At 39.0% G+C, this 1,153,433-nt stretch overlaps 2 protein-coding genes and 2 long non-coding RNA genes across 6 annotated transcripts; 3 read left to right on the top strand and 1 right to left on the bottom strand.

The window, feature by feature from the left end:
- The first annotated feature begins 376,366 nt into the window (after window positions 1–376,366).
- On the top strand, window positions 376,367–418,911 carry LOC139599767 (uncharacterized). The gene is made up of 3 exons (XR_011682299.1): window positions 376,367–376,532; window positions 402,927–403,033; window positions 416,580–418,911. It is a non-coding gene; the product is annotated as an uncharacterized lncRNA (long non-coding RNA).
- Window positions 418,912–641,221: 222,310 nt separating this feature from the next.
- CTNNA2 (catenin alpha 2) lies at window positions 641,222–1,116,148 on the bottom strand. Of its 3 annotated transcripts, none has more exons than XM_071447298.1 (18): window positions 1,116,010–1,116,148; window positions 1,057,162–1,057,268; window positions 1,016,944–1,017,139; window positions 997,814–997,980; window positions 993,959–994,078; window positions 991,601–991,867; window positions 975,438–975,641; window positions 756,408–756,488; window positions 743,014–743,166; window positions 705,468–705,560; window positions 705,037–705,193; window positions 701,916–702,116; window positions 687,509–687,660; window positions 678,825–678,938; window positions 675,473–675,654; window positions 673,072–673,177; window positions 670,391–670,525; window positions 641,222–642,401 (listed from the first exon to the last, which is right to left on the bottom strand). In XM_071447298.1, the coding sequence occupies exons 2-18, from the start codon at window positions 1,057,261–1,057,263 to the stop codon at window positions 642,114–642,116; spliced, it is 2,718 nt and encodes a 905-aa protein (XP_071303399.1). In that variant the 5' UTR covers window positions 1,057,264–1,057,268; window positions 1,116,010–1,116,148; the 3' UTR covers window positions 641,222–642,113. The 3 variants fall into 3 exon arrangements, with proteins under 3 accessions (XP_071303399.1, XP_071303401.1, XP_071303400.1); XM_071447300.1 differs by lacking the exon at window positions 1,116,010–1,116,148 and adding an exon at window positions 657,648–657,791; XM_071447299.1 differs by lacking the exons at window positions 975,438–975,641; window positions 991,601–991,867; window positions 993,959–994,078; ... (2 more) ...; window positions 1,057,162–1,057,268; window positions 1,116,010–1,116,148 and adding an exon at window positions 798,588–798,724.
- LRRTM1 (leucine rich repeat transmembrane neuronal 1) lies at window positions 796,829–799,647 on the top strand. The gene has a single exon (XM_071447303.1). It carries the CDS (start codon window positions 797,750–797,752, stop codon window positions 799,310–799,312), a length of 1,563 nt encoding a protein of 520 aa, XP_071303404.1. The 5' UTR covers window positions 796,829–797,749; the 3' UTR covers window positions 799,313–799,647.
- A 92-nt stretch (window positions 1,116,149–1,116,240) lies between the features above and the next one.
- On the top strand, window positions 1,116,241–1,125,261 carry LOC139599738 (uncharacterized). The gene is made up of 3 exons (XR_011682294.1): window positions 1,116,241–1,116,378; window positions 1,118,315–1,118,396; window positions 1,123,681–1,125,261. It is a non-coding gene; the product is annotated as an uncharacterized lncRNA (long non-coding RNA).
- Window positions 1,125,262–1,153,433: the final 28,172 nt, after the last annotated feature.

Raw genomic sequence — 1,153,433 nt, 5'->3', positions numbered from 1 at the left:
TTATTTCTCAATAAAATTTAAACACTATTTTCTTTGAAAAGAATGCATTGAGACTGAGAGTAACTTCCACTTTCTTTTTAAAGATTTTGATGTGTTCATATGTCTATTTACAACTATATCTCTCTATGACTAATATCTGAAAATCATTTTTGTCTGAATACAGAGTTTTGGAAATCTTGAAGGTGTTTTTTGTTTTGGTTGGTGTTGTAGCTTTATATTTTTTTATGGTATGCTGTTTTGTTGTTGTTTTTCTTTGGCAACGTGAAAGATTTAATTATCCAGATTCTCTAAATCTGTAGTAAACTTAATTTTATTCAGACAGTATGGCAGAGCAAAAAACTCATATACTCAGATATCAGCAAACCTGATTAAATGTAAATCACCATAAATTTAAATATCTCAGTGGAAAGATGTAGTGAAAGAAATGCATCCCAAGCAGCTGTTTCATATGGAGTACTGAGGAGTCAACAACACCAAGCCCCAAAACTACCCTGGCACTATGTAAAGCTTAAAACCAAGCTCTTGATCTGCTGATAAGCTGTGATAAATACAAACCAGACATTACATTCCTATTTTTTCTCTGTTCTTGTGGGATTAGGCTTGTTGCAAACCATCTAGAGATGCTGTTTATATAAAATAATCAAAGATCTGAGGTGGGAGGCAAGTGGAGGCGATTCATGAGCCATTTAAGGTTCAAAGGCCAGTCAGAGCTCGAATTTTGTAGATTGCTACAGTAAATGAAAAACAAAACCACCAAAAAAAAACAAAACCAAAAAACCAACCAAACAAAAACCCGAACAAACAAAATAAAATGAAAACAAAAAATAAAGACACATTAAAAATGTATTTCCTCCCATTCCTTTATTGATAAAATAGAGAATACATTGTCACCTGGAGCTGATCACTCCAGAGGAGACCTCTGAAACAATTACCTTTCCACAGTGTGAGAACCCAGGCTTTAGGAGATTCCCAGACAGAGATCCCATGGCTGAGAGATCAAAAGGTTTGTTGATGTATGAATTTCCTTGGGTCAACCAAATTGTTTTAGGCCCAGAAAACCCCTGGAGACGGTTAGGAAAATGGTCCCACTGCCCAATGATGTTGAGAGTCCCCAGTGATGTGCTCCTGTCACTAAGACACCAGCTCTGGGACAAAATGCTGACTCCTTTTCTGAACACATCTGGCTCTATAATGTGAATGTCATTGCAAATGCAGCAGAGAAAATACACCAGTCATGAAATCAGCCACATGTTCATGGAGCTGCTGCCTCAAACAGCAAAGGAATTTGCTCTCTCTCCTTTGAGGGTTGCTAAGACACTGCTTTCATGCCTATGCACTTAGAGCACTCAGACCTGGATGAAGGAAGCTCAGGTTGCAGTGCTGATGATAAATTGCTGACCCAGAACTGCACAAAGTGGGTTTCTGAGCCTGAACCTCCAGCACCCCTGGTGAGTGCACTGGCAGGATACACAGTGCTGAACGAGATAACTGCCATGAGATTTACATTTCCAGTCTGTTTTGGTTATGCATTTTTTGCTTTTCATCTTGATGCCTCCAGTCTGAGCTCATGATTCAAGCTGCTGGATGGGTTAAAGTGATCCAAGAAACAGCTACAGGGAGTTGTGTGTCCTTATTTGTGTAGAGGATGAGTTCCATTCTGTACATCCTGGTAAATGTCATTCATCAGGGTGTCAGATATCCCAGAAATTCACATTACTTGAAAGCCAATACAGTGCCAAGGGAAGAGCCAGAGAAAAGGCTCTTTTTCTTGTTGCTGGGGATGCAAGAAAGGAAACAACATAAAAACCAAACAAACCCTGCAAAACCAACTGCTCTGACCATGGCTATACTCTTATTCTAAGACAACTACAAAGCATTGAGATAAAATTGCCAAAGTTCAGAGGAATCCCAAAACGTGGACCAAAAAATATGGCTGGCACAGCACAGTATTGACATTAGGAACAAGAATAAACAGCAAGTGGTAATAGGAAGTGAAAAGACATACAATCCAGTCTTATGAATGACAAAATATCCTGGATAACTCTGTTAGAAAAAAAATTAACAAAAAAAAAGTCTTTTTTATTAACCACTCTTTTATCATGAAAACTTAGTCTTCCTCTTTTTTTCCTTTCTCCCCCTCCCAATAAATGTCTTCAGCCAGAATGTTTCATGTAGAATATGAAGTGCTAAACCTCTTGCTGAAACATTTTACATTTCAGTACAAAATACATTTATATTTATGAAACCTCATCAATACAGATACATTATTCACACAGATGTTTAACATACCCACAGAAAAGCAGATCAAAAGGGTTGGAAAATAATCCACCCAGACACAACAGAATGGAAGAAACTGGTTTTGTCCAGCAACCAGAGATTGGCACCCTCATGTTTTTTTCCATTAGAAGGTGGAATTTTATCATAAAATTCAATGGTATTTTTTTTTTCTAACATAGTTCTGAGTAATTCAGGGCTGAATATCACCAAATGGTTTGAGACTGAAAGGACCTTTAAAAGTCATCTTGTCCAGCCCCTCTGCTATGGACAGGGATATCTTTCAGTAGAACAGTTTGCTCCAAGTCCTGTCCAATGTGACACATCCTGGGATGGGACATGAACAATTTCTGTGTCAAATCTGTTCCAGTGTCTCACCACCCTCAGAGTAAAGAATTTCTTCCTTGGGTCAAATCAAAATTTTCCTCTTTTAAGTTTAAATAAGTTAAATTGTCACTTGTCCTACTGCTAGTAAAAAGTCCCTCTTGACATTTTAAATCCTGATCAGGCATCAAAACACTGCTCTGAGGTGTCCCCAGAGCCTTCTGTTCCCTAGACTGAGCAGTTCAATCTCTCAAGCTTCACAGGAGAGATGCCCCAGCCCTCGGAGCATCTCTGTGGATCTGCTCAAATAAGAAGATGTCTCTCTGCTCTTGGAGGCCCCAGAGCTGGACACAGTGCATCCACAAGAGCAGTGGATGTCCAATTTTCATCCACCTCCACCCCCAGGTCCTTCTTGGCAAGGCTGCTGTCAAGCCCCTCATCACCCACTTGTTACTGATGCTGGGGACTGCCCCCACCCTGGCACTGACCTTGCCCTGGCCATGCAGAACTTGATGGGTTTCTGCAGAAACCAATCCTTGAAATGTGGAATGAAAATGACTTGCTGTAGTCTTATAAGAGCCTACTAATTTTTAATTTTTTTTTAACTTGATAACAGATGTATCAATGCTTTATTTACTGGTTGCTGTTCAAAGCCTGTTTTCCAAACAGAATTGTTCATTTCTAGAGCGATATGTAAGGCTATCATTAGAACTTTTTTTTTTGAGAAATGCCGTACTAAAGAAGTTTCTTCTTGTGTAGAATTTTTATTGATAAGATTGAATCAATTTCAATGTAGGGCTTTTTTCAGTTCACTGACAAAGTCACTAACAGCATAGAATCAATAAGTTTATTGCTTTTTGAGAACAGTTAACTCAATTTATCAATTTAGAGGCCGCTCAGTAGGAGGTCACTTAAATACAAGCAAAAGAGTGGAAGAAATAGATTGGAATCCTTATTTTTGGTGCCAAAAGTTCTTCCAGAGAGCTCTTTACAAAGGTAGTTTTTGAAACAGGTTAGATTTCAAAAGAGAAAATGTCAGTCCATGGGAACTCCTATAATACTCCAAATAGGAAGACATAGTTTGATCTCCTTCCTCTGCCTTGCTAAATACTGCATTTCTTTCTATCAGACTGTTCACATTGCTACCACAATATAAAGCAAAACAATATAAAGCAAAACCAGTGTAAAACTGTGGTGCTACAGAGAGAAGGAGATACACATCATAATCTCAACTGTTCTGATGCACACACCAGGACAGACCTGCCAGCATCTCTATAAATACAGAGAATATTTTCTGTGTGGCACCGAATTGACCATTTGAGATTGTCTGGCCTCCTTGGAAATGTAAAAATTGCCACTCTTTAAGGCCAAACTCTTTCCCCTGTGGAAGCCAACATCATCAGGAGCACCAACAAATATCTCAATGACTTCAAGTGCATTATTGTTGAGGGTGAATTCTCCTCAGTAGACTTACAGACAATAAAGGGAGTACATCTTTAGCCATATATGTTGTCTTTGTGTTCAAAGATGACAAAAACATCCCTACAGGGTAATTCCTCCCTTCCTAAAATATTTGATGTCAGATAACTTACCTTTTAGGGATGCCTACACTTGAGAAGAGAAATTAAATTTAAAGTTTGAAAGAGTAAAGCATTTTTCCCTTTCCCAGCTGAAGCAAATGGATGTTTAAAACTCCCTTTCAGCAAAGAAAACCCATGCAATGAAACATGAGGCAGACACATGGCATTGGAAAAATGAGAACAAAAGCCTCTTCAGTCCAATTTATTACTGTTTGATGTTAGAACTAATAAAAAGACTCTCTTGTAATGTGACACACCAGGGAAACTTCATAATAGATAATGCTGTCATCCTGGAATTCTGTGTTTGCTATTTGATCAACAGATGGTGGTGATATAATTGCCAATGACACAGAAAAGAGACCAAAACTTCAGGAGCTAAGAATTTACAAACTGCAGACTTCAGTACGTGTTCAGGTGCTTTTTCTTCATCCTTCAAAAAGTGGGTTATAATATTTCTGAAATATGCATTACAAGATTGTAGTGGAAACCTGCTGAATATTTCATTTTCACTCATCTGAAGTAGTAAAGTTACAGAAGAATGCCTTTAAGCTGAAAAATGTAGTTTTACAAGCAGAACAACTCGATTTGGGAAATGACCAATGCTTTTCTTTCACTTTTTTGTTTCCAAAGTGGACACTTTCAGCAGCTGGCTCCGCAGGTTTTATTTTTTAATGTTCTGTAAGATCCTTTTTGCTGAGTAATGCTTCCAGTTGCTGGTCACATCATCTGAAGAGCAGATATTTTACTGCTGGGTAGCAGAATAGGCTTTTTCAAAGAAATTCTGGCTGCAGACAACTTTGCTGTTTCTTTGGAATCATCCATAGAAGGTCAGGTATGCAATGGATTAATTCCAGGGTTGTCTAGAACTGAACAAACAGGTTAGTTGTGATATTTGCTATCATGTAATTCAAGCCTGAATATAATTCAAATACAGTTTAATTTATCTAAGTTTCAGCCACTGTTGAGGGAAGAGATTTGACAGCCCAACTCTGGAGTTGCCTCCTGCCACTAACCACAGAGAGGAATTCAGATGTCTGGGTTTGAGTAGAAACTTTTAAAAAGATGAAACCAGGTGGGATCCATCATGAATTAGATACAGAAATCATCAATGGCAAAATCACTTTGCCTTGGACTCAAATGTACGTTGTTCTTAACAATTAGTTACCTGACTATTAAAATGTTTTTTTTTCTTTTGCCTGAATGTTGGCAAACCCCAATAGTTTCATTGTCTATCTTTTGGTACTGTAGGCACTGCCTTTAGCAAAAAAAAAAAATAGACTTTTTTTGTAAATCAATAATTCTAGGGTTTGATCCCCCATTAAATACCATATCAATGAGCTCAGCTGTGTGTTACATGCAAGAACTCGCATTCATGTTATTGGTTTCATACTGATTTCTTTTCCATTTAAACATCTACCCTTGAGCTATGAAAAAGTAAATAAGGACTTCTTAATTTACCTTCTCTGTGGCATTCATTACCCTGCATGTTTCTGTAACATCCTGTATTAATCACCTCAAAGCTGAGCATTCTTCCCATGCCTTCAAGAACTTCATCAGGCTTCTTTGGATCTCTTCCATTTGTGCTATACATTTTTTAGATGAGATAATGGAGAAGGAACAGTGCTACAAAAGGCTAAGTCAGGAAAGCATGTAATGATATTATTGTAGCTCCAAATTTGGTTTCTAGACCTTCTCTAAATGCCTTTATGTTTTGTTTTTTTCAGTTTTAGCTACACAAAGAATTACCTGTAAAGACTACAAAGACTTTTTCTATAATGATTCGAGGTGCACTTTAAGTAGGTTCCAGTGTGTTTGCTACCTTACTATTGTTTGTTACCTTTGTCTCCACAGCTGAATGTTCATCTGCTGTTGTGCCACATTTACCTTAAAGTATTCTAAAACCTCTATTTTAGTTCAACCATAAATTAAGAGAGTTAATGTGGTAGAGAAAAGCACATGATCTGCAGAAAAGAAGTGTGGATGAACATGAGGGCACCATTAGAAGTCAGCTCCCAAACAGCACCAACTAGACCTAAATCTTCACTGAAAAATGTTTTTCTAAATGTTTTGGTTTTGTTTTTTCTTTTGAAATTCCAGTTAAGAATTCTGCAGTATTTTTGCACAGGCTTACCTGGTGCTTAATCTCTGTTAATATTAAGGCAGAAGCTGAAGCTCACTGGCACTTGTTTCCATGTAGTGAGTAGGTATTTCTATGGATCTTTCTAAAAAACAATCTGAACATTTGAGGATTGCATTCCTTCAGTCTGTTCTTTTTCTTCATAAAGGTCACTGTATTCTCTCAACCTTCCATCACAGAAAAACATGGTAGAGGATCACAGCAGTCCTGGTGATCTTGAAAATAGTAATCAGTAATTTTATTGGATCTATCTGGCCTTTACTAACTCAGAAAGTCCCTGTGCTGTTGAAAATGTTCCAGCTTCATGCATAACACTGATAATTTATAGTCACACCACATTGAAACAAACATACCTACAAATGTTTATGCCATAAGCAAGTAGAGAAATTTTTCAACGCATGTCATATTTGGGATATGGTCCTATAAGGGATTCACAAAGTTAAGTTGCCTGATCCTGTTTTTTCCCCTTCCTATTATAAAACATAAGATTTTAAAGGGAGAAATTGCCATGCCTAAAGTCTAGGAACCTTCAAAACTTGGGGAATACCTGAAAATTATGAGGTTATTCTGATGAAATCACAAGTATAAGGACCTAAACCCAAAAAATTTTTATTATTCCATTTCTCAGCTTTCTGTAATTTTTGTTGTGAAGAAAATTTCCTCAGTTTTAGAGGAAGTGAATGTTCTTGCTGCTTTGAGAATTCACTTGTGCAGCTGAACATTGAAACAACAAGCAGCAACTGACAGGAAGAGAAAATATCTCCAATCATTGCCTTCAGGATTTTGTTGCAGGGAAAGAAAAGGTTCCCTAATTTTCTGAGCAAGTTAGATAAAGCAATTGGATTAAAAAAATTACCTGTATGAGATGATCACAATTACAGTCTGAAAGACACAGCAGTCTTGAAATGCCCTTTTGCCATTCAAGGCTCTCAGTGCTTCTGCTGATTGAGGGTGATAAATCCATACTTATTTGCATTTACATAAGAAAATGGACATTGGGTTACAGTAGCTTAATTACTAATCCAACCTTTATGCTTTTTTATGTCTCATAATTACAGGAAAAGGCAAATATTCACCCATGACATAGGATAGCAATTAGTTTTATTCAGGCTGATCATATTAGCTTGAATGTTTTCTTATACACAAGGGAAAAACTGAACTTCAGAAAAGCTTCTAGGTTGGGTTTAATAATTGCATCATCTCAGCATAGAGACCATCTTGCTTTGTCTGCTCATTCATTTAAAAGTACCAAAAAAAGGCAAACTGATCTTTCTTTTCATAAGCAGAAATTTAATATCATTATGCTAGAATTAAAGCAAACATGTTTCTGTTTGATCTTAGGCTATTCTTTGGCAGAGATGGGGAAATATAGAGAGAGAACATCTGAAATCTAACAAACACCTGTTAATGAAGGGAAAAGTAGATGGGGCTGATTCCTCCATTTATAATTTACAGAGGACCTCAGAAAAAAAAAAAAAATCCCATGTCTCTGTCCCCTCTGATGCTCACAGGCTTCTGTCCAGCCTCAGGATTTAATGCCTTGAGCTCATCCCTAATTCAAACTCTGCCAGTGATAGCTTGTGAGCTCAGCATATGCTCAGTTTCCTGATATCAAAAACAAGACCTTGATTTCTTCTAAACTATTTATACACTCTCAGAGCAGGCAGGCAAGTTTATCCTGACAATATGGACCCCTTGGCAAACCTGTGCTCCATAGGGCAGGAGTTCCTGAAGCGAAGGATCCATTTTAGTGCAGTTTTGTAGAAAGAAATGAGCAAATCTCAAGCAGTTTCCTTTTGCTGCCATAAGGTGGGAGGAAATTTGCCCCAACAGGAACCTCCTGCCAATAATGTTTATACCTTTTCCTTCACTTTAAAGCCTTATCTAAGGGCTTCACCTGAGATGGGAACCCCTGTGCAGAAACTGCACAAATAGAACAGATGAACAAAGCTCTCCTGCTGATAGAGACAGCAGCACAGGAACATGACTTCTGCATGTAATGAAATCCACATTGGCCTGGGGTCATGATAATCTCAGGCTTAGCTGTCACCTTCTATACACCCTGAAAATTCACTCTTGCAAAGGAAAAATCACTTCCCCAGCACTCTATAACAGATTTTATAAAAATAGCAGGACCATTACATTAACTTTACAGAGAGGAAATAGGAACACAGAGATTTATTAATTTGTAGAATGCCTGTAGAATGAGCGCATGGCACAGTACCATAATTCTCTGAGCTATTTTACAGCAGTAAATAAAATAGCACTAAGAACATTCTCTGGCCCCATGGCAGAAAGCACAGAAAAGTTTAATGGTGGCTGAACTCTCTTCTCCCAGAGAACAGAAACTGAACCCCAGGATTTGAGGTGCAGCCACACCAGTGCCCAGCACAGGGAGACAATCACTGCCCTGGTCCTGCTGGCCACACTATTGCTGATAAAGGCATGGGGGGCATTGGCCTTCTTGGCCACCTGAGCACATTTTGGATGATGTTCAGCCACTGTCAGCATCCCCAGGTCCTTTTCTATCATGCAGCTGGTCCAGCCACTCAGCCTGGAGGTCTGGAAGTCTGCAGGCCATTGTTTTGGCCAAAGCGCAGACCCAGCACCTGCCTTTGTTGAACCTTAGACCATTGGCCTTGGTCCGTCCATCCATCCATCCATCCATCCATCCTGTCCAGATCCATCTGCAGAGCCTTCCTGCAGATCAACACTCCCACCCAGCTTGGTGTCATCTCCAAACTGACTGAGGGTACCTTCCTGTTGTCATTACATTGCAAGGGTTCCATATTGCCAGAGTTTTGTACCTCCTTGATGTTGCTTGCAGGCAGCTCCTCCAGGCACTGACTCTTCCTTGTCCTCACAGCAGCCAACTGACTCCAGTTCCCCCTCAGCCAACCAATCCACTCTTTTATAACACTCTTCTGATTGGCTACAGCTGTGGCCTGTTAACATCAGGCCTGCTCCTAATCCTCAATAATTGGCTCAGCTGCAACTCTGGGGGGGGGGGGGGGGGGGGAGGGGGAGGGGGAGGGGGAGGGAGGTAAGATTACTTTCTATACTACCTTTATTTACTTATGTTCTATCCCCCTACACCTTCCTCAATACAGAGATTAAACAGGGCTGGCCCCAGAAGTGTTCCCCTGGAGAGCACCAGCTGTGACACTCCACCATGTGGATGTGGCTCCATTCCCCACTGCTCCCTGGGCCTGGCCATCCAGCCAGTTTTTCACCCAGCAAACTGTGAACCCATCCAAGCCATGAACAGCCAGTTTCTCCAGGAAATATGAGAATATGATGGGAAAGGCTTTCCTAAATTCTAAGTAGACCAGATCCACAACTTTTCCCTCACTTCACCATGTGAGGCACCTTGTCACAGAAGATTGGGGTGGCCAGCAGGCCCTGCCTTTCCCAAGCCCATGCTGGGCTTGTCCTGTACCCAAGGTGATCTGCTCCATGACCTTCCCTGGAAACAGCCTTTAAGATTTCCCTCTTGAAGAATGTCCAGCCATCCTGGACTCCTTTGCCCTCCAGGAATGTCTCAGCAGGGATTCTCCCTCCCAAGGGATTCTCTCAACCAATCTTCTAACCAGGCCAAACACTGCCCTCTGGAAGTCTGAGGCAGAAGTTCTGCTGGCAGCCCTCCTATGTCTCCAGAAATCCCAAATTCTTATAATTTTGTGATTTCTGTGCCTCAAGAGGGCCTCTGACCATCATATCACCCACAAGTCCTTCTCTGGTTGAAAACAACAGAAACCACACACTCCAGGAACCTCCCAGACTGTTTCCTCTCTGCTGGGCTGCATTTCCAGCAGACATCTGGAGCTGGAGTTCCCCATGGGAACAACAAAATATTTAAGAGACATCCTAAGTGTGTTCTCTCCATTTTTTATCCAGTATCATGTTGTACTGCCAGACTAGGAAAATTTAATTTGAATCTTAACTCTCATTTAGTCAAATTTCTTTTCTGAGGAACGTAACAGATCTTGGGAGGGGTACTTGGACGTTCAAACCCCACAGTATTGTCATGAAGTCTTAGCTGGCAAAACATGAAGCTAATGAATTGATTAATGCTGTTATCAGAGTGGGCTTACCCTTAGAAAATTCAACAGATCAGGGCACTAATTTTATGTCTTCTCTGCTAAATGAGGTGTGCAAGCTGTTAAAAATTCCCCTATCACACAGAGTTTCGTATCAGCCAGAAACAGATGGGCTTGTAGAATAATCAAACATTTAAGCAGATGCTAAGAAAATTCATCAGCAGTGAACCAAAACATTGGGATAAATTGTTACCTTTTGTTTAGTTTGTCTATTGGGAGGTCTCTTAATCATCAATTGGTTGTTCCCCATACCTTTCCAAAAATACTCAAGAGGCAGCCACTCTGAATTTGTGTTGTTTGCAAATTATCTGACATTTGGCAGCCTCACATTTTCACCCAGATAAAATCCTTCATAATTATACTGTTCAAATATGTAAATCAAGGCCCTGATCCTGCAGATAGATCGACATGACTGGAAGGGTATAACATGCACATGAATGACAGCAGTAGTTCCAAACTGGCAATCTTTATGAAATATTGATGCTGTAGATGGATGAAGCTGAACAATTCTCAAAACAAAAGCAGTGACATTGAGACAAAGGTGATTATTAGTCTCATTTATGCTCCTCTCAATCAACAACAGATTCCCTGCAAAAATACAGAGAATTGTTTGGGCAGGGAACACACAGATTTACACTATTGCTGTGTGTTCATTTCCCAGATCTGAAAATCTTTCAGCAGATCTGGGATAAGTCATTCATGGTTAACAACAAGAAGACATTTTTATGTTTAAGGTTGCTGGTTTAGGGTTTGGCATATGGGCTTGAACTGACCTCACAGTGACACAGCCATACTGCATCTGCTCCTGGAAACATAAATTTTCATGACAATATTTCTGGTAGCTCAGGTTCTTTCTCATGCTGCTGGGTAGTAGAATGTCATTCCATTGAGCTATACTATCAAGCAGAAAAGCAGCTCTACTGTATTTTGGATGACTAATAAGACATGAAATATAGCTAAATCTTTCAATGCAGCTATTTAATTTTCAGTAATGTACTATATTTTACTACTCAGGAAACTACCCAGCCACTGTGAGAAAGTTTAGCTGATGATTAAAATGTCTGTAGAAATACCAATGAAAAAGTGTCAAGGAAAAACTATATATATATATATATATATATATATATATATATATATATATATATATGTACATACACATATGGTCTGTGAGGGACCCAGTTATGTTGAAAATTATGGAAATGTAAAAAACTGTAAAGTTTGGCTCGGTGAATTCTCCAAGAATGTATTAAATTAGATTAATGTAATGTATAGTTCAAATTATTCTTTGCCTACTAAAGGTTTTTGGCAAAGCTCATAAAAATGTTGGTCACCATCAAAATATCACAAGGAGATTTTGTGACTAAAAGAAGAAAAATTTGTACTATATTGCTCTAGAACAAACCTTTCAATTTTTTCTTTCTACCCAAAGAGAAATCTTACCAACTTTTTTCTTTTACAAACATCATAATTTTTTTTTGTTTGAATTTACAATTAATTAAGTTTTGTTCCAAAACGTTTTAGAGAATTTAGAAGAATCAAGAACTTCCTCTCAGTTTTATTGTGGTAAAACATAGCAAGACACAGGGAAGGAAATGGAGGAAAATAAATATGAAAAACTGCTCATTCAGCAAATATTCATGAATGATTCATGGATACTTTGGGTTATCTTGAAATTGAAGTTATTGGCACACAGGTAAAAATAAATGGAAACTAAAAGCAAAGCAAATGTCAGGGAAGATCAGGTCATCAGGATAATAAACCTGAAGCCAAGTTTTGAAAGGAGATTTGGCACCTTTCAAGGCACATTGGTAATGAAAGAGTAAAAAAAGAAAAGAATAATTAAATTTTAGATGGTTTCAGAAAATGTAAAACCCATCCTCTTTCCAATTCAACTATTTTTTTCTCCCTCTCCTATTTTTTTAATTCTGTGGAAGTATCCTGTATTGAGAATATCTATTTTCTTTCACTCTTTTTTCTGTATGCTTCCTTTCTTGAGGTTTTCCTGCCCTCAGTATTTTCTGATGCTAAATATTTGAACCCACTTTAAAATATCACAGATGTTTTTTTTTGTTTTCATTCTCTTCTTGCTTCATTTGTTTACTTAGTTTTATCAGGTTAAATAGAATTTTATGGGGGAGGGGGAGGTAGGGGGAGGAGTTGATAGTCAAAAAGAAAAAGAGATGGGGAAAAAACAGGAAAAAAATTCAAACTTTTATGTAACAGAATGGATCTGTTGTGCGACATCTCTTCTGCAATGTCCAGGGGAACTGGCTGTGAAAATGCCTGTGTTCATTCTGTCTCTTTCCCTAACTGCATGACTCAGAAAATTTTAAAGAAACACGGTAAGAAATGATCTTTCACCAGATAAATTTGGTCCTTCAACTGTGTGAAAATCACTTGTCAAGATAGGTCAATTATTTTCAATTGTTTGGCTGCAGTGATTTAGCTGAACTAAATATTGACCATGCAGAAGAACAATGACTTCACTGTCTTTCTGCCATCAGAATTGCTTGCTTGGGCCTGCATGTTTTTAGTAATTTTATACAAAAACATACTTGCATTAAGAGTTTGTGTTTGAGGAAGCCTGTCTACCAATATTAAAGCGGCAAAAAACTTCAGGCACAGGGGACATCCTTTTTATAACAATGCTCGGTCCAACACAGGAAATGAGAAATGAGACCGAAGCTGCACTTCCTGACAGCTTCCCAAACCCTGCATCAACAGGGCTAATCCAGTTTATTCCATATGGCATGAATTAGGGCACAGGAAAATAGGCAGCTGTAGATTCCATCCATCCATCCATCCATCCATCCATCCATCCATCCATCCATCCATCCATCCCCGTCTCACTGTCCTCTTAAGTCATGATTGGATCATGAGGGAGGCAAAGATTTTTGTACTGGTGCCTGAAGTTTTAGCTTTCATATTTTTCCATACTGCATTAGTATATAACTCTGAACTTCATGAACTTCATATAAAGTGTTAGCAAGTTCTCCTCACAGTTTAGTCAGACAAAACAATCCTTTTCCAGGCACAGAACCAAGGGCACTGTTGCAGCTTTGAGCCCAAAAAGTGCAAATAACAGTGAATTGAGGAGAGCAATCTGAGAGGATGGGACTTCATAACCTGAAGCTGTAATTGGACAATTAACCCCAGTATGTAAATGGACCAAAACTTAAAAAAGTGTGAAAACTCATGGCTCTGAGTTCATCTTGGGTGTAGCCTTGGCCAGGCTCTTGTGCTGCTCAAGGTGCATCCTTTGAAGGCCTTTTTAACAAATACCTCCTTTATTCCTTTAACACTGTCTAGCCTCTGTTCTAGGTAGACTCTCAGGCATCAATACACCTTTTAAAATGGGAATATATTCTGTGTTAAATTTTCAGTGAGAGATCAGGACTGTTCCCTGGCTGTGAGCTGGAGATGGAAACCAGACACGTTCAATCCAGAAGTTGCTTGCACTCTTAAACAGAGAAGGAAAATAACCACAATGAGCACAACTTATCTCAGGGTCAGGATAGCTTCTCTGTTTTCCAGCATTGCCACATGATTGATTTACCAAATTAAATTCTAGAAACTCTTGTTCAAATACAGAGTTTTAATTCTCTACAGGAAATTCTCTGGCCAGTGCTCTGCAGCAGCTGAGAGGGTGAGGAATGGCAGGAGTCCCTTAGATCACCCTGTTCTGTTCATCCAGGAAAAAACAGATATCAGACCCATTGAAAAAGTTAGATTTTTAGGTAAGTCAAGCCACCCATTTAGTTTTTTTAAATGTTCACCCCATTTACCTCTTTCCTCCTTTTATGTGTTAATGCTGGGTTTGTTACTCTTCTCCATGCCATATTCCTGTTCCCTTAAGAGGCTCCTGCCTTCTTGCTGGATAATACAGTTGGACTTCTCAGGCATCCTACTTTCATAATGGTTAACTTTTAAAACACTCAACTCAGCAAGTAAAAGACAAAACCAGAAAAAGCCTGGGGTACTTGACTCTTTGCTTTAATGGCACATTAGAAATTTAATTTTAAATTCCTGGGAAAGTTATCTTTGCTGTTTAGCTTAAGTGTTGCCTCCAGATTAATATCTAATTTAAGAGCAGCTATCATTTTCCCTTTGTTGAATTTTTTTTTCATAATAACTGCCTTCAAAGTAGCTAAAAATATCCTTGTGATACAGAGCAATAAATGTTTGCAGATATGAATCCCATTATAGTTTATAGTGATTAAAACATGAAAAAGGACTTGGTCTTTGAGAGTTCTGCTGTAATTTGAAGCAGACAGACCTAAGAGCAAATAGTTGTATTTATATCCTTTTTACCTCAGGGCTTCAAACTGTAAAGGGGATGACTATCATTTTTTCAAAAGGATACTTAGAAGATATCAGATATTAGGTTTGCTGTTATCCTCCTCTTTACTGTGGGTTTCATAGTTATTCTGACCAATGCACTAGCAAAGAAGAGACTGAGATAGTGAATGCTGATGTGTTTCCAGAGAAGAGAAAACTGAGGACATCTGTCTTTCACAGGATATCTATATTTTTTTTTCCCTGCAGCAGCATAAACACAAAAGCATTAAATGTATTGCTTAAATTATAAAGACTGCAACACGAACCAGACTCTTATAAATCAGATTTCTTGGTTTATTTTCTTGTCTTGTTCATTTAATTTGTTGTGGTTTTGCTTTTTTTTTTTTTTTTTTTTTTGGTTGGAGGTTTCGTTTTTGTTTGGCTGGTTTTTGCTGCTGTTGTTTTGGGTTTTTTAAATTGAAATTTAAATTTACATAGCTCAAAGAAGTACCCAAAGGATCTGTGCCAGCTGTGATCTCAGGAGAGCCCTAAGCATGCCCATCAATCTGTGCCTACCCCAGGCTGTAATCAGCTATAGAATACACTGTACAGGGAAGATCTTTCTCTCACTAAGACATTCTTAAACACTCCCACAGAAGCCTAATCAAAAGCTAACAAAGCTTTCTCCCTCATGTGTTTCAAGATATAAAGTGATTTCATTATTCATCTATGCAACTTTTACTCTGTACTCACATAGACTAGAACACCTTGCACAGACAGACAATTAAATGTGATTACCCTGAAATTCTTGATTAATGCCTTTCAGATTTTTCACCTGACTGCAACTGTGGAAATTTATATCTTGGCTAACAGGTCGATTTTGAACATCTATTTAGCATTTGGTGGAACAAACCATCATTTCAGGCAGAGGGGTTCAGTTGTTTTGCCAAGTGGATGCACCTGAACTTGTCGGTCCTTTTCTACAATGTAGTGATAAATGGATGTGGGCTGTGGGGGGAGGAATTAAAAAAATATAAAATAGAAAACCAGACCCTTTGCTAGCTGCAGAGTCACCACATGAAGCAGCTTCTTGTGCTGAGGGCTCCATGCCATGAATCCAGCTCACTGCAAGGAGGTGGGAGTTTTTCAGGCACTGCCAGACAGCGTTGGCGTGGCCCCAAAACCCCACACTTTTGGTGCTTAAAAATACTTAGAGCAAGGAGAGGATTATGGCAGGAGCTTTTTCAGGCTCAGTCCAAGCAACTCAAGCTGTGATAAGGGATTCAGTTATTTCCTTCATCCAAATGCATGTGCTCAGGATAAAGAGGGAGACACACACAGCCCTGGGATGGCAGAGTGGGAAAGTTTTAATTCTCCATCAAACATTTCACAGTGTCTCACAGAGAGCTCCAGGAAATCCTAGCACTTACCTGTGACTTTCCACCTATTTTTACTGTTACATAAAATTGATACCAACATCTTAATACAAAGTTCAACCATAGAGTTAATGACCATTTATATTTAAATAGGTTTAACCAAAGGGGATGAGTTTAAATAGGTTGGTTTGTTTTTTAGGGTTTTACAGGGTTTTTTTTTTTGTTTGTTTGTTTTTTAATGAAGCCAACATGGATTTGAAGTAATTTACAGTAATGCTGAATTTCTTTAAAAAGCATGTTATAATCAAAAATATCAATCTCAATGAGATTTCTTTTTCCAAAGATAACTGTGTACCTAAAGGAAAGCAAACAACTTACCATCTAAAATATGAGCATATGTGGCATTTAGGGACATGGTTTTTTAGTGAACATGGCAGTGCTGGGTTAATGGATGGACTCAATGATTTAAAAGATCTTTTCTAACCTGAAAGATTCTCTGGTTTTATATCTTTGGCCAAGTAAGATACTCCAATGAGAAAACACAGAATATTATACTCTTTCTTCCTGTGCTCTCAGAAATTTGTTAATGCATTCTTCAGCTCTATTTCAGTTTTCTTAAGGGTTATAAAATCACATTGACAGTAGTCAATTTATTTTAATGAACATCACACAGAACAAAACTGGCCCAAGTTCTCTGGCTATGGTTTATCAATGCATTCAAAACCATTGGAGAAAATGGCCTCTATAAGAAAAAGTAAAAATTCCCATTCATTTAAGAGTTTCTGTTCATCATGACAGTGAGAAAAATAGCTACAATATCAGCCTTCAAGATGCACTCATTAGAAACATGTAAATGTAAACTGCCTTTTGATTGGTGGATTTCTTTTAGGGGAACTGATCAAGAAATCATATTCCTACAAGATGAAGCTGGTTTTTCATCTGCCAACTTTGGCTGCAGAACATCAACGTCTGGAAAGTTTTATATGGGATTTGTGGGATTTTTTTTTTCTCTCAGAAGGTCCTGTTCTAACTAATCTGGAATCTGGTTTGGGAGACAGTCTGAGTCATCTTTAAAATAGAAATATTTCATGGTTGTGGTCTTTATTGGTTTTTGTTATTTGGGATTGGGTTTTTTTTTTTGTGTATGGGAGGGGTGTATTTATTTCTCATAACCTTTTGTCCAATCAATTGCAGCAGATTGTGATCAATATGCACAATGATTATTAGAACTGCAGTTGTTGCTACCAGGTCATATCTTCTCCTACACAAAAATCCCATTAAATTTTAGTGCAGGAGTATGCCAGATTTTTTGGCAAGGTAGATTCATTCCATCCCCACAGAAAGAAATTATTTTTATTATAAATTAATTAGTTCAAGTCTGAGATGCAAGTCTGAGTGATTTTATGATGCATCACTGTGGTTCTCTGTGCTATCAGATCCATTGTGGGAAAGGCTGTGTGTAGGTAGATAAATCAAGGAAGAAGTAGAGTTTTTATTTTAAATCTTACAAATGTCTGCTGTTTACACTTCATTGACATGTTGAAGGGAATATCTGCAGGAACTGAGTTTAACAATATTTCAGTGTATGATGCTGGCTCATTCACACCCTGCCATGTTCAATACTGCAGTTTTAGAAGTTCAGAGTGTCAGAAACAGATAAACTCCAAGTTGAATCTGTTGCTTATTGGCTCACAAACAAAAGCCTATTGTTAAATCCAGAACTAACATCATTGCCAAAAGTGAAAGTGAATAATCTGAGATGGAGAAGACAAAGAATTCTGAAAGTTAAAGTTCCTATGGCAACACTGACTTGGACAACCTGCCACAAAAATTAATTGTTTCTCTGTTCCTTAATGGTAGGAGATGCAGGTAGGGAGAACACTGCTGGAATAAACATGGTCAAACACCCACAGCCTTTCTGATAAAGTATGTTTTGATATCAAACAAGCCTGTCAAGCCCAGATTTTTAAATATCTTCAGAGAAAATGTGAATAAGAAACACAGACTTAAGTACTAATGCACAGATTCAGTGTGCTATCCTCTCATGGAGTATAAATTTGTTTATACACACACCCCAGCAAGCTTGCATCCAATTCCTACACTGATTTTTTTCAATTTAAGAGACGCTTTTGCAATCAGATACAGAGTTTACTCTGTTCTTTTAATCTCATTTACTTCGTTTCTCAGGAGAATTGTTTCCTGGAAATCAGCACTGAGAAGGTATTTGAGAGGAGTTTACCTGCCTGTAATTAATTACTTCCTGTATCTGAGGTGTGTTGCAGTGTAAACCAAGAATAAAAGCCTCTTTACCAGGTATTTTAATCAAGATCTTGCAGTATTTACTTGTCTCCAGCAAGAAAGCATTTGTCTCCATGATCCCAGAGTTCTGCTAAGGTTCTTACAGAGAATCCAGTATGCTCAGTGGAAAATAGGCATGGGAAATATTTAACAAGTGTGATAAAAAGCATCTGAATGCCAAATATTTTACAACTGCAATTTTGAGGCACACAGTGTAAGCCTTGTCACCTGTACACCTCTGCTTAAATCTTCCCTCAGGATTTTCTTTGTCCATGTCACCAAGACAGTTCCAGACTTATAATTTTAAAACATTTTCCATTCAAATGGCATGGTTCTTGACAAATATCTTAAAGCCTGTAAGATCTGAAAACCTCCTCATTTGCCAGCATGCTTTGTATCCCAGGATGCTCTAATTCTATAAAATTTGGGGAATACTCTGACCTTTAAGATGAAACCTCACGGCACATACGATATCTTCATACCAAACCACAGAAGTGATACTAATTCACACAATTTTAACTGACCCATTGTGATGTGCATCCAAATATTAATATTCTAAGATCCCTTTTCCAGAGGTGCCTTTGCTCTCAGAGCCAATATTCTCCACTCAAGCTATTCAAACAGCAGGACATTGTCTCCCAGTAGAAAATCATCTCTGCAGGATTTTATCACAATTCTTTAATTTGAGACTAGTGAGAAACTGTGCAATCCATTAGGAAAATGAGTTGTTTAACATCCTACCTGGGATTGTTACACCTTCTCCAAAGGACTATTTCTGCAGGATTAAACTAAGGCTGCTGAAGTACACCAGGGCTGAATCTTGAGTTCTTGTGTCAGCTGAAGACTTGGCTCCTTTCCCTGAAGCTTTCACTCTCCTTCCCAGAAGTGTCAGCTGAAATGAGATGACAATTCCAAGGGCACCATTGACTTTTCAGCAAATGAGCAATAGCCCAGCACTGTAACTCCTGCCAGGGACTGCCAAGAAGGGGAACTTGGTTTTCTTGTGTTTCAGTAAGTCTGAGATCTATGGGCAGCTGACCTTCAGGGTCTGTGGAAACTGTCCCTGCATGGATGGAAGATTTACATTCACCTCCATGGTATTTTGGGATGTGACAGAGTCAGTTTAAGAGCAAAATAAACTTCCTTCACTGCTTTTCTGCAATGGCCCTTGTGGTCTCTTCTAGAGAAGATTTCATAGCATTTGCCAGGAGGGGCGAAAATATTAAAATTTTACAAGTGGAATGCATTTGAGAGTGTCCTCAGAACTGTATGCATATTATCTCAACATAACCCATCTTTTGTAGACAGAGAGTTCTTTCTTGATAGGCCACAAAAATCATCCTGACACAAGCACACAGGATTTGTGGACAGATGGAACTTAAGCACTTTGAGCTGTATATGGAGACAGGTTTGGACATAGAGGGCTGAAAAGTTGTTCTCAGAACCAGGCAACACCAAAAGCACTGCTTCCAAAACATCACTTCAGGCAAGAAAAGTAAATCCTATACCTGTTTTCAAATTACTTTCTTGCACAGCCGAGCTCATTTCTATTGTTCTAAAGGATTACAAGCTGCAAGGCAAAGTTTAAAGAGACAATACTTTAAAACACCATGTGCTTGGGAGAATCAACACCTGAAATACAAATCAAGGAGGAAGAAAGCACCTCCTTCTTGGTGACAGAAGTGGTTTTCAGAAAAGCAAATGAAGGTTTTCAAAGCATTTTCTTGTCTGAAGTGTCTTTTAGACTGTTCAAATGGTAAAATCTCCTACCACTCCTTTAAATGTTAGAGGTACTAAGCCTTAGATATCAGATCCAGCTACCTTACTCTTCTAACAGTGTCAGATCTTGAGACAACTTTTGCCTTTAATATGTTAATATTTTTCAGCAATATGAGCATGGATATAATCCCACTTTCCTTTATACCTCTCCTCTCTTCTTGTGCTTTATTGGATTCACGTGTTTTGAGAGGAGAATGTAATACTAATAATCATCTCAAAGAAAATCTGCTAGGGCCACTTCCAGCTGATGCAGAGGTAGTTTGAGATACAATGTGTGGCTTTAAGAGCAATCTATATTGTAGTATAGGACCTTTTAGAGAGAATTGTAAACCCAGCTTTGGAATTGCTCTGCAATGTCATTTAGCTTCTCAGTAACTCTCCAAGTCCTTGCAGAAATACAAGGATGATCAAAGGTACAGGATGGTATCAGCATGATGAGTGTATAATAGACCAGCTCTTTTCAGCCTGGAAAAAAAAAATAGATGAGTGAAGAAGTACATGACAGATGCCATCAGTGGCACATAAAAGATAAAAAGATAACATGTCGTTCATTGTCTCTTTCAATGGAATGAAATCTAAAGCAGGCAGATCCAAACTAAGCATGAATTTTCAAAGTGGAGAGTTAAAAAGTACTCCTTGCCTTTTCAATACTTTTAGGAGTATTGAAAAGGCAATTGATGAAGTTGAAGATAATAAAATAAATAATTCACTGTGGGCTATTATGTAATGGCACTTCTGATGGTTAGAGGGACTCTAAACAGATATTTTGTCAAACTGGGAAAAAACACTCCAGAAAAGGATCATAGCTGATTTCTCCCACTCCTATATGTTATTCCATTTACCAAATATTGGTCATGTTGTGTGACAGAATACAAGGTCAGATGCACATTTCATCTGATGCACTACAGCCGTTCCCTTAGTGTAATTGTGTGGAAAAGTATCAGACCCTGCCTGGAAAATATAAGGGAAAAACCCCATATATTATTAATGTTGGGAATAGATTTTTCTGAATGCTTTGCAAACTCACTTGAAGTATCAAATGTTACTAAATCATGCTCATTGATAAAGAAGTGCACACTCCTTTCCCCATTTTTTCCTTGTGTAGATTGTGATTGAAACAGCCTGACCAGAAACCTTGTACAGTTAAGACCATTCAGGACTTGGAAACACAGTCTCTTAATCCAGGGAAGAGATTATTTCAAAATCTTGGTGATAGCTTTGCTGTAAACTGGTCAGGAGTTTCTTTTCTATATTAATGCTATGGAATTCCTAATCCCAGAGGATGGCTGAACCAACATTAACTTCCTAATTTCTATTTCTAAACCAGACAGGTGCTTGTAAGGCAGCAGAGACCTCCACCAGGTACTACCATAACATTTAACAGGTTTGTTGTCACACAGTACTGGTACCACTCAGAAACCAGAACAGCAGATTGAGGAAATACTTTTGGTCCTGTCACCAAGCCTTGCTTAAAAAGAGTTGCAAAGGAACTCCCAAAATAAGATTGAAGAGGTGAAGATGAAAACTAAAAGCGCAGAATGAAACACCATCCCTACTTACCCCAGTGTGTCACTATTTTCAAAAGAGATGGAATACACTTGGAAATTCAGTTAGAACTTGCTGGTATTAAACAACATTACAGTTAACTGAGATCAAATAAATCTCATTTCTCAGTGAAAAGAACCAAAGATATTGTATTTCTCCTTTCCAGAAACCTCGAATTTTTCAGACCTACCTCAGGACTGTCAAAATTATATGAGGTGACAAGTACAGGGCAATATCAGTACCTATTGTCCTTTTTGTTTGTTCTTTTTTCCACTCCTCTAAGTGACTTTATCTAGAGTAAGTCAATATTGGGTTAGACTACACACAAGTAATTTTCTAAAAATTTTAATTATTAAATAATTTTATATTATTAAATAATTTTTCTTCATATTTCCTGGCCTGGCAACTGTTCATGTTATTTGGTTTCTTGCAGGGTAGGTTGAATTTAAATAATGGCTAAGTTGGAGGCACAGCCACTTCATGGTAATAAGTTTTTCTTGTGAAAATTAAATCACTTCTATCATACATAATAAACTCTGCTGGTAGAGATGTTGATCAGTGATGGAACTGAATGTCCTCTAAGTGGTTAATCTTTAAAATAAATTCTTCAGCATTCAAAATCGTTAACTGGTAAAACTGTAGTCATCTTGTAAATAAAGTTGGGTCACAAGTCATAAGATCCCTTACATCTTAAAAAGTCCTCTGCTTGTATGGTAACTGTTCACAGACTAGATTTATCCTGCTGTAAAAAGGGCACCAGAATCCTGAAAACTTTAGCTCAATGGTTGTGTTATTACAGAATACAGCAGCGCTGATACCAAAATTAATATGTCTTCTCATCTGAAAATATCAGAGGAAAAACTTCCCCAAATGGAACAAAAAAAGAATTTCACATACCTCCATTTATCTCTGGAGGAAGTTGTTCAGAACAGAAAGTTTAGACTTTGCTACAGAAAGTGATAACAAGTTATTTAACAAATTGCTGTGACTGTGCATCTGAGGTTTTCCCAATGACACATACTCAGCTCATGAAACGGTAAGTGATAAAATTACTTGATGTAATAAAGAAGCATCAGTTGATTTTCCATGAGCCAAATTGCACAGAATGATAAATCTTCATGAGGTACCCTTTGGCTTGAAGAACATCTTTAAATTTATGAACAGTCCAGCTATCAACTCAAAGCTGGCTCTCCATGTTTCCATAAGTTGGGTGTTGGAAATGATAGACCTGCTCTTTAAAAACGACTCTGTTTGCACGTGCCTGACTTAAAACACCTCAAAGAATTCTGATGAGAAGGAGGGATTTTACTCTTCTCAATACCTTGTATTGTAAGCAGAGAACTTAGGCCCAAGTGGCTGCCTGCAACATTTTTCAGCATTACAGTGATGACATAAACTACCAGAATCTAACTTATCTGGTGTTACTATGAAGGCCAAAAACTTCAGAGTCGTTGGAATAACTTCTCATATCTCTACTCCCTCTTCTCTCTCAATTCTTGTGCCATTTCTCTTCTTGCTCTTTTAATGAATCTTTATTTAATAGTTGAGGAGTGAGCAGAGCCCCATTCAGTGTTTAAGTTTCTGCATAAAAATACAAGAAAGAGTCATATGACCAGTTCTATGCTCCCTGACAAAAGCCCAAAATTACAACCTTCAACCTAATGTGTGCCTGGAAAAAAACTTGATCTTTTCATGTTCATACACTGTGCATGGATGAGTCTCATTTATTAGCAGACAGGTAGATTCTTGCATTACAGCTGAAGTGACAACTCCATTAGCATTCAGAGCAGATACTCACGGAATTGGCTGACAACACAGTTCATGTTTATATGCATGGGATGCATTTACACTTATAACTATGTCATGATCTACAACATCAGCTAATGTGAAAATTATGCATTTAGGTTTAACACTGTGTAAATGCCAGATAGGCAGGATGGAAAAGTCCATTTAGCTTTTTAAGTACAGCCTCCAAAGGCAGTTTAGAATTTTTAGTTAGCAACTACATTAATAATTTTTTTGTTCTTTTATTATAGAAATGGGTAGAAAAAGCCATTTGACACTTTGAATACAATGAACAACTCCACCTGCTCTCCAATATTTGCTTTTATTGCAAAAGGCTGTGCTTTTATTGCAAAGCTATTTACTACAAATAGCCTTACTATAACAGCCTGTGTTAGTATCTTTGCTATAATAACCAAGGATGTTCATGTCACTACATTAACCACCATTCTCTGACCCTGAAGGGTTGAAAGTCTTTCCAAGACAAAGTGTTTTTCTTTGTGCAGAAATTATAAGTATAGTACTGCCTTTCAAGAAAGAAAAACATTCCTCTTGGCTAATTTGCCTCATCATAGTATCCTAAAAAACACACCAGCCGAGCATGTTCTGCCCTGATCTTAAAACACAACTGGCTATAGGAGTTTATCTATAGGAGAATTGTCAGAGCATGGGGTTTAAATAATTCTTTTAACCAATGCTGTCAGCTGTAGAAGCACAAAAACACTGCCACGTTTGGCAGCTGCTAATAAACTGGTGGGATTTCCATTATTCAGGTGAGTACATGCACAGAGAACCACTATCACTGAGATATTTTCTGAAAAATCCCTTTGCCAGGATTTCTTCTCCTGGGAAGCTGAGAAGTTGCAGAATAAAATGAAAACAATAATTATCTGATTGCTTCTCCTGTGTTTTGCTGCTTTGGGGTGTGGTTTGGACATTCTTTACCAACTGGTCATTGTTTTATTGGTTTCATGTGAATTGTTTTAACCTAATGACCAAAAATGACCAAAAATGTGAAACTGTTTCTAGGAAGAGAAACAAGAAGTGTTCTGGCTTATGCATCTCATAAAAGAAAGGGTCAGGGGAAGTTAATCTGCCACCTGTGCCTGTCTCAGCCATTATGCCAACTGGTCACCAGCAGAGTAAGATGTTTTTACTCTTAAATAAGTCTTAGTTTGGCTATACTGAATAATTTTTGTATCAATATATCAAAATAATTGAATGCAGAATTTCTTGGTATTTTTTACCATTATTCCCTCTGATGAGCACATCCCTTTAGAGACCCTACCATAACCTACTGCTGCTATCACCACTAGTTTTACCTCTACCATTTACAGAAGTAAAAGTGAGTTTGGGTTATTTAGGCAAAAAATTGTGATTGTAAAATCTAAGCGTTAAATTTCTCATCTGGAGGGGAAATCCAGCCCTTTACCAGTGTGACTTCCCTGATCATTAGTTCATGAAACATGGATATTTATGGGGAGAAAAAAAACATTTCTAGTAAAAAAAGAAAAAAAAGTCTAAGCTGGTGTCTTAACTTCTAAGTCATAAGAATTCTAACTTCAATACATGCAAATGAATATTTTTTGCAATATTTCTTCCAAAAACTCTGCAATTCCCTGTTTGCATGCACTCATGCATGGGCATCCTCAAGACAAATAAAACATTCAGTGGATTTATCCCACATCTTTTATTTTCAGTTAATGGCTAGTAAATCCACACCTTTTTGTACTTATGTTAGTGCATAAATAAACAAAATAGCTCCTACTTAGAATTCCAGTTCCTAGAGATTTAAAGAACTCCCTTCACAAATAACCTTGATTTCAAGGCAGTTAAATTCAACCTAGGGTTACAAAACATGCATTATTCATTTTCCCTATGACTGCTAAAAGTGATTTAATCTGTTTATAAAGGGGGAGTTCAATTTTATTAAACTTTTCTTAACAAAGATCCCTGTGCTGCAGAATGTTTTACCTTGAAATTGTCACCCTTGCCTCTTAAACAGAATCCAGAGAGAAAAAAATCTCTCCTAAGACATAACACCAGTCATATAACATTTATTCTTAGGCTTTCTAATCATATTTTCTAACCATTATTAATTTGTAATTAAGAAGCAATGAGCAAAAATTATTGCAAGGTTTCATTTCTGCCCCAATTAGCATTTTGGATTTTGCTTTGGGGTCCTCATTACAAACAAGTTGTCAAGCTAAATGATGTGGCAAGTTATCTATATTTAGCAACCTATAATTTTAGCTTGTGTTTTACTGGTTGAAAACATGAGCAACTGACATCACTGCAGACAACAGGAAAGAAGAATGAACTAATATTAAAATCCCCAATAGCATGCATTAATCTTTTGTGATTAAAACCCTCTGCCTGGCCTTCCTTTGAAAAGACAAAGACTTCCAAACTGATTAAACCTAGAGGCAAGGCTGTTTTGCATATATCTTGTAAAAATCCTCAAGCTGCCCTAAACTTCAGTCTAAAAATTAGCCACAATCAGATTTTTCTTAGATAGCCATGTACCAGCTTGGAATTCTTCCAATTTTATTCCTCAAAATCTGATAAGCTTGGAGTCCAGTTTTTATAAATCAAAAGCGTGCTTGCATTTTACCTGATTTCATCACATGTTCTAAAACTGGTCTAGAAAACTGGGGTCTGTTTATGCTTCTGAGTTCAGTGAGATTTGCTCTTAGAAATCAGCCATGATTTCTACACTTCTGCTCCGAGTGGACAACATCACACCAGGAGTACATTCTAATTAATTCCAATGTTAATTGGCAATTCATTAAGCTTAGCTGTGCCACCAATTGAGTTTAATTCTACCCAGGTATCCCCCAATGTATTCAGAGGCACAGCCACATATCTCTTTACTTTAGGCTTATTCCTACAACTCCTGAGGTGGAAAAGAGCTCACAAATATATGGTGGGTAAAATGCAGTCAGAAACAATCACAGCAACTTTGATGTCAAAGAAGCTCAAAAGATCTGTGCAGAGGTTAAAAGCAGCTGCTTGGATCTGGAGAAATCAGTTCCAGTCTCATTCATCTGAAGTCACTGCAAGTTCCACTCCTGCCTTCAACACCACAAATACTGAATTAAGGACTACATCTGTACTCAACATTTTTCCAAGCTGCTGGAAGGTTTTACATGGTCGATGCAATTCCCATCATAATTTTCCCTCAGAACTACATAAATCTGGGAGTTGGTTTGAAGCCTCATTTCTGAGAACAGGGACCATACTTTAGACTAATTGTTGCACTTTAATTATTACAAATGGGAGGAAATAATTCCATTTAAGATACTAACAAGAGTTAGAAATCCTCATTGGGTCAATAGCAGGACATGGCACTACTCAGTGTGACTTACTGAACACGAAAGCGTCTTCTTATTATGAAGTGACTGATTAGCATAAAAAGGGAATTAAAATTATTAGTGGCTGGGATATTTTTGAGGTGGATTCTGATTTCTCTGTCCAGATGAAGACTGAATATATCCAGTCTTGATATCAAAGAATTTTACAAAAAACACTGTTAAATATAGAATTAACACTGAAACTGGTTTTTTTTCCATTATTATTTGCAACAAGTGCAAGATGACAAACACATGGCAGATTTCCAGTGTTTCTCCAAATACTGTTTTTAATACTTTGCAATAAAATTGTTTATGTGATATGTTGGCATAATTGCTTGCAGATACAAATTAAGAAATTATTTCCTAAGCTGTGCAGAACTGAAATCCTATGGCATAAAAGTAGGAGTAAATAAATACTGCAATATATTTTGCAGAACATTTTAATGCACTGTGTGTCCTATAAATCAGGAGAAATGCACTACTTCCCTTGCTTGCCTGGATTTAGTCCTACAGAAGATAGGGTTACCTAAACTTCAATCCTGCCCTGAACTTAATCCTTTGTATTTTATCTCTAAAAGTCTCACCAAGTGTATGAAATAAGACATTGAATCATACTGGGGATGATGGGGAAAAAAGAGCTTAAAAGCTAGAAATGGATAAAGCTAAATCAAGCCAATGAGCACCATAAAATCTGCTTGAAGTCAAAGTGCCTTTGCCAACATTTTTGGCAGCTTAATATTCCAAATATTCAAAGTTGGATCCTTAGAAATAACTAGAAAATGTCTCCTGTCCATAGCCAGACTTCACAGAGAAAAGTTGTTTCTTTTTCACACAGGTAATGTTTAACTCTCCTGATCTGTCTAGCTGCAAAGATCTGGACATCTCTTCAGAAGATGTTTGTGAGACTTTCATGAGTACAATACTGTATTATTGAGTGGCTGTTCCCACAAGGTTCCTATATCCCCTGAAGAACACCTTTCAAAAATATTTTTTTTCAAAAAGCAGGTCTGGCTGCCGAATTGCTGTGAGTTTATACTTAATAACAGACATTTGCAAAACAACATAAAATTCCAAATAAATCAAACCAGAATGGTTGTTTGACCTTGAATCAAAGCACCCTAACAGAGCTTCTGTCCACACATCTACACTCTTTTTTCCTCAGAACTGTCAGAATAGAATTTCCTTCTTTTTGAACCAGTAATAGTGCTTGGCAGTAACTCTAAGCTGCAATTCCAAGCACTTAGAACTCAGTCTCCCTTTTAAGCTTGAGAGCAAGCTGGTGATTCAATATTTCTGTCATAAAGACACTCCCAGGCTTTTTCTGCAGATACAATGACCAAAAGAGCTGAAGGTCTCATCACAGCTCAAAGACTTCTAATTCTAACAATGGAGCAACATCCAACCCATATCAACCATCAAAGCTCTACATACATTATACTGCCAGCCTTTGGACCATCAACTTGGCTGCTCACTGACATCAAGGTAATGAGAAATAAATTGTATCCTGAATATCCAAGTGCTGTGTGTCAGGAGCAGCACACTTATACAAACTTCTCATGAAACATGAAGTAATTTCTACATAAGGAAGCTTAAGGAAGTAAAAAAGCCAACAAAAATGCCAAAATATCAATTTTCTGCTACTTAAACAAAAAGCAGCTGAAAAGCATGTATAGTTTACCTACCTCTTGTTGCAGCCATGTGCTAGAACAGCAAGGAGATGCAGAGCTTGAGTTCCAGCTTCCACTTAAAACATTGGCAACCAAGCTAGCAGGAAAACTGGGTTTTCTATTTTTTGTACTTCAGTTTATGCCAAAATCAGGCTAAAGCAAACAAAATAATTGCAAGTAACTGAAAAAGAACACAATTCTTGTTTTCCTGGAAGTATTAGCATCACCTTTCAGCGTGCTTGAACTCAAGTTTAGCCCCCAGATGTCACTGTCATATTTTCTGAAAAATCCCTTCGCCAGGATTTCTTCTCCTGGGAAGCTGAGAAGCCTCAGAGAAAAAGGAAAACAATATTATCTGATTGCTTCTCCTGTGTTTTGCTGCTTTGGAATCTGGTTGGAGATTATTTATCCAACAAGTGGATTCTTTTTATTTAATGACCAATCATGGTCAGGCTGTGTCGGGACTCTGGAAGAGGTCACGAGTTTTTCATTAGTATCTTGTTGAGCCTTCTGTAAGTATCATTTCTCTATTCTTTAGTATAGCATTCTTTAATAGAATATCATAAAATAATAAATTAGCCTTCTGTGAACATGGAGTCAGATTCATCAATTCCTCCTTTGTCCTGGGGACCAGCAAATACCACACCCAGACCAGGTTTTGGAAGTGATCTGGATATCCTAACCACACTGCCTGTGGGATCTCAGCACATCGTTCCCGATGTCCAGAGATGCCAGGAGAACCCTTGGGGGTCTCGAAAACCCTGGAATGTTGCCAAGAGTGTTTGGTGGCTTGATTTTGATCCATCCACAGAAGTAACAAGAGTTTGAGGACAAGAGAATCACTTTAGAGTAAAAGGTGTAAAAGAGACACATTTAGAGGGTGAGATATAGACTTTAAGGTTTTTGGTACAGGGGGGTTATGGAGACAAGATGGAGGGATCAGGGCGTGTCTTGTCCTTCTTCTTTCTTCTTCTTGTCTTCCATCTCCTGTGATGATGTTGGCACTTAGAGATTGGTTTATGGTGAAGGTGCACTTGCTAACATGGGCGAAAAGCATTGGGAAATAAAGGTAAATATCATGTACGTAGATTTTAGTATAAAAAGACATGACCGCCCCGTGGGTGGTCAGAGAGTGCCTGTGACTGCTTGCAGATCAGACCTCTGTTGGGCAGACAGAAAAATTTTGTAGATAAGAAACAATAAACAACCTGAAGACCAAAAGCTGAAGAGTCCAGACCCGTCCTTTGCATCGCGTGCCACCCAAGAACCACCGTACCCGTGTTGGGGCAGAGACAGACAGCCGGACCCGACAACTGCCCATTAGCTGATGATCCCTAATAGGCAAATGCTACTAAGAGTGATGTAAATTTTATTTATGTAAAACTTTGGAGGAGGTTATGACACTGACAGTAGAGTTAGTCTAGGGAAAAAAAAGTCAGATTAGGTTTAATCACAATATCTTAACTAACTTATTGATGTTGGCAAATATGCTTTCAGAGCATAACTTTACTATGAACTTGCTTCTCCCTAATACAACCAGGAGAGGTATTTCCAAATATATTCCATATATTTTACAGAAAAAAATTATGACATTCCACATATTCAACAATGTCACATGCAGTTCTAAATTTCTTATTTTGGTTGCCCAAACTAACAATTCAAATAAGTTATTTATTTGAAGTTATAAGCTTCAAGTAAATTAGGTTTTTGTAGTTATTTGATGTTTCCTAATTAATAGAGTAAACCAGGAGAAAAAAAATACATTATATTATACAGGTTATTTTACCCAGATCATAAAAAAAACAAACCAATTACCATGAATCAAGCATTAGATGCACTTTTCCTTTTGATTATGCATCTGCTATCCAGCTTGATAAGACAAGAATCATCAGATACAAAGGCGTTACGTCGAAAATAATTACAATTAAGATTAACATAGCCAGAAGCCAACCCTTCATTACAGCACTGAAGAAATTTCATGTTAATGAGAAGGCACATCTTCTAAACAGACAGTTTCACAGCTTTAGAAAATAAGAACTCCTTTTCCTTCCAGGCAAACAAACAAAAATGACAAAGTAATTTTCCAAGTTCTGAGGTCCTGCCAGGACCTGTCTACAACTACAATATCTGAATTATCAGATCACTTCTCTTGTTTTGTGTTTGGATTTCAGATTTATTTCACTTGTAGGCACCACATTAAAAATCTTGTGATTCCAAATGGTAGTTGCCACTTCATTCTTCAGTTTTATTTCTTATTTGGATATTACTCAGAAGTAGTCTGCAAATTAAGAGTAAATATATCATGCTATGGATTATTACTATATACCTCTGCTTGGTTCTTTGATGGTAGAACTTATAAAAGCAGAGTGTTTAACATGAATTCTTGTTCTCTTCATATTTCACTATTGCCACATTCAGCTACAATAGGTTGTTACCCAAACTGCATATTAAGTTTTCTTCATAACTTGGTTGTGGATTTTTGTTTGGCGGGACTCTTTTTGTTGTTCCTATTCTGTTGTTTTTTGGGGGTTGTTTTTTCATTAGATTATAGACAAAAAACATGCTATGGAACCACATAACTGAAAATTTAATGAAGTCAAGGTAAATGACAGCCAAAAAACAACCCCAAAAACTTACCCACAACTTACACTTAAATCCCCACTTCCCATTGGAGGTCACCTTCCTTTTGCTCATGCACCTGATTTTGACTTTCAAGAACACTTATATACTTTTCCAAGGAATTGAAATTTAAAAGATTTATATCCTTTTCATGTTCTTTTCTGACACCTCCCTCATTAACAAGGTGAGCACAACAGCTGCATTTTTCAGTCATTAAAACCCTTCTTGTTTCCATCTGTTTGTTCTAAACCTTATTAAATACTGGCAAACCCATTCATAGCCCTGAGAGATTAAAGTTTTTTACAGCAGTATCTTCCCCATTAAAAGAAATCTCAGAGTTGCTGCTCTTCACCCAGCTGGTCTGCAGATAGACTGGATAACACCAAGGTTAAAAATCCTTATTCATAGACTCAGAGAATGGTTTGGGTTGGAAAGGACCTCAAAGATCATTTCCTTCCAACCCCCTGCCATGGGCAGGGACACCTTCCACCAGACCAGGTTGCTCAGGGCATCCTCCAACCTGGCCCTGAACACTTCCAGGGATTCACTGCTGTTCAATAATGCAGCCTTTTCTGACCTGCACCACCCTCCTAAAAATCTGTGGGATGATAAGGAACAGCTGGACCCCAGTAAATTTCTCTTTCTAAATACATTCAGAACTCACAATATGAGATCCCATGGCCCTTTCTAGACAGGGAATACCTCTGCTGTTATTACTTGCAAAAATAGCTAATTATTTTTGGCAAAACTCAAAAGACTAAATAAACTGATGAAACTGTCCTAGTTAATTTTTCTTATCTTTTTTTCAAAGCCCTGATAAACTGAATTTAGTGTAGCAGGAAATATCACAGAGGTACCTATTAAGATCTCACATGTGAAAGAGATTAAATTCAGATAAATGAAGATTAAAGCAGATTTTGCAAACATTGATCTATTTTATATTTTGTAAGGAGGTACAGATCATAAACACCCAGGCAGCACAAATATATCCCAGGATTAGGAGAATACTACTATCATTCTCAGTTACTGAACTAAAAAAAAAAATAAAATCCATACTATAAAAAATTACAACTTCCTGAGTAACTACCATAGGAATGAAGAAAAAAAAAAGAGGAAAAAGTAAATCTCATCAGCTTCAAGCAGAGATTTAGGCAGTTTAATTTTCAAACTTCTTTAGATATTCATCTTTAACCCCTTTTTACTACCAGAACAAGAATCTCTAAGGAAATACAGACTTCTGGAAAGAAAATACCTACAGAAATATTCAAGCATTTCTATATTTTTATCTCTTTTCTTCTTCCCCCTGCTAGTGTTCCTAAGTGCTCAAGAAATGCCTTAGTGAGCTGCTCTGTATTATATAGGGACATCGACTTCTCCCACTGCCAGCAGGCTCTACTTGCTAATTAGCCCTTAATTAAAATGAGTTGCAGCTGGTTTGAGACACTCCCCTCTCCCCAACCTCAGTGTCCTGTTTCTAATTTCAGAACTAATAAAAATTCTCACAAGCCAGTCTGGTCTGGGTACTTTTCTTGAGAGAGTATATTCAGCATTTCTTTAGTGCTCTTTCCTCTTCCTCTTCTCTCTTTGTTTTCTAAGCACAAAATTTTAAGAATAGATTTTGCTTCTTCTTGGGTTTTTTCTTCTTTTTTTTTTTTTTTAATTTCCCTAGTGCAGTGAATTATAATTTTTTTTCTTTTTCCTAGCTTTGAAATTCGTTTTAGCTGTTGATTTGATGGGGCTTTAGGCTGGAATAGACTGAAAGCCTGACAATAAAATCTTGCTAAGGGCCAGTGCAGATGTGTTACAAGGTTCCCAGAAACTGCTGCCAACACATTTTAACTGAGCCTTTTGATGTCTGTTATTCCTGCATTTCCACTCAATTGAATTAAATTCCATTTGGATTTTGTGACGAGGACAAACATCCACAAAGGATGAAACCAAAGCTCACAAACTCGATTTGACCTTCCCTGGATTTGCAGAAGTCTGCAAGGATGGAAAGGCTGGGCAGCCTCTTCTCTCCCTGTTGTGACTGTGTCTCACCACGTTAGTGAATAAATATCACTGAACAAACCTTGTTTTAGCTTCCTCTTTATGTTCCTGACTCACCTTTCTGAAAGTTAATCTGATCTAAGCCAAGAGACACATTAGGGTCTCCAGGAAATGCTCTGAAATGGTTACTGTACCAGAAAAATAGAGATGTGAGCAGAGTTTTAAAGAAAAAAAAATCTGGAAGGAAAAGTGGGGGAAAAAGAAGTGTATGGATATATTCACTTAGTTCTGAATGAGCAACCTGAAATCATGGCTTGTGTATTGTCTTAAAAAAAGATATATTTTTCACTTAAATATAACCAAAAAAAGAATTCAGTCCACTGAGCATGAGAGGTACAAGAGAGAGAGAGGCAAATAATGGCTGCATTCTTTTATTCTCCCCATAGGGATTGATCTTATTAGGCAAATAATATCTGAAGTTCTTCTCTGCTTCTGTATTGGCAACAGGAATGTAACCACTCCTCCCTTGGACAACTCTAAATACAGAGTATGACAACTGCAGTTTACCTTTCTGCTCTTTCCAGAAGTTCTAGAAGGGGTTTATCTCAGTTCTTGGAGCATCTGGATCCAGATTATAGTTTTATTAATTTATTAAATTTATTTTCTGTCTTGCTATCATGCTTATGTTTCTCTCCCAGTCAAAAGTCAGAGGTTTGGGATTGGTTTCCTCCCTGCTCTCCACATGTGAACTGAAAGTCAAAATAAATCAATAAATAGGCTATTTGGGGGAAAAATTTAAATGTTTTATGTCAGATTCATTTGTTTAAATTTTAAGATAAAATGTCATTGCATCATTTCTGAGGAAAAAAAAAAGAAGAAAACTTCCTTCTGAAAATATAAGAATGCAACAAAAATAAAAAAAAAATCCAGCTTTATTAAGCCCTGATATATACTTCCTTCCTCATGTGTGTTTCCATCTGTGAATCTCCCATGAGTTCAAAAAGTCAAAACAAAAATCCTAAATAATAAAGCTGATTTTAAAAGGTGTTTGTAAAAAGAACCTAACTTTGAAAAACTGCAGGTTGAGAGATGCCTTCTGTTCAGGTTTAATTTACAGAGAACATTTAATAAGGCAGCACCAAATGTTTCTTTGTTTCCAATCAGCTTTCTAAATTAATGCAATGCATTTTAGCATTTGTCATGCAGAGAACATTTTTTGTCAGCATTTAATGTTCAAAATGCCAGGTTTTGCCTTACTGATGATCAGCTCTGGTCACTTACTGCTGTGATCTCCATACCTCAGGAGATTTTACTTTGGGTCTGAAGCAAAAGTGCTTCTAGAGGCAGCCCAAAGTTGCATCTAGAGGCAGTTTGGTGTTGCCAGAGGTAGTTCTAGTGCAATTTCCCCCTCTCAGGATAATTTCAAAGGTTGTTTCAATTTAAAATATCCTCACAAATGGAAATCCCAGATCCCTCTGTGACCGGGCACACCCCAGATGTGTCCAGCCCTACCAAGTTGTGTGCTGACTTTTCTCTATAATATCTTTTTCTTCCTTTATAGGAACTGATACTTTTGGTAAATTAAGTGAGATATTTTAATGATATCCTCTAAAGATAATCATGTCAGATGATATTGAGCCCTGGGTGTGCAGCTGACAATGCACAATCAAAGGCTGGATGCAGTCCCTGCCTGATGTCCAAATATCCATCAGGCTGAGGGCTGTGGTCTCCTGCTTTTCCTTCCCAGGGACTTTTTTACAAACACTGAATGACAGATCCTGCCTGGCTGCACAGAAATTCTTACTGAAAATTCAACAGCTGAGCAAAAACTGCTTTCACCTTCCAGAAAACTCTTTCCAGAAGTTAATCCTAAACTTTCCGATGTTAAAGATAAATTTTCCGTAGGAAGTTGACAGATTTTTGACATGTTCTGTCTGTCTGAAGGAGATGATACAAGTAAAAAGACACCTGAATTTAGCTCTTATTGGAAACATAGAGAAATAACTTTGAATAGAAGAAACTTGGTGCTTTTGAGAAAAAGCAGAACTTGTAAGAAACAGAAATGTCTCATTCAGCAGATGATTAAACTTCCCATTGTAAAGGAATGAAAAAGATGTTACAATCAATGTTAGGACTTGCAGTGAATATACAGCTGAGATAAAAATGGGAAAATGGGAATTTTTTTTTTTTCCCAGCACTCTCAAATTCAGGCAGTGAGCTAGAAAACACAAGAAGATGTAAGACTGCCCTGCAGCTCCAGTAAGTTTAGTCTCATGTTACTTTCCTGCAAGCGTCCCTGAAGGTGTAAGACAGTGAGCAATCAGCTCAGAAAATTACTAGATTCACTTTGTGTGATTCACTGTGTGTGGCCAGAGGGGGATACTTTGTTAAAAGACAATGAGAAATAGAAAGTGTAATGAGATCCTAAGCTCCTCTTTTAGCCATGCATCTAACGGTAAAATATTAGTATAGTGTGAAGGAAATACAGAAAGAAAATCACTGTAAATATCAATGCAACATGTAGCTTGGGTGAGCTGATTTATGTCCAAGGGCAGTCATCGTAAATCCATGAAAGAAGTCATTGTAAAATCCATGGAAAAGACAGGGGAAAACTCTAATTTCTTTATGTACAGGCCAGGCAGAACAGTTATTAATTTTTTCTTACTTGTACTTGGCATACCTGCTGTGCTATTTTCATACATTTTACAAAAAAATGGGATTTGGAAGTGAGTTAAAAGAATATTCTGTCTAGAGGGAGTTTTTAGATTTCAACATATTATGAAATTCTGAATAACTTTTTGATGGAAATGAGGATGTGTTTTGGCCTTGTTTATAGAGTGAAATTAGTTATTAAACAGTAAAAAAAAATAAATAGAAGAGAAACTTCTTGACTTGTTGGACTGAAGTAACAATTTATTTCAGAAGGGTGTTGACATCATGCAGTACTGTGGTGTCACAGGAAAGGCAACAGGTTTGAGGTTTGATTCAAATGCTTTCAGGTTTGTTCTCACCTCAGATTTGGGGATCAAAATGCATTTTACATCTTAGATCTGGAGATGTCATTCATCACATTTTCTGTAGAGGACAGGTGCAGCACATTGTGGGAAATACAATTTGTTTTTCCAGTCACAAGAGAACTGTGGCACACTTTTTAATTTACTCAGAGTCAAGTTTTATTGGCTCAGGATAAAGTTTCAAGTGAGCTTAAAAATGGTACTGCTTTAATATGGGTTCGAAACAATATAAAATAATGGTATAGTATTCCATTTTCCAAAGAAAATATTGTGTAATCTTAAGGAAAGAGAATGGAGATGACTGAATAATCTTTCCTGAAGTTTTGGGTGGGTTTATTTGGAGAGATTTCTTTGCTTGTTCTTTACCCAAGCCTTTCTTCTTTACCTACTTTCAATCCAGAATTGTTCTTCCAAAAACATCTTTCTAAAATGTCTATTTCTCCATTCAAACCAAGGTTGGTGTGTGTCTTGGTTTTGAAAGACAGGTATCTGCTAAGGAAGGCAGGAGCCTCCCCTGAAATGGAAAATGCAAACCCCCCCCCCCCTCCAAATTGCTATAAATTTTAAATTAAGGAGCTCTCAGGCAAAATATGGGAGCAGGAATAACAGTTCTTTATTAGGGAAGAAAATAAAAAGATAAAATAAACAATGCAGTAAACTAAAACAACACTGCCAGAGTCAGAACCCAGCCTGACACCCTGTGGGTCAGGGTGTTGGTAGCAGTCCCATTGGAATTGTGGCTCAGCCCTCCTGCAGTGTCAGGGGTGGCTCTGTTGGAGCAGGGATCCTGTAGAAGGGTGTCTTGTTTTCCTCTGAAGATCCAGTGGAAGAAGAGGCAGCTGCTGTTCCTCTGGGAATCCAGTGGAGAAGCTGTGCTGGTGCTCCAGAATCTCCAGACTATATCCAGGTAGGAATGCTTGGCTCCTCCCCCTGGGCTCACATCTCCCAATGGGATGCTGTAGTTCTTATCAGCCATGCAGTGACATTCAATAGCTGTTATCAGCAGATGTCCCCCTGGAGGGAGGAGTGGTTGTGGAAGAGATAAGGAAAACTGCCCAATGAACAGAAGACAGCTGCCATGCAGGTGGCAAATAGAATACAACCTGCTTGGCAATCCAGGACAGTGTGCAATACTGCATTTAATAAATCTTACAAAAATTGTTTATGCTCCTGGAAGCTGATAACTGTGTTCACTCCTTGTGCGTTTCTCAATGGTCAGTCTGCAACAAATTGCCAGTTGAAAAACTGGAAATTGGAAGGTTTCCTTTTCTTAAAGAACATTTAAATCCCTCTGCTATTTTTTAGGCACTCAGATGCACTCAACCACTCATGTGGAGCCTGCTGTATTTCCAGGAACAGTACTTGTGCACTTGACTAGAGTTTAGATGGAAATCATCTCCTGTTTGGTATAGAAAAGCTACTAAATGAGAAAATAACCTTTCATGATGCTAAGTCAGGTCACTAGGAAAAAGTGTTGATGTCCTACTTAAAAAGATCAGAGACAATATGACTGAGGTCAGGGTGATAACACTTAAAACTCTTTTTCCCTGTGATGGATGTAAAGAACACAGGGAAAGATGGGAGGGACAGGTGGAGATGGTTTAAGTGGTGGCATTTAACAAAGGGATGTCAAGCAGAAAGCTGACATCTGTTTTCAACTCCATCGTTATATTCATCACAGAAATGTTTAGAAGCACATACGAAAAAAGAGAATTTCAAGAAGAGTTGGCTTGATGGGTCTATTTTCATGTCTCTTAAAAGGATAACCAGGCTAAGAAAATAGTTAATCCCTAGAAAAGAGTTAATTCCCTAGGAATACAGCACATCTGGAAAGATCACAGCTGTACCAGAAGCCAGATGTTGCAATAATCTTATTGTGACTGAGAAAATAAGAACAACAAAAGAAAGTGGGAGAAAAGCACACACAGTCATAATGGATGGAAAAGTGACCTTTTTAGTTTCTGTTTTTATGAAGGCTAAAACATTGATTATTCTGGAAATGTTTTAATTTCTGAAGAATTTTGGAGGATAAAATAAAAAAGGTTGTTTGAACAGCTGGCTGCCAAAGCCGTGGCTTGGAAAGTGGGTTCAGACTTGGCTTCACAAGCAACCAGAAGTTCTCTCTGTGATTAACCCTGCATCCATTGCAATTTTGTTGTGGGAAGAAGGAAAAACTGTCTAATAAATGAGACATTCCATAAGGAAGGGAACAGGTTCTAGTGAAAAGACTAGAAGAAAGGAGGAAGGAAGATTCCTTCTTTTAGGAACTCTGCAAACATGACTCCAGCAAGTAATCTCATCTCTCAATTTCACTTATTTATCTCTTGTGATGCTTTGTTTCCATTCTAATAAATATTTCAAAGTTCAGATTTGCAAAAGATTTTTTTTTCAATCAGCTTTAATTATTAAATCAAATAGGTTAAATTAGTAAAAGGACAAAAGATATATTTCATATAGAATACTCTTCACAGAAATTGTACATGGGCATTATCTGACTATGTGGTTCTAATAAATACCTGAGTATCTATATTTTTTTTCTCCTTGAATTATGTATGCATTAGCTGCAGAGTCTATAAGCATAAAGAAAACTTCCTGGAATATTTATGACATAAATATTAATAGCAGCAATAACTTAATTCAAATGAAAAATAAACATACTTACAGTATGCTCTTTTTCCTGATTCTGAACTGATTTGATTGAGATGTTGCAGCTATTGAGAAAAACATGATCCTTACATTGTGTTTGCTATACAGGAATTCTATATACTGATTTGAAGCTATATTTAAAATAATGATAATATTTTTGCATGCCACAGAAAGTATAAATCATTACAAAAGCTCAAGTATATTTGAATGAAATTATGTCCTTATGTTTGGTGTCATAATTTTGTTTGAATAACCAGGTAAAATAATAAAACTATTGAATTTGTTAGGCAGCACTAGCACAAAAAGAAATAAAAATTAAAAAATATATATGTGTATATGTGTAAGTAAAAAATATTTGTCTATTCCAGGGAGGTTTCCGTGCCTGGAAATGTTCAAGTGTTCAAGGCCAGGCTGGAAGGGGCTTTGAACAACCTGGTCTAATGAAAATTGTCCCTGCCCATGGCAGTGGGTGGGAACTCAATGGTCTTTAAGAACCCTTCCCAAACATTCTGTGATTCTGTGAGAAAATTTTGACGTGGATGTTGAACATACTCAGTATTCTTCCAATATAATATAATATAATTGTGTTAAAAAGTATATAGATTTTAAAATAAATTATTAAAAATATATTAGAAATTTTCAACGTAAGTTTTGAAATTGAAGAAGTAAAAATGCTTTAGGGCAGCAGCAGGGAGCAAAAATCACTGTTGGTGTTTAGACATCTTTAATCACTACACAGGAAAGCAAAGTATGTCCCCATCTTTTTATGGAGGATGTATGTATTGATAAACAAATATTCAGGAGATTTTCAGTTCAAATTGTAGGAACAAATTACATAGAAACAAGTAGGAAATGGCTAGGAAGTTGCCATAAAAGTTTAAATGGATTAGAAAAGGATTTTGCAAATTCATGGAAAATTGGTCCATCCTTTTGAGTGTTAAACACAATCAGATGCATCAATTGGCATCCAGAAAGTCCATAAACTGCTGACTGCAAAGATAATGTCCCCAGAGAAAAATCTGCCTGCATAATGACTATTTCTTTTTCAATCCAACTATCCTGTTGGCAAGCAGGATGCTGGAATAGGAAAAAGCTGTAGCCTGCCTCAGTATGGCAATTCTCTGCTTGTTATTGGGAGAAAAAAAAAGATTTAAGTACTTCAGCACTTAATTAAGTTTGTAAATGTGTCCCAGACTTAAGGTTGAACACACAATTAATTTATTTGCTGATTTGGTGGGTTTGTACTTCATTGTGCCAGTTATTTATTGCAGAACTCTAAGAGGTTCCAGTGATCCCAGCACAGACAGTTCACAAGAGTTTACCCTTATTTTGCCCTGTTCCAGTGCCTCTGGCAGGTGAACTTTCAGATCTTTGAATTGAGAAATGGCTGCTTAAAACTTTGAGGTGAAGTGTGAAGAGCAGCAAGATCACATCCAATTAAAAAGTAATTCTCCAACAATGTTAACTTACAGGTCACTCATCTTTTTAAGAAGCCATAAATAATTTATTCATTACTAATTAGCTGCATCTACTTTACCATCATATCTCCTATTTAATGAGCAACATGAGAGCATTATGTTAATTTAAAACTATACGACTTGTCAAAAAGGAGTCAATTAAAAGGATTCTCTTCAGGAGGCTCTAATAGAATTCAGGACAGGATTACATCAGAAACGAAATTGAACTTTCTGTCCTGTGGGTATTTTGAGAGTTCAAACTTCTGTCCCAAACAGAAACAAATAGAGTGAATCTGTTTATTGCTAAGGAAGGCAGAGGCATGTCAGTTTGAATCAGTCACTCTGTATATCCTGATTGTTTATATTTCATGCTTATATTTCAACTCTACTCTGCAATGTGCTCTCAGGAGATTGGATTAGGAAGAACCTTTTTTGGAGCAATTCTACAGATGCTGGAAGCAAAAATTAGATTTATTTTATTTTCTGAAAAGTTTTGAAGGGTGAAAGAGCCTCCCCACGGTCCCATGATGTGACTCCTGTTGGCACAAACAGTGGAGAAGGACTTTCAGATCTCCTCCTAACCAGCTCCGCAGGGCAGAAGCTCCCTTATTTTCCATATGAAAAGACAGCTCCAGGGAGTGTTAAAAACCAAAACCTAGCAAAGTTAAGGAAAGGATTCATCTCACACAGTTGGGTTTGGTCAGATGCTTTGGTGTAGCAGGGATGTGGGCAGAGGGCTCAGAGTGGGACCTCTGCAATGCAGGCTCTGAAACAAGGCAAGGTGACTCCTGCCACAAAGATTTGGAGCTAATCATCATAAATAATATTTCTGTACCTCTCAATCCTTCAGGACAGCAGATATGACTGCAACCTTTTGTCTAATTTCTCAAGACTTCTTGCAAATTTTGTACCAATGTACAAAATTAGGACCACAATTTCTAGACGCTGGGAATACAGGGTTATTTTTATCTACATATATAGAAATGCTCTTAAAAAAATAAAAATTCCACTCCTTATCATTTAAAACAGTTGACCAGCTCACTAAACCTTAGATTTCTAAAAGAAAGCTCCTAATTGAAGGTGAAATATTATCTACAGTTAATAGCAAAAGACAGACAAATCCAGAACCCACACCAGTTTGTTTGGAAACATAATTTCGGATTCCCACTGGAGAAAATCACCTTTCTGAAGGCATCAAGCCTGTACAAAAGCATGTGTGTTATGGACAGGCAGAGTGAGCTGTTAACATGAGAGTTATTCTGACCTGTGGAATTCAGAATGCAGGAGTGGGAATGAGAAAGAGCACAAAGGAACAACAAGATCATGGAGCACCACCTTGCCTTGTTTCGCGGTTACTTTAAATTTTCATGACTATTTAAATCGGATTAGCTTCAATTCTCAAATGGTGTGCCTGAAAAAACAATACTCTCTCCTCTAATGAAAGGATAAATCCAGAGAATTTAGAGTGCCAAGAGCAAGCCTACAAAAGCAAAGGAATAGTCTAGCAGACTTTAGGAGGTCTTTACTTTCATTATTTTACAGACAGCCTTTCTCTTGCTCAAACAAAACATTTCCCACCCAAAGCTTATGAACAGGATGTTATCTTTGCACCAGGACTTGCCAGAGATGAGATGGAAATCTCCTGAGTTTTAGACCCCATTTATCTTGCGCTTGACTCTTTTCCAGTTGATGATTAATTAATGGGCTGTGGAGCTCTTAGCAAGGCTTTCCCTTGAACATCTCTTGGTTCCATCACACCTCCAGAGCTCTGGGCTGCAAGAGCAGCTGGGGGGTCCCTGAGCCCCTCTGATGTCAAAGGGAGCTGGAAGTCAGACACCAGAAAGAAAACACCATCATGTGGCATTTTAACAGGTTTGTCTTCAAGTAGGTTTTAAAAGTTGCCTTTTTTTTCCCTTTTTTCTATTTTTCTTTTCTTTTTTTTTTTTTCCTCTCTAGACTCTCTCTGTAATCTAGAGATCACACTATTGTCAGGCCAAATAAAACAGTATATACTTCTGAACGTTCTGAATGAATTTTTATTACAATCAGATCTATTTCCAGCAGCGCTCAGTTTGCGTATTTCTCACTCAAAACACTGAATATCAGTAGTAAAAAATAAAAGCAGGACCTTGATGGTTTTAAAATAACTCTGATACCAAACAACTCTTCCAGGCTATTAACTCTCTGGGAATGCAGCTTGCCAGATAAATCAGTTCTGATCTGTGGCCCACATTGTGTTTATCCCAGTTCCTTAGAGACAGTTCTACAGTTCTCTCATCAGGTATTGTCTGCTTAATAATTTCATATAAGTTTAAAAAAAAGAAAAAAAAAAGAAAGAAAAAAGAACACGAAAGCACACTTTCTTATTTATGTTCTTAGAAAGCACCTTCTTATTTATTTTTTCTTAATACAAAAAGGAACATTAAATTATTAAACCATTTTAGAGTCCCACTCTTCCTGGAAGAAAATACAGAGCAGTGCAAACTAACATTACAGTGGCACAAATTAATGTGTTAATTTTGAAAAGAAATATTCATTTATTCATGTTGTCAAGATGAGAGGCATTTTCTATAAATTCACAATAATACATGCACATCTGAATTCTATCACTATGGGACAGAGTTAAGATTGTTTTAAAACTTTAATACAAATTTATTTATATTAAATCATAGTTGTTCAACATTTTCAAATTAGAGTTTCCCTAATTATTTTTTTTTTAAGTTTTGACTCATCATGTAATGGAATTTAGGTGTCACACTATAGGCTCCTTTTTGTTTCCTGCTTCTTGCAGGGTCATTCAGAATAATCCAAAATTTTTAAAGGTGATTAGGGGTTAGGCTTTAGATATCACTTTAGATAGCTTTAGATTTAGATATCACTTTAGATAACTTTAGATAAGCTTTAGGTAACTGCATTTCATTATCTTTAGCCTCAACTCTGCTTTTCTTGTTTTATCTCTTCCCCTGCTCCGTCTTATCTGTAAAGAAACTCATGTATGAAGTTATCTTTAGAAGAACAATTTTGTTCAGTGCCTGCTGAAGAAATTTTCATTTATGGAAAATAATGTAGGTGGAAATGCCTATCAATCCTGTGCATTTTTCAGTCATACCTCATGCTCCAGATGTCAGCAAGTTGAAGGCCTCCATCCACAGCACAGGCAATAAAAATGTCATAAGAAGTATAGAATTAACTTCATAATTTGAATGGAAAATTAACTGAAAACTTGGAAAAAGAAATAAATTTTAATAAATGTCTGAAAAAGAACACCTGGAATAAAATGATTCCACAAAATTTATGCCTTTTTATGCCCTTATTGTAAAAATCCTAAAAATAAAGAAATCATGTCTACTTTTAGCTGGTGATGGTGGATAAATTTCCAAGTCAACATGTTTTTAACAATAGTAATGTGAGAGTAGCCACAAAAACACTAAGGCCTTGTCCTGCTTCTAAAGGAGTTAAAATTAGAAAAGCAAAAGCACAGAGAAAACATATTTAAACTGCTTAAAGATTAATAATTGCTTCACATTCTTAAAAAAAAAACCCTCAAATCCAACCATTTCATAAAAATAAAAGCATAACTTGATTTTGGTTGTACCCCAACATAGTATAGTTGGGTTTTGAAACTTTCTCAGAGCGCTCCTCCTTTCTTTTCCTCCAATAAATATATTTTCAGAGAATATCTGATATGTCTTGATTTCACTGGATTTGGGTATTACTGACCCTTTTGTGGCAGTTTCAGAAGGAAAGCCATCCACACCTCAATGATATTAATAAGGAGGTGACACTGGAGAAGGGACTTGTCCCCAAGGCAGTGTCTGGGACAGAGCAGGCAATCTCTGAGCTCTCATCTGGTGCCAGTACTTGGATTTCCTCAGCACAAGGAGGAATTTTTCACTGCTGTGAACCCTTCCCTGCTGCTCTGGTTGTTCATTTGACCATTATCCAACCTTCAGTCCTCCCACTGCTCATTTTCTGTGTCCTCAGCAGGGCTGAAATAGCTGAAGTGATCTGTCACTCGTGGCATTCTGTTACCTCTCAGCTACAGATTTATGGTGCTCTTATCTACATGACATGGGTAACTCACATCTGAGGTACTGTGCTGCTTTTACAGCTCTGTGCACAGCTTGGTGTGAATCTCCACAACTGGAAAAGTGAACAATTGATCTTTATTTTCATTAGTTCACTGAAAAATTCCTCAGGGGTTAGAGCTCAGCCTTACCACTGTGTGAGCGTCGTGCCCTACTTGAAAAATCTGATTTGTATCATAATGTCACTGTGTGAGTTGTGTTCTCCTCTAGCACTTCTGGGTTAAGGGTTATTCTGCTTCTCCAAAGACTTCTTAAATTTTGAAGTAAATTTCTGAATTATGATAAATCTTCAGAACCATACAAAAAAAAAACCAAACCTAAAAAACCAAAGTACCCCAAGCAACCAAACAAAAAATACCAAACAAGCAAAAAAAGCTCTGCATAATACCTTGTATGCTATGGATCTTTCAGAAACCAATGTGGAGAATTGGAAGGGGGGCTGACAGAAAAAAAAAAAAAAAAAGAGTGTTTTTTTGAACATAAAATTATGGGGTTCATCTGTTCCTACATCAGCAATTGCACAGAGCCTTGAATTTTTTCCTCAGCAGTGATCCCAGACATTGTCAAAGCCTGATTATCTCATAGAGTATAGGGTTTATGATGGCTTTTCACTTTTTCATGGAGAAATTTCAGGAAAAAAATACAAGTCCATAACTTGAATATCTCAAATGTAAAAAAGAAAATGTTTGAGAAGAAGGAAGACTATTATAAAGAAGGGAGTCAAACACAATATGCATGTGTTAGTGTGTAAATGTAAATAAATGTGAAGATCTATTTATTTATATTCTCAACTGTGCAAGTGTGAAGTTTTACACAGATACATACACAAAAATGTTTGCAACAAAATTGAGAGAACAAAACCAATGACACTGGATTCTATCTTATTCTTTGAAAGATGAAATGATTTTCTTCAGAACAGCATTTTTGTGTCTTTATCTGGCCTGCAATAATTTCTGTTTCTAGTTTCTTATAGTAACAATTTTGATACGAATGCATCCACCTACAATTTATATTAATAGCAGACATCTTCAATAGCTCTCAAACTGCAAATTATTTTGAAAGGGAAACATCTGTACATATTGCTATTCTGATTGTAAAGTCTGTGAAAACATTTTTCTCCCTGAGCTTTGCTTGTTTTTAATATTGGAATAAAAGTGGCTTAGCTATGCTGAGAAAATACTTGATCAAAATGTTGAAACCAAAGATTTGGTGTTGTGTCTGCACACAAGGGGAGCTGCTCAGATGGTTATCAAAATCCCCCTGATGTGGTATTTTTGGGGTTCCTCATCATGGGGAGGAAAGATGAATCTGACTCCATGTTCTTAGAAAGCTAATTTATTATTTTATTATACTATATTATATTATACTATACTAAAACTATATTAAAGATTAGAGAAAGGCAGAAGGCTTAACAAGATACTAAGGAAAAACTCATGACTGCTTCCAGAGTCTGACACAGCTGGACAGTGAATGGTCATTAAGTTAAAACAATTCACATGTTGGATAAACAGTCTCCAAACCACATTCCAAAGCAGCAAAACACAGGAGAAGCAAATGAGATAATATTGTTTTTCTTTTTCTCCGAGGCTCCTCAGCTTCCCAGGAGAAAATCCTGGGCAAAGGGATTTTTCCAGAAAATATGACAGTGACACATTAACATGCTTAAAATAGTCTTTACTCTCCATCTGATGGTAACTTCTGGCACTGATAAATTAATATTTTTAACTGTCAACAGTTTTCTCAACAGATGAAGCTGAATTTAGTTTAGTTTAGAGCGGTGTAGTGAGAGCAGTTGTTTCATCTGCATTTGCAGTGTCTGTTAAAATGTGGAGATGACAGAAAAGACCTCAGTCACTCAATCCTCAGAAAGAAGAAATCCAAAATATCTACACTTTAAGCTTCCAGTAGAACAAAATTAAGAACCAGCAAATAATTTTTCATTGAGTTGCACCATCTCCCCACATCCGTAGATCCTTTAAGTATTTTTTGAGAATTAAGTATTCTCAAAGTATTTTTTTTTCTGATTGGAAAACTTCTTCATTCCTGCACCAATTTTCACAGCCTGTACTTTCATATTTTTGAAAAGCTTTTGGAGATCTGTACAGAAATATGTTCATGCATACTAAAGTACAGTTAGGTTTGTATTGAAATGGAAACCCAAAACATGCTTGGAAAGACTTTTTCACACATGTCCATGTTTTAGGTACATCTCATTCATGAGAATATGAACTGTTTGATTGCAATATATATGTTGTTATATCATTACCCCTTTGATAAAAAAAAATGCCATGAAAATACTCCCCAGATTAATACGATATTTTTTACCACCATGCTGTTAAGGTCAAGAGTAATTTCTCCATAAATAAGAAAGAGCAGTCAGTTCCACACAGAGCAGTCAGTTTCAATTACAGCTGGGGAAAAAGAGTATGAATATTGTCTCTGTGAAAATTGGTGCCTTTTTTACTATTGATTGACCAGCATTCCTGTAAGTTATTACTAATTGACTAAATAAGTATTGGTTTAAAAGACCTGCTTTGAAGAATTCTCACAAAGTAAAGGATAACCAACAGGATAAAATGGTGACAGTAATTCTGGGTTAACTAAAAATTACTATTGAAAATTTTTGGTCTGAACCCTACAACCAAACTCATAATTATATACAAAAATGTATACATAGTTAATTCCATATTTATTGTAATTGCTTATATCATAGTGCATTGCTTAAGTCATAGTGCACTTTACAGGGGCCATTTTACTGTTCATTCCAAATTAGCTCATCTGCATTGTTTTTTGTAAACATACATTTTTCAACTGTGATCCTATCTTTCATTTTTTCAGGTCTGTACAATAGATGGAACTTAATTTGTATCATATTTCCTAAGAATTCCATTTTCCTGAGTTAGAGACTACTACCATAGCCTTTTCCTTGCAATTTATCACATTTGATTTCACATACTGGTTTGGTTTTCCGGGCTCCCGATATTACTTTCACCTTAAACAAACCTTATGTTCTAAGGTCCTGATATTGGGAATAGGAAAGGGGGGAGAAAATCACCTCAAGGTAGCAGAAAGTTGGCTAAAGGAGCCAATAATAATTTCTGTCTCTCTGCTGTACTTTACTGGATTAAATGCAGTACAGCATGATGTTATTGTGACTTTCATTAGTGTTTTGGGGAATAATAGTGTGTGCAAAAAATCCCTATGTTTAAAAGGACAGTTTTATAAAACCAGAAGTAAGACTATCTGTGATCTCAGGATTACCTTCACCTTATTGCAATTGGCTTTCCTTTTGCCAATTTTCCAGTTAAAAACTTTCCACAGGAAATATAAATCCTTGGACGAACCTCAGCTGATCTCCAACTATTTCTGTTCAAAAGCCACCAAGATAAGCTGAAGGAGTTGCAATGTCGGTACTTCACAAAATTCCTTTTCTAGACAAGATTCTCACTGAATTATCTGTCCCAAAATTCACCACAGCCTCACCTTTAAGTCCATGGAATGATTTCTTGTGGCAGCCAGATGTCTATAATGCATGATAACACAAGTCAGCTGAGGGCCTTTGGCTGGAGAAGCAAAAGTTCACATCTCAGGCTCAGTACAAGTCTTGTACCAGAGAGAAAAATGAGGACTAGAATAATCCAGTTTTTAGTGTGATTAAGGCAATAAATTTCCAGTCTCACATTTTAAAAATACTAGATATACAAATACCACCAAAAGTTAGTTTTTAACTCAGTGTTAAGAAAATGTTTTGACCAGAAATTCTTAGCCAACCTGCCTAGCATCAAGAGCAAAAAATACAATATAACCCACAAACAAAAATTCAACCTCAATATATCATTATGCAGTCTGGACCATCATTTTTATTCAAGAAAAATATATGTAAGACTCCTCAAAGTCAGCAGAATCTTCATTCATCTATTATATCTGGAAATCACAGCCTAGAAATATGTCAGAGAACAGTAACATGCCAAACCAGCACCTTATGTCCTCACTCACATTTCTCAGCATGTTTGTAGGTTCCACAATCCTCTGAAAACATGAGAATAGAAGATCATCCATAATCCCATCCCATCCATAATCCCATCCCATCCCAGTATCAGTGCTGAAGTGAAATATAATTTCCTTTAAAAAAGTTTGAAATTACTGAGTTTCCAAAATAAAAAAAATCTAGTTCACTTTTTAGTGCCTGGAAACATTTGTAAGAAAAGGCAGGAAGTTAGACAGTTTTACATACAAGTAGAATGAAGACAGTAACTTTTCACATCTGCATTTCTCACCTCCAAGTTTTATATAAACAACAGCTTTTTTATGTTTCAGAAAAAAAAAAACAATGTTCAATTGTTATTTTTTCCCTTTCTCCAAGCCTCTGTCACATGACATGTTGTTCTTTCTGCCTCCATCATCCATATTCTATAGCTTTGCCAAATCTCGTGTCCTTTCCTCAGCTGAAAAGTTCCAATCTGGGTGAGTTTCAAGTCAGATAAGAAGTATCACAGAACTGCATCTTTCCAATATGACAAGCCTGTATTTCTAGAAAATGCACTCAAGAAATAGCATTCTGTTAGGCTCAATAAAGACATATTTACAGAACCTAAATGTTTACACCCTCTCACATTTACAGCCTCAAGTTAATCTTTGATGACCATAGTCTGTGGCATTCACATTCTCTGAAAAAATTCCTTTCACCCAGGATTTTTCTCCTGGGAAGCTGAGAAGCCTCAGAGAAAAGGAAAACAATTCTTATCTCATTTGCTTCTCCTGTGTTGTGCTCATGTGGAATGTGTTTGGAGATTGCTCACCCACAGGTGATTGTTTCATTGGATTCTGCTGGGAGTTGTTTTCACTCTTTGGCCAATCAGGGCCAAGCTGTGTCAGGACTCTGGAGAGAGTCAGGAGTTTCCATTATTATCTTTTTAGCATTAATTAATTATCCTTTCTGTATTCTTTAATATAATATAGTATAATAAAGTAATAAATTATCCTTCTGAGAATATGGAGTCAGATTCATCATTCCTGCCTTCCTTGGATCATCTTTGCAAATACAATAATAGTCTGTCATGCTTACGAATTTATTTTCAGAGGTATTCTATGAGTTGAGGTTCCTCACACAAAGTTCCAAGAAAGCAGCAGTTCAGACCAAGGTGTGGTAAACTTTGGTCCATCTCTATCTCTGCTTGTGCTGGTTGAGAGAATGTTCCTTTATGGGAGTCAAGTTGGAGAAAGTAACAAGGTTTGTGCCCATGGAGACCAGTGCTGTAGTTTGACAGTCATGTTAGGGCAGCAGGAGGCAACAATATCCATGAAAAATGGATGTACTAGGAAGTAAACCCTAAAAACAAGAATTGTGAAATAGTAATTTCAAAGGAAAAACAACAAAAACAAGAATAATAAAAATAAAAAGCCCACCTCAATACAGATGTGAAAGAATAAAATAAATTAATTACTCAGATTGTTAGTTTGTCCTGCTGATATTGAAAATCCATAATTATGACATGAAAATTAATTTGAAATTCAAAGTTATATCTACAAATTCAGGTACAGCATTCAAAAAAAGAGAAAGGATTAAATTCTGGCATAACAGAAGTCAATGGATGTCCTGAAGTCAATGACAAAATTCTCCTGAATTTAATTAGTTTAATATTTTAAGTTCAGAAAATCCAAGAGCCATGAACTCCCATCCAAAACTCATGACTCTCTGCAGAGCACTGGAAATGAGTGGAGACATGAAATATCCTATTTTCTAGTGATCTGGACATTTCAAGAGCTGGTAGACCACAAAATACTATTATGAGAGGGTGCAAATTTTGAGTGGAAACAATCTTAAATTATTTATTCTGGAAAAGATACGGAAGAAGCTAATTTTGCACCAGAGGCTCAGTAAAGGAAGCATCAAACAAATCTCCCTGAGTTTTTCCACTCTGTATATTTGGACTAGACAATAATGTGCCCCCCTGTGTGTAGAAAGATCATTAAAAATACACAAGTCCCAGCCCTAGGCATTGCTGTAGCCAGAGTTAATACAAACTGTGCTGAAAACAAATCTTTAGCCACAAGGACCTCGTGTGGGTTTGAAAGTTCATATTCTATATTGCTTGTCAATATTATTATCTGCAGGGAAAAATAAGGTCTATGAAAAATAAAAAATCGGTGCATAAACAAAAGTGTATTTTTGGGGGGGGTCATAGTTAATTATAGGGGTTTTTGTTATAACTACTTCCCCATGAATATACATAAGCCTAAATATCCCATTACTGTTTAATTATACAGCCATTAGAAGAAGAAAATTGCCAGTGAAAGCAGCTATGAAAAATGTATATCATTTACAAAATCATACATAATATACCACAGATATTTTCAATATTACAGGGAAAAAGATGACTCTGAGGGTATCAGCATTGCATTTAATCGCTTTTATACATTATCAAGTCTTTCATTGTGTAGAATTATGAGGGAGCTGGAAATGAAAACTCATCTGGGTGCCATTTTAAATCATACATTGGGCTTATTATAAGATATCAGGAGGGCTCATTCCTTCACCTGAGCTGTTGGTTTACCATCTGGACTTTTTAGTCATAAACTTCAAAAAAATTTCATTAAGGTGTGACATTAACCTTCAGCACAAGGTTTTCACATTCTAGTATAACTTTGCAATATTGGCAAGCTGACTTATTGTTTTCAGCTTTTTGCTGTCATTTCTTGTAATGACTGTTTGCACTTTGAAACCACAACAATTCACGGGTATGTGAATTAATAATTCAGGTAAACACCTTTTATATCTGTGCACAAACTGGCAATTCTTCCTGCATGTGCATTTCTGGCTCTGAACAGCAGACCCTATAAAGTACATAAACCACTGTATTTTTTTTGCCCCAGAAATGAGAAAATTCTTTTTCCCTCCATGCTCTAAGTGAACTGAAAATTACTTCTGTTTTCCTCAGGGATCTTATGAGCTACTGTATTTCCCAGATATCCATTATTAGCAAAAGGCAGTGCGCTGTTTTCTGTTCACAGAAAGTGGATATAGAACAACCTATAAATTTAAAAAAAAACAAACTAACTAAAAGAGTAAAAAAATTTGGGCATCTCATCATATGAAAGCCCTCAGCATGCCCAAACTGACTTTCTTTTCTGACGATGTCTGTTGCTAAGGACAGAAATTCCATATTTAAGTTCTGTGTTATTTCAGAAACAACAAAACAGGGACAAAAGTAATTATCACACTCATATGAAGTTTTGAGACAGAAACACTTGGGGAACTATTAAAAATAATTCTCCTATGTTCTTTCTTAAGTCTGATGACAAAGAAGATATTTAAAAGAGGAGAAAATTACAGTTGACTAGTCATAAAGGAAAATATTATACTGATTTTAACTATGCTATAGGATAAGTAAAATAAAAACATTTCACAGTAAGTTGGGGAGCAGAGATGACACAATGCTATGTCTGATTCTCTATTTTGCATATGCATACACATAAAATAAGCAATCAGCCAAGACAAAAATAATTATTTTTCATTTCATAATGAATAAGTAGTGTATGAATTTACTTTCTTCCTGGATATTTTTGCTGATTAGCTGGCTGAAAATTTACAGCAACACTAATTTCCACCGGTCAGCTACAGCGAGCAGTAATCAATCCTGTGACAGGGAGCTGTAAAATGGGGACCAAAAACTAAGCTTCCTATAAATACTGAATTACCCATCAGCCTTTAAAATATTCTGATTAATCATTACTCTAAAACACAACTGACTGCTTTAAAGAGCCCTGAGCAACTGATTCCAGACATCAAAAATGACATGATCATGTTTGAAATCAGTCTTTTCTTCTTGTTTGGCTTTATTGGCGACTAAGGGATACTTTGTGAATACCAAACTAACTGAATTTGTTGTACAAAGTGTTTGTTTGATCTATTCCCCATTCATTTCCATGAAGTCAGTTATCTGCCCAAGACAGAGTAAAACATCACATGATTTACAGCATACAAAGATCACAAACAACATTTCCAGACTTAGTGCACAGGGCAGGGGAAATTCATGCTCAGACTTGGGGCATCTTACACTACTGGAGTTGATTTTCCACCCATAAAGAAGTCCTGCTTTGGCAAATGAGATTTCTGAGCAGCCCAAATATCAGCTTTCTCCTGTTTCTGCTGGATTGTCAGGTCTATTGGCACTGGCCTTCCCCAGTCTCCCATCTGGTCTCAAATGCCTACTTGAATTTTTGAATGTTTCTTGAAGTCCTAATTTTCTTTCACTTTTTTTGTACATGCTCCATCAGCTTTAATTAAAATCTTAATAGGTGCATTTAGGTGCTAAGTGGTACAAGAGTTTTATTTACAAGCATGGTATTCAAACTCTTCAGACAGGTTCTATAAGTCTTTCCTCCTCTCCACACTTTTTCTAGCATGCTCAACAAGTTTGTCCCCAGTTTCTCTGAGCTCAGCTGATCAAGGGTGTGGCAATTCCACTGTGAGTGGTCATGGATTTTTGTCATGTGGTACCATGGTAACAGGTAGAGACACTGAGGATGAGCTGTGCACTCTTTTATTCTCTCTACTTTTAGTAAAATGAGCCTTTAACTGAAATTTCTTCTATGGGTGTAAATGTGTTATTCCTGCAGCATATCCAGACTGGCATCTGAGATCTGCTGCTGGCTCTCAGGGAAGCATCTTCTTCATACCAACCAGGACCTTGATCTCTTAGGTTACAAAATCAGTTTTAAAACATAGCTCTCACCTTTTTGGCCAAAGGAACTGTAGATGAATGTAAATGCCATCAAGAGCTCTTTAATCAATGTACTGCATCATCAATGTCCTAATCAAAGACTCTGCCAGTGGACTTTGTACACTAATCGATTTTCTGATGAGAATGTTAGTCTCATTATTATTTACAAAGCTAAAAGTAAGGACAGAACAAGCTGATTTTAAACCTGCTGTTGGTAGCTAATTACCCAAGCTCATTAGTATCTTGATGTACCAAAAGTTTTGTTATGGCCAAAAGAGAGCACACCATATATATGGAGCTATGAATTTATTGTTAGCACAATTGAAGTTTTAACAATGTAGTTAATTTGGGCTGTGTAATTGCATATATAATTATGGTAAATCTTAATTAATAATACAATTAAAATTGTTGTACAGGTGCCTTCTCAATCTGGACAACCCTTTAGTCTGGTGCTGTCCTCAGTTTCCTAATTTTACTTGTACTTGTTATCATTGCAAACTAAAGCTAAACTAGGAGACAATTCCTCATTCAAGGGACTCTGATATTTGTTTCTACAGAGAAAGCACAAATCAGAGCAAGCCAAGGTGATCTCAGACAAGTTCTGACACCCTGCAGTGTCAGGATAAGGACTTCAAAGCTTGACGTCTCTTACCAACAACAGTAAAAGATGTGCCTGTGTTAATTGGTCTGTGATCCTCATCAACTTTTTATTCATGTCAGGCTCCTGCACTTAAGGTTTGCCCACCAGTTGAAATCTGCATTAATTTACACTTCCTGGGCGCAGACATTTTCCTGCTACCACTAGAAGGTGAGGACACTTAACCAGACATTTCTGAGCTTCTTGTACAGCTAACAAAATAATTATGTTCCCATGTCCCATTGGTTTCAGGTAGCCAGAGCCACCAGAACAATGCACCATGGTGCAGGCCTTGAATGGAGATAATGTGACACCACTGCAAACATTGCTCACAGGCACTCAGAGATGCTCAGTCTGTGTCACAGTGACATTGGCTAAATATAGACATCTCAAATAGGCCAGATGATTTCTCTAAAAATGCCTGTGTCTCTCACATGACAATATACAGAATTGAATGGCTCAGCTGTAGACATCCACATTGTGGAGATGGGGCCTTGAACGTGATCATTACCTCCCTAAACCTCTAATTCCAGTCTTCTTTTTGCTGGAGATTAAATTCTACTTTTGATTACAATTTAATATCTCCCAACAACATGCTGCTACAAAAAGAAACAGACAGCTGGCTATAGTAACTCCTTGTATTTCTCTGATTACTGCCAAAATTCTTTCTTTCTGTCTGTTAAGGAAAAAAAAATAAGACAAAAATCCCCAAACTCTAAGCTTACCCAAAAGCAGCCAAGATTTAGTGAAATATTACAGCAGAAGTCTATTTTATCCCATGCACAACAAGTGAATAAGCTGTCATTGCTGGTTGTTTGCAATATTCATCTCTGGATGCAGTTTTAATTTTCCTGGGAGACAGCTGATTGTGCATGCCTGCACACCCATGCACAGAGACAGAGAACCCATAAAATACTTTCCACGCATGGCATCATTTATCTTAATAGTTGTTAGTGCTGCAGTTTCCACTTTAACAGTAATCATGACACATTTGTTACTTGATTTATTTGAATAGCACTGTCAAACATTGCATAAACAATACTGTTCTGGGACCTGGCCAGAAATTTCAAATTACATTTTAATATTTATGTTCCTTCAGACTCCAGGAAGAAAAATACTGATGCTGGCTTGTGATTTGAATTGCTGTTACAGCAAAGCCAGAATAAGTCTGCTGTTTTCTATAACTCATGTAATCTATCATGATATTTCTTTAGCTGATACAAGTAAAAAGAACATTAGTTTATATTTGCAATAACTGGCAGTAACTAAAATAATATTTAGGTGGAATTAAAGTATGCTTGCAGCTTCCTGGATTGGCTTTCTAAATAGCTATCTCTATCTCAATCATCTCTGTGACTTCACAGCACTGAATAGCTCTGCTATTGCTTTAGAACAGCATGAGCAGAGCTTGCTTTCTGAAATGTAAAACCTCCCTTTGAGTCCTTACTTTATATATTCCACTTAGCACCATCCATTAACAGCAAAATGTTCATTATAGCTGTGAGCTGATAACAAATTATTATTAGGACCACTATGTTTATTAGTGGTATATTTTTGGTTAGCTGTCTCTAGGGGCAGCATTTTTTTCTGCAGTTAAAATGTCCCACCATCAGAATTACAATTATTGTAGGATAAATGCTGTGGCAGGGTTCTGTTAGTTTCCTGCTGCTAATGAGAAATGATAAGGATATTGACAATGTTTTGTTCCCCTTTCCAGTGCTCCATGAGCATTCAGAAATCAGGGCCTTCAATGACATCTTCATGGGAGTGAGGCTGGGCTTTTCCTGGCTGTATTTAAAACCTTCTCTTTGTCAGTGGCCATCTGGATGTGTGTTATGTCCTATTGTGTGCCAAATTATATCGTTGTGTCCATGGTATCACTTAGTGTGGTTTGCTTTCTGTGACAAACCAGCAATAATAATTACTCCTTATCCTTTGCATTAATGATGATACTTACATGGAGAGAGTGTAGGGCTTGGTCTCATTGTCTATCAGGCAAAATTGCCACTTGTGAAATGGCAGAGTTCATGCAGAAGTGGGTTCTCTTCTCTGAATCGTGCCCTGCTCTCTTCACTGGGGGCAGTGGGATGCACCTTAATGGACCAAAGAGCCCCTGAATTCACCAATACCTTGCCCCCAGCCCTCCTGACAATTATTTCTTTTTCCTTTGACAAAAATCTGTATTTTCCATAAAATTTCACAAAGTAGGAAACAGAGAACTCATTTGGAAACTTCCCTCTTTTTTTTCAAGTAGTTTTCATGAAAATTTGTAGTGCCAAGGAATCCAAGGAAAATCTAAGGAAAACACAATCAGATGAACATCATTAAGCTTGAGGAATAGACAGACAGGAACATCATGATGTTCATTTTAAAAAGAGAAAATTCAGGGACTGACACCAACCAGCGCAGGCTCACAGGCAGGGAGCTGACTATGTATTAGGCATTCCTGAGCAGCAGGATGAATTATGGCCACTTGAGGTCCCTCACAACAATTCAGATTTTAGAATTGCAGATATAACCAAAGCACATGTACTTAGCAGCAGAGGAAATTAGCTGACCTGCTCAAAACCAGACGAGGCAACACGCAGTGAATGAAGGGCTAAGGAATTAGGATCAGGGAGAAAAACAGGAGGCAAAATTATTCTTCTATGTATTGACACATTTGGATAAACAGGGTCTGTACCCCAAAGTGAAGCCATGTGTCTCACTAATACATTAGTCAGAAAAGGAAGACACAAGAGGTTGTAACTCCACCTCCCAATAAATGAGAACCACCACATTTACCACCCAGCCATATTCCCAAATGCCACACTCATACACATGTGGCATTCACATTCTCTGAAAAAAATTCCCTTCACCCAGGATTTTTCTCCTGGGAAACTGAGAAGCCTCAGAGAAAAGGAAAACAATTCTTATCTCATTTGCTTCCCCTGTGTTGTGCTCATGTGGAATGTGTTTGGAGATTGTTCACCCACAGGTGATTGTTCCATTGCATTCTGCTGTGAGTTGTTTTCACTCTTTGGCCAATCAGGGCCAAGCTGTGTCGGGACTCTGGAAAGAGTCAGGAGTTTTCGTTATTATCTTTTTAGCATTCTGTAAGTATCCTTTCTGTATTCTGTAGTGTAGTGTAGTATATTATACTATTCTTTAATATAATATAGTATAAAAAAGTAATAAATTATCCTTCTGAGAATATGGAGTCAAATTCATCATTCCTGCCTTCATCAGGACATTTCCCTACAAATGCAATATACACATGCCTTCTGAACATCTCCAGGGGTGGTGTTTCCACCATTTCTCTGGGCAGCTTTTTCCACTGACTGACCAAACATCCCAGCCACTTTAAAAAGGGTTAAAAGAAGGACCTTGGAGTTGTTCACCAGTCATCCCCACCTCTGTGCCTGGTAAGATCATGGAATGGATGCACCTGGAAGACCTGGAAGGAATGTGGATGACAGAGAGGCCATCAGAGACAACCAAAGTGGTTTTCACAAAGGGCAAATCATGTCTGAATAACCTGGTGGCTTTCTTTTCCCACCTAAGTTTCCTCTCATTCAATTTGTGTGATTAAGGATTTAAATGGGATTTCAGGAGTGTATTCTGCTAATTTTCTCTTTCTGCAACCAACTGAGTTGAATACAGAGATGTCCTGTGATTGAGAAAGGCAGGTCAGTGAAAGCAGTGCTAATGGTAAATCTAATGTACATGTGTATTTGTACTTTAGCTTCTGCAGCCTTGGTGCTGCAGATGAGCTGATATAATATTGCAGTTGCTAATTTGTCATGAGAGGTTTTATTATCGCTCTTGTCACCTTGAGTGCCTTACACAATCAGATTGCTCTCTGCTGGGACAAAATATCTCATTTCCTGTGATATGCAGTAATTGTTATAATACAAAAATTCTCTCTGTCTTTGTATTCTGGAAACATTCATTTCATGCTTTCTCCAACAGTTTCAGCTGATTTTCACAAGTTGCTAAACTGTTACTTAAGTGAAATAAAAACTCATTTTTTCCCTTCCTATCTCCACTAAATCACACAAATTTGTGGAGAGAAAGTGAAATCTACTCTTTAAGGTTGCTGTCTTTTTTTGATTTTTATTGTGAATCTGGCAATTAACAGCCATAGCTTCTGGAATCATGTCATTAAGGAGTTTAAAGAAAACTTTGGAATTGTTATGCTCAAGAAACCAGAAGGAGGAAAAAAAAAAAAAAAAAAAAAAAAAGACCTCAGTTTCCTTTTTAATCTTCATGCATTTTATTTTTCAGGGTCTGCCTCCTGACTGTAAGAGTAATATTTCAGTTCTGTGCCTCTTTCCTTCAAAAGCTCCAATGACTGTGACAATACAATGCAGTCCATAAATCAGAGTAGAAATGCCACAGATGATGGGGAAACAAGACTGAGGAATTAGTTATCAGGAGAACAAGCAGAGCACACATATGATTAATCAAAGAGTATGTTTTGTAGAGTTATGAGTCAAAGTCTAAATGGGATATTCCATGGCTGCTACTTTTACTTTAAACCTTTATTCAGGAGAATGGGATATTTGAGTCTAAATTATCTCTGCATAAATTACATGGGGACAACCAGATTCTTGATGGTGCTGTCTTAAAATTGTAAAGATCAGATGATTCATTGTCAGAATTGTTGGATTTTCAAGAAAATCCTTGGAAAACCACCCTTTTTGTAGAGCCCTTGGCATCTTACCTTGCATTTGTGCTTATCAGGGGATGGAGCAAAGACATTGATGCCATTATCTCCATGTTGGCTCCAAAAAGGAGCAAGTGGCAGGGTGTGGTAGTGTCTGTATCTTGCTTTCTTCAGCTGTGAATTCTCAGTTTCCTTACTTGCTTTATGCCTCTGTCTGTCCCTGAATGTCTTTTTGTGCTTCCTTCTTCAGATGGGCTCACACATTGAAGAACTGCAGCACTAAAGCCCAGGAGAAATCGAGTGTTTTGCTCAAAATCTCCTTTTCTGGAAATTTACTGGAATATTATCTTCGCTTATTTTTGTCTGTCTAGACTATTAAAATGTAATAGACTCCCCTGCTTCCCAGAGAGGTTGGTTTTTGAACTGGATATGGTCTATGAAAACTCTTCTGTCATCTTTCTCTGTAAGATGCACAGAGGGAATTCTTGGATGATCCCATTTCTATAATTAATTACTCTCTGAGCTGTGTTTGTTCTTTAGGTTCTTGCTAAAATTGATGCTTTCAGACTTCTTTCTGTGTTAAGGGACAAGAGGATTTGTTCAATATTCTTGGTATTACAGAGTTGGAACAGAGCTGACATTTTATATTCATAGCAGTTAATCCACCTGTGAGTATGCACATCTAATCCTTTTAAAGACTTTCCCTTTGGAAATTTTAATCTGTGTATGTTCTTATGAAAATCCACTAATTTTTCTTTCCACTGTAATTAAAAAAGTTGGCTATATTTTGTAATTGATTCGTTATCTTTTTTTACAATTTATCATTTACTCTATTATGTCATTTATCATCTTTTTATAATTAAGCTAAATCTTTTCATCCTCCCATGTTTACTGGTATATTTCAGGCAGCATGTAGTTAAAAAAATACCCAACAACAAAAAAACACCAGAATAAAAAAGACTTTCACACAATAAAAAGATTTGTACTGATCTGGCTCTTTTAAAGTTTTGTGGTAGCGTTTTATTTGTTTGTGTTGTGGATTCTAAACACTAAACTCAAATAATGCTTTTACATTTGGGGATAAGTCCAGAGTTGAAAAAAAATTTTGATCTTTATGTCAGCAGAAAGCTCTTGGCAGCACAAGGCTACATAAGCCAATTAAAATTTATGTGTTGAAGACCTGGAGCCTTAGGAGTCATGGCTCATTTAGAGAACTCCCCTAGTGGCATTTGATTTCTTTCATAAATGTGTTTCATCTAAGTAAGGATGGTTTGTGAGTAGGAAAACAGCACATCTGGAGACAAATCTAAAATATCATTAATGACAGAACAGGTTTATAAATATTGTGCAGCGGCTGGCAGGGAATATTGCACATACACTACCCAGAAAAACTGAAAATCTGCCCGATTACAATTCTCAGTACCTGACTAAAACCTATTATTCTTCACAGTAGTTGACTTTTGCATGGCTTAGAATCTAAATAATTAGGGATGTAACCAGCCTTTGTTTCATAAACCAGCTTGCTGCTGTTTGGAAATGAAATTTCTGTGATTCTCATGAGGTTCAACAAGAGCAGGGCGAGGTTCTGCCCTGGGCTGGGGCCCAAGGTCAGCACAGGCTGGGGGTGACCAGGTGGAGCAGCCCTAGGAGGAAGGATTGGGTGAGAGGCTGGACATGACCCAGCCACGTTCTCTTGCAGCCCAGAGAGCCCCAGGTGTGTCCTGGGCTGCATCCAAGGCTGTGTGGGCAGGTCAAGGGAGGGGGTTCTGCCCTCAGACCCCACCTGCAGAGCTCCTCCAGCTCTGGGGCCAAGCACAGGAAGCACCTGGAGCTGCTGGAGGGAATCCAGAGGAGGCACCAAGGTCATCAGATGGCATAAAAATCATAAAGAAAGGCTAAAAATCATAAAGAGAGGCATAAAAATCATAAAGAAAGAAATCATAAAATCAAGCCTGCTCTCCTGGAATCAGTGGTGGCCTTGTGAGAGGTAGAATTTTGCAAGTTTCCATTTAAAAGCAATCCTGTTGTGAGCAATTTGTTAATATAACAATCTATCCCTGGATAAAAAACAACTTGCACCTGTATAAACTGGTTTTACATCATTAGATAGAAAAATGAAAACTATTTTTACACCATTAAACGAAACTGGTTTTACACCGTTAGATAGAAAAATGAAGCAAACAACTTTCCCTGCATGCAGACCCCCAGAGTTTGAGTGACCAATCAATACAGAATAACAACTTGTTACTAACCAATAAAAGTAATTGGCAAGAAAACAACCAACCAATTGGAGTCCCACAAAGGGTCTGTAAAACTGTATAAAAAGGAGTTATTCACATAACTTTTTCCTTTAGCCTTTTTCTGCCATGAAAGAAATGGAGCCCTGTGTGATTTATTCCCATAATCAGAGGGATGGAGCAGCTCGAGTGTGAGGAGGGGCTGAGAGGGCTGGGGATGCTCAGCCTGGAGAACAGAAGCTCCAAGGTGACCTAACTGTGGCCTCTCAGTGCCTGCAGGGAACCTGCAAGGAAGTTGGACAGGGCAACTCTCAAATATTTGCAAGAGCATGGAGTGACAGAAGAGGAGGTAATGGGTTTGGACTGAAAGAGGGTAGGGTCAAATTACATATTAGGAAAAAATTCTTTACTGTGAGGGTAGTAAGGCACAGGTTGCCCAGAAAAGCTGTGGCTGCCCCAGATGTCTCTGGAAGTTTCCATGGCCAGGCTGGATGGGGCTTAGAGAAACCTGGGATAGTGGAAGGTGTCCCTGCTCTGTCAGCAGGACTGGAACTGGGTGATCCTTAAGATCCCTTCCAACCCAAGACATTCTGTGGTTTCATGATTCTCTGATTCTGTAGAGATACGATACATTATTGTTAACTCCTTCTTCTGAAATATTTTGTGCTGATAATTACAACTCTCTTCCTACTTTCTCCTCAGCCCAAGTGTCTCAGTTAACCCCTGGTGCTGACCAAGTATCCCTAACCTGATTCTCTTTTTGACCTCACTAGAACTTACCAGATCCATGACCTCCACTCCCCCAGCCTTTAACCAGGAACCTTCCTTCAATCAGGGCACAGGGACTCAAAATCTAACAGCTGAGGCAACTCTTGTTATACACTTATATACCTGAACTCTTATACACCTGAAATATTCTCTTCTGAAAGATAATAGTTTAAGTGAGCACCTTACACGATGCACTGGTCTCTAACTTTTGCTAGTAAAGTTTACTGTAAACCAAAAAATGAAATAATTTCTACTTAATTAGTGGCAAATCGTGTCATTGAGATAGAATGTGAGATAAAAACATCAGAGTGAGCCATTCTACAAATACCTATTATACTAAATACAAGGTTACTCTGTTTGGGGATATTTTTTTTTTAAATCAGCCATTCACTGTTCAGAACTAATTACATGTCTATTTTCATAAATTATGAGGATTAAAGTCACCATGTAAGTGTCTGTTTCCACTCAAAATGGTCAAGAATTGTTTGATCTGTTGTGCAAAATATGTTTACCCACTGGTCAGATCTGTACTGTTCTGGTCTTCAGCTCAGCTGAAAATGTCATTATGAAAAAGACAATTTGTCACCTTTTTGTACCTCTCCCTGCAATCCACAAAAGGACAGCAGTTTGTGTTCTATCTGTAATTTATTTCCTAAAGTAATTCCATCAGAATATTTTCTGATGTAAAACAAGGGAGTAAAAAGATGAAAAATAAAATATACTGAAAAAAGTAAAGTCTGTGAAAAACCTAATTAAACAGATCACAAAATAAGAAATGTATTGTATCCTTAAATGTTATTGAGAGATCTGAAGAATTAATCATTGCAAAACAGCCCCAAGAGAGAAATACAGTGGGAATATATATTACAGGGAATATATATTACAGAATCAGGAGAAACAAACAGAATGCCATTTTTTTGGAAACTTATTTGTACATAATCATTATTTTAATAGTTATTACCTAGTGCAAATTACAAATCTGTGTTTGCTAACCCATAAATTGCATTCAGTAGATTTTCAAAGAGACACAGCTAGTAAAAAGCTTCAGCTAATGGAGAAATTACAATCTGAGTTGAAATTATTAAGAAAAATAATCCTGTTCCTAAATATTAAAATTATTTTTGGGGTCACAATTTGAAGCCATGTCTGACTACAGCTGATTAGAAAATTGCATGGTTATGCATACAAGCATACATTGTGCATTTTTATACACACTAGAACATGAGGTAGTGACAATTACAGTAATTTAGCAGACCATGGAAAGAGGAGTCAGGGTTCTTTAGAGACTAAGAATAGAAATAAAAACAAAAAATATTCATCCAAGAAAATTCACTGTCCCAAGCCACTCTGCAGGGGTGATTAATTTTCTAATTCAGGGTCACAAAATGATATCAAGAGAGAAAGAAGACCCATGACAGTTAACACAGGAATTTTTGTTTTCCTTTGGAGTTTTCAGCTCCTTTCATTGCCCACAAAGAAAGCCATGAGCAATGAGGTGATCAGGTCACAAGCTTGGAGTTAAGTGGGATTAATTCAGAGCAGAGCTGCGAAAACTTTTCCTGTTTTCTCCTAAATGGGTAAACAGCCATATGAGGGTATTTGGAGACACTCCTGAATTTTCAGGTGGTGTTGGGCTGTGGGGGAACTCTGACCTGGCATCCTGCAGAGCCCTGGCCGGGTTAATGGGATAAACCGACAGCGGCCAGCAAAAGGCACTGAGAGCAGCAGGGCCTCGTGGCAGCTGAGGCACAGACACGTGAGTACTCAAGGCTTTTTAAAACACATGCCTGCAGTCCACTCAGCAGAGAAAATGAGGTTAACAAAGCAGCCTCTTCCCCATCTCTCTGCTCCCAGCAGGCACCAGGTGAAGTGCCTATGAGTGCTTGACAAATACCAATTTCTGTAAACTCTGGTCCCTGTTTGTTTCCATTATCTCGGGGAGTAGCAACTTCAGTCACGAGTTAAGGGCTGACAGTTACCCTGGAGAAAGAATAACAATTAACTCTGCTCCCAGCCAGTGCCAGGGAGGAGGAAAATAATTGTGGAGCTTCTGTTATTTTTCTCATTAGCCTGTGCAGCATGCCAGGAGCTGGACTGTGCAAAGAGGAGTTTGCAGCTCCAGTTTGCTGCTACACTTCACCAGGATAACTGCACAGCTTGTACGTTGCTTAAAGGTTTAAAACAAAAATAATCCAAATTTCAGCACATCTTCAACTGGATATGAAAGCAAAACTAATTTCTCTCCTCGTATAGCACATGCCATCGTATGTGCTGATCTTTCCAAGACATGGTAATGATAAATATTCTCAGAAAGAATTGAAGATTTTCCTTTGTTCCTACTGTGTAACTTCTCTCTCTGACTGATTCAGAGAGTGGGGACAGAGCTATCACACCTTGAATAAAGACTGAGTGTCTGAGGTTTGAGCAACCTGCACCACACAGATCCTGCTCTTCTTTACATCACATCAGTATTTTAAGCTGATGTATTACATAAGCAATTTAAGTTGAGTAGACTTCTTTAAGTGCACTTAAAGCAGGAGAACCAGTTTGACCCACACTGTGAAAAATTTTTCCTGAGACAGCTGCTCTGAGTGGGTGAGGAGGTTAAGCAAAATTGCTTCTCAGAGGTTGGAACCTGGGGGTTATAATTGCTTCTCAGGGGTTCTAACCAAAGCCTGTTTCCCCATCTTTTTCTCCATGGTAATTCAGAAAATACCATTGCTTGGCAAAAGTTCAGCTCGTGAAGTTAATGACCTGACATCCAAGACCGTGATCGAAGAGAACAGAAACCAAAGTACTGGGCTGATCTGGTATTTTAATTTAATTTGATAATGAAAATGAAAAAGATATTTTAGCTTAAACCAAAGTAGGATTACAGAAAGTTGTTTTAATGTTTAAGTGATTTTTAATGTCTTTAATTGACAAAAGAACACTCAAAAAGTCTTAAAATTTACATTTCACAGAGGGTATTTTTCTCTTTTTTTCATTTTTGGATGCTTTTACTTTTCTTAAGATATAATAGATTTAAAGAAAGAAAGGCTGCAAAATAGTCACATGGAAAAAGGCAAATCCTTTAATTTCAAAAAGTTGGGGGGAAATATTCTCCCTTTACTTTTCCTTTCTCCATTTCTCAAAATATTCAAAATAGTTAATTAATCAGATATTGTCTTACAGATTATTTTGGATTTACCTTTCCCTCAAATACATATTTACAGAACATAGGGTACAAAAAGCTTTGCTAAGCTCCAAGTTACCACCATTGTGTGCAAATTGAAAACTGTGGGACAACTCCTTTAATATCTGACCTGAAATAAAAGTCTTGTCTTTCCCCTCATTTTGATTCTCTGAATTTTCCTATTTTGTTTTGATTAAATCTGTCTAGTTCAATATTCCTATTATAGAATATATAACACCCATACAGTTGTGTGTGTGTGTGTGTGTGTGTGTGTGTGTGTGTGTGTGTATATATATATATATAATGTTTCAGTCTTTCCAAACCTACACCTCTTACTATCACTGAATGGTACTCTGCCATTTTAAACTTTACTTTCTGTTTCAGGTTCTTTCAGATTTCAAAAACCTTTTCAAAGGTTTTTGATGTTTTGATACATTTCCCTGTTAAGATTTTTTAAAGAGTTTATTTATGGGTTTTAGCTTTCAGTGGAAACAGAAAAAGGGAAACAAAAGAGGCATTAGCATAAAAATACACAAGGGGATGTAAATGGCCTTTGAAGCATAACTTTACTGATTCTTTATTTTTCTTAGTCTTAGATCTATTCAATTACAATCACACCCCCTGAAGAAAGATGGTCTGAAGTGAATTAAGAAGTTACTCCAATTAGTTTATTCATTCATTAGGAATACACTTCTGGGCCTGCAGGACTATGAAAAGAGGAGTTTCAAAGAGCAAGGATGCTTTTGTAGCATAATCCATTCATTAGAATAATTTTACTCATTAAATGATGCTTTATGACAGACTACAGAAGAGCAGTATTGAAATAGTGCAGAAAAATATAATATCATTTATAGATTAGTTAAAGTAATATATATACTTTTTTAATTACCTTCTTAGTTTACTGAGAATAATCTTTTTGAGTTATAGCCTTTAAGTGTGACTAGTTTCAAAGTAGTAGTCAAAACCACACAGAGAAATTTTTCTGGCTGGGTTGGATGAAGTTTCAGCTAAAATAGTAAAAAAAAAAATTCTGACTGGCTTCACAGGATTCCACAAACTCTGAAGAGCTACAGCTACTAGTGATCATACATCATTACAAAAAATATTTTTGTGTTTCCTTATCTCTTTGTAACCTCATAATTGATAGTTAAAATACAAATCAAAGCTAAAAGTCTGATTTAAGTCTTGATCCATCCAGTCAAGCACTGTAAGTTTAAATTATAAGATTAAGAAACCCTGAGAAAAAAATAGCACGGAAAATATAAACAAAAACCCAAGCATCAAATTTCTAAAAACATTTTTGAGAAAAAAATTATATTTTTTATCTATTTAAATTAAAGCTTACTAAACTGCACCTCTTAAAAATGTTTATCAGTTATTAATCAGCTTATTTTATATCTAGACAAAGTGGATTGATTCTCATTACAATAAAGAAATTAGAAAACTTCAAATAATTCTGTGGGATCAATTTTAGAGAGGTTCACCACAAATTAAAGTAGAATACTTAGAGTTTTTTGACCATTATGCAAAAAACCCCAAACAAACAAACAAACAAAAAAAAACAACAAAAACCAAAACAAAACCAACCAAACAAACAAAAAATTCCAGATGTCAATGCAGAGTAACTCTGTCTACTGGGAGGAAAAAAAATGCAAACCTTCCCTGTATTTTTCTCTGTGGAGAGATGTTTTCATGGGGGAAAAATTAGAAAATAAAGCAAAACCACAAAAATAAAACCCAAAGCCAAACAAAAAGATTTTCAACTGTTGCCTAAATATGAAGATATGTTGTAAAGCAAGGAAAGTTATACCTAGATTTGACTGAAGTATTTTTCTACAAACATTTTTTGTAACAGGTCACAGTCACATCTGCTGCATTCCTACCATAAGTTAAGCACTGTAAGAGTCTCATCTGTATTTAGTCTTCTTTTCTGGACTGTGAAGCTTTTTTATTAAAGTTGAACTGAATATTTTACGAGAAATTTTGCAAAACTATAAACCTAAGAGCACGTGGATATTTGAAATTTTGAAGCACAGTCATCGTACAGAATCAGAGTGATAACAAACATAATTATAGTGACATAATTCTACAGAAGTGGAGAGGAGGCTGTTGCAGGTGAGTCTATGAGGGACCAGCAGAAAATACACTTCTACGGATGCCTCAGGTTTTGGCTTTTCTATTTTTCAGATTCTGTGCTGCTTTAGTGTGTGGGTCTGGGTTTCATATCAGGGGATGGTGAGCTCTGTGCACAGAGCAGGGAGACAAAACAATTCCTGCTCCAGCTGGGCACCAAGGACAAATGATCCAAATCTCAGCCCAAGAGCACAAACAACGTGAGAGAGAAAAACAAGAAGGATGGGACTGCAGGGGCTAAAGCTGGAATTGGACAATGAACTCCAAGATGCAAATGGAGCAGAACTGATCCAAGGGAGAAACCCCATGAGCAGTCGTGCATTTTGTGACCATTTTGGTCCATCTTGGGTGCAGCCCTGGCTGGGCTCTTGTGCTGCCCAAGGTGCATCCATTGAGGAGATCCTTTTAATAAATCCCTCCTTTATTCTTTAGCTCTGTCCAGTCTCTGTCCTAGGTCAGCCTTCTCAAGGCATCAGTTTCTGGTGACCCAGATGGATGAGATGTGGTACCTGTAAAATAAAGAAGCTTCTTCCTCCCCTGGCCTGGCCTCCCAAACACTCTGGGAGCCAAGCAACTGGCAAGGAGCATTCACTGCAGATGGATCAGCAGCAGCTCACGTAACACTGTGCAGATGAATCCATCTGGCACCAAAGTGTTGGATATGGTGTTTTTGTTAGCTGTTTACCACATTTTTTTCCCCACTCTACATAAAAGCAGGGGAAGGCTTTTTCATGTCCACCAGCCACATTCTCTAAACTTCCTCTGCAGCCAAGAGTGTGTTAGAGCAAACTGCTCCTCACCCTCCTGCTCCTGAGTCACTTTGGGATGCTCTTGAACGTTGTCCCCTCTGCAAAAGGATGGCAGATTGTTTGGGCTGTGATTAAATTAGGCAGGCACAGGTGGCATCACCTATTGTAAATTTGTCAACTTTTTACATCTACAGCAGCAGCTGCTCTTCTTTGCCTTTTAATAACTCAACAAAGGGGAGAGGGAAAGGATGCTGAGCCCATGGGGTGCATCACATGGAAAAGTCCCACAGGTTTCAGAGAGCTGGGATGTTCTACATGCCATTGTTCAGTGACAGATATCTCTCTGCCCTGGTCCCCACAAGGAGATCTTGGGGTAAAGGGGCATTAAATCAGCAGCAGGGAAGAAATGCTGGACAGTGTTGACTTTGCCTTCAATTTAGATTTGGTTAATGACCTAGGAAAATCTACAAAGCTCTGTAACAGTGTGCTGGTTTAGGGAAGAGAAGGGTCCCTTAGACATGGCATTACCCACGTCTTTGGAAGCAATAATCCTTAAATTTCATCACTATTTTAGTTAATGCAGAAATTAATCAGCTCCAGTTCTTACTCTAACCTTTCCACATCATCATAACAATATAATCTACATTATATTTCTGACATTTTGTCATATTAGTTCTTTCTTTAAGTGGTCAGCATTCTAGCTTTCTTTATTCTTCAAAAGTTACTACTATCAGTAAACATTTTACCAAGTACTAGAAATTTTTTAAAAGTGTATAATATGCGTATTTTGCAAAATTTGTCGTAACAACATAGCATAGGTAAAATTGCCTCCATAACAGGACTCACACTATTTGTAAAGTTCTCATTCTTTACAGTTAATTGCCATTGAGTTGTTTTCTGATCCTGCTGAAATCATGTTATTTTCATTTTAGGTTACATTAACAAATTATAGTTTTCAGTTCCATTTTCACTTCCCATTAGTAGTAACACAGTTGTCCCCTTTTTGACCCTCAAACATTTTCATTGTACAAAAGATACTTTTTAAAATTCAGACCCAAATTTGATGTAATAATATGAGCCTACAATACTGCCCAGCAATTTGATTTGTAGGCTAACTTATTATTCATTCATTAATTACTATACCACGCTTTAAAATTTTCTGATAATTTTTTAGGATTGCAAAGAAAAGATACAGGAGAACTAAAGAAGGACCTGCATGCTTAGATCTCATCTTTTTCTTCAAGTTATACCAGGTATTTCAGCAAAAGATGTTATTTCCCACTATAAATATCCTTATTCTTTGAAAGGAACTGAAACTGTTGGTTCTTTCCATAGTTTTACCCAAGCAGCTAGATTGAGGCAGTATGTAAATTTAAGATAAAATTTCAAATATTTTATTGTGAACAAAAAATAAAGTGTAATGACAAGGAGCTGACCACAGAAAAACAGGGAATGCATTTGTAACTGGTCTAAGAAACACTCCCCAGCAGAAGAAATACACAGATAAAGTCACTGGGAAGTTATTTTTCTGTTCAGTGTCACTAAATAATCAGATATCAGATTGAAAAATTGAGCAGCATTTTACTTGAGGTCTATAAAGTGGCTGGAGCATTGGTTTCATGTGATGATGATGAGAATGATGACAGTGAGGATGAGGAGGAGGATCATTATGGACGTTTCAAGATAAGCAGGGCTTCTTTGGGTGGGAAAGCAGCCTACTGTTTCTCCAAATAAATACCTCTGAAAACATGTCACAACATTGTCAGGCAGACATTTACTTGTCACCTGTGGCAAATAAATACAGCATTTTGTCTCTGTCACAAGGCAAAACCTGAGTTTGCCAAACATTAGAGAAAAGTGCAGACACTTGCACATAAACCCCCAGACCCAGCAGCAAAGTGCTTGGAGAGTGAGGTGAGAAAAAAAGTGATAGATATTTTTAAAAGGGGGAATATTTACTAGATATGGGACTTAAAACTACAGGGCAGTGCAAAGACATTGACACAGACAGCAACTCAGGCCATTAATGTATCACACATGGTCTTTTGAGCAGCTCTGGGAGCTCGTGCTGCTGCTGGATCCCTGTTTTGTGCCATAGGACATGGCATTTTTGATCCAGCCATAGGAATTCAGGACACCCATTTGCTCTGCTCTGCCTTTGCACAGCCAGGTGTCCAAGGAAATGCGTGAGTGCCTGATTATTACCTTTAAACACAAGGGCATGTTGTGGAGGCCAGACTAAAGCCTGTGCAGATCAAGAGAGTTTTTATTTACTGCAGCTGTCTTTAGATCAGGCTGTCAGTGTGCTGGCATTTCTGGTATTTGTCCTTTTTAGGAGTGACACAGGTCCTACAGTCCCATAATTACCTTAACAGTTCTGATTTCCTTGGGCGCAGGGGAAGAAGTTTCTTGGTTATGGACAAAGACAAAAGAGCTAAACCTTCAAAACCATGAGCTCTGGGAGCTCCAAATTCACTCACTGAGTCCAAATATGCAATTTCCAACTAATTTTTGTTACTTCATTAAATTGATGAATGTTTTACAAGATATAAATTGCTCTTGTGCAATTTGGCTTGTGCAGTTTGGCAGAGCAAAGAGGTGCCACCCTTGATGAGAAAACACAGAGGCAGGAAATCTAAGGGTGAATACAGATAAAAGAATAAGCAAGATGAATTGGCTGGTAGATAAGGCAGGTTGGAGATCAGAAGACCCTTTCAAAATATTAAAATAATGATTATAAAATCCTCAGTCTGGAATAGCTTTTTGAAAACAGAGCACTTTTTGTGTTTTGGATAATGCTGTACAACCTGTGATAGCACAGAAGTTGGATAACCCAAAAAGCCTCTTTCAAGACTCCTGTTTCAGCATTGTCCCACAATAAAACTCCTGATATGACATAGTTTTCATTTATTCACAGATGTTAACAGAACCTTTCTGATTTAAAAATGCAGTGCTCCAGACCAAATTCATTTTGTGAAAATGTACCAGGGCATTAGGTTTTATTCCAGTGCAGATTGGATATAAACATTTATGTCTGGAAAGCTGCTGCAAAGTCAAATTATCCTCTGGCCAGCTTTAGCTGAGTATAATACACACAGGTGGTTCTTACCTGCTTCTTTGAAAGCAGGAACAAATGACAGAAAAATCCCCAAAACTAACACTGACTGCAACTACAGGCACAACCTGGAACCATGTGCACTGAGAATTTCCATGCCAGTTGGTGGTCTCAGCTTGATTTCCTGTTTCTTTCATTTAATTTTATATTACTCAGACATTTTAATTTCTACCTGTTACTAGATATATTATGAGATTTTTTTTTCTGTTTTTTTTTTTCCCTACCTGCAAAGCTATCAGGGAATCAACACCAAAGCTCACAGATTCTGTCCCCTCATTCAAGAGTTCTCTCACAGACATCCTCAGTTCGTGCTGTTTATCTATATATTTGATTCTCTCACTTCTTTTTCCCTCTTTGCTGTCATCCATCCAGCACAATGCTTTCTAAGCAGTGATGGATCATCACACAGGTAAGTGTTTCATTGATATTTCCTCTCTGGCTGGTATTTGGAAGCTTTCAGTCTGCACTTTAAAAGTCCCAACGTTAATTAGGCTCCCTGCCTCTCCAGGGTTTACATGTCCTTTTCCATTCCCATAAAAGACTTCAGAAGTAATTTGGAAAAAGAACTGGTGCAATTTTTCAAGGTCAACTTTGATACAGTTTCGTGCCTTGTTAGTATCGATCAGTGCTCCCAGTCTAGTGTCACTTTTTTATTTGTACACTCTTTTTTAGTGTTCCCACCTCTTGGTCATCCTGTCAGCACAGAACGTGGACAAGATGAGGCCTGGCACTGCACTTCCATTTGTTGTCCTGCTTTTGCACTGCCTCAATCTGTCCTACTCAATTTTTGGTTCCTTAACTATGCCAATGTTTAATCCAGATGAGAACTCACCATTAGACTCGTGCTTGTTGGTTCTGTGCATTCACTGTTTGTCTTTTCCTATGCAGTGAATTCTTTGGAAAAGCCACAATATTTTTAATATCTAAGTTTCCCCACGTTGAGATCTGAGCTGGGCACTTCTAAGGATGGTGACTGGGCCTTTAAAGGAAGGAATTTTCCCTGGAAAGACAGTAAGATGTGACTCTCAATTTTTCTAGTGAAACACTCAACTGAGTAAGGTCTTATCCTCTGTGAGGATGTGAGTAGACAGGGCCATAACAGGAACATCTCTGCTACAAACCAGTTCCAGAACACAAATCTGAATGGAGCAAAAATCTGCAGCTCATGTTGGTGCAGACAAGGCAGTCATGGTGGCCTTCTCTGTGCTTATCAATAAAGAGGAGCCAGTACAAAAAAATACAGATGCTGACCACGGAGTTTATTTCCTTATCTGAAGGGACCTGGGCCAGTTATACACGTTCTGTTCTCCACTTGACTCTTTTGATCCTCTGGCACTCACAACAACTCTGTAACACAGCTTTGCCATCCCTGTTGAGAGCTGCAGCTGAGCAAACTGCTCACGTTTGTTTGGATGCTGTCGATGGGGAAATTCCTATTTTATATCCTTGAGATAAAGTGACAAATGCAGTTTTTGGAAAGATGAGAAGGAGCTCTCCATCTAAAGATTTCTGAAAGCACCAAATAAATCTGAGGTGTACACACTAATTGTAACTGCAAAATATAATCTGTTGAAAGGACAATTTAAAGAGGCACAGCATTTGCACCCATATTCCACAGATCCAAGATGATTTTGCAATGTTACTGCCATTATTCCAAGAAATGCGTAATATTAAGTGTACATTATCATACACATATAGGCTGAGCAGAGTTGAAGTCAGAAACTTTAAGTAGAAGAGGTCCATCCATATATTTCTCAGATATATTTTTCACAGACCCTGAAATATCGAAAAAAACCCCATAGGATTGGATATTAAATGCTTAATAATAATCCAACTTTATTAAATAAATCTGCAAGTACTGACAAGTAGTGTGGAGTATATATGTGTGTGCAAGGCTACAAATATGAAGAAAGAGGAAACTCTTAATCCAAAAATGAAATCAGATAAAAATAGTGAGATGGAAAGCAATCATCATCTTTACAATTCCCATTTTACACCTGTAGTTTGAAGGCCAGAAGCAGTTACATGGTGTCTGAAGCTGTCAGTCTGAGGTGGTGCTGAAAATTGAGCCCATATATTGAGAATATAAACCTTGTACTGTGTCCTTCAAATCTGCCTTTGACTGAAGCCAGAGAAGCTCCAGCTTCCTCAGCACCTTGAGGCTCTGATTTCCTTTGGTTTTTTCACACTCCATAGACCTCTTCCTTACTGTCCAGTGGCACTGACTCGGTAAATGCACAGAAACAGATGGAGAATGACATTGGCTCAGCTCGAGGTAACTCATTCAAGTAATGAAGCAATTATTTCTAGGAATGCAGGATCAGCTCAGACCTCTCAGTCATCTCCCATCCACAGAGACACCCCCAGCAGATGCACTTACGATATCCTTGTCTCCATTTTAAAAGCAGTTAAGAATTTCGCTAACACATGATGGAGTTGCTGCAAAATTGCATTATGAATAATTAAATTGAAACCACTTTTCCCCCACTGCGGTCCATTACAGGGCTTTTCCTTTTCTTTGATATAGATAAAATCAGAAAAGAAGAAAAGAATCAGAATGGGGAATACTTCTGGTGTCGGATCTTATTGCTAGAGCAGGTTGGTGGCAAATCTCCAGCAGAGTGCTATAAAAGTCTTACTCGGGGGTTTCCTCTTGATAAGTTGTCTGCAATATGAGGTTTTTTGCAGCAGAACATTGAACAGTGGCATAAATTCCCTTGCAGTGCTCTCAGGCAAAAAGCACAAGATGATCCTTTCCACACATGTTCCCAGTGAGATACTCTATTATGTAAGAAGGCACTTTGTGGAAAATAGAAATAATCTTTTAGGATCTAAGCTTGCCTGCCTATACATTAACTTTCCCAGGGAAGCTGAGAGCTGGTGCCATTAGTTTAAACCATTTAAGATCCAAAAATTGACAACTGGGAAGGCTGGCATAGGCAAATATTAACTCTTTCTGTTGAGCTTTGCTGAACTTTCAGCTTTCTAAATCTTAAAATGTCTAGTCAAAAGTAGAAATAGGCTCCCTGCTTTTGATTTAAGACAGGAAATCACCTCCAGAGAATGATTTATCCAATGCAGAGACAGATCTCCAAGACAGCTGTGACCTCTTTTGGAGATGCCTTTCTCTATTATTCCAAGGAAGACTGCATACCAGCCTGTTAGTCTGATAACTTTGTGCAAAAGGGTTCCTATCCCATAAATCAGAGTGAATTCATATCCCATAGTTCTACTGTATCAGCTGGCAGCATCTCAAAATAGTGATTTGCTTTGCTTTTTCTCATTTTGCCTTCATTATTTTAGTAGCAACATGTGTGCCTCTTCCCCTTTGATGCTCCTCACTCTCTTTTCATGACTGCATTAGTGGTAGAATAAATTTCCATCTGTGACTGCAAAGACATCACTGGCCATAACAAGAAAAACATGATAGAAAATACTTTTGTACATGGTGCTTAAATTTTGTATTATCTCCTCACCAGTAAAGCAAACCCTCCAGGCTCCTTGCCCCATAATTAGTTAAATACCCAATTAAACAGGATGTCTAAAAGCATGCATATGTTCAGGTGCACCCTACAAAGCTATCTTTTGGAATACAAAATAACAGTAATGCAAAAGGAAGAAGAATTATTCAGGAATAAAATGGAAGATGAAATCAAAATGATGATATCCCACCTTTGGAAGGAAGAATGTCTAGAGATATTGAGTCAGAATAGTGAGAGGACTCCAGCCTGGTTTTAAGCTGATGTTTGGAAAAGCCACAGCTGGACAGCAGGATTTCCTGCAATTAACTGGTGATTTTTTACCTTTGGAGTGAGGAAATCTTTCTGCTCTGGCATTGCAGCAGGTGACAGTAACACTTGGATACACTCTGACAGCCTCTGAGAAACAATTTGGGAAACTTCCTATCAAAAGATTGCCAGTGTGCTGCTCACTGCACAAATCCAAGAGCCATAGGATTGATGGCAGGTTTCTGGGGTTGGGGTTCTTTTCCCACAAATAAGCATTTCATTTTCTTTAAAAGGGATACTTATCCTAAAATGTATGGATTTCAGCAGTTCTTCTCACAGTAAGTTGTTCAACCCAGGCCCATCACAGATATAAGTTGTTTTGCTTAGGAACACACAAAAGCCTCTGTTTTCCAATCTGTTCCTTTCCTTTTCAGTACCCTCTGTCTGTTTACCAGATCTGCCAGGCTTAAAAATCCACTGGATGGCACAATATTGGCTACTTTGACAAAAGACCCAGGGTCATGTGCAACCTGTAAAACCCTTCTGAGAAACTGTCTTGGGCTGGAGTCTCACACTGATTTAGGAGGGTGGCCAGAGGGAAGCCATTCTCAGAAAGTCGTAAGAGTCAAAGAAGGAAAAAGCCAAAATGAATCATCCAGCCCATTGCTCTGAAAGCACAGGGTTGCTTGTAGAATACATTTAAGCCTCATCGAGTTTGGAGGATCACCAAGGCTGACATTTTCCTCCATTTCCTTGGATTGTATCTCCATTCCAGAGTAAGTCCTTCTTTTCTGTTTCCAGGATTCCAATGGGGATCAATTTTAGCAAGCTTCAGTCCATGCCCCTGCACTTCACTGCATCCCATGCCTTTTGATGGCTTTCACTTTGGCAAAGATTATTTTTTTTCAGTATCTGTGGAGGGATAAAATGTGAAAAACAGAACATAGTGCAGAAGGTAGTCTCACACCTGAGGAGTTGCAGCTGTACAAATCACCAAAGATCAGGAACAGGCCTGCCCTTAACAGGCCACAGCTGTGTCCAAGATGAATGCTACAAAAGAGTGGGTGAGGAGAGTTGGAGTTTTTTAGCTGTGCTGTGACGAAAACCTCAGTACTGCAAGGAACTGCCCATGAGAAATCACCTAGAAGGTATGGGACTTTAAAATAAGATGGCAACAAGTATCAATGCCATGTCTCTCATATCTTCCCCTCCAAGTTGTGTCTTCCTCCTTGACTTTTTCCCCAGCTTTTGCAACATCTGTGAGCTTAGTTTTGGCATCTTTTGGTCCTTTGTACTGCACCTGATTTAATCCTGGTCCATTTTCTTGTAGTCACTAAATGTCCCAAATTTTTTTTTTCTTCTTCAATTGCAATTCCTTTGATTGTATCTCCATTCCAGAGTGTTTGTAAGTCCTTTTCTGTTTTGGCCCTCAGCAGGGATCACTTTTGGCAAGCTTTGCTGTGTGTGCCTGCACTTACTGGTATATGGGAAAGATTCCTGTATTTTTTTTTTTTAATCATCCATGCCATGTCTATTATATCTTCCCCCCCAAGTTGAGTCTTCCTCCTTGACTTTTTCCCCTGCTTTTGCAACATCTGTCAGCTCCGTTTTGGCATGTTTTGGTCCTTTGCACTGTGGCTCATTTCCTCACAGACCATTTTTTGAAGGCACTAAATCTCCCAATTTTCTGTGGTTTTTTTCAGTTGCATTTCATTTGATCCTATCTCCTTTCCAATGCATTTTTAAACCTTTCTTTTCGGGTTCACAAGATTCCATTTCCCTTCCTGGAACCTCATTTCCTCCCAGACCATTTGCTTCTAGTCACTAAATGTCCCAAAGCTGAGCTCACAAAAATGAGGAAATTCTCTGAGTTTAGCCATTCCTGGGCTAGGTGAGCTACAGTGGTGCCCATGTGTGTCCTATTAGCTACACTATCATGGGCTAATTCAATTTAGCTTTAGTGCAATTATCTCAGGTTATCTATGACCTAAAAACATGCATAGATAGTTGATGTGCCTCCACTGATGTGCAATACTTTGACAGTTGATTCAAGCTCTCACAAGGCTGTTATAGACTGGGTTTTCCTTATTTCCTTCTCATTTTCTTACTTTTGTTTGTTTTACAAAGTGAGTTTACGTACTTGCTTGTGAAGGTTTACGATTCCCCTCTCTCAACCAGGTACAGATCAGCTCTAGTCAGAGTTGTATTAACTTGCTCTTGCAGTGCCACGTGTCAAGCCTGGGATCCCATCATTTCTTGCAGGGTTTTTTTATTCAGTGGGGAGTCATAATGGACCTGGAGAACTTCCACACAGACTTCTCTCCCAATAGCAAAGAGAAGGAGCAGAGCAAACCCAGAACTTAGTCACTTCTAAATGTAGGCATATTTATTAAGCACATTAATTCCTTCTTAAATATAAACATGTAGTTATTGATAGACTTTTCATGGGTAAAATCTCTTTTCCCTGTCTAGATATGTATTGCAAAATATCATAACAAAAAAAAAAAAGCTCTGTTCTGATAAATTAAAAGTACTGACCCAATGCTTTCTGGGAAAAATTATTCTCATTCAAACCAGTATTTTTCTACAGGATGTACAGTTTCTGCTGAAGTATGTCACAGGTATTTTATATATTTATCTGGAAAATATTGACAATTCTTAAATTTGAAGTTATTTTTATTGAATGTTAGTTATCATTATTAAGTTTTTTTATCTTTATCAAAAATACATTATTTGCTCCACCTGAAAATTCAATAAATAGTATTATTTCAATAACAATTTAATATAAAATATTGAATACCTGCAAAGAACAAAAGTGAGTTTTGAAAAACAAAATACAAGTACTAGTTTTTCCTCTGTTCTCTCAGAAGGCAGTAGTTCATCACAACAAGAAAAAAACAGTGTCACTAGGAAATAATATAGTGTTGTTAGGTTCCTCCTGAGAGGAAATCTTCACAGTACACAGCACATAGTCATATAAAGCTGGCAAAATATGAATAAATGGATGGTAAAGTGAGTAAAAATCCAATATAAAAGAAGATCTAGAAGATTCTACAGGTACTGAACAACTAGGAGTCTATATGATGGCGCAGTTTAATGATTTTGGGGGTGAGACAAGAGTTCACCATGTTATTTATTTTGCTGCTTCTTTTTCTCTTTTTTATATATAATACCTCTGCTATTCCCTGGAGGTCATTAAAACACCATACCAGCAAGTATCAGATCAAGCTTGCCAGAAAAAGTGTATAAAACAGGATCTGGGACCAGTGTGTAAATTTTGGTGGATGGAGGTGTATAACAAATCATCATGGGGGACATACATTTTTTTGTTTGGGTTTTTAAACAGCAAAATTCATCAAATGCACAAATATCCCACTAACAGTGCTGCTAGCAAGAAGAGGAAAAAAAAAGCAACAGGGAGCTGTTTACCCTGGAGAAGAGGAGGCTTGGGGGGCACCACATTTCTCTCTACAACTGCCTGAAAAGAGGCTTTAGCCAGGTGAGGGTCAGGCTCTTCTCCCAGGTAACAAGTGACAGGACAGGAGGAATAAGTCTCAAGTTGTGCTATGGGAGGTTTGATATTTGATATGGGAGATTTGATATTAGGGAAAATTTCTTCCCTGAAAGCATGGTCAAGCATTGGAACAGGCTGCTCATGGCAGCGTTGGAGTTGTTGTCCCTGGAAGTGTGCAAAGAATGTGTAGGTGTGGCACTTGGGGACGTGGTTTAGGGGTGGAGGTGGCAATGTTGTGTTAATGGCTGGGCCCGACACTCTGAGAGGTCTTTTTGATCCTGTTCATACAATCAATTCCTGTTCTAGCTATTGTTTTTTCTAATACTTTCCAAAAATGGTTATTTTGCTTACCTTCCCCCTTGTTAATTTGAAATATTTGTGCTAATATCTTCTCAAAACAAAGATATTCGCCAGCAGTGCTTGATTTTCATTTGACAATGAAACCATTGGGTGTTCCAAAAGAAGAGTGCAGGTGGAATGGATCCAGAGGAAGGAACTTTCTGGCACCTGGACAGCAAAGGGTCAGATCAAGTGACAAGCTGTTGCCAATGACATAATCCAAATCCTTACCATTGGGCTGATGAGGTAATCAATAAAAAGTCTCCATGGCTTTAAATCAGTTTTTATTAGAGCACTCTGAAGCATTTGGTTTTAGGACCCCATTGTTATTTCATGTGTTTTGGAGCCTCAGCACACTCTAACTGGATCTGAGCCTATTAGCAAATAGCCCATGAGCTACAGCACCTGTGCAGTGGCAGATGTTCCCTGCAGCCCTTAGAAAAGGCAGGTGTGGAGGAATCTCTGCCTCTGCTGGTCTCAGCTTGCTCTGTAACATCAGTAAAAACTGACTCATGACAACAAACAAATATTCATTATTTTCTTCCAGCACAGATTTTTTGGGTTTTGGGGTTCTTTTGTTTTTTTTTTTTTTTTTTTTCCTGGGATTTGTTATTTCATGTTAAGTATCTTTGCTAACAGTACAGAAATGCAACCATCTCCTGAATCTCTGCATTTTGTTTTACTGCAATAGAGGATGATTAGTTTTACCCTTTATTAGAGCCTTGTGTCAAAGGTTCCTTCTTTTCATCTACCTCAAACCTGTCACCTTTGAAATTCACTGGTTGCCTCTTTGTGACTGTATAACAGAACTTTGGATTGGGATATGGTAATTGAACTCCCAATATTTTTTATTTTGAGCTGCTAAACTGCTTGCAAAGGTAAATAATGGCAATTTTACAATTCCTTTTCTATAGAACAAGATTTCTAGAAATATTTTCATTGCTCTGTGATAGGTGCAGTCTCTGGAGTTACATTACCCTCTCTGGGCATTTATTTTGAAGTGAGACCAGTAGATCAGAGGAGGTTTGGCCTCTAGATCTGTATAATTAATTACAATTAGGTCATATTGTTTTCTGGCTGGCTGGCCATGCATTTAACATCCTGTATTCTCTTGGGACCTATCCAATATCCATTGAACAGTGAACTGCCTCTAGTGGTGCCCAGGGATCTTGCCTGAATGAAGCTGTCACTATCACTCCCTTTTCAACCTACATAACTTATGCTTTTTTCCCATCCAATTTCATTTAATATTGAGAAAATGAGTTTGGAGAAGATACCTCCAGATTTCTTCTTCTTTGGGTTTGATTGCTATGAGTAGTTTCTTTTCTCATCTGCAGGTCTTGGTGTCCTGCTGTTCACCCTAATTTCCATGTCTTCTGTAGAGAAAATATTCATTTTGGGATATGTGGCACTATGAGATATATTTCAAAAAACATGTGAATTTCATAAGGAAACGTGCATACATTCTCTTGTTCCATCTGAGGTGTTTTTTTATATGATAAATACATATCTCTCATCTGAGACTTTATTCTTAGCCCAGAGTGCTTTCTAAGCATCTGATGTATATCTTGTGTGAGAAGCTTGTTTTATTCCCATTTTTCCAGCTTTCATGGTTATTTTATCAACAGTTGATTTGCTACATGGACACAAATAGACACACATGGTGGAACTGCAAATTCCATAACCAGGGCAGAGCAGAGGGGTTTTCTGTGACCCAGGTTTCATATGAAGCTGTGTCACTTGCCCACAGTGCTGCCTTCCCTGGAGATCTGTCAAAGCAATAACAAGTCCGCGTGATGACAATTAAATGTTGCTCCAAACACATCAGTCCAAACTCAAAGGACCTGATCCAATGCAATCACTGCTAACTCCCATTAATTTCAGTGCACATTGAATTGGTATCTCAAATTTAACTGCATCCTATTTTCACCTCTTTTAGAGTGTGAATATATTAAAACAGCAAATCTGGATCAGCACTCAGACCCTCTAAGCACAGAAAAGATCCATCTGAGTAGCCAAGGCTATAGTTTGCCACAGGGATAATAACAATTGGCAATGAGAGCAGGAGGCTTTGCAGAACTCTTGATTCTGTAAGAAGATTTCTCTGTGAAAGAGAGGTACAGGAAGAATGATAAATATTCTAGATGAGTAGTGAGAATAATTACTTGGAAAAAGAAACTTTCAGTGTTTGTACACAAGCAGAGAAGGAATCCCTGGCCTACCTTATCCAAAATATTCAATATCCCCATGCTGCTACATTAAACAAAACAAAGTCTGCAGATGTTTTCTTGGGTCCTATCTGTTTGGCCTTCCTTAAAGCCTGTATAACTCATCTGTTTAACAAAAGAAATCATTTGAACCATTAACTGTTGTCATCTTATTGCAAAAGTTCCATACCTTCTCAGTGATTTCTCATGGGCATCTCCTCACAGCACTCACTCCTCCTTCTTCCCAGTACAGCCAGGAAACTCCAACTCTCTTCTAACCCACTCTTTTATAGCACTCATCCTTATTGGACACAGCTGTGGCCTGTTAAGGGCAGCTGTTCCTAATCTTTGGCAATTAGTACAGCTGCAACTCTTCAGGGGTGAGATAACCTTCTGCACTACCTTTATTTTCTTACATTCTATCCCCTCACAATTCTGCCTTTTCTTTTAATTACAAAGTTGCAGCATGTCTAGAAAGATATGTTCAAGTAAATTGATATTATAACATATTCACGGTTAACAACCTGAACCTAATTTAACTGTTTAAGCATTTTTGAGATTGAGGGTTCTTAACTGCCAGAATTTTAAGACATCCAAGCCTTTCTGAAACAAACATAGACCCTTCTAATATGTCTTTTTACTTCCCTGCAAGCAGAAACTTTTACTCAACAGATGTCTTCCAGAGACCACATTTCACCATGGCCTCACTGCACTCTTTGAGAACCCAGCACCATAATTATGGGAAACTGCTGAATATTTTTAAGAGTGCCTCCCTACCCTATCCTTCTCTTCAAAATTATGATTACTGCATAAAACATGATAAAACTTACTTGTCTTAGAGAAAAAAGAATGTGAGGGTCCTTTGGTTTTGCAGATCTCTGTATGTTACATTAAAAGGAAATATTAAAGTTTACATGATTTAAAGCTCTGCAAGTTAAAACAAAGGAAAGGAAAACAAGCAGAAATAATGTTTTGCCTCACGTAGCAAACAGCAGAAACAAATAGCTTGCAGGGCACCAGTTTTGCCATCCTTTCAAGAAACAGATCAATAGTGAAAATGTGCCTAATTTTTATTAATCACTATTGCTGTAATTTATTTGGATATAAAATCCATATTTCAGTCAAGCATTGAGGTAAGGGTACTTCTTATGGGCAGAACACAACTGGGTGAGGTGATGTGGCTCTGATTATGGAAATGTAATTTTATGTTCATGCACTCTACATGAGCCTACCTCTCTTTCACCCCGTGCTCCTGAAGGGACACATCAGCTCCAACAGTGAAAGGCAGGCAGATCAGCAACAACTCACACCAAGAGTTCTCCAAGGTATTTGGGGAAAGCAGATGCCTCAAGGAAATGGAAATTCATTGACTCATTGCATAATTCTGTCCTGAGATTATTTTCTAATCCTTACTCCTCTTCCTCTGCCACTTTTTTTCTTCTGGTGGTTTGTTTATAATTTCTCCTATTCCCAAAAGTTGTAGCACCCTTCTCAATATTAACCTACTACGTAGATTTTTAAAAGTTAAAAGCTCCTCAATTTATAACCCTTGAAATACTGCATAATATTACTAAGACAAAAACACAGATGAGATCCTTAAATTCTAATTGATGTAAAAGAATTTAACATAATCCTTGTCATAATCTTTCCCTGGGCTTCTTTCTGGAGATTAAAAAAATGTCTAACACCACTAATGCTGCTTTTGTATTCTATGGCTGTAGTGAAAGAGCTGCAGAGAGATTGTTATAATAGTTATCCAAGCTGACCAGGAGAGCCACAAAGCTGACAGTTCTGCAGTTATGTTGATATTTATGCCAGCACTTCATTATGTTTCTTAGGAAATAATCTCATTTTCAGGAACCAAATTCCACTGTGGGAGACCTGAGCACTTCTGAAATTCTATGAGATTTGGCAAAGTCACAGCAGATGTTGCTGCCCTTAGTTTAAAACAAACTCTCTGAATGTAATTACACATTAGGCTTCAAGGAAAAAAGCAACTACTGTGAGTAGTTAACAATAAACTTTGCCAGTGAGTATTTTATTCCATCTTTTTTACACATATTTCAGAAGATATGGGGTTCACCACCAATGGGAACAGTAAGATGGATTAGAGGGACACTGGTCTCAATTGGCTGCTCTCAATCTCTTCAACTGCTCTGTTGTATTTTTCTGCTGTCCCAAAGCTCAGTACCTTCGAAATGAGGGTTTAATTTTGCTCCTATCTCCATGTTTTCCTGGGCTGCTTAACACAAAATGCTGTTGTGGAAACTCAAAATACAATAAGAGTTTTGTCAGAAGTTCAGCTTCAGCAGCTCTGAAAACACAACCTGTAAGGGGTCATCAAGGGAAAGGCTGGCAGACAGAATTCAATGTCACCTCTACTTCTCAGTTCTTCAGAAACAGAACTGAAGAGTTTTCATCTAATCTCTTGATAAAATATATTTTTATTAGTGGTCACTATGTCCAGCTAAATTTTTTATCACATGGCATTTTGCTGCTTACATTTATTGCTTGGTTGGTTAGATTCTATAAGCAATAACTTAACTTTTTATGCAACAAAATCTTTCACAGAAACTCTTCACTTTCCACAGATATTTTATTTTCCTTCTGCTTTTAAAGGTAACTTTATTAAGACTATGAATGCAGTCCAGGTCAGTACATGAAATCATTGGGCATTTTTCATTTGCTGAAAGCTACCTGTTTGGTAAAAGGATCACATAGAATTTTCTGAAAGAACTTTTTAAGTTCTTTTCCTTTTTAAGGCAATTTTCTTTTTTAAGTAGAATGAAAAAAACCAAAACAACTCTTAGTGTTTACTTAATAACATTTGAGTTCCCCTTCTCCTTGCTGAAGGTTTTCCCCAAACTTGCAGGCAGTGCAAGCTTTTGTAGGTAGAAGTCATGCCTACTGCCTGTGCTGCTGAGCAGATACCAATAAATATGGTACCACTTCTTGACATTGCTCCCAGAACCACAAAAAATGTTTAAATGCTATGTAGGGATGCTAAAGCTGTGACTCCACAGTGACATTTCTGTTTTTTCTTTGTCTAAGTACCAGGAGGTGTTGAAAGGATACTGTCTCTACTTTACTTCTCCCTGTATTCCTATATTCCTCTCCACCCTATTCCTATGCCAGTAGGAAAAACTGTACAGCTTGAGGAAAACCTGGAGGTCCTGAAAATTGGCATGTCTAGCATAGGGTTAGTTTTCAACAGATCAATTTTTTTATTTGACCATAAAATAATTTGTCTGGTCAAGGATGTTTTACAGATTTAATAAAGAGCACACCTTGCCTAAGTCTAGATGGTTTTCCAGTTCTTTCTGTGGAGCAGCAGTGGTTACATCCCAGTCTGTCACTGTCATATTTTCTGAAAAATCCCTTCGCCAGGATTTCTTCTCCTGGGAAGCTGAGAAGCCTCAGACAGAAATGAAAACAATAATTATCTGATTGCTTCTCCTGTGTTTTGCTGCTTTGGAATTTGGTTTGGAGATTGTATATAATATAAGCACATAAAATAATAAATTAGCCTTCTAAGAACATGGAGTCAGATTCTCAATTCCTCCTTCATCCTGGGGACCCAGCAGATACCGCACCAGTCATTTGCTGGGGCTACATAAATAGATGGTCCTATAGACACATTAATATTTATCTTTCCATGTTCAGGCCCACAGCTGATGCTGAGGCTCTTTGACAGCCTACCATTTCCTTGTATCAACACTATTTTCAGTCTCCTGCCTGACTCTACTTTTATAAGTTTATTGCAGTGTCAGTCAAATAACAGAAGTGCAGAAAACAGTGTTTGAACACTCTTCATGTATTCAGATCTGCAAACTTAGTTTTGAAACCCATCCCAGAGTGCAATTTGGTCCTCCTTTCAAGAGCTCCCAAAGACATCAAAAGACTGAAAGAACTTTACATCTTTTGCTGCATGGCTTTAATTTTTGACAGATCTAATAAGAACAGTTTCCCCTAAACTTCTGAGCAATTCTTCCACTTGGTGCTTGGCAGGTTTTCTTTTCTCCTTGATTAGCAAGTATTTGTCTTTCAAAAACAACCTAGAAAACAGTGTGTCAAATATAAATGAGCAGTCATAAATCTGATCAGAAAAGCCAGAGACACAAATCAAGTCGTGGGTTTTCATTAATGAGATACCACCACCTAATTGCAGACAATATTTTGGGAAGGTTTGCACAGGCAGTGGGCATCTTCAGGCCTTGAAAGACAACAAAAGCTTCAAGAGGACCAAGTTACAAATTGCACAGAATTGATAGATGGAGCTAAGTCAGCTTCTTCAAAAATGTCTCTTCACACTAATTTATTGATTTTTTTTCTTCCATTAGGTCTTGGTATTTCTCTTTTTACAGAGAGTGAAATCATTAGCATTAGTTGGTAAATTGACATGAAATCTTCATTGTCAGTTTCGTGTTGTGTGCAGTCTCTCTCGAATGCAGAAAACACTTTATTTTACTCTGTTAAATTACTGATTTGTGCCTCAAGTACTTCCTTTGTAATTTGAATTGAATGCTGGAAATAACTTGCTGAAGCAGTAGGGTTGAAAATCAGGGTTAGAGATTTCACTCTCTATCTTTGCTCTGACATTGACTCACCAGGAGTCATTTCCCCTCGCAGCCATTTACCCCTCTAAAGAACATGAGCACAGTTTTGCTATCTCATGTGGGCATTTTTAAAAGTATAAGCCAACATAAACAGCATTTTGAAGACCAAAAGAACTGACTGCTTTTATTATTAAATAGCAGGGTTTAGTTTGGTCTTAATTTGCTCTCTACTTTTATTCTGCATATATGAACTGACTTGTTAAACTGTCATAAATAGTTTACATCTATTTTTCCTCATGGTTTTGGAAATCATTGCATGATGTGAGCTGTGATCTAAAGCTAATTGAGACCTGTAGAGAAATTCTTGCTGACAAAAATGCAGTGAGATGGATCAGACTCTCAGGGAATCAAACATAACTCTTTTTTGAAATATTTATTGTAAAATAATGTTATCCACCCATTCTTTCACAAGCCTTTTTGGCCACAGCATGGGGAATCTGTAGACAACTGAGATAAGAGCAGACACCAAACAGTGTGAAATTTTAATCATGAAAAGCAAAAAATGAAAACAGAGCTAGCAAAGAAACCAAACCAAATGGGATGGGAAATGACAGAAAAGTTCACCAGCCAGAATAATAAAAAATACAAGTTTAATTAGTTGTAAAATACAAAGTTTTAGTCTATAGTAAACTGACATTTCAAATTTCAAGGCAAAGTTGGAAAATGGAATTTAACACTGGATAGAGAAGAAATTAAAAGTATATGGAAGCAAGAATTTTAAAAATTAATTCTTTTTTTTCCTAGCTGATATTCACCTGTATAAGTCTCCTCACTGCTCTTTTATATTCCATCATCTTCTATATATTTTTAGTTAGGGAATACTATTTGGCAAGAAGAAAATTATTAGTTTGAATTCCCATTTAGTTGTTTCTTCTTTTAATAAAAAAAAAAGGAACAAAGATGCTCCTTCAAAATTCCTTTGAATATTCTAGTTATTTTAATGCTTGTTTCTGTATTGACAAGGACTGATTGCTTTCCTACATTATAGAGTGCTAAGAACTTTCATATTCCCCAGCTTCACTGAATTTTGAACCTTTTGACTGTGTTTTGCCAGGGCAATTTCTGTGCAGTGGATCTGTTTTAATCAGACCAGGCATTTTGCCATTCACCATTCACACACATTTTTCTATTACTTTGTACATCTCCAAAGACAAAAAATAAGCTCTTCAAAAATGCAGTAAACTGGCTCTCCAGATGTGACAGATCCAATTCAGATTAGGCAAAACCACAAAGTTTATTTATTGTTACACGCTCCGCAGAAGGAGAGATTTAGATAATGGAATGGAATGGATTATATCTGTAGCTATGGAAAAGAAATGTTATATAAGAGTTACAGAAAACACAAATATGCAATAGGCAGATAAAAACCAGCCTTTTTTCTGACATCACTGCTCTGTGGAGAGAGGAGGAAAGAAAATCCACCCCTGATATTACTCTTTATTCTCAGTGGTGGGCTGAGGACATAATTTCCAAAAGCCTTGTGGATGCAGGAGCCCTGGTACAGCCCCACTGATGCTAAAAGTCATCCTTGCAGATGGAGATGGTACAAAACTCAGTGCAAGGCCAAATTCAGGTTTAAATCTGGACAAGGCAGGTGCAGCTCCCATGGAAGGTGTTAAGCCAAATGCAGTGGCAGTGAGGGCAGGGAGGAAATCACTCCTGCTGTTTATTTTGCTGTGGAATTTAGCCCAGAAGTTAATGGGGAAGCAGCACCTGCCCAAATCTGCTCTGAAAACTCCACAAGATGCACACAGACAAACAACCTCACTTGATACAGGAATTTATTTCTACTGCTGCTGTTTCACTGGCCTCCTTCCAGAGCAGGGCTTTGCCCAGGCAAGAGGAGTTAGGACAGTGACAGCAGATTTGGGTCCTACTTAATTCCATTTCATGCTAATATTTCATATATTTGTGAAACCTTTGGAGTTTTTGGCCTTGAAATGTCTGTCATGCTCAATACAGAGCCTGAAAGGAGGGGAGGAAGCAACAAAAACCATCCCACCATCTGTTAGTACAAATCATTTTCCCAGCAAAATGTTGGTTTGGTATGTTCTCGAAATAAAATCTACTTCTAAGCAATCTCAAATGTTGTGAACAGACAAGCTTATTAGCACTTGTCATATTTGATATAGAAAATACTGGAATTAATTTCCTCCTCTACACTGATAAAGTACTTGCACAGAAGTCTGGAAATATAGCAGAAATTTGTGTTTTACAAAGGGAAGTTGTACTTCAGTTGTGTAATTTCTTTGGTAATCTCCATTGCCATGCAGAAAAAAACCTGTAGTGGGTATGGAAAACATACAATTCCCATCTTGTAGGCCTCTTGGAGCAAAGTGCAGATCTCTCTTCTGTAGTTAGTGTTTTAGAAAGTCAGAAATTAGAAATATGGTTTTAATATTTTATAAAACATTATATAATATAAAATAGTTCAAATAGCCTGATCTGGTACAGGACACTGTATAAATGGGATTAAATACTTCAGTATATTAGATAAATGGCCATGACCAGGAATAACAGAGTACAAGATGAATACTCTGTCTGAAAGTTCAGAAGTCATGTTAGACCAGGTCTATCCCAACTGAATTTATCTTCCATTCCCTTCTTTGATCAAAGTCACAGAATTTTTCATTCTACCTTTTACTGAATTTCATCAAGACTAAGATTCTTCACAGAGCTGATTATTCCATCACTTATACCTTTTATATGTTTATCTACAAAATTGTGCAGGAGTTTTACTTTGGCTTTTTTTGGTGGTTTTTTTTTTGTTTGTTTGTTTCTTTGGGGTTTTTTGGGGGGGATTGTTTTTTTTTTTAAGGCATTTGTCTCTGACAGCAGCACCATTGCCTCTGAAATTCTCACATTTTGTTCTGGATATTTCACTTTCTGGCAAAAAGCAGAGAACAAGTACACCATAACAAACTTCACATTTTACAGCACGAGAGATTGCCCTGCAATAAAATTCCATAGAGTATAAGCCATCCTCCTTTTTCCAGACATCTTTGATCCTCCAAAATTTCCAAGTTGCCAAATTTAATTATGGCCCTGCAGTTGTTCACTTTGAATGAGCACACAATAAACCATGGCAATTTCCCCTTGTCTGTCTAGAGAAGGACTGTGTCAGTATTTTGCAGTATGATTGTTTTATGGAACAATAGCATATTCAGCCTTTATCCACTCTACAAACCCTTTAGAAGTGCTCACTGTACTCTGCTTTTCATCATCTGCCAGAACTCCAATTGCCACATTGATATTCAAAAAGTTCTGCTAGCAAAGCTTTGCTACCTCAGAGCCTGACAAAGTCACACCAGCAGCTGACTGTTGGGCCAGGAAATGTCCTTTGGACAGAATTGTGCTTTCAGAAAAGTTCTATAAGGTAACCTTGGGCTTTTGAAACAGGCAGTGCAAAAATTTGGCAGAAAACACAAAAAAAACCAACAAAACAAGAGCGAGGAAATAAACAAAAAATCCAGAACTTGTGGTACAAGTAAAACCAATCAGGGTTTGGTTTTAAACCCAGGGGCCAAAAAGAATGAAACAAATCATATGCACACGCTTCAGTCTGCCCTCCTCCCTCCCAAAATTGGATGACCACATCCAAATTGCCTGTTATGACCAAGTTTTAGTATTTGCTGCTACTCACACCCTTTGCAAAAGTTATCTTCTAGTTGCTACTGGCCATAAATAGGATACAAACTGAGAACTGAACAGTCTGGACAATTATCTGTTGTTCCTTGAGGCACGCTTTATTTACCAGTACAGGTATATATAGAGGCTATATCTGCAGCAGATGTATTTGAAAATAGCCTAACCAAATCATCTGTGGGGATTAGGAATCTCTTCTGGACATAACACTTGAGGATACTTATCTTATTGTCCTTATATGTGCTGAGTAAATATGTTTATTTAGGATTAAACTGTACTTTGCTTTTTTTTTTTTTATGGTCAATACAAATTTATAGCTTTGTCATTCTCTGCTGTTATTATTTCTGTTGGGAATTCAAAGTATCACAGAGGTCAAAGACACCCAGACTCCTGCTCTCATTTTTGTCATTTTTGTATCAGAGAATTCATGGTAAAAGAAATCAAATAGCGCCACTGATGCATTTTGACCCCAAGCAAGGAGGTTTATGTCTAACTTTGATACTTTGGTTAGAAAAAAAAAAAAAAGGGTGAAACAAAAGGAAAAAAATGGACAAGCTGATTAATTAATTTTTAATTGAACTAATTTGCATGGAATTGTGCTTGTGGTGGTTCAGAAAACAGTCACCTCTGATTAATAGATATGGCAAAATTAGAAACACTAACAAGCTTTTTTGGTATAGCCCATTAATCTAAATAGTTTCTTCTAAGTCAAGCCTGTTTTACACAGACATTTTAATTTACAGACCTACTTGCTACTTGGACCACTCTTTACATTTGGCAAAATTTAGCTACAAAATTCAACTAACTGATATTCCCAGAAGAACTGAACAGCTTTTCATCCTCTGCATAGATGATTAGCTTTGGTCAGCTGCTACACACCCACCCAGCCTCACCCTTCTTCTTCAGACATTTTTAATAAGGAAAACAGTCTCAATTTCATGGCCTATGTGTCATAATTCATGGTATATGTCCGTGTCACAGATATCTAAGAGATTTCAGAACTTTTTATTTTTCCCAGGAGAAAAAACCCCCATATTCTGGCATGAACTGCAAACTATTTTCTATAAACAAATCACCTAGCATTAGTTTTTCATCAGGTGTTGTTTTGAGGAGGAAAAGTTCCTGCTGTTTCTTTGCAAGGACTCAGGAGAGGAAAATGTGGAACTAACCTGAGAAGAACCGAAGCAGAAAGAAAGGAATAGGTATATGAAGAATATATTAAATACATGAAAAATTCTTTCTTAGGTTTAAAGTTAGTCTGCAGGTTTATAGAGTGTGTTTTTTGCCTCATATTTTATGCTGGTTGCTAAAGATATAGATGGTTTAGGTCTTTGAAGACTTCATACTTATCTCCTACACTTTGAGAGCAAATTATGAGAAATAAGTGAGCAGTGAGTGGAAGATGTGCAACAGAAAGATGACAGAAAGCCTGAGATGTGCATTGTCAAACAAATGTCATTGTATTGTCAAGAATATGCAAAACATTGGCTGAGAGCAGCTAATTTGAGTGACACAATCACTGTTCTATTTTTCCCACCTGGACAAGAAACTTCTCTTGGCTTCTCTGTCACTATTGATACCTGATTTTAATAAGCATTAAAATTCATGCCAACACTTTGAAATAATGACAAATGTAACAAAAAATATCTCCAGGCTCTGCATTAGACAAGTTAACATAAATATTGGTGGATAGGTCTTGAGCCAGTGTGGATCAATGTGCCTCCCTTGGAGTCAAAGCTATTATGTGTAATTACACACCCCAGCTCTTAATTCTCTCTTTTCCCCTTGAGGGATGGATTTTTTCCAAATATCTAAAAATGGATGGGAACATCTTGTCTCACTATAAATATTCAAGGAAAGCCAGGTACCTGATACACACAGATGTTATTGCTAGTAGGTTCTTTGATGGTACAAGCTAGGGAGATCTGTTTGAATTTCTGTACTTTCTGGGAACTAATGGGATTCTCTCACTTCTTGTCTTACTCATACAAACCAAACCTCGCTGCTTTTGGGGGCTAAGCTGAACATATGTGCAGAAACAATCTCTGGAACCTTGAAATTTCTTCAGCTACAAGTAAAGCACAAGGCTTTTGTCTTGCCTCCAAATGTAAATGCACAGCTCCCATTGAGGTGCTTGGCAGTGGGTACACATATCTTGAGGTAAGAAATTGGTGGATTTCAGTCAAAATAATTACATAGAGTGTTGTTTACACACTGATGTATTTCCCCAGTAACACAGTAGTAAGAGTGGAAACCAAAGTGCTGCACACTTATGGGCCAGCTATGCTGACTCCAAAAATAAATAATTGTGCAGCCAAATTGCTTGGACACTCTGTATGTGCTATACTGAACATCTTTGCAAGTATAATTAATAAATAATGAGATTTTTAGCTGTGGATTATCTTTCTTGCATTTGCTGTGTCGATCTCATTCTAAAAAGCAAATAAAGCAAATGAAAAAAACAAGAACAGCAACAAATGTTAGCTAGTTTTAAATTTAAACTGCTGGGTTTTCTTTAGAAATAAGAATCTGAGTTGCAATGTAGTTTAAGGCAGTAAAATTGATTGTTTTGTAAATTTTGTTTATTTTTATCATAGCATATTAGATCACTTGCTCTAATACTGTGGACACAGAATGTTGAATAGATGTCTTGAAGATTAAATGGCATCTGGAATATTTCCAGGACATCTGTTACATAATTTAGGTATGCTAATTCCTAGGAGTTACAGTGTAAAGTTTTTAATCACTTTGAAAATGTGACTGTCCTTGACTTCTTATGCATAAAGAAATAAAAGTAAGCTATATGGCAGTGAAAGTGATTGTCTCTCAAATCAGCTCATACCCTCAATTCCTTCATCAGCCTCAGCTATTTCAGATCATACCAACAGTTCCTCATTTCCCATCCTAAAATGTGACAAAGCTTGTCCTGGAGACTGGCACCTTCAAGAAGCTCCAGAAGACAGAGAGCACCAGCTGTTATGTGACTACATGCAAATGGGATTGTGTCACAAAACGATGATTAATTGAATTAGGAAAAATCAATGAGGTGCATTTTTATCATCTTCCCCAGTTCAGGGTTCTTATTGACTAACACGAGTGAGTTTGCTCCTGGTGAGTCTGATTTGTGTTGTGCTTATTAAAATTATCCTTGAAAAGCTTTGTTTGTCAGGGTTTTGTGCTCTTTTTTTTTTTCCATCTGAATAGGGTGCACAAATGGCATTTGCTTCTTTGAGAATGTATTTACAATTTGTAAGAATTCAAAACTTTAATTGCACAGCAATCCAGTCTAATTGGTTGGTTGTTAGGGCTTTTCATCACCTGAATCTTCTCTTGCTCATTGTTTGTCTTGTATACAATGATTCATTAGACATCTTAGCATGACAGAAATCTTGAAATTTCTGGAGTGTTTACAAAGAATTGCTGTTTTTTCATAATTGTATTTGATGTAACAGGAACTGGTGGTGTGGAATATACATAAGTTTGCTCTGTTTAACTTTTGTAATAGGTACAGGGTTTATTCTAAAAATATCTCTCTTTTCAATGTAACTTTGTCCATCTCTTTAGTAGCTACATAATCTTAGCTGTGTTTCTGACATTATTTATCAAGTAATTAAAAAAGATTTTTTTATTACTAGAAGGTAAATATTTTTCTTAAAGTTGAGATAGAGATATAGACAAGAAAGAACTGAAGTTACCAACATTTTATAAAGGATAAATGACACAGGTTTGTTTTTTTTTGTAATCTGATACTGATCTTGGGCAAAATAATGGAGCAGCAGACAAGGGGTTGAATTAATATTAAAGGTAAAGAAAGGTAAAACAATTAATATTAATCAACATTGAAGAAAAGGTCACCAAGCTAATTTAGTATCTTGGCTAACAAGACAAAAAAAATTGGCTTATGAAGGAAATGGCTGTGGTGGAGTAGACTGCAACTGAACTTTTGACTTTGTTTTATATATAAATATATAAAAATAAAAATAAAAATAAAAATAAAAATAAAAATATCGAGAAAGAAGATTACCCCTCACATTTCATAAGGCAAGTGTGAAACAGGGTTGATATTTGTCCATAGGGGGTTGACATTCTATTTGTTTCCAAATATATCAGTTCTTCCCTGTGTATTGTCTCAACCTCTGATGGGATTGGTAGCTACAGTTACAAGACAAGTACCTTGGTAAAATTATTTCTAAAATAATTAAGGATCATTTCAAATCTCCAGATCAAAATGAACTCCCAGTAATCAAATGGGTTTGGTTTTACAAAGAATTGCCAATTGAGAAGAAAGAGACACATGACCACTGCTTCTACTGACAAGAAATTTTCTAGAATTAATTCTGTTTTCCAATTTTCACTTAACAGACGGAAAAAAAAAACCCTGAAAAACTGAGATTACACAGGGAATAAATTGAAAGGTTGGAGAACACAGTGAAAAACACAGGTAGTTCCATGTACCTAAATTATGAAGAGAAAGAATGAAGAGTTGCATGAAGACAGTCTCAAAGAACTGAAGTGGAAATGTGGAACAGGATCATAAAAGACTTTAACACTCTGTGTCTATTTGGCAACTGGAAAACCAAATCTGATTCATGCAGTACTTCCACCTTTTCTCTGGAGAAGACAGAAATAGCAATGCCAGCAGTAAATTTAAGCCATAAAACTAAATGTGTTTTCCTGAATCTGCACAAAGCTTGGTTGGGATCTGCTGAGGTACCCGAGTCCCAGAAAAGAGGAAAAAGGATGGAGTGGGAGGACAGGACATCTGGAAGTTGTGCAGGTATCACTTTATTGGGATGTATTCTGGCTTTCCAGCCACAGCAAAGTGACAACTTGCACTCAGAAAGTGCCAGATACTGAAGCAAAAGACAAACTGTGTAATTCTCAAGCCAACAGAAGTTTTAACCAAATAAGCCTGACCTGTGAACATCGCGTGGGCAAATGTTCCCCAGGATACCCTGTCCAGGGAGATCATGGAAATTTTTCTGAAATTAAGCCTCCAGCCTGATTCCTTTAAAAGATTGACACTGATTATCTGTGACAGGGATTACATTCCCAGCCAAGGTAATCAACTGCTCGCTGCACCATGGTTGCACATCATTAGTTAACGATAGCCACCATTGCTCTCATCTGTCTTGCTCAAACTCTGGAGACAAAATGCATTTCTCTTGCTGGATCCCATTGTCTCTTTGATTGCCAAGCTTCTAAGTGACTCTCATGTGTTCAATTAAGTTCTCATTTACTTCTCTTTAGCTCCTCCGACACCTTTTTCCAAAAGAGTGAGGTGTTTCCTGCTGAGATTGCTAATACAACAAATGGACTCCTAATGAAACAGACTGCCTTTAAATCCACAACACCGTTGCCCTGAGGTAGCCCAAGAAACTGTGCTTTTATCAGAAAGCCACACTGAAGGCTCCAGGGCCATCATTATCTTTTCAGGCCTGAGCAGTAACATCTGCCTTTATTTCCTTTTCTGGGTGACAGCTCTGAAGGGCTGACATTAATCGCCAACAATCTCATGATGGCATGTAATTGCATATATCAAAAAATATTCATCCTGGGGGCAGCTGCCAGCGCTGGATATCAATCCAATTAAATCCTAGCATGGAGATAATTGTTTGTCACTCACTCCAAGGAAGAGAGTGACATTAATGCTGTGTCCCACAAGTGACCTTTACGTCATCTGGCCTTCATCAACTAATTAAAAGGGTTATGAGCATATCCCATGTCAATCACATTGATTCAATAGACTGAGCTAAGCACAGAGACTTGAGTGGAAGTAAGAATGAAAACTTTTTTTCCCCCAGCTTCTCTTTTCTGGATGATACTGCTGATATTAATAACAAAAGGGCATTATGCTGATTGTGATTTAATTGCAGCAACATAGAAGGAAGCAGTTGAAAATGGCGACACGGTTTCCTCTCTGAAGAAAAAGGACTTGAGGAAGAAACATTAAGAAAATAGATGAAAATTTTCAAGATCAGTTATAAGTTCCTAAACTTTTCTCTACATCAATCCAAATACAGATGGGAATGATGCATACAAGTGGAGGAAAACCTACAGGCCTGTGAAGGGAAAACCTACAATATCTGTGAGTTGGGCCAGTTGAGTTGTTCTTTCAGCTCAAGTGATTTAGTGATCATAAATCAGTGAAAAAAAAAAACCAGAAAAAAAATCTGTCTCTGCCTTTCTCTTTATAAAGGCATTTGATCACCAGCTCATATTCTGTTTACTTAATTAGTAAAGGACATCCATGACTGCTGCATGGGGAAGTGGAATTCCACCTTTGTGTAATTCACATGACATTGCCTTAGTGCTGTAACAAGATAGTTTTCTAAAGCCTTTTGCCATAATTATAGTTTCTTTAATTAGCAAAGAATACTGCAATTAGTGTCTTTGCACATTGCAGACATCATTATTGCTACATTACCCGTGCACGTCACTTGCTTCAATGGTTTTGAATTAAGTATAGTTCACATTCAAGGTAGCTCTTTTAACTTTTTAAATTCTCCATGATCTAGATTAATATTATGACCTAGATGGTATCCTTCTCATTACTCCCTCCAGATCATGTTCTCTAGTATGCTACTGTAGGTCTTTTTACTTTTTGTTTTGATTAATATATTTTTAGCAGCAAATTTCCAATCCTTTTTTTATCCAAACACATTTTTGCCTTGTCCCAACTTCATTTAAATTTACTATTAAATTGCAGTCGTTTATGACTGTTTCTAACTTTGCAATTTAATTTAAACTTTCCATTATTTCTGCTGAACTTCAGGGATGCTTTTAATTCTTACAAAGGAGTGAAAAATCTCTTTTCTGTACACAGGGTAAAGTCTCAGCTCCAGAAGATACATTTTTTATAATTGTTATTGCAAAAATCTATTTCTGTCTAAATTTATCCCCGATTTTCTTCGTGAATAATTTGAAGAATGAGGTTTAATTTTGGTATTCTTCTAGCAAAGACTGAGACTTTATCTTTCAGCAGGTGGCTTATCTGTCCAACCCTTATCTGCCATTTTCACAGGCTTTATATTTAAAAGTTCTACCATCATGTATAATAATAATGTATAATAGGTATAATATTTATAATATTAATATGTATAACAATAATGATGTAAGGACCAGAGCTGCCTTGAGACAAGCTGAGTCCAAAGAAGACTTGATCCAAATCCATGAAAGGATCCTTGAATTTTTTTCTGTCATCCCAATGACTTGGGAAGGATGGGGATGACCTCAGAATTCAAACACTCCTTGCCTTTGCTGGCACCAGGTCTGCAGTTGCCATTTGGAACAGCACTCACCTGACCAAAAGGGATAAAACACACTCTTCTACATCTGGATTTGTCCCTCAAAGGTTTTCCCTATGAAAAGAGAGAGATACAGGGATTTTTGTAGTGCTATTATAAACATCTGGTATGGGGATGGAGGATTTGCACCCTGTTTTCCTAATTTACTTTAAGTGGAGCATAAGCTATATTCATTTAGATCCCTGTCTAATTTGGGTCCTATTTAATTTTATTTGCATTCTTATTTCAAATTCTCATAACTCTTCTGGCCCAAGCAGCCACCACTGTTAATTTTTTTGCAGGAATTTTCCCCATTAATAGTTTGAAGATTCAGATAATTTGAAGGTGATTCCTCTCATTCAGGGAAGATCACGTTGGAAAAATATTCCTGTTAAAAAATTATGTGTGTGCCCATAATTGCACTTATTAATCCTGTTATCTTCAATATTGAACTTACATGGTGACAGAAGGTCCTGCTTCAATAAATTTGTGGACCATATGGAGAAGCACTGCAGAAAAAAATATTCTTTTCACAAAAAAGATCAATGCAGAAAGAGGGGAAATTCCAATACCAGTGTTACATAGAAAGACTCTGCAAGAGGCCCACTGAGACAGACCTCTTAGGGCTTTCTCCTGGGTTTAACTACACCAGTCACCCCTTTTTCAGCCTGCTTCAAGAACTTTGACCAAAATTAGATTTATTTTTTTATTTCAGTCCTCTGTCTTATATGAAAGAACATCTACTGGAGAGCATTTGTCATTTTAAATCTCTACTTATGGTAATAAAAGAAGAGGCACAGATCACCATTATAAAACAAATCCTTGACAACATCAAGGACAACATCAGCAATATCCATCTTGTTGCAGCAGCATTTTGGAGCACAGCTATTCGTTTCTTTCTCCTTCATTAAAACATTTTATCATGCTAATTATCATTATGACAATTTTAATATTAGAACTCACTTTACTACCTGCAAAATGAAGTCTTTTAAGGATTGTCTTCCCCAGCCATTTCTCTTTCTGGAGTTGGGCAAATAAAACTACATTCAGAATAACTTTAAAGAAAATTATTTCTGTTCACTGATACCTAAACTTCAAAACAGTAAATAAATCATAATCTTTCAGTAACCCTGCTGCAATGAACTAATCAGTAGATTCTTTCTCAAGCCCTAAAGTGAGAGAGATTCTGTGCTTTGCATTCAGTGAAATTCACTGCAATAAAACAAAGTTTTTCTGATAAGAAATTTATTTTTTATTGCACTGTGTGGTGTAATTCTCTCTGGGTGCACATGAAGGACCAGATAGAGGAAATTCAAATGGAAGACCTGTACCTGTGGCCTTTAAAAACCTGTTGTGCCTATTAATATATAGTGATGTTATTGTTTGGGAGGGTTTTCCCTATGGCGAACAAATGCCAAAAGTCGCAACAAAACTTTTGAGTATCAGTCAAGTTCCATGCTTTGAAACTATCCAGGAGAGGCCAGGAGAAATGAGGGAACATTTTTCTTTTCCTTGCCTGGGGGGGAAAAAAAAATAAAAATCACCCTAAATAGACAATGCTAAGCTTGTAGCATGCTCAGCATTTCTTTGGAGGAGAAAACAAAGATCTTTAATAAACACTAGAATCCACTTTCAGGGCATTAAATCCATTGCACAATAATGGTTTTAAGGTCAATGCACCTAATGTCCAAGCAAAATAGAAAAGAGGAAAGAAAGGAAACAAAATCAGAAGCACGTGGGGAAAGGAGGAAAAGGAAATTTAGGAGCAAGTGAGCAGGGGAAGCTGAATTGTATAATTCAGCTGTTGGCTTTGATAACTTTCTTTAACTGGGGACAGAGGTCAATGGTTCTCTTCCTCTGCTATGGATAAAAAAAAAATTCAAAATGTAAGATTCCAGTTTAGAGATCTGTTCCCATGCAGAATCCTGTGTCTTCAGGAATAAAGTTAGCACAGCTCTCACAGGCAGCATTTCCCAATAATGGGCAATAAAACTTGTCTGCCCCATCCTAACCCAAGAATACGTGCTTCAGTCATTCAAAAAAAATGAATTGTTGATGGTTGATATGTAATGGCTGAAATCCCACTGCATATCCCAGGGATTTAGCAGAATTCAGGAGACATGAGTTTTGAACATATCTTCTTTGGGACAAAGATTTAAATACAAAAAATACTGCATATGAGCAGAGGCAGTCCAATCCCACCTCAGGTCACACAGTCTAACTTTCAATATTTTTCTCTAAAGTCCTTAAGGTGAGTTACTGAATTTCAGTCTACAAGAACTATTTGTTCCTGCTGAACAAATAACATGTACTGCTACTGAAGCATGAGACAACAAAAGTCCTCTCTGAATGAATTTATGAATCAAATACATCTACTTGGAAGCTTTAAGATAAAAGAAATTTGAAACAGAAATATGAATCCTGGGCCTTGGTAATACATAAAAAAAAAATAAATTATAGCCCTCTGTGACAGTAGCTGATAACAAAAGACAGATCCACACTCTGGAGTTATTCATTAAAGCTCTTTGGTGCTGTGTTCTTTTGCTTTCAGAGAGAGAAAGGTTTGCCAGGATAAGATGAAAGAGACTTGTAGCTCTTCTGTACAGTGTGCATATTGATTTTGTGTGCTTTGGGTGAGGGATCCAATTGCAGGACTGGGTTTTGTACTCTGCTTCAGGCCACTTCACTTTTCTGCAACCCATCATCTTCCTGGAGGACACAGGTTGGTTCAGATGGTCCCCCAAGGAGACCCAGAAAGATAACAGGCATGAAAAATTCTGGTGAGACACACAGGCTCTTTATTCTTCAGGTTTTGTTTCATATCTCTGACCAGTGGGGAGCTTTACCCTCATAAAATTTGCTGCACTATATTTTGTGTGTTTGTGAGTATTAATTACATAGGTCCCCTCCTCACAGAGAATATAAGCATTCCCTTGCATCCCCTTTATGTGTGTTAGTAAGGACAAGAAATTATGTTAACTGAGTTTCCAGAAGGGTAAATATATAAGTTATAGATGCAGCTCAACTTCCAGGTTAAGACATTCAAAGTTAGGTGCTGAAATGTGCTGAGTTTGTGAGGGGTCCCCAGGACGAGGTGAGAGATGAGAATCTGACTTCATGTTCTTAGAAGGCATATTATATTATATATATTATATTATATTATATTATATTATATTATATTATATTATATTATATTATATTATATTATATTATATTATATTATATTATATTATATTATAAAACTGTACTAAAGAATACAGAAAGGATACAGACAGAAGGCTTAACAAGAATGAGTAATAAAAACTTGTGTCTGACTCCTCAGAGCCTCGACACAGCTGGCCATGATTGGCCATTAATTTAAAACAATTCACATGTTGGATAAACAATCTCCAGGCCTCATTCCAGAGCAGCAAACACAGGAGAAGCTGAGGCTTCTCAGCTTCCCAGGAGAAAATCCTGGGCAAAGAGGATTTTTCAGAAAAGGTGACAGAAATGTTTATGGCCTCAGTGCCTAAACTCTCATTCCAGCCCATTTCCATGACTCAGTACAGAAAGTTGTGACTGTGAAGTGTTCAGATGGTCAGGTGGAATCATCCACATGGCTGAAAATGCTTCCCCAAATCCCACTGCACTGGCTGGGTGCCCTCTCCTGTGCTTGGATACGCAGTTCACACACAGGCACCTACAAGGCAGCACCAACATTTAGAAATTTTTTATCTACAGTTGAATCCCACCAGATTATATCAAAGGACACGGATACATAACATGGGGCAGAGCTTTGCAGAAATACCAACATTATTTATCTTAACTATCCTATAGAAATTCCACTATTCAGCCCAGATAATTCATCATGCTAGGTAGAGGTCTTCAAAGGTGCAGCTGAAAAAGATCTTTTTTTTTTCCAAGGAGTATCCCAATAGAAAAATGACCTCCTAGCTTTTAATACATGTTAAATATCATTGGCATAAAAAGTTGTGAAGTTCATGGCTGTTGTTATGCCTTTGCCACATCTTGGCTGACTCTTCCCAAGGATACTTAGACCATGAAGAAGAGTGAAAGAGAAAAAAGCATAATACATTATTCAAGGTTAGTTAAAGTACAGACTTGGCTTGCTTTGACATTCCAAAATCATTTTATTCCAACCCCCCACTAAAACATAAAAGACAAGCAAAAAATCTCTGTTTGAAAATGAAAATGTCAAGAAAGTCAAGAAAATACTTATTTTTTTCAGTAGTCTGCAGAGTTTTTCCTGCATGTCCCAGGCAGATCTCTGTTCATATTATCAAGGTCCTTGTATGGTATCTGTGATTTCTGCAGAACTAATCTCATCCACAGTTCCATATCTTCAAAACACTGATCAGATCAAGGGGGGTTTTTTGCACCTATAGAGATAAATTAGCGCTTGTTTTGATTAATTAATCTGAACTATTTCCACATCTACCTCAAGACTGTGGTAACTGTGCCCAGAATGCCTCCTCCACAGTAGCACTTGTAAAAGGAGCCTTGCTGTGAAACTCAGACATAGGTATGTATAAACCCAGGATAAATATCTGCTCAGCCAAATCTCTGTCCATCAACAGAGCCATAACTCCTCCTCACATTTTGCCCCTACCTGTAGGCAGAAATCTGGATCAGTGTTAACAAGAAAATGAGGGGCACTCCTAGGATGCATCCCAGAGACGTCCAGCTGCCCCAGAGTTTTGTGGGCAGGGTATCTCCAGTGCCCACCTGAATCAGGATCTTCCCTATCCCCGGTTCCTTGATATCAGTGGGAGCTCTGAGCTCCTCTGGCTTGCAGGAACAACAATTACAGGTTGACCTCTTCCATAATTCCCAGTACTCTAATTTATCCCATATATCTTAGGCTGAATTTAGAAAACCTCAAGTAGAGGTCACAAGGCAAATGAGGGATCCTCAGAATTGTGTATGTGCCCCTCCAGTTGCAGACCAGGTCAGAGCCAGTTCTCTCTTTCAGAATTATTAATTCCTTTAAATAATTAGCAGACATGCCACTCAATTATCCTTGATTTCCACATCCCATTTAAAGGTCACTAGGTTTCAGAGTCATCCTTAATTTGGCATAAAATTTATCTGTCCTTCCCAGCTCTGGCTTTACATCCCAGCAATCTGAAAAGCACAAAATTAACTTTGACAGCATTAACTCTTTGGTACAGTGGAGTGTGCATACTTCCTCTGCTTTCACTCATGGCAAAAGACATTGTTCAATTATTTAAGTTTAAAGAAAATTACATTTCCTCAGCTGTTTTAAATAAACTATGCCTCTTCTTATAGATCATATTTCAATATTTATACTTATTGAATGTATTAGGACAAAATTGATGCCAGCAAATGTAATACAGCAAAAAAAAAAAATCCTATCCTGAATTCTATCCTCCTTTATCCTTGTGAGCATTATTAAAAAATAGAAGATAACCTGATTTTATTTTATTTATGATGTCCTTTGGGTCACAGAGAACTGTGATTTCTCACAGACCAACTGAGTTTTCAATATGCAGAATAAAAAGCTGAATATTCTTAGCTATGCTCCATGACTGATTATTGTCCTTTCTTCTTTCCTCTAGGTGATGCCAAATTAAATTGCATTCAGTAAAAACATATAAAATATAATTAACCTTAGCAACCCAGTTATCCTTTGTGTCCCTTTTTCCACCGAGTACAGAGTACAGAGAAACATTTCTTTTTTACAATTACTAAATATTCAGTGACAAAACAGAGAGTTAGCCAAGTGTAGCTGTACCACAGGTAACAATATTGAGATATCCAAACTTGCAGCAGTGGTTTGGAATGAAAAGCTTTTTTGAGTTTGGGTCATTACTTTAGTCAATATTTTCAGTCAGTATTTCCTTATGAACTGATTCTGTACCTTGAAACAACCTCAACAACTGGACTGAGTTGTGGCCCTGTCCCTGACTGGCTTGGAGGTCCTGTGTACATCCCATCCCCTGGGTGTTTGTCACCCTCCCACCCTCCCCTGCTTTATGGAGTGCAGGGAAGATGAGGCAGTCATTTGAAATATAAAATATTGCATGATTTTCTGACATTACAGGGAGTAAATGCAGGCGAGCCCCCAGTGTGTGGGAAGAATGATCAGCAGGACTCCATGATAGCAGATGGCTAATTAATTACTGTATTATTCTATATTATTCTATGCTATATTACACTGAATTACACTACATCTAAACTGAAACTGAACAAGAACTCAACTGAACAAAATCCTGTGACTGTCTCCTGACCAAGGGTCAGGACACAGCTTGCAGAGATTGGTCAAGAAAACAAAACACTCACACCAGAATCCAATTACAAAATCAGTTCAGGTAAACAATCTTCCATAGTGAATTCCACTTGTGCACAAATAGGAGCAGCAAATGAGATAAAAATTGTTCTGATCACTCTCTTCTCTGCTTCTCTCAGGTTCAGAGAATCTGAATCCACAATTACCAGTAGATCCAAAGCACAGGATGGAAGCAGTTTGGCATCTCCGGAAAAGGATCCTGGCAGTCCCCAACACTCACCAGGAGACAGTGGCTGATTGTCAGAGAAATTAATTAATTATTTAATTAATACCTGGCTGCACAGAGCTGTGTGGCTGGCTGCTCTCTGTGAGAAGGAAAGATGCATAAACTGCTTGGGAAATCCTTGGATTTTGTTTAACAGCTGAGGTACCAGTTAGTACCAGATATCTTTCTTCCACTTGGCAGTTTTGGTAAAATCTCAGGGAGCAAACCCTCTACCTTCAGTCTTAGAAATCCATCATCTTAACACAGAGATGTTGCCTTAGGGCTAGGCAAAAAAAACCCTTAAGTTCCTTATCTTTTTTGGGTTGTTGCTGCTATCATTTGTTCAACTATCGTTATAGAAAAGTATTTCTCAAAATGCTGAATTAATTTACAGGATCTGCTGACAGAAGTTGTGAGAATGCACTGGTAAATTACACATTAACTGTGAATTTCCAGTGGACTCAACTTCCATCAATACCTAAATAACACTAAATGTAGATGGTTGCAAAGAGCCACAGGTGAGCATAAACATCTCTCAGGAGATCATAATCACCTTGGGACCACTACTGGATGTCACCACTGGATACCACAGAACTCACTGCTCTCACTGCAGATGAAGCTTAATTGTTATTATGGTTGAGTTTCATGTATTAAGGCAAAGAAAAGCTTTCCCAAACCCTTCTGATCACCACATTGTCATGAGCTCATATGAGTTATCTTTGCAGTTCACTTTGAATCTGGAATTAGTAAAATTCATTCATTTGCTCAGCAGTTCCTTCACACCTGATTGTTTCTTCATTTGTCTTTTCTATTGCCATTGAGGAGACAAACGAAGGAAATTACCAGTTCATCACTCAGCTGGGCTGTGGACACCTTGTTTAATGATACCAGGGATACCCCAAAATAATGCTAAAGTTCCTGGGAAAGGTGAAGAAAAGAGAAACTAAAGATAAGAGAGTAAGACATATGTTTCCTTCAGAAAACACCATTCCTCCATAAATAACAAGAAATAATTTCCAACTGGCTGTTTCCAAAACTACTCATCTCTTACTCTCTACCTAAAAAGATACCCAAGGGATTCAAGCAACTGCTGTGTCCACGATACTTAGGTAGTTATCGTTCAGAAGCAAAAAGCTCAGAGTACAATTAAACCTTCCCTCTGCCAGGCCCTGTGTAAATCAGCAGATGTAGAAGGCACATCACAGAAAGCACAGATGAAAAAACAGATACCATCACTGTGCCTCCTTTATGGGGATTAGCCAGAAAGATCAGCATTCCCTAAAGCAGCTGCAGTGTCCATGTTTATTCTCCACAGGATACAGAGGGGTCCACACTGTCCTGTCAGGACCCCAAGCTGAGCATCTTCCAGGTCCTACCCAGCCTTCCACAGGCAGCACAACTTCCTGGGAAGGGGATGGAGATCCACAGGCAAAAACAAAACAAACCCCAAATCACACAGCATTTGCTGCTTGGCTGTAAGGCCAGAGTCCTCTGAATTTCACTGCTTCACAGCTTTGGGAAGTTTGAACTGCAGCCTGAGCTAGTGGCCTTGCTCATATCATGGTGCAGATACAGAAGAAAAGAAATTCATTTGCTGTCTCCTGGAGACCAAAGGCAGCAGCAACCTATGGGCAATGCCTGCAAACTCCCTTTCCTTTTTTCATCTATTGGCAAATGCCCCTTATCTAATATCCCTATCTGTAAATTTTATATTTCATTACCCAAAGTGAAATCACGGCTGTGACTCAAGGAGCAAAGAATTCAGAACAAGCCTGCCAGTCATGTGTTTTCAGACCAGGCTAAAAGAAAAGAACCACTGTGATAGCAAATATCTGTACACAGCACTGCTTTCATCATCCTCTCTCTGTCAGAACTTGTTTTGATTTTTTTTTTTTTATATTTTGTTATGAATAAAGGCTATACATTGACTATTCTATGTACTCAGGTTGATTTTGAGACTGTTCCCTTCAGTTAGATGAGAAGGAGCTTGACTGAAGTGTGTTGACATAGTTTAGTTATTTAAGACAATTAAATAATCTTTTCTATGCATGTATTATTTAGCACTTCAAAATACCAGCACCAGTCTATGTGTAATTAACACTTTTGAAGATTAATAAGCTTTGGGGTTTTTTTCCCACTTTTTAAAGAAAAACCTGTGCCATGAATGCTGAGCAATGGCAAAACTTTGAAACACAAATATAAATTCAACAAAATATGTACTGATAAGCTCAAAGGGAAAAATCAAATTCGAGGGAGGGGTGAACAAGGAAGAATTGTATTTCAAAGAAAGGTACAGTGTAGTACTATATATTAACTCTATTTTGGAGTATATTGTAGTATCATAACCCCCAATTATCTGGAAGAAGGGATGCACTGATACAGATCTTTTTATAGCACCAAATCCTAGAACGCTCTGAACTCATATTGCAGAACGTTTTCTCAGCTGTCTGATTATTCTGTTTTATGAACCAGCTTTATTTGAAGGATGCTTTCTGCACTCACTTGGGGCTTAGGCTCTGAGAAATTTCCATTACATTGGGCATCCTGGGATTTATTGAATAGAAATTGCTGCAGAGGGAAGGACTTTGGGTTCTCTCTAAAGCTGGGACTGGTAAGGTGAAGCCCTCCCTTCCATCTAGCCTGGGGCTGCATGCACTGCTCATTACTCCTGTTATTTCTGAGCTAGAAATGTTACCTAGCAGCTTTAGCCTCATTATGGCGAGCACAACACACACAGGGAGAACAAAGCAACATTCTGCTCTTTGAGTCACCCTTCTTGGAAATACACCTCAGACCCAAAGACAGCTTTATTGAGACATGGCCACCCTCAGGAAGAGTGAGGCAGGGACAGTAGTTTGTAAGAACCGATGGGGGATTAGTTATCAATTAATTTGTCCATCCCTCAAATATTACAACTTTTCCCCTTGACTTACCTTAAAGAAAACATGACATATGCATCAATAAATTGGATCCCAGTCTTCTGAAAACGAGCTCAATAACATATCCATCACATGCTCAATAACATATCCATCACATGCTCAATAACATATCCATCACATGCTCTTCTAATCACTTCTGCCTTTGCAGTAAAATCTGCAGGACAAACAGAGTCTTTAGAATCCAGCTAAAACTGGACCTACTCATCAGCACTGGGTATTTATTATTATTATTATTATTATTAATAGTAGTAGTAGTAGTAGTAGTAGTAGTAGTAGTAGTAGTATTAAATTATTATTATTATTATTATTATTATTATTATTATTATTATTATTATTATACTGTTATTACTATTATTATTATTAATAGTATTATTTATTAAATTTGCAACAAAGCAAAAAGCTACATAAATTGAGGATGTGAGAATCCACTAACCATATATTCAAAATCAGTAGCATTTCCAGTGGATTTCTGTGCTTTTCAGATCGGGGGGTAAACCCAGGCCTTGTACTTAGCTTTCAATGACCTCTGACACAGAAGAGGTCAAAATTGAGGGTTTTGATCTTCTAGTGCTGGATATGTAGATTTAGTTTTCCCCAAATTAAAGCAGGCTGCTAGTAAGCAAATATATTTTTTAAATGTTCAGAAATTACAGTATCATAGAATCAATTAAGTTGGAAACGACCTTTGAGACCATTGAGTCCAACTTATAACCAAAGACCTCCATTTCAACTCTTGCTGTGTCCAATCTTTTCTTAAACACCTCCAGGATCAGTGTCTCCACCATCTCCAGATAATTACTTCATATTAGCTTCAATTAAGTCCCATTTTAACAGATTTTTATTTCTTGAAAAACAGGTTCATTTCAATTTATGAGGCCTATGTAATTTAAGCTTCCTAATGCCCTGGAGTTTTGTTTCAGTTCTATTTTCTAACTACCAGCAATGTATGATCAGTGGAAATTAGAAGAAATTCCGGTAACTTCAATAAAAATTGGTAAGTAAAAAAAGTCAGCCTGGTAATTGCCCATGATACCAAGTCCTTTAACTTTTCTATTTAGGCTTGAAAAATTACACTTTGATTTCTGATAATTTTCTTTCCTCCTGATTTTCCTCCTTCCACCTGCTCTGAAATGTAAACAAACCAGAACATGGATGCTCTTTTGGGGTGAGTATTTACTACCACATGAACACTGAGCTTCAGTGTATCACAAGCGTGGCACCATTTATTCAGAAATGCTTTGAAAAACTGCATTCTCCAGATTTTCTGCATAAACAGGAGGGATCTGCTTGTTTTATAAGTGAGCTGAGCCCTGTGAAGCACCAGCCATGCTCCTGAACTATCAATTCAAGGGATTCATTTAGACAAAAAAAAGTTTTAAGGCTGTCTACTTGACAGGAGGCGTATTTTATAATCTTTCACTTCTCCCATTGTGTAGGAAGCAATTCTACACTGGTAGTTTAACCTTCATCTACAAAGAACAATTGTTCTCTTCATGAAGTCTGTACTGTTTTCACTTCAGGAATACAATGAAGAAATTATTAATGGCTAAAGTTCCAGGAAGAATTGTGTTCTTATAGCAAACACTGCCAGTTAAACACAGACAAATATTGGTTTAAAGGTATATAATTCCTAACATCTGGGAGGGTATTTTTCTTTTTGTTTGGTTGCTCTTGTTTTGTTGTTTCATTTTTCCATTTCCTGTTTCTCTTTTTCTGATGTTCAAATATCTTACAAATCTCTTCCATATAGCTGGCCAGACCTACATAACAACATTCAACCAAAAATATACATCCAACCTGTGTGTGTTGCAGTATTTCTGAAAGAAAATTACTAAAATCCTATGTCAGGACCTGCTCATTAGTGGTAGGAGGTGGCAGTAGAAGAAGAATTAAATATAGATCCTACAAGATTCATAGGGTTACGTGCTAAGAAATTACAAGACCAATGTAGAACATTTTGCCAAATGTTCCAAATCCCAGGATTCCTTATTGCAGAAAAATACATTTCTGAAGGAGATTTCCAGTTAAATGTTTTTTTTCTCAGCCTCTGCTGTTTTGAACCAGGATGTCCTTCCAAGGCTCAGGCAGTTTCCAGGAATTAGGCATTAATTTGGCCACTCCTGTTGCTGTGAATCCTTTTCTAACTCAGAGTCTTGTTCCATGTATTCCTAGGCAGGCTCCCCCATGACTGACCCTCCTTCAACCACTTATAGGCAGATTTAGGGTGAATTATGTATTTAATAGATGAGAGTTTAAACCTGTGATTCCCATTTTCACACAAACATCCTACCCCTGGTTTCAAGACCACAAAAACAGCAGTGAAATGAAGATTCTCCCAGGGCTGGAGCATCTCTTCTGTGAGGACAAGCTGAGAGCTGTGATTGCTCAGCCTGGAGAGGAGAAAGCTCCAGGGAGACCTTCCAGGACCTTCCAGTGCCTAAAGAGACTCCAGGACAGCTGGAGAGGGACTTGGATAAGGGTCTGGAGTGACAGGACGAGGGGGAATGGCTTCCCACTTTACATCTGGAAATGCAGAAATCTTAGAAATCTTTCTTAGTAGAAATCTTTAAGGCAAGATCAATTTTGATAGAATTAAAAGCAGTTTAAAATATGATAACTAATTTCAGTAAAAAAAAAAAAATAGAATAGAGTCTGGCTTCATTCTGTTACTTTGAGGGCTGTGTGAAAACTAAGAGTATGAAAAATGTTAAGAACATGTACCAGGAATATATAATAATAATAATAATAATAATAATAATAATAATAATAATAATAATAATAATAATTATTATTATTATTATTATTATTACTACTACTAATACTAATAATAATAATAATAAATGTCTGATTTAAAATAAATGTCTGATTTAAAAGACAGCTTGAAACTGGACTTTATTTCTATGAAAATAAGGCAATGGCTGAACAGAACCAGTAAAAATTTAAGAGTACCACACTTACACAAATAAACATGAACACAGCCAAAAGAAAATCAGTCTGTATATCTATCAAAACAAATAGAGGACAGCAAGAACAGATAAGAGATTCTTTTTAGCAGAGGATTTTGTCAATTACAGATCTAACCAGCCACAGCTGAATAACATCCATGCTTGGGTGAAAGATCACTGTCACAAACCAAGCTCTGTAGATGAGCCACAAATAACTGTGCTCAATTCATCAGTAATTTTACATGAGCTGAGCTCATCCCTGCATTGTCCCCATAACCCACAGACAAATTCCTCTTTATGGGGCACAGAGGCTGCACTGCAGCTTTTCCACTGGGTCCCACCCTGCTTTTTGTACCTAACACCCCCTTTTCAGAAAGAATTAACTAATGAAAGGAGTACATTAGAGTCCTGTTTCTGTGTTTATTCCCTTCTTGCTCGGTTTATATGTTGCCAAATACAGATTATAAATTGCAGGTTAAGACTTCCCATCACATATGTGGGAGAGCTTTCTTCTGAACAACTTTGCTGCAAAGACAAGGCACTGAAGGCAGTTTCTTCATAGGTGTTGAGTTTTGAGGTACCTAAAATTACTGGAGTACTAAAAAGTTATGGAGATCCTCTGAGGCAAAAAGAAGGTTCCCTGCAACCTCATTATTGGGGTTGTGAAGCTCTGGAATTCCTACGGAGTTCTCCTGAGACCTGTGGTGCTTTTTATTTAACACCTCCCTCTCTGATGAACACATGTGAAATGCATTGACCCATTTTTCATAAAAATACCTGACCACAAACATATTTTACATATAATGAAGCTGCAGAGATGCAGTCCTTCAGGACATCAATTAATACCTGTGTGAAAATCATAATTTTCAGTTTTCAAGAGAGTGGTTTTGGTCCTGTCATATTGACAGTGTCCATTCTGCTCCTGCAGTTTGTTTTTTTTTCTGGCTTCTCTGCATTCAGACACTGAATCATCCACTTTCCTCTGAGACCACATGCTCTATCCATGCCACAATCAATATCCACAATATTTAGGAAAACACTGTGCTAAGAAATATTCAATTTTTAGAAAGACATGCCTGGGAGTTGAGGAATGCTGATATGAAGGCATCAGAGGAATTTCCACAAAGTACTAAATTGAAATATATGGGCAAGAGTAGGCAGGTATTTAACCCAGGCTGAAGAGCATTTATACTTGGTAATTAAGCCCATTGAGGGCATGAGTCAGCTTCATTTTGATCCAATTGAATCCTCCTGGGAATATGACTGACTCTAAAAAAATCTGCCTCTGTGAGTCCAGTCACAATTATAAGATAGGGGCTAATGCTGATGATACAGTTAGTCTGAGGGATTGAAACAACTTCAGTTAATTATGATCTTAAAATCCCTAGAGAAAATTTCTAAATGTCTCAATCTATGTTTTCCCAGGGAATCCTGGGATGTATTCCTTCGTTAATTTTTTCTTACTTGTAAAATGATTTTTCCCTGCTGGTTCTATTAAATGACCTGTCAGAAGGACTAATGAGATGAGTATTTTGTGATTAGTTTGCTCTTTTTGCAGTGTGACCTAAACTGTGGTTTGAGTTTTAACTGCACCATCACACACAGGCTTAAAACTCAAATTATTAGGCACTTTAAAAAAATTTTTTTTAAAAGGGAGAGAAGATAAAAACACACACTATGAACTAAAACTAATCTGTGGACATAACCTTTGAAGAGTTTTGTTGAGAGACGTTGCCATACAAACAATAGTTCCAGAAATGTCTCAGCCATGAAGAAAGTTAACTCCATCCTAGACAAAACCAGCACAGGAGATTAAGTGTTCCCCACAAAGCTGGGTGGTATCCACTGCAGTTAATTCTGGGCACCTGGCATGTGGACCTTTACCTCTGGAATGCTGGTTTGGGTTGCATTTCTAAAGAATGGAATAAAGAATGGCTTTTAATACTTGCTAAAACGGACAGACAAAGCAGGTTATCAAACCCCCACTGTCTTTTCATCATTGGCTGTAAGCAGAAACTTGAGATGCAGCTGAGATCTCATTCTGGATGTCTGAAACAAAGGTGGACAGTGAGGAATTTTCAAATAAGGCTGAAGTCTTACAGAGGAAATATCACCTACTGCCATCCCCTATTTTTGCTTTCTTTGAGGACTATTAGAACACGAACAATGGTCTTGACATGTCAGAAAGACAAGAGTAAATACTCCCTAGAAAAAGAAAAAAGCTTTCCCAGTGTGGCACCACTGAACACGCAGTGAAAGTCTGCACCACTGAGCTCAGCCCTACTGCTGGCAGCAAAATCTTGGGTTCTGTGTCTTGCTCTCACCTTGCAGCTGTGCTGCCAGGAAAGCCATGAAAATTAATTGAGTCACTCAAGTACTGTGTTATAATTCTCTTTTTAATTGACTTGGTCCCATTCTCAGCACTGTTAAAATTCAGATGTGTACATTCTATCTATTGCCAGGTACACCATTTTTTTTGTTCAATGTGTTTCCAGTATTTACCATGGATCATCCTCTTGTCATTGTGCTGAGAACCAGGTGTAGAACTGGCAATGTGTTTAAGTCTTGGTGCATTTACATGAATTTTTTACTATGTCCATAATGATTCATTCTCCTGAAGTCACAAGTGCTCGTAGCAGTGCTCTGGAGATTCATCACAATATGTCACACAGTAAAAAATGCTCATTAAAACAGTGAGAGAAAATACTATTCTTGTGGCAAGATTAGTGGCAACAATTTTGGAGAGAATGTCATTGTTTTGGCCAAAAACAAATCAGTAGTAAAGGCACAATCTGTTTTCATCCTGCAATCCAGGCAAAAATGAAATTGCTGAAGAACTTTGTTCTTCAATTTTCAGTGATATTCAGAATTATTTGGATTATATTAATGTTCTCTATATGTTCTATCACCTAAATCTCTAAACTTGGAAATTACCTGTAGCAAACACATGATCTAAGGAATTAGTAAACTTTTTATTTTCCAAACACACAAAAACCAAAAAAATTAATTTCAATTAAAATTTAGCTTGCATTGCAGCAAAAGATTCATTGCAGAACTGAAGAAAAGGAAAAATAATCACTTCTGAACTTACTACTTTACATCATGCCCCAGCATTTCTTTTTGTGATCTTCTTTCTGCCAGGGTGCCAAAGCATCTTCCACATGGGGAGTTTGTTATGTGCTTTAAAAATTGAGGGGTTTTTTCCTGAAAAATTGAGGAAATACAGAGATTTGATGATTCTCATAGCATGGTTTGTGTGCATTATACTGATGTCAGCTATCACCAGAATAAATAGAGCTCCTTTCACTGGGACTTGCCTTCCTTCAAGGCACAGAGGAATACAACATTATGGCATTTCCCTGCTCCATGTTGCATTGTAAAGAAAATCCTGGCTTTATTTAGGCGCTGTGAGCAAAAGAGACATCAAATAGATGCAATTAAGTAAATAATTACAACAACAGCTTGTAAGGGAATTTGTAGAACATGCACTCCTGGCTGCCTGGCAGAACTGTACGGGAAACTGTGCAAAGAAATTTGCCAAAACCCGAGGTACCTCTAGAAGAACAAGTTGTTCTCACAAAGCAAGGTTTGCAGACTTCTGGAGGTATAAAACAGCCTAAAACTCTCCTACAAAAATGAAAATTGCTTTAAATTATTATTTTATTTTTGCTTTTTGTCTCATGGAAAGGAGAGCAACTCCATTCTAGTAAGATAAGAATGATTAACCCTTTTTTAATAATTAAGACAAAATAGACGTAAAGAATCATCAGTTTGAATTTGATTTTCTTAATCCATGTCAAACACTGCCTTCAAAATTGGTTGTCTTGACTAATTTGGTTTTACTGGAGACTCTGTCAATAAATGTCCTCAAGAAAAGATGTTCAAAGCTCTACAAATGAAGTCAAACTGGCCTAGAAGAAAACTTTGGGGGAAAAAAAACAGGTCAATCTTGACTATTGATGGATCTCCCTCTTTGTAATTGTTTCTGAGGATCTCACTCATCAGTCTTCTCATGGGGGGAAATGGAATTCATCACCACAGCCTTTATTCTAGTGCAGATGATCCATTTCACGTGCCATAACAGAACCCTAAAATGGATTACAGCCTAGGAAAATGCAGAGAGAAAAAAGGCTAACCTTCAATTACCATGATTAGAGTACAAAAGAAAAATAGATCTAATTTTTTTAAGTGCTCGTATTTCATTTTGTGAATATTTACAAAAAAACCCAAACCAAACCAACCAAACAAAAAACCTCCTAACCATAAGTGCCTGAGATATTTCATATTGCTGTCTCTCCAAAATCTGCATTAAATGAGACTGTTATCTAACAGCTTGACAGATCTTGTCCTAAAATCCTACTTAGGTCAGATTCACCTGGTCATTGATACCACTCTTTTGCAAGAAACCAAACATCCAGGAAATGCCAACACCACACATTCAGAATAAAAATAATCTCAAAGGAGTCAAATAAGACCAATATGTTCAAAAGCTTTTCCATGACTTAAAACCCCTCTGAGTTAGGAGCAAAATTGCCTGCACGTTGGAAGATCAGACTTCAGAGCAGGGTGAAGGATTTTTTTTCTCTAAATTCAACCATTTCTGATCACTGACCTGTTGTTTCCAGGCTGAGAGCTCCCTGTTCATGCAAACAGTGCTGAGCTCTCATGGCCTGTCTCACAGGAGGACACAGGGGACACTTGTCCCACACCAAATTTCTCATATCCCTCATCCTGAGCAGGTCTAAGTTTACCAATATAAGGACTTTCATTATGACCTAAGCATAGTATCAAATTTTTCATGTTTTCCACAGTATCCTTCCCTCACAATTTACCAAGATATCTCTTTGCTGTGAAATTTCATCACTTGTTAATGGGCTAAAAACAATACTGAAGCTGAAAAAAATATACCCCAAATGTAGTCCAGTTTTGCTTTTGCAGGTAAAATAACTAGATTAACAACAATCACTTAGTCTTTCATGCCCACTTTGCCTTGTAAATTTTTTAGCAGATGATCACTTTTTTTTTTTTTATTGTGAACAATAAAGTTTCCCTTATTTTTCTGCACTCATATAAAGCAACCCCACTAAAGTCAACGCTGGTAAAGTGGCAGATGGTAACAATTAAATGTGAAAAATATCTTCTGCTCTTTGCAGGAACATGGCAGGTACTTCCCAAATATCCAAAAAGGAGAATCTAATTTCCTCATTTGCTGCCCCTGGCAGGGTATTTCTACATGTACAAATAGGAGAGGGATGAGCCCTTACACATTTCACAAGCAGAGGTTCAGAAGTACATCAGTAATTCAGTTTATCAGAATTTGTTCTTCTACTGTGCTTTAGAATTAAAACAGGGATTTCCCCATGGCAGGAGATTTGGAATAAGATGATCTTTAAAGCCCCTTCCAACCCAAAACATTCTATGATTCTGTGTTAAAATAACTCTAAAATAGGGAAAAGCTGGAAAAGGTGATCAAACAGGTAATGTTTGAGTCCATTTTAGGTGAGGTTCATTCAACAAGTGACAGAGATTTATCCCTCTGAGAATTTTAGCATAGATGAAAAGGACAATCAAAAAATAGTGTTCAGCAGTGGTGAAAAGGTTAGAAAGACATTAGAAAGTGAAATTATTAAAAATCAGAGGGAAACAGCACTGTTTGAAACCACAGATATGGAATATAAAATTTCTCCCAGACTTAGCATATGTGTACTCAATTCCAAGATCTCAGAATTTCCTATGTGGAATGGGGTGATTCACATAATCTATCTGTATCTGGGTTTTGCATCTGTAAAATGAAGAAAAGAAGGGATGAGATCCAAAACAATTTAGGTCATTTGAAAGCAAAAATTGAATCTTGCAAGACGTATGTGGTAATCTTAGTAATCCTTCTAATCTACTCAGTGGCTTTGGCTGAAATGCTCTCCTTAGTGTTACACAACACACTTCAAAATAGTTGTGAACAGCTGGAAGGAGGCCAGAGAAGAGAAGCAAAAATGATCCCAGAGATCTAGAAAATAGCTCTGACAGGACGCTGAAGAAAATGTAATTTTTAGAGCTTGGGAAAATTGGGAATACAAAACCCAAGAGCAACAACTTAACTGTAAGAATCTGTAAGAATTTATAAAGGCAACTGCAGGGGAAAAAAAAAAAAAGAAGAAGAAATAAAGTGTTCTCCATACAGTAGTGGATAGGGCAAGCAATATGGTCAAATATGAAAAGAAGGAGATCTGGAAATTTAGATTAAATTTCTCTTGATGCAGTTACTGAAGTACAAGGAAATGTTGTATGGGTAAACTACAAAATCTGCATTAAATGAGACTGTTATCTAACAGCTTGACAGATGCTGGCCAGGAATGGCATGTTTGGGACCTGTCTGTGACATGAGAATCACCAAAGTTAAATATTTACATATTAAAAAATAAAGTTGCAGATCATCATCAAGCAGTTGTGATCCCAGTCTTTCATGCCAACACAATGTCTGCAATACGTCAGGAAATGCCAGTCTACTGAAGTTTCACACACAAAAATACAAAGGTATCCTTCACTTCATTTCATTTCCATTTACTTTATCAATGGAAATTAATCTAATTTTGCTACACAACCACTTCCTTCTTTAATATGCTTTGAATGTATAGCCATTAGTGAAGGAGATGCTTCATTAAAATCTGCCTGCTTTTTTTTAGAGTAAAACTCATAAAATTCGCAAGATTTCATTTAATCAGTTAAGTTGGGAATTAATGTCAGCACTACTTTCTTCCTCTTGTTATTAAGGGAATTTGACTGTTTGTAATTTCTTTACTATTTAATATGGAGACACCTTGAAATAAACCATCAGTACTTTCAATAAAAGAAAGAGCTTTGAATTTCAGAGGTGAATCGTGCAAACAGTAGGCCATTATGGTCAAGACATTTTTTATTTCCTTTGAGAGATGAGTCTACTCGGCACAGGGATTTAAATTATAAATCATGGATTGCACAGTAGGAACAACAGATTCTGATAATTTGGATGGCTAACATACTTTTGAACCCCTGCTTGTGAAAGGTGTAAGCACTCAGCTCTATCCTAGTTGTACATGTAGGAATCAGAATATCTATGAAAAGAAACATAAAGCCAACAGGACCTTGAGAAGGTCCAGACATAATAATGTTTCAGAAATAGCTCCTCTCCACTGAGAGGCAGCTCTGTGCTCAGTCTAGCTCTGACTTTCTTTATTTCAATGCTGAGAAGTGTTTATTTTTGTGCAGTCAGCCACTGTCAGTGACTGCTCCCTGGCCTGAGGGTGATGTGCCAGGTGCGTTCAAGGAGGCCCTTCCTTCCTTCCTTCCTTCCTTCCTTCCTTCCTTCCTTCCTTCCTTCCTTCCTTCCTTCCTTCCTTCCTTCCTTCCTTCCTTCCTTCCGTCCTTCCTTCCTTCCTTCCTTCCTTCCAGCATTTGTCATCACCTTAGGTATGACTGATATTGGCAGTCTCCCCTCAGGGTCACAGCTCTTTTATTTCTAAAATTATATTACCAAAAATTGTATTACCAAAATTTTTCTCTTTCTCTCTTTCTTTAATGCCATTTAATCTGATTTCAGACTGGATATTAGTTGCAATAATCAGGTAATTCAGGACCTAGAAAAAAGAACTAGAACAGTTCTTGTTTTTCTGTCTTCCTCTCCATCATGGGAACAGAGGAGGTCTCATGGGACCTCTTCTTCCTGATCACACAGAGTCACAGAATATCCTGATTTTGAAGGGACCCACAAGGATCATCCAGTCCAGCTGCTGGCCCTGCACAGCCCCATCCCCAGGAGTCACCCCCTGTGCCCCAGAGCATTGTCCAGACACCCCCTGAGCTCTGCCAGGCTGGTGCTGTGACCACTGCCCTGGGGAGCCTGCTCAGTGCCCAGCACCCTTTTCCTAATACAAAAGCACTTGCAAAGAAAAATCATCTCAAAGCTCTACAACCCAGGTAAAAGTTGAAGCACAGCTAAAGCTAAGACCTTTCAGCAGTCTCAGAGCTCTGTGCAGTTTTACTCTGAGTCTGTGGGTGTTTCTCTGCTGTTTTGCAGGAACTGTCCATGGTGCCTGGCTCTGATGGCAGGAGCAGGAGGCATGGCTGAGCTGGTGGCCATTTGGCTAAAACCTCTTTTCCTCTCAAGAAAACCAAATGCCTTCAGGGCAGTGTGTTCATGTTGCACACATGAATTTTGTTCTATACCAAGCATTTCCAAAAAGGCATTTGTTTGGCCAAAAATCTTGCCCCTGGGTGTGGACAAACCCACATCCAGGCCCCATTTATCTTACTGGTATAACCAAGATTTTCTGTCCTGAGCTTGTCTGAGTTATTCCTTTCCTGACACCTGCTTTGATTATTTAGATGATGATCACTTGTGACAGCATTTTTATACACTGGCACGCTAAATAATAATAATTTGAAATTTAACAATGAGTTATACGGCCCATAATTGGCAAATTAAATTCATTCAGATATCTCCATAATGTCCAGCTTTATCACATCAAATGGCCTGACATCTGTTAGAAGCCAGGATTTACATATGGAATAACTTCTTGGAACACTTAGAGAAAGGCTTTGGTCATATGGAAGGTTTCAGTGAAACACAGTGAAAGGAACTGAAGATGTGAATAGTCATAGGGGTGCCTGCACTAGTAATCAATAAAACACCTTAGGATTTCTCTCAAAAAATGGTTACTCATTTTTTATCTCCAAATATCCATGTTGAAACACATACTTTGTCCTCTGGGCTAGAATGACAAATACAATCTTCTATTTCTTTAGTGTTCCTGCTGGTACTTCCTAAGAACGTTTGAATATGAGAGTTCTACAAAATGTCTGACACTCCAAGACCTGGATAAAATGCAGAAACCATTACACATTTCAAAAGCAACTTGTCTGATGACAGAACCTCAGCCATGTCTGCCACCACTGGTCTTATAGATGGGATTCATCTATTTTCTTCAGTGCTTTTAATTTTTAACAGATTTTGGACAGAAATAGATCACTCTATTTCTGGCTTGTTTGCACTTTGATTAAGTATTTCAATTGAGGTGGCTCTGAAAGAGAAAATCCTGTTGTCTGAAATAGCCCTTGGGCTTTTTGAGGAAAACACTGCTATAGACAAATCACAGGATTATTTCATCAGCCAGAGAGATTTTCTCTCCTGCATGTGAGGTGTGACCAACAGGTTATCTGGGCACTTAGACTTTAATTTACCTATTCATAGACAAGTAAGAGAAAACCATTACTTAGCCTTTTAATAACTAAAAAAAGTGATTTAGTATAGAAATGGCTGCTGTTGCAAAACAGAGATGTAAAATGAAAATTTTACTTGGCCTCTCAGCAATGTATCATCTGACCAGAGAAAAATGAAGTCCCATGAATTAACTTGTATGGAATTGCACAGAAAAGTATGGAATGATTTATTATTTTTCTACCTCTGATTTTCAGCATTATTTGTTATTCACAGCAATAGAAAGTCATGAAATTAATATACAGATAGACTCATATATTTATTCAATATGTTAACATATTGCTCTTCTCACTGCCTAACATAGAATTTCTTCTGCAAATACCATGAGTGGCTGCCCATTATTTCTTTTTTGATCCCATGCTCTTCAAAGTGTGTCTTTGCAGTCCCTCAGCTGCCTATACCAGACTATAGTAACCATTAATTACTATTCAATAACTTATCATGCCTCAGCTGAACTATGGCAACCTGCTGTGACAGTGCTCTGGGGTCCTGTAACAGGAAATAATGTATATTATCTCCTATATGTCATGGCCTAAGAATATATGCACACACAATCATTTACCACAGCCCTGCTGATGAATGGTAACTTATTAAATAGTTGTAATTTGAGTGGTCCCTCATTAAATAGCTGTAACTCTAAGTCTGCTTTCTATCTCATTTTTATGTTTGTGAAACAAGCATTTTGTGTGTTGTTATTAATAGGATGGTGGCTCACCAACATGGGACCTCTCAGGTGCACCATGGGATTTGTGTTACAGGTTCTGAGTTACAAGGATGGACCTTCCAAAAAAAAAAAAACCTCAGGGGGATTTTTGCTTCATAAAACTAAAATAAATTGAACTAAGTTTTACCATAAATCATTAAGTCTTGATCTAAGATGTGGGGACTGTGAGAAGGAGGGAAGGGAGAGAGATGAACACATGACACTTCGAAAAGTTCCAAGTCAATTGGTGACTTTAATATATGGTATTCAAAGACAAGAGAATTTGCTGACCTGAAAATGGACTTAAAAGTAAAGACTAAGAATCCACAATTGCACAAACCAGAAATAAATTCCTGTGATGTCTTAATTTTTAACTGTGAATGATACCTGACAAGACTGATTTTTTTGACAAAGGCATGAGTCTGCACTGCTATAATTTATTCTTAGCCTCTTCATTTGCTTAGTACAGGGCAATTTGCATTAAGAGCCTATTTTTTCCCTCTTCTGTGTTGTTTGTTTTTCAAATGAATTTATGTTTATGGTGGGAGGCATGAGAAGCCATGGATTTTGCCACAGAGAATAGCAAGCATTCAGCATATTTACTTTTTGGTTCCCTGCTGATTTGCCAGAAGTAAAAAGATCATTTAGTGCACATTCAGTGCACTGGGGCCCCAATGGGGCAGGTCAGTAAAATGCCAGCTGGGCTGTCAGTTAGTGCTAAACATGCTGCTGACTTTTTTTTGGGGGTGTTGTGGACCTGTTGTTGTCAGGTTCAATTCTCAAGTCAAAACTCCCACTGCTGCCATGCTCTTTGCAGTCTGTCTCACTGATTTTTCTCTGGCTGACCTGCTGTCTTCTGCTGTTTCTGTCTCTTGTGAAACCAGTGATGACTCTAGCTGTATGCATAAAAAGTGATGAACTTTTGTAGGATTTCTTCTAAACAACAAAAAAACCAAAAAAAAAAAAAAAAAACAACAAAAAAAAACCAAACCCACAAAAAACCCCAAAACAACAAACAGCCCCAAATCTTCATCACTCATTGTACAAATTTGATTTATTTTAGTAGAATGAACTATAAGAATGAGGCTTTGCTTATCCCCTCTGTTTGTGCTGTCACAAGGCTGTGTTTGTGCTGCTCTCAGTGACAGCAGGTGAGGTTGATTCCCTTCCTTACCTCTGTACAGGTGTGATTTTCTAATCCCTGTAGTTTTTAGCAAGTTTTAACTCATGAAGGTGATCTGGAATAATGGAATATTTCCTTGAAGAGACTGGAACATTTAGTACTTGGTTTTTAACACTGGTGTATCTACTGCTCTTGTAGCTTCCTAACATTCCATGGTGCAGAACAACACCCAGCTTTCCATCAGCACACTCCAACAAAAAAAATCTGAATTTCTTGCCAGTCAGATGCCAGCTCAGATTGGGCAGACAGGTTATGGGCATGCAGGGATGGTAAATGCACCTGGGATCATTGCCTCACAACAAATCATGTAAATGATCCCTCTTCCTCCTCCCAAACTGCCAATTTCCACACAAACTATGGACCAAAACAGTGCCAGAGATGAGCAATTAAAGCATATCCACAGTCGTGTTCCAGTGTCAGGAATATTCCCAAGCATTCCTTAATTCATTTTTGTAAGTGTTAATAAAGTGTCTGCCAGTCATATGGGATTCCAGAGTTTTGATAATAAAGTGATTTGCATAAAATAATATGTCCAAGTGCTTGTAAGTAGATTTGGGATCCAAGCTTTTTCAGCTTCTGATCAAAGCTCCTGACTACTGAGCTATTCAGCAAATGCAGGCTGTAGCTGTCTTCAAATAGTTGCTTTTTCTAAATTAAAGGCTTTGGATTCCAATTAGAGGGCAGCAGCTTCTTCCAGCCCAAAAAAAGGCCAGCCTAAGACATAAACCCCATAGCTGGTCCAGCCACTTGATTGGGGTATTTTCCTCGAGATTTGGTGCTGGAAAGTTCTTTCCATAACAATGGGGGTCATGCAGCCAATGCAGGACACAAATCTCCCCCCAGAACCAGGATGGCCCATTGCCTACTGGAAGGGAGCCCAATTTCCTCAGCTGACATCCCTAAAAATTATAGATGTCTAAGTTCTACAAATTAGAATTTAGGTGCAATGATTCTTTCTCCTATGGATCAGGGTCACAGAAAAAAGCAACACTTCCATGTACAAATTCAAACAAATCAGGATCAAAGTTGTTTATTGATTGCTTAACAGCACATAATTAACAGGGAATAAGTAAATTCTGCATCTCACATAAATATCAGCAATACAGAAGATTAAACACAAGCCTAGTCCGGTTCCAACAGAATATTGATGGATCTCTATCAATTTCTAAACAGTGAGGAAGTCCCCTGGGATCACATCTGAACATTAAACAGAAAAATAGATGCTGTATGTACAAGATTCTCATTTGGGATCTTGGTCTTATATTGTTTACACACTTGGGCCATGACAGAAGGATAAGAAATTATTCCTGACTGTTTTCAGTGAAAAAACTGAATGACAATTTTATAGGTATTCTTACCTGTATCATAAAGGATTAATTTTTTAGGGTTTTTTTTGAGTAAAATATAAAAATTGCTCTATAGAAGTATTTTATTTTAGAACTGCACTTTATTATTTTTGCAATTTCCAGATGATGCTTGTAATGGATAATTAAGTGGTCTTCTTATATTGTTTCAAGAAAAGCAATTATTACTTCCAGTTGTCATTTTAAATTAAATGTGGATATGTATGCATGTAACTATACATGAATGTGTGTGTATATACATAAATAGGAGAATCCCACTCAGAGGATGTGATCCATATCCCTGCCAAAAAACCACCAACAAATCAAAGAAACAAAACCACAAAAACACCCAACACAAACCCCCGCAAAACAAACAATAAAAAAAAAAGAGAAAACACCAAACAAAGTAATAATTAAAAAAAACAAAAACAAGACAATAACAACAAACACAAAAAAAAAAGAAAAAAAAACACGCCACAAAAAAGAAAAAAAAACCCCAAGCAACTATGGAATCTTTCTTTAAATATGTGAACAAGTGTGAATTCGAGGTATAACATAAAGTAGATGGCATTGCTGGAGGAAAAGAAATAAGTAATAAACAGGTAGAACAAGAATATCAGAAGTGACTGCTAGGCAACAGTGGTGTCTTCTTTCAAACGCCCAAAGTCCCTGTCAGTTTAAAAGAAAACAAATGAAATAAGAACAAACCCTAAACAGCTTCACCCTGCTCCAGCTCCTCAGGCAAAACCAGAGAAATCTCAGGACCAAAGAAGATGAACCCACACTCATGACCAGGAGGTTTTCAAGCCAGAAGGCAGAAAAGGATCCCTCTGTGGTTGGAGAAGCAGAATAAATCTCACACACTTCAGCCTTGAGAGCTTTGAGTTTGTTATTTCTGTATTCAAGAGGTTTTAAACACACAGAAAACCCCAAGCTTTGTTTGTCCTGATTTTATTTGTTTCTGTTTGAAACTGAAGATGAAACCACTTTCATTAATCTACACAGGCAGGTTTTGCTGGCTTTGTGATTTGTTTGAACTAAGACTAGTGATACATTGTTTGGGACTAAAATTTATCTCCAAGTCTCCAATAAATAAGATTTTTCTACTTATACTCAAAATACTAAAGTGAGGAAGGTTTTATTACAATTATTATTATGCATGCCTCAGATGAGAAACCAGCTAACTGGGTTATCTCCAGAGGCCAAAACATGCTGAAATTTGAAATTGAGAGCAGTGAAATCTCAGTGATGCTCTGGGCTACAAGCTCAGCCCCTTTGCCCTGCAGAGGGCACAGATTCATATTTTTACATCTTGGAGCACAGAGTAGTCATCACCACCGTGCTCCCCTTTCACCAGTGGATATGACTGGCAATAATTCATCAGAAAGTAGGTATAATATTGAATTTGGAACTAGCATGAAAAAATTTATTGTATTAATTTAGTGTATTATTTAGGGTATGTTCACGTAGCCACTCATTCCCTCTGAAACCAGTGTTAAAAACATCCATTAAGGAAGGCAGCCTGGATATTCTCAGTTTTGGGCAGATTTTTCCTGTGAAAGTTAAGCAGGAATGATAAGAAACCTCCCATGCTCCCTGCTTTTCTTGTTCATACAAGATGCATTTGAGAGGCAATAGAAAATTTCATGTCTACCATAAATCTTGAGTGTTAGAGCTTAACTATAAGTTTTAAACACTGTTATTCACTCACCCCTCATTAATTGTATCCCAAAATACCAAGTGAGCTTATTTAGGTGAACACACAGGGGCAGTTTAGGCCACTGAATAATCACTGGAGAGGCCAGACAATTACTGTACTCTTGTTTTCCAAAATTTACTGGTACAGGCAGATTATTTTCCATTTCCAGGCATAGCAGCCATTCCCAGAACCAGCACAGGTTGTTCACCAGTGGGCCCTGAACTTCTGCCTGGAGGCAGGGAAGGTTGGGAAATTCTGGACATGAGCAGGGACCTTGTGAGGAGGTGTGGTGGTGTTCACAGGGGTCCCAGGATGAGGGAAGAAGAGATGACAATCTTGGCTCCATGTTTCAGAAGGCTGATTTATTATTTTATTATATATGTATTACATTAAAAGAAAATTATATATTAAAAACTATACTAAAACAATAGAAGAAAGGATTTCATCAGAAGGCTAGAAAGGAATAGAAAGATCATAAAATCTTGTGACTGCTCACAGCCTTGACACAGGTGGCTGTCATTGGTCATCAAGTAAAAACAATTTCACATGCTGGGTAAACAATTCTCCAAATCACGTTCCAAAGCAGCAAAACATGGAGAAGCTGAAACTTCCCAGCTTCTCAGGAGAAAAGATCCTAATGAAAGGATTTTTCATAAAATATGTCTGTGACAAGGAGGAATCTTACAGCCCTTCAGTCTTGGCAAAAGGAAACCCAACTGGAAGAGCAAAAGGAATCATAGCCAACATTTCCCCGCTGACTCTTCATTCCTCTGGCTCACAACAAAACTGAATTTTCATGTGGCTAAAAGCCATTTATTTGCTGGTATTTAAAAGATCTGTCACTACCAGATTCAGGCTGAACTCAGATTTCAAACTGCAGAGTTTGAAGGAGAGCTTGAGGGAGCTGGAGAGTGATGACACACATCTCCAAATCTGCTGCTGGAGGATTACAGTTGTAGGCAAGAGATCAGTAAAGGTTTGAGATGGTTTGCCTGGTGGCAGCTGTAATTGTACCCACAGGACTGGAGTGGCTCATTCCCATGGCAGCAAGCCAGACCCTCCTAAGGCTGCAGGGAATCTAAAGGTCACCCAAATTTCAATTAATTAGTTTATGGGAGCTGACACTTTTTTTGTGGCTTCCCTGAACTGTTAGGAGGGTTTACTTTCCTGGTTTTGCTTTCTTTTTATTTATTGTGGGGTTTTGGTCTGTTTTTATTTGATGGCTTGCTGGGGGACTTTTGGGTTTGGTTTGTTGTTTGGGTTTTTTAAATCCAGATGCACCCTTCCTCTGTGTTGTAGCTGGGTTTTCCCTTTCAATAGGAACAAAAAGGCTGCATTTGAGTGTCTTACAGATGCACTTTATCTTCCATTCCCAGAAGGCCAAACTAGAGTTATAGCTTTAAAAATTTCTTTCTGATTCATCTTGGTAATTGAGGTACTTGCATATTTCTTGACAAGGTGATTCCACGTGTCCCATGCATGTGGGGGACATAATTCTGTTTGTTTTCATGGACTTCAGGTTATTCAGGAAAGAGAAGTAATCAGTGTTTTGCACTTCTTCCAGATGGGAATCTGAAGAAATAAAAGAACTTTACTAAGGGGTGAGGAAGGGGGCAATTCCCATACGAAAATCATTATTTCTGTCGAAATGACACTGCATTGTATGACATCTATCTCTGTCCTCAGAGTAGAAAATAAATTATGATAAATTGTCTTTAAACACTTAACTTTTGCATTACTGAAGGTGGATGTGAAAGCCCTGTACAATTAGGCAAGCAAGCAAATAGATTTGAATCCTGGCTCCATAGAACCTCAGAATTATTTAAAGCAGTGTGGATGTGGCACTTGGGGACGTGGTTTAGTGGTGACCTTTGCAGTGCTGGGGGGATGGTTTGACTTGGTGATCTTAGAAGGCTTTTCCAACCTAAATGTTTCTATAATTTTATGAGAAAATGTAGAAAACATTGTTGAGAGATTATAATCAGGCAATAAGAAACACTGCTGGGGAGCTCTAACTAAGGCTACTGGTTACTGCACCTGAAATTGGGAATGAAAATTTCTGCAGAAAGAACTTTCTAAATATTTGTCATTTTTATTTTGTTTGGCGTGATAGGAGTCAGCCTTTAATTAGTTTTCTGAAAAGGAGCAGTGCAAAAAGGTTACTACTATAATTCTGTTGATCCAAAATCTTTGAAATATATGCTTATACTTTAATGAGGGGACTATTCTCCCCCAAGAAATCACCATGACAAAGCCAAAGTCAATGCAGCTCCCTTCACTCAAAGCCAGCATTATTACAGTGCATTCAAAGCCAATGTTAAAACAGTTCCCTTCATTCTGGAGAGTCAAAAAAGGTAACACCCATAAGATGAACATGTCCTTCCCTGCACTTGTCAAAGCATGGAAAGGGGGACTCTCCCCAGCAGGTTTCTCACTGAGGACCCTCCCTCCTGAGGACTCACCTCTTCATCAAACCTCCCTGAGAAAGCCAACTTCCAGTTCAATTAAAATAAAAACTCTGGCTCCCCCCTCGCACTAATCTGTTATGGCACTAAGAGGATTTAAGGAGGTGTGAAGTAAATGGATTTTTCTACTCTCACTGGAACAGCTCTAGCTGATTTTCAAGCGTAATGTGATCATTGTTTTTAGTACTTTGGGAAATGTTAAGAGGGGAGTCCTTCACTAATTTTAATCTAACAATAATAGAAATAATATCCAAGAATCAATGTTGTTCTTATTAGATTTACCTTCATTGGCTACTGTTGTACTTCCCTGGTGTTTGAATGTGCAGATGGTTTCAAATCTTTCTGTTTATTTAGGAGAAGCCTTTACTTCTCTTCTTTGTACTCATGGCTATTGACCTAGCCCCTGAATAAATTCCACGTCCAGTGTTATGACAACATCAACTAAGAAATGGAAAAAAAGGTGAAAAAATAAATTACAGGTTTTCTGGTTCTAAAGCTAAATATTTCATTAATGCTCTCCCCTCTCTATTGAGGATGTTGCACCATTTAGATCAATTAAGAGGAGTTTTTGAAGGATATTACAGCTGCAGTTGCCCTGTCAAAATAAAGGCTGATGCCACTGATGTTGTGAGTGTACATTTGTCACTGTGCAGCCACCTGTTAAAATAGCTTTTTAAAGCCTTTCAGATTGCATAAGTGTCTCTAACTATTGTGATAAGGAGTTCTACCTTATCCAGATTAGCTCCAAATAAAAATAATTTAATTTTCCTGCACATCTCCGAGGGCACAGTTAATCTGTTAACCTCCAAACAGCTTTTATCTCGTGCAAGTCCATTTTCTGTTAACTCTGTGACAAGCACTGAGAACAGCCTGTTTCAGGTATTTTTGGTTTTCACCTCTGCATTGAAAGCAGGGAGTCAAATGTAAGTACCAACAGTGAGAAAGGCCACAGTGATAAGGTTTTCCTATAGAGAAAGCAAACAGGTAGATAATTACCTGACTATTCTCAAGTAGCTCAAATGTGTTCTGAGCAGGGAAGTATTTCTGCAGGAAGCAATCTCAGCATGGCTTTACTGTTGTAATAAGCAAAGAGTGCAATATACACAGTGCAATGAGAGAGAGAAACAAAGTGATTGAATGCAATCTTTTAAATTCAAGAGAATAGGATTTGTTTCTGCATGTGGTCCACTTGTAATATCAGCGATTCTGCTTGGCTCTTACAGAGCTTTTTTCATCAAAATGTCTCAAAGAACATTATAAAAAGGTGTGATATCCCTTTCTGTAACATTGAAATCAGACTTGTACGAGGGTACTCATCAGTCACTTTGATCAGGCAATAATAAAAACCTCCTCCTGAAAATTTTCAGTGTTCTTGCCATTTGCCAAAGCTGCTTCTCTCTACTACCTACTCAGAAACCAGCCAGGAGCTACTTCATTGAAATAACTGTAATTAAACCTCTGAAGCACAGTGTGTGTAGGACTCATGGCCTCCTGTCCCTAAAAGCAGAAGCCTTGTGCTGTGCACACCCACGTGGCCCAAGGAACAAAGGAACTGAGGGCATCCCAACAAGGCTGCACAGAGTTTACCTTAAATAATGACTGGTAGGTATAGATTAGGATCCAGACTTGAAAAGCAGAAATTGATTCTGCTCTATAAACCAAATATCTCCATTATTTATGTCCTATGCTGTTTAGTTAACTCCCCTTTAAGGAAACTATTTACTTTACTGTAAGAGAATTTGATTGCTGAAAGATCAAAAAAATAACCCAGAAACAGACTGCATTTTTCTGTGAAGTTAAATATCCACAGTATTTCCTAGCTGGATCACTCCATTCTTCTTAAAATCAAAACACACATTGAGAGCAAAGCCAATCAATTAGAGATCCCAACCAGAAAACCTTTCTAATCAGAAGTGAAGCCTTGCATTTCTCTCTCAGCATTTAGGAGATTGCTCTGCAACACTCTCACTCAAATTGTATTCATCTCCTCTCATATTTGATGAGTTTATGTATGCAACAAGGAGAGAACAGATGATGTGGGATGTGCAGGGCTTTCAGAATGAATGGTTCAGAAATTCTGCTGCATGGAAATCAGGTAAAAGCATTTTCTCCAGAGAGGTCAGGAAATCCACAATATGGGATGAAAGGGGAGGTGGATTTAATTTCATTATACAAATTCATGGCTCTCTTCCTCATCAGATTTCATCATCTTCTTAAAGGAAAAAAAAAAAAACAAAAACAAAAACCCAGTAGAAGGCAAACAAAAAGATGGACAGAACTGTAATGTGCCATTAAAAAAAAAAATCATAAAAAAGGGTTGCATTTGCCTGGTGTATAAAATGTGAGCTCTTATATCTGACTTCTTATCCCTTGGCTGAACCACAATATCAGTTTCTCCCAGCAGGTACCAGCTCTGTGTGTGTGTTTGCAAGGGTTTTTATTCACTTATGGTGCTCTGGAAATAACAGGCCTTCATGGAAGCACTTCATAGAACAGCAGGATACCCCTCAATATATCTTACAGAAATTCCTGCTGGTTTCTGTGTTGTTTCCAGGAAAAGAAACACAGATGATAATGTAAACTCAAAAGGTGCATTTCAGGGGAATGACTGCTACCTGCAGGGTAAAAATTATGTTACTTTGGTGGTACTGCAGAATTCAGTATTTTTGGGTGAACCCAGAAGAAAGAGTTGAATTTATTTTTTTTTTTTTTTTAATTTAAAGCTGCTCTGCAGAGAGTTGTTAGGTTCAGAAAAGGCAAAGCTGTCATTTGCCATGTAAATAGGAGTTTGTGGACTGTCATGATCGCAGAAAGAACTAGAGAGATGCAGTCCATGGGAAGTGGGGACAGTTCCTTGCTCTTGGAAGGAAACCTAATAGCACCTGCTGGAAAATGCCTTCAGTGTCAGTGGGAGGGGAGATCTGTGACAAGCCCTAAATTTCACTGAAATGCTGAAGTTTAGAAATACTGTTCTGGTCACAGCTGCTCCCTTGCCTGCCACAGGGTAATAAAAAATATCCAGGTTTTCCACAGAATAAGTGTATTTATATGCAAGCAATAAGGACATTCTGCTTGGATGAGGGGGTCTTCAGTTTAAGTTTCAGATCTAATGACCAGTTGTGGACTCTGTAAAAGACACGTCCCTCACAACCTCCAAAAATGACTGTATTCATAGTGATTTATGAAGAATTTATTGATTTTATGGGTTTTTAATGAATTAAGAGATTGGTTCCTTTAGTGACATTTCATACATTGAACTCCAGATAATAAATTTCAAATGCACAAATTAAATAGTTTCACCCCTGAAACTGTTGATGTCTAAAAATTGTAACACTTGGTCAGAGATTTTTCCTTGAACTCTAGACTGGAAAAAGGTTTCTAAGCTATACTGGCAAAGTGTAAAATGATTTCACCAACTCACTGTGGTGTTGTCCATTAATTCTTCCACTTATAAACCTGTCAGCAAGGGAGAGACACATGCATTGTTCCTTATGCTCAATCATCTCCTCTAGAGGCTGGTGACTGGGGCAAAATCTTGTTTCCTCCTAATACCCAGGTCTACAGCCTGTTTACTCACTTATGGAGATAAACAAAATGAGCAAAACTTCATTTCTTTGGGGATAACAGTTATAATTTGATGAAATATTACAAGCTTTATTATCTGGCCCAAGTCTTAGGATTTCCATCTTTAAAATTCAGCAAAAGACCATAAACTTTCAGACTAATTGCTAAATGCAAAGCATATAGTTCAAGCCATCATGTAACTTATAGTTTATATAAAGATCAACCACGAGCCAATCGTATCATCCAATGGAACAGCTCTCATGTTTTCCCCAAACAGTTACAAAAAACACCAAAGAAAGACAGGAATATTTCAGTCTGTTCCCTATGACTCTCAACAATTTAAATCTGATTATCAGTCTATTTACTAAAAGTACTTATGGCTGACCAGAGCTATAGTATGCCATTCATCTCCAAGGAGCTGCAGCTCAGTTTCTGCACATCTCAGGGTTTCTACCTGGACTATCCCTCAGGAGACACAAGCACAACAGTGTGGGAATTGGAAAAGCCACAGAAACTGAAGGGTTTGATCTCCAGCCTTGGAAGAAGCTTGGATTGATGTAAAAATACAATACACAGACATTAAGCAGAAAAATCATAAACTTATGTTTCTATAGTTGTAAGTAAGAATATGCTTAAAGTAAGTAAAAAACTGTATTGGGTAAGATAGTGAAAGGTCTATAGTACAGTAATGTGATTGTATAGAGTAAGTTCAGAGTTTAAAATTTATGACAGAAGCCATTGGATGAAATATTTCAGTGTAGCAGAAGTAAGTAAAGGTGATAGGGTAGAAAAATAAAATAAACCCTGTGGCAACTGTCCATTGGATTAGAAAATTCTATATTGTCTTGTAATGAAGAAACTTGTGACTACTTAGAGCTATGGCTGACTGCTTCCTCCTCTAAAATCTCACAGCCTCTGAGACTGATGTTTATCTGAGCAATAATATGTTCTTAGCTTGAAAATTGTCCCATCCCTTCATTTCTAGCAGTGACAATGACACAGCAGCTTCCCTGTCCTCTCCCAGTGCATTGATCCCTCTTGGCTGGCTGCAGTCACAAGCTCGGAGCTCACTTGTGAGCAGCAAGTAAAGAGTGAAATTCTTCCTCTCTGACAGAGAACCTGTGTTTCTGTTGAGTGGCTTGGAAGGCTGTTTTGGTTTTTTTTTGTTTTTTTGGTTTTTTTGGTCAGGAAATAAACCTGTGCCCAGGTACCAACATAGCCCTGGCTTAACTGTGTGGCTCCAGCCCCAACACATGGTGCAGGCAGATGATGGTGGGAGAGCAGGGTATGAGCTTTCTACACTTCCCTGCCTCCCCTGACTAAATCCAGGTATTTTTAGACCAGTGCCAGGATATTTGCATAAATCTGATAGTGAACAGGAAGGCAGCTCTGGCTCCAGAGAGTTGGCAGGCTGCTCTGCCTTTGGCTTGGGCCATTGAGGAGTCAGGCAGCTGAGACACCAGCTGTGTCTTCTCTGTGAACCTTCTGTAGATTCTGCTGGAGTGACTTGGAAAAAGAAATTCTGAAGATGATAAATAGGGATGATATTGCTGCCAAGAGCTGGTTAAAGGGAGCATCTGTTGTGAGGGATGAAAGCTGTAGAGGAGATAACTTGTACTGGTGGTCTTTATTTCAATACCTGGAGACATTAGTGAGCCTAATACAACTTTTATGAGGGAGAATTGACCCAGAGTCCTTGGGATCATTTTAATTCCCACTTCAAAGGGCACTCAAATGCTTACAGCACTTACTGGTGACCATGGGCAGAAACAGACTGAGGTCCCAATCCCTGCCAACAGGAGATGCATTTTCCATCAAAACACAACTGGGGACAATCACATAAAGAGCCTCTGGAAGTGGAGCTGAAGCCTCCCTGTCCTCCCAGAGGAGACATTCCCATCTTTTCTGTTGGAGCTGCCATTGTTTTCATGTTCTCTTTCCAGTCCAGTGAATTCTGAGTCCTTTCTCTGTGCACTGCAAGGTTTTTCATCTGGCACTGCTGGGGCATCCTGCCCTCCCTCCAAGCAGCCTTGAATCTGTTGGCTGACCTACTTGCCAGAACCACAAGGAGTGGGGAGTTAAGTCCTGTTAAGCAGAGACAACTGAGCTCAGATCTTCCAAACCTCTGCTGGCTGCTGATCTGCTGCCACATCCCTGCTGTGCCAGTGAGTCTGCCCTGGAAAAGCAGCCACTGCTATGTTTTCTGGGGCAAACAGGAACCAATAAACATACTTTTTTCCATTCACTTACAAGAGTTGTGGCATGGGGATCCTTGGGCTACTCAGGGAGTAGAAATCCTCTTTTGGAAACTCTGCATGGGCTTGGGGAGTGCAAAATGTGCTGGAACATAGGCTGAGATAAACCAGTAATGTTCAAGACTGAAAATCTGAAATTATGGGTCAAAGACCAGTCCAAATCCCATTTATTGGGTTGAGGTCTTTTGAGTCTTGTGTCAGATGTCATCCTCAGTGTTACACAGGGAAAAATTGATTTCAGAGATAACTGAACAAATCTCATCTCTTGTATTTTGTTGTGGTTTCCTCTGCTTCTATTTTGTTTTGGGCTTAACAGTATTGAAGATAATTAGCCACTTACTGAAGGCAATCTAGTAGAAGATAGACCATGTTTCTCTTTTTTGTTACAGTAAGAGAGTAAAGACCCTCCAAACCCTGTGGAAAATAAACCTGCTCTTCTCACTGCTCCTCTCCTCTTCAGAAATAACCACTTGTACTAATAGTTTTTACCCTGAGAGGCAAAATCACTATACATGCAGTCTGAAGTGATAAACAGATTTTCTGTTTCCCTGCTCTCTCTGCACTGTTGGATTTCTGCCACAACTTTACTTTTTTTGCCAGATGACACCTGACTTTAACAGTGAGAGGGTGCAGTGAGAAACAAGCTCCAGTCATAGCAGTGTGTACTACATCAATTTACCTGTGATTAAACCCAAGGCTGAATGGAAAATCATTAAGAAGCACGAGTTCATCATTTCAAGACCTATGAGAAGGGCACTGCCTAGAAATCACTGCAAGAAGCTGGTACAGGTGTCTGGGTAACAGCTCAAACAGGTGAGCAGCTCATCTGAGGCAATTAATACATGAATATAAATATTTGACAGTCTCATGAACATGTTGTCTCTGTAGTCAGACAGCTTTTGAATTCCCTCTGCTTCATTAGCTCAGTTCATTTCAGTATCTCCAGCCACAGCAAAATCCCTAGTTTGCATTTACAGCACAACAGGACTCTGGATTTGGTATCATTGATGAACCACCAGTGAGAAAAGCCCCATGAAAGGGAGTTACACCTCTCTTGTTAAAAGAAAGAAACAGCAAAAGCAACAAAACATAAAAAACCCACCCCAAACAAACAACAAAAAACCAGGTAAGGAATGGGCCTAATTCAAATATTTGAATTCAACTTTTGCACTGTAAGTAACAGAAGGACTTACTACAGAATTTCAGACCTCAAAGCACACACAGTAGCTACCATTTGTCATTTTTTGTCATAAATACTTTGTACTCTTGGTAATCTCAAGGAAATTCAGGAACTCACAGCTTCCCTGCCCCACGAATAGCCGTGGTACAAATTCTCTGGGTTTCTGCAAATCTCTGCTCAGTTTATGCAGGTGTGTTTTTAGGAATTTAGGGAAAGGAGAGCTTCTCAATTCTAAATGGCAGCACTGGTGTACATAGAATATGGCAAGTACAGTACCTGTAATCTTGAGCACAGGTGAGCCCTTATGGTGACAATAGTTTTTCTAAATTTTGTCTTGGCTTACACAAGGCTGAGAAGTTGAAATCCTGACATTTCACCTGCTCTGGGAATTTGGTTGAGAAATTTAATTTTGCAGGTTAATAATACCATGTTGAAGTACCCTGAGGGAAACAAATTTGGCAATATTCCTACTCCAAGGCCATTTTTGTTTGTTTATAATGTTCCTTTTTTTCTGTGAGTCTTTCCATGGCATTTGTCGACAGTTCTTAGAAGCAGCCTCATAACAGCAAGTAAAAGAACCAAAATAAAACACCACAAAGCACAGAGAGACATTTACTTACCAAATCCTATGTAGACCAGTGCTGTCATTTAAAAATCTTTGGATGCTACCATTTCCCCAGATTCCTATAAGTACACCTTCTGAATAAATTGAGCAGAGGTTTGCAGAAACAAACAAACTGACAATTTGTACCAGGAATGCTAAAAACCAAGATGGGAAACCACCACATCCAGCCAGGGACCATGATATAAAAAATATAAGGAATAAACTCTAGTCCTCTCAGGGACATTAATAGCACCTTCCATTTGTTATTCAAAATGCTGAACCTCCTCCAAGAAATTGTCAACAAAGTACTTTTATTTTTTTCAAAAAATATGACCAGAGGAAAAAGGAGGTGATGACCTCCCAAGGCCCAGCACCCTGAGAAAGGCTAAGGAATTGGTTTAAATCTCTTCAGTTTTTGAGAGAGTTTGAAAAATAACATTAGGTGAATTTTCAGAGTGCTGGGATATTCTGTGAAGAAAGTTCCTCCTCCTGAGGCTGTCCCTCTTTGTGAGGCTCAATTAAAAATTAATTGAGCTGAAAGGCGAGAAAATTATGATTCTATAGGTAAGTGATCAGGCAACTTGCTGTTTCTGCTCCAGTGAATACTTCACACAAAATTATGTAAATATTCACTAGGATGTCAGGAACTCAGTCTCCCCTGCCACATGAATACCCTAATCACTAGGATCACAGAGTCTTTTGCCCAATGAATATTTAGTTGTTCTCTAAAGCCTAGCAGTTTCAGCAGGAGGCTCAAAAGGCTCTCCTCTCGAATACCTAAAGCAGAGGGGCTGAAATATTGGAAATTTGAAGTTTAACCCTGACCAGCAAAGGATGGAATGGAAGTCAGATATCCCACAGCCATTAATACATTGAATTAAAGAAAGGACACAATGCTAGTTGTGCCAATCCATTGTGATGTTTTGAGAATCATCTCCTGCATTGTGCAGACAGGCAGGGAAAATGTTTCTGTAGCAGAACATACCATGGGATTTCCAGGCTACATAGAAGTGCTGTGATCACTACAGCATTAACTCCATAGCAAAGCAACAGTGAAAGAGATTGTGATACAAATAAACATAATGAGCACTAACAAATTACCAGGAGCAGATGATATTGCCTCCAGACTTCTACAGGACCACACAGATTAAATAAATATACTATACATATGGTATAGTGTGGTCACCAATTGCTGTGGTGTTGTGGGTCCCAGTATGTGGTGAGAGATGAGAAATTGACTCCAAGTTCTCAGAAGGCTGATATATTATATTATATTATATTATATTATATTATATTATATTATATTATATTATATTATATTATATTATATCATATTAATATACTAAAATTATACTGAAGAAAGAGAAAGGAGACATCAGAAGGCTTAACAAGAATGAATAATAAAAACTCATGACTGACCAGAGAGTCCGACACAGCTGGACTAGGATTGGTCATTAGGTAAAAACAATTCACATGCTGGGTAAACAATTCTCCAAATCACATTCCAGAGGAGCAAAACATGGAGAAGCTGAGGCTTCTCATCTTGCCAGGAGAAGAAATCCTGGAGAAGGGATTTTTCATAAAATATCACAGGGACAGTACATTATATTTAACCTTGCACTTAAAACCTCGTGGTATCTGAATACAAAAACACAGGGAATGGAATAGCAGTTCTTAGAAAATTTACGGAAGTGCTCAGGGAATAACAGTCCTCTAAACCTAAGATCTCTACTGGGAAAATTAACAGTTACACTAAAAAATTATAGAATACACCCTTGAATATTTGAATTATTTTTTATTTGAGAAGAGGAATCATGGCTTCTGTTGACGGTGCTGTTTAAAGAGGTCGAGGAACATAAGGGATAAAGTGGCAGGAGCTGTACAGTCTGTTTTAATTTCCTACAAAATTTTACCAAAGTCTTTTGCATAGGCTGCCAGAGCACTGAGTATCATGGGATGAGAGGGGAGACCCTCACATGCATTAATCTCTGGCGAAAAAGCAGGAATTCAAGGATAACTGCAAAAGGTCATGTCTTGCAATGCAGGATGGTTATCACAGCAGCTGTGCAGGAGCCTGTCCTGGAACTTGTTCTGTTTATTCTGCCAAGAAATGACCTACAGAAGAGGGATGATCTGTGTGGTGATAATATGGTGTGAATTATGATGATCCACCATTATATGAGGCACTTAGCAACAGGACAGGCTGTGAAGAATTTGAGGAGGGCTTTAGAGGCCAGAGTATCTCAGCAATAAAATGTCAAATGAAGTTCAACACAGATAAATATAAAGTGATATAATGGGGAGAACCAATCTTACCTGACACATGCTGTGTTAGCCTTGGCTTCCAGCCAGACTCCTCTACCCTTTCCCCTCAGTGGGGCAAGGGGGAAAAATAGGATTAGAAAACTTATGGGCTGAGATAAATATTGGGAGATTTTTTTCCAATTACTATCGTGGGAAAAAGCAGGCTTGAATGGGAGGGAAATAATTTAATTTATTGCCAATAAAAATAATTAGTTAATTATGGCATTTTTAATTATTAATTAAGGTGGCGAGAAACTAAAATACAAATGTTAAAACAACACTTTTCCTTCCTGCATTCCCAATCAAGGGTTTCTCAATGGCCTGCTGCTCCACCCTGGGCTCTTCCATAGGCAGATTAACTTGGAAGAAAAATCTGTTAGAAATCCAAATTTTGTTCTTAGGCAGTTTTAGTGATCTTTATGTGCAGAACAGTGGATGTATTTATTTTTATTTTAACACAGTACAGAAAACAAATTCATGAGCTCTTGCACATTGTGGCAAAGAAGCAGCATTTTGGGAATAAGGTACCTACACATCTCTCTTGATCTGAGTATTCCTCTACTGAAAAAGAGGAAAAAATGCCCTGAGTGACTAAAAAATCTATTTTAACACTGAACTTTAAGAGGAAGCCTGATTGATTTGCATATGTTGTACATCGAGTTTTAGGCACCGGGGTCTTTGATATAATTGCAAATTAGATTGTCAGGTTTCTTTGCACTAGTTACCTTCTTGTCTTATTCTATTAAATTTTTGGATGGTAATTTAGATTACTTCTTTGCAGTTTTGTGGTTTCTCTTGAAATGTGGGGTTCTTTCTCTTGTATTTTCTTTATTTGGAATGGTAGTAAATGGAATTAGAAGATAAGTGACTATCATTTTGTGAAATGAAATTACACCACTGGAATGGATTTCCAGTGTGTATTTAAATCACATGATTTTTAAGACTGTATCAGAGAAGCAGATAGCAGGAAATGATGCAGCTGGAGAATTTGTCCTGGAAAAAATCTCAATGTTGGTTCTGTCTAATCCAGAAAGCATTGGAGAATGTATTTTGGGTCAGGTCAGAAATATTCTAGCTCATAGAGTTCAAATCATAATCTAAAAGTGGTGCATAAGTCTCTTCTAGCATATGTGGTTTAGAGTGTGTAAAAAGAGATAATGAATTCTGAAAAAAAAGCCCCCAAATGTAAACTCTGAACCAAACAAGACCAACAAGGCAGACAAACAATGAAACCTCCATGCTGATGAAGACAGTGAACCCCTGCAATAGATGGTTTATACCCAAACATTTTAGCTATATTAATAATAAAATATGGGAGAGTTGAGTATATCATCAGTACTAAATTTTCATGGTAGATTGCCATACTTTCAGTCTGAAGAACTTCTAATAAAAAGGAGGTGACAGGAATGGAAAAAACAAAGAACATCCTCAGGGCAAGGTTCTGTCATACAGGTCACCATATAGATACACCTGTGCAAACTAAAATATTTTAGGATGTTTGCTCCTATCAGTGGCTTAGAAAATGCTGATGAATTAATTTACAGAAAAGAATTAGAAGCTATGGTATTACCTTTGAGACCCCCATAATGCTGCTGTTCTTTAAGTACACAGACTTCTTCCAGAGCATCCAGTACTCTGATAGAACCTGTGGGCTGAAAGGAAAAATGCTACTCAGGTTCAGCAGAAAATTTATGACATAAAGATGCCATTCTGATGTATTTTTCAAGTAAGAAAAATATTTAATCATCAAATCAGCAGTGGACAAAGGACAACACGTGACTTAACTCACTACTGGCTAAGTAGGTCTTTAGCTGGAGATTGCTCATTTAGACATCTAAATTTAAGTTTATAGAGTACAAAGATGAAACAATTTAGATTTACTCTGGGTGGTTGCCAAGGCAAAAAGCTATCAAAAAGCAAAATTACCAGAGATCACTTGGCCACTAAAAGTTTTGGAGGTGCAAAAATAATCAGGAGGCATATGCAGGGCAGGAAGCCAGAGTGTTAAACCTCAGTGGTTTATCATACTGCTGCATAAAAGGAGGCAATATATTCTGTGCAGCTTTGTTCTGCTGTCAAGGAGGTACAGGATGTCAAAGATTATTACAAACTGCATTTTTAACAGCATCTTGACCTATTAAGCTATATTCTTTATATAGTAATTTTATACATGAATTATACATACATTTTAATGCAGTTCCAGAACTCCTGTTTAGAGTTTTTGGGGTTTTTTTTATTCTGAGATGGCAGAACACAATGCAAAATGGTTAAAGCATTTTGAAGTGCTGCAGCTTTGACATTTAACTGAGACTCTGACTTGTGCCAATGAATATGCATAAATCATATTGTTGAACAGAAAAATATAGCAACTGGGATTGGAAAGTGAGAAAGATGAGATCAATTTGTTTTGAATTTTTCATGAAAGAGCCTTATATTTAAAGAGTGACTATCAAGGCAACTCAAAGAAAAGGTATATATTATATTGGCTGAAAATACTAAGAAAATATTGTGATTTTAGGAAACTAGATGGAAGTGGGTCTTTCTTAAAGTGAATTACAGGCCAGCATCTGAACTTCCCTCTAATAAATTCTTTATGCTTCTGTGTTGTAAGGGGCTCCCCCTCCAGAAGGCTTCAAGCCCTGGGGATTTTTTCTTTCCCAGTTCACCAGAGACAAAAAGAAGGAGACTTTCTGCACCAGGAGCACCCTCACATCCCTGCCCAAACCAGCCAGGCTGCAGTTCCCTGCCCCTTGGCCAGCCAAGGGGAGGCTGAGCATGAATTACCCCAAAAAAACACACGTAGAGGGATAGAATGCAAGAAAATAAAGCCAGTGCAGAAGATAATCTCCCTTCTGAGGAGTTGCAGCTGTACTAATCACTAAAGATTAGGAACAGGCTTGCTTTTAACAGGCCACAGCTGTGTTTAATGAAGACGAGTGCTAAAAAAGAGTAAGTTGGCTAGGTGAAGAAAGCTGGAGTTTGTTAGCTGTGCTGTGAAGAAGAAAGAGTCAGTCCTGTGGAGACCTGCCCATGAGAAATCACCAAGAAAGTACAGAACTTTTGCAATAAAATGACAACACACACATGGCTCTGCAGCACCTGGTGAACCCCTGCTCCCAGCAGCCTTGTCCTCTGCTCACCTTGACCTTTGCCTTTCTTTGCCTTGGCCACCTCCAAAATAATAATAAAAAATCCCAAACCCTTATGATGTCAAAATAACCAAAAATTGGTATGTGATAGTCCTCTTTCATATAAAAATTGAGGATGAAAAAGCTGACCTTCACTCCTGTATTTGATGATGTTTTTTTAATTTTATCTGAGCTTTTCCAATACCTGCTGGAAATACAATCTGGGCAGAACCTGCATCGCACAAACCACCCCAGTGCTTCCTGAATGTGATGTTGAGCCATTCATTTGGAGGCATTGTTTTGGAAGCTGGAAGGGGAACAATAGCCCTTTGATGAAAAATTCTAGAATTTTGGGGGCCGACCCACTCAGCTGTGCTCACTCATTCATTGACTTGGAGAATACAGCTTGCCCTTCCAAAAGCAATTTTGCACACTGATGATATACCAAGAAGTACACAGATTTCCTGACATGAGTGATTTCTTTGTCTCTTTGTGCAACATACCCAGTTGTCAAGGATATCATGATATTTTTAATACACCCAACTGCTTTGAAAAGATAAAGTAAAATAAATAAATAAAATATCATGCTTTAAATTTGCTTTTCAAAAGAAAAAGAAGCAGAACACAGTGTCTCAAAGGACTAATCCCAACTGAAAGCTCTTCATGAGGAAAACATAAAAGCCTTTCGGTTATTTGCATTCCCTAATTTTTTTTGAATTGTATTCTTTGGTAAATAATTTATAAATAGTAATTGAGAGCATTTTGTTGTCTTTAACCATGTTATCCCAAGAGTAATATTGAGAGCTCTACAGATCAAAATGTGATTGAGAACATAAAATAATAACAGGATTTGTCCTACTTTATCTTTCTCTTCATCAAGGCTAAGAACAGTGGTTCTTTATGCTATATTGTTATTAAAACACTCATTTTCCCCTTCCATTAGTTATGAGGCAACATGGAGAGCTCACCAGACATAAATGACAGCTAAGCAATAATTCTGAGTACACTTTTGGCATTGCCAGCTGTACAGGTAGGTCTGGCCCAGCTGTTGCTCTGCCTCAGCTCTTTTCCTAAAGAAACTCTTTTCAAAGGTCACCCTGCCAATAATAAACTCATTGTGAATTTACATGGGCAGTGGACAGGAGCCAGTCCATCTAATCCTCTTTTTATTCAGGTGTCCTAACACTTAAACCTCCTGTGAGCTCTGGGTCGAACTCCTGAGAGTGTCTGCAGAATGTTCATTACAAATCCTGTCCTGGCATTTCCTGGTCTTCACCCAAAGTAAGTAATTATTAAATTATAAGAAAATGACATTCTGGAAAATGAGGTGCTTCCTTGAGTGTTTTCTTGGGGATATTTACTAAAAATATTAATACAAACTACAAATACATACACTGATATGGTCAAAATACAGACTAATATGCATAATTTGATTTTGGGTCCCAGACCACTGATTTCCATTGACATTTCACTCCATGCCCCTTTCTCCATGTCCAAAATTACCTGGATGGTTCTCTGGCATGATGACTGGCACCTATCTCATGGCAGCTGTGTGCTCCAGAAAGCAATTGACTCTCATATTTAACTTCTCTTTCCCTTTAATTCCTCTTAAATGACTCCCATAAAGTCCTTACAGCAAATTACTTTTGTTGCTTTCACCACACATTTGTAAGTGATATAATACCTTTTTAATATCATAGTGACCAGAAATAGAGTGATGCCTCATGCCTGTTTCCTTCAAAAAATCATTATCCTCTAATAAATGTCTCAGAATACTTTCAAACCTTAATCTATGCTGTTTTATCTCAGTGGTGCAAACATTTTTAAAGATATACCTATTTACAGTTTTGTTTCCCTTGAGATATTCTCCCCTCAGTAATCTATATTTTCCTATTATTTTAATTCGCTTCAGAAAAGCAGCCCTGTGGTCAATATTGAAGAATAGCAGGGGGTAAAGTCAACTTTATATGATATAAACAGAAAATGTCAAGTTGCAGTGACTGTTGGAGCTCCTTTCTTTGCTCCTTGATGGGAGAGTCTTGGGAAAGCCCCCTGCTATCCGTGTGTTAATGGCATGGCCCCAGTTCCAAGCCCATCTGCATGGATGCTCACAGGATCCCTCCGCTCCTCTGTGGGTTTTCAGGGAACAGACTGGCACCAGAGAAGTTCCTGAGCTCACCACAGCTCAGGAGTTTGCCTTTCTTGCCTCTTTTGGAGCCTCCACCAAACCCCCCAGAGTTTGTTCCAGGGGCTGAGCGCGTCCTTCACGCGCCTGGTGCAGGCTCAGAAGTGACAGATACGATTTTGATGCAAAAGTTTTTAATAGAATACAAGTCAGCTGCAGTAATTACTCCCATGAGATCATGATATACAGCACTGGCTATTTATTTTGGGAAAGCTGTTTGTCTGTTTTCTCAGGACTGCTGGGTACAGTCTGTTCTTTTTGTCTGCTTTGTCTATCTGCTTTTCCAGGCTGTTCCATTCACCTTACTCTCCTCAGCGAACCCCATTAAATTCTCTACACCAAATGCAGGCATATTTATATTTCAGTCCCTTTCAGTAAGCATGTGTGATTTTTATTTTCTTCTGTCTTATTGGAGTGATAAACTGTGCAGAATATCTTCAACTCTGAGGAGGTAAAATCAGTGTGCAGTGTGATATCTTCCAAGTAATGCCATCTTCCAGAAATCAGTTTCCATTTTAGAAAAACAATGGCAAAACTGCCTGAACTGATTTCACAATGGGTTTTTTTGGTTTTTTTTTATGTAACACTTGATCAGACTTCGAGGTTTTAAAATAAACAGTGCAATAATGTCATCTCAAATAGATTATCCTGAGTATTTCTTCCTCTGAGGAAACATATTCCAGCCAAGATTTTTACTCTGTTTCTGTCTCTTTATTCTGATTTCTACATGTGGAAACAACTTTCCCTAGGGCTACATCTACACCAGCAAAATAAATGTACCCAGAGATATCTTAAAGCAAGGAGGCCAACTGGTCCTGGACACCTCTTATCTTCCCTACCAAACTGTTCCAGGCTCTGGAGCAGGGTGTGTGTGTGCAAACTGCCTGCTGGAGTGGCTCTGGGGCTCCAGCTGCCAAACCATGTCCAGCAATTGTTCAGGGAAAGAGCTTGTTGGAATTGGCCAAAGCCATGCCAGGAAACGTTACTGGAGTAAATGATGGAGCTCCAGTGCCAGGGAATCTTCCCAAGCACATTCCACTTCACTGGTTTAGATGCAGACCATGCCATTTCTCCCTGAGAGGGACTCTTCTGCTCACCAGCCGTGCCAAACCAGCTCTCATTTGATTTTCATTCGGGAAATTCTGTTCCTCCAGTGGCCAAGATCATGCCTAAAGGGGTATGAAAGTCACTTATCCCAAAGTGAGTGTCAGGCTGTGTGAGGAGAAATGCTTCTGGTGCCATCTGGTAATGTTGAAGAGGTAAGAGAGAGGGAGAACAGCCACCATACAAACATCTTTACATAAAATCTTCTCTGGGAGACCTCAAGAACTCCTGAATTTCCAAAAGCTTGCCAAAAAAATCAATCTCTTTGATAATTTTTAGCCCTTGACCACCATGGGTACAAAAAAATCCCATACCCTTGTAAATAAATTCAGCCCCTCAAAAAATGGAAGAAAAAGATGAAGGTAATAGCAGAGATGTCTGGGTTTTTCCCAGCACTAGGTGATTTAAGCAGACAGCATTCACCTCAGCTGTTCTTCACCAATCACCTAAGAACTAAATCCTGTGGATGTCCCCCATGCTATGTAAGGGTGCTATTAGCAGTTGCATCTCTGTCCAAGAAGTTCATTTTTCTGTAGTTATATTATTTTTGTATTATTTTTATATTATTTAATATTTTTATATTATTTTTATTTCCTGCTGCCAAATTCATTTGCCTGAAGTTTTACTCCCTTTACTCCCTGACTGCTTTACTCCCTTCACTAGCATTTTCTTCTGACTTTTCCTTATTATTTTCACCTCTGTAAAGGGTCTTCTCCTTTTTGCATAGTTTTCTAAGGGTTTACCAGTCTGGTATGTGGTACATTCCCACTATGCAAGGAGAAAAAAGTTATTTTTGCATTTGAACCAGACAGTGATGAAGCTTGTGCTCATTTTCAGTTCCAGTGGGAAATAATATTTCCCTCCTTGTTGGCCCAGTGGGAGTTGCCTGTGCTCTGGATATGTTCATTTTCCTCTCTGTGAGCCAGCAAGTACCCACAGCAAAAGTGTGCTCAGAGGAAATTTTCTGCTGCGTTGACTTGGGAGTCTCTGCTGTGACAAAGGACACAAATTCCTCCTGGTGCCACAGCAGAGGCTGCATTTTATTGATGGGGAACTTTGCACACTTGCACCCCAGACAGCAGCAGGTTGCCTGCTCTTCCTGATATATTCAGATTATTCACATTAATCCTAATTGTTCTTCCTCTGCTTTTGTCAGGCCCAAGGGACACACTCTATCTTGAATTCATCTTCGGAGCTTCTGTTCGCTTAATGAAGACAAGTTCCTGCTCAGTAGGCAAAAGGTGCTTTAATTTTGTTCTCTCTTATGTCCTAAATGAAAGAGCTTCAAGTTCTTGCAATTTCACAATTATTTTTAACCTCCTGGATCCCTAAAGGCAACTTCCATCCATTGAAGAAGTAGTAAATAATAACTAAAGACACAGTAGCTCAGATGAGCTGTAGCAATGAAAACAATTGAGTGTAAGAAACAAAAATCATGCAATTTTATAGGTTTTTATCTTTTAAGGTTGGATTAATTTCACTTAGCTTTAAACACATGTGCTATAGATGACATGCATTGTTTTCACAAACTTCCATCTCTCTCTCCATGGGCAACAGAAGGGTCATGGGTCATTAGCATAACCGGCTTCTAAACTTTTAAATCAACAAAATTATATAAATATCAGCTAACTTTTGGGTCCTTTCCACTCTAAAATACGTGTCTTTGAAGATCAAATCCCAACTATATTATTAAGATATTTTTCCTTTTTCCCCAGCCCATTTGTTAACAAAGAAAGCGAACAAGAAAGTGAGGAATCAAACAGTGGAATATACACTGGAGTGACTTTACCCAAGCCCTTATATTTTCATATATTTCATACATATATATATATATACACACATACATATATATAATTCGTATTATATAAATTTATATAAATATATTTTATATGAAAATATGAAACTTGAGTCTCCTGTTTGCTTATTCAGACCTTTGTAAAAACCAAAATTCTAATGGATAAGGGTATGACAGAGTCCTAATTTCAGATATTACAGATAATTGCCTAGGGGTCATTTTGAGTCAAGGAAAAGGGATCCAGAGACCAATTTATTCCCTCCATTTTAGACAACTATCTCAGGACAGGGTAAATTCCTGTATGGAGTTACCTATTTCCATTACTGGTGGCAGAAGGAATTGGATAACAGATATCAGCTGGCAGCTCCCTTTCAGATGTCTACAAGTTGTGGTGGCAAAATGTGCCCAAAAAAAGATCACATTATAAACACCAACCCGAGTGACACCTTCCAACAAGAGGTGCTCATTTAGCAATAAATGAAAATTATTTCTCAAAAAAGCATTCAAGTTTCTGTTTGGTTTTGAGACATCCTCAAATACAGCACCAAGCATTCCCAAAGTTTTCACATACAAGGGACTGTTATTTTCCAGTGGAAAATGCAAGGATTTTAATTAGGAGGGAATAGGTGTGTATGAGGTGGAGAATGATGAGCACTCCATGCAGGAAATTCAGTTTTACGTCTCTGCTCAGCCTGGGTCAGAGTGAAATGTTCCACCTCCAATTGCTCTGTACCACAGGAGAAACAGTTCATCTTCATGGAAATTTTTTTGGATTAGCTGAAAACTAGTTCTAGGAAGCTGCCTTTGCAGAAGAGATGTCAAAGACAGGAATTAAAAAAGGGAGGACCTTTCTCATATTTGCAAGTAGGATTTAAGAAGCATAACTGTGGCAATGTACTGATTGCAGTGTTGCTCCTGAGAGATACATTCTGCGAAGCAAAACACACCACAAATTGGAGAGTTTTACTGCCAGCCACAAAAACTCTTGCTAGAATTAGGTTTCCATTTCAAAAGAAACTCTGAAAAGCCAGCATTTGGAAGAATATCTAACCAATCACTCCCCTTCCCACGTGCACTCAATTTTAAAAAGATGTCTCTTCTGTATCATTTTAAATAACATCCATTTCTTTTAACAATACTAATCCAGCAGATTTCACTACAGCACAGGGGTTTTTTAGGGAGTGGAAATGTCCAGCATTGTACATTATGATTGCATAAGCACCAATAGACTCCCTCTGTTAAGTGAAATGCTGTGAAATTATTCCATTTAATCAAGTTAATCATGGAAGTGGCAAGGGACCAGCTAAAATACATCTCTCTAGTTTTAGGAAGTGTACAAGACTAGAATAGCAAGCAGTCCCTGCATTAAATCACAACTGGCCCCACAATTGCATCATGATTGCACAGAAGGGAAAAAATAAATTGTTCTGTCAGAACCAGCATATGCAATTACTTTATTTGCCCAAGATAATTGTTGGTAGAAATCAGGCATGCAGCTTATCATCTGTCACTCAAATGTGATCTGCGTGCTTGAAAATATATTAAAGTTGCTATAAAGATGCATTTCTACCAATTTTACTTATTTTCAGTAAACTGTAAACAAAAGTGATTTTCATACATATAATTAAAAAGAGAAGCTGGCAGAGGAGACAGGACAACTAATGAGTCCTGGACTAGATATCTAGTGGAATATCCTTGAAATTATATTTACAACAATGCTTTTTTTATCAGTTTATTCTATTTCTCCTGGTTTTCTTCAAATTATTGATTTAATCCCTATATTAAGTCACCCTGTTCTTCAACCAAGCCTTCAGCTGCCCTGTCTGCAGTGGACAGAATAAACCACATTTACCAGCTGCATTTCCACAATCTCTATTTTGTTCTAGAAATTCAGGGCATTCCCCTTATTTCATATTAGGCACTTGGGAGACAGATTTGTGACGTAATTTTTGGGTACATCCTCTAACAACAAAATAGAAATCCTTTAAATTAGTGGCACCCATGGAGGTACTGGACTGGTTTTTCACACCATATTGCTCTGGGCAGCCCTGGATTTTTACATAAAATTAAAAAAAAAAGATCCACAACTCCCATACCTGATTTACATTCTTTGAGCTGCCTAGAAATTGGAAATATGGCATTGCCCACTCTGCAATCCTCCTAGATCTTTAAATACTCATTTTATGTGTGTGGGTGTTTATATCTCCACATATGTACACATCTCTATATTCACAGAAAGATATAATGGTACAGGACAAGGTTATCCTTGCATTACCTGCAGTAAAACCCTCTTTAGTGCACTGACACTTGGATAAACTGATAGACATGAAATATTTTATTTTTGCCTCAGTTCTCCCTCCCATGCCATCTCACCCAAGAGATGTCACCATTTTGTACCTCTGAGATTTGTCTCAGAATCCAAGGCTTTCTGAATGAAATACAAATACATAAATAAAAATGTTGTCTCCAAGGAGATTGTGGCTGGAAATTGGGAATTCACACAAGCAATCTCCAGACACTGAAATTGTGGAATTAATACAGTAGGTGCTTTTTGATGAGAAAAAAGAGGAAAATAAACAAACCATTTTAGGAACAATGCCCTTGCTTCCAAGAAATCTTTAAATATTTTAAACCCTATTTAGCCTTCTAGCAAAATAACTCCCAGTGTTGCACCCTTTTTATCAAATGGATGTTTATTGATTGAATAAACTCACTTCATTGCCAGTGGTCTGGTGTCTGCACCAAGACACTTTGTTGAGAATTTTGGAAACTCCTAAGTTCATTCAGCGTTCTTTATTTTGTCACAGTGATTTCAGAAGGATTCTGCAGTTCAGAGGGGATTTGTAAGGGACATGCTCAGCACACTCCAGCTTCCATGTGGGGATGATCATGGCTTGATTTATGCAAAAAAAAAGCAGAAAACCATGGACCACAGACCATGGGCAACCATTGTATTTGGGAGAACTGTGTTCAGCACTCCTTAGCAGAGCAGGATTCTGGGAAACAAACAGGAATTCTGGACTTTATTGGGAAATCTGTCCTTTGCAAACAGCAAACATTTCTATTTACTTTGTTTTCCTTGTCTTCCATATCAGGCATTAACTGAAGGTTGTGTTTTTGTTGGGGTTTCTTTGAACAGAAAAATGTAATCAAACTTCTGGGTATCCTGTGTTTTAAATCCTACTCTAAAACTCCTTATCTAGCTCAAATGGTGATCTTAAATATAAAATCTGAATGTTCAAAGCCTGTTATAAAGCACACTCCTACTATGGTCTTTTACCTGTGTAGGATACTGATGGTAGGACTAAACACAGAGTTGATGTTATTTTTTTCTTTCCCCTGTGTTTTGTGCAAAGCCAAAATAAATGATGGTTACTCAGGGGAAATAACTTCCAGAAGAAAGACATAAAATTTTGAAAATCAAAACAGTAAAAATAGTTACATAAATCTCACAGAAGCACAGAATGGTTGGGATTGAAAGGGACCTCTACAAATTCTCTGCACTGAATTCTCTGCTGAAACAGGTTCATCTAGTTCAGCTTGCACAGGATCATATCCAGGCAGGTTTTGAATATCTCCAGAGAAGGAGACTCCATTTATTTCACTCAGATCATATTTTCCTTAATTTTCAATTGCATCTGTAAAATTAAAATAATTTATGAGTGCACAGAGTCATTTCTTAGCTGCTTGTGTACAAGTACCTTGTTTTTAGGCTCCTGTGAGATTGTGAACATATGGTTGCAGTGAAGTTTTGGATGCCCCATCCCTGGAAGTGTTCAAGGCCAGGTTGGACAGGACCTGGCCAAGTGGGTGGCAACCCTGCCCATGGCAGAAGTTTGGAACTAGGTGACCTTTAGGGTCCCTTCCAACACAAGACTTTCCATGAGTCTTTCATCCAAGTAAGGAATTTACTGTCCTTAGCAACCAATCTTTTACTCAGCACAGTGTTTCTCACCTCCCCACATCCCCCAGATCTTTTAGCAGCACAACCTTCTGTGTCCCTGATTTAGTCCAAACCATTTTACAGCAATTTTTTCTGCTCTGGGATGATGCATTGCATCAACCCACAGAAACCTGAGGTTGGGAGGATGGCTTCAGTGCCACCTGAGGCCCAGAGATGTGAAATGTCCTGTTTGGAGATGGCTGCAACCAACACCACACACTGATAGAGGCCCTGAGTTTGCAGAATCAACGCAGCCAATTCTATCCACTCATCTTGGACAAAAATCTGTTCTCAAGCAGTGCCTTTCATATGCAACTGTCCATTATACACAACTTCAGCTTTTTTTTTTTGCTCTTTTTCTGGGATTTTGGGTCTTTCCCAAGTTTTATTCATCCTTTTGAAGACGTGCCTGGTGCAATCCAGATATTGACGCCCTTAAGCACAAAGTCATCACTCTAAAAGAAATAGGACATTTTCTCCCTCAAGATTGGAGTTAAAAATATCAACAAACTGTGAGTCAGTGTGATCATTTATGAATGACTTCTGAATACTTAAAAATTAATCTAATTTCTGAAAAAAAAGAAAAGAAAAACCAACATTTTGAGGAATCAGCTGTCCCCAATCACTGAGATTTACATTATACTATAGAATATTTCATTAGCTGGCCTTATTCACTACTTGATGCATTTTCCACTCTCATTCCTACCTACCATAATCAGAAATCTTTCTGTCTCTCTCTGCCCTTCTTCTCATCCATCTAAGTACATAGGCAGCTTAATACTGATTTTTTATTATTCCCCAGAGCCTTAGAATGATTCTATATATTCCTCAGCAGCCATCTCCACCGAGGAACATGGCAGCTGTTCAAAGCTCAGAGTAACCCCCCGCGTGACATTTGAGGGGAGAAGGAGCTATACTTGAAATTACCCTCTGGATTTCTATTCAGTGGATGAAGCTTTTCCAACTGGAAGCCAGCCAGGACAACAGAGCTAATCATCTCCCTTCTGCAAGGCATGCCATGTGTCCTTTGGTAACCAGAAGGGATTAGAAATACAATTTTGCCTGTCACGCAGGAGGCATGGCTCGGTACCACCAGGGTCAGCAGTGCTGCCCAGGGTACCCTGCTGAATAATTAACTGAGAACAGAGTTTGCCCACAGCTTTCCTTCTTTGAAACTGCAAAGCTGCACCAGCCAGGCTTTTGCTGGAGTTCTGATGGACTCATAGCCCCCAAGAAGTACAGCTCTGAGGTGTAAAAATACTGTGAGATGAGAAAAAAGGAGAAGGAATACCTGATAATCTGCTTTTTTCATGCAGTGTTATGAGTGAGGCCAAGTAGAAGCTGACAGAGGATTTAGACACTTACAAGCAAGCTAATCCCAAACCTTAAAGTTCAGAAGAACTCATGCATAAGTAATAGGCACATTTTGATCATGTCTGATGCTTTATAGAAAGGCTTTGATTTTCCTCTGGTGCAAATAAATTAGCAAATAAAGAAACTTTGACCATGATTTGTTTTTCTTTGTCACTTCACTGTGTTAACTAACAATTTTATCACAGACCATAAGACATCTGACCTGTTTCCTAAAGCCTCAGCTCCTGAGCCTGAGGATGGAAATCTCAACCTTAAGAGGTTTCTCTCCTTCTTACCCATCTCATTCTCTTAGATCTAATTTTCATAACCTTTTTTTTTATAGTATATTTTTTGAGACTTCAACAAAACCAAAACTTAAGTCTTTCCCTGCCCTACTCTGCTCTTGTGAGACCCTACCTGGAGTGCTGGGTAAGACTGAGAAGCAAAAAGCAAAGCTACTTCAAATCACAAAAGGTGACAGATGAGGAGGTATCAGACTCATGTCATGCATATGGTGCCCAATGATAACCAATTCTGACCAAAAAAAATTTTACTTTATTGTTGTTTTTGCTTTTTAAATCATGATAATTATATAACATTAAAATATAATGTAACAATAATTATAATGTAACAAAATATAACAATAATTATTGTCGTTTTTGCTTTTAAAATCATGATACTAATATATTATCTTCATTTTATTCACCAGACAGTGCACATGGATTGCAGACTGGACTCTCCTCAGTTGCTGCATATGCACATGCAGTGCTTTTGGTAGATTCAACTCCTGTGATTGAAGGAATCTTATTTAATGACTTACTTTAATTTTTTTTTTTTTGGTCTGGTATAAAAGAAAGTTTACCAACCACAGGTTTGATCATTTTCTGACTCTTAGATTTGGTATCTAGATCAGAGACAATCTTCCAAAAATAGTTGATGGAGGGACATCACACTGAACCAAGACTCCTAAAAGTTGTTCTGTAGCATGTAAAATATGTAGAATATGCCCAAAATTTGCATCCTTCCCCTGAAGGGAAACTGAACTCAATTGCCCAAATGTTTCCTAGCACCTTCAAATCACACTGCACTAGAGACAGGTTCCATGCTTTTGCTGCACATTTCAGTGCAAAATTCTCTATTGATATTAGGAAGAAACTCAAAGGGTAGCCAGATAAAACTATTTGGGTCTTTGAAATTAATGATGTAAAGCCAATTAAGTGGGTTAGGTTTATGTTCAGTGTTTATAAAGCAGATAATTCAACAGTACTTCATTCTTCTCTTGGTAAGCTTCTGCAAGTTCTCGCCACAGCAACAGATTTTTTTATTTCAATTTTTTATGGTCTGGGATAGCTGGGATTTACCTTCATTGCTTCACTTTAGAAACACCAACATCAGCTTAGGCAAGATCCCTGTGCTGCTTTATGAAATAGGAAACAGGCTTAGAAACATCAAAAAGGTTTCAACTGTTTATTAACGCCTGATTTTAGCAACTGTATAAAGATCTCTTGAGTAGAGATAAACACAAGTTTCAGACTCTCTTCAGGTCTAAACATTCAATTAACTGCTTAGTTACTAATCAGTTTATCAGAAACATGGCTTTCACCAGCTGAGCCCTGAGTCTAAACACTGACAGGATCTTACAGGTATTTATCATTTGTGTGGAGTGAAGCAAGAGAAAGAAAAATACAGTTTTACTGTACAAAATAATAGGTTTCTTATGTTCTTGTTAAAAATCACTCTGTGTGACACACCTAGAGAAACACAGAGTGTTACAGACCCATGGCCTTGGGCATATTCCTATTGACATTTTTTCTTTTTACACCATGCTTGAAATTCATGTTCATTCTAATAAAAGCAAGCACTCAAACTGATCATGTTTTTCCCCCAGCCAGAGTCATTGAATCAGAATTGTTTGGGTGGGAAGGGACTTTAAAGATCTTCCCTTGCACTAATCCAGGTTTTTCAGAACCCTGAACAACTTTCACTAATCCAGGTTTTTCAGAACCCTGTCCAGACCGGCCTTGAACAATTTCAGGGACTTCCACTTTTTCTGATCATTGTTAAATCAATTCTGTTGCTCAAACTGGTGACCAAAAATCTCCTCTCACCAGCTCCCATACTGAGTTACCCTCAAATGTTCTTTCCCTCCCAGCAGCACGTAGATCTAAGGCAGGTTCTCGACTTTGATTGCTAAAAGTGGTCTCCTCCTCCAATCGATTTCCAAGGGGTTTTTGCACTCACATTTGATTTTCACTGACTCACAGGTTACCTCTTCTCTTTTGATCCAAAACTCAACCACTGAAATTCACATTATTGATTGTGTCCATTTCCCATTCCCTACAATTTTATTTTGCTATGACTTTATAGGGCTTTCTTCAGTCAACAATTTTCCCCTGCTTTTAACAAATATATTTGAAGAAGTGAAAGTGGATTTTTAAATATTTTTTTCTTTCTAATGAATTTTTGATATTAATGAACTTTTGCTTTATGCAATACCTCAGCTATCACTAAAAAACTTCAAAATAAAACTCAGTGCTTTGCAGAATATCAATCATTTTAAAAGATGATAAAAAAGTGGAAAGAAGTATGTGGAAATTTTTCTGCCATGTTTTTCCATTTCAAAATTTCTGTTGTATTCTCACTAAAGCTCTAAATTGACTTACATTTCCAAGAACTCACTGTTTACATCCCACTGAAAGAATAAGTATTTCTCGTACTCCACAGGAGAATTTAACAAAATTAAAGTGATTGAACTGAATTTGAATAATCAAAATCAATTTTTAAATGTATAAAAATAAAAAAAAAAGAAGTTAGCTTGCAAGAAAGAGGTTCTGAAAATTTTGGGATTATTTTCTTTAGAGTATCTTCATTTCTACTAACATTTCAGGATTTATTTTTGGGAGGAAGACAGCTAGATACTTTTAGGAGGTCAGAAATCTACTTATAATTACTACCAGTAATGCAATGCTTTTAAGCATATAAATAAACCAAACCATGCCTCACCCAACAGATGTATTTAAAATATAGTAGACCAAATGTTGTCTTTTTAATTAAGAGAAAGTGTGGCATCATTTGGTCACTAATCTGAAGCTCACATGTTTAAAAACATTTCATTTTTTTTTTGATGCTAAAGAATCATAGAATCATTAATGCTGGAAAACACCTCCAAGATCATTGGATTAACCAGCACTACCAAGCTCACATTAATCCATGTCCCCAAGTGCCACATCTACACACCACACAAGGTCTAAGGAATGTCTAAGTTCATCCATCCAAATTTGCCTTGCTCTGTTTTCTTAATATTTCCAGAGAGGTCTATCACCATATTTCTCTTCACAGAGAAAAGCAAGGCACAATTCTTCCCAAGAATATTTCTGAGTTTCACATTCTCCGAACCTCAGAGAAAGAAAAAAACAATTCTTATCTTATTTACTGCGCCTGTGTTGTACAAAAGTAAAATACAATCTAAAAATTATTTACCCAAAGTAATAGTGTTTTATTTCCTTGGCCTATCAGGGCAAAATATGTGTGTATATCAAGTCTACCAGCTAACAGTCACAAAATTCTATACAATGGTATGCAGCTGAGTGCTTAGCAAATTCAATTTAAATATAATATAATAATCATAATTAATATAATATAATATAATATAATATAATATAATATAATGTATTTAATTAAACTTCTAATAAAATAAAGTCAAATACATCATTCCTATCCTTTGTTGGAGCATTTCCCTATAAATACTATAGAGGTCCCTGCTAAAGATTTCCATGGGATTGGCAACCTCTTGGACTGTGACCTTGCAGTTAAAGTTTGAGTTCCTGAAAACATTGACTTTCCATCAGAAGGCTGATGCAGGTGGAAAGTCATCATCAGTGACACACATCAGCCTTTAACTGAATCGAGGGGAAGTTGGGTCTTAGGCCCCTAGACACTCACTTGTCTCCTCAGAGGCTTTGGGGTGGAACAGAACTGCAGAATAAAAAGGTGGCCTAAATCAGAAAAGGAAATGAATGTTTCTTCAGTGGTCTTCTTCTTGGTATGGAGCAGGGAGTGGAGAGACTTGGGTATTTGCAAGTTGTCTTTAAGAAATGACCTCTATTCCAACCTTGTTTAGTTTTGCCTCTCTTTGTAATTTGATGGAAATATTTTGTAAATTCTCAGCCGTCCTCATGGATGAGAAGGAATCAAGAGAAAGAGAGGTATTAAAACCTTTTTTCTCAATGCCTTCAAAATAAAATACATTTTTCTGACTGAAAATTGTATTTTAGCAATTGCTTCAAATATTTATAAGAAATAAATGCAATATACATAAGTAGGAGGTTAATATTTCACTTTGGAAAAATGAGCTTTGTTTCTTGATGATAAAAGGAGTTTATTTATCTAACAAATATTCAAACATGTTAATATCTGACATATTCAGGAATTAATGGTTCTCCTTATAATAAATGGAATACACTGTGGTTTTTCTCATTTTTTCTTATTATTTTTTCCTGACAAATTATTAATTCAGAAAAATACTGTGCATATTGGCCCCATAATTAGAAGGGGAGATTTAATTTGTGACACATGGCAGACAGATGAGTCATGGGTCAAGCACAGATATTTTCAAGAATTTTGAGTGCTGACATTTACATCATAGACATATCCTGCTGAGGCAGTCATCCTAGGCCAACTATTCAGTTAATTAAGAGAAACAGGTAATTTAGGACATTATGTTGTTTCACCAAGAATTGACTCTGTCTTTCATATAAAATTAGTGGCACTGTAATCGTATTTGCCAGGGACATTTCATGAAATGAAACCTGTTTTGACCTTCTGCTGAAACTCCCCAGTATTCCACAGGTCAAAGAGCTTTGGGTAGAACAGTTGAGTAAGTCCTATAAAGAGAGAAAACAGCAGAAAACAGTGCCCCACAAAACTTTATTTAGGGGGAAAAGTTGGTAAGAAAGCCACCCAGTGTTTGGGCTCCTCATGGACATTTATTTCTAGTTAGAAACAAAGAAAAGCCATATATTGATAGATAGCAGTTCTTTAATTTTCTTTCTATTTTCCTCTCTTATTGCCTTTTCTGGTTCCCTGTTGCACGAGGACCAATTCTTTTCCCTGTGTCCAGTAACAAAATTCTGTCAAGCCCTTCCCTTTCCTGGCTGTTGCTCTTTTGGTGGGTCTGTGAATAATACACACAGTCAAATGTGCACAGGACTGTGCTGGGCTCTGCTCCACTTTTCTAACCAGAACAACTGGCACACATTCTGTTAGATGTAAAATGTAAAAAGAGCACCTGATTCTTAAGGATATGAGATAACTTTTCTTTAGCCTTCAGGATCCTAATTAATTCCTTGTGATATGTATAAAGTTCACACGTGTTCTTGAGGTGGTATAAAAAGAGCCTAACTCTGATATTATATGCTGTATAACTCAAGAAACAGAAGGTGACAATATAAAGAATAAAAAGGCTCCTAAAACCATGTTGGAGAGCTGCAATTAAGGATGTGCAAGAAACCAGCATTTCCATTTTCAAACTACTAAAAGCTTTACTTTATGGCATCCATTATTTTTTTACATCATTTTCCTGTGGAAATAAAAAAAATTCTCAAAATTGAGCAGAACACTGATAAATAATTTTGCAGGATGCTGTGATCCAGATTGTATGGCTCCTTGCAGGATGAAGTCACTTCTCTTTTCTTCTCCTCAAACCTGCCCTACACTGTCAGTGTTTTCTTTCTGTCCCCTCTATAAAAAGAAGAAGACAGAATGTGCATCCTGGATTAAGGAGCAGAAGAACCTTACAGGTTTGTGATGTAGCTGATGCTCACAAAAGAAGAAAATATTTTTAATTTATCCAGCAACTCTAAATCTGGCTCATTCTTATTAAGGAGTAGGACCATCCATTGGTGTGGTCATGGATGCACTCACTGAGGTGAGATTCCTCAGTGCCACACTTGTGTACCTCAAACACTTCAGATTGCATTTCCCCTGTGTACTGGGTACAGAATTCTGTGTTAGCACCAGAAAATAAACTGTACTCAAGGTAACCATGGTGACACTCACACAGATGCACTGTGGATGGTGCATGCTACAACATGGAAATCTAAAAGGTAAATGCTCTGGATTTCCTCCTGGCCTGAGGAACTTCAAGCAAGGAGACCTGAACCCAGGGAACCAAATTTGGAGAGATGTCACCTCATCCTCCTGAAGATCACTAGAAAACAAATCTCATTCCCCCTTTCAGTTTTCCCAGGGGACATGATACAAGCAGCTGTATCTGACAGTCATGAGTTTCAATTATCATACATGGGCATCAACACTGTCTTTGCTTTAAGTAAAGCTCTATATTTAGGTTTCCCTGTTCACTGAGCCATGTTGTTTGATTCAGAATAGGGTATGAGCAAAATAAAGGCAATATGAATAACCAGGGACTCTGTTGCTGAGAAATCCAGTGGCAAAACACAATAAGGCTCAGTGGAAGGGAAAGATCAGATGTATAAAGGTTACAGTGTGAAAGATGTAAGAAATCCACAATATTCCTGCAATAAATACAAAATCTCTTAAAAGAACAGAGAGTGAATTTAGGAACTGGTTCTGGCTGGGCTTATTTTGGTTGACCAGCACTTATGTAGATAATGCCTTGCTAATAGCAAACCTGTCTATCCAACCCCATGTGGGGCTGCCATATGTCCAGCAGATCTGTACATGCCATGTTTTTCTCTCTAGATCTGTAAGTGTTTTGGCTCATTTTCTGGGATTTCCAGGCATCTGGCAGCTCATATGGGCAAGCAGGCCCAGCTGAGCTGCCGACCTCAGAGGCTCTGAATGCGTATAAATCAACCCCAAAGCACATGTCTAGCAAAACACTGATGGAAATGTGACAGGGCTAGACTGTGTGTGTCTCTTATTCTGTGAGCTGTCACAGTTAAGAAAACAGGAGGTAGCTGAAGCAAAATTAAAATATGGCCTTCATGAAGCACAATGCAGCAAGGTGCCTCTGGTGGGAGAGGGAAGCACTGTGGAGAACAAGGGGAGGTGGAAAGAGTTAATGCACCTGAGCTGTGCAGGGCCCAGGGTAGAACCAGAGCCACAGAGTGCATTCAGCCAGAGAAATCAGAGCCTGCTGCTGAGAGGATAACTGCTGTTCCACAGCCCTGTGCTCTCAGGGGTGGGATAACACGAGAGAGGAAGGATGGGCTAATGCTGCCTGTGGACCACATGCAGCTTGAGGGCAGTTCAAGTACATCTTCCCTGTTCCAGCTATGAATTGATCTCTGCAGGATGCAACTGGCACAAGGGGAGACACGACCAAATAATGCAGATACCCAGATGAAGCAAAACCACAGGAACTGCTGAGACTCACAGAGCTGAATGACACAGATTTCAAAGCATATTCAGGTCATGCTGGTGGGGAATTCTGAACAGGTTTTCTTGTGACTTGGTCTGTGTGATGCCCTTCCCTTTACCTCTCCAAGAGGGGTTTTGTACCTTGTGGCAGAGATTTTGGGTTGCAGCTGATGGAGCCAGGAATTTTGGACACTGCGATGGCAGAAGACACTTGCTGAAATCAAAATCAAATCAAATGCAAAATGAGTAGCAGAGAAGCTCTGCAAGTTGCTCTTAAATGACTTTAAGGCTTAAGGAGTTTAGCAGGAATAACACAACCTCCTTTTGAAGCAGTAATGTGGAATAATAAAAACAGTAGTGCTTAAGGCTGTGTAACAGTCTGTACACAAGAGAATTTCCCAGATAATTCAAAAGTGACACTGAGGTGTAAGCAGGCTGCAGACCAAAGGCAGAAGACAGGGAAATATTTGCTTACAGCACAACACCATCAGTGACAGCATCAGTAAAGTGAAAGTGAGTTACGTGGTTACTGCTTTAGGAAAAAAAGAAGGCATTAATCTGCACTCTGTAAAGGAAAAACAATAAAGCTGTTAAAAACATTGGTCTCCCAAGAAAATAAGGAGTTGAAAAAAAAGGAAGGTAAAGAATTTATTATAATAAAAATGCCAAAATAATGAAACTTTTCACACAGTACTCCATTATAAAAGTGTTTGTCACTCAGTCCATGGCATCCTGAAATCGTAAGTAAAAAGGAGGAATAGCACAAGTTTGAGGCAATAAAGGGAGAGAAGAGACAGTGATTTAGGTGAACTGCAGGCAATTGAGGACTGACTCAATAAATTATATCAAATCTCATTATGAAAACACACGTGCTAAAGCCACAGATGAGGAATATTGTAGCTGGGATCCCAGAGGCTTTTCATAGCACCCACTGAGGAGAGAGACATAAGACAGTTGAATTTGAAAAGGCAGCTGCAATCTCCAGCAGCCAGCATCATCTCACCTGCACCCCAAATGCTTTAAGATGTCAGCTCCTGGTGGGACAGCTGTGATGTTTCCTAATGCTGCTGCTCCGTGGAGAAGCAATGGCATTGTGAGATGGTGTAAGGAAATGAAAACAAGCATGAGCAAAGATGGAAAACCATTCCAGCCCTGCTTCTGAGCCTTTTCCCCAGAGGTTTGCTGCTTTGGCTGCCCTGAAAAGGCCACACCAGTTTAGGAAGCCACTAAAGCAGTAATAGAAATAATAATAACAGTAGTTACAGCCTGCTTTATGCACTCTCTGTGTGCAGACCTTCACTGCTGACAAACCAAGGCAACGCAGGAATGAGATTTTGAAATATGCTGCCAAGGCCATGAAGGAAAAAACAAGCTGAAGATACCAACACAGTGAATGTGGAAGGACTTTTGGGACCTTAGGATAATCAAAGTAATAGAAAAAAAATTATATTACAGGAATTGCACACTGTTTAAGGGGGAGGTGAAAGGAAACCAATCACACAGTGATTTGGGAACACTATTAGAGTGGAGACTGCAGGGCAGCTCAGGCTGATAGGGCACTTCATTATGAATCATGATTTTAGCATTGAATATCCCATCTAGCTGTGAGATAGTCATCAACCAAGAGCAGTTTATTGGTAGAAATGAATCAGCTCACAGCCATTCTCTTTTGTGAGCAATATGGCAATGGGAGTTGCAGGAGGTCACCCAGCTGGGCTGTGCACTGCAGCACTGAGGGCTGGGCTGGATTCAGGCTGAGCTGAAGGATGCTGTGGGTCAGAAATACCCACTTAATCACTGCTCTTTAGTGTAACTCACCCTGCATTGCAATTCCCCAGCCTGGGGGCGAAGCAGGGGGCAGACACTCCTTTTTGTGGTCTCATTTCACCCCTTCTAATTCACAGAATGTAAGGACAAGTCTCTTTATCTTTATCCCCCCCCCCCTTTTTTTTCCCTTTCTCTAGCCCACTCCTTTTTAAAGTACCATTTTTAATAATGGTCTTTGTTTAGGAATTTTCTCTCCCACACAATGCTTCAATATTTCAGAGGGGGTTAAAAAATTACAACATCACTGCAGATCTGAACTTGCAATTGCATGATGCTCCATATTTTTAATTTAATATACAGATGTCCTAGCTTTATTCTACTTCAAGATTTATTATTTATTCCACTGAGTATTTTTTTTTTTTTTTTTTCAGAAAAGGCCAGTGGATATCCTTTTAACTTTTTTGTCACTCAAAAGCAGCTTCATGTTTTTCCAAGAACTGAGGTTAGAGGTACAACTATCAGTGCTGAAAGCACTGATTCCTCACTTGTACCAATGAACTTCTAGCCATAAATATTCTTTGAGTGACCAAGCCATGAGGTAACTGAAGTTGCATAGTGTTAATGTAAAAGGACTTATTTGCTTAAAAATCATCCTTTATCTGCATTGCTACCAGGATTCTGCTTAGTCAGGCTCTAAATATTACAGTAGAGACATAATCTAATGATGGACTCAATGTTATTGTTAATCCAAGTCTGAGTCTTGTCAGGGATTACAGTTTGTAGAAAAGTGGACTGTTAAAATTCTCTGTGGTTAATTGGGATTCTGAGTTGAAGTTTCATATAGAAAACACAGATTGAAGCTTATTAAGAAAATAAGACTGCTACCACTTTTCAATATCAGAGTATTTTAAATACTATTTTATGAAAAATCTACGTTTTCCTTGTCTGATCACTTCTCTATGACTCCACAACATGAACCTGATTGCATTTCAGACTTTGCTTATATTATATTTGGAGAATTTTTTTACTTTTCCCTTTAAACACATATAACCCTAAGCCAGCAAATGGATCCAACTTTCAGGGGGAATTTCCAAAGCATAACTTTTCTTATACAGGACCTGAGAAGAAATAATGGATGAGTTCATTAATAACACTGATCAACCTGGTGGAACACAGTCCATAGATCCACTGACTTTTCCAACAGCTGCAACAAAGTCACGAAAAAGCTGAAATTGATTTAGGAAATCAACAACTTTGGAGACATTGGTGAGTATTTCCATGTGGGGGTCCTTGTTGTAGATGTAGACAGATACAGAGAAAAGTTTTTCCATGTACTGAAGAGCCAAGTTCCCAGTGTAACCAAACATTCCTGTGGTTGCAAGCACACAGGACTGAGCAATTTTGTTGGACATGCAGTGTTCATCCCACCAATGAACAAACTGCATGCTGCTGGGATTCTCTCTCCCTGTGGTTTGTGAAGGTTCACAAACCCTTTCAAACATTTCCTCTTTGGTCTCTTGTTCCTTTCCAACACCACTTCTGCCATGTGCTTTATTTTCCTTTTTCACTATGTTTTTCCTTTTTCATTTTCTTACTTTTCTGTTTTCCCCTGTATGTTCTCCAGGTTCTTGTTATCTTTTTTCTTTTCTTTATCTTTTTTTCTTTTTTTGCTTTTAATACACCATGAGCAGTCATTTTGCATGCAGACTTCTCAGAGAAAATGCACTAATTAGGAGTGAAAATATAGCACAAAGAGATTGACAAAAATGGTGATGCATAAATACCTTCCTTGACACACATTCTCAGCTGACTTTCACTGAGTCAAAGGTTGGATTCAGACTGTTTCCAAGAAAAGCTTGCCATATCTCTGGGTTTCCTCATTTGGCCTCATCAGGTCACTTTAACAGAGCTCCAAAAGTAGAAATAAAGGGAAACTCTTTTGGAATATTTTAGCAGATGTACACTGGATTTCTTTCAGGAGCACTAATTTGACCTCAGTAAATTCTTCTCAAATTTGCATCCATTTAAATCCTTCTAAACAGGCCAGAGTTTTCCAGAGTTGGTTCCTAATGAGGCCCATAATTAGATTCTGTGCCATTTTCCTGGAATCCCAGGCCCTGCACTGAAATGGCAGAACAGCTCTGCTGGTGAGGGGAGCCAACATGCAGAGCTTGCCTGCTCCAAGCTTTCCATGTGGATCATCTCTCCACGAGCAGATTTATTTATTTGTTTCATTATTTGATATTTATTTAATTTTATGATGCTCTTTGTTTAATGAAAGAACATAAAGACCAGGCAGAAATCAACAGAAGTCAACTCAGACCTTCAGCACCTGATTCAACTTCAGCAGTGTCATTTGTCTCTGATGACAGAAGGGTGAGGGAAAAATACTTTTGAGTAAGTTTAGGTACAATGAGTCTGCATCTTGCTGTTCCCATTGATTTGGTTTTTTTTTCCCATGGAGTTTCCTGATATTCTCTTCAACCTCAGTGTTCAGCTTTTCACATTTTTCTGTCATTTACAAAGAAACCCAGAAAACTTAAAGTTGTATTGTGAGTAATCTGATAATTAATGGAAACAGAAGATGTTCAGAATAGGGTTTTCATTTTTCCATAGCATTTTCTAAGAGATACGTTAAATTTAAGGAAATCTGGACTACAATGGAATAATTAGAAATATAAAGCTGTTTGAATGATAAACAGCAGAGCAAATGTTTTGGAAGTTTTAGATAGAGGCAGGAGTTTTATGAGTGATTTGCATCAAATAATTTTATTTGATGAATTTTGCTGTCTTTCCTGTTGGTGTTCTGTGAATATTTACTCATTATGTGAAATTATTCAGAAATTACTTTAGTGAATAATTCTTGGTTTGCAGATCCCTTACAAATAGTTCATAGCAGATATTTGTCATTTTTTCTCTTTTTTTTTTTTTTCTTTGATGAGGTTTGTAAGCATGGAGCATTGTGTCTATTACTTAGCAGTTTGGTTTATATAGCAAAGCAACACAGCAGGAACTGCAGATTTTCCATTATGCTATCTGAAATCCATTTTAGTGAATTCAGTGAATATTGAAGCTTGAATGTTTTGATGAGTAGAATTCTCATCAGTAATAACTGAGCTCATACAACTCTGCAGGAACAGAAAATATGCAGGAATAACATGCTCTGATAGACTCTGAGTTGGGGGCAGGTGGGTGACTTTGAGTTCCCTCCTAAATTAAACTATTTTATGATTCCAGAAATGAATGCCTTCAAACCCAAATGAGTCCATTTCTATTCCTTATTCTTCCATACTGAAATGAGAGGTGGGTTCATCTCTGCACCTCCAGACACCAAAGAATTAATTAGGAATTGTGTCTGAATTCTTCATTGATGCTCTCCCTATTAAAACAGAGGTTTCCTTCTCTCACCTGTCTCAGACCTGTTGTGACAGTGTGTAGAATTTACACTTCTGGGGTACTTGCAATATTCCACTGACTGACAAGGGTATCTATCCATAATCTGGAAACCCTGTGCCACCCTAAGAGGGAAGAATTCCTTCCTGATATCCAATATGAATTTACCCTATTTCAGTTTAAAGCTGTTGCTGTTGTGGCTGCACTTGTCCAAGATCAAACTGGAACAAGAGGAGACATCAGGATAAGGAGGGAGATGTGGAATTAGCTTCCAAAACCTCTTAAAAATCTGGCTGGCTTGACAGAAAAGAAATTAAGGAATAAAAAATACATGCATGGAAGAGAGAGATAAAAACAAGGAATGTGAAAACTGCTAAAGTGAAAGGACAATGTTAGAAGAGGGACTAGTGGGGTTAAATGAATATACAATCCACATATGAATATGAAAGGATTAATATGAAACTAGAAATATTTTGTAAAAAGCAGAGAAGGGAATTTGAATTTGGACTTGGAGTAGTAAAAAGCCTCACTAGTTTCATGAAAGGGATTATATCATTAGATATATCAAACCTTATAATTTTTGGTATATCAAACATTTCAGTCCTATATTTCCCTCAGCTTTTTGGGGTCTTTCTTGGGGTTCGTTTTTTTTTTTGTTTTCTTTTCTTTTTTTTTTTTTTTGGATTTTTAGTTTTTTTTTGTTTGTTTGTTTGCTTGTTTTTTTTTTTTGTTTTGTTTTATTTTAAAGGAAAGACTGAGAATCAAAAAAGTGAGGTCAGACTTTTCTCTGGAAGTCATGTTGGAATTGAGGACTGCAAACTGAGCAGTAATTATTCACTCATGAAAAAATTGTTCTACTTCAGATTTCTCCTGTTCCTCACTAAATTTCATACTCACAAGCTTTTACCAGAACATTTCACCCACGAAACAGCTGCTCAATTGTTAGAGAAGAAATGCAGTCAAGAAACTCTGAAAAACCAGTTTCATTCTCATGATTACTGTGTATGTTCAGGAATCACCAGCACCCAGGGAAATGCCATCTTTCTATTGCAGGGAAAGGGTCATCCTCCTGTTTTAATACCTCCAAGGGTTACTTAATGTATTCCAGATATCTGAGGCCTATGTCTTGTGAAGAGAATTCCATTTTTTCAAATACTAATTTAGAGGGACAGGTATTTCATGCAGGCAAAAAAATTTCTTTGCTTATCCTTTTACTCTTCTTCAACTATTAAAAGTTTCTCTTGATGGCTTAATTTAACCTTCTTCAATCAGCTGTTTCATATAGGTAAAACCTCATAAAATAAGGGTCTTGCTACCCTTGTAAAATCATGGATAGAAGTAAAAGGGGACTGTGGGAGTGACTCAGCTGGGAGAGAGAGACCTGAGAGATGTGAGACACTCTGACTTATTGTGTTTGCAGGGACCCCCGTGGCAGGAAGGAATGATGAATCTGACTCCATGTTCTCAGAAGCCTAATTTACTATTTTATGCTACTATATTATATTAAAGAATACTAAACTATACTAAAGAATACAGAAAGATACAGACAGAAGGCTAAAAAGATAATAATGAAAACTCCTGACTCTTTCCAGAGTCCCGACACAGCTTGGCCCTGATTGGCCAATGACTGAAAACAACTCCCAGCAGAATCCAATGAAACAATCACCTGTGGGTGAACAATCTCCAAACACATTCCACATGAGCACAACACAGGAGAAGCAAATGAGATAAGAATTGTTTTCCTTTTTCTCTGAGGCTTCTCAGCTTCCTAAGAGAAGAATCCTGGGCAAAGGGATTTTCCAGAAAATGTGAATATGATACTGACTGCTGCATGTCCACATCATGCTGTGGGGTGGTTGGTTGGCTTGGGCTTGTTATGCCTTAAAACTGTGTGAACTGATGACTGGCTAACTGCTGAAAAAGGCTGCTCATTACTTTTTCATTTTAAATAAGAACAACTCCATCAGAACAAGGACCTGAAGTTCCCTCAGCTGTTTGTCTCACAGCGCAGGTTTTGCTGGCCTTTCACTCTGTGTGGATGGAGGAAGGAGATTTTGTCTTCCCACCACAGTTATTGTCGTGAACAGTGGAAGAAATGCTTCACACAATATGCGTGAGTGGCAAATCCCAAAGTTTATTGAAAGCTCACACATATTTATATTGGTGTTAATGAAGCTTATACATATTGCAAAAGCTGAGCCCATTATTGGTTAAAGCACACTTAGATCAACCACACCTACTTCTATGCTCTAATGATTATTTTGTTTCTATGTTTGCATTCTTCTAGCTTCTCTACCTAGGATATCTTCATTTTCTGGCAAGCGATTTTCTCCCCCATCTTCCTGTTGCAGCGAAGGTCACCATGACCTCTGTCAGTGATTGGCCACTGGTTTCACAATCCCCAGCTTGTTTCCCCTATCCTTATCCAACGGTATCACATCAAAGTGGCCTTTCTCAGCTAGCCAATTATCCAAAAAGCTCTCTACAAGTTATCACTGAGAGAAGCAGGATTTCATTTCCTGGAGGTGCAAACCCATCAGGTAACCCAGGCTAACATTCTGCTTTTAATTCAGCCACTTTTCCTATTCCCAGACTCCTATTCCAGCATCCTGCTGACACAGAGATGTCAATCAGATTTCAGTTTTCATTTCTTGCTTTCCTGCCATTCCTGTCTGCTCAGGGTGACCATGCAGGCTAATTTATTCCAAGAGCTGATTTCCCAGCAGTGTCCTCTCCCCATAATTCCCCAGGGAAGACAACTTAGTGATTACACCCATTCTTCAGACCATTGCCTGGGAAAGAAAGTCACAGCAACGTGGTTTTAGCAGTCAGGGGACAAGACTCCACACACTGGATTATGTTTGACCAGGACATTATTGATACAGACTCATGGCTCAGCACAGAGAGAACGAGAGTGTGAATTGTGTGTCACAGCCACAGCAGCCTCACAGGTTACTTCTAAGGATATTCCTGAGCCACTTACATGTTTTTTTCCCTTAAACCCTGCTCTGGCTGCACAAGGAAGTCCTTTGGGGCATAACAAAAAGAAACTGGCAAACGTGGTGATGAAGAACTGAGTGGCATGCAGCAAAACACTCCTCCCAACTTTGCTCTGCTGTCAGAGCAATTTTTCCTGATCTTCCTGTCCATGAGCTTCATTCAAGCTTTCCCAGCAGCCATCCAGGCACTTAATGCAGGTCTTCAAGCTGCACTGCACTTGGACACGATGTGTGTTGCTAATAATCTAAAGTGACAAGACAGCAGAAGAGCTTTTGTTTAAAAAAAACTTATTAGCTGCATTTGATAAATTGAAAAGGAGCCTTTATAAAGGCCTAAGGAATGCCCAAACCTCATTTACTTTCTGTGGACTCTGAGTGGAAATTTTAATTAGAAATCGGATATGTCATGCGCTGTTCAGGTGATGCAAGGTTTTTTATATTTTATTTATTTATTTATTTATTTAAAGAATTCAGCCTCTGGGCAGCTATCACTTATTAAGTATTTTCAGTCAAGTGATTTTTTTTTTCTACTCTCTTGTGATATGCAGTGGAGACAGTTTTTGACAATATATTCAAAATAACTTAGAAACGTTCTCTCTGTGTAAATGGTGTCTCAGTATTTACAATGAGGCTGTACTTCTGCAGATCAGGCTTCTGCTGTGTGGAACCATGACCAAAACAAACAAACAAAAATCCTTCTTTTATTTCACCCCAGAACAAAGGCTCAGCCATTTCCCCAAAATGCAAGATTTCTCTTGACTTTTTCTGCAGTTAATTTAGGCTCTTTCAAAGGGGATGCAGCTCTAGTTCTATGTAAAGCTGTGCTAAGCCAGAAGTGCAGAGCTGAAAAAACTTGAAGATATTGTGTAAACTTTTTATGGACTGCTTTGCCTTGCCTTCTTGGCTTCTTTTTCTGTTAAGGTCAGGATTGAAAGTGTTCAAGATGATATTTCTTGTTCAGACTCAGGTGTTTATTATTTCTTATCTATATCACAATCTCACAAGTTCTGCAGTATTTCACTAACAAGCTACACAATGGCCCTGAATCTGTCCCTACAAGGTCTTTTAAGGCTAAACTGTCGAATTAAGAAATGACACCTGAATTATTTTCACCTTTAACCCAATAACTAATCCCTCTTGGCCCTCAATGTGGACTTTTCTGTCCAATTAAAACATACCACCCAAACCCTTGAAGAAGAAGGTGAAGAAGAAGGTGAAGAAGAAGGACCAGCCTCTGCCCTACAACCTCTATCTTGCTTTATGTATATCACTGTATTCTAAACCCTTAAACTCTAAGTTTTCTACACTGTGATATTACACACTTCTATTCAAACTCCACACCCACAATCCCAGTTCTGTCATTCCATTTTGGAAGCTTCTCCAGGGCCTCAGGTTAAATGCAGTGTTCTCCTGGGGGTCAGTGCCTGGCAGCACAGAAAGTCTGAAATTCTCAGCATCCAGGGTTCCAACATTGCCTTATAAAACCCAGGAGGACCTTGTGGGCAGGAGAGGGGTGAGGCAGCCTCAGTACTGCTGCAATCAGGGCTGTGAGAGGGCAAGGAGAGGGCTGCATGAAGGACTTGTGCAGCTGGAAACATCTGGTTTGGTACAATAACAAGGAGAAATTATTGGAGGCCTCCCTTCTTAGTGTTGGCTGAGACATAACAGTAGAAATATCTGTGGGGCCACGTGCGGCTCAAGATGCAGAATGTCTGGGCATCTGATTGTTTCCTGAGTGCTCTCCTAGCACAAATGGAAGCTCATTTCCCACAGAAGTTTTTCCTTAAAATTCCATCCTAAAATGTTAATATTTGAAGATACCAAAAACTTTTTTTTGATGATCCTTTTCACCTGATCTTAGTTTCCTGTTTCAATGCCTTGGCATTTCTATCTCTCTTTCTCTCTGTAGAGAATTTTCACTTTCTTTTTCACCTAAAGACCACCAAATTATTTTATTCAGTTGGGTAACATTCCTAATGTACCCAAGCAGGGTCACACCAATGTAAATTCAGTACTGATTGGGCAGAATATGCAAAGAAAGTAAACCTTAATTATCAACTCTTTGACAAACTTGCTCTCTGAAAGCTGTGACATTTTAATTGGTTCATGTTTAAGTTAAGAAATGAAAATACATATGTCAAAGGAGATGCTGTCCTCATGTCTGAATACACAGGGAATGATGTGAAGAACCCAGAAATTTCATAACCCAATTATTCCTGCCAATTTAGGATCCTTCCCTGGGTTCCTCATTGGCTGTGTTGACTTCTTTACCTTACAGAAATATCACAGATAAGGTTTACAGGCAGTGTGAGGGTTTAAATGGGAAAGCTAAAGTGAGATTTATAGACTCTCCTCCACTGAACCAGCTGCATGAAAATAAATATTCACTGACTGTTACACGGATTTCTTGAAACAAGAACACTCTGTAATCTTGCTATCCATCTTTTCTGCAAAATTATTAAAATATGTAGCTACATTTTGCTGCCACTCAGACCCTGATGCTTTTAGCAAGGAAATCCTTTGCTTGACATACCCAGTAGTGTACAGACTGTTTAATATGTATAGAACTGGTGTGTTCCTTGTTTAACAGGTTTCAATTTACATTTTCATATCAGGAACCAGTCTTGCGCCACCATCCTGGGCAGGAGCTGGAAAAGTCTGCTCTGAGATTTCTCCTCCTGAGGTGGGAACCTGCCCTTGCCTATAAAGACTCTAAAGAGCCAGTGCAGACTCACCCTCAAACATCTCCAAAAGCTTGTTTTGGAACCAGGATCACTTGCTTTTCTCAGGATGGAAGAGTGAAGAAGGAAGGGAAATCCCAGATTATAAACACCTGCCAAATTTGGCTGTGGATGGGACTGTGACAGATTCAACCTCTTGCAAGTTTTGTGGATAACCCTTTAAAATCTCTGTGATCATAGCTGTAAAATCCATTAAAATGCCAAAAAACCAAGTAGAAATGGTCAAGTAATCAGTAATGCATATTTAATTAATAAAGCCATTCATTAAATAACAGTTAATATCTTACCAGAACACTGAATTTGCACCTGTCTGTAAAAAACTGCATTTTCCCCTTAGAAATCCTAACAGAGCTTTGGACACATGTTTTCATACTTACCTTGTGTGTCATTTAGTATAAATAAGAACTTTTAGTTTGGTTATGTGAGCTCTTTGCTAATGTAAGAATATTGAAAAATAAAAATAACTGAGCTTTTCTTCTCAAAGCCCAATAATAATGATGAGAAACACCCATTTTGACTATTTTGGAGTATCCTGCCAGGACAGCACTTATTAAAATAGCATTTTAATATGTTGTTTCTCTCCATTAAATCCTTAGAATAAAAATAAATCTCCTTTTTCCCCCTTTTTATTTTTTAATAAAAGGCACTTTTCTTCCAAGGCAGAGCTATTTATCTCCAAGTAGAGAAAAAGCCTGGAACCAGATGAGAAACAGAAACTTTTTCACCAGCTTCCTCTCTGGCTGTTCTTTCAGTATTACTTCCTAAGTCCCAGAGGTTACATAATGAAAATCCACAGTGGATTCCATGCCATATCTGTCTTGCATTGATTTTCTGCCCTTTCCTCCTCAAAATGAGGAAAAAAAGCACCAAAAATGAGATTGTCACAGCACTGCTGCCTTCAATTGACCATCATTGTGGTTACAGTGACCATTTAAAGAATAAACTCTGTATTTCAGACAAGGTATAAAGGGAGATGCAGTTTTAAAATAAATACCAGTATAAGGAGGCTAAAAAAATGTTTTAAACCTGTGTTCAGTTCATATCTGCAGATCATAAATAAGAAATATTTGTACTTTTGGAGATATTTTGGGCTGTAGAAAGTCCTTAGTGCTCTGGCAACATGTAGTAAGTTGCACAGGACTGTGGAGCCCTCAGCAGTTGTTTTAGGTTTACCAATATTTGCAGGATTTAGGGTGCAGAATTAATAGGGAAAAAAATCTATTCCTGCTGTGCTAAAAGGCATATGAATAAACCATTGAGACCATAACAGTAAAAGGCACCTTTTTGTATTTCTATTTTTAAAAAATATTTACCAAAATCATACATATGTAAATAAATATGCATACATATACACAAACTAGCTTTTAAAATGAAAATAAATGTATTTACAGGGGAGATGGATAGCTAAGACAGAAAAAAAACCCTGCAGTGATATAATTTTTAATTATAATTTCAATGAATATATTTATCTTCAGAGTCACTATGATGCTTTTGTCCCCTTCATTTCAATGAAAGAAAAAGGTAATTGAAAGATTCCAGCCAACACTTTCAGCCTTTGAGGGCAAAATAATTTAAGACTTTGTAAATTAAAACTGAGGTAAATAGAAATTAGGCTGAAATTAGCAGTGACAATGTTAGTTATTCTACTGAAGGAGGGGTCCCATGATGAGTGCCAAAAGAAATTGTATATTAGGAGTCTGATTGCAGTGTAAGATGGTTAGAGAGGCTCAGTGTGCCATAAAAATGCAGGTATAGCCTTTACTGAGACTTTACTCATTCAGAGAAACCAGGTCCGATCGTGGCTGATTAAAAGTCACAATTTGCAGGCATTTAAAGGGAAGAACAAACGCATAAAAAGACATTTTTAAATTGAAATAATTGTCTGAGCTCTAGAAAAGAAAGTAATAGATTTGATTTTATATTGGAATTGTGAAAAAAAAATCTTTTATTTAGATGTGATGGGGTTTAAGCCCTGTAGGCAAACAAGCCCAACACAGCTGAGGTAGGTGGGAAGATAGGGATCTTCTTAGGTAGATAGGGAGGGGGAGAGAGGGACAGAGAGATGAACTTCCACTGAGAATCCACCCTGGATAACTCAGATCCAAGTTAAGGCATCGCTGTTTTCTCTCTGTGCACTCAGAGGTCTCACCATGGGCTCCACAAGGCTCCAAAGATGTGCCAGGATCATGGCTTGCAGATCCAGCAACCACACTTGTAAATTGTGATTATATAATAATCACAATTATAATATTGATATATATTATATGATATATAATATATAATCTATATTATAATAGTGATTATATTTTAATGCAGACATTGCATTTGGGTGCCTAAAGCCTGAAAAGTGGCCTGAGAGCTCCTTTAGTCAAGCAATTAAATAACATCCAACCTCCCCTTCTCCACCTCTCTGGCACTACTCCCCCATTCTGACTGCAGTGGTTGGCTGTAATGTGGGTTTGGGTTGGTTTTTTTTTCTGTCAGAGAGAAAAATCAGCAGTAGTTTCATACCTTTCATGACTTTTTCATTATTATTTGGAATAAATAATGTAAAAAAAGGTTGATAGGATTTGACATGGTTGTGCCACCAGTATTGCTTACACTTTCAGCAGCATCTAAGGTAGTATTTCAGTGCTGGATTTTTGACATTTGTGCTTTGTTAAAACCACATCCCTTCTCTCCTGTGAACAGAATACATTAAATACTGTGCAGAAGTGTGAGATTAGCTATCCCACAGCTGAATTTGTTTCAATTCAAGTGTGTGTTCATATGCCACATTCACTGCAGGACTCCAACACTTCCCAAACCTGGCTGACCTTTGTGACACCTGTTTGGGAATTCACCAGGTAGCATTAACCTGGCTGAAGGTAGCATGGGATGTGACAAGAGTGCAAGTAAGAGGTGGGAACAAGATTAGCCTGGCAGATCATTGCTGTCTAGATTTGCATCAGTTATGTATATTTTCACACACTTCTTAAAGTCACAGATCCATTGAAACCCTTCTGTGTTGCTGTCTCAACCTCATTCAACAATTTCAATAATTTCTTACTCCATTTTCGCTTATTTGACATCTCTTTGCCTTTTTCCCTATGTTCAGCTCTCTGTTCAAGCTGATTCTGCTCTTGAAGCAAAATTTGCACATAAGCAGTGCCTGCTTTAAGACCACACAGCATGGACAGCACTAACATGCATTAGCTCCACAATAAAAAAGAAGGAAATTATTCCTGAAATACCTTTAAGGAGCCTAAAACACCTGGAATGAGCCTAAACATAGCCATGCTGACTTGAGTGTTGCTCTGAGTTACAGAAGTATGAATTTTGCTGCAGAAATGCTGTTTGCTGGTAAATCTGCCACATCCACAGGCTTTATCCAAAAACCAGGCTGTGAAAGCCCCTGTTGGGTTCTCCAGCTGTGTCATGAAGCACTCATGAGCTGAAGGCCAGCAGAAGTCAATGTGCAGAAGGACAACCAGGATACCACCCAGAAGAAAATCAATAAAAATATGCAGCCTCTCCACACTGCTAGAAATATATTCCTCTAATCTAAATGAATCTGTTTTGCTACAGTTTATACCCATGAAGAATTCATTCAATGGCAGCCTCTTTTTTAATTAAAAGCTGCTCTCTCCATCATCTCTTCACACTAAAAAAAACATGTTTAATCCTTTTCTATCAGCTTTTTTCCCCAGCTCAGATTTTCCACGGATCTCCTACAGACTCCTCCTTTCTCTGGGAGTGTTTTGTACAAATATGAGCTCAGCTAAAACCCTGTGAGTTGCTGCTGAGTGAAAAGGGAAGGCACCTGCAACAGCACAGCATCATTGCCTTGCTTTCCACTTGTGACCAGCCATAATCCCAAGGCTGACTTTAGAAGAATTGCTGATTGTTGCCTGATTTCTGTCTGTGAAGCTAATTACTCCCACCTGCATGCAAAATATTGCATTTGTCCCCATGAAATTAATTGAATTTCATTTTTATCTGTTTGCATCTCTAAGAATTTGAATTCTAAGCCTGTCTTCTAAAATATATTTCCTGTGTCTGGCTCATTAGATTTAACAAAAACATTGACAGAGATTGACCTGGAAGAGCTCATTGCAGAACCCCCTTCAGTGTCTCTTCCTATCAGTATCTATACCACAGCTACAGTTATTTTTTTATTTTATTTTATTTTTATTTTACCTGTTAGTTTTATCTAGACCTTGGCTGCTTATGAGAGTTCCATCTGAGACCACATCAAAAGCATTCCTAAAGCCAAGATTCATGATATCCACTGCTCCTCTCCATCCCCAAAGTCTGTTGGCTCGTCACAGAGGGAGTTAAGATTGGTTTGACATGATTTTTTCATGTCAAATCTATTCTGGCTGCTCCTCATCTTCTGCTCATCACTCAGATAATAATCTGTGTTGCCTCATTACTGATTTTGTCTGTGTCAAAAACAGTCTGACTTTTAATGCAAAATTTCTCCATTAACAGTTTCCTTCATAACAGGTGAATTAAGGTAAAGTATATGAAAATACTTTATAAATACTTAAAAAAACCCACTACTTTTGGGGGGGGGGGGGGGTTAGAAGCTGGTTGATTATTTGGGGGGTTTTGTGTGCTTTTTTCCCCATGACAATATAATGAGGATATGCTGGGTTTTCTTTTTAAAATATACAAAGTGGAAGTGAGAGTTCATTGTAAAACTCAACCCGTTGTAACTCCGGGTCTCTCAGAGCTGCTTCTTTAATAAATATACATATATACATTGCTGAAAAGTCTATGAACCTTTTGCAAAAATATAAAATTCATGTTTTCTGAAGAGCCTATTACCCAGGGAAGACATCTCAAACACAAGGTACAAAATTCATATTTAGGTAGCATAAGGGAAGATTTTCTTGCCAGTTGATTTCAGCCTTGCTGCAGCAGGGTGAGAGGACAGCTCAGGCTCTGCAGGTGGCTCAGACTGTCCAAAGATGCCAGTCAGCCCCAGCTGCACACAGGTACCTGTCCATGAGGCTGGTGGAGCCCAGCACCATCTGGGATGGGTCACTGGGCACCCATCTGTCCTCAGGGTCTGCACTCATGACAAGTGCTGGACCTCACCCAGCCCCAGGGAGACAAACACTCCTTTTCCTCTCACCTCTAACCAAGCCACTACTTTTTTTCCAGCCGTGGAAATATTTTAAAGCAGGTTTTACACCCCCTTTTCACGCTGCTGTCAGGAGCTAAAATGTTGCTGACATTCAGCATCTCTGGAGTCCAGCTCTGGCAGGGAGCAGGAGAGGGAGAGAAACCCGTCTGGAGTGAGCAGGATGCAACCAGAGCCCACTGTGGTGGTGGCAAGAGAGGTCAGGCTGGGACAGCTCTGCATCAACCTATGGGTCCTGCATCAACCCCAACACTCCCCATTAAGGCCTGGAAGTCCTGCTCTGAGAAGTTCAAATCATGGCAATTTATTAGCAGAGTGGTGACAGCATTTCTCGACAGCACCGTGAGGAATCTGTCCTTTGTCACACCGAGGGACACCAACATGTTCGAAGTCACAGAGACATTTTGTGAAAAATCCTTTCCTTAGGAGTTTTTTCTCCTGAGAAGCTGAGAGGCCTCAGGAACAAAATGCAAACAATGGTTATCTGCTGCTGTGGAATGCAACAGGTGGATCTGGGATTGGTCTCATGTGGTTGTTTCTAATTAATGGCCAATCACAGCCCAGCTGGCTCGGACTCTCTGTCCCAGACACAAGCCTTTGTTATCATTCCATTCCTTTCCTATTCTTAGCCAGCCTTCTGATGAAATCCTTTCTTCTATTCTTTTAGTCTAGTTTTAATATAATATATATCATAAAATAATAAATCAAGCCTTCTGAAACATGGAGTCAGATCCTCATCTCTTCCCTCATCCTCAGACCCCTGCAATCACTGTCACAATTCATTTTCCTTCTTCAGTCTGGGAGCCATCAGAGAACTTCAAAAGAAGTTTGTTCCCTTGAAACCATAAGATTCCCATGATATTTCCTCCTCTTCTCACAAATAACATGAAAAGTGCTGCATGTAGGCCTTTATGGCTGTATATTTTAATAAGAATGAGGATTTGATAAAGTACAGTGCACAGTTTATCAAAAGGTGATAGTGATAGATCAGGAAGGGAATGAGAAAATATTTTAATGAAAATAATAATACTAGTGGTTTTTTTCAACATCTCTTAAAGGCTTTCTCTTTTTCTATTTAATGTATATATATATGTATATATATATATACATATATATCTCTATTGTATGTATATTTCTATTTACATATATATAAAAATAAAATATTTATATTCCCTGTTAGTACAAAGAATTAAGTAATGCAAATGCTAATGAATATTAATGAAAGGTGTATAGAAAAGTTCCAAATAAATATTAACCTGCTTCTTATGAGGGAATAGAAAAATGTAGAAGCACTGGCTCCTTTTAAGGTGTTAACATTTATCTTTTTATGGAATTTCTGGGGCTGGATGCCTGTGTTAGATGGGGTGAGTCACTCAGGACGTCCTTTTCCAAACTAAATGCTTCTGTGATTTTGTGGAACAAGAATGTTTACTTGAAAATAAATAACTGAACATGCAATTGTTTTATGACTTTCAGTGTTCTGTGTGCTGCTGTTGGTGTCACATCAACCTAGAGGAACTCCTTTAATGGCTCTGGTTGTGCAGTTCCTTGGGGTGTCCTACATCCACCACAATAAAATCTACGAAAATCAACTCCATTTACTAATACCTGAAAGCATTTAATTTTGTTTAATAAAGTTAAATACCTTAGTTAAACTAACCAAGTTAAACCAACTTTGTATGTGAGATTTAAGTCTCTCTGGTTCCACGCAGGGAGGTTTTTATCCTGCTGTTTCTCTGTTGTATTCTGTGGGTGTAGATGTGCTCAATATGCCAGGTTTCAAATAAAAACCTCCACGTTAGCAAACATGGGTCTTACCTTTGGAGGAAGGAAAGATATTGGAATTACAAGTCAGATACAGATAATTTCTAAAGGCCTTTATGAACCACTTCCAGTAAATATCTGATCTCACTTATGGCTGCAGATGTAAAAGGCATTCATGGAGGCACAGCTGGGCAGGCAACCTCTCCAGACTTTTTTGGGTTTCCGAATTCCAAGCAAGTTGCACTGCACATCTTCCTCCCAACAGCATCCATCTCCCTGTCTTTTTCCATTTAATTGACTCTCTATCTATTTTCAGACCTCAGCTGAAAAACACTCTCATGCACAAACACACACAAACAGCCCCGCACAGCTGTTTTAATTTGAAATACAAGCTTTGTATCTTTTAATAGGGAAAGTGTTTGTGTGAGATACTCATTCTTGCAAACAAAATATACTGTGGTGACACTTCCCTGAGGCCAGGAACTTGTAGATGTACTTATTTATCAAAATTCATTGTTTTCTTTAATTAGCATTTTGAAGAGAGAAAATTCCTGCTCAAAATCATGTCTTTGCATATACTCAGAACAAAAATTGTTTTCTCTTTGGCAGTACTTAAGTGCTAAACAGCTCTCCAAACTCAAGTTATTTGTGAGAAAAACAAGCAACAAAACACATTTGATTTTTATTTTAAGAAAAGCATTTACACTTTAGACATTATAATTATTTACAAAACTCTATTTTCTGGTTGGCTGAGAGCTGAACGCCACTGCAGCAGCTGTGGAGGCAGATTCAGTGGTAGCAGCCACCTCTCAGGAGGAGCTCAAAGAGGGTGGGAGGGTTCTTTCTTCAGGACAAAGGCTTTACACCCTTTTTATTGTCCTGAAAAAGACTGACAGGTGACCAGGATACATTCTCAACCTCCTGTCCAGGTCAGTCTTTATGCCACTCCCAGCTGGGAATGAACGAGCATCATCCAAAGAGGATGACTTGGATTCCACTTGAAAACCTTGGAATTAGGGCTGGGGTGGCAGCCCTACAGGGGAACCTGCTGGAAGGAGCAGAGCCCTGCCTGTGGTAGGAGCAGAAGCTGCTTTCTGGGAGCAGTTAAGGTCAAAGCTATATAAATTAAATGAGCAATGCAATTTGTTAAAGAGCCTCACCTGTATCAGCAGACTGATGGATGGGTGCAGTTATCCTGCGTCTGCAGCCCGGCAAGCAGCTTTAAGTCACCTTAATTCATGGAACTGCAGACCTCTGGCAACAAAGGTGAAACTGCAAGAAACATGCCACAAATGCCCTTTTCAGATGCTGTTCTTACTTCTTTAATTCCACTGGTACAGTTTAGCTAGATGGACATTAACTTATATCTTTAACAGTTACAAGTTCAGAGCCACACAAACTACCATAGTTTGTAGTTCCAAGTAAGTGCAAATAGGTTTCTGAGTCAGTGTTTTCTGAATGAAAGGCAGTTTTTCCACTGAATTAATAGATGCTGGACTATATCCTAAATCTGCAGTGACAGTGGTCATAAAAACTCTGTCAGTGTTGAAGGTCTTTGGGGAAAATTCCAAAGTCTGAAGTAGTAAATTAATCTACAAAATCACCTGTACTGCAAAGTCTGCTAGAGAGGTGGCCAAGATTACTTAAACAATTTTCTTTCTAAAATTGTAGTTCTGACTAACTCACAGTTATCTCCAAATTTTAAACTGCATTTGCTAAATGGTTTAGGCAAAAAAGAAAAAATTAATTAATTAAGTTCATCAAACTGGGAAGCCAAATCTTTCCTACACAGTCAGAGGACAGCTAAACCAGCCTGCAGGAAAACTGTGTTTAAATCCTTTTTCATTTTTTTAATGCACATCTTCCAAAAGCAAATCACAGTTTATTCTAGCTCATCCTAGTGAGTTCCTATAACACCCATCCTGTATAAATGCATATGTGCTAACTGGGACCAGCCTCTGCAGCCTGCTCATAATCAGCCCTTTTTTGGTGACCGAGAAGGAAAACAGAAAATGGGGAAATATTTTAGTTTTCTTTGTTTTCAGGGTATTTTCTGCTGCCACAAAGTCTGGTAGTATGGAGAAAATCCAGATGGTTGCAGGATTACTGCTTGGCTTAGTCAGAAGCCAAATATATAGTATATAGAACCATAAAAAAGGCAATTTCTCATTCTAGATTTCTCTAACCAGAAAAGTGGCACCATTTTATTCCTTTCTGACCTTGCTGTTACACACACATTTTCTATCATTTATTGACAGAGAATACAAAGACAATTGGAGCTTTAACCTGATCAGGAACGATTGTTTGCAAACATCTTCAAATGCTGACCCACCAACTGTCTCAAAGTCCAGATTTAGTAAATATATACTTAGTAAATATATATTTAGTAAAATAAAAATATAAATAGAGATTTAGTAAAATAAAACAGGAGTGTGTGTGTGTGAATGCACAGAAATTCACACAGATCGACCTGCTGGAATAAAACTTTAATATTATTTTGTACTTGCTGGATCTTAGACTTCTCACTCTGCAGCCTAGAGCTGAAGATTCCTGTGGCTGTACAAGACAGTTTAGCTTTTCATCCTTTTTTGAAAGTTGATCTGTCCATCAGTATCTTTTTCAAATTCTCTGTGGGTTCAGGGATATAAAAATTATTCCAAATTCAAATATGAAAAGGACTTAGCACTTTTGTTCCTGTCCTAATTTTTACATGGCTCTGACAAAGCCTTGAGAGAACCTTCTGAAAATGTAAAAAAGTTTTTTCAGACTTTGGTGATTACAGCTATTCCTAGTTTAGGGATTTCCATTTCACCTTAAAAGTCATGGACTGGCTCTGGCTGAAATACAGCCATAATTGACTTTCTCCCAGACAGATCATTAGCAGAAGGAAAGGGGCTTTGACTCCTGTGTCTGAAACCATCACTCTTCATTCTTTTGCCTTAAAACCCTCAGGGCTGTTACCCAAATCCTCCTCATCCTCTCTATCAGCAAAGAGCCAGCGAAGGGAGATGGTGCCTCAGCCAGGGTAGGGGTGGTGGTGCAATCACCAAACCAAATAAATCAATTAAAACTGGGGGCTGGGAGAAGGGAAGAAGCAGTTTCGGGACAGGAATTCCTTTGCAGCCTTCAATTCTGTGAAAATGGCAGAAATTTCTTTGCAAACATCAGCTCATTTAACACTTAAAACAGTTGAGACAAGGCCATAGGGAAGTAATGCTGGTAATTTAAATATATATTGAATAAAGAGAGCAAAAAGTCCCACAAGCAGAAACTCTGGGTGTAAATCCTCTGTCCTTATTTTCCTTATTGGCCCTTTTCTAATTTTGCTTTCTTGCCACATAATATTCATCTGATGGTACAGAAAGAAGACATTACAGAGCTGCCCATGGTTTTGAATAAAGGAATTCAGGAAGACAAGTGACTGATTACAACCATGCAGTGCCCTGAACTTTTACTGGGATTAAGACCTGAGGGAAATTCTGCCCCTCTCCACTTTGCACTGAACTTGTTGGCTGTGTTAAAAATCTCTCATTTCCTTCTGACACAAGTGTGAGAAGCTGAGGGCAATACAGAATAGGTGATGGCATTTATTAAAAAAAGTTGAGAGGAGTAGGCAAACTGCTTGCTGGTGTTCAAATTACCAGCATTTTAACACATCTTTCTAGCAAATCATCCAAAAGTCTGAAATAATTCATTTGCAGCCTTGCAGAAAACACCAGTTATCCAAATTTGCCTGTCAGCAAATGACTGTGGTTAAAGATTGTTTAAAATGTAATAGGAAATATTTGCTTTTTTTTTTAAATGGTTTTGTTGCTGCAGTGAAGTACTCACATACTGAAGCATTGTTTTTGAGGGTGCTTTATTCCAGGGATTCATTAAAAACTCCTTGCTAAAAGGTTCCACATGCCTGGTGTGCTGTAGCAGCTAAAAACAGGACACAGTCATGTTAAAAGCCACACACCCTGGGAAATAACTTCAGTTTTACAAAAGCCAGGGCTAAGGAACAAAAGATGTTCGGTGAAGGGTGAAAGTGAAAAGTTAACTCTCATAATTAATTAATTTCTGCAATCTGCTTATTATATCTACTCACACGCACTGAGACAATTGCAGGAGAAGATTCTAATGGGAAAGGGAGAGACATTTTTCACTTCCTTTGTTAAAAAAGCTGAAGGTTCAGCTGATATAATCTGAATAATGGAGGAGCTGTGTTTCAGCACACACTCCTGGGCATGAGTCACTTCTGAGGGTGGACAAACACAAAAGAGGCTTCTGGCACTTGGCTGGGGCTTGTTTTAATTGTGGTCTTTGGAAAAGTCTTCAGCAGTACTGTAGGAAGCCACATATAAAAAATTCTTCTAATTAGGTTGTTTCTTCCTAATTTTAAGAGTCTCTGGATCAGATTTGCATCCTATTTTTTTCTAGCAGAGAGCTTAAGTCAATCTCCAGCAGAAGAAGCTGGTATTAAATCAAACCTAAGGTAGAGATAAATTACTTCCCTGATTTCATACACCCAGCACTGGAGATGGTAACAAACCTGACAAGTTTATCTATTCAGACAATGTCTCGTTTTCATGAACTATGTTAAATCATTTTTTATAAGGAGAAACAAATTCTGATTACACATTGTTACTATAATACTACTTGGAATCAGTCATAGATTAAGAATCCAGTGTTTCACACACAGCACAAATGCAAAATAAGAAGTTGACCCCTGCATCTAAGAGTTCACAGCCCCATTAAATATTTCTCTGAGCCAGATACATTTTACTTTGGTTATGTCACAGGTGAGGTCAGCTCTTCTTTTTTTCTGTCCTGAAGGGAAATATCATATATTAAAGAGTAATATAGACACCAATATAAATAATTCAAAAACTTTATCTTTCATGAAGAAGACAAAATCTTTTTCTTTTTTTTTTTTTTTTTCAGGAAGTGCAATTAGTTTAAAATGATACTGATAAAACCCATTTGTTTGAGGGTAGATTATTATTTTTATGTCACTCTACAGTGTTGCCATAGCCTGTGGATAGAAGCCATTTATCCACACAAATGAGAGTGCATTTAACTCATGCATTTAACTGCATGAGCAGCTTATTTAAACACTGGCTGCAGTCAAAGGACAGCAGCTCACAATTGCAGAAGGCAGCTCAACCTAACTGATATGGAAGTTTAAAACAGTTGATTTAAGTGATTGTCTTTGTTCAGACATCTTACTTTTATATATCACAGAATCAAATCACAGTCACAGAATGGTTTGGTTTGGAAGGGGCCTTACAGATCATCTAATTCCAAACCCCCTGCCATGGACAGGGACACCTACCAAATATAAATTTTATTAAATGAGATTAATTCTACTCTAAATGCCAGCTTTGAGACATTGGTTCATGAACATTGGTTCATGGACATGAGCTGTTCACAGGTTATCAGCTCAGCTTAAAAACTGCAATACTAAAAAGAGGCAGCAAAAACTAGGAAGGACAACATTTATTGATGTAGTTTTTAGAAAGTAGGAAGCTCTTTATATTTTATGTTTTCAAGCTTTAGTATTCATGGGTTTTATTTTTCCTCGAAGGTTTGAAATCTAGAAGTCATCTGGCTATCTATTTATAGAAGTATTTATAGGCAGAAAAGGCAGAAAAACTTGTGTGCTACCATGACTCTGGAGTCCAGGGTTTTAAGGTAAAATCCTTGGATATCTACTGGTTTTGAGCAGGGACAGCAGAGCAATGTGTAGTGGGAGGGATGGCGAGAATGACCTCAGATGTTTTTGTTTTCTGTGTAAAACCAAAAGCAATCAATGACCACCATAGCCACAGAACACATGCCAGGCTCTCCATTCCAGCTGTGTTGTCGTTTCAGAATGATTCAAAAGGTCCTGATCCTGCCAACAAACTCCTTTTTTTGTAGACATCTGCATTCATGCAAAATTTCTGCCAAGCTCAGAGGCTCTCAGCGGGCACAAAGGGATCTGACCTCGCACACTGAACAGAACTAAAGGTTAGGTGGGTGAGGAGCACTGCCAGCCTGTGCTAGCAATGACTTGTAAAAGAGAGTTTTTACTTGTTCTAATGTGAAAAACTTCTTTTTTTTTGATGGCTTTTTGCACTGAGAGCATCCTGCAGCAAGCGCTGCTGTGAAGGCACCTGCAGCACAAGCTGCAGATTTTGTGTAGGCCACACATAATGGGAGTGTCACCTGAAACAGGTAGGCTAAAGAGCCATTCTACAGCATCAGGAGTTGATGTCTTTACTCATTGCAACAAAAAACAAACAAAACCCCCCTCCACAAATAAACCTAAAAAAACAAAAAAAAAACCAAAAAAAAAAAAAAACCCAAACAACCAAAAAAAACCAACAAAAAACCAAACCAAACAAAAAAAAAAAAAAGCCCACAAAAAAAACCCCATTAAAAAACATTACAACTATTATGATCACATTAGGAGAAAAGGGGACTATTAGGCCACCCCTCTGCCTTTGCTTTTTTTTCTCTGAGACTTGAACTCGATTTCTCCCTTCTTTTCAGCCTCAGGTTTAACTTTCCAAAAGGAGGGATTGATCCTATTTACCTTCTCCTCACAGTTTCCTTGGAAAGCCACTGCATAGGTCAAGCAGAGCTTTTGCATTCATGTTGATGTGTCCTTCAAATTCAAAAATGTCAGAGTTTTATTGTATTTGACTCACTGCCTTTCTTTTTTATTGCTCCAAGGATTAAGTGTCAAAGCTGCTTTTAGGAATAAGGATTTAGGTCTTGATCTAAAGGAAAGGCGACCATAGACTTCAACAGATGCTGGATTAAGTCATCATCTTGTTACCCATTCCTTTTTGTTGCTTGAGTGTTAAAGTTGATGGGAAATATTCTGGTGAGGCAAAGTTTGTAGGAAAGAGCAAATCAGCCTCTCTTTAGCTCTGAAATGTGAATATGTGCTCTAATAGAACAAAGACAGAGGTGGCAGAATTGAGATTTTCTTTGCTACCAAGATTGATGCCAGAGATATTCACCTGAAGGTAAATAAGACCTTGTGTGTATGCTTACTTTCACTTTTCCACTGAACCATGAGAAATAAATCTGGAGAAAGTGATGGGAAAAGCCTAAGGACTGGCAGAGAAGGGGATGTATCTGTCATGGGGAGAGCTGAGGTGGGCTCTGCTCTGGTTTTGCAGTCACTGAGGCAGGCAGGGGAGGTGACAGTCCCCAGTGCTCTCCTTGCAGGTAGCTCAGCCCTGACATGATGGATGGCCAGGCCACTCTGCAAGGTCAAAAGAGATTTCCATAGCACAGATGGGCAAAGTGCTGTGAGACTGTTTCATTGCAAAAAAAAACAAACTCACACAGGGAGAAAAGAATGATTTATCCAGGTGAGAAATATTTCTGCAGTGTGATTTCTTCTACCTGACCTGAGCTTTGCTGCCAGCCTTTCAAAGCACAGGAAAAGGGAAGGCTGTGCCCAAAGCACTCAGTCTCTGAGGGCTGGGTCCTAAGGCACCTTTGTGCTTGGACATAGATGAACAATTGCCTGGGAGCTCACTAAAGCCAAAGGGACACCAGGATCAAGACATCACTCGTGTGTCTGACCTTTTCTGCTCATTCTCTCTTCCTCAGGCAAATTGCAGGCTTTAAGGCGTAGCCACGATATTTTGTGAAAAATCCTTTCCTTAGGATTTTTTCTCCTGAGAAGCTGAGAGGCCTCAGGAACAAAATGTAACCAATGGTTATCTGCTGCTGTGGAATGCAACAGGTGCATCTGGGATTGGTCTCATGCAGTTGTTTCTAATTAATGACCAATCACAGTCAGCTGGCTCGGACTCTCTGTCCCAGACACAAGCCTTTGTTATCATTCCATTCCTTTTCTATTCTTAGCCAGCCTTCTGATGAAATAATTTCTTCTATTCTTTTAGTATAGTTTTAATATAATATATATCATAAAATAATAAATCAAGCCTCCTGAAACATGGAGTCAGATCCTCACTCCTGTGAACACCATCACATTAAGGTTTGAAGGCTTCTGTCCTCATGGCAATTGAATTGTAATATTGCCTGAGGAGACAGATAATGGCCTGTCTATGTGGCAGAGGAGGAAAGATGGAGAAGAAAGAGAAATGTCATATGGAACATTCCTGCTGAATCTCTGGGTTTTAAGAAATGCTCTCTGGGCCTCAAGCTGAGCTCTCCACTTTCAGGTGATTCACATAGCACCATTAAACAGGATGGTAGGAAGCTAGACCTGGCTGCGTATCCCTTTCTACCTTCTATCCTATATCCTCTATTTATCCTATATTTATCCTATTTCTATATTCTTTTCATCCTATATTTCTGTGTCTAAGAAGGCTTTCCCTCCAGTCAAGTCCGTATAAATAAGTGCATGTACAAAATGAGAGAATTAAGGACTGGTTTGTATTGACCAAAAATCTCTCCTCACCCTTTAGAAGGAAGGCACAGATTTTTGTCCATGGTTCTAGTTCTGATGGTGGGAGAAGGGTTGAATGTAATTGAAGGTTTCCAAACACAAGTCCCTTTTCCCTTTATCCACATTCCTTCATCTGTGTCTCAGTCCTTTAATCAGCAGGTCTATTCCCCACTTAGATCCAGATAACAAGCACAAAGGTAATTCAAATCCATTAAATAACTCAAATTCACACAGAAAGTTTCAAACACACTGAATTGAACCCAGAATTTTTGCAGCCCTCACAGGATGTAGAACATGAAAGAATTTAATGAACATTTAAACAAAATCAATTCTCAGAGCCTGAATTGATTGCCTACTCTTAATTTCAACTATGCTTATATTACAGAGGATGATCATGAATATCCCACATTAATATTTTGCGCCTAAACTTCTTCCTCAAGGCAGAGAATAAAGAATTGAAAAGAATACACTTCTTGATAGATTCCAAGATGGATATTTGTACTAGAAATAATAATTTCCAACTCCAGAAAAGGGAAATAGGCTGACCAATAACAAGATTATAAACTGGGGTTGTATGGAAAGCAAACAAAGCACAAACAAGCCCGCACATCACTTTAAAAATGGTTCAGGAAAATCAAGATGATAACAGTCGTGTACACAACCACTCCAAGAAGCAGGAAATGCAGAATAATTTTGGGTTTCACTTCCATAGTTTCAACAAAAGAGTACACGTGGCTAACTATACACAGAATTTCAGTTATTCCTCCTTTCCTCCCTTTCCATGAAGTGTGGAACTGCACATGGGTGACAGTGAGGGAAGCTCTAGGTCAGTCATCTCCATGGCTGAAAGGAGGCTGAAAGGGCAGAGAGGACAAATCCACAGTGTGAATAATTCATGTGCATGGATAAATATGAATGCCACGTGATAATTTTAAGTAGGGAGCTATCTTACAAGAGTCACAAAGCATAAGATCCTGCAGTGTGTTTTTATCATGCTAAGCTGTATCTCTAAGCTTATATTTAAGTAAATAAATGACCACCTGACCTTCAAAAATACTCAGGACTCAGCAGCTGTTAATAAAATAATAAAAATGTTTCATTTTTCTGTGGAATCTCTCAGCATCAAATTGTTTAAAATCACACACAAATGAGTAAATTAAAAACAAAGTGTGTTACTATAGTACTACAATGATCTGTTTCTATTTTCTGAACTCTTTTTCTCTCACTTGCTTCCTTCAGAGTATGTCTCAGTTTCTAACATATGTTCCTGAAAGTTATTCTTGAAAAATGCTTTCAGGGTTAGGGACTGGGGTCATTCTGTGTCTGTGGGAGATATCAAGTCAATTAAAAACAATATTACTCTGTCCTGCTTAAAAAAGTGGAAGATCATAAAAAAGAGCCCCACATTCCCACATGATGAAAAAAATGGAAAGAGATTCAATAGAAGTTGGTAGGTTATGATTCCAGCTGGTCTCTGCAGCCTGTTTTCAGTTTCAGATGTTTGCCTCAGGCCTGTGGCAGTCACATCCCATTATGTGCTCACACTAGTGACCATCAGGGGCAGAGACCACCCAAGAAATTCTGGTTGTTGGCTAATTATGGCCACAAGGAACCCCCAGTTCACATCCCCTCTTCCACTTGTGCATTGTTTTAGCTTTCTGTTATTTCACAAAAAAAGACCTTGAGAAGGATGAGAGAGGGCTTCTTTATATTTCACACAAAGAAAATGTTCCCAAAATGTGGGGCCAGACCCAAGGGGTGAGTGGTTGTCAGAGGTACTGAAATATCCTGAAATTCTGTTATTGCTGTCTGAGGCAGAGACAGAGGAGGCTGCTTACACCTCCTCTCCCAGCTTGTGCTGTTGCTTCTTCCCTTCAGCAGCCAGGAGGGGTCAAATGTGTGGAGAGGGAACAAAGCTCACAGGAGCTGCTCTGAGCTCCCACGTTGCCCTGCAGAGCAAAGCCAAGCAAGTCCCAGTTACCTGCCTGCTTATAAATTAAATACTGTCACACCTGCCCTGCAGAACTGCTGGCATTGGAAAATTCCACCAGCATCCTTGGAAGATGGAGACAATTCTTTGTGCCAAATGTTGGTGGGCCTACTAACAAGATAGAAATCTGAACCACCGAGTTTGAAGCCACATGTGCTTGACAATACACAAAGTTCAAGGACTTCAGGGCTGGAAAATTCCACCAGCATCCTTGGAAGATGGAGACAATTTTTTGTGCCAAATGTTGGTGGGATAGTAACAAGACCTGAACCACTGAGTTTGAAGCAACCTGTGCTTGACTATATACAAAGTTCAAGGAATTCAGGGCCGGAAAAATCCACCAGCATGGAAGATGGAGACATTTTTTTGTGCCAAATGATGGTGGGAATAACAAGAGAGGAATTTGAGAGGAATTTGTAACAAGACAGGAACCTGAACCACCAAGTTTGAAGCCACATGTGCTGGACAATACACAAAGTTCAAGGAGTTCAGGGCTGGAAAATTCCACCAGCATCTTTGGAAGATGGAGATAATTTTTTTTGCACCAAATGTTGGTGGGAATAGTAACAGGACAGGAATCTGAACCACCAAGTTTGAAGCCACATGTGCTTGACAATACATGAAGGCAAAGTTCAAGGAATTCAGGGCTGGAAAATTTTACCAGCTTCCTTGGAAGATGGAGATAATTTTTTGTGCTAAGAGTTGGTGGGAATAGTAACAAGACAGGAACCTGAACCACCGAGTTTTTGAAGCTGAAATAAATGGGCTTGTTCATGACAGAAGCCACATGTGCTTGACAATACACAGAAACAAAGTTCAAGGAATTCAGGGCTGGAGTTTTGGCCCAGCTCTCCTCTGTGTCAAACAGCACAACTGCAAAATGTATTTTCTAAGTTTCATTCTTTTTTTCATCCCTCTCTGTACTGGTTTTCCTGGGCTAGAGTTAATTTCCTTCCCAGTGGCTGGGGTGGGGCTGTGTTTTGGGTTTGTGCAGAGCACAGGGTTGATGACACAGAGATGTTTTTGTTGTTGCAGGATCACACAGAGCCAGAGCCTTTTCTGCTTTTCCTGCAGCCAGGCTGGGGAGGGCTGGGGGTGCCTGGGAGGAGACACAGCCAGGACAGGGACCCCAGGTGACCAAAGGGATCATGCACACCATGTGACCATGGAAAAAGGGGGAAGAAGGAGGAAAGGGGGGACATTTGGAGATGTTTGCCTTCCCAAGTCACTCTTTCATGGGATGGGCCCTGCTCTCCTGGAGGTGAGTGAACACCTGCCTGGCTGTAGGAAGCAGTGAATTAATTCCTTGGGGGGTTTTGCCTGTGTGCATGGCTTTTGCTTTCCCTATTAATCTCTCTTTATCTCGACCCATGAGCTTTCTACCTTTTACCCTTCTGATTCTCTCCCCAGCCCCACTGGTGGAGGGAGGGGTTGTGAGGGGCTTGCCTGCTGGCTGGGGTGAAACCACAGCATCCTCTCACTCTTTCTTCCCTTTTATATCACCAGTTCACCTTGTCTTCTCCCACTTGAGCTCTACAAACATCCTCATCCAATTCTATTTAACCCATGGCTCATAAGACTCAAAAATTATAAATTTATCAAATGGGGTACAAGCAATGATGAGGAAAATGCTGTTGTTCCACATGGTTGGTTTTGCACATTGTTTCTGAGGCTCAGTCTGTTGTGTCAATGGAAGAATGAAAAAAAAATTTAAGTAGGAAAAAGATGTCTATTTTTTCCCCTTTTTAAACTAGGGCAGGTATGTGTAGTGAGATGAGAAACTGACTGGCTGAAAATGAAAAAAGGTAACATGTCATTTTTGTCATCCTGAGCAATATCTTGTCACAGAATTTCGGTGATACAAAAAAGTCACAGACATTTAAGAAGTTAATGGAATCATCAATGCAAGAAAATCTGTCTCTGGTTGAGACAGCTCTTCTGGGTCACAAAATCCCCAAGATGCAGGTGTCTGAATCTTGGGAATGTGTTCTGAAAAAGCAGTACTACATTTGTTCTGGTTTTTTAGTCTTTTTTAAGTATCCACTATGGGCCATGGTCACAGATAAGGTCCTGAGCTGTTGGAGAGGTGATCTGATCCCATAGGGATGTTTTTAGGGGGAAATCCCAGTGTTTTGAACAAGGCAGATGCTTTCCAGGGAAGAAAGGCATGTTCTCTCTCCAGCTGTGGTTTCTCTTGTACAGCTCTCCACTGGCATTTCTCAGGCCCAAAATGAACCTTTTATATATCTGTGCAAATCTCTGGGTTTGTTCTTTGCTTGCAAGCGCAGCAAAAATTTATTTAGGGAAAAAAGTTATTTTTTCAGCTATTCTTCAAATAGCTTGAGTTGTTCCACAGAATAAATTCTGAAAGGTGGAACTTACTTTTTTTTTTTATTCTGCCCAAAAAATGATTGCAATGTACAGATTTGAACTATAGGTTTAACTGTATTTATGCTCTATTCTCTGAGCTTGATTTGCCTCCCAGGTGGTGTTAGTCAACACCAATTTGCATTCTGCATTGTGCCACAGGCTAGAGCAAAATAATAATTAAAAACAAACATATCCCCAGCTGTAGAGCAGTGGAAAGGCAGCTCTCCAAGGAGCCTGCCTGCACTGCCAATAGCAATGTCTGTGTTCTGTAGGGAAAATCCTCCCTCCTTCAAGTGGGATTCCTTCTCCACCATGTGAGGTAATAACTGCTCCGGCCTCTGTGCTTGGCTTAAAGTAATGGTGCTCCCCAAATTATGGAATTAACTATCCCTAAAGGATGTGAATCTCTCTAGATTTACTTCTGTATCTTCAGTGAGACACAGCACCCCTTCTAATCCTGCATAAAATAGGGAGGGGACTGAATTTGGCAGAGAGGCATCCAGAGCTCAGTAAGTAGCCCATAGCTTTTACCTGCAGGTACAAAAAAAAAAAAAAGCCTGATTTTGTAGTGAATAAAAACCATAAATCAATAAATCATTATCCACTTGGAAGAGAGAAATGGCACATATCAAAACACACTTTAATCCGAGCTTAAATTCTATCTGTTTAACAGCCTCTAATAGATCCTGGTCTGCTGACACAAGACAATATGCTAAAGGCATCAGTGGATTGTAATCACACAAGAAAAGTGATAAAAGAAAAGAAAATCCAGCTGGGGAGAGAGATGTCCCTTAGCAAGAGAAAAGGTAGTGACAGCCATGAAAAGGAAGAGCAAGAACAAGAGAAATGCACATCTGGTCAGAGTAGTAAAGACATGCACGGAAAAAAGCCTAACACAAAAATCCAAGTTACTGTGGTATCCTTCCAGCTCTCAACAGGGGAATTATTCAAAAAGCACCATAGCCAAGAAAGACACATGTAACAGAACAATTTTTTTAGTGTATATGGGCACAGCTTTCAATAGAGGAGTAGCAGCATGCTGCTATCATGGAACAAGCACACTTGACTCAAGTTTGCCTCCTGCATTTTTGTTACAGGAAGAGTTTGAAAAAGCCAGATGAGGTGGATTTTAAAATACATTACAATTGAGGAAGAAGCACAGGCAATGAAAGCTCACATTTGTGCACTCCAAGGGCTGCCCAAGCTGTGGTGCTTCAAAGGGAGGAATGTGAGAGGTCAAAATCTGCCAAAGGCCAGAAGCTTTGCTACCTGATGGGAAGCCAAACATGCTCCACCTATGGGGACTGGGATAAAAACCTGTTCTATTTCTGTTCTTTATTTCTCTAGTGACTGGAATATCTCTTATCTAGACACAATATAGCACAGAAAACTTCCATGATTCTACACTCTGTTTGTCATAAATGGAAATCAGTTTTCATCTTCTATTGCTCTGGTGGGACTACTGCACTCACTAAGGAAGACAAAATTAGTCAAAATGGTGCTTTTATAAATTCTTTTATACGTATCTTTTATAAATGCTTTTATACATTCTACCTTGAGAGGTACAGGTCAGTTATCTGAGCCTGAAATTCAGGAATCTCTTCGTTCTAACCCTGAATCAAACAAAATAACATCACTTACTCAGCTGTTTGTCTTTTTCTTTTGCCTTATGCAGGAATTCAAGCCAAGAAATAGAGATAAATTGCTTCTTTAGAGCTTGATTGTTGAAGTGGTAAATAAAGTATGGATGTTGGATGGGAGATGCTTGCCATCAAGGTGGCATCTTCTTGTCTTTCAAAACAATTTCCATTGAGAAATAATGTGATTTTTAGCATGCTAAAGACAGAATTATTCTGGTTTAGCAATCGCATATTCCTGATAATATCTCATCCTTACTTTTTTTCATTTTAAAGTTCTATTAAAAAATGGTTTATTGAATTATTTTTCAAAAGAGAGGCATTAACTTTGGTAAACAACAAACTGGAAGTGTTTCCAAGGCAAGGACAGAGAGACCATTAGGAATGCTCACAGTGGCCTCCTGTGCAGTCTGGAGAATTTTAATCCTTATCTGAACTGTTTGCAAATTGACAAGGATATCTTGACATTTGGTGTAAGGGCCTGGCCACAGCTTAGATAATGACTGCTGCAATTTCTTCCTTCTTAATTGAAATTTAATTGAATACCATGCTGATAAAGCACACAATTGATTATTTGCTTCTTACTTTTGTGCCATGGTACACATGCTCTGAGATTCTGTGGCTCACTAAGCACTCCTGGCCACTGGGACATTTTCCTTAACCCTTTCTAAATCTACTTGAAGAGCCTCTCCAGCTCATGCACCTTTTATACTCTGCTTTTTTTTTTTGTTTGTTTTTTGTGTGATTTGGTTTGGGTTTTGTTTCTTTCTTGCTTTCAAATACTGTAAGTAAGAAAATAATTTAGCTCTGGCCATGTTGTGAGGGAAGCAGTGAGAATCTGCTCCATCTTTTCCATGGTCTAAATCAGTTGTTTGGGGCCTGGAATAAAAGGGGACTCATCTACAGTGATGGACTTGGAGGCAGCTGGCCCTAAACTCTTTACTGAGCTGGCAAAGATCCCCTACATGAAACCCAGACCTCTCAGGAGTTCAGGCAATGACTTATGCATGTTTTGCATGTCGTCCATATTCACCATGGCCAAATTATTTGTTTACCAGGGTGGTCTAAACAAGATACAGAAAAGGCAGTAAAATGGCTGGAGGTGTGTGGTGCTTTTTAAGATAAGAAATTAAACAAATTAGGATGCCTCAGTCAAAAAAAAAAAAAAAAAAAAAAGAGAGACTTAAGCAGAAGTTTATAAAACTATGAACAACATGAAAGAAAATGAATAGGGAAATACTAATTCATTTACACAGATGAGTGCCCAAAGGCATTAACAAACAGCAGGTTTTAAATAAATTAATGCTAAAAATGTAGAAATAATTGCCACAGAATGGTACAGAGGCCAAAAATATAGATTAATGTTTGAAAAAAAATAGCAAAATACCAGGAAAGGAGGTCCTCCAGGACCTATTAGGCATGAAAATTTGGATTCAACATCTGTTTTGGAAAACCCAAGCCTGCAGATTGCCAAAATCTGTGAGTCCTCACTGAGAGGGCATTTTGTTTAGAATATCCATGGATATAAGCTTTGTTTCTTTTAAAATGTTGAAATGTTTAAAATGCCCCAGAATGGGACTGGGCTTGCAAAGGAAGACGCTGAGATGTAAATGCTGACATTTGTGTGTGCACTTCCACCAGTGCAGTCATCCCTGAAATGTGGAGGGGAATTCAGCTCCCACATCACAGGCACTTCACTGGATGAGAAAAACAACTCCCCAAACTCTGGAGGGTGTAATTCAATCATGTAGACACAGGTTAGTGCTGGCTCAGATGTCCTACAAGTGCTGGCTGCTTTCTATTGATCCTTCAGGAGGGCACAGCAGCCCTACAGACCCTGTGACATGGCCATGCTGGTCACCCAGCACCTATGACCTGAATCTCCAGGGGTTTAGATATTTAATTCTAAGTGTCTCAGCCTTGAATTAATCTTACTGATAATTGTGAGAAACAAGGGAGTGGAACGAATGAACCTTTGGTTTCATTCACGAGGAGCATTCCTGTATTTCCCTCTGTCACCACTTCATAGCTATAAAGTGGACAAAAAAGTCATTTTCCTAGGTATTGTCTTTTTCTATTTTGGATTAAGTCAAAGGTATAAGCAATAAAGTCCTGATCCATACAGGTATTTAAATCCTCTCACTATCTCAATGCCCTAGCAGATGACGTCCCACATTTCTTGCCTCACTGCCTAAGTGGCTGGGAAAATAGTGCACACCAGCTGCAGCAAAAATCCTCTGGGGGCATTCATCAAGATCAGAGGGAGTCTGTAATTTATCTCTAAATCAAGCTCTAAGTTATCATCTGGTGAATAAAAAAAAATAAAATAAAAAATAAGATGGTTTTGAGTCACACAGTGGAATCAAGGCAGGGTCCTACCTCTTGAGTAACATAAAGGAGCTGTAGAAATCAAAATCTTTCAATTAGATTAGATCTTAGTAAGAAATTCTTTACTATGAGGGTTGCCCAGAGAAGCTGTAGAGGCTTCCTCCATCCTGGAAGTGGCCAAGGCCAGGTTGGATGGGGCTTGGAGCGACCCAGTCTAGTGGAAGGTCCCTGCCCATTCCAAGGGTTTGGAATGAGATGGTCTTTTAGGCTCCTTCCAACCCAAACCCTTCTGTGATTCTGGGATCTCAGCATGCAACACAAACCAACATGTAAATTCACTTCTTCTCATCCTTCACTTTGGTGCTCAATGTCTTTTCATCATCTAATGATGTTTCTCTCCCACCATGGTGAAATGTGCTTTACTTAACCACAGCATGAATTTATCCCGCTTCAACATTGTTCCTGCATGAGAGACTGAATCTCAAACATTTCCAATAAAATAAGCACACAAGGAGGGCAAAAATGTAAGAAAAGGGGGCATTTAACAGGCCAGACTCCAATTTATTTGTAATTCTCCATAGTTTTGTTGACTGTAGGCCCTTCCCTGACTGACACCAGCTGATAATTTTATCCTTTCCATTAAGATATTAGACAACCTAATGGAAATACTGAACTAAAAACCTGATCAGATAGTGGAACAATTTGCTTAATGAGCTAATTATGGCCTTGCTATGACCTCCCTGGAAAGCTGATCTGTGTTTATAATTTAAAGAATGCACAGATGTGTCCTGGTCAGGGCAGCAAGCTGAACTAAATAAATAGCTCAGGAGTTCCAGCTTTGCAGTGCCTGAATCCACATTCCTGTTGCATTTGGATGCTGTGGCTCACTCAGGAGAGGTCCAGTATTCCCTGTGGACGTACACGCAGTAGCAAATATATACATGCAAATAAATATCAAATATATACATATAAAATATCAAATATATACAAATAAAATATCAAATATATACAAATAAAATATCAAATATATACATGCAGTATACATTTGAGGCACTCAAATGCACACCTCAGGAGTTGCCAGGTTTGTGCCAGCCCCTGTTTAATATTTGTGATATGTGTTGGAAGTGTTGACTTCTGTACCTTCATGCTTCTTATTTCACTCAGTGCATATATGAGGAATGATTTTCATCTCTGTTGCCTTGCACAATGAATACAAACCAGGCTGCAAAGAGGAGAGGGAAAAGATATTAAAAAAATGGAAAAGGCATCTGGGTATATGCACTGTGGACAAACAATTTTTAAAAAGGAGTCTATCATTTTATTGCTTGCCCTCCCCAGTGACTAGCAGTCACTCCTGATCTAAATTCTTTAGAATTGAGTTCTTAAAAAGTCTCTGAGAAGTTGAATCCACAGGGATCCTATTAATGCTGAGCAGTTTTATTTTATATTCAGAACAACAATAAAACCTAGACATGGTCTATAGTTATATGTGTGATACAGCAGTTTTCTGTCATCTCTTTAGCCCAGAATGACTGGGGTTTATTCCTTTTATTTAACAGTTTGTATATAGACTTCTTGCTTAACAGTTTATATTCAGCCTTGTGAGGTAATTATCTGTCATGGATGCTGCATTGAGTTTGGGAACTCATCACTTAGAGAGGCCTAGAAGAACAAGAAAATTGGGATAACAGGATTCAACTCATGGACACGCTGAAAATATTAAAGACAAGGAGAGAATCACTAAGTTAATTTAGCTTCCTTCTCTCCCTCTATCCAGCTCACAAACCCTTAAATACCAAGATCTACCCAGTTCCAAGCTCTGTCTCCCAGTGTTTTACTCATTTTAATGGATAAATATAAAATATTGCAGGAAAAAACTCTGCTCCTTTTTCCATGCTAGGAGGGATGCTGGACTTGAGCAGAATGTTGAGGATAGCAGGTGGCAACAGGGCGACACTGCAGACAAAGCTGGGAGACCAGCAGCCATAAGCAAGCCCAGTGTCAGCAGCAGCTTGGGCACAGCTAAGAGGGAGCAGAACTGCAGCTGGACTGTGCTTTTGTTTCACACCCAAGAGCCAGAGGTATTCCAAGCAGAAGGGAGTCAAGATTTCTCCTCCTAGCTGAATTCCCAAAATAGTTGTCCATGCAGCCTGATTTCTTGCCCTGTTTCTGTTGGCTATTTTTATAAGGCTTCCCCAACAATCTTCTGAGTAAGCAAGAAATCCCCCCCCCCCCCCAAAAAAAAAAAAAATTAAAAAAAAAAAAAACAACCAAAAAAGAAGAGGAAAACTTTTCTTTCCTAATTTAGGCAGCTGCTCTCAGAGGAAGTCAATGCACTCTGGAGCTCTTCCCCCCAACCAGGAGCTTCCTAAAATGTCTCAGTCAGGTTCCTTCTAGAGTTCTGCTTCCCAGCACTGGATGCTGCATTGCTGATGAGAAGCAGCAGATCTGCAGGTGACTCAGCACAGACACAGCCAGAATTTATTTTCTGTAAGTACTTTCTTGACTCTCTATTGTAGCAGCAGGCCCCTGAACAGGGAATGATGAGCATTGACTCCATGATTGCAGAAGGCTGATCCATTTCTTTATTGTTACTACACTAATATAAGCTTTACTTTAAAGAAAAACCCAATGCCCTTGCCAGACAGTCCTGACACACATGGATCCAATTGGTCAATGAATCCAAACACCATCACCAGTGTCCAATTAGGAAACCACCCTTTGGTAAACAATCTCCATAACACATTCCACATGTGCACAACAACAGGTGCAGCAAGTGGAGATAAGAATTGTTTTCTCTGAGCTTTCTCACAGCTTCCCAGGAAAATCCTGGGAGAGAGCTATGTCTCTCTGTTCAGAGGATATGTGATTACCACAACTCTCCAAGGAGCCTGGTCTGGCTTAGCTTTTAACTTTGCTCCTTCTCCTAAATACCCGCTGTTCTCAGGGATGAATCCAGCACTGCATCTATGGCCCCAGAAGGGGTAGGAACTCAAATACATCCTTTTCCTTAGCATTTCCCACTGTGTAGGTGGTTTCCTAGTCAGGAGGACAGGTGTTGAGCATGGAATGGAGAGGGAGCCTTGGTACCTTGGTGACATACACAGTACTCAAGGGAGGAGTTATTTGTGGAGCAGTAATCCTGTTTCAGGGATAGGAATTAAATGTTCTCATTCCATCTGTGATCCTCTTAAAAACCTTGGAGAAGAAAGAAAACCCCAACCAACCAAGCAACCAGAACAAACCCACAATGCACCTTACATCTTGCCAGCATGAGATTTGGCTCAAGCACAACCTGGAATAGAAAAATACAAGGCTGTGAAAATTGCTCCATTATTATAATGTAGTAGTTGCAGTTTCTAAAAGTTATGTTGCCCTGTTACTATGACAACTTCTTCTAAATCTCCCCATCACCAGATGGATAATGGGCAAAAAAAAACCCAAAAAACCTCATAGAAAGGAGTTTTCCATTAATTTTCTCCTTTTTTATCTCTGGATATTATGCAAAGTGCTTTAAATATTTATAAGTATTTAACTTAATCAACAATGTCTTTGAAACTGATTATTTTATTAACAGAAGAATTCAGGTACAAAGCCTGAATGGGAAGAATCATTCTGCAAATGAGGGTGGGACAAGAAGAATATGGAGGAGGGAGAAATTCTTCTTGCACTGTTTTCACAGCCATAAGTTATGTTAGGTTAATAACTTGGAATCCAGAAGCCTTTCCTCTCACAAGTAAAGCAATTTCCCTACTGTCATTTTCCTTTTTTTGTACTGTGCAGGCATTCTGTCTAGATTGCCTTGAAACGTTGTTGGGTTTGCTGTTGGAATGAATAAATAGAATTGGAAAAGAAGGAAAGTATTTGCAAACAACATGGACAGGAAATAATAACATGAATAAGTTATATTTTAGCAAATTTGAAAATTGAAAGAGGGAATCCAAAATCCAGCATGGACTGAATAAATGGCATTTTGTAACTTTGCACAGAACCAAATTCTCTGCAAAGTAGAGATAGGTTTTAAGTGATATAAGGATTGTGTGCCATCCATGTGCCCAGATAAGTATTTCAGGAAAAGCTGGAGTCCTGTACCTGAAGCACAGTAGTTTTGGGAAGGCTCCTGGACTCTCTGCACCTCTGTACTACAGTAATGCTCCTATTTCAATGAAATATAATGCTGTTCAGAAGAGGTTAAGAGGATGAATTTCAAATGAAAAATAATTTCCACATTAAAGAATTCTCTTAATGTGAAACCCTTATTAAAATGCATCTAAGTGTAGCTGGTGTTTGGTTCATTGTACTGCAAAGACATTTATATGCAGCCTATCAATTAGAATCTCTGCAAATATCAGTATGTGATTGATACTGTGTTTGAAGAGGTAGAAAAATTATAATAGAGTTTATTACATGCCAGCTGCACTCACAAGTGTATTATCTGTGTTTAGTAGATGAAATACATTTTTCAGCTGACTTCCAGAATAAAATGCAGTCGTTGGTTTGTGTCAAATCAATAAAGACTTAATTAGAGTAAATGCAAAATTATTGTGAAAACATGTAGTATGAAATAAGCATTTGGGAAAAAAGTGTCTAGGCTCTAAAAATGAACAGGGAAAACTCCAAGGTGACGGGGAGAAAATAAAAGATATAAATTCAAAAAATCATAGAATGCATTGTGTTGGAAGGGAGCTTAAAGATCATCTTGTTTCAACCCCACAGGCATGGGCAGGGACACCTTCCACTAAACCAGAGTAGCTCCTAGTCTTTTTCCTACTCCTCTTAGATTTTAGAACCATAAGTTAACCTTCTAACACATTCCTGAAAATATTGTTTAGTCTTTTTTTCAAGAAGAAATACTACATTTTGTTTTCTAATCAGAATCTCAGAAATCATAACAAGAAAATGGAGCAAGGAAGCCCTGCACCAACACCAGTGGGACAGTCAGGAGTGACTCATGGGCCACAAACACAAAAAGATTTGGATGCCTCAAGTATGACATTGCAACTTTTCAGTGTCTGGCATGGACTCCAGATCCCTTAGGGATTGTCTAAATATGAATTTCCTGAACTGGGAGACAGATAAAACCTGTCAGTACAAGAGTTAAACACAGATCTCCTGGTAAAGCAGGCTTTCCTCCAATTCTTGGGCACCAGTCAGGATTTAAGGGGGATCCCTCTCTCATGCAAAGCCTGAAATCCCCTCCAAGGACATGCAGACACAAAGTCTTCTTAGTCTTCTTCTTCTTCTCCTTCTTCGTCTTCTTCTTCATCTTCTTCATCTTCTTCATCTTCTTTCTTCTTCTTCCCCTTCTTCTTCTTCTTCCCCCCTTCCCTCTTCACCCAGAGTTCTGGAGATGCTCTCCTCACCTTAGCCTCAGGGAATTGCCAGGAAGGCAAGGACTGTGAATAGCATCCTGGCAGCTGTGGTAAAAGTGACAAAATCTTATAAATTTATTATTATTTATTTCAGATCCAACGGACCAATGTTTATATTACATATTAAGGAAGAACCCTGGAAAGAAGTCATCCAAAGCCTCCCTATCCAACCAGGCAAACACCCTGTGCTTGAAGGTACAAAAACTTCTTATTTTCTTTTTTTATGGTATCTCTCCCATCTCCTGAAAACTGTAAACAGTGCAGCTTCACTGGAAAACATGGATTATCTCCAGCCCAGTCCCTCAACCTTAACATCTCAGACTGAAATAGTCTTTTTTCAAGAGTAGTTATTGTACCCGAGGAAAGCAAAAAATAAAGGTCATTTGAATTGAGAAATTTGAAATACTGTGTGTAACCATGCCTTTTAATTAGCCTGCTTTTGTGGAACAACTTTAAAAAGTATCTCTTCATTCTTTCTAATAAAAGCAGAGCAGATGAGAGACACATCTGCTTTTCTTAAATATCCTTTGAATGATGGAAGTTGAGTAAAGGTCTTATCTAAGAGAACAAACTTCCAACTGAACAACTCTCTCTAAGAGCATTACTTCAGAGCATTGATTTTTTAACTAATGGCATCACTTCAGAAAGATAATTATAACGACGTATTTAAACATATTCCACACTGGAACACGTTGTTTGACATTTTTATACATCTGGGTATACATGTAGCTCTTTTTAAAGAGAGAAATTGTTCTCTCATCTGTTTTTTCCTTTAACATCTTTCAGTTTGAGAGCATACTGTGAGACATCCTCATAGTATCAGAAAGATATCTGAAAAAAACCCATACATGAAAGTTTCGATTCTGTGTAATTCTGCTGCACAGTCAACAGCAGAGATTTAGGAAGTTCAGAAGTATTTTAACCTTGCAAGAGAAAGGAAGGTTCTTCATCTCCTTTGCTTACATTACAGAGAAACTTTGTTTTAAACTCAGGCAAAATACATTGGAAAGCAGCCCCTAGAGTGGAAAAGAGCACAGACTACTTATGCAAGAGAAGACATAATATGGTCATATTGAGACATGGAAAAGGTAAAAGGATAGGCCTGAGGCCTCAGAGAAAAACCCTCTGTGTCAATGGAGAGAATCAACATATTTCATATAATAGCAGCCTAAAACAGACATTGAAAATAGGTCAGAAGTGCCCATTTCTCCTAAATAAAAAAAAATAAAAGAGTCAAGGTCATTCAGTTGTTTCATTCCCATTAAAGCAATACAAAACAGATTAAATGATTCTTAAACCAGAAAACAGCTGGATGACCTGTATCTCGAGGTTCCCTTGTCCCAAATGCTTCTCCTGTTCTTCCACCAGAGTCTGAGCCAGGAAAGAGTGAACCACTGTGTCAAAAGACAACACCAAATTCTGCATTTTTTCTGAGAAAACAGAAAAGAAATCTCAGGTTACATAATTCTAACTTTTTTTTTTTTTCTTTTTTTTTCCAAACCATCTAAGGACTGCTAAGACAAAAACATCAGTATGGACTGTCAAGCCACAGCAGCAGAAGCTCATGTGATTTAACTTACCAAGGACATCTTAAATGAAAATCTGGAATTTCTACATCATCACTGGGACATGTAGAGAAAAAAACAGGCCCACTCAAATTAAGTAATAATCTTTCCTGACCTAATTTCCCAATTTCCACATTCCTAATTTCTAATTTAGGTTTAGCTGTTAGATGGATGAAAATACACTGGGTCAATACCCCATCTTATTTTTACTGGGAGAAAAGAAGCAGAACAAGGCAAATCTGTTGTCTCTCCCCTTCCTACATCTTTGGTGTCGATGAAATAAGAACAAAGTTCAATTCTAAAATGTCAGGGTGGAATTTTCAAGGAAGGGAAAAAATTTGTTGGGTGAAAACCAGGAAAGGTACAAAAAAACTACTGAGTGAGTACATCACCCATTTTACTTCTTCTATAGAAAGGAAATATTTCCAAGGGGAAAATGTTGTTCCTGTTCTTTTCAATGTTGTTGCTCTTCTTTTGCCAGGTGAAAGGGCAGTCAAGGTTGTCACCTCAATCCAGACCTTCCCTCACTAAATGTCCCAGTCTTCCTGTGAATGTGTAGCATCAGTGCCAGACCTAAACAGATAAAAGGAACACATAACATCAAGAGGGAGCTCCATAAACAGAAGGAAAGTGGAGATACAGGGCAGTATTCAGTAAAATAAAGCAAATAAACACACAAATTAAATAAGAGCAGAAAGTAAAAAAAAATAAAAATATATATGCTCAAATAGTGATTAGAGAGCAATTCCTATTAGAGTTATTTATTTTGCTGACATTTGTATGTTGTCCTGTAGATACCCAATATCTTTCTAAGTTTACCAAGACATGAAATACATTAATAAGTTCATAGTAGGTAGTAAAATACCAGGTTTGGTTGCTTTACATGGCTACAGTTTCTAAAACTTCACAGAGGAAACACTGTGAAGTTTAACCTCGAAGTAAATGTATAACCTCAAAGTAAATTAGACAAATGAAATTGTTTTGGTTTTTTTTCCCCAATCATATTGCTTCTCTTACAGATATTCATGTCCCAAGTCATGAACCCCTACCACAATGTAGTTTAAAAGCCGACACAAAATGCAGCTTCCATTTAAACACCTGTTTCTTACACCCAACAGTGACTCACTATTAATTCCCATTAGTTAAAAAGCAAGCCTGGAGGCTACAGGAATTTTATCTATCTTTTCTCTATTTTCTCTAAATTTTCTCTATTTTCTCTATTTTTCTCTATTAAGGCACCCTGAAGGTCTCTCACCATTTTTTCAATGTTACAGGAGCACAGTTTTGATGTTTAAACTCAACATTACTTCAGCTGCAACATATATTGGAGTTGATATCAATATAGAAAAAATAGATTTAAAACACTCTTTTGGAAGCAGCACAGGAATTCCTGTAGCTTGGGTGCTAGACTGTAGTGACACAGAAGAAAGCTGTGTTAATTCTGCAAAACTGATACAAACATGCCTCATCCTGACTAAAATTCAAAAGAAAAAGAAATCTCTATCACCTTCCCATATTTCATGTGTTTTTTAATAGCTTGATTTAGAAAGTAAAGTGTTCAGTTTAATAAGATTTGCCCCCAGGAGGTCTCTGTTTTCCTTTAATAAAGAATGGGCAGAAGTTTACAAAATGAAAACTCTCGATTGCACAAAGGCCTGTGTTTACCATGTAGGTATAAGATAAGATGTAGATCTTCAGGCAAAGAGAAAAAGGATGCAAAAGAGCATCAGCCCTCAGTGGTGAGCTCCAGAATCTGCAGTCACAGCCTCCACATCCATCTCCTCATTTAGATCAGAGCCTTGATAATCTTGATGTTGTGGGGAGTGTTCAGAAGAATTGATTTCATGTAACCTTCTGTGGTTTAACCCAGGCAGATGAGGTCTCCATCAGAAAGGGAGAGGGAATTGGAAGAATAAAAGTGAGACCACAGGGGCTGAGAGAAACACAAGATTAAGGAATAAAAGAAAAAAATATACCAGCAAATAAAACATGCTGAGCACAAGGCCATATGATCTGGGACACCCCTTGAGGAATTGGGATTGTTGTCCTGGCTGTGTCCCCTCCTGGATCCTTGTGCCCCCCCAGCTCCTCACTGGCAGGGTGGGGTGAGGAGCAGAAAAGGCCTTGGCTCTGTGTGAGCACTGCCCAGCAACAGGGAAAAGATCCCTGAATTATCCTCATTGTTCTGGTCACAAATCCAAACCACAGCACCAGACAGGCTGCTATGAAGAAAATTAACTCAACCCCACAGCCAAAAGCAGCATCCCTGTGGACTTCACATCTCTGGGCTTCAGAGGTGGGAGCTTTGGCTTTAGGGCACAGAGCCAGCTGGCTCTCCTTCCCAAACAGCATGAAACTCCCTTGACATGGAGTATATGGAGATTCTTCCCCAACAGCATGAAACTCCCTTGACATGGAGTATATGGAGATTCTTCCCCAACAGCATGAAATTCCCCTGGTATGGAGTATATGGAGATTCTTCCCCAACAGCATGAAACTCCCTTGACATGGAGTATATGGAGATTCTTCCCAAACAGCATGAAACTCCCTTGACATGGAGTATATGGAGATTCCTCCCCAACAGCATGAAATTCCCTTGACATGGAATGTATGGAGATTTCTCTCAAACAGCATGAAGCTCCCCTTGATATGGAGTATGGAGATAATACTTTCCACAATCTCTGTGAAAAATATGATATAGAAATGGCACACAGCCTATCCAATCCAGCCACCCTCTCCTGAAAGAGAATTTCCTCTTTATCTTCTTTTAAATAAGGGGGAAATCTCCACCAGTTTGGAGCTAATGATGAGGCATTTGGAATATTTTCAGCAGCACATCCCTCTCATACAGAGCTTGAATTGTAAGTGTGACTTTGGAGAAAAATGTTTAAGATTAAAAAAAAGATTCTTTAGAGCACAGCTATTTAAATGGCAGTTTGGTTAGGCACAACACAGTAAGGTTTTAATCACAGTTAAAATATTCATCCATTTCAATATACTTATCAAAGGATTGACTTCTAGAAAGTTGATTACCAAACTTATTAAGAAAGCCCAAAGAAACAAAAGATGTCTCCAGAAAATGGGAAGGTCAATACCTTAAAAAAAAAAGTATCTAAATTACTCAGATTAAATTTTAAAAGTATTACAGAATCACAGAATATTTGCGTTTAAAGGGACCTTGAAGATCATTTAGTTCCAACCCCCTGCCATGGGCAGGGACACCTTCTACCATCCCAGGTTGCTCCAAGCCCTTTCAACCTGGCCTTGAATACTGTAAGAAATGAGGCATCCACAGCTTTGATGGGCAACCTGAGGGATCCACGACCCTCAGAGGGAATTTATTCTTCCTAAATGTGATCTAAATCTACCCTTTGTCAGCTTAAAGCCATTTCTCTAAAACTAATACAAACATATATCTATATATATATAAAGAAACAGCTTTAACTCCTGCCAGTTTTTTTTATTCTTTAAGAAATCTCAGAACATGCTCATAGAAGAAGAAAGATGTTCCAGGGCTTCCTGGGATAAAGACAGGCACTTCTATTAACAAATTTCTTAAACTAATGAGGCCACCAACAGCATCTGTAAAGGACTTATGCCAGGAAAAGATGAAAGCAGGAAATACATTTTTCTTCTCCTCGGCCTCTAAAGAAAAGTTCCATCTCCAAAGTTCAGTATTATTCTCCTAATTTCTTAGACTGTTTTAGACTGTTTTTCTTAGACCTCAGCTCTTTTAAGGAAAGAAGCAGAGACCAGGATACAATGAACAAAGGATCCTCAAAGTGGGACCAAAAAGGAACAGCCAAGGAGCAGCCTGCCCATTTCCCAATACTTGCCATTACCAACACTTCAGTATCAAAGACAAGACAAGCAAAGCTATGAGGATTACTCCCTTAGAAAAGCTTCCCAAATTATTTCAGTTTTGTCTGATTTTGATGGGAACCTGAAAAAAATATGTAAAGTCTTAAATAGAAACAGCTTCTCTCATTAAATATCAAAGTGATTTTGCATATGTATTTCCACAGAAAAAAATGTATTGAACTTGGTTAAATGAGAAGTATTTACATTCTTGCTATTCTATATATTGTGTATCTCAAGAAACTTTATTGCAAGATGCCTGTGTAGCAAGTGAATTTATCTGCTTTCTTTGATTCCTATTTATTTAAGTACATACTTTTTACCATGTGCATAATTTTTAAAAAATATTTTTAAGTATTTAGGTTATCTCTGATTAAAACAAACCAAAGAAACAGAAACCAAATTGAACAAAACCAGGACTTATCTAACCATGACCCACATGGCCATTTCCAAAAATGTATGGAATATGAATTATTTCTGATGGCCCAGAACTGAATTTTTTTTTCAATTTGAATATGTCACCTTTAGCTTTAATTAGAAATCAATATTAATTCCAATAGGCCATTGAAGACTGTGTGTGTTTGAGTAAAGGAAGTAATTCTATGGCAACTTATGAAAACCATTTTCATATTTAGTTTAATTTTTCATTTCGCATTTTCTCTTCCTTAATAAGAGAAGGATTTGGTACTATTGTTATTGTTGTTCTTCCCTTTCATTGTCCTGCTGTTTGACATGGGTGGAGAACCCATGTTGAAAGAACAGCCTCTGAGAAAATTTCAAACTGATCCTTGCATGTTTTCCAATCCCATTGTTGCCTCATGAACAGGCCCTGCTTTATCAAATTTTCAAAGTAACATCCATGGTTTCTTTGATTTGACCTTTTAAGTGTTATTGTGTCCTTCAGTTCCATCATTTATTACACCAAGACTGATTCACTCAACCAAGCCACCACAAAGTGACCTTGTTTTCACAGCTCAAAGCACCCAGCAATGCAAATTAATCACAAAAGGGAAAAAAAAAATCTATTCTCTTAAAACCACCTTGAACTGCATACCAGGAGTAATGCTCTTAGCTTGGGATTTTGCCTCTAAAAATGTCATTGTTCAAAAGCTCTCGCTTCTGCTTTTGAAGAAAATGAAATATAAAATTTAAAAAACAGTCTGGCAAGATTTGTTCTTGATTATTTGCATAGTGCTGGCCCTGGGTGGGTGTTGTGCCAAGCAGACTTGGATGTGGGGATGAAGCCATTTGTTCTGGAAGGGTCTGACAGTTATCACACATTGGCCTCACCAATTACTAATGGAAATTTTCTTCCAGGCTCAGTGCTTTGTTAAAGGAAAGGAGCTCACACAGGACACCATTATTATATATATATGGTGACTCCACCACTTCCAGGTCACTCTGTTGCATTATTGTACAAGTATCACGCCACACAACCTTAAATTACAGCTGGCTGCAGTTCTTCAGTATCTTTGATTGTGAAAGATCCTGACTGATGACGCTTTCTTACAAAGTTTGGGCAGAAAAAATCCAACATCCATCTCCTTTCTCTAAAAACAACAAACAAAACTTGTGACCCACCTAAAGAAAAAAAAATACTACCAAAGATTGTATTCTCCTAATTACTCATTCTTTTGGTATGAAAAAGTAATTTTTAATCCATAAAATAAATTTATTTCATACACACATATTGTATTTGTGGGGTGCTTCATGGCAGGGAGGAATGATGAATCTGACTCCATGTTCTCAGAAGGCTAATTTATTATGATACTATATTATATTAAAGAATACAAAACTAAACTATACTAAAGAATACAGGAAGGATACTTACTGAAGGCTAAAAAGATAATAATGAAAACTCCTGACTCTTTCCAGAGCCCTGACACAGCTTGACACTGATTGGCCAATAAATCAAAATAATTCACAGCAGAAACTAATGAAACCTGTGGGTAAACAATCTCCAAACACATTCCAAAGCAGCAAAACACAGGAGAAGCAAATGAGATAAGGATCTTCTTCCTTTTTCTCTGAGGCTTCTCAGCTTCCCAGGAGAAAAATCCTGGGCAAAGGGATTTTTCAGAAAATATGAATGTGACACACCCACATTTAGCTGAAGATTGTGTATGTGGAACAAATTGCCTGGGATCTGTTCTACCAGCAAAAGGAGAATGGAGAGAAGAGAGCCCATATCCCATGACTAAATCCAATATTTGCTGTGCTTTTAAATGGCTGGCACCTTTTCATGCAGTAATGGTGCTGCAGTGGAAAGAATTCCTTAGCAGTTCAATCTGTTCTCTTCAAAAAGATTAACTGAGGCTTCTTTCAGAATGAGACAGTTTTGGGTTGTTTTTTTTTCCTGAAATGGCAAAGACAGCAATTATTTCTGTAAAACCTCCCGTGTCTTATGCACACACATTTTTTTCAGCTGCTTGAGATTGAGTGTCAGATGTAAGAAAGTCTGAAAACATATAATGGATCATTAAATGATTTCACTGTTTCTAAGAACAAAGATCTTGATTCCTGTCACTAAACAAATCAGAGAGAAGAACAAGGTGGCTGCACCTGGAGCAATGAGAATATGCAAGGCCAGGTTGGACAGGGCTTGGAGCAGCCTGGTCTGGTGGAATGAGAAGCTCTTCCAACCCAAAAACATCCTCTGATTCTATGATGCCACTGTGCTGTTCATAGTCATGTTTGCACATTACTTGCTCCTTGCAAAAATTGATATTTTTTTTCAAAGATTAACCCTTTGTTAAAAGGCCTACATTTTTCTGAAGCAGAAAAAAATTGTATAATTTTTACACATTAATTCTCTTGATACGGTGAAAATTTCAGACGTTTTTCCCAAAAGATGCATTTCTGATATCTCCAATTACAGAAATAACAAAGCATTTCCAGGTATTTTTCCCTTCTACACACTTAAAACAGGAGCAGTCCACTTGCTGCTTAATTACTTTCAAGAAAGCAATGAATTTACACAAGAAAATTTTTGGAAAGTGGAAAAAGTGTGTTGAAAATATAGAAACATCCATAGCTAATAAATTTTTTTTTAAAAAAAGAATTGTAGCTAATAATTAGAAAAACCTAAAAATTTGCAAACTTTTAGAAAAAAAATTCTGTCTATAAAATTTTAAAGTGGAAAAACTGAAGGTGCAAAAGCAACATAAATAATTATCATTATTGGTTCTTGAAGGTAGGGTAAAGAAATTATTAATTCATTGTGTTTGCTAAAATAGAATTCATGCAGTTTGTACAAGGTAGACAGCGCGTTGTAAAGAGAGATCATCTCACAACAGGAAAATGGAAGGGACTTCAGTACACCAACTCTCTAGCAGGTGACATTAGAGATTCTGAAAAGTCTGTGACTATTTATAAATGAGATTATAATAATCTGAGTCAGCCCTTTCAAGACAATTCCAATGTCTCTCCAGGATATTATTAATTCCTTGAGCAGTCTGACTTAGAATCACAGAATGACAGGATGGTTTGGGTTAAAGGGGACCTTAAAGATCATCCAATTCCAAGCCCCTGGATATTATTAATTCCTTGAGCAGTCTGACTTAGAATCACAGAATGACAGGATGGTTTGGGTTGAAGGGGACCTTAAAGATCATCCAATTCCAAGCCCCTGCCATGGGCAGGAACACTTTACACTGTCCCAGGTGCTCCAAGGCCTGTCCAGCCTGCCCTTGGACACTTCCAGGGGTGGGAATTCTACAATTCTACAATACTACACTTCTCTCTGGGTACCCCGTGCCAGGGCCTCACCACCCTAACAGAGAAGAATTTATTCTCAATATCCCATCTAACCCCACCCTCTGTCAGTTTGAAGCTGTTTCCACTTCTCCTGGCACTCCAAGTCCTTGTCCAAAGTCCCTCTCCAGCTTTCCTGTCACCACTTCAGGAACTGGAAGGTGCTCAGATGTCTCCCTGAAGCCTCCTCTTCTCCAGGCTGAACAACCCCAACTCTCTCAGCCTGACCAAACCCTTGAATGCAGCCTGGTAGTGTGAGAGACTGAGATTTAATACTTGTAGAATTTACTGTACCATTGCGTTTTCAAATACAAAAGTAGAAAAAAAAAAGTTTATGCTACAAAAAATACCCCCAACCATATTGGAGAATGAAGATACATATTGATAGTCCTTAGGTCAAAACCAAAATTAAAGTTAACTCTCGCTGTACCTTCTAAAAGTTTTATGAAATTCGTAGGAAAAAGTGTAATGAAACATATTACAGTGGATAACCATCATTAAACAATGCCTTAAATGTTGTAATAATGCTGATGTAGTAAGAAAAATTATGCATCTCTGAATGATGCTCAAAATGAGATATCATTATTTTTTTTTCCTATGGTTCTCCTATTATCCAGCCAAAAGACACTGAGAACTGCTGGGGATCTCATATGTCAGAGTGTTCATCCTTAAAAGGCTTACTCCAAAGGACATGCCCTGTCTTCATCTCAGACATCTCTGTGATCCTGCAACGTGGGGAAAATGATGAGAGACCTTCAGGGTGGCTTAAAATTGAGAATTTTTTGTCCCCGAAATTGCATTACATTTAACAAAGGCCATTACTCTCTCTTCATTTAAAGTAACATTTTTTTGCTTACTTTTGTGCAAAGCTGCCTGCATTCACTATGTGACAGCTGTTAGGAAGCACTGTTTCTGTGGTTATAACCAAAAACAAGGTTAGGAGGGGTTTGCAGACACTAAGAATATCTAAAAAGTCCCTATTATCTAAAGATATTAATATAATTAGATATTATCTAATATCTAATGTCTGCCCTATTAAATGCTGAGGAATGAGAGGACCAGCAGTGGTGATTTCCATGAATTTCTGCATTCTGCCCCAGAAATCCCAGAAAGTTCAGTCTAGCCTTGCTTCCTTTTGAACTTGCTGTGCATCTTAAAAACTGACCTTGTCTCTCCTCTGAAATAAATCATTGCAACATTCTAGAGCACTACAGTGGATTTTTACATAGAATCATAGAATATCCTGAGTTAGAAGGGATCCACAAGGATCACACAAGTCCAACTCCTGGCTCTGAACAGGATCTCCCCAAGAATCCCACCCTGAGAGCAGACACATGGCCCTGACAACTCCCATCCCTGGATCAGGAAAATGGCTTTGCAAAAAATCATTGTCTTCACGTGAAACATGTAATTCCAGCCTTGCTTTGGATGGTCTGGAAAGGTTAGAAAATATCACAATAAAAACTTTGGGCAAAATAGGTGTCTTTCTGTCAGATTTGTTTCTGGCATAAGTTTGTGATGGAATTCCTGCACACGCTGAAACGCAGAGGGACGTCACAGTCCCCTGGATGCAGGCAGATGATTCAGCCCATCAGGCTTCAGCCCTTGATTAAAAGCTTTGGGAATTTGCAGGTGTTCAATTAGTCACCAGAGGGAGCCCATATTATGTCATAAACACAAGAAGGACAGAGTGAAAAGAAGGTGAGGGGAGAAAACCTTTAGGGTGGCAGAATGAGAGAATCACCCTTGCTCCCCCCTGCTCCCTGACAATCAGTCTCCAGGAGTTTGCTGTGCAGGGCAGAGTGTTTTCAGCAATGTTACATTTTATGAAGTAAATTTTGAGGAGGATAAGCACAAGCTCTCTTTTTCTTAAGCTATCAATGTTTTTGTTGGTTTTTTTTTTTTGTTGTTGTTGTTGTTTTTTAATTTTCTGCTGTACTAAAGGTTGCTGGCAAGCAATCCACTTTACTAATATACCTTAATAAGGGTCAGATGTCAGTACAGCAAAATTCCAATTATCACAGACCCACTTTCATAACACTAAATATGTCTGGATAATCAAATATAATCAAAAAGAACACAAGATTAGACAGTTTATCTATTAATCTGTTATAAGAGGATGTTGGGATAATGCACAATGTTATAAATGATGTTTTCACTGGGATTTCTTCTCATGACAATATCCACTATGACCTGGGAAACAGCTTTCTGTGAATTGCAAGGAGGATTTTGTTTATTTCTGCACTAAGCAGATACTCTCTCATCCCCCTGCTTCAGTTTTCCTCCTTCACTCTATCAACAGCAAAAAATATTTTGCTAGAAGTGGTATTTTTTGTGTGTGCTATATCTCTAACAAATCACTGATTCTATTTGGATATCTTCCTGAGTTATTTACCAGGGAAATGGCCTCAAATGTATCACATTTCATTTAGCAGTATTTGCTGTTAGTAGTCTCTGTAGAGAATTCTCTGTTTTGCTAACAAAGTGAAGGGGGGAAAAAGAAGGGGAATTTAATACATTTCTAACTCTTATTTATAGGACCACAATGGCAAAATAACTCTGCTTTGGAATCAACTAGAAGTTTTTATATTATTATCTTATCTGTCTCTTATTGTATGGTAGACACTCCAGTCTTTAGGGGAACTCTGGCATTGTTATGGCCTATATGAATTTTCCCACATTCACACATTACTTATCCTGCAGACATCTACAAATGATCAGACTATTTCAAAAGTCTTTGTTTTTTAGGAATGATTCATTGCTGGTCGAGCTGTCTTCCTGCCTAATAGAAGCTATTGCCCTCTCTCTGCCTTCACCCTTTAATTGCAAGGCAATTAAATCCCCCACCGTTTGCAGTATCTGTGGCCAAAATGAGTCATCTTATCACATCACCTTTTTCTTATTTTTTGTTTATTTTTTGCTTTTGCTACATGTTTAGCAAAATGTAGTTTAACATTTCTCTGTCCTCATGGAGCTGGAGGTTTCTCCATTAATTGCTATTTTCCTAACCTTTATCCTTTAGTTGATCAGAGCTTTCTTGCGTCATTGCATGGAAAATAAAATAAAATTTCTCTTTCTCACCACAATGCACTAATTTTTGGGATGTATCCAATGACACCACATGAAAAGGAGAAAGTATGTCTGTGACTGATAAGCACTGATTTTAAGAAAAAAAAATTCCATCTCCCACAAGGCTGGTACAGAATGCCCAGCATTTAATTTCAGATAGGATCAGAAGCATTTGAAGAACCATTCATTGCTTACTAGGAGGAAAATGATGTGAAATGGTGTGGGTGTGATGTGTAACCCCAGGTACAGGTGCTGTCACAGGGACTGCAGATGCCTTTGTCCAAGGGGACACAGAGTGGAACCTGCTCTGAAGGGAAACCACGTGGCTCATTTGCCAGCATGAGCAGGCAGAGACTCTGCTTATGGCTCTGGTGGTGCATTTGCAGCTTGTTCAGGTTTTACTGTCAGACCTGGTGCCAGAGTGCCTTGGGTTGGAAGATGTGCCTGGGGGTGTGTATTCCATTCCCATCTGCCAGAGGTGGGGCAGTTCTCTGCTGTTCATTGGGCAGTTTTCTTTATCTCTTCTACAACCAATCCTCCCTCCAGGGGGACATCTGTTGTTAATGGGCCATTCATTATTAATTCTCTTCTGTCCATGGCCAGTGAGTGTCCCTGCATGGCTGATCCAATTCCATCATCCCATGGGGAGATGCTCCGCCCAGGGGAGGAGCCAAGCATTCCTACCTGGATCCAATCTGAGGTTTGGGACAGCCCAGCAGCCTTTGCCCCCTGCATTCCCAGAGGAGCAGCTTCTGCTGCCCTGCATGGCCAGAGGGAGCCCAGGCCCATCTCCAGCAGCCCTGGAGCTGCAGAGGAAAACTCCCCCCTTGTGCAGGATCCCTGCTCCAGCAGAGCCACAGCTGGCACTGCAGGGGGGCTGAGCCCCCATGGGATGGGGCTGTGCCACCCCCTGACACACAGGGGGACAGGGCCTGCTCTGACTCTGCAGTGTTGTTTTGTATTACTGCATTGTTTATTTTATTATAATTTTCTTCCCTAATAAAGAGGTGTTATTCCCACTCCTATATCTTTGACTGAGAGCCCCCTAATTTCAAATTTACAATAATTCAGAGGGATGGGGTTTATATTTTCCATTTTAGGGGAGCCTCCTGCCTTCCTTAGCAAACACCTGTCCTTTCAAACCAAGACACACAGTGTCAGAACAACGACCAGGGAACAACAATTAGGTTTCCTCCTGTGGTCTGCACTCAGTGTCTGTACATTACAGGTGGGACACAAGGGTTCAGTCAGGACTTGCACTGCCCTTTCCCAAGCCAGGGACTGTCTGCAGAGTTCAGTGAAAAGAAAATCCCCCTTTCTCAGACTCAAGTGTCTGGATTCAAATGTAAAAGTACCAAAGAAGGGGCATGGGTAGAAAAGAGCTTCTCTTGTTCACACCAATCATTTATCAGGAAAACTCTATACAGTCTGGTGTGACAGGAGGCAGAGTTTTCCTGGGCAGTCTCCTGCCCTGGTTCCTCTGCAGTGAGATGCTCAGGGCAGCATTATATGTGCTTTCTTAAAATCTTTTGGCTTACTGGAGTTTGTGACCTCCCTGCATTCTCTGTAATTGTGCTGTACAAGTTCCTTGTTTCTGAGCCTCCACTTTCGAGTCAGGTTTATGTAATCTTTTTGTTCATGTATTTATTTGAAAGCTAAAAATTCTTGGCCACCAAATCTGTTGGTGAATGTGATTTTTTTTTAAATTTATATAAATGAAAATACATTGTAAGAACCAGCCCATCCCTGCAGTACTCTCAGCCCATTTTGAGAAGTGCTGTTAGGGAGTGCAGTCAGATGAAGTGACATGGCAATAGTGACACGGAAATATAGCGGTAGAAGCAGAAATAAAAGCTAGATTTTTTTTTTTTACCTGCATTGGGCCATATCATCCTTTCTGAGTGATCCCTGACCTCGGAAATATTTGCTTTTCCTAAGTTTTTCTTACATTACTTCGATTTTTGCACAATATAAAGGCATTGATTTCTCTGAAAACAGTTTGAAACCATGTTCAAGCCTCTTTTTGATTCCTGTCCCAGCGTACCACTGGACCAGCTGTCCCCTCCTCACTGTGGGGGACAGTGAGAGAGAGAAAATTGTTGAATATATTATTTCTTCTGAAACACCCTAATTGATAGAGTTTGCATATTAAAAACTCAGGCAGACTTCCCCTCCCCAGTCCCATCAGTTAATGCAGTTTATGCATCTCCATTAGCATGCCTGCTCACTCAGCAGCCTTCCGCCGTATTTCCCTCAGTATCAAGTGTATTGCCAACCTTTGCCAGGATGCTACTGAATTAAGGTTATTAGCTACCCTTGCTGTTTCTTCTAAACTTCTGTGGCTTTGGAGGCTCCTAATCAAATGCTTAAAAGTTGTTTCATTGCAGCCTTCTGTGATGGTATTTGCTTCTTTTAAATGCGCTTCTCCTTTCCTGAGTAGTCAGCACATCTCCCTCTCAGGGCAATATTTACTCCTAAGAGTGCCAGTGGCCAAACTTTGCAGCACTTCTGAGGGTTCCACAAGGCAATAAATTGAATATAGCAGAGTGTGTGAACTCCTGCAACTCCTGGCTGTATATATTATACCGAAGTGGGAGATGTGCTGATTATCACATAATGCAGATGCATTATGTAAAGAATAGGCACCAAGAGGAAAGAGCGTGCTCTGGTTTTATCACTCACTGTTATGAGAAGGAAAGGACCCAAGTATGTATAATTATAAACTGCAAATGTCATGCCTCCTCCTGCTTCTTCCATCATCCAGAAAAATCAGCACATTAAGAAGGAAGCAATGCCCTGGATCTTGCCTATTAGCCTCACAAAACCAGGGAACAAAAAGATCACAACTACTCTCTGCAGTAAAAGAACTTCTATATCTCCAGAGTTAAGTTCTGATTTTAGTTCTCATGGCACTTAAAAAAAGAGGAAATGTGATTAATCTAGGGAAGGATGAATATCCACTAGTGGTCAACAGCAGCTGCTTCAAAAGGAAATGGAGAAAATGCAAAACAAAGGGACTGAATCAAGCGATGCATCTTTCTTGACATTGACAAGAAATCCTCAGATTTCAATCAAACCATATCTAGCTAGCCCCCAAACCTATAAACTTTATGGCTTAGCCATTGCATTTCTGTTTTCTTCCTTCAGCATGTTCTTCTTCATGTGTATATTCATGAAGTGGTGACTTCCAGAGGGAATGGCCTTTTAGAACCATCACTGACTAAATCTGAAAAAAATCCCCCAAACAATGTACTGTGAATTCACTCTCCACCTCTGAATGAAATCTTTTACAGGCAGGATGCTTATGAGGTGTGTCCTTTTCTTATTCTACTGCTCAAATTATTTCATTTTGTTCCTGAAAGCAGGTGGAAATCCATGTCTGCACAACTGTGCTGAAGATACTCTCCTAGTAAAGATGAGGTTCATTTGCCTATTCATTTTTAGCTATTCACACTGCTATGCTTTGTTTTCTCCTTCAATTTCTTAATATTTTGTTTCCTATCTTTGTCTTCTATTGTATTTAAAGAACCTTTTATGTTTATCTTAATATTCTTCCTCAGTACTGCTTCATTATTCCCATTTGTACTGTCAATGCCCTCTTTATGGTCCCTCTGTTTCCTCACATAAAATTCTAACAATACTGCAGATCTTTCCTTTCCTATAATTTTTTAAAGCTCTGTTTTGCTTTCATTTAACTTAAAAGACATATCAGTCATCCCCAGTGAAGTTTAATACCTGTTTTTACATAATGGCATATTCTCCTTTTAAGCTCATCTGTCACCAGTAATATTTAGCTAATTTTGTCAGCCTTATCTCTCTCTAATAAGAATGGTCTGTTTACATTTTTTATTAGGAATTCTTCCCTGTTAGGGTGATGAGGCTCTGGAGCAGGTAACCCAGAGAAGCTGTGGCTGCCCCTGGATCCCTGGCAGTGTCCAAGGCCAGGCTGGACAGGGCTTGGAGCAACCTGGGATGGTGGAAAGTGTCCCTGCACAGGGCAGGGGGTTGGAACAAGATGATCTTGAAAGTCCCTTCCAGCCCAAACCACTCTGTGGTTCTAAGGTTCTATGATTAATGGTATTAAATGTGACCTTTTGTAAGTTTTTTTAACCTGTGTTTCTATACAAAATACCATCCAGCAAGTGAAATTTGAAACTTTAATTAATCAATCAATGCTTATCATCATGACAATAAAATAAAATAAAATAAAATAAAATAAAATAAAATAAAATAAAATAAAAATTTTTTCCCTTTTCTGAAATAGTCTCTAAGAATCAAATCCATTATCACAGCCTGTTCATTTGACATTACAAGTGTTATCCACCTTCTGGTATCTCTTAAACACAGTGTTTTTTTTCTCCTTTATCTCTTGATCCTTAGATGTTACAATTCATTTGCAGTAAATTTAAGTCCTCAGTTGTTACTGTGATTTTAGATCTTTGAGAACATCTTGTGACCTTAGATTGAAGGATGATGAATGTTTTCTGTTGTGTTACTCAATAGCCAATAAATCAGCCCAAACTCTTTCTTAAAATTCTCTAACAGAACTGCAGAAACCATGATTCATTTATGTCCTGCTTTTCCTTTTCATTACCACCCTAGAGAATTGAAGGAAAGCTGAATGTTGATTAAAGTACAATAAATCCAACAACACAGGATTTCTAACAGAAATTTTCAAAGATCTTAGATCTCAAAGGACAAAAATCAGCATAATTTCAGAGAAGCAATATTGATAAATAGATTGGCCCTGGCTGGAGGTGCAGCTGTGGGTTTGTAGAGTGGTTTGTAAGCCATGAAGAACATTGCACTCATGCCTTTCTGGGTGTTTGCTTTATTTGTTCTGTATTTTTTGAGGCTGTTGACCAATTCCACCCAAATCTAATGGGCAAATAAATTGACATACTATAAACCCTGCCTTTGCTTTCCTGCCTTTCAAATTAAGAAGTTGGATAGAATAGAAGCACCCTATTGATTGCTCTGGTAAGTATGAAGTTCAGCTCAATCCTTATTAAAACACAGAGTATGTGCCTTCACATGGGACACTATGAGCAGAAAAAGGGAGATTTTGCTGAAATTTGAAGCTTAGTGGGCAGCTCAGACACAAAGAAATACAATCCCAGTCTTTACTAGCTGCATAATTTGCAAAAAATTTGAAGAATTTAATGGTCATGTGATAGTAGTATTCCTTGTCTTTGGGCATATAATGGTTACAATTCTTAAACTTATACTTTAAAGAGCTACAGCTGCCTATGAATTTGTGAGTGCTCAGGTTCCTTGAATTCAAGCCTCAAGGAACCTGAATTGGGTGCTCACAAAATGATCAGAAATAAATTCACACAGGAAATCAGTAAAAGGACAGGATGAAATGGCCTCAGGCTGTGCCAGGGGGGGCTCAGGTTGGAAATTAGGAGGAATTTCTTCTCTGAAAGGGTGGTCAGGCATTGGAACTGCCCAGGGAGGTTTGGAATCCCCATCCCTGGGATTGTTCAAGGAATGGCTGGATGCGGCACTCAGTGCTCAGGTCTGCATGACAAGGTAGGGATGAGTAAAGGCTGGACTTGATGATGTTGGGCATTGGTTCCAACCTAAATTACTCTGTGATCCTGTAATTATAAAGTGCATTTTCCTCCTGTTTTAACTGAAAAAAAAATTACTGGCATATTTCATAGTCCATTTTCAACTAAGCTTTTCTGTAGCACAGCACAAAATGAGTTTTCCACACTCAAAGCATTTACAGTACTAATAAAGAGGAAAGCACATTTGATGAGCGAGCTTTGCAAAGAGTCATTGAGCACTCATCTCCAATTTGTGTTTTTGATGCTTTCCCACAGTGTTAGCAGAGGCCCTCAACAAAACTCTCAGAAGAAACACATTATTACATCTTCATTCAACTGAAACTGTGACAATTCACAGGAGCCCCATTCTGCACACAATACATGCCAGGGAAAGAATCAGGAACAGAATCAGGGCTCTAGGAACACCAGCAGAGGGGAAATAATACATGCACTGCAAACGTGGTGGGGTTTTGCATGAGAAGTTAATTAAAACCTGTAAAATTTACACTTTGATGTCAGGAACAAAGCTGAAGTGTGGAAAATCTCTGTTCTAAATTAGGATGAGAAGGAATGTTGTAGGACTTCTTTTTCTTTTCTAGCATTTCTTGGGATAGAGTTTTAACTGAGGAATGATGTATTTCATTGTTAAGGTATTTCACAGCAGTGTGACATCACTCTGGCGTATGTTAATTATGTAACATTGGCACCAAGGCAAAATTATGATGTCTTTTCTCTTAATAGCACGCTGTTAATTAGAATTCTCAAATGAGGAGGAGTTGTTGTTCATAAAGCTTTTTCAGAGAGAGAAAATGAGTATTTGTCCTGACTGCAGGGTGCCCAATGTCTTTGTGAGTAACTAATCTGGGGTAATAAACACAACAGCAAAGACAAGAGAAAGCAGGAACATGCAGATGGTTCCATCAGACAGTGCCTTGGGTCCAGTGTCTTTACAATACTATAAATCTCTTCAATCACTTTAAAAGTCATAGCATTATTTAGGTTGGGAAAGACCTCAAAGATCTTTGAGTCCAATCATGAACCCAGCACTGCCAAGCCACCACTAAATCAGGTGTCTAAGTTCAGCATCTCTGTGAAAACCTGAAATAAAACAAAATCTCACACACAGACCTCCTTCAATAAGTGCATTAAGCCTAGCAAATGGGATAAGTATATAAATATCCTCCTGGAGATATTTAGTTCAGCTTAGTACACACATTCATTGTCCTGCCAATACTTCCACCTTCAGTGCTAAATTACTGTTTTCAGCAGTGAGATGCTTCATTAGCACAAAAGAAGTTGTTCTTCATCTTCTCCAGTCATCCAGCAATTTGTGCTGTTGATTTTTTTGGAAAAAGCTTCCAGCAAGTGGTGAAACTGAGTACCTGAAGGATCTGAAGGAGGGACTGGTGTACTGGAATTACCTCTTCTGTACCAGCACAGGCAGTAGGAGGAGGCCCCAGACTTTACTGTTTCATTGCTAGCTGGCTGATAATTCCAGATTTACTTTCTCCCATATGCTGTGCTGTACAGACAATGGCACAGAGTGTGTCTAGAGATTGTCTTGGTTACACATCATCATGTATTCAGTGCAGCAACTCACATCAATACCGAGTGGCTAAACTTATTGTAGCTCCCTACCTAAGGAGGCAGGACCTCTGCCTGGGAGGAGAGAAAAAGTAAAACAAAGCATTGCAGCTCACTTAATTTTCAGGTGTAATGGTGCTTGAAAAAGTATCTTGACTCCTAATTTTTTTTTTTTTTTTAATGTTATTACATTCTGGGTGTTTCATTTGTATCTTGCCTAGTAAATAGAATTATTATTATATAAGTGCAACATAATACTACTACTCATGCACCAGCCAATACACAGTGTGCTAGTTTTATTAAAATTCAAGCCTAGATGGCTGCTGAGCTTTGGAAAGTACATTACTAATACAACTGAATTGATTTTGTTGAACCCATTGAAGGTAAAAGCATTGGGCATAATTTGTCTACATTTCTGAAAAAAAAAAAACCCAACAAAAAAAAACACCCACATTTGAGACTTTACTACACAATAGATCCATTTATAAAGCCAGACAGCATAAACCAGAGTAAACAATATCCTGGAAAATTGACACAAAGGTCAGTTAAAAGGAAAACATGCAGAACAAACTGATTATGTTCAGGTTGGTAAAAAATGCAGCATTAAAATAATTCTTAGTGTTGTCTTTGTAAGGACTGTTCCAAAGCTTATTAATCTCAGTATTTCATGCTTTGTTCTTCCCACTTTACTAAAGATCAGATGCTGGATGGGTGCATTCACCTTTCAAGCTGGTCCTGGGAAAATTGTTCCTATAAAATACAAAAAATACATTATTTTGACCCCCTCTACACATCCATCAGGACTAACAGAATATAACTTATTCTACCTTGTCATCCATCATTCAGCACAAAGAAAAGAGAATGGATGAAATAAAATCTCCCCCAAACTTTTTCAGGATCATGTAGCAAACTAGCGTGTGTTGGTGAGGTGCAAACCCAATGGAGCCCCTATCCAGCAGGTTCCCATGAAATACATCTGCATTTCTGGATCAGCTGGAAGCAGAACTGCCAAAATACACTTGACTGGTAAGAATATTTCCTGCTCAGTTCATCGCTATCCAGAGAAATTTGTGAGCACATAATAATGTCTTTTTGTTGGAGACAAAAATGTGTGTTAATTATGAAAAAAAAATAAAAATTGGAAGTAGGTAAAAAAGTGCCATTTCATATTTGTGAGTTGTGTGCTATGAATAAAAATCAGCCATCCTTGACCTCTGTGTCTGATGAAAACCTAAGTGGGAGGATGAATTCTGATAGAGAGATAAGATGCTGAGAAAAGAAAGGAGTAGATTTATTAATGTGTCTGGGATTGTAACTAATTCAGAAATAAGTCATGGACTGAAGTGTAACCAAGGACTGGAATATAAATAGTTTGAGCAGAACAATGGGAGTCTGGAGTGGAAGCAAAGTGACAGGGTCAGTAATGGAAGGAAATACAAATAAACTCCAAAGCAGAAAAGATGTATGGAGAAAAGGAAATTTCAGGGGTATTGCAGGTCTGTGGAAATATAATAATGAGAAATGCAGCATCAACCCTAGGAAAATGCAATGTTTTTGGACAAGATTTTGTTGTGAACAGGAATTATTTTAAGTCAGATCTTTGTCCTTCCATACAGAATCTAATGGGCCTCTTAAGTGCCTCAGGATAAGAGACTATATATTTTTATTTGATTAATCTCTATTTCATCTACATTTTACCTCATTGTGGCTTTGTTATTTTCCTTTTTTATTTGAATGCTGGACTGATGTGACATTCCCTAAAGAGGTTGTTGGAGTTAGAAAAATTTGGCCTTGAGGAGATGCAGCAGAAAGTTCTGGAACTAGAAGCCTTCATATGATGAGGGATAAGAATACCTCTAGTCAATCCATTTATTTATTTTCAATGTGTTTTTAGAAAGTTCTAAAACAGCTTTGGTGATACCACAAAACACGTCACTAGGTACAGAATTGTGTCAGATCATGCTCTGACACACCCCCATGGTGTCAGGGCTGAGGTCTGTGTTCAGGTGTCTGTGTCTCCACCAAAAACCCAGATTATCATGTTCTCATTCTGTCAGAAGAGTTTCATGGCAAATGTAGGAAACTGAGGGATAAAAGGGCAAGAAAAAGTTACTCTGTGTTATTCAAAGACTCTGTATTAGAGCTGGATCCAGAAAGCACCGCCCTTGGATCTCAGTCAAGTGTGGAATTCTTTCAGGGAAAAAGCACCATGAAATCTTGTATTTACCCTGCCATTAACATTGACAATCTCCCTTCATTGTGCAGAAAGACTCAATGAACTTTGTTCTCAAATCTTGTAACTTTGGGAAATTAAAGTTCAGAATAAAATTACAAATGGCAAAAGCATTTTGTCTACTTAGGATATTCTCTTCCCAGCAAATTTTGGCTACCTTCCTATTCCCTAAAACCAGACATGTTGGAGGTCCTCAAGAAGAATTAACAAGCTGCTGTACTTTCAGTTTTGCATATGCCTTGCTTAGAAAATCACATTCTTTTACAAAGAATAAAGCCAGGAGGATAATATCTTAGATCTTCCCCTCTGAGTGCCAGCAGTCCTCCAGTCTTGTAATATCCATGAAGAGTTTTGTAAATTCACTCCACATTAAAACCAGAATGTCCATGTCACATGTGTTAATCACACACTGGGATACATCCATGCCACAATAAGGCACAGGATAGAAAGCCAGGTACATTTCCACTTTTGGAATACTTTAAAAGCAGATCAAGCTTAAGAGTGGAGAGAAAACCATAGAACCAGAAGTATGCTGAGTTGGAAGGGGGCCCTCAATGATCATGGAATCCAACTCCTGGCCCTGTGCAGGAGAATCCCAAAAACAACACCATTTTCCAAAATGCTTTGGTCCATGGCAGGGCTCAGAGGATGATGGGTTTTATTAGTCAAGCTCCACAGGATTTTGCAGGTTTTTTTTTTTAAACAAAACCTTCAGGTTCAAAGTGGGTGGCTCAGGGGCAATGGGGAGTAGAAAGACCCCAATAATGGAATGCTTGTATCATGACATGAGGAAACATAGGGGATATAAAAGATCTTTCTTGTCCTCTGAAAGGTAGAAGGCTGGACATGCTATTAAATTTAATAATGAAATGAAATACAATAGGAAGGGCAAGGAAAAGTCTTGAAGGAGGTTGAAGCAGGAAGAGCTGTCAGACCTTTGAACAGGAGCACATTCCCCTTTACCCCTCCAGGGTTTTATTACCCTGCCTGATGTTTCAGCCTTCACAGAAAAGCTTTTTTAACAGCTCCTCTCAGTTCTTCCCTGACCATTCTCATACCCATGTTAGGGCACACAACTGAAATAAGGATCAAGGAAAAAAACAAGAGAAAACAATCCCAGTTCGACAACATTTGCTGGTTGTGTGTACTACCCAATCTACATTTGCTGTAGATTGCACATAACCCATAGATCTCACTTCAAATCTGGACTGGATTTGTGTTTGTAAATCTGTTAAGTAAAAAAAAAAATAATAATTTATAATACATATGTATACTTTTAAAATTTTCCTCTTAAAATAGGATAGTTGGACAGTTTTTTAAGCCCTGAAGTAGTAAACACACCTCCTTTATAATAATGGTCAAGAGGCTTCACACAGTCGATTTGCACAGATTTACACTGCTGAGGAGCTATCTTCTATGGACCCCACTGAAAACACTGCCCAGCAGATATTCTTGTCCTTCTCAGCACTTTCAGTAAATTAATCAAGTGCAGAAAATTGTGGCTTTTCAGAAGAATAATCCCTGCATGATTTATCATGTTGGTTTTTCACTGTACACAAGTTTGTCCCAAGACTTTTTGAGTGTTTATTTGAACAAGCACAGAGAGTCGATATTACTGGAAGAGTTTATTAATTTGTGTTCCTTACCTGCCTCATTTTCTAGGACTGTACAGACACTGCACTATCCACCTTTCATGACCATTAAAAAGAAGGATTCTGTTTGCAGTCAAGATGTGTGAATAAATTAAAATGTTTATTAATGAGATCAGACAGGTGTTCAAGAGATTTCCCAAGAGGTAATCAGTAGACTGAAGCCCAGTTTCCAGAGTGAAGGATCACAGAAGCACTTCTATAATCATCTTGTCTTAACCTTCCTCTGTGCTTGTCTCAGGCTTTTACATAGCAGCGTTTTTATTGAAAAATTCACTTGATTTTAATTAGGTTTTCAGCCACATGCAACCTCCCAGTTAAAGACATTACCTCCTATCCATATTGTGCTCAGTTTTTGGAACTGTTTTGCACGCTGCCAAGAGAGAGGAGGGTTAAAGTATCTTCTGAGCAGAACCAAGTGCTGCAGATTGGTGCTAATAAGGTTTGCCAGGCTCCAGCTAATTCCATGTGTTTTCACACATCAGCTCTGCTGGGATATCCCACTGGCATTGGCAAAACACTGCAAACACATGGAATTATTTCACAGGATTCACAGAATGACCAGGTTGGAAGAGACCTTCAAGACCATTGAGTCTAACCCAGCCCCAACCCCTCAACCAAACCCTGGCCCCCAGTGCCACATCCAGGCTTTGTTAAACACACCCAGGGATGGTGACTCCACCACCTCCCTGGGCAGAACTTTATCACCCTTTCTGTAAAAAACTTTTCCCTGCTATCCAACCTGTATTTCCCTTGGTGCAGCTCGAGGCTGTGTGCTCTGGCTCTGTCAGTGCTGCCTGGAGAAAGAGCCCAGCCCCAGCTGAGCACAGGCCCCTTTCAGGAGCTGTGCAGAGTGATGAGGGCACCCCTGAGTTTCCTTTTCTCCAGGCTGAGCACCCCCAGCTCCCTCAGTTGTTCCTCACAGGGTTTGTGTTCCCAGCCCCTCTCCAGCCTCGGTGCCTCCTCTGGACGCGCTCGAGCATCTCAAAGTCCCTCCCAAACTGAGGGGCCGAAAACTGGGCACAGTAGTCCAGTTATGCAATTAGTTGGACCCTGGCAAACCTTATTAGCCCAGATTACCACGAAGGCCTTACTTGTTCCAGACCTGCCTTGAATATCTCTATTCTGTGCTCTCAGGAATGAAAGGGGTTTGCTAACCCCACCTGGTGCTGACCCTGACAGACCTGAGGCAGCTTTGCACAGCTCCACGTGTTTTGTCTTCATCCCAAACACCTCAGCTCTGGCTGCTGCTGAAGATTTATCACTATTTTATCACTACTGCTGCATTAATGCAACTGAGCTATTCCTTGACCCGAGCTGTCGCTGTGAGTTATGGGACCGGAGCAGCAGGAGATTTATCCCTTCTGTTTTATTGGGTGTTTGATGTTTTGAAAAGGGAGGACTCCCATTGCCCCTACTCTGAAAGGGCTTTAAATTCACTTGCCTGGAGCCAGCTGTTGTGTTTTGATGTAGTTTCATTGAAGTTGGTGGAGTTATGTCAGGAAACCAGGTTACAAGGGAAAAGATTAAATGCCACGTACTTATTTCATATTGCTCTTGATCTCTTGTTAACATCTTATATACTATTTCCACATTTGCTTTGCTAAGGAGATGTATTCCAAGCATTTCCTCGAAACAAAAAGTTAGAGGGATTCCTACAAATATATATATGAAATCAATGATTTTATGCAATTTCAGTTTGAAAAACATTAACAAAGGAACAAACAAATGGTGCTGGATTCAAATAATGTCATATGGGTTTGCTCCTTTATTTTTTTTAAACTCCAGATGTCTGTTTAAATAAATTTTTCCTGCTCAACAAAATCCTAACTGTAATTTTTTTTTAATTTGGTATGGCTTTGACTTGTATAGACAGCTAGTTGTCAAGGAAATAATCTATAATATTGGAATAATATGTCAGTTCTAGACTGAGCTTTTTAAGCTGAAATACTGAATTAGTACTTTTTATAAAAGGTTTTTGATCCACTATACACTTCACCTGAGGGAAAAATTAACAAACATTGAACCAATAAACTACAATATATTTTTTAAATTCCTCTTGTAATTACCAGAGTTAGCCACAGAAAAGAAATATACTGAAGAATGAAATTTGGCAGGCCTCCTTCAATACTAGTAGTAAAGAAAAAAATTGGTTTTTAAAGTCAAGGAAAATATAAAATCAAAACCTCAACATAAATATAAAATTAAAATCTCAATGGAAACATAAAATTAAAATCTCAATGGAAACATAAAATAAAGGATTTCCTTTTGGAAACATTGGATTTCTCTGTCCAGCCCATCAGCAGCATAAAAGACCAATCTGGCCTTCCATCAATGCTCAAAAATATAAAAAATAAATTTCAACTCATTCAAAAGTTGGCTTTATACCATGTAGACAGTATGACTACAATGAGGACTTCAGCACAAAAAGACCTAAAAGATGGATAAAAATTGAGTGCTGCTCTCCATACACAGAAGAATGTTAACTTTACAATGCTTAATAGCATCCCCAATTGGAATTGTGACAGAGGGAAGGAAAAGCAAGAAGAACTGATCCCCTGGGAATTAATGAACTGACTGTCCCTGGTAGTTGAGGGAAATCTATTTGCAGAAGCAAATTGACCTTGCCAGTGAGATAGAGACACAGATGTTAAATGATGTAACCAGGCTCCAAATCTGCTGAATCACATGTAGCTCTTGCAGCAGTGAAGAAAGTGGTGGAGGCTATTTTTGCTAGCATAAAGGACATTTTAGTCAGAATAGAAGTGTCTCTATTGAATCCCCAACGGATGTCTATGTGAAAATGTGAAAAATTTATTAAAAGTCTATTGTCCCATCTGTAGAAGACATTTGAGAGACTGAAATCATTAATGTTGCTAAAATCAGAGGATTTTTGCCCATTGTAGCAAACTGCAAGGAAAGAGCTGCTCATCTGTGACTGCTGAAGCCACCCCTCCCCAAGTAAAGAATTTGGGCTGTGACAGGAACTTGGGATGAGAAAAGGGGATATTATTGTCCAGTCCCAGGTCTAGGGAGAAGAATGTATCCAGAAGTCATCCTGGAAGAGAGACTGGGATGCTGATAGTTCAAACAACCAGAGGAAGCTGCTGTGCAGATTACCTGAGGATGAGCCCAGCCCAGGCTGCAGCTGGTGATGGATGAGATAAGGAAAGAAGGGAACCTGTGAGGCAGGAACTGTCTCCTTGTCCTTATCAGAGAACTCAGCTGTGGGAACTCCCCTGCCCAGGAGGTCCTGGGGCATTCACAGGTGGCCTGAAGGTGCTCACTCTGCTGAGGGGCCGTGATGGGCCCAGATGTGATGGGCAGCTGTATGGAATTGGAAGGCATCAAAGACTCCTGAAGTGTCCCCTGATCCACAGCATCACATCATCCAGGTGTCCCTGATCCACACCATTCCATCCTCCAGGTGTCCCTAATCCACAGGATTCCATCCTCCAGGTGTCCCTGATCCACACCATTCCATCCTCCAGGTGTCCCTGATCCACACCATTCCATCCTCCAGGTGTCCCTGACCCACAGCATTCCATCCTCCAGGTGTTCCTGATCCATGACATTCCATCATCCAAGTGTCCTTGATCAACACAACATCATCCAGCTGAAACGCCCCACCCCAGGGGAGGTACCTGGGTGTTCCTACCTGAATCTGAGTGAATATAAACCCAAACACTGGCCCCCATTGGGGAATTTCCTGGGAGCTTTTTGTTGCTACCCAAAGGATCCAGTCTGTGACCAACACTATGACCATGAGTGTTCAGCAACCAGATGTCATTGTGAGGTGTATGACTGGTGAGATCTTCACATTGTTGTCCTTTCCTTTTTTTCTTATACATATTCTTAAGTGATTTTTTTATGGTTTTATATTGTCATAGTGCTATAGATAATAGAAACCAAAATGGCTACATGCCTGTTTTCCTGTGCAACTAAATTATTCTGCAATAAGCTGTACATGTGTGTATTTACACACCCTTCATTTGGTGTTTTTTGACTCTAATTTGCCCCAAGGAATTTATTAACAGGAACCTGGGTTGTCACTGCCTTCTGTAAACGGTTGCAATAACATGAAACATGTAAAACACAGATCCAACCTATTTTTTTCAGGTTTTCATGTTTTTAGGGGACTTTTTCCAAAAGTAATAATTCTAAATGAAACCTCACATTTCCCCACACTTACAACAAAACTCAGTTTGCAGGTTAAATTAGCTCATAAAGGATGCCTTTGGTGTTGTTATTTAACTAAAGATGTGTTAGATTGGAAAGGTTTAGATGACCTGAAGATGTGTCTAGAGCAATCTGTGGAAGAGAAATCCATTAACAATTGCTCAGTGCAAAGCCAGTGGTGGAACCTGTGCAAATACCTGGTTCTGGAAGGACAGATGCATAGAGGAATCTAGGTATAAGCTGGTCCTGTCCTAACAATCTTTCCTAGGCACCTGCTTTAGCCACTACTGCAAACAATTCTGGTTTAGTGGGATTTTGGTCGGGAGTGAGAACAATTCTGATGTTTTAGTGACATCCAGCCTCAGGTAAGATCAGTTTTCACACAGTGGTTTATTCTGGCCTAGGAAAAAAAGGTTATTCCAATAATGTGAGGTATGTTAGAGGTCAGACCTAGAGTTTGACTCTAATATAGTGTACCCAAGCTTTAATATGGACGCCTTGTTCACTCCTGCAGCATGTCCTAGGACTTTGCAAGTAAGGACATTCCTTGATTGAAACTACCTTTATTCAACTGTTCTTTTTGTTTCAAAACAAAAACCTGGCTCTGACTAAAGATAGAATGCAAAGCAAAACTCAACTGAATGACAAATCTGGCTCATGGCTGCAGCACCCCAGCTTCTCAGTGTGATTTCATGGAAGGTCCAAGATTAGGTCAGGAAAACAGCTTGGATCAGGTTGAGTAAAAAGATGAAAGTAAAAACTATGTTCACTTAGATCAGCTCCCACTGATTAAACCTTAGGGTTCACAAACTGCATTGTGGTTTGCTTTCTGATATAAATTGAAGTAATTAAATTACAGATCGTTAATAATGTCAAGAAACATGATAATTCCTTATACCTGCAGGCACAAACCAAATGCTGTTTCCTGGAATGGGGTTACAGTGGTGAATTCAAGGCAAGACCTCAAATTAATTAGCTCGGGTACAGATAACAGCCTAGCTTGAGCTGTGTGCAATGTGATGTCAAAATCACACCCAAAACAGTTTATGAACATAGAGGAGGTTGGTTTATCTTGTTGCATTCTCTCAATAAACTAATCCTTATTAGTGACAATGAAATCTGACCAGATGCCATTTAACTATTGCTGCATATCTTTGAGGCCTTAAAGAGAAAAGTGTTTATGTGGTTTTAAAGAGCATTGTATGTGTGTAAATATGGCTACAAACACTGATAAACTTCTTCTGAATTTTCTAGATTCGATAAAAACCAAAAATAACCAAATATCAGGAAGATTTCTCTCTTTCTGGGAAGCTAATTAAATAGATGCACCTTCCATTCTCCTTAGAATTCACTGTTTGCCATATTTTAATACTGCATTTATAAGAGGAAAATGGAAAATTAAAAAAGCATGTCAATGCATTCAGCTGTATTTATAAGCCTCTTTTTTGCCAAGTGACACAGGGTGCTATAAAGATAGTAAAGTCAAGTTATAATCACAAAAAACTGTTATGAATGCATGTTATGAACTAATTAGAGAAAATACAGCCCCCAAAATTATACCCAGATGTAGCACCATTAAAAGCAAACAGTAGAGCAAGACAACAGGTTGTTAGTGTTGTTTCAGGAAGTTTAGAGAAACTCCAATTTTATTTTTTTTTTAACTTGCATTTTGTTGTGGGTTTTCTACCTTAAAAGACATAAGGCAGGATTTTCAGACATCTCAAAAATCTCATTAAATATTTATGTGCCTGAAACTTATCCATGGATGGAATAGAGAATGCTGACCCTAGGCAGCTGGGCTTTCTGCAACGTGTGCCAAAGGATAGCTTGAAAAACGCCTCTTCTTAAGTGAGGAACAACTTAAAGTTGTCAGCAAGAAGGACACGTTCCCTTCCAGAATTTGTGTGTGAAAATCAGGGCTGCCAGCAATTACCTCTGTCCTTTCAAGACTGACATCCTGAAATTTTCTCTTCCATCCATTAGGAAAAAAAAAAAGGATTCAGACTTCATTGCTGAAATGTACAGACTTCATAAACATTGATTTTTTTTTTTTTTTTCCTATGGAGGTAATTTACTCTGCTTTCTGGTGAGCTCTCTTCTGAGAAAAGATTGATCTGTGTTTGGACCTCTTCCAGGAAAAGGTGAGAATTCAACCAAGTCTTCTATTCATTTTTACAGATGGCCACACTAATCAAGTTATGTTATTTGAAAAGAAAATGTCTAGCATTTCATATTGGGAAGAGCTTTGCATTTCTGATTTGTGTTAGATAGACTGAGCCTGTTTATTGAAGTCAGGCCTTGGGGATTTAGGCAGGGGAGGAGATGCATTTCAGTTGAGTTTAGACTTTGACAGCATCAATGTCTAACAATAAGGGATCTTTCCAGTGTCAAGGGGGAGAAGTGAGAACTTTGAGTGATTGTTTTGTCTAATCTCCTTAAGTTTCAGGTTCATTTTTTAATTTAAAAATTCTTTTCATTGCTTAATTTTTTTTTTTTTTTTCTCAAAGGGCACCCCTGTTTATAAGGGGGTTTACTAGGCCCAAGAAAAATTAATTAACTGATTTAATCCATGGTCATTTATGGATTATTAGACAATAAAAGTGAAAAAAAAAAAAGGATGAAAGCAGCATCAAGTCATTATGCCTTTGACTCAAACCCCAGTCAATCAAAGAGTTGCCATTTCTGATTAATATTTATCTTCCCTGGCCTTCAATGTTTAGAGTGATGGAAATTAGGTACTTCTTTCAGGTAATCTATTAACTATTTCATGGTCCTCACCATGAGCCACTAGGAAAGTTTCTCTCCAGTTCCACATAAACCTCCCCAGACAGAATTTTAAGCCTCTTGTTTTTCAGCTGATATATGGTCATGGAGAAGAGGCAGTTTCTGGTGTGCAGTAACCCTTCTGTGCATTTCAGTACTGCTAACATGTCTTCCTTTCTCACTTTTGATAATGGGGGACTTCCTCCTTAACAACCAGAATTCACAATATTTTTACTGATAAGATCATGAAAAACAGAGAAATATATTGTATTTTGGGAGGACCCCTGTGGCAGGGAGGAATCTTGAATCTGACTCCATGTTCTCAGAAGGCTAATTTATTACTTTATGATACTATATTGTATTAAAGAATGTTATACTAAATTATACTAAAGAATACAGAAAGGATACTTACAGAAGACTAAAAAGTTAATAATGAAAACTCCTGACTCTCTCCAGAGTCCTGACACAGCTTGGCCCTGATTGGCCAAAGAGTGAAAACAATTCCCAGCAGAATCCAATGGAACAATCACCTGTGGGTGAACAATCTCCAAACACATTCCACATGAGCACAACACAGGAAAAGCAAATGAGATAAGAATTGTTTTCCTTTTTCTCTGAGGCTTCTCAGCTTCCCAGGAGAAAAATCCTGGGTGAAGGAATCCTGTTAAGAGAATGTGAATGTCATAGAAAGATTCTTAAAATTCTTTCACTGCTTTTAAAAACTGAGGCTTTCGTTTTTTCTCTTTAACTGAAGTGATTTTATTAATGCCAGTTTGACAGTCTGATGTTGTTTGACCCCAGCTGGCAGCTAAGTACTACACAAGCCCTTGCTCATTTCCTCAATCCCCTGGCATAGTGGGATGGGGAACAGAATCAAAGACAGGTGAAACTTGTGGATTAAAATAATAAATAATATAATAATTGATAATGTAAAGAATGCATTACTAATTATGTAAATAAAGTAAAATATATTTAAAGCATGATGGAATAGTTTGGGTTGGGAGGGACCTTTTAAAGAACATCAAGCCCCTTGGGGAGGAACAGAGTTCATTTTCTTCTCAGTATCAGTGATGGATGTTTGACCCCATAGCCAGGAACAATGCCATTTCAATTGACCCTTCCTAGGAATTGTGAAATTCCTCCATCATTTTATGTATCCCTTGATAATAAAGACCTAAATGAAAAAATATATAAATTAAAAAATGGGATCTGTTTGACTAAGTGTGTTAAATTAATGTTTTCCTTCACACCTGGGACAGCCTAAAACAATGGCCGGGATCAGTAATAGTGGCCAGAAAAACAACTTGATTGCTTTTCAAAGTGTGTCCATTCTTTGGTAATCTTTCAAAATACTTTTGTTTAACAAACAGCTGTTCCCACCTTTAGAATCACCATTAAGGTGAATCTCTCCCTAGTGTATAATTTCTTCCCTCTGATTTATCCTGTAGTTCAAAAGCATATACAGAAACGTGAAGATAAGGGGGAGGAGAAATGACATCTCCCTTTGAAATGCAACTGATTTCAGGAAAACAACTTATGTTTTCACTATTTCAACATTAAATATATACTTCACATTAAAAGCAATCAGGCCAGAAGACAGAGAAGCAATTAAAGCCAAAAGAGACAGAGAGGAAATGTTTCGGTAGCAGTTCTTTTTCTTTTCCATTTTTCCCCCTCCCTTTCTTCCTCCATGAAGCCAATTTCATTTTCAGAGCCTGAAATTACATTGCAATCTCAAAGCAATTTCTCTTCTTTTTGCTGGAATACAGAGATTGCCGGTTTCTGCTGTTCTAGGGGTTTTTTTTTCACCCTCTGTAAAACAGAAGGCTTGCAGGAGTACTATTTTGACAGGCACTAAAAAGAAGGCAGAGACAGGCTTGGTGTGGAAGTGCTTTAAAATCTCGTGTGCAGTGTATTGTGTTACAGCACAGTCATCTGACTGGAAGCAAAACACAAGTCCTGTCTCTGTGATAAGCTTCTCTCCAAAAGAAGTGAAACCAACTGCAACACAGTCCTGAAGCACAAAAGGGCTTAGGTCTGATTTTGAGGGTGAATAAAAAACATCTTCCTGAACAAGAAGGTGTGAAGACTTTGGTCTCAGGAATTGCATTTGAGGTGCTTGTCACTGGTTGAGCAAATGAGATCACCACTGTTTATCACTCAGATTCAAAATTAAGCACAGATCAAAATGAAAATCACATTAAAGGTCTTAATTTAATTATTCATTAAGACCCCTAAAGTAAAATGGCAGCAGTGAACTTCACTGTACAGTCAGTAGTAGGAAGGGCCATAGGCTGGGACTTAGTACTGAACAAAGCACAATCTCTTTTTCTTTTTGTGCAGTTCATGCTTTTATTGTAGATCCTGGATTGCCAGCACCCTCCAGTCTTTTTATCCCATCATGATGAACAGGAGTAATTATGGCTGTGCCTGCCTTTACCTCTCAGAGAGGGAGCCTATTGTATTTGCAGGGATCCCTGTGGCAGGAAGGAATGATGAATCTGACTCCATGTTCTCAGAAGGCTAATTTATTACACTATATTATAGTAAAGAATACTATGGTAAACTATACTAAATAATACAGAAAGGATACTTACAGAAGGCTAAAAAGATAATAATGAAAACTCCTGACTCTTTCCAGAGTCCTGACACAGCTTGGCCCTGATTGGCCAAAGAGTGAAAGCAACTCCCAGCAGAATCCAATGGAACAATCACCTGTGGGTGAACAATCTCCAAACACATTCCACATGAGCACAACACAGGAGAAGCAAATGAGATAAGAATTGTTTTCCTTTGCTCTGAGGCTTCTCAGCTTCCCAGGAGAGAAATCCTGGGAGAAGGGATTTTGTCAGAGAATGTGGGTGTTACAGAGTCCTAGTCCAACAATCATTTGTACCTGCACAGGTGATCTACAACTATAAATACAACCAGCAATTCAAAGAATAAAGGGATGTATGGAGGTGTTCCCAGAGTGGCATAATTCCTCCTGGGACTCTTCTTTGTTCCCTTGGTGAAGGAATTTGGTCAGCTCTAAGGTTGTGTTGGTAATTCCTGACACAAACTCAGATGGGCAGGCTACCATGGCAGCCATCCACCAAACCCACCTGTAGATTCTGCCCTAGGAATATAAGAATCTGCACTAGGAATGGTTTGCACTCTGAAGTAAGACAATAATTTATATTAGACAACTTTCCTAAAATGTCCCATGATGAAAAGCATAGGATTTGCATTTTTGGAACAAATCCATTGCTGTCAATGAATCCAATCATGTGAGGAGGACTGCAGAGTTGGAGTCACCTCTTGAAATATGATTAGAACTTTAGAAACTCTCAGAGCCTCCTTAAAGAGTTTAACAGGGAACAATATTCTCATTTTAACAATTTATAGGATGGTTAAAAAAGCAATTTTTAAAAGACTCTGATTTTCATTCAAATTCTCTAGGGTTTTTTTACAATTATATCTGTGGAACTTGGTATTTTCATGTCTATAATTTATGTACAGATCTGTAAAAGTTTATTGTAATACTCTTACTAAATCCACCAGGCTGTTCCAGAAAGCTCTGTAGCTTGCTATTTTCAGTGCATTTTATTTTGGAAGAGCTGGGGGTTTTGTTTCTTTGCTTTAAAAACACACACACAAAAAACCTGCTGTCATAAAATTCAAGGTGACCAATAAAGAGTTAAAATAACTCACAAGCTTCCTCACTCCCACATGGCTGGCAAGCAGCTTCTGCTTCAGCTGTTGGTAGACTTGCAGCAGGAATGTACACACAGAAATTGATGGTGCTGTTTGTGAAATAAGGAGGAAAAGGGAAAATGTCTCTGTTAACACCTGATCCACCTGGGACAGCACAAGGTAAGCTGTGGACAGCACACTCTGCATCACAACTCTCATCACAGATGAATGGCCAAAGCCTCTGGAAAGCATATGGCTTAAGCAAATTAAGAGTGTCTGGAGCTGTTTACTAATGAGGAAGAAGCAAGCAAACAAAACTGAATGTATTAGTCCATCACTAACTAAAGGGCACTGTATGACAGCAACAAAATAAACAGATAAATCAGTAAAATCCAGTAATCCTGCCAAATAAATCACAGGCTCACTGACAAGTAAATGTAGCCTGCTTTGACTCATAAATAGCCTCACATCCTTACAGGCTAAAAAAAGGCTTTGCAAAGCCTTCCATGCAATCATGTTAGTTTGAATCACCTGTGAAGTAGCAAACAATAGATGGCATTTCATATGAGAGGGAGAATAATTTGGCAGAAAGATGAAGGGTTGTCAAGGTTTGTTACTTTCTCTGATTTTCTCAAAAGACCAAGGCCAGGAAAGGTCTTTGTAACTGGACCATCAAGGGACCCCAGAGACTGTTCTGCCCTGGTGGGAAGGAAGTTCCTGCACAAGAAGCACGGACTAACACTTGTTTGACAACTCAAAAGCTCATGTGAAATTTTTAGTGGATTCCTATCAACTTTCAGCAATAAATCAGCCCCTATTTAGACCATCCACTCAGTTCTGACATGAGGACTCATGGCAAGGAACATCAAAGTGTTATGCCTTTAGGGATAATAGTACCATGAGTAAATTGAGAGATTACCCAAGCTCTGCTGCCCCAAATTAGTCAAATTAGGTTTCATGTTACCTCCTCTTCTTCCAGCAGGGCAGCATAGGGGTTCATGTAAGCTAAGTACATTTCTTGAAAAGCCCTCTGATTTATAACCCTCTTGATTAACTTGGATCAAATTTAAATCTTCATAATACACTTTATTCTCATATTCAAAGCAGACCTGTCCAATCCAGTCATAGTTCAGAAAACCAGTAAAAATATTACACCTACATGTTGTGCCTGACAGCTTTTTACTACAGATGTGACTGAAAGCATCTTGTGAATGTGGTGTTTATGCATTATTCTGGTATATTCTTTTTAATGTTTGCAGAAAAATAAGGTTAACATTACTATGCATAAGCTTGGAATTATGTCTTTATCATCAGAGGTGATTACTTGTTTGCCTTCATCTACCAGCTCTGAACTGTGTAATAGCAAGGTAAGAGAAGAGTTGAGTTTTATTTTCTTTCAAGAACAGACATCTCTGTTGGTTTGGAACATAGCAACCTTACTGGCTTGGCCCCTCCACCAAAATAATTTTTCATAGATGATTTCAGAAATGTAAGTTTGCTAGACTATACCTATTCTTTTACAGCACTGGAGTTGTTTCCTGAAGTCTGAAGTGGCAGAGTCAAAAACTTCTATTGCTTTGATTTTTCAAAAACTTGAAAATGCTGGTCAATCAGAAATTTTGGTATGAATTTCTGAGGCACCCTCTTGTTGAACATGTCTTTAATGAATAATGACAAGGTCAGACTTCTTTCCAAGGCATCTTTTCCCAACTGAGACAAACATGGTAAAGACATCCTGGAAGGGAAGGAAGAGTTAATGGAAATTAATGGATACTTCCAGAATGCAGTTCTATTTTCCACACAACCATGTCTGTGTCATAGCAGACTCTGATATTTTTAATTCAGTGAGATGTTATAAAGGCATGGAATTCTTTCCTGTGCTAAACCTTTTGTGACCACAAGCAATAAAAATGAAATCTTAAGTCCTGGTTAAACTGAGAGTCCCTATTCTACACTGAAATTACTGAAATGGTAATACTGCCCATTAGAAAGAGAAAGAAAAATGGAGCAAATGAAAAGCACACAGGAAATCTTTCCTGACAGGGGAAAAAAAAAAAAAAAGGAATGGGATGGGTGAATTTTTACAAGGGATTCAGTTAGAAAGAAAATTAGGTACAATTATGCATGGAGATGCTGATAGAAAAAGAGAAAACAGGAAACAGATGATTGACCCTGCTCTGAAGTTTAACACCAAACTTAGAAATAACTGCTGGTTCTGAATGGTGTCTGCTTATTCAGAGTGTGGGATTTCTAGCAACAATTCTGTTCAAAATCCAGAAATTACTGTTCTGATTACCAAGAGTTTAGGAGTGCCAGGTATCCATACAAAACTCCAAAGTTTTTCAGGGAGTTGGGAGACTGGATTACCAATCTCCCTTTTCAGTGTTGGACCTGAAGCCTACTTATCTTGTAAGACTCATCAGGAAAACCATGTAAGATTTAGACTGCATCTTTAGGAATTGCTTTTCTGGGAAAAGAAGTTGACAGTTTCTTTTAGCTATTGTTCTACCTCCTCAGAACTCTAAAGAGAGGTAATTGTTTGGACAGTGCTGAATTACTCAAAATGCATTCAGACTGCTGAGCAGAAACTGACTTGACTCCTTTTGGAAAGCTTGGTGAGAATAATTATCTAATTTACAGACACTGCAGAAAATATCTGTAATAAATGATGGTCCCTGTTCAGAACAAAATGCATCTCACAGCCAGATTAAAATACAGTTAATTGTACAGAATGAGGGGGGTGCAGGGGGGACAGAAATAGGATGCAATTTACAAAAGAGAAAACATGCTTTAGAGAGTCATCTCTAAAATACATCTCTAAATATAGAGTGATGATAGACAAGAAAACTAAACCCACAGACTTGAACATCTTTGTGGCTTGAAATCCATGTCCAAGCTATACAGCTGGTGCTCATCTTGAACAGGAAATGTCATTTCTAAACTCTTAGTACCATCTGATTTTAAGGGCCAAGTCACCACAACTGAATTATAATCAAGTGTGTGACAGTTATTTCATTTTCTTTAATTAAGATCACTAGTTCAGAATAATAAAGGTTAGAAAAACATAGGGGGAAATACAGAGGGAGTCAAAGAGCAACCACATACTTCCAGAAAATGGAGTATATATAACAGAGACATTTGATCTTCACAAGTCTTCCAGACACTAGGACAAACACCCATCTATTTGAATAATCTTCAGTCTTACTGTCAATTATATTTGCCCAGGTTCTGTAAAACTCCAGGATGTGATAAAATTTCTAAATCTTCAATGCCAATGTCGGGCTTCCTAAGTGATTTTTTTTGTGTTTCTGGCCATGGGAATAATAGCATAGTTTCACAACACAGAAAGTTTCAATCTACCAATCTACCAGCAGAAAATTAAGATTAATGATACAAGGCTTTTAAATAAAAAATTAAACAGCTACTTCAGCCACTCTAGGCAATACAAGCACATTTTCATTAATGCCATCAGAGAAATGCCACTGTCCTGGATAATGAGGTGAAAATTTATCTGGAGTGATCAAGGTAAAGGCCAACTAATGCAACAAGAAATCAAGGATTTAGTCACAGATCTGAGCACAACTCTCAGTGAATTTGAGGTCTGTCCATAAGATCAACAATTTTTTACTAATAAACCAGGAGTACCAAATAATCAGTTCTATGGAGTAACAACCTTGAAAAGGGATATACAGAGAAGGAAGAATTCATAGAATTTTTGTTCTACACACAGAAGGAAAATTCACATCCAAGGTGTATGAATGCACACCTTTCTTGTAATCTGATCTGCTCATCAACTGATACTGGTTAGAACATCTCCAACACACATGAATGGAACAAAAAAGTGAATTAATATTCTACTGGAATGGGCTGTACTGTGTTGGAATGCAGAATAACCAGATGCCCTGGAAAATTTGGCACATCAAACCTTGTCCTCACATAGCTGGATATCCACTTGGAAAACCATACACAAAGAGGGATGAACTTCACAGTTCCCAGTGGTGAAAACAGGAAAAAGTGAGAAAAGATGAAGGAAATGTATCCTGATGGATGGCACCAAACAAGAACCTTGGATATCTCTTGGAATGAGGCCCTTGTTGATGACAGACATTCTGTGCTGAAAGCAGCACAAGACAAATATGATGAAGGCTGTGCTGAGGAGAGACTAGAACCTAAAGGGTCAGGCACTAGAAGAGTTATAAAAAGGGAAATTCTGGTTGGACATAATGGAAAAAATCCTTTGGTGTGACGGTGGTTAAGGATTAAATCAACCCAAGGGGTTGTGGAACCGCTGTCCTTGAAGATTTTCAGAATCTGACTGGATAAGACCCTGAGGAAATTGATTTAACTTTGTCAGTCCTTCACTGAAAAGTCCTTTTTCCTTAAATCTGTCTATGATTGTGTTCTGTCAGCCTGCCAGATCAGAATAAGCCCCACATCAGAGGCTGCCTTTGAGTGCCTGTCTGCACAGCAGGCACTTTCTCTGAATTCCCTAACAGAGGGAATATTTTCTTGAAGAGAATAACACACAGGAACTCTTTCCAGGAAGAGTCTGTTTCTCTCCATTGGCTGTAGAAGTAACTCCCTTACTCATACACACCTCATTGTGGATGTCTAAAATCAGATGGAATAAATCCCATTCCCTGTACGTCCATGAACTCAGTACTCACTTCTGCAAATTGCTCCTTGCAAAGGATCATACTATACTCTTTCATCCTGTAAGATCAGTGGTTTTCAAGTGCTTTTCAATTCTGTCATAAAAATGAAAGGAAAACAGCAGTTCACTTTAATGACCAACATAACATTACACTGTTTTGAATCCAAAGGCACTTCTTTCATTTAATCATCATCCATAAAGATTTTTTTTTACTTCATCTAGAGGAGTCAGAGAATTGTCAGGTTTTACTGTAAGTCTCCTGGCTTACAGTTTCCTCATATTTCATAAGAATAACAACATTAGTTCTGGCACTTTTATTTAGATTAAGCAGTGATATTCTGCTGAAACCTCTAAGGATGTGGCATAGCTATCCTAATTTGGGCAGCATTTAAGTTTTGGCATGTTCAAATACCACTTTGTGAAAGTGGAATACATCACAAAGTAATGCACACCTATGGATCTTACTTTTATATATATCTTATGGTGTGATAACAGTTGATTGCCATCCCCTCTAATTTGGAAACAAATGAAAATGCAGGATAAATATCAGTATTTTTGTAGTCAGGAAGACAAACTGTATTGTGGATGAATGATATTGCTGGTTCTGCAAGTACAACAGCTGCAATACAAAATATCTTGAGCAGAAGTGGATGAGAACTTTGTCCCATTCTCAATAGAATATTGTGGAATATTAGTGCTTGGGATACTGATGGAGACAATTATCAGACATTTTAAGTTATGATCCATTCACCTTCCCAAAAAAGTCAAAGACTGTAAACTCTGCAGTATCCTTAGACTTGAATCTGCATCAGCAGTGATGTTCACTATACATTCACAAAACTGAAAATTCTCTCAAATGTGTGCATATAAAGATTGCAAGTCACTGCTCCACTGTTTTCCTTTGTGCTCTGGTCTCTCACAGATTCAGGTGGGGTGTTTCACCCTCCTCAGGGATCTTGTTCAAAGCTTTTCAGACATCCTGATTCCCAGTCTTGTATCTAAATCTAAATCTTGTATCTAAAGCTCATCCACCTCTTTTCTTCCTTTGATATTAGGGAGACAATGGAATCCTGCTTTCAGGCAGATTACTGCATCTCCAGCCTTCTCAAAGATGTTCAAGCATAAATGGTGAGATCTTCCTTTTGCAGAAGAAGGAGCTGTCGTCGTCTCTCAGATTTTTAGCCCAAAATGTTTCGAAGATGTGATCTGAGTACTCTGTACAGTAGCAACAGTGACTTATCTTGTTCCTTTCTTTTCTGTTATAGTACAGAACACTAAGGATACATTTAGTTAGTTGTTAGTTTCCAACACTAACCATTAGATATATTCAAAGACTGCAGAGATGAACAATGAACATTCAAAAGAATCACCACAGATTTTACTGATTTTTGGGAAGGAGTGTTGTGCTGATGGTCGTGAGGTTTCGCAGTCAAACACCAAGGGCAGAAGTTGAAATGGGAATGATTTTTGTTCCTTTCAGGAAAACATACCAGTAATGACCCATAGTCTTCTTCAAGCTTTAAATACTATTATTAAAATACCTGAATTATGCTTATAGCTGCTAAACACTGGGAGAGAGAGCATGAATATTATTTTACATTTTCCAAGACTAAAGAAAAATATGTGATCAGAGCACACAGGTAAACTACAGCTGGCTAAGAACTCTGCTGCAGTCTACAATCACCATTTTTTGGTTAAAACAATAATCTCTATTCTGCTTCTTTGGCTGATAATCATCAGAAACATTAATTTAGTACAGCAGATGTGGATGTTAAGATTCCCAGGGAGGGCTATTCTGTTCAGCCCAAGGGTATTTTCCTAAAGGTATTTCAGGCTAATAACTTAAATATCAGTATTTGAATGAATGCATTATGAGAAAAAGGTCATATATGAGCATTTCCTGAGTGCATTATTTCTTTCTAACAATAAAGATTAGTAGCAGATAAGACTTGATATTTTATCCCCAACAAGTACAAAGCTGAGCTCTTAAAAGCCTTTTGGTGTCCTTGGTTGCACCACTAATCAGCTGGACTACATTGTCAAGTCAAGAACATCTGCATAACTCTTTTACTAGTCTGGATTTAATTTGTTGATTTTTAAAGATTAATAAAGTGAGCTACTGCCTTCTGAACTGTCTCAAGTGGGCATGTACATGGGTCATATGTTTATACTGAGTTAATTTTTAAAGGTTCAGAAAGACAAGCAACATCAATTGGATAACCACACAAAAGTGCAGTGAATGTTGGTGTTTCCATTCTTTTTCTTAAGTTACATATTGTTGGAATCCTGGATGCTGAGAATTTTTAACTTTCTGTGCTTAAAGGCACAGACCCACAAGAGAACACTGCATTTGACCTGAGGCTGTGGAGAAGGCTTCCAAAATTGATTGATAGTACCCGGATTACGGGTGTGGAGTTGAGTAGTTGGTTAGAAGTGTGTAATATCACAAGGTGGAAAACTTACAGTTTGAGATTTTAAAAGATAGAAATAAATATGAGGCAAGATAGAAGTTTTAGAGTAAAAGCAAATTGTTCTTTGCCTTCTTCCTTCTTCATGGGTTTGGGTGATGTTTTGTAATTGGACAAAAAAGTCTGCATTGTGGGCTTCCAGGGAATCATGAGTTTGGGTTAAAAGGGAAAATAATCTAAGTGTCAGTTCTTAATTGGACAGTTTAGTCTTAAAAGACCTTATAAGAAGAAATAGTTAGCCATTTTGTGCCTTGCTAATGAAAAGCTACCAAACTCATTGTTGTGAGACTGTTCTACTAAAAAATAATAAACACTTGAGTCCGAACATGAACTACCATATCAAGTGCCTTCAATCCAGACCCAGAGAAACCAATAATGTATATTTGATAAAATAATCAGGAAAAGAAGGCAAGATATATTAGTTCTTCATCTTGATCCACTGACTTTACTCCAAAGGACAGATCAAATGTCTTTAACACATTTACAAGCCCTTAAAATATTATTTACTTCAGTTTAAATAAATATAAGCAGCAGCAAATGAATATCTACAAAATATAGCATAAGTAATAAATATTGATATATATCTGATGCAAAGGTTCAGGGGAGGAAACTTTCTGAAGAAAAATGAATCCTTTATGACCAGATGGAGGTGTCATAATGCTCTTACTGCCTCAGTCTATGAATTCATAGACACCAGGAATTAACTGTCTTTACTACACAGATATCTACACCTGACTTCTGAAGGACTTAATCTTGGAGGTCTTTCACACTCTTGATGATTTTGTGATTCCACTCCATGTTAAAAGGCTAATTCTGACTCCCTTCAGGAGCCTCCTGAGCTATTTGCACCCCTCCACACTCCCCTTTCAGTAACTGGCAGGACAGAATCTCCAGTTCCATGGATTTTATCTGGTTTTTCCCCCAACCATGTCTGTAAAATCCCCTGCACAGTTACCCTGCCTGGCCTCTCCTCTGATCCTGAGGCTGTTGTCCAGGACAGCTCCACACACCTGAGCAGCTCTTTCTCTTGGAGGGTGAGGCTGTGCTCTGTGCTCTGTGCTCCTTGCCTTTCCTGCAGAGCCTGTATCCGTCCATCAGCACAGATGAGGCTGTGCTCTGTGCTCCTTGCCTTTCCTGCAGAGCCTGTATCCGTCCATCAGCACAGATCTCCAGGCAAGCCAGCCACCTGCTCCACCCTAAATAATCCAGTTCTGCAGCCACATCAGGTCTTGTTCCTTATTTCCCAGGCTCTATGAGTCTCTGAACAGACTCTGCTAGGCCCATTTTTGACCAGGTTCACCCCTCCCAAGGCTTTCATTACTCTGTCTCATGCACTCACTACCTTATTCTGTCCTATTGGATCCTAGGAAGGCAGGACTTGGATGCAAGACTGACTAGAACATTTCATCTTAAGAAGTACATAAAAATCATCATGAGCAGACTTGAAAAAAATAGTTTGGGAGTAAAAACAAGTGTAAGACTTTCTGAAGTGGAATAAAGAAGCAGCAGAATAGAAATAAAAAATATTGATTCCACCTGAGCACTCTTTCTTTGCAGGTGCAAATTTCTTTCATTTAAGCTTGGTCTCAGGCCAGTCTCTGTCACTATAGAGCACGACACAGTACAATAATACACAACTCCATAAGGGTGAAAGAGAGAGATTTTATTGAACCAACGTAGCTTTTATAGTTCTTCCAGTTATTGACACCCATCTAACACATATACAGTGCCCATTGGCCATAAAAGAGAAACAAAGTTCTCAGTGGACAACCAGGGAGCCACGTCAGAGTCCATATTTTCCAGCTTTCTCTCCTTCTCTGGTCTCCAGGGTATCGACCTTGGTGTTCCTTCAGGAGACATAAAGGGCTTCTCCTTATCTTCAGGAGGCCCTGCTAGCTCACAGGGACAGCACAGAATGTCTTTCCCACAAATTTCCTTTCAATGGGATCCAGAACTGCACCAAAAGTCATCTCTGGTCACTCAGAAAAAAAATATTTTCTGCTACACAAGGTCTGGTTATGTGCCAGTTCCACCTCTGTCAGTATTTTCTGATCTGTGCTGTGCTATAGGTTATGCATCTCCTGCTGTTCTGTGCCCACCTCTGCACTCCACAAACTTCCTCCTCCTCCAGCCTGGTTGCTGTCTGGGAAAAGCCAGTCCCAGCCTTCCTCCAGAGGGTTTCTCCACTGGGATGCTCCCTGAGCAGAGGAAAATGGTGAAACTCCTGCCCTGACACTGAGACACTCAAAGGAGCAAAAGTGCATCCAGTAACTGCGACTGAGAGCTGTGAAACCTCTCATGGATACTCCAGAAAGAATCAGGTTTATTCTCTTGTACCTCTCCCTGACACACTTAGTGAGCACATATACCTGTGTGGAGGACTCCTGAAAATCCCTTATCCCTCAGAGCACCACTGCAAAGCTCCTTGCTTTTAATGAGATTCCAGTTGTGTACGACTGAAGCATCCCCTGCCACTAACTCAGATTTACACTAGCACAGTGGGTCAGAATTTGCCTTGAGAACCTATTGAAAAGAATAAATGTATTTAATTCTATATTTAATAAAAATAATAGGCTAATTTGACAGACAGAGAGAGAGTGACAGAAGGCAAAAAAGCTACTGCAAGCAAGGACCACCTAGACCAATGTTTTAGAAATAATAAAAATAAGTTCATAGCTTAATTCCTAGCTAAGCAATACATCATCCTATATCTCTTCAAACCCCTAAGGTTCTGGCCTGAAAAGTTTTGAGGATTGTACCCCAAACAGTACAGATAAGCTCTTATCAGATAAGCACATACCAGCAAAAATCATCAGAGCATATGGATACTCCATTTTTAGAGGAGAAATACACAACTTCACATGGAAACTGTACACAACTAAATAAGATTTAAATATATACCCCAGGAAAATATTTCTGATGGAGACCTGTGTACATCCACCACACTCATTTCCACATGGAACTGCATTCAGCTCTCACAGGGGGATTACCCTCCAATTCCACTTTCTGGTTCTTTTCAGATCTGGCACATAAGGTTCTCATCCTGTTTCTTAGATGAGTGTCCTGAGATAAGGATCTTCACTGAGCTGTTTCTAACGCAACTAAAAGGTTTTAAAAGCAGTATGTGTCTCCCTGGGGATGAAAACAAGACAGATGTCACCCACCTTTCCACTAACAACATCTGTCTGCAAGTATCTTTTCCCACATCTTTTCTGTTTCTCTCAATTTTCCTTGGCCATGTCCAGAAACAGAAACACTTTTCCAGGACAGATGAGGCATTTCAATGAGGTTCCTGAGCATTTCCTCTGTGAAACTGAATCAGAAATAAGAGCAGCTGATGGCAATCCTGGCTAAATCAATACAACGTGTTTTCCCACAGCATTTTCAAATGGTGTTTGTATTTAAGTCACAACTATCCCAGGAAGTACCTGAGGCATTTAAAGCCTGTCCATTCCAGCACCTTGTTCTACCTGTCAGTCATAACTGCATTAAGTTTTAGGACAAATCCCATTCTGATAAGATTTCTTGAATTGTTCATGTAAGATTGAGTAATTTCAGAGATGTTACACCAAAATACACAGACCACAGACTCAAAAGTGAAGCAACATAAGTTTTAAGTAACTACCAAAGCAAGATAACTGGTTTCAAGGCAATAAAATCCTATAATTTAGGAATATTCATCCAGCTCTCCTGAGGAAAGGAACACCATTTTAGGCAAAGAGAGGCAAGCAAAGAAGCAAGAGCTACACACACTGATGCATAATTTGAAATCTTTCAGAAAAAGGAACAAACACTTAGAATTCAACTGTTGCACCCAGCCAGGGATCTGTTTCTACACATCTCTTGCCACAGTCATTCACAGAGCAGCTGTTGCAAAACTTTATTAGTAAACCTCATGGCTTCACACGAGACTCTCCACAGTTCAGAACCATCTTTTTTCATAATTAGGATCCTGCTTCAGTCTTTCCCCAGATAGTAGGGCAAGCATTTCAGAAGCCACACATACTGAAGGGTTGAGTCTCTTAAAAATGAAAACAGGGGCTATTAGAAAAGCTAGAGGAAAGGTGATGCACTGTGTTCCTACCTGAACAATGCTCTATAACACAACCTGAAAGGTCTATCTTGTTTCACTGCTCCTGCCTTGAGGCTGGAATCTGTCACACAGATGTCTTCAGGCAGTGCTGCCAGAGCTCTGTCTGCACCATCAGGCTCTGAGACCCTGGGCAGCCTCGCCTGGGACCTCCCCACACCCACGAGCACTGAATTTTGTCCAGGCACTGAATTGAAGCTCAGCCCTTGGTTCCAGTGTTTGTTTGAGCTCTGCTGTGTCTGTGATACTCAATTCTGTGCTGATCTGACCCTGCTTGCTGCTTTTTTGATGTTATCTCACACCTGCCCTGTGGCTGGGGGCTTCCTTCTGAATCACCAGCTTGTTACGCTGATTGTTCAATGGATCTTTTCCTCGTGTTCAGGTACTTGAATGATATTTAATTCAGCTTCTGTAGGATAGAAGCGCAGAGCAAATAGAAAACTTTGTAGGTATCTCCTGGCTGCTGGTGGTGTAGATGTTCCAGATTCTCTGTGCCATGGTCTCTTCCCCAGGGCTGGCACAGAACTCTGATCAGCTGTACTGTCAGGCTGTTTGATGTTGCTAAATTCATGAAAGAGATGCTGGTAGGAAAAAAAAGGTGTGGGGGAGGCCTTGAGCAAGCAGGTCTAGTGCAAGGTTCCCTGACCATGGAGGGGTGTTGGAGCTTGATTATCTTTAAGGACTCTTCAAACCCAAACCATTCTGTGATTCTATGAAATGACCTCTCCTTCTGCCCCTATTTGGCTCAGTTTCAAAGCTGATATGAGGAATCTGGGAGAGGCAAACACAGGCTCTGCCACTGTAACTTGCAGTGTTATAATTGTTTTTATTTTTAATATTTATTTCTAAAGAAAGTACATGTTTGAGATCCTCTGACCTTACTTCCATAGATCCATAAGTGCCATTATGTCTACGAGTTCCAAGCTGGTTTCTTGCAGTAAAATTTCTCACAGATTCTTAAATAAAAGTGAAAATGCATCTGCTTAAGTATATATTTGAATCTTGAGTGTGAAGAGGAAAGCAGAGCAGTGCTGAAGCCAGAGTTCTGTAATCTGTAGTGATAGTAATCTGCCAGAATTTAAAAGTAAATATATTTTATATATATTTACTTTTATATTTTATATATTTTTTATATTTTAAATATAAAAAATATATATATTTTTATATTTTAAAGTAAATATACTTTTAAATATAAATATATATATATATAATATATATATAAATATAAACATAAATATACTTGAACCTGTCTATAATTCTAACATGTCAAAAAAGGTGCAATCATTTGCACCATGGTTCTTTAAAATTGGACAGAAATAAAGCATATTATTAACTACAGAAGCATCTGCTAGATAAAAGCATCTAATAAAAGGCTCAATAAGTCTGTATTGTATTTCTCCTTTCAGGTTTAGTCTGTTCAATAGCTTGCTTTGGATGGGAGGGCAGCAAATTTTTCACATTTCTTTTTGGGACTTAGAAAAGTTTAACCTTTCATTTGTTTACTTACTAGACTTTAGGGTGAATACTATGAATTTAGTACCGATATAGATTTGGGACACTGGAAATCAGGGCAGGAATATAAACTTAAATCAAGTTTTGTGTTTGTGTCCCAGAGAAATGATCAATGTCCATCATCAGAGTAATAAAATCTCAAAACCAGCTTGGCTACAGTTACTTTTTTCCTTAGAACAGAGCAGGGCAAACTTGGATGATCAAGAGTATAAAACAATAAAACAAGAAAATGAGTATTTGTTAGATGAAGATACTGGATCCCCAAAACTCAAGTCAAGAAATTCATAAATCTTTTTTTATTTGAGTATCACACTGAGCATCTTTTGTGGCTGTTTCTGTGATTCAATTAATTGTTAACTGTTGTCAGCAGCCTGTTATGAAGGTGCTTATAAAACGCCTACTAAATTGGGGGAGGTGGAATCCCCATATGGATCAGAATATTCAAATCTATTTACTTATCTTGTGAATTCCTCACATTTGAATACTGTGCTCACTGAGGAGTGAAGAATAAATATTTATGAAAACACAGGGCTTTCAACAAAGCTATTTTCTTGAGAAATTAGTTTTGTTTCTCGTGCAGAAGTTCAGATCCTTTTAATGATTTATTCAGCAAGAACTCAATGCAGACTTTTGCACCCAAGTTTGTACAGTGATATCTGATACATGAAAATAATTGACTATGAGAGTTATTTAGGACCTATATTTTATTTATTGGTGCCTCTGTGACTGCCTTTGTCTCTAACCACATTTAATTTTCCTGCTTTTCCTTGAATCTTTTGATGTCATGCCACTGATTGTGTTAGTGTTGTTTCACATAGCTGAACTAAGGATGATATCTGAGTGTTCTTATGTGATTACCTTAAATATCTCCAGCAACTGCTGAGGTAACAGGAAAATCACTTCCATGATGCTGCTTTTCTGGGATACAAGTGAAAAGATATCCAATAAATTGATTTAAAGCTCTTAAAGAAGTGTTATTGGGTTTTGTGTTTACTAATGATTAAAGGAATAAGTGAGGGCTTTTTTGCCAGTCTTTTGAACATCTTCAAAGGTTTGGTATGAGATTGGGAATATTCCCTCCCAGGTGCCCATTTCCACAAGGGTTCTCTGCTCCCTTACCACAGAAGGGAAAGAGAAGATGTTTCTAGTAAGAATTAGCAGTTTTGTTCTCTGAGACAAGCAAGAAAACACGTCAGAGCTCTGGAACTTTGGATAGGTTTTTAAACACCAACCGATTAATTTGGAGGTGATAAAACTACTTTGTTCAGCGCTGGGAGGGATTTACAATCACCCAAGATTCTGCGGAGATCTTTTAACATCAAATGTGAAAAAGTTTAAGAAATTTGACTGGGTGTTTGTTGAGATTTGTAATTTCCAAAACTTCTAGTGTCCTACAGCCCTCAGTCAGTGGATGGAAAGGTGTCACTGTGATATTTTATGAAAAATCCCTTCTCCAGGATTTCTTCTCCTGGAAAGATGAGAAGCCTCAGCTTCTCCATGTTTTGCTCCTCTGGAATGTGATTTGGAGAATTGTTTACCTAACATGTGAATTATTTTAACTTAATGACCAATCCCAGTCCAGCTGTGTTGGGACTCTGGTCAGTCATGAGTTTTTATTATTAATTCTTTGCTAGCCTTCTATGTCTCCTTTCTCTTTCTTAATATAGTTTTAGAATATAATCAATATAATATAATATAATATAATATAATATAATATAATATAATATAATATCAGCCTTCTGAGAATTTGGAGTCAATCCTCATCTCTCACCTCGTCCTGGGGACCCTCACAACAACACTGCAACAATTGGTGACCACAGAAAGGTAGGTGAATAATACATGCAGAGAGTAAGAATTAGATATTCTACTTTACTAACAATAAAAGGAAAAGAAAATATTTGTTATATTTCTACCACCACTTCATGCAACATATTATTGAAGTTGAAGATACAGAAACCAGTTATGGACTGAAAATAATTATTTTCAGTGATAAGGAAATGATGTCCCATGATATTTTAACCATCACTGTCACCATGACATTTTATGAAAAATCCCTTTGCCAGGATTTCTTCTCCTGGGAAGATGAGAAGCCTCAGCTTCTCCATGTTTTGCTCTTTTGGAATGTGATTCGGAGAATTCTTTACCCAGTATGTGAATTGTTTTAACTTAATGACCAATCCCAGTCCAGGAGTGTCAGAACTCTGGTCAGTCACGAGTTTTTATTATTCATTCTTTTCTAGCCTTCTGATATCTCTTTTTCTTTAATATAGTTTTTGTATATAATTTTCTTTTAATATAATATATTATCATAAAATAATAAATCAGCCTTCTGAGAATTTGGAGTCAATTCTCATCTCTCACCTTGTCCTGGGGACCCTCACAACACCACAACAATTGGTGACCACAGAAAGGTAGGTGAATAATGCATGCAGAGAGAAAGAATTAGATATTCTACTTTACTAACAACAAAAGGAAAAGAAAATATCTGTTCTATTTCTACCACCACCTCACAACATGTTAATGAAGTTGAAGACACATAAACCAGTTATGGACTGAAAATAACTATTTTCAGTGATAAGGAAATGATGTCCCATGATATTATAACCATCAACTAAAAATTCCCAATTTCTAGGCAACTGACACAGGGTTCAGGACCATGTGATTGGTAGAGTTTATTTTATGTTTGAGATGAACTCAGAAAATCTGATAGAAAGCAGTGCAGAAGTGACTTTAGCAGCCTTGCCAGCTCACGTAGGCAGAAAGCTCAAGCTGCTGGCTCAATGCTTCCACGAAACTCAGGACAAGCTGGAAAAAAGGACCAACTTGTCTGCAGTACCTGGGGAAGGCTCAGAAGTCATGGCAGGAATATGAATTTTATGTGAGAAATTTGTAAGATGCACGTAAGTGATGCAGGTGGCAGAATAACTCAGGAGTGACTCTGAGTGCAACCATGGGTGTTAAGGAAGAGCTGGAAAGATCCAAGGCTGCTGCAGGAAGAGCCTTGAGCAGCAGCTATGACAGCCAGAGATGAGTTTAAATAAGATGCTCTCACCTGCCAGTGAAAACCTTTCCCCTTGGACTCGGGAAGAAGTGATGACAGGGGAAGCAGAGATAACAGAGGAAATGAATGAATTTGTCCTGGAATTGTGAGACTCATTCTATCAAAGAAGGGGTAGAGTTGTCAGTAGTGTCAATGCATTCAGGCTTAGATGAGCTTGGAGGTGCAATTCATATCTGCACCAATCCTCTCACCGGTTTCTTGAAGAAATCTATTGTTCCTGACAATGGCACACAAAGCAATTATTTCTTTATGAATAAAGTTTCTCTTTAAAACACTGAAAAAATATAGTGTAGGCAACACTAGAAAAATCCACCTCTGTCCTTGTCAGTGAGAAATCACCAGTAGCACAGGTCTTCCATGGAAAATTAATTCATTATACTTTTAGCTATTATGAATGTTTTTCACCTATTGATCCCTGTTCAGATTTGTCATCACCTTTTGTCATCAGGTTATTCTCTATAACCACAAATAACCTTACGGGAAAGGATAAAAACCAAATATTATTTTCTAATCACAATTCCAAGAATTATTGTCACGAATTGAGTGATTACTTGCCTTTAGGTAAACTCTTCAGATTCTTTCTGATTTACTGGGTATAAATTCAGTTTCTTCACAAACTTGCCCAATTGTTCTGTCCTCCAAGCCTTGGGCAGTACCCTCTGAGCAAACATTTGGATGTGGGGCTTTTGTCTCTTTCAGCCAAGCTTGTTGGGCTGCAGGGCACAGCATTCCTACAGGAAGTACATAAAGAAAATAGGAAGAGATGGATGGATGAATAGCATTGGCTTTTATTATTGTAAGACATTGGAGGTAATTTAAATAGTAGTTGACTTCCAGAATATAATCTGTATATATTGGACAGCTTCTATTCAAAGTACATTTATTCAAAGCTAATACTAATGTATAAATTACACCTTAGCAAATGAAAAACCTCCACATCTTCTTTCAGTGATATAAGCGTGGGTTTATACACTCACCACTAAATGATTTTTGAGTATCTCTCAGCTGCCTGTCCTTCAGTTCTCAAGAATCCTCTTGCATCCTCAAGTCTAAAAAAAGAGAAAAGCAGTTCTGCCTCAGTTGCTGTGGCTGTCAGGATAGTTCAGAACAGGCATATTTCACACTAAAATTAGAATTATTCAATGCTATTTGCTCCTACATCAAAATGGAAGTAGGATACACTTTGCAAGTGATTACCTGCAGTAAAAAGTATTAATCCAAATTTAGCTGAAGAGGGGGACAGAGTTCCATTAGCCAAGCTTACAGAAAGGCATTTCACAGCCTCTGAGATGGTTCTGAGTATTTGTGGAAATCCAAGTCAGTCAAGCCCTGAGCAGAACAGCTTGGTCTCCTCCTGCCAAGCACACATACGTGGAGGGTTTATGCAGATTAATGTGTCATTTCTGGAATCCATGTTCCATGGGTGCTATAATGCTTCTCTACTCAGCAAGCACTCTGCAGCTTTTAATCAAGTTTCCAATCAATTCAGCATCAAAAAATGATTGGTTAACATCTGTGATTTTAAACTCCTTCCCCATAAAGTAAGCTGTGCTGTATGATGTAGGTTCTAATCTGCTTCATCTTTATCAAAGATGTTTTCTCAAGCCAGGAAGGTTGTGAATAAAGTTAAGGCGTCTCTGCTGTCTATTGAGTGGCTGGAACCAGCCCCAGAACATTTTTAATCTCTACAGAGGCAGCATTGGCCCTCCACAAAGAAGCTGCAGGTAATTTGTGGCCAGTATTACCAATTTACCAATATAAAATTAAAGACAAAGGTTTTTTTCTCTTCTCAGATTGTCTTGTTACTGCAGCAACGATATTGAGAAAGATATATTCTATTTCCCATCTGGATTACTCTCATGTATTTGATTTCTGGTCATTTATAATCCAAGATGAAATTTCATGAGTTGAATAAACATCCAGGAATACTGATACATTGGAGCTGACCATCATGAGCTACAGTTCAGTGTCTAGTGCTGAACACCCAAAGCAGTGAAAGAAAAAAAGTATTTCACCATTTAGGTTCTAGTTTATGTTCCTTACTGCATTTTTTTTTCCTCTGGCTGTCTGAGAAATAGAATTTATTGCCACAGAAGAATGGGATTCCTGCACGGTCAGCATCTTGTGAACTTTGGGAGAAGATCAGCTAACTCAAGATGACTTATGCTTTCCTCCTGCACTTCAGAGAATTTCAACTTTTTGTACGTATCAGCTGGAAGTGAAAATGCTGAAAAACTCAAAGGGGGCAATAATTCCTGATTTTACCTTTAGCTGAGTCAACTACAGAGTGGAGGACAACCAACAACTTGATAAGTGTAAGTTTTTAGAGGAGCTGGGCATCTGGGAGGTTTCTGTAACTTATCTGTGGATATGTCTCACGTTCATAGGCTTGGTGAGGAAGCATGTAGGTTTGACATGTGCATTGGAAGATTTTTACTCAGGAAACCAATTAAAGCTCACTGAATTTCTAAGGGAAACATTTCCCCAAGTTATCCTTTTTACCTCTTTGTTATCAGAGGGAGAGAGTCTGAGCATACTGAATTTAGAATTCCACCTGCACCAATATAAAATTCCTACTGAATTATTCAGAGTAGAATTGACAATATGTGATAACAACAACAACTAGGATCACCCTGGTCTCCCCCAAAGTCTTCTGCAGCCAGTTTGCCATCTCCAGGAAAGCTTTTCTTAAGCAGACAAACAACATTTCTGCAAGTTCAGAAACATGACAGGTATTTTCTTTCTTGCATGTAGCCTCCTCTTCCCAAAGTTTAGAATACAGTCAGGAAATGCATTTCTCATTGGAAACCTTGTCTAGTAGAGGCCTTTGAATTAGTTCTTGCATCAAGGTCTGTAAGGATGACAGCATCATTTGTAAGAAACTTTTTAAGGAAGTTTGTGAGAACTTTACTGTTCATTAGCAAGTAAATAAATTACAGCATGAAAAATTCTCACTTATTATTTCCGATTCCATCTTGGAAAAAAAGCACTTTTTGAATATATTCTGGCTTTTCAGAAACATACCCGGTTTTGATTACTTACCAATTTGCTACATTGTCTGCTATAAAAAAGCACGTGGATATTAAAGAAATACAAGCATTGAGAGATTAAAGAAGATATTCTCATAGATTACGCTTGATTTAGAAACAATTTTTTTTTTTTTTTTTTTTTAATTCAAACAATAATATTAAGTATAGAAGAAGTGTGGAGAAGAGCATACCTCCTCTATGGTGTAATCTCAAAGATACCCAAAGTCCATCTAAAAATACAGCACTACTGTGCAAAATCTGAGCATAAATTTATACAATTAAGTCATTACCTGACTTAAAAAGCTTAAGGACTGTGGAAAATGACAGAATGACAGTCACATTTCACAGACCCATTCTTTCAGATAATCTATAGACAGCAGCACACATCTTGTGTGGCTCTTATTGCTTTTCCCTTCAAATTACATGGACTGGTAAAAATAAATGGGTTTTCCTTAAAAAAGCAGTCAGTGAGTGGATTGTTTTTTATGTTTTTCAGAATCTTGCTCTTTCTCTCAAGGTATTCTTATAACCTGCCATAGTGGAGAAACACAATTTAAAGACAAAATTAAATTTATTAGCAGGTAAAGTACATCACATGCTTAGCTGAGGTAAGAAATATGAAGCAGATGGGTTGAGATTTTCCAACACTGAAAATTCAGATTGTGAAATGAGCTTTCCAGATGGTCACTACACATTTATTTCGGTCATTTTTATGTAATGACAATACCCATTTAATAGTGATGGTTCTGGAGCTAAAAAAAGAACATATTCATTTGCTGTATATAATCTAATCACCAAGACTGACATGTTTTCAGAAAAGCTGTTAACAATATAAGAAATTTATCCCATGCACTCAAAATGAATGGTATTTCTGTGTGAATAAGAAAAAATTGAAACTTAAGGAGGGAACAGTCTTGGGATATAAAAGAGTGACAGATTTAGGCTAGATCAAGGCCAGTGTAGAAGCTCAAAATTTTGTGGCTGCTCTTCACATCCGGCCAAGACCTCGTATTTACCATATCTCCTTGAGAGATCTGCTTCCATTGACAACCTAATCTACTCAGCTGAATTCAGTCAGTCCTGATTGATGACGTCCTGGGACCTAAATACACCAAACTACTCTACAGCCAGTCAATTCAGATGGCACACAATGTCTGTCATGTCCAAAGCATGGCACAGACAGCAAAGGCTTCCAGGGACACCTCTCCCAAACCAAAGTGTTGATGTTACTTCTATTTTGTGGCTTCTTCAAATTTCTGCTGTCTGTAACAAAGAAATCCAATAGAATGGATTGGGTTGGAAGGTGCCTTGGAGGCCACGTCATTCCAACCCCCTTGCCCTGGGCAGACACCTCCCACCAGGCCAGGCTGATGTGTGTGGCCCCCACTCTGCTAAGAGATGCCATAAAAAATCATTTATCTATGGAAACACCCCCATTTTCCTCGAAGATCTAATTGCTACATGGACATTCACCAGAGCTACACTTTTAATTCTTATTTATTGTGAGTCTTTTTGTGTGATGTCAGCCAGAAAATTATATTTATGGATTCCTGAATCTACCACAAGCACTGAAATTTGAAATATAAGGAATCATTTAGAAGCTAGTGAAACCTAAGTGAAATTAGGTAAAATTATAACATAGGCCTTGGTTCTATTAAGCTCCTTATTTCAATAAATAAGCAACCAACTGACCAACCAAATAAATAAATACATTTTTAGTTTATTTGTCCACCAAATATATTTACTTGGGCTTTTTTTTTAATCTCTTGCTGACCTGACAATTAAAGGATGTTTTTAGTCCAAATTTTAACCCAACATGGAATAATTTAGCAATTAGGTTTGAATGAAAAATTACAGGACACAAAGGGAGCTTATTTTCCTCTCTTCCAAATGAAAAGAAAACGGGAAGGTCAACACTGGCAATGAAACTGTCCTACAGTACTGAACCTTAATACTTTTTCTGTTTAATTCTGCAGATCTTTTTTTCACACTGGATGGTGAGGCAAAGACAATCAATTCAAATAAATGATAGAATGGCTGGCCATATTTAGTTTTCACACATTATTTTCAATGCTTTAATTTCATGGATGTAACTGAAAAAACAAACTTTTTTTTTATTGCAGACAAGAAAACTGAAAGGGCAGTATACAGAATTATTTCCTCAAAGCCATACAAATGATATTGATAGAGCCAGGAATAAAATCCATGTCTCCTGGCTGTTATTCTGATGCAGCAGTGACCAGATTATGTTGTTCCCTTTCTCCTTAGTGCAGATCCTGTTCTGCAGTCTGACCTCTGGAGCCAGCACAGGCACAACGTGGCATTTGTTAATCTAAAGACTCTCAGGAGGGGAAGAGAATGTGACAGCAGGTATTAGACAGAGTGCAGGCAAACACACCACAAATAGAGACACAGGTTTTATCTGGAGTTATAGAAGCTATTTTAAGTAAATCTGGCTGAGTCATTACCTTCATTACTCACACAAAGAAGAGGATGTCCAAACTGAAAGAATTTGGACAATGTACCTCTCTGGAGGAGGTTTGCCTTCAGATTTCCCATGTTATCTAATACACATTTTATTTGCTGTAAACAGAGAAGACTGGTGTAGCCAAAGCAGGGCACTGTGACAATTTCAAACTAAAAATTAATTAATCAGGTAAAAAAAAAAAAGTTAGCTGGCCTTGAACCCACATTTAAACACACTAAATAGTCTAACACTAACAGCACACCAACGACACATGATTATTTTTTGTAAAGCTCTTCCATCATCTGAGCAATGTGATGACTAAAGGTAAACAACTTGAAGACAACCACATGATAAAAAAGGTGCCAGATAAAGAATAAGGCAAGTACAATGTGGCCAAGCCATCCTGCCCAATACACATAAAGAAGAACTGGCAAAACTGAGAACAAGGTTAGCACTGAGAGGAACAGAGGAGCTCTCCCTGCTCTGCCTGGGCAGACTGGAATAGGCAAGTAGTATAAAAAAAAACAGGTATGGAAAGGAAAGACAAAATATCTACTACAGAAAAACCAAAACAAAACTATAAAACTAAACCAAGTGGAAATGGTTTGATTGTGATCTAAAAAACTTCAGGCAACACATAATGTGAACACAAATTTCCTGACCACATGAGCTTTTAAAAAAATCTGTTGAAGCTATGGTTTAGTTGGAGTCTCAGTGATGAAATACAATGTCCTTCTTAAAGACAGGTGATGTTTTAAGGGGTGTCTTGCTGAAATTTTGCGTTATAAATCCTTCTGATTATTATTGCAAATGTTCCCAGGCAGTCACTCCATGAGTCAACCTAAAGGAAAGGGCTTAACTGTCCCTACAGCAGCATCTCATAAATAATGAATTTCTCTTTTTTTCTTTAAAAAAAAAAAAAAACAACAAAAAAACCCCAAAACCATAGTTGTGTCAAGTTATGTTGTATATGTGTAGTTTATCATATAAAATTTCTAGAAGATTTCTGTCACAGACATCTTTTATGAAAAATCCTTTCCTTAGGATTTTTCCTCCTGAGAAGCTGAGAGCCTCAGGAACAAAATGTAAACAATTATTATCTGCTGCTGTGGAATGCAACAGGTGCATCTGGGATTGGCCCATATTGGTTGTTTCTAATTAATGGCCAATCACAGCCCAGCTTTGTTATCATTCCTTACTATTCTATTCTTAGCCAGCCTTCTGATGAAATCCTTTCTTCTATTCTTTTAGTATAGTTTTAATGTAATATATATAATAAAATAATAAATCAGCCTTCTGAAACATGGAGTCAGATCCTCCTCATCTCTTCCCTCAACCTGAGACCCCCTGAACACCGTCACAGACTTCAGGTGATGGATAAGGAAAAGGTTCACAACAGTTTTATTAGTTGGGAACATCAGTCTTGGTAGCAGATCATGTACTTACTTAACCAAAATGTTCCTCGTTGTTTGGGGGCTGTCTGCAAAGCCCTGCACTGCCCTGAACTCTTTCTGGTTATTTCACTGTCTGAGTTATTGGTGTAAAGATGGAGAGGAAGGAGTTTTGTTACAAAACCAGAAGTGGCTAGTAAAGAACTAAACCAAGCTTAAGGTACATTTTATTCTATGCTTTTAGATTTCTTTCACCTCTATATATTGCAAAAAATTAAAAATAATTTTATCTATGGTGCTGTTTCAAAATTACCTGAATCCAATTAAAATCTGCTCTTTTTACTTACACAGGCTTATGTTCAATCTTTATACAGGAATGAACCCCTGCCATCTTAGAAGAGAGGGCAAAAATTACTTGGACCATGAAAATAGATGAGCATCTTGACTTTTTACCTGGTGGAAAAGTACATTTTCTTTATTTAAACATTCCAGTTTAATTGTTTCTTGTTTTCTTTGTTCATTCTCCACACAGACAAAACACACACTCATGACCTGTATTTATCAGCTGGCAAAACTGTGTTTTCTTTTAGCACTTTGATAATGGTCATAAAGTACCTTTATAAATATACATCAATGCAAGTGTTCACCAGGTGCTTTATGTGCTGTTTTTTAACTGACCAGATACTGTTACATTAACAATATTTGCAATCCAGGTTTTATTTTTAAATGTATAACAAAAGCCTGACAGTAGCACATCGCTGCAATGGAAAAAGCATCCATTTGTCTTTTGTACATTGACTATCTTTAAATTTGACCATGTAAATCAATCAGTGATATCTCTTTTTCCTATTTGAATATTTGACTCCTGTGCAATTTCTCTTTCTGTAGGTGTCTGATTCAAGTATCAGCTGAGTGTCAGTGATTTAGAAGCTCAATGACTTGATATACAAAGAAGACTAAAGGTTCTTTTTGAGTAGCCAGCAGAATTTACAGAAGTAGCTTAATAAATTGTTGTTTAAGTCCTGCTGAGAATCAGCAAACTTCCTAGAGAGACAGTGCTGATCACATGAAACCTGAAGGGAGAAAAAAAAGAAGAAATCCATCCATTCAAGGGACAAGTCAGTGCAATTTTTACTGTTATTGCCATTCTGACAATATCTCCAGTGATGTGCAAGTCTGATGCATTTGCACACCTTGATGGAAGCAGGTTATTGCTGTGTGTTCTTTTTTGTTAAATTTCTTTATGAGGGAATGGTATTATGTACTGTATGCAGTGTTTCTGAGTATATAAAAGGAGAAAACATAATGTATTTTCCTCGGAGAATAGAATTTATGTGCTGCAAATGCCTGATATGAAGGAATGGCTTTGTGAGGGATTACTGTCAATACTGCCTGTTTATGAATCAAAACCTATTCAGCAATCGTAAGCAGCTGGAAGCTGAACATCTGGGCCAAGAGTCAGCAGAAAATTTTGCTACCTCTAGATATTGTCTTTGTAGGGGATCAGTTGATCTAGGTTGAAATACGGGCCAGCTGTGAAAAGCCAAATGGAGAAATAAACTTCCCTCAATGGAGCAAGGACAGCAAAGCTGGCAGGAATGGAAGCACAGAATCTGCTCCTCAAGAGCCATTCCCTTCCCTGAAACAGAGAGGGAACTTGCCATTCTCCTCTGTGGGATACTCCAGTGTCTCATGGGCACGAAGAAATGGAAAACAACCCTTGGAATTCAACACATCCCTCTGGCTGTCCTGGATTGCCAGGACCCCTGCCGGGGGATCAGAGACCCTGGCACAGAGCTTAAGACACCTGTGGTTTTGATGATGACCCATGGAGCAAATTATTAACCTTATATGAGGATCTGCAGGACACAAAAGTATAAGTAGAATAATAATCAGTTTGTTACAGGGTGAAAAATAGATTTTTTGGTGTTTTTAGAATGGGGATTCAGGCAGCAAGATGGAGGAATCTGGGCATGTCCAGCCTTTCTCCTTTTTCTTGGCCTCCATCTTCTACTGTGATGTTGGCACTTTTAGATTGGTTTAGAGTAGAATCTCACTGTCTAACATAAGTGATAGATATTGGGAAGTAATTGCAAATATTGTACACATAGTTTTTAGTATAAAAAGATAACACTGCCTCTGACATGGGCAGAGTGCCTCTGTCTGTCCTGCTGAGAGGACCTTGACAGGCCATGAGTAAGAATTTTATAGATAAGAAACAAAGAACAACCTTGAGACCAAGAACTGAAAAGTTTTGACTCCTTCTTCGACAGCGGGCTGGGAAAAGAGACTTTCTAATGTGAAAGTTGTGACTCAGGGTCACTGACCAGCTAAAGCCCCAAGAAACAAACTCCTCAGGCAATGGTCTGTAGCTGTGGGTTTTATCCTCCCCCAGTGCAGACTCAAACTGGGATTTCAGGAAATTGCAGAGGAGACATCCAGCCTTGCTTGCAAAAGGAGGATGGGACTGAGCGGGTTTGGTCAGAAGATTATTTTACCATGAATACAAAGTAATTTCTCCCCTAATTTCTAATATGTACGTTAAGGAGTTCAAGGTTCTCTCCAGGCTGTACAGGGATGTGCCTCTTTTCTCTCTGTAAAAATGTGCAACAAAGTAATTTCAAGCTTTTCTGTTGAATTTTATGTGCTTTCAATTAGACCTTTTAAAGGGAGTATAACAGAGCTCTTAGGCAGTAATTAATCCTTCCTTTTAGTTTTAAGAAATGAATGTGATCAAAGGCTGCAATTGTAATGATTGCTGAACATGGGTAGGGAAGGACCAGGACTAACTTCCAGAATCTGACCTGTTCTCCACCATCACAGCCATGGATCAAGGTTATCTGCTAAAACCAAGGTCTTGATTTTGGCAAGCAGAACTTTGTTTGACAAGCCTAAAACACTAAAAGTGACATTTTTGCATGCTAAATGTCCACTCTAGGCTAAAAATATTTTGGAAGATTTCAGCCAAGACAGCCCGTCCTACCACTAATCATTTGAAAGCTATGCTATCAAAGCATATTTCATCCTCAGGATATCAGGCAGAGAATAAAAAAGCACATGGATCTACACAGAGAAGGCAAATCTCCCTACTGACCCTTCTTGAGGGCATGAGTGTTTCTCCACATAATGCAATTTTTATTTTCAGTTTACTTAGTGGAAAATGGCTCTAGGAAAAATATAAGAACAAAATACAACATAAATTTTAATGTTCCTTAGCTTTTGTGCACTCAGCTTTGCAACCTTATTTCAGGAAATTAATGGAATTGTTCTTCAGTGTGATTATTTATTTGTAATAAGGTTGTGCAAGAGTTTATAAATTGTAATGTTGGTAAACAAGACTTACATTCCTGGTCTGGGAAAAACAGGCTTTTATATTAACAGCTAGTGTTGCAACATTTTGTTCTTCCTTCATGTTCATGAAGTCATTTTTCTTTACAGCCACTACAACAGCAAATGGTTCTGTCATTAAGCTCTTCGCAGAAATTTACCGTGATTTTATTGAAATGGAAAAGACACAGTGCTTTGAGACTTTAAAGGATTTCTTAATGCACATCACTAATTTCTGCTTTATTTGAAAACTGCTCTTCAATATTAACACAGCTTCCCCTGCCTGAAATAATTCCTGTTATTGCCACCTCTCTATCCCCAGCCATAGAATGGGTCTGCTAGCTTGTCAGATTTAATCTCTAAAAAGCAGCAAAGTAATCAAAATCTGTCAGAAATATATGTGCATTAACATCTGATTTAGCCCACGAAGACAAGGAATGGAGTGTGAAGAGTATGGCTGAATAGTCTAATGAAATTTTAATGGAACTTCAGTTCTATTTATTGGATCTGTATTTGTCACAAAGTTTATTTCTTTCGTTATTTCGAAAATTGTCAGTGTTTAACAGAATTCTGACCATACTATCATACTACCCAGAGCAATTCAACTGCATAGGCCACAGCCTCTGCAATTTTGCCTCTCTCCAAGGGGAAAAAAAATGAACAAAACTGCCACATAATATGTGATGAGGGGAAAAACACAAAATAGAATTGTACATACTACTAATACTGGAATTTCATGTTCGGGGAAGACACTGGGATGACCACAGTGAGGGAAAAAAAATAATAGGTTAGTATGGTCAATCTATTTTTGTTACCATGGCTTATTTCCAGTTGTATTTCTATTGCATAGAAAGTTTTCAGCCATGACTCATTATTTTATGCCAGGCCTGGATACTTCTGCTTCAAGTAACTTCTTGTCTAAATCCATGAAGAGCTCACAGGAAAGGTAATAAAAACTGAAAACAGAAGGCACAGAATATCAACAAACAATGATCAAAAGAGTTTAGATTAGCTCTGCACCAGACCACAGGAGGAAAACATTCCTCTGCCAAAAATCCAATGAGGTTTGGTGCCTTGAATAAGATAGACAAGATCAACACCAGTGCCCACATTGAATCACTAAAACTTGTTCTATAAATATATTTTTATAAAACTAGAGCCTAAACAGTCACCTGCTTTGTTTCCTGTTTTACAGCATCTTTACAATAAAATAGTACTTCTGTGCTATAATCTTAAAGATAAATGGAAGAAAGACTGAGATTTTGCAATATTTCATGTAAGAACAGAATTAAACACCTTTTTGTATTGACACAAATTCTTCAAACTGAAAATTTGGCAGTAGTATTTTTCTGAAAGCAGGCAAAAGAACAAAATCTGCAGATTTCCTAACATCTTGACACTTACATCTACCTAGAAATATGAATATTGAGATACTGCAATGCTTCTGGATATAATCCTCATTTGGAGAACTTTAAAAAATGTTTTTAAATGTCTTTCCAAACTCTGGGATAGAAATTTGCACATGGAGTCACATCTTTGTATTTCAGGTCCTTTTGCCATCCTCTGATCATAGTTTAGTGAAAAGGAAAAAACTGATAATGAAAGATTATTTGGATGCGTTGTTCATACAACTTCTATCTGTAATCCACTTTGCTTTTATTTGATTCATTCTATCCTATAAAAGGAAACAATTTCAAAGAAGGGAAAAAAACCCAAAACCCATATAACCAACCAAAAACAAGGGTTGAAAGAACTGAGAATCTAAAGAATCTATTCCAACTTCTGCTCACTCTACTTCCAAGTGAGCAGAAGTTCAGAGAACAAATGTTGTGTTGTCAGATGGAAAGGAGAGATTCAGATAACTCTTCACAGAAAGGGGTTTTTGGATTAGAACATTGTAATTAGTAACCTTACTGTAGTTCAATAATCAATGCCAGAAATAGCAATTAAATAGATAATGATGACAATGTTAAAGAAAGTTTTTGTGACAAAAATTATATTGGACTTGTCTTTTGTTGCTGAACCTGGAGAGTTGCATCAGGTTTCCCAAAAGCTTCTTCCGCTGGCACTCCCTGAAATATGGATCAGCAGCTTCCATGTCCATGGGGTCATTGTGACTGTCAGGAGAAGGAGGAAAAATTACTTCTGCCCCAGGCACAGGTGTGTGTGATTTTCATCCAGGACTGGAGGAATCTGAGGGGCTTTTTCTAATGACAGGTGGGACAGGCCAGACTTGCTAAGAGAATTTATTTTGTGAGAATGGGAGTTTAGATCCAACAAATAGCTGAGTCATGGGACCTCTAAAACATCTTGACTTCCAGTGAAAGTGCTTCCCTCCCTTTTGTGATCCTGGCCTCAGCTTGGTACCCCCACTTCTGACACCAAGTACAAAGAACAAAGCTCAGATTGGTGTGCTTGAAGTTTCATTTCCTCTTCAGCAGTCTCAGAAATAACACATGAAAACATCTTTAGAGCTTTCAGGAAATTCTAATATATAAAAATATTACATGACAAACCAATAGGTTTGAGGGAAGCTGAGGTTTCCTCTGCTTTTTTTTTTTTTTGCCTTCTTCACACAATTGGGTTGGGGAACAAATAACCCAAGATTGGCCAATTCTAACCTACCCTAACACAAATCACCCTGTAGACTCATTAGAGCATCTATAAAAGAGAGGGACTGAGTAACTTCTTTTGAGCCTCAAAAGCAAGACATTCCAAGCTTTTATAAAATGAGAACTGTCTTTCTGTGTCAGAACAATCAGGGTTCCATCCCTCCTGCCTGACATCAGAGGAGTTCAAGGAGATGCAGTGTTTTGGCAGGATTTATGTATTCAGCACAGGCATATGCCTGCAAAAGACTTTTCCAAACTGGCTTTGGACATTCTCCAAAGGCAGCTCCAGCAGAGATCAAGGTCTGACAGAGCCCAGAGCTTGTCTCAGAGACAATTGTTGGAAAAGCATGGGGTCCAGGGGCAAATAGCTAAGGAGTGTGCTCATGATCAGTGTCCTTTATTGCTTCCACCAGGCCAGCTGCCTCAAGTCCTTGGGCAGACAGCCCTCATTCCTAGGCAACACCAAAATTGGACAAAAAATTGAGTGGGATTCTTTCTTGGCTGAGTACAAGTGCTGACAGGGTGTCAGTAATTTGGAAGACAAGAAAAATGTTTTTTCAGCACTACCTGTCTGTCAGGGAGTATTTGGTCCCAGGACACCAGCAGCCTACTTGTGGCTCCTTGTTAGGGATTCTGCAAAGCAGAAGGGTGTAGGGGGACACAGTGTGGGTAAATGAAGGCAATGTAGAATGTAGTCTTATCCCCCAATGAGTTGCAGCTGGAACCAATTACTAAAGACTAGGAGCAGGCCGGATGATAACAGGCAACACCTGTAGCAAATAAGAACAAGTGGTGTAAAAGAGTGGATTGGTGGGAACTGCAGTCAGATGACTGCTGCAAGGGCTTGGAACAGTCAGTGCTTAGAGGAGTAGCCTGTGAGAAACATCGAGGAGGTATGAAGCTCTGGCGATACAGAATCCTTGCACTATAATGATAATAGAACTCTTGACATATAAGAAAACAAATGGTGACCCTGATGTGATTCAGGACCCATGGATTTTAGTACTAAACTATATGACTGATGTGATTCGGGATGTGATTCAGGAAATAACCTCATGGTTTGGAGAAAAAAAAAAAAGAACTTGAATATTAAACTATATTGCCCCGTGGACTCAGGACTAAACCATATAACCCTGTGGATTCGGGGAAGCCGGATTTGACCATATAACCATGTGGATTCAGGGAAACAGGATTTGAGTACTAAACTATTGGCAAAATGTATCAAGTACAGCTATTGGTGTTTGTTAAATATGAGTGTAAAAGACCTTAAAGGTAAGTGCTTTGTAAACTGGGAAAAGCTATAGAACTGAACTAACATGTAGAAATATATATCTATACTATGATATGCGGTTTGAACGCTTGTATAACTCCTAGTTTTAAATGAAATGTACAAATATGTCATAATGTTAAATATGTACTTCTGGAAATGCTGCAACTCTGTGGTTAAAAGAAAAAGGGGGAACTGTAGGGGGACACAGTATGGCTAAATTAAGGTAATGTAGAATGTAATCTTATCCTCAATGAGTTGCAGCTGGAGCCAATTACTAAAGACTAGAAGCAGGCCAGATGATAACAGGCAACACCTGTAGCCAATAAGAACAAGTGGTGTAAAAGAGTGGATTGGTGGGAACTGCAGTCAGATGACTGCTGCAAGGACCACAAACAGTCAGTGCTTAGAGGAGAAGCCTACGAGAAACATCGAGGAGGTTTGAAACTCTGGTGACATGGAATCCTTGCACTGTAATGATAATAGAACTCATGATTTATAAGACAATAGGAGGGGACAAAAGTCCTCTCAGGGAAGACTTTTGGGTGACCACAGACAGCTAAAGATAAGACAGTGGGAGGGGACACAGCCAGGACAGATGACAATGGGCATCCCAAACATAGGGCCTCATGCTCAGCATATAAAACCAGGAGAATAAGAAAGAGGCAAATTAAGAGTGATTGCTGATCACCTCCCTGCCCATGGGAATTAGGGAATGAATTCCTTACTTTGCTTGTTTATCTATTTGTTTAATAGATAAAGCAAAAATGACTTTTGCTTTATCTATTAAACTCTCTTCATCCCAACCCATGAGTTTTCTCACTTTTCTGCTTCTCTCCCCCATCCCATGTGGGAGAGTGATTGAGTGGCTGTGTGGGGCTTCCTTGCCAGCTGAGGTTAGACCACAACACTCCTATAGATATTATTTTATTATGGTGATATGTTTTAATAGCCCAGACAAGAAGCAAGAAAAGCTATCTTGGTGCTATAAATTGGACAGATTAGCTGTAATGTTATATTTAGTATAGCACAAAATAGATGTGCTGGCTGCTGCACTCAGACAAAGAACATTCTCTTTCTGTTTAGTGGGCAACAAATCATAGGCCTAGAACTGTGCTTTGTGTTGTTAAAAATCCTTATTTAATTTCTTTTTGTTTTATCTTTCTTTTTGTGGACTCCTTGTTGCAGATGTCACACATACTCTTGTGATGACTTAACCATGATTAAGGACCAAATTCCCACCCAGCTTCTCACATAGAAGGTAATCATCAGGAGAGGGGAGAAAATAGGATGAGAAAGCTCATGAGTTGAGACAAACAGAGGTGCATCGATATACTTACAGTCATTGCCAAAACAGGCTCAACTTTGAGAAAGTTATCAGCATTTGAATGCTCTGCTCAGGGAAGTGGCTGAGTCACTGTTCCTGGAGACATTTAAAAGATGTGTAAATGTGGCACTTGTGAACATGGTTTAGTGATGGGCTTGGCTAATGTTGGCCATGGTGATCTTAAAGGTCTTTTCCAACCCAAATGATTCTGTGATTCTAATTTGTTGCAAATTAAACTAGATTTGGGTATTGAGGGAAAAAAGCTACTACCTTTTCTCTCTCTCCCAAGTGTAGCTTCACTCTCTTGCTCCATGACTGATAGTAAATTATATCTATTTAATAACTTAATTGAGTCTTTCAAATCATAGGATGGTTTGGCTTGGAAGGGACCTTAAAGAGCACCAAGTTCCACCCCCCTGCCATGGGCAGGGACATTTTCCCCTAGGCCAGCTCACTCATTAGCCCCATCCAGCCTGGTCCTGAACACTGCTAGGGGTGTTCCATTGGGAAAACAAAACTGTTTGAGCTTCTTCTGCTGTTTGTCTGAGGGGTTTTTTTGATGCTATTTGCTGGTTTTGTTTGTTTATTTTTGGTTTTGTGGGTGTGTTTTTGGGGTTTAAATTTTGGTGTTTTGGTGGGAGGAGTTTTGTTTTTCTTTGGGATTTGGTGGTTTTTTTTTTTTTTGGTTGGTTTGTTTGGATTGGCTTGGTTGGTTTTGTTGAGGGTTAGCTGGTTTCTGGCATTTTTATTTTTTGTTTTGATTTGTTTTGGGTTCCTTTAATCTTGTTTTGGTTTTTTGTGGTTTTGTTTTAATTAGGTGCCACAATTGCTTCCACTGATCAATTCTGAAGCAGCCTGTGTTGTAGAAGTGGAGAGCTGCTATCCCCGTGCTTCTTCAACAATGCCCTAAATTATAATTTTGGATTTAGTAGTGGAACCCTGTGAATTGTTTGATGTCACAAGGGCTTAACCTCTGTGTTCCTGCCTGATTTAGCATCTTTGCTATTATACAAAATGGGGAAAAAAAGTGCTGTAATTTTGCTTATGAGGTCTGACTTAGGCATTTGTGATACAGGGCTGCTTTAGTGATTTGATTTTCCAGTCTGACATGGTAATTTGAAATTAAAACTGAATTAGTGCTGGGTTTTTAAAACTGGGAACAATCATTGCTAGACTGTTAAATTTAACATCCTGAAGCCTTATGCTTCAAACTTTCTTATTGATTAGCTTGCATTACTTTATTATTTTTTCCTACAAGTTCTTTTATACCTTATTGAGCCAATTATCTTCCAGGTGGGAAACTGAACTGTCTGGGACATAGTAAAGCTCCAGGTTGTCATTCTGATCAGTGCAAAATTAATTTATAATTTTGGATAGAGAAGCTTCAAAGAGGTTTGCAGCAATGTCACTTCTGTATGTTGCGCTAAATCCTTTTCCTGCCCTGTGTAGTACCTGAAAGAATTTGGCCCTTGAGGTTCTGTATTTAGGGGCTGTGTCTGGGCTGGGTCATGTAGCAATGAGTGCATTTGCAAATTTGTGTGCAGCGTTATATTTTTTCATCTTAAAAATGCCATTTTCTACCAAAAGGGTAATGAAATCTGTTTCATGGTGTACAGAGTTAAAGGGTAGCAAGGGAAAAATTTGGTTCTGTTACTTTTTCACTTCATAGATATGAATGTAAAAAATAGAAGTTAAACTTTGTGTGATATTCTATGAAGTCTGTATTTCCTGAGATGCATGAGTAGAATTTTTAGATTTTTTTCTTTTTCGCTTTCCATTTAATATATGTATATATGTGTGTTAACTGGAAGTAATTCTTAATTTTCTGAAAGCTAGAGAACTGTCAGGAGGTAAAAAAAGAAGCTTTATAAAAGAAACAACCCAAAGCCAACAATTTTTACACCTCATTCAAAGAAAAATAAGAAAAGCCTAACATTTTACATGGAAAACTAAGGGATTTGTTGCTCAGTCTCACAAAAATACTGCATGTCAGTAGTGTTTGGTTTTCTAATATTGATTTGTTAGAAATCTCATTATTTTCAGTTCTGGATTCCAGAATGGATCCAGATTGCAAGCAGTAATGTACCAATATAAAACAGGTTCTGCAACATAAATACAATATTCAGGCATGGAGAGTAATGAACAAAATCTGGGAAAAGCATTGGCATCAAGTGGAAGAACAACAGTTAGGAACTGGATATTTGAGTATTATTGTCACTGTTTTTAATGAAGGGATGGGAGTATTGTTGGATTAAGAATGATTTATTGTCCAGATAAACATTAGCTGTAGAGATTAGTTGAGATTTTAGAGGAGTAAATAGTTGGTTATAGCTTAAATTATTTACAAGTTTTTTCTTATAAGAAAATATATAACTTTCTAACTTAATAGACAGTTGCTACAAAGTTTATTTTGCTTTTTTAACTTATTACCCTTATTTAATTTTGCTGCATTGTGGATACTTTTATCTAACAGGGTGTTGTTGTATGTACACACACGTTTTTATTATGACTTCTAAACTCTTAACTTACTCTATATAATCACCTTACTATACTGTAGACCTTTCACCATCTTAATATAGTTTTTTTTCTTACTAAAGGTATATTATTACCTATAACTATAGAAACATAAATTTATGATTTTTCTACTTAATGTCTGTGTACTTTATTTTTACATCAATCTAAGCTCCTTCCAAGGCTGCAGGTCAAACCCTCTTGAATCTGTGGGATTTCCTATCTTTCCATTTCCCACATTTGAGGTCCAGATTCAAGGATGTGCTCCATGAGATAGAGTTTCTCCTTTAGGCTTTTATACAAGGTAATGCAGATATTCTTGAATTGCCTGTGCTCAAAATGTGTTTGTGGAGGGGCACATAATTTGTCCTCTAAGCTTTTAACTGATAAAAATCTCTCAGAGGGAAAAATTTTACAGCTAAAGATTTCAGTGAGGAAACTTAGATGCAGTAGGACTTGGGGCTTTAATCCAATATCTGTTGAAGTTAATGGAGAATTATTGTGTTCCTGAGTGGGTATGGAATTACTGATATGTACTCTGAAAGTTCAGCTGGTTTGCTGTTGCTGTTACACCTCAGTGTGTTCTGGGCCAGGTTTTTAGCAGGAGTAAATTGCAGTTCTGTCTGGTGGAAAAGAGTGGCTCAGATGTACCACAGCTGTTTTTTTAAACAAACACTGGTCATTGCATTTTATATACTTGTTGATTTCTTTTCCCTTTTCCTTTCCCTTCTCCCCTCTCCTCTCCTGCAGAAGACCATATTTCCATCCAGATTTCAGATTTTTTTTTAGCTAATATTGCTACAACACTATTTCTTTCTGTGTTTTTCTAAAATGTTATTTCCACTAAAATATGTATGTTTGTCTCAGTAATAATTTTCATTTTTCACAAGAAAATGTGGCACACTCATCACTGAAATGTCTGATGGTGGGTAGGTTTCAGTGAAAAATAGTTCAAAACTTGGCAACAGTGCAAGTTTTAGAGTTACTCTGCTGTTCCAAAAGATGTATGGGCACTCTTGGAGGCCTTCAAGTATGTTGAGCTCTATTAAATGTTTGATGATGCTACCTTAATTACTGACTTGCTATTTCTTATTTTCTCATGTAATTTTTGGTGCATAGTAGTTTCATTAATTCTACCAGTTTACTCTACAGGAGTCCTAAACTGCAGATTTCCTGTGTGGATGTGGCACTTGGGGACAAGGTTTTGTGATGGCCTTGGCAGTCCTGGGGGAATGGTTGGGTGTCACAGACATCTTTTAAGAAAAATCCTTTCCTTAGGATTTTTTCTCCTGAGAAGCTGAGAGTCCTCAGAAATGAAATGTAAATAATGGTTATCTGCTGCTCTGGCATGCAACAGGTGGATCTGTGATTGGTCTCGTGTGGTTGTTTCTAATTAATGGCCAATCACAACCCAGCTGTCTCAGATTGTGTGGTCAGTCACAAGATTTTATTATCATTCCATTCTTTCCTTTCCTTGCAAGCCTTCTGATGAAATCCTTTCTTCTATTCTTTTAGTATAGTTTTAATATATCTTTTTCTTTTAATACAATATATATCATAAAATAATAAATCAGCCTTCTGAAACATGGAGTCAACATTCTTGTCTCTTCTCTCATCCTCGGACTCCTGTGAACACTACCACAGTTGGGCTTGATCTTAAAGCTCTTCCCAAACCTCAACAGCTCCGGGATTCTGAACTGAGGTGGGAATGAGGGATGGAAAAGTCTGTAATTGTTTATTTTCTTAATAATGGGTCTGCTGTGGCTGATGGGTCAAGAGGGACAGGCAGTCAATCAATCAATGAAACAATCAATCAAACAATCAATTCCCCTTCATGCCCTGATCACTGGAGTGTCTGAGCCTACCCCACAATGCCAACAATGCCCATGGTCTCTCTCCCTCCCTTCCTGCTGTATCCAACCTCCCAGGCTGTGGGGATTGCTCTGTTCTTTCTCAATAAAAGGGTTTCCTGAACTTACAGGAAATCATGGTCAGGCTTTTCATTTGGTTCTTAATGGTGTGAGCTCAGAGGTTGCTTTTATTCCTTTTGGCTTAGAAATTTTTGTTTGATCTACTTACAGCAGAAGTTCCCACTCCCAACAGCATGACCTGCCCTACACCAGGCAACAATACTGTAATTTCAGAAAAGCCCAGCTTCCAAACAGTCAAAATTGTTCATTTCAGAAGTTCTGAAAATCAGAGCAGGGTTCTGGCCAAGGTTCAGCAAGGAAGAAGCTGCACAGGGCAGCATCACACACACCTGGTCATCTGTGTTCCTCCACTGAAAAAGTAAAATCTGCTGAAAAAAACTCCCAGTACCTCCAGGACATGTGATTTTTCTCTAGATAGATAAAGTGGAGCTGCCAAAAGGATTTGAAAGTGGCTACATTGGTGTTTGGGCTGTCTGGAGGGGAATGACATCCAGATCCAGGAGCTGGCTGGAAATGAGATGGGAGAGGGCTGATCTCAGTGCTACAAATGAGGCATTTAGAACCAAATTAGACAAAGATGGACTAAAGGGCAGATGGAGGGGACAAATGTCAGCAGAGTTGTGCAATGGGAAAAGGGATATCTTGACCTGACATAATAGCTGGTGGAGGATTCAGAGCACATATGTCACTGCAGTCCCTGAGATGTTATGAATTCAGATTTTTAAAAGATTGTTTGGACAGAATGTGAATAACAGAGGCCTAAAAGAGCTTATGCTAACCTAGTTTGCTTCCACATACTGAAATTGGGAGAATGGGAAGGAAAGCATGAACTCCCTAGAATGATCTGAAGTTATTAGAAGTATTAGAGTTTGAATGTACTTTTTCATTTCAAAAGTGAAATTTGTTGCTAAATAGTTCTTAATAATCCCTCTTCTTGTTAAATGCTTCCTATTTCCAGTGAGGGAGTTAAAAATGGGTGGTGCAAAGACAAACCACAGTATTGTAGCAGTATTTGTCCACCCTATCTGGAAATTGTTTGCGTGCTTGAGGTTCAGCCACAGCACTTAAAAAACTAAAAGAAGAGCAAAGATATTACCAATAGAGCAGCAGAATATTGGAAGCATTTATTTGATGCACTGCACAGTGAATAGAAAAACTTGATATTGCATTCAGGTCTGTGTCTGAAGTGTCACTTTAACAACCATAAATATAAAACAAAAACCTAAGAATGTTGAGCTGCAAGGGTTTGCTCTTCCTGGTATTCAGTGTAAGCATTTGGCATTACTTCTTGTCATCAATCATCCTTTTGGTGGGCTAAGCATGCCTAACAAATTAGCTGCTCGTTGCATATTTGGCTGCTGTTTTGCTGCTGTGTCAGACTCCATTTGGCTGTTAAAACTGCAGTTTTTTCCAGGTACTGTGTCTTTCTCTCTGGATGGTGCTATTAATAGAATGTTCCTTTTGTTATTTGCAGTTCTCATAATTGCCTTAAGCTCATAGCCTGAGTTTATTCACCTTGTTTGAGTTTTATGTTGCCTGGCTGAAGCATCTTGCATATGGAATTTGTGTTTCAGAAAAGCACAGACCAAGTTATTGGTACCTAAAGAACACCAGCATCTTCATCTCTTAAAATTTGATGTGAAGTGAGGTACAGACCATTCACTGAGAAATGTGAAATCTAAAGAGACAAGATGAGACATGAACACTCAGAGCAGAGGAGACTGGAGTGAGAATAGAGCAAAAATAGTACAATTACTGACCTTTGTGTGAGAGAGGAGAAAGGGAATGAAAGCAGCCTCTGAGAACTGTTTAAAAAATGAGTTTAAAAAGAATAGGGGCTATATATGAGGGAAACTTGAATGTATCTGCATGGACATGGCAGTAGTGAGAGGTTCTAAAGAATATAGTTTTCTCAGTGGCTATTTAGGACCAAGAATTCCTAAATCATATTTTAGTCATGAAATGACAAATGCACTCAAGGAATAGGCTTTTGCTGATGTAGGTATCAGCAAAGGGTTTAGTTTTCTCACATTCTGTGAATGAAGAAAGTTTTACAATGCTGTAACAGACTTTAGTATAGAAGTAACCTGCCAGCATGAAGTCTTTATGAGTGTTTTTTTTCCAGAGGGGAAAATGGAAATTATTTGGGATTGATTGAAACATTATGGTAAGGGTGGGTAGAGGTGACTCTTAAGAGTCCCTTTCCATACTATAATTCTAACAGTCAGAAACAAACTCAAAACAAAAATTGAAATGCTTCACTTCTGGGAGTTTGAAATGGTTCACTCCAATGTGTTTAGATGTCACCTGGTTGTATTTTAAAGGAAACTTTTGCTGAAATTAGCACTGATTTGGAAAGTCCATGTTTATTAGCAGAGCTTTGTGACAAAAAGTGATTCACTCATGTCTTTTATTTTCCTCTAAGCCAGCTTTACCTGAAAGTTTCTTGATGTTGGATCAGGTACACAGATCCTTTTTAGAGAGCTGTCAGAATATGTGTAAACTGTGAGAGCACCTGACAGCTGCATTTCAGCTGCTGTGTGGCAGAAGATGTGTGAATAAAACAGAACAAGGCAGGACTACCCCAAGAGCCTGAATTCCAGACAAGGTAAAAGACAGGAGCACAGTGAAATGATAGAGGAATCTGTTACCAGAATCTGATACCAGAATATTTACAGCTGCTGCTGTGTGACCCTTGCTCATAGATGCTGTCTGCAGAAGTAAATTGGGTTTTGGTAAGTTTGTTTGTTGGTTTGTTTTGTTGTGGGATATTTTTTTCAGTACAAGGAGATGAGAATAGAAAGAAAATCCATCCAGCCTGCAAGACTCTATAGCCTTGAATTTCCCCTTAAAAACAAACCAAAACAACTCCCTAAACAAACTTGAAGTAACTTCTGACTTTCCTTTTATTATAGAAAAACCCCAGCTGTGACCATGTACAATTTGTAGATGTTTTTAAATTGCAGCTCAAGCTTTATGAAATGGATTTGCATTTGTAAATACCATTATTAAGAATTTAAGCAGCTCAGACAATGATTATTTTAAGTATTAAAGATGTCCTCGTGTTAAAACAAAATTTGTCTATACCTGACTTCTATTTACTTGTCTTTTAGGTGAGATTTACAATGTGTATAAGTCCTTATTCAGTTGAGTGGGAAATTCCTGTGTCTAAAATGAGCTTCATAACACCACAGTAAATGACTGGAAGTGGAGATAGTGCAATATAATTTCTTCAGTGAGAGACAGAAGACAGTGTGTAAATTATTGAAAACACAAACACACATCAACTTGTACAACATACATATGTCTAAAAAACCAAACAAAAAAACAAACCGAACAAAAACAAACCTCAGGGAGACTCAGGTGCTTCCTGAGGTAGAAATTTAAATAATCTAGTTGTTGTAGCTGACTGATACTCCTCTTTCAGAGTAGAAAATACTGTCTTGCCCATCTCTTGAATACTTTTAAATAGCTACAGGAAGGTGGCAGAATAATGTATTAGAGAACACATTGGTTTGGAATAGTTTCCACAGTTCTTATTAAAACTGGAGCACAGTGCAGCCAAGAATTCAAGGATCATGGTGCCATAGAAGTACCAGAAAGCAGAAAAATTATTCTGTGAAATAGGAATTAAAGTTTCCATTTATGAGGGTGACAATGTGCTCTCTGGAGTCTGTTCAGTGTCATCTCAAGGCTGCCTAAGAGCTGTTAAATGCTCTGGGGGAGGAACAGATGAGATTTGAAACCTGTAACATTTTCTTCTGGGGGGAAGTGTATGGACCAAAGAGAAGTGCAGAGCTGCTGAGGTTGGTAAAAGCCTCTTGAGATTGTGTGGTTCCACCCTGGTGCCCAGTGCAAGGGCTTGCTCAGGGCCACGAGAAGCTGGAGTATCCCAAAGGAGAAAAACCCCACAAAATCTCTGGACAAACACAGTCCAGTCACTCTCAGTACAAAGTGTGTGTGGCATTTTCTCGTGTTTGAACTTTCAGCCAGTATTGTGTTTGCAAGGCACCCCTGAGGCAGGAAGGAATGATGAATCTGACTCCATGTTCTCAGAAGGCTCATTTATTATTTTATGATATTATATTAAAGAATACTATACTAAACTATACTAAAGAATACAGGAAGGATACTTACAGAAGGTTAAAAAGATAATAATGAAAACTCCTGACTCTTTCCAGAGTCCTGATACAGCTTGGCCCTGATTGGTCAAAGAGTGAAAACAACCCACAGCAGAATCCAATGAAACAATCACCTGTGGGTGAACAATCTCCAAACACATTCCACATGAGCACAACACAGGAGAAGCAATGAGATAAGAATTGTTTTCCTTTTTTCACTGAGGCTTCTCAGCTTCCCAGGAGAAGAATCCTGGGCAAAGAGATTTTTCCAGAAAATCTGAATGTCACAAACCAGGTCTTCCTGTGGCACGTGGGGGAAACTGAATTTGGCATTGACATTAAAAGCCAAAAATTTTCCTTGTGGCATACTCAGAAATGTCTCTTCTTTCCTCTTGTACACCATGGTATATACAGAGAGGAGCCAACTGTACTGTGCATGTATCAGAGAGATTGTCTATTTGTCACAGTGCACAAGGCAACTGAGCAATTAGTCAAGAGATGAGTCAGGCATTTCTCATTACTAAATTAACCAATTGTTAGAGCTGGGCTGAACTTTTCAGCCAGAAAATGCTAAGCAGAAAGCTGCAAATTCAAATTGATGAAGAAATAACACAAGTTCTATGTCAGCATTGACAAGTATTTTCCATTAGTAAATGTGACCTTAAGAAAATCTGAGATAAGTTGAAGTATTTAATTTAATCTCATCTTGACTGCAAGGTTTTTTATCTTTATTAATCAAACTTTTTTAATGATGCAAAACCTCTGTCTTGGTTGTCAAACTTCCAGTGCAACAAATATTAGTAGAACAAAATAATAATTTTTGTAGATACTTGAACTTTTCTTTACTGCTATTGTAAAATATGTCTTTTATTTGCCCTAAAATCCTATTAAAGTACTGATAATTTTGATGAATCACTTGCTATTTTGGACAAATTGGTCACCATTATTGACCAGTTATGTGGTAATGTCTGTTGATCTTCAGCCAACAAGAGATGGAAATGTCTAAAATGAATTTTTGGGGGGAGGGGAAAGACCATTTACAGTATGTTGCTAACTAATGAATAATATTTTAGATAGTAGAGATACAAAATTTCTGTGTAAAAATTATTTTATTTATATTTTTGTAGTTACTTGCTGGGGCAACAGACAGAGATAAAGATCAGGAGGAAGTTGAGGCACTCATCAGTGACTACAGAGAGTAAACCCAGCTATCAAACCCATAATTGGGCAAAACAGTAATTGTTTGGTTGAGAATAAAAAAAAAAAAAAAACTAGAAGGAGTGGAGCTGGGCTTTGCAAGGTAAGTTAAATAAATGCTGCTAAAGGGAGACTAAAGCTCTTTTTTTTCTAGATTTATATTATTGCTTCCCCAAATGACTGTGGTCATTAGGAATAAATATCTGGTATTTACCTTCAGCACTAAGGTTTTGTAAGGGATTCCTAGTTGAAGTGCCTTTTAATAAACCATACTTTGGTGCACAGAAAACAAAAATACAGGGCTCTGATTCTCAACTTGTTATGCAGAGTCACTGTATTGAACAGGAGAAGCCCAGAAACATAAATGTGATGTGAATTTTGTGCCTGACTAGTTGATTAAAAGGATGCTTTAGTGGCTGCTGCACACTTTATGCATTCTTATTATCCTGCAATTGCGCCACGAGATCTGTATCTAAATCCAATCTCTTTCCAACATCAGCAGCAAGTTTAGTATCATGGCAAAATTATTAGAGACAGTTTAGCTACTGGGGATAGACTGAGTGCTTTTGGATGTCACTTAACAGCAGACCATGAGCAGGAGATGCTTTTGTGGCCAGTGCTGAGTTGTCTGGATTTGCATCAAGTCTGTCACCATCTCCTGAAGTAGCTTTTAAAAGCCATTCCTTGGTTGTGGCTGAAGCACAACTTCCAATGTGCTTTCACTGTATTGGGAGTCTTTATGCATGGAGGGTGCAGCTGGTGAAATTCTGTTTAATAACCACAGCCCTTATCCTTCATATTTGAAAGGAATGTCCCCCCCACTGTGCAATGAAACAAGAACATTTAAATGGCCAGGAAATTCCCGTGGAGAAGCCTCTACCTGATAATGTAGCTGGAATACAAGGACCCCATTGTGGTTTAACCCAGCAGGCAGCTCAGCACAGCACAGCTGCTCACTCACTCCCCCCCAGTGAGGTGAGAATGGGAGAAGGGTAAAACTGTGTCTGGTGATAAAGACAATTTAATAGGACAGAAAGGAAAGGGAAAATAATGGTAAAAGAACAGAAAAATAAGTGATAGGATCACAAAACTAGTGTTAGGACAAGGGATAATGGCTTTAAATGGAAAAAAATTGGTTTAGGCTAGATCTTAGGAAGAAATTGTTTGCTGTTGAGCTGCTCCATCCCTGGCAGTGTTCAAGTGTTCAAGGCCAGGCTGGGTGGGGCTGTGAGCAACCTGGGATCTTGAAAAGTGTCCCTGCCCTTGGCAGAGGGTTGGAACTCGATGATCTTTAAGGTCCCTTCAAACCCAAATCATTCTGTGATGCAGGACCCACTGACCAAAGCCTGGCCACACCCTGGGCAGTGACTGCCACACCCAGCACATCTCCTCTATCACCTGTCCATGCAGTTCAATCCTGTTTGAACTCTTTGTGGATTAGCCAGAAACTGCAATTGCCTGAATTCCTGAACAAATGGAATCAGTTTGTTCACCCTGTCTTGGCAACCTTAGTTTCCTGATACATTTCTGTGACTCAGACCTCATCCTTTCCTTGGCTTCTGGCTCACTGGCAAAACTCTGCACTTCACAGTAGGCTTAAAATAAATATTACAGTCCCTATTACTAAGTGGAACTTTCACTACACCAGTTATTCCTCTCACATGGGTTGCTACAGGTATTTTCAGCAAACTGAACATTGCCCTGATCTTCACATTCTGTCTATACAGGCATCCCCTGCTTAGGGTCTGTGGGATCTCAGCACATCGTTCCTGATGTCCAGAGATGCCAGGAGAACCCTTGGGGGTCTCGAAAATCCTGGAATGTTGCCAAGAGTGTTTGGTGGCTTGATTTTGATCCATCTACAGAAGTAACAAGAGTCTGAGGACAAGAGAATCACTTTAGAGTACAAGGTGTAAAAGAGACACATTTAGAGGGTGAGATACAGATTTTAAGGTTTTTGGTACAGGGGGGTTATGGAGACAAGATGGAGGGATCAGGGCGTGTCTCATCCTTCTTCTTTCTTCTTCTTGTCCTCCATCTCCTGTGATGATGTTGGCACTTGGGGATTGGTTTATGGTGAAGGTGCACTTGCCAACATGGGTGAAAAGCATTGGGAAATAAAGGTAAATATTGTGTACATAGATTTTAGTATAAAAAGACATGACCGCCCCGTGGGTGGTCAGAGAGTGCCTGTGACTGCTTGCAGATCAGACCTCTGTTGGGCAGACAGAAAATTTTGTAGATAAGAAATAATAAACAACCTGAAGATCGAAAAGCTGAAGAGTCCAGACTCGTCCTTTGAAACGCGTCCACCCAAGAACCGCCCTACCCGTGTCGGGGCAGAGACAGACAGCTGAACCCGACAAGGGTCTCCTGTTCAGCAATCCCTGATATCTGATATAGCCATAGCCATTCCCATTTTTGACACCCAAAACTTGCCATTTGATATAAAAATCAGCAAGACTCCTATGAACTGCCTGTCCATGAGATACAGCCCCTGAGACAGCTGAGGATAAGCTGCCTTCACAAGGAAGCACAAGAAAACACAAGAAAACCTTTGGAAAGATGCTGTAAACTACCTGTTCACAGTGGGGGATTCTGCTGAATCCCCATTAAATTTAGCCTAAGCCCCAAAGCATGTAATTTTAATCTTCTCAAAGTCCTGCCATCTCTTTTTTAATATTTATAAATGGGTAACAGGAACACTCAATCATTTTTAATCTAGTTAAACCTAACAATATCTTGTGGTAAAGAGTTGCACAAGTGAGATTCTATTGCAAAGTATTTGCTTTTAATCAATTCCAAAATTTTCCATATGAGACCTTTTTTGTTTGCAAAGGTTTTGGCTTAAAGATGAACTTGGAGCAAAGTCTGATGTGAGGAGAAAATGAGCAAGTTGAGTTCTGAATCAAGATCTGGAACATTTGGGCTACCCTTTTTTGCATCAGCATTTGGTGGTTTTGAATGCTTATTTCAGCTCATGCTTTCAGTCTCTCTTACTCACTTATCACCAAGAAAAATCTTTCAAGGGCAAAAAACCAAAAAAATAGGTATGGGGGGAAAAAAAGAAGGGAACTTATGTATGGGCAAGGGTGGAGAGGGGTTAAAAGCTATCCACCCACTTCTTACTGTGAAGAGGAAAGGTCAAACAAAAGAATATATCTTATTTTATCTGTTTATACCTGTCTTGTTCCTCAGGGTGTTGTTACCTTGCAATGCTGTCACCTCTGTGCTACAGAAGGAATAGGTAACTGCAGTTAATGTGCTAAATCCAACCAAAGTGCTTCAAAGAAGCTGCATTTTCAATAGTGTCGAGACTTTGGGAAAAAAAAACTACTTTATTTCATTAAGTCTTGTGTAGGGCTGCAGAAGGAAGGCAGAGCAGTAGAGGCAGTGCATCCTTTTATTGTGGCAGTGTTGAACACAATTCTGCAGAGGAAGAACAGTGTGAACAAAGAGCACTAAGGCAGCAGTGGCAGTGGGTGTCCTTTTCCCTAGACCACAGTTATATCTTAATCAAGGTTAGGCTTACATTAATGCCAAATGTGCTTTTAAGATTTATAGAACATAAAGAACACAATTTGAAGCTGCAGTGACAGCATTGCTGTGAAAATTAGTTCTGTCTTCAGATAGTATTTCAGTGGGGACATTCCTGAGGGCATACATGGGTGTGAAAGCCCTCTCTGGCTGGTACTGCATTGTGGCATGCTTGTATTTGAATGCATAAATTTAACTTTTAAACGAAAAACTAAGCCTCTGCTTGTGGCCTCCACATTCCTCAGAGGCCACTTTTTGTTTGCTTTTCAGATAAGTCTCCCTGTCCATAGATTGTGTTCCCCTAAATAGGGAATTAACTGAGCTTGCTTGCTTGAGTTCCTGACCAAGATGTTCCAACCTGTAGGAAGGATGTCACTGAGGGATGGGTGCTTGTGTATGGGTAGATATATAAAACATGCATATGTGTGCAAGAATCAATGTGTGAATCCTTAGCTGTCCTAGAATGCCATCCCCACTGGAAATGAAGTCATGGCATAGTTACTGGATGGTTGCATAAAGTCTAATTCTTCATAGGTGAGAGGATGCTAGAAACCTTCTGCTGCATACGTGACAGTTGTGGGTGTAAATCATGACTTTTCAGCTTAGGACTCCTTTTGCCTTAGTTTTCATATTATGCTGATACCTCTTTTATCTAAGTATCTTACAGTTCAAGCAACATAATTGACAATGTGTAGCTGTTGTTTGTCTTCTCTTTCCTTATGGGACCACATGCTGGAAATGGAGTGTCATGAAACAGGTTTAAATGAGCAGGTTTATGATAGGCACCTGTACCTGGAGCAAAGGGTGGTGAGAACTCAGTGATTATTGATGTCTACATTTTGGGATTACATGGGGTGTTTTGGTTGATTTAGGTCAACCTGGGAGCACTAGAAAAAAACTGTTTAGGTGCTTTAGCCTTGCAGAATAGGTGGAACAGTGATTGCAACTGACAAATAAAAAAAATCAAAATGGTTAAAACACTGTGATTCCTCTCAAGTTATGCAAAACAGAGGAGACATAAAGCTGTACAAACTACAACCACTTACATAGAAATTGCCAATTATCAGAGGATGTCCCTGTGTGCATTTTGAGAAACCTGAAAAATAATTTTTATTGAAACAAATAACATTTCTGAGTTTTTGAATCTTGCCATTTTCATTGTAGTTTCTTCTGTGTAGCCCTGATTCTGTGTGACTTCAGATATCTCTGCAGCTTTTTATTGCACATGCCTCTGATATAGTTGGCATGAAGAGATTTTTTAAAAGCTGACTTTAATTTACTGGTGCTGCATTGCCCAGATCAATATTATTGCATTTGGAAAGTCTATCCTGCCATTAGATTTACCAACCAGAAAATGGAGACCACTAAAAGGCTTGACTTCAATTCAGATTTCTAATAAATCTCCTACAAATGTGGATTATGAGGCAGCATTTTTTTTGTTCCTTTGAAATACTAAGGAGATTCTCCAGCATTTCACAGGGACTGCTGGATCACTGTCACACATGACCCTTCAGCACAGAATTAAGTAATTTATGTGTGTCTTGCAGTGATTTCCAGCTAATGCTTTCCACTTTACTCGTGTAACAGAACTGCCCAGGACTGAAGCAATCAGAACATAACATAAAACATCAATTTATAAATTTTGTTTTCTTCTCTTTGAATACTTAATTTTCTGAATACCATTAGCCAGTAAATGTGTTAAGAAAATGGCCATCCTCTATTTATATGTTTAAATTTATCATTTCAGTCACAGAGGTAAATTCCCTGGTTGATACTCAGTTCTCAGATGTGGTTTTTGGCACTGCTTGTTTTAATTCAACCATTAATTTAATTCAACACTGTCTCTGATTTTCCTTTCCATTAATCCAGGGTAACTACTTGTGCTTTCCTTCTTTGCCTGCATTCTCAAGGCGTGCTCCCCTTTGGCATGTCCTTTTTTTGTCACTTTCCTTTGGCTGTAAAATCACTCAGCTTCATTCATTGAAGGATGACTGAGAGGAGAAAGTCGAGAAAGTTTGATGTTTGTGTTACCATAGTGGTAATTCTGATCACTCTTCACTCTGCAGATTTGTACCTGATGAACAAGCAGATTGTGGTGCTGTACAACAAAATGATGGAATCCTATTACTCTCAGTAAAAATACATTTTTGTTTTGATGTTACCCTATTGAACAAATGGTTTAGAGTTACATGAAACCTTTTCATTATAATTTTATACATTCCTCTTGAAACAAGCAGAAATTGGTTTTTGTGCTGGTAGCTAGCAATTTGCTGTGCTTAATGTACTTGTGTTTGCAAAGAATACCTGCAGTCCTCTTCTTTCCTTTTATTGGCTTCTAAATATATTGGGGTGAGTTTTTTGCTTGAGATGGGAGATAATATTTAATGATCAATTTCTTAGCATCAAAACATGGCTGTGAATTGCTGAATTCTAATGCATATTCCCCATCTGCAGAGCTGAAAGGAATCAGCAAGGTCTAAAAAGCAAATCTTTGTTTCATTCAAATCCAGTGACCATCCATCCGATACTGCCTTTGAATTTATATCCTGGATTTTCCCAATAGGTCTGTAAATGTCTATATATGCTCTGCAAACAGAAATACATAGCTCTAAGGTTAAAGGAATGTAATTCTTAATTATGCCCTTTAGAGCATTTATCATTTCTTTCCAAGAGTTATTGGACTCCAGACATTCATGTGCCATATGGATATATATTCCCTTCAATATGAAAATTTCTATATAAATACCACCATCTTCTTTTCTTTGGATCATTTGCCTGGAAGTTTTAGATCTCCTGTCCAATATTAAGTTGCATAGCAGTTAAATGGCTTGCAAAGTATCTCACTGCTTGAATGGAGTAATTCTGCTTTCCATTTAACTTGAGCTGCTATGTCTTTTGATTTTTATTAAATTTATTAATTATTCCATTGACATAGCAAAGGAATTATAGTCTCATTAAAATGATTAGTCATTCATTTTTAGTTTGTTTGGGGTCGGGATTTTTGTCTGTTTGCTTGCTTTTCTTTTGTTATTTTTTATTTACCTGGAATTCCAAATTAAAATAGTTCAGCAACAACAAACCCCATCTGGCTCAGAAAAAAATGCTGCTGGGGCCTTGAGAGATTTCTTTCTTTGCAGTCAGTATTTTGCTACATGTCACAGTGATTCATCAGCTGTAGTGACTGATAGAAGGGATAAATTACAGGTTCTTTATCACTGCCTTGGGCAGACACACATCTAGAACTTTTATTTCTGTCTAGAAAAGGTGCTGGGAAAAACTCTGTTGTTCATGTTAAATACTTGGTTTTGATTAGGAAGATGCTCAGTGTAGTAGCAAGACTGATTTTGACTTCTTGGTTTCTGGTTCTTAGGAAGGTTATTCAAACCAATGTTCTGCTATGGGCTCCTCTTGGTTCACACCACAGCTCTGCATCTGAATGGCTTTATAGAATATCATCAGAACCTGAGTGAGGGATCACATCTCATGGAGTGATAATTGATAATATTTCAGTTTCCCTGTTGGTGATTTAGCTTCCCTCTGTTCTTGGTGAATCTCACTGAGATGCCTGTGAACAGTGAGTGTTAAGCTCATTTCAGAATTTTGTTAGTTATGCAGCCAAGCCCTGCATGGTCTGGGGCCACCCAGCCTTAAAAACAGATGCAGCCAGGTGAGCCAAATGAGGTTCAGGTCCTTTGCTCCTGGGGTTCGTCTCGAGAACAGCTGTCTTCCTCAACAAATTATCCTGCTTCAGCTGATTTGTGGTACCTGATGTTTGCATATTCTCACCTGCTGTTTATAATTCAGGACTTTCCACTCAATCTTCCTTGGAGTGCTACAACACTGGGTATTGACCTTGGTGTACACTTGATTGGTACAAGACGCTTAGGGAGCTGCTCTGTCAGATACAAATTCTACCTGAACACTAGAAAAAGTGATTAAACACTGAACTCTTTGTTGCCTGTAGATGATCTATGTGTTTCCTACTTGACACTCTTTTAGTTTGGTCCTGATTAATTAGGGGTTTTGTCCTTATTATTTATTTGTTCCTGAAGATGGTGTGGGTTTTTTGTGTCTGGTGGAAAATGAGGACATAACATTAATTTAACTTCACTGTAAAGTTCTAATTGGAGGAATAACTTGATCTTTTTAATGCCATTTTTCCCCTTGGAATGGTGTTGTGAGTTGTTTAAATGTCCATGTTCTTGATCGACCAATAAAGGCTTGTGGTTTTGTCCAGTAAAGAGAATCTCTGCCAGCAGAAGTTGTAGGGGTTTAGTGGCTTCTGACTTTTGCCTTTTAATCTTAAAACTCACTTGTGGTCGGGATGACAACCACTCACCCCTAGGCTGGACAGCAAGTTTTAGTTTTATTTTCTTTTACTTCTCAGCCCCTTGTGGCTTCAACTTATTTTTGCTTTCTTCAACTTTTACAAGAAGTTATCAAGATCCCCATCCTAAGTCCTTGCAGAAAGGACACGCTGATGGAGAATTTGATAAATTACTTCTTGTAACATGATTTAACTTCCCGAGTACTCTTCATTCCTCCAGTGTTTTTCTCCTCACTTGCTCCATATGTTCACTTTCTGTCATCAACTGCTGTAAGAAATGTTTTTGGCTCTTGACTCCAAGATATGTCCAGTTACAGCCACTGTCTTCCAGGCTGAACAATTTAAAATACAACCTTGATTTTTATTTTTCCTTTGCCAGTCATGCTGTTCACTTACCTGTGTGACTTGGAAGTTGAATGTTACACTGTTGAATGTTTACTGTTTCTGAAATGAATTTTGTGTATAGAGGAGTATTTTTCCTCTGGGAAAATTGTAAGGAAATAGAATAATGGCACACAATAGAAAGAGGCTGCCAGTGAGAATGAGCAAAAAGAGATGGAAAAAATTAAGGAAGAAATAAAACAAAGCTATTTGAAAAGCGATGGACTAAGAAAGAGCTGGTCTTAAGGAAAAGAAAAATTGGTTTTAATTTTTAGATGTCCATGGAATAAAAGTCAACTCTCCAGTGAAACTTTTTGATTTCTGAAGACTTACAGCAGCTACTTGTTTTCCACCCTGGTTTTGTTGTTATTAGCTTCTTAGTTAATCTTAAAACCAAAAGTTGTGATGTTTGTTTCTTTTTTTCCCCTGATACTCTGTAAATCCTTCCTCTGAAGTGATTATGAGAAGTGGTATAACCTTTTTTTATTTTTTTTGGTAAATTAAAAAAAGCTATATGTTAGTTTTGTCATAGTAGTGCCAGGGGTGAGTGATTAGGCACTGACCCTTCAGTCTCTCTTGCCTAAGGCTAACTTATGGAGATTTTCTAAATCCCAGCCTAAAGATTCTTAGCTCTCTTACCACTACATAGTTACCATCAGTTTAAATGATATCAGCTGGTGTATGCTCTGGTTATCAGCACAATTCTGAGCAAGAAAATTTGGAGTAATTGTATGATTCAAATATTATACCTATGTTTTTATACATGCTGTCCAGCTGATTTCGTTCACACAAACAAGACACCCAAAAAACCATGCCAGATCTTTGGAAATCAAAGAAATTTGGAAACCAGCAGTACTGTCTCTTCAGAGTGGAGAGGAAGTGTTCTCTACCCCTCAGCTATTCTGTAGTGGCTGCCATACACTTGGCTCTGGACACTGATCCGTAGGTGTTTATGTATCTACATAAAAAACTTGAAAATCTTTCAGTGAATTGCATTTTTTTTTTCTCAAAGAGCTGGGGAGCTGGAATAAATTGCAGAAGAAGGAAAAGAGAGATATTAAGTGTTGGAATAAAGAGCTGGTTTGACGTGCAGATATTTGCTGAGACTGAAGAGTCTTCTGTAGCTGATTTGGACCAGAGACTATATATTCAGTTCTGAAAATTCAATGAGCATCCTTATCACTAAGCTGTTGAGTGCTCTGAAATATAGGCCATAAACAGAACAAGTGTAAATGCTCCTTCAGACAGCTTCAGATAAATAGCTGAATTGGATGCCTTTCTTCTTGTTTGGACAAGAAATCTCACTCTCAAATACTCCCCATCTTTGCTGTTAAGGGTTTCTGTGCCTGCCATGAAAGATTTGCTGGTGTTCCAGTGGTTACGGCATTTACCTGGGCCAGGGCTGTCTGGTTCAAGTCTCAGCAATCTGTGAGGCTGAAATTGGGCATTAATCTCAGCCCAAAGCTGGTCCCCCACTTTGTGGTAAATGCTTTAAGTGCCTGCTCTGAAATAGGCATTTATTTCAACCTTAGAAGACCTTAAATTTCTCTCTCTGCAGTCTATGAAAATGTTCACAGCCTATGAAAATCATTTATCACCCTACTAGGCAGCTGAACAATCTGTCTCTGCGTTCTGACCTGAAAAACTTGATCTGAAGAGTTGCTGTGGGTTGGAGTAGCCAAGGAGAGTGAGCAAGGCTAATCCAAATGCCTTAACCTTTCAGTTTAGGACTTTACTGCTCTTTGTCTGGCAGGAATCCAGCTAACCCTACCCCATCAGGATTCACAGTGTTAATAGAATTAATTCAGCTGTGCACAGTCAGTGCCACAGGTGCTGTCTTGTTTGCCCAAACTGAACCTAGAACAGAAAGATTCAAAGGAGTGAGCTCTTGTGACAGAAAGGGCAATTAATTTACTGTTGAATTCATATCTTTTATAAGAGAAGTTTTCCTGAAGTGGGGTTGAAACAGGAAGATTTTCAGGTTGGCAAGGAGCAGACAATGAAATAGCAAGTCAATTCTTTTAGTCACTACTGCAGAGTTTAATTTTCTTCTGCAGTACTGAAAATGTCAAGTGGCAGGCTTTCTCCAGCTTCCATTAGCTGGTTTTAAATGGTGTTATTAGCTGAAGAGGAGGTCAGGGGGAGAAAAAACACAAGTGGAAGCTATCTGAGCTCAAAGCTCCAGCTAAAAGCAGGTTACAGATGAGAAAATATATATAGTGTCCCAGATTACTGAGGAATAAAGTGAGCCAGGACAGGAGGAAGGATCCTGACTGTTACATTAGGTCACTTTCTGTTTCAGTAACCAAATCTTTCTCCATCTCTGTGTAGGATGGCTGAGTTTACTCTGATTGTAAAATGCCAAAAGGTTGATAACTCAGAGTTGGTTTTTTTTGAGAATAATTGAATCTCTTAATTCTGTATAGAATTCTGCACTCTTTTAATTAAAGCAAAGTGGCTAAGACTAGGGGAAGAAAAAAAAAGTTGTTTTTTAAGGAACTTCTAAAGCTGTGTAACGTTTTCTGCCAATGACTCATGGTGTCAAACAGCCTGTGGTACCAGGTAGCTGGAACTCTCCAAAGAGTGTGGCAGTTCTGATGGAAGCCTCCCTAGATGACCTCACCATACTGGAACAACCCATAACCCATTTTGCTGTTGTGGTGGTGGCACTCACAGATTCAGCTGCAAATTCGTCAAGAGTCAAGCTCAGGGATAGATAAACTCCAAACTGAATGAATGAATCAGAGGGACTTGGAGCCCACAACATTTATGTAAATACAGCCCTATATGAAAATATTTTAAGGTTTAGGAATATTTTTAAATCTTCAGACTTTTAGATGATGTATGTTGAAATAAATATTTAAAGACATTTTATTCTTCAAGCATGCACTCAAGTATTTTGTAGTAGCCAAATCCAGATTGTTAAAGGTATAATGAAACTTTCTGGTGCCAAAATTCATACTAACTAAGTTGAAAAAGTAAGTTTTGCTAACAAATTTCTTTTCATTTTACACATGGGAAATGAGTCAGAGATTAAATCCCAAAAATTGTGCAAGAATAGCATGAACTGAAATGTGAAAGCACCAACTCTGAAGGAGGATCATCCTTAACTCAGTATCTTTCTAAATTAAGAGACAGTGCTCCCATTCCATGCTTCTGTGTTGTGTATTTTGTAGAGAGGAAAAAATCCACATTTCACACATCTGCAAGGCAGCAGATTGAAAATAATTATTTCACATGAATCTTTCCTATAAAGTTTTGACAGGCATTCAGTGTTGATCTCAATTTCTTATATTTATTTCAAAACAAAAACTTAGAACAAACTGAAGATACTCTCTTTGCATCCCTCTTTGAAAATAACTGAAATGGAAAATATTCTGAATATCTGAGGCTTCTCAGTCTGTTTTTAAATGAAATACACAACATTGGCACCCAATAATTTCAGTTCTGTTGAGAAATTTTTTGGTAATGGCCAGGGAAAGAAGTATAATTTATCAAGCTGCTGGCATGGATGTCCTAATCAAACAATTTGTAACAATAAACCTTAATCTGAAAGATTAAGTTTTGCCCATCATGTATAGTCAAGAAACATGCTGTGGTCTTCTCAGTTTTATGTACAATGAAAAAAATCAAATGCCCTCTGTTTCAGGAGTAAGGATGACAGATGACACTTTTAATCTGCTGATAGGTCTTGAGATACAAAATTCAAGAATGTCTTCAGCACTAAAAATCAGAAACAATGGTGTAGTAAATATATATTTAAGAATATCTGAAATACTTATTTCTTCTCCAGGGCTACTGGAATTCTTTCCTGTGAGAGGCATCCAGGTGGCAACCTAAAGAAAAAACTAATTTAGATTGCAAAACTTTATTTGAAGATGCCTGAATTGACTATGTAAAATGTACAGTAGGAGCTGAAAGGGTTCATTTATAAATGCACTTTGTAAACATCTCCAGCAAAATGGTTTTCAGGAATTTTGGGCAGTAAGAGTTAGCCATATTCCAGTTAAAGTAATTCAGTGAATGAGTTATTTACTCCCAAAAGAGGAAAGAATGAGAAGAAAAAAAAAAAGAATGTAAACTGCCTTAGTGATGGGCTGGATTAGAATCTGAAAGTACCAGTCTTCATAGGATAGAACAAATATAACCTAAAGCCAACAGGGACCTAAATTTAAAGTGCTTTCAAACTTGTCATGTTATTCAGTTGAAATACAGCAAAATCAGGCTCTTAATGATAGGCTAAGAAATAAATATCACTGCATGCTTTCCAGATCAAAACATTTTAAAGCAGAAGATCAGTAGACAAGTCAAAGCTGCTTTTTAAATTGATCTAAGTCCTATTAAGTTTGCCTGGATTAGTCAGGGAAAAGGGAGGGAACAAGAAATCCCTATTGATGTGCTGCTAAGCAAATGCAAATATGGTACTTTCTAGTTCAGTGTTTTTAAATCCTTAAATGGTTTTTTTCAGATAATCACTTAGTGTTCCTGTGTGTTCCAGAGCTGTTGGTTTGCATTCTCCATTAGAGAGAATTATTAGTGGTGGTTTTGTCAGCTGTGTCTGTGTGGAGGTGCTCTGTGTGCGTGCCCAGGTTCCTTCTCCTTGACCATCATTCCTGAATTGATTGGCTTATTTCTGCCTGTGGTGGGAGAGTGGGAATAAATAAAATTTAAAAAAAAAAAAAAAAAAGATTTTTTAAAAAAAGTAAGCAAAAAATTGTATACTTTGAATTTTAAGGTTTTTTTCCTACGTGAGTAAATAATGGGGATCACTCAAGATCTCTACTACAGTATTTGTATATAGTAATGTAATAATAATAAAGTCATAACATATAATAAAAATAATAATAAATAATATTAGTGTATGTAATATAGTAACAATAAACAATATAGTATGTATTATAGTATAGTTTATTACAGTACCTGAGCCTTTTCCCTGTGTTTCAGTACGGAACCTGCACTGGGGAGGGAAAGCAAGGGAGGAAGATTTGGGTAGAAATATGGTGATTATCAACAGCAAACAGAATTTCTGTCAGCTCTTGCACAAGGATGATTCCCTAGGGACTCATTCACGGACAAAGGAAGAAAAACTCCACCATGGTCAGAGCCTGTGAAACTTTCTTCTGTGGTGACACGAGGTGGAAGCGCTGTACCCTCAGCACGTGGGGCTACCTTCAAGGGGTGCTAGGGTGCTGCAAACCATACTAAAATATTTTCCTGTTGTTCATTTGAGACTCACCTTCCACCTTGAATCATGCAGTGATTAATCATGTGATTTCCCAATGGTTTTCATGTGTGTCATTGTGGCATAGTTGTACATATGGCAGAAATTCTAATTCTTAACGAGCAATAGTGGGGAGATGACCTAGAAAAGAAGGAGGAAGGGAAGGATTTTATCTTTTTAGAGAAAATGTTCAGTTTATCCTTACTATTTCAATTCCTGCTTATGTAAATAGGAAATGTCTATTAAGATTGGAAAAACAAGAATTTGAGGTTGTGATAAATAATACAAAAAACCTGCTGTTATAGGTCAGCCTTTGCATGCAAAGCTGTGCCATCTGATGTATAATTTGAAGTCCTATCTCTAATAATCTGTTCCACTACAGTTATAACAAAAAAAAGGCAAAAATTTTTTCCCAATCCCACAAAAAATCAAGCAAATGCTCTTTATCTATTGCTTTGCACTGGAGCAAATTAATGGAAGAGTTTGTCATGTAGATTTTGGTGGAGGAGTGATTAAAAGAGCAAGGATTCTTTTATTGGGCATTAGGAGACACAAAAAGCAAATGGGATGTTTTAATTATTCTCCTCATAAACATCCTCCCGTAAAAGTAAGAGGCTGTTGGACAGAAAATTTGTCTTTGCTATGGATTTTAGCAGTGCAGGGAATTTTCTAGATGTGTTGGTCCAAGTTAAGATGTAAAGCTTCTGAAAATGCTGGAGGCATGAAAATAAAACAGTATTTATTAGTTCTGGTGTTTCAGTTTTACTGGGACAAGAACAGGGAATTTGTAGAAAGATGAAGCTATGCAGAAACTCTTTGCTCACTGACACCAAAGTCTATATACTTCAATAATGAAAAAAAGCTATTAAATAATAAATAAAAAAACCCAATTCCCTAGCAAAATTTTCACTCTAGCACAATGAATTTAGTACTGGGTATCTTTATGAAAGAAGCATAAACTCTTTCTCTTTTACTTTTACTGGCCAATTACCCAGCATTGAAGATAAAACTTGCTTTGTACTGCAGCTAATTAATGTGGAATGTGGGGTTGCTTTTCTGAAGGAACAGGACATGCCCATGTGCTTCCTTTGCTCTAATCCCTTCTAGATTCTACCTGTTTCAACCAAATTTAGTAAAGGAGTTCAAGACAAGATGCTCCTAATGGGCTTTAAGTAACTAGGCAACCATGTAGCAGAGATCTCAGACCATATTCATAGCCTTCACTTCACTGCAAAAACTGTCAAAAAATTATCTAAAAACTTTCTCAGAAATTAGGAAATACAGTAGTGAAAAAGAAACGACTGTTCTAATAATGAGAAAAGTTTAAATCAGAGTTTACAGACTACTAATCATATGAAAATCTATTGCTGGAATACAAAATCAGGAAAACAAGCTTCACAAATACACCCTGATATGAATATGTTTGAAAAAATTGGAAAGAATAGGAAAAATAGCACCAACTTTGGTGGCTTTAAAAGGAAGTTGTCACATGCAGCCAAGAAGTGATATGCAGGAGATTATATGTTATAAAGTAGGTGCTAAAGAAAAATGTGTGTTTACAGGAAAAAATGTTGAAATTTGTGTGATATTTGGATACCTACCTCAGCATCATGTTCCAGCCAAAAATTGGTAGTTTAGGTGAAGCAGAGGAATGAAACTCTCATATTTATTGCTCCCTGCTTGCAGCTGATTTTAAGCCAAATTCTCCCAGAGAACCCAGTGGTTTTTGTGTTTGTTGCAATCCTCATCAAACTTTAAGTTCAAAACCTTGCACAATCCCAGCTGGAGTCCTTGTAAGGACATCCAACATCCTGTGGAAGCTTCCATCCCTTCTTTGGAAGGGATTCCCCAGCTCAGGTGAATTTACAAAAAGCAGCTTTCTGTCTTGTTTTCCCTGCTTTGCCATTAACCTGGATTGGTCTGTCTATGGTCAGTAGCTCTTTTGTGGAAGGAGCCAAGATCAGTTTTTCCCTACTCATCTCCTCCTTGGCAGTCATGTTTTTATGCCTTTTTATCATTTCCTGCCTCAGCTATCTTGTTCCAGTATGAGATGGTGTAATAATGCCACCACACCTCTGACACATCCTCACTGTGATTCTTTACCCTTATTTTGAAATTCTGTGGGGCAGGAAGGGACAGGAGGTATTTTTGTCCTCCAAGGGTACATTTACTACCAATGTAGTAATTATGGTTTAAAAAAGAACTAAAAAAAAAACCCTGTTGGTTTGATGCTGTCAAAATATTTTGCTTAAGCATCTAATATTATATTAAGGGTCTAAGTTGTATCTCATTCTGTAGCAGAAAGCTGGGAATAGAATCCAAATGGATTTAAACAGTAAGATATGAAAATTAGTCCTTCCAGCCTGAGGTATCAATGGAAAAATAAAATTAACTTCTATTTTGAAACTGAAAGAGCTGAAACTTGGGTTGGTTGCGGTTTTTTAGGGGATTTTGTTTTTAAATTGCCAGAGCAGCTTCTGTCCAGCTAAAAGATTTTACTCTGTGGAAGTGGGCATGAAGAAATCTAACAAATACACCAGTGTATTGCATGTGTACATGCACAGTCACTTTGAGAAGTGACAGGAGAAAGTATAAAAATAACCAGTGAGAAAAGCCAAAGCACAAAAGGAGACACAGTCACTGAGGGACACTGAGAATTATAAGTAGGTTAGTACTAAGAAAAAGGTATTAAAATATCCAGAAGATATTCAGAAGAGGGGCACAAACAGCAGATCCATGTGCTGGTGTGGCTAAAGCATTTTCACCATTTTTCCTATGTTTAGGGGCAAAAAAACACAAGCCATAATTGGGCTGTTACACAGAGGCAGCCACTGAAAAACACACAAGCCCTCAGCACAGAACCCATTAACATTTTCTAATTATAATTTAGAGGCTTTTAAACATCTGCACCCAGTAAACTTCATTCTGGGTACTTAAGAGGTGCCAATGATCTCTAAAAGCAGTTTGGAGAATAAATGAGTAACCAGAGGATTGGCAAAGGGAGAATTTGCTTTTGATCTTTGAAAAGAGCTGGGGAGGGGGGGCAAATCTTGGGAGTTGTGGGTTGATTAGCTTCAGAAAAAAAAAGGTTGAAAAATAAGTTATCATTACCAGAAAACAAGGAGGTGAATAATTGTTATGGATTTAGGTCAATTGATCCAGTTTCCCTCTACAACACATTAACAAGTGCTGTAGACAAAGGAGAGTGTCAAAACTGCAGTTCTGTTTGTATGAATCTTTACCCTTTAGTAAGTAATGATAACAATTTTAGTAAATCTTCTTACCTGACATGCTCATAAAGAACCCAGGGATCCATAGTCTACATATAATTTGAAATATGCCAAGGTAGATACAAAACTGTCTTGAAAAACATATGGAGAGTAGTTCCTGGAGATTTATTATCAAAACAGAAGAATGTATTAAGAGAAGTTTCTTGGAGTTCTTGGATTTCAGACCAATCAATACTGTAGTCAGTTTGTAGCTGATAGATCATAGCTTGTGGTCATTTGATTTTCAGGACTGCAGGTGCACTGGGAGAGCAAGCAGAAGTTCAAATAAATTTTGCCAGTTTTAAAATACAGTCTGAAAACATTTAAAGGATGTTAATAATTACAGAAAAATGCAAGGTTTTTCTTCTATGCACAAATAATGTGTCAAAAATGAGCCAGCAGCCCTGCACCACTTCATCCTGTGTGCCAGAATTATGGTTTGGGATGTGGCATTTCAAGAAGGACAGAGAACACTTGAGTCTGGAGAAGAATAATGGTCTGGAAACCACTAATTATGAGGAGTGACAGAATGACCTGAGGCTGTTGTAATTAAAATGTGATAGAGAATGTGAAATCTTCAGTGGTACAGAAATAGTGATTATGGGATGATTATTCAACTTTTGTTTTTTGTGCAATGAGTAACTAAGCTTCAAACCTTCCAAAGGATGTTTTGCAAACCAAAACCATTATCAGGTTGGAAAAATGGAAAAATTTTGAAATTAATGTCAGGAATCTCTGGGCTGCAGTTGCTGAAATTTTGGAGAATTCTGCAAGGGAGGTCCCTTCCCATACCAGTTTTTACATGATTTTTTTAACCCATTTATCACTGACTGCTGTTGTAAAGAAAAATATTATGGTAGCTGTGTGTTGGTCTGACAGTGTGGTCTTCTAGGTGTTTGTCTGCTCTAAAAACAGAGTTTGTGGGGTGGGGTACAGTAAATACATTACCTTCTGCTTGTGGATATATAAAAGAAGAATGTTTTCCCTACTCATCAGGTGTTTGCAAAGCAGTGACTTCAGATGGTGGCCAGAAAAACTCACATTAGGCAGGGGGAAGAACCACTAAAATGAAAGGCTCGTATAATGACCTGCTAGAAAATATGCAGCCTTGCTGCCAGCTTGGAAGGCTTTTGAGAACAGGTTAGAAAAATAACTGTCATGAAGAATTGCAAGTATAGCTGGTGCTGCTTTGGAGGAGGATAAACAGCAAGATCTTGAGTGCCTCCAATCCTCTCAGTCTGTGATGAATTTCTCCCTCAGTCTCAGCGAGAGAAGCTCACAGACAGTGTAATCAAAACCTCAGCATTTTGGGGGTTTTCAGTGAGATGGCAGCTGAGTGATGACTTGTCAAACCTGTCTCTGACCAGTCCCAGTTGGCAGCAGTGCTGTCAGAGAGCTCAGCTCCCCTTTTAACACCAAAGTGGATATCTGCATTATTCCAAAGGGTGGAGTTGTTTGAGGCCAAGCTGTGTTCAATGATCTTAGTCTGAGGATGAGAAGTGTTTGGGGCTGAGCAGTTCTACACTAAGATGTGAAGCTGATGTACAGCATCTTTATATTCTCCTTGAACTGGAAAAAGAATTAGGAGTTCTGCATTATCTACATAATGAAGTGATACAGGGAGTAAGACTCTGGTCATAAACTCCCATTTTCTCCCAAAATGTGCATCATACATAGATTAAATATGTAAAAAGGACTCCAATTACATGTCCTTCCCTATTTCTGAGGATTTCTGCCTATGCTTACTTTTCATGGGAGTCAAAGGCAAACAATAACTAAGGTTGAAGATGGATGTCAATGGCTCACACCTATGTTAACAATTAGAGTACAAAATGCACCCTTTAGTTCATTATGGAATCTCATGGCATAGAAGTGTCAGCAGGAGAATACTTCAGATTAGTTCTGTAGATTCTTAACTGTGCAAATGTGAATTTGCTGTTTGCTTTGAATTTTAATACCCTCAAAAGATTAAATAATATTTCTTCCTTTTGGAAGGCAGGGATTTTATTATAAAACCTGCAGAAGAAATGAACATAGAAATACTTACCCAGGGCCTGCTTTAATTCACATGAAAGCTGAGACAAAACCTTTGGTTGTCTCTGCTAGAAGTTGGCTCATTGCATACAGTTTAGTAATTTTTTGAGTCAATTAATGTGGGGCTACTGTGATCCTTTGGAGGGCTTGGCATAAAGATGCATAAAGTTCAGGAGGATGTCTTGCTCTTGGATTTCCACTTGCTCTGCTGAGTTTGGCTGAGTGGAAGAGCTACTGATGTAGCTTCATATCAGGTTTTACCTCTTCCCTAAATCATGCTTTATCATTTGTTTGGGTTTATTTCAATTTTTGTGAATACGAATCTTGCCTACTGCTGGTAACACCAGCATAGACTGGAAGGGTATCAGGGTTGCTCAGTGTTTCAAGATATCTACAGCTGGATCTGTGATCCTAAAAAAAAAAAAAAAGAAGAAAAAAAATAAAAGAAAAACAACCTAGAACCAACCAAAGCTCCCCCCAAACAAGGAAGCCCCAAAATTCCACAAAGGCAAACACCTCTATACACACATAAAATAGCAAAACCCCATTGTTGTGTGCAACATTCTGTAACATTTGCAAATATTTAAATTTTTTTAAATTTTTCATGCTCAATCCATCTATATATATAAAATTTTGGAATAAATGTGCTCATGTAACAAATCCAGCACATCCTTCTCTTTCTACCACTACATACTGGGGGAGTGTTAAGTAAAAAAGTGACATTTTTGAGGAAAACTTTGCACTGGAACCAACTCTGTATGTGCTAGATAATTAGTTTGATATTTGAAGGCTGTGGTCAATTCATTACTATGATGAATTACCAGAAATACATGTTTATTTATTATTTATACATATTTATCACACAGGTTGCTTGACAGCAGCTCATAGTCACAGCTCAGCTAAGAATTGCACACATGGTCACTGTGTGATCAGCTTTATGTTCCATCAGACTGTGTTTCACAGCCTGTTTTAGTTAGGATTCAGCCTGTCAATCCCATCTCAGCTGCACAGGAATGATCACCAGATACAGCTCTTATTGCTGGCCAAAATAATTAGGAGTGACCATTTCAGTGTGAACACTGCAAAAAATTAATGTCCCCAAGGAAGTACATCAGGGCACAGCAAACTCAGGAGAAGGTACCCTGATGCTGAATTTAAAATGCAGAGGTAATCTGTAAAATTATATGACAGGAAAAATATTGGAGTACAAAATGTTGTAACACTTGAGAGAGCAAATGGCTGGCCTATCTCTGGGTAGAATATTTCATAAGTCCCTGAATTTCTCATGCCTTCAAAGAGCTAGACTAAGCTATTGCTCTGCTAAAATGAGCTGTCTGTACAATATTGAAAATACTTGGAAAAAGTTTTGCAAAAGCAGAGACTGGCTTTAAAAAAAAAACCCTGCAGTTCTTACATTTCCTCAAAGATTTGAATTCTGCAGGACTCCAAATTTTCATAAGCTCTTGTCTCATCTGAGAGGGACAAACATGTTTGGGTCAGTAATGTGAGCTGCACTGCATTTGAAGGTGCAGGTGGTTTTCCTCCAGTAAATTTAACCTGGAATAATACAGTGACTGCACACAGGTGCTCTGGTCTTTTACCTGACCCTTGAAAAAGTCAGTTCTTAATCAGCTGAGGAGAGAGGCCAGGTAGATTTACATTTAAACAAAACTAATAACAAATTGGCAATGTTTTACCTAATGTTCATCTAGCTCACTGCATCTGACCATGCATTTGTATTGTGGAGTTACTGTGGCTTGTGTTTGAGCGTTATAGACTAAATAAGAAAGGATAATCTATTAAAAATCAGTCACCAATGGTCTTTGTGAAAAGGTTCCCATAAGAAGAAAAGTTATGTAGTTTCTGTTTGCTTATGTTCCCACTATTGTTTGCTGAACACCTTGGAGTTCTCTTTTTGTTTGTCCCTGCGATATCCTTCAGCTAAGGAAAAAAAAATTAATCCTTTTACAAACTAGCATGTCAGGCACAGAGCATGTCCCCATGAGTGGGGTGTACCTGAGCCTGCTGTGGTGTTACAAGCAGAACAATTCATTAACAGGGAGCTCCAATCTGTCACTCTCAGCTGTGATACAGGGTTTGAACCCTCCATGTAGGGCAATGTGCTCATATTTGAGCCAGCTCAGCTTTGCAAACTGCTGCAGAGGGTCGTGTTGGCATTCACCATGTGACTCACCAGAACCTTTAGTACAGGAGAAACTCAAATGCAGGTCCCTCCAGCTCACCTTTTTCCACCAGACATTAATAAGCAGTAATTTGAGGTGCAAACACTTTTTCTTTTCTGAGGATTTCTGTGAAAGAATGAATCTTCTGATGGGAATGACTAATGATGGCAATTTGGAGACAGTTATGTAATTGCTTTTTTTGAAATATTTTTCACATTGGTTTTTTTGTGAGCATGGAATTATTATTGGCATATTTTCTGCTTAATAAGTAATTTTTCAAGACATTGCCTGAGCAATTAGACAATCAGTTATGCATCTCTTGAGAACAATAGTAGTATAACTAATGGAAACCTCCAGGTATGATGCTGAAAATGGACTGCTAACTGTTCCTTAATGCTCCTTCCAAATTGCTCGGGGTGGTAGATGCCTTTTTGCTTGCTAACAGAAGGACAAAATTATTTTATTTATTTTTTTTTCCTAACCGTAGCTAGTGAACATTCTTATGTAGTAACATCATGGTTTAGAGACATTAATGTGGTATGTAACTGTGTTCCTGTCTGCCTGTTTCATGCTCTAACAAATTCTTCCCTGTTTGTATACAAAATTTTCATATTTTTAAGTTTCCATCATCTAGAGCAAAAAGGGAATTGGATATAGCATTTCCTTCCATAATACAGATTAAGGACAGAAAGTTTGCCTAGTAATATTGGAATTTTAACCTTAAATATTCATGAAAATGGGTACCTGCTTGCCTATTTGCAGGCCATTCTCCCATATGTGGGGATGAAAGGTCAGAGAATTGATCATTGTCTAGGGCAGTTAAAAGGAACATTTCCTACAATTCCACAGAATCTGGAAAAGATTAATCTGTGCAACTGCTGAATCAGTGGTTTACACCCACAGGCAGTAATTTCTGTAGATGCTAAAACACCACTTTGCCAGAAGAATTACTGCTGGCTGGAGAGGCTGGGAACCCTAAATTCATGGTGTTATAAAGGGGTTCTGCTAGTCTGTGGGAGCTGTTTCTAGTGAATGATCACCTCCTAAACACTCCATAACTCCTCACTGCCTCATTTGAATGAGGAGTTGGACCAGATGCCCTCCAGAGGTCTCTTCCTGCCCACACTTCTTTAAGCTTTTATGATCTCTAAGTGTGTGTCTATGCTTAAAGTACTTGGAGACTTTACAAGTGTAAATGGATTTCTGGGCTGAGTGAGTTTACAGGAGGAAATGACACCTCCAGTATCTTATCTGAGATGATGCAGAGGGGGTTTACTGGTGAGGAACAAGTTCAGCAGTGGTTTCTGTCAGAAAGGCACTTGAGAAGATAATTATGGGTGAGGGGCAGGAAAATGCTTGAAGGAGAGGAGGATATTTGGTATTTGCAGGGGTCCCCACGACAAGGTGAGAGATTGAGAATCTGACTCCACATTCTCAGAAGGCTGATTTATTATTTTATGTACTTTTATTATATTCAAGAATGCTATACTAAAACTATACTAAAGAAAGAGAAAGGATACAGAAGGCTTAACAAGAATGCTAATGAAAAACTGGTGACTGACTCCTCAGAGTCTGACACAGTTGGCTGTGATTGGTCATTAAGTGAAAACGATTCACATGGAACGAATCAAACAATGACCAGTTGGTAAATAATTTCCAGACCACATTCCAAAGCAGCAAACACAGGAGCAGCAATCAGTTAATTACTGTTTTCATTTCTCTCTGAGGCTTCTCAGCTTCCTAGGAGAAGAATCCTGGACAAAGAGGATTTTTCAGAAAATATGACAGGGACAGGATATGACTTGACAATGCACAAGGCAATTTTCTATTCTAAGGACAGAAGAAATCTCACCACATGTTACAGTAGCTATCTAAAAGTAAAATGACTTAAGATAGTTTTCTAGACTCCCTCTTTAATCAATAAATAATATTTTAGAGTACAACTTGTCCTGTCTTAAAACTGGGGTAAGTAGGGATTGTCACTGATAGGAAGATCTGTTAGCATCACAGTAATATTTTCAATTACAAACTTTTTTTTTTTCCCTTGACAGTGATATCCATGCCAAGTGTTACATTTAATTTAAAATATTTTATAAAATTAACCTGATTTCAGTTTAATTACATTTAAATATCCCACTAATCTAAGTTGTAGAAACAAATTACTCAGTGACAGATTTGAAGTCGGAAATCATTGGAAGAATTCTACTCGATAAACAAATCTCACAAACAAATCTTCTTTTTCTGTTGCTCAGGTAGTATTAGGAAGAGATGATGAATTCATGTCTAGTGGTATATTACTCCTTTTTATCCTCTCCTCAGCTGTTTAGAGACAGGGATAAGTCACCCTGGGCCTGAGTGCACAGAGGCTCCAGTGCCTTCCTATTGTATTTGGGGGGTGCCCTGATGAAAGAAGGAATGATTAATCTGACTCCATGTTCTCAGAAGGCTAATTTATTATTTTATGATACTATATTATATTAAAGAATACTAAACAATATTAAAGAATACAGAAAGGATACTTACAGAATGATAAAAAGATAATAATAAAACTCCTGACTCTTTCCAGAGTCTCAACACAGCCTGGCCTTGATTGGCCAAAGAGTGAAAACAACTCACAGCAGAATCCAATGAAACAATCACCTATGGGCAAACAATCTCCAAACACATTCCAGATGTGAGCACAACACAGGAGAAGCAAATGAGATAAGAATTGTTTCCCTTTTCTCTGAGTCTTCTCAGCTTCCCAGGAGAAAAATCCTGGGCAAAGAGATTTTTCAGAAAATGTGAATGTGACACCTTCATCCTCTGTTGCTCCTCACTGGACTCTCTGCAGGGTGTTCATGCCTCTGCTCTACTGGGGAGCCCAGAACTGGGCAGAGTCCTTTGCTCATGGCCTCACCAGTGTTGAGAAGAGGGAGAGGGATGATGTCCCTCAATCTGCTGATGAATGTGTTAAAGGAAGTGGTACTACTGTAATATTTTAGTATTTTAGATGTTTTCAGATTTTATTTATTGGTTACATAAAATATGCAATTTGTGCTCTCATTCTTAAGCACAGCATCTTTAAACTGTGCAAACTTTTATCAAAATTGCATGACTTTTGTAAATCTTTATTTGCATATTGGTCAGGCAACAAGACAAAAGGAATTGTATTGACTATCAAGAGATATTGACTATCAAGAGAAGAGCCTGGAGAGACCAGAAAGCAACAGGATTACCAAAAATCACTTAGGTTGGTACACCAGAAAGTAGAAAAAGCCACTCACTTTGAGTGCTGTTCAGAAGAAACTTCTGTTTCTGTTACCTCCCATCACTTCTTGAGGGAAGTTAAACTACAGGGAGAGAAAATTCCTTGCATCTTGGATTATTCAAGAATTTATTCAAGATTGCATCATTTTGACTTTCACAGCTTTCACTGAAACACATCTGATGGTTATCTTGCAGCTAAAAAGACTAATAATGGACAAATGATTAAATCCACAACGTAATGAGTGCTGAGAGCTAACACAGGTGTATTATGGATACTACCATATGTTTTGAACAGCATCTCCATTAGAATTCCTATAAATTTCTTCTGGTATTAAAAAGTAAACTGTCTCTCACCTGTAACAATCTGACATGCTCAGATAACAGACGGCTTGGAAGCCCTTACAGGTCCTTCTCCCCTCTATAAAGAAGAGCTAAAAATGAAATGTATCATCTATTATTTTTCTGCGCCCTTTTTTATCACTTTCTGACTAAACAGAAAAGTGATGTATTACAGGGCAGTTGCCCACACTGTGGCATTTCAGATGTGATTATCAACATGAAGCACCCTGGGGGTTGAGGTTTCTCAAAGGAATGTGACAGGAGTCAGCATTTCACAAGTGCATGCTCCATAATCTCAGCACTCAGTAACTCCTGTGTTCTCTGTATGCCACAGTGGAGTTTTCCTGCAACTCCATGGCACAAGTTTTTAATTTCTTAATCTGTATAAACCTACAGGCTGCTCTGGGGGGACCTTCTCAAATTATTCTTAGAAAGTGTGTTTTAAAGGCAGCAAAGTTGGCAGACTGGAGTTTTTATCTAAGCTGAAGTTCACTCAGCTCCTTGCACTCTGGCCCTCAGCTGCTGCTCTCATCCTTAAGCATCTTTAAACTGTGCAAACTTTTATCAAAAGTTGCATGAATTTTGTAAATATTTATTTGCATATTGGTTAGGCAACAAGGCAAAAGGAATTGTGTTGACTATCAAGAGATATTGAATATCAAGAGAAGAGCCTGGAGAGACCAGAAAGCAACAGGATTACCAAAAATCACTTAGGCTGGCACACCAGAAAGTAGAAAAAGACAATCACTTCTAGTGCTGTTCAGAAGAAACTTCTGTTTCTGTTACCTCCCATCACTTCTTGAGGGAAGTTAAACTATGGGGAGAGAAAATTCCTTGCTTCATGGATTATTCCTCTGTAGCCCCATTTCTCTTCACAGAGAAAAGCAAGGCACAACTTCCCAAGGATATTTCTGGGATTCACATTCTCTGAACCTCAGAGAAAGAAAAAACAATTCTTATCTCATTTACTGCTCCTGTGTTGTTCACAAGTGGAATGCATTGTGGAAGATTGCTTACCTGAAGGGAATTGGTAATTGGATTCTGCTGTGAGTGTTTTGATTCATTGGCCAATGGAATCCAGGTGTGTGTGTTGGGACTGCTGGGTGACAGTCACGAGATTCTGGGCAGTGGAGTTGAGTTGGGTGCTTGTGCAGATTCAGTTTAGATGTAATTTAATGTAATATAGTACAGAATAATAGAGTATAATAAAGTAATTAATTAACTTTCTGATAAGATGGAGTCCTCCTCATCATTTCTCCTGGATGTTGGGCAAAAAATATCACCAATATTCCTCTGCCTGAGGAATAATTGGTATCAGACCTCCAGGTTTACACAGACACTCCTAGCACAGATCTAATGCATCAGCAGTGGAAAATAAAAGGAATATCTTGTGTGTTTATTCAGGTGAGCTGCTTACAAGGAGAACCACAGCCTGGCTGTGCCCATTCCTGCACAGCATCAGTGTGAATCCTGTGCTGGCCTCCTTGCAGAGACCTGGGTCTTCTACTGCTGTATCTCTCCCTGAGTTTCTTTGCTTATTCTTGTTTCTCAAACCCTGTCTGTTGCTTGGCATTCCCAAATAACTCTTTTCCAGCTGTTTAATGGAGTGGAGGAGTTGGAGCACACGGAATGAAAGTACCAAAAACTCACTAATATCAGCTGTGACTGTAAGTTAAAGTCACCTGTGGGCTACTTTAATCTTTCATTTGTCTCCATTTGTTTCTCACAGGATGAAGGCTTTTGCACTGAGCTAACAGTGATATTATTTTAATTGTTTTTGTCAGCAGGGTAGGTCATTCTAAGACGAGTCAGACAGGAGTTGGTGCCAATTTCTTATGTCAAACTGAGTAGCTTTTATCTTTTATGCTTTGATTAAAATATAAAAGCACAAAAGTAATTTCCCCATTTTAAGCTAGAACTGAGTCAAGGTATATATATAAAGATTATTTGATGCTTCCAAGTGTCCAGTATTATTCCATGGTAAAGACTGATTTCATAGATCTTCTGCTGTCTGGGCTGTTTGCTTCTAGGAATAAAACAAACTCTGGCAGCCAAAGAAATCAGGAAAACACATTTTGTTATTATTAAATGGACTTTAGCAAAGTAATGCTATAGATTTATATTTAAATGGCACTATCTTTAATTCATTAAATGACCATGATAGAACTGTTCAAAATCACAGAAAAATGCATTGTAAAACACAGAGGAGAGGAGAAGAAAGCAGTGAGGGGAGCTCTGTGAATATTCAGCTGTATCATAAGTAGCAGGTTTCTCTTAGTGCTGCAACCCAACACCAGTTTTATGGAGACACTGAGCTTTCTGATAATGGTTTGGATAATCTGATTTGTTGCATCGAGGAAGTCCTGACTACAACCAAAAAAAACAAAAAAAAAATTGAGGAAGATGTTGATCTGCTAAAAACATAAAATAAGAGTAAGATTAGACAAATGGTTCATGTGTCCTCCCTTACCTCAGGAATAACTGGGCACCTAATTCATTTTCTTTTTCTGTATTTTAACAGCCTGAGGAAATAGAATCTTTAACCTTCTGTTTTATTCCTGATGCACCATGTACTCTACAGCTACTTTGACAATAAAATTATAGTTCTGCTTAGATGATGAACTCTTACAGAAATAGCAATTTTTTCAACTCTTAAACATAAAGGTTACCTCTGGAAGTAGAATTATGGAGGGTATATATGCTCTTGAAAGATTTTAAAGGAATTGAGATTTTCACTGGGAGAGAGAGAAAGAGACAGGCATTAAGGGATCTTTCCTGCCCCTTTTCTCCTATCATAATTCTTTCAATTAAATATATCCCCAAATGCTATGAATTGTCCTTTCCAAAACCAGTACTTTAAAATTAATGTGTGTGAGGTTGGGTTTTTCCTGACTTTTTTTTGTTTGTTTTCAGAGGAATATTTTGGTGGTGTTTTTTGTTTTTTTTTTTTTTGGCGGGATATTTGGTTTTTTGGTTTTGTGGTTTTTTCGGGAGGGAAGTTTGAAGAAAAGTGTTATGTGAATTCAAAACTTTGCAGCAATGGGAGAATTATTTAACAACATTTTTAGATATAATGGCAGGATATATTGTCTACTAAAACCTCTTAAGATGCTGCAGTGTGCACATAAAAATCCAAATTTTGATATCTCTAATTTTTCACACGGACACATCATAATCTGTTTGAGTCTACAGTTCAGCAAACTGAGAGCATCCATTCTACCCCACTGTGAGAAAGGCATTAGCAGCTGGGGAACCCAGACTCCAAACATCCGTGTTGTAAATTATTAAAGGAGGGCTGTGTGTGCATTGTGTTGGGCTGGCACGGTGTGCTTGAACCCATACATCAATAAGTTCTGTCAGAATGACTTATTCATGAACACAAGGCCAATTTCTGCCTGGAATCCTTATTTCATCTGGAATCCTATGGCAAGCAAAATGATTTCCACTATCTGAATATCGTTAAACTGGGGATTTTAGGCTGTATCATGTTTTCTCTGTGTGTGTGTGTGGCTGAAAAAAAAAACCTTAGAAGAAAATCTTCACACGTTATAGCAGTTTTGCTCCAATGTGGAGAATGGATAATCATGAATTTCATGTTGGCTTGTGAGGATTTTTGTCCCTCCTGTGTTGATTCCCATTTTGGTTTGGATGCTGGCTGTGTCCATGCCAGCTGAGAACTGAGCTCCTGTTCTTATGTTATTATTCAGGTGGGTGTTTTGCTATTTCTAGCATCAAGCTCTGCATTTGTAGTGTCCCCCTGTAGGCACCAGCAGCATCCCAGTAACTGAGCACACTGATGGGTGTTTTGGCCACTTTAATTTTTTAAAATTTATTATCTTTCAGCAATGAAAGAAGCATGAGATGTATTTATTGTAGTTTTAAATTCTTTCTGTCCTTTTATTAACCCTCTATTTCAGAAGCATGTTTTTGCAAAATCTTTACTGTTGCATAAAGGAAAAAAAAAAAGCCTGAAAGTGCACATATTTCTGGTTTCTAGTACACTTTCAGAAGCAAATCCAATGGCCACAATCACAACTGGTGTTGGTGCTGTTCACTGCATTACAACAAGGTAAAGGCACTAGGAGATGCTGATCCATGTGCAGCACGTGAATGGGAACTGAGACAGGGATCAGAACTCCCTTTGCAGATTGGCATGGTAGCCAGCAGAACCCCAGTCAATGCTGCCAATAAATACAGTTCAGAGAGGACAAACCCTGGTGATAAATCAACTCCCAGCTGGTTGAGAGCCCACGGTGGCAGCCCTGCTGCTCCCAGGGTCTGATGATAATGGCAGCTTTGGCACTGCAGTGTAGATTACTGAATTTCAGGGATTTTTTTCCATGGTCTATAACAAGGGGAATAAGGCCTTGCTCTGCATTCACCTGAGAGCTGATGCCTCCAGTTATGCCCCTTTTTTTTTCTTGGGTTTTGGCAGAAGGGAAAGGGAGAGGAGTTAAGGGGAATACTCATGCCAAAGGGGGGAGCCAGGCTGAAGGACCATGTGGCAAAGTGAATAAACAAAACCCTTTGAAAGGTTAAAATTATCCAGTACCCTCATGGCATTTTCCTTCATCTTGTCCAAAATTTAAGTCCTAGGGGCAACCTCCAGTGCAGAATTTAGAGAAATTACACTAAAGGTTTGGGAGGTGAGGGAGAATTTGCACTAGTATAAATGATAGTGTTCTTTCTAAGAGTTTTGTTTATCTTTACTCTCTTGTGATGTGGCATTCCCTCCCTGTAATTCTAACCCATCATTCACTGAAATGATCCTTTACAGTGGGAACTGAAAAATGCACATTAGTGAAGTGAACATGCAGCAGGTTACTTTATGAAATTAATTATTCAAGGGAATGTGAGGCACAAAGCCAACCTAGTGAAACAATCAGGTAGATGAGCAATTTATTTCCTGGGAGAAGAAGGTTTAAAGTTTGGCTCTAAGAAAGTGAGCTCTTCCCACAGCAGCAAAAAGAAAGACATTTTATGTTTTCTACTACTAACTCTCTGAATATAAGAGCAGAAATTAATGCATGGGAGCTAGTGTACATCACAGAGTGGTTTATTATATGCTTCTTTATTGCTGTAAATGAAAATATAAATGGGCTAGGAACTGAATTGTAGATGTAGACCTGTCATTTTCCTCTCTGGAAGAAGGGGAATTTCTTCTTCTAATGCTTTCACCCCCATTAGAAAATAGTGTTAAGTGCATATGTTAATATATATGTGCATAATTTTCTGTTGTGGAAGTGTTTGCAAATGACTGAGTCCATACACTGTGGGAGGAGAGCCACAAGCATTGGCAACAGAGAATGCAAATTCCTTCTGATGGAATTGCTCCTTCCACACCGAGGGCCTGCTCCCTGCAGAGGAGCTGTCAGGGCTTTGCTGGCAAGGCTCTTGATTCCTCTCAACATGCAAACACTCAGGCCCATTGTCAGCACAGCTTCTGCACAGGATCAGTGGCCAAAATTACCCCTTTCCTTTTGTTTTTGATAGACAACTGAACATAGGTTGAGCTTCCCCTGTACTCGTGGAGTTCAGCATTTTCCTATGAATGTTATCCTTCCCTGGCAAAGGCTATGAAAAATCCTTTAAGTGGGGGATTACAGGGTTTGCCTGCCTTTGCTTGTAGAATCCTGAATCCTTTTCTGGCAGGATTCAGACCCAAAGGACAGGCTGTGTATAAATGTCATGTATTAAGATCAAAGAAAGAAAAAAAATCTCTGGATGACATTGAGAGGGAAACTGGTCTCTTCACACTAATGCTGGCCTGGATCAGGAGGTTTGATGTTCTGAAGCACTTGTCTTAGGTTAACAGTACTCTGTTTGGAAGGATTGACACTTAGTCCTGCTGCTCACAAACCTAAGCTGTGCTGCTGCTGGGACTCTTGTTTCAGAGCTGTCACTGTGAAGGCAACAGGCAGCACAAAATCCCACTAATCCAAACCCTAAGCAGGTAAAACCTTTTTCCTCTACTTTCCCAGTTGTGTAAGTGTTTGGGATCACTAAACTGGCCCTGATCACCAGTGTGAAGTACAGCTTAATATTAAGTCAGTGATATTGACTTAATATTAAGTCAATATTAATTTTGACTTAAAATTTTTGTGTTTAATATCAGTGTGGTAGCGGGGAACCAGCCTTGTGATCACACCCAGGTCCCTGCACAGGGCAGTGACAGTCTCTCGTGTGCTATGACACCAGATTGAAAAGTGCTGGAGCAAATCCTGTCAGATCCTGTTAGGTCAAATTGTGACAAAGGTTTTGCAGGGCTGTGTCATGTTCTGTTTGACAAAATGCTATTAGCAGGACTGTTACCTCCATTATTTGTGAGCTGTCCTGCTCAGCCCGTGTGCTGAGCAGTACAAACATCTGGGGCACACATCATTACTGCCAGCAAGGTTGTTGGCTACTTTGATGAACTCAGAAAAAAGTTGCATTTTTAATTCTGTTCTGAAGGAACCTGGATTTGTATCTTATGTGATGTTTAGCAGTCCTTTTCTAACTGGAAGGCTGGATTTGCTGAGATTCCAATATCACATCCCCTTCCCATCTTACAAGAGTGCCAAATGTGTGAACACATAGACTGTCTTTTATTCCTTGCTATTTTTTTGGCAAATTACATTTTAAGGAACAAAATTCAATGACATTCCTAATCTTCTCCTCAATTATATTTATTAGCACCACTTTCTGTTTTCCAAACTTAAAATAAGAGTTTCAAACTGATGTCTTGTTGCCCAGACCCATCTAAGACATGATGTTGGGAGCAAGGAAAGCTAAACAGCTTTGGTAACCAGAGGTTGCTCTTGGGTGTGTGAAAAGTAATGATGATGATTTAAAATAAAAAGTGTGTTCTGGGCCAGCATTTTCTGGGATGTCTGTGCTCTGAACCAGCACTAGGATGGTTCAGCTGCAGAAGGGATCCTCCTCAAAGGGGGAATCTTTAGGTATCAGTAGATAATCACATTACTTTACAAATGTCTTTCAACCATGATGCAATAGAATATGAAGTTCATGTGGAAAAAGAGAAAAATGATGACATCATAGTCATTGGATTGTTCCAAAGTTGCATGAAAGGACAGAAAAATAGGGAGCAGTCTCTCTCGTAAAATACGAGCATTTTCGTATTTCAAAGGAATTGAAAAAATAGGGAGGGAGATGAAAGTTAAATTTGTTCCTTCTCACTGGGATCATGTAAGTGAAAATTTGTAGCAATAGTGCCTTTTCCACATTTTTAATTGTAATGCTGGAGCAGCATTGATTATCTCCTCACAGTTTAAGAGCTGGCCTGACACCCTGCCAGCAGTTGCCACGGAATGTTTTGTCACTTCACCCGCTGAGAACATTTTAATAAATGTCAGTTGAATCCCACACAAAAAGCCACAATTTGAAGAGGAAAATGAGAAAACAGTGTTTGAAGACTTATTCTCCTGCGTCAGATCAGAGTTTCCATGAGCCTTAATGGTGTAATCTCATGTCTCTCCCCTGAGAGCAACTTCGGGCCATTCCCTTGGGTCCTGTCACTGTCACCACAGAGAAGAGATCAGTGCCTGCCCCTCCTCTTCCATCATGGGGCAGCTGTAAATGCAGAGAGGGCTCCCCTCAGTCTCCTCCAGGCTGAACAGGCCCAGTGACCTCAGCTGCTCCTCAAACAACTTCCCCTCAAGGCCTTATATAGAAGTAGAGATGTGTCCTTATAGAAATACAGCCTTAGATATAGGCTCAGTGTATTTATTTTCCAGCTGCAGGAATTCTTCCTTTAACTTGATGGATGGGCATCTGCCAGAGAGTTTGGATTTGGTGTTCATTGACACTGCCTGAAGTGCCTGGAAATCTGATAATAATACTGACTTTGTCTAAGCTTTTGTTTGTAAGGTAATGGTTCTTTCTTTCTGGTCCCATCAGTAAGAACTCTCAGTAACAATCTGGCATGCAAAACCTCTTTTTTTGACTTACCCCTCTGCCTACCACCCACAACTAAAAAATAAGACTTGACTATCCATGGCTAACATATAAAATTAAGAGAGTGACTGCCACTTAATGATTTTATGGATAGTTGTCTACCAGTGTATGTCGCAGACATCCTTTATGAAAAATCCTTGCCTTAGGATTTTTCCTCCTGAGAAGCTGAGAGGCCTCAGGAACAAAATGTAATCAATGGTTATCTGCTGCTGTGGAATGCAACAGGTGCATCTGGGATTGGTCTCTTGTTGGATGTTTCTAATTAATGGCCAATCACAGTCAGCTGGCTTAGACTCTCTGTCCAAGACACAAGCTTTTGTTATCATTATTCTATTCTTAGCCAGCCTTCTGATGAAATCCTTTCTTCTATTCTTTTAGTATGGTTTTAAAATAATATATATCATAAAATAATAAATCAAGCCTTCTTGATTAAAATAAATAATAAATCAAGCCTTCTGAAACATGGAGTCAGATCATCTCTTCCCTCATCCTAAGACCCCTGTGAACACATTCACAAGTGTAATAAGTAATTCTCTCTGGTTTTTTTTAGTGAAATTCATTATATATGCATTAAACCAGTGCACTTCCATAGCTACAGATTGAGAAGCAGTGATGGTTAAAAGGGCAGGGATATCACATCCTTGTCCTATCACTTACAGATGGAATGAGCACATTTAAATTGCACTCACCTCTCCTTTCCTGGAATAACTGTCTATTGTATTTTTGGGGTGCCCTCGTGGCAGGAAGGAATGATGAATCTGACTCCATGTTCTCAGAAGTCTAATTTATTATTTTATGATACTATATTATATTAAAGAATACTAAACGAAACTATACTAAAGAATACAGAAAGGATGCTTACAGAATGCTGAAAAGATAATAATGAAAACTCGTGACTCTTTCCAGAGTCTCGACACAGCTTGGCCCTGATTGGCCAAAGAGTGAAAACAATTCACAGCAGAATCCAATGAAACAATCACCTGTGGGTAAACAATCTCCAAGCGCATTCCAAAGCAGCAAAACACAGGAGAAGCAAATGAGATAAGAATTGTTTTCCTTTTTCTCTGAGGCTTCTCAGCTTCCCAGGAGAAAAATCCTGGGCGAAGGGATTTTTCCAGAAAATGTGAATGTGACAGCTTTCCACTTAAAAACATCCCTTACAACACCTAGAGTCACTGAATATGAAAAACCCAATGCTGAAAATGTTGGCACCTAACTTTCTAGTGGAAAAAACCCATAAAATTTGACCAAGTGCTCTGGGAATAATGAGTGATTTAGATTCCTTCAAGCTTGTGACATAATCACACAGAAAGATGTGGCATTGCCAATGTTTCAGGCATTTAATATCAAATACTCATAAACCTGTTAAAACTGAAATTGCATCCCTAATCACCAAATGCATTTCATCAGTTTCTGTCAATCCCAACACAAATGGGAGAAGTTGGCAGAGTTACTGCCCTGTTTGTTGATAGGGACTCTTTATGAATTTACCTCTGGAGAGTAAAAGACTTCTGACTTTCCCAGTGCTTCATCAGCTTCTACCTTCTACTACTGCATACAAATACTTTTCCTGATGCTTTATTATGAGGTGAACTGCTTTAGAAGTCACCATCACTTTCATTTGGGTAACAGTGCTGAATGATTAAATCCTATTGTCTGCACTTTCTATAAAAATCATTAAAGTGGAAAAGAGCTACGTCCAAATTGAAATTCTGTCTTCAAGGTCATTGCCATTTTACCTCTTCTGCCTTGTTGGACACATGCTGGTGGATACTCTAATGGTAGAAAAATATATCCAATTTTCAATTAAAAAAACAAAGCAATACAGTCTCTGTCAAGTCAGAAAATGGGAAAATATCCATCAGCACATTGTTTTCACAGCCTTTAGCTTTTGTGTCCCAATGACCCATAAAGCTATTCTCAAAGATCAGTCTGATTCTGTATCCTTCAGCAGAACAATCCCAAAACCAGAATGTGAGGTGCAGGGAGGCATTTGCTACTTTAAGCTCTAATTGTTCACCTGTTCCTTATTCTCATTACTGATCCTGAGTGCTGATTATAGTGATACCAGTGGGATTTTAACAGTTTGGGTGGGTAATACCTGATTCAGCACTTAAATGGAAATGATCCCATGTATTAGCTGACCTGCACCAGCAGCTGATGTTTTCCAGTATTAAATATGGATTTAATAAAGTAAAGAAAAATAATCCAGTGGCCTCACTCACCAGCTCTGTTTCTGCATAAAATTGCTGGTACATGTTCAGTGGAACTGGTCTGTCTGAGGTGAGAAATACCCTTTGTCAGTCTGGCAGAATAATTAGCCAAGACCTGAAGTATCCTGTGCAGATGCTGCACACCACAGCACTGGCTGAGTATAATTGGAGAAACCATATATCCAGTTTGCTTGTACCTAGAGGAACAGCCTGAGGGAACTCACTCTCACAAGACCCTTACCATCTTTTTCTATGTCTTAAAATCAAAGAAATAGCACAAGGAGAAGCTGAACTATCCAAATGGTAATACAAAATGAAATTACAAAAACAACCAAGGCCATCTTTAAATTTATCTCCAGGCTTAGCTTGTATAAATGCACACATTCAAATGAAATAAAATTCTATGTGCTTGCTACAGTCAGTGTTTTCTGCAAAGGAAAATTCTGACCTCTGGTATCTCAACAGGCATAAAAGAAAGCATAACCCTTGGAGTGAATTGCAACTGTTGCAAATGCTAAGTAATTGATGAATAGCAAATGGTGACAGAGCACATTGAAGATGTACTTCAGATCTCTAAAAATTTGAGAAAATAAAATACAGAATTATAGCTGATGTGAATAATTTCACATGTCCTGCCTTAGCATGACTTTTTATTTTTCAAATAACTGCCTCCAGGGGTTCAAACTCTTCCGGTAAATGACAAAATGCCCTTACCTACATGATTATATGTTTAAAAAATTATCCACAAAATGGTGCAAAGTTTACTAAAGCATTTGTCATAAGGTCCTTTCAAATATTCACAGTTTGACCTACCTTTTCTCCATCCAAGTTCTTGGGAATTTTGCCATGATTTCAACAGCAAATATCTTGTACTTTCTGTCAAAAGAAGGAGGAATCAGACCAGGGCTGGTAGCTCAGAAATACTCCAGTTGTGAACACATACAACTCACAACTGAGTTTCTACTCAATAAAAGGAATTCATGGCTCACATTGGCCAGTGAATGGAGCTCATGGTCCAGGGTGATTGGTGCATCCCATGCCCAATTCCACTTCACCTTTCTGAGCATCCTTGGGCATGATCAGGTCATGAACTCTGGAACAGCTGAATTTGTCCTTTAATCCAGGTCTTCCTACCTCACATATCATGGCTACAGTAAGGAAATATATGTTTACTCATACTCAAAAAGTCTCTAAGATCTACTTCAATCAACATAGTTTATCTCTCACTACCAGTTGTTGTGAGTTTAATCATCTGGAATGGACTTAGTGTTGTGAGGAATGTTTGAATTTAAATCATTCCACAGACATCTCTATGAGTAGTATGACAGCAGGAAAGATAATTTCACCTCCAGCTGTGTTGGTTCCCCTAATCTGACCAAAAACCCAATAATGCTGATGTGCCCCACAGAGATACTCTTTGCTTTGCAAGAATAAGTCTTTAGGAGATTTATGGTGTACAGATGAGAGAGTAACTAGACTGGTAGTTGAGTGGTATATTATTTATTCTTATTGAATTTCAATCCCACATAGCACAAGTATGTGAGAAAATGGAACCTGACTTTTATAAATTTTATTTATAATAATGCAATTATAATACAGCTTCTTAAACTTCAGCATTTGATTCAGACTAAAGTGATTATTTCCAATGGGCTACGTTTTGTGGGTTGGTCTGGGTTTTTTTTTTTTTTCTTGTTTCCGTGTATATTTTGGTTTGTTGTTTTGTTTTGGGTTTTGTTTGGTTGGTTTGGTTTTTTTTTGTGAGTAATTTATCAATTTCTCTTGAAGTGGGATTCAACATTTTCTGTTGGAATGTGATGATGGTTGGGTTGATTTTCATATGTGGATTTCCTCTTCGAGGTATGTTACTTTTGATATTCTATTAAAAATGGTGTACAACAAATCTGCTGCAATGACTTCCAAGTATTCAAAATGCAGCAAGGACTTTATAAGAGCTTTAACCACCTGGTTATTTAAAATGCCATTTCACATTCAGCTAGCACAGTTAAAACAGAGATGAACAGGGTTATTTCTGGACTGGCTGCAGAACAGCTGAGATCACACCTGGCCCAATCTGCAGAGGAGTCTAAATATTCCCAGACATCAACCAGCTGTGGCTTCTTTCTGGCATTATGGCTTTTTACAGATCTGCTGCTCATTGCAGGGCCTGTTTCTGCTTAAATCAAGGCCTGACTGACCTTTGAGTCCTCTGAAGTCTGTGCACATGGAAGGATTTTCCCCTTCCTTTTTTTTTTTTTTTTTTTCCAGGCAAGTATATTGGTACTTGTTTATTGTCAGATTTATCTTTGGATTTTTACAGTCTCCCTTCTGAACTGCATACTTTTATCACCTCTTTATGCTAATGCTCTCCCTGGCTGCCTGTACTATCACCCTCCATTTATCTTCTTAGCCTGTGTGATCTACAATGCTCATTAGCTTCCTGTTCTCAGATCCCTTTTTGCCTCCTTAGCAGGCCAGATGACCCTCTTATCACCCAGCTATGTTTCACAATCAGCCCAGATAATGCTTCATACTTCCTTACCATTCCTTAGCTTTATTTTTTTTTTTTTTTTTTTTTTTTTTTTTTTTTTTTTTTTTTTTTTTTGGTGCTGCTTACTACCTCTTGCCATTTATTTCTCCCCAACAAGGCTTGTAAGAATGCTCACCCAATTACACCAGTTTTTTTTGCTTAGTGCTGTATCAGTTGTCTTCATTGCCCGGGTTGTACTTCATTGATTTCCGTGGTTCGATATATCAGAGTATATAATTCCTAGCAAATTTCTTTCTCCATCAAGTTTATTTAATCCACCCTCTTCCCAGTCTCCCCCTCTTCCCAGTCTTCATATTCATGAGGCCAACAGTACATTAACTGCTTAACTCATTGATTCCTGCACTTTACAAAGTGCTTCATCCATAACCTTACACATTCTGCCTGAATTCAGCCAACTTGTAATTCCTGCTCTGGATATGGCTACTTAGAGCATTTCTTTAATGTGTATTTTAGACAATTTATATGCCTCAATTGATACTTTTGCAGCCACCACATAAAATTTTCAGCTCATTCACTCCAAGGTACTCAAACTTGTATTTCCCAAAGCTCCTTTCAGGTTTTATGATTGCTCATGTTAAATGATAAATTTTTAGAAAAGAGGAGGTTGTTGCTGTTGTTTTATCCTGAAGATGTTTTCATTAACAACATGACTTTGAGGAGGTGGGAGACTTGTAGACTTTCATACATTAATCCTTTTCAGAAAGAAGCCTTCCTTGGTCCTATGTAAAAACCCCCTTCAGTCTCATGGGAGTATTACAGATATCTGTAAATTTAATCTTCCCTATAAAGTTCCAACTGTCAAGTGCAAAAGAAAGTGTAAATTGCACAAAAACCCATAATCTATATAATTTAATGACAGAATAAATGGGAAAGAAGGTAAATTAAAGCAATTTTTGGATAAGCAGATGAGTTATTTGCCATGAAGTTTACATACTTCATGGGGTATAGAACTACAAAGAACAACCCCAGGAACAGATAGTGTGGCTTTAGTTTTCCTGTTATTTTAAAATATTCCCAAAATAGTTGAAGTTTCCCCAGTTCTGGACAATGAAGAAATGTGGTAATGGTCACAGACTCTTCTTAGGAACTTATTGTTTTATAATTACCCTAAAAAATATTTTTAATCTTTTTTGTTTTAAGAGTTTTTCTATGTTTGATCAACCTCCTGGGTTTGGCAAACTATTGTGATGATAGAAAATACATGGTTGAGCCAATTCATAATTTTACTGAAGAAATAAATAAGTTCTGCACTAAAAGAGATTCCAACAGTGGGGAAAAGTGTTGACTAAATGACTCCAAATAGAAGATAATTATTTGCAAACTTTTGACTCTGTGCACACACAAAACAGTCAAGTCACAAATCAGTTTCAGTATGTTTCATTACTCTCAGAAAGTACAATCAGAATAGAGAGAAAATTTTTGCTACAAACTATATATGAGGATAAATCCTGCCTAGTTAGGGCTGGACTGCATGTTTGTAGATATTTTTATAGTGTTCTGTATTCTCTACTATGCTTTATCCAGAGGCAGACTAACAGGGGTCAAGAGGGTGTAAGAGAAGTTTAATAATCATTTGTTCATCTTCCCTTCCTGTCAGACAAGCAACACTTGGGGTTTTCTGGCCATCTTCATCATTAATCACCTAGAATATATTGCAGATTTTCTGATATAGAAGCATTTGATTCTGTGATTGTGATGATTAGGAGGAGAGGTTTAAAAATCTTAGTTCATCAAAGGGGATAAATAGTTTGAGGCCCTTGTTTTGATGTCAGCAATGGAGCATATCCATGATGACTGCAAAGAGCAGTTGCAATCCAGAGGTGTATTACCACCGGGGAAGAAGGAATTTCAAAATTCCATAGAAGAAATATTTCAAAATTCTATAAATATTGCACTGACTTTGTGCTCAGAAGCAGTCTTGGCACTCTCACAGGACACATTTACAGGCTGCCCTCCATGGTAAAAACCAGCCTAACCTTGAGGCTATTTTAGTCCCAAGTTAGACTCTTATTCTGGATTCTTCTATTTCAGGGTAAGAGGGAGGTAAATTAAACCTGGCTTAGAAATTGGCAGTATTTTTATCATCCAGGGAGGCAAACTCCTACATCTGAATCATCTTTTGTCTTACACTGATTACTGCCATGAGATGATTGTCCAGCCATTGCAGATGACCTCATGAGCGTTGCTGGCCAAAGGAAGGATAAAGAAAACCTCATTTTTTAAAAGCAAACCTCATTTTTGCAGAGAAAATAGAAGACAAAACATCTGCTGTTGTAAATCTGCGTTTTTCCCATCAGCCACAGTCTTTCTGAAATTAAAGGTGAAAGTTGCAGAAGGGAGGTGCTTTGCATAAATTGGGGTTTTTTTCCCACTTGAAATAAATGCAGGTCGTGGCTAATGAGGTGCATATTTGTATATGGCTGAAAATCACTGCAAATTCCCATTTCACTCATATGTATTATTTGATTTCTCACATTAGCCATGGATTAGTAAGTACTTGTGGGACTGCTCTTGTAGACAAAGGTTCATAAATCAAAACAGAAATTCAAATGTGTTTTGATCCCTGTAGTTTCTCCCAGTACATACATATATTTCCTTCAGAAGTGTCACATGTACAACAGCATTAAAGAATTTCAGTTAATGTTACATATTTGAGCATCAAATGTGTGAATAACAGGTCTAGTTCTTATCACCGTGTAAAATATATAAAGGATCAGATGCAAATAAATGGGAATTCATCTTGACAGAAACTTTTATTTTTTATACAGCTACTTGTAATAGACTGAAAGGGATCTGTGGGATAATTCACAGGCTAATATACAGCTCATGCAGTATTAGAAACTGCTTTGCTCTTATACTCTTATTGAATATTCAATATTGTTGTATATTATTATTTATAGATGCTGAGGTTCACAGCTCAGTTAGAGGACATGCAGCTGTACTATAGACCTGTGGAGCTCTGACAACACAGGTCAAAGGAGTGAGGGGAAAAAACAGCTTATTCACGTGCCATTCAGCCTTTAACCTCATTTGAACTTTCTAACTTAGAGATCAGCATTTTGTACCTGTTGCCATGCAGGTTGTTACTGATAGGAATCCATCCTCTGAGTGTGGCTGGAGCTCACTGTCTCACCTGTGGGCAGTGTTCTCACACCTGGGGGCAAATTAATAGCAGTGTGCTGCACCAACACCACTGCCAAAAGCAGAGAAAATAAAATTATCTGTTTTCAAGCACACTGGTGTTATAGATGGCTAATGAGATGATTGGCTCTCACAATTAAAAGATAATTATTGTGTGACTATTAAGAAAAGCTTTAGTGATGTATGGTTATGTTATTGTGGTTTAGATGTCCTCTGCTCTCCCCACAGCTCCCTTTCCCCCCTGTATTGTTGCCATCAGCCAGCCTGGGCTGTCCAGGACAGGTACAAAGAAGCTGCACAGGTGTCCCTGGCATGGGGCAGTTGGGAATGGAAAAGCTTGGGGGTGCTGAGGGGCTGAGGCAAGGCAACACCTGAGCTCCAATCCAGTCACAAGAAAGCAGCTTCCACTGATAAATGGCACAGAAGAGCTGACTGACAGACCTTGGGAGGGGCCAGGGCTGGCTGAATCAAACCCCCAGGGGTATAAAAGACTGAGGATCCATCTTGAAGATGAACCAGCCATGTTGTACCCATGAGGGCAGTTCCCAGTGCTGCAGCTTTTTCCTTATGTAGTCCTTGGTTGTATTTTTTTAAGGTTTAATAAACCTTTTTCAATGTTCAAAGTGAGCAGTTGTTTCTCACTCTGGCATGCAGATGAATTGCCACTCAGCCAAAGGTGTCTCAAAATGCTGTGACTCCAGCCAGCCTGTGCTATTTGAACCTTTTCCCTGTCTTTTTGTTCTGCTGACTTTCCCAAACCTTTTCTTTGCCCCAAGTTATATCACTGGTGACCCTGTTGCACATGGAGGTTGTATAATTCATGTTGTACACGAGATAAATCCATTTGGTATGTGACAAAGATACTGTAGAACAACACCCAAATGGAGTGGAATTTTTCCAGTGTGCTCCTCTGAATTTTAACTCTGCTCCTATGGAAGCACAGGGAACATTTGCCTTCAGCATTAGGAGAGGATAGAATAGATAAAAACAAGTGAGTTGCTTTAATAATTAGGCAGCTGATTTTTCCAAGTGTTTTAAATTCAGTTTAGACTGCTGTGTGGAGGAAAAGAAAATATATGAATAACCATAAACCTTAAGGAAGGGTACCCATTAAAAAAATCAAAAGCTAAACATGGATGAATACATCCTACAAGCCAAGATTTTAAAGAGTAACACTGTGTAATGGTGCAACACGTGTATAAAATTACACCACTTCACCATGCCCACAATTTTTGAATTAAATAAATCAGTGCTGTATTTGAAAAGTCTATAGCACAACTAAACACATGTAAATAAGGTTCCTGTATTCCATATAACACTTCTTATTGGGACCTTTGCACAAGAGGTGATACATAAAACATCCCAGGGGAGTAGAGAAATATTTTCATCCCTTTTCTACAGAAAACTGCCTGAGGTTTGGAAAAACCAGGAGCCAACTCTGGAGCGCTGTAAAAGGAAGTCCAACATGAAGACTGGGTATGTTTAGCTTCAAACATGTTTTCTATTTCCTAGACCTGAAAATTCAGATAACTGATGAAGGTTTTCTGTTTGTTTCCAAAACTGCTCGTCCTGAGAAGTTTGTTAAATCTCACTAGAATTCTAGGTGAGATGGCACCTCAGTCCTATGAGGTATTGGCACAGCTTTACACAGCATCACAGCAAACTCTTTATAAAAAGATGTCCTTGAAGCCATCTCTGAGACAGAAAACCAAAAAAGGCTCCCACTGTGCTTAGTATTTCCTGTTGGTTATTTCTACCTGACTTTTATAACTGCTAGAATATTTTTTTATTCCTATTTCTAAGGGACTGATTTTGATTTTTCTCATACAATATTTAGAGAGTCATGGCCCTGCAACCTGCTTTTTTAGTTACCTCTTTCACCTGGAACCAAACTACTGAAATGTGGATATTAATACACATGACAGATAGAAAATTAATCTAACCCCATGAGGCACAAGCAATCTGTGGCAAAGGAGGAAGGTGAGCTTTAGTAATTTCTCCTTGCCTGTACTTTTTCTTCTCTTCCTCATGCTAGGGAGGCTTCTGGACACATTTCATCCAGGTAAGCAGGAGCTGTCTTCAATGCCTGATGCCAAATTGACATTTTTCAACTTACAGGCAGATCAGTGCAGCAGAGCCATGCAGAATGCAAATGGATTTAGAAATAGAAACGTGGCCATGTTTTACAAAAGTGCAGCAGGTGCAAGTATGTTTTCCATCCTTTACATTTTCCAAGTACCCTGAAGCTCTTCGAAGTTGATCACATAGAAGTCTTTAAAATAAATCTCCTTACTCTTGATTTGTGCTTCAGACAGAGGATTTACCTGTTGTTATTCATTCCCCCTCCATCAGTGGGATTGTTTGCAGAACAATCAGCAGGGATTAACTAATACCTGTTCAGGCCCAGAACAGAAGGAGTTCAGGATTGAGCTCGTACACAAATGAAAATAAAAATGAAAATCATGTTGACACTGCTCACTTATTTGACCCTTTAAGCTAACAGACATTTAGTTTCACTGGGACTTGAAAGCAGACATTGAATGGGATTCCCAGTGAGTTTTGCATTCCTTGGCAGGTAACCAGATGATATGCTCATTCTGTGCCTGGTAAACCCATTTCCACACTGCATTAGGAATTTATCAAAGCAAGTCAAATCACTTCTCTATGAAAATGAAGGAATCTTGTGAGAACTTTGTGTCTGCTCCTTTAGTAGTTCTTCTGTCTCTCGTTAGGATTTATAATTTGGCAGGGTATTTCCTTGAACTGATATTAAATTCATGATCTGACCTCATCCATCATAAAAAAATACATATAGTTAGTTTTTTTCTTAGAAACAATAGCTATGAAATTACTGTACTATGGAGCTCAAGTAAATTGAAACACTAAATTGCCATATATGTAATTCACAGCTATATGTCACATCTCTGCAAACTCATCTCAAAATGCCCTCAGATCATTGTCAGAAACAGAACTTTATGACTTTACATTTTCTTCTGAAACCAGCTCTATTCTGTATTACAGAAAATGGTGACTAAGATTTTTTATTCATATCTTAATAGATTTTCAGCTTTTTCAAAGTCTTGTGAATGACATTACTTTATTTTAGTAATTTCAGAAAGAACTGAAAGGTAACCTACACATGGGTTAGTAAATGTGCTGCTTTTAAAGCAGTGTTTGCCAGCATTAATTGCAGTTTCAAATACTTGGCCATTTCCACAGTATTTTGCTGACTAGAAAATACCTACATTCATTTTAGGTATGTCTGGAAATCTTGCTTGGAAAAGGTATTTCTGGCTTACCATTTCTTCATTTCCAGGATTTTCCAGAGAATGAGCAAATACTTCAAGAAGTGTTTGGTTGTTTTGTTTTTAGCTGTGTGTGTGAAAGCATCTTTGTGTGTGAAGCTGTGTGTTTTATTTTATTTTGTTTTGAGGGAAACAATCTTGTCAGACAGGAAGAAATTTCATCTTTGAGTCACTCATAGTGACTGACAGAGGGCAGGTATAGAACAGAAATTCTTCCCTGTGAGGGTGGAGAGGCCCTGGCACAGGGTGCCCAGAGAAGCTGTGGCTGCCCCTGGATCCCTGGAAGTGTCCAAGGCCAGGCTGGATGGGGCTTGGAGCAGCCTGGGCTGGTGGAAGGTGTCCCTGTATTGTAAATCCAGGCAAACCTGATGAGGGAAGAGAATGATGCATTTGACTCCATGTTCTCAGAAGAGTATATAATAAATAATAATATATAATAAATAAATAAAATAATTTATTATTTTATGCTACTATATTATATTAAAGAATACTATACTATACTAAAGAATACACCCAGGATACTTACAGAATGCTAAAAAACAATAATGAAAACTCCTGACTCTTTCCAGAGTCCCGACACAGCTTGGCCCTGATTGGCCAAAGAGTGAAAACAACTCCCACCAGAGTCCAATGAACCAATCTCCAAACACATTCCACATGAGCACAACACAGGAGAAGCAAATGAGATAAGAATTGTTTTCCTTTTCCTCTGAGGCCTCTCTGTGCCTTTCAGCTTCCCAGGAGAAAAGTCCTGGGTGAAGGAATCATGTTCAGGGAATGTGAATGCCACATCCCTGCCCATGGGTGGGGGCTGGAACAGGATGGATTTTGAGGTCCCTTCCAACCCCCAGCCATTCTGTGATTCTTTGAACAGTGTGAAATTATCAAAACCAATGCAAGCATCCTCCAGCACTCCAGCAGAGCAGCCCCATTTTCTCATTTCTGTGGGGAAGGAAGAAAGGTATTGAGAGGACAGATGGAAAATTGGGAAGGAAATAGGGCACAGCTTTACAAGATAAGGCTTGTAGATCCCAGCACTGCAACAAATCCTCCAGATTTTGCATTGTCTCAGCCCATCCTGCCCTGCCCAAGTAGTGGTTTCCATTCCACACATTCAATTTTTCTTAGTGTTTTGGGTTGATTTTTTAAAGGATCTGAAATTACTGCGCAAGAAGTGCTGTGTTTGCATTGCTGTCCTAAAGGAAGTGCTTATTTTACCTAAAGCTTGATAATATTTTATAAGGGGTTTCCAAACAGTTAATCCATAATGAATAGATTAGAGAAGTTTGCTGAATGAATTACTACCTTTTCAGCAGATCTCATGCAGTCTGGGTTCTGCTCCAGAGCAATTTAGGGTTCTGATATATTAGAGAAGCCTATTCTCTGATTGAACCTATATCAATTACATGAAATTATAAACTAGTGTGAATATGTGAACAAGTGTGTATTACACAGTTTGGGCTGTGGTGGGGTTTCTGTGACAGAAGTAGAGGGTGCTTACAGAAGCACTCTGTGGCAAGGAGATGATCAGCATTGCTTTGCAATGCTCTGAAATGTAAGGCCTTAATTCCTCCATCTTTCCCTTCCTTTTTCCCCCCTGGCTTTGACAATCTGCCTCTGCTTCAGGCAAAGATGAGGTTTATGGCAGAGGCAAATGCTGTATTAGGAACTGCTGTAAGGTTTGCCTTTTCTATCTTAAAATCTATTTCTATTCTATCAAATCAGGCTCTTTTGGTTTTTCTAAATCCTTGCAGTTCCAAAATCTGTTCATGCTTTTACTATTTTCTTCAGCTTTAACCCATGTTTTACCCATTTTCTTCTTTTGAGCTGTACCTCTTTTTTCTCTTCCTTCTTTTTCTTTGTGTGCGGGGGGCTTTTTTTGACTCTTAAAATATTTTTTATTCTCTACCTTGTCTTCTTGCCTTGATGGCTTTTTTTGGCGGCTTAAACCTTCTCAGTGACCTTCCTTCATAACTCAGATTTTTCTAAAAAGGCTGATTTGTCATTGGTAGAATAAAAACGTGCTCAGTCCTCAATGTTAAACCAGCAAATCTCAGAAGACAATTCTGATTTTGAATTGGCAATGCCACCAAGTACCTCCTCTATGCACTATTACTCAATGGGCAAGCATTATACAGCTAAAAGGGATTGAGAAGTAAAGATTACATTGTACACACAATTTCTCATTGCTTCTTTCAACATTACTTGTATGAAATCCTGAAAACTATGGAAGTTACAAAGTTCATTGCAGAGGAATCTGCCTGTCCTCAGTGATCTTCTTGAAGGAGGGAGACTCCACAACCTCCATCATGTAATTGAACATCTTCATCCTTACCTAGTGACTACTGCATGTGAGGTCTTTAAATATGTCTACACATTTGAAAATAAACAAAAAAAAATCTTTCTATTAAGTGTTCCTGATTTCATACAGTTCTCCAGTATTTTCTTCCTAGTACCCTGTAAAGGAGTCCTTCAGATTAATATGTTTCAAGCACAGCAATCATTATTGTAAGCACATTTTCCAGACCTGAACTTAGTTCTGATTTATCCTTTCTGCTGTTTGTTTTCTTTGTTGCCCAGAATATTGCCTGTACAAGTAAATGTGTCACTGTACTTCCTTGCAGAAAATCTGTGATGAGATGCTAAAAATGTCCTTTCCAGACTGAGTGTTAGACACAATAAGTATTGCATATATTGTGACTTATTCTTCCACAATTAATGAGCAAGCTTTCCTTCCTTTTGTATGTAATGTAGATAACAGGGTACTTCTTATTAAACTTTTCTTTTCCTGTGGAGAAGTATCTATTTGTGCTTTGAATTTGGAAAAAGATCCTGCTTTTCATAAGCTGCTGCACTTTTTTAGTTGGCAGCAGAACTGGCCTCAATTTTAAACCTCTTCCGTGCAGAATAGGTGAAGATTTTCTTTCCATCCAAATGCTGCATTCCTGGAGGAGAGCAGGCATTGTTGTGGCCATTGTGACTTGGCCAGTTAGCTGACATCAACTCTGTCACCTTTCCTCATCTCCTTGCTCCAAATTCTGCAGGGTTAACAAATGTCTTCCCTCCTTTAAGGATTTACCTCTGAGAAGATATCTCAGTGTAGGCACACGTTTTGTAGAAAGGAGTTCTATTGTCAAGCACAGGCTGAGTTTCTTAGGTTTTCTTATTTATTATCTTTTCCTGGTTTTTATACACTCCTTCAGCTTGAAGTTTTTATACTCACTCTTCCAGTAAACATTAAGTTATCTCTCTCTGTCTTTACATAACATTCTTCCACCTCATAATTCTTACTTACTACTCTCAAAAACTGCATCCTGGGTTGGAGATTCAGTATTTGAGATGAGGAAAATAAAGCCTTATTTCATAGAAAATAAGTCAGGGTTTTTTTGTTTGGTTGGTTGAGTTTTTTTCCCCTCATTTAAATCCATCTGGTCAATACAGACTGAAAATTAAACACAGGCTTTAATGCTGGGTTTCTGCTCTGTGCAGTAGAACTATAAATAGTGGAATAAATGAGACAGAAGGAGAGAAAAAAAAACAAACTTCCCAGCATTTTTGCAGATATATCACTATTAATTTTGTTTCTAAATTAAGAAGTATAGTTAATACAATATTAACAAAAAGAAATCTAAGAGAAATCAAGAACTCATTGAGTTCTGTGCCAGGGAGAAAAAAAGGGAAGGAAAGGATAAAGAGGGAAAAGAAGTAGAACATACCCTCATGTCACTCAGTCCATGTAACCTGTTCTGGAAAACTTCCAGGTTTTGGGGCTTGAATTCTGCAGGTTTGGCTCCAGTCACCATGTCCTGAGGCAGGGACCAGCCCTTGTGCTGGTCCTCCAGCCTGTGGCTCCTTCTCTAGACTGGCACAGCAACAGAGGCCCAGAAGGAAATAATTTACAGAATATTTCCTTCAAGGACTCTCCATCACAAAGAGGCAGTTTTTGTAGTGTTATCAAGTGTTTGACAGCCAAATATAAAAGGGGATGACTGCCTTACAAATTCCAACTTACTCCAAGGGACCTTAGAGTCACTCCTAAACCACTTCATGCACTCGTGTGAACTTGAATCTCAACACACTGTTAATGCTGTTAAGAGTTTCACTAATTACAGAAAAGCATCACCTTTCAGCAGCATCATCTTAAAAGAGCATTTCACTTTAGATTAAAAAAAAAAAATCAATATTAAAATATTAAAAAAATCCAAGGGGATTGCAACTAAGAATTGAGCCCATAGGAGCAACTTTCCTCTTGTTTTTACTGCTCTGCTTAAGCATTTGGGATTCTAAGCAAAACAAATGCAGGCAAAGATGTAATGTCTTAATTTGGACTTACCTTTTTGCATGCTAACACTATTGTCTCTGTGCTAGTAAAATGTGAGTACATATAACCCAGAGAACAATCTCTCATTACAAAATTGATTAAAAAAAAATTAGTCATAATCTATTTCTAGAAAAAGCAGTGTTTTCATACAGTACTTTTTCTAATTTACCAGCTAGGGTATGTTCCAGTCAGAGTGTTTGGAGGAATTTTGTTGGCTATGAGCTCACTTGCTCTCTCCTCTGTACTGAGGAGAAGCTGTGTGAACAATTTGTCAGGTGAAATTAAACACCCGTTGGAAAGTTTTGTCTGTAGAGGCGCTCAAATGAAAGGTGAACAGCTGCCATTTAATTCTGTATTTTGTAGTCCATTTCACTTGGATTAGTGTCTATCTCTTTTGGGACTGCTGCCTTCAGGATCTCAGAAGGAGTTGTCACGATTCTTCACTTAGTCCAGACCCCAAAACTATCAGTGAGCTTAGCAAAACATTAATGACATCAGTGGTCTATCTGAAAGCAGCATGGTGGTTTGCTCAGCCTCATCCTAAAGCATTTTTGTTTCTGTCCACTGAAGCATGTGGAGCTCAGATGGAGCTGGATTGAACTGTAACATCTGTTCTGAAACCACCTATTCTTGCCTCTACCCTCACACTGTCCTCTCTGAGAACATAAAAAAAAATTTGCACCATCCAGACTATTCTGCATTATTTACAATTTCCCAAAATGTGTTTATTTGTGTTTGGGTTTTGTTTTGTTTTTTTTTTTCCCCCTACATTGTTCCTCTGAATACAAATTTTAAATGTCCAATTGTACATTATGACATTTTACTTAAGGGCTTCATTTTGTAATCCCAAAAAGAACTTAAATTTATCATCTGTTTAAGAGGACTGATAAAGAGACAGTAGAGAGCAACATTTTATTCTCTCCTTTTCTGCAGAGCTGCTCCCTGGTCATGGCCCTCTCATTTGCTTTGCTCATAACTATCTGAAACTGGTCATCCGAATATGAGTCAGTTTTTAATGCTTTTTGTCTCTTCTACTAGAAAGGCAATAAAGAGATATGGAGCAGGCTAAAAAGTACTGGTTATTGACTATTTTAAATATGGATATCCACTGAAGACTGTATTTACTTAATAGCACTATTGCTGCTGTGGCAGTAATAAAGGCTATTTAAGACTTTTCTAGGTGGTGATTTTGTTTGTTCATCCCTTCACTTTGCTTCAGAATGGCTGTTTTTTCTCCTCAACCCATTTTGCAAGAGCTATTAAATAGCTTCAAGCATATTCCAGCAGAATCACTGAGGCTTTGGTTCTTATGTCCTTGATTTATCCTTTAGAATTCCCTGAGACCACTGGGATGTGACAAACAGTTTGTAATTTTGTTTTCAGCCCTATTAATGAGGTTGTGTTATTCAGTTAGACTAATGGTAAATTTTTGCTTTTTATCATCTTCTTCCATCAAGTCTACCTGCTGAATGTGATGCCATGTAATGAGTTAAATCATGTGAGAAGAGAAACAAAGATTAATATATGTGTGTATAAATAAATAAGTATGAATGAACTAAACAGACTCATCTGATTCTGTTCCTGCAAGTCTGGACTCAGGTTGGGAGTTACATTTTTGCTGTCTAGATCAAAAAACATGGATCCTCATTACTCTGGATTCATGATACTTTCAAAATTCATCTCTCAGATGTCTGGTTTGGGTTTAGCAATTTTTTAGCTCATATTTCAGCCTTTTCACTTTCTTTGAAGACACAAGTTGAAGTAAATTCTAGGCTTTGAAGATAGAGTAAAACTTGTAATGCTGTTACACTATTTCTCATGTTGCTGCCCAATTGCTCATATTTCTCATAGATGCTGCCCAATTGCTTGCCAGTACTTTTATTTGTTTGAATTTTCTGTGATGAAATTTGTTTTTAATTTAAGGTCATTTTCTTCTACAGGAAGGGAAAAAAAGGGGCACTGTGTGTTGCTCCATGATGTCTTACACCTCTATGCATCAGTTTTACAGTTGCAAAATGAAAGTAGAAAACTTTTGTTCTGAGCTTTTGTGGTTTCACTCCCCCTGTAAAGATGTAGAATCACCTTCAGAGTAGAAGCTGGTGACTCAGATCCCTACTGAGTTAACCTTATATAATATGGATATCAATCCTTGGAAAACTCAGAAGTTTGTGTTTGGCTTCTTGAGGACAAGCTTTATCAAAACAAAAGCCACACTGTTATAGCTTGAGATGAATATTCTATTAACAATAAATATTTTCTGTCTTCCTCAGCTCCTTGCATAATAAATGGAGGTGCACTTAACCTGTTCAACATCATTTGTGCTTGCAAGCAGTTCAAATATTCATCTTGCTTTGGGTTGCTAGACCTGGTGATATGAATAGTCAGTATCCAAATTGACAGTGAGCTCTTTTCCCCCTTTTTCTCGTTGTCTCTGAGACACCCCTTTAACTGCCACTGCAGATGGGACTGAAATGTCTGATACTCAATAATAAAATCTTTGCCCTTGTTTGCATCTTGGATTAAATCAGCCCCAAAAAGTAGTGCTGAGATCTGACTAAAAGTGTTGCTCAAGTGCAGAGGAAACAGCTTTCTGCTGGAATTATTTACCTGAAAATAAAGCAGCAGAGAAAGTCTGGCTGGAGTGACTGAAACACTTGCAAGGAGAGAGGAGATGTGCATAAAAAATTTCTTACTCTGGTTCTGGCCCCAGTGCACAGATGGATGTTACTGGTGTGTGACACCTGCATGAACAGGTACACAGCCATTCCTTCTCAGGTTGTTTTTATCCCTTTTAATTTTCACCATTTCAGTCTTACTGCACTTTAGAAGACTGCAGGCAGGAGGAAAAAGTGGGACTTTTCTCTCCAAGAGAAATGGGACAGTTGTGTAAGAAGTCTTAGAGGAATGAAGTAAAACTTTTAGATAAAATCCACTGAACAGGTCTCAGGAACCTGAATGTTTATTCTAATTTTTATACACCCATGCAAAGATTTTAAATGAAAATATCAATTCACTTAGTCTCATTTTTTTTTCTTGGAAGGCACCATGCCCATGTAAAAGTAGACGGAATTCACTTTTTATTTCAGTGAACTCTGGAGTAGTTTCATAAGTCTAAATAATTTTGATGTTTGACTTGTGCAGAGACTCAAATTCCTTTTGGACTGGGCTTAATCTTTCTTCTCCTACTTTTGTGTGGACCAGCTACCCCTAAACTGCACTTGCACTGATCAAGGCCCTTGGTCTGTCCCATAGGGAAGGAAGTGGCAGATGGGGATGAATACAAATCTTTGTCTAATGTATGGTTTCTTGTTCATGTTTACGTTTCTTGTTCTCAGGCATGTAGGCCCAAAGCTGCAAACCAGACAATAAACCAGGGAATTCTTTAAATAGGGTTTAAAAGCTGCATGAAAAGAGGGAAACTGCTCTGAGTACTTTCATTGTTCCTGTCTCCATTTGCAATCTAATGCCTAGTACTTAAATCTGTCTTAATTAAGGATGTTGCCATTGAGGTGCAGAATGGCTTCATCTGTATTTCTGTTAATCACAGCACCATTAACTATTGTAGAGATGTTTGCCTCAAACATATTAGTGGGTTGGTTTTTTGTGTCTTGAAGGGGATTCCTATAGTCCCCCATGCCCCCCTACCCACAGTGAGCAAACCACTAAGTAAAAGAATTAAGTGGAAGAATTAACATCTAGAAAAGTTCTTTGGGATCAACTGTTAAAAAATCTTTTAAGCCTTTTACATGCTGTCAAAGGACCAAGAATCGGGAAGCAGTTTGATAAATTAACACGGTCAGTGGAAAAAGCAAACAAACTAAAATAAATAAACAAAATTGTTAGATTATTAATTAGAGCTATTATGACATGATGCATAAAATAGGCCATAGGGCTTCTCCTGAAATAACTCTTTTGTCTTGGTAATCAGCTAAAACTGAATTTGGCAATTATTTTATATTTCTGTGTTCAGTCTTATTTTTAAAATTGTTTGAATGAATTGAGAATTAAACATATCACTTATCACATTTTTTTCATTATTACCTTCCCTATTAAAAATACAGATTTTATCCATCACCTACATGAAATTAGCTACAGCTTTCATTCATTAAGCCTTGTCATTAAGGAAATGCCTTAAAAAGGATTGCAAGAGGCTTTCTGGTCCATCCTTCCTCTTCTTGGCAGAAGCAAACCCCAGAAGTTTTCCTTGCCTCGGGGCAGGATTGACTCTATCTAAAGCATTATTCTCAACTAGAGTTTGTCTAAACTGCTCTTGAAAGACAAAAATGATTCTGTGATGCATAATCTCCCCAGTAGATCTATGCCAGTACTTTCCTTATCTTCAGAAAGCTTTTTCCTCAGGCCTAACTGAAGCTCTATTTCAGAAGTATAAGCCTCTTACTGCTTGTTCTATCCATAATGAAGAAGGAAAACAGATTAGTTCCTTTTTTCTCTTCCAGGTGTCTCATGCAGTTAAAGATCTCGTGCCTGCTCTTCCCCCCACAATGATCACCTCTCATCTGCTAGAGTCAGATTTCCTGTACTACAAATATTTACCAAGTTCTTAATTCTGTAATCATGATTCTGGTCTTTTTGGGAATCTCTCCATATTTCCAATGCATATAGCAAGCCAGCAGACTTGATTCTATTACCCATAAAAAAATATGGATCTAATTTTTACTGGTTTATATATTTTTATATATTTTTATTTATATATATATATAGATAGATATAATATATATACACACACCTATATTTATTGCTAATTAGCCTTTTGAATTATAATAAGATACTTAAATTGACTACATTAGCCAAAGAGACCGAGTTCCCTTTTCTATAAATAAGGTTTGTCTTCATTGGGTGTAAATAAAATATAGTATTCAGAGAACTGAATTCAAAAATTCCTTCAGAAGAGGGATGTACTCTTCTATTTTGTCTCAGTACAATCATGAAAAGAAACAAGATCCAAGTTCTTATGAATTATTTCTTTGATGATGTTGCAGGTCTGCAATTTGTTTCTTCCCCCACAGTGTAAGAAAAGCTTACACCAAGTTGCCATCAACATTTTTCCCTAAAAGCACCATGCAGGTGGGCTTACAGTGGCTGAGAAATGCCATAAATATCTGCCAAGTTCATTAAACAGGCCCACCCTCCAGCCCTTTATGTTTTTGTCATTCAGCTTTAGTCATTACCAAGATGTTCTACATTTTCACTTTGTGGTCCTACATGAGCTGGCACAGGACTGACACATCTTGGGGAAGAGCTATTTCTAAGGTGAGATAAACCTTATCTGATGCTTTAAATAGTGCTGTAAGAGGTGAAGGAGGGGGAGATGAGTCTTTGGAAGTTCCTTCTTTAGACTGCTCTCAATTTCTGAAGGTAACTTCAGAAGTTCTTGCAAGATTGTGGTCACGATGAAGGATTAGATTGAAGGCAGGGTCACAGAAGGAGCAGGAATAGCAGGAAAAGAAGGTGTCTGGAGATATTTGAATAAAGTAGGAGTATTTTTGAGGAGGTATTCAAGTAAAGAAAGATGTGAAGCAAAGGAAGGAAAATGAAGTGTCTGTTCTAAGAAGCATTTGAATCAAGAACAAGGATAGATGTGATATTTGGAAGTTGCTATGGAAAAGAGCACTTGGATCATCCACAGAAGTTGGTATCTCTGTAACACCTCCAGAAAGAGCTATAAACATATTTCTTCTAACTTCCCCATGATACCTCAAAGAGATCAGCTTACCTCAGGCCATCAAATATTCTCCCTCCCTGTGTAACCTGTGGCCAATTTCAAACCAGCAGCTCAGTGTACTAACGTGTCAGAAGCTTAAAAGCTGCCTGAGAGGAGCTCATGAGAAATCAATGGCAGCTCAAGTTCCTGAAGTAGCAGGAGATTTGTTAGATGAAATTTCACAAGTGAAACATCTCTTTTGCTGTGAACACCCCATTTCAGGGTCAGATCCTGACTGTCACATTTTCTGCTCACTGTTTCATCTCTTCCTACAGCTAAACCTTTCATCTAAACTTCCCTCTTAGGGACAGGCCTTACCTGCCAGCCTGCATGGTTTGAAACTGAATAATTTCCTTCTTTTATTTCTATCCTCACCTTGATGATATTTATAGACTAGGACCATGTTGCCCCTCAGTTTTTACTCTTCCAGACTCCATACATTTAGCTCTCTCACCTTTATGTCTTATGATCTTCTACTTATTACATTGGTTTTGTTTCTTGATTTTGTATTTCTCTACATTTCTCCTGTTAGTTCTGAACATCTGCTTTTTTTTTCATTCTTAAACCCAATTTGCTACAAGTAATGATTATTATGAAGTCCTCAGTTATGAAGTCTGCTGAAATCTCTGTGCTGAGAGCTTCTTCACAGCTCCTTTACAGTTCATATGTCCATATTCATGTCATGAAGTTTTACAGAAAGGTAGATAAATAGAAGTTATTAGGATCTTTGCAAAGAATATCATCAAATACTTCATCTGTATTACCCAGAAAACTGCAACCATTATCTAATAGTCTCTTCCAGCTTTAAATTCAGTGGTATCAAATCCCTTTTATGAAAACTCTCATAGGGAATTTAACAGTTTAGATATAATTTTTAAGCTTCAAAGGTTGCGATAGGAAAGATTGGTCTTCCTCTTGCTTGTTTAATGATGTGTGAGAAGTTGATGAATTCCAGTAGTGAACCAGTTGATGATGCCACTTTAAGGTCTTAAACATTTAGCTCAAAAAGTAATATTCCATTTTTATAATGTTGTTTACACCTGACTAAAATCTCACTGTCAGACCGAGAAAAATTGACTTGATGCAAGAATTGGGAGGTTTTTTACAAACAGGTAAAGAAAAATTAAAAGAAATTTAATATTGAACAAGGGTGTAATTAGCATTACATCTAAAAGTTTTAATTTTAAAAATATTCTTCACAAACCTAATACATTTGAAACAGGAAGTCTCTAAACTCTTATTTATGAGATACATTTGGATCACAACCTGAGAGTGAAACTGTGTGAATTAGACTACAATTTTGTGTTTCTTTTGTTTTCTGTGACACCTGACTGGCTGCGAACAACCCAAGTGTTTACATGAAAAGATTGTCTCCCTGCTGATAAAGATGATTGCTTAATGATAAATGCTGAGATCTGAAACACATGAAGCACCACCTCACAAGGGTAATGCAAAAATACCATCAGAAATGTCCTGCCCTATGTGAGGAACAGTCCTGCAGGTTCCATGCTTAAAATCAATTCTAAAACACATAAAACCAATTTCTAGACTATTTGAATAAACAGATTCAAATGAAGTGGATTTTGAAGCATAATGTAGAGAATATAGTGGTCAGGTAAATAAGCAGTGTATGGCAGACTTGGGTTCTCCTGTCATGCTTCATGTCAGGAATCTTTGAGATGTCTGTGTCCTTTTACCTGTGACCTTTACAATACTGAGAGTTAATTTATTGGAGCCAGGAAGTGCTGTTATTGCTATTGGTTCATGTAGATCCAAGACTATTTAACTAGAACAAATAATAAAGAAATTAAAATCATAGGATAATAGAGTCATAGAGTGGTTTGGGCTGGAAGAGACCTTAAAGATCCTCTCATTCCAATCCTCTGCCATGGGCAGGGACACCTTCCACTACCCCAGGTTACTCAGAGTTCCATCCAACCTGGCCTTTGACACTTCCAGGGATCCAGGGACAGCCACAGCTTCTCTGGGCAGCCTGTGCCAGGGACTCACCACCCTCACAGAGAGGAATTTCTCTTAAGAAGTTCACTTTCAGTCTTTCAAGAAGTGCCTCAAGTGTGCTATGCAGAAAAATCAGCTCAGGTCATTGCCCAGGAACTCAATAACATATTTTGTGGTTTATTTTGGGCCCCTTTGGCTGTGCAAGGAATATTTAATATTAATATTGATGAGAGCAGCACAGCACTGTGGAACAAGGAGTATAAGGCAAACACTGAGGGTCTGGTTGAATACAAAACCCTGATGATTTGATTAAACCAGTCATTTGTTGATGGGATTTAGTTTTATTTGTGTGGTAAACTCTGATAGATGGCCTGTCAGCTTGATAAGGTTACTTTTGTAACTTTATTTTAGCCATAATGTATTCTGTTGTAGGGTTTAGGATATGATTTAGAACTTCAAAGTGTAAACCCCTTGGAAGACAGTGAAAGGTGAAAGGGTGAAAGCACATGGAAAGGTGAAAATTGGTTCATGGATGAAGCCATGGACTCAGGAGACCGGGTGGATTTCTAGTTCTGGCACACTTTGTGACTCTCAGGATGACACTTCCTTGTCTGTGCATTAGAGCCCACTTGAAAATGGAAATAATAATCCTCACATCAGTCAAATCCTTCTGCCTTTCCCTTCCTTCTTACAAAAACTTTGGAGCAGGACAATATTTGAAGATGTGTTTGTGCCTTACTCATCACAGAGAGTCCTTCAAACACTTCTGTAATGTGAGTGCAAATTAATAAATACATCCACCTCATCTTTCTGGGAGGGATCTTAATTATAACCTTTTTCAGAAATCTCTGTGTTTTTCATTGGTGTGAGTACAATCAGGCTTTAAGGACAGGAAAAAAGAAAATAAGGGCACTTTAGAAACAGCCATTGAAAACTGTAAGTGGTGTTAGAGGAAGGCAGCCTTACTTAGGAAACTCAAGTGAAAAGAAGCTTTCTGACAAGAAAAGGACTTCAATAGGATACTTTGGTTTCTTTTTTCTTTTTTTTTGGTAGCACTTTTTCATAAGAGTTTAATTACCAGGTTGATTAGAAGGAAGGAATTTGTGTTCATAAATGGCACTCATAAAAATCATCTTTTTTTTCTTGGTCTCTGAATGAAAGATGGTCTCTGATGCCAGCTTTACTATGAGCAATTGAATAAAAGAGCAAAATATACTACCTGGTAATGGAATCATTATGGTCTACAGAACACACATATAAAATCAGCTGAAATGTATTTCTTCTGCTCAACAAAACCAAAGTTTTTATAAATTTTATAATTATAACTTTGCATCTACAGAGGGATATTTTTATTAATTATGAAAATTGCATATTAATACTCTGTAGAGCAGTGTTATATACAGTGTTCAGGAGTCAGCAATTATGTGCAGTTGCTCTTTAGCAATGTACATTCTCCTGTAAGGAACTCTCCATGAGAGTTTCAGTCTTTAAAGCAGCTTTCAGTATTCAAATAGAGAAAGTCCCCTCTACATCAGATGGGATGCACTTACTGCTGACAGTTACACACCATTTTTTTGCACTAAACAGAGGCAGCAGGTTAGGAAACAGCAGAGCAGCTGATGGGAGGAGCACAGGTGCCTCCTTACCCTGAACATGTACAGTACCTCCAGCAGTCTTGGAGCTAACTCTGAGTTTGGGAGATAACAGTGACACAGCCAGAGCAGCCCAGATCATTGCAAATTCATGAAAATTGCAGAAAACAGGATCATACAGCTTTTTCTGTATCCATACATTGCTGTCTTTATACTCAGCTTAAGGCAGCAAGAGGAGAACACATTCCTTTTTCTCTCTGCTGTGCAACTCACACCTACTGTTTCTTTAAATGACTGTGTGACAGAGTGACATCTATGAAAATCACCAAATCAGAGTCCAAAACCTAGTTTGGATTGATAAACTGACTTAAATTTTGCCTTATGGTCGATGCTTTCTCATTACCTTGCGGTTTTCTTTCACTAAATGGGTTTTGTGAGTAAATGTTTTCTCCTGTTGGGAACAATGTGATATTGTTAGAGCCCTTGATCTGTTTTGTCTTCAGCCTCACATTTCTCTGCTTTTTGATTGCCTGGTTTTGTGTGCACTGCTGGGTTTTCTCTCATCATTGCCTGTCTTGGATATTGTCTTGTTCTCTAGATTTCTTCATCTTCCTCTTCCCCTTCTCATATTTAAACACTGTCTGTAATGTTATTCAGTTAATATCCTGTTCCCCACTGTGCCTGAGTTTCACTTCTTAGGAAAACAATGGCTCCCTTCTGCAGGCAACCATTGGTTTCATATGCATGAAAAATAAATTCAGCTTTCAACACAGTACAGATATTTTTTGCTGCTGCTGTGGGGCAGCTGCCATAATATCACCTTACATATCAGAATACACCTGAGTCTGTCCAGTGGTGGGCATGCAACAGAAATTTTTATTTCATTTTTTTGGAAGTGTCCCCAGGCAATTCTTGCAGCTGGAGCAGGACAAGAATAAGAATATGGACAGTCCAGAGAGTGTCTCTCTTCTCCTTTCACTTATAATTGTGCGCTGCCTCTCTTGCACAGCTCTGTTTCCCTGCCAGAGGGTTGCTGAGATGAAGAATCTCGGTGGTGGCTCATGGGGAGTAGCAGTTTAGGGAAAATATGGGTGGGAGAGACAGTATTGTGATTCAGAATGTGAAAAAAACCACAGAAATTAAATGCCTTCTTCTTGGAAATGCCTACTCCAAGATATCTCTGCATACCAAGAGGATTTGGAAAAGAAAAGAGGCAGCGGCAGTGTGAGATTAAGGGCTAACAAGGGAAGCTGAACATGCACAAGACAGTGGGGTGCTGCAAGAGTTGGCCAGTGTGAAAGCTCTCCCTCCTCTATGAAGAAAACAGCAGTCAGAGGAGAAAATATCAATGTTGCACTCACTTCATTCAAACAGTCAAGAAAGAAACGTGAACGAGAAGAAGGTGATTGAAAACAGTAAATGCCATTTCCAAGGACAGCTCAGGCTTGTTTATACTAATCTCCTTGTGTGACTGGAAATATGAACAAAGATCTTCATGCCATGTTTGTATGCACATGTTTTATCACTGTATTTGTAGTCCTGTACAGCTCCTGTACATCCTGTACAGATGACTGTGAAGTCACATGCTGGAAAATGAGTTGTGTGAAAGTTGAATTTAGGTTACCTTCGAAGGCTTGTTTGCTTTAGTGAATTTATTTTGCTTTTTTGTTGCCTTAGACCTGTCTGGAGTTTGGACCTGTATGTTAAGCCTTTGCTAAAATGTTAGTCAAAGTGTACCTGATGGAAACAGTGACCAACAGCTGAGATATTAATGAAGCAGGAAGAACAGGAGAGGAAAAGAATAAAACAAATGTCATTATGGGATATTGTGGCATTCACATTCTCTGAAAAAATCCCTTCACCCAGGGTTTTTCTCTCTGGAAGCTGAGAAGCCTCAGAAAAAAAGGAAAACAATAATTATCTCATTTGCTTCTCCTGTGTTGTGCTCATGTGGAATGTGTTTGGAGATTATTTACCCACAGGTTCCATTGGATTCTGCTGTGAGTTGTTTTCACTCTTTGGCCAATCAGGGCCAAGCTGTGTTGGGACTCTGGAAAGAGTCAGGAGTTTTCATTATTATCTTTTTAACCTTCAGTAAGTATCCTTTCTGTTTCTTTAGTATAGTGTAGTATTCTTTAATATAATACAGTATTATGAAGTAATAAAAAATATTATTAAAGTAATAAATTAGCCTTCTGAGAACATGGAGTCAGATCCATCATTCCTGCCTTCATTGGGGCATTTCTCAGCAAATACAGTAGGATATCAGGTGTTTCTGTGACCATGGAATACATCTTTGTCCATGTCCCAGAAAAAATATGGGTGTAACACTACTTCATTCATTGAGCAGTACAATTCGGTAAGAGAAGTTAGAGATGTCATATGTTCAGTTTCATGCTGGGGAGTGTCAGCTTCTGTAGAGATGAGTGAGTGACTCTTTCCATCTCTGCGAGACTGTTCCTGTGTGCTCCCTGTGGTGCCCTGTGGACCCAAAGGTACCATGAGAAAATTTAATTCAAAGGGCCCAAGGTAATACAGAATGTGTGCTGCAGTTGAGCAGCCAAGTTCTTTTCTGTGTGACAGCAGAGCTGCTGTGGAGCTTGAGGGCATGGGGGCATAAAGGTGGCTGAGTGATTTTGGAGACAACCCAACCTGCAACAGTCAATATCCATACTCTTCTTGGGACAGAATGTGTAGAAAACCATTTTGTCTGCTGTGTCTAGGTTTAATCTTGAAGAAAAGTAGCTGGTTTCCAAAGGAAATGAGCATGTACCCAGCCAGGTACACCAGGGTCAGAAGACAAGAACTCAAGAATGAAATGCAAAGTTCCTCCCTCACAGTCGATGCACAGCTCTGAGCATATCTTTTGGAGGAAAACAGATTTGAACTTTGCCCATTTTTCTATTACATGTGGAAAACACTGCTAATAAAAATAATTTGTCTCAAATTTATTTCCTGAGGTCAGCAAATCACCAGAACACTTCAGTTAACACAGGATGAGTTCAGAATTATTTTTCTTTGGGCAAAATGTACACTGAAATTCTCTTTATCAAAAAAGTATTCACAGAATCAAAGAATGATTTGTGTTGGAAGGGACCAGAATATCATTTACCTGCAGGACCCCTTATTACAGCTCAGCCAGGTATTCTCAGTTGTGCCACCAAAGTCATGCCCTTGTCAAGTCCTCTAAAAGCAGAATGCCACATGTTGTCATGGCAATATCCAGCAGCATGGCTGAATGAAGGAATGCAAATCTGGATGTTCATGCAAGACTGAGTTACACATTGTTGCTGAGTTAAATCAGGTGCTAATTTAGCAAGGGAAGTGCAATAGGTGAGGATTCTGCTCTGCGTGCTGCGAATTACGGATCGACATTTCTGAGAGTTTCACCCCTGCCCATGTTTGTGTTTAATTGGAATTCCCCACAGGTGTGACTGCAGTCACTGTAGCCTGTGGGACCCCGTTGAAGTGCCAAATTTAATTATGGCTTAATGTGACCATGTTATAAGTTCCTACATCTGTCAGACAACTTGCTTCCTTCCTTACTGCTTCTGCTGGTTTTAAAGCTTTCTAAATTGTCTTTGCTTTGCTGCAGAATATGTTCAGAATTTTTATATGCCTAACAGAGAAAAGAGCATTTCATTAAAATCAACAGTGCAACTGGCCTATATTGATTCAGTGGCACTTACTATTTAGATAATAATTTAAGAGACCTTGCTGTAGTTTATGAAGGAAATATTTATCAGAATCCTTAATTAATGGCTGATGAAAATGATGTGCCCAAGGCTCATAGCACTTGTTCATAATATAAAAAAAAAGAAGCCTCATTTAATTTAGCTTGAACCAGAGTTGCTGGTCCCTGGGATGTACTGCATGTAATCTAATTATTTTAAACTTTGCTTTATAGGGCAGTGTATTTTACTTAAAAATAGAGCCATATTCTTTAATGAATATAAGGGGGTTTTATTCCCTGTTTATCTGAGTATCATCCCCAATTCATTACAAATGTGCTCACAAGAGTTTTCCTTGTATAGTTTGTTACTATTGTATTGACACCCTGTAGTATCAGCACATTACAGTAAAACATTATAAAGTATCATCTGGTGATAAGGATTCTTCCATTTCCATTGTTCATCACAGTCCTGTCCAACAGATGTCATATAATCATTCATTTTACACAAGTTTTCCATGTGCAAGTCAGGTACCAAACTCATAAAAAAGCACTCTGGGCTCTTTTCATAATGTTGCCAGAGATGGGATTATTTGGAATGATAGGGTGGATTTATTCCATTCTAAAATAAATATATGGAGTATGTAGCTCTATAATTTAACGGCTGAAGCTTGATCCAAATAATTTTATGTGTTGACTTTGATATTCTGATCACATATATATGGACATGATCAGTAGCATTAGCAACATACCAAACTCAGAGAGGGTCACAGGCCATTGAGAGCAATCTCCTGCTGATATCAAACTGGGTGAATTTCTCTCAGGAAGAGCATATATTTTTCCCTGAATTGTACAAAGAGACTGAGAATACAGCTAAAAGAAAATATTTCAGGTGGTCAGAGGGGAACACTACTGTGAGTGTCTAGAATGAAAAGGGAGACTCTGGAGTAAGGAAATAATAAGAAATATTTTCTCACTGTCTTTACATGATTTATTGCATCCTAAGGGTCCTATTAAAACTTTATACGCAGATGCCATCTCACTTTCACTCTTATTTAGAATTTCTGCAGATACATTCTTTTTTCCTTCCCACAATTTTTTCCAAGGCAGAATTAATGGATTTTGTACATTTTCTGGGATTTCTGGATGTCCTCCCCATCAGACACTGTGATCAGAGTGAGGGAACTCTGGAAATTGTTGATGTAGCTGCTACAAATGCAGCCCCAAAGAAAGATGGCATCTCCAAACATTCCCTGTCAAAGATTAGATAAAGTGGAAGTGCTGCAGGATTTTGAACTAACCTTGCTCCTTCTCAGGTGGGAACTGGAAAAAGCAAATCTGTTCTAGGTCCAGGCTGACACACCCTCAGTTTTTTGGTGCTCCTGCAGGAGGCAAGTTGAATTTGTGTCAGAGTAAATCTGTTCCTCCTTTCCTTTCAGCTGTCCATTAGAGATCCTCCCCATTCACCTCCTCCAGCATAAAAAAAACGTTATTCATACAATCATATTAATGGAGAGATTAATAATAATCTGGGAACTCCTGGAAACTGCCTGCCCCAACCCTCCCACCATGGGTCTTCCAGAATGCTCTGCCATGAGAAAATCCTTGGATATCTGATCAGATGTGCAGTATCTCCACCCACCTTACAATTTTATAAATACCTCATTTTTCCCCCTGTTTTTTGTTTGTTTGGTTGGTTGTTTTGGTTTGGTTTTGGTGGAGATTTTTGTTTGTTTCTTTCGGAACTTGGGGTTTTGTTTCTTTGGCATTTTTTTTTAATTTTTTATTTTGTTTCTTCCCCTTTGTTTTTTATTAGAACTATTGGGTGTGGAGGGATAGAATGTAAGAAAACAAGACAGTGCAGGAGGTAATCTCACCCCTGAACAGTTGCAGCTGTACTAATTACCAAAGATTAGGAACAGGCCTGCCCTTAACAGGCCACAGCTGTGTCCAATAAGGATGAGTGCTATATAAAAGAGTGGGTTAGCTGGTTGAGAAGGGAGCTGGAGTTTGTTGGCTGTGTTGTGAAGAAGGAGGTGTCAGTGCTGTGAGGAGATGCCCATGAGAAATCACCAAGAAGGTATGGAACTTTTGCAATAAGATGCTAATAATTGGGTTTGAATCTATGTCCTATATTTACATGAACAGAAGCAGTAATATTAATAAGAAGAATACCCATGGTATCCCTTAGGGATTAATCTCTTAGTTCTTTAAAGCTTGCATTTTCAGAGCCCTTTCACTCTCAGTTTCTTGAGTCATCAGTGTTTCTGTTGGGAATTTTGGGTCACAGTGACAACACAACAGTTGCCTTCCCAGTCAGTGAAAACATCCCTGGTCAAGATATTTGAGAAAATCACCTTGCTCTCATGCAGATGATGCATCCCAGGCAAACAGTCCCCAGTTTTGTTGGCTTCACCTCCTGTGGGCTGTTCACAGAGATGAAATATCAAGTAGTATGGACATGCAAAGACAAAAATAAGTAAGTGTCTTCCTCTGTTGGGTTTGTCCTGTCAGTAGTTACAGTAGGTGTGGTTTAACTGAGGCTGGCCCAAGGCTGTGTAAGGTCTGTCTGGTTAAGTCTGCACGTTTGCCTTTATCTCAGAAGAAACTTTAACTAAATTGTGGAGTATCTTTTTCTACTCACAGGCTTTGGAATTTAGCCAAAAATGGTTGGTTTTTTTTTTTAACTCCTAAAACTAGCTCCTTCCTGAAAGATTATTACAGCTACAGTGAGGAAGCTTACTCTGTACAAAGGGAGCAGAGGCATTCAAATCCCCAGTCCTGTGCTAACCCAAGACCAGGTGGCAGGGACAACATGGATGTGCTGAACTGCTCTGGAATCTCTGTATTTGCAGCTTTCACCAGATTAAGCAAAGGGATTTAGTGCCAGAATCATTGTCGTGTTAATATGGCTCACAGATGTCAGGCCTAACTTGGCTGTTACAGCCATGCACTTGGTGGAGTTTTTTGTTTGAACATTGGGAAGCTGGGGTATTAGAAATGTATCCTTTGATACTTTGCATTTCACCTGACAGTAGTGTGTGTTCTGAGTGCATGAGGCTTCCTTAGGAAACTTTCCTTTGCCTGATAAGGGACATTCTGCTGGGAGTCTAAGGCAAGATTTTTGCCGGAAAAACTTTCTGATCCAAGTGGTGCTTCTGATTTATATCGCAGGTCCAAACCTGTCCTGCTTAGAGTGTGTTGGATGGAGGAATTAATGTGCTTTGTCACTTCCCTGCCCCAAACTTCTTGGCTGGTATTTAGAAGGCACTTCTACCCCATTTAATATGCAACAGTAGTGCACAAAGTAGCAGTGTAGCTACTTTTCCAGAAATCTTAATGGTTCTGTAGATCCACTGTAGATCAAGAAACAAATGAACAGCAATAGAGCAGAAATAGGTGAGAATACCTTGGACTACATTTAAAATTAAGATTAATTTTTCAAGAGAAATCCTGTTGATAGTTCCTACTGTGAAAAATGTTGTTCTATTGGTAAATTGACTTTGCTTGTTAATAGTTTGGGTGTATTAATCACCTTTGGTATTAAAAACATTATTTTTTCTCATTGTATCTTTTAGTTAAAATGAGACTTTAAATGGGAACTATATTCAAATTAAAAATGTTGAATCCCTGGACAAGCTACCAAGGTAAAGCCAGATTCTCTAGATCTTGATAGTATTTATATCCAGGGCATCTGGATATAAAACCATAAAAAAATCCATATATAATAAACCAGGACACCAGGTTTCATTGTGTTCAGGAATATATTTTAGACACACATTTCCTCACTGAGTTCAAAAGTAGCACAAGTGTTGGTAACATATAAGTAATCAAAGTAAATTTTAAAACTATTTCTTATGGCCTGTATATCCCTGGAGGCACAAGAACTACTGACAGTATTTGTATACCCATTCCAAAAACATTCATACGGAATTATGTGGTTATAAATTGGTTAATAAAACATTCTGATCTCTGGTTGTTTTGTTTTTGGTTTGTTTTTTTTGTTTTTATTTTTTTTTGCATAATTCAACTTCATGTTCTGATTGTTCCTTTTGTAAAACAGTGTTAAAAACCTAATTCTGATGTATATTTTAAATGTGTTTTAATATTTATCTCATAACATACCCTTGTTAGTACTCATCACACATAATGACACCTTTCCACAGTTCAGCATCCTACTTAAGAATGTGTTGAATTTGAAACACTCCAAGAGTCCCAAACCAGATGAGAATGAAGCTGAATTTCATGCAGAATCAGGACCATAATCATGTTTACATTAAATGAAGTTATGCTTTCACCTCTTCTGCTGCACAGGCATTAAATCGTCCATGAAATCTTTCCGTTTCCCTCGGAATGTGATTTTGTGTAAGTGCCTTGCATCAATTCATGCTCTTGCTGCTTCCTCATAAATTCAGGGTAATTTCTTTGATCAGTAATAGCTTCTTCACAGAGCTCCTGCCTTCTGTTTAACTAAGATCCATTACCTTTGCAAAGGGGCTGCTTGGCTGACCAATTTATTTTCCTATTCTTTACAGTCTTTTCATGTTTTTAAACTTGAGTCTATCCTTATCACTCATCTGCATTTAAACATTTTCACTTGGTGTGTGCTGTATCATTTATGGCTGGAAAATGTTGCTGCACATTCAGCTCATATGTATAAAGCATAGGTACTTGTGAATATTTTATTTTTTGCCACGTATTTGATAACAGAAGGACGATAACTTGTTTTACAAAAACTTCTTTAGTGTAAAATCTTGTGGGTTTTTTGGTGGTTCCCATGAGTAGCAGTTTGTTTTGATTGCTTTACTTTACATTTACGTAGTATTTGAGAAATCAGAATTAAAATTGAGAATGACTAGCTGATGTCACCAGATTAACCAGCTGCACTGTGGAAATGCCCTTGATGGCAGTGCACATGTGAACATGACCTCTGATTTTGCTGTAATATATAGATACATATTTGAAAGCAGCAAGAATTAGAACTATGGTCCTCATTTTTGGGAAACAGTTGAACAGTCTTTCTCTGGACATCTGTCTCTCAAGTATTAATTCCTACACATCATCAAGAGATGCTATTTAGACAAAAGCATAAATTGGATGGAATATTCCTTTTCCATAAGTGCCATAACTCCAAGTGCCTCCTTGATGGAGATATTTATAGAGAGCTCCCCACCACTTCTACTTTTGCGTGAACAGAAGAAAAAATAGAAATTAGTAATCACCCTCTTCAGGATGGGGTTAAGAGTTTGCCTAGAGAAAATGATTTCTAACAAAATCTGTTTGACTGCAAGTCAGAAGGAATAGAATTTGATGTTACTGCAAAAAAATTACTACAAGCATTGCTGCTTTCTTTTTCTCTTCAAAGATGTCCTCATTAGCACCACTGTCACTAAGATACATGGCATACAAATCACAGCTTTATATCTATATGAAATATTTATATGCAGAATGTTTTCCTCCCATTGTAATTAGAGGTACTTTGCTAATCATCAATGTATCTATGCCTGTGTGTAGCACAGTGCCCCTCCCAGCCCCAGGTGGGTGGAGGTTTGATGTTGGAAGGTTGGCTCCAGCGCTGCTCCAGTAGTTGTGATCAGCCAAAGCACCAGAGTGACTGTACAACCCTCAGAACATCTTTCCTACTGCCTGAGAATTCCCTTCTTGATCTCCCATTTCCCTCCTGAGGTAGCTCTCAGGAAGGTCATTGTAAAATACTCAGTCTGAGCAACACAGGATTTATTCTGGACACAATGCGAAGACACAGAAATCACTCAACCAGCTTCAAACCAATTAATTTGACCTGGTTTTCATCTTTCTGAATAACTAAGATTAAAAGAAAAAATTAATACATAGGAGTGTTAAAGTTAGTTACTGATTATGTGGTATGTGAAAATACCCAGAATTATGAAAATGAAAACTAGACATCTTCATTACAAATTAAAAGAACAAAATTTTTTGTGTTAGGTTTCACCCCAAGAAAGAGGAAAACATGAGAATAGTAATGAGGAACCAACCAAACAAAAAAGAATGGCCAAAAAATGGCAGCCACATATAGAATGAGAAAAATTCATCAGATAAAGCCTGTTAGAAGTACAGAGCATTCTGGGGGGAAAAAAGTCTCATTCTGGAGGGACACCATATGCACATCTGCAATGTGAAGTTCCAGGGTGTTTAAATCAAGTTTATTGTAACTATTAATATCTTCTTGTCTGGTGTCTGTTTTATAAATTATGTGTGTGTTTTTGATATTCTAACCGTACTCTCACCTGTAATTGGTGTGTTGAATCCACTCCACACATTGGGTATAATCTTTATTTGCATTTCATCTTTCATTTGGAAAGAGAGTTTGAATGACATTAATTGATGTTTTCAGAGACTCATATATTCCTGTTTCTTTTGAAAGACATAGGCTCTAGAGAGACACTTTTAGAGAGATACTTTTTAGTTGAAACAGTGGCAGGCACAAAAAAGAGTGGAAAGTGGGATTTAAGCTGTTAAACTGAGTGAATTTTTGCTAGAAATCAAGTTCTTTATTTGGCACAGGCAGCACTGGTTCAAGTAAAGGTGCAGAAGTTCTTCAGCTCATGCTTTTCATACAGATGCCTGGAATCTCCCTAGCAAATTTAACTACTCTGTGCCTCAATTTTCCTCTATAAAATGTTTATTAGTTACACTCTGCGTGCATGTAATATTTACAAACATAGAGTAGATGCATACACCTGCAAATACATACATGAAAATCATGGATTTCAGCACAAATGATGGAATTCACTGCCTGAGTGAATGTTGCTGTGCATTTTTACAGGATGTTTCATATTACTGTGTGTTGCAAAACATGTTAGAACAGGGGAAGTTCCTGTATGACAGGGAGGCAAATCTTCAGCTTGAAGATTTAACACTGGAAAAGGGCTCCAAAACTTCGCTGTTTACAGATTTGGGATTTGAACTCAGACATTTCTTGTCCAGCTTTGGATAACTGGTTCCCCTTTAGTGTAGAAGTAGTGTTGTACCTGCATTGAAAATATTCTCATTCTAATTCATGAAAATCCTCTGTTTCACAATCTTTACAGTGAGCCAGTTCTTTCCTGGACATGGCATTGCACAAGGATAGAGGGAATCACAAAATCAGGTTTACAGCCTCCTGCCCCAAAGTGCTGCTGCACATAGCAAAGACTAAGCAGGGATGCTCAAGCTAAAGCAACCAAGCACTGTGGACAGTGCAAATGACAGTGCAAGTGTGACATTTTCCTCAATTCCAGTTTGAAAGGATGGGCTACGTTTTAACATGTGTGGGAAATGGATTTGTAAGGAATTCTGAAAACTGACTGAAAGCTCACACAGTCTTGTACATGTGTATGCAAACACTGAGATAAGGGGTGCTGACCTAGGAAGGCCATGGAATAGAGATGACATGGTTGAGAGATTGAACTAGAAACAAGTTTCAATACGTGGCCTTGTAAAAAGATCAGATATTTTAGAGAATTAGAACTGTGAAAGATGCATTACAGCAGGACCATGTGGGGTAAAAATATGGGTGATTGTTGTTAGAACTATTAGCAGCGTTGTGTGGCAAAAGCTAATAGGCTGAAAAATATTTACAAGGTATTGTAACCAGGAAATAGCTTGGCCTCTGATAAAATAGCACAGAGCTTTACATCTCTTATGTCTCACCCTCCATCCAGACTGGTAATGGAATAAAATCTTTAAAATCAATTCTCAATTGCCCTGTGGTGGTTTTGCAGGGGTCCCAGGACCAGGAAAGAGATGAGGATCTGACTCCATGTTTCAGAAGGCTTGATTTATTTTTTTGTTAAATATATATTATGTTATTTAAAAATTATTATAAAAGACTAGAAGAAAGGATTTCATCAGAAGGCTAGCAAGCAAGAAGAAGAATGATAACAAAAGCTTGTGTCTGACTGAGAGTCTGAGCCAGCTGGGCTGTGATCGGCCATTAATTAGAAACAACCACATGAGACCAATCCCAGATGCACCTGTTGCATTCCACAGCAGCAGATAACCATTGTTTGCATTTTGTTTCTGAGGCCTCTCAGCTTCTCAGGAGAAAAAATCCTAAGGAAAGGATTTTTCATAAAAGATGATGTCTGTGACATTGCCCCATCTCTAAAAAGCTGGGGAAACCAGCAAACCTGTACTTATATTTCATAAGGTGGAGGAAAACAACCTTTGTTCCAGAGTGTGGATGTGATGGAGGACCCTAAAAAAATCCCATTTGTTTGATACCATATAAGAATTTTGGGTTAGCCAAAATTGGTCCCTAAGTGATGTTTCAGTTCAACAACTTTTAATTTATCTAAATTTGATCAGCAGACTGAAAAATTATTCCCCATCCACACTCTCAAATCTGATGTCTTCACCATGCAAGGACTGATTGTAGAGTTCATCACTGAAATGTTTTGTCTCTGTGCTGGATCATCACCTGCTGGTGGCTGTTACAGGTTTGCATGCCATAGGCATTTAAAATCTTGGCTCACATTTGAGAGCCTGAACAAGCAGCTTGGGCTAATCAATAGTGAAACATTCCAAATGCTTGTTTCTGCTCACTGTAATAGCCATGGTAGTTGTAGGAAGAAAGTCAGTCCTGACCTTTTTAATGGATTATTCACTGTAGCAGAAGGAATAGGACGGCCTCGAAATGGGTGACCATAGATTTCACATTTGCACAATTTCACTAAAATGTATGTATTCATTAACTGAAGGGGAAAATGTGGGGATTTAATAGCAATAACATATGTTTAAAGAACTTTCCAATGCCATCTAAATCCTGGCCAAATTACTTTGAAAGTCCAGAGTTTAATAGTAAAAATTTTATGTGCTGTTACTGAAATTCAAAATGCAACAGTAAGATAAAATTAAGTGAACTCATAAAAGACTGTAATACTAATTAATGTGCACTCTAGTATTTAAATCTGTAAGTCTCCATGACTTCATACTATTTGTGCTGGAGATGGTTTGATATTCTCATGGTAGGAATAAAGCAGTATAAAATATAAGCATTTTGAATATGATTGCTAACAAGGCAATAGCAAAACTTCAGGTGAAATATAGCATCTGGGAAAATACACAGAAAGATGTGGATATAAATACAAGTTTCAATATAATATTCCTCTGTATCTTGGAGAAAATCATGCTGATAAAACTGGAGATAGTGGATGATGTGGGAGAATTACTCCAGGATGAGACACTAAACAAATTGGAACAATGTATTTAAGCAGAAATATTCTAATTGCTTACTGCAGTTTTATGTTTCTGGAAAGCGTCTGGTCATTTCAGCACCAGACTTAGCACATAAAATTTTATTGGAGGTTTTTATACAGCTGGTGTTAAAAAGGAAGAGAATTTATTGAAACCAATGAAGTATACTCCTCTGGATGGCTTTTTTCCCCCTCATATACACCAGTTTTACATCATTGTAATTCCTCAGGTGTCAGAGGGGTTACTCTTGATTTCCACTGGGATAAAAGAAGGAAGACTCATGACCCTCCCTTCCTGTGTTTTTATTCAGCTGCAGAATTCTTGCTATTTAAAAGCCATGATGGAAAAGAACAGTGAAGGGCTTTTGGTTTATTACTTTATTCTCACATTAAAACATTTTCACATTTTATGGACTTCGCTGGGATTTTTGTTAAGAACGTTGAGTATCTAAACCAGCTGATCTCACTCTTTTACTTTGAACAGAGTCCCTCCTAGAGTAAGAAAAAAAATGTAATGTGCATGTTTTAGCACCATGCTGAAAATGCAGAATAGGTCTGTCAAGCTGTGGATGGTTTAGTTGCTTGGAAAAAATCGCTATATATTAACTGAATTAATTTGTTTGTGCCTTAGTATCAAGCTGTGATATGAATGTAATATTTAACAACAAGCATTCAGAAACCTTGTTGGATGCTGTCATGGATGGAGTGACACACCTCACTCCCAAGAGAGGAACAGCAACATGTTTATTGATAGACAACAGTGATTTAACAAAGTTTGATAATAAATGAGACTGTTTTAGCAAGGTGTAATTGCTAGGTACACTGGATTATTCACTGCATAGGGGACAGGGTGAGACAATACAGTCGGGGAGATCCTGCCATTGAGTCATGAGGTTCAGAAAGGATGTTCTTGCATTCTAAACACCTTCTCAGTGAGGAGTTTAGGTTTAGCTGGATCCAAACTTAGTCCCAGACTTCTCCAGTTCTTTACGTCTAAAGAATTATCAACTGTGCCAGAGGTACAGTTTGGAGGATGGAAGGAGGCAAATGCTGATGTTCTGAGCACTCTCTGAGATAGAAAACTCAGATCCTATTGCTCAGTGTAAGCTTCACTTGGTGACTTTGACAATTCAGCCTGTAAGAATGTGAAAGGTGTTTGTTTCCTGTGGCTATCTTGAGCCAAACGAACCCAACAATGTGTGTCGTTTTAAAATTGTATGTATTGTTTAAAATGGCAAATTGTGGTGGGCTTGCTAATCCTGGATTTTGTGTCCCCTCATGTTGTCAAATTCAGTTCTGCCTTTGATTCTCCTGCTACCCTCAATGAATTTGCTCCCCTTTAAGATGCAATGTGACACTAAAATGCAGCCTCAAGTAACAGAACATTTGAAAGGACCAAAAGTGGAATCCAAGAGCAGTTCATCTAATCTGCCCTGGACACACTCACAGAGTGGATAAATCATTCTGGGGAGATGCCTGGTTTCTCTACCATAGTTACAAAGCTGGGTCACAATACTAGATTAGACAGGTGGATTAGATCTGTAGAAACCAATTCTGACTTGGAAAGTCTCTGGGCAAGAAGCAGTTGGAACCTGACAACACACTGGTGTATTTCCTTGCAGTGTTTCCTTTTAGGAACCCATTTTTGGCCATTGAGAAGAGTCAGTTCCTGCACTAGGCAAAACATCTTTAGTCCTTACTAACTTTTAGATGGCAGAAATTTGCAGATGCAATCTGGACAGTTAGCTGGGAATACCAAAGAAGAGAACTGAGGTTTCAGCCAAACGAGTTCTACCAGGAACCAATCCTTTTTCTTGACTAATGTTTCACTGGAATGCCTTGGATGAGAAGAGAAAAATAATATTTAAGAATTGTGTGCCAAAAGGCTTGTACTTGCTAAGTTCAAATCTACTTGGAAGTGATTTACATCTCATAAAATTCTTCTGTACCATGTGAAGGAGATGTACTACATGTGTTATGTGTAACAGCTCTTGTGTGACTTTGTACTGCACATTGAAACAGCAATCCCTGACTACTATTCCAAAAAGTTTCCATCTTCTCCAGGGAAAATTCTGTCTTTAACCAGACTTTTTTACTCAAGAGACACTCCTTAACTCACATTTAAATAACCAGCAACTCCCTAATTATGCGCAAACATCAGCCATCTACAATAACACAATTCACAAATCAGCATTGGTGCACAGCATTGTGGTGCTGCTCATTCAGATGTTGCAGTGCACTCTGCAAACCTACCCACACATCTGACTGTCCTCTGTGAAGAGAAAAATATTTCATGAGCTGTGCTCCTGAGCATGTTGCCTGATCAAATTTAATCACAGCCATGACCCTGTGCTCCTGTCTCCTATTAGCACTCCCTCATTTCAGACTGCCAGGACATATTCTTAGTAATGATCTTCCTTGAAAGGTGTATGGTATGCAGCACCATTACTTCCCTAATAATATAATGTTTTGCTGTAATGTCTCTGTCTGCATGCAAGTCTGTGCCCATTTATTTCTCTTCATCACTGGATTTGCTGTTAGCAGCAACCCTCCCTCTTCCATGCAGCAAGTACTTCCCTCCGCCCTCCATTACGTGGTATTAATCCCTGATGGTCTGGCAATGATTGCTTAAAATTTAACTTATGAATGCTGTGTGTGTAAATGTATTCAGACCCCCTATTGCTCTGCCTACAAGACATCAGCTTCTCGCCCTTCCTCCCAGTGTCCTGCAGTCGAGAGCATCCAACAGAACAAAAATGCAAATGTGGCTTCTGCAGCGCATTTGCAATTTTTGCACTCTGCTCTGGCCAGCAGAGCTGGGGGCTGGCAGAGAAATCTGGCTGGGTCTGAACAAAACTCAGCTGCCATCAGTACCTGTGCATATTGATGAACAAGCTACTTGTGCTGGTCAAGGGCATTTTTAGAGGCGTTTGTGTGGAAAAAGAAGAGCTTAGCACAATGGGTAAGATCAGAAGTGCAGTACTTAGTCACCATTAAATGTACTGAGGCCTGAGGAGCTCAGCAATAATAGCAGGAAGGAGCTCATAGAACAATCCTGTTTTTCACCCTTCACATGCAAATTGGCTTAAATGAGACGGATCTGGGACAATCCATCTACTCAAAGAGTGTCATCTGTCTCAGGCACAGCACTAGCAGGGGTGTGGGAGAGGGCAAATGAAGAGTGACCACAGCCCAGGCACGGCCTTCCCCAGCCCAGGTACACCTGAGCAGCAGGGCAGGGTTCTGGTAAAGTCTCCTGGAAGTCTCAGAAAGGCAGGCTGAGGACCCCAGTTGCAGGTCCATTTGGGAACTCCTCTGCTCAGGAGCAGTGGGAGAGGGGCCAAAGGCATGTGAGAGACAACTGCTCACTTTGAACATTTAAAAAGGTTTATTAAACCTTGACAAAAATACAACAAAGGACTACATAAGGAAAAAGCTGCAGCACTGGGAACTGCCCCTCATGGATACCACATGGCCAGTTCATATTCAAGATGGATGCTCAGTCTTTTATACCCCTGGGGGCTGCATCAGCCAGCCCTGGCCCCTCCCAAGGTCTGTCAGCCAGCTCTTCTGTGCCATTTATCAGTGCAAACTGCTTTCTTGTCACTGGATTGGAGGTCAGGTGTTGCCATGCCTCAGCCCCTCAGCACCCCCAAGCTTTTCCATTCCCAACTGCCCCATGCCAGGGACACCTGTGCAGCTTCTTTGTACCTGTCCTGGACAGCCCAGGCTGGCTGATGGCAACAATACAGGGGGGAAAGGGAGCTATGGGGAGAACAGAGGACATCTAAACCACAATTCATACAATAGTTATCTTTTAATTGCAAGAGCCAATCATCTCATTATCCACCTGTAACAGGCAGAACTGGAGAAAGGGCTGCAGCTTTGGTGTCACTGGTTCATCCAGGAGGCAGTGCCAGAAATGTGACTGGAAGTGGGTGCACTTCAGATCCAGCCAGGGTCCATCCAGGAGACAGAAACAGGACTGCAGTTCAGACAAGGGCCAGGGTGGGGATTAAACAGATCTCCAGAGCCCATGGGCAAAGGCTGGGGTAGGGCTCCCAGGTCAGGCTGGCCCCAGAGAAATAAAGACCCACAGCCACATTTATGGTACTGACACTTTACTGCAAACTCCTTGGAGCACAGAAATGTAACAAACAGACCTCAACCAATTTGCTTTTCAACATTTTTGCTCATTTCTTCCCTTAGGACATTTCACTCTTTAGTTTTTGTACTCTTCATGATGTAGCTAATCTGGACACTTAGATTGATCCCACCACAGTAACACTCCATTAGCATAATCCTGTTGTCTTCAGGTTTATGATTCTTCAGAAGAGCACGATAAGGATCCCAGTGCATGTGGCACTGTTCCCTTGTTGACTTCAATGTGTGTTACATAAGCAGATTGCTTTTGGCAGCAGGTTAGCCTGCTTTCTCCCGCAAAACAAAAACCAGCTTTTCACATAAATCTGGGGAAACTTTTCCTTGCAGTGAACCATGTTTAGGATTTTGTGTCGGAGTCATTCTCTATTCTAAAAAGCTGGTGATGCATGTAGTTATTAAATGGTTCTCCCTCTTTTTTTGCCTCTTGCCTTAAACTGTCAGTGTGCAGGAGATGAGTATAAACCCTTCACTTCAGCCATTTGTACATTTGTTTTAGAGCAAAGCATTTGTGTAGACAAGGAAAACCACATTCTGTCTCAATGGAACTTGTTCTTGCTTAGAACTAAGGTTAGGTCTATCAGCCTGAATCATCTCAAAGGCTTACTGAGCTGCCAACGCACTGGCAGCTGAAATGGCAGCAGAGGAGCTCAAAGCACTCACTGGCCTGAGCTCTGTGTCCATTATCAGTTGCCATTTTATCATCTTAATGTTAGTGAGGAGTATTGAATATTTCATCTTGCCACTTTCTTTATTTACTTTCTTTATTTACCAGCAGAGATCAGTGCCTTGCATCCTTCCCTTGTGGCCCCTGAGATCATGCTCTGTCTGTTCTGATCCTGTGCTGAGGTGAAACCACATTATCCACCACTTTACCAGGCAGTTTCATTTATTGTGGAAGGAATTCAGTTATTCAGTCAAGCAGTGAATTTCCATGTTGCCCTTGTGTGGACTGTCAGGGCACTAGAACTTGTATTTCCCTCAAAAACTCAACACCAAAATACAGACTTCATCTTTTCCTTCTCAAAGTGAGGGGAAGAACTCTATTGCATTTCACTGGTATTTTCTAATTTTTCATCTATCATGCTTTATTTGTTTAAAGGTACAGAGAAGCCTGTTCTGCATAAGGTTTGGGGGAAAAGTAAAATTTCATGCAGAGAAATGTAGAAGCTGTAACTGTTTATTTAAAAAGCCAAATATATGTTTGCAAAACTACTTTTTCAGAAAATAACAACCTTGTGGCTAAGGTCAGGAGGTCCTGACCATTGTCTTTTGGCACCAGATAAATTATAATTTTCTTCTAAGTTTTTCCAGAGTTCTCACTAATGAACATCTCCTGCAAAGTTCCTTGGAACACATAGCATGATTATTTACATTTTATTTCCTTACTTCTAAAGGAAACCTAGCTGTTAATAGGACTATAAAGCAGTTACCAATACATTTTATTCATTTTTGAATCATGATTCACAGATCATTTTGCACTGACTGAGGATGAAGTTCTTGTGAATTCACCTTCTGTCTCTCTATCAGCATTTAACAATTCTACAAACCAAGTAAATTTTTATAGCCTGAGGGAGAAATATTCCAAGACAAATACTTGTATTTTCTTCACCCTTTAGAATAATGTGTTACAGAGAAGTTGAAATGTCAGTGACTTGTTTGTGGACTAAAATAAAAGATACTGCATGTTTAAAGGGATAAACTTGCTATTCAGAAGGCAGCTGTGATCAGTTTATCTCCCTGAATATCAAGCCTGGAACATCAGCCTAATCTGAATTTTATGTCTAACTCAGTATTAGAAACTGAGCAACTTAGTTTGTGAGAAGTTGTAAAGTTGGGATGACAAAAGATATTCTTCTGTGTTGTTTATGAAAAGTCAGATTTGTCATTGCTTTGTGTCTTTGGCAGTGTTTTTCACATATAGAAAACAAATTAAGCAGCAGTAGTTTGTAACACTTGTAAGAATAACAAAAAGGTACAACACAATAGACAGTCAAATTCCAAATGCATATTGAAGAACCCTGGTGATAGATCTCTGCCATCCTTCAGGAATATTAGAGTTTAGGAGGTTTATTGCTTGAAATAGTCCTTAGTTTCTGTCATAAGGCCCCCTGGATCTTTCTTTTTCTCACTTTTCTAAGCTGTCTCCCCATCTCTCTCCCCTCTCTCACCCTTCCACACAGAACTCCTCTAAGGCCTTTTAGCCTTGCCCATGGGCAGCCTCTGTTGGAGCCAGGCCAGGTTTATACCAGTTGGGAATTTGTGCTAATGGCCTTCTGGTCACTTTTGGGAGCATTCAGTTTCAGCCAATTTGACTGGGAGACAGCTGCTTAACCCTCCCTGATTGTTGGGTATTTCTCCCCTTCAGATGCCCAGATCCCCCAGTATTCCCTGATGGTGCTAAGGAACAATGCACTGTATCCAGAGAGGAGATCAAGCCAACAGTGCCAAAATGCTGTTATTAGATGAGGAGCCACAATTCCAACAGATTAAATGCAAAATGGGCAATGGTCTGTTTTCCTCAGAGGCAAACATCAAGGATATCAAGAACCTGGGCTGCTGGAAGATGGGAGTCTCAGTAAATAGCAAACACATTGTTCTGCTTCTGCCCCCAGCAGAGCTGAATAAATAAATTCACTTATCCAGTACTAGGCAGGAGGAGTCAGTGGAAACCCCAAAATTCCACACTGTAAAATCTCAGGGGACAGGGATTTTAAAGGAACCCAAAACAACAACAAAAACTTTTGCAAAGTTCTAAATATCAATGGTTCTTAGGGTAGATACTTGAAGTGCACTCAATTATAACACATCCTTGAATTGGCAGTGGAAAAATCCAGCTCCAGCAGCAGAGATGAGTTGCAGCTGCAGCTGATGGTGAGGGCTGGGAATACAGAGAGCACTTAGTGATGAAGGCAAGACCTGTAATCAGTTGTGTGCTTCAAAGCCATAAAGCACAATCAGGGTGACAACAGGGCCCCATTGTTGGCTCTGGCTTTCTGCTGAAAGGACTTGCACAGGGGAAGGGCCCTGCAGCAAGGCAGCCTTGTGCCCAAGCCATTCATTTTCTCTGTGTTCTTCTCTGTGTTCCTTTCTTTCCTGTGTGGCTTTTTTCCCCTTTGGCTTTGGAGCTGAGATTTCCTCATTATGAGGGCGCTTCTTCAGCCTGGTTAAAATGCTCAAAGTTGCCTTACCTTGCTAATATTTTGTTTTGCCCTCATGTCAGTAGTTCAGATGACAGAAGTGTCTCAGTGCAGGGGTGGATGGCAGCCAGTAAAGCAGGGACAGCTCTCCAACCTGCAGTGGCATTGTGCAGTGGCCACATGAGCATGCAGAGAGGCAGAAGGCACCAGTGCATTTTTCCTAGGTCTCGGTATGCATGAATTGAATGCAGAGATCGCTGTTCAGTTCTATTGTCAGGAAAAATAATCCACAAACATCAGAGGTTTACGTTCAAAAATGAGACAGAGGAGTCCATTTACTTTATTTGAATAAAGGGAGAGGCCATGGGGCCTTCCCCTGGGGTCTCTCAAATTTTTGGAGGATGCAGTCACCCTTTTTATCCCAATTTCCTGGCTGCATTTCCCTTCTCTCTTTCCCCATTGGCTGAGGTACTTGAGAGGTACAGACTTCCTGATACACCTGGTACCAAAGATTCCCCTCTAATGTATAACCCTCCCTTTTAATTTTTAATTCTTATGGAATTTAGGGTTTTCCTCCATTGTTTCTTTCATCTCTCAATGTCCAATTTAATTTATCAGCAAACCTACAGTTTATTTGTAAAAGAAAATATCTTTTTCCATTCATCAAACAGTGGAATCCTTCCCATTGTTTCTTTTATCTCTCAGAGCTAGTTTTATCTACCAGCAGACCCACAGCTTGTTTGTAAAGACAAATCTGCCATTCCTCTCAATATTAAGAAGAAAGTGTTCTTTTTATTCCTTCCCCAATCTGCAGTTTTTCTACCAAAACTCTCTCTTCACTACCCCTGACATTCCCCACTGTGGACAAATTGATATTCTTGGGATCTCTAACTCTTTTCAGATCATCTAGATTTTCAGAATAGTACAATTCTGTCCCTAACAAAATTGAATATTTTTAATTTCTAAAGCCTTGGAAATGTGTCTTTTCTTTTTCTGAAAGACCCATCATTTAGAACTTCCTTAGAACTTTACACTTTTTAATATCTCCTGTCTCAAGCAACCACAACTACCTGCCTGGTACAAACCTTAAAGCTTTGACAGGTTTATATTATTCCTTATTTCGTTTTTGCAGCACATAGAGACATCCCACACGTTTACAGAAAAATAATTCTTTGCTAGCTCCTAAACTGAGCATCTCACTGAACAATTTAAACATGGGTAGCAATACAAAGAAAGACTTGACAGGGAAAAAAAGAGCACATCACAACTAGAAGAAATTGAAATCGTGAAGATGAAAGCATGGTCCTTAATATGTGGCCTGTGCAGTAACTTAAATTGTAGTTCTGCTCTCACTGAAATCAATGGCAAAACTCCACAGTCTTTAATTACAGAGGGGAGCAATATGGGGGAAAAAAAGGAGATACATGAAAAAGATAGGCATTACTAACAGAATTGTAGAATATCTGGAGTTGGAAGGCACCCACAAGGATCTTTGAGTCCTGTACAGGATCACCCCCAAGAGTCACCCCCTGTGCCTGAGAACATTGTCCAAATGTTCCTTGAGCTCTGCCAGGCTGGTGCTGTGACCACTGCCTGGGGAGCCTGGTCAGTGCCCAGCCACCCTCTGGGGGTTAGACACACACCCAGCTCCCTGATATTTTCCTAAGTGGCTATTGCCCTAATATCCAACTGTCCTATGGTCACGTTATGATGCTTGTATCCCCAGCTGACTGTTCTATTTATGCTGATTATTATGTTCTGTGCCTTCAAGACTGGCTCTGAAGAGTGAATGTTTTGTTTTGGTTTTGTTATCAGCCTGCTCCCCACAGCTGGTGGTACACAGAGACAGGGCAGTACATAGTGCAGCTTTTGCTTTTTCCTTTGCTTTTCACTTTGCTCTTGCTTCTGTTTTTCTCCTGCTTTGCCCTTGCTTTTTTGCTTCTGCTCATTAGTTAGTTTAGCTAAGCAGCCTGAATTTTCCCTGGACTGTTTTTCCTTTCCCTTTTTTTGGACCTACTCGAGCCTGCTCTGGACTGGGGCCTGGCAAACACCGAGAGTTTGCACCTTGTGGCCTAGCGGGGCCTACTCTGGGCAGCAGCTGCCCCAGCACCGGAGGGACTGAGAACAGAGCGAGCACCCCCAGAGAGACTTTCTGAATTTGTCATCTTTATCAGAGCGGTGAAAGAGTGGTGTCATCTGGTATTGTTCATTTTGTGTGCTGGGGGGTGCTGTGCCTGTTAAATAAACAGGTTCTTTCCACTTCTCTCTGAGGAATCCTTCCCAAACCGATTGTGGGGAGGGGCTGTGTGGGTTTGCTTTCTGGATGGACACCCTTTGGAGGTTTTCTCCCAAATTTTCCCTAAACCAGGACACCAACTAAATCCTTCCCTGATAGCTCCAGCCATTTCCTCAAGCTCTGTCACTATCACAGAGAGCAGAGATTGGAGCTGCCCCTGTGCTCCAATCTCTGCTCTCTGGGAGGATGGTGAAGACCATGATGATGTCTGACCTCAGCCTCCTCCAGGCTTGGCCACTCCTCATACACCTTCCCCTGTAGACCCTTCACCATCTGCTATTCTAATCTGATGAACTTTTTCATCTGATTTAGATTCAGTGCTCTTGCAGTGGCACTGGTAGCTACTCTGAATGCAAAGTAAATGAGAATTAGCTATCAGAACCTGACAATGTTTGCCTGCACTGTCTGGACATTAGAAAGAGAGATTCAGTTCCTCTTTGCATTTTGGAGAGCCCAAAAGATTCTTAAAGCCTCCATGCATTTGCCATGAAAGAAATGTCCTTTAATAAGTAAGTAAAAAAAAGTCAAGGTAAAGAAAAGTGTCAAGTGCCCCACGAGCTCTGAAGGAGGAAGCTGAGGTAGTTTGCTCTGTTTGATGCATTGTGGTAATCAGGCAGCTTATTTTCTGACCTTCAGGGGTCTGGCTCTGGATGAAAAGAAAAGTAAAAGCAATATAAATCCATGTGAGGAGATGGTTTCACTGAAACATGTACATCATGGTTCAGAAATACTAGAAGCCACGCAGGCCCAGAGGGAAGGATGGATCAAAAATGGCAAGGTCCATACCCATCTATATAGCTATATCTAGGTATATCCCAAAACTCATCCACTGCTCACAAAGATCTGTCCCACATAAAAGGAACAGATGAATAACAGTCTCTCCTTAAAATGGTTATCAAACTGTACAAAATGCAAAGCAAAGTTAAATCTCATTATTAAATCCTTAGATTAAAAGCAGCATCTGTGAGGATACTCAAGGTCTCTGTGTGTGTCCTGTGTTGTACCCTGGACATCTGGACATCTGCTGTTTCTCAGTGCATCTGTAGGCATTTGTTTTGACCTGGTACACCCATTCTCAGTTTCTCCTTTAGATTTATATCATATCTGTTTAATCATGACTGGAAATTATATTTTCACTTAAAATAATTTCAATCATCCTGCTCTGTGTGCCCTTACAAGGACCAGGCTTCATAAATTTTTATTTATTGGCTGAAAATACAAGGACGTTTCTGCATTCATATTGAACAAAAGTATTTCTCTGAGCATAAAAAAAAGGGGGGAGGGGGAACTATTTTCACACATAAAATTGTTTTAACTTTAATCCGTATATTATTATTTTCTCCATTTTTGTCTTCCAAACTGTATCTAATTAATTTTTTCTCTTCCAATTATTTTTTTTTAGACCGTCAGGGCAAACTTGAATTTCTTTTGTTCAGCTATGCTGGATTATGCCAAGCAAAATCATGAAATCCTCAAAGTGAATAACATATGCCAGTGGCATCCTGCATACATTATTTGCACAACTGGGCAGTTTGAATCAGCCTCCTTCCAATGTGCACCTGAGCCTGATTTGTAGGGATTACAGAAAAATTGAAATTCCTCAGGAATGTTTGGTGTACCATAGATCAGTTAGAGGTCACCATGTTATTTAGTGTTTTATGGTGAATAAATCAAATGCTCACTTCCAAATCCCCCTTTATATGAGCTATAATACATCGAGTTCTTTATGGAAAAGGAATTTTTATGAACTGAAACTGAACCACATTATCCTGTAAAGTAATGGGGCAGTGACACATATAATGAATAGGACATCACTCACTTTTTTGTATTCTCTGCATCACAATGAGAGCGCAAAAAAGCTGAATCAAGTAGATGCTGCTTGCTGTGTACAAATACAAGACTTGAGGCAGTGAGGTGGGAGTTTTCTCACCCAGTTTAAACATCAAGATGATTGTTTAAATTCTCCATAAAAAGGGAGCCTCCACAGCCTTCTAAATAAAACCCAGTCCAGCAATAAAGCAAAATACCACCAAAAAATGTGTAGTGGACTAAGAGAGGCAGGTAAAACAGCTATTTATTGGCCCTCAGGGGAGTTTTCTGTGGATGAGCATAGAAATGGTGAGGTCAGTCTTCAGAGCCCATGGACAAGATTGCTTGAGTATATCCCTTGATTTACAACTGAAGCTTTTCTGTTACATCATGCACTTAATACAGCTTTTGATTGGTACAACTGTAAAACTCTTCTATGAGTATAATCCATTCCAAAAAGTTACAAGTGAGTCACCAAAGTACAGGAGTCACATTGTAGAGCTTGATTCATCACAGACTTCAGTAACTACAGGCGCCCATCCACAACCATTAGGTAAATGCAGAGCAGCATGTGGATTATGAAAAGTTTTTGTAACATTACCTGTTTCTTAGAACTTGTGTCATTATTTTCCAGATGAAGTAGGTTTAAGGCAGGTGAGAAGGATTGTCTTAATTTCCATAATAATTAATTATAAATTTATAGTGTTTATTTATTTTCCTTTTCCTCTATGATAAGACAAAAAATTATAAATGGAGAGATTTAATTATTATGAGAAATATTCTGTAGGGCCAGGGATTCTCAGCTGACTGAGATTTAAAACACTTTTTTGACTGATTCTTTAATAAATTTTGGTGCATGTTGTAAGAATGCTATAAATTATTTTATTAATTTTCATATGCCCATTCCAGCCTCTCATCCTTAAAAAGAATGAACATAAAATTACCTTCATTAGCAATATAACAGCTGATTGTTGCTTCAAATATCCATTTTGTTACCATTTCTTTTCCCTCAGAGTGCAGCTCTGAAGTGGCAGGAAGTTCACAGTGTAAATGGATCTGGTGAAAAACTTCAATTTTCTAGCTTGGTTAGAAAAAATTCCAACTCTGCTTCATGCATATTCAAAGAATTTAGAACTATGAGATGATCTTTTTCATAGTTGAGTGTAAAGGCAGAGACTAAGGGGATGATTCACTTATCTTAGAATTCAGGTGTTTGAAATTTAGGTGTCTGTCCTGGTTTGGGACAAATTTGGAAGGGAACTCCCAAAGGAATATTCCCCTAAAGGGCAAAATTCAGTGGCCCTTGTCCCCATCTGTTCAGAAGATAAACCTCCTTTGAGAAAAGTGGGAAAAAAACTGTTTATTTAACAGGCAAAGTATTCACAAACATGTGAAAATGAATAATATGGAACAGTGGTCTTGGGTTTCTGTGGTTGAGATGACCCCCGAGGTGTTAGAAAGTCTTTTTTTCCCAGCCCCACAACCAAAGAAGTCGAGATTTGTTAGTTCTGCTTTTCAAGGTTGTTTATTTTCTCTTATCTAATACATTCTTTCTCTGACCTGCTGAGATCTGTCCAGCAGTTTGGGTTGTGGCACAGTCCCTGCTCTTGGGGTGGTATTGGCTTTTTATACTATGAACTATGTGTACTTTATTTACAATAATTTTCCAGTACCCATCACCTATGTTAGACAGTCTGTCTCTACTCTAAACCAATCCAGAAGTGCCACCATTGCAGCAGAAGATGGAGGACAAGAAGGAGAAGAGGACAGGACAAACCCAGATTCCTCCATCTTGCCTATTGAATGCCCGTTCTAAATCCCCAAAATTCTACTTTTTCACCCTGTGACAAATTAACTATCATTCTACTCAAACTCTTGTGGCTTGGAAATCTTCACACAAAGTTGGTAATTTTTTCCATGGGCTAAAATCAAAGGCACAGGTGTTTGTGACTCCGTGCCAAGGTCTCTGAGCCCCCTGCCAGGGGCTCGAATCACCCAGGGCAGCCAGAGAAATGTCCTGGGTCCTGACACAGTGGAACTTGTCACTGTTCTGAAGAGATGGCAAATTCAGAGAGAGTCCTTTTGTAGTTCAGAGTCCTTTTGATGGCTGTGCCCTCAGCTTTCTCTCAGCCTCTCCACGGCTCCAGTGTCCTGGCTGATAGTCCTGGTGTTCCCAGACCAAACAATAGCTGAAATTCCAAAAAAAACCTTCTGGCCTCAGCTAATGAGAGAAAAACCAGTGAAAACAACAAGGGAAAACTCCCTGTCTGCGGAGAGGAGCACTCTGAGGACTTCTTAGCATTTTTATAAATGACAATATAGTATTGGCTTTTGCAAGTTATTTTTAACCACAAAGATTTTGATATGGTACAATTTGTAATTCCTTTTAACTGCTTTTTGGTGTAGTATAATCTGTCAGTTTATGTAAGTAGTAGTGTGATAAATATGTATCTTAGGCCCTTAGCATAATATTTAAATAGAAACTATGTAATGTTAAAATGCTTTTGTTTGTGTAACTAACTCAGATAATAGTGTGAAATAGCTATGTTATTTCTCACATTTATGGACTATCTTATCTGAATGATAACAGTGACAAAAACCAGAACAGCAAGAGAAAAATTTACTGACTCTCCAGTTATCAGGAAGTGTAAAAAAACAGAATGGAGCCTCAAGAAGAAATAAAATATATTGATTTAATCATACAGAATGTCATGCAGACAATTCAAAGGTTAAAAACCAAGCAAAAGAATTCCTGGAACACCTAAACTCACAGGAATGTTTGAATATGTATAACTCTAATGAATATGCATTTAACCCATGTGATGTAAAAATATATGAGGACATTGTTTTAAGCTAATGGTGTATTGTATGTGCATTCCCCCCAGATGAAGGAAGGAATGATGAATCTGACTCCATGTTCTCAGAAGTCTGAATTTATTATTTTATGATACTCTATCATATAAAGAATGCTATACTAAACTATACTAAAGAATACAGAAAGGATACTTACTGAATGCTAAAAAGATAATAATGAAAACGTGTGACTCTCTCCAGAGTCCTGACACAGCTTGGCACTGACTGGCCATTGAGTCAAAACAATTCACAGAAAACCAATGAAACAATCACCTGTGAGTAAACAATCTCCAAACACATTCCACATGAGCACAACACAGGAGAAGCAAATGAGATAAGAATTGTTTTCCTTTTTCTCTGAGGCTTCTCAGCTTCCCAGGAGAAAAATCCTGGGTGAAGGGATTTTTCCAGAAAATGTGAATACCACAATGGTGTGCTTTTGGCAAAACACCCCAGCACTGGATATTGTCCCTTTTATTCCTTATTAAACATCAATTTAAATAAAATTCAAATAGTGAGCTGTGTTTCTCACATCTCTATGTTTTGAATACAGCCACAAAAATAATTCCATCACTTTTCCTTCTCCTCTGCTTCACTCTTAGATCTAGTTTTAAAGGTGCAGAACTTATTTCTGGGCTAAACAAATGAATGGGGATAAAATTCAGCAACATAAAGTCATCCCAGGACAGGTGTCTCATCTGAAATATCTGTCTGGGTATCCTGTCAAGGGACTGGAAGCAGATAAACAGCTGCAGGAGGCAATGCATCTTACAGGGCTGGAGAACATCCCAGGCTGGCTCTGTATTTAACTGGGCTTCAGAGAAGGTTACATGATATGAGAAAACTGTAAATCTTTTGCTTTCAAGCATTTAACAGGTAATACCAAAGGAAGCATATTTGGAAAAAAAACATGTGGCTGCTGTAAGATTTATCGCTTAGTTTTTCAACTTTATTACTGTGTCAATGCCGGGGTTTAAAGCAAACAAGAAAAAGATGTTTTATAGATCAAATATTACCTTCACTATAGGCCCTAAAAACAGATTAGAAGTAAATGGTCTGTTTTGGTCTTCTTTTATTACTCAAATTTAAAATAAAATACTGTTATTTTGGCTTTAAATAGCTTTAAATATCATTGGTGAAAAGTCTTGCACAAGACCTTTAAATAGAAGTTTTCAGATTTGAAGAGTCTTATTTTTCCATTGTTTTGTTTTTCTGCTTTTAAAAATACATTTATTAATAATATCTGTTCTTCCTTTCCATCCTATGTGAGATAGCATAAAAAAATCACATTTTGTCAGACTTTTAGAGAAAGTAGAATCATGAAAGGGTTAAAAAATTATTACAGAGAAACAGTGAATACAATAGAAATTTATTGTTTTCTTAAAAAAATATTTTGGAGATTTATGTTATTATTAGTGCTGCACCTGTTTTGCTTGTAGCTGTTTCTGAGCTGATATTTTGAAGGCATTTCTGCTTGTTCCCAAATCAATCCAAAACATGAGCATAAAGGACCTCAACTGATGAATATAAATATTATAAAATCAAATTAAGAATGAATTAATTGTAATTAATTCAAATTCATAGATTTTTTTTTCTTAACTGATTACTAGTATTTCTCTTCAGTGGATATTCCTTGGGTTTTTTATTTTATATCCTTGGTGCTGTGGCTCAGCAACAGAGGCCACAGCCAATACACCAGTCTTGGTGTCTTTTAATCTCTTTTAATCTCTTCAGTCCAGTTATAGTTGAAAGACTCCAGGATACAAGTATAGATAGAGCTTCCTGCATTAGAAACACCTGTGCAAAAGTGGTGGGAAGCATTGCTATTCAGACAAGTATTCATGGCTTTCCTGAGAAATTCAGTGAGATAAATCACAAGGAAGAAACGAAAGAGCAGCTGGCCTTGCAACAGAGAACATGTCTGAACCTGGTTTGCCAGTAGCATAAAAAGACTTTTAAAAAGTACAAATATTACAGCAGATAGAAGACATCAGCTGTCTCTGGCAGATATGTGAAAGTCCTTGAAAAAGCTAAAAAAATTGGGGTTTTGCCTAAACAGAGGCTTATAAACTCATGGGCTGAAGAGCAGGGGAAGAAAGTACTGAAAAATAACTTAGCTCACCTGTGAAAGGTGTGGGCTAATTTGACATAACCTGCAGGCTTTGCCAATGAAGTCACATCTCAGATGACAGGGTCTGTCACACTATTTGTGCTCTGGATTGGTGTGGGATTCTCTCATAGTCACTGTTCCCAAGATTGCCCTGCCCTCCTCCTTTCAGGACCAGGAGTTAAATGGACAAAATAGTTTCCTTCCACTAATTGAGCCCACCTTGTGAAGTGTCAGTGGCCTTTAGCTGGCTGCAAAGTGCACACCAATCCCCTCTGACAGTGATTTTTTGTTTATTTTCTTGGTCACCTCTGTGACATGAGAATTCACCGTTCAACAAGGTCAGCTCTCCAGCAGCTTTCAGTGCTTAACCCCCAAACTCCAGCTGCTTGAGCAGCCTGAATTTTGCTGTAGTTTAACTCTACTGGAGTAGATTTGCTAGAGGATTACATAGAGTTGACAGAAAGTATGGTAAACAAGAAAAGAGTGGTAATTTCCCAGTAAAACAAGAAAGAGAGCATTTTTAGGCTCTGACTGTAATGGGGTTTGCACTGTTGTGAGAGTCCCTGCCAAAACTGGAGGCAAATCAGGTCTCAAATTCCTTGATTTGAGCTGCTGATCACTGCTGATGAAAAACAGGAATCAGTTTCCAGGGAGGACCCTAAAAGTATCAAAGCTATTTAGTAAATTGTTGTATAGTCAGAATATGAGCTACTGGTGAAGAAAATGAACTTTATCCCAGCTGAAATCATCACACCCCATTTGACAAACTATTCCTCCTAAACATGTTTTAATATACTAACCATGCAACCATAATCCAGGCCATTGGATTAATATTCTGTGTTGTGTTTAAGATTTTGATCGTGGTTTAGGGGATTTTCTTGCTTTAACAAACCTCATCTATCTTTCTGCAACCTCAAAAATTTCAGTCTTCCAGCCCATCTGAGAGGAAAGAGAGCTGTGCATTGAAAATGGCATTGGCAGATTGATGGGGGCACATACAGAGAGTATTTCATGAGTAGCCTCAGGGAGCACAACTTGGTGTAACTTGTGTTTTATTGGGGCCTGGAGGAAGTGCAAATTGCAGCAACTCAGATTCCTCTGATGTTACCCACTGTGTCTGGATATAGTTCCAACCCTTTAATATAGTGCTGCCTGTTTCCTGCAGAGTTGTGAGTGCTAATTGTGTGACAGGACACCCAAAGGCAGCACTGAGCAAACATCTGTGTGCTCTGATGTGCTCTGCCAGGCTCCTTCCCTGAATTCCCAGGTAAGCAGCTCCCGACCTCAGCAACTGGAATTTGGGAATGTATCTGACTCAAGAGTGTCTGAAATGGAGCTGCAGCAAATCTTAGGTCACTGTGGTTTATATAAGTTAGAGTCCTGAGATACAATTTCATGGGTAGTTTTGTCTTTCTGACAGTGTTTCCACCAGAAGGGGATGTCTCCCATTCCCTTGATCTTCCTTAGTTCTGTTTTTCAGACATATGAGTTGCTGCTGACCACCCAACCCTATCTCCTGCCTTGCTTCATCTTCAGTGATTGCTGGATCATCCCACAGTCACTAACATGAGAGAAAACCACGCACCTTTTTATTTCCTGGATTTAGTTTCTGCTAAATCAGCGACATAAAACAGCTTGTAAAGGGTTCAATGTGTACCAATACCTGCCAGGAGCATGAGTGGGGAGAGGGATGGGTGAAAAGGAACTCCCAGTTGTAATGGACTGGTAAATGGAGTTACTACAATGGCTCACTATGTTGAATTGAATGCAATTGCTGCTGCCATCCACTTCTTGTAGTAAATATTTCTTGTATTATAAGTTGCAGTTTATTGCATGGCTTTTTTGGAGAGAAGGACAGGCACTCTCCAGCTTCTGGCTGGGTAGGGCAGCAAGTGCTGATAACCACAGGCAACAAAATGTGAGCAGGAGGCAAAACCCACAGAACTGATGGCCACAGAGGGCTGAAATAACTCAGTGCTGACTGAGTAGGTTAAATTTATCAGTTTAGTTACAACAGCACATTTTATTTCCATTTACAGAACATTTCTGAAGTCCAGGATGGCTTAGTAGAGGCTGATCACCACATAACCCCCACATTGTTATTTGGGAGTGAACTATTTATCAGAACCTGGGTTGGCCATCTCTGCTTTTCACTGCAGCCTTCCTCTGAACATATTAAAGACATTTCCTTTAAAATGTTAGGCCCAAATTCCAGACTTTGAATTTAAACTGCATTTCATCTTACTCAAGGTTCTTAGTTTTGCTTTTAAACCATTATTAACTTTCAGACACTTTACAACTCATAACCTAACAAGGATTCTAGAGCTCATCTTTTGGGATAGATATTTTTTCCTGCTGCTTTTAAAATATTTATGTATTTAAAAAAGGTTTTTAAAGCCAAGACAAGCTGCAGAAACAATGCTTAAATTCCATAACTCAAGCTGGAAAGCATTTAATAGTTTGCCTTTCAAACCTCTACCAGCAGAGAATTTCTCTCTGTTGTATATTATATGTTGTATATTTTTAGCTGTCAATATCAGACTCAGTGGCAGTGCCAGGCAAACTGTGACACTAACTAGACTTTTAAGTGTGATCTGTAATCCAACCTAAGAAGTTCTAAGCTGAGACTTCACACTGCATTATAGCTGTATCCATACATTTATCATTAAAAAAAAAAAAAAAAGCCTGTAATTTTTTATTTCAGTAAACTGAAGCGATAGTTTTCAATAATTCTGGAACAAATCCATTTAGTGCATAATTCCCAGTGAGGCACAAAAAGTTTGCTTGAACATTTCCAAAGTTCTTGTATTGTATTACATACAATATACATTTACATTTCCACCTCTTGTATTGTTTAAGAAATATTCTTAACTTAATGATGCTTGGAGAGTCTTTTAAGGAGGCTGCTCCTGCAGGTTGATGGACACAGGCACTTCCTTCCTACATTGTCAGGCCTTGAGGGGTCTGGCAGCAGAACAATTAATAAACAAGGTGGGGGGGGTGCTTTAATTAGGGAAATTCGGATGTGTCTTCCACTCTTCTCTACACATTTGGGGCTGCTTTTATCCCCATCTTTATCTATTCACTCAGGGAAAGTCAAGCCAGATAAAGCACATGGGAGAATCTTTCTAAACTTCTAGGTAAGTATTTCAAAACAGGGAGATGAAATAAAATTCTGCTTTTTTGAGTGTTGAAAAAATGACACCTCTTCCTTTTTTTTAATGCTGTTTTTGATGAGGCACCACATTTCATGGGCTTCTTTGACTGTCTGGTTTAGAAAAAATTCACTTCAATATTTGGCATCATATATACATGGTTTATGTTGTTTTTCTATAGATGCATTATTCATAACTACATAAAGCACTTCGACCACTTTTTTTCATGGTTCACTCAGATTTATGAGGTCTTTTTGTTGCTCCTAACTTTCCTTCTGACTTTTGGTTACCAGAACAAGATTACAAGCATCTGGATGTAAATGCTTATTTTTCTGTTCATTGTTTTTAAGTGGAGTTTGTTTAGCTGAACAAAATCATCTGCAGCACTGTTTCCTGGGGGACACCTTGTGTGTCTTTTGGCTTTTCCCCGTTCCTAGGTTAAATATTTTTCTATGACATTCATTGGGTACATTTAGAACGAGTACAAGTATATTTTCAGTACAAGTTCTTCAAATCTCAGAAATTTCCCCAATTCATAGTAAATTTAAGTCTCTCTTCACTGCATCACCATCTCATCACTCTGGATCTCTGTCTGCCTTTGTGTTTGACAGCATTTTGGAGAACAGGAGTGTGGAGATTATAACTTATCCTGAGGTCTGATTCCCCCTTTCCCTTCCAACACAGGATAGTTTACTCTGCAGCCTCTCACATGCCACAAACAGAGGTGTCCTTGCACCTAAAAATTGAATTTTCCATCCTTACTGCCTGCTGCTTCCTATCCAGGAAAGTCCAGAGGGTACTGTGCCATCAGCCTGTGTCTTCTCAGATATTTCAGCCCCACTTTGAGCTGAGTGCCTCATTCCCTGAGCCTTCACGGGCTGAGTGTTTCAGGTTTCACCTGAAAGCTCATGGCTGTAGGACAAATCTTACAACAGGACACATTTCCTTCACTTTTGCAGACAATGTTTCAGTTATTTGCTGGCTGTGGTGTGCTGCTAATGTTTTATAAGTGATATCTTAGAATATCAGCTCATCTCTCTCTGGCAGATTGCATAGATTTCAGACTTTTGCCTGTCTCTATTTTAGGAAGTGTACAGCTTGTTATGGGAGCTACCCCAAAATAGTGTTTGCTCATATGCATATGTTTACCTGTCTGCCTAGTATTTCCATCTCCTTGCAGGCTGTGCTGTTCAGTGGCTTTGGTACTTAAAATTATGCAGGTAAAGCTGATGTCTGGGGGATTAACTAATTCTTCATATAATTGCCTTCATAGATATATGGTTAAAAAAATTCAGTGCTAAGCAACCAGAAGTACAATTAACTCTGTCAGTCAAGGGCTTGTTGCTTGAACTTCTCTAACATCCAGTGTATTTGCAGTTTCTGTATTATTTCCCTGCTAATTCTAATAAATTATAATATGGCCTTGCAGATTTCAAAACTGAGAAAATCAAACCTACATGAAGAAGCAGACTTTCTTTTCAGTGCATCAATATAAACTCTGTTGCTTATGCAGAGTTTCAGTATTACCTGTGAGTTTGGTGAGTGAGGTACTGGGTACACAGAAGGTACATAGATGATCACTTAGTGGGCAATTTGAATATGAAGTCCAGATTCTGATATTCTGACCCGAAGACTCATTTGCATGATGTACTCTTAACCCCTTTTAGTGAGAAATAGGCTTGTGAGGATTTAATTAACCTTCCTGTTCACATCCAGACTGGGTTTGCATTGCATAAATAAAGCACAGATAGGAAGAACACCCTAAAATACCACCAGGATCAGCTGTTTCTTTGATTATAAGGATTATATGTGGTATGTACATTAATATATATTCATGTGCATTCATGTCCATAATTTTCATTTCGATTCTTGGATAATTTTTGTTAAGTTTAATTTCGCTGATTATAAATAGGTTTTTATTGCAAATGGTACAGTGGAATCAAACCCACCACAGTATCTTGTCCTACAGTTGAAAATTTAAGCTCCTGGTCCATGCTGTAACACACAATTTGGATGTGTTGTAACATAAAAGAGAAGAAGTTTCCACAGTCAACAGGTTGGGCTATGAAAGAATTTGTGTTCCTCATCCAGAAATAGAGGAAGAGTAAATAAATTTGTTGTTCTATCTCCTATTGGAGTCAACCAGAGTTAAGTCACCACATCCTTAGAATCCCTTGATTCCATCTCCTTTCACTCCAGTGGGAGCATAGGCAAGTAATTCACGTGTAGATATTTACATGAAAATCTCATTTGAGATGGTTTAATCTTTAAAGGTATCACACACCATACTGAGATTTAAACTCCTCATTCCAAATTCACAGGAAACGTGCATCCCTGTTAACTGGCTAATCAACACCTCTAAATATCAGGGTATTTTGCTAATATTCTGGAATACAGTTTTTAGAGAATTAATTGAGTTCCACATCCATCCTTTTGTAAAGGGCTCCTGTGCATAAGCAAATTAGTATCTATAGGCAAATAAATGCAAGCGAAATCACTTGAATATTTAATGGCTGTGCCTGAATGTTCACTCCATGTTATTGATACACAGTGCTACTGATTTGCTCTGTGACCATTCACTGTTCAGGGCAGCTACTACTGATAAATCTGATTCTCACCAGAAAGATTTTAGAATAATTTCTAAATATGTTTCCAGCTCTTGGAAGTCTGAGTTGGTTTTGTTGTTGTTGTTGTTGTTTTGGGGTTTTTGTTTGGCTTTGTTTTGGTTTTTGTTGTTTGTTTATTTTTTATTGTTTGTTGGTTTGTAGTTTTTTGGGTTTGGGTTTTTTTTTTTTTTCAGGAGATAAAAATAACTTTCAAATCATTAGTTGCAAGAAAATCTCTCAATGCAATAATACCTCCTGTTGTGGTGGGTGGGTTTTCTATATATGCACAATATGCCTTCATATGCAACAACTTCAATTCTAGATTAAGAGAATGAAAATGCTGAAAAGAAACAAAGTTAAATGCTCAGACAGACTACACCTAAAATTCAAATAAAATGGCAGTGGTAATGGTCCTTAGGAACAAACTAATCAAACAATTATACTTAATGGAAGTCTTAATTGACTCTGTGCATCTTCTAAAATTGTAAATCTTATCTCTTACATTGTGCTCCTTTTAGGTGAGCAGGTTAGCAATTTAAACACATGTCTCTAAGTTTTTATAGTGAGTGGCTCAGGAACAATATTTGCATGGGATTTATGCTGTATTAAGTTTCTTAAAGTCATGTTTTAAAAGATAGATTGCTTTCATTTCTCTTTGAAAAAAAAAAAAAGAAAAAAGCAACAAAATTACCATCCTGAGCTGGAACAAATCACAGTTAATACTGTGTGGATGAATTCAGATTTTGCTAATCCAATGAAAGTCGTCTATAATGGAGATTCAAAACAAAGAAAATCCACTTTTCTTCTTAATAAGTCTCCTCCTGCCCCAAATAGTTAAGCTCTTTATACAAGGTTAAAATTTTAAGAATATGGAATCTTTCAGACTTATAAATATCTTTTTATGAAAATACATTCTAGTAGAAAATGTGTGGAATCTAGTGGAAGAAGTGTCAAAATAAGAATCTAGCAATTCCCATTCTGTCACTACCAGTTGTCAGTCCAAGACAGTTCAACATTTGAGATATGGATGGTATCAAATCCTGTTCTCTGAGGTTTTTTTTTTTTTTCCTTAGTTAAAGCTTTAAAATATAAGTAAACTATTTCAACCTTGACATTGACTTTTGCTGTGATCACAGCACATCCACATTCTTGCCTCAGCCTGTGGAATCCAAAGAGAGTACAACAAAGAACTTTTCTTCTCTGAGGAAGAAAATATGAAAATTCCTATGTTTTGTGAATGTTCATTGTCATGAGAAATACCTTTAACATGAATAGAAATACACTGTCAGACTAGAGCTGTGTTATAGCCTCTGCTAAGCAGCCAGAATGTTTTTCTTGAAAGAAGATTGTTCAAAACCTATTTCAGAAGAGCCTTCTCCTCTTGCAAGATTAAATTTGGGTCTTGAGGACCAGTAGACCAATAGGATGGCACAGACAGGAGCATGTAAAAATAGGTGCATGTACAGAAAGTCCTACATTTTCTATATAGCTGTGATTAGAAATGATGAATGTTGGCCTAGAGACTCCAGATCTCATTGGAAAAATATTCCAATTCTACAAATATTTGTGCAAGTGAAAGAAAACATGTTAGAAAGTCTTGAGTTCAAGCTGGCCTTGCTGGTTGCTTTTCCTCTAGTGTTGGTCAGGAAGCTCATCGTGGTTTGGGTTCAGCCTGTGGACCAAGACACATTTAGAATCACAGAATCATTTAGGTTGGAAAAGCCCCTCTGAGGCCACTGAGTCAAATCATTTCACCAAGGCTGTCGCTAAACCATGTCCCCAAGCCCATCTACACATTTATTTTATTTTTTAACATTTCCAGGGATGGTGATTCCACCACTGCCCTGGGCAGCCTGTTCCAGTGCCCGATCACCCTTTCTGTGCAGAAATTTTCCCTGTTATCCAGTCCAAACCTCCTCTGGCACAACTTGAGGAAATTTTCTCTTGTTTTATTGCTCTTACCTGGGAGAAGAGACCAACCCCCACCTGGCTACAGCCTCCTTTCAGGTTTCTCTCTGTAGATGCCCACATATGAGTTGGACATTTAAGCTCCCATTGCAGTCAAACAGATTTAAGTCCCCAGATCCATAGAATCCCTTGACTCCATGTGCTTTGACTCCAGTGGGAGCATAGGCAAGTATTTCATAAGTAGATATTTACATGAAAGTACTCATGAGAATTTCATTTTACATGAAATCTCATTTGAGATGGTTTAATCTGTGAGAGGCTATCACACACCATGCTGAGATTTAAATTCCAAATTCACAGAAAACATGTGTCCCTGTTAACTGGCTAATCAACACTTCTAAATACCAGGGTATTTTGCTAATGTTCTGGAACACAGTTTTTAATGAATTAATTAAATTCTACATCCATCATTTGTTAAAGGGCTGTTCTCTGTCATTTTGAAGCCATTCCTCCTTGTCCTGTTACTACACGTTCTTCAAAAATCCCCTCTCCATCTTCCCCAGTAGGCCAGTTAGATCTCCCCAAAGCCTTCTCTGCTCAAGCCTGAAAAATCCCAATTCCCTGTGTGTTTTTGAGGGGAAAAGTACATGACAACACATTCAGGTTCCACAACTTCATTCCCCAAAAATGTGAGCACATAGAGGAGGCACATGGAAATTTTTATATGGAGGCTAAACAGCCTCTATGTCAAAAGCTTACTAAAAATAGACATATTGGAGTTCCTCTTAGCCCAAGCTGATGGAGAAAAATGTATTTAGAAAGATTTCTCTTAAATGTAAGTTAAATGCTTAACCTTAAGTGTGCTTGATGTTGCATTAATGTTTAAAAGATTGGCATGTTCAGACTGTCAGTCAAAAAGCAGAGGAGAAGGTGAAAAATCTGCTGCAGGCCCCTGCAGAGCTCCAGACCATGGGCTGAGTGCTTGGGAAGCTGCCTGGAGAAAAGGACCTGGGGGTGCTGGTGGCAGTGGCTGAGCATAAGCCAGCTGTGCCCAGGTAGCCAAAAAGGCCATTGTCACCTGGCCTGTGCCAGCTGTGGTGTGGTGTGACCGTGTTCTCAGGGGTCTGAGGATGAGGGAAGAGACGAGGATCTGACTCCATGTTTCAGAAGGCTTGATTTATTATTTTATGATATATATTATATTAAAACTATACTAAAAGAATAGAAGAAAGGATTTCATCAGAAGGCTAGCTAAGGATAGAAAAAGAATGGAATGATAACAAAAGCTTGTGTCTCAGGCAGAGAGTCTGAACCATCTCACTGTGATTGGCCATTAATTAGAAACAACCACATGAGACCAATCCCAGATCCACCTGTTGCATTCCACAGCAGCAGATAATCAATGTTTACATTTTGTTCCTGAGGTCTCTCAGCTTCTCAGGAGGAAAAATCCTAAGGAAAGGATTTTTCATAACAGATGTCTGTGACAGTGTGGCTGCAGGACCAGGGCAGGGATTGTCCCCCTTTGCTGGCACTGGTGAGGCCACACCTCGAATTCTGTGTCCAGTTCTGGGCCACTCATGACAAAGAGAGATGTTAAGGGGCTGGAGAGAAGGGAATGGAGCTGGGGAAGGGTCTGCAGCACCAGGAGAGGCTGAGGGAGCTGGAAAGGGGCTCAGCCTGGAGAAAAGGGGGATCAGGGGAGACCTTGTGGTTCTGCACAACTCCTGACAGGAACATCCAGGAAAAGAGGGCAGCTGAGGGTGGGTTGAGTGTCCAGCTCAGTTCCTTTCTCTGGACATGCTCCAGCACCTCAACGTCTCTCATGAGCCTCAGACTAAGATCAGGCTCAGACCCTGCACTACTGGTGCCTCTGTGACTTACTGACACTTTGGGGGTCCACTAGTTCTCGAAACATCCCAGCCCTCTACTGGCACTCCAACATTTATTGTCTTACCTTCTTATCTACTCAAAAAAACCTGAACTGCCCACACTGTTAAACTATCAAAAATATTTTTGGCTTTGGCCACTGAGCGTTCTTCCAGAGGGTTTCCAGAAGAATATGGCCGTTGGAAAGGGACAGAGAGGATTTGAGCAGACAGCTCACCTGGATTTGGAGTCAGCAGGGTTCACTAGCACAGATCTGGATTCTGGATGACCATAGCTGTTGAATAACTCTGAATAACTAAAGAGCAGTCCCAAGGATGGTTAATTTCCTATTTCAGATGTAGTCATTATGCATCACTGATCAAACAGAGCAGAATAGGAAAAATTTTTTACCACCTTGAAGCTAAATCATGCAAGCCATGATTCTTGCTTTAATATGTATTTAATCCTTCTGTTGTGCAATGTATCTTGCACCTTCTAATGGCTTTTATCTTCTCTCACCCCATTTTAAAGTTGTTAATTAATCTACCTATATAATTGGCATTCACACAAATTCCAGGTATCCACATCCACACAATTCATGAGATTTTATATTTCAGAGACATATTTAGGAATTTTGCAGTTTCTGTGTCATTTCCTACTGAATGCCACATGTATCTTTTCTGTCCAGCACTATGTAAATATTACAAAGACCTCCACAAGTTCTTTGAAGTGTTACAAATATCCAGCTTGTTAGTCTAAAGTACAGCTCCTTCTCAGTTACTGTGTTAAGCTCATTATTTCAGGCACACAGCTATGACAATTAAACTTGTCATCTGTTCAGCTTCCATGGTATTCATTTCTCCTGTGTGCCTTTCCTTTCCTTTGTGCCCACCACCTACTTAAAGAAATTGGAGTAATTATTTTTGTTTGGCTTTTGAGGCACGTTTTGCTGACCAAAGAGAAACATGGCTCAAAAGAGAGCTCTTTCTCTTTGAGCTCTATAACATTTTGTCAAAAAAACCCACAAAATAACAAAGAATGATGGTTTATAATTATAACATTTGAAAGTAAACAGAATAAATCAGCATTCAGCTCTTAATTGCTCTCTCTGCATTAAACCTGCCCACTGTCATTTATACTTCCCTAAAGATTTCAGTTCTAGCACTGTTTTTCATTTCTTCTGGATCATGGACCAAGGAACTGCCCATCCCAATTATGCAGAGAGTTATATTTCAAATTTTCTTGTATCATCAGCTCTGCAGTTGACTTATTTTACAGCACTGGGTTGTAAGACAGACAAGCAAACGACAAGGGAACAATGTACAAGAGACTCATATTCAGTTTAGTCCTCAAGTGTGAGATTATCCTACAGACATTGCTGCTGAGAAATCATTGTGTAATGAATGTCTCTGGATCCACTCACATTTAATGTTACTACATAATCTTGCTAATAAGTACATGAGGGTCCCTTTAAAAATATTTACGTTTTTAAAATCAAATATGTCTGCTTTGGGACTTGTTTGAAAACTCATTGCTTCAGTGACTGGAGAGAGTTTTGTTTCAAAGTGAGTGCAGTCATGGTCACTTTATTCATTTCAATGCCAGCACTTTTGTTTAACTTCCTTCCATTTTTAAAAAATCATTTCTGGTTAAAAACAACTGATCTTGCAAACCACATTTTACAGAAAGCCTGTGTTTTACAAAAGTGAAGAAAACAAATTCTGGTTATACGTCAGACTCTATTTCATGATTATTGAGCAGCTCCTGTATACACTTGTCTCAGTGCAATAATCAAGATAGGAACTGCTAATAAACTGGCTGAGAAGCATAGAAAATTGTATGTGGGGATGAAAGGAAGATAATCACACCCAGAGTACAGGCCCAGTGATCAGGCTTGTTGTGATGATAGAGGTGGAAAATATAAATAAAGGAGAGGAAGGGTAATACTTCACTTGTTTTAGCAAATATAGAAAGTCAGTGTCGAGAAAAAAAAAAAAAAGATGAAAGGGCCAAAAGCTTTCAAACACTAAAAATAGGAGAAAAAAGTAAAGGATCTACTGACAGCAAAGGGAACTGGGGCAAATATCATAGTGAATGCAGTAGTAACAAAAGGAGCAGAAAGAAAACTATATATAATCAAAATAAGAAAAAATTATAGTATTATTCACACAAAAATTTCATATCTGTATATAAGGGATTAAGAAATGGCTTTTCTGAACCTTTACAGAGAGAAGACTCTGAAAGCCTATGCAAGGCAGTGCAGAATCAAAGCAAACTCTCTCCAAAAGCTCTGAAATAAAACAGTAGCAAAGTAAATATATTCAATAGCAAATCCAGGTGTGTGGCTCCCTGCAACCAGCAATTTGCACAACACAGTACATTAGTTCCCAACCAGCACAAGAGCAGAACTAATACCAAATAAATGCAGCAGCACCCCTCTTTTTTCCCTACCACTGAGCCAAGCAGTAAAAATTCAGAGCAGCCCTGAGTGATAAACATCTCTCCCTCTATAAATGCCTGGCCCGTTGCTAATGGCAACAACTCTGTTCCTAAAGTTAGCTGAGCTCGTACAGTGGCAAATTCCATGTCCTCATGTAACTTGCAGGATTCAGCTCATCAGTTTTGCCAACTCCTGCAGCCATACAACTGCATTTAAGCATAAACTTTTCCTTTCTCTTTTCATGATGTTTATTAAAGAAAAATGGAGTTAGAGCCTGAGTTGTAGGATCCTGAACATGAGAGTGAAGTCAATATTTTATTATGCCATTTTATCCCATTTTGTGCCATTTTTTGGTTTTTTGTTTTAAATAATTCCCTACAATACTGTAGGACAGATCCTTTAATTCCAGATACAGATGGATGGAAGCAATTCATCCAAATTATGGGGCACAGCTAAAAGAGGACTTAGGTTTAAAGCATGTGTTACTTAGGGTTTCAAACTGTGGTTAGCAGATGTTTGCTGAGATGATGTGATGTGAGAGGCAAACATTGCATTAATTTATGGTTGTAGTTTTGCAAAAAAGATACACACCATATCCATCCTCTGGGGTAAATGAGATGTTAAAAATAATCCCTGATTTGTGAGCCCTGCTTTTGGTTTTAGAGACTCTTTCATCAAAGTCACGAGGAGAACTGAAGTTCCTTACACAAGAATTATTTATGACCAATTCAAAAAGAGTTTTGTGAATGTCTTATGGTATTTGGATTTAAGTTTTGAATTCCAATAGCTTAGAAAATTGTGAGTGATAAACAGGATATCCGAATTGTTGTATTAAACAGTGCTTAAAATTTCCTTTTAAAAGCTAATTTCAAATTTCATGCTAAATTTTTTAGAAGGAAAAAACCGCATTTCAGAAAATGACCTTTTCCTTGTAATTACAAAACTATGGAAGCAATTAATTCCAGCCATGTAGAATCTTATGATCATTGAATCATTTAGGTTGGAAAAGCCTTTGAGACCACCAAGTCCAGCCCTTAACCCAGCACTGCCAAGGCCACCACTAAACCATGTCCCCAGGTGCCACATTTAAAAGGTTTTTGAACTCTTCCAAGGATGGTGATTCCACCATCAAATGATAGTGACAAAAAAAGATAGATGGGGAAAATGTCAAAGTATCAGTTCATAACCTCTACAATAATGCACTTGGAGCTTCATAAACTGTAGAGATAAAATACAAATTATTGCTTTTCTTCCTTTATGGCTTTTCAAGGGAAGGCATAATTATCTAAAGTCAACACTGATTGTCCCACTATAAAAATTATTACAGTCACAACTTGGAGCCTTAAAGAAAATCAGGAGCTGGGGCAATAAAAAGCACAGTATGCAGGGGTGTCTGCTCAGATCTGTCATCAAACCTAAACTGATTTCAGGGTAAAACCAAATCAATGTGCTTAATAACTCCAGGTTGGACCTGTCTGTTCTATTCTGAGCAGTTTTCTGCCAAAGAGTGTCTGGGACTGTTTAGTGAGGGTAGTTTTATATGGATGCTCTATGGGTGTGGGTGGAAGCATGGTGGCACACGCTTCCAGCTGCTGTTCCCGAGTGTGAGACATGGAGATGAGAGCTGGGCGAAGGGAAAACAAACTGGAAAATCACAGAATGGTTTGGGTTGGAAAGATGTTCAAACCCACCTCATTCCACCCCCTGGCCTGTGCAGGGACACCTTCCACCATCCCAGGGTGCTCCAAGCCCCATCCAGCCTGGCCTTGGACACTTCCAGGGATCCAGGGGCAGCCACAGCTGCTCTGGGCACCCTGAGCCAGGGCCTCTCCACCCTCACAGGGAAGAATTTCTTCTGCAAATCTGCAAATCTTACCTAAATTCCCTAAATAAATAAGGACATGCTCTTTTTTAGTGTTTCACTGTTAACAAGGCATGATGAGTTTTTATGCAGGTTTTCCACAGGCTGAGATGTCTGCACCTAAACCAAAAAGAGCTGATAAATAAGATCATGGATGCTACCAAAAAGCTCTTGGGCTTTACAAGCTTTTACCTCTTGTCTCTGAAACACTTTGCAGCTGTTACTGCTTGTGCAGCACACTTTCCTGCCAGGTAAATAGAAATCTGCTTCCTATAATGCTTTGCAAGCATTATTTGCTCCCATAAAACATGAATAAAAGCATAAAATATGGAGGAAGATATAATTTTATAGTGCATTAAAAATAATAAAAAAAATTAACAAGCATGACAGGTTAACATTTTACAAGCATCAAAGGAGCAGGTGAATTATGGCATTATAGGCAGCAGAAAAAGCTATCCTGTGTTTAGCCTTGGAGCTCTTTATTTTTCCAGACCATTTCTAATTAGAGTCTTGAAATTAGATCTTGCTAGCAAACCCCTAAATTACAGGGAGTAAAGAGGGGATTCAATCCAGATATTTTTCCAAAGCACAGGACTTTGAGCCCAACACACTGTTCTGCATACAAAGCACTGGAGTTGTACAGGTACAGAATGATCATAAAGAGTAGAAAAAAGTATAGGTGTTAAAAAAAAGAGAGAAAAATAACAGTTCCCCATGCAGGCAACCTTTTGAGTTCATTTGCCAAAGGAGGAATTGCCATGTTGTGCATAGGGCCAAGAAAAAAAGGGGGTTTTCAGAAAAAAAGGTGAAATTCCACATCAGTGCGCATAAGAACAGAGGTGCTCAAGATCAAGAGCTAGAAAAATAATATTCTGAGCCAGGAAAGGGAAGAGGAAAGGAAAAGGACAGATGAGACAGAGAAAGGGTAAAGAGTGAGTAAGAGGAGAAAAAAAGCCAAAAGCTTGCTTGTGTCTAGAATAAAAACCATGAAACCTTATATTGATAAAATATAATCTGGGCCAATACACCATTCCAAGCAACAGGCAGGGTGCCTTGGGCAAATCTTTCTTTTTACTGACACCTCACAGAGGGTGTAAAGATTTACATGCACCCCTACGAAGAAACAAGCAAACTTCTGCCTTTAGGTGAAGTTAAACTGATCCAGGGTGATTCCTTTGGGAACTGAGGCAGATTATCCACATGATTAAATCCCAGTGTTTTAGCAGAGACACAGCAAGGAAATCAGTCCTCTGAAGGCAGTGGCACAGGTTGTCCCTTTGTTTAGTTAAGTGAGGTCAGTGCTTCTCCAGGATTCCAGGGGGCTCTTTGCTTTTCCCACTGAGCTGTTATTTTACAGTCAATGAATTTACTGGTGTCTGTAACAACACATACTCTGTAGTGCTGGAAAGAAATGGGGACTTTCCCTTCCCTCCCAATACTTTTTTTTTTTTTTTGAGAGTTAGTGATAGTTTTCTACTATTTTAAAAAAAATAGGGAGAACAGGAAGTATTGGAATAAAAATAATTAAAAGGAAAATACATTACTGAAATGCTGAAAGATCTCATGTGGGGAAGATGTAATAGGTAGGGAACTCACGAAGGGCAAGTCAATTTCTGTCCTTTGTCCTATTCCATCTGAGAAGACAAATAAATAACAGACTCCCAGAGCAACAAGAAACACAAGGACATAAAGGCAGAGGAAAATTGAGGGGAAAGATCCATTAATTTTCTTTTAACAAAGGGGTTATTTCAGTACTGGGACAGAGATGAGAAATGGCTCTTGGAGTAATTCAATCTTGAGATTTTGGACATCTGGCCTGAGTGGGTTCAGAGAAGATAGAGGAAGGTTTCTGCTTCAAGAGGGGACAGTCCAATAATAACAGCATCTGATGTTTGTCAGAATTGTTCCAATAGTACCAAGCTTTATGCTCTGAAACTGTCAGTCAAAAACAAATTGCAGCAATGACAAGCTTTTGATGCCCATTTGATGGGCAGAAGTGATAAAATATATGAAGGGTTCGAATGCAAGGTGTCACTATTCTAGTGAGTTGAACCAAACATTGCAAAAATGAAATGGTAAAAGGAGATGTAGTCAGGACAAGGATAATTGCTGGTGCCAGAGACATTGGCCTATTAGCACAATTTCAATTACATTTAGATCTCACTCCTGGTAGAAGATCTAGTACAGAAAAAAAAAAAAAGATACCTTTTTTTGGTAGCAGGAAGGGAGATAATCTCAGACAATATGGATTGAATAAAGAAAAAAAAGAAAAATAGCAATAAGGAAAGAGTTCAAAGGGTCCCATTGAATTTGCTACGCTAAGAACTGAAAGACCAGAAAATTTCAGTAGGGCAGGAAGATGGAAAATCTGTGAGAGTTACAGTAAAGCACAAAGTACAGCTGACACCCATGCTTAGCAGAAGAAAAGAAAGAGGATATAGTTTACACCAAAGGCAGAGGATTCTACAGGACCATGTCACTTTCCCAGGAAAATAAAAATTATCTGAGGACTTTTAGCCTTAGGTAGAAGCAAATCCTTATTTCTGTTGTAATAGAAAAAAAATAGCATGAACAGAATGTTGAAAATCTTAAACAAAAGTTGTCCTTACAATTTAGATCATAATTTTTTAGGCAGTTTAATAATGAATATTTATAAAGGCAAATGAAAATATATACAGGAATGCAGCATATGGTGTTTGTGGTCAGTACCCAGATGAGCTGGAGAAAAATGAAGTCCTTGGAACAATATAATGCAAAGACTGATGTTTTCCCACTGTGCAGACAGCAAAAGAAGGTCAAGGATGCATCAGCAGCAAAAAGACAAATTACTGAAGAGATGAGGCCACATGTCTTTATGGGAACAGAAGAGCAGCCAAGAGAATATGAAATCAAACTTGTGACATCAGCAATTCCAGCAGCAGTCTCTGACCTCTGTATTTTCCTACTGGAGAAGGTAAAAAAAGAGCAAAAGAGAATGAAAGATATGACAGATAAAAGTGCTTAAGGACTCATATGCAATGAAAGCCCCAAAGCTCAGCAGAAAATTAGCATATGTATGTGGAGAAATAAAACAAGCTTCTTATATTAGCTTGTTTATCAGAAACCAAATACTCCCAAAGTTATATACTTTGAAAGTCCTCTTGGCCTTTCTCCTCCCCAGCTTTTTCGTGGAAGAATCTAAGCATTAACTGTATTCATCATTATATTTGGAAGATACTGGTGTCAGCTGGCTCCCAGTCAGCATCACTCTAGCAACAGAAAAATTCTGAAAAAGAAATCTAGGATGCTGCCAGGGTTGCTTGGCATCCTCTGCCAAGCAGAAGATGTGTTGGTTTATGACAGAAATAAAACTGAGGATGATGGATTTTGAGCTAGTTTCAGCAAGCTGGCCTTGCTCTGAATGAGGCTGCTACCTGTGACAAGGAGCAGATAAATGTGTGCTGTTTATTATTAAGAAATGGAAGTTCTGGTGAACCATCGTGTTTCTGCAGCTCCAGAAAAAGCTCAGCAAAGTCTGTGAATGCAGCAATGTTTCAATCACCAGAAAGAGCAGATTTTGGAAAGGAAGTAACAAGGTCATTGAGCATAATTAAAGAAGTATTGATACATCTACCTCTTCTGTGGAATATTCTGTATTCTGCCTGTGATGCAGAGGTAATGGCAGGGGATGCAGAGTTCTTTGGTATATCTATATCTAAATCTGTCTCCATCAAAGAAAACCTGTCTGCAGACAAAAAACTCACGCCCATATAGTATCCACATTAAAAAAAAAATCAGAGAAATAAAAAAATGGTACATTCCAGCATGTGTAGGCTGCTCAGAAACTCACAGAGACCTCCAAAAGGCCCAGTCTTTACATGCTTGGCAGTTTGATAACACCCAAACAGATTGAAGCATCTCTGCCCTTAGAGAACTCCTGTTCCACAAACAACTTTCTCTTTTAGATTCAGAGACTGATCAGAGATGGTGCTTTCTTTTAATCTTGGTTTGCAGCAAATAGTCTCAGGGAAAGTCTTTGCTAAGCAAAGCCTCGTGTGAAAGAAGAGACTTTTGAGGAAGGTGTTCAAGGAAATGTAAGCTAATATTGACCTGACCATACTCTTTCAATCAATATATATCACAGCTATTAATTTTTTGTTAGTTAATAATTTATTCAATGTGAATCAAATGTATTCAGTGCTGCCCAAGAAGAGAGAACCCAAGGGATGAAATGGCCACAGTATTAAACACAGGGATTTTAGGATGAAAGCGTTGTGAATTCTCTGAGGTTTCAGAGTTTTTCTCCTTTCAGAAAATCTGTTCTCCAAAATCCTGCAAGAGCACAAACAAAGACATGACATGAGTGCAGCAGTTTGTAGGGTTTGACCAGGATGGTTCAAACCTAAGGAACAGCTGGGAAGAATATAATGTGGGAGGAAAAATAAGCAAACAAGAATGAATATCCAAACACACCCCTGTCCCCAGGAAACAGTTGCTAATATCATGAATTTCTGCAAAACTGCCTGAGAGACCTGGGCAGCAGGAAGCAACAGCTTTTTCTTTTTTTTTCTGTGTGTTAGTCTGATTTTTTTTTGAGAGGACACACACATACATTATTGTATGTATTATTTCTCCAAACATACAGACCTGGCTGTATTTTCATGGTTGTCAGCTGCACAGGTCATGCAAAAAACTAAAGCTAATTCTTGCCAGGTATGAAATTCTTAAGATCTTCATAGAAGGCTGCGAGCCTTTATTAGCACCTCTGAAATCCTCAACAAAGAAAAGGCAGAGTTGCACGTACCTAAGGGAACCAAAAAGGTAAAAATCAGGAGAAGCTGTGTGTGCAACAATTATGATGTATTGATCACCTGAATCTGGATCCTCTCCAGAAGAGCAGGTGATAAGTATATTAGGAATGGCTCTAATTGAAGCACTCATTAATCTTAAACTTCACAAGTGCAACCAGAAGGAACTGTTGGAGCAAAATCCCAAGATATACACTTGGCCACTGTAATGGTTGACAGTAAAAAAAAAACAAAAAAAAAACCAGAGAACCACTCCTAGAGCAAAAAGATCATTTTTTCCCCTTAAAAGTCTTAGAAGTCTTTTGGTACTCTTTGTCAGAGCTCTTACTTGTGATGGCTGCACAAGTATTTCTTCAAAGGAATGAAGTGCTGCCTTCTTACTTCCTACTGCAGGTGAGACAAAATAGTTAAGTTAGAGTGATACCAGGAGGCAAAAGCAAAGAGGGGTGTCCTGCCCCCAGTCCCTCTCTCAGTCTCAAGGAGCTGCACATAGAACAGATCCAACCTAGTCTAAGCTCACAATTCAATTCAGATTTATTTCTACGGCTGGATGAGAAGATACATCAATGCAGATAGCTTTGAGTCATTTGAAATTGTTTCAAAGCTCTTGCTTTAAAAAGGCAGAACACATTTTAGCATGGTGGGAAAAAAAATAATATCCCAGTTTGCTTCATGGTAATCAGTTATTATTACCTGTTAATATTATCTGTTAGTTGTACCAGCCATTAACTCCCTTATAAATGAAATTCCTTAGGCTTTTTCTTTGAATGATGAGATGTAAAAAACCTGTTCAAAACTCCTGTCATCTTCTAAAGTAAACAGAACAGTATGCACTTGAATTTAGAGCAGCACACAAAATGTCAATCATTGAAATTAGAGATCTGTTGCATGTAAAATTTTATGCATGAAAAGAAACTGTTCTGAAGCTCTGGATGATAGAAAATCTTCCCCTGCATAGTCACGCAGTAAGAATTTTGTGATTTAAAGGTATTGTTTCTTCTTTGTCTTTCTGTTTTGTATAAGTATCATATTCAGTCTCGTTTTATGTATTTAGATGCTTGGCTCTGCATGGGTTTATCAATGTTTCTCTTCTGCTTTGTGGGAATTTCCTACCAAAGATTGATGCAAAATATACCTGCTGTCTGGATAAACACATTTCTATTCTTTTTTAGTATATTTTATTTTATGTCTTTTCCCTTAGCTTTTAGACTGTGTAGGCATAGCTTTGCACTGCTTCAGGAAATTGAAGTGCATCCCCTGTGTATATTTTGTAACCCTTGGTTTTGTCTCTTTGGGAACAAGGAAAGGCTAGAGAGTTCCTCCAAAGAAAAGGAAGTTCTGCTATAAATGACAGAGAGATTAATTTGCTGAACTATTTTCTTATCTGTTAAAAGAAAATATATCTCCTGATTTTTCACTTGCATTCCACCAGTACCTGCAAATCCCAGTCCTGAAACAAGCCCTCGCTTTCTTTGGCAGTGGGGAAGATTCTTTTTGCTCTGTTTTGGAGAACTGGTGTGGAGCATATTTGGGTTTTGTGCTCCATGACAATTTTGATATTTGTCAACTTTCTGTAATAGCCTGGCCTCAGCAGCTGCTCTGCATGGAGCCACTGTATGTAAGAAAATGTAGCTATACCCATCCATCCATCCATCCATCCATCCCTTCATCCCTCCATCCATCCATCCATTCCATCCATCCCATCCATCCATCCATCCATCCATCCATCCATCCATCCATCCATTCCATCCATCCCATCCATCCATCCATCCATCCATCCATCCATCCATCCATCCATTCCATCCATCCCATCCATCCATCCATCCCTCCATCCATCCATCCATCCATCCATTCCATCCATCCCATCCATCCATCCATCCATCCATCTCTTCATCCATCCATCCCTCCATCCATCCATCCCTCCATCCATCCATCCATCCATTCCATCCATCCCATCCATCCATCCATCCATCCATCCATCCATCCATTCCATCCATCCCATCCATCCATCCATCCATCCATCCATTCCATCCATCCCATCCATCCATCCATCCATCCATCCATCCATCATCCATCCATCCATCCATCCATCCATCCCTCCATCCATCCCTCCACCCCTCCATCCATCCCATCCATCCCATCCATCATCCATCCATCCATCCATCCCTCCATCCATCCATCATCCATCTGTCCATCATCCATCCATCCATCCATCCCTCCATCCATCCATCATCCATCTGTCCATCATCCATCATCCATCCATCCATCCATCCATCCATCCATCCATCCATCATCCATCCCTCCATCCAAAGGCCTAAGAATGGAGCCTGGCCCCTGCTCTTCACTGTACAGATGGAACCTTTGAGCCCCCAATTCTTGGACATTCACAGGTTTCAGCCCAGTGTGGAGCAGCTTTACCTCCCCTGGGCTCTAGCTGCAGATCCCTGCCTCAAATGCTCACATTCTGGCTGGGACTGGTGCTTCAGACCTCCAGGAAGGGTGAGCTGGGCTGAGGTGGCACAGAGAGGGGGCTCCCAGTCCCACATGGATTATAGCTGGAGAATTTCAGAGGGAAGCTGAGTTGGGGCAATGTGACTGTTCCCTTCTGTCACAGACCTGAGCACAGCTTGATACTTTTCCTGGCCTCGGGTCAAATATTTCCTTTGAATAGAAGGAGTCTTCCTCTTTCCAAAGATAAGAGTCTCTGTATCATCTTTATTTTTCATAATCTTCTGCTTTTATGCATTTCGAAGTGCCCAGCCAAAGGGACTCTTTTTTTACCTTCATTTTTTCACACCTTGTGAGCACTTTTGCTATTTCTGTCTCCCTTTCTAAGTCCAGGGGTAAAAATGCTACAGGCCCTGAATTATCAGCAAGCTGATCATCCTCTTGGTCTCAGTTCTTTATATCCCTGCTGGGATATTCAGGGTACTCACATCAGGTCTTGCAGGTTTTCCTTGCAGGCAGAATTAAATGATTCTGGAGAGGTACCAGTAAAAAACTACAAATGGCAGCACTGCTGAAAAAAAAATCTCTAGTTTCCTTAAACTCCTCTGTTTTGCTTTAATTCAGTTTCTGTGGTTTGCTGTTTTCATAAATATGTCCTTTATGCTTTCACATTGGGTGTCTCATAGGTGGTGTTAGGGAGGAAGGAGTATGAGTTATTTCCCCAAGATGGAAAGACAAAGGTTTTTTTTTTCTTGACCTTGTTAGTTTAAAATATTTATAACTATATGAATAATTCCTCTGAACAATATCCCATAACTCTGGGAAAATATAAAAAAATTCTCACTTAAATTAATTACATTTTGGAGCTCAGCATCTTTTTAATATTATTTTACCTCAAGTAATCCAACTGAAATTTAATTGAAGGATTTTTTAATTAAAAGTGGAGAAATGAAACAATTGCAACACTTTTTCCAACCTCAAAAAATCTATAAATATATTTATTTTGTCTCAAGAAAACCAGTGAGAGGGAGTTACAAAAAACATCCTCCCCACATGGCTATTTCAGCTGTGCAGCTACATGGAATAATTCACAATCAAAATTTACTCATGTCTTGGAAAATGCATCTCGTTTTTCACCTCAGGGATCTGTATGAGAAACCAGTGCCAGCAATAAGAATTTCACAGCTGCACAGTGGTATCACACATGAACCCTGATTTCCACATGCCTGCCCATTAAATACTGGCTGTCACCTGTAATGGTAGGCAGATATAAATGAGGACACTGATGGCTAAAATTTGGGGTACTCACAATTCCTTTCCTAAATAAATATGCATTTCTTATGTCTGTGGAAAGCAGTTTATGCACAGTTTCTGCATTTTCAAAGTGCAGCTAAGTCTTATCCTCATAAACTTGGGTTCTTCTGATGGGATTCACAGCTTTGGACCTCTGTTTTGTTTAGAACTTATTTGGCTTCAGTTGTTGGAGCAGTGGAGCACATAATTATGTGTAATTCAGTTATCATACCCCCAAAAGGAGTACAATGCCAGTAGCTCCATTTTATGTTCTAATCCATGGCATGAGAGTTCATCTTCTGGTCTAGGCACCACAGCTGGAACCTGCTGGAAGCTCTAGACACCTCCTGTGGCAGCTGTGCAGGGCTGGGTCAGTGCTCAAGAAAACAGCTACTGAAGGAGGAAGCAGCATTGGATACAAATCCCTTTTTTTCAGGTAGACAAACACCAAAACAAAAGGTGTTCTAGGTTTGAGCTCCCCACTGGAGCTAATCTGGATCCTTCCATCTTTCAGGTGTGTTCATTAGCAGAAGTAGAAGGAACAACCTCTCTCCTTTCTTCTGACTTTTTCTCATTTCTAGGAAATAATTTAAAATTATTTTTTAAAGAAGAAACCCAACAAGTATCACCATCATATTTTCTGAAAAATCCCCTTTGCCCAGGATTTTCTCCTGGGAAGCTGAGAAGCCTCAGAGAAAAGGAAAACAATTCTTATCTCATTTGCCTCTGCTGTGTTTTGCTGCTTTGGAATGTGTCTGGAGATTGTTTACCCACAGGTGATTGTTTCATTGGATTCTGCTGGGAGTTGTTTTCACTCTTTGGCCAATCAGGGCCAAGCTGTGTCCAGGCTCTGGAAAAAATCAGGAGTTTTCATTATTATCTTTTAGCATTCTGTAAGTATCCTTTCTGTATTCTTTAGTATAGTTTAGTATAGTTTAGTTTAGTATTCTTTAATATAATATAGTATCATAAAGTAATAAATTAGCCTTCTGAGAACATGGAGTCAGATGCATCATTCCTGCCTTTGTCTGGGAACCCTGCAAATACAAGAAACAGGTTCATGTAAAACTAGTGTTTTATGTTGAAGGTGTTAATGTGGATTAGATGGGACTTAGAATCAGAGAATCACAGAATTACAGAAGGGTTTGGGTTGGAAGAGTCCTTAAACACCATCTGCTCCCAACCCCTTTGCTGTGGCCAGGGACACCTTCCCCTATCCTAGGTTGCTCCAAGCCCTGTCCAGGCTGGCCTTGAACATTCCAGGGATGGAGCATTCATCTGAGTCCAAGTCTCTGTGGCACATAGTTCTTAACAACAAATGGAGTCTTTGCACATTTGAATGTACATGGCAAATATCATTTTACACACACATCCCCTTTGCAGCTTCTGCACTGATTTGTCAGAAAGGTTTCTCATCCAATAGTCCACACAGAACAGTGATTCCGTGTTTGACTTACTGGGAGAGTCACAAAAATTTTTTGTGCCTTTTGCATGAAAACTGACCCTATGATGTGCTTAAAATTCCTCCTGAACAGCCCTTGAGGAACAGATTGCTGAGGGACAGCAAATCCTGAAAAGGAATAAGGGATTGATGGTGCTGTATTGTAGAAAGAGGAAACTAATTAGAAAACAGAAGGTTATGAAGAGATACTGAGAGGGGGGATCAACACAGAAGTCATGGAGGAAGAAGCTTCCTTAGAAAGATGTAAGGGAATTGGGGAATAATCTGAATCCTACATACAAAACACTGAAGAAACTTATCCTTCTGGTGAGGAGAGGATCCAAAGGTTGTCTGGTAAAAGAGGTCAGCTCCACTGTCTCTTTCCAAGAGAAAATTAAACTTAAAAAAGGAAGTCTTACTGGCATATGCTACAGAGACTTGTTGCCTCTTTTAGCTTTGTGATAGATTTGATGCTTTCCATATTTTTGGAAGCCAGAGAATGTCTCATCGTCAGATGCTGAGATTATTTTGTACCTAAAATAATAGGTATAAAAATAGCACCTGATAAAGCACAGATGTCTCCTTGACTCCCACTCCCCAGAATGGCAGGGAAGCAGCTCTGTGATGGCTCCAGCTATGGTGTGACTGCTCCTGAGAGCCCAGACACACTCAGCCACTCGGCTTCGTCAGTGTGACTCAGATCTTAAATTACGAGGGATGCATTGGCAATGTTCAAGGGTGCATTTTAAAGTCAAAGCAAGCCCGTAAAATGTCCAAATTTGTATATGCAGAGCAGTCTTGTGTCATGTACTTCCTGCTGTCTTCAATTACACTAATAAAAATTTCATTTAGGAAAAGAGGTTGGATATAAAACTGGATAAATTCTTTGAGTTCTTTTTTTTTTCTTTTTAGATTATTTATTAGTGATAACAACGAATGTACTGCTTAAGGGTAATGAATCTTATTAAATGCACTTTAAATTATCTCCTAAATTAATACAAGAGAGCAGTTCCTGTGCTAAAGACCCACATAGGACTGGCAGAGGAACTAATATTTGCTTCCTGTGAAAGACTCCACATTGCCTCCAGCTAAATTATGTATATCCAATCAAATTCTTGTTCCTAATAGAGATGTAACATATGTAAGCAGCTTCAAATGTTATGTACTACTTGCAGGAGTTGTCTATGGATTTCATTCAGAGAATCTGCCTCTTCACTTCGTGCACCTTCTATGTGATAATCAGTTTGGGGTTTTTTTTAACCTATTTCTCCACATTTTTATCAGACCTTACTTGCTCTGTGACACAGGTCAGTGTAATCATGCTACATCAGGATGAGTGAAGGGATTTTCTCTTCAGGGATAGAATTACTATCTTAAGATACAAGTTTATTTTGGAGGTGAAAGTCAGATATCTAAAATTTAAGCAGTGTGTGCATGTAGCTGCCTGAAGAACACACAAATTCATATATTCCCCAGCTTCTCCAGTTCAGCACAGGACATGCCTAACTCTCAGCTTCTCTTCTCCTCTCCTACCTCTGCTCTCATGAGCTTGGCTGTGGCCCTAGGGAAGTATTAGATGTGACTATAATAAGGGAATACTCAGTGGGAATGGTTATTTGCATTCCCTTTAGCCTGGGTATCCCATTAATATTCTGGCTTTCAAACATACTGCCAAGTTTGAATTTAAACGCATCTCTGTGTCTCCTGTGCACTACCAGAGATGAGCTACCACAAAAAGTCAGACTCATTTCAGCTCCTGAACATGAGAGAGAGAGATTTAAGGGAGGATTATTAGCAAAGAAGACTGAGGAAAAAGTCTGGGAAAGTGAGAAGATTAGTGGTCAGGTTTTATACTCAGGAAGGTTTCCTTTTCTGTATTGATGGAGTGAATAGCTTCCTTCATCTCCTGTCACATGTAGTAACATTTTTGGTGACACAAAATGAAGGTTTTTAGCCAACTTCTCAGCAGTGTGGAGGTTTTCTAAAACTCCTGTGATCAGAGGCAGGCTGTGCCTGCTGCCCAGGGTGCTGCTTAGTCTCCTGTGACACTGAAAAAAAAAAAAATCAGGTGCTGCAAAGGAAAGGCCAAAAAAATTGTTGAGCACAAACAAAATTAGTAAAAAATACATCAGGTGCAAAAAGATCAGAGAATTTTCATTTCTTCAGAGGCCACAATGATCCAAAACTTTGGTATGGTATGAGATTTCTGTACTGACTTTAACTGTAAACTAGTAGTTAACCATAAAATGCACCTTAGAAATTCACTGAACCCATTTCAGTATTTGAATAATTTGTATAATTTCTAGTCTTTCTTGATGCTTAAAATTAATCTTTCCCTTGAATATTTCGAAAGCAAGTTACTACCAATATTCTTTGGAAATAGATTGAGTCTTGGAACTGTAATAAAGTTTCCTTTCTTTTTGTTAAAGTTTTCTTTAAGCATTCTTTCATGTTTTCACCTTTTTCTTAACAGTTGATATATCACATTCACACTTGTTTGTCTTAGAACCATCACTGTCATCAGCAGCCAATGTATTGATCTGCTGCTTTTTCCTCTTCATAGTTGGTGCACAGAGAAATTTATTTCCATCTTGAGCTGTTCTAGCAGTACACATTTAGAACAGACTAATTAGAAATACAAGGGCAAAGCAGCTGATAACCAGACCTCTGCTAGATCCCCTCCTTTAAAATTCCCTGTTTCATTTTCCATGATACATTTTGCACCAAATTAACCAGTCTGTGAGCACTTGCTCTAAGTCCTGTGCTCAGCTGCTTTCTGAGCTGTCATATCTGATCACACACAACCAGGCCCCTCAATTTTCATGGGTTCCTGGTTTTCTTGAGTGCCTGACATGCAAAATTTTGTCCCATAGTGAACTCCTGCAAAGGGCAGCTGCAGAAGCTCAGTGAGCAAGGCACGGGAAGATCATTAGATCATAGAATGGCCTCTCTGTAACAGAGAGCAGGGGATTCCACCCAGGGACTCCACTGCAGGGCTCAGCACCTCAGAGCATCACATGGAGACTTCTGCACAGCCTAAACTGATAGACAAAAAACCAAGCAAACTCAGTGATTTATTAATTTTTTTTATTATTTTTCTTTAGAGCAGCTGAGAAATTCGGGGCTTGTTCAGCCTGGAGAACAGAAGGCTTCAGGGAGATCTTTTAGCACCTTCCAAGTGCCTAAAGGGGCTCCAAGAGAGCTGGACAGGTACTTGGGACATGGATCTGGAGAGACAGGACAAGGGGGAATGGTCATCATGATATTTTCTGAAAAATCCCTTCACCAGGATTTCTTCTCCTTGTTTCCCTGCTCTGGAATGTGGTCTGGAGATTATTTATCCAAATATGTGAATTGTTTTTAATTAATGGCCAATCACAGCCAGCTGTGTCAGACTCTCTGAGTCAGTCACGATGATTTCATATCATTCTTGTCCAGCCTTCTGATTTATCTTCTCTCTTTCTTTAGTATAGTTTCAGTATATCATAATATCATATCATATATCATATATCATATATCATATCATATCATATCATAAAATAATAAATCAGCCTTCTGAGAACATGGAGTCAAATTCTCATCTCTCACCTCCTCCTGGGGACCTCACAAACACCACAGGGAATGGGCAGAAACTCACAGAGGGTGGGGAGAGATGGGAGAAATTTTGGGGAGAAATTTTGCCCTGTGAGGGTGGGGAGCCCTGGCACAGGGTGCCCAGAGAAGCTGTGGCTGCCCCTGGATCCCTGGAAGTGTCCAAAGCCAGGTGGGACAGGGCTTGGGGCCACTTTGGAGCCAGTGGAAGATGTCCCTGCTCATGGCAGGGGGTGGAATGGGATGATCCTTAAAGGTCCCTTCCAACCCAAGCCATTCTGTGATTCTGGGGTTCATGGAGATGATGGGAATCAGTAGTTCCACCTGATCTCCAGTAGGAGTTGTCCATGTTCTGCAGTTTTAAAAATCAGGTTTTATTTAATAGCATTACTTCCATGCAGGAGTAGGTTTTCATGTACAAAGGAATCATCAAATTTCTGTGAAAAATGATAGATTTCATAAAAGCTTCTAAAAGCTTTTTTTTTCTGTCAAACAAGATAACATCAATCCACACAAAAAGTGCCAAAAGAATTTAATGTCAGCATCATTAGGATATAAGTTGTTATGTCCATTCTCTTTCACTTATGAGTACATTGATAATTTTGATTTATAGTAGTGTTATCAGGAAGTTGGAATAATACTAATTTATTAGGAGTATCCTGTAACTAATAAAATAAATATTAGAAAAAAAAGGATCTCCTGGATAAAAAAGGTACCACAGGACAGGCTCTCCCCTTCAATGGTGCAAAGACTGTGACCTGTCATAATGATTTTATCAATAATATATCAATTAATAGTTAAAGCTCCATCATTTATAAACCAGAGACTCAAATAGGTCTTTCTTTAGACTGTGATGACACCTTGGCAATGAGAGAAGTGCTAGATGGAGAATAATGATTGATCAAATTGTTAAAAATGTGGAAGTGGATTAGAACAAAAAAACAAGTTGCAGTATAATTGTAAGGAACTCATGCTACAAACTGTCACTTAGCTTTTGTGCCTAGAGAGGAATAACAAGGATAATAAATATGGGTTTATTTCTTCCTCAGTGAGGAGGTTTCTGATTAAAAAATGCTCTACTTTTTTTTTTTTTTTTTTTATTATTATTATGCTATACTTTTTAACTCCCTTGCTGCTGTGGACCAAATATTTATAATATGTTGTTACTCCAGATTTGCATATGAAAAGCCAAGTGATGACTGAGTGATTTTTAGTGTGGACAATCAAAAGAATTTGCTTTGATTAAAGAGTAAAAGGGTTGACTTTAAACCCTAATCGAGTTTGGGAATATAAAATGATTGCCAACAGATAGGAGTAAAATGTGGAGGGGGAAGAAGAAGGGAGGGAGGGAACAGGGTGGGGAAGGGCCACAGATATTTCTTAGCAGGGTCAGCATCCACACACCACAGTGTCATTTACCTTTGTCTAATTCATCAGAGGTAATGTTGCATTGCATGAGCCCTGTTAAATTTCACTTCAGCCATTCACAGACTCCTCGAGCAGACATGACTAATTTTACGGATTTTTATTAACCAGGGTGTGGAGATTGGATAAGATGATGCTGAAGAAAAGCCAGTTGTTGTATCTCTCCATGTAGTTTTTACAGAGCAGCTGCCAACAGTGGGGATGCCAGTGTGGCAATGAGACACAAAGACACCTCTGAGTGGAGATTTCTCCTCTGGCTGGGGCAGGTGATGCCATGAAGGCTCCTGTACTCCAGGAGCAAGATGCTCCCTGAGGATGGGGTGCCCTGTTGGAACCCTGGATGCTGAGAATTTTAAACTTTCTCTGCTGAAAGGCACAGACCCACAACAGAACACTGCATTTGACCTGAGGCTGTAAAGAAGGTTCCAAAATTGATTGATAGCACTGGGATTACGGGTGTGGAGTTGGTTAGAAGTGTGTAATATCACAGGGTGGAAAACTTAGAGTTTGGGGTTTTAGAATATAGTAATTGATATGAAGCAAGATGGAGGTTTTAGGGCAGAGGCAGGTTGTTCTTCTTTGCCTTCTTCTTCCTTCTTCTTCATGGGTTTGGATGATGTTTTGCAATTGGACAGAAAAGTCTGCATTGTGGGCTTCAAGGGATCAGTTATTGGCTTAAAAGGGAAAATAATCCAGGTGTCATTTCTTAATTGGACAGTTTAGTTTTAAAAGACCTTGTAACAAGAGATTGTTGGCCATTTTGTACCTTGCTAATGAAAGACTGAAGAACTGTTGTGAGGCTGTTTTACTGGTAAGAAATAATGGACACCTGAGTCCGAACATGAACTACTCTCTCAAGTGCTTTCAATACCACCCTCAACAGAGGTAGAAAATACGAACAGAGAATCCACATTTCCAGCCAGATTTCCTATTTGGCTGGAGCAGGTGAAGGCTCCTGCCCTCCAGGAGCAAGATGCTCCCTGAGGATGGGGTGCCCCTTTTACAGTTTGCTCAGCTGGGCTGTGCTCAGTGGTCAGCAAGGAGAGCTGGACTTCTGGCTGGTCACATGTCTTGGCTGAACATCATTTTCTCCTGGCAGATCAGCTGGTCACTTGTGCTAATATTTATGATGAATTTATACTGTCCAGGCTCTGCATTCAGCGTATTTTTCATTCTTCATGGGCTGTAGAGGGATCCTCAAGCCTTACCTGAAGCTAGACCCCTAATGGTAATGGGAAAACAGCTGAAAACCTTGTGCAGCACCACTGGTTGAGGAGGTTTTCACTTTTTCTTTGCTGTGGCTCACACTGGATTTAGGCAAAATAAGTTTGCAGTTCAGGGTGCAGCTCTAAAAATTCTGTCCTTTCCTAGAAATCTGTAGAAAAAAGTATTTGCCAAACTTACAGCAGTGCTTTGACCATTTCACAGAAGACCTTAGACACAAAATTTAAATCATGTTATGTGCTAGGGCTCCACAACATCTGCATTTACAAGAGATCACAACACTGTGCACACCCCGAGCCCTACAGGATTTTCTCCCTTCATGAATTCAGGCAGTTTTTCAAACAAAGCATGTATTTATTATGTATGCAGCAAGGGAAGTGTCTGCTTCAGAAAAGCTGATGTCTCAAAGGTAAACATGTATAAATGTTTATACATTTTTTAACACATATTATTTACCCAGAAGAGCACAACAGCTGCTTCGGAGTTGTTCTGGTCTCAGTGGTAAATAGGTATTTTGGCAGTTGTTAGAAACAGAAATGATTCTTTGGTTCCATTCCATTGTAGCCTCTCCACTTGTTATTCCAATGGTTGTTCCAAAGGAATCAGGTGTCAGAGGAGATTGATTTCACTTTGCACAGATTAGATTGGCACCTCCATGAAAAGCCCTGAGTAGAAGGCACCTTTTGTTTTTCATTCTGACTGATAATTTAGTCTCTGCTCCCCCTTGACCTTGTGATTTGCATGGCCTTCAAAGAGAGATGAATTCTTTCCTCCTCAGCCTCACCTGGGAGTATTTGTGTAGGTGTTCACCAGCTACCCTCATCCCAGCCAGCAGCAGCAGCAGTCCAGTTGGAGTGGCACTGATGCTGATTATCTGCTAGCACTGGCGTCACCATCTGTCCTTACGGATGGGTTTCATAATGGTTCTCAGGGCTTGATCTCAGGGTGCAAAATAAAACCAACGCAGCACAGGGGATTTGCAGTAATAATCAAAACAAATGCACCCTTATTGAACGACCACAGCAAAATGTGATAGAGGGATTAAGGGGGAGAAAAAAATAGAGAAAGAGAGAGAAAAGAGAGAGAGAGAAACAGGATACAGCTACCAAACGTAGAGACGAAGTCCTTTGGTCCAGTCCAGTCGGGGATCCGCCTGTTACGTCGGGGAGATCTCAAAATGTCTAGCTAACTCAGAGGTTTTTGTTATGATAACTCTATTGGAAATTGTGAGGGGGAGGAAACAGATACAATAAGGAATAGATGTAACAGGTAGTCCATGTTCTCAGCAGTAAATGAGAGCCATTGTCTTCTTGGTCCAGTGGTCACAACCTGCAGGCAAACATCTCGCTTTGGTCAGCTTGCCTCTCCCCACACACCTGCCCCGGGCTGGGGGGTTCAGTCCCAGTCCTTGGGAGGAGCAGAGGGGCCTTTCCACATGGGGGTTTCATGGGTCTTTGACGTAGAGGCTTCTCACATCTCAGTCTGTCTGTCACAGTGGTTGTAGACAAGGGAGGGGTCTTCTGTGGGGACCACCTGAAACTCAGGAGAAGTCCAGCCAGGCCGAGAGGTGGGACAGCTTCCAAGGCTATTGTTGCAAAAAGGTCAGGATGCTCTTCTTTTCTTCTCACCAGGTTCAGTGTAGCATACAGCAAATACACCTGTGAACAGTAGCTTAGACTGTGCTCAGGTCTCGGGGCCCTTGGCATGTAACTTTCTCCAGTGGGGCCAGACACTTCAGACAAGGGTCTTTCCTTCAGTGGTCCCCAGTGACAATCATGAGGCAAATGAGGGATATTTTGGACAGATTCTCACAACTGGTGATCTGATTCCTTGCCCTAGTCACTCTCCAGAACAGCAGATGAGCTTGAAAGAGATCTCATTGCTTTTGTTAATGCTTAGGGAGGGATCAAATGCTCTCCCATGTGCTGCAGTGAGTGCACTGCTGACTGGATAGACAAGAATTGGCCAGATGCTTGAAGACTTAACCAGACTCTTCCTCATCCTGCAGGAAAGAACCTGCCCCCTCCAGCCTGCCTCCCATAGCACTGGGACACAGGGCTCCAGTGCCTCCCCAGTGGGTAATTCAGGTTATTTTTGCATTCAGGCCTACAGCCAATCACTAATTAAGCCCCAAGAGCACACCATGTGCATCACTAATGCATCTGTGTGTTATATTTTGTGATTCTCCTGGCTGTGCTCATTTGTTATAACACCAGCTCGCTTTCCTAGCTAAAATCCTCTGCAGCACTAGAGATGGTTGTTAGCTGGGATTAGTCCTGATGTGTTTTATGCCCTGAAGTTTATCTCAGAGATCTGATTTCTCAGGTCTGAGGTAGTTGTTTCCCCACAGTTTTCCAGCCTTCCAGGACTTACTGGGGCTTGCAAGAAAACTGAAGAGGGACTTTTCCCATGGGCACGTAGGGACAGGACAAGGGGGAATGGCCTTAAATTAAAAGAGGTAAGGTTTGATTAGATGTTAGGAAGAGGTTCTTCACTGTAAGGGTGGTGAGGCCTGGCACAGGGTGCCCAGAGAAGCTGTGGCTGCCCCTGGGTCCCTGGAAGTGTCCCAGGCCAGGTTGGACATTGGGGTTTGAAGCAACCTGGGCTGGTGGAAGGTGTCCCTGCCCATGGCAGGGGGTAAAACTGGATGGGTTTTAAGATCCCTTCCAACCCAAACCATTTTATGATTCCATGACCTTCATGGCTCTAAAAACCACTTGAACTAATGGGAAGGAGTAGATTATACCACCTCTTTTGCCATTTGTGTTTATCTGTGCCAAATACAATTTTATTTTGTGTAGAAAAGCAGTTATCTGTTTTTCTCTACTTCACAGACCACCACACCAGTGCAAACTCATTTTCACTGTGATTATAAATTCAGCTACAGAACAATTAAAGGCAGCAGAAAATGCACTGGGACATTTTCTCTTAGCCTGTGTTTAGGGTGTGATAAACTCCAATAGATGGAGACAGAGAGAGCTGAGGGTCATTATGTTAAGCTGCCACAGAAGATTCTCCAGAGCTCATCTGGAGAACTCATCTTTGGGAATAAACATGATTCATTAAATCAACCACCAGAGGAAATGTTATGAGATGATCTATTAAAGCAAAGTTGCATTCTTACATATCAGGACAGAGACAACACAGAAATGTCACTGAATTGATAAAAAATGCACTTTCTTGATATTTATTCATGCACTATCTTAACATTCAGCGGTTTCCTTACAGATTTGAATTGTGTTGGATTTTTTTTTCTACTATCACACTGAGTATGGCAAATAATTAAAGCAAAAAGGTTCATAATGTTCAAAGGTCAGATGGTTCAGAGAGCCAGTGATGGGATGAAGAAGTGATCATTGTGAAGTCATAGACTGAACAGAAAGTCAATGAGGATGTTCTTACACCAACTGCAGTCTCAGGATGTATTTTAATTTCATTTTGCAGCCTTTCTTAGCAGTCAGTGAAGAGCAGTAGTCACCTCCAGGAAGCAATTCATCTCACCCTTCCAAGATATTGGGAATGAATGAATATCGTTCCAGGAGGTGAATGCCACCCTGAAATTAGTTTTCCAATCAGAGTTCTTCAGTAGCCAACTGATAAGAATGGAGAGTCTTTAATGTGAGTTCATGCAGCATTCTGTATTCACAAACCAACGTTACCTCTGCTGACAGCCTTAGATTAGATGAAAAGACAAGGCAAAGGGAACAAATGAAATATTTCACTACTGCTCGAAGATAGAGATCAGGAGAGATTAGTTCCCCTTGCTCTTAAAAGAGAGCTGTAGTCCTGTGTGCAGTTCTTGACAGGTAGTGTAGATAGCTTAATCAGTTTATGCTAGCTAGAGAGATTAATTTATTAGTGCTTTAATTTTCCCTGCACCAGCAGCACATTTACTCACAAAACAGTATTTGAAGGACTTTGTTTAACAGAGTGGTTACTGGAAGTTGGCAAACAAGGACAGTGCTCATCAAATGTGAAAGTGCCTGGGAGTATCTAATGACTGATCTGCATTTCAGGGAAGAATGTGCACTGTATAATTATTGTTTGTATCTGGATCCAACTGACAAAAATCCTTCTAGGAGGTGTTTATTAGACAAGAACTGAAGGAGGTGAAGATGTTTGGGTGGGAGATGCAGTAAAATATCTGCATTTTCTGTACCATACTGTCAGCATCAATATGGAGGTGTAGTCTAGCCTGCTTATGAGCATCTTTAATGGAGATTTCATTGCTTTTGCTGACTTATTAGTTATAAATGTCTTCAAACACTTTCTGATGCATTTTAATTTGAAGACTTCTCGATGCTATATGTCTTAGTTTTTTTATGGAATTCTAAAACCAATTTCTGTCCATGTCCAAAAGGAAATTCCAGTTATTGCGGTCTCCTGGGACTTGCCACACCTGACTCTTGCAAATCTTCTGTCTGAATGCATTTCTGCTCCTGTCTGCATCAAGTATCCAAGCTTCCTATGGCTTTGAGATGATCATAGCTTCCTTAGCAATCCTCAGTCTTTTCTACAATTTTATTTTTGTCATTTGGATCAATAAAATGGTTGGACCTCATGCAGCATTAGGTTGAGTTTATGTGTCTTCAATATTTAATTCTGTGTTACAGATAAATTATCTTTGTTCCTAGAAACTTCTCACCAGTCTTAATCAACCTTTCTATTAATTCATTAATCCTGAAACTGCCTCAAAATATCTAATGTTTTCTTCTGAATTCCTTTCTAATGGAGTGGGATCACAGTTACTGAAATGTTCATTACAGCCCTCTGAATTTTGAGTTCCTTATCCCATCTGACAGATCTTTTTCTCATGTGTCACCCCTTTCACCTATTCTGACTCCAAGTCCCATCTTCTTTGAGCTTTCTGGCATGTAATGAAAAAATACTCTAATTCTTTAAATACTTTGTTACTGCTTTTATCCATAAAAGATAGGAAGGAATCAAAACTCTTCTCCTTTGGAAAATTTCAAAGGAAAATATTGCTGGTCTTCAGCTCAAGTTTAATAGCCTGGTCATCACAAATTAAAGTGAAGACATGGGCAAATTTCCCAATAGTCAAAGAGAAGGATGGGGCAAGGCTCTCTCTCAACTTTATCTTAATTCATCCCATTCATTTACTACTTAGTACTTGAATACTTGAATCTGGCTTTTATCCTCATAGGCTTTTAGAAACGTTCATCACACAACTTCCCTGAAATAGAACCAGACTATTTCTGCTTTACAGGAAAGGATTCATCAGAGAAGCTAAATGAATACATGAAGATGAGAGATCAAGATGAAAAAAGCAGGTTGACCAAGATACCCAACCTCTTTCAGTATTCCTATTTCTATTTATTACTATTTCTGCTCAAGCATTGCATGTTCTGTATAGTGGCCTTTGTTGGAGTATCCTGCTTGATTCTGTTGTCTATGATAAATGCAGCCAAACTGCAGTAGTAAATAAAATACCACAGTGGGATTTCCAGTAACTATTTAATATGTTGAGAAGAATCAATAACTTCAGAGCTTAGGACTTGTTTTTGCTCACGTGTCCTTGAGCAAATCAGTGTCCTTTCAGGGAAGAATCCTTCAAAGCTGCAGAGCTGGAAGTACAGTTTGGGCTTTCGCTGTGAGGAAAAATACGGGTTTATTTCCTTTCCTTTGTTTCCTTGGGGTGGGTTTCTCATTGGCTGCTTGGTTCTTAAACCCTCATTCCTTGTTTATCACACACTCCTTTGGACTTTCCAAACACAGGAAGCTACAGAGGACCCTGGCCAAGGGCCTAGAAAGGGACAACTGAATACAAGTGGCAAAAATGCTGATTCTTTTTGACTCCTACCTCCCCTCAGCCCACACACCTCCTTAGTCATTACTCTGAAAAGAGGCAGCCAGAAAATATGGTTGGTTTATGGTCTTGTTAAGACCTTGCACAACTCACTTTTTTCCATTCAGTCATTTATATCCAGCAAGTCCCTTTTTTAAGGAACGTGCTGTTGCTACGCAACCAAAGGAACCATATAGAAAAAGGAAGCAGGAAGGATGAAGGCAAGAGGGGGGTAAAAAAAGAAAGATGTTCTTGGGAAAAAAAAAAAAAAAAAAGAGGGAAGTCATAGACTGTGATTTGAAAATCAAAGATAAGAAAAGCCTTTCCTTTAGCTGGATGAAGACGAGACACAGAAATTGAGGAGATTGGAGAGCTTCCTTGCCCTCCACTCCTTTTCTTGACCTTGTCCAATCACTTCAAGGTTGTGGTGCATGGCCAGATGATTAAACAGTTGGAGAAATGGCAATTTGTGTGGTTGGAGTGTCTGACTGGGATTCAGGAGGTCTGTCAGATATTCCCTGCTTACTGCATGGGTCTTAAAGGCTCACCGAAGGCAAACTGTTTAATCTCCTGTCCTATTTTCCTTCCTCTAATATAACACCTTTGATTTCTGCCTTGTCATTTTAGACTAGAAAACTTTCTTAATAAGCAATGAATAAACACCCCAGTGAGTTCTCAGGGTCTCAGCTTTAAAGGAGAGACATTAGTAGAGGATACTAGTACTAAAATAAGGAGCATCGCACCTCTCTCACCTTCCCACCCTGATGGTGGAAAACATCTTCCAGCCCTTAATGTTGACACCTCCCATTCTGTCTTATCCTCCACATTTCAAGGCTGTGCTTCAAATGCAGGAGGACTTAAATCTACTCCAGCTTACTACAGGCCTATGCAAGGAAACATTTTGTTCCTTGGAAACCCAGGCCCCTTCTGTACTCTGTGGGTACACTTCTAGATCTAATTCACACTTCAGAAATGCCCGTTTTGCTTTCTTTTGAACATCTTCTCCTAGCAAAAGTCTAGGGTGAATAGGTGCCTGAGTTAATTCTGTAAAGATGAATTGAGGCCAATGTGGTCTTCATCTCCTTTATATATGTGTTTTACCGTGTGGTGTCTCCACACAGTAGAAATCTTGCCTTCCCCCATGAAAGAAAATTTCCAAACAGAGTAAGAGAAGCAGCAGAAGGTAGAGCTGAGCCCTGCAAGAGAACTGGCAGGATGATGCTGCCTCATTTAGAATTAATTTGTTTGTGCAGGCTTGTTAAAGTGAAAGTGGCATTTTGTTTGCTCTGATGAAGGCAGAATTAATTTAACTATAATTGGCATTTCTGCTTCTCATAGATATTCACTGGTGCTCAGCTTTTTTGCCTGTGATAGAAGATCATTTACAAACAGAATTAAGAGTAAAAGCCCCCCTGTCTGTAATGACACTACGGTGTTTCCAAATACTGAGGTTTTTTTGCAGTGCTTTGAAGTTTTCTGCAGTTTTGTTTTATTAATCAGTGTGGTTGATGTGCTGGTCATTCTCCTTGCAAAACAAGGAGCAGTTGTCATTGGCCATGAAATCAGCCATGGAGATTATTGGTGCAGATTCCTCCTTGCTGTGCCTTGCAGTGCATCTTCATGAAGCAAGTCAGCTCACTCCTGATTGCCTGGAATATCCTTTGTCTGTCAAATCTATTCAGAAAACTAAATCTTTGGTGGAACCTTAAAGCTCAGCCCTTAGGCAAAGGATTGAATAGTCAAGCATCTAAGGGGTCTTGGATCAGGAGTTTTAGATTTCATATTTATCCATTTCATATTTATCCATCTCTAAGTGGGTCCTGGTTAGGATGCCAGTTAACCTAAATCTGACTAGCTCAGGGAAACATTTAGTTCATTTAGATCAACATTAAATTGATCTTTGCTGTGTGGTTTCACAGCCACTATGATAATGGAGGAATTTCACTTCCAGACAGAACTGGAAATGTCATATTCACACATGTATACTGACTGTTTTCTAAAACTCTTGATCCTTTTCCTTTCCTTTTCTTTTCCTTTCCCTTTCCTTTCCTTTCCTTTCCTTTCCTTTCCTTTCCTTTCCTTTCCTTTCCTTTCCTTTCCTTTCCTTTCCTTTCCTTTCCTTTCCTTTCCTTTCCTTTCCTTTCCTTTCCTTTCCTTTCCTTTCCTTTCCTTTCCTTCCCTTCCCTTCCCTTCCCTTCCCTTCCCTTCCCTTCCTTTCCCTTTTGAAGTCATAAATAATTTTGGCTATAGAAAGCCAGATTATTTGAGGTTATTGGCAGGGGTGGAGATCAGCAACAATCAGGTGATTTTAATGCAAGCTTCAGGTAGCTCACATTAAACTTTGTATTATCTTCCAGGGATAAATAAATGGTGTCAACAGCCTTTGACCAAACACTGCAAATTTCTGAAGACTATTGAATTGTGATCCTCAGTTTACGTAATATATTTTTTGTATCATAATGAGGTTTTAACAAAAAAAATTTAAATTATCTGTCAAATGTACCTCATGCCTTGAAAGTGATACCTCAATGGAAAAGGAAAAAAAGAAAAAAAAAATGGAAACCCAAACTCTTTGTCTTTTATTTGTATTGCCAGTTGTTAATGTTGGGCAGGGGAATGACCATAAAATGCATTTTTTTTTAGATATAAATTTCAAGTTTTGTAAAGATATCCATGGGGATTTTTTGAGAGCGAAACTCTTGCCATAAGCACAATGAAGTGTATCATGTAACTGCTGTGATGGAAAGAAGATTGACTTGCTGCCACACTGTTGTTTAAATAGCTGCCAAAACCCATGTCTGATGAATGCATTGCTATAAATGATCCCCCCTTTTCACATCCTTCCACAAAGACCTCGTTAGACAAAGAGCTTATCTCCAATACTGCAAAGATTTAGTAATATCTTAGTCATGTGTTATACTGAATCATAGAAAACACTTCATTTCAATACATATTTAGCTTTTACGAAGTAAAAGACTAAGGAAATTTGACAGTAGGTAACTCAAGATGAAGTTTTGATATGAAAAGGTAACTTTGATTAAAAAAAAAAAAAGGTAAAAATTGACCTATATTTCAACTATCTGTTTATACTGTTGGATGCAGAAGGAAAGATCACAAGCAGAACAATCACTGCTGTTTTTAAACCTGGACTGATAAAAATTCAAAAGCTTTTTGCTAATAACTGAATATTCTGAGAACAATTTTAACAAGATCTGTTCCTTCCAGTACCTAAAGGGATTTGCAAGAAAGCTGAAGAGGAACTTTTCATTTTCACATGAGGGCATGTAATGACAGGACAAGGGGGAATGGCCTTAAATTAAAAGAGGTAAGGTTTGATTAGATGTTAGGAAGAGGTTCTTTACTGTAAGGGTGGGCAGGCCCTGGCACAGGGTGCCCAGAGAAGCTGTGGCTGCCCCTGGATCCCTGGAAGTGTCCAAGGCCAGGCTGGATGGGGCTTGGAGCCACCTGGATTAGTGGAAAGTGTCCCTGCCCATGGCAGGGGGTGGAACTGAATGGGCTTTAAGGTCCCTTCCAACCCAAACCATCGTGTGATTTTTTGATTATTTGCAAACAACCATTAAGATTGTAGAGTGGAATTTACTTCAGAGAGCTGCAATAGCCCTGGCAGAAGCAGACATGTAACTTAAATTGTATGAGGCAAGAGAAAATGGCCTCAGGTTACACCAGGGGATGTGTAGATTGGGTATTGCAAAAAAATCCCTTTCCTGAAAGGGTTGTCTCAAACCTTGGAATGGGCTGCCCAGGACAGTGGTGGAATCACCATCCATGGAGGGATTTATGACATGCAGATGTGGTGCTTAGGGACATGGTTTAGTGGTAACCTTGGAAGGGTTGGGTTAAGGGTTGGACTCCAAAATCTTAGAGGTTATTTTCTATCCTAAATCATTTATGATTCTATGAAGTTGATGACCAAATATATTTGATCTATTCATAGCCTCACTCAAAATTCCCTGTCCTGGAGCAAGGGGAAGTTGCACATACATTAAACAAGCTATGGATTCCTGAGCAGAAAATGTCACCAACTCTGGGCTGGTACAGAGCCAGTAAAGCAGCTATTAAGACACCATTTCAAAAGCAGTCCAGAGTGAGTCAGGCAGCCTTGTCTATTTCCATGAGGTTCTAGAGGTAAAGGAGATAATTAAACAAAAGATATTTTTGCTTAACAGCTCTGTGTCTTTGGCCTGCTTTACCGCCAGTATCTTGGCTGCATCTGCCACGTCTGTCAAGTGTGGAAGAGAACATTTGCCTCCCACCTCTTCTTCTTTGATCCATGCCTTCAAGTTGTAGCCTTTCATCCTGATTTTCTTATGAAAGAGAGCTTTTTCTCTTCATGAAATTTCCTCCTCTTATATGACTGGCAGGGATTATCCCACAATTTCTCCATCTGGTGTTCAGAAGTGACCTTGCACGGCACTGAGGTGCATTTTGATGCTGGTCCCACTGGAATGCCTTGACATGCTGCCTGGTTGCAACCAGGAGAGATGTAGGGATCTCAGGGAGATGTAGGGAATGGGAATTGCCCAATCTTCTGCTCACACATTTTCCTGACACCTTAGACCTCTAAAATCTTGTAGCGCCTGAGCCAGTGTGAGGGTAAGGTGATTATTGTGGGGGTCAGATGAAGATTGTTAAGAAAAGAGATGTGCCTTTTGCAGTGACCCTCTGAGATGGATTCCTTCCCTTAAAATCATTATTCAGGACTAATATTTTAGAATCATAGAATGGTTTGGGTTGGAAGGGACCTTAAAGACCATCCAATAACATCCCCTGCCATGGGCAGGGGCACCTTCCACTACCTCAGGTTGCTCCAAGCCCTGTCCAACTTTAGATGCTTCCAGGGAGGGCTCAGCCACAGCTTCTCTGGGCAATCTATTCCAAAAGGAACACATAATAATAAATAAAATAACATAATATATGTTTTAACCCATTTATATCTGCTGTGTAATTTATAGCATATATCTTTTCCTGCAGTGAGCTAAAATGTAAATGTAAATGAGAATCTGGGCCCTAGTTCCATGGTTTTTAACTAAATAATTAGAAAGTTGCTTCAGTTTATGTTTAATTACCTAATGACTGTTAAAACTTTTAGAGACTGAATACTTACCTCTTCCACTAATTAAACAGAACATATTATTGAACAGGCCTTCAGAAAAACAGAACGTTCAAGTGCCTAAATTTGGAAAGCAAATACGACTGCTATGTTCTCAGTTATGTCTCAGCTCACCTCCTAATTTATAATGAATAAATCAAAATAAATGTATTCACTAATCTGTTAAGATGCTTTCATGACAGGTATGACTAACAACATGATCTTGTTCCTGTCCTTCTTTAGCAGAACTTGCCACTGTCCTGTTTACTTGCCTAGTTCATTATGTTATGGCTAAAATTAACCTGAAAATTATCTAGTACAAGCAAGTCCAAGCACAGATTTGAATCCTGTAAAATACTTGAAAATGCTAATGCAGTGCTAACAATAAAAGTAGGGTGCTGTGCAACTTAGTGAATTACTTAATGTTTTTAAATTATTTTGGAATACTCAAATGGGGATTGCATTCCTGAGATGGTAATAATAATGTTTCTTGTAGTTGTGCTATTTGTAGATATCAGTGTTCTCAAAACAATGTGATACACCTAAGAGAGGAAATTCTGTTTTTTTAAGGGGAACTGAGTGAGATTACTGTTGAGAGATTTGTTGTGAGAGTCAAAGCTATCCACAGAATTGGGTATTCAAGGAGAAGGAACCTTGTTGCAGCTGCCAGTGTTGCCCTCAAACACAGATCCTGTTTCCAGAGGATGGTTCACCTGTGTGACCCCAGTGAACCCACCATGGTGCACACACTGAGACATCCCCCACTCATGCTCCCCACTCAGTGCTACGAGCTTAAGTCTAAGCCCGATCAAAGAAAAAGAGGGGGGACTGTTATGAGGAGAAAAAGCTGCCCATTTTTTAAAAGGTTTCAGAGTTCACAGGTTAGGCCAGTTGCTGCCAGGGTGGAGTTCTAACTGTTTGTTATTGTAATCACCTGTAGTTTTCATTAGCTACCTGTCGTTGATGGTTTAGAATTCCCCCTTTTGTCAAGTGACACCCTGCTGCTTCCTGGAGGATGACACCCAGACGGTGAAGGGACATCGAGTCAACATGCAAATGACATCAGATCCAGCATGCAATGGGCAAAACCCCTCACCAAACCTAGCCAAAAACCCCTAAAACAATGAGCCAACACAAAATGAATGAATCAAAGCAATGTCTAGATCTGAAGAACAGAATCTCTTACCTGCCAAGACCTTTTTACTCCTCACCCTAACCTAAAAGATATCGGCTAGACAGAGGACCTCGAATGTTGAACCAAAAAGCAGGGAATTTCCTGATGAAATAAGGAATTTTTTTTCTCATGAGGATGGAACCCCCAGCTCTGCTCACAGACCAGTGGACAAAGCTGCAATCTTTCTCCTCCGCCGAGTCGCTCCTAGGAGCAGCAGCAGCAGCAGCGTGAGTGCGGACCCGTTGGTTCTCCCCACCCGAGTTGATAATTTTTAATAAAGGCATTAAAAAGGAGAAAGATCTCCTGCCCGTGTTTATTTCACTCAGCTTTGGGGTTTTTTTCCCCTTTGCTCTGCCCTTGTGCCAAACACGGCCGTGTGCCCGTGCTCAGCACACAGCTCATACCCTGTGCTCTGCATAGAAGTGCAGTCAAGTGGATCTTCAGCTCAGCTCTGTGCTGTGCATGATCCAGTGTAGCACTACAGCTTTAGTAAGATGTCATTATAGGCATAAAAAGTATCTTTTTTTAAAATTGTGGGTGATTTAGCTCAATGTGGTGGGACACAAATTATATATAAGCTGACTGGTTTTATGAGCTAATCAGGATTAATATAATATCATCTATGAGCTTGGTGAGATTCCTCACATTTTTGATAAGTATAAAACTGTGTCCATCTTTTCAAACTACCAATTTCAGCATGGGCTGATTTCTTTTACAGCACTTATTATGTGGGAAGAGAGACTCCATTCCATATATTGTAGCATAATACACGTCGTTGTTCACATTACTCTGAAACAGTGGCTGGGAGCACTGAGCTGCAAAATGTGTATTGTTAATCATTGGGTCATTAACCTTAACAATGTCAATGTATTCCCCTATCAGATCCAACGAAATGACTGCCCGAGGTAATAGTTAAGAGAACATTTCACACAGATGAACATATTAATGCTTTATTTGGTTCTAAATGCAGTGTGAAGGATTTAGGTAGGAGCTAATGTATGTGAGGAGGAATAAGGAAGATGAAGCACAATTGGAAAAAAGAAAGTTGAGCTTCCCAAAAGAAGGAGAGCAGTCCTCAGTTTTCTGCAGCTGAGAAGTGCATACCTAACTCTCTTTAGTTGCAGTCATTCAGGTAAAAAATTGTGCTAATTTGAAGAGGACCTAAAGATGTGAGGTTTCATTAGAATCCAGAGAATTTCCTAGTATCTAATATCCAATTTCTATATCTAATGTGAGTTCTGTGGTCAAAAGGCAGATGATGAGACTTGATTTATTTGGCTACAGCTTTCAGGCTTCTGCCTTAGCCGTGCTCTGCCTCCATCGGGCAGATCAGGTCTTAAATATCCCTTTGAAGTGAGAAGATGCCCACTACTACCCACCAAAATCTACTGCACATATCCAGTGTGCTGACCACGAGGCATAAAACCTGTGTTCAGTGGCTCCTGTTATGAGTAGAACAGCTGCCCATTTTTTTTAAAAGGTTGCAGAGTTCATAGGTTGGGCCAGTTGCTGCCAGGGTGGAGTTCTAACTGTTTGTTATTGTAATCACCTGTAGTTTTCATTAACTACCTGTCCTTGATGGTTAAGAATTCCCCCTTTTGTCGAGTGCCACCCTGCTGCTTCTTGGAGGATGGCACCCAGATGGTGACGAGGAGGGGACATCGGAGTTGGCGTGCAAATGACATCAGATCCAGCATGCAATGGGCAAAACCCCTCACCAAACCTAGCCAAAAACCCCTAAAACAATGAGCCAACACAAAATTGATGAATCAAAGTGAGGTCTAGACATGAGGAACAGAATCTAGTACCTGCTAAGACCCTTTTTACCCCTCACCCTAACCTAAGGATGTTGGCTAGACATGAGGAACAGAATCTAATACGTGCCAAGACCCTTTTTACCCCTCACCTTAACCTAAGGATGTCGGCTAGACAGAGGACCCCAAATGTTTAAGTAGAAAATTTGGGAATCTCCTGATGCTCATATGAGGATGGAACCCCCAGCTCTGCCCACAGACCAGTGGACAAAGCTGCACTTTTCCTTCTCCTCCAAGTCGCTCCTGGGAGCAGCGGCAGCATGAGTGCGGACCCGTGGGTGCTCCCCACCCGAGCTGATCGCTTTTAATAAAGGCATTAAAAGCCATTAAAAAGGAGAAAGATCTCCTGCCCGTGTTTATTTCAGCTCCTTGGACCAAAGGAGAGTCTGAGAAGATGTCACCCAGCCGCAGACTTCTCCCAGTGGCTTATTTTTCCAGCTGCTCTTTGCAGACCTCTTCCCAAGACATATCCCTCAAAGCCAGGCTCAAACTGGGTGGCAGCCTAGAGTAAATCTGGTGCTGTTCCTGGGTGCCATAATTTCCAGGGACCTGAAGGAAGTCTGTAGTAATTTCCTCCTGGTCATTTCCACATCAGCATCTGTCACCTTATGGGGTGGCTGAGAAAGCCAGTGGCACAAAATAGCCTCTTGCCACTGCCTGAAAAATCCATGTAATCAGCAGCCATTTCCCATGTTGCACTCAGGAAAAAGGGTCTAATAATGCACTGGAAATTGGATGATTAGTTCTGGTGGCCTGCAAATGGCCTGGAGGGTGTATAGAAAAATATTCAGATTGAAGGACTTCTGAAACAACTGCACTGAGCTTTTTCACTGCAGGTACTTTCCAACAGCCTCAGTTCTGGGGTTTTCACACTTCACTTGTAAGATTAAATACACAAAATTACACATTTCAAAGTCAGCTCCTATTAAGCTGTTAGATAGCCTAATGACTTGCACAGTAAACACACAGTGTGGACTCACATTTCCTACAGAAACCAGTCCATTAATGCTGCCTCATCTGGCAATGAGCAAGAGCACGGTGCTCTATAAATACCTGACAAGTGTTATCAAAAACCAGATACAGCAATTAATTAGGGACTCATTATAGGAAGTGTGATATTGCTTGGTGGGTGTTAAGAGGATGGGGCCACTGATTTTTCTAGTTTTGATTGCATTCCCTTACTTTTAGTAATGCTCCCCTGGAGGACCTAAAATTTTACTCTCCTTTCCTAATATCCTTTGCAGACAGTTATCCTGTTCTCTTAGTCAGCACTTAGCAAAATTACACTGTTTGAAATGGCTGCTGAAGATGAAAAGTGGAAAATACTATTACACAAAGGAGTGTTTGTGGTTAATGTTATGGGAAAGTTCACCTGCTAGTTTTGTTGCTTCTCTCATGTTGTAATTCCTGGTGAATCAACACTGATAATTCTGCAGGAGTTGGGCCTCTATGGTTGCATAGGCTTGGAAGGAAAAATTTGGTAGCATGTTAACTCTAAGGAAGCTTTTTAATGTCCTATTCCTTTTTGGGATTAAGGGTTTGGATGCTGATGAGGGGGAGTGAGCTTTTGTCATCAATTTTAATGAGACATTTATAATCTCTCTTGATTGTATTTAGGGTTTTTTATTGTTGCTATTTTTTTTAACTTCACTCATTCAAGCAGTCACTCTGTGAAAGCTTTTTTTAAGTACTCCAAATCTATTCTGGTAATGAAGAAATGAATGTCAAGCAAAGCAATTTTTTCTAAATTTACAACTCATTCTCTTTGACAAGACCAAAACTGACATAAAGAAAATATCCTTTACATGTAAAAAGAAAAAGACCAAACTGCAGCTCCCCAGTTACATCCACTGGGATACAGTGAGGTGGCATCTTTATCCATTACCATTTGTCTCATCTACCCCAGTCATTGCATGTCACATTTGTTTATCTGAAGATGAAAAAGTAATAATATTTTATAGAAATTAAGCTGCTGCAGCTGTTGGTAGGTCCATCAAGATTCAACTACTATTTCTGTCCATGTTCTCAGCCATCCCACTTTTTCTCTCTCTCCAGGTAATTGGAATTTGGCCCAGTGAAGCTGAAAGAAATGAAGAGCAGCTAAGAGTAAGGTGCAAGCCAGGAGTGTGAAAGGAGAGAGCTGCTGCAGCAGAGCCAGCTGGGTATGGAACTGGCATTATAGTCTTAATATGTATGTGTGCCACTGACATAAATGTGTGTGTGGGACATGTTCTGCCTTCTCTCATTTTTCAGCTTAGTTTTGGTATTTTACTTTCATTCCTTTTTCCAGAAGTATTCTGACTCTCATCAACCCTTTGGCATCATGCAGCCAGTGTAACCTGGCTTTTAGGGGAGACTTGAAAATTCATGAGATTTTGCAAGGCAAATCTTTGCCCCACTAGGCTCATTTTCCTCTCTTTTTGCAAGGAGGTACTCAAAATGACTATAAATTTCATTCTGGAAGATATCATGCTCTAGAAGTGCAGTAATAACCAGGACTGACTATTCTGGGATGAGAGTGGCTTGGTCTGGGAGTACTTTCTTTTCCTTCCATGCTGCTGTTTATCTATCCCAGAGTGGCAAGAAAGAGGCTGTTGCAGTAGATTTAAGCTTGCAATCCCACCTAGCCTCGTGGATAAATCATTAGGGCCTTGTTCCAAATGCAGCTCTGTTGCTACAAATCATCTGTTTGCATGCATGGCAAGCCTGGCTCCTGAAGATGATCTCAGATGTGCTCCTTGTGGAGCAGAGATGTGCTCAAGAAGCATAATGAATTGGGTTTTGACTGGAAAACAAATACATGACTGAGGAGAGGAAGCTGTAGCCATACCTACACCATGATAAGGAAAAGGATCAGAGATAGCAAAGATGATGCTTGTGGGTTGATGTTCAGATAGAGCTGAATCTGAGTCCTGGTGGCATTATTTGAAGGGATGTTGAGATAAACTGTTCTAGTTACTGTCATTGCTGAAATATGGGCTTTTGTCTGAATTTTACAAGCTTCAGATTTAGGTTGGATATTAGGAAAAAATTTTTCTCTGTGAGGGTAGGCACAGAGTGCCCAGAGAAGCTGAGGCTGCCCCTGGATCCCTGGAAGTGCCCAAGGCCAGGGCTTGGAGTACCCTGGGAAGGTGTCCATGGAGAGAGGGAGTGGCATGGATGATCTTTAAGGTCCCTTCCAACCCAAACCATTCTATGATTCTGAAGGAGGTATAAAATATATTCTAGTTATGTGTTATGTGTAGTAGCTAAGCCATTAACATATCTCTGTCTAAACTACAAAACTTTTCCTGAGCATTTACATAACCTCCATGTACTTATAACTGTCCCTCTTCACTGATGATACTTTGTCCCTGTTTTTCTTGTAAACAAACAATTGTGACTGAGCAGCTTTTATTTCTCTATATGAATATTTATATAGTGAATGACACTGGGATGCATTGCTGATAATCTGGTGTGCTGTTGATTGGTTCCAACTGCTTGAGAATATCTGGGCTGACAAATTTGTAATTTGTACTCCAGATAGTTTTTATTTTTTTATTCTACTCCTTAACCTTTTATATACATGGTTCAGTCTTCTTTCTGAGGCAGTACAGAAAGCAGGATAATAATCTGGTAAATCAATAAATATTGCAATGTTTCTAAACTTAGCAAAAGACCTAAATTCTAGGCCACCAACTAAGGTACCCATGCTGGGTTTTTTCCCAAATATTCCTTCATCCTATAGTTACTTTACTCTTCCAACTGTGCTCCAAAAATACAGGCATTTCATGTTCTTTTGCTTAAGTTAGCACATTTCTCACTGAAGGCCCTCAAGGGAAGTGGAAACTCTGAAATTCGAAATGCGATTTATGCTTGCCTTGTAAAATGCCAGGGAAACTGCTTTAAGACTGTAATAACCCTTGCTGCTCATTCCATGAACATGCCTATAGAAAATGTTAATTTAATCAACAAATTACAGCTTCACACAAAGCAAGAAGTGTGGAAATACTGGCAGAGGAGGAGTAAAGGTCTCTCATAATTTTTATGTTTAATCATGAATTTGAGACTCTTTATTATTTCTGCATAAATTAAGAACTTCTCCTAAATGGATTTTGCTGCACTTCCCATTCATTTTCTCCCCTGATTTACATCTTCATACATGTCCATTCAAAATCTGTGAGAACTCACTCATGCTGACAGGAATGCATCTTAGCAAAACTGTTGATAATTTATTTAATTTTTTGCTTGTCAAATATGCTGTTTGAGAGGGAGCTCAAACAGAGAGCCAGTACTTTTAGAGGAAACCCTGCAGCTTTCACACTGGTTTCTCCCAACATTTTTAGCCCATGGATACTGATCACGGGATGCCTGACACAGTCTAAGTGTTCCCTGCCAAATGTTGAAGCAATGAAGTTAGAAATAGGAATATTGGAATGAAAAGGGCCAGAAATAGATTTCTACAAGTCAGCTTAAACATTCATTTGCAGTAGGGCAATATTACATTTTTCAAAGGCATATATTAACTGATTAGATCACCTGCAAATGGAGTGTTAATTAATAATATCCATAATGAAGTGCAATACAGTTACATTTGCAGGAAAAGCTGACAGATCTATGTCATTCAGGCATTAATCCTAAAGATAATGGACCAAATTCTGCTCTGTGTGGGTTTTTTCCCAGCTTATACATGGAATAATTCCAGGGGCACAGGCTGGCTGTACCTTCATGTGGCTGCATATTGAATTTATCCCATTATCCTTTAATGAAAAGCTTTCTGAAAATACCTGTAAGTGAGGCACACTTGGGCTCTTGCCATCTGTTTGGCTGATAATAATTCAAAAGATGAAATACTTGATCTCATGGAATGAGAGGAATGCCATGAAAGGGAAGACAGCAGCTCACAGTCAGTTTTACTTTCCTCTAATGCTAAACTCAAGTAATCCTTATTTCATGTTGTTGTTATTATTATCATCTAATTCATGGCACCTACAGGAAATCTGCACGTAAAAATTTTACAACAGCAGTAGATGGACTTCAAGGACCAAAAGCAAAAAAAAAAAAAAAAAAAAAAAAATTATGGATTGCATTGATACTCTGATAGCAAACAATCCCATTTCCCTATTCAGGGATATACTCTACAGTCAGCAGGGAATGATCTGGTCTTTGTGGAAAAGGAATTTCAGTGTGTACCTCAAAGCTGAAGCCAAGTCAGAGTCCATCACTCCTGTGGCACATGAGGTGCCACCTTGATTGACAAAATGGAAATATGGCTAGACAAATTTTTGGTGGAAAATCTGATTTACTACACTGGGAGATTTTTGTTAGGGTTGTAAAGGACTTGTGCACTCCATAACTGGTATAGCAATAGATCCAATATAAGAAGAGGATTCTGTTTTAAAGTCCATGTCTGCCTTAGAAAAGAACACGAAAACAGATGTTCTAACTTTTCTGTGTTTGGCATCGAGGCTAAAGGGTTGTGAGGAAAGGGGAGGTGGACAAAATTGAGTAATGCAATTATTTTCCCCAAAGAGATGTCTTTAGACACAGAATAAATATCTACCCTGCCTCAGTCTGGAAAAGGAACCTGCAGCAATGTTGTGAGGGTGGAAAAGGGCAGAGGAACAGCAAGGCCAAGTGTGAGGAGGCAAGTGATAAAGTGACCAAGGGAGCAAGGTCTGGTGGTCATGACTGTACAGCTTCCCACAGCCAGCAGAAAATGTTGATTTAGTGTGCTCTGGAGGCTGCTGGTGGCAGAAACACTCCAGCACAAGTCAGCACTGCCCCACAGAACTTCTTGGTCACCAGACATTTGTTCCAACACTATTCTGTTGTACAGCAAAGAGCACTAGTGGTTAGGAGTTTTCTGCATCTTAAATTTTTGTTGCAACCAAAGTTATGTGATTCAAAGAGGACTCAAAGGTCCCAACTTTGTCTCTTACCCTCCTGCTCTCTGCTGAGCTATGTTCACAGCACATTTTCTCTGTAGCTCTTCCCCAACAGAAAAACAGTCATGAAATATCTCACTTGATGCGTGGAACTACTCAATGCGTAAAATATGATGGGTTTGTGTCCTTAAAGAAGCCACCAAAAGAATGCACTCTTCACTCTACCTGATTAATACATATTCTAATCTGTGTTTCTTACAGAATCACAGAACTGTTTAGGTTGGAAAAGGCCTCTGAGATCATTGAGCCCAACCACTCACCCAGGACTGCCAGGCCGCCACTAAGCCATGTCCCTAAGCACCACATTTATGTGTTTTTTGAATATTTCCAGGGATGGTGACTTCACCACTCCCTTGAGCAGTCCATTCCAATGTTTGACCAGCCTTTTCATGAGGAAATGTTAATGCCCAACCTTGTGACAGAGCAGCTTCACTTCTTGCAGTGTATGCACACACAGTGTTTCTCTGCAGGACAGTCATTTATGAGATGTGCATTCCAGTTGTGCACATCCATAAAGGTGGGAGAGTACAGAGTGGGATAGTTTGCTTTGTTCTGCAGGGGGCTTTGTAGCTCCAAGATCTCCTGGGTGAACTCCTAGAATTATTCCTGTAATTTCCATATCAATGCCTTGTCCCACTTGACCTTCATGGAGGATGTAGGCAATGTAAGGTATAGGAGAAATATGATTTTGTCTATTTTATGGTGAGTTTTTTAATTGAAGCAGCCAGGCTGGAAGTGCCCTGAAGCAGCTCTGGATAAACTTAACAAAGTGAGTACATTGTGTTTTTGTCTGTATTGAACAGGCACTTTTTAAACTTTTTGATGTCTTAAGAGCTTTATGTGTCCCTCCCACATTTTTCCTCCAGAAGGAAGGAATTTTCTCTACCTCAAAAAGAAAAAAAAATATAAAACTTCCTATTTCCAACAGAATAGTTGAATAAACTGAATAACTACATAAATGCTCTGGCAATAATACCTGGCAGGCAGGTAAAAAGGAGATTGCTGAAGGTATTTGCAGGAATCCTGAGTGACCAGCCAGCAGTTGTGTCTGGTCTGGCTTCAGCTTCCTGGAATCTGCAGCTGCTTTGGGTTTGTTTACCTTGCAGAAGGATACACATATTTTCCCTCACATGAAAGGAACTGCAATCTTTTGTTACTTGGCAAACACATCCCACAGATCTGAATGTGAGTCTGGTTTTGCAATGCTTTTTGATCCACACAACTTTAGAAAGCTTCCTCAGTGCTTTTACTTGAATATCTATTTCTTTATTTATTGTCTCAAGCAAATAACCCAGACCTTTCTGAGATATGTTCCCCCAGCATCACTAAGGAGCTCCATGACAGTTCCCCTCACTGCCTGGGTGCTTTTTTATGACAATTCTCGGCTTGCTTTAGTGCATTTCTGCTTTTCTTCTCCCAGTTGCCTTTTTTGTCATACCCTGCTGACCACATCACAGGTTCCCGTGATGATTCTGAGCAGTGCAACCCTTCAAGCAGAGATTGCTGGGCTGAAACTCAAGAGCACAGTGTGCTTTGGAGCAAGGCTTTCTCCTTGCCAGCCCCTCCAGAGGATAGGTGCCAGGATTTTTATTGAAACCCAGGCTTTATATTCAAACAGCCATGGAGCTGTAAGGACTGGTGCTGCTGTGTCATAAATCACAGAAAGGAATAAAAGTATGTCCAGCAAGTGACTTGGTCTACTCATCATCCAATGCATTATTCCTTGGGATAGTTATTTCATTCCTTGAGGGAGCTGAGATTTAAATATTTAAAGTCACAGGACTGAGGCAGCTGGGATTTAAATATCTAAGCTTGCATGTGTTCCTCCAAAACAATTGGTAGTTTTTGTTGGAGGCTCACTGTACCAAAATTGTTATGAATATTAATCTTAATTGCATCATTCGAGCCTTGATTGTCGCCTTAAGAGCTCTAATTAAAGATCAGTGCATAGGAAAGAGTGGTGCAAAGGAGAAAAAGGGTGGTGTTTGTGGTCTTTAGGTCAACAAGCTGTGTATGGTGAGTTATCCCAGCAGTAAGAACAAATTTAAAAAGACACTGAGAAAGCTGTGTTTAAAAAAAAAAAGCTTTCCATGTAGCTGCAAAAACTGGAGGAATAGGTAATCTGAGACAAGGCAGGTTTTAAAAAACTATTTGAAACTGATAATAGAAGTTCTTCACAAATGTTTAGAGTGACTTTTTCAGCAGTGGATGTGAAGGGTAGAAGTGTTGATAGGAAAAGCAGCTGATCAATAGGAGTGCAAAGTTGAAGGCTGATATCTTGTAGAAATCACAAGTCTAACAGGAACAGGGTAAATGATTTTTTTAAAGCCTGGCACTTCCTAAAAGCTTCTTTGGGTATGCAAAGGATCAAACCACACATTGTGGAGGGAAGGATTGCAATCAAAGCAAGGTGCCAAAAACCAACTTTCAACTATTCACACCTTGAATAGTGATGCCTGCAAGGATTGAGATCCCAGGCAGGTGGGGTGGTTGATTAGTATCAAGGTGAAGAAGCAGCCACACTTGATGTGTATTTATTTTTACTTCTCACTGATGATATAGTAGGCAGATTCCAGCAAAATTTGCCAAAGTCTGACATAGGAATGACAACCTGATGAATATAAAACGTGTGAATTTTTTAAATCCTTAGTTTTTCCCTTATTTAAAAATATGTGCTTCTTCACAAGGCACTGTCGCGTTTCCGAGTCTAGCTAGTTTTGAAGGATTTAAGATTCAAAGTTCTCAATTTTTCACAGATTGTGTGTATGACAAGTGATTTTGTAATGGATAGGTGGTGTGGGGTCAAAAAGAAGACCATCTAAGCCCCAAAACACAGCATGAACCAGGAAAATTAGCTTATAAAGAAACTGTATTATGTTGTATTTCATTTAGCGGGGGTACAAACAGGCTTAATCCACCATGTTAACAAAATATGGACTTTCCTGAAGCAGTCATTCTGTGATGCACTTGGAAGAAGTGGAATATTGAGGAAACACTGGAGCAACACCTTGGTAATTGTTAGGGTTTGTGTTCTGCTAAAGCAACTCCCCTAGATCTGCTAATTCAATAGGTAAACTACAGCAATTAATGAAATTTATGGATTATCAATTTATATCATGAATATAGAGAACATTAAGGTCTCCTTCTGCATTTCATCTGGCAAACCTTGAATTCAAAAAGATTTACAGAACCCAGACTTCTGAGTGAGAGCTTCAGGTCTCTTGCTCACGTTTCCTCTATAACCATCTAAAATGCTGATTGAAAAGCATTGAATTCCTATGGTGAGGAAAAAAAAATTACACAGAGTTAAAGACTGCATGGAAGCACAGGGTAGCAAAAAGGATTTCGATTGATTATATCACCTTCATTTTGGCACAAGAAATACCTGCATATGTAACCTCAGAAGAGTTTGGTACTGCATGTTACTGATATGCTTTTTCCAAATGGACATTTTTAAAATTAAAAACAAGTTAAAAAATTGCCAGTACTTGATAAGCAGAACTATTTACAGGGAGCAGGTGATTACTATCTTTTATTTATGTGTGCATGATAGGATGATTTGCAAGAAATAATATTCTATTACTCAGAGAGGTGTTGAGAAACCAATGACTAAAAGGAGAGCAGAACTCAGTAATATGTGGAAGGAGTTGCTTTTCCATAGGTATAACAAGAAATAATTTCAATGATTTAGAAGTTATGTAGAAGTTTTCTCTACTGTTTAACTTTCTTACCTGATTAAAACCCATAAACTTCTTGGCTATGATAAATGGTCTCATACATCCATCACAACTGCTCAGAGAAAAATAATTCTTAGGCATTTTAAGAATTTTTTAGCAGCTTTCAGGGTTTCATTTATAAATTTTATTTCCCCTCATGGGCATGCCCCATTAATCAACTACACATTGTAATTTTGGACCAAAAGTGGCCCCAATAATTTTCCTTTAATAACAGGTAATTATTTCAATACTGTTTCCATACTGAACAATGTGCTGTGCACACGAAAGAAAATTCAGCTTCTTGTACAGGAAGAATTTCTCCAGGACTGTAGGCTTTGAAAGTGCTTTGGGATCTGCAATTTTCTGATTTTGTTCTGATTTTGTTTCTTTGGGGGTTTTTTTTAGGTTTTTTTTTAAATCAAGCAATTCCTGATTATATAATTTTACCAGCACTTAACACCTATTATGGTATCTACACTGATAAACTGGTTCACTGCCTGTTTATCTGCAGGGTTCTAGATCCTACCCTATTGGACTATAAACACATAATTTCATTCCCAGAGTCAAGTATGTAGGAAGCCAATTAGTTTCCCTTGCTAGAAAACTCAGCAGCAGGATAAATGAGAAGTGCAGTCAAAAGCAAAAAAAAAAAAAGAAAGAAACAGAAAAAGGAAAAAGGAGCAATTATTTAAAGGTCAAAAGGATGCAAAGAAAAAATACGCATGAATGTAACTAGTCTGGCTTTTTATTAGCCAGGTTTTAGCTTGGTGTCACCATTTGGGGCAAGGAAGAGAAGAGTGATTTGATTTAGGAATGAGAGATCCTCACATCCACCTGAATCCTACCCCTGGCACCGTTTGGTCAGTGGGATTCTGTGTGGGCTCAGGCTGGCTGGGTCATGGTGAACATGAAAAGCCATCAGAACAGAACACTTGGGGTTGAGCAGCCTCGGTCCCCAAAGCCTCAGCTGACCATGCAAGCAGCATCTCCTCTGCTGGAGTTAACATTTAATGTGAGAACTGTGGCCTCACTGTGCTCTTTGAAGGACTCTCATAGGATTGATTCTGGGGACAGGATTTCAGTCCTGTGTTTTGAGGTGGAGCTTTAAACCCACTGTGACAGCCTGTGAGTGCCCCTCACTGTGCCCCACCACTGTGTTCAGTGTGGGGACAGGGCATGGGAACAGGGGATGGGAACAGGGGATGGGGACAGGGGATGGGAACAGGGGATGGGGACAGGGGATGGGAACAGGGCATGGGAACAGGGGATGGGAACAGGGGATGGGAACAGGGGATGGGGACAGGGGATGGGAACAGGGGATGGGGCTGCCACCTCTGTGCTCTGCTGCACAGAATAACAAGGCTCATCCTGAGCACTCCCTGCTCCAGCTGTGCTACTAGTTGCAAGAAAGGAAGCAGCAACTCTTTTAATATTCCCTGTTGTAGAAAGGGAAGGTTTTATCAGAGGTGGGAGTAGGACACAGGACTCATGATTCACCAGCTGGACATGCTGAGGTAAGATATTTTATTTAAAAGGCCAAGTCATTTACTCGTCATTCTGAGAAAGGAAAGCTGTGCACTGGCAGCAGTCTTGGTGAGCAGTAATGAAATCCTTTTCTTCATGGGATGGTTGCTCCTTGGGGAGCAGCTCCTGTGAAGGTGACACCTCCTGGTGGCTCCTGTGCCACTCTTGCTGCCTGTCCCAGTCTCATCTTGCCCAGTGCCAGCCTGCTTTAGCAAGAAACAGGGACAGATCTCAACTTGCCCCTGCTTTTGTAGGAGCTGAGGGTTGGTTTGGGATGCTCCCAGCACCTCACTCTCAGATCTTATTGCATTTTTGCTATCATCCTTCAGTCTCCACGGCAACCCTCCCTGCAGCACAGCCCCCTGTGCATTGCATGTGTGCAACATCCAGCTCTTACACACCTTATTGGATTTTTTGGGTTTTTGTGGGGGTACCAGTTGTGGGTTTCTCTGGGTCTGGACTGAAGGCACTTGAGACAGTAGTTCATGTTTGGACTCAGGTGTTTGTTATTTCTTATCAGTAAAACAGTCTCAGTTCTGCAGCTTTTCATTAGAAGGCACAAAATGGCCAACAATCTCTTCTTCCACGGTCTTTTAAGACTAAACTATCCAATTAAAAAAGGACACCTAGATTATTTCCCCTTTCACCCAATAACTGATCCCACAGAGCCCACAGTGCAGACTTTTCTGCCCAATTACAAAATGCCACCCAAACCCATGAAGAAGAAGGAAGAAGAAGCATGAGGAAGAAACCCAGGATGACACCCTGTGCCCTCCATCTTGCTTCCATCCACAACACACTAAAAATCCCAAAACCTCAATTTCTCCCCAAGGGATACACCTACACTGCTCTCTAGAATCTATTTCACACTTTTGTGGATTCCAGTCTGTTTTGGAGTTTAGGAAACTTTTTCCATGAATGAGGGTCAGAGTCAGTGCTGCCCTGGGGGTCAGGGCACCCCAGAGCAGACAGAGAAATATTCCCTGTGTGCCCTGGGTTTCCAAAGGTTTTCTCTCCTGTTTATATTTTGTTGTGTTTTCCTTCAGAAATAGTTCCTTTATTACAGACAATGAGCCTGCTGTGCTGCCAGATGAGCACTTGGGAAGCTTTTTCTGGGTCAAAATCATGCACTAATAATCAAGCATTGTTTTCCCACACTGTTTCCTGAGGTTAGTTTAGAAATCCATGTTGGTAGCGCTCATGGCACGGCGCTGCTGTTTGCACTGCTGAACCTACACACAAACCAAGGACAATTAGGATGTATGCAGTCATGCATGATCCTTTTGGAGCCATTGTACAATATTTATGGGTTTTTATGCTTCATCTGCTCTGAATTACATGTCTCGTTCAGCTGGAGCCCTGTTGAAAGCCTTGTGCAGAGGGTAAGGCTATTACTGAGCAGTTTATTCAGGACAGCATGAATTTTGCAATATTGTTACCAACTTCAGATCCCTATGAATACAGTTCTCCCAGTCCCCATGGTGCACTGTCAAAGATTTAAAAAAAATATCATAGGGCAGCCTGAAGCAACCAACATCTGCTTTTGGACGTGTCATATTAGCAGTGACATTGCCCCCAGGAAATCACTTCTTTTCTTCTGGTGGGATTTTATCTCTCTGCTTCCTAAAAAGTAGTTTTGCAAATAAGAAAAGGGAAAGAAGAGGGATGAGAAGAAAAGAGAAGTAGAAGGAAAAGAAGAGGGGAAAAAAAAACCACAATAAAACAAAAAGAAATTAGAAACAAAATAAAAATAAATAAAGTAAAATAAAGTTAAAGGGAAGGGGAAGGGGAGAAAAGGAAAGGAAAGGAAAGGAAAGGAAAGGAAAGGAAAGGAAAGGAAAGGAAAGGAAAGGAAAGGAAAGGAAAGGAAAGGAAAGAGGAAAGGAAAAAGGAAAGGAAAAAGTAAAGAAAGAAAAAGCAAAGAAAGAAAAAGAGAGAAAACTCCAGTTGACAAGTAGCTCATGGAGAGTCCTTGGAAAACAAATAAAAACTGACTTTGCAGTTACCACACTGCTTCCCATTGCCCATTTAAAAGAACTGAATCAAAGCGAGCAGACCAGGCATTTAACCCAGGCTGCCCTCCCTGTAACCAGACCACATCTTGCCTCCTCTGGTCTCTTGGTCCTGCCTGAGTGTTGAGAATATTGTTTCCAGGAACACTTAAAGGGTCAGGCTCCACAAGTAAACAGTGACATGAACAACTAAAAAGACCTGGAGATTCCCAAGCTCACTTTGTTCATGGTGTCCAGTGGAACATTTGGTCTGTCCCAGTGGTGCTGGCTGTGCCGTGGTTTACCTGACATGGTGGTGATCACTCAGAGGATGACCTGGATGACCTTGTAGGTCCTGATGTCTCGGGATCTCTTGCTGATCACAGTGACCCCAAGATGTGTTAGAAAGTCTCTTTTCCCAGCCCGGCAGTCAAAGAAGGAGTCAGAGCTCTTCAGTTCTCGGTCTCAAGGTTGTTCATTGTTCCTTATCTGTAAAATTCTTTCTCTTGGCCAGCTGAGGTCCACTCAGCAAGACAGTCAGAGGCACTCTGCCTGCCCTGGGGTGGTGTTGTCTTTTTATACTAAAAATTACATGTACAATGTTTACAATTACTGCCCAATCCCTATCACCTATGTTAGACAGTGAGCTTCTACTCTAAACCAATCCAAAAGTGCCACCATCACAGCAGAAGATGGAGGCTAAGGAGAAGAAAGAGAAAGGCTGTACATGCCCAGATTCCTCCATCTTGCCCCCTGAACCCCCATTCTAAAAGCCCCAAAAAATCTATTTTTCACCCCGTGATAAATTCACTATCATTCTACTTAAACTGTCATGGCTTGTAATTATTCATATAAGGTTGGTAACAGTTTTTTCCAAGGGCTAAATCAAAGGCACAGGGGTCTTGGGCTCTGTGCCAAGGTCTCTGAGCCCCCTGGGCAGGGGCTCCAGTCCTCCAGGGCAGCCAGAGGAATTTCCTGGGTTCCGACACTGATGATTTCATAGGTCCTGAGCATCTCATAGGGCCTGATGATCTCGTGGGTCCTGATGATCTTGTAGGTCTTTTCCAACCCTAAGGATTCCATGATTTCGTGATTCTGTGCACCATTCCACTGGAAAAATGAGTTTTGATTGTTTTACATCACAAGGATCGTGTGAGGATAAACTCCCTGACACTCATGAAGCTCATTGAGTCATCAGTAGGACAGCTTGGAAATAATGTTTCACATTATAAAATGGCATTATAATTTATTAAAATTTTAAAATCTTATGGTTTGTTGTTTTTTTTTTTTTTGTGTAATTTCCCAAGAGAGGAAAGTTTCTTCCAGATAATTCTGGATGAAGTGAATGGTGAAAGTAGCACAAGTCTTTTCACAAGAGTGTTTCTCCGGAGAGAGGAAGCTGGAAATCTGAAAGCTCTGCAACTGAAGACAGGCTGGAACAAATGTCTTCAGTTCCTGGACTCATAACCCAGTCTCTAAATGATAACTGACTTGTGCTTATGTTAAAAAAACCCCAACAACTGAATGAGTTAGTTTTGTCTGGAAGGGTGTCTTAGAGCTGAAATCTGACAGGAGATTTTACAGACATGAGCTCTCACCTGATCCTGAATTTTGGGGTTATAGATGAAATCCATTTTTATACAAAGGAACCTAATTGTTCCAAGGTGCAGGATAATAAGCATAAATAATTTGACATTTCCAAATAAGTAAATAAAACAAAGGTGTAGTAAAATGCTTTTCCTTTCATGGAGAACATGAAATGAAACAGTACCTGAGAAAGACAAAGAACAGAATATTCCTTCCTTAATCAGGAAGATAAGATATTTTGCAGAAAGAACATTTTCAGGAATTCAGGGTACTTTTTCTGAGAAATGAAGCAACATTTCCTCCTAAAAGAGAAAATTTACTTCTACTTTTTTGAGTCTGTCCTTAAAGATAAAAAATCTTTGTACAAATTAAATGTGAGTGAAAATGGTATCGGAAAAAGAAAGTTTTGCAGAAGGACAGAAGGATAAAGAAGGACAAAGCCAGAAGCCAGATAAAGCAGAATAATTAATAGAAATATGCCTAACAATTCTTCCTCTTGTTTGTTTTCCTGAAAAGTCATTGCCTGTCTTATCACAGTAAGGTAGCATAAATGTCCACTGCTAAGTCCCCTGACACAAAATATATTTTATTTTGGGACTGCAATTTCTTTTGCACTGAGCCAACCAGCTTTTTATGAAATGAAAGCTGAGTGCAGTTCTCAGGAAGAGCACTCGGGAGCTCTGCTGTACTGACAAAAAATTACATTACTGTCCTAAAAGGTCTTGAATCCTCAGTTTGGCAGACTGGAGCACAGATCTCACATTATTACTCGTATTTGATTGGAAAAAGAACTAAAACTCAGCTTCAGCAGAAAACAGTTGAGGGCAAAAGTCAAATGTGATGTGGGCATTGTAGTGAATGGACTACGCTGCCATTAACACTTTGAACAGCTACAAGCTGCAGCTGTTCTTCCCCCATATTTAAATCCTCATAATGAAAAAATGTTCTTTTTTGCTCCTTCAGGGGTTTCCTATGAAGAATCAAGGAGTATTATTTCAGCATGGGTGAGCTACATCTGCAAAACCAAAGTGAACACCTAAAGCTCTGGAAGAAGATTTGGGATTTTTAACTTTGCTCTTACAACGAAAACATTTTTTCTCTCACATGAAATACCTTAATATAATAAGGAGACAAAGATTTGTCTGCAATCTAAGAGTCATCAAATTCATTGTCATCTTGTGTTTTATATCAAGTTAATGCCTTGCACTGATTTCACCAACACAGCAGACTAAATATTTTGTAAGAGAAAAGAAAATAAAAAATGGTAAGCAATTCCTTCAAACAGAACCTTAGAAATCAAAGCACTCATCAATCCACAATTTTTCCTGAGGAGAAAGAAGAATAGAAATGAGCTGCAAATGTTGTGTTTTATTCATGTAGCTAATTCTTGAGTCTTAATCCATGGATTTATTTAGACTAATACTACTGTAGAAAGCCAAAAAAAAAAAAAAAAAGAAAAGAGAGGTGAAAAATGTTAGTCACCCCATTTCCCCATTTGTGGTCTCTGCTACTGAATGACTTGTTACAACCTTTAAGGCCCCTGCTCTGATGCTCTGATCACAGAACAAAGAGAGGCTTTTTAGGTGCATGCTTCAAAGCACAAACAGCAGATTTTTGCTTGAACTGCCCTGTAAAAGAGCCTGTATCAATGGGCAGGAGAAAAAGGAGCTGGTCCCCGAACATGACTGAGCTGGATATCACTGGATAACACAGAGATGCCCCAGTGACAACATGAAGCAAAGCTTCCACACTGATGAATGGCACAAACTATTCCCAAGATGAATGGCTGAAGTATTAAATTATAACAGTGCTGGATATCTGCCCTGTGTGGCTCCATATTCTTATTCTTTTGTTTCAAGTCAGATAGTGGAGTTATTGCAGATGAGTGAGAAGGCTTTGAGTTTAAGTGCCAGAGGCTAAAGAGATTTTGCCTCAGGATAAAATACAGGAATTATTTAAGAACTGAAAAGTATTGTAAATTTAATAACAATCATGAATAAATTAAACCAGCCTAATTAAAAAATTATAAAATGATAAGTTCTGTAAGAAAAGCCTGACTGTGGAAATTGTTCTGTTCATGTGGAAACGTTTAACTTTTCCCATCCCAGTGCCTGCCTTAGAGATGATATTGTTACCTTTTTTACAATTGTGCTAACACAGTGTGTTTATTCTCCATCTTCTTTCAGTAAATGCCACAGTTACCCAGTCCAATTGTAATTATCTACATCTTACACCCCATTGATTCACCTTTCTCTTCATGGCAGTGAGAGGGGAGGAGCACAGAGAAATTACCTGGACAGCCAGGGACCGGGGCAGGAAGATAAAGCCTTGATGGAATTAAATGTGGCCAGTGACATCATGAGCAACATGAAAAGCTTTAAGGTCTCATCCAACCCAACCCAGTCTGTGGTTCTGTGAACTACAGCCATGAGCAAGGTGTTACAAACAAACCTCCCAGGCCTGTCTTCTGTTTCCCTGGATGTTTCTTCCTGAATAGCCACAGATGCCATTCCAGGAGTTCACTCCTGTTGTTTCATGTAACTGCTTCTCTGTTAACCATAATTATCTGCTCCAAACTCTGTTTCTGACTTCATCTCTTCTGGTTGCTCTTTCCCTTTGTCTTGCTGAGACACAGAACTTTACTTTATGTTTGGTTCATTACACAGACTCCATTACTTCACTGGCTATAAGTGTGAAATGATGTATTGTTGATCACACAGCCTAATAAAATCCAGGTGTTTGGTAGCTGAAATCCAGAGTGAGTTGTGGTTCTTTCTATACCAAAAGATTTGACTTCTCCTAGAATTGCATTTTGCCTTATTTTACCATTTATTTTCTGTCTGTCATGTATTTCTCATGTATCTGCCATTTGCTTATATTCTGCCATCACATTTACTACCTATTTTTTTGTTAAATTAATAAAGCTATCATCTCTGAAAGTGCCCAGAGACCATCTGAGGTTCAGCTGGGTTTGGTGCTCCTTTGATAATTCTGGTGCACACTCAGCAGTTGCTAGGCCAGACCCCTCCTGATTTCCTGTACGTAGTCCAAAGTTAGAAACAGAATCCTCTTGTATTTATTGACATGAAAATAGATTTTACTAATCAACAATTGCAACTGAAATGGCTCATTTCAGACTCAACCATGAAACTATTTAAACAGGCAGAGCAGAAACATGATATTTTAACGTGTTAAGTGAAATAATAGGATCACAGAACCATAGAATAGCCTAGATTGGAGGGAACCTCAAAGATAATCCAGTTCCACCCCACTGCCATGGGCAGGGACACCTTAAACCAGACCAGGGTGCTCCAAGCCCCATCCAACACCTGAACACTTCCAGGGATGTGGCAGCCACAGCTTCTCTGGACAACCTGTTCCATGTTACTGGCAGTTAAGGTTTTAAAACTCCTTTTTCCAAGTGGTTGAACAAGTTTAAAATTTACTGCCTTTTTGGTTTTTTTCATTTCATGTTTGTGTGATGAACACATAATACATGTGTTTTAATCTTATTCTAGAATTTCCAACAACTTTCACTAGAAAAAAAAAAAAACAAACCATATTTGTCACCATCATATTTTCTGAAAAATCTCTTTGCCCAGGATTTTGTCCTGGGAAGCTGAGAAGCCTCAGAGAAAAAGGAAAACAATATTATCTCATTTGCTTCTCCTGTGTTTTGCTGCTTTGGAATGTGGTTGGAGATTGTTTATCCAACATGTGAATTGTTTTGACATAATGACCAATCACAGGCAGGCTGTGTTGGGATTCTGAGAGTCATGAGTTTTTCATTATTATCTTTTAGCCTTCTGTCTGTATCCTTTCTCTATTCTTTAGTATAGTTTTAGTAAAGCATTCTTTTATATAATATAGATTGTAAAATAATAAATTAGATTTCTAAGAACATGGAGTCAGATTAATCTTTCCTTCCGACAATGGGGGTCTCAGAAAATACCACACATATTCACATAGATTTTATATATATATATATATATATATATATATATATTTCACACTCTTCTGCAAATCCACAGTGAGGAAAGATGCTGAGTTGAGGAAATGATCTTTCAGCTTTATCAAGGACAAGAGATTCTCTTCAACAACACAGGTCTCTGCTCCTCATGCAGATGAGCCTGTGCCCTCCCCAGCACAATCCTGCTTTCCTCCAGGGCTCTCATCTGTAGCAGCTCTGCACGAGATGAACACACACAAATGGACAAGGCTCTCCAAGGCACTGGTAAGAATTACATTTACCATGAGATAATGTGCCCCATGGTGATTACAGCTCTGTCTTTTAGGAGCAAGCTGGATGCACCTGCTGGCAAAAGCGGGCATAGACTCATAAAGGTTTCTATCACTAGAGATTAATTCTCTGGTATGACACCTCCTGCTTCAAATTAGAAATAAACATTTAATGTTAAGGAGCAGCATATTCTTCACTTGATAGTTTTGCTATACCAAGTATATTCTGCTCCTTGGGGCTGTTTTTTAAATGGTGTTATTTGTTATTAGCTTCATAGCTGGCATTTTTAAAAGTCATATGTTAACATATGTGCTGCTAAATAATTCCTTATATGCACAGAATATATAATTACATAAGGAATGTGATGTATAATACTTGTAAGCACACACTTCTCCATCTGCAGTTCTTTCTACCTTTAATGGAAAAAAATCCCACAGAAAGTATAATATTTTAACTCTTTAACCCATTTCTGATCTGTGTTTAATCCCATTATAATACATTTTTACTGGAAAAATAATATGATTAATATTTTGCTACAATTACTCCCTAATGTCATATTCCCTAACAAAATTCTTAGCCCATTATTTCTTTGAAAAAAATCACAGCTTTCCAATCTGTAAGTGTATTACCCAACTGGGACATGTTTTTTTGGCTGGATTTCTTCCTTTTCTTTCTTTTACTTGCAAGCAGAGAGGTAGAGGGCTAACGAGGAGCCAACTATAAATCATTCATTTTCAGAATGGTGTTTTGATCAACCTCTGGAACTGAGGAAATGATCATTGCAGCCTTTGGATGTGGTCTAAATTATGCCACAGGCTGTGGTTCCCTAAGTGACCATACAACACTTGCAAACTGCACATTCCTGCCATTATTTTCTTATTACTCTGATAATCCAATCTTTTCCAGTATTCTCATCTGGAAGTGGTAGCTTGAAAGGCAGAAAGGACAGAAGATCAGGATTTTAGACTTTTATTTTACAGAAATGAATTTCTGTGTTTTCCCTGTCCTGTTAATAAAGCCATGGAAATTCTGAGTAATTTCTACCATATCCACAACAGGCTGTTTCACTGGGTTTTTCTCCAAGTCCATTCAATAGATATTATTCCAGCACAACTGGAATAATGTGTCAGTGGAGATCCCCTCTCCTCCTTCCCTTGGCACAAGTTCCTCTGGGACAGGATTGCCTTGAGCACCAGCAGCCAGCCAGGGATGCTGTAAGGAAAGCAGTGACTTGTGCTGTTATTGACCTTTGGGAAACTGTGCCTCTGGAAAAGCACTACCAAAGCCCATAGCAGCAAAAACGAGACTACACGAGGAGCTATACAAACTCAGTCAGCTGGATCTTATCACATGCATGTGGAAGAGATAAGCACACTCTGAGGCACTGAGGTACCTCCAAGAGCAAGACACAAGGGACACTGATTCCCACTGACGACTCAAGTAAGTCCACAGGAGCCCTCAGGTTGTGATAAGTTGTTTTCTGGCTTTTTAAATTAGATATTAACCCCCATTTTTCCAGGTAGTGACACTGGCTGGGCAGGAATGTGTGCATGAGCCTGTGTGAACCAGATCTGTGCAAAAAGCAGAAGCCAGGTTTGCATGGTGTGGAGGCTGCCACCAGTTCTGGTCATTAGGAAATATTTCTTCACCAAAAGGGTGCTCAGGTGTTAAACAGGCTGCCCTGTTCTCCTTCCAGAGAAGGAGTGGCCGTCCCTGGAGGCATTTAAAGGACATGCAGATGTGCCACTTCAGGACGTGGTTTAGTGGTGGCCTTGCCGCTGCTGGACTTCATCTCAAGGGTCTTTTCTAACCTACATGATTGTAGGATTCTGTGTTCCCTCCACTTGGGACCTCAGGTCCCCACCACCTTGAGAAAAGATTCTGAGCACAGGGTGTGCATCCATCCTGCTGACATCCCCCTTGCTCCTGTTGCCTGGAGAAGGCTTAGGACAGGGGGCCCATGAGATGTACAGTTCTGCACAGGGTGAATGACACAAACTTCAGCCCTGCCAGTCCTGGCACATGTGCAGCAGGGCTAAGGAAAGTTTTTGAGGTGTCTAGAAACTTGTACTTGGAACTGAAATTCTTCAGAGATACGTTATTGTCCCCAGAAATCCTCACTAGAACTGCCTGCAGTATTTTCAGAACCGAGTAAATCCAAGTCAGACTTCTGTAAGAACCCAACTGGATTTATAGAATCCATTGAAATAACTGACCCAACCACTGCAAAGGTCAAAATTTTAAAAATATGGTCAGAGAGAGATTACATGTGATGCTTCTTTAGGTGAGGCAACCATCAGTTCAAAGGCCACAGCTCTGTCCACTGGGTTGGGATCATGGAGTGTGTATATCCCTGGTGCCCAGGGTTAGTCAGTCCATCCCAGGGTCAGTCAGTCCATCCTAGGAGTCAGTCAGTCCATCCCAGGGTCTGTCAGTCAGTGCCAGGACCACCCTTGGGGCTGGGGACAGAGGGATTCAGGGCTCCTGGGGGGTGCCAGGTGCCCAGAGAGGCTCTGGGGATGCGCTGGATGCCCAGGGTTTTATGGCACACTGTTGCAGGGATGGGGCTTCGGGAGACTTTTGGTGTCTCTTGGTGTCTTGGGTGTCTCTTGTCCTTCCATGGAGCACAGTCCAGACAGGGAATGACCATCAGGGTGGCTTGGGCTGCCCACTTTGTCAGGAGAGCCCCAGGAACTCCTGGCCAGTGGTTTTGTATTTGGTGATGATGTCCAGAACTCGCTGAGAGGCTCTGGCTCTTGTCAGCTGGGTGATGAGGCTCTGGTGGCTGTGACATCACAGAGGATGGGTCACAGTGGGATCTGTCCCTAAGGACAGCACCAGGCAGCCCCACTGCAGCCAGACTGGGCTGATTCCTGTGTGCACGTGCACGGGGGCAGCTGGGGTGGATGGGGCACTGGACAGATGCCCAGGGGGGTCCTAACCCTGAGTGAGGGCTGAGCCCTTCAGAGCAGGGCAAGGCTCTGCCCTTGGGGCTGGGGACAGTGGGACCTGGGGCTCCCTGTGCTGGCTTTTGGGCCTGTCCCTGCTTTGCCAAGAGACCCCCTGGGACCTCCCCTGCAGTGGGGTTTGGACTTGGTGCAGATGCCCAGGAGCCACTGAGCAGGGGGTAGGGTTGAAGTCTGGGGCTTGTCAGCTCTGGTGGCTGTGACATTACAGGGAGCAGGTGACAGTGGGAGCCATCCCCAGGGACAACACCAGGCAATCCCCCTGCAGCTGGACTTGGGCAATTGGTGAGTGCAGGTGCACAGGGAAGGCTGGGATGGATGGGGAATGGGACAGATGCCCGGGGAGGGTTTCTAACTCAGAGTGAGGCCTGGGCCCCGCAGGGCAGGTCAGGGTGCCCCTCTCTGGGCTGGGGGGCAGAAGAGCTCAGGGTTCCCAGTGGTGCCAGGGAGGCTTTGGGGATGTGCCAGGTGCCCCTGGCTCCATGGAATGCTCCAGCATGGCAGGAATGGGGCCTCAGGACAGTGCTCAGGTGTCTCTTGCCCTTTCATGGGGCACAGCCCAGCCAGGGATGACCATCAGGGTGGCCTGGGCAGGATGGGCCCTGTGCTGTCTCCAGGTCTGCGGTCCCTTCAAGCCTGTTATCTCTGTTGGATAAACCTTTCTCCCATCTCCTCCAGGCCATGGCTATGACAATCATCCTTCTCCTGGCTGTGCTGGCCGTCCTGCCTGGGCAGACACAAGATCCACAGATTGATATGGCCATGGTCCGGCAGATCCAGCAGCACGAGCAGTTTCTGAAGCAGGAGGTGATGAGGCTGCAGCAGGAGCTTGAGTGGATCAGGTCCCCCCCACAAGAAGCTCCACTCCTCTCTGGGTTGCAGCTCTGCCTCTTCTGGGCTGCTGCAGTAACCCTGCTCGTGGAGGTCTGCTGGCTGGCCTGGCAAATGAAGCTTGCCCCTTGCAGCTGCCGTGTGCAGGACAGCTCTGGCAGCGAGGAAGGAAATGACAATGAGGATGAGAAGCTCAAAGGAGCATGCCAAAGGGTCAGGCTGTTTTCTGTGCCCAACCTATTGCCCATGCAGGAACTGTCTGACATCTGCAAGGATGTGAAGAAGATGATGCATGATGTCCTCCGTGTCTGCCGAGTGCTTTCCAAGGACACTTTCATGCCGGAGATGCACCCGGCCACGGGGAAACACGGCATCCATGAATCCTGGAGTATCTTTGAGGACCGAATCTTGTACCAGCTGCTCGTGTTCCTGCAGCCACCCCCCAGGCATTCTTTCAGGCTGGAGCTCTACTATGAGACATATCTGCCAGAGAGGTGCTCCAACATCCGTGTGGCGCTGGAGTGCACCTGCTCGAGGCAAACAGAGAACAGTCCATGTTTTGCCCACCCCTCCAAGACCAACGAGACCCAGCACTCACCCCTGCTGCAGAACCTCTGCACAGGCTCCTACTTAGACGTGGAGGAAATCGCCTGCTGGGTGCAGAACTTGGTGCAGACGGCCTGGGAGCATCTGCCCCAGTGGCAGGACTGGCAGCTGACGGTGCTGCCCAGCTCCCACTCCTGCTGGCTGCTGCTGAGCGGCCCCTCCGACATGCAGCTCTGTGCTGTGCTGGTGTTTGCCGTGGAGCAGGGCAGCCCAGGCACCTTCCTCATCCTTCAGTAGGGGTGGCCAGCGTTCCCAGGGGCTGCTTTGGGCTGGGGATGGGTGGGAATTGGGAGTAGACACAGACAGACAGCTGAGCTCAGCTGCCCAAAGGGATCTGCCGGACTACAGAACATGGGATCAGAATATTGAAAGGGGAGGGAGAAGGAAGAGGAATGGCACACATTTGGAGTTAAGGCATTTATCTTCCCAAGTCATAACAGGTGATGGAGCCCATCTTTCCTGGAGATGGGTGAACACCTGCCAGCCCATGGGCAGACCAATGCCATAACTCCAAACATCTCCTCAGAATCACTGAGTCACTCAAGTTGGAAAAGATCTCTGAGGTCCTTGAGTCCATCCTATGTCCCAACACCCCCATGGCACTAAGTGTCATGTCCAGTCTTTCTTTAACACCTCCAGGGAGAGTGTAAAATACCTCAGCCTTTTCCTTACTTTTGGTGACTGTATTCCCTCCTGGGTCCAGTAAGGAATGGAGGTTTTCCTTGGCCCTCCTATTGCCTTTAATGTATTCATAAAACAACTTTTCATTATCCTTGACAAAAGTGGCCAAATAAGTTCTGAGCTTTTGCTCAGTTTTGTTCCTACATGACCTGAAGACACCCACAAACACTTCCTGAGCTGCCTGCCCCTTTTTCCAGAGCTGGTTCCCCTGGTGGGCTCACCAGCTGTGCCAGGAAGGGAAGTTCTCACCCACACACTCCAGGGCCCTCCCAGGCTGCCCCTGCTGGGTTGAGTTTCCAGCAGGTTCCTTCTTCTTCCTTCCTTCTCCCTCTTTATGAACTGATTCTGATGGAATATGGTACGGAACATCCCTTTGGGGTGCCCTAACCCTGACCTTGGCTCAGCTGTGCTGTGTCTACTCCCAGCTACCCAAGTACCCTCTTGTGGTTCCATCCCCAGCCAGAAATTAACACCACACAGCCCTTGCTCAAAACCCTTCTCTTCCCCCCAACCCTGGTGGAGTGGAGAGGAGAATCTAAAGTAAAACTTGTAGGTTTAGAGAAGTTCAAAAATTAATCATTTAGAGAAGCTTAGTAACTGAAAACAAAATCAAATACCATAATAGTGGTAAAAAATAATAATAATGTTGATGATACAACTGAAAAAAAAAAAAAAACCCTCAAAAACATATGATGCACAATACAAGTGCTCACTACCTACTGACCAGCAATGCCAGAGCTGCCTTTCTGAACCAGACAGGTCCTGTTCCAGATAACTCCCCCAGTTTATATGCTGGGCATGCAATTCTCTGGTGTGGACTATCCCTTTGGCCAGTTCAGGTCATCTGTCCTGGCTGTTCTCCCTCCCAGTTCCTTTTCTGTACCTTCTCGCTGACAGAGCATGAGACCCAAATGAAAAAAAAAAAATCCTTGACTTAGGATAAATAGGACTTAGCAAAAACAAAACCATCAGTATTTTGTCAAGATTTTTCTCCTTGTAAATCAAAAACATAGCACTGTAGCAGCTACTGAGAAGAAGTTAAGTCTATCCCAGCCAAAGCCAGGCCATCCCCAGCCCCCTCAACAGCATGGCAGAGTGAGAAGCAGAAAAGGCCTTGATGCTGTACAAACAGTGCTGAGCAATAAGAAAAACATCCTTGTATTATCAAAACCCTTTTCAGCAGAAATCCCAACACAGACCCACTCTGGTCACTAAAGAAATTTAACTCAACCCCAGACCAAACCAGTGCACTGAGCAACAGCTTTTGAACTATTTTCTATGGTACAGAGAGAACAAAATTCAAGCACCAAAGCCTGCTAGCTAGTTCCAGTAATAGTACAAAGGTCATTTTTCCAAATGGCCAAACTGCACCCCCAGGCTTTCAGAATTATGTGCTGTGTCATTATTAAGAAAAATCTCATTGCATTAAGAAGCAGCCATTGCTTTTAAAAAGACAGAGGCAGTGGGTTTTTTTAAAGGAAACAACCCAAGAAAGCCTTATCACAAAACCAGTGTGAGCTGCATTTGAAAATAAAGTTTGTAGTTCAAATTGAGATTTCTCTGGCTCCTGCTTCTACCAGCAGCCATCTCACTGAGGTCTGACAGGTGTTTGCATGGTTGCCAAGCCCCTGGGTTAATTCAGTGCATGAGGAACAGTGAGATTAAATTATTTCTGTAAGTAGAGTTTTGAAAAATTAATTGAAAAGTTGAACTACTCTCCCCAAATAAAAATATATGAAAGCAGACCTCAGACATCTTTCAGTATGGGGAAGTAGACAGAGAATGCCCCAAGTCTCAGCTTAATATTAGCTGGAATATCAGACTTCAAACTTGACTCAAAGTCAAAAGGGAGGACCTATGCCAGCAGCCATGCACTAATTCAGCACTGAGAGTTGTGAATAAGGAGCACATTTCAGGGCATGGAAGGAACTTTCCTCAGGAGAACTACATCTAGACAGTCATAAATAAACAAGCTCTCATGGTTTAACATCACAATTCAGCAGATTTGTTCAAGCTCAGCAGCTGTGGGATCTAGATGCTGAGATTTCCTGGTGGGCCATTTGAATTCTCTTTCCACAACTGTTTCTCCAAGTCCACAGACAAGGGGCTGGCAGATTTTACTCTACGTTTGCAGGGGGGTGTCATGCTCAGAATATCAGTGCCACTGTTCATCTGAGAAGAATCAACTTGATCACTTGTGATGATCTGTTTATAACCCCACTGGGGCAAAGCAGTGCTAGAGCAGAGCCAGTGGAGAGTGTAAAACCTCAGAACGTGCCCAGTGCAGACACTCTCTCCTCTGCAGGTGGTTCCCTCTGAGCTGCAGAGCTGGATTTACAGTGTCAGTGTTGGGCAGAGGGAATCTCATTTCCTGTGCATCCCTGGCTGTGCTCACAGCACTGCAGGCAAAGCAAAACCTCTCACAGCAGAGGCCTCCAGTCCCCCTGGCCAGTGGCAGCAGCACTCCCAGAGCTGCTTTATTTGCTGTGCCCTGGGTGCTGACATGAAACATCCCAGCTCTGTCAAACTGAATGGATTTTTACTGTATTAGCAAAGATTTTGTATCTGCAGAGGACCTTTCAGCTGTAAATCACAAACTGTAGTCAGGTCACATCCTCTGTCCCTGAGCTGTGATGCCTCTACTAAATTTTGTTATCTCCAGGCTGATACATTCACAGTCACCTGCATTTGTCTCTCTGTGTGAGCTACTTCTTTCTGACTGAAAACAATCAGCAAAAATAGAAACTGCTACTAATCCCCGCTCTGTGGGACCACAGAAACCCCTGACATTTGTCTGTAAACTCTATTGTACACCTGGCCAGAACAATTCAGATTCACCAAAGACTTTGTGTGGGCCTGCTGTGTTCCCTCAGTCTTGCTACTGACCTCTTCAGGTGTCAGCTAAACTTCAGTATGGGAGCTCAAGACAAGGCTGGACATCTCATCCACATCCCACAGCACCACTAACACATTGTCTTATCTCTTGCACAAAGTCCTTTATCTAGGAAACTTTGCCTCAGTAATAAAGAAAACAGGCAAGTCATTGTCCCTTCTGATTGTGGATATTTATTAGACATTGCAGAAGAATTGGATCCTCTGCCAGCTGCTCATGTTCCTGCAGCCACCCCCTGGTCACTCCTCCCTCCTGGAGCAGGACACAGTGGGGCAGCACCCAGAGAGGTGCTCTGACATCCCTGTGGTGCTGGAGTGCTCCATGGATGATGGGATGAGTTTTCCTTGTGTTTTCCCCACTCCTGGGCCAATGAGCTGCCTGAGGAGCAGAGCTCACTGCTCCTAGAAACCCTCTGCACAGGCTCCTGCTTAACCTGGAGCAAATCTGCAGCTGGGTGCTCAACTGGCTGAGCTCAGCCTGGCTGTGTTTGCCTCAGTGGTGTCTGATGCTGCTCCTGCTCCTTGTGAGCAGCCCCTCCGAGGAGCAGAGCTGCTCTGAGATGGTTTTGGAAGCCCCTCTGAGGAGCAGAGCTGCTCTGAGATGGTTTTGGAAGCCCCTCTGAGGAGCAGAGCTGCATCAGTGTAAACTTGACTTAGCCATAGCAAATCTAGGGTTGGTAAATCCTGTGCCAGCCACCACGGTCATACAGGAGACCCAAATTAACCTTATAATGGTGTAAAGAGTGGTCACATTATCCAGGTAGCTAAGATTAAAAAGCAACTGAGCTGTCACAAGCCCAAGATGCCAATAAGGCCTCCCCATCAAAGAAGATCTTGGAACAACAATTAATTGAACTCCATGAAAGGCAGGGAGCCTCTCTGAGGAGCAGAGCTGCTCTGAGATGGTTTTGGAAGCCCCTCTGGGGAGCAGAGCTGCTCTGAGATGGTTTTGGCAGCCCCTCTGAGGAGCAGAGCTGCTCTGAGATGGTTTTGGCAGTGCAGGAAGGCAGCACAGGCTGATCCCAGGGTAGGCACCAGCCAGCTTTCCCAGGGTGCTGGTTTAACTGGGTGAGAGTCACACTGGGAAGGGCTGAGGCTCATGTAGGTTTGTATTTTCACTTTGTGCTTCCCCAAGGCCTGGTTTACTCTAGGGTAGAGTTGGATTTCTATATGTACTCAGTATGGAGCTACATATACTACACGTACCCAGTGTACACATTTTTTATGGTTTGAGTGAACTTTTCCTATGCCAGTTGTGATTACATGCTCATGAAAATGATGGAAGAGCTTACAAACACCTCATTCTATATATTCTGGCTGCTCAAACCCACAACAATTAATATGAACCAGTTGATAACCCGGGTAAATATTTAATTCACTTTTCATAACCGAAAGAGTACAAAGCAGCCAGTGCCTTTTGAAACCCTCAGCACAGGGACATGAAATTGGACAGGTCCAGTCCCTGTAAATCCAACATCCCCCCCAGAAGGCAGGCAGCAGCAGTGCCTCGAGCCAGGACACTTCTCTCTGTTCCAGCCTTTTCACCTAGCCTGAGGCAAGGCACTTCATTTGCCTTGCTCCATTTCCCATATGCAAAACTCTGTAAACCTGGGCTGGCTTGTGAGGAAATAAGTCCTAAGCAAGCACCACAGGTGTATAAGTTAGGAGGGACTTAGGGTACTGTTCTGAGCTTTATCTTGGACTGAAGTGGCATGGCTGTGCAGATCTTCCCTTGGAGTGTTTCGAAGGTGGGGTTCACTGTATAAAAGCTCCATACCTGGAGGAGTGTTGGGGGGTAGGATGGTTGGGACAGACAGAGATGAGAGATCTCTGCAGCCAGGTCAGGAACTTGGGGTTTATTGCAAAGGGCCTGGGAGCAGGGCCCTGCTGGGAGCTGCCAGGCACAGCTCAGAGCAGGCCTGAGAGAAGAGAGAGAGGAATAGAGAGTGGTAAAGAGGATCAGAGAGCAAAGTTCCCATTACAATACCATAAATCTTCTTGTGTTGAATATTCTAATTCTCACTAACCAATCTAGTACAAGATACAAATCCTGTAGCATTTCCATACAGCCTATAAGAATCATTACATTGCCATACTGTGTTACATTTTAAACCCTAAAAACTCCTCTTTGGGCCCCTTCTGCCAAGCTGGTAGGGTCTGCTCTGACCCTGTGACCTGTCTGCAAGCAGAGGGTGTTGTTCCATCAAAAGGGGATCACCTTCAGCTGGCCACACCATTGTTCTCCAGTTGTTCAGTAACTGAGGTATCTCAAAGCTTGCTTTCATTTCAATCTCCCTTGTAGTTTCCATATTCTCAAAATCTTTTGCCAGGCAATCATATTTATAAGGCTTTCCTGTTTCATCTTCCCCAACACATACCATAACCTACAATCCTGCAAAAAACTGATTAAGCCTTTTATTTCCAATGTGATGGTCATTTGTTTTACTGGCAAAAGATCTAGCACCTTTTAAACAACCTTTGATGCTCACCTCCTCATCTACTTGCCAAATAACTGACCTGGTTAAAACTTCATTTGGTCCTTTTCACAGCAAAAGAAAATAAAATCATTTAAAATTTGGTTGAGTGTACTCCAGGAGCAAGAGAATACAGGATATTTCCAGATAACTGAGTAGGAATGGCTTCTTAAAACAGTTAATGTTTCATACATGCTTTATCCTCATTTGTAGTCTCATTCTCACTTTTTATATTCCTTTTTTATTAAAAAAAAGGAAAGCAAATACTTTATTTTATGTGCACTGGCAATGTGAAGGTATCAGTAGTCACCAAAGTGGTATTTATAAAAGTAGCTATTTAATAATTGTTGTTTTCCAGTGTATTTACTGTAAAGAAATGTATTTCATCTATAAAGAGCAATTAACTTGTGCAATCACTGTGTACAGTAAGACATCGATTCTCCTCAGTTCTGCCTTGCTGTTAGACTCCAGATGCATGTGTTAACTAACCCAGGACTGACACATTAGAGAGGAACAAAATGTGTTCATTTCAGAGTCTGAACCACTAAGTTTCCAAATGATTAGAGAAAAGATGCCCACTGTAAGGAATTGACACTCTTAGCTGTACATTTTATTTGATTGATTGTCATAAGTCTCTTTGTAGTGTTCAGATTCCCCTTTTCCAGTAGAAATTGAGATAATTTAAGCTCAGATATGGCTTAATGTGGTTGCTATTCACAAACATATCAATTCACAAAATAAATCTTATTTATTGTAGCTAAAAAAACCTGGCAAAATAGATCTGTAATGAAAAAGAGTGTTGAATATTATAACTGTGAAATCCTGTAATAAAAAGTTAAAGACCACAAAATATAAGGGTCAATGTGTGTCATTAATTTCATTAATTTTAAGTTCATCTGCTGTCTTGTATTGGTTAATTTTAGTAGGTAGGTCTAGCAGCTACTGACCAGAAATGAGCAGAATGAGTAGGAAATATAAATCTTATTTACTATATAATCTTATTAAGTTTATACATGTATGTGTGAGCTACAAACTCTCCCTCCATTTTATACAGGTATATACATATATATGTACATATAGCAGTGCCACAGTTTTCTCACTTGGAAATCTCCAAATCTGTCATTTTGGGCAAGTTTAATGCCAAAAATCTTGTTCACTATTTTTTGGAAACTTTACCCAAAACCTGCCTCCTGCATGTGTCACAAAAGAGTCTTGTGGAGCACTCACAACTCAGCCATCAGATCTACCAGAGATCCTAATGGTGAGAGAAAACAAAGGCCATTCCCAATCATTCAACCCATTTCAAATCAGCCAAAACATTCTAAGAATTGAATTATTTCTTTCTTTCTGGGACAGCTTCAGGCACATCTTTTGAAGAAGAAGCAGGAGGAATAGGAAGAGCGGATGAGAGAAAACTCACCAGCCTTTATGGGGTATTATGCTGTAACAGGGCATTTAGGTTTCTAAACCCTACACATTTCTTAGGGCTGTAAGCATACAAGAGAGGGGATTGCTGAAATCTGAAACAACAAAAGAGTTAGGCCAGTTATGAGTTCAAGCTGCTGCAAGTTACATAAATAATTTAATAATTTCTTAGTGGTCTGGCAAAGAAAGACCAAAGCATCCTGCTACTGCCACCTCTCTTATTGCCAAGTTACCCCATCTCACTCAGAGGTCACAGCTTTTACTCCTTATGATTAAATTGCCTGGCATGTGTGAGTTAAAGTCTTTAAGCCATTAGTTTCTAAGCATATGCATTTCCTTGGTTCCTCCTCATTTGCTGCCCATCATCGTGCAATTGATTGTCTAAAAGCCTAATCAGCTGGTTTTCAACAATTTGCAACGGCCAATCAATCATGTCTGTGAAAAGTTAGCAATTCTGTCTGGATCTAGGTAGGGTTTGGCTTTTAATAGCTTTGACACAGCAGAGGAGATGCCATTTTGGGCTAAAAAAGATACAGCATAGCCACTACTCCTCACTTGTTGCAGTCTTTAATTATGCCATGTACTTTCGTGTTAAACAATGAAAAGTGTGGGTCACCTTCCTGCTGCTCTATGAGATGTGACATTTTTGACTCACAGTAAGATTGGACAAGGTCTTAGTGTGATACTGCAGTTATTTGATGTATAAATGAACCTAAGAATATATCTATATTACATAGATATAAATATATCCATGTGGAGCTGGATGGGGCAGCCCCCAAACTCTCTTGCAGAGGATTCCCTGAAGGCCCTGCTGCCAACACCTTGCCATGGGCACCAAATAAAAAAGATAACTAAATTCTGCTTATTATTGCTAATAACTGCCAGTGGATGAGAGGTTGATGGGAGTTGTAGATTCCTTCTTTAAGCATTTCACCTTTATCCATACCTCACCTTTATCCATACCTACAAACCTTATCCAAATAATCTTTGCAATGCCAAGAAAGAAATCCTATGGCTTGTGTACAGAAATCAGATATATTCTGATATATCAGAAATATTCAAGATCAAAAAATACATATATTTCTCCTGAGCTGAGTTTGTGGTGAAACACAGGCTTTTCTTCTGAAGCCTGAGGGATAAGGGCTGTTGTTTCTTGTGTTGTAGGTTTGTACATTCTTGTTAACACAGCCGTGGCTGCAAATATTTTTCTCTCATCTCCTGGAGAAAAGATGGGAGAAAATACAGCTCTGTTTTCCAAAAGATAAATCTGTAGCCTGTGTGCTCTGGAGAGGAGATCTTGCTCTGCTTGTTCATTAATCTACCAGGCATCACCACAACTGTGGGGAGTCCCAAGCAGGGTTTATTGGCTGTGCTCTGTTTGTCAACGTGGTGAGAATTGTACACGGAAATTTCCAGGTGCTGTATTCAGGAAGAACAAGTCCTAAAAACTGTTTGTCTGTGCAGGGAGCAGAACCTAAATCATATTCTCCCTTAAAAAGCATGACTTGCCTCACTGCAGCCTTCTAGTAGGATTTTTGGAGGCTCTATTCATGGTTGTGTGGAAGATGAATGTTTTCTTTGGTGCACAGGAGGTGACTGGTTTCACAACGTTTATTAAATGATGGTTAGAGGATGAGGCATAAAAACTTGACTAAGAACAATAACCTAAGTTTCTAATATGGAACAAAACAAGTGTCATTTGATCTGCCTTAGGGACTGAAGCATTTGAATGGTTTATCCACAAGGAAACAAACAGGAATATGTTCTGAGATTATTTAAACTTCTTGGACTCAGGCTATTGTTTGTCATGTATTGTCTGCACTCCTTAGGGATGGATATTGCAGGAGAAAAAGCCCCATACAGCAGGTGGACAGGAGGTTCCTTGGTGAGAACAACTACACAATGAAGTTTAATACGTCAACTTGTAGGACTTTAAAGCAGGTTTATTATTTTCTAGAGCTTAAACTGTTCAGGATAAAGTATCCTCCTTCAGACATCTGCTTCACAGTACATGTGATTTTTTTAAGTTTCAATTAATACAGCTGAACCTTCTCCAATAACAGGATTCAGAGGAGTGAAAGATTTTTTTTAAAGGTGTTTACAGTCTAATCATATAGAAATACCACAAAAAGAGTAAAGCTAAGGCAGAAAGCAATGAGAAAGGTAATCAAATATTACAAAGGCATGCAGAGTGATTAAAAAAAAAGTATAATTAGAATAAGAACAGATGTACCCTGAAAAAGGTATTTGAAGGGGAGGGAATGGAAGGAGAAAAATATATTATCATGACCAGGGAAAAGTATAAACACAGAGAGTGTTAGGAAATGATGCACTGGGAGAAACTCCAGAATTCTTTCTCCTGGCCTTCTTTCTTTGTCAGTCAATGTCAGAAAATGCTACCATCAAGTTATAATATTATTCTCTTTCTAGTCATTGGCCATGTGACAGAAAACCACCTCCTACAGCTGTCTGTCACTGAGGCAGCTGAAGTGACAGATGTTTGCTTCTATAGATCTGAGGTCTCCAGTCTGTCCAACGGCCCAAACTGGAGCCTTTCTGATGCCTTGTGATTCAATAACACACACCAAAACCCCTTCAGATGTTTAATTATGAAAAAACTATTCCACAAGATATTCCCTAAGGCTGTAAATCCAAGCACCTGAAGTTCAGTGAATGTCAGAACTGGCGGCTGCCTTTGTAACCTGCTGGGAGTGCTCACACTATGGGAATCTCCCAGCAAAAATTCCGTGGCATTTTCATCACAAGACATTTGCTTCTATTAGCTCAAAAGCTGTGAGGAATTCATGGCATGTATTGTGACAGTGAGGTTAAATGTTAAAAGACATTGAAGGGCTGGAGCAGATCCAGAGAAGGGAACAGAGCTGGGGAAGAGTCTGGAGAACCAGGAGAGGCTGAGGGAGCTGGAGAAAAGGAGGCTCAGAGGGAAATGTACCATTTTCTACAAGTCCCTGAAAGGAGGGTGGAGCCAGGTGGGGAGCAGTCTCTTCTGCCAGTAACAAGCAATAGGACAAGAGGCAATGGCCTCAGGTTGTACCAGGGGAGGTTTAGTTTGGATTTTAGGAAAAGCTTGTTCTCAGAAAGGGCTGTCAGGCTCTGGAAGGGCAATGGTGGAGTTACCATCCCTGGAGGGACTTACAAGACAGGTAGACATGGCCCTTGGGAGCAGGGTTTAGTGGTGCCCTAGTTTTAGTGCTGGGTTAAGGGTTGGACTTAAAAAGGGATCATAAAAGTCTGTTCCAACTTAAGCATTTTATGATTCTAATGCTTTTTCTTAAACTCATCACTGACTGTGTGGACTTACTGCCTGAACAACAATAAAAACACCATTCATGTCTCCTAAGTTTTACTCACCTTTAAAACCTTCATTCTTATTAAGATTGTTTCACTTAAGATTGTTTCCAATTATTTTCACTTGCTGTTGTTTCAAATTATTTGCCCTCTTTGTTTTCTTCTTTTTTGCCCTGCTGTCTCTTAAGTCTCTCACAGATTGTTCAGTGTGGATAAGGAGAAATAATTGCAAATGATTGAGTTTTTGTGGCCTAATGAGTAAGTCTAAGACACCCAAGTGAAGCCTCTTCTAGTTTACTGAATACATTAAAAAGAAAAACTGCCCCAGAAAATGTATTATAGTGTCTTGTAAAGACAGTGTAAACAAATATATAGCTCGTGGTTGAGATTAATTTGATTTATGCAGGTATGTTGCTCAGTTGGTGGTGAATCCTATCTCATTTTGAAAGGTGAGTTCTGATGCTGTAGAACATCTGTCCCTCATTCCTCACATTTCAATCTATGATGATGACAAACAGAGTCACAAGTTGTTCCCCTCTTTCCTAAATTATGCAAAATTTCATAGCTGGTGTTCAAACAAATGATCTATTAAATTGTATGTTCTGAGAAGTACTTTTTTTTAAAAGTCCATTAATTACTGCTACAAGGTTATATTTTTTAAAAATTAAAACATCAGAAACTTTCTGCAAATGTCATTTTTTTTTAAACAGATTTATGCATTTCCTTTCTCACCTGGACTTTTTATCCCTCATGTTGTTGCAACCTGTGATCTCTCCACCTCCCCTGCTGCTGCTCCTGTAGCTGCCCTGGTTCTCTGTGCTGCTGAAAAGGAAAACCAAAGCAAATGCAGAGCCCAAGTGCCTGTTCAGGGAGGTCAAACAGCAGACCCCACAGGAGTCTGACCCTCTCTGACTCCAAGTAATTTTCCCTCCCATTTTGGACAGTGAATCTCAGCTTGACTTTCACAGCTGGCCTCTCTCTGGGTGACAAACTGATATTTATTACCTTGTTAAAGGAGAGATACACGAGAAACAAGGGGGAATTACGACCAGTGAAGAAAAATAGATTTATATATCCTATGAACTGAAAGTGTTTAGTGTGGTCAAGAGGACAGATGTGATAACTGGCATCTTGCAATAAGAAAAAACCAACCAAAATGAAAGTGCAAGTCTTGCTAGCAGGGATTGTTCTGGCTAACAAGAGGTTATTCCCTACAAATAAAGAGTGGCACAGGTAATGTCTATAAAAACACACAAAATAATTACTGAGATTTTCATTACTCTTTTAATGTGATCTCAGTATTCTGGGTGCCTTCCTCTCTCTCTTTTCTTCTCTTTCCTTTCCTACTCCTAATTTTCTCTTCTTGAAATCCGGGTAATTTAGGGTTGGATGGGTTAGAGTTTGCTAAATCAGTGCTTTATGAAATGCTTTATTTTGATTGAATTCTTGCCTTAAGTTTTGCCAAATTCCTGATCTTCTAAAGTTTACCAGTAAAGTTTGGTTTTTAACCTCTTGGGAACTTTTGTTGAGTTCTCCTTTGCACCACCTCAGGGAAATGTGGTATCTTACATTAAATAAACTTTTAAATAAACTTTCTGGCACCAGGGCTTTACACCTCTGTTCCAAGCAAGGTTATGGAAGAGATCATCCTGAGTGCCAATACACATGAAGGACAACCAAGAGACCAAGTTCAGCCAACTTGGATTTATGAGAAGCAGAAGGGTCCTGTTTGAACAACCTAACCTCCCTCTATGAAAAAGTGGCCCACATAACAGATGAGCTTGTGGATGTAACTTGGTTGATGGTTGTGACACCTTAAGTTTTAGCTTTTATATTTTTTGGATTCTGTGCTGCTTTAGTGTGTGGCTCTGAGCTTCATGTTAAGTGTGGTAAGCTCTCCTCACAGAGTAGGGAGACAAAACAATTCCTTCTCTAGCTGGGGAAAAATGATCAAATTTCAGGCCCAAGAGTAAAACCAACATGGGTGGAAGAAAGAAAAACAAGAGGGATGGGACTTCATGGGCTAAAGCTGTAATTGGACAATTAACTGCAATATGAAAATGGAGCAGAACTGATAAAAGTGAGAGACCCTGTGACCACTCATCCATTTTGTGGCCATTTTGGTTCATCTTGGGTGTGGCTCTGGCTGAGCTCTTGTGCTGCCCTAGATGGATCCATTGAGGCCTTTGGATAAATCCCTGCTTTAACTCTGTTCTAGGTCAGCCTCCCTAGGCATCAGTTGCACTGGTGATCCTGAAGGTCTTTTCCAGCCTTCACGATTCTGTGATTCTTTGTGCACCTATGAAAAACCTGGTTTTTTTCACTCATACTGCACTATGAGAAGTCTCTTTAAACCAAAGAATTCCCAACAGAAAAACAGCTGAAGCGGGACCCAGGAAATTTTTGGGTTTTTTTGTGATATCATTGAATTTAGAGCAGTTCAACCCTTTCATATCTTAAAATATCAAATATCTTGAGATCTCTCTTTCTTGGCACTAGAAGAAACCTATATTGTAGTAGATTTTACAGTTTATCTACCTAAAGTCAGAGGAATTCAAGAGGTCACCCAAGGCAGACTGGTTATTTCAATTCATGTATATTTTAGAGCAAATCAGCACTTTTACTTCATCACCTGTGAAACACTGAAGCTTTTTCAGGGTCTGTGACAGGTTAAGGAGAAAATCAAGGCTCATGTCTGTAAAGTCATACAAGGAGCTACAACTTCCTTGGGAAATGTTTAAGAGGTCAAAATCTGAAAAAGTGTAATGCCATCTATATTGCCAGGACACTGAATCCTAGTGTCATTAATCTGACAAATGAGTCAGCCTTCTACTACTATTTATTTTTCAATTTTTGTGCTTATAAAATATCTCAGAAAGACTTGACAAGAATCCAAAATACTTGACAGCAGGAAGCATATATAAATATTCTCATTGGTTTTCTTTAAAGGGTTGTTTTGGGTTTTTTTCACATTTTATGATTGGGAACTCCCTAGTATTAAGCCCTGTCTAATATAGCCTGTGATCATTAAGAGTTCTTTGCTCTTAATTAATTTTCTAGAAGGTGCCATTGTTGATTTGCTCTTCATGACACAGGTATAAAATTATTTGGCTGGTGGGCAGTAAGACACCATGGAGGTGTTTCACAAATCTTTTCTATCTGATTCAGAAAATTCTGTTTATAGGGCTTGCCTTGAAACAAACAACAAAATACTTAAAATTCAAAACTCATGGATGGGTTTGGGAATTCATTTTGTTATCTTCTTTTATTCATGTTGTTAAAGCAATCCAGGAATTGAGAAACACATTAGCCTAACCCTGGGGAAATGCATGGATATGCTAAAGGCTGGAGGAAAGCTGAAGGCTGGATAGATAATAAATTCACTAAAGAGTTTGTTTTTATCAACTCTATCTCAAAAGTTATTTCAAACCATGAGAAAATAACCCTTCCAATGAGCCCAGCTCACAGACCAAACTGGCCAAGAGACCTGTTTTTGTGCAAACCTGTCATCAGGTTTCTGCTACGTGCTTTGAAACTGAGCAAAAGGGCCCTCAAAACAATGGTTTAATACTATTTTATCTGTGCTGGCTGTCACACAGGTGGCAACAAAGGAAAAGTCAGGCACTGATAGTCTGGAGCATTTTTTCAAGACTGTTGTGCTTGTGAAACCAAGAGCTCCATCATTAATTTTTAACACTGTACAGAAGTGGGAGTCGTAGTAGTCATTCAAAGGGCCTGATAGTACATGTGAGATTCAGTGCTGAAAATTGGTCATGACCCTTCTTTTCATATGTTGGATATCACTGAAGACAGAATTAGATGAGGGGGAAAAAACATAAATAAAATCCATCAAGAAGCTTAGAAACCCACTTTCTGTTTGATTATGTAAGGTACGAAAATTGAATTTCTTTGGCATTTAACGTAGTTTCCTATTTTTACTATATTGGTTATTTGTCTCTAATGGTACTCTCCAGTTATATTTTTCTGTGTAAACATCAATTTTTACTATAGAAGATATACCAGAAGTTTAGATTATGCTGGCAGGGATCTTTTATACTCTTTTCAGCTGAAAGCACAGCAGCACCATAGAAAACAATTAAAGCCCCGTTGTGGCCTGTTATGAAGTGACCTGTATTTAGGATCATTTATTCTGAACCAGAAGATAAATCTTTGATTTAAGGTCAGATTGAGACTTCCCAAAATTGTGGTGAAACAGCACCCCCAGTAAAATTTTAAAGCATTCTTTCTAACTTCTTAGAAGTTTAGAATGTTTAGTCTAAATATCCACACACAAAGGGAAAAAATACCAAGAGGGGATTATGTCCTAAAAAGGTGCTTCTTCAACATGATCAGAAAGTGTTGGCTTCTGAAATTAGGTTTACATAGTTTGATGGAGTCATATTTGAGGCAAATTAATTGACTAAGTTTTATAATATGTGCTCTACCCAACTAGACATTTGGGGTTTTATTACTGCCTTTAATTTAATAAACCATCACCTGAAATCAATAAATATTTATAAAGATGGTGTTCAGGAAACATGGAATAGCATTGGCTTGACATGAATTGAAATAGCCTTTTTTTAATAAAACCACAGGATTTTATTTAAAACCTATGTAAAATCTGTTAATGGAACAAATACCTTTCTAGTTTGCAGTTCATTCAGATTTATGTGTCTCTTTTCTGGCTTGTTTCACAAAATAATCTTTTCTACTTTGTGACTTACATTCCAATCCCTGTATTACTAAGCACTATTTATTTTAAAGCTCCAAGCATTCAACAGCAAAGTAATTTGATTTGGTGAGGATATGTTTTCCTCTAATTTCATCATCACTTTCTGCTTGTGATAAAAATCAGCTCAGCACTTCCAGGAATAAAAGTTCTGCAGATATCTGGTGAAATTGTGTCTCAGAAAAATCAAGGGGAAAATCACTTCAAAATTAAATTAGAAGGGAATGTAATGAATTCTTCCCTGTCAGGGTGGTGAGGCCCTGGCACAGGGTGCTCAGAGGAGCTGTGGCTGATCCTGAATCCCTGGAAATGTCCAAGGCCAGGTTGGACAGGGCTTGGAGCAACCTGGGATAGTGGAAGGGTTCCCTGCAGATGGCAGGAGGTGGAATGAGATGAGCTTTAAGGTCCCTTCCAACCCAAACCATTCTATGCTCCAGTTCTCACCCGCTGAATCCTGATTTCCCTTTTCCTGGTGGATTGAGGAGCAGTGGAGGAACAGACATGGTCCAGCTCCCTTTCCATCTCTTGAGTGTTGAGTTTTGCCCATCAGGGATGGCAGGCTGTGTTGGAACAGATCTACTGATGCTTCTTCTGCCAGATCCTTCCCATAAGGATGGGGGAGGTCCTAATCTAAGGAAGCCTTGTGCTATGGAATTCTTTATTCCTGTATGACAGAGGAAAAAGGAGCAACCCTCCAAGGCTGCAGTTTCTTTTTGCACCAAGGAGTTTTTCTACAGTATTTTCCCTAACCTCAGATGGTCCTGCCACCACGGCAGACTTGCCCAATACAAAAGACTGTGCCTTTATACCTCCTTTCTAGAGACCCCTGTAGTGTCTTTGGATTTTTTTTTCTTTTTTAAAACCCTTCTTTGAACCCTTAAACTCTTCACATATCACCTCGGTCCCTCTGTCCTACTTGAAGTATTTCTGGATCTCAAGACCCTTTTTATTTCTCAGTCAGGAAGAAAAAATTCAGTATTCCTGGCTTGTTTCAGCTGCAGTAAAAGCCCAGTTAAGATTTAGTGACCAGCTATTGCCACTGGTTTGACAGTAACTTAGCACAGCCATTACCTGCAGTATTTGGCATGTTCTCCCACAGATGTATCCAAGACTGCAATAGGCCCTTATTAACAGCCTCAGAAGGCTGACCAGAATTCATTAATGTGCATTCAGAACACTCAGTTCATCATGATGGGGCAGAAATGCAAATTTTCTCCCCTGTTCTGTGGCACGTGCTTGGGTGAATATATCTCAAGATTCTTCCAGAGCAGCAGCCATTCTCATTTTTGTGTAAAACTTGTCCCAGCTTTGCATCTGCAGTGACTTGGAGATGTAGGACCTTTAGCCCTGTAAAAAAATACACTTTGCTGAGGAGGACAGAGTAGAAGAGGTTGAGAGAATTTGGTTTCTTTTGCCTCAGCAATTAAAGAGATCATATTGCTGTCCTGAGCTGCCTGGAAGGAGAATATGGAGCCAGACTCTTGGATGAGCACAGGGAAAATACAAGGGACAGCAGATCCCAATTGAAATGTAGGAAATTTCAATTTAATATGAGGAAAAGCTTTTTCTTCATGACAGGCTATAAAAATATTTATCCTTTGAGATGTTTCAAAGCTTGATTGGCCAAGTGCTTGTGCAGCATTTGGAGCTTGCTTGCAAGAGAGTTGATTCCATGATAAATTTTATGTGAATCCTATGTCATTGCTTCCTCTGCATGGCTTTTCTGTGTTGTAAAGTAATGATTTAATTTTGAAAAATGAAAAAAAAACCCTCTGTGGCTGCTGCTGGGGAGAGTGCTGATTTTACCTCACTTTTAGTGGGCCAGCACATAATGGGGTATATTTACTTCATGCAGCATATTACTTAAAAATATAAATGTAAAATATAATCTGTTTGTGTTTCCCATTAACATGTGATTTAGTGAAAATGAATTAATCTATTAATGGCAAAGCAGCTTTATAGAATTTTGATTTCCCTCCAAGTCTTTTGAAGGACTCCTAATTTTAACTTATTGCTCCAGCTTTCTAAAAAACCAACCACTAAAAGAATTTTTGACCTTTTCATTCTCTTGGTTAGTGCTATGCCAAAATGCTTTGCAGAATATTTTAATCAAATACAGAAACTTGTGTCAAGATTAATAGTTTACAATTTCCAATGCTTTAAGTACCATTATGTTAACAAACATTGAAATGTTAATTACAAGAATAAATTAGGTGACTTTAAATATATATTTCACTAAATTAATGTAGGGTTTTTTTTCAGAATTAAAAAGCAAGGAAAAAGAAGAGTGGACAATAAATAACAATACACAAAAATCAAAGGCAACTTAAAAAAAATAATAGATTTTAGGCACAGAAGAGATAAATATCATCTGTTGCCTTGCAGCTTAGGAGACTTCAAATTTCACCTACTGACTCTTGAATAAAACCTAAAACTAGTTCAAATAAGACATAAATAGGTTAAAATGAAACAATAATTTCTTTTCAATGTCTGTTGAAGCATTATTTCAAAGCCTCACATGACAAAAAAAATCAGCCATATCCCCAGGCAGATTCTTTCAGTGGTTAATTATTTTCATATTAAATTGTAGAGAGTTGTTTTATGCTTGGATGTTTGTAGCTCTCCAGTAAAACAATGCAGGCACTTGTCCCACCATGGAAAATGAAGGAATTCTGTCTCACTACCTTGTGCTGCAGAGCCCCATCATTCAGGCTCTCACGTGGGAAGGAGGGATCAAGGTTTAATATTCTCATCATGCTGAGAGTTCTTTGTTCATATAGTGAAGAATATTTTATTTTAGGGCACTCGCAGTCTTCCCAGTCAATGCCATTTATTTAGCCAGTGTGAGAGAGCAAGGGAAAATAACTCCATAAATTAGGGATTAGGAACTAATCTGGAGTGCCAGGATGTGAGACCTAATTCCACTGCATACAAAAGCACCATGAGAGTAAGTGGAACACTGTCAGTGGGATAACTGCAGAGAAAGGCACAGTCACACCTTGCAGGTTAACTGGGGTACACTTGTGAGTAATGAGAGATCTGTGATTGAATCGCCACAGGTAGAGAAGGAAATTGAATTTCCTTGCCCTATCTCTTCTTTGAGTGCCTAAAACAGTGGATTCTTGACTAAAAAATGGGTGATGTTCCTTCCTTACCTGTGTGCAGTTGGTGCTTCCCAGAATTTAAGTCAGGTCCAGGTTGCAAATTTCACTCAGAACTTGTTGTTTCCTTTTTGCAGGTGGTGAAAGAAAGTAAGAGCTGTTTTTCATCTTTCTCTGTTGGAATGTGGAAACTCTCAACAAGAAGCTGAAATTACAGTAAATGCAACTCTTCAGCTGAAATTTAGACCAGGTTTGATAAAGAGTATTAAAAAGTCATGGAAGGGAGATAAAAAGTTGATGATAACATGGCCTGGGAATGACTCTCTGCTATATTTTTGCAGCATTTATATTTTATTATGAGTCAAGTGAAACATAGCAGATTTCAATGTGACTTCATGCTTTTTTTTTTTATTTCTCTCCTTGATTTAATTTTAGCACAGTCCATTCAATTCCAATTTCATGCAAGTGTGAGGCAAAAGCTTTCTTTGCCCACTGTCTTGAAAGTGCAGATGTATTAACTTTTGCTGAATTAATAAAGACCTCAAATCTATATACAAATTGTGGTAATAATTTAAGAGAAGTCCTGTATAAATTAGGTATGTAGTTCATATTTATATATGACAAAAGGAGAACAACACCTCTGTTTTTCATATATTTTTTCTTTTTTTTAACATGTATTTTAAATGTAAAATTTATATCTGAGTTGCACAATTTCTATTTACCAATCTTTCTTCTCTCATTAGCATGAACCTACATTAGAAGTTCAATGCATTTTCTTGTATTTTAAAATAAAATATGTTTCCAACAGAATTCATATGTCCTATGGGACATGGGGAATATTTCTTTAATGGACTGGAACAACAATAAGCAGTGAGAATAAATAACACACTCTGCTTTGCCTTGCTGTTGTTTAAGCTATTCCAAACCCAACAGAAGTATTCTGGACTGAGCTTCCAGCAGGGCACTGTGCATGGAATTCATAAACAAGAAGGATTTCAAAGCTGTAGAGAAGCAAAGTAGAATATCTGTGAGCTGTCAAGATATGTCAGATACTGAAGTCACCCAAATTTTAACTTAAAATATATTGATGCACACACAAATACACTTCTCTCTCTCTCCATAGATGCATACATATATATGTTATATATATGTTGAAGTCCAACAGGATGGAATAAGACAGATGATCTCTCTCACCCTGACTACTCTATAGAATATGCTAATGGAATTTTAGCTCTGCTCTAGAATTCTGAAAGGTTTTTGCATTTTTTTTTTTAATAACAGTACACTTGGGGGTTTTGGGTACATTTTCAAGAGCTTTACTGCACTTTGAAAGAGGCCAGTTATTTTTTTCCTCCATAAGGTCTTGCTCTCATCAGTAAAAGGAAAAGACAGACAACAGGATGCAGATTATTGTGAAATGATAAAATTTAAAATGTGGACTTCTCTCCAGTAAAAAAAAGACAAAACAAAACACCCCAAACCACCAAACTTTGGTTTCCATGTAATTTAAACCATTTACAGCCTTCTCCCAGTACCAAGTATAATACTAGATGCAATTATATTTTTCCTCTGACCTTTTCACTGATATGTAGTGACATTATCATTTTGACACATCAGGGTAGGATAATTAGAAAATTAAGTGGATTTTTTACAAGTAGGAACAATCTTAAATTAATTTAGCCAACACAGAGAGGTTTTTTCAGAATTGCAGTGACAGAGACTGACAGGGAAGTATCCTGCCTTGAGTGAAGACACAAACATAACATTTTTTTACATGAAAGAAGATAGGCAATTAGTTTCAGTGCTTCTAAATTATTACACAGCCATGAGGAGATGGAAAAAATACATAGAGATTTCTTCTGTTGAATTTTTAGGTCTATCATATTCTCTTCCTATTTGCAAACCAGTGACCATATTTCTCTACACAGATGGAAGAGTTAATGTGACACATTTAAAAAAAAAAAAAAAAAGCCAAAACAGCAAAATCAGAACTTTCCCCAAAAGTTTGGGCAAAAGTTTCAGTGAATGTGCATCAGCAGATCCATTCTGGTTAAACTTCCAATGTGAAGATTTCACATTATGGAGGACTGAGTTCTGTCACCTTCCACAAGAAGGTTTTACCTACAGAAAAATCATAGAAAAGTTGAGTGAAATAGGCTCTCTACCTCCTATTGTGTCCTTAGCTTTGCTTGAGAGGCTCGGGGCAAATAACTACAGTGAGATAAAAGAACTTCCCAATGGTTCACCTTACCTACAGCAAGGTGATAGCAGAGCAGTGTTGACCCATTTCTGTGTAATTGGGAAATCATGGAATGGTTTGGGCTGGAAGGGACCTTAAAGCTCATCCTGCCATGAGCAGGGACACCTTCCACCAGCCCAGGGTGCTCCAAACCCTGTCCAGCCTGGCCTTGGGCATTCCAGGGATCCAGGAGCAGCCACAGCTGCTCTGGGCACCCTGTGCCAGGGCCCCTCACCCTCATGGGGAACAATTCCTGTCCAATATCCCTTCTATTCCACCTGTCTTTCAATTTGAAGCCTTCAATTTTCCCTTGGCTTATCACTACAGTGAACAGGTATATGCAGACAAAAAAGTGGGAACCCCAGGTGGATTAATTTTCTATCTTTTCCCTTCATAATCCTTTTTTTCTTGAAATAATATGCAATGTTCCAAGTTATTTAGGCCAGTCAATTGACATCTGATTTACATTAAGTAAAGTTTATTATAAGTAATTACTTCAAACATATTTTATTTCAAAATCAATATACTTTCATTTTTTTTCACAGCATACCTACCTTATGCAATTTCTATAAAAAATCCTGAAATTAATATAATTCAAAATAAAAATATTTTATCTGATCAGTAAATCAAATTTAACTGCGACTTAAAATACTCTTGTCTGTTTTCTTGATGATAGTAATACTGCACCAACACCCCAATTTGCTTCTCTACAGAATCTCTCTGTAGATTCCTGCACGGAAAATAATTTCTTTGAAAAGTTGAGCGGCACAAAGCAGCACTAGACTGTCACAATGAAGAAAGCTGTGATGGTCTATTGGGATAAAATCCCAATATTGCCGGATGGAATACTGGGATTGTCTGGCCCTTGCTGCTTGGCCAAGGGCGGCAGCTGTGGTGGTTCCACCTCAGGGACACCTTTGGCTGGCTGGATGCTGCAGCTGGGTGCTTGGGACAAGTCCAGGCAAGCAGGAGCTCAGGTTTCCCTCTGGTGGAAAGGCTTTAGGCGATGGTGAAGGAAAAGGAGACGGGTCCTGATGGAGGGTTTTGATCCAGAGCTCTATTCTGGCCCACAGGCCTCTGAATGCAGCACCAGCTCCAACAGAACCAAACCGCGTGGTTGCTGGGTCTTTAATCCCAGGGAGAGGGGGAGGGAAGGGGTAGGTGTGCCACCAACCAGGTGAGGGGGGGAAGACTGGAAGGGGTAGGTGTGCCACCAACCAGGTGAGGGGGGGAAGACTGGAAGGGGTAGGTGTGCCACCAACCAGGTGAGGGGGGGAAGTCTCAGGGGACAGATGACACCCGTATGGCTGTTGTGTTGTGTTGTAATGCTCCCCCGGTTTAAGCTGGAATGTTCTGTTACCCCCTTTTTCTGTGTAATGGTTCTGTCTGGAATTCCCCCTCTTTCCCAGTTATCTGTCCATCACCAGTTACCCTGGAAACTCGCGCCCTTTCTGCCACCCCCAAATACCCCCCTTTTATCCAGAAACTTCGGTGCTATACATGGAATTATTGGGCCGGGGACCGGGGTCCCACCTTTGAGCTCTCTCGGTTGGTTACCGGCTCTGTCACTCTGACAAAACCCACGCTCATCATGAGCCCTGATTCGCTGCCTGTCTGAGCTCTCCCCCTCTCGTCTCTCCTATATAATACGTGTATTCCCTCCCCCCGCCGCCCTTCGCTCCAGCGGCTTCCCCTGGGTGTTACTCCCATTCTGGTATAAAACCTGGATGCTCTCCCATTCCCTGTCTGTGGTCCCGTGCTTTTTTGTCCGCCCCTGGCAGAGCTGACCGCTGCTGATGCGCGCCACACCGAGAAACCGCGCACTGCTCCCGCTCCGTCCGCTGGCAGGCGGGGACGGTGGCTCCGGCGGACCTTGAAAGCCACGGCTGCCACATGTGGCCAAATGTCCCCAGGGCTCACAGGCATCTTTTGAACGTCGCCAATCAGACGATGGCCTTGGTGGCCTGCCGAGATTGACGGACAGCTCGCAGCAGGAGGCAAGGGGAGGGGAAGGGAGAGGGCATTGGCACACCTGGGAAAAGAACTGGGATAGCTGAAACAGGCATTACATCACACTGCAACATCGCTCATGGATCACACACACAGGGCGTTACACTGCGACATCGGTCACGGATCACACACACAGGATGTTACATCACACTGCAATATCAGTCATGGATCACACACACAGGGCGGTCATGGATCACACACAGGGCGTTACATCACACTGCAACATCGGTCATGGATCACACACACAGGATGTTACATCACACTGCAATATCAGTCATGGATCACACACACAGGGCGTTACATCACACATGCAACATCGGTCATGGATCACACACACAGGGCGTTACATCACACTGCAATATCAGTCATGGATCACACACACAAGACATTACATCACACTGCAATATCAGTCATGGATCACACACACAGGGCATTACATCACACTGCAACATCGGTCACTGTTACAACATCCAAGGTTTAAAAAAATAGGCTTTTTTTGGCTTGTTTTTTTTTTTTCCTTAGTTCAAACCTTTTTGCTTGTTTCGTTTTTAAAATTTTGAAATATGTGTTTGAATATTACTGTAACTGAGTTTCTTGCTACGTTAAATATCTAACAATTATTTTGTAATTTAAAATATGTGATTTTAATGAAAAAAAATCTTGTCCAAATAAAGGTTATTTTTAATTTCCACATTCATTCCCTGATGTTATTAGCTGTCATTTACCTGTGGGTCAAACACACCTAGGCAATAAAACCCTCAATCTCTACACAGGTTTCCTATCTAGGAGCATTCCACTTTTATATGTGGCTCTTTATGAGGAGATGGGTTGATTTATTGAGGCATTTATCTTTAGCTGTGCACAGTTTTCAGGAAATCCTGCTGCCTTTTTGAATTCTCTGTTGAATTTCTCCTTATCATGTCTTTTTGTGTTACATAAAATAGTAAAAGGAAAATGTTATATTGTCTCTCTCACAGTGGCCAAGCACACAGATCAGTGCCACCACATCACTCCATCCTATAAAGTACTGAATGATTTTCAAGTTGAGACAGAAATTACCATTTTTTCGGTTGTGTCTAGTGATATTAAGGGTATATGACTATAAAAATAAATATCACTCTACTGATAGCTACACTATTTATATGTATTAGCTCAGAGACCTATGGAAAGAAAAATAAAGTTGTTAAAACTCTGGGGGAATAATTTGTCCTGTTGGTCCATCATCCTGAAATGTTGAAGAGCTGAGTTATTTGATCCAGTATCCCTTACATCAATGTTGAATGGAAACCTCTTCTGTTCACCTTCTCCTGGGTTTCAGAATGGGCACATGGCTTTCAACACAAGCTGCCTCATAAATAAAGGATCTCAGTTATCACAGTCTCCCAGGCACATCAAACCACCTGCCTCATCTTGTTGAAACATCCCAAACCATGGTATGTTCAAAGAACATCCCCTCCCAGCCAAAACTTCAAAAGGAAAGTAGCCAGAATTGATTGTCCTAGTGCTACCTCATTTTTCCAAGAGGCAGTTTTATAATTCTCATTATTTGGCACAACCCTTGAGGAAGAAAATCCCCAAAGAAGTTCATTACAGCATGATCATACCAAAAACTCCTCCACCTGCCTTTCCTACCTGACAGAAATGCCTGACAGATTTAGGAAATATTGACTAATGCCTTAGAAATCGTTCTCGAAATGAAATTCTTCTTAGAAATTCCCTTGTTTTCATGGACTCTTTGTACTTTCAGGCTGTTAAAAATCTCAGAGCTCTCTTTTACTTCCTGCTGAGGGAGCTGAGGTTGTGCAGCCTGAATAAAAGGAGGCTCAGAGGAGACTTTATTGCTCTTTGCAATTCCCTGAAAGGAGGTTGTAGCCAAGTAGGGCTTTTCTCCCAGGTAACAAGTAACAAGAGGAAACTGCTTTTAACTACTCCAGGAGAGGTTTGGATTGGATATTGGGGAAAAGTCTTCACAGAAATGCTTGTCAAGCACTGGAAAAGGTTGCCCAGGGAAGAATGGAGTCACCATCCCTGGAGTAGATTTAAAAGCCACGTGGATGTGGCACTTGGGGACATGGGTCAGTGGTGGGATTGGCAGTGCTGGGGGAATGGTTGGAATTAATGATTTTGGAGCTGTATTTCCCAACCTCAGTGATTCTGTAGTTCTCTGATTGTGAGGAGTCATTCAAACATGATAAATCAGGGATGCAGCAGGCCACTAGTCTGTATGCATTGTACAAACATGAAGATTTTGGTTAAAATTTGATGTACTTTATGTAGGTACCTGCTTTATTTGCAAATCTTTAAACAGCCGGATGCTGAAGCCCGGGAACAATTTTCCAGTTGAGATCTTACTCCACCCATCATCTGCAGGGAGGGAGAAGAAGGCAGGGCTCCTCATTCTGTGTGAACAGCTCTTGAGAAGGCCCCTCTCTTCACCAGCAATGTTCAGCAGCAAATCCCAAACTGGAAAGGACAGAGTTAAGGAGGGAAAGTTGCAGAGATCCTAAAGGCAACATAAAGCTGCAGAAAATGGCTTGACCGAAATGCCTGAGAGATGAGGCAGAAACCGTTCAGCAAATTGGAAATTGTGAGTCATTAATGATGCATATTGTTCAATTTACAAATTAAATTAATTGTGTTAAAAGTTCATGGTTGTGAGTCAAGTAATTTTTCAGAGTAAGCACATATTTCGAACCATTAAGGAATTTCTGTGGATGGAAAGTGAGCTGCTTTTGATGATTATGTCTCTTTCTTAAGAACCCTAAATTAAATTTTTAAAATGTCAGGCAAATTACCCGTGTGAGCATTTCTGAGGCACAAAACCCTTTTAAGGATGTTATTTCTTCATCTGGTAAGACCTACTATGCCTGAACATACAGCACACACTGCAGCATCTGGCCTTTGAAGCATTAAAAGCTTCTGAAACTTCTCAGAGGCTAAAGTCATTATGAGGTGTATTTTTAAATTAATCCAATAAATTAAGCAAGAGTTTATTAAATTCAAGTTACATTTATGGGGTTTTTTTTTCTGTTCCATAGCTATGAAAGAAAAAAGAAAACACTGCTTTATGTTCCCTGTTCATTATTGGTTGCATTGCAGTTTAGATGGCAAGTATGTAGCTTGTTTTTTTTAATCAGATTTATTTTTCTAGACATTAATTTGAGAGATTATTATTATTATTATTATTATTATTATTATTATTATTATTATTATTATTATCTTATGGTTTTTTTCAAAGAATAATACAGAAGGAATATATTCTTTGAACATTTTATTATTTTACTGATGTATTTACATTTTCTGCATGCAGAAAATAAAATACACAATAAAAGGTCTTACCTGAGAGGAATGTCTATTGATTGGTGATCTGTTTTTGTGTTACATTTCACTCTGTGATCCTGGCTCCATTTAGGTGATGTGGTGGTCTCAGTTTAGAAGGCAGATTTTCATCTGGAAGCTGAAGAAAGCTTTTTCTCCAAGTTCATAATCATGTTTCTGCCTCTGCCAGAGGAATTTGGGAAATTTCTAGAAGCACTCAGACCAAAATTGAGCTTCAAGCTGGGGAATTTTGCAGTTACATGATTGAGTGTCAGACACTGGGGAGATGCAGGAAAGTTTCTTTACCAAGATACAGCACATAGGTCACCCCAGCTGGTGTTTCTCTGTACCCCCAGGCCACAGTCTCTGTGGAAATACTCTGGTAGAGAATTTGAAATATGGTTCTATTCTAACTTTATGACTACCAGGCTGATGATTCCTCCTCTTCCCAGGCCCTATAAGCAGGAGACAAAGCGTAGATTTTTATAAGTAACAGGAGTAACATCAAGTTTCCGTGATAAAAAATAAGAAATACTTCAGACATCCCAGTGTGAAGAGTCCTAAGGCAGAGGAGTCCTTGCCAGAGGCAAGAGGTGGAATAAGAAGGACATTTTTGATGAATTTTAAACACAGCCAGGATGAATTGCCTTTGAAACCCATTAAAACCTTTACAAATATGGACAATTCTATGAAGTTGGTCAAGTTTCTTCAGCCTCCAGCAAACCCTCTGGAAATGATACCCAACTTCCATGGGTTTATGGGCACTGATTGTAAGCAAAACTGTCCAGAAAGAAGTATTTAATACCTCTCAGTGGCTTTTCTTTTCCTTAAATACAGGATCCCTGCCAGCCCTGTGACTGTGAGCAGCCCTGGCCCATGAGCCATGAGATGACAGCATCCCATCCCTCTCCCCAAATCTGGCGCTTCTCTCCCTCTGCTGAGGCACTGTTATTCCAAAGCAGAGATTTCTGTTTTGCAGGGGTGACTCACAGCCTAGTGGAAGGCTATAAATATTCATTCCAAAAATGCCAGAATCTGTCTGTCTCACCAGCCTGCTTCAAATTGAAGCCTGCTGCTTGTGTTGAAGGAGAGAGTCTGGGATGGTGGGTAATGAAAGCTAAACAGGAGCAGATCTGAGCAGCCACTGCTGCTGTGACATCCTGACACAGAAACTAAGATGCTTCACCTTAAACACATCTTAGGAATCTTGCATGTAAAAAACCACAGTAGCATGTGCTAAAATATGGTGGTATGAGCTGTCAGTGCATGAATTGAGGGCTAGGGAGCTATTTTTGATTAGGTATGACAAGCAAAAAGGACAGACACTGAGTTAATAATCAGTTCCAAGATTAAACACACCTCTCTTTCTTAGCTTCACAGTGGATGGCAAGTTCATGTTTTATAAATTCCTGCTGTCTAGATCTCAGGAGGTGTGGATTTTTTTTTATTTTTTATTTTCACCCATGTCTGTTTTGAGTAACTTAAGGGGAAAAAAAACCTATTCTACTTCAAAAAACTATTCATTCAAAAAGCAATAGCTATAGGTAGACTTTATACATGACTACTTAAAAAATGGGAATAATGACTACATTGTTTAGCTAGGTGTATGTATTCTGTGAATACTATGAAAGTGACAGTATTTGTCTTTAGACATGCTCTCAATACCTTGTTTTCCCTGGATCAGCATGAAATTTTCAGAAATCAGGATTTGGGATTATTAAAAACTGAACATACCTCGGCAAAGAAAAGGGTCACAATGGTTCAGTGAACAGCAATTTAAATCAAAGTGCTTAGTAGCATCAGGTGCCACTCCAGAAAGACAGAGGAATCCTCTCAGCTCCACTTGGAAACCTCAGACTCCCTACAAAGTCTTCAGTGGGCAACAGAATTTGGCACAAGGATTACTCTTTAATCTTTAGGAATTTCAACCAAATGCTAAGAAAAGTCCTCTAAACCACCAGTGTCACATTTGCCAACTCCTCTTAGAGGGGCACAGTGTCACTCAATTAGAATGAAACCTCTTTTTCAGGCACCAGAGTTGTGTGACAGCTTTATGAAATTTAGTAGCAGGATTCAAACTTGCTGTTTGAAATGCCTGAATCCAGGAATGCCTGTGTGGGAGCAGTGTGTGGGCTGAGTGATTACTACATGCAGTGTCTCCTGGAAGTACTCTCAGAGGGGGTTAGAGAGCTCTTCAGATCACCCTGAAGTAGATTCTGATATTCATTCAGTCTGAAGAGTTCCTCTTGGCAGTGGGTAAGTCAGCCAGGAGCTCGGTAACACTGTGGAAATATCAGCTTCAAGCACCATGTGGTACTTCCTAGACTTCCTCAGGTGTTTTCTCAGGCTGTTTGATGGGATATGAGAAGTTGTTAATGAACAAAACTTCATTGCCTTCTGTAATAAGGCTCTGTTAGAGTCCTGGAGAAGAAGCAAAATGGAATTTTTATTCTTCATTATATTTCCATCCGAATGGGTGGATTTATTTCAACAATGGTTCTCAAAACTCAGAGGACCAGAACTTAACTCCAATGCCTTCAGCTAAAAATCTACCTTAAGCCAGGTAAACCTTGGTATGACAAAATGTGAGGAAAAAAAGGTCCTTTCCCATCCAGACCATTCTGTGGTTCTGCTGCCCAGTCCCCCACTGTCCCTGCAAATTCCAGTGATAAAAGTTAACCAGAACACTCCTACTGCAATACTGCAAAAACCAGACACCATCCAAATTAATATCCCTTGTCATTTGATCAGTGTTTTGCTGGAGGTAACAGGTTTCGTGGAATTTCTCTTTGAAATGCCGTTCAAAGCATCACAGAACTGTGTGAGATGTCATCCATGGGATTTTATCTTTGCATGGGATAAGGTACATTTCAGGCTGCTGCATCATCTCCCTGTGTGGGTTTATTTTATAGTATTTTATCACACCATTCAGTCTGTCTGTTTTGAGGTCATTTATGTAGACATTTCATCCAACACAAAACTTGGCCTTTTAACAGCAGGTAAAACTTTTCAGGGGAAATGTTCAGAGGGGAAGCTTGAACACGTGTGAAATTACAGGAATTCAACAGAGCACAAATGAGGGACGAACCTGAGGACACCACTAAATCCTCTGCTGCTGACAGCATTTATTTCACGTGTTTGTCTGTGGGAAAGATGAAGAAAAAAAATTGTTTCTTGGTTGTTTTTCCAGCATAAGAATCATAGAATCATTAAGCTTGGAAAAGACCTCCAAGATCATCAAATAGATGAGCTATATCCTGGTAGGATCTCATTAGGGACCGTTTTGGTAACTGGCAGCCAAAGCAACTTCTAGTCATCTCTCAAGATTCATTAAAAAAAAAAAAAAGTAATTTTCTTTGGTCCCACTGATCAGGGATTTGCTCTGCCACCATAAAAAAAAAAGTCCAGACAGCTTTACTTTTCTTCTTCAGGTCCCAGCTGCCATTGCCCCAGAAGGCCAATTTAACACTCAGTATGCAAAGCTTTTTCCCTACCCCATTCTGCCCAGTTCCCAGCGGGAAAAAAGCCACAGAAGTGGTGTTTCAGAGTGGATGGAGAAAAATGTTCACATTTTTATTCTTTGATTTTCTTGATAATCTTTTCCCTCCAAAGCCCAACATCTCCAGGCAGCATCTGGCAACAGAGCTGCTGAGAATTCAGCTGAGGGAAGAACAGAGTTTGCCTTCTGGAAATCAGTCCATAGGTGTCTGCTCTCCATCCCTGGATACACCTCAGGCCAGCAACACAAGGAGGTAAGCAAGACTGGAAACCATTTTCAGATCCCTTCAAACCCAAACTATTCCATGAATCTGTGGTAAAGATAAAGATTGAGGGAAAGAGAGTCATTTATATTAAAGATTAGTACTTCTCCTGAAATGTGATCAGTTATGTTCTTATGAATGCTTCAAATAAGGTGTGTTGTACAGGTGTATTTCCTAACATAGAAGTGAACTTCTGTAGAGTTAAAAAAACTCATAAAAATAATTATGAAGTAGTTAATGAAACCCTCAGGAATTTTCTTCTGAAATTTTGATGGAATATTACATAAAAATTAGAGAAAGTATTCTAACCATAGGTTTAATAAATATATGATTAAGATCCCAAGAATGGTTCCCATGAAATTCTCTTGAAAGATATAATTAATTACTTTGTTATATTGCATAGAATATTAATGAAATTTTATTCCTCAGACATTATAATTTTCATGAAGATTCATAGAAATATTGTCAAAAAGTCAAACCAAGCATAAAGAAGTAATAATCACAGACACACAAAAAATACATGAAAGTCACTTTTTCATATGAAAAACATGTCCTTAAGAGTACACTTCTTAAACTCATATATAAATACTAAACCTGGATTTTCAAAGAGCTTTTGAAAAAATTTCTCTTCAAAAGAAATTTTGTTGTTATAGGATAAAAAGAAAAGTTGTCCTATGGATTAACTAGTGATTAGCGAATAGGGGAAAAGTAGGAAATAATTAAAACTTTTAAAATGAAGGGAAGTTGCCAGCATATGTAATACAGAAAAGATACAGAGAGAGAGATGAGAAATGTTAGTGATTTTTCAAATTTACCCAAAGAAGTAAAGAGAGACTTGGCTGTAACAATAGCTGAAAGAGTTTGTGGGTCCCAGTGACAGGAAAATAAAAAATTGCATTAGATGTTGATAGGAGCATTGGAGAAACATCTCAGAATCACTTGAGGTAGCTCTGAGAAAATATTAATAAGAAGAAGACAAAAAGCAAAACAATACTGGGCTATTGGGAGTGAAATAGAAAACCAGAGGAAATCCCTAAAGCCACTGTGTCGCTTCTGAGAGTGGTCACATCTTGAGTACTACCCCTTTTTACATCAAAAAACATGAAGTAAAACTGAAAAAGGTGTAGAAAAGGAAAGAAGTCAATGGCCAAAAGCATCAGTGTCTGTGTGAGAGACCAGAATGAGTTACAGAATTCCAAAGGGAGCAATTGAAATTCTACAGGGAGGGATTTTACAAACACAGCAAGCCCATGTTGGTCCATTAACTGATTTACATCCATCAGGAAGGGGTTGAACTTAGATGGAAATAAGGACAAACTCCTTTTCAAATTGATACCTGGGAATTTCCCTGCTCCTCTGCATCAGTGACCCTCATCAGTGAATTTCTTGATTATGCTCATTTTTATGGTTGCAGAACACCTATTCTCAGTGGAAATTTCTGCATCAGTTCCATGGTCAAATTTGTTGCTGTTTTATTTTTACCTGGAGAACAAAATCCAAATAGATTTTAAGCATTTAATACAAGTTATAGATCCAACATCTGGCCTTTATGGAGGGAGTTTGCAGAGCTATAACTTCTGCCCTCCACACAATGTTATTAAAAAAAAAAGGAAACCAACCAAAAAACAACAGGATCACCTTGCAACAAAATCTGCCACCACTGTTTAGGCTTCTCTGAGCCTGGAGAAAGCAGAAGGAAGGGTAATTGCCCAGCTGATGCAAAACAAGGCTCAAGGCTACAATTATTTAAACAGTGATGCCTGCTGGCCATGCCTTCAGCTACTGAGCAGAGCTGCTTCCCTCCCCTGCAGCAAGTAAACCTGCAAGGACTGATATATTGTGTACAAAAATGGGTCTTTTCATTCCAAATCCAGTGGCAGCTACGCCTCTGATGAAAGAATGGGTCTGCTTGGAAATCCTGCAAAGGCAGCAGAACATCTACTCATCATGAGAAAAAAAATCTGAGAGTGGCGTTTCAGTTTTTCAAATAATTCCAGATGAAGAGCTTTGGTAGGCTTTTCTGTATGGTGAGATTTAACCATCCTTTAATGATCCTTGAGGAACTTCCTTGGATTCAGTCCAGTATGTTTGTGTCTCTCTTGTACTGGGAAGCCCAGCATGGACACGGAAATCCAGGTGCACCTCCCCATCCCTCCAAGAATCCCTTCCCTTCACCTGCTGGGAATGCTCTGTCTGAAGAGAATGCATCAATTTTTAAAAGGGTTTTGTATTATTCTTAGGAATATAGAATTTATAACCAGTTCTGGTTTGTTATCTAGCTGCACATCAACAACAAAAAGCACTGTTTTCTTCAAAAGAAAGCTTCTTGTCAAATGTCTATGCTGCCAAGAAACAGCACCTAGATCTGAAAATCTATTCTAAAATGTTTTCTTAATTTGTTACTCTTCTTCCCCCATTCTCTTCCCAGTGAGCCTAACACATTTGTGGAAAGTGTTTCTTTTCAGAAATTCAAAAGCACATTTTTTGTTCTTTGGAAGGAAAGGAAGGAAGATAAATAGCACAGCACTCGATGTGACAATGGGAACAGTATGACATGAAAGTTGAGTAAGAGTCAACATAAAAACATTTGATTTACAAACCTGAATCAAAATTACATACAGAAACAAAATGCTGGAAGTTTTGTATTCTTCATCTGCTGTCATCTGTGCTTATTTTGTGTTCTGCTACCACCTCAGGGTTCTCTTTGTGGAGTATGTAAACTCTTAATATACACAAAATAACTTGGATGATAAAGTCCATAAATTCTCTTTACTTTTATAATTACAATCAGTGATTCAATGGCTATTGAGAGGCAAAGGGCAGGAATTTCTTTATCTTCATAAAATTTAAAGATAGAGAAGGTAAATGTGCTCTCATGATCATCTGGACTGACCTTTCTGCATTGACTGAATCATTTCTCCCAGTGAGAGACTCCTGTAATGACTCCAAAGAGTCGAGGTTAAATGAGAAAAGATTATCTCAAGGGCCTGGATTCCATCTGGATCTGTCAAAAAGGCATCAAGTACAAACCCCCCAATTATGGGCTCCTTCTTACAAACAGGGAAATTCAGTCATTTGGAACCTCATGCCTAGGCTACATGGAAAAAAAATCATCCAAGAAGTAAATATTTTTCTAGATAACAAAATTTCTAAAGTCCAAAATGAGGTGAAGGGCATCCCTGAAAAATGGATTTTTAAAACCAGATTTTTAATAATTAATATTTAGGTTTTGCCCTCTGTATCCATGGCAGGATAATTGATTATCTCCTTCCACTGTCTGGAACAGGATAATGAATTCCTAAGTGTATTGGCTCCTAAAATAAGCTGGAGGGAAAGGTTCTACAGCATAATATGGAGATTAAAAAGAACTATCCCATGATCATTTGCTGGCTCCACACTGGTGCACATCATCAGCCAGCAGGTGATACCACCTCCATGTGAGGGGAAACGTTCAGTGTATGAAGTTAAAAATTCAGGGAGCAAGCAGCTCTCTAATAAATGCATGCAGCCAGCTGAGCAATAAAAGCTGCAAGTAAAGAAGCATCCACAGAACAGTTTGGGTTTCCTTCAGTGGGTAAGAGAATGGGAGAGGGGAATGACAGGAAAGGGACTGGAGCACCTGCCATGACTCTGGCACAGCCAGATCAGGAGAAAGCTACTGTTGGACAAACAAATGTTTTGAATTACCAGAAAGTGTATATATATATTGATTTATAACTTCACCAAGTTCCATGGTTCTTCTGCTAAATACTTGTTCTTCTTAAGTGGGTCTTCAAGCTGGATAAGTAATATGAGATTTCTTAAATTTTAAGAGTTCTAGGGTAGTGCAGCAGGAATTATAGGGTAATGTGCAGAGATGCCTTAAAATTAACCCCAAGCTCTGTCTGGAGTCGTTTCTTCATTTGCACTTCAGCCTTTAGTCCATGGGATTTTTTTTCAATTTTTTTTTTTTTTAATTTTTATTTCCTACTGCATGAAACTTAAATAGCAATGAAAATATTAAGGAAGCCTGAAGTGAAAAGTGGGTTTGTGTATAATCAATTCCACTGAACACCTGTGAACTGCTGAGTTTAACTGGGTTACAGCTGGGGTTCTGCTTGAAGAGAGGGAGAAATGTGTGTGAGGAGGTCTAAACTGAGTTATCTGCCGTGCATTTACAGTGCAGTAAGGCTGCTTTTAGCCATGCCCGTGGCATTCACATTCTCTGAAAAATCCCCTTTGCCCAGGATTCCTCTCCTGGGAAGCTGAGAAGCCTCAGAGAAAAGGAAAACAATTCTTATCTCATTTGCTTCTCCTGTGTTGTGCTCATGTGGAATGTGTTTGGAGATTGTTCACCCACAGGTGATTGTTCCATTGGATTCTGCTGGGAGTTGTTGTCACTCTTTGGCCAATCAGGGCCAAGCTGTGTTGGGACTCTGGGGAGAGTCAGGAGTTTTCATTATTATCTTTTTAGCATTCTGTAAGTATCCTTTCTGTATTCTTTAGTATAGTATAGTATTCCTTAATATAATATTTAATAAAGTAATAAATAATAATATAATGTTCTAATAAAGTAATATAATATAATATATAATAAAGTAATAAATTTGCCTTCTGAGAACATGGAGTCAGATGCATCATTCCTGCCTTTGTCAGGGCATTCCCTGCAAATACAATACACCCCCTCTGGTCCCATCTCCCACTTTCAGAGCAGCAGATTAGACCAGTCTGGGCAGCAGAATAAAGCACTTGGAGCAACCTGGGATAGTGGGAGGTGTCCCTGCCCAGGGCTGGGGTTTGGAAAAGGATGGTCTTTGAGGTCCCTTCCAATCCAAACCATTCTGTGATTCTGCTCCTCCTTTGGGCTGGACACCATTTGCATGGCTCAGGTCACACAATCCACTTCTGGGCTCCTCAGCACAAGAAAAATATTACTTCATTTTGCAAGCATTTTTATACATAATCTTAGCAGTAGAATAACTGTGTGGAAAAATTAGTGCTACACACAATGTGAGCTTTAATAATGATCACAAGGCTTGCTGATCTGAATAGAACAGAGAAAATGCCTGTCAGAGGCTTTCAGTGCATGATCTACATCCAAACCTGCAGAAAATTGACAAAGGCAGTAAGAAAGGACCATCCTGAGAGGATACACTTATTGTGACCACACATCACAGGGACAGCATTTGCATGGCTCAGGTCACACAATCCACTTCTGGGCTCCTCAGCACAAGAAAAATATTACTTCATTTTGCAAGCATTTTTATATATAATCTTAGCACTAGAATAACTGTGTGCAAAAATCAGTGCTGGACACAATGTGAGCTTTATTAATGATCACAAGGCTTGCTGATCTGAATGGAGCACTAAGAAAATGCCTGCCAGAGGCTTTCAGTGCATGATCTACATCCAAACCTGCAGAAAATTGACAAAGACAGTAAGAAAGGACCATCCTGAGAGAACGCTGAGAGGATACACCTATTGTGACCACACATCACAGCTTTCAAAAGCCAAACCCCTCCTGTTCCTCAGACAAAAATCTGAGTGCCAATATGATGAAATAAGAGCTATTGGATTGCTGCAGAGATGTGCATTTTGTCTCACCATTTAACTCCTTGTGCTCATAACCACGAGAGGTTTCATAATGAGCTGATTGCCAAATTATCCCACAGAGAGATGGGTTTTCTGAAATAGGCAGGCCCTGTGAGAGATTTAGGGAGAAAATTGACATGCAGTTTCACTTTCTGAAATCATCTGAGGTCTGAGGCAGTGTATGCAGAGCAAAACAGCACAGTGTCTTTCAAGTATAGGAACATTGTCAAAATCTGCCAGTTTTAAAGTAAAAAATAAAGTGATCCTCTGGCAACTAGACGAAGATCTAACATAGATGGAATTTAAATACAAGTGGGAGATAATAGGTATTCCTACTTTTGTTCAGAAATAAATTAAATCCTCACTTTGAATGTTCCTTCTGATTTGCTGCACTTTTTCTACTTTCTCTAAAAATTTAACAGCCATTCAATTCAGATTCCACCCTGTACTGAGATGAAATAGACACAGAACATGTTCTGATTATGTTCTTAAGCTCAATCATCACGGGTTAAAATTATCAATTTTTAGACTTACATCCCATGTTAATCAGGAACTTGATCTTGACAGATTTTGAACAAGCCAATCTGGAGGCAATTGGCTGTGTCTTAAACCATGCATGTTTCTAGAAATTCACTTATCCAAATAAAAACCTGGCTTCTCTGGAGGCAGGGTCATTAGAACACATCCTTTTTGAGGGGTGAAGGAAAAGCAAGGAGGGACAAAATAGTAAGGAGGAATTTTTAAACCTTAAAACTGCAAATACTGAGTTTGAAACATTTTCATTGAGTGCAGTGCACTCTGTACCTTTGTCCATGATGACTTCTTAGCTGAGCTCTGCACTTTCTCCACACAGCAAGGAATTCCATAGACAAACAAAAACCACATTTGTATTATGGAATAGAACAGCAACATTTCTATTTGTTTTATCAGGAATAGAAAAAAAGGTAGCTTTGCATTTGGGGATGCATATTGATCGTAGAGGCAGCTTAAAGTAAGAAATTAAACTACACTTCAGTGAACTAATTTAATCCAGGTGAACATGACCCTTGTCAGAGCCTCTCATGTCTTTTTCACAAAGGGCACCAGTTCCATTTACAAGCCCAGCTCTGGCTTTAAGAGAACACCTGATGGAAGCCTCTTGGCTTGCTTTCCTGCCAGGATGCAGGGCACATTCATGGCATTTCTTCACACTCAAAGGAATTGAATTCAACTTTATCCCAATGGGAAGGGATTTACTTATTACTGAAATAGATTAGTGCATAGGAGGGATTATTTGAAGAAACAAAAACCACATCATTTACAAAGAAAATAACAGATAGTGACATTAATTGCTAAGCTCTGTTCTGCCTATTAAAAGTTGAATGAGGCAGCTTGACAGATGATTTTGTATTGATACACATGGGATGTTTTTGGTGGTGGTTTTATTTCTAACATACTCAGGGTCTGGTTGGTCTCATTTGGTTTGAACCTTTGTACTGGGTAACAAGGTATCCCCAATCACATGGCCAGAGCCACCACCACAAAATTTTATCAGCTGCCAATAACTAACACTTTAAAAAATATAGAAATTACTCTTAACAGCAATTCTGTCTTTTTCTCTGATCTCCAAGTTCATATCTCTCATCCTGTATTTTGAATAAAAAGTCTTTAGAGACATGGTTAATTGAGTATGAAAGGAAAGGATTGTATTTAATAACCCAGAGAATCTTTCCCAATCCCACATTCCTTCTTTGATGTTGCACAGGACAGTTTTCAGCTTTATTTTATGGACCTTCTGAGAAACAGCAAATTTTAGTATTAACATGGCCATAAGGAGATTTTCCCTTTACCCAGTCATCTACAGCATGAAAAAAGCCAGATACCAAGGAGTGGAGGAATATGCAGGGTAACTAATGTAAAAATTCTAGTTTTGGTAGGATTATAATGATCTCCTAAATTCTCTGTGCCCATGGTTTCTTTCAGGCCTTGAACAAAATCCCATCCTGGTCAAATGTGGTGGTCAGAAAGAGTGGACTTGAAATAGTAACCTTGACTTTAAAATAGCAAGGGCTCCCACTGAAAGGAATGGAGCTCCCATCAGCCTAATGCAGTTTGCCTCACTCTTCAGCAGAAGCTATTAGAAAGATTTCAATGAAAATCTTGCATTTAAAATACCATGAAACCCCTAAAGGGAACAAAAAAACCACCAAAATCAAACATACAAATAAAAATTCACAAAGGACAAACACATTGGAAGAGTGCATTTAAAAATAAAAACCTAAAGGATTCTCTGTTAAATTATTTAGATGATAAAAGACAATAATAATTTTCCTGTGAAGCTATTTTGATATTAAAATGTGGCACCATAATTGTTGTTTATCAGGAAGAATTTCTAAGTAATGATATGAGGAGGTTTTTGCTGCAGGTTTTATTTCCTGTCTAAAATGCTTTTAAAGATTTGGTTTTAAAAGGAAACGGGTTGTGGCAGAGGGAAGAAAAACAATTTGGAAGTGAGTTTGTAAAATATTTGTATTTGTTCACTTTCCCCTCCCTAATTTTAAGTTACAGAATCCCATAGGATCACAAGATGGGTCAGGATGGAAGGGATCACAGAGACTCATCTGATCCAACCTCCCTGCCCAAGCAGGGTCATCCTAAATCAGAATTTTATCCTTGTGTAGATCAGTCTTTCACAGCTGGAGGTCTCTCACTAAGAAACATGGAGCTTAAAACGTTCCCACAGCCAAATTAACCATTTTGAGCCTTATCCATTTTTTGGTGCTCTTGTTTCACCAAACCAAGAGGCTACCTCCACACAGGAATGATTATACAAGAATTTATACAGGCTATGGTTCATTGAATTAGAAAAAAACCAAACCAAACCAAACCAAAAAACAAAAACCAACCAAACCAATAAAAATCAATAAAAACCACTACAAAAAAAAAAAAAAAAACCAACAAAAAACCACCAAAACAAACCAAAACCAAAAACAAAAGAATACCAAAAACACCTAAAGGAAAAAAAAACCAATAAAGAAAAGAAAAGAAAATAAACAAAATTTTAAAAAATTAAAAAACAACCCAGAAACCCAAACAACAACAACAACAAAAACACCCCACCAAAAACACACAAAGAAAAACAACTACAAAGAAAACCAACCAAACAGGAAACTTAATTTTGAACTAGGACAGGGACCTCTGTTTTCCATCAAGTATCCAACTTCTTGCCTGCACCATTTCAGGAGTCACAGACAAAAAGACCCCTCTTGCTGGGTCTCTTCTGGTTCTGGGTCTTGTCTCGTTTCTCTCCCTCCCTTTCTGGTTCTCTGCCATGTTCTCTTAAATGTGTGGATCTAAATAACATTTATTGAAGAAATTTATCTAAAAGTTGAGCAGGCATGGCCTGTGTAGAGGAAAATCACTTTATCAGAGTTCCTAATTTGATGAGGGGTCTCCTGCTTATGCTCTCAGTGCAGAAGCTCCAAAAGCAGGCACAAATGTTCTTGGATAAAAAAGACACAGCACTCAAAATTTATCCTGCCCAGGTTTTCTTCCTGCAGCGTTTTTGATCTTAGGAGATCATGTTCTCTCATGACTGGAAAGAGAATATTTTACCCAAAGGTCATTCCTATGCACATGATCCTACATGACACTGAACTAATGAAAAACACAAATTTGCCTCACCTCTACCACATAGAAAGGGCTCACTGGGAGAAAAATTCTGTGAATTCAGTTTTGATGTCTTATCCTCAGCAAGTTCACAGTGCAATCCCTCAGACAAATTGTGCTCTGCTTCCCTCAGAGCAATATATCCCAGCAGGAAGCTCCAGTGTATTTCTGTCCATTTGTCCCTCAGTTTCACCTTCCTGGTGCCAGTTCTCTTCATTCATGGCAAGATGTATTCTATTGCCATCTGTATGGCTGTTGTCTTTTGTCAAGTGGGCAGTTTGCCTTATCCCTCTCTGAGTGATCACAACCACTCCTCCCTCAGGAGGGGACACCTGCTGATAACAGCCATTGAATGTCACTGCATGGCTGATAAGAACTACAGCATCCCACTGGGAGATGTGAGCCCGGGGGGAGGAGCCAAGCATTCCTACCTGGATATAATCTGGAGATTCTGGAACACCAGCACGGCTTCTCCACTGGATTCCCAGAGGAGCAGCAGCTGCCTCTTCTTCCACTGGATCTTCAGAGGAAGACTCCACCCTTTTCTACAGGATCCCTGCTCCAACAGAGCCACGTCTGACACTGCAGGAGCGCTGCAGCCACAATTCCAATGGGACTGATACCAACACCCTGACCCACAGGGTGTCAGGTTGTGTTCTGACTCTGTCAGTGTTGTTCTAGTGTACTGCATTGTTTATTTTATCCTTTTATTTTCTTCTCTAATAAAGAACTGTTATTTCCTGCTCCCATATTTTTTTGCCTGAGAGCCCCCTTAATTTAAAATTTATAGCAATTTGGAGGGGTGGGGAGGGTTTACATTCTCCATTTCAGGGGAGGCTCCTGCCTTCCTTAGCAGACACCTGGCTTTCCAAACCAAGACACCATGTTTGAGCCATTCCTCACTAAAGCCTCCATATCAACACTACTGCACTACAACGTGGAGTTAAAAATCCAGGTGGCTCAGTTCTCCTACAGCTCCTCTGGTGTTGCCCCATTCTTCGAAGTTCTTCTCAGCCTTCTGATGTCTACATTCTTGTAACAAACTTTCTCACGCACTTTTATGTAAATAATTATTGTTTTGCATCCTTCTCTGGAGGAGGAGAAATTTGACGAACTGTTGTCTTGTCCAGTGTCATTGGAGAGGTGACACTTTCATCCTCCAAACCAGCGTCACTTTTGAATATCTATAAATGTTGGAGTCAGAAAATAAACTTCCCTTCTCTTTAACCTTGGAAGTTCCAGCATGCATGTCATTTTATTTCGTGTCCTACAGCTCCTCTGGCATCTCACCAGCCAGCTCCATGCAGATTTCTTGTCCATAAAGACATTTAAATGAAGATTTAGGCACCTGTGCCTCTCTCTGGACCTCCTTCTTCAGCAAGTGCTTGTGGCCAGTGTGTCCCAACCATGCAAGAAGAAACACTGGCAAAGGACAGTTCATAATGACCTTGACTGAGATTTACAAGACTCTCTAAAAAATTACCGAGGAGTTATCTACAGTGCAAGCCCTGAAATATATGTCCAAGCAATATCTGATGACAAAAATGCTAAATCCAACCTTTAATCACTGCATTTAGCAAATGGTGAGTTATTTACACATACCATTGCTGGGAACACGGGTTCCATTTGAATTGCCTTCGGTGCTCGGTGGATTTCTGCACTAATAACGCTCGGTATAATTTGTTCTGTCACCACCTGTAGTGTACTAATTTAATTTTGGTCCCATCCAAGCATCCATCTGCTCACAAACATCAGCTACAACAGCCTGAATGCTCCTCTGTAGTGTGCCAAGCTCAGGTGTGTACATGAGTGTCCTACAGCAGAGGCAAAATAACTGATGGAGAATATTTGTCTCTGCTGGGGTGAGATGGTCCCAGTTTCACTCTCTGAATGAATAAAACCTTGCACATGGAAAGCAAGTGAGAAAAGCAAGTTGAGTGACATGTAAAATCACATATAAGATTCTGTTGATCCAAAAGACAAACTGTTGCATGATACCAAAAAATCTTAGCAAGAACAGTGTGCAAAACCAACTGATTTGAACAGAAAATGCTGAATTACAGTGGAAAAAGTACAAGTCAGCTTCTTGCTTTGAAAGTAGAATTAAATAGTGTGCACAGAAAATGCTCTGAGGTCTCTCTGCTTCTCAAAGAGACTCTCCTATGGATAAGTTCTAGAGTTTGAAATTATTATTCTGTTAGATGCTCCACAACCAAAACAGAAAAGCAGAATACAGTAAGAAAGGTCTCTGATACTAATAGAAAAAATGAGGGACATGCTCTGAAATTTAATTTACATTCTGCAGCAGACAAGATAAAAGTAAAGCTATGAAACAAAACGGAGGGATGGAAATTCAGAGATTGAAAATTACCCTGGAAAAGCCTGCTCTTTTTATTTGGTAGTAAATCCCTACCAAGCGGGAGCTTTAACTTTCTGCTAGACACATCAGAAAATATCTGAATTTGCAGCTATAAGTAGACTACCATATCAGTGTGCACACTATACTTGGTTTTATGTGTTTCTTATGTAAATGTGTTTCTGACTTTCTAAACAAAACTGTAATCTTTCCCATTTTTTCCATAAAACCCTTTTACTTTGTGCTTTAAGCTTACACAACGTTTAAAGTGGAGTCAAGTGCATTTTACACTCACAGCACAGCATTTCTGTAAAAACAAAGATTTCAAACAACTCAGCATAGAAACAATCACTCCATGTCTTGCCTTCATATCTTAGGAACTGAGGTATTTTCTCATTAAAGTGAAAGAATCAGTTTGCCCATGGCTGTTAGCAGGCAGGGAAAGGAACACAGAGGTACAGCCAGGCATGTTCTGTGTCATTTTGGCCAGGGGCAAACCCATAATGTCTCAGTGAAGATACTCAGGGGAAAATGTAACAGGAATACACGGGCTCATCCTGGGCACAAAAAGTGCCAGTAATTTTTGAATATTAACTGAATTGTCACTTTTTGATACATGCAGATTTTTCAGACACCTAGAGAGCCTAGACTTGTGAATTTTGAGTTCCAAGTATCCTTAACCTGCTGCAAAGCTGAGCACATTTCACAATCAACTTCTCAGATGATGACAAAGGTTTATGACTCTGTTTAATGGGTTTAAATTAGCATTACCCATGTTTTATCTGTCATCTTCCACTGATGGGAGTTCAGTGCTGTGAACTCCAGCATTAGCATTCTCTGTCCAAATCTCCCTGCACGAAGCACGGAGTGTCTGTTTAACATTTATCATTTCTCCCTCTTCAGCAAAGCTGAACACAAACACTCTTCCCTTGACACCACTAAAATACCTAAATGCAGGACAGATTAGCCTCTGTTAGTTTTGTATTTTCTGAATAGAAGGTGAGTTCTTTCTCTGGGTTTGTTTGTTTTTATAAAGAAGCACTCTGGGCTCAAAGGAACAGACTGTGAAATCCCAGAAAGATATAAGAGGATTTGTGTGTCAGCTTTAAAAGTTGACCCCATCATCTCCATAGAATTACAGAAAGTTTCTAGACTTAGCATGTGAAAGCAAATGAAATTGTAAACAAACCAAAAAATGTGTATAATAAGCTGTTCACCTTCAGGGTTCTCCTAATGACCAACAGCACCCTTGAATTTTTTTGGTCCTTTGACAGATGACATCCTATGATAGATGACTTGATCTCACTCATATGCCAAATTGCCTTTAATGTGATTAATAAATCTGTTCTGTCAGAGGTATGGTGAGCAGTTGAGGAGAGGCATTCAATAGGAACCAACAGGAGTTCTCAGTTTTACACAATATTTTGTGCAGGGATACAGCCTTGTTGGGAGCATCACCAGCTCTGTACAAATCACGAACAGGACAGGGCTGCTGGGAATGTGCCTTGAGGGGTTTGATTTTCCAGCATCAGCCTCATTCCATGGTTTGACAATGGGAAGATGCCAGCAGCTCACATCCCAGGCAGCAGACAAAGAACTCAATGTTACAACTCACTTTATAAGTTTTTTGAGCAATCACACAAAGCAAAAGCACATTGACAGTAGTTTCATCCAATCACTCTAAGCACAGGTACCTTTGGTTAAAACAATGCTTGCTTATTTTGAATACAATACCTGCTTGTAAACCTTAAAACACAATGCACAGAGCTCCATTGTTGAGCTTAGAACTTCCTAATATCTTGCTAGATAAATTTTCTGTAGCTTAGGGAGTTATTCTAGGCAAGCGTTAATACACAGACCATTGTTCTATTTGTCTTTGCTCTTCTACATTTTACATAATTTTTCTGCTGATCTATCTCATGGCTGCTGCTTAGCTCCAATCACAGTTCTGCTCTCTCTGGGGCTGCCTTTTGCAGCTTTCCCAAAACCCTCTGATTTTATGGATTCCCACAGGGAGAGAAATGTGCTCATCACTGATTTCAACAGTCATCTCTCTTCCCACTTCTCTCAACCCCTGACGCTCAGGGCAGGGACTGGGGAAATGAAGTTTTGTAACAGAATATTCCATTTGGAGGGGTCCTGTCCTGGTCATCTGGTCCAGTGGCCTGACCAGCTCAGGGCTGACCAAAAGTCAGTGTTGTCAAGCCTTTCCAAATGCATTTTCCAAATCCTTCTTAAACACTGACAGGCTTGGGGCACTGATCCCAAAGTTGGTGGTGGGACCAAACTTGGTGCCTGTTGGACCAGGGTCACAACCTGGCCTCTTGTCTAATGGGTATTTCAATAATTTACTCCTAATTTGCACCAGAGAAAATGATATATGAATCTGTATTTCCAAAGGATTATTTATTATTAGAGAACTTTCAATGCTAACATAAATCTGCATTTTCAACTCTGGGAACTTTCAATTTTTGTCATTGCTCTTAAATTAACATTTGATTCCTGAATTCAGTCAGAGAAGATATAATTTTGGTCAGTGTCAGAATTCAAGGAGACATAGCTATGCTTCCTATTGATGACTTAAATAATTTCCACAGTTATATTTTTTCCTAACATCAAATTCCTGAGTGCATCTGAAATGAGTATTGCACATTACCCCTTGGCTGAAAATGAGGACACACAGATGTCAGGTTCTGAACAATGCTTGTAGTCATACAGTTCCCAAATGACCAATGGCCTTGGGGGGCAAAAACTAAAAAACTTGTGTCTAATTCAAATATACCAAACTTTCTGAAAACTTAAATTTCTTGATTAATGTTTCCTGTTGTTATTCAGTAAAAATATTCAGTGTCCAACAAACACTGGCTCCTTCTGAGAACAGTGTTACTATTGCAGTGTTCACTGCTGCCATATTTTCAGATTCCTGCTGCAATCTCTTTGAAAGCAGAATTGAAGCCTTTGATGGGTCTGTGCCACAGATTCAGAAAAAGCTGAATTATTTGAGCCAAATAGAACTGCTAAGAACCAGGTCCCATTCCATGGCACTCAGACCTCAGTGCTGCATTAACTAAGGGAAGTACAGTGACAGGACACTGCAGACTACAGGGAGAAATCATGACAAAAAATAATTCATGAGACTTCAAAAATTTGTTTCTGAATATGGTCAGGAATGCACGTTAGAAAGCAATTTTTCAGGGTCCAGATGAAACAACAAGTAATTTTCCCCCTTCTCATATCTTTGATTGTCTGATATCCTGTCATTCAGAAAAACATGTATTTTTTTTTCTTACTTTATTTAATTTATTAATGTATGTATAATGTAAATCTTCATTATGATTTCCTTTTGTTTCCTTCATTGTTTTCATCCACAACAGGGACACTCACAGTTATAACATATAAAAATACAAAAAACACCTGGGCAAACAAAATGTATCCCCTATCTTTGCAACTGGCCTCTTACACATCCTATTCTTTATCATACATGACCTTGTTTTTTCAATTTACTCCTCAAAAATAGAGTTAGTTTGACTTTAAATATGGTAATTTGCCCTAGGAGTGGGAAATTACAATATTAATTTTTTTTTCCTGTATGGCTGGACAATTATTGTTATTATTATACTAATTCTCAGCAGTCCAGTGATAACTCTGAGAAATGGCATCTGGTATGAGAAGAATTCTGCTTTAAATATACATTATTCATATATGTTCCCCTTTAAAATTACCTGGCCCAGAGCGAGGAAAGATAAGGGTGACTAAAGAGTCATGCTTTAAGATGATATGCCATTGTAGCCCTTTGCTAGCTCTGTAATGAATGTTTTAATTAAAGAGCAGCATCAGGCAGGCCAACAGCTGGATCAGATTGAGCTGTGATTCCTAATTTTCACAATTTGGGCTCTTCAGGTCTGAGAGAATTGGAACATCCTCAGCCAATTATCTCTTGCTATTCATTATTCTGCAAGTGCATTATAAATATAACCTAATTTTTTAAGGTACTGTATTATATAAAAGGGAAGAGGACTGCTCAGTTCGGGTTAGACAGCTAACAGTGTCCTTTAAAATAGAAAAATGCCAGATTTGTTAAAATAAACTATGAAATAATGAAGTAGAACATGACCTTAAAAAGACCTGTCTTCAGTGACATCTTGCAGTCATTTTTCTTCTAAAATGCAGACAGATATTTATTGTAAAAAGGACAATGCTGGCTCCAGAAGGCAAATTTGTTCTGATGCTTTACCTGTAAGAGTTTCAGATTCATGGCTGTCTCCTTTTATGGGCTTCAAAACTGTATGGAAAATAGGATAGCTGAAACATCCTTGATTTATCTCAATAAATAAACCATAATAATAATAATTGAGGTAAGGAAGTTTTCTGATACTTGCACATAGCCAGATAAAACTTTATTCTTTTGCACCAACCTTTCATAATATCAAGAATTTTAGGGAGAAAAATGGAGCAGAAACCCAAGATTTCAAGTCAAAACATAGCTGATGATCTGATTTAGACCAGCATGACATAAAAATGTTTTTACCCTAAGCCATGAGAACAGGTTTGGATCCTTAGAAGACACATTGTTCTACCAGCTAAATGCAGGGATGCAGTGCAATGTACTACATCCAGTCAGCTCAAATCTGCCTGCTTTAAAAAAGCAAAAACAAGTTTGAATTCATGTCCTACACTCAATAGACCACCTTGAAGTTCCTGGAGCCTGTCAGTTTAACCCTTCAGAAATTTAAGCTTTCACTGGCATTTCTAAATAAGAAGCAGCAAGGCTTGTTAGTAATGTAGGTTAAAAGCATGTTCAAAGGGATGCAAGAGAGAAAGAAAGGATTTACCTCTTTCAATGTGTCGGAAAAATCTGAAAAATCCTCTTCCCTGCCCTGTCACCTATATTTTTCTACTCTGTCACCTCAAAGAAGGTGGTCAATTAGTGAAAAAAAATCACTCCAGAAAGGTAAAAATCACTCCAGAAAGGTAAAGTGTGAGCAGAAGGGAAGGGAAGACTTTCCAGTTGTACTACACAGCTGTAGGGTATGGGAGGTTCTGCTCTGTGGTTAAATTAGAATTCAGAGAAAAACAATAACACTGAGGAGACAAGACAAAATGGAAACCAGGGTGGGGAAAAAGGGGCTCAGGGGGACCCTGTGGCTCTGCACAGGATGGGACAGCCAGGGGGGTCAGGCTCTGCTCCCAGGGAACAGGGACAGGAGGTTTAGGTTGGTTATCAGGGAAAAAATTCGTCACCAAAATGATCGTCAGGCTCTGGGACAGGCTGTCTGTGGAAGCCATGGAGTCCCCGTCCCTGGAGGGCTGTAAGAGCCATGTGGATGTGGCACCTGGGGACAGGGTTTAATCATAGCCCTGGCAGTGCTGGGGCATCAGGTGGGTCTGATGGTCCCAGAGGGATTTTCAAACCTAAATTTGTCGCAATGGGACACGAAATAAGCGACACTCACACGCTGAGATGTCCAAGGCAAAGAAGATGCGTTTGTTTCTGGTCCTCAATATTTACAGAATTCCAAAAGTGACCAAATCCTCCAATTCCAAAAGTGGATTGGAGGATGAAATTGCCACCTCTCCAACCACACTGGTCAAACCAAGAGTCCATCAATTCTCTCCTCCTGCAGAAAGGACTGTAAAACAATCATTATTTACATGAAAAGTGTGTGAGAAACTCCACTACAAAAACGTAAATGTCAGAAGGCTTAGAAGAACTTTAGAAGAACAGGGCAACATAAATTATTCTATTTTTCCTAATAAAACCTTAGATTTTGTGCTCCTACTGTATTGTGTGAATTTTGAATGACTGCATGAGCCAGGTTTAGAAAACATGCCCAGTGTTCTTTCTACTTTGTAATTTATAGAATTAGTAGGCAAATTTTTCTTACCCAGCTCTTAAATTATGCATTTGTTGCTAATTTCTAATAGATGTTTATCTCAGGAGTAGCTGCATTTTATATTATCATTAAAATCTCATTGAAAAATATCTCAGGAGACTTTGGGACAGAACAGGAGATATAAATGGAATATCCTATTAATATTCCATTAAGTTAATAATATCTGTCTAAGTGAATCACAGTTGTATTTCCTGCCAGCTTTTAAATACAGATTATTTTACTTTGGTGTTTAAATTCCCATTGTGTACAGCTGTGCTAGTTTCTATGAGCTATTTTTTTTTTTTTATTGTTTATCTTGTGTCCTTTTAAATGTGTTATAGATAAATTATTGAGCTGGAGGCAGAGGTATAAGAAACAGAAGATTCCAAGGCAAAATAATGAGTTTGACATTGTGTCCAAAGCATAAGCACACGTCTCAGTGAACACCAGACTCTATCTGATTACACATTCATGCACTGCTGGGTGGTTGTTTATTTGCCTTGACAGTAGGTCCAGAGGAGTGCTCAATGAGCCTTAATTGCCTTAATTTTTACAGAAGGGAGGGTTTTTCTGGGATTACATTTCTCATCAGCTTCCAGCCACATCTCTTCACACTGGTCACTTCACATTTGTACAGAATATATGCTGCTTCATCAGAGGCTCCACTGGGTTTGAAGAAGAGAATCATTTTAAAGGGGATCAAATTGTTTCCTCCTGTAAAAAGAGTAGAAATAAGCATATAATAGAAATAAATATAGAACAGAAATAAACATAGAAGCTTTGCATCATGTCTGTTAATGCCTCCCATGCAAAACTACCACATTGTGGTGGAAAATGGGACAAGGTTGAGATATTAATGTTACCTCATTTGCTTTTGATTTTTTTCATTTATTGTCAGTATTGTTGTTATTATTAAAAACCTTCACTCTAGGTTTTCGGTGGGACGTATTCCCCTTTTTGCAGATATACAAGAAAAAAATCAAATCAGCCAGAGATTTGTCATGGACCTATGGGCTACATGTCTCTGGTTTAGATACCCATGTAAGTCAGCTGGTATTTTCTATTGTTAAAATTGGAAGAGCCCTGGTAGATTCATTTTGGATCAGCTGTACCAGTCTTCTTGCTTTGATCTCATTATTCCCCAGGAATTTTCCTGATATCAATCTGATTATACCAAAGTAAGATCAAAATTAAAGCTGCTTGATTAACAAATCAAAGCCTAGAAAAAGAACAGAAGTTATGATAGAAGTTCATTACATGAGGGGCCCCTGAAATTTTGTCTGCTGTATAAAGCAACACAGTAAAAGAAATGTAACATGAAAAGCCAAAAGTCCTTCTGGAAAGGGAAAAGTAGCTATCAATTGCTTGAGAAAGAAAGAGAAAATGGTAAGCAGCTAGACAAATTGGGAGTGATGCCAGAACAGAAGTGTTTAAGGAAACAGTGGTTGCTCTTCTTCCTCAAGCAGCTCATCAGTTCCGTGCCGTGGGTGTTCTCATAGACCAGCGATGTCTGCATCACCCATGGATGCCACCAGGCTTTTTCTGTTTCCTTCACTCAGTGATCTCCAGCTGGGAACCTTGATGTTAAAAATGCAGAGTATTGTGTAGCTGTGAGTCACTGAAGTCAGTAGCAGCAGACTGAGCTTCCAAAGGAGCCCCAGCACCAACCTGCAGATGGTGGGAGCCGTGCAGGCAGCGGGATCTCGGCTCCCAAGCAGCACTTCCCAGAGGAGGCTGCTCTGGTGTCTCTGCTAAGTGTCCAGGTAAACTAATGGCTAAACTGAGTGTGTACAGGCTGTTCTCTGAGGTGGAGACATCGTTTTCATAGGTCCACAGCTCCAGATAAAATTTCCCAAAGGACAGGTGAGCCAGAACAAAAGAGCTCAGATGATTACGCTGGGATTTCAGGGGCTCGTGTTGGTGCAATTATCACCTTTGCCAGCTCACCTGTGTCACAGCAGAATCATCTAAAGATGTTGGTGTTACACTCTGCTATCTGGGATCTTTAAGAGATCTTTACATGTATTTATATATTATATAAAGAGAGAGAAAAAGTTATGTCTGAGTTTGAAGAGCACTTTAGCATTGTAGAGGACAGAGGAAGTGTTTAAGGACAGCATTATTGACAACTATTCTTCAATTTTGTTGACAAGTAACATAAGCTCCAAAGGCAGATGTCTCTGCAGAAAGTGAAAAGACATCACTCTGTTCTTCTAGAAATTTTAAGTCTTGTTTGCATAACCAATATTTAAAAGAGATCATGAAGATTTCATGCAGAATAATTTGCTATTGTTGAAGAATCCATAGGTAATTTCTCAGTCAACAGGTGCTTCCAGTCAGTATATTTGTCCTAAAGCCTCATCTTTATCACAGCAATAGAATTGAAGATTTTATTTTATAGCAATTCTGCCACTACACATTGGATAAAATCATTTAAAGGGCACTGCAGCAAAGTTCATGCTTTAGTCATCCTTTCCAAACAAGATACAACAACCATTAGGCTACACTGGCGTGATAAAACTGTTTGCTTGTTAACATAAAGAAACTTCAGTTATTCTGCATGAAATTAAAGTAGTTAATTAAGGGAAATCCAGAGATATTTGCCTCCTGACATACAGGAATAGCTTGTTTGCTGTGATTAGAAGAAACGTGAAGCAAGTAGGAGTTATGGCATTTATGTCCCTGGGCAGTCAAAAATCATTAAATCCACACTCTGCATTTTGTTTCCATCACTCCTGGCACTGGTGACAGATATAAAAAACCCCAGCTTGTGATTTGGAGGGGAAATAGGCATCTGGCAGATGGAAAAATCAGTTTTATCAAGAACAAGATGGGTTTGGAAATACTCCTAAGGAAATCTGAGACTCCTGGGGAACCTCTGCATCTCGAGACGCGTTGCCTGGAGATCTTGAGTTCAGGAGACACAGGGGAGAAATGTCCCAGGGAGATGTGGCTGGAAGTCCATGTCTTGAATGCAGGAGTCAAACTTGACACTTTAATTTCCTTTATGGATTCAACCCTAAATAGCTTCCTTTTATGATTAAGCGGCGCTGCTCACAGGAGTCTTGTTGCAAAGCAGCAAATTTGACATCACATGCAGGTAGTAATCTACAGATGGGACTGTGTCTCCTTGTCAAAGATGCTGAACACATTAATAAAAAAAAAAAAGAGAGACATAGAGAGAGAGAAAATGTTCACTTGTAATGAAAAAGCTAATTTAGCTTCCTGCCAGAAAGGCCACAACATATGACATGAAATTAATGCCAGCAAAGAAGTAACTTCCAGTAGATTTATGACTGATTTACAATTAACACTGTCCTTCAGAATTTAAAAATTAAAAAAAAATCAAAAAGACCAAAACCAAACCAAACAAGACCCAGTACACAGAAAACTCTGAACCAAATTTCTCCTAACCATAGTTCTCCCACCCTCCTGCATTCAGGATTTTTGGATATTTTTTGAGAAATATGAATATTTCTGAGACCTGTGTTTTTTCTTACACTGCTTTTAATTTTTTTTTTTTTTTTTTTTGCTGAGAAGGGGGCATTTTTGTTTGGTTGGTTGATTGTTTTTCTTTGTTTAGAGGGTTGTTTCTTTGCTTGTTTTTTGTGGCTCTAATTTATTCTATGATATTACAGAACCACTGACCTTGAGTCTGTAAACCGAAATGTAGATCAGATAAGCAACTCTATTCAGAATATGAATGTGATTAAGGTTAAATCAGACTCCCAAAAGCCAACCTAGAATGAGAACTTATCTTGCCAAGGGATGCACCATACTTGGTAACATGCTTAATGAAAAAAATACTATATTAATCTGCTCAGGATATAAAATAATCATCAGCAACAGTCACTGCAGAAAAGAATTGCTCTGGAACTGTGAATTTAAGCCAAAGTGACTGAAGTCTAGTTCAGATGCGTGACAGTAAGAGAGAGAAGAGATGGATATAATTTAATCACACTGTAAAGTCAATATCTGTCTGCAGGAATATTTTCTGTTTACTGCAATTTCCACATTAAAATTGGCCTCTTAAAGACTTTTCATTTTTAAATGGAGGCTTGCATAGGTTTTCTTCTGGATAAAGATTGTGAAGTAAATGTTGCAGAGCATCATAGAAGCTCTCAGGATAGCTAAATATAAGGATATGCATATGCAGAACAAGTATGAGAATTTATGTTGCTATTCTATAAAATTATGCAGGGCTAAGATTGGTGAATAGACACAGGGAAACTTTACCACAAGAGAAAGCAATAAAATAGGAAAATAAGGTTTTGGACTTATTACTTTTTAAATTTATGGTCCATGAAATGTATTCAAGAGTTCAAGCCATATCTTCAGGTGATTTAAACTGCTAAAGTTCTGAGAAAGGAAGAAATCTGTGCTGAATTCCTGTGTCTCAGGATCCTCCTCACAGAGAGATGCCAAGTTTCCATCTCCACGTTGCTGCCACAGGTCACACACAGCGGGAGAAGCTGACTTTCCTGAAAAAATCAGATTATACAAGGAAGCTGATCTGAGCTGACATGATTTGATTTGGGTTAGAAGATTAATCCCAACTTCAGCTGCCAAGGGCTTTTAGATAAATAGCACTTAGCCCACTTACACTGAATGGATTTTTTTTTAAAGCAAGGAGTATTAATTAGAACAGCATGGAAGTGTAGGAAATCTGCAAAGACTAAGGATTCCTGTGACAAAGGCTCTGAAATGCTGCTGCCTTCAGGGATTAGAGTGTCCATGTTCAGAATGGGATGTGTGCTCCTGTGATCTGCTAAGCTGATGTACTTGTGCCTGATCTGCTGAGGAAAAAAATCTCTAAAGCACCAAGGAGAAGACAAAATAGCCTGGCCTGCTTCAAAAGGACTGTGAGGACAAGAGGTTTGAAATGATTTCAAATACCATTCCTGGCCTGAGGCTGAGCAAAACCTTAATCCAAGACAGGACAATCATTGTGACAACTGAACATTGCAGTGCACGGCATGGGTGACATCAGCTCTATGCTGTCTGCAGTCAGGTGTGCTCCTTCCACTTGTGTTTCCATCTGGTATGCCCTCTCTGAGGTATTTTTTGGTTTGGACATGTCATTGCTCAGGTTTCTTGTTAGAGCTGGTTGTTCCATAAGTAGCAGAATGTTTGGGTAGGTTGCCCCCAGTTTAAAGCTGTGGCATAACCAGAATGCTGGTGTGCTAAAGCTCAGTGAGCAGCCCATTCATAAAATATTGGATGGGTAATGAATGTTCTCTGAGATTTCCAAATGAGGTTTTATTGAAACACTGTTCCAATGCCTGGAAATTGTGCAGAAAATTGACACTCAGCTTTGTGTTTCCCAAATGTCAAGGGTTTAGTTTAAGCTACAAGAACTCCCTGTGGGAAATCACTGCAGACAGGTGACTCAGGGACAGGCACCCATCCTAAATGTGTGTGATAGGTGGGGAGGTGTGGGGGTGTGAAAAATGTCCAGTAGAACTGACAGACTCCTTTAAAGTTATTTTTAAATCCTACCTAATGCCTGGACTTGCACATAGAGATTGGATCACCCACACTGAAACGATGCCATTCAACCAAGCTGAGGTAATGCTGTGTATAAAGAAGTTTGACATCTATAAAAAAGTAAAATATTTCTTTCAAAATAAGAAATCCTGGAATCCATATTTAGACAGGCAGAAGAACAATCCTTTCCACCACAAATTATTCTGTGAGTTGAAGAGTTAAATCTCACTCTTTCATGTCCAAGCCTTATGAATTTACACAAACAAGTGTGGTCCAGCTCTTAGGACATCTGGTTATTTGGGGACTTTGAACAGATCCTATCCCACCTGGTTCTTTGTCTCCTTTTATTCCTATAATTGTCATTAACAAAAAAATTACTTTGTAAATTCAAGTTTTGTAGCTGCACGTGCTCCTTTCCCTCTCACACTTGCTTAATAATTAATTACTCCTACTACATCCTATAGGAAAAAGGGAAGACTTCAATCCCATTTGAATTATTCAATGGCATAATTCTAGCAACCAGTTCCTAAAATATTGGTTTATTTCCTCTCAGTTTTAATGTTGTAGATACATCTCTATCCCCCTAAATACACATAAAATAAATAAATAAATATATATATATATATGTATATCCACATATACATATAGGTGTGTGTGATTGTGTGCATATATAAATATATAAAAATATAGACAATATCTATTGATAAAAAAATCTTGGGTAAGAAATACATAATAGTATTTCTTTTCCTTAATCTTATTTTCAGAATGTTATCCCATTCACACTCGTTCTTCTTACACAATAAAATGTCAGCTGTAACATCCCATATTTTTCTGCTCAACTAAATTGGAGTTAGGTATTCCAATTTTTAATTGGAATTTCCATGTGAAAGAAATACTAAAATTCTTTTCCCTTTTTTTTCTGGAAAAGAGTAAGTTTATTACAGAAAGCATATACTCTGCATTTCTCCCCCTCAAGAACACAGATGTGGAACCAATAGTTAAGTTTTAAAGCACAAATAACTTTAAGGCCAACAAAATTAAGGTTTTGGAAATTGCTTTTGGAATGGCTGCTGAGTTATGACAGGCTCTTTCTGAAAGCTCTGGCAGACAGCCTCACACATTTTTCTTTTAAGATTTTTTATGATTAGAGCTCTGGGTGTAAATCAAGGAAAAAAGGTGACAATTTTCATTGGCTGTAGACTGAAAATAATCAGGGCTCTCTGTGGTCCACCAAGATAAATAGATAGGTAAGAAAAGTATTAAACTACATATTTTCACTATTAACAGTGATTGGATGTTTTCAAGCGATAGAAGATAAATGAAAACAGAAATATGTGGTGTTCTTCACCACAAGAATAAGGCAGGAAATAATAAAAGTTTTACAGATCTCCTGCCTGATGTGTTTATAACAGTACTCAGCTACTACCTGGTGTGCTTTTCATCAGTGAACTTCAAAGTACTTTTCAAAGCAGATAATATTTAGGGAGATTTGGGAAAAATCCAGCTAAAGCAAATTTTGATCAGGGTTTGCGTAAGAAGGAAAAACAAAACCGCTTGATTTCCACCAGCTTTCCAAGGCATCAGGTAAGTTTTCCACAGAAAGTACAAACTACACCCCAGTTTTTTATGGTGCAACACTTTGTGTTGGCCCAGGCACCACAACTGCCTGAAGCATTGTCTGAGAAGGAATTTGCAATTTGTTCACTCCTTTAAAACTGTTGTTGATCCAGCAAGACTGTAAGGAAATAAATTGGTTTTTAATCAACCAAGACATGGGCTTTACAGGTTCACTTTACATATCTCAGTCATTAATGCAGGGAAAGGTTGGAGGACTGTGGTGTTGTCAGGTCCCCAGGATTAGGTGAGAGATGAGAATTTGACTCCATGTTCTCAGAAGGCTGATTATTCTATTCTATTCTATTCTATTCTATTCTATTCTATTCTATTCTATTCTATTCTATTCTAATAAAACTATGCTAAAAAAAGAGAAAGGATACATCAGAAGGCTTCACAAGAATGATGATGAAAGCTCGTGACTGACTCCTCAGAGTCTGACCCAGCTGGGCTGGGATTGGTCATTAATTAAAAACAATTCACATGGAACCAATCAAAGATGCTCCTGTTGGTAAACGATCTCCAGACAACATTCCAAAGCAATCAGATAATTCTTGTTTTCATTCTTTTCAGAAAATATCATGGTGACACAGGACCTGTCACAAAACTGCTTAGAGGGGATAAAGAATGGCCATAATCAGGTCTCATGGGTAAGAGTGGAATAAAACTCCTTCTTGAAGAGGCAAAATCATCTCAGTGCTTATTTGCCCAGAGAAGCTGTGGCTGCCCCATTCCTGGGAGTGTCCAAGGCCATCTTGGCCAGGGCTTGGAGCAGCCTGGGATAGTGGAAGGTGTCCCTGCCCATGGCAGGGGCTGGAATGGGATGATCTTTAAGGTCCCTTCCAACCCAAACCATTCCAGGATTCTATGATGTTCATGTAGCTCCAATGCATGGACAGTTCTTGTGGCAGGTTTATCCTGCAAGTTGTGAAATATTGCTTCTTTGTTCAAAGTCTGAATATTTTATTGTTCATGTCAAAGAATTGAAAGGTGAAAAACAAACTCAAGCCATTCCCTAAGGCCTTTGCCAAAGCTTTTTCACTGACCCATGTGATGGCTGGAGAGGATTATTGCCAAGCAAAAAGAAACAACAAAATCTTCTTTAAGGGCAAGGTTTTCAATGCATAAAAGAGATTTTTTTCTGTGTGTGATATGGATGCAGAATGCAGTGTTTGATGACCCCAGAGGTGGCCTCTTCCCCTAAGATAGATGACAGCATCCCTTAAAGTTGTTCTGGTGGAGTAGAGGAGTTTATTTCTGCTGAGCCCTTGCTCTGCACAGAGGTGCCTTAGTGATGGTGGCTTCAGTGCTGACTCTTTCCTGCAAATAGAAACTCAACCAAAATCTCCATGTTCATTTCACAAATGTCCACGAACAGACATCATTGCACTGCATCTTTCAAGCCTGAGGGATCTGATTTTATGTTGTATCATTTTAAGTTTATGTCAATTTACTCCTCTGAAATCAGTGGAGTTAGAAATGGCATAAAGCTGGAGAAAGTAGTGGTGAGTCATGACTTTTATTTTCAAACAGAGGAGCCAAGTGTTTATGGTGGTTTCACTGTGAAGCCAGAATAAAAGGGGAGATTTGGAGTGGGTTTTAATGTCTTGTCTGAACCTGTAGCTCAGCTGGCATGAATCCATGCAAACCAAACCCAAAATGCAACACGTGCACGCATCCCAGCTAACAAAACCTGCTGACTTTTACATGGCTTTAGCTGCGAGGTCACTGTCATTTGAGATATTTTCCCTTGTAAAGTGTTCACAAAAAATCTGCAAGTGTAAGTAATCTGAGAGTGTTTGCAGGGAGGAATGGCTGCACAGAGAGAATGCAATCAGAAAAGGTCTGCTGGTCTACACAGCAGGTAAAAAGAGAATACATCCAAACAAAACACCCTGAAAACAAAAGTAGTATTCTCTTCTCTTTGTGTCCTCACAAATTGATCAGGCAACTGCCCAGCTTCAAGCCTGGGCTCCTCCTATGGATTGTTGTCTTTCTGAATTAGTGGTCAATTCTCCAGCCTGTGTGCACTGAATCCATACATTTAATGATGTGCAGCCAAGCATGGCAGCTCTCTGCAGAGCAGCCCAGAGGTGTTGTCCCCTTCTCAGTCCCACAGGTGGTGATTTAGGGATGAACACCGGTGAGCCCTGAGTCTGTATCCCCCCAGTGAGTGTTCCAGTGTCACCACATCACCTGGGGAGTGATGGAATCCCAAGGCCTTTTTACTCCTCTGAAATACAGGTGGGTCCTGGCCTCAGAACACTTCAGTAGAGGAGTGCAAGTGCTGGCAGGATGCACCATGCACTCAGTGAACACTCAGTGTGTTCCAAGGATTGTGCACTGCTTCACACCATAGCAGTAAATCTGGATCAATACAGGCAGAAGCCCTCCATATTTTGGAAAAAAAAACAAAAAAAAAAACCACTTTTTTTTTCACATTTCTTGGTGGAAACTTTCTTGCATTCCTTCTCCTCTCATACATCCAAAGCACAGTTGAATTTTAATTAAAAAAAACAACTTACATGAAATTAATCTTTCCCTTCTAGTTTATCTGTAATTAGTGACTTAGGCTTGATCTTGTCTTTGCCATCCTAAGACTGGGAAATATTTTATAGGTGTATTTTTACCCTAGAATTCTTCTGTATCAGTTCTACTGTAATTGTTGTAGAAAGGCAGAAACCCAGGAGCAAATCTTTTCTGAAACCAGAGGAGAGCAGGGAAGAGATGTTTAGAGAATTGGGAACTGCCAAATCACAGCCCCACTGTTTTTCCCTTGGAAGAAGATGCAGTGCAAATTGTGGAGTCCAGCAAAGGGAACAATTTGAAAGTTGTGAAGGATGCAGGGATGGCTGGACATCACCTGGAACAAAGAACTTGCCCATGTGAGCAAGGATTGGGGAAGCATTGAGCAGGGTGGCCCTGGAATGTCCAAGAAATGGGAAGGTGAGATGCTTGGGGTCAGGCTTTAGGGCCAGACCTGGCAGTGTTAGTTGATGGTTGGACTCAAAGATCTTAGAGATCTTTTCCTTAAAGATTCTATGATTTTATGAGAAATTTTTACTCATTCATATAGTCTCATGGGAGAAAATAACATTACAGCAGGACTGTTTTGGGGAACATAAATATATTGAGTTGGCAAATGTAGAACTGCATGTCCAATACCTATTTTTTAAAGTACTTTTGTAGTGGCAGCTTAAATTAACAACTAAAACCCTTAAAAACCCCCACCAAAACTATGCCAGGTACTAATTCTCTAATACAAACATACCCAGACTGCTGATCCCATCATCTGCTGTAGATAATTAATTTAAATGTATTGCAAAGTAAAAGTTTAAATCCACATTCCCTATGCAGCTAATCAAGAGGGAGATCTTACAAGGGAATGCTGCAATGCAGAACACCTAGGATTTGCTAATGTGAAGTAGTAGAGTGACCAAAATTTAAAAAGATCCTTTGGAAAGAGAAATCTGCTGTCACATAGGCAAAAAAATGAAGATCTAGCACTACGAGGAAATTATTGGTAAATGAGCACCATATCCAGGGGATGTATCTTTTGAACTTTGGCACATCTCTATACTGAGAAAAAGGGAAAATGGAAAAAAACCCAAGACAATAAGAAGGTGCCAGAAACCTTGTAGTTGAATGGATTGTGTTTTCTTTTTTATAGGAATGTCACCATCATATTTTCTGAAAAAAACCCTTTGCCCAAGATTTTTCTCCTGGGAAGCTGAGAAGCCTCAGAGAAAAAGGAAAACAATAATTATCTGATTTGCTTCTCCTGTGTTTTGCTGCTTTGGAATGTGTTTGGAGATTGTTCACCCACAGGTGATTGTTTCATTGGATTCTGCTGTGAATTGTTTTGACTCATTGGCCAAATGGGGTCAAGCTGTGTCAGGCTCTGGAGAGAGTCAGGAGTTTTCATTATTATCTTTCTAGCCTTCTGTAAATATCCTTTTTGTATTCTTTAGTATAGTTTAGTTAAGTATTCTTTAATATAATATAGTATCATAGAATAATAATTAGCCTTCTGAGAACATGGAGTCAGATTCATCATTCCTTCCATGGTAGGGGATCTCTGAAAATACAACACAGGAACGCTCAGAACAGACCCTCTCTCTTTTAATGTTTTCCTCCTCAGGAGGAAATGAGGCAGAGAGAGGCTTTTCATGGAGATGGACTGCTAAAGAAGATGCTGTGAAGAAAAGCAAAGTACTTGAGAATAAATTATATTGCACTTGCTGGCCTTCTTTTGTTTTGTTTATTTAAATTTTCAGATGATTTCCTATTTTATCCCACATCAGACAGAAATATGGAACTATACAGTTGTAAGGGCCAAAAAATAAAGCAGGGTTTTGTATTCTTTAAAGTAGGTTCAGTTGTTCCCATCATCTCTAAGAGGTTTTTGTATAATCTGTTCATGTTGGAACTCCCCAGCTTGCCTGGTCAATATATCCCAGTGTAGCCTTGACAGTCTTTTTGCTCCTGATATTTAACCCATATTTTCCTTGCTAGAAATAAAACAATCTGTTCTTATCCCAACTTTCAAGGAGATGGAGAAGTGATCATTGCTTCTCTCTGCTGAATTTTCCTCAGGATGGGGTCTGTAAAGCTGTGTTCTGTAAGCAACACTGGGCTGTGAATAAGTCCTGTAAATATCTAAAAGGTAATGTCAGACCAGAGACCAGGGCAATTCCCTTATTCTCTTTTATTCTTTTTTTTTTCCTCTGCATATTTTAGCAATAATTCTATTTGCATTTTTGCTATTCAGGTGTTAAAACTGATCTCATAAGATGTGCCTCAGTCAACATGAAGAAACATTGTATGTGATTCTCACCTCTCTGCTCCCTTGGTTTTTATGATGTTACAACAACTTGCAATTTATTTCTCCCTCTGAGTTTAATATTTTCCATCTCATCTTATGCCAAATCTCTCCTGCCCTGTTGCTGCTGCTTCCCACAGGGCTGTGAGGTCTCAGAGGATCTACAATTTCTGTGTGAATACAGATTAAAATGCCAATGTGTGCATTCATCCCTAGTGCTTGGATTTCACCCCCTTTATTTTCAAATTAGAATTTTGTTTGCTCACAGCTCCTGTAAAAGTGAGTAGAGTTGCAAATGCTGACAGAATAATGTTTTCAGTTTTGTTCTAATTCTTTTCTTCCCTTTGTTTTTGTTTTCTCTTAGTTTGTTTCTGTTTTGCTTTATTTACCTCTCTAACTCCTCATCTACAGTGCTGCAAAGAATTTGATATGGCACAATAAACTCCCCCATGTCACTCAAATCACATGAGCTCTGAAATGCAAGATGTTACTTGCAGGGCTGAGTTAGAAATAGAAATGTCAGCCTTACTCTGAAACTTGCTGGTGTACACTAAAACCTGTCCTGCCTCTTCCCCTCATTACCAGGTAAATGAAATTGAGTGGGAAAACTGCAGGAATAGGCCAGGGAGAAAAAACAATTATCCAGGCTGGTGGTCACAACCTCACAAAAACACAGTGTGACTCATCTCTGGGAAAAATGAAGGTACAGCAAAAGGAAATCATCACAAATGCAGGGTCATGCTGGAGGAGCAAGATTTATCACTTGATTTGCAGGGTTGGGGTGCCATGGTCATGACATCTCATGCTGGTTCATGGATCAATCATTCCTGCACAGCACAGGAGCAGCTGCAGATTCCCCAGGGCCAGAGTTGGGTATAAAGGATGGGAAATAAAGCACATTTCACTCCACCTTCAGGAATGATTTCACCAAGGAGTTTCTTTAAACAGCACAACACCAATGTAGTGACAAGCCTGACTGAAATTCCCTTTCAAGGTTTTGAAAGACTACTGGGATTTTTCTTCTTCCTTTTCCCACAGGAAAAACCTGCAGAAGCTTCTGTACAAGACTGTGCAAGTGGTTCCAGTGCAGCTGTCCCAAAGCACCTGATATACTGCCAGCAAATCTCTATGACTGCATTATAAACTAATTGTCCTCCTGGCTGTGAGCAGGATGAGAAGAACATACTTTAGATGCAAATACTTTTAGTGTAATATTGAAAGTTCTCTCTCCTTTACCTGCAGCCACAGTAAATCTCTTTAAAATACATCCAGGCAGCAGGACTGTGTTTACTACATTCCTGCTTAGCCAGGGACTCCTTTTTCAAGGGAGGTGTCACAATAGGAGACAGCACTTGTCAGCAAATATAATATAATATAATATAATATAATATAATATAATATAATATAATATAATATAATATAATATAATATAATCTTGTCAGCAAAGATTGCATAACTGAATCAGAAATATTAATTCATACACCTTTAGTTAAAATGGATGGTGCTGCAGCAAAGCATCTGTGCTGACAGATATCTCCTGCTCTCTGTAGCAACTGAATTCATAGATCCTCTCACAGTGTAACAGGAAGAACTACCTAAAAGCAGAGCTGGGATGAGGGTTAAAGGAGAATACAAGCTTCTGCTTTCAGTCCCATTCATGTTATTAACTGCAAAATCAAGCTGTGTTTTCATCTATGTATTGGTCTGAGCTCCCTCTCTGCTTACACTGCCAGGAACATGTGAAACACAGCAGCTTCCTGATGAGAAGATCACAGAGCAGAGTAATGACAATTCCAGGAAAGAACTGCCCCTCCTGTGCTGAAAGCTGCACCAGGCCCTGACCCCTGACTCCAGCAGTACCAGGAATATTGGCTGTGCAAATGAATATTGATCACACAAACAGCAACCAGGAGGTTCAGGTTCTGTCATGATTTAGCCACCATGCAGTGAGGAGAGGTGAGCACCAGAGAAGACAAAGAGCTTTCCCAGGCAGGTGATGTTACTGCCTGATAAAACACTTGGGATGATGTGGAGATCAATACAGAACACTCAGAAGGTTTAGTACACAGCTGGGTATTTATGTGAACACTAAAGGTCAGGGCTCTTCAGTCCAGAGACAGGCACAGGTTGTGCAAACACCACCCAGGAAAAATCCAGGAGCAGGAAAACAGAGGAACTGTGTGTGAGTCAGTCCTGCCCAGAGCTCACCACACACCCAGCACTCAGTGGCCTCCTCCCAGGATAGAAGGAGGGAAGGTGTGGGATTTTTGGGGTCCCCAGATGGAGGAGGAATGAATCTGACTCCATGTTTTTAGAAGGCTATTCTATTCTATTCTATTCTATTCTATTCTATTCTATTCTATTCTATTCTATTCTATTCTATTCCATTCCATTCCATTCCATTCCATCTATACTAAAGAATAGAGGAAGGATACAGACAGAAGGTTTAGCAAAATACCAATTAAAAACTCGTGACTTTCCAGAGCCTTGACACAGCTGGCTGTGATTTGGTCATTAAGTCAAAACAATTCACATGTTGGATAAGCAATCTCCAAACCACATTCCAAAGCAGCAAAACACAGGAGAAGCAAATGAGATAATATTGTTTTCCTTTTTCTCTGAGGCTTCTCAGCTTACCAGGAGAGAAATCCAAGGCAAAGGGGATTTTTCAGAAACTGTGATGGTGATAGAAAGGAAGGGAAGGAGGCAGCAAAGGTAGCAGCAATTCAGAGCAGCACTGAGCAGCCCAGCTCTGCTCCTCTTCCTCTGCTTGCCTGGCATCCAGAGATGGAGTAAAAGACTGAAAGGCAAGACTGCTGATTTTCAGAGCCCTGCCAACCACCAGAATTAGTAAAATTCTTGTGGGCCCATTATTTGCAGATACAAGAAATCTTACGGACTTAGGAGAAAGGTGAGTTTTGCTTTGTTCCAGAGGGGGAATGATGATTTGTGAAGGCTGACCTAGAACAGAGACTGGACAAAGCTAAAGAATAAATTAGGGATTTATTAAAAGGATCTCGTCAATGGATGCACCTTGGGCAGCACAAGAGCCCAGCCAGGGCTGCACCCAAGATGGACCAAAATGGTCACAAAATGCACGACTGCTCACGGGGTCTGTCACTTTTATAAGTTCTGCACCATTTGCATCTTGCAGTTCATTGTTCAATTCCAGCTTTAGCCCCTGCAGTCCCATCCTTGTTTTTCTCTCTCCAGCCCACGGTGTTTGTGCTCTTGGGCTGAGATTTGGATCATTTGTCCTTGGTGCCCAGCTGGAGCAGGAATTGTTTTGTCTCCCTGCTCTGTGCACAGAGCTCACCATCCCCTGATATGAAGCCCAGACCCACACACTAAAGCAGCACAGAATCTGAAAAATAGAAAAGCCAAAACCTGAGATGTCAGAAACAGGACAGACTAACAGAGCATTGAATGGACAGCCTTTCCCAGAAATTGTTTTTCTTCCTTCAACCAAGAGCAGCATCTGTTTTTTTTTTTTCTCCTCCTGCATTTCTGTGAAAAGCTGAACACATTCCAGTTAATGTGGTTCATTGGTTAATCTTAAGGCTTCCATCAAGTGAGGAGAAATTTCCTTGAAAATTACACTGGGGGAGTGGAGTGAGAATTTTGCTGGGGGATAAATAGTACATTGTATGCGTTGTAGAAGGAAATGTAAACTACTAAGGAGAATATTAAGGCCTGAATAAGTTAGAGTAGCTTAAATTGCAGACCAGTGTTTCTTCACATATAATCCAACTATTGTGAAGTAGGCAAAAATACAAAATGTTTTGCTGTTGCTTTATAATGTAAGGGCAAAAAATTAAATAAAAGTAGCACAAAAAATAAATCAAAATATGAAAATACATAAAATAATGCTTCACATGAATGCAGAATGCAGTGTACTTGTTCCTCCACCTGTTTTGAGAGATGTGAATCCAAAGAGCCTCCCTAAATGCCTTGGGCCATATAGGTAAGAAATCTGATTTTAAAATTAATTTTATAATTATATTGTACAAGATTTATAATTGATAATGAACAGGTATTCCTGACAGTTGTCTAAGCTCTGTCTTTCTCTAGCTGGAACTTAAGAACAGATTTTATTGTCTTCTTCAGCAATATCCTCTTTTGACTTTGAACAGTGCCAAGAAACCGTAAGAAAGATAAAATCAAGAGAATTAACCAGACTTTCCAAAATCTAGGTCTAAAGAGAAGGACAGAAATAAAGACTGCAAAGTGAAGATAGAATCTTGTCTACCTCATTAATGCTGTATTTTTTCCAGTAGACAAAAATCAGAAATTCTTTAAATAGCTTTGATCTAAATTGAAACAGAATCTCAACATTTCCAAAAACCAAAACCAAAGAAAACAAACCCAAGGCAAAAAAAACCCAAAAAGTTTTTTACAAAGTTTAAAATAAGTGCAGGCATTTGCTATTTTCAGGAAGAGGAACAGGCTGCCTGGTGCATGGTAGCTCTTTAACTGGCTTAGGTAGAGTTCTTTGGAGTGAAAGACTTCCCTGCATAATGGGAATTACCCAGAAACCAGACAGCCCTGCCTTTGAATCATTTCCCTGCCTCATACTTCAGAAACTGATGACAGCTTGAAATCTTGGGATACCTGGAATGACCTTTGAAAATTCATTCCTTGCAAGTCAAGCAGATGGGCACAGAACACTTTGCTGTTTTGGAAAACATTAGTTTAAATCATTGCTTCAATAAAACATTGCCTTTATTGCAAATCCTGGTTTTCCATGAATACACACAGCACAGCATTCCAGACCAGCTCTGGCTGTAACAGGAACTGCTCTGTTTTCTCCCATGTTTTCCAAGTTCCAAAATAAGATGAAGAAAAGAGAAAAATTACCTAAAGCATAATGAAAGCTATTTAATGGTTAGCTAGGATAACAGATACCTGTAGTCAGAAGAGCAAATACCAGCTGAGCTGGTTTGAAAATTAGGCTGCTGTGCTGCTCGGCACAAGTCTCACACTATCACATACAAATGTCTGCCATGAAATTGGCATTTCTGGAGTATTTCTGTAGCACCTACAGGCATATTCATGAACAACACTTTCTTAAGGTGAAGCCTTAGCAAATATGTCCTTTTCCCAATCTAGAACAAAGATGTGCAGAAAAGCTCTGCACAGAACTGAAATTTGCAGCATGCTGCTTCACCCCCAGGCCCGTGCCTTGCTTCTCTCCCTTCTCAAACACTCTCAAGAATCTGATGTGCAAAAGGTGAAGGGAAGCCCTATTAATCAACCACAAAGTACATTAAAGCACCTAAATAACTTGTTTATACAAATGATCTGCTCCACTGTAAGTGATGAGGTCAAGAGTCCCATTTGTTGCGTGGTGCCATTTTATTGATGTGGCAGGAGGCAGCAGCAGCTGCAGTTTTGTCACGCTCTGCTTTCCACCCCTCCCAAGGATCATCACTCCTGGGCTGTCAGAGCCACTGAATATCCCAGTGCATGCTGCATGTTTGATAGAGCCCTGCCTGGGCCATTCATCATGCAGGGAGTTAAATTTCCTCTGTCAATATGGAAATTCTGCAAGGGCAAGAATGTGTTATCAATTTTTATTGAGGGAATGACAGCAAGAAAGTGGGTCAGTGTGAGGTTGCCTTCAAGCAGTTTCTTCAAAATTAAAATTGTACTGACTAGCTGAATTTCATAATGTGATTTAACTTTAAACTATTTTCCATGTCCTGTAACATACCAGGTCTCAAGGACTGACCTTTTTTTTTTTTTTTCCTAAAGTGCATCCCTTTTTAAAAGTATAATATCACTCCAAGCAGAAAAAGGAGGATTTGAAACATTATCCCATGACAAGGTCATTGGCTATGGCAATAAAAAGAGGTTTTCCAGGGTCTTGCAAGCTTTTGAAAACATTTTAGAAAAACAAATTTACTGACAGGGACATTTAGAAATCCCCCCAAACTATCAATAGTTCATCAGGTTGTCCTGCAGGTACAGAGACTAAAATAAAGGAATATGAAATATGTCAGGCATTGCAACTTAAGATTCCTGTATTCATTAAGTGCAAGAATAAAGGAAAAAAAAAAAGAAAAAGTTATGAAAACTCAAATCAGCTTCAATAACATCAAAATTCAACTTATAGAATTATGGATGATCAGTATTAGCATAAAAAGATTTCTGAGGGAAGGGACCTCTTTGATCTGTAAGACAAAAGTATAATGAGACACCATGGCTGGAAGATGGAGGGAGATATATTCAGAACAGAAATAAGGGAAACATTTTAAGGATGAGTGAAATTAACCATTGGAGCATTATCCCTGGGTGGACGGTGAATATTTCATCTGCTGTCATTCTCAAATCAGTAATTTTCTAAAAGAAATGCATCGGCACATTTACAAATTGCTATGAGTTTGATACAGGAATCACCTAGGTAAGGAGGAAAATAAATAGGCAGAGGTTAAATATCTGTTAGGTATCTGTTCATAAATGCAATATAGTATAATATAATTATACTATATAGTATAATATAATTATACTATATAATTATATTATACTATATAGTATAATATAATTATACTATATAATTATATTACATAATATACTATATTATAATTTATTATTATATTATAATTTATTAATATATCATTATATATTATATATTATATATTATATATTATATATTATATTATATTATATTATATTATATTATATTATATTATATTAATCCAATTTTTTTTCCTTGTACATTTTCCTCCTTATACTCATGAGAACTGCCCGTATTTTTTGTATGGGTTTTTTTCCATTACTCCTTACCTACAGCAACAGAATAATTGTTAACACTGCTGAAGATATTTCCTGCTCAGTGAAGGAGATATGGTCAGGGGTACAGGTTTTTTTGTGGGGTTACTCTTCCATGACACCAAAAATAGCAGCTGACATTTAGTAGTGGGAATGATGATACACAAACCTCAGAGGATGTAACTCTTGTTTCCAAGACAGAGTAGTAACTATTTTGTAGGATGGGCTCGGGAGGTAGAGATATGGTAAACAATATCTGCAGTAGTTAAAATTAAAGATATCATTCTAGCAGAATCACTTCAAAAAGTTGGATTTCTTCCTCAAAGAAGGATTTAGTGGTGAAATTCTCTTCCACTGAAGACCCCCTGCCTCTCTTCCTGTTGAGCATTTGAATAATCTCAGCATGCAATATTTTCATTTGCAGCCTGTGAAGTTACACATGGAAAAAAATTCATGTGTAACAAATGAAATATTTATTTTAATGTTTATTCCATCTGACATTCTCTCTAATTTTGAAATACTGGCCAACACTAAAGAAATCCCTCAAAAATAAAAGGACAATTTAACTCTACCTGTAGTAGATTTCCCCATATGTAAATATACAAGGCTGTGTATATTTACATGAAAAAAATTGAAATTGGCTTCACTCAGATTGAGCGCCAGAAAAGACAAACAATACATCATTCTTGATTTACTTATATATCTGATCAGAAATTCATGTGTCACAGAGAAAAAGAGGGTTTAATATTCCCTAAACATGACAGGAGACAAATGAGAACCAAATGTGGAACTGCTTATTCCGGGGAGAACTTTTTATTTCCCTTTTTTTCTTCCTTGCCCCTGTAAGATCTGCTTGAACCAGAAGCAGCACTTGAGAGGGTCACAGGCTTGAACTGCTTTCTCTTTACATATTTCAGTTAATGTTCCTTTGAGTGGGAAAAAAACTGAATCTGCTGATCCCAGGGTTGAGCAGGCTTAGATTGATGCCTCCATTCTTTGTGCCAGCAAGTGACCTTAATTCACATATTCCATCTATTTTAATATATGGTATTATTTACTGCACTGCCTCAGTGTAGTGCTTTTTAAATATTTATGAAAGCAGCCTTTACATGCATAGCACTGATGTTTATCCTTTGGCTGGTGACAGGGAATGAGCAGTGCATGGTTTGAACAATGAGTTTGGATTATGCAGAATTTATTGCTTTTCTTTTTTATCTCTTTCATGCCATAGACAGAAGCTTTCATCTGTTATAAAGTACAATACTGTTTTCTCCACATGATAGTATTACTGCCTTACCAGATCTTTTTTTTTCCTAACCCACTCCGCCATTCCTGGCTTTTAATCTCCCTTTGTGCACCTACACATCTCTCTTTTTTTTTTTTTTTTTTTTGATAGAACACAAATATTTTACTGTATTCTTGATGTCCCATGTTCTACTAATATTTTAAGAGTGTCATGCTCTATTTAAGTGTCAGAATGAAGACATCTAGTGTAATCTCTTTTTCCTGTGAGTGCTTCTGACTTCTTTTTTGTCTGTATAATTCTGCCTTGCAAGGAGCCTTTTGCAAACTAATGTTCTTAAGAACACTGGAGATGAAAACAGCTCACCTATGGCATTACAGAGAAATGAAGGTGGCAGTGGGTGAATGGCTGGGGAAGTGAGATATTAGAAAGAAAAAAGAAGCAGTCTAACCACAGTGAAGCAGTCAAAAGCTTATAGCTGAAATGAGGGATAATGAATTAAAAATGGGTAATGTGTGCTTCTTCTGAGTGAGGTAGATTCTGGTTGGGGCTTGAATTGACAGTTCTGAAGGATTTGTCTGTGGAAAGGATGCTGAGACTGGAAAAGTGCAAATTTGTCCTCATCGCTGGGCATTTGATCTGCTCAGGGGAGGTTTTCTGCCTGCATTCAGTCTGTCTATTGGGGACTTGGATCAGAACTGATCAATTCATTTCATATAAAATCATCTTCAACTTGTAGTTGGTGGTGGTTATTTACATCCTGCTTCACAGGCTGGTGTCTCTGAGGTGATGCCAAAACTTTGTTGAGGTGCAAAGAAATAGAAACAAAGTTAATAGAAACAACAACAACAACAATGATAAAAACAATAATATATTATTTTATTTAGGAGCAACTTTGGGAAACGGCATCTCAGGTGATAGAAATAAATGTGGTTCATATTAGAAAACCACAATTTTAACTTTAAGTTTGTTTGCCAGACCGGTGTTGGACGTTTCAACAGAATCTATTGCTGATAACACCTCAAGTTTTAACATTTCACCATAAAAATGTCAAAATGCCTGATATACTAAATAAAAATGTCAAAATGCCTGATATTCTAAAATAACTGTCTATGCATGGAAACCAGGAGCATGGTAAAGCAGTGGCAATAACCGCATGAGGATACCTACATTTTACAGTCTGAAACTGTAGGTAATTATTGCATTTAATTTGCAGAACTGTGAGTTCTGCTGTTGCCCATCAGTGCTGTGACCATTTTCCAGATTCAATTGGCCCTTTCAAATCCCTTCCCATTGGGAAGACCAATAATTTTTTACATGAGGCCCAAAAAAGCCCCAAATAGTTTTCCTTGACCTGCTGGATCACAGCTCTGCACAGTCATTTGTTCTATTGGCAAAAGCATAAAAGAGACAAGCTGGAAAAACACATTTAAAACTAAAATCTTCAATTAGAAAAAGAACAATAATTTTTCCATGAAAAATGGCATAACCCTGCAACTTGTAAAAAGCCATTAAGGAAAGTATAAGCTAGTTTCATTTTTATTTGTTCTGTTTTATTCCTTCTTTCTGTTTTGGTAGGAAAGGAATCAATGTAACAACACAAGTTCATTCTATACTTACATAAAATCATTCACAAACTTGATTTTTAACCCTAGAATTAAACATATGTTGCATTTAGGAGTTACTGGACTATTATTTCTATATGTAAAAAGGTAGTGGATGAATGATTAACTAGTTTATGATTAAAAATAATCAAAAGTAATAAATCGACGCTCAAAGGCCTATACAGCAGAAATATTTTGATACTTCCTATGCTTGTAAAACTATCATCATGCAGATGATTTTCGATAATTTGGGATGTTAGCTGTTCATTCTGCAAGTGGAGTCATTTGTTGCAGCTAAAGGAACAAGGACATCTAGGAAAAAAAAAAATTCAGGTTCACAGAACAAACTCAAGGTTTCCCCTTTTGACTTATGCACCTTTTGGTTTCTTTAACTTGGGGAATCCACAAACTTAATCACAAAGCTTTCTTCTGGTCTGCAATATTTGATACTTCATTGAACATTTTTTTGCTTTGTTTGTTTTGTTGGTTTGTTGACCTCCTATAATTAAAGCCATGAAATGAAACAATCACCTAAATTCCTCACAACTTCACCCTGTGTATTCCAGCTGTACCTGGCTTTACAAACACAAACCCAAATTCAAAACTATCCACAATCCTGTGAACATGTAAAGCACATAAATCATAGAGTGCCACTAACTTGGACCAGTTTACCTACAAATTAAGAATTTGTTTGCCAAAAAGTTATTAGAAATATTAAGAAAGAAAAGACTCAGCTCCTTGTATCCAAAGCCTATTCCATATATAACTAAGGTTTATTGACTAGAGGCACAACATTAATAGATTCTGTTCTGATCTCTCTGCTGGTAGTTTGGGGTAAATCTGAAAAAAAAAAATTAAAAATATGTATGTATATATATGTATTTATATGTATTTATAACCAGGGTTAATTAGAAATTTAGGTGGCATTGGAATATGGTATCATATTTAAAGCAATATCTGCTTCAGACAGCTTTACTCTCAAACGTTCTGGCAAGAGAAAAGAATAGCTAAAGCCTGAAAATTGAGCTCTTTTCTCTTTTTTCACTTTATAACTGATAAGAAATGCCATCAACTGTGCAGGAAAGCTTTGGAAACAAGGAATTTTTTATGCAAAATCTAAGCATCATCAGAAATCATCATTACCTTGGCTGCCATAGTGAACAGTATTACTGCAGAAGCAACTATATAAAAAACCAAATAAGTTTCCCTGAAGACAAGACCCAAGCCTTGCAATTTCCCTGTCAAATGCAAGATTATCATCTACTCATAAATATCCTACAGGGAAGCCAAGGGATCTCAGTCTGGGCACGTTTTATGGATATGCACCATATGGATGGAGGGGAAATGTCTATATTAACAAAAGAAACCACTGAACAAACAAAATGTTATCTCTGGGGTCCAAAGACTGACAAATTTACATAAGAAATGAGTCCCACAGTTTAAAAAAGAAGGTTAATTCAGCGTTTCAAAAGTTTATCCAAGAACATGATCAGTTCCATGAGCTAAAGTCTCCAAGATTAAAAAGGCTTTTTAAGTGATATTAGCAGGTTTAACCAGAAGATTTTAGGGAATTAATATAGGCATCACTGAATAAATTCTATGAGCTGTGCATGCTAGATTAGATTTAGATTCTGTAAATGTAACAAAAATGGCTAAATGATAATGGATGCTTTGACAAACCAGAGCCCTGCTCTTAAACAAAATGACCCCAAAGTTACTTGCAAGCATAAAATGCTTTGTAGATCTTGCCAAATATTTGCCCAATAGGTGTCTGTTCTTTGGACAGACTGCTTAACATCTTCTCACTGTGCTGTCTTCTACAATTCATAAATAAGTACCCATGAACTATAGAAATATGGATAAACTAACCAAAAATTAATCTGACTCCATATCTGAATACACTCAGAATAAGAGGGCTCTATCTTTTCATGTTTGCTTATCACTAAGTGTGAATAAAGATATCAATGAATATGAGGAGGTTTGAAGGTTTAATGATGCAAAAAATGCAAAAACATTTGAGCCTCGTTGAACCTGCCCATAAATATTTGATCCAGAATCTGGGTTGGAAACTTGATAAACAAGATTTCCCAGGAGAGCTGCAGATTTCAGTTTCCTAATATATTTTTCAATGGCCTATTTAATATAATTTCCATGCTTAATATCTTTAATTTGTTTTCTTTTTGAACTTCATCCTTTGGGAGAGTATTTTATATATATATATATACACTAACAGATCAGTGTGTTTGGACATGGAAGTTTTATCTTTCCCTCTGTTGTTCCAGATGCATGACACAAAGCTAAATAAATGTCATCTAAATCCCAAAGGGCCATCTACTCTGGATTCTGGAGCCTGAAAGAAAGACAAATTAAGATTGCTAGAAGTGATATGAACAAAGAAAACAAAGGCTGGATAGCCTTGGCCACAGAACCGTGTGTGAGCTTTCAGCAACGATTTCAGGCCACTCACAAAGCAACACTTTGGGTTTGGAATTGAGTTTCAAGCTGCTTTTGTATTCTCAGGGATCCACAGGCTTCTTTCAGCCTGCCTGGAACCTCGGTTGTGCTGCCAATCTTCTCTGTGGTTCATCCTGCCTTCATCCATCTTTCTCAGCAAAAGAGAAATTCCTTGCTCAAACTTCCTGCTTCCTCTGCTTCTTGGTATTTTTGAATATCCAACGTGAACTGTTTTCATAGTTTTAAAAGTTTCAAGTTATTAGATGGCCCAGTCAGATCCTGATATGTCACAGGACACTTAATGTCATCGAATTATCTCCTGACAGACAGCAATCACTTTTTATTCATGCTCTTGAATGACTTTGAGGATTTCAGGAGGCTGAGGAGTTGTCACAGTTTTTGTAGTTCACTGTAATTATTTTCCATGTTAAGGATTTTTGCTTTGTTTTGAATTTATATCAATCAATTTCTAAATTTCAACAATTATGCATGATTAAAGGTCCTTTAGCACTTGGCATTTTCTTCAGAGAGAGTATTTATGTGCTCTAATGAAGTCAGTTCTCAATCTCCTTGTGAAAATCCAAATATTTATCACTCTCTGGAATTTCTTATGTCTTCAAAAGCCTTTCTTTGTGCCTGCTCTCTGCTCATTTTTTCATCTTTTTAATATCCTTCTAAAATCACTGAGCATTGTGAACACAGTATTCCAATACTGGGCTCACAGATATCACAGGAAAGCTACTGTTAACCTTCATTTTTAATGAATTAATCCCTGCTTTGTACATCAGGAATCACAGTCACACCATTGCACAGAAAGCTTGATTTTCTTGACTGCAGAACTCTTAGACCCTTGTAGCTCCTTAAATTTCCAGCACTCAGTCTTCATAACTGACATTCATTGTTCCATGGTCTCGAATGCTTTATTCAGCTGTGCTGACACAGGATTTGTTTGAGAGATCAAAAACTATGAAGTAAAACAAAGCTCTTTGTGTGACTGGTACATCCCTTTTTTATTTAATAGAGCACAACTCCTTGGGTCACCTCCAGGTTCCACCAGGAGTAAACTCAGGGTGAATTTGTCTCTGGGTGACTGAATGGCCGATTCCCCATCTCTCAGAAATATTTCCCCATCTCCATCTCAGCGTTTTCTTTCACCTCAATCTTTTTGACTGTGAATTTAACCTGGAGGACCTCCAGGAGTTCCTCCCCAGTCTGACAGGAGAACAGCACAAGCATTTGTTGAGGTGTTGGGATAACACCACAATGATGGATAACTTCACATTTGCATTTTTATAAAAACTAAGATGAATTTTGTCACAAACCAAACCCATCAAGAACTCTCCTGGATGAAGTAATGTGTGACATCAATAAATACCCAGAAGAACATTTTCTTCACCATTGCAACCCTTCAAAGCTTGAGAGAGAAAACTGCCTCAGCAGCAGCTGAAAACAGGTGGAATCATGACTCAGTTATGTTTCTCCTGAATTAAATTTAGTTCCATTAAAAGTCCATCATTGCTGTATCATTGCAGCCGTGAGATGAAACTCAGGCCTGGTAAGGATTTTTTTCTTTGTTCCATAATTTTATCATTCACACCTCAGTCATCAGAACACACAAATGACCTTACAGATATGCAAGTCACAGAGAGCATCTGGCAGCTTTGTGCTCAGCCACCCTTCACAGCAGGTATCATTCACAAAATAATGTAAGCACACCTTGGGGCACTGCTGTTTGCACCAGCAGCTGCATTAATCCCTCTATAAGGAATACAGATTTTCATGGATTTTACTTGGCTGTAAAAACTTACTTTCATACTGGCACTGCCTGACTGTCATGAAATTTTTAAAACATATTTTAAAATAGAGAATAAAATTGACAGATTTCAAAGAAAAAGAGCACCAGCTGTATGCAAGTATTGAAATCAGGCAAGTTCTTGAATTCAGTGCACAGCCCGAGTTATAGGATATTTCATTTATTTTCTAGGCAAAGTGATAAAACCACAGAGCAACAGGATGGTTTGGCTTGGAAGGGAACTTAAAGGTCATCCAATTCCAACCCTGTGCCATCTTCCACAGGTTCTCCAAGCCCTGTCCAACCTGGCCTTGGACACTCCAGGGATCCAGGGGCAGCCACAGCTTCTCTGGGGCATTTCTCCGTGTTTTATTATCAGCAGGGTAATTTTTACATTTGCTACAGCAGAGTGTATCTTGACTCCCATGGCATTGATTTGTCCAGCAAAAGTGGGGTCCATCAGACTGAGCCTGAGTCTGCTTCTGTAATTATGACACTGATCAGATCTGCCCTGGCTGTGATCTTAGCAGAGCCCTAAGAGCTGTTTGCTGGAGGTGCCTGCTCACCAGTTCTTTATAATGTTATTTTTTTCACTTCTTTATGGCTGCCATGGGGTCTATGAATGCCAAACACACCTGGTGTCATTTGGGACACTCCAGGAGGACACTGAGTGTGGTTTGCAGCCACACGAGTCCAGAGGATGTGTGGCTTTTTCCCCATCCTGTCTAAACCTGAGGAGATGCCACAGCTCTGCTGCTGTGTTTGGAGAGGCTCCAGATCCCTGGTTTGCAACAACTGCCTCCAGACTCTCACAGACATCCACTTTTAGATGTAGCAGAATCTGCAAGCTGAGGCCCACCCCGAAATTTGAGTGTTTCACCTAAATCAAGAGAAGTACTAAACTGTACAGCGATAAAAATAGCAGGAACTTTGGGTCTAATTCTGGGTATAGCCTGATTTTTGAGTCAAAAAGTGTTTTAGTGTTCATATTTCCCCACTGAATATGTGGAGCAGGGGATGTTCCAAATACAGATGATTGTTTATTGCTTAATTAAAAGCTCCACTTCCCAGTGGCTATGTGTTTGTACATTTATTCTGGTTGGAGTAACTAAAAAATACTAAAAAATAGTCTAAAAGTAAGTAAAAAATAGTCACCAGCAGATAGAAAAAACAATATGTTTGGTTTCCTTAAATGACCCATCTTCCTGGGACATTTCTGAATAGTCACATAGTCACAGCCTCTTATTGTGACTAGTAAAACAGGTTAAAAGAACTTACACTTTAAAATACCAGAGTTGTGATTGGGATTTTTTGGTAGGAGCCTTTTTTCCAGGCTGCTGCATGGCTGGGATTTTCCCCAGAAAGTCTTGATATAAATGAGCTTCAAAGTCACCTGTGAATAAAGAGATAAGAGACAAGGTTATTTTGGAGAGTTGAAAGTAGTGTATTGCTCTTCCCTATATAAAATTACAGTTCAGCAAATCAGGCTGTTGGGGTCTGGAAGAAAAGTCTTTCTTTCCTTTCTCCCTATTTTCTTCTCACTTGCCTCTCTATAAAAATCCTCCAAAACTTCCCTGAAGTTAATGAAATGTCACCAGAGTAAAAGGAATCAATTTCAGGCCATTTATGTTGTCTCACATTTGATCTTTTTCTGGATGTTTTACTTGTCTTTGTCTTCCTTTCTTATTTCCCAGGAGAACAAAATAAGCAGGATCAGAGCCCAGTTCATCACTGGATTTTTTACGCCAGCACAAAGCCATTTATTTCAGTGCTTTATGCAGGTATAAAATTTGATTTATAATGTTTGGATGTGCACATCCACAAAGTGATAAGTTACAAAGGAAGCACATTGGAGAAAAGGTAATGAGATGAGAATCATGATGTTATTTTTCAACTTAAAGTTTGTTAAAGATTTGTTTCTTATTAAATGCCTGAGAGGCAGTGTATCAAATTTAAGGTTTCAGAATTGAAATATAGAAAGATCTCTAACTGTCATAACAACAGCAGATAAAGTATCAATAATTTCTGTTTTGAATGCAATCTGAAATTAAATTTCTTTCATTCTATGACAAAGTTGATAACAAAGCAAAATGAAACATTCCAATAATGTACATCCCATATTTCTGAGAATAAATATAATTTCTTTGTTGAACAGCCTGGAAATTGTCACATTTCATATACAGAGACATTAAAGTACTAAAGTAAGCAGTGATTTGCAATCAGAGTCGACCAGAACATCAAATTAAAATTACATTATTAATATGGTCCATTGCCTCTGCCCATTCCTTATGTTATTACCTACAAAGTTCCATTCTCTTTTGGTTTTGTTTATGCAGTTTTTGTTCATGTTCAAGTAGTTTAAAATGTGAGTTCAGCAATGTATTCCAGACACAGCCTAGCTTTGGTATTCCTCAGATGCAAAAACTCCTCTGAAATGTTTTTGAATGATCTTTCTCTCTAAAGTAGGTACAAACAAAATCCCTTCTGCTGATGTTGGCTGTGCCTGTAGTTACTCCCAGCAGTACTCGAATTGAATCCAGAGGAAAACTCTGTTTGCTTTAAGAAAGACAGAAAAACTTAACTACAGCTATAAGACATAGCTTTGATTAACTTCTGGAGATCAGATCTGGTAAATATTTTAATAAAAATGTTTCGAAGGAAAACACAAGTCTGGGGAAAAAAAAATGGAGGACATATTCTGAATAGGTTTTACCTTTAGAATCCAGTGTGGAGCATAGAGTCACAAAAAATTAACTTTTAAGCATACTTGGTTTGGGTGGACTTTTGATGAAGTGCTTTACTCTGTATTTCTAAGGGAGAAGACAAAACACAAGGTTTATAATTCTCATCATCAAAGCATGCTTGAATAATACAGAACAATCATCTGCAAAAAAAATAACCCCAGCCTCAAAGGATTTGGAGAAATTATCTGGTGGCATCTGCTGCACTGCCACTTGCAAAAGGTGAATAATTTAGCATTCTGCCAATGCAAAGGCTTTAGAAAACTTTCTTTGAATATCTCTGTTTAGTTGGTGGATATGTTTTGTTACATATTTAAAATATATCAAACAAATTTAACCTTTTGTTGTTGTTGTTGTCGTTGGTTTTTTTTGTTTGTTTGTTTCCCCTGCAGGGCAAATCACTGGTTCCTTATTTAATATATTCTGGCCCAAAAGGAACTTGGCATTTAAGCATGTGCAGAACTTTAAACACAAGCTCAAAGACAATGACTTCTCCCATGCTTGGGTACCTTACTAGGCTGGGACCATAGGCCTAGTCCAATTTCAAACTGTCTTTTCATTCATTTTAATGAATATTAGATTGGGTGCTCTGTGAATTTATTTCACCATTGTCATCTCCCAGTATTTCTCCCTGGGGACTGAGTGCAAATATTTGAGATTCAGCTTGTGTTGCTTATCACTTTCATTTAGAAAATATGCCATGTTTGTGTCTTCCTGCTCTTTGAATGGGTGAACACAGAAGAGCTTCCCACAGGATTCCTTTCAGATTTAAATCTCACTTTCTAGAGATGCTCATATGAGGATTTCATTTTCATTTGCTGTGAAGATTTGTGCCAGTAAAACTTCATTGTCTGGGTGTGTGCAGAAAGTGAGCAGAAAAGATGTGAGAATTTGAAATCCTTTGCTGCTAAATCTCTTTTACATCTTTTACTATGGCTGGTGAAGAGATGAGGGCTGCCTGCAAGAACCAGGCCGAGAATTTAATTTTGCCAGTCATATTTTTCAATGGATTAGTTGAAATTTCTCTAAATCCTGGAGTGCTGAGTATTTTAGGAAGGCCAGTAGAGAAGAAAATCTTCAAAGATCCCGGGATTCAGTTCAGAGTGACAACAGAAATGGCAGCCAGTGCACACACACAAAAGGAATTGAGGGAACTAAATGACAGCTGACAGAAAATGTTTGAATATGCATTAAAGCTGGGAAAGTAGTAAGGCCATTTTCTGTTTAAACTCTCACATTGCACAGATGAGAATTGTTAAAGAGCTGCCACATTCAGCATCGGTAGTTCAATTTCAGTGGTGAGAAAAGTGCCTGTGAAGTGTTATAAGCATACATGAGTTGTATGCTAAATGGCTACATTTGATGATAAAACTTGTGAGTAAATACATAAAAATGTTTTCAGAAGAAAAAATTCTCTCCAAGCTGGGATTAAATGAGAAAGAGTTCCTATTTATCCCCAGGCACAAACTTAACATACCACAAAATTCTATAGAAACAGTTACAAGCCTAAATAATCAGTTCACTTTAGAGACAACCTTATAAATCATGTGGTGAGCATGTTTATGTCTAAAAATGAAGGAAATTCCCTTCACACTTGAATAATTAGGAGGGCATAGATGGAGAGAAAAGATGAAGATCTGCTTCCATGGAAATAATATCCTAAAAGCTGGGTTATCAATCCAACAGGACAGATTCCCTAACACAAGAGCTACCTTTTAAATTAGCTCCTGTAAATTAACCAGCTCAAGTCAACACTGGCAGGATCTTATCACCATAATGCACAATCAAGTCTACACTATTAAAATTCTACTGGAGAAAACTTAGTGTGAGATAAGGCAGACATGAATGATCATTTAACATTAATCCTGATGACAACCATTTCCACTTTGCTATTGAAATTCCCTCCTTCCTACATTTTCATTTCCAAACACAATGCAAACAACATGCTCTAATCAATCACTTCTACATCCACCATAATTTTTATTTAAAGCCCTGTATCTTAGATATATAAGCCAATGAAGATAATTTATCTTCCCTCTTGCTTTCCAGTCTCACTGAAGGGAAGGAAAGGTAGAGTAAGGTAAGGTGGTACAGAGAGGTAACAGGTAAGATATGGAGTTTTGGGGTTGTTTGGCAGTCTTAACACTGACTTTTGCATCCAGAATTCATTCAGGGGTGAGTCACAAATGTTGGCAACACTCAAGGCTTGTCCCAAACCAGAGATATGTTTGTCTGGCACAGCATCACCTGAATGTGATTATAATTATAGATATGATTATATGTCTAAGTCGGGATGAGCCACTTTGGTCATCTCTGCAAAATGATTCCGAGTTCAGGTTTGTCATAGAAACACAAAATGGTGTCAGGTTGTCATAGAAACAAAAAATCACTGAATGGTTTGGGTTTGAAGGGACCTTGAAGAGCATCCAGTTCCCAGGGACACCTTCCACTAGAACATGGTCCTGCTGCTCATGGTGCTGAATCCCTTCACCCCTAAGTGTAGGGAATTAGGATTTTAATCATCACAGGTGTTGGTCTTTTACTGAAAATGAGGAATTTATTCTGAAATCTCCCTCACAGATCAGTGTAATGGAACTGCTGAAAATTTTGCTTAGAACATGATTTAGTAAAAATGAGAGTTTCTTTATCTTTTTCTTTCTTATTCTTGAAAAAAAAAATCTAACACAGCTATTGCATGGGATAATTTTCTAAATGAAGACAGCATTTCATTCAATCTCCATCAGAAGATGCAACTGGGGATTTCAGAAGGTGAGCAAACTAATAAATGAGAAGAAAATAAAGCCAAAATTTTAATCAAAATTCACAGTGACAATAGAAAATATATATTTGTAAAATGATTTGAAAATTAAGCCAATATAACAGTGGCTCTGAAAGAAACATGAACTAAAAATTACAGTGAAAAAAAAAGGATAAAATGCAATCCTTATACATGGAAGTAAGAACAAGGGCTCAATCAACTCCTGCAAATGCAAATCAAGACATTTAACATTTTGAAGAAGAGCAATATAATGCAGCAGGACAAATTTGTAGACAAGAACACATTTTGGGAACCTGATGGATTCCACCTGAAAAGCAATTCACTTATGCTAACCTCAAAAGAAATATTTAGAGTGATTCATGGCTCCATCTGGCTTCTCTGCACACAGAACAGGTACTGGTAGTCATGAACTTTTCATCTTAAAATATCAAGAGAACAAATCCCTGTCAGAGGCACTCTGAGTGTACCTAGGAGAGGAAAACTGTGTTGCTAACAGAGTGCTTTTACTGGCTGCAGTCATGCTCCAGGAATATAGATCCCAGGAATTTAGGTCTTACATTCCTAAGTGGTGTCAGAATAAAACCAGAATATAAAAAATTCCTATAGCTGAGAAGAAGAATTTGGATAGGATTGTCACATGTATTGTAGCCAAACATAAGAATAAGAGAAGGAACAAAGAGGCTGATTAGAACAAATCCCCAGCACTCTTCAAATATTTACATTTTTAGTTATTGATAAACCAACACTCAGTCAGGAAAGTTTCACATGGCAGAGTCACCATGACAAAAGATGAGATAATTATATTTTGTAATAGACAAAATGCCATTAATACCCAATGAGGGTGAGATGAATTTGATATGTTTGAATGAACAACTGTTATCATCTCCCTAAGCCCTCCCAAATGAACGGTGCTGAAAATCTCTTCTCTCCTTCTCTGCTGACCCATGCACAAGGAAGTCTTGCTGGCAAGAAAATGGGAGAAAGAGCAGATAAACTAAGAAACACAGTTTTCAACAGCACATGGGATGGCCAAAAAACCAAAAAAAAAGAGAAGTGTCCAAATCCTCAGTGACCAGTTAAGATCTATGTCCTCATTGACTGTCTTTACTGAATAAATGCCTTAAATGACAAAACACTTGAGCGTCTCCCCATCTGCCAGGTGTCTCTGTGATTCTGCTTCCTGTGGCAGCATTGCCAGCCCATTGGCTTTTGGGTCCTGATTAATCCCACCCCAGGCTGCCACCTTGTGTAACCCCTTCAGCCAGCCATAAATATTGCAGGGCTTCTGATAAAAATATTACAATGCTTTAACTCCAGGAGAGGCCTGTGCTTTTCTATTTCATGGAATCAGACCATTGTGAATACAAGATAATTTGGTTTACAACCAGATTTTTTTTCTTTCTCGCTGCTCATTAATAGGTCTCTGCACACAAGGAAAATTTCCTCCTTATTTGTTGTGCACATTTGCATCCTGCCTGTGTGTTCTTCTCATTTTTATGAAGTTAGGTCATGTCTTTCAGATAAAATTGGTAAAAAAGCTCATATTGCAAGTCCTTGCAATTCTTTTAAGAAGAGAATATTTCACAAGAAAGTGGCAGTTTCTGTGGAACATGGTTTAAGAAATGACATACATTCTTTTTTGTCAAAATGTAAATTGTTTACATAAATATACTAATGTTGATCAATATATATTATATATGTGTAAGTGTATTTATTTCATATATATATATATATTTGTCAACATATATTCACATAAATAAAGAGCAAAAAGAAGAAAAGAAACTGAATTATTTTCCATAATAATGTCACAGGCTATGAAAACTGCATTTCAAAACTTCTTCTATATCAGGCCTATCTATTCCAAGAAAAATATCCATGATAGAGATAAGTTAACCTTGACTGCTGCACTTTAAAAAAAAAAAAATATTCATGGGAAACTACTGAAGCTCTTGTTTTCATCTCACTGCAGAAGTACCACTAATTGTCATGAAAATGAAAAACAAATTTCTTTCACTTCTATTGAGTAATAATAATGGCCAGCTTGGCAAACTTTGACCCCTTCCACTTACACTCATATATTTTATTTTCTCCTCGCTATTTTTCATTATTAATTTCAATTTTGAATCAACAGTTACGTGTCTCTTAAGGTACATATTATTTTATAAAGTACATGCATTTTTACAGTAAATTTACTTCAGCGTGTGGCTTTGTGAAATAAAAGGAAAACAGGTCATGGAAAACAAACCAAGGAAAATGAGGATTATTTAAATAGAAATAAACCAGGTAACTTTCTAAATTAAAAAAAAAGAATAAAATAACATAGCAAACCAAAACAAAACAAATTAAAAAAAAAAAAAACAAAATAAAGCAGAAAAAAAATTTGAAGGTAAGCTAAAATTTGGCAAGACAGAGTTGCAAAACTATTTAAAAGGATCACAGGATTTTCTGTGTGAGAGATTCCTGCACTGTCAGGGAGTGAACCTGTCTTGCTGCTGCCCATGTTCACTCTCACAGGAGGCACCACAGCAGGGAAAGGTGTTGGGGTGTTTGATGGCAGTGTGAGCAAACCCAGCCAATTGCTGCAAGCAGCATGTTCCCCTGCTTGATTTCTCACTGGGACCCATCAAACACCAGTTAAGCCACGCTCTCAGAGAGGTCTCCAAGGGTGAAGCCAAGGCCTTGTCAGAAACAGGTGGGGGGCACCTGACCCCAGCCACTTCTCGGGAGCATCATGATAGGTGGTGATGTTTGATGTTTGAAACTAATCCATCATCCTGGGCAATGCAAACTGAACAGGGAGAAGGCAAAAGGAAGGTAAAAATTACATATAGACCATGGAATTATTCCGCCAGGTCACAAATGAATGCACAAGGTTTGAGGTACAGTTAGAGATCTAAAGGTATTTGATTTACTGGCCCCACAATGCTGGAGAACAGTGAGGCTTAAAGTACAGACAGTCTGAAATCTTCATTTAAACAGCATTAAATGCATGCAGCCAAGTGCTATATTTAAGTATTAGACAAATATTTTAATTTTCAGAGTCTCTTAGGGCTAGTAAAATTCATATCTGCAAAATCACTGAGAACATTCAATCAATTAAAGGCAGATTTGCAATCTCCATCAATAACATCTCCCTCTCCTTTATCTTCAGTTTTAGAGATTAAAGTTTCCCCTGTGGAAACAAAAAAAAAAATTCTCCTCATCAGCCTCATGATAAATATCCTCCATCCATTGTTGGCTGCTCAGTTCTCCCATCAAACAGATTCTGTTGAAACATATTTCAAGTTGTTTTGAGATCAGCATGCAGACGTGAAATTAAAAAACCCCACATGCTGTTATTCTTTGATCACCTCTCCATGGGTATTTTTCTAGGGTCACACAGAAGGTCTGACTTGGTGAGGGAGAAAAAAAAGAAACCATAAAAGGGATTCTATTCTGGCTGAGAGCACAGGAAGCTCCTGAGAGAACTGGTTTCATTTCCTCATTTACTACAATCTGGCCTTCTTCCTGTAGGCAAATCCTTTAAATGAGACTTTCTAAAAGTGTTTTATTACCAACAACTGAGGACAGACACTCAAAAGTGCTCCAAAAATGGGAGGCTATAAACAGACAAAAATCCCCCAGCCTAGAGGTCTTTTGTAACTTTGATTCTTCAAACTCAGTTTTGCATTCTTCTCTTTTGAAATCAGTTGAGGATAACTGGGTTTAATTCAAAACCACAGGCTGTCCCTATTTGTAAAATAAAGATAAGAAAATATACTCCAGCTCTGGGCAAGGATGCTATCATTAATGCTGGGAAAGCTGTGCAGGATCTGTGGGCTGAAAGCACCTTCAGGTATTCTTAATTCAGGTATGTATCCAAACTCAGCTGATTCCCTAATCCCTAATTTAATCCCTAATCCTAAATGTCCCAGGGTGCTTATTTGAAACTCTGGGTCTCTTCCAAGACTTTGGACATGGTCCCACACAACATCCTTGCTGCTAAATTGGAAAGATACAGGTTTGAGGGACGGACAGATGGATGAGGAATGGGCTGGATGGTGACACCCAAGGAGCTGCAGTCAGTGGCTGCTACAAGTGGCAAGTGGAGACCCTGAGGGTCAGTCCTGGGACCAGATCTGTGCAATATCTTCATTAATGACCCATTAGGGCCAGTGGGGGCTAATGACAGCCAGTCTGTGGTGGCACCAGGCTGAGCAGTGCAGTTGGTTCTGCTGAGGGAATTGTTGCCGTGCAGAGGGACCTGGACAGGCAGGAGGAGTGGAGAGGGTGAACACTCTGAAATTCAACCAGCCCAAAGATGAGTTCCTGCTCCTGCACCAAGGCAGCTCCAGGGGTCCAGAGGGATTGGGTGATGAATGGAATGGGAGCAGCCCTGTGGAGAGGGAGTTGGGGATGTTGGTAGATGGAGAATTGGGCACGAGCTGGCACCTGCAGCTCAGGAGTCCACTTGTACCATGGGCTGTGTGAAAAGAAGCCTGGCCAGCAAATTGAGGGAGGGGTTTGCTTGAAGAAGGCCTTAACTTTGGTTTTAAAGCTTCATTTTTATTAAATTCTTAGAGGAAGGAGGGATTTTCTAGTTGGAGGAAATTCTGCCTGTTTCAAATGTCAGCTACCTTATATGTGAGGAATTTGAACAGTGCCTGAAAAAATAATGCCAGGGCTCTGTTCTATTGTCATTTAATTAGCATTATTTTTTACACAACAGAATTGCAAATAAAAGAAAAAATCTATCCTATTAAAAATGGATCCCCATATTTCTGTGTGTTTACCTGCTGAATGTTGTGGTGAATTGCTCTAAAACAAGAAGTTCCAGAACTTGTTTGTTACCCTTCTCTCTGCTTTTATGCCCTTCTTTCTTTTGCAATTAATTTACCTACAATAATTTAAAGATAACCCAATGAACAAAAAAAATAAACAACCCAGCTTTAATAACCTCAATAGGTTTATACCATGAAAGATCAAAATCATTAAACAATATAAAATTGCACTATATATTATTAATGTATCTATAATTAATCCAGCCTGGCAGTGCTAACCAATGATAAAAGTTTTTCCACCACAACCCTTGCAAACAAAGGTTGCTCTGTTAATTAAAAGCAGCAAAGGGCTTTTGTAAACTTTTTTTTTTTAATTCTTTAATCGAGACAGTTCAGCTCTGCCCTGGTCACAAAGCAGGGTGTGTAGCAGGAGTTCTCAGTGTGCTGTTTCTTCAGAGAGAATTTCTTAAGATGAGGTGTATTTTTTGTTGCACAGAAACACACAGCAATAAGCTCCAAACCCATGAGCAGATTGTAATGCACCCAGCTACGGCCATTCAGTCAAATCCTAACAAGATCTGTATGGCCCTTCAGAGAGTTTTACAAAGAGAAATTCCAATATGAAAAGGCTTTAGTCTGTTTGTTTCTCTGATTTAAAGAAAAAAAATCTGAAATGTTTAGATGTGTTGCAGTGATAAAAGAAAAAATACTGGCATTGTTTTGGGTGCGTTCTGATATTCCTGCTCCATTTTCCTACTTGGCATCCATTTTTGGGATAAAAAAATGATGTTATTGTTTTTCAGCAATTGTATCTAGTTCAACATATTTTCCTCTGCCCTGGGGAAAGCACAGCTCGATATACCATTCATCTAGAAACAACTCTGGTTGGCCTTACACAGCTCTGAATGTGAAATATTCAATTCCTTTCATCCAGCTCAAAGAATTGCCCATTAAGACCCATAAAATTAGAAGGAAATGTTCTTGGAAAAACAAACAAAAAAAAAAAAACAAAAAAAAAAACCCCAAAAAAACCAGCAACAACAACAAAAAAAACAGAGGAGCAAGGCCCCAGAAAAAAGAGACTTGAGAAATTATTTATAGAACTAGTTTTAAATTAATTGTCCTCCATTTAGAACTAGATACTAATCTGGCTGCCAAGGTGGGATGCAGCCTTTTCTGTGCTACACACTTTAATAACACTATGATGGTAATTAAAACAGAGTGAAAACAGTAAGCTTTATAAATAAAAAGCAAACAACATCTCAGTTGATTATATTTCCTCTTTTTATTGTGATTTTGACACAAATGAAGACAAGATATATTTTATTCATTTTCTATTTTCTCTTCAGGTTTTGTTTTATGGCCTTCAGGGATACAGGAGTGTGCATGTAAAGAAGTCCATAAATTAAACCAAACTGTGTTTATGGTAATACTACCACATCTTTACTATGTGTTAACTTAATGTGAGCAAACTACAGTTTTCATGGAGGCTCATTTGCATTTCCAGCCCTGCAGTTTCACAGGTATTTTGAGATATCAGTACTTTGCTTCTGGAAACCACTACAGTGAATGGAAAATTAAAAAAAAAAAAAAAAAGGAATAACAACAAGCTCTAAATTTTCTCATCTCAATAATTTTCCTTCAAGTGATTTTTACTCATAAAACCATATAGAAGTTTGGGTTAAAAATGACCTTAAAGATTTTCTTGTTTTCACCCCCTGCTATGGGCAGGGACATCTATTATGAACCATTCAGATACAGTTCAGACAACTGGTGGAGATGGGGAATCTGAATCATTATTGATTATCAAGACAGTTGGATTATGAAGAAAAACCCTAGGTTTGGGTCCTTATTAATGGAATTAGAATATTTTGAACATCAGATGTTAAAAGTTATAATTTTACATCCGTAACGACAATGTGCTTCTCTCAGTGGGTTATTATAGAAAATCTTCAAAAAGCAGATTCATCTGGTAAGAAAAAATAGAAAAAATATACTTTTCCCTCTTCTCCAGAGGTGTTTGTACCCTCTGGATCAAGGATGTGGGCAGAAAGATTTTATTTTGTGTCCTGGGTTTCTTTGTTTTATGAGTGACCAGGACCAGCATTTCACACCAACCTGTGGATCTAAGCTCTCATTCTGCACCTGCCTTTGCTCTCCTTGGGGCCTGAGCAATTCTTTTCCAAAAGAGATTACTGCAGGTGACAAAAGCCTCACCAGAAGCTGTTCAGTGAAAAGTGCCAGAAAAAGGTGCCAGAAAGGTGCCTTCACCCCCAAAATGTGTGATGTCATCCAAATGTCTGAGTGATGCTCTAAACAGAATGAATTGGTGGTTAAGCTACAGTGATGGCAAAGGGAGAAGGAACCATCCTGTGCCTTCTGCTGCTGGGAATTGTTCTCAGCTCCAGGGGAGGATCCAGTAATGTTATACACAGAACCATGGAATACCCTGGGCTGGAAGGGGCCCACAAGGATCATCCAGTCCAGCTCCTGGCCCTGCAGAGACATCCCAGCAATCCCACCCTATTCCTGAGAGATTTGTCCAAATGCTCCTGGAGCTCTGGCAGCCTCGGGGTATTGTATTTGCAGTGACCCCCATGGCAGGAAGGGATGATGCATCTGACTCCATGCTCAGAAGGCTAATTTATTACTTTATGATACATATTATATTAAAGAATACTAAACTATACTAAAGAATACAGGAAGGATACTTACAGAAGGCTAAAAAGATAATAATGAAAACTCCTGACTCCCTCCAGAGTCCTGACACAGCTTGGCCCTGACTGGCCATTGAGTCAAAATAACTCACACCAGAATCCAATCAGACTGTGGGTAAACAATCCCCAAACACGTCCCACACAGGAGAAGCAAATGAGATAAGAATTGTTTTCCTTTTCTCTGAGGCCTCTCAGCTTCCCAGGAGAAAAAATCCTGGGCAAAGGGATTTTTTCAGAGAATGTGAATGCCACATCAGGGCTGTGCCCATTCCCTGGGGAGCCTGGGCAGTGCCCAACACCCTCTAGGGGAAGGACTTTTTTCCTAATTTCCAGCCTAAACCTCCCCTGACACAACTTCAGGCCATTCCCTCAGGTCCTGTCACTAGAAAGAAAATGAGAAAAAATACTGACACACTATTGCTTCTTCCATAGGTGCATTTCTCCTTCCTGAAATACTTTCAGATTTTCACAGACGTACTTTCGTGCCAGAAATATTGATATTATGCCTCACTCCTCCTATAGAGATGATAGGAAGAAAAACAAATGTTTCATCTCCTTATTATGCAGAAATTAATTGAGTGTAAGAAAATTCTATTGAATCCAGCTAAAAATACTGTGCTTTCAGTTGTCATCCCCAAGTCATATGCTTTTTAGTTTCTTGTGCAAGTGCAGGAGATTAGTACACACCCCATTTAATCTGATCACAATTGCCTGCCATTTTAATTAACCTTTATTGGCATGCCTATATTGCCAAGAAAATATACTTTGAGAAGCCCCATTAATAACAGTATTATTTGTTAGGCTGAGAGGTTTTTTTCAGTTTTACCCATCAAATTCTTTAGACAGATAATAAATCTGTGCAGCCTAGGTTTACTGGTAGGCTGTTTGTTTTGCTATGTTTTTTAACAACACATTTGAAAGTTAATTTTCTGAGAAAAGGATACTTAAGAAAATAATTTTATCCTTACCTTACAGAGACAAAAACCGAGACAGAGGTTATATGGTTTGCCCCTCGCTTTACAGCAGGTTTAAATGCTGGGTTCAGTCTGGGTGATAAAACAGACAACTCAGATAGATAATTCAAATTCTTATTTAAATTTAAATTGAAGTATTTATGAATATTTAATTTTTTTAATTTTTTTTTTAGAATTTCAATTTAAATATTCATACCATCCCACTTCCCATCCTTTCTTGCCTCCCACTGATCTATCCCTACCTGATGGTGGCTCATACAGGCTGGGTGCAAGGAGCTGGTCCAGATCCTTTTATCCTCATGAAGAACATGTCAGTGAAGCCATTGAAGCACCACGTGGCAATGGAGCATTTATTTCCTTATTTCCTGCAGCTGATCACCACTGGCCTGAGCACTTGAGACCAGGGAAAAAGTTACAGCTGAACTGACCCCTGCTCCTTGAACATCCAGTTAATCCTCTCTGTCCTAAGGCAGGCTTCTGTCCCGAGCCTGCCCACATTTCCTAACCCACAAAATAAGCTCCTGAAGGCAGTGTTTTGATGTATTTTCCAAAAGCTTCCAGAAATCACATTTTCTCCTTTTTTGCTATTTTTCTTCTTTGGCATTACACTCTGACTCCATATGTTGCTTCCTTCTACTATAAAGTTATTAAAGAAATCTCAGCAGAACGTCCCCCACTCTTAATTGGATCCCTTCCACTTTCCATGGGAAAACAGAGCACTAAAGATGATTTGTGGCTGATTAGTTGTTCTCAAAGGACTTTGAATGAACCACCTTTACTATCACCTTGCTCTGCAAAAGCACAGACAAACCAGCAAGAACAACATTTGCCACTCTGCACCCACTTTAAAGAATTATCCTGGTTTCACTTTTTTAAAAAAAAATTTTATAGACGTAGTAGAACACATGTGTTGAATTGAGATTTTCCATTTAGTGCCATTTGAATAATAAACACTGCCCTCCATGCAAGTGAAAATCACAGCTCTGGCCTTATGGGCTTCTCCTGCAACAGCCTTGTGAGTGAGAAATCACAGCACATCATAAATCCCATCCAATATTGAAACTCATGCGGAGATAACAAGGTGAGAATGAGTCCTGTTTGTTCTCAGTTATGCTATCACATTTATGGCTGCTTAGCCCTTGAAAAACAAGTAAAACATTTTGTATCTGCAAGCAGAAAAAAAGACATACTATAAGAGAGAAATACCACAGTTACCTCTTTAGATTTTCAGTTTTTTTAAGTAATGTTGCTTATGAGCTGTTTTATTTTTATTTAACATGAAATAAGACATGAGGAAAAGTAGTAAAATTTGAAATGGCAGTGAGAATGAAGTTTTCCCTAACTGCAAATGTAGGGAAAATTGGAGATGACATGGTGGGAACTGAAGAGAAGAAGGAAGCAGTGAGAATTAACTTTGGACATTTTATGTTCTAAATTTGGAAATTTAGAGTCCTTTGAACATTTCGTGTTCTAAATGTCTTTTGTCAAAATTATTTCAACTTCATGGTTGGTGCTAAAAGATAAATCAAAGAAATACAATGGAAAGGTATCATTAGTTTCAAAATAAATTTGAATACCAAATCAGCAAAATCCACTGACAAAGCACTGAATAACCCCGAATGTTTTTCCCATAAAAACCAGGAGCTGTGTGCCATACAATAAGAGGAAAAAAAAAGTTATCCTTCTGATAACAATATGTTTAGCAGAATAAACTAAGCAATAATCCTCCCTAAATAAGTGTTTGTTTTTGTTTTTTTTCCTCTGCTCATTATCAAACTTATGGTTCAAACCATCCTCAGTTATCCTCTGCCTGGACACTACCTAAAGAATGTATGTGTTTCATTTCACATGCTTATATTTGCTGCAATTCAATGTACAGAAAGAAACCATCTGTGTTAAATCATTATCCTTCAGGGGGAATTAATTCATGGCAGTAATTATACTTCTTTTGTCCAAGAATTCTTGGGTTTTCCAAGTCCAGCTTGCCCCTGTAAAAGGGGGATTTCAGGAAAATTCAATATGCTTTGGCTCTGGTGATAAGGAAGTTGCCATCTGATAGCAAGGACTCCTTTTTTATTTTACTCTAGAAGAGGAGAAGAAAATGATCGTATGAAAATGGTCAATGTTAACATATGATCATAAATTACCACTGGACAAGGACCTGTGTGATGGCTTCTGTATGTGATGGCTTGTGTATGTATTTAATGAATTCTGTAGCACCAAATAAAAGCAATTTTGTTCTTTCAGAGCAGCTTTTGTGGAGTTCGTGGCACCATATTTCTGAATTTACAGACAGAGAAAATGGTTTACAGGCAGTAAATTGCTTGTGCATGGTCAAATAATGTATAAAACATTAAAACAGAAACAGATTCCAGAATGTGTCATTTCCATATCTGGGTTTTGACCACTGGAACGTGTATTTGGTATTTGTGTATTTGACTGGGAAGATTATCAAGGCCACAGAAGAAGCCAAAAGCTCACAAATTGGTTCACACATTCAATTATGTTCTTTGAAAATCTGATTTTGCAGCCTTGCAGTGGTAGGAGTCTCCCAAATCCATGTAGGACACTGGATCTGAGCCTCTTGAGCACAGCACAGCATGAAATTGAGATAATCAACCATATGCAGTGCTGGGTAAATACCTTGCTGCTAAACTCCTTTTTACATTCTTAATTCCAGCAGAAAAAATATTTTTGATTGGGCAAGGCCAGAAGGACCCTTTTGGGATAGCAAGGACTGCTGAAGTGTTTCCTGGATGGACCATCACTCAGTTATAGGATAGGTGTGCACTTGCTCAATTCTCTCTCCTTTCTCCTGACATTAATTGTTTCATTTTCTGCCAAATACAGATTAAATTTTATGTGTCTGAGGAGTGATAGATGGTGACTTCAAGACAAAAAACAGATTCAGAAAAGCTTGCACAGTGTCTTACCCCATGGATAATTATTGGCCCCACACCAGCAGCCTCACATGCAGCAACCTGGAGAACCCTTCATCTGTTCTAGAGATGACTTTAACAATGATTTACTGAAGGATTGTTTTACTTTTGTGCATGCATATCTCTAATTTATTGTTTAAGTAGATAAATAGAGAATAGGCCCAAACTACACATTTTTTTAGTAACAATAAGTGGAGGAAAAGGTTAACTCAGTCTACAGGGAATTATTTCTTGTGTATTAAACAAACACACAAAATAGTTTTCTCTAATCAAACTTCACCATTATTATACAAACTGGGAATGAGAACATTCAGAAATTCAGGTAAATTTTCTTCTTTTTCTTCCTGATACCTCACATTTTTTACCTGCTATAGCAGGTCTCCATAAAAGTAAGGAAAGAAACTTCCTTAGGAGACATTTTTTAACAGCAGTCAGGCCCAGAAATGTCATACACAATGGGATAACTGCTGATATAAAAGGAAATCCTTCTAAAGGTCTCTTCTGAGAGAAAAAAAAGATGTCCATATACACTCACACAAATATATATGTATACACACACATACACTCACATTTTTGGGTGTGTAGAACACCAAAAAGCCAGGAGTAATTCAAGCAGAGATTAGATGAGATTTCAGCAGCTAAGCAGGACCATCTCCCACAAAGAATTTGACTGGGCTCAAAATTAAAGTTGTGTAGCCTTGGGCAAGGCATGATCACAGTTTTCGTGGAATTGACCACTGGAAACATGTGGTTATGTTGATTTTCACAGCAGATGCCTGGCAGAAGCATTAGGATGGGACAAGAATATTCCATAGTTCTATTTCTGTGTGTTACCTGAAAGAAGATAGCAGCACATGGATCCTGGATGCATCCCCATCAGTGTTCCTCTGTGGCTGAGGGATGCTCACCTGGCAGCAGGAGCCCAGCAGGACATCTCCCCTTTCCTGGGAGCCCCCACAGGTGGGTCCTGAGCAGAAATTTGGCCACTGCCATGTTCTGAGTCCCTGCCCAGGCTGGGCTGGGAGCCTGAGGCTGGTTCCACTCTAAAATTCTGCATGAGGCCTTGTGATAACCCCACAGTGCAGCATTCAGTTCAGTTTAGGATTATTCAAAGAGCTGATTGCAGTTAAAATACCAACAGAGAAGGGCAGGAGTGGCACAGAAAGAAATTACTATTTTTCATATTTTCCATGCATACTAATGAATTATTTTAATTAAATCCAGACAAAGTTCCAAACAGAAGTGTTGTGCTTCGAAATCTTTTATTTCAGAAGTGGTGACATGAATCCCTTTGATTTCTTCATCTCCTCCCCTTCTCCTGCTACCAAGCTGAAACAATTATATTAATTCACTGTGAATTTGTGATCAGTTTCACTGATTCTGAAACCCCATTGACTTTTTTGACAAAAAAAGCTTTTTAGCTGTTAATCACATTCTACTGCAGAGCTGTGGGGTGGTAAACCACAGCACAAAGGTGCACAGTTTATTAGAAATGCTGGATCAACATGACAAGAACCAACAGAACAGACCAGCACATTGGCCTGGCTATGTCTGAATTGTCAAAGCAGTTCCTGCTCATTGAAACACTGCAAATATTGAAATATTCTCCTGCAGCCACCACTTGGCCATGGCTGATCTGGAAGACTTGGGGCATCCATTTAGACTTATCAGAGGTGGGTTCAGGGTAACAAGTTCAGATAGGTGTCTTATTGTCTGCAGGCCACCACAATGTGAAATGTTTCTTCTTGAGGAACTTGTTGGTACTCTTGACATAACATGGAAGTCTGTAGCTTTTTATTTAGTCTCCATTGATGCCCATTTCTCAAAAATCTCCAGTTATACCAAAGTCCTTTTGGTTACCAAGACAGAGTCTGGAACAAAGTCATCCCCCCCTTAGCCTGCCCTATCCAGGGGCTGATAAAATCCACTATTATCTCCACTCTTCCAAATTCCAAAAATGGGTGATTAGAAGATAAAGACCTCCAGAATACAAAGGAGGGAGGCACATGACAGTATCATTCATAATTTCTACTCTCTCACCAAAAAAATTACACCCCCAACCATATCATCAACTAAAATAGCACAAATACAGATTCTTATCTGTCACCATCATATTTTCTGAAAAATCCCTTCACCCAGGATTCTTTTCCTGGGAAGCTGAGAAGCCTCAGAGAAAAAGGAAAACAATATTATCTCATTTGCTTCTCCTGTGTTTTGCTGCTTTGGAATGTGTTTGGACATTGTTTACCAACAGGTGATTGTTTGATTGGTTTCATGTGAATTGTTTTTACTTAATGAGCAATCACGATCTAGCTGTGTTGGGACTCTGAAAGGAGTCACAAGTTTTTCTTTATTATCTTTTAGCCTTCAGTCTGTATCTTTTCTGTATTCTTTAGTATAGTTTAGTATAGCATTCTTTAATATAATATAATATCATAAAATAATAAAGAACATAGAGTCAGATTCATTCGTTTCCCCCTCTGATGAGAGACCCAGAAAATACCCCACTTATCCACAAACATTAAGACTTTTATCAGATGTCAGAGGCTTCTACAGATAGCCAAAGAACTCATCCAGATCATGGCAAGCAGGACAAGTCATTCAGTTTGGCTAAGAGTATGGAATTCTGAGTTGATTACAAAGATTGCTATTACTGGAAAGCGGATCTCAAAACCATGGATTCTTTCATGGTAAACCCCTTCCCACCCAAATTATTTCCCACCCTGCCCTAAGAAGATTTTGAAATTTTCTTCCCATATCTAAAATCGACCCTTAGACAGCAAGGGTTCTTTGCCTTCTGCCCACAGAAGATGAAGGTAAAGCAATAAAAACAAAAGTAAATTCATATGGAATCAGGTTTTCTCAAGGGACAGGCACTTCTCTCAATCCCTCAAAAGGAATGCAAGTTCAGGAAAGATTATAGGAATGCAAGAATTCCCTTTTTTTTTTTTTTTTTTTTTTTGTCCCAAAGATCCTAGAGGATTTATCTAAGAAGAATTGCATGTGTGGATTTCTTCAGCCCCTCTAACACTGACCCTTTGTTGTGTTTGGAGCTGAAGAAGTTGACTCCATTTCACCTGGCTGTGAAATAATTTAGCATTTAATCCTAGTTGCTTTCTAGTAGTGCTGATTCCAAATCTGGCAGAGCACCAAGGTCTAGGGAAAGAATAAGGGAACAAATGAAAATGATAACCTGAAGGGACTCTGGACATAAAAAGCCACACAAAATGTTGTTGTTATTGCTGTTAATATTTATGGCTATCACAGTGCCCTGAAATTCTAGGGATGGATCACGATCCCAGCACACTAAATACTAGTTTCTACAATTAAAAAGGTAAAATATTACTAACTTCTCCTCAGGGAGAATAGATGCTGCATTATTCCTCAGGGAGCATTTTCTTTCTGTTAGTAAAATTGACTGATAAACCACCAGCATCCAGATTTGGGATGGATGGACTGCTGAACCTTGTTTCCATTGTCAGAAGCTCTGGGAAATCCATTTTCATGTCAATGCAACAAGTCCCAGCTGGTTTCTCTATGTTCCTGCTATCTGGGACATTTCAACTTCACAGCTCAGGAAACTGAAATGTAGAAAGGAATTACTTGTCCAAGGCTACAGAGGAAGTTGAGGCAGGAACAGGAATAGAAAATGTAGGTGGCAAGGCACATCATCTTTCCTAAGGAACAGAGCAAAATATCTTTTCATTCTCCAGCTTTCCCTAATCTATTGTTACAGAGCAAATTCAAGGTAAAATGTCCTTTTAATTCAAGTTCTTTGTTTGATTTTTCTGAATTTAGAAGAAAAAACAACTTTGTTAGATGCTATTGGTAGTTATAGAAAATACTTTGTAATTCTTTTATTCAAAAGGTAGAGAGGACTCAAAACCAATTATTTTTAATTACTGCTATAATTTTGCTTCCTTAGCAGAAAAAACAGTTTATCATGCTGATGGAGAAGGAATTTAAAAACCTATTTGTTTTACTTAGAATACAAAAATATATCACTTCACAACAAAACTGAAAGGAAAGTTCTGAATTCTTAACATTTTTCAAAAGCCTGATATATAATTGGGAAATAATTAACTGTTTCTAGATTTCAATAATGGCATTCCCACTTTTCCATGCTAATGAATACTGAAGGAAGAGTATGTCATGAAAGTGTAATCAAAGCTGATTGTTTCGTGAATGATTTACAGAGGCTGTGGCATTCACATTCTCTGGAAAAATCCCTTTGCCCAAGAGTTTTCTCCTGGGAAGCTGAGAAGCCTCAGAGAAAAGGAAAACAATTCTGATCTCATTTGCTTCTCCTGTGTTTTGCTCATGTAGAATGTGTTTGGAGCTTGTTCACCCACAGGTGATTGTTCCATTGGATTCTGCTGGGAGTTGTTTTCACTCTTTGGCCAATCAGGGCCAAGCTGTGTCGGGACTCTGGAAAGAGTTACAAGTTTCATTATTCTCCTTTTAGCCTTCTGTAAGTATCTTTTCTGTATTCTTTAATATAATATAGTATAATAAAATAATAAATTAGGCTTCTGAGAACATGGAGTCAGATTCATCATTCCTTCCTTCATTGGGGCACCCTGCAGACAGAATAAGGGGCAGAAGCAGAACCTGAGTTTTTTCAATCACCTCACACTAATGCTTCATTGAGACACTGAAGTGCGCTGCATTAACAAAGCTACCCCTCCCCCAGAAATTCTATAAATGCAAATATACAGTGCATCTCTCATTTCATGACATTAATATGAGCTCAATACATCAGCACAAAAGTAAAAGTGTGCATAATGTGGGCTGCCACAAATTAACACAGTGGGACAGGAAATACAAATTACATCACGTATTTGGGCCACCTGAGTGGTGTTTAACACTCCATTGGTAGGGGATGATCGACTGGCAGGCATGTCAGAGGCACACAGGCTCATCAGAACCCTCATTAGCTGCACACTGAAGTAACTGGGGAGGGAAATCAATACCAGCTCAGCAGCAGGAGGAGGGTAGGGAACCTCCATCTGCAAATCCTCAGCCCTGGCAACTGAGTTTTCTCATGCAGCTGGTGCCTATTGAAGTAGAAGGGGCTGAAATCACAGTAAAGATTTATAGGGCGAGATCCACAGCGAGGTTTTTGTTCTGGTTTTGCCCAAAATGGAGGTTATTGAGCCTTGAGTAATGATTAAAGCAAACTGGGCAGGTTGTATCACGAGGATAGTTCATTTTCCCTTATTAAATGGAAAGAATAAGGTGTAAAAGGTACCAGAAAATTCAAGGAACAAAGCTGGTCAATCAGGTGATACAGGCTTGCCTGGGCAGGTCTAAATGAGAGGAATTAACAGGAAAAGATGAAGATATCTTCAAGAATCTGCTATAGGCTGGCAAAGGAGATTTGTGGTAGAAATTAATGCCATCCCTGTCACCCTGATTGTGCTGCCTTGAAGTACAGAGAGTTTGTCACTAGAATCTGTATTAAGTTCTGAGCCTCTCTATGGAAAGCTACAGGACAGTCAAAATTTACTTTGTCCCCTCACTGATCCACAGTGAGTAAGAATTGGAGTTACAGAAGTAGAGGTAAAATGTCTTAACCTCTGAAAGGCCTCGTACTTTAGAGACCAAGGCTTGCCCTGTATCATACTTTTTTCTCCAGATAAAAGGGTTTATTTTTTGTATTACTCACTCTTTCTTCTTGGTCACACTGTGCTTTTTTATATAGCAGATAATTGAGAATTGGTTTTCCTTATTGGAAAACCAGACCATGGTATTACAAAGCTTAATTCTCCCCTCATGATGCATAATTAAAAGATGACCCATCAATAGTAACCTCCATTTTACTTTAAATAACTTTTTTATTAACTACCTCTGAATTTGAAGCTGAGTTGATTATGATCATTAGATTGTTTTAATATGAATGAAGTTATTATTCCTAATTTATTTTATTTGTCATAAAACATTTCTAAAGGGAAAGGCAGATATGCCATTAGAAGTTCTAATATATCTGACTCCTCAATTCAAAATCAATCCACTTTTAGTTCTATATTTTTTATTTCACTTAGGATATTCACAAAGTCATATTTCCAATACTTAGGGTAGATGCTATCTATCTCCTACATTGCTTTAAGAAGTGGAATAATGGAGGTAGAATAATGTATTTTTAATATGATAGGTACAATCCCTAGGCCAAAGAGAAAAAAAGAAAGAAAGAAGGAAGGAAAAAAAAATCTAACTGTATGAAAATGTGATCCAGATCAGATTCTTTAACTCTACAGTTGTAGATCTGCCTTTGCAAAGGAGATTTCCATCTTGCAGTTCACAGTCCATAAGCTGTCAGCTCATTTTCTACATCAATTACCCATCTAACTGTGTACAAAATGTTGTGAAATCCTGTATATCCATCCTGCATTAACCACTGAGCTCTGCAAACACATTACATTGTGCTCTTTTTTGTGCTTTCCATGACAAGTACAGACAAAAACTATTGAAAACAGGAAACACTGAAAAAGCAGAGTTTTCAGCTGTTCTCCCATTACTTTCAAAGGGAATAAACCACCTAACTTGTCACATCTGAAGACACAGAAATTCACATCTCTATAATGCCTAAATATATATAATTTTATTCCTTAAGATACCAGGCTTCCTTTGAGGAGATGCCCTCTCCGCTTTTTTGCAAGATCAAGGTCTGTAAGAATGCCAAAAGATCAGGTAAAAAAGCATATGCCTTGCTAAAAATAAGTATTTTACTTCATTGTATTGTACTGTACTAATTCATCATGAACTGCCAAAATTGACAGTTTCAGATTGCAGAAATAATATCTTCATTCTCTAATTTTTAAAACCAAAGAACAATTTGACGTATAACTGGGAGCTGGAAGAAAAAAAAAAAAAGATTGAAGGCAAATTTTATATTAGTTTTGTGTGAGATGGGGATATGCTGGCAAAAAAGGTGTCTGATATTGTAACACAACAAGAATTTTCTCATTTTGAATACTTTTGGCAACACTTTTAATAGCTGGTAAGAAAATATTTGTTAGAAACCTTAACATCCTGTCAGAATATTTGTCACTGTGAACTCAAGAGTGTGACTACTTTTGGCTGAATGAATTTTATGCTACAGAGAACTGTGAAAAAGGAGAAACCCTCCTTTACTCAGCCATAGCTGCTGAGGGCTCATCTTTTCCCAGAGGCTTTGCAAGAGGGACAATAGAATTTTTACCAGTGTAAAAGGGGGGAATCAATCAAGAAATTTTACTTAATAGCCTCATGAAATGCACAATTTAGTATTCATTTTCTTGATGGGAGAGCACGGATGGTTGTTCAAACAGCACATTTGCAAGAAGTGATTTGTCTTTCTGCAACTGCAAAGATTATTTTGCTGTAACACATTTGTTTTGCTTAGGACACGCAATAAAAGCATAAAGTGAAAAAAAAAAAGCGCCAGTTAAGAGAAAAGTCTGATAAAGTAAAGGATAAATTTCTGGTCAAGGCTATAAGAAGAATTTTGAAGGCTAGAAGAATTTAAATATTATGAATTCCTGATGAACTGCTTAATTAAAATCACATCTTCATTGTCTGTCAGAAGTTGAATTCTGAGTTTTTAACCCAATGGAGCAATTTCTCTACCTTCACACATTTTTGTCTCAGTTTTCATGAGTAAAAAGTACTATAATTTTTTTAATTATCTAAGGAAATGTTTATTTAAAGCTTATTATTACACTTAAATGGTTTTTAAATTTACTTTTATTTGTTTATTTATATTATTATACGTCATCTTATATCAATTTATTTTTAAAAGTGCAAAACCAAAGAAAACCACATAACCATGATGTGACATTTAAATTATCATAATAATAATAATCTGTTACCAGCAGAGTCCCAGCTGCAACTCAGTAAAAAGTTACTTTATAACTTTCAAATATGGAAAAAAGTTTCAAATTAACTTTCTTTTTCTTTAGAAAAGAAGAAAAATCAGAAAGATCAAGATTCTATTTTCTTAATTTAGACACATCAAAATGTGTAAAGATTAAATGATGTGACAGAAGCTGTGCAAGAAAAGTGATTGTGAATTTAAGTGAAAAGAATTGTCTTATATATTCACTTTAATAGATGTAATTTGACATGTCAAATTCAAGAAAGTATGTATGCATAATGAAAGTTCATTAAAACATGTACGTGCTCAAATTTGGTCTGGATATTGGTGAAATTTACTCTGAAATTTTAAATTAGATTCTAGTTAGCCAGGGACTTCTGTAAATCCCTTCATTAATCTCACAGCTCCCTGGGACAGGCAGATTTCACAATTCAGAGTATGGGCGCTACACACAGGAAGGTCAGTCTCACTTTAGTTACTGTTTGTATCTGTGGCTTTTTCACCCATTTCAGGAGATTTCCTATTGATTTTGGCCACTTCATCCATGAGGAAGATTGAAACAAAGGTCTTCAACTCTGTGCAGAGATTTCCCACGAGATGTTCCAGGCTCAGCTGAGACCTGGGGCTCACAGCTCCATTCTCTGTTGTGTCCTCAGACCCATCAGAGAAGCTTTTTTGGGTATAATTCTGAGTTTAGCAAACCTCATGCACCTCCAGCTCCTCCTCCAGGCCTCCTTCTGTCCCCCTTCAGTCCCCTGGGCTTTGTGTGAGACAGGAGATCCATCCCTCTCCTGACCATCAAAATCTCCACTTAGGACTCATCTGGAGCCACTTTTGGTGAAAACAATGAAAATTTACCTCCAGCATCAAAGCAATGAGGCAGCAACAAAGATTTATGAAGACAAAGGTCAGAGGTATGTGGGGAAGGAGCAGAAGGAAAATAAAATAACTAATTATGAATAAACTAATTATCATCAGATTAAATTCCAAACCTCTTTCTTTCCCTCCTTGTGTCTGTCTGACATATTTTCAACATTTCCTTTATTTCTGTGGCCAGCAACCTGTTCCCCTGCCATTCCATGTGCTCAGGTTGCTGCATCAGGAAACATTCTTTCCTTGGCAAAATGTTCTGGTTTTTATGTCCAATCTTTTTCTTAAATCTCCCTGGGGTTCCATTTAGATTAAAATCCTCCTTTCTCCCACCAAACACTATTGATCCTTAATTTATTTAGGAGGCAGTTTCAGCACTCCTTCTTCCAGATATTGACTGCTCTTACTGCCTTGGAAATGATAATGGCCCTTCAGAAAAAAATAGGTGCTATCTCTTGCACTTGAGTAGGCATTAGAAAAATATTAACAGCTCTCCCCCACTTGGGAAGACAAGGAGTAAATCTCCTTTGGGAAGTTTTTTCTGTACACTCAACCTTGTATCTCATATTAATGTGGAAAGTCCTAATGATACATCTGCAGAATTGATGCTTGTAGGTCATTAGTGGGTGTTGGTTGAGACAGAAGTGAAAGCAAAAATATAAAATAGGTCTTAGTAAAGTTGACTGAACAGTCTTCTAAGGAAAATGAAATAAGCCAGGTCTCTCAGTTATTTGCATCAGGATGTGTACAAAATAAAAGCTGTTACAATTGCAATTGCAAAAAAAAAGCTGTTAAAATTGCAATGCTAGCATTTATCTGGCTGAGGTATCTGCTCAGACTCTGCCTCACAAGGCATAAATTCATTATCCTAAAAAAGAGCTCATGAGAACAGTAACATCTGCAGGTTTGCATGTTCTGTCAGAAATATTAATTACATCCTACCATGGTTATGAAAGACTCTCTCTCGTGTATCACCTGGTAGAATGTCAGTCACCCATTTAATATCACTTCTTACCCCAGAAATGCCCCTTAAAACAACCTCTAAGAACCATCAGAAAACTTTAGATGCATCACAGTAGACAGCAAGTGACTGTGGAGCTGTACTACCCTGGAAACATTTAAAAGGGAGGAAATGTGGGTTCTTCAACAGCTGTATAGAGGAAAAATTGCATTTGAAATAAATAACAGCTCTGCAGAATGGTCTGTCTACATTTCATATCCCCCTTTTTCCAAATCAGGGACTGTCATCTCATTAATGAGTGTTACTGAACTACATCTCACACAATCTCCACATTCCCTGGATTTATGATGGAGAAATGATTGGGACAAAGAGAAGCCAGGAGTGTCCCCACTCCATGGCACAGAGAAGGACATGGGACAATGTACTGGCCACCTTTTCTAGATTCTCTGCATTTCCACACAGCTGGGAAAACAGACACCCTGACCTTTAAAAAAAAATCCATCATGAAAATTTCCTCAGTGTTTTCACTTTGCCTTAAATGAAAGGCAGCTTCTCTCCATGACAAACTGCTGGGTAATTACATTTGCCACAAAAAAATGTTTGTTCTCACCTATTGTTCCATGTGTTTATGAAAATAAATCAGGCCTAATGCAGTCATGTCTCAGAGTAAATTCATCTCCTGGCAAAAGATTCCATTTCCAGTTTAGACTTTCACTAAACAAGGGTGTGGACTTCAATGCATAATAGCAGCATAGATGGAGTCTGACACCAAAAATTATTATTAAGGTACCAGCTCTGTAAAAGCAGGATAGTGCCAGAAGCTGGACTTTATCAAGTACCTGGCATCCAGTGAATAATTATAACATGCCCCACTAATTTTAATATATTTATTAGTAGCAAGTATTGTAACCTTTGCATAATAATTTTGGAAAACAATAAATGTGCTAATATTTGGCTTCAAAAAGCAAAGCATTTCTTTCTAATTGCTATTGTTTCCTGATCAAATACTTGGCAGAAACTGTCTTCCTTTAACCCACACATCCTCTGACTGCCCCAGACTGCTCTCTAGAAGGAAGAAAATTAATTATTTCTCATATGTATGGTGCCTCCTTTTTCTCTACATACAGCTGAAGCAATGTCTTATCCTCCAGCAGAAAGAAAATTGGACATAAGCAAGAGAACGTGGTCCTTTTTTCCCTCCATGTCTTTGAGTATTCATTACAGGCACAGGCCAATACCTGGAGGATCTCTTGCTGCTCATTTCAGATCTTCCACTTTTGACTCAGCTGCCCAATTAAAACACTGAGGAGTGATGAATCACCCATCTCAGTGACTGAGAAAGTGAGGGCTTATATTTATATTCTGAATTTGCTGAGGCAAAGATGGAATCAGGAAGTAGAAATTCCATTCATCTGTGCAAGAAAGGTACAAGAAGAAAAAACCTACTTGTCCTGCAGCTTCTGGTCAACCTAGCCCACCTTGGACTTGATCTTAAAGATCTTTTCCAGCCTTAATGATTCTATCTTCCCAATCAACATCCAGTATTACATTAAAAGACAAACAACAACAAGGAAAGCAAATCCTAATAATCTGATATTCTGCCAACATGCAAAGAGAGGTACCTGATCCAAAGACTTTGGTCATGTTCAGCATCACTTTGAGGTAGAGCAGGAAAGGATTCAAACCCATGCAAAAAATATATAATTTAATCCTAGATTTTAAGGCTTAAGCCTAAATGGGGTTCTCCACTGGAATTAGATGCTTCTGTAACTTTGAAGGTCTTTTTTAAATGCAAATTGGAGGAAAAAGGTGATGTCTCATGTCACACAAATTCTGAGGATAACTACACTAAAGATCACAAATAAAATCACGTACTACAACAGAGGATTCCAACTAAGAATTGTGACAAAATGTATTTTTCAAACTCTCTGCTGCATTTCCCACAAAAAGCAGACATTATTCCTCAGACTCCAGGTAAGAGAATGAAGTCCAAAAATGAAGAGGCAATCTGCAGCCCCACGCTGAGCGCAGAGCCCTGTCTGAACTGCAGCATGCAGCAGGGATTTAAGAAGAACATACAGTCCAGTCAATGATAAAATGTTTGTTGCTGCCTCCCAGGAAGTTGTAGAAAATCAATATCCCCATCAGTACCAGGTCCACTGGCTCTAACAGGCTGAGCTTTGCAGCAGGCTTGGATTTCTTAAATTCAGTCTGCAGCCTGAGCAGGGAGGGAAATAAATGAGTGTGTGTGTGTCAGTGCCTTGTGTGTGTGCTTCTGAGGGAGAGGGGTGTGCAGTGAGCTGGAAACCAATTAAATTGTAGTGTTAGATAGGTGATGAAAAGGGCTCTGTAAAAGGAGGATAGTGCCAGAAGTTGGAGTTTATAAAGTACCTGGTATCCAGTGAATAATAATAACATTAAACATGTTCTGAAGTAATTGACTTGTAGGGAGAATTGGAGTGAGAAAAGCAAAGCTTAAAAAAAATGTGAAGTTCAGGCAACAAACCTAGAGGAAAAAATGAAAGAGTCAGATCTGATGCTTTAAAAATACACCCAATAGTACAAAAGAGCAGTTAATAATGAAAGGCTTGAGGATGACCCATACTGACTGCCAAACCTCACAGAAAATAACCCTAAAATGTTAAATGGTTGTGATAAGGACTCTTATTGAGGAGATGGGAAGGAGGTGGGGAAAAGTATGAGTCACATAACCACTTTCCCAAACCTCTTGTATTTATCATCAGCATCCTCAAAGGATACTCTGATCCTTAAAATCCAGTGTGGCCTTTAGGCAGCTGCCAATGGAAATGTGGGGTGGTTGGCCTGGAATCCCAACTGACCCCACCGTGCCCTTTGTGCTGCTGCACCTTCACTTCTCCCTTGTTCTGATGCCTCAGGTTTTGGCTTTTCTATTTTTCAGATTCTGTGCTGCTTTGGTGTGTGGGTCTGAGCTTCCTATCAGGGGATGGTGAGCTCTGTGCACAGAGCAGGGAGACAAAACAATTCCTGCTCCAGCTGGGGACCAAGGACAAATGATCCAAATCTCAGGCCCAAGAGCACAAACACCGTGGGCTGGAGAGAGAAAAACAAGCAGGATGGGACTTCATAACCTGAAGCTGTAATTGGACAATTAACTGCAAGATGCAAATGGAGCAGAACTTATAAAAGTGAGAGACCACATGACCAGACATGCATTTTGTGACCATTTTGGTTCATCTTGGGTGCAGCCCTGGCTGGGCTCTTTTTGTGCTGCCCAAGGTGGATCCATTGAGGCCTTCTAATAAATCCCTGCTTTATTCTTTAACTCCATCTAGTCTCTTCTAGGTCAGCCTTGACAAGGCATCAGTTCAGGGAGGGAAGAGCAGCTCCTGCTTGGGAGAGAGTTAAGATGGAGTTCACTTCCTGAGGTAACAACTTGAACAGTCCAGCTTGGGGGCTTGACCTCCAATGGAGAATGTCAATGGAGACATCAGTGCAGAGTCACCTCCAGAGGCTGAATGAGGTTATGGGAAGAACAATTCCTCCTGCTTTTCGTGGTTTCTCTCTCTCCTTTGTGCACCTTCTGCTCTTGGTTTGCTCTAATCTCCACCTCCCCTTCCCCAGTTGTAGCCCAGCCTAACCTGGACACCAGGAGAGTTGCAGCACCGGTCTGAGAGAGAAGCTTCACCTCTCAGACTACTAAACCCATCAGCCAGGCACCATCACCACTTCATTTTCTAAGGAATGAATAAAATAAGAGTCTTGATTTGGCCCCAGCCTTACAGGATGAGGAGAAGGGAGGAAGAAAGTTTTCCTCAGCATTTTCCATCTTCACCCTTTTGAAAACAGGATGCTCAGGGGAAATATTTAAAAACAGTTTCCAGCCTTGATCTGCCTCTGGCAAGAAGCTGAATAAAAAAACTGAACCAGCACAGTCTCCCTGAGCATGGTTTGAGTATTCAAAAAAAAAAAAAAATGCAAAAAGCTAAACATCCCCTTGAATGTTTGCACAGCCATATCTCCAAGTTTGGGCAGAACATACACACAAGGGAATCTCTGGGAATTACTGAAGTTTTTCGCCATTAGAACAATTATTTGGAAGTAAAGCCACATTTATGCACATGTTAAAATCAAGGCAAGAAAGAGCTCTCTGTATAGGGAGTAAATGGAGCTATAAGCAAACCAGTTGGAAACTATTGTTTTTATACAGCCAGACTAATTGGCACTGGTTTCAATTTTTGAATGAAGGAATAATTAGGAAAAGATAAGTCAGCATCCCTAATTAGCACTCTGCATTGAGCAGCAAAGACAAGTGCAGTAGGTTGACTCTGGTCATTTTGAAATACAGGAATGGGATAAAAACTTCTTGCTCTGAACATCCAATTTTACCTGTTGGAATCTCATTATTTCCTAAAGGATTGCACTGTCAAAGAAATAGAGTTAAGCACTGAATTAAGCTCAAAGATATTTTCAAAATAGGCTGAAATTGTGCACCATATTGAAGCATTACCCTCTCCAGGTTTTTTTTGTAAATATCAACAAATAGTCAAGGCTTTTTAACATCTTTCTTTCTTTTTCTTTCTTTCTTTCTTTCTTTCTTTCTTTCTTTCTTTCTTTCTTTCTTTCTTTCTTTCTTTCTTTCTTTCTTTCTTTCTTTCTTTCTTTCTTTCTTTCTTTCTTTCTTTCTTTCCTCTTTTTCTCTTTCTTTTTTCTCCTTCCTTCCTTCCTTCCTTCCTTCCTTCCTTCCTTCCTTCCTTCCTTCCTTCCTTCCTTCCTTCCTTCCTTTTTCTCTTTCTCTCTTCCTTTCTCTCTCTCTCCCTCTCTCTCTTTCTCTCTTTCTATTGTGTTACAGCTTCTGTGTTGACAGATCTGCTTTAAGATGAAAGCTCCACTGATTTTTATTGGTTCTGTTCTAGTATTGACACCTCTCACCTGATGTGTGAGGGAAATCACTGCTACTGAAATCAGCCAGCTAAAAACCCAAATCCCTCAAACAGAAAGAAATTAGAAAGAGAAATGGCCTGTGGTGTTCCAGCAGTAGTGAAATGAGGATCAGGTGTCCAAGTTTAAATTTGGAGCACTTGCAATCAATAAAGGTTCTTCAGATTTGTGCCCGCATGAGAGCAGCATTGCTTTATGAGATGAGCACAGGCTTTAAGAATTGCCATATTTATGGGTCCTGCCAGGGTTTCACTGGAGGAGCTTCCACCATAGAGCTGAAAAGAAGCAATTAAAAGTGGCAGTGGCAGGTTATAACTGTAAAACACCTTCAGAAGTTATTGTCTTTTAGGATATCTTCATAGTAGTTTTCCCGTTGGGATATCCATTTAGACATCCTCAGTGGATTAAAGGCATAAACAATCCCATTTCACTCCCACAGGTTTGCAAGCTGAATAGCTGTCAGTCTTAATGTGAAAATACAGGAAAAGAAAAATAATTTCCTTCTAAGTATAACAGAGATCCAGTTGGTAGCTCACAATTCAGCAATAACCACCCCATTCTGCATCTCTCAGCAGGAACTATGGGACTCAATAAGATTTCACCAGATTTATTATAATGGTAGAATTATTGGAATAAGTCTACCAGAACACCTGAAGGGACTGATGGAGTATAAATACCATTTCCATTAGGAAGTAGGTACAAGTGAAGCTCACCTGCCAGCCAAAAAGCTCTCACATCTGCCTGGGATGTAGCTCTGCTTGGGGCCTCCTGTGTGATTTTCCTGACAGTCAGGCTCATTTCTCTTTGCTCAACATACAGGCTTTTCTTTTCTTTTTTCTTTTCTTTTCTTTTCTTTTCTTTTCTTTTCTTTTCTTTTCTTTTCTTTTCTTTTCTTTTCTTTTCTTTTCTTTTCTTTTCTTTTCTTTTCTCTTCTCTCTTTTCTTTCTTTTCTTTTCTTCCTTTCCCTTTCTTCCTTTCCCTTTTCCCTTTCCTTCCTTTCCTTTCCTTTCCTTTCCTTTCCTTTCCTTTCCTTTCCTTTCCTTTCCTTTCCTTTCCTTTCCTTTCCTTTTCCTTTTCCTTTGAAATGATCATATAGGTTATTTTTATGCACAGTAAGGAATAGTGCACTCATCTATCCATGGAAAGAAAAGCATAATTTATGCAATTTGACTGATCATTGCTTCAATATGGTTGGTATAAAGTGCTGTAAGAGGCTGCCAAATTGCTGTTCCTTCATCAGCCCCATTTTGCATGGAGTAACACAGGAAAATAATTCACTTCTCTTCAGCTGTAAATGTTCTCAAGCCATTCTTCCTCTCTCTTACACACAAATAACTAATTTAATAAAATACCACAAAGCACAACAAAGAATGGGGGGAACTAATTTTGAAAATAACTTTCTTTTGAGAATTCTTCAAAGCTAAGACAATCTAAAGATCCAATGCAAAAAAGCTGTTTGAAATGTTGTCTGGATAGTTAACCCCAAGGTCTCAAGAATTCATTGATATTTGAAAATTTCTCCTGAGCACAAAACCAAACCAAAATCAAAACAAAACCCACAAGGAGAGCTATTGCAGTCTGTTGTTGAAAAATCAATTGCTGCAGTCTGCTGTTGAAATGAAAAATGAGAAGACTGTTTGAGGCAACTCTTAAATCTTCTCTACATCCCTGCTCTCCAGGAGACTTCCCTATCCTGCAGGAAAAACTGAGTTCTGTATTTCCAAATGTATCACTGCATCCAAAATATATCAGAATATATTCTGGTGAATGGTGACCATTTTTCCAGGCATCTCAGATCATGCCAACATTGTTTACACCCCAGCAGTCTGTCTGCTGTACTCATGGTTTCACAAGATCTGAGTTGCTGGATAAAGGACAGGAACCCATGAGGAATAATTTCTTTAATGACATCTCCTGATTAAGAACTTAATTTGAGATCTGCCTGTTACAAAGTTATTAATCCACCTAATGTTCTTTGTTCATTCTATGTATGGAAAGTTTCTTTTATTCAAATGACAGCCAGTCATACATCAAATGCTCTGAGAAAGCCAAAGTTTCTCTATAACAAACAGACCTTTTTGGCTAGACCTAAAATTCTGTCAAATAAAACATGCTCTTGTTTTAAAAAAAAACTTCTTTGAAGCAATGCTGACATTAATCTTATGGTTCTTTTCTTCCAGTCCTTTGCTGCTGGTGCCTGCCTCCATATTTTACTAGTTATGCTACTTTATCTAGAATAAATCAACAGATTGATGCCGTTTATTTCCCCATATAATTCATTTTAGCCCTTTTCCATACTGAAATTAGTAATCTTCCAAACTCTGGAATCGAGATTTGATTACTAACAAACACTCATGGTCCAGAGGGCCCTGTGGCTAACTCCCTCAATGCTTATGACACATTGCCTTGGTTTGCTGATTTATGTTGGAACCCAGGACATCCCTCTGTCTGTCCAGGATGGCCAAGACCCCTGCCAGGGGGCTCAGAGACCCTGGCACAGAGCCCAGGACACCTGTGGGTTTGATTATGACCCATGGAGCAAGTTACCAACCTTAGATGAAGATCTGCAAGCCATGAAAGTTTAAGTAGAATGATAGTGAATTTATCATAGGGTGGAAAAAAAGATTTTGGGGTTTTTAGAATGGGGGTTCAGGGGGCAAGATGGAGGAATCTGGGCATGTCCAGCCTTTCTCCTTCTTCTTCTTGGCCTCCATCTTCTGCTGTGATGGTGGCACTTTTAGATTGGTTTAGAGTAGAAGCTCACTGTCTAACATAGGTGATAGGTATTGGAAAGTAATTGTAAATATTGTATATGTAATTTTTAGTATAAAGACATGACACCACCCCGGGGGCAGGCAGTGTGCCTGGATTGTCCTGCTGAATGGACCTCAGCTGGACAGGAGAAAGAATTTTATAGATAAGGAACAATAAACAACCTTGAATAAAAGACCGAGAACTGAAGAGTTCTGGCTCCCTCTTTGAGCACCAGGCTGGGAAAAGAGACTTTCTAACACATCTCTGGGTCACTCTGAGCAGCAAGAGGCCCCAAGACAATTTATTAGGATTTGCAAGTTTTCTTTCCATCCTGAGGACCAGGAAGGCTCAATCACATTTCCCAGCAGGACAGGCAGCCTGGAGCTGACACAGGATGAGGGACCTGCAGCCTGTCCCTCATTCTGACCCTCTTTAGGGTGATATCAGTAGGTGCCTGCCCTCAATGTCCATCCACTCTCCCTACATGAGCAGTGCCAGCTGTTTCCCACTCCCAATTCTCAAACTTTACCAGAACAGCTTCTACCCTTCCCAAACTGAGCAAAACCCTGCCCTTGCCACCAACATTTTCAGTTCATTTGCATCTGATAGAAGCTCCTGCCCCATCAGCTGTCTTAATTTTCTTCACAAACACAAGCTCCCCTTCCTGTGAACTCCAGACTTAGGGAAAGGTAAATCTGCTTTTAAAATGTCCTGTATCATAATTTTTTAATGCTAATGCCTGCTGTAGTTCCTCACTTCCTTTGCTTTCATTTGTAACATTCCTACGTTTTTTTGTTGGCCACAAATTCTTTGCACAAAACAAACCTGACCAGGCAATAATCATGGGTTAGTTGCAGAGCTGCTATATTTTAAATTAGTGATTAAATTTTTACTGAGAATATAAAATTTTCCCTTGCTATGGACTTTGCTGTATTTCTGATGTTTTGAAATCTAAGTGGGTTTTGTCACTGTGTCAAATTAAAACTCCTCAGCTAAAATTGCTCCATGTGACACAATTTTTGATGTAGCTGAGGTCATTCTTTATTGAGAATAAGGAGTCCACAATAAATTCCTGCCCAGCAATTTCATTACATGCAACTTTAATGAATTAGTATTTAGAGTCCTGTAACTCTCAGTGGTCTGTGATTTATGAACATCTAATACTGACCCCAGCAACTTTCCTTGCATTCTGATTTTTAACAATCACCAGCTCCATCAGATTTCCTTTCTGAGTATGGTGTTGGCAACAATGCACACAGTCTTGCTCTTGACAGGTAATTTGGGGTTATTTTTCACACATAGAGGATTTTCAGCTTGGATTTCATGCCTGAGAATTCAAACATGACTGGCCTGTCTTAGCCTTCTCTGTCTTGTTTGTATACAGGTCTCTTGACTAGGGACAGGTTTAAATTACCACATTCATACAATCTACTCTCTCTATGCTTGACTTAATATCCCTTGGTCAAAACTCTCCATCTGGTGCCATTTAAATACTCTGATTTTGGTATCTCCTGAGTCCTTTCCTCTCTATACTGTAGGAAAACCTCTCTCAGGATAGGTTTTCTGGGAAATTCATGGATAGCCTGGATATTTTTAACTTTCATCTTTCTACCCAGATCAGTCAAGCTTTGCAGACTGTGAGGAGCAGTGCCAGGTGCTGTGTCAGAGTCCAGCACAGATGGAGCCAAAGGTAGCCTGGTTTCAGTCCCACAGTCCTGCCAGCCCCTGAGTCATGGTGTTTGCTCTCACTCCCAAAAAGGAACGAATAATCTTGATATGCTCCCAAATTTACACCAAATGCCATCCTCCTCCCTCAGCATCCCCTCCTCTGTGTCAAGTGCCACTTGTGGATGCTCTGTTAGTGATGTCTGCACTTTATTCTGCTTTAAGCTGGGTTTTGCCTCCATCAGCCACTAAAGAAAGACCTCTATGCCAAGAGCACTCCTCACATCCCCTCATTAACAGAACTGTGCCTGCAGAGGGGGAAACAGAGGCTGTGACTCACTCCAGCATCTGCTGCCACCAGAAGGCCTGGGAATGGATGGATGGATGGCTGGTGGGTGGGTGGATGGAGCCAAACAGACAGAGGAGTCTCTCAGTCCCAGGGACAGCTCCTGAACATGCCATCTCCCAGCTCTGGTACATCAGCTGAGGAGCTGACCCATCAATATGCTGCACTCACACTGGAGTTTCAGGACAGAAGAAGATTGTGGGGCTTCTCACAGTCATGATTCTTTCACTTCCAGCCTCTCCCTGGCACTGCTCAGTGGGAATGAGCAGTGAAAATGAAATTAAGTGAAATTACATGAAAATGAAATTGAATGAAATTACATTCCTTGTTCTCACACTTTCCCTTCTCTACCCTGTCAGGAGTGTGAACCAGCATACAAGACACAAGGATAGTAAAAGCTGCTGAAAAAAATAAATAATAAACCAACCTATTATTAAAAGGAGCCCTCATTTAATTATTGAAAGGATTTATGAAGTGGTTGATGGATAAGAGTCACTGGAAGGACAAAGTATGGGGCTTTCTACAAGGAGGAGAGAAGCCCCCCTCAGCTTTAACCCACACAGAGCATCAGTGTCAGAGCAAAACAAAACAGCCAAAAAAACCTCTTCCACTTTAACAGGCTGAAATAAAGACTGGACATTGGTAAAACTGGACATCAGCAAGACTACAAAAATTTTGTAGAGTTACAGCAGTTAATGTTAAAAGTTCTGAGAAGTTATGTGTGGTGTTTGTGAGGTCCCCAGGACGAGGTGAGAAATGAGAATCTGACTCCATGTTCTCAGAAGGCTGATATATTATATTATATTATATTATATTATATTATATTATATTATATTATATTATATTATATTATATTATATTATATTATATTATATTATATTATATTATATTATATTATATTATAACTATACTAAAGAAAGAGAAAGGATACAGACAGAAGGCCTAACAAGAATGATAATGAAAAACTCATGACTGACTCCTCAGAGTCTAACACAGCTGATGGTAATTGGCCATTAATTAAAAACAATTCACGTGGAACGAATCAAACATGCACCTGTTGGTGAGCAATGTCCAGAACATTCCAAAGCAGCAAAACAGGGAGAAACAATCAGATAATTATTGTTTTCATTCTTTTCTGAGGTTTCTCAGCTTCCCAGAAGAAGAATGGCAAAGATGATTTTTCAGAAAATATCATGGTGACAGTTATTGAGCACCATCCTTTAGTTTTAATATAATTTTGAATATTAGAGATTAGCAGAAGACACAATGTAAAGAACAGATCATTACACTTCTTCCCAGTGTGAAATTCATGCATCTTTTTATGGAATATCTAGTCCTATGTTCTGCAGGACCCTGGTTCTGTACTGGACATCTTAGGTTGGAGCATATATTTCTTTGCTAACTTGACAGTAAATCTTCCCAGCTGTATGACAAACAGCACTGCCAGGCTTTAAAAGGGTATTTCTCCATAGCAGGAATTCCTTGAATATGGAATTTCTCTGTAACTTCTTCCTAGAAGATGCCACCTTTTGGGTGACCAGGGCAAAAAGCAAAAAGGGTAGGGGTAAAATCACTGGGATTTTTTGTTTTTTTTTTTTGTTGTTGTTGTTTGTTTTTTGTTTTTTTTCATTGTTTATTTTTGGGGGTTTTTTTTGTATGTTTGTTTGTTTGGCTTTTTGGGGTTTTTTTTTCAGGAAACCACACCTTGTACCCTTGTTCCATCTCCACTTCAAACCAGATCTCAAGAAGTTCTCTATCAGAACACAGCAAAGTAAGTGACAAGCAATGATCACATTTTCCATACCCTAATTAATGATGTTGTCTTGAGGTTTGTTCTTTCCTCCCAAAATTTGAAGGTCACTGGATGACTGACATAACCAATGGTAGCAAAAAAAAGCCTTTTATCCCTGTTCAAACATTTAGTGTTTCTAATTGTACTGATGAAATGGTGAAACCATGGATAAACAGATTCCATATCTCCTGATTAGATTTTTAATAAGTCAGAAATTTGCATCTTTTCTTAGCAAATTTGGACAAACTTGTTAAAATGAAAAAATTGTATATTAACTTTAACCCAAAGAAGAGAAATAGTTTTCAATAATGTCAATGGATTTATCTTGTACATTCTTTATATCTTTAATATGAAATAACTGCTTGGTCAGAGCTGGGCTTCATTTCCCTTGAATACAGGCTTTGGGAAACCAGTGATGTGTTCTGCTTAAAGCTTTTTACATTATTTGCAAAATTTTTCCTTTTAAGAAATCTATAACATCCACAGAAAGTGAAAGAAATACTGTTGGCTGGAAAACATTTTGAAACTTCTGCATTTTAAGCAGCAAAGAAAAATGTCTTTAACAGCTGATACACTGGGCTCATAATTCAAACTGTCCCTCATTACAGACCTAAATTTATCTTCCATCCCACACAGATTTCTACTCTATCCCAATTTTCCTACTCAGAATTATTCACATCAGAAATGTAGGCCCATGAAATGCAGGGCAGCAAAAAGTGTTATTTATGCTAAAGGAACCAATTCCACTTCTTATTTCAGCTTTCTGACTGTGGGTTTATTGTGTCCTCCCTCTCGGGGCTGAGTCCCATCTGGTATCTCACATTTGCACCCAAGCACGTGGAGAATGTGGTGTCTTTGCCTCTGAGAGCTTGAATTAATCCACCAGGGCTCAGCCATAAAGTACTATAAAGAGCTGGAGGCTTTATTGACTCCAAGCTCTCCGGATGCATTTTTTTGCCATGTGAATTATTTAAAGTCCTTCACGAGTTTCCCTGGGGCCTTTTCAAAAGGAACTCACAATCACCTTCAAACGTGCTCTGGCCAGCCCTCTCTTCTAAATCTGCTTTCTCCAAATACCCTGAATTCTGGCAGCAGCTTCCCACCTCTTGTGGTGTCTGTGAGGGTCTTCAGGGCAAGGTGAGAGATGAGAATCTGACTCTATGTTTTTAGAATGCTAATTTATTATTTTATGACATTATATTAAAGAATGCTATACTAAAATTATATTAAAGAAAGGATACAGACAGAAGTTCTAACAAGAATGAATAATAAAAACTCGTGACTGACTCCTCAGAGTCTGACACAGCTGATGGTGATTGGTCATTAAATAAAAACAATTCACATGAAACTAACTAAACATGCACTTGTTGGTAAACAATGTTCAGACTACATTCTAAAGTAGCCAAACACGGGAGGAGCGAAACAGATAATTATTATTTACATTTTTCTCTGAGGTTTTTCATCTTCCTAGGAGAAGAAATCCTTGAGAAGGGATTTTTCAGAAAATATCATGGTGACAACCTCCAGGAGGGGAGTGGAGCGCAACAGTCAAAATTTTCAGACCTCTCTGCAGTTACAAGTAATTATTATATTCTAAATGACTGGCCTTTTTTTTTCCAGGACAATAGAGAGATAGTCTAATAATTGTAATAGTTCTGATGCCCTGTCATACTTCTACACACAAGATTTATCTTCATAAGGAATATGACGAGTGATGTTATTTCAGAATTGCACATACATGGCTTTATACAGGCACACAAGTTCAAGAATACTTGATTTTAGTTAATTTGCATTAAACCTATTTAATAAAGCTATAATCATTCAGAAATTGCTTCAGAATAACAATAAGATTTTCATTTCACAGTCTTTTTCAAGAACAATTTCTCCATGAAAATCAACTCAAAATTATATGGGGCACAGGAATTCATTATGAAAGAGTTCTGTCTGATGATTACTCCAAACAATACTTCTGGGAAACTTGGTTCCCAAAAGCTTTCAGCTGATGAATCCAAGAGTTCAGCCTGAATATTATCTGTAGGAAACACAGCAATAAAAAAGCTAAAACACCACCAATAGACAAATGAATTATGGCCCTAATTCTTTTTTCCATCAGACTCCAGTGAAAGCATTTTTAATTTTTTTTCTGTTCCTGTAAGCTTAACCAACATTTTTGTTGTTTATGGCTAGTAAGGAAATCATGTTGTAACATCAGCCAACTCAGGACACAGTAAAGAAGCATCTCTACCCTGGTTTATCATCTCTGTTTCTTCCTTTTTCCTCTTCATCAGCTGGGATTTTATCAACCCCCATTCAGGCCCAGGTAGAGCTTCTTCACCTGTTCATATTTACAACATAGACTCTGAATAAACAATTTTATTGACTATGCATAACCTCTCTTTTTCCATCTCCCTTTCTTATTTTCAATTTCTGGCTCAGCCAGGATTTATTTAATGAATTCATCCAAGTCTTACCAGGAAAACCTGCCCTGCCTTGTATTTTTTATGCACCACTCACAGTGACAGACTTACTAAATAATAAGTATTGATAATAAGAACACCACCATTACCCCAGCTCTTTTCTTGAGCTAACAACTGTGACACAAGCCACCAACAACATAAGAAACCACTTTATTCACCAAACAGTCCTGACATTAACTTCCCCAGCAACAAATAATTATCTAAATAATTTGTAAAATTGTCAAGCAGCAACCTGCTTTTCCTTCTGCAGCTCCCACTGATGGGATGGAATTTCCATTTGGAACACCATGCAATATTTAAATTGGAGTGTCCTGGATGCTTGTAAGATGCTGCTCTTACCCTGAAGGGAGGTCCTTACCTGATGCACTCTAAGATTTCTTTCTCCTTTGAAGGTAATTTTAGATAACATCAGATGAGGATCTAGCCCACAGAATTATTAGGGCTCAAACCCAACAATGAGAAACTTTCCTGTTGCATCAGAATCTAAAGATTTCCTTCTTCCCTTCCATGAATCCATAGTACACAAAAGTGCAATTCTGTAGGGTAATGGTCGTTTCAGCTAATAAGGAAGGTGGATTTTTTGATATTCCAAGATTTCGTGGAATTCTATACTAGGGCCAAAGTTAAATTGCAAAGGCAGGATCTGAAATTCCAAAGCAAGATCTCATTTCTTCCTAAATTGACACAATATGATACTGCTGTCCCCAGAAACCAAGTTCAATTAAATTTATAATGAGGAAATTGCTTTCTACTATATATTTGCAGTAATTGACTTATTTTTCTCTTTAATTCAGATTCTGAGTCAGGAAAATAGATAAGTGTGATTCCTACTTCAATGCTGTAACTTTTATCGTAATTGAAGACAAAGAACCCCCATAATTTGGCAGGTTTGTACTTACTTATAAAAACCCCCAGTTTATAGACTGTCAAAATATTTCACACTGCTTCTCAAAATAGCCCTTTCAGTTTTCTGAAAATCATTTATAACTGTGAAGAAAAATCAATCTCTCCTTTATACATTGCAATCAATTACCAGGCAGAAGATTTTTAAGTCTTCCCATGATGTAGTTTCTTGGATCACTAAGGTTGTGAGATACTGACCAAACAGCTATTAGGAAAAACAGAACAGTGGGAAGATATTTCCAGTTCTAACATTTTTCTGACTGTGGGGCTCTACATACATCTGCAGGAATATATGGATTATTTTTCTAATAATATATCAGTATCTAGGAAAGCTATCAAGGAAACTCTCTGCTTGAAAGTATATAAAAAAAATTAGAAAGTATTTTAGGGAGTGATTCAAAAGTCATAAATGTCACAATACCAAAACCTTCATGGGGAATCATCAGTCAAAGTGAAAAAAAAAATTAAATCAAACAATTCAACCGATGTCCTCAATATTTGCATCTTTTCCCAAAAACTCCATCCTCACACAAACACAGCAGCTCATAAGATTTTTCTGACTGAGGTCTCTTGAAGAACAGGACATATTATCAGAACTTTTCCACTTCTCTCTGTACCCCTTTACTCCAAGGATCTGCCAAAGTAGGAACCCAGAAATCTTCTACAAACCTTTCTTTTCTTAAAATAACCAGAATTAGTTTTACCTCTTTACACAGATAGGGGCATTATCCATCAAAAAATTATTTGCACCTAAATTAGAAACCAAATTTGTTTGGTCTTCAGTGGCAGTAAGGACAATAATTTCAGACTGATGGCAAAGGCAAAGCAAGATTGGTTCATAGCTTACAGATGAAAAACTCTAATTTTCCTTTGCTGCTGTGTTCTCCCCACTTCATGCCTGAACAAGACACAGGAACAATCTGATCCCTTTTTCTGCCTAAATAGTGATATCATGTTCTGACAGCGAATACAGCAAATTCTGCAACTGCTTTGCTTTGCATTTGCTTGAATTAAGAAAAAAAATCCAGATAGTTCAAGAAATAAATATGTGAGTTCAGTTTCTGAGTAAACAGCAAATCAGTTAATAAAATGAATTCATTCAGCCTTCCTGCATCATTACACCTTAATGAAATCAGGACAATAAAATTCCTACAAGGTTACAAAAGTTTAATTTAATAAACAATGAATTCTGTCATGTTCTCAGTTCTCTCAGGATCATTTTTACATTGAGATTTTGCCCCAACAGTGCAAGTGGTGGTGTCTCATTCCACTTCCTTTTAGGACATATAGAATCATAGTGTCAGAGAACCATGGAATTGTTTAGGCTGGAAAAGATCTCTCAGATCATCAAATCCAAGCATCAGCCCAGCACTGTCAAGTCCACTGCTAATTCATGTCTCTAATCACCACATTTGAACATTTATTTTACATTTCCAGGGACAATGCATAATTCACCTGTTTAACTATTAAATAAAACATATTTTACAAACTCCCTGCCTTGATTCAAACTCCCTGCCTTTATTCAGCTGTTCAGTGAGCTTTCACTGAGCCTACACAGCTTAATATCCCTATGAGTGAAGCACTAAGACTGTATCTGGTGATAAATTTGCATATCAAAATGGACATGTGAGTTCAAATTGGAAAGGTACAAAAAGAAGTGATCAGAAATTAAGAAACTGTACTGATAAAGCCAAAGCCTGAATCTCTCAGTAAGAATTCACAATCAAATCACACTGAAAATACCTATTGAACAGCACATAATCTCATTAACTAAAAGTGAAAATTACACTTAATTCTTATTCTCTGAAGGTATGAGTTACAATAAATCCTACTGACATAGCAGTGCATGGGCCCAGGAGCTGGGATCTATTATAATCTACTTAACCTCTGAGAACCTAATTTCCACTCGAAATAATAATTAAAAAAAAAAGAAAAACCTTAAATACATTGACCTCTAATACACTCAAAACGTTGGAATAAATCAAGTAGCAGAGTTAATAATTGACTCTTTACTAATGTGCTGCTATGAAAGAAAAGAATTTAGTAAGCTTAATGCTATCCCTAATTTGAAGCTCTAATAGTCCATATTTCATATTACTCTTTCTGCCAGCTTCCAAGGTAAATCTTTTTAAGCATTTTGGAGAGGGACTAAAGATGGAGAAAGTTGCAGTGCTGTGGTCTGAAAGGGAGCATAATTCACCACTTTATGCCATATTTCCCACATCAGACAATGGTATTTGGGATTTACAGTGATTTTTAGTGACAGAAACTAAAATTGGAGCTTCATTGCAGCAAATGTTAGGAAAAGACATCACACTTGAAATAGCAAAAGAGTGAAACAGAGCCACACTCTGTCCAGTTTTGAGGATGGAGGATGGAGTATGGAATGCACAGACAGAAAAAAACTGTACAAAAGTTACACTGAAAGCTTGAGACAAAGCAGAAAGTGGAGACAGTATGTTCCAGTTGTTAATCAAGCTAAATGCACACCCTCCCTCCCTCCCTCATCAGTTCAGGGCCTAATTTTCTGCACACCAAATGCAAAATGTGCCTACTCACAGCCATTCCATTCCAAAGTTCCAAGAGCCACTGACAAAAGATAACCAAGCTTATCTGTGAAGGAGGGAATCTTCACCATAAATAATCAACAGTAAGAAATGAAATATTATATCGTATTTATTTTATTATTTTTATCATGGTGAATGGAAGAGAATATTTTTTGGAGAAACCTCCTTTTTATTAGACACACTATCAGGATTATTCCCAAGGTATTTAAGAAAGGAAGGGGTCATCTACATTGGTTCTGCAACTGGTTTAAATGTCAAAATGTGTTGGGATGCAGTCCCTCTGAGATCTATGTGAACCTAGCACTGCCATGAGATATTTGGGCTGCTAACTTTGTCAAGAAAAACATTTTCAACATGTAAATGTCAGTAGAGGTTCCAATTGCTACATTTTCTGGCTGAATAGGAGCACAACATATGTAAAAATCAATATAGATGTATTCCACCATATCTATATTTATATTCCAGGAATAGCAAAGTGAGGAATTAATTCCCTGCTCCCTGTGGGCAGGCAGGAGTTCAGCCATCTCCAGGAACACTGGGCTCCACCACACGTGGTGGTGCTGGCAGAGCTGGGTTTCTCAGCTCCTGGAAAAAAGTTATTTTATGGAGCCCAGTGCCCTAGTGCTGCAGAAATCCCTTTATACCATTGGTATTTAATTAACTGGGCATTTTAGCTCCTAGTTTGATTTCAACCTCTTTAAAATTCAATGTTTTCAGTGAATGATCAAAATTTATCATGAACTAAAGTATTTTTCAAAAATAATCTAAACCTTATTTCCTGCATAAAGAAATAAGGTTTAGATTATCTTTGAATATATTAAGGTTTATTTTTTTATTAAGATTTAGATTATTTTTAAGTGTACGGAGTCATTTTGCTCACAATAGCCACTTGTCACTCTTAATAAGCATACCTGAAGACATATCAAATTATTAACAGATCCATGATCTTTGACAAAGGATCACAACAGATTTTATATCAGCTGGGTAAACCTGCAACCCTGGTTTACTTGGAGCCAATTAATTCTGACTTTCCCTCAGTTATGCTCTTATGGAGATCCATGGTTTTGGGTCTAATATCACAGGAAGAGCTGTCACAGCATTTTCAAGTTTAACTCTACTGAGTGAAAATGGGCACTGGTGCATGGACACAGAAACAACGCTGGGAAGGTCTGGAGTGAGGATTTCATGGAGCAAGCATGGAAGTGTGAGACAGTGACAGATTCATCAAAATGTTTAGGTTGGAAGGGCCCTCTAAGATCAACCTTAAGGCAACAGTGCCAAACACACCACTTCACCCTGTCCCCAGGTGCCACATCTACGTGGCTTTCAAATCCCTCCAGGGCTGGGGACTCTACCACTGCCCTGGGCCACCTGCTCCAGGGCTTGTCAGTGGAGACAACTTTCAGTGAAAGAAACCCTTTCAGTGAAGAAACTTTTCCTAATATCCAACCTGAACCCTCCAGGTGCAATCTGAGATTGGAAGGGCCCTCTGAGATCACTGAGTCCAACCCTCAAGCCAACAGGGCCAAACACACCCCTTTATCCTGTCCCCAGGTGCCACATCTACAGGAGGGCTTTTAAATGCCTCCAGGGATGAGGACCCCACCACTGCCCTGGGCCACCTGTTCCAAAGCCTGATTACCCTTTCAGTCAAGAAACTTTTCCTAATATCCAGCCTAAACCCTCCAGGTGCAAATTGAAGGGATCTCCTCTTACATCAGCATTGACAGACATCAGCACTCAAGGCCAGAGCCAAACATGCAGATATCAGATGAAACAATTAACCATGGAACAGAGAGATTCTCAATCAGGACCTGACCTGATGATCCTGCAGAGAATAACCTTCAGTATGGACAAGATCATCAGGTCTGTGAGATTGTGGGCTTTGAATTGATGACTACTGATGTCCTCTTTCAGGTTAATATGTGCACACATTCTCAAAGGATTTGGCTTCCTGGAGCTTCTCTAAAATAAAGGTTGTCCCCAAACTCCTTTTTTCAGCAATGCACAGAGTCATGGGCTAATCCTCAGTTATTCATGTAAAGGTCTGTTCCCCAACATGATTCTTGGCACTCAGAATAATTTCTACTGCCCAGCTGAGAATGTCTGTTCCTAATTAAATTAAATCTACCACTATATCTAAGACATAAAGTCTTTATAATTTTTTGCCTCCCTGCTGTCTTTGAGGACTGATAGATAAATAATTTTGATTTGATACTTATCACAACTTCCTAATAGCTTCATTAAAATTCTTTTCTTTGTCTTCTTTTTGTTTTAATGCTTTATGGGATTCAATCTTCTTTGCTAAAGCCTGTGACCTGCAAAATTACAGTGGTGAAAAAGGGACATTCAAAACCTGATTTCAGGTGATTTCCCATTCATTTGCTTTTTTGAACTTGAAAGTTAGAGACGATTAATGTAGGTTCAAGTTTGTCAGAGCACTTAACACATTGCACAGAGAGCTTTGCTTTGCATCTGCCTCTTGAAACATTTGACTTTTTCCTGCTACATGTCCTAAATCTGCATTGTGATTAAACCCCAGGCAGCACCAGCATCACACAGCACTCATTCCTCATCAGTGAGGGAGAGAATTGGAAGGGTAAAAGGTCAGACACCACTGTTACAGTCAGCTAAAAGAGATACAGTCCACTGGCATCTTCCAAGGAAAAAGTGATTTGGAAACACAAATTCTATGAAGTATAAATCCAGTAATCTAGGAACAGATTGCTAATTACTTATGCAAAAGAAATCAAGTCAGTCTTCATAAATCAGCAGCAACTGCAGCTGTTTAGGGAAATGAAATAAAAATTCCATGCTGTATTGAGGACAACACAATATTATTTTAAAGAAATGCTACTATAGACCTATGGGTAAATATCTGGAAGTTATTTCAGCCTGTAGTTAGAGCCACAGCCTCACTTTTCTCCTATGAGTGTACATAAGATGTGCATAAGATGTTACAGCTGCTGTTCCACAGTTATCCTTGCATTAGTGCAGTAAACTTTTATTATTACATATGTCACTACTTAATAATTCATAGGCAGACCTGTATCCTGTTACTTTTTAGGAGTTTTTATAATGAAATCCATTTGCTCTGCCTTGCTCGATCGATATTTCAGCACAGTCATACAAATCATTGACTTTTCTCCCAGAATCATGCAGAAGGTGCTTATCCAGGGGGACACAAGCCCAGCCATACTGAGAAAACTGAGCAGGTTGGTGCAAATCTTTTTTATCCTTTTTGAACAATCTATTCCTCTGATGACTTTTCCAAACCAGCTGGGCTGGTCATGAAAACAGCAGCTGGACTGGTCAAGGTTTAGAGGACAGTGCTCCTTCCTTAACTTTTGGAAATGCCTCCACAGTGTTCTCATGGTAGCTGCTGGATGCCAGAACCACTGCAACGAGCAGGAGATGCTCAGAGGACACAGTTCCAATATAAGGTACATTCAGGGCCTTGCAGAAAACAGAGCAGAATCTCTGCTCTGAGACTGCAGTAGATTTTCAAGATTTGGAAGCTGAAGTTGGAATTTTGTAGAATACATACAGCAATGGAAGATAGAAAGTGAAAATGTATGCCTTCCACAGCAATTCTTTGTGAAAATTATCAGAGATTCCTCAAAAGCATTGCAGACACTCTTTGTGTAATCACAGGGAGGAGTCTTTGCCAATGGCCATCCCAAAAGAGCTGCTAAGCAAGGACATGAGGAGAAGATGACTTTATAATGCAGAATGTTTTTATCTGCGTTTCAGTAACTCAGCGATAATGTAAATTATATTAAAGACTGCAGCAAGTGGATGAAATATAAAATGAGCCAATATTCCACAGATAAAATCTCTAGATGAAATTAGCTCTGCTTGTTACTGATATAGACACTAAAAATGGCTGATAAGGCATAGGAGAGGTGAGGAAAACAGATAGGTGTAAAAAAGGAAAACAGATAGGTCTAAAAATCATGAGAAACAACACGACAAGGGACAGGAATAGGATGCAAGAACATGAGAACCAAGACTCCTTTACAACAGAACAGGTCTTCCAAGAGTCATCTTAACGTGGCCTGAGTCACCACTGGGGAGCATCTAAGTCCAAAATCCCAGAAAGTTTTTCTTAGATAAGAGCTACAATGACCAGCTTAAGAATTTAGGGATATTTTTTTTTTTTTTTTTTGCCTTTGTTCATTGGTTTTGAGAATAATTTATGAAAGAGCAAAACTGGGACGTGTGGAGGGACAATACAAAACAAGGATCAAGGCACTGCACAGATACAACTGTTAGGGAATTCTGTGCTGCTTGAGATGCTTTGTCTCCATCCAACAATGCAAATCAGCCATGAGATTGATTTAACTGGGAGTGCTGCTTCTTACCCTCAGAGTAAAACAGCTGGAGGATATTGATGAACCCCACACGTTTCTGCACACATTTTATAACCACCATCTACTTCATCTACTTCCACAGTTATTTTGGTGGGGTTTTATTCAAGATACTGTCTAGGTCTTTATTTGATTTTAGGCTGTTTTCCCAGCCCAATGAGTATCCAGCCCAGGAAATGCATTTTTCCTTCTCTGCATATGCATTTCAACGTTTGCATTTGTCATTTGCTAAATGCACTATGACACACCGTGGCTGCAATTCCCTGAAGAATTCTTCCTATGATAAAGTGATTTGAAAAGCAGCTGATCAAGGCACTGGGCTTGTTAAGTTTCTAGTAATAACTACATCCATACACTCCAGGAAGGTAGCAGCAGATGTTAAAATGTGTTATTGCTGCTGGATAAGTACAGTTTGCAAAAATTATTTCCAGTAACAGGCTTCCAGTTTTCAGTTGCCAGCACATTTATTCTGGTTATCAAATACATACATAATGCTTTTGTAAAAATACATTTGGTAAGCATGCAACCATTCCAGAGTGCTTTGATCACTGTGTAGCCATCAGGATGAATTTCTGCTTAGTCCAGCTGCCAGAGACCCTTGGGTCTGTCCAAAGAACAATGAGGCATAGCTTCATGTTAAACGAATCTGGTTGAAAATGAGGAGATACCAGGGGGAACAATTCTTCTCCATGACCTAGTTGCACTTCCCCATTCATAACTCCTACAGTTAAGCCTGTGTTAATGGCAATCAAATGCTGCTGTCAAGTGTGACTCCAGGGTGCACCCAAAGTGACTCCAAAATTAGTGCACAACTACTGCAAAGCAGTTCCTGTCTTGGAGGATGAAATCTGAGATGCACATGAGGATTTATACACTACCATGCTCAAAATTAGAAACCCTAATTTTAGGGGAGTTCACCTTCATTAGCCACATGAGGAATATTCTTGGGCTGCCAATTGAGAAAACCCTTTTGATGTGCTCACCAAGGAGAGCTTGAACAAAAGCAAGCAGAGCATCCTCAGCCATGTGGGCAAATGCCTCCTCTGGCTCACTGTGACACTCTGAAGCAAAACTGAAGCCTCGTGCCATTTCACCACTATTTCATTATCAAACACTACAGGATACAGTAAATTTATTTAACAACTACTGCAAATTAGCAGTGCTGTAATTAAGAGAGATACTTCAAACATTGTCTCACCACAGGGTGAATCCTTTTGCTGCTTCTTGATGTTATTAGGTCAGAACCTGCTTCCTTTGGTTTTCTTCTTCACTTTCTTTTCTAATTACTAATTTTTATAGACTCCTAGTTACAACTGTGGAAAGAATTTCTCTGTTGAAATAGAGGCACTTTCTAATCCACCTTTGTCAACCTTTATTTCTCACTTATTGTGGTTTGGACTGTCAGAATACTCTGCTCTTTTTTCTGCGGTTGTCTTTAGTTTTGGTGTTTGTTTGAGGTTTTTTTTCCCCTCAGTTTCCAGAAAACCATTCTCTGCCTGTGTAGAAGTAGTTAGACAATTCAAATTACTCTTTATTATAGTGCAAGCAAAAACTTACAGGTTTTTGACTTTTAAGTTTTTCTGCCTAGTTCTTTGCCTGCCAGGAATCTTTTCCTACACCTGGTTTATTTTAGGTCCTACACTGGAAAAAAGTTATCTTTTAAATCCAATCATTCTCCAGGACTTTTAATATTCAAATAGAAATATTTTAATTTTTTTTTTCCCTAGGCACCAACAGCACAAACCATTTACTAAAGGAAGGCCTTTGTGATCTACCTTTCAATATCACAACAGCAGATGGGCCTTTCTTTTAAAGAAAAGAAAAATTAGGAAGTGTGAGATGCCCACCAAAAACAGAGTGAGAAGGAAGGTGGGTTCAAGTACAGGTGTCGCAAAGAGAGCCCATATCTACTCCAGCTTCTGTTGAAATTATTCCATGACCAATAACCCACTGTTTCTTTTTAATCCACACTCAAACACAAAAGGGAAAATGATTCCAGCAGGTGAATTTCCTACAGCAGGACAGTATCCCAGAGGTGGGATGTTCACATCCATGGTTTTGGTGACACAAGAGCTTTGGGGGTCTGGTCTGGACCTTCATGCTAAGACCATGCAGAACTTCAGAGGCTTGGGGAAATAACCATTGAAAAATAGAGTTTAAGAGCATCTGGGGTAACGTGGCAGCTGAACTTGAGGATTGCAGTTTTGGTTTCAGATAGTCAAAACTGGAGGTGGGCTGGAACTTATGAATGAGGGAAAGAGAGCAGGAGGGAAAATAAATACATACTATTTATATATGCCTGTGACATTAAATAATTGCAAGAAATATAGTAAGTGAATTCCATCCATCTGTCCCACAAACCACCATTAGTCAGTAGATTTTTTTCATGTCTCTTATCAGAACAGAGTGTTGAGACTTTCCCCCCCCCCTCTTTTTCCACTTTCCCTTATGGATCACACTAATGAATCACTGTTTTTCCAGATATTCTCATTTCTTCTCCAAAGAGGCACTTCATACTTCTTAATTCCAATTTTAATTATCTCTTTAGGAAGAGGCTTCACTATGTGTGATTTATTGTACACAGGAATTAAAAAATAGATAAAGTGCACTACCTAATTCTTTCCTTCTTGAATTTTTCTGCACTGAATTGCAAAGTAGAAGGTGAAAATTGATAAGAATAGTCTTGCAATACATAAAAATTTGGTGCCAGCCACCCAATTTCTTAATGTACAAATTGACTGTGGTTTTATGAAATAATACATTAAAAGAGTAAATTGGCTGTTGCAAATGTTAATAACCAAAGTATTACATTGGTAGTCAATGTGCATATGCAAATAGGAAAAATACTATATTGTAGTAATATACACTATATATTACTATATTCTCACCTACTTTTAGTCCAAAATTATTTCAAAGACAGAAATATATATAATTAACAATACTTACAATTCTAGGTCTGATAAGTAGGTACTGCTTGCTTATCTTTTTTTTTTTTTTTTTTTTGCAATTGGCCTTGAACTGAAATACTTGATGGTTGTTCTACCATTTAGCTGTTTTCAAGCAAATACACATCCTATGTAGAAAACAGAGATTTTGATCAAAAATTAATTTTAAAAAATGAACTCAGGAAAATAAGGAAAGAATAGCTCTTGGCAATAAGTAAATTCTTATCTAGTTCTTAAAAATCTAACTGAAGCATATTTCTGTCATGTGTTGATGCCGGCAGAGGAGATCATCTGATTATTTGACAATAAAAGTATCTTTTCTCCCTCTTTTATCTGTAAATGATCACAGTTTAGCCACTTCATTAACTCCATGTTTTGAATATTTTACTAGAAAATTTCCTCCAAGCTATTGCTACACCAAAATTAAAAACTTGTACTTGACCTAGAATGTCTTTTAGGAAGTCATTAATTTTCAATCCAAAGATAAATGATAGAGTTGTTGTTCTGATGACTAATTATGCTAATTGTTAAATTTGTGTGATTTACAGTTTCTTATACTTCTTTTTTCTTCTGATGGACTAAAGTGCCCTTCACTTTCAGAAGTCTCAGAGGATGAATTTACACAGAACATCAGCAAGTCCTCTCTTAACCTTCATTTGCTGAGTTAAATGCTTGGATGTTTTATGTATTTATTCATTTATTAAGGTTAGGCTGCTTTCCCAGAACAACTATAGCTTTTTCATTTTCTGAATCTCTTTCATTCAGCAATTCTCATTCTTTACTACTTTATCTATAAGCAATAACAATTTTTTTATTTTTAGTCAGTATTGCCTTGGTTTTGCACAGAGCATTGTATTTGCTATTTTAATGAGGACCTCATCCTCTAAACATTATTGCCTATCTCATACAAAGACAAAAAGTATTTTGAAAGAATATACATCTTTAGTTTAGCCCACTTTTGTCTGGTTCACATCACAAATTGAAATATGTTTTTTGAAGTTTCCGAGCTCCCTAATGTAAAGCAACAAAAATATTTCCATAAACATGGAATTAAGGAAATGAAGAGTGAGATTTACTCACAGACCAACATGCTCAAAACTTAGCTGGGTGCTGGGGCTGGCAGACACAATGCAGCATCTGGAAAAGACTCATGGCCCTTTGGGCATCTTAGGGCTTTTCCTGGGGAATGTACATGTGGATGGAATATCCTGAGCTGGGACACACAAGGAGCATCCAGTCCAGCTCCTTCCCTGCACAGACACCCCAACAATCCCACCCTGTGCATCCCTGGCAGTGGTGTCCAAACTCTCCTGGAGCTCTGGCAGCCTCGGGGCTGTGCCCATTCCCTGGGGAGCCTGGGCAGTGCCAGCACCCTCTGGGGGAGGAAGATTTTCCTGACTTTCCGCATCAACCTCTGCTGACCCAGCTCCAGCCACTCCATCAGATCCTCTCAGAGGTCACCAAAGATCAGTCAGTGGAATCTCAAAAGCTCCAGAGCTCAAAAAGTCTCTCGTGATAGACCTGAATTCCTGCACTGATGCTGTTGATTGATCTCCTGCTACCACAGCACAAAATAAACTAATCTGGAAGATGTGCCCACACTGGCCACTGGTTTAGGTGTCCAATCTTGAAGCTGAATCCTTTTTAAACCAGCTAAATTACAGGGTAGAAGAAAGACACCTTTCCCTCCTGCTTTGCTATGGAAAATAACCAAGTAAAATGGTGTTTGAAGAAAACATTAATGCAGCTTTTTTTTTTCCTGCTTTGTGGTGTATTTGCTATTGTAACTTAAGGACCTGCTGTCCTCATTTTTTCTCGGAAGCTACACAAAGCTTCTTAGGTGGCATTGCCTTGTGCTTGTCACAACACACTGCTGTTCACATTTGGGTATAATCTACCAAGTATTTATGGTCCAAGCTAAAACTTGCAGGCAAACTTTCCTTTTTAACTTTACCTTTTCCATTTTGTGCACAACGTGTGAGAAAGAGTTCCAAGGCAAGTGACACTGTCCTCCTTTAAATCCTAGAGCTATTTTTATCAGAGTGAATTGAGAGAACTGAAACTCTTTTGTATTTTTAAACTGTTCTTTGATTAAGAAAATGTTATAATTATGAAAATCTGAAAGGGAAAAAAAAAAGATTGGATTTTTACCATAGTTAACTAAGCTCAGCTTGAAAATTTTACTCTGTGGTGTTTTTGTACCTACCTTGTTTTTGTACCTACATTGTCTGTCTAGCAATAGAAAAATTACCTTCAATGGTTTTTCTTTTTTCCAATACTCCAGAATCCATGGGTCCAAGACCTGATAGACATTATTTTTCATTCAGACACTGAGCATTAAGTGACCAGAAAAGTGTAACCTGGCCTTCTGTGAGGTCCTCAGCAGCTCACAGCAGGGCTGCACCTTACAGTAGCTTATCAGCTTCAAACTTTCATCAAGTGGTGTAAGCCTCAGTGAGCAAAACATTGATTTGGTGATAATCAGAAGGTTGGAATGGTAAAATGTGTCAGGGCATGGAGCTCCTGACAGTTTATTTTCAAGCTTCCTGGTTTCAACAAGGTATATAATTGCTCACAGACCACAAAACCAGTTTAGGACATCAGAATTAGCCTCCCAGTTCAGCACCATTTATCAGTCCCACAGTTTAAAATGTTGGAATCCTGGATGATATTTAACTCCAGGATAAAAAGGAAAGTAAAATTAAAAAAAAAAAAATGTGGATCATGGGTGAAGTAAATCATATAGGAAACATATGCAAGAGGTTTGCTCTGCAGAAACAGGAGGGTGTGATTCTGTGGGTAAGAAGGATAGTTCCAACATTTTTCTCAGCCCTCCCACAAACCCAGAGGGAAAGCAGGATTGTAAAATGTGCCCAAGGTTCTGCAAATCTGTGAGTGTCTTTGAAAACAATACAGGCATCCAAGCACTGCTGTGCTCCAGACACTTGGGAGGGCTCCATAAAAGAGTGAAATGTGCAGATGAAAGATCACAGGAATCCCAGGGCTCCCAAACTTCATCCACCCAGAATGGGTCACTGGCACAATGGCCACGCCATAACAGATGGCTACTCCAAAGCAAAAGTGCTGCCCTTATACCTGAAACCGGTTCATTAACAAAATATGCAAAAAACTAAGATCTACAGTACATTAAGAAATCTTTCATGAAGAGTAAAAACACTTTGTGTGCTGTGCTGCATTTCATTGATGATACAACTGTAATTTTAAAGTTTAGTGCAGGTTTTAATAAAAACCTTGAAGAATCAGTGTTACCTGCTTTGAAATCACTCAATATGTCATGAATTCAAAAACTTTCCAATAGGCAACATTTCTTAGTGAAATTGGTTAAAATGAAAGAATTGGTAATTTCAGCCTTGAAGTGGTTCAAATCTGAGTGTAATCTTTGAAGAAGATATGTTGAGATAACCCTATTAAAAATTAAATTGATTCAGTTTATGAGCACGCTACATAATCTTTTTGGTCTTCTTTTTATGCAGGACTTCCAAGCAGACAGTGAATTATTAATGAGTGATTAGTATAGGCCTCAGTCTGTCCAAATTCAGTACCAGCCTCAAAATGTTATAGTTGAGTGGTGACATCCCTTAAAAAAATCTCTTTCTCTTGATTCACAATGATCCTAAACTGAGAGCATTTGATTTTTTTCTTGAACTGTTCAAAAGCTATGTTATCCTTCCCAGAACTTATCCAGTTCCTACTACTGAGTATTAAGATATTAAGATGCCCGTCCAGTATCAGATATTTTCTCACTTGATCCAAGTCTTACACAGCTAATTGCACTGATATTAAAAAAACTCTCCAAGTCTTTGAGCAATTTCTGGCACTCCACGAAATCTTCAGACTTGCACTTGCATTTGAATACTACAAAATTTGCAATTTCAAGTTATATTATTGCCATAGTTTAACCCCAAGCCCCTTACAACCCCTCACTCATTCCCCCACTATGGGAATTTTTGAAGGAGTTTTGAATGAGTTACAGATGGGACCTCTGAGCTGTTTTTGACGATGGGGTTTATTTTCTTATTTTCTGCACAGGCAGGAAGGGTGAGGTCGGCTCACATCTTTACCCCCCATGGTTCAGAAGGACACAAGACTTTAATTACAAGACTTTTTAATGAGTTATGGACTAATAAAATGCTGCTAATAAGGATATTTATGTTTTTGACCTAAACTTTAAATATTAATCTTTAAATATTTTGTCTTATGGGGACAGTGGGACTGGGAATAGAATCAGGAGGGTAAAAGCTACACAACTCTTGGGCTGAGATAAAGACAGTTTAATAAAGCAAAGCTCACACCAGCCACTGGAAAAAAAAAGCCAAAACAAGCAAAATTATCATAAAATATATGGGTAGAATTGAATTTATAACTAGTCACTGGAGGACTGCAATGAACAGACCATCACTAATACATTGCAATACAGCAATTTTTTAAAACTACCTTTGAGGTCCAATGTCAAGCCAATTTTTAATATGCTTTATGCCATGCTAAACTTAATTGGTCTAATTAGGCCATCAACTTAAAAAAAATTCAGCGTGTTATTGTCTGAAAAATGACTAAACAGCAGCATAAAATGAGAAAGAAGTTGCAGAGTGCTTTATAGGGATGGAATCACAAGAAGGCTGGCAGCCTCCAAAAATATTTAATCTAATACAGCTCAAAACTCTTAAAATATGAAGCCCTTAGAAAGAGAATATTAGGTTAAAAATGTGAAGCATCTCCTTCTAGAGGAGACCACCATTCCAATCATCAGCTCACAGTAATACTTCAAACACAAATATCACTGTACATGGGTCTTACTTTTATGTGCCAAGAGCAACCTATTATTCACAATTTCAGTTTTACTGACAGGACCACTCTAACTGCATTTCTCAGGTCTGTTATTCAGAGTGCTTAAAGATCACACTCTGAGCACTCAAGAATAAATCTATCTGGAGCTATAAGATGAATTATATTACAAATCTGGCATGAAGTTAAATTGTTCAAGCAGGGGAAAGAGGTTTAAAAAAAATGTTCAAAGCAGTATCCCCACAAGTCTGCAGGTACAAGACACAAATACTGGCACTGCCTTCTCAGGTAGGTTCATGCTCTGTTGTTGTGATGGAACTTGGAAAAACAAGAGTAATTTTTCCATCTTGAAGCAGCATTCTGAAGTATATAAGAGGACACTGCTTCACCATGGAAAACACAATTTAGGAAAAATATAAAGTTAGGACATCTAAATATAAAAACCCCACAAACCAACACAAACAAACAAAAACACTCAAAAAAGCTGATCTCCATTTAATGTACGAGGAATTGAAAGGCAAAATCATGAATATTCCCAAGGCTATTTGTAATGCAGGAGGTCAGAGATTTTGCACTTTTAGTCATGACCAGCATTTCATTCCCAACTGTTCCCATCATTTCCTGTTTTTCTCAGTCATACGAGGATTCTGCTCATGAACAAGAAAATGTTATTTCTGTACACACTCTGCATTATCTTGGAAAGGGAAGCTCACAGACACTGGACACTAAACTAAAGTGGGCATTAGAGTTGCTGTGGGTTCCAAAAGACAAACCAGGCAGAATATTGGACAACCTAGGCCAAACACAGCAGTCACAACATCAAACATCAACAGAGAAGCCCACCTGAACTCTGTATATCTTTTCTTTTTCACTTTATCATACACTTCATCCAAGCATCTCAAAACTCTTAAAAATATTTATGAAATCTTGCAGAACTCCTGAGAAGTAAATTATCATGACTTGCCACGTTACAGACTGGTACACTGAAATTAAAAAACAGCTCAGCACAGCACTAGAGCTGGGGAAAGGATTTCACACATCTAACACCGTCCCTTCATAATAAAAATGTCTTAAACTGCCTATGACAAGAAGTACTCAGAGACACCCTGGCAGCTTTGAGAGATTTTTTTAAATTCTATTAAATTGCAAAAATAGATGCTTTGTGTTAATTGATTTTCTTTCTTGCCATCCCTTCTAAGCAGTCAGTGAAGTGTTACAGTTCTCAGAACTCATCTCACCAAATGTCCTGTATTAAATGGGACTTTTCAATACAGATTCACAGAAACAGTCATGGAGTTGGTTGAGAAGGTAAATTCAGATAATCCTGAGAATCTTCCTGAAAAGCAAGTTTCCAGAACTATTTACGTCTCAAGACATACTAATCTGATCTTCCATATCTAATCAATTCCTACTCTTTTTTTCAGTGCAGAGGTTATGATCATTATGTCACAGAATGATTTAATTTGGAAAAGACCTGTAAGATCATGAAATCCAACCTTCAACCCAGCACCACCATGTTCCCCATTAAACCATGTCTTTAAATGCCATATGAAATTTTTTTCTTTTAACACTCCCAGGAATTGTAACACCACCACTGCCCTTGCCAGCCTGTGGCCAAGCTTTACAACCTTTTCTGTGAAAAAAATATTTTTCTAATTTCTAATCTAAACCTTGCCTGGTGCAAGGTGTGACCACTTCCTTAGGTTTAATGAATTTTCAGTGTCACATGGTTATATTTTGTCAAAGATGCTCACAGACAAAATGTTTAAAATCTATTAAATTAGTAAGTTCATTGACATGGAATAAAACTGGGATAACTTCAAAATATTTCCACTGATGTAGCTCCTTTGCATTGTCTCAGTGTAGTGGCAGGGTATTTGGCCAACAACCCTGCATTAATTTGGTACTGAGAAGTGGAACCTAAAAAGGCAGAATTCCACTGAGAGAGATGGAATATGCTACACTTCAGGCAACAGTAAGTTAATTCTGGCTTTGTGAATGCTGACTGCAAATCGACAGAAACATAAAGAAATATTGGACCTAGTTTGTTCATTATTATCATCCTGTTTTATTTAAGGGACAGCCTCTTCCTGCATTCTGCAGGTGCACAGCCCAGATATCCATGTCTCTGACTGAATATCTAGCACTAAAAACAGGATTCACCCTCAATCATAGTTAAAATGCTAAAAAAACTTTCAAGCAGGCACTCTACATAGCCCCCAAAGAGAATGTTTCACTGATTGGCAGTGGTGGGGTTTTTTGGTTTGTGATATTTTTTGGTTTTGGTTATTTTTGGTTTTGTTTTGTTTTGTGGTTTGGTGGCTTTCTATTCCTTAAGCTGTTATTTGGACAGATAAATTAAATTAACAGAGATTAGATATTCATGAATTGAATGACAGTGAGGAAAAATGGGGGTTTTTGATCTAGAGCTTCTTGGTTCCTGTGCTACTTTAGGTGTGAACAGTGCAGAACTCAACATCCTCTCAGGCTCATTCCAAAGTGCACAGCTGGGCTTTAATCCAGTTTTCAGCTCCAAAACAAAGAGGGTGAAAATGAGGGGTTCTTGGGAAGGAAATACTTTGTTATTTGTTTTGTCTTTTTTTGTTTGTTTGTTTCCTTTTCCATGTGAGATTCTTGTTTTTATGGGACACCAGAAATGCAGTTTGTCATATCTTAGCATGGACTGGGAATCAGTGAGAAATGCAAAATTGCTGGGCATAGATTACCCACTATGCACTTTTCTGATTTAAGTTATGGTGAAAGCTGAGATCTAAAGGGTGAGATGGGGAGGTAGAATGTGCTTTAATCTTTCCTTTTTTTTTAAATTTCTTTCCCAATATCTCACATTTAATACTTACAAGGGAATTCTTCCCCTATTGTGATAGATTTATCTCATGAACACAATTATGTATTCTGTCCTTGAGGCTGAAAGTGTTCTCAAAGAGTTCTTCCTGTTACTCAAAGAGAAAAAAAATCTGTAGAAAGTGCAACACTTTCTACAGTTTATGAATCCAAATCAGCAGGCCTAACTGTCCATTGATCTACTGACAAGTCCTAATAAATTTTTTAAAAATTGCATGTCCTGAAAAAAAACCACCAAAAATCTTTTCAGAATTTTTCAGTCCTGAAGGGTATGATTTTTAATATTTGAAACTCTAGAGCAGTCCTTACTATCTGCAGGAAGGCTCAGTGTTAAATCAGAGACATTTTTGCTCTTGTATCAATAAATATGACTGAGAGGTAGCCAATTAGTTTGCAGCTGTGCCACTACACTGATTTTATTGGATTCACAAGCTAAAATACCCAGTTAAAAAAAAAAAGAAACCTGTTAATATTCAGACAGAAATCTTCCATCTTGTTAATACGCACACAGCTACACAAGTTGCAGACAACATCAATGTTTTAACATTATGTTCATTCTGAGGTAAAGGATTCCTCTCTCTAGAGCTGTTCTGAGCTATATCCTCTTCTTAATTGCTGCTTATCATCCATTCCCCTGCTCTTTCTCAGTCAGTGATAACAAGGTCTGTGTGTCACATCCTCACTGCCAGGGGAACCTCGCTCCCTTTGAGAGGGAAGGTCTTCTCTTTTTGCAGAGAGATGAGGCGACCTGCTCTCCATTGCTTAGACAAGCTGTAGACTGTACAAGTGACTCTAGAGGTCCTCAATCTGTCACAAAGCCAATACAATCCATGGCTAAACCTCCTTCCACACGCCTGCCAAATGTTTCTCCTCACATGTTGACCCACGCTCTATGGATCTTCTCATTTCCCGTCTTTCAATCTTTTATTTTCGTTTCCTGTTCTGTCTCTAAATTTCTCTTCCCCTGTGCCCACTTACCATATGGTGTGTTCTTCCTGATCCTACCATCAAACAGAAATCCAGACTCCCAAGATCAGAGCATCCTCTTTGCTGTGTCAGCACAGACCACAGAGCCATGGGAGGGTTTGGGTTGGAAGGGACCTACTCCAACACCCTGCAAGGGCAACCCCAAGGGACCTTGGGAACAGCTTCAAACTGGAGGACAAGAGGTTTAAATTGGATATTAGGAAAAAATTCTTCCCTGTGGGGGTGGTGAGGCCCTGGCATGGATTGCCCAGAGAAGCTGCGTCTGCCCCATCCCTGGCAGAGTCCAAGGCCAGGTTGGATGGGGCTTGGAGCAACCTGGGGTAGTGGAAGGTGTCCCTGAATATGGCAGGGGATGGAACAAGATGGTCTTTGGTGTCCCTTCCAACCCAAACCATTCCATGATTCCATGAGCCTCAACTAGACTGATTTGCTCATAGCCCCATCCAGCCTGACCTTGGATGTTTCCAGGGATGGGCCATCTACCACCTCTCTGGACAACCTATTTTACCACCCTGGTTGTAAAAAAATTCCTTCTTATATCTAATCACTGATGGCCTACAGGATCTCAAAGAACATCCAGACCTCAGCTCACAGCCCAGATAAGTGTCCAGCCACTAAACCTGTGTCGCCATGGTATTTTATGAAAAATCCGTTTGCTAGGATTTTTCTCCTGAGAAGCTGAGAGGCCCCAGGAACAAAATGCAAACAATGGTTATCTGCTGCTGTGGAATGCAACAGGTGCATCTGGGATTGGTCTCATGTGGTTGTTTTTAATTAATGGTCAATCACAGTCCAGCTGTCTTGGACTCTCTGATCAGTCACAAGATTCTATTATCATTCCTTTCTATTCCTTGCTACCCTTCTGATGAAATCCTTTCTTCTATTCTTTAGTGTAGTTTTAATATATTATTTTCTTTTGATATAATATATATCATAAAACAATAAATCAGCCTTCTGAAACATGGAGTCAAGATTCTCATCTCTTCCCTCATCCTGGGACCCCTGTGAGCAGCACCACAAACCTGCCCCACAAAGGTGTAGAATCCTTCTCAGCTGTGTACCCCACCTGTCTAAATGGAAGAATTTGACACCATGAGCAGACCTTCATTAGCTTTCTCCATTATGCAGGATTATTTCCATTCCTATTATGGAGCACTGCTACTTCACACAGCATGGTTTCTGTCAACAAGCGGTCCAGAGACTTCTTCAGCCTTCTGAGATATCTGCCAAACCATCCACAGTAGTCCATGCAGAGATCCAGATCCTCGTCACCTAAATTAAGGATACATTTGTCAGCTGTAACAATAATTGAGCTACACTGACTTGAGGATGACTTGAACAATGGACTCTTTAGAGAAGTGCAGCCATGCACAAGCCAGGCATAACTGGCAGTCATGAAAGGTTCTGGTAAGCCCCCAAAAGTGGGGATAAGCCCCCATCCAGCTTCCCATCTCATCACCAGACTGGGAGGAAATAAGAAATAACCAACATCTGGCACCCTATTGCCTCTTTGCCCCTGTGAACTTTTAAAATTATGATGTTGTCATATTAATGAGGAGAAAGTGTTTAATTTATTAATTCATCTTTAAAAATTATGGGTGAAGTTGTGTACCTAGTCATTACATCTTTTCCTAATTTGATGCATTAAGGAATGTTATATTTGGTGTCATCAAATGATCTCACTTAATTATGACAATGGGTAATGATGGCCATTAAAGTAATGACATTTGTCACCATCAGTAGTGGCAAGGGTAATGAATAATGAACAAAATTTCCACAGAGACTTTATAGTCTTATATTCCACTCAGCAACAGGCTAGAAAAACACAGAAACAAAATAGTTCCCTGAGGACCTAAAAAGTTTAGGGAAGACAGGAGAGAAGCTTTAAAACTCTTAAACACACTAGCCAAGAAAGATATGGATTAATGATGTGGCATAAAAAAAAACCCCACTAAAACTTAAAAGCCTCATGAGCAAATCCATCTTATTAGATCTGCAATAATATCACCCCATATATTCTTTTCCTAAAGAAACACCAACTGGATTTTAATGTGACTGCCCACACCTGGAGTATGGTGTCCAGTTCTGCCCCCACAACTCAAGAAGGGTGTGGACAGACTGGAGATGGTCTGAAAAAAGCCACAAAAATTTTCAGAGGGCTGGAAAGACTGAGTAAGTTGGGTCTTTTTTCCCTGGAGAGAAGGTGGCTCTGGGGGACCCTCACCACAGAATTCCAGTAATTATAGGGTGACTGCAAAGAGGGTAGAAGCTCTCAGGGAGCCCATGGAGAAGGCCAGGGAAAACAGGCATGAGTTGTACCAGAAGAGGATTCCTCCAGGTATAAAAAAAGAAATTCTTTACACTGGAACAACCTCCCCAGGACTGTTGTAGAGCCCCCATCACTGGCACCTCTCAGAGGTGATTGGGCAGGGTACTCAATAATCCCATGTAGGTTCCAAATGCTGGACCAGGTGATGTTTCAAGCTCCCTTCCAATCTGTCTGATGGATTGTTCTATGACTCCACTGAATCCCAGAGGTTGTTTGTATCTTGATCTTGAACAGAAAAAAGACCCTGAATTAAGAATGCAGGCAAGTATTTTGAGACTAAGGAGAATTATCTTTTTGCCCACTTACAAAAGTAACAGTTAATCTGTCTCTGTGATGCTTCCTAGTCTTGCTCTGGCATATAAGCACAGTGGATCCTAAACATAATAATATTTTATTTTCTTTCTGACATGAACATTCTGTGTACATGCAGAAAAATACAGCACATCTGTCTTGCATTTACACATTAAACTTCCATGGCAAGTGATGCAATGTGGAACAGAGACTGTTTCTGCCAAGAGGCACGAGGAAATGACCAGGCCAAAGAACAGCTCACGTAGGCCTAGAGTTCATACCAAGCCTAGTGTTATATGTTTGCTTTCTCCAAAAGAAACGAGGAAAAGCACTTTATTTGTGCTCATTCTCTCTGACCAGATTGTTTGTCAAGCTACAGACCAAGCAGGGGGAAAATCTAAGTGAACTAATCAATGATTCCAGCTGAACTGTCCTTATGCAAAACCTCTCCTATTACTTGTAGGACCTACCGCCCGCTTTAAAATTGGCAAGGACAACACTTAAGGCTGCTCTGACATCTGCTTTTCCAGGACATGCCATAATTCTGCTAAAATGAATGAGAGTACATTTTATAATAAGTGTCTTGCTGGCTTTTAATGAAATGATGCATTATTAGCAAAGATTAAAAGAAGTAATTATGTACAGTGTGGTTGAATGATGGCTGTGGGGCCAGAGATGATAACTATGTCTGTGCATTTGAAAACTGAGCATTAACAAAAGAAAGGATTTTTAATTTTTAAGGTGGCAGAGATGGGACAGACTTCATTAATAAAACAAACAAAAAAAAAGCCAATCAAAAAAAAAGGAAACCACAGCTGGAAATTCAGTGAAGGTAATTTTGGAGCCGATATTGAATGGCAATTTGTCTGCAAACTAAACTCTCCAAAGTGATTGTCAAATCTCCATGAGTTTGACTGCTGAAAGCACAATGAGAAAAAGTATATGAAAATAACCCAAAGAATTATTTCTTGAATATGGAAACCAGATTGCCTGGATGCATCATAAACAAAATGGACAGCTGTGCCAGGAGAAAGGTCAGACTCTGGGCAGTGAGAATGATAATTCCTCCTGGTACTCTCATATGGATGTGATTTAGCTCTTACCATGTGGGGATCCACAGCCTCTGAGATTAAAAACATCACAGTCAAAGACCATAATACCATTTTCCTGGTATACAAATCTGTGAAACTCAGGCTTCTTCAAGCACAGTTTTGATACCATTAAAAAATAACTGGTTTAGAAATAAAAATACTTTAAGCAGAGTTTAGATAGCAGCTATGACCACCAAGTTATATCATCTATTAACTGTGCTAGCAGGCTCTATAACTGTATTGGGGTGTAAAAAAATGCCCTCGTGCAAAATAAATGGCATAAAAGCTATGTTGAAGTGAAATCTTTAAGATAATAAATTTGAGCATGGAGAGAAAGATTTGAATAATTTTACAAGGTATGGGTAAAGAGTTTTACTAATTTCAAAATGGAGTTTGCTAATTTTATGTTTGCCTGTTAAAGAAGAGAACTTAGTGCAACATCCCAGGAAATATCTACCTACCCTACAACCCATGAGTATATTAAATGGAAAAAAGTGTTCCCAACTGGAGCCTCAAAAGGAATGGAAGCTCAGAATAATCTTCTTGGATGGAGTCCTTTTACCCCATGTACTGCTAGGCAGCAGGATAAGAGCTGGAATAGCACTGCAGTAAATGCTCTGGTCTCTTTATCAAGGGTAGTAAAAGACTTTACTGGTGTTTTTCCATCCTCAGACTGTTGTTAGAGACAGGCATAATGCTGGTATTTCCCCCTCCTCTCCTGTCTTCTCCCTCCAAAAACCAGAAGTAAGGGGGAAATTGCTGATGCTACTGCTCCCAAGGTGGGCTTAGCCCATCAGGAAATGAAAACCAAGTCTATGATTAATGTGATCAATTAAAAAAAGAGAAAAAATTTCTTCTGCTTCAGGAAAATCTTTAATTTTCCCCCATTATGAGTGTCTTATTCAGCTGAGGACAGTAAACAGTCCTGTGTTCAGTGACAGGTGTTCCATTCAAATGGACTGGAAATGTGATGAACTCTCCAGTTCTGTCCCACAAAGGCTGCACTTTCACTGGAGTGAAACTCTGAGAAAATGGCAACCAATCAGCCCAGATTTATGAGCAATCCAGAGGACACAGGATATGGAACACGATCAAGAACATAAAACTCCTGAACTCCTTTAAAATATTGAACCTTTAGAACATTATGTTCACTAAATTAGACTTAGTTGATAAAAAAATGAACAGGTATGAACACTATGTGGATTAGTCTGGAAATGATTTAGAGTTCAGTGCACAGTCCAGAGTACATATTCCCTGCTCATTTGGCTTCTGTGGGCAAACTGCTTGTGCATGAGAAGTAAAAAAGAAGAAACAGGAAAATTAATTAGGCTAGAATTACTACTTTGCACCATATTAAAAGGAATTAAGAAGCTCAATAGAAGCCAGATCAGAAAGGACCTTAAAACAAAAAAAAAAAAAAAAAAAAAAATCAGGTTTGATGTGGAAAATAAGAGTTCACAGACACGTGGTAAAAATGGGTAATAGGATCAGAGGAATGAGGTAGGAAGCCTTCTTACTGGGAGCCTCAGATGTAAATTGTAGAGTAAAACAAACTTGGTCCAGGGCATGAGAAGAAGAGGATGTGGTAGTGAATATTCCAGACAATGAATATTCCAGACAATGAAGCTTGTGAATATTACTTGCAATTTTCAATCAGCTCTAGTGCAAATGTCATGAGGTGTTTTTTCCTCTCCTAAGGTGTGGTGGTGGTTTACTTTTCACAGTTCAAATCCTTCCTAAACTTGAGGAGCCTGTCAGTAAATACAGCTCTTTGGTCCTCTGCATGTTCAAAAAATATTATTCTTTCTAAAAGAACAAAGCCAGACTCGTGGCCTCCTGTGTTTGGAAAATAAACACAGTGAAGTTTGGCTGACTTGTGGCTGCCCCTTCCCTAGAAATGTTCAAGGCCAGGCTGGATGGGGCTTGGAGGAACCTGGGATAGTGAAAAGCGAAGGAGAGGTTGGAACCAGATGGGTTTTAGGATCCCTTTCACCCCTAACACCCCTGTGATGCTATGACTGTATTTTTCCTTTAGTACATCTTGTAACACACTTAGCAGGTAAGAGATAAGAGGTCGTGTGCTTGTTTTCCTTTCTGTGGAGTCCACTTCCCCAACCAGAAAACTATGAACAAACCCAAAACTATTTTATGGCTGAAGTCTTAAACTGAGAAATTAGCAAATTGGAAATCAGAACAGTAGCACCCTTTGTTTACTTTCTTATCAAGGTGTTTCCACAATAAGGCAGAATGACAATCTCAGTTTAATCTCAGTTAGTCTCTTTCTAAATCCCCAGATCAGAAACTCTCACATCAAATTTTTTTGTTATACATAGCAAGAGTTCAATAACTTTTAAGAATTTTGACTTAAAAGCTAGAGGTTTTGTTAAAAAGTTTAAGAACAAAGGTTGGTTCTTAATACAACAGAAATATTTAATCGGACATCACTTGTCTGATTTTGGTGCCCAGTTTCATTAAAAATTGAGTGTTACAAGACAATTAGATTTTATGCTGAGAACACAAAAATAAAAAATAAAAAAAAACAAAAACCAATTCCCCCCAAAAATCCAATTAACAAAATAAAATTATAAATGAAGAAACATGACCTAAGCTGGCAAAGGAAAATATTCTTGATTGATGTAATTCCACAAAAGACAGGAGTATTAATTATGAGCAAGACACCACATGTAGAAATCTTTTGTGTATTACATTCTGTGATGTGGTAGAATTCAGATAATTTGGTTTTTTAATGATTAATGAAGTCAGAATCATTCGCATGTGGGTTTTTTTCCCCCTACAAAGAATGAAGCAGATGGATGTGTCAGGGCTTTATAAAGTTCAAATTAAAGATGAGGATTTTCCTCTCCACTGTTTGTCTTCATTCTGTGGGGGAGGAGGAATTGAGAAGGAAGAATAACTGCTATTTCTTGGATCAAATCAGTTTAGGATTCTGCATGAATTCTGAATAAACCCCTAGGTGTTTGGGGTGGGCTTTTTTCCTCTTTTTTTTTTTTAAGCAGTTGGGTTTTCAAGTGGGTAAACTGTATTTTATTCCTTCTCCAGAAATTTATATTCTTATTTCTTAATAAGCCATTCCCAGCAGGCTTTCAAGGGGGTTGCATTGCAATGGGGGCTTTTGCTCTGCAGTTGTATTGTTACTAGAATTCAGTCTCTGACTCCAAGAAAAGGCCTAAAGGCAAAACTAAATCAATTTAATCCAACTTAACATCCTCCAGGGCCTTTCAGCAGATGCATCACAGCACAGACATTTGGGATCTTTTCAGCTTATGCAACTGTTAAATCAGAGCAAAGAACCCAGAGTGCTCCTGGGACTCCTAGAACACAAACACTTGCCCAAGAACATCATACAGAGCATGTGTTTAATGTCCAGCCTTCTTCACAGCTGCACAGTGGCTTTTCTCCTCCTGATCAGATTTTATTTATCAGATTTTTATGACAATTTACATTCTTGATACACAATTGTCTCACAGTTGTGCTCCAGCTCTTGCTCTGTTTAGACTCTCAGAATTCCAAATATTTCAGTCCAAGACAGGAGATTCTCACATTTCCTCTATTTTTTTTTTTTTCTAAATTTTTCCATTTCTAAATGGAAATAAGAGTTGTGTAAAGACTTTTTGCACATCCAGGCATGAAAACTGCTTACTCAAGCTAATGCACCTTTATCACACTCCCATTGTGTCCTAATTGTAAAGTGATTTTTAATAGCTTCCAGGTTTAGCAGAGAGATGTGACAATTGACAGGTATCCATTTGTCTGTCTCTGGGACTCAGGTGCCCACATGGCAAACTGGAGGCACAAAATCCAGGTGAAGTTCTCTGGGAATGCTGCCCCACAAGGACACCCAACCTCATCCCAGGGCTGCTGCTTCCTGGAGTTTTGAGAGTTCAGCATTGGAAAGGTCAAACCCCATGGACCCAAACCTTCCTGTTAATACAGGTAAGCTGCAGGACTGTTCAAAAAATATTATTCTTGTATTCTATACAAACCTTCCTGTTAATACAGGTAAGCTACAGGTAAGCTCCCAGACTGTCTGGGAGCCAGAGAGAGGCATCATTGCACTGAGTCACCTTACAGAAAGCCCAGTGATGACTTTTTCTATTACACAGAGAAAACATTCCCAGAAGAGAGAGCTTGAACTCATGTTTCCCCCCTTCTGTTGCAAGCTCATGGCTTGATTCCTCCAAAGAACCTTAAAATCTCTTTTGCACAGTGACGCTGCTCAGCTTTGCTTGGATTTCGTGAAATTTTTAACCTGTTCAGTCTTTTTAAGCTGAAGTGGCTGAAGTTCCAAGGGGGTCAGGTGTGCAGTGCTCACTCCAGCTGTGGATTAGGCAGGCTTGGAGGGACAGGATCTCACAGCTGAGCTGAGCAGAAGGGAAATCACAAATGAACCACGTAGAAAAACCTTCTAAACTGGTTGTAAGTTTTGAGGATCATAACTGGGCAGCAAAATGCACACCAAGCACCTTGGTGCTTTCATGAATCTTGCCCCTCACCCCTAAGTCAAATGGTTATCTCTGGTCATTTGATTTGGAGATGTTGAGTCCCTTTCTGTCACTGGTCATCAAACAGTCACTCTAACACACACCTGAAATTAATTACATTTACCTCAGATTAAGGAAATCCTATGTTGTAATTAGAATGCTTTCCTGGACACTATCTGTTTATTCACACATCAATCTGCCTGATTATAATTGAATGCTCCTAATTAATTTTCCACTCTCCACCACTCCACATTATTCTGAAAAAAAAAAGAAAGCCTTTCCCAGCAGATTGCAAACAAGAACTGCATCTTTTTTCCTGAAACTGTCCTGATAGAAATCATCTTAATGAAAACTTAATACAAAATTTCAAGCAAAATATATGAGCATGAAGATAATATCTGCATTTCCTATTGAAATAACGTGCAGATTTCAATGTCATTGCAAGCAGTCACCAAAAGAGTTGAGAGACTTTACAGATCTGTCTGCAGTACCAGCCTCTGTGTTACAAGAGAAAGAGAACTTGCTGTATGAATATAAACCTCTAATAAGATGAGAGACTTCTACTAAGCCACTCATGCTTGAAGTCTATTGAAAGATAATCTTTGGTACAGTACTCCCAGAAAAGAAGGGAACTGAAATCAATATCCAGTAAAAAACAGATTAAGAGACCAAGCTAAAGAAATCAGAAGTTACTCAGCAGAACAGACATATATCTTAAAGATTATCATTGATCATGAAAGCATGGGGTCTTTTTAGCTCTGAGGAGAGAACAATTTCTAAGGACAAGACCCTGTCTCCTCTTTAGCTTTAGGTACAATCCCTGTAGTACAACAAATTTTAAATCTCCATATTTTAATTTAAAATACAGTGGAATAAAAAAAAGAAAGAAGGTTCAGATATCATCTGATTATGGGGGGAAAATCTGGTTTTGCACAAAAAGGAGCTTATTTTCACTAACACATTTGAATATGTCTTTGTTTTCCCATGAAAGAAAAGACAATTCATTTCTGAGATGAAAGATGATTGTGCAGCCGGGAAATGAACATTCAGCAAATGTGAGGTTATTGCCAATATCTTCAGAGACCTTTGACCAATTTAATTACTCCATAAAGCCATTCCTGACTCCAAAATGTCAATAGTAATAGTGTGCATCCTTCCCACTCAGCTGGCCAATGCTTTGGACCTGCCATAAACTCTTTTCATGTAAATCAGCCCATAATTTCCAAACACAAAATGATCTTTATCACAACAGCCATTTTTCCCTCTCCTTTGCTGGATGTTAACAGAATCAATTTGCATCCAGGACTGTACTTCTTTAAAATTTTAATTATTATTCTGATAAGATGATGCAAGCCCCAAAAGTTTAACAGCATAGAAAAGCCAAATATCTTAACAAGAACTGCAGGTGGAATGTTTGATTTCACATCTGAATGATAAATCTCAGCAAATTAAACAAACCTATTTTAGTGAACAGCAGAGTAACTTATTTCCACTGTGACACAATTCAAATCCTGAACTACCCACTACTCAAAAAAAATTATAGAGTGAAAATAATACTAGAAGGAATTAACAATAGCTTCTATTTTCTTTTCTATTCCATTTCTCTTTTCTTCATTAAAGTCCATTTAATATTGAAAATTGTATAATATTTCCAATATACATCTATAATTTTTGAGTACTTATTCAGCAGAAAGTATCTCACAACCCAAAACACCAAACTTCAAAATAAATTCAAATACTCAGTCCAGTTTTATGTTTTCACTGCTGTAAAAAGTTTTAAAACATATGCCACCAAATTTGCTTGGTTTTCTTGTCTTCTGGATTACTTTTTTCCTGATTTAATGTTTTATTCTGATGCATTGTATAAAAAGTTTCACATTCTTAGGTGGGTTTCTCATTCTCCCTCACTACTCTTTCTTTCATCATTAGAAGTAGTTTTAATATGTAAATACATAGGACCATCCCAAAAATTAACAATTTTTAAATGCACCATCTGCTACAAAAACAGACTCTTTTTCTTTCCAGGACTAGCATTTAATTTTGCAATCCTAAGGTGAAGCTTCTCTTCCCACAACGCCATTCCTTCCATGGCCATTTACACACAGACAGGGTTTTTTTCTCTATGCTTTCAAGATCAAAACATCAAATAAGGGGAAGATAACTTTTCTTCCCCAAAATACAAAAAGGCTGAAAACAGAGCAATGGTGAGGGATTTGATCCTTTCCTTCTGCTCAGCACAAGGAAGACTCTTGGACGTTTTGTAGTGGGGAAGGGTCACAATCTTGATTAAAGGATTGGAGCATCTGTCACATGAGAAAAAGCTGAGATCACTTGTGCTGCTCAGCCTGGAGAAGAGAAGGCTCAGGGGGATCTTCCTAACATGGGTAAACACCTGAGGGAATAAGGAGAAAAGAGCCCAGCTCTTTATGGTGGTCACGGAATGGACAAGAGGCAATGGGTACTAATGGAAATACAGGAAATTCCATTTAAACATGAGAAAAATTGAATTTATTGTGAAGAGGATTGAATGCTGAAATAGGTTGCCCAGAGACATTTTAGGGCCTCCATTGCTGGCCTCTTCCAATCTCTGTGATTCTGGGATTCTGAGGTTAACAATAAATGCTGAACCTTCCAAAATATAGTGATGTAAATACCTAATTGTTTGGTCACACTTGATTAGGAACTCATAACTGTATTGCATCCTAAGCTTGCTTCCCTCACAGGGAGTCCCAGTTGTGCCATCCCATTTCACAAAACCTCTAAGTTTTAAACAATTTTCCTGTGAAATCTTTCTTTTCCATCTGAAAAAAAAAACCACAGCAAAAGAAATATTATCCACAAAACCAGATTTTTCTTATTCCCCAGGTATTTGCAGAGTTGTTTCTCTTTCTTATTCTCTCTCTCTCTTTATTCTCTCTTACTGGTTTGGGGCTTTTTCCCCCTTTTTAAGTCTATTATCTCAGAGGCACCACCACCATCATGGATGGGCTCAACCTTGGACAGCAGTGGGTCTGGAATTCTCCCCTTGGAAATGGGGGAAGTTTCCAGGAGCCTGTATCACCCTTGCTCCCAAAACCTGGCCACACAATCACATACAACCCATTTTTCACAACTTCTGCCGCCTGGGACAAAGGCGGGCTGATCCTGTGCTCTTCTACCTGTTGGCTTTTCTTTTCCTCTTATCTCCCACCCTCTGTTCCTCTGCTGTGAAAGTAAAGCTGTTTTCACGGCAGAGCTTCATTTCTTGTTCTTGGTCTCTCCCTTGATCAAGCACAGCCTTCAGCCTGCATTTGTGCTTTCACACTTTCCCCAGGTAGAGGCTTGAATTTGGGACAGCTTGTTGGAGTTCAAAGCAATAGAATTACCCACTCTGAAATGAGGGGAAATTATCCCCCTGCACTGATAGCTCTCCAGTTGTTTACTTCCATTTTTCCCTTGTGCTCTCATGAGCAGGCACATTATCTCCTGCTCCATCTCTTTTCAAGCTGGCACATCCCAAAGTGTCCCAGAAAAAGATGTGTTATCCCAGTTAAACTTGGATTGCAGCTCTTCCCTCCCTTTTGGGCCCAGCAGACTGAAGAGGGAGACCCACACTCCCATTCTGGCTTAGCATAAGGAGAAGGCCAGATTCCTTGTGTGTCATCTTCAGGGTTGTCCTGGATTGCCAAGCAGGTTGTATTCTATTTGCCACCTGCATGGCAGCTGTCTTCTGTTCATTGGGCAGTTTTCCTTACCTCTTCCACACCCACTCCTCTCTCAGGGAGACATCTGCTGATAACAGCCATTGAATGTCACTGCATGGCTGATAAGAACTACAGCATCCCATTGGGAGATGTGAGCCCAGGGGGAGGAGCCAAGCATTCCTACCTGGATATAATCTGGAGATTCTGGAACACCAGCACAGTTTCTCCACTGCATTCTCAGAGGAACAGCAGCTGCCTCTTCCACTGCATCTTCAATGGAAGGCTACACCCTTCTCTCCAGGATCCCTGCTCCAGCAGAGCCACACCTGGCACTGCAGGAGGGCTGCAGCCACAATTCCAATGGGACTGATACCAACACCCTGACCAAGAGGGTGTCAGGTTGGGTTCTGACTCTGTCAGTGTTGTTTTAGTTTACTGCATTGTTTATTTTATCCTTTTATTTTCTTCCCTAATAAAGAGCCGTTATTCCTGCTCCCATATTTTGCCTGAGAGCCCCCTTAATTAAAAATTTATAGCAATTTGGAGGGAGGGGGTTTGCATTTTCCATTTCAGGGGAGGCTCCTGCCTTCCTGAGCAGACACCTGTCTTTCCAAACCAAGACAAGGGTGTAGGTGCTGAGGGACAGGCCAGATTAACCTGCTGCTCAAATCTGCATTTGGTGATCACCAAAACAGCCTTGAAAGGCAAACGTTAAGATTAATTAAATTACAAAGTTCCCAGACAATACACACAAAGGAAATTGCATCCCATCCTTCTGTTTCGGTGTGTCCAAGCTCCTTGTTTTTTTGCCTGACTAGCTCTCAATTAAAATAGTGTACATATTATTACTGATGTCAGAAGGCAAAACATTTTAGAGCTTGTCAGCAGGGGAGGAGCCCTGAATGGTGTTTAAGAAGGAGAGTGGAAAGGAGAGGTGTATATGACAGATGCATCCAGGAAGAGCTCTGTGTAATCAGATTCTAAGTGTTTCTGCTTCAGTGCATAGTCATAAATGTCAGCTGAAAGTTAACTTTGTTGTTTATCAAATGCATGTTAATAACTTAATTGAAAACCAAAGCGCTCTATTGATTGCAAATGTAAATTGGCAATGCTGTGGTCTCTGCCTGCCAGTCAATGACAGCAGCACGAGTCAGGGAGGCAAAAACAGAATAAGGGAGCTGATCACAGAAGGCATTGAAGGAAGACATAAATCCTAGAGAATATTTTCATATTTCAGTATCAGCACACTCCCTACAGTACAATTTCCTGCAGCAGCTGATAAAGATTCATTCCCTATAGCCTGTTTCAATTTAAAGCTCAGATGAGACACACACAGACGTCCCCACTGCCCCACCACAACTTCCTTCAGGAAACAGCAAGAAGCAGTGCAGGGTGACAGGGGACAGCCCCTCAGGGAGCACTGTCTGCACTGACAGCTGCTGGGTGGGATCAAGGACTCCAGGAACATCTCACTCTTCTCCCCAGCTGTACATTTACTGACAAGAATGGGATAAAACTTTCAAAAAGTGACCATATCCAGAGCAAATAGATGCAAGCAACTGGCACCATTTCAAGAGAGTGAGGAATAATCTTCCTTTGGGGAGAGAGAGGGCAGCTTTCTTGTAAAGATGGGCTTTTCTGTACAGGATCTACAGATGTTTTGGCAAAATCCTTTTTTAGTAAACATGAACACCTTAATATTGCTTGATTTTTGATACTGATAAAAATTCTTTTAGTGTCAACAGTGACTCACTCAGTGCTAGAGTCAACAAGCACTTAAAACCTTGGGTTTATAATTCACCCCTCCCTGCCTTTAAATTCCCAGCTATCAAACAGCACAACATTATTTTGTAATTTTTCTGTGAATGTCTTTCCATATTGTTTACAATAATAAGACTGAAATTCACTTGAACTCCTCATTACCGGCGTAGCCTGAGTAACTCTAAATCCGACCCCTGTTATTATATTATTATGCAGAAAGGGTCATAAGTGTGATTTGATTGATGCTATTTGTTTCCTGTACACAAATGAGAGTTTCCCCCTGAGCACAGCAGATACTGTCTGGAACAATATTTTTATGGAGATAAAGCATCTTTTAAGGGAGAATTAAAGTCATTCATAAGGAGCTGAAGTAGAAAATCCCGTGTTCCTCTGTATTGGAGTCCTACTGCTACATCTCCTACTGCTTTCCCTCATCATCTGTTCCCAAAATCTTTTCCTTGCTGCAATAAGTAGTTCAGGGAAAGCCACTGTGATGCTGCAGCTGCCTTGTCATGGATCTGGACTGTTCCCTGGGGATCTGTGCCTGGTTTAGAGCTGCCCATACATCAGTCAGGATGTGCTGCTGGAAACATTAGCTGGCCAGCCAAAACAGGTTGAGCTTACTTGGTTTGCTTTGGTTGGAAGCACTGGTTTGGGTTGTTTGCCTGTTCAGAATTGTCACAAAAAATTTGACCCTTGTCTCTCTCCATTTGCCACTTCTGACAAATGGAGCAACAACAGGCAGCAGATTCAAAAAGCATAAAGAGGAAATGAAGCATCAGGTACATAAAATTTGGTCTGATCAGCCTCCCTTACACACAAAATTATTCTGCCCCCCTCTTCTTCAAATTTGTTTAAGGCTTATTTCCAGCTCCACCAAAACTGCTAGGAGCCAGGCAAACACATGCTAATCTGATAATAAGTAATTCATATAAATATATAATCTGCTAATTTCAGACAGACTGGCAAAGTGAAGTCACATCAAATTTCTAGCACTAGGGGGGAAAAGGCACATAAAGAAAAATGGTTTTGTTAGATAACAATAAAAATGTTAGACACAATAAAAATGCTGTAAAATCTCATAAGTCCTAAAATGTCAAGTGACAAATTATTTTATAAATTACTATTTAAGTCAAGTAGTAGTTGACTTGATTTTTTGAAGAAACTATAATTGAAGTACTTTGAATTTTTTTGCTGCCTATATAAAATAAAATAATTGCATAATTAGCACATAATTACTTTCAGGAGTGACTAATTTTGGATTCCACTAAGTATGCATTAATTGCTATGCTGGCAACCGCAATACAAAAAGGCAGAAAGTGAAAACCTTCCCCCATCAAGGTCAGCATTTGCATTATAAACTCATCAAAATAGTGTTAAATCAATGGGTAGTCCAATATGCAGGGGCTGCAGGGCTCAGGGCAGTGAGATGGAAGGACAGCCAAGGCATTGCTGGCAGAATTCAAACTGACCTCACCCTCAAAGGTCTGGTTTTGCACCCAGTGAAGACAAATATTTCCAATGGCTCCACTGCTGCAGGATTAGGTCCATTGATGATTTCTCAATTGGCTGGTGTTCATTAGCTCTGCAGAGTCCACTTTGAAACCTCTTCTCCCTCCTCTGTCATACCTAATTACTCCTATTGTTCAGTTTGAGGAGTTTTAGACTCATGACAAACAAGTATGAATAAAACTATTGTTTCATTTTATAATCCAGTGCTCCATTCACCGAGTTACACTTTGTGAATTTTTTGTGTTATTAAAATATTTATGATCTTTTTTTTTTTAAAGAAAAAATACCAAACAACTCACACATGAAATAAATTCATTTACATACCATTTTTGTCTTCTAGGACATCAGGAAACTTTAATATATTCCTACAGCCAACTAAATGTATTAACACTGCATACATTGTGGACAAGCCTTTCTTCAACAGGAGGTCAAACCCCATTTGATCTTTGAAACCTGTTCATACTTTTTTGTTCCAGTTTTGGTATCAACATTTCTCATGATCCTGAAATCACCCAAGATAGCTGAGATACTGATAATATCAAACATCCCAGTTTAGTCACCTCTTATTTCTATCTCAGAAAAAAAACCCTACCAAATTGCTACCTTTTTTTGTTTAATGGTGCTGTACAGAGATTGTCCTTTTGCATTTAAACACATTTTAAATAAACCAATTTGTGTTTTTCTGAAATATTAGAAGGTCTGGTTTTAGGTTTTTATCGTGGTCCTGCTCACATTAACATCAGTCTTGCAGGGCCTTCAGGCAGCTGTTTTCACTTCTGTCATTCCTACATTTTCTGCTCTGCATCCCATCCAAATTTCAGGGATCTCAAAGGGATAATTAGCTGTTTTGGTCAGTATTACACACAGGTGGCCCACAAGTCCCATAAATGGTTGTGGAATTGTCTAAGCATCTCACAAATCCTAAAAAATAGGTAACTGCTGGAAAAGTTGTCTGTCTTTGGACAGGAATAATAGAAGGAACTAATGAAAGAAAATTCTTTCTGCAAGTCTTTCATGGAGTGTGACCTTCAATGTACCCAGACTGTGTGAGGGAAGGCAACTCCTGCCAACCAGATTAAATTGTCAGAGTGCATGAATTTAAAGCTGAGGTTTTAACTTTCTACCTATTTACATATCACATGGAGTTTAACGATTAGCAAATTAGACACAAATCATGTGCAAATCAATGCAAATTACTGGTTCACACACACAATGTAAACTTCATTTTTCATGTTGGGATGTAGCCAGTGCCTGGTTAACAAGCATATGGATTTCTGATCCGGGGTAAATGAGCTACTCCCCCCTCCTTCCCTCTCATTCCTCCACTTGGCACAAACCCACCACATTTCTCATTCAATCCACATAATTCACTCAATACTCTCCTCATGTCAGGCTTCGTGTAGGCAGGTAATAACTTCTAGAGTCATTAAATTAGGCTGTGTGCTTTCTCTAATTTGTGCTCCTTGGTTGGAGTTTTGTGGTCACTTACACTAATTAGAAATGCTCAGTTTATTAACAGAAGATATATGCTTTGGAAAGCTCCTGGTGATTTCCAAGGTGTTTATAGATCCCTGCAACTTTTGTTGTCTTGACTTTTGAACTGTGTCATATGTAACTATTCTGAACTGAGCTGATGGAAGCCCTTTGATCTCATCCTATTAATTAAAACCCATTGCATTTGCTGCTTCTCCAACACCACTTCTCATTTCAGAAGGGATCTCCCTTTCTCAAGAGAGATTGCACACAAACAGAATCACAGAATCAGACAACAGTTGTGAGCAGATTTCAGAACCCAGGACATTCCTCTGACTGCCCTTGAGGACTTGAGACTCTGGAAGGGGCTCAGAGACCTTGGCACGGAGTCACAAACACCTGTGCCTTTGATTTTAGCCCACGGAAACAATCACCAGCTTTGAAGATTTACAAGCCACAAGAGTTTGAGTAGAATGATAGCTAATTTGTCACAGGGTGAAAAAGTAGAATTTTGGGGTTTTAGAATGGGGGTTCAAGAGGCAAGATGGAGGAATCTGGGCAAGTCCTGTCCTCCTTCTTCTTCTTGTCCTCCATCTTCTGCTGCAATGGTGGCACTTCTGGATTGCTTTAGAGTAGAGGCAGACTGTCTAAAATAGGTGATAGGTATTTGAAAACTATTGTAAATAAAGTATATGTAGTTCTTAGTATAAAAAACTAACACCACCCCAAGGGTTGTCAGAGTGCCTCAAACCAACCTGCCAGACATATCTCAGCAGGTCGAAGAAAGAATGAAATAGATAAGAGAAAATAAACAACCTTGAAAACCAGAGCCAAGGAACCTCGACTTCTTCTTTGGTCGCAGGGCTGGGAAAAAAGAGACTTTCTAATATCTCGGGAGCCATTTCAACCACAGAATACCCAAGAGCCAGAAGCAACCTCTGGAGGTCTGCTCTGCAAACTTCTGCTCAAAGCAGGAGCAGCCTCAAAGATAAGTCAGATTTCATAGAGTCACAGAACCACAGAATGGTTTGGGTGGGAAGAGATCTTATAAATCATGTCATTGCAGCCCCTGCCATGGGCAGGGACACCTGCCACTATCCCAGGTTGCTCCAAGCCCTGTCCACCTTGGCCTTGAACATTTCCAGGGATGGGGCAGCTTCTCTTGGCAACCAGCACCAGTGCCTCAGCACCTTTATTAGGAAGAATTTTTTCCCAATATCTCATTAAAACCTATTTTCCTCCAGTCTGAAGCCATTTCCCTTAGTCCTGTCTCTTTCTTGGGCAATTCTGAAGTCTGAAAAATCTGCAGGTTTTGTGATTCTGCTCCCTACCTGCTGAGCCTCTGTTCCTGTGCTGATGGGAAGATGAATTTCCAAAACTCCAGGGTGAATTTCCACTGCAGAAACATGTGGCCTTTGCCTCTTGACCTTTCCTTGTGCAACCCCAAGACTCTCCTCTGTCTTTTCTCCGTGTCGCCGCAGGCAGTGGAAGGAAGGTTGCTCTAATTCCCCTTGCAGCTTCTCTCATTCCTGTGCTCCTGCCTCCAGCCCTCTCTGCTGTACTCACACCAATTTCTCATTTTTTGGGGGACTCTGAAAGATTTTCCACAGCCTCTTCAGTAGCTGTTAAAATACCCAACTGTCCTTTGGTGTGCTGCCGCCAGTTAGCTGTGAATTTTGAATAATGAACTTTTTATGCAATTAACAGCTACAATTTTTCCCTGCTCTCAAATTCTGTGGAGCAGAGACCTTCCTTTAAGGCCAGGAGAAGAAAAGGACACCTGGAAAACTCTGTTTATCACCCTCAAACTGATTTTGGACTGCTGGAGACAAGGAAGATGAAAACACAGAAATCAAGGGAATGTGCCCACTGGCAACATATAATCCTTAAAACTCCAGTGTGCCTCACAGAAAATCCCACACAATGTGTACATACAGCAAAAGTTGAACTAAAAACATTGCTGAAGTCACAGCATCCATTTAAACTGCCTCAGGCAGGAACATCTAGCTGGGAATGAGTGATTTTAGTCCCTATCAGATGTGAATAACATAAACAATCAAAGAAATATGTCTTCTCTGACATGACCCTTAATCACTGCAAAAAAAATAAAAAAGAGAGAGACAGTGACCTTGATTAACATTGTGCTGCTGAATATGGTATGAGAGATCCCATTGATCATGGATTCCAGCAGCTGGGGACATACAGAGCCTTTGTTTTCATCCCTTCATTTAGCACCTACAGAATTTAAGGTATGATCAAAATAGAGGAGAGCATTATACAGGCTGCATCTGTAATCTTCTGCTCCCTGCTGTATACAAAGCTCTTAAGTCTTTTGTATGAAATAAGAAAGAAATACTCCCATAACCTGGGCTCAAGAGGAATTGCCAGTTAAGTTTCCATTTTAATGTGTGTGCAGGAGGACAGAGTTAAAATTCTGCAGGTAACTGCAGGCAGTATGTTGTTGACCATTATTTATGTAGCTTCTGCAGTTAAATAAGTTAAATGTGCTATTTTTATTATTATTATTTATTTTGGAGGATTTGGACCTTAAGAGTCACCTTTTAATCGGAAAGGTGTTTTGTTCTGTAGCAGTACAGTCATCCCTACAACATATTAAATTAGATAATTTTTTTTTTTTAAATGTTAAAAGTAACATTTTTCCCATGAATATTTATTTTTTTTTTTAAGCTTGCTTATTTCACAGTTCATCCTTCTCCCATCTAAGCTGCTCTTTCCTTTGCTCCTTGCCTTGCTGCCCAAAGAAATTAATTCTGCTATGCCCATAGTTTTGCATGTATAAAACATCAGATACCAGCATTTTCTGACCTTCTGCTTCTTTCAGAATTCTGTTCATTATTCTGTGGCTTCAAACAACCAGGTATTCATATTTTTTAGACTTCACAACCATCCATCTGATGTTTCAAATGTTTTAAGAGGCTTAGTCAACAAGCATCCAGCAAGATGAAATGTGCAGAAAGCAGCTACAGTCTGAATACCAGACAAAAAATGTCCACAAATAATTACAGACCTCTCTCATGAGCCCCAGCCACATTCAAACAGACTGAGGTTACAGTTCTATGCTAAATCCAGTATCACAGCTGACATTTACAGCCCCAAAAGTGAAGGGCTCTGGAATGCGTGGCTGTAGCTGATTGCAAACTGTTGGGAATTATCTCAGCAATGTCACGACTCCCAAATTGGGCTCAGAATTTCACAGGAAGTTATTTAGCAGGTCAAGGGCCCAGGTTCAGGTTGACATGTGGATGTACCCCTGTTCCCCAGGTTCCTTAGGATAGCAAAGAGGGGGCAAGTAATGTTTAATTGTTTAACAGTAATTAGGAAATCTTTTATAGTGCATTGGGAAGTGAACAGGGAGTTCCTCACAGCTTTGGGTACATGAGTTGCTTTTGAAAGCCTGCCCTCCTACAGACATCCACTTCTGAAAACACCTCAGTGCTTTGGGTTTAGGAATTAACCTACATGGGCACTGCAGTGACAGAATTTACTTCCTCAGCCAGGAGACTTCATTTACAGCTCTGCACTTGAGATTTTTTTGCCCCTGCTGCAGTATATCACAGAAACTCATTAAACGAGGTGGCTGCGAACCACTTGCTTTGTATCTAAAAATAAGTTCAGTGCCTTATTTCCACCATGGGATCAATCCAAGAGGGAGATGCTTTTCTTAAGGAATCCAAATGCACCATCATGAACACCGCATCTCTTTTCCTCAGAAACCATATGGATTCACAGAGCGAGTGAAAAGGTTGTGAGGTTTTTTTTTCCTCCCCTCATCCTTCCTTTCCCTTTAGTTCTTAAGTCTGGGCATTGTGAAGGAGGGTTGAGCACTAAACTGCACCCACAAAGAGCTTAGAGCAGTACCAGGTCTGCCTGCAATGCCCCTATTGAATCAAAATAAGCTGACATAAGCTGGATGATAGGATGGCTGGGTTTGTGCTCTCAGAGCTTTTAAACCTCTGTTGAGCTCGAGTGGTGATCAGACTGAAGTTTAACAAAATAAAGCAGAGAAACCTGCCCGAAACAACTCTCTCTAGCTTTGGATGAATGCTCTTTATCACTGGCAAACTTAAGCCTTTCTTCTGGGTGCTCACTCTGTGCACTTTATCTTCTCCCAGGATTGCTCCATTGTGAAGAGAAGCACAAGTGTGATACTGCTCTGAGCCACAGCTCCCTTGGGAGGATCTATCAGGCAAAGCTGCTGCTTTCTCAGCTTCTGCAGAGAATTCATTCCAAATATATATCCCATATAAAACACATTTGATTTTTTTTAAAAAATACACCTCCCTCTCTCCAAGTAAATGCAGCTTCTGTTGTAACTCAGATGCAGAGCCTTGGATCTGAAGCAGGGATAATCATGATCAGATTTACCAGGACTCTGAGTGGGGCTTCTATTCCATATTTGCTGCTTTTCCTACATAGATGTTTTTTTTTAATCTTCTCCACAGGCATCACCTCCAGACAGCTTTTGAGCCATGCAGTTATCTGTGCAGGACATTTGAATTTTGTCTTTCCCTTGGTATGCACGGCATTCATTAACAGCCTGACATAAATAGGATGTGTGAGCACAAACATTTTTTTTCTTAGACCCCAAGACTCTTTCATTGCCATTGCAGGTATAGAAATTTGGTTTTTTTCCAATTTCCTATCTTTCCTCAGAACAGAGGAGCAGGAGGAGAGTGATTGAGTCTTAGCAAACATTGAGACAAAATAAAACTGAGGAAGAAGTATAAGAATCAGATAATAATTTAGGTTGGAAAAGACATGAACATTGAGTTCAACTGTTAACCTAATGCTGCCAAGGCCACCACTAACTGGTTAAGTGCCAGAACAGAGGTCCAAAGGAGTGGTTTAAACATTCATCCTTGGAAATTTTCAATGTTCAACTGGACAAAGTTTTGAGTAATGTGCTCTTTGTGGCTAATCCTTTTTTTTGCACAGGAGCCTTCACTACAGACCTTATACATTCCCTCACAACCTAATTGTTGCATGATTGCAGTACACAGACTATAAAAAAATTGTGAACCAAAAGTGGGATTAAATAAGTGCAAATTAAATCCACAAACACAGTCAACAGCTTCTTTAGACCTGTACTTGACTCTGTGGACCATTCCTGCTCCTTGGCCTCAGGGCAGGTGGACTGAGATACAGGACAGGGTCTGCAGGTGGTACTGTTTGGTTGTGCTGATATTTAGCAGAAAAAAGGAGCTGATGGCTTTGATTTCGGGTTGGTGATTTTACATAACTGACAAGCCAGGCAGAGTCTGTGGATGGGTGTTTTCTATCACAGTCAAATCAAAACAAATAATATGGTTAAGGCACCATACAAACTGTTTGGGATATTGTCATATCATTACATGCTTTCTATTTCTGACAAACATTACTTACATTTCAAAGCACTTTTTTCCCCCCAGCTTTCCATATGTCAGCTGCTATCAAAACACACTATTTAGAGTTAAGTGGAAAGAAAATTAAAATTATTATTTTTTCTCCTCTCTGATCTTCAAGTGCTCAAAGAAAATCCCAGACACTGCAATGTGTGTTAAATGTCCAGCTTTATCCATAACTCTAAGACCATTCTACTGCCTGCAAAGATTGTCTAAGCACTGGAGGATTCCAGCCTCAGCCTCGCAGCAAATAACAACCCTGTAACTTTCCCAGGCATTGTTTCAGTTATTCAAAGCTCATCTAAAATAGAGAGCTCAAGACTGGGATAAAGATTCTCCCATTTCATATAAATGCTAAATATGACTGTCTCTTTGGAGGGATACCAAGCTGTTCCATCGTATCAATATGTGGTGCTAAAAAGCTAAAAATAAGAAATCAGAAGGAACAATACAGACTCTTACACAAAGTGGCACTGTGGGAAAAACTGTCAGAGAAACAATCTTCTGGGTGACTGTTGAGGCCTTATATGTGAAATACCTAATTAAGTTCAGAAGGTGCAACCACAGAATGGTTTAGGTGGAAGGGACCTTAAAGCCCATCCAGTTCCAACCCCTGCCATGGGCAGGAACCTTCCACAAGCCCTGTCCAGCCTGGCCTTGGACACTTCCAGGGATCCAGGGGCAGCCAAAGCTTCTCTGGGCACCCTGTGCCAGGGCCTCACCACTCTCCTATGGAACAAGTTTTTTCCTAATATCCAGTCTAAACCCCCTCTCAGCTTGAATCTATTCCCCCTTGTCTATTCACTAGATGCCTCATGAGTAGTCTCTCCATTTTCATGGCATTTTCAGGCATTGGAAAGCTGCAGTGAGGCCACCCCAGACCCTTTTATCTCAAGGCTGAGCAACCCCAACTGTCCCAGCCTTTCCTCCCAGCAGAGCTGCTCCATCCCTCTGATCATCCTGGTGCCTCCTTTATCATCTTATCACAGGGGTTCCATGCTGTTGTCTCCTATCACAAAAGTTCCAAACCTTCTTGGTGTTTCTTGTGGACAGCTCCTCACAGCACTGACTCTTTCTTCTTCGCAAAGCAGCCAAGTGACTCCAGTTTCCTTCTCATCCACCCACCCCACTCTTTTATAGCACTCTTCTTCTCACTGGTTATAGCTGTGGCTCATTAAAGTCAGGCCTGTTCCTAATCTTTGATAATTGTCCCAGATGCAACTCCTTAGGGGTAAGATTACTTTCTACACTATTGTTATTTTCTTATATTCTATTCCCCTACACCTTTGGACTTGCTCCAGGTCCCTCCTGTGCTCGGTGCTGGGACTGGAGGAGTTCTGCAGGTGGGGTCTCACCTGAGCAGAGGGGCAGAATCCCACCTTTCCTGCTGAGGGATCAGAATCCCCCCCTTTCCCTGCTGAGGGATCAGAATCCTCCCTTTCCCTGCTGGGGGATCAGAATTCCCCCTTTCCCTGCTGGGGGACCAGCCCAGGACATGAGGGATTTCAGAGATGGGTCATGTCCACCCAGCACCTCCAAGTCCTTCTTCCAGGGCTGCTCCACCTGCCCATTCCCTACCCTGGATGGTACAAAGGAATGGTCTGAGAAGTGACATCAGCACGGAATCACATACAGTCTTTAAAGTTTCATCAGAACCGCTCCTAAATGGCTGCTCAGAGCAAATTGCAGGTCATAAGGAAAAAGGCATCCATCCAGCGTGCTTCCATTTCATCTAAAACCAAGTTCCAGAGAACACGGGCAAACACAAAAAGGAGAAAGTGCTGAAAGCATTGCAATATTCAAGAAAAAAAAAAAAAGCACAAACCTTTTTTGCATTAGCTGAAAGGATTTTTTTAAAGAAGCTCTCTTGACCTATTATGGAAAATGGTTTCTGCCAGTTCAGGTAAGGGTAGTACAGTAGTGGGCACAGTGCTAGGAAAGAGAAATCACTCAGATTAATTAGCAATATAAATGCAGATTTCAACAGGTGAGTGACAAGCAATTGCTGAAGCTGGATGTACTTTCAGTCCTAAATTCAGATAGTGATGTGAGACTACGAGACAGCTGTAGCATGTTAATGTAAAAAGCTACTCAAAAAGTTAAGATGAAGGTTAAAACCTGCTTTGAGCATGTACACTTCAGTTCCAAATTTATTGATGGATGTGAATAGAAGAACAGTTTACTCATACAATGGTTTTACAGACCCTGATCTCATGTGTAGGGAAAGGCATTAGTGCCAACCTCATGCTAATAGATTGCTGGGAAACAAGAACAAAGCAAAAGATGATCTGTGTTGCTGAGAGACTCAGAGTTTGATACCAGTGGGAAATTTACTTCAGACAGGTTTACACCATGCAGTAAATAAAGCACTGAGTTTGCAAGATTGTGTGTATGCTAGCTCACTAGGAAAGTTTGGCCAACAAATCAGTTGTAACCTTGAGTTTGTCACCAGCCTCCCATCCATTATCCTATTCTTCCCCCTCTGCAGTAGCACTTACATTACATATTATGTCTCCTATTTTCTACAAGAGATAACCCTGATCTCTCCAGTTTTCTTCAGAGGCAGCATTTCTTGATTTCCTATCACACTTCCTGCTTCCTTCTTCTGTTGAACCATATTAGAGTTGATTATTTATACCTAAATGTAGAATTTTGAACCTAAGTCTGTCTTTTCTTCCCCTTACTCCTTTTTTCTTAAGACTTTGGAACTATTAAACCCAGGTTGAAATGAATCGATTCAACCAGTCTTTGTTCTGAACCAATTATCATGGTGCCAATATTAATGGTGCATGTTTATTCACATGGGTAATTACTGAAGCCTCAACACAAAATGCTTTCTGGCCTCATACTTTGGTCTAAAGTACATGATCTTTTTTCAATAGACTTTGGTCTAAAATACCTGGTATGTTTTTTCAAAAATGACTTCTCCCCTCCAAAAATGTGATATGATCTGTGTAGGCTTTACCCTTAACCTATTGCACTGATCCAGCCAAATGGAGGAATCTGAGTGGCCTCAGATCAGAAACAAAATCCAGGCAGAAAAAGGCTGTTAATTCACTGGGCTTTTCTTAGAGCTCCAGGTTTTCAATACAGTTACAGCTGACCTTGAAACTTTGGATTTGTGGCTGAGGAGATAATGGCAGAAGTGCTGATAGACTAACTAGTGTTTGGGGATATGAATCTGGAGTTTACTCCCACTAGCAGTACATCATTCTGCAGCTGAGGTATTACTTATCCTGCTACTCTTACCCCTGTCAGCTCCAGGAGTTATCTCCCTCCATATCATTAAGGGAGAAAACCCCTGTAGAATGGCATGAAAGAATTTACACTTTGGAACAAGGAAAAAAAAATATAAAAGGGAAGAGAAAGCAACACAATTTGTGTGCAAGGCATAAATTCTATGGCAGTGAGAAAGGATGAGTCTCAAAGAGAGGGAAAACAAAAATGCAGTTACTTTATTGCTACAAGAGATTAAAACAATCCTAAAATCCTTCAATAGGGTATGTGTGTGTCTGTGAAATCCCACACAAACACACCCAAGTCCTTGGATACTTTTTTTAAAATTTCAAAATATTTCAAGAGTATTGATTACCTCACACATTTTCTCAAATAAAGGGTAAAAATAATACTTAAGGTTTATCTGTATGAAAACAGGTGATTTTATCTGGTGTGCTCAAGATCTTCAGAAAATACACCACTAACCCTTACCAAAATCTAAATTACTGCCTGCATTGAATCCCAATGATCTGTGTTTCCTGGAAGTAAAGGGAAGATTTGTTCAAATGACGCTAAAGAATTGGAAGAATCCTCAAAGTAAAGGCAAGTTTTATTCAAATGATGCTAATAATGCAAAGGATCCTCTAAGAAAAGGGACTGGTGATGTTAAGAGATCTGATCAGAGGCACAAATCTTCAAAATTCAACCTGGAGCAAATTTCAGTGGCTCTGGTCATATTCCAGATTACTGCAGTTGTTAAATATTTATCTTTTCTGTTGTGTCATGTCCAATGCTTGTTTGAAGAAACAATATTGAGAAATGAAATTGAAAAAAAATGGACCAGGACACAGGAAATAAATTGCAAGTTGGACATGAAAATTACCAGGCAGGGCAATTCTAAAGCAGCCAATTTTCACACAGACCTTGGTGATTCAAGAGAACATACTCTTAATCAATAAGCTTGTCTGACACACAGCCAAAGATATGTTTTGTACTTACAGACATTCTAAGAATGATTTGTAAATATTTTGCTACCAAGGTTTCTTTTAAAACCCATATTATAATCCAAATATAGAGGAGGAAATAATCGGAAACTTTCAAAATACTTCTTAAAATGAGATTTGGGAAAAGAGTTGGTCTCAAATTCAGGGTCAGTTGGCCTCAAATTGTCCAAGTAGATCTTAATGCTCTGCTGCTGCTGAGAGCCTGCCCTGGGCACTCATGAGTGAGGACCAAACCACCCACCCCAAACACACAGACAGAGAGGGGGAAATGCAGAACACAAAGTCTCACAGTCCCCACAAGGTGACTTGGCTTGTGGAAGAATCCTAAAAATCATTGCAGCAGTGATGAGCAGGTGACATTAATATAAATTTGAGTTTTCTATTTCAGTCTGGGTAGAGGGAAGGCACTCGGGAGAGGTGCAAGGGACTGGATGCTGCTGGGGAGGTGTGTGGTATTTGCTGGGTTCCCAGGAGGAATTGATGAATCTGACTCCATGTTCTTAGAAGGTTAAATATTATGATATGATATGATATGATATAATGCTATACTAAAGAATAGAGAAAGGATACTTACAGAAGGTTTAACAAGACACTAATGAAGAACTTGTGACTGTCTGGAGTCCTGACACAGCTGGACAGGGATTGGTCATTAAGTAAAAACAATTCACATGTTGGATAAAGAATCTCCAACCACATTCCAAAGCAGCAAAACACAGGAGGAGCACATGAGATAATATCCTTTTCCTGTTTCTCTGAGGCTTCTCAGCTTCCCAGGAGAAGAAATCCTGGTGAAGGGATTTTTCAGAAAATATGACAGTGACAGAGGTGCTCATAGAGCACCTCATATGACAGAGCCACCATAGCTATCAAATGGATGTGCAACTTTGCCCACTTTCCTTTGGAGAATGCCTTATCCAGCTCACCCCTTGGCATCATTAACATAATTAATAATTACTAGGAGCTGCCTGCTCTGCCCGTGCTGGGAGTAGCGATTTCCTGGGTAGCTGCAGATCCATTGTGTCAAAGTCCCATGGAATGGTGGGGTGAGGATGGAAAGTGAGGAATGTGCAGCCTTCTTTCACTCACATAATGTTCTTGTGCTCATGATGCAATACTTTCTCCAGTCGTTTTCCTGGCTAAATCTAGGGAAACTGAATTCCATCCCATGTCACCCTGGTTTTTTAAGATTTTCTAAGCCTTCTGATGTTGACATTCTCGTAGTGAACTTTCTCACACACTTTCTGTAAATAACTCATTGTTTTGCATTCCTTTATGGAGGAAGAAAGAGTTGATAGACTGTTGGTTTAACCAGTGGCATTGGAGAGGTGCCACTGTCACTCTCCAATCCACTGTCACTTTTGGAAAACTATAAATGTTGGAGTCAGAAAATAAACGGCCCTTTTTTCTCTTTCACCTTGAGAACGGTGTGAGCGTGTGCTCTTTTGTGTCCTATAGCGACAATCCCATCCCTGAAAATTCTGTTCTCGTGGTCAAATAAAGATTCAGAAATATCAAAGCACCAATATAAACTGTATTGTACCAAAGCCAATGGAATTAGGTTGCTGGAGGTAGAATTACAGAATATTCTGAGGTGGAAAGGACCAACAAGGATCATCAAAGTCCAGCTCCTGCCCCTGCACAGAGTCAGTCCAAGAATCCCACCCTGTGCAGATAATATTCTGCTCTCACAAAACAGCTGCTTTGCCAGGGAACTGGCTGGTTAGTCAGCCCCCAAATGCCTCAGGTTTTACTTTTTGCTTTGCAGGGTGGCCTTGGGCAATTATTTTCCATTTGCCCAAACTTCCCTTTCTCCCTGTACAAAGGATGTGCAAGTGATCTGCTTCTACCAAGTGCTGTAAGAAATTAAGATATTCTTTAACTTTGGAAGCCAAGTACTCACTTAAACGATTCTTATCTCCCCAGGCAAATTTTCTTTTGCTGTTAAGAAAAAACAATAATCTGGAAAGGCACCAACAAAGAGCCTCATTAGTGTGGAGTAAAGATTCTCCTTATATTCTTCCAAGACTGTTGGAAATAGAACTCTGCCAGCAAAAGAACACGAATTATATGGCAATAATCTCTTGCCTGCACTTTCTGAGGAGATCAAACACTTTGCGCTTGCAGATGCTGCAATTTTTATGGAGAATCATAGAATAGTTTGGGATGGAAGAGGCCTTAAAAACCACCCAGTCCAACCCACTTGGAAAAAGCAGGGAAAGAGGTGGGGTCTCCTAGAGAAGAGGACCCACAATAATGATTATTTACAATTTAAATCCCATTTTTCTTGGAAAGGGAGCAGCTGTCCAGCTGAACCCTGCTGGAGAAGGCCCCTGCCACAGCCTGAGTCCCTGGCTTTCTCCTGGCATCACCTCCACACCTCTTGTACAATCCCTGCCTGTTACTCCATGCTGTGCCCTCCTGCCCAGCCCTGCAGCTCTGGACTGTAAAAGTGCCACGTCTTACAGCTGACAGTGAAGATGGCAACGTTCAGGAAATAAATTCTGAGCCCTCTGATATCAACAGGCACCTTCAATCCCATGGGGAGAGCAGAGCAGCCCCAGCAGCTGCTGGCAGAGCTCCCCTGACCTCACATTCCCCCAGCTGCCAGTGGCCTGGTGCAAGGCAGGAGCCCTTTGGTGACATCAGGAACAATTACTGCTTTGGGTGGGAAAACCTGCCCTGCATTGTTATTTATCAGTTGGGTATTTTCTCTTTTTTAAACCTGTGAGTGTCACTGCTGATGTTCTGGGAAGGCAAGCAGAGTAATCTGAGCTCCACCTAATGAACTTGTGCTAATGAATAAAAGAACTGGGCTGTGCTGTGGTCTTTTAAATTCAAGTTGTTAATTTTTTTTCTGATAACAGCAATGGTATTAAAACAGTCCCTTTGTACTAAGAAAATGGAATTCATAGCTATAATCAGAATTTTACTCTCATTGGTGAGCTAGAAAGAGAACACAGTCTATAATATCTTATTGTTGGTGTGCTTCCACATTCATTGCTTATTTATTTCCCAAGAGCTTAAAACATTTTTACTTTAATCAGTAAAGAAGCAGCAATTTCCCATAATGTCTTTCAGATCATACAATGTCTATATTGAGGCTATCACGTGTTGTTTTTTCATCTGTGGTGGTTTTGTTTCTTTTGGAGGGGTGGAGGGTGTGAAGAGGGAGAAGAAACAGCATTTGAGAAGGAATTGTATAACTGAGACTAGACCCTCAAGCTCTCAGTCAGAAACTCCTAGGCAACAAATTCTGCATCCAAGACACTTGATTTAAAATGAAGAGTTAATCTCTGGGTTTATTTTAAAAGGAGGAAATAAAAAAAAAATGGAGAAGGGATTAAAAAAAGAAGAAGAAGAAAAAAAAAGGCAGTCATTCAAACTTAAACATTGACCCATACAATGATTTAATGTATCCCATTCCTGCTTCAGCCTGGTCATGTGCTCTGGAGGGGATTTCTGTGAAAACTGGTACATAATCATCCATATCATCCACAATTTATCTTCATCTGTCAGAAACCATCCAAGTCTCATCCACACCACGAGTGACCATCCTGTGGCTCTGTCTGTGGGTGACAATTGTCACATTCTGGGGCTTGAGGCAGCACGAAGGCTTCACTGGTGCTGTGTCTAATGGATTCACAAACCTCTGCATTCACATTAATATTTACTGCTAATTATTGTTGCCAATACAGAGCAAATAAACCAAGTGTGAGGATTTGTTTGGGTTTCTGAGTGAGGCTAACCTTCCACAGCAATATCTTAAAGCTGCAATGCATCCCATGAAGTTTTATCAGACTTGTACCACGCAGTATAAGGGAAATAAATGCCAAAGGCATTAAAAATATAGGTTCTTATTGTTCTTCAAAAAAAATGGCTCTGTGATCATATTGTAGCATAGAATGTAACTTTTTATTTCAAATATTTTTGTTCCTGTCTGTGTATGAGTGCATTGATAAGATAATGAAACATAGAAATAAGATATTACTAAACAGCTTTCCTGTGTGCAGCTGTGCCAGTTGGAAAAAACACTATCAGCAGCAGGAATAAAGCAGCCAAAAATCAAAGTTTAGGAAGGCTTAGGAAGATTATTGCATTACCTCCAGTGCAAAGGAGATACAGATCCTAAACATATTCCAAATCTATTCAGGCTTCAGAATAGTTTAGAATGATCTGTTTTTGTCAATTGTATTGAGAGCCCATGTATAAACACATAACAGGGATTCTGAGAAGCATAAAATTCCTAAGAGTGCACTGTCATTTCCCTGGGCTGAATCAGCTCTACCTAACTCAGGTTTGGTTGGAGCCACCAGTCAGGGAAAACAGAGAAAACCAGGAAAACAGGGGATGGAAGTTGTGCAGGATCCTCCAGCAAGTTCCTGTCATGCCTGGCTGCCAGGGACCCCAGCCCTGCAGCACAGCAGATCCTGATGGAAGCTTTGGAGCAAGGCCATTCCATCAGACACAGAGCACCTGGTCTGACACCAGATGTTATTGTATGTGCAGGGATGCCCTGACAAAGGCAGGAATGATGCATCTGAGTCCATGTTCTCAGAAGGCTAATTTATTATTTCATGATACTATATTATATTAAAGAATGCTATGCTATACTAAAGAATACAGAAAGGATACTTACAGAAGGCTAAAAAGATAATAATGAAAACTCCTGACTCTCTCCAGAGTCCCAACACAGCTTGGCCCTGATTGGCCAAAGAGTGAAAACAACTCACAGCAGAATCCAATGAAACAATCACCTGTGGGTGAACAATCTCCAAACACATTCCACATGACCACAACACAGGAGAAGCAAATGAGATAATTATTGTTTTCCTTTTTCTCTGAGGCTTCTCAGCTTACTGGGGAAAAATCCTGGGTGAAGGGATTTTTCAGAGAATGCGAATGCCACAAGATGCTGTGCTGGCTAGAGTAGGATGTGGACATTTCCAGGAGGTGATTTGGACCAAAGATACAGCCAATCACTTAAAGCAAGCTCGAGGGGAGTTAAAAAATCAAACCAATTTTAAAGAACAAACAAAACAAGGTAGGACTAGGGGGATTGGCTTTAAAGTGAAAGGGGACGGATTTAGGTTGGATATTGGAAATAAATTATTTATTTTGAAGGCAGTGAGGCCCTGGCAGAGATTGCCCGGAGAAGCTGTGGCTGCTCCATTCCTGGAAATGTCCAAGGCCAGGTTGGATGGGGCTTGGAGCAACCTGGGACAGTGGAAGGTGGCCCTGCCCATGGGGAAGATGATCTTCAAGGTCCCTCCCAAGCTCAGCATCACATGACTCTAGGATATTATCATCTTAAAGCATCTTGAGTCATTCATATTATCAAATATTTCCTGCCAACTTCAATGAAGTTTCATTACTAGCTTTCATTCAATTAGCTTTTCCCTTCATGTGTCATTTTGCCCCACTTCAGTCCCCCAATCCTGCAGAAATCATCACGTGGTTTATGGCTACATGTCTCCAGGAGGAGGATGTGATGTCAAATATGTGTCATGGATCCTCATACAGATCCACCCACCAGCTCACCTCAGAAACACTTCGAGAGGAAATTTCCCTTGCATTGAGTTTATGGATATAAGATTGGCTGTTGAATGCATTACTGCAGTAGAAAAACAAGTGATCACAAGAGAACAATGAATTTTTTTCCTCTCTCCAGAAGGAACACTGCAGAAATCCATTCCTGCTGAAGTACATCTTATCCTGAGAGGTTCACAAATAGCAGGTTTTATTCTTGACACTCACTGGTGGCAGGGTGGTTAGTTTTTAGATTTCATCTTTCCAGCAAGGTCATTTTCCCTGGTGAATCAGCACTTTGGCATCTCATTTTCTCTCTAAAATGGGGGAAACAACATCCAGCATAGCAGGAACACATGGACACACAAATTTTTGGAGATGAGAGACAAGAAAAGGGTCAGACAACTTCCTTTGTGCCAAGGAAATGATTACACTGACTGGTTGCTTTATTTAGATGTAGTGCAGACAGCTTGCACTGGGTCCATTAGAAGTGCCTTGCTCTTAATTACATTGACTTTTAAAAGCTTTGATTAATTATGACAGAGAGCAAAGGTTTCCAGCAGAGAGAGGACTGTATCAGAAAACAACTCCTGATGCTGACCAGACCAGGTCAGTGTTTGAAGCATTTTATGTCCCATGATAAACTGGACATAAAGTTGTTGCTAGCAGGATTGTAGGTGTTAAGAAATGTTTATATTGTTCAAAGAGATTAATGATTGCAGAAGACTAGCAATTTCTTTATTTATTTAAATTGGTGGAACCAAATGAGAGGAAAGAGAAAAATAACAGTTTGGGGGGTTTTTTGAAAGCAAATCAGAATACGTATTTCTTGTAGAGATGGAATTTTTTTCCCTAAATTGAACTAAAAAAAAAGCTTAATTTATAAAAAAAAATTGTTGAATTCATTCACCATGTGAATTACAAGGTCTTGAGAGCCTGTGTAAACAGTCAGATGCTTTGCATCTTCCCACCTCATTTCCATCCCAGCCCTCAGTGGCTTTCTCAGGTTGGTGCAGAAATTTTCTGATATCTATGGCACTATTATGAAAAATGATGTGCTTGCCTGAGTTGCATAAGGAATAAATTTGCATTCAATTCCCCAAAGAGCCATCAAAGGTTTACATGTCCTTGAAAGCATCACTTAAAGTGGGATTCATTGAAAACTAAACTGATAGTGGAGCTTTCCAATGGCTCAGGGAAGGCAGCAGAGGAAAATTGAATTGCCCTGTGCCAGTGCTGCTGTGTCACCAGGAGCTCAGGGTGGGAGCTGGATGACAAGGTTAGAGGGGCTGCACAAAGTTACAGGACACAGGGCTCTCTGCCTCATTTTCTACACCTTTAATTTAGTAATGGCAGCAATTCCCAGGGCTACTCCATCAGGGCATGTTCATTAACATTTCAAGTCCTGCTACTAATGACAAGAATAGGTGACAGATTTAAGAGAGTGAGATTCTGCTGCTGGACTGATTTTGCAGTGCTGATATTTGTGGCTTCTTAAATCTTACTGTTGCAGACATTCCCACCTTCTCTGAGTTCAAAGCTTTTTTTAAACCCCTGACAGTTTCTGCCATTGTTTTTCTCCTTTATATTTATATCCCTCCTTTTTTTTTTATCTCACTACAGTAATTATTTTTCTTTTAAAAGCCTCCTGGAAATATGTATCCTATTTTTTTCCTGATAATCAAATTATTTCAAAATTTATCAAATTATCAATTTACCAAAATTTATCGAATTATTTTCAAAATTTTTTATTATATTTAGTTTTCAGCGTTACTATTTGAGCTGTAACATACAGAATTGGTTTCAATACTAAAATTTTAGTCTATTACAATGATCTTTATATAATATTTTTCTTTGTCACCTATGCTGTTACCCCATCAACCTTCAGACTAAAGCTCAGAGGGAATAGATTGTAGTATTGATAACACACATTTCTAGATAATTCTGCTTGAATTTCAAGATCTGATTAAATCTGAACTATTCTCCAGTTTCAAAAATACTGGTGGGAAATGTGTAACAAACACTCAGGAAAGAAGATCTTATCAAATGAAATGCAGTTGAAAAAAAAAATAAAATTTGCAAATGAAGTGACTAAAACTAAATGGACTGAGATGAAATGAGGTGCAGTGAAAAGGACAGCAACTTGCCAAAATGATTCATGCTGAAATCCCAAAATTAGGAAAGAAAGATAAATAAAGAGAAAGGAGGAGAAATTGGAGGAAAATAGAACAGAAGAAAGAAAATTTTGGAACAAACTGAAAAGAAGAAGAGTCAATGGGATAACATTAAATGCACAGAAATGGACAAAACTTTGCCCAGTTGATCTTCACTGAAATCACAAAATTTTATTTCCTTTTCTGAAAGGAAGAATTTGAAATCAGAGAACAAAGTGGAAAAACACTCTGGAAAGGGTATAGGATAAAATCAAATGCAATAAAAAAAAAATTCTAAATGGAGTGAGTGCACCAAAATGTACTGAGATGAAATGAGGTGCAGTGAAGAGAGGTCAAGCGGGGTTGAAAGCAGCACCTCAGGAGAGCATCCATCAGCAGTCTTGGGGGTCAGGCAATATAACACAAGAGGCACAGAGAAAATTCAGGAGTCACCTCATGATGCATTGCTTTCCTCAGTGCCTTCAGAATGGGCTCTGCCACAGGCACCACAGTGATATTACAGTGATATATTGGTGCTGCAGCTTCCCCACCCACCCCACCAACTCCCTTTTCACATCTGACACGACGCCAGGTACAAAATAACACTTTCTCCCAAACTAATCCTGGTCACTGGCATGTCCCTTCTGAGGTAACCACGGAGAGTTCAAGCTCAGAAATTCTGGTAATTGCCCTCCCTGGACTTCAGGGCCAAGCAGTCATGGGGGCATTTCATAAAAATTTCTGGAATTTCATTTCACAAAAATGAAATATGAATGCTTCCTTGGTGGGAACCACACCTTCAAGACCTTTTAAGCTGTTGCCCTCGGAGGAGGTGTCCAAACAGCAATTTTCCACATGTCCAGGGGCAACAAAGCTAGGGGAGCACCATGAGCAGATACACGTGCACATCCTGTGTGTTTTACAAAGGCTGAGTACAGGGAATTAAGGACCCCTGGCAGTGACAGCATGGGCAATCAGAGTGGGAAGCACCACCACCACCACCACAACAACAACAACAAAAAAACCAAACCACAATCACTCTAATAATCATCACCTGAAAGAGCATATTCCCTTCTTCAAGTCATGGTCCCACACAAACCATTAAACAGAAAGCTGATGTTACATTTACTGTCTGCACAGAAACACCTGCACAGAGAGTGAGCCTCAGGGAAGTGCACACAGCAAGTTAGAAGTAACTTGAGCACTTGCAAGGACATCTGAGTGAAAGAAGAACTCAAACTTCTCTGCAATTAGACCTTCCCCTCACTGCAGATATTTTTATCCCTGACATGAATGCATTTTCTGAAAGTTACGAGGTCCAACCTCTCATCTACAGCCTTAATTATAGGGAAAACAATTTACAGCTTAACTGCAAACATCAAAATTCATTTCAACAACAAGTTCATTTAAAAAAAAAAAAGTTGAATTACATATATTTGATTTGATAGTTGAATAACAAAACCTTCCTCTTTCCTGTTTTTCCTTGTATAGACCTTTGCCAGCATAACACCCATCATCCAGCCTTCTCTTCTCCTTCCTTTTACCAGGGGATAGAATGGGCAATTTTTAATTTTATTTTTTTTTACAGGCCTGTCCATGCTGATTGCCCCAGTACCTATTTTCTGCTGGCTCTAACATGGTTGTTACATACTGCAGTTATAGGCAATAGATTAAACCTGTTCTAGTAAACAAACCAACTTTCCATCCTTTGGGCAAATTTGTGCAATCTCTCCTGCCTTCTCCCCACAGGGTGAGAGGTTCATGTCACAGACATCCTTTATGAAAAATCCTTTCCTTAGGATTTTTTCTCCTGAGAAGCTGAGAGTCCTCAGGAACAAAATGTAACCAATGGTTATCTGCTGCTGTGGAATGCAACAGGTGCATCTGGGACTGGTCTCATGTGGTTGTTTCTAATTAATGGCCAATCACAGTCAGCTGGCTTAGACTCTCGGTCGGGGACACAAGCTTTTGTTATGATTCCTTCTTTTTCTATTCTTGGCTAGCCTTCTGATGAAATCCTTTCTTCTATTCTTTTGGTCTAGTTTTAATATAATATATATCATAAAATAATAAATCAAGCCTCTATAACATGGAGACAGATCCTCGTCTCTTCCCTCATCCTCAGACCCCTGTGAACACGGTCACAGGTTCACATCAGAAAATAAAAATCAAAGCACTGAAGGATGTCAGGTCCTCAGGAGCAACAGAGTCACAAATTCTCCAGAGGCTGTGGAAAGGGCAGTTAGCTTTTCCTGCTGGCAATAATCCTTAAATTACTGCCTTAATTAAGCATTTAGGTATTTTACTCAGAGATGTGAGGATGTATTTCACATAGAGCTGTGCTGCAGTTGTAGCAGAGGGGTCTCCTCCTGGCTCCCTGTCTTGTGGGCACCTTCATGCCCAGCCTCCTCCTCATGGTTAGGGTTTGATTTGTTGATGTCTCTTTCCCCAAAAGTTCTCCCCCCTCACTGGAGAGAGTCCAGAGGAACCCACCAAGGGCACCAGAGGGATGGAGCAGCTCTGCTGGGAGGAAAGGATGAGAGAATTGGGATTGTTCACCCTGGAGGAGAGAAAGCTTTGGGGTGACCTCATTGTGGCCTTCCAGTGCCTGAAGGGAACCCACAGGAAAATGGGGAGAGGCTCTACAAGGGCCTGGAGCTGCAGAACAAGAGGGAATGGATTCAAACTGAAGGAGTATAGAGTTAAATTGGATATTAGGAAAAAATCCTTCCCTGTGAGGGTGGTGAGGCCCTGGCACAGGGTGCCCAGAGAAGCCGTGGCTGCCCCTGGATCCCTGGAATTGTCCAAGGCCAGGTTGGACAGGGCTTGGAGCAGCCTGGGATAGTGGAAGGTGTCCCTGCACATGGCATGGGTGGATGATCCTAAAGATCCCTTCCAACCCAGGCCATTCCATGATTCCATGATCCATAACCCACTTTTCTCCATTTCTAGAGCAAATCAAACCTTAACACTTCGGAATTGTTTTTCCTTTTCTATGAAGTTTCTTTGGTGACTTTTTGTCCTCATCTCATCTGTCTTGAGCCTCTCTCTTGCTAACCTCTATGACAGTTCTTTCAAAACTTATTATGTCCCCATCAATTCCCCCCTTCACTGTGACACTTTGTGGCCACTGTAATAAAGACTGCAAAAGTGACCAGGGTCTAGAGGACAAATCCACACCAACAGATCCTTGGAGTTTATAGGAAGGACGTAAATAAACCAAAAATAAATGAAGTCTTCTCGGCTGACATAGTGAAAAACTACCTTGTCCTCTGAGATTCAAACATTTGGTAACATAGGGTTTATTTTTATATATTCCTTTAATTAATAATCAAATTAAGCAAAAGGAACATCTTTTTTGCTTTGGATTTGCACAGGAATTAGCCCAGTGAAGTCTGGAATTGATGTCCTTCTGTACAACAAATGCTGATTACAGTCTCTCCTGTCTAGAAGTAATTTATTTATATTTTTCCAAATGATCATTAGTGAAATATTACTGACCTCAAGAAAAAAAAATATAGACAAATTATGTTCTGCTAATGAAGACAGAGAGATTCAGATCTTTCTGTTTTTTAACTCAGAGCTACACTGGAATCTGCCAGACATTTGATGCAATACCTCATGAAATTGTATTTACATACCAGCAGGTACATCTATGCCATGTAATCTGAGAAAAGAGGGAAAATAGAAAAAAATTATTAAACAGGAGTGCAGCAGGAGGAGCAGTGAGGCCTCTAATAGCTCTAAGAGCATGGGTCACACTGGATCTTAGAACCACTCAAGGTTTTCAAGTGCTAATGAAATTTCCCTGCTAGAATTCATTCTTTTCAACTGGCAGGGACCAGGGAAATTTTCATAAAAGTTTCTTCCTTGTGTTGTTTACAGCTACTTTTAGATCTTTCACATGGCTTTCAAATTTCAGAAAGAAGGTGGAGGGTAAACAAATATTTTTAAACTAGGTGTGATTTTTTTTTCCTTATCTCTTTAGTCAGCTTTGTTAAATATATTCACTACATAATCTTGAAAGAAAAAAAGGGAAAAAAAATCTTATTTATTCTGCTGTAATATTCCAAACTTAGAGGGGTTTGAAAACACCCAGCAGAGCAAGAACATAAAAAAGAATTTTATAGCATTTGTGAAATGATAAAATCTAAATTTGCAGATTTGTTTTTAGGCTTGCATAGCACTGGAAGAGGATTTTTTTTTTAAGTTCTTTTAAAGTAATTCACGTCACAATCAGTGTCTTGACTTGTGCCATCTTTGAACTCATGCAATGTAAGGAATGGCATCTCAAGATCTCAGCTCCTGTTTTACCACTCATGCTGCACACATTGCTTTGATCTCAACCAAATTTAGCTGAACTTTCCAGAAAAACCAGGACAGAACTCATCCAATTGCATGAAAATTTTAGTCTCTCAACCTATTTCAGGAAGAGGCAGAGAAAATCAACCTCTTGGATAATTAATGATACCAAATACTCAGTAGAAATTATTGGGCTGTGGCCAGTCCTTTTCTTAGTAGAACCCCCTCTACAGTTAAAATCAATTAAATATTTTGAGGGGTTTTTTGTTTGGTTGTTTTTTTTTTAATATTGAGGGAAGTGTTTCATCACTAGTGAATTTCTTTATGGCATCTTGTTCTTATCTACAGGGCATCCACCCATCTTTGTTTCTATAATTGAACTTTCCTCCAAAGTTCATTGCCTTCCAATTTTTCCCTTTCTATCAGTGTAAATTTATTTCAGAAATGTTCCTTATCTCTTCCAGCTTTCCTTTCTGTATATGCAAGAGGCTTATTCTCCTGTTCTGGGGTAGCTTTCTTGCCTCCTGGAACTCATTTCAAAACGTTGTCTGCAAAGATGCAGGATGAGGAGAACTCGGCTTCACTTTCTGTCCATAAAAAACCAAAAACAAACCCACAATTAAAAAAAAAAAAAAAAAAAAAAAAAAACTACAAAAACCAAGCCACCATAACTCCCTGCATTTACTCCTAATCACAAGCCATTTTGAAAACAGAACTGGAAAATCACACAGCCTGACTCTGTTTTTCTCAGGACAGCCCACTGCAGGTTGGGGTTAGCCCAAACAATGCAAGTCTGCTCATAAAATATCCTTTGTCACCATCACCAGGTTTAATTCCATGAGTGTGACAGTGGTCACAGGGGTTCTTGGATGAGGGAAGAGACGAAAATGTTGACTCCACGTTCAGAAGGCTTGATTTATTATTTTATGATATATATATATTACATTATAACCATACTAAAAAGGAATAGAAGGAAAAGGTTCCTCTCAGAAGGCCAGCTAAGAATAGAATAGAAAACAATGATAACAAAGGCAGCTCTCTCAGACTCTGTCCGAGATAGCTCGGTCTTGATTGGCCATTAATTATAAACATCCAAGATGGGCCAATCAAAAATCCACCTGATGCATTCCACAGCAGCAGATAATAATTGTTTACATTTTGTTTCTGAGGCCTCTCAGCTTCTCAGAAGGGAAAAAAATCCTAAGAAAGGATTTTCACAAAAAGATGTCTGCGACACATGAGCCCTACACATTTCTTATCCATGGGAACTCCCATCTCACTGTCAGACCATGATCTCAAAAGGATTTAACAACATTGGGAGATTTGTTGTCAGTATTCCCACTCCCCTGTGAATTACTGGCTTTGGAGAGCAATGTGGGACCTTGACACTGATCCTTCTCTCCCTTCAATTGTCAGAAATGAATTTAAGTTGGTGGAATTGCATTAGTGGGAAACCAGATAATGGTCCTAACTCAATAAAGAACATTATTTGTTTGCTTTTAATCTGGCAGTCCCACTGAAGTTAGTCAGCTTTGAGTATTTTCCAGAATAGCAATGTTTTTGAGTGAGGATTGGAATATAAAGGTGTTCAGCCTGAATATTTCCTCTCTAATCTAATACAGAAGCATATGTTTATAATTTAGGAGCCTGTGATATAGGACAGAGAGAGAAATCCTTGGCATGAATAACTTCACTGATATACGTGTTATAGAGGGCTTTCCTAAAAACAGAGGATCATATAAAGTGGCCAAATTCCCAGGCACTGTCAAAGGGGGAGCAGTGAAAAAGCAGATTCCAAGTTAAGGGCATCGTGTAAAATTTGTAGATACTCACACTGCATTTGGACTGTTGATCATACACACTTATAGATCTCCCCTGCAGCAGGATTTAAATGGTTTATTCAGCAGCTGCCCCTTGATCCCCCCTCTCCCTTCTCTCATGTGCAAACGAGTCTCACTCGACTCCCAGACCCCACAGCAACTCCTGCATTTGGCTTTGATCTTTCTGATCAGTTGTCAACCTGCACATGCCCTGGTCTCTTTAGAGTCTGAGCAAAAATAGCAGTCTGAAGAAATTTTCAGTCTTCATCAGTTACTCCTGATCAGTTTTAAATTCCTCTAACTTTATGCCTAAATTAAAGGACAATTATTTTCCAACTAAGACCCCCATGGACAGGAGCTTCCACCCCCAGGCTGGTTGGTCTGTCTTGAAAAAAAAGAGTCACGGTAATTCCATAAAATCTTCAACTCACATGAAGAACATAATTTTAAACCTTCTCAGCTAAACACAGCTGACTGGCTTATCTCTATAACTACTAAGACTATAATAAATTGATAGTGTTTATATGGGTGTCCAAATAATGGGATGTGATGAAGAGACTAGGACAATGTAAAAACTGTTACATCCTATTTTGACTGAATACAATGTCAAGACAGATTACCAAATTAAAAGAAAAATATTTCGGTTGCATTCTATGTCATCAAGATTTTGTCTGCTTTGGAAATGGCAAGCAGTTAAACTATATCACTGAAAAGATAATTTGTGAAGGAGCTCTCAAATAATATGCACACAAAAAAACCCAAAAACCTTCAAAGAAGATGAAAGGTTTTTCAGGTCTGTTTTTGAAGCAGAGAAAACAAGAATATATTTATACAGCTGATAGAAAAACAAAAAGGTGTGATGGTTTAGAAGTTAAAATCGATGTGTTTTGTTAATTTTTTTTTAATAGCAAGTGTTTAAAAGCACAACTGAGTCTTTAACATAGCAGAGATTTTAATTTATTTTAGGATAAGTGGAGGATGGGTTGGGCTTGGCCTTACAACTTTTAAGGCAGGTTAAGTTCTCTGCACCTCAACAGGCTTGCTCTGTGACTTTCAGGCCTTATGCCCTGTGTCTTAATTCCCTGTTTCTAAAATAGGGGAAATGTTATTTTTTCTGCCTGCCAGGATTTCTGGGAGGATCAACACATTAAGGATGCAAGACATTCAGATATGGAGGTGATGTGAACTGTACATCCCTGAGATGGATGGCTGCTAAGTGGAAGCCAAACCCTCAGTTTTCAGAATCTCAGAGGGATTTATCATTCTGGTCTTTACACAGGGGAGAGATGCATAAAGAAAATGTGACCTTGAGATTCTGTGTCTCTCTCCTGTTTTGATGGCCTCAGTGCTCAGTTAAAAAACACCCTGTAGATTGACCCAAACCTGCTCAATTTTCTGCTTCATTTTGGGGTCCCAATAAGTGACCAGACTCCTGCTCTGGCCAATACCCTCTTGCACTGTTGGTTAAAGGGGAAGGAAAAGTGTCATCCTCTTAACAGAGTCTTGTACCTTGCCCTGATGTGATGGCTGAGACTGGAACCCCAAGTGCAATTTGGTGATATTCCAGGTCTATAAAAGACTGACAATCCCACCCAGGAGAGAACTGTGTCACTTACACATTAAAGTGTCACTCTTCATATGTCAGCGACTGTCTCATGCCTTTGCCTCTCAGTTCCTTAAGAGATACAAAAAAAACACATTTCAAGAGACATTCTCTCTTTTCTTCCATCCTATCCACCTGATCCATCAAGATATTGCAGCAAAGACCACTGCAAATGCAGACAAATGGAATAAACTTGTGACAAAATGGAGATGGATATGGTCCTCCTTGGTTTAGCTTTTTCACTGCATTTTAAAATGTTAAAGCAAGTCTAGCAATACAACCTACCAAATTCAAAACATGTCTGATGCAAGATAAAATCAACAAAAAAAATCTCTTTAGAGTTAGAGAACTATTGTAGCTGAGTAAGGATTCAGAAAGCAGAATTCAGATCAGTGTTTCCTAAACAGATAAAGTGGAGGGCAGGGATACAAAAATCTGTACTTGGAAGTAAAGGAATATGGGCAAGAAGCAGCAAACAAGAACAAATCAGAGAGGGCAAGGTGCTAGAAGTGCAGGTTTTATACTCCTCATTTTAACATGAAGAGGGATTAGGAAGTGTTATTACTTCCCTTCTGTTCATTCACAGAACACAGCTAAAATAGGAGAGAGGATTATTTTTTAGCACTGAATGAACAGAAGCTATGGAAACTGAGAAGAAGTAGGGTACAGCATTCATTTTGGTCCTAATTAAACACTTTCCAATCTCACACTGAGGGCAAAGTTCATCTGGTTTGCCTGCCAGACAAAAGAGAAAAGGAAGGAGCCTAAATGGCTGAAATCTCCCCTAATACAGCAGGAGTGGTTATGAGATTCATGTTCTCCATACAACAGCAAAGGCATTCAGTGTTTATTGATTCACTTGACCAAGAATTATGTTACACTCAAAACAAATAAGATATCAGGGAAAGCAGAACATTATTTCCTGCTAGTCGTGCATAAGCAGTGCAAGAGTTCTCACAAAGCCTTAATATAAGTTAAGCACTAAAATAATAAAGAAAATATTTTATTGACTGGATAGCCAGTTTGACCACTAGACCATTTATAAAACAAAAACCATATAAATTGCACCTAAGAATTACCAAGGTCACAACAATAAGACAATGGACTAGAGTGTGCACTATATTTTCTAACTATATGAATTTGTGTTAATTCTCTACTGTTTCTTTCCACAGAGAGGAGAGTGCTCAATCTCCTCCTGAATTCTTCAGTGCTTATTACTATAGTAACCAAATGCTTCAAAAACATTAATTAATTTTCAAAATATCTCTGTGGAAAATTAAATCCATCTGGACATGGTCCTGGACAAATGTTTTAAGGGGGCCCTTGTTGAGCAGGTGGTTGGACCAGATGATCTCCAGAGGTCTCTTCCAACCTCAGCCACTCTGAGATTTTGTGAAAAATAACATTGTCCTCATTTTATTGAAAGGGAGAAGAGGTAGAGAGTAATTAAGACTGCTTTTTTTGCATCTCCCTTTCAAAACACATTTGTATAATATTTTAGGCATATTTGCATTTGTCTCTTCAAAGAAAAGCTCTTCCCATCTTTAGTTTAGAATTTTTGCAGATGAGATACAGAGTTTTCCTTGGGCATCAAAGAACTGACAGTCTCAGTACTGAACCAGCACTTTAGGATCAATCAGTCCCAGATCTTTTATTTTTCTCTCCTGCTTTCTCATGATCAGAATCATCTTTATTTGTTGATCTCAAAACCTCAAGCTAGAAACTGACCAAGCTGATTTCACAAGATAGTTTTCCCTAAATTGGCATGCCTACATTTATTTGTATTTAGTAGAGGGGGAAGACAGACTCTTCTGTGGCTGTCCTTCCTTCTCCAAAACCTTCCCCAAAAAATTTAGCTCAGAGAATTCAACAAGAATATAAAGATTCAGCTCAAAACCAGGCTGAATCTTGTAAACTTACAAAAAACTGAACAGACAGATTTACAACAAGGAGAGTCAGGAAACAGCATGATGGAGTCTGATGCAGACAGAAGAAGTTTAATTCACCAGGCATTTAACTCCAGCAGCCTCAGAGCAGCCTTTTCCCCAGTTAGGTTTAGATGACTCTAAATTAGGATGGGATTTCGTACCAGCTGAGATTTGAAGGTAAAGAGAGGCTTTGGGGTATGAGTTTTTGCCTAGAGCTTGGATTCTCTACCTGGAATTTTAGGGGCTTTAGGAACTTTATCTCGCCTGACTGTCGCAATAGGACACGAAATAAAACTACACGCATGCTGGAACCTCCAAGGTGAAAAAGAAGACATTTATAGATATTCAAAAGTGACAGTGGATTGGAGGATGAAAGTGCCACCTCCTCAATGACACTGGACAAGACAACAGTCCATCAGATTTCTCCTCCTCCGGAAAAGAATGTAAAACAATAATTATTTACATAAAAGCGGGTGAGAAAGTTCATTACAAGAATGTAACCATCGGAAGGCTGAGAAGAACTTAGAAGAACTTAGAGGAACTTTTAGAAGAACTTAGAGGAACTTAGAGGAACTTAGAGGAACAGGGCAACACCTGACATCACAGCTGAAATAAACCCAGCTGGTGTTACACCAAGAAATTCAGGGACTTTAGAAGTTTCTGCCTGGGAAAAGCCTCCAGCCAAGGGTGGGAGTCACAAACCCAGCAGCAAACCCTGGGCAAAGCAAGTTCCAGTGCTGGACTGGCTTTTTCCACCTAGGAAGAGCTTTGCAGGTAGCTGGGTCTCAGTGCCATGCAACTGCAGTCATTTGGCAGGCAGCAAACACAGCAAATTAGCCCTACTGATTCCAAGTCATAAAACAAACCCTCAGAAACCTCAGAGATTAGCTATCACAAACTTCTAATTTTGTTATTTATAGCAACAACAACAGCCAAATAATCATGTACTTGGGAACCTAGCAGGCACACTAGTGGGTTTTTAAAAATTATGCTGGTGCCCAAATGAAAGTACAAAAGTAACAAGGAGGAAAAGTTGATTTTTTTCCTACTTAAAGTCTTATTTTTCTGTCTTGAATTTTCCATAAACCTCCTGGTGATTATCCAACACTACTCCTTGGTTATAACCATGTCAGCTTCCAGCAGGTTTGCCAACTTCACTGGGAGCAGAAGGGCAATCCCACCTACCTGAGCACTTCTCTTCACGTGCTGCTCTCAGCTAAGGCAATGTCTGTGCAAACAACCTGGTAGAATTCAGCAACTGAAGCAGAAACAGCTGAGAAGATCCTCAATATTGTCTCAAAGTGCAATTTTTAATAACAGTGTCAGCAGATTAATTAAATTTGTGGGGAATCTCAGAAGCAGGACCAAGTGGAGGAGATGTGGTTGCAGTAGGAGGAGAGAAATACAGAGTAAAATCCTGTCTTTGGGTTGTTTTAGCCCAAACTGTGGAACATGTGCAGGAGAGTCTCTATGGCACCTTTTCTTCCTGCAGTGTCAGAGGTGAATAAAAACATGAAGAGGAGGAGGAAAAAGAGCTTGCACCTTGTAGGAAAATTAGCATTAAAGGAGGTAAATATTTGATTCCTTTGCTGAGTGGAACATGCACTGTTGGCTGACTTTTCTTTCTCCCATGTTCTCATTCCTTTTTCATTGAGGCCACCCCGTGTCTATCTCACACTCCTCAGGGAATGCTGCTCAGTTCATGTTGTTTCCTTTTCCTTGAAGTTATTCCTCTGACAAAAAATGCCATTTTTGCACCTTTAGCCTTTGCTCTTTACCATAACCAGCCCTTCTCTATTCAAACTCTGCTCATCTTTCTGATTTAGGTGAAAATTTCAGGGCAAATTTTGTGAGTGTCTCTGGGTTTGCACAATATTCAGCACCAGTTTCCATGCTTTTAATGGCAATTACAACAAATACACAAGCCATAAAAGGGGTGTGTATGTCAAGTTTGAAAGTAAGAACAGTTGTAGAAGAAAAGTCTTCAGGCTTTTTCAATCTTGAAAAGAAACTCAGCATGGAATTTTATACATTAATTAGGACAGGAATAAATATTTGAAGTAGGATTTCCCTTTTTTTTCTTTTTTTTTCAGACTGTCCATGATGATAAAAAAATCTTTCTTCTTTTACTGTGCAAAATTAGAGTTAAATCCAAGCTAAGCCTGTTTATTTTCTTGAAACCCCATAGAAATATGTGATACTGCAAAGGCTTGAGGCTCAAAACTTCTTTAAAAAGACAAAAATTTTCAGAAATTACTGGAAAGTGAGTGTGGTTTCCACAGATTAAAAATTGTAATGAATCAAGTGAATCGAGAGAATGGGTTTGTACCATCTTGATGTCATATATGTGTTCTATGGTTGCATTTTAGAAAACACTTTGGAGACAGGCTAACTTTATTATTCCCATTTTATAAGGGGGAATGAGATACAGGAAGAAGGATCTGACACCATTCTCAAAATCTGCAGTAAGGTCAAATAATTAATACATTCCTACTGTTCCAAAAACAAGATTGTGCTCCCAGCACAAATTGCTAGACAAGAACCTTTTTCAGAAAGTACTAATTGATTGTACACTACTGTGGATGTTGCTTTTAATGTGCTACAGATGCTTGGATACACCAGGTTTCATATCTTTCATAAAACAGATGACCAGGTGTAGAGAACTTCATAAGAATATTTAATATCTTAGCTATTATGAGGTTTTTTTCATGTAGTTTTTCATATAGTGAAGCTAAGGATAAAAAGAGATTTAATTTTCTTTCTCCTCTAATGTGCCATTATAATTTATTTAATTGTGCAAACATATATGCAGAAATATAATATCTATGAATGTGAAAAAGAACTCCGTGGCATCATAGAATATTAATGTACCCTGCAGCTTTTTTATTACTTAGCTCTGAATTGTACCTAGAGAGGAACTGAGATCACTGATGCAGAAAGCAGCATTTTCTCAAGGTAAGTTTATTGTTTTATAGTCCAGCAGTATGCCTGCCATTGCCACCAGGTGCAGGGCATTCCTGCCATCTGCAAACAGTGTTTTGTCCTTATATAAAATCTGTTCACAGCTCTGGTACAAATAACAAAATACTACTCCCATTTAGGGTTTTGTGTGGTGGCCACAGATGAGTCCAAAGCACAGAACAGGAGGCTATTCAGGTTATTTGCTCTGCTGAGATCATTCCAGGTGTCCTTTTAGCTGCTTCATATACTGAAAATTCCCAAATAAATCTCTGTATGATATCAATTCAACCACCACAGTGTTTTAGAGCAGGCTCCTAGCTGTGTGAGCTGAAACTGGGGAGGTTAAGACAATCATCTCCTCCTGTTGCTGTTGTGAGAAGTGAGAGGAGGAGACATCAGAAGATTCATCAACCCATATGTGTCAGATCTGCTGAAGTTTTGTAATGGATTGGGCTTGGCAGAGATCCTCCTCTTGGTTTGCACTTGGAGAGGTGAAGTATCAGTTCTGCTGTTTAGCAGAGAACAGGAGCACTCATGGGCAGAGAAAAAAGGAAGGAAATTTCCCAAAGTGGAGGAGACAAGACATATGTGTGTCATTTCTGGATTTTGCCCTCCTTCGTTGCTCCGCAGAAAAATGGATGGAGGAGAAGGATTACCAAGAAAAGCCTTCTCCTTCAGGCTGGGGACACAGGGGAGTGTTTCTCCTGGAGTCTGCAGCTGAGCAGATATTCCAGAGACCCCTCTTGCTGCTGGAATATCGGCCGTAGGAGCAGCACAGCAATTTGGTATCAAGAGTCATAAGCAGATCAAAGTGCATTCAGGAAGAAAAAGGAAATATTAAGTCTTTAGATTTAAGAGCTTTAAATAGTGAATAGATAAGAATTAGGGAGTGTATATATATATAAATCCTCCACATTTCCTAAGGAGCTTTCCTTGATGCCATGCATAAAATAACTGCCTACTGTACAATATTCTGCATTATCTGCCAGCCACCAATAAGCACAAGATGCTGAAGGAAATGAAACTTCAGTCGCAGACTGATGAAAAATTCCTGCTTTTCAATGAATAGTCTGATGGAAAGGTGTGTTCCATAAGGAAAATTTAAATAATACAGTCCTTGAATTTTAGTCACAGGTATTCAAGTACCCATATTTTAGCATTGTGGCCTAAACCAAGTGAAGATTGAACAGAAGTATAGAACCCACATATGATTATAAAATAATCCTATTTTCTGAAATTTGGGATTAAAGAAGAAAGATCTACTTATATCTTGAGCTGAGAAATTATTATTCCATTCAAGTAATCTGAATAGAAGGGTGCAATTTTAATTATTATAACAGGATGTAAATGCAGCACAATTGAAGAGTTGATTATTCACAAAATTATTGTGCCATTCTTCTACAAATAAAATGAGGCAAAGTGTATTTTGTGGTTTGAAAGTTTAGGCAACACTAATGCAGTCAGTATATTTCTGATGTGAATCTCATTCCATAGTCAAGTGAGTTCCAATCAACTTTCTCACAGAATCTGCATGTACGAATTTTAACTGGCAAATTAGATAGATGTCATCTGTTGGCTCTTTTGGGAAATAAGAAATCCCTCTACAAGATCATCAAATTAGTTTGCATCAATTGTATGAAATGATATTAAGTAATACCAGGCTATGTTTTATTTATTTGAAAGTCTGCATCGGGAACTGATGAGTTCAAACCCAACCGAACAATCCCAAGGGTAATTTTTATGAAAATGTCTGCTTCAAACCATGGAGTGAATGTGAAACTTCTGAGTGACTTGGGCATGGGCACCACTCACACACAACCTCTGCCACTCAAATGAGGGTTTGCATTCCAGCTGAACCACAGGAGAGACCTGGAGGCACCACCAGGTGTGACCTCCCCTCCTGGGTGGGGAACACCAGATTCCATCTGCAGCCAGCTGATGAGGGAGATCCCCACCCCTCTGCAAGAAATAACGAGGGGTTATTTCAGCAGGGGAAAGAAATTAAAATGGAGAAAGAAATAATAGCTGAAAGAAATAATAGCTTTCTCATCATGGTCCTTTCAGATCATTCCTGGAGTTTTTACTGCCATTGTCTGCACACTTGCAGACCTTGCCAGTGAGGTTTTGCACCATAGAGAACCACTTGGTAAACTCCTGAATGCTTCACTACAAATTGGTCAAAACCTGGCATTTTTGCCACCTCAGTCAGAATCCTTGACTATCTGAACAGAGCTAAAGTTTTCAAGTTTCACATGCAAACCTAATACATTTTACCAAATTCCATGATTGCAAGATACACAAACACATTTGCTAAATCAAAGTTATCTATTCCAGAAATAGTTATATGACATTAGGAGTTATTTTTTTGTGTAGAGATGGAGTGAAATTGGAGTTCTGAGAACTTCAGCATTCAGTTATAAATGAGAAGGAAACTCCACAAATAAAGACACAAAATCTAGACTAGGTAAATAAACTGTTTTCCAGTGGTGTGACTAAACCACTTGGGAACTGAAAAGGACTGATTTATTTTGTGGTCATGTTACTAAAATTAATTTTTTTCCCCACTTTCCATATGTTAAACATTCTCATAAAATGGACTGTTAATTATTAATATAAATTTGTTTTGATTTTTATGCCAATTAGGGATTTTTTACAGACTTTTATAAATTATACTTTATTTAAAAGTACTTTGTTTCAAGTACTTTTCAATCTGGACTCAAAATTACTTTAGTTTTAGCCTATCTGTAACACTCATTAAGTCAAAACAAATGAAATAAAAAAAAAAAAAAAACACCTAATCATAGTCCTAATAAATTCTTGTGGGTTTTTCTAAAGGAAATACAACAGAATCATAAAATGCTTTGGGGTTGGAAGGGACTTTAAGGATCACCTGGTTCCATCCCCCTGCCATGGGCAGGGATGGCACCCCCTGGGCCAAGCTGCTGATCCTCCATCCCAGCTGGCCTTGGGCATTTCCAGGGATGGGGCAAATTTGGTGCCATGCAGGCAGTGGGAAAGGCAGGAACCTCCAAAGGACAAATTGCAGCTGACACAGGTGGTCCAGAGCCTCTACATGGGTCAGAGCAGCTTCAGGGGATGCTGTTACTCCATGGAACAGGGACAGCAGGAGGAGAAATCTCTCTCGCATGCTGAATTTCAAAATTCTCTCTGTCCTGATCTAAGAAGACACATTCAGGAGATTGTTTTTCAGGGTTTAAAAAAAAAATATCTCTGTTTTTCAGGGTTTAAATAACGTCTCTCTGTAGGTGCTGGAACCCTGGATGCTGAGAATTTTAAATTTTAGTTTTAAATTTCAATTCTACCCCTCAGCAGCAGGGCTGCTGGATCATTTCAGCCCCTGACACCACTCATGGCCCTCTAAGCAGAGCCAAGGAAGAGCTGTACCTCTTGCACCACCCATAAAAGCCGCGATTCCCCAAGGGTTTGCAGGTGAGGAATGTCCATCTGCAATCCTGCTCCACAGGACCCTGAGTGCAGGGAACTGTCCACAGGGCTGGGCTCAAAGGTGATACCTTCAGTTTTAAGTTTTTCTGTTCTTTTATATGAAGTGTCACTAGAATGTTTTCACAGGGTGGTGAAGACAAAACAATCCTGTTCCAGCTGGAGACTCAAGGACAAGTTCTTCAAACTTCAGGCCCAAAGCACAAACAACATGAAAAGAGGAGGGCAGGCAAGCAAGGAGGATGAAACTTCATAATTTGAACCTATTAATTGGGCAGTTAACTCCTATATGCAAATGGAGTAAAACTTGTAAAAATGTGAGATCTCATGACCAAGCTCCCTTTTGCTTCTGTCTTGGAGCCATCCAGGCAGAGCCACGACTCTGACTCTGGTACTGCTGGGGTGTGGCCTTTGAAGGCCCAGCAATAAATATCAATAAATACCCACTTTATTGCTCTAAACTCCCTCTAGCCCTATGCAAATGGACTAAAACTTATAAAAATATGAGATCTGGTGATCAAGCTCTCTTTTGCTTCCACCTTGGAGCCATCCAGGCAGAGCCATGGCTGTGACTCTGGTACTGCTGGGGTGTGGCCTTTGAAGGCCCTTTAATAAATATCAGTGAATATCAATAAATATCTACTTTATTCCTCTTAACTCCCTCTAGCCCTATGCAAATGGACTAAAACCTGTAAAAATGTGATCATGGGGCTCATGACCAAGCCCTCTTTTGCTTCCATCTTGGAGCCATCCAGGCAAAGCCATAACCGTGGCTCTGGTACTGCTGGAGTGTGGCCTTTGAAGGCACCTCAATAAATATCAATAAATACCCACTTTATTCCTCTTAACTCCCTCTGTTCCAGCCCCTTAAGGCATCAGAGGGACAGAGAGGAGGGGAAGGTGAGGGAGGGGGCAGGAAGGGGAGGGAGAACCCACTGGTGTCACGAGAGAAACACCCAGTGGGTTGTGTTCATCTTCCAAGACTTCACTTCACTTGTTCTACTTCTACTTTATGCCATTCCCACACAGAAAAATGATATTCACTGTGAACATAATGAATGCGTCTCAAGAGCTAAGTATAAGTAAACATAGAAGGGTTTGGTTTTTTTTTTTTTCTAAAGATACAGCAAAAATCACACAAACAGTGCAATAACTGGGAAAACAAGAGCTATAAGAGGAAATTCTAAATTACAGTTAATCCAAATGCTGCTATTTTTTGCAAAAATATTGGGCGTACAGCACAGAAAGAGAGTTCCTCAAATAACTTCAATGCTTTTCTGACAGAATATTCTAAAGAGGAGTGACAAATAAACCACCTTTAAAATGGTATTTATCTGGGACAACTGATAATAAGTAGCAGAAAATACAATCTTCCTGTTACCAAATTATGTTACTGTAGCCTAAATTCTTCCCAGAGATGTGACTGCTGAAGCTAGAATGGTTTGTTTTAAAATATCTAATCTGTATGTGTAGTTATTAATCATTTTGTAGGAAATTACAGATGTATGCTGACTCTTCTGTTCAATAGCCTGTGATATATAATCCATCTATACGTGGTTAAATAAATCACAAAATTCTAACTTCAATGAAAATATGTAGATACACATGTAAATATGTGTATAAAACATCTTATATAGATAGACAGAATACTGGTTGCTAAATAGAGACTTGGTTCAGAGACAGGTTTGATATTTTAGTCTTTTCCTCCTGTATAAGGCCTAGGAAGATAAATTTGATGCCATCTTCAGCTGGATTTAGAAAGACTCAAAGAATTGTTCTGGCATAACCCTTAAAGCTTAACTGTGTGTAACAACTTCATATTCTTCACTTTGGCAAAAGTTACTTCTGCTTGCATGGATTTAGTGACACGGCAAAATGTCACTGATTCTTCTGCTTGTATAAAGATCCAACATCTCAGGGAGAAAATGCAGCTGTGCTGGAGTCAGAATGAATTTTGCAGTATTTAAGCTTTATTCCTTGCATTTTCAAGTTAGGGCTGAAGACAAATGGCTGAGGCTTCTGACTAAGCCCTGGCTCGAGGGAAAAAGAGAAAGAAGCACTGATAGAATTTGCAAATCCTTCAGAACATTATACCTTAGGCAGAGAAAGGAGTGGGTCCATTGGTAAAATGATTCATTTAGGAAACAGGTTTAAGCTCATTGAAGCACACTGAAATTTTTCTATTGATTTATTTTTATGGTTTAAAATGGTTTTAATGGTTTAAAATGATTTATCTTATATAAGTTTTGGGTTCAATGGCATGATCTTAAAAAACTCCTGACTATGGTTGACCCCAGAGGTGTGAAAAGATACATCACATTTCTCAAATAATTTCACTAAGAAAAAAACTCTGCACATCAGAAAGGCCAAAACATTTTTGTTTGACATACGCAGAGCAAACTTCCTCACTTTTGCATGGTGAGATGATATCCCTTTCCACTGCACCCACAATCAGCATGAATCAGTTTAAAAGAGGCTACACACAACCAGATTTTTGGAGGGGGTCAACTGAAAGGGAAACAGTTTGGGTTTTTTGCACATCTCCATGTATGAGCTGCATATTCAGCTGACAGTGAGCAGCACATTCAGCGGGAGAAAAGAAAGAAAGAAAGAAAGAAAGAAAAAGAAAGAAAGAAAGAAAGAAAGAAAGAAAGAAAGAAAGAAAGAAAGAAAGAAAGAAAGAAAGAGATTTTCTGATCAAGTTCCTTCCAGATAATTCCTGAAGTACACTGAAGTTTTCACTGCCATTGTCTATGCAGTACTTGCCTGCTTTGTCATTAAATGGGTGAATCAATAATCACAGATCCTGAATTCACTGAAAAAATATCGGTTAGTGGAGCTGTGCCAACTCAGGAAAAAATGGATCATTGACTTCTCCCTCTCAGTGACAAAGGGAAATGTTCTTTCAGTAAAAGGCAGAATTGATGGCCTTTTCTTGTTGATTATGAAGGTCAAAAGGCTGAAGGAAAAATACAGCAACTGGACAGAGAAAAACTATCCTGGCTGAAGAGCCCATGAACTGCCAGTGGCACCAAATGTTTTGTTTTGTTTGCATTGACACCCTCAGTGAGGTTCACTGACCACCCCTCCAACCTTATTCACCCCATAACCATAAAGATATAATAATGGTGCTCACTCTGGCTACAAATCCAATTCTAAGTTTGAGAGCCTCATTCTGATCCTTTGGATCAATAAAACACCCTCAGCTCATTTCCATACACCAGTGCAGAGGGGCAGGAGCAGGAGGCACATTTCCCAGTCTGACAAGCTGGGATTTACTGCTGTGGTGGGAATACAGAGGCACAGAATGGTTTGGGTTGGAAGGGACCATAACCCCATCGTGTTCCACCCCCTGCCATGGGCAGGGACACCTTCCACTATCTGTGTGCTGTAACTACAAAGATACAGGCACAGACCTAAATTCCATTCATCCTCTAGTTTAGGTCACCCAGAACAACGAGAGTATAAATTGCATGGCACAAACTCTGCTGGCCTGTTTATCTGGGAAGCAGGACTTACAATTTCTGGCCCAAAGAAGAAGACAAAAAAAGATAAAAAATACTTACGCGATAAAAAACCCACAGCAAAAAACCAGGTTGCTCCAAGCCCTGTCCATCCAGGCCATGGACACTTCCAGGGATCCAGGGGCAGCCACAGCTTCTCTGGGCACCCTGTGCCAGGGCCTCCTCACCCTCACAATTTCTTCCTTACATCCAATCTGAATCTGCCCTCCTTTTCTTAAAGCCCTTGCCCCTTGTCCTCCCACATACCCATGGACTGTTCATTGTGCTCCTGGTACATGGAGATGATTCAATGGGGCCTCCCTGTTCCACACTGCAGCAGGCAGCCCATCTCACAGAGCAGCAGTACACACATGCAGGTAGCCCATCCAAGACTGTATCTTTCTAAAAATATGTTGTAGAGCTTTTATCAGTTGTTTCCTTTCCCATCCAGCTGTTTGATCTCTCTCCAGTGCTAGTCCTTTGCAGAAAGCCCTGTTCCATCCCAGCCAGGCTTCCTGGGAGCACAGAAACCAATCTTCTTAGGCAAATCAGTTTATGTGCAACTCTAAGCATGTGCTAATTTGAGCTGATTTATTGATGCCAGGATCCTGCCCAGTGTGTGTGACAGCAGCTGCCCTGCTTTAAAGGATTCAGAATCTGCCAGTGGAGGTAAACCACTCTGCATCCTGACATCTCTTCCCTTTTCCAGGCTTTTCTTCTGTGCCAGTTCTTGGGCTCCCTCATCTCAAGGGCCGCAATTGTGTCTAACCTGGAGCAGGCTCCCCTGGGGGAGCTTGGAAATCCTCTTGGCACTCATCTCCCACTCCCCCAGCACCCACACAGGGTCAGGCACAGCTGAGCCCCTCGTGTCTGAACAACTTTTCTATTCATTTTTCTCCCCTTGGGAGTTCACAGCTTGAGTAAGAGCTTATCTTTCATCTGGATGAAAAGAATTCCATCTGAATTTAGCAGCTTTTCTTACATCCAGCTTGTACTAGGGGGTTTGATCCAAAAACCTATGGCAGCTTTTCCAGTTTTTTCAAAGTGATTTGGATTGGGCTTTTAGCAACAGGATTCTCTTCTGATGAACATAATTGTCCCACAGAGGCTGATAAGGAGCACACAGCCAAATCCTCCCAGGCTGTCCCTGCCACTCACAGGTTAAGCTAGGTGGCCCTGTGAGTACATCTGAGAGAATGACAAGGGTGATGCATCATTTTTTCCAAGTGCTCTGATATTGCAACCTACAAAAGGGTTATTTGATTCACCCCAGGTAAAAAAAAAAAAACAAAAAAACCCAGTCACTGATTGTGTGTTCTGATTTGGTGTGTTCTGACCCAGTAATTTCTTTCAGTAACCTCTTGATCCCACTAGTCAAGGAATCCCTTGATGCAGGGATCAAGTAGAAGCCAAGGATTCATTCAGCTCATGCCACTCAACCTTATTGTAAAATCCATCAGTATTTTTGAGTATTGTCCTGGAGATAAAGTGTCTCTGAAAGTTACTGCATGCTAAACAGGTAAGCCTTGATTCAAAGACAATTTCTAAAGAGAACTTACACATTCAAACACTTTTCTTTACACCAAAATACTTCAGGAAGATTAGTTGGCTGCTGGTTTTCTTGGCATATGAAGCCAAAGAGAGAAAAGCACATTAAACTTTCTATTCATGCACAGGATGGCTTCCAGTCTTAACATTTGGATGCTGCAGCCCACAGCTCTGCATCATGGAATAATCACAGAATGGTTTGGGTTGGAAGGGACCTAAAAGCTCACCCAGTTCCACCCCCTGTCCCTGCAGGGACACCTTCCACTGTCCCAGGGTGCTCCAAGCCCCATCCAGCCTGGCCTTGGGCACTTCCAGGGATCCAGGGGCAGCCACAGCTTCTCTGGGCACCCTGTGCCAGGGCCTCCCCATCCTCACAGTAAAGATTTCTTCCCAATCTACCCTCTTTCATTTTAAGCTGAAACCTTCTATAGGAACCCCTGAGGGAGCTGGGGGTGCTCAGCCTGGAGAAAAGGAGACTCAGGGGTGCCCCCATCACTCTGTGCAGCTCCTGAAAGGTGCCTGTGCTCAGCTGGGGCTGGGCTCTTTCTCCAGCAGCACTGACACAACCAGAGCACACAGCCTCAAACTGCACCAAGGGAAATACAGGTTGGATATCAGGGAAAAGGTTTTCACAGAAAGGTGATAAAGTTCTGGAATGTTCTGCCCAGGGAGGTGGTGGAGTCCCCATCCCTGGGTGTGTTTAACAAAGCCTGGATGTGGCACTGGGTGCCAGGGTTTAGTTGAGGTGCTGGGGCTGGGTTGGACTTGAGGATCTTGAAGGTCTCTTCCAACCTGGTCATTCTGGGAATTCTGTGAATTCTTTGAATCAATGACTTCTGTATATAGTCAATTTATTAAAGATTATGGTACCCATTAGAATGAAAGGAACCACATAAACATAACTAATTTTTAAAGAGGAAATTATTTTTCTTTCAAATTAATTCTACTTATTTCTTAAAAAAAATTGAAACCAATGAGAACTATACTTAGATTATTAGACCACAGGACTAGTTGATCTAGATTATAAATGTTCAATCCTTTCAAGGGCACACTTTCCCTTTGGGTTTACTTTCTTCTGAATTTCCTTCATATGTGAAATCTACTTTGAAGAGACCCTGGCCCTAGAGAGCACTAGGCAATGTGCTTGGTGAGAAAGTGTCACATATCAAGTATTAGCAAGTAATAACATGAATTCACTCAACAAGCTGAAAATGGGGGATCCAAATCAAAGAGCAACCATGGCTTCCTCCAAGAGGAGGAAAGCTGAGTGTGCTGAGGACATCTGAAAATCAATCCTGTTCTATCCTACTTCACAGAGCTCTCTATCAAATCCTACTTCCCATTGCATGGTACCTTAAGACTCCTGGGATTCTTTATTTAATCAAAGGAATTCTGTCCAGATCTTTGTGCCCAATGGGGCACAGCTGAAGAGATTTGTCAGCAGTATCTGCATCTTGCTGTATGACAGAAGGAGCAACATTAAAGTACCTGACAAACATGGATATCTCCCTGCTTTTTTTCCATCTTTTTACATCCCTATTTCTATCTCCAGGCACCCAAACCTGTTGACAATTCAGGTCATTTGCAATTGCAAATAGAAAACAACAATAATAGACAGTATCTCTGTGTGCTGTAACTACAAAGACACAGGCACAGACCTAAATTCCATTCATCCTCAAGTTTAGGTCAGCCAGACCAACCTGAGCATAAATTGCATGGCACAAACCCTGCTGGCCTGTTTATCTGGGAAGCAGAACTTACAATTTCTGGCCCAAAGAAGAAGACAAAAAAAGATAAAAAACATTTACATGATAAAAAAACCCACAGCAAAAAACCCCAAAGCAAAGAAAACCAAACTTCAAAGATTCTTAAAAGTAGATGAAAACATTGTCAATTTACAATTATATAATATGTCATGCAAAATGCAAATAATGGTGAAGAAAAACTGCTTTGGCACGAGTCATTAAAGAGCCACAGCCTTATGAATCAGAGCCAGGGCTCTTCTTGCAGTCAAGAACAATTTCAGATTTTCCTGGCCATCTTTTTCCCAAAACAGATAGCTGTGAAATTCCTATTTCCATGACTTCAGATACTGTCGGATCTATGTTAACAGTAGAAAGTTGTTTTTATATTTTCTTTTACAGAGGGTGGACCATATAAAAATCCCTTAAAAAAAAAAAAAAGAAAAAACAAAAAAACCACAAAGTGTTGATTCCATCTTGCCAATTTATCAGCTGGTAGAGCTCTTCCAACCAGAGTAAGCATGTAAGAGCTAAGCCATGCCAAGTAGTAGCTGGCACAGTTTTCTACCCTCCAGAGCAAGAATTAAACAAGGACCAAGTTTTTGAACTACTCAAATTTCCAGTTTTGCTGCAGCTCTGCTTGCTGGGCAAACAAAATGTGCCTGGCCCCTCAGAAATATTTAAAACCACTTCCATCAACTGTCCCCATGGTTTGATTAGTGGTATTTAAAGGTCCTTTATAAACTTAAAAAATATATATCCTCTTGTCAATTTGAGATGAAAATCATACAAACCCACCAGTTTTTATTACACATTCACAATACTCTGTGACCTTGCACTGTGAAGACTTCTGACAGCTGTGTGTGCTAGGCTGGTAAATAATAGCTCTGGAAACTGAAAAATCATTCTTTGGAAAGCTCAAGTCTGATCCTTAAAAAGGAAACGCTCACATATACTTGAACCTACATTCAGAGGGTGAGACATTCCCCAAATGTCGAGATGTCGACACCAAATACCCCAAGGTTTGCACTAAAATGCTGAGAACCCCAGTTAAAATCATGGCAGAGAAGGAAGAGTTTAGTGCAGCTCAATAAATATTATTATCCCCAGCAGGAGGAAAGTAGGACCAAACATCACCTTGCCCAACAGCAGCTCCTGACCCCAGAATGGCTCAATTTCAGTCAGAGCTGGTGACGCAAATTAATAAGGAGATGAATGAGTTGGCTGCTGTTAAAGGCTTGGCTTGTTTGTCAGCATGAATGCCTCATAAGATTAAAAGATCTCATCCCCACTAAAGGCAGGAACTTTGTTATTATGAGTTACAGAAAGCACATGAGATCCCTTTCATTTTAATACAATACTCTGTTAATTCAAAATGAAGGATTCGGTTGATACACACACAGTTCAGCTTTTGATGTGCTGTTCAACATTATCTTCTGCTGTTGCTCATTTCTTCTTTTGTTGTGAAAAGAATAAATCCTGTATATCTGCTCAACCCTGCTCATCTTTATAGTCTTCTTTTTTTTTCCTTCTTTTCTTTTTTTTGTTGTTGTTGTTGTTTTTTGGGGGGTTTTGGTTGGTTTCTGTTTTGGTTTTGAATGATTTTTTTGTTTATTTGGGGTTTATGTTTGTTTGGTTTTGTTTTTTAATTCTATCACATGTATTTATAGTGAATATAAAAATAATAATTCTTAGTGCCTCCCCCCAAAGCTTTAATTTGGTCTCATGACTCTGTTTCCTGTCTTGCATTAACATCAAACAGTTTGTCTGTGAAGACAGTGGCTCATCAAAATCACTTGGAGTAATTTCAATTTCACACTGATCACACAGATCTGAAACCTCTCCAAGCAGAGATTTTCATCATAACAAAAAAATTTGGGCTCCTGTTGGGGTTGTTGATATTTCAGCTCTGTCTCTTGTTAGTTCTTGGAATAGATGTGTCATGGGAGCTCACCTACAAAATTGAATTGATTGCAACAACGATTCAGGATTAAACAAGATTATTGCATTTCCTTCCAAGCAACATTTTTTTTCTTTTTTTCCATTTTTATTTTCCCCCTCTCTTAACTTGTACTTCAAAGCCTGGCCATTTTCAACAGTGAAAATCAGTTTTTGGTTCTGTCCCACCTTTCCACTGTTTCTTTTGCCTCTTTCCTGATGTTGTTTTTCTGTTATTAATTCTCTTGCAGTTGCACCTGGAGTCTTCAATCAAGACCATGGGAGTGGTGATGATAGGCAGAGCACAGGTTGTGAAGCATCCCCACAGCTCTCCAAAAACAAAGGCAAAGAAAATGCAGCAGAAAGACAAAAAGGCATTTCTGGAAATCTGTGAATGTGCCTCAGCTCTTCTGAATTTTCTGGTCATGGTCTGTTCATGTTTTTCTGTATAATTTTCCATATATTGATTTGAAAATGCCTAGTGCAGACTGTGAGATCACTGACAGAGATGAAACCTGGTTCTTTGCACATTTGGAGCCATTATAGGAATAAAAATCATTAGTTATACATAGAACACAATAACTAAGGTGAATAAATTTCATGATAAGAAAATATTTACTTCCTTCAACTACTCTATAAAACTATGCCAAGCCAATCCAATACACGATTGTGAAGTCACTCTTCACAGATTTTCTTCATCATGGAAGAATATCAAATGCCTTAGGTGTTATGTACATAAATTCAACGTTTCTCCAGATTTTTCAGAAGTACTTTTGGTTAGCCTAAAACACTTTGCACATGTGTTTAAAAAGACACACGTTGCACACTGTGGTAATGAATGACCTGAATGAATGAATGATCACCAGAAGGATGAAATTTTTTAAGCAATCTTAATGATGCTATTTCTTAAAAAAAAAGAGGACCCTGGATACCATGCATGAATATTAATTTCTCTTCTGAATAGGCTTATAGGTCTAGCCTATAAGTTAGGTGTAAGTTCCATGGCCTGTCCCAAGCAGAAGGCAAATTTTGATGACTTCCAGGGGTCCCTCCCAGGCTGAGTGATTTGGAGTCTTTGATTCCGAATTTATTCTTCAGCTCCTGCTCTTACTCAGAAAAAATAAAAAATCTTCATTTTTTTCTAGCTTAGAACTTAATGCACGCTGCCAGGATGCAGAATAAATGCCTGATTTTCCCTGGGAGGATTCAAAACCTTCTCTTTCTCCAGGAGAATGCAGTGCAACGTATTATAAATATGCCAGGGTAAAATGTGGAAAGGATATCCCTGACCTCTTCCTTTTGGGTTTGTTTCATTTCATATAATGCAATTAAAGATTACACTGGAGAGAGAGAGAGGGTGAGTTTAGAGCTCTAGCCTAGGTGGTTCATGACTTCATCTGGGAAAATTCTGATTTGTGTTTCTGCTCCAAGGAATGCTACTGTATTTTATACAGTATAGAGGTAAGAATAAAGACAACAAGGAAAAATGTATTCTAATTTAAATCTTCAGACTTTTCCTCACTGTATTTTTATACAGTGTATCTCTACTATATTTTTTTTTGGTGAAATATGGCTAAATTCAGCCCCAACCATACTATAAAGCAGAATCTTATCCTTCCTGATATCCTTAATTTAGAATATCTGTCTACAAATATTCTGTTACAACATATTTTTTAATATGTGCTCTTCTTCTCCTTCACATTACCAGAATAACTTTCCAGCAACAATATCCTTAACCAACAACCAATTTTCAAGAACCCTCTCAGCATTATCTGATTTCCCATTGAGAGACTGCTATGGTACTTAATAATGAGGTGAACAGGAATATATTTGAATATGTATTTGTTACATATAAAATCAAATATTGACATTTCTATTCTTTAAAGATTAAAGAAAAATAGATGAAATCAGGAAGAAGATGCATCAACTCAGGCTTCAGACTGAGAGATATTTGTCCTATAAAAAACACCAGAAAACACACAGGGAGCCATACGTTGTTTCCAAGGGGGAAATTAAGCAGCTCTTAAAATGCTGGCACAAAGCTCTCTTCTTTTTAATTTTCACACTCCTCTCATCTTTTAGAAAATATTGCACTAGGAAATGCTGGACTTACTTAAAAAAACATTGCAGTAGTGCTAATCCTGGCCTCCTTAGCTGCAGAAAGGCTTGAAAAAGTAAAACTCTTCTCACAAGATGGAACATGCTTTACTCATCTATTTGCTCATCAAGCTTAATTTATCCTTGGAAGAGTTGATGCAAAGTTCATTTTCATCTCAAAACAATCTTGACAGGCAGGAAAAATCACAATATATTTTTTTTAATTCTCCTGCTTCTCATCTAAGATAAAACATTTTGATGTTTTTGTCATCATACTTTAACTCCTTATTTTAATTAAATGTTAATTCCTCACCTGCCTTTACATTCCCTAATATTCTCTGTCCTAATGCATGCAGATTAGGACTCACATCTCCTAACTTATACACCTTCACACCTGAGCGAGACACATCAGGGTCCTTTTTATTTTTTCTGTCAAAGGCAAAAATAACTATTTTAGAGTTTGATCTTCTTGCCCAAAGGTAGTTGCCTGCTTTAGGATGCAACTAGCAGCACCCTACAGTCCCTTGCTTTTTTTTTTTTTTTTTTTTTACTAAAAGAAGAGCCTTCAGTGACTCACTGTAATAATTTAAATATCTGCACTGTAGAGTCTGTTTGGTCAGACAAGCTCACCCCTGACATCAGGCTTGGACGATGCTCAGGTCACTCAACAAATGACTGGAGAATATCTGAATCTATCAGTAGCTTCCTTTTCCAAAAATACACCAGCTTTATTTTTGAGGACAACCAAATCTCTGCAGAGCCAATCCCAGTGATGCCAGCAATTGTTTACCTCCCCCAGGAACACGAGACAACAGCAGCCCCCACTTTCCCACAGTGCACAGGAATATCCAGAACCTTCCACCAGAGGCCAAACCAGCCCCCAGCACAGCACAGGGAGGGAATTCTCTTCAGAGCCTCTTTTTTCCCCCAGTGTTATTTATTACTCCTCATTTTACATCAGCTCACTTGGAGGGTGTGGCTCCCTCAATTTGCTTTACAGGGGCATTTAATCTATTTCCACCTATTTCCACTTCTTTCCACCAAAACAAACCCTCAGGTGGCACTTGGGGACGTGGGTTTGTGGAGGACTCAGCAGTGCCAGGTTAATGGCAGGATTTAATTACTTCAGAGGGCTTTTCCAGCCTAAATGAGTCTATGATTGAATGTGTCTCATGGTTAAAAGCCTGGCTGTAAGAATATGGGGGTTTATTTCAATTTTTTCCTCCCCATGTACTCCTTGTATCCCACAAAAAGCTGAGCAGAACAGTCTGCTGTCCTCAAGGCTTAATCCTGTTCCATTGCTGCAGCACAAGTGTAAGATTTTCATTACTATGCAGAACACAAACCAGCTAGAAGAGTTCTTTCTGTGGTCAAAAGTTGGAGCTACAAAATTGCAGGGAAATGCAAAGAGTGACTGTTTAATGGCAACTTAAAGCTGTAATAGCAGGTCACAAAACTTCTTCCAGCATAACTAGAATTTTGTTGTCACTCAAAATTGCCCAAACAATTATGACACTGTCAAGACAAGTGGTGTTGTCAGAGTAGGACAGAAAATTTAGTGGTTTTTACTTTTCCACTCATGTCAGTCATTGATTTTTTTTTCTTCCCCTCTTATCAGCTTCTCTCTAGTGACCTATTTATTAGATAAACAAGATTCCTGTCTTTTAACTTTTTTTTTTCTTTTAATTGCCTGTGATTATTAGAGAAGCACTTGTTTCCAGTCACTGTTTGAGCAGTCTCTCAGCTAAACACTGTGGTTAACCCTCTTTATATTACAGTAATTTTACACACGTCAGAAATGCCAATAAAACAAACAGGTAGCTACCAGCTTCTGTCTAATTTATCACATGCTGTATCCACACTGGAAAAGGTGTTTTTCCCTGTGAGGGCTGGAAACAGGGAAGCTGATGACATTTAAAGAAGAGGTTGTGTTGTCTGGGAGGGATGTGCTTCCAAATTGGAAATGTTGGTAACTGAGACCTCCTCTGCAAGGAGATTATGTGCTCATAGGCTGTCACCTTCCAATAGAAAAAGATTTTATTATATCTAAAAGCATCTAAATTCAGCAGATAATCCCTTCAGGATCTCATCTAAAAGACCCATTCTATCTTTGAGCCAGCAAAGATATTATAAGATTTTTCAACCCAAACTGAAGTCCTATCTTAGGTGATTTAAACATCTTTATAGGCACAATTCCTAGAAATTAAATATCAAGTAGTTTGCAGGGTCAAATGATTTGCAAAAGTCAGAGACAGGAGCTGTGAGATGTAGAAGATCTTTTGGAAGAGGGTGAAAGGCTAAGGGGCATCAGGAGTCCTTGGGGCTGTTGGAGTGAAGGGAGACATTGCTGGAGGGAGAGATTTGACCACTGCATCCTGCTTTCCTCACCACCTGCCCTCATGTCCCTGCAGTGCTGGATCAGGGCTTTCACACTGCTCATCCTCACAAAAGCTCCACCTGCATGAACTGCACCTCAGGGAGCTCCCTCAGCCCTTCTGCAGCCCCTGACACCAGTGGTGAGTCACAAACCAAAGCTTTGGCCAAGTCTTCATAAATTGTCCTCAAGATCCTGGTCTTAAACACCCCCATTTTAAACTCTCACAGCCCAAGAAGTATAAAAATAACAAAAAAACATCAGCAGCAACAATAATTATATACACAGGATGTATTTCACCTGAGGACACGCTGATGTCTCCCAAGCATCCTCCTTCAGCATCTCTGGACTGTGACATTTTACTCCCTCATTCACAAATAAATTAAGATTCAGCACTGTGCACAGGATGTTAAAAGCAGCTCTGCTGAGAAGAGATTCCTCTGTGAAATTTCCCTGCCAACACACAACTGCAACCCAAACACTGATAGCACTGGTAGACAGCAGAGCCATGGCCTGGCTAGATAAACTTAAGATTAAATGGAAACCAGTGACTTGAAGCTAATGGGACTTGGAATCACTGTTTAACTTCAGCAGCCTGAAGATTCAACTGGAGGACTGATATTGATTCCTTAAAATGAATACCAGTAATAAAAAAATAAAATATGAAAAAAAAAAGTGTACAAGCAACGAGACAGGATAGGAAGCGGGGGTGGAGCAGATGGGGGAGATGGTGGAGAGAGACCATCTTGAGCAAGAACAGGCAGTACTGAGGAAGGGGAATGCTAAATTATCCATCTTCAGCTAGTCTGTGATGTCTGATAGATGTTGCCTGAGAGTTATGCAACTCAGTAATTGCTGTTATTTTTTTTTTTTTGGTTCCACGCTGATTTTTATTAAACCATTCAGCAAATGCTAATTTCAGAGCCGCTTGTCCAATTAGTCACGACACTTCACGGGTGTCTCTGCTAGTGAGCAGATCCTCGAGCCTTTGCTCATCCTCAGCAATACTTTTACCTCCTAAAACAAGGCCTGGTGCTTCCTAGGGCAAAGCTGCTTGGATCTGCCTTTGACATTTCACCATACACAAGGCATTTGCTTGGTCTTGTGGTCAGATTCAAAAAAGATGGTTCTTGTAAGGGATACTTATCATAGAAAACGGGAAAATTATCCACCAATCTAACTTTTGACAGATGAAACAAACATCTTTGTTTATAACACTTAGAAAAGTCGTATATTTTCTGGGAAAGGGAAATAAGAAATTAGTATTTTTCTACTTTAACTAATTTAGATGTGGCTGTTACCGATATGCCACGTTCATTCTGAAAGCTGAAAAAATCCCTTGCTAATTCTAGCTGCCAAAAAACCCCATCCCCAAACCCTCTTTTTGTCAGATTCTTGAAAGCAAAATATTTTTTTAAAAAAGGAACTGTTCAATTGAACATTTTCAAACAGCACTTTAAGTCTGATAGCAGCATGCAATTCAATCTTTTTTTGCAGGTAGATATTGCACACAAGAATGATTACTTAATTGGCATAAAGAGAATGTCTAATCTATTGTAAGTTTTAATAATTCCTAGTTTATTGAATTGAGTAGTGAACATTAATTTCTTTATTCTACTTTTATGATGCATGATACCATAGAAATGGCATTTTATGATATTTCAATTTCTGCCGTATGTACTGTTTGTAATGTATCTGACCTCAATTTATTTATCTGTAAAACAAAAGGAATGGTTTTGCTTCTTTTCTCCTTTTTTTAAAGAGTAATATTCCACTGATAAGACTGTTATATAGGAATCACTGTTAGAGAATTTTCTGTACATTTGCATTTTAATTACGAAAATATCACCATTATTATTTGCAATTATTCCAGGACAGGATTATTTTCACAAGTGCGTTGGATACACGAAATGCCAGGGATGTGAAGTACATCTTTCCTCACAAAAACCCCTCAACATAAGTTCCAGTAGTTGATCAGAGGATAAAGTTTATGCCTCCATTCCTTTGTTCCTTTCCACATCACAAGAATGTGGACAGTGTCCCTGCCCATGGCAAGGGGTGGGAACTGGATGATCTTTAAAGTCCCTTCCAACCCCACCCATCCCATGACTCAGTTAAGAATGGCCTGAGACAGAAACTTGCATTTCTTAGGGACACAAATCCAGGGGCTCAGCTCTACACAGAAGTTGTTAATGCATAAACTTTGTGTCTGTGTTGATGTTTTGCTCTGGGATTTCATGGAAGCCTGCACACTAAAGTAGACAAAGACTTGGAGTTCGGTCAGTGTCACCTTCCAGGGTTCAAAATGTTGGAAATGGTGTTTTCTTGAGTAAAATGCTCTGTTCAATTTTTTTTTTTACTCTTTCTTTCCAGTTGAAAGAAGAAATTCTGAGAAATGTTCAAGCCATTTTAGTTAGAAAAAGTAATTTCTTTTCCCAGGGTAACACAACTCTCTAAAGCAAGGTTTCACCATAACATTTCATGGAAAAAGTGGTCCAATTTTAGTTATCTGATTTCTTGGGGTTCAAGACAGACAGAAAGATAATTGCTTGTATTTCACACCTCATCCACAGAGCAGGAAGGACAGTGCTCACTTAATCAGCTGCCGTTCAACACTCATCTTTCAGTTTACTGAGCTGTCCTGTATTTACTCTGCCCTAGTCAACTCCAGCTTCAAAATATAATTATTAATTTCTTCCTGAACCTTCTAGTGTGCTCATCACTTCAAAAACCAACTACTTCTTAAATATTAATTAAATTAGCCTTGCTGGGAGGCAACGTGTCCATTCTACCCAGAGGGAGCTGAAACACAAAGACATTAAAATCAAGTAAATACAAATAATGAGGATTGTCTAGCCTGGAACACCTAGAATATTTTTTCAGGGTACTTATCCTTATATCCTGTGGTTTTTTTTTCTCCAGCACAGACTCAGTGGTTTTGGCTGCTACTGCAGGAGCTCAGACTCCTGCCAGTCACCACGTGGGATGCGAAGGTGAGAGACCTGGAGGTGAGGGATTCTCAATTAATGACCATTTGTGCAAAGTTTGGTTGAAATTACTTAATGGGCATCACCTAATTGAAGGCAGAGGTGGAAATCTCATTTATTCCCTGGCTCACCACGAGGATGTGTCCCCTTCCTGCTGTCCCTGGGTGTGCTCAGCCCAGCTGCTGACAGAGAAGATGAAGTCTGACAGACAACCTCCTCTGAATGCAGCCCTGGTGTACTCCCAGAATTCCATCACACTTGTGGATTAAGAAAGAATATTGCTTAAAAAAAATGTCTGTGCTTAAATAATTTAAAATTGTCCCTTAGTTTAGACGAACATGATAACAGAAATTTGGCTGTGCAGGTAGCAGAGAGTCAGATATTTTAAGTATGAGTTTTGCCTGATTTTGCCATGTTAAAGATGGGCTGTCAGTAATGCTCTGTCTGCCCTGTGATTTCCTCCTTGGCAGTCACTCATCACACTCCATTTCCCTCAGAAATATTGCTCAGCTGACAGGCTCTGCCATCCTTCCATTGTCCTATTTACTTTCTTTGAACAATATTTAATTTGAGGAGTTGGCAGAGTGTGGACACCTATGAGCAAATCATCCTAAACTGCCTCCATCACCAACAAGTGAGAAAGAGGCATTTCCCAGGGCTCAGTTAATCTCACATATTTCATGATTATGTGTGAGGATGTAATGAACTGGAGCTCAGCTGCACCCAGCAGTGTCATCTTTGACTGCAAGATTTACGTGTCCCCATTAGCCCAGATGAATGGGGGTGATTTCCAATCCTGGAAAAAAAATGAATCTGAAAACACAGCAATCCCCTGTGTCCTGCATCCACATCCTTCAAATGGAGAGAGGGTTGGTATTTAGATAAACCAATATTTAGATAAACCACACGTAACTACAGGCACATCAGCCTGACAGTGGTTATGAGGAAAATAATGGTTGACACAAGATATAGCAGATAAAGACCTAAAACAAGATGCTATAAATCACATTTTCTTTTGAAAGTGATCCTATCAAGCTAATTTAATGCCTCCTTTCAGGAAATTGCACATTATTAAAGTGTACGGCGTCACTTTTGCAAACTGAAATTGCTACAAGGCATTTTTTATGCCATCACACACCATTTGGGCTAAAAAAAAAACCAGAATAATCTCCAACTCATAGTAAGAATATATAACAAGCAATAGAAGAAGAGGAAACAGCATCAGGTTCTGCCAGAGGTTGGATATTTGGAAAAACCTTTCACAAAAAGGGTTGGCATTGGCACAGCTGCCCAAGGCAGTGCTGGAGTCCCCATCCCTGGAGGGATTTAAAGTTGTGGGGATGTGGCCCTTGGGGACAGGGGTCAGTGGTGGCCTTGGCAGTACTGGGGAATGGTTGGACTTGATGATCTCAGAGGCCTTTTCCAACCTCAATAATTCTAACACCCTGTAATTCAAATGGGACAGATTTAGTTCAGACTGTTTTTTTCTCAGCTGGTTCAGAAACACACAGCATAGAAAATGTTACTCTTGAAATGATGTACTTTGGCAAAAAGGCCAGCATCAAAAAAGAAGCCTTTTCACATCCACATTCTCTGGAAAAATCCCTTCACCCAGGATTTTTCTCCTGGGAAGCTGAGAAGCCTCAGAGAAAAGGAAAACAATTCTTATCTCATTTGCTTCTCCTGTGTTGTGCTCATGTGGAATGTGTTTGGAGATTGTTCACCCACAGGTGATTGTTTCATTGGATTCTGCTGGGAGTTGTTTTCACTCTTTGGCCAATCAGGGCCAAGCTGTGTTTGGACTCTGGAGAGAGTCAGGAGTTTTCATTATTATCTTTTAGCCTTCTGTAAGTATCCTTTCTTTGTTCTTTTGTATAGGATAGTTTGGTATTCTTCAATATAATATAGTATCATAAATAATAAATCAGCCTTCTGAGAACATGGAGTCAGACTCTCCATTCCTTCCTGCCATGGGGGTTCCAGCAAATACAATACAAGTGTTCCAGTATGCAGAGCCGGGTGAGTCCTGCCTAAAATACTGAGTGAAGAATGCAGAAATCATCCAGTTTTTAAAATCCTATCAGGTAATATCTTAAAAGACCTTAAAAAGATTAACTACTGATGACAGTGTAGCTATTCTGGATTAAATCAGATGATGATGTCCTTTGTGGAGAAGTCTCTGATTCTCTTCCAAACACATCTACCTGGAACTATATTTTGTTAATTTTTTTCTCACAGGAAAAAAAAAGTTTGTTTGTTTATTTTCCAAAGAAAGCTTTGTTTGATTTAAAGTTTGACAACAGGAAGATCACTTGCTCACTGTAACCCTTCAAAGCTTCAGTATATATTTTTCTTATTGTGAGTGGAAATAAATTTGGCATTTTAGCAAACTCTAGTTATTGGACTTTCCTCCCTAAATTATATGCTAAGAAAATATTTATGAAATAATGTAGCAAATATTTTTCCTCTCAAAGTAAATACTGACCTAGTCAGTAAATACTGATCCTAGCCAAGTCTGCTTGAAAATGTTGCAATTCAAAGCAGGTAATACTTTAAAAACTTTTTTTTTTTTGTGTTTATTTAAGGTGGAACTGACAGGAGAGAGGGAGGATTTTATTTAAGGACACAGCATCAAAATAAAGAATTTTGCTGTCAGTTATAGAAAGATACAATAGGAAGTTGTGGAGCACAGAAATCCTTCCAGCCTTGGATATATTCTATAAACTGAACCCTTCACCTCTAGCTCTTAAAATGTTATGGCAAATTTATTCTTCATTTCTATGACAGAGGTGTTCACAGGGTGCATTATTTGAATAATATCTTGTCTTTCTTCAGAAAAATTATCATCCAGGCTCTGTCCAGCAGGGCCAGAGGTTGTCAGACAGAGACCAGAGCTGCCAGTGGCTGTTTTGGGCATGGAGCATCACAAATCATCTCTAACTGTGCTGGGGACACAAGAGCCTCCTCAATTTGCTCTGAAGTGTTTTAAAATACAGAAACCTGATGGTTGCCAGGCTTCATTTTCTCCACCTGTCTGCATTTCCCCCCTGTTTGACATTTAACAGTGTTGATGTCAAGGTGCTCTGTGTTTCAGGAGTTATTCTTAAATGTTCCAACTCGAACACAGACAGGAGCTCATTGGTAACACAGATCTCTGATTTCTTTCTTATTTTTATGCTCAGAGCCATCAGCTCTGTGCCTTGTACTTGTGGCATGCTTGAGAGAGTAAGCTTAAATGCCTGCAGCAAGGCCTTAGAGTGGAATCAGAAATCTTGGTGGAGCCACAGTGCAATAATAAAAAGATACACACAAGAACAGCTGTAGCCAATATTAAACACTCAGCCATCAATTATTGATGAAATCTGCTCCTTGTGCCTGCATGAGAATGCAATTTTTAGGACCTTATTATTTAGAATTCTTAGTAAGGCTTTGTCAAATAAATACAGCTTCCTGCAGTCTGAATACCTCAGAAGCTTCAGGTCATTTAATGTTTGGGTATTTTTTTAGCTTATCCAAACTCACTGACTCAAATAAGCTGCTGCTAAAGCCAAAGCTGTGAATACAGGACCATATTCACAGAACCAACAAATCATGGAATGGTTTGGGTTGGAAGAGACCTTAAAGATCCCTTTGTTTCACCCCTGCCATGGGCAGGGACACGTTCCACCAGGCCAGATTGCTCCAAGCCCTGTCCAGCCTGGCCTTGGACACTTCCAGGGATCCAGGGGCAGCCACAGCTTCTCTGGGCAATCTCTGTCTCACCACCCTCACAGTCAAGAGTTTGCACATAATATCCAAACTAAATACACCCTGCTTCAGCCTAGAGCCATTCCCTCCTGCCCTGTCACTCCAGGCCCTTGCCCAAAGTCCCTCTCCAGCTCTCTCAGGGCCCCTTTGGGCACTGGAAGCTGCCAGAGCCTTCTCTTCCCCAAAGTTGCTTCAAAAGATAGCCTCACCAACTGGTGTGTGCAAGCCTACAAACTGTAAAAAATTAAATACACACACAAAATTGTGGATTAATCTGGGCCAGATGCTGCATGACTCCAGTTAAATTCCAGTGATTTCCCCTTTCCTCTGGAGAGGAGCACAACAACTGAGTCACTTCTCAAGCAGTTCCACATTGGAAGAACCCAAAAGGCTCTGGGCTCACGGAGCTGGTGATCCTTTAAAGGCACTCACTGAGCACACTGCCAGTGAAAAAGGCAGAGCAAGCACTTGGAGACTGCTCTGCACACCAGGGATCTCTGCCATGGAGTCCTGCAGCTACTCCCACCCAGCAGCTTCCCACCCCCTCACTGCAGGCCTTCCTTGGCATCATCTCTGTGAGTCACCAGGCTGCTGCAGCTTGTTCCACAGCCAGCATTCCAGGGGCCAGGCATTGCCAGAGCCCCCTGTCAATGGTGCTACAGGAAAATCTGGGCGAGCATTTTCAATTTTACACCAAAAAAATCCCACCAAAATCCAAAAAAAAAAACCCCCAAAAAAACCCCAAACCCACCAAAAAATGCCCAAAACAAAACCAAACCCAAAAATAATCCATTAAAACAACAGCAGCATTCCAAAGAGGTAATCAGCTGCCGTTGATTGATTTTAGATGGGTTGAAGTAACGAAAGATTCCCTTCCCCTCTTTAAAGCAAAGCAAAACAAAAAGACCCTGTGGAAAACATGTCCTTGCTAGTACAAATTTCAACTGGGGTCAAATCACTACTGTTGGAGAAAATAGATGTATAAGAAGAAAATCTTTTTTCAATATCAGTGCATTATAAGCTAAGCTAACTTATGACTGAAGGGTCATTTTGGCAAAATAATTATAATCAATTCATGATAAAGAGAGGGTGTTTTGAATTGTCTCCTGTTTCATTTGTGCACATAAGGGATATAAAGTCACTTTAATGTTACTGCACAGGACAAGAATCCACAGTTCTGAAGAACTGGCATTACAAAATGTTACAGTTTCTTACCAGAACCTCAGACAAAGATAATTACAATAAAAGATGTTTGGGACAATTAAAAAAAATTAATATAAACTCCTGATAAAATTCTTCACAAGGGGCCTCACTATTGGTGAAATGACTCATTGCTTCAGTATTATCCATATTTTACTGGTGTCCAATCTGCCAATATATGGATTTTAATATAGAATTAACTGCAGATAGAAGATTTTGCATAGCATACTTATGAAGTTCCTATTCATTGATATACATTTATGACCTCAGGAGTGAAGCTCCTGCAATTCCTCCACCACTTATTGTCAAGTTTAAATTGGTTTCTGAAGCTTCCACGGAGAGAGAACTTCTGTGCTCAAGTGGCCTCCTACAGTCACGGTGTCAGATCAGGCAGGTTAATGAGACAGGCAGCCAGGAGTGAGAATAAAGAGAAAAAAGGCAGAGCAAACAGGTGAACAAACCCTCACTGAGCCCTGTGCTGCTCCTGGGCCCTCCCCAGCCCCAGCCCTTGGGGCACTGCAGGCAGAGATTTCATCTCAGTCAGGCAGCAGGAAAAACTTCCACACCTGATCATGGAAATCAGCTCCAAAATTCAGTGCAGAATTTCTGAGTCTCTGAGTAAATTCTCTCAGTTTATCTGAGAGATCGTGTAAAATGATCAGGTAAACTCAGCTGCCCACTTGATCCCAAAAATCAACCCCAAAACACCTTCATTCAGTGGAGAAGTTCTGGGTGTTTTGAAGAGATCAGATAACCTCAACTCCCACACTTCCTTTCCATCCATGGTCTGGTTTCCTTCTCCACCTCCACCACCAGTTCCCATGTCTGCCAGACTTCTGTTTAGTTTTTAAGCAATCTGACATTTTGGGGAAAGATTAGTTGTACCTCCAAATGCAACCTGACCCATGGAATTATGCTAAATGCCCAAATATTGCCTTTTATGCCCTAGTTGCAGTAAACAACCCAATCAAACAACCCATAAAACAATCCAGTTTTATGTTACCCAGCACACACACTTCTGCACTGCGGTCTGCAAGCAAGTTTTGTGAGTCTCACAAAGGCACAAATCTACAAGTGGAGAAATTCAAATGTCTATAACAAACACACCAGCACTTCAGGGTCTATCTATGAGAATATAAATTCCAAGGAAAACAGGATTTCCAGGCAGGGGAAGCTGTTGCTAAGAGGGTAATGTTGAGTGGTTGGTTCCCACAGTAACACTTGTGCCACGCATGGCACAATTTCAGTTCAGACAACACACCCATAACAGAAAACATGGAAATTAATCTCTCTCATCAAAGCCTGCTCTGAGAAATCACACTTTGACAGAAGTAAATAAAAATTTAAATCCTCTCCAAATCCCAAAAGAGCCAAAACGAGGGAGGGCAATAGTCCAGTTTCAAACTGGAAATAGCTGGGAAAGTGTCCCAAAAGTGGATAGAATTGCTGCAAGGAAATAGGAATTTGCTCCTGCCCCTCTCCTCCTACCCTACATTGCTGGCCCACCGTGGGGAGCCCCTGGGGTGTTTTCCTGGGCTATCCCAGCCCAGTTTCTCCCTGCAGGCAGGCAGCAAAATGAGCTCAGTGGTTTAGCAGAGAGGGTCTCAGGTCACTGCTGAGTGCAGCCTGAGAGGGGAATACAGAGCCTGCTGTCAGCCCTGCTCCCAGCTGTAAAGAAAATCAATCCACAAACACCAGAGGCTTATGTCCAAAAAGGAGACAGAGGAGCCCTTTCTGGCTTTGTTCAAATAAAGGGAGAGGCCATGGGGCCTTCCTCTGGGTTGTCTCCAATTTTGGAGGATGCACCCTCTTTTTTATCCCAATTTCCCAGCTGCATTTCCCTTCTCTCTTTCCCCATTTCTGAGGTACTTGAGAGGTTCAGACTTCCCAGAACACCCGATACCAAAGATTCCCCCCTAATGTATAACTCTCCCTTTTGATTTTTAATTCTTACAGAATTTAGGGGTTTTTCTTCCCCATTGTTTCTTTCATCTCTCAATGTCTAATTTCATTTATCAGCAAACCTGAAGTTTATTTGTAAAAGCAAATATTTATTTCCAGTCATCAATCAGAGGAATCCTTCCCATTGTTTCTTTTATCTCCCAGTGCTGGTTTTATCTACCAGCAGACCCACAGCTTGTTTGTAAAGCCAAATCTGCCATTCCTCTCAAAGGGAAATCACCACAGAGGGGGTCATCCAAAAGGAACATTTTGCTTCTGACAAATAATGCCTTGGAGATGGTCTGGGATGGCCCTGCTTTTGGCCAATCCTAATTCACACACCTGAGACACAGAGCTGCACATCCCTACCCCACAGCACCTGGGGCAGAGGGTCCCCAGCCAGCTTGGAACTGACAGAGATTTCCTGGGAAAAGTGGTGGGGAGAAGGAGATGATCCCTGGGGAAAAGGGAAATTGGGCTCCAGAACAGAGCCAGAATGGGAAAGACAAGGGAGGGAGCACAAAGAGCAGGGAAGGGAATCGGAGAGGGGCAGGCAATGAAGCCAATGGGAAGGGAGTTCCTCTGAGGAGAGTTTCCAGTCAGAAAGCATCAGTGACTGATGGAAACCAAGCCTGGGTTCAAGGAACCAGCTGTGATTGAACAGCTGCCTTTGTCCACTGCACTTACTGGGGTTTTTATGACTATCCTGTTTTCTCAAGACATTTGTGCACTTTAGTTCAGAAATATTATGGCATAATGAATCTTGACTTTTACAGCTCTTTTAATCTCCTTATAAAAGATTACTGTAGAGGAAAGTCATGTCTTTTCTGTGTTGAAACCCTGGATAACTTTTTCAGCCATTGTAAAATGCTGCTTATCAGGGATTTACTTGCTCAGAAAAATTCTGTGGGGCCATTTTACAGCTTCTGGTTTCAGCTGCAGCTCAGGCACAGCCAGTTTGGTTATCTCCAAGTCATGTTCTGTGGCGCAAGACAGATAACATCTCAAAAAACAACACAGGCAATGCAGAGGCCTGGACCCATCTGAATGGTCTGAGGTGAAGATCAATGAGAATTCAGAACCCATTAAAACCTTTGTGATATGGATGCACTCAGCCCAAACTTTCTCTTGCAGAAATGTGAGATAAAGGATAAAGCTGTTTGACATTTCCTCTCTTCCAGGACACTAAAAACCTTCCTGATGCCATCACAGTGGAGAATTATAAGATGCCCACCCAATGAGGTTAATATAAATAATGATGCTTCCTCCTGAACACAAAATGCTGAGGAGGTAGGAAAAAAAAAGTCATAAAATAATCAGCACTGAAGTATTTCTTCAAGACAGAACAGAGCTTTCAATAGGTTGACTGCAAACCTAAAATCCCACAGCTTTGGAAGGAATAAGAAGAAAGTGAAAGCAGAAAATAAAAGAGCAAGGTGCTCTGTAGGATTGAATTAATAATGTAGAAAAACCTCCCAAGTAAGAAACACCAATCCTGAAAGGAAAAATAAAATGTCACTGCAATCTAAAATACTTCATCAATAATGGATGCAATTGACTCTGAATGAGGTCTGTTGGCTCATTTTTTTTCCTGTAGAAGTGCTGTAAATGCAGGTTACCTCCTGCAAGCTGCCCTTGTCACATGAGACAGAGATTCTGCTGCTCAGCTCCAACAATCTGAGGGGCCTCTGCAGCTCCTGCAGTCACACCTGAGCCCCAAAATAAAATAAAGTAAAATAAAATATAAAAAAAATAATAAAATAAAATAATAAATAAAAAATAATAAAATAAATAAATAATAAAATTAAAATTAAAATAAAATAATAAAAAAATTAAAAAATAAAGTATTTAAAAATAATAAAATAAAAATAAAATAAAAAATAAAATAAAATAATTAAAATAATAAAATTTAAAAAATAAAATAAAGTAATAAAAAATAAAAATAAAATAAATAAAGTAAAAAATAAAAAATGAAAAATTGAATAAAATAATAAAATAATAAAATAAATAAAATTTTTAAAATTAATAAATAAATAAAAAATAAGATAAAAAATTAAAAAAATTAAAAAGTAAAAAATAAAAAAAATAAAATAAAGTAAAAAATAAAAAATGAAAAATTGAATAAAATAATAAAATAATAAAATAAATAAAATTTTTAAAATAAAAAATGAAAAATTGAATACAATAATAAAACAAGAAAATAAATAAAGTTTTAAAAATGAATAAATAAATTAAAAATAAGATAAAAATAAAAAAAATAAAAAGTAAAAAAATAAAAATAAAATAAAATGAAATAAAAATAAAACAGATGAATGTGAATCCCTCCCTTGGAAAAAACCTTACCTTGCCCACATCCTCACAGGCAGGAATCACATCCACTCAACTGTGGAAGCTCCAGAGGAGCAATTAAACTTAATGGGAGGCTCAGCTGCCCATAAATCTCTGTATTTATCTCACCCAAGGCCCAGGGAAGCAAAGGGCAGTGAGCCCTCTGCTGTGGGACATTCCCACATCAGCTGCAGCCTGTCCATGTCTCTTTGGAAGTTTAATTGCTGCCTCTTTTCCCAATCAGCTGCACCAAGGCAAGAAGCCTCGATGGGGAGGGCATTGTCAGGAGACAATTTAGGGTGCCCAACACCTGATGCTCTACAGGCCAACTAACAAACCATATTCTCAGAGGTTTTGAGTAAAACCAGGAGAAATTAACAGGCTTTAGAGCTGCCCTGGTAATTTTCTCTCTCTTTCTCTGCCCCTCCACTAAGTTTGGAAGGCATTTGAGAAGGAGACTAAGAAAAAAAAAATTAAGGAGATTTTCTTCACATTTTTATTAAAGCAAGGCAGTAGTTTCTGAAATGGAAACAAACACCACTCTTCTACAGTTCTATTTGAGTCTGAAAGCAGATTTGTGCTCTTTCTGTAGTGAGGGAAGGGACCAAAAGGTCCTTGTGCCTGGCTGTGCACAATGAAATGATCTGGGGACAGGACTCATATTAATTTATGAATTCTCCCAGATTCAGCCTGGCCAATACAATCCCAGTGTGAAAACCTTTATCCATGAAATCAGCATACATATACTGTTTAATTGCAGACTGAGACTTGAAAATTTCCGATAATCCACAAAATTTGAATCTGAAAGATGTAAGAGCTTCTCTGTGAAGGGTGGTGGCCACAGAGTGCAGAGGAGGGGAGTTGCAAGTGTTGTGGTACGATATTTGTAGATTTGATATGTGGAAAAATCAAGAGAAAACTAAATATATATGAGGGTGCTATTTTTTTTTCTTTTTTTAATCTTTCTGAGTGGTTTCTATTGACTTGTGCTCTACTGAAAAAAAAAAAAGCACTACAGATCATTTTTTTAAAAATAAAATTCTTAGGAATCATACAACAAAAATTAGCTGAGGAAATTGATGGTGATAAAGTAGGATGCAGTAAAAATATGTCTCAAAATGGAACCCACAACAGTTCAAACAATACCTTTCCTGATGAAATATCTCTAGAAAATTAACAGAGATTACTGGTTTCCATGTGAGTATCTGTGTGGATGTAGACTTAGACTAATTCAGTTTTATTTTTCTTACCATCAGCTTGTTTGAGGAGGTTCAGTGAGAGTCTCCCGTATTTGTGTCTTATTCAGGGCACACAGTGGCCAGTGGTTTAGGTCTCTTTTAGTCTGAAAATTTATATAACATTTCTACAGACTGGTAAATTTTTTTTAAATTATTTTCTTCTTTTATTTGCAGCATATATTAACACAAACTGGGATGGGAGACCCTTCATCCTTGTGCTGGATAATTACAATATGCTCATCTGACTGCAATTTCACCATGGAAAGTTCTTAGGATGTTGAAGAAGGGTGAAGAGAGACATTGAAGATCAATAAAACCCCCAGGTTTCCTATATTCTTCCTTAAGATCTATTAAAATTTAAATTATAGAGGCTCCATACACTTTTACATCTCTCTAAAATTTAACATCAAATAAGTTTTGTTCAAATAAATACATATCTAAAGTTATTTTAACCCATTTCTTCACTTATTTCCAAGGAATTAGTCATAGAACTTCAGGATGACAATACCTGACCATGCCCTTTTTTATTTCAGGATTTGTTTTTTGAGGCTTCTTTCCAGTGCAAAATTCTTTTTCTCCTCCTCCTCCCAAAGATCCTAATTTGAAAATTTTCAAGGTACAAAGTGTAATTGCTTTCACACAAATGCTGTCACAGAGATATGAACTGTAACACATTTTCATGATTCTTTTAAAAGCAAAGAAAATTTTAAAGGGTTGATTTGTGCAAAAAATCAAATCCCAGCCCTAGAATTTTAGTGGGTGAAATAGCAATCCAAGTCCCCTTCAATCAGGGGAGATGCATCCAGCTTCTTCAGGCTGAGGTGATGGAAGTTTATTCATAAAAGAGAAACAAAAGTTAGAAGTGGATAATTGAAAACAGGAAGGATGATATAAGGAAATAAAGAAAGAGAAAAGGCAACCTGGAGGGGCTTATCCAATACAATTTTTGTGACTCTAGGAAATAGATTGATGAACTTTTATCACTCCTTCCCACAGAGAAGTCTTTCATGTGTCCATGCAAAATAGGAGCTCAGGTATAAACTGGGTTTTTTCCCCACAATCACCTTACAAAGTCACTGTTGTAGGTAAAAGGAAAAAGCAAGATTATTTCTAGGAGCAGCAGAAGCACTTGAAGATGCACACACTGAGAAAAGCTAAAATCTCTTCCTGTGGACTGTGACTCATGTTCAGGGTACAATAAAGCTGATGTTTGAGATACCTGCAGCACACCCTGTGCCCTCTGGCAGGGACTTTTCCCACTAATCCACACAAACACAGACCTGTGCTTTAAACTGCTCCCAGTGACAGGCATCTCCCACAGCGCGTGTGGGATTTTGGAGACATCACTTCCAGCAAAGGGAAATCATAAATCTCTGCCCTTTGCTCCTCAAATACAGAAAACTGTGTGAGCACCCAAGTCAGGTTTGATCAGGGCACGAGGGAAAGCTGGGGGAGCTTTTCTTCCCAGGATAAATAAATGACTCAAAGACCCCAGAGGTGTCTGAGCCCCCAGCAGACCCACAGCTCTGTCTGAAGGAACAGAGCCTCAGATGCACGTGGGCCTCACCTAGCTCTGTGACAAAGTCCAGTGATCTTAATTTATTCCACAATTATGGACCAAATAATGGATCTTCCAGGGCCTAATTAATGGTGGAACTGGTGTATGACAAAGAGAAGAGGGTGTCTAGGAGATTCTGCAGGTTCCAGGCTGAGTAAAGCTCAGTGCAAGCTGAGGAAACCAGGGCCTGGGGTTTAACAGAGCCAGACTGGGCTCCACACAGCCAAAACCCAACCAAAGCCAAATATAAACCCACTAATAACTGTGTCTGGGTTCATAGATATATATATATATGTAAAATCATAGATTCATTTAGGTTGGAAAAGCTCTCTAAGATCATGCAGTTCAACCCTTAACCCAGTACAGCCAAGGCCAGCACGGACCCACATCACCAAGTGCCACATCCACTTCATTTTTTGAACATATCCAAGGATGGTGAGCCCACCACTTCCCTGGGCAGCCTGTTCCAATGCCTGACAACTCTTTCTATGAAGATTTTTTTCCCCCAATATCCACCCTGACCCTCCCCTGGCCCATCCTGAGGCCGTTCCCTCTGCTCCTGTCCCTGTTCCCTGGAGCACAGCCCGACCCCCCCGGCTGTCCCCTCCTGTCAGGAGCTGTGCAGAGCCACAAGGGCCCCCCTGAGCCTCCTTTGCTCCAGGCTGAGCCCCTGCCCAGCTCCCTCAGCCTCTCCTGGGGCTCCAGATCCTTCCCCAGCTCCGCTCCCTTCCCTGGACAGCTCCAGCCCCAGTGTTTGCCTCGGAGTAAGTGGCCCAATATAGGCCCAATATATATATATATATCTATATAAATACACATACACACACATATATATATAAATTCAGGCATTGGGATCTGCAGAGATCTCAAAAAACTCATCACATCCCATCCAAAGGTCCTGTGTGTGACAGTCATGCAATATTCCAGCTAAATAAATGCAACAGCTTCTTCCTGGGGTGTAGATTTCTGCTTGTCAGATTTTTGGTCATTTCTCTGTATCCTGGAAATTTTTGTGCAGGCACAAGTAGAGTACACATAATTAAAAACAGTCACAGTTATAGAAAAATAGTCAAGTAGGTTATGAGAGATTAAGATTTAAAAGTGGATTTTTGTTTTCATTTATCCTCCTGCTAGCATCTAATTCTATGGTTCACTGAGAAAACAGAACCATAAAGATAATTTAATATGACCTCCTCAAAATGCAGGCCAAAGAACCTTTTTTTTTTAAATAATTTCTGCATTAAATATTTCAGGAAAAGAAAATAATAGATCAAACACATCCTCCTAGCAGAGTCATTACCTCTGAATATTCTAGGAGGCTTTGGAAACCCTACTTTATCTCTCTTTCTTCCTTATGTTTAATTTTTAGTGAGCTGGGATAAAGCAGGTAAGCATAAACATTTCACATTCTGCAATGATTCCACTCTTTTCAAGCCCATTATTATTCAGGACTTACCAAACAACAGTGGAACTTTGAAATTTTGCCCAAAGGGGGAAGATAAGATTGGGCAACAGCTACTCACCTATGACACCTCACCCAACATTATCAAAAGGAGGAAACATTCCTCAAGTAATTAAATATTTATTCCTTTAAAGGTATAACTAGAGCATGAAAATACATTTCTACCTCCCACAGCTTTTATCAAGCTGTCAAGTTCTCCATAACTTGGTGTTAACTGAGTCATAAAGGGAAAAATATCTAAAGCAAGAGAAATGTGCGAACCCTCGCTCGAGGATGCACTTGGTCATTCAGTGAGAAACAGGAAAAAAATCTTGGTTATTCCTGATTTCTGCAGGTGCAGCTCAGCAGCAGAATCAGGATGTGCTCAACTTCCAAAGAGGGGCCTGAATTCCTGCTAGGATGCTGTGGGATAATGTTCCTGCCCTTGGACACAGCTTCAGACCTGACCCTTCCCTTCTGGGCAAGCTCCTGATGAAGTTTCAACCATTAAACTTTATCCTTTTTGTCTCTTCCAGCTTCTTTCCTTCTTCACACACATATTCATCACCTGACAAATTTAATGAACAGCCCAGTCTGGTCTGAGGGGTTGTTTATAAAAACAATTCTGTGTATTTATAAAAAGAGTGAAAAAAGATACATTGACTTATTTCCATTGCATGCCTTTAATTCAGATTCATACCAGGGGGTTTATTTAAAAAAAAAAACCCTAAACCTACTAAATTTTTGCTTGAAAATCCAACTGAAATCTGCATTTTTATACAGAGAAATGTCATTTTAACTCTATAAATATCCATCCTCTGTATTAAAATCGAGTTTCAGAGAGACACAGGTACCTGGCTTTGGCCAGCTGTCTTTGGGATACAGAACAAAGCACCAGATATAAAAATATCCACACAGTATTTTTGTTTTCATGGGACTGTTTCCTTCTGGATTTCCACACCTTGGTTCACTTCTTTCTAAGGTGTAAAAGAGCTGAACTATAGATCAGCATTTCAGACTCTGAGGGCAGTGTAGCAGGAAATTACTGGATCAAAGTGAATTTCTGCAGATGCTTTATCCCCCATTCCCTTACTGTCTAAACATTTCATTTGTTCAGCTTTAAACATATGAAAACTATCCTTCATATGAAGCCAGGCACATAAATTTATGTGTGAGTTCAATAATGAGATTGAGATCAGTGGGAATGAAGGATTAAAAAGTTCTGTGTCTGAGCAATGGACTAAGTTATTTTGCTACACCTCAAACATCTCTTCCTTTGTAGTAACAACCTGCTCAGTAGCTTCTTGACCTAAAATACAGATTTAGCTGTGATAACTCTTCACTTTCAGATTCTCATTTTAATAAATAAACAAGTAAGGGAAAAAAAAAACAACTTAGGAAAATTATTTTGAAAGTTATCTACAGCTTTCTGTGCTCTCTGACTTCTTAATTCAGGAACTGTCTCCTTGCTGAAGATGTGTATTATAAATTGAAATACCTTCATGGTCATTTTCCCATGGTTTATTAAAAGGGGAAAGCCAAAATATGAAATTTATCAAATGGGAAGTTTATCAAAATAAAAAGCTAAAAATTTTCTCTAGCCTTCTTCTCATGGCCACAGGTGAAAAGCTACAGACATTTCTGACTGACTTTGTACCTTGGGTGTCTAATTCTCACAGAGAAATACAATGCCTGGCATATGAACAACAGGAAGAGCGACCACAGAATTTGAAACCACCAATAGAAACTGTCTCCAGCTCAGGGAGGCCTCTCTGCCATTCATGTTGCTCTTCAAAACAGTCATTTGCTGCATATTTATCAGCTGGAAGCAAATTATTTAAAAATAACTCAGTTCTGTCATTAAGAAATATATAAATATATTCACTCCTCTTGCATTTCTGGTACAACTTGAACATTTTCCAGGTACACAGGAAGATGTGTGATACCCACACATTTAGGCTGAGAACCAAGGTGATAGTCATGAGAAAGGGCTGCAGATTTCTGAGCAGAAGTGTGGAGTTCACTTTTTTCAATGGAGCAATGTCTCAAGAGAACATTTACAAAATCCACATTATTTTTTTATGCCTACCCTTTATACTACACTCAAAATTCTTCTAGATCTGTAAGATTTGCAAGATTTCAAGATGGAAATTCTGTGGGATAAATTCTTGATTGGTGAAGTTAATGGAATTATCATTGTGGCAATTATGGCATTGAGAAAAAGAATTTCACAATCACTTATTTTAAGATTTTTTTTTTAAATATTGAACTTGATGTTTGACATTTCACTTTGTAACACTGGATTTCTGAGTTCTAAGGGCCAGTGGTTACTTTTTGTTTATTTAGATTTAGTGCTTATTTTTGCTTATTTAGATTCATAGAATCATAGAATGGTTTGGGTTGGAAGGGACCTTAAAGCACATATAGTTCAAAACTGTTGGTGCCTTACCTGATTTAGTCTCTGCTTGCATGACAGCAATTCCAGATTTTGTAATGATTCTCATGTTTCCATGTACTTTTCCATCCCTTGTTTCAGATGAGTGGATGAAAATTGCATGAACAATTCAAACACAGGCACCCAATATTTTCCTCTATCAAACCTTCCTCATCCTGCTGGCTTTACTACACGAGCTGGGCACTGAACTGGCACGTCCTGGTTGGCTCCTGGCTCATTTTCTCATGTGCATTAATTTATAATGTATCAACACTACATTTTATTGTGTGGCCATGAAGATATTTAGAGCATAGATGGACAAAAGGCAAACCATCCATCCAAAAGCAGGACTCTAATGGCCATGGACTAATTTGCCCAAAATCCCTCTGGATTTTTCCCTCACTGACTGATTTTCCTGGAGCATTTCACAGACACAGTGGCTATTCTGAGTGAGTGGCTGGTCCCAAACTCTTTTCACTGTGATCTTTATCCATGGAGCCCCCAGCACAGGTGAGTCCACATGTTCACAGGATCCATTAGACTCCGTGCTTTCCTCTAAACTTTTCCAAATTTGATATGCCTTTTAGAGCAACAGCATCATTTTAAAGCAACCATTGAGTTAATCCATCAGAGTTTCAGAGGAAAACACTTCTGAAGAAGGGCTATTGCTTTTCTTCATGGTAAATTGCCTATTTTCCTTTTCCATGCAGCCTGCCAGGACATTTTTACTTGTCTGATATTTGCTATTTTTGTCTTTAGACTCTGTATCTGTCTTTTGTCTCAGTAGCCTCATTTGTAAAGATCCTAATTACTTTTAGGAGGTTAATTATTACCACAAGCAATGTCAGTCTATGTCACACTCCAGGGCTTTGTAGGGAAAGCTCTGCAAGGACTTCCCCACATCTCAAATTTTGGTCATGCCTACACTCTCCATCTCTGATTGGGGAACTGCTTTTATTACACAGTACAACCAAAGAAAGCAGAAATAGTAATTTCCTAAAAGACCTCTGAGAGTACATTTCTTTACATAGACTGTGTAGGAGGGCAATAGAACAAAATTTGGAGCTTTGCTATTCTGAGGAATAATCAGCGTATCTGAGACAACATCCAAACATCTCTCAAAAACTCTGCAAGGGCTACACTTGTCACTATTGCTGGAACTCAGTGTTTATCACAGTGTTTCAAATCCCCTGTGAGGCCACAAATGTTCCACTTGATTATCAAATTACAAGAAAAATTAATAGATGCTTATTGTTTTCTTTTATATATACACCCAGCCTTTTTGATAATGGCAATACAGGCTCTGTAATTAAGTAACTCTTGGTGTCAAAAGGGAATAAAAGTAGATATTTGTGCAGTGGACTTTGTACAGGCCTGTAAAGCATGGCACAATAGATGATTCCAAGATTGTGAAGTGCCAACCTTACCAGTGAATAAACTGAATTCTCTTTATGATTGTTCTGAGGTGTTGCATTTAAACAAATAATTTCATGACACATACGTCTCATGTGTATTGAGGGTTAAACCTTTCTCAGATTTAAACTCTGGTTTTGACTCACTGACCATGTTTGGCTTATTCTGGTTATTAAAAAATGAGAAAATTCACAAAAATTAAGAATAAGAAAGGAAGCACAAAGCAGAATTAGTAAATCTATACATCTCCTGTAATTCAGGAGATAGCTGTGCATTAAAGGAGACGAGCCAGATTGAGGATTCCAAGGTTAAATGAGTTTATTGAGTTAGTGGTTACAATGGTATGTCAGATACCTGTAATCCAAGCTACACCTACATATTTGCCTCTAAATTCTCACACTGTCAGTTTCCGTGTCTCTAAACATTCCACCACCAGGTCTTCTATTACTAATATAATAATAATAATAATCAGAATAATAATAATCATAATATAAAAGGCAATGTCAATCACCATATTGTGCTTCATACTCCACCATAAGGAATTCAATTGGCAAAAGTAAACCTCTGGTCATATTAATGGGATTAATTGAAATGTGAGCAGTCATAACACTACTAGAATATAAAGAACAAAATCTGGTTCAAAAGAAGCATTTTTAAGATGAATTAGTTTGAATCTGTTTTAAAAATTCACATACTATAATGAAGATGACTTAAAAGTTATATCATTTAATTATTGGGCCACACATTGAAGCATATTGGCTAGTACATTTTTGCACTGCAACAGAAGCAATACAAGCTTTATGGTCTACCATTACAATTCCTTTTTTTTTATTATTTTTCACTTAATATACCTGCCAACCTAATGTTTCTTGCATGCATAAAAATTTCGGGGTTTAGACTTGAATTTATCATTTATTCCACACGTATACACCCCCGTGATGCAAATTCTTTGGCCAATTTAATGCGATAGTTTAGTTTTAAAAAGGAAGCTTGGAGTTAAGTCCACTCAACATCAGAAGGCAATGCCCTGAATTTTGGGCACTGCAGAGAGTTATTTACTGGAATAGAGGCTCAGGTCGCATGCAAATTGTCACTTTGTCCCCCCCTCCCCATGCCAGACGCACACAAGTCGGCAGGTATGCGTACAAAAAAGAATATAAAACCCTCCTGGTAAAGCTCAGTGGTTTAGAATGAATCCATAGCTTTAAATTCACTTAAGGCCTGTACAGGGGAAATATGTTTCTTCTGGGACCCTCTCCTCACTCTTGTCTGATATTCTTCTGGTTTTTCTCTCTTTACTAGAGGTTTCTTCTCGGGGGCCTTCATCTTCCAAGATACAACTGGAGAGTTCACTGCAGCAGTGCCATAGACCTTCTGATATTTAGTAGAAGCCACATATGATGCTTTCACTGTAAGGACCACAGCGTTCATCAGGTTTTTAGCTGCCTGGATGAGAGAAGTGGCACTGTCCAGCTACAAAAACAGAAAACAAAATGAAATACAGCAAGGTTACTCCAAAGCAAAATACAGCAAGGTTATTCCACGGCTGGATCACTGGGCCATTTCCTGACTGGAGCCTGGATCCTCCCAGATCTCATCAAAGATGGAACAAATCCTCTTCCTTGGGGTACTCCAGAGTATCCAGCACAGGCAACATCGTGCACTGAACAGGAAAGGTAAGACTGTGGTACCCCATATTACATTTTTTTAATAAGCTAAAGGAAAAGCTTGTGTTGTCTGGGGGTTGTTTTTTTGTTTGTCTGTTTGTGAGTTTTTTTGGTTGTTGATTCTTATTCTACAATTTAAGAAGTTTTCTGTTTTCTCACAAAAACCCCTTTACTTCTTACTTAAACCTTTAAAAATTTACTGTTACATGTCAGCTGCAAAACAGGTCAACAGGGATTTTTCCCAAGTGTTCCAGTTTGTTCTAATTATTCCTGTTAGCCCAGGATAACCCCCCCAGTGATGTCTACAGGAACAGTGTGAGGCCAGCACTGAGCTTGTTAAAGAATCCCATCTGAAAAGATGAAAGGAGCTTCTGAAACCCCTACAGAAATCAAAAGATGAGACAGTTAACTGCAGGTTTTGGCAGCTCCTGTAATGTGTGAGTTACTTCTGGTCTCAAGGAATGTTACTTTGTGGTTACCAGGCTTTTTGTGCCTTTGTGCTTCTCCCATGCACGAACCTGCCTGAGGTTCCTGGGTGTCCTCAGGATGTAAGAGCCCTCAAGGGCTTGCTGAGCTTCAAAACACTGGGACTCCCAGTCAGCAAGCTTCCATCACACACTGAAGTGAAGTACATACCCCTGGCCAAAATTTTCAAAAGGATTCTGACATATAATGGGGACTTCCAAGGCAATGCCTCAATGTTCCACAACGTGAATCAGGTACTCGCCAGATCCAAGTGGATATTCTGAAAGTAATAAATCCTAAAAATATACCACTAAGGACTGTAACAAGCCAGGTTACTACTTATGATGTTCAATTATCCCTTTCTTAAAATACCCAAGAGTGGGATAGATGTTTTTTGTGATAAAGCCTTTCAGATACACCATGGAAGCTGCTTCAATTACCTATGCCTTTTCCAGACTGTAGGAATGATATGGGATGTAGTATTATTTTACCTCTTTGATTCTACCCCACACAGTTCAGTAAATTTTTAGCTATTTTTAATTAGTACAAACGGCCTGTGTCACTTCAAACCTTTCCTGCTCCCTAATTTGGGAGCACATGGCTGTGTAATATAAATGCTGAGCAAGGTGAGCAGGACAAACAGTCATAGGGCAATAACAAAAGCCACACCATACTTCACCTCAAGCATTTTGCATCATTAACAGAAGAGTTCAGGAGAAATCTCCTTCTGAAGGGTCAGTGACTGATGTGAACAAAAACAGACATTACAGAAAGCCTATATTTGAAACCACATTAATCTATACTTACCTGGGCTGTTTTATTTCCTCTGCTCTGGCCTTACACTCATTATAGTTCATCAAATACATAAACAGCTACATATATTGAGGTGAAAACCAAAAAAAAAAGCATTTTTATGACATTCACGTACGTGGTGCCATTCCCTGAAATGCACAGTTAATTGCCTGCCCCTAGTAAATATTTTTCCCTGGGACTAATTTGTATTTCTGTTAGTAAAAGAAACTAAGTTAAAAGATGGAAAATTACATTACATGGTAGAAACATGAGTGTTCAATAGGGAGTAATGAAATATAATCCAGTCTAGTGTTATTCTATAACCACACTGCTGCATGATTTATAAGGCAATCTGTATGTTTGTTGGCAAATAACAGATCACACTCTATTAAATTAGGATATTCTAATTTGCTACAGAGATCTACAATCAAGCATTATTCATTGTTAAATTATTCTTTTTGAAACACTGGTGGATTGATATTGAATATAAAGTGATACCATCAAATAGTGTTTACTTCATAATCAGTGTGGATAAACTGACTGGATTGAACCTCTATTGCACATTCCTGAATGAATTCTGGTTGCTGAAGGTTTCCAACAGTTTCACATTTTCCACCACAAAAAGCTGTTTTACATATATTAAGAAACAGAATAATTAAAGGGATCGTTTTAAAATGAGGGGGCACCAAAATTAGATACTTAAACCCATACACAGTTCAATCTACACCTCTGAACACAGCAATTAGTAATTTTATGGACTGTAGTGATGAGGGCATGCAGAATCTTCCACTTCTTCACACTCAGATGCAGGCTGCAATGACACCTTTTAGGAAACCAGGTTTTGTATTTTGATGCCATTTTAACTCTCTTCAGTTTCAGTATGCTGTTAGAGTAGATAAAAGCTCCCTGCTTTCACCATTAATAATCACATTTTAACATGCAGATACTCCAGTCTTTAACCCTAAAATCCACTTATCTTGTAAAACACTTCCAAGTCTTGGAACCAGAAAAGAGACATAAAACCTCATCACAGGCTGTGAGTGCTCTCCAAAATCTGCTGGTGGTCATTCCATGCATCCAATTTGGCCACCCAAGCACTTCCCGTGATTTTCTTACAGCTCCCAGCTCCTTGCTTGTATCATGGCTCAGCAAAGAACAATTAAACTGAATGAACATCATCCCAATTAACATTTGGATCTTCCCACACCACCATGTTGCTCCAGCTTGAAGCTGTGCTTTGCCACACAAAGCTGGAATGAGGCACCAGTGAATCAAGCCCTGAGTGTGTTAATTCCCTACAAAACCTGTGCACTTTTCCAAAGGTTATGCTAATAATAATAAAAAAATCATAAGAAGGAAAATTAACGTCTCAAATTAAAGCACCACTAGGAAAATTACTTCACAGTAATACAGAAGGCAACCTTTACTCCCTGAAATACACAAAGAATTATAGATATAATGATGGATTTTGGTCCAAACAGCCAACAGAGACTTTGACTTGCTGCACAAAGTAATGGTGTCCTCCTGCTTAGACTTCTTTAAAAATATGTTTGCCTGCTTTTAGGGAAAAAAAAAAGGTAAACTTAGGTGACTGTCCCATGACACTCAGTAAATGCTGAGGAAAATTCAAATTTCATAAAGAACCTAAGAATAACTGCACTGCACCTGGTCACTTAGAATAATTAAGGTTGGAAAAGATCTGCCAAGAGTATAATTCCAGGGTTTTCTTCCCTCTAGAGAAGATCCTTCAGGTTTTGAGGAGTTTTTGAGCTGTTTATCAGCTGTCCTGCAATTTTCGTCTGCTATTTGCAGAATTTTCCAGAATCTTGAGATAATCAAGATTTCTTGCTTCTTTTACACATAATCTAAGTAAAATAATGAGCAATTGCAATAACAAAATAGCTGAAGAAATGGGAGGGAATAAACCTGGAAATTTTTGTCCTTAACTGTAAAGCAATGAAAAGATATGTTCTCCCTGCATTGTCACACTGCTGTAATGGGGAAAAATTATAATTTATGTTTTAGAAAGCAGAAAATCTAACTTCCAGAGATGTCTTCATATTTATAATGGTAAATACCCCTAAAAATTAAGGGAAATTGAGAAAAAACCAAAACCAATATGTATTTCTAGTAAGGATACAGAATGGGTAGTTTTAAAAGAGCTGGTTGTTTAAGAATGTTCTATATTATTACTGCTGACTTTAATAAACCTTGAAAAGTGGGTGAAGACATCAAAAGAATTGTAGATAGTTTCTAGTCTATCTAAAAATTTGAGCAATGAAAATAAAATGACCTGTGAAATTATGGGCCAGCTCAGCTGACAGCACTCCCAAATTAAATGATGCAATGTCTGTGGCAGACTCCATAAATAGAGGCAAGAAATGCAGTTAGTGGTAAACAAAGGGTTGTGTGGGTTAAAATATTTTCAAAGTAACCTACATCATATTTTGGTATGATTAAACTTTGAATTGCTTAAAATAGTGCTGTGGGTATAATTGGATCTTTGAAAGGTCTTTTGCTTAGTAATACATGACAGTTTGATTAAAAACTCACTTGACACAAAACTAACAAGACACAGACACAGAAGGATTCCAGATTCTCCAGCAGCTGCTTCCAGAAGTACACAAACACACAAAAATAAATAACAGTGCTCAGCAGTGAATTTCACAGTGGGGCCTTGGAGAAAGCATTTGGAGGCTTCAGAATATTAATATTTCTTCTAAAACTTGGAAAGGGAGTCACTCATTTGAGGAAATTTGCAGATAACAATTGGGAAAGTGTCAAGTCATGCAGAGGGCAAGTGATTGATACCTGTTAAAAGCCTCAAATGTAGATTTAATTCTGGCCAGATCTACAGCAGACGATGCCTAATTGCACAATGAGGAACTTTATTCTCTGCAGGATCCCAGGCAATCTCTCCTTGAGTACCCAAAAAGGAGGAGATTGATTAAATAGGTTCAATTATATTCAGTTTATTGTCTGTCCACAATCATGAGATACTGAGTCCTCTTCTCAATGCAAGAGCAATATTGAGGAACTGGGAAAAAAACTTTAAAAACCTCAGTAACAAAAAACATCTTTTATGGGAAAGACTCAGCCAGCTCTGTTTTTTCCCACTTTCAAGTGAATGACTAAAAAAATGAGTTTTCACTGACTGAAATCAGCAAGTACATGTTAACAAAGCTGATTATATTTAAAGTTCCACATGTGAGACAAAGATAAAACAAAACTTAAAAGGCTGAGAGGCGAAGCAGGTCATTTTAGTTATTAATTACCTGAAATTATTTATTTAGCAGTTATATTAATTAATCACGAGAACTCATGAAAGATTGATTCTATTTCTTGAAATTGTAAAATCAATATTGGATGGTTTTGCTTAATATGTATTAACTAGTGGACATTTTTAGTGCACATCAATTCAGGGAGCCTGGGCATCAGTTATGCAGGAAGGCAGCTCGGCTGATAACAACACCCCTAGTGACCTTCAAAGGTAGGAAAACAAAAAATTAGCATGAGGAGCTATTGATAAATAGAGTTTGTCTGGTTCACTTGGTACAGATTGGGAGGAGAAAATATAATTTATTTTACACATTGAAATAAAACCTGTAGCCCCTCAAATACTCCTGGCTAAGACTTGATTTGTACACCTTGAACAGGTGACTTAGGCACTGCCAAGCCTTAAGGATTCTGTGAATTCTGGGTGAATTCCTTGCTTCTCCTCCTTTCCAAAGGAAGTTCACACTTTCCTAGAAAAAGGTCCAGTTGCTCTTATCCCACCCCAAAGGTCAATCAACAGTCTCCAGAGAAAATAAGGCTACAATTATGCAATTATGACCCTGGATGGTAAATCAGGAGTATGGATTTCTCAGATTGTATTCTTATGCAACAGAACATTTTCCTCTCAGCTGAGATTAACAGTGAATCCATACCTACAAGAGGCGTGCCAGAAAAAGATCTTATTTATAAAATTATATCTTACATTTCTGTGGCACATTTCATGCATAAAACATGACCCTGTTAGAGAGAGCCAATGCAAGAATGGCCTGTTTGCTATTCAGATGCTCCCTTCCCTTTGGAAGGAGACATCTGCTCTTTATCAACACCACTGAGGGGCTGTTTTAGTCAGGCACTTCAAAATCTCACAGGGCTCTTGCTAGCTACAGTCCATTTGGAGAAAACTATCCTAAATACTTGGAAATTTCTCTCTCTCTCTCAAAAGAAGTCTTTATCTGGAATGTAATGTGGTCATAATAATGTTAAAAATGGATCTGTAGCCACGCAGAGAAAATGGTATTGTACTTGTCCTTTCCTAGCTATTTGTTTTCACATTTGACTGCAATTAACTTACTCCTTTGTACATGATGAATATTTAATTCATTCTGGGGATAGTTGTGTTTTATAGGTGCCCAATCCACTGAATAACCACCCTCATCTGCATTTTTTCAATTACAGGTAAGAAAACCCAGGGGATTCCCAAGCCCATTTTGTTGTATTAAACAAAGGCTGCCACGTCCAAGGACAGCAGAAAGCACAAAAACACAGCAATAACTATGGATATCTTGTGTCTTCTATGGACTATAGTCACTTAAAAACACATTACCAACTGCTGTATGCTAATTTGCAAAAGCAGAAGCAAATAAAAATACTCCCAGAACTGACATTCCCAGTAAAAGGTAAACAGCCATAATAGAAATGCATTTCTACATTTGCTTTACTTATTCCAAGGAAATATTTTAGTATTTCAGACACAAAAGGATAAAGGACAAAATGATATCCTAATTCATTTGCTTTGAGAAGAACACTTAATGGGAAAGCTCATATTTTAACAAGTGAAATGGTGAAATGACAAAAAGACAATTGGAAACACCTGAAAGTTAATGAATTACCTAATTAACTAATTATTTTTCTGGAAAGTAATTATTGCTAGTGTCTCTCTAGCCTGCAGGTCCCAAAGGTGGAAAACACATTATTGAATTTTTGATAGATACTATTTTTTTCCTATTTAACAAATGCATTTACAGTGAATAAATTATTTCCCCAATACTATTGTTATGGAAAAAAATTACAATAATTCATCTAGTTACCAAATATAATGTAGGTTATTTCCTTGGTATTTAACATTTAATTAATATCTTGTTGCATTCATTTCAGAATTTAATAGGGGAAATTATTTTGACCCATAACAAAAAAATCTCAGAGAAACATTTAATTTTCTTTTTCTACTCATTATCTGCCATTTCACAGGAGAAAAAAGATGCCAAACCAGTACAATTCTTACCACTTACCAGAACCTCTGTAAGGACAAGCAATCCTACACAGCATTGAATTTTTAAAATTCAATTGCTTTAGCAGTCTTTTTCATGCTACAGCACTGTCTCAGGACTTTCAGAGTCTGCTGCTGAATTAAAGTATTTCACAACAATCTGCATGCCAAAATATCTGGAAAAACTCTAGAGGACAAGGAAGAAATCCTCAGTGAATAAAGCTAAAGGAGTTTTGTAGATGGGGACAGGAAAATTTGGCTCTTTATGCCACACGTTTTCTTTGCTAAGGATGAATGTAGAGGAAGAAGCGCTTTCTACATCAACCCACAACTGAGAAACAAGGGAATGAGTCTCCTGCCATGATCATTTGTAATGTTTTTCTTCCAAATCCTCCTCATTCTGCACAGAAGCAAAGTCTGGAGGACGGTGGCAAGGGTGGAAGGTCCTGGACAAAGAGCAGGATTGTCTAATGGCCACCACAACTCCAACGCTCCCTGAAGCGAACTTGGCACAACTTGACACATTTACAACTTCAAAACCATTCTGCCCCATGGAATTTTCTCTGAGTGTTTGGATGATTAACAGGAAATAGAATTTTATATGACTGATTTAAACCTAATGTTCAACAAGATAAAAAGTCTGCAGCAAGATGAAGTCCAAACTCTATCTGATGGGAGAGGCAAACTTGAGCTATAACTAAAATTTTTTTATATTGCCAGGAGGATTCCTGAAGAAAATTAGAGTAGGAAGTCTGCCAAAACTCAGTATCAAGCCAAATTTAAAAAAAAAAGAAATTTACACTAATTTACACAGGTATTTACATGCCTGAAGTCTACCCAAGACACAACATGGTCTGAACCTGAGGTCACAGAAAAGCAAGGGCAGGTCTCTGTCAAAAACATCAGCACACATTTCCATTACATATCCAATTGCAGCTAAATCTGAAAAAAAGAGGAAATAAATGATCTCTAACTAATCTATGATACTGATCTCCCTGCTCCAAACTGGTGTTTTGACTTGTAATGTGAAGATAGAAATACATTTTAAAAGCCCAAAATAATCTAATGCTCTTTCAATCTGAGTTTTAGGAGCAAATCTGTTTGTTCTTTATCTAGAGAACAGGTACAATAAAAAGAAAAAAATCATGTCTTTCTAACAATCTTACCTGAAATGAGTCCAAGTCATGTCTGGTTGGCTGGAAATTGTACTCAGCGATAAAATGCAGGAGACTTTGGATACAAAAAAAATCAATAAAGCACAGAAACACTCTATGCTTTACATGAGTAAATGTGTTATCTCCTGCTATTTCTCCTGATTTTGTCTCAAGGAAAACAAAGGAAAAGCAGCACAAAGCAGGACTTAAGACTACAATGCTGACAAATGTGCTATTTCCCCAAATTCTTTTTTAATTTCTACCAGTGTCAGACTGGTATCTGTATGTGATTTATCTCCATATCTTCAGCTGTGAGGATCTGCCAGTTTTTGAGGCAAATCTGCTCCTCCAGCTCCTCTCCTATCTCTAAAATCATGATTGCCAGGTCAGCACAGGGACACTTTGAAGATAAGTGCTGCATAGGTACAGCTGGCTTTTCTCAGGAAAAGTCTTGGAAACAATGCATCAAACACATCAGAATAAATAAAATAAAATAAAATCTTGTTGCAGAATGGAAGATGATACCAGGACAACTATTCCTTGCTTCCTAAAGTTTGCCTGCTGTTCTTCATGTGTATTTTATGTCTTGTAGAAACAGATAAAGGCTCCAACCATTCAAGGTATTGATCATTTTTGAGGTGCTAAAAGGATTTTACTCCCTTGGAGCTGAGGGTCCTCCCAGTGTTGATCAACTCAATCACTGAAAACATTCATTTCTCTGTTTGATTCCCTGCGCACTTTCCAGGACTTTACAACAGTGTGCAATGTAAAAAGAAAAAAACAATTAAAAAAAAATCAAAACTCCACCATAGTCTTCAAGGGGAAGCTCTATTTCAGTCTGACAGAGATGGCTTAATCATATATAACAAAAATTTTTTAATGGAAATTCTACAATTTTATACCTAATAAATTATTCATTATTAACTGTTCTATTTATTTGGCCAACCCAATCAATAGTTAAACAACATTCAGTAAGTAATGAGAGCTGCCTACTAGAAGGATTTTTTTTTCCCTGGTCAATTACTGAACAAACAATTTGTAAATGCATTTGTTCATTACATTTTAAACTTTAGCTAACACTAAATGTCATTAAAAACCATTAAAACAGGTAGTAATTACCTGTTCTTAGTGGAAGCAAATGAAACCAGAACAGAACAAAAACATTTGTAAAGGCCATTGCAATTCACAGGGAAAGAACAAGTAAAGATGACAGCAAATTGAGAATAAATTGGAATGAATAAAATCTTGCTCAGAATTCTAAGGGCTCATTTTTATTACTCATGTTTTATTATGCAAATATACTTTAAGGATGAAAAGAACCTTTTGAGGTCATCTAGTGCAATGTCCTGTTGAAAATTTGAATTACATGAGGTTGTTCTGGATTTTGCTGAAATTCAGGTATGTCCAAGATGGATAATTTCACATCTCTGGGCTAGAGAACCACACCCTGCACTTGAATTTCACTACCCTCCAATTAAAACATTTTTACCTTATCTCTAATTGGTATTTCCCATGTGAAAACTTTTTTTTTTTTTTTACTGTTTTTCCTGTCTCTATGTCCATGCAACTCTGACAGGTCTGGATCTGGTTCTTCCAAACCCTCCTCCAAGGTAATTGTAGGCAACAATATTTTCTCTGAGCCTTCTCTGTACACATACAAATGCATCTGTGACCTGTGCAGATGATGTTGGCAATCTCATTTTCACTGCTAAAAGAGGAAGTGTCCTATCCAAATGAGAAAAAAAAAAAAAAGAGTAGCTGTAGAAAAGGAGGAAAAAAAATATCACTTCTTGACAAATTTTTAATTTAAACTGAAATTGTTTAAGTCCATTATGACTCTCTTGAGAAAATAGTTGTGTCAGGGATTACAAATTTTCCTGGAGTCTCTTTTGCTTTGCAGTTCAGTACTTCAGGCAGCATTTTCCCTGAGCAACAAATGCAGAAGTACTGATATCTTCCATGACTCAAATAATCCAAACAGTTCCTCTGCTTTTCACCTCAGGACAACCATCCCACCACAAAACAAATTAATTCAACCACATCTCCAAATCTTACCACTAATCCAGAATTTACATAAAGGAGATGAAGGTATAGACTGCAGAAGTATGGTGAAATGAAAAGGCATTTGCAGAGGCTCTTTTCTTATGAAGTTCTGATTTAAATAGTCATGCTAAGCCACAGGCTAGACTGATGCACTTAGTTGGCATCAGAAAAATTCAAACTTTAAATATTAGTCATGTCTTTAAATATTAGTCCTGGCTTGTGTCACTTGAAGCCCCAGAATTTTTTCAGATGCCTGTTACTGAGCAATTTCCCTAGGAATGAAAGCAGGAAAAACAGGGCTCCTCCTAAAATCCATTGATTTGGTGTGTTTGGTGACTGAGTCAAAATGTTCAGAGCTTTCATTTCTACAAATTAAGTCTTGCACTCAATCTACCCAATTCTAGGTTCTGGACCAAAAGATTTCAGATTCCTTTTCTTCTCGGTGAGGAAGACCATGGAGCACTCGAGGTCTTTCATGGGTTCTTTTTCTACAGAGATGGGCCAGAGCACTTCCCCTTTAAAACTCAGTTTAGAGATCCTAAATTGCATCAGAATCCTAAAATTAATACAGTGAATCTAGGCAGGTGCTCAACATCTGCAAAAAAAACACTCCTTGGATTTGGCCTAGTGGTTCAAGAATTCAAACAACTTAATGAATGTTTTTGTGACTATTTTTCTTAATTCTCTTTTGGTCTCCCCAAAAGAGTCAAATGGGCAAAACCCACAAAATACAAGACATACAAATCTCTCCAACCTCCAGAACCTAATAAAAATCAGGGCACCAAGACAGAAAATTTACAGATAAATTCTCCTAATAAGCAATTTAAAAATTTCTGTCCAGGAAAAAATTAGACATCAGCTCAGTTGAATTTACTTCCATATGAATATAAACCCTCAAAAGAAGCCCAAGGCTAAACTTTCTGACTCTGTACACATGGTTTAATTCACCTGCTTATGCCTGTGTATTTTTTAAGATATTACCAATCTAGGCAGTTGTCAGTGTCTACCTGGAATAAGAATCTCTGCCCTCTGGAAATGGCTCTTGAGTTCCACACTAAGGAAGGCTGGAGTGAAAATCCCAGATGCAGATGTTTACACTTGGCTAGATGAGTCAGGATTCACACAGCAATAGAGATGAGACCACAGACCTCTTCATCATTCAATTAAAATCTTTCTGAATATTAAAATAATCAGTTTCCATTACAGCAGAGACCTACTCTCATCTTTTTGCACAGCTTGAGTGGGGCAGCCTCCCATTGTTACTGCAGAATTTCTTTCTAATTCTATCTCTTTCCAACCATATTTAACTTGAGTGAAGTCTTTCTCCTATTGTTTTTTTTTTTTTTGTATTTGTGGTTCATTTGTTTTTTGGGGGTTGTTTTGTTGGTTTTGGTTGGCTAGTTTTGGTTTTGGTTTTATTTTATTTGGCCATCCAAAGTGGAAACTGGAACATCAAATGCAAGGCAGAAAAACACTGGTCTTGAACACTGAGTATTTTAGTAGTATACTATTTTAAAAATAGCAAACTAACTAAAAATTTTAAGCTTTCTTTCTTTACGTTTTAAATAGAAAAAAAGATATAAAGAAAGACGTATTCTAAAAAATTTATTTGAATTCTTACTACTTTTTTCTTTTAGTTACTATTAATAAAATTTTCTTTATAAGATTTTAAAATTTTAAACCTACTTTACCTTTTTCCTAATCATATCTCACAACAAGAAATAAGTACATAAGTAATTAACCAGCACTAAAACCCAGCACACTCATCAACACATTAATTAAGAAGTCTCCAAATTAAAAAAATCTTAAATTACCAAAACCACTACAGTCATGAAGGAGTATGTAGTGCTTGAAACCCATTGTGATTCTATAGATCCTTTCTGCCTTGAGCGTGGCTCAGGATTATTTGTAGAAAGGAAATAATGACAATATTTATTTCTGTTTTCAGTTCTACCAGGGTACACCATGTGTTTACTTCGAGACACTCAGATGGGACTGATAAAAATCCAAGGGATTATTGATTAAAGAGAATCATTATTGAATGTCTTTGAGTGCAACTGTCCCAGGATCAGAAAGTCCAGGGTGTTAAGGCAGTCCTGGTTTCCTCCATCACCACACTCAGTTCAAGTGTAAATGTGTAAATTTGTGTTGTTAATTCAAACAAGCTGAGGTCGAGGTTTAAAAGGACTCAAATCAACATGAAGAGTCCTCTAGAATGCTGTGCACTGTCATTGTGACTTCTGCTGAAACAGGATTAAATCCACACAATTTGTGTTGAGGCAATGGTGTTAAACCAGCCCAAAACTGCAGGAAGAGAGGGCAGGGGGAGAAGCATCTCTTTGCCAGCTGACATGGTTTGGGAACAGATGGAGCATTTCACAGCTCTCCCTCACTTCTCACAGAGAAAAAGAAGGTAAGAACCAACCCACAAAGTTTTAATTCAACTTGTAAGATAAACCAGCCTGGCAAATAGAGAAAAATTGGGAATTTCACATAGCTGCTTTAATCATACTGAAAAAAGTGCTTGATCCCTGTAGGTGATCTTGTATCATTAAACTGTTGCTTACCCTTTGCCATTGTGACTGAGGAATAAATCTTTCATCTAAATGTTGATCTCCTTAAATATATAGATGTAAACAGACTAGTTAATATATTGGGTTTGTTTTGAGATGATTATACACAACGTGCTTGCAAGTATAAATTTTTTAAGAATACTGCATCAAAAATTAACTTTCAGTTTGCTAATAATTTATGATGATTTAACTCATTGGAATTAGCATGTATTGGAAGAAATTTCTCAGATACTTGCTTTAAAAGTTTTCATATTAAACACTAAATAAAATCAGCTGAAATCTAGGCCTTATAACATTTTAATTTAATGTAATGTACATGTAAATAATATTAAACAAACTTCATAATTTAGTGAACACACATTTAAGCCAAAGCTGTAAATGTAGGAATCTATGCACTTTGGACATTTTAATATTTTTTTAAATCATAGCTGCCAGTAAAATAATTTAACAGGGGAATTAGCTCAGTAAATGTAGCATGAGTTTATTTATTCTCCCAAAGTTAAGCTATTCAGCCAAACTCACAGCCTGGGGTTACCTGGACAAAAATTTGTTATTAGAATTGGCACAGACAGATTTCAGGTTAATTACTGCAACAGTTCATGTAATTTGGAGTATCTTCCCCTCTACAAACTCTCCACTATACAGAAGTCAGCCAACTGCTAATTTGCTCATCTTACAAGACAACTTTAGAATGCAAATTTCTCTGGATTCAAAGAAATCCACTGACATCTCTGTTCCACGATATCCCCTCAGTGCTGATCACTGTCTCTAATTCACCATCCTTATTGAATGACACCAATTCCGATTTTCTTTTCCCAATACTTACACCACTCTTAAAAAGAGTTTCTCCACGCCACCAAAATGCTTTTGTGTCATTGAAGTGAGATTAGGGCACTGTACAGTTGCTCTTTGTGTTTTATCAATTCTGTGCAAAAACTCAAGTCTCCTGCATTATGCAAGAATAATTATGTGAGAAGGCAATTTGATAAACTCATCAGCAAAGGATGTGCTTAGGATCTAAATTAAATTTTACCTCCAAGCATTTGCCTCTGAAAAGAACAAACTTCAAATCATCTTTAAGAGCAGCAATTCCCATGAAATTTTCCCAGTGAAACATTAGAGATTGACTAACCTGTTTTTTTTCCCTTTTCCTTTCCTGAAAAGATTAAAGTTTGGGGAAGCTAAATTTGCCAGGCAAGTTCATGGCTTTGCAGCGGAAGATTTGAAGATTTCAGTGTCTGGTTTACTAAAGGAATAGGCAGTAGTAATAAAACACCTCGTGCACATTATTCAAAGCTAGAAAAGCCTGTCAGGGAGACATTTTTATATTCTTTGTCATTATTTTTCTCTTTGACAGGGAGGGAAACGACCATTTCTGAAATTTTTGGTAGGTAGCTTTGTAAACAAGACTCTCACTCTCCCTGAACTCCATTTACATGTCCTGTGCTTGGATACAAAGAGCATCCCTGAGTCATCAGGGAGGAATATCTGTGCATCTCTATGGACCAATTCCCAGCAATGCCACTGACCAGATGATGGAATGGTCTGCACCTTCACCCAACTGCTCAGAGCCACCCAGTCACCTGAAAACAGAAGTACTTCATCCATCAGCCTATGAAGCCCCTCTGCTGAAAAGGCTGGGGCTGCACTCTCCTCCTGTGATTTATCCAGGACACGGTGCTGCCTTTTAGTGCCTCTCACTGGGATATGAGCAGACCCCACACAAAGCTGGTAAAGAACTTCAAATGAACGAGAACAGCAAGATTTGCAGTATCCCTAGGACCCAAAATCTTCATATGATCCTTCTTCTGCCCTTTAGTATGAGAGCTCTGACATCTTGACAGCTTTGATAGATACCCAGGAGGCAGAACAAGAAAGGAAGATCTTCGTAGTCCATCTTGTCTTTTTTTAATATGCTGAGGGATATTAAAACAGTGAAGCAGTACTACGTGGGGCTGAGGGAAATAGGTAACAAGACAATGCTTTAAAGTAAAATTGTAACATTTAGGTAGTGAGACAAAAAACACACCAAGAAATTCAGTCAGCAGCATCCCTGCCCATCTCAAGTTCTTATCAAAGGAAAAAAAAAAATCAAATGCTTTGATTTATAATTTCAAAGGCTAAGCCTGAGTTACATCTCTTCTGGGTTTTCTGCTTAATGTTATGTCTTCCACAATTTACCTCTGAATTTTATTTCATCTATGAAAAAGGTTTTATAATTGGCTTATTGTCAATACACAGCTTCACATATATTCTGGATAAAGTGAATAAAACAGTAATAGAGAATATTAAAAAAAAAAGAAATCCTGTCCCATATAAACAGCCATTATCCACAGTTAATAATGATAAATTTATAAATAACACCATCTATCTTTAATCATAAAGAACTTCAGGAAAATTATGGCCCAGCACCGTAATTAAATACTGTAATTAAATTAATGGAAGTTCAGCAACTGAGTTCAAGGGGACCAGAGTCTGCCTTTGCACAGGGCAAGATAAACATTGAAGGATCAGTTTAACCATCAGCCAATGGACCACCTGTGCAGGGAAATTGCTTTGCAGGTGAATTTAACTCTGGGACTTCTGGACAGGGAGCAAACGCTTCTCCACAGGTGACTGAGACAACACATGCAATTAACTCTGTGAGTCCTATGGTTAATTGGAAAAAAAAAAGAGAAACTATCAAAAAATCCCCCATTCTGATGTGTCTTCCCTCCACCCCCAGAGCTACAAAGACAAAGATGAGACAGGAGGTTACTCACCGTTGAGGAGTCACCGCTTCCAGTCTCAAGCGTAGCTCCCTCAGCACAGGTGGGTGGGTGGGTGGAAAGTTGACTAGCCCTGCCCCCATCTATGACATCACACTCTACCTCATAAAAGGTAGTGAAAGTGCTCTGAACTCCAGTCTGATTTCCGAGAGATACAGAAAAGAGATAGTGAGAGAGAGAGCAAGAGAAATATTGTGCCGTAGCGTAGAGCGAGGAGAGAGGGAACGTGTGCTGAAGGAGCTATGCTTGGCCAAGGACACAGGGCCTCCTCCACGATGAGTAACCCCACTGGCTGGGGTTCCTCTCACTCCTTCCCACAGCACAGGCCTTGCTGATTCAAAAGGGGAACGTTTTTGGCACCTTTGGATGACAACCAGAGAGGACAGAAAGCTCTATCCCAATTAAACGCTGACTGACATCAGATCGGGCCTGAATTTGGTCAATAGATTCCTGATTTTATGTGTGGTTTTGTACAGCCAAACTGCACAGAAACATCCACACCAATGCAAGCAGCTAAAATTTCAGTGATTGCAACAGGAATTACACTTGTGTTGCCCCATGTGGGATAAACATCCAATTCACACCCGTGGATTGACCCTTGAGTAGAGTAATCCAGAGGGTTGGGTCTCCTGCACCAATGCAAGAGGGAGGGCAGGAACAGAATTATGGTTTTCTTGTATTGAAAACTAGAACTGACAAACTGTGCTGAAAGAACAAGTGAGGGAAGTATAAAAATTCTGGGCATACATTTATTTACAGAGCACACTTTCAAGTTCCAGAAAATAGCAATAAAATTGCAAAGAGGTGATGTTTTTAAAAATATACATTTTTAGACAATGACAGCCCTACAGGCTGAGGCACACTTTTTTTTTTCAAACAACATCTCAAGGACTGATACTGGAGGACTTAAAATGGGATATTTAGTCTACTTTATTGTAAATTATATTTTTATCATCCAAATTCTGGAAAAGCAGGTTTGGGAGTAAACATAATTGCTTATATTATCCACTGGGATTTTCTTAATAACCTAGCTGTAGACTAAAATTGAAAAATAGTGTATTTTTTTTTCTGCTGCTACACCTAACTCTATTAAATAAAACTGGTTAGAGAATGGGGGACTTATGCAGTGCCAGTAAAGACTGCTAGTGTAAGAGCCTGCCTTTTGGAAGAGAAAAATAAATATTCCTTAAATGTCTTTTGAGGGTATGTATTATAAGCACATGGAGTTAATATTGATGCTTTCCCTCAGGCTTTTTTGGTGCTACAAGGTTCATGTGAATTATAATCTAATAATGATTAGTATTTCTGTCTTAATAATGATTAATGTGCATTCCCTGCTCTGTCAGTGTGTTCTTTGTTTTTCTCTCCTTTCCTTAGACTGAAAAAAGGAAGTGTGTGACTCATGTCTAGTACCAGTCACTCCACCTGACAACAGAATCAAGCATTTACCTTCTCAACCTTCAAAACTTTCATCATCGTGGTTATCCTGCAGTATCTGCAGATGTTGCTTTAAAGCAGTGCATTTGTGGGATTAAAAACTCAACAAAAATGGGTGCCCAGTGGGCAAAATGAAGAGTTATTGTGGCTGTGAGAGATGAAATGTAACTGCAGGAACACAATGCAAAACTAGGCTGCAGCTGAGGAATGCTAAATGTGACAGTGCTGTTCATCATTTAACTGTGTTCTCTGTACATCATCTCTTGATTACAAACTATTTGCATGTTTGAAGACAGACAGGAGGAAAACCTCCTCTGGTCCCCTGTACTGCACTGACTCTTTATTAATATTTATGTCTAATGGCCTGATAAAGAGAAAAGAAAAATCCAATTTTTAAAGGCTTTTATGGTAAAAAGTACCAAGTATTATTCAGTGAATTCATAACTCAGGTAACCTATGTCTTGACTACTGCACCACAGTTGTTTTTGCCAAATAAAGTAGGAACATATTTCAAACTCCTATGGCCACCAGTCCTGATGGAGTCTATGTGAGGTTGCTCCTTCTGATAAAGAGAAGGATGTTCAGAGGATATAACCTTAAATATCAGAAAAATTACACATGTAGCAGCAGTTCTAAGATCTTGTAAAGAGAGAGTTTAGAGAGATAAAGAGGTAAATTGTCTTTTATTGGGATGAAACATATGGAAAAAGCAGCATTAAATCCTGGAAGACTGAGTATAGCCAAGGACATTCTCCAGTAAAAAGAGAAGAAATATGGAGAAATATGGAAAATTCCAAAAATGTGATGTAAACAGTTCAATAGATTGGGTGGCAGATTATACCCCAGATGGTATTTTGGGGCTAATACTACTTAAATCTGAAATCTTGTTTTGACCTGCTTAGTATGATATCTGTAGTTGACAAAGAGAATATAAAGTGAAGAGCAAAGTTAAGAGCTGTGCACATAGACCTAAACACATTACTGAATAAAGCAGAAAAAGAACACGTCTCATGGGATTATTTTTAAATGTATATACATTCAAGAAAGTGCATAAATCTTCCAAAGGTTTCAAGGAACACAAGATTAATTAAATGAGTGCATGGAAATGCAAAGAAACATTAAATGAAGACTTTAATATCAAATATTTTCTTAAGGGATGTAAGTTAAGCCTAACAGCATAAGAAAACTATGTAAATGCTGGTCAAGTAATTGATTAAATCACTTGCACCCAGGCACCAGAAATCAGCTTAAAGTAGGGGTCCATGTTTAGCCTGACCTCAAAGATCTGATGGAAAAAAATCCCAATGTTCTTTCTTTCTTGCTGAAAAGGATGAACATGTGGTGGAAAAGGCAGGCACCACACGGGTACCTCTGGGGAGTTTGAGCACAGAAAACCAACCCTGCAAAAGCATCACCCAGACTGGCACAGACACAGAAGGTAAAAAAGGATGGATTGTAAGGAACTGAAACGAAAGCTGGAAAAGGCCGTGTAAAAATGCCAAAGTGACACTTAGCATAAAAGTCTGAGGGCTTTGCACAGACACACCTCTGACCCAAAGAGGGCCAGCTGCTCTGGGGCATCAGCATGATGGATAAGTGGGAGAATCCTTTTTGTACATTATCTGTCAGAGTTAAGGAATGATGAAATACGGAACATCCTACCTGACACTGAGTAAAGCTGTAACTTCTCTCACTTTTTGACAATGGAAATGTTGAACCCAGTTGCAGGTATAAAAAGGGGATGAAAATGTTTCTGCAGTCTTTTTGGTTCGGATATTGATGCTCTAATCCAGTTTTACAGAATTCTAATTTGGTCTTTTATGAGATTTAGCACACATTACTTGTATATTTCATCTCAGTTTCCAGACATGCTATTACCTACCTGGTAACCCAGCTCACAAGGTTTTGATGAGGTTTTAGTCAGAATCAGAAAGAAGTGATGTTAAAAGAAAGCTTTTGAGAATATCTAACCTAAGAGGTTAGGATTGATTTTTCTGATACTGGATAGTTTTTTTTACTTTGATTTCATATCAATGTCTTAATTACAGTAATACAAACCAAACCCTTTTTGTTGAAGCAGCTGCTTATCAGTCATGGAAGATTAGATGTGATAACAGAACTATTCCTTTGCTTCTGTGAGATACATAAATAAAAATTTTAATAATAATATCTCCCAAGTGTGGGAAGAAAATATGTCAGAGGTTAAAGATAGAAGGCTACTTTTAACCTTCCTCATTCAGTTAGCTCTCTTTCTAAAGGCCATTATGACCTCCCTTATTTAATGGAAACACATCTCTTTTGTGGATTTTATGAAAAACTTTGTTGTAAGCTGTTCTGTTCAGTATTTGCAGTTGATTTTGCTTAGGCTGGAAAAACCTGCTGATGTTTTCCCTTGAGTGCACATCTTCTTGTCTGTGAATAGTTCTGCGTGTGTGTTACTTGTCTGCAACTCTGGTTGTCAAGAAACACAATTACAGTCAAAGTAAGTGATGAGTCTGAACTTTAGCTGTTATTCTTTTAATATCTGCAAAAGCACCATCTGATAGTACTTTCATAAGTGGGATTTCATGTCACCACTTTCCAACTCAAGGAGTTAAATAATTGCAAGAGCTACAAGATGTACTTCTGTATAAGAAACACAACCCAAAATCTCCTATTGTGGGTTGAATCTGTCATTATGGAAATTCAGTCCCCCATAATTCCATGTGCAAGAAACAAACCTCATTTTCATTTATGGCCTTGGGATGAACCTATTACCAAATCTATGCTGTGCATTAGGGAGGCCAACTGAGAATGCCCCAGGGGAAAGGAATTCTTATTTAATACAAAATGTTGATGCTTGGTCCCAAACCATCTCTGTTAAAGGCAATAAGATGGGAAAACAAGTGAACATAAAATAGCACCAAAGTCCTCTCTTTCTTTATAGTAATTCTTACAGGAATAGTCCTTTGGGACCATAGCTTAGGGTGTGTTACAATGGTCTTTGAGCCCTGCTAATTATTGTAGGGCTGCTGTAATTTGTGTATCACAAAGCCATTAAATTCCCATTTTCTTCCCAGCACATTCAGCATGGCCTGGAATAGGAAAACAGGCTGAAGTGAGCTGTAACCACTGGAGCAGGTGAGCCTTGAATTTTTGAGTGGCTACTATTTTTAAAACAAATGCAGTATGCAATGAAGCACATACCATGGTATTTCCTTCAACTCTCTAACCTTTTTCTATGGTCATATTTGGTTCAAGCCTCAGTCTTGACACTCTAACATTTTACATTGTTTTCAAGGAATTAAATGGCTTCATATTGTTTGGTGTCAGAAATGCTTAATCTTTGCAGAAAATTGTTCTAATGAGAAATTTCAATAAATTTAATCTTCACAAATGCATGACTATTAGTCACTTGATCAAGCACAAGAGCATGTTCCCCAGAGCCAAAATGCTTCTCAAAAAAGGATAAAGGTCTGACCTGTCTAAATTTAAACCTACTGAATGCAGACATATAGATGGTGTGTGTGCTTCTTGTCTCCATGAATATATGATAATGAAGACAAGTGCAGTGTAATTTTGCTTTGCAAATTAAATTCTAGATAACAACTTTCCATTTATGCAGGATATATTGTTTCATATTTATGTGTGTTTATACATGCTTTCATATAAATTGTGGTATTTTCATAGCCTTAAACATAGTCTTTTATATAAAAATTGGAGCTTCAAAAGAACTGAGATTATTGCACAAAAAATATTTTCTTGTTGGATTTTTCAGCTGTGTCTTGAGCTTTGCTCATCTGCTTTTCATGACATAAACTCTGTCTGCCACCATCCACCTTCTTTGAAGGAACAGGCATACACTAAGAAAAACAGATTAACCTTTCCAGAGGCTTCTGCACAGCTTTTCCTGTGGATCACAGTTATGATCCCCTTGATGCCCAAAGCTCAGGGTGTGCCCTATCGTCCAATCCAGCACCTTTGACAAAGGCAAAACCCTGTGAACTCCCTGACTCAGGAACAAGATCCTGCAGGATCTTTCACTTGGCTGAACCAAAACTCTGTAAAATCGTCACTTAAAAGAGAACTCTGGAGGACTCTTGTATAATTTTAACTTGAAATTACCTGATTACCAGCACTAGATCTTCTCATCTTCTACACTGTCTGCTGCAGGCTTGGATCCCTCCAAGGAAGCCAACTGCATAAACCCTCTGAGCTCCTGGTCCATGCTCCCTTTACTGGGATGCAACAGGCAAGCTACATATAATGAACTAAATTCCTATTATTGTCAAATATTTGGGAGAGGTATTGCACACAGCTTTGGAGTCGCTACAGGTGCATCTATTTGCCTCTTTTAATTTTTTTTTTTTAATTCATCTTTAAGATGTTTCATAGGATAATTAGGAATTATTCACCGTTTTAACTTTGAGAAAGCCCTAAGATAGAGCTTCTGTAAAATACATCATATATAATGAATAGATGACCATGAGGGATTTTACCAGCACTCATTTTGATTAACCTGCATAACTCACTGGTGCCTTTGTCCTTTAGGAGTAGTAAATTGACTCAGTGTCAGGATGATAAATTTTTTATGTTACCACATCATCAGGTAGTCCCTTCATGGACAGTGTACTGAGGGACATTCTGTGCCAGCAGGAGTTGTAGATTCCTAAATTAGTCAGCTCAAACAAATTTCTTCCAGATAAAGGTTTATCCAAACCTGTATAAGTATATATGCTTCACATAGCAATATATTTTGGAACTGAGTGCACTTGCTATGGCTGCATTTCACCCTCACATGTATCAGTCTATCTGCATACATTCAGACACTTATGCAGAGGTTACTTAAATATATCTCCAACCCAAACTGTCCAGCTAAAACATCATTCTTTATTTTCATGCCTTTAATGTCTCCCAAAGCAGATGACATGAGCTACTTGAATACCCTATCTAGATAAAGGTCTCACTTTCACAACCCAGCCCCAGCCTTCCTGTCCTGGAAGCTGTCTTATCACAATGTCAAAATAAAGACCCTGAGTTTTTCATTTCCTCTACTTGCTTGTTCTATTAGGCAAGTAAAGATTATTGTGGAGTTAATCAAGTTTATGGTCCTGACTTTATCTCAGTCCTTTCCCAACACTGCAATTCTCTGATTTCATACTCTTATCTTGCTTTTGGTTTGGCTGTCTTCCCCTGAACGTTTCATATCTCCTATTTCTTTGGCTTACTTCCTTATTATTTCCTAAGTGCTGTTCTTTACCCTCTGCTTCCACAGAATCACAGGATCGACGAGGTTGGAAAAGACCTCTGAGCTCATTGAGTCCATCCTATGACGCAGCACCCCCATGGCACTGAGTGCCTTGTCCAGTCTTTCCTTAAACACCTCCAGGGACTGTGACTCCACCATCTCCCTGGGCAGCCCATTCCAATGTCTAATCACCTTTTCTATGAATATATCCCTCTTTATGTCCAACCTAAGCCTTCTCTGGGACAGTTTAGGACTGTGTCCTCTGGCTGGTTGCCTGGGAGCTGGGGAGAATCCCCTCCCTCCCCTGCTGCCCACGGTGCTTTGGATGCAGCTCAGGGAACGTGTGGTTTCTGGGCTGCCAGTGCACATTGCTGGGTCATGTGGAGCTTTTCATCAACCAACACCCCCAAGCTCTCTCAGGTCTGCTCTCAGCCCATTCTCCTCCCAGCCTGTGTTTGTGCCAGGGATTGCCCTGACCTAGCTGCAGGACCTTGCATTTGGCTTTGCTGAACTTCATGAGGTCCTTAAAGACCCACCTCTCCAGCCTGTCCAGGCCCCTCTGGATGACATCCCTCTCTCCAGTGGCACCACACAGCTCAGTGCTGTCACAAAACAAGTGCTGAGGGTGCACTTGATCCCACAGTCCATGTCAGTGACAGAGATGTTAAACAGGGCCAGTCCCACCACCCCTCCTGAGGAACACACTCATCCCTGGTGCCCACTTAGGCAGTGCGCCCTTCACCACAACTCTTTGAGTGTGACCAATCAGCCAGCTCCTGATCCTCTTCTCTACAGTTTAGAGACAAGGATATGTGAGCCAGTTGTTCCATTTCTATCATAAATTTATAGCAAAACTCATTTTGTCACTGGCTGAGTAACCTTTTTGCACTCCTGAGAATCTTGACAAGAAGAAACCCAACAGTTTTGTCAATTTGCCAACTCTCCCTTCAGGAACCTTTATTCCATATAATCCTCAATTCTTGCCTAGTTCAGGAGTATGAAATTGGTCTGTTTACCAAACTCCTAATCAACACTTTTCCCATTCTCTTAAGCGTTTTAAATGCAAAAATTCTCTCTGATTGCCAGCTTCAAAACAAAGGAAAACACCCCAGAAAGGCTTTCTGTTTCAGGGAAATGAAACACCCCATCAGTGGCTCTTCAGCAAGTGCTCTTCATCCAAATTCAATGAAAGATGGCCCTGCTCACTTTTAGTAACAGGTGAACTTCAAACTACCTGATTTTTCTTTGAGTCTATAGAATTAATATGGAGTAACTTGATATTTACTGCCCACACGATACCAACTTGCTTTTACAGTGTGAGGTAGTTTAGAGTGATTCAGCCTTAATTAAAATAAAACTAGGATATTTAAACTATTTTTATTAGATGTAAGATCCATAGGCAGAATTGATAGGGAAACTGCTGGTGAGCTCATCTGAAATAACTGCTGGATGCTCACTGTTATTCTCTGATAAATAATGAGGCTCATTCATATTTGATGAGGACTGGCTCTTTCTGGTTATCTTACTCTTATCACTGATCACAAATAAACATGTAATTATTTTGCATTATTTCTGTATTTGTTCATCCTTTTATGTTCACCCTCCCAGTCCAGGTGTTTTGTCAATTTTCATCATGTCCCACCCAAAACTAATGGGATTGCTCCAGCCCTTTCACCTTCCTGTTCCAGCTAAATTCCTCATTTCAATTCACCAAGCAAGAACTCCTTGACAAACTCACAATCTTACCTACACTGTCTTGTACCTTCAACAGAATATAGGAATCCTTCTCTGGGTATCACAGTTGAGCCTATTATGTTAAGATAAATAGGACTTGGAAAACAACTGGGAGCTGGATCCAGCTCAAGTGTATGTTTGGAGTGTGCTTTAACTATTGATTCCATACTTTTGGACAGTGTTCAAAGGCACATGGCTGCCACTCTGGATGACACTGCATATCTGTCTGGTTCAGAAGTTTAGGACTCTGGAAAATTTTCTGATAATACAGCTGATTTTATCTGTAGGGCTCTAAATCAAACCTGAACATGATAAGGAACTGCCTTGGATAAGGGATTTTCTTAAATTCTGCTCAATTTAATCCTACAGGAAAAACTGTGGCAAATCTACTAACATAAACAAGAACTTTAGAAAATGCAAGCTCACAGCCTAAATGGATAGTTGGTAAATGAGCTGATCAGCTACTGAGCAACAGTAAAGAGAACAAGTGGATATTTACTCTAGGATAGGAAATGAATACATAGATTTGTTTTATTGTCACTCTCTTGCTAACAAGAGGCAGACAGAAATGCTAGAAAAATAAAGGAGGCCTAGAGTTAGAAGTCCAATTTTTTTATCTAAATAAGAAACATCATTAAAAGCAACTGAACAAAAGTAGCTCCCACAAAAAGGCAAGGCCATCAGCAAGAGTTAAGTATATGTAAATGGGATTTACTTCACTGAGAGCAGTGTACTCTCAGCACCTCAGAGGACTCATTCCAATACAATACTGCAAGTGATTATGAAGCAAATATGCATTACCTTAAATAAACCAAAGCAAGAGACAAAGCAAATTATTTTGAAGTGCTTTTACTCTGTAACTTCATTAAAGGAGGTTGTTTATTCTCAGAGGGGAACTAGAAATTGAATATTAAAATCTAAAATTACAGAAATGTAAATCTGTTTATGGACCAAGGTCAAAGAGTGTTCTATTATGAACAAGGCTATCATCTACACAGTTAGAAATATTTTTAAAATATTTTTTAATTTTTGATAATAATTTCTTTTTGCTTTTATCTAACATCCTCCTCACCACGTTTGCTTATTTTCTTGCCTGCAATCTTTTCTGGGTTTCCAGGGCTCCTCACTGAAGAACTGGTATCAGGGTTTTTCCTTATTTTACTTTTCAAAACTCCATTGGAATTGGGAATTAAGAGTCTCACCTTGGAACATAAAGGGCCGAGTCAACAGAAGGTCTAAATTGTGCTTGCACTCTTTATATTAATGTGGGATTAGCTGATGTGTGCTAACTCCCAATTGCCAGGTCTTACTTAACTGTAAAAATGATTCTGCTATCTGCATGGAGGGAGTCTGATGGGAAAGATCAAAGGAGAAAAAAGAGCAGAGGGGAAAAGGAATGGGAGGAAGAAAAGGGAAAACAACAGTGGGTTCTTTACTGAAATAATTCACAATTCAGGACTGTGACATTTTCTTACTTTTTGATCTGTTTTCCTATTTGCAGCAAAGTCATTGATGCCAAAAAGGACCCTTCATATGCTATGCTAGAATCATACCAATCTATAGAGGAAAAAAGCAAACAAGATCAGCTTTATGCTTATTTTCAGAGGTAAACCATACTGAACCACTGAATCTTGGGGGGAAAAAAAGGAAATAGAAGTTTCATCAAAAGACATAAGGCACATTAAATGTTATGTACACAGTATTTTTGAAGTTGTTGCAACATATTTTTCTCTAACAAAACTGTAAGAACTGTGGGGTGGCTTTCATCTGTCTTTTAGCTTTTAATTGGTTTTATGACTCTTTCCTTTATATATAACTATGCATACACCCACACAAAGATTCAAACATACATATGCATACATTCATTTCATTTATAAATATTGATTAATATTCTTAATAATGAAAAAAATCAAGCAGAGATCCTACTCCCCATAATAGTTCTGAATTGCAAGTCATCTTTTGGATTGCTCTGAATTGTCTCGTGGTACTTGTAAACACAGTAGTAAATTACAATATTATAATAATTGTCATGGTGCTTGATATTTACACCAAAACACTTCAACATAGCACAATCACAGAAACTTACTTCTGTCCTCATAGGTTGGGAAGCTTGAGTTCTGGATTTCTCTAGTACTTCTAACATTGTACTGTATGCAAGTTGCCAAATAATGGTATTTCATTTTAGTATAAATAAAATACTGCTTATTTGTAATTGGCTATCCAAGAGAGAATGAAGAAGAAGATGGAAGCAGAAGCAGCAAGTAGACAAGCAGATGTGGATGTGCACTTGGATACCAGACCTCTGGATAGCAAAGGAGCATACAGTACCCAGCACCCTGAAGATCAACAGCTCAGAAAACACTGCCAGGAAAGCTCTGCACTGACTGGGGCATGTCAGATCACAAGATAATGCTCTCACAAAGGGATGCACAGGAGTTCAACTCACTCTACCTCCTCCTGCTCAGAGCACCAGCAGAAGAAGCAAGCTGGGCAATCTTCAAATTTTCAGTTTTACCGAGTCTTTGGAACAGACCCAAATAATTTCCGTGGTTGAAGCTCATTTTGCCTTTTGAGACTGACTGTGAAAACCCCACCAAACAGAAACACAATGGTGATGGAGCCTGGGAAGCAGTGGATGCCAACAATGCCAGACTGGAATGATGAACTCAAGCAGTTTGGCCACTGATAATTCCACAACGGATGGGGATGTTCCAGGAACGAGGAGATGCGCAAGGCTCACAATGGCTTATTCAGCATCCACAAACACTGAATAAAGAGACTCCAAAAAAGAAACACACACAACCACAAAAGCCAAGCCAGGAGAAGCACTGATTCGGGAGGTTGTTTTAGAGAGATGAACATGACAACCAAATGGGAATGAAAGGCTGGACCCAGGTAGCAGGAGGTAAGAAAAGATCATGGCAGTTACGATGCAGCAAAGCTGTCAGTGATACAAGGACAGATCACGCTGCTGCTGTCAGGGAAATGGAAGAGGATTTTTCATTGCTGTGGGAAGATCAAGGCATTAAAATTACATACGTACATACGTCAAGAAGTGAAGACCAATTGCAGGACGGATACAGGAACCTTTAAGCAGCTCCTTTTAGGATTGTGTATGTGACTTCAGAATGCCTGATCCAAGAAAGCCTGGCAAGTGTTTAAGACCTTCTATGGTGCTTTGCAAAAACAAAAAATATTTTGTGACTGAGAACACTTTCTGTGACTTCTGGTATGTTTGAGGAAGGCCAGTGATGCCACTGGGGAATCTCATGGATGGAATGAAGGGCACAAGTTTGTTGCTCTAATAATCTTCGTACTTGATTGGGCTTAAACAATGAAAGGGTGCTTTTTTAAAACCATGTTTGGAAACAATTTGTTTTCAGCATCTTGGGTCTCACAAATCACTATTGTTTTGAAACCACTCAGGAGAGTGGAATATGTTACAAATTTACATACATATGGTCTGTACTTGAGTTAGAGGATAACAAAAGTGTCATGGGGCTAAACTAGTGTCAAAGAAAAAAAAAATCACAAAGAGCAGTCATTGCTTCTTTGTGGTTCTAGCATATTCCCAGAGGCTCAAAGGTCAACATAGGAGAAGGAAAAAAAATATTTTAAAAATGTAAAAAACCTATTGCTTACGATATTACTGCTGCCTGTCTTTATTTCTGCAAAAGGTTGTATGTAAGGAGTTTGTAGTGTTCATTGAAAATAACTGAAATAACTGGGTGGTATTAGAGTATATAATCACTGTGTTTGCAATAGGACTTAGAAACAGCATATGCATTAAAATTTAAAGTATTTTGCTGGCCTTCCAGAGTCTTTTGCTAAACCTAGTGTGCATTGGAACCTGAGTGAATGAATCCCATTAGTCATCACCATCTTAACAATATGCACTTCATAGAGAGTTGGCTTCTGCACAGAGGAAGGAAATTACCAGTACTAACAAAGGAAGGAAGATTTATAACGAGCAAATATACAAAAGCTCCAAATAATTCTAATATTCACAGTTTGGCAATGACTTTCTAGGCTATGAAATTACTTTTCTTTTGGAAAAATGAAGATTCTACAAGGTTAGTATAAACAAAGGGTAATTGGAAAATCAAATTGTTCTACACAAGTTATTGTAAGGCCTGGAATAATGGTGATAGAATTTAAAAAAAACAAAACCAAACAAACAACAACAACAACAACAACAAAAAAAAAAAAAACCAAAAAACAAACAAAAAAACTCACTTATGATTCAGTGGATTTTTGTTTTGCACATTATTGCAATCAAAAATTCTCCCTTTCAAGTGCTACATGGGAAACAAATGGCTAAACACAAATCCCAGCTTACCCCTGATACAATGAGTTCTCCTCCCAGGTTCTGAACTTCTGCCTTCACTTTGCTGCAGATATTGAGCTGGTGGCAGTAGAGGGCAATGCGCTGCAGGTAGGCCAGCAGATCCTGCTTGCAGGCTGAGTCTGGGCACTGCAGACAACACAAACACTGATCAGATGGAGCCGAGTTCATGGGATCAGAGACAGGTAACCAGATAGTGGCAGTGTGTGTATTAGGTGGATCTATTCCACTTTGTCTTTACATGAGGTACTAGATAAAATCTGAAAACTCAAATTCTACCTTTCATTTGACTCAAGATTTATGAATTGCAACCTAAAGATGCACTCTACCTTTCTGGAAAATGAGAAACCCCTTTATCGGCATTATGAAAAAATTAATTTTAAATTATGCTCCGCAATTATCTATGGAATTGTACTGAACACCCAAAAGGTCAGGTTGAACTTGAAACTCCAGGTTGCCTGCTGGACATCCAAGTTAACATCCAGTATGGGCCAGTTAATGTCCAGATACACCCAGTTGTGAGTGGTTACCCCCATGCCAATGCCAACCCCTGTCTGCCTGGCAGCTCCCCTGGCATTTGTGCAGACATTCAGAGGATTAGATTAGCAATGTGCTGGATGCTGTGAGGGTTTCACAATCAATAGAACTAGAAAGAGCCCCATTACAATTTATTCATAGTCTCTGGGACTCAATAGAAACTGCATCATCCCTTACAATATCAACAGCATAACAAACAACAGCCTTGTAGTTAATATTCCAAGCCTTGCCTCAGGAGAGCAGACCTCAGTAATTCACTCTGGTGAAAAAGAGCTGAAAGGACCCACTGCTAACAGCATGTCCCCAGTAAATACTCTTTGGGGCTACCCAGCAAAGTCTGACTGACAATGTTCCTGCATGGCTTGGGGAACAAAGATTCCAAATATGCCTTTTTATCACCTTACAGAGTTCATGCTCAATTAAAAAAAAAATATTATCAGAGCATTTAAAGGAAAACTGATAGAATTAAATGCACATGAGTCAACAACATCACAGCTCCAACCTTGAGATCACTGCTCTGGCCCCAGCAGCTCATGCTGGCAAGGAATGTGCTCATGGTGAAGTAGTTGGATATATTGTTGTCTATAGCCCCAAATGGAGTCACTTGGCATTTTTCTTGCCCTTTAAAACTAATAATAAACAAAGCTGGATCTTCACTGTGGCTGCTGTAGAGCCTCTCTTCCTCAGACAGTTGCCACACCTTTCAGGCATTAATCCCTCAAAGAAATCTTCTCCCTACTGATGGCAATTTAATATAAAAATATTTACTCAGTTCTTGAAGTTGCTGAACTGAAAGGAATGAATTTAAAGCAATACTTCTGAAGAGTTGTCAAGGCTTTAAATATAAATACCTTGGAGTTAAAAAAATGTAAGGACTCTTTCATTGGAACAATAATTAAAAATGCAACTGTCCACAAAAAGTTTATATTTCTTGAGGGTCCTCAGAGTTCTGTGAAATATCACGAAAGTGTAAGCATTAAAACAAATACTCTCAAAATAATTTCACTGTTTATTATTAGGGTTACAGTCCTCTAAAATTTAAAATATGACTCAAGTCAAGGCACTCTAAGCCTAACAAGTCTCCTTCTGTTTCTTTCTTTAAAATATTCCACCTCTGCAAACACTGCAGACCAGGAATTTCATCAGCTGACAGATGGATTTCTTCTTTCTTGTGTTAAAATGAACAGATGCTACAATTGAAGGACTGGAATGGGTTAACTACAGGAAAAATGCTTGCTGCTGCTGAAGAAGACCTAAACCCAACATTTCTGGGGCTACAGGAAAATGGAAGCTTTGGGGTTTTTTTGCCACTCTGGCCCATATTCCATGGCAAGGTGTGTTACACATTATCACACTCTTACTTGAAGAGGAAAATGACATTCTTATTTTGAAGAGAAAGAGGCAAGGAAGTTAACAGCTCCCACTTCCAGCAAATTTTCTCTTGATGACAATGAAATTAAAGAAACTATAGGAAATTTACAAAGGGAAAACCAGTGCAGTTTAATTTGTCTAAATCTAAAATTAGCTAGGTAGGACCTGGATTTAAATTTGGCTCTTGGCTTTTAATACAATGCTTCCTCTTGCTCTCCAGATGAATGGATAAATCTGAAAATATACATACAGCAAGGTCATCTGTCCAGCTGTATATATATTTTGAATTTGGTAAAGGAAGTGGGGACACAGACCCCACCCACAGCATGCACAACACACTGAGGCAAACCAGAAAATAGGGAGTCAGAGAACCTTGAAGAAGGAAAGAGCCAAATCAAGAGAAAATTGCTGGAAGAATGAGCTGAAAAGAATCTAAGCACTCCAAGGGACTTGGCAAGGGAAACAGAGCATCCAAACCCTTACTGCTTTTTTAACAGCAAAGACATTTTGGAGGTGATGATCTCATAAGTCTTTTCCAACCTGGAGGAGTCTCTGTCTAATTCTAACAGGTTCAGAAGTGAGGCCTAGGAACAAGCCAGGCATTTCTGAATTTTGGAGAAACTCATTTATGAATTTTCTGCTCTGCAAAATGCTGATGGGTCTAGAAGAACCAAAGGAAGATCTGGATCCAGATTCCCAACAGGTGATTTTCTGGTGGCAACCCATGCATAGAGGTTCCATCGTGTTTCAGCTCATTTTGGGGCTACCTGATCAGCTACTGCCCGTGCCAGTTTGTCCATCCTGGATCCTGCCTCTGCAATCTTCTTGGCTGCATTAATGACATCAGATGTGTTCTTCAGGGGGCCTTTCCCTCTGTGAAACACAAGACAATTACCCACAGTCTCAATAAATCACGAAAAGCAACACTTTTAGTGACCCTGTTTAGTGCTCATTTTTAAAATAGTAACACAAATGTCTTCCTAATTTATTACAATTTTGCCTTTTAAGTACTTTATAGTACAGCTTGATTAAGAAATCTTTCTGCTGTATTTCCTCTCCCTTACCAAATGCCTCAGTGGCAATTTAGTCTGATGGTGCCTTCAAGCACATGAGCTGTACTTAATAGTATATGCATTTTTAAGTGCTCATTAAGCCAATGTTGTTCCTGGAATACACAACTATTTCAAAATGATGTGATTCCCAAGCCAGTGCTAAATGTTCAGCCCATCATGTCTAAGGCAAGAATGTCACATTTTAGAAGACATTTTTTTAGAAGATTTTTTGTTGGAAAATAAAGAGAGGTGAAGCATAATCATTATGTTACACACTTGAACGTTACACTTAAACCGTTTATAATTAGCTTTAGGTCTGATCTTTCACCATATTTTTAAGATGTTGCACAAAATTCTGATTTTAGTCATTAAAGCTACCAAAATGTATTAAGACAGAAGGTCTCCACAGACTTCTGTGAGTTTTCATCAGACTCAAAACTTTAATCCTGCTTGTACCAAAAAAAAATTGCTGCTGCTTCTGAGAAAGTCTCAACTGGAAGTGAATTCATTTTCCATTTTTTTTTAATGTGGAAAATGACAATATGATCAAACTTTTTTTTTTTTTAAAATTAAAGAGAAGTCATTTTTTCTAAGCACAACACTGCATTATTTTTGGAATTTTTTAAAATCTATAATAGCAAGAATAACGTGCTGAAACATATTTCCATTTTAATCTTCCTTCCAGACTTTCATTACCACTTTAAAGAGATACAAGTATCCCACTTCTGGTGAACTTAAACTGCAGCAAAAATACTTCTTGGTGACCTCGTGTGCTTCTACATTAATTACATGAGCAGCTCTGACTGTCACAAACTCCATGCATTTGAAAAATTATTCTATTCTAACACTGCTGAGGTTACAGCCAACCAAAAAGGTGTGAAAGGCTTGTTTCTGTTTTAATGGAATATATTGAACAACTTGTTATTTAATCTGATGCAGACAGAGGTGCACTTTGATTTTATTTTTTTTTATTTACTTCAAACGTGTCAGTAGTCTTTATCTCATTCTCAAATTAGTTTTGTTCTTTTGTTGCTAGAAAATACAATTATAAAACTTCCAGTTTCATGGTCAATATATCAAAGGTTGTCCAGGAGGTTGCAGAAACTGTGCATATTCTGGGCTGTTTCTTTAGAACATCATTTCTTCCTTCCATGATATAATCACAATGTTTGGGCAGTTTTCACTCTATGTTTTGCTGACAGAAGGATCAGAGACAATACAAATACAAAAGTAACACATAATTGTGTAAAATATCCTCTCCATCCACTTCCACCCCTTGCCACTATCCCAGGTTGCTGCAAGCCCCAACCAACTGAGCTTGAACACTTCCAGGGATGGGGCAACACAAAGAGATGAATAAATGGATGTCTGATTTTAATCCTGGAAAAAAAAAATCACAAAGATTTTCATCCTGTTTTGTGTAATCACATTTTGATAAATACCATTTACACTTTTGAACCCACTTAAAAAATAAACACTGAACAAAATTTAATTTACTACAGTGATCTGGAATTCAAAGAATCTTGTAAACCTTTCTCCCTGGTGTGATTAACAACATGGCCATAATAAAAGACAATAATTCTGTTTATATTGTATCATTAATGAATGGCCTCTGCAATTAGAGAAGAATAAGGCATCAATAGAGAAAAGAAATGAAAGTAAAAAAAAAAAAATCATTACTGACAGACTCCCACGAAGCATGAGATCAAACCAGTTTCATTTCATTTGGGATTTTTTTTGGAAGGAAGTTCAATGTTCAAATGATATAAATAGTTTTGCCATTATTTTTGATTGACACAAATTGTGCTGAAATGTTGAAAGTTCAGAGAGCCACATGCACTTAGATGGGTACTAAAGGAAATGTCACTGGAGTGTCTGTAAGGTCACAGACTAACTTTACAAAATGATCTGCAAATAAAAGAGACTTGCAAATAGCACAAAAAATTAATGTGATTAATCCCACTTGGACAAACACCCAGAGCAGTGGATATGATGAGCATTCCTTGGCTTTGCATCCCCAAAACCACAGCAAATCATCTCAAAAGGGTACAAATCAAGCAGAAGAGGGGAGATGTGGCCCGTCTGAGCTGCTGAGCTGGGGTTGTTTTGTCCTTACCTGGTGAAATCTGTCATTTCCATCATGATCATGCACATCTGCTTGGCCAGCACAATGATGTCATTGCCACTGTCATCCCACTTGGCCACCTCTGCATCCAGCTTGCTCTTCTCTTGGTGGAATATCTCCACCTGCTCAGCAATCTTTGCCTTCTCCTCCTGGGGCAGCTGGGCCATGATAGCCTGGAGAAAATACAGGGGTTGGGCATGAAAAAAAGGGAGCTACAACCTGGATCTTTCCAGTGGCCCCAACAGCTTGAGTTACTTTTTATGGGAGCTGAAGATGCAAAATCCTGTAGGCATTTGATTTCTGTCAGGACAGGTAAAAGCACATTCACAGCGTGTTTATGCCTCTTCTTGCACTTTCAAGATGATAAAATTTGTATTTATGATGTCGTGATTATTCAGCAGTTGACAAAGGAGAATTAAACCTCAATTTTGAGGAAGAACACAACAAGTGACATTTATGGGAAAAGGCAGACTGAATTGCTGTGTCTCCCCTCGTCTCATCCTCTGTCAGAAACAGAGGATTTCAGATTAACACAACACTAAAATAAGCTATGACACACAAGACAATACATTCGAAGTGAATTGTAACAAGTGTATCTTTTAATGATATTTAGTGTTCTGATTTTCTCTTGGAAGAGATGCAAGAAGGCACTGGACAGGTTGGTACTGATCTGCCTCAGCATGAACAAAGCACAAAGTTCCTGCTCCCCTCCAAAAACACCCTAAAAAAATTATAATAATTACTTTTGAAGATCAAATGGACACTTTGAATAATGATTTCCAAGTTAAGCTATTATTTGGCTCTAGGGGTTCTGAAGACCACATTATGCATTTAATGGGGTGTGACACATATTTAAGTGTCATTACATTTTTTCCTTGTTTATGTCACTTTCAATCAGCTGCAGTCTTTTTCTACATTTTCTTAAAATGCTCTTGGCTTTTAAAAATTCGTAATTGACCTTTTCCCAAACTGAAATTAAAAAGGGTTATAAACAGTAGATCAGAAAATGAGAAATTTGCAAGTTAATCAAATTAAAATTCAAGACGAGTTTTAATTAGGCCTTATCAATGTAACTCAGCAGTTTCAAGTGTGAGCATAATAGTCTTTGCACAGAAAAATGCAGTATAAGTCAAGTTAATAAATAAATATATAAAATGCACGTAAAACAACAGAATTGAGGAATTAGCTGAAATTAAGACAATTTGATAGGAGTAGTGAAATTTGGGAAGTTTATCTGTATGACTTGCCTGTGGGTTCTTAAGTGGCTGCTTCACCTGAACACTCTTTAAGCTGGTAAACAGTGCTTTAATAATTCTGTTCCAGCTGCTGATGTGCTTTCAAAGCAGCCATATCCTACAGCAAATGCAGCCTCTAAATTCCACTTTTATTTCCACTGAAGACCAACACAAGTCTTTCTGCTAAAACACTCACCAGCCTTATGGAGTAAGCATATTAAACAAATCCATTATATGGCACAAATAAAAGTATTTTGCATCTTTTCCACAGGAAAGGTTCAGGCAGGATTCTATTCTGCTCAGCACTCCAGAATGGGGACTGGACAGCTTCTGCTTAGCATTGTTTCCCTTTTAGGTTTTTATAATTTGTTGCTTCCTGTGCCACATTGCAATCTATGTTATTCAGGAACTGTCTTTATGATATATTATGTTTATACAGTGTGTACCTGATCAAAGCAGAAGGATTTAAGTGCAGCAGTAGTAATAACCACAATAAATGTAGTAGAATTCAAGAACCCTAAATCCCCAGGTGAACTCGATTCTTAGTAAGAAAAATTACTGCAGTCTTTACTTGGGTTTCAGATCAAGAAAGGATGACATGCTACCCAGTCCTAAATGTAACCAAATAGGTGAGAAAGGCTGTGAAATCTGACAAAATAGTCTGTACTGTATCTCATTTCTGTTATACCTGAGATTTGCTTTAGTGGTCCATACTTTGAATATCTCAAACAGGAGTTTATACCCTTTAAAATATAAAAACCACAAAAGATATTCAACTACATCCAGAACATTCTGTCACCAGCCTCACAGTAAAGAATCCAGGTATTTTTAGCCTTAGGGATGTCATGATAAAACTCCCATTTTTCTGATGCATGGTATGGTTTATTTACCATCTATATTCAATATTTGGGGAAATAATTTTAAGACAAAAAGAAATCTCTGCCTATTTCACTGGATCCACGCCTTGCATTTCTCCCACACCTCTGAGTAAGCTCCTTTGAGATTTTTGTTACTCCACTGTTTCTTTTCAGGGTGTAAAACCTTTGTGTCAAGCCCCAGCCTGCAGCAGCTGAAAACTCTGTCCTGGTCCTCTGAGCCTTCACAGCATCTTTGCCTGCTGGTCTTTAGGTTCTCAGCCCTACAAATCCTCTTCCAGACTCCAAGGTAAGAAATCCCCATTCCAGTTACAAACTTTTGCTGCTGTTTGAGTGTATGGGGAGGATGCTTCTTATTTAGTCCATAGCTTCACTTCCAGCACAACAGAACAAATCAGACTTGTGTGAAACAGCCATGAAAATCATTCAGATAATTCCCAGTTTCCTGCTAGTTGTCTCTTGGAAAATGTTAAAAGATGCTTTTCTTTAAAAAAAAAAAAACCCTTTTTCTCCAGTCCAATATATTTTCATGATGCATAAAATTATATTCTGATTATTTCTTTTTTGATAATCTGAGCTGAGAAGACAATTCAGTAAACATTCATCAGAGGATGGCATAATCCTGAATGTTAACAGGAATATTTCTGAGTGTTAACAGACTTCACTTCCCCAGCACCTGTGACCCCTGAAGCACTCATCAGCTTAATTTGCAATCCCCATGCACAAGCTGAGGTCGCAAATCACAGTGACTGGAGTTTATCATGATGTAATTACCCTGGTAAAATTACATTGACTCAGTAGCAAATGTCTTCAATTACAATTAAATTACAGGGACTACTCAGTAGCTTAAACAGATCTTCTTGACAGGTTTGCACACTGGGAAACATGACTAATGTAAGATTTCTCTGGATACAGCACATGGTGCGCTGATGGGATTTTTTTTTTTTTTTTTAATTTGCTGACTACTCCCACAGTTTCAGCACATTCCAAACCTGCAAAGCCTCCTCTTACAGCACTAGCTGGAGCAAGCAGCTGATACTAGGCACCACGAAAGCCTCCAGACCATTCAATAAATACTACTTAAAAAGGTTTGACGTGAAAAAAAAAAAATCTTCAACAGCTCCGTCAGCTTGGTCCCATCCTTTCTTAAACAACCCTGAGGACTGGAGATCACCTTTGCTTTCTGAGGCAGAGATGGTCACTGCTGGACACACAGGTGGGGTTTGCACTCACCCTTGCACTCTGGCCAGCGATGAGCTGGTCATCCTCGGTCTGGACGCTCGTTCGGCTGCGCACGTCGTAATCCTCCTGCTCGAAGTCCGAGTCGTCCTCGAGCTCCTCAGGGGTCTGCAGGGACACACAAAAGCCACAGAGAGGAGGTGACAAGCTCAGAAAGGACACAGAGCAAGTCCTCTGCACAGTGAGCTCTTATTTCATTGACTGCCAGCCCAGGAAATGCTGTTCTGTTCTTCTCTGAAGTGAATTTGTCTGCCCTAGCAGTCAGGAACTGAAATTGAATTGTCTTAAAAATTAAATTGTTTCAACCCTAGTTTTCTTTACAAATGGCATTTGTTATTACCTTGCCACAACTTTTCTTGCTGCAATTTCTCTTAACTCTGTTAATATGATGAATGCAGTTCAGGAACAAATATCCTTTGGAAACACTAACAACTGGAATGCAGTATTTTAAAATTATGTTATTTCATATATAAAGGGCCACTAACAGTATTATGTTACTAGAAACTACAAGTAATCTTCAAAAGAGAAATTAAATACCTGGGAAAAAGCAACTAACATCCTGGAAGAAAAATTTATCAAAGCAAATAAAATATTTCCCATTGAAAGAAAGTGTAAATTATGTCAAGTGGTTTTGAAACAAACATGAAATTCATAATCTGTGTAATCTTGTTAGTTCACATGGTCCTTTTCATATACAGAGCTTTGGAATTTGACTCATCCTCCTGCTGAGACCATGATGTCTTCAATGCTGATGCTCCCTACAAATGATGGGAAGGTTTCTTGGAAGATTGATTAAATCAAGTTACGTATTTTCAGGCTTCAGATTGTTTAAAATGTTGGAAGGAGGGAGAAAAATAAATAATTGATGGATCTGTTCATTTGGGGTTTTTCACCTTCCAGCAAAACGTTCTGAGAAAAAAAAAAATCCTTATTTATATTTAGAGAGACAGTCTTCTTAAAATCAGTATTTAGTATGATATTTAAAATAGATGGTGCAAAAAAGTGGGAACTTTAGAAAGAAGATTATATTCCATTTTATGGTTGAATAATATCTGGTACAACAGCCTGAGTAAGTTCTGCGGTACCAAGCATGACAAAGGTATGAAGAAAAAGAAAAGGAAAAGAAAAGCACAGTAACTGCAGAGAAATCCTCACCTTCCTGGACACCCATCACCCCCAGTGACAGCCTGGAAGGCCAAAGCACTACAGAAGAAATCATCCAGGCTGGCATTTGGTGCTTGGAGGCAATGTCAAGTTTCCCAGCAGAGGTGCTAATCACTGCCAGTTGTCATTACAGCTCAGGCTGGGGCTGCTCAGTCGCCAGGAACGGCTCCAAAGCCTCGAACGTAGCGCAGAGGAATCTTCTGGTGATATTTCTGTTCCAGCACCAAGTGCACATCCCTGTTTATAGCTGCACAGTGAAGTGCACAGGATGGGAGAGTAAAACACAGCCATCTTGGTGTGACACTGAGAGGATGGATTAAATATGGGCTTTGGTGCTGAGCTGGAGGGAGAAATAACCAAGTGTGACGGTGTGGTAATGAAAGTGCACCTCTGAAGAGAGGCATGCACAGAGAGTGTGTCTAACAGGACAGGCAGGAGGAGAAGTTCAGATGAAAAATGAATTTACCTGCTCTCTACTGTCACAGGTAAAATAAAGGATTGGTACCCATCCAATAGTCCTGTTTTCCAATCACCTTTAAGCTCTTTGTTTTCTCTGCTCAGCTGCCCGAGGGCAGGATGAGACCTTAAAATCTGTCATGAACAACAAGGTACAAAGAGAATCCTACAACTCCCTGAGCAAAGAGTGTTTTCTATCACAAGGCTCAGCTTTTCATCTGCTTAGGCTTTGCTGTTTAGAACAAGAACAGGGTGCAGAGCTTCAATAAACCATCTGGCTCTTCCCCATCCTCCAAATTCACTCAATGAGCCAGTTGCACTGGTCATTGTAAAGCCAGTATCCTTTCACACCCCAAATATATTCCTCTTAGTTTCTTCTGTCTCCACTTCTATAAATAAGATTATAAAACACAATGCGCAGTCCTTTCCAAGGCTTTCATATTCAAACTTGAAGTAAAGATGTAATATTACAAAATATTACATCTCAACATGGTAACCAGTAAGGACATGAGGCTGCCTCTTAAAAAGGAAAAAAATATTCTGAAAAGTCTATGCAAGGACTTATTTTTGAAGAAATATCCAGAAAAAAAAAAGTATTGCTGTTACTGACATTCATGATCTTGAAATCTGTGGCCTTTAAAAGACTGAAATTTAATGGGTATGAATGTTGAACTTGGAGAAAATGTAGTGCAAACCAAAAGGGCAAGTGATGCAACTGTTAGCAATATACTACAAGCACAAGACATCCTCCTATTTCCCCTCTGTACAAGTGAGATCTAATTCAGAGTGATCTTTCTGATTCACTCTTTTCATGTTTTCAAGTGTGAAATTTCACACTCTCATTTTCTTCCCCAAGCAGCTGCATTTTGCATTAGGGTGAAGAAGTGGGGTTAACTTTTACCTGTTTGCTGCCATTTTGAGCATTTTCATGATTTTCACCATTGCACCTTTGCTTTGTCTCAACTGATCCCCGGAGATGCAGCCCTTAAAAAAATAGAGTCTCCCTTTTGTTTAGACACAAAGGTACCAAAAAAAAAAAAAATTATATTGAATTTGACTTAAAGGACTACTCTTAGCAAGGCCTTCTAAATACACCAGAATGACTCTAATTTTTGTGCACAACTAACAGGACCTTGATATTTAAAACCTTGTTTCCAAGACAACAGAGTCTGAGACTTCATTTCTCGGAGCTGGAAGATAGAAAGACTGATTCTGTCTTTCAGACACCTGGATTTATGGTTACACAAACGTAGAATCACAGATCTGAGGTTGGAGACAGCTTCCAAACAGAGCTCACTGCCATCAGCGGCAGAGGAAGCTTGAGTAATATTCAAAACTAATGGATTTTATGCACTGATTGATTTCAGAAGAAAAATGGACCATTTTCATAATCTTTAATCTGTTTTGTAGCACAAGCCATAAGAGTAAAAAAAAAAATCCCAAGATTTTTTTTCAAATACATTATCTCTACTACATTCATCTAACTCAGAGGAAGTTTTCCAGTGAAGAAAAATCTTTCACAATCCCAGATAAATCACACGATAAATATATGCTTTCCTCTTTTGAGATGCATGTTTTATTTCTAATATGAATGTGGTGACTTTCAAATTCCAGGCATTGGAATACATATATATATTTTTTAATATCCCTCTGGTTGTTTGATTGAAGAGCTTGCTGTGAACAAAATATCTTCCATCTATGTCATTTTTTAAATCTTTTGTGGCTGCAGTTTGAAAATGTGAATTATACAAGTATAAGGAATAAAATGGCATATATATGCAGACTTAGAAATGCTATTTGTTTCATATTTCACCAACTCAAATGTACTTGATGAAGATAGAAACCCCACTTTGCTATGCACTTAACAATTGTAAGATGCAATTACAAGAATTTCAGCACTGTGAACACCAAGTCAAGCTAACCTTGTAACGAGAGCAAAGACTGAAGAGATGAAAAGATACTCCCCTGTTTTTTACAATGAAAATTCCTTCTAATTCTAGAAGACAAGGAGAAAAAAAACCCAGACTTTACAAGGTGCTTTTAAATCCAACTCCAAACCATTCTGTACATTTGTTTTGCTCCCACTGCAGCCTGAGTGACTCAGCTGCAAGCAGCACGTGAGAGCCTCAATCAGAGACCCTCTCTCACTGCAGGTCTTCAGTTGTTTGGTGATTTACAGTAAAATCTAACACTTCAAAATCAATCTGAGGAGCAGCAGGCACTCCGTGGAAACACTGGACCCCAGGACACCCTTTGGAGATAGGATGTTTCAAAAGATGAGGGGATTCTGCACCAAATCTGGTTTTACAGAGGACACGAAATGTTGCAGCACTTTGGATTTTACTCCAATGGCTGCCCCAGAGGTGATGGTGGCTAAACCTGACAAGTCTGACAGAGGAGAATAGCATTAATAAATACACCCAAACAATTGGGGCTGAGGACCCCACAGTCATTTTGCTGAGGTTTTCTCCCAAGGATTGAAAATCCCTTAATGACATAATGGAAGAGAAATGGAGTTAATAATAGAATGAAATATCCTGATTGGAAGGAGCTCACAAGGATTATCAAAGTCCAACTCTTGGTCCTGCACAGGAGATCCCCAAGAGTCACAACTTGTTCCTGAGAGGATTATCCAAATGCTTCCTGAATTCTGTCAGGCTTGGTGTGAGAGACTGAAATGGTTAATGGTTAATGCTTAAACATTGTAAAAAAAGGACTTGGCCATTATGGCAAAATTGTATGGAGAAGCTGTGAGCACCAAAGCGCTGCTCAAATGTGCCTCCTGAGGGGAGCTGGGCTGTGAGTTAAGCCACCTCGATGGGAACTTGAGCAAAGGTAAAGGTGGTACCATTGTCCAGGTCTAAAGAGAGGTGTAGAGAGAGCTGAACAAGGCTGGGGGAGAAGAATCAGCTCAGTTTGATGGGGAGAGGAGAGATTTTGGGTGTGTGACAGAGGGAGTGAGCACCCACCTTATTGGTGCAGGGCAACCTCACTGTAGGGAATAATGTCCTCTGACTCCATGATTCAGAAGGCTGAACAAATGCTTTGTTAAGCTATACTACATTACACTAATATAATATTAAAACTATACTAAAGAGATACTACTAAAGAAAAACTCATGGCCCTTACAAGACAGTGACAACACAGCTTTGACCCAACTGGCCAATCAACCCAAACAACCATCAGCAGAATCCAATTAACAAATCACTCTTGGTAAACAATCTCCATAACACATTCCACAGGTGCCAAACAACAGGAGGAGCAAGTAGAGATAGGAATTGTTTTATCTTCTTGTCTGAGCTTCTCACTGCCTTCCCCAGGAAAAATCCTGGGAGAGAATGATGTCTCTCTCTGTTCAGAGAATGTGGATACAAAACCACCCAGCCTTACACAAACTGGCTCAGTTGTAAAACCCACCCACCCTGGGGTAGCCACATCCACAGGGCACTCACGTGAGGGGCAGCAGGGGAGGGCTCATAAACCATCAGGAAACCATCAAAGAGCCCCAAAACACCCCCTGACTCGTTGCTGAGGCCCTGCAGCAGAGAACTGCACGTGATGCAAAGTGATGCCACAGACCCAGAACCTGCTGCACCAGAGAGCTTCAAACTTGTCCCCCAGGGGAGGCACCGGGCATTGCCAGGTGGCCCAAACATCCATTAACCCATTGAGCTCTGTGTTGGTGGGACCCTCACCAGAAGAAGGGGGGTCAATGAGATGCTGTCAGGATCCACAGAGTGCTGGTATTTTCTGCTTGATCTGTCTTTCACTCTTTTTCTCTCCCACCCTGCCCCTCTTTTTCTTTCTCTCTCTCTCTACCTCACACTACTGTTAAATAAAATCCATTTTATCAACCTCATCATATGGTCTTGTTTGCACCTTAACACAGGCAGAGGCATCTCTCTAACAATTTTAATAACCAGAACTCTACACCTGGTGCTGTGACCACTGCCCTGGGGACCCTGTTGCAGTGCCCAACCACCCTTTGGGTGAAGAACCTTTTCCTGATATCCAACCTAAACCTCTCCTGACAGAGCTCCAGCCACTCCCTCGTGTCCTAAGGTGCTCCCAGAGAGCAGCTCCAGGCATCACCCCAAAGAATCAAGTTCACAGATGTTTAAAGTCTTCTCTGTAACTTGAACTAAAACATGGCAAGAGGAAACACCTGGACATTGGCTCCAATAGTGCACTCCTGACCCAAACAAATGTAATGCTCAATTGATGTAGATGCCTCTGAAGAAGAGGTTGCTAATGGCAAAGGCCATGTTTAAAACCAGTAAATAACAGTAAAGTGGCCTTGGAGATTCATAAGAATGAGAAAAGTTGCCATTGTGAGTCCTTCTGAGTGTAGAGAGCGTTTCTGGCCAATAACTGAGGGAATTTCATAAGCAGCTGTGAAAACACAAAGTGCAATTTCATCCCTACACAGCAATAGGAAAGGTGTTGGAATGAAGTTATTATTTTCTGTTTTATTTCTAGGTTCTATAATTATACTCTTAAATTCATTTATACTACTTCTTAACTTGTGAAAGAGATCTTTTTCTTCTGTATATATAATAATAATAGTCCTCAATGAAAAAATGAGTCTCCTTTCTCCTCCAGAGGGACAATAAATTCTCACCTTTTGAGGGAAAAAGAGAAGAACAGAGACTATCCACCCTTTCTTTCAGCTTACTAAAAGTAATATTACCAACCAAAATTAATTTCAAAAGTGGCTTTATTTACTCTCTGGAATGAGGGGACTCACCTCAGATAAATTCAATCTTTCACAGCTTGCACCACACAAACAATCACTGCCTGAAAATAATTGTGTCAGATGCTCTAAAAAGTTTGCAAGATTGGATTTTTTCCCTTTTTTGCAATTCTGAAAAAGTTTTACCACCTGAATTAAAGGGTGCACAATATTTGACAGATTAATAGATGAAAATATTCTAAAGGCTTTTATAGCCTCACCCTTTAATTATACATCCCATTTCAGTGTGAGATGTTCAGATGGAAATGTTAAAGAGTATCTCAAAGTGAAACTAATTTTGTTTTCTGCAGCAAATAAGGTTCTGATTCAGCAAACTCTGGTCTGTGTAAGCTTATATATGTGGATTTTTCCAGTTAACTCACATGGATAATGAGTCCATTTATGTGCTTTAATTCTCTGCCTGGGTAAGGAGTATTACATTGAGCTCCATAAATAAGTTAATTTTCTGAAGGCAAAAATAAATCTTCCTAATCTGGGCAAACAGAATTCATTAACTCATATCATACAATGGGTGGAAAGTTGTAGTGATATAATGGCAAAAGTAATTTGGGATTTTCCTAAGGAGACTGAGAAGCCTGAATGCTGATCACCTCTCCAGGTTCACAGAAGTGTCAGGCAGTGACCAAGGAAGCGAGCAGGCCTTCAAAATTCAAAATTTAAACTTAAAAACATCTCACCAGGATGGACATTTCATGGCAAACTCTTGGGGATAACTCTGATGTGTAGGGGGTTGCTGGAAGATTGAGCTCTGTGTAGGGGAGGGGAAAACCTGGGTTTGTAGGAGATCCCACCTGATGATTGAGTCTGTGCCACAATCACAGTTTGAAATGACTAGAAAAGATTAAAGTGTGCCAAGCAATTGTCCTTGTCCTAAGAAAATTTGGAAACTGTTGTTACTGTCTCAGGAACTGGAAAATCAAAGGGAAAACAGAGATCCTTTACTATGCAGATCTTTCATTTTCCAGAATCATCGAATGCTGGAATGGTTTGGGTTGGAAGGGACCTTAAAGCCCATCCAGTCCCACCCCTGCCATGGGCAGGGAACCTTCCAGGCTGCTCCAAGCCCTGCCCAACCTGGCCTTGGACATTCCAGGGATCCAGGGGCAGCCACAGCTTCTCTGGGCACCCTGTGCCAGGGCCCCACCACCCTCACAGGGCAGTAATTCAAGCAAAGATTTCCTTCCCTTTCCCTTCCCTGCCAATCCTCTAACACTGCACACCCAGAGAACAGGATGGCTTTGCCCCCAACACAAGCCAGGACTATAATTCAGGCCACCTGGGAAAAGCACTGGGTATGAGAATGGAATTTATGTTTGGCAGTAATAAAATTAAGCTTGTCAAAAGCTTTTTCTGTAAATGTTAATGCATAGTGGCAGATGACTAAAATGGAGCTATTTTGGAGTGTTCCAACTGCCTGAAGTCTTACATCAGTGCCATAATACACTCACAACCACAAGTGCACACTACCTGTTTGCTCAAAGGGGTCAGTTGATGTTTCAGCCCTGTTATTTGCCTCAATAGTTTCCTCTGTGATTTTCTCCATAGATTTACTTGTACATTAGGGCAGATTCAAGGCAATTTGTGTTTCAAATAACAGTTTCAGTTGCTCAAGAGGTGTCCAAACCAGGTTAGGTTTGCTGTTTTTCTTTTTTAAATCTTTGTCTGCTGACTCAAGTGAAAAGCAACACACACCTACTATCACAATAATGATGTTGTTCTGTGGTGTCTTTTGTTTGTTTATTTTATTAAAAGATGTCTAAACAAATTGAATCAACTGGTTAGTCAACACTGAAATGACACGTTTTTTACCTTGGTAAACATTTAAAACCATCCCTTCAGCGGCTCGCTGAAGCAGCAAGATAATTTATTCATTTAGATTTTAACCAGACCTACCTCACATCCCAGGCACCACACATACATTGGGAAAAACCCCAAATAAACAAAAAATCCACACAAACTTTGAAGAGCTTGGCAAATTAACCCTATTACTATGGAAACAGTAATGGCGTTTGCATCTATTGGCAGTTGTGATCAAATTTTCTAGCTTATTAACATACTAATTGTGATTCATCCACTAAAAAACCTCATCTCTTTATTTACCAATTCTTTTGTTGTTGTACATACTTCTGTTTCATGCATGTTTCAATGTCAATCTTTTCACTGTCAATCTGGTGCATGCTTCAATGTCAATCTTTCCTGCCCTATTACAACATGAGGCTGATTCCAAGGAGCTTTTGCATTCCCCTTATCCATGAGACCTCCCTGTAAAGCCCAGCTTTTCACTCTCCCCAGGTGCTTGACATACCCTGATCATCAGGACAGCTTTCCTGATGTCCCGCACGCCGTCGTAGACCAGGCGGGAGGCGTCGATGAACTCGTTCTCCTCGAAGGGCTGGGGCACGTTGGCACTCAGGGCTTCAATGGCCACCTCCACTTGCTCAGCAAAACGGGGCATCACTGGGTTGGACACAAGAAAAGGCAGCAGGATTAGATGTGTGTTCTCTCCTGAATGCTTTGCTGCTGCTCTGGGGCATGGATAGTTTCCAGGAGGCACGGCACACGCTGTGCTGGAAATTCCACCGGGAGCTCAGGGATGGGTTTGTACCCACCCTGCACGTGGACAGCTCTGGCACTTGATCTGACAGCATGGAAATAACCATCCCTACATTCTCTCCTCCAATTGTGCAACAAAGAATAGAAAACTTCCTTCCAAAACTTTGATTTACTAACTTTTAAAAGGCTGCAAGATACCTGAGCAGGCAGTAAAATTCATTTAAGAGCTTTACAACCTGTAAAGAGCACAGCAAATATTTGTATCAAGTGATCAAAACAAACTGTAGCCATTATGCCTGCTAATTTACATAATTTACACTCTAGCTCACAGTAAATAATAATAATTTTATAAGAGACAAAATGCAAAATCAAGGATATACTTTTGTGAAGACACCTAAATGAATCTTCTGTTTCTTTGCTACCACCATGTATATAACACAAAACACAGCCACAGATATTGGCTAAAAATTTTATAAACCGTGGTATGAACTTATTTAATATACAATCTAAAGCTATTATTTACTTTTGTAAATGGTTTCAGAGCATTGCTTGAAGTAGCAAGAGATGTTTCTTCAAATTTCATAGAAGATTCCTTTGAAGGCATAATCACTTTCTGCATGTTGTGTTTGCAGGAAAATAACTATTCCCCAAATCAGTCCCCTAACAACTCAAATCTTAAAAACATGAACATCAGGTCCCACTGATTATACTGCACCTCCATTCCTGTACTTGTTTACTCCTCTTCAAAATTTTAAAATCAATATTTTAGGACTGTGCTCATAGAGGACAAACATAATCAATGTTTCATTAGAAACCTGGATAAAAGATGCAGTTGGATTAATTCTTAAGAATTTAAGGAACTAGGGTCAAGTTCAAGACTTACAGACTGCCATCTTTTCATCATGTTCACAACACTTTTATTCCAGCATTTAGGCATCCAGATCATGTATCACTGACTTTACTGTTTTGGCAATATAAGTAGAAGAACAGGAAATGATGATTCCCACCACAGTTATTGCCTTTTTTTTGTTGTTAAAATACTACCTTTTTTGCCCATCTTTTCCCTAAACCCTATCTTTAGTACACTTATTGGTAACCTGAACCCAACTGATGAATACAAAGGGGAATCTCCAGTGTTATTTTCATCAAGAGCAGTGACATTGTTTCCTAGGAACTTCTACTGTCATAGGAAACCACTTTTTCTTCTTGACTGAATGTTCTTAAATTCATTTTACAGAATCTGACTTAAAGTAAAACCACAAAAACACATGATTTAAGAATAGTTTACATTTTGAAGAAGTGGCAGCAACCATGAGCTCAAACTTTCTGTTTCTGGCATTTAAATATTACGCATTGGATGCAAATGAGGAAACCTTTAAAGGGATATAGGGATTCAAATATAGTTTATACATCACTATATTTTTATATATATATATATATATATATGTGTGTGTGTGTGTGTGTTCACATAGACAGATGAAAGAACAGATTTGTGTTTTCCATGCAGATAATGTTCAGTAAGTTCCTGGATACACTGGAGAAACAGGAAAAAGTGACAGCAACAATAGACTTTAAAAAAGTAAACATTAACAAAACATTGCCAGGCAGAGGGGAAACATTTTAATTAGAAAAGGAGTTTAAGAGAGATGAAAGTTTTGGAAAGTGTATTTAATAAATGCATATATCAAATTACCTTAATTAATAGAACACTTGAAAGTGTAGTAGGAGACTAATATGATTGCATAAGTAAGTCTCAAGCCTGAATATCAAAAAGCAATCATTAAAAATACAATCTAAACAAGTAAACCTTAAGAATAAACCAGAAATTATTTTGGGTTGTTGGGATAAAACAAGTAATACTAGAGATGCAATAATGCCAAAAAAAAAAAAAAAAGGAGGTAAAGAACCTTAATATTTAGGGTTAAATTAAATTAAACCTTAAATTTCAGTTTATAACTTCTTAACTAGCAGAGGTGGTCAGGTATTTGATATAATTAATAGTAGGTGCAACAGGCCTGAATTAGGAATGGGTAGTTTGAAGAACATCTACATAAGCATAGGGAAATTTATCTTTTACATAGGTGTTCAAGTTAACAGAGTAAAGTAAAATTTACCCTGTAGTTTTTAAGACAAAAAATAAAGCAATTTCTGAACCATTTTCAGAGAACTCAAGAAAAACATTAATGGTGGAAATTCCAGAGATTTGTTAAGAAAAAAAAAAAAGCACTTGTCTATTTTAGATAAAGGCATATAATCCTTATAATAAAGGTTCTTGTAAAGGTAGAGAAGAAAGGAAGGAAGATTTATACTATATTCAACATAATTTTAGTACTCAGAAATAAAATTAAACTTGACATGGAGCAATTAATGTTTAATTATCTGTAAATAATCAGCAGATGCTGGACAGGCAACAGATTTGTGGCAATAAGTTGCACCAAGCTTTTAGAATATCTCCCTTGACAGGGTAGTGATGGGGGGAAGCAGATACAGCTGGGTTTGTCATGGCCACATGTGACATTCTTAGAACAAAACAAGGGAAATTTAAATTAAATGGTTGTAAGGTGGAAAGTTACACTTTATTCATATTCCTGAACACGAGGCATTAATTCCTGACCACATTTATTACCTCCACTGGGTGTGGAAGCTCCTCTGATCTGTTCTGATTTTGCAGACCTGGCTATAATTTAGTCCCTAATTTAAAATACGACATGTAAACATTATCTGCTGCTTCAAAGTGGGAATAGATATTAAAATGCTTTATGATTGCTTGCTTGCCAATAGTATTATTACATCAGTGCTCACTTTTGATTGGGCAAGCAAGGAAAAAACACCTTCAATAGGGGTCTATTACTTATTGCTTCTCTAAGCATATGTTGTCATTTAATGTAGGAAGTTTTTGAAAATAGAAAATTGAGTGGAGAAATGTATTAATCTCCAGTTAAGGTTATTGAGCTCCATGAAAAAATAAAAAACCTCCAGTCTTTCTTCTCTGTATTTACCACACAAAGAAGGATACTCCTGTGCCAAAGGTGAAAGAACCACAAGTAAAATTCAGGCAAAGGCGTGTATTTGAATCTGGGGTTAAAACTTGCAAATGTATCAGACAGAGAATGATTCATTTATTAGGCACAGAGGAATTGGCTATAAATTTTAGATTCAGAAGTAAATCAATACTTCTGGGGAAAAATTAAACATTGGTTTCTTAGTTTGAGCTGTTTGAGCTGTGGCCTTAAAAACAGTCACACATATGCTTACACTGAAAAATGTGGTCCATTAAAATCTCTCAGCCTAACTACATGAATTAATTAGGCACCTGCATAAATGTTGACAAAATCAGGTCCCAAGTTAATAGCAACACTTCTAATTCACTGACTTTGTAATTCCAACAAAATAAAGATTTGAAAGCCTTTCTGTGGATGAGTTTCCAATGGCACTGAAAGCAAGACCAATGCCAACAAAATCTAGGTTGAACGGCTGCTGGAGAAAAATTTGGAATCAGAAAAGTTGAAATTATTTCCATTTTATCAACTGATCAATTCTTTTGAATTATACTTTCTTTCTTTTGGCTGATGTATAATAGAAACCGAGCATATCACCATGTGTGAATTCATGCCTTGATCAAACTTGTATTTTTTTTTGTGAACCCCTCTGTTCCACAAAGAAAATATTTTCTCTAAAGTTCTTGTTTTTCTCCCACCCACCCATATCTCCTACATATTAAAGTTATCAAGTAATTACCTGTTTCCTAAAAATATATTCCCCGTTGACTTTTTCTCCTATGGCAATCTACAATCAGTTTGTACTGCAATTTTTGTACTTAGAAACTTCACTGCAAATTTTGTTTAGTGATATGGGAACAATAAGATCCCTGATAGACAGAGAAATGCTAGGTTACATAATAAAATTATTGAGATAGAAATTAAAAAATGTTTGGGCGTTCTTGTTCGTAGCATTGGAACAAAAAGTTTCATTAATATGCAAGATTAAATGAATGCCTTGCTGATTTATTGTACTTTTATGGCCTTATTATTTAGGAACTTGAATTCCTCAGAATCTTAAGTAGATGTGAATGTTCAGAAATGTGGAAAGGGATAATTAAGACACAAAAAAAAGCAATAAAGGTCAAGGACCCTTCAGGTGCACAGTTTCTAATTCTTAGTAGCATCAATGGGAGTGAGGAAATTTGTCTGGTTTTGTCTCACATCATACAACTGAAAGTTTTAAATCTTTCCTTATACCAGGCAGAGAACAGTAGATACTTCCATGAGAAAATTAATCACACCTATCCTACTTTAAAGACTCAGGTTCACCTGGATAAAATTCTGATTTTCCTCTGCCACTGAACAGAGGGGGAGGTGTTTGGCTTAGATCAGATTTCTGATTTAGACAACCAAGTTTAGGCCTAAATCACCAAATCCTGGCACAGCTTTGGCTCTGAATCAGGCTGAGCACAACGTGGCTCCATTCCATCCCAACCTCACTGGAACTGAAGGGTTCCCAGGGGTATCATCTTTGGGGCATCTTTCTGGCCAGACAATTTTTGAAAAGCACCAGCAGAGCAATTTCTTAGAGCTTCATTTTGAAAAGATGAGCACCTACCTGAGATTTTTATAATCCAGGGATTTGGATCCAAGGAAAGCACCCTTCTCAAAGACCAGGGATTGTTCCCTAGAGCCAGAATGTCCTCAGACAAATCAGATATTTGAGCAGCAGAGAAATGACTGCTCCCTGTACCCACTGCACCATCTCTGCCCTCTGGCTGGCCCTCATACCTCTGTATTTGCTTAAGCATTTCTATCCATCCTTAACAAAACTGATTTTCCCTATGCCATGCTGATAGAGACACATCATTTAAGGTGCCAATCACATTATTTATGTAGCCCTCGAATGGCTTTAAAAATCTGGTCAGTTGTGGGTAAGATTATTCAAGAATGACATGGCAGTCTAAAGGTTTGCTAAAAGTTTCAGGATCCCTGAAAATGTCTGTGCTTCTCCTAAACATCATAGTTGTTTGTGTCACATAAATCAAGAACATTATCTAGAATGACAGGCAGGATTTATAACTTAAAATTATCAGGGGAGACTAAAAAGAAAGAAAAAACTATGAATGATCCATTACACTACAAAAAAAAAATGCTCTCTTAGAAAAAAAGCTCAGCCATTATCCAGATTTAAGAGGTTTTAGTATTAAAAATTCACAAAGTTACAGCTTAAAAATTTCAGAGCACTGGATGAAATTTCTTCTGCTGGTTTTTGTGTTTGTGTGGTTTGTTTTTTGCTTTCTTTTTGTTTTGTTTTAATTTTTTAATATACTTAACTGAAGAAAGAATGCAGTCTAACTGGGAACTTCAAGTATTTAAAACAGGTACTTAAAAGATCATTCCCAAGGGATATCTGACATTGTCTGCAAAAGACAGCACAGTTTCTCTGTTTCTTTTGACAGAGAATAAGGAATGAAAAATGAATAAGGAATGAAAAATGATACCTTATTTAGCTCAAAGTGTTTGTCAAAGTCTGTTTCTAAAAGAACTGTACATTCCTTATCAGAAGATTCTAAATACTTCACAGAATGTTTTCAAGTCCTGGTCTCATATAATTCACATTTCAGTCATGACTATTATGTTGCTAATTAAAAAGAAAAAGCTTTATAAAAGTCTACTGAAACATTACATAAAATATCAACGTTTGGGTTGGAAAAGATCCCTCAGATCACGGAGTCCAACCATTAACCCAGCCCAAGGCCACCACTGACCATGTCCCCAAGTGCCACATCCACATGGCTTTTAAACCCCTCCAGGGATGGGGACTCCAAACTTCCCTGGGCAGCTGTGCCAGGGCTGGACAAGCCTTTAGGTGAAGAAAATTTCTCTGATATCCAATCTAAAGCTCCCCTGGCCCAGCCTGAGGCCGTTCCCTCTGCTCCTGTCCCTGTTCCCTGGAGCACAGCCCGACCCCCCCGGCTGTCCCCTCCTGTCAGGAGCTGTGCAGAGCCACAAGGGCCCCCCTGAGCCTCCTTTGCTCCAGGCTGAGCCCCTGCCCAGCTCCCTCAGCCTCTCCTGGGGCTCCAGACCCTTCCCCAGCTCTGTTTTGAGTATCAAACCCCGTGTGTCTCACTCTGGTGAAATGGTTAAAAGTCAGCAATAAAATAATGAATAATGAATATTGAGTATCCACACCCTACAGGAGTCTGCAGTGAACACAAGACTTTCAGGAAGAATCAGCCTTCACTGCCAAACACTGATCTAGCCACAGGCCATAAAAACAAAATTCTCAAGGCTTCCTTGAATTTATGGCCAAGCCCTGACCCTTTGGCCCACTTGTGTTAAGTCTTCTGGAACTTCCCAGAAGGCTCCAACTTTATCTGTGGGTTTATGCACCCCAGCAGATTGATGTGGGAATGGAAGAAATGGATTTGCTCATGTGCAGCCCAGGTGAGACAGACACTACAGAAGTCAATGGCACATCTGGAGCTATGGTACCAAGTGTTGGGAGACAGGGACACACAAACTAGAGGGAAAAACTCACCAAGTGTTGGGAGACAGGGACACACAAACTAGAGGGAAAAACTCACCTTCAAGCTTTGTTCTGACTGAACTGCATTGACAGAAAGATAAATGTCAGGTAAGTGCTGTTTGCATCCTGGCCACCACAGGAGGCCACTGATTAAGGACAGGTCCAGCCCAAAGTGGACAGAGGAGGGTAGCAAACGTCTTTTGTGTCTCACCAGTTTCAGCTGTCTCTCTCTCCCCTCTACCTGTGCAAGATTCCACACGGTGAGCACCCCCAAAATATTATTCCTGCCAAACAGAACCCTTCAGGGTAATATTTCCAATGGAAGCAAGCTCTTCAGAAGATTCCCTCAAGAAAGCATTCTCATGCTGTTGGGCACCAAGCAGGTTATGTAAAAAGCAAACCACCCTCCCTGGCTCAGCTAGATGTTTGTGTGTATCAATATGTAGGTGTGTGTAGGCAAGGAGATGCAAGGAATACCAGGGCTTTTATTTTAAAACATCATTGTACAGTTCACACTTGCATTCACAAAACATTCTGCTGGGGTTGGTGGATGAATATTGACTCCATTTCTCTGCCTATATTTTGTAGACCTGGGAAATTTCTTCCTACTTCTACCACCACCCTCCTTATTTTAAAAAAACAGCTTCTAAGAGCCTGAAATATTTTTGAGAACAGATTTGAACAGTGACTAAATAATACTGGTTTATGAAAATGGACATTTCTATTATATTAACCCACTATTCACTATACAAGGTGTCTAGCACATCCAAAATAGATGACTCTGGTATTTTTTAAACTCTCACTGAGTTAATTCACAGCTAAATCTTGAATTTTCTTTGATTATATAATCCTTATCTTGACCTTCTTCCATTTCTGGAAGATCTTTAGGTTGTGGAGAACAAAGTGGGAATATCTCCTTGGGGTTTTCAGTGAATGTCCTCCTATAAGTACAGCCTAACATCTTCAGCACTGATGTGAAGCTGTTGAGCATGGAGAAAATATGATTTCTCAGCTGCCCTTTACAATGCCACTGTTTTTCTGAGACAAGGAATTAGCTCAGAACCTTTCTGTCCATGCAGATAATATAGATTTAAATGTTCCATTGACCTAGAGAAATTAACTAAAAGTAACTTTTAGTCTTGTCTTTCTCTCCCAAGCAGCCCAAACAGCATTTTCCTTTTGGCACCACTATTCACCTGGCAATGAATGCACTGTACACCAACCATGGTGCTGGCCCTGAAGTGACACAAGATTTCCCTTTCTGCTTGCTGAGAAATGATCCCTTGTGCTCTGCCTTGTCACCAGCTCTTAATCCATCAAAGGCTTTAACACTCACCCCATGGTTACCTGGTTGCCAAACAGCTGTGGGTGGAGCATGTCAGGAAAAGCCTTCGAAAATCTACATCAATTATGTTATATTCTCCTTTAGCACTCTATTCCATTTGTAAAAGTGGAGAGAAGAAGAACTAGCATTTCAGCTTCGAGCTACAGTGGTGATTTATTCATCTCTTATGTCTCATTTAATTGCTTTATAATGCATTTTATATGATTTGTTAGTGTAATCCTCTGTATATTGTTCAGAGTTTCTCTGGTTAAAAATTATTTGGATCAAACCAACAATCTTGGATGTTCTCTGGTCCTTTTGTATAATACCTTTTCTTTAATAATGCATTACATTTATTTTTTGTTTGTGGCACCTTGACCTTTGCATTTCAGTTTGGGAAAACTTTAAAGAAAATGCTACAATACTTTGCAGAATAAAAGTCATAATTTGATCAGAACTCCTGGATAAATGATTTCATGTACTCAGGATGATGGTACCCATAAGTTTTACTATAACTACCTGTACTCCCATAAAACATGAATTTAACATCATTTATTTTTTAAATAGGCTCCATTTCACATCTTTTAGCTCTCCCTCAGATTCAATATGGGGTTTTTTTTGATTAGAGCTATGCTTAAATTCATCTTCTTGCTTCTACATTTTGTTTCCCTTCATATCACTGCTGAAAAATCCATCTTTCCCACATTTTTAGTATTAGGTTTGATAATATCATTGAGCTGCCTTTTGCTAGTGATAAATATCTTTAAAGTTTGCCCTACTCACACTGATAAAACTCTCACAGGCTTATTGCTGAATTGCCAGTAGTGCTGATTTTCAACTTCAGTCCATTCTGATAAAGACAAAATAAACCACAATTGTGTCAAAACAGAAGTCGGAGTGACCTACTTAAAACCAGTGAGTTACAAAGTTACTGGGATATTTTTAAAACATGCTAAAAGCTGAAACTCCAATTTCTGGTGTGAATCAGACAATTTCAAATTTCCAGTGTCCTTCACAGGAGTAACCCAAGTATTATGGTACTTGCTGTTCCAGGATGGTTTCCAGACAGCCCAGTGCAAAAAAAAAAAAAAAAAACCAACAAAATGTTGGGAAGTTTTCACAGCCTTTCCCAGGCAGTCCTGGTCCTACTTGTTCTGCTCTTATCCCTTTCATTTCCCATTCACTTACTTTCATCATAACCCTGCAATTTCTAATCCAGTTTTCCCAGCTTAAATCCAACTCTCGGCCTTTAAATAATGTCACGGCTTTTTCTCCTTCCTGACCCTGAAAAATCTTGGAAAACAGGATTTGGCCTCATTGCCTGATCCTTGATTTCTTTCTTGGGACAATTATTTTTATTTGTTTAGAAGCACAGGCTTCTTGCCTTCAGTTTTTACAGATTTTGAAGTAACTGCTCAGCACACTTCAGTCTCCTCCTTGGGGAAGGCAATGGGAAAGTCTCAGCTGGCCTTGGGTACTGAGCAGGATGAAGAACCTCAATATTCAAACCAATTCTGAGCAGAATTATATAATTGTAATTCTGCTCTGTTTCCTCTTACTTCCTTGCCTTTCCTTTTGCCTTTATCCTTGCTTTTAACTTTTGCTTTCTTCTCTTTTCCTTTCCACCCTTCTCTCCTTTTTCCCCTCCATGGACAACTTGTAACAGGATGATTTCACAGCTTTCCACAAATCTGAACACCAATATAGCCCTTAACAGAGGCACCCTAAAATAACTCAAACAAACAAAAAAAAAATCCACAGAGAAACAACCAAAATCCACCTCAAATACATTCAACAACAAAAATTTGAACCTTGGAGTTCTGGTTTACTCCTGCATGAGTAACATCCACTAAAATCTGTGAGTTTGGTGTTCCTAGTGAGCCCCATGGACTCTGTAGTTTTATAGATTTCATCTTGGATTTATAAGAAAATCAGCAAGCAAAAGTGAAGTTTTTGTTATGGTTTTTAAAGGAAAATAAAAGTTCTCTATTTTAAAAGGACTTCAACCAGTCTGTCACTCCCTAAAGCTGCTGCCAGAGAAAAGAATCCAGCCTCTGTCAAGGACTTGGCTTTAAAGGCAGTTAGACAGGCAGAGGCAACAAAGCACTGAAACACTAAAAACTCCACCCCATATATTCCAATGGCTGTAAATTAAAGCAACAAATAATAAACCTTGGAGGTGAGACTGGTTATTGAAGCAATGTTTGCAGTTTCCATTTCTCAGAAAGTATCAATATTATTTTCATAAGAGATTAATTTTCTCCCCCCAAATAACAGACAAAAAAACAAAACAAAAAACACAAAAAACAAACAAAACAAAAAATACCAAAAAACACAACAAACAAACAAACAAACAAAAAAACCAAAACAAAAAAAAACCAAAACCAAACCATTAGCAAGGTGCTTGTCTTTCCAAAACACTATATCCCTATTTCTCCACTGTGGTTCCAACCCAATACTCACAGATCACAGTGAAATCTGTGGAAGAAGAGGCTTAACAGAGGTTTTCCTTTTCTGAGTGGATAATTAAAAGAAAATAATAATTATAAAAGAAAAGTAATCTGCTTATATGTTTTCCATCATCATTTAACTAAATTTTTCCCAGCTTCCAAAAGCACGTCATTTAAAATTAAATTATGGTCAGTTAAAAAATAAAAAACAAACAAACAAAAAAAAGGAAGGAATAAAGATGAAAACAGTGAGATGTTCGTGATTGTGCTTCTCATAAAGATTTTGATGTGCACATGTGTGGGTGGAACCTGAATCCCAATCAATCCAAATCAATCACTGTGGTATTCACATGCCTTCTGAACAGAGAGAAGCTGTGAGAGAAGCAGAGAAAAGAATGATCAAAGCAATTCTTATCTCATTTGCTGCTCCTGTGTTTGTGCTCATGTGGAATGTGTTCTGGAGATTGTTTACCTAAGGACTGCTTGATTGGATTCTGGTGCAATTGTTTATCTTAATTAGCCTATCAAGCTGTGTCCTGATTGTCAGGAGACAGTCACGAGTTTTCTTTTAGCATTCTTTAGTATTATTTGCACTATAGTATAATATAGTATAATAAAGTAATTAATTAGCCTTCTGATATCATGGAGTTCTGTGCATCATTCCTCCCTGCCTTGGGGGATCCTGGTATATCTGATAAATCAATTCCTAAGCGTTCGATAAATCTGGGCAGGAACTCAAGGTGGGGAATTGAAAGAATATTGCAATAAATGTATGGATCCACAGGTACCCAGATCAGGGAATTACTGAGGTTGGGAAATTCCTCTCAGACCATCGAGTCCAAGCATTCCCCCAGCACCACTGTGCTCACTGTACTCTGTCCCCAGGTGCCACATCCACAGGGTTTGAACGCTTCAAGGATGGTGATTCCAGAATGGCACAGGGGGACTAAATTCAATTTTAACCACTTTATTCTAAGGCAATGAAATGACTCAGTAAATTCTACTTTTAATCATACAGAAATCATCATCAATGCCTTTGTAAATGGCCTGAAAAGCTGCAGATAGAAATTGTGCTCTAATATTAATGATCCACATTCACAACTGGCAGAAATTGTTTAAGCTTCATCAGCTTCATTGAATTTGGCCATTCTGTCCCCTGAACTGCTGCTACACAATTTGTACATGATACAAAATTCTTGATATTGTAAACATAATATTTTAATTTTTTTAAATACTCACAAGTTTATTTACACTTTATAGAATTAAAAAAAAATAATAAAAACTTTGAGTTGGAAGAACAGGGACTTGTTCTTAACTATTGAATCCCAACAAAAACACATTGATACTGTCAAGATGCACTCAGTCCAGAGTTTATAGCACTTAGCTATAATTCAAATTATATCAAAAAGTGAATTAAAAATGGAATATAAGTATTTTTGGTGCATATTATTGATCTATATAATGGAACTTTATGACTGCCCATTAAAAATTTTTAATAAGAAAATGTATAGAATGTTGGGTCACAAATTTTAGCTGAATATAAAGCTCAGACATACATTTTGTTTTGTTTAATAAAGAAATCTTGATGGTAGGAAGAATTCTTCATAGCTTCTCTTCCACCAAAAGACAGCTTTAACAGAAGAGTGCCACAAAATATTTTACCATGTCAAACTGGCAAGATAATTTTCCTTCTGTGAATTCATAAAACCAGCTCATAAACTTTTAAAAAGGAGCTAAATTTATAGTACTTATTCCACTGATCTGTTGTTGGGTAGTAAAAATAGGCTGACATTAAGCTGGGGGCTACAATACCACAAGTAATATTTAATCCTCCCCAAATCAGTTTTTAGCTTGTTTTGTTGATTCCTGTTCTCAAAGTGAACACAGAGACTGCAGAGCTAGAACAGCTTTTGCTTTTCCATCTCACAGGGCAGCTCCTGGGCTGTTGGTCCAAAAGTCACACTTAAAGTGTCCTGAACTGGTGCAATTTTCATTTGTTCCTTCTAAAATAATCTAAAATAATCAACCTCAGATGAACAAGTGCAGAGAGGCAGGGGAGGATGAGCTCAGACACTTCCAGACACCCACAATTCATGCACCTCTATCCCACCAGGGCACCTGATCAGTGTGTGGAGACCCAGCCTGTGAGGTCAATGAAATCTGGAGCATGATTTACCCAAAAAACCAGCCAAACCCACTGCTTTCAGATGGGAGCACTTGGCAGCACTGCCTGCACTGAATTACTGAGAGCACTGATATAAAGGGCTTTAAAATGATCAGCACAGACCCAATCACATACACTGAGATGAATCCAATCCCTGCTCTGGCAAGGCAAAAACAGATTGAAAAAAGAAAAAAAGAATATTTCTTCTCGCTCTATCAATCCTGCAGACTTTTCTACTTTTATATAATCTATGTATTTTTATACAATATAGCAGAATTTTCAATTTTTCAATAAGGTGGTGCATTTTCAGTTGCTTATATGTATTTTTCAATGAAAAGTTGTTTTGTTTAGCAACAGTTCAGTCATCAAGAAGTACATTCACCCGCACAGACCAAAGAGTAATGTTTGCAGTGATTTTCTGGAGATGTATAACACATAATCAATCAACTCAGAAGAAAAGGCTGTGTATTATTTATTCAAATCATAGAAACTTTGATGTAGTGGCCTAGTCTTGATGTGCTACTGAATTTCTTCTCTTATATGGCTCCTGTCAGTATGACTTCTGCAACACCACTGAGTAGAAAACAAAAACCACACGCCCAGCCATGAATTTATTTGTATCTTATTTTCAAGAACAGATCTCAGAGAACCACCTGAAATCTTTAAATGAGTAAGTAAGAGAATCTCAATAATTCTTTCAGCATTGCACCAAACTCACCTGTCGCTATAGGACATGAAATAAAACAATGTGGACACACAGCTTTCTCAAGGTAAAAAAGAAAGTTTTTAATTTTTGACTCTAACATTTATAGATTTTTAAAAGTGACAGTAGATTGGAGGGTGAAAGTGCCACCTCTCCAATGATACTGGACAAACTAACAGTCTATTAAATTTCACTTCTTCCCTAAAAGAATGTAAAACAATAGGTTATTTACATAAAGTGTGTGAGAAAGTTTGTTACAAGAATGTAAACACTAGAAAACTTAGAAAAACTTAAAAAAACAGGGTGACACTTGTTGAGAAGGATGAAAGTTTCACAAAACAGTCTCACAGATCTGTATTCTTGGCAGAAAGATTTTTGAATGTAGAATCTGAAGAAGGAATAGAGATGGAAGCAAGTTTTGATAGAGAAGAAAAGAATTGCTGAGCCAGTCTCACTGGATAACCAAGGAGGCAAAGGGTGTGTGAGTTACAAGGGGTTTGCATGGCTTAGAGCAAAGGATAAACCCACCCCAAACAAGAAGATGTTTTTACCAAGCAGAAAGAGAGCACAGGCAAACAAGGCAGCAAATGTTGCAAGTACAAAAAAGATCTCAGAATTTTCCACTGCAAGAAAACTGAAAAACAACTTCTGGCTTTAACTGTAATGCACTAACTTATAGTGATTGGAGAACAGTGACATGAATATGGTATTCAAGTAGTTATGGTAGGCTAGAGATAAAAGTTAAGGTACAGATTGGTTCTACTGGATGAAGATGCTCAGCAAAGAAAAGTCTGTAATGCATTGTGACCAAAAGCAAAGTCTAGAATGCATTGTGACCTAAACTCAGGGTCTCCAGGGCTGCCTGCAGCTGGAGCTGACAGCTGTAGGCACAGGCTCTGTCACCCACCACCCTGGACTGCTGTGACACCTTGGATGGAATAAACTGCATTTTGGAGAGCTGCCTGGAGTCCTGCATCCCTCATTTCAGCTCTTACAGACACTCACCTGTTTCAGAGAGCAGTTTGGTCGCTTCCAGCACCTTCTCAGTGTACACCCCAGTCTCGTAGTTCTCCATCTCAGCGTTGATGATGTGGATGACTCTGGCTGCGCGGCCCCGGATGGCGCCCGCGGTCCTGTCCAGCGTGTCCACGTCCCCCTCTTGCAGGGCAATCACACACTTGTTCACATCTTCCAGGATGTGGTTTTCTGGAATTCAAGTTAAAAATACACCTGGTTTGATTGCACTCTTCCTCACAGCAAAGCTTACTCATTTGGGCAAATGTCAGTATATTAAAAAATGGATATCTACCTTTATCCGGGCTGGAAAACAAAAGCTCTTCTGTGATATTGTCACATAACAGTAAAAATCTGTGTGACATTTAGCTTTAGTAGGGACTGGGCTACATCATCCTACCTCTGCTGTGTGTCCCAACCTGTAATTCCTTTAAAACCACTCACATTAATTTCAAACATCACACTGAATTTTATCATAATGAAATTGTAATTAAAATGAATGCAAAATAGAAAGCAGTCAAATATTTTGTAGATTCTCTAATAAAAAGCTGAGCAATTTTCTGAAGGTGAATTTACACTCTCCCATAAATGTTTATTACATTTGGCACATTTTTGCCTAAGTAAGTCAGGAAAAAAATATCACATTGAAAAGACAACAGCAAATGGCCTTTGTAGATAGCACAAAATCTGGGCATGGGCAGTTCATCTCCCTCACTCCATCTATGCCAGAGAATAAACTGGGAATTTCTAATGACACACCCTTATAATTATGTGTGACTTTGCATAATCTGAAGCAAGAGATGACAACAGTGACTCTGCTCAGGGGAGGTGATATCAAGCACTTTAATTGGATTCTTGGGACATGCATTGGTTTTTTTCTGGCTCTGGATCAGGCCATCTCCTCTCATGTGCTACGGCATCAGAATTTACGTAGTATTCTCACATACAAATTATGTGAAAGCATGAAGACTCTGACTAGGTCAGGCATTATTCTCTGAAGTCAATAGAGTCAAAAATAATTTTACTAAGACCAAGACTGAATTTCGTATTTGACTAAACTCAGTCTGAGAAACTCAGTGACTCTAAACAGCAACTTGAATTTTTGCAAGAGACACCTCTGAACTGAAAAGGAAATGCTGTTCTTTGTAGTAGTAGTAGTAAAACAGAATTAATCAGTTCACCAACTGTTTTTTGTTAATTATCCTTTGCCACTAGAAAGAATGACCCACTAATCTTCACAGTTAAAAATTCTGAGGTTGGATCATTTGAGGGTTTCAGAAATGTTTTACACGATGTCACATTTTACACTGCAACAACTTTGGATGGAAACTGAAAGTCCCCTGAGCTGTGAATTTGAATAACTTGCAAGGCAAAATTATTTGTTTCAAACACTCCCTACTCAGAATAAAAAAGCAGTGCTTTGCTAAAATTTTTCTTTGCTGTTTCCAGTTCTCCATCACCAATTTGCTTTTACCATGGCACAAACAAATTTTGCCCAACAAGAAGCAATATATGAATTTGGACAGTGCATTTGGAATATGAAATAACTTCTTAAAATTGTGGTCAGCTTTCTTCTGGTAGCCACCACATTACTAAAACATACCATCAAATGTGACAGTCAATATGAAGAGGAGGAGGTGTCATTTTAGGAGGTACTTTTAACCAGATAGTGGCATTTTGACTGCTTCACTGGTTTAACATCCAAAAATAAAAATACTCTGTGTAAGCTGAGGCTTCCAAGCTTTACAGCAGGAGCAACAGGATGTCTGCTACCTCATGTTTAACAGAGATGTCTGTGCAGAGAATTAGGAAAAAGGAATCTAAACTTTACAGAAATAACAATTCTCAGCTGCCTTGGAAAGTTTGGATCTAAGGCAAAACTCTGTTTGAGGGAATTAAGATTTGAGAAAAAGAAATTAAAAAGCTCATCATCCATTTAAATTATTTCTGGTTTATGGACACAAGCACTTGAAGTAAGCAAAGTCCTCAAACAAAGAAGAAAATAACAAAAATAACCATTGGAGCCAGATTACCAACTCTGGCACATGGCTGGGTCTGCAGTTTACAGCCTGGTCATCCCTTTCTCTCAGAACTAGTTCTGCCAGAAAGTGTTTGCCAGCTTCAAATCTCAAATAAAAATCAATGTGCTCCCATATTCTGAAGTGCCCTACTGTTCAGAGAGCTCATTTTCATTTTCTTGCAATGGCTTGCAGGAAACACTTGCAGGGCTTTGGAACAGGGGAGTGTAATTAACTAAACCAAATAATTTCCCTGTTAATAAGGGGAGCAGGACACAACCAAACAAGAGGGCAAAAAAAGAAATGAAAGGATTCTTTTAAATGATAAATAATTCTTTTCTTTCAATATTTTTTCTCATAAACTTCTTTTGGAAAGTTTAAGAAATATCAAGGAAAATAACATTTCGGCCAGACTGTCTCATGAAGTTTGGCTCTTCTGAGACATTTGAGTAAGCAAAGCCCTCTTGGCACACTCTATGTCCTTACTCACAACACTGAAATTCCCCCTTCTAAGCAAAAAAAGAAAATGAGTTTTCTGCAGCAGAAATTAACCCAAGCCGTGCACCACTTTGCAACTACAGCATTCACTGGGTATGATCAAGTTATAACAATCCACTCTGCCACAAGCTGGAGCACTTCAGCAGGAGGATGGGAAAGACTGTGACCCAGGATCAGATCCAGGATCAGTCCTTCTAGTCTCCATCCCTTCCTTACCCTCCCTACCCAAACCATCCTGTGATTCTGTAAAGTCCACCTTTCACACAACTGCACAAGGATTCCAACAATTTCTACAAATACTCTCAGCCTGTAACCGGGCTAGAACACATTTTTAGAAAGTAGGCAATATCCTACTTTGCGCCTGAGTTGGAACAAACATTCTCTAGGAATAGAAGCACAAATAGGTGCTATTTTCTGGGAGGTGAAGCTGGATTGCTATCAGGGATTAATTAACATGGCGTGGTTGGTCCTACTGAGTACACAAGTTCAGCATTCCAATACACACAGACTAATGGATTAATGATGCTTTAGTAATTATAGCTTTTATCTGCTCTGACCCAATGCTTTAATTTAGCAGGATATTTTTGGAAAAGTACCTGAAACAGAGAGGAAATCATCCACTGAAGTGATGTCGTCCACAGCCTCAGTGAGAACTCGCACCTGCTTCTCCCACTGGTCCTTGAACACGTCCATGTTGTCCTGGGCTACTTTGCTCTGGGGTCTGGCAGCCAATGTCAGTGCAGCATTAATTACCTGTTAATCAAAGCCATTTGTTAGAGGAGGAGTGGTAATTTTATTCTATTTTATTTTTTTTTTCCAAGGGAAAGAGCACATAGCTTATGGACTGTGTTAAAAATACAGCATACAACGCATTTGATACCAAGGGTCTCAAAACATGGATGCATTTTTCACAGTTCATGGAATTCAGGCAACAATCTCATGACAAAGACAAGGCCATGCTCTTCTTCTTATGCTTTTAAGTGCTAAAAGACTTCTCAAGTAGTTTTTAGCAGGGATCTTCACTCACCTGTGGGCACAGACTATCAATCTGTGTGGCTGCCATTCGGACTAACTTCACACCTTCCTCATTATTGGAGATTGAACAGGCCAGATTTGCAACCTGCAATGAAATCATGAAAACATCAGGATGAGAATCAAGTTTTAGGCAAATGAGCCATTTTATACCTTTCTCTGTTCTTATTAAGCTTTGCCTGAAATGAAAGTTTTTTTACAAGAGGAATAATACATCTTCTGTGCTGGTGAACAGAAACCCATGTAGATGATTTCCTTACTAGCAAACTGAACTACCCATCTTCTTCAGATGTTTCTCAGAATCTTCCTTCACTGTCAAGTGTTTCAAATCCTTCTCTATAGCTCAAATGTTTAAAATCCTTCTCTATAGCTCAAAAATTATCTGCTGAGAAGTTATATAGGAAATGCAGAACATCCAGATATTTATCTGTACATTTCCTCTTCCCAGTTTCTTTTTCCTCTTATGAGCTACATTCATTATTAATACAGGCAATCAGGCTCATCCATACACTCTGAGCTTGGCAAAAGGAAGGCTTTTTGATGTCTTAACACATCATACTTTTCAACCCATAATCAAAACTGATAGTGGGCAGTTACATATCTCTCAAATATTTTCATTGTTTCTGATAGTTTTGTGCATATTAAAATAATTTTAATTTTCATGTGGACTTCTTTCTTTCTACGTGTTTGTCTGCCCTGCAGTAAAATATCCATTAGTAACAGTAAAGTCACTTAGAGATGTGAAATAACTCTGTTGAAACCTCTGTTCTGTAATATACATCTGAAGATCTCATTCAAAGATCTTTAAATCCACATTTGCTTGCCATGGTAGAGCTTTGGGAAGTCTGAGCCTCTATGACTGAAGGCTATTTAGATAAGATAAAGACTTGGAGAGACATCTGAATGAGACCTAGAAATCAGACCATGTCTCCAGACACAGCAGAGCTGCATCTCTGTGGCTTGGATTCAAGAGGGGGAGCATGTTCTCCCAGCTTTTCCAAAAAATCCATTCCCAAATCTTTGTGCCAACTCCATGACTGTGCCCTGGGTTTTCCAAACAGCAATTCCCAGTGCACATTGTGATATTTCAATCACTAAGGTACATTTTGGGATGGGGGAATACAGGATATTTTTTAATCATCCAAAATGATGGCTCTTTATTCTAATCTTCATTAAAACAAACTTATAAAATTTTAAATATGCTTCCTTGATATAATTCACTGTGCCTGAAGGCATAGCTATCAGTTGGAAATGATTCATGAATTAGTTCAAATGCCCCCCTCTTCCCAATTTTCCTCCAGTCTCCCCTTGTGGTATTAATCTGTTCTCATCTGCAGTGCACATCCCTGCCCTAGCCCTGATCCATCTGTTCTGCATAGAACCTATTTCACTTCCAGTTCTGTGCAGCGTGGTTTGCATAAATCAGAGTGCCAAAGCCCAGGCAAGGAAAGAACCCAAGGCTTCAAAGAGTCTTGCAGGCATTTCCTAGTCAAGATTTTATCATAATGTTGTGATTTTTTATTTTCATTTCATGATGAGACAAATGAGTTGGTCTGTTTGTTAACAGCCTTACAGCCCTCCTGTCAAAAACATTCTCCTGAGATGACATCTTCCAATTAATTTACCATTTTCTGTAGTCACTTCTTTGCACACATCAAACAAAACCCTTTCATCTTCACCAGAACCAACAGCTAAGCAGGATAATATTTAGAATTCATTAACATAAGTGGAAATTACAGACTTTAAAAACCAGTAAATGATATTAAGTTTAGCAAGAGCCACCTTCCTGTATTAGAACTAAGTGGCTTTTCAGACTGCCCTTACATTTGGTGATTAACACAATGAGAACTTGTCCCAAGGCTTCAGACGTAACATTTACATTTTTGCAGATAGAAATATGTGATGAAGGTTGCTGGGTGTCATGAAATGGCCATCAAACTCTAAAGCAGGTCTTTGAGTTCCTCTGGAAGGGAGCAATGCAGATATAACCAGCAAAAATAAAACTTATTTCTTCTCTGTGTCTATTAATTACTCTTTAAATAGAATCTGATAGACAATATTTGGATCTTGCAAAGTACTCTGTTTTTCCAAGAAAGATACAGACACAACCAGAGAAATCTTTTTTTCTCTTTTTTTGTAAAATAGAGTTCAGTACATTGTTTTGGGTGTTACTATCACCACAAGAGCACAAACATAATTATTGCTCCATGAAATATATATATCAAAGAGCATTACAGTTGTCTGTTTAAAAGAAATAATGCTACACATCAAGTATAACCCTAAGTTTGATAGTTTCTGTGGTATTTTTCAAGCCTTGCATAAATCCAGCCCTGCATCATCAGCAGTCAGGCAGCAATATTATTGCACAATCCAGCAGGGAGTGTGCCAGCCTGCACCACAGCAAGATCTGATTATGTCAAATAAACACAGAGATAAGCAATTTCCACAATGGCAGATGCAATCTGGATAAAATTGAATTCAGCGCTACAAACCTATGACTTTACCCAAAACTTAATTTTTAAAAGATGGCAAGAAATCGCCTTACTTGCTCCAGCCTGAGTTTCAGTGCATAAGCATGGATCTGTGAAACAACACAAGCTTTAGGTGCTCACTCACCAGATACCTCACTTTTAATTACTTTGATTGACTTTGTTATCAGATACACAGTCAAGTCACCATCAATTAATATTCTGGCCACAGCAAGGTCCACATGCCTGCTCTGACTTGATAGAAACCACAAGGTAATTCCCTCTGCTTAAGCCTATTATAAATTCAGCAACTTCAGATATTTTTCCTACCTAAAGCTATGAATAAAAAGATTAATATACAATTGCACCCCACTTAGCTGACATTTCTGGATTATGATCCCTTTGGACAATGGATAAAAAAGGGAGGGCCCTTCCAGGGGCTGTTCCAGGTGCCTGCTTGGCTCATGCTCTAGATGTGTCTGGTTTGTTACAGTGCCCCTGGTGATAGTTGGAAAAGGTATTAGTGAAAGAAAAGGTGTTTTACTGGTGCATTATAACTTGATTGGCATGGGTGTATTTAATGGAACATGTTATGTGAAGAACAGAGACACTTTTGAGGTGGGAATTTCCTTCATGTGCCACTCCCGGGCTGGATGGAGCAGAGAGCTTGGAAAGGAAAATAAAAAAGCTGTGTATTTAGTGCAGCTGCCAATTTAGCAGGACTTTGATTTTAAGCCTTTACCTTTGCACTTCAAATTCTCTGTCTCCACCAAAGCATTGAAGGAGAAGTTTCCTGAGAGGCTATGGAAGCAACCAGGTAGTTAATTTATTTTTCTTTTCTTTTACTGTTTACTAAGTTCCTTGAGAACATTGAACTCAGTGAGTGCCTAAACAGAATTTAGGATTGTATTGAGATCAATGTGAACTGCCTGAAGAGTGCTTATATCAAGGAACACATTTTAAATATCAAAATCAATGAACTGTGAATCATTCTCAAAAACACATGGAGAACTTAATAACAGTGAAACTGCTGTGTGGATGAACATTATTGTCCAGAATTTCAGGTCTGCTAAGCTGCTCTTTTACCATCAAAACAATTGCTGAACACCTTAAACCTGTCCTGCAAGAGCACAGAGAGGTAATGAGCAAGAAGATAAACAGCCAGCTCCAGTGATGCTGTATTTTCCTGTAATCACCAAATCCACTGAACCAATACTCAACTGGGGATGTGAAAAAGCAGGAACCAACTCCTCCATATGAATTTCTGTCAGTGGCACTGACAGCCCAAGATGCATTTCTGTACCTTGCCATTATATGTCTTAAATCATGCAAGGAGTTCCATTAGTTTTAGTTATTTAAAATACACACAGGACCAGTTCCTATAAAATCTATCTGTCTGTATTTTTGGTTTTTTTTTTTTTGTTTGTTTTTCAGCCTCAGTTTCCTGCTAGATAGCAGATTAGGGTGGGGAAGGACTTTGTTTCTAATGCAAATTTTTATTACTCTTTGTGGCGACCTTAGGAGAGGAAAATTTAATTTCTGCCACAAAATTGCACTTCAAACTACAAAAGCAATCAAGGATCTTTCATATCAATTGACTTCATTTTTACACTGATTAAAATCAGGTGTAGCTACCTTTTGTTGTGGTTTTAAATGAGACTATTTCCATTTTTGACTTGAGCCCTTTGTATTATTAAAGGTAACCATGACTATCAAGATATATTGTGCTCTTCTGACTACCAAAATCCATTGTCTTCTGTTTCAAAATTAAATTCAAAGATTTAACATGGCCATTTGGAATTCAACCCAAGTGAAAAGGTCCAAAAGAAAAATGTACTGCTTAGAGCAAAAATGTAAAAAAAGGGAGCAGTATAAGCTACAGCAAAAGAGCAATAGCAACACAAAAGCTGCAGAATATCCTATTTTTTAACATTTTCCTTATTCTTTTTTTCTCACCATAAATTGCTTAGAAGAAATAATACTGAAAAGGTTCTGTTCAGCTTCCCCAGTCATTTAACCATTTAAAGGTAGAGAATGGAATCTATTTCTATCTCAGTTTCTTAGTTTTCCACATTTTTTTGAAATACTTGAGATTTCTTCTTAAATAGTTTTATTCACATTTTTCTATTTATGTAATTTATGTTTTCACTGTAATTAACTGGTGGATGTAATAGGAAGAAAAACATTTGCAAGAAGTTATTCTTTATTTAGGAAAATGCAGAGTAATTTATACAAACCCAAGCCACTGGTAAACTGCTATGCCTACACCACATATTTGAGAAGCTGAAACTTTTTGAGTGATTCAGCTTGAGCTGAAGGTGGTTTAAGGCAGAGACTTCTGCAGTACTCACAGGGGACTAAAGCCAAGCCAATAATCAATTACCATGTTCAGCTGATGAGACGTAATTTGCTGAGCTGTGGTATCTCAACTATTTGTAATTATTTATCCATTCACTTAGTAATTTATCCAGATATTGCTTCAATCTCTGAATCCTTAAAAATTCTGACATATATTAATGGTGGTACCGCTGTAGGCAGCCCAGTGATATTCATGGAGCTACAAATAAGAGATTTTTTTTTCTAAAGGAGAGCAGAGTTGAAGCCAAGCTACCCAAGATCTTCAACTTATTTATCCTCGCTGTACTCACTCAAGCATTCCATTATGAGCAAAACTCTATTTATCACTGGACAGGAAGTTTTTGCACACACACAAACAAGTGCCAAAAAAATCAAAAATGTCACTGAGAGTGCACATTGCAGCAGATTCCTGTTCCTCACCATGCTCTGCAGTGCCAGCTCGCACTGCCATGGAAATATTGGACTGTGGCTTCTCCCTTCCAGCCTATTCCATATGGTATGGGGAGAACCTCATACTGGATAACATGGCCAATTTTCCCTCTTTTATATTAACCAGTCACTTTTCTAAATAAGAGATGGATTTTTAAGTTCAGCTGTACATACATTTCACATCTATTAAATAATCTAACTGCATGCAAAGCAGTAAAAAAATACATTACTTTTATAAATTAATAATGACCTGAGTTTGATGTTTGCCTTGAAAATTTCTAGCACCAAACCCTGAACATATTTACCATGCACTGCTCAGCCATTTACAATATGGCTCTAAGGAGATTGGTACCAGCAGGATGTTAGAAAGCTACAGAGCACGTCAAGCACAACAGTTGAATGTTTTATTTCATGTCTTATGTGCTGCCCACTGAACCTAGGAAAACCTCTTTTCACTCTCAGAAGGTCAGCAGCATTTTCTCTCTGTACTTACTACAGGAATGAGGCTTTTCCACACACTCCAACTCTGTATCAGATTTAGTTGGAAGAGCTTTAAAAGATTTTTGTTTTTGGTAATGTTCCAAGTACCTCAGACTTCAATGAATTCAGCAGGTCTTCGTCTGAGATTTCTGAAGGAAACCTAAGAGGCTTGGAAGCCTCATGTGTACAGAAAGCTCAACTCTAAATGAAAAGATCCTAATTTTAGACTATTTCAATGAAGTGTTGTTAAATCATTCTGAACCTCCTTCATTTTCCCCAACCATTCTGGTGCATGCACAATTATGGCCTATAGGATGGAATAAAAGGGAGATCTAAAATGAAGTACCTTGAAAAGTCCTTCTACTTAACTATTATCATAACTGAAAAGAAGCCAACATTGTCTCATGTTCAATTATAGAGCTGCTAGTGAAGAACAGAGGAAAAAGGTATCATATTATGTTTGATCTTTTACTTTTCATATCACAATAATAATGATTTCAGACATAAATAAAAAAAATCATAGAAGTAAATACCATCTCTTCTTTTCTTTCCTTTCTCTTTATATATGGAATTTGATCACAAAACTCTGCTTGAAACAGGGCAAGTTTTTACACCATATTGATGAGCCTCAAGTGTGAGAAATGTGCCTGATTGCAAACTCCTCACTGTGACTAAAGAGCTTCTAGAAGAAGAGTAGGACAATCTCTGATTTTAAACCATCTTTCCAGGTCATTGTGATTTCTCATTGTGAATTCTCTATGGAAAACAGGAGAAAGCAAATTGATTAAAGAAAATAATCAGGTGATCTTCTCAGGGCATTTCTCCAATTTAAACCTGAGAAAAATAATTCTGGAAATTACTTCAGTTTCAGTTTTGCGGGGGTTTTTTGTTTGTTTGCTTTTCTTTTTCCATTTTATTCAGGGTTGCAGTTTTACTTTATTTTAATTTGTAAAATAATTCAAGCAATGCTGTTGGACACTTGCAGCGGACACTGCCCAGAACTATCAACTGCATTCTCAGCTGGAACCAATGGCCCTGACAGCAACTGCCCCAGCTCCTACCTCAAGATCCAATCTCACAATTAAAATCCAGGCCCACATCTGTCAGAAGTCCTCTGTTCCACTGGATCTCTAAATAGCTTGAAATTCAGGGACTTTAAAAAAGTGGATGTGGATGTTAATCCCCAGAGCTGGAACCAGTGGAGGAAATTCTCTGTGCTGTGTCACCGTCACATTTTCTGAAAAATCCCCTTGCCCAGGATTTCTCTCCTGGGAAGCTGAGAAGCCTCTGACAAAAAGGAAAACAATTCTTATCTCATTTGCTTCTCCTGTGTTTTGCTGCTTTGGAATGTGGTTGGAGATTGTTTGTCCAACATGTGAATTGTTTTTACTTATTGGCCAATCAGGGTACAAGTTGTGTTGGACTCTGAAGAGAAACTCACAAGTTTTTGAGTAGGATCTTTTAACCTTCTGTCTGCATCCTTTCTCTATTCTTTAGTATAGCTTTTGTATAATATAGTAACATAAAAGAATATATAATTATTAAAAAATTAAATATTTTATAATATTTATAATTCATAATAAAAAGAAAAATAAACATATTATAATAAATAAAATATAGTAACATAAAATGATATATAATAATAAAAATATAATAATATTCTTTAATATAATATAGTAACATAAAATAATAAATTTGCCTTCTAAGAACATGGAGTCAGATTCATCACTTCCTCTATTTGACGGGGGTCTCAGAAAATACCACAGTGCTGTGCCTGAAAACTCCCTCAGGAATTATGGATGATGGTCCCTTGTTGTCTTGAGGCTGTGTTTGGGAGCCATTCAGCTGGAAGAGAACTAAATGAAAGAAGCAGTGGGGAGCCCAGAGATGAGGGCAGCAGGAAAGGGATTCCCTCCTGAGGTTCACTCCCCCAGGAGCTGGGAAGGCAGCAGGGCACTCAGCTTCCTCCCTTCAGTGATTTATTTTAACATAATTTCTGAAATTCCTCTCTATTCATGTGCACCCACTGCTGAAGAAATAAACAGCAAACAGCTGGAGTAAGTCAAGAAGAAGAGCAGGACTTAGTTAAGACCAGATTTGTATTTTAATTTTAACTGGCCTTGAGCAATGTAGCATTGAACGGATAGAATGCAGCAAGTCTTTCTCCTACAAGAAATCAGCTTGTAAAGATGCAGGGGATCTGTTCCCTGCTGTTCATCTATTCAGGTGGATCATGGAATAGATAACCTACTCTAAACTGTGTCAGTCACATGACTGCTGAGCCTAGATAGTCTAGCTAAAATTGTTTAATTTCATTTACTGACTTTCTGAGTTACAGCTAAAACTGCATTTTACATCACATTGCTACACCTTTGTTTCCTTTCTCAGAAAGCAAAGGTAAAATGCCCCACTACAAGAGGTCAGAGACCCAGCTCAGTGCTTTTTCACCTCTGTTAGCAGGATTGGGTTCCTTTTCTATTTAATTTGATAACAGGTAAAGGATTTCAGACACTCTTCCTCCATTACTGGTCTATTCACAACGAAACACCAGTGAACAGAGAATGCAGAGGAACACAACAGAAATGACAGCACTGGCTCTGAATGTCAGAGACACACTGACACACACAACAGAACCTTTCTCCAACAGTAAGTGTGAAGTTCCAAAGTGTGAAAAATGGCCAAAACAATTTCTTAGTCTGGTACATCAACAAAACTCAGGAAGTTTTGTGTGTTAATCCTTTCTGGTCAATTTGCAGCCAAGGCCCCTGCTACTAAAACTCATAATGAATTATGAGCAATGGATCCTGAAATATCCAAGGAGCAAGAGGGCAGCTGGTGTCCTATGGAAAGAAGATTTACAACACTGCAATGTGTGTGAGTCGATCCCATAAAGCAATTTTGACAACATACCCCTGGCAGTGCTGTAATTAATAGATATTAATAGTAAGCAGTTACCAAAGCAATCCATCTATCTAATAACAGTCCACTATTTTGGCAAACTGCTCAGTGACCCTGGGACATGGATGCATGCCTGACTAGGCTGTGATAATTAAATGTTAGTTATATTATCAGGGAGCTGTATTTTGACAGCTGTTGAAGAAAAAGAGGGGACTGTGTTGGAACTGAGAAAAGTTCAAGACATTAACAGAAGCTCTGAAGGCATTAACAGTGTGATATCAGACACCCCAGGGTATAAACAAAGCACAAATTATAATCACTGATCCCTACAGAAACATAACTTGCAGGTTGGGTAGAACCAACTTTATTTAGCTGACCAATGTGGATGGAGCTGAACTTGGCAGGGGATGCAAAGAACAATAAGGGCTTGTGGAGGTGCATCAGCCAGAAAAGGAAGGTCACAGAAAGTGCATCCCCCCTGATAAGCAAGACTGGCAAACTGACAACAGTTTGAACAGAAGAAATTGAGGTACCCAACAGTTTTCTGCCTCATTGTTCAATAGCAACCTCTTTTCCCAAAGGAGGGACTGCAAGGCAGGGACTGAGGGAGCAAAGTCCCTCCTGCTGACAGAGAAATGAGGCTGGAGACCAGCTGAGGAACCCAAATGAGCACAAGTCCATGGAATCGAAGGAGATGCACCCCAGAGCCACTGTGATATTTTATGAAAAATCCCTTTGCCAGGATTTTTCTCCTGAGAAGCCTCAGGAAAGAAATGTAAACAATAATTATCTGATTGCTTGGAATGTGGTTTGGAAGTTGCCTACCAACAGTTGCGTCTTTGATTGTTTCCATGTGAATTGTTTTTACCTAATGACCAATCCCAGCCCAGCTGTGTCAGAGTCTGTGGTCAGTCACAGGTTTTTATTATTCATTCTTGTTTAGCCTTCTGATGTCTCCTTTCTTTTTCTTTAGTATAGTTTTAGTGTATCATTTTCATAATATATAATGTAATGTAATGTAATATCATATAATATCAGCTTTCTGAGAACTTGGAGTCAAATTCTCATCTCTCACCTCGTCCTGGGGACCCTCACAACACCACAACACCCCAGAGTCCTGAGGGAATTGGCTGCTGCAGTTCCCAAGGCACTCTCCATCATATTCACCAAGTCATGGCAGTCAGGGCAAGTCCAGGTGGCTGGAAAAAGGGCAACACTACTCCCATCTTTAAAAAGTGGTATTTGAAAGACTCACAAAATCCCATTCAGAGAAAGAGTGATTTTACATGAACCCAATTTTTGTGCATGAATAGTTTGTGAAATGTTTTTACAATAATTTAGTAATGGCTCAACAGCAATGCAGAGCTAAGTCATCTGCCCAGAACCAGAATGTGTGGTGTAGACAAGGCAACAGAACTGGATGTTCCCTTTCCCATTCCTCCTGTCAGCTTTAACCCTGGCATGAAGAGAGCTCATATTGGCTCAAAACATCATTTAGTTTACTTGCCTGCTTAGCAGCCCTTTTTTCTGCTAATAAATTGTTTTTTCTCTTGGAAAAGTGATATTTATGCCAATAATCCTTACAATAAGAGTGTCTGACACCAAAAAAAAAACAGCCAGAGTACTTTGCAGAAAAGCTGTATGTTGATATGAGGTACTTTCCAAGTTTTGTGTTAAAAAACCACCTCATCAATCCATTATTCCTGACTTCTTGTCCTGTCACTGTCCATCCTTTTGGTATGACCAGAAAAAGAGATTTCTTAAATATTGTTGTTTACCAGCAGCTGCATTTATACCAGTAAGGTAAACACAGACCTGAGCACTTGCTGACACTCATCCCCCTTTATTCAACAACAAACATAATCCCAGGCAGAGTTTTACCCTGAATGACCTCTTGTAATGTACACATGGTCTCTCTCATATCTATCAAAAAGATGTTGGCCAAAAATATGGCACTGAGAAACCTGGATGTGTTCCTAAAGATAGGATAATGGGCTGAGAAAAAACTGCTTTTATATTCTCTCTTCTCATCTGAAATGGGGAATACATTAAAAAATCCCCACAGTAATAATTATTCAATGTACTGGGATGCATAACCTCAAATTATAATTTCTCCTAATTTAACACTGCACTCTTAAGGGTTTTTGCACAGAATTTTGGTTTTGTTATAGTAAACATGGAAATTTTCATCTCACTTGTGAACTCAATCATGTTTATTTGACTAAAACCTGTTGGAGCCAGTCTTACATTTTTGTCCCGGTTGTCACATGTTTGCAGTTGTGTGTATGAAAGCTGATTACCCTTGCAAAGGATCATCATTAGCTGAAAAACACCCAAAACCATTTCAACAAAACCCAGATTATTTATTGTGTATTACAGTGATGTTTTTTACTTTTTTGTGGCTCCACCAAAAAAAAAAAAAAAAGTCATGTGAATGCAGCTAACAAACAACTAATTTTTAATAATAGGATTTTATATCAAGAGCCCTTCATGTGACTTTCAGCATTAAACAAAGAATGGAAACAAACATATATTTAAGAAATGAATAATGACATCAAAATTCTAAACAGAACTGCAGACACCTTTAGTTCACTGTGCTTTGATTAATATTCTCCTGGCATGCAGAGATGACAATAATAATTCAATTGTCTCTGCTGTTAGTTTTGAAGGCAATAGCACTGTGAATTTGGGATTTTTTGGAAGTTGCCATTTGAAAGTCAAGGGCCAGTAGGTCCATGATGAAGTTGCAGAGACTCTCTCCAGCAGTCCACCTTAGTAATTTTTTAAGCTTTTGATTAATTTAATTCAAAGGAACAGAGAAGCCTCAGTGAAAATTAAATTCAATGAAAAATTAAAATGTAAGGAAAATTAAATTTCAGTGAAAACAGGCAATTGTTTTGAGGACACAAACCTTATTATCCTCCTGATGCCTCACTGAGGAAGAGTTTAACTCATGGCCCACACTGGGGATCCTGAGGAGCTGAGAAAGTTCTTACAATCTGTGGGAAAAGCTTCACTTGGATCTGACACTTGATTGCAAACTACAAATCTCCAAGAAACCATGATTCATCCTGTCTGGTGTTTACAGAGCTGCTTGTCTGAGAGAGGGAAATCCTTCTTCCAAAAAGCCACAGCAAGAGCTGCACACCTGACAAACCTCTGGCTGGGAAACAGGAGAGTTTGCTACATGAGGACAGGCTTGCAGTTGGAAGATGCTCCAATTTGCTTCCACAGGGCCTCCTGACCATGGGGATGATCTGAAATTAATATTTTTAACGTGAGCCTGGATGTCTGAAACCCTGCACTGGGCCAAGGAGCAGCTCCAGCACTTTGGTTTCAGGTTTCTGTAAGAACCTTTTAGTAAATCACCTTTAAAATTAGCCCCAGGTGAAGGAATGAGGAGAGTACATTCTCCCCCTGTGTTATTGGGAAGTTATCTTTCAGCACTCTGCAGGTCATCATTCAGTTTTCCAGGAACAGTTTTTAGATTAAATGATTTCTAAGATACCAACCTGGAACAGGAAAAAAAAAAAGAAAGGACATATACAATAAAATGGAGCATTATTAAGTCCCCTCATGAAGCTTTGAAAATTGATAATTTCACTCAATAATATATCCAGGTTAGGTGATGGATGCTACCTGTATGGTGGATGTATTTATTTTTTTTTAACCCACAGGTTGCCCATCTGTGAAGCAGCTGGGGAATAACCCTCTGTCCTTCTTTGGGAACACCTAAATCAAGTTTATTTCAATGTTGGGAACGCTGTGGCTAAGTCTGATCAGTTTTTACAGAAACCACAGAACATCCACGTCTCTGCACTGATATTAATATAATCCTACCCCAAGTTATGGAAATTGGATTTGAGAGGAAAGCTGGCAGATGATGCTCCTGTCTGAAAGCAGCATCAGCAGTGCCTGAAGCACTGCTGGCAGGTGTTTGTTTCACTTAGAGCCTGCACTGATAGCAGTTGCATGGATTTCTGTACATGGAACATTTCATTAGGGAAAACAAACAGCAGCAGTGTGTGATGAGGTCAGATTTACTGCACCAACTGCAAGGAGTGTGCTCCACTCTGTGCTCAGGGCCCATTCAAATGTATATTAAGAGATTGAGTAATGACAGCAACAGGAAAATAAAAAACTCAACTCAACAAACATCTCTGCACATTCCTCCTTTGCAGACTCTCTGTGAGCTAAACTAAGTCTGCTCTGTTCAGATTTCTGAGTGAAGAGAACAAGGAAAAATCACATTTACCTACTGTACAGTATATCTGTATCCATTAGGACTATTTTAGCTTATAGTAAATTCACACAACTTTAGGACCTCAAAAAAACCCAAAAAACCCTTAGAATGGGATATACCAAGAAGATACCACCAGTGGAGATGACATTTTAAGCTAAAAGAAGTTTTGACACCCCTTCATACTGTCTTTTTTGCATGTGCATTTCTGTGCTTGGAACATGACCCAGAAGATTATTGGTTGAGTCTAAAAATTAATATTTTAAATTAAATTGCCACATGTTACCCAGGTTCTTAGAATATCTTTATGCACTTGGAAGATTAAAGAAAAAATAAAACTAAAACATATCATTGAAGGATTTTTCTTTCTCTCAGAGAACTTCTTTGTATCATTAGAACAGGAGACATGCTCTGATGTGTTTAATGTGTTATTGCTGCCTCCACTCAGGTATCTGTAATAGCTCAGACTCCCCAGACAATGCAAAAATAATGATGAAAGTTTGATCACTACTCATGTTATCTAAAGTGGATTGCAGTCAACTGAATTCTGAAAACCAATCCTGTTCTTAGAGTGAGAAACAGCTATAGAGGCCCTGAACATATTAAAAGATTTAGCAAATTGGAAATTTGAATTCTTTAAGTTTTGTGTGTGTGGGAAGAAGAGATAAAGGGGGGTCAAGCGCAGCTAAGTAAAGGTTCTGTTCATGGTCTCACTCAGTAATTCTCAATGCAGACACAAACCCCACCCAGCCCCACACAAAATGATGGAGCCTCTCCACTCAACCCATGCCCTGGGACAAAGCTGGAGATCCTCAGCCCATGGAGAGCAGCAAAGCTGCAGTGATTGACCCCAGCCCTGGCTCCTAGAACACACTCTGCTCTGTGAATTGCAGCTTTGAATAACTGAGGTACAAATGAATTCCACAATCAATCCACCAACAATACAAATGTTTCCGTGCTTTCACTTCTCCATCTGCACAATGGCGTTCCAGAATGTTCAAGACATTCTATGCAGAAGAGTCTCTGTAGTGCCACTCCATGTATTGAAATAAATAACAAAATAGTATTTTCCAAATGTGTCAATTGATCATAAAAGCTTTTCTTTCACTGACATGAACAGGGCATGATTTGCTGACCAAAGAGCATGTCATAGTCTATTTAAAAAATGTATACCATAGTCTATATAAAAAATATACCATTGCTACCAGAAATAATGGGTAATGTATTACAGAAATTCATCAATCCTACATCATTTTATTCCTCTAACCCTCAACTCTTTAATGGTTAATGTGTTATGCATTCACTGAAGAGCCATCAGCATACATTTGCACTACCACAAACTGGAATTTATTCATCTAGCTGCACAGAGGGATTTGTTAGTTATTGGGGGTCAGTGAACACAGCTTTATAAACTGATATTGAACAGGAAGGAACTGCATTAGTATGAAGCCAGAATAACAATAAGCCAAAGAGTCAGGTACTTTTTGCTTCAGCTCTTAAATACATTTTTTTTCCTACTGTCAGGAAGCTAATGATATATACATATATACACATATATATATGTGTGTGTGTGTGTATTTAAAATCTTTACTTTCTTGCCATTACTATTTTGTTTAGCTTTTTAAAGCCCTTGACAGCTGCTGTGCAACAGGGGTTCCTCCCAGTGACAACAGGTCCCAAAAGGCAGCAGGTGCTCCAACCTCTCACTGCTAAAAGCTTTAATCCTACTTTTTCCTCTGTCTTTCTCCAAAATATGTTTCTGATATATCAAATTATTGATTCTTTCTGTGTATTTTGTACTACAGGATCACCTGCCACAGGAGAATGAATCCTGATTTATGCCGGTGTGAATGACAGGAGAAATGAGCTCAGTGGTTTTGGGGTAACAGCTGTGGAAAATGTTTATTTGTGTAAGCTCAAGGAAATCAATTCCATTTCTGAGGCAATGGAAATAGAACTTACCCTAGGCAAAGCCCACCTGAGAAACCACCTTTTCTGAGTGAATGACAGAGAAATTTTCTGCAGGATATTAACACCAATATTACACTGCAGGTTTAAGAAATTCATCAAGAAATGAGGTAAAATCACCAGAACTGTGATTTTTCTGTGATATTTGAAAAATATCACACCACATACACCAGTAGTCATGCAGCCATTCAGGATTATTTAAACTTCAAACAAAAAATATTTTTCAGTTTATCAATTGAGGTCAAAATTCCTCAATTTTTGTTTCCTAGCTGTCAAAACCCAGTATAAATAAAGGCAAATGGACTTGTGCTGAGGATATTTGAACATTTGATATTTGATGCTGAGAAAACACTGGTGTATTTAAGATCAGCATTACTCATTTCAGAAGTTCACAGAGGAACAGCTGATTTTCACATTCTGTTATTCCCAGTTTAGACAAGCATTCAATTTGAGAAAGGGAGCACAGAGGTGATTTAAATTTAATATCTCGATCTCATTTCAAGAGAAAGGCTTAAACGCAAACACGGTCAAGTTGAAAGTCTTAATGTTCTACTTGAATTCACATGATTTATGGCAGGGGAAAAAAAAAACCAAAACCTTGCAGTGTTTCAACAGCCTGAGAAATGCTGGTTTCATCTACATGGGCTAAAGAAACCCAAATTCAAACTTCAGGCACTCAAAGTAACATTTGACACTCAAAGTAACATTTAACACTCCAGCTGACATTCGACACTGGCATTCAAACAAACATTCCAGCCAGGAATAAATCTTCCTTTGAAAAATCCTAAATATGAAGTAGGGCAGGTACTGCATTCATCTCCATATAGATGAATAATATATATAATTAGACATACAGGACTGAACTCATGTTCTTACCCTGGATTTACACACTGCAATTGAAGCCCATCTTCAGTCCTCAGTCAAAGGCCAAATATGCTGCTGAGAGGGCTCAAGTTGCATCTCTTTCTCCTGAGAAATGCTGTTCAAATTGGAATTTAGATGCCCAAATATGCTTGTGAAAGCTTCTCAAGTATTTTGAAGCATTTTTATCCATTTCCAGAATCACTCATTGGCTTTAGCGAGCTGTTCCTCATGTTAGAAGTGCACTCATGTATTAACCAAAATTCAATTTTTCCTTTAATAAAAGCCTCTTTCCCTGAAGGCATTGAAGTCTCTACTGCCCAGTTCTCTACATATTCACACCAGAATATGCAAGGTGAGTGTATAAGGGCAAAATGTGACAATCTTGTCCTCCTTCCTCAGTGAGACCTGTACCCAGATTATGATTGCTTTGCAGACCAAAGTCTGCATGTGAGCCCACAGGCTTTCACAAAACTCCCTAAATATGGGTGAAAACAGAACAAATGCCAGCACCACAAGCTTCAGGCAGCTCCCTGAGAGTTTTTTATAAGCTGTCTAATCCTTACTTGCAGAACAGGAAGTAAATTTAATAAATTAATTAAATAACTAAACATTTATTAAACAACTAAACAAACTCTCTCATTTTGTCTGCTCTGAGGGAAAATAAAACTTTCCTTTATACAGTGGATAAGCCAATTAGAAAAGAATTCCCATCCAACCCCAGTAAGAAGTATCCTATCCAACCCATGAGGATTTTGGAGTGGATGTTTCTTTTCTGGACTGCAGGCTGTTTTCAAACTAGGAGAATAATCCTCCTTAATATTTAGTGATGGCCCAGCTGCTGCTATCAAGCAGTTTTCTGCTTTTGACAAGTTAAAACCTCATGTCCACTGTAAAAAGGTAGATAATAATCTGCCTGGTCTGAATTGGGAGAGCATTTTAACTTGGCAGTGATGTCTCTATCTGCATTACTCTGTTAACAAAATAAAACAAAAAAAAATCTCATGATGATGAACCAGAGACAATAAGAATTGTAATATTTTTCCTGCTGCTGCACTATTTTTTCCAAGCTAATTCCACATGTCAGGAGGTAATGAAGGGCAATGTAATTCCAAAAGAGAGGCTCAGCTTCTGTCTATAATACTATAAATTTGAAACTCAGTTCCTCTAAGTGATTAAAAAACTGTATGCCCAAAATGCATTCATTTTTCTGCAACTTCATCCAGTTAACAAAACCCATAAAATTATTTTTACTCAGGCTCTCAGGCTCCTAATGCTTTCTGCAGCCAAAGGAACACTTGGGTTTTTCATTCTGCCCTAGCAGTAAAATCTGGTTCAGCAGCTCAGAGCAATTTGTAGGAAACCAAATTCACAGAGTCTCAAATCTGCTTCTGCTCTCCCAGCACAAACGAGAGAGCCAAAGGGAAAACCTCAGTTCCAAAGGGTCACAGCTGGCGACATTTTCCAGCAGGTAAAAGTCTTTGTCCTCTCCCATTGCACCTTCCCAATAGCAGAGAATTGGTTTTGGAATTTGGTGGGAAGAAGAGTATTTAGTATTAGTATTTATCCATCCATGGAAAACAAAATTTTTAAACATCTTGGACTATTTCCATGTTTTGCCTGCACAAACAGCTTTAACCTCTGCAGACAGGTTCCAGAGCACTTTTCTCCTTTTGTAGCAAAGTTTAAACACTATGCAGAAAAACCTTTGAAATTTCATGAAAATCAGCAAAGGTTTTGTTCCAAATCCAAACCCAATCAATTGCACATAATTCTGAACCTCCTTCAAAGGGTATTTGAAATAAAACAGTCATTCCTTTGGCAAAACTCAGGCTAAAGCTGATAAAAGTGCTAAAGCAAGGGAATTCTAGTTCTTGAAAATCAAAGCAATCCTATCTAACCATTTATGTCTTAAAAAGGAGAATGTGTCAGCATTTGCTAAATGGTGTATTTCTTCAAGAGTGAGCAAAATTTATTTAAAGAGAGTAATTACACACAATCCTTTATGCTGATAGTATATGATCCTGCATTAAATTGCTGCAGGGTTCAGAAATTCTAACATATCAACTTTTCCTAATAATATTAGCTTATTTTTGTAAAAGTAAAGACAGCCTATATTCCCACAACCTACATAAAACAAAGGATTTCCTTTCTATCTGAAATCATAAATCACATGTCTCAGTCTGTTGACTTCCAGGTGAAAAGAATGACAGAATGGTTTGGGTGGGAAGGGACCTTCAAGATCATCCCCTGCCATGGGAAGGGACAATTTTCACTCTCCCAGGCCCCATCCAGCCTGGCCTTGGGCACTGCCAGGGATCCAGGGGCAGCCACAGCTGCTCTGCCCACCCTCACAGGGAGGACAAGCACAGAAAATTGAAAACTGAACTAGAAAATTTCCTTCCTTCACTCCTGGACAACTGGGGCTCTCTAAGTACATTAAAAAAAAAAAAAAAAAAGGCTTACATGAAGAAATAAGATCATGTCAACCTGCTATTACATTTTCTCCCTAACGCATGCATTAAATACATATCAGGATCAACTTTATTTTATTTTATAATAATCCATAGGCTGTTTTTATCAAGCTCACAATTAATTTTTTTTTGTTTTTTTTTTACCCAGAACAGTCTGGTGGTTTTTATAACAGAGTTTATGAGCTGTTTACAAAAGAACCCTGACATTTCCACATTTCAGCTTAAGGAAGGAAGTGAAGAATGTATCAGCTAAACAAAACTGAGGGGGATGAGTAAAATAGTTCCAACAGCAATTAGTCAGGGCATTATGTTTGATATTACACACTCCTGCAGGAAACACGACCAAGTCTCTAAAATATGCAAGAATTCCCACACAATTTCAAAAGATGTTACTAATACAGTAATTTATCCTGTGTTTTTCCTCCAGATCTTTATTGTTATTGAGGTAGGAAATATATATGGCTGAGGGTTGCAATTGATTATAAACATATATGACAAATTCATGAAAATTCTTTCATAACAGGAGAATAAAAACAAAGCAATTGTGCCAGACATACGATCTGTATATGAAGTATGTGCCAAAAATATAACTGTTTAAATAATTTTTGTTTTCTGTCTGGTGGCTGGAAAGCAAAATAATCACCAAAAAATTGTGTCAGGTTGATATCAAGTAAATTCCTATTGGCCAAATCCAACATGTTACAAATTTATTGACCTACAAGTGTATTTCCTAGCAGGAAAACATTCATAGGAGATATTTCACACAGCTTCTCTCAAGCCCCAGGTTTTTCCAGAACAATTCAAACCTATATTTATACAATATGCATTGCTGTATTTTAAATTCCCAATGTAGATTTGTTTAGAGGTGTTAGGAGATTTTGTGTTCAGTTTTATGGATTCATTCAGCAGCTTCTGAGTTGCTCTCCTCGTTATTTTTAAATAAACCCACGACTTTTACCTGCCAGCTTTACCCTTTATTATCAAGGCTCCTTTCTTAGTGTTTAGGTTAGCATCTAACATCAACCCAAACATTTAATGAATTGTCTTATTTTTCAGTGCTCTTTTCATTGAAAATTTCTGCCTATTTTTCATGGAACTGACATTTTAGTGCATTTTTCAGCCCCATATAATCTCATGCTGTAAATGCAGATATATTTATCAAACCATTATCATCAATTACCTGAGAGCTCCAGTTTCTGAGATATCTTATGAATTCCTGAAGTTTTTCAGAGCACTGACATGACAAAATACATGTCAGTATGTTTTAAAATGGTTGAAACAGCATGACCAAAAAATGAGGTGGGGGGAAAAAAATCAGATTAAACACCACCTGCTAGTGCCCTTATCATGATCATTCTGCCTGTGCACATTTCAACAAACAGTTTTCTGGGAAGGAACTTTTCTTTTCAAGGCCAGTATCACAAGAATCTCCAGGCACAAAGTGATTTCCACAAATGATTAAACACAAATGATTAAACACTATCCCTTTAGATTATCCACGTGCTCCCAGCAGATCTTCCCTTAAAGTGTAACAAGGGAAGTAAAGAACTGCTTTAGAAAGAGATATTATTCTATATCTGCATTGTTATAGATGAGAATTCCACTGAATTACCTCAGCTCTTGCAGGAGCTTTCTGATCCTCTTTTATTCAGAATTACAGATATATCTACAAGGCCAAAAGGCTTGGACTTAATTCACTGAGGAACTGCCAAAGAAACCTGGATTTCCTCGATGCCCATCAGGCCAAGCAACTGCAGAGCAGGGAAAAGATTAAGCAGAGATAGAAATTCTATTGCCTGATCAATCAGAAGGAATTATAACATCCTGACATGTTACAAGCACAGATAATAATCTATTGTAAGACTCATATTTGTGGGAGCATTTATTTAAAACCTAAATAAACCAGATCAGAACTAAAGCATCAAGGACAGGAACAGATAAAGATGCTGAAGAATTAGTGATAATTTAAGAAAATACAATGAATTGTTAATAAAAACCATTGAAAAACTTCACTTAGAGCAGTCTCATGTGTAAAAAGAGGAGCAGAAACTGAGAGGCACAAAGAGTTGCCAGGAAGTTTGGGGAAATAGGACATTATAAATATTTTACAAATGCATCCAAGGTAAGTGCCTGGGAGGAAAAAAGAACCTCACATTCTGGTAGGATTTTCAAACCAAGATTTAGAAGATTTGTGGTCATTTTGGGAATAAAATTCTGGATCACTTTCCAAATTGCTTTTTGATGTAGAGCTTGAAATTTTCTGGATTTTACAGATTCGAAATTGGACTAGAATTAGATTATTGAATACTTAGAGAATTTGAGTGATTATTTACTTTCTCCCACTTTGTTTGTCTGACATTCAGCCTATTATATGCAGGGTTTTAATTGCCTCCTGTTTAGGCTTTTGGTTTGTTTGTTTGCTGTTTTAGTCTTGTTTGTCTTTACAGGCAGCCTCCTCCACCTTCCTAGCAAGTATTCTGCTCTGCTGCTAAGTGCAGCATCTCATATATCCTGTGAGAAAAATTTAATTGTTTGAAATTTTAATTCTGCCCTGTCTTCTAACACAAGAAAAGGCTCTCTTAGACATCGAGATGAAAAAATAATAATGATAATTATCATAAGCAGGACAGAGTTGCAGAATGAGGCACAAACATGAAATTTAATTTAACCAGAAGAACTTCTTGAAGATGATTATTTATATAACAAAGATGTATTCTTCACTTTGCAATAAAGTTGCTTATGAAATAAAGGTAGAGTTTGAAGCCACAGCACTGTTCCTTTATTTCTCTCTCCTCCACGCCTTCTATGAATCATCTCAATAAAGACTAAATAAGTCCCTCTTGTAAGATTCAGATTTCCATTTCTTTATGCACACAAATATAGCTGGGCTTTTTTTATTTTCAAATAGTATTACAACAAAAAATGTCATGCTTAGACAAGACATGAAGAAGAACACACAAGAGCTTGGTTTTATTTCTTATATTACTGAAGAAAAAATCACACAAGAAGAATGAAAACAAGTATAAAAACCTGTGCAGAAAAAGCTGTAGTGAAAAGGATCAGTGAGTCAAAAAAAAAATAGATTTCTGCCTCCCTACTGTAATAATTTCAATTGAAAGCATCTGTGTTATTTAGTTGCATAAAGTTGTTTTTGTCCTTTTTTTGAAAACACTGAAACAAAATGATGCCATCTAAAACTAGACTTAATCGTGTGCTTACATCTGGCAAAGGAAAATCATTTTTCCAAGGTCTTTGTAATCAGATCATGGTATTTGCTTGTATCTGTAACTGTGTGTGTAACATTTGCAGTTGGTATAATTGAAGAAATCAGAATAAAAGCCCTTGTACAAAGCACATGATAGTCTCCCAGCAGCCCAAAGGAAGCAAACATTGGAAAATGTTGCTGTGCTACCTCAGTCAGATTGTTTTTTAAAATACAAGCTTTCAAAATACAAGCTTTTAAAATACAACATATTTTGCTCAATTTTTAAGAACGTGTCAAACATTTTTAAAAATATGATTCAATGATTTTATATATATATATCTATATCTATATTTAATATTCAAACTCCCAATCAGTGTTAGCTGAGTGCATTCACACTCCCACCCAACAAATGGGACAGGAGCCAAAAGGATGGAGCCTAAATTCATGTATGAAAAATGAATCTAGGACGTGTAAAGGTGTAATAATAATCAGCTCTAAAGACAAAAAAGTGTTGAAAAAGGGTAAGAAAATGTTAATGAGACCTTTATCCCTCCCTCAGAAGCCGAGGGTACTTTTTAACTGCTTTTAGTAACTCCTGTCTTTTCCATTTTACTAGATATAGAAAGTTCTAGTGTTTATTTTTCTGGAGGGGATTGCATCCCTCAGTTTTGCAGTGGAGTACCTGAGTTCCTCCCAGAATTCTCTGGGAGAATATAAAAAATAAAACCTGGCCTGTAAAAGATTTAGGGCTGGTAGCTATTGGTGTCACAATCTGCCCAAAAAGGAGAGTAAATCCCAAAGAAATGGGGGCATCAGGAGCTGAAAGCAAGAGAACAGTGAGAGCAAAGAGAAAACCTTCTAGAAATGGCAGACTGAGATGAAGGGGGCTGACCATTTCTTCAGCACCACTTTTCAGGTGCCAATATTCAAGCCTTGTTTGTCCTCAGTCTCTTTCCAAAGACAGTGAAAACCATAAACATGACTTTGGAATCTCTTCTAATAAAATCCATGTGCGCTCCTAACAATGTTAATTTCACTTCCTCCTCTTGGTTGGAAGAAAATCTAAGTTTTCCAGGCACTTCATCCCTCTGGTTCTCACTAAAATCAATGGAAATCTCTTCCAATCCCACAAAACCTCTATAAAAACCATCCTCCTCAGCCACTCCAATTGCAGGGTTGCAGCTGGCACTTGTTAGCTTGGTCTAGAGCATAAGAAGTTCTTGGAAGTTTATTTTATGGTAATAAAATCAGTTTAGCTATTTAAATGCTGAAAGTAGAGGTCAGCCAAGATGCAGCATGTCCCATCTGTTGTGTTACAGCCACATGCCAACAGAGCTTTCCAGCACACAAGATGGGAACAGGAGCATCTTTGACAGGCACTGCAAACTAAAATAAGCGTGGGGAGCTCAAACAGGTGAAGATCCAACTGACCATGGGCAGTGGCTCCAGGATGTTATTCTTTTGTTGCAGCTTAAAAGAAAATATCAGTGAAACATAACTTCACCCTGCATGAGGTGGGAAATGCTGATGCTCCCCTAAGGCACACATGCCACTGGTTGTCTCACTTGCAAAGAGACTTGATATGTTGGTGTTATTACAAGGGAAGGATTTGATGTAAATGAAGCATTTCAAGCTCTCACCAGAAGGCAATTACAGGCACACAACATCCCCTCTGCAAGAAACTGAAGGCAGATTTCGAAGAACACCACAGGAAAGAGCAGCATCTTCTGTGGGAAAAGCTTTTGCCACAGACATGACTGTTGTTGTTCCAGAGGTTTCACCATATGCAACACATCATGAGCTGTCTGAAAGACTTTTTTTTGCCTCTAATTGTCTAGGATCCACATCCAGAGTTGGAAGGGACCCACAAGGATCATCAAACCAACCCCTGGCTCAGCACAGACACCCCAACAACCCCACCCTGGGCACCCTTGGGAGCGCTGTCCAAACTCTCCTGGAGCTCTGGCAGCCTCGGGGCTGTGCCCATTCCCTGGGGAGCCTGGGCAGTGCCAGCACCCTCTGGGGGAAGAACCTTTCCTGATATCCAACATAAATCCCCCTGAGCCAGCTCCAGCCATTCCCTGGCTCCTGTCCCTGTCACAGAGAGCAGAGATTGGAGTGCAGACCCTGATGGGGTCTGAGCCATCCCCTCCAGACACAACAGCCCAAGTGATGCCAGCTGCTCCTCACCCAGCTTCTCTTCCAGATCCTTCTCCATCTCCACAGCTCTTCCCCTGGATGATTTCTAACAGCTTTCTACCCTAAATATCAGAAAACATCCAAGGGAGAGCTGCAAAGAGGGCAGATCCCTAAAAAGACCCACAAGGGAGAAAGGGATCTTCAGTCAGTGCATCCCATGTACTTTGTCTGATTCCTCTACTTTGGGATGACAATAAACACCTTCTAAAATTCCATCTCCTTACTGTGCTGTCCCAGAGGGTACAGACTACAGCCATCTAAAAGGTTGAAGGCAAAAGTTGGGCAAAATTAATTTTGTTTTGTATGTTAGCAAGGTTCTAGCTATTTAAAATTAATCCTGGAAATCTACTATGTTTACTTTTACTGGCTTAAATATAGTAAAGAGTAGGCTGCATCTAATGGTTTCTAAATGCTCAAAGTTTTCTGCTTACTTGTATTTAGACTACTATTTTCAGTGACATGCAAATAACAAGTCAACCAAAAGTCAAAAGATATTATGGATAAAATGCAGAAATTGGAACAAGGAGTCTGAAAATCTCACTGATGAACAACTGATAGAAATCACAATGATCAGATCCTTTTTCTCCATCTGCCACAGGTTCACTAATAGGATATGGCCTACAAAGTGGAGATCATATTAATGATTAAATTAAAAAAGCATTCTGAGGTAAAAAAAAAAAAAAACAAAACACAACAAACCAACAAAACAAACAAACAAAAAAACAACAAAAAACATTAAAAAACCCCAAAAAATCCCAAAAAAAACCAAAAAACCCCAAAACAACACAAACAAACAAACAAAACAACAACAAAAAAACCAGAATAAAACACTCCAAACTCCCAAAAGTGAAGCAAGACAGACATTTGGTGCTCTGGAGCACTGGAAGTGTTTGAGGCAAGAAGCATCACCCAAAGACAACCTGAGCTGTTGTAGTTGTAACTTCAGTCAAGTCCTGGATTTAGCCCTGGTTGATGGACACTGACATTGTGTCTGTGGAGATGGAGGAAGATTTATCATTTTACCCCAGCTAAGCATCTTGTTTTACATGTTCACCTACAGCATCAAAACACCAAAGTCATTTGTGTCAAATATTTAAAAAAAAAAGAAGGAAAAAAAATTGCTATTCTGCTTTGCAGGTGTTGGAAAGAATTCTCTGCAAGAGAAAAGACTTTTTGAAGGCAGGTAACAACAAAGAATAGGATTGGACTCAGTAAAAACACTGGGGAAGGATTTTTTTGTCTTTCTAACTGTGATGCATAAAAATGATGAATCATTCCAATGATTGCTACCAATTTTGGATATGTTTGGGTAACACCTCATTCATTTGCAAATCAGGAAATTTCAAAAGTGGGGACAGAAATGCAAGTTCCTCAGCAGAATTCTGAGCTTTATTCGAAATAAAACTCAAATAAAAGATGGTTTATGGCTATGATATGGATGAGAAAGAAGGAAACTTTTGCAGCAAAAGGCCAAGACAGAAAGCTGTAAGGTAAGACCAAGGTAAAACTGCTCGTGCACGTTTGCTCTCCAGAGCTCCTGCTGCTGCCTGGCTTTGTGCCATCTCATTCTCTGTACACATTTCAGATGGGAAAACTGCAATCAGCCCCTTTCAGAAATGAAAATACACGGTGTGACTCAGGACTGCCTCTCCAATGCAAAAAGGGATGGAAAGGAGGAAAAAAAAAAAAAGATAGATTTTTACCTGGGGTGGAAGGGGGAAATAATGAATACTAGAATATTATAGTACATTTGAAAGATTCATTAACTTCAATTTTTAATTGAGCAGACAGTAAATAAAGGACTGACTGGAAATAATCAGATTAAACCAATGATTTATGGTCTTAAAGCTTTTATCTGTTAGGCTTTTGAAAATCATCTGTCAGAAATGAGTGTAATTAATACCTACATTAATGTAGAACCTTCTGTATAATGCTGCCAGTGATCTGTTCATCCTATTTATTTATTTACCAGTATGCACTGAAATGGGCAAAGACTATAGGAATACTGAGATATTTTTGTGCAAGCCAAGGGACAAAATTTCATCTGCTCTTGCTTTCCCTTGCATAGAATGGGAATATGAAGTGTTGCAGCTTCCTATTTGTTTTATTTAAGTGTTTTACTTTCTTTAAACCAGTGGATGTTAAGGTAACTTCAGTGATTAGCTGCAATACTATGCATGATTAGAGGTTTAATATTAATATTGTAAGATTTAATATTAATATTGTAATTATTATTAAGATAGTATTACAATATATAATATTGTATATATATAAAATATATAATACTTTATTATAATTATTATATATAATAATTATATATAATATATAATATTTATAATATATTATATATATAAAGTATTATATATATAATACTTTATTATAATTAATATAATACAATATTGCAAGAACCGTGCTCAGTAGCAGCTAGTCCTACCTACACTTCAATTTTTACAATGCAAACCAACAAAATCACCCAGCACTTTTGTTCAAAGGGATGTCCTTTGACACTGTTATTACCTGAGAGGGGTCCCACAAAGCCTCAGTGATTTTCCTCTCCTGCATAAACTCTACAACTGTATTAGGATCCCAACAAGAATAATAATCCCTGTGAGGACTGAGTCGAATAAAGTATCATTATTGCTTCTTTCTCATTTCCCCCTCTGCTATTTAAAAATCCTTGTTTTATTGTTAATACACACTTCTGCCTTCATGTTCCTTCTGACATTGCAGCAAGAACAATTCCAGTAACAAAAAAACACCCATGGACTTTGAGTCATGTCACAAACAGTGGTTTCAGACCTTATGGCTGCTCTTACCTGTTTCCTTGGCCATGATATTTCCAAATCTTGATATTTCCAAATCCCCTGAAGCTCTGATCAGTAAAAACTGTGTTTTGGGGAGGTAACAGCTGATGTGCTACAATCAAAAACTGCCCTTATTTCATTTCCACTACAAGAAAAACTGGAGCCCCTTGACTGGTGCCCCAAAGGGTGGGAGGGTGAAATTACAGACGAAGAGGAGGCACCTCCATTTCTGGCTCTGTGGTAAAAGGTTCTCACTACAAAACAGTGACTCTGTCACCCAGATACAGTGACCCCATCATTTGGGTGATTCAGTTACTCATCCTTCACCAGAGCTGAGTCCTACAAACCTTTGGACTGCAGGAAGTGCAGCTGGTGATAAAATCTGGGCTTTTCCTTCCTTCTCTATCTTGTGCTTTTTCAGGCATAACACATTGTAAGGAGATTAAGGCTTACAGAACCACTTCTCCTCAACTTCTGAAGTCTTGGGAGCACTTCAGGATCATCAAAACAGGAGTTTTATAACCTGTGTACGCTGAAACTAAACTTACTGTTGAGATTACACTTTCATGCTAAAATCCTTTTTAAAGCTACTTAAAAGTTCCTTAAGAAGTTGTCCTCAGGCTGAAGTTGCTGCTGCCTGCTCTGAGGCCATAAGAAAAACTTTCTGGGACTTTGAAGAAAATCCACTTAATTGTTTTATTTGATTTTCAGAAGGCCAAGTCTGGAAATAAAGCAGTGAAACCAATGATTTTTTCAGGCAAAGTGATGGAGTCAGTCCTCCTTTATTACCATCATTATTTCATAAAATATTTGCTAGTGAAGTCTGATCCACACACTTGTTAAAATGTCATTCTAGAAGAATGGTGAGGTGGTTGGTTTTATCTTTGAAAATTTAATTAGGGTAAAAAATAAATTTTCAAACACTACAGAGATTTGTTAGTAGGCTTATGGTATTTTACTCAGTAATATCTAGGTATTTTCTGAATGAGCTTGCTGCTCTTTTATTTCATGAGGCTTTCTAACATGTCTCCTCCTTCATAAGTGAGCTCTAGGATAATTCTGACTAAGAATACTTTCTTTCTGGATCCATATCTACATGGCATGATGAATTTTCTTCTCGAATCTATGGGTTGTCAATAGGTTAAAAAAAAAAAAAAAGAGAAAAAACAATCTATCCCCATATGTGCTTGACATCCAGCAGCAGCATTGCAAGCAGGTATGAATAAATTCACTGAAAATTCACCCTAAAACCTTCTCTTGCCCCAGCAGCTCTCCCAGATCACATTTCTCACAGCCTGCTCTGTGTCCATTCATATCATCATCCTGATTTCTCCTAAAATTTCCCTCATGCAATTCTGTAGCAAAAGTTTCCAGCAAGAGATGAATATTTTGTCCAAATAACAACTGCCCTGGGGGAAACAAAAAACATGGTTTATCTGACTCTACTGCTTATCTTCAGGATCTGCTTTGACAGAAAAGGAGTTTAAAGCTGCCCAGGCCATTCAAGGCTGAGACTATTGGTGTCAAAACACGACAACAGCAGTTACTGAACCGATCCACAATGGAAACAGGTGCTTTTTTATTCCTGAAAACACCTGGAATTCTAGGAAAACACACAAAAAAAGCAATGTGGGATACACCTAGGACTGGTTTACCATAACCACAATGCTTGTTAGCATCCAGCTAATGGAAAAAAACGGGGTAAAATCCACTATGACCCACACATTGCATCAGCTGAAGCAACAGAGACACCCCAGTGCAATTCCAGTGTTCCTTGACACTGGGATTTAGATGCATATTTTTTTCTGGATGAAGAAATTAATAAATCAGTTTTATCACTCAGAGGTCTGTATTTGAATATTTGACACATGTATTTTGCATGCAAGATCTTTTTAAACAACAACTGCTGTAACTTTTGTTCAAGATCATGACATTCCCAGATAAAGGGTTACAATTTCTTCTTCTGTACCAGTTCAAAACTCCATCATTAAACATGCTGTTCTGTGCTCCAATCCTTGACATGTATTTTCTCTGGATAGCTACTCATTTTTGAGCAGGTCTGAATGCTCTCCAATATTTCTGACTCACTATTTCCTAGTAAATGAATTTTTTCAGTTTCCTCAGAAGCACTTACAGGTTTTATTGAACTTTCTGACTTTTTATATAGTTCTGCCCCTCTATTTCTGCCCTGAAATGGCTCAATTGTTAATGACAAATTCCCTTTCTCTACAGTAATTAGAGCTGTTTGTTTAATTTCCTATTTTGTTGTGATTTTGGAAAAACAGATTAGATTCCTGTACTTCATCCTTTCACTCCCCACCAATCCCATTATTTCCCTTACACTTTGTGCTCTAGGACAGGCTATTTAATTAAGCTCTTACAATGTAAGATGCTCATGTAAAAGCACAGGGCTAATATTTAATAATTGAAATATATCCTGCTAATACATCAGAGAACTAAGGCCCAGATGCTAAACTTTTTACAGAGTAATAAAATGTTAACCTGCCTTCAGTACCAAAAACGTATCCAACACACAGGTTTGAGAAGACACATTGAGGTACCCATTTTAAAAAAGCACAAAAAAAAAATCAGTTCTGGTTAGGGCACAAATAAATACTGTACCAAATGGGATATGAGAATAAAAAATAAAGAATGAGGTTAATTAGGTGGGGCTGTATAGAAAAACTCCTTTCTGAACATCCAACATGCCAGATGTTGTCCTGCACAATGGTGCACTAAGGTTACAAATCCAAACAACTGGTTTGGAGGAGCTAAATCCTTAATTTATGCAATCAGTTCATGAACAAAAGTACCAAGTGCTCTGGATTGTATTATTAACAAGTTATAAATCACAGAGACTGGGGTGTGATCAGATTGTAAGGGATTGTAGGCATAAATGGAGACTGGAGTTTGTAGGAGTCCTGTTATTTTGGGAAAATATGAATCACACAGCACAGAGCATGATCAGACTGAAGTGAGTCCCCTGCTCACAGGGTGTTATTCACTAGAAGAATTTTTTTAAAATATTACTGATTAAAAATGGAATCATTTGATTTTATCTATTTTAAAGAGGCCTAAAATAAACATGGTTAAAAATTAATTATCAAAAAAAATCAGATAACTGGAAAATATTGGGAAATTATTACCAAATTATTATTTTGCTGCAAGGTTATCTCCTTGCAGCGAAAAAAAATTTGCTGCAAGGAGATAACAAACTATTTCTCATGAAAATAAGTAATGTAGAACACATAGAAATGTAAAAGGATTACAGAAAAAAAAGTGAAAAAGTGGCTGCATTACACTTTTGTTGATAGGAAATCCTCTAGCATTTTTTCCAATGAGTAAAACCACATGATAAGTCATTTTTTAACAAATGATGACCTCTAGGAAATCAGATAACAGAACCAGCCCAGCACTGGCTTTATGTTTACAGTCCCAAAGCTAAAAATGCTTTCAAGTTGGCATGGGGGATTCTGCAGCAATGTCCCAGTTAGTATTTTTTCAAATTTAATTTTAAATCTTGTACTCTCCTGGGAAGGAAGAAAACCATCATTACCCACAAGTTGCTAACTTCATGTAGCATTTGATTCTTATTTACATTACAGAAATATGTGTGAACAAACAAAATTATCCTTCAACCCCTTGGTGTTGCCGTGAAATGTAAGATTGCGGCAGTCTAAGAAAAATGGGACAAATGAATAGAAAATGATTATTCAAGAGAATGGCAATAGCCTCACTGCCTCTGGTGTGATTGATTGCTTACTCAGGTGCTTACAGGAAGAAATCTGGGGAACACATTTATATTGCCAAAGCAGCCATGAGATGAGGAAGCTCCTCCCCCTTGCAGCCATCCTGGATCCCTTGGTTTCACTGGAAACCTGCCCAGGGCAGCTGTTGAGGGATCAGCATCTGCTGTACCAAGTTCTCCATGTCCAATTGTTTCATTTCCCCCTATTTTTGTGTCAGCAATGAAGTTTAGAGATCACAGGCTCTGCAACCTCTCCCTCCACAGCAGATGCCAAACTTTGGAGATGGAGCCTCACATCCTGAAGGCAGTGATGGTGTTTGGACCAAACCAGTCTGGAGCATGAGTATTCACCTCCTTTCATACTCACTGAGTATTTACCTCCTTTATTAACCCACCTCCTTTAGAGACAGGACCACCAGAGGCTCTAAAAGTCACAAAGCAGCAGCTGTTTCTGTGTCTCACCTTGTCTCAGGGGCTTTGATTCCATTTCTGCATTAACTGAGATACCAGAAGATGAAACTGGCATGGATCCCAGTGGAATACCAATATTCAGTGGTTAATGTCAGTAAAAAGAGCAGATAAAGGGTTCACCCATAAGACTGCATTATCAGAAAGTTTTATCCTGAAAGAATTGCAGCTTATTTTGCCTCAAAAGTATTTACCCCTCCAAGGTGGACAAACACATCAGATGTGGCTGCAGGAAGGACTCAGGAACTTCACTCAAAGAGTCCAAACTTCTCATTGTCTCGCTGTAAATAAGTGGATTGTGGCTTTAGCTATGCCAGTCCACTCCTGATGTTTACCAGGAATGAGGAACATCTGCTGCACACACAACAAAGAAAGGTCTGGGATGGAAATTAAAACTGAGCAGATGAAACACTAGGACACAAAGGTAGCTCACAGCTTTAATTTCAAATAAAATCTCTCAACTTGAATGAAGAGCTTGAATTAAACTAATCTATGACCTTCTTAACAGTCCTTGATTAGAAGCAAGGATTATCACTTCCTAAATTGTACTTCTTATCTAGCTTAAATGTCAGCTAAAAGAAAAATGCAGAGAAAAAGCTGCTCAGTCTGTAAGAGTAAACCCAGGGACGTGGACATTTTTCAGGATGCAAGCTGGATGCAGAAGCTATGACAGAATATTGACACTTTTTCTCCATCATCAGAAGCCAACAGCTAGGTGTGTACTCTGATGAAGCAGCAGTGTGCACTTAAACAAAAAAAGAATAGAACATGTCAAGTATGTGTGAAAATATCAGCAGGAACAGCCTTTGTTCCTTGAACTGAAGTTGCAGAAATAAATGAGCCAATTTTTTTGCTTAGGCTTCTTCCTCTGGGTTCTGTCTGTCTTAAATTAAAATCTGTCAATACGTGGATTTATCCAATATTTACAAAAGCACAAAGAAAACACTGTCACTGTTCCTTATTTCCTTATGAAGGCCACCACTGCCTCCTGCAAGGTGAGCTCCCAGCACTGCATGGACCTCAGGTGCATTGCAGAGTCCCACAGATGGTCTCCACTCCCTAGGAGAAAGTCCAGGTTTGCATTTCTCATCAAGCAAATACTCTTTGTGGTTTTCTGAGAGTTATTTCTGGGAAGAAAAAATACTGTTTGGATATTACTCCTGTTGATGCTGATGTACATTGAGATTAAAGCCATTGTCGACCACCAGAGTAAAATCCTCTTTCACAATTTTGTCCCTTTTCTCCCATTACCAGTTGAGCTAAGAAGGGGTCACTGAGAAGGCCCAGCTGCTTGTTTTGTGTGCAGGGAACACTGACAATGGATTTTTTCTCCCCTCCTGTCCTCAGCATGCAAACCTGCTTCCACATTTATGATGAGAAATATTCCAATCAGTCTGAATTAGGGAGCTCCAAATAATAAAATTCTTAGAAAATGAAAGGTAGCCTGAATTGTGTCTCATAAAGTTCAAACTATTTTCTTCTTTCTTTTTCTTTTGTAAAATTAAAAACCCCAAGCTCTAACTGCCCAAAAATAACCCCGTTATCCTCTTGAAAGTGGCAATTACATTGAGAAAATTATTAAAGGTTCCTGCAAACTGACTGGAGAGAGAGAGACTATAAACCAAAACCAGGTTCTGTTAGATTTCATCTGCTCCAAATTACCATCCCACCCTATGATATTATTGATGTGCTTTCACTATATCCACTTTAAATCACCATAAACCATTGCCTAACTCACTTCTTCCACTGGCCAGGTGTTCTTACAAGGCAACTTTTTGATTATTTGTTGTGTCTCCAGAAATCTTTTAATTTTGTATGAAGTCAAACAGACAGATCCATGTGGGCTCCACAAAATTCTTCATAAAAATCAATTAATGCAAAAGTGATAAGGGACTTTTCAAAAGGTGATTTTTAAGTGCTTTAAATATGGTGCTTCATCAGTTCATACTGAAGAAGAAAACGCCCCTTCATTCAGGTTTTGTTGGAAATAAGAATAATGCAACTGAGTTTAACTCTTGTAAATGGTCACTGACTACCAAAATGGTGAAGCATTTCCCTAAAAATATTAAAACTATCCAAAGTGAAACAACTAGTAGAAATCTCTTGGCCTTATGCCCATCCTTTTGAGAATGGAAAGTCTGATCCATTCCACAATAATTTGAATTCCAACTGAACAGCCTGCTACCATGGCTCTTAACAGTTTACTGGATGCTGAATGTCATCCACCAGGAAAACTTGTTAGCTTTAATAATTTAATTTTTCAAGAAACAGTCCAGGGGACCAACACTTAAACCAAAGAACCTCTAGTAAACAGAACAATGAAAATTAATTAATTAGCCTCCTTATAGTGCTTTGATAGATGCATTGAATAAATCTGAACTGATTTATCAGTCAGGTGCCTTTGTGTGGTAGGTGTTAGAATTATCTGTCATTAACCTTATGCTACTAATGAAGGTGCTTGAGTGGAAAAGTTCAATGGTCCCAAGGTCACATCTGAAGTTGGCATCACAGCTCAGGAATTTACTTTCAGTCATTGGAAATAATTTCTTAAAAAACATAAAGGAATTCATGAGGTAAAGATCATGACCTGGAAAAGCACCATAATTTCTTTAACCTCAGTTTCAGAAGGCAGAAAAAAAATTGAGAAATGGCTGTGAAAAAACATTGCCAGGGAAAGAGTTACCCATACAAGCCTGAACTGGTACCATCCAAATTCTGTTTTATTATATTATTATGATTTACCCCCAGAATCTGTCTGACAATTTGATTTATTTTGTATGATTTACTTTATAGTTAAGTGACACCTCACTCTGTGTTTCCAACAAAACCCATAGACAAATCTAGTTGTCAGTGAATGTCTCGAAAAATGACAATCCATCTTTGTTGTTATTAATGTTATGGCAAGAGGTAGGGAAGGGAAATTATTATATAATGAAAATGGCTTTTGAGAGAAGATTTAAATATTCTGCAATATGGACTATAAAAGAAACTTAACCTCCTTAAGGCTCAAGCTGACAAAATGTATTTTTAAAAATGTATTGGCTATGCAGAGAAAATTCTGCCATTTCTATTCAACAAATATCAAGAAGTGCAATTTTTTTTTCCCCTCAGGATGGAAAAATGCAGGTTTCACGAAAAGAAATATTAAAAAATGTAACTTTTTTTCCTGACCTTTTGACAGGCTGTCTATTGAGCTTGGTAGGACATCCAAGAAATTCAGATTTCAAAATTAATGATTAATACTACAGACTTTTCACAGTACTGAAGCGGCAGTGCCAAATTCCTCTACCATGAGCAAGTGCAACTCCACGCCTTTCAGCAGAGCTGTGTTTGCATATCTTAGCAAGCAGTTCTGGCCCCGTGCCTGGGAAAGCATCTTACATTTCATAGTCACTTGATTATGGCTCATCTTTAAGCCACACTTTACTATTTGCAAGATACTTGACCCACAAAACCAGAGAAGTCCATCTGCTAAGATTCCATTGTGCATCAGTAAGTAAAAAGGATGAAACTACTTGAAGTGCAAAAATCCAGTATAAAAGGGACATAAATATATTCCAAATACGTGTTTGCTTCTGCAGACTGATGAACTTGAAATTCGGGGTTAAAAATTTCACTTTGCACTAGAAATTTGTTTTTCAAGATGCTTTTTACCTGAACCAGAAATAGTTCTTACTACTAAAAGGGCAAGATCCACCTAAAGGAACCCATCCTTGGAAAAAAGTAAGAATGCACCCACAAGCCAGCACCAGCTGTCACAGATATATAGAATTTAATTAAGAATGTGCTTCTAATAGTCTGGAATAGCCTAAATGGAATAAAAATATTAGGTATTAGCCCGAGACATCTATTGAAACCAACATTGTTGCTTTTTGGTGGGGTACAACTTAACCACATGTCAAAAATCATGAACCAACCTCCAGTTTGGTCTGAAAGACAAATCTAATGTAATTTTAGGCTTGTAAAACCAAGACTAAATAATTGAAACTACATTTTTTTTGGTTTCATAGAATCACAGAATGCCCTGGGTTGGAGGGGACTTTTCAGTCCATCCTGTGCCACCCCCTGTCATGGGCAGGGACACCTTCCACTATCCCACATTGCTCCAAGCCCCATCCAGCCTGGCCTTGGACATTTCCAGGGATGGGGCAGCTTTTCTGGGGGCATCAGGGTCTCACCATGCTCACAGTAAAGAATCTCCTCCTAAGAATAAACCTAAATTCTCCCTCTGACAGTTTAACAGCATTACAGCTCTTTCTTCTTCCCATTAAAGTTGTGGGTTTTTCTGGCAGGGAGTTTTTGGCTTTTTTTTTTTAACTACACCCCGAAAAGGTATTTTTCCTCCTTTTATGCCATTACCTCTTATAATATTTTTAAAATATCTACTTAGCTATTTTTAACTTTTTTAATAATGCTATCAGACCTGTCATTGCAACACTTTTCTGCAAATGTGTGGAGGATGTGACTGCTATAACACTAACCCCACATATGTTCACTGCATATAAGCCTACAACTCCACTGCCACTATAATATAACTATGAACAAACATTGTGGAGGGGGTTTTCCATTTGCTTGGGGTTTATTTTCCCTCTCTTTACACACCTACCAGCTATTTCCTTTTACATTGCCACAGCTCCAGTCACAAGGAGGCAGCAATAAATCTTTGCATACACACAGGGGCTGGGAGGGAAGGTTGCTGACAGCCCTGTGATCCTCTTGCAGACAACAGCAATAAAAAATTACTGGATTCAGCATTGTACAGAAATTTTATACCCCCCAAGACCTTCCTTTAGGCACCTATAAGTTAAGTACTATAGCAAACATCTGATTTCCAGAGCAGAATGAGCTACCTTGACTCCCTGTTTGGTACATGGCAAGATGAGATGCTCTAGAACATTTGAAAACACACATATACTGTAAAAAAAAACATCCAGAGACTTATTTTATAAGGGAAAAATCCAGATTTAGTCAATATTAACCAAGAAACCCTTACTCTTTGCCTCAGCTCGGGCTCTACAGAATTAGGATGAGTCCTGTTTTAACAGAAGGCATTCAGATGTGTAGCTCAGTACCTGTCAGATCAGTAGTTCCCTAATTGCATTTCCCTTTGCTAAACAGCACATTGTGTGACAAGAAAATGTGTTGCAAAGGGGCTACAAAGCCTTCAAAACATTGTTAGTGCAGAAAAATGCCACACAATGTTATGGAGCAAATCACTGAGTTATATTTTTTTTTAAAAAAAGCACTTTTCATAGTTCTTGGCCTGTTGGAGGGCAAACCAAAATGAACATTATCATTATTTTATTAGATGTCCATTCCATGAGTATTCAATGTTTCAATCATTTTATTTTGTACTCCTCATGGTAGAATAAAGCTATTTCAATATCATCCCTGAAGACTTGTAATTATCACTGGTTGAATTTACAGTGTGTCTCTTCAGAAAGAGAAGGTATTATAAATATATATATATATTTATATATGAACTACAGAATTTTCAAGACCATATATGTTCTTAAGGCTGTGGGTCCTTTTCCCTATTTCAGTTCAGACTGACTAATAATTAAGTCTAGAGCAGTCCTTGGCCAGGACCAGATTGTGAAGCACTGATTTGGCTTTTTACTTAATAGACATTCAGCTCAATTGTACTGTTAGTGAAGCTGAACTGAAATTTAATTCTTGTTGCTCATGTCTTTTGACAAACTGCTGCTAACACCATTTCTAACATGCTCAATTGCTTTAATGAACCACTAAAACACAGCACATTCCTCTGTCCATCATCCAAACATTTCTGGGGCCATCACCGGTGTAAAGTCGACCAAAACTCCTGAAACAACACCTCTAACATTTCTCCCAGTCTGTAACTTTTCCTGCCTCTCCTGGAGGTGCCAGATGGAAATCTGGCTGTGTCAATAAGGTCACTTACTGTTGGAACCCAGGACATCCCTCTGGCTGTCCTGGATGGCTCAAGCCCCTGCCAGGGGGCTCAGAGACCTTGGCACAGAGCCCAAGACCCCTGTGCCTTTGATTTTGACCCATAGAAAAAAATTACCAACCTTATATGAAGAATTGCAAGCCACAAAAGTGTAAATAGAATGATAGTTAGTTTGTCACAAGGTGAAAAGTAGAATTTTGGAGTTTTTAGAATGGGAGCTCGAAGCCCCAAGATAAAGGAATTTGGGTGTGTTTTGTCCTTCTTTCTCCATCTTCCTAGTGATGGTGATTCTTCTAGTGATTCTTCATCTTCTAAGTGATGGTGGCATTTTTAGATTAAAGTAGAACACACTGTCTAACATAAGTGATAGGTATTGAGAAATTATTGTAAATAATACACACGTAGTTTTTAGTATAAAAAATAGCACCGCCTCTGAAGGCAGTCAAGAGTACCTCAACCCAACCTTCCAGACAAACCTCGTCAGGTCAGAGAAAAAATGTTATAGGTAACAGAAAAATAAACAACCTTGAATGTAGCCATGATGTTTTCTGAAAAATCCCTTTGCTAGGATTTTTTCTCCTGAGAAGCCTCAGAGGAAAAGAAAACCAATAATTATGCAACAGGTGCATCTTTGATTGGTCCATGTTGGTTGTTTCTAATTAATGGCCAATCGCAGTCAGCTGGCTTGGACTCTCTGAGAGTCACGAGCTTTTGTTATCATTCTTTTCTATTCCTTTCAAGCCTTCTGATGAAATCCTTTCATCTATTCTTTTAGTATAGTTTTAATATAATATAAATATATAATAATAAAATAATAAATCAGCCTTCTGAACCATGGAGTCAAGATTCTCGTCTCTTCCCTCGCTCTGGGACTCCTGTGAACACCACCACACTTGAAAACCAAAACAAAAAAAAATCCTAACTCCTTCTTTGCTTGCCAGGCTGGGAAAAAAAAACTCTCTGACACATCTCAAGGTCAGCCAAAAGCACAAAGACACCAAGAGCTTACCTCCACCAACTTGTTGGCGTGTTCACGGAAGACCTGAGCGTATTCCTTCACCTCCTTCTCGTTGCCGCTTTTGGCAGCCTCGATGAGAACCAGCAGTGGGACGTTGGTCTCCAGGAACGAGTCTGAGATGTGATCCATCACTGCCTTCCGGAGCTGGGACAAAGGACAGCAGAGCAGGAAATAAAGGACATTTATCAGCACACATTCCCCCTGTTCATGTTGCAGCACCGATGTGTTGCATCTTGTGGCGTTATGTGGGAATTTGGTTTTTTTGCTTTCTTTTCTCCAATATTTGCAGCAAGCAAAATTAAAAACTTGAGGGCCCAGGCTCTGCAAAGCCCTCCTGGGATTTGTGCTGACATACACCTAATCCTACTGGCCTGAATGGATCTGTACAGAATGATGGTGATAACTCATGTAAGACACAGCAAATTGATGAGAATTGAAAGCTCCACACTACTTGAAAAAACAGTTCAGCTGACTAAAAGGCAAATATGGATTAAGGAGCTTAACTCCTAGGAACCATTAAAAAATATTAGCCTGGATATTTCTAAGCCTTCTCTAATTCCTCCAGTGAATAGTATTCCATGCAATAATTAATATTTTGTGAAGCAGATGCCTTGTGCTTTGTATTCCCTTTTGAATAGCTCCAAGAAGTATAAACAGAAAACCTTTTTACCATTTTCCAGGCAGATTAGAAAACATTCCAATTCATTCTAAAGGAAAAAAAAAAAAACCACCTTACAAGTTACTGAAGATTTAACACCTGTTAGTCTATATAAACATCTATTTGAAACAGTATTACTGTAAGAATGATGTCACTAACCTCTTTTCCACCTTGCTAATGACCATTAATTAATGTCAAACTTCTCCAAAATTTGAAAGACAGCCAGAAAAATGACTGAAATCTTAAATAATTCTTCCTGGAAGCGTAATTGCTCTGTGGGACTGTGGATCAGAAACATCTTGATTATGTTTTCTCCAGCTTTTGGGTTGTTAAGAATGAAAAACTGTGGACTCAAACAGAAGTTAGGAGCTATTCAGCCTGGAGCCTTGGGTACCCATTAGTCTCCTTAAATCATGCATTTTTAGTTAGATGAAGCACCCAGAGAGGTAATTTTCTCTATTCTGCAGCCCAGACAAGAAAGCTTTAGCTAGATAAGGTGCCATCAAAACACCCAATCACACTGAAAACTGGCCTATTGTCAGACATTGCAAATACACAATCCAAGATGCATTTGCTGTTTGATGGCAGCAATTCTCAGCTCTATTTGAATAAGGAGAAAGCTAACTTTGAATATTTTCCTTCATTCCCTGAGTGGTGCAGCAAAAACAAGCAAAGCAGAATAGCATATATGTGCTTGTAGGAGGTATTCATTTTATTTCCATCACAACGGAAGCAGTCAACGCATTAAGCAGTTCTCAATTCTCCTTAAAAATTAATTCTACTCAGATTCAACCTGGAAAGTTTTTTTTTTTTCCACTTTCAAAATGATTAAAGGCACTCAGAATAGCTAACTCAGTAACACATACAAACAGGGGGAGGAAAGAAGACAAAAAGAAGAAAAGAATCATCTATCAGAGACCTGCCAACAGTTTGGAAGCTGGTGTGTGTTTGCTACCACCTATTACATTTCCATCTTGTTCTCTTTATTTTTTCCTCCCATCAATCTGCTGCTCTCCACTTGCTGACTCTTATTTTATTCTTACATTAAAAGCTCTTTCAGACCATGCTTTGGGTCTATTTGCACAGCATCTCACACAATGGGACCCCGATCCATGAATAGTTTTCATAGGTACCATCTCAATATAAATAACAATATTGTTCCAAATACATCAAAACATTGCAGGAGAAAGAAGAAAGAATGTTCTAAGATGCTCAGTGTCAGAGAATAGTGCAGCAGCACAGCACCCTGCATGCTATGGTTGATAGATTTCCAGTCAGTATTTATAAAAATTTTTTAACTTAAGAATTCAGACACATGGTGGGATTCTTGGGGTTTCTCTGTGAAGGACAACCAGGAGTTGGACTCTATGATTTTTGTGGGTCCCTTCCAACTCAGGATATTCTGTGATTCCCTATTAAATCAGTAGTTGCCCCTATAGCCAGCATTAAGGGAGAAATACTCCCAGAAAGGTGCATCATAAATTTGCATAATTCTCCCCTGCAGACATCCATTTCCAGGGCTTGCTGGCAAACTCCAGATCAGATGCCTGATTTGTGTACCCACAGTTAGACTTTGATGCCCATTGTATCAAAAAAGGCCAAATGGTAGCATTTCCAAAGGAACACAGCAAGCTTTTAAAAATCCAATGTGGCTTCCAGCTCATTCTCAGTGAGAGATCCTTAAAAAATTCCACTTGCTCAAATTCAGTATGTGCCAGTGAAAACTACTGTCCACTGCACTAAAAACCTTACTTTAAATGCTAAATGAGCACCAACACTTTCTTTTTGTGTCCTGCCATAAGGAGGGATCTGTTCCAAAGGCTGGTATTTATTCAATGAACAAGAATTCAATTTTTAATCCAGGGTAATGTGCTGTTATGGATCAGGTTGTAACAATATGCCCCATGGAATTGTAACAGCAGTCTCAGGATGCTCAGGTAAGCAGCATATTTTCATCACTGTTAAATATCTTCAGCCTACAACCACGTACCAGAAATCAATAAAAAGGACAGCAAGAGCATCAGCTAACCAGCAATTTGGGGTTTACCATAGTAAATATAAAGTAGAGCTCTTTCTGAATCAAAAGGAATGGATAAAATGGATATCTGGTTTCTACTGGTAACTCACTCTGAGGTTCATAATTGCAGCAGCTGAAAAAAAAAGAATCTGAATTCTGACTGTCACAGATTTAATAAATACAAAATTAATACATTCTATTTTTCTTCTGCTGTGTTAATCATAGATGTTAGAAGAATATTTCTGGCCCCTCTTGTAAACAGGCACTATAATTTCTTTAGGAATTTGTTATCTGAGTTTTCGGACGTCCTTGCATTGAAGTTGAAAGGTAGAGTTAACAGGTTTTATGTAAGCAGGAGACCACAAATTTTGCCATCCTTCACCACAAGCTGTAAAGAATACCTTGACAAAATCATTTGTTAAATGTGACAGCAGTAGGAAGGCAAGACATCCATGCAAGAGCTCAAATGGATACATGACAAGGTAATATAAATGGCACAAGACAAGACATTTAAAAGTACTGGCTCACCATTACCAGTCTATTTGATCCAATTAGGGCTATTCATCAAGGTAAATAACTACTGGGAAAGCAATCTTGTGTGTTCCTGTGCACGCTGCAACAAAGCCCAGTCTAAGTGATGGCTTGTGCACCCAGAGATTTCAGTTTCATGCAGGTAATGTCAGCTCAGAAGGGAATGGGAGAAGGCTGTGACTTGAATCTGAAAGCAGCAAAAGCCTGTCATGTTTTATTCCAAAACCAGCACCAGGGCTTTGCTCATGCACCTGTATTAACAAATGCCTCTGCAATGCCTTAATTTATGCTGAGTTCTGATGTAAATATTATGACACTCACTATTACTTGTAAGACAACGCTTTAGGTTTTTTCCCCCACAGGATTTTTAATTTAGAGATGAATTCAAAGCACAAATTCCACCACGTGAAACTTCATTTATTAGAGGAGGAAGCACATTAAATTAAGGTCTTGCTTAATTCATTTTGTCAGAAAGAAAACTTGAAAACTTTATTAATGTACATAAAGCTAACAGATTAAGAAATTTGCTACACCAACAAAAAATATAGAAGGTAAACATCAAGACCTGGAAATATTTTTGAAAGCATGAATGGTGCACAGGCAGATTTTATGCCTTTCCAGTTCAGTCAATTCCATCAGTTTATGGTGCACAGTCAAGTTGCTGTTTTTGATAGCATCATGCTCCACTGTTCTAAGCACTATTTAGGGCACTTTTATCATTGTCAGTTCACAGCCATAATTGAGCTCAAAGAGGTTAAATGCCCACCAAAACGATGTTTTCCATGGCTATATAACAATTTTAGAACCAAAATGTCTCAGTGCTACTTACAGTCTAGTAGAGAATTAAATGTCTAATCCTGCCACTGGAAGGTAAAGCCACAGCAGGAGATTAATGACTCCAACAGATTGTTAAACTTTATAAAGCCTGGCAGTGCAGAGCTGCCTGTAACAAAAGTTTACCAAGGAGCACCTTATTCACCATTTTCCATTTAATGGGTGTTGCAACCCAGCTCCAGTTTGCACCTGCAGAGAGCTCCCAAACAGGCATTAATTCAGTTGAAAGGGATGAAAATAAAGCCTTCTCCACTAAGTTAAGGTGTGTCACCTCCAATATGCTGTGAAATTGAGTTCTGGAGAATAAGGCAGTGACCATTAGGAGCTGCTGCAGTTTGGTGCTAAAGAGAAAATCTCAGTCAATTCTGCAGAGTTTGTCACAAAGGATCTGACCAAAGAATGGTAAACTTGGGGGATGGGGACAGCAACACCACCAGTGCTGTCTTGGCAGATTAAACAGCAAAAAGACTGATATTTAGAACATGTATCACACTTGCATACTCAAACTCCAGATCTATGGAATAGATTGATAAAGTAATATTTGAGACAAAGAGAAATCAAATACAGGTAAGAAAGACAGGTAATACTTATTAGAATAATGAAATGGCCTGGATCTTAAAGATCCCAGTTCCAACCTCTCTGCCATGAGCAGGGACACGTTCCACCAGCCCAGGCTGCTCCAAGCCCCAATGTCCAGCCTGGCCTTGGGCACTTCCAGGGATCCAGGGGCAGCCACAGCTGCTCTGGGCACCCTGTGCCAGGGCCTGCCCACCCTCTCAGGGAACAATTTCTTCCTAAAATCTAATCTATACCTGCTCTCTTTTAGTTTGAACTTCTCAATATATTTTTCCATGTGTGAGCTTTCCTCTCTCTATAGAGAAGCTGCCATAATCAGGAGAAAGATTTGGGGTGAACTTGCTAACAGAAAGCAAGTTGAAGTGACAATTTTTGACCAAAAATTTGGAAGAGTATAAGAAACACACACAAAGAACATTCCTCCTAGTCATGGGCCACTACAAAGGATTCCTCAAAATGGTTCATGGCCCAAAGCATGGAAGAACCCAGTTACCAAGTGCTAAGGTTCTTAATCCCCATTGATTTAAATTTGTTTGTTTATTTGCTGGGGTTTTTTTTAGGGCCTAAGGTGGGTGGTTTATCAATTTTCATGACAGAAAAAATTTATACTGCCTTTTCAAAAAATATTTTTCAGTGAGGGCAAGCCTCAGGCTTGCTAGCAATATTAGTGCAGTTACATAGAAGCAGAGAAAAAAAATTATATGTTTGGGGGAATGATAACCACATACCCCCCAAAAATGTGAGGATTATCAGGGTATGAACTCTGTCTTTCATGTCTGGATAGAACAACAAAGACCCAACTCTGATAGCAGTGCTGGGACTCTATTAAATATTCATTATTTCTAAAAATAAAGAATTATACAGGGGATTAACAGGTAGAGGACAGTACAGAGTTTCCAATCAAAAATGTGGGAAAACCAGAAATACAGGTAGGAACTGAGCAGACAGTGAAAAACATTAGGAAGTCAAAATAACCCAGAAGTGAAGAGACAGTGATTAACTTTTGCATTCTCTATGACCTGAGAGGGTAGAATTGTGATAAAGTGAATGTGGGAGGATGAAATTGCAGAACAGGAAATTGCATGTAGGAACAAAGAGGGGGAAAAAACTATAGGTTATCCCAGCAGAAAAAAAAGGGATAAGACTTTGAAAAATAACCTTGTGAAAACTGAAGAAGATTGTAAAGTGTCAGAAATGTCACCAAAACTGCAAACCTAGAGTCTGATGTAAAAGAGGTGGGACAAAGAGGATAATGAGGAAGAATAGAGAAAAGGGATTAATAGTGCAAGGATTAAACTAAGAACCACAGTCTATTGTGTAGTTTCATTTACTGTCTCAGGTCCTGTTGAAATTATACTTAAATCAAGTAGAACATTGGAGCTTTATGGGGCTTTTTTAAATCAAATACAGTAAATAAATAAAAGGGAAAAAGCTGGTTTGGGGAGATGAAACAGCTATTTGGTCAAGATGAGAAGGAAATTTTCTACAAAAACCCTTAATGAAGTTATCCTCACTGTGAGCAGTCAGATCCAATAAGTCTTACAGGTTTAATACAATAAATGTCACACGTGTCACCCTTGCAGTCCCACCTAACCCAGCTGCAGGAACAGCCTGGCATAGTAAAATATTGGCTTCAGCTTCTCCAAGACCCAGAGACTGAGCCCAGTGGAAGCTGATGACAGCTCTTGGGTAGACCTGTCTGTTGAAGTGCCAGACAATGGCTGAAACAAGATTAAAAATTGATTGTGTGCTGCAAAAATGGATTTCTCATCATCCTGCCCAAGACTCACTCAAAGTCACCAGTGGATCCTGCCCTATGGACAGAGATGATTGATATCTGATACTATCAATTATCACCCATGCTTTTCAAAAAGCCCTTCCAGCAGTGAGATCAGTCTGGGGTTTGTTCTTGGGGATTTTTTTTGGTTTTTTTTGTCTTTTATCTCGTTTCACTTATACTTTGTTTTCTTCTCCTTTGCAGTAATTTTTACACAGTAAGAATTGCAAACAAACCTTTTGTGTCTGGTTGCTTAATTACAAGTAGAACATAACATTAAAGATAATTCATAACACTTAGAAATAGAGTTAGTGAACAAAATTAATGTCAATTAAGAAACAAATGTAATGTTGAAATCCCATTTGGCAATTAAACTCCATGTACTTTGCCACTGCTCAAAAGCCATTAGGAGGATGGAATTAAAGAAGGCTTTGGAAGAGGATTGTGTTTTCCTCCATGTTTATGGTGCTCCCTATCTCATGCTACTGCACCAACATTTGGGGCTATTTTTATCACCCCAAACTTCTCTAAGTGCCTTTAGCTGATGTGACTACAGGTCATTCTTGAGATGATACTACAAACCGTGAAAGCTTCTTTATGTAAAACTATTATCAACAGAAGTCTCTTGAAATACATTTCTGGTGGGTTTTTTGCCTTCTTAGTCTGACTGGTGGGTAATTTTATTGATAATGTAGCAACATTACACACTCCCATTGAGCTTCTCCCACATTTACAGTGGTTTTTTATGAAAAAGTATTTTAAAAACTCCATACTCATTCCTCTGCAGTGATTAGAGAGGGAGGCATCTTCCAAACACAAAGATTTGTTGGAATATCTGAGTTTTTATGAGGGCTCAGTATTTGAGGAATAATACACAAATTATGTGCAGTATTCTCTTCCAATAGAGCTGTCACTGACTTTTGCCTCCTAATTCTTCTCAAGGCACTTTGAAAGGCCAACCCTCTGCTCACTTCAAGTGACTTCAGTTCAAAAAAGAAGAAAAAAAAAAAAATCAAGTCCCTATTTCAAAAAAGCAAAAGCAGCCATGGTTACTACATTGAAGCTTTTGCCAAAAAAAAAAAAAATAATCCATCATGAATATTATGTTGCAGCTCAAAACTTCCTTTGTTTGATGAAACTGTTACACACTGCAGCCTTACCCAAAAGTACCTGATATGGGCATAGTTTCCTGAAATATGGCACCATATGTGCATCAGTAAACATTATGTGTAGAGTAAATTAAACCAAGCCTTATAATTAGGCAGTAAGGAAATTACTGCAGACCTGAAAGAGTAAATCAGCAGTATTAAAGCACTCTCCATTTCCTCTGGAGCACTTCAGAGCACCATAAAAACCTCAATGTCACAGTGATAAACACCTAGAAGTGCATTTTGAGGGAGACAAAGACGTGTGCATTCAAAGAAGTTAAAATCAAAATCCTTATTGATTGTAATTCAAATAACAGGGCATTTTCCCTAATTCTTTAGATCAGATGTTTGAAAATTTTACTAAAAGTCCTTTCCTGAAGTAAATACACCACTTTTTTCTACGAAATGGGAGCAGACAAAAAGTGAAAATATTGATCAGCATGCCAGGAGCTCCCAGCTCTTTCAGACCACGTTGGTGACATTCAGAGTGTCCCTAATCCTGAGGCCATAAATTCAGTGGAAGCTGTAGGAGCAGAGGACTTGGGGCACTGCTACCTCTGCCTTCTAAGCCAGCATCACACCAGAGTCCAGACTAACACCTTTGTACCTAGAAAACAACTACAAATCTAGAAAAGAACTACAAACAATGCAGTGCATCCCTATCAAATCAATACAAGGCATAGACATGTAGCCCTGGCACAGAAATAAACCTGTATTAGCATTTAATAGACTGCTTTTGGGAAGCCAGCTTCCACATTTCCATATTGAAGAGCACTGGAGTCACTGCAGGTGAAAATCAAACCTATTGAGCAGCAAGGGAAAGGTGCTGAGTTTCTCACAGGCAAGAGCTGATGCCACAGGTGGCCTGAGGTTCAAAGGGGTTCAGATTAATTTGTGGCTGGCTCTCTTTGAAAAATGCCAGCATTTTTTCAAAGTGTATTTTCATGCAACAGAATGGGGCAATCTCAGCAACAGCACTGCACTTCCTCTTGGAAACAGCCAGAAACTCCCCCTTGGTAATACAGCACAGACTCCTGTGGATCATCTGGTTAAGTGTGACCTTGTTTCAACTCTGCCTTTGCAAAATAAATCTTAATAAACATTCCTGCCAGACTAAATTCTGAAGTTACAGCCTCCTTGGATATTCTGCTACTACTTCACACTTGCATGAAATTTTGCATTTTCAGAGCATTGCATCAACTCTTACAAACTCTCACAGTGTTATGTGAGCTAGGAAAGGTCTGTGACTATTTCATTCTCTGTTTTCTTCCCTTATTTAAATTATACAGATCTTAATTAAAAAAAAAAAAAAGCCCCCTTCAGTATTTATAACTTTACCCAATGCCCTCTGGTTTGCAACAAAGGGCACATCAGAGAAGGAGAACACAATCCCCAGCCCCCCCAGAAATGCACTGATTGCTGCACTGTTGACTGGCTCTATGGACAGCTGGAAAGCCAAAGCACTCCTCACACAAACCCACCTTTAGGATGCCTTACTTAGAAATCAGATTTTTCATGGCTCCCTGTGTATAAAGAGCTTACACAAGACACATCCTGGAAAATCCCAAGTCACCCTCCAGAGATGAACTCTCCAGTGATTGCCAGGGAGGCTGAAGGAAAATCACTTCTTTATATCTCCACCTGATTTCTATAACTGACATCAGCTGGTGTGAATGTTCAGAGTCCTTTTTTTCCTCTTCCCCCTGCCCCCTCAGTATGAGTTTTTTATTTCTTTGGGTGTGCTCTTCATTGTCTTTGGGAAGCTGAAAAAAGTTTGTTATTTAATGTATATTAAGTTTGATTAGAAATGGGTTCACTGTTTTTCACTAAAGATTTTTTTGCTTTTTGAGCCCTTATGCTTCCCTTTGTCTTATATTTTAATATTCAGATGCTGTGCACCTCCTAATGCTGGTACAACACAAAACACCTCAAGTGAGGCAGCTTCACCTTCAGAAGCAACTTTATTTTCTGAGCTTCAGATTATTCTTCTAAAACTGGACAGTAAGTCTTGCTTATCCTCACAGAGCACAGTAAAGAGAGGATAAACAGAAAAATTAAATCAGTTAATCATGATCTAGAGCACCAAGATTTAATTTCTAGGTGCTGCTGGCCCTCCCTACAGCATTTGAAGTCATCTGGTCTGGGTGTGAGACAGCTTTGCTGCAATAACAAGACAATAAGATTTCCTCTTTTGGAGGAAGTCCTGTGTTTTCCTCAAAGCATTGACATTCTGTAAAGAGGCAACCTATGCATATGTTTGAGTAGAGAGATTTAATCCACAGACTGAAAACTTATATAAGTGTCTATCTATAATTTAATTGACATTGTATGGGTTAGCTGTGATAAAATCTGTTCCAACAGAACACATTCTTTCAGTTTTTGGTGTCCCGTCAGTCTAATTCCATGAGTTACTATTCATGCTTTTTATTCTGAGAGTCCTTCTAGAGTCTACACCAATTTTTGGCCAGCTTCAAAGTGCTAAACTTTATTTTTTTTTATCCTAACTATCATTCATAAACAGTGATACAAGTCAATCTACGTGGAAGTGAGCAACAGAAAGAGCAAGCTGAGACACTGCTGCTCAAGGAACAGAGAGAGATGATAAATCCAAGAACATGCTGAAGCCTGGGATCCAGTTCAAACTGGTGTAACCCATATTAATCAAAGGAAAGCAGATTTCAAGGCCTTTCAGAGACCTATGAAGATGATAAAAACTGAATATGATCAAGATGTTGTCCCCAAGGTCTTTGTTTTACCAAATTTGCACAAATAAATTACAAGAGGTATTTGTCTCTGAAGTGCCCCCAGGCTGGATGGGGCTTGGAGCAGCCTGGGCTGGTGGAAGGTGTCCCTGCCCATGGCAGGGGGTTGGATAGAGATGGGTGTTATGGTCTCTTCCAACCCAAACCATGCTGTGATTTGGTGAAAATCCAGTAAGGAATGGCAGCAGTAAGCCATGGTGTGCCTGCTTCCAAGAACTTGCTCAGTCTGACTTAGCTTCATGTTCTTACTGGCAGTTTACAGTAAGACATATAATTAGATCTCTATTATAGTTTCCCAATTCCCAGGAGAGTTTAAATGATAAGTTTAAAAGATGTAATTCCATCAGAATAAGAAATATTGAAGTGACTGTGAATTGTGAGGCGGAATGTTCCATCCACAATCATTTCCCGTGTCTGCATGTTATGCAGATAATGAAATCAAACTTCCCAAATAAAGAGCTAAGTGACCTGGGGAGAAAATGGAAAATCAGTCTTAGATGAGTGAAAACTGAAAACTTGCAAGGGACCCTGACTACCAATTGGGGAAAAAAAAATCCATTTATCTATATTTGTGTTTTTCATCACCAAAACACCTCTTGTAGGTTATTGTAGCCATGATATTTTCTGAAATATCCTTTCCTTAGGATTTTTTTCTCCTGAGAAGCTGAGAGGCCTCAGGAACAAAATGTAACCAATGGTTATCTGCTGCTGTGGAATGCAACAGGTGCTTCTGGGATTGGTCTCATGTGGTTGTTTTTAATTAATGGCCAATCACAGCCCAGCTGGCTCAGACTCTCTGTCTGAGACACAAGCTTTTATCATTCTTGCTATTCTATTCTTAGCCAGCCTTCTGATTAAATCCTTTCTTCTATTCTTTTAGTATAGTTTTAATATAATATATATCATAAAATAATAAATCAAGCCTTCTGAAACATGGAGTCAGATCTTTGTCTCTTCCCTCATCCTAAGACCCCTGTGAACACTGTCACAGGTTTTCTAGTTTTATGGGTTAACTTTAAACATCCAAAGTCTGAAAAGCAAGCTTTAAAAGGGAATAATTAAGACAGAAGGCATGATGATATTCAAAGTTGGTTGTCTCTGCAGTGATTTTGCCCAGAATAGAAAGACTGAAACACTGGGACACTGTAATCTCCACTGCAGCTCATTTCCTCTGAATCTTCAGGCCTCTCTCCCCAGCATCAAACCGAGCCCTCAGTGAAACCCTCACATTCTGGAATTTAGCAGGGAGTGCATGGGCAGGTCTGGGCAGCCACACACAGGTACTCTGCTGATTATATTCATGTGATGAGGCAGAACATTGATCATAATTCTGAAGGATCATGATTTACAGTCAGAATGCACTTTGTTGAAAGCAGACTCCATCTTCCTCTATGTTTGTGCAAAACCCAGCACAATTATGATTTAATCTTGATTAGTTTACTAGCAACTGCCACAATTTAATAAACATTATACCTACGTGATTAACTTCCATAAATACCAGAAACTGTATTAAAAGCTTCCTCTCCAAGCAGGAAAATACAATATCTGTGTTTCACTTTACCCACATGCAGAATTCCAACCTCTCTGAGGCTGATCATTGCACAGGGGTGAATACACATGAGAAGCACACAGCTTATTCAGACAGGGGCCATTTTTGTATCACGTTTCAGAGTAAATTTGGCTTTAGGGATGAGTAATTCAGGCAACTGCTGAGAGCCTCACACAGAACTCACTCATGTGTTAGTCTGCTACTTCCTTGAAGCAGTGAGAACAGAGGTGGGAGGCAACACATGGTCCCAGCTCCACTGCAGAGCTGAGGATCCCACAAATCTGGAGGTCAGAACAGCAGAGATCTCTCTCCTGTCATTAGCTGAGCAGCAGATGTGATACCAGGCTTTATATAGGAGACTCAGTGATTCATATTGTCTGTAGGTCCACTGCAAGGGGTTTATTTGGCAAAATAAGCTCTGAGAAGATGATCTTCAAACATGTCTGCTAAAGGTTAGGAAGGAAGAGCTGAAATGAGCTGAGTTTTAGCACTGCAGAGCACTGATTTCAAAATGCCTACAGGGGCCACTCTCTCCAAAATTATCATGCTGCAAATAGGTACCTGAGGATACATTTAAATCTTTACTTGGTTTGGTAGTTTTCTGGATTTGGGATCATTTTCAATGAGGCCAGGTAGAATTTTCATTATCATTATTATTATTAATAATTTGTACAAAAAAAAATGCAGAACTGGCATCATCTCACAGGGAGAAAAAAAGACCTAAAAAGAGGCAATCTGTCCTGCCTTAACTTGCAGGTATAAAGAGAAACCTCTCCCTTTTGGTTGCCAATCTCCTTTCACTTCTTTTCCATCTCAAGCTTTTGAAATTAACCTTTCTTCTCACAAAACACAATGATAAATGTAATAGAAGAAAGCCAAAATGTATGGTTTAAACTAGGTTTTGCAGTTATTCATAAAATCCTAGGATAGTTTTGGTTAGAAGGGGCATTTAAAGGTCATCTGGTTTATTGCCCTGTGCCAGGGCCAGGGCCATCCTCAATGAGATCAGGTTGCTCAGACCCATCCAATCTGGCCTTGAGTGTTTACAGGGATGGGACATCCACCTCTCTACCAAAATTTTTATTTATTATGACTTTCTGTACCTTCACAGGATCTTTATTTAGTACACTACCTTGGAAGTTCTCTTTGAATATATTTTACTCTTACAATTTTTCATATTCTGCTCATCTTCCCTGTTACTCCAGTGAGAATATTCAAATAAAACACAAATAAGCACATATGCCACTGTTTTCATGACTGGGTTTTTGAGCTGCCAAGGCAGGGAAGGTCTGGACAATCTGCCTCCCCTCCCACATGGAGAGACCATTGGGGGTTGCACTTGGAATGCATTTTCTTCTGCCTTTTTTTTTGTCACAGGAACTGTTGCTACTTTCCTTAATGTCATGTGCAATGTAGGGCCATATCTAAATGAGGACACCAATTCTTTACACCTCCTCATGTGGAGAAACCAGTCTGGAGTTGGAAAGCAATGATTTCCTGGGAAAATCAGGAAATATCAAAATCAGGGCTCACCTGTCTCCGAAGGTCTCGTGTTTTCTTGGTCATCTTGTCAATTGCAATGTTGAGTGGGTCTCCCTTCTCCTTCCTTCCAGTCTGTTAAAAACACAAAATTTTAGAGTTAGAGAAAAATCCTCTAGGCAATATAAACTTTAACAAAAAAATTATAAGGATTCATCAAAGGAAATTATTGCAGCTTTTTTGTTTGCTACCATCAAGTTGATATTTCCAAAGTAATGTTTTTAACGTGTTTACGTGCAGGAGGCACAGAAGATTATTTTAGAACAATCCTAAAGTGATAAGAACAAAGATTAAGGTGACTCACCAGAGAGTTCAGAACTTTTCCACCAATAAATTATGTGCATATATTATAGCTAATACTCAAAAAAATCTGGCAAGACCTTTCACTATAAAATGAATATTAAGAGTTGCTAATCTCCATTCTGCCAAGCACTGGGAATGTTAAACATGATAATAAGCAGCAACACAGCTTGAGGACAGAAGGAAAATGGTCCCTACGCCTGTAACAGGAATCACATTGGCAGACATTAGGTTCAGTATAAAGAAGAATTCCACTTAAAACACTTTCCTGCAGGAAGTCTCAAAGCAAAACTCCTCATGAAGATTAAAAAGGGGGAAAAAAGCCTTTTGTGTCACGTAACCAATGGGGGGAAAATATGGTTTTCAGGTTCAATGGCACAAAAAGCATGAAGTGACTTTGTTAGCTGTATTACCTTTCTCTTAAGAGAAAACTACTTCTCTAAAGATTTGTCACATCTTTTGCACATTGAACTCTGTTTGAAAGCTTTTCATCAAGAATCAAAATGATCTTCCATTCTTTCTGGCTGTACTCTTTCCTTCCCAAGGCTGTTTTCAAATGCTTCTATTTAGAATTGTTCCTTGCATATGATTAAGAGCCATATTCTCTCTCCAGCTGAGCCTAATAGCACACGGCTTCTGGGAGCTATTGAGAAGTCACTTTTGGGGTGGGATGGGGATTAAAGACACCCTTTCAATGGTACCCTCTCACATGCACAGCACTGTTATCAGCCCTACATTGGCAAGAGGCCTCTGTTCCAGTCTTTGCTTTAGGCATTCATTCCAGAGAACGCCTGCTTGCTGTTACTGCCTGTAATCCTAATTATGACACGAGGCCAAAGCTTTTATGATCATTTAAAAATCTGTAAAAACCATCCCCTTTCTTTTATATAGAAATTCAAACATAACAATATCAAGTGCCACCAGAATTTAATACAAAACATAAATTTACCTCTTAGCTTTCTAAAAAGGATCCATTACAAATTCTGGAGTTAATCACACAAATTGACACCAGAAAACAGAGATAAAGCATTTGCTATCACACAAGAGGAGGCATCTGTGTCACCCGCTGATATTTTTATCTCACTTTTCTTGTGTTCATCCTTTGACTGAGTTCTTCTGGTCCCCAGCTGAAGAACCACATCTCTTTAGCCTGAGCAATGTCAGCACAGGCTTTTGGTTTTAGATGTCCCAAATTCAGTCCCTGGTATTTTGTTCAAGACAGCAGGTGTCGTATGTGCACACAATCGAGCCTGTTTTTCAAGCTGAAATTTCACAATAAAGCTGAGGCAGAAAAGTTGGGTTCAGGAAGCCTCTCCTGATGATAGAATGGTGCAGCAGGGACTGCCAGATGAGCCAGCCTCAGCCTGGCTCTAGTTTGTTAGACTGCAGAGTTACAGTCTAAGAAAACTCAGAAAAAAAGAAAATTACTCCAGCTGTGTGCTGTGCAGTTGCTGAACCAAGTTTCCTTGGTTAAATTCACACTCTGGGATGCTTTATTTTCCCAGTCAAATAATTCAATTTATCTAATATTCTTTAAATTCTTCTCTTCCTTCTAATTGTTTAAGCTTTAATGGACTGGCTTAGAAAGATCCAGAACCACAGAAGACATGTTAAGACTTTTTTCTTTTTAGGGCAAAGATGACCTCTGCTTGGCACTTTTTCTTTCCTTATTTTAAATAAAGTCAGGGAATAATTTACTAAACAGGCCAAAACTCCTGTGAGACTGGCACAATGTGAATAATCAAAGAGCAAACACCAAGACACTTAAGACTACACAGGGATGGTATTTTACAGGTCTCAAATAAAACAAGTGGTTCACAATTCCCCTTCACTGACCTCATGCAGGGCAGATATATTTCATATTCACCACCAACATGGTGAGGTCAAGCAATTAATGCTTGGCACCCTCTTAGGGGTCAGAAAGTTGTCCTTGAGCAGGAACTTGGGAATCCTTCCAGAGTAGTCAGCTATGGGATAGAGTGACACTAAATAAATTAAGCATTTGATAAACAGCACCATTTAGAGGAAAAGGCTCCTGGAAAAGGGCATTGAAAAAAAAATAAAAGTAGAAATTTTGAGACTGACCTCAAAGTTTGTGATGTTCCTAATCTGGGTGTTTTGTCTGTCTGACAGGTGGGAACTCTCACTGAGAGCAGGCTCATGGCAGCCTAAATCCAGCATCCCTCCTAAACCTCCCTCCAAATCTATCTGGTAACTTTTCAACTCCAGTTTTAAATAAACAGTGTTTATATAAACAGTGGCCCTTAAGGTACATCCTATTGTGAAACACAAAACAACTGGGAACCCTTCTGTGACCCTTAGGCCACACAACACAAACTGTCCACATCCATCTGGCCAGTCCCTGGTCCCTCCGAAGCAGAGCAAAGCCTGTCCCACATCTCTGTGTGCAATTGCCCAAACTGTGCCTCAGTGCTGCCTGAGATGCTAAATGGGATGTGCTGGAAAACTAAACCAAAACAAGAGATCCAGCTGAGCTCTCTCAATGACAGTATTTTATTAATGCACACAAATAAGGCTGATGTCTCCCATTCTGCACCATTTTTACTTATGCAGGAATTTTAACTGACCTTCACCTGTTACTTATAAAATGGCCTTTTAGTCTGTATGCAAACCCCCTTCTTCAGCATATGATTTCAAAGAAATTTGTTTAGTAAATCACATTATTGAAAAATAACTAGCATGGCATGTGATGCTACATAGCTTCAGGCAGGTCTGTCAAACACCATCTGCTCTGTGCTGAAAATATAAGTTTATTAAAGTTTATTTATTTAAGTCCTTAAATACTCTTATTTTATTGTTGCTCTGTGATAAATTTTTGGCCTTCATTCCTAGAAGGGATAGAAAGGAATTTATTGGTTTCCTGAAAAAATGAAAAAGCTTGGTATCGAGCCATTTGCCATTTCTCTGTTAATCTTTCTCTGCAAAGGGAAGAAAGATACTTTGGGATGAAAAGGAAGTAAAAATTGCTGCTGGCATTGGGTTAAAAGGAGAAGGAGGAGAAATGCACAGAATTCCTTGAATGCCAAAATATCTGTATTCAAGTTCTCATGGACAGAATTACATCTATTCATGGTGTAATGAGGAGAACTTTGCAACAGGAGAATATATTAATCAAGTCCCTGATTTCTTGTGACCATTAACAGCATTTGCATACTCAAGATATTTTCAAACAATTTTCTCAGTCTGAGTTGCTTCCATTCTAATTTCCTCAGAGCTTTTCCCTGCCCATCTGATTTATTTTCAGTTCAGGATGAGCCAATTCCAACAGGCTCTGACCAGGGGCTGTGCTGGCTGCAGACTGCCCCGGGTCAGGAGAGGATCTTCCACTGCATTCCTGCCCCGAGGCTGCAGGTCCCTCCCAGGTCACTTCACGTCAGAGCCAGCTCCCTGAAAACTAACACTAAAGTGTTTGTAAGCCTGATTTGCCACCTCACATGAGGAGCTGTGTAGTTTTTCAACACATCCATGTCTGGTAAGTGGAAGAAATCAAGGTACTGACTGTTCTGTTACTCCAGAAAATGCCTACAGTCCCAACCAGTGCCAACAGCATTATCTGAACAATAAAGACAGAACACGGTAATGTATATCAAAGTCTGAAAAGCCTTACAGGTAAAACTGCGTGGTACTAAGGCTAGAATTTATTTATACAGGGAATTTCAACTTCATTTGGTTAGGAAATGAAATAAAATAAGAACAAAATGCACTTAAGGATGGTGAGAAATGTCAGTATCTGCTGAATGCTAGAAAGATCTCTGCTAAGGTATAGCACTGGTTTTCCTTTTTACAAAGACCTTTCCCTCTCCTTCCATTTTTCCTTTTTACACTTTAAATTGTTAAGGTAAAATATTAAACTCCCCAAATATGTATCACAACTATTAAGGACATTTACATCCCACAATTTGCTCATTACAGAAGTCTTTTGATCAGCATGAGGTACTGAACAGGACATTTTTCTAACCCTAGAGAATTCACAGAACCAAGACAAGGACAGCCAGGCCAATCAGCCCAGAGACTCAGTGCATTTTACATGAGATATGGTCAACCTTGGAAGAAGGTGCTCCAGACTGGAACTGTGTTGTTGGTTTTTAATAATTCCTGATATACCACAAACGAGGAAATCGCAGAGCTCAAATTTCAGCCCACGAAACAGATGAAATTACTATAACCAAAAGTATGATAAGGACAGATGTTATTGTAATGAATATATTTGCACTGAAAAGTTAGGATCACCTAGAGATGTTGGGGGAGCAAAGCCAATACTTTGAGTGTGTTATTATAAAAAAATGCCAGATGAACAAGTAACCTATAATGTAAGTAACCTGACAATGGTGACCTATAAAAGGGGATGGAATGCCAAGAAATAAACAAAAAGTGGGGAAAGAGCAGGCTACAAAAGAATATCACAGACAAAACCCCAATGTGTATCACAACTAAAGGAGTGATTGTTACAGAACACTATTTTCCTTTAAAGTTTGCAATTTAGAAGCTCAGGGTTTCAATTAAACAGTAACAATATTAATAACAATAATCAATGAAAGATGTTTTGGAACCACCATTTTCAGACATTCCTCTTTTTTCTGTGCTGCTTCAGATGTAAGCCAAAATATCTGGGAGAGTCAATCTCCTCAAACATCAAGTGTTGCATGTCCAAGACACTCTCACTATTGTTTCAAGTAATTTAGCCTCCAGGAGACAGCTGGAAAGATTATCTATTGATCCAAAAGCTACCAAACACTGATCTATTTCTATGTTTTCATCATCCCCTAGGTAGAGGGCTCCATTATTTACAGGTTATTCAGAACTTCAATATCACAATGTTTTATTAAGGTGTAAATTGCTGCTCAAAAATATATCTGTCCTAATATTTTATTTTAAATGTTGAACATCACTCCTTTAAAACTATGCCAATGTTCAACAGCCCTTTTAAAAGTGATGAAGAGAAGCTTAGTACTAAAAGGAAAAACATTTTGAACAGCAGGCATAGGCTGCATCAGTGCTTTTAAGCAGAAATCTACGTTTAAACATACCAATACATAGTCCCCTTCTGACAGAAGATTATTCATTTTGGGTCAGGAAAAGGCTAAGTAATATATTCCAGGAGAAGTAGAGACTAAAGTTCACTCTAAGTTGAAAATTCTAGAAATTTTCTAAGGAGATGGGTCAGGAAAACAAGTTTTACAAAATCTGTGTGGTTCCTCTAGAGATGAGCTGAAGAAGACTTCTTAAAATAATACGTTTAAGGAAAGATTGAGTGTTAAGAAGTCTCTTGGAAATGTGTTATGAACATGAACTACTGTTGTACTCAGTTCAGTGATTTTATCATATTTTTATTTGTATAAATTATTTTGGTTTCAGAGTTTATTCTAAGGAAGTGCACTGGGGGTTCTGCAGTCACCCATTTTCCAGTTTCAATTTTGCTATGGAAACCCCTCCTGTGGAACTGAAATTTGTGCATTCCTATGTCCTCTTAATAATTCATTTATTTCATCAAGAGAAAGAAAAAAAAATAATTTGTAATTTGTAAAGAAAAGGTTGTGTAGTAAGGTCTTTAGAGCTTTGTTTATGTGGTTGCAAAGGAGAAAGGCTGAGTCACCACAGAGAAAGGAGAAGACAGAACTCATGGAATCGCAGCATGGTTTGGGTGGGAAGGGACACGAAAGCCCAGCCAGTGCCACCCCGGCCATGGACAGGGACACCTCCCACCAGCCCAGGTTGCTCCAAGCCCCATCCTGTTGCCATCTCATTGCAGGGGCTCCATGCTGTTGTCTCCCATCACAAAAGCTCCAAACCTTCTCGATGTTTCTCGTGGGCAGCTCCTCAGAGCACTGGCTCTTGTGCACAAAGCAGCCACGGGACTCCAGGGCTCACCCAGCCACCCCGCTCCTCTGCAGCATCTTCTGCTCATTGCTTACAGCTGTGGCCTGCTAAAGCCAGGCCTGTTCCTCATCTTTGATAATTGGCCCAGCTGCAACTCCTTAGGGGTAGGATTACTTTCTACACTGTCTTTATTTGCTTATATTCTATCCCCCTACACCCTCCAACCTGGCCTTGGACATTTCCAGGGATCCAGGGGCAGCCACATCTTCTGAACAATTTAATCCCAAATCTGATCTAAACCTCCTCTCTATTAGTGTGAGGCCATTCCTCCTTGTCTTGCCGCTCCATCACTTGCAAATATCCTCTCTGCCTTTTTCCTGCAGGCTCCCTTCAGGCACTGGAAGGCCACAGTGAAGTCACCCCAAAGCTTTCTCTTCTCCAGGGTGACCAATCCCAAACCTCTTGGCCTTTCCCTCCCTCTGATCATCCTGGTGCCTCCTCTGGTGCTGGGGCAGCTCTTCAGGTGGGGTCTCACCCGAGCAGGGCAGAGGGGCAGAATCCCCCCTTTCCTGCTGCCCACCCTGCTGTGGATGCACAGAAATCCCCTCCTGGTGACTGAATTACAGCCCCTTCCTTCCACAGAAATGCTCAGTTCTAAAATGCTGCTCACTAAATAATCTGCTCATAAATGTAGGATACAGACTATAAGTTCTCTTTAAATAAAACAATTGCTCTCAGCAGTGTTTAATTACCTTGTGACCAGTGAAGCTATCTGGTTCCAGGGGAGTGTGAATAATTACAGCTATGGAGAAAGCTGGGGAAGCCACATCCTTGCAATCTCAGATAGTAAATAAAGTCAATAAAATGAAAATGAACCACGAGCTGGACACAGTATCAGTACCTGAGCTGTGCAAATCTTATCCTTGGCCTGCATCCAAGCAAGTTTTATCTAGGTCTGTACATAATTAAAACTAAGTATGTAATAAAATAAATAATAAAAACTGTACCCATTAATGGTTGAAGAAGATTCTCTTGTTATATTTTATGTGTGTTTTTTTATGCAGGCCACATCACCACAATATCTGAATGCCTTCAAGTGGTGAATTGGTGAATTAAATGGTTTGTTTAATATCAGTCACGTGCAGTTTATTCTTTTAACCTCCCCAAAATGGGAAAACTTGTGTGTAGGGGAGTATTTTACTTTGGTTTGTGTCATTATTTTTCTTGTTTTGCATAATTCACTTTTTTAGTTGTTTCTTGTCTTTTGGCAATAACCAAAGATTTCCAGAAATGTCATCAGTGGCAGCAGTTGGGTTTGAAACTCCATTTAGGATTAGAGTTTGATCATCCTGGTTCCCAGGTGGCAGCTGCTATTATTGACTGATATTTACCCATAATCATGTCCTGGCATCTAAGCTTCCAAAAAAAAAAAAAAAAAAAAAAAAAGAACTGGCTGAAGAATTTACATTTAAATTTTTAAAATTATTAGAGGCTGCATCATAAAATGGAGAAGTCTTTCAACTCTTTCACCCTTGAGAATGAAGGCAGCAACATTTTGGGTTTGGTGATTTTTTTTTTTCAGTTGTAGAGGATACACTGAATAGTTCTGTATTTCTGTGTATATTTGAACAAGGGTTTCCAACATCACCATGTTGAGAACATGTTCTTGCTTTTCTAGCTACTAGCCAAGACTGGATTTTACAGCATTCTGAGGCTCTGAAAATTCAGAAAAGGCAGCTGGTGGGACCTTCCTAAGTGACGAAGCCTGTGTAACTTCCAAATCTCATTGATTTTTATCTCATAAAATACATGCATTGTTTGGAGAGGTTTTTTTGACAGGGGTGAAAGCCATGAAGCAATAAAAAAATTTTCCCCCTGGCAAGAATATCGTGCCACCATTAAAGAGGTGTGCCATTTAATGAAATTCAGATTATAATGTAGCACTCTGTCATTCCAGAAAGCAGTGATAGTGCTCAGGGTAGGACCATCCCATTTAATTTTACCATTCTGAAATACTGAATCAAATCTAGTTATTTTAGCTCCTTCTATATTCAAGATATAGTGAGAGGCATTTTTAGAGCACCCATCTGTCTTGCATATTTATTTTAATACAGAGTACTTATCATCACAGGGGATTGCTTCTCTCCATTGACAGTGGAGGGGAGCTTGAAGCACTTGATGATTAATGTTTAGAAGAATTCTGAGTTACATGAGAGAAACTGCCTATTTAATAGCTGCAATGAGTGTCCAGCCCTCCTAAAGATCAGGCTGGGGATTTTGTCTTGGACAAATGTGTAGTTGGCATGATTTTCTTCCAGAGAATTAAAAAATATAGCATTATAAAGGTGTGTTTTTAAAAATTCTGCACAAGACATTCTTGTCCTTCTAGGATGGGATATTTAAAAAAAAATAATCACCCTCTTCCCACTGTCTGAAAGAAAAACACTTCATAATTTAGATCCAACATTGAACCTTAACACTTTCAGGTCCTTTCCAAGCTGGCAGCCTGTCACAAGTGGGACAATATTGATCCTCAGGGATCAATATTGGGCTTAATATTGTTGAATATTTTCAAATAGGCCAAAGAGAAGTGGGTAGGCTGAAAAGGTCCAGAAAGGGCCCAGGAGGATGATCTGGAATGCCATGAGAGGAAAAGCTGAGGGAATTGGGGGACAGAAACATTACAACTTAATAAAGAAAAACCAAAGAGCCCCTGCAGTTATATCAGTATTTCTCTAATCAGGTAACAGCCAGATGGCAACATCACCCTAATTTGGAGCTGAAATTTGCTGATAAGGGGGGAAACAAGGGAATGCAGCTGCAGGAGCCAAGACTGATACCCTGAGAGAGGATTTCTGATACGTCCAGTGTCACTGTCATATTTTCTGAAAAATCCCTTTGCCAGGATTTCTTCTCCTGGGAAGATGAGAAGCTTCAGCTTCTCCATGTTTTGCTGCTCTGGAATGTGATGTGGAGAATTGTCTATCCAAACATGTGAATTGTTTTTACTTAATGACCAATCACCATCAGCTGTGTCAGACTCTGAGTCAGTCATGAGTTTTTATTATTAATTCTTGTTAAGCCTTCTGATGCATCCTTTCTCTTTCTTTAGTATAGTTTTAGTATAGAATTTTCTTAATATAATACAATATCATAAAATAATAAATCAGCCTTCTGAGAACATGGAGTCAGATTCTCATCTCTCACCTCATCCTGGCACCCTCACAGTGCTGGAGAAACCTCTGGCAGTGTGTGTGAAATGTGATTTCTGTCCCTGGGAATGCAGGAGTGTTGGCATGCAAGTCTACTTCTTCTCCTCCCTTCTGTCCCACTGTCCTTGGGAGCTGATGTCTGTGAAGCTTCCCCTCACTCCTTCCTGTTTCAGGGGTGATTTTATAGCAATATGTGCTAGAATTTTAATAGGGCAGAATATTTCTTGCACTTAAAGAACATCTTTTCCTTTGCAATGCCTACTCAAAGAGGAAAACATCAGGGTTTTCATAGAGGAAACTGCACATTTCTATTCAGAAGATGCTGGTACAGAAAATTGATGCTGTTACGCTTAAATGCTTACAAAAAATAGAATTTTTGAAGAAAGAAATGTGAATGATGTAAACTGTTATAAAAACATCAGCCTCACTGAAGCCACACTAATTTACACCAGCTGAGAATCTCCCCACTCATCATTTAAGCAAAATCTTGCAGATGTTTCCATTTAGAAGGTCAAAAATGTTTACTCCAGAATTCAAAATTATTCTAATTTCTTCACAGACTTCTACTTGCAAAGGGTCCACTACAAACTCCTCATTTAACTACCAAATGCTTTGCAGCTGTAAATTGCAATCTGCTTTTAAATTGCTCCTGGATGCCTTCTCTTAATCTAAAATAATGAGAAAAAGGAGATAGTACACAATTTTTTCTTTCCATTCAGATATCAAAGCCCATAGTGAAGGACTATGCAAATAAAAAATGTCAAAATTTACCTACTTAAATACAGGCTTTTGAGAAAAGTCTGTTCCATTATTTTAAGCATAATAATATTCCTGAGTCATATATAGTTATTAACAAAACCTTGTGTCATGCATTCTATTAAAATTCTGTCAGTGAAAAAGTTGATGCAATTTGGGCAACTAAAAAAGAGGAGGGGTAGAGAAGTAGAGGATGTCTTATAACATGTGATGACCAATAATTCATGCATCTAAACTCTGAAATATATTGACTAAATCTTTGGTATGTCACAGATTAGTGGAAATGCTTGTCAGAGCTCTTAGTGGAGGTGATATCCATGTCTGGAATTCTGTCAGTTTTATGTTTTATATTCTCTTTCAAACAGCACCTATAGCTCTGCTCTCCCTGGTTGGTTTTAGACTAAAGGGTGCATTAGGAATCACAGGAATTAAATGCAGGATTTCCTGAGATGTCTCAGCATTCCTTAATGCTGAGATTCCTTAAAAATTCCTTAAAAATTCCTTAAAAATATCCTTTCAGTATTTTCCAGCTCTCTCTCTTGGAGGAAGAGAAGGGCCACATAACAGTTTGATTATAAGCAAAGGATTTTTTGTTTGTTTAGGTATTTAAGAAAAAGGCTCCATTTGGTAACAACATTTGTCTGCAATGTTGCCTTCCACAGCATGGACCTTTATGCAGTTTTTTTAGCAAAGGAGCTTTTTAACCAAATCAGCACCTCTGACAAATGAAGTGACCACTGGAGGTTCATCAGAGCATTCACATTTACAGGTATAAAATGAATTTTTCTCATGAAAATATTGAAGCTCCACCTCTGCTTTTCTATTTAGGTGCAGAATTACTGTTCAGGGCACAAAGACAAGTATTACACAGAATTCAACCCCCCCCAAATGTCTCCTGTCTGTGCCCTGGAAGCACAGAACTCTTTTGGCTGCACTTCCAGTGCTTTGATTAACAAATATCACTGAAAAATAGGATTTCACCCGGTTGGCTGCATCTGTCACTATGCAATAGACCTGTGGATGAGATGTGTATTGACTATTACATCTGCATTTCTTTCTTTTTAATTGCATTGTGCTTATATTCCTTGGGTGATCCATGAGGAAACAAGTGTTGTTTATGCCCAATCAAAAATGTGATCATCAAGGCAGGCAGCTGAAAGTCAATGTCAACTCAATATTTCTACTTATAACAGAAGACTAAATGTATTATCCAATGAATTCTTAGGTTTTTTCCCCTTTTCTTGCCAGTTTCCTCCAGACCTCCCAGGGAGGGTTTTTCCTTTGTGAATTCTCTTTAATAACCCAACTTCCTCTGAGCACTTTATTACAATTCACAGTGAGACAATATTTGACACAATTTTGGGCGATGTTTCTTGCATCCAGTGAAACCACTGCTGCTTCCCAGTGCTGGACCCCACTTGGCAGATGCTGTGCAGCCTCCACAATTACCTGGGGATGTCTCAGACCTTCTGAGGACAGTGACAAGTGCCTGGCAAGAAGAGATTTTCCCTCTGACACTCTCCTGTGAGAACCCCACCTTCAAGCAAACAATGAGTGTGAGCTGTAACTGCACAGGTACCATAACTTCAGCTCCTGTTTGGAATGAATGGAGACAGAGCAAAGAAAAGAGCTCAATCCTCATTATGGTAATTAAGCTTTCACTTTGAGTGCAGGCTTCTTTGTGTCCACGTGCTCCTTTGTAGGACATCACAACTGTGAGGCAACAGGGATGAAATAGAAGAAAATAAAATAAGAAAAAAAAAAGGAAAAAAAGGAGTTTTTAAACTCCAAGCCAACTTCCAAAAGAGTTCAAGAGCAAAGGGCCAGCTCTATTTTCACAGAGCAAAGCCATGGTCTATTCCTGCCACTGCCTCAGATCAATGTGTTAAGTGATACCATTCCAATTACTTGTCAGTTTAATCAGAGGAAGTGAAACACAATTACAGGGCATTAGTGGAAAAGCCAGCACAAAATAACAGAATGTCCATGTGGGATATCTGCTGCAAAAGCCTGGTGAAAATAACTCTGTGACATTTTCATCAACAGTCTTTTTTACAGAAAAAGAAACCTTTTGGAAATGCTATTACAAACTAATTAGGCATAAAATAATGCTTTACTTCTACAGACTGATTACAGGCCTTATTTCCTCTTGTAGATATCAGAAATATTTTTGGCTTTTGTTTTGTTATTAGAATAAAATTGAATACATGAAGACCTTTACTGAAGTGATAACTGGTACATTTACAAAGCCTCTCTGTGCTCTCTCCCAAGTCAGCAGGAGTTTTGCCATTATTTCCACTGAATGATTGGAGCATTCATTTTTCATGGACACTCCAAATTTCCATTGAATAAAAGATTTTTTTTGGAATCCTCAAGCAGATGCCTTGGATTAAGTGGGTGAAATGGGAGCAGGGAAGGGTAGGGATGACTCCTTCTCCTGCTGAAGGCAGGGGTTCAATTTGGGGGATTCCAAAGGAAAAAGAAATGCAAACCTGGCCTGAAATCCCTGCCTGGAGTCCCCAGGTGGGATATTATGGGGTGGGCACTGTGCCTGGAGTCCCTCTGACTCTTCCACCCCAATCTGTACCACAGCTCAGTTTCACTGGAACAGGGAAAAGGGTGCTCAGCTCAGAGGTGTAAAGAAAATAGGGATTTGTGAATCCTCATGGTAGGAAAGTAGACTGAAGCCCTGTGTGATCCTCAACCATTAAAATTAAAATATAGGAGGTAGAATAACCTTCATGTGTGTTAGATTTTTTTTTCCTTTTTTTTTTTTTCTAATTTTAAAGCCCCTATCCATGCATGCCTTCAGGACAGAACTGACAAAAGCTGGAAAAAGCCTTCTCCTTCCAGGCCTAATTGGATTTTTAAGATCCAAAAGAGATGGGGCCCAGACTTTACTCAGCACAGTGAGTCTCCTGGAATGAAGAGACTTCACTTTTTTCAAGAACCACAATGCATAGCCCAGGTCTAGGTGCCCCTATGGTAAAATCACTTAAAATGATCATCTTGTAATTCTGAGCTCAGAGACTCTGAGGTCTTTAATTGGATTTGGCCCTTTATCTTCTATATTCATGAGATAGTAATTAATTTGACCATCCCTGCCTGGTCCACAGGGTAATTGAATGAATAGCTCTGCACAGCACATAAATGCCTCCAAAAAGAGTTATTGCTATGACTGTGCAGTGTGACAAGTTAACTCTGCCCCCTCGGTAATGATGGAATTGAAATTCCCAAGGAAAGTGCCACTGGAGCCAATCTCACTGCTAATGGGAAAGGAAGAAAGTGAATATGCAACATGCAAAACCACTGCACAGCTCACACTCTGCCCTTTAAAATAGTGACAATTAAAATGTTATCCTATTTTGCCAAGTTTCCTTGCCACACCTTCATCTTCTGGCACTACTAAAACCCTGAAAATACCTCAGAAAGGGTTAAAAGCAACTTAATTCTTCTGGTAGATTGCCACAAAGACTTCTTGGAAGAAATGAAGTGGAAAAAATGTTAAGGAATGTTAAATGAAATCACAGCAGACTGAAACCTGTGGTTCCAGTGCAAGACCTGAAATAAATTTGAAACAGATGCTAATTGGCACCACCTTCACTCTGATGCTCATAAATGAAAGGAACGAGACTTCAGAGGTGCCAGAGGAAGACCAGCCATCCAAAGAACATTAAAACAGGCTTGGATTTGGTTTGTCAGCTCCAAAGTTATTTATACCCTTCTAAGCCATCTAGATCCTTCTGAAAATTCATCCAATGAGACACGTGTGTACATTTTTAAAAGGAATGAAAGGCTGTGGAATTGAAATCCTTCAATTCCCCTGGATGTGCCTCCCATTAGCAATCAGGCTGGCTCTGGAGGTGAGCTCCAGATCTGGGGCTGTGCTGAGCTGCTCTCTGCAGGAGGTTTTTCCCTGAGGAATGGGTAATGGTTTGTATCAAGACAAACAGGGTTGTTTGCAAGTCTCAGTGCAAATCATGCACTGCCACACACATCTGCAGCTGTTTGGAACCCCTTTGAATGACAAATGCCTACAAAACTGATTGCACGTGGTAAAAGTGCTGACTGACCACTACATCTAGTTTGATCCTTCCCCTCCCAAAAGACCTGATGTTACAAATCAAACTTTTTAAAATATATAAGGATATCAAGCAATTTAATTAGTGTTATTCCAATAGTTCAGCTTAATTCAGCTTTTAATTCAATCTTCTGTGACTTCAATATCAATTTCTGTATTAATACAATGCAGCATTCCACATTTCCTATTTATTGCTCTACTCTTATATGCCACAACCTATAATCCCACTGGCATTAACTTTGATATTATAATTGAACAAATGCCTACTATAAAAATGAGTGATTTCACTAAAACAAGAACAACTGAGGAACTTCTGCACATTCCACTTGGTTGTGATGTTCACCAAGAGGAGAACAACTGAATCCACAGTCTATGGGAACTTTACTTCTAATTCCCACTCCTGGTATCTAACAGACCACATTTTAGTGAAGTTTTCCTCAGTATGGCAATTAGTGTTAAGGGTGAGTCAATTCCATGATGATCAAACACCTAAAGAAATTTAAAAAAAAAAACAAACTAAAGCTCAGCAGGAGAACCTCTGCGGCTTTCCACACCACATGATGCTTTTCACTTCAAAACTAGCAAGTAAATTACTGAGAAAAAGTTACTGTGAATAAAATGGGCTGCACTGTGTTAAGTAATTATTTCTAAAGTGTGAAATGGGTAGGAAGTATCTCATCTCAAAGTAGTGCCATGATGCATATTACCTCTCCAGTATAAAGTGAACAGTCTTTTTTTTTTTCCTCCTTTTTTCTTTATCTTGCAGGAGCAATCACAGGAATGAAAACTTTATTTTCCTAATGATTTTGTATGTGGGAGAGAAGTGTAAAGACTCAACCTGTGAAACTCTGCTGTGCTCCACTGTTTGTATTGTGCTAGGATTTGGAGGAGAATTTTTAGAGGTTCATGAGCTGTCAGGAAATCACACAATGGGTAAGGCTGGAAAACACCTCTAAAATCAAGTCCAACAGCTCACTGCCATGTTCACCACTACAAACTCAGTAAATTATGAATATATTTGGGTGATATTCCTCAGTTTAGGAATTCAGGATAGTGTTGTGATCCATGCCAAAGACCAGCATTTCTGTGAGTGTTGAGGGATGCACCTCAGGGAGGATTTGATTTTGGAACAATGCAGGACACTGCTTGCATTAAGTTTGTCTTTCAATCCTGTCATGCCACACACTCATTTTGCCCCTCAGTCCTGAGGTAAAAAAAGGTAATTTTAATTGAAAAGTTACCTCACAGCATGGGGTAGGAAAATACCTTTCTTTCTTATGAGAGAACAGAGGGGATTCTTGCCATTAATTAACACCTAGATGCATAACAACAGGCTGCAAGAAGAAAAGGCTGGGGTTTTTATTGTTTTTTAAAGGTTTTTTTTTTAACAACTATTATTAAAAGTTGCAAGGATTGAGGAAAAGAAAGGGGGAAACCACATAAAAATCAAAGAGGAGCTTTCCCCAAGACAAAAGATGACACAAATTGGTTGTAATGACCTGGCTAAATACTGCTGTCTATTTAAAGAATAATTACACAGACATTAAAATATTTATGCAGCATTCATGTGAAATTCAGTCCCAGATCAAAATCAAGAGATAGCAGAGATTAAATAAGAGAATCCTAGTTCAGGTTTAATAGCTGAGAAGCAGGATTATTTTTCCTTAATATTTTTCCTTAATAATCTGTTTCAACAACATGCAATACAATATTTTACTTTCTTTTGTTCACTGCAAAAAGGTCAGAAAGGGTTATTTCCTGAGATTAAATATCACATGGGTGTCCAAATCATACTTTGCAGGGCTGTGACTTCTGAACACTCAGAGCCATTCAGTGACTGCCTAAGATAAAGAGCACAAGTGCATCCACAGAGTGTAAACTCATTCTGGCATTGGTCCTGAAACTATCCTTGAGGTCTGACCTTCAGAAGAACTTCCCAGAACACAGCTGGGTTGACTGGGGCTGGCCACAGGAAAGGGTTTGACAAGTCAGTGCTGGAAATGATGCAGAACAGGACTCTAAACACATCCAGAGAGCTCTGCTGAGGTATCTGTGTGTTCATAGCTTGTTCCCTGGCACCAGGAGGGGAATGGACAGAACATTTCAGTTTTAATAGAGTTTGGGAATTATATGTTATTAATTTCGATTTTTAATACTTTATTATTGAATTAGTTTAATAATTAAATCTCATAATTCAACAATTTAGTTTAATGCTTGAAATAATTTTACAAATGTGCATATTTCCAAATACAGTAATGGTTAGGTGGGGTTAGCCTGTATTTAGAGGTAAAATGCCAAGTCATTTTGGAAGCTTCCCTGTGATGTAGGAAAATGACACAAAGTCATCAGGAAAGGCCACTTTGTCACATTCCCTGATGGCTGCATTCCTGCTGGGCATGGACAGGGAGTGGACAACCACAAATCCTCAAATCCATGACCATGATAAATGATCCTCAAATCCATGACCAGACTGATGAATGTCTCTGGTGAACCTATTTAATCTCACATGCTCATGCAAAACAAAAGCAATGAGTTTGTTTAGCAGGTTAATATTTCATCAGCTTCTCTTTACACAGAGATCTGTGTCTTTAAACAAATAATTGCCTTAAGTGCACAACTGTGTGTACACGTTTGCAGATATTTTTAAACTCAAAAATGAAATTTCTTTTCTTAGATGACTTGCTAAATCAAGAGAAGAGTGCCCATCAATCATTTAATATAGCTAAATTCTGGTAAGGAGTGCTTTTTTAAAAAACAAAATGAGGCTGGTAGAACGATTGCCTATGCCAGTGTTCACTTTGACTGATGAATTTCAGAGTAGTTTATTACAACAAATAGCATCTCCTAGTGAAATTCTCTCCTTCTAATATCATTCTGCTCCACAAAAACGTGGTTTTGACATCAGAAACAAATTGCAACAACGTGCAGAAGAATGAGTTGTTGCCTCTGAAAGCTATTTCCAAAATACCACATAACTTCAAATTTTATCAAGACAAAAAGAAAGCTGGGTGACACATATTTATTTATTTGTGAGTATGTAATGCTTTTGTAATTCCAGTACACCATGTTTTACCATGAAACCATCAAAATAAATCAAAATAGTCATGTTTTCTGGACTGGTATCATTAATATTTTCAATGCTGAGAAGGACAGGGCCCAATATTATGGACTGTGTTAAATATCTTAATTCAACTGCTATTTTTTCTTTAATGTCACTGCCCTCCTCAGCTGGGCAGGAAAAGGTCAAGATAAGGACAGGGAGAGATCCCTCACCAGTTCCTGTCATGGGCAAAAGAGACTCAGCTGGGAGGAACTAGTTTAATTTATTACCAAGCAAATCAGAGTAGGACAATCAGAAATAAAATCAAATCTCAAAACCCCCTCCCTGCACCCAGAGAAATTATTTAGAACAGCAAGAACTGATGTGGAAAAGTATTTCCTTCTGAATACAGAATTTTACAAAAACTTTTGGCTTTGTATCCTCATGACTTCTGGCTTAAATTGACTTTTGAATTATATTGACTTAACTAGCTTTGGTATGACTGCTGATATTTTTTTTATTACAAGACAAGCATTATTAGAAATGGTTATTTCTGTAAACCTTGAATCCAGTGAGTTAAATGTGACCATGATTCTTCCCTTCTGTAATAAATCCTAATAACCCAACTGGATTTATAACAGCCTATTATACAGCACATTCATGAATATAGAGCAATTTTCAGTTTCCTGGACTAGAAATCATGATCATGTCTAATCTCCTGAGCCTGACAATAAGTTTATGATGTTTAGTGGAAAAGCTCACTGACTTCAGAGGTCACTGAAAGAGAGCACGAACTGTTTTACACAGCACAGTTTTTAGGAAAAAAACCAATATGAAACAACAACAACACACCAAGAAAACCCAAAAACCCCAACCAAACAAAAAAACACCTTGTAGAAGGGATATAAAACAAATTCTGCTATTGCTTTTTGTGTTCCTCTATACTACATGGATTTTATGGGCCTTTTTATTCCACAAATGTTATTCTGAAATAAATACATTAACTTAGAGGGTTTTTTTTTCCTCTTTTCTCAAGTATTTTGGGAATTTCAAAGGTCACATTTTGAGGTTGAATGCCTCATCTCTGGGCAGGCCCCATTCAAGGTTGGACAGAGGTTTGATGTAGTGAAAGACTTCCTGACTCACAGCAGAGGGATTGGAACAGATGATCTCTAAAGGTCCATTCCATGGTTCATTTGGATTCTGAAGTGTAATTTTGATTCAGTTTGGAGTTTTTTTTTTTCCTAAGCAGAGTAATTGAAACTACTTAAAACCTGCCCTTGGTATTACCAGAATGAGAATTAATTCACCAGTCTAAGAAACAAAATTTGTATTTCTGAAAATGTCCCAGATTTTCTCTCTGCATTCTCCCACTCTGTGGAGTGGATTTGAGATCCTGGTTGAGCTCAGCTGGGAAAAGATGCACAACAGTGGCTGGATCAGCTGGGGGGTTCAGGGAATTGGAATGAGAATTTGGGCTCAGATCTGATATCCCACCCCCAAACAAAGGGCAAGATTCCACCTGAACTGTAAATAAAAACTGTAACTGTGATAAAAACTGAACTGTAACTGTAACTAAAAACACTAACTGTGATTTCCTGCACTGATACACACTATACAAACGATTACTTTTTAAATTAATGCCTTGTATTGAATTGAGCACTGTAAAACCAGCATTTAAATACAATAATCCTTTTAAAAGAATACATAGAAAATGAACAGATCTGCTTACTGCTTCAAAAACCGAGGGTGAAATTCTCTGTTTTGTAAATATGATCTGCAAATATTTATTTTTAAAAGCCAATAACCTAAACATTCTTCTGCCCAAGTCTTTATTTAAATGTCAATTAGTATAGCACCAGAGAGCATTCCCACAGCTAAATGATGCCTCAACCAGCTTGCATTGATAAATGTTCTATGACCACTACAGACTATCTATAAAATACTTTTTATTTCATCCATTGGCAGGACTTGCATTGAACTAGCAAACCAGGGGAAGGGGAATAAACCCTCTAGTGATTCCTAGAATGCACTTTATAAATATAGTAGGGCAATTTTAACAAATTTCAACATTTACTATCTTTTCAAAATTCCTCTTTGAGAGCCCTTGTGGGATGATTCCCCTCTTTACATCCCTTTCAGGTGACATTAGCCCACTGTACTGAACTTCATAAAGATAAAATCCAGAGATGCAATAATGGCAATATGGAGAGTTTGAAATAGACACATAAACCCAAAAGAATGCTGCTTAAAATAAAACATTTTTAAGGCATTTTTTATGTTTGGGGTTTTTTTATGTCTTAAGATACCGTGCTTCAAATATCTCCATTAGAAATTTCCTTTATTAAAACAAAGTCAGGAATACTTTGTGTGAAACGAACATATGAGAACTTAGAACTGAAATGTTTGGTGATGGGGAAACAGAAGAGCTACAGCTACATCAACCACAAAACAGAAATAATATTTACCATCCTCCTACCTCACCATCAAAGCCCTTCCCCATTCTGGGGCAGTTGCCACCTACTCCCTCTGTATCACTTCAGAGAAAGCTGCAAACACCGCCCAACATTTCTTTTATGTTCCACAAACCCATGCAAATCCTTATGCATATGTATGAGCACAGAGACACGCCTCCAGGATGGAACCCAGCTGCCTCCATCAGGGTCAGGATCCTCAAACTGGCTGCTCCCAAGCCAAGGGGTCTGATTGGAATGGGCAGTGCAGTGGGAAAGGGCAGATGGGGAATAACATTGTCACAGAGGATCCTTCCAGCCTGTAGGGTTCAGTCCTTTGTCTCTCCAGTTTGGAGGTTCCAAATATTTTCTCAATTTTTCTTGACCACAGGTTCAAGGTTTGCTTCTCTAAGTGGCAGTTTTGATGTTTATTGCTGAATTTCTGTCTATTTAAACAATCTCAAATTGACTGCCTGGGCTCGTGTTGTTTTCTTACAACAGTCACAATTCTTTTCACGTTCCTTTCTTGTCCCTCTTTCCATACACCCACTAAATAACCTGGCTTTCCTCTGACAGGCTGTCAGTGCCCTGCAGAACACCTGTGTGTGCTCAGCAATCTGCTCTGCTTCCAGAACAGTGGTTTTGTTCCCTGGGCTGAGGGGCACCCATGGCTCAACACATTTGCTTTGCCTCCTGCTTCATCCAAGTCATCCTCGCTCACCCATGAAATAATTTTGGACTTGAGACCTCTGAAGAGCCCATGAGGCTCCTGTGGAGACACCTCCTGGTTTGTTAAGCTGGAAATGCAGCCCCTCAAAATGTCCCACTTAAATTCTCTCCTCTGCTTCCATATCTCTACTTCAGTGCTGCCCCAAATTTTTGTACCAATTGACTTTTCAGCCTTCACTCTCTCCTGCCATACAGGATCAACACAAAGGCTTGTTTTGAACACTGGGATTGGATGTTGTGCCCTCACAGAGACACATGAATATCAAATCTGGAAAAGATAAAAAAAAAAAATAAAAAAGAAACAACAAAAGGGAACATTTCACAACCCTGGAAAAATTTTTAAAAAATGAAATCCTGTGTATTCTCTTTTTTAACCAGTGATTTAGCACAGTGATAAGCACAACAGCTAATTGTATTTGTGCAAACTCAATAAAAGTAATTGAAAAGCAAAATGTTGCAAACTAAAGGAAATAATAGCATCAGTCATCTCTGAAATCATTATCTTACTTGAAAAACATAATAAAATCCAAGTGCATGAGACTTTCCTGGAAATTTCCCACACACTTTCTGAAGACATCTGTTCCAAGCAGAAATGTAGGGTAAATTTCTGGAGAGGGAAGAAAACAACAACAACAAAAAAGCTGAAATCTTCCTGATTTCCCCTATAGATTACACAATGCAGAGCAATTTCTTTGGGGCATTTTGTGACCTTTTCCACTTGTCTGAACCTCTCCAGTGCTCTGGGGTGCTCCAAGAGAAGCCCTGAATCTGCTCTGGGAAGCTTCTCATGAGGAACAGAAATGGAGTTTTGGCTTCCAGTGTCTACAGACCCATCTTTAACTCATCCATCCTATTTAAATCTAGTGCTGGTGATGGAGGGACCACACCCACAGGAACCTTTTGCTGATGCACTGTGAACAAATTTCCTGTCTGTGCTCATATTGCATTGATCAAAACCTCATTAACCACTGCCACACTTACAAACACAGGCAAGAATTCAATTTAAATGTCATTTTAAATTCCCACTATTAGACTGTGCCACTGTTAATACCCTAATTTTTTTCCTTATTCCAAGGCTACTGAGCATCTTTATGTTCACAGATTTTAATTTTAATTGCACACTCAACTATCCTAAATTATTAGGCAATGTACCAAGGTAGCAGGAAATTTGCATTATAGTGTTTTCTCCATATGCTAAGCAGGTTAAACTATATCATCCATATGTTAAATTCCTCTCTGCTGTGAGTAGAAGCAATGAATATGATCTTTGCATGCCTGTAACAGACTGCAGAACTGCTCAGATCTGCTGACAGCTTCAGCAGACCTTCAGGAACCAGCACCACTTGTACTGGGCACATTTTTCTCCCAAGACTCTAAATATTGAATCACTGGGCATATATATTTGTAGAACTTCTGTCTCAAAACTACCATTCCCACCAGTTCCATCAAATACTTGAAACTTCCTCACAGTATCAGTACCTGTAAATTTATGGGGTTTCCCCCCTGCTTTTTTCCAATATTGTGTTTTTCCATATCTGCTTTAACTCCTTCTGAGTCAGTTCTGCCTCTCTTTTCTCTCCTCTCTCACTACTCACCATTTCAACCTCAGAAATTCCCAGCCAGTCCTTCCCTACCTTTCAAATCCAGCTGGAATTCCTGGCTTTCCATTTACAAGCCATCCTTTAATTCAGCCTCTCTCAAAGAGCCTTGACCAGCTCAGCTGTTCTGGCCACACAAATATCTGAGATTCACAGGAGAGGAGAAAGGGTTGCAAAAGCTGTCAGTGGTTCCTGCCTTAAAATGGCAAGTCCAGTAAAATCTTGCCCAGTGAGAGCTCTGAGATTCCATTCTGGCCAAATGATCTGGCCTGATTTGGGAACCAAAATATGGGGCAAGGAACAGGGAGCTTTGGGAGAAAACACTGAGGAGGGAACTCAACAAAAGGAAAGAAGCTGATGCCCCAAACCACATTGATCTGCAGGGTAAAATGGCTCTTTGGGAGCTGGGGGTGCCAAAACCTCCTCCCAGCCAAGCTTCCCCAAATCTGTGACACAGGTGGGTCCAGGCAAACAAAACATTTCTAAAGGTTATATTACAAATATTCACTCTAATTCAAAATGAGACAAAATGAGACATGCTCTGCATTAAGTGTTTCAATGGACATACAGATCCCAAAGGCATTAGGATTGGGATCTGCCTTTGGGATTTGTCTGCAAATGCTTCTGCACAGCTGATGCTCAGGTGCAGAAAAAACACCAACATCAGCTTGAGTGGCCATTGGCATGTGGCCATCTCCTGCTGCAACCCCCCAGGCCAAAGCAGGACTCATGTTCTGCAGGAAGGAGTAGCAGCCAGGAAAAATGAGAAGATCACAATTAGCAACAGAGAGAATAGATTTTACCACCCTGGGGGAAAAAAAAAAAAAAATCCCCTCAGCATTTAATAAGGAACATGAGATTTGAAGCTGCACTGGGGGAAATTTCATCTTATAAAGAACATTTAAACACTGTAACATGATTCAGCCCAATACTGCCACAGAGATTTTAATGCTGTGGCATCAGAAGGATGGAGCAGAATAGCTCTGAATCCACCTGCTGCCAGCCCTTTCCAGACCCCAGGGTGGGAATATCAGCCTGGAAAACAGCACAACTGATCTGGGTCCCCAAGGGCTGGGCACAGGAGCCACCTGAGAGCTCAGGTGTCACCAGCCCATGTGTGACAGTGAACCCCTTTAGAGAGGCAGGTTACACGAAACAAATCCTGAGATACAAATAAAGCAATGAGAAATAGAAAAGAAAAAGCCAGCTCTGGATAAACTGCTCTTTTTTCTTTCCTTGCCTCACTAAGGTATTACAGCCTGGTGGGCATGAAAACCAAATTTCTGTGTGGGGGGAAGCTGAGCAGGATGTTTTGTGCAACAAGAGACAGAAGAAAAGGGTTGGATGCCCATGGTGTCAGTTTTATGATTTCTGAAGCAAAAAATCTCTGCTTCAGCATAGGAATCCTGTGTGGCGTTTGTGCTCTTTAGCTTCTGTTTACCTTCTCTATTTATAAGCAGGAATATTTAATGCAGGTGTTTTGAAGATAAATGACACAAAGAAAAATACTGGAATTGCAAAAATACTATTGCACTGGAATCTGCAGGTATACTTTAGATAGCTGGAAGTGCCTAGAGTATTGGACAGGTGTCAAATAAATTGTAAGAAATATTATAATAGATCATTCCACATAAGCCAAAGTATCATGGAAATGCACTTTAGATAATAAAAAAAAATTCCTATCAGTTTGTCATTTATTATGTGTGTGTGGGCTTGTAAATAACCATCCCAGCAAACCAAAGCAAAGCAAACCTCTTGGGGTATATTCCCAGGAGAATAACACTATGGAAAAAATAATAATAGTTTTTATTTCAGCTCAGAAAACCAAAGGTGCCAAAGGGTCACTTCATTGAATATATTTTGCATGTGAAATGGTCACTAACAGGGATGAAAAAGGCAGGCAATACACCCAGCTTAATGCACATAATATATTCCAGGCCTTCACTGCAATAGTTAATGCCTTTGAGAGTCCTCAGGGGCACAGCTGTCCAGCTCCATCAAGTTTTACACATAATGCAGGTCATCAGTAATTCAAATGTTATACTGAGCTCATAGAGACAGAATAGATTAATGTAGATTAATGTAGGAAGTCTCACAGAAGATGTACAGCTAGGCATGAGAAGGTGTATTTATTTAAAATAGCAGAAACTTATTTCATATTAAAATAAAATTTAGGAAAATCCATAATTCAGCACAAAGTGATTGGTGCATTTAAGTGAATGCTTACAATTCCCAGGCTCTGTGGGAAAGGCTGTTACACAATGAAATGGTGGAGATGGGAGCTGCAGTTGTGTGGGCACCTGTGGGATCAGAGCAAAGATGAAGAAAATCCCTTTTATTGTGAGTTCTTGCAAATTTCCTTATTTAAATTACAGAGTTTATTCATACTCTACAGACTTTCTGGGCAGGCAGAGGAATGAAATATGCATTGCACTGCTTATGCATGTTACCTAAACACTCTTTCCTTCTCATTACAGGACTCAGCTCAGCTCTAGAGGAGAAAATTTATTTTGTTCTTCCTGTGTCCTGCTCCTGAGCCTCAGATGGCATTGAGGCACAGTCAGGTAACTTCACCTCAGGCAAAAATTGAGAGGAGAAAAAGAATTCTTGGTGTAGGCAAGTTCTTCCATCACCACTGTTTGAGGCAGATACTTCCTTCTTTACAGTTTCATTAACATTATATAATTATCCATGCTATATAATGAGCTTTTTACCTAGAGAAATTCACTTAGAAATTACACAGAAAGGTTTTTTTCCTGGGTCCGTCTATGTTTCATATCATCATTAATGACCTGGGTGATAGCACATGGAATATGCTTATTAAATTTGGAGGTGACACCAAGCTGAGAAGCACTGAAAGTGCTCAGGAGAGCAAAAAAAACCAAAAACAAACCTCCAAAATGATTTTGACAAATTGAACTTATGTTCTCAAAAAGGGGAAAAAAAAAAAAAGAAAAAAAAGATGCTATTCCAACAGGGTCATGTGCAAGATGTTCCCTCAGTCAGGAATAAGAGCTATAAACCCCAGAACAAGCAGCAGCTCTATAGAAAATCTGCAGAAGAGGCTCCACGGGCTCTGCACACCACGGGAGCATCACGAGGCACCAGTGTCACCCAGGTGGCACAAAGGCAGGTGCCCTTGTCCAGCAGGAGAAGCCAGCAGCAGCCAGGGGAGCCTCTCCTCCCTGTCAAAAATGCTTCAGCTTCAACACCTTTGTTTTGGCACTGTGTACTCAGAAAATGTGGAAAGTTTAGGAGGGATCCAAAACAGATCCAAAGCAGCTACCAAGGATCACCAACAGGAGAAGCCTGAGTGCACCAGGTTTGCTCAATTCCTTCAACCTGAGAAGTGAATCACAGAATTACAGATCACAGACTGTCCTGAGCAGCAAGGGAGCCACAAGGATGGCTGAATCCAGCTCCTGGCTCTGCACAGACATCCCAATAATCCCAACCCTGAGAGCAGGGGTGTCCAAGGGATGTCCAAACTCTCCTGGAGCTCTGGCAGCCTCGGGGCTGTGCCCATTCCCTGGGGAGCCTGGGCAGTGCCAGCACCCTCTGGGGGAAGAACCTTTCCCTTGACAAGTTTTCAGAGCCTTCAGGAGGCTCTGATGTGTCAGGAATTGTCGTGAACGGCGGAAGAATTGCCTCACACAATATGCGTGAACAGCAAATCCCAAAGTTTATTGAAAGCTCACACACATTTATATTGGTGTTAATGAAGCTTATACATATTGCAAAAGCTGAGCTCATTATTGGTTAAAGCACACTTAGATCAACCACACCTACTTCTATGCTCTAATGATTATTTTGTTTCTATGTTTACATTCTTATAGCTACTCTACCTAGGCTATCTTCATTTTTTGGCAAGCCATTTTCTTCCCCATCTTCCTCTTGCAGCGAAGGTCACCATGACCTCTGTCAGTGATTGGCCACTGGTTGCATAATCCCCAGCTTGTTTCCCCTATCCTTATCCAACGGTATCACATCGAAGTGGCCTTTCTCAGCTAGCCAATTACCCACAAAGCTCTCCACAAGGAATGACCAAATGAATACTGCCTTAGGGCAAACACATGGACCAGCTGATTTTTTAAATCCATTGCACTTCCATGGACTAAGAAGTCCAGCAATAAAGCAAGGATATAGCTTGCCCAGCCATAACTGACAGAAAGAATCATGTAAAATGGAGCTGAGCGACTTTTTAACTCTTATTCAGAGGGGTTAATATTTCTTTAAGAAGACTGGGTTAATGGGAACCTCTAAGTGAAATGTTATTTATAAGGAGCCTTCAAAATAGGGTCAGGGCTGACTCAGAGCTTTAAAGGCAATGCAGAAGTCCCCATCCCACCATTTTGGTGAGAATCCACTTCAGCTCCAGAGGATCTACAGATCAGAGCACACATTCTCAAACTCTCTCTATTCTCCATATTCTAAAAAAACTCAGCACTGAAGTCAAACTTATTTTAGACTTCAAGTAAAATATTTTAAAAATTAAAATAAAATAAGCCCCTAGAATAGCTCCACTGTTGTATTCTATTTTTACTGGTTAAAGTGGAAGCTAAATGTTGGAAGTTTCTGCAAAAGATGATGTCCTACATATTGACTAAAACTCTATTTTTTTCCTTAGGGATTAAGTGCAACATTGGAGAAATGAATCTTGTGGACTTGGATTAGAAGTGGCCTTGGTGCATCATCTTAAAGGGTTTTTCCAACCTAAATGATTCTGTGATTCTACACGTAGTGTACCTATCAATATTTTTCTGTTTCTTGATATTTTGATTAAGCTGACTGGATTACACATTTCATATGAGGGTGTTTTTTAATTCCCACTCTGTGAAATATTTCAGCTTTATAAACTGTCAAGCAAAACTTAACTACACACAGATTTTACTCCGTTAGCCTTGACATGATGTTATCTAAACTGGTATTCTCTAAAATTCCAATAGAAAATACTGCAAAAGAAAATTGCAAGAAAGTAAATATATTTTTACAGTCTCCTGTAGTTGCTAAACTACTCCATTCTGTTTTGTAGAGAAACATCTGGAAAATCGACTTCAAAATGAAAAGTAAGGAGTGTGATGTATGGTATATAGCAAAAGTAGATTTTTTATTTCAATTCCTGCAGTTGTTAGGCAAGAAATAAACCACGGAAATGGCTACAGGGGAAATTTCACTGTATATCTAAAAGTAATTATTTATATTTAATATTGTGCCTCAGACACAGCAGCTGGAGTGCAATATCCATTGTAACACCCACCATTGCTCCAGATTTTGATGGGGCCTCTTAGGTAATGTCACATTTGCAATCTCTGAACGCAGCACTCAGGGAAAATCCAGTCAGCAGGAAACAATGAGGATGTGAATGTGCTTGTGAGCCATCCAAGGAACTGTCCTTGACAAGCATAAAGGAAAGCCAAACACCTGTCTGCCTATTATCCACTAGCAATCTCTTTTAATATCAAACATCTTTGCATTTCAATGGACACCTCAGTCTCTGTAAAGCACTGAAAGAGAACAAACACTCCCAAACTACTGCATTTGTAAATGCCACATGATCATGTTTTAAAACCAGACCAGCAAAGGGAAAACACGCGGTTTTGGTTTGGGCTCATAAATTAAAGATCTTATTCTAAGTCAAAATTTTATTTTATCTGCTCATCAACATGAGAAGATTTTACAAACTAAAAAAAAAAAAAAGAAAAAAACAAATTTTTTTTTTAATTTATTGAGTAACTGAATTCAGAAATATTTGCCCACATGAGTAAGACAGAAATTTTAAGGAGGAAATTTTTTATGAAGGTGTGTCATGGTTTTGTCTGGGACAGAGATAATTTTCTAGAGTTTTAGATTTAGGATGAGAATGGTGTTGATAACACACTGATGCTTTAGTTATTGCTCAGCAGTGCTTACTGTAAATCAAGACTTTTCCAGTGTCCCATGCTCTGCCAGAGAGCAAACACAAAAAAACTGGGAATGAGCAGGGCTGGGACAGCTGACCTGAGCTGGCCAAAGGGATCTCCCATCCATGGGACAACATCCTAAGGAATAAACTGGGGAGAGCTGGCTGGAGGCCAATCATTTCTTGGGGATGAGTTGGGCATCGGTCAGTGTGTGACAAGCAATTGCAAAGTGCTTCACTTGTTTTGTCCATTATTATTATTATTATTGTTATTATTATTATTATTACTATTATTTCTCCCCTTACTGACTTAATAAACTGTCTTTTCCTCAACCCCCAAAGTTTAATATTTTTCCCCAGCTCTCTTTCCCATTCCAGCCAGCAGGAATGGGGAAGGTGACAGCGAGTGGCTTGTGGTGCTCAGTTTCTGGCTGGGGTTAAACCCCAACAGCTCCTTGGTGACTGTTTTTCCTTTGCAGGTTGAGTTTGATTTTCCATTCCACATCCTCATGTCCTCTCCTTGGTCATATGGGGCAGCCTGTGAATGTTGTGAACATTTCTCCTCTCCCAACAGCTGAGATAGAGGTGGGGAGTAAGCCAAGAGCAGGATGGGGTGGGCAGGCCCTGGCACAGGGTGCCCAGAGAAGCTGTGGCTGCCCCTGGATCCCTGGAAATGTCCAAGGATAGACTGGATGGGACTTGGAGCAACCTGGGCTGGTGGGAGGTGTCCCTGCCATGGCAGGGGTTGGAATGAGATGGGTTTTATGGTCCCTTCCAACTCAAACTGCTCTGTGATTCCATGATGTGCAATATCTGGATTGCTCATGAGCAAGACTTGCAGGAAGCAATGGTATTCACCACCCCTCTCATGAGCACTGTGCTCACACCAGGAGCTGTAGGATTTGAATGGCTTTTACCAGTGCTTAACTCAGTGCTCTGCTGTGCTCTCTATTTTATTCAGAAATAACTGACAATGACCTCTCCCAGCGCACGAGACCTTCAGGACACATTCCTAAACCACATCCTCGATGATGCAGGTGGCATTCAATGGGGTTTTAGCAGTGAAAAAAATAGAGTCATATAGTTCAGGTGCAGGGAAAGCTCCACAAATGTGTGCTCTGCACTCCCTAGTAGGAGCAACAAGGTCTTTCCAATCCTGGAACAGAATTTTTGATCAAGTGCCTGGTGGCGAATTTGAAATACTAGCCTGGGGGCCCTGATGAGACATAATTCATTCCAGAACAAATCCAGCTTCTACATCCATTCCTCTAAAGTCATTATTGACCCAAGGGAAAATGCTGGCCTTAAGCAAGTTTTAATAAAGACTCTGGTGGAGTCGTTTCTGCAGCACTAAATGCGATAATGAGAAACAAGCCACTTAGCTGCAATAGACCCAGGACCTGTATATAACCTGAAAGTCAGTTTTCTGAGGTTCTTGGGATTCCTTCCAGGAATGAAACAGGCATCCAAAAGAGATCTAATTACCTTGCACACTAATTTGTTACATAAAAATCAGTCAGGCTTAAATGGACCGATATTCCGCTTGTCCTATATGAGTGTAATTTATTTTAATACTGTTTCTGTGAAGTAAAAATATCCATAGGCTAATCAAGTCTGGGTTGAAAATCAAGGTTTTTACTAAACCAATAAAAGTGTGAACATATAAATCTGGCCTTAAATATTGCTCTACTTTAGAACTTTTCTTCAGTTTATTTTAAACAAGAAATGTTTGCATTTATGACCACAAGACTTAATATAAAATAGCAAATTTTCCTCCAGACTCTGGCAGATTGAGAGTTTCTTATGGGATTACTGAAAGTTCTCTATGCATGAAGTAGGTAAAAAATCCTTGATAAGTAGCATGTATTAGTTTTAAGTCAGATTTGTAGTGTTTTTTTTAAAAAAAAATGTCCTTCACTCTGTCCCTTTCTAACTATCAACCTCAAAATAAAACCTTGCTAGACACAGTGGAAGTGATTTGAAAATTAAACTACAGTCTTGATAGAGAGAGATAGAGAAAGGACCCTTTGTGTGACTGTTATGATCCTTAGCCTCCATCCCAGGCAGAGCAAGCACAATCTTTTGTGCCTGGGGTTGATGTCTGGCATTCACTCACAGAGAGATGCTTTGTTTTTTGGCTTCCAATTCTACAGGCAAGTATTAAAGTTGTGAAAGTCAGCAGAGGAAAAACCAGAAATAGGCTGCTCTGCACTGGTGCTTTGGTGGTACAATTGATGGGAGGGAATAGGAGCACAACGAAGAGGGGCTGAGCGTGGCAGTGCCTCGGGCAGGAGGGAAACTGGAGAATATTCCCATGGCTAAACCATGCAGAGAACCCCTGGGCCAGCTCCTGCCCTCACCCAAAACAAGCTGCATCCAGGTATATCATTATGAAATTCACAAATTTACAAAGTTTTACAGGTCTGATCAAGTGTTTACTATGAACAGCAAAAATAAATAATTTAGCATTAATCAGGGGGAGATATAACTCACAGCCAGACTGTCAAACCTGAAGCCAGTGTGCTGTACTTGCAGCCAACTCCTTCCTTTATTTCACACAAAAAGAAGTTTGGGGTACTAATTCTTTTTAAGAAAATTCCTAAAATATTTTCTAAAGTTACAGGGGAATCAGTGTGTAACACAACCCTCCTGCTTTATGATCCAGGAGGATTGGCACTTACAGGCCTTTTTTTAATCATCCTTTAGGTACTGTTTGAGTTGAAATCAGATACTGTGTGGTGATTTCAATAAAAGTAATATTGCCTCACGTTTCTGTGAAACTCACAGCTATTTATAGGAATGAGATGCAGGGGTGGGGGCACAGCAAATATTCCTGGTTTGAATGGAGATGAAATGTCAGGAAGACTGGAGTTGCCATCTACTGGAATGTGCAACGAATGACAACTGCCATGCAAAAATCCTGAATTTCAAGCATTAGTCACAGGAACAGTCCAGGTACTGCATGGCTCCAGGACAAAAAAAAAAAAATACACACAAAAAAAACCCCAATCAAATATTATAAAGCAAATCTCCAAAGACAAAGAATTATTCTCCACTCAGCTTTTGAGAAGTCAGAAGATGCACAAGGAGGCTGTGTCAAACCAATCTTATTTGCATCCTTATCCACATTCAGCAATAGATTATATTTATCACTCCTCATCAGAACACTGATAATTGCACTTGCCAGCTTCAAAAGCACAAAAGAATGTCAAAATCTGAAAAGGAGAGAATTATAAATTCTTCAAGTATGGGCATCTAATCACCACTGCATTTTTCAACCACCACTTTTTAATACAAGATAATATTTAGGAGTATCTTCAGCTGATGAAACACAGAAAAACATAACACAAATCTTCTTAGAGCTGCTTATCATCAAAGACAGTCCATATTAATTTTGCTGTTCCAATAAGGTGTAGTAAGTTCATATCATAAAAAAAAAAGTATTCAAGTATTCACTCTTGTGCTTGTAGGTGATCTAAAGCAGAATTTTTGTTTCCTACATCCAGGTCTTGCAAAAGACCAATTATTTAGCTAAGAAATTATATACAGGAAGTCTTTACTGCTGGACAGACAGACAAACCAGACCTCTCCAGGGCAGTTCAGAGGAAAAAAGAAAACAGAAATGTCCTGAAAGTGCTGTGACTGAAATGACACCAAATGAGGAGGAGACGATGCTGATAGCAGCTACAGCCCAGAAATTCAAGGTATTTGCAGACATCAAGAGATCACGTCCCCCCTCACCAGACCAAACCTACACACCAGGATTTTCTGCAAGCAGTTTAATATTTTCTCATGTTTAGTGAGGATGTTTATTAGTCTCTTAATAAATGGAGAGTGTGAAGTGACTGAAGAGAAGTATCTGACATGTGAACTGTGTTATTATGATTAATGGAGTTCACACATAAAGGGTTATTTTGCTGGAAAACGTCAGCTTGAATAATTACTGGAATTACTCCCAAAGGGCTTTAGAAAATGTTCTGCCCAGTTTCAAGTCACATTCTTATCACAGTTTTCTTTTGACTAGAGGGTGATCTTTAATTGCAGTTTTAAGTAAAACAAGTACTGTAAGCAATTCATTAAACATTATGAAAAATGATGTATTTCTCTAACAGCCCTTGAAAGCAGCTTTCACTTTTTACCCTCATCTTTAGGCAATACAGAAAAAATCAAATCAATAAATACAATGGCTTTCTTCTGCTTTTGAAACAAAAAAGCACACTGTCCCTGTTTCCCTGCACCAGATTAGGTATAGAATATCCTAGAATTGATATATAGGAATATTACTGGCAATATTATTAAGATAAGTAGGGAAGAGATGATAGCATTATTTGGTCTCTTGGATTTCTTAAATCTAATCAGTATTTAATGGACACAACGGTGCCAGAAAATCCAGACAGTCAGAGAACACAGCTCAGAAGCTTCTGAATGTGTTTCAGGGAAGTATCCCAAGGTCAGCACTGCTTTGCAGCGCTGCAGATGCTTCCAACAGGCTCCATGGTCCTGCAGAGTGAGGGCCAAGGAAAAGCAGCACAGATCAAAGGATAAAGGGATTTTCTTTGGGCTGAAGGTAAAGAAGCCAATACCACCCAACTTCATCCCACTGGCACTAGGGAAACTTCTTCCCACTAAGTTTTCAATGTCTTCTGCTGCTCATTGCTCTCATGACCTCGTGGGAGCAGCTTCAAGCGAGTTCTGCTGACCTGGTGTCAGTGCACAGCCCCAGCTCAGCTGCACAATAGATCCCATCCCAGGGAGCAGTAAAACACTGAATTCTTGTCCAACAGCTGCCTTGAACACCAGAACTGTGTTATTATAATATTCATTGTGGTTAGAGCACCACTCATGTGGAACCAGGCTGGAAGAGCTGTGGGTGTTCACGTGGAGCAGAGAAGGCTCCAGGCTGACCTCAGAGCCCTTAAGGGGCTCCAGGAGAGCTGGAGAGGGACTTGGGACAAGGTGTGGAGTGCCAGGCCAAGGGATGTGGCTTCCCACTGCCAGAGGGCAGGGTTAGATGGGATATTGGGAATAAATTCTTGACTATGAGGGACAGGTTGTCCAGGGAAGCTGTGGCTACTCCATCCCTGGAAGTGTCCAAGGCCAGGTTGGACAGGGCTTGGAGCAACCTGGGATGCTGGAAGATGTCCCTGCCCATGGCAGGAAGTTGGAATGAGATGATTTCTTTAAGGTCCTTTTCAACCCCAAATGCCTGTGATTCTCTGACACAGCAAAGGATAGTCCATGCTGGGCATTATGCAGGGACATAGGAAGAGACAATCCCTGAAATTAAGAACTGGAAACAATAACACCCAACAAAAAGCAACAACTGTAGATGTAAGAAGAAATAGGGAACACAACAAGCAAAAAAAAAAAAAAAAAAAAAAGAGATACAATTAAAAGAAGCAAAGTGAGGGTCTGGACCTGCTTCCAGGATTGATTTTTAGCAGGTCTGGCACTCACTATTTGTGCATTGCTAAATCACCTTTTGTCTCCTACCTGCCATGGGTACACAACATCCCCCGCCAGCATTCACAGACCACACCAAGCATGAAGGGGGGGTCATTCAGGAGTTTCACACCAAAGGTTTCCCAAATTTTTAGGATTGCTGCAAGGAACATTACTGATGCAATCATGAAAAGTGGGTACTTGTCCACAGGCATGTGTGCATCACACAGCATCCACTTAGACACAAACACCTTTTCATGGACAGAAAACACCTGAATAATGGGGAAAAAACTACAATATATCTTGAGCCACAAGCATTTTACAGATACTGACCTTTGGTTTTGATTTAGAGGCTCTAACTAATAAAGCCTGGCTTTGCACCAAATCTGAAGAAGAAAATCAAGTACACTCTTGTCAAATCATAATTAATTTGCACGACAAAAAAAAAAAGAGCAGAACTAAGCCAAGCATTCTTTAAAACGGGTCTCTAGAATTCAAAACACTCCATAAAATGTCCTATGTCTTGAAAAACAGGATGATATTTTCCTGCCTTTTCAAGTTGATTATGCATCTTTCCACTCATTTAAAATATAAACTGAGTTTTAGGAAACAATAAGCTCTTCATTTTACAGGAATATTAAAGATTCAAAAGTACAGCAGTAGGAGAGGGAATGTGATTATGAAACACAGCTGAAGTGAACCCTAAAGCTTTGTTATTGTTTGCCCTCCAAATCTGCTGTTTCACCATTAAAAACATGGCAGGGTAATTTACATTCATGCTACTGAGCAGATTTTGAGAATGCATTTGGCATGTTCTTTCTAAAACCTTGGAAAATTCAGGATCTTTGCATATTTTACTAGAATTTGGTATGCCTCTATATATTTATTAAAAGTAATGGAGTAACACAAACTTTTGATTACTTTGTATGTTTCTTCATTCTAAAACATAAAAAGTCTTCAAAATACATTGAAACAAAACCAAACAAGAATCAGGAATGCATATTTCAAAGACTGCCATTGGATCTCACAACATTAAATTAGCCGTTGAGCAAAGCTGAGTTTCTAAGATTACACACACACCACACACAAACCTCCTCCACCATATAAACTCTTCAGTAATGCCTTGAGTATTTTTAAGTTGGTTTAAAAAAAGAAGGTCAGGTTATTCTCTCTTTTTTTTAAGAAGGCATGACTATCTTTTGTTATGCCTTTAAATGTGTCCTTCGGAGACTCCTGACCCATGACTATTTCTCTTAGACATTACATCAGTTGCAAATAAAACGTAATGAAACCATAAATATTGCAGGTAGTCAACAAACCATCCTCTTTAGGCTTGCAAAAATCACAATGACTTCTCTCTGAAATATGAGTCTTCAACCTGGTTTCTGCATTATTAATTCTGTCTATGAGCTAATGATCCAGAGGCCCTCTAATCTCCCTGTAAGATGCAATACACATGCAACCAGGATTTCAATACATGTATCTTGAGTTTTCCCTTCAGAATATGGGAATCATTGGTTGGAAAGGGCTTGGAGCAATGTGGGATAGTGGAAGGTATCCCTGCCCACAGCAAGGAATGGAAGGACATGGTCTTCAAGGTCCCTTCCAACCCAAGCTATTCTCCAATTTTATGATTCCATTTTTCTGTGGAGTCAGTTCAGGTGGTGTTCTATGCGATAGAAGAGGACTCAATAGAAATCTTATTCAATTTCAAAATACCAGCACCAATTTCATAACTAACCTGTGTTTCTAGAAAGAATGTATCTACAAAGGCCAGCATGAAGTTTGTTTTGTCTTTTCTGATTTTGCTTTAAAATACATTTGGAAATGAGCACAAGAAATGGATTAAAAACAACTGGTTGTCTAATGCTGAGAACAGATTTTCTGTTCTAGGAAAAATTTCCAAGAGCAGTTCATCCACTTGTAAAAAGACTTTCCAGAAGACTGCCAGAAACAGCTTTTAACTTGTTCATCCTTGCTTTTAATAATTGATTTCATAAATTCCTCTCTATTCTCCATATGTCCTGCACTTTGGAAATCCAAAACGTGTTCACTGCCCCTCAAGGTATTGCCATTGGTAAAAAGAATGAAGGGTTTTGCATCATGAAGGTAATCCCAATGTATTTCTAATGACTTCTCTACAGCATGGTGCTACCTGTGTCCCCAGGTGAGACCTCACAACTGCCCAAGTTATTCTGGAAAAGGACACAAATGTTGGTAAAATGTGATGGATTTAGGGCCATAACTAGTTTGGCTACAGGGGGATTTTTCACAGTCCTAAACAATCCTGCTATTCTGTCACTTCATCCAACCTCTTGATAAGTCTGAGTAAATACACCAACAACCAACCAATCAGCCAATTAACCAACCCCAGGTGGAACAGCTGCAAGAAGGAACATCCATGGAAGAACAGAACCCTTCAGTCAATATGAGTCTCAAAGCATAAATAAAATTCTGTTTAGCACCAGAGTTAATCAAAAATAACCCTCACAGATGAACTATCAACAGCAGCAGAGGGCACAGTAGATGCATTCAGGAGTGTGGATAAGCAGTGGCCCTCTCTGTTTCTAAGAGAATTGGAAATTAATTACAGTTTATTTGCTGGTACCTTCAGAAATGCTTGGGAAGATCTTGAGATAAACTTTTGTGGAGTGTCTCACTTAGCACTTCTGAAGGTGGAACTAATTGATTTCCAATCAAATATGACCAACTAAAACCTTGACACTTGCTAATCATTGCACTCCACATGTGCTTCCTCCATGACTTCTTCCTAAGACATTTTTAGAGATATGAATTAGCAAGGGTTAATCAAAACCCTTTAAATTTTCACTTTTCCTGCAAACCAGGAGTTCCACCAACCTGGTAACGTGACAGTAACACAGCAGCCTTTGCCTAGCCAGGATGTTGCATGATCTTCATGTGTTGATTAATCACAAAATGATCATTTTACTTCTTGTCTTTTTCCCATCACCCCTGGACATTCAGAACCAGTAACTCTGACAAGAGTTTTCCCATCACGTCCAGAAATCCAAAGGTATTTTCACAGATACTTAGGAGAGTCAGTCCTTTTTTAGCTTATTCAAGTAGTCTATCAGCCATAAATGGAGGAGAGAGTTACTTCTCCATACTCTGGATATGTTGTCCTAAAAACTGACATTTCTGCACTGTGCTGACAATTCTGCGCATGGGTCTCTTCTGCCAGTGACCTTCTAGAGCTATGCATGACCACCTGCAAATGAATGTGGTTGATGAGGATGGAATAACTGCAATGAGACAGAGAAATGTTTATCACCTTGTCAAAAACAAAAAGGTCATTAGCATAAGAACATCTGTGATTTAAAGGTAGCCACAAATCCAATGTGCCTGTCAAGTACTGTAAGAATTTAATGACATCTGGAGCCAGCAGGATTATTCTGGTCAAAATCTTGTATAATGTTACTCATTTTTATATCTACTAAAATAGACATGTTATAGAACTGGACTTCTTACCAGCTGAAATCCTAAATTCTATACAGAAGGGGCAGCCAATAAATGTTCAGGATGACCAAATTCAAGAGAAATAACAGATGTAGTTTGCTTTACCTTAGGTCATATCTTTTTTCCCCCTTTTCTGCTTTTAAATGTTTCTTTTATGCAAAATGTCATGGTTCAGCACACTTGAAAATTAAAGACTACCAAAGATCAAGGTTTGAGTCCTTCCATTCATGAAAGGAAATTAAAATCATCACTAAGAGCATCACTTTTTATTATTCTGATACAAACCACTCAGAAAATGCCAAAAGGAAGAAGTACACTCAGTATGTAATAGGTTGTTTTGCCTTTTCATATTTTGGTGGAGAATTTATGAAAAGATGTGTGTACGAAGAGTTAGATATCAGCAGCCACATTCTGATCTCATGTACTCTGTCCCAACCCCATCTGTCCTGGATTGAAACTTAAGGTAAGGTAAATATCCAGGCACAAACAGCAAAGGAATATTCAAGGGATTAGCAAGAATTAAATCATTCTGAGGCCAGTTAAGTTATATGGGACATTTAATGGTTGGACTGGATCATCCTAAAGGTCTATTCCAATCTTGATGATTCTATGATTAATCTGAACACAATATTAAAAATGTGTAGAGCAAACACATTGAAAGGTGTTTTTCTTTTCCAGACTGAAAAATTCTGACCATTGCTGCCACTGAATTATCCTTTTCATGACTACAAGAAGAAGCTTCCCACCTAAACTTTCTAAAACTTTATTCATGTTGTTCTTCTGTAACCTACTTTACATTGATTTAATCAAGCTCCTTTAAACACATACAAACTTAGTTTGCCATTCTTAAAATGTTTTATAATAGCACATTTAATAAAGCTAATTTAAATCTGCTAATTTATAGAGACTTGCCAGAGGCTTTGAAACTTCAGAAAATGTGTAAACTTAACAGTTTGGCTGTGATAACAGCTCAGACAGTGGAAATTAAGCCCTTTGCATTACAATCATCTTCAAAGTGGGTTCCTGGTTTGATTGCAAAAAGGGTACATTGCAAAATACAGTAGGACACCAATTTACAAAAGATATTTCAGGTGCCCCAGTTCTTGAATTTGGTCACTATTGTGCCTCAACATCAGAGCCTCAAACATACACTGAGGTCTCTCATCTTAAGACTACCTGGATTCTTTTTTACAACCAAATTTTGGGTAAGAGCAGAGTTTCTTCTTCAAAAGCCCTCTGTTAGAGCTCTGAGAGAGTGCACTTAGGGCCATTAATTCTGGGTCCCTAATTCTGGTTGTCAGTCTTCCAGCTGCTGCTATATAGGTTTGCTACTGTCTGCTCTAATTCCTGCCTTTGAAAACCAAATGATAATGGATTATATGCCAGAGTGGGAATAGGCACATTGGTTGGGATCCAAGCTGTATCCCAGGTGATAACAAGGAGAAGCAGTGAAAAAAAAAATAAATATATTCAGATATATATTCAGCTCCTTAGTGATGTATCAGGGAGCTTCATCTCTACTAGAAGAAGTCTTTATACATAGCATTTAAATGGCAACTAAGTGATCCTTATCATCATCTGATTTGCAGAAAATGGTAGCTTTCCTTGAAGATATAATTGAAATTTTCAGGGCTGCTGTTGCAGACCTCTCTCCAAATTTTTACATGGGAGAAGGCATTAAGGCTTCACCCAAAAAAAGACTTGTGGGGTTGCAGATTTTTAAGGGACACAACCTCATTGCTTTGAAGCTTTTTTCAGTATCTGTGAAGTTCAAGTCATCCTTTAATTTTTTTCCCCCTGCTAATTGCACCAAAATATTCATCAAGGCAATCTGGAATATATTCTTGGGTGGGTTTTTTTAGTCTCTCCTGCTTCAATGCTTTTTCTGTCGGTTCTGTCACTGCTTTCCCTCCTGCTTTTGTGTACCGAGAAACAGAATTAAGGTGTACTGCAACCAGTGGACACTTGCATAAACAGCCTGCTTTGAATAAAACTGCATGATCTGAGGAGAGGAAAACCACCTTCAGCTCTCCTGCCCAAATGCTAAAACACAGATGAGGTTCATATACTATTAAAGCATCACATCTTTGCTTTGAGACCACTGAAATGTTGCGAAGAGCAGAAAAATGTAAATAAACTGAACAGGGGGCATAAAAGCACATTGATCCTCAGGTTCTGCAACCACAATTTAAATGGTTTATATTTGTAATTTATTTAAGATGGTTTCTGGCAAATCCATTAGTAATGAATCTCTTTCACACATTTTTATTTTTATGCACAAGAGCTTTAAGTTTGCCAAGACTTCTGCAAAGCAACTTTTACTGCATCAAATTACTGCATTCCTTGATCTCCCCCAGCACACACTCACAGCAGCCACACTCAAACACAACGTTTAGCTCTGCAACAGACACCACCAAAACAAGGAATTTCTTTTAAATTAACACAGCTGTGAAAAAGAAAACAAACACAGTGGTTTTGCCCTGTCCCTCCAGCGCTTTGCATCCGATGTCCACATAAAATCAGCACGATCCTCTGCAATCCTTGCATCCTAAGATCCATGTGGAACTTCTTCATTGGGTATTGATGCAGAATTGGGAGCTGTCAGCTCCGATCGCTCTCAGCAGCACAGGGGCTTGAGATTCTATTTCATAATAGGAAAAGATGGCCAGCGTTTTCCTGACAGAAATACCATACATTTTTCAGTCAGTAAAAATTACAGAGCTCATTGATGATGCCTTTCCCATAGAGAATGAGGACTGAAAATTACCCAGCAAAGAGTTGTTTTTTTTTTTTTTCTTGGAACACAGAACAAAAATCAGCACGATCTGCTAAACTTATTAACTAATGGGGTTTGAAACCCCCTCTTTGCATGCTGCTGACACACTCACAGCAACCTATGCATTGATCTTATTCAAAAAAGCACAGTAATCTCAATGCTGCTAGAACTGGAGTTCTGTGTGCCGTAGCATACACCGCAAAGAAAAAGGAAAAAAAAAAAAAAGCCTTTAGGAAAGGCATGTGCTGAACACACAAAATATGCAGGATGGAAAAAGACCAAATGTAATTAAAGCTTATATGAAATGAGACATTCCTATTTGCAGAGCTCTGGCTGCATTTCTATGAGAAAGAATGCACAGAATTTCAAATCATGCTCTATTTAGACAATGTCAGAAGAAAAAAAAAACAACCACATTTCCCCCCACACACCCCTCAATCCCCCACCCAAAGACCAAAAGGCAAATCTCATCATCGGAATTAGAGAGAAAAAGCAATCCAAAAAGACTGGTTTACATATTCCTTCCCAAACCAAGTAATCGAGTCTCTCCCTCTCCCGGCTAATAGCTTATAAATTCAGACTTTAAACAAAAGCATCCGAGGAAAAGAACAAGAGAAAGAATCCTAATTCTCAAGCTTCCTACTTAGCACTGCCTTGCTTTTGATGATTTGTGCGGCTGTGTGTGCGTGCCTGTTTGAGAAATGGCGAGATAGGCTTAAAGTATTTTCCATTTCATCAAAGAGCATATATTACTTTCCTGGTTCGCTCCGATGTTGGTTTTATGCCCACCCCTTTTCAATCTGCCCATGTCTGAGATGCACAGTGCAGGCGTACAATCATGAGCAGCTTACGACACTCAGTGAACACTGGGTGCCTCTGCATGCTCTAGCAACATACTGCTCAGCTGAAGGGAAGGGATTCTTGCTGTCTCTCTCTGCTCTAAGCATCACCTAACAAGCAAAGCGAACAAAGAATGGGAAATAAAGCGACCCTTAGCCGGTCTGTGAATGAATTGTAACCTCTCTCTGGAGTAAAGGTTGTGCCGGTCCATGGTCGTTGCAAATGATGGACATTAAACAGATTGACAAATCCTGTGGAGTCGTTAGTAAAGAGTTTGGAGTTTTTTTCACGCCACAGTGTTAACTGCAGAGGAAAGGACAGAGGGAGAAGGAGAAGATCAAGCTCATGTACATAGTTCTGAAACTTGCAGGTCCTAGGAGGCAGCTCAAAAGCTAGCTGGACAAGCCTTTCGCTCGTTGAGCAGAAGCGAAGTGAGACATTGTGAGCTTGCCAGCCTTGCACAACATTGAAAGGGACTGAATTTGTAGCACAGAGGGGTCTTTTTTAGCTCTGCATATAATTAGTCCAAACACAAAGGAAGCAACTGAATGGAGGTTGTCACTCTCTGGAAAAGGGTGGGTAAGACACTTTTTAATTAAATTCTTTCATGAAGAAAGATTTTTTTTTTCCTTTGCTGCAGCATTTAAAATGAACAAAATCACTATCATTTTACCTTTGAATGTCTGTGAACTTTAATGCTGCACAGCTCCTGCATGCTGTAAAGTGAAATATTTGCCTCTGTGTTTGTTCTGTTTGCTGTTTTGCTTTGGTTTTCGGGCTTTGTTTCGTTGGTTTGCCTTTTTTTTTTTTTTTTCTCTCCCTTAAATAAAATATGATGTAGAATTTGAAAAGACTCAATGGACATTCTCAAGCCTATTTGGAAATATTCTTGCTAATGGATTTCCTTCTTATTGGTCTCTGTTTAAACTGGCTGCTGAGGAAGCCCCCGGGGTTGATATTGTGTACGCTGGGTATCTTTTCTAAAATGCTTCCAGCTGTGAATAGTGGGTGTCCACAGCTCTGTCGGTGTGAGGGCAGGCTTTTGTACTGTGAATCACTGAATCTCACAGAGATGCCTCGCAACCTGTCGGGCATGATGGGCTTGTCTCTGCGGTACAACAGCCTTTCAGAGCTGCATGATGGACAGTTCACAGGGTTAATGCAGCTCACGTGGCTCTATCTGGATCACAATCACATTTGCTCAGTGGAGGGGAATGCCTTTCAAAAATTGCGGCGAGTTAAAGAGCTCACCCTGAGTTCCAACAAAATAACCCAACTGCCCAACACCACTTTCCGCCCCATGCCAAACTTGCGCAGTGTGGATTTATCATACAACAACCTGCAGTCTTTGGAGCCTGACCTGTTCCACGGGCTGAGAAAACTGACAACTTTGCACATGCGGTCGAACGCCATCAAGTTCGTGCCGGTGAGAATTTTTCAGGACTGTCGCAGCCTGAAGTTTCTAGACATAGGATACAATCAGTTAAAGAGCCTGGCTCGAAACTCTTTTGCTGGCTTGTTCAAACTCACTGAGCTGCACCTCGAGCACAATGACTTGGTGAAAGTGAATTTAGCCCATTTTCCCAGGCTCATCTCCCTGCACTCCCTCTGCTTGCGAAGGAATAAAGTTACCATCGTAGTAAACACTTTGGACTGGATATGGCAACTCGAAAAGATGGATCTCTCCGGCAACGAAATCGAGTACATCGAACCTCACGTTTTCGAGAGTGTACCTCATCTCAAATCCCTGCAGCTGGACTCCAACCGGCTGACCTACATCGACTCCCGAGTCCTCGACTCCTGGAAGTCCCTCACGAGCATCAGCCTCTCTGCCAACGCCTGGGATTGCAGCCGGAACGTCTGCGCCCTGGCCTCCTGGCTCAGCAACTTCCAGGGTCGCTACGACAGCAACCTGCTCTGTGCCACCCCCGAGTACGCCCAGGGAGAGGATGTTTTGGACGCCGTGTACGCCTTCCACTTGTGCGAGGACGCCGACCCCACGAGCGTCAACACCTTCTCCCCGGTGACCAACAACAGCGAGCAGACGCTGGGTTATGGCTCGGCCACCGCCACCTACGACGCGCCCGACGGCAACGAGGACCGGACCACGTACGCCGTCACCATCACCATGCCCGGCGAGAACTCCGAGAACGCCGTGCAGATTCACAAGGTGGTGACGGGCACCATGGCACTGATTTTTTCCTTCCTCATCGTGGTTTTGGTGTTGTACGTCTCCTGGAAGTGCTTCCCGGCCGGCTTAAGGCAACTAAGACAGTGCTTTGTCACACAGCGCAGGAAGCAGAAGCAGAAACAGACCATGCACCAAATGGCTGCCATGTCAGCCCAGGAGTATTATGTTGATTACAAACCCAACCACATTGAGGGAGCCCTGGTGATCATTAATGAGTACGGATCTTGCTCCTGTCACCAGCAGCCAGCGAGGGAATGCGAGGTGTGATTTTCCTTTGGGATTTAAACAGTGTGCAACCAAATAACAGCGTGCAGGCAGACAGTGGCACGGGGTGGGGGGGGGGTGCTGGGCTTTGCTGGTGATTTCTGACGTGCACCCCTGCCCAAATTGTTTAAGAGGGGCTGTCCAAAAGACTTGATATTTTAGCTTTATCGTGTCTTAAAAACCTTCAGGACAGCCAATCTTAAGGTTTCATATGCTAATACTCCCTTTGAAGATCTGTCAATATTCAGGAATCTGAGAGTGTAAAAAAAGGTACCAATTATTGATCTTTTGTAAACTAAGAAAACTGTTTAAAATAAAAAAAAATAGCATTTACAGTTTTTACAGACTGGTGTATATTACATGAATGGTTCCCTGTATACAAAATGCAACAGTTTAACCTCTCTCTTCATGCTGAGTGTTGAAATGAAAAGTAGAGGAGCAAAGAAGCCACATAAGATAGAAAGCTTAAAATGACCCAGGTGGCTTCCCATTGTAATTAGCACACATTCACGTACATCATGTTGCTGAAGATATGAAGCATGACACTGGAATTCTATTTTTGTTAATGTGCTACCTGTAACTGGATGTCAGTACAACAAGGAGCCAGAGCACCTCAGAAAGGCTGAAGTTTTGACTGTGTCACTAGGACAGGATTTCTGAGGATTTTTTAAGTACAGCTCCCTTGTTAGTTGCTGTAAGATCCATAAAAACTGCATTAGAACCCCTAAAAGTATTTTGTATCAAAACTGATGATATTGTGAGGACTCTCTAACAAAACCCAAACAAGTGAAACACTGCCAAAATATGCTCATCAGAATTTTCTTTAATATTAAAAACCAAACCAAAAAAAAGCTAAATTTAAGAGTTTTTCCTTGCATTTACCACTTTAATGCTTGTTTTGAGCTATGCCAAGAGCAAATACCCCCTCATTTTGTGCTCTGTGGGTCCATGGTGAAGAGCAAAAGCAATTATTTGGATCTCAGTGGTGAAAGTCAAGAGCAAAACCACTGTCAGGGTAGGACAGAGAGTTTCCAGAGCACCCTTCTGGGTCCTGTAGTAAAGTGCTGGCAAAACCCAGCTCGTGTCCCTCCCTTCCCCTAACAAAACAACCCCAAAACCTCTGCAGAGGCTGGAGGCAGATGTACCCTCCTTACCAAGGACTGAAAAATGGCATTGATGGATATAAGCAGTGATTTCATGATGTAGAATCCCACAGCTGTTTTATCTGACTGCCCTTAAATAAAGGCTTCCTTTCCTTGTATTTTGGATTTTTCATTCCAGAATGTGAACAAGCAAACGATTGATCTTTTCAGCAGCTCCTCTCGCACTAATTGACGATGAGGGAGTTTTATAACATCAGGCAGAGCATCTTGAAATTTTCTTCCTACAGCATTACATGTGAATAAAATGTGATGGATAATGAACTGGGTGACATTTCTATGCTTTGTACATGTTTCTCTATCCTCAGGTTACCACCAAGAGAGGAGCAATTCCAAAATTTTACATGTGTTTTAATGTAACACAGGGGTTTTTTTTTTCCTTTTTCATTGCAATAAAGTGCTATCTACTCTTACAAGGGTACAGCAAGCTTATAAAGCAGAAAAACAGGCACAGAAGAAATAATTTGGTTTTTTTGCATAGCAGGTTTTAGTCATTTATTTAAAATGTAAAGAGTGAATTTTGCATTTCTTTTCTGACTGAAACTATTTTTAAGGAGTCAGAACTTATTTTCCTCTATGTGGTATATCTCATACCATGTATTATAAAACATGAAAATAGCCTCTTAATCAAAATTTTTACTCAGTGAGACTATAATATCATCTATGAAAGCAATGAGATTATGTACTGGGAGAGGACAGTGCCACAGAAAATTTAATGAAAATCAACTGCTTTTTTTTTTTCCTAAAGCAACTGCAAATTCACCCCCAGCTTTCAAACAAGCAAGCACTGTTAAACCCAGGCTTTTCTCTCTTTAAACAAATGCACATTTCTCTTTCTGTGCCTCAAGCCCACAAGGGCTTGATCCATCCTGAAACTCCCCAGTGACCTGAGGGGCTGAGTGTGCACGTACAAACCCAACAGGAGGGGCAGAGGGAAGGTTCAGAACCCCTCCTCTCTTTGGGCTCCTGACCATGCTTGAAGCAAAAGTACTTTATGCCATGCTAACTGTGGGCCCAGCTAAATTTATTTTCTCCATTAAACCTTTCTCTGAAATCGATAGAGAATTTAAGTGTGAAAAATTGACTCTCTAACTTTGGACTGGGCTATGTGCTCCCCAAGCCACCAGGCAGCACTTGGGTACAGCCACTTGCCAGGAAGCTTCCCAAATCAACCAAGGTTATTAAAATACTGTCTGCATATGGTAAAACAAAATATGAACTGGTTTTATTTTGATAATGACCCCCTGTTGCTATCAGGAAACGTGTTGGTGCAGTCATGATTTTGCCCCTGTGAACCTGAGACAAGCCTGGTACCAACAAACAATCATCCTGTGGTTGTATTTCCATGTATTTTTAGCATTTTTGTGGGTTGTATTTGAAACACACGAGTGACTGCACCCCTCTGGAGTCATCCCTGCTGTTCATTGGTGTTAGCAACCTCCAGCTACGTTCACAAGGATTTGAGCAATTCTGCCTTTGGAATTTATTCACCTCTGTGCATCATGCATCTGGCATTGACAGCTCAAGTAAATGGAACAGAGCATTTTTCTTTGAAGGTGCAGTGGTTTCTTGAGTGAGAGCTGATTTGGGGTTTGCCTGTTGCCACTTCTCCTGCAGAGAGGTGATGGCCACCAGTGCTTTGCCACCCTGAGCAGGATGATGGATGGATCCCTCCATGGAGAGCACAGCACTTATTGAAGGATGTATTTCAAAATCCTCCTGCAGAAATCTTTTCTAGAAGGGTAATCCCTTCTAGAGACAGCCTCCCAGTGATCCCCAGAGGATTTCTGGAGATCTTGACACCCTCTGAATATTTATTGGAGAAAAGAGGGTGTCACTGCTGTTACGTGGCATGAAGACACTCCACAGGGTGCCCACATCCAGGCTGAAAATTTACATGAAATATGTGTGGGTAATAAAGAAATAAAAGAGCCTGTATGTCATTTCAATCCAGCTATTGCAAATCCAGTTATTCATCCTGCTCCAGGCTACTTGCATTGGTGTATATGAGAGTTATTATATTTGTACTGCATTTAGAGCAACTGCAGGGACAGATTTTCCCCAATTCTTTCTTCCAAATTTCATGTTCAACAACTGCCCAGAGATAAGTTATTCCCTCTCTTTTGATGCCCTTATTCTGGCCTATTAAATGCCTCCAAAATCAAAGGACAAAAAAAAAAGAAAAAGAAAGGATGCTTTTGGGGTGAGTTGTGAACAGTGTTTTGTCCATGAAATGCTTGGGGAATATCAAAGGAAGGGAAATATTTTAAATATTCCCTTTTCGACGTTCCACTTAATAGGACTAATCTCCCTGTTATAATTAGGTAATGAACATTATTTTTTTATATTTAACTGTCTTTTTGCACAAAAAGCAGGGTGAAAGGCAAGCAAAAGCACTACCTTTCCTGAGCTGGTTAGCAGTACCAGTGTTACAGATCTCTAATATGCATTTTCTTGCTGCTAACATCAATACCCACTCACAGTGCACCCAGTGCTGAAGGAACTGTTGCTGTGTATGCTTTGAATGTATATAAGGGATGATTTATTTTCCTTTCTGCCTTTTCTCCCTTCCTTTCTGTACAACTTAAAAACAAAAAAAATGGTATGAAACCACAGAATCGATGCTAATGTACCACATTCTGTTTCTGGCCTGAAAATATAAAATACAAAGAAATTCTGCTCAAGGTGCCAATTCCCTGCTTTGCCATGTCTGGGTGCTGCAGGGGGTGAGCCCAAGGGATGGCCCATTGCTTGTGGTCACAGCAAGGATGCTCTGGAGCAGCCTGACCCAGCTCCCTGCCCACCTGTGCCACACAAAGTCCATGAACCATCCCCAAGGGTATTTTTGTATGCTCTAAAATATTCTGTGTGTTTTCATGGCTAAGGCATTGAGGGGTAGTTGAAACGAGTCTATTTGATCATTTTGTTCGGTGCTGATAAAAAAAACCCCAAACAACTCTCATTTGCTTTTGAGATGGACTACATTTGTTCCTTGTGTGAGTCTCATTCTGCATTAACAGCAAAAGGACTCTGAGTCCCCCTTCCTCCCCCCTCCAGCTTCCACAGTGGTATTCAGAATGGCAAAAAGGGAGTGTTTAATGAGGAAGCTCATTTCTAGTGCTATTATAATAATAACAGCAGTGATAATAATGAAATTAAGAGGAGACAAAAGATAAGAGGAAAGACTGGAGCAATGGCAACCAAACTCAGGGTGTTTCTGGATTCCTCTGCCTTTTCCTTTTGTAAAGATGGTTAACCTAAAGAAGTAGCACAGATGAAAAACCAAGACTGAGGGTGGGTGGAGAAAGCAGTTTTAAAAACTGTGCAAGCAGGGATGAAGCAGCTTCTGCAAAGGAGGGTACACCACTAAATAGCTCCATTCAGCAGGAGAGAGAAAAGGAAGGGGTGAAGGGACGGCATGAAAGGGAAGATGAGAGCTGGTGAGGAGGCAAGGGGGGCACTGTGCACACATGGGAAATGAGATTTTCCCGTGCCTTCCCCTCCCACGTTCGGGCTGTGGCAAGGACAAGAGCAGGGGTTTGGTTTAGGGAAGATGCCCAGCATCCCTTTGCTCTCCCAGCAGAGCAGGGAGGGAGGCGCAGTCGGGCGAGCTTCCCCAGACGCGTGCCCGCAGCCCCGTCACTTCCTCCGCCACCTCCCCGTGCCCGGGAGCGCAGTCAGTGTCCCCCCATCCATCACCGCCTGCCCAGCTCCGGCACTGCCACCAGCGTGTGCGGGCTGCATTTCCTGGCTGTCCTAATCACAGCTCACCACAGACTTGCTAGAAAAGCAGACATTTCTACCCCAAATATTTTTTTTTTTTTTTTTTTTTTTTTAAGAAACCCTCATAGAGAGGGATGGGTGATCTTGAGCTACTGCGGATTCTCCTGCTAATTATATCCACGCTCACAGTCAGCTTTACATTCCCAGCTCTAATGACAAACAGATCTGAGATATTTTTGCTGTGTTCAAATTACCATTATGCACCAAGGTTATGCTTTTCCTTGACCTGCCCAACCCAGTCTAATATTAACAAATTGAGCATTTATGCGAGTTCCTTTCCAAGCATGAAGTTGATTAGGAATTTAGGAAATGCTGGTGATTTAAAGATTAACCTTTCATATAATTACTGACATAAACCAGAGCTATTAAGGTATTAGAGACAACTATTCAGAGCATATTCTACATTAAAAACCAAATCACATTTAGAGCCATGCAAAAGACTTTCCATACCAGCCAATTTTTTTTTTTAAATTTTTTTTTTTTTTTTTTAACAGCAGAAGAAAAACCTGGTGAAAGGAAAGGAGTAAGCACAGCCTACCTCTAAAGTTATGGGGGGGGAAAGCAAAGCTATAAAAATAATACAGAAACCAAGCAACAGTCTTCTGCTGGCAAGACACAGCTTGTAATTGGGTGGGTGGCTGTGAAGAGCTGAGATGAATGCTGCAGAGCACTGTAATTTTATTGCACCCTGTCTGCTCTAAAGTGAACATATTTGCAATGAAATCTGTATTTCTGTGAGAACAGGGCAATTGGGTTTTTGGGGATTTTAGTTTTGTTTTGTTCGGGTTTTTCTGTTTTGTTTTGTTTTGGTTTGGTTTTTTTCAATTAAGATCACGTCACTTGTTGGCATTCAGGCACAACTCTTGAGGCTTTAAAGCAATTACTGTTCTTACTCCCTTTGCTGGGGTGATAGCTGGGGGAGACAGTCAAAGGGAAGAAGCTGCACTGAAAGGAGTTTGAGCTCCAAGTGCCACATTTGCATCACAAGAGAAGAAATTCAGTTGAAAATAAACACCAGCTTCTCACCTTTCCCTCCATCTCTCCCCCTCCTAAAACCCCAAATATGTAAATATGATAAAAATCAGAGATAGGTGGCAGTGCTAATGGATTAATACATTAATACTATGCACATTTATGCTTGGCAAACAGCACCTACTATTCTGCTGAGGCACTTTTATTTTAAATCATTTCCCTGCTCTCATGTTCTTCACATCCTCACCATACACAGTCACTACTGCCAGAAAATGTCTTTCAGCACGGGTGCTATGGGAACATGACCAATTCCCTTCCATTTCTGAGCTAACAAAGACTAAATCCAAGATTTAAAAGGCAATAGGTAAGTAGAAAAAATCTACTTCATCACTGAATTATCACTTTTAGCACAGCAGATTTCTCTGACTGATGTGATTAGACAGTAAGCCCAGTTATTCATTTATTCCCAACTTTAATCTGGTCCTTTTTGCTGATGTGCCTTTCTCCTGAGAGCAAAACAGGGCACAACACTGCAGAGAGGGTTGAAAACGTTTTTGGTAAAAATCTAATTGTAAAAATATGCATGGACACATCAAACTGATTTAAGGGCTGATCCAATGAAAAAAAATGCAGCTTATGTACAGCAGATCTTCCTGCAGTAGCACACCTCTGTACCCTAGTGGCTACAGTCAGGTATGAGCAAACATCCTCTGAGAGCTGGGGGACTCAAACTGAAAACAGATTTCTGAATACCTTTCAAAATATCTATTTCTCCTCTAATTTTTACCCCTCCTTACCCATTCTCACATTTTTCATTCCCAGAGCCTCACAGGCAGGGTGAATCAAAAAACAAGAGGGGGAGGAGGAAGAGGAGAGCTCTGAAAATCCCAAACTAAGCTGCAAGACCAGTCCACAGCTATTGAATTCCTGAGGTTTTCAGCCTTCTCACAACTGTCAGCCCTTTGAAACATGTCTGCTATCAACCCTCTTTGCAGGATGAGAGGTAAAGTGAGCTCCCAGGAGTAAACCTGGATCTGTCTTTGTGGTCCAGTGCCTCTCTGACAGCCTGGCTTGCTTAGAGAGCCTGGTAAATATTAAAGAATGTTAATAATAATGAGATAAACCATCTAGGGACTTTTTTTACCCACTCTTTTTTTTTTTTAAACTTGGCTCCATATTAAAGCTTATCATGACAGAAAATTTACTTATCTGATCCACATTACTTCCCAATGCAATTTTTTTTTTCCACAGCAAACAAATTTGTGGCTGCTGCTCAAAGGTTTGCAATCCTCATGCTAAAGAGGCCACTGGATGTCAAATGTTTACCCTAATCCCATGTAAATGTCACTTAATATTGGGCATTTTGTGTTTCTTTACCAGTGAATTCAGCTGCCTCCACCTTCCCAAACCTTCCCCCTGCACCATAACTCCCTTTCCAAACAGCCCAGAACCTGCTGCTCCTGTCAGATCAAATTCCCAAACAACAACTGGATGCCATGAATTTCTTATGGAATTGCTGCAGTCTAATAAATTGGATGTGCATCCAATGGCCTGGGAGATGAAGAAATCCTGGAGACAGCAAACAAGCAGGAGGAATGCAGCTGCCATTCCCTCTCTGGGGAAAACCCACAAAACAAAATTCCTGTGTGGGACAGGGCTTGGGGAAGGTGGAGGGCACAGAGCAGCAGCTGAAAGGAAAGGGGGATCACATGGGATAGAGGAAATCACTGCTGAAAAATAGAGGGGGAAATTGGAAAGGGGACAGTGTCCATAACAGATGAAGCAGAAAGAGATTTAGATGGTAACCAACACAGCTGATCCTCACTAGGTGATAACAAAGCTCTGTGGAGATTTCTGATAACACAATGAGCCTGTGTAAACCTACATCTGCAGTGGGAAACCAAAATCCACAGAGTCCCAGGGAGCTGAACCCTGGGTTTATTCCTCTGTCCATCTTGGCTTTGTCATGATTGGCTTTTTGGTTGATTTTTTTAAGATTTTTGCTTTTTTATTGCTGTCATGCACAGAACTGAACCCTTGGAGATTGTGCTTTGGCTTCATGGGGAACATGCCAAGCCAAAAGTTGTTTTCTCAATGGGTGGCACTTCAAGACTGAAGCAAACCTTCCCATATTGCTTTGTGTGTCTATTTCTCTGATTCTAGCAACTGTTGGGAATTATATTAGGTAATTCCCTAGCTGGCAGAATGAAGAACTTCCCAAAAAGTTCCCTGAGTAGTTTTATGAAGTTACACTGAGTATCTTTCCTAATGAGAGTTGAAAACTCTTTTTTTTTTTCCCTGGTTCTCTTTTCCCACCATGTACGATGCTCCAGCCCCAATCTGTCATTTTTCATTAGCACAGGAGTCAAGCTATGGCTATTAATGAAAACTCTTAATGAGGATTTGATGAACAAGTCCTGGAAAATCAAACTTGAAACAAACAAGCTAAAATCTGTGTCAGATCTATTTTTTGTATGCTAGAAATTGGGAAATGAAGGCCTGTGTAAAGCACTAGGGAATTTAAAACAACAAATTATATTTGGACTTTTGAAGAGCTTTTGACAAGATATTCAGTTTCCCATAAATAAGACAAGCTCCATTGTCATAGAAAACTAGGTAGGAACTCAAAAATACAGTGGCTTTTTATTCATACAGGGAAAAAAATGGAGCACAGTGTGGTCCCAGGGTCAAGGCTGCTGAATCATCTCAGCTATGATCAGGAAATAGATGGCATTTTTCAAATGACAGATTATTTATATTGTGAAAAAGAATGGAAATGGTGTGGATGTGCAAAGGGACTTCCAAAGGCTGAAGCTTATATAAGCTTTGATGGATGAAATTCTGAATAGTCAAATACAAAGCAAAAGACAAGGTATAAAGGAAACTGTTCATCTGTGCCTCGCTGATGTAAGCTATAGGCAACAATTGGACAACTGCATTCCAGGATATTGCATTAAAATCTCTGCCCAGTGTGCAGAGAGGGCAAAAAGAGGAGAAAAGAATAGTGGAATAACATCCCTAATGGAACAGCTCTCCAGAAATTAAATAGTGTGATATAAACCACTCCTCTGGCTTCAGCTAGAAAATTCTGTTGAGGCTAAGTTAGGAAAGGCTCTGAGCGCTAGATAAGGATAAACTCGTGCCAGGTGAGAGGATGAACGATTTGGGAAAGTTTGCGAGGAGGGAGGGGAAGAAACCGGACCTGCAGGAGCGCCACGAGAGCAAAACGTGGATCCACCCCCCCTCTAGCGGCCGTTCCCCACCGGCTGCTGCAGAACGCGCCCGGAGCACGGGCAGCAGCTCCGGAACGAGCACACACCCGTCCTTTCTATGCCCCCTTCAATCTGATGTTCCTTCACCGTATATTGTTATTTTCTATTCCTCATTAAAGTGCCTGCTGCACTCCTGTGTTGTTTCTTGTCATTACTCAGTGCACAAGCTGTTGTGCAGATGGATTTTTATTTTTTTTCTGCCTGCCTGCAAGAAGAGGATGCAGAGTGTGACAGGGGCCACGCACACCCTGGCATCAGGAACAATCATAAAATTTTAAAAATAACATTTGGAAGTCACTGTACACATCACCGATGCAAAAAAAAAAAAGGCATTAAAAACAAGGAACAGTTGTACAGAAATGGGAACATGGAACTAATTTGGTACATACATCCCTAAAACTTTATAGATTAAACAAGATACTTTTTTAGGAACAGCATCTGGGACAGGGCATATCGTGCAGTGGAAATGTTTTTTTTTAATTTCTTACTCATGGACCAGTCACTGAATTTCTGTGTTTCTAACCAACCTGCACACGTGAGGAAACTGAGGCTGGGTGAGCCCTTCACATCCCCACATCCTGAACACACACAGGTTATTCCTGCTCACTTACACCCTCCTCTGTCTTCTGTAGGACATGCACTAAAACTGGAAGAGTCCCCAGTTTTACAATTTTTTCCACATAATTCAATATAACAGACTGTGGCATTCACATTCCCTGAACATGATTCCTTCACCCAGGGTTTTTCTCCTGGGAAGCTGAAAGGCAATGAGAGGCCTCAGAGAAAAGGAAACCAATTCTTATCTCATTTGCTTCTCCTGTGTCGTGCTCATGTGGAATGTGTTTGGAGATTGTTCACCCACAGGTGATTGTTTCATTGGATTCTGCTGGGAGTTGTTTTCACTCTTTGGCCAATCAGGGCCAAGCTATGTCAGGACTCTGGAAAGAGTCAGGAGTTTTCATTATTAGCTTTTAGCATTCTGTAAGTATCCTTCCTGTATTCTTTAGTACAGTACAGTATTCTTTAATATAATACAGCATGAGAAAGCCATAAATTAGCCTTCTGATGAGATGGAGTCCTCCTCATCATCCTCTCCCCTCACTGGTGGCCTGCATTTACCATACCAGCCCATTTTCTGCTGCTGTTCTGTAACAATGCACCCTGGAACACTTTGGGACTGAGGAGAAGAGGTGCTGAGCTGGGTGCAGAGCGGGGCTGGGGGCGCTGAGCAGGAGCTCAGCCCTGTCTCTGGCTGAGGTAACACCAAACACTTTGTCAGAACTGGGTGTTTTGTTCAAATAGCACATTCTACCCCCAAAAAAAGAAGAAGAAAACAGAAGAAACCTGGAGCAGAAGTGAACATCCTTCAGCTGCATCTACTGCACCCTCAAGATAATTAATTCCAGTGTACCAGGCTGGGCTTGTAGGGCAGATGAGAGGTGACAAGGAGTTCTATTTGCCTCTTGTAAAAATCATTCCATCACTTCAATTTTCTCAATCCCTGCTTCAAATGCCACCCTCAGCAGTGATTTTTAAGATGCAGCAGGTAAATTTATGTATTTGATAGGGAGAAATATCAACCCTTTCTAAGGTGATTTGCTAAGAAATTGCCTAAGAATGTATTTTTAATTAAGGCTTGTAAGACACCCTTGTATGCATTTTAATAATTAAAGCAGGGCTGCTGCCCTTCTATAAATTATTCTGAAATTACCTGTTGATTATCTGAGATGGTGCCTTTTTGTGTCCTCTTATGGCTCAGATGGAGTTCAGAGCATCCTTAATTTCATTTGAATAATTAATTTGTTTAACTGAAACTGAAGAATAAAATCACAAACAAGGCACATTTTGACTTCTCACATGTTAAATCTGAAGAGCAAACCCATGTCTTGATAATGTGAGCTTGTTAAAAATAGCCAGACAACAGATTATTCAAAAGATTTGTGTATAAAGATGCAAGCAATTTGCTCTTCCATTACCAAATTAATTCAAGTTTCTGTACATGGCAAATATTATTTGCTAAGTCTCTTCTTTGTGTACTCTGTGCTTCCAGAGGATTAAAGAAGGAATTTTGTCACTGAAAGAATAGGAAAACAGATTTGCAGATGTAGCAATCTTATAAAACCCTGAGCTCAGAAAAAACATTTGCAATGCCACCAAGAAGGAAAAATCATTTCCCAAATTGTCCCGAGTCTCTTCCTACAGAGATTACAAGGACAATGATGCACCTCCTACGTGACTCTTTCCAACTGCTTGCAGGAACAGGCCAGCTCCCATTCCCTTCCCCTGATTAGGCTCAGGATTATTCCATGCCTGTCTCTTGGTGCCTATATTTGTCATGTTAGGCATTTTTTGCAAGGTGAACACAAGTTATTTTATTCAGAGGTGTGAAAAAAATAATAAAAAAAAAGAACTGGTCTTTGCTGCATTAGTCAGGTTTCCATCACTACGAAGTAAAGCATCAATTGGGATGAAAACTCTAGAAATCACTTTTTTTTTTTTTTTTTAATTCTTGCCAACTACATAATTATGCCTCAAATGATTTTGTGCCAGGTGGTTTGGCTAACAGATGGAATGGTATATTTGTTCACTCTTCGTAAACCAAGCTCCTTTCAAAAGCTTGTGAGCCAAAAGTATCTAAATTATTGATTGGAAGTTATATATGCCTAATAAGTAATTAAACTAGCTACAAATTACAGTGACTCCTGTGAGCATTTAAAAAAAAATCATATAGAAAAATGTGATTTCCAGCAACATTTTTAAATCATGGCAGATAAAAATATTGGTGTGAAACGATGCACTACAGACAAAGGAGCTTTGGTAGGAAGCACCTCAGAAATGTCTAAAGCAGGACACTTTGCATAACAGGGATCCATGGGCTGAGAGAGGGACCTGGGAGAACCTCAGGAGGTTCAGCAAGGCCAAGTGCAGGGTCCTGGCCCAGAATGAGCCAATCCGAGGCACAGACACGAGGCTGAGTGCAGAATGGATGAGAGCAGCCCTGGGGAGAAGGAGGTGAAGGGGCTGGGGGATGAGAGCTGCACATGCTCCAGCCCAGAACCCCTGTGGGCAGCAGGGAGGGGGATTCTGCCCCATCCCTGCTCAGGTGAGACCCCACCTGCAGAGCTGCCCCAGCCCTGGGGTCAAACAGGAGAAGGAGCTGGAGCTGCTGCAGAGAGCCCAGAGGAGGCCATGGAGATGCTCCAAGGGCTGGAGCCAGGCTGGGAGAGCTGGGGGTGCTCACCTGGAGAAAAAAAGGCTCCATGGAGACCTCAGAGCCCCTTCCAGGGCCTAAAGGGGCTCCAGGAGAGGTGGAGAGGGACTGGGGACAAGGGAAGGAGGGACAGGACACAGGGAATGGCTCCCACTGCCAGAGAGCAGGGATGGATGGGATATTGGGAAGGAATTGTTCCCTTTGAGGGTGGAGAGTCCCTGGCAGAGGTTGCCCAGACAAGCTGTGGCTGCCCCTGGATCCCTGGAAGTGCCCAAGGCCAGGCTGGATGGGGCTTGGAGCAGCCTGGGATGGTGGAAGGTGTCCCTGCCCACAGACAGGGCTGGAATGAGATGAGCTTTAAGGTCCCTTCCAACCCAAACCATTCTGTCATTCCATGATAAGATTAAAAGTGGTTCCAAAGGCTTACTTAACCAACTAGAGCTTGTGAGCAGATCTAACAAATGCAGTCAGGTTCTCAAGACTCTCCCAGACAACATATCCTCAAGATAACCACCACTCTGCAGGGAGAAATTTAACTGAGACCAAACCACACGGTTTGATCAAACCCCTGCTTTATCCAGCCTGCATTGGGAGTTATCTGGGGCTCACTCTCTTCTTGCCTGCACATCCCAGAAGGAAATCCAGAAGCCTTTGTTCTGCATGGAATGGCCAGGAATCCATTCCATCAGGAGGTGTTACACTGACTGGGAATGTGCTCAGCACACGGAGAAGGCACAGAGTAAATCCAGCCTGGCTGGAAGTGCTGCACTTGGAGCACACGTGCAGATCAACTGTGCTGAGGAGGCACAGCAGGCATGTGATGAACAGCACATTTCAGCAGGTATTTTCAAGCTGGAAACAGCCTGGATTTTCTCCTCCTGTGCCCATCAGCTGGGCTGTAAAGGTACAGGAACTCTGTGAGAGAGCTGACCCTGTCCCATTAAACATTTCCCTGAGCATCTGCAAACATCACTGATTTCCCAGCCTGTGTAATGATCCTCACCATCACCCCACCGAGCTGAGGGCAACAACAGATCCATTTCCCACCCAACCCTCCCATGGGAAAATAGCAATTAATTAAAAAAAAACAAAAATGAGAAAAGCTTTTTGTCATAGTATATTAATATCTGTACTATTGCTATCACAGAGCTGTGCCAGAAACATTGATTTAATAGGCACTGCAAAGCAATTACCATGCAAATAATATTAGCCAGCAATTTATTATTTTTTTTAGTGAAGTCCTTATTTTGGCTAGCAGACCACAGTAACAGATTCCAATAAAAGTGGGTAATTGAAAGAAATTGCAAGTGTCTAAATAGCTGTGACACCAAACATATGAAGCAGCAGTTCTCAGCCTTGCCTATTGGGCTGCTTGTGATTTCAAATATGGACAACCTGGGGAGCCAACAAAGGAACAGCCTACTCAGCAAAAAGAGAGCACTGAAGCAACCAGAAGGGAAGATACTGGGGAAAACTCTTTTCATAGTGACATGGGCAAGGAGGACAATGGAGAATAATGTAGAGGGTTTTAAGCCTCTTAGAGAACAGCATTCCTGCCTCAAATCCTTCCTTTTCCCCTGGTTTTCTTCATAAGAAACATTTTTTGGAGTAAGTCTATATTTTTTTTAAGCCATATATGCTCATCTATTTATAGCAGAGGATTGGAGACTTGCTCAGATTAACTGAAATGTTAAAGTCCATGTTCAGCTTCAGAAGTTGCCCATTGATCCTCTTGCCTTGGATTGAAGAGAGCAATAGGATTTTTACCTAAATCACTTTTGTGTTCTTCCTGTGACTACCAGAAAACAAAGTTGCTTAGCTCACACCAGAGTGCTGTGACATTCACAAAATTAAGGAAACTTCACATTTCAAGACCTGAAATATTTAATTCCCATACAAAAGAGATACTGATAGCTGTGTACTTCGAGACATAATAGGATGGCTAACAATTAAGTGATGCCTCCTAGGAAATCTGGGATGGGAAAACATGTCACAGTCAAGTCTGTCATCCCTGGAAAGACCTTTGAAGATCATCATGTATGCACGCACTTTCTGAGCAGGGCCAGCAGAAGCCAGAAAGGTCACTGGAAAGCTGGTAGAAAATGCCAATAGCAAAATAGATGAACAATTTTTACAAAAAAAACTTTTAGACTATTTGAGACAGCAAAAAGCTCCTCATATTTTCAGCACTCAGTTCACTACAGGACTGAACCAAGCAGCAAGGGAAGGGTAATGGGAAGATCCTGTGCTGTGTAAAGCAGGTTTATGTACAAACTCAAGCCTGTTACTGAATCCATCCTAATGTAAGTGAACAAACATAAATGTATCATAAAGCACATGCCTCCTTTGAAATAAATACCAGTCTCTTAATGTCTTTACATCTCTAATAATCTTAATGATATTAATCTCTTAATTATGTTAATCTTATCTTACAAGGATACCTATGCCGGCATGATAACTGAATTAATACTTCTGCGTTTTACAGTCAAAATCTGCCTCATTTCCTCAACAGTTCTTCAGGCAGAATGGCAGCTGACATGACAAAATCAGGCAGGAACACATTTGGCATTTGCCACAAACCTATATCAAGATGCACAGTCTTGACTCTGTAGCTTTGCCAAGGAGTAGGAGGATCCACAGGCAAGGATCCCAGTTTTAGACACCAGAGTTTTAAATACAGTAGAGGTGGGTAATAAAGCACCAACTCTCCACACCTGAATTCAGTGCTCAGTGTCAAAGCTTGCATGGATTTTTACAAACTGGTGGCTCACAGTGCTGGGCTGATTCTGTCACTGCTGTTTCAGATGTGACACTTTTTGGCAGAGCACAACCCCAGGGTCACTGAGGGGAAGCTGCCATTGGCATTGCTGTTCCCATCTAAGTGAACAGTGGGATGTCTCCCAGTCCAAACATGGATCCAATTTTTCCAGTGGAATGGAGGCTGGCCTAGAACTGCTGTGGCAATAAAGTCTAAACCCACAAGATCTGTAGGTGAGTTGATTTCACCCCTCACCACAGAAGCCCTGGAGGAAGCCAAGCTAATTGAGCATAAACTGCAATCTTCCCATTCCATGTAGGCTTTCACAGCCCAAAAATTATTTCTAGACCTCTCCTAGGTCTAGAGGTTGGTAGCTCAGCTCAGTTAATTTCCAAGTCTGAGTTTACCACAGGAATCTAAAAGACTGACAAGGACACCAGGATCACAGAGAAACCAGAACCTCTTTGGTTATGGAGCTTTTCCCTTTGCCTCATTCCACAGATGGGAGCTCAGCATGGCTGATGCTGATTAAACTGGAGCACGTCTGGAGAGATCTGGAGACAGATTTTTGGTTTTTTTCCTCAGACACATCACTCCATCAAAGGCTTGGCTAAATCTCACAGCAATCTCTAATTCTCAGCTATCAATGCAGTGCTCCTCAATAACCTTGTTGTCTTCTTTCACTGTCAAAGGGCTACCTTTGATTATTAGACAGCTAACAAAACACAAACACTGGTGATTAGACCATTTCCTTAGAACTCTGTGAAAAAGGTTAGAGATTTGAAACATATCAATGCTATCAGAGAAGAAAAAAAAAATTGTTTTACTTCTGCCATGGTAACTAAGAGACGTGATTCTCAGATCACAGTCTGGTTCATCCAGAAGGTTTCTACTCCTCTAGTGGTGTTGCAGCCTTCATTTTTCTGGAAGTTTCTGCTAAATTTGTGTATTCAGCTGGCTGACTTCAGAGTTTTCAAAGATAAGTGAAGATTCTCCAGAATTATGCTGGCAAGGGAGTACCAGCTCCCCCCAGATATCTGGGGCATGGATAGAAATGAGTGGTCCCACATTTCAGAGTCAAGCAGGAACAGTCTTTAGCCACACAAGGACACACCCCACCAGAGAGGAGAGCAGCCTGCTGAATATGGCTTTGAACAGCTACTCCCAGAAGCAGCCATAATTTCAGCATAAATTCCACTAAAATAACTGAAGTCACCTCGAGCAAGGTCCTTTAGCTCTGGCTGATTGTGCAATACAAGTTTCCCTAGCAAGGCTCACCAATTGTTGCTCTCCAAATTCACACCCCACTTCAGAGGAATTTCCTTAAGCAGGTAAGTAATGTCTTTTGAAAATAGAGATTTGCCTAATGTCAGAAAAAAGAACTCCTTGTAATAAGGTGCTGCCACCAGCATATCAAATGGCTGAATTAGAGCTAATTTAATCCTTTCAATCTAGGCTGGGGTCACCAGCCCCTAGAACTGCATCAGATGATATTCACAGGATAAGAAACTCTATTCCAGACAAGAGTGGCTCTGAAAAACAATACAAGATTTTCAAGTCTTTCTTAAGGGAAACTGTTCGATCATCTTATCTTCTATGTGGAGTAAGATAAGCAGCAATCAGCTCAATTTGGAACAAAAGAGATTTGTATTCCATATTAGAAAGCATTTGCTAACTGTAAATATAGTTCAGCACAGAAGATGAAGAAAGTTCTGTTTGTGCTCAGAATTTCAGCATTTTAATCCTTTATTGCAACTGAACTGAATTAAGACTCTTCCAAATAACTGTCAATGTTACATTGCTTTTTAGGAACTGGAACATTTTGCATTCTACTACAAAAAATTAAGACCTTCTTCAGTTATGTCATCTCATAATATTTTCTTAATTTAAAGAAACCTGGGCACACAAATGTTTGAGTAAAATGTAGATGGGCATGCATGTGCATTCCCAAGTTTCTGACAGCACACAAACTGGCACGTAATGAAACCATTCAATTGAATTAAGGGAATTTTCAGGGAACAGCTAACCTTGACAATCAAGCTGGTGTGTAGAAATCCCTGTGCTGGGATTCTGAGGGGGGAAATTCCTGAGTGGCCCCCAGCCCCCAGCAGGTCTGTGGGCAGCTGTAGCAAGAAGATCACTGCAAGGTTTGATGGAAGAGCTGCTGTCACTCAGAGGGGCAAAAAATCACATTTTTTTTCCTTGGAAGTGCATCCATATATTGTCACTAATTCACTTTGGACAGACTGAACACTGCTGCTCTTCAAGGTAATGGAAATTCCTGTTGATTGACAGCACAGAGAGACCATTGCTTAGTGATTTTGAAAAGAAAGTGTAATTGGAGACTGAAACAAGGACATGCTGTCAGCTTTATTCTATTTCCTTGTTTTATATGTAACATAAAGGTAGAGTAGGGCAGAGCTGTAAATCCCTGAGTTTATTTTATTAAGCTCCTAGTTTATAAATTGGACTATTTTTGATCTCTGCTTCTTTCAGTTGCTTTCATTCCAAGATTTTTTGTTATTTCAGTTTAAAGAAGGAAGATTGCCAGAAGAAAGAATGGGCATCACTAACTCAGATTGTTCATATTCAGAGGAGGACTAAAATTTGAACAATTCCAAATGGGTTTGACAGCAGGGATAAGGAACAGCTTAATTCAGCAATGTCTTTATAATTTCATTTCTAAAATATTGCATACAAGTCTATTAAACATTGTTATTCAGAAGCTAAAATGACAGAATAGAATAATGGAAAGCATTTTAAGAATCTATTTAGCTTACTTGCCTGCAAAAAGTCAAAATCAATTGTATCATTCTTGACAAATGTGGCTATTATCAACACCCGCCACTGATAAGGATTTTGCAGCATCCTCAGGCAAAATCCTTCTGTGCTTTACTCTCATTACTCCTATTACACTGTCCTTAATTCTAATCTAAACTTTTCCTGCTGCAATGTTATTCCAGAACTATTTCTCCCATCCAATAGCAAAATGAAACCTGTTTATTCTATCCCACTTTGCAGCAGCATTTTTTGTCGTTCAGGACATGGAGGAAAAATGGGTGCAATTTTCACTTCTCCAGACAAAACACCAGTTCACTCAATCTCCTCTCATAGATCTGATTTTTTCCTAGGACTTTGATCATTATTTTTATGCTCCTTTTCAATCAGACTTTATCTTTCTTGAAGTCTGTACCCCAAATTGACACAGCATTCAGCAGTACTCTTCCCAGTGTGCTGGGGTGATGTATCCTGCTTAGAATATCTTAGAAAACCTTAGAAAATCTGGCTGGCCCAGGAACAGGTTATGGTACACTGTGTCTCACTGACAGCCTTCCCAAAGAATCCCTGCACACTGGATTTGCTGCCCATTTTTATAAAATGCATGTTTTTGGTAGGTAAAAAAGAAGGGAAGAAGATCAAGGTAAGATGTTGAGGATGATGTGAGCACCTCTGCTATGAGGACAGGGGGTGCTCACCTGGAGAAGAGGAAATTCCAGGGAGACTCAGAGCCTCTTGTAGGGCCTGAGGGGGCTCCAGGAGAGCTGGAGAGGGACTGGGGACAAGGGATGGAGGGACAGGACACAGGGAATGGCCTCACACTGGCACAGGGTGGGTTTATTTGGAACACTGGGGAGGAATTCTGCCCTGTGAGGATGATGAGGCCCTGGCACAGGGTGCCCAGAGCAGCTGTGGCTGCCCCTGGATCCCTGGAAGTGTCCAAGGCCAGGCTGGACAGGGCTTGGAGCCACCTGGGACAGTGGAAGGTGTCCCTGCCCATGGGAGGGGTTGGAATGATTTGAGCTTTCTGGTCCTTCCAACTCAAACCAAAGCATTCTGTGATTTTATGATTTTGCTTTCTTATGAGTAAATATTGAAGTCCTGCATATCCACACTTAATAGTAATTAATTTTTTTTTTCCTCTCACTGTAGTCTGTGTTTTGTTTAATATCTCAGTTGCATTCATAAAATTCAGTTCTGGCAATACTGTGTATACATGAAACCACATTCTTTTAAGGCACCACTTTTCTTTGGGTGAAGAAGCTCATTCATCTAAACTGATCACACATAAATACATTTGCACTAGAGAGCTGTTAATTTATATATATGCCTATTTCAGCCAGGCACTTAACCAGAAATATCCTTATCCAGAAATACAGGCTTTTAAAGGGACCTAAACTGGGAATAAGCCATTAAATATAAAATAATAAGTCCTTCCTCTCACAACCTGCAGTCTGGAAATGCACCGTATTGGAAAACACTTTTAGGAATTATTTGAAGGAAATTTTGTTTCAGAAAATAATTTACCCATCAGAACAATTATATGCTGGGCAAGACACTACTAAGCAATCCTATTTCATAAGTATATTGAGGGAGTTTTTTTTGTCATGTGAAGTGGTTTCATTTTCTTCTCCCTCCCAGGGAATGGCAGCTCTCCTGACAGTGCTGCAGTGCTTCCTCTGGATGTGGCCCAAGTAAGCTGACATTTGAGAGACATCACAGAGGTGACAGGAACTATATTAACTTTTATGAAAAGCCAAAGCTGACTTCAGAATACCTCAAACAAAATCAATCATTCAGTATTGTGTAAAACAGGGTTAAATTACATCCCAAATATTATTTTAAGCTCTGATCTTTGTTGTAGGTTTTCATTAAACATTTTTAATTAAAAAAATACAACAAAGAAGAATGTTTTAATGAGAATATGAATATTCAGGTGGGAGATGTGAAAGTTAAAGCTCTGTAATGACCTGATTCAAAGGTCACTGAGGCAAACAGAGAGAATTCACATATCATGGAATCACAGAATGGTTTGGGCTGGAAGGGACCACAAAGCTCATCTTGTTCCAGCCCTGTCTGTGGGCAGGGACACCTTCCACCATCCCAGGGTGCTCCAAGCCCTGTCCAGCCTGGCCTTGGGCACTGCCAGGGATCCAGGGGCAGCCACAGCTGCTCTGGGCACCCTGTGCCAGGCTCCTCACCCCCACATGGCAGAATTTTTCCCCAATATCCCATCCATCCCTGCCCTCTGGCAGTGGGAGCCATTCCCTGTGTCCTGTCCCTCCATCCCTTGTCCCCAGTCCCTCTCCAGCTCTCCTGGAGCCCCTTCAGGCCCTGCAAGGGACTCTGAGCTCCCCCAGGACCCTTCCATTCTCCAGGTGAGCACCCCCAGCTCTCCCAGCCTGGCTCCACAGGAGATTTGCTGTAAATCTGACATTCACCAGCCAAGGATCAGCCCCTAATTGTCAATGCACACAAAGGTGTCTCACACAAATTTCTGATTTTTATCACAAATTCCCTGTGGTTTTCTATCCCCTCTGCATTAAACAGCTGTGTGCACACCAATCTCCCTTTCCTTGTCTCCAAGGCTCACAGCTTTGGACTGTTCTTTCTTGTGCCCCTTCCCATGCAATCAGCTGCTTCCTCCACACCTCCCTTGCCTGAATTTTTTTGTTCCATCCTATCCTGTTTGCAGACCTGACACCAGCATCTCTTCCTTGTCTCTCTCTCTCAGCTCCAGCTTTATCCCCTTCCACATTATCACAAGCAAAGACATCTTCATGGCACCACTCCACAAAGGGTCTCTCAATATCTATGGCCTGGGGCTACAGACCTGAATTTATGATTAATTTCTCCATATCTAGCCACATACTCTTTTTTTTTTTATTATTATTTTTATCTATTACAAGTTGGTTTTTTTTTCTTCTCTTTCTGCTAATTTCATGCATGTGCATTGCATCTTCAAGGCACACTTTTACTCAAAGCACGTGTTAAGCTGGAATGCCTTCCAAATATACTGAATTTCCAAGTTTAGCTGTAATATCAGGTTTTCAGACATTTGCTCCAGTTTCTGCTTGGGCTGTAATCTCTCTGGGACGTGCTTTGTGTCTTCATTTGCATTCTGAATGCAACATTTCATACATTTTTTTCTTTTAAATGTGAATGTTGTTGTTGTTATTGTCACTTGTGACTTTGGCATTAAAGCTGCATCACAGTTAGCATTTGGGAAAGTTTGGTCTTTAGGAGGTTTCTGTTCAGTCCTAATTCAGGAAAAAAATTGCCTGGATTTAATGAAATCTCTGACTAAACCCAGACTGACGTAATACTTCAGGCTGTGAACACTGGAACTTTTCCATGACATAAATGGATCCAGAGAAATCATCTAGAGACATATTATTAACAAGAACATTTATTTATATATGTATATGATTTAATGCTAAAGATTACCTGACTGGAGATACTTTTTTTGTACATGTGTGTGAGTAACCACAGCCTGGTATGTCCTGAACTTTACTGCTTTGCCATTTACTCCCAAAGATGATTTTCATGTGGAAGCAGACAGAAATGTTGATTAGAGCATATTAGCAACTTTATTTGCTATATTCAGGATTAAATATATCCTTTTTATGAACATTCCTTTTTAACTGTCTCATTTTCAGACTTCAGAGCAAGGACTGCCAAGAGTTTGAATCCAATCAATTTCTTTGTGAGTCTACATGAGTAATTTGGATAAACCATTCTTGTATTTCACATGGACACTCCAGCACTGTTAAAAGCAGCAGTTCATCTCTTCATTCCAATGCAATCCCCAGCTGAATTAATGAATTCACTGCCTGGCCTTGAATCTTTAGTGTTTGATTTAGCACAGGCAGGGTAAATCCCATATATAATCTCCCCCTGGCACCTCTCTCTCCTTCCCATATAAGTGTATATATAAGATTATAAATACCATATAAATATATATATATATAGACAGATATGTATATTTATGCTGACTGATATTTCTGTTCCAGCCATGCTGTCACTATCAGTGAGATAAGACTAATCCTAAGAATTTCTTGAATTTCTTGTATTACATTTACAATAATTTAATATCATCAAGTAGTTAATACTTATCAGCATCTTCTGGAGTTCTTAGAACTAATTTTAACAGCAGAGCGTGTGCCCACCCTGCTAAAAATACAGATGCAGTGGAGAGAGAGAGCCTTTAGGAGAAAATAAGTTTCTATTATAAGGACAGAGACAAAACACTTCCTTTAGTCCCTCATTAGTTATCTATTTTAATGTAACTGCTGCTGTTGTTTTGCCTTGAGCAAACACAGAGCCCTGGTGAAGGCCCAGCAGTGATCCCCAGGCAGGAGTGGAAAGATCCCAAAGAGGTTTCAGCCTTATCAGATAATAATGCTGCTGCTGGAAGCTCCTTCATTGGGACCTCCAGATGGCTCTGCTATAACATATTTCTTTCTGACTTGCCAGTAGCCAAACCAACAAGACTTCAGTGACAAATGAGCTGTTTAACCCTCCAGGAAGGAATCCCAACTTGGTTTTTAGGAATGCTTCCATTTTAATGTCTGAACGACCAGACAAAGACACATCACCTTTCAAGCAGAGTGAATGCAATCTCAAAGTTTGGAGAAGCATCTCAAAAACATCATGTCACCACAGTGTTTTTGTCTTTTTGTTTGATGGCTTTTGGGAAAAGAAGAAGGTATATACAGAATACAATAAAAAATCTGATTACAGCAAGATTCCTGAGAGGCTATTTCTCTAATTAAGCAGAACAAACCAATTATGTGTGTTTTTACCTTTCAGAGGTGGAGTCTGGAAAAACCACTTATCTCTTCAGATTTGAAGTGTCATTAATGAGTAAATGCAATGACAGAGTCAAAGAGAACAGGTGTAGCTGGAACTTTTGGAGGCTATTTAATATTTCACTCTCTCTGTGTCATTGTGTCATGACCCTGTACCATCTGAATAACTCTTTTTTTTTAAATCTCAGACTTTTCAACAAAGTGAGTTTTGTTCTGTTGCTAAGTTTATCTTAAATAATGGTGAAGTTTTATTTAGTAAGAGATGCCCTCCTGTAAGGAAGTCTCGACTAAAGTTAATTTTCACAGATGCATAAAAAACCAAACCAGGAGACACCTGCAAAGTCATCTTGTACTTATACAGCTCTCAGAGGAGGCAACAATATCTCATTGATTTAAGCATCAGATCTACTTCTTCCAGTATAAGGACATGATTTTTATCCAAAAGCAAACTGGTCAAGGGACTTTCATTGGCTATGTTCACTGAGCTGGAGTAAGTCCATGTTTGTCTTGACCCGCTTGCTCAAGACATTGTGGATTTTCAGCTTTAATCCTCCTTGTACTCATTTCAATCTCTCACAAACAACTGGAACTAAGAGTTACATAATCAGCTTCAACAATTTCTCTTTTTTTTTTTTTTCCCCATATCCATGCTTTTCAAACACCTACATATATATCACATCCTCCTGAGTTGCTCCAGATCCAATGTTTGAACTAATTCTTCATGACAAGATGTCAATGTCGAGCATTATTGAGCCTTAAACAGAGGCAGTGATTGCCAAATGAAATATTCCAGCATCTTCCCAAGCAAACTGTTGAGAGCTGATTGAAGGGAGGGGCTGATTCAGCTGCACTTACCTATTTTTCCAAAAATAGCTCTTTAACCTCCTTTTTCTATAACATTGCTTTCTGTTTCTTTGCTCTGAAGGGTGAAACAGTTCATTGCTCTGAGGGCTCATATGAGAATTATGTTCAATTTTCATCACTGGAGCAGAAAAAGCTGTGAAGCCAAGGCACAGCAAAGACACTCTTGACAAATAATCTGCTCTCCTTTCCTTTCACAATGTAATGGGAATGAGACAATGGTGCAGCAAAAAGGAAATTTCCATGGGCTCTTGAAAAAGAAATACAAAATTGTCTTTACATTTTGAATCAAACATACTTGAACAACCACTGTTAAGGTGGGTGACTCATAAAGAGATGGTATTACACAGGCAGGGGAACAAAAATTCCCAAAAAAAACTGGAATTTTTTTTTTTTAAATTAATGTAATATATTGCTAAACCATCTTTATATACATGCATCTTAAGAAAATAATGACAAAAATTCAAGCCAGGCCACAGAAGTGGAAATCTGGCATAATTAATATTCTTTTTGACAACTGTGAAATTCCTGTTTTCAGTTTGTAATTCAGCTGAGCTGATGACAGATTTCTCCTCATCATCACTGATTTATGAGCTCATCTTGTCAACTTTTCCCCCCTTCCCACACTATGTACACAAGCTGAGGCAGCTTTAAATCCTCAGAACAAAGGACAGCATTTCAAGAAAAAACTATCAAATTGTGCATATCCATAACTGCTTTTTGAAATTTAACAGATTTTGTCTGCATGCCACAGCTCAAGTTCTCTAAGGAAAGGACATAAACAGAAAGCAAAACTAGAAGAACAGCATATGATCAGAGTCTGAATGTCTCATCTCTTTTTCTCCAGGGTTTTGGATTTTAGTTTGGTTTTTAGCTTTTTTAAAATTTATTTAATTTATTGGCTTTTGGTTTTCTATTAGATGGAGCCTGATAATTTGCTCGTATTCTATTTTAATAGAAGGACTTTCTGGAGAAGCAAGTGAGTTGTTGGATCATTAATTAGCACACTGCTACTAAGAATATGATTAATAAGATGAGCAATAATTCATCTTACATTGATATCATCCAAAGAGGAGAAATGCCCAATGAGTATCCATTTAGGTATCTATAAAACATTAGCTGATAATGGCATATTTCACATTCCAGAGTTAAGAAGGAAGATATTAAAGAGTAACTCCAAAAGAGCTGGAGATTTGAATCAGAATCTTTAATTGGTTTGTGTTAGAGTATATTAATATTAGTTGGTCAGTGCTCTGGGGTGGAAGGGGAAAAAGTACACAAAGAAAAAATGGCCATAAAAATGCATTTCAAAAGTCAAACCAAACAAAAGGAGAAAAGGAGATATATAGTTATTTTGGGGCTGGAATTTTTACAACTTTTCATTTTAGGCAGAGAAACCTCACTGAGTATATAAACATTTCAGAAATTCCAGCATTTAACTTCTCAAAGTAAAACTTATCACCCAGTTCTTCTTGCCTGTCCTTCCTCTTTTACAACTGCAATCATCTTTTTGACCTCACCCCTCCAGTTCCAAGGAGAAGGCTTGGAAGACAAGAGCACAGCCATGCAATTATGGCACTTTTATTATCAGGAACTCTGTCCTTGTATGGAGCTGCAGAACAGGCAGGGAGGAGAGCCTGGCTGATTCTCCTGATTAGCTGAATAATCAGGCAGTTGTTTCTCCAGATGACCTTGCCTGTTATGATACAGTTTATTATTATCAGCTTCCTTACACTGCCTGCTCTCTAAATACTCCTCTCTCTATTGTAATCTCTTCCTTGGCTCAGGAGAATTTATTTTCTCCTTTACTTTTCTTCCACTGGAATTGTCAACATCTCTCAAAGTGCTTCCTCTTGGACCTCTTGGATCAAGGTAATTGAATGCTTATCTCTTGTTTTTCAATGATACCATTTAAAGTTTCATTTCAAGAATATTTCACACCACATACGATAAACACGAGTTTCTGAAACCCAGAACTGTTTCTGTAAGCCAGAAAAGGAAATTTCTACAGAAACACCAGGGTCAGTTCACGTTTCCAGTTCACTCATCAAACATCACATTAATTCATTCAGCCTGAAATTCATACAGGAATTTGTTAATTGCATTCAGGGGTCAAGCTCCACAGAAACCTTGTAGGAAGGATATTGTGTAAGAGTTTCTTGGGTACATGCTCCAGAAGAGTGGTGTGGGAAATCCAGTGTCTTTAAACAACCACATTTGCAAGAAAAAGGGCATTTAAATTTAATAACTACCAGGTCCATCACTTGTATGTGCTTCTTTTTTTGCTCTTGGTCCTACAGAGACAACTCAGTTACGTCTCAAATGCTATTAAAAAAAATAAATCAGTGAAAGCAGTTTTGTTGATGTAATTTATGGAGCTAGTTTACAAAAAACACAGAATGTCAGCAAAGGGAACTATTTTTATCACAATCTATTGTTTAACAACCCTTCACGGTCAACAAATTTAGTGCACCTATAAAATGCAAGGCAGCTGCAGGGGATGAACCAGCAGTTTAAAAATACTAAAGAGCCAAAAATTATCCAAACCTTCATCTTCCTGATCCACTGATATTGCAGGGAAGTGAAGTGTATACACAGTTTTTTGTAAAAACTTGTCAGAGTTTTAAAATTAGACAATTTTTGGATGCAATTAAAGCAATTATTAAAATTAGGAGAGTGAGTGACTGTCCAGAGCTGCAAGCTGAGTTGCTGTGCTCAGAAATAAGCAGAGAAGTCCACAGAATAATGTTGTGACATGTGACACGCACAGAGGACCAAATTCACACTTAATGAAACTTTTAACCGAAAATTTATAATGGTCCAAGCTTCCAAAAGATGAAATTTCATTAAAATGATGAAAAGAATATGGTTTGGGGGGGGGTTGATCTTGTTTTTGTTTGATTTGCATCCTGATGCCATGGAAAACCATTAATCATTGGGCTCACTCTCCAGTTTCCTGGGGGAAGAAAGGAATTGCTTGAAAAAGCCTTGAATTTTCTCCCTGTTTCATTAGGTTTCATCTAGCCACCAAGTATCTGGCTCTGTATTGACTATTTTTGTCTTTCTGCTTCCACTCCTGCTGCTGTCAAGCCCACATCCCTTCTCTCCCCCACTGCAATCTCCATCAGCAGCTCTGCCCTTCAACCTCCCTACCTGCTCCTCTTCCCAGCACTCCTGCAGGATTTTCATCTCCTCCCCTGGAGTCCAAGATACAGCTCAAAGATTTGGGCATTGCCAAATATTTCTGTGAAAAGCTTCCTAAAAATCTCAAGGAAAAGAAAAACCACAACAAGGATTCCAAGGAGCAATGAAGGAGAAGCTTTCCCCACCTGGCTGAAAACCTCCAAGGCAGCACAGGGCAGACTCTATTAATGCTTGGCTGAGTAATATTTAGCTTAGAAATCTGCTGTGTGTAGCAGCCAATAAATATTTGATCTGTGCTCTTAGACTGTGGGTATAGGACTTGCAGGGTCTCCCTGTACTCAGCAAAAGGTGCCCAAAAAAAGGGATTGCACAGGGCTAAATTTTCCTGATGATTTTACCAGTGATAGAGCTGGTGACCCCTGATCTCACATCACTGCAAGAATAACCCAACCCCAGCCAAAATCCCACCATTCCAAAGAAAAATCACTGTCATTGTCAGCATTTTGCAGCAGCTTCCTAAGTACTGAGTGTATTTATGCAGGCTAAAAATTCAATTTTATGTTATGAATGCTGTTTTATCTTCCATTTTGTGCTGGAACCCTCCAGAGAGAAGCATTTCTGTTTCAGCCACGGCACTGAATGTGGAGGACAATCAGAGTCTGTGAGGTGGCTGATTTTTCATTCAAATGGGAACAGCAGGGCACAAATAGTTGGCCACTACCCCAAAGAATCCATCCTGCCAGGCTGTTTTGCAATCCTCCACTTTAGGAGATGGATCACCTGGTTCCTTTCCCTGCTTTTTTTTTGTTTTTTGGAGAAATTTTCAACTAACACTCTCTTCTGCCAGGATTCAGGAGCAATTTTTAATAGTCTGTTTTTCACTTGGAGCGTTTGGTATTTTCCTAAGGAACTGAAATTTCTTAGAAGGTGCTCAAAAACACATCTTTGAGTAGGTGGCCTATGAATTCTCCTCCTGTGGATAGTTTTGAAGTCAGCCAAGAAAAAGTGGTTTTGGTTGTGGGCTGTTCTTCCTTTGAGGATAGATTAAATTCAGGACAAAACATGATCAGTGGGAAAAGTAAAAAAGGAGCCCCTCACTTGCTCAATGACCTGCCATAGCCTGATAGCCATGGTCTAATGCTATTTATTCATAGAGCCCACTTTTTTTTCATTGGGAAAGCTTATCAAAGTGACAAAAGCCATTTAAACCTGACAGAAAACACAGGAGACATGAAGCATTTCTGTACAATCACATCCAGGTACCTGTTCTCCTCACATCTTCCCTTTGGCTGAATGTGGGATTTCTACATACTGGACCTTATTATCTCTGCATTTCAGAGAACTTTGATGTCTCTGTTCACATTTTACAAAGAAACTTTTGTTTTCAGTTCTGAGGGTCACTCTAAGATCAAAAAGCCCTTGTTGATAATCAAAAGCCTAAAGTTTTCTGTGTCTCTGGGTCTTTGACTTCAAAATGCCTACCAAAAAATCAGTGCAAAAGGAACAGCATGGAATTTCATAGAATCACAGAATTTCTGAGGTAATTTATCTAGATAACCTCTAACAATATGGAGACAGTGTTAATCAGGAATATTACCCATTAACAAGTGCCAAATTTGCACATGCATCAGCTTTGTGTAAATTCACTTCATAACCTGAGTTATGAAGTCATCCAGGTCTTTTAAAAACATTTTTCTTTGTCTTTTGTTCCACAAGAAAAGCAAGTGCTTTCTCCTAAGGATAGATTTTCCATATATATATATATATATCAGAATATTTCAGTTCATAGCATGCATCAACAAGTGAACATATCAAAGGAAAAAAGAAATATCTTTGCTGAGGGATTGGAATAGATGATGATCAGGATAAAAATTCAGGAAAGGGTCTGTGTAAGCTGGTAGCTGATGTTAGATTGGGATGGGTTTCTCTAAATCAGGGAGCCCTTTCCAGCTCCCTGCTTTCTGATCCTGGGGTCTGATGGTGGGTTAAAGGAGAATATTTTATACAAGCTAATAATACTATCCTTCCCAATAGTGCCAATGTTTTATGTGAGACTGCAGAACAATCTGCATTCCTGCTTCCCTGTGCTCATAACTCCTGCAAACCTTCACACTCCTCGGGTTTGTTTCTGTCAAAAAGATATTTCCACCTCTTTGGATGGAAGAAAGAGCTCCAATAGGAGCAGGGGAAAGAATTACAAAACAAAATGAGAACAAAGCTGGAAAATGAGTGTAACACAGATCTGCAATTATGGCTGAAATCAGCCTGGTGTGAGCACAGTACCAAAGTCCTCTGAATGTACCAACCACAGCTTTGGAAATAAACTGAAATCATACCTGGCAGGAAAGAGAGGCGGCTCCTTCACATTTTTTGCAGTGCTATGGAATATTCTGTAGTTCCAAACTGTTCCTGAGCTAATTTCACAGTTAGTGCTACAAGGGAACACCCCTCAGAAAGGTGAATAAATGAATTACTTGAATTCATTCATTAAAAGGGAGAAATGGTTCTGCCATAAACCCATTAGTCACTAGCCTGCTTATATCATTTTTCTAGACCTGATCATGCTGCTCTGTGTCTCAAGCTTACAGGTGACAACAGAGCTCCTCTAGGAAGATAAACTGATCCACAGACACACATTTTTTCCACGCTAATCTTCTCCTTCAAAGAGCACATAAACAACAGCACTGGGAACTCCTACATAAATCACACAACTCAATAACTTTTCCACCTGCGTATTTTTCTAATCCTGTCTTAAAAGATGCTGTGATTCTCCAGAACAGAAAAAGGAAACTCTTTGTCTCTGCAAATAAATAGCAAACAGAAAATAAAATACCCCATAGAGAGTCAATGTTGGGGATTTTTTTTCTTTTTAAATTAGAAAATCTTGATTCATCAGCATCAGACATTTTTGTCAAGATGGTATTTCCCTTTCCTGAACTCACTCTGAAATGAGGAAGACAGACAAAAATTAATTCCAACAGACAAAGGGCAGAATAAATAATTCCCCTTGTTACAAACCAGTGAATGTCTAACTGTGTATGCAAAGTGAAAGTTGCAGTGGGAGGCACTAATTCCGCACATTTATTGTTTTGATTGCCAGGTTCAAATTCCTGTATCAATTCCTGTACCCCTGCTACTCTGTGGTAAAACTCTGGTGTGGTACTGTGCTTCAAAATACCTTCTGCATTCCACAAAAAATTTTCAGGGCAAAAGAAATGGCTTTTGTAACCCTCATTTTCAGTAATTTTTTCTGGTATATAAACACAAAAGCACACATATATGTGTAAATAAACACAAATTTGCCTACAAGGGCAACAGGCAAATAAAAAGCATAACTGAAAGCCACAGAGCAACATGTGGAATTATGACTTGATTGAAACAGATTATTTCCATTATTAGAGACAGCACTCTATTAATATTAATTTAAGGCTAAATAACTGCAATGCTTAATTATTTGATTAATCAGGCAGCAGGCTCTTCTTGGATCCTCTCAATAAACTCCTACAGACCATCGAGGCTGAGATCTCCTGGGGCTGAGAAGCTGGGACAGCAAATCCTGCACAGACATGGGTTTTTCTCCTCCTGTATTTTCTCCTCAAGGCTGACAATACACATTTTGAGAAGATGGGGAGCAGAAATTCTGAGCAAATCAGGCCATAAAATTGTACAAGTGTATACAGTTATGAACAAAAACTTCCTTCTTTTTTTCCTTGTCTTTTATTTTTTTTAGGAAGGTATATACATTTTGAAGTCTAGACATTTTGACATTAGACACAAAAATTAAAGCCTTCACATGATATACCTGAGCTGAGATTATGTGTAACCCAACCAGAATCTGACTCAATTGATTTTTAAGACCCTTAACAGTCTTTCAAACTCCCCACCTGATCCATTTAACTCTGCCTGCTGCCAGGCACCAAAGGGATTATGGCTTTGCACCTGCTAGAAGTAATGGATTTAGGATGAGAGAAGTCTAATTCTAAGCACAGAAGTGATAACCAGATGGGGATGCATTCCTCAAAGAAATCCAAGCCCTCTGTGTGAATAAACAATGATTCAGGGAAAATTGAACCTGGGATTTTCACTCTGAAGGCTGCTGAGAAAGATGCTCAGACATGGCAGTGACACATCAGCGATATCAATGCCGTTCTCAAAAGAATGGTGCAAACCTGAGGATTGTAGGGGGAAGTCCTCTCTCCATCCTCAGGCTTCCCAAATTGTTTACCTGAGCCCTGATCAAGCAGACACCAGCAGCTATTTTTAGGCTAAGCAACAGATAAACAATTAGAACAGAAAATTCAATATTAAGTTCATGGTGTGACAGCCCCACTCCCAGGAGTTTCCTGGTGCCACCACAGAAACCATCACTGGAGGGGCTGATGAAGATCACCAGATGTTCAAGCTTTGTTTTACTGCCAAACAAATAAAAATAACAGCTGAAAACAAATTAACCTATTAGCATTGACTGAATGGGGAAGGAATTAAAAATTAATTAATCCCTCCAAATCAGAAGAATTGGGAGGAAAATTCATTAGCAACATTTCTGCAAAGGCTCAGGGTTTATGAAAGAAACTTGAGACCCTTTTCACAAGCCTCTTAACAAAGTGATATTCTACAGTGTCTTTTTACTTATTTTTATATTTCCAAAGTGAATGTGATTATGTCTTAGAGGAAATTATTTATATAATAAATCATCAGACATCACCAATTTAAGAAACTGTTTTGACCACCTATGTCAAATGAACTGAGTTTTAAAGGTTAAATTGAGTTTTCTATTGTGGTTACAGACTGGTATAAACTCTGGGGAAAAAAAATGCAGCCTATATAATTTCTATCATCATTAAAATGTCATGACATTCAGTCCTTAAGCTACAAAGACCATTCTGAAAATTGAAAGGAAAAGAGACTTTGAAATAAATGACATGACCTTCAGTTCTTTACCACTGAACAGAAATTCAGGTGAAATTACATGCTCCTAACACCCAGACTGCATTTACATTTCACCAAAGGAAAAAAAAAAAACAACAAAACAAACCAAACTACTGGAGGCATTTACAAGAATTCCAGAAGAATCTGATCCCCTAAATTCTTGGGTATCTAAAAGTTTGGATGATAATATAGCATACTTATGAGAATCTTGTATGTAATATCAACATTCTTTTACAAAGCCCTTTAAACACCACTGCAGAAAATCACCCCATTTTTTCACACATCTGTGACCATCAGCAACTCAACCACTAAAATACCAGAAATGAGCATTTCCCACCTATTATCAGTAAGAAAGGTGAGCACAGGTGTGGGAATTTACAGCCTTCATGGTGTGAGGGCAGATTGCAAACTCCCATCCCACCGAGAGCATTTCCCACTGAGCTATTGGCGCATCAAGGCTTGAAATCAAACACTGGCCCCATGGTCCACACACCATTTTTCTTTCCAGTATATCATTTGATCAGACTGCAGGAATGTGACCTGGAAAATTGGGAAACCCTGAATCATAAATTATCCCACACCTCTGCTAACAGGATGGGCAAGCTGGGAAGTTTCACTTTTAATCCAGTTCAAGGCACGTTGGCACCCCTGGGCCTCGTGCTGGTGCTCAGCCTGAGCTGGGTGACTTCACAATTGTGTTTTCTCAACATGCAATAGTAACAAAAATGTAATAAAAATGTTAATGAGGTAAATTAGGTGCAAGAAGTTAAATGATGCTGATCATATCATAACTCTGTGTCAGCTATCTTGTGCACAACATCCACACTGAGTTAAGGGAAGGAGGAGGTGTCAGCTGTTCTTTGTATCAAATGTGGTAACAGTTTTTGAAACCTAAAAAATCTCCTCAGATAATGAATTCATAATATAAATTCAAAAAGAAAATATTTTTAAGGGGTGTGGAATATCTTTTGTTCAGATGTTAATTTCAGGGAAGGGAAAGGAAGGGAAAAACTTGCAATATACCCAAAAAAATGTCAAAAAGAAAATGGACTGGATATATAGTGGTGATAACAACCTGGTTTCTTTCTTGCTCTGTGTTTCTCATGTATTTTCCCAGGAGCTGTAGTGTGTTTGAATTTCCAGGTATCTGAATTGTGTAGAAAACAGCCAGATTCCTGGCACTGATAGAATTCTCCTTTTGGTAAAATCACAGAGGAGCAAAATGAGAGGCAGAAACTCCACATCCCACTGCTGATTCCCCTGTGCCTTTGTCCAAGCTCACAGGAATACACAAGTACCAAAGGAATACACAAGTACCAAAAAGCTTCAAATCCTCACTGCAAAGCTTAAGGTAAGCTCCCTTGAATTTCTAAAAATGCAGAGTACCTCACTGCTCCCAAATGACAAGTTGTCTCAAACTGGAAAGTCAAAAAAGAGAAAAGAGGGGAAAAAAAAAAAAAAAAAAAACCAAAAGAAGGACAAACAAAAGGAAAAATAAAGAGACATCATTTACTTCCACCAATAATGCTGGCCATGAACTCTGGATTGCTTCAATGTATTGTAGGCATTTTTGTCATTTCACAGCAAGCCTTTACCAGCCTCACCTTGACAGACACAAAATGTACATTTTATAGCAATAAACCGCAAATTCCTGCTTTCCACTTTATTCTAAAATATGCATTATTGATAATTTAGGCACTATACATCTTGCACTGGGTATTTTCTTGATTGTACACCTAGACTGGTTCATTACTGACATAAATAATGGCACAGAGAGTGCTGGGATACAATGCAGTGTATACTGAGATGATGTATCTACTCTAAATTTCAATTATATGTATCCCAGTGTGTGCGTATATATATATTAAAAACTTTAAAAATATATATAAATATTTAAAATAACATATAACAAAATTTATATATAATAAAAACATTTCCTTGCCTCTTTTCCACAGTGCAGTCACTTGCAACTCATGCTTCTTTCCCTCAGCTCTGTGTACCTCACTGCACCCTGTTTTACCCACTTGCACTGTTAATATTCCTCCCACACCTGCATTTCCTGACCTGTGGGGGCAGAGGTATCAGTACAGAGTTCAGCACAAAGATGTGGTACTGACTTCTTTCAAAAGCAGTACAGTGGTTCTCAAATAGAGTTAATTCTGGTTTATTTTTTCATGGTTGGATGAGACTTGACTTCACATTGATGACTTCTCTCCACCAGAAGCAGCCTAGATCACCTTGGAATTGCCTGCAGCTTGTTTTCTTTGACTTTCTTGCACCAAGTTTTATTTCACCTGCCTGGCTCTAACATTGGCCCCTTTTACCACCATCCTGCTGTACTTTTTTGGTTCTCTACTACACCTGCCCTGCTGCTGGAGGTCTGGAGTTGCTGCATTTGGTGTCTGACCCCTCAAAGGCTCAGCCTCCTTCTTTCCCAGTGCCCAGGACTTTCAGAGGGCTGAAGCATCAACCCACTGCCCATCTCTTGCCTCCTCTGCTGTATTGGGCTGCCAAAACAACCTCACAGGCTCTTAGTAGGTTCTGTCTCCTTTTTATTGCTTCTCTTTTCTGCATTTCTGTTGTTCTCATATTGATGTTTCCCTACTGTTCTGGAATACCCATCCTTGAGGATATTCAAGTTTGCCTGGATAAGACCTGGGAGCAATCTGGTCTAAGATGACCACAGGCTTGGAACAGAGACCTTCACAGGTCACTTGTCTGTGCTTGTCTCACAGCTAAATGGGAAGGAGGATCTGAATTGTTCATTCTGTCTTGATGCTGGGTATTACCCATGAAATCTTTATAGCACCATCAAATCTACCAAACTTTGCTCTGTATTTTTTTTAATTTCCTTTCTTTTGTATGGGGTACTTTTTTTTGTACTTTTTTTCCCCCTTTGCCACCAACACCCTTTGTTACTTCACGGGTACTAAGATGAAGTAATCCTCTACCCAAATCCCATGTATAGCTCTCTGTCATGGCTATTTGGAGCCATTTCATTTGCTCAGATCTGCTTTTCTCAGCAAATGATTCACAATTCCCATGAACTACTCCTGCTGCTAATTCCAGATTCATTAACATTTTCAAGGCTACTCCCAAATACCACAGCTTTAACACTGCTGTGTCTTCTCTTTCATTTTTTTATTCCATGCAAGAGAAAATGTAGAGAGCTTGTGAACAACGATCACAATCCATTGAGAGCATGAATCATCAAAACACACATAATTCCTTACCTTAGTGCCTATGTAAATTCTTGAGCTATTTCCTCCCCAAAATTAGGTTAGAAATTCTTAATTCCTAACTTACAATTCCTGTTACCACTATAAACCCAGTATTTTTGGGCTGGTGGTGCTGCCATTACACTGCAAGGGTTCCATATTGCCAGAGTTTGGTACCTCCTCGATGTTTCTTGCAGGCAGCTCCTCCAGGCACTGACCCTTCCTTGTCCTCACAGCAGCCAACTGACTCCAGCTCCCCTCAGCCAACCAATCCCCTCTTTTATAACACTCTTCTTATTGGGTACAGCTGTGGCCTGTTAAAATCAGGCCTGTTCCCAATCTTTAGTAATTAACCCAGCTGCAACTCTTTAGGGGCTAAAATTACATTCTACACTACCTTTATTTATTTATATTCTATCCCCCTACAGGTGGGATTGTGACTCTGGGTGCAGTACCTATGGAAATTTATTCCAGATTTTGCACTCCCCAGACAGTGATCACTGAGAAGAGCTGGTTTCAGGTAGCAGCATTTAGGAGACTCTGTACCAGTACAGAGAAACTCTGGCTGGGGCACTGGCAGAGATTCTGCAGCTGCAGGTTGTCTTCAAGACTGACCTGTCCTGATCTCCTCCAAACATTTATTTCCTACCCCTGACCATGTCTCCAGCTTTAAAGAGACACCAATGTAAATACAGATTTTTACAGATGTAAGAAGATTGCACGGGAAATGTTGGAGAGCCAAGATTCCCAAATATATTTAGCTTTAGAGTATTCAGATAGAGAAAAAGTCTGGTCTTTGGGGAAGACCAGAGATGTTTTGTCCAGGGAGGCTGTGGCTGCCCCATCTCTGAAGGTGTTCAAGGTGAGGTTGGACAGGGTTTGGAGCAACCTGGTCTAGTGGAAGATGTCCCTGCCCATGGCAGGAGGTTGGAACTGAATGGCCTCAAAGTTCCATTTCAATCAACTATTCTGGAATTCTCTGATAAGACCTCTCTTTTTTATTGTTTGTTTGGTTTTTTTTTTTTTTTAATTTATTGGTCTCCATTAATAGAGTTTTTAATGAAGTCCCATAAATAATTCCAATGAGAGGCACAGCTGGAATGCAACTTTCCCAGAGCACCATAGAGAAAATGAGGATTAACTGAAAGTCTTGAATAACTTTTCTTTACCATAGAAAGAGAAATGTGAAGCTCTCCCCTAAAGGAAAATTTTATGTAAACCAGAGTGGATTACCAGCATGGCCCCAGCTGCTCTTGGATTAAAATATGGATCTGCAGTTGCAGAAATTAGAATCACCCAGAACTCTGCTGAAATTGATGTCACGATGCTGAAAGGGACGTATGGAGGATCTATGATGCTATAAAGGACACAACCTCAGGACCAGATGGTCCTGATCAAAACCCTCCCTATGTCTGAGAAGAGTCTTACTGATTTTTATAGGATTTGAATGATTTCTTACTGTAATAGAACTTCCTTTGTTGCTGGAAGATATTCTCCATTATTCTGCATTTTTAAGTTCAAAGCATATCTTGGTAATTTCCATTAAAAACCCCAAACCTTCAGTTACAACTTTCTGCTGATTTATTCTACTTTAATTTCATAGAGATCATTCAGAAATAAACCCAACTTACTCCATCAGATCTTTCTTTCCTTAACATCTTCCTAATACCCCAAAATGATCAAGAAAGCAAAATCTGTAACAGAGTTGGCAACTTTCAGTACATGACTGTTGAGATAAATTTTAGCAAGTTAGGGGTTTATGTTACAAGTCATTAGTAAAATATTTCTTTTCAAAAATATTTAACAGCAACAGTGGAAAAATCACCACTGAACATCTTTGTTTTCCTTGCATCAACAAGAAAATATGGCATAGAATCAGAGTAATAAAAGCAGAGTTCAGCAACCTGGTGAGGTAGTTTAAGAATATTTCTGGAATAGTCAAGTGAAATTAAATCTTCTCTACTGAAATTAAACAAAGAAAGGGAAGATTTTAAAATAACACTGAATTGAGTGCAGTATTTTTATGTTGAAAGTATTACTTAAAGATGAGGATACTTCATCTTTAAGTAATACTTTCAACATAAAAATAAAATTTTACCTATTAAAAGAAATCTAAATTTTATTTACAGTTATGGTGAAAAAATAGAGAAAACAGAAATGCAGGAAAATATGGATTAAAGAAAAGAGTAAATGCACTTAGGATTTAAAAAATAAGACTCAGTAGCTGTTTTCACATTGTTTTCCTGCATAGGTATTACTACAAAATGTAGGTTCCTATCACCAGAGGGGTGTCAGGGACAGCCAGAGGTGATACAGAGACTCCATCATCAGAAGGCATGGAAAGAAACTTTATTATTAGAAATCCACAGTTCTTATAGAAACAATGGTGGACCTAAGACCTGACTGGCCTTTAGGAATCTTCTCGCACACTCTTGGTGAATCATGAATAGCACACTCTGGAGAATCATATCTATAAACAATGCTTACAGAATGAGAGATAATTATTGTTTGAATCCTTTCCTCTAAGTTTCCCACAGCTTCCCAGGAAAATCCTGGGAGAACCATGTCTCTCTCTGTTCAGAGGATAAGAGATTCCACAGGTTCCCTCTGCTTTGTTTTCTAAAACTGTCCTCCTGAAGTGTGTTCCTTGCTTCCTCACATATTGCACTTTTCACTCTTCAGCCTCTCACCCCATTCTTTCCCCTCTCTTTTCCTTTTCCTGACAGACATTTGAGTGGTTTTGCCTTTGAGCCCCAACCTCTCCAGCAGGGCTGGTCCCCTGCTCCATCTAGTGGGATCACTGCTGCTCCAGCAGCCTGCAGTGCCCAGGGAAAGGGATGGGAGCACAGGGAGCCTGGCCTCGGATACAGCTCCAGACTGGGCCTCATTCCCCACTTATACCCTACTCTGAAATCCAGTTTATTTTAGAAAATGTAGAGTGTGGCGTTCACATGATTCCTTCACCCAGGGTTTTTCTCCTGGGAAGCTGAAAGGCAGTGAGAGAGGCCTCAGAGAAAAAGGAAAACAATTCTTATCTCATTTGCTTCTCCTGTGTTGTGCTCATGTGGAATGTGTTTGGAGATTGTTCACCCACAGGTGATTGTTTCATTGGATTCTGCTGGGAGTTGTTTTCACTCTTTGGCCAATCAGGGCCAAGCTGTGTCAGGACTCTGGAAAGAGTCACAAGTTTTCATTATTATCTTTTAGCATTCTGTAAGTATCTTTTCTGTATTCTTTAGTATAGTATCGTGTAGTATTCTTGAACATAATACAGTATAAGAAAGTAATAAATTAGCCTTCTGATAAGATGGAGTCCTCCTCATCATCCTCTCCCCTCGCTGGAGTTGCCTGCATTCAGAATAGTGGAACACAATCCAAAATTGCTGCTGGCATTGCCTGACCACGGTACCAAGAGTTCTCAACACCTGTGGATTTTACAGAACATCACATCGGGGTTTTTATCTTGCCTGTATCAAACAAAAGTAAATGCACACCAGCAGCTTGGTATTAACATCCAAAGAGCCAGCCCTGCCTAAAGATGCTCAACTGAAAGTAAATTGATTCAAGTCCTTCCAAGCTTTTGCAACAGACTCTGGGCACCAATTTGGTAAATAAAGTATTTAAGCCCTTAGTGCTATGTGGGCTGCTGTAAGATTAATATTTGAAAGTCTTTGGCAGTGCAAAAAAGGTCTTTAATTTATTTTCACTCTAGGAATCATAGTCAGCATCAGCACAGGAAGCTGGCTTTCTGGTTGGTCTTTTAATATCAATTTGTTGTGGTATTTCCATCTCTTGATTTTGTTTATTCCCTGTGCAAGGGGCCCTGAAGCACTGACTCGAGGAAGGTCTGTCCTCAGCACACACTAAATAAACTTGGATCTCACCACTGGGCTCAGATTTATTTGCAGTGGTGACAGCTGAGTTAGCATGTCCCAGGAATTTGGAATTTAACTTGGCTGGGATTCGGGGCCAGCAAAATGAGCTCACCTGAGCCCAGCCAGGAAAGGGTCAGCAAATGTGTCTCCCACCAAGCAATGTGACATTCAGGCTGCATAAACCCCCCAAGAATATGATGCTAATGTCAGTGAGGTTGGGAAGACTTGAAAGGACTGAATGCAAACCCCTAGTTTAAATTTTGCCAGCTTGTGGGACAAGGAGGTTGCTCATTGTTGGATGTCAAACACCAAACTCACCTCTGCTTCAGCTGGTGCATGGCACACTCACATACACCCACTCAAAGGACACAGAAATCCAGACTTTTCCATGCCAGTCCATGGAATTCTGCATATCACAGCTGCTTTAAGTATATGGCAACTTCAAAATCTGACATGTTGGATGAAGAAAACATTTATGGCTGCCTCTGCTTTATGAGAGATCGGATAAGTGAACAGTTCCAGAAATTATTTCTGGAGTCCCAGCAGGACATTAAAAGTGCTATAATCTTTTATCAGTGATAATTACACGAGTTGGAACCACCAAATCCTCACCTGGAACATATGAATGGGTATTTCCAAACTGATGTAGTAGAGTCCATCATGTAGTTTGGGCCCTCATGCAGGGAAGGGACAAGGCCATTCAGGGCAGAGATGGAATTACTGGCTGCCAAAGGGGATCTAAATGCTTCCAAGTTAGGAACTGACCTTGCTATCAGTGTCCCTTGGTGAGGGTCTGCAGTGACAGAGTTCCCAGGCAGGTGCAAAGGACAGCTGTTCTTTTCAGCAGTTAGCCCATTCTCATGGTTTTAAATCATAACAAACATAATTCAACCAACCACCACACACCATGATGTGAACACACAATGGTTATGTAACTTGTTTCTCTACCCCTAATTCAGCTGAGTCTCTTTCTGACAGTCCTGTTTGACTTCACCAAAGTAATAGGCCCGAGCCATGGTTTTACAAGGCCTCTGTGTTTAAAGCCTTTCTTATCTGTAACACCTCTGTTCTGTCCATGAAGGTTTGTGTAACCCAACTTCTCTGACTCTGAATGCAAAACAGAACACGTTGGGTTGGAAAGGACCTTAAAGCTCATCCAGTTTCAATCCCCTGCCATGGGCAGGGACACATCCCACTGTCCCAGGCTGCTCCAATCCCCATCCAACCTGGCCTGGAACACTTCCAGGGACGGAGAGAATGGCAACCTGGACTGCTCTCTTGCATTGCCTGCTGATCTAAATGGCTTTAGCAGCTTTGGAAGTTCATGTTTGCACTGAACACACTATTTAGGAAGTGAGACCACCACAAAGCAGACAGCACTGCAGCACTCACTTTGCTCTGGTGCCTGTGTACGTGTTTATCTAATAATTCCAAGTTACTGTGACTCCATCACCCTGCATCCCTGACCATAAATGCCACTCCACTGGAGAGAAAAGCCTCATGCCCGGGCACAGATCCCTGTTAGCAGTGAGCAGAACTGCTCTGCAAGTCCCATCTGCTGGGAGGTCAAGGCTTCATTATCAGAATGAGTAAATGAGAAATTAAAATGGATTCTGGCCAATTCAGCACATCTGCCATAGAGCAACATCAACCACTGGAGCTTTCAGGGGAGATGGGTTATTAAATGGAGTTTCTCCAGAGACAGAGAAGGTGTGAAAGGCACAGCAGTGCTGCAGCTGCCTCTTGCTGGGACAAACCCATCTGATCCCACCCTATGAGCAGCCTTGGATGTGTCACAGCTCCCTGTGGTCTCTGAGGTGACAGTGCTCCCGTGGCTCTCATGTCCACAAGTGGAGACTTAACTAAAGAAACACAAAACTTCCTGGCACTAAAACCCAAATTATACATTTTTGACAAATTCTTCAAATGTGGCTCATGAACAAGTGAGTACCAGAGAGCTGACTTTAACCTGTACTTAAAAAAAAATAATGAATAATTAATAACAAACCCAAAGAGTCTAATTTCCAAAATGAACCCGAATCACCTTGTAAACACAAATCACCATTGTCCACAAAGCTAAGCACGTGGATGCTGGTGAGACTCTGATGCTGAAAATGGTGGTTTAGTGATTTATTATGTAATTTTATACAATAAGACTAAGTACTGAACTGTATTTTTACCAGGAAATCAAGTTTGTTTGTAAAACACCTATTTCATTACCCCTAAGCTATCTACAGAAAGGAGAAAAACATTTTTCATATTTTTCTTTCCAGGTGTTTTGATGCACCAATAAATCAATGCTTCAGGTTCTCATTAAATGCATGACTCAAAAGAAACCCTAATTTTTTTTTTTTTTAAATACGACAACAACAAAACACCACAGATACTCTGGGGTTTTTTTTCAGGAAAAAATGCTTTTATTCTTCCATTGTATAGGTTGGTTGAATAAATGTAGAATCATAGAATATGCTGAGTTTGAAGGGACCCATCAGAATAATCAAGCACAATTCCTGGTCCTACCCAGGAAACCCTAAGAATCCCACCATGTGCCATGTAAAGACAAACCTACATTTTTTAATAACCAATAATAATCTATTTATAATTCTAAATCCTAAAGCCTCAGAAAGCACAAAATAAATATTTGCAAATTAATTAATTAAAGGCTAAAAAAGGCTTTTGCTTCCTCTTCTTACTCTCCCATTGTGACTAATTCTTTTTGAACAGGATGAATAATTCAGCAATGGTACAAAATTTTCCTATCTGTAAATAGAACAAGAGGAACAGTGAGATGCAACAGATCCAGGATTTTTTTTTTTTAATTTAACTCGAAGGATGACCAGGTTTTTAGGCTCAGGTCCATCCCTGCAGTAGTTGATGCCAAACTCCACTAGGTGTCGTCTACCACTGTATTTCTACTGGGAATATGAAAACGCTGGCACTGAAGACATCTCCCATTAATATTTCTATATATTAGTCCTTCCTCCTGTTCAGCTCTCAGGATGAATCTATAAATTCCCATTCTATATATTACTTATGCACGTATCTTATTATTACAGCCACTGTCACTACTCTTAATTAAGCTTCTTTTCTAAGAAAATATACTTCCTTGCAGGCATCAAAAGCTGCCAAATCCTCAGGAAAAATGAAATAAAAATCATCAAACTAATTCCAAAGGAAAACAAAACCTGTTTTACATGACATCCCTTATGCCTGAATGCTGCTCTTTTCGGATGAACACTCATTTCTGAGATAAAGCCAGAAACAATCATTCATAGGAACCAAGATGAGGTTGTATCAGGGAGGGTTGAGGTGGAGAGCAGGGAAAGGTTCTACCCCAGAGGGTGCTGGCACTGCCCAGGCTCCCCAGGGAATGGGCACGGCCCTGAGGATGCCAGAGCTCCAGGAGGGTTTGGACAGCGCTCCCAGGGATGCACAGGGTGGGATTGTTGGGGTGTCTGTGCAGGGCCAGGAGCTGGACTCAGTCCTTGTGGGTCCCTTCCAGCTCAGGATATTCCACGATTCTGTGATTATTTCAGTCTTGCAATAAAAACCTCCAGTGGTTCTGAGAGCTCAGTGAACATCCTGGACATACCAAGAGCACCATCAAACCTGCATTGCTGAGATTCTGGCATTCCTTGGGTAAGAGCTGGAGAAACTGGATGGTGCCAAACCACAACAGGCCCAAACTATTCCAGAGATCTGACTTTCTTAAGACAGCCTTTGCAACCCATCCTGTACAACTCAAATCTACCTCTTGTGATAAATGAGCAATGCAATGATTGACTCTCACAATTAATGGACAAATATCATGTATTTAGGTTAAGAAAAGTTTATAGATTTATAGTTATATTTTACCCCCTCCCGTGGTTATCAAGGTGTCACAGACATTTTTTATGGAAAATCCTTTCCTTAGGATTTTTCCTCCTGAGAAGCTGAGAGGCCTCAGGAACAAAAGGTAACCAATGGTTATCTGCTGCTGTGGAATGCAACAGGTGCATCTGGGATTGGTCTCATGTGGTTGTTTTTAATTAATGGCCAATCACAGTCCAGCTGTCTCGGACTCTGAGAGTCATGAGCTTTTGTTATGATTCCATTCTTTTCCTTTCAAGCCTTCTGATGAAATCCTTTCTTCTATTCTTTTAGTATAGTTTTAATGTAATATATATCATAAAATAATAAATCAAGCCTTCTGAAACATGGAGTCAGGTCCTCATCCCTTCCCTCATCCCACAACCCCTGTGAACGCTGTCACATCAAGGGACAGCTGGAGTTGGGACACCTGGGAGGGCTGGCTCATCACTGTGGTGACATCTGATCTCCAATCAGGATCTGAGGAAGAGATCTCCACCCCTGGACAGCAAAGAAGGGGTTGATGGACAGAACTTTGGGAGGGGTGAAAGGGCTAAAAAGGGAAAACCTCCACTGGGAGGGGGCTGAGCACATGGCAGGGAAAATCTTTTTCTGCCAGCACCATACCTTTTTTTCTTTATTCAGTCTTCTGTTGTGTTTTTGATAAGGTTTAATAAACCTTCATAAACTATGAAAAGTGAGTAGCTATTTCTCACACTCTGGTCATTATAAATACAAATCCAATGTTCAGCTGAGATTCCAAACCAGAAAATTACAAGACAAATGCTGTTTCCAAATGCACAGTGGAGTTCATGTAACATCAATATAAAAAGGTATCATGGTTGCTGTCTGAGACATTGATACTAAAATGTGAAAAAAAAAAAAATTCCTATCACTCCTTTTCAAGGCTGATAAATCCCAAATACAAGGACTGAGAGAAAATTGCTGCCAGTGCATTCAGCAGCACAGGGCTGTCTGTGCAAGGAATTGGACCCAGAGAGACTCGCTGTGTTTACAAGAGTAAATAAAACCAGAAGGATGGAGTATTTTCAACAGCCAATACCTCTAGAAGAAAAGAGCAGCAAAGACTGACTCAAGGTAGAGGGCAATTCTGCCCAAGAGCAATTAGACATGACCATCAATTAATTTTAGTTAATGCAGAAAAGATAAATAACCATTAAAAAGGCTAAGGTTTATGAAATGACTTCTCAGTTGGGAGTATGAACAACTGTTTTTAAGGTGGACACTTCTCTGCTTATCAAACTTACATCATACAATTCCTGTTGGAAGAGGTTATGGAAAAAAAACAACAAAAACAATGGCTTTCTGAAGCAACTGAGATAATATTACATTTTAATTAACTTTGTAATGTAACCCTGAAAATGAACACGTATCACAAATTAAATTTGATTTTACTTTTTATGCTTCAGCATTTTACTATCTCAAGACTATTCTCTACCTCAAAGAAACAACACACTATAATGGAGTAAATATTTATCTTTATAACCAGAGCACTGGTTCCTTATCAGAGATAAATATTCTGATAATTCTTCCTGCATTACTTACAATATGTTTCCAAGCTCAGGCCCATAGCTAGAGTTTTAAAAATGTTGGTTTAAAATGCAGCAGAATTATGAGTTACTTTATTTTGCACAGAGTTCATGCTACACATTGGACAGGGGTGGCAGGGGTTGGAATGAAATGGGCTTTCAAGTCCTTCCAGCCCAAGCCATTCTGTGATTCTATGGTTCTACATTTTTTTCTGTGATGCTTCATAAAAGAACTAGACTGGAAAATTTCCCAGAATTTCTGACTTCAAGGTGATTTTTGGGAATCATATTTGGCAAACTAACTTGAGTTAACTGGTAAAAACAAACCAAAAAAAGGGACAAAAAATAAAAGAGAAAAGCTCTCCCTGTAGAGATTTTGGGGTTTTTTTGTAACTTCATCCATATAATCAGTGTTAACTCCACAGAAAAAGTTTCCTTTATTATTAACAAAGACGGTGCAGCCTGGGTCACTTCCCATGTGAGTCTCTATTGTATCTCTGTTCCTACAGTTTCTCTTTGCCTTTCCTAATGACTCCTTCATTCCAATCTTTATATCAATGACCATAAAATGTTGGTGTGTTGGACAAACAATGCAGTGTCACATCATTTCCAATTCCATATGCTGACTTTGCAAATGGTTTCTCTCAACAGTCATTGAGTGGAAAGCTTTACCCAGCCCACAGATCCCTGAGCACCTGAAGCAGCCTAAATTCCCACTGTTAAAGAGAAGCTTTTCCTCCCTCACCTTCCATGTACCTTTATTTGCAATATTTCTTTATAAGCAGTGGTTTATAAAAGATGCAGTAGTTGGGCTCTGAACAATAACACTCTCACCTGTGATTTTAGTAGGAGCAGTCAAGTCAGTCCTAAAAACCACATTTTTTTCCCACAATATCCCTGCACAAACCCCTCAGGATGAGGAACCCCCTGTAATTAACAGCTGATCTCTTCCCATCCTGCCTTTTCTCACTCAATTAATTCACTATTATCATTAACCAGAAATTTTCCAAGTTACTAAATACCTTGTCATTTCCTGGCCAAACCCCCCAAAACACAAGTTTCTCCCTCTTCAAGAGACATTTGGAAAATGGATGTGAGAAGAGCCTAGTCTCCCAAGAGACTGCAGGAGCACACAGGAATCTGTAACCAACTCAAGCAAACTGCTGAAAATTCAAATTATGAGATAAATCTAATGCTCCCAGATACAAACAAAGATTTACTCTTGGCAGGTTGGTTTTCCATGCTCTGCCATTTAAGTACAGAAGGATTCACATCATATCAAAGATTGAGACTGTGTATTTTTGAAAAATACAGAAAAGCATGTCTACCACTAAATGCTACGTATTGGTTGTGAAATAGAAGAGAAAGTGTGACTTGAGAGCTGGTTTTAATAAAGAAATGTTTCCACAAACTCTTTTATCAGGATGACCCTTTTGGGTCCCTTCCAACTCAGGATATTCTATGACTCCATGTCAGCCAGATCTTATGGTATTTTATATTTTAATGAGCATCACCAGGAGCACAAAGGGTGTGATGTGTTTTTCTAACATGGAGCAGAAAGGATGGAGCTTTACCAGAAGGGAGGATTTCAGATCAACATGAGATATTAATCTTGCATAGCCAAGACCTGCTCATAGTTGAATTTTCAGACACTTTGTACAGTGTCTACCAGTATAATGCTCAAGGTGCCAGAATTATTTACACTCCCTTCTTCCTTTTTGAACCCAAATCCTTCATGGATAATGCTGAGACTGGACCAGACCTAGGGGAACAGGTTAAAAAAATGACAAAAACCCCAACACAAACCATTTTGTGGTTCTACAATTCTATGCTCTCTTATAAATACTTTCCATATCCAATGCCAGGGATGTAAATGCAGAATTTCTGCCTTGTCCTGAAGAGACCACTGTGTCAGCATTGTAACTTCTGGCCTCAGAGACCTGCCAGCTTCAGTTGCATAAACAGTTCAAACAGTCATTACTTCAGGGTTTTTGTCTGTATAATGATAAGGAGATAATGGACATTTGGTCCAGGAAATGTTAGGAGTTGCACAAAGAGATCACAGCCCCGTGCTGCATGCCCGCTCACATGAAAATATCCCTTTTATCTTTGTACATAAATACACAGCAACCTTTGCAAAGTCTCCAAATTATTTCATTTTCTTGGGAGAAAGGAACTGTAATTGGGTGGGCTGTGCAAGCTCATTCTTCCTCCTGCTAGTTAAGCCACGGGACATTCATCTTTCCACAAAGAGCCCAAATTGTTCCCGTCTGCACTTGAATGTTTTGTTGTCTCATTTTAACTGACCCATCAGACCATAAACAGCGGCACAAGGCCCTCACATCTATTAACTGGTGTCATTAGGAGTCCTTTCTCATTTATTGTTAAGGACTAATACCTCCTAGACAAGAACTGAAAGTCTCATGAGCAGCCACTGCGAGGCAACGCTGATTAAATATAATTCCTCATTAAAAGATAGCAAGCAGCTGGGCCTGGCTCTTTGAGTATACAGACATTTCCTATTAAGGTCCAACTGAATAAACAAAGTTTCCTTTGTGGTTTTCTTTATCCTCCATTATTCCCCTCTCAGAGCAGGCTTCTGGCTCACTGTGAAGAACAGCAGAATTATATCCATGTGACTCTTTAAATTTCACCTACATCTCCCAAATAAAAAAAAAATATTATTTCCAATATAACTGCTGCCAGAAAACATTCATCAGCTGAAGGCTGTGAAACTTCAATTAACAGGTGACCTGTAGGCAGCATTGCCTGGCTGCAGGCCGTGAGCACACATAAAGCAGCACATTAAAACCACTGCTACATTAAACAGCTTCACAGGGCACCGAGCACCTGAAGACACTTTGTTCTCTTTCTGCCTTCACAAAGGAGATTGTCCCTTCACCAATCCTGCAGGACACAAATGGTTCTTAGGGAAAGGCTCTGATTGCAGAATACAGAAGGGCATTAATAATGGGATCTGGTCCTTTAGCGATCCGCGCTCTCTGTGTATTGAACAAGGAATTGTACAGCCTGGATATCCAGTAATAAGGTCATTCTACTTGCCTGGCCTTATTAATAACATAATCTGATGCTGGCTGAATGGAGGTGGTTCAAAGGGTGCAGCAGGAATGCGCAGGAGGGCTGGGAGGTGATGGAGCCCCATGGCTGCAAAGCCGTGCTCGAGCTGTGCTATCGGAGGGGACACGGGAGCAAAGAACAGCTCTGAGATATCTGTGGGAGCCTCAAATGCCTCCTGTAAGATGAACTGCCTGCTGCAGGCACACTTTGAAATGTTCTGGTTTTGTTTAAATGTTCTGTTCTGTTTTCTGCTTTACACTTGAGCAGGGGAACCACACAGCAACTGGAAAATCCTGACGTGTATTCAAGAACCTGATTAAATTACACTGTGTGAATGTTCTGTTGAACCCAGCAGGGCTGGTGTCTGCTAACCAGGCAGTTTATGGACCTCTTTCACAGATACTGATCATACCTCAGCAACTATTTAGAAATTCTGGTTCCACAGGTGATGGGATCTGTCTCTAAAGCCTTTCAGAAGCATATCAAGAACATCCTTCCTGACTATCTTACTAATTTTTCTAATTTAAAACAAGCAACAAGATAATATTTGGCAACATTTGGAAAAGTAAAGTTTTTTTCTTGACTGCTAATGATGCAAATGATAAAAACGATCTTGGATCTAATTTACCCTCCCCACAGAACTCTTGCACAGAAATTGTATTGACTCAGCTGACAACAGAATTTACTCCCAGTTAATAAATAAAAGCCTCTGTATGATATAATCAATGAAACAAGTTGCAGCACTTCTGTATCTCTCTTCATCCACAGCTCTGTTTTAACAGCTTTCCAAGTAAGTCTCCCAGACTTTTCTGTGTTAAGGTCTTTTTTTTTTTTTTTTTTTTGGCTTCAATAGGCATTTGATGGATTATGGACACAGTGAAATCCTATATATCAAGGAGATTTTTGTTTTGTCTGGTCTTCTCAACTTTCTTGCACCTTCACTGCCCTGCAAACTTCCCAAGAATTAATGGGTAGCTGGGTCAGCAGCTCAGTTACCTCCCTTCAGCATCCAGAAACTATACCCTGGAATATCAGAGAATAAAGAACATGAGGGGTCAGCTTTCCCAGGGCTTGCTTCTGCAGGAAGAGTAGAAACAGGGGAGATCTCAAAAATACCAGGTTTATGTGGTTCACACCTTGTTTTTCTAACAAGCAGCTCCAGTTGCATTCATCATCCCTTATCAGAGGTATTAAAAGTAATAACAAAAAGAACCATCCCAAATGTGAATGTCCTTTCCTGTGAGCAGGCTGGGAATAAGCCATTCTCATAGAAAGTTGTCTAAATTTATCTGGTTGAGGCTAGCAGGTGTAAAACCAAGGTCAGAAAATATGATCACTGAGTCCAGCCATTTACCCAACACCACTGTATTCAGCCCTAAACCAACTTCCCACAACCACCTTTTGAATACTTCCAGGGATGGCAATTCCACCCCTATCCTGGGCAGCCTGTTCCAATGCCTGCCAACCCTTTCCATGAGAACATTTATCCTAATTTCCAATCTAAACCTTCCCTGCTACAGCTTGAGGCCATTCCCCTTGGTCCTCTCACGAAGTGCAGAAAATTTCACATCAATACACAATGGGAGAAAAAAAAAAAACACAACCATAAGTATAATAATTTTAAAATACTTGTTCAAATGAATTGGCTTAAAATGCAGTGATATAGAAGAATCCATTGCTACACCAGCAGAAATCAATAACTAAAACAATTTACTGGTCTTGTCCCCAGTCATCACAGCTGCCCTGAAACATCTTTTCAGCCTGACTTATGCAGCACAACTGCATCTAAGGACTCCTTGACTCCCAGAGTTTCATCCTGCTCCTGTTAACATCAACACAACTTGGAAAATCCACCATCATTTGATACCAAAAGGATAACACCCAAGGATACTGAAAGCAGTAACTCTGCAACAAATTCCTTGGATTTATTTCAATGACTCCTGGTAAATGAGCTCTGGGGGGAGGCAGGTTAACATTGACAAACACACATCAGCATCCATCTACATACAGGAGAAAACCAAAAAGGGCTCTACTGAACAGCTCTAAGCAGATTTGAGGCACTGATAATCCAACTCCTTGAGTAGTTTTATATATTCAGTTGGAACATTCTGGATGCTTATTTTGATGAATTGACTCAAAAGCAAAAGCCTGCATATGGATAGACTCATCCCAGATGTCTTGCAGACTTCAGATGAACTGCAAGTAGAGTGTCCTTCTGACCCAGTTTCATCTGAAGTTTTACCCTTCTCTACAGGAGGAAAAGACTCTGACTCTCCCTGTGATGGTGGATAGAGATTTATTTCCATGATTCAATACTTGGGCATTGAAGCTGAAAAAATTCAGAACACCAATAAACTCCTAAGTGAGAATAATAAACCCAGAGGAAAACTGATCAAGGCTCGGTGAAATGTTCTCATCAAAGCTGCAGGGGAAAAGTACAGATGTGCTGGAGGTACTGGATTTTGGGCAGCCCTAAAATCAACCCTCAGTGGATGAGGGTGATCTACCCCAGTGTGGGCACCAGGGAAGGGGGGATTCTGCCCCTCTGCCCCCTCAGGTGAGACCCCACCTGCAGAGCCACCCCAGCCCTGGGGACCACAGCAGGAGGAGCTGGAGCTGCTGCAGAGAGCCCAGAGGAGGCCATGGAGATGCTCCAAGGGCTGGAGCCAGGCTGGGAGAGCTGGGGGTGCTCACCTGGAGAAGAGAAGGATCCAGGGAGAGCTCAGAGCCCCTTGCAGGACCTAAAGGGGCTCCAGGAGAGCTGGAGAGGGACTGGGGACAAGACCTGGAAGAACAGAACAATGAGGAATGGCTTCTAACTGCCAGAGAGTATGGACAGATGGGATTTTGGGCAGGAATTGCTCCCTGTGAGGGTGGTGAGGCCCTGGCACAGGGTGCCCAGAGAAGCTGTGACTGCCCCTGGATCCCTGGAAATGTCCAAGGCCAGGTTGGACAGGGCATGGAGCAACCTAAGAGAGAGGAAGGTGTCCCTGCCCATGGCAGTGGAGTGGGGGAAAATGTTCTTTAAGTTCTTTTTCAACCCAAACCATTCTGTGATTCCATGATTGTACATCAGCTGGTCTGAGCTGGTTAACACACAAAGCCAGTCTAAACCAGAACAAAGGCAGGGGGAACAGACAAGACCCTCAGCTGCAGCTCAATTTGTCACACTTTAAGTCACTGAACACATGGGATGACTCTTGAAAGGTTCTTGTCTCTTTTCCACTTACTTAAGAGAGCTGAGGCTATGACAGGTTTTTTTTTTTTTTTTGGGAGGTGAAGTTGGCTGAGATATATTATCCATCACCTTTCAAAGTAGCACTGACTTTATCACCAGACATAATGCAAGTGGAAATTTATGTCATATGTTATGCCAAAGGTCAGATTACACATAATCAGAATGGCCCTTTTGACTTTAAAATCCATAATGGTTACAGATTAGGAGCAGGTCCCTTGTAGGCAGCACAGTTACATGGGTGGGAAACTGATGTGAAATGAAAGTCATTCATGACAACTTGGTTATATTTCTTTTTAATAATGGATGTCAATAAAGAAAGCTCAGTTCATTTTTAAATGACTGAACTTTTGAAGCGATCTGCTAATGGCTCCTGTGACATTGACAAAACCTGAACAACATTTATCAGGTACATAAAGCTGAGAACATGGTCTGTACCTTGCACCAGAGGAATTTTCCCTAATCTATCCTATGCTTGCTGGAATCTTTAAGAAAAAATGGCTTTTTTACAAAATAAATATTACTACTGTCTCAAGAGACAGGTGATATGAAATTCTTCCACTTCCTAAAAAACAGTATTTTTTTATCTGCATAGAGGATTGCGGTTTGAGTTCTGTCTGGAAAAATGCACTTTAATAAACATAATGACTTCAGAAGAGTGTGTTAGGCAAAAGGTGAATAACATCAGATTTACACAATTTTAAATAAAGATTGTCTGACCGTGTTTTAATTTTTACCCCTTTCAGATCTAACGTTTTCACTGGGATTTGCCAGCTGTATGCACCTAAATAAGCAGAATGGGGTATAACTGTGAACAGGACCAGAATTTAAGGGCAAAAGAGATATATCACAATAGAACCCAATAACTTATTTTTCTTAAAAGGTGTACTACAAACCCTTCATATTTTGGCATCTTCAAGATTCTCATTTCAATATGGCCAAGGGTTTTGCTGTGGTTGCCACATCCCTGGAAGTGTCCAAGCCCAGGCTGGACAGACTTGGAGCAACCTGGGGTAGTGGAAAGTGGCAGGGGTAGAACTGGTTGGTCTTTAAAGCCCCTTCCAGCCCAAATCATTCCATGATTCTGTGATTGTTTTCCCCATTCAAAACAATAAAACAGTTCCTCTGTCCTTATGGTTTATTTTTAAATGGCAGTTTCTCACTGACAGAATAGAATTATGTACTTTAATCATATACTGACATTTTTATTAATATACTGACACGAAGAAACAAAATAATAATTCACCAGAGAAATTATTATTTAGCATGGCTGGGATGGGTAGTAATGCACAGTGGGTAACAGAAGCCAGATGTTACAGCTAAAATTTTATCTGAAGTATCATTAATACAATTTCATTTCTCTGTAATTTGCTTACCTGAGGACTGGCAAGAATTTACTTTAAAAAAAACACTTGGACTCTCAGAACTTCCAAACTTAAAATTGAACTGGACCAGTCATCAGCCTGCAGTAGTCAGCTCAGGGATTATAGAACACTCCAAAGAAACCCACCCTATAATTAAGTTATTGCCTAAATTCTTAGTGCAGAAGTTACAAGTAAAACCCACAGCAGGAAGAGAACACAACCCCTTCCAACCATCCATATTGTCCTGGCTCCTCCTAACAAAATGGCTTATAGGGAATGAGGCAGTTCCAAAATCTTTAACAGACAAAAATCCTTGTTAATCTTTTTAACAAGGAAAAAAAATTCTTACTGCCCCCCAAATCTGCTGGCTTGGACATCCTTAAGAAGGTGAACTTAATCTCAGAAGGAACATTCTGTCTATGATACATCTCTAGGTGAGATTCCTCAGTAATTCATAGCAAGGCAAAAAGAGTCAGAGAAATAATGAAACCAAAGCAGAAAGAGGAATAAAGTCTTAATGATCATGAAAAGCCCTGGATTATGAGATGAATATTATATAAACACACTCCAAATCTTAGTTATAGCCAAAGGTTGCAGTTTCAAGATAAAGGTTTTCTGGAAATAAAAAGTTTTCTTACTTTTTCAACATAATCACTGCTAGGAAAATGTATAAGTAAAGCATTTTATAGTTTTCTTTAAATTTTGATCAAATTCATTCAGATTTAGGTTCTGTTTCTCTTCCATTTCCTATCAAAATTTTCTTAATCAATTGTACAAGATTTTTTGTTGTTTTTTCCTCCACAATTGCCACGTTAGAAATTTTAAGATTCACCTACTGCACACAGACACATCACCAGGCAAGTGTAGATGAGCAAGATATAATTAAGTTTTTAAGGCTTGAACATTACCACCACATCAGTAGAATTTTGTGATTGATTCATTAACAGAAGCTCTTCAAGAAACTATCTGGTAACAAGGAAAAAATCCCTCATAGATCTGTATCCTGTTAAAAGATCAAAGACAGTCAATTTTGCCAATGAGGGGAAGTTATGAGCAGAATCCCACAGGGATCTGCTTTGGTTCTTTGCTCATCTTTATGTCTCTAATTGATCTAGAGCTGGTGAAGGAGTGAAATCTGCTTATATACCAAAATATTCAGCACAGTTAAAACTAGATGGGTATTCAAGTGTTGCATCACCCCAACAGCAGATTTATAACAATATTTCCTATTTTAGCAATTCACTCAGGAAGGAAATCTTGGGTTAACTTGAGTTGTTCTGTAAAAGCACATTTATAAATGAACAGAAGGAATTATTTTAATTATTTTTAAAGGCTTAGAGAACAACAAAGAGACCATTACCCATTAAGGTGGGGGGGGGGGCACCTGTGCCTGCAGTGCCACAGCTGAGCCAAAGAACAGAAAATACAGACAAAAGTAATCAAGGTAGGAAAATTCTTCCATTCAAAATGAGCTTTGTGGAGAAAGAAGGGAAAAAAAAAAAAAAAGGCAGACCCATACATTTATAAACTTAATGGAAAAGGTGACTAGAAGGTAATTATTCATTGCTCTCATTATACAAGACCTTGGGGAGAACTGCACTGAGTGATTAGACAGAGGAAAATAAATACTTTGTAACGCACAAATATTTGTCATAGATATCTTGGAGCCATATATTAAAGAACTCCAAAAGCAGTTAAACAAATTCAAGAATTATTACACAAGAATGTCACAGATGCAACTTTTATTTCAGAAATGCCTTGAATGTAAAAGAGAAGGATAACTCAGCACTTATTGATGACCTCAGGAGCTGTTACCAGCTACTCTCAGAAGCAGTTTAGAGATCTTTGATCTCTCTACCTCTGCAGGTACAACTCCATCCTTAATCTGTGGTGAACATCCTCACTTCACTCCCACATTCCCCGACATCTCCAGCTGTTCTCCACAATGCACCCATCACTCCAAAGCAGTGTCATGGACTCACAGAATGGTTTTTACTGGAAGGGACCTTGAAGACCATTTAATTCCAACCCCTTCTCCTGGGCAGGGACACTTACACTAAGCCAGCTTGCTCTGTGCCATCCATAAAACCTCTTCCCATCCAACTCTCCCACTCTGTGATGGGGTCCATCCATCCAAACCTTTTCACACAATCCTGAGTGTCACCGTGATATTTTCTGAAAAATCCCTTCAGAAGAAATCTGGGAAGCTGAGAGGCCTCAGAAAAGAATGAAAACAAGAATTATCTGAGATTGCTTGGGAATGTGGTCTGGAGATCGTTTACCAACAGCTCCATCTTTGATTGGTTCCACGTGAATTGTTTTTAATTAATGACCAGTCACCATCAGCTGTGTCAGACTCTGAGGAGTCAGTCACAACCTTTCAGTATTATTCTTGTTTAGCCTTCTGATGTATCCTTTCTCTATTTCTTTCAATATAATATAATATAATATAATATAATATAATATAATATAATATAATATAATATAATATAATATAATATAATATAATATAATATAATATAACATAATATAATAGCATTCTGAGAACATGGAGTCTAATTCTCATCTCTCACCTTGTCCTAAGGACCTTACAACACAACCCTGAGCTCTTCCCACATTCCCACACTCCTTCCTCACATCCCTAAACCCAGAGGGACCTTTTTGGCTGTCACAGCTCCTTCTGTTCTGTTTTGATGAGGCTCCAAACTGTGCACTGACAGCTACCAGTGCTGGCTCCTCTCTGATGCTGAGTTCTCCTACAAGTTTCACTGTCCCTGGAGAAGCTGAGCCCTTGCAGCTGCTTCACAAAGATCAAACCCAGCAAAACCCCTCAGACAGAAAGCTGTTCTCACAAACTGACATGATTCTGGAGGACATGAAGGAGAGCACCAGGTATCTCTTGTTTCCAGGCAGAATGGGTCACAGCCAATGATTTTCAGAACATTTGCTTCTCTTCTCAGTTCTCTTTGTTTCTTTGTTTTTTTGAGGAGGGAAGCATCCTGCATCATTTACTAGTACAAAGTGCTCTTCTGAAGTGTGAATGCTTAGTATCTTTAACAATCAAGCAATTTGTTTAAATGTCTAAAAATGGATATAATAGAAAATTATTTCCTTTGTGTCAGTTTTAAAAATAAAAAAAATACACTGAGATTCAAAGTGAGACCTCAATGGTTTTTGTACTGTCATATCTTATCTCAGAGTGGCTTAAATAAAAGCCTTGAGAACTCCACCACGAGCCTATCAATGGGTTAGACTTTTCTGTTAAAAATGCTTCTTCTCCAGAAGGCATAAATAATTGCTGGGAGAACAACCAGAAGTCTCATCCAAAGGCATCCTACTGACTTCATCATACCTGGATCAAGCCCAAGGTTTGTATTATAGCTTAATGTATTTTTATACTGGCACTGTAATGAATTCCAACGAAAATAAAGCTCTAAAATGTTAAAGGGGGAAGAGCAGGTTACACTCTAAATCTAAGGAAACTTTGAAATGGAAGTGCTTCCTACACTCAGAGCATCAATCCTGCTCTTCTATTCCTGTCTACAACAACAGAAAAGTCCCACTAGGTGTAAAAATCTCCTCCTAATGCTGTCTCCTTTTCAATGCATACAAGACAAAATGCACTCCCTAAACACATTTCCCTTCACAAACTGGTATTTAAGTAACAATTTCATCTCCTCTTCTGCTCCTCGTTTAACTCCTGCATCCCCTTTCTCCAGCTCTGAACATTTAAAGAGCTTTATGCCACTTTACTTAAATTTATGAGGCTGTTTATTCCTTGCAATAATTTGAGAAATAATCTATTAGTGGAGTTCTCAGCTCCTCAGGACAATATACTTGGGAAAACACACGCTTCTCTTTTAGGGATAAATTTGATTTTTAATTCCCATTGCTGAAGTCAGATTCAGAGGCATCCAAATCACCAGGACTGGAACTCCTTCAGGCATTTTTTTAGAGTAGGTAAGAAAAATGTTTTGACAGTTTTGGTTTAAGGTGGAAACCTTTATCTACAAACAGAAACTATCACCAGATCAAAAAACAAAAAACAAAAAAAAAAAAAAAAAAAAAAAAAAAACAAAACAAAAAAAAAAAAACCAAAAAAAAAAAACCCAAAAAAGACAACCCCAAAAAACTAATCCAAAATGATGTTCCTCAAGTAATTCTTGGTGACACTGTATTTTGCACTTTCAAAACATGCCAGGGAAATATTGTATTTGTGGGGTGCCCAGATGAAGGCAGGAATGATGAATCTGCCTCCATGTTCTCAGAAGGATAATTTATTATTTTATGATATTATATTATATTAAAGAATACTAAACTATAACATACTAAAGAATACAGAAAGAATACTCACTGAATGCTAAAAGATAATAATAAAAAACTGGTGACTCTCTCCAGAGTCCTGACACAGCTTGGCACTGGTTGGTCATTGAGTCAAATAAATCACAGCAGAATCCAATGGAACAATCACCTGTGGGTGAACAATCTCCAAACACATTCCACATGAGCACAACACAGGAGAAGCAAATGAGATAAGAATTGTTTTCCTTTTCTCCGAGGCTTCTCAGCTTCCCAGGAGAAAAATCCTGGGTGAAGGGATTTTTCCAGAGAATGTGAATGCCATAGGGAAGAATTGGTAAGCACATTTCAAGAAAGTTATCAAGATATTATGGTAAAAAACATGTTGTTTTTTTTTTTTTTTAAACAGGGAAGAAAAAGCAGTAAAATCTCATTCCCTCACAAAAGTTGGGTCAGCCAGGATCATGAATCTTGAATGTGAGCATTGTTGTTATTTTTGAGGGTTTTTTTTTTTCTGAAAACTGTTAGAATTGAGGTGTTGTTTTTGGTTTGGAATGTTTTTGGTGCTGTGAATTTTAGAGTGGAACATTGTCAGGGAGATGAAGGACTGCAGGAATAAAAGATGAAGGTCAAGAGGGGGTGAACTCATCAATATTTGTACTTCTGGAGGACCCAAGCATTGGCCACACGGTTCTGCAGCATCACTGTCTGGTCCTTAATGTAAGCAGCATTGTTTATTTTTTCCTTGCTCAGTGAAAAATGGTAGCAATTATATAAAACTGCAGAGCTACCAAGAATTTAATTTTGTGCTTTAACAATACAGAAATTAGGCACTGGCACAGCTTTTCTAAATGAGATTTGCTTCATTTCCTTGTCTCCTAGACAGAATGCTCCCTCCTTCCAGAATAAAATACACCAAAAATCATAATAGCCCAAGGGAATCCCCTTGACCACAGATCCCATCCAGAATTTGGCTCATGGACAGAGAAATGCTGGGAGGCTCCAGACAGCCTTAACTCAAGGCCCATACCTGCCCTTAAACATTTCTTCTTTCCCTTCCCCAAATTTAAACAGAATCTTTTTTTTTTTTTTTCACCTTACTCTAGGTCTGCTAATTCCTTCTAGGCTTAAAATTAAGTTTGTTTAGATGCAGGTTAAACATTTTTCAGCTGCTGGGTTAATGCAGATCCCAGCAGGATCTGTGTCCTGGCTGGTAAATGCAGCAAACTGAGCCCTGTGGAAAGACTCAGTGGGTGTCAGCACCCTGAGAGCAACTCAAAGCTTGATCAGTAATGTCAGCGTGCCAAATTATGCTCTGCTTAATTGCTAGACACAGAAGGAGAAATATTTCAGTGGAATAGGATTTGTAAATAAGGATTTAAGCATTAGAATTGGGTTCAGTTTGGAGGGGGACTATTTTTTTGGTTTCTAACTTGGCCCAAGCTATTACATACTAAGTATGATAAATGCACTGAAAAGTTACTGAGCAAATAAAAAAAAGGGGAGCATACTTTAATGTCAATATTGCACTAGATTTTAATTTCTGGTGTCACAATAAAATCAGCTGAAATGCCTACCCTTCCTCCAATAATTTATCTTCCTGGGTTTTGCTTTTTTTTTTTTTTTTTTTTTTGCAGCCAGTATTAATGCCCCTTGCTGATCTAATGTCAGTGATATCAGTATTTACTGCAGTTTTTGATTAGCTCTGCTATTATAATTCACGGAAAACAAGGCACAGCACAAATAAGGAATGCTGTAAATCTCCAGAGGAAGCAGAAGCAATCAGGTTCCTATCAGGGCTTGCAGTTTAGGCCCAGTTCTAATAACACACTTTATTGGGCACTTGGGCTAAACCCATCTACACATTTCAGGCAGGTGCAGAATTTTGTGCTTTATCACATTTAAGCCAAACTTCCAGGTGCATGAACAGAGGAAAAAGTGGGCATTTTTGGTGATGATGTGGATAATTCAGATGGTCCATCCCTGGAAGTGCCCAAGGCCAGGCTGGAGGGAGCTCTGAGAACCTGGCCTAGTGGAAAGTGTCTGTGCCTATGGCAGGGGTTGGACTAGATGAGCTTTAAAGGTCCCTTCCACCCCAAACACCACTCTGTGATTCTGTGATTGCACATCAAGCATCTCCCTTTAAATTATTTGGAGCAGTCTGGGACTGTGCTATCTCTTGGAGACTGTTCACATTGTTCCAGCGGCCAAAGGACACCCACTCCTCAGGAGAAGTCTGAATCAGAGCTATCTGAGAGTGCAGCAGCAATGTAAACTGATAAATCTCCTGCAAATCTAAGTGAGAGAGAAACCCAAACCTCACAGGCTTTGGCTGAGCACCTGGTTCTGTAACACAAAACTAAAGCAAAGCAGAACACAACAACATCAAAATGAAAGAACACATACTGCAGCTTCAAGCTTTTAAACAGAGTGGGTTTGTGGCGGGGTTAAAACTTTTTGAGGATGGGCATTTGTCCCAAGCTGTGTCAAGGTGAGCACCAAAAAGAGCCTTAAAAGCAGCACCATTTTGTTTTTCCATCAGTGAGCCTGACATGATGCTTTAATTATTTCTTAGGAGGCAGGCATAAAAATATAGGGTTAACGTAGTGACGGAATCATGATGTGAGTTATGCAAAGTTTATTCCTTTTTTAAAATACATGGTTGCAAATTATCAAGGGATTCTACAGCTGATTTAATTTAATGTATTTATTTATTTATTCATTTATGGGCAGGAAAGAGGGGTGACTGCTAGATTTATAAATATATAAACCCTAAAATTATTCTAGTATTTTTGCCTTGTACATATTGGATGTAAAGTTCTGCAGAAGTTTGAAGGAAGATAACTTGCAATACAAGACTCTTCCCACTTCTAACATGGGCAATATTTGGCACACTGATTTCTGGAAAATGCAACAGAGTGAGAATTCACTTAACCCAAACTCTAATATAAAGAACTTGGTTTATGAGGAAGACAACATAAATTGGGGATGAAAAGATCAGAAGCCAATATGTGAGGCTGATTAAATATTCCACAGAAGTCAGTTTTATATCATAATGGAGAATCTGCAAGCAAATTTCCATTGCAAATGTCATTTATCTAAAAATATTAATGCATAAATATTAACTAAAGCTATTTCATACAGCTACATTAATAGAACTTGCATATTCACGATGTAAACAAAACAGTTTACTATTTTTAATTTTATTACTTGTAAAACAAGATTTCTGGGCACATTTTATGTAACTAAATTATATAATTAACAAAATAAAATTATGGCTCTGTGTGCACAGCATGGAAGATGAGAATCACCATCCCAGGTGTACTTACACTTTGCAGGAAGAATTGTGACCATATTAAAGATAACAGGAAAACATAAATTTCAATGAGCAATATTATACTGCTTTCCACATATACAATTAAGAATGCTCTGGAGACAACTATAATACTCTAACACAAGTTATTACTATAATCATGCTACTGGTTGAAAGCCATTCAAAAAGATCCCTGAAACCTTCCAAGCTGTGCCAAGTGATGCCTGTCTGAAGGTGGAATATGCTCCCAGGATAAAAGGCTGATCATCTTTAGTTGGCAGATTTTAAAAGATCACAGGAGGAGAAAAATCCTGATTTTCTAGGAAAACTGAATTAATGATCTGAAATGTTTTTTTATTCATCTTGCAAAACATTGCCAAGAGATGGAGCAGGGGGTTGGAACTGGATGGTCTTTAAGGTCCTTTCCACCCCAAACCAGTCTGTGGTTCTATGGCCCAAACTGGCAATGCTCCACTGAAGCAAGTTAAGAGTGAATGAAAATGAAGCTGTCAAGTAAATTTGGGGTGGACATTCCCAAAAAAGAGAGAATCCAATCAGGACCCGAAGGCAGAGAATGGGAAGGAGCACAAAATTGATTTTACCCAATCTCAGCCATCCTAAAGTTGTGCCTGTAAACTACATCAGAGAGAGGGAAATTGCATGTTCAGATTCCTCCCAAGCTAGCACAGCACCTAGGGCAGTCTATGAAATTATCCTCTTGCTTCCTTTTGCTGCCAACATGGAGAACACTGAAATGCTGAATTTTAATTGTCTAAAGAGTGGGTGAAGTGCAGGAAGGGCAGGCCTTGACTTTGGACCTGCAGGAGCCCAGCATGGCTGAATCAGCATTGGGGGGGAAATGAAAATGGAATAAAATGAAAAATGGGCTCCAAGAGAGATTTCCAAGACTTTTCTTCATGCATGTAAAGAGTAGCACAGATAAATTTCATCCCAACCTCGCTCCTGAAGTAGCATAATTACAGGCTGCTCTTTTTTGGGGGTGTCCTGCTCTGAAAGTTGGTCTAAGCACTGTGGTAACTGAATTATGGAAAATATATCAGGTGATCACTTGGAATTGATTTGCTGCCCAGCTGTACTGTCTCACCCTCCACATGAGACTGAAAATAGAATAAAAGTTTTTAAAACTCCTCTCAGTTTCCCCATCTGTGGGTCAGAAAAGAGCTTAATCCAACATGGACGTTCCCATTCCTGAAGTTGTGAAGGCCAGGCTGGATGGGGCTCTGAGGAGCCTGGGATAGTGGGAGGTGTCCCTGCCCATGGCAGGGGTGGGACCAGAAGGTTGGAAGGTTGGTCCCTTTGAGGTCCCTTCCAACCCAAACCATTCTGGGATTCTCTGATACTTTTGAACTGGACCTGGAGACCAAAGTCTGGGTGAAACACATTCTGGTAGTCAAGATATAAAAAATGTATTAATGTGTGAAGTTGTATTAATTTTTGTAATCTAAGAATACACAGAGAACTTTTCCAGATGATTGTGGGGCACCGGTATCATAATATAATCCAATCTAAAAATGACAGGAAAATGTAACATTTTACTTTTACTTTCTTATTGTAAGCAGGAAAAAAATATTGTATTACATATGCAAACATGCATAATGAACTATCTGCAAACCAGCATAACTTGGCTCTCCCTAAATATAGAATGTATTTCTCATGGAAAACTAATAAAATATAAAGAAGAGAATTCTGTACTGGTGGCCCCAGAATTAACATGTGGTAACATCTCAGTTCCTAAACCTTGGAGGTGACACAGCCAGTTGAACCATTTTCCCCTGCAAAGTCTCTACAAATACATAAAATATAAAATATAATATATAATATACAAACTGATTTTCTGTAGTATTTATTAATCTTTTTCTGGAAATATCTGCCAGTTTTATGAACCAGAGCATGTTCTGAGAAGAGCAGAGACTCCCTGGAAATGTGATTCAGGTATTTCCATTTGCTCTGTGCCTGTCACAGCTTTGCAAGGGGGGGGTCTAATAAAGAATTTCCCAATGCCTACACACAGGCGACCCCTTCCAAGATGCACAAAGCCTAAAGTCACAGCCTTGGCCATTTTATAATTCAAATAATCTCACTGCAGAAATGTCTGTGAAATAAATAACAAAATTTGATTAAGAAGTCAAAAAAAATGCAGTGGCAGCAAATTGTATCCAATATTCTGTTTAGGAAAGTACACAAATGAAGTTTTTGCCTTAGGGCAGGAAATGTAATTTTCTTTCAGTATAGAGCATTTAGCATCACAGGATTCAAATCTAGCTGATAAACATGTCTAGCCAAATAAAAGTCTTTTCCAATAAATCTGAGCACTTTTAATCAACGTGCTTATCACAACTAAATATTTATTTACTAATTAAAATCTAAAACCAGGGCTTTTAAGATTAAGGGAATCAAGCCAGAAGGTTTGCATTTGTTGAATCTGAGTCCTGTGCTGTTTGCAACCTGAGGTTTTTGGTTGGGAACCATTCTCCAGACCTGTGTGAGCTTGAACGTGATCCTACTCAAAAGAGACCACAAAAACCCCTCTCAGCTAAATCACAACTTCATAGAAGGGTGATAGCAGCTCTGAAAATACCTAATTCTGAAAATTCACATTTAGGAAGGTGCAGGAGACAAATCCTAATTGTTACAAGAAGTCTGCAATGTCAGCCCAACCTCCACCATCCCCTGGGAACCCAAGCACAACTCCCACACCCCTGAGAGACAACTTCAGTAGTTCTGCTGGAGGCTTCTGCTTCCTTCAGTCTAGGCCAGGCTTAAGAGCAGATAAACCCATGAACAACTGGAGTTTATAAAAGCTGAGATGGCAAAAACCTTCTAAATTCAATTTAGCGAACAATTGTTCCATTTGGGGATGGAATCTTGTCTGCCCAAGATGCCAATATCAACTGAAATGTTGCAATTTAGGTTTCTTTATGAGAATCACATCTCACCTTGCTGGCCCTACAGAAATTACTGTATTTTTCAGCAATTTTATTTTCCTCTCGCACTTTGTCACTGGAGACTTTAAATAAAATGGTTAGGTATTAAAATAATACTGAAAGAATTAAAAAAAATACTACTAAGGTATCTTCAGTGTTTCTTCCCTTCCCTCTTTCCAGTTTTGCAGCACAGTGAGAACATGGCCTTGCTCATAACTCTGAATGGCTCTGGCAAGTGCTGCTGTTACCTCATGATTTTATTTTTATGGTAAAAAAGATGTCTTAAATTAATACATTGGTTTTTTTTTTTAATTTTTCTTGGATAATTTCAGCTGGTCCTAAGCTCATTGAGCACATCTTGAATCAGTCTCAAACAACCTTAAGTTCTGCTGGTGTTTTTCTCTGTTGAAGGGTTATTGCTCAAGCCATTCAAAGTTATACAAAGAAAAATCCAAAACTTGTGGACAATCTGATGGACAGCCAGGGCAGCAAGCATTAAACAACAAATTATATTACAATAAAACAAGGGACAGGTGAACCTCAGTTTTGCTAGAACCTCACTAGCTAAGCAATTTGAAACTGCTTTGATTTTCTACTCAATCTGCTAAATCCTGACATTTCCCAATGTTGTATCTACTACTACAGAACTGGATGATTCCATTTAAGATAAAAAATCTTATGAATGGTGCATAACACACTCAAAACTATAGAGAAGAGACCTGAGCAACTCTGCTGTGGTGGGATTCTCCAGGCTCCACGAAATTTTCTCTTCATCATTCCCTCCTCATATACCCTCAATTAAATACTGCATATTCCATGTAGAAAAAACAGCAAATCTGAAAAGGATCATCTTTTGAGAAGCACATTTATTAGCCAGGGCAGAAATCATCTTGTGCAGGGTTGATTCACAAATACACATAGAGGAGGATTTATAGAGGAGCAGGGCAGTCTTTCTAAATATTTCCTTAATTATGAAAACCCAGAGAAATACAGAGACAGAGAGAGAGGTGTGAGGGTATCACACACAACCACTTTGAGGTTGTGATAGCACCAGCTGCTTTGCCTGCTGAAAGATTAAGGCAGTTGGTAGATATGAACAGTCCTCTCAAATAAATCCCATCACTCAGTTGAAAAGTTTAAAACCAGGTACACATTTAACATCACTATGGCAGGAAACTGGAAATGCTCCTGGCACAACACATTTTTGCACAGTTTACATTGCTCACCAATGAGACACAGCCATGCCCCTCCAGCTCTACACATATTTATTTATAAACAATTACCTAAGTTTGACACTAAACTATTCATTGAGCATGCAATTCAAACCTCACCTAAACTTGCCTGCTTTGTTTGAAGTGTCCTCCCTCTGCTTTTGATTCATTCCTTCACAAATTTTCCTTGTAAAAAAATCCTCCATGCCTGCACTCTTTCTGATTTAACAGACTGGACACAGTGGGGAGATCTCCTCTTCACTGCCATGGAATTATTGAACTTAGCAGCAGCATATTCAGGGAAGAAACCCCAGGAAAAAAAAAAACCTTTAAAAACCTTTACCCTTCCTGGAATGGGCCACTCCCAGTCCTTTACAAAGGGAACACTACTACAGGGGCTCACACTGACACTAACAAAGATCACATACAGAATCACACATAAAAACAACAATTTCATTTACAAAAATTAAATTAGGCTGCTATGATTCCAAATTAAAATTTAAATACCAGTAATATAAATATTCAAAGCACCCATAATTTTAAGCCAGCAATTAAAAGAAGTGGGGGAAAAAAAAGAAAAAAAAAAACCCAAACACTCTCCAGAATGTCATTTGAAATAAATTAATCTCTGTGCTGAAATGGAAATTTATTAAGTTTGTCAAGTGTTTTAATGAGACCTTCTTGTTAGAGCTCACACAGAATCAATGTCTGAAGGGAAGTCCAGCTCATCGAGCTGCAGCAGCAAAATTTACTGACATATTCCCCCCCTAATAATGTATTATCTTGACTTATTCTTGATATGAGTTGTCTGGTCCTAACAGTAAATACAACCATAAAGCAATGAGAAATCCCAGCAGGATGATGACACTAATTGCACTGTCTTGACTTGAATTCAAATTGCTGAGCAGTAAATGAGATTACTAGCCTAAAGATAATCTTAATTTAAATGTGCAGCTGCATTTATCTCATCTCAGATACAATTTTCCAAAGTGCTTAAAAAAATAATACCAGGCAGGCATTGAAGAGGAACCTTTATTTCTGAAGGTTTTCAAGATAATTAAGTGTCCTCATGTGTTTTGTTCTTTGGCCATATTTTGTAACAAGCAGTAATTTGCAGATCAGAAGAGAAAAATGAGGGAATTTCTTCAATTGTTGCAACTCTTTTCTGCCTTTGATACTGTCTTCTAATTTTTGTTTTCCAATGTGGAATGTCTTTGATGAATAGAGAATCAAAGAGTTAAAACAGATGAAGTTTCAGACCCATGACTGGTCCATCCTGAGTCATGGAGTTTTTTTGTAAGCATTGTAAAACAATAGAAAACCTTCAGAAAATTATTTTAGAATATTAATTAACTTACCATTTCTAAAAAGAAACTAATGTGCCAGGTTTTTTCAATTAAGGGATTATGCTCACAAGCTTAATTAGAAGAAACACAAACAGAAATTGTTTTTTCAGTGTATTTGCACATGTGTCTTTCCCCAGAATAAATGAGATTTCTCTGAAAACATTTTTCTTTTTCTTAAATTCAGAAAATATGTGGAATACAAGCAGTTAGTAGGAGCTCCTGCATCCTGCCTGATATTTGCAATCCAAGACTGATTGCAGGTTCTTGGGCAAGAGGGAGGATCCTGACTGGCAAAATGCAAAGTCTCAAAAGTAAAAAAACAAAACAAAACAAAACAAAAAAAAAAAAAACCACAAAAAACAAAACCACACCTAAATTCAAACCTACCCCAAAGACATTTGAGATGAAACTTTGGAATGGATTCAAATCATTTTAAAATGAAGATTTTAACCAGATATGAGATCAGCACCTTGATGAAAATATCTCATGCCTTCTTTATGTTCTCTTCTAAATTTCCTAAGCCTTTATTTCCCTTAAGTAATATTTCTTCCTAATTATGTTAATTCAGAGTGTTTAGGGAGTATTTTCTACATCCCAGAATTCTTCAAGAACCTTCCCAGAGCAAATTGGATCAGGATTTATTGTATTTCCATTTGGAGCAGAAAATACAATTTCCAACTGCAAAGCCTCTGTACATCCCAGGACCTGCAGCACAGGCAGAGTATTAGAAATTTTAAGGAGTGTTTAAGCTACCATCACTTGAATTCTCTTCTCCTCCAAGTAAATTTACACCTCAATTTTATGTCTGTTAATGCAATTGTTTGGGTTTTTTTTTTGCTCACAGTAAGCATCAGCTTGAAGAGCAGAAACCAGGAGTGAGCAAATAAAGGAGGAATGTAGCAATTATTAACAAAACCCCCCAACTTTTTGATCTGAGCATAGAAATACATTTGCAATAGAGCTCTCTCCTCTGATGGATATGTAAGGTGCCTGTAGCTATATCTAACAGGGGCCCAGAACACAAATCCCTCCTCCTGCTCCCACATTTGAATGCTTCTGCATGTAGCCCTGCTTGCCTCAACAGGAGGATTTCTATTGATCTTCATTTAAAAGGCAATTCCTTTTATAATTGATAATTTTTCATCCTTTCCTAACTCCAGGCTGGCATTTACCAACGAAGCCCAGCAGCCTGTGCAAGTGCTGGAATGGAAAGGTCAAGGACAAGAAAGAGCTTTTGTGAATTGCAGCTCTTTCCCCATGTTCCTTCCCAAGGTGCTTTTTGAATTAACAAGTTCTGTTGATGCTGAGCAGATGTAAAAAAAAAAAAAAAACCAAAAAAGGATCTGGTTTGTGTCTGAGTTACATGAAATAAAATATTTTGTTCCACCTGGCTCCTGTGCCTGACTGTTGTGGCCATGCCCTGTGCTGGCCTTGGCTTTGCCACCTCCCAGCAGCTCTGAAAAGCTCAGTTCTGTCAAGCTGCAAAAAGCAAATGCCAGCTGTATTGTGATAAATGTCCCAAGATGGGTGAATCAAGGTCTGCAGAAAAAGAATTCTGTTCCATTCCCAGCCTTGATGGTGAAAATGGCTGGAGGATTAATCAATGAAAACTCCTCCTGTTTTTCAAAAGTCCACAAGCACTGAGGCAGACTGAGCCCTTCCTTAGTCAGAGCCCACCCTGCCTTAAAAAGTAATAATAAATCCATTTATGTCACTCCTTCTAGAAGGACCCAGCTTCTATCCACAAGGATCAATCAATTTATGGTCTAGACATACTATTTTAAAATTACCTTTCCTCTGGGAAGATGCATGTTGGTAGGAGCAAAAGGAACTCCTATTTTTCCAGGATAATATTCAGTTATTAGCACTTTTTGCTTCTTTTTTTTTCTAATAGAAAATACATTTGTTAAACATAATCATTATTCTTTAACTCTCTGGATACATGATATCCAATGGTGTTTTCTGAGTAAATGTAAGCGATCTCTTAATTCAGCATAACTGCACAATATCCTATGATTTATTAATGCTATTAACTTTATAGTCCTCCAATTTTTATAATGATCCCATTAAAGTTGTTCTATTAATTAAAAAAATGTAATTGTTTGAAAGGAACTCTCAGAGGTGTTATGAATTCTGTGTAATGCTGACATAAGACTGAGGTTATCTGTTTACATCTATCATGTAACTGGTGATTAATCTCAGTATCTATGGAATTCTATACAGGAAATGTTGCATGCACTCATGTTTTTATTTTCCTTTTGTTTCCATTGCTATTATACACTTCTGAGCCACGTTCTTTCTTGGTTTTAATTGTGGTGGGTTTTTTACATGGTTTATTCATTTCAGGTTTCTTGTTGTTGCTGTTGTTCCTGTTTTTACTAATTCCTTTTCAAAAATTCCTGGAATTTTAGCATTATGTGTTTAGAAGACAACTTCCATTTAGAGATTTAGCTCGTGGTCTTCGAGTAATTCTTTCATGACTATTTGTAAATAGAAGCTCTGTGGTGAATCAAGTCTATGACTCATCCAATTAATAAGCATCAAGTGTCTTATAAAAAAGAACTTAATTCAAAGCACAGTTTTTCAGCCTGACCTGCTATACCAGCAATGGCTGCAGGAATGTTACCAAGAGGCAGCTGGGGTTTCTAGAAATAAGACTGACAAAGGGAAGGGTGGAGGAGGAATTGTAAACCACAAGCACAAATCTAGAAACCTCCCCTTTAAAAAAATAAAAATCAATACTGGATAGTCTGGTATTCTTTTCTTTTAGGAAGTTATGATGCTGTGCTGAGTACTTTTGGTCATTATAGCTTTGAAGAAGTGACATAAAATGTGATTACACATGTCCAGTTTTGCCTTCTGTGCTAGATACCCATCCTGTTTCTCCTCTTAATGATTCCTGAAGTACCATGTGCTTGTATGGTGCAGCATAATCAGCTCTGGGTCACACCTAATGATCTCTTCTATGGGAAAAAAGAGGAAAATTAAACATTAACACGTTCATTTGCATATGAAAAATCTGCAGCTAGATTAAGGGTTGGTTTAATTTCATTTAAATATAACCCTGTAGAAATGAGACATCCAGCCTGAGCATTTATCCAGGCTGTGTTTACATGGGAGAGAAGGCAGCTTCCTCAGAGGATACAGCCCCAGGCAAATCCTCTGGACTGGGACATAGCTCTGCTGAACACAAGACCAGATTTGAGCCTTGCATTTGAGACAATTGGAGTTCAGAGTCAGATTCCATTCTCCATGGTTTTCCTATATGACATGGCAAAGGCAGAATCCTCAGAGATTGGTCCCATGAGTCCCTTCACCACAGGAACATTCCCTGCATGACCCAAAAGTTTTCATTTTCAGATGATGCATCCATCACACAGGAGAAACTCAATTCAGTTACCAAAAAATGCCATTTTAGTGGGCATCACAATTGATCCACATGGATATTTCACAGAACATCACTGATCTGCCAAGAGAAATGAAATTCCTGGAGTCATCCACTCACAGGCCATGGGCTACTGAGGATTTAAATTGTTTGGAGCTGGTAGCACCCCACATTCTGGAATTTGTTGAGACTGGGTAGATAATGTAAAAGAAAAGTTCCAGCTCTTTAAATGATTACAGAACATTTAAAAGATTTGAAAAGTTAGGAAAAAAAAAAAAAGTGGAACTTGAATGGAAAAAATATTACTTTTTTTTTTAATGTCAATTTTCAAAAAATATTACTTTTTTTAAGACTATGCCTACATATCCCTCATCAAGAACTGCAGAAAAATGGAATTTTGTATCCTTTCCTTTTTCACAGAATCCTGTCCACTCCTGTTCTTTCTTCCCTGACCCTATCTATGCCTGCTATAAAATTCTTGTTTGAAGAATCCTTCCTGTCTTTACCCCAAATCTTTCTAAATATGGTAGAAGTCTTCCCTGTCCACTGACTAAAGTGTTCCCAAATTGTTTTTTACAGCACTACTTTTTTATATATCAAAAAGTACATTATGGTACTTTTAAAAGTAACTTTTAAAAAAGAAAAAAAAGTGTTACTTGTTTAAGAAAGTCCATTATTCCATTTGAGGAACAAAACAGCATTCTCATGGTAAGCAATAAAAAAAGCACCATGACTTAGCAGATGCATAGTAGGAATTACAGCTGAGTCTTTCAAGTTGCAGAAGAAAATGTACAAAAATGTTGATTTTGATTATAATAACTCAAATAATTCCATCCCTTTAGATGCAACCATAAAGTCAGACAGGTTATTAAAAAAACACAAAGAAAAACAATGTTAAAAAAACACAAAGAAAAACAATGTTCAAGTTGGTGATTTCCTGAAGTGAAGCAGAGGTAGGCTTGGCTCAAGAGAAAAAAAGAAAGGATTCCATCACTTCTTGCACTTCTGCAATATGCTCTTGGATACTTGAAATTATATGACACATATATTCTGATCCTGACAAATTAAGAGATCCTTTCTGGAGAGTAAAGGCAGGCTTGAAGAAAGAACATCAAAAATAACATTACATGACTTTGTTTTCTGCATTGCTGGAGGAAAAAGCCCCCATCAAACAGAGCCTTCACAGCATCTGTACAAACACACTCTGCCCTGGGGCTACAGAAGGCAAGAGCTACTTCACCTCCCCTTTTCCTTCAATTTTCTGGCTTTATTCTGCCTTTTTCTTTTCCCCTACAAGCTTTTCTACAAGCTCAGCCTCCTGCTGACTGATGTAACAGCATTTCCTTTATATTTTATTTTATCGTCTCCTTCTGTGACTTCACAAACCCAGCTCCTACTGGTGTTTTCCTGAGTCAGCCAATCTTGCTGAACATGAGATGGAGCAAATGTTCCTCTACCACATCTCCTCTCATTTTACACCATTTCATCCACTACCCCACTTCCCTGTGAGGGAAATGATCCATCAGTACTTGCTGAACACAGCAACAATCTCAGGAATGGCCGAAATCTCTTTCTAAAGAGAATATGCATGCTACAATTTATTTTAGCAAAGTATACTTAAGGAGGAAGAAAAAGCACCCCAACTTCCTTGGCAATGAGTAAACAGCAATAATGATAAATTAAAAAGAGCAGAATTGAAAATGCAGGACTTAAAATGGCACAAGACAAAATCTGAGCAGCTTGAGGCCAATGAAGTTGGCAATTTAAGTATTGAAAGAAAAAAAAAATTGAAAAAGACAAAATTGTGGTGTTGTAATTAAGACACTCCACTGATGAACAGACGTCTTGCTGGACTTGGGGCATGGCACCAGACTTCTGGAACAAAGATAGTGCTGCTCAATTAAACTGCTTTTCTATCTGATGGGGCTACTTGAGTAGCAAAAAAAAAAAGTTACTAAATGGGACATCAGCAAAAAGTCTTCTTTACTGCAGCCCAGCTCTTCATAATTAGACTGATAAAACCCCTGGACTCAGGGGTTGCTCAGAGCATGGGTTCCTTAGAGCAGAATTCATTCTTTAGGATCCTGTGATATCTACTGCAATGCGCCTCCAAAGCATTTCTGAGAATTCCAACTAACATCCCTATTTTCACCATATTCTAATTTGCTTAATTATTTTTTAATCCACACTTTTGCCCTAATATAATTCATATTCTTCAATTCTTGCACGTTTTCCAAAGGTTGTTGTATCTTTTTGAAACTGCTACAGCCTTTTAAAGGATGGTTGCACCGTGGCAATAACCAAAAAACAATGTTAGTGAAATACTCTGTTTGCTTTGAAGAGAAAAGGGATGGATAAGCTCATCATTATTTAAAAAGAAAGTGCATCTTAGGAGGCATATGTAGATATTCTTCTGCTGCTGTTTTACACCTAAGAAGAAGAAAAGAGAAAGGGAAAGGCACAAAAACAGGGGGAAGGAGGAAAAGACAATAACAAAGAGAAAGAGAAAGTTAAATGAAATAAATACCAAGGAGATGACTGAAAGTGGAAGGAAAACATGTGAATCTCCAAACATCACTTGGAAAAGAAATATAATCCTCACTCACTTTTTGCTAGACTACCCTTGCTCAGTTTCTTTTTACCTTTTCCGTGGAAAAAACCTCAAGCTCTTCTTGTTTTGGAAAGAATGTCCTCACAACATCCCCACCTTGGTTTTGCATGATGTTGACTTTAATTTTTTCCCCAAGTCCTCTTGAGACTTGTCAGAAGATATGAGGAAACAGCATCAATCCCTTTATTAAGGTCATTTACCAACCCTCCTGATATTCATTTTGCCAACTGTTTTCTTAATAGCCCTAACTTTTTTATTTCCACTGGTACTCTGAAATTTATCCAAGAATTAGCAGCCATCAAGATGTCCTCAAGCTAACCTGTTTTACTTGGCCAAACTATAAGTTTCAGAAAATGATTATTTGAGTCCTTTGCTGCAAGAGCTTGCCAGAAGCATGCTGCTAAAACCTTTCAGATTTATCACAAGGATTGTAATTTTCTACTGACTTGATTTGATTAGACTTTGCTTTTCCAAATACTTACTGGTGGCCCAAAACTAAACCAACTGGAAGCAGAAATATATTTCTAACACACAAGTATTGTCTCGTGCAAGCTAAGAATGCTCTAAGGATGGTATGGAACTGGAATCCCACTTCAGAAAATAAAAAAAACCCTAGATCTGGATATGAAGATAACATTTTTGAACAAATATCATATTTGCCATCTTGTAGAAATTTAGAAATTGCAGGTTTTTAGGAGAATCAAGTACAACTCAATTATCAAATACTTTCAGTGTCCATGGGGTACGTGGAGTCCTCTCATGATGAGCAAACACTGGAAAAGTGAGCAGGAATCTTTGACAGCTGATCTAACCCAAATTAGCCAAAACTGAGATTTTGGATATCAATACTGCCCATGGCAAAGGTTATACAGGGAAAATTCCAATCAGCTTGGGTTGTGCTCTTATCAGAGAGCTTGGCCACCCTGCAGAGCAAAGAGGAGACATCCTGAAATCGAGTTTTCTCCAGTGTCAGAGGTAACCCACAGCACACACCTGGAAATTCTCAGAGCAGGTGGCAGGGGTGAAGGGGATCAGCCTGAGCACCAAGAAAAGGCTGCACACCTTGACAATGCCACATAAAGAAAATTTAGGTAAATTATTTAGCATCAAAACTGAAGAGAGGACCCTGAGACACACTCAGAAGGGTTCTTGAATTTTTCCTTTCCTGCTGCCTATTCCTGTTTCCAACTATAGCTTTCAGCTCGTGTAATTAATGAAATAAGGAGCCTAAAGAAGGAGAATCATTCATTATATAACAGGGATTTATCTTGGAACATAAGTCACTGATCAGTGGTTATAATCAAAGGCTGAAATAATTTTAAATAAAAGCAAGTTATGCTGAGGCATCCTTTATCTCCAGCCATTCACTGCAGAGTTTTCTAGGTCTGGTTTTTGGGATCCTGCCTGCTCCCCTCCCTCCACTTCATCTCCATCTTACCCATTTTTCACAACCAAAAACTTTGGTAGTGCAGAGGAGTGAGCTAAAAACCTCCTGAGATCTTTCTAGCTTATAATATATAAGCTAGCTTATAAATTTTATAATTATTGAATTAGTTAATATCATTTAACATGATCATGCTAAAAAAAAATGACACCGCTTTAAATTCAAAAAAAGCAGAACTCTTTGAATAAAAACTAAAGATTTGTGGTTTGTTCTATTTAGTGTGGATTTTCAGCTTAAGTAGGCAACTTTCAAAACAAAAAAAAAAAACTTAAAGGAAATATCAGACATTATGGAGAACTGAGAAAATTGCTATTAAACTACTAAACTCACTTAAAATATAAAATAGAAAAAAATATTATTTTAGGTCAAAGGCACAGACCAGATGTGTAAAATACAGCATTTAAAGTGAAAATAGCAAATTATAGATTTATTTTAAAACATTCATTCATTTATCTAAGGGGGAGGCTATACCAGCTTCATAGGTGCATCTTTTCTGTTGGGAAAAGAATCCAAAATATAAGAAAAACTTCCCAAAAAAAAGCCAAATTCTGCTCAGCACATACAGGGAGAAGAGATGGATGATTTATACACCAGAAACCAGAATCAGGAGAAGGAGTTTGCACAGAGCAGGTTAAGCTTTACAAATTGCTGGTTAGTCAATTCTTTCTCCTGCCAGGGACAATGTTTCAGCACCACATCTTTTTTCATGTCCTTCCTCCCACATAATAAATCAGGAATATTTTCTGGTATTTTCCAAGGACAACAGATACATTATTTACCCTGTACTTTAATAATGCTGAAAGGTACCTTAAGCAATAAATATTCAGGTTTGCTGCTAAGCATTTAATTTTCCTATTTTTTAATATACATTTTTGTACCTTATTACATATCTTTTTAAAGAAGCTATCAATTTCCTCACATACACACAGTGATATTTAGATTCAGCTATGTTTAAATATCTATTGAAAGATAACAACCCAACTTTGAAATAGTTCTCTTATAAAATAGACACTTGAGAAAATACTATTTTATTGTTATTTTATATGTTAAGGGATCCTAAATTTTGGCACAACATCATCCCCTGTGTCAATCCTATGTATGGGAAAAGTTTTCATACAGTCCCTCAGTTTGATCTTGGGTGTGAATTTTCAGGGACTGTCACCCTTCACTGCAGCTGATTGTGCAAAATGAAACAAAATTACACATTTCAAATGATGCTTTTTACTTGCAGCTCCAAGTCACTTCTCACCAAAACTAAGCCAGGTCAGTTGTGAAATCTGTGAGCCCCATCAGCCTGCAAAATCTGTTATTTTACCCTAGCAATTGGAAAACCTTTTCTTTTTCCCCACCTAAATCAAAGCTAGTGATTTTAAAAAACTCTGGAATGCTTGAAGGGTTTGAATTCCACGGATGGGTTACAATTCCTAACAACTCTCAAAGTGCTGAACAACTGCTGAGACTCAGGAATACTGAAGCATCTCATGGAAAAGGATTTTCCAAAAGATACAGAACACTAAACCTTCATAATAAAGCTGGGTTAGGTGAAACATGAAAACACAGGGCTGTTGTGAGAATATTTAGCACTAAATTTTGTGAGAATGGTCAAGAGTTTGTACTGATTACAGGAAAGAGGGTTATGCAGTGAAACCTGGAAGATAATTGGGGGTAAAAAGGAATAAAATGGGAGGAAAGCATGACAATGTCTATGATATCTGTGTTTCCAGGGAAGGATATGGAGCACCAGGAGAGGCTGAGGGAGCTGGGCAGGGGCTCAGCCTGGAGCAAAGGAGGCTCAGGGGGGCCCTTGTGGCTCTGCACAGCTCCTGACAGGAGGGGACAGCTGGGGGGGTCGGGCTGTGCTCCAGGGAACAGGGACAGGAGCAGAGGGAACGGCCTCAGGCTGGGCCAGGGGAGGCTCAGATTGGATATTTGGGAAAATTTCTTCACCCACAGGAGGTCAGGCACTGGCACAGCTGCCCAGGGCAGTGGTGGAGTCCCCATCCTTTGAAGGATTCAAAAGCCATGTGGATGTGACACTTGGGGACATGGTCAGTGGTGGCCTTGGCACCAGTCGGGCTCAACGATTTAAAGATCTTTTCCAACCATGATTCTGTGGTTCTAAGACAAGTATAAAACCATGAACTAAATGTTGTGATGACCACAACAAATGGCAGCCATTAAGACAACTACAAATTCATCTTTTGTTTTCTTTCTGTTTTAAAAGCACCTTCTCATTTTTAATACCAAAGTGCCTTTGTCAAATACTTCCCAGGAAGTTCTGCTCCTTGCAGTAGCTGCCCTTCAGCTGCAGAGTATCAGAAGAAAGGAGAAGTGCAGGAGTTTAGCACAAGAGGTACTTGCTTAAAGAAAAGATAAAGTATTCTTGGCAAGAAGAGGGGGAGCTAAAAGCTGATTCCTTTTTGCTTTCCCCAAAAGAAAGCACAAAATGGTAAATCTGCAAAGCATCAGTCTGAATGTGACCCTCTGAGAAAGTCATTCTGAGTTGGGTTTTTATCTTAAATAGTGCTACAGATTTTGTATCTGTTTCAACCTAAAGTTGTGAGTGCAATGGAAATCCCATTTGGGTTGAAAAGTTATTGGAAGCAGCATCTTTTAATGGACAAGGTATTAGACATGGTAAAATAACTTGAGAGACATTGCTATAGACTTCTATGACTTTGAGGAAAATAACAGACAGTACTTATTTTCCCTATCTGCAAAATTCAAAAGTGATACTTTTTTATCCTTTGTCATGTATTTTGACATCTCTAGATAAAAGGCAAAAAGACAGATAAGTAATATTAAATTCTTTATTTGTGATGAATGCAATTATCTTCATCCATATACTTTTTTATGGCCTTTTTAAAAAAATTGAGTAGTTACACGGAGTTTCAAAATCCAACTTTATATTATGCCAAGTGATATTTTAGAAAAAGAAAGCCTAGAAGATCATTACACTTGACAGATCCAAAGGATAATTTAACCCATCACAAATAGGTGTCTTAAGTAATTTCTGACTTTTTTTTCCTCTGTGTGTCTCTCCATTGACTGACTATAGAAGGATGATTATCTTACATTATGTGCAAAACTTTTCCACAGCTGCAAGAACACTATAAACACAGTAAAACAGGATTTGGGATGTAAACTGAGTTTTGGAGTTGTGAATTATGGAGCTGTAATGTTTGTAGGCAAACTGGTAGCTGAACACATCAAAGGCAGATTAATTAATCTTATCTACATGAGCACAACTATTAATGTGATGGCAGGGACAGGTGAATTTTGGTGCTACAAAATCATATTTTTAACTGGAGGGGTATAAAAGCACACTGGAGATTACCAGGTAGAGCCTCTGTGTATTTAAAGAGTTTATTGCCAAAATTTTCTTTTAGCTATGGGTTATTCCTCTTTGTTGTCTGGTGGATTTAATGATCACTGAGCCCCTGCTCAAGGGATTTCTGTGGAATCAATGTGACAACCACCTTATCATCAGGGATGAGAAGTCAGATTGATGTAATTATTTATGAGTTCAGATTACACTGACTCAAAAATTCCCATTGCTTCATGTTTTTAATAAGGTTTAAAAAACTTCAACAAAACCACACTTTTTTTTTGATTTATAGCATTAGGACACCCAGCACATCCCAGGGCCTGAAGGGGCTCCAGGAGAGCTGGAGAGGGACTGGGGGCAAGGGATGGAGGGACAGGACACAGGGAATGGCTCCCACTGCCAGAGGGCTGGGATGGATGGGAGATTGGAATTATTGGAATTATTTTCTGTGAGGGTGGGGAGGGATGAGCAGAAGTTGCTCAGAGAAGCTGTGGCTGCCCCTGGACCCCTGGCAGTGTCCAAGGCCAGGCTGGATCAAGTTCTGAGCAACCTGGGATGGTGGAAGGTGCCCCTGCTCATGGCAAAGGGTGGAACTCAATGGTTTTCAAGGTCTCTTCCAACCCAAACCATTCTGATTCTGTGACTTCTTTTTAACACTCTAAAGTCTGAATGAATCCAGCTGCATATAGGTCAGTACTAATGGCAATTGCCTCATTATTTAGCCCCAACTCACTTCAGAAAAACAAAATAAAGTGCTCAAGTGAACTCTCTGGATGTAAAACCTACACACTAATATGTGCATATAGGCTCCTTTATAAATAAACCACGCTGTTCCCATCAGTTACAAAAATACATAATTGCCCAAGCTTAGTTATCTCCCCTTTGGAGCTGAAAAGCTGATATAAATAGTTTTCTCCTTACACTTCAGCTACTGAAAATAAGAAAGACATTTTAATATTGCAAAAGTAGCTAAAGCCAATATTTGTTCTGCAGCAAGAGCTTGTGTTGTTTTCTTCTCTACAATATTTTGAGCTGTTATAGAGACATTGCTATATTAAACCTAATGGATTTCAAATTAATTCAGCATTTATATTCTGATCATATTTTCTATCTTATATCTGAAAGGATGCATTCAGCTGATAATAGCAGGCTACAGGAAACAATACTGATTATTTGGAATTAAAATGGCTAACTTGAAGCTATTTTATGCTGGAAGGAGCCTATCAATGCCTTAATTTGCCAGGTGCAGCCAAGTCATTGACACAAGGACCAAGGAGGTGACAAGTCAAGGTTAAGTGCAGCAGGATTGGGTGTTTGGTGATAGTCCTGACTTCCTCATCCATTCCTTTGCCTAGAAAAGCACCTGGAAAACCTCTGGAAGCTTCTTCCTCCTTTTTTTAATTATAGCAACCCCAAGAGAGTAACAGGAACAATCCATTCTCAGAGCTGTGGGGTAACTCAGTGTCATGTGCAATCAATCAATTGTAAGGGGACACAACCAGACACAGCAGACCTAAATGCTAAAATCACACAGAAAATGATGCTGAAATCACACAGGAAATGTAATAAATGGACCTAAACGGTAAAATCACACAGAAAGTGATGCTGAAATCACACAGGAAATGTAATAAATGCCACAGAGCAGCACTGCAGGTATCTCTGTATGTGCAAGTAAAGAATGATGTGCAACATGAATTCATTGGCAACGTGAGCTTGGAGCCCAGAAAGCCCCAGTGTGCCCCGGGCTGATTCCCCAGTGTGGGCCCCAGGGGAGGGGGGATTCTGCCCCTCTGCTCTGCTCAGGTGAGACCCCACCTGCAGAGCCACCCCAGCCCTGGGGACAACAGCACAAGGAGCTGGAGCTGCTGCAGAGAGCCCAGAGGAGGCCATGGAGATGCTCCAAGAGCTGGAGCCAGGCTGGGAGAGCTGGGGGTGCTCACCTGGAGAAGGATCCAGGGAGAGCTCAGAGCCCCTTGCAAGGTCTGAATGGGCTCCAGGAGAGCTGGAGAGGGACTGGGGACAAGGGATGGAGGGACAGGACCCAGGGAATGGCTTCCACTGCCAGAGGGCAGAATTAGATGGGATTTTGGGAAGGGACACTTCCCTGTGAGGGTGGTGAGGCCCTGACACAGGGTGCCCAGAGCAGCTGTGGCTGCCCCTGGATCCCTGGGAGTGCCCAAGGCCAGGCTGGATCAGGCTTGGAGCAACCTGGGACAGTGGAAGATGTCCCTGCCCATGGCAGGGGTGGAACAAACTGAGCTTTAAGGTCCCTTTCACCCCAAACCATTCTGATTCTCTGCAGAAGCAATGTGTCCCTGCTATTTCAGGTGTGGTCTAACAGGGCTGAGTTCAGTGCAATACCCACCCCTCAGCCTCCTGGCTGCTCCCCCATGAACACAGCCCAGGACAAGCTAGAGATTTCTGGCTGCAAGTGCAGCACTGATTTTCAACCCTTCCTTGGGCCCAGCAGCACTTAATCCATAGGCAAATGCTGCTGCAAGCAATACCAAAATAAAGGAAATTTATGAGCCCTTGTTCTTCATCTCCATCACCAACACCATCAGAAAGGTGATGTGTAGAGACAGAAATTTCTTAGAGACTGGAAGGTTTATTTTCATAAGGAAGGACAGATGTAGCTGCACTACTCACTCTGTTTAGCAATTTTACCCAAAACACATCATAATGACAATTGCCAAGGGAAAATGATGCCCACAACTGGGATCTTCCTGTAGACTTACACAGCACTCAGTAATTGGCACAATCTCATTTTCAAGTCAGAAGGAGGTTTTGACATCACTTGCCCTGGCAACCATTATCTGTCCATTAGATGGGAACAACAGAAAAGCTGAATCACAGAACTATCAAACCCAGTCCTTGCTACTGAAGAGTCACAGCTTTGAGCTTCTACAGCTTTTTCATGAATTTTAATTGCTTTGCAGTCCCCATTATCTGCCTTTGACCAATTATCTGTACTTGATAGCACCACTGCCTATTTTCATATTTGCAATATACTGCTGGACATTTTTCAGCAGGTAAAAAACCTATTTATCTGCCTAAATCAAAATACTAATAGCCAGAAATGTTACATTATTATGATAAAACAATTTAAAACTATGCTTCATACATCAACTGTCTTGGAAATTTCCATGGCCTTTTTGTTCTCCCTACAGAATACATTTTCATCATTCTTGTCCATGTAAGTATAAAAGAGAATTTTAAAGTTTCCACTTCAGAAATTGTAGTGATCTCCTATTACTTCTGCATTTTTCTCCACCACAAAAGATTTGTAGTCTTCTCCAGTGATGAAGGTTGTGGATGGTTTTATCATGCAGCCAAGCAAATAACCAGAATTTGGCCAAGCAGCCCAAAGTAATTTTTCAAGTTCTGCAGCTGTCTGCCACAGAGAGGTGATGGAGCCTGGAGACTTCTTTTTAATTAATCTCTCTTTTCCCTCATCTCCTCTCCATTCAAAGTGGGTAAAGAATTGACCTCATCCATGACTGTAGGGATTGTTTCAAAATTTTAGAAATAATTCACCAATAATGAACTGTTTCAAATCTGCCCAAATGTGAACCAGATACTCTGTACTCAGCTAAGAAAAAAATAAAAAAAAAACACCACACAAAAGAACATCCACCCCCCCCAAAATACAAAACACAGTAACTTTACCTTTGAAGTTGTTCTTGCTGCACAAGAGAAATCTCTTACCCAATAAAAGATCATACATACATGCCTGTAAGTAAATATCTGTGTGCCAGTGAAAGTCAGGAATAATACAGTATTTTCTACTGGAACCTGCATCTGGTCCAGCCAATCATCTCCCTGGGCTCCCTTCAATCACCTGATTATGATCCTTAACACACTGGCTTTACTTTAGGATTAATAATGTTTACAGCTTCCCTCTGAGGCTCATCTGAGAACAGCAAACAGCCTACAGTGCCCATGGGCTGGTCCTGCTCCAGGTGCAAGCAATGATCCTTTACCACAATGACACTTTTCTAGGTCAAAATAAAACAAAGTAATGTGTAATTCAGGCCTGTGCTAACCAAGTGAAACACCTCAAACTGTTCCCAGCTCCTCCCCAGCAGCCAACAAGGGCTGACTTTCAATTATTGCCTACCACTGTAACTGAATCCAAACAAAAAAATCTGTGCAGTTAAACTTGAACAGAATTAATTTTCCAGTGAGTTATACAGCCTAAAACTCATGGGTAGATTTTAGCTCAGGAACTTAAAAGTGATTTTTTTCTTTCTAAACCTGTGAGTTTGTGCCATCCTGCTGGGCAGGAAACCATCACCTTCCTGCAAGCTCCAGCCTGGGGGACAGCATTGATTGCCCAGCCTGGACCTGCAGGGACAGCAGCACCCCTGGCACTCACCCCTGGCACAGAGGGAAAGCTCCTCACTACAGGAAATGGGTTTTTATTGCTCAGCTCCAAACTACAGGGGAAAGGACCAAGCACAGAAAATAACACAAATTTCTATGTTCAATTAAAAAGATGACTAAAGAATGTATAAAGATATAGATAAACACAAACAGAAATAAAGCTATAGATACAGAAGATGAGGAAGCAGATCCAGAGATGAGTGTCGAGGAAATTAAACATTAATAATACAATGCCTGTCTTACAGACAAAGGTATTTTTACACTGAAAAAAGATTAGAGGAAGGATAAATAGTTCATAGCAGCTGTTTGATGTGTCACTAAATATGCATTACTGGAAGACACTTCACTACAGTGGCAGTGAAATGGAAGAAGAAGGTGATGAGAGCAAGAAAATGTAAGAATTTCAACGGCTGGACCTTTTAAAAAAAATTGATATTTCAAATTTGATTTTATGATTTACATTAAAAATAGTTATCCATGAGAGCACTGGTTTCAAAATTCTTAAATATAACAGATCCATAAAGAATTATCATTTGAAAAAGAATTGCAAAGCCAACTAGCCCAGTGATTTTCAACAAGGAGTCTCAATTCCCAAAAGTAGAAGAAACTGGTTGGAAAAAAAAAATAATATGTTTATACCATGCAGTAGACAGTAAAAAAAATCAGTTTACAAATCTGAGGAAAAAAGAAACTGAATCTGGATGGAGCAAATCACAACCACTGGAATGAGGTCCTGACATCTCCCAGGAAGTCCTTCACCTTCCCTACCATCATTTCCATTTTTTCATTCCTTTTTACTTATATTTTTTTTAAAAATGTCTTATTGGAAAAAAAGAAAGCAGATGATTGCAGCTGACTCCAGGTGAAGCCAGGCTGTGAATCTGCTGGAGCTGGACTTGTCACTGTCCCCTGGGCTGGTTTTCTGTTCTGACCTTTCTCCTGCAGCCAGGATCTCAATGGCATTGCTGTACAGAACTGCTGCTCTTCCCTTTGGCACACAAACCCTTCATGCAAGCCCAAACCCAGACTCCAGGCTGACTTTACTGAAATAAACTCCTTATTCTACCTGGGTATCAAGAGTTTACATTCTATTGGCAGTTTAGACACTGGTGAGTGGGAGTACAAGGACTAAACTCCTGGCTCAGTTTTCCCCTGAAGTTGTTTAAATTATGATGAAGCTGTTTTTTCACATCAGACACTTTCCTGTGTGTCTTATACAGCATAACACAAACTCATTCAAAAAGAGATTATTCTTGTTTTTCTTAATCTGGACTCCTAAATGAAGTCCTCCTGCAGTTATCTCTATTTTGAATTATTTTTCTAATGCACCATAGGATTCATCTATGTGAGAACACTGTTTCAATTTAACCATTCACAATTTGATTGATTGAATGCAACCTTGCTTTATTTCCATTTATCTTGTTACAGTTCCAGCTAATGGGGAATTGACTGAAGTTCTGGCTCAGCTGCACAGAAGCAAACAGCTGTAGAGATTTAAGATGCTCCTGCTCTCCAGCTGCTCATTCTGTCCCTCTGCCAGATCTTACTGTCCCTGAAAATTTGGCAGAAGTGGGTCTGTCCTATAGCCTCAAGCACTGCTGCTGACATTTGTCCCGATGCAAAGAAATTTTCACGTATTTTCCCTCTCAAATCTACTAAAGATGGAGCAACCTTCAGAGAAGGGGCACAACAGAGCATGGACAGTGGCACTTTTGAAGGTGACTTTTCTCTGCTCACCTCCTGCTGAACAGCCCAGGGTCACGTGGAGGGCACCTTACCAAAATTGTCCTTTCACTGACACATGAAAAAGATGCTGCACTGTGATATCCCAAAGGTTTTCAAGAATTTTGCATAATTAATGGATTTATCTGGTCCACTTCAATTCCTTCATGTCATGGAAATTTCAAGAATTTTGAAGCATCTTGTAGGTCCCTTCCAGCTCAGGATATTCTGTGATTCTGTGACCTGCCAGGTTTGTTTCACAGAACCACACCCAGAATTATAGCACAGTTTGGGGTGGAAGGGATCAAAAAAATCATCCTGCCATGGGCAGGGACACCTTCCACTGTCCCAGGGTGCTCCAAGCCTGATCCAGCCTGGCCTTGGGCACTCCCAGGGATCCAGGGGCAGCCACAGCTTCTCTGGGCACCCTGTGCCAAGGCCTCGACCTGCACAGGGAACAATTCCTTCCCAAAATCCCATCTGTCCCTGCCATGTGGAAGTGGGAGCCATTCCCTGTGTCCTGTCCCTCCATCCCTTGTCCCCAGTCCCTCTCCAGCTCTCCTGGAGCCCCTTTAGGCCCTGCAAGGGGCTCTGAGCTCTCCCTGGATCCTTCTCTTCTCCAGGTGAGCACCCCCAGCTCTCCCAGCCTGGCTCCAGCCCTTGGAGCATCTCCATGGCCTCCTCTGGGCTCTCTGCAGCAGCTCCAGCTCCTCCTGCTGTTGTCCCCAGGGCTGGGGTGGCTCTGCAGGTGGGGTCTCACCTGAGTGGGGCAGAGGGGACCTTTTCAAAGGGACAGCAGTTAAACACTTAACACAGAGCCAGTAAATGATTTCCCTTTCAAGTTTCCAAAGAGGATTTGTCTTTGAGCTCTCCTGGGAAGGGAGAGCAGGGGAATGGAGCTCCTCCATCCCTGAGCAGCTGCTTTTCAGAACTGTCCTTTAAAATGGAGCAAAGCCAGAGGGTTTTACCTCCATCACAGGTCAAGTCCAGCACTAGCTTTTATTTCTGTGTCCTTCCTTGTTTCCTTGCTCAAGATAGAAACCCAGAGCACACCAGCAGTGGGAAAAGTTTTAGAACAGTCTGCCTGCCCTTCACAAATGTTCAGGTATGTGGAGTATTTTTATGAAATGAATGTGTATCTGTCCCAAGTCACCACTTTGCTGTCAGATCTCCCAAAGGACTATCCATGGCATAGTACAGGTGACAGCTCATGCATGCCAAGTATGTTTTCCAAAAGCATCCTCCCACCAACATTTCAGGGCTCATGATGTCATAGCAACTACCTAAACTTCCAGCCAGCCAGATCTGCCTGGGAGCCCATCTGTCACAGCTCCATCTACAATTGTTTGAGTGGCTCTTTAGAGAAAACAACACTGAATGTGAGAGGTTGTATCACTTAACAATCCCATTTTTTAATAGATATGGCTACAGCTTGGGTAAAGTCATGGGGAAAGTGGAACAGAACTTCCAAATTGCCTAAATATTTTCATCCTGGTTCTCACAAAAGGTAAATCCTGTGAAGTACACCCAATCATTGTGGTTGAACAAGCTGTTAACCACTCCCTTCCAAAATCTCCTGATACTACAGCACAATTCAGGCTTGATTTGATTCTATTTCTATTTTTGTCTTTATCTTTTTCCCCTTAGAACTCAAAGGTTATTTCATACACTACAAAACACCAAGTAATTACAGCCATGTGACTGCACTGGGGCCCTGGCATCTCTTCACACTGGAGTCTTGAAAACATTTGCTCCCTGAGGACTATTATTCTTCAGGTTTTGCAAAATTATTTATTGCCTGGCGTTTTTCTTAACTGATTAGCTGAAAAAACTATATTGTATAGAAAAAAATACCCCTTCTGTTTTCACCTATTTGTTTTTAAAATAAAATACCTTGAACTTTTAATAAAGGTGTTTATTACTACAATTCTACTCTTAAAAGCCCAAAAGCTAAACCAGAAATCCTTCAGAAGAATCTCAACATCTCTAATGTTTTATATTCTGGCCCTGCAGGTTTGCTTATATTGATAGCAGGAGATTTTGGTTTTTTTTAGCTAAATAAATTTATTTTTTTTAGAAAGATGTTTAAGAGAGCAGCATTTTGTGATTATAAGAGGAAGAAATGTTGAGCTTATATCTTCCCACTTCAGGAATAAATAGTGTATTCAAAGGACTTTTATCTGGCCTTTCTCTCATTGCAAGGTTTATTACCTGACATAAAATTCATCTCTTCACTACTTTCCTCCTGGCATTAGACTGAGTCATGAGAGACTCTTCTCTTGCTTTTTTCCACCTTGTAGACAAGAAAGACTTCTGGTAGTAGCCAAAATATCTAATGTAAACTCTCCACTTGGTTAGCTGGGGCACCTCAGCAGAAGGTAAAAGATCACATTCTGTGCTTCTGCACTGAATAAAAGCCCAGCCCAACATCTGAGCTGGGCTGGAACAAAGCTGGAACATCCACACAGTGAAAATACACTGGGATTCTAAGGTGCAGATCTTTTGCCTGGGTGCATAAATCCTGTTTTTTAAACTGCCTGACTCACGCCCAACAAAGAACCCTTTGGTAAGGTCCACCTGCATAATCCCAAGTTACACAGACAGGTACTTGGGGGAGAAAAAAAAACAAAAAATCCTTTTTATAATGTAATTGGAACCAGTGTTATTCTTGCATTAAATCACAACAACACTCTGATTATGATGGGTCAAGTATTTAATAACCCAGGTAAAAATGCTAAAATGCTAAGGATATTATGCAGTTATTATGTAGGATATTATGTCAGAATATATCTCTATTTATATATATATATATATATATACACATCTATACATATATGTATATATCTATATATATCTGTCTATATTTATATCTGTATGTATCTATATATGTCTGTATAGCTATATATATATATATCTCTGTATATATCTCTATATATGTGCATATATATAGAGAGAGAGATATATATAAATAGATACAGCTATATATAGATATGTAAAAGAATTTGAAATCATGCTGAAAACTCAGGTTTCCAAACAATCTCTCACCATACATTCATCCTGTAATGCCAAAAAAAAATATAAACCAGCCCCTGAGAGAAATGTCAGGAATAATTTGAGTATAATATCACAAAAAGGTGAAGAAATAACCCCATTTCTTCGATACATCCATGTCTGCAGAACTTTGTTCCACCTTCCTTTTTCCTGGTGCTTTTCCCCCCTGCAGGAATCAGAGCTGTGGATGGATCAGCAGCAATCCCACAGAGGGAGAGCTCTCCCCACACCTTCCTACCATGACAACCTACATGGGCTCTCAGGTAAAAGGAAAATGCAAACTGTTTATGAACAGCACCATGGAGAAAAGCAAGTTCTGTTAAGCTTCATATCAACCAGAGGAGTGAATTGAAAATTCAACATGAAGGGCAATTTCCCAAGAAAACTGAAACAATTCCACGAGTGGCTGGAGGGAGGAAATAAATAGTCTGCTTAGTGGATTAAAAGACTGACAAATATTTCTGAGGAATCTGAAGATGGACAGCAGTAGATAAATGCTCAGTGCTGTTCCAAGGAGTCAGTTATTTCCAAACCAGTAAATATGACAATCAGCTATTGGGTTAGGGACTTTATTTGCCTGATAACTACTTTGAGTGGTTTCATTAAAACTTTTCCTGCAGCACAAAGGCATTCAGATATCGAAGCCCAAACCTCATTCCCAGTTCCCTTATGTCCTGATCTGCCATCACTGAGTCTCTTCCCACTTCAAGTGGATGTAGAGGAGAGGGGGAGGGAAACCACAAGGAAGGAGGATGGTCTCTTTAGCATCCTCCACAACTCATCTTCACACCTGCACCCCTGAAATGTTTCCTGAAACAGTGAAAACTTATTCCATTCCCCAGAGTTAAGGAATCTTTTCTTCCTTTTGTCCAAGGAGGCAGAATCTGATCTGCAAAGCACTTAATTATGGCATGTAATAATCTGCTTTTCCTGAATACAGAGAGAAAACAGATTAGACACCAATACATTTTTTAACCTTGATTATTAAGGGAAAAATAGAAATGAATTCAAAATGATAAATTCTGATTGAGGGGGAAATAAACATTACAAATCATGTGTTTTTCTGTTTTGGTGCAGCATTTCAGCCATCTGCAAAGCACCTCATAGCCTCACACTAATCTGACTTTCTACCTCGCTGCAGGTTGACATCTATTGACGTCAGACTTTAAAAATGCTTCAATCAAGAGCTCTATAATCCTCATAACTAAAATGTCTTTGTTCTGTTTTATGATCAAACATTTCTGCAAACAGAGGCACCAGTCCCAGCAAGCACTCAGGATGCTCAGAGGTGAGTTAAGGCACAATAAAAAACTCAGTAATCTCCCAAATCTCCTCGGAGAACACGTTTGTTTATCACCGTGCCTGCAGACTCTTACACTGCAAATGTGCTGGCAACCATTTCTAGCAGACATGAATATCATTTGAAAAGTTTAAAGATGCACAGAAAAAGCAATCAACGGCCTCAATAAGAAATCTCAGGGAAAAAGTAAAATGATTTGGTAAACATGAATGATTGATAAGTTCTTCAGTGGGAAAAATAGGTGGAAATCAAGAAGCAATGACCTTTTGTACCCATCCTTCAAGCAGCAGGTTTTAGAAACTTTTGTATTGCCTATAAAATTAGCTAGAAGATAAATCTCACTATGGTGATTTGCTCTTTATAAGTCCACTGTTCTGAATTCTCACTGTATAATTACTTCAATACAGATAAAGCATGAGTCATCTGTTCTACTCTAACCTTTGCATTTAAATTCGAATTTTATTCCTGCTTATCTTTTTTCTAAATTGATATTACTGTCTACTATGTTTATTAAAAACAACTTAAAGCCACACTGGATGTCAAATTGCACTGAGGCACCATTTGTAGTGTTATTTTAATTAACATGTCTCAGGGAGATTACAATTCTAATCATTTCTATTAAACTATGTCAAAGTTTTCTTCCTCTTAGATGTCAGATTTTGTTTCCTGTTTCAAGTTATGCCTCAATAACCCAGCAGGCTTTTAGTAAATGCCCTGCACACCCAGGTAGGAAACTCAGAGGCACTGTCCTGTTTCTCTGGTAACAGCAGAGCCCTGAGTGATCAGGCCAGTGTCCCAAACCTGCCCCCTCTGGATCTCTTCCTCCTTTCCCATCCTCAGTGAGACAAAATGTCTGAACCTTGGGAAACACATTCCCAGAATGAGACCAGTCAGAATCCCCTTCTCTCATTAATAAGCAGGTCCTGTAATTGAAGGGAAATTAAAAAGCAAGCCCACCACATCCAGATGAGAAGAGTGTAAGGGTTAAATCCTTGGGATCTCCCCACATTTTCCCATTATTTATGACAGTCCCTGTAAGGCACAGTGGGGCAGCCAGCAGGATCTCAGGTATTTACATGGCTGCAGGGTGTCTGTGCACACAGAAAAGGTTTAGTTCATACAGTAAAATATAGGGCACCCCCAAAGAAGGGAAGTGATTGGCATCTGACTGCACTGATTCAGAAGGCTGAACAAGTGTTTTGCTAAACCATATTATATTGCATTATACTGTACTATAACTATACTACAAAGAATACTAAGGAATACTATACTATATAAAGATACATACTAAAGAAAACTCATTACTGTCTCCCAACAGTCAGGACACAGCTTTTTCCAACTGGCCAAGGAAACGCAACAATCCTCAGCAGAATCCAATTGACAAATCACTTCAGGTAAACAATTTTCCTAACACATTCCACATGTGCAAAACAACAGGAGCAGCAAGTACAGATAAGAATTGTTTTTCTCCTCTTCTGTCTGTGCTTCTCCAGGAAAAATCCCTGAGAGAGAGAGAATTATGTCTCTCTGTTCAGAGAATGTGAATGCCACAAGTTCATACCTTGTTTGGGTGAATTTCTCACAGTTTGGGCCCAGCTATCCAACAGTAGCTCTAAGCCAATGAGGCAGGAAGAAAATACTCTCTTCTTTAGGCTTAAGGGGGTTGCAGTTACTTTTAAAAGTTTTTTTTTTTTCCTTCTTCCTCCCTTTTTGGTGACCCAACCATGAGATGTATTCTCCTCAGGCATCACAGAACTGTGACACTTTCTGCCAATGTGAATAAACAACAGGACAGCACCTTGCAGCATTTTGAATGGGATTGCCTTTCTTTGTAAGGACTCTTTTCCATGATGGACAGGAGCTGGCTGGAAGGTCTGGTGCCCATCAGAGCTGTCAGGGGGCCCTGCAGGGAGCTGACTCTGGAGAAGGTTTTCCAGATCTCTTGTAGAGAGAGCAGGCAGAGACATGTCAGCCTCAAAGACTCCCACACACCACACTGAGACACTACAGGAGCACCTGATTTGTTTTTTGTTTTTTTTTTTTTTTTTAATGTCCCTTTTCTTAATTAAAAGATGAGTGGCCAATTTATTACCATCAAGATACTTTCACAGTCTGAAAGACCATGAGAGTCTTTCAGCTCTTAGTTTCTGCACAGCAGGATGTACTGACATGTACAACTTCACTACTGCCAAGTAAATTCAACACTGCTGTCTACCTTTCCTTTGGAAATCCAGACAGAATTAGTTGAATCTGGATTGCCTTCTTTCTCTACCTTATATATATTAAAAAAATATTAAGATAGAGGTTTGGTACTACAGTCAGTCTTAAGATGTATCATGTAATTAATCTGCCATTATGGAAAAGCAGACCTTTCTCTGCAGATTTTAATTTGGGTCTTGATTGTAAGTTAATATCAGGATCTTTGAACAGAAGAGATTGAAGTCTTACCTATGAAAAAAAAAAATAAATCATGAAGTCTTTACACAAAGCTCAAGTGCTTTGTCTCTGCTTTTGTTCCACAATGCAAGACTACAAGAAAAAAAATCAATTATTGTGCTTCAATCTAGATCATTCAAATATGTTTAACAAATTCCTTTAATTCTACTCATGTCTTCATTCTCACTTAAAAGCATGGTGTATTTCTGCCATCTTAATCAATTCTCACAATTCTTTGCTCAACCTACAACCTTTTTTCTACTTTTTGTTGAATGTTCTTATATATTTTGATCCAAATCACCTGTGTCCTACCATAATTTTCAGGATGTTAGATACCCTTCCATAATTATTTGGCCATGGGATAACTCTTTGCATAGCTCTCTATACCACAGGGGGTCTAAACTGTAGAAATCAGCAGCAGAGAACTCCCTGAGCTTCAGTTGAGGAGTGTGTCATGTCATTTTGCAGTTTCTAACACACCTGTGGATGTTTTTCCACTCATTTTCTCTAAACTGTTTTTTTGCTTTTCTTAACATTTAAATGGGGTTTGTACCTTCCTCCTTTCTGGTAAAAAAAAAAAAATTAAGAAAAAGAAAAGGAAAAAAAAACTAAAAGAAAAAGGGGTTTGGATTTCAGAGTCCCTCAGTACATGTTCAGAATGCCTGTTTTGAAGACAGAGCCCACCTAGGAAGGAGGAGTTTTAGGAGCTCTTCAGCCTAAAAACTTACAAGTAGAGACAAAAAATCAGCTCAAATCCACCAGCTTTGTTTTAGCTGCTGCTCCTTTAACATTCCCATTTGCTGACAGACCACTCTAGTCCCTGAGCAAGATATTTTCAAGCTTGGGCCCACTCAAGCTTGGGAGGCTCTCCCAAGTGCAAGGCTCTTTTCACCCCTCTCTACTTAAAAGCCTGAACACCAATACAAAAAAAAAAAAAAAAAAAAAAAAAAAAAAAAGGTGAAAGAAGAGGTTTCTGTGTGGTCACACATCCCATAGATCAATGCTGGTCCTGCTAGAAACTGCAGCCTCTCTGGCTCAGTGTCCTCAGAGTGGGAGCGATTGCTGAGCTCAAAGGTTTCCCATCCCCACCTGCTGAGGTTTCCTCTAAGCCCACTGAACAGCCTGTTCTCAATCTGTGTCAAAGAGCTGAAGTGACACCAAACTGGGCTGGAGGAAGGGCTCTCCCTCCCTCAGACCCTGCCATGGCCCTAAAGGAGACCACAACCCAAATTCTTGGATATCCTGAAGCAAGTTGGTGCTGGGAAGGTTGGACACAGTGCTTGGAATGGTGCCTCTGAAGGAAGATTTCGGGTCAGCTCAGTGACACATCCTTCCCATCCTTGTTTGCCTCAAGCCCCACCAGCCTGAAGTAGCCAAGCAGAAAGGACAACAAGCACAAAATCAGACAAAATGATTTTGCTGTCTGAAACTCACCACACAACTTGGCCTGGCTTTTGTCTCCCTGGCACGGGAGGGCACTCGAGCAAGAGGAAAAGGAAGTGTATAAATGTGCTCTGAGATCTGTCCTCCTGGGAAATCGTTGTTCAAATACCATTTAAGAGTTCCTAACATCCTTTTCAGACCCTTGTGGGGGAGTATTTCCCAGGTGAAGAGCTCTCCTTCCCTTCAATTAGAGTCTGGATTTAGAAGCACACCCTATCTCCTACCTCAGCATTGGAACTCCTGAGCACAACTTGGCCAAAAGCTGATGGAGTGAAGGAGTGTTTGAAGCACTTCATGTAATTGTGACAGCTTTCCCAGAATAACCTCCTCACTAACTGGGGAGAGACAGAATTAGTTTTTCTAAGAACTGAACTGTCCCAATTTTAGCCCAGATTTTGCTAAAACACAGTGTTAAGAAAGAGTTCACATTTGACCAACAACTAAACTTTGCATTTCAGAAAAGGCTAAGGTAGAAAGAAGAAGAGGGGAAAAAGAAAGAAAAACATAAAATCTCACAAACTAACAAATAAACAAAAAGCAGCTTTCAATTCCGAGTATTTACGACAAAACCCAAAGGAGACATTAAGCAAACCCTGAAAAGGTTTTTGTTTAAATCCATTTCCAGGAGAGCTGAATGGGGACAGAGGAGATGGAAAAGCTGAGGATGAAGAATTCACCCAGGCAAATTCTTTTCTGTCCTTATCCCTCAGTTTAGCCTTCAGTGAATTTGCCCACATAGTCGTTCCCAAATCTTGGGAAGTGGTGGAACTGTAACACAGTGGGATTCATAACTAAGAAAAATATTGTGATTTTTTTGTGTATGTCACTACTGATCCTGAAGCAGTTTCCATATTGATGGCACTGACCTGCACCCAAAAGGTACATATGGATTTTGGCATCATTTCAGTATCAAATTCTTGCAAAGGAGAGTTAGAACACTTTGCTAACAGTGGCAGAGTTTGGCAGAGCCCTGTAATTAATGTCTTGTTGCTTTTCCCTTTTGTCAAAGTAGTCAAAATAATGTCATATGAAATGATTTATTTTTGTTTGTTTGGCAGCTCTCCAGCATTTCAATAGCAGGAAAGCTGCTGTGCTCAGTGTTGATTTGTCCCAGCACATTATATTTGTACAATTTCAACCCTGTAGAACACAGCCAGGCAAGGGAATAACACAAAAGTTTTTTTAATATTCTGCCTTTGCAACAAACAAACAACCCAGAAGAGTGTATTTCAATTTTTGCCTGGGGATTAACATACAAATGTTCTGAAAATTAAGGATATAATTATGTGAAGTCAATTACAATTTTCAATTACTTATTTCCTAAGGCTTTATGCTCAGCAATGTTGGACATTCTGGGCTTGTAGCTCCTCTCAGTCCTGTTTATCATCTACAAACAAAGAAACACCGCAGCCAAATGACTCAGAATAAAAGGATTTTAAATATTTTGGAGGTAAGCAGAAGTGAACAGAGTTGTGTCTCAGCTTCACAAAGTGTTTGGGGTGGTCTCAGGGCTCCTGACCCCACAAAGCTTTTGTTATGCCGGTGATAACAACAGAGAGCTGAGGACACAGATGAGGTTTTTTAGGGCTTAATTGCAATACAAAATAAGGTTACTGATTAATAAAACCAATATGTGTGAGTGTGTATGAGCCTTTGTCAAATCTTATTCACAGTTTATAAGTAATAAAGAAGTGAGAGTCAATTAACTGCACCGAATGCAATCACAAGCCCATGAATTCTTTTTACTGTATTGAGTTACAGCTTTGCATACTAATGGATCATAATCATTGCACTTTTTCCCCAAGAAGTTTCCTCTGCAATGTGGTAATTATATAAATTGCAGCTTTTTTATTATTTTTTTTTAGTGGCTATTGGAAAAAAGTACATATGAATTTTAAAAGAATCATTGTTTTCTTGCTTTTAGGAGAATCTCATATCTGTACACTCCTGCATCACACATTCAGAGGAAACACTTTTGGGAATTATCTGCTGTTTCCATGACTGGATGAGTCAATTCCAGTATTTTGCAGAATTAGGAGAGTCAACAATAGAGACAAACTATGCCAAGGGCAAGGAGACAGGGGATGGGGAAGGGATCCTCAGATAAAGCATTGAGTCTCCTCAGGGCATTTCAAGATTTCTGAAAATTTCTTGGAGAAAGGACAAAGGGGAATTGCAGCCACGTTGGAGATATGGGGAACATCCTGTGGGAGAAGATTCTTTGTTTATTCTTCAAAATAATTTAGATAAAAAGATGGGTAATTACACGTTAAGCACAGCATGAGTACTGTCAGTCTGGAGAGGACCTCAGCAGGCTGGCAAAACAACTTTTTGGGAAGAATTCTATTGTATTCTGAATTAATTGAGTGTAAGGGACGGGGTCATTTTTTAGATGTCCTGTAGGTAATTCTGTGGTTCTTTAAAAAGATGATGAAAGGGTAAATCTGAACTGAAGGAAGCCTTAAACCATTTCATCTGGATTTTTACATTCTGTGTCAGCAAATCAGCTTTCATTTTTAGGTTACATAGAACAAAGTTTCCTATCTATTTGCTACATGACTACAAACAGCAAAGAAGTATTTAAATTATGCAAGGCTACAAGAATTGCCATGTTTCTCAAGCAAATTACTGAACACCCTTAGAAAATCCCTTGAATATCTCTATGTACTAATGACCAAAGTCATTGTCAGTGTTATTCCTGCTATTCACCCATTACAGTTCAGTTTTGAAATCTAAAATGTGCTTGATAAAATGAGATTTTCATCAGTTACCTACTGCCAGCTAGAAAAGCAGAAAATAGAGAAAATGGCCATTTCTATTTCATATTGCTTAATATCCATCACTTTAATGGAAATGAGATAAAGTAGATAATGGCAGTGAGAATTGTATTAGCAGCACAGACATATATTACATATTTCTCAGAGGTACCATTGTTGTAGCATTTACATTGTTAATATTAAAATGTCCCGAGCAGCACAATCCAATGTAACCAATATTATAAATATTACCTTTAATAGAAAAGACTTGAATGAGCTTTTAACCTTGAATTTGATATAGTGTTGAAAATAACTTTAATACTTGCATGACCTAGCTCCTTGTGAATAGCTAAGTACTTTCCCCCTCAAATAAATCTTTCTCCAAAGCAAAACTTGGTTGCACTATTCTTAGCTGTAATTTCCACTGCACATTAAGTGATCATAGACCTTTTCTGTACTTCTTTTAAGTATAACTCAGAGGCAGAAATGTCAAATTAGATGAGACATTTGAAACTAATGTTAAATACAAATAAAGACTTTAAGTTATGTTCCATTTTGCAGATGTTTCATTAAAGAGGAGTGTACAGGAAGGTTATACCCATGTTCCTATATCCTGAGTCTAAGCTGAACTGTGGTTTAAAATGTTTTTTGAAACTGAATATTAAAAAAAAAAAAAAGGCAAAAAGAGGCAAGCAACAGGGTCAGAAATGAGGCCAAAATGGGAAGTCTGAGCACAAAATAGTAATGTCAGGGTTAGGAAAAAGGAGACTGTTGGCTCCAGTCTGCAGAATGCTGCAGAACGTCCAAGGAAGAAACGGCAGGGCAGAGCTTGGGCAAGGGAGAAACTGAAAAATCAGACCAGACTAAGAAGATAGTAAAATCACACATCCATGCTGGCAGTCAGGCAATTTGATTATGCAGAAAAAAATGGACAGAATCTAAATCACAAATCTGAATGCCTTTCACTGTGAAGAGCTGGATAACCATGAGGTTTAAATGTAAGACACAGGTTAGAAATGAAGAGTGTGAAGCTCAGCTGTTTAATCTAGGGACCACTGGTAAGAATTTGTTTTAAGTCAGGCAATCATCAGGTGCAAATGGTACTAGAGGGAAGATCTATTACTCTAAATAAGTTTAATCTACCTGTGAATAAGGCAAAGTGCAATACCAGAAGTGTTGGGCAAGCACAGAATGGAAATAATTGATGGAATTGAGTAAGGCGGAGAGTTTTCATCTGGAACACTTCTTGTCATTTATGTTCCAAAAAGAGGAGTCTGAATGAACAAAGCAGGGGAAAAAAAAAAAAAAAAGGAGTTAGGAGGGCTTCAAAAAAGAAGATAAAGCAGCTGGGATTGTGCAGCTGTAGCAAAAGGAAGGCTGGGAGGGGCCATTGTAAAACTGCTCTGATGAAAGCTACGGAATGGAATGGTGCAGACTAAGATTTAAGATGAAGAACCTGGTTGGCAGAAAATTAATTCTGTGTGAATTGCCAAGGAATAAATGCAATCTCAAAAAATATAAAATTTCTGACAGTAACAAGACTGGGGTTCTGAAACAGCCCATCATGAAGTGTCAGGACAAAAATAACCTTTAATTTTAGTGACAATCTTCATGGATTTGGAAGCAGGATTAAAAGACAAGGCTGCAGTATTGGGGGTCTGGTGGTGAGAAATGTTAGAGACTTCTTTTTGGCTTTATTTCTTCTCTCATAAATTTATATTTAAGGACAGATGAATTGATTCCCAGAGTGGGGCTTCCACTCCCTAAGCTGAGGCACAAACTCTCCTCTCTGTGGTGCACGACGAACAATAGAAAAGTCCACTACTAAAAACACAAGTACTGCTTTATTTTTCATAAAATGACAGAGTGATACCACAACCAGGAAAAGAAAAATACTCAACTTCAGACCTCTCAAGATGACATTAAAAAGTTAAGCAGCACTTAGTCTTCTTTAAGGTGTCATTTCTGCTCAGCGTAACTCTAAGGCGCTTAATGCAGATGGATGGGCTGAGCAGACTCTGCAAAGACAAGGTTTCCTTCTTTACATCCAATCTAAAAGCTTTTAAAATCTCTCTGTCAGCAATGATTTGACTGCTTATCAATTGCATCCCCCTACTACTGCAAAACTTCTAATGAGAGAGGATCACGGGGAAGAAAAACCACATTTGGATAACTGACAGTAAAATGAAACGCTGTCAATCTGATGGGCTGCAAAGCTGGGCTGTACATTAACCTCACGTTGCTCATTAAAGCTCTCAGCCAATTAAAATAGCAGCTGGGCTCTGTCTGAGCACTGCCACACTTTGGGGCTGCCAACAAGTTCATTTGTGGTGTCTCTCTGGTGGAAGCGCAAGCTCTGGGACAGCCAAGCTTTCATGGTTTGCAATACAGATCAACTCCCAAAATAAAAATTGCCTCTTTCACCTTCAACACAGAGAGGATGTGTAGTGCCTGTATGTAAGAAACAAGTCAAACTTTTTTCCTGGTATGTTCCTGATTTATGTACAGTCTGAGGTTTCATCCAATTCCTAAAGCATAGGATTTCTATGGATAAAACCACTCTGCTCTAAAAAGGAAAGATCTGGAAAAGGACTCCCTTCTTTCTTATATTAATAAAGAACATATACAAAGTTCATAATTTATCCTGGCATTCTAAAAAGAAGGAAAAAAAATCAGTTTTATCCACAAACAATATATTTATCAACATACTAAAATGAGAATAATTGAATCAGCTTGCATACATATCTATAGGAACAATCAAACTGATCCCCAGGGTGAGAGCCACCATTTCCCAAATGCTTCTCTTCTATGTGTCACTAAAATTAGAATTCTCCTCACATCCTCTCCATTTAGCCCATAGTTTTCATAATGGCTCTAATAAATAGCAATAATACTGGATATTTTCAAAGAACAAACTGGTGGCTTTATTCTCATTTCACAACACAGCCTAAGCAAAAGCAAAAATAAAATAAATGCCAGACATGCAGGGAAGACTGGGAGCAGCTCCATTAAAGTCAATAGTTATACATAAAAATACATAAAATGAGGAAAGAAGAAGAACAAATGTCTTTAGATAATGTATGAGAATCACAGTATGAACCCTCAGCAGAGATTCATCTACAAAGAGAAGTTAGTCAGGAGAACTGATTTTTAACTTGCCATTTCAAGCAGAAGAGAGAAAGAATAAAAATTTTCAGAGCAGCAGCACTGTCTGAAGAACTCTTTTGTGCTTAAACAGAAAGTCCTAAACAATTTTAAAGCTCAAAGTATGGAAATTAGCATCACAATCCATGGCTTCTACTGCTTTCATCTGTGGTTGGAGCTTGTTATTTAGCAGGACCATCAATTTGGCATCTTCTGTGACCAAAGCATTGCTTTAAAAAATAAGTCTCATTAGCCAAAGTATTTGCACTATTTTCAAAAGCTTTAAAATATGATATTTTTTTCAAAATTTAACAAGCTGTAAGCATCTTTGATTTCCATCCCTGATGGAATTAGGTGAAAGGAGGGAAAAAAAAAAGAGGTTTATTTTGTCAAGAAAACTTATTTTGTAAGAAGTTTTATTTTAAAGAGAGGTTTTATGGAAATTTTGTAGTTTAACCTCAGCCTGCAACAAAGTACCATGGGACTGCTCACTCACTGCCCTGCCCCACAGGGATGGGGAGGAGGAGCCCAAAAATGGAAAACCCAAGGCTTGGGATGGGAGCAGATGAAGAATGGAAATAAAATTAAAATATTGTTGTTATTGCTATTGATGCTACTAATAATAATTGATGGTAAAGATGATGATGAAAAGAGGCACAAACCCCAAGAAACGCAGGTGATGGAGAATGCAGGGGCTCAGCACCCACTCCCCAGTCCCTCCCAGCACACTCCCCCAGTTTATAAATTGGGATGATGTTCTGTGATATGGAATATCCCTGTGGCCATGCTGCCCCCTGGTTTCTTTCACTTTTCCAAAGTCTTGGAGTCATGTAATTTTTTTATCATTATTATTATTATTTTTCTGGAGAAAAGCCATTTTAGCAGCAAAGGGACTGTTTGCTGCATTGTCTCTCCACAGCTCCTAAGTAACTCCCCTGCATGGAAACCCTGGATTCCTCTCTCTCCTCAATCCCCCTCTCCAGCCCTCCCAGTTCTCACTGAGCTGAGCAGTAACAGGGACATTTCCCACTGGTGAATCCCTGCTGCAGTGGATCAGCTACACCAAAATACCCCTTGCAATGGTCCAGGGATTTCAACTCAAGGCACAGGCACCCAGTTCCTAGTTCTGCCCTTGCCTTTGAGTGGTGCTGTGCAGGTCACACCACCTTTCTGCCCTCCTAAGATACAAATACTCAATCTTTTATCATGCAATTTGAAGTCTACACAAAAAAAAAAAAAAAAAAAAAAAAAAAAAAAAAAGTAAAAAAAAAAAGTTGTTTTTTCTTTGGGTTTTTTGGGGGGTTTTTTGTTTGTTTTTGGGGGGGCTGTTTTTTTTATTATTGTTGGGTTTTTTGCTTTTGGTTTTTTTTTTGGTTTTTTTTTTTTTGGGTTTTTTTGTTGTTGTTGTTTTTTTTTTTTTGGTTTTTTTTTTTTGTTTGTTTGTTTGTTTTTTTTTTACTTTTCATTACTGACCCCTCAGATTTTCTAATTCATTTTGGATCCACTCTTCATTCCAAGTTTGTTGGTTCAGCAGGAGGAAGTGAAAAAGATCTGGCAGCATGCTGAATTCCAGCACTGAGCCTTTAAGGTGTACATTCGATTCCAGGAAACTCAAGGAGTGGTTACATGGTGAACCCAATCAGTTTAATAAATATTTTCCAGCTTTATGGTGCCACAGATGCTCATTAAAGAGTTGTTTGCTTTTAAGTAAGATTCATTTAAATAATACATCCACCGAATCAATAAAATGCCACCTCTGGCTGCATTTTTTACTCAGCTCTCACGTAGCAGTTCAAAATATTCAATAGATTTATAGTAAACTTCATTGTCCCCAGCTGCTGCTGGGTTTTACATCCTTTCACACCTAATCCTCACCATCTGCACATTCAAGATTAGACATGATCCCTCGTGGACCTTGCTGCGTGCGAGCATCCAGCTCAGTGGCTCAGACAAATTTCTCTCATCACTCAAACCACATCCTGTGCACCCACAATTACTTCACAGCATCACAGAGAGGCTCACTGGAGCCACAGAAATGCATTCCTATTACCTGGCAATTATTCAGCACCTGGGAAGATTACACTTTTAAATTACTCGTAGACTGTTAGCACATAGATGCTACAGATTTTCAGGTGTTTTTAAAATGAGTAGCTATGGTTATTGTCTGTTTATCACCTTATTAACACAGGGCCTGCCTTATTACACTGGTTTGAGAATTTAGAATAGGAGTCTGATTGGTCAAAACAATCAGTGTACAAAGTACCTTCACAAGGTCAGTTCTAAAACACTCATTATCATTTTGGCATTTCAGATTTTTTTTTTTTTTTTGTAATCATTCAAAATCTTAGTCCTGGAGCTATTTGAGCAGAAAAACAAACAATGCATTGGGACAACTCTAAATACTTTAGCCAATATGTGCTGTATAATTCACCTTTCACATCATTCAAAGACACTTCCACAGCTTTCATCAACATTGCAGAGTTTACAGCTCCATTCTTGGCTACAAGGTCTTTGAAGTCACTGCAATCTCTGGCTGAAAAGTCAAACATTAAGCTGACATAACAGCTGCTAACTGCATTAAATGCTGCTGCCCAATTTGTTGTTTTGGAGGTTTTTAAGTTATTTTTCTAAGGAAGAGCTCCTGACATCCTCTTTCATGGCAGAATTAAAGCCTGAAGGATGCAGGCCAGCATCACCTCCCATGTGATCTATGACAGCCCAGATATGGAGCTGCTTTGGTATGGGGCAATTCAAGAAACAGAAACCTGGGGTTACCAAATCACTGCATGTTGGAGTTCTAATGAACATGAGTAACTCAGCTGAAGAGGACAGGAAATGATTGTGACACTGCTCCAAAGCAGGGCAGTGACATAAATTCAGATGACCAGCACAGAGCCACTGTAACTGAGTGTGACAGCAGCAGCTCATCCTGGAAGTTCATGGCATGCTCCACATCCCAGATGCTTTGGGCTGGGAAAAGGGTTTGACATGGGACCAAATTCATTCCATGCTTGTGGATCTGAGGGATGAAAACAATCCTGACTCCTCTGTTTAGATATTCCTTTAATTCTTCTGTCTTTGCTGTCATTTATTTTTGCTTCACCGGAGTCCAAGGTGTGCCTTGGATGGGGAGTAAAATGCAGCCTGTGTCTTAAGAACAAGCTACTATTTAAATTAGAAATTAAATAATGCTAAAAAAAGGCCTATGGGAGTTGTCCCAGTCACGAGGTAAAATGAGCAATATTTTAATTTAATATAACAGCTCTTTTCCTCTCTAAAAATTCTGGCTCTTGAAGAAGTTTCAATCTATGGAACAGAAATACCAATTTTGTCCTAATGTATTTTCCTTCCTATTTACATAATAATGAATAGTTTTAAACAAAAGAGAAAAAAAAGTTGCAATTTGTGTCCTGGAAAAACACCTCTATTTTTAGGAAAAGCATTGAGCATGATTATCTTCCATTGAAGCACAAGAATAATAGGTATTAATGATGGCACTTCTCCTAATTTCATAACCCATTCTCCCAGCTGAATGAAGCAGGGTTTATTCAGTGAGCCTCACTGAAATCAAACATTTGAACACCACAAGGTGTTCAGCACTGTACAGCACAGCCTAACACTGCAAATATTGTATTTTAGCTCAGTTCTGGATAATGGATTAGCTGTACTGGCAGTCCTCAGTAACAAATACTCTTTAAAACAAAATTAGCCTTTAGAAAGAGTATTTCAAAACAATCAGTGAACCCTGAGAGCTTGGGGAAATACAATGCAAAGTCTGCAATAATAAACCCTGTAACTGCATTTTATTGCCTTCAGTGATTTTTCCATGGATCTCCTATCCCCTAATTTTAGAAAACAATTGTCTCACTCATCAGTTTTTTTTGAATATAAAAGAGTTGTTCCTAGGAACATGAAATATGGATGTCACCCCCTCATGTACAGACAGAGTTCTTTATTCTCTCTGAGGAGTACCCATAAGAAAGAAATGAGCATTGGCACAAAATTCCTGGTTCATAGACCTGAAACTTAACAGGAGCTGTTGTAACAGATGGGAGTCTTACTGTTCTTTGACCCACACAAAATGGGCCAGTCCATGATGGTTTCCAAAGCCAAGGTGCATCTGTTCAGTAGCTGCTACTGAACATTCACCTGCAGGCACCTGGAGCTGCAGAGCCCCACTCACACCCAGCTGGGCAAAACTTTCTGCCAACCTCAGTGCTGGATTCCTGCCAGCCAAGCTGGAAACTCCTTCCTGAAATGGATCTGCAATTGGGAAGACAAGGCCACTGTTTTCACACACACATCCATCTGCTGAACGCCAAGGAACTGTTCTTGAAATGAGAAAAATACCTGGGCATGACTATTCCTGCAGGAGCTTCCCAAAGGCATTTGGAGACAGGGAAGGGGAATCGACCTGGCTAAAGGAGGTGAAAATCTGCAGCTGATGTGGAGTGAATGAGACAGGCTTTCTGCTGGGATGGCAGCAGATGATGGTGTAATTAAATATTTACCATAATGAGGGGCAACAAGGGAGTGTCCATAAGCAAAATTCATTTTTGCTCCTGCCTGCTTGGCCCTGCAGCCCTCACAGAGCTCTGTTAACAACGTGTGTGTGTGAGTTAAATGTAATTATACACACACACACTTTACCCACACGCCAGTTTTCATAGGGTGACATTAACATCCCTTACGAATTAATTAAACCTAACAAGACACCCATAATTAAGACTTCTGAGGTTTATTATTTCTCTTTTACTATTGGGAAACAGACCCAAGGAGATTAAGTGCCTTATCTAAGTAAATGAATCTCTAAATTACAGTGGGAACACAGTCCAGGGGCCCTGATTCCAAACAAATTGACTACTTAAGCACTGAAGGCTTGCATGGGAATTAAACAAATTGTCTGAGTTTAGTTGCCAGTGTATCCTTTTTTGGATGACAAAATATTTCTGGAAATAGGTGTTAGCCAAGTTGTGAATTTTTCCCTTAAAAAAATTACATCAATCCAACACCTGTCTGAACTTTTAATTGTGAGTGTTTGCTGTCAGATGACTTTCAGCAAGACACTGTCCATTTATGTTCATCTCTGTGGGATGCAGGAGCAGAGCCTTTACCAAGCCACTGCTCTAATTATTGAAATGTTTTTTGCAGATTGAGAAATACATTAGATAAATTAAATTTTCTATCATCAGGCTGTCTGATCAATTAAGAGAGGAGCACATACAAGTATTGAGGCATCCTCTGGTTATTTTTTAACCTTCAGCTATACAGGACTTTGTAAAAAACAATGAAATTTTAGGGAATGCTTCCTCTGCTGGATCACAAATAAACACTAATAAAAGTTCTGAAACATGACCTTGAAGTGGCCTTAATTTTCAAAGGCCATTTCTAACAACTAGAGAATAAAGTATGGGAAAAAATGCTTTAAAAAATCTTATCAGTAATGAAAGTTGCAAGAGTAAAGAGGACCTGAAAGCCCATCAGTCTAAAGCAAAGTGGCAGCTCCTATACTCCTAATGTAAAGAAGCCATATAACAACCTATAGTTGAATCCATTAGGAAAACTAATGGCCTACTGACCTCAAATCACATTTTTTATTCTCTGTTTAATGATAAAATCACTGAATAACTGCAATTTAAGATCAACTTCACCTAGTCCCCTATAAAACTCTAAGGAGCCCTTGTGACACAGAGTGGCACAGGAAATGTCACCTCACCTTTGCACGCCATTCCAACTTGAAAGAGAAGCAGACACTTGTCTTTTTAGGCTTGAAATCCCTCACTATTGATCCACAAAACATTACCATGTTTCATGGCTTGTTTGTTCCCTAAAAATAGTAACCAGATTGTGTTCAAGTGCCACTTTTTAAGGAAAAAACAAAACACAGCAAAGTGAGACAAGCCTCAGTGCGCAGGTAGGTCAAGGCTGCCCAAACCCACTTTAGAAAAGCCAAAATAAGAGATTCCCCAAAAGCTCCACACACCATTTGCCTCATCTCAGCCAGTCCAAGGGACCTGGGAATCCTAAAACTGCAATTTGACTGAGCTCATGTCTTCTCTCTCCCCCACCTCTCCCATTTTCCCTGAGCACAAACCTGTCCTGCCCCTTGGCAGGCAGGTCATGGTTCAGTGTCTCTTTGGTCTCTATCAGTACCTCTAGCAGAGAAACCCAACATGATAAAACACAGAAACAATGCCTGTATCAACCATTCCAGAAAAAAAAAAAAAAATTAATTTCTACACAAAGCAGTGATACCAGCAAACCTATGTTTTGGGGTTTTTTTTGTTTTGTTTTTTTTTGTTTGTTTGTTTGTTTTTGTTGTTTTTGTTTTGTTTTGTTTTGTTTTGTTTTTTGTTTTTGTTTTGTTTTTTTTTTAATTTGGTGTTACTGGCCTTGTTTTTCCCAGCCACTAAAGGAGTAGAAGTAGGCACTCCACAATCACCTTGCTGCTTTCTTCTTGCCCATTTTTATCTGGTTGTAACTTTCTGCTCTGCTGGAACTACTCTCAAACCAGCCTGGCTGGAGATGCAAACACAAAGAAACTCCAGGACAACCTCCACCAGCAGTACCAGGAAACAGAATAATTTAGTTATGTTCCAAGTACAGCAACAAACACAAGTACACAAGTACAGCTTGTCAAACACAGCAGAAGATGAGCTGGGAATCAGCCTTCAAGATACCTGAACAAAACAAGATGAAAGCTGGTCAAACACTGTTATTAGAAAGAATTGAAAATATCAGTCACACAGGAATCTCTGGACAGGTGATACCTGTTCCCACTCCTAAAAATGACAGATAAAAGAAAATATCCACAAAGCAGCATTGTATTTACTCATCTCTCCAGCCCTGCATTGAAAAGGAATGCCTGGAAGTGCTCTGGTCTCTCCCCTGATATATACAGGACCTTGGAAAGGCTCCACAAGCATCTGCAGACATCAGGAGTTATCAACCACTCCAGCTCCCTGCTCCCCTCCTGCTCCACTTCTGGGCAAAAAGAGACAAGTGGCAAACAAAAAATGAGAATTAACAAACTATAAATCCTGAACTGTTGAAATAATGCAGGGCAAAGTGAACTTAGTGTGATAGTCAAGGGTATATTAACAAACACTGTTACATGACATATAAAATACAAAAATTTCCTAGCTGGAGTAATACTGGTTTTAAAGCTGTTTCCATCTGTGCAGTTCTCAGTGCTGCTTTCTGGTTCATAGGGAGATCATTTTACACTTAGCCCTCAAAATACTTTTCATGTCTTTTTACAGTCTCATTAGGGAAAAGCAGGACCAAGCAGTATCTTCCTTCTCTGCCTGATAATAAGCCCAGTCCTGAACAATATTCCATGTATTTAATTTTTCCCCCCATACTTGAAACAAAAAGCTGCCAGAGATAAAGATTTACAAACAACGTGTGACATTCTTCTCACCTACATTCACCTCCTCCTTTTAGTCTCCTGCATAATTTCTCTTTTTCTATCTTTGTTTAATTGCACCATCTATTTTTTTTTTATATATCTATCCTCCTTTACTTCTCCCTTTTACTTTCTCTAGCAAACTGCTTACACATTCTCCATCAGCTTTCCCTTCTCACCCAGCAGGCAGGTGCTTGGATTCTGCAGATATAGGGGCCAAACCTCTTGGTCAATTTTATCAAGAACATGGAGATTAAAAAAAAAAAAAAAAAAAAAGAAAAAAAAGAGAGAAAAAATAACCCCACTTTACCAAAAAGTAGAATACAAAGGTTTTAAGTTGAATGATGATGCTTACACCAAGATCAAAAGCACAGTGAGTCACAGAACTGCAGATCCTCCTGTGCAAGAATTAATGCTGGAAACTAAATCCTTGAAGTTCCCAAACTAATTAACAAACAAAAGACCCAACAAGGTACATTTGTCATAGTGGACCAAAAGAATGTAGGAAATACAACAGGGAAGAGGATTTAAGTGCTGTCAGCTTTTCAAAACAACCCTTCACTCCATGATCTAGGGCTTTGACATTCCCTGTCTGAAAATTCAACTTCTGTTGACATTTTCTTCTTTCTCTCCAGTTCAGTTTAGCCATGAATCACCTGTTCTGCTGCTCCTGGGTGCAAGCTGCTGTTAACAATCTGACATCCCTGCCACTGTGCACTAAACACATTGCAGTGCTTGCTCCTGCTGATTGCAAATGGGACACAGGGATCTCTCAAATAAAACTATTTATTATGGGATCCCAATGTGTGCTTACATTTATGCCTTGGTGGCCAGCCTTGCCTATCTAGCAATAAATATTTTAGGAATAAGCAACTCGAATACAGAGGATGAAAATCTGGGATGGAGAATTCCTATCTCCTAAAAAACACAGAACTGTCTCTCAGTGAATTCATAATTCTGCCAAAAAGCTGATCAGATCTACCAGGTGATTTCAGCATATCTAATTCTTATTTATTTTTCCACTTCTGCCTGCTTGAGTTTCTAAACAACTTTGTGGATATTTGTCCCATTTCCTGTATTAGGAGTTACTTGAACAAATTCATATGAAATTTGAAACTTTGCCTCAGTTTCCCAGCTCCACCTGACTGCAGCAACAACCATCAGCTCATCTGCAGGGCACAGCTGTTCTCATCACCCAGGTATCACCAACGACCACCTCACTTCATAAGAGATCAAAGTACATGAAATAAATATACCTGGAGATTTTAAAAAGCTGGCTGAGAGATACTAAAAACAGATAAATACCCCAAACAAAAAACTCGACAGTTGGGGTTTTTTTCTGTCTTGTGGGGGGAAAAAAAGTGAAGACAACCAAGAGAATACTAAAATTATTTTGCTTATGGAGAGGAAATATACATGTGAAACACAGAGTTTACAGTGGCTGACTTTGCCTCTTTTTATTTCCAAATAATTCCACACTTGGAAAATTTAGGTGTGATTTTCTTTTTTCCAATTTCCCCCCAACCTCTAATTAAAAGTCACACTGAAAAAAAAACCCTCATTCACTGATAAATATATGGAAACTTTAATAGTTACCAGAAATAAGTGTGCTAAATGTGGATACAAAATTAAATGCTAAAAGTAGAGCTATGTATCATCCTGTTTTTACTTTCCCATTCACATATTTTATATACATATATACTTTTTTCTTTGGAGGGGTCTATATTTCAGAATTCTAACTCCCATCCTAACAAACACAGATTTTTTTCCCTGAGAACAGCTGTGTGTTAAAGAGCAGGAATGTTACACTTTATCATTCCACAATTCAGGAAGCATCACAACATTTGGGACAACAAAATCGTGACCTACCCGTCTGTCTAAAATAACAATATCAGAATTTTGAGGGCTGAAGGAACCCAGTTCCACACCCACATCCTTTTATACTATGACTGTTCTTTAAGAACATCATTTCCCTCTCCCAGAGGCAGCTTCCCAAGTGCTGATGGCAGAGCCCTCACACTGCAGACACCACACAAGTACCACAGCTTCACTTTTTGACATTAATGGGTTTTCTCTAACATATGATGGAGAAAATGCCTCATTTCTCCCCATCATCTCCCAAAGAGATGCTAAGTGTCTTCAGTCAGCTGTGACTGAAGCCACCATGTGTGACAACATTCTCACAGCTTTGAAAGGAACAGGAAAAATCTCCATAGTCTGGAGAAAGCAACAGCTTCCTGTATGCAAGGAAAAGAACCTGCCAGCTAATAAGAAAAATATTATCTACTTTCACATTAGGAAACTGAGAATCAGACAGAATTTCAGCAATGTCATGAGGGATCAGAACACAGGGAAAGTGGTCTGAACACTGAGGTTCAACCAGGGCTGCTTCAAATTCAACAGTCCCAGCCATCATCAGGTGTTGATGCTGCTTATCCATAATAGAGAAGTGGGAGCAAACCACCTGTAAGAAGCCATTAGGACATGCTGGATGTGTTAACCCATCCCATTCCTGACATTCCAGGAGATTCCACACCTGGAGGGCCAGGCACAGTCTCTGCTGCCAGGAGGCAGGTGGTGACAGAAAATTAAAAGCTGCTACCAGCATGAAATCCCAATTAATGATTACATAATTATTAATTGCAATGAGTGATTACAGGACACGACCCTGCCTTGGCACACACACTCCAACCCCATCCACAATGCTCCCTTTCCTCTTCACATGACACAGAATTCAGGAGAAACACCTTCAAATTCCAGATTTTGGAATGAGAGATTTACCTATCTCACAAGGATATGGTGACTTCCCCAATTCATTTGTAAAATGCAGATATTATTGGGCAGCCTGCTCCAGTGGAAGATGTCCCTGCTCAAGCAGAGGGGCTGCAATGAGATGATCTTTGAGGTCCCTTCCAACCCAAGGCACTCAGTGACTCCATGCTATCATTTATCTGTTATCTCTCAACTAGAAAGAAGTGCACTCCAGTGCAGAAGTGCTGTAGCTCCAGCTCATTCTCACATTGCTTGTTGTGGTTTTATTTAGTTAAGAAATTTGCATGAAACATTCAGATGACACATGATACATATGTGCAGACACTTCAGTATTTTTTTTACCCCATTCCTGCTGTTGTTGAGTGAAATGATGGCATCTATCACAAAAGCAGAGTAGACTGTTACAACTCTACTACTAAGAGGCAGAATGTGAATAAATGATCCTGAATGGAGAGGGTTTTTTTTAAATGCTGCTTGTCTTGTGACAAACAAGGCTTTGACTTGGGCTTCAGGCTGCACCAGAAAGCCAGGGCAGATCCCTACCAGTTATTCTTTAAGCCAATCTTTCTGTGCATAATAAGCTATTAAGGTCATAATGAATATCTACAATAGCAATTGAAGAAAATAGAAGAAATACATACCACAGTCAGGGCCTTTACTGTAGTACATTAAACTTGTTTTCTACTCCATAGGGTATCCACAATTTTATGTCTTTCTTCCACAATGAACTTTATAAACAAGCTAGAGGATTTATCCTGATTTCACTCTCTGTCTCCACATTAAGAAGTCAGAAAAACCAGAGTATGTGCTGCAGCACGTTATCTTCTTACAAACAAATCTCTAGCAATTTCAGGAAGAATATAGATTCTCACAGAATTCAGTTAACCTCTTGGGTAAAACTGTATTTCTCAGTATAACTCCATGAATTTGTAGACAACAAACAGGCAGTATAATTTAGTGTTGGCACAAAAATATTTTACTGGGCCGACATAGCTCACAGCACTAACTCTCTGAAGTACTCAGCAATTCAAGAAGGAAAGATTGAGAGAATGCTGGAATTAATTTACTCTACCACCAGAGATGGGCTCCAGCTCTATATATGGGATATGAAGTTCAGTTGCTTTCAATCCATACATATAATTACATTCCAGTTTTTGTTTAACAGACACTGCAGAAAGGGTTTTGTTTGTGGGTGCTTTTGTCCTTTTCTCATTTGTCTTGACTCACAGGAAAACAGAGGTGTTATGGGAGACAGTTCCAAGGTATTTTTTTCCCCCAAACAAACCTTTATAGCATAAAAATTCAGCACAGCTTTTGTTTATAAGCCTTAACAATTTGCTGTAATAAGATATGTTGAGTGGATAGAAGGATATAAAGAAGCCAAACTAAAATCTTCAGGTTTTAGGTACTATTTTAGAAACACTGATTTTTGTCTCAGCTTGAACTTCTGGTGGCATTCATAGAATCACAGAATCACCTCCTAAATCACTGTAATACAGGAGCAAAGACCCAACATTTGTTTGACACTGCCTGGATGGATTCTCATCTCTTCAGTGGCTTTTGCTGTGCTCCATTTTCTGATGGCAATAACATTTTAATCTGTGCTAACAGGTGACTGTCAAGAGATGTTACAGCATCCAGGTAGGAACAAAGTGATGGCTGCTCCAAGTCTGTTCCTCAAAGGCAAAACTCAAAATCCAATTATAGCTATGCATATCCTCCTGCATGGGATCTACCCTACTTTTACAAACAGGTCATTTCAAAATATTCCCTCCCTTTCTCTACTGTTTTAATTCAAGTGGTTTTTGTTTCTTCACTAATTTTCAAAATTTAGCTAGGAGAATCATGGAGGGATTAGCCAGCCAATGTTAAAGACAACTGAATCGAGGTTTTTGGTGTAATTTTCACTGAATCCATCAAATCATGCATTTTTATCATTTATTTAGTTCAAACTCAACATCTGATGCATGGTTGCCTTTGATTCAGAGTGACAAGAAAAAAGTTTACTGTTAAAGATTAATCATGTTCTCCTGTTCCCACTCTCCTTCTGCTCTTAGATTTAGGAGGATGCACTCAGCTGTAGTTTTATTTTCACATTATGAAAAAATCTGGTTCAGATTCCATGCATTTGTAATTTATTCTTCCACATTACTTACTCAATAGTAATGTAAGTAATGTATGTAATAAACACACATTTCATTCATTCCTTTTGTACTAATAAATGGTGACTACTCAAAAAGTCCTTCTGTTTATCCATGATTCTTAAATGTGTAGTTTTTCTGATTATTCTTTGTGCTTCCCACCTTTGAAACGTCCTTATGGTCATTAACTCTCAATTTAGCATCACTTGGAAAAACTCTAACTCTGTTTTTGGTACAGGGATCACTGCTACTTCCCCTCTCCCAACTGTTTCAAGGCCCAGCTCCCACCATCACCAAACTGCAAGAAAATTCATGTGCTGCACACCTCACCCATCACCCAATGGTCCTGACACCAAGAAATTATATTTTTCTCTTTTTCCCTAGAAATGTTCAAGTCAACAGGGCTGGACAGGGCTTGGAGCAGCCTGGTTTAGTGGAAGGTGCCCAGGGGTTGGAACTGGGTGACTTTTACAAGTCCTTTCCAGCCCAAACCATTCCATTCTGTCATTTCCTCTTTTACTTTGGATGTTCATTTTGTATAAAGCCTGCGGTGTCAGGAGCAGATCTGTCATTCCAAAACTTACCATGTATTTATCAAATCACACTCATTAGTAACAAAAAAAGGAATAAACCCATTTTTTTGTCTTTAATAATCTCATTCATTTCTTATCTGAAGCTTAACAAAGCCATATTTTCACAGCAAGTAGCAATCCTTCCCACAGGACTGTCATCAATGTCTACAGAATTGTAGCTTTTATTTTAAATGGTATTTAAAAGAGCTTTTGTCATTTCTAGTTGCAAAGATAACTGCTGAAACATGAAAGCAAGAATATCAATGCTGTAGCTGCCTCCTAAGCCTGACAGATGCAGTGCCTCTGCTGATGCTCAGAACAAGACACTGAGCAGCCATGGTGAAATTAAAACAAAAAAAAAAAAACACCAAAAACCTAAAATTTATTAAAAAAAAAAGCCACGTAAGCAACTTTTCTCACTTTCTGAGACTGACTCCCCCCTCACTTTGTGTTGCTCCAAAGAAACTTGTGTGAAAACTCTTGTCTTTCCTGCTTGTCAAATTTGGCAGGATTTGATGATAAAAAGAGACAATTAGGAAGAATTGAAATTGAAAGATATTCTTCTCTCAAAAGCAAGCACAGGGTCCTGCACAAAGGTGAGGAGAGCTGAAGATGGGATCAGAGGGGGGAAGGTGAAGGAGGACGATCACCCAGCTTCACTTCTATGTTCACTCTCCTTTGGCAAAGCACTTTTTCCCTTTCTGGACTCCCATCAAGAGAAGCCCATTTCCCCATCTGTGATTTTTCAGCTGCAAGGACCTAGCAGGGCCCCAGCCTGAAGGATGGGACCATATTTGTGCCAGCTCTACACACAGCACTGCAATCCCTCTGCCTGTGAGGGATGCCATGGCTGGCACACCAAATGGTAAATTTCTCTGTGATAACACAATCTGCCCCATTCCAAGAGCAGTAACTCATCTGAATCTGAAACTTAAATCCAATTCTAAAACCATTTATTAAAAAAAAAAAAAAAAAAAAAAAAAGCCACCTTCTCTTTCAACATAGAGGTAATCAAATATCTGGGCTGAATTTAATGGGTTTTATTTGATTCAATTACTACTGGGAGGAAAAAGGTATTGGTGAGCTCAGAGCATTGAAGCTGTGCAACACACAAAAATACTATCAAAATCATAAAAATCCTGACATTCAAGAGGTTAATTGCAATGCTAGAATGAAACACATAACAGTAATCACCATTTATTGTCAATTGTTTGCAAATGTGTAGATAAACAAAGTAAATGGATGTGACATATCCCTTTCAATAAACGAAATACTGAAAACCATGTCACCAGGAATTAGACAAATTAGCTGTACATTAAGTGAATGGATTAAATAGAAAAGTTTAAAATACAATTGTCATGGTTTGACACTGGCACAATGCCAGTGCCCCCATGAGAATACCCTCTCCCTGCTTTCTGCTGTGAGATGTGACCAGGAATAAGCAAAGCAGGCTCCCACTTAGGAAAAAAAAAAAATTTATTAACTAAACTACAAGGGAAAGGAAAAAAAAAAGAAACACACAAGGAAAATGAAAACTTCACAAATACATCTCCTCCTCCTCCCCACCAAATTCCCAATGCAATACATCCCCCAAATCATCGACTCTCAGTCCGGCACCACCCTTGAGAATACTCCATCCTCAGTTCATCAAGAGGAGAAGGAGTCCTTCTTGTGCCAATGGCGACCTCTTCCTTTCATGTCCAGCACTCTCACCACTGAACATGGACCAGAGCAGCTTCTAGGGCTGTCTTTTTTAAGGATGCTTCGTCCCACTCCAAAAAAGGCACAGTCTCTCCTTTGGGACACCTGTCCCCACAATCTCTCCTTTGGGACACCTGTCCCCCCCATATTTTTCACCCCCTGGGGCCGAGGGGTACCCACACCCAACTCTCTTGGTCCTGAGGCATTGCCTCCCCCTAGATGCAGTCTCTGTATCACAAGGAACACGGCTCTGTCCATGGCTACACAAAGAGTCCAGCAAAAGCCACTCCATCATCTCTTCCCACTAAGATTCTTCTCTACTCTTCTACTATCTCTCGCTCGCCCAGACCTCTCTCACACTTGCCCATTTCCTTCTTCATCTTCCACTCTATCTCTCTTCTAGGAAAGGTCAATGTCAAGAGAGCCTCCCAGGGGAGAGCCCTGCTTTTAACCCTGTGTTCTCAGAGGCAGATCCAATGTCCCAATGGCCACATTAGGTGCCAATATTAAAATCTGAACATCCATTGGCCTAACCACAGCAGCCCAGAAAACATATTTCCTGTCAAACCACCACATCTTTAGAGAGTGAAGAAACTTCATTTCTGACTAAAGGAATTGGCAACACTGGAATTTGAACTGAGAAAGCCTCAGTTCTACAATTACATCAACCTTTACTGCAGCTGCAGAGTTAAGTTAGTCAGCCCTGAGACTGACTAAACCTTTCCCTGGAAATGACCAGAGCATTCTGAGCTGAAGGATGATATTTTTATGGACTGCTGGTTGCTTTTAATTCCTTTATAGCACATTAAAATATAGTCACTCTTTTAGCCATTTTAACCTTGTTTGGCACAAATGGTTGCACTTGAAATTCATCGACTTAAATGGTCCATGGAAGATATCATTAAGAATTGCTGTAGCAGATTTTTTTTTTAAACTTGCAATGCATTTAATTATTAATGTCCCTCCATCATTTATGCCCCATTGTTTTTCAGATTTTCCACATCTTTCACCTTACCTGTTCAAGGAGTTACAGAAGCCAGAACAAAGAATTCCAGATACAAAGACATTCAGAGTTATCACCAGACCTTGCAATAGTCCTAAGTGTCTGCACTATGAGTTTTGGTGATTATATCCAAGTATCCAAGGTTAGGCTCAATAACAAACTGGGGACAACACTGTCATTTACACAAGACAATATGGAGATAGGCTCATACACCAATGAGAATATTTGTCATGCATATATATATGCATTATTTTTTTTTATTTGTTCCTAATTCAGGATGACTTCTGAAAATAATTGTATTTTTGTTTCTTTGGTCTACAGTATAACTTAAAGAATATAGGTTAGCTCACTGATTTTCAGTAACAAGAGGGCCCATAACCTTCACAGACTATTAATTTTCCTAAGTTTTCCTTGAACAACTCCAATGTTTTTAAGATTTAAATCTGTCATCTGGAAACGCTGATCTCCTTTCTGTAAAATCCAACATCAGAGTGACAAGCAGGGGTTGCCTTTGACATAAAAAAGGAAAAATTAACCCATAAAACTACCCTCATTCATCTAGCTTGTCTTTATTTCTATATTTGTTTTTATGTATGTTAAAACAATCACTTCTTTTGTAACATTGCTGAAGTAGTCAAGGACAATCTGCTTTGTTTCTGTACAAAAATAGAATTTTAAGAAGAAAAACCACTACACCAAGAGTTATTTACTTATCTTTCTTGGACTCATTACCTATTAGCTATTCCTTTCAAACATTACCTAAGAGTTTTACTGTTCTGTAAATAAATAAGGACAAGCCTCTTCCCTCTGGTTGCTATTTCCCAGCTGTACACCAAAAAGTAAATTCTTGTTTCTCATCTTGGAGTAATTTATCCCAATCCCACAAGAGCAGCCCCAAGAACAATGCTGAGCCTCACCACCATCACCTCCAACTTCCAAAGGAATAGCTGGAGCCTGGAAGTGGATCTGGAGAGGGGGAAACAGCTGTAAGAGGAAGCAACTGAATTGAAGGAACAGCAAAAGTGAAAATACTGGAGCTCTCAAGGTGACTGAGAGCCAGGGAATTTCAGGTTAAAGGGCTATTGCAGAGGTGCCCATAATTTTCTCAAGCTTAAGTCAGTGCTACGTAAATCAGTACAGAACAAAATACTTCTGGAAAAAATAAAACCCAGCAAACCAAACCCCAAAAGATTATTTTGGCGAAAGAGAAGGAATGAGTACAGCTAGGAGCCCAAAATTCTGCATTCCTATGAAATAAAAGCATTTATCTTAAGATATATATTATATATGCCCAGGAGAAAAACAAAAGGGTTTATTACATGTGTGAAGACTAACAAGAAAATAATTTCTCTAAGACTTGGGTTTTCTGTGAGAGTGGTGATTTATACAGATTTACACAGCCTGAGACTGTGTTAAGATCACAGATACATTGACTGAGTCTCACCTAACCAATTTTCTTTCCTAATCTTCATGAAAAATTATCTGACAGGAGGTCATGGAGCCCAGAGCTCCTGGTACCTAAGAAAATGTTCTTCCCTTTCCTGGCCATGCTATAAACCAATTCTAATCACCATAAAATATCAATTTAGCACTTTCCAGGTGAGCATTTAATGGCACAACTCAGCTTTAATACCAAAAAGCAGAAACACAATATAAAACCAGAGGGTTCAGTGTTGTAAACTCCTCATAGCCTGGACACCATTTCTGGACATAGAGGGGGATCACCACACTGAAAACTGTCCTTTGAACTTTTTAAGCTCTTTATAACTTGTTTGTGATGCTGCTTAATAACCCAAAGAAAGGAATAACCCAAAGAAAGAAATCCATTGACTCACTAAAGAAAAAAATATCATATTAAAAAGAAACAAAGGATTAAAGATATCTGCAAACACTTTTCATTGCACATCTCTCTATTTAAATGTCTTTCAATAAAAGTGTGTTTTCTAGGGGAAAAGAAAGCTGACATAACAGTAAAGTTAAAATTTCAGGAAAAACAAACTGAATCTGCTTCAGCTTCCCAAATACGGCATTAAGTGAGCATAAATGTATGTCTCTCTTTTGAGCAACACATGTAGGGAGCCACCTTATAAATTAAGTAATTTTTTTATGTATCCTGACAGAAATTTAGATTTAGTTAGCAAAAACTTAACAGAGAGTAGCAGTATCCAGTTACCCACAACAGTGCAGAACCCTGCCCATCCTGTACCTTTTTCATACCTGCACAAGAAGTATGGAAATAAAACTCGTCCCCTGACTTTTTAACAAATCCATTTTGATTTTCAGTCTCCTCTTCCTTTACAAGCCATGATTTAGCTCAGGCTGGGGAAGCATTCTAGGCAAAAATCACTTCACACTTGTTCCATGGATAAATTTTCCTCCTAGACACCTCCTGTTGCCTGGGCTGTTTTATGTTTTCAGAAAGTGGTGGGAATCTTATTAGAAACTGTTTTCCAAGGAATCTGTGCAATTCACTGGGCAGATTGAATTGCAGGAAAAAAGAAAGTCTGGTTCACCAGGTTTCTTCCAGAGCTGGGAATACAGAAGCAGCAGCTTCCATGGGTGTACATATATATATATGTATATATATATATATTTAGGACTGATAATTCAGTATGAGCAGAACAGAATGTATTTTCTATATAGGAAGCAAAAAAAAAATCAAAACAAAAGTATGGAATAGCCAAGAATAGTCCTAAAATTTCTGCACAGCAACAGAGAAACCAAAGCTTTCAAAGTCAGATAAGCACAACTTTTACAGGGTACTTTTCTTCTCATGCATTCAATGCCTTGTCCAGAGTTACAGTAACAATTACCACAACAATAACGAGGTTTGCTAAGACCATTCATTACAATCTTATAAGAAAAAAAAAAAATAAAGCTCTAATCCTTCATGTCCTCAGTGAAGAGCAGGTAAACTCTGTATTTATTGCTGGGATTTCTTCAATAACTAATCCACACTGAATTATCAACACAAACTGACAGTCAGCAATCCAGATGACTGATAGAGCCTCTCCTTCCAGTTTTTAATTCCCAAAATTTCATTTATTTGGGCCATTATTGCTCTGTTACCTCCATTTACCTTTTCTGCCTACATTTGGTAATAAAACAATTACTACAATATGTTTATCTCCATTATTATATATAGCATACAAACACACACACACAAATAATTAGATAGAGAGATAGATAGATAGATAGATAGATAGATAAATAGGTAGAAGATATGCACACACACACACTGCTTATTCATTACTTTACCTAACTGAACTCTTATGTCACAGACTAATCTATGACAAAATATTCCCAGGTGGTTTAAAATGTCCCTGCACAATACTCATTATACAATACTCATTATAAATGGAAAATTAATAAGGAAAGTTGCTCAAATGTTCCCTCCTATTTCCCAGAGACTGGAAATTAACATGTTGAAAGTGGATGCAAATTCATTTTGCTATCTTATGGTCTTTAGCAATAAATAAATCATATTGTTTCTCAAAATTGCTAATAAATTAAACTTAATAAATTAAAAACTGCTGGTGTATTCTGAATTTTGCTACAGCATCTGCCTAATACAATAAACACTTACTCCAACTATATCACTCATAAAAATCTGTTATTCAAGTTAACAGAAGTTGTTAAAGATATTGCTCACAAGTGTGTGCACAGAGAGCATGAAAACTCCACATTTAGACAGCCCCTGTGGGAACTGTGACACATATACACCTAGGCAAATGTTAATATAACTAAATAACTAAATAAATAACTAAATGGAAGAGTAAATGCTGGGTCAAATCCTCCAAGAAAGAAAAAAATATCAAATTAGAGAAAGAAGAAAGTAGTGATTTTCATTTTTTGATCCTAGGTCTTCAAGTTGTACAGATCTTTAAGAAATGTTATAAATTGCAGTAGAATAAACTTAATAAATGATTTTGATTTTAGAACAGGAAGACTAATAGGCACAATGGTTTCTTGTTAAATTACTGGGCAGTTAGTAACTCCAATTGTACTGTATTCCTTCTTTGGGAAAAATAATCCAGCATGATCTCAAAAGACAGTAAGAAATTATACCCAAATGAAGGACATGAATAACTCCAGACTCACTGGGAACAACCAAGCAACTTTCCTTTTTTTATTTTGTTTTTGAGGTGCCAGTGGCATCAGGGATTTCCTATGTGCTGAATTCTCCCAGTTCTACAAAAAGTCCAGTTCTAGCTCAGTCTTTTGCATTTCCAAAGGGACAAGAGGCAGAAGAGCTGCGGCATCACTTGGACTGAAAATCATCTCTACTCCATAACCATTTCAAGCTAATTTACTTTCTCATTATACTTGAAATATATAAAATACAAGCAAGCCAGGCTATGAGATCACCAACTAATCCCTTTTCCTGCTGCACAAACATGAACACTTCTCCATTTTTCTCAATTTCTCCCCTAAATCTTCTTGTTGCTGCTGAAATGTGTTTCTGATGGGGGGAATCATATGATATTTCACATCCTGTGGTCAAAAAGTGAGATTATTTTCACTGCCAGGAAGATCACTTGAGGATATATGAATACTGTGTTTTTTGCTTCAGTCATCCAAAACACTGACCTATTGATCTGGTACGAATCAACAATGATAAATACCAAATTTCCTGCTTCCTTCTCAAAAAAATTACAGTTCAAATTATGTAACATACGGAACATCTCAATTTAGCATCACTTGAGAATATCAGAAAAGAGAATTTGGGAAATGTGATTTGTCTTCTTCCATTGATATTATCAGGAGTTCTTTAAAGCAAAGCATTACAGAACATTTCCTTTCTATTGACTCAGCTCTTAATCCAAAGGTACAAATTGGGTTTTGTACATTATGATCCAGCCAGGGTGTTCCAATCAAGCCCATTTTGTGTGTGTGTGTGTGTGTGTGGGAGGGGGTACAAGGAGTGTGCTTGGGGCTGGCTTTATTTAAAGGAAGGCTGGGAAGTTTTCTGGTGAAAGACTCTGTCGATAAATGGTGGTTAGGAGAAGAAAACTGGTTATTCAATGAACAAAGTGGTGTGCAATTTATTTTACTTCATTAGATGCTGAATTCTTCAAACACTGCTAGGAATTAGAATGCTTTGAAACCAATTATTGTAAGTACATGTAATCACAGCTTTGAAGTTACTTTCAACATGGCATGTTCCTTTTGATTAAATTATATCTTTCTGCCATTCCACTACAAGTACCCAGTTCAAGGGCAAAAGAAAAAAAAAAAACAAAAAACAACAAACAAAAACAAACCCAAACCTTTCAAAAGTCATAAATAATTTTGCTGGGTTTTTTTCTGAAATATTTCCACAACCTCCTATTGCTACAAGAGTACCAGTTCCTGCAGAAACTTGAGTGCAATTTTGAATGCATAAAAATTATCACAAAATTAAACAATTATGTCATTATATATGGTACAATTAATTCCAAGCAGAGAAGCAGAATAGCAGGGAGCAGAAAGATGAACTAAAAATGCACTTACAAGGTGCATGGATTTTTTTTTTTTTGAGCAAAGATTAAAGGAGTTCAATAGACTCTCTCACCTTGCTTTGTATGTATAGTACTGGTAATTCAAGCTCTCTGTTATGTGATATTTCTCTTTATCATGATAAATGATGGCTGAAAGGCGCAATTTTGGTTCAAGCCTGCCTCCTGCTTGAAAGAAAATTTTGGTTCAGTGATTTAAGCAAGGCAAAACCATGAATCTCCTCCCTATTCCTGACTTGGACAGGAGCACTGGAAATGGGATGAGTCCAATGAAGGATCACAAACGCAGCTCAAGGAGCTCTGCTGATCTCAGTGATCCCCATCACCTTCCCTATTCTCAAATGTGCATCTTTACTTCAGTGATTTCACTGGATTTCAATTCCTCTGTAAAGCTCTGAGCAAAGAGGAAGAATGCTTTTATGCTCTTCTGAATATTTTTCTCTTTTCTTTTGCAGTGTAAATACCAAGTTACTTTTGCAGGGTAAACACCAATACAATAATGCAGGACTGTGTATTTCTTTAAGTCTCACCCCTGGAAGGCCAGGCTGGATGGGCTTGGAGCAACCCAGGATGCTGGAAAGTGTCCTTGCCCATTGGGGGTGGAACTCAATTATATTTAAGGTCCTTTCATGCTCTCTCATAGACAATCAACACACTAAAGGAGAGAAAAGCACTTTTTTCTTCTACTCTTTCTTAGGATTATTGACTGGCTGCCCAGCTTGTAACAATAAATGGCAAATTACCTTATGGCAGAAATTAATGTATTTGATAGCATAATGTTTTACTTTTTTTTTTTTTTTTTTTTTTTTTTTTTTTTTTTTTTTTTTGGTATTTCCATTTCTACAGCATGGACTCTTTATTACCATTGGCTAAAGGGTTGGGAAGGTTAACTGGGTAAGATTTATTTTGGAACTCTGCAGAGAAGTGTTACAGCCTTAAATAGCCAAAAAAGTCCCACAGAAACAGAGAAACAAAAGTAGATCTCAGTGGGCTAATTTGTCTTAGCTTTGTAATAGGAAATAGTACCAAAGCTGTTTATGTGGATCACCAGAACTAAAACCAAGAGGAAGGAAGTGGGAAAAGGCAAAGAGTGGCCTGAAGTATCTTGTGAGGGCAGTTAGAAATTTCTAGAGAAAAAGTAGGTTAAGGAGGTAAAATAAGCAGCAATACTTTAGCTGATCAAATAGAGATGTAGCAGTATAGAAATAATGAGATATCAAAGGGAAATAAAAGAACATGTACTGAATATTATCATCAACACTGGAGAACAAAAGAATGAGAGAACACCTCTTTCTTCTTCAACTCCAAAGCACAATATTCAACAAATAATTGCAGCCTATCCCCAAAATGTCACCCAAGTAAAAGAAAAACAAAACAACACCTTAATGGCACAAAGCAGTGGTTCTGCTTGTTCTTTTTACTTTCTGTCTTAATGACATATTCCATCAGTTCTGAATTTGTCAGAAACAGTGATTAGAGGAGGAAAAAAAAAATCTCTTTTGTTATCGTCTACCTTAAACTTCAAAGCAGCAGGGACAGTGAGTGAAACACAACTCTATCAAAGTGAGCACTTCTAATCCTTAAGTTTGATATTTATAAATTTACAAGGCTTTCCTAGTCATGCTGCTCAGAAGTATCACAGAAAAGCACATCACAGAAACTGTAAATATTCTGAGGCACCTGATTCTATTTTGCCTCAGTCTGAGGGTTCAGTGCACACAGCCTATCAAGAGTTGGGGGAAAACCAAAACCCCCCAATATTTTCCCTGCATGCCTCAACAGAGAAAGACTCATTAATGCTATTAGGTAGCACTCACTCACTTGGTGACATTCATTAACTTCAAGCATTGGTCAAATCTACATTTCCTGCAGGGAATTTTCTTTAGAATGTCCCACATCCCTGCTCACCCTGGCTGTCCCTGTTATCATGCTCAGCCTGTCTTTGAACACCCAGATCCCCAGGATCTGAAATCATGGCTTCATCTGTTTTGCACAGGATGTTGATAAACCATTCCTAGCTTCCCAATCAATCAATAAATAAATTTCCATTGTGTAACTGAATTACTGGATAATTTCTAAGTAAACTGAAAGACCCCCCTAATATATGAGCACCCTGAAACTGCAGAAAATTTTGTACTGAGTTTCTGTGGCAAACAGGAATAAATCTCTGCTGCAAATACCAAAACCAAATTGCTAAGGAAAAAGTAATTTGAAGTCTGTTTGTTGTGGGCCATATAATTGGGAATATTATTTTAATAAAATTCTAATTCCTAAGCCTTTGATACTTTTAACTTCTAAACCAGCAACACATGGCTTTAATTGTGTCCATGCTCAGCTTTTATAGCAGCAATATTGATGTAAAATATGCCACACTACATAAATTTGCATTATATGGGTTTCTCATTTCTTTTTTAGTTAACTACATCTTTTTTACATTTTACAATGTCAACTCCTTAAATGGACCAGCTTTAGATAGCTAAATGCAGTGATTGTGTATTTCTAAATCACAGTCAGGTGCAACACTAAACAGAATGTAGGAAATTTATGGTTATACCTGGACATTTTTCTTAAAGCCTCTATAAAAATTTTCTCTTCATTTTGCTTTGTTTTCTTTTGGATTACTGTTCAGGGCAACAGGACAAACTTTCTGGACAGACTTACAGGAGTCCTGCTCTCTTAGAGCTTGTGATGCTGTAATTGAAACACTTCTGCACAAAGTAAAAAAAAAAAAAAATGCAGATGAGCTGCAATTATGCAAATGTGTAAACTCAGTGACAATGAACTAGCAGGGTCCAAAATAATTCCAGAGCCAAAGAGGAAGGGAACAGCAGGAAGCAGGGCTCCTTTTGGGTTGTAATCTACAGCCAAATAAATGAGAATTTATAAACAAAACAATAAAGGCTTTAATAGCTGGGGTAATTGTCAATGTATATATATCGATGCATGGAAAAACAAACCACAAGAAGAGCCCCAAAACCCATGGCTCTTTTAAAGGCATATATATATATATATATACATGTCTTTTTTCCCTATAATATTACCAGCAATTAGCAGTTTCCTATAATATTATCAGCAAATACTACTACTACTGATGATGATGATAATAATAATAATAATAATAGTATATTGCTTCCACATATTCAAGATTTTCTAAATTATTCTGATCTGAATATTTTGATAATTCCTTATTAATTACAAGGCTTCCTGCAATATTTTGCAGATTCTAAGTCAGCACTGTTGTATCTAGAGGTTTAATTTCCTACCAAAATTATAACTGGGACTGCAGGATCTTCCAGAGAATTGTCAATACATAACTGAAAGTAAAATAGAGACTTCTAGTAAAAAAAAAAAAAAAGAGAGAGAGAAAAAATAAGAGCATACAAAATATTTAAATTCTTATTAGAGGAGGAATTATTTTTTAATTTTGAAATATTTTTGTTAATCTATCACATCCTTTGACATTCAATTTGCTTTACAAAATGGCATCATGTAGAGCTGCCAAAGAAAAGTCACCATGCTAGGAAGCTTGTCAGTTCAGTCTTTTACTCACATTGGAAAGAAAACCATCTTTAAAATATTAAACACAGCTGTGGGTTTCAGTCCCTCGGTAACTTCATGGCTGTGACCTTCATAAAGACTTGGCAATCTCCCAGTCATAGAACTCATCCAGGATATTAAGGAGAGCCATTGAAGGTCAGCACTGAATTGTTCTGATTAAATTCAAAATATAAAATCAGATTTTCACTGTGCATTTTCTTGCCCTTTCATAATTTAAATTCTCTTTGGTAATTAAAGAATACAAAAAATGCCTTAAGAGTGAGATAATCCTTTGGTGACCACTGCAGGTAGTTTATAATGTGGCTTATTTTATAACAATGATGTTCTGAATCAGATGACAAGAGAAAGGAGAAAAAGAACAATCATCAAAACATGATAAAACTATTCATCCTGCTCCTAATTCATCATCTGGCAGGTGTCAAACTGACCATCACCAGGTACCTACAGCAAATTGTTTGAGGTAAAATTTGGTAAAGTGATGGAAAAATAAAAGAGATTTGGGAGGAATCAGAAGAAACCCAATTATTTTAAATTCCTAGTTCCATTAGGGCTTTACCTCATTCCAGCAACATCAGAGAAGGGATTGTGGGTGAGAAGTAGTTTCAAAGCCACAAATGTGTCCCACAGCCACCCTGAGGGCTGTCATGGAGCTGCTCTCACAGCAGCCTCAGGAACCAAGATCCCCAGTGGGACCAACCAGAGTGGGATCACCCCACTGCAAGGGGTCATGGGCTGGTTTGGGTTGGAAAGGACCTCAAAGCACACCCAGCAACCCCTGCCATGGCAGGGACACCTTCCACCATCCCAGGCTGCTCCAAGCCCCATCCAACCTGGCCTTGGACACTGCCAGGGATCCAGGGGCAGCCACAGCTTCTCTGGGCACCCTGTGCCAGGGCCTCAGCACCCTCACAGGGAAGAATTTCTTCCCAATATCTAATCTAAATCTACCTTATTCCACTTTAGTGAACAGCAGCCCAGTGGTAAAGCAGAAAAAAAAATCTAAATCTTTCAAACCAGAAATAAACTCTAACATTTTAAGATATTATGGTCACATTTACAGTGCAATTGTGCAACAAGTACCATCATTTATGAAGAGTAATGAGATGTTTTTATCCTAATACCTAATAGTCACTCTGTTGGTATCTGCAGTCTAGGCTGAGACCAAAATGCCAACTCAGACAGCAAGAAAAATCTAATTTGTCTACCCCACTCATCAAACAAAAAAAAATCAAAGTGAAAAAGATCAACATCCCCTGGGTAAGAGCTGATGCTTTTTGATTGTTCCTAAGATGGGTTTTGCAGTATACTTAAAAAAAAATAAAAATCAGAAATAAGCCAATAGCTACTGTTCATTCTCCTCCTCATTATTTATATTGATGGATGCTTTTTCAACTCTCACATGCAGGGAAGAAACCACACCCTGCACTGCAGAGAACCCACACTCTGCAGATTTACAAAGCCTCCTATTTCTACAGAAAACACCCAAATACTTCCCCAGCAAACCTTCCAGTGCTGTCACCATGCCCTCACTTTCCCAGAGGGGCTGTTTGTAGCAGAGGAGAGGGCAGGGGAGGAAGGAATTCCAGCAAAGCACAAACCATGGTGTTTGTGGGACAGCAAACACCACCCCAGGCAGCACACACAGCCCTCCTGTTCTAGAATATTCAGTGGTTTCCAGAACTGATTTTGCCATTGTTTCTGGGACATGTTTCTGTGGGGGAAAGAATCACAGGGAACCTGTGGTCATTGTTGTCAATGGTTTTTGTGCATGAAGAAGAAGATATTGATCTGCACTTTCAGTCTGGTCTGGTAGCTAATATCTAATACCTAGCTGTGACTAATTAGCTACATCATCTAATTAATGACCAGTGATTTAAGGTAACTTACTCCTCAATTTTAGGACTAATGTAAAAAAAAAAAAAAAACAAAAAAACAAACAAAAAAGAAAAAGTCAGTATGTCATTTATTACACTTTGCAGTTTAGACTCAAAATTCATCTCACCTCAGACAACTCTTCTGCTTCCAAGAGCTCCATCCAGAGCAGCAACCAAGCTGCACACACAACAAAAACCATTTGCGCATCCTAAAAATACTCCCATGATCCCAACACACTTTGTCACACAGAGCCAACTTAAAGAATGTTTTTGTGGCATCCCCTGCAAAGCCTAATCATTCAAAATATACCCAACTTTGATGTCATTGGAGTCAGTGTATTTGGGTGAGTCTGGCCCAGAGCTCTCCTTACCCCCACTGCCTCAGCCTCCTTACTCACCTCATGGGCTATGCAATACATAATTCTCTATTTTCCCAAGGTGGAAGAGACCAAGGGACCTGCAGAAGAGACTCAAACCCACCCAAGTGGATTTCAGATCACATCTCTCCCAGAAAGGGATGTTCAGTGGTGACCAGTGTCTCCAACAAGAGTCATTTGTGGAAGAAAAATAAAGTCTTGTGATATTGTAAGAGAGGATAGAGACTGCAGCTGTCTAGGGCACAACTTCATTTCTTGGGAAATGCAAACCACCTTGGGAATGCTCCATAATGAGCTCAAGCAAGAGACTGGCCAGCAAAGTAGTACTAAAAATAATATTTTCAGAGCACTGACATCCTCTGACAATTTAGGAACTACCCAGTTTCATTTCTGAGGCTGCTGAAGTACTCTGAAAGTTACTTTTTAACAAGAGAACTTCAGTATTATTGTGATATGTCTTGAGCTGCTTCACATCTCATCACCCAGGCTGATCAACCATGTAATGACACAACAAGTACTATGATTTAAAATCAAATATTCAAATATGTTATGTCTTATCTACTATAATAAAAAAAACTGGATTTGTTTGTCCAAAGCTGTTTTTCTTTTTCAAAGCACAGTCTGAAAGTACCAAATAACATCAGGTCATTTTTCAGACTTTCATCCTGTGCTGTGTGCTCCTCTCAGAAGAAAATTATAATGCTTTAAAAAGGAATGTAAGGAAAAGCCTAGAATCATGTCTAACACAAACCCTGCTCCAGAACAAACAGCCCATGACAGGTTTTTTCTTCAGATTTTAGCTCTACCTCATTAATAGGAAAAGTTCAACTAATTGGAAAGTCAAATTTCCCACTTTCCTTGCTTGACTTATCGCCTTTCTAATGAATTTCTACACTTTTACAGCATTTCTATCTGCATGACTTAAAATGGCAAAATGATGTCTGTGATTGGACAAGTGTCTTCCCTAATACACAATAAGGTGAGATGTCTCATAGTTTGACAACATTTAACAAGATCTGCTCATTTCTGCAAATCCCCTGTTGCCCAAACCCTTGATCAGACAGCATTTCTGTGAAATTCAGCTATCTAATTAGCTTGTTTGATTATTTGAAATTAAATTAAGTCTCCAAAATTGTTAAATCACCATGTACTTTTCCATCACATTGATTTGCTTCAAGTGGAGAAAAGCTGAGTTCTTCTCACCTGAACACTTCTCATCACACAAAAAGAATGATAAATCCATGGCTCTGCACCAGTTTGCCCAAGTTGAAACACCAGGGACAACTCGTGAAGAGTGGTCCAGACCCTGTTTGAGGAAAGGGGCTGAAGGAGATTCCTGTCCCATCTGGATTAGGGACAGACTGGAACCAGGATCACCTCCACCCTCAGCTCTTTACACTTCCACCTCACAGAGGTGAACTCCACCACTTCCCTGGAGAGCCTGTTCCAATGCTCACCCACCCTTTCAGTGAAGAAACTTTTCTAAAATCCAACCTGCACCTCTCCTGGATCACCCTGAGGCAATTTCCCCTTCTTGTCTCCATTTCTTATCTCCATGCATGCCTGAAACTCAAGGCACTACATCATGTAATCACTGGCAGAGCTTTCATCCCTTGGTGTCATCTGCTTAGCAACCACAGAACACCCCAGGGAATTCCACTCCCATGACAGAATATTTCCATACTTAACAAAAGAGGGATAAAAGATAGTCTGTTCCACATAATCCCATTTTGCTCCTCCATATTAAAATTCTGTTGGACTCACTCCTACTCATGATTAATCTCATTACTCTTCAATTAATTTGGGAAGACCAGAAACTCATTTTACACTACCATAATTATTTCTGTAACACCAGCCAAAGCAAATTACCTTAATACATAACAAATCAACATGTGACTGCTCACATTAAAGCAGTCCTCTCAAAAAAGTACACACAGATTAAGGAAATGCAAGGAACTCACCTAACACTGCAAATGAATGTAGGAGAAACTGAGGGAATGCATGTCAAACGCACGAAATTATTTTCCCCATCATCACATCCCATTAAACTGCTGGCTGTAACTTTATTACTCTTCTTAATTTTTTTCTCAGGCCTCCACTTCTTATTTCGACCCCCTGTTTGTTGTTAAAATGTCAGTAATGTTTTATAGAAATAGCCTAAAATTAAGGCATTGTGTTTATCGCTGCAGGTTTTCAATTCCTTCCTCGACATTCTTTTCCAACATTACAATGAAACCTCTGGAAAATCTAATTTAAAGAGTAATTATCAAGATGTATTAAAAACAAATAAAACCGACCCACCCTGATTTGTCACTGTTATTCAGCTGTAGCTAACTCTCAGCCAAAGGTCACTCAAAGATAACAAATTGGGTGACATCAGCATAAATTTTGTTGTTGTACTTCAGTGCTGCTGCTGGGGGTTGTGACTAACAAATAACAATAACAAAGTAGAGCCCCTCAGTGGAAGCTCAACACTCCAGTCTAGGGCCATTTTCTATCATTTTAAGGCAAGTTTAAGAAAATTAATTATCAAAATGCTTGGCTGTAAACAAGGTCTTGGAACAGAGCTTGGGAGGTTGCCCATGGGCGGGGTGGAGTCATCAGTTCTGGAAGTGTTCAGAAAAAAAAAAAAGCAGAATTGGAACTTCACAACGTGATTTAGTGGCTGTGGTGGTATTTAGTCAAGGTTGGACTTGATCATGGAGGTCTTTTCCAACCTTAATGATTCTGTAGGGATTTGAATCTGATCTCGTTCTTCTCAGCTTTGAGAAGATGCAAAGCAGTTCTGGAGCTGTCCACCTAAATTTAACACACTGTACTGCATAACTTATCACAACATCTGCCTTCAAATATATTATTCAGCTGAATATGAGCACTGCCTCCACATTCTTTTAATCAACTTATTAAATTGCACCAAGTTTCTAAACATTATATGTAAAACGACAGGTTAAAAGGATAATCATATACACAATGTAGGACCAGAGTATTCTCTTTTAAAGAACAAAATGACAAAGCTAAATATATATTTGAGGGCTTAGCATCTCTTCAGAGATGAGTAGATGCAGCAGTTCAGGTTCTAAATGAAGAAAATGGTCAGTAAGAGATGGTTATTTGGAAGCTTGGCCAGCGATCAATAAATTAAGAGATCTAAAATAGGATAATCAGGTTGGACATTTAAAATGAACAACAATAATTACAATTTCATACAGTATCTAATTAAATTCAGAAACTCATTGTTGCGGGGAAGCTCCAACATATGAGTGGGTTCAATAAGTCTTTAGCAAAAAGAGTGGATTATGGGTCCACAGATGGCTATTAAAGCAGCGATTCAGATGCTAATTTCAACTCAGCAAGTTTCTAAATCATAGCCTGTGGAAGCTTGGAAGGTTCAGCAGGGAAAAGCTCACTCCACACTTTCCATGCTCCTGGAACTCTTTGTTAAACAACTTTTACTGGACAGGGAGCTGAAGGTCTGGTCTGACCCACTCTGACTGCTGTGGCCTGGTCTTACTCATTGCTTCCATGAGTTTCTCTCTTAAAAATAAATCTGCCTAAAAGTAAATTGTCCTTTCTTTATCTATTTAAATATCTATCTATTTTATATCTATTTCAATCTATTTTATATCAATTTAAATTGGCCTTTGTTTTTATCTTTGGAGATAGCAGAGAAGCAAGTATTTTCTGCTTAGCTTGAAAGGTGGATACAAACTTCAGTATTTCCCCAAAATTTTCAAGCACAGCCTTGTTTGTCTCTGTGGGACACTCTGGGCTCATGTGCTGCTGTATTGTTAGAGACCTAAAGATCATTTGAGATGGAAATATATTTCAAAATGTTGGAACTGACAGGAAAATATCTGCAGGTGCTGCTGGTAAAAGCTCTCACAAAAACACAATTGTTTAAGGAATTGAACCATTATATGAACGAAATAGTTTTTTTCCAAAAGACAATTACAATCAAAATGCAATGTACTATAAGTAAATTTTTAATATTGTAAAATTTCAGTACGCTATCTGTGTGATTAAATTCCCTGGTTAAGATAGCAAAAGAATTACTCATCAAGCCCAGGAAAGTGCTTTTTTCTGCATGCATACTCCTGTGACAGAGTACAGTATTTCATTTAATTTTGGAGAAGATTACCACCTACCAGAAAAGGGATATAAAATGCAGTAAATCAAATTACAAGCAATAACACTGACTTTGGGGGTTTTTATTTAGTATTTTCATATTTTATTTTAGTTTTGTAGTGACAGCTTGTTTAAATGCAATTGTGTTCTTTGAACATAATAACAACAACACCTGGCACTTAGAAATTCAAATTATGTGTGAATTCTTTTGAAAATAACAATGATTTGATTCCCTGGCATCAAGTGGAAGCTATCAGTCACAACATGACAGTGAAGAGAAAAATGTTTACCAAGAGGAACAGAGTTATGGTACTTGACTCCAAAACTGGGATGGGGTAGAGATTCATGTTCCCAGGTGTTTCCTTACAGATAAAACTCCACAGAAAAACATTTTGGGAACTCCTTTCTCATTCCTTTTCTCAAGGTCCTCTCCTCTCACACAGCTTTCCACCATTTTTTTTCACAGCTCTAACACAAAAAGTCTTGCTTTACACCCAAGAATAACATTAATTTTATTTTGTGGTCAGTTTGGTACAGTAACATTGAGCCTGTTCTATCATTTCCTTGGTGCCAGGACTTTGCCACTTCAAAGGCACAAGAAAATTCTTTGGGTTTGATACGACTTTTCAAATTAATCTTGAGATTGGCAACTTTGAGACTTGACACTTTCAGTAAGTTTGAAGTTGATGTATACTAGTAAAATTACAGAGGGAAGTTAGCTCTTATCCCATATGTAAGAATTTAGCTGACAAAAACTCAATAATATGAGCAAGAGATTTCCCAAATGCCAGCTCAACTCAACAAATAATTGCATGGTGATTAGTACCAATAAATCATTCACACTGCTTCAAAAATATTACAGTATTAAAAAATGGTGACGAATAAAGAAAGTAGAGGCAAAAATTGTTATGAAGTTCTGCTCCATTCTGCTGTTTGCTTTGAATGATAGAATTGTGATTATGGATGTGTAGTTTGATTAGAAGTGTGTAATATCACATGGTAGAAAATTTAGAGTTTAAGGTGTTAGAATATAGTAATATGTGAAGCTAAGATAGAGATTTTAAGGCTGCTGTTAGTTGTTCTTCTTCACTTTCTTCTTCATGAATTTAGGTAATATTTTATATTCATATATTTAGGTAATTAGACAGAAAAGTTCACATTACAAGACACAAGTATTTAGTTATTGAGCTAAAAATAATTTGTGTCATTTCTTAATTAAATAGTTTAGCTTTAAAAAACCTTGTAGAAAAAAAATAGTTAACCATTTTGTACCTCATTAGTGAAACACTACAGAAATCACACCTTGTAGGACTGAGCTATAGATAGAAAATAATAAACATCTAAGTCTAAACATGAAATATTACCTCAAGAACTTCAATCCTGACCTTAACAGAAGTAGAAAAAAAGCTGAAAAAACAACACTGGGGAAAACCAAAGAATGAAAAAGATGAAGAACAGGCAATTTAAAAGACAAAAGGGGAAAAAATATAGTCAAAGCACAACATAAGTAATAAACATCAGGTTCTGAAAACAAGAAAGGAAAGAAAAGAATGAGACTCAAACAAAACAAGTTGTTTCAGTGAAGAAAAGAGCACAGCTAAGCTTTTCATTTAGAATGTGAAATACATACAAACAATAGAATGTGCATCCTGCTCTTTCAACACTTTCAAGAATACCTATTAAAAGAACCTTGAACAAGTTACGAGCTGCTCTTGTGAAATCTGAAGCTTCATTTTGAAGACATAGCAAAGACAAAAGCAGAATGTGTTGAAATGCATTACATGTCTTCTCCTGAACACTGTAATTGTGCTTACTCTGTATTCCTGCATGCAACATTGAATCCCTCAGCCTGCTGCCAGGTTTTCATTCCATATTGTGTATTATCGAAGTGTAAAACTGCTGAATGCACCCCAGCACCATTTTAATCATTATTATAGACAATGTTCCAAGCTGATGTAATCAAATGCCTTTAATTATGGCAATCAAATACATTATCAGTTTACTATTGCTAACCCATATTGGGTACACAAGCAGCCTGGAATAGCAGGGGCTGCTGTTTACACATTACTTGGTTCAACCTCATGGCAAAATACCTCCTTCAGTCTGGGTGCAAATATTTTCATAGAATCGTGGAATGCCAGGTTGGAAGGGGCCTCAAGGATTGTCTGGTCCAGCCTTTCTTGGCCAAAGCACAGTCTAGACAAGATGGCCCAGAAACCTGTGCAGCTGTGTCTTCAATGTGTCCAGCACTGGGGAATCTGCTACTTCACTGGTGTGACAGATGAATAATGCAATGGTTGACTCTCACAATTCAAAGGCAAATATCATGTATAGATGTTTAGAGAAGTTTTATAGACTTACAGCTGTGTTTTACCTCCCTTGCATTGTTAGCAGGGGGTGACCTGGGTTTGGGACATTTGGGAGGGTCAGCTTTTACTACAGCAGCACTTGAGCTCCAACCAAGATTTAAGGAAGTGATCTCCACCACTGGACAGCAAAGGAGTTGATGGGGGGCTAAAGGGTTGAAAGGCAAAACAGAATCCCAGAATGATGAGGTTGGAAGAGACCTCTAAGATCATCGAGTCCAACCTATGCCCTCACACCTCAACCAGACTCTAGCCCCAAGTGCCATGGCCAGGCTTTTTTAAACACATCCAGAGATGGTGATTCTACCCCCTCCCTGGGAAGAGCATTCCAGTACTTTATTATTCTTTTGGTGAAAAATTTCTTCCTAATATCCAACCTATACCTTCCCTGACGTAGCTGGAGACTGTGTCCTCTGGCTCTGTCAGTGCTGCCTGGTGGAAGAGAACAACCCCACCTGTCTACAACCACCTTTCAGGAAGGTGTAGAGAGCAATAAGGTCACCTCCTCTTCTCCAGACTAAACAGCCCCAGCTCCTTCAAAAACATTGCTCACAGGGTTTGTGTTCCAAGCCCCTCACCAGCCTTGTTGCCTCCTCTGGACGCGCTCAAGCGTTGCAACATCCTTCCTAAACTGAGGGGCCAGAACTGGACACAGTGCTCAAGATGTGATCTCACCAGTGCCAAGTACAGGGGAAGAATGACCTCCCTGCTCCTGCTGGCCACACAATTCCCAATGCAGGCCAGGATGCCAAAACCTCCACTGTGTGGATGAGCACATGGTGGGAAAAATCCTTTGCTCCCAGAACCTCTATTCAGTCTTCTGTTGTATTTTTTGATTAGGTTTTAATAAACCTTTTAAATGTTTGTGAGTATCATTTCTCACACTGGGAAGATTATTCCGATGGCTGACTGTTCCTGATGGGAAAAAATTCTCCCCTTGTGTCTAGCTGGAATCTCCCCACCAGTGACATGTACCCACTACCCCTCATCTTTTTCACCAGCACTTTGGACCCTGCTCCACCAGTGTCAAGCCCAATTCACTGATCCAGGCAGCCCAGTGCCAAAATAACCTCCCCTCACCTCTTCTAGGCACATGTATTCCACCCCTCCAGTATCTCTTTACTGATTAACTCAGAATAAAAGTTGCTTTAATAGAATATGAATAATAGAATATAGAATAATGTATGCTTTATACCTGTTTAATCCAAGAAAAAAAAAGAGATGGGTTGTTTTATGGAAAATTCACAAAACAAAGTGATTTATTTATTGCAGATTCCCATTATAGATGGGAGAAGCACTCCTGGAGAGGACTAAAGTTGCCCAAAGAGACCCTGGAGTTCACCCTTGGAAACAGAGTGAGAGGACAAGGCCTTGAGCAACCCCATTACACACTGAAGGCAGTTTTGCTTTGAGCAGATTTGATCAGATGCCATCCCCAGGTTCCTTCCATCAAAAGATATTCTCTGATTCTGCATTAGCACAGTAATGGCAGTCTTAAACTTCAGTTCTGTGTGCTAATGTTGGGGAAAAAAACCTCAAAAACTCTAATGCTATGATGCTATTGAGAATAAAATTCACGGTGAGAACTACTAAGAGGTCATTAAGTTTCCTTGTTACGTACATTGAGTTTCATTATCCAAATAAATTACAATTTCTTACTAATCAGACAATCTTTGCAGCACAATACAACAAGAAGCTGCCACAGTTACACAAGTGAATCAGTTTGAGGGGGCCATGAGAGTTGTCATGACATTAGGAATTCTATTTGGGGAAGTAATTATCCACACATGATGCAAATGATCAATCACTGTGAAGTTAGTAACAAATGTGGAGTTTACATGGCTCATTAGTATCCATGATACAGACACACACACACACACTACAGAAAGTTTCTTTGTCACTGAGAATCACAAGCACTGCAATCTGTGTTTTCCCTGACTTAAACAGGTATGAGTTCTGTGGAAGAAGAAGACAACATCCTCTTCTTTTATCCCAAAATAGTGTCGGGAATCAAGATTCTTTTGTTGGTGTAAGGTTGTAAAAGGAAAGGGCTCATCACCTGTGCTACTCTCAGAAAACCTGAAGTATTGGAAAGGTAACTGCTCCCTCAGGCAGCAGGGAATAACAGCCAGGTCTGGCAGGAAAACTCCAAATGTAGGGTGACATAAGCACTGGAATATTCACAGGATAAGATCAGCACGCAGTGCTGGGCACTTTTTGCACTTCAAAGCCAGGAAGGGGATTCATTGACAATACTGACATCAAAGGCTGAGTCACTGAGGGGACTCACTCACTGCCAAGGAGTTTTTAATACTTTCCCCTGCTGCATTAAGCTCTGAGGCTGCACAGTTTGGGGGATCACAGGTCATGAAATAACCAGAATTTAAACAGTTTGGGGCAAATCTTGGGATAGCAGCACCTGAATCTAAAAATAGCAAGGTTACTGCAGGAGCAGCATTTACTTCCCAGCATAGCCAAACCCTTCTCTTGAGAGATTATCTTGTTTGTTATTAAAGTAGTTGCCTAATTACAAAGACAGCTGTATTTCCCTGTAATGACCCTGATTAATTATGTGAATTGACCCTAATTAACTACAGATTTTTGCAATTACCTTTTAAGTGTGATAATGGGTATGTAAATGTTGCATCTGAACACAAAGTACCTCTTCCAGGTACAGAATGAGTTTGTCCATCAGGCATTAGATTCGTGTTTTTCTTCAGATGGTTTTCTGGTGCTTTTTGCCCACTGCTGGCTGTATCAACATTAGTAAGCAGCAAAGTAACACAGTACCAGGAGAAACTGAGACAAAGGCAAGATTTTACAAGGCTTGTGAAATCCTGAATTGAGTAAACAAGGACTGTCTAGGTCTGAGTCAGAAGATTTTTAAGCCAGGGTATTTGAAATCCTAACTTCTTATTTTTGAGCAGTTAAAATTCATCCAAATAAAAGTAAATATAGCAGCAAGTTTATAAATAATATTATCAGAAGAAATAACAGCACTTAATTACTTATGAGTTGGACACCTATAGACTTTACTAAAAATTTATTAGAACTGTCCTTAAAAAGGCAAATTAGTCCTTCAAAGCCCTGAAAAACCAAAATCCTATTTTAGATCTGTGTTCCAAAGCTGGATTTGAATTTGTATGCTGGGAAAAATTAGATATTGATTCTGGACTTCTTCTCTCACATCCAAGAAGGGACAGTGCTGAAGATGTTACCTAATGTGTACTTGATAGAAAATTACAAAGCAATGATGAAAGATAGTAGCCAAAAATATAATTTTGTGAATTCAATGGCTTATGAAAGAATGAGCACTACCTCAAGGCAGGATTTTTGTGCTAAAAGGCAAAGTCTATCAACACAAAAACTTGGCATTTCCAAGCTATCATTTGGCATTTCTTAATTCCCAGGTGACACATTGGATCTCAGAATGCTGTCAGCTAAAATATGTGAAATGAAAAGCCTAGGACCAGGATATCTAAACATGTACTTGAAAAAGAAGGAAACAGAAGTGTCACAATTTTTTTATAAACACCACAAGACAAATGAAATAGGAAATGAAGTTAAATAAAGGGTCACATAAATAAAGCCTCTGCAACCACAGGACTACCAGCAACCAAGCAGGAGCAGTAAAAGCTTCCAGTTTTAGAAAAAATCACCCTGAGAAGGGAGAGTGAACCAGAGATCAGCAGCAGAGAGAAATTCCTTCCAGATTTCTCAGGTGGAGCTGTTTTGGCTATAAAGCATCTTTGACTTCAAAACACAGAAGAAGAAATCATATAATAGCAGAGAATTCATGAAGAGCACAATAGCTGATCACTCAACTTCTCACAGAATGTCAGAATGGTTTGGATGGGAAGGGACAATCAAAGATCATCCAGCTCCAAACCCCTGCCATGGGCAGGGACACCTTCCACTGTCCCAGGTGGCTCCAAGCCCTGTCCAGCCTGGCCTTGGACACTTCCATGGATCCAGGGGCAGCCACGGCTGCTCTGGGCACCCTGGGCCTATTTCTCTTTGGTAGAAGAAAGCAGGAGACAAACTGCCTTGAAATGCACCAAGGAACAATCCAAATGTTGAGAAATTGTAAATTTAATACATATTTTAGGCTTTCAAATATTTTCCTCACTAGCTATTTCCTCTAGTGTTTGTTAACTTGCTATTTGCTAAAGCACTCCAATACTTGCAGTGTCTCAGAAACGTCATTAATCACCTCCTAAAAGCACTAAGCCAATCAGGATGTGAGGCACCCACCAGAAGGGAGCTCTGAACTGTGCTGTTGTCACCTACTTCTGTAATAAACTGCTGTCATCATCATTACTGCTAACATCGACCCTGTGTAGATGTTTTACAACATGCTGGTAAAACACCAGGCTTTAAAACTGCCATCTTTTTAGGAAATTGTTTCTTCAAGATCCAATTAAAAGGAAAAAAAAAAAAAAAGATAAAAGAAATTCAGTAAGTTGATCAATGAGTTTCTCGAATTTAAAACTGTTGTTTTTCTCTCCTCAGTAGAACTAGCTCATATAAAGAGAAACTCATATTTACCCAGTAAGGTATCTCTTTAAATCTTGTTTTAACAAACTGCATTGACACACAGGAGATTCATATGCAGCATATCAAAATAAGAATTCCTCTGTTTTGCTCTTTGTGTGTGTGTGTCTGATATAAAAATTAAGTTAGAAAAACCTCCTTAAACTTTAAAGAGGATGATTCACCACAAAGATTTAATTCATTGAAAGGAAAAGACTACAATGCTTTTTGAAATAAAAGCAAGAATACTAAAACCAAATCTCAGTTCTACAGAGAAATAGAATTTATGCAACACACAGCTCAATATCCATAGGTTACTTATATTATTCACAACTTAGTAGCAGCCTACACTCCCATCATAAATTGCAATAAAGCTTTTCTTTATGAGAACATCTCCTTTCATCTCCAACTAAGAATGTAAAAATATACTACCCTACCTAAAATATGAATTGCATCACTTCTAAAAATATCCTGGTATCTATATGTGTCCTTTCACTGGAGGAATTTTTAGCACTATAACCAGGCAGTATCCCAACAGCTCTTTCAAGAATTAGCAGGAAGAAGAAAGGGGCTAAAATATCTGTTTCACTTGGGTCAGGCAGCCTCACTTAGCATCCTATGGTTTCTGCAGGCTGCCAGGCAACAACACTGTCTGGCAATTCTTACCTCCACTTTCTAAATTTCTGAAATTCAAGGAGCAGAACGGCAGAAAATGTGCATTAATGAGCCCAGCATTCCCCCTTGGGTACCTTCCTCCCCTGTTCCCCCCACTGGCTCCCTACTCTCACTCACTGGGTTCGATTTTTGCAGCAGTGCATTTAAACTCTTGGAGTAAAAACAAAACAACAAAGAAAAGGAAAACAGGTTAAAATGCATGAACTCGGTTCAGTACTCATGATTTCCTAGTAGTAAATCAGCGAGTATAGCCCAAAGGAATGTTAACAGGTATCCACTGCTTTCAGAAGAACTTTACATGATTTGAATATTGCTTAGCAACACCGACTCTATTTAAAGGGCTGTGACAATAACATATGTATGAGTAGGTCCAGAAAATAGCAGCTTCATGACATCCATAGCAGTTCTTTATCCAAAAAACTGGATTCTTCTGTTTTATGTCCTTGCTCTCCCAAGGAGCAGGTTCTCGTTCCAGAGCCCAAACATGACTTAAAAGGATCAAAGCAAGTAGAAGACTTAGAGAATGTCACACAGATCACACACTTTTGGCTGCTAAATGTTTAAAACCACGGTTTTACATGATCGTTAAACAAATACATTATCATTAAACTTATTTTTTATTCTTTGGCAGAAGAAATTCCTACGTTACCAAGTTCTGCCCTGTGCTTATGAAACACCAGAACATCTTTTAAAATTGATAAATTGAAGGTTTGGTTAACAGACAAAATAAATAGGAAAAAATAGATGCAGTGGGAGTTCTGCTGTTGTATCAGATAATGAAGGGGGGACTGGAGAGGTGACACAGAGATGTTCACTCCATCCTAATTCTCTCAACATCCTACTTCATTCCCACACAGCATTAGACCATGCAAACAAGGTACCAGTTTCTCAAAATAGAATAGTGGCAGCAAGTCATGTAAGATCTATTTATTAAAAATACAACAGGGAACAGGATTTTGTATCAAGCATTGCCTTTATCAGCTTAATGCAGTGGAATTGCTGCCTGTGTTTTAGAGTTAAACCACACCATGGGATTGAGGAGCGCAGCAACGACAAAAGCGATCCAGGTATTTTACTGTGGAATATGCTAGCAGACATCACAATGGGATGAGTCAGGTGTAGAACGGAGATTTGGGGACATTATTCTGTCCATGAGGTAAATCACAGGCATGACAGGGATGAGGAGAGTTCTGCAGAAGCAGCCATTTGCGGCGCAGGGCTTTAGGCACCCTGCAAAGCCCCAAACCGCGCGGCAGGGCTGCCACCTGCTGGAACTCGGCAGCGCACAGCCAGAAAAAATCAGCGACTGCTGGGTGGAGAAAAACAACAGGGAGTGCCTGCTGACAGGGGGAATTGGGGCATTTAGAGCAGGAGCATGCAGATAAAACTGGATTACATTCACGCATCCGAGAAAAGAGCATCAATACACTCTCAAAGCCCTTCAGACCAAATCACACTTAAGGATCCCGACTTCAGCGACTTCTCTGCACTTGTCAGGAAGGATTTTTTTTTTTTTTTCCCCCAAGGGGTTTGGGCAGTGGTCCAAGACACACAAAAAAGATATAAGGGCAATTAGAACACATGCTAGCCCAGAAACATTCAACCTACTGTAATGCTGTAAATATCCACCATTACCAGAGTTATAATACCATGAAAACATCAGAAAAGACATTAACTGAAGGGAGTTTTTCAGTATTTCTACTGAATGGAAAGAATATTCTTATTTTTACACAAATTGATCAGACTAACCTGCATTTCAGGCCTAGAAACTCGAGCTTTTCCAAGAGACAATTTCTGAATAAATTGATATATGAATATTGCCTCACAAGTAAATCACTGCCACTTGCCTTTTTTCTTTACTGCTCTGTATCTCCTTCCTTATCTCTACCTTTATATCTTCCTACAATTCCTATTACTTTTAATGTTTCCATGGCAATGACAGCAAAAGAAAAGATTAAATATGCTTTGTGTGTTTCTTTATTTTTTTGCACAAAATTTTGGAAGATGGCAAAGGGAAAGAAATAATACCACATATCCCTCAGAGAGCAATGCAAGAGTCAGGCCAATAACTCATTATGCAAACACGAGGATTTACCAATTAGCAGCTATTTGTATGCTCATCTTCAGAAACATTTAAACTGAGAACAACAGCTCTAAAGACAATCTCTTAAAAAAACAGAGGGAGAGAAAGTAAGAAAGTATAATCCAATAGAGAATGAAAGTTAAAGTATTTAACTACAACTGCTAAGGGTTATTGGATACTTTCCAGATAACATCCAAAGTGTATTCTGCATTTTTATTTTGAACTCCTTATATTAAGGCAAAAAGTTGCAGTTCTACAGTTCAGAATAAATGGATCTTTGGATCTGGAATTAAAGTCAAGTAGGGGAGCCTATCCAACAGCAGCATTTTTTCAACCCTACTCAAAGCAGAGGGCTCTCCTTTAATAGTTCACTTGTTGGAGGAAGAATTCTGCAACTAAGCTGCAATCCCCACATCTCAAAAACCTGCCAGATACACTAAAAACATAACTGAGACCATTTCTTGTAGAAATACTTTAAAATGTAACAAGGAAGAACTCATTCTATTTTTAAAGCACTCTCCTGAAGCACCCATGGATCAATAACAGACATTTCCACCTCTTTCATGGTAACAAAACACCCTGTAGATGTTCAGTAAAACCCTTAAAAATACTCAGAGGTGCCTGTGCCAATGTCGTTTAAAGAGAGAATGCCCCACTAGGGGAACTCAAAATACAATGTTTGCTACTTGCAGCTGTGGGATTCAGGAAATCTGAGCTTTTCTCTCCTCCTGCCTCACAGCCCCTCCGTTTTTGTCAATGGATTTCCTCTGAAAATGGAACCTGGGAGACATCCACAGTATTTGTCAATTCGGTAAAAGTGAATAAATTGTTCTGGTGGTTTTTTCCAACATTTTTTTTGTGAGAAAACAATTTCCCAAATTAAGACACTGACTCAAAAATGGTTGTGTCAAGGTTATGTTTAACTGGGAAAGGTAACTGGATTATCCAAAAAGTTTTAGGAATTCATATGATATTATTTAGTTTCTAAACACAATCCAGCTTTTAGTCTTACAATAAACACAAATATCCAAATCAATACAGTGGTTGCTTTTTAATTTTATTTTAAAATGGTTTAGACCAAAGCTGAATGAACTCTGCCTCAGGCTTTTCTTCTAGATATCCATTTTAAAATCCTTTGGTCTCTTTTATAGACAGCTGAAATTGCTGCAGGACTTTTCATTTCTTGCTTTCATATTCAAAGTCTGCTAAATGCTGGTTTACTGATATTTAGAGATCTGGTCTATTTTCAGAAGAAAGAGATATTTATATTTCCCAGGGAGTTCAAGTACCGAATATATGACGAGGCTCTGCAGTATCTACAAGGATGTGAACCCCAGAAATTCCAGTTCCATGAGTCAGATGAAATACTTCCCTGGAGCACTGCTAACTTAGTCATGTAGATATTGTATGCAAAAAGAATCTAAACCATCCTTCAAAAATTCAGATGGGTTGGAAATTGTATCAAAAATTGGCTTTTTCATTCGTTTTCAGAATATAGATCTTAACTGAAAAGGTTCAGATATCTTTGGGGATATTTTTTCCTCTTTACCTGTAGTCCATAAAGGATCCATCAGCACCTTAGGCAATGTGAAATGCTCCAAAGCTTTACTCTTGTAAATCAGATTGATCAATAGGTTTGCATGTGAGTTTCTCAAGATTTCGAGATTCCCACAAATTTAACATCATTCTTTCATATATTTGGGTCTGCACAGACAATGGAGAACACTGATTAACCCTTAAATTATACTTTGAACCACAGGGAATTTATAAAAATTCCACCACCAAAATAAAAGTTTTCCTATCCTGAAGTTCTGATGAGATGTTTAAAGCAGCTCTTTATAAGAAAGCAATAAATGTTGGAAAAGTGGACATTACTTGTAACTGATTTCCATTCTCTGTCTGCAAGTGCTTACACAATTAACCTTCTGACATGAAGATCTCCTATTAATAAGAAATCTGGAATGTGTGTGCCAAGGAGTCTAGAAGTTAATATGATGTATTACTTGACTTGTCTCCAGAAAAATAAGCACACTGGCCTGTAATTGCCCATCTAACCACCTATTTTGTGTTCAAAACAGAGTTCCTATCATTTGAGTAATCCATCTTGATAGAATCTTTTGTGATTAATTCATGTTTTCCCCCATTAAATCATTACCCAAGGGACAATACATACTTTTATATGGGAAAGAAAATGATCTAAGGACATACTGAGTTCTATTTCAGAAGGTAATATATGATTTCATGTATTGTTCTTCCTCACTCAAGTACATCATCCTTTCTTCTCACGTTTGGTGGGGTTTTTCTTCACTTTAATTGTCTGTGAAGGTTATTGCAATTTACAGAGTCAGCTTAATTTTGAAAGCTTTCAGGCCTCCTGGCCCTCTGAGGTGAGTTTTCTGCAGAAGGAACCACACCCTTCTCTCACTATTTGGAAATCTCCACTGTTACAAGGTACAATGAGGAGTTTGGATGGAGCCTTCTTCCTCTAGAAACGATGACAGAATAAATTCCACTAAACAAAACTGTTTTCTTCCAGAAACTGTTCATTCCCAAGATGAGGCACATGCCTTCAGAAGATTATTTCTTCAAAATAAGAAGAAATTTATTTCCTTTCCTTTCTCCTTTCCTTTCCTTTCTCCTTTCCTTTCCTTTCTCCTTTCCTTTCTCCTTTCCTTTCCTTTCCTTTCCTTTCTCCACTGTTTATTAACTTAACGTCTCTAAGTCTAAGACTGTTTAGTTCCAAAAATCTCCTTTTTTTCACCCAAGAGCCCCTGTAACACAGATCCCTCACCCATCTGGCTACTCAGAGGTTTGTCATACTCATTTCTCTCCATTCCCTTGCTACTCAGACTTTCACTTACCCAAGTCCATCCCTTCTCTGCTCATTTATTTAAAGGTTAATTTTAAAACCCTATTTTCCACCACAATGGGACTCTGTTCCTCACCTGCCAACACATCATTGTACCAAATTCCAAGGAGACAAACAGCACAGAGATCTTTCAGGGCTGGGAACACACACTCCAGCAGCGTGGTGCAGCTGCTGGGACCATTCCCCAAAAAAGCTGCTGGGACCATTCCCCACAGAAATCCATTTTCCTGAGAAAAGGAGTAACAGCTGGGAGGGAGAGAAGGGAAAATACTCATGAACAGCCAGAGCAGAGCTCAGCCCAGGCAGCTCTAAGGGCTGCAATGCCCACCTGGCAGCTCCTAATGCCATCAGGGTGGCAGCAGTGATGGGGAGGGATGGGAAGAGAATCGTGATGGATCATTTCACCCAGAAAGGTCAGCAAACTGCTAAGAGGAAACTCTGAGAGTGAAAAGTATCCATTTGGTCCTTCTTAAGGTACTGTAAGAGCCTGAACCAAGGTTGGATTTGATGGTAGTGGAGGTCTTTTTAAACCTCAATGATTCTATGATTTCCCACAGAATTTTTCAAAGAGGGAAAAAATGTGCAGTAAAAATGTGATTAATGTCAAGACACTTGCAAATATATTGTCCATAACTGTAAATTCTCATACTCTCACATTTAACTGGGGCTTAAAAGTAAAAACAAAACAAAACAAAAGCAACCCTAAAAAAAACCAAACTAAAGATCAGGTGGGAATATATATCAATAAACTAAATACAAGAAAAGATTTAGAGAAGCCCATGTTGATAATGCAAAATTACACATAGGTTTAAACAGCTATTTTTGAAAACCATGTGAAGGTTTTCAATTAGAAATCAGTCTTGATTATATTTGTAACAGCTTAATCTGCCAATTTAAAATAAATATACTCCAATTACTTTCTCAAATGTTCTTCTCCTACTCTTAAATGATACAAGCTCATTTAACAACTGGTAGTCAAACATGTTCCAAACTGCAGAGGATTATTGTGAAGAAAAAGTAATTTTGCCATTCTATAAAAAGTGGCTGGCAATTAGTGATTTCAGTTGGCCTTTTCTCCACAGTGTTTAGCAGAATGTTATATTTAAGTCTTATTAAAATGTACAGAGATTCTAAAATCTTAAATATAGATCTCCTTGCTAATTTTCTGTAAAAGTCAAATAGATAAAACATTAATGTGGAATCAGTCTTAGACAATAGAGATGGAATGGCCATATTGGGTAAAAAGTAAATCATTGTATTAATATACCAATATGGTCTGTATAACCATTTGATTTGCCAGAGCAGTACCCTGTTAAACACTTAGTTTAAACTCTATTTTTACTTAAGAGTAACTTGAAACCTAACAGGGTCAAGAGAAAATGAAAATGAACACTTTTAGAGTATATTTATATCTATTAAATGGTGGCTTTTTCCTCATCCAAATTTGAACTATCAGCTCCTCATGCATCTTTTTCACACACTAGAAAGTTCCCTGCTTTCTTTGTCAGAAATATTCTACCCATAATTGATGGCTTGGAGAACACATAGAGGATCTAAACTATTACTGAGATTCTCATCTCATTTCTCCATCAATCTCATCATTTATTTGTATAAAACTAGGGCAATAAAGTTTAATTGTTTTGCTCTTTCATCAAACTGAAAAGGATCATCAGATCCTGATTTTGTTATTCAATATTAACAAGATATCAGTGTATCACAGAATGCCACGGGTTTTTTTTACTAGCTTTTATCAAAATAAAGGTGAGCTGGGCTTTAGCTTTAGACACGTACAGCACAAATTGTCTTCAAAGGTTTTCCCTTTGGCAGGAGGAATTAGTGACAACACAAAACCTCAGAGGAACTTCTTGACCATCTTTCTGTCTGTTTCCAGAAGAAAGTTCATATGGGTGAAAAAAGGCAAAAAGAACCCCCAAATACCCAGCAATGACCCACAACCAGATTCTTTGGAGCCATGCAGAGGCAGTAAAAGTGAGGTTCACATTCTTGCCTGCCTCTTGCTTGCCCCTGCTACCCACAAAAAGAGGATTTAAATAGAATTATAGAATCGTTTAGGTTGGAAAACGCTTCAGGATCATGGAGTTAACCCAGCACAGCCAACACCACCCCTAAGCCATGTCCCCATGTGCCACATTTACACATAAGAACCCTTTCCATGGTGAAGTTCCTTTAGATTCTACAACCTCTACAGTCAGTGTGGAATAACTAAACAAAGACTGGATCCAATAAAGACTCACACTGTATTTTAATTTCTAGATAGTTGAAAAGAACAAGAAATACACAGGTATCTTGCACCACTTTTTGCAGTACTATATTTTAAGATCTATATTATTTTTGAGCTCTGTCTCTGCAGGCTGCTGAAGTCAGTCTCTTCCTTACCCCTCCTGCACCAATGGTTGAGCCTCCCATTCCCTTCCCCCTTTATTGCCTCTCCCACCACTATGTCCAACTGTAATATTGGAAATGCACAGTGAGCCCCACGGCAGGGAGGAATGATGCATCTGACTCCATGATCTCAGAAGACTAATTGATTACTTTATTATACTATATTATATTAAAGAATACTAAACTATACTAAAGAACACAGAAAGGACACTTACTCAATGCTAAAAGATAATAATGAAAACTCCTGACTCCAGAGTCCCAACACAGCTTGGCCCTGATTGGCCAAAGAGTGAAAACAACTCCCAGCAGAATCCAATGGAACAATCACCTGTGGGTGAACAATCTCCAAACACATTCCACATGAGCACAACACAGGAGAAGCAAATGAGATAAGAATTGTTTTCCTTTTCTCTGAGGCTTCTCAGCTTCCCAGGAGAAGAACCCTGGGTGAAGGAATCATGTTCAGAGAATGTGAATGCCACACTGTACCATAAATATTAAAATAGAGAAAAATACAGAGCAGAGAGGGAGTCTGTGTCCCTCAGGAGTGAAGCACAGATTGCCTTGTGGAATGGGTCATTTCCATGGCACACCAAAACAAGGATGCAACGCAATCTCTGGTGAAGACAAAAAGAAACATTTTGATCAAGTTGCCATTTCCTCCCTTGGCTTTGCCCAAACTGAACAATTGCTATAGCTACAGGGTCTCTCACTGACTATATGGCAAACACAGAAAATTAGAAGCACTCCAATTGTAAAGAGTGGAATAATAATATTAAAAATTAATGCAATTAAACTAGGTACTCCTGACTATCCAGCACAGGCATAATCATTTGCCTTCTGTACGTGCTGAGCTTAAAGGCTGGAAAAATGCTCTTTTTGGGGAAAATTTCATCAAGAAAAGACAATTTTTGTCTCTTAAATAAGAACACAGGCTGCATGCACTAAGAAATTAATGCAGGAGGCAAGCCTGCATGTCAGTGTGGTGAAAGCATTTGCAGAATAATGATAATATTTACGTCTTTCCAAATTTTTATGCTGTGCATAAAACTTTCCAACTATTACAAAGAATAACTCAGAGACAGGTTACAGAACAAAGTTGCTGGTATGTCTGTGTTTCCTTTGCAGAATGTGTTCATATTAATAAATATCAGTGAGATTAAATCAAAATAACGTGTATGGGGAATTGAGCATTAATTTTCTGAATCACTGGAGATTGCTACCATAGTTATTTATAGGAGCACTAAACAAATCTGCAATTACATTGAAATATAGGTGAAGCCTACGTTAAAGCAGAGGAGGTGTAATGAAGATTAAAGAGAAAATACACTTATACTGTTCTTACAACAAACAGATAAAGGCAAAAATTACCATTTCCCATTGAACAGGGAAAAATCTTTTACAATTCATTAAGAAGAATTAAGTGAAGAACAGGTGTACACATTAGAAATTCTTCACAGCTTTAAAGATGTTAACAGCAGAATGTGCATTTAGATCACATTTTGTGGTGTTCAAGCCTAAAAAATAGGTATGAAATTCCACTCAGTGTTTTGAACAAAGATTATAATCTCTCATACAGGAAATTAAGAGAGAAATATTTATGTGTATGTTTGTTTCTACTTATTTATACATTATTCAGACAAATTTACTTCAGAAACAACCAACAAATATATCTAATGAAATGAATATTGGTTTTGTCCAATCCTGTCCTGCAGAAAATGGGAAAATAACTTTTCATTTATCTTGGCCCTGTGGTTGCAATCCACAAATGTCCTTGGAAGAGCTGTGGCTGACACTTCCCAAAGCAGGTGAGAGCCCTGATTTCTGCCCATGCCCAGTGGAAGATGGGGATATAACAGATCCAGTCTGCTCTGATTTGAGAACTCACCTTTCTCTAATAAGAGAACCACAGCTGCTGTTTTAAAAAAGTTCTCCAGGTGAAGAAAACTTCAGGGAGACATTACCTGCAACAAGGACCTAATTAAACTGAATTGATTTCCTCCCAAATGTTTCTCACTACTTATGGTTTAGGAACATGGCTGGACAGAAGAGAAGGAAAACCCAAAAAAATGTATATTTGAATGGCAATTATTTTCTATTCCCCAGCTGGTTCTGGCAGTTATTTTAAAATGCCAGAGAATTCACTGCACTTTGATGAAGGCACTTGTTATTTTTTAGTTGTGAACGAGACAATTCCAGGGCACAAAGTTCAAAAGACAGCATTCACAGAAGGCAATAATTAGACTCAACTACACTAAGATGCTGTTGAAGCTGAACAGCTCTGTCTGGTAGTTGTAGGGTCAGAAATTTAATGTTGCACCATTTGGTGTAATGGCTCTGGTAACTGCTTGCTTATTTTCACACCTACAGTGGAAAGTAATTAAAGTCAAATCCTTTTAGATGTAATTAGATGGCAGGACTCATTTAAATTGAATGCAAGAAAAAGAAGAAAAGTAAAAGATCAGAAAAATGAAGGAAGCATCAGATTTTATAATTAGCAGGTCAGTACCTTCTCTTGTCTGAATTTATTCAGAAAAGAAAATTATTTTGTGAATGCCTGAGATTTACATCATTTAGATTTTATTTTTCCTTCAAAATATCAAAAATACTAAAGAAAGAAATGAATGTGATTTACGATTTTTTAATAGTGCTTTTATATTCTACTCTTAGGAAGTAATTGTATTAAAATAAAAGTATAAAAATGTGCATCTTCTTATTTGGTACCACCTAGTATTTGGTTCAGCCTGGAGAAGAGAATGCTTTGGGGTGACCTAAGTGGTGCCTCCCAGGACCTGAAGGGAGCCTGCAAGAAAGATGGAGAGAGACAATTTACAAAGGATGGACGGACAGGACAAGGGGGAATGGCTTCCACTGCCAGAGGGCAGGGATGGATGGGATATTGGAATTAGGAATTGTTCCCTGGGAGGGTGGGGAGCCTGGCACAGGGTGCCCAGAGAAGCTGCCCTGGATCCCTGGAAGTGCCCAAGGCCAGGCTGGAGCAACCTAGGACAGTGGCTTAGAGCAACCTGGGATAGTGGAAGGTATAAAATAAAAGAACTACAATAAAAAAAGCAAAAGAATTACAATTAAAAAAAAAAAATTACAATGCTGATGGTTTTCAACTGTAAGTAGCCCTGATTAAACCTTTGACAGTAGCCAAGATGCACAAGACAAATTTTTTGTACAAAAAGCCCATGGTATGGGGAGGAATGGGATGTTCTTAAAGATCCCCTTCCAACCCAAACCAGTCTGTGATTCCATAATTCCACTCCTTCCCCTTGGGATAATGGTAAATCCTGCAGCACAAATGGGCTGTGGAGCACAGACTCTTTTCTGCATTTGCAGGAATTTTCCTTTAACGGAATTTAATTTCACAACCTTCCTGGACCTCTGAAGAGGTGAAAGCTGACTCTGAGATTAGAAAGGGAATCAGCATGATTTGACAAGCCATTTGATGTATTTGCCTGTAATAACTCTGGCATTGCAACCTTCAGGGGGACAGAAAGCTGACAGCCAGAGAAAGGACACAAAGAACAGAGTTTTGTGACTGCAAGGCAGTTTTTACTAAAAGGCACCAGGGATTTTTATGAGGGGGAAAAAATATATATAGATTTCTAAGCTTTTTTTTAACCTTTCTCATCTGGAAAATAGAACTTCTGATTGTGAGATATACCTAGTGGTCAACATAAAAACTTGTAATAGTTTGAGCATAAAGTAGTGAAAAAGTCCTGCACATGAAGATAATTTGAGTATCTGATGCACAAATCAATACTATTTATCTGTTGGAGGTGGTTTGACTTCAAAATCACATAAAATTGGAGAAAGAGTCTTAGAGAACTAAGACTTTGGAGTCTTTGGAGAAAGAGTCTTTGATTTGCTTTATCCTGGCAATGCCACTTCATCACAAAAACTTTCAAATCTATTTCTTTTTTTTCCTTTTTATCCCTAATTTAAGTCATGACTCCTACAGCTTCTTTGAGATTCTTGGCTTGACCATCTCAAGTAATTTCATTTTTTTTGCCCTCAGACGTCCTCTCAGAAAGGCCTCAGCCTGGTTCATTGTGCAAACACTGAAGATGCCAGTGCAGAAATGTAGAAATCCCTCTAAAACTCCACACACTGCCTAACACTAGAGTATTTTATCCTGCACGTAATCCTGGAACAATTGGGAAAACTAATTAAGCAGTGAAGCATATAAAGAAAATTGAGCAACACAGCCCAATACAGCCATTAAAAAAATCAGAATATTTCTGGATGTAATTTATTTACACATTTTCCACTCCATTAATTTCAAATGAAAATGTATTTATCAAGTCACTGAAAATCTTCCTCCTTAAATATGCAAATACATCTTCCAGCATTTTCCAATATTGAGTCACACAAGCTGTACATAAACATTAAAACTCCAAAATACCATCAACTTGTTAAAGAGCAAGTTTTTCCTCAATGCACTATAGAAATGAAAATTTATCAATTACATATTCTCAACTATTTTCCATCTATTGAGACTTAAAATTCTATATATAAGCTTGGCTGAAGACTGATGTTAATGCTGGGGAGAAATTCCTGAGTTACCAGAGGAACCATTAGGTATCCTTAGGAATATAAACTTTGATCAATGTGGCAGTTGTTTAACTAGGAAGGTTTCTAGCTGCATATTTAAGGGAGGGTCATTTATTTAATTTAAATTGCTTTTAACAACGCTAGAATCTTAGTAGCATCTTCATATATCTGGGATAAAAGCATAATAATCTGGGGAAAAAAATAGAAGAATTACAATGCTGATGGTTTTCAACTATAAGTAGTGTTGATTTAACCTTTGACAGTACCCAAGATCAACAAAGTTGGGAGTTTTTTTGGTGGTTTTTTTTGTTGTTGTTGTTGGGTTTTTTTTGTTTTTTGGGGTTTTTTTGTTTGTTTGTTTTGTTGTTGTTGTTTGGTTTTTTTTGTTTTTTTAGAAAGCCCAAGTCCCTGTCATCCCTGTCTTGAAAAGTTTCCCAAAGAAAGCCACAGGCTTCCTTAAACCTGCTCAGTGAACTCTGTCGCTCCTGGTGCTATTCATCAGGATTAATACTGGAAAACCAGATTATCAAGCTTAGGAATCTTACATGGAGAAAATAACAGTTAGAAACAGCAGTCAAAGCATAATGTGAGGTAAGAGAAACAGTTTCAAGAACTATTAATCAATCTGAAATAAATATTTAAGAATTATTAAATTGGTAATATTATATTTTTAAAAACAGAGTCCCCTCTCTCAGATGTAGGCATGGCTGTGTTACTGAGAAACAAGGAAATTACTAATAAATTATTACCTAAACAAAAATGACAATGGACAACTCAATAAAAAACTGAGTCAAGCAGAATGGCAGTAAAAGACCACATATAACACACCAGGGTTAACCCAGTCTCACAAAGAAATAACAATTTCTACCTAGCTTGCAGTAGAAAGTTTACAGAGAAATGCATTTAGAAAGAAACATTTGGAGAGATACTGGAGAAATCCCAAATTTATCAGACACAGACCAGGAAAACCTGGACTAGTTGGTCCTGCTCTGAGCAGAGAGCTTGAACTACAGGATGTCCAAAGGCCCTTCCAATCTCAACAATTCTGTGACAGCAGTGAGGAATGAAGAATTCATCCAACTCATGCTAGACAGCCAACTTTGACCTTCTGGGGATTTTTTTTCTGAGTTGATCTGAGAAACACTGAGGTCCAAAATGAGCTTTTTGGAAATGAAAACACTGATAATCACATCCAGAATCCAAAAGTGTTGAAAACTGGGTTTCAGGAGATATCCACACTTTTATGCTGTTGAGATCCACTTGGGCATTCATGGTAGACTTCTTTCCAATGCATTAAAAGAAACCACCAGCACTGAATTTTCTGGAGTTCTTGGTTTGCAAATCCAGGATCTGACCTGGTTTCACAGCCCTGTGTTCTCCCTCTGCTCTCAGGTTTGCCTAGAGACACAATTTAGAGGAGACTGATAGATTTAGAAGCAATCTTTTGTTCTCTCATGACATGACTGTCACAGTCATGTTATCCTTGCACTGACAAAATCCTGAAGGAAATTTAAAAAAATATTAGATGAGCTTAAGCTGTGGTTATCTATTTTGCTAAGTTTAGTCAATCAATGCAAAACCACCACAACAAAACCCCAGGAATGTATATATTTCAGTAGTCCACAAAGGAAGAACAACATTATTTGTAAGTATTATTCCTCCTTACTCAGTGAATGGTTTCAGTAAAACTCAACATTCATTAAAAATTATTCATCTCCCTTGGCCTTTATTCGCTGCTTCATGTTTCTAATGAACCTAATGTAGCAAGTGATGCAATCAGACAAAAGCATGTAAGAGCTCTTTCTGCCACTATAGGCACAATCATATTTAATTAAGAATTTATCATTAGCTGAAGGTATTAGTTAACTATTAAGGCCCACTATATTGTCTAGCTCAGAGAAGCAGCTTCCTCATTAACAAACAAGTGCTTGGATCTAATTGTTGCCTCTTTAATCAGCTTGGTGCATTAGTGTCTCATTAATAGGGCCTCACAGAACAAAATTATTGCTTTGATACCACTGGAAATGATTTAAAAAAACCATAATAAATTCTTGGAGGCTCCATCCAGCATCCACTCAAAAGGAGCAGGTGTAAATACCCTTTAATGACTACCTGGAAAGAGTGAGTGGAATTACATTGCAAGGAGTGAAGCCTGGATAGAAGTTTCAATGTGGATCCATTTTCCTCAGTGAATTGCACACTTCCCTTGCAGACAGCTATTGAAACAGCTCAGGGATGGAAGGAAAATGTCCAGCACCTACTGATTTTGGTTTTTATTTCTACAGACATTCTACATTCATATTTCACTTTGATCCCATATATCTAAGCTGATAGCACTCCTTTTCTAGGCATTACACTATTGAATAAAATAAATGTAATAACCACTAATAACCACTAATTTTGTGTTTGCTTGGCATTTTTTTTCCTGGGTAGCTTTTTTTTTTTTTTCCTTTAATTTTGCAAGAAATCAATGAACATTTTGGATACCCTTGCTTTGTTCCATTCATTTCATGAATATTCCTTCCATAACTTCACAGATCAGCATGGGTTCAGGAGATCTGTTGGGAATCATGTCTGTTTGTCCGTTTTTAAGTAGGCACTGCTACCTCATAAGCAGAGGGTCCCTAAAATGTTCATTCTTCTATACCTAGAAAAAAAATGTTGCCTAATTAATCTTAACAAGCAATGTGAGACATTCAGGAGATGTTTCCTTTGTTTTCATCATATTAATCTGAATATCAGCAGGAAGAAAAATTCCAACTACCTGCACTCACTCCTTCAAGCGATTTTTGACTTGGGGATTCAGTGAGTCAGAGTTTCCATCTTTATGTACAGAAATTTATCAGGTCCTACAGCTTGGCAGGACAGAACAAGAGATGTAAAGCAATCTCATACTGCTTTCAGGACAATTTTCAATAAATAAATTGTGCAAGATAATGCTGTGGGAACAAAAAAATCAAGCTGAAGGAATGTCTTCTATAAAAGCGATTTTGTCTGAATAACAATACTTTAAAAATAGGTCTTTCTTTCAGAGATGAACTGATTTTTCACTGGAGAATAGGTCAGAAATACAAGTGCAATAAAATATTATTTCAGCTTTCTCTAACACTCTGCAATGAGCAATTTGATCCATTATTACCATTTTGAAAAAGGCAGTAGTTCATATTTAAAAGAAATGTTTCTAAGTAGTTTCTTTTTAGACAATAAAATAGAGACAGACTTGTTTTCCTTCCACCTCCAAGAGACAATCATCCCAATGTGAAGAAAAAACTACTTTGTATTTTAAAGAAATTCGGCAAAAAATGTAGAAATTTTAGATTTCCTTGCAAAAACAATCTTTATTTCCAGTTTATGCTCATATGCTCACTGTCAAAAAGATGGAATTCAAGTTATTTGTAAGACAAAAGAAACAAGACAGCCCTCAGCGAATGTGAAATTTAAGAAACTATCCAGCAGTAATACAGAATGTCAAAGGTCTGTCACTGGGGATCACAGGAGCATTTCTTTGAGTGCCTGTAAGAAATGCACATTGTCAGTGCAATGTGAGCACTGCTGCTCTGGTGGGTGCAATGAGCTGCACATCCACCAGGATAACAGGGTTGTGTGTACTGGGAATCAGGGAATCCCAGACTGGTTTGGGATGGAAGGCACCTAATGATGTCTTGGGTTGGAAATGCAAGATGTGGGAGGGGTTGAGTATTCTATCACCATCTGTCAGAGGTGGGGCAGTTCTCTGCTGTTCATTGGGCAGTTTTCTTTATCGCTTCCACACCCAATCCTCCCTCCAGGAGATCTCTGCTGTTCATGGGCCATTCATTATTAATTCTCTTCTGTCCATGGCCAGTGAGTGTCCCTGCAGGGCTGATCCAATTCCATCATCCCATGGGGAGATGCTCCGCCCAGGGGAGGAGCCAAGCATTCCTACCTGGATCCAATCTGAGGTTTGGGACAGCACAGCAGCCTTTGCCCCGTGCATTGCCAGAGGAGCAGCTTCTGCTGCCCTGCATTGCCAGAGGGAGCCCAGGCCCATCTCCAGCAGCCCTGGAGCTGCAGAGGAAAACTCCCCCCTTGTGCAGGATCCCTGATTCAACAGAACCACACCACAGCTTTTTTTACTAATATTTACAAAGTCATTTGTTTTTTCAGAAGGAATTTTTCAGCAGGAATTAAGACACAAGAAAATACAAGACAATTTTTGAGACAGTCAAGCTGAATTCAAAAATCTCTCAGAACAAAAAGAAAAAATAAAAAAAAAAAATATGGCACAAGCAAACAATGTTTCTCAAATATAAACCCTCCAGCATTTGAAAATTAGACCTAACTTTCCTGGTTACCAATTTTGGAGATTTAGAAGCTTAGTGTCCAAGTCAATTTTTCTGCTGAAGTTGATAAGAACAACTTTCCCTTGTTCTTGAATTCAACAGTTTAAGATTGAAAAGGAAGCCATACTGTCCAACTTTTCACACATTTCAAAGATAAAGAACACAACAAGCATTTTTAATTAAAGCTTTAAAATTAAACCACAGGTGTTCTTCATTAAAAATATGGCAGTTTGTGTCTCCTACTAAAATAAAAATAAGACTTTAAAGTAAGTGCTGAATTATTGTTGTGATGTGGAGCAATGGTTTTCTGCTTTCTCCAATGCAACACAAAGCTTTGAATTTGCCTTTTCACCTGACACACTCTCTTTTTTTTTTTTCCAAATCCTCTCTAATCTCCACTCCTTTGCTGTTTAAGCAGTGCTTTTCCAGACATGGATTTTTATTTTGTTATTTAATAACTATGGAAGTATTAACTTGTGTATATCTTAATACCATTGATCTCTGCCTGTCTGAATATTGGCATTTAAAGCCATAATGCTGCTGTTTATTGATTTGCAGCATTCAGTGGATACTGTCACTAAATACAAATAATCCACATGGCACATCACACTTTTAAAAATAAATACAGTGAAACTAATATTTTCTATCTTGTTCTCCAAAATGTGCTGTTTACATGTTTACTTGGGTTTATGGTGTTTTTTGTAAAGTGTTCCCCCTGAAAAATACGTGCAAATCAGCATAAAATAAAATATTATCCTTTTTGATACTAGTAAATGACAAACCACCCCCCTCAGAATCTTTCTGTTGTTGTGTCCTAAACAAGACATATCAGCTGCAGCATCTACTGACAAGTTAAACTTAAGGAATCTAAAAAGTTCAGAAAATAGCCTAAAAATGTCTATACAATGTTTTGAAGACAGAAAAAGATTAAGGCAGTGAGGAATTGGGGAAAACAAAGAAAACAGGCACTGAATTCCCTGCCCACTTTATGTTTAGAGTTGCTCTTTCCATCTAAAATATCAGCCTAATTTTTCTGTAAGTGCTGCTGGTTACACTGACACAAAAAAAGAAGTGTGAAGAAACAGGACTTCTATTTAATTTGTTTTTCACACAAACATGCAAATGTTTGATTATTCATTTCTTTTATCTTTGCCTAGCAGTGGGAAATCCTTATCAGTAGAGAACAGCACCCAAATTACAGCGTGTGTTTGTCTTTTCCACAGTTGCATTCTATGGCAGTGAACTCCAAATCTTCCCATTAATGACTGCAGAAGGCCAAGATTTCATCTACAAGCTCAACTGTAATAAAGAATTGCAGGCTAAGATGGTCAGCAACACACTGGTCATTTTTCATAGGTATATGGAAAAATAAATTCAACATAATTCTATCCACCCTCCTGTCAGGGAGTGGCAGAAAGCACCAAGGCCCCCCCAAGCCTCTTTTTCTCCAGGCTGAGTCCCTCAGCTGCTCCTTATCAGACATGTGCTGCAGACACCTTAAAATCACAATTAAATTGACAGAAGAAAGGGAAAAACACAAAAATGAAACAAACTAAAAAGGCTTTAAATTGAAAAGACTTTAAGCCATTGCTGCCTGACTGGTCATGGAAAGTGGTCAAAGATACTGGGATGAGAATGATGTTGGTAACAAAGTGATGTTTTAATTTTTCCTGAGCAGTGTTTGCACTGAGTGATGGATGCTCCAGCTCCTCATACCGCCCTGCCAGAGCTGGCTGGGGGCACAAGAAGGGGACAAGAGGGGACCAGCCAGGACAGGCTGACCTTAAGTGTCCAAAGGGAAATTCCTGACCCCAGGGCATCACTGAGCAGGAAAACCAGGGGAAGTCAACCAGGGCACTGTGATTCCTGCTCAGGGACTGGCTGGGCATTGATCAGGGCTGGTGAAATACCCCATTGTGCATCACTGCTTTTGTATATTCCTTATCATCATGATGATTATTTTCATTATTATTATCCCTTCCATTTCTGTCCTATTAAACTAACTTCATCTTAACCCATGATTTTTAATATTTTTCCGATTCTGTTCCCCATCCCACTGGAGAGGAGTGGGGTGTTATAAACTTTGGGGTATTAAAAAACACAACATCCTATCCCTCTTGGGTTCTCTAATTCCCTTTGGAGAACTGAGGAAAGGCAGGAGCCTCCTGCAGCTTCTGGTACAAGCACCTCACCATCACCTTGTACAGCAGAAGAGGACCAGAAAACAGGAAATGGCTCAGAGGTCCCTTTTATCATTCTCTTGCTCTGCCAAATCACTGATTAGCTTCTTTCCAACAATACCAGAAGATTTTGTTGCCAAGGTGACCTCATTTCTGAGAACCCAGATCTCTTCCCTGGTGATTACATTTCCATGCTAGAGCCCTGAAGGAAAAAAAAAATCCTCAGTGCCTGTATTTATTTTAATCTCTGCACTCATCTCTAATTTTTAAAGAGGAAATTAGTTACACATTAAAAAAATTGAGTTAGAGGCTCATTAAAGACAGGCAGAATCTAAATGTCCTACTAAATTTATAAGGGGCAAGCAGGTATTTCCAAATTTGTGTGGCATAAAGACAAGACTGTGAGCAAGAGATCAGTCATGTCCTGAATGTCACCCACCCTCCCCTCAGTGAAGGGAAGGAACAAAGGAACAATTCCCCTGACTGCCCATCACTTCAATTTATCTATTGAATAACATCCTCATTATGCCTTCAACACTCACCTGAAGTGCTCACAAGACTGGATAACAATTAGTGTCTTAACACAGAGTGAGAAGCATGAGACACTGAGATCCACTCAAGAAAACTTGATTTTCCACAAAGCCCAAGGAAAAAAAGAAGCAGAGAATTGGAGATTTTTCTTACCGCACTGAATATGGATTTAAAAGGTTCTCCTCGACTCTAGACCATAATATTTATTTTATCTTTATGAGTAGTTAAAACTCTGTGGAACACTCATTTTTTAAAATAACAACTAAGAACTCAACACATACAGAAAAAACAGAAGACTAAAATATTTTATCAAATAAGCAGATTGTGCTGGAAACTACCCCCAAACACACACACAAATTTTACTGGATTAAATGAGTCTCAACACACCAGTGGAAGGTACTTTCAAACCCCCTAAAATAGTTGGGTTCCTGGTTAGCAGATGAACTGCACACAGGGAAGCTGGGATTCAGATCCTCTCTGACTTTTCCCCCTCTTGGCCACACATTTCAGGGGTGAGAGGCAGAGGGAGCAGTTAAATTCCAATTCTTCTGATCAGCCATGTCCTCACCCACTCAAAAAAAAGTGAGTGGAGCAATGAAGCATAGGAGCCTCTGCTTAGAGCCTGGAGTGGCAAAAAAATGTCTTTGGGAATAAAAACAGAATTTATGAACATAGAAAATTCTTACTCCTAAGCATTATTTGAAAAGCAAATGTTCTACAAACATGGTTCCAGTTGAATGCTATCAGAGTGGCTTGTCACACAGGACAAAAGCAGCACAACTTAATTATTTCCATTATACATCTCTGAATGTATTTTAAAATGTTTACAATTCAAACTTCTTCTCACCCTTGCATGGAACATGAGACTTCTCAGAATCTCCAACACAGGATCAACTGCTAATGAAATTTTCAGGACTTTTTTGTTGCTAAATGAACTTTTACAATACTAATATTTAATTTATTAACTACTAAGAGTGTTTCCTTTATTAATTAAATGCATGCCATTAATAAAGAAGTCTATAAATGCTAACACCACAATATAAAGTTAAATTACTGTGGTTTTCTTCATGAAAATAAAAATGGTCACAGTCTAATGACATGCATGATTGAATAGTAAAATATCATTAAATTAGCTTCAGAAAAATATTTTAAATACTCAAATGTGAATTGTTTTCTTCACCAAAATGACACTCTTGCCAATGCCACCTAAGTATCACAGCCAGATATGCAGACTAGATGAGGCTCTTTAAAAGCCACTAATTTTAAACTGGAATTCTGTTAAAAAACATTTTTTTTTTAAAGGCTTATATCACAAAAATGAATAGGTAAAGAAAAGCGTCGTAAATCACATTTTCATGGTTTGTACACAGTTTATGTGACACAAAATATGTTTTAATTTGATTAACTGAAAACACAGCTCACAAGCACTGATGCTGTGCCAGAATTCCAAGAACATTCAAGAAAAACAAGCAACAGAATCCTTGAAGGTGAGTCCTTGACTCATAAATTAGCACAACCACAAATTCAAATCACTGTTTTACGTATTTGCTCAACAAATACAGGCACTGAGAAATCTGCAGCATTCACTGGGAGTCTCCATTTATTCTCTAAACCAAAGAGGCCCCTCATTAGTCTTTTACTTAATGAAAGATTTGCAGAACATCATTTCAGGCAGAATATACATAAATCAACCTCGCTATTGGAGATGAGAACTGGCAAAGATTTTATCTGCAAGCATCCTAAAGTTATAATGACACAGGTAACAGAAGTTAATAACCTGCTACTTTCTTGGCTTGGAGCCTTCAAGCCTCAAATTTAGCTAATTTATTTGCAAACTGCAATCCTGTATTTGGGCAGGAACACAGATATATTGATAACTTAGAAGTAATTACAAATTGACATCTTGAAGTGTGCTTGAGACTCAGTTACACATATTTTATTTCTTAACATGCAAAACCAAAATTATTCTGAAAAGAAGTTACAGAAGAAATGTAACTTAGCCTTAAAAAGCCCCAAAAATCTAAAAAACAAAATATAATTTTAAAAAATTATTCAAAAGCCTAATACACATTTAAAAATTATTTATTATTGCGTATTTCCACCATTTTTGTTCTTTTCCTCTGTAAATAATTTAAATAGAAAAATAAATTCCCAGGTAGGTGATGAATACAAGTGGAGGTGAATGTAAGACCATTAAGCTCCAATATAAATTCTATTTGTGTTAACTTTGAGTTAACATATTATAAATATTAATTCCCAATTTCTCAACAGTACATTTTAATTACTGGTATCCTACAAAAAGATTCAAATCAATTTTTGAGGAGCAGAGAGTACAATGACAAGCTACCACACAGAGTTCTGCCTGGAAATTCCTGGTTGGCTTCAGCAATTGAAATCTCTCTGATAAAACACATACAGTCATAATGTGGAAAAAGAGAGAGTAATTTAATTTGGTGAAGTAAAACATGATTTTACAGTGAAAATCACAGAAAGAGGATATTTTACTGATTTTTTGTTAATTTTATGTACATTATCCTGATATACCCTTTGCTTGCAGAATTTAGGGCTCTCCCAAAGAACCAATGCATGTTTCTTCTTTACTAAATTTATTTCAGTAATTTCTAAAACACAGTTAACAGACAGTGTAGTAAAGGCCATTTTAAATTTTCCTAATTCCAGAAAAAAACCCAAGATACTGACACTGTGGCCCTTTTCCATTATATTAAGCAGCAAAAATTACCAAACTTTTAGCCTAAAAATTTCCACAGGGGTTGATTGGGAGTTATGCATCCCTTCACCCTATCCTTCTACAAAAAATCATTATCAATTTTTAACTAATACTCTGGTTTTCTGTTTCTCCACTACCTGGCAGGAGTATCAGTTCCATCCCATTCTGCAAAATGCCAGGAGTACAAACTTCTGTCAGCTGGAAACGGACAGGAGCTCAGGATGTCAGACAGGCTGTCACTGTGCCCAACTCTCTTAAATATCACAGAATCATAAAATAACTCAGTCTGGAAGGGACTGCAGAGGTCACCAAGCCCAATCACCTGCTCCATGCAGGGTCAGCTGGGAGGCCAAAACAGAGCTCAGAGCTTTATCCAGGAAGGTCTTGAAAAGCTCCCCAGATGGAGATTGAACCTGTTCCAATGCCTGACTCTGCTCTTGGAGGAAAACTGAAAATCTTGTTAAATGCTCAATGTCTTCACTGCAGCAAAGTTTCCAATATTTCCTTAGACTTCCCTACTAGGAGTTCCCTGGAAGTTACAAGTCCTGGTTAGGAGCTCAAGAAGGAAACCACCAACTGGAAGATGGACCCTTCCCACAGCTGTAAAGATTTCCTTGGGGGCTGTCCTGCATCCTCCTCCTCCATTTCATGAGTGAAATCAAAGCCTCTTTAGCTACAAAAGCCCCTTTTGTCAGGACAGCAAAGCACATAATGTTTATGGGCAAATAAACTCACAACTGTCTTTCAGACAGCCTGGGACAACAAAAATAACGAGGAAAATCAGATACTGAGTTCCACTCTCTCTCCATCCACAGAAAAGCATTTTAAAAGAACTCACTGAAAATCACAGAATTCCAGAATTAGGGTTGGAAGGAACCTTAAGGATGACCCAGTTTCTCCCCCTGCCATGGGCAGGGACATCTTCCACTAGCCCAGGGTGCTCCAAGCCCTGTCCAACCTGGCCTTGGGCACTTGCAGGGATCCAGGGGCAGCCACAGCTTCTGTCTCTGCCAGAGCCTCACCACTGTCACAGGAAATAATTTCTCCTCTCTCCAGCCTTCCTGTACACTCCCTCTAGGTACGGGAATTCCTTTTAAGTTTTAAAAAGGACAGGAAGAAACCATGTTTTCCCAATAGACATGACCCACTTCTGCACCTTTATTTATTTAACAAAGTAAATATACCATGATAGGAAGAAATAGTAGCTCTATAAGCTAAAGAAAACTGAAAATATTTAGAAGTCCCCGAAAACCAAAAAAAAATTAGGATACAAGGAAAATAACGAAAATTGAGACCATAGTAAAGCAAAACCAGATCAGGTTTATAACTTTTTTCAACTATGCTTTTTACCATTCCTCTCAGAGAAATGGGATCACAGGTGCCAGACACACTTTGATATCATAAAGTGACAGGTGAAGGTTTCATTTCATATCCCAGTGTCAGGCCCCTTCTGCTCCCTTCCAGCTGAGGTCCTCAGGCATTATGTTCCAGGTAAATCTTGTCAGTTATGTGTCAGGAAATTTGGAAAGGAGACAGGGAAATGAAAATGACTCCAGTAAGAGTAATACAGGCATCAAGATTGAAGTGACAATGGTAAGAAATGTTATGAATTCTTAATAACTTCTTTGAAAAGGTTATTTAGCAGCTCTGGCTTTAGGTGCTTCTTCCACAAAAAAGAAATGAATGAAGTAAAATGGGTAAATTTTAGTACTTTATTTTCCCAAAACTTACTCAAAATACCATGAGAAATATCCTGTCCTGCCTCTCTTTTGATAAACGTTTGCACCTCACAGAAAGATGGAAAAAATTCTGAGAACCTGAAACAAAGAATGGGGCACATAACCATCCATATATCTGGTGTGATAGTCCAATCCTTTAGTAAACTAGGAGCAAATAAGTATTCCTTCTGCATTAAGCTATGATGGAAGTTTTTCCCTTTGGATTCACAAAAGCCAGCTAAAACAATCCTTAGCAAAATGCCATAAATCCAACGAGCCATAATTAATACCTTGCAAAAGCCTTTGGTATCAGTAAAACGATGAAAGGGAAGATTTGGATGTCCAGATTTAAATAAGGCACTATTTTCACCTGGTATTCAGAAAAAAAAAATGTCAATAAAGAAGCCAAGGGTCTTTCCTCCCCATGTTGACCCGGAAGAGATGGCTTTTGGTCAAAGGTAAACACTGTTTTTAAAGAAAATCAATGAGGAATCTGAGAAAAGACAACAGTTTTTATTTAAGAAAAGAATTCAACAAAACAAGGAATTATTCCAGCTCTCAGATTGGTGATGTTTCAGTCACTCAGTGAGTGAAATTAACAGAATGAATTTCCTATCCAATGTGTAGTATTTAAAAGTCTTGAAAAATCCAGGTAAACTGTGTCTGTGCCCAGATTTATATTTTCCAAACAAGGAGTTGTTTTATGTTTTGGGGACTCTCTTTTGATGTCTTTCACCACAAATGTGAAACTATTTCATAAACTTTGTTAAATATTTTGCAGAATACAAATTTCACAATGGAGATGTACTTATTTTAAGAACATCTTGCTGTGAATCCAGGAGAGATCAGGTTATCTGGTTGTTAGCTGATATACAAGAAGCATTGCCGCAACAAATACCTACTTTTTATTTATAGCTCCTTGTAACAGAGCATTAGAAAACTAGAAAACAGGTTTGTATGCTATTCTTGGTGGACATCACTGCTTTATTACTGAAGATAGATTTAATTTCATTTCCATCAGCTGGTGTTGCACTTCAGTTATTATGGCTCCAATGGGTCTAATGAAATGTCACTGCTCTGCAAGGTGAGAGTCAGGAACAACATTATAAAATCAATACCATGGTCAGGCTATTTTGGCATTCATAAGACTTATGGGTTACTTTATAAAACTCGTGTGCTAACTGCATTAAGGTCTCTTTCCTTACATCTTCTAGCTTTCAATTTTCTATGATATTGAAAATCTTCAAGTGCTCAACACAAATTCTCCTCATTTGGCTCTATCCAGCGCTAGTTCCTTACAGAAAGTTTTATAGCTATTGCCTTTTATAATGGGAAAGACCAAAGATGCAGAAAACAGAAATTATAACTCGATTTAAGCCCTCTGCTCTGTATTGCTGAAAGCTCCCTCCCTTCCTTTCATTAGATTCTTCTTTGAGTTCAATATTGCCAGTCAAATGGGGACTCAAGCAGTGCTTGAATGGTCCTGAAAATGGTCCAGCCTGCACAAGGCTCCATCTGAAACCAAGCCATAATGTCTCCTTCAGCAAGCTCCCCATGCTGAAAAGCTGGAAATTTGGAATAGTTGAGCTCTGCTGATGATCAGGCAGTACAGTCAGGGACACAGTCAAGGCTTGGAAGAGAGGATGCATGGCTCAAGCATTGCAGCTGGGCAGCAAAAACATTCCCATTTAAACACAGACAGTGGAAATGTTTTGCTTCTTAAGCTCCAAAATGTGCAAACTGGCAGGTTCTTCTCTGCCAAGGCAAAAATTATTTGGGATATGCCTGAAAAAAGAGCAGCCTTAAAGTGAATAAATATGACATACATAACTGAAGTCACATACTCATTATCCAAGGAGCTCATGAATACTCCTCGAAGTACATGTACTTGCTACCTTTATTAATGCAGATGTTAGAGTAATGTATTTCACAGAACTGGTTACTCTCTTCCAGAACTATCAGTTAACAAAGAAAACAGCCATGGTAAACCGACCTCAGGCTGGAAGAAAACAAACTAACATGGTTGTACAGCCTGGAGAAGAGAAGGCTCCAGGGAGAACCATCCAGCACCTCCAATGCCTAAAGGGGCTCCAAAAAAGCTGGAGAAAGACTCGGGACATGGGCCTAGAAGGACAGGACAAGAGGGAATGGCTTTAAAATGAAAGAGTGCAGGTTTAGTTTAGATTTTAGGAAGAAGTTTTAGCCTGCAACCACAGTGAGGCCCCAGCACAGGGTGCCCAGAAAAGCTGTGGCTGCCCCTGGATCCCTGGAAGTCTCCAAGGCCAGGTTGGATGGGGCTTGGAGCAGCCTGGGCTAGTAGAAGGTGTCCCTGCCCATGGCAGGGGAAGGAATGAGATGGTATTTAAGGTCCTTCCATCCCAAACCATTTGGATTGGAAGGTCTGTGAGTCTGACTGTGAGGGTGCTCTGTGCTGCTGTCAGAGGGAACTGAGGGACAAGGCACCACTCATTACTGGAATGCACACACAGAAAAATCCAACCCAAAGAGCTCCTGCCAGCAGAGCTCAACCAGTCCCAGCTTATTACTCTCCTTGTTTCTCCCTAAAGCACAGCTATCAATATTAACATCGTGTCTACTACATTTTAATAATGTCATGGAAAAAAAGATTGGTGTGTCTCACTGCCAATTTGGGAGAAAAGGCAGAGGCCATGTTTTGACATAAAAGACATGAACAGCAGAGAAATCTCTTAATTGCTGTGCTTTCTTCCTCCTTGTTTTCTTAGATCCACCCTGTAACGAACGTACAATTATAATCAAAGTCCATTAAAGAAGTATTGCTCCTTTTCTCTCATCAACAAAATAAAAATATTACACCAGACAGTGAGAACTCATTGCAATGACTGGAATGCTGAGGGTCTTCTAAATCTATTTTAGTATGTTTTGAAAAGATACTTATTTTATAAGCACAGTCAGGCTGTAAAGCTGCACCTCACACCATCACTCTGCTGTGCCTCAGCTCTGGGCATGCAGCTCAGTACCCAGACACCTGTACTATCAACTAAATGTTAATGTATTCTGTCAAAACCAGATTACCTTCCCCACTAAATTATTCAATGTCATTATCTGACTCGGCCATCTGCAATCCTAATGCCTTGTGTTCGAAAACTCAGAGCTCCCGCTGTATTATTTTTGTTTTACATTCCTACATAAATCCGTTCAACTCAATATGTTCCAGCGAATCCACAAAATCAAATGCAATCTGCTGGGCTGTAAAACACCAGTTACTGAAAATCAAAGGGTTTATTATAGTAACAATTCAAGGAGTCACTGAGCAGTCTGGGTGGGCTGAAGGTCGAACCACATGCTAAGGAGTGAGTTAGATAACCCATGCTGCACAACAAGGTATGGGTTTGCTAAACATAGCATAGCCTTGAACCCATTCGTGTATTTCATATCTAATAAAAATCCGAACAGTTGGTCTGATTGGATTTTAAGTGATGCAAATTTGGAAATCAAATAGGCAGCCTCCCTTTAGACTTGGTCTATTTAAACCATAATTGTAAAGAACTGCAAATTACATTTACGATGCCATGGAATTCTCAAGGGATTCGGTAAGAATTTTACCGTAGGAGAAGTATTCACAATTTTTAAATTTGTTATTAACAAATCCAAATGTACACAGCGTGTGATGCTCTCTCATTTTGTTGTTTCTCTTTGCTTACATGGCAGTACAAGTGTAACCACTCTTCAGTGAATGGAATGCTCTTTAGTTTTCATAGCCATTTAATTATATCCTCTGACAAAACCCAGTTATATTATTGTCATTCTGTTAGTCTGGCAAGACTAAGTAAAGAGATAAAATACCACTTACATTTCCCAGACTACAGATTTAGGTGTGATTTGGAGACCAGATTCCCATTCTCAATTATACATTAGAAGTTTCATCGTCACAAATAAATTTTAAAAGCAATGATGGACTTGAATAACTTTCTTCCTACCACTTAATACTCAGGGAGAGACCTCATTTGCCTTTGGTTAATAGAGACAGAAGCTGAAAATGTGAAATACACACCCTCTAGCCAACACGTTGCTAAATGGGAACACACAGAAACAGGATAAAAGAGAAAAAACTTATTTTTCCCCATTATTAGTGTCTCCACCAGAATATGACCCATGTCCTAATTCTCCAGGCAGGAGATTTATAAGCATGGGCAAATCACAACAATGTTACCATTTCTGTGCACTTTCACATCCAAAATTCATTTACTCTGCTCATGATCTGACACTGTTTTTATTCCTCCTCTCTGGAGGGAGTGTATTTTAGCACTCATTCTGACTTGTCTTAGAGGAAAACCCTTTCACTGAAGTAAAGCTTTACTGCACAATTTATAATATTTTGTGACAAAGAAAAGTGCATTGGCAGCATCTTCATTTCTACCACACAGTGCAGCCACCCTGGAGGTGCTGCACAAGGTGGGTTTTTTTTGTATCAGGTTTGTTTAAAAAGCACACAGGGAGAGTACAGGATTCCAGATCATCCCTGCTCCAGATCTTCACAGCTAATTTGAGGCAAATTTTCCCCAGTAGGAATTCCCTCTGCTTTGGAAGCTATTGATGCTATGAGAGGCAAGTATAGCAGGAAAATTGTAGCACGTGGAAATAAAGTGATCATATCTCAATGTATTAGGCTTGATACATTTGAAATGATGCAGCACATTCTGTTTTGGTTCAGTATTTGAGAAGTAAATGCATGTTAAAGTGCATCATGTCTACAAAACATGGTTCAAAAAGGTTTTACTAAAGTATAGGAGTTTTCACAACCCTCCTTTAATGACCCACTCCATTTCTCCCCTTCCCAACTCATCCTGGACTAAGCATCTTGTCAAACTCAGGAGAGAAAAACAAGAGTTAAAAATAAAGGGACGACTGGGTCACAATGATGCAAAAATAGCTATTCCAGAGGCTTGTGTAAATCTCTTAAAATCTTAATGCTCTACAGGCTGTTTAAGTAAGGATCTGGATTATTCACTTTTAAACAGTAAATATCACCTTTGGTTCAGGAACTCCCTGAACCATAAATTGCTGGAGGCTAAGATAATAAATTTTGCAAAGAGGAATCACAATCACAGCATGTTTGCCAGGTTCTTATATTCTTCTTGAGTCATCCCCTGTGACTATTACCAGAGATAAGATACTAGGCCAGTTAAAGCTTTATTCTGAGCCCTTTTATGTTCTTATTCCCCCAAATATAACCACCTTCTTTGAAGATAAGACCAATTCTCAGTGCTAAGAACCTATACACAATTATCTAACACCATTGAGACAAATTCCCAGAAGATATGAGCAAATCACCATGTGAAGTTATTTAATTCACAGTAACAGACAATCTGCTACATCCACATCTCTGAAATGTGGGACTGCTGAAAGGACCATGGCTATTCATTGGCACAATGTGTTTGAAACACTTTCAAAACCATCTTGATGATGTTGCCCTTCACAAGCTGCCCTCCTTTAAATTCTCTTCTCTTTTGGGTTGTTGTCTGCATAGATTTTGATGTCATTTTCAAGGTTCTTTTGTGTATGATCTAGTCATGGTAAGAGAAAAGCATTCCAAGAAAATAATCCAGGACACTTAAAATTCAGTATATTTTGAGGGCAGCAATTTTGGGGCTATCCACAAGGACCTGGTTCCACACTTACATGCCTGAGAGATATGAACCCAGTCTCAAATGAGCAACCACATCTCACCCCAAGCACCTGAAGCATCCTAAATTCATAAACACAAGCAAAAATTTGATAGAAAAAATATATTAGAAAGAAAATAATAGAATCACAAAGTGGTTTGGGTTGGAGAGGACCTTTTAAAGCCCATCCAATTCCACCCCTACCATGGGCAGGGAGACTTTTCACTAGCCCAGGTTGCTCCAAGCCCTGTCCAACCTGGCCTTGGACACTTCCAGAAATGGGATATGTCATTCTTGCACTATCACCTGTGCAAAATCATTGTAGTTTTGCATTTCATGTGTATTTTTATACATGCTCAGAGATGAGGCAATAAGAATGAGTTTAGTTATCTACTGAAATAAAATCCAGTAATAGGCAAAGATTGTCACAATAACTTCCACGAGAGTTTCTAGGGAGCATAATATCCAACAGATACACTACAAAATAGGAAAAATACTAGAAATTGATATGAAACCCTAAGAAGTTGAGTCACCTTAGCCATTTATCTTCTAAGGAAAGCCAGTGAGTAGAGAGTCTAGAAGAAGCTGTCCCTCTAGCTCCTGTCTGTAAGACACAAAGTGAAAGACCAGAAAAGCAAAGCTATTTACCTAAAAACCTAAATCACCCTAATGCAGTCAGACTACTGTGGGCTTGGCCATCTGGCTTAGAGGCTCATTAGTAAAGAAATGACCCCTTCACATAAAACACAGTTGGGTCATTCCAAGCTAATGAGCCTTCAAGTTTTATTGTTTTGTACACACAAATGGGTGTAAATCTGCTTGGGAAGTCTGGCCTTACACACTCCACATCAGGCACACCTTTAATTGATTCTCTCACTTCTTTCTTTAGTTACAGTGAAAGGACAGGAAAGAAAATAGAAAGAATTTTTTTTAAAAGCCTTTGTATTTCTACAAAGGTATTTCTACCGACATGTATTTCAGTAGTTAAATCCTGATATTAAATTGGTTGAGGGTTTTCTTGTTGTTTGTTTTTGTTTTTTTTTTAATCTGATTTCAGAATTTTAATTAGAATTCATCCTGACAAAATGTTAATAATTGAGCATTTGGAAGGAACATGGAGAGTGACAGCTCTCCAGGCAGAACACACCAGGAGGGATCAGACCCCATAAAATCCAGGACGTGACTCTCACAACAAATACAATGAAGTTTTATATCTTGTGAGTTAACCTTACTGCCTTTCCTGGGGGTACTGAGATACTGAAATCAGGCACCTCATATTCCCAAGTGAATCCCTTACAAATACATGTAAGAATGAACAACATTCCCTGACATCCACAGGATTTGGCTCCATATTCTCATCCTATAAGCAGAAATCAAAAATACTGCACGAAGCACAAGGTTTCATGCTCACTTACCCAGTCAGAAGAATAAGACATAATTTTCTACTGAATGAGTGGATTTATGACAGACATCAACAATAAAAATTCCTCCTCTCATTTCCTTTATCTTTTTTCCTGTTTTCCTTTTTAGTTTTTTTTTAATTTATATAGGAAATTTTTAAAACGTTAAGGCTGCTGTTTACTCTTATGGACTAATATGGTGTGCTAGCCATGCCACTGACCCCTGTTCCATCTTAGATAATAAATTATTAACATTAAAATTTGCCTTGCAATGCCTTTAGCCATTAGACTATTTCTCAGCTTCAAACAACAAAAAAAAGTGTTAAAAATAATATAATGGAATAACAAATGAGCTCAAGTGCTTGAATTTTGTAACTGTTTAAAAATTCTAATAATCTGATTGCATCCCTGTGGAGGACAAAAAGAAGTTACAGGAAAAAATGTCATTCATCCAATAAATATAAAAATTCCACAACAAAATCATCATAAGGTATTTCACAGAGAAAAGAAATACACAAGCAAATGCTTTGGCCATTTGACATCACAGCAGCTTCTGTTCTGCTCTGTCAGAAACAAACCACCCACCACTCAATAATCTTAGGAAATTCCCTGGGTGAATGGTCTCACAGCTTGGGAAAACTCAGCTTTGGGCTTTTTGTCTCCTTTCCTTCCTAAATGCTATAATAAAATCCAAGTAATGTGATTTTCTGCAGCATCCTGGTCCAAGGGGCTCCAGGTAAGGGGTTATGTCATTCTGTGCTTACCCATTCTGTCTCTTCCCAGCAAGGGTTTAGTGCAACAGCTGAAAAGCACCAAAGGTTTCATGGCATTAATAGTCTCTGGTTAATTCTACCTTATCTACTTGCTCAGCTTAGCCTTAAAACCCAATTAAAGTGTAATTCATCTGATGCCAGGATTGAGGGCATCCCTCCAATGCCCAACAGCCTCACAGTACCCACGTTATTCCACACCGTGTACTTTAGAGCACACCCCAAAGAGCTCAGCCACTGGCCACCTACAGCTACACAACTGCATTGTAGGGATCTCAGTAAACAGGAATATAAAAATTCCATTGCAACTTTAATGCATAACTACAGTCATGATGCATCTGTGTTGCCATTTTCTTTGTGTTGATCTTTTTCCATAAATGCTAGAATTGGATAAGGCAGCAAAGATCTGACAAAGATATAAAATATATATATATATAGGCATCATGAAAATATATATATAAAAATATAGGTAAATATATATGTATATATAAAATATAGGTATCATGAAAATGTCAGGTCAGTATGTTAACTCTAAACTTAAACACTATTTACTTTATAAAGCAGATAAGCTTAAAGCTTTGGTACAGAATTACAGAATAGTTTGGGCTGGATGGATTATTAATGATCAGAGTTCCAACTCCTTCATGTGGACAGGGAGACAAATTAATCAACAAATTATAGACAAATTAATTTCACAAAATGTTTCATTTCATTCTGTTGTACCCAAAATATTGTAAACAGCTGCAATATCTGTTAAAAGGAAAAGTTCTGAAAAAGTTTCCAAATATGAAGATTGAATCAATACTTCAAATTCAAAAAATAATCCAATCCAAAAAGAAAATTGCTTATTCCTTCAGCTCAGTCATCTCAAAAGAAAAAAAGAATCAATCCTCCTACTATTACTAAGCAACTTTTCAGGGAACTGATTACTGCAGAGACGTTTTTGTCTTTCATTCCTCACGTGAAAATATAAAAACCAACTTCATGTGCTCCCAACATCTGGCTAATACACAACTCTGGAAAAAGCAACAAGTTACTGTGTCACAAAACATGATGCCTTTGCATTTCTGTTGCACTTTGGAAGTGTAAGATCATTTCCCAGATGAAATATCAGACCCTACCAAACACTGATATTTGTGGCTTCATATTATCATGCATTTCACTGCTGTAGAACTTGGAAATGATTCTGTATAAGAATGCACATGTTCCCAAGCATTCATGTACCTATAGCTGAAATAATTTACTAAAAAATGCAAGTAGAACCTCATTTCCTACCATCTCATTTCTATCTGACAGCTCACCCACTTAATACTCATTTTATTAAAATACTTTTTTCCCCAAACAACCTTTTGAATCTATTTGTTTCTGAAGAATCCATAGCTACTAACAAGGTAACATCTTTTCTTTGTGTACTGTTACATTTTCTTGGATTACAGCTGTACCACATCAGCATGCAGATCTTTAGTCATGCACAAAACATTTCTGATGTGCAAGCATGCCCTCTTCTGGATATCCAGCACCATCATTTCAGCTGAAAATTCCCTAAATTACAGCCAATTCCTCCAACACTGCCTTGCAGAGCCTTCCTCTCATTTGTAAAAACATTCCTGGTGTAAACAAATAAAAATAATCCAAACCAGTGCAGGATAAACTGCAGGTTTGCACAGAACTGGCATATTTTCTGTACTTTGGATTGCTAATGGCACTGTAAATACTGCCATGACATTACTGATAGGAAAAGAGCTTTGACCTTTCCTGAGGTGAAGTGAATCCTTGACTATCCAAATTATGATCTAATCATGTGTCATTCTGCAACAGGCAAACCAAAGCCATTCAGAATTTGCCCAGTTATAGAAAAAATTCACTCCAACTGCTGAGAAGGATTCAGGTAGCTTTTAAAGAAAATAAATCAAAAAGAGAGAAATCCCATGTCTTTGAAAATACAGATGTTTTGCACCTTGTTCAACAGTCAAACACTACATTTATACAATTACTGAAGGATTTTTAATGTGCAACAGAAGATGTTTTGTAGCCTCCAAGAAGACACAGATTTTTGATCTGATTTTCTGAAAGCTCACTAATTGCAGTAGGCCCATGCTTCTTTTATTTTGATTCATTCCCAGTAGCTCTATAAATGCATTGGGAATATTTTTCTTTGCATCCAAAAGAATACAACACCCAACAATGTTAATCTGGATTGTGTAAATACTGAAAGTAAGATTTGGACACCAAAACCAGGTATACACAGAGCTAATAATCACATTATTGGCATATTATAAAATGCATGGTAAACCTCTCTCATATTGATATTGACTTGCAGACATGGAAAAACAACAAATTAATAGCCCATAAATGCTAATTTCAGTAGAAATAAAATCAGAGAGGTTATGAATCACACTATAGAGACAAGATTGATAGAGGACTTTTTTCAGGTGGACAAACAGCTTTAAAAACATCATTTTCAGACAGACTACACCTAATGGTTTCCAGGATATCAAAAGTGCTGGTGCAGAAGTCATCACTTCTGTAAGAACACACTTCAGAAAAAACAAAACAACCAACTAATTAATGCAAAATTAAATGAGTTGAACATGAAAACCGTTGCATGAAAATGCAGTTTTGGGGGATTGCTGTGCTTTGACTTTGATTGGGGTTTTTTTTGAAGAAACAAGACAATTTTAATTGTAGTGTATTCGCAGAAAATAAAAATATCAAATACTCTCAAAAGGTACCAACAGTACAGTCAGACCTTCTGTATTCATACATACATGTAAGAGATAAAACAAGGAGGAAAACCAAAAACATTTCCCTAGAAAAGCAAGTTCCCTGACTATTGATAAAATTGGGGTCCACTTACTGCATAATTTATTCCCCACTATGGCACATGAGAAATTGATATAATATTTTATAGGAAGGCAGCGTGGGTTGTTGGTCAAAAACAATGAAAAATCATCAAAATTATATCCCACACCATTCTGACTGTTGTGCCATTCATTCTGTCATGTGTTGGTTTTGTCCCAGCTTTCATTTTAATGGGCAAACACTGCAATTATACAATCAATGCAGATTTTTTGATGTGGAAATGGCAAGGCACTCAAACTTTAATGAATTGAGACTGATATGACCTCAATTTTAATGTTGAGTAGGAGAGGCCCAGGCAGACTAAGCCCGACAGGAACTGAGAAAATCAGGTTTAGATTTACTGTCAGTCTAGAAAATTTCCATGCTAATTTGAAGGGAAGTATCTTGTTAGAAACATCACTCACCCTAATACACCAATTCAGCCTTACACTCCATAAACCTCCTCTGCTTTATTTACATGTTAACATGACATACAACACTTTTATAATGACATATCATGGTCTGCCTTTAAAGACAAAGAGCAAAAAGGAGGCAAAACATTCTCTGGTTGATACCACCAAGGAAAATCCAGCACTGTGGTTCAAAAAACACCATTTCCTCCCACAAATATTAGAATCACAGAGTCAGAGAATCAGTGAGACAGCTGGTGATGAACGAGATAAGGAAAGAGGGGAACCTGTGAGGCAGGAACTGTCTCCTTGTCCTTATCAGAGAACTCAGCTGTGGGAACTCCCCTGCCCAGGAGGTCCTGGGGCATTCACAGGTGGCCTGAAGGTGCTCACTCTGCTGAGGGGCCATGATGGGCCCAGATGTGATGGGCAGCTGTATGGAATTGGAAGGCATCAAAGACTCCTGAAGTGTCCCCTGATCCACAGCATCACATCATCCAGGTGTCCTGATCCACAGCATTCCATCCTCCAGGTGTCCCTAATCCACAGGATTCCATCCTCCAGGTGTCCCTGATCCACACCATTCCATCCTCCAGGTGTCCCTGACCCACAGCATTCCATCCTCCAGGTGTCCCTGACCCACAGCATTCCATCATCCAGGTGTCCTGATCCACACCATTCCATCCTCCAGGTGTCCCTGACCCACAGACTTCCATCCTCCAGGTGTCCCTGATCCACACCATTCCATCCTCCAGGTGTCCCTGATCCACACCATTCCATCCTCCAGGTGTTCCTGATCCACAACACAACATCACCCAGCTGGTTCCCCACCCCAGGGGAACTTCACCTGGGTACCTGGGTGTTCCTACCTGAATCTGAGTGAATATAAACCCAATAGATGTGGTGTTTTGGAGGTTTCTTCCATCCTTTGATGGGTCTAGTCTGTGGCCATTATTTTGACCAAGTGCCATCAAAATTACACTGCCCAAGTCTTGTTGTGAAGCCTTTGGGTGGTGAGATATTTTTATTCTTGGCCTTTGCTTCTTGTGCATTTTCTTAGGTGATTTTTGTGCTCTTATATTGTCATATTACTAAAGCTAACTGCCAAAATGCCTGTGTATCTGTCTTCCTTTGCAACCAAATTATTCTACAATAAACCCTACATGTGTATAGTTACAAAAAACACTCATTCAGGGTCATTTAACTCTAATCCATCCCAAGAGATTTATTAACAAGAACCTGGGCTACCCTCCTCTTTTAGAGTAAATTGTAACAGGTAGTTGTAAAGAGAAAATTACTTCAATAAATCTAAAAATCTACTCATCTCAACAGGGATGTGTAAATCTGCAATCACCAGAACCTGAAATCAGGACAATATTTTCAGATATTTGTCATTTCCAAGCCATGAAGTTCCATTTTCTCAGAGCTTTTTTTATTTCTGATTGTAAACACCAGTGTGGTTCTCTGAATCTGATAAGAAAAACACAGCAAACTCTGACTATGGAATTACAAAATCAGGAAATTCATGAATGAATAAATAAATCAAAACTAGCTTGTGCAATTGTAAATAATGCAGCATTTCTATAAATCTACTGAAAAATAATGGACATGCCTTATGATGAGGGCCTGACATCATCAAAATAGAAGAGACAGAAGGTTCCTGAAAAGGTGTCTCAAGTCACACTGCAGGTTGCATACTTAGACAGTGATTTATGTACAATTGTGAGCAGTCAAGGCACTCAAGAGGGATCCATAAGTGCAAAAATCTTAAACTGACCAAGCAGCAATGCATAGAACATTTGGGAACCTAGCCTATTCCTCCAATAGTAACTAGTGTGCTTCTACTTGTTTCTTTCAAGTACACAAAGACAAAACTGCTCTAAAAGAGCCAAGTGAACAGTAAAATAGCCCCTCTCCAGCTTGAAATACAGTGGAAAGCTTTAAACAAGCTGCTGTCCCTCTAAAGATTATTTGGCCAGCCAGGAATTCGACAATGGCACCAATGGAAAAACTGCCCTGCTGTGCTGGTCACGCCTGAATCGGTCGATGCTGCTGCTCCAGCAGTCAATCTCTTGTCATTTATCCCTGATTCCTCATCTCAGGACAGCTCTGGACATTCCTCTGTCTCTTAACTGTAATTTACTGTTCACTGTCACCCCCAGATTAACCTCATGCAAGTCAGCTCCAGAGCTGAAATGTACGCACCAATTATTGCTGATCTTAAATATGAATTGAGATGAAGCTGTTAAATGTGACAGCTGGCAGTATCTTGAGAGTTTATAGATTTTTCAGTTGCTCTCATGTTTTTCGTTCTCCAATCAAGCACAATAACCAGCTGTCTGCTAAGGACATTTCATCTTCATGTACTGCAGCACTCTGTTTTTCCTTTGAGCCATTCCAATTTTTTTACTGATATATTTGTGAAGAGAAGCTGCCAGCAGCCTTGTGTTTTCTCATTTGTTTTTCTGCTGTTTTGTTGTTTCAGGAAATAACATTTTCTTCTTCATAAGAAACACAAATTTTTATAGCAACTTAGGAGTAAGCAGGTATCAAGGACAAGTAGTAACTTTGGAGAGTAAAATTTCAAAGAGCAAGCATTACCCCCATGGTAAAGTAGGGTCTTCCTAGAGCACATTACACAGGACTGCATCCAGATGGTTCAGGAATATTTCCAGTGAGGGACATTCCACAGCCTCTCTGAGAAATCTAGTTCTCAGATGTGATCCTCACATCTAAACATTAAATCATCAGTAGTAATACAAGACTCTATTAAGGACTGATCATACCAGTCAGACACACAGAAATATTATCTGTTCCAAAAAACCAATTATAATTAAAAGAAAAGCTCCTCTGGAATGTCAGCAGGGACTGGGAGCAGAAGCACTGGATAAGAAGGAAAGCAAGGCAGGAGAATGCAAGTTGGCTTAATAATGAGCCCAAAGGCTTTAGAGGAGAAAATCATATTTGAACCAGCTGGGAAATGCCTTTTCAAATGCAGATTTGAATTAATGCCAAGCCAGTACTGGAGTGATTACAGAGGTCTTTAACACTCATGGCTTACTCACTTGTCAACTGCTTTCCAAATTTATCATTGATACACCCCAGCAACACAACATTCAGTCTATCTCTGGCACTGACTTGATGATGTCAGAGGGAATTCAAAGCATTCTTTTTTAAGCATGTATTTCTAAAGATATAATTTCCTCCCTTTCTTATGTTAATCTGACATCAACCCAGCAGCACCCAGAGTCTTGCTAGAAAGGGCGCCCAGCATTGGGTTGAGTTTGGCAGTGCATTTCTGAGCCAGGAGTTTAAGAGCTGGAACTCCCAGGTTCCTGGTATTTTTGCTCCTTGACAGCCTGCAATATAAATCATGAAGGATCCAGGAGAGAAAAGCAGCAGGAAACTAGACCCCAATCAGAGCTAACCATCCGTTAAATAAGGCTTTCATTTAGACAAATGGAAAACAATTGCATTAAGAGCTTCTGGGGAGCTGCATTTAGGTCTTCTCTGTAGGACAGAAGTCTAGAAATGTAATTTTATTTCAAAATAAATTATGGGATTTATCACATTTACATAAGAAGCTGAAAAATACCCTATCAAATTTCTCTGAGACCCTGGCAAAAAAAAAGTCATATAACACACCAAACTGAGAACTCTCTTGCCTTTGCTTCCCAAAAGTAACAGATTCTAAAATTTAGTTGAGTTCATGAGAGAAATAATAGATTTATTAAAATAAATAAGCTGGGAAAAGATTTTGTCGAAGTTACTGATAAGGCAAATGAAGAATATGCATATTTCTGGATATACAAAGAATAATGAAGCAGTTTACATCTCATCTCCATAGAAGTTCTGGCAGAGAACTCCCAGGGATCTCCCGTGCAGAGGGTTTAGGTACTGTGAGACTGGTCAATGCAGTAACTATACAAATATATAATTATTCATAGAATTCATTAAGAGCCTAGGGACTAATTAAAACCATTATTTGACAGGTAGGAAATGGAGCAAGTCAACATTTATCTGAGAAGGAAGCAGAAACCTAAACACATCTTTTATAACACTAAATAATACAACTGCAGAAGCAGCACCATTTTCACTTACCTAAGTCGAAATCTCCCCTCTCCTCCTTTCTACCAACTCTTTCTTTTCAGATTTTGTTTGGGATGCCAAAATTTTGGAAGTATCTACTTTTTCTTCAACTCATAGCCCTTTCCTTCAGCTCTTGAAGATTTGTAAGAAGCACCCCTCTGAGCCCAAATCATAGAAGTAGATGAATGAAAAGGAACTATTTTAAACTGTAGAAGGACTGAACTAACATTGACTGAACAGCACATTGCCAACACCCTGCCCTTCATCGTCTGCATCCTTTAAATATCACCATGAAGTATTTACTTTGCTGCATGCTCATTTGATCAACACTCATCCCAAAAAAATCATCATTTTTCAGCTATCATCAAACAGAAGAACCCCCAAAACATGAATGACTGATTAATTTCACAATCTCTAAGGCAAGGGCAGATTTGAAGATTGCAGTGGTTTAAAGCCACACAGGCAGAAGATGTTAAAGATGTGCATCTCTGCAAAATCAACCTTGATCTGACTTAGGACTGTGTCATGTTTGGTGTGTCCCATTCACTTTTATGCTTTTGAAACTCATGAAACTTTCCAAGTGAGATCTTTTGTTATACTAAACATACTTTTGAGAACCCAAGGAAAACAATCCACAAGTTTCAAGGAAATAGGTTTAATACCAAAGCAAATTCTGCCATGGCAGAATGGATGAAATCCAACCCTTCAATAATAGAAGCGGCCTACAAGCTCAGGATCTGATTTTCTGTCCTGGCTATGGGGATTTAATTAATATATCAGAGAAGTCTAGAGATATTTAACTTACCCCCTGCCCATATTAGATTATAACAATTGTCAACTCAATGGCTCTTCAGGCTCTGTTGGCTGTATTGATCTGATCCCCAGTATTGATCCAGTCTCTGACAATTATAACTGGAGCTTGGGCAATGGAGACTCAAATGATTTAATGAAGGAAGGAGTCTGGCAATTTGTCCATTCCTAGAGCATACATGATATGGAAGTTGGCTGGCAGCTACAAACTGACCCATGGATTCAAATTCCTTGGAGGGGCAGATTGAGGAGTCAATGCTCAAACAAGCATTGGAATTTTTTAACCTGGTATCTAAAAATGGCATCCACCCTTAAAGAACTGAATTGACACCCCCTACTTTACCTGTCCCTATGTACAAAAAAATTAAATTTAGGCATAGTAATATCTAATCTTAATCCCATTCCTAGTAACGGATAACATCGGTTTGGAAACTATTGTTGTCAAATTCTACCACACCAGAGCTGCTAAAGTCAGAAGTACTGCATTTTATGTAAATTAAGTATATATTCAGTTTTTATAATGTTTGCTCAATAGGTATAAAAAAATCTTACTTAAGTTGACTACATTTCAGTATAAGGCAGAAAAATAAATAAATTACAGGGATTGTGCAACTCAGATGACGAAGGGCACAAAAAAGGAAAAAAAAAAAAGACTGTTTCAACAACCATACTGTGGAAACCATAAAAGCAGCTGCTCACACCACTTTGTGTTTAAGTAAAAATGATGAAACAATTTTAGTAACCTTCAGAGTGATCATAAATGCCTGCAGGAATTTAAAAGTTTCCTCCCTCTGTAAATGCAGTCAGAAACAAAATAAGAATGTTTCTCATCCAGGGGCAAATTGCACCATTACCAAAACTCTGTGTACTGAAAAAGAGGCACCACAATAAAATGAGAAGCCACCACTCATCAATTCTTAAAGTTTTTTCAAAAGACCTTTAAGGACTAGACCAGTATTGCTTCTACAAAGCAAGATTTTGTAGGAAGAAACCCAGCAAGTTCTTTTCCACCACAGCCTCAACACCTGATATTTAGTGTTCTCTTTTATAACTTCTAACCCCTAACACAGCAGCAAAACTTCAAATTCATTCAAGCTTTCACGAGAACCTGTCAACCATTGTTTCAAAAAACTAAGAGGCAAATAATGCTTTTCAATTCCATCAAACAGCTATTCCTTGAGGTGACTCTGTTACATGAACAGTACCTTTGAAAAGCAACATTTAAGCCTGAACTGTAAAATGAAGTGACTAAAGGACTGAAGTTTGCACTATTGATACTGAATTCCGCCACTTTAACAACTGTAACAGTACCAATGAAAATAACAACGTTAAAGGTCTATCCTTGAACACCCTCTTCAGCATTATTTTGATGATGATTCCAGCAAAATGGGATCAAAATGTGTCATCTGATACTTTGAGAGCAACCAAAGAAACAGCAGAGATGCTCAGTTTGACACCTCTTGGCAAATATTTTAATTTTAAAACAGGTTTTTGATGTTGCTTTGGTCTTTTTCCCACATCCTCAAAAGGACATGGCAATAGAACATCTGAGCTTTAATACAGAACATTGGGTGGAGAGAATTTTCTGCGACAAGTTCTGTTTGTGCAGAACAAAGGTTATGCACTGCCAGTTCACACCACATCGAAGAATTCAACAGCTCTGGAAACCTACCCAGAGAGTTGTTTGTAAGATTGTGTGAACAGCACTAGTGCTGAACCCCCTACTTTCATGGCAACTGAGTATTTCATAGCTCCATCAGAAAATGAAACCTTCAGTGATTTAATCCACACACCAAAAAGTCAACCTCTTGCAAATATCTATGGGTAACATCCTAAAAACCAAACACAATGACCATCCCACAGGGGCAAGCATGCTGAAAATTACCCATATTCATCTTCAATAAGAAAATAATTCTTGGGTCATTTCACATTGAGATTACTCACCATTGTTTTCATTTTAAAAAGCATTCTACTTCCAAAAGAACTGCTAGTTATCACATCAGAAGAAACTTCAATGCCAAATTCAAGGGGAGCGCCAAGTTCCTTGGCAGGTACAACACCACCCCCCGTGAGCTTCTGATCATACCCAACTCCTATCAAACGTTTGCAAGGCATTAAAAACTTCAACAACTCAAACAGCTCGGCACAAAGCCTCGTTACAACATCTGAGATCCATTAAAGCCGTCGTTACTTACGTTGTTCATGTACTCGGAGAGCAGGTCCTGCAGGGCCTGGCGCACGGCGTTGCACTCGGCCACGATGCGCTCGCGGCGGTCGTCGCGCGTGCACGAGGAGTCGGCCATGAGTGCCGCCCCGCTGATGATGCTCTCCAGCCGCTCCTCCAGCGACGGCCGGAACCGCGCCTCGCTGAACGTCATCGGGTCCAGGATGATCTTGTTCTGGAAGGAAAAGAAAAATGGGAAAACGGTGAGCAGTCGCGGGTCTTTGTCATTTTCAGTGCCTTTGGAGAGGTTTTTTAGTCTTTCCTATAAATAATTTATCATAGAATACCAGGTTGGAAGGGATTGCAAGGATTATCAAAACCTTCTTGGAGCAATTATCTACCAAATTCCTGAAAAGTATTAGAGAAATACATATATATGTATGTATATGTATATATATAAAAATATATATTCACAACCTTGTTACCCAGACAAGCTGTGGCTGCCCCTGGATCCCTGGAAGTGTCCAAGGCCAGGCTGGACAGGGTTTTAAGCAACCTGCGACAGTGGAAGAGTTTTTAGTCTTTCCTATATATAATTTATCATAGAATACCAGGTTAGAAGTGATCGCAAGGATTATCAAAACATTCTTGGAGCAATTATCTACCAAATTCCTGAAAAAGAAAATATTAGAGAAACATATATACACCTTTAAAAAAAATACATACACATACATATATATATGTTTGTATATATGTCTGTATGTTATATATATGTATGTATATAAATATCTATATATACACACATATGTTTATATAAAAATTCATAACCTTGTAACCCAGAGAAGCTGTGGTTGCCCCTGGATCCCTGGAAGTCTCCAGAGCCACGCTGGACAGGGCTTGAAGCAACCTGAGATAGTGGAAGGTGCCACCCAAACCATTCCATGCTAAAGCAGTATTATTTCTCCACAAATATTCTGAAAATTTCTTGGCTCTTCAGGTCATTCATATGTCCAAGGTAAAGGTTTTTTATTCCTGAAGATAGAGTGGGATGCTCTCCGTTAATAATTTCATTTTGATTATTTTAATAAGCAGCCTACACTGCTGAAATGTTACTATATTGCCTCAATATTTCATGAATTTAAAAAATTGAGGAAGTTAAGACTGTTAGGAAATCATTACTAGAAAATGACACCTAGACAAAAATATTAAATCTCTGACTTCCATTCTGCAGACCATCTTTTAACAGCTTTTTTTGGTTTTTAGTCAGGAAAAAAGTGCTGGATTAGTTAACTAAAAAGGGAGCACTATATGAAGACAGTCTGGAAACATCTTCAGTTTGTCAAATAGTCTACTAGTTAGCAAAATATCTTTATTCTACTAGAAAAAGAATTGATTTTCAAAGACTCTTTTCTAATAAAGAAAGGTTAATTCCTAAATTAGGATCACTACTAAACACTTGTGTACTGGATCTATCAAACTTATTACTAAATATCAAATAGGTTTAAACCACATTGATTCTACTCTTCTCACAGTAAAACACCATGTGAAGTTATGAGTTCTGAGTCACTGCTGGATTACATTTTGACCTGCTTTTCTCCTCTTGCAGTTCAAGGTAAGAAATACAAAAGCAATAATCACCTGCTCTTACTGCCAGGCACATTTACAACACCGTGTAATTCAGGAACCTTTTGTTGAAATCATGCAAAGAAGTCTCCTAATTGCATATGGACTAAAAATGCCCTGTAAGCTGTGCACTTGTTATTTGAGCTTTAAAAAAGGAAATAATCGTGAAATAGGAAAGAAAAATGTAAAAACATTCTGATTTCTAATAATCACATCTATTTTAAAGCACATAAGATTTGTTAATGAGCCATTTTAATTTTCAGAATGTTCAGATAACTTTATTATTAGTCCATTTCTTTTAATATCCAAGAGCAATCAGCAAGTGCAAGCCAAACAATACAAGTAATTTGAAAATAAAAAAAAAACAACAAAACCAATACAGTGTATCAAAATGTACATTAAAATTTAGGAACATGACACATGACCAACATGTGCCTTTAGCACCGAAAATTGTATCTGTTTATTATTAATCAGAAAATGCTCAAATGGATTTATTCAAACCTAAAGACAAACTTTAATATTTTCTTAGTTTCAGCAGGACAAGGCTCTTAGAAAAGATCTTATTTCTCAATAAAACTTCCTGTTCACACACAGACCCCATAACTCTCATTCTTATACAGAGAAAGGAGTGTCTGAGAAATCTGTAACTTCACTGAATCCTCAGCAGTTAAATAGTAATAAACACAAGGAATTTATGAAAATCCATTCTTTAATAAAAGGACAAATAGAAGAATTTTAACCAGATAACGTATTGTTCCAGCTCCAGGAACTGCTGACTTAGCAGAAAAAATGCTGCATTGGCCAGAATGTGAAAAATGTCTCACATGTATCTTCTGGGGTCTGTGTTTCACAGCAGTAAGCAGAGCAGTTTTACAAGCACCTAAATTAGAAATTACTCCTCCAAGATTTAGGCCTGTACATATTTATGTAATGGTGCTTTTGAGCCAAAGGGTAATGCTTGGGATTTTCAGAAATCAGCTGTATAAATTCATTTTCACAACCTCATAGTTCACATGGCAGTAGCAGGGCTATGATTACACCAAATGAACTATATAAGCCGCTTATGGAATTAGCACGAAATAAATATTGAAAAGAATAGCTGTTTGTTTCAAATCCCTTACCAATCCTCCCAGAAATGCTTCCCTTTCCCTCCTCTTCCTCCCAGCCATAGGTGTAAGGTTCTCTTACCTACACAGAAACTTTCAGACAGATCTTACACCTCTCAGCAAGTCATGAATCACATTTTCCCCCTTAGATTTGAAGACCCTGCACTCAAGTCTTCTGTGAGACCCAAAACCTACCTGGCATGGAAATACACATGGGCAAATCTATTTGCATATGCAAATGCAGCATGCTGCACCTGTGGACCTGCACAGCTGGGGGTGACCTGATGGAGCAGCCCTGGGGAGAAGGACCTGGGTGTCCTCGTGGACAATGAGCTGTCCCTGAGCCAGCAGTGCATCCTGGGGTGCTTTAGGTAGAGCATTTCAAGCAGTGCAGGGAGGGGATCCTGCCCCTCTGCTCAGCCTTGTGAGGCCACATTTGGAGAACCCTGTCCAGTTCTGGGCTCCTCAGGACAGGAAAGACCTGGAGCTCCTGGAGTGGGGCCAGTGAAAGCTGCAAAGGTGATGAAGGGATTGAAGCATCTCCCTGCCCAGGAGAGGCTGAGGGAGGTGGGGCTGTTCAGCCTGGAGAGAAGCCCCAGATGAGAGGGGCCCTCAGCCCTGGGTGTCCCTGTGTGTCCCTGTCTGTCCCTGGGTGCAGGGAGGGTCAGAGCAGGGCCCAGGCTCTGCTCCAGGGCCCAGCAATGGCACCAGAGGACGGGGCAGGGACTGAGCCCAGGGAGTTCCACCTGAACATGAGGAAGAATTTCTTCACTGAGAGCCCTGAAGAGATTGTGCAGAGAGGCTGTGGAGTCTCCTCACTGGAGATATTCCAGAGCCATCTGGACACAACCCTGTGCCCTGTGCTCTGCCTCAGCAGGGAGCTGGGACCAGGTGACCTCTGTGGTCCCTTCCATCCTGACCCATCTTGGGATTCTGTGCATTCTTCCATACTTTTTGAGCCTTGAAGATGAACAACCTACAGATCAAATATCTCCAGTACGTCTAAACCCTGAAACCCAACTCAACATTTTCTCAGGCAGATATGTTGTACTCCATTAATAAATTCAGGAACTTCTTTACAGACTGCATACAAATACTATTTAGATTTTAAATAATAAATTGTGTAGCACAGAGGATGCATAATTAACCCAAGCCAGATTTCCTCACTTTGAACTGGAAAAAGGGAATATTCTTCTGTGGTATTTGTAAATAAGAAGAAATATTTATGATGATCAAAACTTGGCTCATGAAAAATAAAAGTCACTCAGTTGTACTCAATAATTTTTCAACTATATCCCATAAAACTTTTTATTTATGATTCATTTCTAGTCTTAAATATTATTAAATATTTGTTCAGGATATCTGTTAATGACAATTCAGAATTACAGAGTAATTTAGGTTGGAATGAACTCCTGAAGGTTATACTTTAAACGCCTCTTTAAAACACACACCACTTTAACTCAAGCCAGGTTGCTCAAGGATTCACCCAGTCAAGGTCAGAATTCCATCTTAGGAGATTTTCCCAACCTCTCTGCCTACTGTTTGAATGCCTGATCAACTTCATGGGTGATCATGAGTGACTTTTTTCCTTCCCAATATGCAGAATTTTCTCAAAATCCTCTTGTGCCAGTTGCACCTCATCCCAACACCATGAACCTCAGTTTTGCTTAAAATATAACAAATAATGATGTTTATAACCACTTTCTGATGAGTGGTTATAAATAATTGACAGTCTAGATGCTTGTATTAAACTCTTTCTCAAAGATGTCACAAGGAAAACAGATTTTGGAGTTTAGGGAAAAAGGAGACTGGGGATGAGAACCAGCTCCATGACAGCTCCTGATGTTCAATAACCAAAGAAACATAATTTTTTTTTGCTTACAAAAGCTATTATTCTTCTTCAAAGACAACTTGGTGCCAAAATTCAACTTCAGACTATGTTATTGATGCCTATAAAACTCTTACACATATATGAACAAGGAAATAATGTATTTTTGGAAAGCAGAAAAAAATAGTTGGCAGGCTAAATAAATTTCTTTAAAAGTTGCAATTTCTCATCACTTCTTAAAAGCCAGTTAATGAAAGATGAATGTAAATGAACTGGAACACTTTACATTTCTAATTAGTTAACATTACAGCCATAAATCAAGGACTGATACCATAATTCACTCCTTATAATTAAGTGTTTCAAACCTCTTTATAAATGTTCAGATGACTGTAAACATACATCATTTTTGGCTGCAGTTGCTGAAACAAAATCCAAGAAAATTAATTTTAATATGACTGAAGATTTGTTTGAAAACTGTCAAAACTTATGATAAAATATTCTTTAAATATAGTTACTATTTTCTCTTCAACTCTTCTTTTTTCCTTAAATTATACCAAGGTGTGTTTACAGAGAAGTTGCCATGTTGTAATAAATACTAGAGACTTCTGAAAATAAACCTCTTCACACTAAGTACTGCTCTAAACCAACTTTCTCTTGTTCAGAAGGCAATAAACTATCTCATACTCTAATAAACTAGAAGGCACCACTTCAGAAATTTAAAATAATGGATAAATTATTCATACTTCAACTAAAAACTGAAAATAGCCATATACCCTATGTAAATGTATTGTATAATCAGAGAGCAAGCACATCATTATTGAAACTTGGTGACATCTGTCTGCATTAGAGAATCTCATTTTCAACCATACCAAAAAACCCCTCTCAGTCTTTATTAGAAATATAATGGAAAGCAAAAGCAAAATGTTACATTAATAATTTAAAACAATTTTACAACTCCAAAAAACCCTAGAATTACTGTATCATTGCCTGCATTTTCCAATTAAATGACTTCATTATTATGTGAAATTGCCTTATTGCTCATGAAAAATCTGCTCAGCCTCTTGTTTCTGCACATAGAAAGTCTTAAGGAAATTTCAGCAGCTTCTTCAGAACCTCTGCCTGATTTATTTATTAAACACATTAATTCATCTTTTTAGAAAGTGAAACCTTCAGGGCAGAGACCATTTCCTAACATGGTTCTTAAAGATTTAGAATCACAGAATGGTTAAGGTTGGAAAGACCTCTAAGACCATCAACCATAAACCCACCACCACCACCATGTTCACCAAGTGCTACATTGTCCTGGTTTAGAGCAAATTTGGGAGGAAGCCTCCAAAGGGGTCCCTCTAGAAAGCAAATTCAAGCAGCCTCTCTCCCCATGGATTTGGAAGGCATAAATCTGCTTTGAGAAAAGTGGAAAAAACTGTTTAATAAGCAAAGTGCTCACAAACATGGAAAAATGAGTAACATTAAACAATGGCATCTCTCCTTGTTCTGAAGAGGTGGCAAATTCAGAGAGAGTCTTTGTTGTGGGGTGTAGCTCAGCTGGCTCAGTCTCTTATCAGTCCCTCCTGTGCTGGAAAATGTCAGACCCCAGGCCTTGGTGGGACACAGGCGTGAACTTTTGGTAGATTTTTGGCTTTTCAGTTCAGAGCAGGGTGGAACAATTCCAATAAAAAGAAAAGCCACAGTCCAAGGAACTTGTTTGCCTCAGCTAGCTAAAAAACTAACCAAAAGCAAAGGAGAGCTCTGTCCTGCTGTCTGTGCTGCAGACAACAGAGCTCCTGAGAAGGAATGCAGGGGAATCAGGTGCAGTTTCTGCAAACAAACCACGCTCTTGTTCTCCCCCACTTCGCTCTCAGAACCAGTCTTAAAAGTGCAGAACTTCATGGCCAGCACAAACAGAACAATGGGGGATACACAGAATTCACAGAATGACCAGGTTGGAAGAGACCTTCAAGATCACCAAGTCCAACCCAGCTCCAACACCTCAACTAAACCCTGGCACCCAGTGCCACATCCAGGCTTTGTTAAACACACCCAGGGATGGGGACTCCACCACCTCCCCAGGCAAACCACTCCAGAACCTTACCACTCCTTATGTAACAAACTTTTTCCTGCTATCCAACCTGTATTTCCCTTGACACAGCTTGAGACTGTGTCCTCTGGTTCTGTCAGTGCTGCCTGGGGAAAGAGACCAACCTCACCTGACTCCTTTCTCACCTTTCAGGAGCTGTACAGAGTGATGAGGGCACCCCTGAGTTTCCTTTTCTCCAGGCTGAGCACCCCCAGCTCCCTCAGTTGTTCCTCACAGGGTTTGTGTTCCCAGCCCCTCTCCAGCCTCGTTGCCTCCTCTGGACATGTTCAAGCATCTCAAAGTCCCTCCCAAACTGAGGGGCCAGAACTGGACACAGCACTTGAGGTGTGGCCTTGCCAGAGCCGAGTACAGGGGGAGAACGACCTCCCTGCTCCTGCTGGCCACATACAAGCATCATAAAGTCACCCTAGGACATACATCCACAGGCCTTTGAACACTTCCTGAGAAAGTGATACACAACTGCCCTCAGCACAAAAAAAAAGCAATTTTCAAGGTAAATTCCACTGCAAAGTGTGATAGATATTTTAGATAAACAATGCCACAACCACAAGGCAGCAGGAAAAACTGCCTTTGAGTAGAAGGAAGCATATGATATAGTGAGGGACCTAGTTTTTCTGAGTAACTTGGAGACAAGACCATATAAATAAGAGTGTTTGATGTATTTCTTTGTCATAAGTGCCTGCACTACTGTGAAAATAAATGTTGTGTGCTCACAGGTTTGGTTTCTGCACCTTTGCCCATGTCTCCTGCAATGCTAATAAGGCTGTTGATCTCCTGTTTAGCAATAAATCAAACATTCCTACCTGCCACAGTGCTGTGTTACACAGACACACCATACAGCTGGAAGAGTGTGACAGTGCAATGCTGAACTGCAGCTTCCAATGAGCGGCTCTGGAGTGATGAAACAACACAGAAATAATTCACAGGGGGCTCCAAGAGAGCTGGAGAGGGATTTGGACAAGGGCATGGAGTTACAGGACAGGGGCAATGGCTGGGTTAGACTGGATATTGGGAAGAAATTCTTTACTGCGAGGGTGTTGGTGGTTGCCCTATCCCTGAAGTGTCCAAGGCCAGGTTGGACAGGGCTTGGAGCAACCTGGGACACTGGGAGGTGTCCCTACCCATGGCAGAGGGTGGAACAAGATGGTCTTTAAGTTCCTTTCCAAGCCAACCATGCAGTGATTCTCTGACCTTTCCCTCTGGCACAGCAGGCTGGATGCACCCACAGCAGCTTCACAAGCGTCCCACTCAGGCAGGAGTGCACAGCCACCAGCAGAAGCAGCAGCCCCACCTTCCCAGCCCCCTCTCCTGACTGCTCTCCAAGTGTAAATGGAGATGCTGCTCCCCTGAAATAGTGGAGGTGTTCACTTCTCACATACCTCAGCTACAGAAGCATCGCAGAGGCGCTAAATAAACACAGGAAAATAGTAGCAAGTGTAGTCTAATTAGAACATCTCACTTAGTGCTCTTTTCGAGCTGTTATAAGGAACCTGAAAGAAACTCTATCATGTTTTTGATTTAGCACTGCAGGTATTCATACTTACATTAACAAGAAATTAAAAAAACCTGCAATAATTGGAATAATAACGCAATACCTGTACTGCTACAAAAACATATTTCCTTATAGAAGTGATAATTAGGTGTTTAAAGTGTGTTTCTTTTCTGTATTTTTAGTATGTCTAACAAATTTGTGCTTGAGGGTTGATTACAAAAATTCCTTTGCAAATAAAGTGGCCTGCTGCCAACAGGTTACATGTATTTTGATAGGGAAGCACAGGCAGCAGTTGGTGTGAGGGCAAAAGGCTCTTTCTACCACCAAAAGAAGTGGTAGCAAAATTCTGTGGTTAAACTCCAACAGGTATGTTTGATTGCTAAATCTTTCCATAATACCATTCACTATATGAGCATTTCAGAGGGAAAAAAAAGAAATTCATAGACATAAAAAAAATAAACCAGAAGCCCACTAGATGGTGCTCCTATACAGCAAATACAGCTCAGCAGCACCATTCCCACTGCTAAAGGGAAATGAGAGCAATGAGATCCTAATCCACAGTTACCCAGGGAGCTTCCTTTCACAGAAATCACATTCTTGCAATGCATTTGCTCCCAAAATCCTGACATCTCCAGTGCCACCCTTTGTACTCTGGAGCTGACCATTTCCACAGTAATATATGAACAAGCCCATACATACACAGAAGGGCTTGTAATGAGAAATGCAGGAATAACTGAAAGGAAAAGTTTGTTTGGCCCCTCAGCACCATCGGGACCCCAAAAATTTACTCTGATTCTTCCTCATTTGAGACATCAGTTCAGCATCCTAAAACACGAGGCTCCGCAAACAGGTGAAGCTTTTGGGCTTAGTGTAAAATGCAACATTTTGCTGTTGGTTATTATTTTCCTAAGATGCAAAGCATGACCAGTCTGATGTTTCCCCACTCACAGGAGAGCTGAGGAGTGCAGAAAGTGCCAAAGGATTTCACTACTGCATAGAAGTTTTAGAAACACTGAGGTGCAGCCTGGCTGCCTTCACACAGGAAAGGGTTGGCTTGACAATGTTGCAGTGTAAAAGCCACTTCAGCTGCACCAGGGACAAAAAAAAAAAATCCAACTGTGTTTTGGGGCTCCCAAAACAAGAAACTTGTGGACTTGGGGGAATGTGACCCACAAAGTTGATCAGAGGGCTGGAGCCCCTCTGCTCTGGAGCCAGGCTGGGGAAGCTGGGGCTGCTCACCTGGAGAAGAGAAGGCTCCATGGAGAGCTCACAGCTCCTTCCAGGGCCTGAAGGGGCTCCAGGAGAGCTGGAGAAGGACTGGGTCAAGGGATGGAGGGACAGGACACAGGGAATGGCTTCCCACTGCCAGAGGACAGGGTTAGATGGGTTATTGGGAAGGAATTCTTCCCTGTTAGGGTGGGAGGGATGAGCAGAAGGGACAAGGGATGGAGGGACAGGACAAGGGAGAATGTCAGGTTGGACAGGGCTTGGAGCAACCTGTGACAGTGGAAGGTGTTCCTGCTCGTGGCAGGGGGTTGAAATGAGATTATCTTTAATGTTCCTTCCTACCCAAACCATTCTGAGAATCTTCCATATTTCATCCAAATCCATACATGAGTTTATCTGAATTTGCAGCACACATTCCCCAGTGCATTCCTAGTTAAATCCAATATAGAGTTGCTATTATACAGAAATTGCCATTTGCCTGGGCAAGAGCTACTCAAGCTCAACAAGTCTGGTTTCAAATTGCTGTCAGATGGGCAGTAATATTTTTGCAATTGTTTCTTATGAATTTGAGTGGCAAAACAAACACATTTCAATTCTCCTTTCAAAGCTCACATTTTGTCCTGTTCTCTGCAGCATCACAAATCACTTCTCTGAAGAATACATTTACAAGCAAATTGCAATTCCATAAATGTTCTGCAAAAATCCATTCTCAGATCATCTAGCAGTTATTTGTCCAAAAAGGAACATTTTAAAGGTAGTCACTTAATGACACAGCATTTTTTCTGTCTGTTACATTCCTGCCACATTTTGACAGCTCCTAATTTTATTACTGAAAGAAAAAAAAAGCAGTCTTTGCTGTTGCTATACCCAGATACTTTGTCTTTTCAGTTTCTCTGTAATGTTTTCCCCTCATTACACACTTATTAGATCTTTCACTCCATTTAAGGTGCACTGCATTCTCTAGCCATGCAAAATATTCCTTAAGGAGCATTAATGTATTCACAAAATATGTTATGATAGCCCATTTATTAATTATGAGCTGCATTTAACAGCCTGGAGGACATTGACCAGTGTCACCAGACACTTTGTTTCCCATCAAATGTAGTCATCTCCCAGATAGTTGACTTGCTCTGTTCAAAAATTCATTAAAGATTGAGTTACTCTGCCTGTAATTTCTCAGTTCAAATGCTGCTCATGACAAAAAATAGTACAACTTCAGTACCTTGGGACCTATCCCAAATACATAAGTACCTCAAGTACTAAAAGCATTTTAACCACCTCTTTCAATTCTGAACCATATCAAATCATAGAACCATGCCTGAGTTGGAAGGGATCAACCAGTCCAACTCCAGGCCCTTCCCAGGACAACACCAAGAGTCCCACTCTGTGCCTAAGAGCATTGTCCAAATCCCACCTGAACTCTGTCAGGTTTGGTGCTGTGACCACTTCCCCTCCTTTTCCTTTAAATTCCTTTATAAATCAAATAATTTTCATACTCAGAAATCTGAGAGTAAAGGGTGACCCACAGGCACAGCAGTTGGAGAAGCAACAAGGACCAACACTGCTGGATTGCAGCTTTAAAGACAAAATATAGAGAAACAATAAATCCAATATTAAAAAAGATAAAAAATGATAAAATATCAGATAAAACAAACTCAGCTATAGGACTTGCCCATTTGGATTAACATATATTAAAACTAAGCACTATATATTGCTTTTGACAAACAAAATATCATTTTATTCCATTGCTAGAGGCAGAACTTGCACACACAAACACAAAAGATGGGAAGAAAAGTCAGCCAAGCCATCTCATCAGTTCTTTCTGGAGCAATACAGAAAAAACAGATATTTGCTTTTGGCATCACTGGAGGAAAGGGGTTTTGGTCCTTTTTTCCTTTAGATATCTTCTCCTCCCCTTTCTAAGTCAGAGGATTTATAAATTCTATTTAATTTTATTGCAGATAATTCAAGCCTTGCTTCAAACACAGGAATAATCCTTTTATGGAGTTATGGTGCATGCATAGTAAACAGCTTTATATTTACAACACCGTTACACCCACCCTCCCAGCACTGTACAAGAATGATTGCCCTCATTTTTCATATCCAAATCTAAAGGAAACTATTTAGAATTGCTTAAAATATAAAGAATTGTAGGTCTGAAAGCCCTAGAATCTGAATTTCCACTGTGATTAGCACTTCTGAGGTGTTGTCAGCACATCCCACTGACACAGCTCCACTCCTTGGGACTCAGGAATTGTAATCCCAGTCCATATTCTGAGAGCAGGCACCCTCCTACTCACCAGAGATACCAAGTGCCCAGTAAATCCTATTTTTGCCTGTCACTGCCCCCTCTCTATTCCATCATGGAGAACACATTTCCCAACAATCTGTGTGCAGCCCTTGCTGTGGCACAGACAATCATGGAATGATAGAATTGTTTGGATTGGAAAAGCTCCTTTGGATCATCCAGTCAAACTCCAGCCCTGCCAAGGCCACCAATAAGCCCTGTCCCCAAGTGCCACATCCCCATGGCTTTTCAATTCCCCCAGGCTTGGGGACTTCACCACAGCAAATGGTGGAGCAGCTGTGCCAGGGCTGGACAAGCCTTTGGGTGAAGAAAACTTCTCTGATTTCCAACCTAAACCTCCCTGGCCCAGCTGAGGCTGTGTCCCCTTGTCCTGTCCCTGTTCCCTGGAGCACAGCCCAGTCCCCCCCGGCTGTCCCCTCCTGTCAGGAGCTGTGCAGAGCCACAAGGGCCCCCTGAGCCTCCTTTGCTCCAGGCTGAGCCCCTGCCCAGCTCCCTCAGCTGTTCCTTCCCCAGCTCTGTCCCTTCCCCTGAACAAAGTTATTCCTTTCTTTATTTCTAGATATAAATATAGATTTTTATAGCCTCATATATTTTTACCCCTTTGCAGTTCCCAAACACACATCAGTGTCAATGCCATCTATCTTCATCTCAGTTTTCATCCTTTCCTGGTCCTTCTTATTGCATTTCTTCTCACTCAATAATTTCATTCTCTTTTTATCTCCTTTTTATCTCTTTTTATCTCCTCCCCACCACAGTCCAGTTTCATGTGGAGGTCCTGTCTCTGCTGCTCACCATCAGGGCTGTGGGGAGGACACCAGATAAAGCCATCCCACAGTTTAACATGTGCCAACAAAGCAGTCCCTCCATAACCAGATGAGAGCTTACCAGATCAAAACTGCCATTTCCTGAGTGCAAACAGAGCCTTTTCAGAGTTCAAAGTAAGTTCTTCAAAAATTTATCTATGCAACTTCCATAAATTTGGCTAAATATCATGAGGGGGAAATAAACGCTGCACCCCCAGTTTCATTAAGGGCTCAGGTATTTCATGAGCATAAAATATATGCCAAATTTTAATAATAAATTACTAGTAAGACCAGAAATACCTATTTTTAAATGATCTAAGAGTAAAGCAGCAACATGGAAGTGAAAGGACAAAGCAACAAGGCATTAAACACATTCTTTTGTCATCAATCAGCTTCAAATAGGAATTTAAAGGAAAAAAATCTACTAAGGAACAGATTTGTGAGCTCTCCTTATTTCTACATAAATTGTTATCTCTGAGAAGCAATAAATGACAACTACCTTCAAAACTTTGCTGCTAATAACTCACAGGTGACTCTACACAACCCCCCAGTGTATAGAGTGAGACAATTATCCAAAGACCTAGTTAAACACAATGGCTGTGCTTCAAAGACGTAGAATAATTATTTGTATTTTATGTGATGATATTTTGACTGAGAAAATGTTCAAATTATTCACACTGCAGCTATTTGAAGCTCTAAGCCACATAACACTGATTCCAAAATCTGAAATAATGAAGGCTGAGAAGTGTTAAAATAATGGAAAAAAACGGTAAACTTATTTTTAATACAGAATCCTCATCTTGGCAGATAATGCAGGGTTCAGTAAGCACTTCTACAAAATATAAAATTATTATTATGACTGAGATGGTAAAATAAATATTCTGTAAAATTATTTTCATTAGAATATACAAAGTTCCTTTCCCTTGCTGAAGTAATACAGTGCCACCATAAAAAGCAATGTTTTTTCTCCACCACCTTTTAACTCATGGCACAGTTCCACTAGTCTGCTAATATTGCTTGTTTTCTTCCTTGTAAAACATAAAGGTAAATTCACAATCATCCCACCATCACCAGCTATAAATTTTGACTTTCCCTGGAGTTTAAGGAATGCCATCTTTGTTGCAAAATTAGGTGTGAATAAATCTCATTCAACAGCTAAGCAGTGAGTTAGAAAATGGATAATACAATTGTTTCAGTATCTATATCCTCATAAGTCAAAGTTTTCATTTAGTTTCCTAAAATAAGAGAGAATTCCCCAAAAAGGCTGTTTTCCCACACACAGTTATGAACAGAACACTGTACTGTGGCTACACATCTCCCACACACATGCATGGCTCCTGCACCATCACTGAAAGTGGAAAAGACTTTACCTGAGGAGAAAAAGGATGAATATTCTTATTCAGGCAGGGGACAATATCTGATGTCTTGCACAGTCTTCACTACATTGATTTTCACTAAGCACAGCCACTCTCTTTGCATTGAACAACAGCCCTTTTTCCAGAAGGCAGCAGCAGCATCATCAGTTTGGGACTGAGAAGTCACATGTTTTCTGTCCCTGTTTGTCAAACCTTTGCTGTCCATAATGTGCAAAGTCCCACACAAAAGCTGGAGCACAATCAGACCACACAGGGATGTTATTCCCAGGATCTTCCCAACCAGGGACCTGTGGGCTGAGAGGGCCCTGAGGAATTCCTCAAATCTTAACCCACAGTAACTGTGCAGGAAAAGCCACAGATGTAAGAATAGATGGAGGAGAGAAGCCCAGTGCAATGTGCTGTGAGATGAACCACCTGCACTACAGCTCCACTTTCAGCCCTAAATGCATCAGGACTGAGCAGCTCCTGAGGTGACAGATGCTGGCATTGCAACCTTGTGTCTTAATCAAAGTGAAAAGGACACCATTACCCAATAATAACCTCAACAAGTCTTCGCCTTAAGTCAAAATGAAAGATCAAAATATTGTCAGAGACTGTCTGTCAGAGACTGCAATAACCTTTTTGTTCACTGCCTGAAGTACAATCCTCACATGTGAGATAGGGAGAAACCATCAGACAGGACTGCTAATGAAATTAACAGCTAAACAATTAGCTGGCAGGAAAGTTGCTTAAGTGAAACTGTATCTCTTGCTGGAAGAGAGGCTGCAGCACTTTGCCCACAGCTGAACTGACTGCTATCAACTCTGTCTGAAAGATGCTTTTTCCATGTCTTTGATTAACATAATTCAAGATTCAAGTTGAATGTTAATGTTTCCAGGACACTGAGCTCCATCACCATTTTCCTTTTTTTTTTTTTTCTTGTCTTCCTGACTTGCTAGACAAACATGATTTTACCACTCAAGCAACCTCAGATCTTGGTCACATAACTAAACTGCCAGATTAATCAGACTTTGCATTTTCTAGAGCCATGTAGTGAGATTTGTCAAGAATCCTAAGGATAACAAGAATTCATTTTTCTCACTATCCCAGCCACTGCATATGAGCACAAATAACTCCTTGTAATTCCAGTCCATTAGCAGGAAACAACTATTCCTCACCAAAACCAACATAAATCGATGTCTGCCCTTTGCCTCCATGTGGGATTCACACTCTCTGAACCTGAGAGAAGCAGTCAGCAAAGCAGAAAAAAGAATAATCAAAACAATTCTTATATCATTCACTGCTCCTGTATTGTACCAAAGTAGAAAGCAAAATGGAGATTGTTTACCCGAAGTGATGGTGTTTTGTTTCCTTGGCCTATCAGGGCCAAGCACATTTCCAAACTGTCTGTCAGCAGAGAGTCACAAGATTCTGGGCAGTTGAGTTGGGTGCTTGTGCAGATTTAGTTTAGATGTAGTGTAATATAGCATAAAATAATACAGTAATAAGTATAATAAAGTAATTAATTAGCCTTCTAATATCCATAAAGTCAGATGTGTCATTCCTCCCTGCAATGGTGGCTTGATTTACTATACCTCTGCAGTCTGAGGAAATGGATGTGAATGAAAAGGGGAATTTGAGTCCTGTATAAGAACAACTTAGTTAAAAGCTCTATAGATTGTGTGCAGAAACACGTCATTCTCCACACCCTGTTGCAGTGTGATGTCACAGTGAGATGTCATGGTTTGCCTCAGATACCCCGGGCTTCTCCCTGAAGATTCCTTCCCCAGGCATGTCAATCACCTCTCCTCTCCACACCCTGACCCCTGCTGAGCACTGTCTGTCAATCCTGGCATTCCAGAAGGGCGTTGAGTGATTGGCAGAATTCAAAAGATGCCCTCTACCCCTGGGGGCATTGGGCCATCCAGATGTCCTTTGTCCCTTGAGACCTCCCCTTCGGTACCTTGTTGGTGGTCCCCATATTCCTTCCCTCCCCCTCTCCCCCAGTTTAAAGGGAGAGCAAACCATGTGGTTCAGAGAGTTCTGTTGGAGCTGTTGCTGGATTCAGAGGCCTGTGGGCCAGAATAAAGCTCTAAATCAAAACCCTCCAGCAGAACCAACTCCTTTCCTTCACCATTGCCTTAAAGCTTTTCCACCAGAGGGAAACCTGAGCTCCTGCATGCCTGTACTTGTCTCCAAGCACCCAGCTGCAACATCCAGCTAGCCTATAGTATCTCTGGGGTAAAACACCACAGTTGCCACTTTTTGGCTGAGCACCAAGGGCCAGACAAGCTCAGGAACATCCCATCCAGCTATATTGGTAATTATTCCAGTAACACTCTGCTGATACTCACATCAAACTCATTCAAAGCAGCAGCGAGCTCTCCTATGCCAGTGTGGCCCTTGTTCTCATCAGTGGGTGAGGTGGCCTGGGCAGCGTTGGAGATGCCAGCAATGGCCTCCTGCACTTGCTTGAAGACGTAGTCCCTGTTGGCCCTGGTGGCCGCCACGTCGGGGTGGCGCAGGAAGGCCTGCGAGGCCGTGTACAGCATGGTGGCGTTCTTCTTCAGAGCCCCGCGCGCCGCCGCCATCTCGTCCCGGCAGTGAGGATCCTTCAGCTCCTGCGTGAGAGCACACAGAGGTGGAAATGAAAGGGTTTGTGTTGGAATGCACTGCCTGGAGCATCCAGGCATGGACGCCGTGCAGGGATGGAATCCATGGCAGAACCCACCATAAATCACTGAAAGAATTCCCCTCCTGCCCAAGGACAACGAGTTCTTCTGTGTCACTACACCTGTTACAATCTGCTTGCAATATCTTACCTAAGAGTACTTCCCTTTTGCAAAAACCCACTACAAATGTGCATAAAACATTCAAAATTACTCTTCCCAAACAACTGGATTGCTTCTGCTGATTCCATAATGGCAACACTCCTGTTGCAGCAAGTGCCTTGTATTTCTAATTACTACATTCACATCCTTTATAAAATTATCATAAGGTAGACCTTTAAAAAAATCAAATTAGAAGTATTACATAGACAAATATCATAGAATCATAAGAATTAACAGAAAAAATCACAAGAATTAACTAAGTTGGAAAAGAGCTTTGAGATCACCCAGTTCAACCTATAACCTAACACCATATGGTTGTAGTTCTTAAAAACCTATTAAATATGCCTCTCAATATTTCTATTTTGGTTCCCTTCATATTTTGCTCAATTTCTCATATCATTTAGAGTTTTTATATTTAGAATATGACAGATACTTTCTTTTGTTTCCTGTGACAAGAATCAGATACTGCACAATATGTTATCAGAATTATGCATTATTATTATTATTAATAACCCCTGATTTTTTTTTCAGTTACAGTGTATATCATATTGTATCATAGTATAGATCATATTGTCCTTGAAAGCCTTACAAACATTAAGACAGCCCTCATAATATTCATTAGAAATAAAAAAATATTATTACTTCTACTTTAAAACTATGAATAAACCAGTCTGGAGAGCTGTACAGTTTATGTCCACACATGGAATCCATTGACAGCACTGAAAAAGGACCCAAATATTCTGGATTTAAAGGTTCTACCCACTGATTAATTTCAACCACATGTGGCTGACAGGTAACAGTCTTCAGAGAGAATTTTTGGCATATTCTTGTGTCTTCAATGAAAACTTAAGAGATATAAACATCCATTAACCTTCACATTTTCCCTTTTTCCCATATTTGCAGATCTATTTCCACAGGGGAAGTGTCTGAATGTACAGAAGAGCATTCTCCATATAGTGCCTAGATTCTACATTTTAATTTATTTGCCTTAGTCAGATGATTTGCTTTCTGTAGTTCTGCAAGGAGCAGGGAGATGAGCTTGATGATCCTTACAGGTCTCTTCCAACTTGAGATATTCAATGATTCAATTTTAGTATAACTCTAAAAAGACTATTTTTCATTAAAAAGCCCCACAATCATGATTAAGAAGAAAATTGTCATTACTGCAATTCAGAAAATAAGGTAAATAGGTGGATGAATATGGAAAGCCAGCTTTCCAAATCCAGTGTTCAATGCAGTACAAAGATGGCACATCCTTGAATTATTGGTGGTATTCAAATATAATTGAAGTTGGAGAGACCTTATACAAGTCTACAGTATCTTGAAAAGAGCAGGGTTCAGGGGAAAGCTATCTTTATTGCAAAGTTGTACAATAACCATCCTTGAATAAATGTTATCATGAATTTCTGGCCTCTTTTTCAGCTGCCTTAGCAATGAATAAATGGATAAATGAATATTTTTTTAAAAAAACCTGAAAATTATTAATAATGGTTTTAAGCACAAAGTAGGTTTCTGTTCCTCCTGAACTTGAATTATACTGAACTAGCAAAGAGCTCGTGCTTTACCAGCTGTCAGAGTGACCTGAAATCTGCATAGGTTAGAATTAAATGGGAATAATCATCGAATTAAAACTATCCTCAACCTCCTGAATCACTTCCCTTTTCACCCTTCAATCTGTTATTAATTGAGCCTCTTGGAAGGTACTTTTAAAGAAATGGCACTTCTGAAAAACTTCATCACATTCAAAAATAATCAGTGCAATTAAATTATAGGCCATGGCATAGCAATTAGTGGTTCATTGTACATTTTAAACCAGACCTGGACATAAAAGAGGAGAACTTTAGAATGAAGATGGACTTTTGCAGCCACTCCTGTACTCACCTGTTGTCGCCTTGCAGCAACATAGTTCAGTTTAACCATTTCCTTCCCAAATTCCTTAAAGCGATTGGCTAGATCTTGCTCATTTGTGGCATTTTTCACAGCTTCTAGTGCCTCCTCTACCTACAACACAATGAATCAGCTCAGTCAGCATTTGAAGCCACTCTTTGACAAAGTCTGTGACTGCTCCATCCAATACTCTGTCTTACATGGACCCAATTTAGGTTTCACATCCATCACTGTACAGAAGCTTTATGAGAGTCCCATGAACTTTAATTAGGTTTTTAATAGAGCAGCTGTCACTCTGCATTACTGTCCATTTAGTGTGCTTTGGGATCATGTAAAGATAATGTCAAAGATAGCACTGTTTTAATTTCCCCACCCACACTTATCTGATGAAATATTTAATATCTGTGGGGTTCAAAACAAAACACACGAGTATGTTCTTAATGTGTGGTACAGGCTTTATAGGAAAACAAAGAAAGTTATCACTTCTGGACAAGAAATATTTAAAAAGGAAATTCAAACTTACCATTAAGGTTTGAATTTACACTGATAAATCCAAAACCCTCTATCTTTGTGAATCAAATGATAGCTTCAACACAGAATATTTGCACTAATTCTTTTTTCCTCAGCTATGAGCTTTCTTTCTTTAGTTATTTAACACTGAGAAAAGAATCTACCCAAACCCCCACACCTGCACTTTTCCAGTGATGCTGTAGCTAACAGACAAAAATATAAAACCCTACTTCCACAAACAAGTTGTTCCACGAAATGTATTGAGAACCTTTACCTTATGCAAAGCAAGAAAAATATCTGAAGGGATAAAATGCTCTTTTCATGCAATAAGGAAAGGAAGCATTACTGTGACTAGATGGAAATTCAAAGTTGTTATTCTCTCTCTTGCAAGACAATGCAACTCCAAGCAAAAATATTGACAACTGAAAAGAACTGATCCTTCTTGCTAAAAGCTGTTGTTCAGCTAAAAGCTGCAGTTCATAAGAACATGCATAACAAATTTTCCCCTCAAAAGGCAAGGGATTATTGGCATGGGGACAAGGAAGGGTCTGCAGCCCTCCAGACATTGCTGGGAATTGATAAATTCAGCAGTAGCTGGTGTCTAACAGTTTAGAAAGGCACAATTATGTGCAGAACCTGTCTTTTTATTGCTTGAGTTGCTCTGTGTTTTCCTACCACTGAGAGAGTATATTTCCATTTTGAGCTTTTACCTACTTACTGCAGATTTACAAATTACAGGGCAGTAGAGTAGCAAACTCATACATTTCTATTGGAAAATGCATAATTCAGGAACATAAATTCATAGCTGTTATGCTGGAAATTATAAACCAAGTTCTGCCAATTTACAAGCTACAATCTTATTCAGAATTCAAGTTCTCTCTTCTTTTAATCTTAAGAACAGAGTTTTTTTAAAAAATGAACTGACTGCTTTACCATTAACACAAATTGGAAAAGCATCAATGCATTAAATAACTTACTCTTGCAGAACTTCTTGCAAAATACGCCCATTTTCCATTTTTATCAGGAAACATTTACATTACATTAAAATACCTGAAAGTTTCATCTTTATTATGTTTGTAATGCCAAGCACAGGCATGACAGACTGATACCTGTTTTGTTTTTAAGTCCTGCTCCATATTAAATAGAAATCCTGAAAATTTTGTCAGAGATTCCACTCTGATAATCAGATTTCAAAGGATGCTGATCATACTCTATCATGTCAGTCAGACCAGAGACTCCAAAAGGAAGAAATCAGCTATGAGAAATACTAGAATGGACAGGAGCACAAGCTCCTTTTTAATGCTATTTTTCTTATTACAATTTCTTTTTTACATATTCATACTGGAGCAAATTCTCCATCCTTCAGACAACACTCAACTTCCACTGATCTGTTCCTCTGATTAACTAGCCTGGAGTTAATTACAATAGAGCTATAATCCTCTGTGTGCATGACCACATACTATAATGGTACATGGTTTTTAAATGTGTTACAAAAGCTTCTGCAATAACCACTATTTCTAATTTTAGCAGTGTAAAAGATATGCAATGACCAAGAATCCTTCCAGAAAGCACCTGCATATATTCCCTCTAAAACACTAATTAAAATGCACCATTTCCTGGGAAGCCTTTGACATGCTTTCAGAGAAAACTGATTACAGCACAATTCAGCATAAATCAGGCTTCATTACTCTGACATGCAGAATTATTTGAGTTCATTAATTTTATGGGTAACTTACACAAGTCTTTGAAGGTTACCTTTGAGTCAATAGAATAGCTTTTCCTCCATCAATTTTGTATAGGGTAACCATTTTTCCCCCTAGTAATTCATTTGTCTGAAAGCAGTTAGCACTGTAAAGTGGTAAAATAAAGATATTTACATGTTCAATCCTCAGAAATAAATTACCCTTTTTAACATGAAAATAAAAATGACAAGGTTGAATGTTGAATTTTGCTGAAAAGAACCACTGAGATCACTGACTTCTGAAACTGAACTTGTAATACCACTGGATAAATGCAGAGATTACAACTTCCAGACACAGCCCCTGCAAATCTGGGTGCAAACTGTGCAAGTAAATACACCCACTTACAAACCAGCACTGGACATTTGTATTTTACACAACAGAGTACTCTGCTGCAAAGGAAATCTCAGATGGGAGAACAGAATTTCTCATTTCCCATGAAAGAGCTTGAATACAAATTTTCATCATAACATTCAGAAAAAAGCTGTTGTTTATGATATTCAAGTGTTGGCCTTGCTAGGAAAGGACAATCTGAATTACAGTTACATGGAGCATTATAGAGAGGAAAAATTTAAAGCATATTGGAGAGAGACACTGCTTACACTGCACGTAACCAGAGCCATGTGCTGACAATTCTGAGAGCAGCATTTTATCCATTAAAGCAGAGCTCACTAGAACCTGTGCTGAAAAATCAGCCTCTTTCCTTATGAAAACTGTTTTCCAGCTATTCAGGTTATCTGCACAGTTTGCAAGTTGAAGGGTTCTGTTTTTCCAGAACATCAAATTGCAGTTGCACTGTCAAAAAGACAAACTAAAAAAAAGGAAAAAAAAACCAAACAACTTTTTGAACAGTTGCTAAAAAGAAGCAACCCTCCATCTCCTCTGTTGAATTCACACATGCACTCTGCAGGCTTTAAGGATTTTGTATATGATTTTCTGCACAATTTTATTTTGTTTCAGAGGTTTTTCATTATTTGTTTCTGCAATAAAAATGTAAGTGCAACAGCTAGGGAAGGTGGAAAAATGCATTTCCTAGTTTCAACTGAAAATCTTTTTAATACTCCTGTATAAAATTGTGAATGTGGTGGTCAAAAGTGAATATAAATCTGTCCAAACTACCATGGTAATCTTTAATTCCTCTTTACTCTTTGATTAGACAGTTGTACTATTGTCTCTCTCCAAATTAAACATTCAATCTTTAGATATATTCAGAAGTCACAAAGAGAAAAAAAAGAAGAGTAGACAGCTATAGCACCTAAATTGTGCCAGAACACAAAAATACTGGGAAAGTAACTGGGATAAAATGTGAGTGAAGCAAATGTTTCAGTTCAGGTCAGAGAGCTGTTTAACAGCAGTATTAGTCCAGTCACTGAAGACTCACAGCTCACAAAGTTTGCTTTAAATGTTCAAATATTAACTTCTGCATAATCAGAAAATGAATGAGACTAATGCAGAAATGTGTTAACTCCTACCTCTGATCAGCACTTCAAGAGAACCAAGCAGAGACCACAGACTTTGGACAGCCACCTCCCTAACTGATTCATCCTTTTTTCCACGCCCAAAGCACACAAACCCAAGAGAGAAGGTGAAAAACACCTACGATTTTGAGGTGTGAGAGGAGCCTCATGACATCAGCCATGTCAGCCAGGATGAGCAGGCGAGTGACGGCCGAGAGCAGGGCACGGGCAGCGCGCACCATGGTGCCCCTCTTCACCGAGGAGCAGGGGTCATCGGCGAACTCGGACGAGGCGATGCGCATCGTCTCCCCTGGAGCGGAAACAAACGGCGCTCGGGTTAGCGTTCAGACTCGTGGGTTTCATTTTTTCACAAAGTATATAAAGTAACTGCTGCTGGGAAAAAAAAAATCAGAGAACCACAAAACTCTTGGGTTGGAAGGGATGTTAAAACCCATCCAGATCCACTCCAGGGACACCTTCCACTCTCCCAGGGCAATCCAAGCCCCTCTAACTTCTCCTTGGACTTTTCCAGGGATCCAGGGACTGCCACAGCTTCCCTGGGCAACCTTTCCAGGGCCTCCCTGTTGTCATTATAGTGCAACAGTTCTATTGTCATTACATTGCGAGGGTTCCATATTGCCAGAGTTTGGTACCTCCTTGATGTTTCTCGTAGGCAGCTCCTCCAGGCACTGACTCTTCCTTGTCCTCACAGCAGCCAACTGACTCCAGCTCCCCCTCAGCCAACCAATCCACTCTTCTATAACACTCTTCTGATTGGCTACAGCTGTGGCCTGTTAAAATCAGGCCTGTTCCCAATCTTCAGTAATTAACCCAGCTGCAACTCCTTAATGGGGTAAGATCACTTTCTATACCACCTTTAATTTCTTATATTGTATCCCCCTAGACCTCCCCACCCTCACAGGCAAGAATTCCTTCTCAATATCCCATCTAACCCTGCACCCCGGCAGTTTGAAGCCATTCCCTCTTGTCCTGCCACTCCATGCTGTGTCTCAAGTCCCTCTCCAGCTCTCCTGGAGTCCATTTTGGCACTGGAAGGTCTCTCTGGAGCCTCCTCTTCTCCAAGCTGAACAACTACACCTCTCCCAGCCTGGCTATAATTAACAGATTTTATATTAACCCAATCTTTGCTGTTGTTAAAAAAAATCCAGTTTGTCTCCAGTGCAGTATCTCAAAAAGAAAGTACTTCTAATGTGCAATCAAAGCACATTTACATTGCTTTTAAGAACATTACAACAACATTAAAAAAAAAATCCCAGTGGCAAAACTTCCCATAAGACAATGCAAATAGTGGGGGAGAGATTTAAGACGGCCACAGTGATTAATTCCCATCAGAATTATTTTCCTTATTATATTTACCATTAGGACTGTGTGTTCAAATTATAATTTGCAAGCAGAGTATCTTGGATGATAAGCTGATAATATAAAATTTCACAACACAATTTAAGTGCCTCATTTCTAAAGCTATATCTTCCTCTTAGCTTTCCATAGGGTTGGCAAAACTCTCTACAAATTTCTTAGGAGACAATTAACAAAAATCATTGCTAGATAAAAGGAGAACACCAAATTTCTAAACATACTTAAATGCTATATTGCTCAGCATCACAGAGCTGAAATTCAAGGTAAAAAAGAAAACAAAGTTTCTGTAGGAGGACCACAGTTTGCTGTCCCTACCTTCCCATGCATTTTACTTGTGTGCCAAAAATCACTGAAACTAAGAGCAAGGAATTCTGATGCCACAAAGATTTTTTTTTTTCTAAAACATCCTTTAATTCAAACAGTTGCTTGAAAAGTTTATCCACAACTTTTGGCTGAGAGTGTGCTAAAAATTCGGAATAAACCTCTTATTATTATTATTAATACTCAGTGACTCCAATATTTCATGTAAAAGGAGATATTGAGGGCAACCACAGAACAGCTGAGAGCCCAGCACATGAGCAAGGGTTGGATGTGAGTTTCCTAGCTGGGAATTTGATCCCAGTGCAGGACTGGCTTCATCCAAGCAGTGTGACATTGTAAGGCATCATTTTCCCTCCAATTATTTATGAAAGGAAACCAAGAGTCCCAGAGTAAATAAAGACTTTGCTCCAAAGTGCACTCTTGGAGCATACTGAGCTGATTGAACCCAAGAGGACACAAACAACCACAGGAAATCCCAACAAGGTTTTTCCCTTTTTTAAGCTCTAAGCAGGATTCAGATGAGATGGAAGTGATTCCAAGCATGCAGCAGAAAACCCCTTGCAAGTGAAAGTACTGAATTTTAGAGAAATCCAAGCAGAAGCCAAAGCAAGCTTTTGATTTTGGAATCAGAAGCCTGAAAATTGTTTAACTTCCGTTTTGGTACTGAAGAGATTTTATCATTTTCTGCCAAATTAGCAGTGTGCAGCTTCACACAAATATTTATATTGGACTATGAAAGAAAGAGGTAGTATTTGATAATTGGCCAGTGGCATCAGGAAAGCAAGAAGGAAAATTATCTTCTTAGACTTGAATATCCAAGGAGATATCCCTTGCAAAAAGATTTTAAAATCAACACTCAGTGGCAGAGGAAAAATGCACAGAGGGTCAAATGGAAACAGAAACAAACAAAACCAAAAAACCTTAAAGGAACTTGGATTAGATAGTTTATCTTAGCTCACATTAGGTGAAATAAACTCCAAAACAATGAAGTAGAAATTATTAAATAGACATATTCAAATAAGCAAACCAAAAAAAGTACAAAAGTTCACAGCTGGTTGTTTAAAACTTAAGAAAATCTAATAGTTCATAATTTAGAAACTAATAATCAAAGAAACTAGCAGTTGTGGGGAGGATGGCTCATCCCTCTCAGTGCCAATTAACATATTTTAATCCTTTTACAGCAGTGGCATCAAACTACTCTTAGGCTAAAGGTATCAGTGGAGCTTCAGCTGGCTCAATTATTCTTTAGAGAAACTTTTTTATCTGGGAAAAGTCAACCCTCCATTTAGTTATCCATTTCTTTCCAAATGCATTTCAAGTTGTTCTGTAATCTATATTAAATTACTTTCAGTGAAAATTGGGTCAACACAAGAAACACAGACATCTGAAGCCATCAGGTCTGCTTGCTTGCCACTGCAGTCAGTCAAGTGATAATGTAATTAATACTAATCTTAATATGATAATAGCTACACTCATCAACTTATCAAGCTTCCATCTTAGAAACAGATCAGATTAACCCCAATTAATCCTATATAAGAAACTGACTCCAAAATGGACTCCAGAATCTGACAGGTTCCTTTCATTAGGGACACTTTAATGCCATCCTGCCTGTATTTGTAGATAATTTAAATCCATTTTTTTCTCATGACCCATTTGTCCTTCAGCTTCACTGTGTTCTTATTCCACTCTTGTCCCTATCGTTCCTTTTTGGCTTTGTGAATTTTTGTGAGGAGTCCTGACAGACTAAGGGCAGTACTTCAGCCCCCTCCAATTGCACACAATATCCATTTCTATAATCATTACAGCAGCCCCATGAAACAATTCGGCTTCTGGAGTACAAATTATAAGAACTGCAGGTTTTTAGGACCACTTGCAGCTATGAGAAATACTCATGGAATCCCAGAATATCCTAGGCTGGAACTGTAGGGATTGCTGAGTGCAGCTCCTGGCCCTACACAGGACACCCCAACAATGCCACCATGTCCCCAGAGCTTAACAGCTGCAAACATCTGTCAACAGATGACTGCAAAAGTCACCAAAAAAAGCTACTGGAAGTTCATGAGCAGACTTAGGGTAAAACATCAACCTGTGAGGAAAGCATTGAACCAAGGCTTTCAATGGTTAATAGACAGAGGAAATATCATTGTTTCCAAAGCCTTGAAGTGTTTATTAAGAGATAGAAGATGGGCACTGAGTAGCAATGCAGAGAATAGCTGTGATCAGTATGGGATGCTGACAATACACCAAACACCTGGAAATAATTACCAGAACAATGACAAATTGATTGGATGCACCACTCCTGAGCAGTTCCCAAATGGAAGAAGTTAATAAAGCTGCAGTCTAATTAATCCATTTCTTTCAGATTTTTCCTTTTGTTCTACATGTCCGTGATTAAAAAGACAGAACAACTGATCCATGACAGAATGGAAGTATTTTAGAGTGCTCTCCTTGTAATTAGAGCAAATTCACTGTTATGAAGCTATCATAAATTATAATAATATATAGACCCAAAATGAGTTGCAGATTCCATCTAAAAGAGTGAGAATTATACTAAATGATAATATGATAGATTTGAACAACCCATAATTGTTAATAAGGTGTATTTAAATCATGTGAGCAGGTTTTTAATCCTTTCACCATGGACGTTGTCCTAAGAAACAAAAGCAAACCCTTCAGGATGCAAAGATCTGCAGTTTTACACCCCTTGGATGTGTCTAGAAATTCACCAAATAGAGTAGGATCACTCACATACTGGTATGGAAAGTATCTGAACAGCCAAATATCAGGAATAATGGCCTTAATCTGATCCTGGATGGTTGGTTTCTCACTGTCTATATTCCTCCTACCTTATTAATCACATTGATTATTTACCACATCTCTTAAAACATCATATTTTGTTTACAGTATTTTAAAAACCATTCTCCATAACTGAAAATGTTCATTTCAGTATTAACCTGTTTGCTATTATCAGAATGTGGAAGTTATTTGTAGACCACTTTCATCCTACATACTTATTAAATACAAATATGCATTAAAAATTCTATTGATAATTCTAAAAGCTTCACACCAATGGCTGTTTAGTCTTCCCTTTCCTTAAAATCTTTTTCCTAAATCTTTACTACTATGTCCCCTAAATCTCCTCTTCCATTTGCAGCTGGGACTTTGTTCTCCATCTGTGGGAGGATGACCACTGTTCTCATCATTTTAATGGATTGCAGGGCCAGAAAAGGCAATGTCTGATCAAGCCCAGACTTTTCCTGTCACATTTCAGCTCCTGGAGCTGTGTCTCTGTGGAACTGATTGTACAGACAATCCAGTTCACTTACATTTGACTCACTCTACATTTGATATTTAGACAGAGGGATGGAAGATGAATCACTCTGAATTTTAAAGCACAATGGATGGATATCCTTAAATCTAGTAGGTATTTTAGATTCAATGTTCTCTCTTAGATCCAAGAACACATCACATCATTCACTTCATGGACCGCAAAAATATGTGATTTTAATTAACCCAACTACTTCTTTCCTGAGGGACTGAAAATAGCAAGAATACAGAACTTTTGGGTATTTAGCCAATATCTACGACAACGTAAGACAATTTATCCACTAATGTTATGTTTTAGAAGGAACTTTTTCTAATTAATAGTCAGAATTAATCGTGCATTTGGAACATCACTGACACACTTAAGTACAATAAAAACCCAATTAAATTTCAATTAAAACCAAAATTATTTGGGATGTGAGGATACATTAGCATCTCTAATCCCTCTTTGTCTGCAACTCAGTTACCCCAAGGATTAACATCCTTCAGGGACATATGAAACTGATCTGCCTTCACTGAACTGGAGAGTTCAGGGAACATCAACATGAACATTTCAGATGCTCAGCACTGTGTCTGGGAACACAAAACCACATTGGACCTCTCAAGATATCAATAAATACAGAGGCAAATTTAAAAAATCAAGCTCAGCTGAATTATAATGTGGCTTTATTTGTATCCTGGTAAAAAAATCACGCTGCTGAACTATGTTTGACAGAACATGGAATCACAGAGAGGTTTGGAATGGAAGGGATCATAAACCCCATCTTGTTCCACCTTCTGCCATGGGCAGGGACACCTTCCACCATCCCAGGGTGCTCCAAACCCCATCCAGCCTGGTCTTGGACACTTGCAGGGATCCAGAGCCAGCCACAGCTTCTCTGGGCACCTGTGCAGGGCCTCCTCACCCTCACAGAGAACAATTTTTTCCTAATATCCCATCTACATCTACTCTAAGTTGAAATATCTTCTCCCTTGTCCTATCAACAAGGAGTTCAGTACCAATTTTCCCACAATTCCAATGTTCATACTAAAAATTTGAAATCTCTAATTTAAAATAAATATATTCTTCTTTATCCAAAAGCTGCAAGATTGCATCAAGAAGCACATTCAAAATGAGTAGAATAGTTCATCACCTGAGTAAGAAACTGCAGTGGAAAATGTTCAGAAAAGTTGCTGTCTTTCTGGTGAACTGTGCATGGTACATTCATTGAAATCATTATTGTAAAAAAGGACTGAAATGAATGGAACTGACAAAGAAAAATCCGTAAGTCCTAGTGATTAACATCTTGAGTTTAATCATTTAATAGGTTTCTGCATAACAATTTATTAATTTAAATAGAGCTGTCATTAATAAATTTAACGTATCAGGTACAGAAGGGAACAACACTTGAAAAGCACCCAAAATTCATGGAAAAGGAAGCCCACCAAGAAAACCACTGTGGCATTCGGCACACAGATTCAACCATTCTGGATATTGTTTTCATTCTGGGGCCTGAAGAGGCTCACAAATACTGTACAGGAAAGCAAGTTCAAGGGTAGATTCTATCTGTGCCCAAGGCACCGTGAACCAAGTTCAAAATCATAATTAGAATCAGTTCCATCACTCTCTATCATCACATGAATAGAAAATACCCAATAAAGAGTTTATTTGAAATTGATATTTTTTGAGATAAGCTTCAGTTCAAAGGGTTGATATTTTCCAGCAAGATGCGTTTTCATACCAAAATTTATCAAAAAATCCCAGTGATCTGTGAAAAAGAGGGAGCAGCAAGTTGATAATGTCAGCACATGGGAAGCACTGTGAGGAGGGGGAAGGATTGATGATGAGATTGATCACTCTGGTGGATTATCAGCTCCCTGTTTGTTTTGAGGGTCACTTTTGTGTTCCTGCTAATTTATGCTTTTCCTTACACTTAGATCCTACCTGAATGTCTTGAAGCAGTAAGAGAAGGAGGGAACACTGCTTAATCTAGGGAACAGACATAGCTAAAAGTAGAAAAAAAACCCTTCCCACAACCCCAGCGGGAATTAAGAGGACAGGCACGTTAATGCTGGACACCTGAGGGGTCTGCAGCCAAGAAAGAAATAAAACAGGAAAAATTTAAATACAAAAATTTAGAAAGATACTCCTTTATGAGAGAGGATGAGAAAGGAGAAAAGCAGGCATGGGAGAGTCATCAACAGAAGGAAAATCTACAGTATAGACTTACAGTAAGAAAAAGATGATAAAGAAGACAACATAAAATACAGAGAGAGCATCTGCAGGTTTACACAGAGAAATAAACTGAAAGTACAAGAGCACTTTAAAAAAATTATTTCAATTCTTCAATTAGTTCACATAATCTGCACACATTGTTTATAATAACCTATATTTGAGATCCAATGCAGTTATTTTTTTGCCATAAAACAACCAAAGATTCTAAAATCATGCTCAAAGCCTCAGCTTACATGAAAATTAAGTTTATCTTTCCAAAACTGAGAACTATATTTAAAAATTAATTCTTGAAGACTACAAAATTAATTTTGACTTGGCAACATTTTAATAACCTAATAATTTATTGCCAGTTTCAATGGGAATTCACATACATGCAGTGACACCTATGTGTTAATATAAGAGCTCCTTTATATAACCATACTCATTGCTTGAATGTTTAAAAATTGCAAGAGCTTCTCTGCAGAGATAATGAGATAACTGAGCCTCATGGTGTGAATTTACATTCCAGGGCAGAGATCAAAACAAAACTAATCTATAGCCCTCCATCAACACGCAGAAAGGCAGATTGCTGTTGTGCACAGGAAAAGGCTCATAAACAAAACATGATTATCATTAGGTTTGTAATGAGAACAGAAAGAAATTATCATCAGTCTAAGCCTGTATAGGTAATAGAAAAAATACAATGGTTGAGTGTTAGGACTGTCCTTGATAAATAGCTGGGCATGGCAGAAGGGAGGCTGGAGGGGAATCAAAGCTGGAGATGGCTCTGAGCAACCTGGTCTAGTGGAAGGTGTCCCTGCCATGGCAGAGAGTTGGAACTAAATGAGCTTTGAGGTCCCTTTCATCCCAAACCATTCCATGATCCCATTATGTCCATCCTTTTGATTTATGTTCATCCTCATCCTTTGTGACTGAGCAAAATTCAGTCACAAGGATGAGGAAAATGCTGAGGTACTAAATTCCTGCTTTGCCTCAGTCTCCAGCAGTAAGAGGAGTTGTCCTTCAGGTACCCAGCGCTCTGAGCTGGAGGGCAGACATGGGAACAGAATGAAGCCCCCAAAATTGGTTCTACTCCTGTTGTTAATGAATTTGTAGAATCCTTTTTTATTGGTTTTCTATGGCAGCAGCCAGATTTCAGTTCTAGCTGGGCTTTGCCATTTTCTCCCTGCATGACCTCCAAACATCCCTGTAGCTTTCCTGAGCTGTCCATCCCTTGTCCCTTTTCACAAAAGTCACTGACTCTCCTTTTTTGCCCAAGTTCCAGCCAAATTCTCTGTTCAGACAGCTAAGTGTTGAATAAATAAAATAAGGAGAGATTTAAAACCATAAAGTCCACCACAAACAAGTGAAAAGAAGTAGAGGTGACATATTTTCTGAAGAGAAAACACATATATTTCATCACATACTGTAGGAATCACATAATATGAACAGAGGTTAACAACTGACTTATCTACAACTAAAATACCAAAAAAAAAAAAAAAAGCACAGATCTCAAAGTAAATTGAAACAATTATAGCTGAAGGAAATTTGCAAACATCCGAAATCAAAATCAGTGGAGAGCCTAAAATTTAATTTTTAGTAGATATGAAAATAATTCTAAATTCCATCAGCTATACAGAACAGGCTCCTTTTCCCATGTTCATATATAAACAGCAGCTGAAATATCTCATAGATCTAAAGTCTAAAAAGAATTTGTCTCTGATAAAGGGATTAAAACAGAGAGAACAAGATAGCTGGAGATCAGAATGCTATAATTTGACACTTCTCAGAGGAAATCAGTGCCTCTTATTTGATTATACCATTTTATATTCCCTCACTCTGTAAAGTATTACTGGCCTTTGTAGTATGTGAAAAATGTACTTCAGAAAAAGACGTGTTCAAAATGGTAAATGGAAAGGCAGTAAATTAAAGCCTTTTATATACTGACTAAGCATCTTTTAGGACTCAGATATTAGAAAGTATATTTCAAATTTTCATGCTGTCATTTTTAATACTTCTCTTATCCAATACTGCTTTCTGAAACCATATCCAAAATTAAAGCCTAATCTGTATGGGAGAAAGAAGCTTTTATACAACTTCTGAAGTTGGATGACTGCCACGGAAAATGCAGTCAAAAAATAAAGAACACAGAACAAAATGTACTGTAGGCAAATAGGAGGACTGAGCAGAGGGGCAAGGAAGACTCCAGGATAGAGCTTAGTGCCCCAAGGACTGCTTGCATCTTTCTCATTAAATGCCACTGGGTAATCACAGAATCATGAAATGGTTTGGGTTGTGAGAGACCTTACAGTTCATCTTGTTCCATCCCCTACCATGGACAGGGGCACCTTCCACTAGACCAGGTTGCTCCAAGCCCCATCCAGCTTGGCCTTGAACCCTTCCAGAGATGGGACAGTGTCTTGGTTTAAGACCATTTATAAAGTTGGACACTCCAAAATGAGCCACGTCCGCTTAATTCCAACCAATCCCTTGCCACCAGTAAGGAAAGATTATGAGTAGAAATAAGTGAAAAAAACAACTGTTTACTAACAAATGGAGCAGCAACAGACAAAAAACAACACAAAATAACTGCTAGATACAAAACTGTCCAATCTCACAAACCTCAGAGACACAAAGAGAGACCCAAAATGTTGGAATGAGCCTTCCCAAGATGGCGCCTGCCTGAGGCGGCCGTGTGGCTGGGGGACAAAGGGAAGATGGCGCCACACCCATCCCCTCCAAAAGGGAGACTGCAGGCCCCAGGATCAAAGAGACAAGATGGCAGCAACACTACCAGAAATACAGGAGCCCACAGAGCAGTTCTAGAGGTAAATAAAAATTTTTCAGCTCACGTGGGGTCTGCGTTGCTCCCACTGCTGGTTTCCGCCATTTCCAGGCTCTGCCATGGCCGCTGTGGCGTGAGGGGATGAGAGGAGGCTCTGTCCACAGAGGCACACGGCGGCCTCACCGCAGGACTATGGTAAATGCAGTGCAACCCCAATGAGGGGGAGAGAAATGATGAGAGGGACTCCATCTTATCAGAAGGCTAATTAATTGCTTTATTAAACTATATTATTCTATACTGTATTACACTACATTTAAACTGAATCTGTCAAGCATTCAAATGCACTCCACTGCACAGAATCTCATGAGTGTCAGCCGACAGCCCTGACACACGCACACACTTGGTCAAGGAAACAAAACACCATCACTCTGGATAAACAATCTCCATATTGCATTCTGCTTTGGCACAACGCAGGCGCAGCAAATGAGACAAAAATTGTTTTGATCATTCTATTCTCTGCTTCTCTCTGGTTCAGAGGTCCCACACAGGACCTTGCTGGCTTTTCTTGCTGCCCCCAGAGGTTGCAAAATTCACCTTGAAACAGTTTCTAATTGTGAAATGCATCTTTAGCAGTGGCTACAGTTACAAACTGTAAACAAGCACCTCGGAAGAGAAGCTCCCACCTACACAAAAGCCACCATGAAAGGAAGAGCCTCTGCTCCCACAGCTTCTCTGGGCAACCTGTGCCATAGCCTCACCACCCTCATGGGGAGGATTTTCACCTCCATTCTAATCTAAACCTATTTTTGTACAGTTTAATGCCATTCCCCCTTTTAACTAAGCAGAAATAATCCTGGTAACATGGATCCAAACTTTAGATCTTCCCATGTTAGATAAATTACAGCAGCATTTATTAATTAATTTAGAAATTACAGTCTAAACACAGAAATTATCACTTTTAAAAACCAAATTCTGTTGTGCAATTTACTCAACAGAATGAAATTTTGAAGTTCGCAATTCTTTATTTTGTGTGCGTGTATATAATCATCACAAAGTCATTCTTGCAATTTTCCAGCTAGCTTTTGAAAGACTGAAAATTCACTGTTCAGTGACTGAAGCAAAAAGCGATGACCAAACCTTAAGCTTAACTCTTTCTCCCTTCAGTATGCTACTTCCCAATTTAAATATCCCAGACAAAGTCTCTGCACCACTCCTGATCTCCCACCAGTTTTCCTATCCTTCATCAGACAGCTGGTGAAGCTCTCAGTTCCTTTGCTCTGCTAAAAACTTCCATCACTGACCTACAGAGTCATCTGAGGTCACTCCTGTGCCAGGCTAAAAGGAATTTCCTTCCAAATACTTTTGATCTGACAGACTAAAATAACTGATTTTCCAGTTCAAAGATGACTCAAACTTTTCCTTTTCTATTTCCTTCTTCTTCTCTTTTTTTTTTTAATGTTGAAGAAAAAGAATTTCAGTTCAGAATTTCTGCCTAATGAATCAACAGTGATTTCATTTCCAGCACTCAGCTGGGAGTCAGAGGAAGTTTCAATAACACATAAATCAGAACAGCTTCAAAAAGAGAGGTCGAGATGCTCACCCTGTGGTGCTTTGCAGCTTCACAGAACCATTCTGAGGGGTCAGGGACTTCAGCTCCCATCTCCACATTGAATTACGCACAGAGGGGACACAAATACAAATTTCATGCATGGAGGAAATCTCCTTGCAGAACATTGCTCATGGTTAGTTCAAAACTTAATTGAAAAGGCTGTACATTAAATGCTACTGAGGATTACTCACTATGGATTAAGCCTATCCAGCTTGGGAATTACTGCTGGAAGACAGAACAGGGCAAGATAACTGCCTGTGGTACCTATCCCAATTTGTAAGATTTTTTTTTTTCTTTTAATAATTTTCTTAATTTAAATCCTAGTGAAGCTATTCTCCAAATCTGACCTGAATCCAGAAATTTCATGCATACTAATGGGTGGTGGAGTTAAATATTTACTGCAAAACATGGCCTATTTACAGTCCCTTGATAGTGATTTTTTTTAACTGTGCTGAATTTCTGTAATACTTTCTCAAATAAAACCTTTACTAACAGAAATATTTCTTCTAAAAGAACAAGCAGTAATTTTAGGATTTGATTTTAATACTCAAAAGAAATATTTCTGGAGGAAACACTACTTCCCTATCTTTCAGTTTCTGAGTATAATTTTATTTTTGACAACTGTCAGAAGTTGGCAGGTTAAAAAAAAATTTATTCTGATTTCATCCTGATATAAAGCCACAATAATATAAAATCTTCAAGAAAGACAATATAAATAAACATAGGATAAGAATACTGCCAAATATATTAATTTATATTACTTTTCAAACTTATATCACTGCTTTTGCAAAATCTGTTTCAAACTGTCATGTTCAGGCAATATATCAAACACCAACTACCCCTTATAACAAACACACCCGGGAGATGAAAGTCACTTTAAAATATTTAAACTAACATGAGCTTAAACAAAACACTGAAAAGTGAAATGAATATCAGAAGAACTCCAGCCAAGACTAAACAGAAAGAAACCTTTTGGAAATGGTGCAGAGAATAGAGAAGAAGCAAAGATCCTTGGACAGCCAGCTGGCTTTACCAAGGACCAATATCACCAGCAGTTCTCCCAAAAAGCCTAAATCTAATGTGCACAGAAAATCATGGAATGGTTTGGGTTGGAAGGGACCTTAAAAAATATCTAGTTCCAACCCCCCTGCCATGCCCTGTATGCATTTCATTTTTTCTCCACTTTTAGTTTTCTTCTTAAAGCTCAATCCTAATCAGGAACAGAGTGGAGCAGGACAAGACATTGGTGTTGTTGGGTTTGTTTCAGAGAAAGATAAATTAGTTTGGGTTAAAAGGGATTTTGAAGGTTACCTAGTCCATCCCTTGCAATGAGCAGGGACACCTTAACTAGACCAGGTTGCTCAGAGCCCCATCCAACCTGGCCTTGAATATTTCCAGTGATGCAGCAAGCACTGTTGTCATATATAATGCAACAGTTCTATTGTCAGTACATTGTGAGGGTTCCATATTGCCAGAGTTTTGTACCTCTTTGATGTTTCTTGTAGGCAGCTCCTCCAGGCACTGACTCTTCCTTGTCCTCACAGCAGCCAATTGACTCCAGCTCCCTCTCAGCCAACCCATCCACTCTTTTATAACACTCTTCTGATTGGCTACAGGTGTGGCCAGTTACCATCACACCTGCTCCTAATCCTTAATAATTGGCTCAGCTGCAACTCTTTAGGGGGTAAGATTACTTTCTATACTACCTTTATTTACTTATGTTCTATCCCCCTACAAAGCATGACCTCTTTGGGCAGACAGTTCCAGTGTCTCAGAGTCATAGAACAGTGAGTGCTGAGAGGCTGATGTGTGTGGTCAGCCATAAATAGAAATGATATACATGTATATTATTTATCATATATATCAGCTGTGTATATGTGCTTGTATAGTGGATATTTTTGCCCCCAACAAAGGAAAGGAATGATGAGGAGGACTCCATCTTATCAAAAGGCTAATTAATTACTTTATTATACTATATTATTCTATATTACACTATGTTACATTACAACTAAACTGAATCTGCCAAGCACTCCACTGCACTCCACTGCCCAGAATCTCATGACTGTCAGTGACAGTCCTGACACACACACCTGAATTCAACTGCTCAGTGAATCAAAACACTCACACCAGAATCCAATTACCAATTCCCTTCAGGTAAACAATCTTCCATGATGCATTCCACTTGTGAACAACACAGGAGCAGTAAATGAGATAAGAATTGTTTTTTCTTTCTCTGAGGTTCAGAGAATGTGAAACCCAGAAATATTCTTGGGAAGAATTGTGCCTTGCTTTTCTCTGTGAAGAGAAAGGTGGTGACCTGTTTTTGTGCAAGTACTGGAAATACAGCATCAGTCTTGTTCCTGCTTCAAACTGGGGCCATGGAGCTGCAGCAGCCTCACTCCTGCTTTTGGGAAGCCCTGACCCTACTTTTCTCTACAGCAACTCTGAGAGATGCTCTACAACATCTGCTTTCTCCTCATAAGTGCTTTAAATAATTTCGGAGTAGGAATTTTGATGTCTTTCTGCAGCTCAATTCTCAGAGAGCTGAAAGATAATTAATGGATGGAAAAGAGTCTGAAAGAGCCAGAATTAGCATGGAATGGTACTTGAGGGCCCAGATTTCTCAAGAGGAGCATTGCAAACATGAATAACAATTGAAGTCACTTCCCTACATAACAAGCAATTCAAAATAGAAAAGGAATAACTTTTATTAACAAGGTAAGAGTTTTCAGGCCATGGCTCCAGCGATTTGCTGAATAGAAGACTTCAAATCTTTGTGCTAAAAGCTTTCAGCCCAGGCATGAGCCACCAGCCAGACAAAAAGCAAGTTGCAGGACAGCTCATCACAGATACTATTGGAAAAAAGAGAATATGTTTATTGTAGACACAGGTTCTTTCAAAAGTGCAGACCAAGATTCATTGTCCCACTAAGCAGGAGTGCCCACATGACCCACTTCACCTTTCAGAATGAATATAAATTCTAGTATGCCTTAAAAAAATCTGTTTCTCAGTAATTTCTTTCCACAGACACTTTTTCCACTATCAAGAACTAGCACCTGCTAACTTTTGTAAGCAAAAAAAAAAAAAGTTCTCATATACTTCAGTGAAAAGGTTATAAATAAGCATAGAGAGAGCATATGTTTAAGTGAAAAGATCAGGGGCTTTTTTTTTGTCTAAAAAACAGGTTATCTAGATTCTAGATTCTCTAGATTTCTCTAGAAACCATCTTTCATAGAATTACTTCTAGTTTTAAAATTTCACACAAAAAAATTCAAAAATAGATAGTTAAAAGCATTAAAGCACTAAAAATATTATTTTTAGTGTGTTCTGTCAGAAAAAAAATGCCAAGAAAGTTAAAGTCACTTTCATGTCTCAGAGATGTTCAGTCAATGTCAAGATAGTCACAGAGTACACAGATCGCATTCTTTTTCACCATGTCCATAAATCTGCATGAACAAAATTTAAGTCTACCTCAATTTTACCCTATATTCAAACACAAAAAACATCAATATGTATTTTGTTTCCCTTGATGAATTTCATATTATGGCGTGAAATTTTATCTACCATGCTTGAAAAGCAAAAAAAAATTTAAAACACAACAACCAGCAGCTGGACTGAATTATGTTTCTAATGGAAGTTTCAGCTACATACCAGAAAAACTTCCAGGAAAATTACATTAAAATCAGGCAGTCACCAGCACATACCTACAGACAGACATTGCCAAAGCCATTTACCAGATTGAATAAATTTACATGAATATAGCCTATTTCCTTTTGTTGCTTTCTGCAGCATCCCAGGCTGTGTCCTAACACATTAAATCAAACTGGAGCCCAGTGGAACTGCAGTTCTTGATAGATTTTTGTGTCAATCATGGCTTGAATTTCTCCTCCACAGGGAATTTCCTTGTTCTCAACTGATCAATAAAAGACCATTTGCATTTAGACACTTATGCTGTGAGTAAAGCATATGCTGTATTTTAATTCCTGTGGGTTCACCTTCACTTCTCTGCTCTTCTAAGGGTTTGTAGCTTCACTCTTTATGGTCATGGAATCATGGAATGGTTTGGGTTGGAAGGGACCTTACAGATCATCTGGTTCCAACACCTGTCTGCTTTTCCTTAATTTATATTCCTTAATATAAAAAGGCATGAATGATAAACTTCCACATTTCCCAGGTCATCTTTGTCCCCCATCTGGGAGATCTTTTACACAACTCTGACAGTACCAGAATAAACATCCACACGGCAAAGCATTCAATATCCACCAACTGGATAACCTCACTTAGGTGGTTCTGAAGTGTAAGTGTTCCTATCATGGAATCATTATGGGATACAGAGATACACAGGGATGAGCTTTAGGCATCATATCTTTTGTGTTGGGAAAGATGAAAGTTTGATAAGAAAGTCTCACAGATATGTATGCGTAGCAGAAAGATTTTTGAATGTAGAGTCTGATGAAGGAATAGAGATGGAAGCAAGTTTTGATAGAGAAGAAAAGAATTGCTGAGTCAGTCTCACTGGATAACCAAGGAGGCAAAGGGTGTGTGAGTTACAAGGGGTTTGCATGGCTTAGAGCAAAGGATAAACCCACCCCAAACAAGAAGATGTTTTTACCAAGCAGAAAGAGAGCACAGGCAAACAAGACAGCAAATGTTGCAAGTAGAAAAAAGGTCTCAGAATTCTCTACTGCAAGAAAACTGAAAAACAACTTCTGGCTTAAACTGTAATGTACTAACTTATAGTGATTGGAGAATAGTGACATGAATATGGTAATGACAGTAGTTATGATGGGCTAGAGATAAAAGTTAAGGTCTAGATTGGTTCTACTGGATGAAGATGCTCAGCAAAGAAAAGTCTATAATGCATTGTGACCAAAAGCAAAGTCTATAATGCATTGTAACCTAAACTCAGGGTCTCCAGGGCTGCCTGCAGCTGGAGCTGACAGCTGTAGGCACAGCTCTGTCACCCACAGCCCTGGACTGCTGTGACATCTTGGATGGAACAAACTGCATTTTGGAGACCTGCCTGGAGTCCCACATCTCTCATTTAGGCTCTTACACTTTTGGTTTTTGCTCTTTGTGTTTTTAGAACACATTTCATAAATCAAACCCGTTTATCACCAAAGTTTTCTACAGCCAACAGAAATTACCCTTCCACACTACAGAAGGAACAAGAATCCTAACAACCATGGACATTCTCATTCATTGCAAAGCATTTTGCATTGATACAGAGCATTTGTTCCACACCTATCAATGGAAAGCAGGAGTCCCTGGAGTGAATTGCTGCCTTTAGTAGGACACACCACTACCCAGCAAGGCAGGGCAGGAAATGAGGAGCACACCAAGAGGCAGCTGTAAGTGCTGCAGACATTTTTAGGTTGACGATGTAATTATCCCAGCTGGAACCCTGCCAGGAAATCAGCCAGGAAAACACAGCCTCAGTTCATTAATCCAGCTCTTTATGCCACCCAGCTAAACATATCATTTCACATCACACCAGGGCTGCTCTCATTTACACGGCTCGTGGGTGCTAATAATGCTGTGTGGTGTCTCCTGCTCTCCTCATTATGGGATCGTGTTGAACAGGCCCCAAAAAAAGCTGCTCCACTTTTCTGACAGGCTTTTTTTCCCCAGCCTGGAGTGTTGACAAGAGATGAATGTCTGTGTCATTCTGTTTGAGATCTTTTTCCTCCTCTCTGCTTCTTCATTGTTGTTTGGGTTGGTTGGTTTTTTTTTTTTAAATATAGGTTAAGAAAAGTAAAAGTCTTTTTGTCATGTAAAAAGACAGAAATTCAGTCTGGATAAAGAATGTCTAAGTTTAGCTTGATGTCTCTAACTCAGGAGAAGGCTCCTGAGGAGAAGCTGAGTCAGCATCACAAACCCAAAAGGGAAAATGTTAATAAATTCAGAGAGCACATGGGCACTCATGTCACCACTGAAGATGCTGAGCTACAACTTGACACAACACAAAATAAGTCATGTAAGCAACAGAAACTGACGTAGTTGACAAATGAAAATTAATGCCAGAACAGCCAGACATAAGCATTAAAAATCTGAAAAACCTACCCAACCAAAACCCCACCATCACAACAACAAACATCCAGCAGAAAAAATAACCCACAAAACCCATAAAACTCCACTAGAATACTGGAATATCATTGTACATAGAGTATACAGCAAATACTTAACTTATTCTGATGTACTGACAATTGGATGTTTGAGAAAACCCAAACCACACAGGAACATGAAAACAGAGTGGAGAGGAGGAAAAAATACCCTCAGGATAGAACAGACTGGAATATTCACTAATCAGGGCTTATATACACAAAATTTAACCCTGCCCTCTCTTATGATCACTTCAGTCCAATTGTCACAAGATAAAAAAAAACATAGTATGAGTTCTGGGGGACTAACTCACTGAATATCAGTATTTTACACCCAAATCCTTTAGACTCCCTTTAAAATCTCAGTTGAAGATCTCTCGGTCTTGTTCTAAAAACCCAGGGCTGATGATACTGGCAGATGGTATCTTTAGATGTAGGAGTTACAATGGAATAAACCTGAAAGGTACTTAATTCTGCTGCAATAAAAATAATTACAAAGTCAATACAACTGAAACAGTTTGTCATAGGCATATATTGAAAACATACTTTTCTCCTACCACACAGGTAAATTTGGAAGCACCTCATACCCATTTGATCTTTTGAAAAAAAATTGTCAGACCTTGTGAGTATCCATTTATTTTATCATCAACACCCAGAAAATAATTGTCTAATGTTGTTATTATATTTGTATTTTTAGGCTTTGAAACTAATTTTTTACATTTTTGAAATCACAAGTATTTCTATATTGCTCTTTTATCTGGTTGATAATTGTTAGATTGTTCAGAAACACATGTACCATAATCGTAGTGCTACATTTGCACCCACAGGCTTTAAACCACTGCTCAGATTCAGCCAAGTGAAAAAAATCACATCATTTTGTCACACAGCAGAATAAAAACCAGGCTGAAAATGGAACAGTAGGTTTTGGCACTGGGCAAAGCTCTACTCCCATCAAGCATTCTTTCCTGTTAGAACCCTGAGAATTTCAGACTTTCTGTGCTGACAGACACTGACCCCCAAGAGAACACTGCATTTAACCTGAGGCTGTGGAGAAGGCATCCAAAATGGAATGAGAGAACTGGGATTGTGGGTGTGGAGTTTGAATAGAAGTGTGTAATATCATATGGTGAGAAACTTAAGAGTTTAAGTTTTTAGAATATAGTAATATACATAAAGCAAGATGGAGGTTGTAGGGCAGAGGCTGGTCCTTCCTCTTTACCTTCTTCGTCACCTTCTTCTCCATGGGTTTGGGTGGTTTTGTGTAATTGGATAAAAAGTCCACATTGCAGGCCATGGGTGGTTGGTTATTGGTTAAAAGTAAAAATAATTCAGGTGTCATTTCTTAATTGGCCAGTTTATCCTTAAAAGACCTTGTAGAGAGAGAGATGGGGCTCCATTTTTACCTTGTTAGTGAAATGCTGTATAACTCACACTCTGTGAGACTGTAACATAGATAAGAACTAATCAAGATTTGAGTCCAAACAAGAAACACCATCTCACACATTTAATCCCAACCCTGGCAGAAAAGAAGAAAAAAAAAAAAAAGACATTTTCCCACATACCTTGTTTTCGAACATCATCTACAGCAGCAACCAACTCCTCCTTGAGATCCTGGCTCTCTTTAGCAATTTGGTCTCCTTTTTCCAAGAAGTTCTGAGTGGCCTGCTCCACTGAGGCAGCCAAAACATGAGCCTTCTTCGAGCGCCCTTTCTTCTTGCCAGATGGTCCTTTATTGCTCGTGTTCACCAGCGTCGTTACCTTTGGGCAGGAAAAACAAGCTTTTGTCAGTTTGAACAATTCTCTATTTATAGGAACACCTAATTCAATCCTCACACTATTTTCTGTGCCCTGGAAGGGACGTAGTGGCCACATGTTTTGAATAGATAGAATTGTAAGTATAAAATCCAGCGGCACGTCCCCCAAAAGAGGGTTTTCCTTTTAACCTCTCCTCAGTCTGGGCTAAGCAAATCAAAGCCAAGCAGCAAAAAGAAAAAGATAAGAACCAGGCATGGCAGGGCTGTGGTGCCAAAGCCTCGTTTTTGTTACTTGTTTTCATTTTTTAAAAATGAAGACACCGATAAAATGGAATCTGAACACACAAGGGTCAGAAACCACTCAAAAAGCAATTGTCCCTTGAGATAATGTACTTGCCGTGACATGCAAGTGGTGACAAAAACATTCTGGCCATTTTGCAGACATGAAAGGTACAAAGAGCTCCTCCTGCAAAGATTATACAGGTTAAAACTCTTTGCCTTAGCGCTGCTTCACTATATTCCGAATATTTTGTAATAAAACCACAGCAGGCAGCAAAATGATCCTACCAGTATTTAAACAGAAGGAAACTGCTTCCATGTTTGCAGAATCTCCTGAAGGAATTCTTTATTGAGCTGTCAATAAACTGATTAAAAAGCTTAAAATCACAGGCCAGTGTGTACATCCCACAGCTGAGTGCTGGGCAAAGAGGGAATCCTGCATCACTCCAGCAGTACCAGGATGCTGCTCTGGTAAAACTGGAATAAAACTGGAATATTGTAAAAAACTGCTGCTCTGGTAAAACTGGAATAAAACTGGAATATTTATTCCAGTAAAACTGGAATATTGAATTGGGCACCATCAGGTGTTAAATGCACCAAAAAATGAGCAGGGATGCATTCTCCCTAACCAGGATACAAACCAGGGCACCTTTAGCGTTGTATCAGTGTTCTAAGCCACAAATTTGCTGTAAGAAAATAAATGCCTTTGTAATAAAGACATTTCACTACAAACCAAAAGATTCTAAAACAAGTATGAAAATTCACTGTCCTCTCATCCCTATTAGCAGAAGAGTGAAAAAGTCTGTGGTACAGTTTTGACCAAAAAGCCTTTTACCGTGCACTTTGTGCTACTTTATTTTCTTTCAGCCAGTTTCTTTTTTCCAAATCACATCCTAAAACTACAGACTGTGGAAGAATAAATATATGTACCTATATCTATATATATAATCAGGGCTTGAAAATACCATATACATGGATGTATTGGGAGAAAAAGAAGTAATCCAGGGTCTCCTTTCAGGAAGGAGTCTGCTTGGCCACTGGAATGTAATATTCATCCATCATATGGGGTTTTTTTTTTCCCACTATTTATATCTAGAAATAATATTTTCTTTATTAGCTTTCCCTTGCAAATATTCCTCATGAAATTTCCTGAAGATCCTTACATAGTTGATCATTGTCATTGGCATCTAGCTATGGACACCTACAGAAATGCAAATAATTCTAACCCACCACTAAACCATAAGAAAAGTTTATCAGAACTTCCCAATGCGGAAATAGTTATAAATATATTGAAATAAAATATTTAGTACTATTTTCTTTAGGGCCTTTTTGAAATAAAAGAACTGATTTTTGTTATGCTGCTTAATATGCAGAAATAGATAACAATCAAATTGTCTACAAGTGCTCAAAATCTTCTCACAGTTAAGAACTTCTGTGTAGAGCAGATGAACACGTGCAAGTCCTAGAGAGGAAGAGGATCCAGCACTGGCAGAAAACCTTTGCCAATGCTCTGAGCTGCTGAGTCCAGAACTAACACAGTCCATAGGAAAACCCAAATTACCACAGAAGATGGAGTTTTCTTCCAGCACTTCTCATAACCCACACGTAGAAAACAGCACTCCCAAAGTCAATCCTCTTTTTCAAAAGGAAATACTGGTGTATGCTGTTTGAGCCCACTTCATAAATGTCTTGCTGCTCTATTTTTTCTTACTTATTTTGTTTCAAACATTAAAAAAAAATAAGTTTCCATCATGTCAAAAGGTGAGACTCAAATATAATCATGGAAGTGTGCCAGCTAGAGAACACAAGATCACAAATGGTGCTAGAGGCTTTGTTTGGCTCAATGATTTGTAAACTGGAAGAAAAGGCTTTAAAATTTTAAACAAGATCTACTGGCATGAAATCTAAAAAAAAAAGGAACATCTCACTGCCCTCTGATCAACAGCATTCAGATGAAGCAAGGAGAGAAATTTCCATGTGGGGCTAGGACATTCCCTTGGAAAGAGAATTCTGGATTCCAGTCTCTGCACCAACAGGTTGGGTTCTGGGTAATAATGAGATCTCATAGGAAGAAAATCACTCATAAAAACTGGAATATTGCCATTTTACCCACCTTGTGTCAGCTTCTTTAAATTACATTAAATTATGAGTTAAGGTGCTAAAAAAGCAGTCTCTTCCAAAATTAGAATTCCTGTTCCACAAAGTCAGCTGTACTGGATCAGGGCAAAGGGGAAGAAAGGCTTCTGATACCAGTGACAGAAAAATCCATGGCATCCTATTTTTAAAAATCCAATAACCTATGAATTTATATAAATTGCATATAACAAATGAGGCAAAAATAATAACAGCATTTTATCTTAATAAAATAGCTCAGTTTTTCAGCAGGGCTTTCAAGCTAACTGGTTTATTTTAAATATCTTACCCCACCTAAAGTGATACAAAGGAAAGAATGTCTCTATCAGCTTCTGTTACTAATTAATGCAGAAGTCACCCAAAATTCTGTACAATTATCAAATATATCACTTGATAATTACCATAAGCTCATTTGGCAGCCTTGTAATGATCCTGGCTTTGTGATCACACTAGGGAACCTTGCTCTCTTATTTTATTAAAGAAGCTTCACACAGTCCTAGCACAGATCTCTGCTGGAATAACAGAACTTCACTAATTAATAGTTCAGCCCCATCCTGCATTAAGGCCTCCTTACCCAGCTCCAGCAGCACAAAAGAAAGGTGAGGATGTCTTTGCTAAAAGCAGAATATTCTATTAGCATGGATTTCCCTGTGGCAGAGGTCAGGTGCGGGCAGGGAATGGCAGAAGTGAAAGGGGACAGAGCTGGATCACACACTCATCAATTCAATGCCCTGCCAGCAGCTCCAGCTCACACAAGGACACTCCTGGCTCTCTGAACTCACCTGTCTTCCCTACAGATTTCTGAAAGGGGTGGGCCACAAGTTTCAGAGTTGTAATTCTCCCCCTCTGCCTTCCCTTTGCTCAGTATCTGCTCAAATTGCACGAGTGACCCAAGACTTTCCATAACCACATTAAAGACAAGCACATATTGACAACTCTTGAGGCAAATATTATAGACACTTTTTTTCTTTTTTTTATTTTTTAATTATCTTGCTAATCCTTATGTTTTCTCTCTAGTCCCTCACACAAGACAGAATCCTTGGTATTGTGGTTTCAGCACAGATTGGGTGATGAAAGGATTGAGAGCAGCCCTTTGGAGAAAGGCTTGAGGACACTGGTGGCATATGGCACAGGGACTGGACCAGGGGAACTTTAAAGGCCTCTTTCAGCACAAATAATTTCATGATTCTGTGATTCTACACATTTAAATATCAATGACAGAGGTTGTTGGGAGTTTTTCTGAGAGTGGACAGCATTTATATGTCTCCTTGTTTTTAACAGAGCAAAGCAGGCAAATCAAATACAGCTCTGAAAACTTGAAAACAATTCAAATACTTGGCTCTGGTTGTGACAGTTGCAATCAATGTAAAAGAGCTTCTCTGAAGGATGACTAATTATTTGCAAAAAAAAAAATAAATTCACTATTCTCCCGTATGCTCCTTGTATTTTCAAGTAAGTATTATTTGTTCTTCCTAGCGGCATTTTTTGGATGTGAACAGCTACAAGTTACTCCTCTCTTCTCATGCACTCATAGGTCACCAAGGTGCTGGAAACACTCAATGTCCTGAGCAAAGACAGCCCTGACATTTCAGTGGAAGGGCCTTTTTTCTTCTGGGTATCAGCTGCCCTTCCACTCCACTGCACCCTCTCATTGCCTCACTGGCTGTACAACAGTCACCCCCTGAGCACTCCAAATCCTGCTGCTTCCAAAAAAAGTTTGTTGCATCAAAGGAAAAAAAAAAAAAATAAACCAATACAACTGTCTGGAAACACAAAACATCTTTTTTTGAACTGTCTCATGGCTGGGTTTGTTGGTTTTTTTGTTTGGTTTCCTTTGGCAGAAGAGACCTTTCAAAACACCTGGAGAGAGAAGCAGATTGTGTTGGGGAAGATCTAATTTGATTCCCTGCTCCAAATGAGGTGGAGAACAGACCTGAGCACTGTGTTTGTGACCTTCCCTTGGACCATCCAGCAGCACAGCAAACACAGGGAGGGGATTTTGCCATACAAATTCCTGGCTCTGCACACCAAAGACTCAAGTTATGCTGTGGCTCTCAGCAGCAGCTCATTAGCTGATCCCACTCCAACTGCAAGGTGTTATTGAGCAAAGCACAGGAGAAAATGCTTTCAACAACTACTTCTCATTCACATACAAAACAGAAAAGCAACTACATTGGATTTTTTCCACATTTCTGCAGAGAAGAAGATAACTTGCTGGGTTTTTTTCCCATATTTGTGCTTATTTTCTAGTGCCACACAAAAAGAAGAGTATTTTTCCCCTATTACACCAATATGTGTGAACACAGATGTTCTGCTGAGCACGATTCAGTCTGTAACAAAGCTCCATTTTTTGATAATAACTGTTCTTCAATTTTCCCTATCAACTTGAGTAATTTGCCACTGTCCTTACCCCATAAATCATAACAGCTTACATAATTAACTCTTGTAATTATCCCCGCACGATTAGCACCAGCTGTCTACCTAATTCATAGAACTGAAATTCTCTTTCTATTCTATGTGGTATTTGGATTCTCATTGATGAACAGAACTTTGCCCATCCACGTTGAATTCCAGTGGTTTAACCCAGCTTTTTGTACTCCTTCCAGCTCCCCTCAGTGTTTGCAAACACCTGGGGGTGAGAGGCATTCAGAAATGAGCAGGCTCCTCTCCCTAATGCAGAAATTATTGGCTGGGGTGCTACAAAATGCCAGTGCCCCACCTCCCTTTTGGCTGGGAAGCACCCAGATAACTGAGGCAACACTGATTAGAGCCAGGATATTTTATATTTTAATCCTCAGTGTAGCTTGAGGACAGCAAGCAGCCCTGATTCACATTTCTGCTGCCAAACACTGACTCCTGAACAAATCTGCATATTTATATTCTGCCCACATGACACACCTTTAGGATGCAATTTGGAGATAGCAACACCACTGCTGCTAATTTTTAGTTTTCTTATCAGTGCTCCCACCACAGGAAGAGGTTTACATCCTGGCCAGTGTGATTGAATATTATATAAGGCACTTTTAAAGTTCTTCAGCAAGTATTAATTCTCAGTGGAATTTCTGACTCCTTGTTATGCTATCAAAATGAATAAAAAATAAATAAACCACCCCACACTTACTTTCCTCCTACAAATCTTCACAAAAACCTATCAAAAATGTCTACAACAGACATACAAGCCTGAAATATGTTTTCACAAAACATATTGTTAAGAAAAAGAAGACTACAAAAACACAATTAAATGAAGAATCATGGTTATGTTCCTCCTACAAATCTTCATGAAAAATGAAGGCACCAAAACCTGCAGCATGTTTTCACTGACTCTCCCATAACTGAAACAAGAATCAATTTAAATTAAGCTAATAAAATGTCTCCCATAATACAATTTGTCTCTAATTTGTAACAAATTAGATGCAAAGGTTATTAAATTCTCCTTTTGACAAATTTCTCCTGTTAATTGGCACTTAAGGACTGTGATGCTATTTAGAAGCCAAATATGAATTCCAGGAATCACCTGGTAAACAGGAAAAAGAAATTATGCTAATATTCCACTCATGAAAGACAGAAGATTTCTATTCCTCAGGTCTCCCAAGGATTCACTTGCTCCTTACCTTGAACCTTGAGGTTCCTCACACCATCCTATTGTCAGCTGGTGACTCCAGGAGTTGACATCTCTTGGAACTGGCAGCACAAGCAGCAACATCCATTACTGTCCCCTCTCTGTGCTGGCAGGATTGCAAAGCCTCACTTTTAAAAACTAAACAACCCCATTCCTGAGCACGTGCTTCCAGTGTCTTGTTAGGATTTTGGCAATTACAGCTTTTGCCAAGAGAGAAAAGCTGAAGCAGGTGTTTAATTGGAGCAACTACACATACTATAGCAAAACCATCGGCTTAATCTGACTTCTAAAAAAATCTGTTCAATGCCTTCAAATGCAAGAAAATAATGAAAGTCAAGTTTTAAGATGTTCCTCTCGATGTGTAAATCATTGTGGGTTTTCTAATTGCACAAAAGGGCTTGATCCCAGTACAAGTCCAGCAGCCAAAGACAGCACAGAATCCACAGATTCCCATCATTTCATTTTTTTATGTAACAGCAAAGCACATTAGGCTGTACCATTTCAAAAATTCATAACTATGCCTTGTGTTAAACATGCATTTTCTCTCATCTCTTTCTTCATTATGCATGAGTAATTCATGATCGCACTAAGATGAAAAGAGAAAAAAGAATTCCTCCCCCCACAATGGCCTAATTTTGTCAGGATGACCACCTGAGGGGCCAGACCATGAACTGGGGGACACAGCATTGTCTTGGGGGTAAGAAATGTGGGTCTGAAGTTCCTCAGGCTCAGAGAGAAGTGAACCAGGTCTTCTTCCTTCAGGGGTGACCACTTTTAACACCTGGGCTATTTCATAAGAAGGTGGGCTGCAACACCAGCGTGCTTGGGCTCGAGGAATGAAGCCCATGAAGAAGAATGAGCCATTTTTTAACCCTGAAGGAAGATTTCAAGCTAAGTCCAAGCACACTTGTGCTCCATTAATCACCATGTGATGGAAGCTCCCCTCTGCAGGCTCAGAGTTCAGCATGTCAATTCTGGAAAGGGATGGGATTTCAAAAAGCTCCCTTTCACATCTCTCCCACAACATCTTCCAAATCTCACTCCTAAGCTTCTCTCTTCTCTTCTGCATGTGTTGAAAAGGAGAACTAATCATGTAACTTCTGTTTATGGATTACACTCCCAGAGCTGGGTGCCTAAATGGACTTGGCACCTCCAAACCTTCAAGTCTTCCAAAGCTCTAAATCAAGGATCCTTCTGGGTTTTATATAGCAGAGATTGAATTTTAATTGGAGCAACATTTGGCAAATCCTTCCTGCTTGTGATCCTGTCACTATCTTCCTTCTGTTTCTCATTGTCCATGTGAGACAACATCATGTATCCATGTGGGAACTTAAAATGCTGAAACCACCAAAGGCAAAGTTATTTGGCTCCAAATGATCATCTCTGTGCAACTCAGCAGTGGTTTAACAGACCACAATGCACAAAACATTCCTTGAAAGAGTAAAACATGAAGTTTATCTTACCCCAGCTAAAAAAAATCAGAAAGCTGGAATCTACCTGATAATCAGTAAATACACATTAAATGGAGTGACATCAAAGCAGCCAAAAATGTCAACTTCCAGTGCTGTGTTAAATGATCTTGGCAACCACTGAGCAGTAATTGAGGATGAAGTAATTTTTTGCATTCAGTAACTTTAGTTAATTTCTCATAGTTAATAAGTTATTACTACTGCAAGCCCCTGCTGACATCTGTTATTTTCCTTGTTAATTAAAACAGTAAATGTCACTGATGCCATCCATAAGTACGTGTTTTTCTGCAGTTTTACCAACTTTTAATTTTGGGAAAAATTTTGTTGCACTACTTTTGGATGTAGAAGAAAAGCCATCATCATCTCCAGTTTGCTGTCAGGATAGGAAGCCCCCCCAAAAAGCTGCCCACAATCTATGTGAATGATAAAAAAAAAGTACAAAACAAAGTATAAAGCAACACCTCATAACTCTAATAACTCCAATTCCTTCCAAAACTGAATACAGCACTGGTAGTCAAGCTTACAAACACATCACATGGAATATGTAGCCAATAGTTCTGTATTAATATCACAAAATTAAGTCTCAAAGAGTATCAAAAATAAAAGATTGCTGTTATTATGTATTATGTGTGAGAAAATCAACAAGCAAGTTTTCATGCCCATACTCAGTTCTCAGCATTAATCAATCAGAAACAAAGCCACCTTGGCCTAAATATTACTAAGTGGATCCTCAAAATCTCAAAAAAAAAAAAAAAACAAAAAACAAAACAAAAAAAAAACCCACCAAAACCCAAGACAAGGAAAACACACACATCTGTAGTTGAATTAGAACCAAATGCAAGTGCATTTATACTCATCTCAAAAAAAGCTAAAAACCTCCGTGGCATCCCACTGCCTCCCATTCCACCAGCAGCCTTTATTTCTCCTGGTTCTTTAGCAGAACAGAGAATAAATCCAGAGGGTCTGAGACTGATCCAAGGAAGATATTGCATTTAACCACATGAGGGCACACCACACTAGAGTAATATAAAAACTCCTGTGAAATCCCTGGATTCATTGTACTTGTGTTGTTTTATTGGATCTATAGGAGAGCACGAGCCTTGGCACTGTAAACAGCGCACCTCTGACAAAGGGAAATTCTTAGCTGATATTTAATGCACTATTTTCTTGCCACTTGTTGGTTTAAAAATCTGCTAGCAATGTTAAAAGCAGCAGTATTTAAGATGTAGTTATCAAAGGAACTCAACCACAGAGCAGGCAGCAAGTTGTACTGGCTAGGGGAAAAAAAATGAAGGAAAAAGAAAAAGTGAGATAGCAATTGCTTTAGTGAGGTTCTACAGCTTTTCATAACCAATTCTGGGCTTGTGGACTCTCCATCCCTTGAAGTGTCCAGGGCCAGGCTGGAGGGAGCTTCAAGCAACCTGGGATAGTGGAAGGTGTCCCTGCCCCTGGCAGGGGGTGGAACTGGATGATTTCAATATCCCTTCCACCTCAAACCATTCTAGAATTACACTGGGGGACTAAAACACCTGCACGTTTTATTTCCTACCTTACTAGATACCACGTCTGGAATAGAAACTTCAATATTTTCTTTCTTTAGGTTTTTTCTCCAATGACTCAGACACTGTACGAGAAGAAATAACACAAAAGGATTGAAATAATCCTGATCTGGATACCAAAATAAGATAGCAGACAACTACAAAGGCAGGTAGAACAATATTTAAGCTTCTCACAGGCAGCTGATCTCCCCAGGCTGGAGAGAGGAGTTGCTCCACCAGGAGTTGCTTCCTCAGGGTAATGTTGTTGTTTGTGAACAGCCCTAAACAGCACTGAAAACAACCTCATTCATCACTAAATACCAAAGGCAAACGATTCCCAGGAGTTTCTGTTTCAGTTGATGTAAAGTACTGTAAGTGAAGGAAGTAAAGTATTTCAGACATATGTGCTGAGTTAGTGCTCTGGTTTCTCTGTAACAACTAATATATCTTTTTTTAATGAAAACCTTGCCCATAAAGAACAGCAGAAAACAGAAGCAAGCAATCTTCCACTCTATATATATAGATTAAACCAAAACTCCCCCCAAAACTGATACTACTTAATTTTCTGGGGGGTCTATTCTGAATATTAAGAATAATAATGAAATTAACTTCTTTTTCATGCCATTCCATTGCACTCAGGCTTATGTTATGAACAGCACAGAGTGTCCTGGTGAGACTGCAAATCCAGAGCACCTATGAATTCCCACACAGGAAAGCAGAAGAGAGTATTCCCTGAAGGGTGCTTTATTTAGGTTGTTTATTTTGCACATTTCACACACTGCATAAAATCTCCATCGCCAACATAAAATTCTCAAATTAGCACAGAATCACACAATATCTTGAGCTGGAAGGGACCCAGAAGGATGATCCAGTCCAGCTCCTGGCCCTGCACAGACACCCCAACAATCCCACCCTGTGTCTGGAGCAGTGTCCAAACTCTCCTGGAGCTCTGGCAGCCTCGGGGCTGTGCCCATTCCCTGGGGAGCCTGGGCAGTGCCAGCACCCTCTGAGGGAAGAACCTTTCCCTGAAACCCAACCCAAGCCTTCCCTGGGACAGGTCCAGCCACTCCCTTGGGCCCTGTCACTGTCACAGGGAGCAGAGATTGGAGCTGCAGACCCTGACTCTTCTCCAGCTGAACAAGCCCAGTGACCTCAGCCACTCCTCGTATGCCCCCCTAGAGCCTTCATCATCTTCATAGCTGTCACACTCATCATCAGAGCTCCACTGAGGCTGGAAGGTACCTCTGGAATACCTAGCCCAGCTCCTCAACTAAGCAGGGCCACCTTCAAAGTAGGATAAGGATTTGATCCAGCACTGCAATGTCTGGTTTATTCATGAGTGTCACCGTCATATTTTCTAAAAAAATCCTCTTGCCCAGGATTCTTCTCCTGGGAAGCTGAGAAGCCTCAGAGAAAAGGAAAACAATTCTTAACTCATTTGCTTCTGGAATGTGTTTGGAGATTGTTTATCCAACAGGTGGTTGTTTCATTGGTTTTATCTGAATTGTTTTGACTTAATGACCAATCAGGGCCAAGCTGTGTCGGACTCTGGAGAGAGTCAGGAGTTTTTCTTTAGTATCTTTTTAGCCTTCTGTAAGTGTCCTTTCTGTATTCTTTAGTATAGTTTAGTACAGTATTTTTTAATATAATATAGCATCTTAAAATAATAAATTAGCCTTCTGAGAACATGGAGTCAGATTCATCATTCCTTCGTCTGGGAACCCCACAAACACAAGACATGAGCTCCAAAAAGGACTCAGTACTGCAGATGTACTGAGAGGGGATCTCTTGCTTCCCTTCACTCTCTATTATGTTAATCCCACCAGAACAGCTCCACATTGATGTGGCTCTCCAGTGCCATGCTCTGCATTTTCCAGCAGGACTCTGACATTCTCCCTTGCAGGGCAGTGCTCAGTCAGCCTCCACCCACAGCACCCGGTGACTCCATCCCCCTGCTGGACTCTGCACTGGCTTTTGCTGAGCTTCCCTTGGTTCCGCCAGCCCATTTCTCCACCTGCTGAGATACTCCTCATGCCAGCCCTGCTTCCTGAGTGTATTGACCTTCCTCCCAAATTGGTGCTGTCTGAAAATTTCTTGAGGGTGCATTTCACCCCTGCCCAGACCAATGACAAGACATTAAACAAGGTCAACTTGACCCCAGGCTCTGCAGAACTCCCTTGCAATTGGTGGCCACCCCTACCATTGAAGTCCAGCCAATTTTTGACCTCCTCTGTAGTCCCCATATCCCCTGAACATTCTAAAGAGACTTGGAAGACAGAGCCTGTATTTCATCTACAGTTAGAAAGCACAGCCTATATTTCATCTATGTTTCTCTCTATTGTGTATCTTTTCACAGCAATACAGGAAAAAAAAAACTATCCTTAAAAGAACACCACCAGAAAAAGAACAGAATTGTATTGTTATAAACAACTTGTTTGAAAGATTTGATGGAGTCTGTAGAAAGGTTTCTTAGGATCGTTTTGGTTTGTTTTGCTTTTTTTTTTTTTAATAGCAACAGACTGAGCTTTCAAGTCATTACTATATAGCTAAAATGAGACTCAAAGCTATCTTTTGATGGTGATGCACAGGCTGTATCTGCCACTGGAGATCAACCACCTCATCCATTTAGGCTGGGGGGATCTCACATCACTTTCCAGTACAGCATATTTAATGAATTACAAGGGTTCGGTGCTAAGCTGGCACACAAACACAGAATCACAGAATCATGGAATGGTTTGGGGTGGAAGGGACTTTAAAGACCATCTGGTTCCAAGTCCCCTCTCAGGGACAAGGACACCTTCCACTATCCCAGGTTGCTCCAAGCCCTGTCCAGCCTGGCCTGGGACACTTCCAGGGATCCAGGGACAGCCACGGTTTCTCTGGGAAACCTGTGCCAGGATCTCACAGGGAAGAATTTCCTCCCAATATCTAACCTAAATTTTACCTTTTTCAGTCTAACCCATTACTTCTTGTCCTACCACTACAGTTCCTGCTGAAGAATCCCACTCTGGCTTCCCTGTATCCCCTTGGATACTGGAAGGTGCTGTGAGGTCTCCACACCATCTTTTCCTCTCCAGTCCCAACTCTCTCACCCTGTCCTCATAGGGGAGGTCCTCTGGTCCCCTTCTCAACTTGGTGGCCTCCTCTGGATTTGTTCCATCAGTTCCATGTCCTTCCTATACTGTGGGCACCCAGAATGTACCCAGCAGTGCAAGTGGGGTCTCTCAAGAGCAGAGCAAAGGGCGACAATCGCCTCCCTCGAGCTGCTGGCCACACTCCTTTGGATGCACATTTGTTTTGGAATTTCATCACTGGGGACCTGCCAAGGCAGAACAGATGCTAATTCAAACAGCCTGTTGTTCAGAGACAGAATTCCAGACATGGCAAAAGAGAACATTTCCAGAAACCTCCTTTGGTCAAACCTGAAGTAAGCACTGGCATTCTCCCAGGCTTCTCCAGGAACTGATCCATCTCTGTCCTCCTCCTGCTGTTCTAGATATTTTGTCAGAAGAACAGAGAGCAGCAACATCATCCCACACAGAACCAACAGCCACTTCTGTCCCACACACTCCACAGACAGATCTGGTTGAGGAGACATCAACTTTTCTTTTTTTTCCCCCCTTTGTTTGTTTCAACAGAACCATGAGTAATACACATAATTATGCCACTGCATATGGCACCTAAACCTTCCTGATCACCCCAGCACCAGGCACTTGTCTGCCCACCTGATCCTGGATTTGGGATTGTGTTTTTTCTCCTCCATGGCAAAGTTCAGGCCGCTTTTCCCCTCCTGCTGCAAATTAAATACTCCTTCCTAACCCACTGTCCCTTGCCATTGCCACCATCAGCACTGATTTTCTGAATAGCAGCACAATGCCAGGAACTCTGGATTAAACTTAACCCTGCAGGGAGGGAAACAACAAAATCACAAAATTTGAAGGGCTATAACCTCAACTGGCAGTGACAGCCAAGAAAAGTCTTAGAAATGTAAAAGAAAAGAATCTGATATATATTCCCAGCACTAAGTGGCAATTGGCAGAACAGAACAGCAGGTGCCAAGGAGAAGTTGGTGTGTCTGAAACACAAAGTGACATTAAATTGGTTTTCAGTTTTTCTGACTAAAGCAAAGAGACACCAAATAAGCTTTTTACTAAAACCCAAATGCATTAATTAACACTAAATATATGGACTTCAGGCTGTATTTGTAAGAATAAGCTATTTAACAGAGATGTCATCCTTAACAGCATATAATTCCATACTACCTTTTAAAAACAATTATCTCAGTAGGCTATTACTGCTAAAATTTAAAAAGGAAAAGAACAGATCTTTTCAGTCAGCTTCCTAACAAGCACGTCTAAAGTGTTTTCTTTAATTATTAAAAGGAAAGCCTTTAAAAAATGCCAAAATTCTCCAGCACAACTGTAAAGAGTACACAAAGCCCTGTAACACAAATCTCCTTTCCCACAAAATACTGCTCAGGCAAAGAGTGGCTGTTCTTCACAAATGCTACTTAGAAATGTTGAAAACCACCCAACTTTAAGTCTTTGGGGATGCAGTTTAATTTCTCTGCCTTCAGAGCAATGCATCAAGTCAGTAGAAATCTGTACATCTCTAAGTAGCAAAAAAACCCTACAAGGATTGACTCACAAAAAGTCCAAAAATTTGCAAATAAATCCAGCTGAATGTACAGTATGAGAAGTTTCAGGCAGTTACCACAGGGAATGTAACAGCTGGTAAAAATACCATCCATACTATAACCTAGCAGACTCCAGAGACTGGGAATAGTAAAATTCAGATTAGTATCTACGAGTGGTTTGTTAAGTACCACAGTAAAAGCAGAAAAAAAAGGATTAAAAGAACAAGCCTTTAGTCAAACTAAACATAAAAATTCTTCCAGTCTGCCACTTGAAAGCTTGCACATTAGGCTAAGTACTGCTCCTACTGCTGCTTCAAGGAGTGTGTTTATACTTGGGTTGGGTATTGTTTGTGTTCTTTTATCTTAGATATAATGAATCTCTTGTTATTAACCGTGTCAATTGATTAAAGTTTCATTTAAATATGAATGCATCTCCTGCACTGTTCCTAGATAAATTCTCTTTTTTGCTGTTTGCTGTAAATTACATGAATATAAGTATCAAGGAAGGAAGAAAATACCTGATTTTCCTTCTTCCTTTTTTTTTCCTTTTTGGTTTTTTGGGTGTTTTTTTTTGTTTTAGTTTTTGTTTTGTTTTGTAATAAAGAACACAGTTCTGAGTCCTTACAGAAAATACTGCCTTATAATTTTAAAGGGCATTACATTTCTATAGAGTAAAAGATTAGGTATGTTCTGGAGTGAGTTAACAGAAGGCAGTTTGGTGTTAAATCACTTTAGAAGATAATTCTACATCACTGAACAAAACCTTCACTAAGATTTATATATCAAATTCTATAATTTGTTATTTATGGGGTCTATCCACCAGGATAACAGAATGATGAGTAATTGAAACCAATACTTTCTTTAATGCAAATGTACGAAGTTTTGGGGGTACCACCAGGATAAGAGAGATATAAAATAAAGTTATTTATTTGATTATTACAAAACTATACTGGAAAGATTCCCTGCCAGAGCTGCCACTGCATCTCCTCTCCCACCAGAACAGCTTTTTGTCTCATCTGCAGCCACAACAAGGATCTTTTTTTAGGCAGCAGCACTGGCCCATCAGGAGCAGCAGTCGATGGTTTGCAGCTGCTGGTCCTGCTCCACCAGCAGCCACAGCTGCACCCCATTTCCACTTGGCTCAAATAAATTCTCTTATGCACCCACTGATGGAGTTAAACCTGTGCAAAGCTCACCATGGCAAATAATTGTGAATCTAAAACCAAGACCAAGCTGCTGAAATGATTTCATACACATGACACTGCAGTGTTAGCAGAACTAAGAACCCTTATGCAAAGGTTGCTTGTACCACATCAGTGTTTAGATGCTGTTTAGGATTTAGCTATCAAAAATTATGATCTTGCACTTTTTCCACTCAATATGTAAATACTGGACCTCTTCAAGGCAATTCTCTTTGGGACTCCTGACATTTAAAATAAAACAATGGCAGAAGATGAACTTTCTTACTTTAATGCAGGACAGCACATTCAGACTCTATTTCTATTTATTGAAACACTCCATTTAAAAATTCCATCAGGATTGTACTGCAAGCTGCTTTTGTTCCCTTGTTCCAATTATTTACTTTCTCCTAATACTTTTTGCCTCAAGTTTTCTCATTAATAAATAGACAGCCAAACCTTTCCTGTACACACACAAGTTTTGATAACAGAAGGAGTTTCCTGCAAACTGAAAAATAAATGTCAGTCTTACAAATTACACTTATTTGTTACTACTTATTAAGTAAACCATTTAGTATTTCAAAGGCCTATTTGTAAGTTTGAAGGCCTTTCTTAAGTGAACTAGTTTTGCAATAGATCTTGGACCAAATGAATGTGATTTGCTGTGCTGACAAACTGTTGGAAAGGTGAGAAGAGGATTTAGAGGAAGGTGTGGGAGTGGGATATAGAACAGCACATGCCTGGCAAAGGTTGTTGGGGTGCTTGAGGGTTTTTTTTTTGGTTGTTTTTAATATTGCACTGGAAGAAAAAAAGAAGAAACACATCCTGTGGAAAACCCTTTCAAAAGGTTTGTTCAGTTTTACATGACACAAGGAAGAGAAGAGACTTTTCAGTGCATACATTTCAGATAAATAAAATCATCAACACTCTGAAATTTAATTATGAGATTCCTCAAATCTGTGCAAGCCAAGAATCTGCATTTTAGATACAAACTGCTAAGTAAATTTTAATAAATCTGGTTGGTCAGATTGCTTCTGAAACAGGAAAACACCATCTCCAGAAAACAAAAATATATTGATTTATGCTGAATCGTTGAAAGTTAATCCACAACTTCAGAGAAACTTGGATGAACAATCCCTGCACTGATCCCAGCAGAGTCACACAGGTCTGCAACAGAGGGGCAGTGCCCAAAAACACATCCACAGAATTGTTAAAGTTATTAATTTGTGAAGGAATTGCTTTTAGCTGACAAGAAACTCTCTAAAGCTCAACTATGTTAACAAACATCTTGAAAATATCAGCAATTAAGAAGGATGAGTCTAAAAAGAACAAGTGTCTTTTTTTGGATGTAGTTATATGAAATTAAGGATGGGATTACACACATTGAGGAGCGGGAAATGTTTGTTTTCAGGAACACAAACAGATCACTGAGCCACACAAGAATAGTTAGAAATATTTACATTTCTTGGGTGTCATTTTCTCTTTTCTAATTTTCCTCTGTGTATTGTTGTTTTTGTTGATTTTAATAATTTGAAAAATTTGCACCTATGACTGTGAATACAAATTAATTAAAATAAAATCAGGAGGAAAGGTTCCATTCCTAAGCAACTAAATTAACCCAGGTCAGCACCCAAAGATTTCATGCAGTATTAGACAAGCAGAAGCTGCTTCAATTAATATATTCAGATTTCCAGAAGAATTAGAAGCTGGTCAGTACTGGAATAACCATTGATATGTTTATTCTCCCCCAAAGGCTTTGTCGGGAATTCAGATTTCATAGAAAATGTTCTAGATATTTTTTTTTAAATAATGTTGACTATTGAGTGGGTGAGACAAAATTAAATTATATGGTAAAAGAAAATCATAATATAACATGAAAACAAGGGGCAAACAACAAACCTTGCCTCTAAATGAGGCAGGATCTGCCTTTAAGTGACAGATGTTGTTTTACAAACACAATTCACACACAGAACACCTTCAATGTTCCCCATATGTGTCACCACCAAGCAAACTTGAGATCTAAATAACCTGATGTTTTCCCACACAGGCAAGTGCAGGTGGAAGTAATATGTTCATGAGGCTAAAATATTCACTTTTATTCATAAATGAAACAGGAGTCACAGAAAGGGCATTAAGTGAGACAACCTCAGACAATTACCATAGAAACCCACTTACATCTGTTAAGTATTTTTGGCCAGCAAATGAATTCAAGTCATTAAGTATTTATGCTCTCTTAAATACAATCTGTTAGAAATGGAAAAAATGATTTAATTTCATGCACAAGCAAAGGTTTTCACACCTGCTAACATCTGAAAACCCCAAATATTTCCTGCTTAGCCCCAGAGGCTCTGAAGGCTGTGGTCCCCCTGCTGCTCCAACATCTCTGATGAACTTTTTAGCTGCAGCAGAGGCTGGGAAGGGACTGAAGCCCAAGGAGGTGCCATTGTTCATTAAGCTCATGATGCTCCTGCCTGAGGAATGAATCCCAGCTTTGCCCTGCTCTGACTTGGGGCACAGCTTGCACTCACTGATAAAGTCCCCGTTTAAAATCCTGTTGCCACAAAAAAAGCAGCTGGTTTATCTCCAGCTGATGAATTCCCTGATTTTTAAGAAGGTGTTAGGTTGCTTATTAGTCTCAAAAATTTGAGCAGCCAGCTCAGGGGGAAGCCAGAACTTCCTCACCAAGAATATTTAGGCTCTTTCACACAAAGTGGAAAGGAATGATTTGTTAGGAGAATGAGGAGTCTCAGTGCTGACCTGAAACTATGCAGTCTCTAAAAATAATAAAAAGGAAAACCTACACACACACACACTCCAGAGGAGCACATTCCTTCCTTCTGTTTAACACACAGGAAAGAATCACCCTTTCAGAGATAGCAGAAAAAATTCCCAGAAAAATACAAAACACCACAAAGACTCCCACAACACTTCTTTAAAGTTGCCTTTCTCATTGTTTCTGATTATCAGTCTCTGTGTGAAGACAGTGTGTTTGTTTATTCTTGACTCAGGCCTTGATCTCAATCCCACAACTTAATAAAAATCTTACAGCTTTTTTAGACTGGCACAATCTAACAATCTTTTTATTCTTAACAAAAAATGTCTTGAGAACTGAAATGGGAGAAAGGTCAAAAAAAAGCATCATAACCTTTCCTGCTTGCACTATGAAAAAAATCTTAATATTATGACTTGTATTTGTTCACATCTTTTTCTTTTTTTTTTCCTTTTCAGGAAATTGCTCAGACTGTAATCATAACCTTTCCCAAAGCCCAGAATAATATAACTCAATAATAAATGTAATTAAAATGTAACAGCTAAGATCCCTGGACTCAAGACCTTACATACAGAGCACCTCTGCTCATCAAAGGTCTCCATCAGTTTCCTTACTCTCTCCCAGGCCTGTGATAGAGATCTTGGAAGTGAAATACTTCAGCCTTCAAATTCAGCTGAGGGATAATAAATAAAAGGACATAATAAATAAAAGGACATAGGAATAAAAGGACATAGGAATAAAAGGACCTCAAGAACACTTCTGGCATTTGATATATGAATAAAGTGGAAAGGAAACAGATGGCACAGTATGCATAAAATTCACTATTATGCTAATGAAATTAATCAAACTAAAGCTGACCAGAAAGTAGCACAGAGGACACTTGCTGCTTTTAGGGACAAAATGGGAGACAAACTTCAATGCTAAAATTAAAAGTTAGCACACAGAGGAAAAAACAAGGATATACATAAAGCTATTGTTGTTCCAAAGAGATGCTGTGATGTGATTGCCACTGTTCAGAAAGGCAAAGAATGAAATTTAGGAAAAACAAAAGACAAAACAATCATTCTGGCACTATATTCATGGAAAGGGTGTAAAAATGTTTGTGCCATCTCACTCCAAAACAGAACCAGCTCCACCTCTCTGTCCTCCTGGCACTGGCACAGCAGAACTCTGGTTTTAGTCCTTGAAATGACCCCAAGCTGCACCAGGGGAGGCTTAGATCAGGTATCAGGAAAAGCTTTCTCACAGAAAGGGTTGTCCAGCATTGCAACAGACCCTGCAGGGCAGTGGTGGAGTTGCCATGCCTGGGAGTGTTCAAAAAAACGTGTGGATGTGGCACTTGGGGACACAGGGGTGAACCTGGTGGTGCTGTGATGATGTTGGACTTGATTATCTTAGAGTCTTTCCCAACTTTAATGGTTCTGTGATTCTGTGAATCCATCCCCTGCATGACTTCCTTGGGAAATCTATTTCAATGCCTCCCCAGTCTTACTGCAAGAGAGCTCCTTCCAATATCAATTTGCAATCTTCTGGGTTGGAAATTAACTCCATTATTTCTCTTCCTACCCACTCCTGCCACAGAAAACAAATTGTCCTATTGCCTCCTCATGTATTTGAGAAGTGCTACTTTCCACTTCACTCACCTTTCCTTAGAACAACTGCTCCATTTTGTCCCATCTTTCTTTGAAAGTTGTGTTTTCAAGGTTTCTAATCTTAGTTATCACTCTGATCTAGACACCCTGTGACTCAAATCTTTGCTCAATTCAGGGTTTAAAAGTGGGCATTATATCAAATCCTGGAGGGACAGACACTGATCTCTGCTCTCTGTGACAGGGACAGGACAGGGAATGGCTGGAGCTGGCTCAGGGGGATTTATGTTGGATATCAGGAAAGGTTCTTCCCCCAGAGGGTGCTGGCACTGCCCAGGCTCCCCAGGGAATGGGCACAGCCCCGAGGCTGCCAGAGCTCCAGGAGGGTTTGGGCAACACTCCCAGGGACAGGATGGGGTTGTTGGGGTGTCTGTGCAGGGCCAGGAGCTGGACTGGATGATCCTTGTGGGTCCCTTCATGCTCAGGATATTCCCTGAATCCCTGACCTTGCTTGACCAGTACAGCCCCAGCAGGGCTGAAAAGCATGGCAGGAATACTTTTCAGGATGGATTATCTCTGATGCACAGCTGATTTAGTGCAGGCCTGTTCAGTAAATCACAACACTCTTGCCATGCTCATCTATGAGGGATTCTACAATTCCTTGTCCCCTCTGTGATGGCAGGGCACTGATGTGTATTTATGCAGTTAATTACACTTGGCCAAAGGCAGAGCTTTCTAATTGTCTGGACTGAATTAGATTCTATATTTTCAGATTATCATTTGCACTTTGCCAAGGTTATGTTGACTCCTCATTCTGTCTCCCAGCAGGCTTCCAGCTCAAGCTTGGTGTTGAAGGCATTTCTCCATTCCATCACCTGGACCTTTGGTTAAAACACTGAAAAACTCAGAATACCATTCAGCTGACACACTTTTACTGACAGTGAAAGCAGGGAGTAAATCTCAGTCCATAGCAGAGGCACCTAAGCCATGGCTTCCCCCTGCATTGCCACTTAAAGCAGTATTAAAAGTTTTAAACAGGTCAAGAAAAGCAGCACCAGGCTCTCCTTATTTAGTCAAGTTTCATCCCAGATACAGGAGGTAACTGCAAAAATCCACATTTCTTACACCCTGTACAAACACCACAAAAAGTGCTGACAAGAATTAGCTGAGAATCAAATCACTGCCTCAAAAAACAGACAGTGGAACTGGAACAAAAAACAGAGAGAGGAGAGTGACTGCAGAGAGCAGAACTTCCTCCCTGCACATCCCTTTTGTGAAATTTTCACCACTTTTGTGTTCTACCTCCTTTTTTGCCCAAATCTGAGGCTGAGGAAGTCTTGGCTCTTGACAATCAGTGGTTCAAGGAGAGTGATCCCTCAAAATTTACCAACCAAGCAATCTCCCACACCACCTGTCAGGAGCCAGGACATCCCCCTGGCTGTCCTGAGCAGCCCAGAGCCCTGCCTGGGGTCTCACAGACCCTGGCACAGAGCCCAAGATGCCCCTGTGGGTTTGATTATGACCCATGGAGCAAGTTACCAACCTTAGATGAAGATCTGCAAACCACAACAAATTAAGTAGAATTATAGCAAATTTATTACGGGGTGAAAAAGTAGAATTTTGGGGTTTTTAGAATGGGGATTCAGGGCAGCAAAATGGAAGCATCTGGGTGCGTCCAGCCTTTCTCCTCCTTCTTTTTGGCCTCCATGTTCTGCTGTGATGGTGGCACTTTTAGATTGGTTTAGAGTAGATGCTCACTGTCTAACACAGGTGATAGGAATTGGGAAGTTATGATAAATATTGTACACATAGTTTTTGTATAAAAAGTTTTTAGTATAAAAAGATAACACCACCCCAGGGGCAGGCAGAGTGCCTCTGTCTGACCTGCTGAACAGACCTTGGCAGGACAGGAGAAAGAATTCTATAGATAAGAAACAATAAACAACCTTGAGACTGAGAACTGAGGAGCCCTGACTCTTTCTTCAAGCACTGGGCTGGGAAAAGAAACTTTCCAGCTTTCCTTGGGGTCACTGTGAGCAGCAAGAGACCCCAAGAGCCCCCTGCTCCTGGACCCTGCTAAAGACAGCAACCAGGGCAACCCCCAGCTCAGCCTCGCTGCCCTTCCCAGCACCACATCTCAGCAAAGCATCCATCCTTCAGGGGGTTTTGCTGCTGTTTAACAGGACTCTGCCTCTGAAAGGCAAAGGAATCAACAGGACTTGTGCCTCTGCTGCCTGGATGCAGCAGGTGGTAATTCCTGTGTCAGTGTGTTATCCCTCTTGAGAGGCTGGAAGAAAATTTCAACAGAAATTTCAAAATTTTAAAATTTCAATTTTTGCCATGGAAAGATTATTTCCTGGCTACCAGAGTACTAAAAACCATATTCAGTCCCACCTGAAAAATCTGTGTAAGAATTGCCTAGAAACTGGGTTGTTCAAGTCCATGGATACGTTCAGAGATGGCCCAAAATCTGCCCAGATCTCCCCATGCTGAAAGCAGAAATGTGTTAGGGCAGCTGAGTGAGTGACAGAAAATATTCCTCATGTGCTGTGCCAGGGTATGGCACAAATAATTTTAATTGTCTTTTTGCAGTCTCTGCATAGAATAAAAATTACTCATCATGGCCTTAACTAACATCTAAAAAACCACCAGAATTTTAAAGCTTGAGTATCTCCTTTAGCAAAATACATATTTCTTTTTTAAAAAGGTTTTATCTATAATGTTCCTTCACAAGGAAAAGCACTTCTGTTTATTCCATCTCTGAATAACTTGATTTTACATTTATGTGTAGGAATCTGTATCTAAAAGCACACGTGATTTAAAACAAATCTAGAGATACTTGTGGAATCTACAAGGTAAAACTTTTATCAGCCCTAATGCTTTTTAAAAATGTATTTTACAGCAATTTCCTGTCACACATTAACAGCAAAGTTAACATAAATGTTTAAAATATTTTTACTCAACTATAAAAAGAATTAAGATTATATCATTTAAGAAAAATGTCTCTTCAGTAGAGCTACAAAAATCAGTCCAGGACAGTTCCATTGATTTCACAGGCTAAAAGGAGTAAGATCCTATTTTTTCTTTCTTTTTCTGAGTTTTTGTTTTTCTTTGTTTTGGGGTTTGTTTTGTTTTTCTTTTTTTTTTTAATTTCTCTTTTAACTTGTTCCTTAACAAGCACAAGCTAAAAAGAAACAGAGGAACTGAAAGTTCCAGTTCTTACCAAGGAGGAATTTCAAGGAAAACCTGTACCCAGCACAGCACTTAGTATGTCCTTAGCACTAAACAAGTATTTGCATTAAAATTAGCAGGAGTTTGAATTGTTTTCATAAATCAAGTGAATAAAAATGAACCAGTAAATCCCAGAGTCATGCAGCAGAATTATAAGATACCACGTTATAAATGCCACAGTATTTCTCACAGCAAAACTTGTTAGGATGAGAAAGCAAAAGAAATTAATTCCTCTCAGCTCATAAACAAATAAGTGGAGAATATTAGACTTGAGACAATCTGCTACTAATACTCTGATTTCAAGTATTTATGGATTTGCAGGAAATTATATCTCCCCTCTTGCTCCAGTTTCACACTCTGGCTGTTGATATTACACTATATTTTTGTGAAGAAGCTCATCAACAGTGGTTTTACCATTTCCAGACCAGTATCATTGAAAAATGTTTTTTTTGCCAGTGTTCTGCAGGCTGTTTGGACCTTGTGTCCCCATCCCCTGCATGGCAGAGGTGCAGCTCAGGAAGGCACCAGAGGCAGAAGAGGCTGCCCAAGGTGGCATTGGCTGCTTTGGCTTTTCATTCCACCTTGAACCTTTTTGCAAAAAAAGTCCAAGTGATTTCCACACCTCTCTCCTTCAGAAATCTCAAAATAACAATAAATAGGAACAAGTCATAAGCTCAAAGGGACCTTTTCCCAACAACTCAATTTTTCACCCTTTTTTTTTTTTTAAATCATAATTTCACTCTCCTATGCCCGACTATAAAAAAGAAAATCATTGCTTTGAGTAATGCAGATTTTAAATCTGCATTATTAAATTTATTTATTTAAATCTGCAGATTTTAAACATGCAGTGTTTGTACAACTCAAGAATCAGAGAATCACAGAATGGTTTGAGTTTGCAGAACATCCAGTTCCAGCCCCTGCCATGGGACACCTTCCCAAGGCCCAGGGTGCTCCACGTCCAGCCCAGCCTTGGGCACTGCCAGGGATCCAGGGGCAGCCACAGCTGCTCTGGGCACCCTGTGCCTTGCCAAAAATAACAACAAAATGCCTGCAAACCTTCCAATTTTAGCTCTGTTTACAAATCTTCCTATTTTGGATGAGTTGATAAAGTAAAAGTTGGGTAAAAAAAAATTAGTTGATAAAGTAAAACTAAAGTTGGGTAAAAACAATCTATTTTTATCATGTACTACTGCAGGACAACCATGCCAGGAAAAAACCAAACCTATGGAGCAAACACTGATGTTTTACAGACATTTTCTTTCAAAGCATGCTGGTGTATCACCCCTGCAGTACCACAGCACCTCAAACAAGTGTCACAAAACAGCAATCTCTCTTCTTCTGAGCTCCAAAACTTCCCAATTGCCTGCGGCACTCTGCACATACTTGAGGATTTTGTTATTTTTCTTCTTTCATCAAGTGAGATGACTGCTCAGCTGTCTCATCCAGCAATGTTTTATTCCAATCAGCTACTGCAGAAGCAAGGCAAAGGCAGGTCAGGTTCTCATCGTGACTAAATTTTGCTGATCTTTTGCACACATCTGGTAAGAGACTCGGGGACAGCGTTGCTGTCATAGAAATTTACCTTGGGAGGAGAAGTCTGCAAGCAGTTTCTTTGTTTTGGATGAATTGCTCACACTAAGTCAGACAGGGCTGTTCTGTGAGCACTCATTCCATGAGCATTTCAGCCCCTGAGGGTTGTGATTTCCCAGATTTCCATCATTTTCTCCCCAGTACACCCAGTTTCCACCTCTCCAGCTGCAGAAGGGCTCCCTGTCCTCCCATGGGAACAGCTGCCTTCTGCTTCCCTGTGTGGAATAACTTACACATAAAAAATAAAGGTGTGTGCTAAATGAAGAAATAGGATACAGCAAACAGAAATGATCAGTGAACCATCATTGGCATCTCATCTCCAAGCAGAAGCAATTTCAGAATATTAACTGTGCTGGGGGATACAATATAATCAAAAGTCTTACATGGGGGAAAAATATTCAAAACATATTTTCCAAATTCATTTAGAAGCAGCATCAAATAATCTGATTCAGTAAAACTTTTTTGTTTTCCCTTTGTCCTTCTCCCCCTTTTTTTGTGTGTGTGTGGACAGATCACCCTCCTCTAAAATACCTCCTATAAAAGGAAAAATATTTGAGTAATGCGTGAATGTTGCCATAAAATAATTGAGCTTTCGGGTCTAAGGTGGTTAATCAAACTTGATCAATAGGGTCAACAGAATGTGTTGACCTGATCAATATGGAAAATGTAATGCAAAAGGCTAACTATATATATATATATATATATGCACCTTGTATTGAGGCAGAATCTTAACTAAATCCAAAATCTATTAAATCTAAATCTGGGCTAAGTCTCAGACACATCTGAAATACAGAGATTTAGTTACTTCAAAAGAAAATGTGTCAAACCAGAAAAAGACACAATAAAAAAGCATCAGATCATGTTTTTTATGTAAAGTTCTTCAGTAACCTGTATGAGTTTTTCTAAACTAAGACTGCAATAAATACATTTACAAGGATAAGCAACATCATAAAAATCTCATGAAAAGTAAAAATGAGTTGTGCAGGAGTATAAAATGAAATTACAAATGTTAATAAAGGCTTTATGAATATCAAGTTTCCCACATATTCTCAGTGGACAAAAGTGGGGCTTAATGACTCCAGCAAAAGGCACATTTTGATGCCACAATTAAGTTTTTGATAGTTCCACCCCACAGAAATGGAAATTCTGGAAACCAGCACAGGCTTCCCTGCTGGACTTCTGTGAAATGAGCTGCTGATTACACACACTCATTTTCTGGCTCAGTGAGCTCCTTGCAGAGAGCTCAGGAGCTGTGGTGACAAATCCATCACCTCACAGAGCGCACAGTGACGGCCCCACAGCCCCACCCCAGCACAGCCCTGTGCAAGTTCAGAGCAGCCACCAACGAGGAAATCAATAGGAAAATGTTCTGTACAGTCAGATGGAGAAAAGGGATATAAAAACTGATACATTACGTTCAGTTTTCTACCTTCCTTTGAAGCCTCAGCATTCTGATGGCCACAGCAGTAACAGGCACATTGGAAGAGCTCCTGACTCGCAGCAACTGAGTTGACTCATCCACAGTGTGCATTACCTCTGTATCTGCCAGCAATTCAATGTGAAATTTGCAACTAAACCTGCAGCTCAGACTGCCAGCTCCCCAGAACAATTGTAACATGACTGATTTTCCAATGAAGGCTTCTTTAAACAGGCCTCATGAAACTCAATAAGCAGCCAGCCAATGAATCCAGACCCAACAGGCCGTTAACCTGAAACCATTTTCTCTAAAACAGGTAATTCCAAACTAATAAATGCAACCCTGCTGATTTCTGCCCTTTCCTGTAATAAAAACACACAAATTCAAAAGCTGTGTTGGAGTCAAGGGTAAAGAAAAACCTGGAAGCAGATGTTACCACTGACACAAGAACTGTAAAAGCAAGGACCTGCTTAGAGAGTTTGGCAGAGAAAATCAAGGACCACCACAGAGTGTGGCCTGAAGAAAGGCTCAACAACCTCTGGGTTAAAACTGCAGTGATTTTTAATTTCTTTTTTCAAGCAAAGATTCTGAAAAGAATTTAAGAGGACCCAGGTGTTATATCCAGGAAGAATAAGGAGGAAGAAAAAAAAAAAAGAGAAGAAATTACTACAGGACCTAGATTGATGAACAAATAACCAGAATTTTTTTTTTATTTGGCAAAGGGAGGTATTTGAAAGAACAGACAAAATAGTCAAGTGGGAGCAGTAAGACAATCCTTCATAAAGCCACTACAGGAAGCTAAAATCTGAAATTGAACTCCTCACACCCTCACCTCCAGTGTTCTAAAACTGCTTTCCTTCACAGAATTCCATTCCATAAAGAACAAGACCTTTCATATTTTCAGTAGTTTTCTTTCCAGTTCAAAAATATTTAATTGCACTTTCTTGACAATTCCTAAGTTCCATCGGTATTTTGGAACAGGATGGGGCCTGGGGACAAACCCAAGTGATTGGTGAGAGCAAAGGGCTGGAGGGGAGCCCAGGAGGATGAGGATGTTACAGAAATTTAAAGATCCTTTGGGTTCCCAAAAGTCTTATAGCAAAGGCTGCACAAGACTTTTGAAGGATTTATCCCACTTCAGGGCAAACCAGCTTTAGCAGCACCACTGTTAATGAAAAGGAAAGCTCATAAACATCTTCATTTATTCTTAGTTTTTGACAAAATCGGTTTCTAATTTCTCTGCTGACAAAACTATGTATAAAGCCACTATTTGATTATACACAAAACTCCCACAGCTCAGTACAAACTGATATTCCAGGCTTTCCACCTCATTTCCATGAGAAAATAAAAGATCTATGGATGTTTGACGTCTTTGCTGGCTCATCCAGGGCTGGTGCTGGGTTGTAAAACCAAAACAGTCACAAAACAAAGAAAATAAATAAAAAGTACTGAAATCGAACAACCAAAACAGCTACAAAATTAAAAAAACAAAAAACCAAAAAAAAAACCACAAAAAAACCCACAAAAAAACCACAAAAAAAGAAAAAAAAAAAAAAAAAACACAAAAAAACCCAGAGCCAGCGTCCCTCACAGACTGCAATGTCTTCTGAGAAAACTGCAGGGCAAATCACTTGAAAAAAGGAACACAGTTTTGTAACTTGATTGTATCAATTTTACTCTTGGACACTTTAAGTTCAATGAAAAAGGCTGAGAGGTGTGCAGAACAAATGCATTACTAATCTCTCATCAAAGATGTATAAAATATTATGCAGTGATTTGCTACACTGAGCTCAAAATTTCAGACTTCAGTTCCAAAGTGCTTAGTAACTTTTGTTCAGTAAAATTTAAACACCTGAAAAAGCTCCAGGATGATGATTACAATGATCATTTCCACTCTTGCAGCTTGTCTACTGCTAGAAAAAAGTTAATTTTTAAAAGGGACCAAATCCCCTAAAGACCAGTACAAATACTGAATTTTTTACCAGTGTCTAAAACCATCCTTTTCTTAAACAAAACCCTTTAAACCTTTAAACTTTTAACAAAAATCTAACGCTACTTTCTACCCGATATTCAGAACAACTAAAATCTAAGTACAGAGATGGACTCACAGAATGCCCCTGGAGAGGGTAAAACAAAACCTGAAAGACAACCAAGGTGGAAACACAGGAAAGCCCCTTACAAAGAGACTGAAATCTCTAGCAATATGAAAATATAAAATAATGTTTCTAATTTTGTCTTATTGGCCAAGCAAACCAGCAAGGAAATAGAAAATTCTGTCTCCGGAGCTGTCTGCCACTCAGGGATGGGAACAGATGCAGCTCACAGCCTGGATTTTCTTCTTCTGTGCTCAAACACAAGCACAATTGTGATAATTCACTTCTGGGGAATTTTGGAAGGAATTTGAGATGGCACTTCTGAGTTGGTTTTGATAATTCAGTTCATTTTCTTAATTTTCACATAAGCAGGAAGGATGAGTTTGGCTCAAACTGTTATAGTATGGTTTAGAAAGTTACAGGACTTATAGTTACATGACTTTTTAAGGATTTATTGACAAATAAATCCCTGCTAACAAGGATATTTATTTTTTACCTAATCTTTAAATATTGTCTTATGGATTTATGGTACAGTGTAACTTTTTTAGCCAATCATGCTGTGGTACTGTTACTGTACTGCATTCTAATCTCTTGGTTTACTTTTGTAGCTATTTTATTTTTTTTTATATCTTAAACTCTAAACTTTCTTTTAATTAGCTAAACTTGTCTCTTTGAGCTATAAACCTAAATTCTTGCTTCTAGCACCTAAGTTTGGAAGCCTTTTCCAAGGGCTTAGATCAACTCTTGTGTTTAATTCTAAGCTTTGGCTTGCAGGCCCAAAGTTCTGAGAGTTCTCTGCATTTTGGATTCCAACACAAAATTAAATTGACTTTCAGGAGCTCTTGAGAGTTGCAGTAACAGCATTAAAAATATTCTGTGGATGAGAAGGGTCGTGTGTAAAGTCATGGCAGTGATTCCCGGCTGGAACTAAATGATGTGACCCTGACACATCCTGAACACAGGAGCTGGAATGCTGCTGAATTCAGGAACTCCAAAATGCACATATCTCTTTGCCACTGGGTTTAATCATCATTATCAGTGGCTCAAAAAGAAATGCTGATTTTACAGGGCATGGACCATTATAAAATTAACTCACTGATCACAGTCAGCACTACAACAAGGATACACCTGCCTGTTTCCAGCTCCTCTAGCAAGTACTTCAGTTGTGTCAGACAGGAACTGCTCAAATAAAAACCATTTCCTTTTCCATGAAGGGTAAAAACACTGCCACAAACTTTGTTAATCCACCACATTCCAACAGTCAACAATATCACATTGCACGTACATGAAAACACTCAGTCCCTCAGCCTAAAAAGAAATTAAAAATATAAATATTACAGGCTATGGAAGCATTCATAAAGATCTCATGAGGTGGAACACAGGAATGAAGCAGATTTAAAGAATATGTACCAAGGAGACAGAAAAGGAAGAAGAAAAAGACAACAGATATCTGTCTATATCTATTTTAATATCTATAGATACTGATATTATAGGAGCTAGGATAGATATCTATCTTCTTTTTCTTATGCCTTATATGCATGCATTTCCCTCAATTTTTTCCATCCTTGTCAGGAAAGTATAAATGTACCTGCCAATTAAAGTATTTCAAGCAGAGTAGTAAAAGCTTAATCACACCACACTAAGGGTGTAGATGAGTGTAATTCCCTGGGAAAAAGTGGAATACATTAATACAGCTTCCCTGGAAACAACTCCACATTCAGAAGCCATTCAGCACACTGGGTTCATTATGTTTTTACACGAACACCTTCCAGTGGAAGTATTTATTATTAGCATAAGCAGATACAATACATTTTCATTACCAGGGAGCAAGATGAAATGAATCAGAAAAATTAATTCTCGTTGCAAATCTCCTTTCTCCGAAACCCTTCTCTGAAAACTTACAGATCAATTGTTTGTACAAGGAGATAAGGATTTAGAGCAACAAAGTGCAGAGGTTTCAGCCTTGTCCAGTTGTGAGTCCAGCCTGGAGCTGGCTGGGATTGGCTCCCTGGACATGGGGAAGCTTCCAGCAGCTTCTCACTGAACCCTGCAGTCCCCTCCCTACCAAAACCTGGCATGAAAACCCAATATTTTTGGTTTATCTTTTTCCACATTACCACTTTCTTAAGTGAAAATTAATCTGTATTTCTTAAAAATTTATGTATAATCAATTTCATCTATTTTCATCTTTAAAAGAGGTTTATAAAGAGCAATACACACATTAAATGTCAAGGTTACTTTGTTACGACCATGCTTTTTTTTTTTTTTTTTGCTAAACACCCTTTTATTCATGAAGGAAGAGAGGAAATTTGTGCAGATAGTCCTTTGTTCCACACTGACCCAAGAAACTGAAAGAGAATGAAAATTCTAGCGCTGGCTTCATTTAGGATATTAAAAAGACTTACTTAAAAAAAAAGATATCTACAAAAAAGAAAATTTCTACTCAGCAGAGAAATATTCCTTGTATTCATCAAAGGTCATCTGCACAATATTGAATTAATCTGTGTTGAATAAGCTAAGCAAGAGTTATATATCCTTAATACCCTCATTATAAATTAGTAAAAGGTTTGAAGTTCCATCAATGAGGACCAAAGCACTACAGGAGTACAGAGAAATAGACTAAAGAAGAGAGAGACTCCAATATACAAAGGGGAAAATATTAATCATGCCATTGAAAGAGACAAGTAGAAGAGAATATTTCTTCCCAATCTGAGCATTTGCTGCTCAGACACATAATATTCAAGAACACCGACCACTGATAAGCTTGTGAGAAAAGATACTGAAAATTAATATACCAAACAGGAAAATAAATATGGTAATTTACACCATGTGCTTAAGGCACAATCACACCACTTTCTTAAGGCAAAACTTCATCTAAATTTCTCTGGCTGAAAATCAAGGTCATCTTTAAAATACACCAAAAGCTCAGATATCTCTTGTTACCAAAAAAAAAAATATTTTCATAAAACAGCCAATATTACCAAAAAATCTACTCGGATCCATTAAAGGTTGCACACCCAATGGAATCAATATTCCAAAGAAATTAACAAAGGAAACAAACAGAAATCAAACCCAAAATATCCATGTATCCATGCCCTGAGTCCCTTGAACTGCAAATAAATCAGTCCATGTTCAGAAATACATATTGAAGTGCAATGGAACAGAAACTGCCACTGCTTCTCAGAACATGGATCATTAGAATTAGGTTAATTAACACCTCAAAGCAAAATCTTGTAATTAGGGTATTATTTTTGTAATTAGGATTATTTTCTAGCTGTTCTAACTTTTGCAGACTGATGACACACACACAGCTAATGAAGTTAATGAACAAGAAGAAAGTGAGTAAGATTTTCAGATCACTCTGAAGAATGAAGCTAAGATGGATTACAAACTTCAATATCCAAATTGCCCCCAAAGTCATTAGAAACATACATATTTAATCACAGAGGTGCTGCTCTAGTTTCTCTTTTCCCTGGCAAATCTGATCAATGACAGAAAATAAGGGAGGGAGGGAGGGATTCTCCCTCCATGATTCAGAAAGAGAGAGGACCCATTACTGCAGGGTTTTGTTCTTCCAGGAATTATTTTCCCAGTTTTATAACTCCTGGCGGACCTAGAGCACCTCACAGAGTTACTGAGGTTGGAAAAGACCTTTAAGATCAACAAGTCCAACCATTAACTGAGGACAACTAAACCACACCCTCAAGTGCCACATCCACAGGTTTTCTGACCACTTCCACAGATGGTGACTCCACTCCCTTCACAACTCCTTCCATGATGAAATTTTCCCAAAAATCCAATTTAAACCTCCCCTGGCCCAGCCTGAGGCCGTTCCCTCTGCTCCTGTCCCTGTTCCCTGGAGCACAGCCCGACCCCCCCGGCTGTCCCCTCCTGTCAGGAGCTGTGCAGAGCCACAAGGGCCCCCCTGAGCCTCCTTTGCTCCAGGCTGAGCCCCTGCCCAGCTCCCTCAGCTGCTCCTGGGGCTCCAGACCCTTCCCCAGCTCTGTTCCCTTCCCTGGACAGCTCCAGCCCCTCCAGGTCTCTCTTGTCATGAGGGGCCCAAACTGACCCCAGGGTTTAAAATCCTCATGAGTGCCACGCTTCAAAAGTGTATCCAATTCTTCATCAAAGATTCAGGTAGCACTGATGTTCCCATCTTTCCAGCTTGTATGTAATTTACCCTTTATTTATAGTTTATATTCACTTACTTCATTTTCAAGGGAGAGGATTGTGTAGGATTAATAAAAAAACCTTCTCTACAAGACAGCCTCTTGCTGATACACCAACATACACTGGGGTTAAGACCACAATACCTCTTAACTTACTAAGTTACTACTTGTCCTGCAAATCCCACTTCAAAATCCCTGATGAGGCTGTTTAGTGTTTGGATGTTCTATTTTCAGGGTGTGAATGCCATATCCTAGTTTAGTTAAGATTAGAATCATAAAATACTATTTACATTGTAAGTGCTACCAGAAATAGTCTCAAAATCTATACTGGCAGCAAATTTAAGACAATTTCTTTTTAATTGATAAGCCTTTGCATAGATGAAATGCATCCAAAGTCTTTAGGCTTCCATTAAAAGACAAAACCACAATAATTCACATAATTTTTCTCTGATCTCATTCCAATTTGTCAACAGCTCTTTTGAGAAGGGGAAATCCTTCCAATAATAATCTCATTAACAAATACTATGTTACAACAATAACAATGCTTAAATAAAATTTACTTTACACCCAGCAGCTGATGCACTTAAGGATCATTTTATCATGTTACGATGAGCTCACATTCAGTTGGATACTTGAAAATCTATTCTGAAGCTGCTGCTTAACAAACCATACCAAGACCCTGCTCATACAGTATGTGACTAAAATTCTTTATTTTAATACATTTGATTCACATTTAGTGACATTAAAAACATTTTATTTAAGTTGCCCCCCCCGTTAAAGCACCACATTTGTATGACAAAACTATCCTAGACTTAGAACCATTCCAGTTAAATAAATTATTATACTAGCACTTGTATCTGCTGCAGTAATTCTGCAGTCTTTAATTTAACCACTGGAAAACAAATGTGTCAAAGACTTTGAGTAAATGAAATTTTATGTTATCAACAAGGATTTCCTTATCAGCCAAAATGAAAATCCATTTCTGATTTTGTATCCATGCCACTGCCTTTCAATTATGCAACCATCTTTTAAAACATAAGGTGATATACCTGTCCTGCTTTAATCAGCATTTTTAACATAAAAGAAAATGTAATTTGCTAATATATTTGTTAATCCTGAGAAATTTTGGAAGTGACAGGCAGTTCACAAGATGTTTTTTTAAAAAAAAACCCAAAACATAGAACTGCTTTTCAGCAAACTGGGAAAAAATCGTCTAAAAATGCAACCAGAGCCAATTTTCCCTCAAAACCTTTAGATGTTCCCCTTCTACAGGGATGACCCAAATTAAATCAACAGGATTGTTAAGAACCTGCTGAGTTGTGGATTTGGGGACGTGAAAAAGACTCATCCCTGTCTCACTAGACCTCTCTATACATCTTCAAGGACACAAGCAGAAGAAGAACACTTCAATAATTAGATTGATCTTCTTGATTAGAGTTTGGAAATCCCAGGCAAGAATGTTTTCTGAAAAGCCTTCCATGAAAGCTGCCAGAAAACCATCTGCAGGAATAGAACTGGGTTAGAAAGCTGTCTAGACAAGCTCCAAAGATGATATTTCAGGATACAGGATGGAGACAGGATCAGGGACCTCCCTGGGCTCCAGCAGTGGAACTGGTCACACTAATTATTCCCTACACTGACAGGAAAGAGCCAGGCTGGGCAGGGCTCAGAGCAACCTGGGATAGTGGAAGGTGTCCCTGCCTGTGCAGGGGGTTGGAACAAGGTGATCTTTCAGGTCCTTTCCAACCAAACCATTCTTCAAATAAAATTATTTTGTCCATATCGCATAAAGACAAAAACACTTTCCAGTAGCCCCGAGCTGCTAAAAATTGCCTAATGATGAAGAAAATTGAGGAGTTATCCAATGCACAGAAAATCCAGCATTTTATACAAAGAATTACAAATTAGAGCAGGTTCATTTTAGCCATGAGCTTTTTTAGTCACAGCTTATTGCACACCCAAGATGCTCCCAGCACGATCTGCATTTCCAGCTACGATACACCAGTGACAAATTTTCTCACCATCCTTCCACCATCTCTGCACACTGGCTTGTGCAGCAGGAGAGGAGAAAAAGCAGCCATCATATTTGCCTTGCTCTGAGTTAAGAACCATCATTCCATAAAAGCAGAACGTGGAAGTAATGGATGAGACTGAAATCCCTCTGAGTCCTCATTCTCCCCTCTGCAAACGCCAACATGCATAAAATCCAAAGTACAAACGTAAACACCTCTGAACAGTGAGTAAAATGGGAGGCACAGACTGACAAGGTCCAGATCTTACAGGACACTGCATGCCAAAAATACCCTGCAGCTTTCAAGCACGGGAGAGTAAAAATAGAAATGACAAAATTTAGCTAAATGTTCTCCTAGACAGCACAAAAAGTCTCCACGTTGAGAGGATCCCAACTATAGCTGGCACAAATGTTACTGAAACAATGGTAAACAAGAAACAGGGATAGCCAGAGTGCAGCAGATGCCTCTCTAATGGTTAAAAAACATCCTGAAGTAAAAAGGCAGCTGGCAATGCTCCATTCAGGAATTATTTTAGGCAATACATAGCACAAACTTAGGACAAGAACAAACAGCACAAGTTGTGCCATGGGAGGTTCAGATTGGATATCAAGGAAAAATTCTTCACTGGAAGGGTGGTCAAGCACCAGGACAGGCTGCCCAGGGCAGTGATGGAGCCCCCATCCCTAGCACGATGTAAAAACTGTGTGGATGTGGCACTTGGGGACATGGTCAGTGGTGGCCTTGGCAGTGCTGGAGAACAGTTGGACTTGATGATCTTGGAGGGTTTTTTCCACTTGAACAATTGCATGCTTCTATAATGCTGGAGAAGGAAAGGAGGATTCTCTTCCTATTCAACATAATAACCTCGTAAAAATGTTTGAAGTTCAGTTTCAGAGAGAAAAGTTCCATATTCCTTTTGTGATATGATTTGACTTTGTCTCCCCAGCATGGATCAGCCATCACCCAATCCATGCACAGTCCAAGCTACCACACTCCCAGAAACACCAGAGATTTGGGACTGCTCTGACAGGAAGAGCCTAAACAAGAATTAGTTTCACTACTGAGAGAATAGTCCTGTTCAGGTAAAAAAATAATAATAATACTGACCTAATATTAACCTTATTATAAAATTGAATTGAGCATGAGTGATCAAAAAATAAACCTTTAGAACTCATTTTCCCTTAGGTCTGTCTTGAAGGCAAATTCAGCTGAATCCAGCTACCAAATAAAGAAATTGCTGGAGAATTCAGTGCAATTACTGAAACAAGTGCAACAGGTATCAGGCATGAAGTGCTCCATTACCCACCTTCTCCCCAACTTGTTTGAAATATGCAAAGACATTCACCAACCCTATAAAAGTAAAGCTGTGGTTCAAATGCAGCTGACAGATTAATAAATGTCTTTCTCATGGAAAAGAGCACACCAGATTTAGGGTTCAAATGCAGTAAAACCAAGGTTCACCAAATATTAGTAATATCCAATTCATTGGAATTGTTGGGAGTACAGTTATATTTATTTATTTATGGCAATATAGAAATTTGCTCTTTTTCCAAACACAGAGTACAAGGGATTGGATTAGTCCTAAGTTCATGAATAATAACATCAGCCATGATTATTATGATTTTCTACATAAACAACACAAAATAAAACTATTTGTAATTTTACCCAATGGCTTATCTATTTCACAGATATAGCCAATTAATTTTACTGAGTGATGCTATTATTTTAAAAAATGCAAAATCATTAATCAATTATTTTTAGTCTGCCTCATGATAGATTGTTGCTTCCTTTAAGATGCTGAAACTGGTATCTTAAATTCATTGGAAAAAACCCACGGAACATGCACTGCAATCAGAACTGTCTCTCCACAGCAAATCTAGAAAGACAAAAGCGTGTCACACTGAGGAAAAACAGAATCAGTCACAAACAATCTGCAACAGGAATGCTCACCATTATTTGTGCTGTTGTTAAAACCCTGGAATAATAAGTAACAGTCAAAAAATGTAAAGATCCCAAAAGGCACAACTGCTGCATGGCTCTGGTAAATAAAGGTACAGTTGTAAACACCCACGTAGGCTGAGTATTTAAAATTCCTAGGCAAAACTAATGAAAAGAACCACAGATTGACATTAGAAAATTTAAACCTTAGCAACAGAGAAAATCTCATCTTCTCATCTTCAAAAACTTGACACAGCTCCTTCATCTTTTTATCTGTTTGTACATACATGATTATTTTTTGGTGCTTTTCAACCAACAATTGCATGGATGTTGGTGGTTTATAGTTGGCTATTATTTCTTTTCTCTTCTTAACATATATATATTGCATTCATATTCATATTTAATCACCACTCAAAACCAACAGCAACCAAAAAAATCCCCTGACTCCTTATGGATAACCTCCAACAGTCTTATTTTTCAGCTATACATAAAATATCACGTAATTGCAGTTAAAACCTTCCTAAAAATGTAATTCTTTTTTCTTAGGAAAACCACCCACAGTCTAACAAATAAAATTGCAACCCACTTGGTAACTATGCAGGAAGGTGAGAGTAATAGGCAGCAACCCTTCAGAATATGTTTTAGTTATATATTTCCTTATAAACATGTAATGGAATTAAAAATGATAAGACTCATGGTAAAACAAAAGGTCAGAAAACAAAACTACCAACAAATACAATTACCTTATGCTTTTAGCTAATTGTGACACTAAAGCCACAGGAAATAAACACATTTCAATTAGTAATTTCAACCCAGTGGAGAACAGACATTCTAATGATTTTTTTTCCAGCACGTATTTCTTAGAAAATCTCAGTAATGGCAAGTTAATAAATGACATGACAGGGGCTACCTGCTCCTCTTCCACCATGACAACAAGCACTGGGAACGGGGTCCCCCAGCCAGCTCCAAGCCTCTCACAGCTCTGACAGCCACACAATGTTTTAATTAGTTTGCTAGTTCAGGGCTTCCTAGAATAAATGCAGTTCTGTCATTTCTAATGCATTCTCATGATCAGTTGATGGATTTTTGGATTTTTTTTTGCCTCCAGCTCAGACAACCTTCTTGTCTTCTAATTTCTTCTAAATCAGTTCCTAGGTTATCCATATTTTCTCATCTGGAACACTAATGAGCTTGTCTAAAATTCACTTTTAATGCACCATTCTCCTACCCTGACTCACTGAGGTGCTCTTTGTCAAACCCACATCACATTTCTGCATTACTCTCCAAAGTATCAGTAGAGATCTGTGGTGTTTGTGAGGGTCCCCAGGATGTGGTGAGAGATGAGACTCTGACTCCATGTTCTCAGAAGGCTGATTTATTATAATATTCTTTCAATATTCTTTCAATATTCTTTCAATATTCTTTCAATATTCTTTCAATATTCTTTCAATATTCTTTCAAAGAATGCTGTACTAAACTATACTAAAAGAAAGAAACAGTACATCAGAAGGCTTAACAAGAATGAAGAATAAAAACTCGTGACTGACTCAGAGTCTGACACAGCTGGTTGTGATTGGCCATTAGGAAAAAACAATTCACATGGAACCAACCAAACATTCACCTGCTGGTAAACAATGTCCAGACCACGTTCCAAAGCAGCAAACACAGGAGCAGCAATCAAATAATTATTGTTTTCATTCCTCTCGGCTTCCCAGGAGAAAATCCTGGGCAAAGAGGATTTTCAGAAAATATAATGGTGACAGAGAGCAGTGGATGTACCATCATCTGGAAACCTGTCAGTCATGCTTGTACACATACACTGAGTTCAGGGTCTAACTTCACAGATACAAAGGACTAAATTCGGACTCTTGGAGCCCTAAAACTTGTGTACAACAATTTCCAGTTTTTCCAGCATTGTCCAAAATCATACACAGCATGGAGAACAAAAAGATACTCTGATTATTCAAAGGCAAAAGCCAAAATGAAACATGAATTTGTCGTGCTGGTGCTGGAAATCACAGGATCAGGCAAAATTTAGCTGTAGGGGACTCAGGATTTAATCTGCTCCAAACTGCTGGTCAAAATTCCTCTACAACTCCCTGAAAGGAGGTTGTGCCAAGGCAGGGATTGTCTCATCCCCCAGACAAGCAAGAGAATGAGAGGACACAGCCTGGAGCTGTGGTCAGGTTGGAAATCAGGAGGAATTTGCTCACTGAAAGGGTGGTCAGGCATTGGAACTGCCAGGGAGGTTTGGAGTCCCCATCCCTGGAGGTGTCCAAGGAATGGCTGGGAGTGGCACTCAGTGCTCTGGGCTGGGGACAAGGTGGGGACTGGGCACAGGTTGGACTCTATCATCTTGGAGGGCTTTTCCAATCTGAATTATTCCATGGAAGTAAGACCGCCTTCAAAGGCTGCTCAGAAACTTTTGTCAAAGTTCTGCTGCATTTTGTGGCCATCAAATCTCTCTCTTCTACCCAGTGACCTGTTTCAATGACTTATGGAAGAACTTCCCATCTCCAAGATCTCCTCCTCATTAAGCAGCTCATTTGAATCCACAAGTGGCCTTCAGAGCTCAAATGTATAGGTATTTAATCCCATTCAGTTTATCTATTTATTTACTTATTTGCCAAGATAAAGTTTCAAATTAGATGTTCTCTCCCTCAGGAAGGAAATTGCTTTGAAACTTTTTAAGGAGATCCCAATCTTTTTGCATGTGGCATCTTGTGGAGGCTGGCAATGCACAGGCAGAGGTAAACCAGAGATTATTCCTGACCTGAGCAGGCTGCAAATGCTATTTCAGGCAGAGAAAAAAAAAAAAAAACAAAACAAAACGTCTTTAAAACTGGGATGATCGTTAACTTATCTGAGAAAAAACAGAAAGAGCAGCTGAACAGCCTCAGCTAGAAATGCAACAGATAAAGGCAATCTGAAGGTAACACATTTTTCATCACTTGGAGCTTTCGTGATTTCATTTGTGTGGCTCATATAAAACAGGTTTTAGTCAAACATACTACACTGGAATCAAAGTAGAGGGAAATAAGCAAATCTACTCATTTCCCTAATACAAGAAATCAAATCACATGTTCAAAAAGGAGGTTTTACTTTATTTATTCATATTATCTAGAATTCCATGAAAAGAAGAACTCAGAATGGAAATATTCATAAAAGTTGAATAAAACAATAGCCTAACATTTCTCTACCCTCTCTTGACAGCATTTTATTTTCCCTAGTCTCCTTGCCACACTGCTAAAATAGAAACACATTGTATTTTGATGAGCAACAATCTTGGGAACATGAGTTTTTATCATTGAAGAAATCCAAGTCCTGCAGCTCAGCTTGTCATTTCTTGATTGGCATCTGCTCAAGCATGCTATCAAAGCCCAAAGTTAACCCAGCACCTGGAGAAACTGTGAAGCTACAATGGTACTTCTGGGCTGATGTTCTCTTTTTGGGCAAAGCAGTGGAAAAAAAAGCAAAAGGAGAACAAGAAATTCCTCCCAGAGGACACAATAACTTGGGTTTCACAACAGAGTTTGGTGCACAGCAGCTTCACTTGCTGATGCTGATCAGTTCATCAGAGAACTGGCAACCTCATTTTCAGCTGGTTTCACAGTGAATTCAGGATTTTAGTCTGTCTTTCATACCAAGAACAAAATTATAAGGGTTTATAATGGAAGTTAGTTACCATGCTATCACCATGTGGAATGAAAGAACAAACTCTCTGCCTCGAGTCTGTGAAGTCATGCACACAGTTACACAGTTAGAGACTTTCATGTCCAGAATAATTTGTAGAGAAATAACTTTTTTTTTTCAAAAACAAAGAAAGACAACCAGATGTCATTTCTTTGGAAAGTGACTCACTGAAAGAGCAGAGGAACCATACAGAGACATCATTTTGGGGGAATTAAAGATGCAGCTTTCCCTTATTAACAGCAGCATGGAAACAAAAAGGCACCAGGCCTCTACAAACACTCCATAAAAACAGGTTTTAATAGTTTCTGTAATTTGGATGGTTGGTTTTGGTTTGTTTTCATTTTGAACCTGTCTTTCATGGTGAAATAACCAACCAGAAGCATGTCTCAGTCAGACCCCTATTTTAGACTGCCTGTTTGTTAAGTTCCTAAATTGCTTTATAAGACAGACATAAGCAAATAGTTGTTGCTACTGTATTCCTGCTCACATTTTGAGACTATAAATTATTTAGAAGAAGAGTCTCTAAACATGTTTGAACAGAGCTTTCCAACAGAGATCATGAACAAAAATCGCTCATGTTTTTATTATCAACTACTATTAAGATAATTATGTAAAGAGAGTAAATACAGCATCAGGCTGAAGGAAGAAACAAAACAAACCAAAGACACTTGCCTGGGTAACAAGTGGCTCCAATAGTCTCTCTACTGTGAGAGTCCTGATTTCCAAACTTTTGGGGTCCCATTTCAAAATGATTGGTGACGTTGCAGAAGTCATACTCCCTGGAACAGATAAAAATCACACAGCATGGAAATTACTACTGCAATATCCACATACTGCAGAGCATTTATTTAAAGAATAAATACATGTAGCCACATATTAAATACTTCTCCATAATCTTGCTGGTGTGCCTCTACTCACAAGAATACCCAAGTGCACTGCTGCCATATCCAATGGGTGCTTAGATGTTTGTATTCTGAATTATTTTTACTCCTGTAGCTCCAACACCACAGCAGATGGGTGTGTCCTGAAAGAACCATACCCCATGGAGGGCACAGGCAGGAACCAGGTTTATCCTGAAGGACTCCATCCCATAAAGACACCCCAAACTGGAGCAGGGGAAAAGTGTAAGGAAGTTTTATGAACTTACTGCAACCCCCATATCCCACTGCACCACTCAGCATGAGAGAGGCAAGGATCTGGAAGAGTCAGAAGTGGAATAAAACAAATTCAACAACTCTGTTCAGATTTTTGAATCAAACTTCCCCCACAGTATTCAGAATTGCTTAATTTTGCATCAAGAAGAGGAGTACTCACTTAAAACAGATTCTCCAGACCACCTTAGGCTTAAAAGCTTAAACAAAGCCCATAATGAAGACAACAGCAAATTGCTGTCATTTCAGTCACCATTTCAGGTTTTCATGCACTTTTCTAAACAGCTGACTTCATTCTGCAAATTCCAGATACAGAGAAGTCCAGCTGTCAGGCTGTAAGACACATCCAATGCACCTTATTGAGCTGGAAAGTGATTTAAGTATTTGGTGACAAGCAAAGCCACATGTAAATTAACCTGTCCACCAAACCAAAGAAGACAGAAAAATCTAATAAAAAATGCTCATTTTAAAGAATTCTGATTTAAATATTTCCCTTTATTTCAAAATTAAAATTAAAAATGAGAAGTCCTGTATACCATGAGAACACTTAACAGGTAAAGGCAAACCAGTAATATCATACTGGATTTCATGTGAGATTCGAGTCAGGCCCTTCTGCATACAATATCCCAAAAGTTTTAAGTTGTTTTCTTCAGAAAACAATTTTACTACTTTTAACTTAGCAACTTCTGTATTTTATCTTCGCATTTTTAATCAATAAGCTAATTTCAGTACTAGAATTTACAAATAAATAAACGACTTAATCACCACCGTAATTAAGGGAACAAAATCAAAAGAAACTCAGCTATTGCTCCTTGGGTCACAATGCACTTCATGAATTCAGCAAGGTACTTACTCAGGATTTAGCAGCATTATCCAGAATATACAAAATAAATTCTGCTGCTCTACTCAGGAGAGTGTCTTGAGGAATCACTATCAATCAATATAAACAGGCTGGTGAGTCTCTGCAAAAGATTCTCACTGGGTTTAAATACTTGCTCAAAAAGAGAGGCATATCAGAACTCCCTAATCAATATATTTATAAATCACACATAAAACCATCATTAGCCTCCTCTCACTTGCAAACATTTGGTAACAGAATTATCAGATAATATCTAGTGAGTGCTAAAATCACTATTATTCAGTTTCCAGTCTCCCACAAAAACCCATTAGGTTTCATGTTTTACAGTGCTGAAAACACCCAGGCGTGATTAAAGAAATTTGTGAGACAGTTTCTAGCTGCTGTAAACATGGGTGATGTGGGAGCCATCATTCTTCCAACAGATAATATTTAATTATCTTTCTGAGCCTGTTTCTTTTTCATATAAAGTTGGTTTCCACTCCAGTTGGTCTCTGGAATTCAAACAATAAACCTGAAGTAGACAATTATTCTAATTGGTTAATTATGAGTCATGATATTTTCAAATGTGTCACAGTCTTTTCACTAAGCACACTTCTCCTCACTAACTATTAACATGAGTACTCAAACTTGTCATAATTCAAAAACAAATTCAAAGCTGTGCCATGCTCCAGAGCCTACAAAAGCAAATTAACTTCAGTGGATGGCAGTCATGCAGGTGATACTAAAAATAACCTGGGTGATCAGTTGTTAGAGCCAGAACATTGCCAGAATAGAACCTTTACTAAAAAACAAAGCAAATATCCCTCAGAACTCAATATAAAAGGTGATTTTATTCTAATTTTTATTCCTTTTTCTTTTAGTTACTATTAATAAATTTTTCTTTATACCCTTTTAAAATTTTAAACCTACTTTACTTTTTTCCCAATCCTACCTCTCAACAAAAAATAAATACACTAACAATTAACCAACACTAAATCCACCACAGTGGCTTTCAAATATAAAAAGGGAACATGCAAGAAAAAACCTTATTAAAAACTTATGACAGTTTTTCATTTGCAGTCAAATCTACACCACAACAGCAAATAAGTAAAAAGTAAAATTAATGTATTTTTTTCAACACTCCTTCAGCTGCTGTCACAACAGCAATTTTAAATGACAAGACTAAAAAAAGTCACCTGCCCAAGCGTTTATGTAAGAATAGATGGAGTGGTTCTTCCTTGCAATTTCTACACTGAGCTTCCTACAGCAAACAGGGACTGCTCAGTTGTATAAAGGACTGGATGCTCAGAGTATTTTATGACTATTTGACCAAATATTCCCCAAAAGTAGCTTTAAGTACTCCACTGAAAGGAAATATAATTTAATAGTGCTGTAATAATACTGCCATAGAAGTATAGAGACATTGCAGTCCTAATCCTGAAACCAGCTCCAGACTTCCTTCAAGAATATATTTTAGGAATTCTATTGCCTGTGTTTCTCCTTCCTTGAGCATGTGCCAAAACGTCTCTTGTTCTAAGCTTTTAGCTTTTCCTAAATACAGAAATGTCTCTATCCAGCTCAGTAATGTTCAGTGTGAGCATTTGTTTACCTAGTCTGTCTTCAAAGCCTATCTGTAAAGAAAATAAGTATTTACTTTAGCAAATACTAACAAGTATTTACTTGGACAAGTGGAACAAGTGGAGCCAAAATCCACATCTGTCACTGTCATATTTTCTGGGAAAATCCCTTTGCCTGGGATTCTTCTCCTAGGAAGCTGAGAAGCCTCAGAGAAAAAGGAAAACAAATTCTTATCTCATTTGCTTCTCCTGTGTTGTGCTCACATGTGGAATGTGGAGATTGTTTCATTGGTTTCATGTGAATTGTTTTGATTTAGTGACAAATCACAATTAAGCTGTGTCAGGACTCTGGAAGGAGTCGGGAGTTTTCATTATTATCTTTTAGCCTTCTGTCTGTATCCTTTCTGTATTCTTTAGTAAAGTATTCTTTAATATAATACAGTATCATAAAATAACAAATTATCCTTCTAAGAACACAGAGTCAGATTCATCATCCCTGCCTTCATCTGGGAACCCTGCAAATACAAGGCACAACAGTAGAATTCTCCATTATATAACAGTCCCCAGAAGTCTAACCCCACACCACCCTTGCCACCAGCCTCTTCACACAGCATAATTTTACTTTTTGGAACATCCTACAAACCCAAAATGTTCAGCATGTGGCATTGTTTGTCTGTCACACTACAACTGCCTGGTTTTCCTCCACAACAGATCCACTCTCCCTGTGACTCACACAGATTTCTGAGGGTCAAAGCTGCTCACGAGTGATTGCAACTCATTTCTGTGCTGCAACTCCAACATAAGAGTAAAAATATTTAAAATCTACATCAGCAAAAGCAACCTTTGCTGAAGCAAAGTGATAACTTTTTTAGAAATATAAACATTGCCAGTCTTGAGCAGACCTCCAGCTGTTAGTCCAGCTCACATCTGCAATGCAGACATGAAAGGCAGATGGTAAACATTCCATCCAGAATAAAGTTAAAACCCTTTCTACCTGACTCATAGCAAAGCTGTAGGATTAATCAGCTGGCAGGAGTAAATTGGCAATGCTGGCAGTACAAGTCTGTACTTCCAACACTCTACTTGACACTGGAAGGCAAAAAATTTTATTTATTTGTGAAAGAAAGATGTCCAGCAAAGTTGAGAAGCAGTAAGGTGAGAGGACTCAAAAGGCTAAATAGGAATAATTTAGCAAAAGAGTAACAATCTTTCCAAATAGTAAAGTTAAAATACTAACTTTTTAATATTCAGTGTTTAACAACTTATGCTTAAGGCATTTACATGGACTAGTGAAGAAAATCTGCTTTACATCTGATTCTCCATCAGTCACCACCCTGGATTTAATTATCATTTTGCAATCCCCATGTCCAGGCCAATAGAGCAGTTCCACACATGGTTTAAGCCCAGCTGATCTCCCAGCTCAGCTCTTCCTGCAGGTTTCCACCCTTCTCCCTTGGTGAATTCCACAGGAGCAGAACCTGCCTGAATGATAATTCGCCCTTCAGGAGGGCTCAGCCCCCTGCCTGCCTCTGCAGCCAGGCTCACAGCAGCACAGGTGACAACCAAAGCCCTGAGAAGAGCAGCACAGGCGGAGGGCAGGGCAGCCTCTCCAGACACAAAGCGATTTGAGATGAGTTAAAAACTGCACAACACAGCCTGCACTTCCTTGGTTCTCATCTGAAGATTGAGAACCACGTCAAAACAAACACCTCTCTGCACAGAGACAGACTTCTGCCAGGAATATGGAATTCCTTCCAGCAGGATACACAAGCCCTTGAGACAGACAGAGGAAAAAAAAAAAATCTGACTGATTGCACAGACATTTGCTTCACTGGGAGGTGGAAATCTAAACACATGAATGGTTATACCCTTGGGGCTGCCTACAGAGCATAGCAGAGATGCACAAGCTGGCTCTGGATTGGTACAGGGCAGGCAGGAGCACAGGACAAAGCAGCTCAGACATCAGAAATCCTACAAACACACACAGCCCTGGAGAGCCCAGCTGTGGCTGACCTGGCTGGCAGAGGGCTGCACTCAGATATATACATATTTATATATACAAACCTACATATCCATAGCCAAGATTCTGCTCCCTGACATTTATCTGCAGTGCTGAGCAATGCAGCTGCACCTGTGCTCTGACCTGAGCAGCAGAAAGTGAAGCTGCAAGAGCTCTGATCCTCAAGGGAGCCTGGTTTCCAGCACAATTCCCAACCCATTTGCTCATTCTCTGTCTCCACTCCCACAAGAATACAAATAGAGATAGAAGGACAAAGAGCAGGAGCACATAACAATTGCAGGGAAAGGAAATAAAACAGAAATGCTAAGAGGACAGAGACTTACTGTGAGGAGTAAAAGTGCAGTGGGAAAGGGAATAGGGAACATGCCTTTCTGCAGATAAAAAGCTCTTATCATTAGTCAATGACAGCCCAGCACAGCCTCCAGCAGATCTGGCTGAAACAATCAGAGTTCAAGTGGGCACTTCCCATCACCTTGCTTTAAAAAAGCAGAGAAAGGAAAAAAATAATAAAGAGAGCAGGATGGTTTGGAGGAGTATAAGGAGTGTCTGTCTCCACACTTGAACAACAACTTCCTGACATACTCGTTTATTTTGTTTAAAGAATACGACTCCTCTCTTCTTTTAAAATTTAGGTGAGGAAGAAACAAGCCAAACTAAACCTTTAGGCCCTACTCCCAAGCCTCATCACACAGAAGAATTTTTAATTGGAGCTTTTCTAAGCTCTCAACTTCCCTTTGGATTCACAGTCCTCTCCCCTTCTGCTAACCCTCCACCTCCACAGCAGGGCGAGATTCTGCTTTGGCCTCAACAAAACCAAGTTCTTAAATGGAAGCAGCCCAAGATGCAAACTCAGATTTCTAACCAATAAACCACCAAGGAAGGAGGGAAAAGGGCTTTACTGTTGTCATTATAGAGCAAAAGTTCCATTGTCATTACATTGCAAGGGCTCCATATTGCCAGAGTTTTGTACTCTTTGACATTCCTTGCAGGCAGCTCCTCCAGGCACTGACTCTTCCTTGTCCTCACAGCAGCCAACTGACTCCAGCTCCCCCTCAGCCAACCAATCCACTCTTTTATAACACTCTTCTGATTGGCTACAGCTGTGGCCTGTTAAAATCACACCTGCTCCTTATCCTTAATAATTGGCTCAACTGCAACTCCTTAACGGGGTAAGATTACTTTCTATACTACCTTTATTTACTTATGTTCTATCCCCCTACAATTCCCCCTTTTCCTTTTAATTATGGAGTCGCAGCATTTCTAGAAGGAAACGTTCAAATAAATTTACATTATGACACATTCATATATTTCATTCAGAACTAATAGTTATACAAATGTTCAGACAACATATTATAGTACATGTAGATATATTTCTAAACGTTGGTTCAGTTTTGCAGCTTTCTCAGTTTACAAAGTACTTTTCTTCAAGATATTTTATACTCATAGTTAACAAACACTAATAGCTGCAATTAATATATTTTACCAATAGTTTAGTATTCAAGCTCTGTTTCCCCAAATCCATGGGGTTTTATAGTTTAGTCCCAAATTTATGGGGTCATACAGTTTAGTACTTGAGCCCTTTATTCCAAATCACATCGGAGTCAGCACTTGTTGTCATTATAGTGCAAGAGTTCCATTGTCATTACATTGCAAGGGTTCCATATTGCCAGAGTTTGGTACCTCCTTGATGTTTCTTGCAGGCAGCTCCTCCAGGCACTGACTCTTCCTCATCCTCACAGCAGCCAACTGACTCCAGCTCCCCTCAGCCAACCAATCCACTCTCTAATAACACTCTTACTATTGGCTACAGCTGTGGCCTGTTAAAACCAGGCCTGCTCCTAATCCTTAATAACTGGCTCAGCTGCAACTCTTTAGGGGGTAAGATTACTTTCTACACTACCTTTATTTACTTATTTTCTATCCCCCTATGCTTTTCAAGGGGAGGTAACAGAGGTAGTGTGGTAACAGAGCCAGTGGGACAGAGACCATGCAGAGCCCCAACACAAGAACTGGCTAAAAAAGCTAAAAACAGCAATGATGGAGCAATTGACCTTTTTCACTCACACTAACCAGCTCAGTCTTGGAGGCAACAGCCTACAACAAGACCTGCATCAGGTGTGAGGCCTTCAGAAATCAGAGACCCTGAAAATCTCCCAGGGAAGGTGCAAACACCAGTGTAAGTGTTGGAGTAACAGAGAGATCCCACCCCACCCACCCACCTGCCTGACCCTCTGCTGCCTCTGCTTTGACCAGAAAGTGAGAATGGACCTCGAAATTCTGTGCAAACCTTTACTGCATGCAGTGTCCAAACAGCTTTTACCTACTCTATGTCCTAGGAAAATAATTCTGCTTTAAGGGCTCACACACCTACAGCTGAGTCTGAGTGTCTATTTAGGCTCTCCCATCATTCAGCACTCAGGTGAAGTTTATTATTTAGAAGATCTTCACTCCAGGGGGATGTTATATCTAATATCCAATCCTTAAAACACCTAAATTTCTAATGGTTGGTTCTCCATGAGAAGCCTGGTGATTTAGGGAGTGCTATTCCTAGGAAGGATGAAAAATAGGATTGTTGGCATTTCTTTGCTTTAATAAATATTCCAAGTAGAACCACATGAAAAGTAATTTACTCCAATATGAGTAAGCAATCAAAGTGCTTGAAAGCTGCTTTGAACAGCCATACATAAAATTCCTATATTCAAATAACTCATTTTGTATTATTTATACAAGCATGGTTTTTTTCCACTGAGTAACTTTTACAGTCAAGGTAGGGGAGCTTCCCTAAAAGCTCAGTGAAATAAAAGATTTTAAGGAATCTGTGCTACCAGGCAGCCCAAACCTCAGCAAAAGGCTGTCCTGTCTGTTCTGTACAACCATAGATTTTCCCCCAGATTGCTCTGTATTCACACAGCTCCTCAACACCTCCTAATAAAAGTTCTCTCACAGCTCTGGACGTGATCAAAGCCCCTGAGCTCAGTGCTGCTGAGAGGATGGTTCATGTCAGGTCATGCTGCAAGCCCAGGAAAACCAAATCATTTTAAATCAGGTCCTCAGTGCAGATCCTGCACTCTGCCTTCTCTGTCCATCACATTTCCTCCCCCAATGATGCAAATTTCTACATTCAGCAAAGTAATATCTGTAAAAGACAGATAAATTACTGTAGATATGCTGAATTTACAGAAATTACCTTCCTTTTTAGTAATAAAACTGTAAGTTTTGGAAACTTTTTTCTGCTTCCACTTAAGGCACCATTACCTTGCAGAAAAAAAAAAATCCAAAGAAACATTTCTTCACTTCTTCTATTTCACTTCCTACTTTTCTTCATTGTATGAACTTGGCATTAGTAATACCAGCTCACATTTTACAAAGGCAGAGAAGTACTGACAATCTTTGGTTTAAATTAACACATTTGCTCCCCTTACAACAATAGAATTAGCATCTCAAGTTCCAACGGCGCTTCAAAAAGAGTTCTTGAACTTAATCCTAACCATGACTTTGCAAGCTTCTGTTCCTGCATGTAGGGGTCATCCTTTCACCAAAAGAATCCTATTTACAATTCCTCATCCTTGGAAACTACAATTAACCTTACCTCTGTATTACCCTGCAGCTGCTCTTCACTTCTCTGAGAGGGAACTCTTTATTCCAGGCAGATCAACCACTGCTGCCTCCAAATGAAACAATTGACAGATTTTCCTATGGAGAGTCAAAGCTTTAGGGGGTTTTGAGCTTTTTTTTTAGTTTGCTTGGCTTTTTCAGGAGGCTGTTTCCCTGCTGGTTTTACTAGAATGGCAAGGCTGTAGCAGCATCTCTACACACATTTCCTTTTCATTAGGTTTTAAATTATCCAATTATTCATCATTTTAATTAAAGGGGTTTTTTTTTCTGTTGTTCCTACAGGTGCAACACTGTTTTCCTGCACTAAACAGAATCTTTTGGTTATGTGAAATTTAGTTATGTGAATTACAGACACAACCAGCCCAAAGACTGCACAATTTCACTGGATGAGAAGAGTCTCCCCTTGCCCTTGGAAAGCCCACAAGCCTCCACACTATGGAGAAGGAGCTGTGCCATTTTCCAACTCCATCATTAGCACATTAAACAGGGCTGGCTTCAAACAAGGCCCAGTGGAGGCACAGCTGACATTTTCCTCAGCAATTAATATCTGGGGTCATTAGGCACCTCTCTGAACATTCCCACCAACTTCCAGCTGTCACATCATCCTGGATCTGATCTGTCCAGCTGCTCATCAACTGCCTCTGAGAAACTCCTAAAAATCTCAGAGAAATTTATCATCTAACCTTGTGTTCATTAAATCTGCTCTTCCTTTAAAAATTTTACAGAAAGTTGCTTTATCCTTGGAAAAACCTGTTCAGAATAGGCCTCATTCTGAGACAAGCCACAGGTACTACTCCATAATTATTTATCACCAATCCAAAATAAGGACAAAGTAAAAATCTGCAACAATAGAACTAAATGTCAAGAATAAGAACTGTAACTGTTTAATTCTGCTTGGTCACTTATTATTGAAAACTTTCCTCATGTTATTTTTATGCTGATGGATGTTTTAAATAAGGCACAATGCATGATAATATCCCAAAAGTTTTATCCTCTTCCCCAGTTGTACATTCACAGGATTTGCTGTAGTTCTGTTAGTTGGGAAAAACTGAAATACAATGTGGTATAAGAACTGCATCACATTATATTCTCAACTGAATTCACTGAATTAAAGATAATAAATGTTTCCTATTCAGAAAAGTTCTTTATTCAAAAAGAACTTGCAGACAATCAGGGGACATGTACAATTTCTAATGTAAAAGATGCCATCTTTAAAGAATGTAACTTGCATAGGAGAAAAAAAAAATAAATAGCTGTTTCTCCCAAAATTTATGCACAACTTTGGAAAAATGTCATGGAAAGAGAGAGATAAGGCTTCTAACACCTGACCTCTCTCTTATTTTTCCTGAGTATGCAGAGTACTGAAGACAATCCAGAAAAGAAGCAGAATTATGTCAGAGCAAGGCTGACAATTCAACATTAATCTCTCACAAAACAATGGGAGAAGCAGACACTTGAACATGTAACAAAGTATTACATGGGAGGTAACAAAATTAAACTTGGTATCACAGATTTATAGATTTTTATTTAAGAGAACTTTAAAAACCATAAAAACAAAGAATAAAAAATTATTGTAACAGATTCCCCAGTAAAGGCAAAGTGAATGAAAGCTGAAATTACACAAGTTTTTCACAGAAATAAGCAGCTTTTAAAAGATTTTTAAATAGGGAAAAAAATATGTATGAGGAACAGGGACCTGAGATGGATTTTTCATCCATGCTTATTTTAAATTCAGAACTTTACAGTTTCCAAGATAAGGAATACTTTAAGCAGAACTGACTTCATTAGAAGATACAGTGCATGACAGGGAGGTGATTACACTAATCACATCTCTTCCTTCCTGCAGGACACTGTCAACAAAAAACAAAATTAAAAAAAAGGCAAAGGATGGGATCTGGCTTCATTGCAAAAAGTCCTGTACAGCCACACAAACACCCTGAAGGTCATTTTGCAGTCCCAAAAAAACAACAACCAAGTTTCCAGAAAAGTCAATTCACACGCTCCAAGCGAGAACTAAACTGCTTTTATCCAACTGAATTCCAGACCCCTTGAACTCCAGCAGCGAACACCACAAAATCTACAGCACTACCTTCCATTAAGATAAGGAGCATATAGATTTAAGAGTTGCCACTAATTATAAATGTGCTGGAATGGGTCAGACAGGCCAGTGACATCGGGAGATTTATGCTCCATGGCAACACAATTTATGGAGCTGGAAAGGCACTGGCACTGCCTGGTACAATCCACTATTTGTTTAAAACTTCCCATAAAACACAGAGAACTGTGTGGTCATAGAATGGTCAGAGAATTTCAAGCAATATTTCCCCAAATAAAGGGATTACTTTCAGGGCTAGAGATGATATAACCACAGAATCACAAAATGGTTTGGGTTGGAAGGGTCCTTAAAGTTCATTTTGTCCCACCCTCTGCCATGGGCAGGGACATTCCCACTAGGCCAGGTTGCTCCAAACCCCATCCAGCCTGGCCTTGAACACCTTTCCAGACAGAAAAATCCCAACCTAATGGCAGCTGATATTTCCATTACACATACACAGCAGTAGAATAAAAACTCCCCATCACGGTCATTAATTTCCTAATGACCAGTATTTTAAAGCTTCCTCTTTTACATTTTCTTATGAACAAACCCAGTTTTCAAGGCAGTAAGTTTCTTTGATTTGGCTTACATCCCTGTCTTTAATAACTCCAGAGTATGCTGCCAGCCACCACAACAAAGCATGAAATGTTCCTGGGCTTTAGTGGGGTATTTGCAGCAGAATGAAAGAAAACCAAGCAGATAATTCAATAGTGACAAGTGTCATCACAGTTTCTCTTCATTGCACAGGCATGGAAAGTATCCAAAATCACCATTTGTCCCTGATCAAGGGATGTTCAGCCTTTAAGCCCGAGTTCTTTTTTGTTTTGTTCCCTGCATCCCAACAGGCAGTCAATAGGTGATTCTGCTGCCCTCACTAATCCATGGCATCCTCTCACTCCTGCTGCTGCCACGTACAAAGCACTCTAAGCTTATCCCTTGTGGCTGTTTTGTTGTTGTTCACTTGGTTTTAACTATATGTTTACATCCCACTCCTTAAATTCCCCATTTGTCCTCGCTAATTCCTCTGTGCCCATCCTATTTCTTCAAAAATAATTCTTATCACTGTGGCTCCAGCTTTCTGCTGTCTGAGAGCAGACTGACGGGGCTGTTTCTCATCCACTCTGTTCTATTAATGCTCCACTTTGCAACAGAAAATCTAATTTATCAACATCAGCCTGGACTTTTTGATTTCTGTGTAGTACTTAGAACCAAACATGTTTTTTCCCCACCTATTCCATTAAGAAATCCATCATCCCAAGGACATGGGAGAGTTTTTTTTATCTGAGATGTAATTGTGTTGTCCTCTTTGCTTTCATTTGCTGTCCAAGCCACCATGACCTGCAACACCTTCGGAACATAAATAACTTTTCAATAATGTTGTGTTTTACAAAAGCCCAGCATTATATCTTATAAAAGATATGTTTAGATGCCTCAGATTTGTATTACTCAACATCTGAAATAAGGAGGGGAAAAAAAAACAACAAAGAAAAAAACCAAAACCAAACCAAACCAAAAAAATCAACCAGAAAAACAAAGAGCCAAAACAAAACAAAACAAAAAATCCCCTACACCCCAAAAAACAAAACCCAAGGAAAAAAACTTACTGGCAAACCAAATTTGGATTTTTTTTAGTTTTCATCAGTCAACTGTCATACACAAAGATGTGTCAATTCTACCAGCTAGAACTTCTGTGGTCACTGTTCTAGAAATTTTGGGAATTTTCTTTTTTTGATTTAGCTTCTGGTATTTCTGGTGTGACCACGAGTCAAGACAAGACAGTTCAATAAATCAGTGTCAGTCTAAACTACATCTGGTAACTGAAAGAATTTCTCAGATTCATCACTGAGACTTTATTTGGGCCCTGTTGTCAACCCCTACTTTGAGCCACATCTACTCACAGCTTTTCTTTCACCTAGGTGAAGCAAAAACACTACAAGGGCTTTGAATTAGTAAAGCCAGATTTTATTAGAAGACAGCTTGGCCATTACAATAAAGAAAATTCAGGAAGAGAGAATGAAAATGAAAGGGATTTATGAACAGATGTAATCTCCTTTCAGGGTTGAGCTCTTCCTTTGGCTTTGCTCTCAGCTCTAGCACTTTGGGGAGGTTTGCTGGGTAACACCGTATTTTGCCCTGTCTTTGGCAGCCTCAGAAAGTCCATTTCCACCCTGTTATAACATTGGCAGGACATCTGTTTGGGCATCTATTCATGACTCTTCAGAAGGCATCAGGTTTTGGGAATGCTGCAGGTTCCATTCTCACTTCTGTATCTCAATACAGAAAAGAAATACAGAAAGAATTCAAACTATCCAGGAAGAACTCAAAATAGATAGCCCAACATTTATTATTTTCCTTTACTTTCATGTCATTTCCCTCTTCTCTTATGTTTCCAGAAAACCTGGTTACTGGCAATAAATTAACTGACCTCAGGACTGAACACATTACTGAAATGCAAAATGCCAGCCCACAGAATCTGATCATTTACCTGCTCCTCCCTTCTTTCCTTCCAAACAAACAAGAACCATGGAGCAGGATTGCTTTGAAGTTCTTACAATGGCAGTGAAAAAAGACAGATTAAATTGAACTTTGATAGATGCAAAGTGATAAAAACCAGGAAGGACCAGGATCCTGCCTGCATGCATAACGATGGGCTCTGAATTGGTTATTAACACCCAGGAATGCAATCTGTGAATTATAATAGCTTTCTGTAAATGCCAGCTTAACACAGAGCAGCAACAAAAATAAGGTGAGGAATTATTCTAAAAGGGAGCAAGAACAAACCAGAAAACAGCATTATGACAATATAAATCCATATCATTAATATAATTTAGCCATCACTTTCCTACAAAGAATATTGCAGAACAGAGGAGCACAGTGGCAACAAGGGCAGTCAAGGACTTCAAGGAAAAAACCACAGAGATTAAAAAGTCTTCACAGAACAAAAGAAACCTAAAATCATAGAAACATAAAATATCCTGAGCTGGAAGGCTCCCACAAGGATCATCAAAGTCAAACTGCTGGTGTGGTACAGGTGAATCCCAACAATCCCACCCTGGGCTTCCCTGGAGAGTTGTCCAAACTCTCCGGGAGCTCTGGAAGCCTTGGGGTCGTGCCCAGCCCCTGGGGAGCCTGGGCAGTGCCCAGCACCCTCTGGGGGGAAAACCTTTTCCTAAAATAGTAATAGGAGGAGGAGGAGGAGGAGGAGGAGGAGGAGGAGGAGGAGGAGAAGGAGAAGGAGAAGGAGAAGGAGAAGGAGAAGGAGAAGGAGAATAATAATAATAACCTTTTATGTCATGGATAAAATTATACAATGTTTTGCTTTTCCCTTTCCCAACGGAAATAAAAAATTACCAAAACCCTTTTGGCGTTATCGAGAAAGTTTTAGGAACTCCCTGTCATAGTGCACTACAGATGTGAGAAATTTACACCAGCTCATAAAATGCTTTCATTCATTCATGAAAGGGAAGAGAAAGGGAAAAAACCCACAAAACAGGCAAAAACCCCCTAACAGACTGCCCTGAAGCTGCTGAGCTGCAGGCTGCCTGAGGCTTGAGAGGAGTCCAGGAAACCATCAGGGAGTGCTCTCCTACACTTTTACTCAGAGGCATCAGCCACTTCATCCCCTCATTAAATGGAGTGTAAAACTGTTGTCACCCCAGCCTGCTGCCTGCTCTGGGATGCAGAGCAAGACAAATCACTTGGAGACGATCTCCAGCAGATAAGGAAACCTCCAGGGTACAGAAGATTGGGCCAGCTCTTGGGAGTGAGATAAATCTACTCCCTTTCCACTTCCCTTGTGATAAAGCAAGCAGGGCACGTGGTGCCAGGCTCTTAGAGCAGGAATGGCTTTGCCCTGACAGGGAGGATCAGGAACCAAGGAATTCAGTGGATCTGAGGGGAAACACGGAGATGACAGCTCCAATTTGCCTTTCAAGCATCAGCAGCTTCATTTACTAAAAGAGGCACATGGAGGAACCATTCAGTTTCACACAGAGGCACTCATGAAAATTACTTTTTATCACAGAGCCACGATGTTCCTGGAAGTGAGGAATCACTAGTGAGAAGGGCAGGCATGGGAAAAAACTCAAGGGTAGAACTGGTGGTGGCATTTTCTTCACTGTCTACACTGCAGTGGCACAGTGGCTCTGCTGTCAGTGCTCTCACAGCCTGACAACTCTCCATGGGCTGCTGGTGCCAAAAGGGACAGAAAACACAACAGAAAAAACAGATTCTAAACATTATATATGATCTACTTATCAGGCAGAAAGAGAAGCCTTTTTTTTTGTCTTCTAACACAGAATAAGGCTGGAAAAGACCCCCAGATCAGTAAGTCCAACCTCTGAGTATCACCGTTCCCACTTATTTTTATCACCACTCTTAATGAAGGGATGGGACCACAGCTGGGCTAAGAATAATTTATTGTTCTGATAAACATCAATCTCAGAGGCTGTGAGATTTTAGAGGAGCAAACAGTTTGCCACAGCTCAGAGTAGTAACAAGCTCTTCATTACAAGACAATATAGAACTTTTTAATCCAATGGACAGTTGCTATACAGGGTTTATTTTGCTTTTCTTACCTATCACCTTTACTCACTTCTTCTGCACTGTGGATATTTTGTCCCATGAGCTGCTATCTCACATGCACAGATGAAATACATGTTATATATATTATAACTTTTAAACACTTAGCTCACTCTACACAACCACACCCCTACATTATAAACCCTTCACCATCTCATCAATACAGCTTCTCACTTATTTAAGGCATATCTTTACTTACAACTCTAGAAACATAAGCTGATGATTTTTCTACTTCATGTCTGTGTGCTTTATTTTTACATCAATCCAAGCTTCTTCCAAGGCTGCAGACCAAACCCTCCTTTGTCTGTGGAAGTTCTTCTCCCTCCATTTCCCACACCCCCTAAACCATATTAAGCACCACAAATACTCATTTTTTTGAACACTTGCAGGGATGGTGACCCCACCACAGCCCTGGACAGCCCCCTCCAATGCTTGGCCACTCTTTCAGTGAAGAATTTTCTCCTGCTATCCAGCCTGAACCTACCCTGGTGTAACTTGAGGCTGTTTCCCACTATCCCTTTCTCTGGCCTTGTAAAAAACACCTTTAAGTCCCTTTCAGGTTGATCAGCTCTTTACTATCATTTTAATTTCACAGGAAAATAAAAAGTCACATTAAATCAAATATTCCCATTTTTTTCTGCACCTCTTCCCTTCCCTAGCCCCTCAATAGTTCCCACATTCCCAAAAGCAGAAATACACATTTAAATCCTCTACACTACTTTTAATCAATGATGATCTTGCACAATTACTTAATTGTAAGCTAGAAGCTAATGAGGAAATTCAAAGGAAAGTGAGCTCATTTCAAGAAATAGAATTCCATTTAACAGCACTTAATTACTTCCTCAGATCACAGAAAGGAAATCAAACATTCCTACCAGCAATTAATTTTTTTAATATAATCAGAGCAAACTCAACTGAAACCAGATATTAATAAGAAAATACTTGCCTTCTGAAACTTGAATTCCAAATATATAAAATACACTACAATCAAAAATATATCAATAAACTACTACTGTTCTATTTCTACCACCACAAAAACCATCCCTAAATTCTCACAGTGGGTGAAAAATTAATTATGCATGAGGTCATAGCATGAAACCCCAGGTACTGAACTTCCATTACTTTGAATTTCCTTGTTAGATAGAAATTTGGGAACATCACCACAGGCCTGGCCTCATAAGGAAACTTTTGAGCAAGGATTGGTAATAACTGATACAATTTTGGAAGAAAAATCTACAAAATTCCACCAGTCTATTGCAAGTAAGCAAAGTAAATTAAACTAATAACCTAAGGTAAGTCTTGCAACAAAATATTTCACAACAATGAGCACATTTCATCAAATCCATAAATGAATCTCACCTATTAACATATGCCAAATCCAAGCCATGCTATACAGTTTATAACTGAATTACACAAAATGTTAATCCCAGAATTTCACTGTTATCTTGCCCACTTCTTTGTGGCAAAATTTGTTTGCACCAACACAGGTCTGAAGTCTACAACTAAATGGGGTCATTTCAATAAAGGTAGTGTTTGCTAAAAATTACAATCCTGGAAATCAGATTTATGGGTCAGAGGCTTTTGCCAGGAATATCACAGCAATACATTTGTGTGCATTACTTTTAACTAAGACAACTCAGCTTATTATTTTCCTTAAAAAAAATACCAATGAAAAGTACCATTTATAAAGGGCTTAATATTTTATTTCTATTGGCACTGAGATCTCATGCTCAAAGCCTACCTTCAAGTAGACCAAATAATGCCATTATTGTAAATATCTCTGGTTATCAGACACATTGACAGCACTTTTTTGGCATCATTTATGACCTGTCCTGGGCCTTTTGTTCAGAGTCACCTGAGGACAAAGGCAGCACTCTGAGGATGGGATAACCCAAAGGGAGCAAACCTTCAGCATTCATCTTCACTCACACCTGCACCTCCTGCACAACTCTCTTCAGATGGGGAGCCACAAACTTATCTCTTCCCATTAATATTTTTGATGCTCTGCATTCCCTCTCAAAACATGGTATTCATGAGAAGAAAGCACGAAATCAGAAGAGATTATTTTGTGGAATTAATTTTGATCCTGCCATCAGTGAGACAAGTGGATAAGAGGAGGGGAAAAATGATGATTTCTTAAATGTTCTTGATACAATCAGTGTTCTAATCACCACTGCTGTTCCTTACTCTTATTCAGAGTTATCTCTCCATCATCCACTGCTCCATCCTCTCAGAATGCCTTAAGATAATGTTTCATTTCACCAGCCAGAGGCAGAGGAATGCAAAGTAGCTCAGTTACCCTGGGCAAATAAAAGCCATACCCGGTGTGGACCCAGTCACTTTGAGTCCCATTAAAACAAACTTAATTAATTTAAATATAACATTTTCAGGAGCAGCTCTGTACACAGTTGACCTTGCTCCCTGAAACAATCTTCTGCACTGTCATGTCTGAATCACAGAAATTGTCTCCTTTGTCACTTCACTGCACTGTGGCTGTGATTTTTCCTTTTCATATCCTGTCCTTATCAGCTGCAAAACTACAAACACATCTCATAAATTGCACTGTCTCAATGGTGTAATTTTGTACTGTTGTTGGAAACTGCAGCTTAAAATTATAGCTGAAAACATATGGAAATCCACAGTTATATACTAAATATTTAATTTGCCTTCTTGGGAGATAATTTAAATATATTTATATGGCTGAAAAATTGTTGTTGATTTAGGAATTATGATTTTTTTTTCTTTATTCTTACTTTCCTCAAATGCAAAACAAACAAATAAAGAAGTACAGGTACTTTTAAGTGAAGTAGGAAATTAGAGTTAATCCCTCTAGTTAAAGGGAACAGAAAAGCATTTCTAGTTCTTCCTGAAATTAAAAAGAACCATTTGACAAGTTACTCTAAATTTCCACATCCATCACAAAAGAACATAATATATGGATAAATATTATTAGGAACACCAAACTGTATAAGCCAGCTTTCTAACACAGGAGACAATCCAACTTTCATGGTTAAACAGCAGTTTGTATATCAGCAGTTCTACACCTTCTACCTCCTTCTCTCAAGTGATAATTGCTGGTGTTTAAATAAAGAATTGCACTTAGCTGGCTTGAAATCATATATATATATATATATGAATATATAGATATTTATGCATAATTCTGCATTTTGCATGCAAAATCAGAAATTCCAAAGTAATTTCAATTCTGTCCCAAAGTCTGTTTCAATTGATAATTTTGGGACGTTCCAGGCATTACCTGCCTTTCCCACTGCCCAATCCCAACATTCCAGTCCCTACAGGATTTCCAGCCAGGACTGAGAGTGCCACAGCCCATGTCCAATCTCACCTCCAAGGATCCCTCAGAGTTTTCCACTCCCACACTCCAGGGCTGAAATGGGATTTGTCCTAGGGTTGTTTTTCAATGCAGCTCGCAGCCAGCCCAACACTGCACGCTGCTGATCCCACAGAACGCTGCAGCACCCAGCCTGAATCCCAAAATCTGAATCATGGCTCCTGCTTACAAGAACCTGATGGGTTTTTCATGCATTTATTTGCCTGCAAGTTACCATTTCCTATTATGCAACATTAGGCATGAGTGGTTAATTAGTTTTTCCCATATGCCAGCACATACGTAAATTCCAATTATTAGCAGTGTTAGCTTACACAAATTACCTTTAAATCCAATATTTGCATATCTTCTGGTCTGCACAGCCTCCTCCAGAAAACAGCATTTATGTTGTGGAAGGTTTTATTAGTTCTTTGAAGAGATCTGTGTTTCCTGATATTTAACCAAGTATTTAAATTGTCATTTGCGTCACCAAGGTCTCCTTCAGCTGAAACACTTCCCAATTTGAGCCAGGCTCACACACAGTAACTGAAGGGCCCAATAATTCAGTTTCAGATGTAACATTACTCCTGCTCAATGCACCACTAAAACTCACGAACCTGAGAGTGCTGGATGGAACTTCCAGATAAGGCTGAATGACATTTTCAATTTCATTAAAACAAAAAAAAAACAAAAAAAAAAAAAAAACAAAAAAAAAAAAAAAAAAAAAAGGCAGAGCATTCTCCCACTCAAATCACTGAAATCTCCATTTACTGAACTCCCATTCTTTCCTCCTTTATCAGGAAAATAAGGAACTATATTTGATTAATGACTCCACCACCATTCACAGTGAAATCCTCTGGGCACAGAATACACATTTGCCTTCCTACCAGTGCCACACTTTGATATTTTAAGCAGCTACTTTTCCTGTAACCTAGGCAGAAACTCCACAGGTAATTAAGGCAGTTTGTCCATGATAAAACACTCAACTAGATTATAAGCAAAAAACAGAGCCAAGTTCTCAAATGAGTGTTTACTTTGGAAGGTAAAATGGGAAGGAAGAAGTTAAAATACACCAGCAACTCTCAAAAAGCTAAACAAAAAGCAAAGTTCCCATTGACAGCCACATTACGATCATCAAGATTTTTCATGAAAGATGTTGAGGGAGAAAAAAAAAATAAAAGCTAAATTTCATAAAATAATAAGCAGAACAAATCAAGGTAAAATATATATACTTCATTTAGGACTCTGGTATTATTAAGCACTTCAGCTTTGCTTCATGCTGTGTAACTCCCACAGAAACTTCTAAGTCATTTTCTTGTACTGCAGAAAAAATGCATTAATTTGTCCCTTTTTATTTTTTTTTTCCGGGGTTATTTTTGTTTGGTTTGGGGTTTTTTGCAGGGGGTATTATTGGGGTATTTTTTGGTTTTGTTGTTGGTTTGGGGGTTTTGGGGGGTTAATTTTGGTTTGGGTTTTTTGGTTTCGTTTTTGTTTTTGCTCTTGTTGTTTTCCTTTACTGTGTATGGAAACCTAAAACTTGGGTAATAAGGAGACATCTGAACAAGCTTTTGGACAGAAAGAGTTTCAGTACTGCCATGGATGCACAGATGTTTACTCAAGCCAGAATGTGAGAATGGCATTCCCTCTGTAACACAAAGGGAGCAATCATCTGAAAAAAGGACCACACAGAAGACAACCTTGTACCCAAGGAAACAGAACAGCAAAGCACCTCATTTTTCACACCACATCACACAAGCAGTAACAAATTCTAAAGGAAGTATGCTAAAAGGACTACTTTCCACTAAAAGAGAAAGGATATGATTTTACAGGCCCAATATTATGTTTTCATTCATAAAATCTGGGAACGGGGCCAGACCTGACTGCCTACATTCCACTTGACCTTTCAGGAACATTTATTTCAGTGCAGAACCTCCACGCCAATACAGAACTTTGAATTCCACCACTAATGCCAGTCACAGACAGCACCTCCCAGTGAAGCTGGGGTTATTTATAAAATCCTTCAGGGATCATAAATCCCATAAATTATCCATCCCACAGATCACACCAGCCGAGCCTGGCTGTCTACAGGAAGTGACAGTTCTGGATGCCAGTGATGCAATTCACTAAATTGTGTTGATTAGCAGGGAATCTTGCAGTCATGGTGGTGACTGCTCCAAGGAAGCAGCTCCACTTTTTGATGACTCTTCAGCTCAATGGTGCCCAAATTTTTCAGCCAAGAAGAACATTAGCTTAGCCTGTTCATATGAGGTGGCTCCAGCTACAGCAAGATGAAGGCAACCTACTCGTGGATGGAAGTCATGGCAGCCAGAAATGAAATAAGTTGTGGTGATGGCAGAGTTTACAACTCTGCAGTGCCCACGTGAAAAGATGCAGCCCAGGGTTCCTCATCCTACCCAAGGCCAGAAGCTTGCAGGGAGCTGTTAATGTCAGAACAATTCCGACACCTCACACTCACCTCCTCTTCTCCTCTGGGACCTTTTGAGAGCCAGCCCCACCACAGGTCATTATGCTTCTGGGGTGTGGTATTATACTGGAGTAGAAGCCACTGAATTTTGTTTCAAATCCTTTCCTCAGCTTTTGGGTTTTTTTTTAGTAATTTCAAGATGCCACCTCATCTGTGCCATTCTCTGCAACAGACAAACGGCATTTCCAGCTTGCCAAAGGACAGAGTAAATAAATTGGTTTTGTGAGACATCCCATGTTATGATTTCAGCTATACAATGTATTGTGCTATGCAAGAAAGGAGAACATATATTACATTTAGAATGGAAATTTGGTGTACTCAAAGAGGACTTGGTCATTGAAGTTTACATTTAGAATGGAAATTTGGTGTACTCAAAGAGGACTTGGTCGTTGAAGTGAGTGGCAGCTCGTTAATTAAAAACATAAAGGAGGAGTGTATTATCATTACTTTTCACTATATATCAGACTTTTTAAAGAACCAGCACTTTTCCACAGAGCTGCTCCAGCAGGGCCACTCTCAGGCTGTGTTTGTGCCTGGGATTGCTCTGACCCAGGTGCAGCACCCTGCACTTGGCATTGCTGAATTCATGAGTTTCCCAATGCCCAAGTTATTTGCAGTAGCTGAAAAAAATCACACAATTTATTATTTGTTTGAGTTGTGCAATCTCAGCAGATTCATTAAAAACCTTGGCAAAATAACTTTCAAAAACTACTTAAATATTACACGAATTTCAAAGCCAAACTAGATTCTAATTGGATCTTTTTCAGACTTTTTATCATGAACCTAATGAAAAAAACCTGATACTCGAGGTTCATACATTCTCATTCTTCAGATTACTTGAAATAACTTTAGTTTTCTTTTCAAGCTGTACTTACTGGCACTACAGTCAATCCACCCCATTTAGGTTACAATTATGACCCCGAGTGCTGCAGATTGAGATAGGATTCACGAGGAGCTTGGCAAGCCTGGAGTGTGTCAGACACGAGAGGATCTCCCAAGAGCAGAGATTTCTGTCTGCCCTTACAGACTATGATACAGGCTCTAAACCTGCTTTATTGAAACCAGCAGCAATTTTCTCTATTGCCTTCAACTGGTAAAAGATTTGACTTCCTATTATATAGGATTGATGATGACTTCAAAAATTCTCAAATGTGATTTAGCCCCTAGTCTTTTTGAAAGGCAGCTATTTTTTTCCAGTTTCCCATTTCCTTTTTATTATAGGCACACGTTATTGCTTTATTAACAACCTTTGGAGAATACTTCTAAATTTGGTGCAGCAGATGACTTGTCCCAATTCTTTCTTCCCTAAGTAGTTTTCAAAAACTTTCTATAACTACCTTTTCCTATCAACACAGCATTTCAAAGACATTTTTCTTTCTTTTGACAGTTTCTGATGATCATAATTGCATTTTTGCTAGTTTGTTTTTAAATCAAACATACACTGAGGCCCAGCGCATTTAAATGTTTGAAAATAAAATTAATGATCAAAAAGACAAATAAATGGGGGGCAAATTTGGATTCCTTTTGGTTCCCTTTATAATATCAAGCCAATGAAGTGTGACAGACTTAGCAGAACTGAACTTTATTCTTAGTCAGAAATAAAACCACTGACCATAAAGCCAATATCCAATGTGGGCTGTTTATTCTCTTTAGCCAAATTTTCCTATTTCCTCTTTTCTTATTATAGCACAAACTCTGAAGAGACACTTCGTGAGCAGAATCCCTAAAGCCAAAAGGGAAGGGACAGGGCTAAGTGACCCAGGATGGGATGATTATTCCAAGTGTTTGCACTAAAAGGTTGACTCCTATTTTTCAGACTTTCTCTGTAATCTCTTCTGTTATTTAAATGCCTCATTGCATACACAACAAAAACCCAGTGGGGAAAAAAAAAAAGCATTTCCATAGCAACTATTCCAAGGAACACAGTTCAGTCATTTTTATCATAAAATTTTATGGACTTTGACCAAGGCTTTTCTTTATCTATTTTTTTTTTAAATCTGGCTTTATCTATGTTCAAGTGGAAATATTAATATTGGGCAGGAAGAATTTCATAGGAACTTATTATTAAAAACTAAACTTCACCAGATGAATGATCCCTAAAGGAACTGTGATTCTAAAGACATTACAACCAAGAATTTGTTTTAATATTTGAAACATCTACAGTGACATCACATAAAAATAGAATTTACACAGATTTTTAAATAAAAAAAATAATTTTCCAGAGCAAAAAGATAAAGAAATAAAGAATAATTGAGTCCCGTGAGGCTTTTTTAATTCCTTTTTCCATTTAGATTGTTTTTTTAAGGTTTGGAGTAGATTAATTTTGTAAAATCTTTGGGGATTTGCACACTTGGATCTCTCATGACAAGATATCACTATGAGTGCACTGTGTAGAGTATAATCATTCTTCTGGATGAACAAGTACAAACTATCAACTCCAAACATCTCAGAAGAGATTTTGATTCTACTGTGCAAATCTTTACTACAATCTTAGTCTAAAAACATGGGATATTTAGTCTTATAATACCAGAGATGACAAAATGCATGATATTCCAGAATAAACTCACTGAAGTGAGATTTTTTACTTAAGACACACCTGGCTATATTTTTGCTTATTACAAAATATATTAGTACTGGTTTTCTTGACAGGAAAAAAGGGAAAATTTTCTCTTTTCTCAGGAGAAAATTCCCATCCAACAGTGCAAAATCTCATTGCCTCTTCCCACCAGGCAACTCCCATGATATAGGAACGAAGGCACATTCCCAGAATAATTTTCCTTACACAAGAAAATTCAAGCTAAATTGGTAAACCAGGCTGGAGATCAGAACCAGAAGAATGCAGACACTTCACAAGCAATTTTTTGTTTGCCTGTTTTTACACAACCTACTTGTCCTCCTGCTGAAATCACCAGATTCATGTCAAAAACTTAATTCTTCCTGGGTAAATTCATTCATTGCTGCAATACTGAACTTTGCTGAAGCAGCCCACAGTAGAGTATTTATCAGTATTTATCCTGTATTTATCAGTATTTTTATCTGTTATCAACAGAGCTTCAAATTAGCCCCACTCAGAGCAGGATGCCACATGAAATAGTGGCTGGAAACAGAACAGACACTATCTTAAATCCATTTTCTCAGTATTCTCTAGGACATCAGATGATAGGTCTGAAAAAATAATAATTAAGGATATGTAAACAATGTGACTGAAGCTACCTCCAAGTTCATAACAGCCAGACTAAGAAATTCCTGGGTTTAAGGCACTAAAGGTTATTGATGGGTGAGGTTTTTTATTAAATTCATTAATAGATAATGGCACTCAAATGCAGAGACATCAAAGCAGCCAATGTTTCAGCAACATCTGAGAAACAGTTAATGGAAAGTCTTCAATCAAAAGCAAGACAAAGAGTGTTTTTCTAACTGAATGGCCACAGAAACTGTTAAGTGATTAAAAGCACACAGAAAAGTGTGTTTACTGGTACAGAAATAATTCTCACAGGTACTGGTAGGGACAGACAGGTGACAAAGAGCTCAACCTTTGATTTCGGTCAGCTCATCCTTATGAAAGCTTTCCCATTTAAAGGGGATGTGTTAAAAACAACAGAAAATTCATTGTGAGCTTCAAGAGAAAAAGTGTGGTGGAAAGGGGAAAAGGAGAGTGCAATATGTTCATCTAAGATGCATCACAAAGTCATAGAAAAATCAAAATTACTGGCTGAAAGGAGTACAGAAGCTTTACAAAAAGCAGAGAGGAAATCAGGACATTGAGAAGAGGATTCTCCAAGGTGTCCCTCTGCTCCTTCAACCACTGACTAAAGAATTAAAATAAAATATCACAGAACCAGGAAAACCAAATATATCCCAATTTATTAAAGTCAAAAGGCCTTCACCTGTAAATTATTCACACTGAAAGGTCTATAAATAATGGTGACATAAAGAAAAAAAAGGGAAATTAGACTGTAGAAAGCCTAAGTAGAGAAAGCACAACTTAGGTTCTCTTTAATCATATAACCTCTGAAAATTTATCAGTTACAGGAAGGTATTCATGCCCATCAAAATTAAACAAAATCCTACTCACTAGAACTTCCAAATCCTCCAAACACCTGGAACAGCAGCAGCACCACTGAGGTCTCCACTAAAACCAAGCCTCAAAGCAAGAAAGGCCAAAAAGCTCATTTGATTATGCAAAACATCCAATTTTAATCAAGCAGTCAGTTGATTACTCTAGAGAGAGAGGTCACTTAAAAATAACACAAAACAGAAATAAACATTGACTCCTGAAAGGAGCAGGGAGGGAAGGCGGGAGCAAAGGAAAAATCTGCCCAAAAAAAGGATTTTAAAATGTGCTTTTCTCCAGCTTCGCGGCAAATTTCCAAAACTTCTCCAAGGGCAACTGAAATGTGGCTGGTTCTATCACTTTTACTCAGACATCTACACACAAAAAACAAAAATCTGCCCATGGGCGAGTGGCAGCTGCAAGAGCATTTGCTCCACCTTCCTCATTTTTGCACAGCACAGCTCTGGAGTGAAACCTGGCTTCACATTCCTGAGAGATTATTTCAAATTAATATAAAATAATGTAATATTAAAGATCATCTTGGAAACTTCTGTGAATGAGTTACTGATATGATCTTAAACTGAGCCTCAAAAATGAGAATCAGTGAGACAGGATGTGGCACTCAGTGCCCTTGACACCTGTTCCATAAAATGAATTATTAAACCTGCCCAGATCCCTTCCACTGCAGCAAATTAACCAGATCCTGTTAATTTGAAGAAGAAATCACATCAGAGATCAACAGCAGTGTTTGTTCTCTTGCAGCACTTATGGATTTTAATCTCATCAGGTTTAGAACTTCTGATCAATACAATGAACTTCAGCTCACCAACATGAAAATTAATGAGCAAAACTGATTTAAATTGCAAGGTTCATCAATTCATAATGAAGCTGAAGAGAAAACCTCTTTATGGTTTCCTTTTTGCAAGCTTTTGGAAATCTTACCCAGGAACACTTTTCAAAATCATGTTTTATTGTTTGGTTGGTTTTTTTAATAAGTAATAGATTAAATTTTAAGCCAATCCTCAATTTATTTATTACAGAGAGAGGCAGGGTAAAAATGCCCTTTATTCTCTGCAGGAGCTCTTGAGGTCAGAGCTCCATCTGCATTTTTTAGTGCTATGCATATACTCTAAATCACAGTTGGATTTATGTTCCAGCTTTGGAATTTATATCACATCTATGTCATGTCTAATTCCACACCTTCATCCAAGGTTCAGGCTCTAAATGGTATTTGAAAATCCTGGGAAGTTTTGTTTCTTTTATTCATTTGAATATTTAAAGAAAAAAAAAAAATCAGTACAATAACCAGAAATCTCCCACTTCTAAAATTGAAAGGATATGATAATATACATTCATACCCAAAAAATAAATAAAATCATTTACAGCTACAGATAAAGTTTGTTAAACAGATATAAACAGTAAGAAAAATAATGCATTCACCCTGCATATGTAATGGTCTTAAAATAAGAACTATTTAAATGTCAATTTTCTGTATGTTAATTAAAATTTCCATCCAAAAGTGAAACAAAAAAAAAATCAAGCATCTCAAATAATATTTTCCAGCACTATAGAAATGCAAATTATTCTAAAAATTTTAAAATTAGGCAAAGGAATTTAAACAGCTCATAAGCAGGCAGACAAAGGAGAAAGCACAAAGGAAATGTAGAATATAACATTATGTCAGTCTGTCAAGTATTGACTTCTACTTTTAATTTTAATGTTAGCATTTTCCATAGATATGATGCTTACAATAAATTGTTTTTACAGTGATAGATGAAAACTAATGTTTCAACGTGAACATTGTGGCCCTTTCACTCCCCTTCTATTAGGAATGTAAATGACAGATTGTATTTAAATGTAAATCAAGTAGTTTTAGAGGTCACTGATCAAGAAGAATGATTTGCCTTTAGAAAAGTAACTGATGAGGGGGAAAATGGAATAAACTTCAATTTATTTTTTTTTCCTAATCACAATTCTTTAATATGAATGAAACGTACAACAAGGAAACCACAAAAACTGAGATACTGGATGCCTTTCCTATGGTGATCTGCATTTAGAAACTGTGGAAAAAACTCTTCAAAAGATCATTTGTGCTAAGAACAGACACACATTTGACAACGTTGTTGAAGGGGTAAGAATCCTGCATTGTCAAAAAAATAAGCCATAAAACCTGATAGGTCTTTTCCCCCTCTAATTCCTTCAGTGTTGGGCCCTGTGGATCACACATTAGCCCACAACAAAACAGAGCAAGGAGTGTTTAAGACACGGCTCCACTGCCTAAAACATCAGCAAAAAAACCCCAGAGAAGTGCTGGTGGCCTTTCAAATTTAAGTTGTGGCTGCCAGCAGTGTGTGTTTATGTCACAAGATTTGTCTGTGCTCTTCTACACTACCTAATAATTAAAAATAAAAGCACAGAGGTATCTGTTACTTCCCTTTCCATACAAATGGGTTATCATGTTCCTTATCAAATACAGAACAAATAGTCTGTGTTTGTAAGAATATTACTAATCTAAATAAAGTGAAATTAAAAAGTTTCATCCACTGTGTGTTATCTGGAAACATAGGGTGAGAAAGAAAGATACAGTGAAATAATAATGACTCTATAACCATTCAGTGATAGGGCAAGACTTCTTTATTATTCTTTAACTATCTAAGAGTATCTCTATTAAATGCAGCTTTAGGATTTTCAAGGAAAAGAATTATGTTTACAATTTATTTCTGTTCTGTCCAAACATTATTCAACCGTCTATAGTTATTTTCAACCTTTATCTTTCTTTAAAAAAAAAAAAACACAACAAAACACTAAAATGCAGCTCTAAAGCAGTAACTTGAAGCCATTCTGGATTTAAACAAGTTTAAATGGAACAGAACTTCTTGGAAGACAGAGCTGAGACAAAGATGAGCAAAATATTCCAACTGGGCAGTCCAGCATCCTTCTCATGCATATTGCTGCCAGAGGAAAGGTGGGATAAAATATCTCCCTGCTGGCCTTTACTTTCAATCCTTGTAAATTTGAATTTGGCTCCTTGGGGTGACATTAGAGCTTTGCCTCCTGTGGATTGTGGTTGCTCTGCATGGGAATCACAAAAATCACAGAATTATTTAGGTTGAAAAGACCACCACAATGGTGGAGTCCAGCCTGTGACCAGCCCACAGCAAAGCACTGAGTGCCACAGCCAGGCCTTCCTTGGACACCTCCAGGGATGGGGATGTCAACACCTCCCTGGGCAGCTCCTGCCAGTGCTAAACAACTTTTCCAGAGGGAATTATTCCTGATGTCCAATCTAAAGCTCCCCTGGCCCAGCCTGAGGCCGTTCCCTCTGCTCCTGTCCCTGTTCCCTGGAGCACAGCCCGATCCCCCCGGCTGTCCCCTCCTGTCAGGAGCTGTGCAGAGCCACAAGGGCCCCCCTGAGCCTCCTTTGCTCCAGGCTGAGCCCCTGCCCAGCTCCCTCAGCCTCTCCTGGAGCTCCAGATCCTTCCCCAGCTCTGCTCCCTTCCCTGGACAGCTCCAGCCCCTCCAGGTCTCTCCTGCCACAAGGGACCCAGAACTGGACACAGCACTCAAGGTGTGGCCTCACCAATGCCCAGCACAGGGGGACAATCCCTGCCCTGGTCACTGCTGTTTCAGACAGCAAGGAGGGGACAGACTTGAACAGGAATAATTCAGTGAATTCCTAAAGCAGAACGTGGGGGAAGGAGAAAAGGACTGATCAATCCAACTCCCAATAGTAAAAGATTCAACAACTCCAGGGCTGAAGCGGAAAAATCCCTCTGACCTAAAATGGTGGGGGTGGGGATGAAGGGATGAAGTCCTTCAGGCAGATCTGTCAGTAGATTCAGTTAGGGGGGGAAGTCATTTTTTGGGATCTGAAAACTGAGCTGGATTTGAGGGACAAATGTGTCAGCACAGGCAGGTCCCTGCTGGGTAATAATTGACATAGACTCCACGTATTCAGATTTCTTTATTAAGAAACCTGTACTGTTATAGACAGTTACAATACAGCTGGACCTAACAGGTCCTCCAATCAAAACACCATCATCACTGGCTAATTAAGAAACTATTTGTTTGTTTTACCATTTGTTTAGTAAACAAATCTCCATAAGACATTCCACATGCTCACAATACCAGGTGCAAGTTAAGGTAAGAATTGTTTCTCATCCTTTTCTCTGATCTTCTCACAGCCATTCCCAGAATGATGCCTGGGAGAGCTGTCTGCTTCTCTCTGTGGCCAGAGAGCTGCTGCCACACCAATGTGGTTGGAAATGTAACCTCTGCCTCAAGGAAAAATTCTCCAACCAACTTTCAACCTAAAGCACCTTCACTTCCTGGGATAGGGATGGTCAACTCAGCACCTCTTGTTAAACAAACAGGCACATATGATCTCTCCAAATCCCCATTTTCCTTATCTCCTAGTTTAATAAAACATCTCAAAGCTACATTTCTATGCTGCAGAAATGACAAATCCCCTCTACTTTCCAAGTGTGTGCTGGAAAAGAGCACGGATTTCTGGAGCAGGCTGCACTCCAGAGCATCTGAACCCAGGACCCATCAACCACGTGCCCAATATCCCATTTCTGAAACCCTGCAATGATACAGGAATAATCAGAAGTAAAAGAGTGATAATTATTTTTTTCCTTAATATATAAAAGCCAATGTGCATCTAAAAACTTCATATTCTACACAACTGCCAATCTTTTCAATAAACAAACCAAAGGAGGAAAGAGAAATCTGTCAGAGGATAAATCACCTAAAGTGCCTGACAAAAAAACAAGGCTTTTCATTTTAATACTGATAATTATAGAAATTAAATAATGCTGGCAATGGTATGATGATAATTATACACACAGAAAAAAAGGAGCAGACTAAGCAAATTATTCAGAAAAGCTGTCTCATGAAAATACATACTTTAAATTTTTGTATTTTTTTAGACAGGAAATGGTGATAAAACTTAAAAAAGATCATGTAATTATCAACCATTTCTCTTAGAAAACAGAATTTGTGACATCACTTACAGATTTCTGATCTACACTCTCCAAGAGCATCACCTTCATATCCACAGTCAAATAACAAAATTTAACACAACCAGTTTTGGCTATAGCCCAAAATTTAATCCAAATAAATAAAAAACCAAAAAACACATCGCAAGCCATTTCTTTTTATTAAAGCAGACCCAGCTGGATGTGCTGCTCAGAAATCTAATTAGAGCTGTAACTGAAATTATTTTTTTTTTTATTCTAGTTGATAGTCTGAGTTTACTACACACTGGCATCCCAGCAACATCATGGTGAAAAACTGTCTGCTCATCTTGTCCCACATTTCCTCCCATCCCAGGGCTTTTGCCATATGAGAAAATGCTCCAGGGCCGGAGCCAGGCTGGGAGAGCTGGGGATGCTCAGCTGGAGAAGAGAAGGCTCCAGGGAGAGCTCAGAGCTCCTTCCAGGGCCTAAGAGGCTCCAGGAGAGCTGGAGAGGGACTGGGGACAAGGGATGGAGGGAAAGGACAAAAGAGAATGGCTTCAAACTGGAAGAGGGACGGGTTAGATTATATTTTAGGAACAAATTTCTAAATGGGTCATGAGGCATTGGACCAGAGAGCCCAGAGAAGCTGTGGCTGCCCCTGGATCCCTGCAAGTGTCCAAGGCCAGGTTGGACGGGGCTTGGAGCAACCTGGGCTGGTAGAAAGTGTCCCTGAACATGGCAGAGGGTGGAACTGGTCCTTTCCAACCCAAAGGTCCTTTCCAAGTAATAATAATTGGGTCCTTTCCAAGGACCTTTCCAACCCAAACCATTCCATGATTCCATGACCTCTCCAACCCAAACCATCCCATGATTCCATGTCCTTTCCAACCCAAATCATTCCATGATTCCATGACCTCTCCAACCCAAACCATCCCATGATTCCATGTCCTCTCCAACCCAAACCATTCCATGATTCCATGTCCTCTCCAACCCAAACCATTCCATGATTCCATGACCTCTCCAACCCAAACCATCCCATGATTCCATGTCCTCTCCAACCCAAACCATCCCATGATTCCATGTCCACTCCAACCCAAACCATTCCATGATTCCATGTCCATTCCAACCCAAACCATCCCATGATTCCATGTCCTCTCCAACCCAAACCATCCCATGATTCCATGTCCATTCCAACCCAAACCATCCCATGATTCCATGACCCATCAACATTTCTTCCTGCACTGCAGTGCTGCACTACTCAAACATCTTCATTTCCTGCATCTAAGAAATGCTCAAAAAACCAGTGTTTTGCTGTTTTGTAGATGTGGGAGGGCTCCTGCTCCTGCCCCACCTCCCTGAGCACCCCTTTCACCCTCGAGGTACCCCAAAAAAGCTGCATCTCCTGAGCTGCTCCCATTGCACACTTGAAGGACAGCAGCACGTGAACCACAAACGGTGCCTGAGCTGTGGCAGTGAAACACAGGGACCAAACAGGTTAACTGCAAACTGCAGCTTCTGGTTTCTTTTTTTTTTTTTTTTCTGATGTGAACAAATTAACAAACTCTTATTAGCCTCAGTCAGAACTGAACTGGAGGAGGAAGAGCTGGGAGGAAATTTCAGGTGCCACTGAACTGGAACTTATCTAATGAACTTGCTGGTTTGAATTCCTGGCTAAATTAAGTGCTATTACTCTAAAGGCTAAGAGGGATCTATTATAACAATAAAGAGGAGGGGGGGAAAAAAAACCACCCTTTTTAAATTCCAAATTTAAAAAGTTTAATACATCTGAAGCAATTTTATTTCTTGTATGGAATAACAGGCCCAGGCTTTTCCTTTGTCAATTCCACAGTTCAAATTCACCACAAATTTGCCATTAAATCCATGGTTGGGCTCAGTGATCTCAGAGGTCTTGACCAACCTCAACAGTTCTATAATTCCATGAAGGAAATCAAGAAATCACTGTCTCTAGAACTGTGTTTTTATTCCAGCTTTGCCTTTGCAGGTCCCAGATGAGATTTCTCAATCATTTAAGATTTCATGCCACATGAAGTTTGCTGTACAAATGGGAAATTCAGCATTTAGGCAAATCAGCAGTTCTTTTCAACCCAGTAATTATTTCTTTTATAAAGAGAGAAGTTCACAACAATATTATGCAAATTGTCTCTCTAGTTTTTTGGTCATTTGCTTATTTTTTGTAAATCATGAGCAAACTGTTGACTTTTAAAGTGTTTGAGAAAAGTTTTTAATACCACAACTGCACCATGGAAGAGCTTGACTATACTTTTATTGCCCTATAAATGAAAAACTCTTTTAAATTTGCTAATTCATATAATTATTCTAAAATATGATAATTTCTTCAAACACAAATTTTGGCTACAGAGGCATTTTCAGTCCTGCTTAACATTTGAATTCTTCTACCTTTGTTTAATCTCTGCAATGAGTCTAAGTTCCCATCATACAAAATGTTCTGCTTGAAATCTTTCCTGAAATTACACCTAGGGCATCCCAGACTAAGGGAGGGGAGGGTTTAATATCAAATGCTAATGTAATATGTTCCACCTCATGATTTTCTGTGCCAACATCCATGTATAATTTAGAGTTTCTTCAAAAGCATGCATGAGGGCAGAAATTAATAGATTTAATGATGATTGATATTTTTGTCCAGCTTTTGATTAACACTGAATGCAGCAATAAACAACGGAAGTAAAACACTGAAATTATCAAATATTGTTTACATACATCTCCATTCAAACTGTGATTTTATTGTGACTTCAGCCTTAATCCATGCAGAAAGAATGTTTAGCCTTGCAGGTAACTTGTAGAAAACTCTTCAGTAAATTTTCACTTGTTCCAAAGTATCAATAGAGACCTTATTCATCCAATATTTGCTCCCTCAAAACCAACAGAATTATGTTCACTGCTACAAAAAACCAGAAGTGAGATGTAAGAATATCTGCACCCCCAAGTTAAACGTGGAACAACTGCCCAAGACTTAGATCAACATTCAGGTGACCAAAATAACCACTCCAAATAAAGTTTTATTGCTTTACCTTTCTTCCACCAAGACTAACAAGCACTGACCAAATCCAATGCTTTAACTACCTGCTATGAGCAAAAAAATCTCCCTGATAAAATCCATTATCCACCTGCCTGCAGAAAATCAGCTTAAATGTTCCCAAGATGCCACAGAAGGAAGATTTTCAGCCTGTCCAAGCTGGCTGTCCATTACTTGAAATAAAACATTTTCCCCAAGCATCTTCTATTTTCTACAGAAGAAATTAAAAAAGAAAGAAGACAAAAAGAAAAAAATTAGGTAAAGTGAAGGAAATTGCAACCACTACAAGGATAAAGAGAGCACTAAAAATAGTTCAGCCACAAAATCTGATTATTTGGTAAATTGAGATTATTCATGAAAATCAATGCAATATAAAAAAATCAGAAATAAAATAAAACAGAAAGAACAAAACTAACTGCTTCTGAAGGGAGTGGGAATAGTGTGGAAAGGAGAGACTAAAAGGTTTTAAAGGTCATATGGAAGGCAGCAGAACTGCCATGGTACATTCAGTCTGGATACTCAGCTTTTAGAGCAGTTACCAAGGAACAAGAGGTACAGAAGGAAGTCATGTGGCCTCTAAACTTTCTATCTAGAGAATCACACTCCCAGTCAAAAATGAAATTATTATCTCTGTCCCATTATACAGGTATTATTTTTGGATTTCTTCTTATGTTGTTCAATCCAACCTACACTTAAATCTCCCAAGATACTGCTCTTGTGACATTGTGACTCATCCCCATACCTGGAGCAGTGCTTCCCCCCTCCTCTTCTTGATGTTATCATCCTGCACCTCACTGTCTGCACTCTGCCAACAGCAATCTTATTCCAACACATGCACTCAGAAAACTACTACAAAGGTACTTCAGTTTTCTGTAAAGTCAGTGCTTTCTCAAAACTTCTCCCAAGAACTAAATCACCTCTCTGCATCACTCTGCTCACCTTCACTTTTAAAGCTTTTCAAAACTTCACTCAGACACCCACTGGGCTGCAGTTTAATGAGCCTTCCCTGCTGCAGCACTGATGGTTTCAGCAGCATCCACCTGTTCCTCACCACTTCTTCCCATCCACATGCTCTGTTCCCAGTTCTGCTCACACAAGGACTTGTTCAGGTGCAGAACAAACTGAGTGAAACTCAGAAAAAAAAAAAATCCAGGTTTGGAGTAAGTATTTCTAAAATGAAAGTTAATTTAGGGTACATCAGCTGTGCACAAATGACAGAGCACAGCTCAGGAGCTGGCACAGGATGAGAATCATCAACAGCAGCTGCTTGACTTATCCCTGGAGCTAAGGAATTACTGAAAATAAGCTTTCTGCAACAGGACATTGAGTCCAGCTCCAAACATCCCATAAAGCAGCTGACCAAACTGTTAAACAGGTAACACTGCACCCTCTCAAGGGCTGGGCTTGACACCCATTGTATTCACAGGGATGCCCTGATGAAGGCAGGAATGATGAGTCTGACTGTTCTCAGAAGGGTAATTTATTATTTTATGATACTATATTATATTGAAGAATACTATACTAAACTATACTAAAGAATACAGGAAGGATACTTACAGAAGGCTAAAAAGATAATAATGAAAACTCCTGACTCTTTCCAGAGTCCCAACACAGCTTGGCCCTGATTGGCCAAAGAGTGAAAACAACTCCCAGCAGAATCCAATGAAACAATCACCGGTGGGTAAACAATCTCCAAACACATTCCACATGAGCACAACACAGGAGAAGCAAATGAGATAAGAATTGTTTTCCCTTTTCTCTGAGGTTTCTCAGCTTCCCAGGAGAAAAATCCTGGGTGAAGGGATTTTTCCAGAGAATGTGAATGCCACAGACACCTGCAAGGAAATTCTTCCAAAGATCCTTTCCCTCATTGCTTCCTCTCAGCCTCCTCCCAGGGCTTGGCTTGGCTGCACCATGGAGAGAAACCCAGCAGTGGCTGGGATTGGGAAGGGTTGGTATCACAAAGCCTTGCCTTGGTGACCAGTTCTAACTCTGTGTTTGCACTCCATCTGCAAAAATCCAGCTTTCACTTGGAATAGAGGGGCTAAATCTGGTTCTGCCAGGTATTTGCAGTGCACCTGGCACAAACAGAATTGGAATGCTCAGAACCAAAGACTCGTAACTAAAGGTACTGCAATAAGTGACACCCCAGCCTCCCCTTCTCTCTCAAAGAGTCATAAAAACCATTACAGAAACCATCACTACCCAAATGACAACAACAAGGTGAAGTTCTCTTGTTCCCCATCTCCCTCTTTTTTCTTGAAACAGAAATCCAATCTGGAAGTGCTGATATAATGTTCATCAAATCACAGCCTGGTTTGGGTTGGAAAGAACCATAAAGATCATCCAGCTCCCCCCAGTGCCATGGGCAGAGACAACTTCCACTGTCCCAGGGTGCTCCAAGCCCCATCCAGCCTGACCTTGGGCACTTCCAAGGATCCAGGGGCAGCCACAGCTTCTCTGGGCAACTTGTGCCAGGCTCCTCACCCTCACAGGGAAGAATTCCTAATTCCCAATCTCCCATCCATCCCTGCCCTCTGGCAGTGGGAGCCATTCCCTGTGTCCTGTCCCTCCATCCCTTGTCCCAGTCCCTCTCCAGCGCTCCTGGAGCCCCTTCAGGCCCTGGAAGGTCTGAGCTCTCCCTGAAGCCTTCCCTTCTCCAGCTGAGCACCCCCAGCTCTCCCAGCCTGGCTCCAGAGCAGAGGAGCTCCAGCCTCAGAGCACTTCCTCACATGGCAAAAGTCCTGGGATGAGATGAAAGAGAGGAATAAAAACCAGGGAGCTCCTGCACCACGATGGAGAGAACCCTGATGAGACATTCCCTTCTCTCTGAAGCAAAGTGTCTGGAAGTTTCAGTGCAATTTTTGCAAACCACCTGTCTTCTGGAGCAGGTGGAAAGGCTGTTTGGAAAGCATTTTTCTGCAAATGGAATTTGATTAGTACACGAACCTTCCATGTAATGTTCTTATAATGAGTAAATTAGTAGGTGATATAAACCTCTGGAAAAGCAAAGACTGTAATGAAAACCTGATTATCCTTTTTACAGTAAGGCTGAACAGGAACTGATGCTATGTTTAAATTGATCATGGTTTTATTCCCACCCCCAGGCAAACCTGCATAAACTCAATGAGCAGTGTGATTTCATTAAATATACGTATAATGAACAATTTTCTTGTCCTTTGAAAACAACTGATTCGAAGGAAGACTGAGGCATTATGACTGACAGCTGGGTTCTACAGCCTTTTCAATCTGCACAGGATTTCCCATAACTGACTGAAGGTGAAAGAATCACAAACACAGAGAAAAGAGAGGAAAAACAGCCTTAATAAGCTGGGAGCACATGAATTTTAAACAGCTGAGAGAAATGCAGTGGCTTTGTGGAGTTGGTGGGAAGTCTGCTGTGCAGAGAAAGCTGTTCAAACATCCCCTCTGCTGAGCCTGGAAGAGGATGCTCAGGACACCCATGGACTTCAAAGAAACCTGGAGCTGTCATGGATTAGAGACTGCCCTGACCCCATCCATTTGTACCCAAAGCAGGCCAGCAGTTGTCTTGGGAAAGCACTCTAGGAAATGGCAGAGAGAAAATATTTGGATTTCCAGATACAAATCTCTACTCTTGGGAAGGAGAGAGCAGCAGGGTGTGAGACAAATACACAGAAGTTACTCAGCTTACTTGGTTTTGTCCTAACTCCACAGAGGAAAGAAAGCTGGCTGACCCCTCAAACTTAGAAAAATCCCTATGCTAGGACAAAAAAATAGCATTTAAATGTGGAATTTTTCTATATCTCTTACATAAAGAGGTCTGATGAACAGTGCTTGATCCTTAAAATATCCATCATTATACAATTGTACTTTCTGAACCAAGAGTCACCTATAAACACACATTTACAGGTCCAGTGAGAGAGAGCCTGTGTCAGGTATTTCACTGAGAATCCTCCAAATTCACTCATCTGGAAAAGCAGCAGCCAGATCCATATGGTCAGATGACATAAATCTGAGATGCCTGTGGTTCTGCACTGCCACATCCTCTAAGTGGCCCTTTCAAAATGAATATGGAAATTTTAAAGATTACTGGTTCTCAAAATAACTGAAATTTTAAACACACAAAAAAAAAAAAAAAATCCAACTTATTGCATGAGGTTCAGTGCAAGGGTATTTTAAAGAGTTTAAAGCAGTTTTTCACTGGTGCTATGGTGTTGTTCTCAGAAGGAAACTGATTTCACCACTAATGTATCTGAGAAGAATTTGGAGAAGCAATACAGAAGGGAATAGCACCAACTCAGAAAAAAAAATATAGAGAGAGATATATTGAACAGAAAATCCAAGACAAAATGGTACAGTAACTGCAGAGTTGTATTTTGAATTGTTTGCAACCTGTCCAAGCAATTACCATCACTCTGTGCTCTGACCACAGAGGAAACCAACACATCTAATCTGGTTTTCACTCTTCAAAAAACCTCTCCACTCTGACTCTTACTGGAACTGAAAATCCCCCAAGTCAAGGAGAAAGACAGAAAATGCATTTTCTTCTTTACCAACATTAAAACATGCAGTAACTTCTTGCATAAATATATAAAAAGCTGCATTCTGATGGGATTAATTAACAAGTGATTAGTATTTGCAGGCTAAAGGAAATATGAGGAGTAAATAGGTGACAATGGAATGCCAGTCCTTCAAAAGAAGCAATCAATTTTCCTAACATCAGATTAATTTTTCCACAGGGGAACTTTTCATATACAGTTTTCATCTTGATAGTGAATCTTTGATCAGTGTCTCTGAAAAAAAAAAATTATCTCTGTGAAGATTAAGAAAATAAAGGAACCCAGATAAACTCAGAAGAGGCAATGAAACTTTCAGGCTATCAGGTAAATAAATTATCACAGGCACCTTGGTGGAATACAAAGAGTTTTCATATAGGATTAGGATGGAAAATGATCAGGTTTAAAAACAAAACAAAAACCCACAAAAGAACAAATGAGCAGACATAAGAAAGGGAAAAAAAGGGAAAAAAAGGGGGAAAAAGGAAAAAAGGAAAAAAGGAAAAAACAGGAAAAAACAGGAAAAGGGGAAAAGGGGGGAAAAAGGGGGAAATGGGGGGGAAAAGGGGGGGAAAGGGGGAAAAGGGGGGAAAAGGGGGGAAAAGGGGAAAAGGGGGAAAGGGGGAAAAAAGGGAAAAAGGGAAAAAGGGGGAAAAGGGGGAAAAGGGGGAAAAGGGAGAAAAAGGGGGAAAAGGGGGAAAAGAGGAAAAAGGGGGGGAAAGGGGGAAAAAGGGGGAAAAGGGGGGAAAAGGGGGGAAAAGAGGAAAAAGGGGGAAAAGGGGGAAAAGGGGAAAAAAGGGAAAAAGGGGAAAAAAGGGAAAAAAGGGGGAAAAGGGGAAAAAAGGGGAAAAAAGGGGAAAGGGAAAAAGGGGGAAAAGAGGAAAAAGGGGGGGAAGGGGGAAAAATGGGGGAAAAGGGGGAAAAAGGGAGGGAAAGGGGGAAAAAGGGGGGAAAAGGGGGAAAAAAGGGGAAAAGGAAAAAAAAGGAAAAAGGGAAAAAAGGAAAAAAGAAAAAAAAGAAAAAAGGGAAAAAATGAAAAAAGAAAAAAAGAAAAAAGGGAAAAAAGGAAAAAAAAAAGGGGAAAAAAGGAAAAAAAGGAAAATAAAAAAAAGGAAAAAAAAGGGAAAAAGGAAAACAAGATGAAACTGGCACTTTTTCAAAGGAAGTAATATATTAAGTAGTGCTGCAAATTGGCACAAGGCAGGCAATGTCAATGCAGGATCTAATCAATGCTCTCTGTGCTATGAAACCTGACCCCTGAGGCAGCTGCTGTACCTGAGGCAGGGCAACACATGAGTGCATGGTGAGCTAGAAAATAATTCAATTTTAGTGACATGATATCACTCACTGTATCTGTTTCCTCTAAAACACCTTTAACCAACACTTCAGTGCCAGCCATCCTTTCTGGAAGCTTCCCTATGAACAAGGATGCTCAGGCTCTCCCTGTTTTTTCCTCTGGGCCTCATCCTCTTTGCATTTTACCTTTCCTACCTCCTTTGGCTGCTGGCTGCCAACTCTCTGCAACACTTCTTGCTTCCAAGGCACTTGAAAAAGATTCATAATTGCTTTTCACATCTTGAACGTTTCTGCAGAAATATTTTTGGCCTCCCATGTAACGTTTTGGGCTTTGAATACTTGCACATTATGATACTTTTTTTAAAAACTTGTCTTATCCAAAAGTAGCTTTTGCTGCTGTCCTGAGTCCTCATTGTCTTTCCTTCATTTTCTGTTTTAATGAGTATTATTTATTTTCCTTACTTCCTTGAAATGGTTGGACTCTATGATTTCCCAGGTCTCTTCCAACCTAAATGATTCTATGACTCTGTGAAGTTTCTCAAGAACAAAATCCCCAAGTGTTCTTTTTAATTGCCTTTTAATCATATCTCCCTGTATGTGTAGTTCTCTTTGGAGATTAAACACTACCATCGTGAATTTGCCTTTTTCCCCCACCTCCTACAAGGCTTTGAACCAAAATTTCTGTGATCCCCGTTTTTCAGATGTTTTCAACAGTTGCAGTTTTAGTCTCAAGCTCATTCAGAACCAAGTTTTTCCTCTCCTGTGATCCCTGCCTACACTTCAGTGAAGTTGTCTTCAGACAAATTCTGCCTCATCCTCTCTGAGCTTTTCCTACTTCATTGCAGAACTTCAGTCCATGCAGTATAATTATACTGCCTGTTAAATTAACTCCTTTTTTTAATTGGATTCTGAGCTTTCTGGAAAGTAAAACACAACCTCACGTCTTCCCTCTATGATTTGAACAGCATCACCAATCCCCAGAAGGAATTCCTGCCACCACTTTAGGAAAAAAAAGGAGGTGAAGAGTAAAGTGAAAGAGAAAAGTAAATCATTTCTAATGATTAATAGAAATAAATAAATAAAGCAGAACACTCCATCATAAATCTCCCTGTTCAGATTGCAGATATTATCAAGCTCAGTGACCAGGGGCAAAAATGGGTAATGAAAATGCATTTTTCACCAGTGCATAAAACGAAGAACAACGTGGGAATAACATGGGGAAAAGTAACTCTATGTGTAAAAGGGTTGGCTTGAAGATAGCAACCGATCCCAGAGCCCTCTGAAAAATTAAAGCTCTGCACAGCTTTGTTCAGGAAAAAAAATGCAAAATACTTGTATGTCACTATCTATTTTACATCTACATTCTGGCAGAACCAGAAGATGGATCTATAGAGCCTCCATGTCAGGTGACATGGCATGCTTTCCATATGAAGAGAGTCTAAACACAGCTCATTATTCAATTTTTAAATAAATCCCAGAGAAGAAATATTATTAAACCACACCCCTGGGTCCCCAGAAGTGCCCAAGGCCAGGTTGGATGGGGCTTGGAGAGACCTGGGATAGTGGGAGGTGTCCCTGCCCATGGCAGGGGGTGGGGACTGGGTGGTTTTAAGGTCCCTTCCACCCCAAACCATTCCATGATTCTGGGTGAAGACAGATGGCACAGAGTGGAACAGAGCTCAGGACAGCTCCTATGACACGAGAACTCAAACGCACCTCAAACTCCTCACCCAACAGATTTCAAACCATCCAACAGGCAACACTTGTCCCCTCAGATTGGTGGAACCAATTAGAGCAGGATGTTCCAGAAGTGAAGGGAACATGGAGGAGGGAATCCATGAAAACAATAACATTTCTGTCCTTAATGAAAAACCCTGCTCCAGTTGCTGCCCTGACGCTCAGGGAGTCCACGAGCAGCTGGTTCTTGGGGGCTGGATGGAATACCCAGGGATCAATCCCACCACACATATCCTCTTGTTTCCAACCACCAGCACAGAAAGAAGGACAGATTGGATTATTCACTTCCCCTGTGATCAGCATGTTTAGTATTTTCTGAGTTGTAGAAGTCTTTGTACAACACAGGGCAGAGTTTGGCATCCCAGAGATGTCATCAGACCAACCCACAATTCTGCTAAAATCCTACACTTGTTCTAACCCATAAAAACCAAGGAACTTCATCAAACTTTCAGTTTTTGGTTCACTTTCAAACTTTTTAGGCATCCACATGTTTGTGTTTAGGTTTGGGAATCAAAGCTCCTGAAATAGTCAATGGAGGCACTTCCAAATATTCTTCAAAATATCTCAGGCAGATATTCCCACCCATATTAAAATTCCACTGAATTCAATTCATCCCAGTATTTGCTGATTTACAAATGTATAAGACAGCACTTCCCAACCTTAATTAAAACCTTCCTCACACATCTGTTAAAAGCAAAAATAAACTAAAAAAAAACCCCAAACAACCCCAAAGAGCAGCAATAATAAACTACATGCTCCACTTCCCAAAGCTGGATTTCATTCACAAATCTATCGGGTTTTATTCTCCACACAAGATGACTCACTGCATGTTCACTCCCTTCAATCTTCAAACATTTTGTTAATATATGCAGGAAACAAAGCTACAATCGTTTGCTTATGAAAAGGGAGGTTTTTCTATAAACCTAGAGCTTGCAAAGGTGTAAGAATTTGCCTTGCACAGAAAGGAATATTTAGTATACAGTGAAATATTTAAGGAACAGACACATTCTTTCAGTGAGATTTATCCATTATTTATACATAATAACCCAGAAATAATGAAATAACAGAGAAATAATGACAATAATGAGGAATTATTCTACATGAAAGACAAATAATCAGGTAAATTTGGCCCAAAGCTAGAGGGAATTATCAGCCAAATATTGGTGGGGATTGCCTGAGATTACCATTTTCTTTACCTAAGAAATGAACAGAAAGGCACAAAGGCCCAAAAGCTCACTTTCAGTCTGAATTTTATGATGATGCACTACTCTTGGTCAAAATGTAATGGAGAAGGCGAGAACACTGAAAACAGTAAAAACCAGAATTTACTCTCCCTCTTTCATCAGCCTGTTTTTATGGTATTTGACAGGAAGCCACCCTAGCAGCCCCTAAAGAGTAAGAACATCACAAATCTTAGTTTTATTGCCCTTTTCATAAAAAAGTTCTTCAAAAGCTCACGTTTCATCAATCTTCTAACTCCAGATTTTTTGACTTTGATGGTAAGTTTTAAATAGGCAGGTATTTTCAACTTCTTTTCTTGTTGTGCTTTCCACTTGCACATCAGAACACCCAACCCTCTCTCACAGAATTCCTTCTACTCATTTTTATTTCTTAATGCAAGCCAGGAAAGTGCCTCCACTGCTTTTCCACTCCCCATTCTGCACAGGGCAGAAATCTCTATTTCCTTTGTTTGATTTGAAATCAAAGAGAGTTGTAAGGAACTAGACAGCTCCTCACAATAGCAGAGGAAACATACAGAGAGCTCTGTTTTTCTCAAACACAAGACCTATCATTTCACCTCATCTAGAGGAGAAATAAACCCTACAATTCCTTTAAATCAGGCCATAGGCTACAGCCTGTATGATCAATCATAGCCATTACTCAAATCCAAACAGTCCCAACATCCACAGGCCTTTCCTGTTAATAAAAGCAGCAAGACAATTTTTTCAAACTGAAATACTGTGTAACAGTAGCAGAAAACAGAGCAAATTAAAAATAACCAAGTAAAATGAACGAAACTTTTCTGTAGGTCCCACCATCCTCTGCTAACTGATGAGGTTGTGACTCTTCTTCCTCCCAGATCTTCAACAAACTAAACATTTACTTCCAGGGACAGGGTTAATAAAAACCTGATGACAAAGGGCTCTTTTTCTTTACCTCTGAATTTCCCCCAGTCTGAGACAGATGCCACACAAGTCTTGGTGAAAAGAGAGACCTGTTGTGCTTTGGGGAAAACTCACTTTTTTCCCTTAAAACCAGCTCAAACCATGTAATCATTTAAAGAAAAAAATAAATTACTGAGGTGTTTCTGGTTTGTCACCTCCTGGATTTAAATGGAAGTAGAAATATGGGCTCTTTGATCATTCCAGAATGTTTATGAAGCTGCACAGAAATAATTCACAGTGCTGGCCTGTGACAGCAAAGCTGTTGGCAAAGCAGCACGAAGGGAGACAGTGATTGAATTTCCAACACCTCAGCGAGCCCTGGGTGGGTGCTGGTACTACAAAAGAGGAGGAGAATCATCCTCCAAGCTCCCCCCAAACCAGGGCAGATCTGGGCTGCAAAACCCAGGAGTCAGGGCTAAAATGTGACATTCTCTCTAGAGGACAGGGAGCTGTTGCTTAGAAACTGTTTACAGACAAATCCTGCTGGTGTTCCTAAAAAAAAAAATAAAATAAATAAGGTCATTCTTGGCTGTAGGTAGGAGAGATCTTTATTGATATAAACCCCTCCACGTCTCTCTTTGCTGTCAATAATTAACAATGCTTTAGGAAGGTTGCTTGGATGCTCTTTTAACCAACAACTGCACATTCCCAGTGACAGAATTTCCCATTTGGAAACAATCTGGTGGGAAAATTGGCATCACAGTTCCCTCAGGAGGCTGAGCCCAGGCTCCAGGCATAGACTGGAGCATCTTCAGAAGGGACTGGCACCAAAAGTGAGATCAAAAGGGGGTGGGAGCAAAGTGCAATTAATCTTCTTAGTTGTTGGTAGGAAAAAAAAAAAAGAAAAAAATTAAGGAAAAAACATGACAATATCACCAGGCCAAAGAAAAAAAGAATGGTTCTACTTCTTAACCACCTGATGAAACCAAATCTGCTAAAAATGAAAGGGGAAAGGCCACAACACCTCTTTGAAGCCATGAGAGAACAAAGTTTGCCTTGAAGAACAAAAGGTGAGGCTGGAATTGGATTCACTTCATTAAGGGAAGTACTAAAAGGAGTTCCTAAGTATCTAAAACAAAGTTGCAAGCACTCATTGCTCACAGAGAAAACAAATTCGTTCAGAGCAGATGGGAAAGAAAAATTATATCAATCCAGAGCCAGTTTTCTCCTCCGCATAAATAATCCACGCTTGAACAATTTTTCCTCATATAAATAACTACATTTATAAGAAGCCTCAAGTAAGAAGGCTCTTATATCATTATTCACTTAAAAACCACTCCAAAAATTCAGACAAATCACTGCTTTCTAAGTAAAAGAAAATAAAATGCACAGCTTGTGGTAATAAACAGCTCATTGTCATCATCCCAGAGAAAGGCATTTTTTTCTCTTCACTTAAAAACAAACGTAGCACAGGCTTGTTTTCTTATATTGAACAAATCACATGAAATGAATACAAATATCAAAACACAGAACCTAATGTGGAGAAGGGACAAATGTCACAGGGATAGCCTCAAAAAACAAAGTTGGCAGTGTCACCATCATATTTTCTGAAAAATCCTCTTTGCCCAGGATTTTTCCCCTGGGAAGCTGAGAAGCCTCAAAGAAGAATGAAAACAATATTATCTCATTTCTTTTCTCCTGTTTTGCTGCTTTGGAATGTGGTTGGAGATTGTTTATCCAGCAGGTGCATAATTCAGTGATTTAATGTGAATTGTTTTTACTTAATGACCAATCCCCATCAGCTGTGTCAGACTCTGGAGAGGGTCATGAGCTTTCATTGTCATTCTTTGTAACCTTCTGTCTGCATCCTCTCTCTATTCTTTAGTATAGTTTTAGAATATAATATAATGTAATATAATGCAATATAATATAATGCAATATAATATAATGCAATATAATATAATATAATATAATATAATATAATATAATATAATATAATATAATATAATATAATGCAATATAATGTAATGCAATATAATATAATATAATGCAATATAATGTAATGCAATATAATGTAATGCAATATAATGTAATGCAATATAATGTAATATAATATAATGCAATGTAATATAATGTAATATAATATAATATAATATAATATAATATAACGTAACGTAACGTAACGTAACGTAATATAATGTAATGTAATATAATATAATATAATGTAATATAATATAATATAATATAATATAATATAATATAATATAATATAATATAATATCCTTCTAAGAACATGGACTCAGATACATCAATTCCTCCTCCATCCTGGCGGCCCAGCAAATACCACATTGGTAGAACTCGTGTAGAGCTCGTGTAGAACAAGCAGCTCTGGGGTGAAACTTCAGGGGCACATCTCAAATTCATCAACAAAGCCCACATTCTGTGTAGTGGCAGCAGAAGGTCACCACACAATCCTTAGTGCCAGGAAAACAGGGATCAGGAGGGCCTGTGGAATTTAATCAAAGTTCCTTCATTCTAAGGACAGCTGCCAGCCTGTGTTGTGACACCCCGAGTGACAAAGACTCTCAGGATGACTTTACAGGTGCAGTTAACATGGAAGACACAAGTTTGGGGTTTCAAGGGTTATCACAACCTTAAATGGGTTCAAAGTCTGGGAAAATTGTTTGACTCCTTCATTCAATGCATGGCTTCCCACCCAGAGAAGGGGATAAGATCCCACTCCCCCATGCTAGAAACACAGACAAAACCAGCCAGGAAGAAAGGAAGCTTAACAACCACATCCATTATTATTTGCAAATTCATCCAGAAATACACTTTGGATTAAAGCAATGCTAATTATTTAAAAAATTAAAGATAACACGGCCCATTTCCCAAAGGCTCCCAAAGCCACACGGGGGACCTGTGAAGCGTGGAGGAGAGGCCAACCTGATTTTTATTCCTGTGTTGTTGAGCTTATCTACATGGGAAACAGAATTATGCTCTATTTAGCCCTCTGTCAGGTTGTTCAGGTTTTAAAATAACTGTTAATGAAATCACAAGCCTTCAACACAAACAGCAGCAACAAAAATAGCACCAGGACAGAAAACATTGGACTGCAGCAACTCTGAGCCAGAGTGGAGCAAAAAAGCATCTCCCAGCATTGAGCTGGCTTGAAATAAAACACAAGGAATAATAGATTGCATTTTACTGAGGCCTCACTACAATGATTCACATTTTGTAACAACCTTCACAGAAATGCAGCTCTAAAAAATTAAGTTTTTCCTTTGGCTTTAGAACCTAACTTAGCAAAAACTAATTCAGCATGGGAAGTGCTCATTACTTTGACACATAAGATATCTGGGAATCACCTGAAGCACAATAATTTAGCATAATAAAAAACAGCATTTCATATTTTTCAGCTTTTTCACAATATTGTGCAGAACTCAATTGTAACCCATTCAAATGGTTTTAGCTTTAAAAATATTACTGACAAGTAATTTGCTCTCCATTATTTAGAAATATATAAACATCCACTTTTTTGGTCTGAATTTTAGGAATGACTCTCAACAAAATTATTTTAAATAATAAAATCATTTCTTAAAATATTTCTTAAAATAATAAAATAATAGGATCACACAGTGGTTTGGGTTGCAAGGAGCCTTTAATGATCATTTAGTTTCAAACCTCCTGCCATGGGCAGGGACACCTTTCAGTAAAAGTGAGTTTTTTGCTTGGCATTTTCACTGGAGGACCTTAATAAATAAGATTAAAAACCCAGCAGCTTCTTTAATGGTGATTAAAGATGTGCAAGGACTGTAAGGGGTGCTATGGTATCACTGCTGGGACAGAAGAAATCCAAGTGATTACACACCTCCACCAAATCCATTTTATTTAGGGGGATCCAAAAATGAAAACACAACAGTTTCTCCTCAGACACCAGAACTTCCTTGGAGGAACAAATAATGAATCCTTTCTAACAGGCTGACTGTGACCACTGCCCTTGACACACCTTGCACCTCCTTGTGATGTTTTCCACAGAACTCTGTGTTTAGCAACATGCCCAGACTTAATTCAGATTCATCACACAGAACATAAACACGTCTTTAATAACCAGAATTTAAGACTTAAATTAAGAAAATTTGGAAAATGGAAATTAAGAAAATAAAATTGAAATTTTATTTTCACTTTGCCAAAATGCTGGTTCTCTCATGGAATTTCACCATTATTTCATGTACCCTGTCACACTAAAGGCTGACCCTGAGTTGTAGTTCCTCCCAGGGCATCTTTCCATCCATGTGAGCACCTTTGGGGAGAAATACAGTGAAATTTATTAAATACTCAGTGCTTTGGTATGGCTGGGGCTGCTTCTGGCACTGAGTTATTACCCAGAATGTTGTACAGAATCAGAGCTGCACGAGCCCCGTGCCCTAAGTGAAGAGCAAAGCTGAACACTGCCAGCTCTCTCTGTCATATTTAGGGAATTAAATCCACCTGTAATGTTTTCTTCTACTGGCCCAACATGACAACAGAAGCTTTTCACTTCAGAGGAAAAGCAGGCTTTGGATTCAACAACAACACAAAAATAACTCATTAAAATGAAAGGTTGAGCAGTATGCATTGTGTATTTGCAGCAGCTCAGAAATCAGATGCAAAGAGCTGATGTTCCAGACACTTATTGCTAATTTTTTTTTTAATGTTAAAATAGAAAAAAGAAAAAACCTCTTGCTCACATAAATCATTTGCTTTCTAAAGCATGTAACAGACACAATCAGTGCTCATGACTGCTCTACAAGGTAACACAGAAAAACATTTGAACTTTCCAGAGATAGAAGCAATTTATACATCACTGTAATAGCACACAGGACTGGCTCCAGCTCCACTTAAAACACACAGAAAATCCACAGCCAAAGGCAGAACCAGCTCCAGAAGTGTTGGGAAAGAGCTTTGCAACACTGATGAAAATTCTGTAATTAATTTCAGAGGATCAAGGATTTAATCTTGCATAATCTGAACACCCAAACTAGTCCCTTAAACAAGACAGCCAGAAACCATCTGCTGGAAGAGGCTCCTGGTAAAATAAATCTTTCTACTCAGTCCTTGTTAAGTGTTCCTCATGTTTTGCACATTTCTTGAAACTGGAGGAATGGATTTCCGATTCAAAGCACTGAATTTACTGCAAAAGGAGGATTAAGTGAAGACCAGAGTTTAGATTCAATGTGGGTGCTTTAGTTTTATTTTAATACATAAAGGAGCTTTACCTGCTCAGACACAGGACTTTTTCTTTTTTTGTATTTACATATTTTTACATATTTTCCTCTTAATAAAAGGACCTCTAAGTTACTTGCAGCTGTTAAAAGTCCTGCTGTGATGTACCTGTCCCACAGCAGCTGTGCTTTGCTGTGTTTCCCATACCTGAGCATTGCAGCTGACTTCCATTCCAATTTCCAGTTAAAGCAAGGTGGAAATTATTAAAACCACGTTGTTTTTTTTTTTAAAGAGTGATTTCAAAATTCTTTCCTCATTTACACGATCTTGCTTGCACCTCAATGAAAAACAATTTATTAATGAAAAACAGCAATGAAAGAGAAATATCCAAACCAGCCCAGGCAAGGGGTGAGTGTAGAGGGTCACTCAAAACTTTTGGAGGCACAATCAGACTGTGCAATTCTCAGCAGTAATTTCAAGCACACCTGAAGGGTTTAAATTCCAATGTCTTGTTTTATAGAATCACAGAATATCCTGAGCTGGATATCATTCTTCAGTGTGTCCACACATCCAGGATCTGCCCTTGAAACACCTCCTATGTATTCCTGGGCAATGGGGTTTTCAGTCCTTCCTCAAAGGTTCTTTTTGTGTAATCAAACATCAATTTCCCTCATCCACCCATGTCCTAACCATTCCACAGCCCCTCTCATTCTGGTTCAAGAAACATTTAATTCCTGTGGATTATCTGCCAAGGGTTGACCAGGACAAGCTTTAGACATCACAAATCCTGCAGCACCCCGAGGGTGGCACAGAACCTTTTTGTGGATTTTGTGGCAACAGAACAGACCTCACCCCACCTTTAATGTGTTTATGGTGCAGAGAGAGCAAAATAAAGAGATCCCCATTTTTACACCATTATGGAAAAGTGATATTAAAAATACCCATCTCTAGTGTTTCCTCTTCCTCCTGACTGATCTTTTTATGAAAAACCAGCCAAGAAGCTGTTCTTGGGCTATGTAATTTTTTCTTTCTTTTGGCTGACTGTCAACCACCTAGCAAAAATAAACTCATTAAGCTGACAAGAGACCTGAACACACTCATGTTGCCAGTGCATCTCAGCATCACTCTTGTGAACCCAAAAGCAATAAAAAAATTAAAATAAAGTTAAGCTGACTCCACCCTTAGGATGCAACCAACTTTGCGAGGATCTGTCAGTCCAAAGTCAGTGTCTGGCAGCATCTGAGCTAAAGGGGATGTGCAGCTTCAGCACATGTCAAGCCAAAACAGTTCTAAAACTAGCAGCAAAAAAGGAGAGCATGGAGTGTGGAGCCTCCAAAAAAGCATCTCTGCCACAATTAGAGCTCTCAACCTAATTGTGTTTGCAAGCCTACTATTTTTGCACCCAATCCACACTGCTCTCCCTGTGTTCAATCTGTCCAGCTAGCTGGGATTTCTCCTCTGCTGCCACCACATTTGTAGTTTGCTGAGCAGATCCCCAGCTTAAGGCTCACACAGAGCCTTGTAATCACTGAGGTTTCCACTTAAAAGCAAAAGGGAAAAAAAAGTTACCATGGCTACTACAGTCACTCAGCTTTCTCAACTGCTTCAAGACATGAATTCTGAAGGCTTTTTGGCTATGTTTGCACAAAATGTATGCTTCCATACTACTCTGTCATGTAAATTAGGTTGTGCTGCAGCGTTTGAGATCACCTGGGACCATCCAATACCTTTGGCTGGAGTTTCAAGAAGACTCCACAAGAAGCAAGGTGATAGTTTCATTGATTACATTAAGGAAATTATAACTAGATATATTAAATATAATTTAAAACAATAATGAAATGCTGTTTCTTACCCAGCCAACTGAAGGTAAATATCTGAACAGAGACATTCTCTAGTTCTTAGGCTGAATTTGTAAACAAAATTTGTAGTAGGTACAGAATTAAAACAAAGCAAACCATAAAGTATTTGCAGAAAATGCTTTGGAAATGCACTTAAGTTATTCAGAAGATAAGGAAAACATACAGAGAATGATACAATGTGTGTGAGATTTGATGCTGATTCTCATCCAAACCCTGAATGAGCAAAGACAATCCTGCCCAGGAGCTGTGTCCCCCCTGCTCCTTAGCACCTACAAAGCACCTGAGCACTTCCTCCACACTCACCTGCATCCCCTGGGCTCAGGCCTGAATGCAAGGACTGGAACTGGAGTGTGAAAGAAAAAAGCCCAACTTTGTTCAAGGATGCAAAAGCGTGTGAGAGCATCGAGGGATTCAGTTTGCTGCCTTAGCCACACACAGAATGCTCCCTGAGCCACACAAGGAAAATCAAATCACAGGATAGAAATAGCTCTCCTCTTTCCTTTTCCTCACCTTCCTGTTCTTGCTGGGTGTCAGATGTGACCCAGAAACAACACTTGGCAAGGCCAAGAGTCCTAAACACGCTGAATAAAAAATTCAGCTGGAATTTTAGGGGGAGCATGGGCCACCCATGCAAGGCAAGGAACAGCCCAGCCAACTCTGCAGCCTCCCAGCAGCGCTCCTGCTGAGCAGGACATTTGTCAGAGCGTTTTTATCCTGCTTCTCTCCCTGCTACACCTCATCCTCCTTCATTCACAGGCTTCCTGAGGGTTTCTTGTTCTTAGAAGTATTTCTGGGAGCATCCAAGCACTGGGAATGGAGATGACGGAGATAATAGAGACGTTTAAAATTAGACTAAGCAGCTGTAATTCTGAATTTGCATTTCTGACTTGATTATAGTAAGCACTGAAGACTATCTGCACAAGAATTAGGAAGGAGTTCATGTGCTGCAATACAAATATATCAATCTCTTTCACTTTGACCCCATTAAGGGGGGGAAAAAAAAAAGATAACAAATGGCACTTTTATGGAAGTTGTTTCTTTGTTATTCTATAACTTCATTTGAAGGAGTCACCTGTGGATTTTAATTGCAAGAATTAAAGTAACCAGCTTTCCTGTATTTTACAATATATTTTCATTATCTTTTACTATTCTCCTGATTACCATGGATTTTTCTCATTTCATATTTTAGTAGTTATCCATTTTATACCTTTCCTTATAAGTCTCTACAGTCTCTTATCTGAGCAGTCAACATTTGTAACCATGGGATAACAATTTATGAAGCACTTTGATAAATTCTCTATCAAAACCAAGCACAGATGACACAATTTTACTTAAATATTCTGTCTCAATGAAAAAAAATGTTAGAATCAATCTTGTTCTATTCTTGTAAAAAATAAAGTAACCATTTTCATAGTATGATTTTTTACACAGATGCAGAAGGAAAAATAGTATTTGGGTTCTATATTCAGTTTCTCCACAAATATCATGAAGAATTAACCATGAGTAACTTATCACAGCTGGTAATTTTATATCTGGAAGAAAGCCTGATAACAACATTCAAGAAAGTTAGTATTTAATGACAGAGGACATCACACCTATTTCCTGTTGATTCATGTTCATTCATTTACTTTAAAATATTAATTTACAGAACCCTCTGAATTAAAGTTACAGAACAGCCTTGAAGAAGAAATTTCACTATCCCAAGAAGCATACAACAAAATCTTTTTCTAGAAGTAGCAAAGGAGAAAAAAAAAAAAAACTAATTACATAAAAACAAGTGCCTCACATTATCTGTTTGCAAATAATTCTTATGCCTCTTATGGCAAGAGTTTATTCATTTTTCTTAGTGTAGATCCTCTGCAAAGGACACAACTATTGCCACTGCCATGATGGCATTAGAACAGAACTAAAACCAGTGCTGACCAACATTTTAGTCCATTTTTAAGTGCTTTACTCCACAGTCTAACTTGAAAGTTCAGTCTCTAGGAAGAAGCCTTGTGGAGTTCCTTTTGATGTTTGAAAAGACACAGAGAACTGATAAAAGTGGTTTTGTCAGCTCTGCAGAGGATGGACATAGCTTCTGTGTTTAAAACATAAGGAATATTTCCAATTGATCCTTCCCTTACAAGCACAACTGAGAGAACTGGGAGATTCAGCTGCTCCTGCTGTGCTGAATGGGCTTTAATGGAGAAATGCCACAAAGATGAAATATGCAAGAGTGAGTGGGTTTTGTTAGTAAATAACAGCATATCAAAAATTAAGCTTGATTAGTTGTAGAAAAGGGCAAAGGGAATAATCCATTTAGAAGCTTTAAGTAACTTAAAAGCTTAAGCCCCATTTGCAGAAGTCACCTGGGCAACTGGGAGCCTCCCCTGACCAAAACCACTTCCACTTTTTGTATTCAGAATTTAAGTTCCACTTACACTCAAATTGCCTTCCATCTGAATATTCTTGTCTGCATTAAGCATATTGTAACATATGCTTGTTGTTTTTTTTAATACAAAGCTTCAAAGAAAAGGACAAGTCCACAGGAGAAAGAAATGTCACATAATAATGACTGTAACACCAGTAAAAAACAGCAGAGTGGTGTATCTACAAAAATATCTTGGAAATACTCTGAACTCAGAAATTACTTGGTATAACTACAAAATCTGCTGGTTTTCTTACCTTTCAAATGCAACCCCTGTGAGATGTTCCTAATGTTACAGGATTCTGGTTCACTTAACTGAGCAATTCTCATTACTTAAGAAGCCTGAAAACTTGGGCAGTCTCTGCTGCAACGTTGAAAATGTCTCCCCACTGTTCTCTGTAGCAGAATACTAATGCAGGGGGTGATGTGGCTGAAAAGCACAGCTAGACAAAAACTATTCCAAAGGAGGGGGAAAAAAAAGGAAAAAAAAAAAAGGCCTGGCTATCAGAAAATGCTGATTCAGCAGAGTTAAAGTACTTCAAGGAAAGGTGTGCTTTGTCCACACAACCAAAGAAAAACTAGAGAAAAGCTTTCCTCCTGCCCCTTCCAAAGTCAAAATGCTTTGTCTGATGACAGCACAAGACATCTGAATCTGAAACAATAAAATGTGTATGGGGGTGGGGGGAGAAGGGAGAGTCCTGCCAGGGGAAAGATTGTTCATTTTGCTGGCAATTTTAAAATTCACCTGTTTGTTTCATGCCAAAACAAAAAAATTATTCAAAACACAAGGAACACACAAATCCTGCCTTCCAACCAATTGTACTGGTAACTGATGGTCACAGCAGTTTATTTCCCCAGAGCAGCTGATCTTTTGTTGTATAAATATGACTTCAACCTATCCTAGTGTTTGGAAACATTCAGGAAAGCCTTTCTGTAAGCAGCCAGGGCTTGGAACCAGATATCACTGCTCACTCCATGTGTGATGCTGAGGAAACCATGGGAAAACTGAGATGTAGAGCTCTTGTACAGAAACCTGATACAAAATTCATTTACAGCCACAGAGTGCTGAGCAGGCCCAACCAAAGACTTGATACAACAGTGTTATCACTCTGGGATATATTCAGATGCACCATGGATTCCTCTAAGACAGTAAGAAGCCACAATGGATTAACTTAAAATCAGAACAGAATCATGGAATGGTTTGGGTTGGAAGGGACATTAAAGACCATTTTGCTCCACCCCCTCCCATGGGCAGGGACACCTTCCACTATCCCAGGTGGCTCCAAGTCCTGTCCAACCTGGCCTTGAGACACTTCCAGGGATCCAAGGACAGCCACAGCTTCTCTGGGCACCCTGTGCCAGGGCCTCATCATCCTCACAGGGATGAATTTCTCTGTATTTCTAACCTAAATTTCCCCTCTTTCAACTTAAACCCATCACTCCTTGTCCTGTCCCTGCAGTTCCTGATGAAGGATCCCACTGTGGATTTCCTGCAGCCCCTTCAGATCCTGGGAGGTGCTGTGAGGTCCCCACACAACCTTCTCCTCTCCAGAGTGAACAACCTCAGCTTTCCCAACCTGTCTCCATGGGGAGGATGCTCTGCTCCTCTTAGCAACTTCTTGGCTCTCCTCTGGACCTGCTCCAGCAATTCCATGTCCTTCTTGGGGGCACCAGAACTTACAGGGGTGGTACCAGTGGTTAACAGAACTTACAGTGGCTGAGATACCAACCGCTTCTTTATATAAAAAAAACTGGTTTCAGATCTTTGTTGTCACTTCAACCTTTTCTACAGTAGTCTTTAAAAAAATCCTGTCTTTTTTAATTTCCAGCACTGCTCAGGGCAGGCTGGACTCAGACTGACTTTGCTCCCAGCCAGGTTCAGGTGCTGTGGATCCAGCTGGAGGATCTCACCCATCAGTCCTGGAGCTCCAGAGAGGAAGGAGAGCCTCAGCTGCCCCTGCTCCCTTGGAAAGCTCTGCCTCAGCCATGTTTTCACAGCACTTAATCCCAACAAATGTTACAAATGTAGTGTTTATACAAAATCAACAAGTTCATCCTAGTCAGGAGTGGCTCTCACTCTCCTGTGAAATACAACTTTCTTTTTGTAACTTTCATCTTCCCATTCTGGTCTTTTTCCCATCTCCTTCTTGTATCTCACCCAAAGCAGCTCTAAGGGAGCAATTCCTACAGACCTGAGCCACAAAACCTCCCAGCAAGTTATGTCCTAAGCGTGCCACTCTAAGGACTAACAGGTTAGTGCTGCTACTCTTCATTCCTGCACATTGCCCTTCTCATTTCCAACTGCATATTGTATTCTTTACTTACTTCTGCTTCCCTGTGAGTGAGGCACAGAGAAGCTGTGGCTGCCCCTGGATCCCTGGAAGTGTCCAAAGCCAGGTTGGACATTGGTTCTTGGAGCAGCTGGGATAATGAAGGTCCCTGCCCATGGCAAGGGAGTGGGACTGGATGAGCTTTAAGGTCTCTTTCAACCTAAACCATTCTGTGATTTTTTTTTATTATTATTTCTGCATAGCTGCCCTTCATCTTCCCATGACCATTTGATATTATATCTAAATTCAAAGTATTCCTTTGCTTTATACACCTATGAACAAACTGTGGAGCAAGTGAATAAAGAGTTCAGCTTTCTTTAGCCAATCCTTAGAATAAGCTGTATTAAAAGCAAAGCCTACTCACCTAAAATGTAACAAAACATCTCTCTGTCATTCTAGACAGAAAAAAAAATAAAATAATCTCATGCTGGTATGTTCAGACAGCATGTAATACCTGGAAGGCATTGTCATAACTACCACAATTTGACCACAAAACAGATTTCAATAAATACTGTGGTTCTAATTCATATGTAACAAGAAGAAAAGTGTTAAGGGATAAAAAAAATCATAGTTTTTGAACCAGTAGGTGTAAAAAACTAATAGGTGAGGATGAAGACAATTCTTGGCAGCAGGAAAAAAAAAAGCAGGGGGGAACTGCAGGAACAAAAGAAATAAATCTCAGCTGTCACACAGGTGTGGTGCTAAACAGGGACTCTGAGCTACACCAATAGTGCAAAAGGGCAGATGCATTCAAAAAGTAATTCTGCATGTGCAAAGAAGCTGATGATTCCCTGGTACCTCATGAGAATATTAATTACTTTTCCATCTCATCCTAAGTACCATGTGAAAAGAGTGTTACTTTGCAGTAAATATTTTTGGTCAGCAGGACCAAAGATCACCATGGAGAAGCACTCCCAGAAGAGTCCAAGGAGTTCTCTGTCCTACCAGCACAGATTTTTAGGAATTCTGAAAATCCTGGGGTAATTCCAGCAGTCTGAATGAACACTTAGGTTACAAATATGCTGTGGCTGTCACCATAGGAAGGTTAGAACAATGGCAGTTCTGAACAAAACAATAATTAAAGAGAAATTATGGGGGACTCAACTGATACCTCAGAGCTCTCTGTAACAAATAATAGGAAGTAAAATAATGAAAGCTGACTTACTAAAAAGATTGTGATTTAATTCCTTGATATGACTGATACTTCCAATTGGCAGAAATATCTGTCTGCCTGTATAAACTTCTCTGGCATTAGTGCAGTGTTCTGTGAGAGCCTGACAACCAAACAGAACCAATTAAACTGGTGAAGAACTGGTTAAGAGACATCTCAAAAAGAAAAAAGAGCAGCTTTTGAGAAGAACTCATCACAACATAACTCACATGATCATGGAGCTGCCCAAAGGGGAGCCACTACCACAAAACACCTTTTCAACTATTTGTAAGTCTACACCATAAATCATGACATAATTTGCACAAGTATAAATTGATAGAGTGCTACATAACTGAGATAAATCAGTTCCAAAAAGCCATCAGGAGTGTTGGGTATAATCAATCAATGCTAGAAACAAAGTGCTGTTTTAAAAAGCCAAGTACAAAGTTGTAAAGCTGTAGTCAGGAAAGCGCATGCCAGTCTAGGGAATGATGAACTCTTGTGGAAAGAAACAGTCCTGCAAAGGGTTTGCCACAGTGAGAGTACCCAGAGAAAAGGAGATCAAAATGCAAGGCTGCAAAGGAAGGTTTAATATGTAAATGTGATGCAGAAGCAGGAGAGTAACACCAGAGAGGTAATATTTAAACACACAAAACACTCCTGAGACAAAGCTCTGGTGTGCTGCATCCAGCTCACGTTTTCGTAAAAATGCTGAAAAAGTGGATTTGGAAAAAACAATCCCCAGAAACTGAGTTGTGAGGAAAATGCATGCAGTGACAAATTTAAAGAATTTCAGCTCAGTTGGTTTTTCAAGTAGAAAAGAGAGGGAATACTGGGTTACAGCAGATAAATGCTTCCATGGTAAGAAAATACTTTGAGTTCTTTAGCACAGTGGAGAAAGGCACATCATTAACCAGTGACTGGAAGCTGAAGCCAAATAACTTAATAAACAGCAGATTCTCTACCTCTCACTGTCTTCCGATCAAAATTCCAATTTCTCTGGCAAACATGTTTCAGCCAAATGCACGTTATTGCATTCAAGAGTAACTGGGTGAAATCCAACTGACTCCAACAGTCAGGGGTCAGAGCAGGAGATCTAATTGCTTCCTTTGGCTTCCAAGCCTCAGTCTACAAATACTCCTGGTTTTCAGTGCTTCAAAGGCATTTCAGTACTACCATGCATGCTCAACATTAATATTAAAAGAGCTCTCAGCAAATCTGCATGAATTACAGTTGTATTTCCATGTAAGGGCTCGAGTGACACTGGAGCTTTCCTGTTGAGGCTTCTGTCACCAGCAGAGACCATTAATGGAATTACAGCTCCCTGGTACCCAGCTGAGGTGGTATTTCTGTAAACAAGCATTTACACAATTGAGTGCAGAACTTCACCCTTCATGTCAGTACTTTCTCTCCTCTAGAAAGAATCCCGTTTGACCTGGAGTATGAAAAGGCTGATACAATGCATTGTATCAATCACAGGCACTACAGGTAAGAAAGGAAAACCAGCAGCATTGTAATAGCCACAAAGCCAGGAAAATCTGGTGTTCACATCAGCAGCATCCTTTGAGCCTGCCCCTGTTTATGCTCCTCATCCACCTGGCACTCCAAAACACACACAGCACTCCCAGCAATCTTGACAAATCCAACATTTTCCAGGAATACATGCCAAGGTAATGTACAACATACACATTAAATGTCCAGGCTCACAGAGTTGTGCTGTAGCATCAGCTGCTGTGGTATCTGTCAATTTCTAAAACAACAAGGGAGCTGAAACGTTTCTATCCTGCTGAAGAATGAACTAACTTCAAATTCAGCAAGCAGAAGTTTCAAAAGGCTGGAATTGTCCGAAGCACGCCTGCAACCAAATCAATGCTCCACAGGAGAGAGACACAACCACCAAGTGACAGAGAAAAAGAACCTTAGAAGAACCCAGGCATAACACACAGCCAGCGAGACACCAGGGAGGGCACTCACCCCTCCATCCTCCAGAGGAGGGAGTGCCTGTTAAAACCCACTGTAAATATGTATAAAAGTTTCTTTCCCGAAGCCCTGGCACTCGGGTATCCCGCCGAGCATCCCCAACGCCACCTCCCAGGTGGGCACGGCAGCCAGGCAAGCCTGGCACTCCCCATCACCACCACCATGGCCGAGGAAAAAACTTCTCCCAGCCCAAGGAGCCCCGCAAGGAGACACTTGGGCTGCCGTCCCTTGCCAGCCAGCATCCCCACGGCTCCTCGCAAAGACAAAGCCACGCTTTAAACTTTCGCTCCTCGCCAGCGGAGCGGATCTTCTGCTGGGAGCTGGCACCTCTCGGGATGTGCAGCGGGGGCTTGGGAAGGTCTCAGAGCCCGGGAGAGGCCTGGAGGGAAGGGATGGGGATGGAGATGGAGGAGGTGCCCGCAGCCCCCTCCCCGCTGCCCGCGACCCTTCCCCGCACACAATCGGAGCAGCGGCGACCGCAGAGCGCAGGGACGCACAGGGCGATGGATAAAAGGGAGGAAGGAGCGTCTAACGCCCGAAGAAAGGAGAATAATTTCAAACAATACCCACAAAAAAAAAAAAAGACTTAAGATAATACGGAGCCAGGTTTCACCTCGAAGTGATGGCGGGTAAATAGATGAATAAGTGGAACAACACACCTCTGACCCTCTCTTTTCTTCCCTAAATATAATCCCCCTCTTCCCATAATACACGCACCACCAAATGACCATTAATTCAAATCTATTCTTTACAGGAGGGGGGGGGATTATCTCTGTGACCGACTCTGTCTCTTTCCCTCTCCCGGTCTTTCACTGCGCGAGAATTGAAATTGCATTAAAAAAAAAAAAAAAAAAAAAAAAAAAGGAAAACCGGAGGGGGGGTGGGGGGGAAGGCAAGATTATTATATCTGGAGGGTGCGAAATGTGGGCACGGGGAGAGGGAGCCTGGGGGATGGGGAGGAGTAGAGAAAGGTGGCTAAGGAGAGAAGAAAGGAAAGGAGGACTAGGAAGCGCAGGGAAGGATGAGGGGAAGGCGAGATAAGGGGGAAGGAGGATAAGGAAAGAAGGATGAAAGGAAGGAGGTCGGGAGGAAGGATGAAAGGGAGGAAGGGATGAGGGGAAGAAAGGAGGATGCTTTGCCCTGGCCTCACCTCAGCTCGGTGGGTGGGGGTGGGAGAATCTCTCGCCGCCGCCGCCGCCGCCTCCTCCTCCGCCACCTCCTCCTCCTCCCCAGCAGCGCCGGTCACTGACGGGCCGGGTGTGCGGCGCGGCTCCCTCGCCCGGTCCCCGCCTCCCCGCTCGCCTCGCTCCCTCCTCCCGCCGCCGGCCCGAGCCGCGCTCGCTCGGCTCTGAGGGGAGCCGGGCGCTGCCGCCGCGGCCGCCCCGCCACAGCCACGGGGGGAGGAGGCGGCAGCGCGCCTGCGCCGCCGGGCGCTGCCGACGAGGGAGGGAGGGATGGACCCGCCGCTTTCCCGGCTCCGGGGCCGGCCGTGAGTATGGAGCGGGCACGGCTGCGCCAGGTGCGGGGCTGAGAGCGGGGCACGGGCGCTGCGGGAGCGGGGGACACGGCCCCGGTGCGGGCGGTGCGGAGCGGGAGGCGCAGGAGCGGCGGGAGGCACGGGAGGGATGGAGAGGCTGTTTACGAGAGCGGGCTGTGACAGCACGAAGGGAATGGGTTCGCACTGAAAGAGAGGGCGTTTGGATTAGGTAATAGGAATAAATCCCTCTGTATTAGGGCGGTGAGGCCCTGGCACAGGTTGCCTAGGGAAGCTGCGGGCGCTCCATCCCTGGAAGTGCCCAAGGCCGGGTTGGACCGGCTTGCAGCGAGCTGGCACAGTGGGAGCTGTCCCTGCCCGAGGCAGGGATGGATCGAGATGGGCTCCGGGGTGCCCTTCCAGCCCAAACCAGCCCGAGATTCTCTGCAGGCAGTGCCGGCAGCGGGGGCTCTCCGGGCACAGCCGGGTGGCCCGGGAACAGCGCCGGGAGCAGCAGGGCTGGGACGAGGAGCTGGAGACGCTCTCTGGGTGCGCCCCCGTCATGGCCCGAGCGCTGCCTCAGGCGCCTCGCAGGGGAAGGAAGAGCGGTGGGGTATGGATGGACCGTCAGGACTGATGGCAGGAGCCTCGGTTCCCCTGTTCTGTTCAACTGCAGAAACTCTGTGTGTGTCCTTTCTTCCTTGGGTGTTCGGCAGCCCTACCTGGCAGGAGGGTGTAGGGTCCCAGGGAGCCAGCGACAGGATGACAGGTCACAGCCTTAAGCTCCTCCAGGGGACCTTCAGGTTGGACTTTAGGAGGGATTCCTTCACAGAAGGGGTGGTTAGACGTTGGGATGGGCTGTCCAGGGAGGTGATGGAGTCACCATCCCTGGAGGTGTTTGAGGAAAGACTGGACGTGGCACTCGGTGATGTTGGGTCGTTGGTTGGACTCAAATCTTGGAGGTCTTTTCCAACCTAATTGATTCTGTGATTTGCTGATTCTGTGCACCAAACACCAGGCTTTGGTCCTCTCTGCAAAGCCTTGCACTTTCATTTCCCCCTTGCTCATCCTACCAACCTTATTTTTTCTTTTTCACTACGCTGGCAGCACCTTCTGCTGTCTCTCTTGGCCAGAACGTGCTGCCACCATCCTGCTCCAAACCCCAGGTGTGGAGGAAGATCCCTGTGGAGCGTGGGTGTCACCAGGGGATTTTGCCATTCCCATGCAGATCCCACTGACGTGCTGTCGTTCCAGGCATCCTTTGCACCTCTTGTGGCATCCATCTGCTTCCCTGGCTTCTACAGAAACTCACAGGCACCAAGGAGGGGAGGGGGAGGAGTCCTCCCATGCTTTTACCTTTGCTTGACAGTTTTAGGCTTGCAGGGATCTTGCCAAAACAATTTCCCTGCCTCAGCCTCTATGGGAATGATGCTAGTGGTACAGGTGACTGATGGGCCTCAAGTAGAGGCAGCAGTTTCCAGTCTTTTTCTTCTCTTTTCCCATATAAAAATACAGTCAGGATCTATATTCATTCTTACAGGGAATAAGTGAGGAGTGGAGCTGCATAGGAACCTTCTCTCAGGGACTGAAGCTGGGGAAAAAATTTCTTAGGCAAGAACTCATTTAAATATGAATTTAAATGTGACCAGATGCTGCATGGCACATACTTGGTGCAGCCATGTAGCTGGAAGTAGTCACAGTCAGTAGTGTACAGAAATACATGAAATTATTATAATCTCACAGTGTCAGGTGTGAGCAGAGGCTTTATAATGAGATGCAAATTCTTGGTGCAAGGCAAACTGGGGGTTTAGTTTGTGCTTTAATAGGTTTGCAGGTGGCACCAAATTCCTTTTCTAGGTACTGTTGTCCTTCCCACCCTGTTAAATGGATCTGTGATGTGAGGAAACTGTTACCTACTGACCTTCTGTTTCTTGCCTATATTTTTGTAATCCAAATGTTTTTGGATTGCTTGTTGTTCTAGGTAGGGGCAGTGCCTTCCTTTGGATCTGGCTGATGTATTGTGAATATTAATGGCAACAAGGAAAGTTCCCAAACAGAACATGGTAAATTACCTACTGCTTTCTCACCCTGCATTACTTTGCTAATTGAATGTCAGCTAAATGTTCCTTCAGGCATCTAACTGAAACGAGCATGAGCTATAGTGTACGTGTAAGACCACAAATAATTAATCAGCATGATTATGAAAAATAGTATTTCTCCCCTTCACCAGTAGCAAGGCTTCAAATGCATCTCTTGTAAATTTAAACCTAAGGATTCATTCAGCTGGTTTGGTATGTTTTGGTTTAAAGTGTGTCACTTTCAGAAATAAATGAGGTTACTTACCTGGTCCAGATCACTTTTATCTGAGACAGAAGACATGGATTGCTGGACATGTTGCTAAGAGATCTCCCAGAATTCCATGAAGAAATCTGAAGATCTGGAAGAGCTCTGTGAACTTACTTTTCCATGGTCCTGAAGGAAGCTCTGTCATTTCTTTCTTTCCTTTAGGTTATTGAGTGATTTTTGAAATCACTCTTATTTTTATCGCTGTCTCAAAGAAAAAGAAGAAAACTGAATTTGATGCCACTAAAAGAAAGAAATCACTCTTATTTTTATCACTGTCTCAAAGAAAAAGAAGAAAACTGAATTTGATGCCACGAAAAACTTTGTTTACTAAAAACTGAGATAAGCTGCTAAGCTGCTCAGTGAGTGAATGTAGCCCACACCAGCCAGGGGACAGCTCCAATTAAATGCTCTTGACTCCATGACATCTCCCACTGCCAACATCCAGCCATGGAGAGAGAAGAAACATCACCAAACCAGTGGAGATATTGGGCACTTGGACTAGCAAGATAAAAGGACTGTTCTGCTTGAGGGAAATATGCATGGATGGGGTTTTTTTGCCTTTTTTTTAGTTGTGTATCAACTGTGGAGCTGCCTGCCATGATCTAGAACCCAGTTATTAAGCGGGTTTTGTGCAAGATGAACCCCCCTGGCTGTGCCCATTGACCTCCTAAAGGTGGAGCAGCCCTCAGATCTGGAAAGGCCATCAGGGAAGGAGTGGGATCATGGATTGAACTCTGTGAGGACAGAGGGACCAAGCAGAAGGAGGATGCACAGAATTTGTGGTGTCTTGTGAGCTCTGGGGACAGTTCACAGGATTTACACGGCAGGATGAGCGCTGGGGTTCTCTGAGTGCGTTCCTCTGGGAAGAACCCAAAGCTGTGTGCTCCCTGGGATAACAAGGAAAGGAAATCAAGGGGAGTTCCAGTTTCTCTGCTCAAGGAACTCTGCTTTGGTAAATGTGGCTTTCCAGGCAGATGGTTGGTTCCAGGGTATCTATCACACAGCAAATTTCAGCACGCAGCAGTCTGGTTTCCAAATGTTAATCTATAGTTTGCTGATGCCCAGACAGATCTGAACTTGACTTTCTGAATCATCTTTGGAATTTTTTTTTTCTTTAATAACAGTATTAGAAAGGAGGGACCTTGACATGATGTAGTGTAGTGTAAATAATTTTCTTCTGCCTACCATTAAACTCCAGCAAATACAGATTTTCTCCATAAAATTACATGTGACATGTGTTCTCTGACAAAGTTACTTTGATAGTGAGGAGAACAGCCTAAAACTTTCATCTTTTCCAGCATGCCAGAAGGATTTACATTGAGGATAGATCTAAAATTAAACTGAACATGTTTATAAATATAATCACTATATTATTTCTTCATGCTAATTCTAGCTTTTTGTCCTTTTTTTTAAATGTAACAATCAGTTACATTTAAAAAAATCTCTTTTTTCCCTCACAACTGGCTTACCTGGACATTTATCTTTTGCTATAATATCTGTCACATAATTTATCTCTTTTTTCTTTTTTTCCTCTGTTTTCTTGTATTTTCCTTGCATCTAAGTACTGTACAATATCAGCTTCTTCAGTTAGACTAAATATTTGACGTGTTTTCAGTCTTACAATAGCTTAGTCTGCTTCTTGAAGCATTACAAACTGTGTTTTTATCTCTACATCTCACTCTTGGGAGAATACCACAGCAGGAATTTCCCCCCTTTCCCCAGCATAAAGTCTCAGCATTGTGTCTGTGTACACATAAAAAAACCCTCCACACCTTTTACTCATCTTTTCTGTTGTAGAACTTTCTTCTGCACCAAGAGAGATCATTGCTGAAAACCATTTTGATTGTTTGCTTCAAGAACTTTTCTGAGTTCTTGCATCTTCTGTTATTATCTCAATACCTCTGTGTCAAAATGGGCTTTCTTCACCACCTGATCCTGAATGCCTTTTCCTATTCGTACAGCATTTGTTGCTTTAGTGAAAAAGAGAATTTTGGAGAACAGGGAAGCTAAGACTAGTGAGGGCTTTTAAGGAAAATAATCATTTAAATGATCTCTAAGTGAGAGAAATTGAGGAGAATCTATCTCACAGGCAATTCAGACTGAAAGCTGCAGGTGGAACTTGGAATACTTGAAGCTTCTTTTAGGCCCAGTGATGTTTAAAGACAAACCAACTTGCTTTAATGTAGATAATTGGCTACCTGTACTGAAGGCAGGTTGTCAGCAGCTCCCAAAAGGTCTTTCAGTGCCTTGTATAATAAGACATTTCTTTTTGGACTTAACTGAGTGGAGATAAATAACCAGGGATTGAGTAACATCACTCCCTGTCCCTGAACACATTTGAGTATCTGAATTTCAGTTTGGGTGTGTCATTTTTGACACATTTACTTGAGGTCTGTATTGCTCAAGTAGATGTGTCAAAAATATGTCCTACATTGAATATTTCCTACTGTGCTGGGTGTTCCATGAGCAGCACAGTGAGGCCTTTCCATCCTGCAGGATATTTAAATTTAAATTAAATTTTATGGAGAGTCACTTTTCACTGTCATATTTTCTGGAAAAATCCCTTTGCCAGGATTTCTCTCCTGGGAAGCTGAGAAGCCTCAGAGAAAAAGGAAAACAATTCTTATCTCATTTGCTTCTCCTGTGTTTTGCTGCTTTGGAATGTGGTTTGGAGATTGTTTATCCAACATGTGAATTGTTTTGACTTAATGACCAATCACAGCCAGCTGTGTCAGGACTCTGGAGAGAGTCACAGGTTTTCATTATTACCTTTTTGGCCTTCTGTAAGTGTCCATTCTCTATTCTTTAGTATAGTTTAATATAGCATTCTTTAATATAATATCATAAAATAATAAATTAGCCTTCTAAGAACATGGAGTCAGATTCATCTTTCCTCCCCACGATGGGGGACCCCAAAAATACCACAGTCACTCACAAGGTGGGCTGTGACACGGAGGCCTCTGCCACCTCTTGCCAGGCTGAACATCCAGGGGCTTAGCCTGCCTCAGACTCTTGAAGAGACTTGCAGGCAAGCAGCAGATGCAGTTTGCTTGGAGAGAACCAGAGGAGGTCTGTCTATTAATGCCAGAGAGGATGGGGCAGGTACCTTCACTGCTTTCAGAAAGCTGAATTTGAAAATTCAGGAGAAACACAGAGAGTGGCGCCTGCTGTTTGCTGGTGTTGGACTTAGATCAATGCCCACCAGAGCAGGCTGTTAAAAGGCCTTTTCCTTAAAGAGTTTCTTCTGAAAATCATAGGAACAGGCTTTAAATTTTGTTAAAATTTTCCTTTGAACTTCAGTTGATGCCACCAATTATCAGAGCAGGGGGTTGTGTGTTAGTGGAGATCATCTGTCACCTTTAATTGCAAAGACACTTTGCAGTAGATTCATACAGAGTTATTTCGAAGGGGGATAGAGAAAGAAGGGCTTAGAAGTTTTGCATATATTCAGAGAATGTGATATAAAATTTGGAATATTCAGTTCAAATACCATAACTTCTTTTTCTCACATTTATAAAATGAATATATTTCTGTCTCAAAGACTGAGACTCAGGGAAAAGTATCTTCTCTGCTCTTCTTCAACAACTTACTTGACTTCTTTAAAGCTGCCTCCATTTCTCTTACCTCAGAGCTTTTTTAATTGTACATATATGAGAAAAAAAAAATCATTTTCTCTCTCTCCTCAGAGCTCTTCTTTCCTCCAAGCCCCTTGTTCAGACAAGCAGCTCTTAGGCAGAGGGCTCTGTTTCCCACGTTGACCCCCACCTTCGAGCTGTTTGTCTCCCATCTGTTGTTTGTAAACACTTCATGCCTCGTGCTGCTGATGTTGTCAGCTCCTTGAAAAACAACTTCTATTTTCTTCTGTTTGCACACTGCATCAAAACAACAGGAAATCTGTCCATGCCTGGGAAGCCCACGCAACGCCAGGATCGTTGTTTTCTTGCTGGGGATCTCAATTAAGGAAACTTGTCAGAGGTAAACAGTGATGATGCAAGCTGTAATTCAGTGTGGTTCATCTGTGCACAGGATTTGTGTTCTGGGAGTCTTGGCCGGGAGGGAAGAGCAAGGAGAGGGAGACACCAGAGGAGGAGGGAGCTGGGCTGGGTGTGTGAGAGAAGGGACAGGAGGTGGCAGAGGAATGAGGCAGAAGGTGAACAGATTAAGAACTGCAGGATGTATTTTTGGCTCATGCCTTTGCAGAACTAGGTAAAAGTTGTCTTCTGGAACTTCCCTGTCACTAGAATCCCTTTCTTTTCCCAGCCAAAGAAAAGCATAGGGAGAAGGATTAACATCCAGATCTTAATGTAACTGTCACAAATTAGGATTGACTCCAGAAGGGTCAGTGTGAGGGGCAGAAGGGTTTCTGTGCTGCCACGGCTGCACATCCACTTCAGGAACTCTTCTGCTCTTGAAGAAAGCAGCCAATGGATTTGCTCCACTTCAGGGAAGTTACTGCCCTCAAACCTTCTGCTTTTCCCACTCTTACATCTTCCTGTGCTTTCTACACCCAGGTGGGATGCAGAGCTGTCCAGTACCTGCTCATCACAGTGAAAATTGCTGCATTCCTCAGTATCCCAGTACTGCTCTTCCATGTCCTGAGGATTGGGCTAAATTTTGATCCTTTCTCAGGCCTTATTATGCAATCTCCTGTTGCCTTTATGAGATTTATAGAGGACAGAACATGACAAGGATTATTTCTATCTGATATAATATTACATGTTGGTAGTCTAGAATAAGAAACTCGGGTTTAGAAACTTTTCTACTTGTTTATAGTTTCTGGTTTGCACTACATCAATGGTTCTCTGTGCTTAAAAGGGTTAAAGCAGATGGTTGTGATATATTGTTTCCTAATGAGAAGAAATGCAATCAAATTTATTCTCTATCTTTTGAGCACAAAGCAGTGACCAAGATTTGTTTCACTTACAATAATGTTTACAGGAATCATTTCCCATGTCTTAATGAATGTAAACTTTCTAATTCCCTTTTTTTTCCTCTTGACAGAAGCCCAAGACAATGCTTATCCTTCCAGTAACTCCTGTAAAAATGCACAAGAGACCTTGAACAAAAACATGGCCTGAAGAAAGTTAATGAAGTTGTTAATAGTCTGTGTCACAAATGAGAAGACTGTGGATGATTCTGGTTTCTTCCTTCAGGCCTTGATGAGTCATGAAAATGATAGAAAGCTAATTTTTCTAATGGAGCAGGTTCTGTAAGTAAAAGAAGAGGAAAAAAATCAAGGAAAAAACTAAAATACAGACATCTGATGACAGGAGCTACTACTGGTGGTGACCAGTGTGTTGTAAGCTGGAATTTTCATGAATCTTAATGGATGTTTTGACCTAATTTACAGAGTCTTCCTTGTTAATTAACTTTTTTAGAAAGGTCAAACCCTTTTTTTCCACTAAAGGTCATGTACTTCAACCAAGAAATCTTTTCTCATCTACAGAACAATGCAGCAACATAAAATTCAGGTGGTTTTCATTCTGAACATATTAATGGATCATGAGCAATATGCGTGGAGTATTCCACACCCCTTTGCCCTGTCCTCATTAAATAATTCCTTTTTGTGTTTGTGTGTGTGTGAATGATCCCAGGGTTATGCATTTATCCAGCAGCAGGCTCATCCTCTGGAGCCTGGAGATGGAGGTAATTCCACAGAGAAGGAAAATGACGTTCCAAAACCCCACATGGACCTGAGAATTGTGTGAGAAGAATGTCCCTTGTGAAACAAGGGTGCCACATTTAGATAAAAACCTTGATTTCGGTATCAGAAATGCTGTGAGCATTTCAGTTCATTGAAATGTTCATTGAATTATGCAGCTTTATTGCTTCTGGAAGGGTTTGTAGCTCTTGGTCAGTCAGGTCAAGAGGTACCTAAGGGCTCACAGGCCTTACCTCAAGCACACCTAAAACAGGAATGGCACTGCAGGAATATTGACATTTTCAAATCATTCTTCCTATTTAAATAGCAGCTGAATGAACTGCCCCTTAAAAAAAACCCCAAAAAACCTAAAGAAAGGAGACAGAAAATGTTTTTTCATTAAATTGGTGAACCTGCTCAGAAATATTGAAGGGACACAGCAAACCAGAGTGGTCACAGGACTTGCACTAATGTGGGGGAAAAAAACTACCAATATCCTAATTGGGGAATTTCTCTGACAGGAAACTAGGATCCATTCCACTTCATGATTTCTTCATGCAAACTACATGAAATATTTTATAAAACCTGAGTGATTTCCATAACAGAATTTTGGCAATTTAAAGCAAAACATTTTGCTATGACAGCTCCTACAAATCTTTTAGCTTTATTTTGTATTATAAATATGTCAAAATGAAGCCGTTTCTGTCCAAACAAAAAATTTCTAGGCTTTTAAAAAAATATTTCTTATTTGCCACAGTCAAGATGAAGACTAATTTCAAATGCTGTAACTTAGATCTGCATAACCATAAACCCACAAGGACATAGCTTTAGTCTTATAAATAAGTAATGTCATTAGATACAGTATTCTTATCTTAATTGACTCTGTTTGCTACTCTGTATAGCAGTGATTGAAAAATAAAAGTCATTTAACATTGGTGAAACCTTTTCTAGTGGTTTCTGAACTGGAAGTCAACAAGCACAAGCCATTGCCAACAATGTTATTGGTTTTGGGGTTTGTTTCAGTAGTAAAATCTAAGTGAAATCAAAGTGGATACAGGGAATTGCATCTAATCCTTTGTCAATAAGAATCAGGTGAAATCTCAAAGACATAAAAATAGCACAGGTTTATCATGCAGACATCATTGATGAAACCCCACATAAGGAACTCATTTCATTTTCTGCAGGTAGACCACTGTAAGTAAAAAAAGTGTCTTTTTGTGGGGGATATTTACCAAGTTGGCAGTTGAGTCTTTTCCTTCAGAGGTATTGAAATGGCTGGGTATTTTCAGATTTGGGATTTTTTTACATCAGAAGAATAGATGGAAAAGGAGTTGGAAAAGATAGAGTTTATTTGTGTGAGGCAATAAAGTTGCTGAATTACAGTTCATGCAATTTCTTAAATTGAAATTCATATATATTCCTCCCTTAAATTAACCCAGATGTGTCCTATACATGAGTTAAGCATGGGTTTAATCACAGATTATCAACTGATGCATCTCCTCAGAGGGGCTGACATCTGTGTTGCTTTGTGCTGTAGTCTCTCAAAAAGTGATTCAAGAACTACAACGTGGCAGAAATAAATACTTGAATTTTGTCAGAAAAAAAGTAGAAATCATTTGATTAGCGGCAGTTTGTTTTCTGGTGATGTGAAGTTGCTGAGAAAAAAGGAAAAGGGAACATCCCAAAGCGAGAAACAAGCAGAAACCACACTGAAATAAAAGCAACAGAGGGTAGAATATTCTGAAAAAGCATCTGGAAAAGAGCAGATTTAAGATCAAGGAGATGAGGAACTGCAGGAGCCAGTGGTACCTACATTTTTCCAGCACATGGTGAAAGGCTTTATGCTCAAAGAGATAGAACACAGACTTTTCTCTTGGTCTTTTCTACCCCAAGCCATGGAGCTGTCTCAGTTACATAAAGCACGGAAAAGTGCTCAGTAGAACTGTGATGAGATGTCACAGAGCCCTGTGAAAAGTGATTCTAATCATGAAATTTTAGGAAAAACTCCTGGTTTGTTGGTTTTTTATATATTCAAGCTCTAGCTAACTTCACTCTTTCCTTCCACCCACACACACTGACATTAATACAACTTTTGCAATTGAGTTGAAGGACCAAGATACACTTAGTTTATACTTTTATTTTAATGCTTCAATGTTTTTTTTCCCCTTAGCAGGTTATAAATGCATATGGGTTTGGGAGATTTTGGAGTCATAGGGAGTAAAATTGAAAGTGCTTCTGGGAAATTGCTTATTTATATAAAGCTGATGAGAAAACAAGTGTTTTATGGGGAGCCCTGACTCTCTTAAAGGATATTTGGCTCAAGGACAGGGTACTTGCTGAGCACAAATCTAGGTGTGTCTGTTATTGCACTGCTTTGTGCTGGGAGTGGAAAAACAACATGTATCAGGTGCTTTTTATCATATATTTATTTTCTCTAAATGCCAGTATGTCTTGATAATACACAGACTGATTCTGTGTCCAGATTTCTGCTGTCACTAAGACAATCAGCTGGGTTCTAGACATGGAAAATACATTTAAAACTGGGAGTCAGCTTGTGTAGCACAGCTCCTTTCAAGGCTCAACAGGTGTAAATGAACCAGCAAAAAAAGCCATGAGTGCTAAGAATATCAGCAACTGCTGCACTAGATGTGATCAAATGATAACTGCTGCACTAGATGTGATCAAATGATAACATTTGAGGCAGCAGGGTCATAGAAATCATAAGAGCAAATGACAAAAAAAAAAAGATGTTCCAGAAGATGTGGAAAGAATCAACAAAAAAAGCAAAATTTACCATTTAGTGTCTGATTTTCTGAAGGTGAGTGGCCAATACAGGGCATCCCACAAGGTGCTCAACTCTGTTGCTGATAATATCTCAATTTACCCAACAGTAAAATGCTGTCAGAGTAGTTCAAACCTGTGATTTATTTGACACTGTAAATGCTTCTAAAATCTTGCTAATGATTTAAGACAAAGACATGGAAACAAGCAGAAAAAATGAGCATTATCTAAAGTCAGTGTGGGTGTGGTGCCTCCTTGACCCATTTAGACTATTAAGAAATATGCTGCATTAAAGTATTGAATATATTTTTTCATTATGTATTGAGTGGCCAAAAATATCTTAAGAGCCTTTTAAGGTAATGTATAATAACATCTCTTCCCCAAAAGTGGGTCAAGGCTTACGTAGTCTGCATTTCCAACGTGGGTCCCTCTTAAAAGGAAAATCCCAAAGGTACAGAAGGAGCTAACACAGCAAAAGGGTCCAAATCCTGTGTTTTGTGATATCCTCTGACCTTGGTCTGCCTAAACTCAGAGCAACAGCCACAGGATGTGGTCTAATATATATTAATGGCAAATTATCTTGAAATATTTTTCTTTGGTGCTGCAAAAGTGCAATAATTTGATGATTTTGTGTACTGGCTCTTTATTTTTTTTGCCTCCTGATAAAAACTCCCTGTTTCCCATTAAAAGAGTGAGAGGAGGGAGGCTCCAGGTTGCTGCCCACAGCACAGGGTGGTGTAAGAATAAAGGAATAACGTGCTCTGAATGTGACATTACAAAGCACCTAATGGGATTAGCAGGGGTGAAAAGGGAAGGAGTGAGCACAAGTTGCTACAAGATCCTCCACTTGCTCACTTAAAACCTTAATTCTTGTGCCTGTTACTAATTGCAGGGAATTATAAAGCTGCAAATTACATGGTAATTTGATGAGTTACACCTGCATGGACATCAGATAGAGGCTGAAATTATAAATGTCAGATATTGAGCAAATAAGCTTAAATAATACCCTGTTATGCATCTCACATCTCCCTTCTTGGACATTTTTTGCAATGTTATTTCCAACCAATAAGTATCAGGAGTGTTTCCTTAGTAGGCAAACATTCAGGTGTTCCAAGACATTCTAATACACTAAGGACATGGTTTTTTTCTCTGTAAGGTGACAGTGGTTATCTCTTGAAAAATTGCCTAATCTCTTGCATGTTTTATCTCCAGATTCCCTCTGAAAACTGTATCATTAGAAATTGTAATGAAACTCAAAAAAGTGACCAGAATAGTAATTGACAGAACACTTGGCACCTTCAAAATGGGACTTGGGTGCTCAGATAAATGTGGTGGAACAGAGCTGAGCTGCCCTTCATGTGAGTTCAGAGCAGCCCTGGTAGGTGTGAGGTTGTGTAAAATACCCATTAAATGTGCCTCATCTGGGAAGACGAAGGGGTGGCTTTTTAATGAGTCAGTCTAAATGGCTGAAGTAAATGACCATAATGATAGAGACTTGGAAAATTATGTGTGCATAGATGTGGGACTGCAGCACCGCAGAGGAGGTGCTGGCTCTGGCTGGCACACAGGCCTCCTGCATGCTGGCTCAGATGTGCCTTCCGAGCCTTCTGTGCCTTTACATTTCATCCCAGAACCACTTCAGTGTCAGGAAAGTGGAAATTAGAGATGCCATCTTCCAGTGCTGAAGGGAAAAGTAGATTGCAGATCAGCAGAGTACAGTTTCAGGCAAGAAATGGTTTCCAAGCTCTTCATTTCTCATGCCAAACGGGAGATCTGGGCCCTGCTTATCCTCTCCTCCTGCTCAGCAAACAAGAAGGTTCCAGCAAATGCCATAAAATTAGGGTCCTAATTTCCACTCCTTTGAGTTAGTCTAGAGCAATATCCCTCTGTTAGGGACTCTTACAATCAGGTATCAAGGCACCCAAATTCTTTATTACCTCTTCTCTTGCCAAATTCTTCTTGGTCCTATAAGGTCAAACACCCTTTCCCAGACAAAACCCTACACTAATGAGAATGAGACATCAGTTCTTGCACCACAAATTAAAGAGAGGGAAGAAAAACCTTTCAGCTATAGACTTTTCTGTACTAACAAGAATAGACTCAAAATTATTTAAGTATGAGAGACTAAAACAGAAAAGGTATTGCAGCTTTTCTGGGAAAGCTCATTTTAATGGACCTCCTTATTCAGTTATGCACAGAATAAGCTCCTCTATGAATAGCATTAAAAGACTCTCCTTTCTGTGCATTTCTGTCCTATATTTTCTATACGTTCTCCTCAAAATCTTAAACTATCTCCAGTTTTTATTGTGCCAGGTTTTTGACCCCCTCACTGCAAGAAATGAGCACGTGCTACACAAAGCTTGGCTTTGCCAGTTGTCCTGCTAATACACATATGCTGTCAGACCAGCTGGCTCCTGGCAAACAGCAGAGGTAAATGTCAGGTTCTTTCCTGTCCCTTGCTATGAGGAGAGCACAAAACTGTCCCTAAACAGCACAGTGCAACCAGAGTCCACTGATTCAGTTTTGTTTCAATAATCTCCAGTATGGTAACAAAATTAACAACAAATGGGTCAGGCACATAGGGGGAAAGAAGGAAGCATGTTGCTCTTAATTTGTGATAAGAAATTTAAATGTTGTGGTTTCCATTTAAGTTTTCCCATCTTAATCCAAGTAGTGTTACACAACTGATGGACTGTCTTAAGAGCATTTTTCTTTCTTCTATCAATAAAAGTTTATTTATTTCTTACCAATGAGAAATGAAGGGCCAAATCATCAGATGAGAGACAGCTGGGTTACTCCATTCGAATGAGATTTATAACTGGCACTTGCTGGTTCTGGTCTGCATATCTGCTGGTGTGAAGGGAAAATAAATCCTCCTACCTGATTTTGTCATGAGTATCTTGTTAGGGATCAAATTGACCTCCTCCTCCACCATTCACATTTGGGAGTTTTTAGCCAGACCAGGTCCATCAGCCAAGCGAGAGGGTGGTGGAATAGTGGGGGAATTGTGCTCTGACATTTTTGGGGGGTCATACACAGCTGTGGGATGAGCAAGGATGGATGATACTCCTGGATTGGTCATGGCTCAAGCTGCATCAAGGGAAATACAGGTTGGATAACAGGAAAATTTTTTCACAGAAAGGGTGATAAAGTTCTGGAATGTTCTGCCCAGGGAGGTGGTGGAGTCCCCATCCCTGGGTGTGTTTAACAAAGCCTGGATGTGGCACTGGGTGCCAGGGTTTAGTTGAGGTGTTGGAGCTGGGTTGGACTTGGTGATCTTGAAGGTCTCTTCCAACCTGGTCATTCTGGGAATTCTGTGGTTCATAAACTTGGGAGAGAAAATGTGTGGAAAATGTTTTGCTGTAGGAAGAAAAAAATGAGGAATGTTCTTTCTCCCATGGACTGGCCAGGCTGGACAAAACACCCAGGCTAAATTGTGGCTGTTGAGCAGCCGGTGACACCACATGAAAAGAGCTTTAGCAAGGGAACAAAAGCGACACTGTTTTATCTTTACTGCTGATTAAAGTCTGTAACTACTGTAGCTACAAAATTATGCACATTTTAAACAAAAGCCTGTGCCGTGTCACAAGCAAGAAAAACAAGTCACAGGGTGCAAGGCAAAGCTTTCCTCTGAGGCTCTGGTGGTTAACCAGTCCCTCTCCCACAGTGGCTGCAGTGTCATCTGAGCTGGGGACTCGCTGCCCTGTGCCAAGCAGTTGCCACAACACAGCTTTAACCCTTCCCTGGGCTCAGCTGGGCCACCAGAAATACCAAGCCTGGGGCAGAGAGAAGGGGTTTTAACTGATACTACCTCCAGTGAAAAATAGGTTCATCCCAAAATACCTCACCAGACCCCACACCTCCTCCAAACAATTTAAAAAAACCCAAACCCCACAAGGCCAGACATTAAAAAAAAAATCAAACAGGAAAATAATCAATGACATCCTGTTAAAGAAAGGATTTAATATATATAAAAAAAAATACCAGTCATAGTTTTAAACAGGTACTACATAACAGATAAGGAGGTCTGGAGAAACTCTGGAGGGGTTTTCTCAGTATTAAAGGATGATGAAACATCTGTACATTCCATCCATCACTGATAATGGGAAAGAACATTTGATTTGGCAACTTACAGAGAGGCTAAACCCTTCAGCTTTTACAGAGGGGGAAAAAAGAACAGGTTATAAAGCCTTGAAAATATTCAATTTTTCTTTTGTGTACACAGAAGCAAATTTATGTACAGCTTTTTTGTGTGTACAAGGCTGTTTCTGAACAGTTAGTCATTAAAAATATCAGTTGTTCTCCTACCATGAAGAGCTTTCAAATATACCAGGGAAATGTGTTTTATTTAAAAAAGAAAAGCATTCAATTAAAGATATAAATGCAGATTCAGATCCTACATATGAAAAGCTTGAGATTTTACATTGCCAAACTCAAACCTGTTCTTAGAGCTGTAGTCCCAATTCAATTCCAAACCCTTTTGTCTTCCTAAGGTTCATCCAGAACAATCCATAACACTGACCCTCAATGAATCTTTTCTATCCTGATCCATTTCATATTGCTCTGTTCATGTTTATTAACCCTTCAAAAAGCACCTTTCTTCACTGGGTTTCTACCAAAGCAATTATAAGATAACATCTGGCCCCAAAACCCCTGCTAGAAGAAGCAACTGCAAAGGGCCACCTAATTTGGAGAGTTTTCAGTCTCATCCATGAAATAACAACAATCCTGAATTTTAATCTGTCATAGAATTGTGGAAGGGTTTGGGTTGGAAGAGACCATAAAGACCAGCTAAATTCAACCCCTTGCCATGGACAGATGCAGCTTCCACTGTCCCAGGTGGCTCCAAGCCCTGTCCAGCCTGGCCTTGGGCACTTCCAGGGATCCAGGGGCAGCCACAGCTTCTCTGGGCACCCTGTGCCAGGGCTTTAACAACCTCACAGGGAACAATTCCTAATTCCCAATATCCCATCCATCCCTGCCCTGTGTCACTTTAAGTTATCCCAGAGCCAAATCTTTGAACATGAGCCAGAAGTCAGTCCTAGCCCAAATATCACTGTGTCTCTGGAAGCTGCTGCCTTAAATCTCTTCAAGATCCAAAGCCTGATTGCTCTTGGGTCAAGCTGACACTGTTGATTGAAATTCCCTTTCAATCTGAAAAAAAGGCCACAATACAGGGCAAGGTTGTAGCAAAGCAAAGGCATTTTGGGGAGCCTCAGAAGAGCATCCCCTCAAAGCAATTGCCAGCTGTTTTTTCCACTTCTACCATGTTCAAAGTTCAAGACAAAAGTTCCTTTGAGAACTTGAATCAGGGTCTAACATTTCCAAAATGCACAGCAAAGCAAGAAGTGTCACTCAAGCCATCACTGAAATGTTTCTAACTACATCCCTGAGTAATTACATTACCCTGTCCTTTTTAAGTAGTGGTTTTAAAAGTACAACCCTTGGCTTAAAATTGATTCCTCATATTTAGGCAATTCCTCCTATCAACTTGAACCAATAGTGTTTCATCAGGTGATAAGTTTTCACTGGTTATAGTCCCAAACCTGCTGGTTATAGTCCCAAACCTGCAAAGTGCTGCAGGATCATAGGGGGAAGGGATAATAAAAATATTTTAACAAATTGACTGGATCATTCAGCTAGGAATAATTAGTGCAGTTATTTTAAATTATATCCTAAGGATATACTAAAACTCGCTGTCCTTTGTGTGGTACCAGAAAAGGGCACTGCAGATCCCAATTGAAAATGGACCAGAAATTTGAGATCATTGCTCCCCACCAGCATTTCTGCCACTGAATGGGACATTTCCATACAGCTGGAAGCCCTAAGTCTCCAAAAATTGTCATATAATTCAGTTGAGGAGCACTGGAGACACAGCTAATGCTGTGCCATTGTCTTTTGCTTCTTCAATAATTTGCCTCTGATGGCATGAAGAAGCCAAACATCCCTGGAAGGGTCCAAGTTGGACAGGGCTTGGACAACCTGGGCTAGTGGAAGGTGTCCCTGCCCATGGCAGGGGTGGAACAAGATGATTTTTAAGCTCCCTCCCAACCCAAACCATTCTTTGATTCCATCATAGCTTAAAATTCAGGATCATTGTTATTTTGTGGATACAAGACTGACAACTCCCAAAATTAGGTGGCCCTTTGTAGTTGCCTGTTCTGGTGGCACAAGCACAGCAAGTTCTGTTTGGTTTTCTCTCCCACCCTCATCTCCCAACAGCAGCCACGTGCAGCCAACTCAATATTCCTCAAGTGATTGCACACTCATGTCCCAGAGGGTTTGGGAGCTATTTAGAACACACCAAACAAACCAAAGGGTGATTTTTCCTGTCCAAACCCTCTGCAACATTTGTCAGGCCCTTAAAGTGACACTTTAACTAATTTTTCTGATGTTTAACATCTTGCTGAAGGTCTAAACTAATGGGTGCAGATAAATCCTTGAAGGAATACATCTTCTCTTGCCAACATTCTTGGCAAAATTTATGTCCTTGTTAATAGTATTGTACTTAGAAGTTAAACAACCCTTAAGTGCTCCCACTTGGCTGTATAAATAAGGCTTTTATTCATGTGAATATTTCTGTTCAGCACATTTGTTGAGAGATACCTGACCCAAGTTTAAATCTGGAAAGGACAGGAAAAGTAGAAAATTTCCATCCTTTCCTGGCATTTGGTTTGGACTATGAATAAAAAATCCACACTAAGGTCCAAACATTGTTGTGGCAGGTGTTGCACAAACATTAAATGGAGGCATCATTGCCCAGAAAACTCTATAGATTCAAACAAAAACACATTAAATTGGACATAAAGTCTGAATTTGCACATAAATGAACATATTAAAGTATTAAAACATTTTGTGGTCCATTTATGTCTCTGAGTATGGTAAATTTTTCTATCAAATCTTTTTGATGAAAACAAAAAGCTGAATCCTATCAAGCAAAATATATGCATAATGTTTCAAAAAAAAAAGGAGAATGCTGAAAAGGATCATTTCAAACCAAAAGTACTGTTTAAAAAGTCAATTTCTTTATAGTAAAAGATAGGGTTTAAGAAAGAATTCTAATTACTTTGTTTAAGGTCAAACAAATACTCTTTCAAGTCAAAATCATTTAATCTTTCTTTTCATTTTTTGCCAGGCTGACTAGAAATGAAAGTAAAATGAATTAGCACAAGAAAATATTTCAGTCCACGGACAATAACAAAAATGAAATGAGGTAATTAGGCATTTCTAGTATTTTTGTTGCTGTTAATGCAGGGTAGAGGTTGGAAGTAAACAAGTAGCAAATGGAAATCGTGAGTACGTTACATGAGAAAAAAGAGCTGCAAACCAGGATTTAAAGAAAGATAAGATAATAGATGTTTGAATTTCAATTTGATACTTCTCCGTTTGATGAGCAGTCCAAGGGACAGGGTGGAGATCCAGGATAAATTGACAGTTAGACAGAAAAATTTAGGAATGCTGGGAAAGTTTGGAGTCCTAATGAATTAAAGGATCAAAAATCTGGAGCTGAGAATTGCTGGGGTGTGAGCAGAAAGCCAAGGAGCCACTCCTTGCTGGAGAGGTGCACTGGAGGCTCCAGCTGAGCCATCCTGGTTGGGGCAACTTCCCCCAGATTTGGGGTTGGGCTCTTCTTAAACCAGAGTGTGACAGAATGGCCTCAGGTTGTACCAGGAGGTTTAGTTGGGATATTGGGGAAAATTTCCTCACCCAAAGGGTGTCCAGCCCTGGCACAGCAGCCTGGGGCAGTGTTGGAGTCCCCATCCCTGGAGGGGTTTAAAAGCCATGTGATTGTGGCACTTGGGGACATGGTCAGGGGTGGCCTTGGAAGTGCTGGGGGAAGGGTTGGACTCAATGATCTTAGAGGGATTTTCCAACCTTGATGATTCTGTATGAAAATTACCAATACAAAATGTCATGGATATAAACGTCCCTCATTTGTTTCCCTCATTTTCTCATCCCTTATTCCTGTCAAATGCCCCAGAGACATTAAGCCACCCTGGGTGGTACATGAGGCAGCACAAGGTCTCACTCAGCTCACTTTTCAAAGTTCTTATTTGCCAAAGGGGAGAAAAAATTTAAAACCCTTAATTCCAGGACCGTTCCTGTGTTACCTGAAATCTACAGTGTGATCTGTCTGTTATTTCCCATTACCACACCTATGTGGAAAAAAAATCCTCATTAAAGAGGTTGTTTTACTTCCTGCATTTCAGATATTCAGAGCTTGACCTTGTTTTGCTGCTGTGTGGACAAAGATTATAGTGTTCAAAAGCCACACTCACCCCTGGATAATTTGCTTGTCTTTACTGCAGTAAATTTGTATATTGATCTTTATTACAGTATCATCTAACAGGATGTTTAGCATCCACACTCTGTCATGCAGGGCTCTGCACAGCTATGAGGGAAGAATGCAGAGTAGGTATTATGCCACACAGGAAACAATGTATTTCTATTTCATACATGTAATTTAGGTTTATATGTAATAAAGAATTCTATGTGCCTGAAGAAGGAATTTTCCTGATATCCAATTTACTGTGAAACACTTAGAAAATATTTCTCCATGTGGGTGGGGTGGTTTTTTTTCCAATTGTCCTTCCATGATTTCTTTTTCCTCTCTTACATTAATTTTGTTGGCAAATTTCTCAGAATTTCACTGAGATGAATTTTTCTGCCTATTACACACCTCTAGTTTGGTTTTTTTTTTAAATAAATTCACACTTGTTAGCATTTGGAAGAATATCATAATAGCAGAGCAGCCATGCTGTTTTCATTGGCCATTTCAATGAAGAAAAATAGGCTGTGTGTGACATAATAAATAGACATGGAAGAAAAATTAAGTCCTATTTCTCAGAAGAACATCTCAAAGTGAGCCTATATATATAGGCTTAAGTCATCTAAATGACTTGATGCATATTTTTATTTTAGTATCTGCAGGAAGATGGATCCCAGCCCATTAAAACTAAAATTTCCAGAAAGGCAGGCACTCTGATGTATCATCTGTCAAGGTAAAGGGACTAAGAACCTCTAGCTGACTGATATGATGGATTTTCACTTTCCTACTTACTTCAAGAAGGAAGAAAGTGTGGAGCTGAACAGCTGGTAACATTTGCTAAAAGATTATGGTGCTGAGATTCTGATTTAAATTTGACTTTTTGGTCGTAAACACATGAACAACCCATGAAATGTTCTTATTCTTTAACATATTTTCACTTGAAAAGAGTGATTCAACTGCTTCCTCTGTAAAACCTATATAGGATTAAAGAGCAAAGAGGTCTCCAGCTGAAAAAAAAAAAGACATGTATTTCCTGGAAAAGGAAGTCATGCAAGAGGCTCAAAGCTTTCTTTAGGGTAGCTGCTACCACCTTCTGTAAGACTGTTGAAACACATGTAAATGAGAAGTTTTAAAGTATATATATAGAAATATTTGGCAACATAATGAGACTCTTCCCTACATTGTCCCCTTTAGGCTTAGAGATACAAAAGACTTTCCTGCTGTACATTTGCAGGAGAACCACGTGAAAATATCTCTGGCTACTCCACCGTATGAGGTAAATTTGGAAATATTTTAGCAATGATGTGAAACAAGCCCACAAGCTGTGACAAATACTGTCAGCACTTCTTGTACCTGCAAATAAAGAGAATATCCCATGGTATTTGCAGCCTTTGCCCAATCAGGATGTAAACTCTATGAGTTACTTTGGCACATTTCAGAGGAAAATATTGCCTCACTAAAGCCAGACCAGGACCCCCAAACCTGTTCAGTTAAAACCAAATCAATCAATCAATCAATCAATCAAGTCATAGTATTTTCCAAGCTTGGTCATCAGATGTTGTCTATCAAAAAGCCATCCAGAAGTGAAAAGCTGAAGCAGCATGTGAAACTCTGATAAAAATAAATTATAAAATCATTTCCTGGAAAAGACATCCAAGATCATAGAGGAAGAGTATTTTAGTGGTTTTCTGAGAGGAGTCTATAAACAAAATCCATCATAACTCTGTAAAACCTAAATAAAATCTGGATTATAAATGGGGTAAGTAGTCAGACTGCACCCCTACATCATTTATCAACAAGAGCTTTCACTGATAAAAAATAATATCAATAAAAAACTGTTTTCACAGAATGCTCTGAACCCTTTGGTGAGGTGGCCTGATTTAAGCTACAGAAACTTCAATAAAACCAGAGAAATCATACAAATAGGAGCAGAAAATATGTCAGATATTTCAGATATGAAACCACGCCTTGCAAAGTAGTGAGTCCAAAAGAGTGTTTGGATTTCTAGAGGTCTGGAAAGGCTTTTTTACAGCCAAGGGCTGAACAATATTGATTTGTTTAGTTTATCTGAGGAAAGATTATGATTAAGTCACCTTCTAATCTATAAGTAGGAACATGGAGAGAAGACTTCTGATAATGGAAAGCTCTTTAATCTGGCTGACAGAAGCATGGCAAAAGCCAATGGACAAAATCACTTAAATCGTTTTGGAAATGAAACACACACTTTGAAACCATGGGGGTTCTGTGTAACAGATCACTAAAGCAGCTTATTGATTCTCCATCATTTCAAGTCTTTGGGGTTTTTTCTGGAAGAGCCCTAATGTTGTCAAAAGTTACAAAAGCCTTGATGCAAGAAGTGCTCTGTGAAAGTGCATGAATTGCACCAAATTCACATTAAGTGAGCATGTTGTTGTCTTCTGAGTTTATAACCTGTAAATCTTTAATATTAGGCCATAGTTATGCATATCTGTAGCTTCTGAGATAAGTTGTACTGTTCTTTGAAGAAAAATAAAGTTGATAGTTGATAATTCTATTCTTTTCTTTTCATTTAATGACATCTCCCAGTCTAGCTGGCTGGTTTGTGCCTGCTGGAAAGGAGAGCTGGTGTTATTTAACACTTCCAAAACATATGGCTCTGGGCTTCATTTTGTACACTACAGCTCACAGATTCCAAGAATTAATATCTTGTGTCCATCATTCTCCCACACACATCACTTGTTCCTTTTTTTTTTTTTTTAGTTGTCCCTGATATTTTTTAAGAAATTCAGAAAACTTCCTAGAGAGCAGCAGCGCCTAAATACTGTTATAACCTTCATTTCTGTGGTGTGTTGGTTTGTTTCTGCATCTATTGCTGCAGCTGGAATTTTGGATGTGGTTTTAAAAGTTTCAAGTGGGACCAATCTCTGTGGGAATATTACAGGATATTGCTAAATATATATATATATTGACAGATTAGTTTATTGAGCAAGAGGGAAGAATTTGAGAGCATTTTCTGATACTAGTAAATTATAGCTGGTTTGTTTAGTAAAAAAAAAATTGAAGATAGGCTGATTTCACACAGCAAAGCAAATATAGATACCAAGCTATAAAGGGGGTGTGTGGAGGGTGTTATAAGTTGTGCTCATCAAGCACTGGAAGACTTGAGCAGAGGTTTTTTAGCAGAAATGTTCAGGGAGGGCATATCACTCCTAGTAAATAGAATTGGTGAGAAGTGATTTTTGACAAATAATGCAGGAACTGGCAGTAATTTTAACAAACAGTTCTGCTGGCTGGGAGTGACTCACTCCAGCACAGTAAAGACTTTGTTGTTAAAAGTACTTACACTCACATTAGGAGCCTGAAATCATCCCAGACATAATGGCCCACTTTGAAAGAGCAGGAAACATTAAACAGATTGTCCAATCCAGAGAAAATAACCATAGGAAAATTTATTGAAAGGCAGCTCACCAAATAGCATATCCTGCAGTTCAATCCAGGGTGTTTTGTTTTCCTCCTACCAAGACTCCAGCCTGTGATTTCAGCTCAGCAGCATGACTCTGTAAAACAGGTCTTTCCAAGACTGTAAAACTAGGAGAGATTTTGGGGCAAGGACTGCATAAAGATAGAAGCAACAATAAAGCCCTTGTTCTGTAAAGAGGAGGGAAACCAGTGCAACAGCAGCATGATTCACCCTCCTTAACTTCAGCCATCCAAAAGGTAGGTGTGGAATCCAAGTTAGTCACTCCTTTTTTGTCACTTGTGGAGGAAGATGTCTCCTGCCTGCTTCAGAGAACCACTTTGGGAACTGCTATTTATCCACTGCCATGGAGGATACCCAGGGGAACAGCCAGCAGAAAACATCTTACAAACTAAATCTAGACAGGATTGCTCTATCTCTAAATTGCCAAGGAAAGCTGTGGCTGTCCCATCCCTGGCAGTGTCCAAGGCCAGGTTGGACAAGGCTTGGAGCAACCTGGGATAGTGGAAGGTGTTGGGGGTTGGAATGAGATGATTTTTAAGGTCCCTTCCAACCCAAACCATCCTGTGATTCTCAGCAGTCCCACTCTGCTGAAACCAAGGCTCTGTGATTCACTCTCTCCATGGTGTCTGCACAAAGGAGTGTTGGATTCAGTGCATACACAAGGTGCAGGAAAATATTTAAATAGAAGAGGAATCAGGAGGTAAGCAGAGGCAAAAGTAAAAATAACCACAAGACTTCAAGAATCACACTTGGCATCTTCAGCCCATAGCAAAAAAACCCCAAATGCCCCCCATTCCTAATCTCAGTGAATTGAGGCAAGGTAAAAAATTATCTTCATATGAAGTGATTTAACCAATATATTGTCCCAGTTGCTGAGGGTTCAGGGGAAAAAAGAAGTAAAAATTAGTAATGAAAGTATAAAAAGGAATGAAAGAGAAGTTCAGATTGGCATTGCATTAGATAGGAAAGGAACAGGAAAATTATGGCAGCTCTGAAACATCCCTGGGGGTGGTTAAAAACCACATATGTGGCACTTGGGGATGTGGTTTAGTGGTGGCCTGGGCAGTGCTGTTGGACTTGATGATCTTAGAAGGCTTTTCCAACCTAAATGATTCTGTGATTTCCCTTTTTAACAGCTCTCTGCTTCAGAATGATTTACTGTAGGGTTTGTATTGATTTACAATTATTAGACAGTTATTGTAATTTATGTTGATAAAGCAATAAGGGAGTACTGAAAATATTTATTAAATATGAGAAACTTTGTGGCATTTAGACATTAATCAAAGCTGATCATCTACAATATATGTGCTAATAAACCATTAGTGAATATTTAACCTGCAAACAATGAAAAAAGCTGATAGATTACCTCCTTCAGGAACAGAGGGACTTTGTGGGAATTTTGAATTATTTAAATTGTGACACAGCACAGGATTTAGGAGTGGGAAGCAATTTTACTGAGAGATTTTCTTTTTTAGTCGCTGAGTTCCTGATAAAAAGAGTGATGGAACTAATTTTGTTTCTTGTTGATTTAAACATTAGCAATCCTGGGGTTTGCAAAAACATTAAAGATAGTTTTAAGGGTGAGTCAGATACTCTTTTTTATAATGCAATCATTTGCCTTCTTTGAAAATCAAATAATAAAATAATATGAAATAAAATAATATGCATAATAAAAAAAGAAAAGCCCCAAGTAACTCAGGCTTCTCAGTACTTTGTTGCAGAAGTCAGAGAGAGAAGTATTAGGGGTCAGTTCAGCATTTGCCTAAGAGACCTGATTAATTGGAGATTAAATGATTGTTTGTTCAGCAAATGGTTCAGAGGACTGGGCATTCTTCCCTGACCAGCTGAGCCAGGCTTTGCTAGGCACATCTCCAGGCTAGGGGACACTTGTCCTGCTCACCCTGTCCTTGGGAAGGTGGAAGGATGCTGGAAGGGACATTGCCTGGAAAGGAGTTAATCCATTAACGCCTCCTGGTTGATTAATTTTCTGCTTCAACTCATTTAAATTCTCATTCTGCTGATTGTTTCCTTTCAGGGAAGGCATTTGTGGAAAGGTTATCAGCTTCTTGGAAGGACATAGCAAAGCCTCCAAGCACAAACCTAGCCCGCTTTTCCAAATAAACAGCTGCAGACAAATCCTGGCTCCATCGATGGGAATGGAATTTTTTAGAGAATTGCAGAATGGTTGGGGTTGGAAGGAACCTCTAAGATCATTCAGTCCAACCACTCCCCTCAAACAGGTTTTGAATAGCTCCAAAGAAAAAGACTCCACAATCTCTCCAGGCAGTCTGCTCCAGTGCTGTCACTCTCACAGGATAAAATGATTTTCCTCATATTTAGGTGGAACTTTCCATGCTTCACTTTGTGCCCACTGCCCATGGTCCTGTTGCTGAGCATCACAGAAAAGAGTCTGGCCCCTTCCTCTTGACACCCACCATTAAGATATTTATATGCATGGATAAATCCCTTTTCCCTTATATCCATGGATAAATCCCTTTGTCTCTTCTTGTGGCTGAGCAGCCCCAGCTCCCTGAGCCTTCCACTGTTAGGGAGATGCTCCAGTCCCCTCTTCATCACTGTGGCCTCGACTGGACCATCTCCAGAAGCTCCAGGTTCCTCCTGCCCTGAGGAGCCCAGAACTGCACTTAGCATTTCAGGTGTGGAATCTGGAATGTGGCTGAGCAGAGGGGCAGGATCACCTCCTTTAACCTCCTGGGAATTCTCTAATAAATCCCAGGATCCTGTTGGCCTTGTCATGGACACTTCTTGTCCATCACAACCCCACATCCTTCTCCCCAGAACTGCTCCATCAGGTCACCCCCAGCCTGAGCTGGTGCCTGAGGTTGTTCTCCCCAAGTACAGGACCCCACATTTGCATTTGAATTTCAGAGCTTTGCTAAAATTCAGGACTTTTTTTGTCCTAACAAAGGAATCAAGCACCAATTACTTTTTGGATAACATTCCACTGGTAATAAAAATGAAATAGTACCAGATGTTTGTTGGACATTTTCTCAGTTCTTTACATATCACAGAATTCTAGAATGGTTTGGGACCTTGGAAGGGACCTTGAAGATCATCCACTTCCAATCCCCCTGCCATGGGCAGGGACACTTTCCTCTAGCCCAAACTGCTCCAAGCCCTGTCTGACCTGGCCTTGGGCACTTCCAGGAATCCAGGATCAGCCACAGCTCCTCTGGGCACCCTGTGCCAGGCCTCACCACCCTCACAGGGAAGGATTTCTGGTGCTCAGGGTTGTTCTTCCCCATGTGCAGGACCCTGCATTTGCCTTTTTTGAGATTCACTGGGTTTCTCTTTAGCTGAGTCTCCAACCTGTCCAAGGTCCTGCTGAATGGCACCACCACCTCCAGATGGATCAGCCACTCCTTCCAGCTCTGTACCATCAGCAAACGTGTTCAGGGGACACTGTCCCTTCATCCAGCTCACTGCTGAATAATAAGAACAGGACTAAACCCAGCAGTGGCCCCTGTGGCACACAACTGCCTACAGGCCTCCAGCTGGACTCTGCCACTGGTCACAACTCTTGGGCTCAATGAAAGTGGTCAGCAAAGACCAAAATGTTTCAGCTCTGAGCAACGCGTCTATTAGAAGCAGTCAAAATTGGTTGCTTTTCAATCAGGACAGGGGAAAGGAGGAAATGGGCCATAACTCACCATGTTCAGTATGGGTGGGACATGCAATGACAATCCAGTTGCAGCAGAAAACCGCTTTCAGCAGGAGAGCATAAAGAGAGATGTGAAACATGAGGCTTTGTAGATAGGGAGTCTCACTACACAGAAGTTGGCTATAATTACCAGAGGAAATGATAACATTATGGCAGAGACCAAGGACATGTATGATGCATTATGAGAAAGATTAGTCTGAGCTGCAAGGGCTTCCCTTAAATTATCTTAATTTAAGGTCGTTCAAATCTTCCCCCAACACCTTATTTAAATTGGCTGCAAAAGTACAGCAAGTGCTAAAATTTCCTCTCTAAAGTTTTGATCTGTGAGCCATTAATATTTCCCTTAATTTAGCTTGTGTGCTATTTACAAATCAGAATTGCCTGCCTGTGGAAAGGGATTTGTTGGAGGTAGTTATTCCATTACAGGGGATGATTATTTTCTTGTTCCCCACCACTCCACCAGTTTACACCACCAGATTATTCTGCTTACTCACAGGAATGAGTGTTCACAAGGATTTTTACTTCCCAATCACAATATTGATACAAAATACTTTCCATTCTTCCTAGGTATTCATGGCACACACTGTAACAATCCATCTGTTACCAACACCCTGCTCTGCAGAATGTTTAAACTGTGTGAATTAGGAGTAAGAATGGGTAGGATTTCTTTATTTAACTATACCTGTGATTTGCTTAGCACAGTGGGCACGGGAGGAAGCAGAAAATAGCTTGGCTGATGTGTAAGTTTTGAACTTTTAATATCTTTGACTATTATTTTTAGTATTATCAGCTGTGCTGCCCCAGGAGTGCATATAATAATAATATAGCCAAGCATAGCTGTTCTCAAAATACTTAAAATAGAGATGTTCTGCTGTAGTTTCTCTGAGGACCCTTCTGGGAGGTGTAGTCAGTGACAGAGGTGTAACCTGTGTTTATCACATCATGACAGCAGCTCTGACATTTCCCAGGACTTTTCTCCCACCACATTTGGATCCACGATTCATCTGACTGTGTCTCTTGGATGTTCAGAGATTTCCTTCTGTTGTTCAATGCAAAGGTGAGGTCAATACTCAGTGAAAGTAATGAAATCGTCTTTTATTTCATCCTATTTAATAAATCCATTTATACACCATTGAAAAGCTAGAAAAAGTTATTCTTTTTATCCACAAGACCCACATATCCAGAGCTTCCATTTGTGTCCTAGATAGACTGGAGGGTGGTAGTGAGGGAAAAAAAAAAAACAAACCCTGTAGGTATATCCAGCGATTTTCTCCTTGGCAGCATTTAAAGAGGAAACAAAAGAAGTTAATTCAGTACGTGCTTCAATGTGGTAATTTTTAGACAGAAATGCTGCTTGCCCTCAACATTTTTACGAGTTCCAGGTGGAAGTTCTACAGCCTCAGTGATTCTGCAATATCTGGAGACAGCACAACCCATCAAAAGTGCAGGAATCATCCCCATCCTTCCCGTCTGCTGCCAGTAGAATACACAGCCAGCAATTCCCAAAGTCTCCCTCAGGCATTTCTCTGTTGGATTCACATAACATGTCAAAGAAATGATTTTTCTCTTTGATTACTGCAGTAAAATAAAAAGCACTGAAAAAGCAACATCTGAGAAACTTACCTTACAGTTACATGAAAACTCCAGCTCCCTGTGAAGAAAGGTAATGAGGAGGGAGTCACGGTCGTTACTCCTTGTTACAGCACTTTAGAGTAACAATGCCATTTGGAGACCCTTGCTGCAGCAAAGTCAGGAAAAGCAAGTCAGCAATCAACTCCACAGGCCAATAGACTAAGATATATCAACTCCAGCTTTAGTGCATTTGGACTCCAAAGTTCCCTGGGTTGGCTGAAATGCAAAGGCTGGAGCACGGCAATATTTTTCTGTCCTGTTGGCTTTTTCTACCTCTTTCCACCTGGCAGTGACTCTTAGTAGTTAAAGCAGGAAATGGAATTCTGGCTCTAAAGGTTTAAAATTGAGTTATTGTCTCAATATATATATATATATATATGAGAAATATATATATATGTACAGCTTTAAGGTACAGGTGCTTAAGTTTTACTAAATCAATTTGGAATTAAGCAACTAAGCACCTTTCAAAAGCTTACAGATCCCTTTCAAGTTCTGGTCCTGCCTTTTTTCCCCCCTTCTTTTGGATTTCTGAGACAACAATAAACATCTGTGGGCTTTTTTAATGCTTTAATTTCAGCCCTGCCAATTATGTGCTGTTCTAATTAGAGTCAATGAGAGGTGTGGGCTGCTACTTCCCCTGTTAAAACATCATCAAATGAAACACAGCATTTTATTCCAGCCTTTTCACTTGATTCAGCACATCACAGGTGTGTTAGTGAAGTTGTAAACATATTTTTTGCAGCCCTGAGAATGAGAGAAGATGGAGCTGTTTTTGTGCATTAAGAGCTACAATCATTTGATTACTCTGGTTTTACAACAGGTCTGAGTGGAACAAGCATAAAGTGACCTAGAGAGTACAGTGACCTCCCAGACAGTGCAGGCTTGGCTATGCAAGGCTGTAACTACCAAAAAAAATGTTCCTTAAGAGCTCAAGATAACCTCAATTCAAGAACTTTGTATTTAGCATATTTTCAATACAGCAGGAGGATGTTTGAGGTCAGGATCTCACTCCTGTTGTGAGGTTCAACACTCACTATTTCCCTTTCCACCCATTCCTGCTACTAGACTTGGCTGGCTTCACACCACACTGAATTGGCAATTTTTTTCTCTTTGCATTAGAGAACAAATTCAAAAAACAGCCATGTGTATCATGGATAGAAAGGCAGGGAGGGGATTTAAATCAGCTGGGAAATTCTGAGGTTGGAAATGCTTGTTTATAACAAAGGGAAGCTAATGGGTCTTACTGAGTAGCAGGATGTTCAACTCTGCTTTCTCACCACTATTCCCCATCACACAGGGCTGCAGTTACACATTTGTCTGGGGAAGGATAATGAAGAAACTGTGAGTAGAAAACAAAGAGCTTGTTACCAGTCAAAGATTAGCCCATGTTGTAGCCCAGACATTTCCCTGCAAGCAATATAGCCAGCAGAGCATAAAACTACATTTTACTGTTCAAGGTGCATTCAAATACAGTGGTGATAGCAGAAAAATACACAACTTTTAACAAGACAGCAAAATAACTTGGATTTCTTACTTGGCCAGGAGATTAATTTCCTCACAACTTGCCAGATATTCAGCAAGAAAGCAGATTTCTGCTTAGAGCTGTTTGTCCCATCAAAGCCCAATGGCTTGACTTGTGTCAAAAAATTGGGAAGGCAATCCCAATTTAGATACCAGGTGCCTGATTTGGAGATCAATGATTAACTTGAGAAAATCCAGTGTCCTGGCTTTCAAACAGCAGTGAAATTACATCTGGAGGAAGATCAGACTGGTGTTGTACCCTGCAAAGGACCATAAATATCAGTCACCTGTCATACATGATGTTGGGATTTATCACAGTGTATCAGAAGAAGTGAGTAAGTGGTAAAATATAATTCAGGATATAAGAGAATTGATTCTGTATGGCTTCAGGATGTTTTCTAATTAATTATTCAGAGGGAAAAAAAACCCAAAAAACAACTGCTGGTTCCCAATGGAAATAGAGAACAAAGTTATTTAATGAGCTGCCATAAAACAAAAACAAGTTCAGTTGGCATTATGCAGATAAGCTCAAAGAACTTTTTCAAGATTATAGTTTAAAAAGGGGACATATTTCAGAAGTTCTAACAACATTACCTCACCATCCAGCTGTTTATATTGTACTTCCAGCTCCTTTGAAAAGATGCCAAAATAAAGTAAATTTGAATATTATCTGCAGAGAACTTCTCTATGGAATAATCACCAGACTGCTTTTCATTATACCACAATTATATCATCAGCATCTAATGATCAGAATGCAGAGCAGCTGATTATTTTCATAATGCAATTACTTCATTACATCTTAGAAAACTCAGCTGCATGCAAACAGTTCTCTCCAAATAACCCATTTGTCTGATTAATCATCTGATGGGAACTCCTCTCTCTCTCTCTCTTGCCCCCTTTTAAACGTTCACCTGTTTTCCCTGTGCTTCCTGTCTAACTTGGTCCTTACAGCATTAATCACTCAGGAGGAAGGAGGAAGATGGGCTCTTTCTCAAAATACACTGACAGATCCACATTTTCCAAGTGAGGCAAATGAAATTGTTCCCAGGGATTTGCCCTTGCCGCTTTTTGTGTGTCCAAACCTCGAGGTATGAATATAAATCAGGAATTTGTGCAGGGGTTTATTAGCTGACAAATGCAGATGGCTAACCCTGGTACACACACCCAGGCAACTTGAGTGTCTGGTGGGTGTTTTTGAGGCAGGCATTTCCAAATAGCTGACTTTAACCCTCTGCTCCTCACTGTCAAGAGGAATCTCTAAGGATTTTGCTAATAACTGCTGTCTTTCATGTGTATTTTAAAATAACTTTAATCCTAGTGGAGCAAACCAGATTAAAAAAAAATAATAAAAGGCTGCAGTGTTTGATTGTTCAGCAGGATTGTTTATACAGAGATGCTGGAATAAAAATAATTAGCACTTCTAGGGACTTCCAGCTGAAGATCTGAAACCTTGTTTGTGGGAAAAAAAAAATTAGTTGGGTTTACATTTAGTCCATGCCTTTTGCAAAACTCAGTGACTCAAAGAAGAAATGTGAAGGCCAAGGTACTGCCTATTTTTTTTGTTGTTGTTCTTTTTTTGTGGTGCTTTGCTTTTTGCTTAAGTTCACAAATACCAAATGAGAAGGCCAAGGAAGATCACACCTCCAGACTCCTAATCCCTCTCCCCAGCAGATAGCCATGGATCATTACATGCTCAGAAAGGGAGAACTTAACTTACAAAAGAAAATATTTTAGGCAAATCTACTGAGGCCTAGACATAAGAAGAATGATAGTTAATTGAAAGAGAATCTGAATTAAATGCCCATATGAGAAACAGACTTATGAGATTGTAAAAGAAAAATTATTGCAGCAATTATGATGGTAATAACAATGCTATTACAGATAGGATTCCTATTGTAAAGGCTTCTGTCGTTTTGGGCGAGTAATTTATTCATTTTCATTTCTGTAGACTGGTATGTTGATAATCAGCTTTACTCCAAAGGGTTTTTCTGCAATTTGGAAGGGGAAGGAATTCGTAAAATTGCAGCTCCTTATGCTTGAAATCTAATTACAGCTACAGAATCCCCTCTAACGTTTCACTTCATAGTGGTCCAAGTCACATGTATCACAGCTGGGTTTCTCTGCAACTGTTACACCTCTGCAATTTAATTTTGTTAGGTAGGTGATGAACAGCAAGTTTAGGCTTGATATTTAAACTGAACTTTCCAGAAAGCATCTCCCTAAACCTGGATCAGCAGTACCTGAGCATCTCCCTAACCTGGATCAGCAGGACATGAGCATCTCCATAAACCTGGATCAGCAGGACATGAGCATCTCCATAAACCTGGAGCCAGGACATGAGCATCTCCCTAACCTGGAACCAGGACACAAACATCTCCATAAACCTGGAGCCAGGACATGAGCATCTCCATAAACCTGGATCAGCAGGACATGAGCATCTCCCTAAACCTGGAGCCAGGACATGAGCATCTCCCTAAACCTGGATCAGCAGGACATGAGGATCTCCCTAACCTGGATCAGCAGGACATGAGCATCTCCCTAAACCTGGATCAGCAGGACATGAGCATCTTCCTAACCTGGAGCGAGGACATGAGCATCTCCATAAACCTGGAGCCAGGACATGAGCATCTCCATAAACCTGGATCAGCAGGACATGAGCATCTCCCTAACCTGGAGCCAAGACACAAACATCTCCATAAACCTGGAGCCAGGACACAAACCTGTCCCTAGACCTGGAGCCAGGACACAAACCTGTCCCTAAACCTGGAGCCAGGACACAAACCTGTCCCTAAACCTGGAGCCAGGCTGCCCCTGAGAAAGCAGCAGCAAGATGCTGGCTTCTCCCTCCTTGTCCCAGCAAGCAGGTTTGGTAAATACAGAAAGAAATTCTTCAGGAATCTCCTTCTTGGGGTTCTCCCTCTCAGCTGCTCTTATTCCCAGCAGCTCTGGGAGGCTGTTAGTTGAATGCCTTCCCAATTTCTTCAGCACTTTAAGCCAAGCCATTTTCACTTAGTCATATTTTACACTGTTTTCTAAGCACATTGTCACCAAAACATTGGCTGAATTTGTAACAAACCCCCTAAATTTGTGGCAAATAAAGCATTTAAACAATTATCTTGGAAACATCTAAGTAAAAACCACCTAGTTATGAACCCTTTGAAGAACTTCAGGGGAACAAAAGTCTTTTGGATCTTCCCAAAAAAGCCTGGGAAACAATTTGCTGCAATGTGATATCTTCACATCCTAAACAGAGAAATAAAAATCCTCATCTGTGCCCCTCATTAGGTGCATGCTGTTTATTGTGCATGTCACACTGGTAGAGTACAAGGGAGATATTACCCTGTGCACATCTTTCTTTTCACTCAGCTGGACTTTTGCCACTGGTTTCAAAGAGAACATGTTATCTCATAATTAGAGAAAGCCCAGGAAAAACAGAAAAATAGGTCATAATGTTCAAAACAACTGTGATTCAATGCTTCTGGCCAGTTATTTTCCTACACTGTGATTAATTTAAGATAATTTAATTTAGCTTGTTTTAATAATTGCATAACTTTTATCTGGATGCCCATGCCAGATGGCTCAACCAGCCTGGAAACAGGAAGATGCTGTAATTGTGGCAGCCTAATAACATTTATTTACTACAAGCCTGACTGTCTGTGACACTCATCAGAGCTCTGCAATATTGTTCTTTGCACTATAGTGCTTCAGTGCACTTCTCTTTTAGCCACCCAATCTTTTGCCTCTCCCAAATTCTCTGAGAAAATTTGGGTTTTGAATGCATTTTCCCCCTTTTTGTGTTTCTTGTGAGAACTCAAAGTGCCCCAGTTCTGGGTTCTGCCTCTTTGCCTCTGCAAATCACCAGGTTAAACTGTGTCAGCCTCCTAATGATGATTCCTTGATGATTTCTGAATAATTCAACAATTACCTCATAACATTTGGACAATTAATGTATCTTCAGGTTGTTAATTCCTTGATTCAAAATTGAGGAAATATTCTGTCTCCAATTTGTTACAAAAAAAATCTTTCATTTTTAAAGCTGGAAAATGAGTAACTTACTGCTTTCAACCAAGCAGTATTTCCTTTGGTTTGTTTCTGCTTATTTAATTTCCGTTTGCTCGCAGTTAGGAAGCAAAAAGTAATTTTTAATCTCAGATTTAACATGAGCAATTTCCAGTATCCCTTCTCTCCGACCTGTGTGAGTCTCATTGAACCTCGTGCACCCCAAAATTCCTGGCAAAACTCTTGCATGACTTATTCAGCAGTGAGGAAAATAAGGTGAAAATACCTCTGAATTAGGTGATTTGTAGGGAAACATCTGAATTTTGGAGCCATTTTGGTACATTCAGGTTAGTTTCTTTTCTTTACTACTTCTTTACAATTGCCACACTGAAGATCACCTGCTCTGGCAGCTGATCCACCTACCAAGCCATGTAGAAAAAATATGGATTTTCTTGAAAAATCCACTGCTGCTGCTGGTTTGCTGCTCTAATGGAGAAAGAGATTGTTATAAATACACACATCGGAGTATGTTGATCCAAAACTTTTATTTCCCATCAATATGAATTCATTTGGGGCATTTGCTGCTGCCATGCCATGCAGTGTTGTGCTACCAAAAATCCAAATACTTTTGTCAGACAGCAACAGGTCCTGTAGAAACATCTCTTTTTCTCACTTTGTACAGAAGTAATGTGCTATTTTTATGAAGCTTTTTAGGTAATGGGGACAGTTTTTATTGTTGAACTGAACCAAATATTTTCCTTAGGAGAAGTAAAAATCAATTGACTTGAGGAGAGATTTCATTAACAGGGACCAAACCCTATTTTCAGTGAAATCAAATCAGTGGGAAATTTGCTATGCATGACCAGGGACCCACATTCTAATTACAATTAATCAGTTATCCCCTGTATTTGGCTGCTCTTTTCCTGTTCTCAAATAATTTGCAAATCACACTGAATTTCTTGCATCCTTATTTCTTGTCTGGAATTGTTCAATACTAATTTAAGTGAACCCATTTCAGCTCATGACGTGTTCGTGCACTATTTATTTAGATTTAAGGGGTATTTTTTTCTTTTGCTGAATGAGACATGGCATTCTTCTTCCCTGAATAGGTGTCTGAAATATCAAAGTGGGGATGATTGAAAAAGAAATGATCATAATTTTTTTGGAACTCTCATTTTCCTTATTGAACAAATAATATGTGTTCAGGTTTTCATTTTCCTTCCCCATTATCCAGTAAAAGCCATGGGAGAAAGAAAGATGGGGAAAAATACAGAAGACAATAGTCAAAAATACTGGTGTGCATTTTGTTCTATTTGAAAAACCGATGACTGCAAAGAGAAAAATAAGATTTCTTGAGAAATGATGGTTCTCTTAAAAAAAAAAAGAAATTTAAAAATCAATGACGTCTCATAGGAGGATGTTAAATAAGAGATGGAAAATAACAATTGTATAATATTGTGCATGTAAGAATATAGGTGCAGAGCTGAACACTGGGCAAATACCTGATTCTACAGAGTTCAGTTCAAAACAAGAACTGAACAACCATTCTGAGTCTAAAGGAACATTTCTGAATGCTGCTTTTACAGCAGTCAGATAGGTCCTGACTCACTTTCTGGAGAATGGATAAATTAGGACATAAACTCAAACTCATTGCTGGAAAAATTCCCCTTGATAGGAATGGACTTTGAGTCAAGAAAGGGAATAATGAGTTAGAAAATGAAAAGAAGAATAGAGTGGTAAGGAACTGTCAGGGCAAGTGTGAGGGCAAGAGCTGGACCCTTTTTGTTTAGGCATAAATCCCAAATTTCTCCCCACAGCTGGAACAAGTGCCAGTACCAGGGACTGGCATCCTCTGGATGCTCCCCAGGGAATGAAGCACAGACCTTTGGGTTTTCATTCAAACAGGGGCAATTCCTCTCCTCACCCCCAGTTTCCTGTGGCATCTTTTTTGATCCATCACCTCCACTCCTGGCAGTTCATAGTTTTTTAAGTCATTCAGGAAAATTTACAAATGAACTTTCCCAACATGCTATATCAGGAACTCCATTTAATTTGTCTTTATGGTGTCCCAGGATGATTAATTATCTTCTGGAAGCGCTCTGTGTATTTCAGACTTGTGTTTTACTGAATTTTTCAGTGTTACCTCTTTGTTGCCTGAGAGTGCACCTGCTTTTAATTTTATGCAGATGATATACAATTATATCTTCAGAGGGATTCAAATGACAATGTTTCCCTGACTTTTAGTGCTGCCTTTCTGACATAAAGCTGTGGTTTAGTGCAGGTTTTCACACAGCTAAAATCAATTAATCATATACCTTGAATTACATCAGCTTAAGCATTGTAAAATAAAAAAATTGAGAGCTGGGGCCTCTTCATTCTAAATTGGGCCAGTATCAGGGAAAGATTGCATGAATATTTTAATTTAAGTGCTTTTAAATCACTATGGTATTTTCTTTTCAACAATTTCCATTCTCACAGACAACTGTAGCAGCAGAATTTTGAAAATCAACTTAGAAATTTATAACAACCTCATTAGAAGCTTAATTTTGCAACTCACAGTCATCTAAAAAGTGATTTTAGGCTTATAACATGATGTCTTTGAGCACCACTGGCTCTTTGAATAAAGAATCATTACAGTCAAAAGTTGGCTAATGAGCCATAGAAAATATTAAGCTATAGATACAAATAGTGTTTCCTGAAGAGCTTGTAACATGGATAATTCAAGAAACAGGAACAGGTAGAATTAAAAAAAAAAAAAAGATTATTTTTATATTCTTTTAAACTTCTTTCTTTCTTTTTATCGTTTTAGCAGATACCTAAGTATTTTCTGTATGTTGACAGAAATTTCTTGTTATAATTTTAGCAGATACCCAAGTATTTTCTGCATGTTGGTGGCACAGGACTATGTACAATCCTTGTCATGTACGTGCAGAGCTACGCCCCAATGCCTGTGTGTGAAATATTTACTTCTTGGAACTTCTGCTGCTCAGAGTCACCCCAAGATGTGTTAGAAAGGTTCTTTTCCCAGCCTGGTGGTCAAAGAAGGGGTCAGAACTCTTCTGTTCTCGTTCTCAAGGTTGTCTATTGTTTCTTATCTATAAAATTCTGTCTCTGGCCTGCTGAGCTCCGTTCAGCAGGGCGGGTTGAGGCACACTGGCCACCCTCAGGGTGGTGTTATCTTTTTATACTAAAAACTACCTGTGCATTATTTACCATAACTTCCCAATCCCTATCACCTATGTTAGACAGTGAGCTTCTACCTTAAACCAATCCATAAGTTCCACCATCACAGCAGAAGATGGAGGCCAAGAAGAAGAAGGAGAAAGACTGGACACGCCAAGATTCCTCCATCTTGCCTCCTGAACCCTCATTCTAAAAACTCCAAAAATCTATTTTTCACCCCATGACAAACTAATTATTATTCTACTTAGACTTTCGTGACTTGCAGATCCTCATATGAGGTTGGTAACTTTTTCCAGGGGTCATAACCAAAGTCACAGCTGTCCTGGGCTCTGTGCCAAGGTCTCTGAGCCCCTGGCAGGGGTTTGAGCCATCCAGGACAGCCAGAGGGATGTCCTGAATTCCAACATTTACTCACTGAATACAATATTACTACTACTTTTTCCAGAGCAGAAATGCACCAATCCTCAGAATTCTCCCTAATTCTGCCCTCCTGCTAGGTGTGTCCATTCCCCCTGCCGGATCCATGGGCAGGCTGTCAGAGTGCTCTGCCACACCAGGAAATGTTGCATTTCCTCTGCCCATCTCC

The sequence above is a fragment of the Agelaius tricolor genome, unplaced genomic scaffold (genome assembly GCF_023055355.1).
Source record: "Agelaius tricolor isolate 1412-34295 unplaced genomic scaffold, bAgeTri1.0.p SCAF_24, whole genome shotgun sequence".
Lineage (NCBI taxonomy): Eukaryota > Metazoa > Chordata > Aves > Passeriformes > Icteridae > Agelaius > Agelaius tricolor.
The sequence above is the reverse complement of the archived record's forward strand: the minus strand, read 5'-3'. Positions and strand labels throughout refer to the sequence as shown.

What these genes read in the sequence shown, in the direction of transcription:
- LRRTM1 (XM_071447303.1), top strand. Translation starts at nt 797,750, where the DNA reads ATGGATTTCCTTCTTATTGGTCTCTGTTTAAACTGGCTGCTGAGGAAG.
- CTNNA2 (XM_071447300.1), bottom strand. Translation starts at nt 1,057,263, where the DNA reads ATGACTTCTGCAACGTCACCAATCATTTTGAAATGGGACCCCAAAAGT. An exon ending in TCTCCGAGTACATGAACAAC is followed by an intron (nt 756,489 to 975,437) that starts GTAAGTAACGAC and finishes TGTTTTTAACAG; the next exon opens with ACTGGAAGGAAGGAGAAGGG. An exon ending in TGATTTCCTCTCTGTTTCAG is followed by an intron (nt 702,117 to 705,036) that starts GTACTTTTCCAA and finishes CTTGAATTCCAG; the next exon opens with AAAACCACATCCTGGAAGAT.